Genomic DNA, 1,153,433 nt, shown 5'->3' with positions numbered 1-1,153,433 from the left:
GGTTCTTTTCACTTTTTGACTATTCTGAAGAATGCTGCTATGAACATTCACATTTCTCTTGGGTAGATGCCTGGGAATAGAATTCCTGTTTGACAAGTTTAATGTTAGCACTGTAGGGCAACACAATCCTTAATGGCCATTGGTAAGCTTCCCACCCTAGGAGACAAAGGCCAGGAAAAGCTTGCTGGACAGCAGGAATCAAACCACACAAGGAACGTAAATTGCCCTGAAGGCACCTGTCACACACCTGCGTTCCATCCACATTCCCAGCCCAGCTCAGCCCCACACCCACTGAGGACAGTTTCCCACCAGTGACTGCAGACAAGGGTGAAACTCCAGCTCCTGAGTCCTGCCATCTCAACCCACTGTCCCCTTGGCTCTGTGCTGTGCAGCCCTTCCATTAGAATATCCCATTCCCTACCCCCTTCCCTAATTAATTTAAATAAATATAATTTCAATTTAAATATATATTATTTCAGAGAGGAAGGGAGAGGGAGAGAGAGATAGAAACATCAATGATGAAAAAGAATCACTGATCAGCCGAAACTGGTTTGGCTCAGTGGTAGAGCGTCGGTCTGAAAGGTCCAGGGTTTGATTCTGGTCAGAGGCATGTACATTGGTTGTGGGCACATCCCCAGTAGGGGGTGTGCAAGAGGCAGCTGGTTGATGTTTCTCTCTCATTGACGTTTCTAGCTCTCTATCTCTCTCCCTTCCTCTCTGTAAAAAATCAATAAAATACATTTAAAAAAAAAAGAATCACTGATCAGCTGCCTCCCACATGCCCCACACTGAGGAAGGAGCCCGCAACCTGGGAATTGACCCATGACCTCCTGGTTCATAGGTCAATGCTCAACTACTGAGCCACACTGGCCAAGTTCTTCCTTGTCTCAGGTCCCTTGCTTTTTATTAACACAATTTGTCCTAAGGCAAGGTGGAGATAATACACTTCAAATGGTGGGGTACAGAAGCATTGTCAGATTGGGGAGTAGCCTACGGCTGTTCAGGTGTTTGGCCAGTAGGAGGCAATAACTTGTAGATTAAGATGCCCTGAACTGTCTGGCAGCAAACAATCATCCTATTCACGTTTGGGGAAATGCCTTTAGCCATTCCAACAGGTGATTACATATGTGACTCAGCTCTTGTTGAGTCTCCAAGTTCCATCAACCTTTTGATAAAACTCTTGCAATTATGACATGCTAGAATTGGCTTCTGGCAGATGTATACTTAACCACCAAGCCACACCAGCTGGGCCACATGTACTTTAAAAGGGTGCTTAGTATGAAAACTCTTAGAGAAGAAAAGTTGATTCTGACTGTGAAGTTCCCTATGAAATGTACTTGGAATCACTTCATGCCATCCTGTGTAAATGAAGCTCCTTCCTCTTCTCCTGGGGTAAATTTAACGAGAAGATGCATATTTATGATGCAAATTATGAAGAAAGCAAATACTCTACTTGCAGAAATCCTTGAAAATAGAGCTGTCAAAATAACTTATATTTTCCCATCCCTGGTTCTAATAAACAGTAGGAGTGAGAATATTATTTGTCTCCTCACCCTGTTTTTCAACATTTGTGCACATAATATAGGTTTATTAAGGCCATTCCTATTCTTGAACTGAACTATCTGACATTTATTTAATTAAAAAATTATTCATTTACTGCACTTGGGAAGAACTACACTTGTAGACAAGGCCAAATTGTCGGGGTGTCCCTTTTTATTCTCTGCAGCATGGAGTTGGTATGAGCTGGAGGCCAGAGGCGTGAAGCAGTGAGGCCATGTTTGGACGTTTGTCCTGCAATGTTAAAAAGGAAGCTCAGGCCCTAACCAGTTTGGCTCAGTTTACAGAGCGTCGGCCTGTGGACTGAAGGGTCCCAGGTTTGATTCTGGTCAAGGGCATGTAACTGGGTTGCGGGCACATCCCCAGTGGGGGTGTGTGCAGGATCGATGTTTCTCTCTCATCATCGATGTTTCTAACTATATCCCTCTCCCTTCCTCTCTGTAAAAAATCAAATATATATACTATTACACATACTATTAGCCCATTGCAGAAAGATTCCTGTGATAGGGCTTCCTGCTGTACTCTCCCCCACCCTGCCTGCTTCCCTTCCTTCTCCACTTGGCTTCTTTCTATGCTGTCTTGATATGCAAATTAACTGCCATCTTTGTTGGGTTAATTTGCATACTCGCCTTGATGGGCGTGGCTTGGGTGTAGCCAAGGTGCGGCAATTTGCATATTACTCTTTTATTAGGTAGGATATAGAAAGCTCAGTTTCTCACCTGAGAATATTTTGCAAAATATTTTTACTTCTCTTCTTTCAAACTTGGGATTCACCATTCTGACCATTTTCTCAGATAGTTTCTTACAAATTAAAACCCACGTTAGAACCATAGAACCCCTCTGTTCTGTGGAGGGGAAGGAGGGCTGCTTTCCCAGACATACGCTCCTGCCTCTTCAGAAGCCACATAGTTAAAATCGCTTTGTTATTCAGTTTCTCACTGTTTTTGGAATAGCAATGAGGTTCAAGGTCAGGGGGGAGTTACTGAAACCATTTTCTCCATGTATTTCAAGAGTGCTGCTTTTGGGGTTATCTTTTCTCCCCCTCTGCCTCTGTCCCTGCTCCATTAAATGGTTTCCCATAGACTAGACGAGCTGCTACCGTCATTTCAAATGAAATATTCACTTGTTTCCTGTTTTCACTCTGCCTGTGTCCTCCTTTTTATTGGATGTGCTTGTTCCGTTGTTTGTTTTTAATATATAATTTTAAAAAATGTTTTTATTGATTTGAGAGAGAAAGAGAGGAAGGGAGAGAGAAAGATCTATGAGAGCCTAGTTGGCAATCTATGAGCGATGATCTATGTCTCCATGGCCGGCACGCTGCGGCTCGCAAGCCACATGCAGCTCTTTGGCCCCTTGAGTGTGACTCTTCCACAAAATACTACGGCCTGGTTGAGTCTATTTTGAAGAAGTGGTGTTAGGAGAAGTTTAAGTTAAAAAAAATGTGGCTCTCAAAAGAAATTTCAATCGTTGTACTGTTGATATTTGACTCTGTTGACTAATGAGTTTGCCAACCACTGGACTAGGACATCACCATTCGATTCTTGGTCAGGACACAAGCATGGGTTGTGGGCTCGATCCCCAGTGTTTCTCAGGTTAATCACCTTTGGAAGTTGAGGTGTAAGGGTAAGAACTTCTTGGTTGGGGATTTCCGGTGGGGTTTGGGCCTGCAGACCAGCTTCTGCCAGGTATACCTGGGCTGTGTGGCTGAGGGGGCTCCATGACTCAGGTGGCATTTGCAATCCTGATTCATCCCTTGTCACTCAGCATGTTAACGCCAGAGAATGCCACCTGTTATCATCAGTTCCCTTGGCTTAGAGATGCCTGGTTTTTCCAGGAAAGGGAGTTGGAACATAGAGCCAGCTGGTACCTAACTAGCTATTAGTCACGTGTTCCTCTCCCTCTGGGGTGCCAGCGCTATCCCCCCCCCCCCCCAGGGCTCCGTGCCATTCACACTTTAGTGACATTTAAAAGAAAAGAATTGTCTTGGAGAAAATATTTCTGCCTTGGAAGCATCTTATGAGTTTCTTAAAACCTGATTATAAATGAACTCGTGGAAGAGATGAAAGTTTTATACGTCAGCTGATTTCTGCCAAGCCGTTAGGGATAGATGGTTCCTGCATTGCTGCACGTGAGGTGGGCTGCATTTCCAGGGCTTTCTGTAAAGCTCCAATTCCTGGTTACCCTTGGACAGTGGTCAGCAAGCTCATTATTAGTCAACAGCCAAATACCAACAGTACAAACGATTGAAATTTCTTTGGAGAGCCCAATTTTTTAAACTTAAACTTCTTCTAACTCCACTTCTTCAAAATAGACTCTCCCAGGCCATGGTATTCTGTGGAAGAGCCATACTCAAGGGGCCAAAGAGGCACATGTGGCTCGCGAACCACAGTTTGCCAACCACTGAGTTAGTCTACTTGTTCAACCTTAAAGCAAAATTGTATTCACCTGAGGCCTCATATGCCCCTGTTTCAGATTCCTTTTTTTTTTTTTTTTTTTTCAGAGAGGAAAGGATAGGGAGAAAGAGACAGAGAAACATCAATGATGAGAGGGAACCATTGATCAGTTGCCTCCTGCACACCCCACACTGGGGATCAAGCTTGCAATCTGGGCATGTGCCCTTACTGGGAACCCCGGGAATCAAATTATTGACCTCCTGGTTCATAGGTCAATGCTCAACCACTGAGCCACACTGGCTTGGCTGTTCCAGGTTCTAAGTGGGACCCAGTCTGTCCCTGGTCAGAACCAGTCAACTCCAGCAGTTTCCAGACTCAGTAGGAAAAAGAAATGCTCAAGCAAAGTCTGCAGACTTGTCATGCAAAAGCCGAGGAGTGAAGATCCGGCTCTAAGAGGGACTGGCCCCCATCTCCAGAGCCAAGGAGAAAGAAGGAGGTCAAGTGTCAACCCGGAAGTGGTTAGGAGCCTTCCACCGGAAGCTCAAGGAGAGATTTGATGGACCAAAGGCAGAAACAAAGTAAGAGGATAATTGATTGGCTTCAGCTTCAAGCCTGGTTCGCTGTTTGTGATTCGCTGTCCTTAGCTTTTGTAGTTTGTAACCTTGAGGCGTTTCCAGGCTTAGATTTCGCTTTGCTTACGCAGGCCTCCATGGCATTAGAGCCGCCTCAGCCTAATAGCCTCCTTGTTTAATTTAACAGGCTCTTACATTTAAATCTCTCACTCAACGCGCAGTTATTGGGTCAATTTCCTTCTCAGCTAATTATACCGTGAGAATTTTTCCATGACCGCAGCAGGGACACTGTCCTTCCCAAGGTCTGTTGCATTTTTTTGCCTCGAATGTTAGAACTGATATTAATTTGGGTTTGATTGTTTCTGTTTATCTTATGGCATTTTAAAAAATAGGACAATCAAGAAAAAAGAAGTAAAGAAATTCTTTTATTTTTAGTCCTGGGTTGAGAAACACGCCCCAGGTCAGAATTTGCTTTTCTTTAGTTCATTCACTTATTCACTTTACTGTCTACATATTACAGGGATAAAAACGTGAAATGTGTGCAATTCTTCGAGGGTTTGCTATGGAGATAAAACTTATAACATCTAAAGAAAGTAGAAAGTGCTTAAGCCCCAGCTGGTTTGGCTCAGTGGATAGAACATTGGCCAGTGGGGGGCGTGCAGGAGGCAGCCAATCGATGATTCTCACTCATCATTGATGTTTCTGTCTCTCTATCCCTTCCTCTCTGAAATCAATAAAAATTATATATATATTAGAGGCCCAGTGCACAAAATTCATGCACAGAGGGGACGGGGAGGGGAAAGGTGTCCCTCAGCCCGACTGGGTAGGGTCCCTGGACCTGGCTGGCAGTCAGGACCTATCGGGGCTTTCCTTCCTCCAGCTGCCAGGTAGCTGACACCACCCTCACCCCTGTCACTGCTTGCCATCTGTGCTGAGCTGCCGCCACCGGTTGCCACCCTCTGTGTGGGATGCGATTGCTTGGGCAGCCTGGGTTTCTCTCTGCGGGGTGATTGATTGCAGGGCCCCCAGATTGATCACCCCACAGAGGGAGGCCCCTGCCTACCCACCACAGCATCATTGGCTAGACAGCCTTGGCTTCCCAATTTGGGGTGATCGCGGAGCCCCCCACATTGATTTCCCCACCTGCCGGTGGCCTGGGCCCCCTATGCAGGGCAATCATGGGGTGATGGTGGGGGCTTCCCCCACCAACCAATCGTATTGCACCCGCCTTGGCTTGTCATAGTGTGGTTGTCCAGAAGGTCATTCTGCTGTTTGGTCAATTTGCATATTACATAAGCTTTTATTATTATAGATAAGAAAAGAAGTGACTAACATTAAAAAAGAAAAAAAGTGGTTACTATTCCCTGTGCTCATCTCGGGGTAGGTGAATTCCCAAGGAGTCTCAGAGGCAGGAGAGACTTTGTCCTGGGCGAGGGGTTGTGTGGAGGGGCTGGGGACAGGAGTTGTGAGGACAGTCCTAAGTGATGGATCAGCATTTCAGATGCACCTCACAGAGTAGGGAGGATCTTGAAAAGAGGCTTTGAGGTGGGAAAAGTATTAAAGCATTAGGGAAAGCATTTTGGTCACCTATAGGGCTCTGATGGGACCAAGAGGACACTTAAATAATATAAAGTTTTCAAAACAAGTAAGTGCTTGTGCAGGAGTCAACTAAGTGATGCGTTTGTCTCATATCAATGTTTCTCTCTGTTTTCCGCTCTCCCTAAAAATTAATGAAAAAATATCCTCAGGTGAGGATTAATCTCCCCACCCCACCCCAAAAAAGTACAAGGATTTTATCAGCAGAAATGCCCGCGCAAAGACAAATATGAAGGGAGGCAGGCAAGGTTGAGAGAGCTGACAGATCTACCTTCACTTGGGTGGAAGCATCCTAGACTGCCTTAATGTCTAAAGGGAGGCTGGTTCCTGAGTCAAGGTCAAACAACAAAGGAGTCTATATATCCTGGGACAGTGTGTCTTAGGGTTCCCATTCCGCTTAGTCATTGTTGGGGAGCAGTCCATAGGAGGCAAGATCCACATAGCTTCTAGAAGGCAGGAGCCCAGGACCTGGAACAATTGCTCTCCAGTATAGGAGGTCTGCAAAGTGCATTCCCAGAGCCGACACACCACACCCACAGGGAAGTTCAAGCACCTGTGCAATGAATCTCAAGCATGGCTTCCCGATTTTCCCTGATCTCCACCTAACCAATGCTTACATCTTAATTTCTAGCACTTTTTTTTTTTTTTTAAATCCTCACCTGAGGATATTTTTCCATTGACTTTTGGAAAAAGTGGAAGTGAGAGAGAAAAAAACAACAAAAAACAGAGAGAAACATAGATGTGAGAGACACACATCCATGGGTTGCCTCCTGCACAAGTCCTGATCAGGGCCCGGGCCAGGGAGGAGTCTGCAACCAATGTACATGAACTTGACTGGAATTGAACCTGTGACCCTTCGGTCCACAGGCTGACACTGTATCCACTGAGCCAAACAGGATAGGGCAAATCCTTGTACATTTAATCTTGCCTTGACTTCTGCTTTTTAGGGAAAGCACCAGGACTAACTCCATGTGTTTAAAAGTAGCAACATGTTTGAAGGTGTATTGGCAAGGAAATTGTCTTGAAGATGTGTTTCTGTGGCCAGCAGGAGGTTGTATGACTACTTCAGGAGACTAGTGGAACTGGTGGAGATTATGGAGATCTATAGCACCCCCTAGGCTACTGCGGGTGTTGGTAGTGGGGAGTCATTTAAAGTTGTTGATTTATTACAAGAATGATGACAGATTATTTCATAATTCAGCCATAGCTATTACTAAAGTCACATGTATGACTAAAGAAAATATGATTTCACCCTAGCTGGTTTTGCTAAGTTAATAAGAGTGTTGATCTGAGGACTGAAGGGTCCTGGGTTCGATTCCAGTCAAGGGCACATGCCCAAGTTGTAGGCTCAATCCCCAGTGTAGAGTGTGCAGGAGGCAGCCGATCAATGATTCTCTCTCATCATTGACGTTTCTATTTTCCCCTCTCCCTTCCTCTCTGAAATCAATAAAAATATGTTTAAAAAAGAAAAGAAAACATGATTTCAACTCTAGTTAATGAAAACTAAAACTATAATTTCTGCCTCCAGTTTAGTGCTTCTGACTTAGAAAGAACTAATGTCTTGAGTGCTTTACAAAAACAGCTTAGAAATTCATTTCTCCACTACCTTCTCCCCTCAGTATACAATTTCCTCCTTTAAAATGCTCCTCCTTTATATCATTGGGGAAAGACCTCTTACGACAGCAATACATTACTTTGGCTCACTTTAATATTAATAAAGACACGTTCAAGCATGTGGCTTGTTCACCCGCTTCTGAGCTTTGCGTTGCGCTTTGTCGCCTGGAAATAATTCTATGTTTAGGCCCTGGCTGCTGGTTGCCTTGGATATCATGGTTCTGTCACAACTTGAGGCTGTGACTTCGCCGCAGGTGCTAATAGGAGGAGACAGTAGGCTGCCAGGCAGAGGCAGAGAAAGGGAAAGCTGGCCTCCCACACACACTGTGGCCCGGGCAAGTCACCCACGTCGCATGGGCTTGTGAAAATAACTTCTCCTGGGAACACGTGTCATCAACAAACAGACTGCTCAGGAAGTTAACAAGAGCGAAGGGCTGAGGAGGAAGTGAGAGGAGCTAGAGTGGCATGGCATTGCATTGGCAGACCTGAGGCGCCAGGACAGAGGGGTCCCCCTCAGGGATCCTAGGGGCCAGGAGAGCAAGCCAGGACTTTGACCAGGGTGAGTAGAAGAGGAGGAGGAATGGCCAGTGGTTTGTATTAGCGTGCATATGTGGGTCCTAGGCACTCTGGGCATTCTCCAGGGAAGACAAATGCTTCCTCCTGAGTGATGGGGTTCCTTGGCAAAAGTAGCCCTGCCTCTTGTCTTGATGCAAAACTACCCTGCCATCCTGTTGCTCTGGGAATAATCCAGAAAGCTGATACCTCCTTTACCCAGGAAGACTTCCATTCATCCTCTTATCCCCTAAAAACAAAGATGCATTCCAAAATCGAAAGTTTAATGGACACTTGGCATTGACCTGATAGCCCTTTGAGTTTGTTGGTATTATTCTTTTTTAAAAATATATAGTTTTATTGGTTTCAGAGAGGAAGGGAGCGAGAGATAGAAACATCAATGATGAGGAAGAATCATGGATCCGATGCCTCCTGCACGCCCCACACTGGGGATGGAGCCCGCAACCCGGGCCTGTGCCCTGACCCAGAATTGAGCTGTGACCTCCTTGTTCATAGGTCAACGCTCAACCACTGAGCCACGCTGGCCAGGCTTGTTAGCATTCTCGACTCTTGGTTTTATGGTAGTAAAATGTGAGTGCTTTCTTCTATAGGAAAATGGGGTTTTCTCTAGTAAATGTTGGTCTTGTGCAGGAAAATGTGAAAGAAGTCTTGTAACTTACTGTTACCAGTTTCATAAAGCTGATCCTTATTTCAATTGTGGGTGACAGAGGAAGCAAAGTCAGAAGAACATCCATTTGTGACATTCCCGGGAGAAGAATTCTCGCACTGAGTAAAACCATTGCATTATACTGTTCTTGCAAAATTTAACACGTGTACAAAGAAGATCATCAAAACCAGACTTATTTATCTTACAGGTGGATGAAAAACAGACCAAGAGAAAAAAATAAGTGACTTAATGACCTAAGTCTCACAAGAGAGTGGAAAATAAAACACAGGATTCTAATCCTGCCCTCTGTTTCCTCTTCACCCTTCCAAAATACAGGTGAGCATTTATACTCATTTTTAAAAATATATTTTATTGATTTTTTTTAAATGAGTGAGAAGGCCAACGCTCTATCCACTGAACCAAACCAGCCGAGGGTTATGGTGTCTTATGTTCATCCTCACTTGCTTTGGGGAAAAGGACGTCACAGAGTGCGGACAGTTTCCAGGCTCCTAATTCAGGTCATAAAGGACTGTCAACACTGACTTTAGGCAAGAGCAACAGAAACGAGGTGAAAAGCACAGTGCTCAGTTCTAGGGTCCTGATGGCAACTGGAGGTCCAAGGTAGATAGATTCTGCTAGTGCAGTGGTAGTCTCCAGAGTGACTTGTTCACATATTATCTCCACAGAACAACAGTAAGACTACCCATATTTGCATGTGTCTGTGCATGTGTCTATGTTTGTAGATTATGTGGATTAATTATATAAATCATATTATATGAGTTAATATATTGAGCTCTTAAGAGAGATTTAAATGTGCATCAAGCTTGGTAAAATTTTGTGCAGTAACCGACTGAGTGTTGTGTCATGGTTTGCAATGCTACTGAGAGCCATCCTCGTGGTTTGTTTCCATGGTCTGGATTTTAGCTTTAAAACATTTTACAAGTTGTGATGACTTCATGCTACCATTAGCTAATTTCTAAGTGGGGAAATGCACTTTTGTGGTGAGACTGATGATTAACAGTAATGGATGTGAATCCATATTTAGACAGTCTTCTTAATTTCGATTTTATGGGGTTGATTTCTCTTCGGAACAGATTGTATCAGCATGTTTTAAACTGCATATCATAACCTGTTGGTGGATTATAATATTAATGATAAATAACATGACTTTTAAAAATATTTTTTTTTATTGATTTTAGAGAGGAAGGTAGAGGGGGAGAGAGATCAAACCATCAATGATGAGAGAGAGAACTATAGATCAAGTGCTTCTTGCATATCCCTATTGGGGATCAAGCTCAAAACATTCCTGCACTGGGGTGGGGGGTGTCCCTCCATCTAGCCTGAGCCCTCGGGGGATGTCCAAATGATGGCTTAGGCCCACTCCAAACCGGCAGTCAGACATCTTTAGCACTGCTACAGAAGTTAGAGAGGCTCCTGCCACCAAGGCTGTGCTCACCAGCCATCAGCCTGGCTTCTGGCTGAGTGGCACTCTCCCTGTGTGAGTGAACTGATCACCAGGGGATAGCTCCTGCATTGAGCATCTGCCCCCAGGTGGTCAGTGCACATCATAGTGACCAGTCATTCTGCAGTTCAGTCTATTTGCATATTAGCCTTTTATTATATAGGATTTTATCAAAACCACTGAGCTACACCAGCTGGGTCAGTGGCCTCTTAATAGGTATTAGTTAGGGCAGTGGTTGGCAAACTGCGGCTCGCGAGCCACATGCGGCTCTTTGGCCCCTTGAGTGTGGCTCTTCCACAAAATACCACGGCCTGGGCAAGTCTATTTGGAAGAAGTGGCGTTAGAAGAAGTTTAAGTTTAAAAAATGTGGCTCTGAAAAGAAATTTCAATTGTTGTATTGTTGATTTTGGCTCTGTTGACTAATGAGTTTGCCGACCACTGGGGAATAAATAAATGGAGCCAGTCAGGGAAACTGTGTCTGGCCTGTTATTCAGCTGCGCAGTCTACATCAAGATCTGGCAAACTATGGCCCATAGGCCAAGACCAAGCCATGGCCAGCATTTGCAAATAAAGTTTTATTGGAACACAGCCACACTCAGTAGCTGAAGTATTGCCTTTCACACGACAGTGGCAGAACTGAGGCGGTATCTATCTGGCCATTTATAGGAACAATTTGCTGACCCAGGGGCTGCAGAACATCCCTTCATGTCCCTGGACATTGACTTTGTTATTTGTAAAACGAGTTGAATGGACTCAGAGCTCACATCTGCCATCTCTGGAATGGATGACACTATTCCACAGAGACACTCAAAGTGATGCAGGCCTAAGGTTGCACTCATTGTCTTCTCAGAAACTGTATGATTTCGAGAAGTTGTTTTCCAAAATGGATGCAAAGGTCTCACCACATATATCTTGAAGACACACGGAGAATTCCAGGTTGAGTTCATTTCTGTGGTTTGGAGTTTAAGTGCTTGGAGCGGTAGACTCTTTGTGCTGTTTAGTAGTTTCCCGCTGCTTCCCCCAAGGGCTTTACTAAAATAAACCTAAAGAGCTTGCAAAGTAATTCTGATAAGTGGGTTCACTTAAAATCTCTAATGCTTTATGTGTGGGTCTGGTGTGTTGAGTTAAGAAGTGAAAAATAGTGTTAAATATAACATTAAAATCCCAGTTGAATTTCTTTGGCTTCCTGTGAATTCATTTATAGGCTAGATAAGAAAATTATTAGCTGCTACATTTTTGCAGGAGAAGAAGTTCTAGTTTGGGAAGAAAATTTTGTCTTTATTAAGTTAAAATCAATTCATTATCTTGATTGGTTTTCTTGTTTGGTTTTAAATTACCAATGCTTGAGTAAATAAAAGTCTCATGGTACCTTTTCTTTTTATTTACTTATTTTTGGGGTAATCTTCACCCAAGGATATTTGTCCATTGACTGTTTTCTAGAGAGTGAAAAGGAGGGGGAGAGACAAAGAGAAACATTGATTGGTTGCCTCCAGCATGCACCCAGACTGGGGCTGGGGATGGAGCCTGCAACCCAGGTTCCTGCCCTTGACTGGAATTGAACCCAGGACCCTTCAGTCCTTGGTCTGGCACTCTATCCACTGAGCCACACCAACTAGGGCTCAAGGATACCTTTGACAGATAATTAGATCTGTAAAAATTATGTTCAAGTCATAAAACTTGCATTGAGTGGTACTTCCCAGAGTTGCCCTCCTTTTCCATACTGTCGACTGCATCCTGTTTTGCAGATTACAGAACATGAACAGTACAATCCAATCCTGTAGGCAGGCGCTTCTAAGACACTGAGCAAAGAGAAGTAGAATACATTACAGTTTTCTGTCCAAATAAGCAATAAGTTGCAATTCAGGGACTCTGTCCGTCATTCATTAACCATTGATTGAACATCTACCAGGTGGTCATTTGTGCCAGGAGGTGAAATATCTCAGGTAATAGATTACAAATATGGAGACATTTAGAGATTTCACACCGTGATCCCATTTGATTTTCACCCCAGATCTGGAAGGGAATCAGAGCAAGCACTCTGTTCACCTCTAAGGTTTGTGTTGGATGCCTCTGGAGAAATCCTGGGGTGACAGAGTGGAGAGGGGAGCCCAGCCTGGCAAAGCTCTATCTCCCCCAGGGGTCTCTTCATGGGGAGCTCATTGTGGACTGGGGAAGGCCCCTTGTCGCCCTGAGGAGAGGGAGCAGGTGTAAGGTAGGGATATGGTGCTGGGACAGGGCAACCTCTCCATGCAAGAGGCCCAGTTGGTAATTCGCATCCTACTCTGCCTCCCAGACCCAAGCAGGAGGCTGGGTTTCCAGCTCCCGGGGAGAGGACCCCTTCTGAGTCTGTCTCATACCCAGCTAGCTGTGGTGTTTGCCCAGCACCCCACGGGAACCAAACTCAAATGCTGCTTCTCCCTTGGTGTGGGGTGGTAGGACTGGGGTCTATGGCATGTGATAATTCTTTTTTAAATTTTATTTTAGGAGCATCAATTTTATTTTATTTTCTAGGTAGATTTTTTAAAAATTTCTTTATTGATTAAGGTATCACATATTTGTCCTCTTCCCCCCATTCCCATCCCAAACCCCTCCCCATGCATGACCCCACTCTGCTGTCTGTGACCACTGATTAGGCTCATATGCATGCACACAAGTCCTTTTGTTGATCTCCCCCCCTTATACCCATCCTCCCCTACCTTCCCTCTGAAGTCTGACAGTCTGGCATGTGACAATTCTTTGCAGACCACCTCACACTGGTTTGATGGTGACCCAGTAATAACAGAAACAGCAGCTTGGACCTGCCAATAGGTAACTAACTCCTTGCCTTTGGCTAAGAAACTGAACCACCATGCCCTGATCTGTGAACTAAGGAGTTGGACTAGATTCTCTTTGAGGTCTTTGCCATGGCTTTTGGGTGCACATTGCACTCCCAGATGAAGTCGGTGTTGATCCGGGGCTCAGGATGCGGAGATAGCTCTGTGGCAGATGCCGCCCTGTGCTGCCTGCGCACAGCCCCTTGACTGGCAGGCCTATCTCTCGCTGCCAGAGGTCTTCCTCTTGCTGCCAAGATCCGCAGGGCCTCAGGATCCCAAGGAGCAGCAGCAACTGATGCCAAGTGTGAGCTGGAGAAACACAGGGCACACTGGGGAATGTATTTTATTTGCCCCGAGCAGGGTTACCAGATTTGGCAAATAAAGAGACAGGACTCCCAGGTATAGTTGCATTTCAGATCCCATCACAGAACTGTAGTGTGTAAGTATGTCCCACCCCAAATATTCTGTGCAATATACTTATGCTAAAAATGTCATTGTTTATTTGAAATCCAACTATTATGAGAGTCCTGTATTTTTAAAATCTTTTTTGAGAGGGAGGAAGGAAGAGGGATAGAAAGATAGAAACATTGATGAGAGAGAAACATCAGTGATGAGAGAGAATAATGAATCAGCTGCCTCCTGTACACCCTCTTCTGTGGATCGAGCCTGCAACCCGGGCAGGTGCCCTGACCGGGAATCGAATCCGTGGTCTCTTAGTTCCTGGGTTAACACTCAAACCACTCAGCCACGTCCGGCGGCGGGAGTCCTGCATTTTATCTGCTATTCCTAATCCCAGCACTCGTTGGGAGCACTGGGCATTGCAGCTAGACCAAGCTGAGGAAACGGGGGTGCTGGGGACGGGCTTAGAAGAGGCCGAGTGGGGAGGGAGTAAGGCAGACGTAAGTACCAACCCCTAGGGATAAAGGTGTGTTGAGAACAAATAGCAGGCGGGTAGGAGGTGGTGGGTAAAGAGCAATCAAGCCAAAGGGCTCAGACAAGGAGGCAAAATCCGGGTACAGCAAAAGTGCAACCAGCCCTCACCGGTGTGGCTCAGTGGATAGAGCATTGGCCTGTGGACTGAAGGGTCCAGGGTTGGATTCTGGTCAAGGGCACAATCCCCAGCTCTGGCTGGGGCATGTGCAGGAGACAAACAATTGATGTCTCTCTCTCTCACACCAATGTTTCTCTCTGTCTCTCCCTCTCCTTCTCACTCTCTCTACAAATCAATGGAAAATATTCTTAGGTGAGGATTAACAACAACAAACTGCCCCATTGTGGGGAGGGAGATGCTGAAGTCATTGAACTTGGCCAGAAACTATTCACTTCTCTAGCCCTGCTGCCCAGCACAGAGCCTGGTTCAGTCCTGGTGCTCAGCAAGCATTGAATGGCAGGGAAGGAAGATGGATGGAAACACCAAGTTCTGTGATTGTGTGTTTTATAGAAAATGGTGCCCACTGGAAAAAGCACAGGGCCCTTTAAGGGGTGAGCAATGACACGTCTGATTATAGATGCATGGAAAATGGGAATTGCTTTGTGAATTCCAACAATGAGCTTTTCTAATCCTTTCCTCATTTTTCATTGCAGGTACAATTCCACTTAAATCTTTCATGGCTAGACAGGTTTTTGAATGCCACTTGTATGTTCAAAGCTAATTTACCTAATAGCCAACTCATGTGAACCTTGAACAGAATTACTGGGGCATTTAGATTGAGCGAAAGGGCTTGGAGGGAACTTTCCCATTCAATTTCAAAAGTCTAATCAATTTATGTTTTCTATGACATTTCCCTTTCTTTCTGCAGGAAGGATAAAAGGAAAGATAAAAATCTCATGCTATGTTTATTATTTCTAACTCCAAGTTCAAATTTGAAAAAGCTGTTTGATCCTTAGCAAGCCATGGGATATTTCCTTTCTCATTTATAGAGAAATTAAAGGGAAATCGAAAAATAAACAAGAGCATGTAGATAACAGGAAAGCAGTGCCAACATTTCCCCAGTTTTCCTTGAAGTTAGCTTTAATTTGTACCAGAGAAAACCATTTTCACAGAACACTGAGCAGGCTGTTCTCCAAACTGGTTTCAACTTAAAATCATCGATTCTGTGAATGATGCATTTTTTTAGAGCTAATATGTTCATTCTATGTTAACAATGTGTCAGCCACAATAGAAGAGTGGAAAGCTAAATGTGGAGGAGTACTAAAAATGGACCTAGGAATTCAATTATATATACACTGAGTGGCCAGATGATGATGATCTCTGAACACATAATAATCTGGCCACTCTGTGTCTATCCTATATAATATGCAAATTGTCCCCTCGACCAGGAGTTCGACCAGCAGGCAGGTTGGCCACCCACCCATGTCCCCTCTCCCTGGCCAGGCTGACCAGACCCCACCCATGCACGAATTCATGCACCAGGCCTCTAATATATATATATATATATATATATTGAATGGCCACATTATTATGCATCCAGAGATCATCATAATCTGGCCACTCAGTGTATACTAGAGACCTGGTGCATGGGATCGTTTACTGGTGGGGGGTGTGGCCTGCAGGGAACAGCCTGCTGTAGGAGTGCCACTCAGTCAAGCAGCTGTGGACCCGTCCTTTGAGTTGCCGCTCACACTGCAGGAGTTGCCACTCATCCTGGTCAGCCGAGTGGTGCTCACACTATAGTAGCACACTGACCACCAAGAAGAAGCTCCTGCGTTGAGCATCTGCCCCCTGGTGGTCAGTGCATGTAATAGCAACTGGTTGACCGGTCATTCTGCCATTCAGTTGCTGTGCTTTTTATTAAATAGGATATATTTTTTAATTAAAAAAATTATTTCAGAGAGAAAGGGAGAGGGAAAGAGAGAGAGAAACATCAATGATGAGAGAGAACCATTGGTGGCTGCCTCCTGCATGCCCCACACTGGGGATTGAGCCTATAATCTGAGCATGTGACTTTGATGGGAATCAAACCCGGGACCCTTCAGTCTGTAGGCCAATGCTCTATCCACTGAGCAAAACCAGCTAGGGCCAATGATATGTATTTCAATATAAAATTAAAGTTGCTCTTGTTCTTAGCATCCTAGCAAAAGTAAAAGTTTCCCTTGATGTCATGGAGCCAATGGTGTTTCTTGGAGGCTCCTTGTACCAGCTGTTGTCATGGAAACTCGTAAGCAAAAGGAGTTTCTGAGAGAGGCAGGGTCGGACATTCAGACCAATTCTCTGGATAAAATATGTTTTAAAAGCTTCAAATTACTGAAGAGCTAACAAAAGTACAAACGTGAAGGAAAATGTAAACTAAGTATTGGCTAGGATGTGGTGAACTGGGCCCTGATGCATCAAATGGGGATGGAAAATGATGGTAGCATCTTGGAGAACAGTCTGGCAACTTCACAGGAAGTTAAACATGGAGTCACTATGTGACCCAGCAAGCCCACTCCTAGGTGTGTCCTCAGAAGAATTGGAAATGGGCCCAGCTGGCATGGCTCAGTGGTTGAGCATTGACCTATGAATCAGGAGGTCACTGTTCAAATCCCTGTCACCAGGGATCTGGAGAGTGAGCCCACAACCTGGGCATGTGCCCTGGCCAGGAATCAAACCAGTGACCTTTCAGTGCATGAGACAACACCCAACCATCTGAGTCACACCAGCCAGGGCAGACATGCCATTGTTAATGAGATGTCCACCATCACCTGTGGACTTGCCCAACTGCTAATGAATCCCTCTGCCTAATTCCTCGGTGTTGAATTTAAATAGATTGCCCTTATTGCCTTTAATTGAAAGACTTTTTCTTTTTTTGCAATAACTTAAGGCACATAAACATCCCATTATTTCTGCCTTGATTTGTTTTGCTGTCAAAGACCAGCTCTGGATAGTTTGCCAGAATGAGCCCTATTTGCAATGGGATGACAGAAAGCGAGGTAAAATAAAGAATATGTAACTAAGCAGAAATTAGCATATTCCAAACAGCAGGTTTTAGAGACTTGAAACCTATAGCAGTGCAGGAGTTAGGATTCTCCAGCAAAACAGAGCCAGCTGCCCTGACCAGTTTGGCTCAGTGGATAGTCAGCCTGCAGACTAAAGGGTCCCAGGTTCGATTCCAGCCAGTAGTACATGCTTAGGTTTCAGGCTTGACCCGCCCCAGTAGGGGGATATGCAGGAGGCAGGCAATCAATGATTCTCTCTTATCATTGATGTTTCTATTGCTCCATCTCCCTTCCTTTCTGAAATCAATAAAAACATATTAAAAAAAAAAACAGAGCCAACTGACTAGATGGATAGAGATTTAACGTAAGGAATTGGCTTTTAAAAAATATATATTTTTTATTGATTTCAAAGAGGAAGGGAGAGGGCGAGAGAGATAAAAACTTCTATGATGAGAGAGAATCATTGATCACTGCCTCCTGCATGCCCCCCACTGGGGATCGAGCCCACAACTGGGGCATGTGCCCTTGACCGGAATCAAACCCGGGACTCTTCAGACCACAGGCTGACACTATCCACTGAGTCAAACTGGTTAGGGCAGGAATTGGCTCCCCCCCGCCCCCCACATTTTTATTTATTCTTTTTAAAGAGTGGGGGGGAGGTGGGGAGAGAGAGAGAGAGAGAGAGAGAGAGAGAGAGAGAGAGAGAGAGAGAGAGAGTTGTTGTTCCACTTATTTATGAATTCATTGGTTGAGTCTTATATGTGTCCTGACCAGGGATGGAACCCACAACCTTGGCAAATCCAGCCAATACTCCATCCAACTGCGCTCGGGGCCAGGGCTCACATGGCTGTGGAGACCTGCCACCTGCAAGCTGGAGGCCCAGGAGAGCCCATGGTACAAGTTCAAGTCAGAGTGCAAGAGAAGACCCATATCCCAGCTCACAAACGGGCAGGCAGAGAGAGCAAGTCCTCCCTCCCTCCCGCTTTTGTCCTGTGCTGACCTCCCATGGACTGGATGAGGCCACACACACGGGGGTGTGCTCTGCCTTATTCAGCCCACTGATCCCAAAGTTAACCTCACCCAGGAGCGCCCCCCCAGAGACACCCTAAATAATGTTTAACCAAACATCTGGGCACCCTGTAGCCCAGGCAAGAGGACACAAAATCAACCATCACAGCTGGTGAGCAATTTGGTAAATGTCAATGAACAGCTGGTATTTCCCACTTGAAATGAGATTCCAGCCCTAGCCCATCTGGCTCAGTGGATAGAACGTCCCGGGTTCGGTTCCAGTCAAGAGCACGTACCTCGGTTGCAGGCTCCTCCTGGGCCCCGAGCCCTGGTCAGGGACGTGCAGGAGGCAACCAATCGATGTGTTTCTCTCACATCGATGTTTCTCTCTGTCTCTCCCTAAAAATCTATGGAAAACTAGCCTCAGGTGAGGATTAAAAAGAAAAAGGTGACTCCGTTTTGACAAGTGAAAATGACAACTCAAATGAATCCTCTGGGTCCCCCACAACCGGGGGCAGCAAACTGCGGCTCACGAGCCACATACGGCCCTTTGGCCCCTTGGGTGTGGCTCTTCCACAAAATACCATGGCCTGGACAAGTCTATTTTGAAGAAGTGGCATTAGAAGAAGTTTAAGTTTTAAAAATTTGGCTCTCCAAAGAAATTTCAATCGTTGTACTGTTGCTATTTGGCTCTGTTGACTAATGAGTTTGCCCACCACTGCCCCACAGCCTTCACTGTTTACCAACTATCTTTGGTATGATCCTCCCTCAAATGTAAACATCCCTTCCTCCTCTTTTGAAAAGTTTCAATAAATAAACAAGCCCAGAGCAGCGGTTTCAACCAGTAGGGATTCTGCCCGACCCCCTGGGGGGGGATATTTGGCAATGTCTTTTTAGGTGGATTTATACTTACATGGTACTTCACATGACCAATTTTAAGAAGCAAGCTGGTCCTGACCGGTTTGGCTCAGTGGGTAGAGCATTGGCCTGTGGACTCAAGGGTCCCAGGTTTGATTCTAGTCAAGGGCATGTACCTTGGTTGCGGGCACATCCCCAGTAGGGAGTGTGCAGGAGATAGCTGATGGATGTATCTCTCTCATCCATGTTTATGACTATCTCTCTCCCTATTTCTCTCCCTTCCTCTCTGTAAAAAATCAATAATATATATATATTTTTAAAACGAAGCAAACTGACCACCTGCTGACCCCAGGATGGGTAGCCCATAGCACCTGAAGGGGGTGTGCTTGCGTGGCTAACGGGCCCATTAAGCTGTTTGCTGCCTGGGATGCAGCTCTTAATAAGCACGAGCCCGGTGCTCTCAGCCACCTGTGTTAGCCCGGGCCACGTGGCTACCTGCACCCCAGGGCCTTGTGGGCTCTGCGGTCTGCAGTCTTGCAGCCCCCAGGACGCTTTGCTGTCTGTAAGTCCCCTTAGGAGCTCGTGGAACCGTAGAGTTGCCAGCCCTTCTGGTCTCTGGGCCCTAGGAAAGTCTGGGGAAAGTGCTAGGGAGGTGCTGCAGGTGGTCAGTGAGTAGAGGCCCGGGGTCACCCCCACACAGAGTGTCCAGCCGCCAATGCCCATGATGCCGAGGGTGAGGAGCCGCGACCCAGAGAAAAAGTCCCCGTCTGTACCACCCCACAAGGTGTCCGAGGTGCCCTGCCTGTGTCCTCGGACACCAGTGCTTTCTGGACCAGAGTTTCTGCCCAGAGTTGAAACTGCTGGGGACGCGGTAGCATTGAAGTTGGCAGCTTTCAAATGCAGTAGTTTTTTTATTTTTATTTTTGGGGTTATTTTTTTGGAGGTTGGGGCGGGGGAGGGGGCTGTAAGAGATCAAAGGAAGGACTTGTATGCATGCATATAAACATAACCAATGGATGCAAGACACGGGGGGCGGGGGGACAGGTGAGGGCATGTACTGGGGGGTGGGGTAGGGGAAAAAGAAGACATGTGTACAACTATTTGTAATGATTAAAACAATAAAAAAAAATCAAAGGCAGTAGTTTTAAGGTAGACACGTTAAGTTTCAAACCTGGAGGAAAGACAAGAAAGCAGGGCTGGGGGTTGGGGGAGGGAGTGGGGGAGAAGTTAAGCAGCACTGAAATCCAGGAGAGCTGCCACAGGTGGCTCCACTCCAGCCCAGGGGTCGGCAAACTCATCAGTCCACAGAGCCAATATCAACAGGACAATGATTGACATTTCTTTGGAGAGCCACATTTTTAAACTTAAACCTCTTCTAATGCCACTTCTTCAACATAGACTCGCCCAGGCAATGGTATTTTGTGGAAGAGCCACACGCAAGGGGCCAAAGAGCCACATGTGGCTCGCGAGCCGCAGTTTGCCGACCACAATAGAGCACAGTGAGTTTGTAGACGGGAAGGGGAGGAACCTCTTTTTCATCCGGGGAAGGTACCACTGGGCTCCCCCTGCACTGTCACCTCCATGCTAACTGCACGCGTGTCCTGACTTACGGGGGTCAGCGGCACACTGTCAGAAATCTTGTTTCTTGCCTCATCAATGTATGTGTTTCATGCCAAACCTGATTGCTTCTTTTTAAAATATATATATATTTTAGTTGAGTTTGCAGAGAGAAAGGGAGAGGAATAGAGAGGTAGAAACCTCAATGAGAGAGAAACATCCATCAGCTGCCTCCTACACGCCCCTCCCCACACCCCACCAAGGATGGAGCCCACACCCAAGGCACATGCCTTTAATGGGTATCAAACCCGGGACTCTTCAGTCTTCAGGCCGACACTCCATCCAATCCACTCAGCCAAATCCGTTAGGACCATGATTGCTCTTTTGCTTTTTTTTTTAAACGATTAATCTGCGCATCTTTGCTCACGGTCAGGAAAAAAGTCCCGTTAATAATTTACAAAAGACACAGCTACTCCTCTTTTGCATCTTCAAATCTCTCAAAGCACGTGACTGTCTAAGCGGATCTGGTTTCCGAGTGGCTGCGAGAGGAAATATAATTGGCCTCCCGGCTGGTTCCCCCTCTCCTCCCGCTCAGTCTGGTCCAGCAGGGATTTGTCAGGACGCGATCGTTCTCGTAGAAGAATAAAGAGATCGGCCCTTCTCTCCCTCCGCAGGCTGCTGGGCTCCCCACCATGGATGAGGATCCCGAAAGAGAAACTTGGCAGCCCTTCTCCACCCCCTGGGGCTTTGGCAAGGCGGCAGCAGAGGAAGGAGGACACGTGTGCCCGTGAGTAATAGTAATAGCGGTCAAGTTCACCTGGCGGGGGGCTCTGAGAGGAGCTCTTGTCTTGATGAATTTCTCTGGACCGGGGTGGAAAGCCATGTCTCTGAATTAAACCAGGATGATGGCTTTGGTAGAAAAGTGACAAGATCTGCTGAGGTTGGTTCAGGTGATTGGAATGTTGAGAAAGAATATCGAGGGGGAGGCAGGCATATCCTGGAAAGGAAAAGGACAGCATCCTATGCTGATCTGTCTGGTGGTTCATTCCCTCGAGACTCAATGTCCAGAAGCACTTTTGGGGAAAGAGAAACTGCTTTGAGCTGCTTGTCTGTATGTCAGGTGCTACAATGAGCTGTGATTCCCCGTAAACTTAGGGCTACACTTTTTGCAAGGGAAATTGATTTGTGCTGTGTTTCTTTTCTTTTTTTTTTTTTTTTTTTTTTTTTTAAATGGTACCCTCTCAGTGACCAATGGATGTGTAAGGATGAAAACTTTGGATTTCAAACAGAAAATGGGATGTTGGTTATGCAAATGGGGTTGCAGGATGTTTGATGGTCTTGATAAAGAAGTTTTTCTCCTTTGAGAAAAACCACGCTTGTATAGAAAACTCAGATCATTGCTGAGAGGCTTATGGTTTATATTGTATAAATATCGGATTTTTTTCCTCGGGGTTGTCTAGGTTTCATATGAGAACTTTGTCAGAAATGCGTATATTCGGGAAGGCTGATTGGAAAGGTTCCAGTCATTTGCTATTGAATGCTTTCTCATTAATCACTGACGCTGTGTATTATAAGCCGCCAAAGAATTCACGTAAATGCTGTTCTTGCAGTGGGTTCTACGGTTATTGAGTGTGTAAGCACTGAAATAAGAACACTATGGAGGCCCATGTATAACACAACTGCCACAAGTTACAGAAAGCTCTCCAGACAGATAAAATTCATGACCTTGACTTTTACTGCTTGGGACTTGGAGCCCCATATTTTGTAGAGTTGTCATAATTTTCCGCGACTGTAATCACTTGGTGGAACTGTTGGTTTTAAGACAGTTTTGAGAGTGGGTATGAGTACAGATCAACCTCTTTCTGTTCTGTAGTCCTGGTGAGGAAAATACAGCAATGGATGCCATCATTGTATGGCGCTGGAACACACAAAAGTCTGACATTGTGGAACTATGATCCCCCAAAATGGCTGCTTGGGACATAATTGTATTTATTTTGAGTGCACAGATTTCCCCCTGATTGCATGCTTGAAGGATGAAATGACTGTTTGGGCCAAGGGAAGTGATCATTAGAGACATAAGAGCCTGCGACTTGTGTGTCTTGCTCGCCTGGTCAATAATGTAAAAAGAAATTCAACTCCAGGGGCTTAGCAGAGAGTCGGTAACAGAAGAGATATGAAGTATTTTAGATCAAAATGCTAAAGGCAAACCACTGAATTTCAGTTTGATAGTCTCTTGGCCATGGTTTTAACTCCATGTATCCAGCGAAAAGTCCAGTGTGTCCGGTTTTATTAGAATTCGTGCCGCCCCCCCAAAAAAGAATGAGTGCCCCATATGCCTCTAAAGACTGCAGTTCTGTGTTATCCCTAGATATGAATAGTCAAGAGATAATTCAGGTAGCATATTATTAATCTTATTTTTTATCTCCAAAATACTGTTTTATTTTATGACTCAATATAAAAGGAGCCATTATTCCAACTTCAGCTTATATCTCCTGGAGGGAGCTCTCCAGTCTAGAACTGTGTAAACTTGCTTCCAGATTTCATGGATGGGGATCATTTTCCCAGTACAATTTGTTCCACTGAGTCCCACTTTTGCTGCTGGCTTCACAGGAGCAGCATCTCAAAATCCTTAGTCCAGCCCAGCCGGCGTGGCTCAGTGGATAGATCACTGGCCTGAGGACTGGAGGGTCCCAAGTTCAATTTCAGTCAAGGGCACATGCCCAGGTTGTAGGCTATCCCCAGTGTGGGGTGTGCAGGAGGCAGCCGACCAATGATTCTCTCTCATCATTGATGTTTCTATCCCCCTCTCCCTTCTCCTATGAAACCAATAAATAATATTTAACAAATAAAAATTAAATCTTTAGTCCTCCAATGAACAGTACAGGCTGCCTAGACTGGGGTCCCACACCACACCCCTCATTCACGTGCCTCATTGCTGACCTAAGGGGCTGTTAGTAGACTGATGTGAAGAGGAGAAGGATTCACTTTTCTGCCATTTTATATTTTTAACTCTAAAAATGAAAGTGACTTGAGATTGTTTATTCTGTTGATTAAAGAACAACTAAGTGTTTCCTTTGCTCCATAGAGCAGTCATGTGGATGATTAGGGCTATGGTTTCTGAACCAACCTGACCTGGGTGTGCGCCTTGGTGCCTTCCCCTATTGGCTGTGTGACTTTGGGCAAGTTTGTCAGCTTCATTAAACCTCAGTCCTCATGTCTGTAAAATGGGGATAATACCGACCTCTTGGGATTGGAGTGGTGAATTACTATAGGAGTATCTCCTAAAACAGTGCCTGGCTCATCTAATCAATTACTGATGGTGATTCTGTTAGTATTAGTAACAGTATTAATAGAGCCTTTCAAAAGCAATCTTGTTTGCTAGCCTTCAAGTTCACTTTAAGTTCAAGTGAAAATCATAGGTTATCAATCTAGTAGAAAGAGTGATTTGTTTAGAATTTGGGAGAAAAAGTGAGTACAGGAAGTTAGGAGGGAGGTTAATATGTGATTTCTTTGGTTTTAAACACAAAGCTTGGTAGAAAATATAATCAAAACATTGAGTTTTGCCTGGCCGGTGTGGCTCAGTAGTTGAGCATTAACCTATGAACCAGGAGGTCATGGTTCGATTCCTGGTCAGGTCATATGCCTGGATTGTGGGCTCGATCCCATGTGAGGCGTGTGGGAGGCAGCCATCCATGTTTCTCTCATCATTGATGTTTTTCTCTCTCATCATTGATGTTTCTCTCTCTCTCCCTCTCCCTTCCTCTCTGAAATCAATAAAAATTTATTAAGAAAACATTAGTGAGTTTTAAAACAGGAGTAAAAAATGGGGTGAGTTTGTTTCAGTTTCACAAATACTGAGAACCTACCAAGGTGCTAAGTGCTGGGGTGCAAAGATGAAAGTCAAGCTACAATGAGATACCACAAGGCACCTACTAGAAAGGCAAAAATGAGAAATGCTGGCAGCGCCAGTGCTGGCGATACCAAGTGCTAGTGAGGGTGTGGGGCCACTGGAGCCCCCATACATCGCCAGGGTAGTGAACCAGCAAAATGCTGTAGCCATTTGGACACCATTTAGTCATTTCCCATAAAACTGAATATATATTTGCTGTAAAACTCATATGATCCCACCTCTGGGTGCTTACCCCAGATAATGAAAACTCTGCCTTCAGAGGAAGATCTTTCACAAAGGTTTATGGCAACTGCATTCAAAATCACCCCAGACCGGAAACAGCCCAGATCATCCTTCCATAGATGAATGGAAAAACAGCATTAAACATTTACAATGAAATACTACTCGGCAATAACAAGGAACAAACTATCGATATACACAGCTCTCGGGATGAATGTCAAAGGCATTATGTTGAGTGAAAGAAGCATGTTTCAAAAGGTTACATAGTATATATTCCATGTTTATGACATTCTGAAAAAGACAAAATGTATATACTGACTGACAGATCAGTGGGTGCTAGGGGTTGGGGCGGGGTATGTCAGGGCCTCATGTAACCGAAGTATTGTGTGTCCTAATTTTGGTCATGGCTATAAAAATCTGTACATGTGATGACATTTATAAAACTGTATATCAAAAAGTCAATTTTAGCCCTGGCTGGTATGGCTCACTGGTTGAGTGTCGTCCTATGCACCAAGAGGGCGCCGGTTCAATTCCTGGTCAGGGCACATGCCTGGGTTGCCGGCTTGATCCCCAGTGTGGGGTGTGCAGGAGGCAGCCCATCAATGATTCTCTCTCATCATTGATGTTTCTCTCTCTCTAAAATTAATAAAAACATTCATTTTTAAAATGTTTAAAATAGGCCCTATCAACCTGGCCTGCTTGGGGGTACTGGTATACATCACCTATCCAATGAGGACCAGTGTCCTAAAGCCGTGGTCGGCAAACTGTACCTCGTGAGCCACATGCGGCTCTTTGGCCCTTGAGTGTGGCTCTTCCACAAAATACCACAGCCTGGGCAATTTTGAAGAAGTGGCGTTAGAAGAAGTTGAAGTTTAAAACATGTGGCTCTCCAAAGAAATGTCAATTGTTGTACTGTTGCTATTTGGCTCTGTTGACTAATGAGTTTGCCGATCACTGTCCTAGGGCCATACAGACTGAGGTGTCAGTGTTCCATTCTTTGTCTTCCAGCCTCTCTAAGGCAGGGGCCTCCAATAATAGATGAGGCGATCCATGAACTTGAACTACTCCATATGTAATGCAAATTCTTATCTGTTCAAGCATTTTTCTGGGCAAAAGGACCCATCACTTCTTTTTCAGCTTCTCAAAGAAGCGTGCTCTCCTCCCCCACTAAGGGGAGGGGAAGGGGGGAGAAAGGCTTAGAAGTGCTGTCCAATACATTGTCTCCGTTCAGTAGACTTTATTCAATTAACCGAGGGCAAAAGCTATTTTTCCAAAGCTTTGAATATACACTCAAATAAAGCAAAACCTTATTGAGGCTCCTCTATGCAATAGATTGTTCCTTCTGGAATTCCAGTAGCTGGGATGCATCTGTGGGCAAACACTTATAACAGCAAGGTGCCCTGGGAGCTGGCTGCCCAGAAAGCTCTGGACTCTGCAGGCATGTGCAAACCCTCCAGGAATCAGATCTATTAGTTTCTCTTTTCTTCCCAAAGAGATCAAGAAAGGTTTATCCAGCCCTAGCCGGTTTGGCTCAATGGATAGAGTGTCATCCTGCAGAATGAGAGGTCCTGGGTTCGATTCTGGTCAAGGGCACATGCCCAGGTTGCTGGCTTGATCCTGAGGTGGCAGGGGCATACAGGAGGCAGCCGATTAATGATTCTCTCTCATCATTGATGTTTCTCTCTCCCTCTCCCTTCCTCTCTGAAATCTCTCTCTCTCTCTCTCTCTCTCTCTCTCTCTCTATATATATATATATATATATATATATATATATATTACATATTTACATATTTATATAGTTATATATTTACATATTTACATATTTACAAATTTATTTATTTATTTATTTATTTATTTATTTATTTATTTTTTAAAGGATATCCAGTAGTAATCAATGCTTGAAACCCCACCCATTTGTGCTCCCTAGTCGGTTTTCCTCCACACGCACCCCTATTTTCTGAAGATTTTTTTTTAAAATGACAATTAGGGAGTCTACTACTGCCTCAATAAAGGAGACTTCTAGAAGGAAACAGATGAGAAACGCATTGGAACTTCAGAGAGGAGAACAGGTTAGTTCTGGTTACAAAGCACAGACGAACCCAGTGCTTTGGCATGCAAACAGATCTGCCAGGCCATTCAGCATGCACTTGAAGGACCCTTCTGGAACAAGGCTGTGCTCTGCCCTTTAACAGCTCGCTCTGCGGTGGAGATGGTTATCCTCATTGCAGATCCTCGCTGACAGGGTTGAACACAATCTCCCCATGGGACTGCAGCTAATGGCTTGGAAGTTGGCTGTCTTGAATATGTTTGCCCCGGGAATACCATCTCCCCTCCCCTACACAGAACTCCAACCCTCAAAGCGGGAATGCACACACAGCCAGCGCTTTTTCGTTGTTTAGTTTTTTTGCTTATCCTATTTTCAATATTTTTAAATATATTTTATTGATATTTTTACAGAGAGGAAGGGAGCAGGATAGAGAGTTAGAAACACCAATGAGAGAAGCACCCATCAGCTGCCTCCTGAAAGCCTCCTACTAGGGAGCAAAGTTCCTGAAGGTTCTTCCAGGTTTGTTTGTCTCCTGTATTCTTAAATAGCCCTGGTCACTTGAGAATAATTTCAGATTTCCAAAATGGTTGCAAAGGTAGCCCAGATAGCCCCCTCACAGCCCTCACCCACTTTCTCCCATTGTTAACATCTTACATTTTCTTGATATGTTGGTATGTTTCTGTGAATTCCACTCCAGACAGGATTTTGATTTTGCCAGGTTTTCTACTATTCACTTTTTGTTTGAGAATCTCATCCAAGGTACCACACTGGATTTCATTGTCTTGTCTCCCTAGACTATTCTGGGCTGTAACAGTTTCTCTGTCTTTCCTTGTTTTCTGTGACCTTGACAGTCGGGAGGAATCCTGGCCAGGAGTCTAGCCAAAGTTTCAAGTTGATTCTGATTCTGAAGGGCACCGCTGTTAGGAGCTCCTTCCTGTGTAGGTGCTTGAGCTTGCGCTTTGTTTTGTATACATTTTCCCTGAGTTCTTAAAGGTTTGATTAAGATTTCTTACTGCCTTTCAAGTTATCTGTGACATTTTTGTTGACAAATATCCTGTTTGGCCAGGGATGAAAATACGTTTTGGCTACAATATAAGCTAATGTAAAGTTGAAACTAAGACTTGACCAAGTAAAAATGCATTAGTATATGCACAAACACTTTTGTATGAAAAAATCTTTCTTTAAAATATATTTTGTTGATTTTTTTTACAGAGAGGAAGGGAGAGAGAGAGTTAGAAACATGGATGAGAGAGAAACATTGATCAGCTGCCTCCTGCACACCTCCTACTGGGGATGTGCCCGTAACCAAGGTACGTGCCCTTGATGGGAACCAAACCTGGGACCCTTGAGTCCACAGGCTGACTCTCTATCCACTAAGCCAAACCAGTTAGGGCTGTATGGAAATCTTTGACTAAATAAACTATTATGGCTTTGATAGGGACCATAATCACACTTATTGAGTGTTAAGTATGAGCAAGGTACTATCCTCAGTGAGCAAGGTATGGGAAGGCATTTAACCTCTGATGGCTTTCACTGTGTCAGCTTGTCTAGGCTCAACTACAGCCCAAGAAATAACTCAAAGGACCAGAGAGATTCCCAGATGGTTGTTTTAGGCATGATAATTCTTACTCCTGCTTGTACAAACAGATTCCAAAAATAGTTTCTTTTTTAAAAAAAATATTTTTATTGATTTCAGAGAGGAAGGGAGAGGAAGAGAGAGATAGAAACATCAATGATGAGAGAGAATCATGGATCAGCTGCCTCCTGTACACCCCACACTGGGGATGGAGCTCACAACCCAGGCATGTGCCCTGACGGGAAATTGAATAGTGACCTCCTGGTTCATAGGTCGACGCTCAGCCACTGAGCCAAACCAGCTAGGGCAAAAAGTCACTATTTATATTTGCACCTGAATGTCCTTCTCAGTGTTTTTTTATACCCTCTAATCCAGTGTTTTTCAACCTTTTTTGGGCAAAGGCACACTTGTTTCATGAAAAAAATCACGAGGCACACCACCATTAGAAAATGTTAAAAAATTTAACTCTGTGCCTATATTGACTATATATAAAGTAATTCTCTTGAATAGGAATCAAATAAACACAAAGAAAGTATTTTATAATTACTTTATTATGAAATATTAAGTAAACAAAATAGTGAAAAATTATAAAATTCTTGTCTTGTCTGCACCTACGGCACACCAGGCAACATCTCGCGGCACACTAGTGTGCTGCGGAACAGCGGTTGAAAAACGCTGCTCTAATCAAGCCACCCTTCCCCATTAGAGGACCTGTAAGAGCTCAAGGCTCCTTCCCTTGAAAGGGTCTGTCCCTTATTGATGTTCTTTGATGCGGTTTCTCAGTTGCAGGCTTCTGGCCATTGAGCTCCAAATGGCTTCCCCTGTGTAATTGCACAGACACCCTCCTGAGCTCTGTGGGCTAGCGTGGTCCCCGTGACCAACTTGGCTTTCCTGAATCTCGGAGGCATGTGGGTTTGTAAGAAGAGAATTCAAACTCCACTCTATTAGTTGCTTTCCCCTGCAGTGTTCCTTCCTTATCTCTCCACCACCTGGTGCCAGGCTGGTGCTTGTAAAGGGGCCAAGGTGAGCAAGTCCCTGCTTAGTTCATGTCACGTGGCCAGCAGGAGTGCAGTGTGCTGGGGCCGGGCCCTGACATAGCAGGGCTACTGAGCTGTCCCCTCCAGGGCATGTAAACAGGTGCTTCTTGAACAGGAAGGTGCCCCCCAGTGGCCTGGGCATCTTGTTAAAATGTAGATGCTGGCCCTGGCTGAGTAGCTCAGGTGGTTAGAGCACTGTCTTGATGCGTCAAGGTTGCTGGTTTGATCCCCATCAGGGCATGTACAAGAGTGAACCAGTGACCCCTAGCTGGTTGGGCTCAGTGGATAGACCGACACTCTGTCCACTGAGCCAGACCAGCGAGGCCACCTGTGAATTTTAGACAGAGAGTGGCATGAACTGACTGCTGTATTGAGAATAGGCTTTAATCAATGGACACAGACAACAGAGGGGTGGGGCATAAATAGGGGGTGGAAGGTAATGGAGGAATAAGGACAGATATGTAAAAAAATATCCTCTCTATTAAAAGAGAAACATGCAACTTGACCGTACCTCCACTACACCAACAAGCCATGCCTGTCAGCCAATCAGGAGTGAATATGCAAATTAACCCAACCAATATAGTTATTAATTTGCATATCCAGGCTCAGAGTGAAGACTGAAGACAGAGTAGAAGGAAACCGAGCACTGCAGAAGGGAGTGAAGATGCAGAGAAGCAAGCGGGTCAGCGGAGACTGGAGGGAAGCAGGTGGGGCTGTGGGGAAGGGAAGGGAAGAGGGTGGGGTGGCAAAGACCGTCTCAGGAAACCCTATTGCAGGAATCTTCCTGCAACGGGCCTCTAGTATATAAATAAAGAAAAGAAAGAACAAAAAGAATAGGCTTTAAGGGGCAAGGGCTGGCAAGCAGGTGACTGGTCTGTTCCAATGTCTTCTTGGATGTGTTGTGTATAGATGGCTCTATACCCTGTGCTTCACAGCCAAGGATACCCCCCTCTTTTTCCTTTTCTTCTCCTCTCGAGTATCCTTCCATCTGAAATACACTCCACAGCCTTGCTACCCAAGTGTGGTCCTTGGAGTAGTGCATCAGCCCCCCCTGGGAGGAGCTCAGACATGCCTGTCACCGATCCATGTGAGAGACTCTAGGAGTCAGAACGGAAGCTCCAGAGGTTGGAAGAAGAAACCATGTTCTGGAACTTATTTGAAAGTGGAGCCAACAGGATTTCCTGACCCATCGGATAGGATATAAATTCTGAGAACGTCAGTGAGTGAGTGAAGGATGTTTCCCAGGTTGGAGCCCAAATACATGGATAGATGGAGTTGCCTTGGAGATGGGAAACACTGCTCTGGGTGTCTGAGCAAGGGTTGAAAGGTTGTGCGACAACCCATCCACTCTGCAGTGAACGTGATACCTGACTTCTAACGGCAGACCTATTTTTGTGTAATAGCTTCATAAAAACTACAAAATGGCTTTCCCATCAAAGAAAATTTGAAGAGACATTGAGAATTGCGCGAAGTCTGAACTAGAAACTCATAGAGCATTTGGTGTGATGTTAGCAGCTAATGGCGGTAGGCTCTGCATTCCTCTCCGTGACACCCTGATTTCTCATGCCTAAAATGCATGTGCGTCATTGAGGATGTGTCTGCTTCCTTCCAGGATGTGGCTGGAGACTGTAACAAGAGGGATGTTGCAGAAAAATGTGTTAGTGCAGAAGAAAATGGCTTAAGGGTGTATTGTAGACTCAATCCTGGCATCAATGTTAATCTCATTTCCACTTGCTGTGACTCAGGGTGATGGTGACTCTTTATAGCTGACACTGGGCAGCCAACCTCCTCTTTTATGTATTTGTTTGTTTTTTTTTTAAGATATATTTTTATTGATTTCAGAGAGGAAGGGAGAGGGAGAGAGATAGAAACATCAATGATGAGATAGAATCATGGATCAGCTGCCTCCTGCACGCCCACACTGGGGATTGATCCTGCAACCCAGGCATGTGCCCTGACTAGGAATCAAACCATGGCATCCTGGTTCATAGGTTGATGCTCAACCACTGAGCCACGCCGGCCTGGCCTGTATTATTATTATTATTATTTTTATTGTTAGTCCATTGACATCCTCCTCTTCCTTCTCATGAGAGCTAAGGATTAAAATTAAAATGATAGATAGTAATGATTATTTAGCCATGGTCACTGAGGGACCCAATAATACTTTCGTTTTTATGAGGAGTTTTGAACATAAGTGCACATTCCACTTAAATCAGTAGTTCTCAACCTTTCTAATGCCGCTACCCTTTAATACAGTTCCTCATGTTGTGGTGACCCCAACCATAAAATTAATAATGTAAATATCTGTGTTTTCCGATGGTCTTATGCTCTACAGCAGTGGTTCTCAACCTGTGGGTTGCAACCCACAGGTTGAGAACTGCTAGCAGTTCGCCTAAGATCATCGGAAAATACAGATATTTACCTTACGATTCATTAACAGTAGCAAAATTACAGTTATGTAATTTTGTAAAAGTATTGGGTATTAAAAGATTATTCAAATGCCTGGTCTTTGGAAAAGTCTTCTCTTAGTGATTCAGGCGCCAAGTTTTGAGACAATTTTGGTTCAATCAGTTTTTTTTTCAGGTCTGTCAGGAGCCAAGTTCCTTGTTTCTCTTTTGCTTTTTCATTCGTGAGCAGTCCTATATGAAAGACATAATAATTTGACAGATTATTGAACTTCCTTTCAATGAGATTTGTTCTTTAACTCTCACCTCTGAGAAATGGAATTATTAGGAATCTGCTCTGTGGCTGTTCCACTTGGCATGGAAGCCATCTCTTAGAATCGAACCCGAATGGAAATGGTGGTGGCCTCTTCCCTGTTCCTCACACCCACTGTGAGGTAGGATTTCCAGAAGGAAAATGAATGACTGATCAAAGAGCATAAGTGCTGGCCAGGAGATGGGTGAGGAGGTTATTGCAGTGATCCAGGGGTGCAGGAGGCTGCTCCCCCTGGGCTGGCTGTGGAGCTTGGGGAAGATGGGCAGATTCTGGGTAAGTTTGAAATATAGGGCAAACAGGATTTGCTGATGGGATCCACACTTGGTGTGCTTTAAGGATAACGCCAAGGTTTTTGGCCCAAATAACTGGAAGAATGTAATTGCTAAGCAGGGTATTCTGAGAGGCCTACAGAAGAAACTGAGGAAGACACATTTTGGAATAACAAAGTAGCATTGATCAGGAGACAGCTGCCATTTTTCATTTTGTTTACAGTCTTGGAGTATGATTAAGAGTCTAATCTACCATTGGTCATTGTCCAAAGCTTTCTAGTAAATGAAAGATGCTGGGAAAGACCAGTGGTGTGTGTTTACATGTCAGTATTGGGCATAGACTTCAACTCCAAAATGGAATATAGTGCCCTCATATTCTAAACCATAATATTTTCAATTTTAATATTTATGCTAATATGACACTCTTATTGAAGAAAATGGAATCAAACTTTGGTTGAAGAGCAAATTAAAGCAAAACCCATCTATACTAATAATAGAGGAATATGCCAATTGTCCAGGATGCCATCACATAATAACCCTTCAGTAGGTTGCCACCCCTGCTCAGGCAGCTATGAGGCCCAGGGTAGGTAGGGTAGGATAGGATAGGAGGGGATAAAAAAAGGAGAGGGAAAGGAAGGCAGGCCTGCATACAGGCCGAGAAGAGAAACAGAAATACAGAATGGGAACAAGAAAAAGACGCAGGGATGGAAAAGGGAAGGAAATGCTGGGCTGCTCACGGGAGAAGGTGGCGACCACTGGTGGAGGAGCAGTTGTGCCCAGCAAGGAGCAGGGCACAGAGTGGGGAGCCCAGCCCAGATGTGGGAGGAGGGCAGAGGCCCCCAGCGCAGGCCATTGGGACAGAGGGGTGGACAGTCTAAGGCCTTCTGAGCGGAGGCACTCGTACTCCACAGAATGTGAGAGTGAGAAGAATTTAAAAGGAGGAATTAGTAAGAAAATTAAGTACAGGGTGATTTTTTAAAAATGTAGTCAGACATCCCCTGAGGGCTCCCAAACCATGAAAGGGTGCAGGCTTGGCTGAGGGTACCACCGCTCCCATGCATGAATTTCATGCACTGGGCCTCTAGTCCATATATAGTCTAAATTCCTTGACTCAGCACATCAAGATAGTGTATCTATCAAGTAATGAGGCTGATGAATAAACCCCGTGGAGACACATCCTTGGTTCTTTACAATCCTAATTTCTCTTCTCCAGCTTAAGCCCAAATCACAATTCCATTTTGTTCAAATTCCATCTTTTAAATCCCATGCTTTCGGGTTTGAAGTCAAGGCATTTTTAAATTACAAATTTAAAAGTCATTAAATTATATCAGAAACCCAATACTCAAACCATAGCTGCACATTTAGAGTCTATGTTTTCCAGCCAAAATGCTATAGAAATTTCTCTTTGTAGCTTTCCAGTTTGTCCTTTTTAAATTAATGTTATTTGAAATCCTATGCTATTTCAATTTTAACGTGCCCTGCTGTTTTGAGTCTAATTTTGAGAATATTAAGTGATACACCAGGGTTTTGTGGAAATACTCTTGCTTTTGAAATTGTCACACTTATCTTCTCTGTCTTTCTCTTGCAAGTGAGTGGGAACAAATAGTTAGCATTGGGTTTACATCAGCATCACTTTTATTTTTTATAGTGTCTGTTTCAAGAAAAACCAGGCAGCCGTAGTCAGCTTGGCTCAGTGGATAGAATATCAGCCTGTGGACTAAAGGGTCCCAGATTCAATTCCAGCCAAGGGCACATGCCTGGGTTTCGGGCTTGATCCCCAGTTGGGGGCGTGCAAGAGACAGCCAATTGATGATTCTCATCATTGATGTTTCTATCTCTCTCCTCCCTTCCTCTCTGAAATCAATAAAGAAATATATTTTTTAAAAAAAGAAAGAAAAAGAAAAACCAGGCAGAGCTCTTCATCATGAAAAGTAGACTTCATCAGGTGTTACCTTACTTACTCAAGTAATTAAGAAGAGACTTTACCACCAAACTCTAGGCTAAGGAGAGTGTACATTGTCTTTCATCAATTCCTGTTGATCCTTGACCTTTTTGGTTGAAGGGCAAAGAACACTTAAAACGTTGGCTTCAAGAAAAGCAAGAGCGTGATTCAGGTTTTAAATTCGACACTCCGTTTTGTCCTACCAACATTGAGTTGAGTGGTTTTTACACAATTAGCTGAAACCAATATCGAATTTCCTGTCTTGGTCCTCACTTTCACCTTTCTCAGGAAACAAGTCAGAATTGACTACATCAGCCTTAACCTCCAAGACCCTTGGGAGGTCAATACTCATCAGCCACCTTTTGGGAATGTCAACAGTGACCATATGAGGACTGAGTCATTGATCCTTTGATTGGTGTTCTCACGTTGATGTTTGGACTCTGAAGTCTTAACTTTGTCCCCATAGCTCTTGACCTTTTATGATGTTTATTTTTTAAAGATACAATGGAATTATTGACATGTAGAGGAAACAAATCTATTTTGGATGATAATGGAAGTAGCTCCTCAAATAGTGCTTTTTTTTTTTTTTTTTCCGGGATAGACAAAATTAGTTGTATCCATAATAACATTCCTCTTTTCCTCACCACCAGGAACACAGTTTTATTTTTTGGCAATATGCACAACCCTTGGGGATGAGTCTGAACTGGTGTTCTAAATAAGCATATGGTAATTCCATTTCCCTGGGACAAATACTCCTCTTGCAAATTAGGTGACTTTTGGCCAATGGCACATAGGGATAAGACTCCTGAGGGATGAGCAGGAGAGAGTTTACTGCCTGACAAAAGGGTCAGTTTGGAAGGGTACCTTCTCTGCGCTGCACTTTCTCCCTGCTTCCTGCCTTGAATGCGCTTATGCTAAGCTAAATAAGCCAGTCAGAGAATGACAAGTATCATGTGATCTCACTTATATGTGGAATCTAATAAAGAAAATAAACTGATGAACAGAATAACATATTGGGGTGGGAGGGGAAATGGGAAGAGATTAAACAAAACTTATATGCATACTAGAAGCCCGGTGCATGAAATTCGTGCACTCGGAGAGAGGATGGTCCCTCAGCCTGGCCAATGCCCTCTCACAGTCCAGGACCCCTCAGGGAGCAGGTCTAAGCCATCAGTGGGACATCCTTAGCACTGCCATGGAGAAGGGAGAGACTCCTCCCACTGCCGCTGCGCTCACCAGGCATGAGCCCGGTTTCTGGCTGAGCGGTTCTCCCCCTGTAGGAGCACATTGACCACCAGGGGTCAGCTCCTGCATTGAGCCTCTGCCCCCTGGTGATCAGTGCACGTCATAGCAACTGGTTGTTCCACCATTTGGTTGATTTGCATATTAGCTTTTTATTATATAGGATATGCAGTACCCGTGGACAAATAATAGTGCCTGGAAGGGTTGGGGAGGGGTCAGGAGACATTTTAATACTTTGAATAATAAAGTTTACAAAAGAAAAAAGATGTGATGCCTGGATTTGCAGCATCCATTTTGCAAGCATGAGGTTATGAACTAAGGTAAAATGCCGAGGATGGCAAAGCAGAAAGATAATGATCCTAACATTGGTGATTTTGTTGATCTAAGGCATCAGACCATGAACTCTTCCCTACCTGCTTTTATTTTGAGATAATAAAATGTTTTCAGTTTTTACATTTTTAATAATTCTGTTTGTCAGTAAGAAAAATTCCTATTGACTCAGCTTCTGTTGTGTTCTTGAGGCAAGTGATCCACATACCTCACTTTGAGAAGCAAGCTTTTCCTATTATAAAGAGCCTTGAATTAGCTCAGTCTTGGACTCTGGTTTTGGGACACGGATATTTGAAAGCCTACTTTTCATATTAGTAATATTATGGTTGAAAATACATGCTCTTAACACCAAAGGATTAGTATTAACTAATATTAGTTAACACCATAGAAACAAGTCGGAGAGATTTGCTTTAAGTAGATGATTCAGATACAATGAATCAAGTGTAACAACACAAATGTGAGCTAAAAGTTATTGGAGCAAAACCTGGGGTTTTGTGAAGCAGAGAAAGCCTCTGAAGAAAAGATAATATATATTTTCAAAAGTTTTATTGATATGTAATTTACAAACAATAAAATGCACCAATTTTATATGTAAATTTCATGTACAATTGTGTAGTGTTCACAAAAATAAAGATATAGAGTATTTATATCAGTCCAAAAAGTTCAGTGGCAGTTAATTCTCTCCCCAAATTTCCTGATCCTGGCAAACATTGGCTTTCATTCTGTTCCCATAGTCTTGCCTTTTCTAGAATGTGCAATCAGTGTTGAGTTCCCTCTCATTTCCAAGGTTAGTTTTGCTGGATTTCAATTCTTGGTTGACAGTTTCCTTTTTCTTTTGGTAGTTTAAATATATAATCTTACTGCCTTTTGGCCTTCAATATTTATGATAAGACAGCTTTTAAAATATTTTATACTATATATAAGTTGTCTTTCTCTTGCTGCTTTTAAGATTTTCCTCTTTCTATGGCTTTTAACAGTTTGACTATGGTGTGTCCAGGTACAGTTCTCTTTGTGATTTATTGTGCTTCTTGAGAATGTAGATTAATGTAAATTTGGGGAGGTTGTAACAATTACTTCAAATATTCTTTCTATTTATCTGTCCTCTCCTGACATTTCCATTACATGTAAGTTGGTACATAATATTATCCTATAAGTCTCTGAGTCTCTGCTAGCTTTTCTTTTATTTTTTCCTATTATTCAGACTATATAATTCAACTAATCTATTTTCAAATTTACTGATGCTTACTTCTGCTATCTTGAGTCTGTTGCTAAGCCCATCTAGTGAATTTATTATTTTAGTTATTGTAGTTTTCAACTCCAGAGTTTTCATTTGGTTATCTATAAGCAACCAAACGACGGAAAAACCAGTTGACCAGTTGCTATGATGCTCAACGCAGGAGCTACCCCATGGTGGTCAGTGTGCTTCCACAGCCAACCTCCTGTGACCTCCCCCCCACCCATGCCGCTAACTTCCTGCCACCCAGATCAGCCCTAATCACTTGCCAGGCCAAGGTATCCCACCAGTGCACAAATTCATGCACCGACCCTCTAGTGTTTAATATACTTTCAGTGGCTATATTGATATTTCCAATTTCTTTAAACAGTACCATTACATTTTTCTTTAATACTTAAATAAACATGCTTTCACTTAATTCATTGAACGTATTTATAACAACTGCTCTGCAGTCTTTTCTGCATACAGCATCTGGGCCCCTCAGAGTCTGTTTACTGTTTCCTTTCCTTTTCCTTGGTATGGGTGATACTTTCTTGTTTCTCTGCATGTCTTATTTTGTTGTTGTTGAAAACTGAATGGAAAGCTTGATGCTTTAGATAACATATTGTAGAAATTGTGGGCTCTGCATTTTTTCCTCTCAGGGTTGTTTTTGCTGATTTTTCTTTTTTGCTTTTATTTCGTTTAGTAACTTACTTTGCTTTTATCTGTGGAAACTTTCCCCCGCTCCCTCATTCCCCATGCTTGGGACTGTGACATCTCTGCTGTTCTGGTTTTTATCTTATTTCTATTTTTAACCTGGCTTCCTATGTATCACCCTTGTGTCTGTATAGCTTAGTTTTCAGTGATTAGATAGAAATTGTGCCAGAACAACTTATGTCAGGAAGGATTCTACTTTCTACTGATGGATCTGTGTGGGTGTGTAAGCACTTTCAAAGTTTAGGCAGATTTCAATCCTCTTGAATTCTTTGCACGGTCCTCTGGGACATTTCTTGCATGTGCAGGCAGCCGCCTGCCATCCAGAGATGTTTGAAGAGCTTGGGCCTGAGGACGAAAACAGGGCCACATGCTAACCTGACTAACTCTGGGAGGGCCTGTGTGGTGGCCTTGCAAGCTCAAGACACCCAAAGTAACCACACAGGATGGTCTGAAATGAAAAAGCTTTGATTAAAAAGCAGTGCATAGTGGGTAGTCATGTCCTAGGCCAGTCTCTTCCTTGACAAAGTTCAACTTTGATCTTGACTGAGCCTACTGTCTTTTTGCATCTAAGATAACACACCTGGGGAATGTCAGGGTAACTTGCAACTTCCCTTTTTCCGAACCCCTTAGTGCACAACCAAATGCGTCTTGGTGCCAGGACAGAGACCACAAACCCCTTCCTTGTTATTGCTATCATGTTCATTGCTGACTCTTAACTATCCTGCACCCACCTAAGTAAAAGAAGTATGTGTCCATCATTTTACTTTTTATCCAATCCCAGAGGTTCTCCCACACACACTTTGCTTTCTCCTGCCTCCCTGATCTACCACCAGTGGAGTTCAAGTGACCCACTTGTGTCCCCTCCTTTGACTGTCATGTACAAAACAGGGTGCAAAACCGCCTTTCTCCAGAGCACTACCCCAATCCCTTGAGATTCTGCTTCCCAGCGACTGTCGACATTTTGGCTCAGATAAACTCACAGAAATTCTTTACAGGTTGGAATGTTTTTTTTTGTGTGTGTTTTTTTTTACAATCACAGGCCCGTGCGGGTCCTCTCTATGCCACAACACAGCCTCCCAATTAGCCAAGACTGTGTGGCGGGGAATTAAATACACACACATGTAGCCCCTTCATGGGCTCTCATGTTCAATAGCTCCCTGTTGGATTGCTGGCTTTACAGCTGGTCTGCCACTCACTGCCAAGGGATTACAACCTCAGGCTGATGGAGAGATGGACTGTCCTATTTATTTATTTATTCATTCATTCATTCATTCGTTTGTTTGTTTTAATAAACCTTTATTGTTCATATTATTACAAAAGTTCCTCATTTTTCCCCCCTCCACCAGGTTCCTACCCCACCCTTTGCCCTTTCCCCACCCCCCATTGACCTCATCCATAGGTGCACAGTTTATGTTCAGTCTCTTCCCACACCCCCCACTCCTCTTTTCCCTGAGAATCATCAGTCCACTCCCCTTCCATACCTCTGATTCTATTATATTCAACAGTTAATATTGTTCATCAGGTTTTTTAATTCCCTTGGTTTTTAGATTCACTTGTTGATAGTTATGTATTTGTTGTTCATAATTTTTATCTTTATTTTCTTTCTCTTCCGAAAGAACCCCCTTCAGCAATTCATATAATTCTGGTTTGGCGGTGATGAACTCCTTTAGCTTTTTTTTTTTTTTTTTTTTTTTTATTAGTGAAGCTCTTTATCTGGTCTTCCATTCTGAGTGATAGCTTTGCTGGGTAGATTATTTTTGGCTGTAGGTTCTTGCTATTCATCACCTTGAATATTTCTTGCCATTCCCATCTGGCTTGCATGGTTTCTGTTGAGAAATCAGCTGACAATTGTATGGGTGCTTCTTAATAGGTAACTACATGTTTCTCTCTTGCTTTTAATATTCTCTCTTTGTCTTTTGCTCTTGGAATTTTAATTATGATGTGTCTTGGTGTGGTCCTCTTTGGATTCCTTTTGGTTGGGATTCTGTGTGCTTCCTGGACTTGTAGGTCTAATTCTTTCACCAGGTGGGGGAAGTTTTCTGTCACTATTTATTTCAGTATGTTTTCAGTATCTTGCTCTCTTTCTTCTTCTGGGACCCCCATAATTCTGATGTTGGTTCACTTGAAGATGTCCCAGAGGTTTCTTACATTATCTTCAACTTTCTGGATTCTCTTGTCTTCTTGATTCTGCAGAGGAGTATTTTCTGGCTCTTCATGTTCCAAATCTTTGACTTGATTCTTGCAGTCTTCCATTCTGTTTTTAGGACTCTGTATAATATTTTTGTGCTCACAGAGAGGACGGAGTCAGAGAGGAGGGGGAGGCTGAGTGCCTGACTGGCATTCCCTAGCAGGAAGGAGACAAAAGCTCTGGACTGTGCTGAGCCCCAGTTCCGACTGCTCTGAACCCCAGTTCTAGGCACGACCCCGGGGACCCAGGCTCATACAGAGGGAGCTGGGTTGTAAGGTGGAAACCCAGGGGAACTGTGAAAGGAAGTTCCGGAGGCATGCACATTGCGTGCAGAGAACAGGTGGTTGACTGTGCCGCTGGATTGCCCTAGCACAGGGGTCCTCAAACTTTTTAAAGTGGGGGCCAGATCACGGTCCCTCAGAGAGCTGGAGGGCCGGACTATATGAACTACTAATTCCTACTGTAACACCTTGGCTGCGCTCACTGCCCAAAAAACCTGGCGGGCAGGATCAGACTCCCCTGGGGGCTGCATGTGGCCTGCGGGCCGTAGTTTGAAGACCCCTGCAGGAAGGAGACAAAAGCTCCAGACTGCTCTGAACCCCACTTCCAACTGAACTGAACCCCAGTTCTGGACTCATTGGGGGAGAGCCTAGACTGTTTTGTAGCAGGTGAAACTCAAGGGCACCTTTCTCTCAGAGGTGCTTGTAAGGAGTACTGAAGGACCCTGAGGAATACTGAGACTCAGGAGCCTCATAGGGCGTGGCTGACGGAAGCCAAGGCTGTAGGCTCCACCCTGAAACTCTGCCCCATCCAAGCTGAACACAGAGACTTTTAAGGATACTAACTCAGGGAAGCTGCAAAAATGCCAAAACAAGGAAACAGATCACAAACAAAAGAAATGGAGGACAAAAAGTGACTAGATATAGAGTTCAAAACCATGCTTATAAGGTTTTTCAAGAATTTCCTAGAAAAGGTCAATAACACCTATAAGGATATGAAAGGGGATCAACTAGAAATAATAAGGGATCAACAAGAAATAAAGAATACATTGTCTGAAATAAAAAATATTACACAGAGTCCTAAAAACAGAATGGAAGATCACAAGAATCAAGTCAAAGATTTGGACTGTCCTCTTTTGTTTCCTATGCAATTGGTCATTTTTAATGACAATGCCACAGGTCACATGTGCAAATCAAGGCCCCTCCCTCTAGTGGCAAATGTTCTGGCTACTTCAGAAGCCATGCCTCACTCTACTGCAAAATCTCACTATTTGCTGACTAATCTGGGTGAGGGCCCTGCCCGAGTGATCAGTTCCAGGCAGGAATGCCACAGACTCGCTCTTTTACTCAACGTTCCCCAGTTTTTCATGAATAAATACATCTCAATTTGTTGTCTGCCTTTGCTTGATTCTGAGAGCCTTGAAATGGTTGTTCCTGGCGGTTGTCACATTTTGGAATTGGGCTTTGGAAAGAGATGTGCTGCTTTACTCTGCTGTCCCTGAAAATCTTAACTTTTACATTTATTCAGTTTTTCTATTTTTTGTTGTATTTATTAGTTTTTTAATGTTAAATCTTGCATTCCTAGAATAAATCCTACTTGGTTTGAACATATGTACTTTTTATATATTGCTATGCTTGACTTGCTAACACTTTATTTAAAATTTTACTATCTGGCCCAGCTGAGAAGTTGGGGGTGGAGAGGCATGGTTAGCAAGAGCAAGAAAACAGACCAGTGCTCAGCTGGTGTGGCTCAGTGGTTGAGCCTTGACCTATGAACTAGGAGATCACAGTTAGATTCCCGGTCAGGGCACATGCCCTGGGTTGCGTGTTTGAACCCCAGTATGGGGCTTGCAGGAGGCAGCCAATCAGTGATTCTCTCCCGTCATTGATGTTTCTGTCCCTCTCTCCTTCTCCCTTCCTCAGAGAAATCAATTAAATACACACACACACACATACACATAAAAGAGAAATATGCAAATTGACCGTGCCTCCACGATGCATTCCAGACAATCAGGAGTGAATATGCAAATTAACACAACAAAGATGGAGGGTTAATTTGCATACACAGGCACAGAGCTATGACTTAAGACAACTGAAGCCTGAAGCCTGAAGCCTGAAGCCTGAAGCCTGAAGAGGCTTGGCTTCTCCCCTGTGGCTGGAGTGAAGGCCTGGGTCCCAGGTGCCAGAGGAAAACCAGTGCCAGCAGCCAGGGGAAGGAAGACCTATTGCAGGAATCTTCATGCAACGAGCCTCTAATATATATATTTTAAAACTGACTGGAGTAGACATCTGGGATGGACTACTGCCAGTGGAAATTCCTATGGACACATCCTCTTAAGAACAGTTCCATTGCTTTACAGATGGAGTGCTGCTGAGCCAGGAAATAATTAAATAAGAGGAACTAGCTGAGATGAGTCAAAGTGGTGCCACAGCCAGATTTGTCCAGAGAATAGGTGAGCCCTAGCCAGTTTGGCTAGTGGGCTGAAGGGTTCCTATGAGTTCGATGCTAGTCAAGGGCACGTACCTCCATTGCAGGCTCCTCTCCGGCCCTGGTCAGGGCTTGTGTAGGAGGCAACCAATAGATGTGCTTCTCTCATGTCTATGTTTCTCTCTGTCTCTCCCTTGCTCTTCCACTCTCTCCAAAAATCAACGGAAAAATATCAGTGGGGCAGGCAAGACCCATGCACCTTCTCCCAGGGTGTGTGATGGTAGCAGGGAGGTTTACCCTGATTTAGTGGACTAGCTGATTCTGAGGAAGAGATCAGCAGTGCAGGGAGGAAGAGGCTCTCACAAGCTACTTCCACTGTAGAGGCTGCTCCTCCTACTCAGAAGCCCCCAAAGAAGAGGAAGAACATGCCCCTTGGTCCTCTCCATTGAAGCTGGCAGTTGGGGTGGGAGGTGAGTTTCTGGAAGGCACTTCCAGCCTCTCATTCTTTGCCTCTTAGGTGGGAAGTTTTAGGATAACCAGGTCAGCCTCACATTTTTATTTTTATTATTTTTTAAAATACGTTTTTATCAATTTCAGAGAGGAAGGGAGAGTGAGAGAGAGAAATATCAATGATGAGAGAGAATCGACTACTTTCTGCACACTCCCACTGGGGATTGAGCCTGAAACCTGGGCATGTGCCCTGACCGAGAATCAAACCATGACCTCCTGGTTCATAGGTAGATGCTCAACCATGCCAACTATGCTGGCCTCACATTTTTATATGTAGCTCAGCCTTAGAATGTTACCCTTGGCAATGGAAACTCAGGTTCAACATACACAAATTGTATTCTCCTCTTCTCAGAAACCTAAAATGAGATCATTTACCCTAGCCAGGAGAGAGATTCCCTTCCTGCCCTCCATCTAAATGACTGCCATGGTGAGCAGGCAGCTGTAGTTTACTACTGCTCATGTAGGTTAGAGAGCAAGTGGCTTGTTAAGAGAATAGCACATATAAGAAATATAAAAGCTCAGATTCCTCTGTGGACACACGAGCCACATGACAAATGAGTCCAGTGCTCTGACAAGCTAGTGAACTTATCTTGACCCACAGAAGAAAAGAACCCTATGTATACATAATGACAAAACAAGACATAGAACCGTGCCTGTGAATTTCCTGTGGTTAAACGGGCAACTGAACAATGCTCCATCCATTCTTGTCAATTTTTACTCTTGTCCAATGACAATTGTAGAATGTGACAGCAAATTGGTTATTTTCTGATATGTATAGCAAAATTAATAAGATTACACAAAAAAGGACTCTTCTTTTATATAATACAATAGGAAAATGGGGAGGGGAGTTTATGGATCACCAGCTGTGCCCCAGGCCTGGGACTGGGTGCAGTAGTTTATTACTTTTTATTTTTTCATTTAATTCTGAGCTCATTACAATTATCCCATTTTATTTTATTTATAATACATTTTTATTGATTTCAGAGAGGAAGGGAGAGAGATTGAAACATCAATGATTAGAGAGAATCATAGATCTTGCATGCCCCATACTAGGGATCAAGCCCACAACCCAGGCCTGTGCCCTTGATCGGAATCTATTCTAGGACCCTTCAGTTCACAGGTCTATGCTCTATCCACTGAGCCAAACTGGCTAGGGCCCATTATCTCATTTTAGAGATAAACTAATGCTAAAGGAGATTAAGAAAGTGACCCTTAAATGGAGCCCATAGCTTTTAAGAGGGGAAATTGAGATTAATATTCACATCTGCCTCCAAAGCTGATGGTCCTTGTATAGTTCTTTACTTTTGTCCAGCCGTGGTTTATTGAGCCTATAACTTCAGAGAGTGTTTGGAATACACTGATTCCTGTCCTCTGGCCCCAGAGTGTGAGTGTCCTGCATCCCAAGTGGTTCAGGGTTCACCTTCAGGGTTTGGGTTTGGGCTCTGGATGAGGTCATGCACAAATGAAAGAGACAAGACAAGACAAATAATAATTTGGGAATTAGGGGCCAGGCAGAAGCCCAAGGAAGGACTCCCCTTTGCTCTGGTCTTGCCATCCCTTTTATTCAGGTTTGGGTACACCCATAGCCCTTAGGCAGGCAATTCCAGTAATAACTCGATAGCCCATCACCAAGGATTTACATGAGACTAAAAGATGGAAGTGTCTTCAGCTCCCTTTGTTTCAACCAGACAGTGAGTGCTTGGCTCTGACCCTTGCCAGAGCCTCAAGGTTGATGAGCCTTCCAGACTCCTTGTCCAGCCCTTTCTGCTAGTGAAGGCAATGGGTGGCTTCCTGCACCAGAGATCTGAATTCTGTTACCTTTTGGGGGTGCAATGAGGAACTCCAATTTCCCCAGGCAGGGCTATGATTCTGCTGCTGACTGTCTGAAGACAATATTTGGAAGAGCTCTGGTCTGGACCTGAGTTCTCCATGCTGGCTGCACAGGAGGTTACAAAGTACCAATGCTTGGCGCCTCACCCCACATTCTCTGGAGGGGGCCCAGGAATCAGTATGTAAAAGTAAAGTCCTGACCCTTCTAGGCCACGGTCATTCTGATGGACAGTGAGGGCTGCGAGTGGCTGGGCTAGCTCTTTCTGGTCTCACTTTCATTATTGAGGAACTGCATGATCACGGACTGTCCTTGCTTTTCTATAAGGTATTGGAGTGTGATGGTTAATTTTATGTGTCAACTGGACTAGGCTATAGGGTGCCAAGATACCTGATAAAACCTTCTTTGGGCTGTCTGTGAGGGTGTTTCTGGAAGAGATTAGCATTTGAATCCATAGACCACATCAAGGAGATCAGCCTCATCAAGATGGGCAGGCATCATTCAAGCTATCAGGGCCACAATTAAACAAAAAAGCAGAAGAAGGAGGAATTTCCAGATTCCATCAGCACATGAGCTGATTCCTATAGTAAGTCTCCTCTTATGTGTATCTGCATATCTTACTGATTCTGTTTCTCTGGAGTGTGGATTCTACCTTTAAGATCTCTTCCAGTTATCCGGGTCTTAGAGGAAAACTAGTTGATATTAGATGATCCATCATTCATTGTTCAGTTAAAACTTGAAATATATATATGGTTGCTTTTGGAGTTAAAAAACGTACATGTCACTTCCCCTTTGGCAAATAAGTAAAAGCCACAATATTTGCAGGTAAAATCAGATTTTGTTCCAGCACTTCCTACAGAATGAACATTGAGAATTTCCCCAAAGCTGTAATATTGAATGGACAAAAAGGATGAAGGTTGAAGATGGTAGGTAGAGTGAGCAGAGGTGGGGTGTAACCCCAGGTTCGGTTTCCTTTTCAATGGGACCCCCTCAGCATGGTGAACTGATGGCTTGTCACATCTGAACAGCACATTGCACAGTGTCCTTCAATTCTGATATCATTTGAATAATAATTAGGTAAGAATATGACACATTTAGAAAGTCATATGAGTGCTCTTGTAACCAGACAACCAATGGGTCTGGGCTGCCTGTCATTACTTGAGCCAGTTAGCAGAGAGAGCATTGAGTCCTATATGAGCATTTATTCCAATCCTGCCGGCAAAATGGGGGAGCAGCAGGTCAGCCACAAAAATCTGCTCTGCCCCCCACCATAAGCCAGCTGCTTATATGGGGTAGAAGAACAAAGACTACATGGGGAAGTAGGCAAAAGGGGGAAAATGGGAAGTTTACAGATATGCAAGGGCTGGCATCTTCAAAGGGCTTAGTGATATACAAGGGCTGGGTCTTCAAAGGGCTGGCAATTCTGGTTTCTGCAACGAGGTGGTTAATCTTTCCATGGTAACAGGCAGCTCCAAATGAGAGGATGGGCCGAATTTCCAGGTGAGCTCCCAGGTCCTGTGTGCCACTCCCAGCCAGGTTAGAATGTGCCTTCGTCAATCAGAACAAAACAATCACGGGCAACAGAACATGACTGATATTTCTTACAGTTCTAGCTGGTTCCCAATAGTCTATTTCTGCCTCTATCACTCTGAGTTCCTGTAGCAGAATCCCGCCTAACCAGGCGCTGCAAAGTTAAATGCCTACAGGGGCGAGGCAGGTAAACTAGAAAGCAGTGCTGAGCAGATGGGAACAGGCAGGAGCCATGGAACTCTTGAGCGTGCAAGTCTACCTGAGAGCATTCAAATACACCTTTCTAAAAAAACACTGTGCTCTAGCCAGTTTGGCTCAGTGGATAGAGCATCGGCCTGCAAACTGAAGGGTCCCATGTTCGATTCCAGTCAAGGGCACATGCCTGGGTTGCAGGCTCGATCCCCAGTGGGGGGCGTGCAGGAGGCAGCCAATCAATGATTCTCTCTCACCATTGATGTTTCTATTTCTTTTTCCCTCTCCCTCCCTTGCTGAAATCAATAAAAATATATGTCTTTAAAAAAGTATTTCTTAATAAATAAATAAATAAATAAATAAATAATAAATACTGTGTCAGTGGAATCAAACTCACCCAAGGGGCATCACTTTGAAACTTCTGATCCAGACAAAACCAGTTAGTATCCTGTTGCAGTCTCATGCTGCATAGCTTTAAAGTCATAATCCCTCAAATTACTGGAATGTTCTTTACAACTTCTAACATGCCAAGCTCTCTTCTCTTTCTGAGAAAGAAAACAAAACTCAAAACACAAACAGCCCCACGTGCTCTTTAAGCCGTAGCAGCTGGTAGCAAAACATATGGGCAAATTATTTCTATGGTATTGTTATTCTCTGTACTGTGCTGAGGGGCTGGGGAACGGGAACTAAATGTTAAATAACATGGTATAGACAAAACATACTCTGCCTTTGTCACTTAGATATTTTCACACCAAGCGGTGAATAGTGTTCAGAAGTTTAAAATAGCCCAGCTGGCGTGGCTCAGTGGTTGAGCGTTGACCTCTGAACTAGGAGGTCATTGTTCAATTCCTGGTTAGGGCACATGCCCAGGTTGCAGTCTTGATCCCCAGTAGGGGACGTGCAGGAGTTAGCCGATAAATGATTCTTATCATTGGTGTTTCTCTCTCTCCCTTTCTCTTGATTTCACAGTAAAAATATGAAAAAATAAAAAGGAATTTAAAATAATGTAATTTCTTGATACAGATGCATGCCATATTTGCAAGCATGTATCTCCATAGGATATACACTGAGTGGCCAGATTATTATGCGTTCAGAGATCATAATAATCTGGCCACTCAGTGTATATATATATCACTGTGTGTGTGTGTGTGTGTGTGTGTGTGTGTGTGTGTGTATTTTAATGGCCCAGTGCATGAATTTGTGCATGTGTGGGGTCCGGCCAGCCTAGCCGGGGGGAGGGGACATGGGCGGTTGGCTGACCTCCCTGCTGGTCGAACTCCTGGTTGAGGGGACAATTTGCATATTAACCTATTATTATATAGGTTATACACTGAGTGGCCAGATTATTATGCGTTCAGAGATCATCATAATCTGGCCACCCAGTGTATATTTTTTTTAGAGTAAGAGAAAAAGAGCTTTCTAGCAACTGAAAACAATGAGCTCTCAGGATGTGCTTGCCTGGACTGTACTTGACTTTTATTTCCTGTTCTGAGGCACGATGTGCTGACCTTATAAATGTTTTTAGATGTTGACCTGTAAATATAAATAAGAATAATCAATAAGCAGAATTATATTTCTGAACACAAAGGTCAGCTTCTCCTCTGAGCTGTGTGAGGGTGCTGTGTGAGCTTGTGGCATAAAAATAATGAAACCATGTCTGAGCAGCATTTTCAATGAGATACAGAAGACGCCTGTGCAGCCCGGGCAGGCGAGGGGGTGCTCCACTGGGCAGCTCGGCTCTTGTAGTGGGGGTGGAAAAGCTGCCCTACATTTTATGGCAGAAAAGGAAACAGGCCTGACTCTTTCAACCTCACAAATATCGCTGCTGGGTCTTAGGATATCTGGTGAAGAGCAAGCCGTAGACCCTGCCCACAGATGGAGTATAATGTGGTGTTGTCCAATGTGGTCGCTGCTAGCCAGATGTGGTTGCTTACATTTAAATGAATTTAAATGAATCTTAACAATTTTAAATCTGTTTCCTTTTAAAAATTGGGAGGATTCTTGCCCTAGCTGGTTTGGCTCAGTGGATAGCGTGTCGGCCTGTGGGCTAAAAGGTCCCGGATTCGATTTCGGTCAAGAGCACATGCCCGTGTTGCAGCAGCCCATAATAATTCTCTCACCACTGATGCTTCTCTCCCTCTCTCCTTCTCCATTCTTCTCTGAAATCAATGAAAATATATATTATTTCTCACACACACACACACACACACACACACACACACACACACACACAGTCAGCAAGGGGTGCGGACAGGAGCATACCGGTACCTAGGCTTTGGGAAGACAACTATATGCTGATGTTGTAGGAGATGGGTTACAGTGGGGCCAGCATCAGGGAGGAAGAAGAGGAATGAGATAGATCTAAAGGAAGTGTGCGATCTTGAACTAAGGCTGAGAAAATGTGGGGCAGAGGAGAGGATTGCTAGATCTTGGGGTGCATTATACGTGGGGACATAGAAAAGGGGGATCTGAAGAAAAGTCCTTGGCCTTCGGACTTGGGTGGCGATCTCACATGAAAACTGGGATGGCCTTCCTTGACCTCTCCAGACAGTGCTGACAGCTCCTGCTCTGTGGCTTACATGGGAATTTTGGCTCTAGATGGCAGCAAGACACCAGCCGTCAGCACTGCCTCTGTTCTTGCTTCCCTTTAGCAGGCTGGTGCCTCCGCTGTCATGTGCCTCTTTGTGGAAATTTCCCTCCTCCTCCTCCTCCTCCTTTTCCTCTTCCTTCTTCTCCTCTTCATCCTCCTCTTCCATTTCCCCTCCTCCTCCTCCTCCTCCTCTTCCTCCTTCTCCTCACCAGCAGACCCTCCCTCTGCCAGCCCAGATACCTGCGTTCAGCCTCCCTTGCCACAAAGGCATGGGCAATGTGACAGTCCAGCCAGTGTGAACGCAGGAAATGTTGGCACTGAGCTGGGTAGAACTTGCTTCCTTGACAGAGGAGCAACTAGGAAGACCCCTCCCCTTCTGCCTGAAGACATATGTCTGTTTAAAATGGGGAGATTCAAATGCTTTTGCCCCAGGCTTGTGGGATTCTGGGTGGCTATTTAAGGGGGGATGTCCCACCAGGCTGGGGGCATCTGCCCTCACCCCAGGGACACCCCTTCCCTCTGGCTCCTTCCCCTTCTCTCTGAGGCATTAAGATGCTCTAACTTTTTGGAACCTCGGCTTTTTGGGTAGGTTTTGGGGTCTAGGCCCTTTTTATCCCCTTAAGGGAAAAGAAGATGAGGGAAAAAGGAAAGGGGGAAGCAAACTTTACTTCCTTCCTACCTTGACCATTAGCTTCGGAATAAATCTGCCAGTTTTTTTTTTTTTTTGTTTTGTTTTGTTTTTGACCCCCTCCCTCCTGCCAGTTTTTATTTTAAAGAAAAGAAGACATTGATCTGTGGAAATGTAACAATGAGAGCTATGGCTGCCATATTGTCACAATGAGGCAAATGTGAATAAATCATAGAAGATGATTCTGAATCTGATATCGTTGAGGCTCTGGGCCTCACATTTCTCTGGACTCTTTATTATCATTTTTTAAATTTATTTCAGAGAAAAGGGGAGAGGGAGAGAGAGAGAGACATTAATGAGAGAGAATCATGGATCAGATGCCTCTTGCATGCCCCCCACTGGGGATGGAGCTTACAACTCCAACATGTGCCCTTGACCTGAATCGAACCCGGGACCCTTCAGTTTGCAGGCTGAGGCTCTATCCACGAGCCACACCAGCCAGGCTCTACACCCCCTTTATTTTATTTTATTTTATTTTATTTTATTTTATTTTATTTATTTTTACAGCCCCTTTAAATAGGTGTTCTCTGACCCATGTCTCCTGGGAGGCAAATTCTTGCCCCTCCTGGTTGAGAACTATTATTCTAGGCAAATGCTTTGGTTATATGTCAAAGTCTAAAGAACAAATGCTAGAACTGTGCACATATTGGTTACGAATCACTGGTGAGTGCATTGGAAGCCACCCAACAGCCTAATGGATTGGATGGTGGGAGGACAGAGCCCATGGTGGGGGGGGGGGAGCTGTGCACAGCAGTTGGGGAGCCCAGTGAGCTCATGGGTGCTGCTGAGGGAGGACTGGCCTGGCTGGAAGGTTTCAGGGAACTCTCAGGGAGTCAGGGTCAAAGGCGGGCACAAAGGACTCCTGTTTGCCAGTCATCCTTGGAGGGGTCAATGACAGCTCCTGCCTGCTTCAAAAGTTGAACTTGGGGATGAGTGTTTGGGGGAAATGCTGCCCAACCCGGAGTTCCACCATGAAAACTTGTTTGTTTCCAATTCAAGGCTATTCATGCAAGCTGCCTCATTATATGCAATTCTCTAGGTTTTAAAGCTCAAACAGATATGAGCATCTTTTTATTTTTATTTTTTTCCAGAGAGGAAGGGAGAGGGAGAAAGATATAAGAGGGAAACATCCATAGGCCGCTCCCTGCACGCTCCCCACTGGGACTAAGCCTGCAGCACAGGCGTGTGGCCTGACCAGGAACCAAACTGTGACCTCCTGTTCCCAGGTCAGTGCTCAGCCCTGAGCTGCTGGGAAGAGGCCTGCTTCCTCCTCCAGCTCTGCAGAGACTGTCACTGCATCTGTGGTGCAGGCTCAGCATCTGTGACAGCACAGACGCTAGCTGCTGGGTAACTAGTCAACTCTTCTGGAACTGGGACTGATTCGCTGAAGGACAATATGGCAATGCAGAGGAAGGAAATGGATATTTATTAGTGAGTAAATCTCTTTTTAGCCCTCTAATGCCTGAATCCAAAACAACACAGCTGTCATTCTTTTATGAAACGCACCCAACTCTCTCTCTCCCATCCTCTAAACTCCTAATATGATTCCCGGAGCCCTTCCCCCCACTTGTGTTTCTCATCAAAAGAGAGAATTTTTCTTCTGGACCATTGAGACTATGCTTTGCGAAGACCAGGGGGAGATGAAGGGAGGGAACAAGAGCCAAGCATATTTTCAGCTTTTGCAGTAAGTGTGAGCTTTAATCACAACTGATGATTAATGCTAACATCTTCATTGAAATGCCAGCATGGTTATGACAAGTAAACCCCGGCCAGCTGCACAGTGGTCCCTTTAAATAAAGGCGCAGAACCTTTCTTCTTGCCTGTAGGTTGGCTCCAAGCGCCGCCATCCTTCCATCCCCATCTCCCCTCTCTCCTGTCCCCAAACAATCGCAGTGTCTTCTGGGTGGTGACTAGTCCTGGAAGATGAGCTCTGATTTCAAATAATGATTTATGGAACAAAAGAACATGTCCCCTTTGATAAAGATTGATACCTGCTTGGCTCTAAATTCCCCTCAAGGGTGAATTCCTTCCACTCCTACAAAGAAAATAGGCAGAGGGCAAAGTAAGAATGAATGAAAACCTACTGTGTGCCAGGATTGTCTCTCATCTACTTCTCACAGCAGCCCTGAGAAGCAGTTAGTATTTTTAGTTAACAAGTAAAGTAAAACTCAAAGAGCTCATGAAACTTGCCCGTGGCCACAGCACTGGTGAGGGTGAAATCAGGTTACAGGGACAAAATGGTGTAGCTATGACACCTGTCTCCTCCACGGGCCGACTGCTGCTCATTCTGTGAAGTCTAGGAATAGTCAGCCCGGGACGAAAGGCGAAGAGAAGGGTCTTCTCTTTGATGCCTGTGTCTAGCTGGAGCCTTCTGATGCAGCTGAAAAGTCAGGGTAGTGCTGACCGGCTGCTTTAACAAACATCCCCCAACGCCAGTGGCATAATGTGGCAGATGGCTTGATTGTCCCCAGTTGTTTAGTCTCCAACCATGTAAGGAGACTATCACCATCAGCTATTGCCATGTAACTTGCAGTGCCTCTTTGTGGGGAGAGGAGAGGTGTGTTAGTCTGCACGGGAGGCCACAGACTGGGTGAGGCTGGAAGTCCAAGATCAAGGTACTGACAGGTTTGGTTTCTCCCAAGGCCTCTCTCCTTGATGTTCAGATGGATGCCTTCTTGTTGTGTCCTCACATGGCCTATTCCTGGTCTTTTCTTATAAGGACACCAGTGTTAGTGGATTAGGATTCTACCCATATGACTTTATTTATCCTCAATTCCCTATCTCTAAATACAGTCACTTGGGTGGTTAGAGCTTAAACCTATGAATTGTCAGCGTGGGGGGTGAAGGGTGGGGATTAAGTCCATAACAGGAGGTAAGTAGAGTTTCCACCCTGCTGAGGCTTGACCATATGACAGGCTTTGGTCACTGGAATGTGAGCAAATGTGATGAATGCCACACCTGGGCAGAAGCTTTAAGAGTCTTGCATAGCCCGACTAGTGTGGCTCAGTGGTTGAAAATCAACTTGTGAACCAGGAGGTCACAGTTCGATTCTGGGTCAGGGCACATGCCCGGGTTGTGGGCTCCATCCCCAGTGTGGGGGATTCAGGACAATGATTCTCATTGATTCAATGATTCTCAGCCGATCAATGATTCTCTCTCATCATTGATGTTTCTGTCACTCTCTCCCTCTCCTTCCCTCTCTGAAATTAATAAAAAAAATATATACACTGAGTGGCCAGATTATTCTGATCTCTGAACGCATAATAATCTGGCCACTCAGTGTCTATCCTATATAATAAGAGGTTAATATGCAAATTGTCCCCTCGACCAGGAGTTCGACCAGCAGGCAGTCGGGCCAACCGCCCATGTCCCCTCCCCCTGGCCAGGCTGGCTGGACCCCACCCATGCACAAATTCATGCACCAGGCCTCTAATACACACACACACACACACACACACACACACACACACATACACACACATGAGTGGCCAGATTATGATGAGTTCAGATATCATAATAGTCTGGCCACTCAGTGTATATATTTTTTAAAAAGAACAAATACTAAAATATTTGCTAGTTCCAGATTGGCCTCATTATTCATAGCTCATACAAAGGAATTGCTTGTTCCTCTTAGAAGAGGGTTCATCATCAGTGTCCATCCCTGTGTACTAACCAGACCCTCACAGTGCTCTATGGAAACAGACTTCCTACCTCACATGCCAGGCCCCGCTCCTCCCCTGGCTTCCCTCCTTAGTTTTGTATTGAAGCTGTGAGCTACCTCAGCAGCCTCAAAAGATTGGCTGAAAATGTCTTTCATTTAGATCACCGCAAGTTTTCCAAAGCTTGGATTGCGGAATACCAGGGAATAGTAGAAAATCAAACCTTTTATTTTATTACTGCAAAATGACTTTCAATTCTTCCTACATGCAAATCAGTGCCCAGAAATTCCAGAGAATCCAAAACTTCATTGCTTCTCTGCGCCTCCGCCAGTCACTCTATTTCAGGAACCAATTGTGCCCACACGCTCTCAGCTGGGGAGAAGAATTGTATGCATTTGTAGGATTGAAACTGAGTTTCCAAAATATTTGGTGACGTTATTGAAGTTAGCTTTGTGTCTTTAGGGACGATCAATATCACGCCGGAATAAATGTAGCATCAAATTGCATTATTTCGGTGGCAGGCTTCTAATTATGATTCAGTTGATAAAGCTGGTGCTAAGCATGCAATAACCTTGCTTCTTCGTTTATGTTTGTCTCTGTGCTAATTTTCTTTTTAAATTAAACTCTTCAGGAGAGAGCTTAAAGTGTAGAATTTTTATTTCCGTTAAATACTCCGAGCTCACTCATGGCTATTCCCAGCTCTCTTGGCCCATTGCTAGTCATTCTTAAAGGGTGGATGAGCTTATCAAGATGGCAACTGGTCTATTACCTGATAATCCCAATTTTAAAGAATTTCAAGCAAAAAGTATTTTTTTAAGATTTTTAAAAATTGATTTCAGGGAGGAAGGGAGAGGGAGAGAGAGATAGAAACATCAATGATGAGAGAAAATCATGGATCAGCTGCCTCCTGTATGCCCCACACTAGGGATCAAGCCAGCAACCCGGGCATGTGCCCTGACCAGGGATGGAACTCTGACCTCATGGTTAATAGGTCAACACTCAACCACTGAGCCACGCCAGCTTCAGGGAAGAAGTATTGATTTAGCCTACTGTGCTGGGTAAATGGGGGGACTGCTGGGTGCTTACTGGGTCCCTGTATTGGATACTTATACTTGAAGTTGTTGGGATTTTGTCTATTTGCTTGCCTTACTTGGGTTTCCCTACATTTTTAAAAAACTATATTTTTATTGATTTCAGAGAGGAAGGGGGAGGAAAAGAGAGACAGAAACATCGATGATGAGAGAGAATAATTGATCAGATGCCTCTTGCACACCCCACACAGGGGATCGAGCCCACAACCTGCGCATGTGCCCTTGACTGGAATCGAACCCGCATTAAGAAGTATTGTATTCTTGACAAATACAATTGGGTAGTATTTGGTATTTTGAGAAAATGACTTGATGAAGGAAGTCTTTTTTAAAGTGATTACTTGTTTGCAATTACTTACACATATGTGTTCCTGTGTGATTATAAATTCTTTGAAGTCATAAGCAATGTCTGTCTCTCCCACTGATATATCCCCAACCTAGGACAGTGTCTGACACATGCCAGAATGTCAACAGATGCTTCTAGTTTGAATGATGAAGGAATATATGATATCCTTGAACTTAATAGCCAATTACTACCCAAGATTTTTGTTGTTGTTTAATTGGTTTGTAGGGGAAGAGGAACCCACACTATATTATGTGAGCAACAAAATGGGCAAGACAAATTACATGCAACTGGTCTTTCCTTGTAAATGTTGAAAGTCAGGTTCATTTGTATAATCCAGTTTGTCAATAAACTTTGGCATTTTGTGACACTGGATTTCTAGCAATTAAATAAACTATTGGTGAATTTTTTATAGCCCTTTCAATAGCTTTGAAGAGATGATGACTATGAGAAATGCTGTATGTTTACCTATAGGCCATTCTGGTGTTTGCTCGTTACTGCATTCCCCAGGTCCCCAGGTCTTAGTGAAATCTAGAAGCTTTTTGTCCTTCCTCCCCCACCGTTAGCCATATGCTACTTCATATCCAAGATGATTCTTACATATCACTCCCTCTTGGAAAGGAAAAATAGTTTCCATATACCAAGGCTCATTCCCAGATGAGAAACATAGACGGTGTTTAGTTTGTTTAAGAAATACTTCAGCCTCAACGATTTAAAAGCTTAAAGAGAGCAGTGCCTCTGTTGGCATAAATCCAGTGTTCAAAGTTTCAGGAAATCCATCAGCTTCAAGCAAGCGCCTAGATTTATCCCCCGGTTTAAAAGAGTTAGGCAAGGGAGACAGAAGGCATGGGAGTTCTTCTCAGGACTGCTGAGATTGTGTACAGACACCTTTATTGCTCTTCAAGTTGAGAAGTCTTTTATCATTATTACTAGAGGCCTGGTGCACGGTGTGTCCCTCAGCCCAGCCTGCAGCCTCTCCAATCTGGGACCCCTCAAGGACTGCTAGCTCCCAACTGTTTGCTTGCCTGCCAGCCTGATCACCCCCTAACCACTTCTGCCCGCCAGCCTGTTTGCTCCTAACTGCCCTCCCCTGCTGGCCATCTTGTGGTGACCATCTTGTGTCCACATGGGGGCAGCCATCTTTAACCACATGGGGGCAGCCATCTTGTATGTTGGAGTGCTGATCAATTTGCATATTACTCTTTTATTAGATAGAATGTTTTAATGATTTCAGAGAGAGACAGAAGCATCAATGATGAAAGAGAATCATTGATTGGCTGCCTCCTGCACACCCCACACTGGGGATCTATGCCTTGACCAGGAATCAAACCATGACCTCCTGGTTCATAGGTCAACACTCAACCACTGAGCCACGCTGGCCAGGTGAGAAGTCTTTTCTGCTGAGCTGCAGACATTGGGTCTTGGTCCTCCTTCCTTAGGGAATGCCTGTGAGGCTAATCAGGACCTATCATCAGTCCTCAGTCCTCAGTGTGACCATGGCTTCCATTAATGACCTGTGCAGTAGAGAAGTGAGGAGAGCACCTACTTGGATGCATATGAAAGCTAAAACTTTGAAGATGGACAACGGCTGACTGGTATTGCAAGATGGCTTCTGGTTCTTGCTATAAAAATAGTAAGGTGCCCTTGCTAGTGTGTTCAATGGTTAGAGCATTGACTTGTGCACCAGAAGGTAGTAGGTTTGATTTCTGGTTAAAGGCATGTATTTGGGTTGCAGGTCCTATACCTGTTCCCTGGTCAGGGTGCAAAGGGGAGGCAACCAATCGATGTGTCTCTGTCACATCAATGTTTCTCTCTTTTCTCTCTCCCTTCTCCCTCCTCCCCCCTCCCCCTGCCCCTTCCATTCGCTCTAGAATCAATGGAGTGAGGCGTAAAAAAAAAAAAAAAAAAAAAAAAAACAATGTAAAAGCATCTACTACTTACCCTGCCCAGTGTCATTGAAAGAGTTGTGTTGGAGTGGAAATGTATGCTAGATTTCACATTTTAATAGTAATTTTGCTTCAAACTCTTACCCTATGGAAATTCGTTGGGTGATTATGCTGATTATTATCCTAATTGCAAGATGCATTTAAAAAATTAATTATTACGTACATTAAAGTGTTTAATTTAAAATGTGTTAAATAAAAAGGCACGGAGGATGCACAGGTCAAAGTCTGGCTATCGTCTAATTAAGGGAGAAACAGCACCCTCCCACCTTGTGAACTCAACTGGAAATGAGAAAGTAGAAGGTATCCATTTAGGACTAGATTTTGTGTCTGGCAGGGTTAAAGATTAGCCTATCTTCCATAGTATTGCTGTCTTACTTTTAGACTAAGGAAAAGGAAGGCACATGGGATCAATTATTTCATTGTGGCAAAATACACATAAAAGTCACCATCTTAACCATTTTAAAATGTACAATTCAGGACCAGTTATCATGCTCACAGTGCTGTGCAGCCATCAGAGCTAACTTGTTCTGGGGCCTTCTCATCACCCCCAAAGAAACCCCATCCCCATTAAACTGCCACTTCCAAGGTCGTCCTCCTTCTAGCCAGCCTGGCTGCACTTCTTAATCCCTTCATCTTTTTTTCACCTAGTCCCCTAACCCCATCCCCTCTGGCAGCCATCAGTCTGTTCTCTGTGAGTCTGTTTTGTTCATTAATTTTGTTCTTTAGATTCCACATATCAGTGGAATCACATGGGATTTGTCTTTCTTTGACTTATTTCACTTAGCATAATACCCTCTAGGCCCATTCATACTGTTTGTCGTAAATGGCCATAGGCACTTGGGTTGCTTTCATAGCTTGGCTATTGTAAATAATAATAAAAGGGTAATATGCAAATTAGCCATCACTCCATCACAAAGGTGGCAGTGCCCATAGCCACAAGATGGTGGCACCCAGTCCTCTCAGCCCTGCTGGAGTCCCCCAGTCCCAGGAAGGGGGGTGGCCACTGAGAGCGGGCACCGTGAGCATTCTGCGCCCAGTCGCAGATGGGCCTCTGGGCCACAGAGAGCCTCTGGGCAGCAGGTGCAGAGCAGCCAGGCCCCAATGAGAGCTACTGGCACACGGATTCATGCACAGGGCTACTAGTTGTAAATAATACTGGAATGAACATATGGGTGCATATATTCTTTCCAATTAGTGTTTGGGGTATCTTTTTTTTTTTTTTTTTTTTTTTTTTTTTTTTAATATATTCTGAAGTGGAATGACTGAGTCATAAGATAGTTCCATTTTTTATTTTTTGAAGAACCCCTTACTGTTTTCCATAATGGCTGCCACAGTCTGCATTTCCACCAAGAGTGCACAAGGGTTCCCTTTTCTCCACATCCTTGCCAACACTTGTCATTTATTGGTTTATTGATGGTAGCCATTCTGACAGGTCTGAGGTGATACCTCATTGTGGTTTTAATTTGCATTTCTCTGATTATTAGTGCATAAGCATGTTTTCATATGTTTATTGGCAATCTGTATGTCCTCTTTGGAGAAGTGTCTATTGAGGTCCTCTGCCCATTTTTAAATTGGATTATTTGTTTTCTTGGTGTTGAGCTGTATGAGTTCTTTATAAATTTTGGATTTAACCCCTTATTGGATATATCATTAATTAATATGTTCTCCCATTCAGTAGGTTGTCTTTTCATTTTGTGGATGGTTCCCTTTCCTGTGCAAAAACTTTCTAGTTTGATATAATCTTGTTTATTTTTCTTTTGTTTCCCTTGAGCAAGAAGATATATTAGAAGAAAATATTACTAAGAGAAATGTCCAAGATTTTACTGTCTATATTTTCTTCTAAGAGTCCTATGACTTCATGTTTTGCATTTAATCTTTGATCCATTTTGAATTTATTTTTAAAAATATATTTTTTGTGCACATTCTGATTTTATTTTATTTTTTTAATATATTTTATTGATTTTTTTTGCCCCCTCCCTCCCATACATACTCTCCCCTCCCCAGAGTTTTATGTCCATTGGTTGTACTTATATGCATGTATACAAGTCCTTCAGTTGATCTATTATCTCCCCCAAATCTCCCTCCCCTCCCCGCTATAATTTGACAGTCTGCTTGTTGCTTTACTGTCTCTATATCTATCTTTTGGTTCATCAGTTTATAATGTTCTTTATTATCCATATATTTTTATTGATTTTAGAAAGGTAGAAAGAAATAGGAACATCAATGATGAGAATCGCTGATCAGCTGCCTCCTGCAGGCCCCCTACTGGGGCTCGAGCCCGCAATTTAGGCATATGCCCTTGGCCAGAATCAAACCTGGGACCCTTTAGTCTTCAGGGGGATGCTCTATCCACTGAGCCAAACCAGGTAGAGCTTGAGTCTATTCTTAAAAATATTTTTATTATGTTTTTACTGATTTCGGAGAGAAGAAAGGAGGGGGGACAGAAACAACAGCGATGAGAGAGAATCATTGATCGGCTGCCTCCTGCACGCCACTCTACTGGGGATCAAACTCGCAACCTGTGCATGTGCCCTGATGGGAATTGAACCATGGTCTTCTGGTTCATGGGTCAACACTCAACCACTGAGCAATACTGACCATGCTTGAGTTTATTCTTGCATATGGTGTAGGAAGGTGGTGTGGTTTCTTTTTTTGCATATATCTCTAATTTTCCCAGCACCATTTTTAAATTTGGGTCCTTTAATCTGTTCTCTTTTCCTGTAACACAAATTCTCGTTTCAGCCTTTATCTAGAAATCTATTTTCTGAAATTGGTAAGATCTTAACATTTGTAATTTCATGTAAAATTAATGGAACATAGATTTTCAGCAGTTCAGTCAATATTTGAAGCAACTTGCAAATGGCAGGTAAGAAAAACAGCTCTCCCAAGGAGATGACAGCACCAGTCTAACATGCTCAGATAATCTGGAGGCTGCTGGTCCCATGACCACCCACCAAAGGTAGAACGAAGACCACCAAGCCAGTTGCTAGTCCTTGTACCTTGAGCCTTGTGCCATGGTGGCAAATAGGACAGGAAGCTCCTCTCTGAGTCAACACTTCCCAATAAGCTGAGGGTAGCAGCACATATTTTTCTAAACCATGATTATGCTCTAAAATTCCCTAGCTTCCTCTTCTAAAGCAACACTAAAGTTTTCAGTGTGTTGCCCAGACATTGTGGCTCAGTTGTTGAGTGTTAACCAATGAGCCAGAAGGTCACAGTTTGATTCCTGGTCAAGGCATATGCCCTGATTGTGGGCTCGATCCCCAGTAGGGTGGCATGCAGGAGGCAACTGACCAACGAATCTCTCTCATCATTGATGTTAAGACCAGCAACACTTTTTTGATTTTGTTGTTAATCCTCACCTGAGGATATTTTTCCATTGATTTTTTTTTTTTTTTTGAGAGAGTGGAAGAGAGACAGAAACATCAATGTGAGAGAGATACATGGATTGGTTGTCTCCCCCACACACCCAAACTGGGGCTGGGGACCACAACTGAATTACATGGTCTTGATCAGAATCAAACCCACAACCCTTCAATCTGTAGGCCAATGATCTAACTCAGTGGTTGGCAAACTGTGACCACGTGCAACTCTTTCCCCCCTTGAGTGTGGCTCTTCCACAAAATACCACATGCAGGCAATTGTACAGTGCAATTGAAACTTCGTGGCACATGGGCAGAAGTCGGTTTTTGGCTCTCAAAAGAAATTTCAATCATTGTAATGCTGATATTTGGCTCTGTTGACTAATGAGTTTGCCCACCACTGCTCTAACCACTGAGATAACCAGCTAGGGCCCAGCAACACTCATGCCAGTGCTTGCTCTGCCAGCCCTGGGACCTGGAAGGGATGCAGAGCAGAGCTTCCACCAGCCTAGATTTTGGAGATATTTGTCATTGCACCATTACCTAGCCCGTCCTGATGGGTACAGTGGGACACCTTCTACCTTTCCTTTCTAAAACCGGAAAGATTCTGAATTCTGAAACAGACAGGCACCGAGAGCTTCAGGTAAGAGATTGTGGGATTTATCTCTGAAGATTTGTAATCAGGATTTTTTCCCCTTGGGGAAATCGGAACTCTGTCATTTCTTGGAGCACAGCCATTTCCTGAAACACGTCAACGAGCATCTGAGCAAGTCCTCTGGCCCAAGTTCTTGGAAGTCCGAAATTGTCTCATTTATCTTGGTGGCTTTAATGCCTGCTGTGGAGCAAATACTTGGAAAATAGGTGCTGAAGAGAATTGATGGCGCGGAGACAGTTTAATACCCGGAGCTTAAGCTCCAGGGGAAAGAGTAAAGGAAGAAATACAAGAGGTGAAGGCCAAAGTTATCTACTTCATCTAGCTCACAGTTCTGCCTTGTTCCAGTAATGAACTGGTGGCAGAGCAGATCCTGTGTGAACGGACAATATAATGGCCTTAGTAAGTGCCATCAGGATTAACTAAGGTCACTGGAACAAGTAAGGCTCTTAGCACAGAACTGGTTTATAGTTAACCTGTAGTAATTTTTTAAAACATATTTCTATTGATTTCAGAGAGGAAGGAAGAAGGAGACAGAAATGAGAGAGAATCACTGATCGGCTGCCTCCTGCATGACCACACTGTGGATCAAGCCTGCAATGGGAATTGAACCAGTGACTTCTTGGTTCCTGGGTCAAGGCTCAACCATGGAGCCACCCCAGCCAGGTTAACCTGTAGTGATTTTAAATTATTAATTTAAAAATAAGCAGCAATCCTCATGAAACCGTGTAAGAGGGGAACTTTGCTAACGCTGTGATTTCCAAACTGTGCTTGACTGTGCTCTATGGATTGTGGAGCGTCTGGGGCCTTGGGAAGGGTGAGGGTAAGGCCTAGCTTAGTGGTCGGCAAACTCATCAGTCAACAGAGCCAAATATCAACAGTACAATGATTGAAATTTCTTTGGAGAGCCACATTTTTTAAACTTAAACTTCTTCTAACACCACTTCTTCAACATAGACTCGCCCAGGCCATGGTATTTTGTGGAAGAGCCACACTCAAGGGGCCGAAGAGCCGCATGTGGCTTGTGAGCTGCAGTTTGCTTATCATGGGCCTGAACCATCAGTGCCTGCTCCAACCTCACAGCTCTGCTTTGCAGCCATCAGTATTAGCTTCCATATAGGATTCTGTGTGAAAAAAGGTTCTTGCTCAGCCGACGACGTGGCTCAGTTGTTGAGCATCGACCTATGAACCAGGAGGTCATGGTTTGATTTCTGGTCAGGGCACATGCCCGGGTTGTGGGCTCCATCACAGTGGGGGTGTGTGCAGGAGGCAGCCGATCAGTGATTTTTCTTGCATCATTGATGCTTCTATCTCTCTTTCCCTCTCCATTCCTCTCTGAAATCAATTAAAATATTTTTTTTTAAAGAAATGATCTTGTGCATGAAAACAACCTTCAAAGCCATTCAAATGATATATTTTAGAGAGACCTTTGGCAGCAAATATTGAAGACAAAGACTTTTTGATCAATTCCATTTTAAAATGAATGAATGAACGCAAGTTACTCATAGTGTCCTGGTATTCTGGCTAATTACAATTTTAATGTAGCATTTTTTCATAACATTTTAAGAAGTATTTAATGCTCCATAGCAGTCATGAAAATATGTGGATCCTTAAAACATTTTCCCTACCTCTTCAAAAACCAAATGATGGATTTGGAAATTTGTAGGTTAATCACATGAGATCTTTGCTAACCTTGAATTTAATGATATGTTACTTAAAGCACCTACAATTTCCTCCTGCCTCATGAATTAGTGGCTCTGAAGGGCACACTATTAGTGTTGTGATTTACTAAGGTAAAATTAGATACTTTGAGAAAAGGCTGTTGCATGGATTCCAGTTTTGAGGTCCCATTAATGTGATAAATGTAATGTCACCGAGTAACACCAGCTCAGTCTGGCTTTTGAATTGTGTGTGGGATATACCAGATGGCCATCCCCTCATGCAGTAACTGACCCATGAGCACTCACAAGAAGTTGTGTTTACTACTCACCCTCCTCCCTGTTGGTGCTTCAAGAATTCCTCTCCTAGGAGCCCTAGTGGGGAAACAAAAAAATGAAATGGGAGTCTTTCAGAGTATGCACTTGTCTGTTCAGAAGTGGACGAGGTTGGGGGACTGCTTAGAACACCTGGTCCAAGTTCTAGACTTTCAGGAGGTGGCAATTTTCCAAATACAAACCTGATTGTTTTGAAATCTTGTCTAGTGTGAACCCTAAAAAAGTGTGTATGGATGTTTTGGAGAGGGCCAGTGAGAGAAGGAATGGTCTTTTGCCCTCTTTGTCTTTTCTCCTCTCCCCAATGTCTCTGATTTCCAGGATTAACAAGTGAGACCAATATTATTAGAGGTTTATTTGAGCCCTGGCCAGTGTGGCTCATTTGGTTGGGCCTTGTCCTGTGCACCAAAGGGTTTGCTGGTTCAACTCCTGGTCAGGGCACATGCCTAGGTTTTGGGCTCAGTCCCTGGTAGGGGACATGCAAGAGGCAACTGATCAATGTTTTGCTCTCATGACAATTTTCTCTCTCTCTTTTTTCCTCTCCCTTCTCTTTCTAGAAAAATCAATTTAAAAAAATATTTTTTTAAAAAGGTGACTTGAGCCGAAACTGGTTTGGCTCAGTGGATAGTGTCTGTCTGTGGACTGAAGGGTCCCAGGTTGGATTCTGGTCAAGGGCATATGCATTGGTTGTGGGCATATCCCCAGTAGCTGGTGTGCAGGAGGCAAACTGGTCGATGTTTCTCTCTCATCGATGTTTCTAGCTCTCTATTCCTCTCTTTTCCTCTCTGTAAAAAATCAATAAAATATATTAAAAACAAACAAAAAAAAACCGGTGACTTGAGCAATATCAGTGTGGCTCAGTGGTTGAGCATTGACCTATGAACCAGGAGGTCATGGTTGAATTCCCAGTCAGGGCACCTGGTTGCAGGCTCCATTCCCAGTGTGGGTTGTGCAGGAGGCAGCTGATCAATGGTTGTCTCTCATCATTGATGTTTCTACCTTTCCTTCCCTCTCCCTTCTCTGAACTCAATAAAAATATATTTTAAAAATGTTTACTTGAGGCCAAGTAGGGCTGCACTTGGCCTAGGATCATGGTGGCCTGAGCACCTTACCACCAGGTGAGGAAAAGTGTAACCTGGGCCCAAACTGGTTTAAAATGGACTTTTGGAACAAGCACTCAGTTCCATGCAGAAAGGAATCCATGACAGGGCCAGAAGCCAATTCCAGCATGTCAGTAGGGCTGAATGTCTGGATATGGCTGAGGGCATTTCCCCAAACCTGAAAAGGATGCATTAAATGGTTGCTTGCTGCCAGACAGCTAAGGGCATCTTAATCTACATGTTATTGCCTTCTACTGGCCAAACACCTAAACAGCCAAAGGCAATTCCTCCAATCTGACAATGGACTCTGTATACCAAACCCTTGCCTATGATTGTATATCTACCTTGGCTTAGGACAATTTGTGTTAATAAAAAGCTAGGGATCCTGAGACAAGGGAGAACTTGGTTTCTTTAGCCAAGCTCCTCTGGCCCCCAAATGCCTTCCAAAATTATATTTTGTCTCTGGACTCTAATTTACATGCAATGCCTTCTCCAGATTCCTGAACCCTTCTAGATGCTGGGTTAAGACCACCAACATTAGATAGGGATTTTAAAAAAAATATATTTTATTGAATTTTTACAGAGAGGAAGGGAGAGAGATAGAGAGTTAGAAACATCGATGAGAGAGAAACATCGATCAGCTGCCTCTTGCACGCCCCCTACTGGAAATGTGCCCACAACCATGGTACATGCCCTTGACCGGAATCGAACCCGGAACCTTTCAGTCCACAGGCTGACGCTCTATCCACTGAGTCAAACAGGTTTTTGGTTAGATAGGGATTTTTACATCTCGTCTAATGTAAGTCTCTTTGATGGTAATCATTAGTATTGCCATTGAATAGTTGAAGGAAGTCTAAACGAAAAAAAAGTTTAAACTCAAAATGTCTGCTACCAACTTCTGCCATTTTTTCTTGTGCTCAGAGGCAGACCATCCCTATGTCTGGAGCACAGGTGAGAATCTTTCCTATGTAGTCACCTAAATTCTGTTGGTGATGCATATGCCAGTGCCCAAGAACCCTGAGATCCTGATGGCTCACAGTGTAGGCATAATACAACCAAGCAGGCTTTTCGCAAGCTGGGTGAATTTGGGTGCACCATTTTTAGCTATTGCTTCTAGTGTGCATTTTATTTATTAGTCCAACCTAGGATTTACTGCCCAGAGAAGTGGGTGTTTGGCTTGTTTTTGAAAAGTGGGTTAAGAGGCTTTTATCTGGCACTTACTGGAGAAGGACTCTAAAATAGCGTTGTAGACTTAGATATTGTTATCAGGCTGTTTCTAATGGCTGGAGACCAGTTGCTTAAAGGGAACATGTCACACTCAAACTGATCCCAAAGTCCAACAGAATAGGTGGGCTGTGGCTGGCTGGGCAGAATCTGGAGATTCTCTGTCCAGCTGGTGTTGCTCAGTGGTTGAGCATTGACCTATGAACCAGGAGATCACGGTTAGATTCCTGGTCAGCACATAGCTGGGTTGTGGGCTCAATCCCCAGTAGGGGGCATGCAGGAGGCAGCTGATCAATGATTCGCTCTCATAATGGATGTTTCTATCTCTCCCTCCCTCTCTCTTCTCTGAAATCAATTAAAATATATTTTAAAAATTTTTAATTAAAAATATAAAGAATCTGGGGATTCTCCTCTTGCCTATGTATTGCCTGATGGCTAAGAGGATGTCACACTCAACTTTTAGACTTCCAGAAGGTGCTCAATTCTTTTTTTTTTTTTTAATTTCTTTATTGATTAAGGTATTATGCTCCCTACCCACCCCCCTTCCCGCTCATGCCCTCACCTCCCTGGTGTCTGTGTACACTGGTTAGGCTTATATGCATGCACACAAGTCCTTTGGTTGATCTCTCCCTCTTACCCCTGCCCTCCCCTACCTTCCCTCTGAGGTTTGACAGTCTGATCGATGCTTCTCTGTCTTTGGATCTGTTTTTGTTCATCAGTTTATGTTGTTCATTATATTCCACAAATGAGTGAGATCATGTGATATTTATCTTTCTCTGACTAGCTTATTTCACTTAGCATAATGCTCTCCAGATTCATCCATAATGTTGCAAATGGTAAGAATTCCTTTTAGGTGTATAACTATTAGAAGACAATTGTATTTCTTTTTAAAGATTGAAATACAGTCCAGCCGGTGTGGCTCAGTGGTTGAGCATCGACCTATGAGCTAGGAGGTCATGGTTTGATTCTGTCTCAGGGAACATGCCTGGGTTACCATCTCAATCCTCAGTAGGGGGTGTGGAGGAGGCAGCCCATCAATGGTTCTCTCTCACAAATGTTTCTCTCTCTCAAATCAATGAAAACATATTTTTCAAAAATTGAGAAATAATTCACACACCATCAAATTCACCCTTTTAAAAAATATATATATTTTATTTTTTTTACAGAGAGGAAGGAAGAGGGAAAGAGTGTTAGAAACATCAATGAGAGAGAAACTTCGATCATCTGCCTCCTGCACACCCCCTACTGGGGATGTGCCCGCAGCCATGGTACATGCTCTTAACCGGAATCGAACCTGGGACCCTGGAGTTCACAGGCCGACACTCTATCCACTGAGCCAAACCAGTTAGGGCCAAATTCACCCTTTTAAAGTGTCCAAGTCAGTGGCGCTTTGGATGGTCACAGATTGGGCCTAGGCACTGAGCCCCTGTGCCCAGTGGGTGAGTCAGCCCTGCTTGCATGAACACTAGAGCCACTGGTCACCGATCCGGGGGACCTGGGCTCCAGGAGAGCCCTTTCCCCTCGGGGAGCTTTGAGGGAACGCAGGATGCACCTCCCTGCCCAGGCAGGCCAAGCTTACTGCTGCTATTTCCTGAAGCTGCAAAATCTACGCTTCTTGGGACATCGACATCGGAGCGTTAAATCACAGGCAGAGCTGAGCAGGGGAAGGTGTGTTTATCAGGGCAGCCTCCTCCCCGGGTTTATCTCCGATGCTGCAGTGCATCCCCGGGGACCAAAACCTAATCTGCCTTCCCCAGAGCCCAGTGGGAACCTCTGAAAGGCAGTGCAAGCTGGCAGCTGTCCAGCAAGCGCCTGCCTTCACCCATGCCACAAGGTGGATGCCTGCGATTGAAGCAGTCAGGTCCTCAAAGCTCAGAAGAGTGCATGTTAAGGGCCCTGGTTTTTTGTGTTTCCTCTAGTCCTAGAGGCTGGAGGAGGAGAAAAGCTAGCCCCAGGAACAGAATGCACTTATATATCTCCTGAGATGGATCCCCCCTCAGGGATGGCTGTGCTGGAGAGGGCTTGGCACTTCTTGGCGGAGGATGGAGGAATGCAAGCTAGGCCCGTGGTCGGCAAACTGCAGCTCGCCAGCCACACGCGGCTCTTTGGCCCCTTGAGTGTGGCTCTTCCACAAAATACCACAGCCTGGGCGAGTCTGTGTTGAAGAAGTGGCGTTGGAAGAAGTTTAAGTTTAAAAAATGTGGTTCTCCAAAGAAATTTCAATCATTGTACCGTTGATATTTGGCTCTGTTGACTGATGAGTTTGCTGACCACTGGGCTAGGCCGAAGCCCCTTGAGGTGGGGACTGTGGGCAGCATCAACATTGCCCTAAAGCTTGTTAGGAATGAAAGGTCCCAGGTTCGGTTCCGGTCAAAGGCACATACCTTGGTTGGGGGCACATCCCAGTGGGGGGTGTGCAGGAGGCGGCTGATCAATGTTTCTCTCTCATCAATGTTTCTATCTCTCTATCCCTCTCCCTTCCTCTCTGTAAAAAAATAAAATAAAATAAAATATATTAAAAAAAAAAAAAAAAGAAATGCACATTTTCAGGCTCCAGCAGAAGCGGAAGCCAAGGGGAATGGTCAGCAGCAGGCCTTACAAGCCCTCCAGGGCTGGCCTGCATGTGAAACTTTGGAATTACTGAGCAGATTCCTGATCGGGCAGGGCTTAGAGTGCTAGGCAGAGGAGATGGCCCTGCAGGCTAGGGCATAACCAGCGCCCCCAAAGCTGGTGACCAACCCCAAACCTCTGCAGCGTGAACAGGGCCATGGCGCCCACGTGCTGGACCGTTTTTATATCGGCTAAAAACGGACGGCTCCCGCCTGCCTGCATCTGGTGTGTTCTCATTTGGTCACGTCCTCCTTCTTCAAGACGCTCTTTATCAGTTAGTGCTGCAAAGAGATTCAGTTAAGAAAAAAAAAAAAATAGTGGAGAGGGTGTGAAAAGAAGGGAATCTTTAAAAAATATATTTTTATTGTCCTAGCCGTTTGGCTCAGTGGATAGAGCATCGGCCTATAAACTAAAGGGTCCCAGGTTGGATTCCGGTCAAGGGCATGTACCTTGGCTGCAGGGTCCTCCCCAGTCCAGGCCCTGGTCAGGGAGTGTGCAGAAACAATTGAAGTGTTTCTCTTACATTGATGTTTCTCTCTGTCTCTCCCTCTCCCTTCTACTCTCTCTAAAAATCAATGGAAAAATATCCTCAGGTGAGAATTAACAAACAAAAATGGTGGCATTATAATAAATTCAGTTAAAGATGCATGTGGGTTTGGAGAGACGAGGTCTGTTTTAGAGTGCCTTAGCTTCTCAAAGATACAGTGGTGTAAAACCACTCCATTAGAAGACGCTGAATATAGTAATAACAGGAGCTCACTTCATTATGAGTATGTAGTTAGATTAACCCTTAATGGGATTCATGGGTGCTGTGGTCCAAGGATAAATATATGCACTTTTATTTAAATATATTTTCACTGATATCAGAGAAGAAGGGAAAAAGAGAAAGAGAAAAACATCAATGATGAGAGAGAATCATTGATGGGCTGCCTCCTGCACACCCCACACTAGGGATGGAACCTGCAACCCAGGCACATGCCCTTGACTGGAATCAAACCAGGGATTCTTTAGTCTGCAGGCCGACGCTCTATCCACTGAGCCAAACCAGCTAGGGTGCTTAGTCCAAATTCTTATCCACTTGTGTACATCTTTTGACTGACACTCATTATTTTGAAGGTCATTTTAGGACTGATTTCTCCTGATCTGGAGACACCTTTTTCCCCTCCCTGCTTCCAAACCTGGTCGATCAGAATCATTAAGTTGGATTTTCAGAAATACAGGAACCCAGGTTTGGGAGGATTGGAGATTTGGGGCATATATGTCTTTAACAAAAAGTCTTCTTAGGAGTTAGACCAAGCCTTCCCCCCGCCCCCCCTCCCCCCAAAGGAGGAAATGTCAGCATTGATGAAGAGGGGGGTTGGACCAGAGGAATTTTGAGGTGAACCTGGCTGGTCCTAGTAACAAATTGAATATTGTAATGGCTGGTGGGGGAGGAGACTTCCGGTCATTAAGCAACCTGTAGGACAGTGATAAGGCCCATTAGCTTCTTTGCCATATTTAAATCATCAAAATACGTCACTATAGCCTTCCCTCCGCCACCAATCTGGAATGAATTCCAGCATTTACCATCACTTTACAAAGATGCGTTTTGTGATAGAACGCAATTTTCTGTATTGCCCATACAGTATTTTATACCAAAACCCAACATGCAAATAAAGGGTGTTTTAGTAGGTTTAGACTCCATTAAGTTTAATGAAATGGGAAGTAAAAAATCATAGCATACACATACAAAAAAATCAAAATGTAGTTTGTGTCCTGGGAATAAATCTTCAATGCCAAGCCCGTACTACTTATGCGGTGGGTTGTATTGGGGAAACGGCGATGTTGGGGAGGAGAGTTTTCTTCACCCTCCTGGGGTCCTGGGCTGGGTCTGGAAATCAAACTGACAGAGAGATTAGCAGGAGGAGAGCAGAACCGAGGTGATTTAATACAAGTTTATGGGATTGGGGAGCTCTCCTAAGGAAGTGAAGACCTGAAGGAACTGTCAGACCTGAGGACTGAACTTGGGGTTGGGGGCAGTGGCTTAGCAAGGTCGGCTAGCCTGCATTCTTCTCCCTTCGTCTTCAGATGGAAGGGTGCTTCTTTGCCCTGAATATGGGGGTCCCTCTCCTTTTAGGGTTGTAAGACCTAATTCAGGGGAGGGTTGGGGCTGGGGGTGGGAAGGCAACTTTCCTGTTGTTTTCTCAAACTCCCTCATATTCAATGCACCAAGATGCCAGGTTTTGGGGGAGCATGTCCTGATCCCCATCAGAGATTTATCATAAGAAATAGTATTTGGCAAAGAACTTGTATGCATCTATGCATAACCCATGGATGTAGAAAGTGTGGTGGTAAGGGCCTGAGGCTGGGCTGGAGGAGACTGGAGGGGGTTGATGAGGCGGGGTGGGTGGGAAGGACATGCAATGCTTTCAACAATAAAGATTTTTTAAACATCAAATATATATATTGGTCTCCATTCCTGTTCTGGGACTAGAGCTCCCACATTTTTGTAATTTCCAGAGAGCTATAAAGGGGTTTTTTCCAGCACCCCGGAGTTTATGTTAATGAGGTGACTTTTGGAAAACCCCAGGTAACCTGAGCAGGGGGTCGGTTGCCAGGGGAACCTATGCTGATGAGAAGGATGGCACTTCCAGCCCCACCTCCAGGCCTCCCTGAAGGGGATGAAGGGCTGGAGGCCAGGGACCTCGGCAGCCCAGCCTCTGTGCTGAAGCCTCCACACAAAGCCTGAGGCCTGTTTCACAGAGCTTCCAGGTTGGTGAGCAAGGAGTGTCCATGTGCCCGGAGTGATGCACCCCAAACTCCAGAGGGCAGAAGCTTCCGTGCCCAGGACCCTTCCTGATGTATGTACCCATTCATTTGGCTGTTGTTGGCATCCCCGACTGGCATTTGTAAGAAGCCAGGAAGCTAGTGAGACGGATTGCCTGTTCTGTGAGCTGCTCAAACCAATGAATGGACCCCAAGGAGGGAGCTTTGGAGCCCTGCGGCCAATCAGAAGCACCCGCAGATAGCAAGCTGGATTGCCATGGGGATCCCGAGTACAGGTGTGTTTTGTGGGGGCCAGTCTCGGGGGACTGAGGCCCATAACCTGTGGGTTCTGATGCTGCTGCCAGGTACATGGGGTTGTCATGAGTTAAAACTCGGGATACCTGGCTGGTGTCACAGAATCGCTGGATGTGGGGAAACACCATGCTTTTGGGGGGAGAAGGGAAGTGGCGGCAGGTAGAGCAGTGAATACAGGGGTGGGTAGAGCAGTGAATAGAGGGGTGTTAACATAAGAAACATTCCAACCTGGAAAGAGCTTTTGTGAGTTTATCTGAGCCAAACTGTCCACAATTGCCAGGAAGCAGAATCTCAATGTACAGGGATAGTGCTCCGGGGAATGGCGGGTTTGCACCTGGTTTTATACATGACAATCAAAGGGGGGGACTTGGTTACATGAACTCCATTGGTGGTAGATTAGGGAGGCGGGAGAAAGCAAAGTAGGGAAACCTCTGGGATTGGATAAAAAATAAAACAATAGAGAAATACTTTTTATTCTATTTTATTTATTTCAGAGAGGAAGAGAGAGAGAGAGAGAGAGAGAGAGAGAGAGAGAGAGAGATCAATGATAGATAATCATTAATCGGCTGCCTCCTGCACCCCATACTAACGATGGAGCCTGCCATTCCTTGACCAGAACCCGGGACCCTTTAATCCACTGGTGAGGGCCCTATCCACGGAGCCAAACCAGTTAGGCCAGTGGTCGGCAAACTGTGGCTTGCGGGTCACATGCGGCTCTTTGGCCCCTTGAGTGTGGCTCTTCCACAAAATACCACTGCCTGGGAGAGTCTATTTTGAAGAGTGACATTAGAAGAAGTTTAAGTTTAAAAAATTTGGCTCTCAAAAGAAATTGCAATCGTTGTCCTGTTGATATTTGGCTCTATTGACTAAGGAGTTTGCCTACCACAGAGTTAGGGCAACAAAATGCTTCTTTTACTAGTACTTAGCTGGGTGCAGGATTGTTCTCAGTCAACAATTAACATGCTAACAATAACAGTGAAGGAACTTGTGGTCTCCACCCTGGCTGTGCCCTGAGGGATCTGGGAAAAGGAAAGTTACAAGGAACCCAGCCATTTCACAGGGATGTTATCTTAGATGCAAAAGACAGTAAGCTTAGTTAAGACCAAACTTGAATTTTGTCAGGGAAGATACCAGCCTTGGATATGACTAACCACTACAAACTGCTTTTTAGTGAAAAGTTATTTATTTCAGTCCATCCTCTGTGGCTCCTGTAGGTCTCTGAGTTTGCAAGGCTGCCACACAGGCCTCCCCTGAGTTCGTCAGGTTAGCACGTGGCCCCTTTTTGTTCTCAGGTGTGAGAATAAAGAAGTCATCTTTTCTGTCAAAGAACAGTTTAGACAGCCGCCATGTTGGCCACATGGCTTGCAGCTCCCCGGGGGGCCGCCATCTTGAAACAGCAAAGACCAACCTCTCCCTTTGAATTAGCCAATCGCGAAAGACTGTGCTCCTGAGCTCCAATCAAGAGCAAAGGACAGGTCACGTGTGTAAGGGACTATAAATCCAAGCAGTCCACCTGCTTGGTGTACACATGCTTCCAGACCATGTGTGCGCACCCTTCTACGTAGATGTAAATATGTTTGCCTTACTGCCTGGCTCCTGAGTGTTTTGTATTCTACCAGAACCCCTGACTTGGGGGCTCACCTTATTTGTAACACAGGGGACACAGGCGTGTGTCTGTCTTTACAGTGTTCTTTAAAGAGTTTCCATAAGTGGAGTGGCATGTCTTGTTCACAGCACAACTACTTTCTAGAAAGGATGTAAAACCTTCATTGACAAACACTCTGTCCCCTAGGGAGGGGCGTCTCTTCAGCAAACAGAGACCAAGGATGCCAAAGAGAACTCTGTTGGAAGTTCAAGTGTCTCAAATGATGGGACGGCACTAGACAAATTCAAGAAACCCCAATCCATCCGAGTTGCAAAGGAACCTCATGCAAGGAACTAGCAGTGTTATAGCTTCTAGCAGATAGAGTGTGCATCCCAGAACCAGCCAGCACTGGCCATTGCAGGGCGGGGGGATGTGTCAGTGCCCAGCTGCTTCCTTAGGGAACCTTGAGGGCTTCCTGGATTTCCCCTCCACACCCTCCTGCAAGCTCCCCTGGACAACTCCTGTGGGTGTTAGCAGGGACTGTTGGGCAGACAAGTTTTTTCTCATCTGGGTTTCCCAGTTACCTCCACTTCCTTCTGGGTGCTGATGTATTTGGTCTTTAACTAGGAAGTCCCACATTCCTCTGAAAACTGTTTCTTTCCTGTTACTTGGTTCATACTCCTGAAATTAATATATATATATATATATATATATATATATATATATATATATATATATATATATATTTAAATATATTTTATTGATTTTTTACAGAGAGGCAGGGAGAGGGATAGAGAGTTAGAAACATTGATGAGCTGCCTCCTGCACACTCCTTACTGGGGATGTGCCCACAACCAAGGTACATGCCCTTGACCAGAATCGAACCCGGGACTCTTCAGTCCCCAGGCCAAAGCTCTATCCACTGAGCCAAACCGACTAGGGCATTAAATACATTTTTATTAGTCTCAGAGAGGAAGGGAGAGAGATAGAAACATCCATGAAGAGAGAGAATCATTAACTGGCTGCCTTCTGCATGCCCCAGCTTGCCCTTCATCAGAATCGAACCTGGAACCCTTTAGTCTGCAGGTCAACGCTCTGTCCACTGAGCCAAACTTGGTTGGGGCTCCAGAATAATTTGATTAAATACATTTTCGGAATAAAACTCTTATTTCTAATCAGGAATAAGACTCTTCATCATAACTCCTCTCTGTCCAAGAAGATATTATGTCTGCTTATTTGGAGCAATATGCATGCTCCCAGGTCTGTTGTCATTTCTCTGGAATCCTATTGCTCTCATTGTCCAATTTTGTTATGCTTCACTCCTTCCAGAGTCCCTAGATTGCAGGGCGAGTCTAGCAAACCATCTTCCTGTTTAATCGTTGTTGGAACTAAAAATCAGTCTTCTTTTGTCAGTAGTACATGGTTCCTGTATGTTGCCTCCCACTCTCTCAGCATCTTACATTAAAAAAAAAAAAAAAGCATGAATACAAAAGAAATGGTATTAGCAATTTTCACTCCAGTGTGAAGCTTGAATAGTGTCCTGATTTGATTGTTATTTAAAAGCAACCTCTTTATGTTCCATAGTATTGTCGGGCAAGAAGCTCTTTGCTCTTAGAAGGAGGAAATGATAGTTTTCTTATATCCTCACAACTGTCCCACTCTTTGAATTCTATATTTTCATATTTAGTAAATCAATTCAGGAGTATTTTCACATTTTTTAAACTGTGCTTGATAAAAGACATCCAAGACACCAACATTACCTCAAAGAGGCTTACAAATCTAGCGGAAATATATTGAGGGTGGGGTAAAAGTAGATTTACCATTGTGAGTACTGGGAATACAGTTTATTCTTGTATTATTTATTAATTATTAAATTAATTTCCATACTAACGAGCTGGTACACAAATTCATGCATGGGTAGGATTCCTCAGCCTGGCCAGCAATCGGGGCTAATTGGGGTGACCAGCTGGCCAGGGATGGGGACTGTGGGAGGTTGGCCAGCTGTGGGAAGTTGGCTGTCAGAGTGCACTGACCACCAAGGGGCAGCTCCTCTGTTGAGCATCTGTCCCCTGGTGGTCATTGCATATCATAGCAATCGGTCAACTGGTCATTCGGTCGTTTAGGCTTTTATATATAGAGATGAACAACAAAGAGTAGAATTAATTGAATCTTTTCTATGCCATAGAAATATTTGCATTTAATAATCATAATAATATTATTTCACGCTAATTTACCTCTATTTGCCTGACAGTGGGTTGAAAAGAGCATGGAGGTGTAAAAATCCTCTGTGATCTCAAAGCGTTTTAACTAACAATTAACTCACAAATCTAGGTGTTTTCTTTTCTCAATCAGTAAGTAAAAGCGAACGAAATTGAATTTCACTCTCTCCCATTTAACCTTTTCAGTAAAACTAAGTGACAATTCCTTTCATTCACAGACTCTTGCTTTGATCCCAAATCCTCTGGAATGTGTCATTCCTCAAACCTGATCTCATTTCTTTTTCAGAGACTAGCTCTATGAATGCGAGCTCTATGAATGTGGCTCATTTTTCTCAAGTGGGATGGATAAAACATTCTGGATGGTCAAACTTCCTGGATTACACTGGAAAATTCTCTTCTAATTATGTTCATTTCAGCCCCCACTTCCTCGGCCATAAGTAAGGGCTCGGGTGTGAGTTTTAATCACTTATCTGGGTTTCTTTCAAGGTTTTCAGGGCAAGACGTAACAGCAATTAAAAAAGAATGCTATTGCCATCCTGGAGTTTGAACTGTGCAGAGACCTTTTAAAAAATAGATTTGTATTGATTTCAGAGAGGAAGGGAGAGGGAGGGAGAGAGAAACATCAATGATGAGAGATTCATTGATTGGCTGCCTCCTACCCATACTGGGGATCGAGCTTACAACCCTGGGCATGTGTCCTGACCAGGAATAGAACCCAGGGACTCTTGGTCCATGGGATGATGCTCAGTCCACTGAGCCACCACAGAGATTTTAGATGTAGATATCTTCTCCATGTTGGGGTTTCTTCCCATTTCATTGTTTTCAGAAGTTAGAGACACTGCCCCCTGCTCCTCTTCCCCTCTCCCCACTATTAGAACCACACAAAGTAATGGAACTGGTTTTCATGGACAGTGCTGTTATATGATAATGTGTTATGAGACCATGGCACATGCATTATCTTTAGAGTCATGATTTGCTGCTTCAATTAGCACAACTGTGTCTCCAGAGTCCCTGAATGACTTGTCTGCATGATGCATGCGTAGCAATGAGCTTACCCATTTGTAGAATTTGTACGTTTCCAATGCCTGACCTCTGGCTGCCACCCGGATCATTTGCATATTTAATGGGAGCACCTGCTCTTACAGACTCAGGCATGGAAGGGCAGCCCGCCAGCTTCATCCAGCTTGGACCGGGACCTACAGGAGCCTGGGATATAATGGGTGGGGAGCAATCCCTTTAGCCTATTAAGCTGAGTACTTTGAGAGGTGAGGACTAAATTGGTGTTTGTTACATACCTTAAATCACAAAATATAATTATATTCCCTTAAATCATGTAGATTCCAAGCTTCCTGCATTTCCTTCATCCCAAACTTAGCCAGCCTTTCGCAAACCACAGCGTTTCACATGCAAATTCCTTGGTGGATCTCTATCAGGATAGCCATGGGCTTCTAACTGTTGACCCTGACAATATCCGCCATTTATTAAGGTGGCTTTAGGCTTGGACCCCAATTTTCAAGCCACAGGACAACTCCCTACAATTGCCTTTAGGCCATTTAGAATCTTAATACCCATGATTCCTTTTTTTTTTTTTTTTTTTTTTTTAAACACACTTTTATTGATTTCAGAGAGGAAGGAAGAGGGAGAAAGAGATAGAAACATCAATGATGAGAGAGAATCATTGATCGGCTGCCTCCTGCATGTCCCCTACTGGGGATCGAGCCCACAACCCAGGCATGTGCCCTTGGTCAGAATCAAACCCGGGACCTTTCAGTCCGCAGGCTGACACTCTATCCACTGAGCCAAACCAGCTAGGGCCTTGGAGGACTTTTCATTAGAATTCCAGAGGAGTCTTCCAGGGAACATTGATAGGAAAATAAATTGGAATTGTCCAGTTTGGAGAGAGAGAGAGAGAGAGAGAGAGAGAAAAGACCTATGTAGTAACAGAGAGGCAGGATAGTCTAGTGGTTGAAAGCTTAAGGCTCGAGTAGGATGCCTGAGTTCAAATCCTGCCCTATTGCTGCCTCCTGAGACCTCAGCCACATTGCTTGCTTCTCCTCTTTCCTCATCTGCAGCAGGGGTCTAATAGCATGCCTACCCTTGCATCCTTCAGAGAATTAGATGAGATTGATTCATGTCAAGCACATAACAAATGCCTTGCAAATGTTAGTCATTGATATTATAACCCTAGCTGGTGTGGCTCAATGGATAGAGCATCAGCCTGTGGGCTGAAGGGTCCCGGGTTCGATTCTGGTCAAAGGCACATGCCCGGGTTGTGGGTTTGATCCCCAGTAGGGGGCATGCAGGAGGCAGCCAATCAGTGATTCTGATTTTCATCATTGATGTTCCTATCTCTCCTCCCTTCCTCTCTGAAATCAATACAAATATATTAAAAAATCATGCAATGTTTAGAAATCATATGCTATATCCAGAAGAGAGAGTAACCAGGTAGGTAGCCTTAGCTTCATGAGGATGTAAGAATAAATTACATTAAAGCTCTAAGATTTAGGGTGATAAAAAAAAAAGTGAAAACTTCAGCCAGTAAAAGCTGCTTGACCTCAAGATAATAGACAAGTAAAGCTCTTATCTGTCTAGATTCAGTGAAGTCAATACTCTGAAATGGAAGGCTGGACTTGGCCTCCCTCTCCCCTGGGGTCCTGTTTTTGGGGTCTTTTATTCTTTCAGCCGCAGGATTCAGTGACTTTCATTTTGCCAGAATGCCCAGTCACCTCCCCTTCAATGCCTTTTGTAATTCACACCCTCTCTGATCCTTTCTCCTTTTGTTGAAAGAAACAACTGGCATCTATATTTCAGTCTCCCATCCATAGCTTTGAAGAAAGAAATCATTATGTTGGAAAACATGTGGTTTTGCTTAAATGCATTATAGAACGAGATATTTCAGGAAAAGAGCTTTGGATTGAATCAGAGCCCAGGGCTGTGTGAGTGTGCGTATACTGTTTAAGGAGGCCAGGTATAACTCCAGCTCCAGGAATGGGGAGAGGTAAGGCTTTGCTGCTCAAAGTGTGGGCTTTGATGCAGCCAGAGCATCACCAGGAAGCCCTTTTGACCACCCCCGCTACCCTCAATGAACCAGGATCTGCATTTAATAGGTACCTCAATGACTGTGAAAATTGGAGAAGCTCTGCTGCCCGGGTTCTTTTTCCCAGCCTTACAAAGGGTTCTGCATTCTTGAGAAAGGGGCTATGCATAGATGGTTTGGGAGTCTGTGGAGGAAAGATATTTTTGAAAGGCATTGGGGATCAGAGGAGCTTCCAGCTGAAGGAACTGGAAGGCTCTGACTTGACCAAGGACCCATGCTTTTATTAAACATAATTTGTCCCAAGGCAAGGTGGGAATATATACTTCAAAGGGTAAGGTATCAAAGGGTTTACAGAGATGGTCAGTTTCAGGAATAGCCTCCAGCTGTTCAGGTGTTTGGCCAACAGGAGGCAATAAAATGTACTGAGCTATCTGGCAGCTAACAATAATCCTATTCAGATTTGGGGGAAGTGCCATTTAGCCAGTTCCAATGGGTAAATTACATATGTATGGCTCACCCTTGTTGAGCTGTCCAAGTCCCATCAACCTTTTGGTAAAACTCTTGTAATTATTACATGATGGAATTGGCCGGCACTCTGCTATCTTATCTGGAGAAAGGGAAGAATTGGATTGGATTTCAAGTTCATCTTGTGATTGGAAGAGGGCCTTTGTGTGATTTGATGCTGATAAGTGTCCCTTCTTTGTTTTCTCTGCTAGCTAGCTATTAAGAAAGAAACTAGAATAATAGAGAGCTGCCTGTCCTAAGGGATGTTATGTAATGCCAGGGAATGCTTAGGAAAAAGTGTCTTAAGCCAAAGAGAGCTAATGGGCTGGGAGGATGGCACTTCCTGAATTCTCCTCAAGTCCTGAGGAGCATCTGGATTTGCTCTGGCCACAGAAGGGACTGGTAGCAGGGAGTTGGGCTGAACTAGAGGATCTATGAAGTGGAACTCTGGTCCGCGCAGAGTTGAAGAATTTGAGAGAGGAAAGGTCAAAGTCCAGAGACAGAGATATGCAAGTGGCATAGGAAAGAGCAAAGCAAAAGTTAAAAGCCCAAATCAACAGGCAGAGAACAGAAGGCCCGCAGAGTTGCAGAGGGAGAAAGAAAGGAAAGCACATGTAAGAACTTGTTTGCTAATGAGAACCCCTCAGCCAGCAAAGAGCTGTTGATAGCACAGACCATTGAGCCTTGCTTGCCAGGAATCAAAAGTTATTGTTATTGTTATTTAATTTTTAAAGGAAGTTTTTAAAATTGATTTCAGAGAGAAGGAGGGAAAGGAAGAGTGAGATAGAGACATCAATGATGAGAATCATTGATCAATTGCCTCCTGCATGCACCTCCCCTCCACCACCCTGGGGATTGAGCCTGTAACCCAGACATGTGCCCTGACTAGAAATGGAACCATGACTCTCAGTTCATGAATCAACCCTCCACCACTGAGCCACACCAGCCAGGCTTGAAGGTTATTATTAAGTGGGAGCTCTTGGCTGACATGAGGAGAGAGGGTGACAGAGAGGCTACTGCTGACCAGGAGCTGTTGACCCAGGCCAAGTTCTATGGTGTGGGTGGCAGTGGGGCAGGAAGTATGAGGTCCCCGGGGTCAGAGAGACCATTCACCTAACGCGAGATAGGTTACTGGTCTCCCCACTGTGCCTGGCCCAGGAACAGAGCAGCTGAAGGATTGCTGAGGGGCAGGCACACAGCAGGAGGAGGTCAGTTCCGACTGCAGAGGAGAGAGGAGGCAGCACACCAGGCTGTTGGCCTGGGATGCCCGTGTCTGCCTGTTGGATCGCTGGCCTCTCCCGGAGCCTGATGATGGACATGGCTGACTGGGAGCATAAATCCCATCTCAAAGGAGGCCCAGGCCAGAGGCATGCCGGGAACGAGAGCAAGCTGCCACAAAGCTGCATAGCCTGTACCTCAGTCTGGCCTTTTCGGTTTCAGTCTCAATCCAAAGCTGGTACCACTTTAAATCCAGGACAAAGCATGCCACCGAGTAGAGGCGCAGGCACTGCAGTGAGGCCCCCAGGGGCTTTGGGAAATGATCTCTGAGCTTTAGTTCTGTTTCCAAAAAGCGGAGAGGACGCTGTCTCTGCAGGGTCGTAGGAAAGATATAAAACATGGAGAGCATCTAGCTCCATGACTGACTCAGGAAAGCACTCCTGCCTGCTCCCCGTGCCTTCCACCTACCATGACTTCATTATGGGCATTTGATTGTTCTTTTTGCATTTGGTGGTACTCATTTTTATTTAGTTTTGGCATTTACTGCACGAAGACGGTGATAATTCTTCATTAAAAATATTAATTGACAAAAGGAAAGTGAACTTGACCTAGCAGCTGCCCACAGCACAGCCCTTGGAACAGCTCTATTTCTTTTTTTTAAAATATATATTTTATTAATTTTTTTTGCAGAGAGGAAGGTAGAGGGATAGAAAGAAACATCGATCAGCTGCCTCCTGCACACCCCCTACTGGGGATGTACCCGCAACCAAGGTACATGCCCTTGACTGGAATCAAACCTGGTACCTTACAGCCGCAGGCTGATGCTCTATCCACTGAGCCACACCGGTTTTGGCACAGAACAACTCTATTTCTGCCCACTTCCCTGCTGGTGGTCAGAGAGCCTTAAGAAAGAGAGCAGCTGCTTAAGTGCTGGATCTGGAAGTTCATGTCTGTAAAGTGAGGGTCAACATCTCCGATGAGCCCGACCGCTGATGCTCAGTGGTCTTGAACCAAGAGGCCGCAGGTAGGATTCCAGGTCAGGCACATGCCTGGGCTTCGGGCTCCATCCCCAGTAGGGGGCGTGCCGGAAGCAGCCTCTCCATGGGCCTTTCTCATCCATGTTTCTATTTCTGTCCTCTCCCTTCCTCTCTTGAATATAAATAAAAACATATTTTTAAAAAGTCAGCACAAGAGCTGCTCTTGACTTGGTGAATTCCTTGTAAGGCCAGCTGCTATTGGAGTTAGTGGGTGGGGAATACAGTAGTCCCCTCCCCTCTCCCAACAGTGGATTTGCATTTTTTTAAAGGGATATCCAGAGGGAAAATGACACCTTTCAAAACAGGGACTCTCACACGGGGTCTTTTGGAGGCTGTGGCAGATGCACCCCTGGGAAAGTTCCTGGGGACATGGAGGCCTTATGCCAGCCCTGTGGTGAGTGCTCCTGAGTGGTCCCTCTCCCATGAGTCTGCCAGGCAAATCCTCAACTTCCCTCCTGTCGGGGTGGGAAGTAAAATCTTCTTGAGCTGTTTTCTGGCCTGAGACTTCTCGCTTTTGCGTCAGAGGGATCTGAGTGACCTGTAGCTTCTCACACACACATTTTCTAGACAAATCCTCCATGAAAAAGGAAGGAGCCAAAAGAAAGGCCTATTGGCCTTTGATAGTGAACGCCATAGAAGATGAAAGGATTTCCTGTAGAAGTTATTTTTTTCCTTTAGAAAAGCATGTCGCTTTGATGTTCCGGTGCTGTCTTCCTTTTAAAACATCCTTGAAAACGTAACACTCCCGACGACACATTTACTTTCAGGGAAGCTGTGGCCTTGATCAATACACTGACTTTTATTTTAATGGGAATTAAATAAATTCTGGCCTGGGCATCAATCTGGTTGACCCTCTGAATGTGTTCATTACACTTGTCAAAGGAATTAGAAGGTACAGCTTTCACAGTGAGATCAGTAGATCAATTATAATGTGATTCCTCAAATCACACACTTGCGTTTTGTATCAAACAAGCCCGTCGCTATTTAAGTTGTTGCCTTCGGAGAATTCAGGCCAAACAAATTACCAACGACCAGCCAATTTCAGACATTACACTTGCTCGGAGAGAGCCTCCAAAGGGCTGTGACTCAGCGCTCTTCATTAGACCCGCTTTCTTTCCTCCTTATTTACTATGACTCATCAGCCTTGAACGGACAGATTCTGGGATCATTTTCACTTTATTTCACCCTTCTTTCAAATTGCACAGATTTTAAATTTCCATTGCACAGGATCAGAGTGATTGCAGAAGGGCTTAACCAAAAAAAGCTTTATTAAGGCATAACTGACAATAAAAATTGTATGTATTTAACATAGAAAACCTGATGTTTTGATATACGTATGCTTTGTAAAATTATGTCACAATCAAGCTATATTCATCACTCCACATAGTTACCATGTTGTGTGTGTGTGTGTAGAGAACACTTAAGATTTACTCTCTTAGCAAAGTTCAAGTATACACTATGGTATTGTGAACTATAGTTAGCATGCTATACATTTCGATCTCCAGAACTTATTCATCCTGGTAACTGAAACATTATAACCTTTGACCAAGATCTCTCCATTGGCATCAGCCCCACAGATAACTGCTGTTCTATTCTCAGCTTGAGTTTAACTTTTTAGATTCCACATATAAGTGAGATCATGCAGTATTTGTCTTTCTGCTTGGCTTATTTCACTTAGCATAATGTGTTTCAGATTTGTCTATGTTGTCAAAAATGGTAGGATTTCCTTTTATTTTAAAAATATCTTTATTGATTTTTTTTTTAAAGAGAAGCAGGGAGAGGGATATATATAGAGAGAAACATCGATGTGAGAGTGAAAACATCGGTGGGCCGCCTTCTGCATGCCCCACGTGGGATGGAGCCTGCAACACGGGCATGTGCCCTGACTGGGATTTGAACCGGCAACCCTTTGTTTGGTGCACTGGATGAAGCCAACCACAACTGAGTGACACTAGCAAGGGCTGGATTCCCTTCTTTCTTAAAGGCCAAATAATATTCCTGTGTGTGTCTCACATTTGCTTTATTCATCCATTTATGGACAAGCACATGTGTTGTTTTCATATCTTAGCATCTTGAAGACCTTAATTCACGTTGAGTCTGTACTTTTCTTGAAACTGGGCTGCTACATAGAACTGCATTGTTCCCTGTCTTCACCCCTCTCCATACCGCTGCCCCCCAACCCAGTAACATTCTTTTTTTAAAAAAAATATATTTTATTGATATTTTTTTTTACAGAGAGGAAGGGAGAGGGATAGAGAGCTAGAAACATCAATGAGAGAGAAACATCTATCAGCTGCCTCCTGCACACCGCCTACTGGGAATGTACCTGCAGCCAAGGTATATGCCCCCGACCGGAATCGAACCTGGGACCCTTGAGTCTGCAGGCTGACGCTCTATCCACTGAGACAAACTGGTTAGGGTCCAGTAACTTATTCTTATTCCCGTAGTACCTTATGCTTTGTAAGACTAAGCATTTTTGTAATTATTACTACCTTCAAAAATTATGATGAAATATGTCAACACCGCACAGTGGGACTCATTTGGGTCACCTTAGGGTCTGTCTACCACAGAGTCTAATCCTTAGGAGCATTTCACAATGAGGTGCAGTGTTTCAGGCATAAACATATCTAAGCTATGATTCCATACACAAATTATCATGTGAAACAAGGAGCCAGCCTTCTCTCTGGCCTAGGAAGACCCCGTGCCTTTGAATCTGTTTTAACCTGTTCTTGGAAATAAATAAAACGCCTCAATTAAAGACCACGTTGGTGCACACAGCAGCAGATTTCTAGCTTCGAATCCCTGTGCTAACCACAGACGGGATTTAAATTTAGACACTAATTGTAGTTGAATAGACTTTACAGTCTGCCTTAAGGAGACTGATAGCTTCTAAAGGCCCACACTTCTCACATCCTTTAGAATCCGCAATATTTCTCCTGTGCACTGAGCAATAGAACAACGGGTTTCCTTTATGTGTGTCCTTTGCCTTGCAGCCACTTGAACGCATTTAGAATTTTTTCCTCTAAATGTAAGAGGATGTCTTAACCGGTTTGGCTCAGTGGATAGAGCATCAGCCTGCGGACTGAAGGGTCCCAGGTTCGATTCTGGTCAAGGGCATGTACCTTGGCTGCGAGCACATCCCCAGTGGTGGTGTGTGTGTGTGTGTGTGTGTGTGTGTGTGTGTGTGTGCAGGAGGCAGCTGATGGATGTTTCTCTCTCATCGATGTTTCTAACTCTCTATCCCTCTTCCTTCCTCTCTGTAAAAAAACAATAAAATATATATATATTTTTTCAAGAGACAACACTACCTTTGAAACAGACACAGCATGCATTTCCATTGAGATCCATTACAAGAACTCAGAGAGAGGAGCTTAGTTGATTTTTGGTTTGCTCGCCCTAATTGCAAACAGTGGCCATTGGAATCGCATTGAGGTTTTATTGCAAGTGCATTTGCATTCAAGCTACGGGGAACCATTATATTTTATTTCTAGACTACTACCCAGTGATTTAAAAGATAGAAAAGCTCTACTTTTATTCATTGTGTTCTATCTCAGTGCTAGTACAGGCTTTTGTCTGCACGCTGGCACCTAATTAAGAGAGGGGTGGTGGTGGGGGGATCCCTTGTTGAAATGAGCTGGGAATAATCTGATTATTCCAGGGCTCATAAATATTACATGAGCAATATGAGTGCGTCAGTGATATTTACCTGTTTTCTAGTTTCACTTCAAACTTTGTCTTTTTTTATTAAAAAATATATTTTATTGATTTTTTACAGAGAGGAAGGGAAAGGGAGAGAGAGAGTTAGAAACATTGATGAGAGGGAAATATTGGTCAGCTGCTTCCTGCACACCTCCTACTGGGGATGTGCCTAGAACCAAGGTACATGCATTTGACCGGAATCAAACCCAGGACCTTTCAATCTGCAGGCCGATGCTCTATCCACTGAGCCACACCGGTTAGGGCAAAACTTTGTCTTCTGACATCTCCCAGCCCAGGAGAAGCTGGGTGGTTTAATTTCTTAGTCACAAGAAGAGCTCACAGGACATCTACCTGCAGCCATTTGGTTTACTTACATACTTGCAGGGATTAGGATACAAACCAACATGTGATGCTGTGGGCACTGTTTCTCTCCCAGGATAGGAATCCAGTGTGGCTTACCCAGAATCCCAAGGGTGAGATGCCTGCATTCTTGGGCTATTTCACCACCTTGAGTGACTTGGAGCAGTGGGATAGGATTATACAAGTCTTCAAAAAAATTCAAGTGAGATCAGGGGTCTTTCCCAAAAAATTTAGCTGGAATTTCAGAAGAGAGACACAAAGAAAAAATAAATAGATGGTGAGGAGATTTACCTCAAGGGGAGAGGAAGACCTGGTATGGCTCAGTGGCTAGAGCTTCAGCCCGAGGACTGAGGGATCCTGGGTCCTATTGCGGTCAAGGGCACGTACCTCAGTTGCAGTTCCTCCTGCCCTGGTTGGGATGCATGCAGGAGGCCATCAATCAATGTGTTTTCCTCTGCCTCTCCCTCCCACTCTCTCTAAAAATCATTGGGAAATAGCCTTGGGTGAGGATTAACCAAAATAATGAAGAGTAAAGGAGGAGGAAGACTAGATCCCCACCAGAGTTCTCTTCATTGGCCACCTTCTATTGGTGGAGGACAGGAAGGGGCAGAGGTAGCGGTTCTGGGTGAGGAAACTTCCAGCACAATAATGATGGATGACTTAGATGCCCCTGTTTTTTACAGATGTCACAATCCAGCCATTTAAAAATAGGCTCTTATTCCAACCATACTTGAACTTCTTGGTTTGCCAAGAATGTTTTCACGAAAATGAATAAAGTTTTTTCTTTGTCCTCTCCTTCCAAAAAAGTCAGAATGTTCCTGTAACAGTCACATGGGGTCCCTGCAGTAGATAGTTCTATACTAGCACCGTGGTCATTGGACAAACAGAGAAGACCGAGGTGCCATTTCTTCCCCATGAACCGGGCTGTGAGTGGGAGTCTTACCTATCCAGACCAGGATTTGTCTGTTATAAGGCGCCATGGACTTTGGGGGCCGGGTAATGTTTATGATGGGGCTGTCCAGTGCATTGTGGGAGGTTTAGCACCATCTCTAGTCTCTGCCCACTAGATGTCAGTCACATTTTCCCTCTTCCTCTGCCTCCTCAGCTGTGCAACCCAAAACATCTCAGAACACTGAAAAGTGCCCCCCCGGGAAACGCAAAAGTGTCCCCATTTGAGAACCATAGTTCTCAGGAAACTATAGAGAATGGAGGTAGTGGTGGTGGAGGGGGGGGAATAAGCAAAATTAAACATTCATTTTAAAATCGATGTTATAGCCCTAGCTGGTTTGGCTCAGTGGATAGAGTGTCGGCCTGAAGTCTGGAGGGTCCTGGGTTCGATTCTGGTCAAGGGCACATACCTGGGTTGCAGGCTTGATTCCCAGTAGGGAGCGTGCATGAGGCAGCCGATCAATGATTCTCTCTCATCATTGATGTTTCTCTCTCTCTCTCTCTCTCTCTCTCTCTCTCTCTCTCTCTCTCTCTCTCTCTCCCTCTCCCCCCCTTCCCTCCCTCCCTCCCTCCCTCCCTCCCTCCCTCTCTCCCTCTCCTTCCTCTCTGAAATCAGTAAAAATATATATATTTAAAAATCAATGTTACATATATATATATTCTATAGATAACTATGTCTAAATTGTGCTAGAGACATGTATTGTACAACGTTATTGTAAAAACTAGGCCATGCCTCTTCATATGTTTATACAAGTTCCTTTTCATTTCAATAGTTTTTGTGATGCAATAAATGCAAGGACTGCAGTGAGTCTAAAGGAATATAGTCCATTGTTTGCCCTTTAATACATTTTCAAGTAAGTTTTTATAATAAGTCTAAGGACAGAGAATGTTGCAATGTATTGAGTCCTCACTTGAGAATATTATTCATTTGTAAATTTTTGTTCAGTCCAAACCAAGAGCTTTTGACTGGCATCCAACCCCGTTAGTTATTTTTTGATGAACAGGTTTCCTATTTTGTTTCGTTCTTTGATTTCCGGAGTGATTTGCATACTACTAATAGCAATAATAACCAATAAATAAGAATAACCAATCAAATCAGAGGCAGTGAATCTAAGATTGCTGGAGTAAGTAAGACAGACCAGCAGTTTTCAACTGGGTGATCCACCATCCTCCCCTCCCCCCATTTGGCATTGTCTGGGGATTATTGATGTTCACCACTGAGTGAAGGATGCTACTGGCATCTGGTGGGTAAAGGCCACTAGATGCTGTTAAGCATCCTACAGGGCATAGGACAGTTACCCAGAACAAATAACTTTTCAGCTCCAAACTTCAATAATACCAAGTTTGAGAAACCCTGGTATAGATTTAAAGGGAAAGGAGGGCTTTATCATATTAATCTTGAGAGAGAGAGAGAGAGAAAGAGAGAGAGAGAGAGAGAGAGAGAGAGAGAGAGAGAGAGAGAGAGAGAGAGAGAGAGAAACATGGATGCGAGAATGAAACATACGTCAGCCACCTCCTGCACGTTCCTTACCAGGGATCGAGCCTGCAACCCAGGATGTATCCTGACTGGGAATCAAACTGGCAACCTTTTGGTGCATAGGACGATGTCCAACCAACTGAGCCACACTGGCCATGGCAGATGGGCTTTATCATATAAGGTGACCTGAGGGTCAGAGTTTTATTGGTGGAAGTTGGGTGTCCTCGTCCCCACTGTGTGCTTGTAATGGGGTTCTTCAGATATCTCGAGAAAAAGAATTTTCTGAGACTGGCAGGGGAGGACGAGTGCTTTTTATTTTTGTGGAATTACGTCTCTGAATTTCTCTCAACCCAGTCCTGGAAGAGAGGCAGCTGGGGATTGAGCAGAGCTAGAAGCAAAGCCAGTTTCCATGGTGGAGCCAGTGGTCTGCAAACTCATCAGTCAATAGAGCCAAATAACAACAGTACAACAATTGAAAGCCAAATTTTGAGAGCCAAATTTTTAACCTTAAACTATATAGGTAGGTACATTGTTATTAACTTAATTAGGGTACTCCTAAGCTGGCCTTTGCTAAAAACTCAAGGGGCCAAAGAGCCGCATCTAGCTCACGAGCCGTAGTTTGCCTACCACTGGTCTGGAAAAAGGAAAATGACTTTGACATTCCAGCAATATGTTATCGTAGATGCAAGAAGACAATAGACAGGATCAGTTAGGGTGGAGAGGGACCTCTATCAGGGAGGGTACCCATCTGGGACATTACTACCCCCTATAAACAGCTTTGTAATGACAATATTTTCATTTCAGCCCATCCTCTGTGGCTCCGGTGGGTCTCTGAGTTTGCAAGGCCGCCTCGCTGGCCTTCCCTGAGCTCCTTAGGTTAGCATGTGGCCCCTTTTAGTTCATGGCACCAAGAATGTCACACCTCAGTGTGATTCGATGAGGAACCCCTTCCTCTAAATATGGGTTTCCTGCCATCTGTTTCTTCACGGTGGCATACACTAGCTTTTTAATATCATTATTGTTATTATTTTTCATCACAGATCTGGGAAGTGGTCCCAGAGAAATGTAATTTTGTCATCTCAGTCTTTCCCACTCTTGCTTGGGTCCTGCTATCTTTAGTTTCTTAGATTCCCAATTTAGTCGCCAGCAGGTTGTAAATAGCACTAGTTCTTTAACGTTTCAGACTTCCCCCACCAACAGGCACCAGGGAAAACTCCACTTTCCTTGGAAAACACTCCTTAAAATGGAAAGACAGAGAATTGAAGATAAGTACTTTTTTTTTTGATATATTTTATTGATTTCAGAGACGAAAGGAGAGGGAGAGAGAGACAAACATCAATGATAAGAGAGAATCATGGATCAGCTGCCTCCTGCACGCCCCCTACTAGCCCACAACCAAAGTACATGCCCTTGACCAGAATTAAACCCAGGACCTTTCAGTCTGCAGGCCGATGCTCTATCCACTGAGCCAAACCAGTTAGGTCTGTCATAACTATTAATGTAGTCATCTTTTTTGGTTATTTACCAAGTAGGGTTATCAACTCTACTTGTCATTTGACATCTGTCATTCCTGGGGACCATTTGGACTTGAACGAGGAGTTGGGTAAATCATTAACCTACATGGTTAAACATCCACTCCCATACATAATTAGTGTCAAGTTGCATTCGAAGTAGCCAGTGTGCCAATTCGTATCTTCATTATGATGTGATTTGAAAGTAGTAGAGGCTGGAAGTGGTCTTCAATGAAGTTTAACTTAATATATATATATATATATATATATATATAACTGATTTTTTTTTACAGAGAGGAAGGGAGAGGTTAGAGAGAGCTAGAAACATCGATGAGAGAGAAACATCAACCAGCTGCCTCCTGCACACACACCCACACACACACACACCCCCACACCGCCCACTGGGGATGTGCCCGAAACCAAGGCATATGCCCTTGACCGAAATCGAACCTGGGACCCTTGAGTTCTCAGGCCAACACTCCATCCACTGAGCCAAACCTGTCAGGGCAATGAAGTTTAACTTTTATTAAATGCATCAGAGTTTTTGTTTTTGTTTTTGTTTTTTGTTTTTAGAATCGTTGGTAGTGTTACGTTAAAATTCTGTTACTGAGTTCTTTGTCATAACTACAGTCGGACTTTAAATTTTCCTGAAAATGTGCCAGATACAAATATTCTGTTATTTAGATAAGCTCTCCATTTAGAAGAAGAAGAAAAAACAGACAGTGTACCTAGAAAATGCAATTCCATTACTTAGCGCATTGATTTTGTAACATAATATGCTGCCTCTTTGATAGATTATGGAAGTTGCTACATTTTTGTCAGATGACAAGGGGAGAATTGAGCAAACATATTTAAATATTTGTTTCTGGGAAGCTGGGAAACTATAAATAGTGGGTTTTAGCAGAAGGTTCCCTCCCCAGATGCCCTCCGGCCTAACCCACAGCCTCTGCGAAGAAAATAAACAAGGACTGACTATCATGGGCTCAGAGTGGTGGCAATTAGGTTAGGAAAATTCTCTGGGTAGGACATGGCTGTGACTTCAGGAAATGCATCTGTCATGATCCTCTTCCATCTTTTTAGTCCAGAAAATAAATATAACATTTAAAACACATACAGCAGCCCTAACTGGTCTTGCTCAATGGATAGAGCTTCAGCCTGTGGACTGAAAGGATCCTGGGTTTGATTCCGGTCAAGGGCACATGCCCTGGTTGCAGGCTCAATTCCCCGAAGGGGGTGTGCAGGATGCAGCTGATGGATGATTCTCTCTTATCATTGATGAAAGTTTCTATCCCTTTGTCCTTCTCCCTTCCTCTCTGAAATCAATGAAAATACATTTAAACATTTTATTAAAAACACACAGAAAATCAAATAAAGAGAGCAATGCTTCCCTTTGTGTATTTATTTGTTGCTGCTGTAAATTGTAAAGCTCTTGAGGCCATAGGCAATGGTTTTGTCACCATTATATTGAACAATGGAAAGCCTATTTGAGGGTAGCAAATATTCATTGCCTATTGTGGTCAGCCATTCTGCACAGAACTTTGGGGGAAAGGGGCAAGAGAATAGAGTAAGATTTGGTAGAGTTCTGGCTTGCAAGAAGATTACAAGGTAGTTGAAAAGACTAGATAGACATACTGTATATGCTTTTACACCAAGTAAATGCTTAACTAGATGCTGAATAGACTAACAATGTCCTAGGAACACGCTCTGTCCTGCCGGCAGCTCTAGAAAGCATGGAGGGTGATCACTACAATAAAGGTGGCTGAAGATGGAGCTTTGTAGATGGGGCAGAAGAAGTGAATCTTCTCAATGCGGGGGGTGGGGGGGTGTTATTCTTCCTGAACAAAGCCATGGCATAAAGACTCAGCCTGGGGTGCATACAGGGAGGAGGTTAAACTATTTGGTGGGATTTGGAAACAAGGCAGAATTTGAATCTGAAATGCTGTGGAATGGGAACCCTTGTAGACCGTGAGATGAGATGACATGAAGGTAGTGTTTAAGAATAGTCTAGGCCCAGTCAGTATGATGGCTGAGGGGTTGAGTGTCGACCTATGAACCAGAAGGTCACGGGTCAATTTTTGGTCAGGGCACATGGCCGAGTTGCAGGCTCGATCCCCAGTGTGGGGTGTGTAGGAGGCAGCCAATCGATGATTCTCTCTCATCATTGATGTTTCTGTCTCTCCCTCTCCCTTCCTCTCTGAAATCAAAATATATATATATATTAGAGGCCCAGTGCATGAATTCATGCATGGGTGAGGTCTGGCCAGCCTGGCCAGGAGGAGGGGACCCAGATCTTCATTCCAGAGTCTGCTGTCTTTGTCTTCATTGCAGATTCTGGAGTCTACAGTCTTCATCTTTGCTGCGGCCGGAGTGCCATTCCTGTAGATCCCTTAGCCCCCACCCCCGACTCTCCCTCTCATAGCAGGTGTCCTGCCCTGCCCGGCCACTCCATGCCTGTTGCAGCTGGGTGACCCTCATCTTTGGCCTTCTAATTTGCATATCCCCTCCTGATTGGCTGGTAGATATAGCGGAGTGATGGTCAATTTGCAAGTTTCTCTTTTGTTAGTGTAGCTACTTTATGTATAACTCTGCCACAATTGGACATGTGGCTTGCTCATCTCTATGTCCCTTGCATGCTGACTGAAGAGGCTAGAATAGTGGTGATACCTTTGGAAGGAATTGGGAACTTGGGCAGCAGACCCAAGGTTTTCTTTGTTTTGTTTTTGTTGTCATTATTGTGTGGACAGATAAGCATCAGAACAAAAGTGTTTCCTTAGAGCCTTTTTAGATTTGAGGTGAGGACAGGGTCTTTAAGTGGCTCTCTGTGGCTGAAGGTCCTGGGACTTGAGCAAAGATGAGAGCTGTAGGATAGAAAATCCAGTTTTGTAACCACTGAGTTAAACTGGTACTGAAACAGACTATGGTGATACAGTCTCTTCTGCCTAATTGTCATCTAAAATCCTGCTTTTGAAAGTTTTTCCGGCCCGGCTGATATGACTCCATGGTTGAGCCATCAACCTATGAACCAGGAGATCACAGCTTGATTCCCAGTCAGGGCACATGGCCAGGTTGTGGGTTCAATTGCCAGTAGGGGGTGTGCAGGAGGCAGCCTATCAATGACTACCGTGTTTCCCCGAAAATAAGACATCCTCCGAAAATAAGACCTACTTACAGGTTTCCTTTTGAGTGAAATATAAGGCATCCCCCGAAAATAAGGTCCCCCCCCTAGGCTAAACATGAGAGATTTGGTCCACTGATTCTGAAAGAAATGGAGTCACAAGAAATTCACCAGGAAATTCAGGAATTGGATTATTATGATGATGTTCCAGAAGATGATGACATGATTGTCATTGAATAAATGAGTAAATTCTTGATACTGTAGGATTCACAGTTTGTCTGGTTTATGTTGACAACTACCGTACTACCGTACTGTATACAGTTAATAAATTTCCTTTATTTTCATTTAACAATAAATGTGTACCGTATTCTTCTTCATGGAAAAATAAGACATCCCCTGAAAATAAGACCTAGCGCATCTTTGGGAGCAAAAATTAATATAAGACACTGTCTTATTTTCGGGGAAACAGGGTATTATCACTGATGTTTCTCTCTCTTTCTCTCTCTCTCTCTCTCTCTCTCTCTCTCTCTCTCTCTCTCTTTCTATTAAAAGAAAGTTCTTACATAAAAGGGGATTTTTTTTAAGCCTTTTTGTACTCAATCCCTAAATCACATCTAGTCATAGAGAATGTGTGATTGTTCATACCCTGAGGAGAAGTAATTGTTTCATCAACTTGACATCTATCTCTGAAACTTTTATTTCTTGGTGTTGATGAGAAGTTATGCAAACCTGGTTTTTTTAGGAAAAAATCCTCTTCCCAGACAGCCTGCACCAGGAACAGCTGCAGTCAGTTGAAAGAACTAGTCCACTAAGAAGTGCTTTTCGGTTTGTGTGGGAAAATGTGTTTCTTTGCTTAATAAAGGGAAAGAAAACTGCTTTGATTTTTTTTTTTTTGATTTTTGAAGCTGAGATAGCTCAGGATCCCTGTGTAAATGGGCTTTCAGTCTTCGCATAATTTTGTGTCTGTGGGCCACGCAGTGAATAGCAGCTGATGATCACGCGTGGAACTGCCTCACTTAATGTGTCACAACATTCTGCCTCTCCCCACGTCCGCATGCTCCCTTACCTTTTTAAAAAAATATATTTTATTGATATTTTTACAGAGAGGAAGGGAGAGGGATAGAGAGTTAGAAACATCAATTAGAGAGAGTCATTGATCAGCTGCCTCTTGCAAGTCCCCTACTGGGGATGTGCCCACAACCAAGGTACATGCCTTTGACCGGAATCGAACCTGGGACCCTTCAGTCCGCAGGCTGATGCTCTATCCACTGAGCCAAACCGGTTTCGGCAGGCTTCCTTACCTTAACAGCTGCAATGTTTGTCTCTGAGCTGCCTCTAGTCCAAAAGCAACAGACACATTGGGAGATCTACCAGACCAACACTGAAGAGCTCAGCTTGCAACTTCTCTAAGTATTCTGAAGAAACTCAAGCCCTAGCCAGTCAGGGCACATGCCCGGGTTGCAGGCTCTATCTCCCATAGGGGGCATGGAGGAGGTAGCTGATTGATGTTTCTCTCTCATGATGGATGTTTCTAGCTCTCCCTCTATTCCTCTCTGAAATCAATAGAAATATATTTTTAAAAAGGATTGTATAGCCGAAACCGGTTTGGCTCAGTGGATAGAGCATCGGCCTGCAGACTGAAAGGTTCCAGGTTCGATTCAGGTCAAGGGCATGTACCTTGGTAGTGGGCACATCTCCAGTAGGGGGTGTGCAGAAGGCAGCTGATCAATGTCTCTCTCTCATTGATGTTTCTAACTCTCTATCCCTCTACATTCCTCTCTGTAAAAAATCAATAAAAGTATATTAAGGAAAAAAAAAAAAAAAGGATTGTCTAGCCCTAGCCAGTTTGCCTCAGTGTATATAGAGCATTGGCCTGCAGACTCAAGGGTCCTGGTATGATTCTGGTCAAGGACACATGCCCAGGTTGTGAGCTGGGTCCCTAGTAGGGAGCAGTTTAGAGGTTCTGGTTCTCACTGGTCCATATATACAGAAGTTTCTTTGATGAAACCAATTACAAAATTTTTAAAAAATTTCCTGTGACCTGCTCACTAGTTGAGTGTCTACCTATGAACCAGGAGGTCACGGTTTGATTCCTGGTCAGGTCATATGCCCAGGTTGTGAGCTTGACCCTCAGAGGGGGCATGCAGGAGGCTACCAATCAATGATTCCCTCTCATCATTGATGTTTCTCTCTCTCTTCCTCTTCCTTCATCTCTGAAATCAATAAAAATATATTTAAAAAAAATAAACAACAAGAAAGCCCACTGTATGGGAGAGCATATTTGCAAATGTTATCACTGATAAAGGTTTAATCTCCAACATCTATAGACAGCTTATACAACTAAATAAAAGGAAAATGAATGATCCAATTAAAAAAAGGGCAATGGACCTAAATAGAATATTTTCAAAAGAAGACAGAAAGAAGGCCAAGAGGCACATGAAAACATGCTCAAAGTCACTAATTATCCAAGAGATGCAAATCAAAACAACAATGCGGCACCATCTCACACCTGTCAGAATGGCCAACATCAACAAATCAACAAACGACAAGTGTTGGCGAGGTTCCGGAGAAAAAGGAACCCTCGTGCACTGCTGGTGGGAATGCAGACTGGTGCAACCACTGTGGAAAACAGTATGGAGTTTCCTCAAAAAACTGAAAATGGAACTCTCATTTGACCCAGTAATCCCACTCCTAGGAATATATCCCAAGAAACTAGAAACACCAATCAGAAAGGATATATGCCCCCTTATGTTCATAGCAGCACAATCTACAATAGCTAGAATTTGGAAACAGCCTAGGTGCCCGTCAGCAGATGATTGGATCAAAAAACCATGGTACATCTACACAATGGAATACTATGCTGCCATAAAAAAGAAGGAATTCTCATCATTTGCAGCAACCTGAATAGAATTGTAGAACATCATGCTGAGTAAAATAAGCCACTCAATGAAAGAGAAATACCACATGACCTCACTCATTTATGCATAATAAAGAACATTATAAACTGATGAACCAAAAGATAGATATAGAGACAGTAAAGCAACAAGCAGATGGTCAAATTACAGCAGGGAGGGTAGGGAGATCTGGGGTAGATAAGAGATCAACCAAAGGACTTGTATACATGTATTTAAGTACAACCAATGGACACAAAATTCTGGGGAGGGAGGGTATGTAGGGGGGGGGGCAATGTTAAAATATGTACACAGATAATATAATTAAAAAAAACTCTAAAAAAATAAAAATAAAAAGGATTAGCTAAAGAAATATTAAAAAATAAAAAGTTCCATGCTTGAGAAGTAAACTTGAACTGATAAAATGCTATGCCTTCTCAGATTTATTATTTTTTGTTACATCAATTTCCATATTGCAATGAGAGTTTTCAAAACTCATTTTACTGTATCTTACTGAAGAGGTTTTTTTCTTTTCGTTTGTTTTTACCATCTCTGCTCTGTGCCCCTGCCACATGAATTCTTTTCTGTGGGCTTTGATAGAAGTTTGGATTATTTCTCCCCATTTAATTTGATAAAGAGAACAGCTGCTAAAATACCTGTGAAGATTTGAGTTCTAGGAGGTAAGGTGGTCCATAAGCAAAAGAAGCATATTTAGATTTCAACTTTTATTTTAAAACTAGTGGCCTGGTGCATGGATATGTGCACGTTGAAAGGAAATTAATTAGAAGAAATATTTTAATATCACTATTTGCCCTTTCTCTATAATAGAAGTGTCAACCAAATTCACATTTGACAATGACAGATAAAAAACATGTGTGCAATTGGCGCCAGCCAGAGCTTTATATGTATCACGTATACTGGAGTCATTTATTTTTAAATTGCCAGTGCGTGTCATATGTACCGGACAGTTGGTTGGACAGTCAGACATACATACAGTTGGTCATTTAGCCTTTTATATATATAGATATCCGCAGATTATTGATTGGGTTTATGCAGGGGGAACAAAAATATGGTCCAGTAGGAGTCTAATAAAAGACAACTTAGATATAAATATGCAGTAGTGCTTAACAGGAGAGAAGAAGTTCAACATCATAATAGACCAAAAATAGATGCTTTGCCTGTAGAGAAACTGTCAAAGGTGCTGCCGAGTTCAGCTTGCTCTGCATCCTCTGCTCTCTCCTTTTGGTTGTGTCAGCTGCCTTGGAGTATATTTTCCTTGCTCAGAACATTCTGCCCTCTCTTCCCTTCTTCAGGTTCTGTTCACACTTTGCAAGAGTGAGCTCAGGTGTTGCTGTGCCCCGGACCGTCTTCCGAAACCTCCAGACTAGATTTGGTGTCTTCTCTCTCTCTGTGGCCTACTTTACGCATGTGTGAGCTCCTTCCCTGTAAACTGTGGCTTCTGTTTCCTGGACACCGAAATGCAATAGAAGTGTGTTGAATCAATGGTTTTATCTGTAAATCTTACTTTCCCACTTGATCGAATTTGTAACGTACTGAATGTATTTTAAAAACTGACATGGTCCTGTAGGCGTGGCTCAGTGGTTGAGTGTAGATCTATGAACCAGGAGGTCAGGGTTTGATTCCTGGTCAGGGCACATGCCCAGAATACAGACTTGATTCCCAGTGTGGGGTGTGCAGGAGGCAGCTGATCAATGATTCTCATCACTGATGTTTCTCTTTCTCTCACTCTCCCTTCATCTCTGAAACCAAGAAGAATATATTTAAAGGAATATAAAAACTGACATGAATCCACTTAATAGTCTTTATTTATCTTGCCCAGTGGAATAATCATACATTTAGCTGCAGAAATAGAAACACACTTGATAAGGAGGTGCTGTCCTGACTCTGCTCTTAGGCTTGCGATCAGTGGCACAGGCATGGCTCACCTTCTAAGATCAGAAGAGAAAGGGTGGCTTTGGGATGCATGCAACCTGAAGAGGTTCGATGGACACTGGTGGCACTGCCTACGTACTGCTCCCTGACCCAGGACCTGTGCCTGGTGAGCAGGCATTTGCATTATTATGGTTGGCTGTGCTGGCTGCTGTCATGAAGACTGAAAGACAGCAGCATCCATTATACACTGAGTGGCCAGGTGATAATGCTCTCTGAACGCATAATCTGGCCACTCCGTGTCTATCCTATATAATAAAAGGCTAATATGCAAATAGTCCCCTCGACCAGTTTGACCAGCAGGCAGGCCGGCCAACCGCCCATGTCCCCTCCCCATGGCCAGGCTGGCTGGACCATACCCATGCACGAATTTATGCATCGCGCCTCTAATTATATATATATATATATATATATATATATATATATATATATATATATATATATATATATGTATGTATGTATGTATGTATGTATGTATATATATATGTATGTATGTATGTATATATATAATTTATTAACCTGAGTGGCCAGGTTATTATGCTTTCAGAGATCATCATAATCTGGCCACTCAGTGTATGTTCCTGATAGTCCTTTAAGGTGGCCCACAGGAGCTTGTGCAGAGTGGAAGTGCAGTTTCCGTGAAGTTGCCTTTTCTGATGATTTACCTGACAATCGCCCAGCAGCATAATTGAAAATGTAGGAAGTTGGTAGGTGATAGATAGTTTACATTAAGAAAGAAGGCAATCTAGAGAAGGAAGAGGCTGCATAAGTGCCTGTCTGCTTCTCAGATATTTTATGAGTGTGGACAAATATTGATTTAGAGGAGTGACACCCTACCATGTCCTCCAGCCCAGAGTGACTGAAACACAAAGAAACCAGCATTGGTCAGTAAGAAACAATCAAGCTATTAAAAAGGAAGGGGATGCCCTAGCCCCATGGTCGGCAAACCCATTAGTCAACAGAGCGAAATATCAGCAGGTTCAACAATTGAAATTTCTTTTGAGAACCACATTTTTTTAAACTTAAACTTCTAACGCCACTTCTTTAAAATAGACTTGCCCAGGCCATGGTATTTTGTGGAAGAACCACGTTCAAGGGGCCAAAGAGCCACATATGGCTCTCAAGCTGCAGTTTGCTGACCACAGCCCTAGCCGGTTTGGCTCAGTGGATGGAGTGTCGACCTGCAGACTGAAGAGCCCAGGGTTCGATTTTGGTCAGGGGCACATGCCGGGGTTGTGGGCTTGATCCCCAGTGCAGGGCATGCAGGAGGCAGCCAGTCAATGATTCTCTGTCATCATTGATGTTTCTCTCTCTCTCCCTTCCATTCTAAAATCAATAAAATTATTATTTTTTTAAAGGAGGGGGAGCCTGTTTAGCATGGCTCAGTAGTTGAGGGTCCACCTATGAACCAGGAGGTCAGGGTTAAATTCCGGTCAGAATACATGCCTGTGTTGTGGATTCGATCCCCAGTAGGGGTCATGCAGAAGGCAGCCAATCAATGATTCTCTTTCATCATGGATGTGTCTATCTTTTCCTCCCTTTCCCTTCCTTTCTGAAGTCAATAAAAATGTACTTAAAAAAGAAAAATAGATGGGGAAAGTCATTCTTTCTGGTATATTCACAGCACTAATTTTTAATGTTTCTTCTGAGAGGTTAGCTGGAATGACTTAACCTGAAAAATAGATGTTTTCATCTTTGCAATTAAACAATGCTTTTAGAATTATTCTCTGTAAATGAATTCTTCAGAATGGCCATTGCATTAATCATCTCCCCATCTTTGCCCCAAGGGTATTGATTTTGAGTAAAGTTGGACTTGCCATCATTCATAGACTAGAACCAATGCCTGGGCTTTCAGAAAACACTATCTCAGAGTGGCCCCGAATGTGATGTCTGTGTGTAACCTGAATCTGGGATGTAAATCATCATCATGGCTCCCCCTCTTGTAGGGGCCGGTAGAGCATCCTTCAACATACAACGCTGTGCCTTAAACACAGGCTAGGCGGCTTCTCAGGGGCCCGTTCTCCTACCACCCAAAAGGAAGATGCAAAATGTGGCCACAGAGCGATGGCCCTCCTTGTCGTGCAATCCCTAGAGCCTTGGTCGGCAAACTGCGGCTCATGAGCCACATACGGCTCTTTGGCCCCTTGAGTGTGGCTCTTCCACAAAATACCTCGGCCTGGGCAAGTCTATTTTGAAGAAGTGGCATTAAAAGAAGTTTAAGGTTAAAAAATTTGGCTCTCCAAAGAAATTTCAATCATTGTGCTATTGATATTTGGCTCTGTTGACTAATGAGTTTGCCGACCACTGCCCTAGAGCATGCGTTACCCAAATCCTGGACGATGAAGGATGTGCTTTAATTAACTTCCTGTCTCTCTTATGAGTTCTTGGACCCTCGCTCCCTTCTCTGTGGCGGGAATGATATACAGGAGCAATAGCTGCCTGCTTCCGCTCAGGAGGGCAGGGGATCTTTCATTTTCTGAGCATGTTCACAGGCAGACAGCTTTGATTGTGTGTCAAGTCAGCAGTTCCATGAAACTCAATAGCATCACTCCTAGAGTTGTATTTCCACTCACAGGACAACGCCCTGGACAGATTTAAAGCAAGTGTGTAACAGAAAAGCCACGGGAAATGAAGTGATGCTAGAAGTCAAAAGCAGTCTATAGTGTGTTTGTGTTCCTCTTTCCCTGATGCCCAGTTTTTAAGCCCTTGATCTGAGTGCCTAGTGTTGACCACTGAGAGCCTTTGTGTTCATTGCTATATCCACATTTCCTAGAGTTGCGCATGGTACACAGTAGGCGCTCAATAAATGTTTGTTGGATGAATGAAAAGAATCACTTGAAAACTGGGGAAGAAATCCCCTGAGGAGTCAATTTGACATTCATTCGTTCATTCATTTATTCATTCAGAATGTATTATGTGCCCTAACTGGTTTGGCTCAGTGGATAGAGCGTTGGCCTGCAGACTGAAGAGTCTCAGGTTCAATTCCAGTCAAAGGCATGTACCTTGATGGTGGGCACATTCCCAGTGGGAGGTGTGCAGGAGGCAGCTGATCTCTCCTATCAATGTTTCTGACTCTCTATCCCTCTCCCTTCCTCTCTGTAAAAAAAATCAATACAATATAATTTTTTAAAAGTTACTATGGCCCTAACCGATTTGGCTCAGTGGATAGAGCATCAGCCTGTGGACTGAAGGGTCCCAGGTTTGATTCCGGTCAAGGGCATGTACCTTGGTTGTGGGCACATCCCCAGTGGGGGGTGTGCAGGAGGCAGCTGATTGATGTTTCTTTCTCATCGATGCTTCTAACTCTCTATCCCTCTCCCTTCCTCTCTGTAAAAAAATCAATACAATATAATTATTTAAAAGTTACTATATGTTTCAAAGGGGACACGAGCCTGAATGCTGTGTGATTGATTCCATCCAACTCGGAGAGGCAGGGTTTGCGACATGTGGACACGTTAATAGAACATGTTTTCTAAGGCTGCGGTGGCAGGCACACATTCCTGTAATCTCACTACCAGGAGGGGATGGGGGTTTCTTTCCCACATACCTGAGCCCTCAGACACAATTGGGTGGAGTTTTGGTAAAATAAGTATGAGTCCGCCGACCAGCCCTAGAAGCTGCTTTGGCCTGAAGTTCCTCTTATCAAGCCCCCACCCATCCCAGGAAATCAAACTCAAATGCACAAGCTGCAAAGACCCGGGAGAATGGCAGCATTGAGCGGGGTCAGCCTGGCATTGCTGCCACACACGATGGCAAAAGAGGGCAGAGGTCTGAGCGAATTAAACCTTGATTTCTCAGTCTGTAAAACATGTAATGGGATTGGCAGGGACAGTCACAGGGCTCAGGCAGGGAACTGTTCATTCCTCTCCCATTGGTCACCTGCTTTCTTTTTTAAAAAGTAGATTTTTATTTATTTCAGAGAGGAAGAGAGAGGGAGAGAGAGAGAAACATCAATGAGGAAAGAGAATTGTGGATAAGCTGCCTCCTGCATGCCCCACACTGGGGATCGAGCCCACAACCCGGGCACGTGTCCTTGACCAGGAATCAAACCGTGACCTCCTTGTTCATAGGTGGATACTCAACCCTTGAGCCATGCCGGCCAGGCCTAGACAATTTCTTAGAGATGTAAATGACACAAGCACAATGTCTCATTTTAATATGCATTCTGTAGAGTTAAGCCAGAATAAACCAAACGTTTGTTATTAATTTTCCTCTATCAACAGTTTGAGTGGGCTTCTCTCACTGTGGCATGGGTGGGAACCATGCGGCGGGCTGAGGGAACACAGGGAGCTGGGTCTACCCCTGGAGGCTGTGATTCAGGAGCTCTGGGATGGCACCCAAGAATTTGTGCTTCTGTCACGCCAGACGCACTGATGCCGCTGGTCTGTGGACCACACTTGGAGTAGCACTGGCTTAAAAGACAGATGTCCATCCTGGGTTGATGGCTTATATGTGAACTTCAGCCTGACCATTATTGAGCAAGCCCAGCATGAAGAACTTGTGACATGATCATCATTTGCTCAGTTCTCTTTATTTTACCACTAGAGGCCTGATGCACGAAATTCATGCACGAAGTGGGGGGTGGCCCTCAGCCCAGCCTGCACCCTTTCCAATTTGGGACCCCTCGAGGGATGTTAAACTGCCCATTTAGACCCGATCCCACCAGGCAGTTGGACATCCGTCTCACAATCCAGGACTGCTGGCTCCCAACTGCTCTCCTGCCTGCCTTCCTGATTGCCCCTAACTGCTTCTGCCTGCCAGTCTGATCACTCCCCTGCCAGCCTGTTTGCCCCCAACTTCCCTCCTCTGCCAGCCTGGTCACCCCTAATTGCCCTCCCCTTACAGGGTTGATCACCTCCAACTGCCCTCCCTTGCAGACCTGGTCCCTCTCAACTGCCCTCCCTAGCAGGCCTGATGCCTCCCAATTGCCCTCCCCTGCTGGCCATCTTGTGGTGGCCATCTTGTGTCCACATAGGGGTAAGATCTTTGACCACATGGGGGCAGCTATTGTGTGTTGGAGCGATGGTCAATCTGCATATTACTCTTTTATTAGATAGGATTGTAGATTGTCTCCAGTCTAGACAGAGTCCATTTCATGTCAAATGTTTTCTTTCTTTCTTTTCTTTTTTTTTTTTAAATATATATTTTTATTGACTTCAAAGAGGAAGGGAGAGAGAAACATCAGTGATGAGAATCATCAATCAGCTGCCTCCTGCACGCCCCCTACTGGGGAGAAGCCCGCAACCCAGGCATGTGCCCTTGCCTGGAATCAAACCTGGGACCCTCCGGTTTGTAGGCCAATGTTCTATCCATTGAGCTAAACCAGCAAGGGCCAGTATTTTCCTTAAGGCCTTAGTACCTGGAGATGCAAAACCATTGCATGGAATTTTATTGTCCTAGTTTTTGCCCCGATGAATCATCCTTTAACAGACATGTGAGCCTCCACCGAATGCATTATGTCACCCTCTGAGCTGTGCAGCAGGAAGAATTGATGTACCTTGGAGCCGATGGCTTCGGCATGCCCATCACACAGCGACTGCTCTGGAAGGCTTCCCAGAAGTGTGACAGCAAACCCTGTGCCCCGAGCTGAGTGGGCAGGGGTGGCCTGTGCGTTTCTTACTCAAGCCTCCTACCTCCGAGCCTGTGACTTCCAAAGTGGGTTTTATTTTTAGAGAAGAAATCATTAGTCATTAGACTTTCTCAGGCTTCTTTTTTTTCCCTTTGGGTAAATTTTAAGAACCTGATCTTTATAAGAAAATTTTTCTGGCTATTAAAAAAAAATGTAAAAAGCCTGGCTAGGGTTGCTCAGTGGTTGAGCGTCAACCTATGAACCAAGAGGTCATGGTTGGATTCTCTTCAAGGGCACATGCCCAGGTTGTGGGTTTGATCCCCAGTAGGGGGCATGCAGGAGGCAGCCAATCCATGATTCTCTCTCATCATTGATGTTTCTCTCTCTCTCTCCTCCCCTTCCTCTCTCAAACCAATAAAAATGTATTAAAAAGAAAAAAAGAAACGATCATAAAAAAATACTTAAAAAAATAAAGAGCCCTAACCAGTTTGGCTCAGTGGATGGAACATCAATCGGCCTGCAGACTGAAGGGTCGCAGGTTTGATTCTGGTCGGGGGCATGTACCTTGGTTGCGGGCACATCCCCAGTGGGAGGTGTGCAGGAAGCAGCTGATCGATGTTTCTCTCTCATTGATGTTTCCAACTCTATCTCTCTCCCTTCCTCTCTGTAAAAAAAACCATAAAATATATATTTAAAAAGAAGAAAGAAATGGGGAAATGATGATCGCCTTGGTGCAGTGAACCCATCTGTGTCTCTTCCAGGCAGAGGCAGACTGCCCGCAGGAGTGGCTGCTCTTGGTCCCTCCATCTCAATCAGCTTTTCCCTTCACATGGTACTAGAGGATACTCTGACTCTTGATTTCCTGGCCGTCTGGCATCAGAGTTCAAAAATGAATTCTATCATGCACTTGCTTTTTGAGCCTATTATAAATAAAATCTCATCACGGAAGTAGGTTCTTAGCAAAATAGCCCTCTGGCTTAGGTATGTACAGATGTACACTTAAGAACCGGAGGACTTAACAGATACCATCGATATTGGAGCAGAAAACAAGATTTCTGTGAGATCTTTAAATTCAGGGTTAGATGATAAGAACTTTTAACATGTTTCCACTGCCGTAGGCTAAACAAAATGAGATGGTGATGGTCTTACTACTGGAAAAGCCACCACAATAGCCAGTTTCTGTTTTGAGCTAAGCTGTGTCTGTAAATGTGTGGCTGGGAATGTCATCATTGTGAAGCAAATAAAAATGCCTAGCCCTAGCCGGTGTGGCTCAGTGGATAGAGTGTCAGCCTGCAGACTGAAGGGTCCCAGGTTCGATTCCGGTCAGGGCATGTACCTTGGTTGCAGGCACATCCCCAGTGGGGGGTGTGTAGGAGGCAGCTGATCGATGTTTCTAACTCTCTATCCCTCTTCCTTCCTCTCTGTAAAAAATAATTATATATATATTCATTATATATATATATTCATATATATATTCATTATATATATATATATATATATATATATATATATATATTCATTTTATTTTTTTTATTAAGGTATTACATGTGTCCTTATTCCCCCATTTTCCCCCAACCCCCTCATTCATGCCTTCACCCCCCTATTGTCTGTGTCCATTGGTTGTGCTTATATGCGTGCATACAAGTGCTTTGTTTGATCTCTTCCCACTACCCCCACCCTCCCCTATAATATATATATTTTAAAAAGCATCAGGCCTTTAAAATGCATAATCACCTGGAGGTTGGTAAGGCTCAGCCACCCCCTGGAGGGCCATGTCCTCGCACCCCTCCTTCCTCCCCCGGCCCAGCTGTAATGTTTTATTTTTACAATTTCATCTTTCTTGGTGAGAGCGACCATCACTTTTAGGAAAATAGGAGACAGATCTTGCAAAGGGGACACCAGAAACCAAAGTTGTGAAGGATTCAAAAATAGGACAACGTGCCCCAGCTGATTTGGCTGAGTGGCCAGAGGACTGAAGGGTCCTGGGTTCAATTCCAGTCATAAGGCACGTTTCTTGGATGCAGGTTCCCTGGCTTTGGTTGGGGTGCGTGCAGGAGGCAACCAATTGATGCATCTCTCACATTGATGCTTCTCCCTCTCCCTCTCCCTCTCCCTCTCCCTCTCCCTCTCCCTCCTATTCTCTCTAAAAATCAATGGAAAAATATCCCCAGGTGAGGATTAACAAAAAAATAAAATAATACAATAAAATAAATTAAAAGTTCTCTGTGAGGAAGCCCGAGTCCCTCTGGGGAAGGGGCCATCTGCGGAGACCCCGGGCTACCTTCTGCACACCCACTAGGCAGCCCTATGAGGAGGCCCGGTTGGAGCCGGATCCCACAGCTGCTGCCATGTGGGACAGAGACGAGCCTTCCTGCAACCCGCCCACCTCGCAGATTCAGGGGCAACATAAATGATAGTGGGTATTTTATTTTAATTCTTTTTAAACCATTTTTTTTATTGATTTTTTTAAAAGAGAGAGAGGAAGAGGGAGGCGGGGAGAGAGAGAGAAACATCAATTGGCTGCCTCCTGCACACCCCCTCCTGGGGATCAACCCTGCAACCTGGGCATGTGCCCTGACCCAGGAATCGAATTGGAGATCTCTTGGTGCCTGGGATGATGCTCAACCCACTGAGCCACACTGGCCAGGGCTGATGGTTGTTATTTTATTGTTATTTATTTTGTTAATCCGCACCAGAGGGTATTTTTCCATTGATTTTTTAAGAGAGAGAGCAGGAGGGAGAGGGTGAGACAGAGACAGAAACATCGATGTGTGAGAGAGAGATCGATTGGTTGTCTTCTGCATGCGCCCCAACAGGGCCAAGGATGGGGCCTGCATCCGGGGTGTGTGCCCTTCCCTGTGCTTGTCTGGGAAACGAGGTCACCTCTGCTTCAGGCACGTGCTCCTGCCTTTACAGGCATTCCATAAGCCTGCTACAAGTGGCTTTACAAAGACTAATTTTCGCCTTTACAAAAAGGATGTTTTTTAAGTCTCAGGCATTCATTGGATGCCCACAGAGCTGAACGTATACTTCATGGTGCGTTTTGCCAACAGGCTCGCCTCCAGCTCAGAAGGCCACCTGCTTGCTCGCACATTGAAACCTGCCGTTTGCATTAAGGTCATGCATAATTTAAAGGGACAGAGCACCTCAGCGGCTCAGCCAGCAAGCTGGTTCCCTCTCACTGGGCAGGAATTAATAGGTGCTCTGGAATTATATAGCCTGCGACCCATTTCAGAGAAAGGGCTATTTACAAAAACCCCATTTGCATATCTAAAACAATGCGGCTCTCCGATATAAATGCAAAGGCGTCACAGATATTGTTTAAAAATGCATGAGTCTGCCGTTTAATGTATGTAGAATAAGAGGAGGTTTTTACAGGAAGACATAAAACAAATGTCCTCTCTTCTGGCCTGGCTGCTTTTCCCCCCAGCGTTTCACATCAGCTGTGTAAACAGCACTGAGTGGTAAAGAGGTGACGCTGAGCAGATAATGGACTCGAATTAGATCAGCTCGGCCTGGGCAGACTGAACGTACCGTCGGGGCATATTATTCTTACTTATGGTTCAATCTGATCGCTGCTAACTTGAATCAATAGGTTTAAGGTGTCGAATGAAAAGGCGAGAGCAACTGTCTTTGCAAGAAGGACCGAGCTGGGAGTCAGTGGTGTAGCAGCGTGGGAAATGGACATTTTCTGTATTTTTAAAAATATATAGATATTTTAAATATATTTTTTACAAAGAGGAAGGGAGAGGGATAGATAGTTAGAAACATCCATCAGCTGCCTCCTGCACCCCCGCCCCCACTGGGGATGTGCCCACAACCAAGGTACATGCCCTTGATCAGAACAGAACCTGGGACCCTTGAGTCTGCAGGCCGATGTTCTATCCACTGAACCAAACCGGCTAGGGCTAAAATATATTTTTATCGTTGATGCTATTACAGATATCTCCCATTGTCCCCCTCCCCTGCCCTCCTCCTCCCAGCCTACATTTTCTGTCTGTTTTAAAGTTTTTTTTAAAAAAATCTCCTTCATTTTTAAAGGAGGATTATTTATTTTGCAAAGCTTTTTACTTCTTCAGTTTTTAAATTTAATATTGAAATTACTTTCTACATTTACATGTAGAACTGGAAATATGGTGAATGACTAGTTCCCATAAAATAGTTGCATTCCTATGAAAAATGAGCATGACATACTTGGGTCGTGGTTTCTCATTTCCTGACCAGATGTGGATATGTGTGCATCTGGGCTCTGTCAGCATCTTGGTCCAATCTAGGGAAAGCAGGTAACACAGAGAGGTATTTTGGAGCCAGAGAGCCAAAGGTCTGGGTTCACGACCTTTGTTATCCATAGGCAAGTCCGTGTCTCTGCCTAAATGTCTAACAGCAGATAATGAGACCTACTTTCTCTGTGTGGAGAAGTTCTGGTGACGAGTCAATGACAGATTGGGTGGGATAATGTTTGCAAATAGAAAACTGATATGCATAAGCAGGCACTATGAATTCCTTATAAGCCAAACATTTATTTAAAATATTTCTTAGGTTCCTGCTATATGCAGGGCAATATTCAGGTTTTGTAAAGATTTAAGAGAAAAATAAATTAGCCTGGTCGGTGTGGCTCAGTGTTGAGCATTGACCCATGAACCAGGAGGTCACAGTTCGATTCCCGGTCAGGACACATGCCCTGGGTTGTGTGGGGCATGCAGGAGGCAGCCGATTGATGATTCTCTCTTGACATTGATGTTTCTATCTCTCTCTCCCTCTCCCTTCCAGTCTTTGAAATCAATAAAAACATTTTAAAAAGAGAAAGAAATTAGATTGTCCCTATAGTCCATTCTGGAAGCTGAGAGGAATTCAGGATCAGCAAACGTACTGTGAAGAGTCAGCTAGGAAATGCACTAGGCCTTGCAGGCCAGGGAGTCGCTTGCAGCTGCTCAATTCTGCCATTGTATGCCAAAGGCAGCCACAGACAATGTGTAAAAAATGAGCATGGCTGTGTTCAAATAAAACTTTGTTTACAAAAACATTCAGTGGGCCACAGTTAGTCCATGTGCTATAGTTTGCTGATGTTGGGTCTGATCAGATAGCTGATAGGCACATACAACCATAATATGTGGTCAGAGCACCAAATGTTAATAATGAAATCGGTGAAGAATTCAGGACATCCTGCTGAGGCCAGAGAGCTTCCGGGGCATTTAGATTTGAGTGAGGCCTCGGATGATGTGGTCAGGTTTGGCTTTGTAGAGGTGAGGGGAGATGTTCCCAGCAGAAGAGACACTCCAAGCAAAGGCATAAAGGTGGAACTGTGAAGGAGGTATAGCAAAAAGAGCAAGCAATTGGGCAAATCTGGAGGGTAGCGTTACAGGAAATAACTCACTGGAGTGGGTGTAAGGGGGGGAACACACAGTCACTTGCCAGCAGACATAAGCTGCATTCTGTGGTACCTCACCCAGCCCCGTACTGAGGCCTGCATTGCGGTTGTTAGGGAAACATTGCTTATGCTAGGCCGAGTGGATGGCACCCCGCTTCGTAGTTCCACGTTACCTTTTGAGCGTTCTGTGAGTCTGGAAGCTCACTTCTGCAAACTTGCCTGTTGAATGAGGTCTGACTTATGTGCCAGGCAGCTCTGTCTGCCCAGGGTCTGTTTTGCAGAGAAGCGAGCCAGGTATTGTAGAAAGTAATAAAGAAAACAGAGTATTTTCCCATAAGAGTTTTCAGTGAGTGCTTTGAAGAGGGAAAAAAAAACAAGAAAAAAAAGTCTATGGCCCAGCCAGTGTGGCTCAATGGTTGGGCATCTACCTATGAACCCGGAGGTCACGGTTCTATTCAGGTCAGGGCCCATACCTGGGTTGTGGCTCAAGCCTTAGTAGGGGCGTGCCGGAGGCAGCCCATCCATGGTTCTCTCTCATCATTGATGTTTCTCTCTCTCCCTCTCCCTTCCTCTCTGAAATCAGTAAAAATAGAGTAAAGACGTTATGGTTACAAAAATGGAACTATATTCATACTTGGTCGTGTGTGTTTATGATTTAGGAATTCCAGAGAGAGCCGTGCCGTACAGAGCTGATGAAAAAACCCAGTGCCACGTGCTCTGTGGTTTTGAGTGGGAGCAATAACTCTAAGTCCCGGATGTTGACAGAGGGGTGGGTTAGACAGCGCTGAAGGTATAGCTGTGATGATGAAACTGCAAATCTCCCTCCGTCTCCCAGTTCAGAACTGTCTAAAGCAGCATTTTAGATGATAGAAGGATGAACCCATTCGCTCGATGAGGACTCCGTGGTTGGACTCAGAGATATATAAAGAGGAGCAAGAATGGTGATGTGTTTTTTGCTGCATTCCCATAACCGGCAGCACTATACTAGATCGTGTGTGTGTGTGTGTGTGTGTGTGTGTGTGTGTGTGTGTGTGTGGTGTGGGGCGGAATCTTGCCCTTTAAAAAAGAAAATAAATTCCAAGAGTGTGGCCAGATGGAGAGATTGATCTTCATGCAGACAGGCTTTGGAGAAATTGCGCCCCGCCCCCCAAGTTCAGGAATCTAAAAAATATGGCTCCCCCATGTTACAGTTAATGTCATAATACATTTTAGAAGCTTAAGTTTCCGGTTTGGGCCGGTTGGCCACCTCCCCCGTTTGAAGGCAGCAAGCAGAGAACACAGCACCCTCCGCACCCAGTTAATTCCTACTTATTCCTCAGGTTCCACTTGTCAGTAAGATTTGGGGGGTCATCTCACCTTCCCTGACTGGATCTCATTGCCTCCACAGATGCTCTCCTGCCAACCTATAGTTTTCATTTTACCGTTTTTCAACCTTATCATTATACATTGTTATAATTATTTGTTTTATGTCTATCGCCAAATGGCTAATATTTATTGCCCTCATTTTTGAGATATGACTGATGTATAACATTTTATAAGTTGGAGGTGTATAATGTGTTAATTTCATACTTTTATATATGGAATATGATTAGCACCACAATCTTAGCTAACACCTATGTCACGTGGCATAATTATTTCTTTTTATAAAACTATACACTGAGTGGCCAGATTATGGTGATCTCTGAGCGCATAATAATCTGGCCACTCAGTGTATATTTTTATTGATTTCAGAATGGAAGGGAGAGAGGGAGAGAGAAGCATGAGTGAGAGAGAATCATTGATCTGCTGCCTCCTGTAGCACTTTACATCTGCCTATTACACTTCCTCTCTTCCTGCTTAGGACAGTCACAATAGTGGCAGATTAGCAGCCATTTTGCAACTCTGAGGCAAGTAGCATTAGACGAAAGCTGAGGCTGATTAAAAAGATGGATGCAGCCCGACTGGCATGGCTCAGTGGTTGAGTGTTGACCTGTGATCCAAAGGATCACTGGTTCGATTCCCATTCAGGGCACATGCCCAGGTCGTGGGCTCATCCCCAGTGTGGAGCATGCAGGAGGCAGCCAACCAATGATTCTCTTTCATTGATGTTTCCCTCTCTCCCTTCCCCTCTGTCTGAAAATCAATAAAAACAAACCAGCAAAAAGATAGAGACAGAATGGATTCCCCAATGGCATCACAGAGCCACCATACCCATTGGGACTTGAACACAGCAAAAATAACTGCTTTGTTGATTTTCATTTCTTTTTTTCCCCCCTTCAGTTTCTCAGAGAATAAGCAGAGTAGGAATGATGTTGACTGTTTTACCTAGAGAACAGAACTGAGTTTCACTAGCCTGGGGAGTGACATGAGGGACCATTCCTGCCTCCCTAGAACTCACAACTGAAGGAGTTAGTATAAGAGAAGAAAATCCAGGGTGAGGACAAGACACCGCTAGGGAGACATGGGGAAAGTGCTCATTGTGAATGAGTTAAGTCAAAGGAAATGAAAGGAGGGGGTCTGTGGGCTAGCTAATGTTCCTGTTAAGGGCGGCGGGTTCAGAAGAGAGGCTCCGTGTTAACCACTCAGTGCATTAAGCGGATCAGAGTGCATTAAAGGTGGAATGAATTGATTTTACACAACCAGCCCCTGCCACCTTGTAAGAGAAGGAATGACTAATGCAGCCCTGTGGATGTGTTTCTCCACAAAAGCTTTCGGGGAAGGGTGTTTTTTTCCCCCTAGTCCCTTTCCTCTGTTATGTGTGCCTTCATTTGCTTATTTGACCTTGAGAGCTGGACTTCTGGCCACAAGGCCAAGGAAGGCTAACCTAAAACCAAAAGTCGCATTGAGCGCTATTCTTACAGAATCAGCTATTTTGGTCCCCACGATCCACACTCAATGCCCACGAAGCAGGCCACAGCCTCTCATTGGAGGTGAAGCTCTGATCTCCCTTCTCCAGAGCTTTCCTCCAACCTCCTGAGTTTGACACTGTTCCTCTCTTTTCCTCAGTCACCGGGGTGGCTGTTCACCCTAGAATAGCACTTGCCTGCTCCATATATCAGCACTATTTATAGCCTCCTGCTCCTTGCTGGTTGACCTAGCTCCGCAATCCTTCCTGGCTCTGATCTTGGAGAGCTGGCTACACTGCCTTCCAGGCCTGCCTCGTGCTTCTGACCCATTTCCCGCTCTGTTTTCTAGTATTTCCTCAGTCAGTAGCTCACATCCCGCCTCTGCTTCCTTGGGTCCTGGCTGGGGCCCTTGCAACTCCTTGAGTCTTAATCCAGGGCTAAATGCAGAAAAGCAGGAAGACGGACTGTTTGACAGGATTTTTTTTTTTTAAATTGGTTTCAGAGAGGAAAGGAGAAGGAGAGCGAGGGAGAAACATCAGTGATTAGAGAATCATGGACCAGCTGCCTCCTGCACGCCCCCCACTGGGGATGGAGCCCGCACCTCGGGCATGTGCCCTGACCGGGAATGGAACCATGACCTCCTGGTTCACGGGTCCATGCTCAACCACTGAGCCACTCAGGCTGGGCTGGCAGGTATTTTTATGAGCACATACCCTGCACACATCTCAGCCATGCAGTAGGAGTGCCAGAAGCCGGGCTTCCTGCTGGGGGCTGGGTTCATACCATCCCTTCTGTAGCCCATTAGAACAAGTCAGGCCCTGGAATCTGATTGGATAAGCAGCTTCATTTCACATGTCCACACTCAAGCCCTTGGCAATCAATTTCCTTTTCTTTCCTATACTTTTATCTCCAAGGAACATCAGACTCAGTCCCTCATTGGAGAGCTTATTCAGAAGAATTCAGTTGTCAATGAAGGGTCAAGGGTCTTTTGTCCCCAAATAAGGGAGAAGTTTGTGGGACAAAAGTATTGCTTTCTCTGATATGATTTTTAAAAATATGCACATTTATGAATATTTTAGAGCAATTTTAGGTTCACAGCGAATTGGAGGAGAAAGTACAGAGGTTTCCTATATACCCTGCCCCACATTCATGGCCTCCCCCTCACCAACGTCCTCCCAGCAGAGGGGTGCCTCTGTGCCACTGGATGAACCCACACTGGCACATCATGATCACTCACAGTCCAAGCTTACACTACAGTCCACTCTTGGTGCTCTGCATTCTATGGACTTGGGCAAGCATAAATGACATGTACCCACCATTATAGTATCATACAGAGTATTTCCATCACCCTAATAACTCTCTGATGCTCTGCTTAGTCATTCCTCCCCTTCTTACCCCTTGCAACCACTGATCATTTTTTAAAAATATGTTTTTATTGATTTTAAGAGAGAGGAAGGGAGAGGGATAGAGAGATAGAAACATCGACGAGAGAGAAACATCGTCAATCGACTGCTTCCTACACGCCCCACCCTGGGATCAAGCCCACCACCTGGGCATGTGCCCTGACTGGGAATCACACTTGTGACCTCTTGGTTCTTGGGTTGACATTCAACCATTGGGCAGCCACTGGTCTTTTTACTTTCTCCATAGTGTTACCTCTTCCATAATGTCATGTAGGTGGAATCAGCTGGTATGTAACTTTTCAGGTTGGTGTCTTTCAGTAATATGCATTCTAGGTATTCCCTGGGTTTTTATGGCTTGACTAGAGGCCCATTGTAGGAAGATTCCTGCAATAGGGATTCCTGCAGTGGTCTTCACTGCCCTGCCTGCTTCCCTCCTTTCTCCACAGCCCCATCTCCTTCCCTCCCTTCTTTTTGCCAGCTTCCCTCCCTTATCCGCCGCCCTGCTTGCTTGCTTCTCTGCAGCTTCGCTCCTTTCTGCAACACTTGGCTTCCTTCCATGCTGTCTTCAGCCCTCACTCTGTGCCTGGATATGCAAATTAACCACCATATTGGTTGTGTTAATTTGCATACTCGCCCCTGATTGGCCGGTGGGCATAGCAGAGGTAGGGTCAATTTGCATGTTTCTCTCTCCCTTTTTTTCTTTTCTTTTCTTTTTTTTTTTTTAAGATAGGATAGTTCATTCCTTTTTGGTGCTGTGTAATATTCCATTGTCTGGATGTCCCATTGTTTCCCCATTTACCTACCAAAGGACATCTTGGTGGACTCTCAAGTTTGGCAATTAGGAACAACGCTGTTAGAAACATCTGTGTACAATTTTTGTGTGGACATAAGTTTATAACTGCTTGGGGTAAATCCCAAGGAACATGATCACCGGATCACATAATAAAAGTATGTTTCATTTTATGAGAAATCACCAAATAGTGGCTCTACTGCTTTGCCTTCTCACCAACCACAAAAGAGCGTTAACGCTGCTTCCCACCTTCGCGAGGCTTTGGTATGGACACTGCTGGATTTGGCCATTCTAATGGGCATGTGGTGTCCTATTCCAGTGTTTTTGTTTTGTGATATTTTGCAATTTATTTCCTATTGGCAATGGTTTCATTGTTCCAGAGTCCTCTGCTGCTTGTTCAAATTCAAACCTGCAGGTGCTGATCCTCTCCTAGATGTTTAAATGGGGGGGGAATCAATGTATATAAAGCACTTTGGAAAGTATCTGGTGCCATAGAACCACCGCACAATTGTTTGCTGCTATTTTAACTAAAAGCTCATACAGATTCCTGAGAACAGCTGGCAGTGTGCACACCATGAGCCCTTTCAGTAGCTCGGGAGTGTTGCTGAGCTGAACCTCCTTGGTAGGTTGGCCCCCATTCCTTCCTTGATAAAAGACACATCAGAGGTTTTCAGCACAAACTTCTTTCAGAATTGGATCTGAAGATGAGACACTTTTGGATTCAGGCTGCGCCTTCCTTTCTTCTTCACCAGGGGCAGTTCACTCCTGGGTCATTCTCTGTTGTTACATCAGCATGGAGCTGTGCCGGGACATGACGCACAGGGTCTTCTGAGCCATGCCCCAAGCTGTATCGGCATCACTGTGTCTCAGCCCGGATCTATGTGTCTCCTTAGTCATCTCTTAGGACCAGGCTCTCTCCTGTGCTGATGACTTGAATCACAGCTTCCTGTATAGTTTCTTTCAACTCAATTAAGTGTCAGGCACCAACAGCGTATTTCTCTCCTATCAGTTCGGTCTTGGCTTTTAGAAAGCTATTCAGCTCAAACTTTAAAAAGCCCCATATTTTTATTGATTTCAGAAAGAAGAGAGAGAGAGAGAGAGAGAGAGAGAGAGAGAGAGAGAGAGAAGCATTGATTGGCCACGTTGTGCACGCCCCACACTGGGGATTGAACCCACAACTGGGCATGTGCCCTGATATCGGGAGTTGAACCATGACTTCCAGGTTCATAGGTCGATGCTCAACCACTGAGCCACCCGGCCTGGCCAGTCCTTGTTTTCAGCATCAATTTCCTTTAAATTCCTGCTGAGTATCTCTGAGCTGTGTGCCTTTCCCATCCTGGTCCTGAGTAAAGTGATCACCCCTTAGGCTGGGGCCTCTCCCTGTCTTCTCTCTGTTAAGCGGTTGCCTGCTCTCTTTCTTCCTTTAGACTCTTTGGGGAGGGAAGACAGCAGTGGACCAGGTTGGGCTGGAAGACCGCTCTTTTTGGAAAGTCACGTAACTACATTCAAGCCACCACATTGGGTTTGCTTCTGATCTTTTTTTCTTCTAATGCCTTTGTGATAACAGACAGATCTGAACCCCATTTGGCAGTATTCCCTGTCATTTTCTTTCCCTTTCCCTTTCCCTTCCTTTTATCTGTAATCTGCATTCTAGCTAAGCTCTAGAAGATTGTCTTCCTCAGCACTCGCTGTGAAGGTCAAGTTACAGCTCTCATTTGTTCATTGCCTGAACTACATTTACATATGTGTGCATTTATGTGTGTGTTTTCATCTATGAATGTGCATATATGCACACACATTCACACATGCATTGCATATGCTCTCATGCATGTGGAAGCACATGGACACACACACACATATACCATTTTACAGATAAGAAAAGTAAGCTTCAGAGAGAGAGAAGTTGTGGATAGATAACCTCTCTGAGATCATTCAGAGGGTGAAGTCAAACTTCCCAGAAGAGACGTTTACTTTTCCTCACCTCCTATTCTCTCTCTAGCCCAGTGGTCGGCAAACCATGGCTCCGTGAGCACATGCGGCTCTTTGACCCCTTGAGTGTGGCTCTTCTACAAAAATACCACAGCCTGGGTGAGTCTATGTTGAAGAAGTGGCGTTAGAAGAAGTCTAAGTTTAAAAAATTTGTCTCTCCAAAGAAATTTCAGTCGTTGTACTGTTGATATTTGGCTCTGTTGACTAATGAGTTTGCCGACCACTGCTTTAGGTCATTTAAACCAACCCCATTTAAAGCCATTCTTAAAAGGGTTGCCAGATCTGGTCAATCTTCATTCATTTAAAATGTCACTCTGGCTCCTAGGTATGTGCCCTTGACCAGAATCAAACCTGGTACCCCTCCATCTGCAGGCTGATGTTCTATCCACTGACCTAAAGCTTCAAGGGCTCACTATGAAATATTTGAAATATACAGACAAAAAGAAAATCATATCAGGATTCCTCATGTATTATTCTACTAGAAGCCTGATGCAGGAAGATTCATGCTAGAATGGGGTTTCCTTTCCCTGGCTGCCAGCACCACCTTTCCACTCAGGCCCAGCCCCTTTCCTCTCAGGCCCCGGAGACACCTCTTTCAGCTCTGGCCCCTCCTTCCCATGCTATCCAGAGGCCCTGAGAGACTGGGGGTGGGGCAGAATGCAAGCGTCCCACCCCCATCACTTGGGCCTGTGTATGCAAATTAACCTCCATCTTAGTTGGGTTAATTTGCATAACAGTCCTGATTGGCTGGTGGTGTAGAAGAGGTACGGTCAATTTACATGCTTGTCTATTATTAGTTAAGATATTTGCTTCAAACTTGTCAAATGCATAATACAGACAAGGTGATGTCTGCTGTATACTTTCCCTGATCATGTTGCTTCCTACTCCTTCCCTAGATGTAACTGCTTTCATGGATCTTTAAAAACAATTCCTACACTTACTTTTATATCATTCTGATTACAAATGGGCCCATAAAAATATATATTTGTTTTAGATATTTTTAAACTTTTACATAATGCCTGTCTTTGTAAGCATTGCTTTTGTTTAGCTCGGTAATAGGTTTTGGGGATTTTTTCCATGTTGATGGGCATGTCTGTTTTTGCATTTTCATTGTTCACAGTATTCCATTGCATGAATATACTACAATTTGCTTACCTGGTCTCCTGCTGGTATATAATTACAGTGCTTCCATATTTAGATTTAAAAAATAATAATGTTGCCCTTTCTGTGTGGTTCAGTGGTTGAGTGTCATCCTGTCCACCAAGATGTCACCTCCAACAATGCAAGGACCAGTTTCAGGGCCTGCTCCTTCTATCGGTGTTCTGCTTGAGGTTTGCACTGGCATCCAGATCTGAGACAGGAGGGATCATGTCTGCATTTTCAATGGTGAAGCTGCCAAAATTTGCCCAACTACCCAAGATAATTCTCAAGCAGAAACATTAGTTGAGAGGCACATCCTATGTGCTGCCAGACTTAAATGGAAAAATGCTTATTGGTTAATTGGCTCAATAATAAACATACCTTCTAGCAAATTAGTAGTACCTCTGAGAAAACAAAAGCAAAAGAGAAGGCTAGTGTTGTTCAGTGGTTGAGCATCGACTCTTGAACCAGGAGGTCAAGGTTCGATTCCCCATCAGGGCACATGCAGGGTTACTTGCTTAATCCCCAACAGCCAATCAATGATTCTCTCACATCATTGATGTTTTCTCGCTCTCTCTCCCTCTCCCTTCCTCTTTGAAATAAAAAATATTTTTTAAAGTTATGCATGTGTCATTATATTCCATTATCTGACTAGTTCTCTTTCTTTCTTTAATTACCATCCTGATATATGGAACTCTTGGGATTCTGCTGCACTCCTTTATATATATATATATATATATATATATATATATATATATATATATATATATATATATATATATATATATATATATATAATACTAGAAAGTGTGGCTGGTTTTCTCCCCTTCATCATCACAGAGTTTGGGCAAATTGTCAAGATTACATTATACCTAAGGAAAAGGGGCATAAATTTGTTCCTGTAATATATAATGAGTGATTAATGGTGTAGGATATCTCTTTATTATATCATTTTTTTTCTTTAGAATCATAAAACCCCTTAGATTAAAATGTAGACTCTGACTGGTCGTTGGGTTCACTCTCCCATGTAGTATAGGAATTTACCCTAAACCATCATAAACAGCGATCTTCCAACCTCTGAATCATTATTTCTAGTAATTGGCAACTCATTATCCTCTAAGGCAGCTCATTTCAATGTTACAAAGATGGTGTTGTTTATTACCTCTCATATGGATAATAATTCTACTTTTTTTCATTTATGTCAATTGGGCCTGTTTCCTTCTAGCAAAACTGAGTAATGATAACCCAGGGTCCAGTGCTACTCTGCAAATTCATATCAAACTCTGCAAATTCATATCAAAAGGCTTCAAGGCTGCACGAGCAAGGCTTTCTAGACGCCTTACTACTGTTGGGTCCCCAGAGTTAACTCAATTTGTTCTCACATCAGCCCAATGGATTCTTACAGCAAGAGCCAATCTTCAAATCTTGAATTGCGAGGAACTGTAATTTCCTCAATCACATAGGCATTTGATTCAATCATCTGATAGGAGCGAGCAGTGTGCGTGAGGAAAAGTAGAACCGGCCTGATGAAACAATTCCTTCCTGTTACATGGGGTGTGATGGAGTGACTGGCGAAAACTGTTCACAGAAGTCAACTCTTATTCCTCAGTGCGTGTGTTCTGAAAACAAATTTGCTGGGGTATAAATAAGTGGCAAAAAAAAAAAAAAAGAGAAAGATAGTCCCAATGCCCCCAAACATCTCATTCCTTGCTTCTTGTAAATTGGACTTTGTGATGCATTCATAGATACCTAATGCAGTATTTTGAATTAAGTTGTGCCTTTTTCTAGTAAAAAAAATATTAGTAAAGCTCATACCTGGGATATGTTACTTGTGCAGATAAAATTATTCCTGCTAAATGGTCAGTGTTGTTTTCAATGTATAGGAATCATTTGATTATAAAGTATTTTCTGTTGTTGGTGTTTAAATAATCACCCTTGTATTTGAGGTTCCTATATGGTAAGAAGAAGCAAGTTTATTAAGTAGGCCACTGGTGTCCTGTTATTAACCAGTGAATTTTGTATCTCAGCATTAAGGATGCATTACTTTTCCAATTTTATACAACCAATTGCCACAAACTTAGTGGCTTAAAAAACTTCCAGTTTCTGAGTCAGGAATCCATGCATGGCTTAGCTTTATTCTGTGCTCAGTGTCTTGGAGTTGAAAGCAATATGTTGACTGGGCTTCATTCCTTTCTGAAGCTCAGGGTCCTCTTCCAGGCTCATGTGGCGGTGGACAGAACTGAGTTCCTTGTGGTTGTATGACTGGTAATGCCACTTGCTTTTTGGCTGTCACTTAAGGGCTGGTCTCCTGGAGTTCCTTGCCACTTGACTTTCTTACAACATGTCAGTTTACTTCTTCAAAGCCAGAAGGAGGATCTCCCTGATCTCTGGACCCTCTTTAGGCTTTAGGTCAAGACCACCCAGGACAGTATCTCTTTTTTGATTAATTTTAGTGTCATCTAATTAGTGACTTTAGTTGCATTTGCAAATTCCCTTTATGCTTTAACATACAACATAAACTAATGATGGGAGTGACCCTCCCATCATATTCACAAGTCATGTCCACATCTAGGGCAGGCGATTACAAAGGGCATGTACACCCCAGGGCAGGGACAATCTGGGGGCCATCTTAGAATTTAGCCAACCGCATTCCATTTGTTCATTTCTGGTCCGAACATCTTTGAGCCTTACTTGTATCATCTGTCAAATGAGAATTGTATAGAACAAATAGAATTTTTATAGATACTAGGACTCTACTGGTAGCAACCCTGACTTTCTCTTTATGCTACTGTGGTAATGATAAACATCATTGTGGCAGCCCTGACTGGTTTGGCTCAGTGGATAGAGTGTCGGCCTGTGGACTGAAAGGTCCCAGGTTCCATTCTGGTCAAGAGCATGTACCTTGGTTGTGGCCACATCCCCAATAGGGGGTGTGCAGGAGGCAGCTGATTGATGTTTCTCTCTCATCAGTGGTTCTAGCTCTCTATCTATCTCCCTTCCTCTCTCCATAGAAATCAATAAAATATATTTTTTAAGTCATTGTGGCATATAGAATAATAAGAAAACTTCCAGACTTCTTGAGGCATCCTGGCATCATGGAAGAAAAACATTATGTTTTATAGATCATCTCAAAGAAATAGGCTTTCCAGAAAAGTTATTATCTATCTACATTGTAATAGCTTGCTTTCGTAGTCCACTTCCAGTTCACTGCCACTGCCATTAGCACAGTACCTCAAAGTAAGCACTAGTAGAAGAGAAATCCATAAATAGGATGCGGGAGTAAACCTCCAAATGAGAACTTCTCCCCCAGACAGGTATCTTGGCATTTGGATTTCTTTCTAATTTTTGGGGGGTCTCTTGTTTATGACCATCAGTGAGGCCTTATCTCTCGACAGATGAAATTTCTGCAAATCCAGTATTAATCAAGAAGACCAACAATGAAAACCGCATAGCTGGGAATAGTAAAGAAACCACAGGCATCTACCCATTCCTTAGGCACAAAAGGAATCTGGACCAGTCTAAGATAAATTGGCATGAAAGTGGTTAGAGAAGGCACTATCCATTAGCACTAGTAAGGAGAAAAAGAAAATGAAACCAAAATTCAACTCAGATAAGGAAAGGCAGAATGTTAGTGGAAACAAAGCAAAGGGTGAGGAATGAAGGCTATGCTTTGACAGTAGACATTTTCCTCCTAATCTGAGTGCCTGCTAGAACTAGTATCCAACTTAGCACCTCCTTTTCTAAGATACCCTCACAGCCCAGCTGTCATGGCTCAGTGGTTAAGCATTGACCTATGTATGAACCAGGAGGTCAGGGCACTTGTCGGGTTGTGGGCTCGATCCCCAGGGTGGGGCGTGCAGGAGGCAGCTGGTGGATGATTCTTTCTTATTGATCGCTTCCTCTATCCTCTTTGAAATCAATTTTAAAAATGTATTTTTTAAAAAAGATATTCTTAACAGATGCCAAGATCCCTAAATTTGGGTGAGGACCATCCATAATGTTGATAGATAACGAATGCCCATGACAGATGTCCATCTGGAATATTTGTAGGAAAAATTGTCTGAAGAGTCTACAGTGCAATCTCCCCAGGGGGAGAAGGCTGTACAGAAATGCCACCAGTGTTCACAGGAGTTGGCAGAAGGCTGGGTAGGGGAGGCGCAAACACAGACAAGCATGCTTTGACATGCTTGGGCAGTTCTCCGTCACAGGAGGGCTCATGTGATTCCCAGGAGGTCTGCCTTCTGGCGGAAACCACTGACTAGGAAAGCATGCATCATCTGGGCCCATGTGATGACTGTTACTCAGAGCAAATCATTATCTGCAAAAATCTTTTCAAATTAAATCTGCAAGGTATGTTGGGCAGATTAAGAAGAAATATGGTGGCATAGAGCAATATCAAGAACAAAAGCTCAAAATGTTGATGCAGACCAGTGGTCGGCAAACTCATTAGTCAACAGAGCCAAATATCAACAGTACAACGATTGAAATTTCTTTTGAGAGTCACATTTTTTTTCCATTTCTTTATTGATTAAGGCATCACATATTTGTCCTAATTGCCCCATTTCCATCCCAAACCCCTCCCCACGCATGTCCTCACCCCCCTGTTGTCCATGGCCACTGGTTAGGCTTATATGCATGCACACAAGTCCTTTGGTTGATCTCTCCCTTTTACCCCACCCTCCCCTACCTTCCCTCTGAGGTTTGACAATCTGATCGATGCTTCCTGTCTCCGGGTCTGTTTTTGTTCATCAGTTTAAGTTGTTCATCATTTCCCCTAGATGAGTAAGATCATGTGATACAAGAAACACACTTATAAGAACCAAAAATGAGACAAGCAATAGAGAGCCAAACTTTTTAAACTTCTTCTAATGCCACTTCTTCAAAATAGACTCGCCCAGGCTGTGGTATTTTGTGGAAGAGCCACACTCAAGGGGCTAAAGAGCCACAAGTGGCTCACGAGCTGCAGTTTGCAGACCACGGCTCTAGATCACAGTGTTGGCACGGCTTGCCAGGGTGTTCACACTCCTCTTGGCTTAGCCTTCATTCTGAGCTCCCAGCGGTGTAGAGCCCTTGTCTTCTGCTTCCTTCTGTTGGGAGTGGATTCAGCTAAAAGAATTTCCTTTCCTGTCTTGCTCTCTCTTATCAGTCCTCACCTGAGGACATCTTTCCATTGATTTTTAAAGAGTGTGGAATGGAAGGGGAGAGACAGAGAAACATCTGATATGAGAGAGCCACATTAGTTGGTTGCTTCCTGCACACAAAGGAGCCTGCAACCTGGGCATGTGCCCTTGATCGGGATCAAACCCGGGACCCTTCAGCCCGCAGCCTGATGCTCTAGCCACTGAGCAGTACCCGCCAGGGCCATTCTCCTCTCTGACCTGAAGCTTCAGGTGGAGTCACCAGCTTTCCCAGTGCCAGTTTCAGCGCCTGCACATAGAGCACCCATTACAGGGCAGCTGGCCAGGCGACTTGCCTCCAGACTTTCTGGGCCTTTCGCTGGGAAGGTCACTCAGGCACCATCCTGGTCGATTATTCCAGAATGAATTAGACAAACTCATTCAACAGCGCATAGGCCTTACTTGAAGGGAGGTCAGCTTTGTTGAACTGCTCTGTCTCTTTGTCACGAGCAATATGTGTATGTGTGTGCATGCATGTATGTACGCATGTGATTATTTGATACTGGTGTGTTTCCTGGAGCTGGTGCAGGCGGCCCTGGCTTTGCTGCCAAAGCTGTGCAGGGGGGTGGCAGCCTGCTGCTGTCCTCAACATCGCTCTGCCCCGTCACTCAGCATGGGGAGCAGTCTCCTGAGCAGTCCTGGCATCATTAACATGCAATTCTCTTCAGCGTGGCTTCATTTGTACAAGCAGGATGCTCCATGCTCGAAGTGCTAAAAATCCTTTAATAACTAGATTTTTATTTGGCATCAACTCCAAGGGAATGATTTTTGTTTGTGGGTAACAGCAATAGGATCATGGTTTAGAGGCCATTTCCCCTTTGCCTAACATTTGTAGCAGCTGTACAACTTCCTCAGCTCTTTAATGCACAACGTGTGTGACTGCTTATGCAATCTCCCAGGGTTGGTACTGTGACCCCAATTTCTTTTTCATTATTTTTAAAATCTATCTTTATTGATTTCAGAGAGGAAGGAGAGGGAGAGAGAGATTGAAACATCAGTGATGGGAGAAGCATGGATCGGCTGCCTCCTGCACGCCCCCCACTGGGGATCGAGCCCGCAACCCGAACACATGCCCTGACTGGAAATCGAATCATGCATGACCTCCTGGTTCATAGATCGATGCTCAACCACTGAGCCATGTTGGCCGGGCTGTGACCCCAATTGAAAGGGGAATAAATGAATGTTCAGAAAGGAAAAGTGGGTTCCCAAAGGCTGGGTTTCCATGATGGGGTTAAGATGAAAACTGGCTGTCTTCAACCTGGACACCCCTCTCTACGAACATGCTAGCTGAGAGCTCGTGGGGTTCCCAGGGTGTCACCGGCTTGCATTGTCACAGTGTTCGGCTTGAGCTCGCTGTGTCTCAAGGTTAACGGTTTCTAAATGGAGTGAAGTCACTGGCGCTTCGCCCAGGGGCTGGGAGTTTATTTATTGATCCAGGCGGGCCTCCTGGGTTTCTTGGTACTTGGTGAGATGGTGCACGTGTCAGGACATTGGAAAAGCATTTTGTTTCTGCCAGAATGACAAGTGCTGCTCTTGAATTTTAAGCAGAAGAAATGCCTGTCCAACAGGTCTTACGGGCACAAAGTAAAAACTTCAAGGCTCATGTTGGTACAGGAAGAAAGTAGGCAATTTCTGTAGGACCCATCTATCAACTTCTACTTAAATCTATGCCTTAAAAATAATCTCTATATATAAAAGCCTAAGTGACTGTCTAACCATCTGACCAGTAGCTATGATGCGCACTGACCACCAGGGGGAAGAGGCTCAGTACAGGAGCTGCTGAGCACAGCAACTACAGAGTGCCTTCTCGCACTTCAGGAACCCTTGAGGGATGTAAGACTGTCAGTTTTTGCCTAATTCCTGCAGGCCAGGCCACAGGACCCCACCAGCCAGAAGGACCCCGCTCACTCTGCAGACCCCCATCAAGCCCCGGTGCCACCCCAGGTGCAGCAGGCCAGGGAGGGACCTTGGGAGGTTGGCTCCAGGGCGTGTCCAGCCTGTCTTGCCTAGTCCCACCCCATTGGCCACTTTCTAATTAATTTCCATGTGCACGAATCCATGCAACGGGCCTCTAGTAGGAATATATGATAGTCTCTGAAAATCCACATCGTAAATATATCTTTCCATTCCAAAACTATATGTAATGAGATTATTAGTGGGTAAGTGTTTATTTTCATAGATATACTCTGCAGTGTCATAATATTTCATCTTAAAATGTGTGTACTAGAACTAAATTATGCACTATCAACTATTTCTTCATGGATTACTTATTGATTACAGAGGGTAAAGATCACTTTACCATAGAGAAATCTGATGAACAGATGATCCAAGATCATACCCACAATTCTAGGACAGATAAAGAAAACATGCTTCCTGACATGATGTAGCACAGAGGACACAGAACTGCTTTGGTGGACACCTGCCTAACATGCTTAACCACCACATGGTTATAAAAAAGACCAGACAGCCCTAGCCGGTTTGGCTCAGTGGATAGAGCGTCGGCCTGCAAACCAACGGGTCCCGGGTACAATTCAGGTCAAGGGCAGGTACCTTGGTTGCAGGCTCCTCCCAGGTCTGGGCCCTGGTCTGGGCAAGTGCAGGAGGCAAGAGAGGAAGAGAGGAAAGGAAAGGAAGGGAGGAAAGGAAAGGAAGAGAGGAAAGGAAAGGAAGAAAGAAAGGGAGGGAAGGAAGGAAGGCAGGAAGGAAGGGAGGGAGGGAGGGAGGGAGGGAGGGAGAGAGAGAGAGAGAGAGAGAGAGAGAGAGAGAGAGAGAGAGAGAGAGAGAGAGAGAGAGAGAGAGAGAGAGAGAGAGAGAAGAAAGAAAAGAAAAGAAAAGAAAGAAAGAAAAACAAAACAAAAAAACAGACAAACCCAGATTGAGAGGCATTTTACAGCAGAACTAGCCCATACTCTTCAAAATGGAAGTACCATGAGAGACAAAGTCAGGAACCATTCTGGACTGCAGGAGATGGAAGAGACCTGGCAAGCAGATGCAAAGAGTTCCATCTGGGCCAGAAGCACAGAGTGGCCATAAAGGATGCTATCAGGAGGATGTGCACCATGAAGAGCTGAGCAAGAAAAGCCAAGGGGAGCCTTACAAAGAACAGGGAACGCTGTGACAGTTCCTTAGAAATGAGATGAATTGATTTGAATGTTATTTTGAAAACAATCTAGAGCTAAGAAGTGAACAGCTTGTGGAGAAGCCGTTGCATTCGCTTTATCATTTCAGAATGCAAGAACAGTAAGAAACCCGCCTCCTTAAGTGAGACCAATTCATTACTGAACCTATTTCAGCACAGGCACTGTCTAACTTACACAGATTGGGCTTACTTGCATAGAATTTTAGGGTTTGGGTGGAGACTCTTTATTTTGATTTGTTTACCCGTTTCAGTGTTTGAGTCATTTGGAAAACACTTTGTTCTTTATGCATGATCCCTTTTTTGAAAAGTGTTCATCTGTTTACTGATTTGGCAGTACGGTGATGTATGAAGGCTCTAAAATGGCCACACAGGCACCACTGACACAGGAGTTGGGGAGACCGATTCATTTATAGCCTCCTCAGTTTTCATATTTTACCTTTGAACATTCCCCTCTACACCTGCCAGAGTAGCTGAGTTCGTCTGAATATCTTTGTTAGAAATCATTTCTCTGCCCATTTGTTATACAGATATTTATTAAGCAGCTATAGATATGGCCCTTTGCTGGGCACTGGGTCTATACCAGTGGTCGGCAAACTGTGGCTCTTTGGCCCCTTGAGTGTGGCTCTTCCACAAAATACCATGTATCCTAATTAAGTTAATAACAATGCACCTACCTATAGAGTTTAAGTTTAAAAAATGTGGCTCTTAAAAGAAATGTCAATCGTTGTACTGTTGATATTTGGCTCTGTTGATGAATGAGTTTGCCGACCACTGGTCTATCCAGATACGTGACACCATGTTTGTCTCCTCACACAGGCAAGGCATTAGCATGTGGAACTTCTAGGTGGTTCTCCAATGTTCTGAGCTGGATTAGAGGCAGATATTTAGAGTTCTCAGTGTGAGAAGACAAGGAAGCCTACTTCCAAACCTGTGTTTTCTCGTGAGGATTTTATTTGTCAATAATCTTGCCCCCCTTTTGTACTTATTTATTTATTGAAGAGGCATTTCAACAAATGGATATAGTCATGGAATCACCATCACAATCAAGATAGAAGGCCTGCCCTAGCCGGTGTGGCTCAGTGGATAGAGCATCAGCCTGCGAACTGAAGGGTCCCGGGTTTGATTCCGGTCAAAAGCATGTACCTTGGTTGCGGGCACATCCCCAGTAGGAGGTGTGCAGGAGGCAGCTGATCGATGCTTCTCTCTCATCTCATCGATGTTTCTAACTCTCTATTCGTCTCCCTTCCTCTCTGTAAAAATCAATAAAATATATATTTTTTAAAAAGATAGAAAGCTTGGGGTAGAGATGGGGCAGGAGCAGGGTGAAGGGATCAATGGGGGAGAAAGGGGGACCATCTATACTTTCAACAATGAAGACGGATATTTTTAAAAACGGATATTTTTAAAAACAGATATTTTAAAAACATTTCCATCTTTCCAGAAAGTTTCCTCATGCTTCCTTACACCTGTCTCCTCTCCCCTGACCCTGGCCCCTCATCTGATTTCTGTCCTTATTGCTTTGAAATTTTCAGTGCGTGATATAAATGGCACCCCGCAGTGTGTGACCTTTTGTGGCTGGTTTGTTTAACTTAGCAAAGGGCTTCTGAGATTCATCCATGTTTCTGTTTGTATCCATAGTTTGTTCCTTTTATTTTAGTTTCTCCTCGTGAGTTGGTTTTTATTGGGAGATAATGCATGAATAACTGGGTGGTGACATCCCACCAGGATACTATCCATTCTCATCTTCCTGGGATACGTTTTGGAGCATTTTTAAAAAATAGTATGTTTTTTCCTTGATTTCCTTGATTGCCTTGATTTCCTTGAGAGGAGATAGAAACATCAATGATGAGAGAGAATCATTGATAAGCTGCCTCCTGCGCACCCCCTACTGGGGATGTGCCTGCAACCGGGGCATGTGCCCTGGCTGGAATCAAACTCAGGACCCTTCAGTTCACAGGTTGATGCTCTCTGTGTTGAGTCAAATCAGCCAGGGTTGCTGCTGTTTTCTGAACATGCAAGGGCAGTAGCAACCAGCCGTTTCCTTCCCTTCTTCAAGCGTTTCTTCTCCTGTTTCTCCAGCTCCCTAGCAATCTCAGGAGCCAATTCCTCTCGTTTGTTCCTCTTTATTGCAGAATAATGTGTCATTGTATGGATATACACTGAGTGGCCAGATCATGATGATCTCTGAATGCACAGTAATCTGGCCACTCAGTGTCTATCCTATAGAATAAAAGGCTAATATGAAAATTGTCCCCTCGACTAGGAGTTTAACCAGCAGGCAGGCCATCCAACTGCCCATGTCCCCTGCCCCTGGCCTGGCTGGCCGGACCCCACCCATGCACAAATTCATGGAATTCATACACTGGGCCTCTAAAACACACACACACACACACACACACACACACACACACACACTCACTCACTCAGTGGCCAGATTATTATATGTTCAGAGATCATAATAATCTGGCCACTCAGTGTATTAAATTTGTTTATCCAGTCACCAGTGGATGGTATGCATGCGTTGGCACTTTTTGACTAATTATGAATAAATTTCTTATAAACAATCCACAAAATGAAGACAACCTACTAAATGGGAGAACATATTCATCAATGATACATTTAATAAGTGGTTAATATCCAAAATTTACAAAGACCTCATCGCATCGAACACCAAAAAAACAATCCAATTAAAAAGTGGGCAAAGGACCTGAACAGACACTTCTCCAAAGAGGACAGACAGATGGCCAAGAGACAAGAAAAGATGCTCAGTGTCCCGAGTCATCCATGAAATGCCACTTAAAAGCACAATGCAGTACCACCTCACACCTGTCAGAATGGCTGCCATCACTAAAGCAACAAATGCCAAGTGCTGGGGAGGATGCGGAGAAAAAGGAACCCTCCTGCACTGCTGGAGGGAATGCAGACTGGGGCAGCCACTGTGGAAGCAGAATGGAGTCACCTAAAAAAATAAATAAATAAAAAGCTGCCGTATGATCCAGCAAGTCCACTTCTGGGAATATATCCGAAGAAACCCGCAACACTAATTTGAATGAATATATACACCCCTGCGCTCTTTGCAACACTCTTTACAATAGACAAGGTTTGGAAGCAGCCCAAGTGCCCATCAGCAGATGAGTGGATATAAAGCTATGCTAGTCTTTTCTGACATGTAATTTTTCATCAGGGGTAATTATCTAGGGTGGGATTTCTGGGATATCTACTGAATGTAACCTCAAGTTTTTCATAAATGCTGAATACTGGTACTTACCCAAGGTGGCTGTACCACTCTGATTGCCAGTAACAGTGGATGAGGTTTCTAGTTAATCCACCTCCCACCCGGCACTTGATAATTTTCCGTCGTATTGGAGTCCTCCTAGGCCAATGGTCAGCAAACTCATTAGTCACCAGTGCCAAATACCAACAGTACAACGATTGAAATGTCTTTGGAGAGCCACATTTTTTAAACTTCTTCTAATGCCACTTCTTCAACATAGACTCGCCCAGGCCGTGGTATTTTCTGAAAGAACCACATGTGGCTCATGAGCCACAGTTTGCCGACCACAGCCCTAGGAACTGTACGACGGTATAGCATCATGATCTTGATTTTTCCTTCGCAATGGTGTTTTTTTGGCTCATTTATTTGGGTTGTCATGGTTCTAGGTGCAAACCCCTTAATAGATCTGTGCTTGGAAAATAGTTTCTCCCAGGTCTGCCGAGTGCTTGTTCATTTTCCTAACAGGATCTTTGTAGAGCAGATTTGATGAAGTCCAATTTATCCATTGTTGTTAGAGGTAGAGGGTGCGCTTTTCATGTCTCCTTCTAATCAATCATCACCTAACTTAGCTGCACAAGGGTATTCTCCTGTTTCCTGGAAGATTTCATTTCTGCGCTTACATTTAGGCCTATCATCGAAATGTGTTCTTGAAAATGTGTCCATTTCACCTAATTTGCATAGTGTGCTGGTATAAATGTGTGCATCATATTTTCTTATAATCCATTTAGCTTTCCTAGAGGTGTGGTGATGTGCAAGCTTTCATTTCTGATTGTGGCAATTGGTTTCTTCTTCTTTTGGCCAAGCTGAATAGAAGTTTACCAATTTTACTGATTGCTTTTCTTATTCTGTTTTCTGCTTGGATGATTTCCTGTATCATCTGTATGATTTCTTTTCCTGCTGGCTTTGGATGTAAATTCTTCTTTTTCTAATTTCTTAAGGTGGAGCAGATTATTGTCTTGAGATCCTTTTCTTCCTCTAGTACAGGTCTTTAGAGCCATAAATTATCCCTAAGTACTATGTAAAAATTTTAATATGTGACTTTGTCAGATTCCATTTCAAATACTTTCTAATTCTCTTTGTGGTTTCTTTTTTACCTACATAGTATTTATAAATTGTTTCATTTCCTAATATTTAGTGACTTCCTAAATGCTTTTTTGTTGTTTTCTAACAATTCTGCTGTAGTTGAAGAACATACTTTAAATTGTTCATTACTTTTTAAAATATATATTTTATTGTTTTTTTTACAAAGAGGAAGGAGAGGGATAGAGAGTTAGAAACATCAATGAAAGAGAAACATCAATCAGCTTCCTCCTGCACACCCCCCACTGGGGATGTGCCTGAAACCAAGGTGCATGCCCTTGACCGGAATTGAAGCTGGGACCTCTGAGTCCCCAGGCTGCTGCTCTATCCACTGAGCCAAACCAGTAAGGGCTCATTAATTTTTTTTAATGTTTTATTGATTTCAGAGAGGAAGGGAGAAGGAGAGAAACATCAATGATGAGAGAGAGTCATGGATCCGCTGCCTCTTGCACGCCCCCTACTGGGGGTCAAGCCCACAACCAGGGCAGGTGCCCTTGACCGGAAATCGAACCAGGACCTCCTGGTTCATAGGTTGACACTCAATCACTGAGCCACACTGGCTAAGCAAAATCATTCAGTACTTTTAAACTTTTGGGGACTTCTTTTGTGGCCTAGGACGTAGTCCGTTCTGCAGAGTGTGCCATGCACTCCTTTGAGTGGGGAGCTCTGTGAGTGTTCATTAGGTGTGTGGTTGCTGCTCTCTGTTTATTTGTGTTTCCTAACTTGGATTCTCCTCCCAGACATGTGGATGCCACTGCCCTGGCCACATAACTGGACGCTCAGGCACTGATTGGCAACAGTTGTGCTCACACACTTCAAGCTGTGCGGTGCCACACTGTGCCAATCAGTCTGTGTGAGGGCTGGCAGCACATCCAGAGTTCAGGCAGTTCTCAAGTCTGGCTCCATTTTTACTTTCCAGCTCTCTCTGCCCGCACATGTCATTTTCCCAGCCAGTCAGCGGCATGTGGAGAGCTGTCCTTCACTTGGAGGCTATTTCATTTCCAGGACCACCTCCTTGTGAAATCCTGCCTGGCCTCCCATTCGCCCTGCAGCCAAGGCCAGCAGGGCTGTGCCCTCCCCCCCACTCCTTTTTAAAAAAATATGTTTTTATTGATGTCAGAGAGGAAAGGAGGAGAGAGATAGGAGCATCAATGATGAGAATCATGGATCGGCTGCCTCCTGCACGCCCGCTACTGGGGATCAAGCCACAACCCAGGCATGTGCCCTGACCAGGAATCTAACCATAACCTCCTGGTTCCTAAGTTGATTCTCAACCACTGAGCCACACCGGCCGGGCTGTGGGTTTCCCCTTTTGCTTCCTATTGAATTGCTACTTTTTCTGACCTCACTGCTGGCGATGGGTTTCAGCCCTGCTCCAAGCCAAGTGAACGCTCTTCAGCAGTGAGGGTTCATATCTATACATGTACCATTCCTGCCTACCTACCCAGGCAGTGTGTAGGGCAGCAGCCCCCAAAGCTGGCCACAGACACCCCCTGAAGTTTGGGGAGCTTTACAGGAGTCAATGCTTCTCTGCTTGCTGTTGCCTTTGGCCAGCATTTGAGCTCTGAGAAGGTTGTTAGTGACCTCTCTGTCCAATTTCATAAATGTCTGTTTTATAAAAGCCAGACTCTTCTCTGTCATCAGTGAAGTTCTGTCAATTATACGGATTTGAAAAGGACTATGTGTGACTTTTTGAGTGGAGAAGGAAATGATATATGGCTAACTTAGTGAGCTGAAGATACAAGCCTGTAAAGCAAATAAGAAGATAATGGAGATTGATAAAGATGTAAATTAGAAAGTAAATTCAATATCAAGTTGAAGATAAAGAAAAGTTAAAAGTTTCTGAAAGAACTGTCTTGGGTGATCTGTTCTGAGTGTGTCTATAAAGGGGAGGCATTTAATATCCTATAACAATTCAGAAAAAGAACTTAATTGTGGCCTGGCTGGTGCAGCTCAGTGGTTGAGGATCAACTTATGAAGCAGGAGGTCACTATTCAATTCCAGTCAGGGCACATACCTGGGTTGTGGGCTCAGTACCCAGTGTGGGGCGTTCAGGAGGCAGCCGGTCAATGATTCTCTCTCATCATTGATGTTTCTATCTCTCTTTCTCTCTGAAATCAATAAAAATATATCTAAAAAAGAATTTAATTGTGTTAAAACATAAGAGTTAAATGAGACCTCAGATATTGTATAGTCCCATAGTCCCCAAACACTGGGCTATAGAGTATTAGGGCTTTGGGTCCTGTGAAAGTTTTCCTGCAATCTGTAGCACAGTTTAAAGAATATCAATAACTTAATGCCCAGCCAGTGTTGCTCAGTGGTTGAGCATCAACTATGAACCAGGAGATCAGGGTTTGATTCCAGGTCAAGGCATATGCCTGGGTTGCGGGCTCCATCCCCAGTGGGGGGTGGAGGGGTGCAAGAGGCAGCCAATCAATGTTTCTGTCTCTCCCCTTCTCCCTTTCTTTCTAAAGTCAATAAAATATATTTTACAAAATAGAGAGTTATAATTTAACAGGATTTTCATAAAGCTACATGTAATTAATGTACTACATTTTGACAATATAACATTGTTCCCCTACATTTTGGTATGTAGATTTTCTTTCTCTTTTATGAAGTGGTGGGAGGAGAGGAATATATAATATGTACCCAGTTCTTATTTAGCAGAATTAAAAATTTCCTGCTGCATGTTATTTTCTAGGAGAGAAAATTTACAGCAGGTCTGAGAAGTCAAATGGTTTTTTCAATTCCACTCAGTGAATTATTTTGTTTTTAAATATATTTTATTGATTTTTTTACAGAGAGATAGAGAGTTAGAAACATTAATGAGAGAGAAACATCGATCAGCTGCCTCCTGCACACCTCCTACTGGGGATGTGCCCGCAACCAAGGTACATGCCATTGACTGGAATCGAACCTGAGACCTTTCAGTCTGTAGGCCAATGCTCTATCCACTGAGCCAAACCAGTTTCGGCTCAGTGAATTCTTTTTAAGAGGAGAAAATATCATACTGTGATATGAGAATATAGTTTGTCTTCATAAGAAAGGCCTTTAAAATTTAACAGACAGAAAGAATGAATTACTATGTCACTTATCTGAGTTAATTTTTACCAATTTTCCTAATGATAGAAATCTTATTTGGGCTTGGAAAAATACTCACCCATAGTTTTTCGATCTTTCTTACTTAAAATCAACCTAGCAATGATTAGATGACTTTAGAATTGGCGGTCCTGAGTCATACTCATATAATTTTGTTTTGCTCATCATAACACTTGATTCTAAAGACCCTGAGCTGTGTGTAGCTTCACAGCCTTACATAGCATGTCCACATTGGGTGGTATGGTGAGCGAGCAGCTCATTCCTACCCTGTCGGTTGTCCCATTGCTGGAAAGATGTGAGTGTATTTCTGCGGAGACCACATTTGTTCACTTCATCATCCAGGCGTCAGCTTCATTGGTCTAGCTATGAGGGGGAAGGTGAATAAAGAAATGAGAATATCCTATATAATAAAAGGGTAATATGCAAATAGACCAAACGGCAGAACAACCAAACAACCAATCAAAGTATAATATTCTAATGATATGCTAAGGCTGCTCAACCACTCACTATGATGTGCACTGACCACCAAGGGGCAGACAGTCAACCAGTCGCTATGATGTGCACCAGGGGGCAGTTGCTCTGACCCGTAGGTTAGCTTGCTGCTGGGGCCGGGCCTATTGGGACTGAGCAAGATGGGCTTGATACACCCTGGAGCCCTCCCATAGTCCCTCTCCAGCCTGATCATGCACCGGTGGGGTCCTTCAGCCTGGCCTACACCCTCTGGCAATCCAGGACCCTATGGGGAAGGTTGGAGAGCTGGTTTCAGCCCAATCTTGCAGGCCACTCCCCTTGAGAGGGCGCCAGATGCAGGGCTCATGGCTGGTGAGCGCTGCTGTGGCGAGAGACTGCAGCAGGCACAGTAGGGCCAGGATGAGTGGTCATGGCAGATAGGAGCTGCAGGTGGCATTGGACTACAGGTTTTGGCCTGATACTTGCAGGCCACCCAGAGGGACCCCACCCATGCAGGAATTCATGCACCAGGCCTCTAGTTTATTGATATCTATGAATTATGCAAAATCCAGATTTCAGTGTCCATGATGCACTTTTACTGGAGCACAGCATACTCATTCATTCCTGAGGCTGAGCCCATGTTGCTGTCAGGCTGAACAGGAGAATTGGGGAGTTGCAATGGAGACCATATGGCTGGTAAAACCTAAATATTTAATTCCTGGTCCTTTGGAGAACCATCTTGCCAGTCTCTATTCTAAACACATAATAAGGAATGTGCTTGTGGCCCAGGTTGAAGATGGTTCTCTCCAACATGTTTTGTGTTTACTGCCAGGATCGCTACCATTGGAAATCAACTTTTTAAAAAATTCTCACCTGAGGACGTTTTTCCTTTAAAAATTTTTTTATTGATTTCTGAGAGGAAGGGAGAGGGAGAGATAGAAACATCAATAATGAGAATCACTGATTGGCTGCCTCCTACATGCCCTCTACGGGGGATTGAGCCTGTAACCTAGGCATGTGCCCTGACCGGGAATTGAACTGTGACCTCCTGGTTCATAGGTAGATGCTGTACTACTGAGCAACACTGGTTGGGGCCAAAGATATTTTTTCCATTGATTTACAAACAGAGTACATGGGAAGGAAGGGAGGGGGGCATGAAAAAGAAACATTGATGTGAAAGAGACACTTTAATTGGTTGCCCCCCTCACAAGCCTCAACTGAGACCCAGGATTGAACCTGAAATGGAGGCACGTGCCCTGGACCAGGAATCGAACCCAGTACCCTTCAATGCGAGGGTTGACACTCTAACCACTGAGACAAATCGGCCAGAACAGGAAAACAACTGTTATTATTTCCTTCTTGGGTTGTACTTTCCAAGAATGTTCTCTCTTGACCTCTGGGGACATGATAAACAGGGAACCATTTTAATTTATTCATTCTTTCCCTGGCTTGAGGAGTCCCAGATCACATCAACATTTAACATCTGAACCCCAAGCTCACATGAGGACTGGTTTGTAGTTTAAGACTCCTAAGGAAAAGTCCTGTCTTTCCTGGAGGGGCACGTTACCTGCTTCTCTTGGCCACTGTGGGGCGTTTCAGTATTCTATCCCTGTGCTCAGGTCTGTAGCCCTTCAAGGATCCTTGGCGAGTAGGAGATTAAACTCAGAATTGAGACTTCAGAAGGAAAAACGAGAGAATGCTAATGAAGGTGAATTTAAATATTACAGCTGTATGAGACAACAGTAATGTCCAAAGTTCAGGGGCCAAAGAGAAAGGCAAAAAATAGACTAACGGGGTACAGAGACACATGAAATGGATGCAGGGTATTTTCAGAGTTCAAATGCACTAAGGTTCTTATATTCTTAGGAAGAGATAGACAGATATGTTGATTGACTTATGAGAAAATATATTTTGAGTCAAAAATTGGTATTAGGAATAAAGACTGTTATACAAATGGGAAAAAAAGGTACATGTCAACCTGAAGATACACACATTCTAAACCGTTATGATAAAGTAAATATATATATATATATATATATATATATATATATATATATATATGGAATATCTACAGAATTACAAGGAGAAACCACAAACCCACAACAGCGGGAGGTTTTAATACACCATATATTTATAATAATTTATTCAGGTGGATGATGGGTACACAAGTATTTCTTGTAATAAATGTTGTACTTTTGTTGGTAGACTGGGTAACAAAGGAAACCTTACTACAGAGGTGTATGCTAATTTAGAAAGAAAACTGTACAAATCCTTATATGATGGTGATGGTGAAAAGTTACAGATATCACAAGTATACAACCAACCATTTATTCATCCATCCATCCATCCACCCGCCCATCCATCCATGAACTCAACAAATGCACAATATTATACCAATCACTGCAATTGTTAAAGTGAGGAAACAGAAATAAATCATGTTTCCTTTCCTCCAAGTCCTGTCGAAAGGAATATAGGAAAGTAAAACAGTTCTATCACTGTGTGAGTAGAGATATATCAATATTTCAAGTGTTTCAGAGCACAGAAAAAGGAAGTAAAATCTTGGTCAGTGGAGGCAATTTTCAGCTGTGTTGAATATAAAAAATATAAATCAAATTTTTTTTCATTAAATGGAACCAACAATTTTGTTCATTAATCATTTTATGGTGTAAAAAAACTTTTTTAATTTTTTGAATTGTATAAGATGGTGAATAAGCACAGCAGTCGGGTCCAATGGCTTCTGCCATTTGGTTGTCTTGTGCTAAATAAGGGTGCCAGCATTTTACCAGGCTGTCTGTTCTTGAGGTCATTTCTTGTACTCGGAGGTAGATTCAAATGAGTCCTTTGTAAATCACTCTGTCAGATTTATAGAGTAGGGAAGCTTGTAAAAGTATTTCTTGTGGTCATTAAAAGCTCTTTGTCTTTTGCGTAGAGCTTGCAGTATTGATGGTCTGACTCTAACCAACACATCAAAAAAATTTATAGGGTTATAGCTTTGATCTCATCCAGAGAAAGAATCAGAAGGGGGTGGGGAGGTGAGGGCATCTGAGGAAAATAAAGTCTTCTTTACGGTATTTCCACAAATACATTGCTTGGTGACTTCTTGGGTGGGTACAGGAATATATACTTTGACTCCCATAGTAGCACAGGGGTAGCAGAAAAGCCCCGAATTGAAAACCAAGGAGCATGAAATCTGTTGCCTTGTTCTGTCACTCTGAGACACTGGCGAGTCAACCAGCCATTCCTACGCAGTCACTGAGTCTCCAGGTGTCTTCATCCCACAGCCATTCAGTTATCATGGAGGCAGGCTCCCTCCCAATTGCTTGATTCCTTTTCAAGTTTCTCACTTAGAGGTGTTCTCTCAACTGTTTCACTTTATCACCAACAAAATGGTACCTTCAATAAATTAACAAGAATTCTTTAATGGTAATAAATCTTGAATATGGCAGTATTTAGGGCCAAGAACTAAGGTATTAAGGATGGTAGAGAAGTTTCAAGGGAAATGACAAGGTTAATTTAAAAAGTCAACATAGCCCTGGTTGGTTTGGCTCAGTGGATAGAGCAGCGGCCTGCAGACTGAGGGGTCCCGGGTTTGATTCCGGTCAAGGGCATGTACCTTGGTTGTGGGCACATCTCCAGTAGGGGTTGTGTAGGAGGCAGCTGACTGATGTTTCTCTCTCATCAATGTTTCTAACTCTTTATCCCTCTCTCTTCCTCTCTGTAAAAAATCAATAAAATACATATATTTTAAAAAGTCAAAGTAAAGGTATTTTAAACTTGGATCACATTTTCTCTGTGTAAATCTATGACATATGGCAAGATTCAGGATTCTTCTAAAACACCCAAGAATTAAACTTAAGCTGGGCCAGTGTGGCTCAGTAGTTGAGCATCAGCCCAGGTTGCGGGCTTGATCCCCAGTAAGGGGCGTACGGGAGGCAGCTGATCATTGATGTTCCTCTCATTGATATTTCTATCTCTCTAGGCCTCTCCCTATTAAACATATTAAACATTGCTCAAACTTAAGCTACATTTTTCAGGTGGGAAACAATTGCATGGAGGAGCAAGTTCAATCAAGGTTTAAGTATCATGAATGAAAACAATGCAAGAAGAAAACCTTCAGGTGAAACCGACCTGTGGCCAGTTCTTCATGGGAAGCCTCTTTAAAGTCCTGATGATGCCATTTTGGAAACAGATGCGTTGTCACTCAGTTCCAATTATGGCTCCAGTGTGCAGGCTTCCCGCAGTGCAGAGCCGTAGACAGCGGTTTAAAGGACAAGCTGGCGGGAAGGTGACAGACTGAGATCTCCCACAGCCAGAGCTGTCCCTCTGCTTCCCGCACCTATCCTCGGTGTTATAGCTGATTTGTGTTGTTTCCTTACAATGTTGAATAGTTTCTTAAAATTCTAATTGACACGTGCACTCCCCATCCATTCTCATTGCCCTGGTCTCCTCCTCCTGTTCCCGCTCCATTTGATTCACTGCTTTATTGTGTGTGTTGTTGAAGCGTTTGCCCATTCTCTCTGGAAGGTCATCGCCATGAGAGTGTCTATTTTCATCTGGACACCATCTTCATTTTGGTCACCATCTGGTCAGGAAATATTTGTTGAATTGAACTTAATGAACTCTGATCTGATGAAAATGGAGAGGTTCCAACTGGAACAAATCTTCCAAAAAACAAATTGGGGGGTGGGGGGGAAGGAAGCATGTATCAGAAAAAGTTAACCTAATGAAACAGGTTTGATAAGAAAAAGTATAAAGGTGCAATGTGACAACTCATAATTTATTCATCAGGATGTATAGATGTTTCCAGTGTTTGCATCAGTTCATTCGAAGAAGGGAGCCCCAGCTGGTGTCTCTCAGTGGGTGAGTGTCAACCTATGAACCAGGAGGTCACGGTTCGATTCCCAGTCAGGACAATGCCCCGGTTGTGGGTTTGATCCCCAGTGTGGGGTGTGAAGAAGGCAGCCAATCAGTGATTCTCTCTCCTTATGAATGTTTCTATCTCTCTTTCCCTCTCCCTTCTTCTCTGAAATTAATAACACTTTTTTTTTTTTTTAAGAAAAAGGGAGTTTGCCTCCCTTTCAAAGTTTCTTATGGATTTTTAGATGGAAGCAAAAAATAGGTAGAGGAAGATGAGGCCTAATGGCTTGAGGCAGGAGGCAGGGAGAGACGTGGTAAATAAGCTACATCAGTCTGGTTGCCTTCCATTCATAAAAGGCCACAGTTTTTCTGTGCCTCGCTGCGCATGGCTGTCTTTGCTGGTGCTGTCCACAGCATCGAGGGTGCTGAAAGGAGAGGCAAACACCCGGTTCTCATGAAACTGTGCTCTGAAGCCATCATCTGGTTCCTAACTGTGATGATGATGCCTGGTCACACTGGTGTTTGAAATCACTTGTTGTGAGCCTCCTGGAGCAGGGAAACAATTGTGCAGCGATGACCCTAGGCTTTGATGTGGGACTCAATGATAGACAAAGGCCAGGCTATCCTGCTTCTTTCCCTTTCGTTTGCTTTCACTGTACTGACGACCCCAGTGGCCACAATGGACCGAGATGGAAACCTCAGGAGGGAAAAGCCTGGCTTAGTTTTCCTAGGAATGCAAGAATGTAATGTAATGCAAAAAAAAAGTGTCTCAAATGGACCAAAAACAAAATTTTTAAAGGCCATAGAGCAGGAAGGAGAGTAGCGGACAAGGAGAGGATGGGAGGGGAACATTCACGTTTTTGGGGGGTTAGGACTTGAATCTGATTTGATGTTTGTAGGATGTGTAAATATACATTTTAGAAATTAGGTTAGAAATGAAACATTTTAAGTAATAATTATTTTATTTGGACTGTGTGGATTCAGGATTCATAGGGATTATAGTGAATAAAAGAAAAGAGAGGGAGTAGGGGAGGCTGGGGGAAGGTCAATGGGGAAAAAACGAGATATATGTACTAATCTATGTAATACTTTAAACAATAAGAAATATTTTTTAAGAAGAAAAGAGAAATTTTCCAATTTTTTTCCATAACATTCCCTGGTAGGAATATACCAGAATTTATTTAGCAACCCCCATATTGATGAACTTGTGGGGTATGTCTAGTTTTATTATAACAAACAATATTGCAATGATCATCATTATATATTTTAGCAGTTATATAATTATGTCTATTCAAATGACTCCTACAAATTATGGTTTAAAATAGTAAAAAATGTATTTGCAAGTAAATTGGTTGTGGGTTGTTGTGGTTTGTTTTGTTTTGCCACTGTGTAAGTTTAATTTCTAGTACTTATTTTTAGAAAAAAAATATTTTGATGCTATAAAATTATTTGAAGCAAAGAATACAAACACTATACAGTAAATTGTATGGTAAATTTAATGTGTACATAATGAAGACAGGCATTTATTTTAATTACCCCCAATTTGGCAGCTGTCCTTTCTGCTTTCGTTTGTCAATTCATTACGTTACTGATGATGGTGTTTCTGAACAGAGCATAATTTAGTCTCATCAGCTTCACTGAAAAGAATCAAAATTGGAATTACTATTTTTAGTTGCTCTTGTGTCATTTTTTATGTGTCATAAATAGAATGTATTTAAATATTTAGATCATGGATTTTGATTTGGGTATACTATCCCTATGTCATGTATAAATATATATATAATATATAAAATATATTTTATTGATTTTTTTTTTACAGAGAGGAAGGGAGAGGGATAGAGAGTTAGAAACATCGATAAGAGAGAAACATCGGTCAGCTGCCTCCTGCACACCTCCTACTGGGGATGTGCCTGCAACCAAGGTACGTGCCCCCAACCAGAATAGAACCTGGGACCCTTCAGCTCACAGGCCAATGCTCTATCCCCTGAGCCTAACCGGTTAGGGCAATTATATATTTTAAGAAATACAGAAAACTGCCCCTTTCTCACCAAGCCTTGCTAGCACCTGAAATATTAAAGAATGAAATCACAGCTATAATCATTGAAATTTACTTTTTCCAAAGCTCAAGTAGATTAACCACTTTAATGACATCATCCTGAATCAGTGTTAGCCACCTCTTGCAATATTAGCTACCTATTCTGAGTTCATCAACAATCGCTTAAAACATCAGTTTTTGCCCTGGCTGGTTGATCAATGGTTAGAGCATTTCCCCTTGGATTGAAGGGTCACAGGTTCCATTCCCAGTCAAGGGCATGCACCTCGGTTGCAGATTCAACCCCCAGCCCACGTTGAGGCATCTGCGGGAGGCAATCAATTGATGTGTGTGTGTCATGTGGATAGCTTTATTTCTTTATTTCTCTCCCCCCCCTCCTCCTATCTGCCACCCACTCACTCTCTAAAGAACAATGAAAAAAAAATATCCTCACTCCTCAGGTGAGGATTTGAGGATTAAAACAAACAAAAAACAACAACAACAACAAAAAAAAACAATACAAAACCCACATATCAGCTTTTGAGTTATGGTGACAATGGATTCTCCTGCCTCTATCTTTTTATCTTTGCTTTAGGATTGCTTTCCTAAGGCCTGTGTTTACTGGATGGTCTATAAGTAAGAAATTCTTGTGCTTGGCCTGGAAGGAAGGGATTTTCAAAACTTGGGGTGCCTTCTTCCTCTTAGGATATTTCCATAACCCCCTTCGGTTGTTTTCTTCATGCCACTTCAGATCTTGCCCAGCACTGGGTTCAGTGAAATGAAGTTACACAGGGAACACAGAGGGTATCACCTGTCATTCACAAGCAGAAACAGCCCTAGCCAGTTTGGCTCAGTGGATAGAGCATTGGCCTGCAGACCAAAGTGTCTCAGATTTGATTCCAGGCAAGGGAATGTACTGTCTCTCTCTCACATCAATGTTTCTCTGTATCTCCCTGTCTCTTCCACTCTCCCTAAAAATTAATGAAAAAATATCCTCAGGTGAGGATTAACAAAAACAAATAAACAATAAACACAAGCAGAAATTACTTCAAGAAGTATTGACCTAAAACAAGCATTGTATTTCATGTAGGACTCAATCATCAAATAAAATTACTTGTAAGCTCATTGAAGAGTAAGTAGAAAAATAAATGCTAACAAATAAAAATGGTATGCCATGATGCGGTACACCGTTTCTCATGCTCTGCCTTCATAACTAATTTTTATAAAGTTTAATACACTTAGTGATGTAAAGGATGGTCTGAAATTAAAACTTTTTAAAATTAAAAGCAGTTTAGTCATGTCCTACACTAGAATCTTCCCTGACAAAGGCCAGTCTTTGCTTTAACTGAGCCTGTCTATTGTCTTTTGCATCTAGGGTAACATTTCTTTGGAATGTCAAGATAACTCCCCTTTTTCTGGACCCTTAGGGTGCAACCATGGGCCAGAGCAGTGATTACCAATCTTCTCATTATTTGTATCCTGTTAATTTTGACATTTGACTATCCTGTCCCCACCTATGTAAAAGATGTATCATTTTACTTTTTTAAAATATATATTTTTATTTATTTCAGAGAGGAAGGGAGAGGGAGAGGGAGAGAGAGATAGGAATATCAGTGATGAGAGATAATCATTGATCTGCTATCTCCTGCCTGCCCCCCACTGGGGATCAGGCCCTCAACCCAGGTATGTGCCCTTGAATGGAATTGAACCAGAAACCCTTCAGTCTGTAGGCTGATTGATATTCTATCCACTGAGCCAGACCAGCTAGGGCTCATTTTACTTTTTATCCAATCCCAGAGGTGTTCTCCACTCTTTGCTCACTCCCACCTCCCACCTGCCTCTTCTCTCTTGATTGCAATATATAAAATAAGGTGCAAAACTGGCATTCTCTGGAGCATTATCTTAATGCACTGAGATTTTGGTTCCCTGACAGGTTGGCTCAGATAAACTCACAAAAATTTTTTACATAGACACACATATACCATTTCCCTCTTTTTTTTTTTTTTTTTTTTTTTTTTTTTTTTTTTTTTTTTTAGTATTAATGGAATTGTTCTGGAAAATTCATGTTATTTCACTTGACAATGTATTATGATTATTTGTCCTTGTCAGTACATATACATGTAATTGATTTTTGCAGCTTCATGCTATTCTAAAATATGTATGTAACAAATTTATCCATTAACATAGATTATTTTGCTGTTAATTAGTTGAGAAGAGACTATTGCTTTATTCGTGGTTTTATAGGAATGCATCTAATATTTTATCACTGAGAATGAAGTTTACTGCAGCTCACCAGGAAACATATTTATTTAAGCCAGAGTCTTCTCCCTCCTTAGTTGTTAAGGGTCTTCCTCTTCCTGGTTAAGAAGTGGGATACAACTCTAGAATGTAAATGTCCTTTACAAAAGGACAACGTGTGCCCTGTTTTTAGAGCTCTGGCTGGTACTCAATGGCTCTTATCTCAAAAGCATTCACATGTCAAAGCAGCATTTTTTTGAAGTGGTCACATCTGGAACCCCTCAGGACTGTGTCCCTGGCACAGACTTGAATTTGATGGGACCTTTCAGGGATCTGGATAAATTAATATATTTCCAGAATATGCTTCTGGGACCTATTTGAATGCAGAAAAAGACACCTGACCAAGAAGTGTGTCTGCTGTGTGAATTACTGGTCAGATGTCTTTTTCTGGAGTTGAATCAGAGGATATTTTAAGTCTATCACTGAAAACATTCCAGTGTGGCTGCTTGGAGGTGTTGATGACCAAAGTGAGGTGCAGAAGTGAGGAGCACTGAGGTTAATCTACACAGGCATCAGAAATCCATCGTGTACTTAATTAGGTGGTTTCTCCAGTGCTTAAGAATGGGAATAGATAACATTAATCCCCTACAGTATATACTGGGAGGAAATGTATTCAAGGGCTTGATATAGTAATTAGTTGAACCCTGTAAAAATGGGAGGAAATGTTCCTTTCAGTGGATTAATGTAACTATTTTTAAAAGATTATAAATTTTTTTCTGTCTGGTTCAACAAAAATGAGCTAATCTGTGGAGGAATTGAGTGATTTGAACCCCTCAGGTTAGTAATAACTAAACAGAATACATGTGGTTTTTAAACGTCAATGTGCATAATTAATATTCTCTAGTTACTAAGTGAGGAGGAGGCTGTTATCATGAAAATAGAGTTCTGTAGTGTGCAAAAGACATAAAGATTCCTATTTACAAATACTATTGAATTTTCCATCATTCTCAGTTGGGAAATTGAGTGGGCGGTAAAGAAGCTAGAGAATAGTGAAAGGAAATAAATCATTAAACCTTTAAACAGCTTTCTGTATGAGCTTCAGGTATTCTGATTCACCTCCTTCAGACCGACTTGTCCCAGGCCAGGAACAGGTACAGAGGCATACAGTAGAAGGCAAGCAAAGGAATGTGTCTTGAGCCAATGCCAATGACTAGTGAAAATGTATTGTCATCAGAGGAATCAAGGCTAACGCTGATGCCTATTTCAGGACCTAGGACAGTTCCTCTCAAAGGGGGCAGGCAGGCTGGCTGCTTAGATGAATCAGGCCCGGTTTCCTGATGTGTATGTTTCTCCTTTCTCCCTTTCTGCTTCCATACCAACCCTTGAGCCTGCATACTGATTGAACCTATCTTTTCTTGCTTTGTATGCCTGTTGCTGCAGCAGTCTACCTACTGTGGCTGCTCTCATTTCTGCTTTTGGCTTTGTGGTTCAAGGCTACATTTGATGATTATTTAAAACACAATATTCTCGAAATACAGGGAATAAAGCAGAGAATGAGGATATAGGCACAACTTATAATTTAACCTTGAATATGGATACATTGAGGGATGGCTGTCTTTGTATCAAAGTAATTTTAATATTTCGCAACCTAAATTTGCACCTAAGGACGAGATTATTCGTTTTTTTAATCTATAGAAACCTCATTTATGCTGTATTTCTAGTCTTACCCATTGTTAAATTTCATAAATCATCCACAGTTGTTTAAACATGTAAATCTGGGAGCTATATGATGTCATAGTCTTTGGGTTAAACTATTTTTGAGATATTTCAGAAACTTAAATCATTTGGTAGAGGCCCAAGATAAACTTGCTAGACTACATTATGTTTCAGTGAATTAAGTTTCGGTGCGTTTTCCATTTTGTTTCCTCCTTCCTGCTATTTTTATTAACTCAAATTAAATTTCCTTCCAGGGAAAAGCATCCAACATAGATTCTTCTTTTGGATGTCTGCTCAAGTCATGCCCCATCCCTGCAATGGACACTAGTTTCAGCATCTTCTTCCATGTGTAGGAGCAAAATGATGAGGCATGGGTACCAGATTGGAAGGGGTGTTACCCAGGTAACAAATCAAATGCTAAGACTGTGTTTTCTGAAATCATTCATGATTGGAAACAAACCCTTGAAATTCAACTTCCCAGGAATGTGTCTTTTTGTGAGCCTGTGAAAAGGATCAATTAAGCAAATATATTTGATGAAATATTCAGCATTTCTAGTCTGTTTTTTGCTCTTTAAGCAACTTGAGTTCTGTTTGACCTTTAATGAATAGAACTACTCTGGACTTAATGCATGAGGAGAGAAAAATTTAATTACGGAAGCTTTTTATTTTTGCATATTTGGAATGCTTAAAGAGCAGTAACAGCTATGGAAATCCTATATTAGAAACTACCTGCCCTAGCTGCTTTGGATTAGTGGATAGAGTGTCAGCCTGTGGACTGATGGGTCCCGGGTTTGGTTCCTGTCAAGGGCACATGCGCAGGTTGTGGGCTCGATCTCCACTGTGGAGCATGCAGGAGGCAGTGAAATACTGTTTTATTATAATTTAAAAAATTTAATCCTAGATTTCCCCCCCCCCCATAGAAACAGTATAAAGTAAACATTATTCTTTGAGTCAGGGCGGGGGAGGGAGGGAAGAACAGTTGTAAAACTCAAATTGCAGTTTCTAACCCCAGATACCTTAAGAAAACAGAGCAAAGCAAAACATAGCAAACATAACAGAAGCCCCAAGATTCTAGGGTCACACTGAGCCCATGACAAGCTTCCTGTGCAGGGAACTTCTTCCCCATGAGAAGATGGCCCCACACCATGAATGTCCCTTTCTCCTCCAGCATGCAGACAGCATCCAGCTCCCACAAAGGCCCATGCCAGTCAGGCTGTCAGTGTCACCCCTTCTCGTCTTGGCCACAAAGCCAAGCGCCAAGTGCCGAATTATTTCTGTAAACAATGTGCATATTCTTCAGCTCAGTTTTGGCAAGCCCAGGTGACTGAGCTGGTGACTTAAAATAGTGCATCTTTCCCCCTCATTCTCATAGTGAAGGCCTATTGTAGGCAGTACAATGCCCTCCCTCCATAGATGTCCATGCCCTGCTTCTTTTTTTCCTTTCTAAAAATCTTTATTGTTGGAAGTATTACATATGTCCCTCTTTTTCCCCCATCAGTCCCCTCCAGCCATCCCCACCCCTCACCCCAGGCCCTCACTATCCCATTGTCAGCGTCCATGGGTTATGCATATATGCATATAAGGTCTTTGGTTGAGTACCTCCCACCCACTCACCCTCCCCTGCCTTTCCCCCAAGATTCCCTGCTCTGTTCCATGCGTCCAAGTCTCTGGATCCACTCTGTTCAGCAGTTTATTTTGTTCATTAGATTTCACATATAAGTGAGGTCGTGTCTTTCTCTGACTGACTTATTTCACTTAGCATGATACTCTCTAGATCCCTCCATGCTGTCACAAGGGCAAGAGATTCTTTGTTTTTACTGCTGCATTCTATTCCATGGTATATTATGCAGTACATGCCCAGGCTCGATCCCCAGTAGGGGGCATACAGAAGGCAGCCAATCAATGATTCTCTCTCATCAATGTTTCTCTCGTTCCCCCTCTCCCTTCCTCTCTGAAATTAATAAAAATATTTTAAAAAATAATGTGGTGAGTGATTAGGTCACGTACTTTCTGAACAATTGATGGGGACCTATCTTAAGTAGCATAAAGGATTTTGATGCTACCTGTTAGTGTTCTGGGTACTTCAAAATATGTGCTTTTGATGCATAGAAAAGAGAAAAAGAAACCTCTGGAAATTTTCACAGTTTAGAGGGGACAACAGGACAGAACATTAAAAAAAACAAACAAACCTGAGCTTTCACCAACAACCCATGTATGCTGACAATTGCCTAAGTTTTAGTTACTATTATCTGGCTTGCCTAAGTCGTCTTGTTAGAATGTTAAGCCGAGGCCATGGCTCATGGTTTGAAGCATAGAGGACTTTCTGCAGCTGTGTGCTTACCGCTGAGGCGAGCATCTCAGCAAAGGCCAGAGGCCCGAGTGCAGGGGGAGTCTCTGCAGGAGCCTCTGACTGCCCAGCGCCCGCTCCCGGCCCTGTCAGCATCCTCTCATGTAGACAGTAGCTCCTCCGGCCAAGAAACACGCAGGGACATGTTGTGGAGCCAGTAATTGTCTTCCCAAAGAGGAGATGCAGTGCGGCTGAAGCATGGGAAGTGCAGGCCTCCCAGCTCCCTGGACACGCGCACCGCAAACCACTCCATTCCCTCCCGCTGCTCCGGGCTGTGCTGGCCATTAGGGCCTTTTGGGGAGAGAGCACACTGGGTTTATTTTGGAGAGTCCTTTTGTGTGTGTGTGTGTGTGTCTTAGAAAATGACTCTGCAGTATTTTGAGAGGCTGGTTAAATGATCTCCACATTGCCAGTGACAATATTAAGATGGCTGAGCTACTGCCCAGAGCCATAAACAGTGCTGACAGACCGGGTCTCTGAATGATGGGGAGACAAGCCTCACTTGTCCCTTCTCTCTCTCTCCATCCCTCAGGCTCCTTCTTCCTCCTCACTTTTCACTTTCCTTTGATGGTGTAGCCTAGCTGGTGTGACTCTTAAAAAAAAAATGCAATCCTGGCCTGTGCCCTGACTAGGAATCAAACCGTGACCTCCTGGTTCCTAGGTCGACACTCAACCACTGAGCCACGCCAGCTGGGCTCTTGCCTCTCTCTTTACCTCCCTCCTTCTTTGCCACCCTGCCCCGATTCTCTGCCTTCTTTCTCCATCATCTCTCCTTCTCCTTCCTGCCTCACTCTCCCTCACCCCTTCCCTTTATAAGCCCCCTGAGCCATGGCACATGCCACACAGATCAGGGGGAATGGCCTCACCAAGTCGCATATTACACAAATCACAGCATGTGCTAGGACAGCTAATATCCTGACAGGCTTAACCCTTTCTAAAGCATTTTTGTGGGAATTTTTCTTCCAAATGGTCCACAGTCGTGGGAGCCAGATCTTCAACCTCATTAGCATATAGTTTCATTTATTCGGCCTTGGCGAGGGGGAGGCACTCACCCAGGGTTGCACAGACAACGAGTGGCAATGCTGATAAGGACATCGGGTGCGCAGCGCCCAGACTCCTGCCCTAATGCTGCATAATCTCACTCGCCCTCACCTCCTGCCAGTGAAGACAAACAGGCTGCCTTCCCTTCCTCTGTACAGTTCTCCTCCTGGGGCAGTGCTCCACCCTTGACCTTACCAGCAGGAGGAAGGACCCAGCAGGCAGGCCACAGAGCCAGCAGTGATTATACAAGAACGTGAGTTGCACCCGGCCAGTGTTGCTCAGTGGTTGAGCATTGACCTATTGACCAAGAGGTCACTGGTTTGATTCCTGGTCCAGGCACAAGCCCAGGTTGTGGGCTTGATCCCCAGTGGGGGGCGTACAGTAGGTAGCCAATCAATGATATTCATCATTGATGTTTCTATCTCCCTCCCCCTTCCTCTTTCTCTAAAGATCAATAAAAACATTAAAAAAAAAAAAAAAAAAAAAAAAGAAGAAGTACATGAATTTCCATGGCACTCCCTGGCCTCAGCAAACCTCAAACTCCCCATCAGTAAGATCGATGGTGTAGCCTAGCTGGTGTGACTCAATGGTTGAGCATTAACTTATGAACTAGGAGGACATGGTTTGATTCCTGGGCAGGGCACCTGCCCAGTTTTCGGGCTTCATCCCCGGTGGGGGGCATGCAGGAGGCAACTGATAAACAATTTTCTCTCATCATTGATGCTTCTATCTCCCTCTCCCTTCCTCCCTGAAATCTATTTAAAAAAGAAAAGATTGATGGTGTTAAGTTTCCCACAATAGCTCCCATTCTCACTAGTGTTTAATTGTTATCTTAGCAATTTAACCCTCGACTTATAGGTGGGACAGTGCCTTTCTACTTGTTTTCCTGAAACTGCGGTTGGAAACAAAGCTGTGTATTCATCCATTATGCCTGGGAAATTTGCACCAGTTATTAACAGGGGAGCGGTTGGGAGGTGGCTCGCTCGTGCAATAGATTGCTACAGAATCCCTTTCCATTTCTCTCTCTCCCCCAATATCTATAAAGCATTTGTCGGGTGGTAGGGCAATTATTTCATCACCCAGATCCCATGGTGTCATGGTCATTGGGTGTGGAGTCAAAGATTACAGCTTTATGGACTATGCAATCCATCACACACACGGGTATGTGTTTCCCAGCATCCAATGGTGCAGGATGACGCCCAACAAGCCCTCTGTCTGACTCCTGCCCCAAGGGTCTCATTCATAGGGCACTTGCAGAGAAGCCCGTGGCCAGCTGAGAATGGGGACAGTAGGAGTGATAGCTATTGGAGCAGGTTTGTCTTTCTGACAAAGTTATGAAAATGTCTCATGCATTTCAAAGCTAGAGCACATGCGGTGAACACATTTTCATCATAAACACATTGTTTTTATTTGCTACTTCTATTTCTTCTTAAAGTAACAGGCTATTATAGATGCAGATGAAGGTCTCCATACCATTCTCTGCTTCTCTGCAGAAATGATTGGCATCCTGAGAGCATGTGTTTTTCTCTCCATATGTTTGTGCTTTTATTCTCAACTAGAGGCCTGATGCATGAAAATTCATGCACTGGAGGGGGGGGGGGTGTCCCTCAGCCAGGCCTGTCCCCTCTCACAGGCTGGGAGCCCTCAGGGGCCGGAGGTGACCTGGCGATCAGGAGGAGGCAATACCCCATTCACTCCTCTGCTGCTGCTGCCACTGCTGGCAGCACAAGCCTCAGCCAGCCCTGGTTACTTGAGCCTTGGGCGGCCCTGGGTGGCTGGGCAGCTGCCATCCGAGGCTTGCCTGCACCTCTGGCTGGCCCTGGGCAGCTGGGGGGATGAGGGGATTGGGCGCTGCCATCTTGTGGCTATGGGTACCGCCATCTTTGAGGGTGTGACAGTCAATTAGCATATTTGCTCCTTATTGGTTGTGGTGCTGTCATCTTTGCAATGATGTGAGGGTCAATTAGCATATTCCCTCTTTATTAGATAGGATGTATCTGTATATATCCATATATTGTACTGTTTAGGGGTATTTTTCAGAGTGTATATAAGTGGTTTTATACTGTATCTTTTTGCATCATATTTTTTAAAATATATTTTTTATTAATTTCAGAGAAGAAGGGAGAGGGAGAGAGAAAAACATCAATGATAAGAGAGAATCATTGACCAGCCTCCTCCTAAACGCCCCCCACTGGGGACCAAGCCCACATCCTGGGCATGTGCCCTTGACCTGAATCAAATCCAGGACTCTTCAGTCCTCAGGTCAATGCTCTATCCACTGAGCCAAACCAGCCAGAGGTCTTTGTATTTTTTTTTTTTTTATCATTCAGCATTTAAGATTTATCTAAGTTGATGCATATAGGTCTATTTTTTAAAATACATGTTTTTTTATTGATTTCAGAAAGGAAGGGAGAGACAGACAGAAACTTCAATGATGAGAGAGAATCAGGGATCGGCTGCCTCCTGCACAGCCTACACTGGGGATTGATCTCACAACCTGGGCATGTGCCCTCACCAGAATCGAGCCCTGGACCCTTCGGTCTGCAGTCTGATACTCTTTCTACTGATCCAAACTGGCTAGGGCTGCACATAAGTCTATTTAAAAAAAAAAAAAAAACTATGGAGTTGATTGCATAACCATGTGAAGATGTATTTATGCAGCCACTTCATGGAGGTGCATGCAGCTGCCCGTTCCCAGCACACGCCACGCTCCAGTGCACGCTCTTGCAAGCCCTTTGTGCACACGCGTGCAGGGTGCTTCTAGGGCCAGAGTCTGCAGAGTTTTGCTCTAGAGGACCAGGTAGTAAATATTCCTGCTTTGCAGCCAGATGGCCTCTGTCACACTGCTGAACTCTGCAGGGTGGCTGGAGCAGCCGCAGACAGTACGTAACCGCGCAGGCATGGGCTGTGCCGGCGGAGCTGTGGTTATGGACGCTGCTGTGCATTTCCCAGCACGGTCACATGGCATTAGCATTCCTTTGATGGTTTCCCCCTCGGCCATTTATACATCTTAAGAACTATTTCCAACTCACGGGTCATACAAAAACAGGCATTGGGGCCCTCGCCAGTTTGGCTCAGTGAATAGAGCGGCGACCTGAGGACTGAAGGGTCCCAGGTTTGGTTCCGGTCAAAGGCACATGCCTGGGTTGTGGACTTGATCCCCAGGAGGGGGCGTGCAGGAGGCAGCTGATTCATGCTTCTCTCTCACTATGATGTTTCTATCACTTTCTCCCTCTCCCTTCTCTGAAATAAATAAAAATATATTTAAAAGCAAATAACAACAAAAGCACTGGGCCTGGTTTGGCCCAAATTATGATATGCTGACCCTTCCTCTTGGGTAGTGGTCAGCAGACTCATTAGTCAACAGAGCCAAATATCAACAGTACAACGATTAAAATTTCTTTGGAGAGCCAAATTCTTTAAACTTAAACTATATAGGTAGGTACATTGTTATTAACTTAATTAGGGTATTCCTAAGCTGGCCTTTGCTAATACTCAAGGGGCCAAAGAGCCGCATGTGGCTCTCGAGCCACAGTTTGCTGACCACTGCTCTAGAGGATACACCTAGAAGAGGCATTACTAAGCCAAATGATATGTGCAGCTTCGTCCATACCAGATAGGGCCAGATTCTCCTCCCCAATGCGTATATTAATTCGTCTTCATCTCCCTACCCACGTTTCCCAATAGCCTCAGTGACACTGGATTTATCAGACTTTCTGTGTATGGCCAATCTAATGTGTATGAAATGGTCTCTCTCTCTCTCTCTCTCTCTCTCTCTCTCTCTCTCTCTCTTTCAATTTCTCACTTTTGCTTTTAAAATTTTTTAAAAGTACAGTTTACATGTTTCCATTCGATGTTGTGTTGTACTAGTTTGGGGTGTACAGCATAGTGGCTAGACAATCATATACTTTGCAAAGTGTTTCCCATGTTGTCTCATGTTTGTTTTAATAGGCATTTTCCACGAACTGGCATTTTCATCTTTACATTTATTCTGGTTGGTAGATCATATTTTATATGTTCATTAGCTGCTTGGTTTCCCTTTCCTTTTTAAGTTTCTTATCTGATTGTTTGCCTTTTTTCTTACTAATGTGTGAGATTATGTATTATGTATACTAATCTTTTAAAAAAATGTATTTTATTGATTTCAGGAAGGAAGGAAGAGGGAGAGAGAGATAGAAACACCAATGATAGAGAGAATCATTAATTGGCTGCCTGTTGCATGCCTCCCACTGGGGATTGAGCCCACAATCTAAGCATGTGCCCTGACTGGGAATCGAACCATGGCCTGCTGGTTTATAGGTTGACACTCAACCACTGAGCTATACCAGCCAGGCTGGATACTAATATTTTGACAGACATAGCATTACATTGCGTGTGCCATGCCATAGTTATACCAGAAGAGTTCATGTGAAAGTCATCCATATTTTATTGCTGTGCTTTTTTGTCTGTAAGTGAAATTTCTAGATTAATTTGCTTGCTCTAAGATCATTGACATTTGTGTAAAGAATGCCACCCCGACGCAACCCCAACCCTTCTATTGAGAAAGAGCTAACATTCATCCTCCTGACTTTCATCCATGTCTTCCCTGTAGCCCCCTCTCAATGAACTGCCTCTTCCTCTCATATTGTGTGTCCCTCTTAAATCCTGCTCCAACTAAGATACAAATCCTCTGGAGCTGCTTTGAGATGTTTCCAGATAAAGCGATCAGTGTCTTAATCTAAAAGGATAATTGACTGATGTAAAATTTCAAGCATCAGTCAGTTAAAAAAAAAAAAAAAAAAAAAGGATTTTTCTTGACTCCCTGAAATCAAGCCAGTTAGATGGCAGTAGGTCTGCCTTTCTATTGCAAGATAAATGAAACTATTCCTCCAACACAGCATATTATTGATCCCACATATGATTCTTACATTCTATTAATGAAATTGGAAGCAATAAGAATGTGTAAGTGTTGCAAAAATGCATTGCATGTTTTGCTAGCTTTTCTCCAATGACAAGAGATGGAAACTCTATGTTCTCTTCACGGGGCTTGCATCATGTCGAGTGACATAATTAAGATAATGGTTTTTATCTGATAATGCTTATAGCAGGGTTCAGAGACATTCTAACCCAAATGTTTTAAATGATGGTCTTCCGGCTTTATAAAGCCCAGTCTTTATAAAGGGAAGAAGGAACTTGGGGCCTGTGTCGGGAGTGGGGTGTAACCAGTGATAAAAAAGCTGCAGAGTAATGAGCTTGCAGCAGCAGAAGGCCGTTATATTGGCCAGGTCCTATCAGAATCCAGGGTCTGAGTGGATCTGTTGCCTCCCCAGGTCATGATTCAAGTCTACTGTCAAGGCCAGTGACTGAGAATGGCTACAACCTAGAGGCTGTCCATGGCTTTGCCTGGGCATGGAATGGACCACCCGATGCCTCACTTTGTCTTTCATCCTTTAGGCCATAGATTGTTATTTTTACACATTGAGCAGGTGAGAGGTAGCCAGATATCAAATCTAGGGAATTCTGGAGAGGAGGAGCATTGGGCCAACTACCGTCAATGCTGTTCACATGAAAGCATGGGCTGCGTGGGACGACCCAGAGGCTGATGTCTGGAGGTTTCTAAAAAGAGAACAGGCTGAAACCAGTTTGGCTCAGTGTATAGAGCATCAGCTTGTGGACTCAAAGGTCCCAGGTTCGATTCTGGTCAAGGGCATGTACTTTGATTGTGGGCACATCCCCATTGGGGGTTGTGCAGGAGGTGGCTGGTCGATGTTTTTTTTCTCATCGATGTTTCTAACTCTATCTCTCTCCCTTCCTCCCTGTAAAAAAATCAATAAAATATATTTTAAGAGAGAGAGGGGGGGCGGGGGGAGACCAGGAATTGTGATGGTCAACCACAGGACGGAACCAGAGGCACTTTTCAGAGAACTGGGGAAGTAATTTCTTCCTGCCTAGAAGGAAGGAACCATGACACAATTCAGGACCACATAGGGGAAAGAAGAAAAGGTCTGAACACACACACACACACACACACACACACACACACACACACACTAAATAAAATAAAATAAAATAAAACAGATCTAAACAGATTCTCCCCTTCCTTTGGGTTAAGGATATGGTTGACATTCTGGATGCAACTAGGGAACCTCAGGGAATGAACACGCCAAGACTCTTCAGCCTGAGTCCCAGATGAAAGGAGAGCAGCAGTCAGGCCAGCAGCGGGGCTCCAGGATTTGCATGAGATATAATATCTATATGTAGTGCCCTTTCAGCCATTGCTGTGAGGGCTTCCATGTGCCATTTTGTACTGATCTAACCCCTAACATCACCCCCCAGGCCTTCTCTCTCTCCATTAGGAAGTCAGACCAATAAAGAAGCATGGCACATGACTCCACACATTTTCTTTAGCTCCACTGACACTACTCTTTCATGGTCAGTTCATCCCCTTGCTGCACAACAAATGATCGCAATTTTAGCAGCTTAACAAGGCACTCATGATTTCACAGTTTCTGTGGGTCATGTTCAAGTACAGCCTCACTAGGGCCTCTGCTCAGGGCTTCACAAGCCTGCAGTTCTGGAGTCAACCAAGGCCGCAGTGTCATCAGAAGCTCAACTGGGGAAAGATGCTTTCCAAGCTCCTGCAATTTGTTGGCAGGTCATCTCCTTGAGGTAGAAGGACTGAGGCCCCTGACTTCTCACTGGCTGATAGCTGGAGGCTACTCTCAGGTCCTGGAAGCCTCTCACACTTCCTAGGTTTGTGACCCACTTCATAGGCTGTTTATATCAAGGCAGGTTGTGTCCTCAAGGTCAGCAGAATTTCTCACTCAGTCTCTTAAGGCAAAATTTTGTATAATCTAGTATTTTCATGAGCATAACAGCCCATCAGCTTTTCCATATTCTAACAATTAGAAGCACGTCAAGGTCCAGCTACTCAAGTGGATGGGATTCTACAAGGGTGTGACTTGAGGCCACCTTAGTGGATGAAGGATGAGAAGCTGACCATTTCTTCTTGACAGGGCCCCTCAATTTTCTCAGTCCATTCCTGCCTTGAAAAACTGTTCTAAAGATCTTGCATCTCTTTGACACGTGAACGTCAAGTTCCAGATACAGTGGAGTCCCACAATCATGACACTGACAGTAAAGGTACACTGTATCTGATTTTACAGCCCACAGGCATCCACCTTAAATTGGGTTGCAAGAGTTATTAAATGGTGGATTCTATTGTAAGAATTCACTCAGAAACACAGTGCTAATGTCTTGGACAGCATTTCTCAATGCAGCACTACTGGCATTTGAGGCTGGATAATTCTTCATTGTTGGAAATTGATCTGTGCCTGTAGGACGTTTGTCAGCATCTTTGGCTTCTCCTCAATAGATGCCAGTAGAGCAGCTTTCCCTTCCCCCTGGGTCATATCAACTATGGTCTGCAGGCATCACCATGTCCCTCTTTGGGTGGGGGTAGGGTGGGATTATAATCAACTGTGGTTGAGATCCACGAAGCTAGGGTCTTTCCCCAGGTTTCCATTAAGGAGACTGTGGGAGTCTCCTGATTGCAATAAAACCCATGCAGTGTAATTTCATGACAACATAATTAGGTTGAAATTGGTACGGATATAGCTGTGAGCCTATCCAATTGCATGACAACCGATGATAAGGCTATGGGACATGTAAAGCCTTCAGTCAGGAGGCCTAGTGGCTTCTAAAGGGTTCCCCTCCTGGTTTGAATTATACTTTGTCTCTGCCCACATCACATCATCTAGAAAAGAAGGGCATTGTGTTCACAGAAAAATGGTACTTGGCTTTGAAAAGGGCTGCTGCATTTGTTGACATCCCCCCACCCCCACCAATGTGCCCGGAGGTTAAAATGTATGTATTTACCGTTGACAGTCTCAGGTCATTTCTTTTAACCAAATAAAGAATGAAATTTCCCAACGTACATAATTAAATCATACAAACTCTTTTGAAAGAGAGTTTGCTCTTTGAATCTCTATAATATGATTCGTTTTCCAAATGCTTGTTTATGTCCCCATTTTTGCACTGTAATTTAAGACTGCAATTTTGTAGCCCTTCAAATGATGATAAGATGTACAGAGCTGGAAATGAAAGTTCTCAGATAAATGCTTCGCAATCCATTAGAAATTGCAATTTGTATAGATGACCCCATAAATCCAACATATTGGCACTCATGAAAGATTATTTCCATTTATTTTGCTTTTTGAGTGTAATATTTTTCATTCAGGCTGAGGTAGTAATAAGTCCTACTGTCATAGTGTGATGATTCCATTTATTTTGTAAATATCTGCAGTCTTGGACCCACCCTTTCATATCATCCTGCTATTGGCAGTGTGAATCGAAACAGATCCTGCAACCGAGACCTTAAAATAGAGGCCTGCTAATAATCTATTGCTGCAATATAAGTTGGCTGGAAATGAGTATCTCTTTATATTCCAGAGTTGAAATGCAAAGTGAAATCAAAGATATACCTTAATGTGCCATTTGGATCATTAACACATTTGTGTAGAAATGGAGTTCTCACATCTTGAAAATTGTCGCTGAAGCAATTATTTTTGGAACGTCTTGGAGACCAGACACCACATCCTTTCAATGGAAAGTGTTCTTTCTTCCCTAAATGCGGGTAGAATGAGGATAACCTCACCAGTAAGGACAGGGTGATGATATTAGGTACCAACTCTATGACTGTGTCTCTGCTCTCGCTTCCACAAGTTAGCAAATGCTGTTCCTTGCTTCCTTTCAATGACCCAGGAACAAATTCACGATTTCTAACTTTATTGCTGGAATGGCCATGTGCCCCTATTTGCTTGGAACACACCTGATTCACACCTGTTTTCTGGGTGTTATTATTTTCAAAACTTCCCCTTACTCTCAAAAGCATTCTGGATTGGAAGATCACATATGGTCCTTCTCCCTTAGGCGGTATTGCCCTGGATATCCACCAGGGAGTGCTCTTGTCTCTGGCGTACATCTCCTAGCTGGAAAAGGTTTTTTCTCCTGGCAGATTTTTTTTTTTTTAATGTATCTTTATTGTTGAAAGTATTACAGGTGTCTTCCCCACCCCCTTACCCCCCACCATTGATCCTCTCCACTCCACAACTGCCCCCCCCCCACACTATTGTAGGTGTCAATGGGCTATGCATATATGCATATAAATTCTTTGGTTAATCTCTCCCCACCCACCCACCTCCTGCTGCCTGTCCTTTGAGGTTCCTCTCCTGGCCGGTTGTTAAGGTAAAGAGAAGGAAGAGAGCTGCCCCTGGAGACCTGTGAGAAGACTTGTGTTGGGCACAAAGCTCTCAGTAGAACTTCTAAAACCCAGAAGCCAAAAAATAAATAAAAGCACAGCCTCCACTCAAAATGCCAGAAAATAGCAGAGCCTGAAGACAGAGAGAAGAGCTGTTGCTCAGAGAAACAATAAAATAAGAGGAAGCATGTAGAATTCTAGAAATTATTGATGTCATGATTGTTTGGAGATGATCATTCAAAGAGAATGTATCGTGATGATGGCTCCTTCTCTAGGTAACTGGAAGGTCAGTGCAGAGGCCTCGTAGATTTACTGAGCAGCCCACTAACCAGCCCAGGACAGAATTATTTCCTCATAAAGGCATCCAGATTACATTTTATTGCCTCCCGAAAATGGGTCAAACTCAACTCCTGTGAATTATTTATCTATTTGCTCGCCTTTCCTCCCACTTAAATGGTTGTTTATCTGAAGCTACCCACAGGAAACTGCATCGCGGAAAATCCTCCCTGGCTTCTCACGTTGGTTCTTTTCATGAGCTAAGTCACCTTATACAGAGTGGACGCGCGTACAACCAAAGGCTTAGGTTGTTCTGGTCTACCGCAGCCGCTGCCCAGTGCCCAAGCCTGCACCCCTCACACACTAGGAACTCAGAGAAGGAGAAGGCCCTCTCCTTGGCTGAATTTATTTTTATCTTGTAGCTACAACCTGTGTGTTGTAATTCAGTTGAGGTTAATGCTGACATTTGCTTCCCCTCTAAGATAATGGTATTTTTTTTTTTCTTTTCCAACTAAAATTTTCCCAGAAGCTATCCTGTAGGAGGGTGGCAAATACATTTACTTAAAATGTTTTAAAAATATTTTTTTTATTGATTTTACAGGCAGGAAGGAAGAGGGATAGTGAGTTAGAAATATCGATGAGAGAGAAACAATGACCAGCTGCATCCTGCACACCCCCTACTGGGGATGGAGCCTTCAAGCGGGCATATGCCCTGACCAGGAATCAAACTCAGGACCCTTCAGTCTATAGGCCGATGCTCTATCCACTGAGCTAAATTAGTAAGGGCTGCATTGTTCCTTTTAGAATGCCACTTCTGCTATTGAATTCTTTTATTATATGTTTAGATTCTAATGGGGAGGGAGAATTATATGACTATGGCCTCTTCTACCATAAGAGCTGTGCTTTTCATTTTTTAAATTACATTTGAAATCCCTCAGTGTCAACAGAATTGACAGTTCCTACCTTTGAAAATGTCCTCAGTATTCTCTGCTGTGGGATGAAACCAACTTCCTTGCACCTAGGAAATGGATGGCTTTAGGAAGGAGCCACCATACAGGCCCTTCTCTCTTGCCGTGACATATTCAGACTTTGGTGAGTCACACTCTTGAAATGGCCTGATGTAGCCAGACCCACAATACTTGTTTCTACCAGGAATTGAAGTCATTTCCCACAGGGGACTAATCTTCACTAATAAAAGAGAAAGATGAAAATTGACCATATCTTCACGATACCACCAGCCAATCAGGAGTGAGTATGCAAATTAACCCAACAAAGCTGGTGAGTTAATTTGCACATGCAGGCACTGAGCAGCCAGGGGCAGGGGCAGTGCAGGCAATGACAGCATGAGATGCAGTGAACTCTTTATCTGTTGTTCCTTTCAGAACATCTGTTTGCCTTTATATGTGGTTGTTTTGTGTAATGTGTGTACACTCCAGAGCTCCCTTTCTATTGGCAAAAGGCATATATTTCTCAGTGAATAAATATATGTCATCTTACCCAATAATAGAAAAAAACATGTAAATTGACTGTATATCCACTACACCACCAGCCAATTAGGAGTGATATGCAAATTAACTAAACAAAGATATCGGTTAATTTGCATACACCGGTGCCCAGTGATGATGCAGGCGTTCTACTCTACCCCAGTCCTCTCAGGGCCTTCGTGCAGCATGGGAAGGCTGGGCTGGAATGGGAAGAGGAGGCTCCTGGAGTAGAAAGAGGTGGCTCTGGGGCCTGAGAGAAAAGGGGCTGGGTTATAGTGGAAAGTCGGTGCCGGCAGCCAGGGAAAAGAAAGCCCATTTGAGCACAATGTCAGTTTCTAAAGGAATGATGGGGGATTTCTGATGTTAATATTGAATTGGATGTTAATCATTGAAAGAGTTAAACATATGGGTGGTTCATCATGAACAATTTTCAATATATTAGAAAAACAAATAAGTAATGGATTTTCAAATGTCTTGCCTTTCTACTGTGAATGAAAGCAAAGTGATAGAATAAGTTCTTAAAAAGTCCTTCTTCTGGCCCAGCTGGTGTGGTTCAGCAGTTGAGCATTCACCTATCAACCAGGAGCTTTGGTTCCTGGTCAGGCACATGCCTGGGTTGCAGGCTTGATCCCCAGTAGTGGGTGTGTGGGAGGCAGCTGATCCATGATTCTCATCATTGATGTTTCTCTCTCTCCCTCTCCCTTTCTCTCTGAAATTAATAAAAATGTGTGTGTGTGTGTTTAAAGAAAAAAACCTTTTTCTGGTTTAGGAATTATACAAGAGAGTATTGTTAGCCATACTCGCTTCGCTGTATGTTAGATCCCAGAGCTTGTTAATTTATAACTGGAATTTGTAGCCCTTGACTAATGTCTTCCCCTGTTTTGCAACCCCAGCCCCTGGCAGGGTTTCTTTTGGTGGAGTCTTTAGGTATTTCTGTATAAGAGATCTTATCTTCTACAAACATAGTTGGGTTGTTTTTTCCCCCCCTTCATTTCCTATTCAGATGTCTTATTTCTTTTTCTTGCCTGATTGCTCTGACTAGGACTTTCAGTACTGTGTTGATCTTAGAAGGACAGGTTTCAATATTTTACCATTGAATAGGATGTTAGCTATAGCTTGTCATAAATGGCGTTAATTATGATGGGTTATGTGCCTTCCATGCCAAATTTGTTGAGAGTTTTTATCATCAAAGATGTTTAATTTTATCAAGTTCTTTTCCTGCCTCTATTAAGATAAACCTATGACTTGTATCTTCCATTCTATTAATGTGGTGTAGCACATTTATTGATTCGCATGTGTTGACCCACCCTTGCACCCCGGGGATAAATCCCACTTCATCACAGTGTGTGATCTTTTTGAGGTGCTGTTGAATTCTGTTTGCTAATATTTTGTTGAGAATTTCATCACCTATAGTCATCAGAATTATTGGTCTGTAATTTTCTTTTCTTGTAATGTCTCTATTGGGCTTTGTGATCAGGGTAAATGCTGGCCCCATAAAATGAATTTGGGAGTGTTCCCTCTCCTTCAGTTTTTTGGAAGAGTTTGGGAAGAATTGGCCTTAATTCTTTCAATGTTGGATAGAATTTACCAGTGAAACCATCTGGTTCTGGGCTTTTCTGTGTTGGGAGGTTTTTGGTTACTGATTTAATTTCCTTACTACATGCTGGTCTGTTCAGATTTGTTTATTTCTTCAAGTTTCAGTCTTGGTAATTTGTATATTTGTAGGCATTTCTCCATTTCCTTGTTATCCAGTTTGTTGGTGTATAATTAGTCATAGTAGCCTCTCGTGATTCTTTGTATTTCTATGATATTAGTTGTGATGTTGCCTTTTTCATTTTTTATTTTTTTTATTTGGGTCCTCTCTCTGTTTTTTCTTCCTGAGTTAATCTGGCTAAAGTTTGGTCAATTTTGTTTATCTTTATTTTTTTAAGAGCTCTTAAGTTTTATTTATGTCCTTTTTCTTTTCAATCAGAGTTTACATCAATATTATAATGTATTCGTTTCAAACGTATAGCATAGTGGTTACAAAATCATGTACTTGACCAAGAGGTCCCCTGCTATTTCAAGTCTTAGTTTTATTGATGTTTTCTATTGTTTTTCTGGTCTCTGTTTCATTTCTTTCTGCTCTGATCTTTATTTTCTTCTGCTACCGCTGGGTTTAGTTTGTTCTTCTTTTTCTAGTTCCCTGATGTTACATTTAGGTTGTTTATTTGAGATATTTTTTCCTAATGCAGGCATTTGCCACTATAAACTTCCCTCTGCCAACCACTTTTGCAGCCTCCCATAGGTTTTTATTAATTTGTACTCCCATCTTCATTTGTTTCCAGATATTTCTTTATTTCCCTTTTGATTTCTCCTTTTACCCAGTTGTTCAAGTACACGCAGTTTAATTTCTCAGATTTGTGAGTCTTCCACTCTTCTTCGTTTTATTGTCTAGTTGCTTTCTGTGGCTGTGTAGCTAATATTTGCCGCAGACCCACTGCCTTAAACAACATGCACTTATTACCCTCCAGTTGCTGGGGGCAGGAGGACAGGCACGGCTGAGCTGGCGTCATCTCACAAGGCTGAGCGCAAGTGTCAGCTGGGCTGCTGACTTCTCTCTGATCCTTTCCAAACTCGCCTGACTATTGGCAGAACTGTGTCTTGGCGCTGTTGTGCTGAGGTCCAACAATGTGCTGCTGGCCGTCAACTGGGGCCACTCTTTCCCCCAGGGGCACCTGCATGTCTTGCTCAAGGCTCTTGTAAGGCAGCTTGCTCTCTCAAGGCCAGCAAGGCAGAATCTCTCACTCAAGCCACTGAGCTGGAGCCTTCCCTCCCAGCCCAGCTCCTTTGCCTCATAGCACCACGTCACCAAGGGAGTGCCCTCCCAAAACCTTTGCCATATTCTCTTCGCCAGAAGCAAGTCTTAAGTCCTAGTTGTATTCAAGAGGATGGGGTTATGATCCTCATCCCAGCGTATGCTTTTACTAATTTTAGAGAGATATGAAGACATCCATGGAAGACATCCATGTGAAAGAGAAATATTGGTTGGTTGCCACTTGCACGCACCTGATTGGGGACCAAACCCGCAACCTAGGCATGCGCCCTGACTCTGGATTGAACCTGTGACCTTTTGGTTTACAGGACAACACTCGTACTAATTGGGCTACACCTGTCAGGGCCATACTAGTGGTTTTAAATTGAGAAGTCTGTACATCTGGTGGTCATTGTACTGCAGCTTAGATGAGGAATAAAACAGACATAAAATATCACCAACCTAACAAAGAAAAGCATATAAGATGGCAAAAGGGACAGGAGTAATAATAAATTTTTTTTTAATTTTACTTTTCAATTACAATTAACATTCAATAGGATTCTGTGTTAGTTTCAAATGTACAGAATAGTAATTAGAAAATCATGTACTATATAGACTGGTGTCCTCATTGTATCAAGTATCCACCTGACCTATATATAGTTATTATGATACTCAAGTCCCAATGCACGAATTTGTGCACGGGTGGGGTCCCTCTGAGTGGCCTGCAGGGGTCAGGCTGAAACCCGTAGTCCAATACCACCTGCAGCTCCTATCTGCCACTCCCACTTATCCAGGCCCCACCGCGCCTGCCACGGGCTCACACCCAATCAGTCCAATCAATTGGGAGAGACTTGCGCTGCTGCCGCCACTGCTGCCACAGCAGCAGCACTTGCCAGCCCTGAGTCTGGCACCCTCCCAAGGGGAGTGGCCTGTGGGATCAGGCTGAAACTGGCTCTGTGACATCCCATGAGAGATCCTGGATTGTGAGAGGGGGCAGGCCAGGCTGAGGGACCCCACCAGTGCACTATTGGGCAGGGAAGGGCCCACAGGAGGGCTCCAGGGTGGGTATGGCCCATCTCGTTCAGTCCCGATTGGCCAGATCCCAGCAGCAAGCTAACCTACAGGTCAGAGATCTGCCCCCTGTTGATCAGTGCACATCATAGCGAGCGATTGAGCAGCCTTAGCATATCATTAGCACATTACGCTTTGATTGGTTGTTCAGTTCTACCATTCAGTCTATTTGCATATTACCCTTTTATTATATAGTATTATTGACTATATTCTCAGTGATGCAATCTACATCTTTATAACTATTCTACAAGTACCAATTAGTACCTCTTAATCCCTTCATCTTTCTCACCAGTCATCTAAAACCCCTCCTCCTTGCAACAGTCTAAAAAAAAAAAAAATGGAGGGGATTACCCGAGGTTGTGACTCTTTGGAGGTAATGTTAGGCTGTGTCCACCAAGAACATCTCGGCTCTAAGCATGGGCATGGAGGCTGCGGGGATATCAGCGGAGAAGGGAGCTAAGAGGCTAGCAGAAGATGAGAGGGTGAGACATTCAGATTGTGGCAGCAAGAGGCTTGCAAGGCATCATCCCCTATTTCATCATTGGGCTCAGTTCCATCCTCCCCTCCAGCCTCTATTTGATCAAGTTTCCCCACTCCATGCTTTCCTAGGGTCCCCGTGGAGATGAGGAAGCCGCCCCGGTGGCTGGCTTTGTGTACCCAGGCTGGGTTATGTAACACCCTGGCCTCTTTTGCAGCTTCACCTCTTTCTGGCATCAGTATGTACTGAGCAGAAAAGAGATACAAAAGCCTTGTTGAAGGAGAAACAAAAGATATGCACATCATTAATTTAAATGTATTTTCCTTGAATGCAAAATATAGTTTTTTGTAACCTTCAAAATGACAAGTCAAAGAATTGTAAGATTTTTCTCTTCTCCCCATAGCATGTAACAACCCTACAACACAATGTACCATATAATTAACCAAGTACAAGGTTTTGATTTTGCTCTTCAGCTACAGAAATTAGCTCATACATGTAGACTAAAGGAAACAATTGGCCCCAAAGAAAATTAATAAATGTGTCCTCTCTAATTAGAATCCTGTCAAGTTTTCATTGAAAAGTGTGGAGGTAGAACCCTAACCTGTTTGGCTAGGGGATAGAGTGTAGACCTGTAGACTGAAGGGTCCCAGGTTCAATTCCGGTCAAGGGTACATGCCCGGGTTGCTAGCTGGATTCGCAGTAGGGGGTGCACAAGAGGCAGCCAATCAATGATTCTCCATCATCATTGATGTTTCTATCTCTTTCCCTCTCCCTTCCTCTCTGAACTCAATAAAAATATATTTTTTAAAAAAGGTAAGCTCACCATGTTTTGTTTTCCTTTGAAGGGTATTATAATGGCAAACACACAGTGAGTGCCTGCCATATTTCCAGGACTGTTCTGAGCACATCATGTATCTTTATTCATTGAATCCTTCCAACAACCCCAGGAGTCTGGCACCATGATCATCAATCCCATTGACAGATTAGGAAGCTGAAACAGCAGGAGGTACAAGGGCCTTGCTCCCAAATGTACTGGTGTAATCAGCTAAACTAGCATGTCAAAGCAAGCAGCCGCCTTCCTATTCTATCTACATATCTGCAATAGGAACCAAGGATGGACAGCTTTGTCTGCAGAGGGCCATATCATAAATGGTTTAGGCTTGGGGGACCTCACTCACCTGTCACAACTACTCAACTCTGTCTTCCTTGTGTGAAAGTAGCCATAGACAATATGTAAATGATAAGCATGTCTATGTTTCAATAACATTTTGTTCACAAAAACAGGTGATGGGCCCGGCAGGCATGGCTCAGTGGTTGAGCATAGACCTATGAACTAGGAGGTCACAGTTTGATTCTCAGTCATAACACATGCCTGGGGTTTGCAGGTTCAATCCCCAGTGTGGGGCGTGTAGAAGGCAACCAATCAATAATTCTTATCATTGATATTTCTCTTTCTCCCCCTCTCCCTTCCTCTTTGAAATTAATAAAAAGTAGGTGATAGAATACATTTGAATTGTGGACTATGGTTTTCCAACCTCTGCTGTAAACCACAAAGATATAAGTTTTAAGTCACATCTGTTTTTTACTGTGTTTTATTTCCCGTTTTCGGGTCAGACTTCAGTGGTTCTCAACCTGGGGTGTTTGTACCTCTCCGGGGACACTTCACATTGTGTAGACAGTTTTATTGATCACATCATGTGTGTTGCTACTGCATCTAGTGTGTATAATCCATGGATAACATTTAACATCCCACAATGTACAAGTTATTCCCCCACAGCAAAGACTAATATGGCGACAAATGTCAACCGTGCTGAGTTTGAGGAACCCTCAACTAGTTGAATCAGGTTCATCTTTCAGCCAATAGAATGTCCCCTGTTCTCTATTTCTCTTAGCATCATGGTGATCTTCTCTCTTTCTGCCTCTTAAGTAGATCAACCTTTCTTTTCTTAAAAATATTTTTATTGCTTTTGAGAGAGAGAGAGAGAGAGAGAGAGAGAGAGAGGAACATCTATGTAAGATGTAAGAGCAAAACATTAATCTGCTCCCTCCTGCACACCCCGTACTGGGGAACGAGCCCACAACCCAGGCATATGTCCTGACCGGGAATTGAACCCTGACCTCCTGTTTCATAGGTCGCCCAACCTTTCTAAATGACAATGGTGATGATGAGGATGGTGGGTACCCATTATGGATTGGAAAATTGTACCTCCACTATCCCACTCTTAAAATATCCCATGTCAGTCTAAAGTAAATTTGAGTAGGAATTATGATTTTATTTCTTTGTGAAGAAATACAAGTGTCTATATCCAAAACCAGGATCTTTCCTTTTGAATGCATTACCTTTTTCTTCTCATAATGATTTATATCACTGGACATAAGGACTTCCGGATTTGGACAGCCTCTGTGAACACCAGCTCTGCCTAGGTCTGTGTATTCAAGTTTTATTTGGAAAGTTGCTTTCTAACCATCTTTAGCTCAAAAATAGCTTTTGTGAAAGGCTGGGATTGAAAAATTGATGTTTGCCTCCTTTTTCCACATCAGGAAATAAGGTCGGTGGTCAGCACCATGCCTTCCCTGCTGATAATAGCTCCTGCTTTCCATTAGTGCAAGGGATTTTCCCTTTCTGACCCTTTACCTTCTGCTTAATTTGCCTTGGGATGGAGCTCCCACTGTCCTGAAAGGGAGTAGCCCATGGACAGACGTTGCAAAGGGAAAGAGAGGTGCAAGAGCAGAGCCAATGTGGGCCCTGCGGGAGGCCATGAACTCGACATTAGAGCAACAGTCCAAAGGCCAATAGGAGAAGTGTGGGGCTTGATGCTCCTGGGGGGGAACCTCACCCCCATCTCATTGTGCTGCCTTAATTGTGTTTATTCATCCAACAAACACTCACTGAGCCCCATGCAGCGTGCCTGGCGATAGGATACAGAAGTGGACAAGACAGACAAAAGCTCCAACTCAAAGAATCAATAAAATAAAAGTGCTTTTGCAGTATAATGAAAGGTAACAAGCACTGTGGAGAAAAGTAGACCTGAAGAGGATGGGGAGCGCTGGAAGGAAGATTGCAGATTGTTAATGAGGTGGTCGGTCAGACTAGATAGACCTGTGTGGGTGGACTGGGTGAGCTAGGGGTAGGGGTGAGAAAGGCGAGTGGGGAAAAGGCCAGCTAGTGCAGTGTCTGTAGGTCATGGAGAGGATTGGGGCTTTCACTGGGGCAGGATGAGGAGCCACTTGGAGGGTTCCGAACTGGGGAGTGACAGGGGCTGCGTGATTTGAAAATGGATCCCTCTTGACGGTGAGTTGAGAAGAGAAGGATCTAGTCAAATACAGTTATTTCTCCTTTGAGATTTTCTCCTCCTTCCCCCTCTTTCTCCTGAGCCAAAGAATAAAAGCCTGTATGAGAGTCTGTTTGGGAGATGGAAGAGTGGTCTTTATCCAAATCTTAAGACCACAAGAGACATTAATGATTATCTGATCCTGTTCTCTCATTTTCCTAATGAGCCAACCAAAGGCTCGATCCCCAGTAGGGGGCGTGCAGGAGGCATCTGATCAATTATTCTCATCATTGATGTTTCTATCCTTCTCTCCCTCTCCCTTCCTCTCTGAAATCCATAAAAATATATTTTTCTAAAAATATTTAAAAAATAAATCTATCACCCTGGCCAGTGTTGCTCAGCGGTTGAGCATTGGCCCTTGAACCAGTCTTTGTGTGAACATTAGTCTTGGGCAAACACCTAAGAGAATTTCTGGGTTTTATAATAAATTATGTTTAATTTTTGAAGAAACTGTCAACCTGCTTTCCGAAGTACCTTCACCATTTTACCATCCCACTAGCAAAGTATGACAGTTACAAGTTCTCTACATCCTGGGTAATGCCGGTACTGGCTAGATCCAGGTGATATCTTAATTGACACTAGAATAACATTTATTTGACTGGTTACTTTTTATTACGTATTTCAGGTAGTTGAATTTTAGTTAGGGAAGATTGGAGGTGACATTTCTGTAAGTTTTGAGATTGTTATTGCAAATTCCAAGATCACTTAAAATGTGTAAAAAAAGAATGAGGCCCAAGTCGGTGTGGCTCAGTGGTTGAGCACTGACCCATGAACCTGGAGGTCATAGTTCGATTCCCCATTAGAACCCATGCCCGGGCTATGGGCTCGATCCCCAGTGTGGGGCATGCAGGAGGCAGCTGATGGATGATTCTCCGAAATCAATGAAAACATTTTTTGAAAAAGAAAAAAATCAGGGTTAAATGTTGATGCCTAGAGCATTAATAGTAACTTAAAACCTATTACAGTGAGTGACACACGATGTCTGGTAGTATTAGGAAAAGATGTTAGCAGTGCATCCTTAAGATTTGCAGTGAGTTTAAAGCTACAAAATAATGGCTACACTTCAACAAATAGTTGGGGCCATGAGTTTAAATAAAACATAAGAAAAGCGCTCTGATTACATCTCCCGGGGACTTATCTTCTCCATTTTCTTTGGGCTGAATGTTAAGATAAAGCTGGTATCTGATGGTCTGTCCTAACCCAGTGTTTTCCGAGGCTGAGTCTGCCCCCAAGGGAACAGCTGGCAATGTCTGGAGACGTTGTTTTGTTGTTGTTGTTAATCCTCACCAGAGGATATTTTTCTATTGACTTTTAGAGAGAATGGAAGGAAAGGGGGGGGGGGGAGAGAAAGAGACACAGAGAGAGAGAGAGACATATGGATGTGAGAGAGACGCAACAATTGGGTGCCTCCCACATGTGCTCCAACCAGGGCCAGGGATAGAGCCTGCAACTAAGGTACATGCCCTTGGCCGGAATCGAACCTGGGCCGACAGTCTGTTCATTGAGACAAACTGGCCGGGGCTGGAGACAATTTTTCATTTTCACAATTAGGCATGAAATGCTAGTGACATCCTGTGGGTTGAGGTCCTACAATGCACAGGGCCGCTCCCCTCAGCAAAGAGTTACCTTGTCACTGATGCTGAAGCAGACCGTCCTCCCTACAGCTGATGCTTCTAAAGGTGGAATAATAAAAATCCCTTCAAGTGTGTATTTGCCATCATTTGCTCTCTTAGTGTACACTCTGAGCCCTTCCCTGATCCCACTCGGATGCTCTTGAACCTTGGAGTGGTGGAGGTGAACACTGGGCTGTATATTCCTGATAAAGACCTAGTTTCTCTTTCTAGCCAGTGTTGCTCAGTGGATAGAGTGTCAGCCTGCGGACCAACAGGTCCTGGGTTCAATTCCAGTCAAGAGCATGTACCTGGGTTGCAGGCTCCTTCCAGGCCTGGGCCCTCCTTGTGGCTTGTGCAGGAGGCAACCAATCCATGCCTCTCTCACATCAATATTTCTCTCTGTCTCTCCCTCTCCCTTCCACTCTCTCTAATCAATGGAAAAATATCCTCGGGTGAGGAGTAACAACATAAAAATAAAATAAAAAAGACTTAGTTTCTCCATTCCTTCTCTTTGCAACCAAAGGAAAACTATAAATGCCTGTGGCCCATCTTCACAGAAGATTAATGTTTAGCATAAACAACTAAAAGAGTGGATATTTTGCCTACCTGTATGGCTCAGTGGATAGAGCATCATCCTGCAGACTGAAAGGTCCCAGGTTCGATTCTGGTCAAGGGCATGTGCCTTGGTTGTGGGCATTTCCCCAATAGGAGGTGGGCAGGAGGCAGCTGATCGATGTTTCTCTCTCATCGATGCTTCTAACTCTCTATCCCTCTCCCTTCCTCTGTAAAAATCAATAAAACCTAGTGTTTTTTTTAAAATAAAAGAGTGGATATTTTTGTATTCCCATTTCTTGTCCTATAAAGACCAGTTCCTTTCTTTGTGCCAATGTGTAAATGTTCCAGCAAGCCCGGGCCCCGAAAGTTTGACACGTCCTGTGTGAGTTATGTGTTATGTTGAGCAACATTTCTCCTCTGGACCCTAAACCCTGATTCTCAGTGATTGTGAAAGACACAGTGCCAATGAACGCAACTACGGTTGGACGGGCCTGGGTTCAAATCCTGGGCCTGCCACATGGCAGCTGAGCAAGCCGGGCCAGTTGCTTGAGCACGTAGATCAGTACTTCATAGCCTGTAATTCAGGAATGCTGTCGAGCTCCTGCTGCCCACCAGGAAAATCGGCTGGCTTTTGTAAGCAGTGTTATTGGGTCACAGCCGTGACCTTCATTTGCATATTGTGTCCCATTGTTTGTCAATAATGAGGTGTGGTGAGTTGTGTATCTGCAAAGCCATAAATGTTTGCTCTTCAGTCCTTTACAGCAAAAGCTTGTCGATGGCAACACTACCATGTAGGTCTGATGTCTCAAATCAAGTTGGTGTATGTTAATCTCATGAGAGATGAGATCTTGGGACAAATTAGTACCGATTCCTTTCTAGACCCAATCGGTTGTTTTTCACAACAACAGGAATATTGTTAAAGCTCAGACTCATGGAGCATCTAGTGACTGCGCACGTCTAGGAGAGAAGATAATTTGGTTCTTACAGAGCCCAGGCAGGTAGACTTCTCATTTTGTGTAAGAAACGAGTTTCAGAGATGAAGTACCTTCCTCCAGGTCATGCAGCTAATTAGGAGGCGAGGTGATGAAAATGTAAATGTCACCGCTGTTTCCGTCCTCTCCCTCCTGTTGAAATAGCCCTTTTATACCTGGGAAGAGGTTCTGCAGGACAGTTTCTGAAGTATCTAAAAAAAGGTAGCTGTGTCCTGGCTGGTGTGACTCAGTGGTTAGTGTCAGTTCGGACACCAAAGAATTACAGGTTTGCTCCCCGGCCCCCATCGGGGTACGTGTGGAAGGCAACCAGTCTCCCCCCTCCACCCTTCTCCCTTCCTCTCTCTGAAAATCATGGAAAAATATATCCTCGAGTGAGGATTGGCCTAAAGAAAGAAATAAAATTAGCCGAGTGTTTAGCAGGTGAATAAATCTCCAAGACCAGAATGTAAACTTATTTTGAATGTTGGCTATCAGTTGTTTCCTAAAAGCTTTTCTGTTTGTGTTAATCTCTTGCTGTCTTCCTTGTTTTCCATTCTTTTTAAAAAAAAAATTATATATATATATATATATATATATATATATATATATATATATATATATATATATTATTGATTTTTACAGAGAGGAAGGGAGAAGGATAGAGAGTTAGAAACATCAATGAGAGAGAATCATTGATCAGCTGCCTCCTGCACACCCCAACTGGGGATGTGTCCGCAACCAAGGTACATACCCTTGACGGGAATCGAACCTGGGACCCTTGAGTCCATGGTGCAGTGTTCTATCCACTGAGCCACACCAGTGGCCAGGGTGATGGTTAAGTTTTTAGGATAGGTAATGGGCAGGAGGGACATTCAGCATCGGGGTTGTATGTTTGCACCTGGATGTATGTTTCCATGTAGTCACCCATTGTCTGGGTGTTTCTATGGCTGGTCATCAGGCATCGGGAAGGGGGGGATGTTTGTACATACAGATGGTCACGTGGGGTGTGCCTCTGCAGAGAGGGAGTCCTGTCCAGCTCTGGCAAACTTTCATGGTGGGGAAGTATGTGCACCTCCTTTGAAGCTCAGAGAGCCTCCCTTTATCTTCGTCTCTGTTGGTCCTGGTCCGTTCTCTGCAGCTGCCAGGGACAGAGTCTCTTCCTGGTCGGCATGGCTGCTCCTGGAGGATTTGATGGGTCTTATTTCACCCTTCAAAGCCTTCGCTTTTTCCCGGGATAGAGATTGCAGTCCTTCAACTGTTTCTCAGAAGACAAGATCCTGACCCTTTATTATCCGGTGGTTGCTTGTATTGATCTTTTCTAGTACATCAATGCTTTTCTTTCCCGAGTGTCATTTTTCTGATTTCAAAGGTAATGAATATTCCTGATATAGAAAAAAATTGAAACAACTTGCCCCAGCCAGTGTCACACAGTGGTTAGCTCATCAGCCTGCACACTATAGGGCTGAGGGTTCGATCCTTGGTCAAGGGCATGTACCTGGGTTGCAGGTTCGATCCCTGGCCCTGGCTTGATATATGTGGAGGCAACCAATCATTGTGTCTTTCTCACATCCATGTTTCTCTCTCTCCCACTCCCTCCCTCCCTTCCACTCTCTCTTTAAAAAATCAGTGGGAAAAATATCTTTGGGTGAGGATTAACAAAAAAGAAGAAAACCTGGACAATATATAACTCCAAAGGAAAATAAAGGAAAGGAAGAAAAGAAAGAAGGAAAGGAGAAAGGAGGAAAAAAAATCACCCATTATCCAACTACCCAGATGAACACTTTCAAAGTTGTAAAACTTTATTTCATCCTTGTGGGTGGGTGAGGGAGCTGTGTATGTTTACCATGGCTTTCCGGAACATGGTTCTTCATGATCTGTGCTGAGTAGTATCCCAGTGTGTAGATGTCCTGCAGCATTCTTATCCACTCACCTACTGATGGAAAATTGTGCTGCTTCCAGATCTTGGGTATTGTAAATAACGCTGCAATGAATGTAGGGGTGCATACGCTGAGTGGCCAGATTATGATGATCTCTGAACGCATAATAATCTGGCCACTCTGTGTGTGTGTGTGTGTATGTGTGTGTATATATATAAGACCTGGTGCATAAATTCGTGCATAGGTGCGATCCTGCCACAGGGGACATGGGCGGTTGGCCGGCCTGCCTGCTGGTCAAACTGGTCAAAGGGACAATTTGAATATTAGCCATTTATTCTATAGGATAGACACTGAGTGGCCAGATTATTATGAGTTCAGAGATCATCATCATCTGGCCACTTAGTGTATATTCCTTCAGGTTTCTTCAGATCTATACCCAGAAGTGTAATCTCTGTGTCTTAAGACAGTTTCATTTTTATTTTTTTGAGTTAGATCCATATTGCTTTCCACAGTGACTGCCTGGTAGATGGTAAACACTCAAGAAAGGTTAATGTTTGTGGCCCTAGGCGGTTTGGCTCAATGAATAGAGCATTGCCCTGTGGACTGAGGGGTCCCAGGTTCGATTCTGGTCAAGAGCACATGCCCGGGTTGTGGGCTCAATCCCCAGTGAGGAGTGTTCAGGAGGCAGCCAATCAATGATTCCTTCTCATCATTGATGTTTCTATCTCTCTCTCTCTTCCTCTCTGAAATTAATAAAAATAGATATGTTTTTAAAAGGTTAATAGTTATTTATTTATACAAATGAGGCAGCATGGGAGTTAAATGAATGGCCCAAGCAATTACACGTAGAGAGGGGCCCACTTCTAATGCAGATTTCCTGATGGGCAGTGCGTGCTTCAGACAAAAGCAGGATCCACTTATTTGCTAAAACCTTTCATCTGTAATTCATTAGTTTTATATATGCATACATAATTGCATTTCTTATTCTTCTTTAATCCTCGCCCAAATATATTTTTTCATAACTTTTTAGGGAGAGTGGAAGAGAGAGGGAAAAACAGAGAGAAACATCCCTGTGAGAGAAACACATCGATGGGTTGCCTCCTGCATGAGTCCTGACCAGGACCCTGGGCCCGGAAGGAACCTGCAACCAACGTACAAGCCCTTGACTTTGGTCGATAGGCTGACGCCCTATCCACTGAGCCAAACCAGCTAGGACTAAATAGTTACATTTCTCAATTATTTTAAAGGTGGAGTCAAACACACATACACACACACACACACACACACACACACACACACACACACACACTCATACACTCATACACGGTTCTCTTTTTGTCATACTTAATCTCTGAAAATCATCAACTGTTTATTGATCACCTGCTATATGCTAGACACCATGCAAAATACATACTGTACTCATTCCCAGACAAATAAACAAAGGCTTCTAGAGGTTGAGTTAGTGTCCAAGACAGCACAGGGAGTAAGTGGCCGCCCTGGGATTTGAACTCTAGCCTGCAGACTTCCTGTAGCTTGATCCGGAGTTAATGATGCCCCTTCTTTTTGTTTCAAATGGTGTTCTTGTTTAGTATAGAAGTTCCAATCCCAGCACAGATTACCTTGTTCCATGACTAGCAGACTGCTCTTTCCTTTTTAAAATATTGTTATTGGTTTCAGAGAGGAAGGGAGAGGGAAAGAGAGATAGAAACATCCATGATGAGAGAGAATCATATCGGTTGCCTCCAGCATGCCCCTTACTGGGGATGGAGCCCACAACCTGAGCTTCTGCCCTGACCAGGAATCAAACCATGACCTCCTGGTTCATAGGTTGATGCTCAACCACTGAGCGACATCGGCCGGGCTAAAGCTGTTCTTAAGACAGAGTTGGGTGCTGTGCATAGTTGTCATTGTTCTGGCAAAGCCCACTCGGGTTCCGTCACGTGTGCTTTTCGATTCTGTATGTGATCAAAGCTTGCTCTCTGTTCTGAAGAAGGCTGAGCTGTCTCTGCTTAGTTGGTCAAGACACCTCGGCCCTGATTTTCTTGGGACTTGCTCCTCCACTTAGGGCGCTGGCACAAGCCTCACCTGCAGCGTCATGTTACCCTCTGGTGCTAAAAATAACCCCGATCCTGGGCGAGACTTCATTTATAATTCATGGTTTTGATTTATTAATCTCTCCATTAAGCCAGAAAATGACATTTTTGCTGGCTGCGTCGCAACCTACATTACCTTAGACATTTAGAAGTCACATTAACTTGAGTCCCTTGTGGGAGTCTGTATGCGTGTTTATTTGTGGTCTCAGCACCGTCAAAATCACTGCTGCGTACAACTCCTTTAATCTTCCACTTAACCCCTGACTGCAGGCTCGAAGCAGGAATAAAATACGTGAGAGAAGCAACATAAATGCATGCTGATGATAATAGAAATACAGAATCAGGATGAAAAGGGCTCGTTTTTCCTTTTTGTATAGCTTTCGAATTAAATTCCTATTCAGTGAGGGAGGGAGGGTGCACTTAGAGCGAGTTCATTCATTCGGTATATGTGTGGCGAGCTCCTCCGCAGAGCTGGGATCTGTGGTAGGATGATCACCAGGGTGCTATAGATAAGGAGTTCAACTTCCCTGCTGTCTCCTAAGGCTGTGAAGTGCATTAACATCTCTCTGACTCATTTGCATCAGAGTCGGTTTCATTCTCCTAAGATTTAAAAGTACACCTTGAAAAGAGTGCCCACATTTAAAAACATATATATATTTTTTTAATTGATTTCAGAGAGGAAGGGAGAGGGAGAGAAACATGAATGAGAGAGAAACATCCCTTGGCTGCCTCCTGCACGCCCCCTGCTGAGAATTGAACTCTGACCTCCTGGTTCATAGGTGGACGCTCAACCACAGCACCACACAAGCCAGGCAAGTGTGCACACATTTTAATTATTTCATAAGACACTTCTCTGAGAGCTATGCCTTGAGGGCCATGCCAACTTCTGGGGCTGCACTACCTTCTGTAAAGCCTTCCCCCGCCCCACTGGGGCCCCCACTTTTCCTTGTTTGTGACCCGGCTCTTTCACTGGCCAACCACTCTTCATTTATCCCAATCAGCAGCCATTTTCTACCTCTTCAATTGCCTGTGGTTGTTTTGTGAGCATGTTCACACCTTTACCATCATCGGTTCTCTTGATGGCCTCTTTATGTTGTAAAATTGTGCTATTCAGATTTGACCACCAACAAGAACATTCTCTCCTTTGTTTGTGGCATGAGAGATGCTTTGTGTCAGGGAGAGGTATCAGCATGAAAGGGTTGTCAGGTCAAGAACTGGAGTTTTATTCCACAACCGATATAGTTTTTCCTTGAACAGCTTGGTCTAGAACCAAATTGTTTGATATTGAGATATTAGAAAACTGAGGTTTGACTGTCACTATTTCACTGATGGTTCACTACATGTTACAGTTGCACCATAGCAATGTAAGTATTAGTAATAAGGGAAATTGGGTATTATCTTCACAATTTTTCTGTAAATATTAAACTATTCTAAAACCAATGAAAACAACACAAAATACTAAGTAATGGTGCTATTTGGGAGATAGTGGAATGGATCACTGAATGATGGGGGTGTATGGGAAATGGCTTAGAGGAAACACCACCTCCCTGCCATATGCTGGACAATAACTGAACCAGAGGAAATGAGGGAGAGAGAGGTCAGTTGGAGAAAAACTTTAGGCGGTATTGAGGAAGCTCCCCTTCCTCTAACCAGAGCATCTGAGTCCTCTGCATCCTCTCCCACCTCCCCCTCCTGGATGGTCAAGCTGAGGCTTTGTGATGTCAAGCCATACCATGGCAACCACTGACTGTTGGCCAATCAGAGCTGAAGGGTGTGGCTCCTCATTGTCCTAGAGAGTATATATAGAGGCCAGGAGCCTTGGAGTAGGGTCTGTTGCTACAACAAAACCAAGGTTACTAGGAAAATACTATAGACTATTTAAATATCGAATCAGATTCCTTCCACAAGGATGGACAAAGATACTTCAAGAACTAAAGTGAATTGGAAGTCTGTTTCCCAACTCAACGACGAAGAGAAAGAGAAGGTCAGTCTACCCTCCTCATATGCTCCCTCTTCCCCAATAATTCCTCACCCAAGATTCTGGCCTTGTGCTTTTTTGGCACAGACACTTCCTCATTCAATCCCTTGTCATTCTATTATAAACCCTTTTCCCACCCATTTCCCAATTTCTCCCCCCAACCCAATGTCTTTCTCTGTTTAACCTGTTTCCCAATTAGATAACGAAGATAATGGCAGTGGTAAATTCTGTCTTTATGCCAAGTGTGGACAAGAAGGAGAAAGATAGAAAAAATAAGATGATGGCATTTTACTACCGGAAGGGTAGAAAACCTCCAGTAAACCACCCAACAAACGAACAAGAAGTTCCTGAATCTTCTACCACAGACGATGCCCAGGTCCTACCAGAAGAAGATGCTTAAGTATGTGTGGGCTCTCTACACACACATAAAACAATGCTTAAGAAATGGGCATTATGACATCAAAACCTAAATGGTCTCCTTGAATAAATACTGGTGTGTGTATAAAGCAAATGTGTTTGTATCTCTGTTCTCTGATGATGGGGAGGGAGAGCCAACGAGGGGGCAGGTATGTGAGAAGGGAGGGATGTAGAATTCTATACAAGTTTGGGCACCAGACCAGCCATCCCATAGTTAGCCAGACACTGAGATTAAGGACAAGATGAAGACTGAAGATGAATTTTACTTTAACACTTCATCATACTGGCAAGAAGAAAAGAAGTTGTTTCTGCTTGTGTTTGGCATTGGGGGTGGGGTGGCGATGGTAGGGCTGATGGGGAACAGGGTGTTGTGTGAGGGTTGGCAGTGTGTAATAATGAATCTGATTTCCAGTTTAGATGATAAGACTATGGACAGCTTTAAGCCTCATTCATTTCTCTTCCCTATCAAGCCAACATTTGGAGAAGGTGATAAAAAAGGGGTTTCTGATAACAAATTAGATACAAATATGTCTGGACTTAAACATTAGAACTACTGTATTGCCTCAATTTCCCATAGTCAAATTTCCTATTGTCCTAAAGTATTTTCTAGTGCATAATGGCAATCTGAACTAATGAATAGCAAAATAAATTTTTTGCCCTTATAATCAGCTTGAAAAAATGTTATCCTGTGGACCTTCCTCTCTACTGATCAAATAACACCTTTCACCCTTGTTGAAAAAGGACCCAATGTAAATGGACACAGGACCTTCACAGATAGACACCAATTATAGAAGACCTAGTTAGAGAAGGTATAATTGTTTCTCCTGCTTCTGAATTTAACAGCCAGATTTGACTTGCTCTTAAACTTGATAAGTATGATTGGTGCCTCGGTGTGAATTTTAAGGCCATTCATGTCATGGTCACACCCAATCGGGATCCATATCTAATATTAAAATTACCACTTCTACACAAAGAAACTGGTAAATAATGAACAGTCATAGCAAAGCATTTAACTGACATGTTCTACTCAGTACCTATTTCAACAGACTGCAGCTACAGGTAACCTTCACCTTTAGAGATATAATATACTTTTACCTGGGTACTCACTAGGGTACCTCTCCATTCCTGTTATCTTTCACTGTCTTTGTAGACAATATCTCCACCACATCTAGCTTCGCAAATTAGTTATCAAATTAGCATAGAGTGTCAGGAGGCCTCCTTAAAGTGGTCCTCATTCATATTTCTCACCCTGAACCTAAATGTGAGTCTCAGATTGAATCTTATGTCTCAGTTCCAAAATAAGATGTGACTGACAGTGTTTACCTTGTGAACATTCATTGTGTCTTCAGCAGTTGATCCCCTTTCTATAAAGAGCTTGGTTGGATAGCCTGTTCAATACAAGTCCATGGGGTAGTCCCTCATGGAGGAAGAGTAGTTACTATGAGGGGTGCTGATGTCACACACCTGAAAGCAGAAGATTCACTGGGAACTTGCGAAATGCTTCTGCTGTTACTGCTCATGTCTCTTTCTCTCTCTCTCTCTCTCTCTCTCTCTCTCTCTCTCTCTCTCTCTCTCTCTCATATACACCACACACACACACACACACACACACACACACACACACACACACAATCCTGATCCTCAGGGTTCTAGAGAGAAACATTCCTGTCACCCCTGTGTCAGATCAAGCGATTAATTCTGTCACTGCCAGGGAGCATTCAATAACCATGAAGGTACTGACTAGGTCTGAGGTTCTCCGGAAGAAAAAGAAATAAATATGAGAAGTGTGGGAGAAAATCAGTGAAGCATATCCAGGAAACATACACATACACACCCCACATGCAACCTGGGAAGAGTCAACTGTTGGAATGAAGTATGATCATTTATGTATTTATTGAAATTTAAATATGGGTATTTAGTTCTTTGGAATTTTCGTTAATACATCCAAAATACTAAGTAATGTGCTGCATTAGTCACAATAGCCAAGTTAATGTAAGGATCCATCAATAGATGAATGGATAAAGAAGATGTTCTACACACACAGAAACACAAGCCCCAACATCACTTATATGTGGAATATGAAAAATAGAAACAAACTCATTGAAACACAGAGTGGAAAAGTGTTTGCCAGGGGCTGAGGGGATGAGGAAGTAGGAAGAATTTGAAAAAAGGGTACCAACTTTCAACTATAACATCAGAAGTCAGACTGCAGGACTGACTTCCGGTGTTCGGTTGAGCCTTTGGTCATTACGGACCTTGGGTTTTTATATATTAGGATAGCTTTTAAAAAGATCGTGTGCTTCTGCTGTTAGAGAATAAGCATGTCAAACTTGCCGTGAGTTTGCATGCATGTTAGAGAACGTTTTGTGAAAATTCTGGTATCAAATATATATATATTTCCCCTTGACAATAAATGAATAAGTATATCTATTTCTGCCAGAGTTATTATTCTTTGTTGTTCTATGTAAATGACACGCCTCTGCCTTACTTTCGTGAAAAGCTTATACAATCCTATTTGTATACTGTAAGTACTCACTTATATTTAAATCTCATCACTTTTTAATTGGGATATGATTTTTCCAGGCCAGTTAGACTTTTTGCTCATAAGAATATACAGGGGAGCCCTAACCGGTGAGGCTCAGTGGATGGAGTGTTGGTCTGCAGACTCAAGAGTCCCAGGTTCAATTCAGGTCAAAGGCATGGACCTTGGTTGTGGGCACATCCCCGGTAGGGAGTGTGCAGGAGGCAACTGATCGATGTATCTCTCTCATTGATGTTTCTAACTCTCTATCCCTCTCCCTTCATCTCTGTAAAAAAATCAATAAAATATATTTAAAAGAATATATAGGAGAGGAAAAAGTTTTCCCGGACCCTCTTAATATCCTTGGCTGGGTCTGAAAAGTAAACTGACAGGGTGGGTTAACAGGAGAAAAGCATCCAAATTTATTTAATCTAAGTTTTACATGTGATAGGAGCTCTCATATGAAATCAAGACCCCCTGCCCCAAATACTGTTTTGTTTTGTTTTTATTGATTTCAGAGAGGAAGGGAGGGGGAGAAAGAGATAGAAATATCAATGATGAGATAGAATCATGGATCAGCTGCCTCCTGCACACCCACACTGGGGATCGAGCCCACAACCCAGGCATGTGCCTTGACCAGGAATCAAACTGTGACCTCCTGGTTCATAGGTCGACAGTCAACCACTGAGCTTTGCTGGATGAGTGCAAGTAGTGTTTTATGCTAGGTTTGCTGAAAACTGGGCCGCCATCGGGGAATATGATAGGTTAAGAATACCTAAAATATTAAAATGTCATCTCATTTATCTGAAAGATTCTATGACCCCTTTCCAGTTCTTGTTCTGGTACATTCGGGGTTTATTTTTTCATTTTGCTGAATTTATGTAAAAGGTCCTGCCTGTCTCCTGGATCCATAATGCAGTGTAACATTATAGTGAAGGACTTGTAACCATATCCGGGCTTTGTTCACTTGTCAGGGATCTTTGCTGGCTTTTTTCGCCTTTATTCCTTTATCCCATGAGCACTACAGTTAAAACCAGTCTTGAATACATTTTGAAGTAATTCCTTCGGTATATTTCTGAAGACAGTAGACCAGGCCAAGCAATATGGCTATAGCTAATGAGCTCTAGCATAGTTTTAGTGCTGTCGGAGTAGATGCTCTAGAGAGCAAAAAAGATTTTGATGGGCCCTGCCAGCGTGGCTCAGTGGTTGAGCGTGGACCTATGAACCAGGAGGTCTGAGTTAGATTCCCGGTCAGGGCACGTGCCTGGGTTGCAGACTCGATCCCCAGTGTGGGGTGTGCAGGAGGCAGCCTGTCAATGATTCTCATCATGGATGTTTCTATCTCTCTCTCCCTCTCCATTCCTCTCTAAAATCAGTAAAAATATATTTAAAAAAAATATTTTGATGGATGAAAGCTACCAGGGAAAAGCAAGGAGATGAGGTTATTCTGTATCATCTGAACAGGGTTAGACTTGTTTGTTCTCTTTTGTAATGAGACTAGGACTGGAAGGATTGGGGGGAAGGAAATGAGATGTACCACCTGATGATAGATCTGCTCTCTGCTATTATTTTCTCTTTCTCAGCATCCCCATCCACCAGCATTTCACACCACCCCCAGAGTGTTGTGCCCGAGAAGACATTGTCTTCTTGCTCCTCTGCCCCCTTCGGTGGCTCCTGCTGTCAGTTCAGTCCTGATTCTGAGCGTTCCCCAATGCTGGCCTCTTCATTCTCTTCCTTGCCTACTTCAGACTCCCTGTTAAGTCACACACAGTGCCCTAATTCTGTAGAGCAGAGATGAACTCATGAGCCTTCCCTTTGCCTTGGCATCTTCTCCCCAATGGCATTGCCACTCCCTTTTGGCCAAACATTACCCTTCATCACCTGCATGATTTCAATTCATATCTCAGTGGTCTCCTTGCTTCCTGGTGGTTTCAATGTTCACTCTGCCCTTGCAAGTTGAGCCTGTCTTCACTAATCTCTTAAATATTTTTGCATCTTGTCTACATATATAAATCATGGATAAGTGGCCCATTGCCCCTGACAAGTCATATATATATATCAATAGTAGCTTCTTACTTTTCTAGTCTTTACTTATTTTGTCTTAAACTAGCCTTGTAGTTTTTAAAAATTAATTTGAGAGAAGGAGAGAGTGAGAAACACACATCTATCAGTTGCATGGGGATTGAACCCACAACCTGGGCACATGCCCTGACTTGGAATTGAACCTGCCACCTGTTGTTACATGGGATGACATACCAACCACCTGAACCACACCAGCCAGGCTAGTCTTTTCTTCTTATAGCTGATTCCCTGTCAGTATTCCTACTGGGACAGACCAATCTGATCATGTCACCCTCTAGCTTGATTAACTCAATGACTTTCCCCGGCCCAGAGGGTAAAGTTGAAATTCTTAGAACATGTCAGTCCCAACATGGCCTGCTTACATGTTCCACCTCATCTTCTGCCCTCAACCTCTAGTCTCACCATCTCAAGCTCCATTACCCACTCACCAGTTGCCCAAATCCTAAGCCCTTCCAAGCTTGTCTTTGCATTAGATGATCTTTTTTGAGCCAGACTTGGAAAAATTGTGATTATTTTTCAAGATCTATTTTAAATCATCTCTTCTTAAAGTCTTCCCAGATGCATAATTTACCCCAAGCTCCTGGGACTTTACATTTTGAGCGAGTGAAGCAATAATTTGGGATCAAAGGCAGCGAGTAGTGCGTGGCACAGACCATCTTATTGCAGTGCCTTCTGCTCAACCCCCAGGCAACCTTTCTTAATTGGGGTACCTCATTGGAACAGGAGATACCAAAAATGATTTGAGTGACAATTTTCTCAATTCTGCCAAAGATTGAGCATAACTAATACCATTTTAGATACAGAGGAGAGGAGTTCAGTCTTTATATGTTATGCATGTTATAGGGTGGTGGAGCTTCATTTTCTCACAGAACTTAGGTTAGGAAGTCTGCTACAGGCTATTTCTGGATCTGCCATCTTTCTAAGTCTGACCTTCCAAGCTCTCACTGATGCCGTGTGCATCTGTTATTACGATAAACTAGAGGCCTGTGCACGAATTCATGCGTGGGTGCGGTCCAGCCTGTTGGCCTCTGGGTGGTAGGGGCCAATTAGGGGTGGGGCCAGCTGGGAGGAGGGGCCTCCTGTGGTTGGCTGGCCAGCCCCACCTGCTGGTCGAACTCCTGGTCGAACTGGTCAAGAGGACAATTTGTATATTAGCATTTTATTATATAGGATTCCCTTTGTGCCTAAGATAACTAGAATCAGACTGAATTCCTACAAATAACACTGTTCTCTGATATAACAACATCAGAGAATATATACTTGTTGCTATCTATATTTGTTGAATAGCTGATTGGTTGAATAACCTTTAAAATTCCTCCATTTTCTTTTTTCCTCATACCAAATCAGTCCCCACACACATTAATCTTTATTTACAGTGTTGTCAGAGTCTATACTTTTCTTTTAAAAATATATATTTTTTATTGATTTCAGAGAAGAAGGGAGAGGGAGAGAGAGAGAAACATCAATGATGTAAGAGAATCATTGATGGGCTGTCTCCTGCACGCCCCCTACTGGAGATTTAACCCACATCCTGGGCATGTGCCCTGACCAGTAATCAAACCACGACCTCCTGGTTCACAGGTCAACACTCAACCACTGAGCCACACCAGCTGGGCCAGTCTGTTATTTTCTTAAATTGCTCCTACCACCATCCTTGTCTAGATTTTTATCATCAGCCTCTGTTTCTGTAGTCCTCTCCAAATCTTGCCATTTTCCTCTTTCACTGTCTCCCTTTCAAAGATACTGAACCTAGATCAATCCCCCCCTCATCACCCCCTCCCCTTCCAGGTAAAAGGACTTGTTATCATTTCACTTCCAACTTTCTGATTAGGTTGAAACTTTTCAACCTCGCACTCCAGATCTCCCAAGCTTTGACCCCAGTTTTCAGCCCAGTCTTGCTTCTTCACACCACCCTGACAGAGAACTTACTTTCCTTTCAATGCTGTTGCTCAGGCTGTGCATACCAACCCTTCCTCCCCTGCAATCGAAGCTATGGGCTTAAAAAAATTTCTCTAACAGGTTTTACCAAATGCTCTTCCCCGTGTCTATATTCCAACCATTGAGCTTCCTGAACTTGGGAAGCTGTATCCATCAGGCATTTTCCCTATTCCCCACACTTCATTGCATCCCTGCAATTCTTTCTTTTTTAATGTTTAAATACTTTTAATAAAACATATAATGGTTAGAAAAAAATAAAGGGAAAATTACAGTGTGCGCATGATTACTGTCGTCTAAATCCCCTTAGTAACACATGGAAATCTGTCTCCTGAAAGCCTACTTGACTCACTTTGACCTGAACACTTACTTCTTTCTGTTTTTGCTCTCACACTCCATTATTGCCCTGTCTGCATACTGGTAAGTGGAATTATCCGCTGGAATTCTCTTCATCAAGAACCATTAATTAACCTGTTAAGTATGCACTAAGTGACCAGCAAAGTAGACAGACTTTTAGAAAAGTGTTTAGAAGTATCCTTAGCCCAGTTACTTTTTTTTTGTACAAAATTGCCGAATACTTTTTTCTAAAACAAAAAATAATAAATTTGAAAGTTCATAGCAAATTGCTGCTGGCTATTAACAACCTAGTAATGAGCAACAGCATTTCCAAGTCACCACTGGGTGCTGGCACTGTCAGGGGCAGCAGAAAGGCCTCCTGGGGGGTCTAGGGGGTCTGGGGGCTCAGTGAGAGCTTCTCCATGAGGAGGGGATGTGGGGCAGGCTCATCTCAGAGGCCCAGGGCTGTGTTGGATTGGGAGCACATGCTGTCCCAAACCCTAAGTCAGTGGTCGGCAAACTGCGGCTCACAGGCCACATGCGGCTCTTTGGCTCCTTGAATTTTTGGCAAAGGCCAGCTTAGGAGTACCCTAATTAAGTTAATAACAATGTACCTATCTATGTAGTTTAAGTTTTAAAAATTTGGCTCAAAAGATATTTCAATTGTTGTCCTGTTGATATTTGGATCTGCTGAGTTTGCCGACCACTGGCCTAAGCCATCCCGTGGTAAAGATGGGCAGGGCTGGTCATTTTGTTGCAAGTGTTACAGTCTGCTCCAGCGAGTCATGGGACAAGGGGAGTTGTGGTACATTAACACCATGTAACCGCTATGACACAGGGGAAAAAAAGTGGCCAAGGCCCTGGCTGGTTTTGCTCAGTGGATAGAGAATTGTCCTGCAGACTGAAGGGTCCTGGGTTCGATTCTGATCAAGGGCACATGCCTGGGTTGTGGGCTTGATTCCCAGTTGGGGGCATGTAGGAGGCAGCCAATCAATTATTCTCGTCATTGATGTTTCTCCCTCCCTCTCCCTTTCTCTCTGAAATTAAAAAATGTGACGAAGCTTCCTAAGGATGGGAAAAGGAGACTCTGAGGCTGAAAAGCTCCCTCTGTGTTCCTCTTCAACTCTGATAGCAACTCCAGGACCAATCCAGTTTCTGCTTCCAACAATGTTGACCACTTCAAGCATTTAATAGGGCCAGGCCCAGCTCAGCCTGCGTAGCTCAGTGATTGAGTGTTGACCTATAAACCAAAAGGTCATGATTCCATTTTCACTCAGGAGGGCATGCAAGAGGCACCTGATCAATGATTCTCTCTCTCCATTGATGTTTCTGTCTTCTTTCTCACTCTCTGAAATCAATAAAAATATATTTTTAAAAATTTAAAGGGCCAGACCAAGATATATGCCCTTAGAGCTTCATCACCCACTGCTGACTGACCTCATTACCTGTGACTCTGGGTTCAAATTCTCAAGTGAAAGGATTTGGGTAATCTTTGGTTTGACAATAGTGGTTGACCTTAGACCAAGTCATCCTCCTTGGTCCATAGACAGCACTGTGTCTGGATTGGGGCCACATGTTATGAAAATAAGCATTTGCCATATACTTTCAAAGGGGGCTTTAGTGATGTTACATATAGGCCCCAATCTGTATGCATAACTTTCTCTGTAAAAAGTTCAGTCAGATATCCTAGTATGTATTTCAGATCATCACTGAGTAATAGACGAGAAGATTTTGTTTAATAGCCTATGGCTGTTTCTCTGTCTTGTTCCAATGTTAGTAGCTAGTTCCCCATGATATAGTATAAGAGGAATTTTCAGTTTAATCTTAAAATTAACATGTTACCAATGAATGATATCACCCATATGGAATGAGGAAAATTGATGTTACGTGGTTAAACATCAGCTTTATTAGAGTCTGGGTGCGATTTGCACCTGCAGATTTAAAAGAGCATATGGAAGAATTGGAGGAGGTCGATGAAAAGCTAGGGAAATGACAAAAGACCAAGAAAAGAAAATGTGAGTTTCAAATTAAGGCTGATGATGGCTTCTTTAGCCTGAAGAGGAGAAGATAGCCTAATGATGTGAAAACATCCCCAAACATGTGAAGTTGAAACAGGAATATATTGAGTTCATCTCTGTGGCCTTGATATCCTAGCAATATGCAGCAGAAGACAGATTTTAATGACAGCATAGAGTCAGCCTGTCAGGCTTCACTGCTGTGTGTTGAGAAATGCATGGGCTCTTTATGTATGTGATGTATAAAAGCGTCCATAGGAGCAGAGGTGGTATCGTAGTCACAGGAGTATAAATTAGAGGACATGCTTGAGCTCGCCTCAAGCTCTGTGAAGCTGAGGTCAGCTCTATGATATTTGGTAGAAATAACAGAGAGAAGTCAAGACATTTTCTGATTATGTTTGCCTTATTGAGTTATTTGAGGTGTGATCAAATGAACTGTGCTCTCTAAGGGGAATTCCAAGGAGCAGCAATGGTCACCAACCTTTGAATTTTCTTTGGCATAGGCCCAATGGTCAGCAAACTGCAGTTCACAAGCCCATGCGGCTCTTTGGCCCCTTGAGTGTGGCTCTTCCACAAAATACCATGGCCTGGGTGAGTCTATGTTGAAGAAGTGGCATTAGAAGAAGTTTAAGTTTAAAAAATGTGGCTCTTGCCAAAGCCGGTTTGGCTCAGTGGTAGAGCATCGGTCTGCTGACTGAAAGGTCTCAGGTTCGATTCTGGTCAAGGGCATGTACATTGGTTGCAGGCACATCCCTGGTAGGGGGTGTGCAAGAGGCAGCTGGTCGATGTTTCTCTCTCATTGACGTTTCTAGCTCTCTATCCCTCTCTTCTCCTCTCTGTGAAAAATCAATAATATATATATATATATATATATATATATATTTTAAATGTGGCTCTCAAAAGAAATTTCAGTCCTTGAACTGTTGATATTTGGCTCTGTTGACTAATGAGTTTGCCGACCACTGTCCCAGAGCTAATTAGAAGGTGGCCAGTGGGGTGGGACTGGGAGAGATGGGCTGGACATGCCTGGAGCCAACCTCCTGCAGCCCCTTCCCTGCGTCTGCAGATGAGGAGGGGTCCCTCTGGCAGGTGGGGTCCCTCGACCTGGCCTGTGGGGATCGGGCTGTAACTGGCTCTCTGACAATCCCCCAAGGGGTCTGGTATTGTGAGAGGACACTCTGCAAAGTTGCTGTTGTACAGGGTGTGGAATGCAAATGCAAGTGTGCAGTAAACCAGATTCGGGGCCAACAATGCCCCAGCAACAACATAACCCACAGCCGAAGGTGGAATGGCGCAGCCCCGTGAGGAATCAGGCTCCCTCTTCTCTGGTTTCAGGGTGTGTCACTCAAGAACCACTGCTGCCAAGTCACTGCAGCTTGGCAGCTCCTGCATTGAGCATCTGTCCCCTGGTGGCCAGTGTGCGTCATAGCGACCAGTCAGATGGTCAGACACTTAGCACATTAGCCTTTTATATAGAGGGATGCTCAGAGCATATCACTTCAGGAAGTTATCCTAACATTCTCCTCCTCCCATGACAAGGTTAGATCCTGAGTTCAATGCTAATAAACCATTCTATACACTCCTGTCTTAGCTCTTGTCATAATTGGAAGTGTATGCACTATTGGATAATGAAGTAATTATTTTCACACACTAGAAGGTAAGTTCCACAATAGGAAGGCCCATTAGGGTTGTCAGATATCTTACATTTGACAGACCAAATACCAAGTGCCTTTGACATTTCCAAGGGTCTAGTTCATAACTTGAACCTCAGGATGTGTAGAAAGATATTGGCCTCCAATGTATGAAAATCAGTTGTGACAGGAAAAGTAATAAATGTGTCACTGAATGTCTACACAAATGAATGGGATTATGATATAGCAACCGGCTAACTGAAACGCATTTCACAACTGTAATCCTACTTTTGCCCCAGCCTGTATGAGAATGTAAATCAATAATAATGTGAAATTTTAATTCTGAACAAAATTCAGAATTATAAATACTTGGAAAATCCTTTTAAAAATTGTATAGCGAAGTCTATTTTATGCATGACATGTGTGCATTTTAATATGCTTGACAGAATGTGGGTGGTGGGGGTGATGGAACTCCAGAGCAGGTGCTCCCTGGGGTATGAAATTGCTGGGCCTGCCCAGCCAGTGTGGCTCAGTGGTTGAGTGTCAACCTGTGAACCATGAGGTCATGGTTCGATTCCCGGTCATGGCACATGCCTAGATTGTAGGCTTGATCCTCAGTAGGGGGTATGCAGGGGGCAACTAATCAGTGATTCTCATCATTGATGTTTCTCTCTCTCCCTCTCCCTTCCTCTCAGAAATCAATAACAATATGTTTGTTTGTTTTTTATAAAGTGCTAGGCTCTGCATTTGTTTGGTCCACAGTTAGAGCCACAGTATCTTACAAAATGCCTTCCATGCAGTAAATTCTCAATTAATGTTTACTGAATGAAAGAATGAGTGAGTCCTAATCGGTTTGGCTCAGTGGATGGAGCATTGGCCTGCAGACTGAAGGGTTCTGGGTTCGATTGCAGTCAAGGGCATGTACCTTGGTTGTGGGCACATCCCCAGTAGGGAGTGTGCAGGAGGCAGCTGATCAGTGATTCTCTCTCATCGATGTTACTAACTCTCTATCTCTCTCGCTCTCTATTCCTCTCTGTAAAAAATCAATTAAAAATTAAATTTAAAAAAAAGAATCAGTGAATCAGTGAGCGTTCTCTACTACCAAGGCTTACTGGTCAATGAATTTCTGCTTTGCATAATGCTTTTCCCAGCTTGCAAATCAGCCAGAATCTTTTCACCCCCATTTCACTGGAGAGAGAGTGCCCTGCAGGAGTAGTGCCAAATCATAAGTCAAACCCTTGCACTTTTTAGCAGAGACAGCCCCTTCTAACCAGAGATCTTAAATCATTATGCAAAGGATTTGTCCGTGATCTTGACTGCATTCTTGGGGCTCCAGACTAAACCAGGTAAAAACGCTATGTGTGAGGTTTCAGCTCAGCTGGTTTTCCCAGTGGTTGAGTGTCGACCTATGAGCCAGGAGGTCATGGCTCCATTCCCGGTCAGGGCACATGCCTGGTTTTGGTCTTAATCCTCAGTGTGGAGCATGCAAGAGACCACCAATCAATGGTTCTCTCTCCTCTCTCTCTCTCTCTCTCTCTCTCTCTCTCTCTCTCTCTCTCTCTCTCTCTCTCTCTCTCTCTCTCTCTCCCTTCCTCTCTGAAATCAATAAACTATATATATATTTTTAAAACTTCTATACTGAGGTTCCAAAGCTCTCCTCCACTGTGTTAAAACCCTCTGATCTGGCCATAGGTTTTGCTTGCGAGCCCTAGTAGGTTGTGTTAACTTTCTGGACGATTCTCTTGGAGCCTGGCAATCCCGAGCTACCAGGCATCTGGAGTGAGTAGAATAAACCCTTGGGTTTCACAGCACCGGAAGGGAACCATATGGGGAAGCGCTCTCTTGTTGGCTAATCTGAAATCCACAGGAACCCAGGGGCCAGCTTCCAGCAGGACTTTTCTGAGTGAGTCATCTTCCCATCTTGACAGTCAGCTTTGATGGGCACTGGGGAGGAGGGGGACAGAAAGCGGGGCAGGGGGGGTGGGGAAGTTCCTGTCCTGGCTTCCCTTTCCTCTCTCTCTACCTGTGGTGTTTTTTGTCACCTTCCTTCCGGACAAACACATGCTCTGTTCTGGGAGGGATGGGTGCCTTCCTCCAGAAGGGGAGGCCCTCCGCAGGGATAGATTGACATCTCTCAGCCTCTTCAGAGTGGAACTTTATGAGACAAGCTCTTCCCTGGCTAATGCTGACAGCCCTTCACGACAGGAGTTCTCATATTGCTAAGCTTCAGCAAGCAAACCGCAAGTCTTCTCAGGGTGACAAGAGCAAGGATCCAGTAGGGTGAGGAGTAGAGAAATCTTAGCCCCACCATACACTGAATGGCCTTGAAGAATCCAGAGTGCTTCCTTCCTTCCTTCCTTCCTTCCTTCCTTCCTTCCTTCCTTCCTTCCTTCCTTCCTTCCTTCCTTCCTTCCTCCCTTCCTCCCTTCCTCCCTTCCTCCCTTCCTCCCTTCCTCCCTTCCTCCCTTCCCCCCCCCCTCTCTCTCTCTCTCTCTCTCTCTCTCTCTCTCTCTCTCTCTCTTTCTTTCTTTCTTTCTTTCTTCAGTCTAATTTTAATTGGCATTTCTTTTTTTCTTTTTTCCTTTTTTCCCCCCTTTTTTTTCTTCCTTGATGTCTGTAGCCAAATTTATCCCTGAGGCCCAGGAGAGGGGATCAGGGCCCATGAGCCACAGTATTTCTGTGGCAGCCTTCTGGGCCAGTGCTTGTCATGGGTGAGGCAGACACCGATCTTTTTTTTCTTTTTTTTAATTTTTATTGATTTGAGCCTGCAACCCAGCCATGTGCCCTTGACCGGAATTGAACCCGAGACCCTTCAGTTTGCAGGCTGACGCTCTATCCACTGAGCCATACCAGTTAGGACCATAGTACCGTAGTCTCTTTCCATTCCCAGTGATCCTGTCCCCTCAGCTCTCCCTTCCGGCCTAGTGTTTTGTTTGTTTGTTTGTTTGTTTATTTATTATTATATTTTTATTGATTTCAGAGAGGAAGAAAGAGGCAGGGAGAGAGAGAGAATCATCAATGATGAGAGAGAATCATTGATTGGCTGCCTCCTGTATGCTTCCCACTGGGGATCCAGTCAGCAACCCGGGCACTGATTGGGAATTGAACCTTGACCTCCTGGTTCATAGGTCAATGCTCAACCACTGAGCCACACTGGCCAGGCTCATCTGTTCTCTCTCTCTCTCTCTCTCTCTCTCTCTCTCTCTCTCTCTCTCTCTTTTTCAGGCTCACCTGTTCTCTAAGGCCTCCTTTTGTTTCCCCACCCGAGATGTTCTCCCTCTGAGCATTGCTCACTCCTCCTGACTCTTCAACACCCTCCCTGCAGGGCTTCCTCAGGCCAATGGCCTTTGTGCTGATGGAGGTAGCTCTGGGTAGCAGTGGTCGGCAAACTCATTAGTCAACAGAGCCAAATATCCACAGTACAAGGATTGAAATTTCTTTGGAGAGCCACATTTTTTAAACTTAAACTTCTAACGCCACTTCTTCAAAATAGACTCGCCCAGGCCGTGGTATTTTGTGGAAGAGCCACACTCAAGGGGCCAAAGAGCCGCATGTGGCTCGCGAGCCGCAGTTTGCTGAACATAGCCCTGGTGTATAGAAAGCTCAGTGCCCTGGAAATGGAATGTATTTGTTTGAGGGCTGCTGCTTCCAGTTCGCTTGCTTGTGATCTCTGACAAACCACTTAACCTCCTGGAGCCTCACGCATTATTTACAAAAGGGAGGCAATCTTCCCTACCTCAAAGGAGCGCTGGGAGCTGGGGTGGTGTGTGCAGACACCTCTCCTAAACTGGAAGGCATTATACTCACGTGGGCTGTGGTAATGATCATCCATCTCACACTCCAGTTATTTACATAGTTGCCTTATTATAGTTTTCACACTGTGGTTATTTAAGAAATTCTTTTACCCGGCCCTCCTTTAGCCAGTGTTACCCCTTGTATTAACTAGGCCTGCATTCAGTTGCAAATACCAGGATACTCCTTAATCACAAGCTTCAGCAAAAACGGAAGAGATTTGCCCTATCCGGTTTGGCTCAGTGGACTGAGGGTTCCCAGGTTTGATTCCCTTCAAGGGCATGTACCTTGGTTGCAGGCACAATCCCCAGTGGGAAGTGTTCAGGAGGCAGCTGATGGATGTTTCTCTCTCATCGATGTTTCTAACTCTCTTTCCCTCTTCCTTCCTCTCTGTAAAGAAATCAATAAAATATATATTAAAAAAAACACAGAAGAGATTTGATCAGCTCATGAAATGGGAGATTTGAAGGTCAGCAGTTGAGGCTGGTTTTACAACTCAACAAGATCCTCCTGAGCCAAGCTTCTTCTGTCAGCGTCCCCCCACTATCTCCAATATCTTTATTTTCTTTATCTTTATTGTTGAAAGGCTTACAGCTGTCCCCTTCACCCCATTGACTCCCTCCATCCCACTCTCGCCCCCTCCTCAGGCTTGCCTCTTCCATCCTATTGTCTGTAGATGGGTTATGAATATCATATACGGACAGTCTTGGGTTACCTCCCATTTGACGTATGTTGTTTCGTTGCCATCTCCCATTTATTTATTTATTTTTTTAAAAAGTTCCATCATTTTGGCATATGTACATAAGTGCTTTGTGTTTTTTATTATTTATTTAGCACAAGTAAAGGTCAGGAATTGTAATCTTTCTTTTAAAATGGTTTTACTGTGTCACTTCATCACTGCTGTGTCATCCTTGAAAGAGAGCAAATGCACATTAAACCAGTCTTTGAAACCTCTATTATTCACTGCAAAGTAGCATTAAACTGTAGAACATAGTTGGGAGACAGTGTATATAGCCTCTCAAGTTCAGAGGAGAGTGTAGAAAGGTCCAATGTGGGGAAGTCCCATGAGTAGAGCAGAAGGCCAATGATAGGACACTGTGAGGGACGTAGGTGCTTATATAGGTGGGTTCTGACTTGAAAACGTCACACTGTGGGAACTGATCTCCCACGTAACCAGAGGACCTACTGTAAATCATCTGGTTAATCTCTTCCTGCCCCGCCCCTTCCCTCTGAAATAAGCCAGTCTGTTGCATGCTTCAGTGTGTCTTCCATAGCTGGACTTTCTGTCTGTGCTTGTTGTCTCATCATAGTAAGATGATAGCCACAGTTCAAGTTCAATGAACTCATTTGGAAACAGAAAGCAGACAGAGGGGGGAAATGGATTGGAGGTGGGCCCCCGGGTGATCTTGGAAAGATAGCTCAGTTGGTAGAGCATCGAACCCAAGGTTGTGAGTTCCATCCCCAGTCAGGGCACCTACGAGAATCAACTAATGAATGCATAAATAAGTGGAACAACAAATCCATGATCCTCCTTTCCTCTCTCTCTAAAAATTAACAGATACAGATTTTTTTAAAAAGGGACTCATTTCCACATGGAAGGAGAGAGCTGCCTGTTGAGCAGGGGGAAATATCTGCAGCTGTCCTTGATGACAGGAATCAAGGGTTATTCATCTCGATTTCCTCTCTCCAGGGCCTCGGATATAGTAAATGGTATGTGGTTGATGCTCACTAAATACTAACTGAATAAATGAGCAAATAATCAATTAATACATGAATGAGAGTTCAAAAGCCTGAAATAATCAGTCTGAACGCAGCTGGTTTTGTACATACATCTTCTGTCAAGTTCACTCTCATTATACCGTTCAGGACTAAAGCACTTTATCCATCAAGCGGAAGAGCTGTTATTCAAAGCTTTTTCATTCATTTTTGTCTCATCAGGGGCTCAGATGCAGGAATATCATGTTAGACAGCATAAGAGTGAGTCCAGGTCTGAGAGGTTTAAAATGAGTCTCAAATATTTAAATATGTCTCGGACAAATAGCCATTATGATTTTCTTTTTACACAGCGCTGCACAGGAATTCAAAATATTGTTACAGAGTATGTCAGAGGAAGAATTCATATTCTGGAAATTATACACCAGCAGAATCTTTGAAATGACCTCTTCCCCTTTTCTTCTTTACTTCATCAGACGAGAGGAAATGCAGTGGGAAAGCAGTAATTATAATCCTTCTTACACTGAGAGGCTTTTGGATGAGAAAGAAGAGGAATAAAGATAACAAAGGAAATAGATGACTCAGTATAGCCTAGTAGAAAGTACATATAGCGAGTGTGGTTCTTAACCTTGACTACAGTTAAGCTTATAGGAGCATGAGCTAACACTTTCTATTTTATAGATACACAATTGATTGGTAAAAGTATCTGACCTCGAATCTGTTCCCATAGAACCTAACCTTCTTTAATTTTTTTTTAAATTAAGATATAATTGACATAACATTGTATTAGTTTTAGGTATAGAACATCATGATTTGTTATATGTATATTTTGTGAAATGATTAGGTAAATAGGGTCTCAAAATATTACACCTTTAGGAAGATTCACCTGCATTGCATGAGAAGGGGGAGGGCATGGGAACCCTGAAATGCATTGGTACCCAGAAAGTTCACAAATGCGGAAGTCAACACGAAGAAAAGTTAAGTGGCTCTGGCCAGTTTGGCTCAGTGGATAGAGCGTGAGCCTGTGGACTGAGGGGTCCCGGGTTCGATTCCAGCCAACGGCACATGCCTGGGTTGCAGGCTCAGTCACCAGTGGGGGGTATGCAGGAGGCAGCTGGTCAATAATTCTCTCTCATCATTGATATTTCTATCTCTCCTTCTCCCTTCCCCTCTGAAATAAATAAATACATTAAAAAAAAAAAAGAAAAGTTAAGTGATAGCTCAAGGGCTACTTCTGCTTACAGACTTGGCAATGGAAGAGAGAAATCCTAGTTGTTGTTTTCTAATGCCCCTAATTTCTAATAGCATCTTTAATTTTTGAGTCTCCTTTAAGAAAATCAAATATTGATATGACAGAGAGAAAAATTGAGTTATATTGATAGAACTTGAGAGATGTTTGTTTTTTAAAAATATATATTTTATTGATTTTGGAGAGGAAGGGAGAGAGAGAGAGAGAGAGAGAGAGAGAGAGAGAGAGAGAGAGAGAGAAACATCAATAATGAGAGAGAATCATTGATTGGCTGCCTCCTGCATGCCCCCTACCAGGTAGGGATAGAACCCACAACCCAGGCATGTGCCCTTGACCAGAATCAAACCTGGGACCCTTTAGTCTACAGGCCAACACTCTATCCGCTGAGCCAAACCAGCTAGAGCGAACTTGAGAGGTTTTTATTCCACAAATCTTTTTTTCAAAATTTCCCTTCTGCTGCTAGACATATCTCCAGAAATCAATGCTTCCCATGATCTAATAATCCTCATTCTCTGGAAAATTATTGCCATCACTTGGCGCATTTCTGGTTTCACCTTTTGTCATAGCTAAAATGGAATAATAATAACGTTCTTGTCTAATTCACAGGGCTATTTCAAGGACTAATGGAATAAAAGCCTTTAGAAAAGTGAAAACTTACAAATGTATAGCATGATTCAGCTCCTTCTGTAATACTAATGGTATCTTTAAAACCAGCTTGTCTTGACTTTGCCTTCTAACCTCTAGTCCCACCCCCACCCAGATAAAATACTATGATGTGCATAGAAGGGAAAAAGTAAAAAAAGAAAGGAAGAAAAGAGAAGGAAGAAAGGAAATAGAAACAATTATTTCTTTATTACTTTTATTAGTAGTTTTCTGTTGTTTTAACCTCATTTCTCAAAAATCCCAGCGCCTCCCCCTGGCCAGCGTGGCTCACTTGTTTGGAGCATTGTCCCTTATACCAAAAGGAGATCAGAGGTTGATTCCCAATCAAGGCACATGCCCTGGTTGCGGGTTCGATATTTACTCAGTGTGCATGCGGGGAGGCAACAGGCTGATGTTTCTCTCTCACATCAATGCCTCTCTCTCCCTCCTCCCGCCTTCTTTCTCTCTCTCTCAAATCAATAAAAACATATTCTTGGGTGAGGATTTAAAAATAAAGAGAAATCATGCCTGGCCAGCATGCTCAGTGGTTGCACATTGACTTGTGAACCAGGGGGTCACGGTTTGATTCCCGTTGGGGCACATGCCTAGGTTGCGGGCTCCATCCTCAGTGGGGGGTGTGCAGGAGGCAGCTGATCCATGGTTTTCTCTCGTCATTGATGTTTCTCTCTCTCTCCCCCTGTCTGCCTGTCTGAAATCAATGAAAGTATATTTTAAAAAGAGAGTAAATGTTCTCAGCTTCAAAGTAGTGATCTTGGAGGCTGCAACTTTTCCTAATAGCGCTGCCAAGAATTAAGATAGATGTGGACACCTTTCTGGTGTTATATCCACGTGCCTCAATTTCCACGCACCAGGGCTTATTCTGGTTTAGCTACAGGTGTTATCATTTCCATGTTATAGGTGGGGAAACTGAGTCTCATAAGGGAAATGACTTGCCTGAAACTGATGCCTTTGAGTCTCTCTCTTTTTTAAAAAATATATATATATATTTCATTGATTTGATTTTTTAAAGAGAGGAAAGGAGAGGGACAGAGAGTTAGAAACATCGAAGAGAGAGAAACACAGATCAGCTGCCTCCTGCACACCTCCTACAGGTGATGTGCCTGCAACAAAGGTATGTGCCCTTGACCGGAATCGAACCTGGGGCTTTTGAGTCTGCAGGCTGACGCTCTATCCACTGAGCCATCCAGCCAGGACCCTTTGAGTCTCTTATGCATGAATATATTCAACAGTGTTTGAAAGTGTGTTTGGCTTTTAGAAATGACCAAATGTCACTTGGATTCATGTTAAGCTCATTAAACAGCCTTTTAAGACAGAGTAATCCAGTTTCCAATGAATAAATCTCTACGAGGGGCCTTAGGAAGGATCCAGGCTGAAGATGAAACCTGAGAAAATCATGGATGTGCTCCAGTGCCTCTCATTGGTGTTTGTTTTTTTTAGGCAGATCTGTTTCATGCTGGACAAAGAACCTCTCCCAACCTCTGCTGCACACACCTGGCTGGGAGAGGGGCAGAGCTGAGAAACCAGCTCTCACATCCTTGCCTGTCTGCCAAGGGGCCCGAAGATGTAAACTGAATGTGTGAGCATGTTTCAGGGGAACACATTCTTTCATTCTTTTTAAAAAAAATAAAGGAGGGCGAGAATCTCTTTGCTTTAGTGTTTGTGTCCCTCGTTAGGGCGTCATAATGCCAGAGTTCTTTTCCCAGCCTTACAAAGGGTTCAGCATTCTGGAAAAAGGGCTGCGTGTAGATGATTAAGAAGGAGTCCGTGGACGAAGGGTAGTTTTGAAAGGCAATAACGGTCAGAGGAGCTTCTAGCTGAAGGAGCTAGAATACTCTCCTCCTTGATCAAGGACCCATGCTTTTATTAAACACAATATGTCCCAAGGCAAGGTGGAGACATACACTTCAAAGGGTAAGGTATCAAAGGGTTTACAGAGATTGTCAGTTTGGGGAATAGCATACAGCTGTTCAGGTGTTTGGCCAACAGGAGGCAATAAAATGCACTGAGCTATCTGGCAGCTAACAATAATCCTATTCAGATTTGGGGGAAGTGCCGTTTAGCCAGTTCCAATGGGTAAATTACGTATGTGTGGCTCACCCTTGTTGAGCTGCCCAAGTCCCATCAAGTTTTTGACTGAATTCTTGTAATTATTACATGCTGGAATTTGTTCCTGGCACTTTAGAAAAACATACCAACCAATTAGAAAACATACTCGATAACCAATATATCACAGGAGTATGAAGAAGATCTGGAGAAGCGAGTTGTTTGCCCGGTTGGCTCTTAGGCTGTAGAGAGTGAGCCTCTGTACCATGCATAACTGTAGCCCACAAATGGGCACCCATTGAATCCCAGCAGCAAACTGTTCCAGGTAGACCAGATGTCTTAAAGGGAGACTCCTTTCTCTACAAGCAAATGTTATGTCTATTTCCTGTCACTTTCACTGTTGAATAACTACTTAGCATCTAGGATAATTCTTCCTAATAGGCTTATCTTTTTAAAAAGGGCATCCCAACTGTTCGAAGGAAGCACTCTTTTCAAATACTTTCTTCAAAGGCATTGCTTTCACCCTTTTCCTGCTCAGGAGCTGGACTTGTGCTGCCTGATGCTGACTAAGAAGTGAAGGAATGTGTTAGTGGCTCCTTTCGGGTAAGGAAGAAAGGTCAAAGGGGAATAATGTAGACTGTGAGAGCACTTTTATTGCCATCAGTAGCAAGCCAAAGGAGGATGCAGCATGCTGTGATGGATGGAGGAGTGAGTGGTGGGAAGATGGACAAACATCAGCAATGAAGTCAGAGAGGGAACAGTACCCACTGGGGATGCTTGGCCTGCATTGGTTTGGCTGTGAATCTAATGAGCATAGCATTCAGTCATTCAACAAATGTTTATTAGTTACTTCTCCATCTACGGAACTGTTCTAGAGAGTTGGGATCCACCAGTAAAAAAACAAAAACAAAAGAAAGCCAAAAACCTCCCTGCTCTTGTGGCCCTTTTATCCCAGCAGAAGGATCAGATAAGAAACAGTAGACATGAAAAAAAAATTATGTAGCATTAGCTGGTTTGGCTTAGTGGATAGAGTGTCTGCCTGCGGACTGAAAGGTCCCAGGTTCGATTCCAGTCAAGCACACATGCCCACATGCCTGGGTTGTGGGCTCGATCCCCAGTGTGGGACATGCAGGAGGCAGCCGGTCAATGATTCTCTCTCATCATTGGTATTTCTCTCTCTCTCCCTTACTCTCTGAAATCAATAAAAATATATTTTTTAAAAATGATGTAATGCACTCTTGGCTGATAAGCGCTATGAAGGCAGGGGAAAAACAAAATAAAACAAAACAGGGCTTGGAAGTCCAGAGTGTGAGGGCCCTGCAACTTTAACTGGGCCTTTCAGAGATGGCTTTGTGTAAGTGACATTTTCACAGAAACTTGGTGAAGGAGCTTGCCATGCAAATATGTGAGGGAAGGGCATTCCGGGATGAGGGAACAACCCTTGCGAAGAGTCAGAGCTGAGGTGGGAGGATAGCTGTAGAGTTGGAAGAATAGCAAGGAGTCGGGTGTTGCTGGGGCTGTGGGGGTGGCGAGGAGATGGGGAGCAACAGATGATGGCGGGGAGATCAAGGGCCAGACATCCAGGGCCTTGCTGGCCATTGGAGGAGGAGGTCAGGTTCAGCTTCAGAGAAAATGGAGAACTTGTGCAGAGAGAGTTTCCCCAAACTGACCCACGTTTAAAATGCATTTCTTTATCTAGGCCAGTGGTCGGCAAACTCATTAGTCAATAGAGCCAAATAGCAACATTATGACCATTGAAATTTCTTCGGAGAGCCACATTTTTTAAACTTAAACTTCTTCTAAAGCCACTTCTAAATAGACTCGCCCAGGCTGTGGTATTTTGTGGAAGAGCCACATTCAAGGGGCCAAAGAGCCACATGTGGCTCACAAGCTGCAGTTTGCCGACCACTGATCTAGAACATCGAGAATAGACTGTGGCATAAAAAGAAAAGAATGTTCGTTTTTAGCCATGCTGCCTTACTTTACATGACAGGGTTGCTATGAAACTCACATGCAAAGCGCTTAAAAACGAAAGGCAGCGCAGACCCAAACTATAATTATTCCCACAAACGTCAGGGGGTTCAAAGCCAAGGCCCCTCTCGCCTCGTGGAATCCTGTGTAGTAACCTCGTCCGTGCCATTGAACTCGTCTGCCTTTAAGAAGCTAAAGGAAAATGGATTCTGTTTCTTTTGAAAACAATGCGATCTCAATGCCCGAGTTTCCAATCATTTCAATTTTTCGGATGGCCACCGGTTTTTCTTTTTAATCGCTGAAAGCGATGCCTTTCGGAAAACAAAGTGGCAGTGGTGGGCCGGAATCCTGAAGCCTGGAGATGCAGGGACAGATGAGGACTCGGAGAACTTTAAGCCCATTTCCTCTTCCCTCAGTCCTCTGACAGCCAGCAGCCACTGGCCAGCTCCTCCAACATTTGGGGGCGGGATCCCCACGGGGCCTGCCATCAGGTGAGGGCTGCTGGGGGGGCTGGGGGAGAGAGGGGAGAGCACACACTTTGTGCGGCCATCTGACCTTCAGGGAGTCTGGGGAGAGGTTGGAAAGGATTTTGGCCAAGAGGCCTGGAGACTCCGACAGCAAGAACAGGAAAGGGGGGCCGGAGAAGCCTGCGCCCCGAGACAGACGGAGTTCCTGAAGAGGGGCAAGCCTCGGAGCCAATTATGTAAAAGCCCAGCCAGCTCCCCATGGCTGCAACTTGGAGTTTACTCTGCCTGAGGTGAGCATCACTGGTTGGGTTTGTTTTTCTGAGCAGGGTTTTGTTTTTCCTTCTCCCTTCCCCGCTGATGGCTCTGAGAGAGCCGCTGGCGTTGCCTGCCAGATCCCCATCTCCTCCCTTCTCCTCCCCGCGGCGGAGCCCCTGCCCATCCGCCGCCTTGCCAATGGCGCCCAGGACCCCCAGCTCCGCGCCCCTCTGAGCGGCAGCTGTGTGCCGCCGCCCCCAGATGCCTCCCCATCTTCTGCTCTCATTTCTCCGACGCTTCCCCACCGCTGCGGTCCAGACACACGTCCCCAGGCTGCCCAGCTGGCACGTCTCGCTCCGGCGGGTCCGGGGGGACCGGTGGGAACTCTGCGCTCCCCGCTGGAGCCCACTGCACTGGGCAGCTCCCACCACGGCCCCCCAACCGGCCGCCCGGCGCGGCCAGGCCCCCCCCCCCCCCATTCCCATCGCTAGTTCTGTTTGGGAAGCGAGCGGAGGCTCGGGCAACCTGCGGTCCTTGGCTCTCCTTTGCTTTGGGAAGGGGGGAGGGGGGCTTCGCCGTCCGGGTGGGGTGCCTGAGACCGTGCAATCTGACCTCCGATCTGGAGGCACACAACCCCTCCGCCCCCTCCGCGGCCGGGGTTGGGGGTGGAGCGGGCGGCAGCTGCAGTGCCGGGAGGGGTGCCTGTGTGCCAGGCTGGGCGCCGGCTCGGGCTGCGCTCCTTGGCTCCTTGGTGCACGGGGCAGCAGGGCCGGGCTGGGAGCAGTCACAGTGCCCCTCTCCCCCCCTCTCCCGGGCCTGGCTAGACGTGGAGCTGTCCTCTCCCCGCTCAATTCCCCCACCGCCGGGCTGGGGCGCTGGGGGCGCACGCAGGACCCGGCCGCTCTCCCCGCCCCTCGCCGCCTGCCGCCCACTCTCCAGTGAGTTTCCCCGCGGCGGGCGCCCACCGGTCCCGCCCGGGATGCACACGCAGCCCGCGGCCGGAGGGGGGTAGCAGCCACCGCCTCCCGGGCCCCCGGGCCTCCGCTGCCGCCAACGCCACTCCGGCCCGGGCGCCAAGGTCCCGCCGGCCATGGGGTTGCGGAGGCTGCCGGCCTGAGACGGGGCGTCGGAGCCGCGGCGCTCGGGGTTCCCGGCCGCCTGCATGGATGTCTTCAGCTTCGTGAAGATCGCCAAGCTCTCCAGGTAGGCGCCACGCCGGCTCCTCTGCGCCCGGGGCCGCAGGGGCGGGCAACTTGGGGCTCCTTGTGCCGATGTGGGGAGAAGCAAACACCGGGAGAGCAGTGGGGCTGGAGATCGGACCCAAACCGGCGGCCTGGGAGGGGGTGGGGAGGTGGAGGGGTGCTGCGTGCAACTTCTTGCTTGCTGGCTGTTGGGCTTGTGGCTCCGCGGGTGGGGAACACACGGGAACACGCGCCCCAGCACACCCCGGGGTTCGCGGCAGCCCGCTTTCCCACGGGAGACCCGCTGGCTCAGAGAAGATGCGTGTCCCAGCTCCTGCCAGGCAAAGCCCGGAGTCCTGAGGGCTTGGGGTCCCTGCGAGCCGATGGGACCACAAGTGGCCCTTTTCCCCAGTGCGGGATCAGACCCCGCACCCGGAAAACTCAGCGTGTGGGCTGCCCCGCTGTGCCCAGCAGTGACCTACATGCCGCATTCAAGGAGACGGAGACAAAGACCTTTGGCCTTTCTGTGGGCACCGGGCGTCCGAAGCCTTAACCGGTGGCAAAATGTGCTCGCATGTTGTTGGGGGGAAAGAAAAGTCGCACTCCAGGCAGAGGTCTCTGTAGGGAGAGGAACCAGCGATGGGTCCACATGTCGCCACCTCGTGTGCCGTGGGCAGAGCTGCCCCCTGAGCTTCCCCAGTCTTCCTGGAAGCCCAGGAGCTGGGTCTGGGCTCGGGCGGTGGGAACCGGGCCTGACCTGGGCGGGAAGTCTTAGAAGACCCTGCCCACCCTCTGTGCCTAGGTGCCCCAAAGGCTGGCCTGCGCCCCTGGCACTGCCACAGCCTCGGGGGCTAGGCAGCGGGGGGTTTTCCAGGGCCGGCTGAGCCTTGCTTGCAGGCTGGGGAGAATTATGTGAGGGTTCTCAGTGGCCATGGCATCAGGTGAGAATGAGAGCCTCAGCCAGCCAAGTGAGAAATGCGTGTTCACTTCGCTTAGCTAAGGACCCTTGGGCCGTGGGGCTAACATTCCGCCCCGGGGCTGCCTCTCACGGGTCTGGCCCCCCGGCTACAGGTCTTCATTTATTCTCGCCTGTCTCCACCTCCCTGTCTGCTCACACAGGTCAGACAGTCCTCATGCCACAGGCAGCCTTCCCGGGGAGTCAGCCGGGAGGGATGCGAGGTATACAGTGGGTGTGTAAACAGTGGGTGTGTAAACAGTGGGTGTGTAAACAGCCTGCCCTGGAGCAGCCCATCCAGAGTTGTTGCCTAGCAGATCAGACCACACGTGTGTCCAGGCGAGGGTGACTGGAGCAGGCAGACTGGTTTCGGGCCACTGTCCCCGAGGGACGTGGCTTCACACCTCCGTGGACTCTGTGCATGCTGCTGCCCATTGCTCACTGCTGCACAGCCGTCAGATCTCGGGCCGGGGGTGGGAAACGGCTGTGAGCAACAGTGTAGCGGTGGCCCGGTGCCATCTAGAGAAGTTCAACCAATAGTATGTTTTAAAGTGATCAAGTTCGATTTCCGTGGCCTCCACTGATAAACATGCTAAGATGAACAAACCATCGGGAGCCTGGATGTAGTCCTTAAACTCTGGAGCCTGGGAGGGAGCTGCTGGGTGTCAGCGGAAAACTCGTTTGACTGACTGAATTTTTGCAAAACCCCAGCCAGGCTGTATGTTGCTTTAAAGAGAGGCTGGGGTTTAGTAAATGGGTGTGAATGTCACTTTCTGTCCTTACGGGGTTGTGGACGGGGTGTTTATTTTACTCTAAAGTGAGACGCTGCTCATGCCCACTCCTGTGCCCATGAAGGACCCTTCCCGCCATAAGCATGTTCCTTTTGTTGCTCCAAGATCAGCTAGAGGGCCATCAGCATGCAGACTGGCATGTTCGCAGCTCCAGCCTTGATGGAATAGCCTCCTGTGTGAGATTTAGACACTGCAACAGAAATGAAGTTCTTTACTCAAAGGTGAAGTCGAAAAGTGCTTATGTGGCCGGATTTTGCAGATTTCCGAATGGATAATCTTCCTAAAGGATTTAGCTCTGATCCACGTAGCTACTTGAGTGCTTAAAATTCTCGGGGCTCAGAGATGAACAAACACAGCTCTCCCAGGCCTTCACCTTGAGTTTCTAAATGTTCATTCGGACAGCATTCGCTGCAGAAAGCGTGCCTGGTATTTGCTAAATGCCTGTCTGTGAGGAAACAGGGTGGCAATGACAAGAATTTCAAGGAAATATCAATCCACGCTGGCATTAATAATAAGCCGTTATAGTTTAACTTTTAAAAGGTTCTGCATTTGACCACACATGCCCAGAATCTGTGCCCTTTTACTCATGGGAAAATTTGGAGTTCAGATTGGACCCAGTCCCGTCTGATGATCCTCGTTTGAAAAAACGCTGCCAAGCACTGGCCCGGTTGGCAAGTTGCGACCCTTTACGGCATCTCTTTGAGCGGTGCCCCTTGAGTGCATGCATCCTGGGTGGCGCCGTGTGACAGGAATCTACCGAGAGATGTTTATTTCTTGTTCTTTTAATTTCCCTATTCAACCGCTGGATAGTTTACATGTCGTCTTACTGCGTGGTTTCCTTGGTAACAGTTATATATCACTTGCCATCCCTGTAGATGAGAGCATCACAGATGATTGGCTCATCGGCCCCTGATAGTATTCAGATAGGCAGCTGTTTGGATGGGTGCTGTTCTCTGTGTGGGCTATTTGGTTTGTAAAGCAGACGCAGACTCTGAAGTGTTTACAGAAGTCTCCGGCTTGGGAGAATGGCATAGGTTGATGCCCCTTCACCGAGGGGAAGGGATGAGAACCCCAGAACTCCCGGGGTGTTATTAAACTTAGCAGTGTGCTTGGGGAGCCGATAGCACGATTTCCTTTCTCTTCCTGAAGCACAAAGCTGAGAGCTTTGAGATGATTGGGTCTATTATTAATAGGAAGATCCCTTCTTGTAGTTATAAGTGGATTTGGGAGCTGCTTTACTAGTTGGAGTTTTATGGAGTATTCTGTGGCATATAGCAGTCACTAGCATTCGTAATGATAAAGTGCCAATTTAGTTACAGGCATCATGCATTGGAGGAGGAATAAGATTATATATGCATTTATAGTTTCCTCAGATGTTAGTGTGTATAAGATCTATTCAGAGGTCACAAAGCTATTTTTTACCTCGACCCTGTTCAGAATTTCCTATTTCCCAGGCAAAGGGGAAGTTGAAGAAGCAACATGCAAGGTCAGACTTTCCCCATCTCCCTTCTTACCCAAGTAATTGCCTTCACCTGGCTGATAACGGGCATTCTGGAGGCGGGCGGAGAAAAACTCGCCAAGACTCTGCATTTGAACTTGATGAACAATGCTGCTTGCTCCCTGTCGGAGCCCTTTCTGAGTTCTGCTGATTTTCCTGACTGTCAGGAGGTGAAGTGATGAACAGTTTCATAACAGGACTAGATTTCTGTTTTAGGAATATTTAACTCTACTTGCCCAGGACTTGCTAGTTTGCAGCTGTGAGAGTCTAGTCGCTAGCAGTTTCAGGGGAGAGATTGCTAGCACAGGCTGTGTACCCTTTCAAGTACCTCTCTTTCTCTTTCTCTGTGTGTCTCTCTCTCTGTCTCTCTCAAGTGAATTTCGACTTCTTGCTCTCAGAATTGATATAGATTTCAGCTGCAGTGAAACTTACTTATACTTTAAAAGCATAACCTGGAAATTCTAACTTTCTATTTATGGATCTTCCAACTATTCATATTCTCTCTCTCTCTCTCCCTCCCTCCCTCCCTCCCTCCCTCCCTCCCTCCCTCTCAACTTGATTACTATTTCATTTGGAGTTTGCCATGGAAGTTTAGCTGTGAGGGAATATACATTACTGGTGAAATAGAAAAGTATCTTTAAGGAATAGACTTAAAAATCATTGATTTTGCCCTAGCTAGTTTGGCTTAATGGATATAGCATCAGTCTGTGGATCAAAGGGTCCCAGGTTCAATTCCAGTCAAGGGCCCCCTACTGGGGATCAAGCTGAATCAAACCATGACCTGCTGGTTCATGGGTTGATGCTCAACCATAGAGCCACACTGGCCAGGCAATTAAAAAATATGTTTGTTTGTGTTTTTTTTTGTGTTTTTTTTTTTTTTGTTTTTTTTTTTTTAAAGAAACTAGGTGTTTGATTGGGTCTTTCTAGGCCAAGGTTGAAGCCTGTAAGGTTGATACAAGAAAGGGCTCAGAGGAGCTTAGCTAGAGTGTGGTTATGGAGAGAAACCTTTTCAACATATGTCACACTTAGCATTTAAAGAATATATATATTTTTATTGATTTCAGAGAGGAAGAGAGAGGAAGAGAGGAATAGAAACATTAATGATGAGGGAGAATCGTTGATCAACTGCCTCCTGCACGCCGAGCCCGAAGTCCTGACTGGGAATGGAACCGTGACCTCCTGGTTCATAGGTTGACGCTCAGCCACTGAGCCATGACGGCTAGGCAAATTTAGCATATTAAGTACATGAATTCATCAGTGTACATTCACAATTCACATAGACCTTAATTTACTTCAACCTCTGACCTCACATCCTTTAGTGAACTTTGGGACACTGGCAACTGGGAGTGAATATATCGTCCTGCTGTATTTGTTGCGCTGGGGACAATTTTGCATGCTGGTTTTTTGGTCACTAAAGCAGGGTGCTTTCTTTCGGCTAGAGAGTGACCTGCAGAGTGATACTTTCCTTCCGTAGGCCTTTAGCCTGCCAGTTGCCATCACGGATGGAAAAAGAATCAGCCACAGCGCTTGCACAGCCTCAACCGACGTGTGCCGGGGAGCTGATCAGCCCACGGGAGATCGCTGGCTATTTCCTTACAGTACACTTGAGCCTTCTGGTCCTCGTGGCTGATGACCTTCATTCATCTTTTTCCCAATGGAAAGAAAACCAGCTAAGTGCGTCTGGTTGTAGGCACAGGGCTTTAGGTGGGCTGCATCCATCTGGCGTTGAGTTGAACCCAACTTTTGCATGGTATGAGATCCATGCCAGGGAAAACTATCCACTCTCTTTGGTTGCTCCAGCGAAAACACAGGGCAGGAATGCCGCCTCCCTTCTGAGCCATTTAGGTCATTCTGTACTTCAGCTGTGAAAATTATCTCAAAGAAATCTAAGCCTTCGTTTTAGATAACAAAGTTAGCATGCCCATTTTTTTCCTGGCAACGAGATGAGAAGGGTTTTCTGCCTCCCCTCTCAGAGAAATATATTTTCAAGAATGGTTTGCAGCGCTTGGAACACGACAGATACTCTGTACTAGATAGAGGGCCGAGCCATAAACAAGCCATTCCGATTCTTCTTGTGGATAAATGGTCATTATTTGTTTCGCTGAACAATGACCATGATCCGTAACTCAGGAATGGAAAGGGCTATGCCAGTTCAAAGTCAATGGCCTGCTTTTGGACTGGGTCTCAGATAATAGATTTTTATTCTGTTTAGACATTCGAAGCATGACTTTTTTCCCCCTACAATGGTTGGTTAAAAGTAATCAACTTGGACTTCTAAGAAATCTGTGTTTTACTACTATTAGCTCAAGCAAAATTATGATTACGCTCTAATGGGTTTTTTAAATGTCAGCAAGCTTCCATTTGAGGAAGTCCTTTATGAATGATAGGAAAAGACTATCATTTTTCTGAAAGAAATGTTTCTCGAGTCTGAAAAGAAAAAGCAATTGCCCTGCAATTATAATTTACTATTGGGCTTTCATGTTCATCTGGGTTGTTTTTCAGATATCTCATAAATTCTGTGAAATTTGCTTAATTTGAGAATCAGCACATGGTAATTAACTGGCAGAGATGAGCTTTAAAGCAAACAGGAGGCCAGTGTGCTTAAAATCTATGTGAACTTCGCCCAGTTAATGTAGGCAAGAGTGTATTTATATACAGAATTTTTAAAATATATTTTATTAAATTTTTATAGGGAGGAAGGGAGAGGGATAGAGAGTTAGAAACATGGATGAGAGAGAAACATCTATCAGCTGCCTCCTGCACACCTCCTACTGGGGATGTGCCCGCAACCAAGGTACATGCCCTTGACAGGAATCGAACTTGGGAACCTTGAGTCTGCAAGCCGACACTCTATTCACTGAGCCAAACCAGCTAGGGCTATATACAGTATTTAAGAGGTAAGAGTGTTTAACTGGTTGAAGATGAGAGCCTGAAACCACCTGGCTTATTTGAGACTGTTCTTTATGGGGGTCAGTCATCCCACCATTGCAGTTGTTTGTTTGTTTTTTAAATATATTTTTATTGATTTCAGAGAGGAAGGGAGAGGGAGAGGGAGAGATAGAAACATCAATGATGAGAGAGGATTATTGATTGGCTGCCTCCTGCATGCCCCCTACTGGGGATGAAGCCTGCAACCCACACATGTGCCCTGACTGGGAATTGAACCTTGACCTCCTGCCTGGTTCATGGGAGGATGCTCAACCACTGAGCCACACCGGGCAGGCTCTACTACTGGTATTTTAAATAAAGTTTTATCAAAACACAGCCATGCTTATTTGTTTACATATTGTCTGGCTGCTTTCGCAGAGTTCAATACTGTAGTAGTGTCACAACCTCTGAGCCTTTTACGCATACCCTTCATTTTGTCTAGAACAATCTTTATCTTGACCCCCTTTTATCTGGGAAAATCCTGTTTGTCTTTCGTGTCTCAAAAGGTAAACTAAGCTTGGTCCATGGAGCCTTCTCTAACTCCCTAATCCTGGCTTAAGTGGCTCAACTAATAGCTCCTGTTAGTTAAGCTTTAGTACATTATCCCCTAGATTCCTGGTGGCTTATTTCCTTTTTTTAAAATTTATTTATATATATATATTTTATTGAATTTTTACAAAGAGGAAGAAAAAGGGATAGAGAGCCAGAAACATTGATGAGAGAGAAACATCAACCAGCTGCCTCCTGCACACTCCCTACTAGGGATGTGCCTGCAACCAAGGTACATGCCCTTGACCAGAATTGAACCTGGAACCCTTCAGTCCACAGGCCAATGCTCTATCCACTGAGCCAAACTGGTTAGGGCTGGTGGCTTATTTCTTGCTCTCTTGGAGCCCCACCCAGGGAGGGAGGGAGCTTTGTTGTGAACCTGGAAGATGAGGGCACTCGTTCCTTCACTGTGAGATTCAGCTGACAGATGAGGGCAAAGGAATGGGGGTGATAGGGTGGAGGCTCAGAAGGCCCATCACTGGAACCGAAGTGCATCTTTCTACCCATGCCCCATTAACCAGCACCGGGGCCGCAACTAGCTGCAAAGGAGGCTGGGAAATTCAGTCCAGCTGTGTACCCAGTCTGCTGGGTGGCGCGTGCCCTACATTTGTCATCATATTTATTCACCATGTGGTAGAGGGTGTTTTTTCCCCAATTCATAAACCTTCCCTGTATCGATACCTTTTCAGTGTGACATTACAGTTCCTCCTGCTTTGGCCAACAGAATGTGGCTATGAGTCAGAGAGTTCAGAATGTGGGTATGAGCCAGGTGGTGTGCATTTTTTGTTTATTTCTAACATTGTTACATATGAAGAGTTGCCTGTGTTAGCCTGCTGGTACCAAAGCTGGATTCACACAGCACAGCATCAACCTGTGAACCTGCAGCATGCAAACACATGCTTGTTGTTGAACGTCGCTGAGCTGGGGGGCTGTTTGTTACTCAGCATTATTAGGGCCATTGTGGACTGCTACATGTTGCATTAAGGTTGAGTCCAGTTTGGGACTGTGTCTCATTTATGAGCTCTCTGAGGGCAACCTCCTTGTTTCAGAGTAGATGTTGAATATTGATGAATTGTGAATGAATTGGAGTGACACCACACAGCAATGCACGTGGCAGATATTGATAATCGCAATCAGCTTGCTTCCGTACTCCATTGAACAGCTTGAACTGCTCCTGAGCTAGAGGATCTCTGGCCAGTGCTTGTTCGTTGTGCCCACTGGACACTGGAAGCAAAGGACTGCCTACCCCTGGTGCCTAGGACCCAGCACTGCATCAGCCCAGATCCTCCCAGACTCACATTTTTTTCCTTTCCTGTCCTTCTAGTCCTGAAAATCCCAGTTCGCTCCGATTATGCACATTGTTTGCTACTGCCAGGAGAGGATTACAGATAATCTTTCTAACATACTTAACTATGTGTGTACTTCAATGTGTTATTAAAGAACCCATGGTTAGGGTACCGCACATGCAGTATACTGGGCAAAGGAAATGAAGAACTAAAGGGCAAGCACCAAGGTTGCAGGTTCGATCCCTGGCCCTGGTTGGGGCATGCTCAGGAGGCAACTAATTGATGCGTCTCTCTCACATCAATGTTTCTCTGTCTCTCCCCTTCCCTTCCACTTTATGTAAAAATCAATGGGAAAATGTCCTCAGATGAGGATTAACAAAAACAAAACACCCTAGAAAGTAGAAAACTCACTATACTAAATGAAAGATATTGTCTTGCTAACGTGCACATACTTGCCCTAGAGTTTGTTTTTATATTGCTCTTTTAAAATAGCACACTAGATGAGCAAATTCTAAGAAATTGGTCCATGAAAATTTTGCTTTAAAAATGAATGTGAAATACAGTAACACTGTGGGGGGAAAGAAGAAGGAAATGCTCTGAGATGATGTAGAATATATTTTTAAAGTGAAATAGCAAGAGACAAAACTGTGTAAAAAGAAAAGAAGGTTATATATATAGTCTTGTGTTTACACGACGATGACTGGAAGGCTCACGAATCAAGCAGCAGTGTTTAAGGCTATACAGTGGGAGTACAAGTGGTTATGTGTTGAGAGGAACCGGGTAGATAGAGCGTATGGATGGGCCCCCATCCTCACTTTATGTTTTATTTTATTTTGATTTTTGAAGCCTAGGAATATGTATTAATAAATAGATTTGAATTTCAGAAGAGTGATGGGATACCCACATTAATTCAGGGTCCAAATAACAATAGCAACTGGTTATTAACATGTTTGTTCTGACTATAAAAGTAAGATAAATTTATTGCACTGTTTTGAGAATATACAATGTATGAAGAATATAGAAACTAGAAGCCCAGTGCATAAATTCGTGCACAGGTGGGGTCCCTAGGCCTGGCCAGCCATCAGGGCAGATTGAGGCTGGGCTGATCGGGGCCAGGCTGATGAGAGCCTACCGGCTGGGTGGAGGAACCAGAGAAGGTTGGCCGGTCACAGGAGTTTGGCTGTGGGAGCACACTGACCACCAGGAGGAAGCTCCTGCATTGAGCGTCTGCCCCTTGGTGGTCAGTGCACGTCATAGCAACTGGTCGACCAGTTGTTCTGGTCGTTCCGTCGTAAAGTTCGCTTAGGCTTTTACACATATAGATTTTAGAAATTCTACCAGCCAGATATAATCTCTGCTATCTCTCCATTTTCTGTAATCTTTCTGTTTTGCATATCATAGACACATAATTGTATGCTTAAATTTTTACAAACCACTATATTCCTGTACCATTAAAAATTCTTTATACATATAAAATAAACAGCTGCATTTAACACAGTTTTCTGAATGACTTCCTATGCAATTAACATTTAGGTCATTTCCATTGTTTTGCATTGAATGATAATGTGATGACTATATTTACAAGGAAGTCTTTCGGTTTCATGGGCATATTTTTTAATGACAATAATAGCATACTGAATATTTCAAAACTCATTACTCAGAAGGTGGTTTGAGATGCCATGAAAATGATATTCAAATTTTATGCTAAAACTGGGCATTCTAGTTCCTCAAAGGCATTGAAGTTGACAAGCAGCATTTGTCATGGAAGTCAATCACAGGGCCAGACTCCAAGCAGCTGGTGATGGCAAATCTTGAGGGGTGGCATGGGAACATCAGGTGGATTTTTAGCACCTCAAACCATGGTGATCTATGTCCCTGTAATGGGAAAATTATGTGATATTCCTGCTAAATTGAATTATATTTCTAAACTTTCATCATTTTTGCATAGTATTAGTAAATTTTAAGGAGCACTTCAATGTGAAACGAGATAAAAATAACATGAAACACTACACAGCTGTAAAAAATAAAGAACAAAGGCTCACTCCTTGCCATGATATAGAACAGTGGTCGGCAAACTCATTAGTCAACAGAGCCAAATATCAACAGTACAGTGATTGAAATTTCCTTTGAGAGCCACATTGTTTTAAACTTAAACTTCTTCTAACGCCACTTCTTCAAAATACTCACCCAGGACACGGTATTTTGTCCAAGAGCCACACTCAAGGGGCCAAAGAGCCGCATGTGGCTTGCGAGCCACAATTTGCTGACCACTGATATAGAAGCATGGAACCGTGACCTCCTGGTTCATTAGTCGACGCTCAACCACTGAGCCACTGCGGCCAGACACCCCTAAGTTTTTCTATCTGAATCAGGCTTTCTCTAATAGGAATATAAACAGAGAAATATAGTTTTCTTTTGTTCCCCACCCCTACTGCCAAACAAATGCATAGAAGTTTTTTAAGCTTGCATTTTATTCATTTTTGGTAGCAACCCTAAAAGTCTTATCCTCTGAGAAGTTTCCATTCATTAAAGGGAGCAACTTGGTTTTCTTTTGAGAACCACATGCTGGAGATACACTGATGGATGCTTCCTTGGACTGGAATTGGATTCTGATGCCAGCAGTCCATAATTTGGCCTTCCGGTTGAGCTCACGTTGACAGGCTGAAGAATAGAGTGCTACTTAACTAAGTTGCTGAAACGTGTGCAGGAGGTTAAAATGTGCCTAATTCTTCCCCACTTGTTGGTTAATCCTTTTTTTTGTCTCACACCAGTGCTGATGTGGTCCTGTGTGACTCCACAGACTTCCATTTATCCAGACTACAGTGATGTGGTTAATCATGTAGTCTAGCTCTTATAGGAATATGTTAACATGCTTAAATGCAGTTTTTATTGATTTCAGGGAGGAAGGGAGAGGGACAGAGAGATAGAAACATCAATGATGAGAAAGAATCATCTATTAGCTGCCCCCCCCTCCATGTACCTCACACTGGGGATCGAGCCCCCAACCTGGGCATATACCCCAACCGGGAATCATACCTCGACTTCCTGGTTCATAGGTCAGTGCTCAACCACTGAACTACTCCAGCTGTACTATATGTTAATATCTTTTAAAATATATATTTTTGTTGATTTCTAAGAGGAAGGGAGAGGGGGAGAGAGAGAGATCCATCAATGATATGAAACATTAATCTGCTGCCTCCGGCATGCCCCCTATAGGAGATTGAGCCTGAAACCTGGGCATGTGCCCTTGACAGGAATCAAACCTGGGAACCTTTAGTCAGCAGGCCAACGCTCTATCAACTGAGTCAAACCAATTAGGGCTATGTTAATATTTTTTAAAACATCTGAGCACAAGAAGATACATGCATCAAACAATACAGGGCATAATTCAGAGTTTCACTGCTGACCTTGAAGTCATATGAAAGTTTTCCCTGTGTCATAGGTCGGGGTCAGGAGTAGGCACACTGTGGCCTGTGGGCCAATATCAGCCTGTTGGCTATGTTTCTAGAAAGCTAAGAGTGATCTTTCCATTTGTATATCAGTCCCCCAAATCAAAAGAATAATATTTCATGACACATGAAAGTAATAGGAAATTCAAAAATAAGTTTATACAGATAAAGTTTTATTGGCAAAGCCCACCCATTATGCATTGTTTGTGACTCCTTTCTCTGTACAAATGGGAGACCAGGTAGCCCACAAAGGTAAAATATCTGCCCCCCCCCAGGTGGTTTGATAACCCCAGTCCAATGTCACCAAATATCATCCAGTGATCCTTGATGGAAAGAGATTACAAATGAGTCTGTGGATTCAGATTTAAATATATAAATATGTTTATGTTTTTGGATTTCCAAAATTGTGCATAAATGGACATTTCGTACTTAGCAAGGATTCTCTTTCCTCTAAATGTACCCACTGTGAACCATTGTTGCTCTTCGCAAATAGATTTTAAACAACTTGACTAGGAATTATGTTGTAAATGTTTATATTCTTCTGTGCTCGCTGTCTTCGCCATAAAGATGTAATAACGCGCACTCGCTGTGCAGTAACAGGTTCACAGCAAAAGGCTGATGCACTGCCTCACCTCTGTAACTTGTTGCTCTGCTTGAGTGGGGTGCTTGGATGGAAGCATGGGAACCACACTGGGAATGCTGGATTCAGATGATAGAAGAGATGGAACAGGAGGTGGTCCCTGGGCCAGGTACAAGGGTATGTCTCAGTCCTGGGGAGAGGACGGCAAAACGCCACTCCATCCCTAAGTGGCTCAATGGATAGAGCGTCGGCCTGACGACTGAAGAGTCCCAGGTTCGATTCCAGTCAAAGGTACATTCCTGGGTTGAGGGCTCAATCCACAGTAAGGGGTGTGAGGAGGCAGCTGATCCATGATTCTCCCTCATCACTGATGTTTCTCTCTCTGTCTCCCCCTCTCCCTTCCTCTCTGAAATCAATAAAAATAATATATTTTTAAAAAGTAACATATATAGTCCGGCTGGAGTAGCTCAGTGGTTGAGTGTTGACCTATGAACCAGGAGGTTATGGTTCAATTCCCAGTCAGGGCACATGCCTGGGTTGTGGGCTCAATCCTCAGTAGGTAGCATGCAGGAGGCAGCTGATCCATGATTCTCACTCTTCACTGATATTTCTCTCTCTCTCTCTCTGAAATCAATAAAAACATATTTTAAAAAAGAAAAAAGTGGTATCTAGTTAAATGTTGTTAAGCATTATTATCTGACTATATGGTTGTATTAAATTTTGTTGACCCACTCCCCCCCCCACCCCCCACCCCCCCCCAGCCAAAAGAGCCTGCTCTGTAGAGCAGAGATTTGCTCATTGGCTCTCCAGAAAGGGAAGGGTACATGGACTCATTTACCAGCTGAAGGTAGGGGGTGCCCTGTTGGGTAACAGCTCACAGCGGGGAATTTCCACGCATGAGCAGTGTGCTCTCCGTGCTCCGTAGGCTGCAGGCCTGCAGTTCACGAGCCCTGATAGGGTCTCTTCCTTCCATGCTGCTCTGGAATGAGCAAATGATTTCTAACAAAAGTGTATTAATCATGTGAGTGAAAGTGAGTTTCAAAAGATGATTATAAACAATTAAGTAACTTGAAATTAATTTTCTTGGTGCTTATAAGTCCAATGAGTTTATTAGCAACCTTTGTTTGGCTGTCATTGACAAGGAATGTACAATTGTGCGTTTCTTATTTCTAACCATTTTCTCATTGGTTGAGTATGGTGTAATATTCATAATGAAAATGACTGCTATGCTTTTTTTGTATACCTATAGCCATAATCGCATTAAATGAAGACTGGAGAATCCATATGAAATAATACTAAGTATCCCCATGAATGGGCAGGCGGAGATTCTTACATGTTAAACCTGATGTTTGATGCTTGTCTGGAGTATTTTAGCATTCTGATGTTTTTAAAACCAAAACCCTCAGGAAGAAATGTATTTACCCTGTACACACATACACCACACACACACACACACACACACACACACACACACACACACACACACGGAACCAAAGCAGAAGTTGCACAGAATAAGATTGAGTTGGATACAGTTGGCTTCTGTTCTGCTTTCTCGTTTTTTCATTCTGCATTCCCGCTGCCTGGGTCCTGGCTGCGCTGTGCTGAAGTAGTTCCTGCTCCCTCCCGCCGCCGCCAAATAGATTGCAGTCTGAAAAACACCAGGGTTGTGAATGTGTGATTTCTCCCCTCTCCTGGGACCCTTTCCTCTTCTTGGTACATTAGTTCTCTTCCTCTGGGCACTTGTCCTTCCCCACGCTGCCCATCATACACCTGAGTGGCTGCTGATCACTGGCCCTCTGAGCCAGGCTGAGCCAATAAGAGCTTTGCCCAGAGATTTTCTTGTTTTTAACTTGAGTCTGCAAAGAGGGGCTTTGTTCCTCTATGGTAACAGCCTTTAAGAATGCAAGCCCAGCACTAGCCTGTTTGGCTCAGTAGATAGAGCATCAGTCTGTGCACTGAAAGGTTCCGGGTTCAATTCCGGTCAATGGCAGGTACCTCAGTTGCAGGCTCCTATCCGGCCTGGGTCCTGGTCCGGGCTCATGCAGGAGGCAACCAGTCAATGTGTTTCTCTCACATCGGTGTTTCTCTCTGTCTTTCCTTCTCTCTTTCGCTCTATCCAAAAATTAATGGAAAAATATCTTCAGGTCATGATTATAAAAAACAAAGAACATTGTAAGAATCTAATAAAAATGTTAGCACAATTTTTACAAGTTGAGTGGTTAACAAGTATGTAAAATACACACGTCACTTTGCCTTGGTAAACCTGAAGTTGGCTTGCGGAGGGGGCATTGGCAGGGTTGTAGCTTGCTTGTTCCTGCAGAGGGAGGAGGGTGATGTGCAGTCCGAGGGGTGTGTGTACAGCAGGTGTGGATGGCTGTGACTGAACACATGCTGTAAACGGGGGACCTTGCTCTAGCCGCCAAAGACTCCCGGGTCCTTATCAGGGCACATGCCTGGGTTGCAGGCTTGATCACCGCAGTAGGGTCGTGCAGGAGGCAACCAATCAGTTAAGGGCACGTACCTGGGTTGCAGGCTCCTCCCTGGCTTGGGCCCTGGCCAGGAGGCAGGCAGTTGATGTGTTTCTCTCACATCGATTTCTCTCTCAGTCTCTTCCTCTCTCTCCCAAGCTCCCTAAAAATCAATGGGAAAATATTCTCAGGGAAGGATTACCACCAACAAACGAACAAACAAAACTGCAGGACCTGTAGCCTGTAGATAAGGAGATTGTGTGTGTGTTTGTGTGTGTGTGTGTGTGTGTGTGTGTGTGTGTGTGTATACATACATATTCTGTGTATTCCTGAGCAAAGTTTTCAGTTGGATGCAGTTTTCTGAGTTCATAGTGCTTCTCCTGGACAGAATTTGCATCAGCTAACAATAAATGTGCATTGTACACAAATCGTTCCCTGATGAACCCATCACATGGACATGCACATTGGCAAAACCAGTGCCACAGCCACTGACCATAGCAGCATGGCACAGGCAGACACTAAGTGGGTGCCAGTCATTGCAGTCAGGTTCCAATGACCAGATGTCCTCTCATACATGGAGATTTCTGCAGAATGATATGCCCACCAGCATTCTCCAACCACGTAGCTTGCTTCTCGGTCCTCATAAGCCCACTCCAATGTGGAGCCCATCGCTGCTGGAGGAACATGCTCATTTCTTCCACTGTTCTGTGTGGTCCTCGCCATTCTCTTTAGAGCACATGTGTCAAACACAAGGCCCGCGGGCCAAATCCAGCCCGCCAGGCCTTGCAATGTGGCCCGCACCGCGCTGTCATCACTGCACTCCGCTGTCAGTTTATGACATTGTCAGTTTATGACTGTTCAGTAAACCATTCGGCCCGTGATTTAGGCTGGATTTTAGATTTTGGCCCCTTCTCTGATTGAGTTCGACACCCCTACTTTAGAGGAACAATTTCTCCGCATTGAATTGGCACGACTTCCAGAAGCCTAACTCTTAACGGGTTCTCTGCAGCTCTGGTTCTCTTCCATCTGCATCAGTGGTTCTTCTTCTGGCCATGCCTCCCATCAGCATCTCTAAAATCCTGGTGCCACCCCCCTCCGTGACACAGAATTCTTATTCTTCACAAAGGGACCCCCAGTCACGTGGAGGATCCTAAAAGGCTGTTCACCTGGTCTACACACGCTTCCAGAGAACACGGCATCCATGAGAGAGAAAAATCAAAGGACGGAAGGACAGTGGAAGTCCTGAGGAAGAAATCACTAAGACATGGTTAAAAAAAAAAAATAATAATAATAATATGAAGTGATATGAAAAAATAGTGAATAAAGTTCCAAAACATATCATAGAGAACTGAAATGCATAAATATGTCACAATATATGTGTATGTACTGTACATGAGGCCCCTAGGACCATAAGAAATGCACAGAATTCACTGTGAATACCTCATTCTCGAATTGCCCCCCTTAAACATCAAACTGCCCCCCTGTGGAATGTGCCCACGCTGGGAACCACTGCTCTACATGAAGGCTGTTCTCTTTTTTACTGATACCGCTTTAAGACACAATTATCTTTGAAAGGAAGGCAGGAGGGAATCACACTCTTTAGAACACCCCCGTGTCTACAATAAACGACCATTTCTAGCACAAAATAGGTCACTTTCCATGGCATTCTTTGTATTCACCGCACAGTGATTTTCATGGTCTATGGTCCAATAAAGAGGACTGGTAACAGCAGGTGCTTTGGTATTGCTAATCGCCAGTGATGTCATTAGAAATGCTGATGTTCGTTTTAATAGAAGCATTGCTAATATTCTCAGTGTAATATTGTTACTTAGTTCTGCAGTTTTAAAATCAAGAAGCTACTTTTTGTTATTTATATTAGTAATTATTTTGCTACTTCCCAAGCCTAATGGTTGAAATACTCCCAACTGCTACCCCTTCCTCCTGCCCCTTCACCTCCTCCTGCCACTGCTGCTGCTATTATCCAGGTGGGATTGTTGTGTCCCGGGCACTTCGATGACAAACAGCAGCTTCACAACCAGGTGGATAGGTTCTGTGATTCCCATTTTGCTGAGGAGGACACTGAGGGTCAGAGAGGATGAGTAACTAACTTGCCCAAGGAACAAGCCCTACGTAACCACTATGTATTCTGCAGAAACCAATGCCACTGGCTGTGCTGTCATCACTGCTTTCCTATGACCACATGGTGCTGCCTTTGTTTTTTTAAAATATGTTTTTATTGATTTCAGAGAGGGAGAGAGAGAGAGAGAAACATCGATGATGAGAGAAAATCACTGATTGGCTGCCTCCTGCATGCCCCTGACTGCGATCAAGCCCGCAACCCAGGCATTTGCCCTGATCAGGACTCGAACTGTCAACCACTGAGCCATGCCCGCCAGGCTGGAGCTGCCTTTTCAAACAATAATATTATCTCTGAATAGAGAACACACACTGAGTGGCCAGATTATTATGATCTCTGAACGCATAATCATCTGGCCACTCAGTATGTATGTGTGTGTATATATATATATATATATATATATATATATATATATATATATATATATATATATATTAGAGGCCCAGTGCATGAGTGGGGTCCGGCCAGCCTGGCCAGGGGGAGGGGACATAGGCAGTTGGCCCACCTGCCTGCTGGTTGAACTCCTGGTCAAGGAGATAGTTTGCATATTAGCCTTTTATTATATAGGATAGACACTGAGTGGCCAGATTATTATGCGTTCAGAGATCATCATCATCTGGCCACTCAGTATATTCCTTGTTGTGTTTTCTATATTTCCAGAAGTATAGAACCAAACACTAATGATTTCCTTTCCAACAGTATTTGTAGTAATGACAGTGGATTTTTCCCTCTCTCTGAGAGAAGAGTGATTTTTATGATCTCTCCTGAAGGAAGGAGAGCATTCAGGCATTCCAAAAATTCCCAGGAACCTTCCCTCCGGATAACCATCCCATTAGCTACCCCCATCCTTCTGTTAAGCCTACTCTAGCTCCCTTTGCGCATTTTGTTTCTGGATTAAATGCATGCAGTCTACTCAAAAGTGCAATAGCTGTCACGCGGCGGCAGAGAATATAAAGAAGGCTGCCTTGTGGAAATTGCCGGTGAAACTGATGATTTTCTTCCAGAAAGAATGGTTGCAGCACCTGATTATGAATTCTCAGTGGCACGTCTCATTAACTCTAAGGTGGGGACAGGTTTCTCAGACTGAGCACTGTTTATCCTGGTGGGGACAGTGTGGAACTCAGAATGAATTTGGTGGCGTTGTGTGGTCCATGTTGGGCACGACCATATCAAGCCCAGGAAAGCTGCTGGTGGTTTCTTAGAAGAAGACAAAGAACCTCCTGGGGATGGAGGCCTTGGAATGACTGCAATGCCTTCTCCTTGGAGCTGATGTGGTTTTGTGAGGCATGGTGGTTGGTAGACCAGATTCTTCACTCAGATTGCGATAGTGAATTGAATCTAGACCAGTGGTTCTCAACCTTCCTAATGCTGTGGCCCTTTAACTACAGTTCCTCATGTGGTGGTGACCCCCAACCATAACATTATTTTCGTTGTTACTTCATAACTGTCATTTTGCTACTGTTATGAATTGTGATGTAAATATCTGTTTTTCAATCGTCTTAGGTGATCCCTGTGAAAGGGTCATTTGACTCCCAAAGGGGTTGTGACCCATAGGTTGAGAACCGCTGCTGTAGAGCCTAAGACCATTGGAAAACACAGATATTTACATTACGATTCATTAACAGTAGCAAAATGACAGTTATGAAGTAACACCAAAGATAATGTTATGGTTGGGGGATCACCACAACACGAGGAACTGTATTAAAGGGTCACAGCTTTAGGAAGATTGAGAACCACTGATCTAGACCATACCATAAGCAGATGCTTTTTTTTTTTTTTGATGAGTTGCTTCCTGTTTATCATTTTCTTTACTTTTCTAATATATTTTTATTGATTTCAAAGAGGAATGGAGATGGGGAGAGAGATAGAATCATCAATGATGAGAGAGAATCATGGATTGGCTGCCTCCTGCACACCTCCTAAGGATGGAGCCCACAATCTGGGCATGTGCCCTGACTGGGAATTGAACTATGACCTCCTGGTTCATAGGTCAATGCTCAACCACTGAGCTACGCCGGCCAGGCACTAGTCACATCTTTGGATGGCTCCTCCATAGGTCACTTCATGAAAGGTGGCAGGAGGGAAGAGAGGCCACATATTTCGTGCACAGGTGAAAATGAAATAGATGTTGTGAGAAGATGGGTTTGAAGTGATAAATGGAGTCATTAGGTTCCAATTAGGGAGTCTAATCTCCCAAGTGCGTGGGTGGCCTGCAACAGAGATATCCTCCATCTAATGGTATTTGTGGGCAAGATTCCCCCAGGACTTTGAGCAAGATAAACTATCCCAATTATTCCTTCCCCTTCTCTTAAGTCCGCCTTCGCTCCATGTTTTCCACACTTTGGGCCTAACGTTATTACTATTAATATCTTTGCTTAGATGCTCAGTATTATTTGATCACTCTCTGATGTTGTAAATGTTCACAATTGGATTTATTGTTTCCAGTGGCATTTTTGGGGAGGAAATTTGATGCTTGACACCTTGTGGTTTCAAGGGTTGGTTTTGATAGCCCTAGCCGGTTTGGTTCAGTGGATAGAGCATCAGCCTGTGGACTGAAAGGTCCCAGGTTCTATTCCAGTCAAGGGCACATGTCTGGCTTGTGGGCTTGATCCCCAGTGTGTGTGTGTGTGGGGGGGGGGGGTGCAGCAGGCAGCCTGTCAATGATTCTCTCTCATCATTGATGTTTCTCTCTCTCTCCCCCTCTCTCTGCCTCTCTGAAATCAATAAAAATATATTTAAATGCACACATACCTCACTCGCCCCTTTATAATTTCACTGAACTGGGTCAATGAATCCTACTTCCACTGAGTTAAAGCACCGCTACTTGGGGGTTGTTTTGTTATGGCAAAGAGCCTCTCCTGCTAATAGAGATTTAACACTAGATTGAAAAAAATACTCTGAACGGCAGTGTGATCGGAATGCCAGATGCTCACAACTGAAATGAATGATACACAGCCTTGTTGCGATGCCAGTAAAGCCAAACAGGAAGAGAATTCAATTTGGAAAGCTTTTTAAATACTCACGTTGACCAGTGGAAATCGATTTGATTAGACACTAGGACATGTAGATTTCTGGACATTATTTTGCCCCCTTTGGACAAGTTTAGGAGGTAGAGACATTGATTCTTTATTACTTCACTTGACTTCAAAGCGTTTCTTTCATCTTCTTTGACAAAACACGCCCCTAATACAACTATTAGACTTATTATTCAGGCTGAGACCTGCATTTTGACTTTTATGGAGATAGCTTTCCAAGGCCACTAGACTGGAATGTAAGCAGAGAGAGTAATAAAGAGGCTAAGAGTGGAGGTATTCGAGAAGACTGCTTAATTAGTAGTGATTAGTGGAATCTGCAAGGAACGGAAAACATTTTTTTAAATATATTTTTTATTGATCTCAGAGAGGAAGGGAGAGGGAAAGAGAGATGGAAACATCAATGATGAGAGAGAATCACTGATAGGCTGCCTTCTGCATGAGGCATGTGTCCTTGACTGGAATCAAACCCAGGACCCTTCAGTCCACAGGCTGACACTCTACCCGGTAAGCCAAACCAGCTAGGGCAAGGAGAAACATTTTATGACCCCTCTAAATAGGAAGGAAAGGGTGGTGTCAAACAGGATGCTGGGATTTTCCTCCTCAAGTGGGCAACAATTGGTGTCATTGGATAGAGTCATCAATTGCTAGACATCTTTTTGTGTGTACCACTAGGAAGAGAAGACAGTATTTTAGCCTGGCAGGCATGGCTCGGTGGTTAAGCATAGACCTATGAGCCAGAAGGTCACGGTTCTATTCCTGGTTGGGACACATGCCCAGGTTGTGGGCTCAGTCCCCAGTGTGGGGCGTGCAAGAAGCAGCCGATCCATGATTCTCTCTCATCATTGATGTTTCTCTCTCTCTCCCTCTCCCTTCTCCTCTGAAATCAATAAAAATCTATAGCTTTTAAAAAGACAATGCTTTAGAGAACTACAATGGTGGTGGAGTAGTTGGAAGTACTCATTTTCTCCCAACTAAAGTATAGAACAATTAACCTGAATGCCCACTGAAAACTAGCTGGACAGAAGTCTCATAAGCAAGGATTTACGAAGAGTCCACATTGAGATGAGCACAATGGGCGGAGACTTGGGAAGGGTTGGCCCCGCCTCTGTGCTCCCTGGCTGAGTTTCTGGAGGGGCATCTCAACCCCATGGCAGGCTCCCCAGTCCGGAGCCCTGGAGCTTGGGATAAGGACGCACATCCCATCTGGCTGTGGAAATCAGCAGGAATCTTGTCCACCAGGGAGACACGACAGGTAGAAATCCAAGCACCTCCTTAAAGGGCCAGTGAAGGAAATCTCATTAGCATCTTGTGCTTACCCATTGCACACATACATGGGCACACACAGGCACACACATTCCACACGTCTCTACATTTAAACGTTTGGTGTTTGAAACTGTTATCTTTCCTTAAAAAGAAAGAAATGACATATAAACTGTTGAAATACTAGTATAAAAGCAGATTATGACATGGGTATAAAGAAAGGTATTTTAAGGTGTTTAAGGTCTAATCTACAGAGCTCAGATCTTAGATAAATTTGAGGGAGGGGGCTAAACTTACTGCAAGATTAGAAATCGAAGATTACTTTGTAATTTCAGAGCAATTAATCTGTAGCTCAGCAGCTGAAAATAAAAGCTGGGAAAGTATTCCTAATGTAGGAGAAGGAATGAAATTTAGACTTGACAAACATAAAGTGCTTTATGCAGAGACTTTACAGGGCAAAATCTGAGTTAATATTTGTCAATTTTGATACCTGTTTTGCCTCTTTATTCTATCCTTCCACTTACAGAGAAGTTTCTAGAGCTCTATTACAGGATATACATATATATATATATATATATATATATATATATATATATATATATATATATCTCCATATATATATATATATCCATATATATATATATATCCTTTATATTTATATAAATAGCCTCCTGTATATTTGTATATGTATAAATAATACACACTTAGCTGATAAGCTAGAAGGTATGATGAAGGAAAGAATTACAAATTGAGGGGCTAAAAAATAAAAGCCAATATGATTGCTAATGGATCTTTTAAAAAATATATATTTTTATTGATTTCAGAGAGGAACAGAGAGAGAGAGGAACATTAATGATGTGAGAGAATCATTGATCGGCTGCCTCCTGCACGCCCCCTACTGGGGATGGAGCCCGCCATCCTGGGCATGTGCCCTTGGCCATAATCGAACCTGGGACCCTCTGGTCCACAGGCTGACACTCTGGCCAAACTGGTTAGGGCATTAAGTGGATATTTATAGTGCTATTTTGTTTCATCTTTACGAGAGATTCAGATTAAAAAGCAGATTAAGCCCCCAAGTCTCCATTGCCCACCAAGGTAATTAGGTGCATTCTCCAAACTAGAAGTTCCAGTGACATTAGTCATGGAATGCTACTCAGTATTTGCATTTCCAAGTTTCAGGTAGAGACTTCACAACTACCTTTCCTCTCTGAGACTTCAGAAATCAGGCCCTAACACAGGCCCATGCCTTTATGCTTCTTCTAACATCTTGAAAGGATTTGTCTTTCCAACTGGCCTGCGCCCGGGCTAATGGACTGAATCTCTCCACCATCCATCTGCTCCCGTGCAAAGAGAAATCCTACATTTAGCTTCAGAGGAGCGCCACGGATTTATCCCCGGTTGTTGTCTTACTGCGTCTCCTAGCAACCGCTCACCCCAGCAAGAGAACTCCAAATCTAGAACGAAGCAGTTGGTCCCTGGCTTCATTCAGGCGCCAAGCTGCCAGAGGCAGCAGCTCCCGTTTGCAGCCTGGGTTGGCGCGGGCGGGCGATCAGTAGGTTTCTCCGGGATCACAGGCGGCCTTCCCGATCTGCTTTCTCCGGGGCTGACACTGACCATGGCCTTGAAGGCCATGGCCCTTCACCTCCAGCTGTGGTTGCCCAGGAAATCGGGAACTGGCAGCCACACCGAGTGCCCTCTGTCCTCCCTGCTGGAGGATGCCGTGAGGGCCTGGGGCCAACTCCAGCTGTAGACCATCCGCCGTCCCCCTCCAGGGAACACCCCACGTGGCCATGGACAGTTGGATGGATCCCCTTTGAGCTAGTACATGCTGTTGTAAGAGCCCTTAGCCAAAGCAGAGGTGAATAGCCCTCTGGGCTGGCAGGCTGTGGGCAGATGGGACACTTCTGTGCATGCCCCAAGAATTGTATGTCCCTCCCTCCCTGATGGCACGGGGGGAGGGGAAGGGCAAGGTTCAGTGATGGCCATGCCAAGAGTGGCTCAGTCATGCAGGTTCTATGTGCCTTTGCCACAAGGTCAAGGTTTCTTTGTACCTAGAGCACCACAAGTCAGAGGTCCCCCTTGTAGCCCCACCATTGGATTGGGGAGAAGGACAGAGCAGCCTCCTGACATTTGGAGAATGGCCCCGGGGAAGGGTGGGCTCCCATTCCTTCCCCACTGGGAGGCCCACGCCTCCTGAAGAATTGGCCAAGGCCTGTGACCTTTCCTCCTGATTTCCTCCCAGGGTTTCCCTCACCATGGCTGTGCCTCCTGGCTGCTCCGGCCTCTGCCGCCTTCCCATGTTGCCAGCTTCCCTTTCCCCAGGAATACCACCTCCAGAATCCCCCAAAAGAACGACTGATTAAAAAGATAAAAAGGATGGGGAAATAAAGTGAAGCAGAAGGAAGTGAGTTATTCATTTATGCTTTTACTAGAGGCCCCATGCACAAAGATTCATGCAACAATGGGCCTTCCTTCCCCTGGCTGCCGGAACCACCTTCGCTCTGGCCAGAGCCATCTTTACACCTTCCCATGCTGCCCAGTGGTCTGGAACAGCTGGGCCCTGAAACTTGGAAATGCAAATATTGTCACCATGGCGACAACACAAGTGACCTACCCTGCCCCAGGCGGCTGGCTGCCTGCATATGCAAATTAATTCACCATCTTTGTTGGGTCAATTTGCATACCCACTACTGATTGGCTGGTGGGAGGCACAAATGTATGGTCAATTATTCTTTTATTAGGTAGGATACTTGAAACCCCCTACCCTCTTACACTCTGTTCACCACTAACTTGCCTTAGAAACTGAAGCATTGCCTGGCCAGCATGGCTCAGTGCTTGAGCAGCAACCTATGTACCAGGAGGTCCCGGGTTCGATTCCCAGTCAGGGCACATGCCACACAACCATGGGAAGCATGGGCAATGCCACTTTTCTGGAATGAGAACTCCACTCATGCTTCTAGAGTTTTCTGCCAAGCGGCTTCAGTTCGTTCTGCATGCTTTCCTGCCCATACTTTCTTGATCCTCCAAAATATTTTCAACAGGATACTGTTTTTCAGTGACACCCGATCTCCTGTTCCTGCCTCAAATGGTCTTGAATTTGCTGCCTGAAACTGGGCCTCAAAATGAGAGGGATTCAAAATGCCATTCACTCTTAGGTACACCTGGAGAGTTTAAAATGTGAAAGACAGCCCTAGCTGGTTTGGCTCACTTCATAGAGCACTGGCCTGTGAACTGAAGGGTCCTGGGTTTGATTTTGGCCAAGGGCACATGCCTGGGTTGCAGGCTGGATCCCCAGTGGGGGGCATGCAGGAAGCAGCCAATCAATGATTCTCTCTCATCATTGATGTTTCTATCTCCCTCTCCCTTCCTCTCTAAAATCAATAAAATATATGTAAATAAAATGTGAAAGACACTTTTAAAATATATATTTTGTTTTTGATTTTTAGAGAGAGAGGAAGGGAGAGGGAGAGAGAGAGAAAGATCGATGAGGAGAGAGAATCATTGATCGGCTGCCTCCTGCACGCCCCCTACTTGAGGATGGAGCCCACAACCTGTGCATGTGCCCTGACTGGGAATTGAACCCTGACCTCCTGGTTCACAGGTCGATGCTCGACCACTGAGCCACTGAGGCCGGGCTTTCCATTCAGTGGGGGTTCCAAAGAGCTGTGCCCTGGAGCAGCTGTTGCCCCTCACTCTCATTTCTAACTGCTCGTCTACACTGCAGACAAGGCTCCCACTGAGAATGGTTGATCAAAAGCGTCTGAGGGTCAGGGCACCCCAACCCTTGGGGTCTAGAAACCCCTTTTTTATTTCCTTGGCAGTTAGGGTTAGAACACTATGCAATCGCAAGTCCAGGGGAGGGAGGGCTTCTGATTTCCAGAACTCTCCCTATGATGAGACCCTGCACACTGAAAAGCCTACTGAATCATGCCAGGAGGGGCCTAAAAGAGCGGCCAGCGCTTTTGTCATTTGTCAGGGAAGGCTGAGGCCCAGGCCCCTCTACTGAGTGTCCATCACTTTGGGCTGCATGTCCCATTTCTTCCCTGTTCCCCACGTGTGGTTATATAAGCCGCATTCCAAACGATGAATAGAGCTTTTGATTTCCCAATACTTTGTTTCCGTGGGCTTCTGGCAGCCTTTGAAAGAGCCGAGACGTTCGCCACCACAAAAACACAACAGGGAAACCTTTTGTGAAAAAGTATATCTATTTTTTATTCATTTCAGAGAGGGAGAGAGAGAAATATCCATGATGAGAGAGAATCATCGATCGGCTGCCTCCTGCACACCCCCCACTGGGGATCAAGCGAGTACCCTAGCCGAAACCTGTTTGGCCCAGTGGATAGAGCGTCAGCCTCCGGACTGAAAGGTCCCAGATTCGATTCCAGTCAAAGGCATGTCCCTTGGTTGCAGGCACATCCCCAGTAGGGGATGTGCAAGAGACAGCTGATCAATGTTTCTCTCTCATGGATGTTTTTAACTCTCTATCTCTCTCCCTTCCTCTCTGTAAAAAATCAATAAAATATATTAAAAAAAGGGGGGGGGGGCAACCCAAGCATGTGACTTTGACCAGAATCGAACCTGGGGCCCTTCACTTTGCAGGCCAGCGTCCTATCCAGAGCCACACCGGCCAGGGCACAGCAGGGAAACCTTCTGCACTTTGGAGTAGAGCTTGCGTGTGTGCCCCTGACTGGCTGCAGTAGACCCCCAAGCTGAAACCTAGTGGAGCCCTTGTCCAAGCCACTGAGCATGGGTGCGTGGCCTGATGCTACCAGTCCCTTCGGCCTCAGGAGAACCTAGAGCTGTGGTTGGCAAACTGCAGCTCGAGAGCCACACGGCGCTCTTTGGCCCCTTGAGTGTGGCTCTTCCACAAAATACCTCCACCTGGGCCAGTCCATTTTAATGAAATGGCATTAGAAGAAGTTTAAGTTTAAAAAATGTGGCTCTCCAAAGAAATTTCAATTGTTGTCCTGTTCATATTTGGCTCTGTGGACTAATGAGTTTGCCCACCATTGCTCTAGGGTAAGGCAACGTGCAGGCCTCAAAGTCCTTTCCAAAATATCTGCACTGCTACTCTGTCCTTGAAAACTATTTGGTTGTCTGTTTTTTATTGATTTGGGAGAGGGAGGGAGAGCGAGAGAGAAACATCAATGACCAGAGACAATCATGGACTGGCTGCCTCCTGCACACCCCACTCTGGGGATCAAGCCTGCAACCCGGGCATGTGATCCTCTGGTTCATAGGTCAAGGCTCAATCACTGAGCCCCACTGGCTGGGCCTTGGCACCTATTTTAACAAGATCTCCTGTATATCCATCAAAGTCCTCTTGGAAGGCTGGTTAAGATGCAGAGCGCCGTACCCACCCAGGGTCTCTGAGTCAGTAGGTCTGTCGTGGGGCCGGGAATTGGTCCTATCACACAAGTTTCAGGAAGTGCATATGCTGCTGTTCTGAGGACCACGCTTTGAGAACCAAGAACTGGGCAGTCAGAGACTTGGAGGGGAGAAAGACAGACCACCCTGAGCGAGGAACACAGATGGGCCTGGGTGTAGAAGCTAGAAGCTGTGGACAGAGGGCAGCCGAGCCATCACAGTCAAAACCTTTAAGGCAAACAGCATCCGCAAGAGCGTGCCTCTGCCTCCAGCCTCCTTCAGCTGCCACTACTGTAGCTTTAACATTTCCAACCTCCTTTCCTAATTATAGCCTCTGCTCCACATTTGCATAACTAAATGATCCGTTTAAGCGGCTTTTGCCCAAGAAGCTAATCCCATGTCCAGAGCGCATGTTTGCCTTCCACCCAGGACCCCAAAGCGCCACGGCTCTTGCTTCCAAAGCTGCTAAGACTCAAGCTCTGGGCTGAGCCCAAGCTCAAGGTCTCTCTGACTTTTGCTTGGACCAGAAGTTTCTGGAAACAGCAGGGTTTTCTATGAGGAAGAAGGAATCCTTAAGTGACTCCTGCTTAAAATAGCTGCGGTTGTGTGAGGCAGGTAATTGGAAGATGCGAAGAGATCCCGCACCCGGAGTGGAGTGGAGCAGGGCATTCAATCCGGGCTGTTCTCCAGCAGATATATTTGGAGGAGGCATCGCCCCGGCGCCGCCAGCCACAGCGGGTGGGGTGCTGAGCGGGCGGCCACAGGTGTGCCTTCCCATCTTGCTCCAGGGATCTCCAGCTTCTTCCCCCCCCCCCCCCCCCCCGCGCTGTGAGTCACCGTGCCCAAAAAGAAAAATGACTTGAACGTTCACAGTCAAGGAGAGCCAGTGGTTGCCAAGGGCATCTGGAGTGCGAGCAGAGGGCTCCGAACCTGCTGTGGCCGCTTCCTGCCTCCCGGGCAGAGGATGTGTGGAGAAAGGCCTTGCTCTTACTTTTCGGTTCATTTAGGGATTAAGCTGGACAGGACCATTAAGGGGGCTGCGATGCTTGGAGCCCAAGAGGGCATTTGAAGGTACTTTCGCTGATGGCCTGTGTTCCCTCTGCACACACCCCTCCCCCCACTAAGCTAGGCTTCTGCACCTTCTCTACAGCACACGAGGCCACAGATGTTCATGACCATTTTATTGATTTTATTTTTTTGCATATGCTGGAATGCATTTCTTGCAGCATTATTGATAACTTACATTTGTTAGAAAGTAATTATGATGGATTAATCTTGGTACTGCCACATACTGAAATATTACCTCAGGTTCTTAGTAATCCTATATAATAAAAGGCTAATATGCAAATGGTTGTCACGCCATCGTACTGTAATGGCTCAAACACTCAACACTAGAAAGAGAGGAATGGGACCAGCCAAGCACAAATGTGCTCCTGAGAGAGGAATCAGTGTCAGCCAGGCTGCGGCCCAGGAGAGGGACAAGCCTCTTGCCCTGTGGTCCCAGGTGCCAGCAGCCACACCTGCACCCTGGGAGAGGGACAAGCTGCCCGTCCTGTGGTCCTGGGCACCAGTGGCTGGGGCTGTGGCCCGGGAAAGGGACAAGCCACTCACCCCGAGGTCCCAGGCACCAGCAGCTAGGGCTGCGGCCCGGGTCCTGGGTGCCTGTGGCCAGCCAGAGAGAGTGAAGTTTGGGTCCAGGTGCCTGTGACCAGCCAGAGGAGTGAATCCTGGGTCCTGGGTGCAGGGTGATGCAGAAACCATTAGGGGCGATCAGGCCAGCAGGAGAGCAGTTAGGGGCGATCAGGCTAGTAGGAGAGCAGTTAGGGGCAAACAGGCAGGCAGGCAGGTGAGTGGTTATGGCCAGCAGTCTCGGATTGTGAGAGGCAGTTGGACATTCCCTGAGGGCTCCCAGATTAGAGAGGGTGCAGGCCAGACTGAAGGACCCCTAACCCCTGTGCATAAATGTTGTGCACTGGGCTTCTACTCTATATATATAAAAGCTAAGCAACCATCCAATTATTCAACCGTTCGCATGGTAGCTCTGATGCACAATGACCACCATGGGGCAGATGTTCTGACTAGGAGAGGAGGCGGTCTGAATCCACCATGGGTTAGGTTGCTGCTGGGGCACTGTCAGCCCCAAATCTGCTTCACCCGCACCCCAGACCCAGATCAGTTTTGGCCTGATCCCCACAGGCCAGGCCAAGGGACCCCCCCCCCCTGCTCCCCACCAGTGCACAAATCTGTGCAGCGGGCTTCTAATTATGACTTAAGAAAAGTGAAAACATCAGAACACAACAAAGTTTGCACTATATGACCCTAACTTTATAAAAGAAAAATATTGGTGTAGTTATTAGGGAAAAACACTAAAATGGTTTTTTATTTTTATTATTATTTTTTAAAATCTTTGTTGTTGAAAGTATTACATAGGTCTTCCTTTTTCCCCCATTGACCTCTTCCAGCCCACTCCCATTGCCCCCCCCCCCCCCAGGCGCTCATCACCTCATCACCTCGTTGTCTGTGTCCATGGGCGATGCATATTTACATTCAAGTTCATTGGTTGATCTCTTCCCACCTACCCTCTCCTGCCTTTCCTCTGAGGTTCCTTCTATGTCACAGGGTCTATTTATGATCACCGGTTTATTTGGTTCATTAAATTCCACATTTGAGTGTGATCCTGTGATACTTATCTTTCTCTGACTGGCTCATTATTACCTTTTTATTGATTACAGGGAAGAAGGGTGAGAGAAAGAGAGATAGAAACATCAATGATGAGAGGGAATCATTGATTGACTGCCTCCTGCACACCTCCCCCCCCCCCCCCCGGGGGATCACACCCGCAACCTGGGTATGTGCCTTTTACCGGAATCAAATCCAGTACCCTTCAGTCCACAGACTGATGCTCTATCCACTGAACCAAACAGGCTAGGGCATCCCTCACCCTTCAGAGTCTTCTCCAGAATGGGCTTCAGCAAACCTTTCTGTAAAGGGTCAGCTTTGCTGGCCATATATTCTGTGCTGCATCTACTCGTATCCGCCATTGCCATGTGAAAGTAGCCACAGACAATTTGTAAATGAATGAGTTCGGCTGTGTTCCAATAAAACTTTTTTATGGACACTAACATTTGAATTTCATATAAGTTTCATCTGTCAAAAATACAACTCTTGTACTTTTTGCAACCACTTAAAAGTGTAAAAATCATTCTTGTGCACGGTACCAAAGTGGGTGAGGGGCCAGATTGGCTAGCAGATGGCAGTTTTCGGACCCCTGCTTCAGAAAACCCAAATTTTTTGGTTCTCCCAGGGGACAGGGCACGCCCAGATGGCCAGGAAAAGATGCAAAATTTCTGTAACTACAAGACTAAATGTAATGTTAAAAATCTGTACACTTCTCTCCCCTTATCCGTGGTTTCAATTTTCATAATGTAAGTTAACCATGGCTTCAGTTACCCATGGTCAGCCATGATCAGCAAAAATTACATAAAAAATCCCAGAAACAAACAATTCATATGTTTTCTCTTCCCCGCCATTCTGAGCAGTCTGATGAAATCTTGCTCCCAGGATGTGAATCATCACTTTGTTTATAAAATCAGAGGTAGAGGGGAAGAAAGAGGAGAAGGGGGGGGGGGCGCTAGGGAAAGAAAAAAGGGGAGAGAGGGAGGAGAGAAGGTGGGATTGGGGGAGAGGAGAAGAGGAAGGGATCACATTCTCATAACTATTATTATAGTATATTTTTCTAATTGTTCTATTAGTTGTTTGTTACTCTCTTGCTGTGGCTCATTTACAAATCCAGCTTATTCATAGGAATGCGTCTATAGGAAAAACCATAGTATACATAGGGTTCTATGTATACTATCCATTGGCAAAGTTGGAATGTATTCCCCTCTGATAAGAGGGACTACTGTATAATTAAAATCAAATTTAGTTTACATTGAATAATTTATATCAAATTTTTAGATCATAAAATATATTTGAGACAAGATATAATTTTTCCTCACTACACAAGTGTATTTTAAGACAATGATTGATGGCATATCTGTTTGAAAATTGATTTTAAGTATTCTTAACATTTAACTAATATAATATCTAAACTTAAGCAATTCAGCAATATTTCATATTCTGAAAATTAGAATCAACTACAACGTGGGATAAAGTTTGACTAAAAGTCACAGAAAATAAAAAGACACGGTATGTTGAAAAATCTGCTACTAGTGAGAAAGGTAAACCATAGGTGATTTTATTTTTCTGTGACTCACCACAGTCCTGTTGGAAAATGTATTTTCTTAGACCCTCAGGAAGAAAAATGGCTTAATAAGAGCAACAAATATAAAATTGATTTCACAAAATGAATCATTTATCCGAGTGTGACATTTGGTCTTCTGTAGATGAATAAGAATAAGAAGGCATTATGAGTATATACTTAGATAAGATCATCAGTAATGAAAAGGTGCCATTACTACTGTCCCTTAAATGCAAATAAATCTGGAAACTTCACGTACTGGTTTATAGGTGATAAAATGAACTGAGTCTTAAACTAGTTCTTCATTCCAAAGAATTCCTGTGGAATGAGGGGAGGGAAAGTAGATGTGGTTTTCATGAAACACAGTTGACCAAGAGTTGATGATCATTGAAGTGGAGAGATTTCACATGGAGATTCATTAAATTATTGTAGACTTTAAGGAATGTTTGCAATTTTCCATAACAAAGGTTTAAACTATTCATTACAGTTTCATTGTTTCTACCTGGTGTGCTAGGCAGAGGGGAAAATAGAGAAAAATGCAAGAGATATTTCTAGGTCTCAAGATGCAAGGGAAAATAAAGACATTTTCAAGTTTGCCTATCTGGCTGTCTATATTCATCTATTTCTCACATGAGTGAAGTCTACCCCTATGTATCCAAACTTTGTAAAGCAATTTTTAGTGGGATTTTCTCCAAAAGGTTACCTCCTACCTGTGTTTCTAAACATGGTCCAGTGATGTGTACTTGGTAGGATGTAAGTACGATCTTTTCACTGTTGAGATGTTTAGCATGATGTAGGTGAGGACTTTGAGAAGAGACACCAAATAGCATCAAGTCCTATACTTGTCCTGGTCCTCCTGTCTGTTCTCTGTATTTAATTCCATTCATCTCCATTCTCTGGGTTGTCAATTTTGTTTCCTTTCAGTTTGCCTACCTTAAGTCATTACAAAAGAATGAATTGGCCCTAACTGGCTTGGCTCAGTGGATAGAGCGTCGGCCTTGGGACTGAAGGGTCCCAGGTTCGATTCCGGTCAGGGGCATGTACCTTGGTTTCGAGCACATCCCCAGTAGGGGCGTGCAAGATGCAGCTGATTGATGTTTCTCTTCCATCAATGTTTCTCTCTATCCCTCTCCCTTCCTTTCTGAAAAAAAATCAATAAAAGTATATTTTTTTAAAAAGAAAAGAAAGAAAAAAAGAAAGAAAGAAAGAAAGAAAGAAAAGAAAGAAAGAAAGAAAGAAAGAAAGAAAGAAAGAAAGAAAGAGAAAGAAAGAATTGATGTAGGTTTTCTTGTCCAGCGTTCAGGTCATTACTACTGTAATTTGCATAACATGACCGCTAGATGTGTTATAAATGTGTATTAAATGAGTATATTCCTGAGTTGTGGTTGGGTACCTCTTGCCTTGCTGTCTCCATCCCCACCCCCCCCCAACCCCAATTATTTTTGTGTTTCTGTGTTACTAGATAGCTGAGATCTCTAGATGTGTGATTCATTCCTTTGGCATTTAACAAATAGTTATTACTGTGTAGCAATGAATAGTCTAGGAGCCGAGGTGCGTGGTAGGAAACACAAATGAGTGCATGTCCTGAGAGCTGGGACCAGGGATTTCATCATTCTCTGTGTGAGAGGAGAAGTCTTTGCAAGGCCACCTCACCAGGCTGGGTGTGGGGAATCGAGGAAGAGTATGGGATCTGGAAGGGGATGGAGGCGCATATGATTGAGGACTTATAGGGTTTGACGTGACTCTGAGATGTCCAAATAGAGGCATCCTGGAGACAGCTGGACCTTGTGTTATCTATGGTTGCATGACAAACCACCCTGAAACTTAATGGCTTAAAATCATAGCAGTATATTTCTCATTGGCTTTTCTGGAGAGTTCTACTGCTGGTTTTGCTTGAGTTCACTCATTCATCCAGGTTGGCATTTCCAAGAGAGCCTCACGCTCTTGTTTGGCAGTGACTGTTGGCTATGGCTGGGGGCACCTCAGCTCTTTTCCCTGGGTCACTGAGCCTGCAGGCCACTGTCCTGGTTGGCTTCCCTCCTTCCCTGGTCTCTGGGCGGCGTCCAAGTCTGTAGAAGCAGAAGCAGCAAGCACTCTGTAGGCGCGGCTTTGGAGAACACATCCTGTCACTTCAGCTAAGTCCTCTGACCAAGCAGGCCTGCCAGGGCCTAGGGGCTGGGAAACAGACACCTTTTCCAAAAGGGAGGAGCAATAAAGGCACCTTGCACCCTAACCAGTTTGGCTCAGTGGATAGAGCACATGTGTCAAACACAAGGCCCGCGGGCCAAATCCGGCCGGCCAGGCCTTGCAATGTGGCCCGCACCGCGCTGTCATCACTGCACTCCGCTGTCAGTTTATGACATTGTCAGTTTATGACTGTTCAGTAAACCAATTGGCCCGCGATTTAGGCTGGATTTTAGATTTTGGCCCCTTCTCTGATTGAGTTCGACACCCCTAGGATAGAGCATTGGCCTGCAGAATGAAGGGTCCCAGGTTCCATTCTAGTCAAGGGCACGTACCTTGGTTGTGGGCACATCCCTACTGTGTTTCCCGGAAAATAAGACATCCTTTGAAAATAAGACCTAGCGCATGGAAAGATAAGACATCCCTTGAAAATAAGACCTAGCGCAACTTTGGGAGAAAAAAATTAATATAAGACACTGTCTTATTTTCGGGGAAACAGGGTAGTAGGAGGTGTGCAGGAGGCAGCCAATTTATGTTTCTCACTTCTTGTTTTTCTTTCTCTCTTCCTCTCATATCTTCTCTCTCTAAAATCAATAAAAAGCATATTAAAAAATAAAAAAGCAACAACGTTGTGTAATACAACTCAGGGCTTCATTAAGAAATGAGAGTACATGGGCACCAAGAAGTGAAGACCCCCAAGTCACTTCCTGCGATGATTTCATGGAAACTAGGTCAACAGATTGACTTTTATCCTCGTTCTAACCACCAAGTTCAGTTCCCACACCAGATTTATTGTGCTCCATAATTAATTGGTAATACAATGAAAACTTAATGAATTCCCAAATAGCTTCTGTTGTGTACTAGTTTGCATGTTATCTTGCTAACCTAGCCTTTTTGGTTAATTGTCTATTGGTTTCTTTCCCAGAGTTCTTTTACACATGAGCTGGGTTCAAAGCCCTCATTTGTCATGGGGTCTAGTGGAAAACAAAAATTCAGGGTTCCTTGGCCAAAAATTGTTAAGAATTTCACCATGGTGGTAGCATAGACTTAAAGTGAGGTTGAGACTTTTCCAAGTACAGGGACCAATGAAACCCCAGCTTGCATGACTGTCTTCGAGTTCTTGTCTAGCTCTGCCTCTCAGCTCTCTTTTTCTCTAGGGTAGTTAAATTTTGAGAGAGCATTTTTTTTCCCTTGGCAGCTCAAGGCTTGAATTTTTATAGCTGCCAAAGAGCATGCCTGTCCCCTGTTGACACCAGCAAATCATGCCAGGTAATTTTTAATAAGCTTTTCTCATCTGAATCAAAATACATGGGGGCGCTCCCTTTGGCCAGGCCTGGGTGACAGGACTGCATCAGGGGCTATGGGTCAACTCTACTCAAACCATAAGACCAAGAGAGAAAGGGATAGTGCCAAAATGCAAAACAGGGTGGAGCCAAGACTGGTTTGGCTGAGTGGATAGAGCATCGGCCTGCAGACGGAAGGGTCCTGGGTTTGATTCCTGCCAAGGGCATGTACCTTGGTTGCGGGCACATTCCCAGTAGGAGGTGTGCAGGAGGCAGCTGATCGGTGTTTTTAACTCTCTCTCCCTCTCCCTTCCTCTCTGTAAAAAATCAATAAAATATATATATTTTTAAAAACAGGGTGGAGTTACCCACAGAAGGGGGGCCTGCATGAAGGTTGGGCTGATAATAAATGTCTACTCTTTTTAGCAAACAATTCTGAAAGATAATGAAAAAGTGACTCAAAGACAAAACAAGTCTTAATCCAGAGATCTTGGCAGGAAGTAGACAGATTCCTTTCACTCGAAAGAATTTGTTCAACATTTAAATTCTGTTTTCTCAGGTGTGCAAGTAAGATTTTTTCTGTCTTGTGTATATTTACTGTAATATTTGTATTCTCACCCTGACCTGTTTGGCTCAGTGGATAGAGTATCGGCCTGAGGAGTGAAAGGTCCCAGGTTCGATTCCGGTCAAGGGCAGGGACCTTGGTTGTGGGCACATCCCCAGTGGGAGGTGTGCAGGAGGCAGCTGATTGATGTGTCTCTCATCGATGTTTCTAGCTCTCTATCCCTCTCCCTTCCTCTCTGTAAAAAATTGATAAAATATATTTTAAAATATTTGTATTCTTACCATGAGCTACTTAAAAATGGTTAAGATTCTGAGATCCTACACTTACTGTCCTGCCTCGATTATTTTAATGCAATGGCAATTGTTCTCTGGAACCTAATTATGTTTCCCAGGCACCACTGCTCATTTGTTCCGTGTCTTAGGAGGGGAAATATGTGTAAGAATGTAAGTGATCATTTTCTTTCTCAGTCACTTCTGCATTGAGGCCGAAGTTAAATGCAAGATCCCTGGAGCGAGACTTCTGGCTTTCAATGCCTGTTCCTGCCACTCCTGAGCTGTGTTTCCTTGGACCAACGTGTCTCTGAACGTCTCCTCAGAGAGGTGTCATTGTTGCCATCTCTGTGAGCATGTGAACAATGAGAGCGAAGGTAACAGGAGGGGACCCCACTCCCGCTGACATTCACGGGGCACTGTTTTCTGGGTCATTCAACTTGGGCACTAGAAGAGAAAATGAGATGGCAACACCTTGACTTCCTCTTCATATAAGCAAGGCCTCCATTAGTGACATGCTTGCCTAAGCATGGACTGGAACACGTTGCCATTGGTGGACTCCCATCCAACACCAGTCCTTCACTAGCATGACTCATCTTGCGCATATCTATGAGGCATAAATTTACATTAATTGGAAGTCCAAGATGATAGTCTTTTTGCCTCTTTTTAATTTTTTTTAGACACTCGGCTCTTGTGAGCTAAGAGCTGGCTGCAGCTCCTGGCTGCTCCTGGCCACCCTCTAGCTGCATTGCCTGACTCCATTTGCCTGCCAGGTCATACCCTCTCTTGCCTCCCACCCACCCACATGGCCCATCTGGCCAGGCCCAAACCCAAAGAGAGCAGGCAGCATGGGCTGCTGACCACAGGAGGACTTAGCATTCAGTGAGGATATGTGAGAGGAACCCACCTTTACTGTGGGAGGGGAAGCTCCAATTTGGGGGCCTCAGTTGATGGAATGGTGGAAGCAGTGGTATGCTGATTAAAAGCACAGGTCTGGGGCCTGGCCTTCTTGGTCCAGTGGTTGATCATTGACCTACGAACCAGGAAGTCCAGGTTTATTTTATTTATTTATTTTTTAAACAAAGCCATTTCTTTCTTTCTTTCTTTTTTTAATATATTTTATTGATTTTTCACAGAGAGAAAGGGAGAGAGATAGAGAGCTTGAAACGTTGATGAGAGAGAAACATCGACCGGCTGTCTCTTGCACACCCCCTACCGGGGATGTGCCCACAACCAAGGTACATGCCCTTGACCGGAATCGAACCCGGGACCTTTCAGTCCGCAGACCGACGCTCTACCACTGAACCAAACCGGTTTCGGCGGAAGTCCGGGTTTGATTCCCAGTCAGGGCATATGCCTGGGTTGTGGGCTTGAACCCCAGTGTAGGGTGTGCAGGAGGTGGCCAGTGATTCTTTCCCATCATTGATGCTTCTCCCTTCCTCTCTGAAATCAATCAATAAATATATATTTTAAAATCAGCACAGCTCTGGGGCCTGCTGCTGTGACTGAGTACCAGCTCTGCCGCCCCCCCGCCCCATTGCCCCCTTTGTTTTTTGTCTCAAACACAGATCCTTACTAGAATGGAAAAGTCCTAAAGCTTCTGGAAAAAGAAAACCTATTTCAAGGAAGACTTAAGTTTTTGACCTTTCACTTAAAGATTGAAATCTGGTCAAATAATTACATCAAATAACTTCCCCCCAAACATCTGGATGTTTCCAGTTTACAGGTGTGTGTTGGCTGTGATTGTCTCGAACACTTTTAACTATTTTATTTCTTTTTTTTTTTCAAATCAAATGTATGTGTTTTCCTTATCCTTAAAAAAAGTCTACATTCTATAGTTCAACCACAGTCTTTACTAGTATTTCTGGGTGACTTCTTCATTGAATCTCAACTACCTTTAAAATATATATATAATTATTATTAATTTTATAGAGGAAGAGAGGAGAGAGAGAGAGAGAAAGATAGGAACATCAATGATGGGATAGAATCGTTGACTGGCTGCCTCCTGCACGCCCCCTACTGGGGATCAAGCTAGCAATGCAGGCATGTGCCCAGACCAGGAATCTAACCTTGACCCCTGGTCAATGCTCAACCACTGAGCCAGGCTGGCTGGCTTCAAGTACCTTTTAAATAAGCTCTTGTTCCTGAAGGCAGTTAGCTTTTCATCATTCTTTCTGTCTAGATAACATCCATCCACCAGTAAATCCCACAGGGACAAGTGTGGGCACTCTGTGGTCATGCACGATCGGAATGAAATTGACACTGAAAGCACAGGTAGGGTGTGAGGGCTTGATCCTCTCCTGCTGTCTTTGCTGGAAGTGACCAGAACACATCTTCCCACTGATGGGCTCAGAGTCTAAGGCTCCTTAAGGCAGCCTGGTGCTTCCCGCATACAAATAGAAGCAGTGGAAGTCCTCTCAGAGCTGTGTAAATTGACTTCCCTGAGCTAAGTTGGAAATTAAAGTTGGGCCAAGGTGCCTGTCTTTGGCTCATTAAGTCTTGCAGCATTTTCTCTGAAATGGCAGGTCTTCCGGGACAAGTCAAGAAAATATCCTCTTGAAATTCCCTGAAAGTCAGAGGGACCACGTTTTCCAATAGTTTAAAGTTAGTTGTTACTAGGCCTGCATGTTGCAAATGGAGCCTGTCACTGGGGTAGATAAGGGAAATAGCTGAAAGGAAATAAAAAGAAAGAATATATTTATGTTTGTATTCACGACCAAAGGAGTCAGCAGCATCGCTGAATTATTCAAGCTTCCCAAGCTGCTTTCCCATCTCAACTAAGAGATGGGAAATCAGCAATGCCCTGATTTAAAACCCACCACCACTTTAGGGAACAGGAACCTTCTAGTAAATCCTCAACACCAAAGAAAGGCATATTGGGAGGGAGCTCTTTGAGAAATATTTGCCTTCCTTGACATCCAGAGAGGCACGGGGTTTCCTGCCCATTCCTGGAATGGCTGCATTGCCTGGTAGACAACCACAGATCGCCATTTAAAAATTCATGTTATTGTCACCATCGCCTCCCACAGACCGGAAGGGACAACCACTCCCACTCAATCTGACACATATTTCCATAAAAGCGACCACCCATAGCTGAAACACAATATAATAAGTGTGTGCCAATGCCTTTTCCTCCGTGAGCTGGACCATGGGGCCACATTGCACATGTACCCCAGTAAGTGTTCACAGCAAAAATAAGGTCCACTTGGTTTTATACAATACTGGAGGTCCGTTGCACAAAGATTTGTACTAGAATAGGCCTTTCTTCCCCTAGCTTCGCTCCCGGCTACCTGGGAGCCTGCAAGTCCTCGCTCCCAGCCGAAGCACCGCTCCTGTAGCTCCCTCTGCCCCCTGCCCTCCCCCTCATAACAGGTATCCTTCCACTCCGTGCCTGCATATGCAAATTAACCTGGCAATTTTGGGTTAATTTGCATACTCAGTCCTGATTGGCTGATGGGCACCATGGAGGTACAGTCAACTTGCATATTTCTCTTTTATTAGTATAGATTCTTATATAAGAATATTGCCCTAGCCAGTTAGGCTCAGTGGATAGAGCATTGGTCTACAGACTAAAGGGCACATGCCCGGGTTGCATGCTCAATCCCCAATAGGGGGAGTACAGGAGGCAGCCAATCCATGATTCCCTCTCATCATTGATATTTCTATCTCTCTCTGTCCCTTCCTCTTTGAAATCAATAAAAATATATGCATATTTTAAAAAGATGTCATTGCAAATGCAAGCAGTTCTGGCTTGCCATGAGTAACAAAGGAAAGAAATGGAGTACTAATGATGAGAGTTTCAGTAACTCAGTTTATTCCAAGGGCTTCATTCATCAGCTATTACTACAATGTGATTGCATATTCAGCAGAAATTGTCACACGTGGTGGTGTTGGGATGTCATTACTCAGGGACATAAATATCCCTCTAATGAGGAATCATGGCTGTCAAGTGCAGCCTGATGGAAGGTAGTGACAGATCGTCTCAGCCTTGGACATGATGTTTGGGGCCGCCCATTACTTCACACGTGGAATATGATTAAATGGTTATTGAAGGAAATCCATAGGTGTAGTTACAGGCTCCCGCATCATAAATAATGTTAAGGTGCCTAACCTGAGCTTTTCATGTCTTTTATTGTTTGCACACAGTTCATTGATTTGCCTCAACCCCAAGACATTTCAACTCCCTATTTCATGTAAAAGACCTTTTTATTTTATTGTTTTTATTTATTTATTTATTTCAGAGAGGAAGAGAGAGAGAGAGATAGAAACATCAATGATGAGAGAGAATCATTGATTGGCTTCCTCCTTCATGCCCCGTACTGGGATGGAGTCTGCAACCCTGGCATGTGCCCTTGACTGGAATCAAACCTGGGACTCTTCAGTTAGCAGTCAGACATCCCCCAAGGGGTCCCAGATTGCAAGATGGTACAGTCCGGGCTGAAGGACAACCCCCTCACATACCACCATCCTGTACAAATGTCATGCACTGGGCCTCTAATTTTTAAATAATTCTTTATTGTTGAAAGTATTACAGATGTCCTCTTTTCTTCCCCTATTGACCCCCTCCAGCTCATCCCTACCCCGCCCCAGGCCCTCACTGCCCCATTGTCTGTGTCCATGGGTTATGCATATATGCATACAAGGTCTTTGGTTGATTACCTCCCACCCACCCACCCTCTCCCGCCTTCATGTTTTATCTCTGATTTTTCTCAAAACAGTCTTTGGTAATCCTATATAATAAAAGGCTAATATGAAAAACTTCCCCTTGACCAGAACTTCAACTGGGAGTTTGACCAGGGGGCAGTTAGGGCTGGCCAACAGCCTGTGGTCCCTCCCCCCAGGCAATCGGGCAGGCCAGCCAGGCCCCACCTGTGCATGAATTCATGCACCGGGCCCCTAGTGTTAACATAAACATTCAAAGCTCACTAGAGAGCTTTCTCCTCAAGGTGTTAGGAGTTTGGTTGGCATGAGCTGTCTCTCCTCTTCTGGTTGAATCAACTTCATCACATTGGAAAACAACCAAACATTCCGGGCACAGTCCTCACTCTGGGGCTCAGAGCCTTGGAGGTTCACTGCTGGGGTGGGCCTCCATGCCATGGCATGCCATGTGCCACGAACAGCCGTGATAATGATACCAACCTGCCTTTCTCGTTTCTACAGTAGCACAGATGGGAGGCAGGAGCCTTTAGTCACCAACAGGTGTTTTGAAACTTTGCCCACAGAAAGCAGTAGAAGGTAGCTAATAACCGGTAAGCGTGTGCAAAGGTGGCAGCCGCACTGAACCAAAGAGGGAGGTGTGATGCCTCGTAGGGTTGATGCTGTGAGTTTTCCACCAGCACTTCTCCTTCACCTTGCCAGTCAAGCAGAAGGATGAGCCTCCCTGCCATCTGTTTCCTCTAAAGATGACAGCTTGGGCGCTCTCCAGTCCGCGCTTCCAAGTTTAGCTAGGTAGGTGCCAAGCATTGAACAGTGATTCCCAAATGTTAGCGGCCATCAGAACCCCCTGGAGGGCTTGCTGGAATCAGATTGCTGGGCCTTAACTTCAGTGCCTCGGACTCAGCAGGTCTGTGGTTGGGTGTGAGAATTTTCATTTTTATGTGTGTGCTATTTTTGTTGTTGTTTTGTCAATACTTACCCAAGGATATATTTTTTAAATATATATATTTTTTTAATTTTTAGAGAGAGTGGAAGGGAGAGAGAGAGAGAGAGAGAGAGAGAGAGAGAGAGAGAGTGATGTGAGAGAGACACATGGATTGGTTGCCTCCCACACGCCCCTGACCAGGTCTGGGGATGGAACCTACAACCAAGGAGCATGCCCATGATCAGAATCAAACCCACAACTCTGCGCTCCTTGGGCCAATACTCTAACCACTGAGCCAAATAAGCCAGGACCAATTGTGTTTTAATATATGTTCATTATAGGCTGAGAATTTGCGTTGTTAACACAGTTGCACATGATGTTGATTCTGTAGGTCTGGGGCTACACTGTAAGAACCTCTGCTCTAAAAGGGGTCCACCTGGACAGCAGGAAGAATGGACTGGACAAGGTTAAGGCTGCAGAGGGTGCACATCTGTTTACCTAATTTTTTATATTTTTTTTATTGGTTTCAGAGAGCAAGGGAGAGGGAGAGAGAGAGAAACATCAATGGTGAGAGAGGATCATAGACAGGCTGCCTCCTACACACCCCCTACTTGAGATCAAGCCTGCAACCCAGGCATGTGCCCTTGACCGGAATTGAACCCTGGACTCTTTAGTTTGCAGGCTGATTCTCTATCCACTGAGCCAAAACAGCTAGGGCCCTACTTTTTTTAATGGTTGTATAGCTTAGAACATTTTCTCATGAAAGGAAATATAATGTGTTCCAGATGAAAAATATAGCTTGTGCCACTTCCTTTGAAGGCACTGGCCAGTATGGTGTGAAATGAGAACAAAGAGCTGGTAGGAGGTGGAGAGCAATGTCAGCTATGAAAAATGGGAATATTTCTGCCTGCTTCCAAGTCAGTTCTTATGTTTTCATACCTGTTTGTCCATCTCTAGGCTGCTGCATGGCTTTCTCAGCGGTGCTAACTGCCTGGCTTATACACAGCATATGATTAGCTCCTAAAATAAATCTATTAACTTCCAAAGCTTTTCATTTTTTGAATATTGCCTGAGGACTTTCTTTATATCTATAATAATAAGAGTATAATATACTAATTAGACCAGACATCCTTCCAGACGTCCTTCCTTTCAGACAAAGCCACAGCGGGTGGGGGCTGAGGCAGAGGCAGCAGAGGCCCCAGCTGCTGCGGTGGCGGGAAGGAACCACGGCAGAGGCAGCAGCAAAGGAAGGTGGCAGCAGAGGCCCTGGGCCATGGTGGCAGCAGGCAGGGGCTGCAACAGAGGCGGCTGCTACAGCAGCAGTGACCAAGGGGGTCCCTAGGCCTGGCCAGTGATGATTAGGGCCAATCTGTGGGGCGACTGGCAGGGCAATTGGGGACCTCCCCTCCTCCTGTGACACCCGTCTTGGCTGGCCTAGGGCTTGTGGATTGGTGGCAGCTCCTACATTGAGTGTCTGCCCCCTGGTGGTCAGTGCACATCTTAGTGACCAGTCATTCCACTGTTCAGTCAATTTGCATATTAGGCTTTTATTTTATATATATCTTTTTATTTCAGAGAAAGGGAGAGAGAGAAAATCATTGATTGGCTGACTCCTGAACGTCCCCTACTGGGCATCAAGCCCCCAATCTGGGCATGTTCCCTGACTAGGAATCAAAGCAAACCATGACCTCCTGGTTCTTAGGTTGATGGTCAACCACTGAGCCATGCCAGTCGGTCTTGAGGACCTTCTTGAATTGTTGGTAAGTAACTCATATTTTTCCTCCAATGTATCATAAAACATTCCTTTAATATCAGAACAATCCAGGTGCCGCACATTTGGTTATTGAAACAGAAATACATGCCTTTTGGAGAAAACAGGGCTCGGGTCAGTGTGAAATAACAGGTGAGAGTCCTGGCACAGGGATTTATGCTAATTGGATCACTTAAAAGTTGTTTCTTGCCCTAACTGGTTTGGCTCAGTGGATAGAGTGTTGGCCTGCAGACTGAAGGGTCCCAGGTTCGATTCTGGTCAAGGGCATGTACCTTGGTTGCGGGCACATCCTCAGTGGGGGACGTGCAAGAGGCAGCTGATCGATGTTTCTCTCTCATCAATCAAAGGAAGTCTCAGACCAGCATTTGTTTCTATATGAATTAGTGATCTGGCAAAGAGAAAGAATGGAAATGGGAACAGGAGAACATACCCACTGTTCCTTCCTCTAACATTGGGGAGGCCCCTTGGCAGAACCTGAAGAGCCAGTTCTCTTGGAAATAGACATGGTGTCAGGTGTCTGCCTGGACCAGACACAGAGAGCACAAGCCCAGATGGTATGGCAGGATTCACAGTGTGACTCCTGGTGGCCCTGGCCGGGCGTTCATTTGGTTAGAATGTCATCCTGCCCTGGCTGGTTTGGCTCAATGTATAGAGCATCGGCCTGGGGACTGAAGGATCCCAGGTTTGATTCCTGGTTAAGGGCACAGGCCTGTGTTGCGGGCTCAAACCCCAGTTGGGGGGCATATAGGAGTAGCCAATCCATGATTCTCTCTCATCATTGATGATTCATTCTCTCTCTCTCTCTCTCTCTCTCTCTCTCTCTCTCTCTCTCTCTCTCTCTCTCTCTCTCTCTTCCTTCCTGTCTGAAATCAGTCTACACTAATAAAAGAGTAAGATGGAAATTGACCATATCTTTGCTACACCCACCAGCCAATAAGGAGTGAGTATGCAAATTAACCCAACAAAGATGTAGGGTTAATTTGCTTATGCAGGTGCTGAGCATCTAGGGTGGGGTGATGATGCAGGCATTCCACCCTGCCTTAGCTGCTCCAGGCCTCTGGGCAGTGTGGGAAGGTGGAAAGGCAGCGGCTCTGGGGCCAGAGCCAAAAGGCGGCTCTAGCCAGAGCGAAGGTAGTGCCAGCAGCCAGAGGAAGGAAGGCTGTTCTTTCACAAATCTTTGTGCATCAGGCCTCTAATAAATATATATTTTAAAAAAATAGAATGTTGTCCTGATATTCCGGGTTATGGATTTGATTCCTGGTCTGGCACATAGAAGAATCAACCAATGAATGTATAAATAAGTGGAACAACAAATCGTCATTTTTCTTTCTCTCTCTCCCTCAAAACCATAATTAAAAATTAAAAGCATATCACTCTTGGGTATACAGCTGATGGTTTCGCCCAGTTCTATTTTCTCCTGCAGTCGGACCTGTGTAGTCTTCCTAGCTCACAGTGCTGTGGCACCACCATTTCGTCAGTGAAAAATGATTGCTGACAGCCCTTATGCAAATGAGCACCCCCTTTCCGCATATCTAGATGCCACATTTGAAGTGCTTGCCTGGGCTGCCGAGGAGCTGTGGATTCCTGATTAGGCACCTTTAAATATGACCTAATTGTCTTTAGGATGTGGGTTAAAATTAACTTATATAATCCCATACATATCACTGTTTTGTTCCAGTTTTACAAAGAAGCTAGCAGAGCCCTGGCTGATGGCTTGGTTGGTTCCTAGAGCATCATCCCTTAGACCAAAAGTTGCTGGTTCGATATTAGGTCTGGGCTCTTACCAGAGGCAACTCATTTCTCTCTCTCTCTCTCTCTCTCTCTCTCTCTCTCTCTCTCTCTCTCTCTCTCTCTCTCCCTCCCTCCCTCCCTCCCTCCCTCCCTCCCTCTCAATAAAAAGAAGTTAGAGGTGAGAGGTTTAAAGTTCTACAGGTTAATCACAGGGGCACTTAAAAACTTGGGGATAGCTGCCCATTTTCCAGTGGTTCACACATTGGGGGTAAAGAAAGAAGTTTGGGAACAGTGAGTGTTGACTGCAGCACCGTGATATAAAGCGGGCAGTTCTGGGCACCATTTAGGTTAGCATGTAAGAGAGTGTTATAAAAGTAGTCATAGCAGTTTTGAATTCCATCTTGATGTCCCAGGATTTTCAGTTCTCTAAGGCAGTGGTCAGCAAACTGCAGCTCATGAGCCACATGCGGCTCTTTGGCCCCTTGAGTGTGGCTCTTCCACAAAATACCATGGCCTGGGCAAGTCTACTTTGAAGAAGTGGTGTTAGAAGAAGTTTAAGTTTAAAAAATTTGGCTCTCATGTGCCCTTGACTGGGAGTGGACCTGTGACCTCCTGGTACATAGGTAGATGCTCAACCACTGAGCCACGCCAGCTGGGCAAGTCACAGGTTTTAATTCAGCCAGGGCCGCACAGCACTGGTTTTTATTTATACTCGTGGAACTGATGTGATACCCCAAGCTCTGTTAATGTCCCTATTTCTTGGCCAGCGGTTCTCAATCTTTAATGTGCAAGAATTTCTTGGGCCCTAATCGGTTTGGCTCAGTGGATAGAGCGTCAGCCTGTGGACTGAAGGGTCCTGGGTTCGATTCTGGTCAAGGGCATGTATCTTGTTTGGGGGTTCATCCCCAGTGGGGGTGTGCAGGAGGCAGCTGATCAATGTTTCTCTCTCATCAATGTTTCTAACTCTCTATCCCTCTCCCTTCCTCTCTGTAAAAAAATCAATAAAATATATTAAAATAATAATAATAAAAAGAATGGCTTGGGCTCCCTTGAAATGAAGGTTTGGGTTCCAGCAGTCTTGGTTGCTCACAAGCTTGCAGGTGCACACACAGCTGAGTAGTGAGCTCCTGCGCTCGGTGGCATTTTGCATACTTCCCCCTCTCCTCCGCTGGCTTCCTCCCCCAAGGAGCTGTCTCCCCTCTGTCACAGTTTGATTGGTTTTGCATTTCTTTGACTCTCTGGTGAGATTCAAATGTCATCTCCATTAGACTCTCCAAGCTTCCTGTCTCTGTGGCCATAAAGCTTCCAGAAGCTTAAAGTGACTCTGACTCACTTGAAGGTAACAAAGTGATTATTTGGAAATCAATACATAGACGTAGTCCACCCCCCACCAGGAAGAAACGAGAAGGGACAGGATAAACTTGCCAGATGGATAAAGGGAACTCTCTTGAGTTTTATATATTTTAAAAAGTTGGTTCCCGTATCTTAATGACTTGTAGATGTTTCTAGATACTTGTGTTGATTAAAGATATGAATACCGATGTAGGTTTGTTGGGTTTTGTTGTTTCTTCTTCTCCTCCTCCTCCTCCTCCTCCTCCTCCTCCTCCTCCTCCTCCTCCTTCTTCTTCTTCTTCTTCTTCTTCTTCTTCTGTCTTTTTTTATTGATTTCAGAGAAGAAAGAAGGATAGAGATAGAAACATCAGTGATGAGAATCATCGATTGCCTGCCTCCTGCATGCCCTCTTTTGGGGTTGAGCCTGGGAATTGAACTGGGAATTGAACCATGACCTCCTGGTTCATGGGCCGACCATTGAACCTCACTGGCCGACCATTTTTCTTTTTTAATATTCTTTGGAAGCAGACAGTGAGCAAGGAGCACTCTTCAGTTCCACCATATCTCTGCTCCCCGGCTTGACTCCCAGGGAGTCAAGTTCACTACCCTACCGAAAATGCGTCTTCTCAGCCAGTATTCACAGGATATGCTTGTATACAGCCTGCCAGCAACAGTGTTCTGTATTCCATTTTCAGCTATTTTGACCCATCAAAACTGCACATAGAATTGGAATGGTGTGCAGTTTTGTTCACTGATATTCATTGTAGTATTGTTCACCAGAGCAAAATATCAGAAACCACCTAAATATCCATTGGTATGGACCAATAATATTTTTTGTATAATATGTATTCCTTACAAATCTATATTAATCATCATGGAAAGGAGCTATTATGTAATGGTAAAAGAATAAAGCAGGCTTTGATGAAGTAGTGATTGCAAAAAACAAACAGACCAGAGTCCAGTTTACTCATGAACTCAAGAGGTCATGGTTCAATTCCCAGTCAAGGTACATGCCCAGGTTGTGGATTCCATCTCCAGTAGGTGGTGTGCTGGAGGCAGCCAGTCAGTGATTCTCTCTCAGCTTTGATGTTTCTCTCTCTCTCTTTCCCTCTCCCTTCCTCTCTGAAATCAATAAAAATAAATTAAAAAAACAAACCTACTTGTATATTGAAAAACAATTCCAAATCCTTCTCTCATGTTTTTAGTAAACACTTTAACAACAACAAAAATAGTGACCATGCTACTTACCCTGTGCCAGTAGGATACTGTCATTAATATAATAGGAAAGGGGGAGAGGGGAGAGAGAGATTAGCCAAAGAACTTCTATGCAAACCCCTTGGAGGTCTAAATAGTGAGAGGAAGGCCTGGGGAGGGAGAGGGAATGGAGAGGAGGAGTGCATGGGGAAGAGGGTATCAATCAGGGAGGAAAGAGGGACATCTGTAATACTTTCAACAATAAAGATAAATTAAAAGAAGCAGAAGCAGAAGCAGAAGCAGAAGCAGAAGCAGAAGCAGAAGCAGAAGCAGAAGCAGAAGCAGAAGAAGAAGAAGAAGAAGAAGAAGAAGAAGAAGAAGAAGAAGAAGAAGAAACAGAGCTGAGCCTTGCCTGGTGTGGCTCAGTTGGGCGTAGTCCTGTGCACTGAAAGGTCACTGGTTGGATTCAGGTTAGGACACCTGTCCTGGCTGCAGGCTCCATCCCCAGTAGGGGGCTTGCAGGAGGCCGCAAACAATGGTTCTCTCTCATTGTTCTCTCTCAAACAAAGCATCTCACACTGATGCTTCTCTCTCTCTCCTTCTTTCATCTCTCACTCAAAATCAATGAAAACATCTTTGAAAAAAGATAACATCCCTAACCAGTGTGGCTCAGTGGATAGAGCATCGGCCTGCAGACTGACAAGTCCCATTCGATTCCGGTCGAGGGCATGTACCTTGGTTGTGGGCACATCCCCCGTGGAGGGTATGCAGGAGGCAGTTGATTGATGTTTCTCTCTCATCGATGTTTCTGAGTTTCTATCCCTCCCCCATCTCTCTGTAAAAAAAATCAATAAAATATGTTTTTTTAAAAAAAGAAAAAAGATAATAGAGTGGGGTCCCAAGGTTATGGAGAGTCGACAGTGCCCTTGCAACCTGTGGCTTCTGGTTGGTCTTTCTTTTGACTGCTGGCACGCGGTGCCAAGAAATTGGTCATCTTTTCTGGGCCTTTGGAAGTGGAGTCAGGACCAGTGGGTGGGGTGGGAGGACAGCTCATCCGCAAGGTGTGTCGGAGAGAGGACACCCCCATGGCTGGGTGTGGTGACCGTTATTAATGAAGGGGCATTTCCAAGTTCAGTGACACCCCTGGGGTTAACATGCTTATTTATAGAATTTACCTGACAATGAGGCAGAGCTGTTACGTTCCTCAGTTTTCCCATTGTAAAGCCACGATGGACATGCCTGTGATCCCATTTTTCCATCCGCATTTGATAGGTATTGATTATTGCCCAGAGTTTGGTTGTCTTGCTCTGCTTGGGGTGCTTTTTCCTCCTCTCCCCTGCCTCTCCTGACATGGGGATTCTGGCTTTAATCCTCTCTTCCTGACAGCTTGCCAAACTGCAGCTCCTTCGGGTGCCAGGCTTTGTGTCTAATCCTCTTCCTGATGAGAGATTTGCAGAGAAGTTGGCCCACACATACACAGAGTATGGATCTTATTGACAGCGAGCGTGTAACATTTTTAATAACTTGAGACCCTTACATCCATCCCCCCTTGTATGAAAGGGATTAAGATCGCATCCTAATTAGACAACACACTCTCGTTCTTCTTTTGTTCGGCTCCGAGCTCCATGCATTTTGGTGCCAAAATGTTTTTTTGAATGCGTGAGTGGAACAATGGTTGTTTACATCCACCGATGCTTCACCTTTCTAGAGCAGAGCTGTGTGGCTATGGATTATGCTGCCACCAGAAGGAACAACTTCACCTGTAAGAAACTTGGCAGGTGCCCTGACCCCATGGTTGGCAAACTGTGGCTCACGAGCCACATGTGGGCTCTTTGGCCCCTTGAGTGTGGCTCTTCCACAAAATACCAAGGCCTGGGCGAGTCATGTTGAAGCAGTGGTGTTAGAAGTTTACCGTATTTTCCGGCGTATAAGATGACCCCCTAATTTTACAGTTAAAACATAGGTTTAGGCCTATATTCGCTGTATAAGACTACCCCCCACTTCCGAGGCAACACCAGTTCTTTTTTTAATTAAATTTTTAATGAATGACATTTTTCGAACATACCGTAATATACCGTACATTGATACAATAAATGGAAGGTCTCTTCACAAATGGCAATGCCATGAACTTGACCGAGAAACAAGAAATCCAAAAGAGAACATTAACAATGATGGCATCATCTGGAAAGAAAATTACATGAAGAACTTGCAGAAAACGCTTGTTTGTGACTGGGATGATAAGAGGTTTTTCTAGGCAGAGGAGCATTGTGAGCTTAAAATCCTTCAAAATCCTCATCATGTTCTTCTTCTGACATCATAAGTTATCACTGACCTCTTGTGGTACATTTGTAAGACAGTCATCATATGGATCAAATTCCGCATCAGATGGTGTGGCTTCAGCTTTGGCTTCTCCTTCATCTTGCCACAAGAAGTCATCCTCCATACCGTCCAAAGAATTTGATATGCCACACTTCTTGAAAGACCTGATTACTGTTTCTCCAGTAATATCATTCCAGGCTTTTATGACAAAGTTACACAAAACATCCAATTGTGGCGCACGCATGTTTCCTCCTTTTGTGAATAACTTTTCGCCGCTAACCATCCACTCATTTCACTGTTCTCTAATGCGATCTTTAAATGGCTTTTTTAGGCACACATCCAGTGGCTGTACCAATGATGTCAATCCTCCAGGAATAACTGCCGCATCTGTGTTTATTCTTGCCAGCCTGTTCTTTGTGCTGGTAGTTAAATGAGCCCTGAACATATCCCACACCAGTAGGCTATGTTCTTGACGAAGTCCACCTGGTCGCCTACTCCATACATTATCAAACCATAGCTTTACCCCTTCTTCATCCATCCATCCTTTTTCATTTACATGTACAAAAACTCCAACAGGGAACTTGATTTTTGGCATTGTTTTTCTTTTAAAAAATAATCATTGGTCTTAGTTTGGCACCATCAGATGTACATGCTAGTACCACTGTAAAACTGGACTTCTCATGTCCTGTTGTTTTAATTAACACTGTTTTTGCACCTTTTGGATTAACAGTTTTATTTCCAACCATATTGAAATTCATAGGAGTTTCATCCATATTTCCGATCTGACTTAATGCATAGCCATGTTTCTTGCACTGTTGTATTACATATTGATGGAAAAGACTTACTTTGCCGTCAAGATCTGCAGGTAAATTTTGTGCAATTTTGGTCTTTTGCCTCAGTACCAGATTGTGCCTTTCCAAGAACCTAGTACTCCAGGATACAGTGGCCTTAAATCCTTTGCTGTTATCTGGGTTAGATTTGGCCCACTGAAGTGCAAACATACGTATTTTTTTTCGTGTCACTACATAACCATTTTGACGATGCTCAAGAACCATGTCTGCTACATGCTTTTCGAGTTCTGGCCAATAAGGGGTGCCTCTTCTTAATGCACACTTACTCCTTGGCATACTCTTTAATGCATCTTCATTTGCTTTCCAGTCTCGGACCATCTTTTCTGTTACTCCATATTGTCTTGCCGCAGCACAGTTATTGTGTTCCTTGGCAAAGTTTACAACTTTCAGTTTGAAACTGGTTTCAAATTTCCTTCTTCTTGCTAGAGCCATAATGGGTTCTTTTCTACTAGCCATTTGTTGTACACTCACTAATCTTTTAGGCCGAGGTTATACAGTACTGTAGCTTCAGCTACACACAGAATGTTCTATTATGGTACCTTTTAACTCACTGTATGTGTCCTGATACAGCAGCTTTGGCTACACAGAACGTTCCTGTGCTGCAACTGTATGTACCACGGTGAGCCAATCACAACAAGCAAAGGTTCAAAGGTTATAATAGACCGCCTCTCTGACTCTGGCCAATCTGAGCAGGCTTTTTACTAGAACACAGTGTAGCTTCGGGTACAGAACATGTATAATTTGCATGCATAAAAAGCCTGCTTGGATTGGCTGAGTTAGAGAGGCGGTCCGAGCAGCCTTGCAGTGATTGGTGCGGGATCGAGTTGGAAAATTTGTTTAGCGGCATATCCAGATGATTTTCGGATCGAGTTGGAAAATTCGGTTAGCAGCATATTGAGACATTTTTCAGGATATACTCGGCAATAAGACGACCCCCGATTTTCGGTTGACTTTTTTTTCGTTTCAAAAGTCGTCTTATACGCCGGAAAATACAGTAAGTTTAAAAATGTGGCTCTCCAGCCGAAACTGGTTTGGCTCAGTGGATAGAGCGTCCGTCTTCGGACTGAAAGGTTCCAGGTTCGATTCCAGTCAAGGGCATGTACCATGGTTGCGGGCACATCCCCAGTAGGGGGTGTGCTGGAGGCAGGTGGTCGATGTTTCTCTCTCATCGATGTTTCTAGGTCTCTATCCCTCTTTCTTCCTCTCTGTAAAAAAAAAAAAAAAAAAAAAAAAAAAAAAAAAAAAATCAATAAAATATATTTTTTAAAAAATGTGGCTCTCCAAAGAAATTTCAATTGTTGTACTGTTGATATTTGGCTCTGTTGACGAATGGGTTTGCCGACCACTGCCATAGCCCGTTTGGCTCAGTGAATAGAGCATCAGCCTGCAGTCTGAAGGGTTCCAGGTTTGATTCTGGTCAAGGGCACACACCTGGGTTGTGGGCTCGATCCCAAGTAGGGGGCATGCAGGAGGCAGCCAACCAATGATTCTCTCTCATCATTGATGTTTTTCTCTCTCCCTCTCCTTTCCTCTCTGAAATCAATACAAATATATTTCTAAAAAAGAAAAGAAACATCCAGAGTCCTGGCTGGGGTGCCTCAGTTGGTTGGGCATTGTCCAGTGCACCAAAAAGGTTGATGGTTCAGTACTTGGTCAGGCGCATGCCCAGGTTGTGGGTTCGATTCCAGGAAGAAACATGGGGGCACCAGTGTTCACTTTTGATTTGGAGATTTCATTCTAAGAACACTATCTCCCACAGTGCTGGGCACGCTTCCCATGATGCTCAGCGCAGCAGCCCTTAGGAAGGACCACCCTTGGGAGAGAGGAAAAGAGGCAAGTTTGGTCTTTGGTGTCTGCCCTGGGTGGAATAGTGACCCCTGAGTTTCATCTTCTGGTGCCTGTGAATGTGACCTTATTTGGAAATAGGGTCTTTGCAGAGGAAGTCATGCTGGAGTAGCATGGGCTTTGGTGCAATCAGAAGGACGTGTGAAGACATAGACACAGAGGGAAGAGTGTCATGGAACAGTGGAGATGGAGACTGAGTAATACCACAACAAGCCAAGGAGTGCCCGCTGCCACCGAGGACTAGTCATCTAGAACCCTTCCTTAGAGACCTCAGAGGAAGCAGGCCCTCCCGACACCTTGACTTCAGACTTGCAGCTTCCAGACTCTGAGAGAACCAAGTTCTGTGGTTCGAAGCCACCCAAGGTCTGGTTCATGGATAGGGCAGCCCTAGGAAAGTAACACAAAGCCCCCTACTCCATAATGATGAGGTTGTTTCATGTCTTGTTTGAGGTTTCTCACTCCCCTGGTGTCCCATGCCCTTATCCTAAGTCAGTGGTCAACAAACTGTGGCTCGTGAGCCACATGGGGCTCTTTGGCCCCTTGAGTTTTTAGCAAAGGCCAGCTTAGGAGTACCCTAATTAAGTTAATTACAATGTACCTATCTATAGAGCCTAAGTTTAAAAAATTGGGCTCTCAAAAGAAATTTCAATCATTGTACTGTTGATATTTGGCTCTGTGAACTAATGAGTTTGCTGACCACTGCCCTAAGGCTTTATCCATGTATTGGTCAAGGTTGAGTAAAGGAAGCAGAAACCAGTGTATGATTATAAGCAGGAGGTGACTGAATATAGAGAATTATCTGCTCTCACACTGTTGGAGAAATTAGGCAGTCAAGATCATGGAACCTTGCTGGTATCAAGAGCTCTGGAAGTGCAAAGTAAGAATCCTCTACTGGAATCTGAGCAGCCTTCAACACTTCCAGCGTAATTCTCTGGAAGCTGCTTGGAAGATCCCAACCAAATTCCTCATATCCTCTGTTCATGGCTACACCTCTGACTGCTGCTGCTGCCAGTGAATCCTGTCTTTTCCCTCTTCCCCTAGCAGGTCTCTGTGAATGACTTGCATTGGCAGAATGAAAATTGAGCCTTGCTGCTAAAGGATTCTGGGACATGTAGTTTCTAGGCTTTCAGCCCCAGGGACAATGGAGAGAGTGATGAAGGGCAAAGCAAAGGAGATGACATCAGGCTTATTCATCTTAATTCCTTTCCCTCAAAAACAAGAAGAAAAGTACTTGCTTCCCCGAAAGACTCTGATGAGCTCTTCATTGACACCAGGGTACGGAGGACCAATGCCTTCAAATGTGTTTCCCTTAGTGCTGTTTGCCCTTGCACAGATGTGGAGGTTTCTTTCAAAGTAGTCAGTCCAGCTCTGGCCGGTTTGGTCCAGGAGAAAGAGCATCAGCCTGTGGACTGAAGGATCCCAGGTTCGATTCCAGTCAAGGGCACTGCCTGGGTTGCAGGCTCAGTCCCCAGTGTGGGGCATGCAAAGGCAGCCAATCAATGATACTCTCTCATCATTGATGTTTCTATCTCTTTCTTCTTCTCTCTTTCTCTCTGAAATTAATGAAAATATATTAAAAACAAAACAAAACAACAACAACAAAAATCAAAATTGTCAGTCCAGCCCTAACTGGTTTGGCTCAGTGGATAAAGCGTCGGCCTGTGGACTGAAAGGTCCCAGGTTCGATTCCAGTCAGGGATGATGTTTCTGACTCTCTATCCCTCTCCCTTCCTCTCTGTAAAAAAATCAATAAAATATATTTTAAAAGACGACGACAAAGAAGTCGTTCCATTTATTTGACACTTAGTAGAAACAGGGACTCACTTCCAACAGTGCTTCTGATGAGTCCTCAGAAATACAAAGATACTTTGAGTGTAAATCTTTGAACTTGAGGACTTTAATCTAGTTTGGCTTTCTCTTGGTGCATGCAATCATATTTTGTTTTGTTCATCTTCTTTTGTTTATCTACCAATACATAAATGAGACATTCATTCTGATTAAATTACTTTCAATTGTTACTAATGGTTTTTATTTGTTTGCTTATTTTTTAAATTGCTTTCAAAAGGGAAGGTAGAGAAAGAGAGAGAGAGACAGAGAGAGAGAGAGAGAGAGAGAGAGAGAGAGAGAGAGAGAGAGAGAGAGAGAGAGAGAAACATCAATGATAACAGAGAATCATTGATTGGCTGCCTCCTGCTGAAGTTCAAACTCCTAACCCCAGCTTGTGCACTAACCAGAAATTGAACCATGATCTTCCGGTTCATTTGTGGTTGGAGGAAAAGGTGAAGTATATCTTTATCATTTTGACCCTTTTCTAACCTCAGGTAATCTTGAACTCTGCTGTAAACTGTATTGTCAGATTGTCCACTGCCTTCAGCCCTTCGCTGTCCTCTGAAATACTCTCTTCCTCCCCACCCAATTCAGAACCACGGTGATGGCAGTGGGCCTATTCCCTCGCAACCACTCCTCACTTTTTAAAAAAAATATATTTTACTGACTTTTTATAAGAGGAAGGGAGAGGGATAAAGATTTAGAAACATCGATGAGAGAGAAACATCGATCAGCTGCCTCCTGCACACCTCCCATTGGGGATGTGTCCACAACCAAGGTACATGCCCTTGACCAGACTCGAACCTGGGACCCTTCAGTCCGCCGGTTGACGCTCTATCCACTGAGCAATACCGGCTAGGGCCACTCTTCACTTTTGTTCTATCCTGAGATTTCCTCTCTTTCACAGCCTTCTCTCTCTCCCAGTCTGGACACAGCGCTTCCGTCAGTGTGCCCTCTGAAGGGTCTCAGCGTATGTCTAGAAGGCCTGTTCTCTCCCCTTTATTCCCCTGCCCTTGGCCTTTCAATGCTCTTTGCTCTACATCTGCTGGAGCAAACATGATGGCCTGAGAATCTGCTTTTCTCCCCAAACCCCACCCCGCCCATTGCCACCCACCACCCGGCTCCAGGTGCCCAGGGCACTGGGCCTGTATCTGCACTGCTTGTTGGTTCCCCATTTGTGAGTGCAGTGGTGGTACCTCTTTGCCCACTTGCTTGGTGCTGGAGTCCCTTCTCCAGCCGGTTGGAGCCTGTGAATTCTTCCAGGGCAAAGCAAGTACCCTGTCCTGCTTGTGCTTCGGTCAACTTGGACACAAAATGAGAGCTAATTAAATGCGGAAGAGAAGGTGATGGTAACCCAGGATGGAAGGGACTTGGGAAATCTACACAGCCTGTTCCCAGAGCACCTGGGGGAGAGGGTGGTTTGAAATCATCAAAGAGAAACGAAGTGCTATCCAATTTTCCAAGATTGCCAGACAGGAGCATTTGTAGACCTGTTCCAGCTCTTAACTACCCAGTTAGGAAATGCTTTCTTTGCTAACCTAAATCTCCTTCCTCCTGTGTATGTAAAAATACACAGTCATAAATTTGGTAATATGATTTCAGATTTTTTTTCCACATAAGAAATTTAGATACTATAATACCCCTTCAAGTTAAGAAGATTTTTATTTTGATCTGAAAAAAATTGCTAAGCTAGGGCATTCAGCAAGGGGCTTGGGATTCAGCATCAATGAGTAGCTTGAAAAGACGGTAGCATGCATGAGGTAAGAAAAATAGATGAATTCTGTCTGTATATTCGCAGGGTTTTACCACACAGCTGACTTCAGATGCCCAGAGCTCTTTCCGGATGACTCAGATTGGGGTGGTTTATTTCTTTAAAGGAAATCATCTCTCCTCCTGTATTAAAATGGTGCCTGGTATTGTTTCCTTCCGAACTTCCTACAGGGCAGCTGTTAAATTATGCCACCTCACGGGGCCATTCCGTCCGCCTCAGCATTACCCCTTTCATCGCAGAAATGAATTTGCAGGATTTGTGCAATCTACTGAGCAAACGAGGATGGAGCTTCTCTTGTATGCTCACACACCACGTGGGTAATTACAGATTCAGGGAAGAAGACTATGATTTGACCTGCCTGGGTTTTGAATTTATACATGTAAATGAGGCCATTCAGGAGAGGCCTGTGGCCTTCACTAATGCACAATGTGTAAGATACGATGGGGAACTTCTGGTGGATACTTTCTCATCAGCATGCTTTTCTGCATTCTTTTATACAATATATATACTAGGGGCCCAGTGCACAAATTTGTGCACCTTGAAGGGAACTGTGGGCCAAGAGACTAGGGTAAGCACAGGGTTGGGTCTTGTCCCATCCTCCGTGCCCCTGCCCATCCCTCCTGCTGTGGCCCTGCTTCCCTGTCTGCCGGCAGCCCCGCTCCTGCCACCACTGCTCCCACATGCTGATGGCGCCAGCCCTGCTCGCACCCACTGAAGGCATGGAGCAATTGGGGCTGGCACCAGGAGTGGGTGCGAGCAGCAGCTGCTGCCCCGATCACCCCTCAGGAGCAGGGGGAGGTGGAGAAGCTCTCAGAGACCATCAGGACTGGCAGCCACCACTCACACCCACTGATGGCACCGAGCAATCCAGATTGGTGCCGGGCACTGGCAGCATGTGCAAGCAGTGGCTCTGGTGCCAGCTGTGGGTGTGAGCGGGGCTGATGCTGACAGTGGGTTCAAGAGGTGGTTGTCGGTCACAATCTCCCCTCAGGGCTTCTCTATCTCCCCATGCTCCTGAGGGGAAATCAGGGCTGGCAGCCACCGCTTGCACCTGCTTATGGTGCCAAGTAATCGGGGCTGGTGCCGGGCACGGACAGTGCGTGTAAGTGGTGGCTCCAGTGCCAGCAAGAGGTGCAAGTGGGGCCGGTGCTGGCAGCGGATGCAAGTGCCAGACGGGACTGTGGTGGGCAGGAGTAAAGAATTTTCAGTAACCACCAGAGGCTCACCCCAATAACAGCAACCAGCACCCTGCCTTGGTCTGGCACCCAGACTCACCTGCTCCACCATTCCGCTGCAGCCAATGCTCATCATGTTCTGCACATGCCCCCCTCGTGGTCAACACACATCATAGCAAAGCGACCGGTTGTTTGGTTATTCATCTGTTCAGTCTATTTGCATATTAGCCCTTTATTATATAGGATATATATATATATATATATATATATATATATATATATATATACACACACACACATATATATTTATTTATTTATGTTATTGATTTTCAAGAAGAAGGGAGAAGGAGAGAGAAACATCAATGATGAAAAAGAATCATGGATCAGCTGCTTCCTGCACAGCCCCTACTGGGAATCAAGCTCACAAATGAGGCATGTGCCCTTGACCAGAATCAAATCTGGGACCCTTCAGTCCACAGGCCGATGCTCTAGCCACTGAGCCAAACAAGCTAGGGCAGTTCCTATTCTTTTGATACCAAATCTACATATACTTTGTAGAAATGCCAAAATTTATAATGCCATATGCAATGAGAATCAATTCTGACTTTATGGTTTTTGGCATAAAAAATGCCTCACTATTCTTCACTAATATTCTGTTATAAAACCTGACTACTAAGCCACGTGGCTCTTTGCCATTGATAGAGATTTACCAATATTTTATCCAAGGCTATGAAATAGAAAAGGGTAGTACCTCTTTAATGAAAAAAAAATTAACAACAATCGATGAATCAATCAAAAACAAATCTCCCAGGATCTTGTTATAGCATTGCCAATGTAGCATGTATTGTACTAATCATTACTGGCGTAAACCATCTTGCTTATAACAGTTATAAATTTAAAATCATTAGCTGTTGAAACAATTGTTTGAAAGCTGTTTGGAGAGCAACAAAAGCAAGCATAAACCACAATATTTATTGAGAAAAAAAAAGGAATTTTAGGTGAGATCCACATTTACTTGGCTTTTCCACTGAGGGTGCTTCCCAGGTCACAGGTCACATAGGGTTAGAGCTTCCCAGGTCACAGGTCACATAGGGTTAAAGCTTCCTAGGTCATAGGTCACATAGGATTAGAGCTCAAGCAGTGAGTGGCATTCTAACTACATGGGGAGCTGAGCGGCAGAGGTCTAGGCTGCTCTAACACCTGGATGTTGAGAGGGGGAATTCTGGTAGTGGGGAACTCCAAAATCTACACACAAATCTATGGCTAATTCCTAAGCTGCACAAGCAAGTTAGAAAGCAGTAGTTGGAAAGTGAAAGACTTGAGAGATTTTGCCAATGCCCTGGTGCTGGATAAACAGATGAGAGTGTTAATCCTGCCAAGTACCAGGAATTTGGTAAATTCTTCAAGGTTTTCATTGGGGCCCATTGTAGTTGTGCTTGAGGAGAGGAGATAGTGCCCTGGGAATGAGAACGGTGCCCTAGAAATAAGGACAAAATGGAAACAGACCCAATCTAAGAGGATCTAAAAACCCAGCCTCCACAGAATTAAGGTAGTCCTCTAGTAATATAATTGCTTATGCCCTGGCCGGCTTGGCTGGGTGGCAGGAGCGTTGGCCTGCAGACTGAGGGGTCCTGGGTTCAGTTCTGGCCCGGTGCATGAATTAGTGCATGGGTAGGGTCCAGCCAGCCTGGCCAGGGGGAGGGAACATGGGCAGTTGGCCAGCCAGCCTACTGGTCGAACTCCTGGTCAAGGGAACAATTTGCATATTAGCCTTTTATTATCTATATATATAAAAGCCCAGCCACCAGAACAGCAGAACTACCAGAATGACTGGTGGCTATGACACACACTACAGCAGCCAACCAGCCTGATCTGGGCCCAATCGGCCCACCCCCCAGAACACCAGGACCCTGAATGGCCCCCAACACCTTGATCAGGGGCGGGACTGGTTGGCCAACCACCTGTGGCTCCTCCCCCCACAGGCCCAGCCCAATGGGCCCCCCTCATGCACGAATTTGTGCACCAGGCCTCTAGTATAGTATACACACTGAGTGGCCAGATTAGTATGCGTTCAGAGATCATCATAATCTGGCCACTCAGTGAATAGTGAACTTGGCAGTGCTCTGAGTGACTACAGTCTGAAGTTCTGGACACTGTAGGCTATCTTCGTGTGTTACTGTTGAAACTCTCTCCTCTCACTCATATACCAACATACATGATCCAGCACACACACACACCCATGCTCAAAAAAGGGAACAATATAACTGACAACCCGCAGCTGAATTGAGATGTATGAGAGACAGTGACAGCCTCAACATTCCCCAAATTTAAAGAGACAACATTCAATGGTACGTTGTATTTTAAAATATCAAACACTGCAATTTTAGACGTGCAGAAATATGAAGGTTTTCAAATGTCAAAACTAGGCATTTAAAGAAATTCCACAGATATGATTTCAAAGTGACAAAATGAAATAGAATATCTCTCTGAAAGGTACTTTTGTTCAAATACAAGTGTTTGATTTCAGTGGGTGATTTGCTCCTGGCTCTGGCATTTATTTTACATTCTCAGCAAGGACCTAGGAGAACAGTGCCAAGGAGTGAGACAGAGTTGAGGGGACTGGCGTTTTTGTAGTTCACATAACAGTATGGAACTCACTAAGACAATAGTGCCTGTTGATTGACCCTCTGGCTGCAACTATATATTTTCTTCCATAAGCAACTCTATGGGGAGCTCTGGCAAGGAAGAGTGGAATGAGCCCAGCAAGTGTGGCTCAGTGGTTGAGCATCAACCTATGAACCAGAAGGTCACAGGTTCGATTCCTGTCATGGCACTTGCCTGGGTTTTATGCTTGATCCCTAGTAGAGGGCATGCAGGAGGCAGCCAATCAATGATGCTCTCTCATCATTGATGTTTCTCTCTCTCCCTCTCTGAAATCAATAAAAATATATATTTAAACAAGGAAAAGAAACGGTGAAATACAAGCTTGGGCAATGCAAGGGTATCTTCTTTAGACTTGGGGGTGTTGCCTGCATTTCTTGCTCTAGTTCCCAGTCCTCCCTCCCTTGTGCTCCACTTGGCTTGTAGATCTGTCTACCAGCCCATGAGCTCCTTGGTGTCAGAGGGCATCCGCTGCTCTTCAAAAGGAGCAATGGCAGTAACTTTGCTTTTAACTTCATATTTCATTTATTAAAGCTACAATGGCAACAATCCTAGTTTTGTGTGTGTGTTTTAAAGTTCAGTGATTATATCTTATTATTCTGTTTTTAAGTCTAGTAGAATAAGGAAAATCACCTTCACATTTCCTTTGCCTAATATTTAATTAATTCATCTTAAACAAATGGTATTTATTTAAATAATCAGACCCATTTCAACAGTGGTTAATTAAATTCTCTTAAATAGTTTACCCTTTAATTATGCATATCATTTGAAGTGTTTCTGGTGACTGATAGGACAACTTAATGTAGAAATAATCAGAAACTTTCCACACATTCAAAAGGAAATATATATATATAAAACCATTACTACCGGACCATTACAACCTAAGTTACCATTACGACCTGAACGATTAGTCGACCAGTTGCTGTGACATACACTGACCACCGGGGGGAGGGGGGACGTGCAGGGGGGCGGGAGATGGCAGAGGCTCAATGCTGCCAGTTTAGGCCCAATCTCCAGGCTTGCAGGGATCAGGCCTAAACTGGCAGTCGAACATCCTTCAAGGGATCCTGGATTTGGGTAGAATGCAGGCGAGGCTGAGGGACACGCCTGGCCCGTTCCCCCTGTCCCATGCACAAATCTGTGCACTGGGCCTCTGGTAACAAAATAACCAAACAAAATTGAAACAGACTCATAGACACAGAGCATGGACGGATAGTTACCAGCCGGAGGAGGTTTGGTTGTCTGAGTTAAAAAAGATGAAGTGATTGAGAAGTACAAATTGGTAGTTACAAAATAGTCACGGGGATATAAAGTACAGCAGAGGGAATATAGTTAATAATTTTGTAATAACAACATATGATGCCAGATGGGCGCTGGAAATATCAGGGGAACACTTTGTAAAGCATATGATTGTCTAACCACTATGCTGTACACCTGAAACTAATACAAAATCATATTGAATGCCAACTGTAATTGAGACATACAAATTGAAAAATAAAAGTACTTTTGAAAAAATATGTTTTAATTGACTTTTAGAGAGAGAGGAAGGGAGAGGAATTGAGATAGACACATTGATGAGAGAGAAACATGATCAGCTGCCTCCTGCATTCCTCAGGGTGGGAATATAGCCTGCAACTCAGGCATGTGCCCTGAGAATCAAACTGATGACCTCTTGGTTTTTGGATTGATGTTCAACTACTGAGCCGCACTGACCAGGCAAAATAAAAGTACTTTTAAAAATATGATAAATTCAACTTACAAAGCAAAAAAGCTGTGTGAGATGTTCTAATTTGGTTTAAAAATATGATCAATTTTTTTATTTCTTTCAGCTTAAAATATCAAGATTATCCCTGACCAGTTTGGCTCAGTGGATAGAGGATTGGCCCTTGGACTAAATGGTCCAGGTTCAATTCCAGTCAAGGACATGTACCTTAGTTGCAGGCTCGATCCTCATTGGGGGGCGTGCAGGAGGCAGCTGATCAATGGTTCTCATCATTGATGTTTTTCTCTCTCTCTTCTTCTCTGTAAAAAGTCAAAAATATCTTTAAAAGTATCAAGACTAATATGTTACAATTTCTTAAATCCCTTAAATAGCAGACACAGATTGTTCACAAAATTTACCAAAAAATATGAATTCTATTTGCTTGTGTGATTTCAATTGTGTATGTTATTCTAATATCTTTCTAATGTTGAAAAGACAGTGACAGAAACTTTCAGTTACAACCCTATTCCATTCTTCTCCTTCTCTGAACAGGCTTTGTCAACTTTTCTTTTTAGTCTCTGGGGACTGCATGTGGTCTGTCACATATTTGTCCTTTGTTTTTTTTTATTTAAAAAGTTATTAATTTATTAATATATTTTTATTGGTTTAGAGAGAAAGGGAGGGAGAGATAGAAACATCAATGGTGAAAGAGAATCATTGATGGGCTGCCTCCTGCAAGCCCCACACTGGGGATGGAACTCACAACCCGGGCATGTGCTCTGACCAGGAATCAAACCGTGACCTCCTGGTTCATAGGTTGATGCTCAACCACTGAGCCAAACTGGCTGGGCTGTTATTTATGTTATGTCATTTTATTTTAAAAAATATATCTTCATTGATTTCAGAGAGGAAGGGAAAGGGAAAGAGAGATAGAAACATCAATGATGAGAGTGAATCACTGATTGACTGCCTCCTGCACACCCCCTACTGGGGATCAAGCCCGCAACCCAGGTGTGAGTGCCCCCCCCCCCCACGTCCTGTGTGGTTCAGGGTTCAGGTTCAGGGTTCGGGCTCTGGAGGAGGCCCCCCGCAAATGAAAGGGACTAGAAAAATATTAATTTGGAAATATTGGGGGCCAGGCGGGAGCCCAGCTCAAGAGCAAGGACTCTGCTTTCCTCTGGCCTAGCAATCGCTTTTATTCAGGTTTTGGGATCCACCCATAGCCCTTAGGCAGGCAATTCCAATGACAGCCCATCTGTAAGGATTTACAGAAGACTAAAAGGTGGAAGTTGCTTCAGCTCCCTTTGTCTCAACTAGACAGTGGGTGCTTGGCTCTGACCCTTGCCAGAGCCGCAAGGTTGACCAGCCTTCAATTCCTTGTCCACACCTCTCTGCTAGTGAAGGCAATGCATGGCTTCCAACACCCAGGCATGTGCCCTTGACTGGATTCAAACCTGGGACTCCTCAGTCTGCAGGCTGATGCTCTATCCACTGTGCCAAACCAGCTAGGGCTGTTTTTATGTTCTTTTAAACAACCACGTAAAAATGTGACAACCAGCCCACCTGATGTTGTCAGTGGTTGAGCATGGATCCATGAACCAGGAAGTCATGGGTTCAATTGTCCTGATTCAACTGCAGTAAGAGGCAGCCTATCTGTATGTCTCTCATGTATGTTTCTATCCCCCTCTCCTTCCTCTTTCTCTAAAGATCAATCAAAACATTAAAAAAAAAAAAAAAGTAAATTCCATTCTTAACACTCTCACTGGCCTGAACTTGGTCTGTGTGTCATAATTTGTTGACTTGTGTTATATAATTTAAGAAATCCCATTTAATTTTATTTATTGACTTCTTAGCAGGGAGCCAGAGGTCTCATAGCTAGGCAGCCATAAGACTAATTCCTGTCTGCTTTCCCTCAGAATGGAGCGTAGGCCTAGTCTTGACTCTGTGGTCAAGGACAGCACTGGAGGTGGCAGAGTATCTAGTCAGAAGGCTGCTGAACTCCAAGGCTCTGCGGGTCCCCATGGCCCTCAGTGAACTAGAGGGAGCTGTGATGACACATCGGCCTGGACTCTTATGTGAGAGAATAGTCTTGATTAAGCCACTGGAACCTGAAGGCAAATCTATTTCTTAACTAATCCACTTTCTAAGGGGAATGATTTCATAACTCAGGGGATCTTGGGCTAGTGAGTAAAAAATTCATAACTACATTATAGTCATTAGAATGAACTAAGTCTTTAGTAATTGCTAATTGCTTTCAACTTCCCCTCATTGTCTTGATCAATTCCTGCACCCAGGCCTACAGAGAACCTGATGCCATTCCCTGGGAGTTTTAAATTCCCTTCTTAGTTTGTTAGACATCCCAGCAATGTTGCTTTGGTGCCTGGTTTTGTGTGTGTGTTTGGCTGGTGTTTCCTAAGGAGGTAGGTATGTCTGAGTGTGGGGACAAAGGACCCTTGACCCCTATTGTTTGAAGGGCAGGAAAACTCTACTCCTAAGGCTCTGGATCAGGTCTCACTCGCTACCCACTTCCTGAGACCCAGGGTCTGATGGATACCGCCATAGGGAGGGCTGCATTCTTCCTGGTTCCTGGTTTCTGAGCCTCAGTTTGGACAACTTGCTCTGGATACTCACGTGTTAGTTAGATCACAGGCCAGTCTTCTTCTGATTCTGGGATAAGATCCCCTTTAGGATGAAGTACCTGGCATATCGGGAGACAAGAAAACTATAGCCCTGGCTGATGTGGATCAGTGGTTAGAGTGTCAGCCCGCACATCTAAGTGTCTCAGGTTCAATTTGCAGTCCAGTGCATCTACCTGGGTTTTAGCCTCAATCTCTTATCCCTGGCAACCAATGGGTACGTCTCTCTCACATCCATGTTTCTCTCTCTTTCTCCCTTTTTCACACTCCCTCTCCCACAAATCCCTTCCTTTCTCTCTAAAAAGCAATGGGAAAAAATGGGTGAGGATTACAAAAACTTACAAAATAAATAAACTATACAATATGAATGCATTCTGCCTGAATTAATCACTCTCTTAACATTTGCTGGATGGGTGGAGAGCATCTAGAACTTATGGAAAATAATTGTGTCATGAAGAAGGTGGGGCATATTTTCCTCAAAAGAGGGATTGCCCTGAGAGTTTTTCCCTTGAGGGGCTCAACTTTTGCTAAAAGTGCTCAGTGGAGGATGGGAATTTAATGATTTTTGTCTGATAGATGTTTTTTAGTTGAGCTTCTCGTTGGATGAGTATTGACCTACCGAATACCTTGAGAAATGGTTTGCATCTCAATTTGCAGAGTGTGGACTTTACATATTAGGAAAGCTTTCATGTATTGCTTTTTATCTGCGATTTTTAGGATGCTTTATTTTCTCTGTGTAAAGTGAGATAGTGTAAAAATGTATGGCTTAGCCAAATTCAGCTAAGATGACTTCGTGTATTATTTATGAAACTGGAAATGGCCTAGTCCTCCGTTACTTGTTTCATCTATTATCCTTAAAACCTCCGTCTTGCTCAGGTATCTATTGAAGAGTGCATTTCTTTTGGTACATTTATTTGACTTATCTTTGGGTTGCATCTTTTTTTTTTTAATATATTTTATTGATTTTTTTTTTTTGCCCCCCGCCCTCCCTCCCACACAACCCCTCCCTCCCCCGAGTTTTGTGTCCATTGGTTGTACTTATATGCATGTAAAGAAGTCCTTCGGTTTATCTGCATCTTTTTTAAATGTAGGCAAAAGTGGGATCATAAATATTCATTGAGAATCTGTAGCTATTTTGTTTGGGAATATTGAAATTTAAGGGAATATTATAACACTAGAGGCATGGTGCACAAAATTCATGCACAGGACGGTACCAAGGCCTGGCCTGCAATTGGGGCCATCTCCCCAGCTGCCCACAGCTGACCCTGCCCCCCACTCCCTGTTCTCCATCACCATCGGGCAATGGGAGCCTGCTAGGCAGGGAAAAGACCGGAGAGGTGGTCAGTGCACTTCATAGTGACTAGTCGAGTGGTTGTTCTGGTTGTTCTGCTATAAGGGTCAATTTGCATATTACCCTTTTATTATATAGGATACTAGAGGCCCAGTGCACAATATTTGTGCACGGGTAGGGTTCCTAGGCCTGGCTGCAATCAGGACCCATTGGGGCCTTCCAGCTGCCAGCTGGGGCCTTCCTTCATTCTGCGCAGCTCCCTGGTGGTCAGAGCACGTCATAGCAAGCGATTGATCTCCTGGTCTCCCAGTTGAACTCCTGAAGGGACACTTTGCATATTAGCCTTTTATATATATATAGATTTATATGTTCCTATGTTGACATGTTATATTAACTAAATAATGATTGAGTTCTTTATGATCAAGTTAGAAGTTAATTACAAATATGAATGCTTGAAGTTTTTCTCTGTGTATATATTTTCTTGGCAATTGGCATTTTTGAGGTAGCTCACTCCTGATTATTGGCCTTTAGAAATACCAAATAGACTTGCCTAAGGAGTGTAAGCTTAATGCAGTAAGATATTCTTTTGCCACTGAGTAAGAGCAATATTTGATTTATTTATTTATTATTTTAAAAACTGTATTTTTATTGATTTCAGAGAGGAAGAGAAAGGGAGAGAGAGAGAGATACATCAATGATGAAAGAGGGCCGAAACCGGTTTGGCTCAGTGGATAGAGCGTCAGCCTGCGGACTGAAGGGTCCCAGGTTCGATTCCGGTCAAGGGCATGTACCTTGGTTGCTGGCACATCCCCAGTGGGGGGTGTGCAGGAGGCAGCTCATTGATGTTTCTCTCTCATCGATGTTTTCTGGCTTTCTATCCCTCTCCCTTCCTCTCTGTAAAAAATCAATAAAATATATATTTTTTAAAAATGATGAAAGAGGATCACCGATTGGCTGCTTCCTGCTTGCCCCACACTGGATAGGGATCAAGCCCACAACCTGAGCATGTGCCCTTGACTGGAATCAAACCTGGGACCCTTGAGTCCCCAGGCTGACGCTCTATCCACTGAGCCAAACCAGCCAGGGCAATATTTTCCTTTTTAAAATAATTTATTGATTTAGCTTTGAGAGAGAGGAAGGGGCGGGTGGGGGGAGGGGAGAGAGGGAGATATTGAGATTGGTTCTTGCATGTACCCTAACTGGGGATTGAATCTGAAAACTTGGTATATCAGGATGACACTACAACCAGTTGAGATACTCTGCCAGGGCTGCATATTTTCCTTTGAAAATCTGATGTCACTTAGCTTTACAAGATATTGAGTTCCATACTAGGGAAAATTCAGAACTTAGTAATAGAGCTTGATTTATGCACAGTTATTTACCTGTTTTTATTTATCCCCTGTTGCAGATCAATTTTCTATTGACCAATGCATCATGGTTAAAGACAGAATATAAAATTTATTGCTTGTTTGCAAGAAATCCAAGTTTCCCTCTTGATATACATATGTGTGTTTATGTGTATACATTTCTCTGTGCATGTGTGTATATTCGTGTATATATTTACATGTGTGTGAAAAATTCAAGTCGGTGGTGTGCGGGCAGGCTAAATAGCAATAACAGAAGGTGAATAAAGAAAACTTGAATTTATTTAAAGAAACAGGGGTGGGGAGAAGGGCTACACAGCAGTGAGCCATAGTATGGGGTCCATGATGGCACTATTGGTGGGAAGCCTTGGTCCTCGGTGGGTTTGGGGGCTTGGTTGGTGGGCTTGGGCTTGGGCTGCATCTTTTTTAAATGTTGGGTCAACAGGAATGAAGTCAAATGACAGACACACTTCTTAGGTGGGTGCAGGATTGTTAACACTCAACAATGAACTCAATAACAGTGAGGATTGGTGGTCTCCACACTGGCATTGTCTGCACTTTGAGGGTCCAGAAAAAGGAAAATGATGTTGACATGTTATATTGGAAATCAGGAGACGCCTTAATCAATAAGCCAAATTTATTTGGAGTCCTGTTCGCTAGTGCTACAGGCCGTGAGGGAAGTCCTGCTTCTCAAATTCTGGGGCTCACTGTGGTGGAAGTCTTTGTTTTTCAGCTCTTTGTTTCTACATTTGGAATGACACTTCCAAACCCTCTGAGAAAAAGTCCTGAGTGCTGGGACTGGGCTTTGAGACTGTATCTGAAGGCCTGGCCTGGCGCCAGCACTGACAACTCTGTCTGGGGCATAGTTTATGGCCTCTCTGGAATGGGGAATAGTCTTATTTTTCCCTATTATTTAAGCAAGCAAATGTGTACAGAAGCCAGAATAGCAGGGTTACATTTTAAACAGCAGTTTTTACCCAGTGTGCTAGTTTTCTAGGGATTTCTAGCAATTCACAAAATTTCCTCTTACATAGAAACATGACAAGTCTCAGTTCAGGTAAAGACTGACCAAGTCAGGGAAGATACCGGCCTAGGACGTGACTACCAAGCATAAGCTGCTTTGTAGCTAAAAACGTTTTTAATTGCTGCCCATCCTTTGTGGTTCTGTAGGTCTCTGAGCTTGCAAGGCCCCCAGGCCGGCCTTCCCTGAGCTTGTCAGGTCAGCACGTGGCCCCTTTTCGTCCATAACGCTAAAGTGGAACGGAGGCTCCCTGGCTAAGATTCTCCCGCATCTCTGGCATCTTCGCTCCTTTTTGTATCTGGAGGTCACATTCATGTCACTGTTTCCCCATCCTCTGTTAGTAGAAAACATTGCTAAATTGTAATGGATGAGAAAGACATAGTTGGCCATTCAGATGAGCAAAATAACCTTTTTCTCTCTGTCCTGGGCTCCTGGGTCACAGCTCCCCAAAGCCCTGGAAATGGCTGAGTTATGAGAGCATTGGGCGCCCCCTTTGTTCTAATATTGACTCCTTTGTCCCCAGCCATTGAGATTCCCCAGGAGCCATCAACGGGAAATGGACTTTTGCTATTCACCTTTCCACCCCTGCTGGGTTTATGCTAATGAGCTGGGTTTATGTTAATGAGCAGATGTGGAAAGCACCAAGGAATGGGGGCTGGTGCCCAAGGGAACCCACCTGGACTGGAGATTTAGAACTTCCTGTCCCACCCTCTGATTTCCTGGGCGGGGAGAGGGTACTGGAAGGTGGATCAATCACCAATGGCTAAGGAGTCAATCAATTATGCCTATGTAATGAAGACTCCATAAAAACCCAAGAGGAGGGGTTTGGGGAACTTCCTGTTGGTGAGCCTGTCGAGTCCCTGGGACTTGGGCCTCTCTGCAGCAGGCATGGATGTCCTGTGCCCCATCCCACATCCCCTGCCCTCTGCATGCCTCCTGATTGGCTGTTACAGAGTTACATCTTTGTCAGTGAAGTGCAGCTCCTAGTTCTGGGAGCACCTCTGGCCAGGGAAACGCGAGGAGGGTGTGTGGCCTCTGAGTCCACGCGGTGGTTTGGAGCCCAGGGGAGCACGCGGACTTGCCTGTGGAGTTGGTGCAGGTTAGTGTACTGGCACAGACCTCACTCCGTGGGGGCTGCTGCTCTCCAGGTTGAAGGTGGCAGCATGGAGTTGACTCTGAGGACACCCAGCTCCTGCGTAGAAGTGCCTGTGTGTGTGGGGAAGCTCCCTCTCCCCGCACTTAGAAACTGGGTCCCATCTCCGAATGACATCAGGTTCCTTTTAAAAATATATGTATTTTTTAATGATTTTTTTTACAGAGAGAAAGGGAGAAGGATTGAGAGCTAGAAACAATGATGAGAGAGAAACATCGACCATCTGCCTCCTGCACACCTCCTACAGAGGATGTGCCCGCAACCAAGGTACATGCCCTTGATTGGAATCGAACCTGGGACCCTTCATTCTGCAGGCAGATGCTCTATCCACTGAGCCACACCGGTTAGAGATAAGCTTGATGTTCTTAATTAGCAAACTGGATAGTCCTTATAGTTTATTTCTCGGGAAATCATATTTTAGTTATGTCTTTTTTTTTCATGCCTTTAAAAGTTTTTAACCTTAGTCAGTGGTTAGCAAACTGTGGCCTACAGGCCACACCCAGCCTGCTTTGTGAATGAAGTTTTATTGGAATTCATGATCCTCGTTCATTTGCATGTTTTGTGCGGCTGTTTGCGCACTCAGGGACAGGATTGAAGGAGATCATATGTTCTGCAAAGTGAGATATTTACTCAGGACTTTTACCAACAAACTTTGCCACCAGAGCATATGTTTCCATTCAAACTAATTTTTCCTCTCCCTCCCCCCTCCACCCCATTTAGATGTTCATGGCCAATGTCAGTAGGGAAATGCTTAACTTTTCATGGAATAATGTATTCATCAATATCAAGATTTCAGGAAAAACCAAGATACCTCTTCATTTTGATACTTTTTTTTATTGAACCTGAGCAATAAACGCATTCAATGCATTTTAATTATAGGTATGCATTAACCCTTTTAATTGAATTAATGAGAACAAAAGTCAAGAACTTAGGAATTTATGAGATGAACTCTTTAGGAAAAGCAATTAATCTTAGTAACATCCTATTAATGTGCAATAATATTTGTTTAAAATAAGTTGTTGTAAAGATTTGCAATGACTTCGTGAACTGTGCCAAATTGGGGTGAACCAGAATGAAAGAAACACAAATCTGTCTTGTCGGAGGTTCTAGCTGGGGTCGTTTGCAGAATCCATCATCAAGGTCGTTTCTACTTCTAGCATAGCCCACCCTCATCCCTAATTGAGAAAAGGAAATAGGCAGCTCCAAAATAACAGAAGGCTGGAGGTGACTTTAATGAAAGCTGCTGAGGACGGTAGTCCTGACTATCAAAACTGCATGACTTATAAGGACCCAGTGAGTGCAGTGTGCCTGCTCAGAGATTGCTTTGTATTTTTTATTTTTATTTTACTGATTTTTTCCAGAGAGGATGGAAGAGGGATAGAGAGTCAGAAACATCAATGAGTGAGAAACATCCATCAACTGCCTCCTGCACGCCTCCTACTGGGGATGTGTCCACAAGCAAGGTACATGCCCTTGACCAGAATGGAACCAGGGATCCTTCAGTCCTCAGGCTGATGCTCCATCCACTGAGCCAAACAGGGCAATTGTTTTGTTTTAGTAAATATGTTTATTGATTTCAGAGAGGAAGAGAGAGGAAGATAGAGAAACATCCATGAGAATCATTGATTGGCTGCCTCCTGCTATGCCCCTTACTAGGGATGGAGCCTGCAGCCCAGGCATGCTAGCACTTTATCCACTGAGCCAACCCGCCTAGGGCTAGACATAGCACTTTTATATCCCTTGGGTAAATCATTAGAAGAGGAATTGCTAGGTTAGGTAGGAATTGCATGTTGAAGAAGCTGACACTTTGGCATAGTGACCGTTATTTGGCATTTCTGCCACTTGGGTATGAATGCCGCTGGTTCATAGGTGCCCTTGAGGACAGATGGCATACTCTGCCTTTGATTGTAGCCATTGTGGTGAAAGTGCATTTTCCTGATGAGTCAGGATGCTGAGCGTCTTTCATATGCTTATTTGCCACTTCCTTATCTTCTCAGGTGAAGTGTCTTCAAATTCAATTATCTACTTTGCAAAAAATTTGTTTTTAGAGTTCTCATAATTGTATGCCTTCCTGCAAGGTTTATCTGCCTTGGCATATTTGCCATTTTGGATCTTTCTAGACTGCGGCTTCCCTGTGTATTGTAGGGTGTTCAGCACCATCCCTCGCTTCTACCTAGTACCCTGGTTGGCAAACTGCTGCTCTATGGCTCCTTGAGTGTGGCTCTTCCACAAAATACCACGGCCTTGGGGATTCTATGCTGAACAAGTGGCATTAGAAGAAGTTTAAATTTAAAAATGTGGCTCTCAAAAGAAATTTCAATAGTTGTACTGTTGATGTTTGGCTCTGGTGACTAATGAGTTTGCTGACCACTGACCTGGTAGATACCACTGGCCTACCACGCATGCCTCCAGATATCACCAGGTGTTACTTGGGGGACAAAATTGACCCTAGATGAGAACTGCTGGTTAGGAAGTTGATATGGAGTGAAAGCTCACAGTTATTTGTTAAATGTGGACCTTAACTTAGGTATTATAGTTTATTTAAAATTTTTAAAAATATATATTTTATTGATTTCAGAGAGGAAAGGAGAGGGAGAGAGAGAGAGAAACATCAGTGATGAGAGAGTTATGGATCAGCTGCCTCCTGCACACCACATCCTGGGGATCAAGCCTGAAATTGGGGCACGTGCCCTCACTTGGAATTGAATGGTGACTTCCTGGTTCATGGGTCAATACTCAACCACTGAGCCACGCCTTGTGGGCTAATGGGTATTTTATTTTTTTAAATATATTTTATTGATTTTTTACAGAGAGGAAGGGAGAGGGACAGAGAGCCAGAAACATCAATGAGAGAGAACACATTGGTCAGCTGCCTCCTGCACGCCCCTTACTGGGGACGTGCCCACAACCAAGGTACATGCCCTTGACCAGGATCGAACCTGGGACCCCTCAGTCCGCAGACTGATGCTCTATCCACTGAGCAACACCGGCTTTGGCCAAAGATCGCCTTTGCATAAAGCTCCTTCCTCTGTATCTTGAGTAACAGCCTCGAACAGTAACAGTCTAACACTTCTCCTTCCTTAAAACGCTGTCCAGGAGACAAGCAATGTGCCGAGTCAGAATTTGTGCGCTCTATCAAATCCTTGCACAGACTGAGTTTTGAAGTATGGAAAGATAGGAAGTGAGTTTAAAAAGATAAATCTGCTTATGCACCGAGTCAGGATAGTACTTTAGGTAATAAAACCTCCTTAAGTAAACATTTGATGGAAGGAATAAAATCTTCCTGGCACATAAATCTCTTTTATTAGCAGCACAGTCATGTGTGTAAGTCGGCGCTAATGTACCCAAGGGAAGAGGAAATAGAAGGAGCGATTATGGCAAATCAGATGAGGGCAGGGCTGTTTCCCCATTCATCATAAATGGGTCCAGAGTTGTTTAACCAAAGCTCAGGCAAGATGGATAGCCAGCCCCATGGCACTTTCCAGAAAGGAGCGATGCTAATATGTAATCAATAGCAACATTCTCTAGGGCTCTGGGTGCGCCCCAAACCTAGTGTGAGCTGTGCAGAGATCAAGGTCCTGTGGCCCTTCTGTCCTTTGGGAATTCTATAGCTTAAGTGGAGATCGAACAACAGTATTGCACCCCTCAGGTGCAGCTTCAAAAAAAATTAAAATATATATATATGCATATACATATACACATATTTCTTTATTTTTAAAAATTTTAATTGATTTTTTTACAGAGAGGAAGGGAGAGGGTTAGAGGGTTAGAAACATCCATCAGCTGCCTCCTGCACACCCCCTACTGGGGATGTGCCCGCAACCAAAGTACATGCCCTTGACCAGAATCGAACATGGGACCTTTCATTCCGCAGGCTGATGCTCTATCCACTGAGCCAAACCGGTTAGGGCTATATTTATTGATTGATTTCAGAGGAGAAGGGAGAGAAACATCCATGATGAGAGAGAGCCATTGATTGATTGCTCCTGCACGCTCCCTACCTGGGATGGAGCCCCCAACCCGGGCCTGTGCCCTGACTGGGAGTCGCACCATGACCTCCTGGTTCGTGGGCTCACACTCAACCACTGGGCCATACCGGCTGGACATGCGCTGATTCTTTTATGCAGATCTAGGGACATTTCATTGGGTGGACTTCTCTGCTGTGATCGGACCTATAGGCTTTTGGACAAGGAACAACCTGCTTTCTCCTGGAAGGAGTTTTCTGGGAATTCCTAGCATTTCACAAAGTTTCCTCTTCCAGGGGATGGACTGTGCACTATAGTGAAGTTAAGTAAGTGAGGAATCGCAGTGAAGATTAAAATTAAACCTGGGCCTAATCGAGGTACAATCCATTTCCTAATTTTCTGTTTCTATCTAGATTTTCAGATTTTCTCAGTGATTTGTAACGATCAGTTGTCTGTTGCAGTGCTCCTAATGTATGTTTTGGGGAGCCCCTGGGTGTCCCTTCAGAGACCCTACGAAAGAGAAACCTTTGGCCAAGCCCAGTTTGAAAATGCTATCATACCAGCCCTTTGGGGACTGTACTTCACAATAACATTAAAGACTCAGTTGTCCACTCTAACCGGTTTGGCTCAGTGGGTAGAGCGTTCACCTATGGACTAAAAGGGTCCTGGGTTCAATTCAAGTCAAGGGCACATGCCCAGGTTGCCGGCTCAATCCCTAGTAAGGGGCTGCAGAAGGCAGCCAATCAATGATTCTCTCTCATTATTGGTGTTTCTATTTTTCTCTCCCTCTTCCTTCCTCTCTCAAATCAATTAAAATATAATATATATATATATATATATATATATATATATATATATATATATATATATATATATATATATAAAAGACTCACTTGTCCTACTCTTTAGGAGCTCTCCCGTGACGCCATTGTGTCACCTGTCGCCTGTGTTTAAAGGTCAGTTACAAACTCGGAGTCTTTCGGTCATGCTGCTTCTGCATTGCCTACAGGATCTGTGAGAAGGTCTCTTGCACCAGACATGATCTAGAACTTCTGATATTGACATTAGGAGCTTAAGCTTTTAATATGTCCACGCTCCCACAGAGTTCATATGATGCTTGAGAAAGGCAAACGTACTTGGCATTTCAGAGAGCTTGTCCGCCTTTCTTGATGGTTGATTTCCAATGCCCAGTGGATTGCTGGGATATTGCTACTTGCTTGCACACGCAGATGGCTGAATGCCCGATATTAGAGGATACAGAGACGGCCACCATCGGATTAGAATGTTTTCTTCTCCGGCCCAGGTGGGGATTTTATTGCTTTGCCTTTGTTGCCTTGGCTTTTATCTTTAGAAGACTGAATCAATTGAAGGTTATATGGGTGGTTTTCATGATGTTAAGTGAAGCATACTAGTAAATTAGTTTTTTATCTCTTGTTTGCATGAAACTTATCAAATTTTCTATATGGCAGGTGCTCCTTTTGTAATTTTGTCTTACAAAACAAGTAGATAAGGCGAAGTTGGTGGCATCAGTAGGAGGTATTCAGGCAGGAAATGATCAGATAATCATATTGCGTATTGGGATAACATCTCATTCTTTTTTCTGTCTCATCACACATTCTAGTCAGGGGTATCAGTGAGGTCTGTTCAGCCCGGCCTGTGTTGCTCAGTGGTTGACCTCCTCGTTCATAGTCAATGCTCAACCACAGAGCTACATGGGCCGGGCAGTGGTACCAGCCCTCGCCAGAAGTCCTTGTGCAGTTCCTCACTGCATGGCATTCTCAGTAGAAAAACAACAAAAACGAAGCAAAATAGCACAAGGCCTGTTTCATGTAAAATGGCATCCATGAATCAGTGAAGATTGCAAATTGTATTAAATCTCAATTCATGAGGACATGTTGTTTAGGATGGAGTATGATGACATAAGTAGCCACGAAACACTTCTGCCTTCTGAAGCACTGGAGTTGGCGCCGGAAAACCTACTTTGCAAGCGTGTTCCTACCTGACATGGAAGAACACAGTAGAAATAAGCACTCCTTGAGTATTTGGAAGAGGCATTTTATTGAAACTGAACAAAGAGAGCCTGCCACTTTAAGAAAACCAACTGACAGTGATAAAGTAGGAGTTTTCTTTTTAAAAATAGATTTTCATTGATTTCAGAGAGAAAGGGAGAGGGTGAGAGAGATAGAAACATCCATGATGAGAGAGAATGTTGATGGGCTGCCTCCTGCATGCCCCACGCTGAGGTTCAAGCCCACAACCTGGGCATGTGCCCTGACCGGGAATCAAACCGTGACCTCCTGGTTCATAGGTTAATGCTGAAACACTGAGCAGGCAAAATAAAAGTTCTCTAATGAAAATTCAAATTTTGAAATAATTTGAGTCTGCCACCATGAGCTGTACAGTATCCCAATATTTAAAGACTTTTCTGATGAGATGGGTGGTATAAAAATGAATGTGATTATTTGCTATTTTATCAATAAAATGTTTCAATATTTTGAAGATCTCAAAAACTTAACCAATATTTTCCTGATGACCAATGTATGATATTACAAAATTGTGCAGAGTACAGGTCCATTCAAGTGCAAGATTGACTGATGGATTTTAATGTAAAAGGATATGAAAAGTTTATTGATACGATTTTAGATTTGATATTGCAGCTAACTTTTAAGATACTCTTAATTCTAAGTTTTATTATAGTACCAAAAAGGAATACACAGAGTTATCTAAAAGATTATTAAAAGACTTTTCCCTTTTCCAATCACAAAAGAATATTTCCAAGTCAAATTTATAGTTTGGCCGAAACCAGTTTGGCTTAGAGGATAGAGCGTCGGCCTGCGGACTGAAAGGTCCCAGGTTCGATTCTGGTCAAGGTGTGCAAGAGGCAGCTAATTGATATTTCTCTCTCATCCCTCTCCCTTCCTCTCTGTAAAAAATCAATAAAATATATTTTAAAAAAATTATAGTTTGTATAGAGAGAAGATAGCGGATATGTTCAGGCTCTGAAGTCGGTTGGATCTGGTTTGCGGCCCTCCACGGGAGGCAGCGGTGGCCGGATTGGGATGGGGAGGCATGGAATAGCGGCAGACCACTGCGGGACCCACAAGCCAGGCAGCCACACGCCCTGGGGCCGCCCCCTGCTTCATTCAGTTTGTCTTGTCACATGTTGTATTGTCACGCGGGCTGAAAGATCTCTGACCACGGCCATGTTCAAAGCCTGGGTGAATCCAGTCGCCTCAGGGAGATCACTTCTGCCCTTTCTCTGCATGATCCACCGTGAAATGAAATCCCTGGCTAACGTGTTTCTTAGCTGGCCTACCCATGATGCACTTAAATGCTTGAAGTTTGTACATGGGCCCCGTGGGGTTCAGCAAAAGCATCAGCATGAGCAAGAATGAACGGACTGGTAGGCTGTGTGGCTGGCCAAGGTGGGCGGAACATGTCCTTTTAACATTGAATGTGAGTGTTTGTGTGTGTGTGTGTGTGTGTGTGTGTGTGTGTGTGAGAGAGAGAGAGAGAGAGAGAGAGAGAGAGAGAGAGAGAGAGAGAAAGAGAGAGAGAGAGAGTTTGTTGAGAGTGATAATATGTGAGCACTAAGGGAAATATAGATTGTTGTGTTTGCACTTTACAATATAAAACTTGCATTAGAACCCGCAAAGCACAGATTAATTACAAAGTGACAGAGTCGATCCTGGAGGCAAGAAATGACCTAGCATCAAAGTCAAGGTCATTGAGCTTTGGCTTTGGCTTGAGCTCAGGGGTGTGTAAAGACCCCTGTGAGGTCATTACCATGAGCAGCACTCTTGCTTTTATGCTAAGGAACTTTCTGGCAACTGATTTGCAGCCTCCTGCAAAGTTGCCAGCCAACTTCAGGGGCGGTTAGAAATATCTAAAACTAAGTTAAAATCAATTCACTTTCCTTGAAAAGGCAGGTATGTATCTATTTGCATAATTTAGGAGCAGGGGGGGGGTTGGTTGTTCGAAAACCAAGCAATAGGGTTAGCAGTGCTTCTAATGGCAAAGGTGAATAAAAAGAAAACCTGCCAGTTAAGGCAGTGGTCGGCAAACTGCAGCTCGCGAGCCACATGCGACTCTTTGGCCCATTGAGTGTGGCTCTTCCACACAATACCACGGCCTGGGTGAGTCTATTTTGAAGAAGTTTAAGTTTAAAAAATTTGGCTCTCCAGAGAAATTTCAATCGTTGTACTGTTGCTATTTATCTCTGTTGACTAATGAATTTGCTGACCACTGTGTTAAGGGAACGAACACTCATGGGGAAGAGATAGAAACCAGAGTAAAAATAGTCTTTCAATTTAGTTTTAACCAAACTCCTAGGAATTAATCTTTTTAAATTTATTTTTTATTTATTTTTAAATCCTTACCCAATGAAATTTTTTTCCATTGATTTTTAGGGAGAGTGGAAGGGAGAGGGAGAGACAGAGAAACACCAATGTGAGAGAGACACATTGGTTGCTTGCCTCCTGACCAGGGCCCTGGCCAGGTAGGGGTCTGCAAGGAATCGAACCCTGGGACCCTTTAGTCCAGAAGCCGCCACTCTGTCCACTGAACCAAACTGGCTAGGCTCATCTCTCTCTCTCTCTTTTTTTTTTTTTTTTTAACTGTCATCAGTAGAATGACCTGCCCTGGTGGTATCTAATTTGTCTTTACATGCAAGAAATATATTTTTGCAACTTTTTTCCCAATGTAGCTATCTAAGTTTTGGAGCAATACTTTTTTTTTTTTTTGTAATTTGTTTCACAGCTGTATCAGAAATAGATGATTTAGCATGTTCAGACATGCTCAGTTTATCCTGATGAAGAATGAAATGTCTGCGAGTAAAGGATCATTTCATACCCAGATTTCCTGTTGGCAGTTCGCACTGGCGTGTTTTATTAGTGCTCTCAGCATTGGAACAAATATCTTCTATGTTCATGGGGAGGAAGGTTTTTTTTGCCAATTAAATTCTTTTTCCTTGTTAGTATCAACATATTTAATTTTATTACATGACTTTCTTGACCACAGATTTAGAAAGAAGCCCTATATTTAGACATTAACTATGAGGGTTTCTGGAAAATTCTTCATTAAAATATTTTCTACTATCACTTTTTCTCCTTCTTCTTCCTCCTTCTTCATATATATATATATATATATATATATATATATATATATATATATATATATATAATTGATTTCAGAGAGGAAGGGAGAGGGAGGGAGAAAGAGAAACATCAATGATAGAGAATCATTGATGGGTTGCCTCCTGCACACCCCCCACTGGGGATGCGCCCGCAACCAAGGTACATGGCTTTGACTGGAATTGAACCTGGGACCCCTCAGTCTGCAGGACGATGCTCTATCCACTGAGCCACACCGGACAGGGGTGTCTTTTGGTCTTAAGCTGGATCAGGCCTGACTCAGACCTTGTCCAAGTGGGTCACTTTTTTGCATTCGTAAGAATTCTTGGAGGGCCCTGGAATAGTTCCAACAGCCAACACAACAATAGCTCTCCGGTGTGCGTGCATCAGAATTATACCTAATTTTTGGTCAGATCAGCCCAAGTTCTATTTGTTGGTGTGCCGCAGAAGGTTAGTAATTGGTCACGTGTGCATGACCAGAAAAGTTAGAAAATCGCTGCTCTCTTTTAGGGGGCACTCTATCCACTCGATGGTTGTCACCTGCCTCTGGATTGTGATGAGCTCAGTGTGAACGCACAGGATCTGCATTTTAAGGAATGAATCGTTTTTCAGCTTGTAATTAAAAAGATGAACTAGACTGGCCCTTGTAGAAAACCCACTATTCTTTACATAACTGTACATTTGAAATAAAATAAATGATCAGCTGACATCTGATGAGATGACTGGCTATTATCTCTGTTCACCAGACCTGTCCTCGCATTCATTGTCTGCTTTCCGAACCGGCTTGTTCCAAATAGCACGTCGTATGGTGAGTTTAGCCACAAGCAGACTATTATTTCTTATTTCAAAAAGAAACCAAAAAGTACATCCCCAGCTCATCCAAAAACTTCAAACAATTTCCTGGAGATATTACTAAAATAGTTTGTAATAGTCCGAGCTGGTTTGGCTCTATGGTTAGAGCATTGTCCTATGGACTGAAGGGTTTGATTTCGGTCAAGGGCAGGTGCTTAGGTTGCAGGCTCATCCCCAGCTCAGGGCTGGTACAGGAAGTAACCAGTCCATGTGTGTCTCTTAAATTGAGGTTTCTCTCTCTGTCTCTTCCCCCTCCCTCTCACTCCCTTCCATTCTCAATGGGCGAATATCCTTGGGTGAGGATTAACAAAACGAACAACAACCAATAGACACAATCCACAGTGGATTTCTGTGTAACATGGAGCACATACAATAGAAATGACTCAAGTGTTGACTGTCAGATGTGTGCAAACTAATTGTGGCCGGTTTTCAGTTTGGTTAGCAGATTCACAGTACAAACTTAGAATATTTAGAAGGCAGGATCAGGGAAACTTCTCTAAGGATGGTTGTATTCGCAAAGGGGGAGAGTTCCTTTTTGCTCTGTGGCTGCCTAAAGGTTCTTACTTTACATCCGGGTTCTGTGAGCAGGGGGAGAGGGTTGCCTGGTTGAACCACATTCCTTCCTCACAAAAAACTGTGGTGGCCTTTCCTGAGGGTAATCCATCCCATAAACTTCCCAGAGGAGATCCTAGGGGATGGGTGACACCCCCCCCTCCCCGCTCGGGGATCAAGCTTGATACCTATGTGCCCTGACCTGGAATCAAACCCTCATCTCCTGGCTCATGGATAGACACTCAACCACTGAGCCACATTGGTTGGGCTACAAATCATCACTCTTTTAAATATATATATATATATATATATATATATATATATATATATATATATATATATATATATAATTGATTTTTTTTTTTTTACAGAGAGAAAGGGAGAGGGATAGAGAGTTAGAAACATCAATGAGAGAGAAACATCAATTAGCTGCCTCCTGCACACTCTTTACTGGAGATGTGCCCACAACTGAGGCACATACATGCCCTTGACCGGAATCGAACCTGGGACCTTTTAGTCCGCAGGCCAACGCTCTGTCCACTGAACCACACCGGCCAGGCTGAGGCCCAGTCTTGTGCCCCTGAGCCCGCCAGCCAGCTGAGCCTTCGAGTTCTTTCCTCCTTGGGCTTTGCAAACAGATGCTTTGACAGCTCACCACTGCTCCCTGTGATTCATTTCCTGGCAATTACTGAACCATGGGCCCCGTGGGGGTCGGGCAAGGAGGGCTCCCGGTCTGATTGCTGCTCTGTTGCAATGGAAGTCATGGTTCTCATCCCAAGGCATTCGCTCTGACTCAGCCTGCACTCGGCTGAGATAAAGACCATTCGCCACCATTCTCTGAGATGCCAAGTTGCATTTCTGTGCTCTTAGCGGACAAAGAGCTCAGAGGGCAGAAAGCCGCCTACAGGGCGGTCCAGCCCTCAGCATCCTCTCCTCCTCGGTGGTCCAGGCCGCTGTGAACTGCTGTGCAGCTGCTGTGCGTTCCAGGACAAGCCAGGTAATATTCCCGGGCTTTCTTTGAAAGTTCACTCTTTGCAAATGCAGTCAGTGTGAGGTTATTTTTCCAGAATCGATTCTACGCGATCTCTGAGAATGCTGTTGAGTGACTCAGTCCTAGGAAAAAATGCCATCTCTTTCCTTGGCATAATTCTCCCAGTAATTTCTGTTCCTTTCTTTTCTGCTGATGGGAAGAAGAGCAGACAAGGAGGTGCGTACTGCATGAGATTTCGGAACCGGTTTAGCACACTGTGGTCTAATCTTCCTTGGACACCTTAAAGCGAAGGCCTCACTTCTCATTAACGGGATGGCCTCAGAGCATCATTGCACCTGCCAAACAGATGGGTTCTTTTAATTTAAAGAGAAGGGGAAACATTCAGAAAGCAGATTTCTATCAACCCAAATCTATGCTTTCAAACCAGAAGAGCTGGCAACTACTAAGTCCGGGAGAAGATCTTTTGGTCTAATGGACCGGCAGTGGGAGCCAGCCAGAACCCTCGGAGGATCAGAAAAGGTGAAGTTTGTCTTACATTTTCTTCGTGTTTTGCATAGAAGAGGAGAACACTTTTTAAATACATACATACATATATATATATATATATATATATATATATATATATATATATATATATATATATATATTATTGCTTTCAGACAGTGGAAGAGAGAGGAAGATAGACTGAGAAACATCCATGATGAGCTGTGGCTGGTTTGGCCCAGTGGATGGAGTGTCGGCCTGAGGACTTAAGGGTCCCAGGTTTGATTCCGGTCAAGGGCATATGCCTTGGTTTCGGGCACATCCACAATAGGGGCTGTGCAGGAGGCAGCTGGATGATGTTTCTCTCTCCACGAGCCATGCCAGCTAGGCCAGGTATGAAATATTTCAAGATGAGAAATAGTCTCTTCTTTAGGAATGTGCTATAGGATAGAGAAAGAAGGAAGAGCCCAGTAAGAGACGCTCTCTCGCCATTCTTTGAGTGCCTCAAACAATAATCATGTTTCATTAAATGAGATTCTTTCTTCATTTCAAGTGATTCCAATCTCTGGAATTGATTCTTCCACCTTAACTGGAGGAAATGAAAAAGGTTTTAGATGATGGCGTTCTCAGAAGCTCCAGAGTCTGTGAATTTGAAAATGTCATATGAAAAATGTGAAGGTCATGTGCATAAATCTACATGATTACACTCACGTATGTGTTAATTACTTCTAGAAAAATTAAGTTCAGACATATGGGAAACCATATGTACTGAGAGGGAACAAACTCAGGTGTGTTGATTATATCAAAGCACAAGAATCTCACCTGGTCTGACTCCTGCTAGAGACCATGTGTCTATGAGGTCTTTAATAGATGACAGTGAACGTGACCATATTTCACTACGTTAGGTGGGGAGGTCAAGTGTAGAGACTCTATTTAGATGAAGAACTGAATAATAAATAAACAATTTTAAATTATATTTGAGTTTCCTGGAAGGTGTGGGGCAGCCAGGTAAGAAAGACTTGACTACTTTCAGTGTTTTCGAAAGTGTGGTACCCGTACGAAGAGTTTGGTGGGGGTACTCATTGCACCAGAGTTTGGTAGGGATATGCACTGCACCGTGCTTAGCTGCACCTAATTCTATCTCATGAGTATGAGGGGTACTCAGCGTTATGAAAATTATAGAAGGGGTACACATATGTCAAAAGTTTGGGAAACACTGATTTATGAGAACATCCAGAGGATAGAGCAGCTGTTATGGAAAAGACACAGAATTATGCCATCTAGCCCTAGCCTGTTTGGCTCAGTGGATAGTGCATCAGCCTGCAGACTGAAGAGTTCCAGGTTCGATTCCGGTCAAGGACACCTGTCAGGGTTGCAGGTTGGATCCTCGGCATGGGGCATACAAAGAAAGGAGGCAGCTGATTAATGATATTCTCTCTCTCTCTCTCTCTCTCTCTCTCTCTCTCTCTCTCTCTCTCTCTCTTCCTCTCTCTCTCCCTTCTTCCCTCCCTTTCTCCCTCCCTCTTCTTCCTCTCTGAAATCAATAAAAATATATTTATAAAAATTGCCATATAAATAAGGTGGCTCTATTTTTTGTTTGAGGTTTCAAATTCGAGCAGGACATTATCTTTGCATGCTGGGAGTGTTGTGATCTGGATATACATGTAGGCTTCTTGCTGGGACTTCATTAAGGTAGGACAAAACTCGAGTTTCCGTCAGTGAGTTAGCCAGAGGACGTACTTCCTTAGTGGTCTGCTGTAAGCAGAGGGCCGTGACCATCACTGGAAGTGTTTTTCACTTACACAAGGTGTTCCCACCTGCTTTGGCTAGCATCTGACCCTCCCTGGCTCCTATGAATATTCATTTTAATTTTCATAATCATTTGCGGTCAGGGTAATTGAAACATAATCAATGTTCTTAATGAGATAGTTTTTAAAGTGTCATGAGTTCCATACCCTTGCAATTTCTGTGAATCTAGTTAAGAAGCTGTCTGTGTCTTAAAGTCTGACATACCACACGTAATGCCATTACTCTCAACTCCAAGTAATGCGTGTTGATTATTTATGCCATTCCTCATATAAAATGAAGGTTGTATTTTTTCAAATGGACAGAATTATTCCAAGCATATTTTTAGTTAAAGTAATTGGAAAATGTGTGTATAGCTTAATAATATCTTCACCCAGCCAGTGTAGCTCAGTGGTTGGGCATTGACCTATGAACCAGGAGATCATGGTTTGATTCCTGAGGGCACATGTCCAGGTTGCAGGCCTGATCCCCAGTATGTAGGCGTGTTGGAGGCAGCAGCAGATCGATGATTTTCTCTCATCATTGACATTTCTCTCTCCTTTCCCTTTCTCTTGGAAATCAATAAAAAATATTAAAAACATGGAAAAATATCTTCAAAGTGCTGGGGGGGGGGGTGCAGAGGGAGAGAGGTACTGATGGAGGGGGAGAGTCAATGACGGAGGGACTCCACACCAATATTATATAACCAGAAAAACTCTTTCTTAAATACCATGTGGAATAAAAGATCTTTTCCAGTAAAAGAAACACAAAGAGATTTTCTACTTAGAGATGACAACTATAGAGAGTGTTCCAGGAATACGGGAGATTATCAGGAGAGCATGTGAAAAAAATAACTTTCCTTTCTTCCTTTCTCCTGAAAGGGAAGGTCAGCATGAAGGAATAAGTCCCAGGGTCCCATGAGTTCAGTGGGATAGAGCCCATTGCCAGAATACATTTTTAAAAATAGGAAATACTGCAACATTTCTTGGGGGTAGGGGTGGGGGATTCTAGATTTGGTAGAGGCAAGAGTGGCTGTAGAAAACCAATGATAAGCTACTACAGAGATTTGGACATTGGAGGAAGAAGAAGAGGGAAAGTAGAGAAACAAAGTATTAGAATCTATAGAACTTGATGACTAACAAGAGGTGGAGATAGAGGCTAGGCAGGAGCCAGATGTTGGTGCCTTCTAGTAAGATAGGAAATAGGCTTGGGAACAAGAACAGTAGTTTAGTTCTCAGAGTGAGGCATCAGGGGAAGACACTTAGTGAGCAGTTGACTATCTCTCTCTATATATAAAAGCCTAAGTGACCATCGCAACCGAACAGATAACTGAACAGGCTGCGTGGGGTGACCAGGCCAGAGTGGGGGTTAGTGAGGGGCAACCAATCAACTGAGCAGCAGACTGCATGGGGCAATTAGGCCCACAGGAGGGGCAGTTGGGGGTGACCAGGCTAGCAGAGGGGGCAGTTAGGGGTGATCAGGCAGGCAGGCAGGTGAGCAGTTAGGAGCTAGTGGTCCTGGATTGTGAGAGGGATGTCCGACTGCCAATTTAGGCCCAATCCCCAAGATCAGACCTAAACCAGTAGTTGGACATCTCCTGAAGGGACCTCAATTGGAGAGGGTGCAGGCTGGGCTGAGGGGGACTCCCCCTCCCCCCTTTCTGTGCACAAATTTCATGCACTGGGCCTCTAGTATTGGTATAACCTAGAAGGCACCTGACTGCATTTGTCTGGAGGTTCAAATGAAAATGTGGAACTTTGCCAAAACTGGTTTGGCTCAATGGATAGAGCATCGACTTGGGGACTGAAAGGTCCCGGGTTCGATTCCGATCAAGGGCATGTACCTTGGTTGCGGGCATATCCCCAGTAGGGGGTGTGCAAGAGGCAGCTGATCGATGACTCTCTCTCTCATCGATGTTTCTAACTTTCTATCTCTCTCCCTTCCTCTCTGTACAAAATCAATAAAATATATTCAAAAAAGAAAAAAAAAGAAAATGAGGAACTTTAATCGACTCATAATACGTGACACACTGCTTTTCCTGTCCTTTGGATCGTTTTTCTTTTGTTTTTAAAATATTTTTATTGATTTCAGGGAGGAAGGTAGAGTGTGAGAGAGATAGAAACATCAGTGACAAGAGAGAATAATTGATCGGCCGCCTCCTGCACACCACTCACTGGAGATTGCCCACAACCCGAGCATGTGTCCTTAAGCTGGATCAAACCTGGGACTCTTCAGTCCTCAGGCCAACACTCTATCCACTGAGCCAAGCCATCTAAGGCCATGGTCAGGATCTTGAAGATGAAACATTATCAAAATGCCATCGGGTTTCTCATTTAAATATTAATGATTGTACTAGTTGAATTGACACCTCCAAGTCATTTCTTTCTTTTAAAAAAAATAAAATAAATTTTATTGATTTTTTTTTACAGAGAGGAAGGGAGAGAGAGAGAGTTAGAAACATCGATGAGAAATAAACATTAATCAGCTGCCTCCTGCACACCCCCTACTAGGGATGTGCCCGCAACCAAGGTTCATGCCCTTGACTGGAATTGAACCGGGGACCCCTGAGTCCACAGGCTGATGCTCAAGTCATTTCATACTTGGTTTTGCTGGTGCAGTGTCTCTTGCCATGTTCTTTATGCTCTAATTGTTTGGTGTTTACCTGTCCCACCGTTTCAGCAATATTTGGCTTTATGACCTCCTGGCTATCCGGGCCCACATGCCTAGATAGGGGTCATTCTCTGGATTGAAAATATTATAATTTTATTATACTTACAATGATTCCTGGCTTTTCCCCCCCTCTTCCACCACTTTACAAAGTCCAGGAATGTGACTTACTTGTTCCTTTGACTACTAACACCAGAATGAACATGGATAAAAATGGTCATACTTTGATTCCTTGCTCTTTTTACATTTTGGTGCCTGGGGCCATGGACTTCTTGTTGTGTTATTATCTTGCCATTTCCAGATTTATGGAAGCTGGAATAAATCTCCTCTTTGTTTTGATGTTTTCACCTTTTCTGGTTTTGCCCAATGAACCATGGGAAGTGTGGTAGCGAGATTAGACGAGAGGCCGCCCTAATCCGCCAGGTGTATTAGAAAGAACAGGAGATACAGTCATGTATTTTTTTGGTTAAATAAACCTGGATTCTGGTCTTGACTCATCTCTTTGGAAAAGAACTTGAGCTATGAGTCATTTATTCATCTTAAGAAAGAAAGAAAGAAAGAAAGAAAGAAAGAAAGAAAGAAAGAAAGAAAGAAAGAAAATCCTAATGCTTGCTTTATGCACCTTGAAGAACTATTTTTAAGGAGCACACATTAAAATATATATAATTGTCCTAGCTGGTTTGGCTCAGTGGATAGAGCAACGGCCTGCAGACTGAAGGGTACTGGGTTCGATTCTGGCCAAGGGCACATGGCCGGCTTGTAGGCTCAGTCCCCAGTAGGATGTGCAGGAGGCAGCCAGTCAATGAGTCTCTCTCATCATTGATGCTTCTCTTCTCTCCCAATCCCTTCCTCTCTAAAATCAATAAAAATATATTTAAAAATAAACAATAACACATTTCTGCCGAAAACAGTTTGTCTCAGTGGATAGAGTGTCGGCCTGCAGACTGAAAGGTCCCGGGTTCGATTCTGGTCAAGGGCATGTACCTTGGTTGAGGGCACATCCCCAGTGGGGGGTGTGGAAGAGGCAGCTGATCGATGTTTCTAGCTTTCTGTCCCTCTCTCTTCCTCCCTGTAAAAACTCAATAAAATATATTAAAAAATAAAATAAAACATTTCTAATTATCTTACATTGTGCCAGAGACTTAGTAGAAATCAATTTTAGTTGCTTATGTTCTGATGTTTTCTACTTAGAAAAACCTCCATCCATGCTTCACCCAGTTTCTGAGGATAAGCTGCCCCTTCTGTTTCTGAAGTTACCCCTCCATCTTTCTGCAGGGTCATGATGATTAGGAAGTGTGTGTGTGTGTGAGGGGGGAGGGGGAGGGGTGGATTGTCCAGGTATTGGTTATCTGCTACATGTCAGGCACCAGGCAGGGTAATTTTTGGTTTGTTTGTTTTTTAATCCTCACCCAAGGCTATTTTTCCATTGATTTTTAGAGAGAGTGGAAGAGAGAGAGAGCCAGAGAGAAACATTGATGTGAGAGAAACACATCAATTGGTAACTTCCTGCATGAGGCCCGACCAGGGCCTGGACCAGTGGGGAGCATGCTACCGAGGCATGTGCCCTTTACAGGAATCAAACCCAAGACCCTTCAGTCCACAGGTCAACACTCTTTCCACTGAGCCACACCGGCCGGGGACAGACAATGTGTTTTGATGGCTATTATCTTCAACTCTCACAACAACCCTGTAATGCTCTACCACTGAGCCATGCTGTCTGGGTGGTGTCTCTAGGTTGGTGTCTGCGCACACCCTGTGCTTCTCCCCCCGGCCCCCCATCTTTGCACTTATAACACACATCAGCCCCTGTTTATGTGTTCCCTCCCCAGAGCAGGTTTGCTGAGGGCTGGGAAGCGTGGCCCAGTAGCCTACATAGTATAATAGTTTCTGGAGCAGAGCAGACTCTGCACCAGCACTTCCTGACAGGGCTCCGCCTGCCGCGGGTGGCACAGTTACTGGGACCGGGCTTTGCAGCCTGGACATGGCCTCAGCTGAGCGCTCATCACCCCCACACACCCCAGAGGAGAAGGAAGATGCTTTGGTAAAAACTCCCTGTACATAGCATTTATGAATCATGACATCTGGCATGAATACAATGAAAAACATACAAAGCTCTGAATTCTGTCCTATTCCTCGGGTTTACTCAGTTAATGGGGGGAGGGAAGCAACAATATTTTGATGTTTTTTAGAACCTCTCTTCAAAAGCTGGTGATTTGTATCTATTCTTTTAAAATACCGGCAGGCAATTTCCTGTCCAAGTGCCTACCACGAGGACTTGACATTTAGGTAAGAGGCTATTGAAAGCTAAAGGCCTGGCAGAAATTATTTTATTGATGAAAAAAAACATCTAAAAGCTTAGCTTAGTAAGAGGTGGAGAGAAAAACAGAGATAGACCTTCCCCCTTTCTCTCCACACCAATCACATTCTATTCAGCAGTAAGTAAGGCTTTCATGGTTTTAATTCTTTGTCATGGAAATTTTGAAAATACATAAAAGGAATAGCCAAACAACATCACCCTCTCAATGCCCAGCTTTAATAATTTTACCATTTCTGAATCAGGAATATATGTACTCCCAGACTCTCCATTCCTAGCAATTTTTTCTTTTGAGGTAGACTGTAGCCTTTCATTTTATGTATTGAAAAGCACAGGGCCAATATGCCTATGTTAAAAACATTTTCTTCATGAAGTTAATGTAATAAATAAAAAATATTCCATTGTTGCTTTTTAAATATATATATATAGATTGCTTTCAGAGAAGAAGGGAGAGAGAGAGATAGGATCATCAATGATGAGAGAGAATCATCGATCATCTGCTTCCTGCATGTCCCCCATTGGGGACCAAGCCCACAACCTGGGCATGTGCCCTTGTGGAATCAAACCCGGGACCCTTCAGACCACAGGCCAATGCTCTATCCACTTAGCCAAACCGGCCAGGGCTGTTGCATAAGTTGAGACAAGAATAACATTTTTTTCCTTTAGTTTACTTAATAAAACATGGTAAAATAAAACCTCATATAATCCATCACTGCTTATATGACTGACATTATTTCTGCTTCTAAATTGTTTCTGGAAACACTTGAGCATAGTGGTTGAGGGTAGGAGCTGATACAGTCCAACCCACAAGCCAAATTCGATTTCCTGCCTGTTTTTGGAAATAAAGTTTTATTGGGACACTGCCATGCCACTCATTTATGTCTGCTTTTGGGCTAAAATGACAGAGTTGAGTGGCTGCATGGACTGTGACCCACCAGGCCTAAAACACTTTGTATCTGGTTCTTTACAGACACAGGTTACCCATCTGCTGGTTAAGGTAGGAGCTCTGTCCTTTCTGTGTGGCTTTGTCCCCAGGAAGAGGGGTTCTTTGGCGTTGTCCAGAGAAAAGAACTGCAGGGGGTACACGCATGCTCAGAGAGGTGATGGCGGGCTGTTATTGGGGTTAAGGGCGCCAACGTGTAGAGGACTGGCAGCTCTGGCAGCAGCAGTCTTGAGGCTCCTGTTCTCCATCCGGTTTCTAGCTTCTCAGTAAAGAGCAAAAGGTCCCCTTCAAACCATCCAACCTGAGCCCTCCCAGCCAATCCTTTTGCTAGACCTTCTGGGTTGCCACGCCCTCTATCCAATCAGATTACACTTCTAGTTTTTCCCAGGCTCGGCTCCGCCCCTTTATGGCGGCACCCTGCCTTTCACAGCGCATGCGCAAAAGGACAAACACCTCCCCCTCCGCCATCTTGACTTCTATTCCTGTACAAAGCTGCTAGTTCTTCTGGTTTCTACTGAGCCTAACAGAGGGATTCCCCCTCCTCCCTCTGGGGTCCTGTGCTGGGCCAGCAGCGCCCCTGGGGAGGCTGTCCCCCCTGCTGCTAGGATTAAGCCTCCTTGGAGGCTGTTCCCTGGAGAGTGTGAATGAGTCTGTGGGGAATGCTGTCCTAATATCTGCTATTGCTCTCCAGTTTATTAAGGTTAATATTTGATTCTGCTCCCTAGTTTATTAGACTTCATATTTAATTTCCTTCACTTCCTTCCTTCTGTTAATAATTAGCTAACTATGCTAAGGACCTCAAATGAGTCACTTCATCTCTTTGAGTTTGTTTAATTGTCTGTAAGACAAGGTCAAGTCCAGCTCAGTTGTTTAAAGCATCAGAAGTGTAAATCCCTGAGACCCCCAGGCAGGGTGTTGGCCATGTCATGAGCACCACTGTTAGTTTTGTCACCATTGTTCTCTCTGGCAGTTTTATTGGTGATGGTAGAGGTAGTATTGGCGTCAGAGAAATCCATGAGCTTCAAACTGCAGCTCTGCCTCTTAGTGGGAAGAATGTTTTCCTGGCTGAGCCTGTTACAGTGGCTGTGAAAGGGACATTGCAGTCCCTTCCTTGTGAGACATGACAGTCCCTTCCTTGTGAGGCTGTTGTAAGGAATGAAGATGACCAAGCCGTGGGACATGGCTAAGGCTCATGAAATGGGGCTGCTGCTGTTTGTACAGCTCTTCCACTCTAGGCGCGTGGGCCCTTGTAGCGATCTAGCTGGGGGTACTTGGGAGACCGCAGGGGATAATCCTGTACATCCTGGTTAAGTCTGCTGTCCGGAGGCTAAGCCTCAGCTTTGAAGGTCTAGAAGCCTTGTTTTGTTACTGCTGCAGGAGTAAGCTTGTCTCTCTGGAACAGGCTGGAGGTCACCCGGCGGATGTAGGAACCTTTGAAGTCAATGTGTTCATTTACTTTTAAAACTAGAACTATGAAGAGGCCAACATTTTGCCGCCCCCCGGGCTGCCTTTTTGGGATATTGATTTTAAGCTGTTTATTAAGAAACAAAAGACTCAGAAGGAGCCATTCCCCTCCCACCCTCACCCTCCACTTCCTGCCCGAGAGATTCAGACCAAGAAATGTGCTATTTGCTTCAGGAAAGAGATCTGAGGTGATGGAGCCTCATTTGAATGAAGCTTGCTAAACAAGAGAGCTGGCTTCAGCCAGGGGCCTGTTGGCTGATGCCTGCTGTGCCCATGGTTTCTGAGCCAGCCAGCAAGCATGTTCTTACCCCGTGTTCCCCTTTTCCTCAGCGCCCTGTGAACCGCCCATTCTCACTTCAGAAATCCAAGACCCCATTTTCTACTTGATCCAAAAAGGTCTCACATACCCAGTGCTGCCTCACTGTTTGGGGGCATTTTCATGGATTTGTCACATCTGTGAGTTCGCCTTGTGCATGCCTTAAACTCTGATTTTCTCCCGTTAATCTGTGGCTGTTAAACCGCCTATTAGCTCAGCCAGAAGGACTTAGACGGTGGGAGGACAAGTACTAATATTGCTTGGCGCCTGTGATTTAAGGGCATAGGGACTTGAGTCCCTGGACTGCACAGCCCGCTGATAACCCTCCATGGAAGGTGTGGGGTGGATTCACAACGAGGGCCATCTCTTAGATCACTTGCATGTTTCATGGCGGGGGGGGGGGGGCGGCTGACACCTGTCCAGCCCCACTCTCCCCCCCAGCCCCCGGGCTGTGCCTTTGGATGGACTAAGTGTTAATGTAAAAACCATAGAAACCTGTGAATAATTTTGGGGAGTTTATTTGAGCCATACTGTTGACATAGGCCTGAAAGCAGAACCATAAGGAACTGAGATAATGCTCCAGAGAATGGCAGGTTACATCTGTATTTATACCTTGCAATCAAAGGAGAGGGATGTAGATGGGTTACATGAAATCCATCAGAGAGGTGGGAGAAAGCAAAGCCGGGAAATCTCTGGATTGGATAAAAAGTAAAATGATGGACACATACTTAGGTGGGTGCAGGGACAATGAACATGACAATGAAGGAATTTGTGGTCTCTGTCCCAGCACTCACCACATTTGGCACCCAGGGGCTCCAGAAAAAGGGAAGTTACAAGTTACCCAGACATTTCAGGGGTATGTGATCCTAGATGCAAAAAGACAGATGACTCAGTTAAGGGAAAGGTTGACCTTGTCAGGGAAGATACAGGCCTAGGAGGTAACTACCCACGATAAACTACTTTTCCTTCAGGTTTGATTTCAGACCATCCTTTGTGGCTTTAGGTCTCTGAGTTTGCAAGCCCGCCAAGCAGGCCTCCCCTGAGCTGGTCAGGTCAGCATGCGGCCCTGTTTGTCCTCATAAGACTGAGCTAGGGTGCAAAGTGCCAGCCTTTGATTGCTTGTGTCTACTTCCAGTAGAGTAGGCCAGTGGTCAGCAAACTCATTAGTCAACAGAGCGACAAACCGAGGCTCTCGAGCTGCAATTTGCCGACCACTGGAGTAGGCGGTGTAGTGGCATTCTTCCTTTCTCGGTGTAGAGGTAGGCGATCTGGTGATGGCCGCTCTGCAGACCAGGGAAAGGGGAGCAGTGACGCATGCACTGGTGTGGAAGGCGTCTGATACCTGACACTGGCCTTGGGTTTGCTGGTTGACAAGCAGCATGGGTCCTGCATTTAATGAGCTTTCAAACTCTGAAAGGTGAGATTAATCCATCCAGAAAGTGAATTCAAAGCCAATCTTCATCTGAGGGGGAATAAACAAAACCATTAGGAATCTTACTATTCATCTTCACCAAGTCAGTGTTTCCTTCCTAAAATGAGCTATTTGTTTGTGAGGAAAAGAGAGACTTGCCCAGCGGATTCTAGCAACCACGGCAGCTTGTTTATGAAAGCGGTTGGGGGTGAATTGAGGTGATCATAGGTTCTGATGAGCATTGCACCTGATATCCTGTCACTCCTTAATGACAGCCAAGCCTATTAGCCATCTTTCCCCGCTCGGAGCAGTTGTCTGTGTCATTAGGAGGTTGGTGGCTGCATTGTCATAATTAATATATATTATCCTTCACGAAAATTATCAATGTGCTCCTCTCCTCAGAATGCTAAATGGATTTGAACGCATATGATTACAAGAACAAATAGCAAACTTCATCTAATGGCACACTAACTGCCCATTTTCTTTTTTAAAAAAATATATTTTACTGACTTTTTATAGAGAGGAAGGGAGAAGGATAGAGAGTTAGAAACATCGATGAGAGAGACACCAATTCAGCTGCCTCCTGCACGCCCCCTACTAGGAATTGAGCCCGCAACCCGAGCCTGTGCCCTTGACCAGAATCAACCTGAGACATTCTAGTCCGCAGGCCAACACTCTATCCACTGGGCCACACCAGCCAGGCTAGATGGACAGGTTTTTAAAGGGGAAGATTAGGAGTTAAGTTTGAGATACCTGTTAGCTAGGCACTTATTTAAAAGTCTGAGGTTCTTGGGAAGGGCGAGGTATTGGGTGTTATCTTTGGGGTTCAAGAACACCTCCGCATCCGCTGTGCATGACGGGGGCCAGTATTTCACACCACCCTGCTCTGCAGACATTCGATGACAGGCTTGCCCTGTACTACGCCTCACAATACAGGGTGACGACAGATTCGTCTCTGGAACAGGTGTTGAATGGAATTACTCGAGATGGAAGTGTGGGGTCCCTTCTGTTTGTTTTCCCACAAGACTGTAATGAGATTGTCTGTTAGTTTAATGCAACCAATTTGGAATCCCAGGAGACACTTGGTTGTGTCATAGTATCTTCTTAAAAATGCCAAAATCGACTGCGTGCTTGATTTGAATGCACTCTAATATTTTTCCGGGAGACACAATTCTTTGGAAAATTCCCATGGGAAGACGGTGCTGGCTTGCACTTGGCCTAGGGTCCACCAGTGAAATGAGCTGCTCTCCTTCCTCCTTCTTCTAAATGGGCTCAGCCTGCAGTGCTCCACTGCAAAGTAGCCACAGCCTTAGGGTAGTCTGGGGGGAGTGGGTCTTTCAACCTTTGCAGTATGGTAGGCATGGTCCAGACACATTTGCACGCTTTTGTTTTTATTTTAAATATACTTTTTTATTGATTTCGGAGAAGAAGGGAGAGGGAGAGAGAGAAACATCAATGATGAGAATCATTGATCGGCTGCCTCCTACACGCCCTGACCGGGAATCGAACCGTGATATCCTGGTTCCTAGGTCAACGCTCAATCATTGAACCAGGCTGGCCGGGCTGTTTTCACATTTGTAGCCTTTCTTTAGGAAATAATGTAGGACCGTGGTCGGCAAACTGGGGCTCGAGAGCCATATGTGGCTCTTTGGCCCCTTGAATGTGGCTCTTCCACAGAATACCATGGCCTGAGCGAGTCTATTTTGAAGAATTGACGTTAGAAGAAGTTGAAGTTTAAAAAATGTGGCTCTCCAGAGAAATGTCAATTGTTGTACTGTTGCTATTTGGCTCTGGTGACTAATGAGTTTGCCGACCTCTGGTGTAGGAGCTGTGTCTCCTATGACTGTGTCCGGAGTGGCCTGGGCAGGTTTGGGAGGCTGAATTAGGTGTCTGTGTAAATAAACTGCTTGCTCTTTCTGCACCCAGTAGGTCTATCCTTGTCCTCAAAGAATAACATGTTTTAAGTGTGACTTTAAAAGCGCCCTGTCATTTCCCCGAGTGTCTATAAGAGTAATCCATCCTGGCAATTTACTGCGCTCACTTACTATGCCAGCTTGTTGTCACCTTTGGTAATATTAACAATTTGTGGCGTGCTCCAAATAGCGCCTTCCATTTTTCTCAGACAGACAGATGGGATGCTTGGAAGTGAAACCTTGAAGCATGCTTATTGTAAGTCTTGATAATTGCAGTAACATTCTTTTTTTAAAAAAATGTATTTTATTGATTTTTTTTTTTTACAGAGAGGAAGGGAGAGGGAGAGATAGAAACATCAATGAGAGAAACCTCGATCAGCTGCCTCCTGCCACCCTATACTGGGGATGTGTCTGCAACCAAGGTACATGCCCTTGACCAGAATTGAACCCGGGACCTTTCAGTCTCCAGGCTGATGCTCTGTCCACTGAGCCACACTGGCCAGGTGCAGTAACACACTCTTGCTTCGCTTTTGGGGTCCTGGCTGTTGGTGGAGTGATGAGAAGATGTTATTGGTCTTATTGGTTTGCATGCGTTCTGGATGGAAGATGTTTTGGAGCGTGGATGTTCCGGGGTTCCCGTAGTTCAGTCAGAAGAAGGTAGGGTCCCCCCCTCAATACCACTGCTCACTAGGAGTCTCCTCCCAATGGAGGTTAGGAGCAAAGTCCTTGGGAAGTGAATGCTTGAGCAGAGGTGGCAAGGGTTTCATGATGATGCTTAACCACTGAGCTACACCGCCTGGGCTCTATAGTTCTTGCAAACCTTCTGGCTGTAGGCTTGAGCCTAAATATCAATTGGCTGGCAGGGTCGGGACACGTTTCTTAAAGCTGGAGGGGAACACTTCTGCCATACTTGGGTTCTACTCACATCATGGATAGATACTATTTCTAGTCACTTCCCCCTGTTTCTAGTTTGTGAACAGGACTGAGTCTTTGCTGGAAAGTACATCTAAGTAATCCCTTCCCGACTCTGGCCATTCAGCCCCCTCCCCTACAGCAGGCAGTTGCAATGACTGGGGACATGTTGGGGTCACAGTTGGGGGAGGGGTATGCTGCTGGCCTCTGGTGGTGGGGGTCAGGGACGCTGCCCATCACCCTACACTGGGCAGCACAGTCCCACCCCCACCTTCAGCCATTCAGGTGGCCCTGAAATCCGTGTACCATTTGGAGCCATTTAATTCCCCAAGTTCTAATGAAATTACTGATTCCTGGCCCAGAAAAGTCTTCCAGATGCAAACATAGCCATGTGATCATTATACCTAATAGGATGTGCTGGCTGTAGTCCGATGTGGCATTTCTTGCTTCAGTTTTATCAGTAGAGGTGTTTTTCCCCCCGAGCCATTCTTTATAATGTCATTCTGATGAGGAATATCAGCAAGCATGCCAAAAGCCATTGCCTTTTCCAAAAACTGCTTTTAAAAAACACCTTCTTTGGTATGTCTTGGATGAACTGCCTAAATGAGCCATGTGTCATATAATTTTCCAGTCTCTTCACACTCTGACCATCTGCTTGATTGATAAGTCCTGGAACTGAAATTCATTTAATTTCTCTTAGGCAGTGGCAAGAGGGGAGAAGGGACAGGGTGGCCCTGATACTGCAGTGAGGTGACCAGTCAGAATAGTGATTGTGATCAAGTTACGTGACAGTGTCCTGAATAGAAAAAAGATAATTTGTAAATTCGCCTAATGGTTGTTTTAATGTTCAATTTCAGTTATGCACATAGAAATCTATGTGTGTGTATCTATGTGTAGATTTACATGCATATGTCTATATAGCCACATATCCTGTATATAACAGAGCAGTGGTTGGCAAACTCATTAGCCAACAGAGCCAAATATCAACAGTACAACGATTGAAATTTCTTTTGAGAGCCAAATTTTTTAAACTTAAACTTCTTCTAAGACCACTTCTTCTAAATAGACTGGCCCAGGCCGTGGTATTTTGTGGAAGAGCCACACTCACGGGGCCAAAGAGCCACATGTGGCTTGTGAGCCCCAGTTTGCCGACCACTGACATGGAGAGAAAGAATAATGTGTAACAGTCAAATACTAAGTAACACATTTCTATGTATTTACATATGTATGATTGTTTCTTTTTGAAGTCTATGAAGAGGACCACAGGGTATGGTTTTTGGTAGCTAAAACAATATTTTTATGCATTTATGTATTTATTTATACTTTTTATTTCAGAAAGGAAGGAGAGGAAGAGAGAGATAGAAACATCCACAATGAGAGAGAATCATGGATCGGCTGCCTCCTGCACACCCCTTACTGGGGATGGAACCCACAACCTGGGGATGGAACCCACAACCTGGACACGTGCCCCAATCGGGAATCGAACTGTTACCTCTTGGTTCATAGGTCAGTGCTCAAACACTGAGCCACTTCTATTGGGCACAAACAGAATATTCTTACTGTTGAAATCTCAGTAGAGATTATAGTTGAGTTAACAGTATTAAGTCAATGGCAGCTTCCTGATCTGACAAAATAGTATGGCTCCGGAAAATTGCATTTGCATTCAGAAAAGGTGGGTGGAGGGTACACGGGAACTCTATTGTTTTTGCAATTTCTTATGAGTCCAAAATAAAATGTTTAAACATGAAAAACAATTAGGATGGTCTTCCTGCTTCCAATAGCCAATTACTTTAGATTCCTTAAAAAGCAAGCACACCCTGCCTTTTTGGTGGACAATGTAATAATACTCCCATATATACTATTCTATTCCCACCACACAGTTATAAAAACTATTATGTCACATATCTGTTCACAAGACTATTTTATAGAAATAGTGATTTCCTTTATCAGCCCTGCATGCAAAAACCTCCAGTCTGCAGCTGTTGGTGTTTCACGAATGGAATGCTCTCATGTGACCGGTCCCAGTCAGGCACTAAATGAAATATGCCCACATACACCCGGACCTGTCACCATAATCGCCACTCGCTGGTGATCCCTCCCTGCGCCCATCACTGCCCCTGGTAACAAAATCTTGGCTTGTGTGCCATAGATTGGCTTTGGTCTGGCGAAGTGTCCAGTGGGCCATGTTTCCTGCTAGGAGAAAGGCGTGGTCCCACATGGGCCATTGAGCAGGTTGTGTGCTGCCCCAGTTGAATTTCCCATTCCCACTTCCTATGCAAAGAATTGCCATTGAGCTCTTCCCTTTGCTGCTCACCAAAGCAGGTCTGGGCACCCTAGATTTTTAAAAAATATCTATCTTAAATGTGTGGCTTTCACTTGTCATTTCAAGAGTTTTTAAAAACATACTAGAGGCCCAGTGCACAAAATTCATGCACTTGCGGGGGCATTTCTCAGCCAGGCCTGCGCCCTCTTGCAGTCTGGGAGCCCTTGGGGGATGGCTGTCAGTCATACATTCTGCCACCACCACTGTGCTCCCAGCTATGAGCCCAGCTTCTGGCTGAGTAGCACTCCCCCTGTGGGAGCGCACTGACCACCATGGGGACAGTTCCTGCATTGAGCATCTGCTTCCTGGTAGTCAGTGCATGTCATAGTGACTGATTGTTTTGCCATTTGGTTAATTTGCCATTTTGTTGAAGAGCTTTTAATCACAGGACAGTGAGAGCTACTGCATGATGATCAAAAAGTGAGTGCTGAATCTTTCGTCATTAATAAGTTACCTAGGCAACTGCATGTCAGAGTTTGTGAGCCTCAGACTCCCCTGGGGATTTTTTCAAGTGCTGTTTTCCGTGCAGTAGGTCTGTGGTTGAGTCAAAGCTTCTGCATTTCCACAATGGGTGTGTGGCGCTTACTACAGCGACTCTGGGGCCAGATTGCACAGATTCAAATCCTTGTTCTACCCTAACCTGTGACCTCAAATAAGTTTCCTAATCCGTCTCTGCCTCAGTTTATACAATTATCAAGTGGGGAAAATAATAATAGGGTTTTATGAGGATTAAAGGAAATTTTATATGTAAAGTGCTTGGAGCCGTGTCTGGTATACAGTAAGCACTTAATAAATATCATCATCATTATTCAGTGATTGTGCATTTGTCAGTCACTGATATTGAACTTGTGGCCACTTTGCCTTCCAGCGAGGTATATATTTGTTTCCAGGAGAGATACTGAGGATAGAGTTTAGATTTAGCCTTTGGATTTGGTTGAGCACCATGAAGACATTGATTGTGTTGCAAAACCTGAAATCCATGGGGTGACTGGAATCACAGTGACAAAGGTACAGGCTCTTCATACCTGAGAATCAGATGATGAAATAATGCATCATGGTGGCTGGCCTACGATTACCTTCGAACAAGCAGTTTCTAGGATTTAAAAAAATTCATCATCTCTTTTAGATCATGTGATCTCAGACTTCCAAAGGGTGAATGTTGACTGTTTGAAATCTGTAACAGTTGTTGGCTAGTGATGAGCTTGCTGGGAAATCAGTAGCTGGGGGAAAATATCACACCCAAGACATAATAAAAGAAAAGAAAATTTTGTATGAAACCAAGGCTCAACAAAAAATGATTGTCATGCTAGTTGCCAGGGCTACTGACATACCCACTTACTATTTAAAAAAATATTTATTTATTTATTTATTTATTTATTTATTTATTTATTTCAGAGAGGAAGGGACAGGGAGAGAGAGAGAAACATCAATGATGAGAGAGAATCATGGATTGGCTGCCTCCTGCATGCCCCCTCCTAGAGATCAAGCTGACAACCTGGGCATGCGCCCTGCGCCCAAATGGAACCTGGGACCCTTCAGTCCACAGGCCAACACTATCCACTGAGCCAAACTGGCTAGGGCCCCACTTACTCATTTAAGCATCTGTGCTGCCCTGAGAGTCTGTCTGTGGTTGTTTTAAAACAATATATATTTTTATTGATTTCAGAGAGGAAGGGACAGGGAGAGAGAGATAGAAACATCAGTGATGTGAGAGATTCATTGATCGGCTGCCCCCCTATCAATTATGGTCTTTATTTATTTGTTTTTTACATGAAGATGACTTTATGAAATGGTAGATATTTTGTTTTCCAAAATGAGCTTTGTTAAAATGCATTCGGATAGTGTCAAGGAGTGTGAAATTTTGAAAGTATTAACAAAGAAGTGTCTAACATCGTAAGAATTAGGTTGCTGTCCATTTTACTAAATTTGCTTATATTTTACATTTCCGGCCAAAGAGTAGTGCGGCTTTTTCTTAGCACTTCTCATAATTTGGCTTTCACATCTGATACATTTGGAGACACTAGATGTTTTGCAAGCATGAAAATTGACTCGGATTTATTTTCCAAATACAGATTGTTTCATGAATAGAAAATGGAAAATGACAAATAATATTTTATGTAAATGCAGTGTTTAATTCATCTGATATGCTAAAATGATAGCGCTCTCTGAGTTTATGGAAGCTTCTGGTTCCTTGACATGCCAGCCTGGTTAGTGGGGGTGGTATTGCCCTACAGGTACTCCAGAGGAAATAGTTCCATTTATTAGGAGGACTTCTGTTTTTCTTTTAAGCATCTGTGCTGCCCTGAGAGCATGAAAGTCTGTCTGTGGTTGTTTTAAAACAATATATATTTTTATTGATTTCAGAGAGGAAGGGACAGGGAGAGAGAGATAGAAACATCAGTGATGTGAGAGATTCATTGATCGGCTGCCTCCTACACACTCCAGACTGGGGATCGAGCAGGCAGCCCGGGCATGTGCCCTTGACTGAAATCGAACCTGAAACCCTTCAGTCCATGGGCTGATGCTCTATCCACTAAGCCAAATCGGCTAGGGCCAGACTTTCCTCTTTGTATTTCATTTGCATTTCTGCTTCCTTGACTGAAACGGTTCTTTACTTAGTTGTCATTATCGCCTTGTTTTCCACCATAGATGTGACAGTATTTCCATGCTGCTTTGCCATTTTTGAAAGTGTGCCTGTTTCTTCCTTATACAATCAAATGCAACTTCATTCATATAGCCACTTAATCAGTGACTGACGCATTCATTTATATTAGTGCTGTAGGCCTTTGCTGTGTAGAAGAGAGACGTACTAAGAGTAGAGAATGTTCAGGCAACACGTTCTCAAGGGCATAGGGGCCTTGCCAAATGGCCTCTAGAATGCATTTTTTGAAACTTAATAAAATAAGCTCAGGCCCTAGCTGGTTTGGCTCAGTGGATAGAGCATTAGCCTGCGGCCTGAAGCGTCCCAAGTTCGATTCTAGTCAAGAGCACATGCCCAGGTTGCCGGCTCAATCCCCAGTAAGGGATGTACAGGAGGTAGCCAATCAATGATTCTGTCTCTCCCTCTTCCTTCCTCTGAAAGCAATATATATACTGAGTGGCCAGAGTATTATGACCACCCCATCCGCACTTCCTGGGGCCATCTTTTGCCTTCAATACTGGGGCGATTCTTCTCGGCATGGACTCCACGAGTTGCTGAAAGGTGATGGGAGGAATCTGACCCCATGCCCGATGACTAGCACTGTCCGGTCTGTGAGATTGGATGGTTGTGGAACCAGCTGCCTGATGGCTTTTAACTTCTTCACACAAATGCTCAATCAGATTGAGATCTGGATTGTGGGGGTCATCTAAGCAAGGTAAAGTCTCCCTCATGTCTTGAAGCCACTCCTGAGCACCGTGGCATGGCACATTGTCTTGTTGGAAGAAGCCATCTCCATTGGGATCCGCCATTGACATGATAGGATGAACTTGATCAGCAACCATACTTAGGTATGTTGTGCTATTCAGACTGTGAGTGTGAGACAGCCAATTGATGCTTCTTTCTCCCATTGATATTTCTCTCTATCTCCTTTCCTCTCCAAAATCAGCAACAACATATATTTTCTAAAAAGTCATGCTACTTTTCTTTTTTAAACTAACTCTTTGCAGTTTTACAATCAAGGCGTATCTCTCTCCAGACACCACATCATGTTAGCTCCGTGGCCATCCGGGACTGGTGCTGCCTTATTGAACAATAGAGTGTAAAAGAGGGCAATTCTGAATTTCTAGGAAGGCATTTCATGTTCTGATGGGTCTCCTGTCTGAAACAGCTTGCACGAATTGCAAGAAATAACCAAATCAATGTCCCCTAAGTCAGCTGTTGGTGTGAAACCTGGAATCTCACTTTTTCTTCTCTGGGGAAATCTGCGTGCGGGCTCCACGTGGATGAAAAGTTCATGACCAGTCTTTGCCTTGGCTCCTGGTCTCAAAAGGGTTCGTTCCTTCAAGACAGTGCTGAGCATCTTTTCTTAATAAGTGTCTTTTTCTGATGTCAAGTTCAAGGTTCCGTAGGACCCAAAAGTACAAGAAGGGAGGGAGCCTTCTTTTTTACAGGAAGCACAGGGCATGAGTTTTCCCCCAGCTCCCGTTTCATTTCCACCCATTTTAGCTGCTGCTTCTGTTCACAGATCCTCCCAGCCACCTGTTCGTTGAATATATTCTTCTCCCAACTGGCCTCCCCATTTGTTCTGCTATTGGACAGAGTCACTTCCAGCCGTCACTCATTTATTAAGCCCATTCAATCTGGAAAGCTCTGTCCCCACGCAGGCAGGAAGACAAGGTCACCGGCATCCTTGGCAAATCTGTGTCTGCAAGCTCCCCAGTGTGGCTAGCCAGCAGCTGAAGGCCTGAAGGGAAAACAACGAGGAAGGAAAAATACTCATCTCTTTTTTTCAAAAACATATTTTGAAGAGAGAGAGAAACATCAGAGATGAGAGAGAATCATGGATCCGCTGCCTCCTGCACATCTCCCCACTAGGAATCGAACCTGCAACCCAGGCACGTGCCCTTGACTGGAGTCAAACCTGGGACCCTTCAGTCCACAGGCCGATGCTTTATCCACTGAGCTAACCCAGCTAGTGCTGGTCTCTGTTTCTTTCTTTTTTTTTAATTACAAAATATTTTTATTGATTTCAGAGAAGAAAGAGGGAGAGAGATGGAAACATCCATGATGAGAGAGAATCATGGATTGGCTACCTCCTGCACACCCCCACTGAGGATCGAGCCCACACACTAGAGATGTGTCCTGACCAGAATTGAACCTGGGACCTTTCAATCTGCAGGCCGGTGCTCTATCCACTGAGCCAAACCAGCTAGTGCTGGTCTCTGTTTCTTAAAGACCACCTTATATTAGACTCATATCAGCCATTCTTAGCAGGTTCCCTTCATATCATTTGAGGTCTTGGCCTGTGCTTGCTTTTGCTTCTCTTCTGACAAACGTGTTCCACATCTCAAACCCCCTTTTGTTCTACGTGAGGTCCAGCCTACCCCTGGCCTGGTCCAACACACTGGGGATTTCACCATTCCACGTGCTGTTACCCAAGGAGTCAGCCATTATTCTTCTTTCCTCCTGGGGTGCCCATGTGCCAAGGTGCAGGCTTCTGTGAGTAGACTGGCAGGGTCTGACCAGCACCCTGCTGCCTGGTGGCCATTCCCGACCACTCGCTTGCCAGTAGGTGACCCGGGACCTTTCTGGGCCTCGGTCCCCATAATTGTGAAATGGGGATAATAACATGGTTTGGGGAACATTACATGAGTTTATAGGTGTGATATATACACAGTTGGCTCAGTATTTATTACGCATGTGCACACATACATCTTCCCCCCATCCTCAGACAAACCAGGGCAGAACCTTGCAGTAAATGGTGCCTTCATTGGGCTGCTTTCTAAGGTAAGCTTTTGCTCCCAGTGCTTCCTATTTAGTAAAGTTGCTTTAAAAGTAGATAATCAGCACGACTGGTGTGGCTCAGTGGTTGAGCATTGACCTATGAACCAGGAGGTCACTATTTGATTCATGGTCAGGGCCCTCGCTTGGGTTGGGGGCTCAATCCCCAGTGCGGGGTATGCAGGAGGCAGCCAATCAATGATTCTCATCATTGATGCTTCTAGCTCACTTGTTCTCCCTTCCTCTCTGAACTCAGGAAAACATTTTTAAAAACACCCAACAGTAACAACAAATCTCCTCAGTTCCTCAACTGCACATGTGGCCAACACCCCTCTGAAGAAGAGAGAGATACGGGAACTTTCCATGACTGCAGAAAGCGTGTTGGACAGCTCCATCTATGCTGCATTAAAAGTTGGTTTAGGGCCCTAACCGGTGTTGCTCAGTGGATAGAGTGTCAGCCTGCTGACTGAGAAGTCCCAGGCTTAATTCCAGTCATTAGCGTGTACCTTGGTTGCAGGCACATCACTGGTGGTAGGTATGCAGGAGGCAGCCGATCGATGTTTCTCTCTCATTGATGTTTCTAACTCTCTATCTCTTTCCCTTCCTCTCTGTAAAAAAAATCAATAAAATATATATATTTTTAAAGTTGGTTTAGGGCAGTGGTCGGCAAACTCATGAGTCAATAGAGCCAAATATCAACAGTACAACGATTGAAATTTCTTTTGAGAGCCAAAAACTGACTTCTGCTCATGGGTCACGAAGTTTCAATCACACTGTACGTGAGCTCCCACACATGGTATTTTGTGGAAGAGTTACACTCCAGGGGCCAAAGAGCCGCATGTGGCTTGCGAGCCTCAGTTTGCCGACCACTGGTTTAGAGTGATTAGCGTGGTGGTTTCCTGGTGGCAAATTAGCGTGGTGGTTTCCTGGTGGCAAAATCTGAAGTGACAGAGCTGGTGGAGATGCCTGAGCAGAGTCCCAGCGTTTAGGGAGAAGGCCAAGTGGAGACCCTTCGTCAGCGGAAAGCAGGAATGATGTACCATCACGTGGTTCCTCATTTCTGACCTTCAAGGGCTTTAGATGAGTTTGTTCTGGGAGAATTCAGCGTGTATTCAGCAATCTTGTTCGTGGCATGGAAGTGATGAGCTCAGCCTTCCCAGAGAGGAGATAAATCTAAGCTTGGACAGGGTCCGCTGATGACACCTGCTAAATGGGTCGCTCTTCATTAATGAGGCTTTCGTAGGTCTAGTAAACATTTCAGTTCCGTTGTTTGCAGGGGCCGAGTTGCCTAAGTAAGTAGGGCAAATGAAATTCCTCTTCAGCTACTAACACAATTTCTTTATTCCCTTTGCTGTTATTAATTGTCCCATTCATTTACCAGCCTGGCACAAAGACATGATGCATAGCACGCTAGGTAGTTCCATATGTGCACATAAAATATTTGTTCCTTTGGGATTCTTGTTACTTCCTTAACATGGATATGAGTAATTCTGAAACGTCTCTGTTTGAATGGAAACAAAATATTAATACCCTTTATCCTATAGATGCCTCAGTAACTGTTGCTTGTAGTTCGTTATATCATCAGAGATTTCCCCAAACCATTTTTGGAGCTACCCAGCTGTTCCATGAGCTATAATAAGACAGTTTCAGAAATATAAAAAAATAAAAAATAAAAAAACACAAAACACCCATAGAAAGGGAGTGTTGGAAACACTGCATGCAAATTCAGTAATGAATATTTCAGTTAATAAATCTATTGAAGATGTTCTCACCATTCATCTCATGGATGTGGTTACAGAACACCCTATTTTACTCATTGAGCATCATGTTAATATTACTTCATGAAACCCTTATAAGTATATTATGGGCCTCAATATGAACTAATGCACCCTCCTCCTATTCCCATTTGAGAATCTTTGCTTCATATAATTCATTCTTCCTGCTCCTCTCCCCTCTCCTCTGTCCATGGAACTTCCCCATGGTTCCTGGGCAGTGACTGGTTCCATTGCCCCTTGTACCAGGATGAATGAGTTCCTGTTATAACTTGACCGGAAGAGGGGAAATGTCTTTGTAGCAGTTAGGAGCTGGAGTGCAGACAAGAATGTGTTTTTCCCAAAGTGTAACCAGGGTTAGGAAAGCTGAAATAGCCACATGCTATTATTGGAACCTCTGGGGTGGACCCTATACCTAAAGCTGACCCTGTCAATTCATGTTCAACTTCAAGTGCACCTATGTCCTTAAATATTTTCCACAGGCATGGTGGACCAAACACATCCCATCTCCCCCAGCCCTCTCCCATGCATTTAAAGTCACATTCCTGCACGAACGCACAGGACGGTGTGTCTGTCAGTGCTATGTTTCAACTTGATGCTTTGGCATATCCTTTCCAGCTGTCAAAATCTTTAAAGGAAGCTTATGGAAGAGATGGGAAACATAGACCTCTTTTTTCTAATTCTGCCTCTGCATCTCTGGACCTGCATGAATTAGGCAAATGTTCGAATTTCTGGATTGTTTTTTGTTTGTTTTTAAATACGTTTTTATGGATTTCAGAGAGGAAGGGAGAATGAGAGATAGAAGCATTGGCTACCTCCTGCAAAATCCATTTTATCTTACCTAATAATAGAAAAACATGTAAATTGACCGTACCTCCGCTATGCCCACAGCCTATCAGTGAGTATGCAAATTAACTCAACAAAGATGGCAGTTTAATTTGCATATGCAGGCTCAGAGAGTCAGGGAGGGGCAGGACGCCTGCTATGAGGGGGAGGGGTGCGGCGGAGAGAGCTACAGGAACAGTGCTCTGGACTGGAGTGGGGATTTGCTGGCTCCCAGGCTGCTAGGAGTGAAGCCTGGGGAAGAAAGGCCTATTCTTGCATGAATATCTTGCAAAGGGCCTCTAGTATACATATGAGTGCCATTTTAGAAAAACAAAAAGAACTAAAGGTAAAACTTAACTGTATCACAGAGGGCACTGCACACGCACAAAACCACCTATACTCAGACATCTAACTGTACTTGACAGCTTAATTTCGTGGTGATTATTTGCATTCGAGTTGATTTTTGGTTTCTTTGAAAAAAATCTTGCCATCATGTTCCTCTAAACCCTGTGTCCTCCTAGTGTATATATAAATACACCTTGTATGTGCAGCCCACGCTTCCCACCTATAATCTGAGCAGGACACCCGCTGTGATGAGAATATTGTGGGACAATGAAAAGGAGGCACTGAATTAGACTCAGCTGGCTTTGAACTCTGATTGCTATGCCTCTTTAATGACTTTTTGAAACACACACGTCTTTGAGTAAGGCTCACCTATTATATTGAAATTTTGCGATTGGCAGCATGTTGCAGGATGCACCAGGACCTCTCTGCCTTTTCTGTAACTTATGAGGGTTTCCTATGGTTATAGCTTTGATTAAATTGATCATAGACGGAGTGAAGAATTGTATGTTATGGTAGATTTCCCAGCCTCCCTTGTCACTTTGTAGACAATAGTGAGTTAATTAGAAAGCTAGAGTGTGGGGATTAAGGAAGTCTACTGCATGATATTTTGAGGTCCTCTAAAGAATGGGGGGGAAAATCCTCCATTGATTCTTTTCTTTTTCATCATAACAAATGCAGAAATGAATCTCCCAGCTGCAGGATAACTGGCTCTCAGGAGCGTTGAGCCTGCATGGCAGGATACCCGTTCCGGAGGAGTCAGTTTTTACATGGTGTACATCAAGAACACCGGGGACAATGGGTCAGTCCATATGGCTTCTAGCATGGTTCAGTTCCCCCTTGAGTGATATAAATATAAATGCCTTTCTATTCCCCTATTTCCCTTCCTACCTCTGTCATTTAATGGTCCCCTAGGAGGCTTCATTGTCAAGCCCCAAGGCCAGCTTTTTATTTTTCTTGATCCACTTAGCACCATTTGTCAATACCATTTCTTGAACTTTTGTCTTTGGTTTCTAGATTTTTGCATCATTATAATGTTCCAAATAGTTCTTTGCCTCCTATCATTCTTTGCTGACTGTTGCATGTCCATCAAATGTTATCATTCCACAAGAATTGTTCTTGGCTCCCTTTAGGGCCTTATAGTACACCCCCCCCCCCCCCCATAATGAACTTATCCATCCTCAAGGCTTCAAATGTCATTTATTTGCTAACTAGAAGCCCAGTGCACAAAATTTGTGCACTTGCGGGGGGGCAGTCCCCTCAGCCTGGTCTGCACCCTCTCGCACTCTGAGAACCCTCAGGGATGTCTGACTGATGGCTTGGGTCCACTCCCCATAGCAGTTGGACATCCTTAGTGCTGCTGCAGAGGCAGGAGAGGCTCCTGCCACCACCACTGCACTTGCCAGCTGTGAGCCTAGCTTCTGGTTGAGTGTCACTCTCCCTGTGGAAGAGCACTGACCACCAGGGGACAGATCCTACATTGAGTGTCTAACCCCCTGGTGGTCAGTGCGCATCATAGCGACTGGTCTTCCACTGTTCGGTTGATTTGCATATTAGCTTATTATATGCTAATTACTCTCAAACCTTTGGTACTGGATTCTCTCCCAGTCTCCAGTTCCATACTACCAGATACAGGACACTTTCTGCATAGCTCTTTTATGGCAATATCAACTTTATAATTGCAAGATTTTGTCACTGATCCTTTTTCTTAACCACTTCTGCCTCTTGTCTTCCTGAAGTTGGTTGGTGGTAGCAGTGTTCACTGTTTCCTCATTATATATCATAGTCATTCTCATTGCCAAATAACTTCCTCCTCCCTCAATCTGTAGTCACATGTGTCTCACGTCAAATCTCCTTCCCCGGTAATGCACTCATTGCCTTAGTCTTATCCTCTTTCTCTCCATGAGGGATTATTGTTTCTTACTCAATCTCAATACTACCAGCGTCTTCCCAAAGAGTTCATTGCCACATTTCAGTAAGGATTACTTTCCAAACAACATTGGTTATTTTACTTCTGCCTGAAAATCTCTTTTTACTCTCTGTTGCCTAGGGAATAGAAAGTCATAGGTCTGCGCAGGGCAAACATGCTCTCTGGGCAACTGGGAACAGACCTGGGTTGAACAAGTTGGATTTATTGCACATTTCAACGGGAGAGAACATACTCCATGAGGAACCATGGGATGTATCAGTAAAAGACTACACTGAAGGCCAGATTATGATTATCTCTGAATGCATAATAACCTGGCTATTCAATGTATAGCCTATATAATAAAAGGCTAATATGCAAATTGTGCCCTCAACCAGGAGCTCGACCAGCAGGCAGGCTGGCCAACCGCCCATGTCCCCTCCCCTTGGCCAGGCTGGCTAGACCCCACCCATACACGAATTCATGCACCGGGCCTCATACTCTCTCTCTCTCTCTCTCTCTTCATCTCTCTCTCTCTCTCTCTCTCTCTCTCTCTCTCTCTCTCTCTCACACACACACACACACACACACACACACACACACTGAGTGACCAGATTATTATGTGTTCAGAGATCATAATAATCTGGCCACTCAGGGTATTAGAAAGGACTTATTCTAGGAGTTGAGCTGTGTTTGGTGATTTGGAGGAAAGTTCCAGAAAGACAGACTTTTGCCTTAGCCATTTTGGCTCAGTGGATCGAGCATCAGAATTTGGGACATGGGTACATATAAACCAGCACTTGTATACATCCTAATATAATATTTATGGACTATAGAATAGAGATTTTTAAATCTGAAGTTTGATAGTAACTATGACTGCATTCTTGATCTATTTATCACTACAAGATTATTTATGCTTACTAACTGTGCTCTGTCGTTATGAAAATTTCAACTATATTTTTCCTGATTCAAATATGTGCTTCCAGAACTTGGCTCCTAGTGGGCTGATCTGGCATCTTATAATATGAATATGGGCATATGGAAAGAAGAGTTGGGTGACAGTATCCTCAGACCTGTGGAGGCGAAATAGATTAGATCTGGTAAATAGCTTGACTTCAGCAGAGCTCATTTGCAGTGTGGCGTGTGGGAACAGAAATCACTGCCTGGAAATGGGGAACAATAAGAAATCCTACAACAGAGAATAAATATGCAAATTGTTTCATTCTTTGAAATAGCAAGAAAAAATTACACCTTAATTCATTTGTGGTGTCACAGTCCATTTTAATAACCACAGAAACACTGCGTTGTTTCTACATTTAACTTGCGTGTTGCCTTCCCTTAAATTATTCTTGTGGTGGGTGGTCACTGTTGAACAACAAGAAAGACTAGGCTAATCAATTCAGACGGACAGTCTTATATGCATTAGTCAATGCCAGTGACTTAGGGATTAACATTAGATCATTTTGTTTGAATTTAGTATATGTCAACTAATGTGATTTGTAAATATTTTTAGTCTTAGAATTTGTATGGCAATGTTTTAAAATTTTTATATGATATTTAGCATTAATTATGCTGTGAATTACATATTTTTACTTTTATTTTTCTGCTGCATGTTATTATCCTATATAATAAAAGCCTAATATCCTAAGTGTCCAACTGTTCAGCCTGTCGATATGATGCACACTGACCACCAGGGGGCAGACACTTCTATCAGTAGGTTAGCTTGCTGTTGGGGTCTGGCCAATGGGGACTGGGCAAGACAGGCCGGACATGCCCTGGAGCCCTTCCATGGTCCCTCCCCGGCCCCGATTGTTTACCAGTGACATCCCTCAACCTGGCATGCACCCTTTCACAATCCTGGACCTCTCGGGAGATGTCAGAGATCTGGTATTGGCATGATCCTCACAGGCTAGGCCAAGGGACCCCACCAGTGCACAAATCTAATATTATATATTACTAATAAACACAGGATTGTTTTTTAAGTCTATTTATTCCAGATTTGATGAAATATTTTATATATTTGTCAATAAATTTAATTTTCATTAAAGTTTTCTTTGATTATGAATAGTACAGAAGCCCTTATAACAATCCTATATAACCAAAGCATAGTATGCAAATTGTCCCCTTGACTGGGCATTCTTCCAGGAATTTGACCTGGGGGGGCGGGCCACTGGGGGAAGGGAGAGAGGCCCTGGCTGGCAGCTGGCAGCCACTAGGGACCCTACCAGTGCACAAATTTAGTGCACCGGGCATCTAGTGTACCATATTTTCCGGCGTATAAGACGACCCACTAATTTTACAGTTAAAACATAGGTTTAGGCCTATATTCGCTGTATAAGACTACCCCCCACTTCCGAGGCAACACCAGTTCTTTTTTTAATAGACTTTTTACTAGAACACAGTATACATGTTCTGTACCTGAAGCTACACTGTGTTCTAGTAAAAAGCCTGCTCAGATTGGCCAGAGTCAGAGAGGCGGTCTATTAAAAAAAGAACTGGTGTTGCCTCGGAAGTGGGAGGTAGTCTTATACAGCGAATATAGGCCTAAACCTATGTTTTAACTGTAAAATTAGGGGGTCGTCTTATATGCTGGAAAATACGGTATTATATAGAGAGAAAGAATAGATGAATTGGTCATGAAAATATTTATTGGGTCCTCACTGGTTCAGGTGGTGATTACATACTGAAACATGGCAGAACACATAGTGCTTTCAGCTGGATAGAGTTTACCCTTTCATCAGAGTTTTGCAATCCCTTTTCTTTCTCTCTTCTTTCCTTTAGGCCCCAGAACCTTTTGAAAAAGAATGACAGTTATTGGCATGTACCTCAAATAGGGACATAGATATGAAAATCAAAAGGGGCTTGTAATGAAGTATGATATCTAAGTAATTAAATCTCTTAACCAAAGGAAGCATTTGAGACATGATAGGAATATTAAACACTTTAGAAATACATGGTCATAAACCCATAGCTGTAAACACCCTCCCCCCCCCACCACACACACACAAAGTTTTGTAACAGGTTCTTTTTATTTATTATTATTATTTATTATTATTTTTTATTAAATTATTATCTGTGTACATATTTTAACATTGCTCCCCTCCCTCCCTTTCTATTTATTATTTTTTAACATATTTTTATTGACTTCAGAGCAAAAGGGAGAGGGAGATAGAAACATCAATGATGACAAAGAATCACCGATCTGCTGCCTCCTGCACCCCCATTGGGAATTGAGACCACAACCCAGTTATGTGCCCTTGACTGGAATCGAACCTGGGACCCTTTAGTCCCTAGGTGACGCTCTATCCACTGAGCCAAACCAGCCAGGGCAATAGGTTCTTTTAAAATTGTTGTTATGTAGCAGTTAAATAAAATCTAGTTGACAAAGATGCCCCCTAGATGCTATCTGATGATCTACCCCAGAGCAGGAGCCAAGTCATCCCAGTTACCCTTGTATCTTCACTCCCAGTGCAGACCCTGGCAAAGGCCTGTGCAGTGAAGAAGCAAATGCACATGGCCCGGTGATTGCATGATCAAGGAAATGGTCTCCAAATGAATAATTTTGGAATCAGATTTTGTTTTTCATCCTGAGCAGAAATTGACCCCTCAAGAATGGAATCCTATTCATCAAGTTTATAGAATTGAAGTACACATTTACATATTTCATTTATTCATGTAAAGATACGAAGGTGTGTTCATGAATTTTAAGGAAATGTTAATGTATGAATCTACTGTTAGAAACAAATACAGTTCTCAAGCAGACCAGAATATTCACTGTCTCTTATCAGTAAGTCCCTTCCCTGAAGGTGAGCTTCAGGATAAGTTAATTTACAATCAGATTTTGAGTTGATAAAACTTAATAAAAACTCAAATCTTCCACAAGTTCGTGGCACCATGATGTGCTCAGTTTTTTCTTGCAGAGAACCTACAGGAAGAAACCAAATCATCAAAGACTGATGTTGGAGTGTCTGGAATTAGAACGGGCGTTGTGAATGATAGCAGTTGATTATGTAATTGCATCAGTTTTTTATAAAAATATATTTTTATTAATTTCAGAGAGAAAGGGAGAGAGAGAAACAATGATGAGAGAGAATGGAGAATTATCGGAAGGAACAAAGACTTCTGGGACAGTACAGAAAATTGAGGTAGATCATAGGATTGTGAGAAATAATGGAGAATTGTGGTCAGAATTAGGAGAAATTATGGCAAAAATCTTTCAAGTTTAAGAAAATTAAATCATTTGTTTTTCACTGTAAGACTGACATCAGTTTGAGACGTCTGTAAGGTAGATTGTGCCCTCCTAAGCAAAAGTTCCTATGCAGCAAGTAAAGACTGAAGCTAACATGTTTCCCCAAAAATAAGACATCCTCCAAAAATAAGACCTAGCGCATGGAAAGATAAGACATCCCCTGAAAATAAGACCTAGTACAACTTTGGGAGAAAAAATTAATATAAGACACTGTCTTATTTTCGGGGAAACAAGGTAATAGCAGGCACCGAGTCTGGTGATTGTATAACTCCCTGCACCTACAGCCAATAGGTTTTACTCAGAATGTGGCTTATGACTTATTTATTTACTAGAGGACTGGTGCATGAAATTGTTGCTCAGATAGGGTCTCTAGGCCTGGCCAGCAATCAGGGCCTGTCAGGTTCCCCGCCTCCTTCTCTCACTCCCTCAGTGCCCCACTGTTGCTGGTGGTCAACACATGTCATAGCAAGCGATTGAACTCCAAGTTTCTCAGTCAAACTCCCAAGGGGACACTTTGCATATATATATATATAATTTAACCTTTATCCCATTGTTTCTTAAATCACAAGTTTTAGAGAAATTAAATTTGTTTCGGCCTTTAACTGGTACTTTCTCCCTTTTTATTAGTTGTATTAATGAAAATGACCCATATATATGTACTTAAAAGGCTATTATGCAATATATATATATATCAATAATGAAAGTGATGATGCCAATTTACCAAGATGTCCTCTCTGATCACTAATTCTAGTAATGCAAAACTTACAATGAATTTGGATAGTATGTTGTGCAAAAGCCTTGCACCATTAAAATGGCAACCACAGGTTAAAGTAGATCATCTTGTCCTTTGTGGCACTGGCGTGTGAGACCGGGGAGCTCTGTGTGTGGGTGTTGTATGTCCTGTGCACTGTAGCATGTCTGCAGCATCTTTCCCCTCCACCCACACAATGACAACAGCAGCTACCCTAGCTGTGGCAACCAGCAGTGTCCAGATATGGCCTTCAGCAGCAAACCATCCTTGCTTGAGAACTCCTGCTTTGTAGTAAGCCTGTCTTCATACAACCCAAACCTTCCGTGTGCCCTGATGTTTAAGGAAACAGGTGGTGCTGGATTCAGGGGGGTGGGTCTTTGCGGTCACTGTTCATTATCAATAGAGACCGGGCTGTGCCAGTGCCTGCACCTGCCCAGGGGGACTGTTGACAGGCGGCCTCTCCCATCACTCACGCATTCACTCATTTGAGGCCCGAGGCACCCTGGGGAATTTTTGTTTTCCAGTCACAGAGAAAATAGAGAAGTCTGGTGCCTGGTTTGAATTTTGACTTGCTGCATGTCATATGCAATGAATTCTTCACGATGGAGACATGATTCAATCTATTGGAGAACAAATTGCACAGAGACCCTTATTAATTGGGTGACTGTTGATAATAGGAACTCACAGGTCAGGTCCTGCTCGGCTACTTTACCAGTTTGTGACAGCCCACCACAAAAGTATGGGTAGAGATGATTAAGAGCTAGAAACGGGGAAGCATGATTGATGGGAAAGCTTCTTTGCACACCTAGACTGAAATAGAACTCCTCAGTACGAACGCAGCTTCTATAAGGCTCTTTCCTGGACTTTCTGCACCGAAGTATCATTGACATATTTAACTCACTGGGATCCAGCTCTGTCAGTGAGGGGCTGGTGAGGTAAAGCAGGTAGAGAGAGATGAGAATTTACATAGTCTCGCATCCCGCCTCACCATTAGCCTGTGCCCACAGGCAGGGAGGGAGGCCAACATGACTGCAAGCCTGCAAAGCTCTTAATAGATATTTAAATGACATTCAAGGATTCCCCGCCATTGACAGAGGAGCATAGCACATTCTCAGGGGACAGTGGTGCTGACAGCCCCAAATCCCATGTGGGGTTCTTCCTAAATGGGTTGAGGTGAGCTAAACACCAAATATTGAAGTGACTTAATGATTGAAATCTCTCCATAGTTCTTTTTAGGTGAATGTGTGCCACCTCCTGCATACGATTACTGTGCAGAGTGTTGATGACTACATCTTAGTGGGAACCGAGATCTTCCAAGGGTGACTAGGCACAAATTTAAGACCATCTCTGCTTTTTCATTTTACAGGACATTTTGGTCACGAACTTTACAAACTTAGACTCTGTGCTTTAGAAAATTCTGCCAAAGCTTGACCCAACAGAAGTTAGCTGATAATGGGTTCAAAGTTGTATTTTCTAAAGTGACATTTAAAAAATATACATATTTTTATTAATTTCTGAAAGGAAGGGAGACAGAGAGATAGAAACATCAAAGAGAATCATTGACGGCTGCCTCCTGCACACCTCACACTACGGATTGAGCCCGCAACCTGGGCATGTACCCTGACTGAGAATCCAACCATGACCCCCTGGTTCATAGGTCAGTGCTCAACCATGCCAAACAGGCAACATTTTATTATTATTTTATTTTATAGTTTCTTTTCATGATCAGAAATAACTGATAGCATTTCTTGTTTGTCCCGAAAGATTTCTTATAGTATCTTTTTTGTCCAAGAGTTTATCAAAGCAACATTTCCACTCATAAGTCCATCTTATTTTTCTTCTTTTCTCAGTTGACTGAGTTCCTTGAGGGCAAGGTTTACAGTTTTTCGTTCCTACACCCACTCCCTACCCAACTCTCAACACCCAGCCTTCCAGTAGCTAGTATGTAGAAGAGCAAGGAATGAATATTGATTATGACAACACAGGCTAACTGTAACCAGTGACTCTAACTGCTTATTACTTTCTTTTATTGAGTCCCCCCAAATCAAAATGCCTTTTAAATTAAAAGAAAATATTTTAGCCTGACCAGCGTGGCTCAGTGGTTGCATGCAGACCTATGATCCAGGAGATCATGGTTCACTTCCCGGTCAGGGCACATGCCTGGGTTCCAGGCCGGATCCCCAGTGAGAGGCCTGCGGCCGGCAGCCAGTCAATGAATAGCTTAGAGAGGGCTCTGAAGACTTCACGTGCAGCTAAGTGTGTGGCTCTGTGTGCGCGCACACGTGTGTGTGCTATTATGGTTGTTAAGGTGGATGGCGATCACCACGTGCTGGGGACCACAGTTCAGTGACCATTTGATTTTCAGCGACATCACAAGCCTTGGCAGAATTCACTTGGGCCCGGAGGTCCTGTCAGTTGCTGGCATGCCTCAGCTGCCTTTGTTCACACCCATGACATACAAGCACTCGCATGGTTCTTCACATTCCCAGATCATCCGCATCTCATTAGTATCCACCTTGTATTCTGCACAGATCACTCCTTACTCTGAGAAAGTGAAGTCAGATCAGTCTCACCAAGGTCATTGCTGAGCTGGCGCACAGACATTCTGTATCCTGAAGACTGTGCAGCCTGCAGTTATGGGCGGCGCTGTCTTTTCAGGGTCATTGTGACTGCACATTTGGATGCCTGCTAGCGAACTTTCAAAGGCTCCTGGCATTCTGTCCCTGATCACACACAGAGGTATTGAATGCCTTTCATTTCTCCTTGTACCACGGGGGCCTGGAGGCTGGGTTTGGGCTTCACAGGAGACCTATTTGCTATTTTGGGGCTTGGCCTTGGAATTAGACAGTTCATTCCTGCAGGAGCGACCCCCCTGGACCACCAGTGAGTGCCCTGACCGACGCTATAGGGGATAGAGACAAGGAGGCCAAGCTTGCTCCAGAAGGCAGTCTGGTTCAGGAAACAATGGTGTTAACGCAAAACACATTCCAACCTGGAAAGAGCTTTTTTGAGTTGATTTGAGCCAAACTGTCCACAATTGCCAGGAAGCAGAATCTCAACCCACTGGGATAATCCTCTGGAGAATGGCAGGTTTGCACCTTGTTTTATACATGACAATCAAAGGAGGGGATATAGGTGGTTACATGAACTCCATTGGTGGTAGATTAGGGAGGCGGGAGAATGCAAAGCGGGGAAACCTTTGGGATTGGATAAAAAGTAAAATGAAAGACACGTACTTCTTTTACTTAGGTGGGTACAGGATAATAGTTAACAGTCAACAATTAACTCAGTAACAATGAGGGGAATTGTGGTCAGGGCACATGCCTGGGTTATGGGCTCGATCCCCAGTGTGGGTCATGCAGGAGGCAGCCGATCATTGCTTCTCTCTCATCTTTGATGTTTCTCTCTTTCCCTCTTCCTTCCTCTCTGAAATCAATAAAAATATATTTTTAAAAAAGACAGTATATGGAGGAATGTTTAGCACTCTCTTAAAGTCGTTTAGAGTGAGCAAGGTGTGAAGAACCGAATGAATTCCACTGCAGATAATAAGGCCAGTGATATAAGAAAACTCAGGGTCCCTTGGAAATACAAAAGTTTGGCACATCAGCCAACTTTGTGTTATTAAGCAGGCTTCCTGGAGAAGGTGGGCCTAAATTGTCCTAAAGCAATGGGTTGTAAAGTTTAGGGCACCTATGTATATTACCTGGACATCTTGTCAAAAATATGCATTCTCAGACTGGCTGGCTTGGCTCAGTGGTTGAGCATCAACCTATAAACCAGGAGATTATGATTGGATTCCAGGTCACAAACCCGGGTTGCAGTCTCAATCCCCAATGTAGGGTGTTCAGGAGGCAGCCAATCAATAGTTCTCTCTCATCACTGATGTTTTCTCTCTCTCACCCCCACCCTCTCTGAAATCAAGAAAAATATATTTAAAATTATCTCTCTATATAAAAGGCTAAGTGACCTTTATGACTCGATAACCTGCCAGTAGCTATGACGTGCACTGACTACCAGGGGGCAGACACTCCATGTAGGAGCTACTCTCTGGTGGTCAGTGAGCTCCCAAAGCCAACTTCCCACGGCTGGCCAACCTCCTGTGGTCCCTCACCCCAGCTAACTGCCTCTGATTGGTCTGATCAGGACTGGGCGAGACTGGTCCTGATTGGCCTGATCACCAACTAGGCTGAGGGACCCCACCTGTGCATGAATTCATGCACTGGGCCTCTAGTATATATGCCTTTCCAGACTCCTCCTCCCAGAGCTCCCCTGTAGCTGAGGATGCTGTGCTGTGGCCTGGTGGTCTGCAGAACAACGCTGAGCAACTGGCTGTACAGGATGCATAGAAATGATCCAGAGGTATTAATGATCGAATCCCATTGAGATGCTCAGAGCAGAAAAATCTCAATTTCAAATGAGCCCATAGTTGCTTTGGGCAAAGCTGAGGTTATGAACATTGAGTGCTTATGGTTTATGGCTTTTTAAAAAATTTGGTAATAGACTTGTTAGACCTGTGTTTTTCTCTCTCTCCCCAAGTTAGTGGTAGTCCACTTAAGAGACAAGCGACTGGGGACAGCATGATTACAGAGGGACTCTAATTAGTGACACAACGAACACTGCAAAAGCAGAGGCATCTGCTGCAGTTGCTAAATATAATTGCTGGAAAAAAGTTGATAAATATTCATTTAAATGGATTTCTCAAAGCCTCGTGTTTTGGATCACAGCTGCTGGCTTGCCTAAAGAACACACGTGTACCACAATTAGTGCATTCTTAAAGGAAGCAAAAAGCCTTTATCTTTAACGTCCAGGCATTCCAGTAAACACCATGGGTCAGCAATTTCTGTAGCTGGCATTTCACATGTCCTGTTTATTAGACGGTGCTGCTTATTTTTTAGGTGTTCCGTAGTTTCTCTGATTATGGCTTTCTCAGTTTAACAGTTATTATATTTTTTACTTGTGCTGAGTGACTAACATACTCTTTAATTCCTGGTGTGATGAAGTGTTGAGTTTGCTTGCCAAAAGAGTCAGCTAAAGACTATTAAAATGGATTTCATTTTCTTGTCAAACAAATCTGGAAACCCCATTCATTGTAATCTTGAAAACAAAGGCATTTGGGAAGGCGGGGAAGGTTTGTGGTGTTAATCTTCCATTTTGTTGTTTCAAGATGTGCACAGTAATAATTATTCATTGACTACTTGTGCCAGTGTTTCTCCAAATAGGAACAAAATGACAGCATTCCTGTGACATATTGTAGAAAATTTCTTTTCCTCTCACTGTGGGAATGGGATTGACAAAAGCCATATTAACAAGGGAAGAGCATACACATTTATATACACTGAGTGGCCAGATTATTATGATCTCTGAACTCATAATCATCTGGCCACACAGTGTATATCCTATAGAATAAAAGGCTAACATGCAAATTGTCCTCTCAACCAGGAATTTGACCAGCAGGCAGGCCGGCCAACTGCCCATGTCCTCTCCCCCTGGCCAGGCTGGGCAGACAACCCATGTACAAATTCATGCACCGGGCCACACACACACACACACACACACACACACACACACGCACACGCACGCACATGCACATACTGAGTGGCCAGATTATTATGCGTTCAGAGATCATAATAATCTGGCCACTCATTTCAAGTTTTATGTGATTTCAGAGCCTTCATAAGGAAGTGAAGACCCACAGAGAGATTTAAAGACAAATAGCAAAGACGAGGGGTAGGGACCAGCCTGTGAAAATGAGCTGGGGACCTTTTCAGGATATCTAGTTACTGGACAATAAGATTGACAAGGCATGGATGAAAAATACACAGATTCTCAAGGCTAATAAGTAGGCAAGACCCATCCGTGGCATCCTTACCAGAGGCCAGAGCAAGGCAAAAGGCAGAATTCATGATGGACTGTTTAGAACGAGAACTAAGCACCAAAAACCTAAATCTGTTTGATACTGAGTCTAGATTTGACCAAAGATTTGTGCTTGTTGATGAGTTCTCCACCAGGGGTCTTTTATCCCTCAGGGAAAATTTCACAATGTCTGGGAACATTTTTGGTTGTCAACAAAACTGGAGGAGGGGAAGATGCAACTGGGTGGAGCCCAGTGATGCAGCTAAACATCCTGTCATGCACAGGACACCCCCGCCACCAAGCATGAGCTCACCTAAAATATCAACTGTTGACTTGTTAGGTTTTGTAGACTGGGTGAATTGTCACAGTTGGTGTATATTTTCAGATTTCTCCATTGGTAATTTCATGGCCTCAATTCTGGAGAGAAAGATAAAAGTAAAAATATTATCAAGTGTTGTGTATTTGAAGATGATATGGCTGTCACAGCTTTATTAAACTCAACTGAAAACTTGATTGTATTCTTTTTAAAATCAAACAGAAGGAGTTTTGGTGATGCTTTTCCCATTTCCCTTTTCTTTTCATTAATTTATTTTACTTTTTAAAAATATATTTTTGTTGACTTCAGAGAGGAAGGGAGAGGGAGAGTTAGAAACATCAATGATGAGAATCATTGATTGGCTGCCTCTTGTATGGCCCCTACTGGGAATCCAGCCCAAAATCCTGGCATGTGACCCAACCTGGAATTGAACCTTGGCCTTTTGGTTCATAGGTTGACCGTCAAGTACTGAACCACCTCGGCTGGGTTCTTTTCATTATTTTAGATCCACTTCTGAAATGTGTTCCTTCACAAGGGAATCCAGGTGAACCCTCTGTGTTATGTGCTTGCTTTCAGCATTATGAAGGGTCCCCTAACAATCTCCTGGGGCCTCTGGCATTCTCTGCTACCTTACAGCATTTGGTTGAAAGCCAGGCCTCTAATTGCTCGAATGCACTGCTCACACCATCTGGTTTTGAAGCAGAAATCTTTTATAGTTATGGGGATCATCATCGAAAATGGCATGCACAGTTTAGCATGTTTTAATGTTACCCAAATCATTAAAATTTATATGTCCTGAAGAATGTTTAGTTCTGCTATAATGAACTTCCTATTGCCATTTTAAGATCTGATTATAGAAGCCATTTAGTTGTAAGGTCTGTGATGACTGCATTAATTGGATTTCAAGTAAATGTTGTGGGGGTGGGGCAACTGCCTTCTGCCCTCCTTCGGCTCTTTTGAATGCTCGATTAATTAAATCCACAGAAGACGGATTAACAGAAGATAATAATGCCTACTTCTAAGGAATGCAAAAGACAGGCAAAATGAGGTATAGGTGTCACTCCAGCTGAGGGAGAAGGAGGAGTAGAGCTCTGGATCTTCAAGGAGAAGCAAGTCCATTCGCAAGGAATGAAAAGAGTGAATGGGAAGCACATGTTTATTGGGCCATTCCCAATGGAGAGGCCACACAGAGTTGTCAAAGGCATTTCTAAGTTCTTCCCTGTCTGTCATACCTAGTTCATCTTTAAAGAAATAAAGTAAAATAAAACAATACACATATTTTTATTGGTATCAGAGAGGGAGAGAGAGAGAGAGACATCAATGATAAGAGAGAATCATTGCTTGGCTACCTCCTGCACACTTGACACTGGGGATCAACCCTGTAACCCAGGCATGTGCCCTGACTGGGAATCGAATCCATGACCCCTAGGGAGTAGTCGGCAAACTCATTAGTCAACAGAGCCAAATATCAGCAGTACAATAATTGAAATTTCTTTAGAGAGCCAATTTTTGAAAACTTAAACTTCTTTTTAAAAATATATTTTTATTGATTTTTTTTTTTATGGAGAAGAAGAGAGAGGGATAGAGAGTTAGAAACATTGATGAGAGAGAATCATAGATCAGCTGCCCCTCCCCCTACTGGGAATGTGCCTGCAACCAAGGTATATGCCCTTGACTGGAATCAAACCTGGGACCTTTCAGTCCGCAGGCTGATGCTCTATCCACTGAGCCAAGCTGGTTTTGGCCTTAAACTTCTTCTAATGCCACTTCTTCAAAATAGACTTGCCCAGGCTGTGGTATTTTTTAGAAGAGCCACACTCAAGGGGCCAAAGAGCTGCATGTGGCTCATGATCCCCAGTTTGCTGACCATGGCCCTAATTCATAGGGCCATGCTCAACCACTGAGCCTCACTGGCCAGGCCCTAGTTCGTCTTACCCCATAGTTACCTATGTTGGTGGCATGTCACTTACTGGACAAGGCCCACTATCTAAATTCTTTTATGCAATTAGGGAGAATGTCAGAGATCCTACTTGAATCTTTGGATTACTGAAATGAATCGACCTATGGTAATCATTATGCCAAAGAGACATATCTTGGGATGGTAAATTTATGCCACAATACCAAAGACTTACGTTTTATCTTGTCATTAATAAGAAACATTGCCTTTATGCTGTTTGTTTTAGTAAGATCATAGGGGGAAGCGTCAAGAATGTTTGGGTGAAATGACAAAGTTGAAATTTTGGGGGTCAGTTGACTATCTTTTCTTGAAAAGTCTGAGTTGTTTGGGATGAGAATGCCATGGTTCTCTTGGTTCATTTTGCTTATGAAATATAGACTTAAGTTCCCCCTAAGTATAAACTGTGCCTTGTTAGAGCAGAAGCAAAGTGAGAAATGGATTTCATGTTGCCTTGCTAGACTCGATGGCAGTGGATGCATAGGGTCCTAGAGGCTTTGAGGCATTCTGCTTGGTTTGTAATGCCTACCCCTGGCATGCCAATGTGCGTGTGGACTGAACATGCTTACTAGGCCCCTAACTTTGCCTTCTAGAGCCTGAGCACCAGAGCTGCGGGGATGGCACGCTGATCCAGTGTGGGGCTTAATATTTGCTTTTTATTTTTGAAAAACAAAAATAAAAGAGAAACTTTTATAGCATGACATATGGATCGATGTTGAATGCTCATTTTGGTCTATTTCATGGGTTTTTGGTCCATGTTTGGTCATGTATTCAGAGGGCAATGTAGAATGTTGTGTGACATGGGTGACTGTCAACTGTAATCTCACTACCCTTTTTCCTGGCTCTCAGAACTTTGCAACGTGTTGACATTGACATCCTGTGCCTTGTGTAATAAAAATGCACGGTTAAATAGTAGACTCTTTGCTGTGCTTTGTAATGAGATGGGTCATGGTCATGAAAATCTTTTCAGTTATTCAAAGGCTTGCTTCTTACCTCATGCAATGTACTCCCATATGTGTAGTCAAAATTAACCATTTCTTTTTTATTTGATAAAAATTCTTCTCAGATATGATGAGGGTACTAATAGTATACGATCTAGAACATCTATATATATATATATATATATATATATATATATATATATATATATATATATATATAAATGATTTCAGAGAGAAAGGTAGAGGTTGGAGAAACATCAATGATGAGAGACAATCATGGATTGCCTGCCTCCTGCACGCCCCCTACTGGATATTGAGCCCGCAACCTTGTCATGTGCCCTTGACTAGAATCAAACCTGGGATCCTTCAGTCTGCAGACCAATGTTCTGTCCATTGCACCAAACCAGCTAGGGTGTTAACATCTTTTTGAGACATAAACATGTTTTGTCTGTTATCCTATATAATAAAGAGGTAATATGCAAATTGACCATCACTCCAACACACAAAATGGCCCACCCATGTGGACACAAGATGGCTGGCCAGGGAGGGCAGTTGTGGGCGATCAGGCCAGCAGGGGAGGGCAGCTGGGAGTGACCAGGCCTGAAAGGGAGGGCAGTTGGGGGTGATCAGGCCTGCAGGGGAGGGCAGTTGGGGGTATCAGGGCTGCATGCTTAAATCCTGGAGAGCGAATTTTCGAGTGTGTGTGTCACACTTCCCGATTTAAGGTGCCAGTGGTTCCTGCTCAGGTTTTTAGAACTTTGGTTAGTTTCCAGGGCAACTGGTTACTGCCAGTGAAAGTTGACACTTATTGTCAGAAGCTCCACAAAAATGACTGCCTGGCTGGTGGTGTGTGGGTTTAAAATGACATTCAGGAGCTGAAAAACTCAGCCAGTCAACATGTGGGTCAAAGTCTCTGTTAAAATTTTCCTTCTGTTCTAGAGCCACTGATTCAAGGTTTGCAAACAGCTTCATGCCAGACCTTTAGAATGCTGTAGCCTAGAGTGTAAGACCAAGATTTTTTAAACAAATTAAGCAGATTAAAACCAAGTGCTCTTCACAAAGAACATTAAAAGGACTGTTTCTACGGGAGCACATTCTGTGCTATTAATAATGGAACACACTCTTAAAGATACATTTATTTTATCAGCTTAAATTTTTCATTTGTGTGTGTGAGCCAGGTACGGCATTTAGAATAATCTAGCTCAGGGGTCAGCTAAGCGGGGCTCCAAGGCCAAGTGTGGCTATGCCCTCTCATTTACATGTTAGCTTAGGCTGCTTTGTGTTGCTAAGCCAGTCTTTTAAGAAATTTTTAAAAATAAATCGTTATTGTTGAAAATATTACATATTTCCCCCCTTTTTCCCCAGTGCCCCCCTCCAACCCATCCCCACCTCACCCAGGCCTTCAGCACCCTATTGTCTGTGTCCAGGGTCATGCATATATGCAAACAAGGCCTTTGGTTGATTACCTCTCCCCGCCCCCAACACACCTTCCCCCAACTTCCCCCTGAAATTCTATACTCTGCCCCATGCTTCCAGGTCTCTGGCTCCACTTTGTTCATCAGTTTATTTTGTTCCTTAGATTCCACATATGAGTGAAGTCATGTGATACTTATCTTTCTCTGACTGACTTATTTCACTTAGCATGATACTTTCCAGGTCTGTCTTTGCTGTCTCAAAGGGTAAGATATCTTTTTCACTGTTGCATAGTATTCCATGGTGTAAATGTACCACAGCTTTTTTATCCACTCATCTGATGGGCACTTGGACTGTTTCCAGATGTTAGCTATGGTGAATTATGCTGCTATGAACATAGGGGTGCATATATTCTTTCTGATTGGTGTTTCAGGTTTCTTAGGATATATTCCTAGAAGTGGGGTTACTGGGTCAAATGGCAGTTTTATATTTAATTGTTTGATAAATCTCCACACTGTTTTCCATAATGGGTGCAGCAGCCTGCATTTTCACCAGCAGTGTGCTAGGGTTCCCTTTTCTCCACATCCTCGCCAGCACTTGTCATTTGTTGATTTCTTGATGGTAGCCATTCTGACAGGTGTGAGATGGCACCTCATTGTCGTTTTAATTTGCATCTCTCTGATGACCAGTGACTTGGAGCATGTTTTCATATGTCTCTTGGCCTTCTGTATGTCTCTTTGGAGAAGTCTCTATTTGGGGCCCGAATGCGGTTTTGAGCAGCTACATCAGACACTGGCCAGCAAAACCAAAAGTACTTCCAATGTGGCCTTGACCCTTGTTCTAGATTAATAAGTGAGCAATGGAAAAACATAAGGGAATGTTTTTTAGAATGACTCAGAGTCCTGCTTCTCATATGCGGCCGCGCATTGCCATAGTCTTGAACCTGGAAAAATACAGATGCGCGGACCTAGCCCGAGATGTTCTGAGGGAATTGGGAAGGGGTGGGCCCAGACTAGAACATTTCCAAGCTCGCCAGGGTGAGCTCATGGGCAGCTAGCTTGCAGAAGCACTGCCTTCCGGTCATTCCTGATGGGATCTAAATTTCCCTTCAAGCTGAAGCCGCCCCCAAGTCCAAGGGCACGATCTGTTCTTGCCTACGTGTTCTGGCCAACTCATGCTTGAGGGAGCCATCTCCACAGTGAGGGAAAGGAGGACAGGCTTTGGAATAGCAGTCCTTGGGCAAACCTTCAAAATCCCGAGATTTCTCTGGGGCAGTAGATGCAGGATCTGAGCTGTGAGAAATTCTTCAATGCTCTAGATTTGGGCGGAATGAGAAACCCAGGGGCTTCTATTGTCCCAGTGTTCAATGCTGTTCTGGCTCTCAGGGCCCTTTTTTTTACAGAGAGGAAGGGAGAGGGAGAGAGAGTCAGAAATATCAACGAGAGAGAAACATCCATCAGCTGCCTCCTGCACACCCCCTACTGGGGATGTGCCTGCAACCAAGGTACATGCCCCTTGACCGAAATCAAACCCGGGACCCTTAGGTCTGTAAGCCGAAGCTCCATCCATTGAGCCACACCGGCAAGGGCTCGGGGCCTGTTTTACCACTGAACAGAGAGGACGGATTGGCAGCGCTCCTGCTGCTGGTCTCCCCTTCACATGTCCGTGATGTTGACATGAATTTGGCCTTGGGACATTTCCTTTCCTGTGTGCATTATTTGCTAATAATCCTATTTCCGAATGCTCGCCACATGATGTTCTCTTGCAGCTCGGTGCATGGCTGTCTCAGTAAACACCGTTTCCAGAACCATTATCAGCCTTTGCCTGTGGGATTGAGAGAGCACTTAGTATCATTTGTGGGAAACCTCTGGCATGTTTTTTGTTTGGTTGTTTGTTTGTTTCTTAGCTAAATCAAGTGGCATATATGGAGTATTCTGAAGGTGGCAGTTTACAGTCTGTAACATGGCCTGCCTGTCTAAAGCATGTCTGTCAGAGCCATTTCAAATGATTGATTCACTAATTTGCACAGCCAGGGACTGCTTTCATTTTACAAATGAAGGAAGTTAGGTACAAGGAGGACAGGGCACAGTTTAAAATATATATATTTTATTGATTTTTTACAGAGAGGGAGAGGGAGAGTTAGAAACATTGATGAGAGAGAAACAGTGATCAGCTGCCTCCTGCACACCTCCTATTGGGGATGTGCCTGCAACCAAGGTGCATGCCCTTGAGCGGAATCAATCCCGGGACCTTTCAGTCTGTAGGCTGATGCTCTATCCAGTGAGTCAAGCCAGTTAGGGCCTGACAAAGACTTTTAGAAGAGATGTTGGGTAACCAGCCTGAATAACAGCCAAAAAGAAAGCTACCCAGCTAAATGCCACCTGGAAAGCGGAAACATTTAAAAAATCCTCAGTAGAAGTTCATTACGAGTGTTTATTTTTAAATTTTATTGTAGGTTAACTCTTATTTCTTATTCACTTTTATTTATTTATTTAATTTTTTTAAATTGATTTCAGAGAAAAAGAGAGTGGGGGAGAGAGAGAGAGAAATACCAATGATGAGAGGGGATCATGGCTGGGCTGCCTCCTGCATGCCCTCCACTGGGGATCCAGCCCACAACCCGGGCATGTGCCCTGACCAGAATCAAACCGGGGACCCTTCAGTACGCAGGTGGATGCTCTATTCACTGAGCCAAACTGCTTAGGACGTTCATTACCAATGGTAATTTCTGGACTATGCCCCAGTAGGGAGCCTCTCTCTGTACAGGGGATTGGTGCTAGTATTCATGGCAGTGTCCCCGTGGGGAAGCAAGACACTCAGTTATCCCCCAAAACCCAGTTCTCTGTTTACTTGCTAAGGCGGCAGAAACTCTTCTGTCACCATGGCCACGCCATACTCATTCGCCAAGAACTCCTAATCATTGAGTTGGTTCTCTCAATGCCTTCATTGTACTGCGACTGTGTTTGTGCTAATAATTTGAGCTGATACATGTGTTCAGCGACATCTGTCCAGGAGGGCACAACTTTGCCAAATGAGACCCTTATGCCCACTTACACTGAGGGGCCAGATGATGATGATGATCTCTGAATGCATAATAACCTGGACATTCAGTGTATATCCTATATAATAAAAGGCTAACCTGCAAATTGTCCCCTCGACCAGGAGTTCAACCAGCAGGCAGGCCAGCCAACCGTCCATGTCCCCTCCCCCTGGCAAGGGTGGCTGGATCCCACCCATGCATGAATTCATGCACCGGGATATATATATATATATATATATATATATATATATATATATATATATATATATATATATATACACACACACACACACACACACACACACCCTGTTTCCCCGAAAATAAGACAGTATCTTATATTAATTTTTTCTCCCAAAGTTGCGCTAGGTCTTATTTCCAGGAGATATCTTATCTTTCCATGTGCTAGGTCTTATTTTTGGGGAAACACAGTGTGTATATATATACATACATACACACACACACATACATACACACATACACTGAGTGGCTAGATTATTATGATCTCTGAACATATACTAATCTAGCCACTCAGTATACACACACACACACACACACACACACACACACACACATATTAGAGGCCCGGTGCATGAATTTGTGCATGGGTGGGGTCGGGCCAACCTAGCCAGGGGGAGGGGACATGGGCGGTTGGCCAGACTGCCTGCTGTTCGAACCCCTGGTCGACAGGGACAATTTGCATATTAGTCTTTTATTATATAGGATGGACACTGAGTGGCCAGATTATTATGCGTTCAGCGATCATCATAATCTGGCCACTCAGTGTATAAAACGGTTAAGGGGCAGATGTGCCAAAAGAAGGCAATCGCACAATTTGGTAATTTAAAACTGAGGGCCTGGAACACCTCATGCATATTCATGAGGATTTTATTAGCATTTGATCTCTGTTCTTGCCATGGACGTAGGGAAGCCAGCGAGCTGCAAAGAGTCACGTGCCACACAGGTGCCTGCAAGGGCCCCTCGCAGCCTGGGAACTCGACTCCGTTTGTAAGGAGAAAGTGAGCCGCAGTGGAATGAGCTGGATATTACTTCTGCTGGGGCCTGCGTGTGTTGGTTCCCTTAACCCAGTGGTCGGCAAACTGTGACTTTTTGGCCCCTTGAGTGTGGCTCTTCCACAAAATACCACGTGTGGCCGCACACCTAGAGTGCAATTGAAACTTCGTGGCCCGTGCGCAGAAGTCAGTTTTCGGCTCTCAAAAGAAACTTCTATTGTTGTACTGTTGATATTTGGCTCTGTTGACTCATGAGTTTGCCGACCATTGCCTTAACCCCCCTGATCACCCGGGATAATGCGCAGGTAGCCTGTGTAGATACTGGACACATAGGTTTGTGTCTCAAGTGGGAAATGTGGAACCTAGGGAATCCCCAATGTTATAAGGAAACACCTAGCTTATCTGCCCATCCTCCCCTTCAGTGCGGCTCTGAGCCTGGAGTAAGTGTCAGCGGGTGTCTGTGGAGGGGGACAGTCCCCCACACTTGAATTAGTCCCCCAGTGCAGGGGACAGCTCTGGCGCTCCTGGCCAGGGAGGAACTCTGTGACCCGGGGCTACACTATTTCCTACCTAAACATCCTTGCACAAAGCTCTCAGCGCCCTTGACTCCATTAAAACCATCGCCCAATTGAGGTGATTGTGTATTGTGATCAAAAGGGGGTAGAGGAACGGGAGCAGACATCAGAGGTGACACATGTAGACAGAAAAATTTATAGGCTTAACTCAGGGAGGTTTAAGAGGGAACACCATAAGGTATGCGGTGTGCTTGGTGTCTTGAAATTCAAGGGACTTCAAGAAGAGGATCCCTCCCGGCCGGCGTGGCTCAGGACTTGAGTGTCAACGTATGAACCAGGGTCACGGTTCAATTCCTGGTCAGGGCACATGCCCGGGTTGCAAGCTAGATCCCCAGTAAGGGGCGTGCAGGGGGCAGCTCATCAGTCATTCTCTCTCATCATAGATGTTTCTATCTATCCCTCTCTCTTCCACTTTTAAAACAATAAAAATATATTTTTTAAAACGCAACCTGGCAGGAGCATCAGAGGTGAGCGGGAGGGGGCACGCTGGGGCAAGGCAGGATTTGGGCGATTCAGGCCTGTGGGCTGTGGTTGAAGCTGAGTCCATCAGAAGTATTAATGGGCCTTCGCCTGCCTGTGAGGGACCTTCTGTATTTTCAAATTATAGCTCCTAACCAGGCAGCAGGTAAATAAATCAACTCAGGTGGCGACAAGCAGAATTTTAAAAGAATGAAATAGCACAGGACAGAAAATACCAGAGTGGCTCATGTAGTGGGTATTGTTTTAGGAAACTTTTGTTTGTTTTTATATTTCGAGGAAGTAGAACATTTCTCCTATGTTGACATCTCTTGGAAAATCAAAGTGGGACTCATAAGCAATGGCAGCTGAGATTTGATGAGATACGGCCTGTGTTTTCCACAGAAGCATGTGTGAGTGGGTTTCCATGCCTGTGGGTCTCAGTCAGCATTTCAGCTCTAGAACCCTAGCTTCTGGTGGCATGTTTGGGGCAGACTCGGAGAATAGTGTAGCAAGTATGTCCCCATTCTGAGTGGGGCATTCAGAGGAGAGACAAGTAAATTTGGGCCTGGCCGGGTTGAGGGTTCAATCCCCAGGATGGCTCAAGCTGGTGTCACTCAGTGGGTAGAGCGTTGGCCTGTGGACTGAAGAGTCCTGGGTTTGATTTCGGTTAAGAGCACATGCCCGGGTTGCGGGCTCTATCCCCAGCAGGGGGCATTCAGGAGGCAGCTGATCTATAATTCTCTCTCACCATTGATGTTTCTATCTCTCTCTCCTCACTTCCTCTGTGAAATCAAAAAACCATTTAAAACATAATAAAATATAACTTTAAAAATAAAGAAGTGGCTTCAGGCTCTCAAAGCAAATAGAGTTATGACTTGGGCCAAGTCTATCAGCCAAGTATGATCAAGCCAACAGTCAGGGCCTGACAATTGAATGTAACAGGATGGGGAGCATGCCCAGTGCATAAAGGAAGCCGGTGAGCTGACCAGGCTTCGGGCTGTCAGTAGCTCTGTGCCCTGGGTTGGAAACCAGCAGCAGTAAAGAAAGCCTTGAGCAGCCCATGGGGACTAGGATGTTACCAAGGGTATTGAGAGCTGCTTGGTACATGGAACTAGACCTGAGCCCCAGTACAATGGAGAGGGGGGCAGGCAGTGACACCAGGGAGCCAGCCTTGGGAAGAGGAGGCTGCTGTGTTCTGGGTTCACCTCTTTGACCACTTCTTAACCAGACCAATGTGCGGCTCACTCTCCCTTTACATGTCTCTTACTGGTCACCATAGAGCGGTCACTTATGGAAATGTGCTCAGTGCGAGCTACCACCCGACTCTGCTTTGCTATTCCAAGGTTTGGGGTCTCCAGAACTCAATAGAAGCTAGGCCAAAGCCCTTCTAGCCCCAAGGTCAACTGGATTCAACAGTGTGGGGTTGGGCTTTAAGTCAATCCCATCTGCATACACTTGAGTTCAATAATTTTTTAGAATATTGTTGAGGCTCTAGAGGAGATCTGTTGCTTTAAGGACCAGGAGGGATCCTGTGTAGCTTCCATGTTCTCATGTCTTAAGAGGATGGAAATAGGTGATAGGTTCAAAAATGATCACAGCTGGTTGAGCCAACAAATAGAAGACATGAATCTCCTTGTCACCCGGCTAGCATGGCTCAGTGGTTGAGCATTGACCTATGAGCTAGGACAGTGGTCGGCAAACCCATTAGTCAACAGAGCTAAATATCAACAGTACAACGATTGACATTTCTTTTGAGAGCCAAGTTTTTTCAACTTAAACTTCTTCCAATGCCACTTCTTCAAAATCGACTTGCCCAGGCCGTGGTATTTTGTGGAAGAGCCACACTCAAGGGGCCAAAGAGCCGCATGTGGTTCGTGAGCCACAGTTTGCCAACCACAGAGCTAGAAGATCATGGTTCAATCCCCAGTCAGGGCACATGCCCAGGTTGCAGGCTCTATTCCCACTAGGGGGATGTGCAGGAGGCAGGTTATCCATGATTCTCATCATCGTTTCTCTCTCCCTCTCTCTTCCTCTCTGAAATAAATAAAAATAAGTATTTTTTTAAAAAAAGAATCAGCTTGTCATGCCTTATAAGTAAATCCCTGTACTCCTGCCCTTCTCAGAGTTCTCTGATGAAACCCCATCTTCCTTTCTGAAGCGTGGGACACCAAGTGAGAACTTGACTTTGTGTCTGAGGCAGGGCCGGAGCTCATTTTTTCCAATGAAGTGAATGTAGTTATAACACATGGCCAGCAAGTACTCCTAAATACATCCTTTACTGATCGTCAGATTAAGGCTGAAATTAGTCAAATCACGGAAGGATGCTCAGGGCCAGCTAATGAGCATGTGCCAGCTTTTCCTCACCTAGCTCTTTGTTTAAACCGTAACTTCTCGCTTATATTCAAAGGCATTTCTTGAGCTTGACAAAGGAATACATTTTCGTATGTTTGTTAATTGTTCTCAAGTATAACATTTGGGATTTTTTAACATATATTTAATGCATTGTGAAGAGAAACAGCCATTTTAATGAGTTATCAAATAAACACTGCCAGTTAACCGAACAGTGATTTGAAATTTTCCTCATTATCTTGTTATTTTGGCTTATTTCTAACAAGTTATTTTCTATTCTCAAACATGATGTCCCCAGTTTATTTTACTTCTCTTTTTACAGACATGAGACTATATTCGTAAATGGAGTTCTTGATGTGTACAAATTAATTATCTTCTCCTTAGTCAATATATTTGTCAATATATTCTTGTCGCTAACAGGTTTTCTAATTAAGATAATGGGTGTGGGGTTTTGCTGTTGTTTACAATAGACTTTTACCAAGCACAAGCTGCAGTTTGATAGTCTTTTCATATTTGAAGACAAGAAACTTCTCCACATTCAAAAAAATTCACTGAGTACAGAAAAACACTTTCCTTTGATGCTTTGTCAAAGCTGTAAGCTCTTTAATGTAATCTCCACTGGGCTGGCTTTTATTTCTACGATGCAACTGCTATCTTTGCCCAAAACATAAATCAAAATATTCCAGAAGAGGAAAGTAATTTATTTAAATTATATATATATATATATATATATATATATATATATATATATATATATATATATATATATATAATGATTTCAGAGAGGCAGGGAGAGGGAGAGAGAGAAATATCAATGATGAGGGAGAATCACAGATGTGCTGCTTCCTGCATGCCCCCTACTGGGGATAGAGCCCATGTGCACTGATCTGGAATTAAACCTTGACCTCCTGGTTCATAGGTCGATACTCAACCACTGAACCACACAGGCCGAGAAAGGAAAGTATTTTAAATGAATCCAATCTGTTTTCCTTTTTATATTCCCCAAAAGTATTATTCGTTTTAAAATATTATCTGTTTCATATAGTATTGTGTGGTTTGTTTGTCACTATCCATGTAAGTCATGCAGTGGGGAGTTGGAGAAGCAGGAAAGCACTGGCACTCCGGCCGTGGGCTCCGGTCCTCCATCAGCTCTTCATCCTCCCAACACTGTTTACCCATCAGCAGCAAATCCGCCCTCTTCCTTGTTTGGCATCACTTCGGAGTCCTCTTCCTTCTTTAAATCCACTTGAGACCATCTCCAGTGGGACAAAAGGTACATGTGTAGTGTGTCTTGTATTTTAAACTGAAATCTCTATCATAATGTCCTCAGAAGTAATATATTGGGGCCTGGGGAACAAATTGACTTTTATGGTTGAGAAGTCTTCTATCCAATTAGAATTTGCGATTGCTTAGTTTTCATTATGTGGTCCACACTTACACACTGAGTGGCCAGATTATGATGATCTCTGAATGCATAATAATCTGGCCACTCAGTGTATGTCCTATAGAATAAAAGGCTAACATGCAAATTGTCCCCTCAACCAGGAGTTCAACCAGCAGGCAGGCCGGCCAACTGCCCATGTCCCCTCCCCCTGGTTAGGCTGGCTGGACTCCACCCATGTATGAATCTATCCATATATTAAAATATCCATTTTACCCTAGCCCATGTGGCTCATCTACTGGGGATTGAGCCCACAACCCTGGTATGTGTCCTGACCGGAAATTAACCTTGATCTCCTGTTTCATAGGTTGACGCTCAACCACTGAGCCATACTAATTGTGCACCCCCCATGGCATTTTTTGAAACTTGATTTTTAAAGTTTCTTACTAACATAATTTAATGTTTATAACGTAGACATGCAATTCACTAATAAGCCCACTATGTTGTTTATTCTATCTTCCTGAAAAAAATCGCCCTTAAAGTCCTGCCTCAGTAGCAAGGCGCCCATGCAGTGTGAAGGCACCATATGGACCAAGTAAATACTACCGCGATTCATCTCCCCACTTTCTAAGAAATGGAAATGTCGCCAGACAATTTAAATACCTGCACCACGTCTACCCCTCATTCGTGGTTTCCCACAGGACCAAGGCAGCATAGTGTATTTTTCTAACTGCAGATGCTTGCCATTTTTAACCATCATAAATGTCCCCAAAGTTTTAAAAGCATTATTTTAAAATACCCCCTTTCAAGATAAACATCTGTTTGATTGAAACTGGAAGAAAGTCTATGAATCATAGAGAAAGTGACACATTTTAAGAGCCATATGCACAAACTCGAGAAATGGGCTAATTTTCAACAATGGTTACGGATAGGCAATGATCAGCTTGAAATCGCACCATGCGGGACTCACTGCCTAAGGCGCAGAGTGTTTTGTGCATTGCGAAGGTTTCTTCTAAGAAGGCAACCCTTGGCACACATTTCTTTTTTGGACTCATAGTTATAGAGGCTGGCCACGATAACACAACTGCAACAGCTGATGTTTAGGAAAAAGGGAAGGTGGCTTGATATGTAACAGTGCCAACCAATTGACACAGGAAAAGCGCCTGAGGACACTGTACCCCTGGGTTGTATTTTCACCTGTGAAAACGGAAGTCTAGGTTACACAAGGGCTCAGCTATGCTTTATAATTTCTGAAAAATTCTGCTTTACTTTCATGACCTTGTTGGGTCTATGATGTCGAGCAGAGTAAACTTGTAATCATAACTTTTGCAACAAAAGATTAGAATCCTGAGTCTGCCTTTCTATGCTTGAACAAGCCAACCAACCAAAGTTTGTTCGGGTTCAGACTGAATTAAAATGGAAGCGTCTCTCGGATGTCCCACATCTATCTATCTATCTATCTATCTATCTATCTATCTATCTATCTATCTATATATATATATATATATATATATAAAACCCTAATATGCAAATAGACCCAACAACCAGTTATTGTGATCTGCACTAACCACCAGGGGGCATACGGGGAACATGGCAAGTGACAGCTGCAGGCGGCAGAGTGAAAACATGGTGGGCATCGGCTGTGGTGGGATGGTGGAGCAGATGAGGGGGTGCCAGACCAAGGCGGCCCATGGTCGCTGTCCTCAGGTCGATGGCAGTTACTGAAAATTCTTTGCTCCTGCCCACTGTGGTCCTGCCTGGTGCTCCCACCTGTGGCCCCCATCTTTCAGTGCAGTCAGTGGGTGCAAGCTTTAGGTGCTGGCAGCTCAATTGCTGCCCCAATCACCTCCCTCTGCTCCTGAGGGGTGATTGGGGCAGCAATTGCTGCCTGCACCCACTGATGGTGCTGGCCCTGCTTGTACCTTCTTTCCTTCCTTCATTTCTTTCTTTTCCTTCCTTCCTTCCTTCCTTCCTTCCTTCCTTCCTTCCTTCCTTCCTTCCTTCCTTCCTTTCTTCCTTCCCACCTGCTCTCATTCCTTCCTTCCTTCTCTCCTTTCCTTCCTACCTTCTTCATTCCTTTCTAACTTCTTCCCTTCCTTCCTTCCTTCCTTCCTTCCTTCCTTCCTTCCTTCCTTCCTTCCTTTCTTCCTTCCCACCTGCTCTCATTCCTTCCTTCCTTCTCTCCTTTCCTTCCTACCTTCTTCATTCCTTTCTAACTTCTTCCCTTCCTTCCTTCCTTTCTTCCTTCCTTCCTTCCTTCCTTCCTTCCTTCCTTCCTTCCTTCCTTCCTTCCTCCCTTTCTCCCTTCCTCCCTTCCTCCTTTCCTTCCATCTTTCTTTTCTTCTTTTCTTCCTTCCTAAATTCCTTCCTGCCATTTATCTATCCATTCTTCTATCCTTCCTTTCATACTTCCTGCCTGCCTTTCTTCCTTCTTCCATTCTTCCTTCTTGCCATCTTTCTAACCTTCCTTTCATCCTTCCATCTTTCCCTCCCTCCATCCTTCCTTTACTCCCTTACCTTCTTTCTTCCCTTTCCTCCTTCCCTCCCTCCCTCCCCTCCCTTCTCTCCTTCCCTCCCTCCCTCCCCTCCCTTCCCTCCTTCCCTCCCTCCCTCCCCTTTCCCTCCTTCCCTCCCTCCCTCCCTCCCTCCTTCTTTCCTTCCTTCCTTCCTTCCTTCCTTCCTTCCTTCCTTCCTTCCTTCTTTCCTTCCTTCCTTCCTTCAAGGGAACAATTATTGCAGTTCAAACATAACACAACATTATTACTGAATCCACGTAGTATACATTGCTTGGAGTTTGATTAACACTAAAATTAAGGATGATCTTTCTGAAGGCATGTATTCATTAAGGTACTTTTCTGTTATGTTTGTTTATTACTCACTAGCATTTTAATTGCAAAAGTGAGATAAAAATGATCATTACTGCCAATGTTCAAGGAGGCAGGACTATTTAGAATTGTTCATTGAGGGGCAGAGAAAAACTGTGCATCCCTGAGTGGGATGATTACAGTTAGGATTTAGAAGGCATGCGCACAAATTCTAGCAGTATGTTGTGTGATATTTGGAAGTGTCGAGTTTATGGTGTTTGCTTGGGATGTGGCGTTGAGGATTATGGAAAGAAAGAACCTGTCCTGGGAAGTTGTTTTCCTCATGAGGTGTTCTGAGAGTTCAGGTCCCCTCTGACCCCCATGGTCGCACAGTTTCTTTGAAGCAGTCATTCATCCTGTCCAGTGCCAATGGTTGTGAGGTCAGCTGCGGCTTTTCAGAATGAACCTTGAGGAGGATTAACCATTAGATAAAAGGTAATTGGGGGAAATAGTCCTTTCTATGGTTTTCTTGCTTTGCTTTTCACTTATGATATCAGGTCTTCATGATTAAAAAAAAAATTATTTATAAGGAATGATATTTTCTACCCTGCCAAAGTGGCTCAGAGGTTGGGTGGTAGGAAAGGTAGGTGTCCAGCAGTTAGCATGTAGAGGAAAGGGTATTTTGACCTGGCCAGGTCATTCTTGTTCAGTGGTTGAGCATCTACCCATGAACCAGGATGCCATTGTTCTATTCCATGTCAGGGCACATGCCCAGGTTGTGGGATCAATCCCCAAAGGGGGCTTGCAGGAGTCAGCTGATCCATGATTCATCCTTGATGTTTCTGTCACTCTCTCCCTCTCCCTTCCTCTCTGAAATTAAAATATATATATATTTAAAACAAAAGAAATTTTCACCTGGAAAAAAAAAAAACAACACATGCAAAAAGGCCTTTTAATGTAAAATGCTGTTCAGTTGGGGTAAAAACATTTTGGGAGGGTGTTTTGGCAGCAGAAAGGTAGGCACCTGGGTGGAGTGGGGAAGTGGTTACCAGATTCTCAGCTTTAAGCGTTATCATCCAGGGGAGAAGCAAGAGTGTGGTCCAGAGAAGGCAGAACACCCTATGTCACCAAAGAATTGCTAATGAATGTAGGTAGGCTCTGCAATTCTTGGGGGGAAAAAAGCATCATGATTGCAAACTTCAATGAAAGATTATTTTTTGATCCCTAAATGTTTTTTGTTTTTTTTTGAAAGTTTCAATCACTTTTCTAATATTTGGACAGAATGCATGTGGTTATTTGTGGCCGCTGGACTTCTATGAATGACCCGTAGCTTATATTACATTTGTTTTTCTTCCTATTTTCCCACTTTCATCCCACTGATGACGTTCTCACTGGGCCTGCGAAACTATGAAACCTGTGTGCGCATGTCCACAGTTTGCCCACTCATTTCTGGCGTATTTCACTCCCTAAACATTCCTGGGAGCATAGGAAGTAAAGATGCGAGATGGGCCAATCCATTTCTTGCGGCCAAACCAGTCTTATGGGAAACTGGGTAGTGAAATGACCTGAGGGACGCATTTGGGTCGCACACCAGTCATTCGATGGCAAGTGGGATCTCGCGGCACTGTTCAGATGACTGAGTTCCACTTTCCCTGAGAGCCGTTCTTCCCTGTACACTCCACAGTGTCACATGAGGAACTGCATTAAAGGGTTGTGACATTAGGAAGGTTGAGAACCACTGGTCTAGAGCATGTTGCTCATAACTAAGGATGCATGCAAATACTGCAATGCATTTGAAAAGTGTTCGTTATTCAATTGTCGTATTTGCTTGGACTGGAGACATATACATGATGGTTAACAACATCTAGGAGGCCAAAGCAATGTGACAACGGAACATGGACCCAATCGTACTCGGTGACCTGAGAACCGGGTCCCTGAGCATCACTATCGGCACAGGACCTGCCGTGACACTGTGGAGTGTACAGCAGTTCTCAACCTGTGGGTTGCAAGGAAATGTCCTTTTTTTTAGAGAATAATTTTGAAGTGCAAATGGATGAAGGAACGTGATGTCTGAGGTTTGCATTAAAGTTCTCCGGAGAAAGAAAACTAGAGGAAAAAAGGGAAGGAAGGAGAGAGAAAGCAAATGTGGCAAAAGCGCGGTCACTGTTGAGTGTGGTCATGGAAGGGGGATTCCTCCCGCTCTGCTGCTTTGGCACATTTGGGGAAGTGCATGTGGTGGAGAGGGGTTAGGGCCATTCCCTGGAAGCTCAGGCCAGTTGTTTTTAGTGGGAGTTTGAGAGGGAGCTGTGAGAATCCCAGCAACTCTCATTTCCTCACAGTGGGTGTATAGCATTGATTATCCTATACAATAAAAAGGGAATATGCAAATTGACCATAACTCCACCACAAAGACGGTGGCGCCCACAGTGGAGGCAGGGTTTCGGTACACAAGATGGCTGCACCCACAGCATAGGCCGAGTTCCCGTAAAGAGCCTTAATGAGCAATCAGCAAGACCTGAGGCTGCGCCTCCATGGGGCTGGATGGGGGCCTCAGGCCGTGCCCCCACCTGGCAGAGCTTGACAGGGGACTTCAGGCCACTACCCTCACCCCGCCCCACACTTAGCAGGGCTTCAAGGGGGACCTCAGGCCACACCCCGACCCTGAAAAGGTTGAAGGGGGACCTCAGGCCACATGACCAACTGGTGGAGCTTGACAGGGGACCTCAGGTCATGCCCCCCACCTGGCCCAGGCTGGGAGACCTCAGGCCACACATCCCATTCCCAGACAGGGCTGGGAGACCTCAGGCCATGTCCTGACCCCGACGCTGAACCAGGAGGCCTGATGCTGTGTCTCCCACCCCCCCCCCTCCCCAATCTGGCAGGGCTTGACAAAAGTGGGACCAGCCGGGTTTGGATCTAGCCCAAATGGGGGTAAGGCCGGCTGGTACTGGGTCTCACACAATTTTGAAGCTCACAGGGGTGGCAGGGACTTGACTCTGAGTCCCGTGGTGTGCCCCAGACTCTCATAGGAGGAATATTTCCATATACATTTTACTAATTTTCATTCACCTCTGATACTTATCTATTATAGAGAAAGGGCAAATAGCAATAGTAAAATATTTCCTCTAATTAATCCCTTTAATGTAAGGTGACCAGATGTCCCGCTTTAGGCAGTACAGTCCCGAATTTTAACAATTTGTCCCGCGTGTATTGGCCTTTTAAAAAAGTCCCGATTTTTTGAAAGAATCTTTTAAATCTTTTGGACGTTTTTAAAACGCCTCGGGATGCCTGACAAATTGTTATAAATCGAGACTGTCCCACCAAAAGCGGGACGTCTGGTCACCTTACTTTAATGGGCACAAATTTCGTGCACCAGGACATGAGTTTACCCAATAATAATTAAAAACCAGATTCAGTAAGACAGGTGGAAAGTGGTTTCTTTGGAATTTTTTTAATGAAAGTTCCTTAACCAATCGATGAGCCCAATTTGTACATAGCAGAATATGACCACTTGCTGCTAAATATGACCTTCGTCATGGTCATGAGTCCTTGAATCTATTTCATGGTTACTTCACCCCCATAAACTGCTCATCATGGATTTGCAAAGCTATGCAACTGAAAATTTCACATGTGGGAGACTTGGGGGTACATGGGGCTGCTGGAAAGAGATGGTAAACCGCCCACTCAACAGCATAAGCAATGCAGCCAGAATCGCCAGATACACGGTGCTGCCCATCTCCTGCCGGTCCGGCCTGTAGGGGATGTGGAAGGAGGGCGGGAAGTGTATGGCCTTTTCAGTTATCACGGCATAGTAGTTACAGATCACGGCGATAGAGATAAATGCACCAGCTGTGATGCTCAGCATTCTGGAAGTGAAGAACAGGTCGCAGGTGGTGTCCTTCTGAAGCTGCGTAGTGTACCCTCTCCGCAGGCCCATGACCATGAGCCCTTTCCCCAGGAAAGCAAGGAGGCTGGCGGCCAGCAGCAGGTGCTGAGCGAGGAGGATATCCAATGGCAGGTAGGTGTCACTGTAGGTGTAGTGGTGACATGCTATGGGTGTTCTCTGAAGGCCACTGGGCTGGTAAGTGTAGACCTTCCACATCCCTACACTGGCCAGCTCCCTGGGGCTGCTCTCTATGTACCATATACGCCAATTAGGCAGGCCAATGGAAACCATGGTAAAGATCCATCCCATGATGTTGAGGGCTAAAGTCATTGCCCGGCAATTGGCCTTGTTGAACAAGGCCATGGCTAGTTATCCAGGGGATCTGCAAACCAAGAGAGGACATCATGAGGGGGGGACCCAAGACCTGGACGTGCCCCCCTGGGGGTGAGTGGTGCCATATTGGAGAGGGAAATGCAATATTCTAGAATGGAGACACTTGAACCCCATGCTCTGATGGCAAATGGTCCTTGGACAAGATTTACTGAAAGCCTTAAAGTATACAGACTTTCACCCTGCAGGACAGTTAAGTGGTTAGAGAGTCTTCCCAATAGGCCCAGGTTGCAGAGCTCAATCCCTGGTCAGGGCACATACAAGAATCAACCAATGAATGCATCAGTCAGTGGAACTTCAAATCGATGTTTCTCTCTCTCTGTCTCTAAAGTCAATCAAAATATGTACAATCTTTAAACAGACAGTTCTACTTCTGGACCTTTGTTGAAAGACACAAATAAGATTGGCTACAGCCCAGCAGGCATGGTTGAGTGTCGACCTAAGAACCAGGAGGTAGGGGTTCAATTCCTGATCAGGGCACATGCCCCCAATGTACACTCGATCCCCAGTGTGGGGCATGCAGGAGGCAGCCAATCCATGATTATCTCTCATCACTGATGTTTCTCTCTTCTTCTCACTCTAAAATCAAGAAAAACATATCTTTTACAAGACAAATCTTATATGAAAGGAAGGGAGGGAGGGAGGGAGGTAAGAAGGGAGGAAGGAAGGAAAGAAGGAAGAAAAAAAAAGGAGGGAAGGAAGGACAGAGTGATGTATGGGAGGAAGTAAGGAAGGAATAAAGGAAGGAAGAATGGATGAAAAAAAGAAAGGAATGATGGGCGGAAGGAAGGAAGGAAGGCTGAAAGGAAAGAAGAGAGTGAAGAAGTTAGAAAAGAATGAAGGAGAGAAGGAAGGAAGGAAGGAAGGAAGGAAGGAAGGAAGGAAGGAAGGAAGGAAGGAAGGAAGGAGAGGGATGGAGGGAGGGAGGGAGGGATGGATGGAAGGAGGAAGGGAGGGAGGAAGGAAGAAAAAGAAGGAAGGGAGGCAGGAAGGTGGCTAGGGTTCATCTCTCCTGTAAGACCACTGATGGCAGTTAACCTGTTCACAGAGCAAATAAAAGGATTAAATAAAGTGATGCCTCTACCCCCCCCCCCAAAGAAATCTCGGGGCTTTCTTAACCAGGGGGGAAATAAAGCACAATCGTTACCCAAGGAATACAAAAAGGCAGGAGGAGGATGTCTCAGAGGTACAAATGGTAGCCACTGCCAAGCAGTAACAGAGATAATGAAACCAAACATTCTCATGTTTCCATGGCAGCCAGGGCTGGTCTGCAGGCCTGTGACAATAGTCTCCTTAAAGGGCAAGAGTCATGGAGCAGGTCTTCAAGAGCTGAAGTATTGCCCTGGCTGGTTTGCTCAGTGGATAGAGTGTTGGCCTGGGGACTGAAGGTCCTGGTTTCTATTCTGGTCACAAGTCTGGGTTGTCAGTTGGATCCCCAGTGTGGGGCATGCAGGAGGCAACCAATCCATGGTTCTTTGTCATCATTGATCTTTCTCTCTCTTCCTTTATCTCTGAAATCAAGAAAAAGATATTTTTTTCAAAGAAAAATCTTATATAAAAGAAATGAAGGAAGGATGGATGAAAGGCAGGAAGGAAGGAAAAAAGAGAGCAAGCAGTGATGGATGGGAGGAAGGAAGTAACAAAGGAAGATAAGAAGGAAGAATGGATAGTTGGCAGAAAGGAAGGAAGGAAGGAAGGAAGGAAGGAAGGAAGGAAGGAAGGAAGGAAGGAAGGAAGGAAGGAAGGAAGGAAGGAAAGAAGGAAGGAAAGAAGGATGTGCAGGAGGCAGGTTGATTCACAGGTTGAGAACCGCTAGCAGGGTCCCCCAAGACCATTGGAAAACACAGATATTTAAGATATTTACATTACGATTCATTAACAGTAGCAACATTACAGTTATGAAGTAGCAACAAAAATAATGTTATGGTTTGGGGTCACCACCACATGAGGAACTGTAGTAAAGGGTCGCAGCATTAGGAAGGTGGAGAACCACTGCTCTAGACCGTTGACAGAGAACAGAGAAGGCAAAGACTGGATCTCAATGAGTTGAGAGGAGGGCATCTCTAATACTTTCAATAAGAAAGATAAAATGAAAGAAAATACAATGGCTAGGAAGGTGTTAATCTGGCTTCAAGGAGTAGAAAGTGGGCAATTCGTTCCTTAATCAGCCAGCTAGGTTAGCAAACAAAGCCTTGTCGGTTCTTATAGATTTTCTGGAAAATCTGAGACTTGAGCTGAGAAGCCCACATGTCTGGTGTCGCTGTGTGAAGCTCTTTATGGATTGTGGGCCTTGATTTTTGCCTATTTTATGCACTTAAGGGTTTCGATTTTGACATTCAATTTCCGTGAGCTCCAAGCCTTCCCAGCTCTACATTTGAAAGATGTTCCTAAATGACTTGTTCCCATGAACCCCTGTGTTCGCTCCTCCACTGTACCATTGCTGCTTCCAGAGGGAAATGACCTTCAGGTCACCTTGGGGGGTTGACCAGCAGCTCTCTGCTGGTGGCATGCTGGCTGGAGGATCAGGATTTCAACCTCAGCAAATCCGCCAACTTCACTTTCCTTATAAACCTCACCTTCCAGTGCTCAGCTTCAGTTAATTTCCAAGGGGCTTTCGTTTGGATGGTTTGTTTTTGCTTATTTGTTTGTTTTCTTTAAATATTAGATTTTTTCAAAATGTATTTCTATTGATTTCCAAGAGGAAGGGAGAGGGAGAGAAAGAGAAACATCAATGATGAGAGGAAATCATGGATCGGCTGCCTCTCCCACACCCCACACTGGGGATCCAGCCTGCTACCCCAGGCAAGGGCCCTGACCAGGAATTGAACCCTGACCTCCTGGTCAATAGGTCAACTACTGATTTGTTTTTAAGTCAGTGTCTTTATTTGTAAAATGGCTACACTGAAGGTCATATTTCAAGTCCTTTCAGCCTTAAATTCTGTGGCTAGCACTTTGCTTTAAGACTTGCCTCCCAGCCCTGACTGGTTTGGCTCATGGATAGAGCATCTGCCTGCGGACTCAAGGGTCCCAGGTTTGATTCTGGTCAAGGGCATGTACCTTGGTTGCAAGCACATCCCCAGTAGGGGGTGTGCAGGAGGCAGCGGATCAATGTTTCTCTCTCATCGATGTTTCTAACTCTATCCCTCTCCCTTCCTCTCTGTAAAAATCAATAATATATATTGATTGAAATGAAATCTAAAAATCAGAAAGGAGTGGTGTGTACGTGTACTGCAGTATCTCCCTATTTTGAATTGTTTTTTCTTTGCATCTAAGTTATTGATTTTACTAGAATGCAAATTGAATGCAAATTCATGGGGACTATGGTATCTCTAATCCTGACTCCAAAGGAAAGGTTCAGTTTGTTTCCCCAAATTATGATGATTGTGTTGTAGTTTCTGTTATTGTCTATTTTTATTTTATTTATTTATTATTATTATTATTATTTTTAATCCATTGATTTGTAGAGAGAGTGGAAGAGAGAGGGAAAGACAGAGAGAATCATCGATATGAGAGAAACACATCTACTGGTTGCCTCCTGTTTGAGCCCTGACCAGGGCCTGGGCCAGGAAGTAGCCTGCAACTAAGGTGCGTTCCCTTGACCTGAATGAAAGCCAGGACCCTTTTCGAACCAGCACTCTATCCACTGAGCGAGCCTCAGTTTGCCAACCACTGTTCTACCCTGTTTGATTCTTGCTGCTTGACTATTATTATGCCTCTTCCCCACAGTCCTGTATTATTTCATATCAACTAACAGAGGGGACATTCCTTTTCATATATTTTAATATCTCTTAGAATGAAAATTCAAAAAGTCCAGCAGTCCCAAATTAATCAGAACTGGAATCACATGGATAACTGCTTCATGACCTAGGCCTATAGGGAACATTTAAAAAGCTGATTGGAAAGAAGTCAATTCATTAACAAAGTCCTAATGATGATGATTGCGTCTCATTTTGCCAAGTGCGCTTTAGCTTTTACAATTGATAGTCAATAGAATCGATTGGGATTCTGTGGGTGATCCTGAGCCACACGTGTGCTGTGTTCCAGCTGAGCCTGGCAACCATTCTTTCCTTACACACTTGGGTTTGGTGCCTACTTGGAGGTACAATGCAAGCACTGCTAAGGGGACACAATAGCATTTGTCCCCCCATTCTGCAGTCTGTACATACTCTGTCTCGTTTCATGGTCTAGCGCCTATAAAAAGGCGTGGTTTTAATGGACAGTTTGTATTTTAAGACGAAATGGAGGCGTGGGTAGGTAAAATGACATGATCACTGTGTGTGTGTGTGTGTGTGTGTGTGTGTGTGTATGAGAGAGAGAGATTAAGAGAGACAGAGAGAGAGAGAGCGCTGAGGTTGCTGTCACATTGTACATTCAATATACTCAGCATCTGGCGAAATGGTAGCTGTGGAAAGGACTGTGCAAAGGACTGTGCAGTGAGGGATGGATGGAATAGGCTTGAGGTGTGCAAGTAGGAGTGCTGAGTTCGAATTCCGACCCCGGCCCTCACCGCTTGCTGCCTGACCTTGTGCTGGTGACTGAACCCCTGAGCTGTGCTTGCTTGGTTCTGAAAGAGGGACAGGCCTGCGGAGCCTGGGAAATGAGTTCTATTTTGGCCCTGCTGATTTCCAGGGACGGCGGGCCTTCCATCTGGCCGGGCCCAGCAGGCCAGGTGGGAATCTGGGTCTGGAGCTCTCGAAAGAGGTTAGGGCTATATAAATGGACTTAGGGGTCACCTCCAGGGGTGGGTGAGGGAGAGGCCAGGAGGGAGGGGGGCTGATGGACACAGGCCTGCTACTACCGTGAAGCGGCCAGGAAGCCCATGTGAGAGGCCGAAGAGCAAATTACACTTTGTTGATCTGCTCAAACACAGCTAATATCCTTGGTAGTATGTGAAGCTGCTGCTTGCCTCTTCCCTCACCTGGGCAATTAAAAACCATTTTACAGACTTTTAGAGAGAGGAAGAGAGAGGGAATAGAAGGAAACATCAATGATGAGAGAAACTTCCATCCGCTGCCTACTGGGGATCGACCCTGCAATCCAGGCATGTGCCCTTGACCTGGCATTGAGCCCTGACCTCCTGGTTCATGGGCATAGCTGAGTCGGGCTCACCACAGCAGTTTTTATCTGTGCATCATGAGCATGAGCTTGAGTGCTAATGATACTTTGTGTGTGTGTGGTCTCCAAGTTTGCTATTGTTTTGAATGCTATCGCTTCAGCACGATGGCCTCAATGTAGCCTCCTCGTCACGAAATCCACGCACCAAAAGAAACCCAGGTTTCCCTTTCCTCTGGCTGTCTCCTGGCTATTGTCTATGCTGTGGGCTCTGTAGCTTGCCAGTGACACGGTAATCATGCCATGGGGTGTCTTCCTGGTGCGTTCATTCATACGTCGAAAGTGTTTATTGGCAAGATAAGTTTTGAATGGAAAAATAATTGGCTGGACTTCGATTATGTCGATGAAAACTAGGAAGGCATCATCCAGTCTGAAATTGTCACATTTGGGGGTGGGTGGCCAACATGAGCTTGATGGGCTTAAAGAACCAATTCTGGGTCTGATGCCATCTCCCACTCATTCGTGCTGAAACCTCGGCGCATTTATGCGATTTCTTTGCTTAGATTGTCATATTTGTAAAACGGGCAAAGAGTAGCTCATGCAGAGAATTGCTTTGTATATTATCAATTCTATGGCAATGCTTTTCAGTTTACTTCTTGCCCCTACTCAGCTGCTTCGGTGCCCCTCTTAGAAATATTCGGGAGTCTGCTTCCCAGCTTTGACCAAAATGGAATATTTTTAAAATATGTTTTTATTGATTTTAGGGAAACAGGAAAGGAGGGAGAGATAGAAACACCAAAGAAAGAGAAATATTGATCAGCTGCCTCCTGCACGCCCCCTATTGGGGATCTAGCCCTGATCAGGCAAGTGCCCTGATCAGAAATCAAACCTCTAACCTTTTGGTTCATGGATCGATGAAGCCAAACCATTGAGCAACACCATCTGTGCAGAATATTCACTTTTATTCTTCATTGCCTTATTGTTTTGCCCCCTTCCTTGTTGAGTGCAGGATATTGATTTCTGAATTTTTGTCTGTCTTTTGTTTAGAGATGTTTAAAATAATTCCTAGTGATTCAGATGGGTGCTTTTATTATTTTCTGAATACTATAATAATGATATCCTCTTCCCTTGTAAAAAGGTTTGGCTTAAATTTTAGAAGACTTTTCATTAATTCATACTAGTAGAATGGGCATTACAAATAAGATGTGAGATTATGTGGGACCTATTATCCACAATTCTGAGATAAGTAGGTAACATTTTTCTCTGCCAAAAGTGATTGTATAATTTTCTTTTCATGGAATTAAATGGGGGTAGTTGCGATAATATGATGATTCAGCCTATTTGAGAATATTCTGTTTAATCATCTAATCTGATTGAGGAAAAGCTGCTTTCTCTGGATTTGGGCACAGGAATGCAGGCTGGGTAAATTTGATATTCCCTCTCCTTAAATATGTATTTACTATATTGTATATGGACTCTTTTACATGGCCTTCTGTTATAAGAATGATGGCCTTATTTATCAACTTTTAAAAAAATATATTTTATTGATTTTTTACAGAGAGGAAGGGAGAGAGATAGTTAGAAATATCGATGAGAGAGAAACATCGACCAGCTGCCTCCTGCACACCTCCAACTGGAGTGTGCCCTTGACTGGAATCGAACCTGTGACCCTTTAGTCTGCAGGCCAATGCTCTATCCACTGAGCCAAACCGGTTTTGGCTAATTATCAACTTTTAAAATCTAGAATTTTAAAAGAATCTTCATAGATTTACACACAATTTTATCTCTGGGTTAGTAGAATTAATGAAAAGAATAAACATTTTTAATATTTTACTTTGTCATCATGTGGTATCACTTTATAGAAATCATTTAATTTGTTCATGAAGTAGAAATAGTTATTTTTAAATATTGTATTTTAATGAACCGTGACTGTTATTATTTTGCATCTCCTATTTAGTTAAATGCTATGTTGTAGTCTGTGTACAAATACAGGTATATATCAGTTATTCCAGTTATTTTCAAGTATGATTATGTTATTTAAACGAAGACCGGTGATTTTCATTAGAAGCAGCATTTCACAAGCATATGCACAGTTGATTATTTTGCCTCCTGCTGTGGTAATCTATTTTATGAGCAGTCGTTTCGAGGGAGCACTCTTAGAGTGTTAAGGATCGGTTTCAGTAGATTAAATCTAAGAATACTGGTAACGTGTTATTCCTTTATAGTCGCTTAGAAATGTGTACAACCCCTTCCGCTGCGTGGGCAGCAGCTTCTTTTAAAAATGAGTCAAGGTTGCCGATGAAATGGTTGAAGTGTTCCTTTCACTGAGCTGCTGATTTAGATGGTCAGGACCCTCCATCCATTCCCAGTGACCTCTGAGATGTTGCAGGCTGTCAATCAGGGCAAACCTCCATGCCCAGAAGGGAAGCAGGGGACCAGAACACATGGTGATGCTAGAGTGCGAGGGAGCAGACATGGAGCTCCCCAGGAAACACGTGTGCTCAACCACATGTGAGAATGGGAGACACTTTCCCAGGGTCAACTCTTTCCAAAAAGCAGATGCTGGAGCAAGCTCTTCCGGAAAAGCCGTGGACCTTGAATGAGTGTTTGCGGTCCAGAGGACACCCTCCACCACACACACAAAGCATCAAATGAACAGCTTTGATCTGAAACTGAAGTAATAGTCGGTAGCCCTGCCCGGCCGGTGTGGCTCAGTGGCTGAGCATTGACCTATGAACCAGGAGGTTACAGTTGGATTCCTGATCAGAGCACTTGCCATGGTTGTGGGCTCAATCCCCAGTAGGGGGCATGCAGGAGGTAGCCGATCAATGATTCTCTTGCATCATTGAAGTTTCTTTCTTTCTCTCTCTCTCTCTTTCTCTCTCTCTCTCTCTCTCTCTCTCTCTCTCTCTCTCTCTCTCGCTTTCTAGCTCTCTCGCTCTCTCGCTCTCTCCTTCTCTTTCCCCCTCTGAAATCAATAAAAAAAATGTTTTTAAAAAAAATAAGGAGTCAGTAGTCCCTAGGTTAAGGTGAGTCCTACTTGAGTGAGTTCAATACTTTCCTAAATGAAATAATGGGGAAATGTAATGAAAGATGTTAGAGGTAGAGAGTTTTTTTAAAAAATATATTGTATTGATTTTTTACAGAAAGGAAGGGAGAGGGATAGAAAGTCAGAAACATCGATGAGAGAGAACATCGATCAGCTGCCTCCTGTACACACCCTACTGGGGATGTGCCTGCAACCAAGGTATATGCCCTTGACCGGAATTGAACCTGGGACCCTTGAGCTCGCAGGCCGACAGTCTATCCACTGAGCCAAACCAGTCAGGGCCAGAGGTAGAGAATTTTGATTCCTTTCTCCTCTCTCCAACTAAAGGGAAAAACCACAAGAAGGATTCAAACTAAGAATTAAACATCTTTGCAACCAAAGTAGCAAACTATGAAAATTTACCAAGCAAGCCAACCCTAGACTACCAAACACCAAGGGAATTGCCCCTATCGGTGCCATGTGGCCTAAACAGAGCCTTTGGAGAGACAAGAAACGTCCCCAGGAAGCTTGCTCTCTCCATAAAGGGGCTTCAGTGTGAACAGGCCAGTGCAAGTCCCCAAATGGCAGGACCCAGGCATGGTGTCTCCTGTCCCTAGCAAGCAGCAGAGGTGGCTGTCGCTTGAAGGACAACCACTCAGGCATAGCATGTTTGACGAAGGGCAGGCCACTTGCAGAGTGCCCAGTGTGTGGCAGTGAGCAATGCAGCAGCTAATCTCAGCCAAAGATAAAGAAGTAATATTAGCCCTGACCAGTTTGGCTCAGTGGATAGAGTGTCGGCCTGTGGACTGAAGGTTCCCAGGTTCAATTCCGGTCAAGGGCATGTACCTGGGTTGCGGGCACATCCCCAGTAGGAGGTGTGCAGGAGGCAGCTGATGGATGTTTCTCTCTCATCGATGTTTCTAACTATCCCTCTTCTTTCCTCTCTGTATAAAATCAATAAAATATATTTAAAAAAGAAGAAGTAATGTTAAGTTGAAATTTCCACAACCTTGCAAACCTTGTGACTTCAAGGCTTCCCCGCAAGCCATATGCAGACCTTCTGTTTGCACCAAGAACGGCAAGAATCCTGTAAGCACTCCAGCACTCAAAAGAAGTTCACCTGCGGAGTGGTCAGGTCAGGGTCACAGTCAGGGTCAGGCCAGAAAGCTGCCTCCAGAATTCTGCATGGCTGAGCTCAGTCCTGAGGTAGCCATGGAAAGATGTCAGCGAAAGCCAAGATGAACCCCGGCCCAGTTGTCATTCAGGTATAAAGACAGAAGAGAGACAGTTTGGAACATTCAGGTGAGTTTGACATCTGTGAGCAATAAAAGCCTTCATTTTGAGATTTCTTTGACCAGCAAATAATGGAGAACCTGAAATGTGTATTATGTCCATTTCATTATAAAAGCCTAAACATTTGTGGGGATTCGAGTTACAGAAGGGAGTGCAAACATTTTATGTCTTCCTTCTGAATCGTTACTAATATAATTTATTTAACAGAATTAACTAACATTCATGGCCGGAAAGGATTCGGGAGAAGGTGGAGGATATGGATTTCCTCATGTTTCATAGCCACGAATAAAAATATACTGCCTGAAATAAGTAGATTAAGCCAGTGGTCGGCAAACTTCGGCTTGCAAGCCACATTTGGCTCTTTGGCTCCTTGAGTGTAACTCTTCCACAAAACACCACGTGCGGGTGTTCAGGTACAGTGCGGTTGAAACTTCATGGCCCATACTCAGAAGTCAGTTTTCAGCTCTCAGAAGAAATTTCAATCGTTGTACTGTTGATATTTGGCTCTGTTGACTAGTTTGCAGACCACTGGGTTAAGCAATAGAGACATTAAAAATTGTATTATAGCCAAAACCGGTTCGCTCAATGGATAGAGCGTCAGCTTGGGGACTGAAGAGTCCCGGGTTTGATTCCGATCAAGGGCATGTACCTTGGTTGCGGGCATATCCCCAGTAGGGGGTGTGCAAGAGGCAGCTGATCGATGACTCTCTCTCATCGATGTTTCTAACTCTCTCTCTCCCTTCCTCTCTGTAAAAAATCAATAAAATATATATTTTTAAAAATTGTATTATAGCCCTGGCCAGTTTGGCTCAGTGGATGAAGCATAGGCCTGCAGACTGAAGGGCGTCCTAGGTTCAATTCCAGCCAAGGGCACATGCCCGGGTTGTGGGCTTGATCCCCAATAGGGGCCATGCAAGAGGCAGCCAGTCCCTGATTCTCTCTCCCTTCCTCTCTGTCCCTTCCTCTCTGAAATCAATAAAGAAATATATTTTTAAAATAAAAATTGTATTATAAATGTTTTTTACCTTTTTTTTTTTTTTTTTTTTTTTTTTACTGATTTTAGAGAGGAAGCGAGAGCGAAAGAGACAGAAATGTCAATGATGAGAGATAATCATTGATTGGCTGCTTCCTGCACGCCCTCCACGGGGGTTCGAGCCCACAACACTGGCAGCACCCGTGACCTCCTGGTTCATAGGATGTTCAATCACTGAGCCACACTGGCCATGCTATAAATGTGGTTTTCAAAGTAAGAAGTAATTAGTATGGGAATCTAAAGCAATATAACACATTCACATTTTTTAAGGGGAGCAAGGCAAGGAGGGAGGTCAGGTGGAATCATACTGGACCCTCTGTAAATCAGTACATGAACCCCTACTGGATCCGTTTCCCTTTCTGCGGTTTCAATTACCCATGGTCAACTGTGGTCTGAAAAAAATTAAGGGAATATCCCCAAAGGAACAAACAATTCATAACTTTTGTATCATTGCTGTTCAGAGTAGCACAATGACATTTCACACCATCGTGCTCCAGCCGACATAGCACACGAATCTGGGCTTTTTCCACATTTTATCTGCTCCCTGCCCATCAGTGACGTTGTCTTTGTTTTCAGATCCACTGTTTCACCTTTGCAGTGCTTGTGTTCAAGTCATGCCTCCTATTTTATTATTGATTAGTAGCCCTGCTCACGAATTCGTGTGCCAATAGCCTGCTGCCACCCTCCAGTAGCTCTCCGCCCACTGCCCTGCCCTTCTGTAGCTCTCTCCATCCTCCTGACCCCCCAATAGGTAGTTGCCTTGCCCCCTCCTATAGCTCTCCACCACCTGCTTGTAGCTCTCTGCTCCACCCTCCTGCTGATCCTTGATATGGTTGTTACGCAGTCGGTCATTATGCTTTTGCATATTGCATCTTTATTATATACGATCACTGTTATTCATCTCTAACTGTGCCTAATTTATGAATTAAGCTTTATCACAGGTATGCACGGGTAGGAAAAAGCATTGTCAATATAGGGTTCAGTAGTACCTGAAACTTCAGTCATCCACTGGGATCTTGAACTGTATCCCAATTGATAAAAGGGGCAGAGACTACTGTATTCCAGTCTCTGTCCATGGATCAGTGGTTGAATCTTGACCTAGGAATCAGAAGGTCACACTCCCCAGGCCGGGCCCATGCCTGGGTTGCAGGCTCTACCCACAGTGTGGGGGGTGCAGGAGGCAGCTAGCCCATGATTCTCTCTCATTAATGTTTCTATCTCTCGCTCCTCTTCCTTACTCTCTGAAATCCATAAAAAAATACCTTTAAGAAATATAGGGGGCCGCTACTCCAATGCATGAAACAGGTGTTTGAATATTCAATACACTGGGACATCTCAAAAATTATACATGCTATGTCCAAATTGTCAATAGCAAAACACTAAGGAAAACAGACCATGTAACAAGATATGGTTGATGAGGTCCGAGTGAAGTATGGAGCACTTTTCCTTTTGTTACTTTTCGCCTTTGTTTTGTAGAATTTAATTTTTCACTCTGTTCATTCCTATCTTGGACCTGTTTCATTTTCATCATTATAAAAATGAGTAGAGACCATTCTTTTCAATCCTCAGAGTCCAGATTCACTTTAGTGGCTGTCTGCAGCCAGTGCGACTCTTCTGCCTCCTCCTTCTGCCGGATTTCAGAAGATGAACCAACAGATTCATTTGTCCGAATTGTGTCTAGGACCCACCATCTGCCTCAGTCTCTGTGACCTCGTCTTTATTGAAAAGCAAAGTTGTTTGGGAGCTACAATAGCAGGCGAAGATGAACTGTCTCATATTTAATTAAATTTTCAAACTGCTTTTGATTAAAAATACCGTGATAAGAACTCTGTCTTGAAACCCGTTAGACACTGCAGATCACCTCTGTAATAAGTTAAAAAGAGGTCAAGAGACAGGAAATGAAAATGGAGGTGAGCAAGCAGCATCTCCGAGTGAGTGAATAAATCTCATGGCAAGTTCTTCTCCAGAGAGAGTGCTTAAAGCTCTTGAGCAAACTTTTGAAAGGGAGTACATCGTGACAGCGCAAGATGTGCCCAAATTAGGAAATGGTAGGGAATGAGAAAGAACATTGGGGAAAATCGTAGTTGCCTGGAATGTGTGGTTGTTGGAGAGTTTTTTGCAGAGACCACTGTGTATGGAGAGTCCTCAGAAATGTGTAGATATCACTGCTAAATCGCCTTCTGATGCCCTCCTTCATGACTGATGTCATTGATCCATTGGCATGGGTTCCTCCCAGCCCACAGTACCCTCTCCCTGGCATCAAACAGCACACATTAATGTTGCCTGTTTTTAAATTTTAAGTTAATTTGATCATATAGGTTCTCCTTTTTTATTATTGACTAGAGGCCTGGTGCACAAAATTTGTGTGCAGGGGTGGAGGAGGGGGGGTGTCCCTCAGCCCAGCCTGCACCCTCTCCAATCTGGGACCCCTTGAGGGATGTCCAAATGCCCGTTAAGACATCTTGAAAATATGAATGCTAGAAATTTAGAACATAACATTATTCTTTAGCCATCTGACATAGATCTTATGTTTCTTGACATACCCGTGTTAGACTGGAGATTTTTATTCTCTAGTTCTGCATAAACCCAGGTAGTGCAGCCTGAATGTTCAATTTGATCTGCTGTTTCCATGTTTATAACACTCCTAATTGAAAATGAGGTGAATATCATTATGTTTGTTCTCTAAATCTAGAACATTCTAGGCAGACTGAGAGAAAGTAGGGAATCATAGGCCTTATGGGTGAGGCTCGCTGCTGGGCCAGGAAGAGAGGAGGTTGGCCCTGGCCAGTTTGGCTCCCTGGATAGAGCATTGGTATGCTAACAGAAGGGTCCTGGATCTGATTCTGTTCAAGGCCATGTACCTTGGTTGCAAGCTCAATCCCTGGCCGGGTTGGGTCATATGCAGGAGACAGTCAATTGATATCTCTCTCTCATCATTGATGTTTCTATCTCTCTCTTACTCTCCCTTCTCTCTGAAATATATATATATACTGAGTGGCCAGATTATTATGTGAGGCGAACATGATAACCACTACACTACGGAAACCGCTGCAAGATTATTATGATCTCTGAATGCATAATAGTCTGGCCACTCAGAGTGTGTGTGTGTGTGGGGGGGGGGTGTGAAAGAGAGAGGGGGGGCAGTGCATGAATTCGTGCATGGGTGGGGTCTAGCCAGGGGGAGGGAACATGGGCAGTTGGCCAGCCTGCCTGCTGGTCAAACTCCTGGTTGAGGGGACAATTTGCATATTAGCCTTTCATTATATAGGATATATACTGAGTGGCCAGATTATTATGCCTTCAGAGATCATCATAATCTGGCCACTCAGTGTGTGTGTGTGTGTGTGTGTGTGTGTGTGTGTGTGTGTGTGTGTTGGCAGGTTAGTCAGGACCAGAGAAAGGGACCCTCACTGTCAGCTGCCTCTCTGTGTAGCCTCAAAGGAATGTGCTTCCTCACCCAGCTCAGGCACAAATGGTTCCCAAATGGATTTTGCTCTAGTCACGTACCTCTTGTTGATTGGCACGGCTCTGCAGATTGGGGTTTAGAAACAAGGGATCAAACTGATTCTAGTGGCTGCTTTTCATCACCAGGCACCTTGCTCTCCACATGGGGCTGCTCCATTCTAGCTCATCACTTCACAAGTGCTTTGGTGGCCATTTTCCTCTATCCACATGCTTCCCAGTGGAGTGCCTTGTGCTGTGTGGAGGGCTGCAAACCAATCATTCCAGTCACAATCAAAAGGTGTGTAGAGACAAATTGTCCATGAAGTTCATAACCTTCAACTTGAGAGCTTTTCACGTGCATAGGACCCTGATCTAACACTAGATCTCATTTCATATTTGTCATTTGGTATTATCGGTCTTACATCCCAACACACCTTTATTAACCCCATTTTCCACAGCAGGGAGCCAAAGCCCAAAGGGGCTAAAATCACTTGCCTGGGTCATGCTTCTAGAACATGGTATTGCCAGGCGATTTCTCTTTCTCTAATTCTTAATTACCAAAATATTTCGTGTCACAGTATTATTCACTCACTCGGAGATTTCGTGTCTTAATAACTAAAAGTATTTCGTGTCTCAAGTTCACTGAAAACATAACTTAGCACAAATTTACCACCATCCCCCATTTTCTTGTTTTAAAAATATTTTTATTGATTTGAGAGAGAGAGAGAGAGAGAGAGAGAGAGAGAGAGAGAGAGATCAATGATTAATTAGAGACAGTCATCGATTGACTTCCTTCTATACACCCCATCCTACACTGGGGATTGGGCCCACATCACAGGCATATGCCCTGATTTGGAATTGAACCATGATCTCCTGGTTAAAGGTCAATACTCAACCCAGAGCCACACCAGCCAGGCCCCAATATTCTTTCCACTTGCCTTAACATGGGTGTTCTCTGTTGCAAAACCACATGTCTAACCGCACTTTCCCTCAGACAGGCTATGTTCTCTGACAGGTTCTCCAATAATGACAGCATGTACCCATGTGGGCATCAGCCATTTCCATGGGGAGGACAGAACTTTAAATCATGCCCTGGTTTCTGGGGTGACAGACATGCTTCTCCCTCTGTTGTGGGAGCTTGGCTTCCATGCTCTGCCTCCAACTCAGCTGTCCTCAGTGGCAACCTCCACATCTGGACATGTGTGGAGAAAATGTCTAGGAAACCTCAGCCAAGCTGAATCATTTCTTTTTTAAAATGTGTTTTTTACTAGAGGCCCATTGCACGATATTCATGCAAGAATAGGCCTTCCTTCCCCTGGCTTCACTTCGAGCTACCCAGGAGGTGGCAAGTTCACCCTCCCTGGCAATTGGGAGTGGGCAAGTCCTCACTTTTGTTTGGAGCACCACTCCAGTAGCTCCCTCCAACCGCCCCCTTTCCCTCATAGCAGGCTTCACACTGCTCCATGCCTGCATATGCAAATTAACATCCATCTTTGATTGGTTAATTTGCATACTCACTCTGATTGGTTGTAGGCATAGCGGAATGATGGTTAATTTGAATGTTACTCTTTCATTAGGTAAGATTGGTTACATAGAGAAGGGAGAGGCAGAGAGCAATAGAAACATCAACGATGAGAGAATCATTCATCAGCTGCCTCCTGCACGTCCCCTGTTGGGGATCCAGCTCACAACCTGGGCATGTTCCCTGACCAGAAATGGAACCATGATCTCCAGGTTCATAGATCACCTGCTGAGCCATGCCAGCCTGGCTGAAGTAATTTCTATGGTTTCCATATTCTTTCCTATTTCAATCTGTACTATAGAATTAATCTTAATCCTTAGGTTTGGGCCAAGATTTCATTTTGTTGCTACTTAATGAAAAATTTCCCTGGCTTTTTGGACTTAAATCAAAAACTGCTCCTGATAGAATAGGCCTTTATAAAATTTAGGGCACTGTCATTTTTTTGTCAGGTAGCTGTATGATCACTAATATAAATCTTTGTGCCAAAGATCACATTTTGATGAAAAAAAATTTCGACATGAATTTTAAAAATAATCACTCTTATCAAATCACGGAGTCAGATGCCATTGCATTTTCATCTCCCTACTGAGGGACAGGGACAGGGACGGGGATTAAAATGCCCTGAGATTAAGGATGGTGTTGCCCAATCTCACTTTAGTGTGGACAGTTTCTATATGTGATGGGATTTGAAGTTTGGCTCTTCTTGATGTAAGACACCTGCTTGGATGTACATGAACAAAAGCTATTTGTTAAATTTATAGTATGCATGGTATGGTATTTTTTTTTCTAAAGGAAAGGTAATGGCATTGTTTTTCCTTCCTGAGAATTCAGTATGGACTTCACACATCATGGATACGTTTTTGTGCACTGAGATTTGTATCTGTCATTTGTAATACTAGTAAGATGCTATTGTATTTTATTTTTTAAAATATATTTTTATTGATTTCAGAGAGGTAGGGGGGAGAGGGGGGGGAGGGAGGGAGAGAGAGAGAGACACACACAAACATCAATAATAAGAGAATATTATCAATCCGCTACCTCCTGCACACCCCTACCAGGGATCGAGCCTGCAACCTGGGCATGTGCTCTGACCGGGAATTCAACTATGACTCTTAGTCCATAGGTTGTTGCTCAACCACTGAGCCTTGCTAGCTGGGTGCAACACTATTTTAAATATACCTGCAAAACATACACTCCTCTATATGTTTAAAGCATATGTTACAGCTCTCAGAGTGGCTGCAAAGTTTCAATAAATTATGAAGAATTGCCTACTTTATTATATTAGAAACCTTGGTAAGATGGGGGAAACCAGAGTGCATTTTCTTCCTCCAGAATGAGACCCGTTTTTAGGATGAATATGGTAGGTGAACTCTGACTCTTCCTCTGTAGTTTTCCTTTGAAATTGGACTGCAGTTTCCCTCTAATAGGGAGGAATTTGTGACCTCTACATTAGTGTCTGTGTTTGGTATGTTAGGTGGTCGAATCCAAGCCATGATTTTTAAGCAGTGGCTCACTGGAAAAATCTAGAGACTCATGGCATTTGAGTAGGAGCTGCCTCTGTGCTGAGCCAATCACTCGTTCCTTTTGCACTTGCTTGAACAACATGAAGCTCAAAATATCTGCCTGCTGTGAAGGCTGGGAGGCCTTGATACACTCTTGATTGCTGAAAAAGACGTTGACCAGCAACAAAAGGAAGAAAAAAGATACCTTGGACTTCCATCAAAATGAGCCAGTCAGAGAAAGACAGGTGTCACATGATCTCACTCATGTGTGGAATCTAGTGAACAGCATACACTGATGAGCACAATAGGTCCAGAGACACAGAAGCATGGAACAGACTGATGAATTTCAGAGGGCAGGCAGGGTAGGGAGTGATCTACCAGGGAACTTATATTCAGAGTAGAGGCCCAGTGCACAAAATTCGTGCAAGGGGCTCGGCCCTCACAGCCCTGGCTTCATCCAGAAGGTCATCTGGAGGTCATTTGGCTGTCCTAATTAGCATATTATACTTTTATTATAGATAGATGATAGGAATAACCCATGGACCCCAAGAATAGTGTGGTTAAGGTCTTTGAGGTGTGGTTGCTAGGTGGAGGGGTCAATAGAATAAATATCAAAGGGGACATCTGTAATACTTTCAACAATAAAAATAAATTACAAAAAAATTACTTTTGCAACAAAAGGCACTATGAACTGAGAGAAAATAATCTCATATCATATATATGACGAGAGATAGAATCCCAGAATATATAAAGAATTCCTTTAAATCAACAATAAAACTCAAGCCCTATAAGATAGGAGCCAAGGATTGGAGTAGGTGTTTCCCCAAAGAAGTTATAGAAGTGGCCAGTGAGCATATTAAAAGATGTTAAACAGCAGGCACATTAGAGAAATGCAAGTCATAACCACAGTGAGAGAATCACTCTACCCACTGGGATAGCAGTTATAAACACACAGAAACTCAGAAAATAATAACCAGGTGAACATGTGGAGAAATTGAACCCTGTGCATTGCTGGTGGAATAGAAAGTGATGCATCTACTGTCTAAAATGGCATGCCAATTCCTAGAAAAAGTAAACAGAATTACCATGCGACCCAACAATCTCACTTCTGCTTTATACCCACCAGGAATGAGAGCGGGGACTTGCACAGATATTGGTACATCTATGTTTAGAGTAGCGTTAGTTAGACTATCCAAAAGGTGGAAACTCCCCAAGAGTTTCCATGCAATGGGAGTGGGCCTCTGTGCACCAGTGACTTGGAAGGTACATTTCTTTAACAAAATGTTTTAGAGACAAACATCAAAAGGATATGGGTTTTTGCACTTGCTGGTTTGGCTCAGTGGACAGAGCTTTTGCCTATGTTCTGAAGGGTCCCAGGTTCAATTCCGGTCAAGGGCACATACCCAGGTTTTGCGCTCCATCCTTAGTAGGTGGCATGCAGGGGGCATCCAATCAAAGATTCTCTCTCATCATTGATGTTTCCATCTATCTGCCTCTCCCTTTGTCTCTGAAATCAATAAAAATATGTTTATCATAAAATAAAGGGATAGTGTATTTAAAAGAGATATGGGATTATTTTTGGGGTTGAAAGTGCTGGAATTGCAATGGAATTGTTTCACCATCTTATATAACAAATATTGCTGCATTGCCCACTTCAAGCAAGTGGAGTTTAAGGTACGTGAATTCTATTGAATTCATTGCAAATAGACATGTAATTTTGTGAAACATCACTTTGTGTTCAAACATCTTTTTAACGTACTTAACTGCCATTGTGCTCTTTATTTGATTTCCCTTCATTTTTAGGGATTGATTTTGAGAGAGATATCAATTTGTTTGCCATTTATTTATGCATTTACTAGAGGCCTATGGCATGAAGAGATTCATGCAATAGACCTTCCTTCCCCTGGCTTCCAGCACCCGTTTTCCTCCAGCACCCGGGACCGTGGCCTTCGCTCTGGCCAGAGTCTGCCTTCTTTTCTTTGCAGTGGCCAGAATGCCACTCCTGTAGATCCCTTCACCTACCTGCCCTCCCTCTCATAGCAGGCATCCTGCCCCACCCGGCCACTCAGTTGAGTGGCCACCATTTTTTGTCCTTCTAATTTGAATAATCTCTCCTGATTGGCTGGTGGGTGTATCAGAGTGATGGTTAATTTGCATGTTTCTCTTTTGTTAGTGTATATTGCTTGATTCCTGTATGTGCTCTTTTGGGATTGAACCTGTAACTTTAGCATATTTACTGACACTCTTACCAACTAAGCTCCCAGCCAGGTCCTCGTGCTATTCACTTTAGAAGTTCATAGCCATGGGCAGCTGGTGGCTATCGTAATGGGCAGCATAGATAAAGGACGTTTCCATCACCTCGGTAACTTCCATAGGCAGCACTCAAAGGAGAAAATGCTGCTTTTCAATTTGTAGGTTCTCAAGGATATCATCCTCCTCATCTCTCCACAGTTTGGTTCCTTTTTAAACATTTTTAAAAAATTGATTTCAGCCCAAACTGGTTTGGCTCAATGGATAGAGTGTCAGCCTGTGAACTGAAGGGTCCTAGGTTTGATTTCAGTCAAGGGCATGTACCTTGGTTGCGGGCACATCCCCAGTACGGGGTGTGCAAGAGGCAGCTGATCAATGTTTTTCTATCATCGATGTTTTAACTATCCCTCTCTCTTCCTCTCTGTAAAAAATCAATAAAATATATATATTTTAAAAATTGATTTCAGAGAGGAAGGGAGGGAGAGAGATAGAAAGATCAATGTTGAGAGAGAATCATTGATTGGCTGCCTCCTGCTCTCGCCCTACCGAGGATCGAGCCTGCATTCTGGGCAGGTCCCCTGACCTGGCATCGAATCAGGACTTCCTGGTTCCTAGGTCGGTGCTCAATCCCTGAGCCATGCTGTCCGGGCCACAGTTCCATTCTTGACCTTACTGCCTAGCATACATATTTGTTGAAATGGCTGTTTTGAAATTGTCCATAAGGTTTATTTCGGCTCTAATATAATTCTTGCAGAAGTCTCTGGGGGAAAGATATTTGACACATGAGGTATTGATTTTGGAAGCAACTAATTTTATCCCATAAATGATACATGCATCAATCTGACAAATGGCCATTCTAATGATTTGAATGTGTGCTGCCTTTTGTTCGGAGGCAGTTGCGTGAGAATTACGTCTGATTCTTTCCCACCCAGGCCCAGAAGCAGCCACTTGTGTTAAAGTGAACCCCTCCTGGTGTGGTAAGGACCAAGCAAACACCAAATCCCTGTCTGTGCCCTGGCAATGCTTCCTTTTATAGGAATATCTCTTGGCTTACGTTGACTTCTTCAGTGTGATGTATTAATCCTACAAAAATCTTTCTTATTGAAAGTATCACAGATGTCTCCTTTCCCCTTCCAGTGACCCCTTAGCGCCCACCCCATCCCCACCCCATTGTCTGTAAGCGTGGGTGTCTCGTACCTGGATACAAGTTCTTTGGTTGGTCCTTTCCCACCCACTCATCTACCCATCCCTGCCTTCCCTCTTTCAAACTTTTAAAAACATATTTTTTGTTTTTGTTTTTGTTTTTTGTTTTGCTGAAACTGGTTTGGCTCAGTGGATAGAGCGTCGGTCTGCGGACTGAAAGGTCCCAGGTTCGATTCCGGTCAGGGGCATGTACATTGGTTGCGGGCACATCCCCAGTAGGGGGTGTGCAGGAGGCGGCTGATCGGTGTTTCTCTCTCATTGACGTTTCTAGCTCTCTATCCCTCTTCCTTCTTCTCTGTGGAAAATCAATAAAATATAATTTTTTAAAAAAACATGTTTTTAAAAATATGCTTTATTGATTTTTTTACAGAGAGGAAGGGAGAGGGAAAGAGAGTTTGAAACATCAGTAGGAGAGAAACTTCAATCAGCTGCCTCCTGCACACCTCCCACTGGGGATGTGCCCACAACCCAGGTACATGCCCTTGACCTAAATTGAACATAGGACCCTTCAGTCCGAAGGCCGATGCTCTATCCACTGAGCAAAACCGGTCAGGGCTGTTCTTATTGATTTTAAAGAGAGAGGGAGGGAAAGGAATAGAAAGATAGAGACATCAATAATGAGAGAATTATATATAGATGAACTGCCTCCTGTACACCACCTATTGGGGATCAGTCCCTCAACCTGAATGTGTGCCCTAATATAGGCCTTTTGGTTCATGGGTCAGCTCTAAAACACTGCGCCACACTGGCCAGGTGGGATTTATTAATTTTTTAGACAAAATTTGAATATCATTAAGTACTAGTTTTATAAATAACTCCATTACCAGAAATATTGTTAAAATACTTTTCAAAACTCACTCCTAGCCCCAGGAAGACTTGGAGTAACCTTAAATGCGTATGGCTGAGTGAGAGAGACACCCTGTGAAAGCTGCCTCCTATAGGACCCCAGCTATATTGCACTGCCAGTGTGGGGAGAATAGAAGGTCAGAGGTCTCCAGTGAAGCTGGGGGAGGAGTGAGGAACAGTTGGAAGACAGGGGAGTTTAGGCCAGGAAACCGTTCTATAAGATCCGATAATGGAGGACATATGCCAATAGCCATTTGTGAAATTCCACCAAATGTTCAATGCAAAGAGCAAAAGCAGAAAAACTCAAAAAGGTCAGTGTTGAGTGGCAACATCGGGGGATGGGGAGGGGGGCGTGGGGGGGGGGGGGCTATCTCCTAACCATGTACACGTGTCCTTGTCTTGCTCTGGTCTTAGAATTGGAGTTGTGCCTCCCGTAACGTGTCACTCCTCATGCCTGTTAACTGGATTTCCAGATCCATGTTGCTTTTCCAATCTCACCAGTGTGGGAAAATACGCTGCAAAGCTTGCCCCGAAGGGAACTGTTGCCTTTAAAGAAAAACCACACACACAGAACCAAGGGTACAGAGTTCTGGGAGCTATTATCAATGCTCAATGGGGAGAACACAATGTCTGTTTCCATGATGCTACAAATGTGTCTGCTGCTACATCTATTAATAGCACACAGTTGATTTTTGACCTTGGATTTGTTAAATGAAAGAAGCTATAAAAATAGATGAATACAATGAACTCAAGGAAATCCAGGGCATAGACCCCACTCCATTTTTTAATGAGTATTTAGTGTATTGTGTGTGAAGCATGATAGAAGCATAGACTTATAATTAGTGTTTTCTGTGTAAACCATTTGAGAATGGAAAGACTACTTTCAGTGTAATCTGATTGGAAATAAGAGTTCCTGTAGAGCTCATTTCACTCATATTTCCACCAGTTTGTTTATTTGCTTACAAACGAACACTTGTGTTCTCAACAAATGGCCGCCACACTGTTGGGGGGCCTGGTGTGGAGGGGGTTTGATCTTTTCCTTCTATTGCTGATGGGCTGGTTACAGTCCATCTGTTGGGGGCCAAGGCTGGAGACTCAAATTTCTTACCTGACATTGAAGTCTCCCCTTCATGAAGACCACAGTAGACATTCCGGGCCCCGTCTTGATCTAGCTTGATACTATTTCCTCTTCTGAGATTTAAGTTTACACTCAACACTACCTCTCTTTATTTCAGTAATGTAGTTAGAATCGTTGAGGTTTGCACAAATATTATATAAATAGCCATCTAAGTCAATGTCATCCCACTAGTTCTTGATCTTTAAAGGAAATGGACATTTTCAATATTTACCAAATTGGATTCTATCAGTCACTCGTGTCTCAAGTGTAAATTCAAGTGATCCGATTCTGATTCTGATTGGGATTGAGTGGCATTGAGATCAAATTCCAACAACTGCAAAATTTTGCAAAAGGTTAACCTACATACCCTGTTTTCCTGAAAATAAGACAGTGTCTTATATTAATTTTTTTCCCCAAAGTTGAGCTAGGTCTTATTTTCAGGGGATGTCTTATCTTTCCATGTGCTAGGTCTTATTTTCGGAGGATGTCTTATTTTCAGGGAAACATGGTAGTTAGTTAAGCTGGAAAAGATATATAGTTCAGTGGGACATACAGTGATGGTTTAATGTAGGGTAATTGTCCATGTGTATATATTGGCATGCCTAATATTTTCAGCTTTATTTTGTACATCAAAGGTAATCGTGTAGAAATAAAATGAAGGCAAATAAGATTTCCTGTGTCATCTCCCATTGATATCCATTTCAACTCTAAGCATGACTGTCACTATTGGCCACTGCTTTCTGAGTTGTTGGGAACAGTCACATTTGCAGATGGCAGATTGATCAGTTGGTTGGAGCACCATCCAGATATGTCAAGGTTGCAGGTTTGATCCCCTGTTATGGCACATATGAGAATCAACCAGTAAATGCACCAATGGGTTGGAAACAATTGGGTCCGCTCTCAATCTCAAATCAACAAATATCACATGATCGTACTTATATGTGTAATCTCATGAACAAAATTAACTGATGAATAAGATAGATTAGAGGCATGGAAATATGGGAGAGCCTGAGAATCTCAGAGGGGAAGGGGGTAGGTGGAGGAACAAAGTAACCAAAGAACTTAAATGCATACTAGAGGTCCGGTGCACAAAATTCGTGCACTTTGGGAAAGGGGTGTCCCTCAGCCTGGCTTGCACCTTCTCATACTCTGGGAGCCCAGCCATCGATCACCCCAAAGAAGTAGGCCCTGCCCACCCAGCCAGGGCTCTGTGATGGATCTCCCCACAGAGAGAGTCCCCGTCTACCTGCTGCAACCCATCTGTTGGTGGTCAGGGCCTCCTGCTTTGGAGCAATTGTAGAGCCTCCCTCCCCACCGTGATTGATCGCCCCACTGACCGATGGCCTGGACCTCCCTCTGTAGGGTGATCATGAGGCAATAGCTGGGCCCCTGACCAATCGCATCACACTGGCCTTGGCTGGCCTGGAGCCAGTGGGTGTCTTAGTGTGGGCCTGACGGTCATTTCGCTGTTTGGCCATCTGGTCACTTTGCATATTATGCTTTTATTACTATAGATATGCATAACCCGTGGACACAGATAATAGTGTGGGGAAGGACTGGGTCTGGGTGCAAAATGGGTGGAAGGGCGTAATTGGTAAAAATGGGGGGAATAAAGATTTACAGAATTAAAAATAGAATAGTCACATTTGCCAATTATATCTCAATAAATTTGGGGGGATGAAGTATAGCCATACAGTCTTAAATGAAAATCCCTTTCCATCTTCCTATAAACTAAACATGTACCATGTTCTCATCATGGTCTGCTTAACATGTCGCTTTTCTTTGCTAGTTAAAAACTGTTTGGGGCTCAACAAGCCTGGCTCAGTGAGCATTGACCTATGAATCAAGGTCAGGGTTCAATTCTAGGTCAGGGCACATGCCCGTGTTATGGGCTCAGCCAATCAATGATTCTCATCATTGATGGTTTTGTCTTTTCTATCCCTCTCTCCTCTGAATCAATACAAAATTATTTTTAAAACATTAAACATATAAAAACCTGGTCTGTTGCTAAATGCTGAGTTCATGCTCCATGTTTGTCCATGGATAGATAGCTTGACCACATTTTTGGAATCATTTTTAAGAAATGAGTGTAGGTAAGCATTAGATTGTACAAAGGCAATTTCGTTGTTTTTCTCCTGACTTTATATGTTCATTTGTTTGCTAACATTATGGACAGACAGAGATATGTGTGGCTTCTTGTGTCCTGTGGCTCCTTTCTGATCATCCTAAGAATGTAATGAAGCCCTAACCAGTTTAGCTCAGTGGATAGAGCGTGGGCCTGCGGACTGAAAGGTCCCAGGTTCGATTCAGGTCAAGGGCATGTATCTTGTTGCAGGCACATCCCAGTGGGAGGTGCGCAGGAGGCAGCTGATCGATGTTTCTGACTCTCTATCCCTCTCCCTTACGCTCTATAAAAAATCAATAAAATATATTTAAAAAATAAAATGTAATGAAGATGCCACCAAGTGTTCTGAGTTCTGCAGGCCTGTGGACAGAGCCTTTGGAGGGTGATCACCTGAGTTGCTCGCAGTTCCTCTTGTGTCAGCCCCAGGTAGTTAGAGGAAGATGGAGTTTCTCTAGAAAAAAAAATGAGTCAAAGTAACGTTAACAGTTGGATTTAATGGCCTTGTCTTATAGAACAATGCAAACCAGCTCTTTCCGGAGCTCTGTCAGACGGCACCATCTTGACCACGCATTTTCCTGAATCTAACTGGAAGGTGCAATTAGAAGAATATTTATGTATGGATTGAGAGATGACTTTTGCAGGGAGCTGGAGCAGTGGGAGTTCAGCGCGGGCACGCAGGAAATCATCTCTGTAGAATGCATAGACAATGAAACCCAATTGTCAGGGGGAAGAATGGCTTTGCGAGCTCTGGAAGGAAGCCAGGCGCACCTTGCCTTCGTCTCTCAGTGATAATTTGGAAATGGCGGGAGCAGCCTTGGTTAAGGCACGAGAGCAGGCACAGCATCTTTGCTGGCAGAACACATCTTGTCTTTCTCTTTGGATCATCCATCTTTCTCTGCTTGCAGGGCCAAGAGCTGGATGCTGCAGATTGATATAGTGATGGAGACATACTCTGAGAAGAGAGCACATTTGTTGCGTTATTGTTTGGGCCTTTTTGGCTGGGGATGTGCATAGGATGGGATGCGAGTTTCCTATGGCTGCTATAGCAAAAGGATGTCTTAAAACCATTGGAGAATCTGGCCTGTTTGTCTCAGTGGTTAGAGCTTCAGCCAGGGAATCCAAGGGTTGCAGGTTCGTTTTCTGCTCAAAGGCATGTACCTCTTCCCTTGAAGGGCTGATCAATGGAAGTGTTTCTCACCTCGAAGTTTCTCTCTCTCTCTCTCTCTCTCTCTCTCTCTCTCTCTCTCTCTCTCTCTCTCTCTCTTTCTTTCTCTCCTACCCCTTCCCTCTCTCCCTCTGTCCCTCTGTTCCTCTCCCTCTCCTCCCTCCCTTCCACTCTCTCTAAAGATCAATAGAATATATGTTCTCAGGGGATGATTCCAAACAAACAAACAACAGAAGGGTGTTCTCTCAGCATTCTGGAGGTCAGGGTCCAAAATAAAGGAGTTGGCAGGACCACACCCCCTGTGAAGGCTCTAGGCCAGTAGTCGGCAAACTGTGGCTCAGTAGCCACATGGGGCTCTTTTGCCCCTTGAGTGTTGCTCTTCCACAAAATACCATGGCCTGGGCGAGTCTATTTGGAAGAAGTGGCCCCACACCCTCCAGCCTGGTCCCCAGGAAATTAGGAGGGTCAGGCCCAATCCCGGCCTCCTGGAGCCGTGATTAGCACAGGTCCCCCCTGCTGCCTCCCTTGGAGTTCTACAGTCCCAGCACCTCTGCCATGTGTGCTGGCCTTCCTCAGGTATGAAGTGTAACAACTTAGCCCGGATCGGTAAGGTCAAGTGCACAATCGCAATAGGCACCACTGGGTTCTTTTCCCAGGGCAGGTGAGTTGCCCACTTCGCTCCCCATACCCCAGGGGTCCTCAAACTTTTTAAAGTGGGGGCCAGATCACGGTCCCTCAGAGAGCTGGAGGGCCGGACTATATGAACTACTAATTCCTACTGTAACACCTCGGCTGCGCTCACTGCCCAAAAAACCTGGCGGGCCGGATCAGACTCCTCTGCGGGCCGCATGTGGCCCGCGGGCAGTAGTTTGAAGACCCCTGCTACCCTGTAGAATGATCGGAGTTCTGAGTGATTGCATAGTGGAATGGAAATAATTAATTTTGCAGAGAGAATATGACATTTCCCAGGCTTGAACCTGGGGGTTGAGAATTTTCAAAGTTCACATTTTCCTATGTCATCCTGTTGCCTCTTTTGTATGTTAATTATTAAGGCACCTTAAAGAGGGTTCAGTCATTCAGTAATAAGGTGCTGATTGATTACATGCTACAAAGTGTTTGCTTTTCAAAACTCAGCCTCACATAATAAGCGGTGGGAGTTTATGAAAGCAAGTGGCATATAGGTTTCCTTTCTACTTTCATTCAGATGTGCAACAATTTCTACCTGCTGGTTCCAATTGGCACGAGAACACCTTTTGTGCCAAGCCCGCTCACAGCTAGGAGGAGCCAGCATCCCCCTGAATAAGGAATAATGTCATTGCCCCGCTAAACAAAGCCTGTCACCCCAAAGCGAGCCTGGCTGGTGTCCTGCTGTTACCAGCATTTGAGGGGTCTGAATCCTGTTTATTGGAAAAACTGATCTGATTAAACACAAAGTTGGCCACTGGGAAACTCGGAGTTGGCTTTGAGCGCCATTTTGGAGGCCCATATTCCTTTTATTAGAGCCCGAAGCATTGGCCACAAAGGTGGTCTTCAAAGGAGAGGGTTCTGTATGGGTGGGGTTAAGGGTGCCTCCCAGGCCTGGGGCAGGAGGAGAAGCTGCAGAAGTCCTCTGACCTTCTTCTAACAAGAATGCAGAAGCTCTAATTCTGACATAGCTCTCACCACCGCCTTCACTTTGGCCAGCCTTTCTTTGTACACATGATTGATGGCCAGAATGGGAGCTCTGTGTAGATTTTCTGGAGGGGAATTCTAATGTAACAGTAAAGCATGTTAATAACTTTGAACAGACTTAAATAAAAGTGAGTGTATATAAATCTTTGTGTATCTGTAGCCCTAGCCCTAACCCTTACCTTGATAGAGTGAGGCTGTCTTTTCATAAAGATGCAACATTCGCCTGGCCGGCATAGCTTAGTGGACGAGTATCAATCCATGAACTAGGAGGTTATGGGTTGATTTTCCATCAGCGCACATGCCCGGGTTTAGGGCTCGATTCCCCAGTGAGGCAGCTGACCAATGATTCTCTTTCATCACTGATGTTTCTCTCTCTCCCTCTCCCTTCCTCTCTGAAATTAATGAAAATACACACACACACACACACACACACACACACAGATAGATATAGATAGATAGATAGATAGATAGATAGATAGATAAATAGATAGATAGATAGAAAATTGGTAGATATTCTGAGTTACCAGATTATGATGATCTCTGAACTCATAATAATCTGGCCACTCAGTGTATATCCTATATTAAAAAAATGCTAATATGCAAATTGTCCCCTCGACTAGGAGTTCGACCAGCAGGCAGGCCAGCCAACATCCCATGACCCTTCCCCTGGCCAGGCTGGGTGGACCCCAACCCTGCATGAATTCATGCACTAGGCCTCTAATATACATATATGTATATATATACTGAGTGGCAAGATTATGCGTTAAGAGATCATAATAATCTGGCCACTCAGTGTGTATACACACAAACACACACACACACACACAACACTATCTGTATAGAATCTTAGACTCTGAACTTCTGGATTAGAAAGAAGTGAGAGAGAGACTTTCATCTGGTCCCCAAGTTAGGAAGCTTACATTAAAATAGCAAACGATTGTACTGATGACCCAGGCCAGAATGGTCCTTATTGAACTTGGTCTATGTCTGCTTGGCCTGGCAGCTCTGTGTGGTCCTCTCTGCTGCTGCTTCTATAGGGGGAGGCAGTGAGCACTCGCCTGGGGAGCAAAACTTAAAGGGGTGCCCCATAATGCTGCAATCAAGGTAAATATCTGGGATAATCTTCCCTTTAAAAAATGTTTATTGAATTTAGAGAGGAAGGGAGAGGGAGAGAGAGAGACATCAATGATGAGGGAGAATCATTGATCAGCTGCCTCATACATGCATCCTACTGGGAATTGAGCCCCCAACCCAGGCATGTGCCCTGACCTGGAATCAAACTGTGACCTCCTGATTCATAGATCACCACTCAACCACTGAGCCACACCAGCTGGGCTCAAGTTTCCTTGGTAAGGTCAGTTGATTAGGAACCTTGGTTATTTGCAGTCTCTTTTGCCACCTAACAGAGCCATCGCCTGTCACCAGAAGGTGAAGGTCATGGGAAACATCTGACCATTTGCTGTTGCTGCTGCTGCTTCAGGAATTCCCGTCCTTACTGTCTTCTCAGCTTTGTTCTCCAAGGTGTCTGGGGAGATGGGGTCGTTGGCTTAGACACGCAGGGCTGTTCTGACAGGCGTGAAGTCCCTCCTGTGCCATCTTGCATTGTCTTTTCTGGGACTTTGGCAGGAGCCTTTCTGTGGGAAGTGAGTGAGGGCATCCTGACCCCTAAGGCTATGCACCCCACCCCCTCTGGCAGCTGGCATTCATGCCTCTGTCCCCATGGGGCTGCACCGAGTATGGGGGAAGGCCAGAATTGCTTATTTCCATAAAGGAATTGATTCAACCTGCACATCTATCTTCTGGAAGGAATTTTGGAACTGATATTTCTAATCCCCATTGTCTATCCGTTGTTTTCCCATTCCCCCAAATGCCTCAAGGCATCATCCGATTGTCCAGGCTGTATCTTTGAGCAATCTTGATGATCAATAGCTCCTGAGAGGGCTGAGTGAATTGTTAGCCTAAAACATTCCTTTCCTCTTTATCAATGCCAACATATGCATCAGTTCTCCTTTCATCACCACTCCGCTTCCCAGCCTTACACCAATGGCTTCCAATGTCTGGGCTAGGACTTGAAATTGAATCTGTGTGCGGAGGTCTGTTGTTGAATCTAGAATCTTCTCTATTTTATTTTAACTTATTGATTTATCAACTACTTATCCCTTAACTATACTGTAAAGTTCCCATTGACTTCTAGGATAAGATTTACATAACCTAATATTTATCCACATACTATCCATTCTCTCTCTCTCTCTCTCTCTCTCTCTCTCTCTCTCACACACACACACACACACACACACACACACACACACACACACTCAGTGTCCATGGAGGGCAAATTTGCTGCACTTTTCAAAGAGGAACTTGTAGAAGGTAATGCTGGCCCGCATTGTTATACTTGAATTTCACAAAATTTTTTTCTTTTTCATTTATTTTACAAAACAGCCATTACAACAACTATGTATGCCAGGCAGTGAGGGCAAGAATGGAACTGTGGCCAAAACTGGTGTGGTTCAGTGGATAGAGCGTCTACCTGAGGACTCAAGGGTCAATTCTGGTCAAGGGCATGTACCTTGGTTGCGGGCACATCACTGGTAGGGGGTGAGCAGGAGGCAGCTGATGGGTGCTTCCTTCTCATTGATGTTTCTAACTCTCTCTCCCTCTCCCTTCCACTCTATAAAAAAATCAATAAAATATATCTTAAAAAAAAAAAAAAGAATAGAACTGTGGCCCAGATAGAGTGGCTCAGTGGTTGAGCGCTGACATAGGAACATCAGATGGTCATGGTTCAATTCCAGGTCAGGGTACCCACTGGGTTTCTGGACTGATCCCCATTGTGGGATGTACAGAAGGCTGCCAATCAATAATTCTCTCTCATCATTGATGTTTCTACCTCTCCCTCCCTTTCCCTTCCTCTCTGAAATCAATAAAATATATATATTTTAAAAATTGTAGTGAGTTGCGTCAAACTTGGTTTTTAGATGTGAGGTTTCCGGTTGTTGGAAACATACCCCTTATCATTTCTTTGCATCTTGGGAGAACAAAACCTGATGAAGGAAATGTGGGTTATTCATCATTAGCTTGTGAGTGTAGTTAGCGTGACTTCCAGGGACCACATAAGCCCTGGACAGTGACCAAAGTCCCTGCCAGGTCCCACCTAGTTTATGTCCCATCACCTAAATCAGTGGTCGGCAAACTGCAGCTCATGAGCCACATGCAGCTCTTTGGCCCCTTGAGTTTTTAGCAAAGGCCAGCTTAGGAGTACCCTAATTAAGTTAATAACAATGTACCTACCTATATAGTTTAAGGTTAAAAAATTTGACCCTCAAAAGAAATGTCAATCATTGTACTGTTGATATTTGGCTCTGTTGACTAATGAGTTTGCCGACCACTGCCTAAAGGAAGTCACATAGCAGTGGTTAACCTTGCAAAATAATCCCCAAATCTGGGTGGCAGCCGGGCAAATAGAAGGAAGAAAAAGCAGCTATTTGTCTGTAAAAGCAGTATTGTCTTCGCAAGTCAATCAACTGTGAGGCACCTGTGAGGGAAAATGTGAAATGAATTGTGCAAGAGGCCTGCCTTCCCTCACTACTGGGCTCAGGTCATTGCAATGAGATGGCATGTGCTGTCGAATCCAGTTTGGCTCAGTGGATAGAGCGCTGACCTGCAGACTGAAGGGTCCCAGGTTCGATTCTGGTCAAGGGCATGTACCTTGATTGTGGGCACATCCCCAGTAGGGGGTGTGCAGGAGGCAGCTGATCGATGTCTCTCTCTCATCATTGATGCTTCTAACTCTCTATCCCTCTCCCTCTCTGTAAAAAATCAATAATATATATATATATATATATATATATATATATATATATATATATATATATATATAAAGAGAGAGAGAGATGGCGTGTGGCCTGGTGGCCACTTAGGATGTGGTATAACGTCGCACAGATTTTGGTCAGTGGCTTTGGGTTCAGCTTGGACTGCATGTTATACCCACGATGCTGCCCCATTCAGGAACCCATTGCTAACAAAGTCCCAGGAGCAGTCACTTCCCTGTGTGAAGCTCACGCACCGAGCTGCAGCTGGCCATCCTGTCTGCAGCCTCTGGAGTTGCTGATTGAGAGAGCAAAGAAAGGGGTGGCCGAGTCAGCTCCCTGCAGGGCTCCGGCCCCTGGCATATCCTGGCAGCAGATGCCAAAAATGTGCTGCTCCCAGCGCCAGGCATGGCCCTGCCTCCTGCGCGTGCCAGTGTCTGGCCAGGAGCTTGGCAGGCTGCTGGCAGGGATGCAGGGGCGCTGGCTGCGCTCCAGGCGCTGAAATGCAAGCTCTCCCTGTAATGGAAGCTCTGGGAATGCAGAGGGTGCCTCCCCATTAGGCATTCTCCTCGTGTTTCACATAAATGCATCCTGTTCCCGGGCGGGCGGCGAGCGGTTTGCACCGGCTCATTCAAATTGAATGCTGGTAAACGGAGGCCGGCCTGCAAGGAGCAGCCTGGCACCTCGGGAGACAGGAGCAGGGCAGAGCTGCCACCCGGGTCCTCTCTTGGTGATTGGATGCTTCTCGGCCGACCTCATGCTCACCCTCACTTTGCAGAGAGACTTGAGCTCTGCCTGGGGTTTGCTGGGCGGTAAAGTTCAAGGTTTCCTCAGGGGCTGCTTCACCTGTTGTCCCCAAGCGCAGAGTGGCTATTGTCTCCCCGGCCAAGCAAGCCACTCCGGAGAGACAGTTCGCGGTGTGTCTTTCTTTTGTTCTTCTCGATCAGCGCTGCGGCTTTAACTTTGTCACAGCGAGAGGGAGGCGAGTGAGCCTGCAGAGGGCTCCGTGCAGAATGCCTTTCCCATTAGTTTTCAGCCGGAGCTGGATCCCCAGCAGCACGGCTTGCTTGCTCTCTAGTCATTCGCTCTGAGGCACAAAGACGCTGTGGGGCAGTGAACCTGAACTTGGCCCGTTCATCCATACTGCATTGAGTGATTGCATGGAGCGGAGTCAGATGCCACTGGGGGGTGAGGAGCGCGCATCGGCTGGCATTCCTGTGGGATGTAGTAGGAAGGACCCTTGACAGAATCCAGTAATTAACAGGTAAGCTGTGCAGTGCGTGCTGGGCGTGGGAACGTGTGGGCTGAGGGGCGATCTCGTGGGGAAGAGGGGCGCAGGCTGCTAGGCTTTCTGGACCAATGGATCAGGACCAGATGGGGAGAGGGTATTCTTTGTTTGTTTGTTTGTTTGTTTGTTTTTTCTTGCTGCAGACATCCAGTAGATTCCTGAAGTGACTTTTATATACGAGGTGGCTCTTCCTGTCCCCAGTGCTCAGACTTGTATTGGGCTTCTGTCCCCGAGGCAGGAGCGTGCTCAGCTGGGATTCTGGGGAGCAGAAAAGTTGGAGCTCAGAAATGAATGAGTACACTCTCCTCTGCCCTCTGGGTTGCACCCTCATCTTGAAAATGCATTTGGCGTTTGCCATAGTGGTTCTGTTTTGTTGTTTTGTTTTTCCAAAATCTACTAAGAAATGGCTGTCGGAGACTCAGCAAGCCTGGGGAATGGGGTATTTGTCTCAGGTCCCTTTCTAAAGGCGTAGGTGGTTTCCGGGTCCTTTTGGGAGTGTTGCTGAGAAGGTGAAGTTCTAAGTTAAAACACGTCATCTGCCAAATGAACTTGAGTCCTGTCTTTGGGAAATCATCGCTCCCTGTGTTGGTTTTACATTAAGACTCTCTCAGAGTCTGCAGCGTCTCCTGGCTGGATTCTGTGCAAGTTATAGCTGGGTTTTGCCACCGTAGCCCATGTCCAGTCAATCTCCTGGCCCGCTCCACGAGCGCTCTGACAAGCGGCATTAAAAATAGGATAGGTTTTTAATTAAGTTGAGTATTGCATTTGCCCTGGGAGCCGAAAGCCAGGTCCGTGGCCATGTGGACAATGTGAGTCTGTTGCCTTTAACGGGCTCTTCATAGAAGTTGAAGTTTAAAAATAATCCTGCCCTTGAGGTCTTTAAGGTGTTTTCTCTGCTCACCCCACACCATGCAAACCATTGCACATCTGTGTCATGTAACACTCGGCTTGAATGAACATAGAATGATCATTTGTGATCCTTTATATGTATACTCATTTCACACATATCCTCATAATTTATCAGTTCTCACCCACGTGTAGATACATATCTTCCTGAAGGTTTTGTTCCATGCTCTTAGCCAGCGGCAGAGTTAAGGAGACATAGAATAGAGTAAAGCGTTCTTGGCATCTAATACAGTTCTGGAAATGGAGAGAAATACTCCAGGATGCATCACCCAGAGGGACTGCACTTGAGAAACAGTGCCGGTGATTACCCGGGGGTGCAGCATCGCAGGACACGCTGAGCGTTATTTCTCTCCCAGAGACTGCATCCGATCTGAGGATGACAGATGCGAACAGAGCCCACGATTTAAGGGAGGAAATGTGAAGTCTTCGGGGAAAATTGATATCGGAAGTAGAGCGTCTAATGGAGTCCCTGCTGGCACACGGAGCAGCTCCGTGGTAACTTGATCGAAAAAACAAGTTTGATTGAGTGATGGCCGGTGTTACATCATTTTGAGCCTACAAAAGTGTGCTTACCCATCTCTTTGGTTTAGTTATTTCATTTCTTTTTTAAAAATGTATGTTTTATTGATTTTTTTACAGAGAGGAAGAGAGAGGGATAGAGAGTTAGAAACATTGATCAGCTGCCTCCTGCATACTCCCCACTGGGTATGGGCAACCAAGGTACATGCCCTTGACTGGAATCAAGCCTGCGACCCTTGAGTCTGCAGGCTGACACTCTATCCACTGAGCCAAAACAGTTAGGGCAGTTATTTCATTTCTTATTCAAGGTACCAGTTAGGTTTTTCCAAGGAATGCTTTTCTCACAAGGTTTTAAATGTATGAACATATGGTTTCATTGAATACTTTATAGTAAAATGTCAAAGAAAATAGTGGATATGTTATAAAAGAGAACTCAATTTTTAGGAATACAGGAATGAGGAGTGAGCTTATAAAAGAGCAAACTGTAAGGGTTTGATGTAGGAAGATTCGAACTACTTTCCCCTCATTTTCATTGAAATGGAAGCATTGTTATCTAAATACCTTTCATTACAGTATGCATAGCCATGGAGCAGTTGAAAGCAGGTTGAGTAAGCTGGCCTCTATTCCTGAATGTTCCAGCTGATTTGGATGAGCCATTGCCTTTGTGCTCTGTGAACTCTTTTGCTCAAACTACAATGTGTCTGGTCCATGGAAGAGAGGTGTCCACAGTCCAGTGGCCCTGAACTTGCTCCAGGAATCATTTCTTGGAGGGTGCAGCCTGGCCTGCCTTGCTGAACCAGACAGGAAACATTTTGTGACGCCTGACGTCACGGATGTCTGTGCCGGAATTATTTCCTAGACTGAGTCACCAAGACCATTGTGCTGTCTGTACGGAGCCCTGAGTGTGCTCAGTCCTTATCTAATTATCAGAAGGCCCCAGGGAGATAGAGAGCGCACACTGTCTCCGCTCTGCAGTTGGGATGACAGAGGCACCAGAGGGAAAGCATTGTCCCAAGATGGTCCCCAAAGCCACGACACGGAGCTAGGGAATGGGCCAGGGTGAGCTCGGTCAGTGGGCCTGAGCTTTTCTTTTTTCCATTTTCATTTTTTTTATTAAGGTATTACATATGTACATATCTTCCCATTGCCCCCTCCCCCAATTCCCATACATGCCCTCACCCCCCAGTATTTTGCATCCATTGGTTATGCTTATATGCATGCACACAAGTCCTTAAGTTGATCTATCCCCCTTACCCCCACCTTTCCCTAACCTTCCCACTGTAATTTCTAGTCTGTTTGATGCTTTACTGCCTCTGTATCTATCTTTTTGTTCATCAATTTAGAATGTTCTTTATTATCCACAAATGAGTAAGATCATGTGGTATTTTTATTTCATTGACTGGCTTATTTCACTTAGCATAATGCTTTCCAGTTCCATCCAGGTTGCTGCAAATGGTAAGAATTCCTTCTTTTTTATGGCAGCATAGTATTCCATTGTGTAGATGTACCATAGTTTTCTGATCCAGTCATCTGCTGAAGGGCACCTAGGCTGTTTCCAAATCTTAGCTATGGTAAATTGTGCTGCTATGAACATAGGGGTACATATATCCTTTCTTATTCGTGTTTTCAGTTTCTTAGGATCTATTCCTAGAAGTGGGATTACTGGGTCAAATGGGAGTTCCATTTTCAGTTTTTTGAGGAAACTCCATACTGTTCTCCACAGTGGTTGCACCAGTCTGCATTCCCACCAGCAGTGCACAAGGGTTCCTTTTTCTCCGCATCCTCGCCAACACTTGTTGTTTGTTGATTTGTAGATGATAGCCATTCTGACAGGTGTGATATGGTATCTCATTGTTGTTTTGATTTGCATCTCTCGGATGATCTGTGAATTTGAGCATGTTTTCATGTGTCTCTCTGCCTGAGCTTTTGACTTAAGACCAAGTTACCTTGCCTGCTGGCTCTGTGTTTGCCTGGGTTCCGCTGCCCAAAGGGAACGTGTTCTAATTGAACTTCACCTACCCCATCCTAACATGTTATGGCTGGAGTATTCCAGAGATCAAGCAGAGTGACAGGAAGGAGGAACTTGACTGTTGGTGGAACACCTGGGGTTGCAGAGTTAGCCAGGATCAGCAGGGTCTTACAACCGACATGGCAGGGATAGGCCCATGAAAGCCAGGTGTTTAAACTTTAAAAGTCATTTGCCCCCTCTCCAAAAGCCCATTGACTGGCAAGGAGGGAGCTGAGATGGGTTCTACCCTTGGATAATGTGCTTCCTTTAGTATATGTTACCTTTTAGGAAGCAGCTTATTCCAAGTTGAATTAAAGTTATTGAGGATTTGAACAAAGCATTCTCATACACTCATGAGGACCTATTCTCTTTATCAAGTGCTTATTTGGGAAGACATTGTATCCCGGTTACAGGGTGAAACAATGATTTCACATGCATGGAAGTGAATGGATGTCCTATATGTTTAGGTATGATTTCAGTTATGAAATAGTCAACAAAGCATTTGTAATTTAGCATATGATTTAGATTCAAAGGTAGTTGGCTGCAAGTGCCTGCAACCAAGGTACATGCCCTTGACCAGAATCGAACCTGGGCAGTCCGCAAGCCAACGCTCTATCCACTGAGCCAAACCAGTTAGGGCTGTCTTGCTTGCTCTTAACCAGAAGCCTGCCCCCAGTCTGACCAGAGGCTGTTTCCTCTATTTGTCCGATGCCTGGATGGAGGCCGTGTCCTGGGCGTAGTGATCTGTCCTTTCACTACCTTCTCCCAGAGCCCCAGCACTGCTTTCGCTGAATGAATGGCTGGCTGCTTCGTCCTTTGGAGACCCTTCGGGAAGTTTCCGGCGGACCGTGTTGCTTTCATTCTGTGTTCCAGCTTTCCCCCGTGCAAGATTTTTCAAATTTTCATTGAGTAGGCCAGCGCCTGAAACTTCTGGAGGTACTTAATAAATATTTATAAAATTTTATTTATGTCTCCAAAATAAGGTGGAATTGCTACTGTTAAAATTTTATAGTCATAGTAGCTCACAGATAGAAAAATCTCTAGCAATGAAACAATATATTTAAAGCAGTGCTTCTCACACAAGGGTCATTTGCCACTCCCTCCACGTGGGACACTTGGAAATATATGAAGACATTAAAAAAAAAAAAAAAAAAAAAAATATATATATATATATATATATATATATATATATATATATATATATATATATATTATTGCCGAAACCGGTTTGGCTCAGTGGATAGAGTGTTGGCCTGTGGACTGAAAGGTCCCAGGTTTGATTCTGGTCAAAGGCATGTACCTTGGTTGCAGGCACATCCCCAGTAGGGGGTGTGCAAGAGGCAGCTGATTGATGATTCTCTCTCATCAATGTATCTAACTCTCTATGCCTCTCTCTTCCTCTTTGTTAAAAAAATAAATAAAATATATTTAAAAAAATAAAAATATTAAATATATATATATTTTTTATTGATTTCAGAAAGGAAGGGATAGGGAGAGAGAGAAACATCAATGATGAGAATAATAAATCAGCTGCCTCCTGCACGCTCCCTACTGGGGATCAAGCCCACAACCCAGGCATGTGCCCTTAGCAGGAATAGAACCATGACCTCCTGGTTCATAGTTCGATGCTCAACCACTGAGCCATACTGGCCATGCTGAAGGTATTTTTGTGGTAACATCCGGTGTGTGGGATGCTGCTGGCACCTATTGAATAAAAGCCAGGGCTCTATTGAGCACCCTACAGTGCCCAAGGCAGCCCCGAATACACTCTCATCTGGCCCCAATGTCAGTAGTGCTGACTTTGAGAAACCTGATATATGATACAAATCTGATCACACCATTTTAAAAGAATTCTTAGTATTTGTCTGTGTTTTCCGTTAAACTCTGTGTTTCTGGGGGGCAGTGGTTTGTCTTACATTTGCATCCCCCAGGTTTACCATAACATCTACATATATTAGCCTTTTCATAAGTGACGGCTGAATTGATGAATGAACGAATGAATGAATACTAATGATGCCCCAAAAGGAGCTCTAGTATCTTCTTTGAAACAACATTGTCATTAGAAATTGCATTTCGAATCAAGGCCTCCACATGAGGTACTCAACAAGGTCAATGTCGGGTTGTAAGCGCAGAGACAGAGCAGCCACACTTTTCATCTGTATTTAACTAGTCCGCTGGAGCACGGCTCGCGTGGCTCAGTGGTTGAGCATCAACCTATGAACCAGGAGGTCGCAGTTTGAGTCTTGGTCAGGACACAGGCCAGGGTTGTGGGCTGGATCCCCGGTGTGGGGCATGCAGGAGGCAGCTGATCCATGATTCTCTCTCTTCACGGATGTTTCTATTTCTCTCTCTCTCTCAAAAACATATTTAAAAAAAATAAGAAAATAAAGACACGAAGCGGGGTGGGGGTGAGGGTTGGCTTGGGCAATCCTAAAGTCTCCATCAAAAGTTCCTCTGGAACCTAAGTTGTGGGATCCTTTCTGTCCATTGAGTGACAAGAAGAGGTAGTGCATCTTCATTCCCTGGGCACAGCAATGTCCTGCTGAAGAGGTTCTGCGGGACCCATGTCCTTCCTCCTTCCTGAGCAGGAGGGCCACAGATGACAAACTCTGAATGTCCTTTGGCACGCACACCAGCTGTGTTTTGTTTACCTTGCATTTCCTAAATTTATCTGACCGCCTAACTCTGCTTTCCTGTAATACCCTTTGCAACTAAGATTCCATTTTAGGAAACACTCCTATGGCGAAGAATAGCATCGCCTGCCCGGCTGGCATGGCCGAGTGGTTGAGTGTAAACCTGTGAACAAGGAGATCATGGTTCAATTTCCAGTCAGGGCACATGCCCGGGTTGTGGGCTTGATCCCCAGTAGGGTGTTTGCAGGAGGCAGCCGATCCATGATTCTCTCTCATCATTGATGTTTCTATATCTTTCTCTCTCTCCCTCTCCCTTCCTCTCTCAAATCAGTAAAAAAAAAAAAAAAAATATATATATATATATATATATATATATATATATATATATATATATATATAGAAGAGCATAGCATGGAAAGTTCTAGCACCGTGTCTATGACTCTAGATTCAGCTCCTGATGTCCATGCCCCTCACTTCAATAGGAATCCGGGGGATGAGCAGATGGCTATGAAGATTTCTTCCCACCCTCTACTTTAATGATAGCAATGCCTAGCGTATGCGTTCAAGGTCAATCTCTACAATACTGCAAAGGATTGTTTTTATGTGTTACATTCAATACTACATTGAGGTGAGGCCTCACATAGTCATCATGAGCAATCAGTGGGCCAGTGCTGTCCAGCAGATATGATGGAGACAGCTAAAATTAAGGAGAACATCCCAGGACCGAGCTAGAATCAAGTGTACTCCCGTTCTGCCATTGAGCTGTGAGGTCTTAGGTGAGTCACTTAACTGCCCTGAGTTTCTACTGCTTCACCTGGAATTGAAGAGGGCCGGGCCAATGGCTTCTGGGCCCCCCAGTACTAACATTCCACTACGTGAGATCAAGCAAGCTTTCTGTTTAGTTCTTACCATTTCCTATCTCCTGGAAGGGCCCCATGTTGCTGACATTTCCACCCAACAAAATAAATCTCTCAAATGTGAAGTCCAAGCAACAACCCACTTTTGTTGAACATGATGTGCAGGAGGAAAGCTGGGGGGGAGCTGGCCCCCATGTATAGACCACAGGGTTTATGCCATGAGCCATGGAGGGAAATTTCTGAGCAGCTAAGATGGAAAATTGGTGGATGGATTGATCGGAGGGGACTTCTCCTTCTCATGGCTCAGCCTGGAGTTTGATAAAGGAGCTCCTCAAAGCATTCTGGGGTCTACCAGCCTCTGGGGCGCCTTTGCCGATTGCTTGCTCAGTAGGTGTACCCTTCCCATATTCAGTTTGCTTCTTGGAAACAAAAACAACCTGAGTGAAGTATGTGCTTCTCGGCTCCTTTGACTGTAACCAACTTATGATCACTGCGTGAAAATGCCTCAACCGTTCTTCATTTTTACCTAACATATCTCATGCTACAAAGGGGCCAGGAATTGGGAATAGAAGAGATTCGGCTCAAAGGACAGATGCTCTTCATGAAGAGTTGGAAATGGAGCCCTAGCTGGTCTGGCTTAGTAGATAGAGTGTTGGACTGTAGACCCAAGGGTCTAGGGTTCATTTCCGGTCAGGGCCTTGTAACTTGGTTGCAGGCTCCTCTCTGACCCGGGCCCTGGTCAGGGATTGGGGCTTATGCGGGCGGCAACCAATTCATGTGTTTCTCTCACATCAATGTTTCTCTCTGTCTCTCTTTCTCTCTTCCACTCTCCGTAAAAATCAGTGGGAAAATATCTTTGGGTGAGGATTAACAATAACAAACATCAACAACAAAAAAGAGTAGGAAATGGAGATGGTGGTTAAATAAAGAAAAGGAAGGAGAGGAAATTTATTATACAAAAGGAAGTTGTGATAAAGAGCTCTTAGCAGGGAGTGAGGCTCACCCTAAAGAATCACTCTGGACCCTTGTTTTTTGTTCTAATTTTCCATCTCAGGAGAAGAACATTGGGTGAACATTTAGCAGTTATACTAGAATGGAACCAAAACATGCAATTATTGGTAAACAAGACATAAGGGAAACTGTGCTTAGGGTATTGAAGGCTAGTTTTCGGCACTGTGTTTAGTGTTAGCTGTGCTAATGGGGTTCGCTCTTCTTTTAAGTACCAGGTTAAGAGCATCATAAAACAATAGGGAAGCCAGAGCTGCTTTGTCTCCATCTGAGATGAATGTCTGATGATATCAGCAAGCATTTCAGGGACAAAACTTGCAAATGCCGCATCTATAAACGTTTTCTCAGGGTTTCAGGTCCCACAAACATCCCCGAGGCTCGGGGACATTGAACTTGGGTTAACACCATTTCAGGCAAACCTGGTGATTAAAGGCTCTTCAGTTCTATTTGACGCCATTAAATCGAAGCCTCCAGGAAATTCTAAGACAAATGAAATACGCTGAGAGCAGCCAGCTGGAAGATCCACCAAGGAGAGGCTTACTGATTACAAAGTGAAATGAGTCTCACTTAGAGGCAGGAAGAGTGTGAAAGGAAACTCATATCTAAGAAGAAAGCTTTTGAATAAGGTGTCCCAATTGAAGAAAGTAGATCAAGTAAGTAAGAAAAATATAATGAAAGCGAATTAGTCATACATCAACATCTTGCTGGAATTCCCTTTTGTTCAGGAGATTTAATAAAAATTATATTAATAATGTTACTCTTCCTAATTTGATGTATTTGTATCATTTCAGGAACTTCTGTTTTTTTCTTGTAATACAACTATCTGAAAGCTCTGGGGCAATATGATAGGATATAAAACAAATTCTGAGCGCATCAATGATTGTCCTTCCCCTCTCTACTCTTCTCCCCCAAGCATAGAATAGACTAGCCTTGGGTGTGGCCTGTGTCCATGGGTGGTATCACATCTCTTGACACTTCAGTTGCCGTTGTGACAATTCTTTCGCTAGGTTTACATCACATCTGGAGTGTAAAAGGCTGTTCAGTCATACAGGGAAGTATTATATAGCAATGCAAAGAATGAAGTACTGTTAATACAAACATAATGTTTGAGTGAAAGAAGCCTGATAACATTACGTATACTGCATGATTTCATTTATATGAAGAATAAAAACAGGCAGTACTAATCTAGGGAGTGGAAGTCCTAAAAATGGTTACTTGTGGGGGCCACTTGGATATTGACTGAGAAGGCTCAGGAATGAACATTCTAGATGCTAGATATGGTCCAAAGCTTGGCATGACTGGCTGTGGGTTGTATGGGTGTATAAAAATGTGAAAATTCACTGATCTATACACTTAAGATTTATGTATTTTAATGTATATGTTAGACCTCAGTAAGAACATGTTAAAAGCTATTCACATTTGGACATGCAAGATACATTCTAGTCAATGTGTAGAAGACCACTTTTTATTTATTTTTAAATATATTTTATTGCTTTTTTACAGAGATGAAGGGAGGATAGAGAGTTAGGAACATCGATGAGAGAGGAACATCAATCAGCTGCCTCCTGCACACCTCTTACTGGGGATGTGCCCGCAAACAAGGTGCATGCCCTTGACCGGAATCGAGCCTGGGACCTTTCAGTCCCTAGGCTGATGCCCTATCCACTGAACCAAACTGGTTAGGGCAAGACTTCACTTTTGAAGAAGAAAAGATTTCTGAATTGCGAATATTAGAATATGTTATTTAATCGATAATGGTACCAGAGACCCTTGCTAAATACTTAGTATATGTTTCCTCATTTCTCAGGAAGCCTTGCAGGGTAAGCAGTCTCATTTCCATTTTCTGATTTGCCACCAAGAACAGTTCATCATTTGCTATCCTGTAGCTACTAAGCATGACTATGCTGAGATCTAACCTCAGATTTTCACTGGAGAAATTAATGAAATTGTGGCTGCAGTAGAAGTCAAATTGAAGGTGGAGTCTGACAAATTACTAGCTTTGATTGTTATAGTTTCTAGTTTTTCTACAGTTTTTCTTCTGCAGTCAACATCAGTACCAGGCTATCATAGTAAACTTGAGCTTTGTGATTCAGATTAAAGTGCAGAGAATCAAAGGTAGGTCACCAAACCTCAGAGCTATAGCAGTTCTTTTTTGTCCTGTCTGAAGACAGAATCTGGCAGTAGCAAGAAAAAGGTAGTATTAATTGTAAAAAAAAAAAAAAAAAAAAAAAAAAGAGGAGAGAGAGAGAGAGAGAGAGAGAGAGAGAGAGAGAGAGAGAGAGAGAGAGAGAGAGAGAGAGAGAGGAAGAAAGAAAGAAAGAAAGAAAGAAAGAAAGAAAGAAAGAAAGAAAGAAAGAAAGAAAGAAAGAAAGAAAGAAGAAAGAAAGAAATATAGCTTGGCCAGCATGGCTCAGTGGTTGAGTGTCCACCTATGAACCAGGAGGTCACAGTTCAATTTTCGGTCAGGACACATGCCCAGGTTGTGGGCTCACTCTTTAGTGTGGGGTGTGCAGGAGGCAGCTGATCCATGATTCCCTCTCATCATTGATGTTTCTCTCTCTCTCCCTCTCCCTTCCTCCCTGAAATCAATTAAAAAAAATATTTAAAATATTTGCAATAATTCAAGAGAACTGTTTCTCTTTATTTGATTATGACCCTGCTTGACCTCTGTGTGAGTTTCTCAAAACTCCAGTTTATATAACATCTTTGTGAGATGATCACTTACTCTGAACTCTTCAACCATTAACACAAAATGTGTTTTGCTTGGTACTTTATCCACATGACCTCTGTACTCTAGAATGTTTTATATACATAGACTAGGGACCCAGTGCATGAATTCATGTACATTGAAAGGAACTGTGGGCTGCAAGGCTGCGGTGGGCACAGGGGCGTGTCTCAGCCTATCCTTCAAACCCGCTCCTGGCCCCTCCTGCTGTGGCACCTGATCCCTGTCTTCTGCCAGCCCCACTCCTGCCCCCTCTGCTTCCAGGCACTGACAGTGCCCGCCCTGCTCATACCCACTGAAGGCAAGGAGCAATTGGGGCCGAAGTCAGCAGTGGGTGCGAGCTGGTGGCTGCTACCTCAATAGCCCTTCAGGAGCATGGGGAGTTGGAGAAGCCCTCAGGGGCCATCAGGCCTGGCACGAGGCACTGCCAGTGGTTGCAGGCAGTGACTTTGGTGCTGGCTACAGGTGCAAGCGGTGCCAGTGCTGGCAGTGGATGTAATTGCCAGGCAGCACCGTGGTGCATGGGAGCAAAGAATTTTTAGTAACCACCAGAGGCTTGCCCTGATGACAGTAACTGGTGCCCTGCCTTGGTCTGGTACCCAGCTCACCTGCTCCACCCTCCCACCACGGCCAATGCCCACCATGTTTCACACTCTGCTGCCTGCTGCCAATGCCCACCATGTTCCACACATGCTCCCTAGTGGTCAGTGCATGTCATAGTGACTGGTTGTTCGGTTGTTCAGTTGTTCTGCCATTCGGTCTATTTGCATATTAGGATTTTATATATATATAGATACTAGCAATGCAACAAAATGTGTCAACCTCATTTCAAGAGTCATTTTGTCCATCAGTGGAGAATGGGATTGTGCCTTAGTGATCACATTTGGGACCTCCGGATTTCAGAAAAGACTGGAAATTGGTGCCCCGAAGGTGCAGTACTTTCTTCACAGCTATATTGCTCAGCAGTGAGGAAGCCAAGTCTGAAATGAATTACCTTTTGATGTTCCTGCATCTGCGATGAATCACTGTACTTCCGGTGAACTTCTAGAGGCTAATAGCTAAATGTTGCATATTGTTCAGAAATCCTCTCCTATTTGCTTTCTTCTCACACATTTCAGATTTTAATGTAATGGCTCAAGAGGTACTTTAAAATGTAATCGAAAGCGTGTTGATGGAACGCATCTATTACATTCATTCCCCCTTATGTCTTAAAGACTTCCCAATGGATCAGTAATCGCTGAGGTTTCCATATTAGTGTGGGAAGAAATAGGGGTGCCTCATTGAGTCTATCTTTTGGAACAGGAAGGACTATGAGAGATGCTCTGTCCCAACCACTTATCTGAGAGTGAGACCCGTAGGAAGTTAGAATCAGAAACTTCTCATAGATTACTTCTTAAAAGCTTGAATTCCTTTAATACAGAAAACTTTTGAATGAAAATTATATCCTGGCTTGGCCTGTACTGCTCAGTGGTTGAGTGTTAACCTATGAACCAAGAGGTCAGTGGTTCGATCCCTGGTCAGGGCACATGCCTTTGTTGTGGGCTTGATCCCCAGTAGGGGCTGTGTAGGGGGCAGCTGATCTATATTTCTCTCATTGATGTTTCTCTCTATTCCTCTGCCTTTGCCTCTCTCTAAAATCAACAAACACACACACACTCACACACACACACACACACACACACACACACACACACAAAAACAATATTTATTTTTTACAAAAGAAGAACGTGCTGTCCTTACTGCCATTGCTCTCTATCATTGCTTCCCACCTTACCCCACTTCCTTATTCACATGATTGAAATGGGGTAGTGAGGAGAAAAACACAAATCAGACTCCTAACCTTTAAGGTCTTTTGTTGACAAGAAAGAATAATATCTCCAGAGGTGATGTCCAGGACAGAAGTTATTGCTTCTGGGAATATGAGCCCACAGCGGGCTCTGTGATGCCTGGAAGCCTTCTAGGATGGGAGGATTTCTGCTCAAGTACATATGGTATGATCTTGCTCCCTGGAACTCCAGTTTCTCAATGCTGCTCATGCATGAATCCAAGTATTTGGGAGCTAGAGGGGCCTTTATTTAGAAGTGAGGAAACTGAGGTATAAAGAGGTGCACCAATTTGCTAGCTGGTTGCGAGCTTAGGAGGCACCAGCTTCTCTGATTTCTCACCAAGGCTCCTGTCCTCCCTGCCATCACCTGGCCATAGGTGAGCTCCTCTGGGACAGAGAACATCCGGATAGAGTTGATGCACAGAGGCGCCACCTACTGGCTAAGGGGAGCACTATCTTCAGGCCTAGCAATTTCTGAACACTGCTTCTTGCCTCAGGGCAAGGATTTGGAAGCACCTAGGCCAGTGGTCCGAATAATCATTAGTCCACAGAGCCAAATATCAACAGTACAATGATTGACATTTCTTTTGAGAGTCAAATATTTTAAACTTAAACTTCTTCTAATGCCACTTCTTCAAAATAGACTCGCCCAGGCTGTGGCGTTTTGTGGAAGAGCCACACTCAAGGGGCCAAAGAGCCGCATGTGGCTCGCAAGCTGCAGCTTGCCGACCACGGATAGGCCAACCTTGTCCTAGGCCAATTTTCTGCAGTGGTGACAGTCTGTGCTGACTGCCACGTGTGGCCACTGAGTACTTGAGGTCAATAGAGCTGTGCAGCTGAGGAACTAAATGATAAAATCTAATGAGTTTACAAATAAGCTATCATATCTATTACCATTATATTAGGATATATTACCTATTGATATTATATTAAGATATAGCTTATAACATTAAAATAAGATATACATTATACTATGTCAAGATTTTAAATTAGTTTCGGTTTCATCTATACATTTACTTCATTAAAAAAAATAGATTTTTATTGATTTTGGAAGAAGAAAGAGGGAGAGAGAAACATTAATGATGAGACAGAATCATGGATACGCTGCCTCCTGCATGCCCCCTACTGGGGATCAAGCCCGAGACCCAGGAACATGCCCTTGACCGGAATCGAATCCCTTCAGTCTGCATGCTGGCACTATCCATTGAGCCATTTACCAACTAGGGCCATTTACATATATATATATATATATATATATATATATATATATATATATATATATGATTTTTTTACAGAGAGAAGGGAGAAGGATAGAGAGTTAGAAACATCAATGAGAGAGAATCATCGATCAGCTGCCTCCTATACACCTCCCAGTGGGGATGTGCCTGCAACCAAGGTACATGCCCTTGACCGGAATTGAACCTGGGACCCTTCAGTCCACAGGCTGACACTCTATCCACTGAGCCAAATGATTAGGGACATTTGCTTCCTTTTTTAAGGTAACAAATGCACATCCATGGTCTGCAAGGCAGAGCATGCAAATGGAACTGGGAAGTTTGGAATTATCTTTTCTATGTCTTCCTTGCCTTTCGCTCTGTGCCCTGATTTCTCTCGTTCTAAAGGAGAAGCAGGGTTCCTAGGAGAGCGGCCAGATGTAGTAAAATACAATGAAGGGTGGCTTGCACGTTGATCTGAAATGCAAATGCATTGAGGCTCTTACCTGGCAAACCTTTTAATCTGTGTTTTTAAACATAACGTTTTTATTTCTTTCTGTGGCTTTAAGGAGAAAGTGGAAAAAACCTTAGACAAATGTTCATCATCTCTTTTTTTCATTCATATTTACCTAATAGGATTTTCTTGACTATAGCGGGGGGTTTTTGCCACGTGATTTATCTAAATTAAGATAGGTTCAGCCTATCTTGCCCACCAGGCTGGAAAACAATTAAGTAGGTATTGAACTAAAGGGTAGCGAACTGTCAATTTCTAGAGAGTCATTATATTCCATTAATGGCCATCCTCAACGGGTCCTGTGTACAGATGCCCTACTTTTAAATAACCGAATCGTTGATCTCCTTTTCTTTTGCAAGCAAGAACATTTTTTGGCTTTGATTTTTCTCTAAGTGCGAATACACCTAGCTTTTCAGGAAAATGATACAATATGGCAGTTCCTTTTGACTAATGTCTGTCTCCAAGAAGATTGGGAATTTGCACATTTTTTTCCTCAGGTTACCATTTGTCAAGACAGTATTTTCACCTCGCAGGAGCACAAGAAAATCAAATATTTTCCTATAGCTCGACCAGATGCATTTTTAAAACTCAGAAATCTAGGAGGAACTGCTGTATGCCAGGCTTGCTACTCATTTAGTTTTTCCCCCTCAATGTACTTATTCCCTATTTAAGGTTTTATATATGCACGTGTGTGATTACTTAATTGGAGATTAAATATTTACTGATTTTAAAAAAAAGAATTGTAAATTAAGTCTTTGCTCTAGCCTGTTTGAATATAGCATCAGCCTGGGGACTGTAGGGTCCCAGGTTCAATTCCAGTTAAGGGCATGTACCCCGGTTGTGTACTTGATCCCCGGTGTAGATCGTGCATGAGGCAGCTGATCAATGATCTCTCTCATCATTGATGTTTCTCTCTCTCCCTCTCCCTTCCTCTCTGAAACCTATAAAAATATATTTGAGCAAATAAAGTATTAGACACTACCTATGAAACATAGGCACTTGTAGCCGTTCTGTAAGAGTTTAATTGAAATTGCTCTACATGCAAAATGATAAGACTAAGCAGTAGGGTTGACATCAATATGGGAATGTCATGACTTACTGTTTTGCCATCACTGAGTGACAGTATCACAAGTAAAAGCAGCCACCATTGCAAGAGGACAGAGTCACAATGACATCCCAGCATTTCAGGGTGACAAAGTGCTATATACCTCTGCTGAAGCAGGACTGTGAAACGAGGGAATTTAAAACAAGTATTTATGCCCAGCCATCATCACTTAGTGGTAGAGCATTGACCTATTAACCTGGTGGTCAAGGTTCCATTCCCAGATGGGGCACTTGCCCGGGTTGTGGGCTCCATCCCCAGTGTGGGGTGTGCAGGAGGCAGCCCATCAATGATTCTCTCATCATTGATGTTTCTCTCTCTCTCCCTCCCCCTTCCTCTCTGAGATCAATTAACAAATATAAAATAAGTATTTAGCATGATGCAACGCAACAGTGGCTCCTTTTCAAGGCCAAATGACAAATGAAAGTTGTTTGGGCCTCACCCATATGAGCCTTTGAACGTATTATGAATGTCTCCCTTCTCATTTAGGTATTCTTCTGGTTGCATTTTAAAACAAAATTAAATGCGTGGCTCTGAATTAGGTTTGTAAAAGGTGTTCCGTGGCCTTTTTGAGGGGGTGGTTTTGCTTTTTGTTGTCCAACTCAAAACAAGTTGTACTGTAGCAACTGCCCCCCCCCATTCCCACCCCAGCCCGGGTATCAGCAGCAATCTTCCCTCTCCCTCTCCCTGCCCATCCTCCTCCCCTGGCATGACAGTCCCCAAGTCCTTTGTATTATGGGTCCTGTCTAACATGGAACAGCTGGAAGAGTCACAGCGCTTCTGTGGTGTTCATGCCCATGTTTGGAGTTCTTTGTGTCCTGATTCAAACAGCTGACAGGCAGCGCATAAGGCCACCAGGGAGGTTTGGGGGCAGCCATGTGGTGCACAGGGCCTGCCTCTGTTCTCCAAGCCCCGAGGTGGGGATGCCCGGGCATGGGGGCAGACCACATGCTCCCAGCATGTTGTAGGCTGGCATTCCGGTCTGCAGAGGAGCCTGGCTCCAGCTGGCCACATGTGAAGCATGAAATCCCCTGCTTCTCTGGCTCAGCTGACGACTTAACAGACATCTGTTGGTGTAGGTGCTGGGCGCTGACCATTATCAATTATAGCTCCAAGTGCCAGTGCGAGGCCAAGTGTAGAATTAGTTAAGCTCTGTCTACAAGCATACCAGCAGGTTAACCAGGCCCATGAGGCTTTTCTGTGGAGCCAGAGGTGCGGACTGTAAGGCAGGCTGGCTTCCCACCAACCCTTGCCTTGGGGCCGGCATGGCATGGACAGTGAACAGAGATACCTCTGTGGATATGAATTCCTTCCTTGGATCTTCTATGCTTCGGTTTATTTTCTACAGTGATGATGAAATGAGCTACATTGAATTAGTAACTAGCAAAGTGTTCAAAAAAGTAGTTGACAAAGTTGTTTCTAGTTATTTATTTAATACAGCATGAATATGGTGATTTTTCAAAAAATATATTTTTATTGATTTCAGAGAGGAAGGGAGAGGGAGAGAGAGATAGAAACATCCACGATGAGAGAGAATCATGGATCAGCTGCCTCCTGCATGCCCTCTACTGGGGATCAAGCCCACAATCTGACTGGGAATCAAACCCAGGACCTTTCATTCTGCAGGCCCATACTCTATCCACTGAGTCAAACCAGCTAGGCTACTATTGTATTTTTAATTGCCAAGTGGGTTCAATTTGGTACATCAGTTTTCCTAACTGAACTTTGTTCCCTGTATGTTTATTACTTCAGATAGCTCCCAGCACTTGGTATGTTCTGTATTGGTGTAGGTATATATGCAAATTTAGGTGTGCATGTGGGTGCAAAGGATAGAGAGGTAGATAAAGTGGTAGGTAATCATTGCACAGATTTAAAAAATAAATAAATACATAAGGTCGCCAAAACCGTTTTGGCTCAATGGATAGAGCGTCGGCCTGCAGACTCAAGGGTCACGGGTTTGATTCCAGTCAAGGGCATGTACCCGTGTTGCGGGCACATCCCCAGTAGGGGATGTGCAGGAGGCAGCTGGTCGATGTTTCTCTCTCATCGAAGTTTCTAACTTTCTATCCCTCTCCCTTCCTCTCTGTAAAAAATTAATAAAATATATTTAAAAACATAAGGTCGTCAAGTCCCCAAAGTGTGAAAATAGAATGTTCCCTGCAACTTTATCCCAAATATCAATGGTCAGCCTTCTACATGGGCTGCACTTGCACTTGACCTCACACTCTCCTGGGCGTTCCTTAGGTATGATAAAGCCCCACACCCATTTCTCAGGTGCTCCTCTGCAAGGTGTTCTTGGCAAAATAGCCTTGGAAGGAACTCAATGCGAATATATACACTTGATTCGGGTTCTCAGACCAGGAACACCACAAGGGCACACTCCCCTGACTGCATTGCTAACAGACCCATGTCTTCAGAGGCCTCGTGAGCAGCGCCTGCCTGCATAATTGAGGTGAAATGGAGTTCACGCACCATAATTAGGAACATTAATATTCGATGATATTTTTAGGAAGGAAGTTGAACATCTGCTTCTTCATATTGGTCATATTGAGTTTACCAGGATGGCTTCTTGTCTCTCACATGGACAGCCGCTCTATCGTTTTGGGAAATCTGCCTGAAGCAGAGAGAAAACACCAACTGGTAGAGACCAGAGCCTGAAATTACTGGAGGGACATTCATCCCAATGGGTCTCCCCTTGGAAGTCACATGGCACGTGGCTCACGTGCATTTGGCTTATGTGGGCACATGATATGAACAACTGTCATTTCCCAACCAAAAGCACATGGTCCTGAGAGCATTGCTTTCCTGCAATTTCCGTCCCTACTCTTGACATTATCAGTATCCTTTCAACCCAGGATGGATGCCAGAGTGCCACTTGGATTTATGTGGCTTCGATGCCCTTTCAATTAGATGGCCATTTGGCTTTCACTGGAATGCCATCTTGTTGAATTGGAATTTGTTCTAGAACTGTTTCTGTTTCGATAGTTTCTGGTCATGGAAGATTCTGTGATGACACTCCTCTGAAGAGAGCACTTGGTACTAATGTTATGACCAACCATTTAAACACTCTCATAGCTATAAAGCTCAAGGCTCATCATTCCAGTTTTAGCAAGCCGCAGAGAAAGGGCAAATTCTTCGATTTGGTTAGAAGTATAGAAGAATATGATTGAATTGCATGTCCCTTAGCTTAAGCCATTTTTTTAAAAAAATTTTTTAAAAATTTTTATTTCAGAGAGAAAGGGAGAGGGAGAGGGAGAGATAGAAACATCAGTGATGAGAGAGGATCATGGATCGGCTGCCTTCTGTATACCCCCTTGAAATGTAAACCACCTTGAGCAAAAATTGCTCAGCATGTATTAGGAAAGGCAACTTTTTACTTGAGGGGGGCGTGAGATGGAATGGGCTCTATTTTTCCGTTTCTAGGACATCCTCATCACCGAGAATCAGACTTCTTGTACCTGCCTGAATAACTCACTCATTGCCTTTTGTTCCCATTTGTTTTCACAAATGAGTGTTACTGTTGTACAGGCTGTTCCTCGCCATTTGCATAGCTTTTGTGGAGTGATGGGTATGGCTGTGCTCTTTCTCAGCCCTGAGATTTGACCATCCATCCATGTGGCTCTGTTTCCTTCTGTTCCATTTTGTCTACCTGCTCCTTGGTGAGCAGGAAACGTGGCTTTTGAGATCCAACTACTTTACACCAGTAACCGGAAGTTCTGCCTGTCATTAGATGTAAGGAAAGAAAAAGCTACCAGCTGTTAACGTAAACAAACCATGGAAACCTGTAAAGGATTTTTGTGAGTTTATTTGAGCCAAACTGTAGACATATGCCAGGAAGCAGAACCTCAATGGATTGAGATAATGCTCTGAAGAATGACGGGTTACATTTCTATTTATACCTTGCAATCAAAGGAAAGGGACATAGGTGGGTTACATGAAATTCATTGGTGATAGATTAAGAAGGTGGGATAAAGCAAAGGGGTGGGGAACCCCTGGGATTGGATAAAAGGTAAAATGATGGACATGTACTTAGGTGGGAGCAGGAACAATTAACATGATAATAGATTTGTGGTCTCTGTCCTGGTGCCCACCACATCTGGTTGTGCCCCAGGGGCTCCAGAAAAAAAGGAAGTCACGAGTTACCCAGACATTTCAAAGGATATGTTATTCTAGATGCAAAAAGACAGACAGGCTCAGTTCAGGTAAAGGTTGATCTTGTCAGTGAAGATACAGGCCTAGGACGTAACTGCCCGCCATCACTGCCTTTAGTTAAAGTGTCATTTCGGACCATCCTTTGTGGTGACTTTAGGTCTGAGTCTGCAAGACCACCATGCAGGCCTGTTCTGAGCCTGTCATGTCAGCCTGTGTCCTCTTCTGACCACACAGCTATGACTGCCAGCTAACTGTCCACCTCACGTCCCTCTAACTGATCTTTCCCCCAGTCCTCTAACCAGCTCTTCTTTCTAATCCTAGTGACAGAAAAATCGATTTTCTTAAGGCTCAAGTCTTTCTCCTTTATTGAATGTGCCATTGGTTAATAAAATTATGCAGATTTCAGGGGTACACTTCTATAATCCACCATATGTATGTTGTACTGTGTGCTCACCACCCTAAGTCAAGTCCCCATCCATCACCATTTATCCCCCTTTACCCTCTTCTACCTCCCACCCCCTCTCCCTCTGGGCATCACCATGCTGTTGTCTGTGTCTGTGAGGTGCTTTGTTTTGCCTTCACCTTTTTCAGCCAGTCCCAAACCTGCCTCCCCTCTGACCACTGTCAGTCTGTTCTCTACCCATGAGTCTGTGGGGCATATATTCCCAGACTCCCAGTGGATTATAGATTCACTGGTGGAAATGAGGGGCATTTGAATGTGTCCATTTACTGAGCACAACAGAGCCCTGAAGGGATTCTCAAGTTCAAATGAGAACAGTGTGATATGAGGAAACGAATTGTAACATGGCTGCCTGAAACCAGGAGTGGTCCTGAACCCTACACAGCTTATGTCCACTCCTGTATGTTCATGCATATATTCACACTACACACCTTTTCACTTGAATCACGTTCTGGCTTTTCTTTGCATATCTGAGTGGCCAGCATCACTATTCTTGTACTCTGGGGTCCTGATGAAGTAAAATAAGGGCCCAGATAGTTGAATGCTGACACAGCTATACCCAGATAGTTTGATCAGATCTCCCAGGTGGCCACTATGAGTAATGGGCAGGCAGCCTCTGGCATGGAAATGCTGGACAAAGGGCTGAGGCTCATCCCGGGCAGCATCTCACAGAAGGGGGATCATGCAGCTGAGGACAGTGGCACATGATTTAATACTTGTGCGTCTGATATTTTTGGAGTGTGCTTGACCACAGATGAACCTGCGGATAAGGGGAGATCGCTATATGAAATTTTAAGCAGTTGTCTTTCCTGCCTTATAACCTTTATCAAGTCCTTTGATAGTATTACTGAATGGTCCGCTTTGTCTCTTGTCTCTCTTAGACTCGGAGTTCTGTTAGACTTAGAGGTTTCATCATGCATCCCTCTTGCATATGTGCAAAATACATTAATTCAGCATCACTCTGGCCCATGCTTGTTCAGACAGCTTTGTTCTTGTGCCGTCAGTAGTGCTGGTCATAGCGTCTTTCTTTGGAGACTCCGCCATTATCTCTGAAACTGTTTTCCAAACTCCTGAAATCCACTCTGCACATTTTCATGCTTGGGCTTTTCTTACTTGGCCTGGGATGGCCATTACTTTTTTATTTTTTAACTAGAGGCCCGGTGCATGAATTCATGCATGGGTGGGGTCCCTCAGCCTGGCTGGCGATGGGGGCCTATCAGGGCCATCTCAACCAGTCCTGACTAGGGCGGGTGGTGGCCAGGAAGGGACCTTGGGAGAACCTCGAGACAGCTCCAGGGTATGCCTGGCCCCTTCTCACCCTGTCTTGATTGGCTGGACCCCAGCAGCAAGCTCAGTGGGACATTTCGCATATTAGGCTTTTATATAGAGAGATATTTATTTATTTATTAAAAATATTTTTTATTGACTTTAAGGAGAAGGGAGAGGGAGAGAGAACCATTAGTGATAACAGAGAATCATTGATCAGCTGCCTCCTGCACGCCCCACGGTAAGGATTGAGACCACAACCTGAGCATGTGCCCTGACTGGGAATCCAATCATGACCTCCTGGTTCGTAGGTTGATGTTCAAACACAGAGCTACGCCAGCCAGGCATGGGCCGTGCTTTTATATCTATGTTAGCAGCACAGTGTAATACAGCTTCATCTGTGTATGTGGATACTGTCCAGTCTTGTGTCCTGAAAGCATTTGTCCCTTTGTTGAATATGTGCTCACTGTTTCCTAGCTGAATATTTGCTTTCCTAATACCAAATTCATGGCCCGCTGCTCTGATTCCATGCTTTACTATGTACCAGTAGCTTTCATTTCAATATCGAGTCATAATGTAATCTTCTGGAAGACTTTTGAAATGGAATTGAAACTTACCATGCGTGATATCAATACTAGAGATAATTCGATTGAGGAGAAGGCCTTATCAATAGCTATGAGTACATTGTTCCCATATGTGCAGTGCAAACGCCTATTGCTTGGAGTTGAATAGTTTAATAATCCATCAATTTTAAGACTTACTATTTCAATTTTAAAAGTTTAAAATAATATATATATATTTTTTTATTGATTTTAGAGAGAAAGGGAGAGGGACAAGAGATGAGAGAGAACCATTGATTGGCTGCCTCCTGCATGCCCCCTACTGGATATTGAGCCAGCAAACCCAAGCATGTGCTCTGACTGGGAATCAAACTGTGACCTCCTGGTTCATAGGTTGATGCTCAACCACTGAGCCATGCTGTCTGACCATCATTTTAAAGGTTTTAAAGTGTGAAAAATGTGCATCTTGTGTAAGATCAGTTAAGAATAGCTCCTCAGATTTAATATGGTGGCTTCATAATCCACTAGGTTCCTTTGTTCTTCGTCTTTGCTGTTACATCCTGTTAAAGTCACTGCAGTTTCTGAGATGACCTAGGAAGCTCAAGACATCACATCCAGCCAGAAAAGGAGAAAGTCAAAAAGGACTAAGAGTCCGGCTGGTGTGGCTCTGTAGTTAAACGTCAACCTATGAACCAGGAGGGTGCTGGTTCTTTTCCCAGTCAAGCGCACATGCTGGGGTGGTGGGCTCAATCCTCAGTAGGGGGCGTTCATGAAGCAGCTGATCAATGATTGTCTTTCTTCATTGATGTTTCTGTCTTTCTCCCTCTCCCTTCCTCTCTGAAATCAAAAAATCTATATTCTTTTTAAAAATAAAAAAGCTATAAAATATAAAGAAGGACAAAAATGTGAAGCAGCTGCTACTCATTGGACACTCCTAATCTGACGGCAGGGTGCCTGGGACTACAGTCTTCTACTCTTTCAAGGGGGTATCTCTGTCTCCTGGACAGAAATCTGGGCGTTTTTCAGGGAAGCAGACAATGGATGCTGAGTAATCGGTGTGGGGTCTCCTTACCACGTGCTTTTGAAAGGCTCAGTTCTACAGTATCCTGGTTCTCTTTCCAGTCATGTGACGACGGGATGTGTAATGGTTTGTGACAAATCTGAACATTTTGTTCACATCATTTATATGTGAGTCAAAAGTAATCACTGGTATTTAAAGTAATAACTGATGCTTAATGTGGCCAAGCCACTTCTCCGTAATGAGCCTGCAGATGCCTGAGGCATATCTGTGTCTTTTACATCTTAGTCACGTCTCTGCCCACCCACCCACCCTGCTGCCCACTGCGTGCGCTTCACAGAGTCCACACTCCACACAGTCCACAGTCCACACTCCACACACCCAGGTGATGTCCTCTGCTTCCCGTGGCCTCTGCAAGTTGCTGCTGCTTCCAGCTGGTTTGGTTTCTGAGGTTCTCTCTTTGGTGCCAGGAGGCATTTTACAGATGGAGCAGCTTTGGAACAAAAAAGGTTTCGTTTGCTAATCTCCATTGGGAATCTTAATCCAGGCTCTGCTGGGCATCAGTTCTGGGCCAGGCATTTCTTTCTTTTTTTTTTTCTTTATATATATATTTTATTGATTTTTTTACAGAGAGGAAGGGAGAGAGATAGAGAGTTAGAAACATCAATGAGAGAGAGTCATCGATCAGCTGCCTTTTGCACACCCCCTACTGGGGATATGCCCACAACCAAGGTACATGCCCTTGACCGGAATCGAACACGGGACCCTTCAGTCCACAGACCGACGCTCTATCCATTGAGCCAAACCGGTTTTGGCTGGGCCAGGCATTTCTAAGGTGTGCCGATGAACCAACTCAGCCGCGACCTGTTGTCATGCCTAGGAATGGCAGCAAAGGCAGAGACAGTGGCTTTTAAGAGAGTAAAGACCCAGTGGTTCCTGGCCTTGGTGGTGGTTGTCCTTCATCTACTAGCCATATAGTGTACAAAGGCAAATTATCCCCAGTTTTTCAGGTGGTGCCTTTCTGGTTGAGTCTGAATCATAGTGAAGACTAGAGGCCCAGTGCACGAATTTGTGCACCAGTGGGGTCCTCAGCCTGGCCTGCAGGATCGGGCCAAAATGGCTCTCCAACATCCCCCAAGGGGTCCTGCATTGGGAAAGGGCTCAGGCTGGGCTGAGAGACCTCACGAGTGCACAACTGGGTCCGGGGAGCAATGCGGGAGGTTGGCCAGCCAGGGAAGGATCGAGAGAGGGCTCCAAGGCATGTGTTTTGCTCAGTTCTGTTTGGCCTGACCCTGCAGCAAGCTAATGTTCTGATTGGAATGTCTGTCCTCAGGTGGATATAGTGAGTGGTTGAGTAGCCTTAGCATATCATTAACATATTATGCTTTTATTGGTAGAATGGCTGACTGGTTGAACGGACACTTAGCATTTTAGACTTTTATTATACAGGATGAGCCTTGAATGTGATGTAATTGCTACTCTTTGCAGCATCAACAAGGGTCCTGGTAGCAAGACTTAGACATAAATACCAGGTAGCAGTGGCTGATGCCTCAATGGTTAGTAATAGTAATAATACTGACAGTCATAGTAAATAACATTTGTGAAACTCATTCCTCCTTCCGCACACTACTCTGCCCACTGTATGTACTTTAATTAGTTCAGCGCCCCTGTCCCCCATGCACTTTGGACTCGACCACATCACTATGAACTTGAAGGCTCCCCCAGCCAGTATCTGTTTCTTGTGGCTGATATATTTTTCTGGAGCTGTTGATGCTGCTATACTTTTCTCTGGAAGCACTTTAATGGATAAACCCAGCCGTGGTTGCTCAGTGGATGAGCATCACCCTAAGAACCAGGAGGTCATGGTTCAATTCCCAGTCAAGACACCTGCCTAGGTTGTGGTCTCAATCCCCAGGGGGGTGTGCAGGAGGCAGCCAATCAATGATTCTCTCTCATCATTTATGTTTCTATCTCTCTCCCCCTGAAATCAGTAAACATATATTTTAAAAATAAAAATAACTGATAAGAGTTGGTGTATAAATACTGCTGAGCTGCCCTTTGCTGAGATGGGCTCATTCAGAGATGAGTTCTATACCAGTCCCAAAGTTGCCCGATAGGATTAAGCTCCACTCAGCCACAGTGGTAGGGGCTGGATACTACATTCTTTATTGACTGCTTTCTCTTTCCAGTATAGTGTCCCCATTGGCACACTTGCGGTTTGCTTCTGGGGAAACCCAAACTCAAATGAATCCTAATGCCAATGCTTTGACTTATGTACTATTATTATATTTATTTTCTAGACTATAAAATTGAAACAAAGAATGAAAGGATCCTAATAGAGGTGGGTTCAGACCCAAATTGTGAGCCTTGGTTCAGATGCCACACTTTGTCTACACTTCCTAGATGCTACAGGAGCTAATTAAGGAATGTAGAGAAAGACAAGTTTTCCGACTGGTCTGTAGATTCTACTGCCTTCCCAGAACAAAAATGTGCTGTCCAATGCGGAAAGTCCGAAGTCTACAGGCCAGTGCACTTCTGGAACATTGTACAGCATCCGTTAAATGTGCAAACTCTTATATTTGAGGTCCTTGTGTGTGATCCAATTAAAGCTTTTGGGTTGTTTTTACGCCTGGCATTATTTTGAGGATTTCAGCTCTTCCAGTCACCGACCCTCCAGTGTCATCACCAATCTAAAAGGTGATATTTTTCTCTTCTGTTTTCTTCAAATTCATTTCATATCTATAGGGCTCTGGAGTTACTGTTTGTGAATGGTGGCTTTCCCTATCAAACCAACATTGGTCTGTGTGATTGGTTTTAAGTCACAGTTTGAATAGTTTTACATATCTTGGCTAAGGGAAAAGCAATCAAAAAGTTATTGCTCCCAAGTCAGCGTGACTCAGTGGTTGAGCATTGACCTATGAACCACGAGGTCACAGTTCAATTACAGGTTAGGACACAAACCTGGGCTGTGGGCTCAATCCCCAGTAGGGGGTGTACAGGAGGCAGCAGATCAATGATTCTCTCTCATCATTGATGTTTCTCTCCCTCTCCCTTCCTCTCTGAAATCAATACAAATAGGCATATATTTTTAGAAAGTCATGGTACAGATTTCTTTCAAAAACACTTAGTAATAATTTAATTGCTTTTACCTTCCACCTTAATATCCCCATGCGGCAAATCAGATAGTTCCTCACTAATTCTACCTGCACAACACACCATAATTAACAGATGCCTACTGAGGTAACTTTTATCTGCCTGTTTTCAATTTTGGGGTTGTCAGATTTCTGACAGACTACAGTTCAAAAGGTCTCTAATTGATTCAGCATGAAATTTGATTATATTTGAGACAAAGACTTATTTGAATTCTTTTAAAAGCCTTTTATGATGTGAAAAAGTTGTTACTGAGCCTTAATTGGTTTATTCTGCTATGTTATTTGAGCCATCTCACTTTACTAATATCCTTCTGTCAGCATAGAGTGGTACATATTTGTATTTTTCTCCCCCATTGAAAATGCTCCTTAATTTTCCTTCTTAGTGTGAACAAACAATCTCATTAAATTAATGTTTTTTGGGGAAATCTGATTAAAAGTTTTGTGCCAGAATTGCTCTCCTAAAATCCCCTCTGACCCTTATCAGGTCACTTTTCTATTTGACCTGAATGATATTTTGATATTTTCAGGTGAGAGGATTTTGCTCTTAATCTTCCACACTCGTTTACACCGTGAAAGCTGGCAGTTCAACACAAAGGGGATTATGAACGGTGCCCTCAGAGGAAGTAATCGCCTAGCAGGCAGGAGGAGCTATACATTTTCCCCATGAGAATTGGAAGGAACTCACACTAGCTGGGCTGTTCCAGAGCAGAGTTGGGAAGTAGATGAAATGTGACTGTAGCCTTTCCTTTTCCTGATTTTAGTTTTGACTATAATTATAATGGAATACAGTTGAGTAAGGCTCCTATCATTAATAAAACTTTGTAAGGGGCAACCAATTGCTATTTAAATATTAGGATTATTATTAAATATTTTAGACTCAATCGTTTCTACATTGTGTTTGATTTTAATACCTAGTGTTTTGCCCTAGCCGGTTTAGCTCAGTGAATAGAGCATCGGTCTGCGTACTGAAGGCCCCAGGTTCAAATTCAGTCAAGGGCATATAGCTTGTTTGCAGGATCTTCTTCCCCCCCACCCCCGGCCCCAACCCTCCATAGACCCTTGGTCAGGGTGCCTGCAGGTGGAAATCAATGTGTCTCTCGCACATCAACGTTTCTCTCTGTCTTTCCCCCTCCCACTGTCTTAAAATCAATGGAGGAATATCCTTGGGTGAGGATTAAAAAAAAAAAAAAAAGTAAACAAAATAACATCTAGTGTTCTTTGTGGATCTATCCAGCATTTTTCTGCTTTGTTGCTTACTTAGCAAAACCTGATGTTTACAACAGCCGGGATTTAGAGGAATGTTGGTCATTACCTCCTGAAAATATTTTGGTCTTTCACTCTGAATTGTGTTTTGTGACACCTTGAACCCAATCATATCAACGTCGTTGTACATTGGCTTTACTTACAATTATCCATAGAAGTTGAGTTTTCAGGAAATTTGCTAATTACCTAGAATTCTTTCTAAAAAATAAGGGAAAACTTTTAAACCTTTTGGCAGCATATTTTGGCCACACTGTTGTCTGTGTCCATGGGTTATGCATATCCTATATAATAAAAGGCTAATATGCAAATTGACCGAATGGCGGAATGACCAGTCGCTATGACATGCACTGACCACTTGGGGGCAGATGCTCAATGCAGAAGCTACCCCCTGGTGGTCAGTGCTCTCCCACAAGAGGAGTGCTGCTCATTCAGAAGCCTGGCTCAATGCTGGCGAGCGCAGCAGCCATAGCAGGAGCCTGTCCGGAGTTCTCAGCAGCGCCAAGTGTGTTCGACTGCTGGCTTAAGCCCACTCCCCTAAACATGAATTTCGTGCACTTGGCCTCTAGTATGCATATACTAGTAAGTTCTTTGTTTAATCTCCCCCCCCCACCCTGAAATTCTTGTGTGTGTAATGCTTCAGTGTTTCTGAATCTAATTAGTTCATCAGTTTATTTTGTTCATTAGATTCCACATATGAGGGAGATCATGTGATACTTGTCTCTCCCTGAATGGCTTATTTGGCTTAGCATGATACTCTCCAGGTTCCTCCATGCTGCTCAAAGGGTAACAGATCCTTCTTTTTTACTGATGCATAGTATTCCATTGTGGTAGATGTACAACAGCTTTTTAAAAATATATATATTTTATTGATTTCAAAGAGGAAGGGAGAGAGATAGAAACATCAATGATTAGAGAATCATTGATTGGCTGCCTCCTGCATGCCTCCTACTGGGGATTTAGCTGGCAAGCAACCCAGGCATGTGCCCTTCACCAGAATTGAACATGAGACCCTTCAGTCCACAGGCCAACGCTTTATCAATTGAGCCAAACCAGCATGGGCTATAACAGCTTTTTAATCCATTCATCTCCTGTTGGGCATTTGGGCTGTTTCCAGATCTTAGCTATTATAAATAACACTGCTGTGAACATAGGGGTCTATATATTCTTTCTGATTGGTGTTTCATGCTTCTTAGGATATATTCCCAGAAGTGGGATCACTGGGTCAGATGGCAGTCCCGTGGAACTCTCTCTTCTTTGAACTCCTGGGGGAAAGTTTTTTCTTGGAAGAGGATATGGTACACATCTTGGCCTGGTCCCTTCCAGGTCATCAGTTACCACTTCGAGTCCAGTTGTCACTGACATGAGCATGGAAAGCTTGTATGATACCGTGTCTGAATGCAGGGAGCTACGTGTTAAACTCATCCCTGTGATTGTCTCATTTGTGGTATTGATAATCAGTACCTTTTACATGTATTTAAGATCTTTTCACCTAATGGTCTTGGGATTCTTCCAAGATAAATATTCATGGGACTCAATTCGAAGTCCCGATTTTCAAATAAAATATTCATGTGGTTGGAGATTATTTTAATTGGTGTCTTATAACTCTCCTTTTTACCTCTTTGGAGATGAGACAAATGAAAAAGCTGGCTTGTCTGCCTTGTGAGCAAAGAAAAATTTATCTGACTTGTGAAAAATGAAAGATATTTGCTCTATGTTCTTCTTTTTTAAAAATATATTTTTATGGCTTTTAGAGAGAGAGGAAGAGAAATTGATAGAGAGAAATGTTGACGACAGGAAAACATCGATTGGCTGCCTCCTCCACACACCTATGCACAGGCCAACACTCTATCAACTGAGCCCTACCAGGCAGGGCATACACTAAAGGGTTTTTAAAGAAAGAAAGGTAGATAAAACATCTGGTGTTAGTGATTATTTTGTAAAGTGGCTAATGGAAAAGTCCAACATCGGAAGAACATAGAGCCTAACCCATGTTGCTCAGCCCTTGAGCATTCAATCCATGAACCAAGAGGTCACTGATTTGATTCCCAGTGAGGGCTTATACCTGGTTTGCAGGTTTGATCCTCAGGCCTGGTCAGTGCTTGTGCTGGAGGCAACCAATTGTATCTCTCTTATCAATGTTTTTTTTTGTTTTGTTTTGTTTTTTATCTCTTTTCTCTTTTTTCTGCCTCTGCTCTCTACTCTCTATGCTCTCTCCCTCCTTCCCTTTCTTCTGCTCTCTTGAAAAAGCAATGGGAAAGATATCTTCCAGGGAGGATTAAAAAACCAAAATCCTTCCGTTTAAGAATGTTGGAACATTTTCCATTATTTTTGCATAATCTCATTCCTTAGTCATCCAGAGACTATTTGTAATTAATTGTAAAATTTTGGCTTAATTAATAGGTATGATTACATCTTCACAAATTATGGCCTCCCCTCCAGAAAGTTGTTTCCATGCTGGGAGACCCTCCGCTGTATCTTGGAGCATGTGTGCATTTTCTACTTTAATATTTCAGTTCATTCCATTTATTTTCTTGCTAGAAGCCCAGTACACAAAATTCATGCATGAGGGGGTGGAGGATTTCCTCAACCCAGCCTGCACCCTCTCCAATCCAGAACCCCTCAGGGGATGTCTAACTGCCAGTTTAGGCCCATTCCCCAGGATTGGCCCTAAACTGGAAGTCAGACAGCCCCCTCACAATCCTGGACCACTGGCTTCTAATCATTCACCTGGCTGTCTGCCTGGTTACCCCTAATTTCCCCTCCTGCCAGCCTAGTCATTCCAACTGTTCCCCCTGCTGGTCTAGTTGCCCCCAACTGCCCTCCCTCCCCCCCCAGACCTGGTCATCCCTCACTAACACCACCGCCCCCCCCCCAACTCCACTGGCCTGGTCACCTCACGCAGACCTGCTTGTTCAATCATTTGGTAGTCCCTCACTAAATCCCCTCCCTACCTGTTCATAGGCAGCCATCTTGTGAGGACATGATGGTCAATTTTCATATTATCTCTTTATTATATAGGATTATATAGGATTGGTCTGCTTTTTATTCATCTATAAACTATTTTGTATATTGACAGCATCCAACACCACACTGGACATATGTAACCATAGTAAGACTTCAAAATAGTGCTAGATCTTTCTCTTTAGTGTATTAACCAAGAAGTTCCTATATTTCTTTATTATACATTTTAAAATGTGTCCATACCTATTAATATACCTATTAATATATTTCAGTATCATTGGTTTTCTTTGTATTTCTGTGCATTTTGTTTGATGCTTTTAAATTCAATGTTTGGCGATGGAGACCATAAACTTCACCAGGCTGTGGGAGGGGCTCTCAGGGCATGGGAGAGGTTAAGAGTCTCTGCTGGCTGATGTTGCTCAGTGGTTGAGTATCGACACATGAATCAAGAGGTCACTGGTTTGATTCCCAGTCAAGGGCACATGGCTGGGTTCCAGTCTATATTACCAGAAGGGGGCTAGCAGGAAGCAGGTAATTGATGTCTCTCTGTCATCAATATTACTGTCTCTCATTTCCTCTTTCTTCTTCTCTCTCTAAAATTAATAAAAATATATCCTATACAGTAAAAGCCTAATATGGTTGGCTGGTCGGCCGTTCAACCAATCAAAGGGTAACATGCTAATGATATGCTAAGCTCGTTCAACTGCTTGCTATGACATGCACTGACCAGCAGGAGGCAGACACACTGATCAGTAAGTGAGCTTGATGCTGGGGTCTGGCTGATCAGAACTGAGCAAGACAGGTCAGACAAGCCCCAGAGCCTTCTCCTGGTCCTTGCCTGGCTGACCAACCTCCTGTGTTCCTCCCCAGCCCTGGCCCTGATAATACATCGGTGGGGTCCCTCAGCCTGGCCTGCACCCTCTTGCAATCTGGGACCCCTCCAATCTGGGGATGTTGGAGAGCTGGTTTCAGCCCCATCCCACAGGCCAGGCCAAGGGACCCCACTGGTGTACAAATTTGTGCACCGTGCCTCTAAGATATTTATTTATTTATTTATTTTAAGACCTTCAGGCCTTATTTGCCTTGGCTGGTGGTATTCGGATGGTATGGAGGATAATCCTCCAGCACACTGGTGTACAAATTTGTGCACCGTGCCTTTAAGATATTTATTTGTTTGTTTGTTTGTTTGTTTGTTTGTTTTAAAAGAGACTGCTGGAATAATGTGGCCATGGTTCAGAGACACGTGGAAGTGGCTGGAGAGGTTGGATTCTCCCCCATGCCACAGTAGCCCTCAGTGACCGACTCTTCTGTTGGCAGCATGGAGGCCACTCATGCACTTCTGGCTGGTGCAGGAAAGAGCAGAGCCTGGGTGACTGTGGGCTATTCTAGGTCCTGCTAACCACTCATGGCTTTGAGCATCCATCAGTGTTTCTATTTGTAAATCATATTTGTTTCCATGTGCCACGGTGGAGACATGCAGGGAACACTGCAGCTGCATCAGATATAATCACATTACTCTCCTGCTGCATCCTGTGATAATGCCATTACTGCTAGTTTTCATTGGGCTTGAAATGGCCACCCCTCCTTGGACTTTTCTCTAGAAAGACCAATATTATTACATTTCTTTTGTTGTTTTCTCTAGAACTTTTTGCAGGGAATTTTACTTTCCCAAAAGGCTTTGAAATTTCTCTAACACCACAATACCTTTCTTTTAAAAATATATCTTGTCATTAGTTTTAGAGAGGAAGGGAGAAGAGAGATAGAAGCATCAATAATGAGAGAGAATCATGGACCGGCTGCCTCCTGCAGGCCCCACACTGGGGATCAAGCCCACAACCTGGGCATGTGCTTTGACTGGGAATCGAACCGTGACCTTCTGGTTCACAGGTCGACGCTCAACCACTGAGCCATGCCGGCTGGCCAGTTGCCCCCTTTCTTTAGATTTCATGTATATTTTTCAGAGGTGACTTCATTTCTTGGTTTTTTTAATAGAAAGAATGATGATTATTTCTGCTCAAAGCTTCTTTATGCTTTTTAAATGTTATCCCTCCCTCCTTCTGCATGATGATCCTATTTTGCAGGAAAAGTAAACCTTCTGGATGAAAAGTCCCTCAACCTCCTGCCCCCAAATGTACTCATTCATTTCCATCACACCCCGCAAGGCTTCCTTCCCTTGGTTATTTTCCTGTAACAGAAAAAGGCAAACTACCTGTATTCTTCCAGAGTCCTTTAATATTGTAACTGATTTCACCCTGGCAGAGATAGGAGAGCCTAATTGTCATCCATTAAGCTGAATATGGAAGAAATCTATCTGCAGATGTGGGAAAAGACTCTTCTCAGATTCTTTTGTTTTACGAAATTTTGTTTTGTTTTAAAAAATATATTACTTACATAATGGAGTTATTGTCTTAAAGGGAATTAGTAACTATGGTTACTACCTCATTTTTACTTTTTGCACACTGAATAGCAATAGATATAACCCACATAAATGAAGTTTTTGGGGTGTCCTCGGTAATGTTTGAGAGTGTAACGGTGTTCTTAGGCCCAAATATTTGAGAAGCATCCGTCTATACTCGATGTATCCATTCACATCCCTTGCACTGCTTTATGCACTCAATACACTGAGCCTGATTGTTCCCAAGCTAACATACTCAATGGACCAGTCTTGCCTTGACCTCTGGCACTCATTGCACACTGCTCTTGACTATCCTTAGGGAGAAGCTTCTCCCTTGACTTCAGGAGGATGAGAGAGGAATTCCATGCACATCCGGTCCTCTTCCTCCTTCATGGGCCTTTCTTCCTCTGTCCACCCTTGAAGGGAGGAACCTGGGGACTGTCCTTCCCAGGTGACCAAGCTGCTTCCTTGCTTACAGTAGGTGGATGACAGCTCTGTCCTCAGCCTCAATCTTCACCACAAGCTCTGGACCACAGTATTGAAGAACTTGCCGAGGCACCTCTGAGTGGCTGTTCTACCTGCACCTACAAGTTCAGGCATCCTGACCGGAACTGATCATGTCACCGCCCCATCTGCTCCTTCTGTGCTCTCTTGGCCCATCGCCTAACTAATTTTCAAGCCAGAAGTTTGAAAACCATTCTTGTTCTCTACTTTTTTTCTTTTTATGCTTTTTATTGATTTGAGAGAGAGAGAGGATTGGAGAGAGAGAGATAGAAACATCGATGAAAGAGACATTGATCAGCTGCCTTCTAAACGCCCCCTATTAGGGATTGAGCCTGCAACCCAGGCATGTGCCCTGACCTGGAATCGTACCTGAGACCACATGGTTCATGGGTCAGTGCTCAACCACTTGCACACCTCCTATTGGGGATGTGCCCACAACCAAGGTGCATGCCCTTGACCAGAATCGAACCTGGGGCCTTTCAATCCATAGGCCAATGCTCTATCCACTGAACCAAACCGGTTAGGGCTGGACTCTCCTTTTTTCTAAGCCTTCACCATCCCTCACAATAGCCAAACAATCTTTAAGCCCTGTCGCTCATCTCCTAAATCCTCAAAATAATCCTCTCTTCTCTACCTTCTAACAAGGCCCCGCCCAAGCCCCCGTCATCTCTTCTCTGAGTAACTGCCCCAGTCCTCTCACTGACTTTTTCAGAACTATCCTTCACGATGCCACCAGAGTCACTCACCCAAGGTACAAATGTCATCATTTCATTATTTCCCCAAGGCCCTCAGTCACCTGGCCCCCACGCCCTCACCTGCTGCGTTTCTCTCATCGCTTGCTGTCAGTCAATGTTCCAGTCATCATTCCTGCCCATCGCATTTACAAACACACTAGGTGTCTCCATTGAAGATTATCCTTTTCCCCAGTGATGCCTTCCCTATGCACCTGCTCCCACCTCGCACAGCTTGGGCCCCCCTTCTGAGCTTCTGTAGCGCCCCATGTGTGCGCTATTATGACATTCACCAATGCACACATGTAGCTGCCTGTTTGGCGTGGCCTTCAAAGAGCGCCTGGACTCCTGTTGGCTCTGCCCCTCACCAGAATCTCTCAGTAGCCTTTTGTTGAATGAGGAAGGCCATCTTTTTAAATGTGTCTGCTCCTTTAAAGGTTAGCAGGTCTCTCTGACTATGTGTTGTCACACAAGGAGAGTGGCTTGAGCTCAGAAAAGCAGTAATTTCATTATTTACAAAATGTAGCCTTTACAGTTGCCCTAAGACTTGGATAAAGTCATACCTACTACCTGAAAGAAAGAGCTAAATGTAAGAAGGGAGGGGTGTGGGGAATGGAGAGCTAATAAATAACAATGTGAGCATTTCACAAAAAAAGGATTCCACTGTTTTTTGGGTTTTTTTTCTTTTCAAAGTTGCCCTTCAATTATAAAAATGAGCTGTGGGCTCGATTCCCAGTAGGCAGAGTGCAGGAGGCAGCAGATGGATAATTCTCTCTCATCGATGTTTCTCTCTCTCCCTCTCCCTTCCTCTCTCTGAAATCAATTATAAAAGAAAAATTGTAAAAAAGTGGGACAAAGAGCCTCTTTTTGGGAGCTTTTTTAGAAGTAGATGAGCTAATGGAACTGAGTACGGGCTCGGGGCCTGGCGCCCAGGAGAACCTGAGAAAGTCATGGCTGTGAGGAGTTTATGGGCAACGTTACAGGAGGGGAGAGGTCCCAGGACCCCCGCATGAGCTAGCAAGAGGAAGTGCATTTTTAAAAATATATTTTTAATTGAATTTTTACAGAGAGAAAAGGAAAAGAATAGAGAGTTAGAAACATCAGTGTGAGAGAGAGACACCGATCAGCTACCTCCTGCACACTCCCCACTGGGGATGTGCCCACAACCAAGGTACGTACTCTTGACCGGAATCGAACCTGAGACCCTTCAGTCCACAGGTTGACGCTCTGTCCACTGAGCCAAACTGGTTTTGGCAGGACGTGCATTTTTGTAAGAAGTGAAATGCCCACATACTAAGAAACCAGGGGGGAAATACATGTTCATAAACATGGGAAGTCGCTACTCCAATTTCCATCTAAAAGCAGCTCTTGCTTTAATTTATTATTGATGAGGGTGACGAGCTACCTGGGGCTGAGCATCAGCTTTGATAGGCTTTTTCCTTTCTTTCTTTCTTTCTTTCTTTCTTTCTTTCTTTCTTTCTTTCTTTCTTTCTTTTCTTTTTTGACGGGGGTGGTTCTGAATGTTTGCACTTTAATTTTTGATTATTTTTTATTTTATTTTTTTAAAATATATTTTTATTGACTTCAGAGAGGAAGGGAGAGGGAGAGAGAAATAGAAACATCAATAATGAGAGAGAATCCTGGATTGGCTGCCTCCTGCATGCCCCACACGGGGGATCGAGCCCATAACCCGGGCATGTGCCCTTGACTGGAATCAAACCCGGACCTTACAGTTTGCAGGCCTATGATCTATCCACTGACCCACCCATCTAGGTCTTGATTATTTTTTAAAATATTGTTGGAAGTATTACATACTGGTATGTCTACTTATCCTCCTGTTAACCCCCACTAGCTTGCTTCTTTCAACCCCATCCCCCCTCCCTCCCCTCACCACCCTATTGTCTGTGTCCATGGGTGGTGAATATATACATACAAGTTCTTTGGTTGATCACTTCCCACCTGAGACAGAATCACCATAGCTGGTTTGGCATAATGGTTGGCATGTTTCCCCTGGGACTGAAGGTATTGGGCTTCATTCCCATTAAAGGCAGGTACCTTAGTTGCAGGATCGATCCAGGGCCCAGGTCAGAGCACATGTGGGAGACAACCAATTGATGAGTCTCTCTCTGATCAGTGTTTCTCTCTGACCCTCTCCCTTTCACTCTCTCTAAAAATTGATGGGAAGCCGAAACCAGTTTAGCTCAGTGGATAGAGTGTCAGCCTGTTGACTGACGGGTCCCGGGTTCGATTCTGGTCAAGGGCATGTACCCAATGGGGGGTGTGCAGAAGGCAGCTGATCAATGTTTCTCTCTCATCGATGTTTCTAACTCTCTATCCCTCTCTCTTCTTCTCTATAAAAAATCAATAAAATATATTCAAAAAAACAAAAACAGAAATGATGGGAAAAATATCCTCGGGTGAGGAGGATAAAACACGCGTGCCCGCGCGCGCGCGCACACACACACACACACACACACACACACACACACACAGGCAGCAGGGATCCAGAAGTGGGAAAATAGTCTTGTTTATGAGAACTGATGTTGACTGGCGGGGTGGTGGGGCAGTAGACCTTGGTATATGGTGTTTGTTCAAAGCACGTTGACCCTCTGAGGTAGCAGTGTCTGTCTTGACAGCTGGGTATGTCATGTCCTGCCGTGGGAACTCAGTGGGTTTCCACCAGCAAACCCAGGGGCTGTGCCCTCAGGTTCCTGACCTTTGAGTGTGAAAGGATTATTTCTGGCTTGGGGAGAGCACACCACCTTTTTAAAAATCCCTCCTGTTGCTCCATGATTTCATCGGGAATAAGTTCCTGGGGTTCAGCTTGACTCAATGGAACATTTTTCCGAAGTGGACCCCAAGTGGTTATTCCTCCCAAGGTCTTGGGGGAAAAAATGAAATTAGATTCGAAAAGAACGGAAACTTAAATGAGTGTTTTTCCTTAATTATGTTTTTACCTGCAACCATGGGGATTATGGGCTCTAAGCTTCTAATCTTCCACCTTTTTGATATTTTTCCTGTTACTGTATTATTATTGCCTGATTTTTTTTGGGGGGGGGGGGCAGAGGAGGGGGAGAGCTTGCAGACACAGAATAACTCCTTGAATGGAACGGAAATGTCTTTCTCTGCGATTTAGCGCCTGGCTTCCCATGACATGCTTTCTCATTTATTTATAGATCTAATTGCCCACTAATTATTGATGCTCTTTAACCTATGCCTAGAACTTTAACTCATTGTTTTCAAACAAGAGAAATCTCAACCAATGAGATTGGTGCCCAGTCTACAAGGCTTCATGTCCCTGTAATCTCACGTGACAACGCCCCAGACCCCATGGGCTTGTCTGGACATGCTAACAAATTCCAGCCTCTGTAACTGTTTTTGAAATTATTATTTTAGTATTTTTAATATCTTTATTGTTGAAAGTATTACATATGCGCCCCCCCCAATCCCCCCATTGAACCAATCTAGCCTGTCCATCGCCCCCTCAGGCCTTCCCCACACTATTGTTTGTGTCCATGGGCCATGCATATATGCACACAATCTCCTTGATCACTTCCTACCCATCTACCCTCCCCCACCTTCCCTCTGAGATTCCACAGTCTTTCCTGTGCTTCTGAGTCTCTGGATCCATTTTGTTCATTAGATTCCACATATGAGTGAGATCATGTGACTCTTAAGCAAAGAAGAAACAGAAGGAAAGAATGCCAAGGAAAAGAAATAGAAAAGGAGAGGAGGGAGGAAAACAGGAAGGAGAGAGAAGCTTTCAGAATCAAATGTATCCTGCCCCTTTGGTTGAAGTAACCATCTTTGGGTTTTGATTACTTGTTGCTTACGGTACTTATGACTTCCTTGTTCATGCAAACATAGCATTGTGTACATGTGTGTGACAGAACTGAAGCATAGCATCATGAAGGAAGGGCAGGCAGGTGTTCACCTTGGCGACAGTGCTGGTCCCGGAGGGTGTTGCCTTGAGCCTGCAGTGTGACCATGTCATTTCTTCTCATGAAGACCTGTCTGCCTCCATGTTAAGTCTCCAGCCGGAAACACCCACCTTTGGATAACATGGACAACAAAGGCTTAGCTTAGTGATTGTTAAACTCCTTCTATTGGTTTCATTTTCTGTTGTCACTTGTTGTGTTGCTATTCTAGGAATATTGAAAGTTTGTTTTTAAAGATGTTTCTATATTTTCCAAGAAGTTCTGAAGAGTATTTTCAAAAAAGATTGCACTTGTGTTAGCACCAAAAATTCTATACAATATACACTGAGTGGTCAGATTATGATTATCTCTGAACACATAATAATCTGGCCACTCAGTGTATATTCTATAGAATAAAAGGCTAATATGCAAATTGTCCCCTCGACCAGGAGTTCAACCAGCAGAAAGACAGGCCAACTGCCCATGTCTCCTCCCCCTGGCCAGGCTGGCCAGACCCCACCTATGCACGAATTCATGCACTAGGCCTCTAATATATACACTGAGTGGCCAGATATTTGATCTCTGAACACATAATAATCTGGCCAGTCACTGTATTCTTCATGATCACAGTGGACTCTCCAGAGTAGCTTCTCAAACTTCTTTAAGTGTAATGATCACCTGGGGAGCTTGCTAAGATGCAGATTGTTGCCAGCCAGTGTGGTTCAGTGGTTGAATGGTAACCTAGGAACCAGGATGTCATGGTTCAATTCCTGGTCAGGGCACATGCCAGGGTTGCAGGCTCGATCCACAGTGTGGGGCATGCAGGAGGCAGCTGATCCATGATTCTCTCTCATCATTGATGTTTCTCTCTCTCTCTTTCTCCATTCCTCTTTGAGATCAACAAAAATATATATTTTTTAAAGATGCAGATTGGCATTGGGTAGGTCTGGGCGGGGCATGGGCTTCTTCCTTTTTCACAATCACTGCTGATGCTCAGCTCCTGTCCACAGACCACGGTCTGAGTCAGAAGGTTCAAGGGTTGTTCTGAAGTTCAGACTCGCAGCCAAGCTTACAGACACAGGACCCCAGTACCTCCCACGAGTCCCCAGCCCCTCCACCTCGGACACAGCCCCGTGATTTGTCACATCACGATCACGTATGAAAGTTCCAGCAGCTTTTTCATTCCCTGAGAGTTGTCTGAGCATCTCTGATTACAAGTGCCACTTGATTGCAAATGAAGATTATAATTGAAGATTCCTTTTACTAGAAGGGTGTTGCTGTCTTAAAGGCAAGCCTTTCTCCAAAACAAATTCCTCATTAAGTCCTTCCCGCCCACCACGTGTTTTGGACTGAATGTGTCATGCCAGCATTCATGCTTGAAACCCGCAGCCCCCAGCGTGACGGTGCGGGGTGTGGAGTCGTTGGGAGCCAAGTGGCTTTGGATGAGGTCATGAGAGTTCAGGCCTCGTGATGGGATTAGTTTCTTTATAAGAAGAGTTACAGAGAGGCCAGAGTGCTGGTTTCTCTCTCTCTCTCTCTCTCTCTCTCTCTCTCTCTCTCTCTCTCTCTCTCTCTCTCTCTCCCCCAACCCTCTCCACTGCCATGTGAGGCCACAATGAGAGGCTGGCCCTCTGGCAGCCAGGAAGAGGTGCCGCACCAGGAAACAAACCTGCTGACACCTTGCTCTTGGACTTCCTAACTGCATCAACTGGGAGAAATGAGCGTTCGCTGTTTAAGGTACCCAGTGTTTTCTTACACAGCCGGTGCCGGGACAGCAGAGATGCTTTTGGGTTTTTTTTGTTGTTGTTATTGTTGTTTGTTTGTTTTTATATTTTATTGATTTTTTACAGGGAGGAAGGGAGAGGGATAGAGAGTTGAAACATCAATGAGAGAGAAACATCGATCAGCTGCCTCCCACGTACCCACTACTGGGGATGTGCCTGCAACCAAGGTACATGCACTTGACCGGAATTGAACATAGGATGCTTTAGTCCACAGGCCGACACTCTCCACTGAGCCAAACCGGTCAGGGCAGAGGGTGTTTTTTTAACGTGGAATGTGTGAAGTCCCTCTTTTTAACCAAGTGACTACACAGTGCCAGTGGGGTCCTCCTGTGTAGCTAACTAGTCACTTGCTATGCTGTGACTCTGGAAGGGAAAAGAAAGAAAAATTAACGAGAGCCTTATCTTATTGGCAAGTCACACCTATCTACCAAGCCGGCATTCTTGCTTAGTTGGTTCTATGGCTTTCTTTGGCTAACCAGACCGCACACTTCAGAGAAATGCCACCCTGCTTCTGTGGGCCTTTTTTATTTTTTTATTTTATTGATTTCAGAGAGGGAGGTAGAGGAGAGAGAGAGATAGAAACATTACTGATAAAATAGAATCATTGACTGGCTGCCTCCTGCATGCCCCACACTGGGGATTGAGCCCACAACCTGGGCATGTGCCCTTGACTGGAATAGAACCTGCGACCCTTCAGTCTGTAGGCCGACGATTTATCCACTGAGCCAAACCAGCTAGGGCCGTGGTCGGCAAACTGTGGCTCACAAGCCATGTGTGGCTCTTTGGCCCATTGCGTGTGGCTCTTCCACAAAATACCACGGCCTGGACAAGTCTATTTTGAAGAAGTAGCATTAGAAGAAGTTTAAGTTTTAAAAATTTGGCTCTCAAAAGAAATTTTAATCGTTGTACTGTTGAAATTTGGCTCTGTTGGTTAATGAGTTTGCCGACCACTAAGCTAGGGCCTTCTGTGGGCCTTTTGATTTGTATGCTGTTGCATTCTTCTATCTGTCTGCCAGAGCACTTTTCAAAGTTATAAGAACTTGCCAGTCAATCAGAGTTGTATTTCCTTTTCCTTTTCTTCATCACCAGTGAAAACAAAACTAATGAAAATTACATGTAAACGGCCCTCTTTCTTAGGTTTTCTTACAACTCTGGGCCTGCTAAACCCTCGTTTCCTATTGAATGAATATGTAATCAGATTAGAAATACAAAGTAAATTTCTTCTATAAAAATTTAAAGTGTGCGCTAACCGGTTTGGCTCAGTGGATAGAGCTTCGACCTGTGGACTGAGGGGTCCCGGGTTCGACTCCGGTCAAGGGCATGTGGGCGGTGTGCAGGAGGCAGTTGATTGATATTTCTTTCTCATTGATGTTTCTAACTCTCTATCCCTCTCCCTTCCTCTCTGTAAAAAATCAATAAAATATATATATTTTTTAGATAGAATGACAGTGAATAATATGTAACATACCAGTGGTTCAGTGGGACATTCTGGTTGTCATGACTGGGAATGTTGGAACTGCTGGCTCACTAGGGGTCAAGGTCAGGGATGTGCAACTGTAACGCACATAGCACAGTTGCTCACAACCAAAATTACCTACTTGCAATTCAATGTCAAGGGTGAGAGACCCAGGTCTACTCTTCCTGAATAGTCTTGCCCACTTAATGTGTTTGTTTTCCTCGCTCCTTAACATTAACTTTCACTGGACCGGGTACTGTTTTTGCTATGTAAGCGTGTTAGCCCTGGAATTCCCCATACTGTCAGAAAAATTGTGTGTATTCTCTTTGGCAATAAAATTGGATTCTTTTTGAGGATTTGATATTTTTTATGATGAGTGATTTTTATGTCCTAAACAGCAGGTGATTTTGTATAACTACTAGGCAATACACATTTTAGCGAGTTATTTTTCAAATTATGAATGCCTTATGACTTTCTTATGGCAGCACTTTTATTTAAAAACACACTTTGGCACTAAGCATCCTATGAAAAAGACGGATCCCCATTTCTGGAAGGAATAGGTATGGAGTTCAGTTTTCTGTCAAGTATTCTAACATGGCTTGGGAGGGACACATTACAGAAGCAAGGTAACTGGTTTTCGTGATTTTTAAAAAAAAAAATATTTGTATTGATTTCTGACAGGAAGGGAGAGGGAGAGAGAGAAACATCAGTGAAGAGATAGAATCATGGATTGGCTGCCTCCTGCATGCCGCCTATTGGGGATGAAGCCCACACCTCAGGCGTGTGCCCTGGCTGGGATTCGCACCATGATCTGCTGGTTCATAGACTGACACCCAACCACTGAGCCAATCAGGCAGGGCCCAAGGTAACTGCTTTTGAACCACATTGACACTCAGTGCCCCTAGATAAGATGCCCCCTCACCAGTCCAGTGGTCCCTGAATCTCAGATCGCCCTAGGAGGGGGTTGCAACCAGCGCACACACTTTTGAGGCTGGTACTGGCAGTTAGCCATGGCTTACCCATGGCAACAGAAAGAGATTTTCCATGGAGAAGGCCGAGCCCTGAAACTTGTGCCATGATCTGAGCCAATGTGGACAGCCTGGTGTCGCGAATGGCCTTTTTATTCTTTGTCACCTCCTTTCTCTGCCTTTCCTAACCCGAGTAGAAAGCACCATAGCAAGTCACTAATGACCCCATTGTACCCCAAACAAAATGCAAAAGAGCAAAAGAATACCAGGAAGCAAGGAATTCAGGGAGTGATGACATAGTCCGCAGCGCCCCCCCCCCAAGCCCCCCCATGAACCCAGATGGATGCTTGCTTGTGGGAACACTCCTTCAGTCTCCCTTGCCCTGGGCTTCCGCTCCTCTAGCCAACATTTGAATACTGACTCGGAAGTAAAGTGCCCTCAATCCCATCTCTGTTCGTTGGGGTTCTTAGTTATTGAGTTCAGTGATTTTTAATGGGTTAAAACCATGGATGTCGATAGCTGTGTGACCTCAGGCCAGTTACATAACTGCTCTGTGTCTAATCTCTCTGAAAATGAGGATGAGAACAGTCCTTCCATTGTAGATGGGATGGTGAGAATTAGCTAACTTAATATATATGAAGGGTTTAAGACAATGTCTGGCACATTATTGGCCTAATATAAATATCAGCTACCATTATGTGTATACATATACACTCACTTATATTTAATCACTTTAGGCATTAATTTTTGTGATGTAAAGGATAATTAATTGGCTGCTGAAAGCCCCTTCCAGTACTTTGTCATTATACATATAAGGCCTAGTGCATAAATTCGTGCATGGTGGGGTACAGCCAGCCTGGCCAGGGGGAGGGGACATTGGTGATTGGCTGCCCTGCCTGCTGGTTGAACTTCTGGTCGAGGGGACAATTTGCATATTAGCCTTTTATTCTGTAGAATATACACTGAGTGGCCAGATTATTATGGATTCAGAGATCATCATAATCTGGTCACTCCGTGTGTATTTAAGCCTGTTCTTATCTCCTTAATACAAAATTTCATATTCACAATGAGCCATTTTAGCTCCCAGAATTCTGCTGGCTGGAGTCAATGCTCAGGCAGTACATATGTGTGTCTTTTGGGGTAGACGAGTCCTGTGCAGTCACCTCAAGCTAACGCTGCAAGGTGCGCAGGTAGATGAGCAATGATGACCATGTGAGGGTGGGGGGAAGCTGGGAGTGTTGGAACAGTACTTGAATGAACAGAATCACAATGTGGGTTGGGCTCTGTGGGACTCCGAGGGGGAAGATCAAGGAACTTGCCAACCTCAGATGGGGCAGCCACCTTATATCCTGTCTCTAACCACCAATGGAGACTCCTCATGCCAAAGGACTGGTTGATGCGAGTCTCTGTCTAAAAATAAAATAAGATGCTATTTTATTTTTAACCAAAATTTTACTTACAAATAATTTTCAAAGTCTCCTTGCACTAAAGGACTAGCAATATAAAATCAGCATTGCTACCTCTTTTTCTGTACCTCACAGGGCAAATACATTGAGCTCTGCCTATTTCTTGTTATTTATTTATTTTTAAAATATTTTTTTATTGATTTCAGAGAGGGAGGGAGGGAGGGAGGGAGGGAGGGAGGGTGGGAGGGAGGGAGGGAGAGGGAGAGAGAGAGGGAGAGAGAGAGAGAGAGAGAGAGAGAGAGAGAGAGAGAGAGAGAGAGAGAGAGAGAGAGAGAAATATCAATGATGAGATAGAAACATTGTTTGGCTGCCCCCTGCACGCCCCCTACTGGGGATCAAGCTGGCAACCCTGACATGTGTCCTGACCAGGAATCAACTGTGACCTCCTGGTTCATAGGTCTGTGCTCAACCACTGAACCACGCTGGGCAGGCTGACATGCGCTTTCACTGTTCAGCAAAAGCCATGCTAAATGTGACTTCAAGGAAAAGATAGACATCTTTCAAATTCCATGTCTTGAGTGGCATTAATTCTTGGTAGTTAGCCCCTTCTCCTCTTTAATACCATGGATTATTTCTTTCCACATCAGTTTCCCAAATCAGATCAGAAAGCTTTGAGAGAAAGGCATGATCATATAGCGATGACTCCTCAAAAATAGCAGAATCCCTTCCCTATTGTAAGGGCTCCGTAAGTACACGTTCAATGCATGGGTGAAGACTGTTTCCTTTGAGGATAGCCCTCTAAACCAGCAATAGCCAACCTTTCGAACCTCATGGACCACCAGTTGTCCACAGACCACCAGTTGGCGACCACTGCTCTAGACTAGAAAGACAATCCTTATCCAATGCCTAGTTTTGCCTCTATTTCTGGTCCAAGGCCAGCTTCACCTGCAGCTGAAAATTCATATTCCAGGTGACAAGGTGGAGATTAAGTTGTTGCTGAGCCATCTTTCTGAATGTAACTTACGCTTTCAAGTTTTACATCTTTCTTATATGACCAGTCCTTTACACTCATTTTTTTTTTCATCTTTAAGTTCGTCAAGCATTATTTTCTACCATCTCTCAGACATCTCTAACTTTGCCGTTGGGAAATAAATGACATTACTGAAGTCTTTTTTTAGATGAAAAACATTCTCTGAAGCTTTTGACTATAGCTATTAGTTTTTCTGAAATATATTTTCATAACACTCAGTGTTCAAGTAGCATTTATATTCAAGTTGCATAAAGAAATTCAGTCTTATCCTTGAGTTACAAATCAAAATTGTATCTTAAACATTATATTTAAAGACAGAGCTTTCAATTTTGGGTTTTATTATTATTTTTAAATAATTCTTTATTGTTACATAGGTCCCCCATTCCGCCCCTCCCATTGGCCCCCTCCACCTCCCCCTCCCCATCCTCCCTTCCCCCGGCCTTCACCAACCTATTGTCTGTGTCCATGGGTTATGTATATATACATACAAGGTCTTTGGTTGATTACCTCCCACATACCCACCCACACTCCCCAGCATTCCCTCTGAGATTCTGCACTCTGGTCCATGCTTTCATGTCTCTGCATCCACTCCGTTAATCAGTTTATTTTGTTAGTTAGATCCACATATGAGTGTGATCATGTGATACTTGTCTTTCTCAATTTTGGCTTTTAGAAACACACCTTGAATCCATTTATTCATTCATTTATGCAAATATTTATTGAAAACCTACTATGTGCCGAGCACTTTTGGGAGCCTTAGTAATAAAAGCCTAAGGGACTGTTACAATTGGATGGCTGGATGACCAGCCGTTAGCTATGTGCGTACTGACCAACAAGGGGCAGAGGCTCAACTCAGGAGCTTTCCCCTGGTCGTCAGTATGCTCCCACAGCCAACCTCATTCAGTCCCTCCCCCACAGCTGGCCCCAATCACTGACCAGGCCAAGGGACCTCGCCCATGCACGAATTCCTGCATCGGGCCTCTAGTTAGTATATAAAAACATTCTCTGCTTCAAGGAATCTAGGAGGAAAAAATCATGGATTATAAGCAAAATAATATGCATCTTATATGAACATGCCATGGTTCATGAGACCAGTGTGAAAGGACATGAGCATAAAATTGGATTGCATGAGAGCAGAGAGGGTGTCTACTTCTTCTCAACACCATTTATGTTTTTATGTGTGTTTTTGTTTGTGTTTTTGTTGTTAATCTTCACCCAGGGATATTTTCTATTGATTTTTAGAGAGAGTGGAAGAGAGGGGAAAAGACAGACAAAAATATCGATGTGAGAGAAAACACATCGATTGGCTGACCCAGGGCGAGTGATCGAGCCTGCAAACTAGGTACATGCCCTTGATCAGATTCGAACCTGGGACCCTTCAGTCCACAGGCCAACACACTATCCACTGAGCCAAACTGTATGGATTTGTGTCAGTTTAAGCTTTTGCTTCAAATCCATCAAGCATTTATCACCCACCTACTATATTCTAGGTGCCCAGTTTGTAATATATATCTCATAAAATTTAGTAACATGCATTAAGGTTGCATGGACATTTACCTAAATCAGAACAGAGGAAATTGATTGATTAATAACAACAGCTGAGAATTTTCCATCCACTTCCATTCTCCACAAGATTTGGTGGTTACCTCAAAAGCCATCTCAGACATTGGAGTGTAGCCCCATTTTTCTCCCTCTTCAGTGGTTCTTAAGTTTTAACAAAACTAAGAATTACTATATACTGTTGTTATATTCCAAACCATCTGTAATCGGCATGGTTGATAGTTTTGAGTATATACTAATTTTCTCTTATATGCGAAATTTGTTTTATTGGTAAGAAATTTTTCTTGCTCTTGTTTTGATCAGATCATTTTTTCATCAGGTCATTTATAATAGAAAGAAAAGCAATACCTTTAAAATTGTGTCATTTGTGCCTCATTTGGTCTGACACTTTTTGTTTCTTGAGCATTTTGATTCTCCTAGGGAGAGACTGTTTATATCATACTAACTAAGAGAAAACAGGCCCACGGTCCACTTTGGAGAGAACTCCACTTACAGAGAGAACCAGGCTGTGTCGAGTTGGGCTCCTTCCTGCCCTCCCTCACTGAGGTTCTAAATTTTAGGCTAATCAAGTCCATGTCTAGTGCAGGCTTTCATACTTGTTCTCTCTTCTGGGAAGGCACTTCCTCCAGATACTAGCCTGGCTTATACCCATGCTCTCTTCAGCTCCATCCTCAAGTGTCCTTCACAGAGGGGCCTTCACTAACCACTCTTTATCAAACACAAACCACGCTTCCATTCCTACACCTGCTAAACTCTATCCTCATCCATAGCACTTATCCAAAACATCATGTCTTAGTTATCCATTGTTGTGTAACAAATTACCCTACAATTAGTAGCTTTAAACAACAAACATTAATAATCACATGATTTCTATAGGTCAGCAATCTGGCCACAACTTAGCTTGGCCCTTAGGCTCATGTTCTCTCCACAAATCTGCAATCAATATGTGAACCAGGACCACGGACTCCACAATGTTAAATTTGAGCAAGTTAAGTTCTGCTTCCAAGATCATTCACCTGACTGTTGGCAGGATTCAATTGCTCAAGGGTTGCTGGGCTGATGGTCCCAGGTTCTCTCTGGCAGTGAGTTAGAGGCCACCTTCAGTTCCTTGCTACATTTGTCTCTTTGTAACACAGCTTAAAACATGGCAGCCGTTTCAAGCAAGACAATGCCAGCAAGATGGAAGCCACTGTCATTTAAAAGCTAATCTCAGAAATGCAATCCCATCATTTTTGTGGAATTCTACCACTAGAAGTAAGTCCCAGGCCTGTCCATACTCAGGGATCGTGGATTTCACAATGACATGCATCTAGTTTATTTTCCATCTCCTCCATATATTGAAATGTGAAATCAAGGAAAGCTGGCATTTTGCCTTTTTGTTTCCTGCTCAATCTCCAAGGTGTTTAATCCAACAAATATGTGTTGAATGTTTTCTTTTCATAAAACAAAGGAGCTTATGAAATAAACGTTCATATAATTTCCTTGATGCCCACACTAGAAAATTACAACCCTCTCTCTTAACAAATGGATGCTCTTTAGTAACCTCTTTGACCTCATTTTTTCTCTCTCATAATAACCCCTTTTGCGTTTTAAACTTTGGTCCTTTGGAACTTTATTCATTTCTCCACCATGCCCTATTTCATGTCTCAGACTTCACACATGTAGGTCCTTTGAGAAGTCTCTTCACAATATAGAGGCCTTCTTGATTGTTTATTAAGTATCTTTGAACTTTAAATATTATCCTTCCCTTTTTGTTTCACAAATGGATTGTTTTACAAACTGTTGCCTTTCCTCTCTGGGGAAAAAAGAAAAGAAAAAAAGGTTACCAAAGACCATAAAGGTAGGTTTGCTTGATAGTCTATTTAGAAAGAAGACACAAAGTTATGCAGCAGTAAAAGGGCTCAGCAACAGTAGAAGGGACCACCTGACAATCCACCTTCTGTTGCCGCCTTACTGAGGTGGCCCTGAAAAGGAGATCAGAGAGAAGGATTGAGGGCCTTCCCAGTCAGGACAATAGTATAAATTTATTGAGGTTGGAAGTGCCCTGGCTGGTACTGCTCAATGGTTAGAGCATCTGCCTGAGCACTGTGTGTTGGATTCCTAGTCAAGGGCACATTACCTGGGTTGTACGCTTGATCCCCAGCCCCGGTCTATCCTTAGCAAACTCTTACTCTCCAATGGTCGTTTTGGATTCCAAAGTTTTCTCCCCCTCAGAACATCCTCAGTGTTACCCCTTCAAAAATATGACTCTATTGCTTCTGGAATTTTCTGCTGTGAGAAATTGATCTCAGTCTCTCTGTCTGCTCTCTTAGAAAATTTGCCTTTGCCTCTCTTCCTTTGGTGATGCTCACATTTCACTTGGTTCTCAGGAGTTTTCTTAGGAAGATTCTGAGACTCACGTTTAAAAACTTGAGTTTTTTCCAGGGTTCTCAGAGAAACTAGTCATATTATGCATCCAGAGTCCCTTAGTTACTTATAATTTCAAAATAGAATAAAATGTCGTTTTGTGAGTTCTGTTCAGGATCAAGGATCAAAATTTCCTCGTGAAGTCGAAACCAGTTTGCCTCAGTGGATAGAGTGTTGGCCTGTGGACTGAAGGGTTCGTGGTTCGATTCCGGTCAAGGGCATATACCTTGGTTGTGGGCACATCCCCAGTGCGGGGTGTGTGGGAGGCAGCTGATGGGTGTTTCTCTCTCATCGATATTTCCAACTTTCTATCCCTCTGCCATCCTCTCTGTAAAGAATCAATAAAATATATTTTTTTAAATTTCCTGGTGAAAAACAATGTGTGGATACTTCTATCTGTCTTTTATTTTAACCTAGAAAAGGAGGGAGTGAAATAGATTAACCAGTGCTGCCTCTGGCCTTTAGAGATTTGTTACTTTGTGATTTGCCATTCCTAAAGAGAATTAAAAGCTTTTTGGATTATATCCAACTCTATTATTTAACAACTGAGTATATCAGCAAACTAATCTGCTGAAGATTTTCTGATGACCTTGGGAGGGAAACATTCCTCCTTGTTTTGGGAAAGTTATAAAAAGCAGTTCAAGCAGACGCAGCACACAAAGGGCTTGTGAAATTAGAAATCCAAGCGCGGAATATCAATGAAGTGACCTTACTTCATCTGCCATCCTTAATGCACTTCGACTTGGACAGAGAATGATTCTGTCTCCTTGGTCATTAACATATGCTAGTCCATTAATACAATTTGAGTAATACTGAGTCATAGGGTTACACGCTTAGCTTTCCTCATAATAGTAGGCAGAACATGGCGCTTTTCTTATTTAAGGGATGGGAAGCCTCTGAGATTCGGGATGTGTCTCAAGTAAGAGGAGTTCGATGAAGCCAGACAGTTTGGGCTTCATCCAGCACATCACATGGACCTTTGTGGGTGGAAGGAGCTCAGTACATATTTGCTTAATGAGTGGATGTCAAAACTGAGGATTCTGATGCCTCACTTAAGCCACTTTCTTCTATTGCTTTTAGTCAGGTGGAATGATGCTTCCAGTGCAGAGGAGGGAAGAAACAGACCTAGTTGGAATGCACAGTTTTCCTAATCAGAAGGTGAAGAGAAACTTTGAGAGTTAAAAACTATTTTTTCCATTTTATTTTATTGTTTTAAAAAAAATATTTGTACTAGAGTCCCGGTGCCCGAAATTCGTGCACGTGTAGGGTCCCTAGGCCTGGCCAGTGATCAGGGCCAATCAGGGCTTTCCCTACCCCGGCTGTCAGCTGCCAGCCAGACCCTTCCTTCATGCCGCACATGCCCCTGGTGGTCAGCACACATCATAGCAAGCGGTTGAATTCTCGATCAGTTGAACTCCCGAGGGGACAATTTACATATTAGCCTTTTATTACATAGGATTAATCTTAGTGAGGAAGGGAGGGAGATAGAAACATCAATGATGAGAGAGGATCACTGATCAGCCGCCTCCTACACGCCCCCCACCCGAGATTGAGCCCATAACTCCGGGCATGTGCCCTGACCTGGAATCAAATCATGACCTCCTGGTTCTTAAGTTGATGCTAAATCACTGAGCCACCGCAGGCCAGGATATTTTTTTCCATTTTATAGATGAGAAAACCAAGGTGTTGGGAGACAATTCTCCGTGGGCCTCTCACATGTCTACCTCTTTTCTGATCAGAGACACTGATTGTCTCTTAAAGGATGGTTGTATAGTGAGCAGATTTGGCTGGCAGTTAAAGCGACACCCGCCAGAGCAAAGGCGGGTTTGTATATTGTCCAGTATAATAAAGATAAGTTCTCCGTCCAAGAACAAGGTCATCCAGGCTTTGCTGTCCATTCTAAAACATATAGGTTCCCTTTGTTTGGTGTCCCTGTTCAGTTACCGAGCATAGACACCACCTGCCCTGCTTTGAGCTCACCATTCCTTCTCTGTGAACTTCACCTTTGGGACTGGCAGCAGAGCTGATACTCTGACTATTGTTATTGCTGCAAATAATAAATTCCTTTCTCCTCTGACCCAGGAGTCTTGTGTCTTCCACAAGCAAATCCACTTGGTAGCTTGCTAGTAGAGTAATATCTGAGGTCCTTAGCAGTTGTTGAAATACCATCTAGTCAGGAAGTAGTGGCATCTCATCCCATGTGTGATCATCCCACTGCCACTCTGTTCTGTTTGCCAAGAAAACAGGCGTAAATAACCACAGCAGGAGCCCATGGTGGAACTAGGACTGTTTTATTACATTCGGAACTCATGAGGTCCAGAGCTCATTTCATTTTCTTCTCTATTATAACCCTCGAAATTATATCCAGCCTTACTCGCCGGCAAAGGAAATGGGTCACCTATACTAAAGGAGGGTCGTCGGAAGGTCAGCTGTCAGCAGATGAGATATTTCCACTGGGAGCAATTCACATTTTCCCATGAAGGCATGCTTGTTAAAACGCCACATTCAGAATGGTTCAACACACCAAATGGCTATTGCCTGTTGGAACCTTAGTTTCAATTAGCTTGGCAACTTTTCTTTTCCAACACAGAGGTTGGGAAGTACAGAGTCCCAAGAAAATGAGACACAACAAAACAAAACAAAATTAAAACAGCATCAGTCAGAAAAATGCCAACTCCTATATGGCCTGGGAAAAGTCATCAGACTTCTTCAAACTTGAGTGTTTTCATCTGTAAAATGGAAATAATGTTCTCTGTGGTTTGCGGTGAGCATGTGACATTCTGATAGTGAAACCTCTGATGTGTGTCTGAAATTCCATATGGAACGTGAGAAACACCACAGATGTGTCTCCACAAGTGGTGGGGAAGCTAGGCTTAGCTATCCCCTCTACCTCTGTGATTGCTTAAGGGGTACTTACTGCTCTCCACAGTAATAGGTAAGGAAGGTCCAGGGCCCTGGTAGGGCCTGGGAGGAGGGGAGTCAACAGAATCCATAAGGATTGATCTTCGGTAGCCTGGGAAGAGTGCCAACACTGTGGAATACTATGAGTGATTGATTGATGGAGGAGCGATGGGAGACAGGATTCCCAGAAGCTGTCTTAGTCATTTGGTCTGTTGAAAAGAATGCCACCAAGTAGGTGGTTTATAAACAATCAAAATTAATTGCCTATAGTTCAGAAGGATGGAAGTCCAAGATCAAGGCACCAGCAGATAGGGTGTCTGGGAAAGGACAGCTGTGTTCTCCTTCTGTCTTCACATAGTAGAAGCAAGGTCTCTGGGGTTTCTCTCCATCTCTCTCTCTCTCTCGCTCTCTCTTGCTGTCTCTCTCTCAGATTTTTAAAATTGGTTTTTAGAGAGAGAACAGGGAGAGGGAGATAGGAAAGAGAAATGTCAATGTGAGAGCAAAACATCGATTAGCTGCCTCCTACATGCTGCTGACCACCAGGCATTGAGCCCAGAACCCAGGCATGTGCCCTGACAGGAACTGAACTGGCAGCCTTTCAGTGCAACTGACTGAGCAACAACAGCCAGTGCTGGAGTCTTTATAACAGCACTAATCCCATTCTAGAGGGGTTCGCCTCCCCAATACCCCACCTTCTAATACCACCACTTTAGGGGTTAGGAAGTCAACATGAATTTTGGGGGGTTGGCACAGACATTCAGTTCATAATAGCAACCACAGAGATAGAAACCCCGATACCCCAAAAGATAAATGCCAGTTCTTACAGCCCTTTTCTAGACCCTGCCCTTGGTTTAGAACACTGGATAGGATTGCCTCTCTATTTCCGTTGCGTGGATCTGTGGACAATGAAATCCAGAAAAATGAGCTTTCCTTGACTCCAGAGGGAAAGCTACAGGAGTAATTGGAAGTCCACAAAATGTTACATGGCTTTGTCTGGGCAATCTTAGTGATACATTGAATCGTCTTAAACTAATGCCCAAATTGCACATTAAAAACCCCGTGTTGTAGAGGAACGCTCCCCACGAGTCTATGCTATGCTTGGCGTATAAACTCTAAATATTAAAAAAAAAAAAAATACATAACTGGAAAGGAACTATTGAAATCATCATTTATTTATTTTTCTGTTTGCTTTCTGCCCTTCTCTCTCCTTCAAGTAACAACTCCACGATACAAGGATCCTTGAGTATCACACTCACTCCCGCTCACTCAAGCATGACACTCGCAGGATGCACAGGGATAGGCTGGCGGGGCAGGGCATTCTGCCACTGCCTGGTGCATTATTTAGAGGCGAAAAGGAGCAAACTGAGAAGCTAGGGAAAGAGTCTTTGGCAGGATGCATAGAAGATTTGTTTTTGAGAGCTGAGCGTTTGGGAAAATGATGAACGGTGTAGGAATAAACTATTAAACAAGGTCTTTTGATTCCATGGAGACCTAGTCTGTCTGCTACCAAGTACAGAGGGTGTCACTGTGATCTGGGCGTGCTTTTCATTGATGAGACCCCCACCTTCAAAAAGTTTCATCTGAGAAAAATGATTATTTTAATGGAACCACCAAGAGGTGGCAATGCACGGGAAATAGATAGATTTAGTAACTTTGGCCACAAGAATTTGGATGGGTGAGCTATTAGAGTGCACATAGCATTACCTTCTTCCAAAGAGGCACTGCTTCTAAAGCAAGCTTCACACCCAGGGTGCCACAAGTGGCATGCAGGCTGGTGACCAGAAGTCAGAATCTGCTGGGAGATAGTCACTATTATTTCTTCATATTGTCACCGGACCTCTGAACACTGTTGTGCAGGCAAGTGGGTCTTTCTTGTTGTTGTTAATTCTCACCCGAGGATATTTTTTTGTGATTTTTAGAGAGAGTGAAAGGAAGGGGAGAGACAGAGAGAAACATTGATATGAGGGAGACACATCGATTGGTTGCCTCCTGCATGTGCCTGAACCAGGGTCGGATATGGAGGTTGAGACTGAGGTACATGCCCTGCGTGACTCAAGGCTCTACCATGACAAGGTCCAAACTGTGCAAACCTTTTCCCCTTTCCCCTAGAATCAATTTTCTACACCTTCTGTGGGGAATTGCTCTTTTCAACAAAATTTAAAATCCTATATAATAAGAGAGGAATATGCATAACAACCAAATCATGGATCTGTAGGAATGTGGGGCAGTGAACTACAAGTGTAGAGGTACAGGAGGGGGCAGGGCAGCAAGCTATGAGGGTGGAGAAGTGGGAGGGAGGAGCTACAAGAGGGCAGAGCAGTGGGCAGAGACCTACAGGAGGGCTGCAGAGAGCTACTGGCACATGGATTCGTGCATAGGGCTACTAGTTATGTATAAAAGGGAATGAAAGTCAAATCCATGTCTGCAATAACAGGGAATCAAGTTCAGTGGGCAATGATGCATCCGTGTTTCCAGGCCTTTATAGTGAGGTGGGGTGATGCTTCTTAGACTTCCCATGCTTCTCTGGGCCTTGAGTGGTTAGCTCCTCTTACACAGCCGGCCTCCATCATGGTTCCATGGCCCTGTAGGGTTTACTTCCCTGTGGAATGAATATGTAAATTGCAGTCAATTCATGATATGTTGGGCCTTTGGATATATGCAATTATTATCAAAACAACACATAAAAATAAGCATTCTCTGTCTTCTAAATAGCCTTCATTTTCACTGTTTCCTTTTATTTCATAAGACTAAATGGAATATTGCCTTCAAATGTCTGCTTTCACAATATAGAGCTGTCCTCTCTCACTTTCAACTTTTCTGGAAACAGAGTTTGAATTTCGGGTCATGGGGGTTAACTGTCCTTGTTTAACCAAGGTGCTATTTATAGAATGGTAATTAATGGCATGGAGCAACTATTGCTAAAATCTTTTTGAATTCCGTTGACTGAGTACATGTAGGAAATGATGAAGCGTTTGTTTACTCGGTTAATCAAAGTGGCAGTGTCTTGTTATGTCCAAATAAAATGAGCTTCTCTTAACATTTATTAATTGCGAGTTCCTGCTCCTGATAAATGAACTGATCTATGCATTTGATCTATCCTTTGTCCTCTCTTTCAAGGATAACAGCTTTTAGAGCTGGGAAGAATAGAAATTTATTCTTGAGAATTCATGTTATTGGCCATTAAGAAGATAACAGGATTTGAACAAATACAAGTAGAAACTACATAACTCTTGCTCCAGAAAGACTTCAATAAATAAAATGGGCTCCTTTTCTTTAAGTAAACATTACTAAAATGTGCAATGTGGACTAGGCAAATTCAACCGATAAGTACAATTTTAGTCCTGGCGTATTTTATTATTTCTGTCATTGATTGAGTTAAGAATTCTTCGGCTGGAGCAAAAGTAATATTCATAGCATATGTCTAAGAAATATTAAGTTATGCAGGCAAATGGCTTTGTTTGTTTCTCATGTGAGAAAGATTAATAGGAATCGTTGCCGTCTTCATAGAAAGATAAGGATCATAGGTCGCATGTATTGAAATAAAAGAACTTCTATTTTGTGCACTCAAATGTTTATGTTTCATTTCAAGTGAAGTGCTGTGTTGAAGATTAAACATCGGATAAAATGAGTAGGTGAAGGCAGGTCTGATGTCACGCCGATCTTTTCCAATTGCGTAGTGCCAATGCCCCAATATACACTGGCGCTGTCTCTGGCTGTTGAGCAGGTTTACTAGAGTTCGTGTCTCCTCCTATTGGGTTCTAAGTCCTAAGGCCTTGCTGGAGTATTCTACCCCTGCTTAGAAAGCTGCCTCTCTGTTGGTTGGGCTCCTTCACTGAAGACTTAAAGGAACTAGTGCTCTATTTTACACCTAAATGATCTCTTCATATAATTGAATAGAACTCATAATCAGAATGTGATAGTCAAATGGCATTAGATATACACTGAGTGGCCAGATTATGATGATATCTGAACACATAATAATCTGGCCACTCAGTATATATATATATATATTAGAGGCCCGGTGCATGAATTCGTGCATGGGTGGGGTCCGGCCAGCCTGGCCAGGGGGAGGGGACATGGGAGGTTTGCCAACCTGCCTGCTGGTTGAACACCTGGTCAAGGGGACAATTTGCATATTAGCCTTTTATTATATAGGAGGTGGCCAGATTATTATGCATTCAGAGATTATAATAAGCTCCCCACTCATTGTATATCTACTTTTTTCACAGATTGCATTATAAATTATAACTTTTGTTCAATGCCTGCAACATATTCATGGCCATAAGTACTATCTTGATATTTTCGAAACAACTAGATGAAGAGAACAAGGACAAATGATTCAGAAACGTTGCCATAATCAGCCATAAACAGCTGTTTTAACCAGAAAATTCCAATTTCTCAACCTAGCAGTGGTCTTCATGGTCAGTACTCTGAGCAGTACCTCCCTCTATTCTGTGAGCCATTCTTAACTCTCTTTCAGGGCCTGTGTTTTAAGGAAGTATACTCCCCTCGCATTCATCTTCATGGCTCCCCCTTAAAGCGACCATCCCAGTTATGGCATTTCAGTCCTATTCCAAGCCTATTTTTATATCAGTATTCACTTTTTGTGTGAAATTGTCATAACTTTTTACGTCTGCTCATAAATGTTGAAGCAGGCCCATTATTCAGCACCATTAAATCACTTGTGAATTACCACTGATGGGGCTAACCTTGCTAGTTCTAAAAGCACTCAACTGTGAGGGCTTCCTGTAGTTCCGTGAATTACCACCTCGAAACTGTCTCACAAGTTGCCCAGTCTGTGTGGTCAGACTTGACAAGTGCTTGTTGGCTGCTGTCCTGGCACTCCGAATGGCAAGGCCCGGCTTCCAGCCAGCGTGGAGGGACTTATTCTGGCTTTGATTTTGACTGCAGAAGGTAGCATAGAAGGTTGCATGTAGTTGTATAATGTGACTCATTACTGAAAAAATAAAAAGAAGTGCATATTTGTCACCATTGCTTAGAGTACAGTAGCGTGGAAACAAGGCAATGGCTGTTGAGTTGTGTTGCCCATTGTAAGATCTTGTGTCTATTGACTGTGTCTTTTCAAAAATCCCTGCCTTGGGTAGTACAAATGAAGAAAATCCTATATAATAAAAGGGTAATATGCAAATTGACTCTAACAGCAGAATGACCAGAACAACTGCTCGACCAGTCACTATGAGGCACTCAGTCCCTTTCCCTGGCCAGCAGACTCCGATTGCCTGATGGCAAACGGGAAACTGGGGGTGAGTAGCAGTGGGCAGCGGGGCTAGCTGCAGGCAGAAGGGGAGGATGTTCCCGATCACAGGCCAGGCCTAGGACTGTTTCCGTGCATGTACTTCATGCACTGGGCCTCTAGTAAAGGACACAATTCTGCCTTGGCAACTGCGTGAACAGTAAGGTGTTCTACCTACTTTTGAAAAGTAGTTATACTTGTAAAACAAAGTAGTTTCAAGATGTGTGTGTTCATAATAGAATGACAAGGTTGCTCTTTGTTTTCATTTAATTTGGTTTGGTTTTAGATTTTTTTGTTGCTTTTATTTACTTTTTAAAAAATATATACACTGTGTGGCCAGATTATTATGATCTCTGAACGCATAATAATCTGTCTAGATCTCTGAATGCATAATAATCTGTCCACTCAGTATATATATATATATATATATATATTAGAGACCCCAGTGCATGAATTTGTGCATGGGTGGGGTCCAGCCTGGCCGGGGGAGGGGACATGGGCAGTTGGACAGCTTGCCTGCTGGTTGAATTCCTGGTCGAGGGGAAAATTTGCATATTAGCCTTTTATTATATAGGATATACACTGAGTGGTCAGATTATTATGCGTTCAGAGATCATAATAATCTTGCCACTCAGTATATTTTTGTTGTTGTTGTTGATTTTAGAGGGGAAGGGAGAGGGAAAGAGAGAAACATCAATGGTGAGAGAGAATCATGCATCAGCTGCCTCCTGCTGATCCACACTGGGGATCAAGCCCACAACCCAGGCATATGCCCTGACTGGAAACTTAACCATGACCTCCTGGTTCCTAGCTCAGCCATGCAGATTGGGCTTATTTTTATTTTTATTTTTGAAGTTAATAGTTTATATAAGGCATTTCATGAATAAAATTGCCCTTGTTGATGTCTTCTTAAAATCACCATCATTTTACCTAGTCATTCTGAAGAAATATTTTTTAATTTTGTTGGTAAAAGCATAAAATGTGACTTTTGTTAGAGTGTCATCCCTCAAAGTCAGTTGTCTTGGCCAACTTGAATGGCACAACCTCTGGGGCAGGTTACGGAAGTTTGAATTTCCCACATGATAAAGTTCAGTACCTTAACCTATCACTCATTTATTCACTCGTGCATTCATTCATTCATTTGAACATTACTTTTGAGCTAGGGATAACAGCATATGAAAATTAAGCAGAATTATATTTCATGATACAGAATGAACAGTAAAAATCCATGCCTAAGAGAGAATGGGTAGGAATAAACCACAGAGCACTCTCTATACATGAAGAACTGGCAAAAAAATAGAATTGTCTCTTTAGATTCTGATGAATGGAGAAGTTTGGAGAAGGCATTAAGAAGCTTCCTCTAAGGTCGCCTTGTCATAGTTCCCTTGTTTTGAGCAATCACACCTCTTGTCACTGATGACTAAATCCTGAGAGAGTGTGCAGACCAGCTCTTAGCAGAACATTCTAGAAGGATTGCTTGAAAAACATGGCTTACAATCAGCCCAAGGACCATTTCACCAATGCTGATATACCCGCCAGCGCTCTGCTTCCTAGTTTGTAGCCCTGCATGAGCCAAATAATGTTCCTTTGCAATCCTTGTTTTTCTTAAATAAAGGATGCTTATGAGACACAGAATAGAATGGTGATGCAATTTATTCTAACTCTAGAATAAACTCAGGTCCTGAAGTTGCTGGTTTATTTTTATCATCATCTTCTATTAAGCATCCATTTGTACCAGCGCTGTGAAGCCACTGTACACCAATCACGTTTTATCATGCGTGTTTCCTTCGCTATTTCTGTCAACAGATAGTGAGTGGGTGCCCGTGCCTGCTGCATGAGATAAGGATGGGAGGGCAGGCGCTTAATTTGGGAGGTGATGCTGGGAAGCAGCACTGAGGAAGTAGGAAAACTGAGCGAAGGAAGGAAGAATAGCAGAACAAAGCAAAGAATTGTATATGTTAGCAGTGTGGGCATAGGGAGCTCAAACCCACTGGGAATTTCTACGAAATGATGTGTAACAGAGGCCAGCATGCAGTACCCTGCAAGCCAAACCCTGCCTGTTTTTTGTAGAATTTTAATGACACAGAGCCTACTTGTTTGCATATTGATTATGGCTCCTTTTTGCTAAAGTGGCACAGTGGTCCTGGCTGGTGTGCTTAGTGGCTAGAGCGTCGGCCTGTAGACTGAAGAGTCCCAGGTTTGATTTCCATAATGGGCATGTGTCTGGGTTGCAGGCTCAATCCCCCAGTAGGAGGCGTGCAGGAGGCAGCTGATCAATGATTCTCTCTCATCACTGATGTTTCTCTCTCTCTCTCCCTCTCCCTACCTCTCTGAAATCAATAAACATACATTTAAAAAAGAAATAAATAAAATGAAATGGCATAATGGTGTAAATGTGGCAGACACTGTATGGTCTCAAATATTTAAAAGTACTTAAACCTATCTGGCTCGTTTTGAGAAAGTTTTTTGAGCTCTGGTATAGCACTTCCCTCAGACTCATCCTTCTGAAGGGTGAAAGCTGATGTACTATTTCCTGGCCCTCTCCCAGAGGCCCAGCTGCCTCCTGCACACAGGGAAAGTGCCCAAAACCAAGGTACATGCTCTTGACTGGAATTGAACCTGGGACCCTTCAGTCCACAGGCCGATGCTCTATCCACTGAGCCACATAGGCCAGGGCTCTAAGCATCTTCAGAGAAAGCTAAGACAGCCCGGGCAGCGTGCCACCTATGAACCAGGAGGTCACAATTGGATTCCTGATCAGGGCACATGCCCAGGTTGCGGGCTCAATCCTCTGTGTGGGGCATACAGGAGGCAGCCAATCAATGATTCTCTCTCATCATCAGTGTTTCTCTCTCTGCTTCCTTCTCCCTCCCTCCCTGAAATCAATAAAAATATATTAAAATAAAATAAAAATACTGAGACAGAAAAGTGGGGAAACCACTCAACTGGGCCTCTTGACATAGTATTTGGTGTGCCCACTGTAGCTACACAAGCACATGCCAGCCAACAAGGAGACATTGAAACAGCTTCTGGAGTGCCTTTATCCTGTGAGGAACTGCTATTTGTTTTGCTTTGATCAACAAGAAAGCTTTGCTGTTGTAGGAAAACATAATTTCAAAAGTTCTGTTTATTTCAGATATCCCAGTTTTGAAAGTTTTAAAAGGGTGCACACGTGTCTCTATGTGTGCCCCGGGAGGTTTTCTTTAAAGTTACTTTTGCAGCCCTAACTGGTTTGGCTCAGTGGATAAAGCATTGGCCTGAGGACTCAAGGGTCCCAGGTTTGATTCTAGTCAAGGGCATGTACCTTGGCTGTGGTGTGTGAAGGAGGCAGCTGATTGATGCTTCTCTCTCACTGATGTTTCTAATTCTCTATCCTTTTCCCTTTCTCTCTGTAAAAAATCAATAAAATATATTTTAAAAAATAAATAAATAAGGTTACTTTTGCAGAACGAGGTAGACAGACTATTTCACCAAATAGGAACCACTATTCACAGACACAGACCGCGGGACGGAGCTGATGGGGTCCCACCCCAACCAATGTCTTCTGGATCGTGTGTGTACTTGGCAGCGAGGGTCACCTCCATGAAGCTCAATGTCATGGAAGCAAACTTGCCTTTGGCTCAGAATGTTCCTTTTCAGCCATTTATGGGCACCATTGCCACCATTTCCATCATCTAATTAAGAGATAATTTGTTGCCCTGACCGGTTTGGCTCAGTAGATAGAGTGTTGGCCTGTGGAATCAAGGGTCCCGGGTTCGATTCCACTGAAGGGCATGTACCTTGGTTGGGGACACATCCCCAGCAGGGGGTGTGCAGGAGGCAGCTGATGGATGTTTTTCTCTCATCAATGTTTCTATCCCTCTCCCTTCCTCTCTGTAAAAAATCAATAAAATACATATATTTTTAAAAAGAATAACTTCAGACAGTAAGATCATTTTTGCTACACGTACTGGTAGTTGGAAATCCAGAAACGGTACAAAGCATGGGTATCTCTTGCTGTTAGTTGGGCAGCCAGGGTTTCATGCCTGGGTTAGCCATCATCTTCCCTGCCCCCTGCCCTCCACCATGCTCTGGACAAAGACCACCGTACAGTTGTGTCTTTTCTCCTAAATGCATGTAGGCATCCAGAAATTGGCTTCTGCCTCGCACCTGTTGCCTTTTCATTTCCGGAGAGACACGGAGGCCCAGCTGGGAGAGGTGGGAAGGAAGAAGAGCGAAAGCATCTTTCCAGTCTCAGTATTTCTGTCTTTCTCCATCTAAACCTCATTAATACCATGGGAGCATTCCATGAGGAAATCAAACCCTTTTTCTGAGAATAAGCCTTTTGGGTTGGCCTTCTCAGAAATGCCCGAGAGATTAAACAGGCAAACAAAACGTTATGCCAGGATAAAAAAGCAGCTGATCTCGTTCTCAGCGCTGTTTTGTTTCCCTTAGAAGTGCCCACAGTGAGAAACAAAAGTGGTGAGCATCCTCTTTCTATACCGTGTGATGAGGGGGCTGTTCTGTTTGCCCCCATGCAGCTGCGGTCTTTCTGCGCAGGCCACACTGGGCTCTGCCTCTTTTCCTTTCTGATTCCCATCTCTCCCCAGAGTTTTTTTTTCCGTCCTTATGATCTGTTGTTACTCCTCTCTTCTGTGATCTCTGCAAACACGTCGGTTCCTTTAGAACTTCCCGAGGAAGAGAACTCCCGTTTGGGAGTGTCTGCCGTCTGCAGAGCTCACAGGATTCAAACCAGAAAAGACAGCGCTCCCCAAAACAGCTTCTGTGACCACCTAAACCCCGGGCTTAAGGGACTATAGGATGAGCTCCAAGTCAATTTGCTCAGCTGTTTGCTTCTTGGTAAAGAAATAGCCTGGAAAGCCGTGGCTGGAGTTGAACAAAGCAGTAACTTGGCGTGCAAGGTAAGGGCCACTTATGGAGCATCGACGTGTGTGTGTGTGTGTGTGTGTGTGTGTGTGTGTGTGTGTGTGTGTGTGTTTGATATGCTGATATATCTGGACCATCTCTCTCTGCTCCTGCACTTACGATTGTGTTTGTCTCCAAAAATGGGGAGAATTATGCACTTGCATATGTGTGTGTGTGTGTGTGTGTGCGTATGTTGCTATAGAAACTTAGGGGTGCCTGCTGCACGAGTGCATGCTTGATTGCTTGCTCAGAAAAACTAATTTATGTAGCCAGCCCTAAGGCGTGGCAAATATCAAGGCCAGCCTCCCGGGCTTCTCATTGGAATGTTCTGTAAAAAAATAACTAAAGGGGTTTGCCTGCCCACACCTTGGCCACATCAAGTTACTACAAGACAGTTTTGCCTCCAACGTACGCCCCATTGTCCCAGGCCAATGTGCACCGGGCAATCTGGCTTGTGAATCACTTTCCAACATGGTTTCTCTTAGAGCTGCAGGCTGCCTTTTTCCTCTGGCTAGCAGGCTCAAAGAATGAAAGTCATGCTTCGGAAAAAGTAGAGTCATTTAAGGTGTCTGCGAAGTGTTCGTGTCCTGACAATCAGCGCTTCGCAGTTTAGTAGCACCAGGCCACGCTGATGGACATTTTAATGGCCTGTCCCTGTTGGACAAGCCTCCCTGATGGGAAATAGTCAAAATGTTAGGACTTCATTGTCACGTGGCATAGCGGATCCACAGCGCAGCCCTGCCCGTTCTGACATACCAAAAGGGATTAAGGTAGAATTCTAGTTCATGAGCCATCAGGACAAATGATCTGTGTTACTTTGAAGAAATGGAAAGTACTTGTTGAGATTCAGCCAAAAGATAGAATACTACTATCTTTTAATTAAGATGACACCTCACTTATTTTCATGCAACATTAAGTTAGGCTGTTCCAATTTGATGCAAGCACGGGGAAGGAAGCCAGGCCTGTCCCTCCACCAGAGATCCTTCCCGTGGGTAATGTCTCACAGAGGCTTTAAATGGGCCCTAAATCAGAACTCCCATCAAAACAAGATCAAAAGTAGGACGGAGGGTCCCTTGTTTTCATCACAGTCACATGATATCAATTTCTAATTGTCTTGTGTACTAAAGCACTAAAAAGTACTAATGTCCTTTCCCCATTTCCCCTTGAAAAGGCCCATGTTTTTGCACATCATAGAGTGACAGATGACAATCTGCTCATTGAAAGGTGCAAAAAACGAGTGGAGATATGAATAACTTTGGGTGAATCAGTCAAAAACTGCATTTGCTAGTTATCCCCACACATTGCATTTGCCTTTGGGAACGTGTGTGAATTTCATCTCTGTCTATTGAGTGAATTGAAGGAGCATTTGCCTCGCTTTGCTTTCTTCAAACACGTGCAAGTGTTTCTCGGGAATTAATACAGGCTTTCAAAGGGCCAGAACCAATTATGCTTTTAAACAGGAAGTGTTTTGGCCCAGGTGGCATGGCACAGTGGTTGAGCCTGGACCTATGAACCAGGAGGTCACGGTTCAATTCCTGGTCAGAGCACATGCCGGGATTGCAGGCTTGATCCCCAGTGTGGGCTGTGTAGGAGGCAGCCCATCAATGGTTCTCTCTCATCATTGATGTTTCTCTCCCTCTCTCTTCCTCTCTGAATTCAATGAAATATGTTTTAAAAGTAAAAATAGTGTTTTCCAGAGAAAGACAGTGAAGACTAGCAGGGAGATTGCATGAATGGAGATTTAGCAAAGGAAACTGGCAGGGGGGTTGAGGGGTGTGTGTGTGTGTGTGCGCAGATGATCACTATGTCTGCCCTGGAGGGAGAGTTGAATCTCCTGAGGCCCAAAGCCTCTGGTGTCTGCATTTAGGCCCCGCCTCCAATCAGGTTGCTGGGCGTTCATGCCAGAAGGAACCTGTTCATTTGGGTGAAGTCGCTTCACTTTCAGAAATACCTCCTCCTGGGGCTACCTGCCTGGAGATCTACAAGTGACAGACAAGCCCCTAGTGAAGAGAGTATTCTATACCCCTCATCACCCTCGTACTGTGGGATCCAAGCCCAATCACCTTGACACCCCAGACCAGGCAGATTCTGCTTTTTTATCCCGCTGACAGCCTTGCAGAATTTTCTAGAGGGTTGTGTATAGAGCCGGAAATGTCCAAAGAGCCCTCCTTGCTCTTACAAGGAAAGTGGGACAGTAAATATGTGTATTCCTTTGCTGATTTCGTGCTGCCTGGCTAGCACACATGGACCTGAGCGTGAGCGAGTCTGAGTCCTTTGCTTGGTGCCTCCTGATGGAAGACTGCAGCCAAGAGCAGGGGGCAGTGTGCCTGGATTCCTTAAGACAATGGCCATGTTCAAAGTGACTTGTTAAAAACAGGGTTCTTTTCCAGGTTAAAACTAAATTGAGTAACTGAACTGCCGTGGTTCAGTGGTTGAGCGTTGACCTATGAACCAGGAGGTAGCGGCTCGATTCCTGTCAGGGCACAGGCATGGTTTGCAGTCTTGATCCCCAGTTGGGGACGGGCAGGAGGCAGCCAATCCATGATTCTCTCTCATCGTTGATGTTTTTATTTCTCTCTCCCTCCCTTCCTCTCTGAAATTAATATAGATATCGATATCGATATAGGTATAGGTATAAATTGAGGCATGTGTTTAGCTTAGAATGACCTGGACATTGAGTACCGTGTCCTAAAAAATGGAGCTTAATCATTTCCATATTGGGAACTGGAATAGATATATTTTCCACCCTTCCCTTTTTTTTCTCTCTTGCTTTTTAAAAATTATTTTGCAAAGTATCTCTCCAGGGAAAAAAAAAATCTATTCCCTAAGGCCTTGGTTTTCCAGGGCGAGGCAGACTGGCTTTTGTAATTACCTTCTGGAAGCTAAGCAGTGGCAAAAACTCAAGGTGTTGAGCATTTCAAAGGCAACCTTAAAATAAGGCTAATGAGGAGAAGTAGGAAATCTTTGAAGTTATTTCAAGTAAATTATCCACAGTTGTCTTATTATTGACTACGCCTTGAAGAGAAATATTAAGTAAAATACCCCCAAATGTCTCACCAATTATTGGGAGTCTATTCTCTGAGACAGTTAATCCGGAATAATGAGAACACTGCTGGACATGCAAAGACCATCAGCCATTTAACCTGGGACCAGCTTGCTTACCATCTCACCAATGGAAATGCTAGTAATTTCCCCTCTTTGTTCTGATGGCGAGGACCAGGTAAAATGGCAGGTGTAAAACACTTTTGAAACGAAATGCTGTGGCCCTAACTGGTTTGGCTCAGTGGATAGAACACCAGCCTGCGGACTGAAGGGTCCCGGGTTCGATTCCGGTAAAGGGTACATGGACAGGTTGCCGGTTTGATCCCTAGTAGGGGACCTGCAGGAGGCAGCTGATCAATCATTCTCTCTCACATTGATGTTTCTATCTCTCTCCTCACCTCTTCTCTGAAATAAATAAAATAACATTTAAAAGTTTTTAAAGGAAACACTATGATCCTAGATACCAGTATTGTAAGTACCAATGTTATACTTGAACTATGTACAAAGATAATATTGGAGCCACAATTAACCAGTGCATCTGGCCCTAACCGGTTTGGTTCAATGGATGGAGTGTCGGCCTGCAGACTGAAGAGTCTCAGGTTTGATTCCGATCCAGGGCATGTATCTTGGTTGCACGCACATCCCCTGTAGGGGGTGTGCAGGAGGCAGCTGATCCATGTTTCTCTCTCATTGATGTTTTTAACTCTATCCTCCCTTCCTCTCTGTAAAAAAAGCAATTAAAAAACATTGGAAAATAAATGAAAAAATAAATAAATAAAACCAGTGCATCTGTTAGAAAAAAAGCCTTCCCTTCATAGTTATTTAGGGACTAGTAAAATTTATTATCTCTGAGCTGGTAGGATTCTTTGGCTGTCTTCCTATTGAAACACAATGTGAAATTGTGATAACGTGTCTATATTCTTTATTTGTTCCCCCTGCCATGTAATAGCCATCTAACTGATGATCAATATGTCTTTTTTTTCATCATAAATAGATGAATTTATGATGAACACACATTCAGGAGTACTTAACATTCAATCCTTACCTCTGTGTTACCCCATCCATTAAATTGCACTGGCTTAGGGAACCATGAATTATTCATTAACATTGGTGATTGCCTATAATAGCAATGTTGTTTTTCTTTCAGCAAAAGAGAGAGAGAGAGAGAGAGAGAGAGAGAGAGCAAGAGCGAGAAAGAAAATATAGTGGCCCTAAGTCTTTTCAACAAGGAGCAAACACATTAAACATGAATTAATTATATTTATCAATGTTCATAAATATGTCATCTTAATTCTGGTGTTGTTATAATAATTTATGTTTATTTCAAATATCATGAAAACCAGTGGATAGAAAACTGTCTCATATTCCTCTGAGTCCAGGTATGAGAATATCAAGATGTGTGAATAGGGTCTCCCTTTCAGATTTGCTAACATGAAGCCTTTATTTATTTACTAGAGGCCCGGTGCACAAAATTTGTGCACAGGTGTGGTCCCTAGGCCTGGCCTGCAATCATGGCCATCGTCCCTGGCTGCCAGCAGCTGGCCCTGCCCCCACCCCCACCACCACTCTCCCCCAGTTCCCTGTTCATCATGGGGTGATCGGAGCCTGTTGGCTGGGGTGAGGGACTGGAAGGTTGGCCGTTCCCAGCCCCCCACTGCTGGTTGCCCTCTGTGTATGGTGTGACCAGGGGGGCAGGAGCCTTGGACTCGTGCCTTGTATGTCTGCCACCACCTACTCTGGTTTCCATTCCACATTCGCCATTGAGCGATTGGTGGCCAGGGGAGGGACCAAGAGGTTGGCTGTTCCTGCCCACTCACTGGCCCTGCCACCCACCCCCCATTGCGATTCCCCATTTGCCATCAGGCAATCAGAGCCTGCCTGCCAGGGGGAGGGACCGAGATTTGGCCAGCAGCCCCTGATTGGACAATGAGGCCTGCGGTCTGGGGGCAGCTCCTGCGTTGTCTGTCCCCTGGTGGTCATTGTGTGTTATAGCTACTGGTCATTATGCCATTTGGTTGATTTGCATATTAGCTTTTTATTATATAGGATTTATATATTTATTTATTTATTTATTTATTGGTATACTTTAATTGATTTTAGATAGGAAGGGAGAGAAAGAGAAACATCAATGATGACAGAGAATCATTGATTAGGTGATTCCTGTACATCCCCTACTGGGGATTGAGCCCACAGCCCTGGCTTGTACCCTGAATGGGAATTGAACAGTGACCTCTTGGTTCATAGTCAATGCTCAACCACTGAGCCACACTGGGTCAGCCTCCAAGAAACCTTTAAATGTCTCCTTTATATCTGATACATTAAATAGGTCCTTTTCCTCATTGAAACCTTTCAGTATTTCCATGTTGTTATTGTAAACAAATTCAGAAAGTTCATTTTAGGCCTTTAAGCCCTTCATTGGTTGTATGTGTGTTCATCCATACACCCACCCATCCATCCTTCTGGCTATGAGAGCAGGAGCTTGGCAGAGATGGCCTTGTCGGTGCCTAAGTATTAGCCACTTTCTGTAACAAAGCACATTCCACCTTAAGGGAAGATGCTCAGGAATCAAGGAACACAGAGCCCGTGTTTAAGGAGCTTACAGAGAACAGAGCCAGGGCAAACACAAAGAGAAACACAAAGAGTACACCCACAGAAGACATCAGGAGTGACACTCAGACAGCTTGAAAGAACTTGAGTAAAACGCACGGGGTGGGTTCCATCATGGAATATGCCGGATCTCTTTTTCCCCAGCCTTACAAAGGGTTCAGCATTCTGGAGAAAGGACTGCACGTAGATGATTAGGAAGGAGTCTGTGGACGAAAGATATTTTTGATAGGCATTGAGGATCAGAGGACCTTCCAACTGAAGGAGCTAGAAGACTCTCCTCCTTGACCAAGGACCTGTGATTTTATTCAAACAACCTGTCCTAAGGCAAGGTGGAAATATACACTTCAAAGGGTAAGGAATCAAAGAGTAAAAGAAAACATTATCAATTTGGGGAATAGCCTACAGCTGTTCAGGTGTTTGGCCAACAGGAGGCAATAAAATGCCCTGAGCTGTCTGGCAGCAGACAATCCTATTCAGGTTTGTGGGAAGTGCAGTTTCCAACAGGTAAACTACCTGTGACTCAACCCTGTTGAGCTCCCCAAGCTTCACCAACCTTTTGGCAAAACTCTTGTAATTATTACATGCTGGAATTGGTTCTTGGCAGAATTAGGTGACTGGATATTGGGACTACTAATCAGAAAACGTTATGGAGGAGGGTTATGCTAGTGGAGTTTGCAATGGTCAGGGAGAGGGCAGATTTGATGGGGCAGTTTCTGAATCCCGGATGAAAATTTCTGCCAAGTGAGTAGCCCAAATGAGAAATAGTTTTGATAAGCAAGGACTTGGGCCAGGAAACAAGGAGGCTGAGTTTGTGGTGCTGGCTGTTGGACGCTCTGAGGAGGAATGTGCTTGCTAGAACTTCAGGAGGTTGTTGATGGTGATGTCCATAGTTGACTCTGCTGTGACTCCCAAATTGGTTCGCTCCATAGGTGAGGGGAAGGACACTGATCTCTGAACTTGGCGTTGGTGATAACACTGAATTCACCCACAACCAAAGGATAAGGTATTTTTCATTTTGAGGAAGGAAACTGAAACTTAATTACATGTCAAAGGCAGAGCCCAGACTCCACCTCATTTCTTCCTGATTCCCAAATCTCCTCCCAGTGGGCACCTTTTCTCAATCCTGGCACTTTTGGCACCAGTGGCTAGATCTTTATAGGGGGGCCTATCCTGTGCACTGTGGGAGGTTTAGCAGTGTCCCTGGCCTCTACCCACTAGATGCCATCAGCAGACTCTCTACCCCATCCCCCAACCCCGACTTGTGATAACCAAGAATGTCTCAGAATTTTCCAAATGCCTTCCTGGGTGGGAATGAGAGAAGGAACCAGCGAAACCATTCCTTCTTGAGTGCTACCGGTGTAGAGTATTATACTATTAAGAGTTTTGGCCCTAGATGTCTTTGGCTCAGTGGATACAACCCATGGACTCAAGGGTCCTGGGTTCCATTCTGGTCAAGGGCACATGCCTGGGTTGTGGGCTCGATCCCCAGTAGGGACTGTACACTAGGCAGCCTATCTATGATTTTCTCTCATCATTGTTGTTTTTTCCTCTCTCACTCCCTCTCCCTTCCTCTCTGAAATCAATAAAAGATACATATTTTTTAAAAAGAATTTTGAAGATTGTTATGTAAACTCTAATTCTCATCTAGCTTTGCCACACTCCAAAGTTCAAAAGAGAATCCAGCAAATAGTTTCAATGAAAGTTCAAGCTAAATTTGTACGATTCAACATTCATAGGATAATCACCTAGTTTTTGCCTGAACTGAACGATTTCCACTGGGAAGACTTGTGGCATGTTGCCTGGTCAGTATGGAGTCCGAGACCTCTAGTCCTGGAACAGGGCATGCACAGGCTTCTCCTGGATCCGCCTTCATTGAATTCAGGAAGCTGCAGCTTTAGCCATCAATTCTGTGACAGCCTCTTCATGCTGGGTGGAGGGGAAGAACTGCTGGGCAGACATCAGTCTTTCCAGCTGAGTTGTTTCCAGCTGCCTCATTGAATACAGAGACCAAGTATGAATATTGAAAGCTCCTTGAGAATAGGGACCATGTGTTGGACACAGTGGGGCTATTAAGAGGCATCAATCATAATTAGCAATAAATGAGTTGGTGCTGTCATCATTTGTTGACAAACATCCAGGGCTTGATACATTCAAGTCTAGTATCACAATGGATATATACACCTATTCAGCATAATTATTTGTTTAACTAGAGGCCTGGTGCACAGATTTGTGCACTGGCAGCGGGGGGAGGGAGGTCCCTCAGCCCAGCCTGTACCCTCTCACAGTCCAGTCCAGGTCTCTTCAGAGGATGCCCACATGCTGCCAGTCAGACATTCTCTCACAGTATAGGACCTCTTGCTCCTTACTGCCCGTCTGCAGTAGTGCTCACCAGCCATGAGCCCAGCTTCTGGCTGAGCAGCGCTCCCCCTGTGGGAGTGCACTGAACACAAGGGAGCAGCTTCTGCATTGAATGTCTGCCCCCTAGTGGTCAGTGTGTGTCATAGCAACTGGTTGTTCTATCATTCAGTCGATTTGCATTTTAGGTTTTATTATATAAGATTTTTCTGATATTTTAAAAATATATTTATATTGATTTCAGATAGGAAAGGAGATGGAGGGAGAGAGAGAAACATCAACGATGAGAGAGAATCATTGATCAGCTGCCTCCTACATGCCCCCCCACTGGGGATGGAGCCTGCAACTGAGGTATGTGCCCTGACCAGGAATCGAACCATGACATCCTGGTTTATAGGTCCATGCTCAACCACTGTGCCACACCGGGTTTGATATTGTTTCTATGGTAATAGAAAAGACATGTGATGAAATATTTTAAGTTGAAAACAACATAACTAGGACAGGAGTTGCCCCAACTCTAGAATGTTGCAGCAATAGAATCGGACCCAGCTCCTGCAACATAGAATTTGCTACTATGATAACCAAAGTGGGATGAAATAAAAAATTCTGGCACAGTCATCTGAGCACACCCTAAGCATGCGCACCAGTCATGTTTTTCAACACCTGGTCCTGTGTACAATATTTAACTTGAACCATAAATTGGACATGCCACTAGATGCCAAAGTTCAAGATGAAAATACCTCATTCAAGTTGGCACTGAAATGTGTTTCCTGATATTCTCCAGTGGTATTTAGCACATGATGGCTGTGCGGCTCCAGAACATAGACCTTGGAAATGAGAATTATTTGAGTCTGCTTTGGGTAGCCTCCCACAGCACCCACTTGCAAAATAGAAAATAATACTATTTGGAGTATAACCCTCCCTGTGTTAGGGTTCATTTCATCTCCATGGTTACAATGTCCACGGAAGGTGGGGGCATGGGTTCCCTTAGCAATATCGTTAACACACAGCTGGAACATGTGGTTTCTGTGTTTGTTTTTAAATATGTTTTTGTTGACCTTAGAAAGAAAGGGAGAAGGAGAGAGAAAGGTAGAAACATAGCTTAGAGAGAAACATCAATTGGCTGCCTCCTGCATGCCTCCTATTGGGGACTGAGCCTGCGACGTGGGCATGTGTCCTGACTGGGAATCGAACCTTGACCTCCTGGTGCAGGGGACGAAGTTCAAGCACTGAGCCACACTGGCGGGTAGAACATGTGTTTTTATTTATTTATCTATCATTTATCTATCAATTTATTTATGGATTTATTATTTTTAAAATATATTTTTTATTCATTTTTTAAAGATAGGAAGGGTTATGGATAGAGAGTCAAAAACTTCGATGAGAGAGAAACATTGATCAGCTGCCTCCTGCACACCCCCTACTGGGGATGTGCCCACAACCAAGGTACATGCCCTTGATCAGAATCAAACCTGGGACCCTTCAGTCTGCAGGTCAACGCTCTTATCCACTGAGCCACACCATTAGGGCAGAACATGCATTTTTAAAGGACTTCCTTTCCTCTAGTTCTTCTCCCAAGTAAGCTGCCCATGTGTAATTATGAAGCTATCGCATCTCTCATGGTCTGGAGGCCTTGCAGGTGACTCCGGGGAGTCTGGATGAGCAGATAACTACCATGTTTCCCCGAAAATAAGACAGTGTCTTATATTAATTTTTGCTCCCAAAGATGCGCTAGGTCTTTTTTCAGGGGATGTCTTATTTTTCCATGAAGAAGAATACGGTACACATTTGTTGTTAAATGAAAATAAAGGAAATTTATTACCTCTATACGGTACGGTAGTATGGTAGTTGTCAACACAAACCAGACAAACTGTGAATCCTACAGTATCAAGAATATACTCATTTATTCAATGACAATCATGTCATCATCTTCTGGAACATCATCATAACAATCCAATTCCTGAATTTCCTGGTGAATTTCTTGTAACTCCATTTCTTTCAGAATCAGTGGACCAAATCTCTCATGTTTAGCCTAGGGGGGCCTTATTTTCAGGGGGTGCCTTATATTTCACTCAAAAGGAAACCTGTAAGTAGGTCTTATTTTTGGAGGATGTCTTATTTTTGGGGAAACACAGTAGATCAGCGTGGAAGCAGGGTTTCATCTTTCTCATTCTCTCTTAAAAATTATATGAAAACTTCCCCTCTTTACCCAGTTCCCTGTTTGCAGTATGGGTAATAATCATCGCCCATCTATTATTTATAGCTGCGCCAGGAGTCATCCTGATAGGAATTAATGTGTGTGCATAAGGGGGCATTTGTTTATAGATGGAAAGTCCCAGAAAGTGATCCAGAGGGACTTGGAGTATTTGCTTTGATTTTCCTGTCTCCGAGCAGAAATGGAGAGGGTGACACATGGGCATTCCCAGCAGCTTAGCCATGTGGGGATGGGTTCCCTGGCACATTGTCCCGGGGGTCTCGGCCTCCTGGTGCCCTTGGCAGCACTTGGCCTCCAGAGAACATGCTAGCAGCACTGCCATGCCCACTGTGGACATGTATGTAAAGTTTAAAGCCAGGTGATGTGCATGGATGTCCTGTGGCTGACATTTCCCACTCATAGGGAGGAGGAGGTCTCCATAGGCCATGATATTTCCCCACAGAGGGAGCAGGCCAAGGTCAGGTGCATGTAGGGCACCACAGGCCCTAAGGACCATGGGGGAGGAGGTGTGAAGGAGGGGTAGGGAGAGTTCTGTTCTTTAGTGTGTCTAGAAAGAAGCGGTTAAAAAGTGGTGGAGCCCTAACTGGTTTGGCTCAGTTGATGGAGCGTCAGCCTGGGGAGTCAAGGGTCCCAGGTTCGATTCTGGTCAAGGGCATGTACCTTGGTTGTGGGTGTATCCCTAGTGGTGAGTGTGCAGGAGGCAGCTGATGGATGTTTCTCATCGATGTTTCTGACTCTCCCTTCCTCTCTGTAGAAAAATCTATAATATATATATATATATATATATATATATATATATATATATATATATATTTAAAAAAAAAACTGGTGGAGCATCGACCTATGAACCAGAAGGTCAGGGTACGATTCCTGGTCAAGGGCACATGCCTGAGTTGTGGCCTCCATCCCAGTGCTGGATGTTCAGGAGGCATCTGATTGATGATTCTCTCTCATCATTGATGTTTCTATTTCTCTCTCCCTCTCCCTTCCTCTTGGAAACCAATAAATATACATTTAAAAAGAAAAAAAGATGTATAGTGTCAGGATTTGGATTTGACATCCTGGAAATGAAATGCTGGCTCCATACACTCAGCAGCTAGATAACTTTGGTCAGGTGAGCTAGCCATTTTCTCCTCTGAAATAGGCAGACTAATGATATCCTTATAGGGTTGTGTAGATCATTGAAAGCAAACAGTGCTATCAGTGCTTTAAGAAACAACAAAAATTGCCCTGACTGGTTTGGCTCAGTGGATAGAGCGTCAGCCTGGGGACTGAAGGGTCCCAGGTTCAAATGCGATCAAGGGCATGTACCTTGGTTGCAGGCACATCCCCAGTAGGGGGGTGTGCAGGAAGCAGCTGATCGATGTTTCTAACTATCTTTCTCCCTTCCTCTCTGTAAAAAAATCAATAAAATATATTTTTTTTTAAAGAAGAAGAAACAACAATAACTGTAGACCTAGAGGCCTGAAGACCTAAATCTCTTTTGGCCCCTCAACTGGCTTGGTCAAGGTTTTAAATCTTCCAATAGCATTTGCCCCCTCTCACACTGATTCGGGGGAGAGAGCTGTGGCTGGCAGCTCTTTCTGTTAACAAGTTCCCAAGATCCATAGAAGAAATCGAAGTAAAATTATTAATGATATAGGAGCAGGGAAAGTTAAACAGTGGGGGAGCTCTCCAAGGAACCCAAGATGGTATATGAGACCAAGGGTAAAATAGAAAATAAAGATAAACTGAATTTGCTTCTTCCTTCCGGGCCTATGCAACAGAAGACAGACATTAGTCCTGAGGAGTAACCCCGTTGTATTGGGTCAGAATTAAGAAGTAGGCTCCAACCCTAACTGGTTTGGCTAGAGCAGTGGTTGGCAAACTGCGGCTCGCAAGCCACATGCCGCTCTTTGGCCCCTTGAGTGTGGCTCTTCCACAAAATACCAAGGCCTGGGTCAATCTGTTTTGAAGAAGTGGTGTTAGAAGGATAAGTTAAAAAATTTGGCTCTTAAAAGAAATTTCAATTGTTGTCCTGTTGATATTTGGCTCTGTTGACTAATGAGTTTGCCAACCACTGTGCTAGAGCATTAGCCTGTGGACTGAAGGGTCCCAGGTTCTATTCCAGTCAAGGGCATGTACCTTGGTTGCAGGCACATCCCCTGTAGGGGATGTGCAGGAGACAGATGGTCGATGTTTCTCTCCTATCGATGTTTCTATCTCTCTATCCTTCTCCCTTCCTCTCTCTAAAAAATCAATAAAATATATTTTTTTAAAAAGACGAAGAAGAACTAGGCTCCAATGGAAAGAATGGAGAAGTGAGAGTGTGGCCATTTGGGATGTAAATGAGCGACCTTCTGCTCCTGGTTCTTTAAGACTCAGAATGCAGCTCCCTTCGTCTGGCCCCCCCTGGGCAATGGGCTGGCCATCCTGTCCCCAGTTCAGGGAAATGGATGCTCAGTGGCCTCTCCTCAGCGCGCGCTTCTGCCCCATGCCTGTTGGCGCCTCTGACACACTGCCAAAGCCAGCAAGGGCTCCTGCCAGCACAGACACATCCCAGGGCCAGAGATGAAGAAGAAATGGAACGAAGTTTGACATTAAAAAAAAAATAGTAAAGAAAAAAAGTAATTGCCATAAAGAAATGAGAACAATTATATAAACAGAGATTGGCTTCAAGGACACATGGCCCACATCCCAGAATCAGTGGGGAAGAAGAAAAGCACAAGGCAGACCTTTGAGAGGGAGAATGTCAGCTTCTCCAGGGGTGATCAGAGGGTTCCAGAATAGGAGCTCCAGATAGGCCCTGTTTCCAAGAGGAGGAGGGAAGGAAAAGGCAGAATCCGCATTTCCAATGGGACTGGCCCTTTTGATTTCTGCCTTTCCTAGCGGATATTTTTCAGGCGGGAGATACTGGCTGTCCCAGGGGGAAACGCACATGGAATATAAGGGACTGTCAGGCATGGTCATGGGTTTGCAATACAGTGAAGAAGTGCATTATGGGTTCTGTGCCTGCAGTGCCCCTTCCTCTCTGTGCCTCTCACCTGCGCTCCAGACAAAGCTTGGTTCGCCTGGCTTCTTCTCTGCCTGGGGAGATGGGTCTGTGTCAGGGTGTCTTGTGCATCGTGATGGATGGCTGGCTTTCTTGCCGGGAATAAAGCAAATGATCTTAATGACTCCAGGAGAAGGCGGCGGGAGCATTTAGCACAGCGGTGGAGCGAACAGGCTGAGCCTGCGAATGATGACGAATTGGACAACTGGGTTTCCAGTTAAATTAAAAAAAAAAAAAAAAAAAAGGCCTAGGAACAAACCTATGTTATGGAGTGGATGTTTTTGTTCAAGAAACTTAGCAGTTGGTTATATGTGCACTTGCATGTTGCAGGAATAAATGAAGATTGTTTTTCCCTTTTTTCTTTTAGAATTTTTTTAAATTGATTTCAGAGAGAGAAAGGGAGGGAGATATAGAACATCCATGATGAGAGAGAATCATTGATCGGCTGCCTCCTGCACACCCCTGAAGGGAGGATGCAGCCTGCCATCCAGGCATGTGCCCTGACCTGGAATTGAACCGTCACCTCTTGGTTCCTAGGTGGACATGCAACCTTGAGCCATGCCTACCAGCCAGAGGTCCATCTTTTGACAGTGTCCTCAAAAATGGATGAACATAAAAGAGGAGATAATAAAAGAAAGGACAGCCTGGCTGGAGTGGCTCAGTGGTTGAGCATCGACCAGTGAACCAGGATGTCACATTTCAGTTCCCTGTCAGGCCACATGACTGGGTTGTGGGCTCGGTCCCCAGTGGGGGGGCGTGCGGGAGGCAGCTAGTCATGATTCTCTCCCATCATTGATGTTCCTCTCTCTCTCTCTCTCTCTCTCTCTCTCTCTCTCTCTCTCTCTCTCTCTCTCTCCCTTCCTCTCTGAAATCAATACAAATATATATATTTAAAAAAGGGGGGGGAGGGCAAAGTTAATTGTTTACAAAATGTACTTACTCCCTCATAGTCCTGCTGGGTTCTTGGAGCCCAGAGAACAGTGCCAAGACCGGATACGAAGAAATAATGCACAGCCATGAGCCAGCAAGGCCATATCTGCGCCGCCCCCCCATCCCCTTACCCTCTCCCCCCACACCCCCCACCCCCGTTAAAGGCGCGGCCACCTGCTCTTTATCCCTGCTGGGCTTGCAAGGAGAGACACTCAGGCTCGCCTGTGCTCACAGCACCGGTTCTAGGCTTCCATGCATGAGAGCGCCTCCTGCAAACCCCTGTCAAGCACAAGGGCTGTGAACCCGCTTCTGTCTCGCTGCCAGAAGGACCATTTGGTCTCTGCGAAGTCAGTGACAGGTGTCATCAGAGGCTTGCTTATTGCTCTTGGTCATTTTGGTGACCTGAATAGCGTCGCTTCAGTTGTGCCCCAAAAAATCCAGAGTTCAGTTTCATTCAATGCTGTTCCTTAAGCCCCAACTTCAGGCAGTTCCCGGGCTGGTGGTATACAGCCTACACGGATAGCAGGATGCTCGGACCTGTTTGAGAACAAGCAGACAGGGTCCCTATGAACTGCACCTGCCGGAGTTCTCTCTTTCTCTCTCTCTCTCTCTCTCTCTCTCTCTCTCTCTCTCTCTCTCTCTCTCTCTCTCTCTCTCTCTCTCATTTTCTCCCCCCACCTGGCCTCCGCTGCCTCTCTCCCTATTTAGAGGTGACTGGGATACAAAATGCAATGGAAGTAATACCAGGAAGATACAACTTCGCAGACCATATGGTCTCTGTGACGTTATTCATCTCTGCCATTTCACAAACAAAACTCAATCATAAACTATACTTAAATCAGTGGGCATGGCATTTTATTTACAAAAGCAGGTGGTGGCACAGCCTATGTGGCTCAGTGGTTGAGCATCAACCTGTGAACCAAGAGGTCACGGTTCAATTCCCTGTCTAGGTTGTGGGCTCCATCCTCAGTGTGGGGCTTGCAGGAGGCAGCCGATCCATGATTCTCTCTCATCATTGATGTTTCTCTCTTCCTCTCCCTCTCCCTTCCGCCCTGAAATCAATAAAAATATATTTTTAAAATAACAAACCAAAAAAAGCAGGTTGCGGGTCAGGCCCATGAGCTGTAGTTTGCTGACCGCTGAGAATGGAAGGAGGAGACACCATTGTTGGATGTGAGAGCCATACCCCTGTGAAGAAGGTAGTGCACGCGATGGTTGTAAGAGGACATGTCATTCTTCTGGACAGATGCCTGTCTTCAGTCTGGTTTATTCTCCATTGTCCTGGGATAGTTTAATCTTTGCTAGTTTCCTGTCATCACCTTTGTACCTGTTCCTTGAGATCCAGGGCCAGCTGGTCAGTTTGTGTTCTTACAGAGTTTAGACAAGTTCTAAGATACTGTTTGTGCCCAGCTAATCCTTTTGGAAAGGAGCAGGGGATGGGCTTTGAGGATACTTTCCCAATGTCTTGAATCTCTGACTCTGCTAAAAAAAAAAAATCAAAACCGCATGGCCGGTGTGGTCCAGTGGTTTAGCATCGACCTATGAACCTGGAGGTCATGGTTCGATTCCAGGTTGGGGCGCATGCCCACTTGCAGGCTCGATCCCCTATGGGGGACATGCAGGGGGTAGCAGATCGATAAGTCTCACATCATTGAGGTTTCTATTTCTCCCTTCCTTTCTGAAAATCAATAAAAAATATATTTAAATAATTTAAAAAAAAAAAAGCCGAGCCTCAGGCAAAGATTAGGGTCAGCCATGTCCTGTGAACCTTGTCTGCATCTGTGGATGCCATAGGGCAGTGGTTGGCAAACTCATTAGTCAACAGAGCCAAATATCAACAGTCCAATAATTGACATTTCTTTGGAGAGCCACCTTTTTTACACTGAAACTATATAGGTAGGTGCATTGTTATTAACTTAATTAGGGTCCTCCTAAGCTGGCCTTTGCTAAAAACTCAAGGGACCAAAGAGCCATATGTGGTTCACAAGCCGCAATTTGCTGACCACTGCCAAAGGGCTTCTAAGCTAGGCCCTGACCCCTGAATCCAGCCCTGAGAATTGAGCCCAAAGGGGGCCGACCATAAGGGAGATCATTGGCTGATGTTGGAGGGAAGTGAGTTAGAGGTGTATTTAATGGACCTCTGCTCATATGGTAGAAATCTGACATGACCATGAATGGGAAGGGCCGCTATTGTTCAGGAGCCATACTTTTGTTTTGTTTTCTTTGGACTCTCACATTGACCCCTGTCTCTCAAGGTCAGTGTCACGGAAGGAATGGGTGCTGACTTTCTTCTTGGCCAATCTTGCCAGGCCCATCTCCCTGGTCTCACACACACCTGTCTGGTACCCCAAGTGGGAACCTCCAGCAGCAATAGTTGATTTCATGTTTCAGAAACTTCTTAAAGCTTCTTCCCCCAAGTGTGCTCCTGGGACCAGCAGCCTCAACACCACAGGGGAGTCCATTAGCCACAGAGCCCCACCCTCACTGGACCCTAATTGTAACTAGATGCTCAGCTAATGGGGTATGGACATTGAAGAAACCTCGATGGAAGGGGCAAGCTTCCTTTTGAAGGGCACTTTCTAATAAATGTACCACCTTGTTGATAAAATCTCTCTCCTGGAAATATTCACGCTGTAGTATAAATTATTATTGTCAGTTAGAGGGGCAGATTTTTCCAACTTGTCTAATAAAAAATGTAGCTTGTCATACACGGTTACAATGAAGCTCTTTCCCACAATTTGTAAGTCTGCACACTTGGTAAATCATTGTCTTCTTTGCTGTGGAAATAATTACTCCCGAATGGGGAAATATTGAAAGCTTATTTTCTTCCTAGGGTTTGGAGCTCATTTCTTCACCCTGACATACCTCCTTGGGGAAATGCATGATGGGTTTTGTCCCTGTTTGGAAAACAATCACGTTTGGACATACAAAAAAAAAAAAAAAAAGTAGCAGACCTTCCTTGTGGCCATTGCTGGAGCTAGGACAAGGCAATTCTAGATCTTTTCTCTGTGTTTGGTGATAACATGCTTATGTTGGGAGCAGACGGAATGAAAAATGGGAATGAACTCTGAATGGAAGCTGGGAGGATGGAGAAAAACCAAATGACCCTGATATTGGTGCTAATGGCCCTGTTTTTTTGACTATATTTCTTACGCTTTTCACAATAAATGGAATTGTTCTCCAAATCGTTATGGAAATGTGAGGGCAGAATGGGAAGCTATGAAAATAATGAAGGAGGGTAGGCTTTCTCTCCCACCTGCAGAATTTTAGGAGGGCTCCAGCTCTTTACCTGGCAAAATTAATGCCCTTTGACAGCTCAAACAATGGAAATGAGGCCAGGATAATGGTGGCTCCTAATAAGCATCATCTTTCTTGATATTAAAATAGTCTTGGAACATCACATTCTGTCTCGACAAGCTAAAAGAATTTTTATTGAAATTTTGGAAAGCAGCCACAAGAGGTTTTCCATTTTGGTTTGAGATGGCTTTAAAACACCATTCATCCAGACAGTGGCCCTATGTACAAGACAAGATCAATATTTCATAGATTTACAACTTCCCATAAATATTCAACAATGTGATGGACTGAACTATCATGTTCCGTCTTTGAGTCAGATTCCTTGGAAAATGGGAATCTTGTTTGCTATTTTTGAGTGGTGAACTTTTCTCGGTGAAAGTTTTTGTGGATTTTTTTTTCCAAATATTTTATTGATTTTTTTACAGAGAGGAAAGGAGAGGGATAGAGAGCTAGATACGTCGATGATGGACCAGCTGCCTCCTGCACATCCCCCACCAGGGATGTGCCTGCAACGAAGGTACATGCCCTTGACCGGAATCAAACCCGGGACCTTTCAGTCCGCAGACTGAAGCTCTACCACTGAGCCAAACCGGTTTTGGCAAAATTTTTGTGGATTTTATGTACCCGGCTTTTTCCCAATCCTGTTCAAAATGCTGGCCTTTGAGCAAGAGTTTTGTTTAGTTGATGAAGGTGACATTTTGGACCTCAGTTATCACGTAGTCCAGCATCTTTATTCTATGTGTAAGAAAATTAAGGGCACAAATAAAAATAACTGAATCAAGGTGCCACTACATATCTGGGGTCAGAAAACTATAGCCACATGACCAAATACAGATTTTTTTTTTAAATACAGCCAGACCCTTCAGTTTACATATGATCTGTGGCTACTTGAAATATAACTGTGGAGTTGAGGGGATGCAATAGAGACTCCATGACCCTCAAAGCTGAAAATATTATCTGGCTCTTTATAAAACATGTTTGCTGACCCCTGTTATAAATGGCACACTTAGAACAAATTCTTCTGCCTTTCAGGCCAGTGTGCTTCCCTCTATATGTTTTTTTTTCTTCCCACTTTTAGTTCATAACAGGTGCATACATAGTCATATTGGCTCCTTTCTGCTCTCTCCCCTTTCTTCCTTTTAATAATCTCTTCCATTTACTCCTGCTGGTATCTAATTGAGGATAAATTTAAAGTAATATTTGATTATCTTAATCAGAAATTAAAAAAAAAACTTAAGGGATGAGAGATCGCTATTACATATACTTGTTAAACATAGGATCCTAAAATTCATTAAGCAAGGCTGAGAAGATTAAGAAAACTACAGTCCACTCAAGCAAATACTTTATAGGTAACCCATAAAAATCCAGAAGTGATGAAAATATATGTGCTCATCCTCAACAAACCATGAAAATAATAATTTTCACAATAGCTAGCTAGCTCAGAATATGTTTGATTTTTTTATATGTAGTTCATGAGGATGTTCGAAGCCAATTTGATTCAGCTAAGCTTGTTGAGTAGCAATATTATGTTATGAGTCATCTAAAAATAAGGCAAGTGTGAACTTGAATGCTGCCTCTCAAAATAATGAGTGTTTGCAAAAGTGTTTTAACAATGTACTCGAAAATTAGATTAGGCCATTTGGCAGATTCAGCCAATTCTGGGTTTCATTAATCCTATAATCGCTGTCAAGTTCAATGACAGGATACATTTGGTGGGTCCTCAGAGTATATTTAAGTTCTATATTATAGCTAAGAGCAAAGGCTGGGCCCTACATCAAGTGGGAAAAAGCACTTAATGGTCACTACGGGTGGAATTGTCTTCTGTGCGGGATAATCGGAGAGGAGCAGGGAAGATTTCCTATCTGCCCTTTGCCAGGTCTCCCAGCATGCACTCCCACCCGAGGAGTTTCAATGAGAGTTCAAGGTTCTGGGAACCACCAGAGCCAGGACAGTGTTTCCAGTAGGGTGAGCAAGGATGCTTGCTTTCCTCAACAAGACCTTCAATTCCATGAGGGCAAGTGCCCATTTGCTTGTTTCTAATTCTCTATCCCTCTCCCTTCCTCTCTATAAAAAAATAAAAAAATAAAAAAATAAATCTGTTTTTTATTTATTTTTTTTAATGTGGCACAGGCGGGATTTAATAGTGCAGGGCACAGGCTCATTGGCCATGGGTGACTCAAAGGAGTGCCATGAGGGCCACGCTATCCATTCCCATCGTGTGAAGACAGATCCTCCAGCCAGCCAACAGCAGGAGGGAACCGGAAGCATTATGTGATGGCTTCCATGTATTCAGGTCTCCCGCCCAAAGATTGGGTTATGTTCCTATTTCTGGACAGCTTTGTGTATTTAGCAAAGCAAGTGCAACCAGAACACTTATATGTCTGCTCAGTCCACAAATAGTACATATTGCACACCTACCAATTCCACGTACTGTGGACTACGGGGATGTGCAGGTAAAGGAGAGTGCCCCTGCCCTGGGGAAAGGCGCATTTGGCTAAGACAGTGGTCGGCAAACTCATTAGTCACCAGAGCCAAATATCAACAGTACAACGATTGACATTTCTTTGGAGAGCCACATTTTTTAAACTTAAACTTCTTCTAATGCCACTTCTTCAACATAGACTTGCCCAGGCAGTGGTATTTTGTGGAAGAGCCACACTCAAGGGGCCAAAGAGCTGCATGTGGCTCGCGAGCCGTGCTTTGCCGACCATGGAGGACATGTGTGCTCAGGGAAAGACAAGAGCGTTGGTTTCAAAACCACAGAATATCCTTCTACAAAATGAGTGTGATGCCAGGCTAGAAGAGATCTGGCCCATGTGACGGGGGTGCTATTTCTGGGTTGATGCTTCTGGTTTTTATTTTGTTCACAGTCATATGTCAAGCACCTGGAGCAGCTATGTGGGACATCCTGGGTACTTACTATTCACTGTATTTGCAAGTATGTGCAAGGAATTCCAACGGCAGTTATTTGGGGACACTTAATTCATGTAGTTCTTAGCACAGTCCCCAAGGGGCTTAGTGTGACCCTAAGTTTCCAGAGGATAAAGCTGCTGCGTTGGTGAGGGTAAGGATGGTAAGAGACAGAGCCAAGTTTCAAGGCCGCTCTGTCTGAAACTAGATTCCATGGTTTGGCCTTATGCATTCTTTCTTCCTCTTCTGATTTCACACCCATGGTAGCAGGCTGTACATCTCTCCTGATCTTGCCTCTTTTCTTTTTTAAAAAATAGATTTTTATTGATTTCAGAGAGGAAGGGAGAGGGAGAGAGAGAGAGAGAAACATCAATGATGAGAGATAACCATGGATTGGCTGCTTCTTGCATGCCCCTACACTGGGGATGGAGCCCACCACCCAGGCATGTGCCCTGACCGGGAATCCAACCTCAAACTTCTGGTTCAAAGGTCGATGCTCAACTACTGAGCCACACTAGCTGAGCCTTGCCTCATTTCTTTTTCATTTTTTAATTTACTTTAAGATCTTTCCAAATCTCTATACAAAGAAATTACTTTTTACAGGGGCATAGTATTCCACTGCATGTTCATGCCATAGTTTGATTAATTTCTTTTGACTAAAATAAAACTTGAACTACAAAAATAACACAGATAAGACATAGAGACAAAAGCAGATGAAAACCCACCTCGGTCTCCCAGCTCAGAGACAGCCACTGGGAATCCATCCTTCCGGATGGTTCTCTTAGGCCTGAGGCCACAGATACTCTTATTGGTACCTCCTATTGTGCACACTCTCTGTAGCCAGTTCTGTCTGTCAGTCTGATGGCTGAATGGGAGCCATTGTCTGAGCCTCCTGGCGGCCACCAGCCCCTCTTGTTAAGCTGTTGTGAGATGTAAAATGGACCAGCCTGTGAAAATACCCAGAACAGTGGCTGCCTAATAGCAGTCATTAAACTCCTATTACCGCCTCCCCCCCAACACACACGCTTACCTGCTTGCAGGCAGGGTGCTACCACTTCAATGCCTGAGATGCTGAGCCAGTACCAGCATGTGGCTCAGACCCCTGTGCTAACTCCGCTCACACTGAGCTTCTGTTATGTCCTGGATGCTGGTCTGCGTAAGAGACGGAGAAGGATGTAGAAGGCCTGGTCCTTGCATGTCCATTGGCCCCGCGTGCACGGACAACAGCATTCTAGTAAAAGGGTCTCGATTGTTGGGAGGCTAACTGTCCCCGCATTTCACTCTGGAGTGCCTCTCTGAGCATCCTTGGCCATCCTGGCCAGTCTGCATCTGTTTCCTGCGGTACATTGCGGGGCTAATTCTGATCGGCCTCCCGGATCCACAGAGCTAGAGAATTCAGCGTGCTAACGGGTGCAAATGCGCTTTGCAAAGCTCCCATGTCTCATTCAAGGCAGAGCTGCATCTGACTTTGAGGGCCACGCCTGCGTGCAGTATTTGGGGATTCCACATATATGTCCTCAGATGCCCAGGATGTCTTGAGCATGTCACAGCATTTCATACAGAGTGAGGCTGCAGTTCGTAGGTCCAAATTTTTGGGAAGGGAACCTGTTGGCCTGGATTTGAGTCTCCTGGTAGTTCGCCCAGACGCCCAGTTAGGAAGTGTAACTCAGTCCGCTGGTGAGAGGTTTGAATGGAAACTCACACAACAGAATCACACCATCGGTTGTATTGTGTGGCATGCGGAACCATGCAATAAAGCAGATGAAGATCATTAGGAAAAGGTTCAAATTTGGTTATGAGAATAGACATCCCAATGTCTTTTATAAGAGGTAAACTCGCTTTAAAAATATAAATATATTTATTGATTTCAGAGAGGAAGAGAGAGGGAGAGAGATAGAAACATCAATGATAAGAAGGAATCATGGATTGCTGCCTCATGCATGCCCCACACTGGGATTGAGCCTGCAACCTGGGCCTGTTTCCTTGATCAGAATCGAACCCAGGACCCTTCTGCAGGCGGATGCTCTATCCACTGAGCCAAACTGGCTAGGGCTACCATAGGTAAACAAACTCTTGATTAATACTGCATTGGAGCTTGAGTGAAATGGTTTGGTGATGAACATATTTCTGAGTTTCTGCTTTATAGAGGCTTAGCATGAATTTTTAAAGTAGTTTTCGACTTTCCCTTTGCTGTATTTTCCTGTCCTCCTTGTCATAACAGAAGTGAAATCTTAAAAATAGTTGGTAGGCTGATTCTTACTCCTGTCTGCGTGGCCTTGATGGTATTTTCACCCCGTCAGTGTCGCTTTCTTCTCAGGCGCCGGCCCTGGCAGCTGCTAATGAGGGCGCGTAGGAGGGAAGCCTTCCCTCTTACCAGAGACTGCAATGCTGTGGCTACTGGTTGAATGAAGAGAGTTATGTTTTTCTAAAAGACAAATACATTTTTTTTGCCCTAGCCAGTGTGGCTCAGTGGATAGAGTGTCAGCTTGTGGACTGAAGGGTCCCAGGTTCGATTCAGGCCAAGGGCATATGCCTGGGTAGTGGGCTCGATCCCCAGTGGGGGGTTTGCAGCAGGTAGCCGATCAATAATTCTCTCTCATCATTGATGTTTCAATCTCTCTATCTCTCTCCCTTCTCTGAAATCAATAAAATATTTTTTAATTAAAAATAAAATAAAAAGCAAATATATTTTTATTGATTTCAGAGAGGAGAAGGAAGAGGGGGAGAGAGAGAAAGACCAGTGATGGGAGAGAATCATGGATCGGCTGCTTCCTGCACACCCTCTACTGGGATGGAGGCCAAAACCCAGGCCTGTGCCCCAACTGGGAATCCTGGTTCATAGGTCAATGCTTAACCATTGAGCCACATGGTCGGGCCGAGAAAGTTATGTTCTGAGAGAGAAGAGAAGGCAGCCTCATTCAGAACAGGCCTGAGCATCAACAGCATCATTAGCTGCAACCAAAACACTGGGTTGGTTAGTCAGTTACTCATGGGAACACGGAACCTTGAAGGACAGGATCCTCTCACCGCAGCAAGAGACCCGGGCCCTCTCACCCATGGTCCCAACACTCACAGCTCTGCAGCTTTGCCTGTCCCCTCCACAGCTGCCTCTCTTCATGCCTCAAGACCTGTTTTGTCAGGCCACTTTCCATCTGTTGCTGAGAATAGATGGGTGAAGCACAAAGTTGCCAACCAGTTCAGTGCATCCTGGGGAGTTTCTGGAGGGCCGGAAATAGCCCCGCCGATGTAGGTCGCTATTTTTAAGGCTGAGCGAAGTGTTTGAAAGTGGCTCACACAGCCATGGGCCCGAGTGGAAGTCACAGAACGTTGGACTTGCAAGGAATCTCGAGGACGGGCCAAGCCCAGTGGAAAGTGACCCTCTGCACACCCAGCTGGGATTCCCAGCTCCTGGGGAAAATGTCTAATATTTTCTCCTTTGAGAGCAACTTGACCTTACAGAGGTGTTACTGGGCTAGTCTTAACCCATTCTTGCCAGTATAGGGGGGGGAAAATAGATGATGATACTTTTTCTATTTTGAGAATGGATAAAACCATCGTGCGGGCATCGCTCCCCTGAGGCCTATATCTCTCCAGGGTTACAGAGAGCTTTTATTTGGCAGTGTCTTTTTAACACTTAGGATATTGTGAGCCAGACAACATAGAATCCTTAGCACAGAGATTGGCATAGAATAATCCCTTAATAAATGTCAGGAGTTGTTAACAATTTGCCTCTCTTCAAAATAGAGCCGATTCTTTTCACTATTATTTTTTAAAAATATTTTTATTGATTTCAGAGAGGGAAACATCAATGATGAGAAAGAAGCATGGATCGGCCACCTCCTGCACTCCCCCTAGTGGGGATCGAACCCACAACCTGGGCATGTGCCCTGACCGAAGATCGAACTGTAACCTCCTGGTTCATAGGTGGATGCTCTACCACCTAGCTACACTGGCCAGGCCATACTAAGCACTTTTGAAAGCCCATTTAGTATTCTCCCAAAGACGAGGTCCCATTATAGCCATGTTAGAGATGAGTGGCTGGGATTCGGGGTTAGAGAGGCTGTTTTACTTGCTCAATTTTATGTAAAGTAAATGGCAGAGCCGGGTTCCAGGAAGAGTCTGGTTTCCACACAGAGGCTCTCAGACTTGAGTGGGCCCCGCCTGGCCCGCAGGTTTGGTGACCGTGGGATAAGTAGGTCTTGTTTGGGATAAGTACGTCTTGGGTGGTTGCCAAGAATTTGCATTTCCACCAAGCTCCTAGGTGCTGCTGCTGCTGCTGGTCCTGAGACCACCCTTGCTGCTCTAAGGGCCATGCCCTTGACCAGCACACCCTGCTACTCCTATTTAATAAGTCCTCGAGCGGCTTTAAAACCAAACAGCCAGGACCTCTGCTTTTCTCTTCTTTATAAATATAATTTTTATTGATTTCAGAGAGGAAGGGAGAGGGAGGGAGAGAGAGAAAGAGAAACATCCATGATGAGAGAATCATTGATAGGCTGCTTCCTGTACACCCTCTACTGGGGATCAAGCCCACAACCCAGGCAAGTACCCTTGACCAGAATAGAACCCGGGACCCTTAAGTCAGCAGGCCGATGCTCTATCCACTGAGCCAAATCAGCTAGGGCAGGATATATATCTATATCATCTATATCTATATCTATATCTATATCTATATCTATGTCTATGTCTATATATCTATATCTATGTATATGTTTATATATCTATATCTATGTCTATGTCTATGTCTATGTCTATATATCTATATCTATATGTTTATATATCTATATCTATATCTGTGTCTATATATCTAAATCTAAATCTAAATCTATATCTATATCTATATCTATATCTATATCTATATCTATATCTATATCTATATCTATATCTATATCTATAATATGCACTGGCCCTGCTGCTGCTCTACAAGGGGCCACCTCTTTGCCTCTGGGTAGAAAGAACTATGTCTTCAACAGTGATTGGATGGGCGTCATTGGGGAATGGTGGGCAGTTTGGTACAGCCATAGAGATGGGATTCGGAAAAGGTTGCTGGAGTATCTTCCCAGCAGAGAGTAAACTGTCAGCTTCAAGGATGGATATTGTTGTTGGGGTGACCTTCCAGTAAGCACACTGCATAGAGCAGCAGCCAAGTCCCCCCAGTTATGACCTGCACCCTTGTTTTTCCTCCAGACTCTTATTGTTACATATATACAAACACTGTTACCTTTGTTCTACTCTCATTTTAATTTTTTGAGTCCTACTCATGCCTTTCTGACCCATGTATTTTTTTTAAAAAATATGTTTTATTGATTTTGGAGAGAGAGGAAGGGAGAGGGAGAGATATCTAAAGAATCTTCAATGAGAGAGAAACATCCATTGGCTGCCTCCTGCATGCCACCTACTGGGCATCGAATCCATAACCAGGGCATGTGCCCTGATCTGGAATCCAACCAGAGACCTCCTGGTGGATGAGATGATGCTAAATCATGTGACCCACACTGGCCAGGGCCATGCCCCATGTAGTTAGTATTAGCAAACAGTTATATAGTCATGTCTGAGTTTAATTATTCAACTCTTTGTTTTGTAACAACTGCTGTCCCTTGAGCTGAATTCACTCAATTAGAGTTTGTGGATTTTTCCAGTAGCTTCACTTGGTGTTCCATGACCAAAGGATTTATGGGTAAACAATGTTGTGGACTGTTGCTTACAACTTCCTGGACATTCTGGACAGGACATGATGTAGCTCATAATAAAATGCAGGCTTCCTCCAGCTCCTATTACAGTTCTTTCATTTACATGACAATTCTATTAGGAAGGCTGTGTCTTTCTGTTAGTGATTTAGCTTCTGGAGTGGAGGGTTGGGAGAAGGGAAGAAAGGAAAAGAGAAGAGAAAACACAGAGCTGTGTCGGTCTTCAATAAGTTAGCTGAGCCTGAGCTGGGTTGGCTCAGTAGATGGAGCGCTGGTCTGCGGACTGAAGAATCCCAGGTTTGTTTAGTTGTTTTTAAATATATATATCTTTATTGATTTTTAGGGAGTAAGGGAGAGGGAAAAAGTGATAGAAACATCAATGATGAGAGAACCATTGACTTGCCGCCTCTTGCATGTCCCCTACTGGGGATCAAGCCCACAACCCAGGCATGTGCCCCTGACTAGAATAAAACCAGTGACCCTTCAGTCCGAGAGCTGATGCTCTATCCACTGAGCCAAACCAGCTAGGGCAGGATCCCTGATTTGATTCTGGTCAAGGGCACTTGCCAGGGTTTTGGGGTCAATCTCCAGTAGGGGGTGTGCAGGAGGCAGCCACTTCCCCTGGCTGCCTGCACCAACTTCGCTCTGGGTGGAGCAGCCTTTTCCCTCTGGCCCAGAGCTGCCTTCCAATGCTGCCCAGAGGCCCAGAGTGGCTGCGGTGGTGCAGAATGCAAGAGTCCCACTCTGCCCCCTGCCCCTCAATGCCTGCATATACAAATTAATCTGCTAGCTTTTTGGGGTTAATTTGCATACTCACTCCTGATTGGCTGGTGGGCAGTGCGAAGATACTGTCAATTAGCATTTTGCTCTTTTTTTATTAGCGTAAATATATATATATATATATATATATATATATATATATATATATATATATATATATATATATATATATGGAAGGTGAACATTCGGATACAGTACATAAATGAATAATCCAGAATAAATTGTTGTGCTCTCTGCATAAGCCTCTTTTCACTTTTAAGAATATTCTTTGTGGCACCTCACGATGTACAAATCCTTGTCAAGCCTTTGTAATAGAGGACATACTGTGTTCATACCCCTCCGGGCTGGTTCTTTTTGGGGGAGGGGAGCATGCTGGTGCAGAGAAATTGGCTGTTTCGGGGGTCCCTCGGGGTGGAAATTCATGTGTTTTCTTGCTGCAGGGAAACAGCCCCTTTTGTAAAACACAGCCTGGGGAAACGGCTGCTGCTGGCTTTTGCATGAAGAAGAGGAACAAACACTCTTTCTGCGTCTTTATTTTTTAATAGTCATCGGGTCAGAAATCACCCTGCCGTGCATTCTAAATTTGCCAGACCCCTGTTCAATGTGTGAGCTCTCGCTCCCCACACTTCATGAAGGAAGTGGGAAAACTGACAGGAAGTTCAAAATCGAGGGAAGCGGTTAGAATGATGCAAAAGAGTCCCTTTGCAGAGTGCTGACAGGAAATGGGCTTGTTTCTCCAGACAATAGTGCTGGGTCATGGTCAGGTGCATGAGGTGTGTGTGTGAAGGGGGTGGGGGGGGGGTTGTGGTGCTTTGTCCTGAGGCCTGGGAAATGAAGTCTCTCCTCATTACAGAAAGGTTGACACCCCACCCCTGCCTGACCAGTGTGGCTCAATGGTTGGGCGTGGACCTAGGAACCAGGAGGTTATGGTTCGGTTCCCGGTGAGGGCACAGGCCTGGGTTGTGGACTTGATCCCCAGTGGGGGGCGTGCAGGAGGCAGCAGATCCTTGATTCTCTCTCATCATTGATGTTTCTCTCTCCCTCTCCCTTCTTCTCTGAAATCAGTAAAGAAAGATTAAAAAAAAAAAAAAGAATAAGCAAGATTCTATATAGAACAGTACCTGGCACAAAATATTCACATAGTCAGCTGAAACTGGATTGAGAGTCTGCCTGCGGAGTGAAGGGTCCCGGGTTCGATTCTGGTCAAGGGTATGTACCTTGGTTGCGGGCACATCCCCAGTAGGGGCTGTGCAAGAGGCAGCTGATCAATGCTTCTCTCTCATCAATGTTTCTAACTCTCTATCCCTCTCTCTTCCTCTCTATAAAAAATCAATAAAATATATTTTTTTAAAAATTCACACAGTCAGCGGGGATACAGCCCATTGTGAGGAGCGGATGCTAACAGCCTCCCAGAGTGGCTCAGAAGGAATGTGCAGGGACCATTGCAATGATGCTTTCTTCCTTTGGTTCTTCTTTTGCAGCCACAGGGCGAAGTCTTCAGGCTGGCCACCTCCCTCGGGGACCTGGGGCTTGAACCAGGTTCCGCCCTATGGATGGGAGATGACGGCGAACCGGGATGGCCGGGACTGCTTCATCAGGTAGGCGGCATAGATGACATAAGAACAAGGTCTCTGGCTCTTGGACGTCTCTGTCTGACCCTCAGGAGAATTATCAGACTCCAGTTAGGGACTCATAGGCATTGGCAGGCCATGGCACACACAGCTGGATGTCCTGTGTTCTCTGTCTTGTGACATGGCTTTGTTTTGTTCTTGGACAAGCACCATCTTAAAGGGACAGTGCCCTATAGGCCAGTGGTCGGCAAACTCATCAGTCAACAGAGCCCAAAATCAACAGTACAATGATTGAAATTTCTTTTGAGAGCCAAATTTTTTAAACTTAAACTTCTTCTAACACTACTTCTTTAAAATACTCACCCAGGCCATGGCATTTTGTGGAAGAGCCACACTCAAGGGTCCAAAGAGCCACATGTGGCTCTCAAGCCAGTTTGCTGACCACGGCTAGGGCATGGTAACCATGGGCCAGAACCGAAGTTTTCCTTCCTAAATCCAAGGCCAGCTGGACTCATTGGGTGAGGTGGACACACAGGTTTGCCGTGAGGACTATCATTGAGAATGCTTTCTAGAAATAGAACGGAAATGGACCTACCTCACTTATTGCTAGAAAAGTCTGCTCAAAGGATTGTGCCCATAACGGATCAGGTCATACATTTCTCACGGTGATATTGTTACCAGGAAACCCCCGGTTGGGCTGGGGCTGCCTGTCGCTGTGTCCAATCATGAGGGCAGGGTGAATCATATAAGGCGATTATTGAGAAGGCCAGCCCACCAAGAAGACGGGGTGTCTCACAGTAAGGTGCTGGGGACAGGATGATAAATGGGAGTGGGCTGGGGTGCTACGTGCAGGCTGGGGGTCTGCAGACATCAGCTATTGTCCTTAGTCATCAGGCGATGAGATGATGTGGACGAGATGATGTTTTGGCTGCTGGTGGGTCGGCCTGACCGTGCTTATTGGTTCTGCTTGCTGGATTCACAGCTGAGTCACTTCCCCAGTCACTTCGCACCGGCCTTGAAAAGGAAATTTATGAAAAACTTAACCCCCTATTCACTTATCAGAAACGTAACCCTCTATTCACATAAACCTATGTGTTCTCAGATTTAAACTAAGATGATTACTTTTCAGATTAATTCAGGTGGTCTATCTATCAGATTATAAGTCCCCCCTATCAATATTGGGTTAGATTTTGGATTGTTGTGGGAGCTATAACATTAAATTAGCTATTTTTAGTTGTACCAATTAGTGCCATGAAGTATGTTCACAATGTTGTGCAACCATCAGCAGTATCCATTTGTAGAACTTTCTCTTATCATCCCCAACAGAAACTCTGTACCCATTAAACCAGCGGTTGCCAGCCTTTCGGACCTCATGGACCACCAGTAGTCCACGCACCACTGGTTGGCGACCACTGCATTAAACAATAACTTCCTATTCCCTCTCTGTTACCCTGGTAAACTCTATTTTATTTTCTGTCTCTATGAATCTGTGTATTCTACAATAAGTACTCACCTAAGTGAAATCATATAGCGTTTGTCCTTTTGTGTCTGGCTTATTCCACTCAGCATAATGTCCTCAAGGTTCATCCAGCTGTAGCACATATCAGAATTTCATTTCTTTTTAAAACTTAATAATTCCCCTTGTATGGGTATATATCGCATTTGTTAACCCATTCATCTGCCAATGGGTCATTGGGGCTCTTGTGAACAGTGTTTCTATAGACGCCGATGTACAAGTTTCTGTTTGTGTCCCTGTTTTCCACTGTCTTGGGGCTCTAGTTGGGAGCGGAATTGCTGTATCACATGGCAATTCAGCAATTCCGCTTTCTGAGGACCCACTACACATTTCCACGGTGCTCTGATGATTTGCAGTTGGATGAGAATACTTACATAACACTTCTCAATACAGCAAGGGTCTACCCTGCTTTCTTCTCCAACCTAAGTGAAATTCTTAATTATGAGAAATTAGTGACATAGATTTGCAATCCGGAAGCACAGTTTGCCCTAGTTTAATACAATTGAGCAGAGATTCGTGGCCAAGGGAACACATCTTTCACATCACAGGATGCATTGTTTTATGGAGTGACCAGTGAACACATGCTCATCAGGAGAGGTGGGCAATCATTTTTATAAGAATTAAAATACCTGCCAAGACTTGGATTAGATCTCTTGGGCATCCCGCACCTTCATGTTTGGATTGTTGGAACATAGCTAGGAAAACAATCACCTGTTTCCCAGTCTCTGCAGCTCAAATCTCTCCCCTTCCTAGAATTGTTGTGGCGGGGAGAGAATGCCCCTCTTCAAAGTACAGTTGGGGGCTGAAGGGCTTGCCTCCTACGTCCCTCCTGGGAAATTCAGGTTGCCCTTGAGCATGACCCACTGCAGGAAGCCCTCATGTTGCTAGAAAGATATTTTTATACTGCATTGTGCCATCTATTTTGTGAAATGGTTATGGGTTTATATAAGACTCAGTTGTGATGGCCTAGATACTTTGATTCGAAACAGTAAAAATTTCTGGCAAAAAAATAAAATTTTCAAAAAACGTGGATCATGAATTTATGAAGGTGTAGCTCAGACTTCTCCACTTACAGTGGGTTTTTCTTTTTCTTGGGTAGAGTTGGGTTCTAGGCTATTTGATCAATAGATTAAAACCAAAACTAGCTGTGGTGTCATTTTAACATGTACAGTGGCCTAATGCCAGCTGTTGCATGTGTAAGAGCCAATCATTAAACGGTAAGTTTTAGAGCCAGATTACCAATGACACTTTTCCAAATCTGTGGGTTTTTCTGTTTTTGTTTTTTACTTGAAAAGTAAATTTTCACAATCCTCAGAGTCACTGTTTTAAGATGTCATGAACAGCAGTACTTTGGCCTGGCTCTTGTTGCTCAGTGGGGATCGTCAACCTATGAACCAGGAAGGAAGTCAAAGTCTGATTCCAGTTCAGGGCACATGCCCAGGTTGCAGGCTCCATCCCCAATAGAGGACGAGCAGGAGGCAGCCGATCCATGATTCTCTCTCATCATTGATGTTTCTATCCCTCTTTATCTCCCTTCCTCTCTGTGAAGTCAATAAAAACATTATATATATATATATAAATGTGGTTACTAGTGTATTTAAAATCACCTGTTTGCCTTGCATTATTAAACACACACACACACACACACACACACACACACACACCACAGTAGTACTTTGGAAATTATTTGTACTTTCCTCATCACTAATGAGTTTTACAAATAATGAGAATTATTCTGATGTGCTTTTTCTTACCTGCTGAGTAATGTCCATTATAAAGAGATACTCTAATTACCTGATTTCTGGAAAGCCCCAGTTTGCAGTGTGAGTCTGTCTCTACTCATTAGTTGTAGAAGTTAAATGAACAACTTGAAAGTGAATCCATGCCTAGTAATTAGCACCTTTGCATTTAATTTTTCACTCTTTCACAATGTCTCTTTGAAAGCTATTAGATGTCTTCTTTTTTTTCTTCTTCTTTCTTTTCTTAAATATATTTTTCTCTTTCCTCTCTCTAAAATCAATTTATAAAAACAACATCCTCTGGTGAGGATTTAAAAAAGTCAAGAAGTCATGCAACTCAAAATATTTACTGACTCTTACTTTTAAAACAGGTCAGTACTAAATAAATGAATATTAATAAGTTCCTAAGATAAAATAATTTTATTGATTAACAGTAGAACTTTCCCAGCTCAATAAAACCTACACAGTTTGTGTGAATTCCTGATATGATGAAAATCCCAAAGTTAATAGATGATCAGTCCTCTTTTTATCATTATTGACTTTAGAGAGAGAAAGGAAGGGGGGGGAAATTTGTTGTTCCACTTTTTGATGCATCCATTGGTTGATTATTATACGTGCCCTGACCAGGGATTGAACCTGCAACCTTGGAATATCAGGACGATGCTCTAACTACTGAGCTGACCTGCCAGGGCGGAGATGATTGATCATAATCCAGAAGTAGCTCTCTATTCTTTGTATGTAAATACCACCCAACAAAACCAAGCTTGTTTGGAGAGATGAAAAACCAGTGATGCCAAAATGACTGTTAGTCGTTCTTGCATTCAAGGAGGGCGGTGGTTACTATACAAATATTTCTGCTGAGCAGGGCTGCAAATACGTATAATAATTATAGAATAGAGAGCATCCTGTGTTACTTATTTTCCATTCTTTGGTGAAATGGTATGACAACATGTTTGTACGTGGGGGTGGAAAGAGTTAATACAAAAATAATATGCTTCCTAAGTTTGGGGTTTGATGTTTGTAGGTAGAGGCAAATGTTAAAACAAGGAAAATAGTAAAACTCTGGCTGGCAAGATTGATTAGGAGGAGGGGAGTTGGAGTCTGGATAGGCATAGCGTGGGGGAGATTTCCATTCTAAGTTCTCAAGGTTTCTGTTTTCCTTTTGTATTCCGCTGGTTTTCTGCCCCCCTTTACCCTGTGAGCCTATCAACGTAGCCCTGCGTGCGTATTGGACAAGACACACTGTTCTCTTCTTTTGCCCGCAATTCCCATGGTGGGCAATTAAACAGGGTTGGCATGCATCTTCTTAATGCGGAACTCACTTCTGAAACCTGAATAGTGGAGATTAGTAATGAGCCGTGGAAACTTTCACTTGATCCTTCACTATCGACTCAGCCCAGCTGGGGAGGAGGCTAGCCCTTCTGGTCCGCCAGGCAGTTCTCTGGTCAATGTGCAGTGTATTTGGGCCCGTCCATCTCCGGGAAGGTCTAACCCGAAAGAGGCAAGCCCCCTTTTGTGTGAATCACAGCAGAAGACAGTCCAGTCAGGGTGGCAGGATTCTGTCATCATGGAAATGAGAAATGGTGCCCGGCCAGTGTTGTTCAGTGGTAGAGCATGGAACTATGAACCAGGAGGTCACTGTTTGATTCCAGGTCAGGGCACATGCCCAGGTGGCAGGCTTGATCCCCAGTAGGGGGCATGCAGGAGGCAGCTGAACCATGATTCTCTCATCATTGATGTATCTATCCCTTCCTCTCTGAAATGAATAAAAAACTTTAATAATAAAAGTGCAATATGCTAATTAGACCAGACAGCTGAACAACCTTCCAGGTGACCTTCTGGACGAAGCCAGGGTTGGGAGTACCACGCCCCTTCCACAAATTTTGTTCATCAGGCTTCTAGTATATATACACTGAGTGGCCAGATATTATCTCTGAAGGCATAATACTCTGGCCACTTAGTGTATATCCTGTATAATAAAAGGCTAATATGCAAATTGTCCCCTCAACCAGGAGTTTGACCAGCAGGCAGGCCAGCCAACCACCTTTGTCCCTTCCCCCTGGCCAGGCTGGTTGGACCGCACCCATGCATGAATTCATCCATCAGGCCTCTAATATGTATATACACTGAGTGGCCAGATTATTATGCATTCAGAGCTCACAATAATCTGGCCACTCAGTGTATATTTTAAAAGAAAAGCCAAAACCTTACCTCGTCGGTATGTGTGATTCTCAAAGTACTCCCTCTAGGCTCTGCCTGGTGTAATTCAAGTGTCCCAAAGAGGGAAGAAGCAATTGATTATCTTCAAACATTGTTTCGTAATTCTAGGGCTGTTCTTCTGTATTTTTTCTCCATCTTTACCCCAAGATTTCATAAGAAGTCTCACTGTAATCTGCGGATGAGACCCTCAATCTCTTACTCTGTGGTATTTCTTCTTGATTTTTCCCTTCTCTATATGTTTTGTAAAGAGTCAAGAAGGGTTCCATTATAAAGATGGATGTGGTATCTTGGTTGCGTCCACTACCTTGTAACGGTCTCCTTATTTGAAGCAGATGTCAATTTCCTACTTTGTCACGCCTCCATTTTTAATGCACATTCGACAAAAGGCAAATGAATCTGAGAGATTACACAAGTTGTTACCCTTTGTTTGTGGTAATAAAATGCAGATCTTTCTGGAAATTAACTGTTCTGCCAATAAAAGAAATGAGAGAGATCTAATTGAGGTAGATAGTTCTATTATTGTGTTAGGTTTTAAATATCCAGAGTTAAAAGCTGGCTCATTTATTTACAGACAGATAGACAGATAGAAAGAATTGGCATTTTATTAAAGAAGAGGCCCTTTGCCTCACTTTTGTGGTTTGGGGGAGAATCCTTAAATAAAATATATCGCTTGCAGTGCACACAATGAATTCTGCATAAAGTGCAGATAATTGTCTAATGGCTAGAGCAAATGCCATTTAGTTAAATGAATTCCTCAGGATGCAAGCATCCCGTCAAGAGGAGGAAGGGAGATTGTCATTTTGGAAATGCAGAAACAAAGTAAGCGCATAGTGTCACTTAAAATGAGAGGTAATCACGTCATGTCCACGTGAACGCAGAGCATTGGGGGCTGTTTCTCCCCTTTCTTGGAGCAGATTTGTTTTCTTGTGCATCTGACAAAGCTCCTAGCCACTGAGTCCATCAGTTCTGTTCCTAGTGGGAAGGAAGGTGTGCAGAGCTGATGGGAAGGCTGTGAAAGGCAGGCTGTGAAATGACTGTCATTCCAGCTCTCCCTGGGCACGTGACATAGAGCTGTGTGCTGAGCAGACTTGTCCCTTATCAGAGCCTCTTGCCTTGTCCTGTGCATTTGTTCTGGAAACTTCGCTGTTTGCCTGGCTGGCATGGCTCAGTGCTTGAGCGTTCACCTGTGAACCAGAAGGTCATGATTCTATTCGGGTCAAGGGCACATGCCCTGGTTCCAGACTAGATCCCCAAGTGTGGGGTGTGCAAGAGGCAGCCCATCATGATTCTCTCTCCTCATTGATGTTTCTCTCTCTCTCCCTCTTCCTTCCTCTTTAAAAGCAATAAAAGATTTAAAAAAAAAAAAAAAAAAAAGAAGAAGAAGAACTTTGTTGGTTTTTTTAACTTGGCCATTAGAGAAGCTCCTCAAACTCTTGGCTTGCTGGTCCACAAGCCCAGGTCTCTGAAGGGACTGTCATTCCTGCAGTAATGACTACACTTTTTAAAAAAGTATATTTTATTGTGTTTTTTGTTTGTTTGTTTGTTTGTTTTTTACAGAGAGGAAGGGAAAGGGATAGAGAGTTAGAAACATCAATGAGAGAGAAACATCGACCAGCTGCCTCCTGCACACTCCCTACTGGGGATGTGCCTGCAACCAAGGTACATGCCCTTGACCGGAATTGAACCTGGGACCTTCAGTCTGCAGGCCGATGCTCCATCCACTGAACCACACCATTTAGGGCTGACAATACTTTTGGGTGGAGCTAAGTGTTCTTTCTTCTCCTGACCTCTCCGTGGCCCCGAGGGATGTGAAGTGGGTCACAGAGTCCTCTGGGGGTCACACGGAGGTCCTGCCCGTGAGGAAGAGCGGCACCTGGGGGAGCAGGTTGCCATCACAGCCTGTGCTGGAAAGACTGGCTCGGGGCAGCCTGCCACCCTCTGTTCCTCTGCGTGGCCTCTGGATCGCCTCCTCCCGGCCTGAGCCAACCCTTGCAGAGAGCAATTTTGATGTCATCGCCCGAAGCTGGGGCACAGGCGGGACACTGTGTCCTGTGCCAAGTGCCAAGTGGGGGCGAGGGGGCTGCTGCCAAGTGAATTGGCTGAACTTGAGGACATGGGATCACCCCTGTGGCAGGTGTCTGTTCATTGTTGTCTGTGCTCCTATGTAGCAGGAGAGGAGGGCTGGAGACAGGGGGCTTTGCCGTGGCCCACCAGGGGGGGTGGGCTAGAGGAGTTCCGGCAAGGGCTGCCATTACTTTCCTTTTTTAAAAATATATTTTATTGATTTTTTTTTATAGAGAAGAAGGGAGAGAGATAGAGAGTAAGAAACATTGATGAGAGAGAAACATTGCACACTCCCTACTGGGGATGTGCCCGCAACCAAGGTACGTGCCCTTGACCGGAATCAAACCTGGGACCCTTCAGTCCCCAGGCCGATGCTCTAGCCACTGAGCCACACCGGCCGGGGCCCCAGTTCATTGTTGGTGATATACTGCTCCAGGTTATTGCCTTAGCTTGCATGACAACAGCCCCTTCGCTGGAGGTTGCTTGTCTTGTCCCCTCAGCTGGTTGTTCTTTTGAGTTCAACATTTATACTTCAGTCTCCCCCATTGTCAAGCATACATTTCTACTTAGAATCCTCAGCAAAGACACAGGGTCAGCCTATCCGCAGTGGCTCAGTGGTTGAGTGTGGATCTATGAACCAGGTAGTCATGGTTCAATTCCTGGTCAGGGCACATGCCCAGGTTGCAGGCTCTATCCCTAGGGTGGGGCATGCAGGAGGCAGCCGATTCATGATTCTCTCTCGTCATTGATATTTCTCTATCTCTCTCTCCCTCTCCCTTCCTCTACGCAATCAACAAAAATATATTTTAACAAAAGAAACAAGGTTCATGAGTTTCAGTATGCTGATAGCATTTGGTTTATGACCAAATATTGCTGGCAACTCATGAGTGTTCTAATAGATGAGATAAAGGAGATCGTCAGGGATTGGTTTGAATTGCACAGAGTATTGTCTGGCCAGTAACAGGTGATTAATAAATATTTGCTGAGTAAATATTTAGATATATTTATGCTGGAGTAGATGGATGGATAGATTAATGGATGAAGAATAGACATTTTTCTGAATCATTTTATTCAGTAATTTGTTGCTACAGATGCTGATACACAAGTCATTGAGTGGAAATTACCTCTCGTTAACTTGCAGATGAAAAATTTCACTGCAAAATGCATACTGTAATGAAGCTATCTTTGCAATAATGTGATTGCAGTGTATCCCAGCAGTATGTGTCATAGAGTCAGAAGGCATAGAAATTCCATGTAAGAACACTTTAGCTCTTGTCCATACAAAGAGGGTAATGGTGGGCAATCATTTGGATACCAGGGGCCTCACTTTTCTCATTATAAAATAACTAGTAGCCCTGCACATGAATCCATGCACCAGTAGGTTGCTGCCACCCTCCTGTAGCTCTCTGCCTGCCGCCCTCCCCCTAGTAGCTCTCCCTCCCCTCCCCCCCTTATAGCTTGCTGCCCTGCTTTCTCCTGTAGCTCTCCACTGCCTGCTTGTAGTTTGCTGCCCCACTCTCCTGCAGATCTGTGATCTGGTCGTTATGGGGTCAGTGGTTAAGCCTCAGGACCTAAGGGATAATTAGCATATTTCTCTCTTGTTATATAGGATGTGTTTAGACTTGAAAACTCTATCAGTTGGCTATTTTGTGAGTTACAAGCAATGGAAAATTCTTAACCAGTTTAATTAAATCATAAAAAGAATTTCTTGCCTTTTGTATCTCAAAAGTAAGTGCTACAACTGTTATAGCCTTGAGGAGCCTAAGGGCACATGACAACTAAACATGATATGACATCCTAGGAGACATCCTGGAACAGATAAAGGACACTAGGTAACGTCTAAGGATATTTGAATAAACTGTGAACTTTAGTTACTAATCATGTAGCCATACTGGTTCATTAATTATGACAAATAGTAACTGATGCTGATGTGCAATGTTAACAACAGGGGATAGTGGCTGACAGGTACACAGGAACTCTGCATAGTGTTTAGAATTTGTTTCGTAATTCTACAATACATTTACATATAAAAAAGGCAAAAAGGAAGCTTTAAACCCTTACTCCCCCACAGAGAAACTGAGTCAATACATGGATCAATGTGCTTTTGTGAAAACTTTAGAGACCAATTGAGAAATGACAGCACCCAGACCAATGCAAAAGGAAGAAGGAATTCCAGCAAAGGGGTAGGGGCATCTATTCTTGCTCCTCCCCCTGGTCTGACCCAGAATGTTGCAACCAGGAGGAAACCTCCCACCCTGAGGATTTTTCTTCAGATCAGAAACAAAGCGTGGATCATGCATCCCAAGTTCTGGCTTATCTGAAGAACCCGTGTCTGTCTCCTCTGTCTTGGAATGCTGATGGAGCTGTTGACCTCATGTAGAAGCTGCTGGAAGCAGCTCCGATCACCATGGCATGTTAGAGCTGTGGTTCCTTGGTCACATTCCAGGGTGGACAAGAGATTATGGGCTTCTGAAGAGTAGGAACAAGCTACTTAATGAATTGAAAATGACTAAAGCCACACAAACAAGCCCAAAAAACACACATCCTCAGCAAAGGTTTGAGAAGTTCTAGACTTTCAAGATGGGCTGGGCAGTAAAGGATTTTCCTGAACAAAACCGGTCTATAAAAACTAGAAGAACCCAGCTGGAGTGTCTCAGTGGTTGAGCATTGACCCATGAACTAGGTAGTCACAGTTCAATTCCTGATCAGGGCATATGTCTGGGTTGCAGGCTTGATCCCCAATAAGGGGCATGCAAGAGGGAGCCAATCAGTGATCTTCTCTCACCACTGATGTTTCCATCTCTCTCCCCTTATCCCTTCTTCTCTGAAATCAATAAAAACATATTTTTTGAAAGATTGGAAGGTATTTTTTAAAGTAATATACATAATAATTCAAGTAGTTCTAATAACTGCAACCAAGATATATCCCAAAAGACCCACACTGAGACACATTATAATCATACTGTCAAAAGTCAAAGGCAAAGAGAAAATCTTAGAAGCAGCCAGAGGAAACACTCACCACAAAAAAGGGCGCTTTCATCAGATTCAGCACACTTCTCAGCAGAAGCATTGTATGCTAGCAGGAGTGGGCTGATAAAGTCAAAACGCTAAAAAGAAGTCGTAACCAAGAATACTGTTTCCAGAAAAACTGTACTTCAAAATCCAAGGAGCAATTTAGACTTTCTAAGATAAACCAAAGTTGAGGGCTTCATTATTGGTAGACTTTCTCTGCAAGAAATTCTAAGAGGAGTTCTTCAAGGTGAAAGCAATAGATGCCAGATTAACACAAAGCCAAATGAATTATACAGTTCTCCAATGGAGATGAATACGTGGGCAAATATAGAAACCTGTATTCATAGTAATATTGGTGCCTAAATTCCTTTCAATTCCTACAGGCCGTGCTATTGCAATGATTTTCACTTTCTCTCAAAACTGTTTTCTTTTTTCTCTTCTTCCAGAGACCCAGCCAAAGCCTCTTCTTGCAGGAACTTAAGTTTCCTTGACTTGTTCCTTCCTCTGCTCCTTATTATTCCGCTCTCCTCCCACCCCGCTCTTGCCAGGATCACCCTCTGAGCCTGAAGATCTTTAAACCCACATTTTGAATAATGACTCCAATTGTTTGCATAATGGAACTCTGACCAATGGCTGGAAAATAAAGCCTTTATGAAATACATCATTCTGCCCTAGCCAGTTGGCTCGGTGGATAGAGCATTGGCCCTTGGACTGAAGGGCCCTGGGTTGAATTCCGGTCAAGGGCATGTACTTAGATTGCAGCTCAATCCCAGGCCCTGGCTGGGGCTAATGGATGTCTCTCTCTCACATCAATGTTTCTCTCTTTCTGTCTCTCCCCTTTCCTTCCATTCTCTTTAAAGATCAATGGGAAAATATCCTCTTGTGAGGATTAACACTCTTTTAGTTTAGATTACCCATGTTCTTTCCCACACTTGCTGTATCCCATATGGTTGCATTTGTAAGAAAATGACCTCCAAATTATGTTATGTAACAGTTTATTCCTGTGGAATAAAAGCTAAGGTGCAGGCAAGTCTGGTGTTTGAGTGTCAGCTCTGGATCTAGGCTGCCTGGAATTGAATCTTTTGTATCTCTTCCCAGTTACATGATGGTGTGCAAGATGCTTACTCTTTGGGTAGCTTCCCCCCCCCCCCCATTTATAAAATGGGCAGAATGGTAGCACCTACTCCGTTGAATTGTAGGAGCGTGAAATGACTTGGTCACGTGAATTGCTAAGAACAGAAAGTTTCATTCGCATTATAGTGTGTAACAGTACTTCATTCCTTTTCATGACTTAATACCTCTAAATTGCATGCATATATGACATTTCATGTATCTGTTCATCAGAGGATGGGCGTTTGTTTCCACTGCTTGAACTTTTATGCAAAAATCTTTGCCTGTGAGCATATGATTATATTCCTCTTGGGTAGACACTTAGGGGAGGAATTGTTGAATCATATTGTTTCACTCTTAAAGAAACTGACAACTGTTTCCCGTTTTGCATTCCCGCCAGCAACATGTGAATGTGCCAATTTCTCCACATTGTCACCAACACTTGTGATTACGTGTCTTTTGATTCGAGCCATCCTTGTGGGTCTGAAGTGCTATCTCACTGTGCTTTCCCTCTGAATTTCCCTGATGGCAAATGATGTTGGCATTCGTTCCTTGTGCTTCTTGACCATCTGCCTGTCTTCTCTGGATAAATAGCTATTCAAATGCTTTGCCCATTTTCAAATGAGGTCATTTATCTTTTTATTCATAAGTGGGAAGAGTCCTTTTTATATTCTGGATGAAACAGCTCCTTCGATTTCCTGAAATATGCAGTGGTGCATTTTGTCTCCAGCCTGAGAGTCCTCAGGGGGGCGTTTACAGCTGGCAGCCCTAAAGTGCCTCCTCACAGAAGCAGCATGATGAGCCATTCCCAGGGGCACGTGGCCCTCTATGGGCCCCCCTGTGTGACACCCCCCCCCCCGCTGGGGTGCCTTCCTGGGTATGAGGATTCATCTAAGTGCACTTTCTCAGTCTCCAAACAGCCAAAGCTGGGTGCGCAGCAAGGCCTGGGTCTGACCACCGTCAACTGACCTGAATTTTCATTTCAAGTTCCTTCCGTCCTCACGTTTGCTCCTGGAATCCAGAGCAGCCAGAACCTATAATGAGATCCTTCTTTGCTGTAGTCTTCTTTTTTTCCTTTTTTTAAAATATATTTTTATTGATCTCAGAGAGGAAGGGAGAGGGAGAGAGAGAAACATCAATGATGAGAGAGAATCATAGATCAGCTGCCTCCCGCATGCCCCCACTGGGGATCTAGCCTGCAACCTGGGCATATGCCCTTGATTGAAATTGAACCCAGGACCCTTCAGTCCGTAGATGCTCTATCCACTGAGCCAGCTAGATTTTTAAGAGAATTAATTAATGGTTACAACAGGAAGGTTTTACATTTCTAGAAGGAAGTAGTCATGGGAGAAAACAGTCTGATTTTCCCCTAAGCCAAAAAGATTTCTTCTGCTTTAAGAAATGATGTTGTCACCGAAACCGGTTTGGCTCAGTGGTAGAGCATTGGTCTGCAGACTGAGAGGTCCCAGGTTCGATTCCGGTCAAGGGCATGTACATTGGTTGTGGGCACATCGCCAGTGGGGGGTGTGCAGGAGGCAGCTGGTCAATGTTTCTCTCTCTCATCGACGTTTCTGGCTCTCTGTCCCTCTCTCCTCCTCTCTGTAAAAAAAATCAATAAAATATATTTAAAAAAAAAAAAAAAAGAAGAAGAAGAAAGAAGAAATGATGCTGTCACCCGACGGTGTTCTCAGTGGTTGAGCATTGACCTATGAAGCAGGAGGTCCTGGTCTGATTTCTGGTTGGGGCACACCCTTTTGCAGGCTCAATTCCCAGTAGGAGTTAGCTTATCCATGATTCTCTCTCATCACTGATGTTTCCCTCTCTCCCCCTCTTCCTTCCTCTCTGAAATCAATAAAAATGCATTTTAACAAATGTTGTTGTCTTGTTCATCAGCCTGCCGATCACTGAGGAATCACGCGCAGATGGCACTTCGTAAATTGTGCGTCTTGCACAGCACGCTTGACTGTAACTCCTGCCTCTGAGCGTCCTCGGGGTGTCAATCCTAGAGTTCAAATGCACAAAGTAAGGAAGGAAATGTTTTATTCTTATCTACAGTCTGCCTCCATCTGCAACACCCCGTCCACATCAGGGGTTGTGGTGTATCCAAGATCACATTTCAGAAAGCTGGGGGGAAATAGCCCCGCTGTCCCTGAAAATATTGGTCTTAGCTCCTCCTTTTCTCTCTTCAATTGGAAATGCATAATCGGTCTATCTCTTGAGGGATAAATACTGGTTGAGTAACTCCGAAGGTCCCGTGTACCTCATGGTGCTTAATTAAAGCTGCTCCCGACTCTTCCCTTGCTGGAGAATGGCATGCTGGAGGCATCTTTCTGGCTAAATCTGCCCCTGGGGAACTCAGGAAGGTGGCCCCACTTATGTTGCCTGGTATTTAGCCTCGTTTCTTCCTTCGTTAATTTGCATTTCTGTTTATTTGATCGGCCCTGCTTCTGTTGCTGTAAATGATCCTTGCTAATCCTTCGGGCTTCGGGCTGGCAATATTAATTGGCCCTCACCCAACATCAGAGATCCGAGGGAAAGGGGATTTGTTAGTGTGTTTCTTTGTTTTTGCTTCTGATCTTCCTTCTTCATGAAGCACAGGAAAATCACCTTGGCCTTGGACTCTGGTTGGTTTTTTTCCTACTGTTGGTCAGCTGGTTGATTTTGCTTTGCATTTCTGAGACCTCCTCCACTCCAGAGAAAACTCCTTCTCCCATTTTAACCACCCCCTTGATGGCAATCAGATGTAGACAAGAGACTAATTTGAGTCGAGTCAATGTACTTGAAATACCCATGCAAAGGTTAGTCTCTCACTCCCTGGGATTCACCCACGAGGAGGCATGTGATATATTAATTTATTCTGCCATGATTGGGATTTTCCCTAAGGTATTAGATGACCCTTCTTGAATTTTCGTTCAGGTGGTATTTTAACAAAATAAGAAATCTCTTTAGCTTAGTGGGGAAATTGAGTGTTTTCTTATGTTATCATTTCTGGTGTTTTAAAACCTTTATGGTGTTACCCATCAGCCTTTCAGGCAATGGGGATTTATTGGGAAATTGCCATATGCCAAATGGTGTGTTACGTGCCTTGAGAAATCGATAAAACTGCAAAATGCGAATGTTATTTCAAGAAACTTTTTTTTTTTAATTTAGTGGATGACATTGGTTAACATGATCATGAAGTCAAATCTTCTCCTGCATTCAAGGAGCTTCATTTCATTCATCTTTTCATTTATTTCATCATTCAACTAATGCTTACTGAATACCCAGTGTGCCAGACACAAAAACTAGTTGAGGCAAAATAAACAGGACAAATATACCTCAGGGCAGTCCAGTTGGAGATCAGAGACAGGACAAAACCTCTCAGAGGTAGGAGCTGGCACAGCCAGATTCCTGTCTCCCTCACAGGAGTCAGTCTTCTGGAGGCTTCTTTCACCTCTAATGTAATGGCAAAGCCTCCCTGACCTGACCCAGACAGCACTGGGCTCCTCGCACTAGAAGCACTTGTCAGAGTGAGAAGAAAGATGGCCGCATTGCTAAATGGAAGACTCCTCTTTGAACATCTTAACCTTTGTGGCAAGGGAGCATCCTTGACAGCATAGCTGTGCTGTGTATAAAAATCTAGCACCAGAAGTCCTGAAATAAGTCTTGCTTTCCAAAGACTTTTTCACATTGAACCCAGCATCTGAGATCATACAGAATGATTCCTTAGTCATTTTTATCTATTAGCCCCCCAGATGGGTTCTCTCATTATATTCCTCATCTACTGCTGGAATGGCAAACTACCCCACAACTTCGTGGCTTAAAAAGCACATAGATGTTATGTCACAGTTTCTATGGCTCAGCCACTGGGGCAGGAGTAAGGTGGGTCCCCTGCCGCAGTGTCTCTCACAAGGTTACAATGAAATGGTTGGCAGGGGTCGGAGCCTCATTGGGAAGTTAGACTGGGGAAGGATTCCTGCCCCCCACATTTGAGGGACTGAGAGTCTCCGTGTTGGTCTGAGGCTACTTTTATTTAGTTCCTTGCCATGAAGGCCTCCCTGAAGTGAGCAGAGCTGCTCACGTCATCAAAACATACAATCCAAGCCTTGCTGGCCTGGCTCAGTGCTTGAGCTTTGACCTATGAACCAAGAGGTCATGATTCTATTCCCTGTCAGGGCACATGCCTGCGTTGTGGGCTGGATCCCTATGGTGGGCTGTGCAGGAAGCAGCCGATCCATGATTCTTTCTCATCATTGATGTTTCTCTCTCTCTCTCCCTCTCTCTCTCTCTCTCTCACTCCCTCCTTCCACTCCCTTCCTCTCTGAAATCAATACAAATGTATTTTAAAAACATAAAAACATGCAACCCATGAAGGCCATAGAGACAATCTGCTAGAAAGATGGGAAGCTTAATGTTACAGCCTAACAGAAAAGCAGTATCTTCTCACCGTTAACATGGTTAATTAGGGAGCAGCAGGTTGCTCAAAGGGAGGATATTGCTCAAGGCAATGAAATACAAGGAGGCGGGGATCATTGGGGGCCATCTTAGAAGCTGGATGGATAAATACATTGTTCAGCAAACATGTATCAACCATCCAGCAGGTTTTCACTAGGGTGCAACTGTGATAATAAGTGTCCCTTGTCCTCAAGGTTCTCACAGTCAGCTTGGGGTTACGAGCACATCAACCTCAAACTGGATTTTTTAAAAATATATTTGTATTGATTTCAGAGAGGGAGAGGGAGAAAGAACATCAATGATGATAGAGAATCATTGATCGGCTGCCTCCTGCATGTCCCCTACTAGGGAACGAGCCCACAATCCAGACATGTGCCCTTGACCAGAATTGAACCCGGATCCTTCAGTCCATAGGCTGATGCTCTAGCCACTGAGCAAAACTGACTAGGGCTAGAACTCGCATTAAAATGGCAAGTCTTATATTAGAGTCAGATTCAAAATCCAGTGAGAATATGGAAAAGAGGGATGTCTTTGTTCATGGTGGAACACTCAATGAAAATGTCATTTGGTCTCACAGTTGAAAATGAATATAATGTCACTTCTACTGTGGAACTTTCTCTGATGCTCCTGTTTCTCCCCAATGAGATTCCCAGAAGAGGTGACATTTGAGATGGCTCTTAACAAACGAAGTGAGTAGGAATGGCTTTGGAAGTATAAAACATAGCATAATGAAAGGGACAGAGACATGGCACAGTGTGACACACTCCAGGAACGATAGAACTACAATATAGCTAGAATGTTGGGGCTGTCATCAGGGATGGAGAATTGTTACAGCAAGAGATGAGTCTAGAAAGGTAAATGGGAGTCATATTAGGAAAAGAAGCTTGACTATTATACTATGGAGCTCAGGCTTGACTATACACTGAGTGGCCAGGTTATTTTGATCTCTGAACGCATAATAATCTGGCCACTCAGTGTATATCCTATAGAATAAAAGGCTAATATGCAAATTGGACCCTCAACCAGGAGTTTGACCAGTAGGCAGATCAGCCAATCACCCATGTCCCCTTCCCCTGGCCAGGCTGGCTGGACCCCACCCATGCACGAATTCATGCACCGGGCCTATATATCTATATCTATATCTATATCTATATCTATATCTATATCTATATCTATCTATCTATCTATATATATATATATATATTGAGTGGCCAGATTATTATGCGTTCAGAGATCATAATAATCTGGCCACTCAGTATATAGGACACAGAGGGCCCTGCAAGGTTTCTAATTAATAGAATAATGTAGTGAAAGGAACTGTCAAAGCAGGATAGAGCATTTGCTGGAGATACCTGATAGGAGGTAGAGATAATGTTGCAGGGAGTGCTGATAATGACATAAAATAAGCTATAGGACCAAGAAGGCCATGGAGATGGAATGTCCAACTCAGCAGATGTTTTAGGACTAGAATTGACAGAATTATCAGATTCATGCATGGATTTAGAGTCTATTGTGCTGATTGAATGGCAGACAGAGAAAGACAATGCCATGTAATTTCACTTATACATGGAATCTAAACAAGATGAACAAACAAAACAGAAACAAACCCATAGATATAGAGTACAAACTGATGGTTGGCAGATGGGTGGGGACTGGGTGAAAAAGATAAAGGGCTTAAGAAGTACAAATGGGAAGTTACAAAATAGTCATGGGTATGTAAGGTGCAGCACAGGGATAGAGTCAATAATCCTATATAATAAAACCCTGAATGACAGAACGACCAGTTGCTATGAAGTGCACCTACCACCAGGAGGGCAGACACTCAACTAAGGAGCTTCCCCCTGGTGGTTATGGCGCTCCCACAGGGGGAGCGCTGCTCAGCCAGAAGCTGGGCCCATGGCTGGTGAGCACAGGGATGGTGGGAAGAGCCTCTCTTGACTCCATTGCAGATGGGCGGTAAGGAGGGAGGCATCCCGGACTTCGAGAGGAATGTCTGACTGCCAATTTAGGCCTGACCAGGCAGACATCACCTGAGGGGTCCCAGACTGTCAGAAGGTGCAGGCCAGGCTGAGGGACCCTACCCCCCCAAGTGCACCAATTTCTTGCACCATGCCTCTAGTATTAAAATAATTATGTATAGGGCCAGGTTGGTACTAGACTTATCAAGATGATCACTTTGTAAATTGTGTGCCTAACCATTATTCTGTACACCTAAAACTAATATAATATTGAATGTCAACTGTAATTGAAAAATAAAAAATTTAAAGAATAAAAAAAAAGAGTTATGTGAAATGAAGGCAGCATATGGAAGAGCCAAGGATTTCTCTGGAAATTTTATACCAAAACAATAATAGCTTCTCAAAAGAGGGAGCATATCTTATTTGACTTACAGATAGCATGGAGTAACCTCAATATTTTAATGATGCCTGGTACTTGCTGGTTGGTACTCAATGGCTAGACAGGTGAGTGGAAAGATGATGGATGATGGATGGGTACATGGGTGGATGACTGTATGGATAGTGATGTTAAACTTTCAAGGAAGTACAGGAGAGAAATCAATGTTGGGGATGGAGAGAATGGGTAAGAGGAGGCAACAGGACCCTAGAAATTATTAAAAGAGCAAGTAGAAAATTAACCCAGGTTTAGTTTGGGTAATACGTGGCCTTGATAGTTTTCATCAGCAATGTATTATTCCTTTTGCTTTAGCACGTTTTAAGAAAGAGTAGCTTCTTTAGAGAAGAGAACTCTCTGCAAATCATATCAACATGTCACAAACCTATCGCTTTTCTGAGCACTTTATAATAAAACAACATGCAAAGCACTACTGGACTGGCCAGTGCCACTGTTTAGCTTCCTTTCAATTTCAGTAAGGGACATGGGGATACTGAAAATCTTTTCCAAAAACTCACTGAAAAGTTCCTTCCTTCCATACCCTACCCCAAGCTCGCCTTTAACTTCCTGTCAATAGTATGATCGTGCCTCTCAGCAATTCTCACGTGTCTTGGTCGGCAGATTTCTCGAATCAGTGCTTCTCCAGCTTGAAAGTGTACCACCCATAAATCCAGTGAAAGTGCGGGTTCTGCTTTTGAAGTTCAGGGTGGGGCCCAAGAGTTTCTCTTTCTAACAAGCTTCCAGGCAGTTCTGCTGCTGCTGCTGCTGCTGCTGCTCCAGGGCCAGCACTGTGAATGGCAAGGCCGTGAAAGTATTCAATGTCAGTGAGTTGGCTGACATCACTATTGTTGTTGACACAGTTAGGTTGTCAGCTGCCTGTCAATCCAACATTGCATTTACCTTCTGTTCTTGTGCACAACTTTCCTGGGTGATTTTTTTTTTAGTGTATTTTATTGATTTTTTTTTTTTTTTAACAGAGAGGAAGGGAGAGGGATAGAGAGTTAGAAACATTGATGAGAGAGAAACATTCTGTTCTGATCAGCTGCCTCCTGCACACCCCCTGTTGGGGATGTGCCCGCAACCGAGGTACATGACCTTGACTGGAATCGAACCTGGGACCCTTCAGTTCACAGGCCGATGCTCTATCCACTGAGCCACACCAGTCAAAGCAGGGTGATTCTTTATGATCGCTCTCTTCCCTGCTGCTTCCAGCTCCTCTGACTTCATAATAATCTTGAGAAGAGCCCCAGTGTGCTATCTTCGTCTTCCTGCCGATCTCTAATGAAGCTATCAACGCTAGCTCATCACTCCCCCTGCCTTCTCCCACCATCTCGTAGCTTAATGTTTTGTGTACAGACCTTAGATGTAGTCATTAGTCTCCCGTTCCTTGAAGTCTTTGAGCATCCACAAACAATCAAGGTTCAGTGGTCAGCCATGAAGTCCAGTTTTGGAATATGAATTTGGAGTCCGATCATTTTTGCAGTGTGGGGAAGGTCAGCATTGTGTGCAAACAAACAAATGAGGAAAGCAGCCCGCCTGGGTCACGGAGGAGTGTTGGCTTAGCTTGAAACAAGGTGGCTGGAGTCAGAACCCTCCTACTAAATAATTGCATGACCTTGAGGAAAGCGCTTAGCCTACCTGAGCCAGTGTTCTGTCAGCTATAAAATAGTACATTGCATTTAAATGATCGCTATGGTCTATTAAAATTAATTATGCAGAGGCCAGTCTAGCCTTTTGTCTTCATTATGTGTCTGAACCAGAAAAGAGGTTCCTAACCCGAGGCTCATGGATCTCCAAGAACTCTGGCTAGAATTCAGAGTTTGTGAACCTTCATTGGATAGGTGGTGTGGCATTCCTTTCTGCTTTCACTCATTTCTTACTGGCGGTGCACATTGTCTTCAATCAGGAATATAAACAGCGGACTGGCATAGTACAATATTTGCAGTGCCTGGTCACTAATAGAAACCACAATATAGTTTGTCACATTATTATTGTCACATTGATATGTCACATTATTATTTTTGTACATATCATTTCTTTTTTTAAAAAATATATTTTATTGATTTTTTTTTTCTTTTTACAGAGAAGAAGGGAGAGGGATAGAGAGTTAGAAACATCGATAAGAGAGAAGCATTGATCAGCTGCCTCCTGCACATCCCCAACTGGGGATGTGCCTGCAACCAAGGTACATGCCCTTGACTGGAATAGAACCTGGGACCTTTCAGTCCACAGGCCGACGCTCTATCCACTGAGCCAAACCAGTTAGGGCCATATTATTAAAAAAAAAAATATATATATATATATATATATATATATATATATATATATATATTAAAAAATATATATATTATTGGTTTCAGAGAGAAAGGGAGAGGGGGAGAGATAGAAACATCAATGATGAGAGAGAATCATGGATCAGCTATTTCCTGCATGCCCCACACTGGGGATCGAACCCGCAACCTAGGCATCTGCCCTGACAGGAAATCAAACTGTGACCTCCTGGTTCATAGGTCAACACTCAACCACTGAGCCATGCTGCTCAGGCCATATCAAAATATCCTGATGCTCACCACTAGTGCAAAGTGTTGGTGCTTCTTAGACCCTCCACTGCATTTTCTCATTGCACATGCAGTGAAGAAGCACATCTGTTACTGTAGGCCTGTGCTTGTCAGCAGGGAAAGATTTCACCCCAGGGACCATTTAACAGGGTATTTTAAAAAAATTTAAATTCCTAATATGCACATAAATTTATTTAGATTTCAAGTAAAAATGAAAAGACTAAACCAGTCACTGCATGATATATCATACTTTATCTGAGAGTTACAATTATCATCTTAATGGGTCACATTCTCTCCGCTCTTCTCAGCCATACAATAGCAAATCACCGATGCCTTAACCAAGAGATAGTCATTTGGTGGTTTTGAGTCTCGTTTATTTCTGTTCTCAATTCTTGAGCTTTGTAAGCTTGAGAGAAGCCCGGGCCCTGTCAGGAAGGCAAGTGCAGTGTCAGGTACTCAGATGCCTTTTGAGCAATGGTCACAGCTGGGTGTTGAAACTAGCATAGACACACAACTGGTTGTTCTCATCCCAGCTGCCATTTCATCGGATGACATCTGGATGTTGCCATGCCATCATGTGGGAGATTTTGTATAACCAGGAATTGCAGCCAGGGACTCAGCAGATTCTTTTCAGGAACCTTCTAATGGGGTGTCCTAACCCTGTACGCCCAGCTGCTGTTGGTGAGCCTACAGCTTTATAGGAGTGTGAGTGTGTACCCCAGCTTCCCGGAGCTGAAATACATATACATTGAGTGGCCAGATGATGATGATCTCTGAACGCATATAATCTGGCCACTCTGTGCTATCCTATATAATAAAAGGCTAATATGCAAAGTGTGCCCTCGATCAGGAGTTTGACCAGCAGGCAGGCCGGCCAACTGCCCATGTCCCCTCCACCTGGCCAGGCTGGCCGGACCCCACCCATGCATGAATTCATGCACCAGGCCACTAATATATATATAGTGGCCAGATTATTATGCATTCAGAGATCATTATAATCTAATCACTCAGTGATTAGATTATAATGATCTCTGTGCAAGGAGGTTACTCTATGCCATATATGTGTGTGTGTGTGTGTGTGTGTGTGTATGTATGTATAAACATATATATCAAAACTAATTTTTCTTTGCCTTCGAAAACACTGCAAATTGCACCCTTATTAATCACGGGATTGGATTTTGCAGTTTTGCTTCTATATTAATATAAATGTCCTTTCTGTGTAAATTTAAGATTCTCAAACTTGGCAAAAATATTGCCTCTTTTATATTCTCAGGACCTATGTCCTTGGATAGTTCAATCTGATGCAGGTTCTTTAGCTGAGTCTAGCCTGTCCCCACAACTTGTAAGGCTCCTTCATAGCACCCTGAATCACAGAATTTCATTGATTCTAGATATGTCCTCCATGGCTCCTCCAAACTCAGCCCTTCCCCCTGGATCAGCTACAGAGTTAGCGCTCTTCTCCCTCAGGTCTTCTGTCATCAGGACCAAAGTGTCAGGGGCATCTGAAGTCTCTTCCGATGATGTGTGCCCTAGGGCAGTCTCAGTGAACAATATACACCAAAGGGTAACCCACAGGATTTCCAAAATTCACTCAATGGGCATATCTCCCTCGGAAACTGTGTGGCACGGCTTGCCAGATGGGGAGATGGGCTCTGTGTGCTACTTTCAGGAGCCCCCCACAATGCGGACTTGTTTGGGAAGAGCAATGCTATGGGGTTTAATGGTGAACTACAAGGTGATGGGCAGGGAGGAGGGGACGATGGCATAGAGTAACCCTCCTTGCACTTCAGCCCATGCGGCAGCCCTCCCTCCATCAAAGCATGCCTTCCACTTGAGGGCTCCATGGCTTAAGGGAGATTTGGAAAACAAGCACATCTTGAAAGCAGGAATGAAAAGTCCTTACTTATCAGTTAGCTGCATGACTTAATTGTGCAACAGTTAGGTGTTCTGTTTGAAATCACTCCAAGTAACAGCTGGAGGGTGGGGGTGAGAAAGGTAACTAGAGAAAGGCACCATTTAAAAAATTATAAATAAAATGTATTGCTTTCAGAGAGGGAGGAAGCAGGAGAGAGACAGAAACATTAGAGATGAGAGCATCATTGATCGGCTGCCTCTTGCATGCCCCACACTGGGGATTGAGCCCACAATGCGGGCATGTACCCTGATCAGGAATCAAACTGTGACCTCCCAGTTCATAGGTCCATGCTCAACCATGAGCCACACTGGCCAGGCGAGAAAGGTGCCATTTAAAACCATCACTTTGAGCTGCAGATTTAGTTTGTCCATGAGAGAGGTGTCCAAATTGTGTAATATCGTTGTCTAATGAATTTTAGTTGTATGGAAGCCATCACTTGGTGCGCTATATTGTATTCTAAATTGTGAGAGTTTTATTTCTTGCCAACAGCCTTTATTCCTGTTCTCTTTCTAGGCCACAGGCAGTTCTATTGCTGTCTGTGCTCATGACCAGAATGTTTTCCAATTACTAATTTGTGAGCCAGAAATTGGCACGCGGAATGTACTTTTCCCATAGATACCATGTTAAAAATGGCAGCAAAATTCCAGGCTAGCCCACAAAAGATGCTTTGTTAACGTATAATTTAGCGATAGCTAGGAATACGGAGAGGTTTTTCCATATATTTCCCATGTGGCAATCAATTATAATTCATTCATTTCAATTCTGTTGTGCCAGAGGCACACATGGCAGATGGGCCCACCCAGCAGACACTGTGGAACCAGATCCAACTGAGCCCTTGCCCACACTGCCACCACCCCTGACTCACGTGATCGTGGTGGGTGTAATGCACATATGACAACAAGAGCAGTAATAGCCCAGCCAACGTGGCTCAGTGGTTGAGAATCAACCTGTGAATCAGGAATTCACGGTTTGATTCCCAGTCAAGGCACATGCCTGGGTTTCATACTCCATGCCCACTAGGGGGTGTGCAAGAGGCAGCCAAGCAATGATTCATCACTGATGTTTCTCTCTTTCTCTCTCTCTCTCTTTCTCTCTCTCTCTCTCTCTCTCTCTCTCTCTCTCTCCTTCTCTCCTCTCTCTCTCACTCCCCTCACCCCTTTCCTTTCTGAAATCAACAAAAAATATATCTATTTTAAAAAGAGGAATCATAGCCCTGACCGGTTTTGCTCAGTGGATAGAGCGTCAGCCTGCGGACTCAAGTGTCCCAGGTTCAATTCCCGTCAAGGGCAAGTACTTGGTTGTGGGCACATTCCCAGTAGGGGGTGTGCAAGAGGCAGCTGATCGATGTTTTTCTCTCATTGATATTTCTCAGAGAAGGAAGGGAAGCAGGTGGGGCAGGGGAGAAGGGAGACTGCTTCAGGAAGCCCTATTGCAGGGATCTTCCTGCAAGCGGCCTCTAGTACATATAAAAGGCTAATATATAAAGTGTCCCCTTGGGAGTTCAACTGGGAGACCAGAGGTTCTACTGCTTGCTATGACATGCACTGACCACCAAGGGGTGGAGTGTAATGAAGTAAGGCCCTGGCTGGCAGCTGGCAGCTGGGGAAGGAAGGCCCAGGTCAGCAACCAGAAGGCCCTGGTCAGCCTTGTTCCCCAGCCTGGCCTAGGGACCTACCTGTTCATGAATTTTGTGCACTGGGTCTCTAGTCAACAACAGAGATAAGTTTTAAACATATTCTTATTGAAAAACAGCCTCACCTATTCCTGTACATATTTTCTATAGCTGCTTTTGGGTTGAAATGGCAGAGTAGATTTGACCCTGTGGTTTCCAAAGCTTAAACCACTATCTTGCCCTTTCCGGAAATATGCCAATATCTGCTCTAGTGCATGAAAAGCTGTCAGGCCCAATGTCCATCTTTCTGTAAATCCTCAATAAATGTTGGCATTTGGAAAAACAAATTTGTCTCTCTCTCGGTCCTGGAGCTGATGCTGTAAATCCAGGGTTTCCGCTGCAAAGTCAAGGTTCTTGCATTCAGAAGATCCCCCCCAGAGAGCCCAGTCCCCAGTTTCAGGACCCCTGTGACATCCCCTGTTTCCAAGACCCCCACCCCCACTGCCTCAAGATAAGGGTTTGATGAAAGATTTTGTACTGGAGGTTTTGCTTGTATATGTGGAAGCCAGAGTGACAGCAGTTCCCATGGCATTGACTAGTGAGGCCCCCAGGTAGACCAGCAGCATCTTCTGGAGGGTTATGAGGTAGGAAGAGTGGAATGAGTGAATCCAGCTGCTTTGAATGAGCTGAAGGTATCAACAGCAAGGGATACTTGAGAACCTTAACATGGTTTTATTTATTGATTTTTTTACAGAGAGGAAGGGCGAGGGATAGAAAGTTAGAAACATCGATGAGAGAGAAACATTGATCAGCTGCCTCCTGCACACCCCTTACCGGGGATGTGCCCGCAACCAAGGTACATACCCTTGACCAGAATCAAACCCGGGACCTTTCAGTCCACAGGCCGACGCTCTATCCACTGAGCCACACCAGTTTTGGCTTGAACCTTAGCGTTCTTAACCAGTGTCCTCCCAGCCTTTAGGACTGGATCTCTAGAATTGAGGATCTTAACCTCTAGCAGAAGTGGTATGAGCATGTGTACTTGGAGATTATACAAAGATACGCAGAGGAGCATTTCCATAGCAAAAACCTGATCACAATCTAAGATAGGCAGCAGAATAAATAAATGTTGCTTATTCCATTGTCTTCTTCAAATCTTTACTCAACTGATACATTATCAAAGAGCCCTACCCTGTCACACACATACACATACATACACATACGCACACACACGGAAGGGTTCCAGCTGAAGGTGAAATACATGGCTCCTGAGGCCAGTGTAGAACAAGGCTCACAGTTGTCCCAACTGAGGGGCAGGTGTCCAGTGCAGGGTTTTCTTACCAATGGAAGGAAGAGTCCTAGGAAGCACTGACACTTTGGCACCTCTTTGTGCTGCTGTCAAGCTGAGGTGCCCCTGTTGCCAGAATAAACACCCTCAGGCAGAAAACCCTAGGCTTGTAGAGTGAAGGTCAGAGACCTGGAGTGGATTGTCAGCTGCTATTGCTACCTCCTGGCTGGAGGTGATGGTGACATCACCCTTGACCTCTGCTCTTCTGAGATGGAGAACTTGCCCAAGTCTCCTAAGACGCTGCTGTAGACAGAGAAGAATAGATTCCCTAAGCCCCAAACCTGTACACTCAGGCACGTTCACTGAAATTCAGTGAAAATAGCCCTGGCCAGTGTTATTCAATTGGTTGGGCGTCGTCCCATGTAACAAAGGGTTGCAGGTTCGATTCGGGGTCTTGTCAATGCCTGGGTTGCATGATCCCCAGTAGGATCATGCAAGAGGGAGCTGATCAATGTTTTACTGTCACATCTCTCCTTCTTCCTTCCTCTCTCTCTCTAAAAATCAATAAAAATATTTTGTAAAAATAAGCGTGGCTCAGTACTTGAGCATCGACCTATGAACCAGGAGGTCATGGACACATGCTCAGATTTCAGGCTCAATCCAAGTGTGGTGTGCAGGAGGCAGCCAATCAATGAATCTCTCTCATCATAGATATTTCTATCTCTATCTTCCTCTCCCTCTATGAAATCAATAAAAAAATATTTTTTAAATTAGCATAATGATATTTCATGTCAGATGTTATTGACCCCTGTCTCAACCAAATGTGTCACAATGGAATAACACTTACTGCCTTGAGCTCTATACATTGCCACTCTTTAGCATTCCCCCAAGATAAACTTTTAAAAAAATCATATCAAAGTAAATGGATGAAAGAACTTACATAGAGTTATTATTTAAAAGCCAATTATCAATAGTTCTGAAAACTTCATGGCCAAAATTTACTGTTTAAATATGATATTAATAAAATATATAAAATACTTCAACTAAAAGAAAAATAATTCATTCCCGTTGCCCCAGTGGTAGTACATCAAAGAATATATCCTTTGAATAGAATCATGAATGTAAAATGATTTATGTATAAAAATAATTATTTGGATATTTTTAACAATAGAGAAAATTGAAAGCACTTAATTCCCAACCTTGCCATAAACATTAAATATATTGTATTATAGACATATTACTGCTGTTTTCTACCAATGAAATTCTTTTTGTAAAGAATGCTAAATATTTGGCAATGTTTATGACAAAAGGGTAAGGGATAAAGAAAATATATAGAAAGTATGATTCCATTAATTTATACAAAATGTTTCAACAGAGAAAATAATGGAAAATAATGAAAAAAATAACAGTGGGCTGTAGGGAAATGGGTGATTTTTTTTAAATTATTATTTTTCTGCAATGATCAGGAATCAAATTTGCAAGAACAAAGTCTACTTGAAACATTAAGTTGGCAGAGGACAGGTTAATTTGTCAAAAAACAGAGGGGATTCTAAATGACAGGAATAAATAGACTTTTAATGAAAGACTCTGGGATCAGAGGTTCTAACTGCACTGTGTTTATTGTAATGACCTGGATATAAATCACTGTTGGGTGATTAAAAAATTGTCAAAGGTAGATTACAGGAATTTTAAGTCACTCTCATAATTATGATCTTTATTTACCGTATATGTCCTTATTAATTCTAAAATAAGGGAATTGCGGGCCTTAAGATTCTGTTTGTCACATCATTATTTAGTTTCTTTTTTCAATTTTTATTTATTGATTTTAGAGAGAGAGAGGAATGCGGGGAGGGGGGGACAGATAGAGAGAAATATCAATGTGTTGTTCTACTTATTTATGCATTCATTGGTTGACTCTTGTATGTGTACCAACCTGGAATTGAACTCATTATCTTGGCATATGGGGTGACACTCCAACCAACTGAGCCATCCAGCCAGGAACATTCATTAGTTTCTTAGTGTTGATACCCTGAAATGAAATTTTGCCCTGTGGTTTTATTGCCCTTCTGTGTTGTTATTATTGAAATGTAAGATGTCTGAAAGGTATTGCTTTACTAAAGTGTAACTAATGAAGAAATCTTATTCATAAGCTGGGCATTTTAGGATGGGGTGGGGGGGGATAGTTTAAACGGAAAGGATTTTATTAGGGATACTAGAGGTCCAGTGCATGAAAGTTTGTGCACTCGGCAGGAAGGGGGGTCCCTCAGCCCAACCTGCACCCTCTCGCAGTCTGAGACCCCTCGGGGGATGTCCACCTGCTGGCTTAGGCCTGTTGCCCGGGGGATCAGGCCTAAGCTGGCACTCAGACATCCCTATGGCAGCCCGGGAGCCCTCGAGGGGATGTCCCACTGCAGCTTAGGCTGCAGAGGAGGCGGGAGAGGCTCCTGCCACTGCCACTGTGCTCCTAGCCATCAGCCCGGCTTGTGGCTGAGTGGCGCTTCCCTGTGGGAGTGCACTGACCAGCAGGGAACAGCTCCTGTATTGAGAGTCTGCCCCCTTGTTGTCAGTGCATGTCATAGCAACAGGTCATTCCCAGTCATTCTGCCATTAGGGTCACTTTGCATATTACCCTTTTATTATATAGGATTATACCCTTATGAGGTTTTTAAAGAGGGCCTTCTTTGACTAGTTCACACATGCAGCTGTTCACATTATGCTATCATACCTTATGCCATTCAATTATTGCAACATGGTGGTTTGATCCTTTCTGAAATCTATGACTCATGTTTACTTTCCCAAACTCCTGTAGCTGTTAATGCTACTCTTGCATCGTATCTAGTTCTATAAAATTGTGCTTCTCAACTGTTTGCCAACATTTCAACATGATTCCAGTATCATTCCAATAGGCCTAACAGAATTCTACGTTCTATTGTCCCTTGGTTCTCATAAAAGAATGCCAGTCAATCATAGCATCCCTTTTCTCCCCCTCTCTGTGGACTACTGGAATGAGAAGTAATTTCCTAGGAATTAATAGGCAACTGGCCACTTAGTCTAGAGCAGCGGTCATCAACTGGTGGTCTGCAGGCCACTGGCGGTCCATGAGGTCTAAAAGGTTGGCGACCGCTAGTCTAGAGCATGGCAGATGCTCAACACTCGAAAGGTATTGATAAGCTCAGGTCTTCTCTGGTTGGACAGGCAGAAGGTGTTGGTTTACAGCTTGGAATGTGTCTGTTACACAATCATGTCAGGCCATACATAGGTTGGCAAAGTGGCTGGCTCTTGCTAAGCCTGTAATGGGAGGTCAGCATTAAGTTGGTGAAAAAAGCAAGTAAGGCCCAGACAGGAAGGTGCTTGAGCCTTCATTCTAAGCTTCTCAAGGAGGCTGCTCAGCACCATGGACAGTTCCCAGGAGAGACAATGTTTCTGAAGGAGACTGGTTTCCTTTGTGCTCTCCCAGGTCATCTTTTTTTTTTTTATTATTGTTGAAAGTGTTACAGATGCCTCCTTTCCCCCTCCTCTCTCTTCCTGCCCCCTCCCCAGGCCTTCACTGCACTACTGTCTGTGTTCATGGGTTTCCATATAAGTTCTTTGGTGGTGGTGGTTGTTGTTGTTTATAGACTTCTATTTTAAAAAACATCTAGTTCTCTCCTATTCCTTCAAGGATCTCAGATGCAGCTTTGGGAGAATGGAGGTAACAACTTACAAAATAAGCTTTCTTCTGAAGAGTCCGCATACATGAGTTCCCAGGTTAGTAGATAGATTAATAGATAGAAAATATGTGCTTTATCAGGATAAAGAAGGATTCCATGAGTTTGGGTGCAGTGTTGACATATGTCCTTATGGTCCCCCTACAGCAGTGGTTGGCAAACTCATTAGTCAACAGAGCTGCAAACCTCAGCTCGTGAGCCGCAGTTTGCCAACCACTGCCCTACAGCTTCTCTCTCCTGGGTCAGCACTAACAATCCTCCCTCTTTTTAAATTTTTGAGAGGAAAGAAATGTCATTTATTTCACAAATCTGATTCCTTCAATGTGCCTATTTAAAAACTCTATTGTATCAGTATTAATTGTTCTTAATTTCCAATAAAATAAGATTAGTCAAATTGTAGATCCCTTTCATTTATATTCTACAATTGTAATTAATGTACTCTTCCTCATTTAATTCTCAAAATGAGTTTCTATTTTGTATCAGGTCTCTGTAACACAAAAGCCGACTATGTATCCACATAGTTGGGCTGGTTTATTCTGTATCTGGGTGAGAAAATAGAGGTTCTGAATGGGAACTACAGAAACATTGAATGTGCTGCACACTGCCTGTCTAATAACCATTGTTGGCAGTATCCGGGTGCCAATAGGCCATTTCCCAAAGTGTGTTCTACTGAACACTGTCCAGCCAAAAGCTCTGGGAAAGCAAATGGGTCCAAGAAAGAGAAGTTTGGAAAAGTTTCCCCTACCTGCTACTTTTTTTGGCGAATCACAATGCTCATCAGCATCTTATGTTCCGAGGAAAGAAAGCAAGTGCATGCTGTTCAGCCCAGCATTGTCCACAACCTAGAACCACAGAACCCTTTTGTTGTTGTTGAATTAGGGGTAACCATTAGCATCTCCTTGATCTACTATTTACCACAAAATGCTCAGATACCATTGAGGGGACTAATGCATAGAATACATTAAGTTAGTGAGATTTAGCCTGAGAATCTACGAGTTTTATTACCCTAGCTTAAGTATTTACATTTGTGACAGGGCAAGTTTTAGTTAGGAATAAGCAAAGTCCATACCGATGCATTTCTGAAATAGAGCACTGTGGTACTTCAGGAGATATTTTTCAAGCAGAGAAGTAGTTGAAAGTAGCAGGTATAGCTTGGCCAGTGTGGTTCAGTGGTTGAACTATCACATGTGTCAAACACAAGGCCCGCGGGCCAAATCCAGCCCGCCAGGCCTTGCAATGTGGCCCGCACCGCGCTGTCATCACTGCACTCCGCTGTCAGTTTATGACATTGTCAGTTTATGACTGTTCAGTAAACCATTCGGCCCGCGATTTAGGCTGGATTTTAGATTTTGGCCCCTTCTCTGATTGAGTTCGACACCCCTAAACTAGATGTTGGATTCTGGGTCAGGGTGCATGCCTGGGTTGTGCGCTCGATCCCCAGTAGGGGGCGTGCATGAGGCAACTGATCAATGATTCTTTCTCATCATTGATGTTTCCATCTCTCCCTTCCTCTCTAAATCAAAAATCTTTTTACGAACCTAGAAAATTTATAGACAGTGCATTCTATTAATATTCTAGAGTAGAGTTCTATATTCAGTATAGAAAATAATCATGCTGAAGTGTTAAAAATGTCTCGGACTAAACTGATTCATAATGACCTTAAAAATGTAAGCATCTCCTGTGAAGAAGAAAACTTCTGAATATTTAAAAACAACAACTACAACAAGAGCATTCTATCTGATATTTTCCACCGGAGGAGTGGAGTGATTTATTTTGGGTTCACCGAGGTGCACTGTGGGATATTGCAGAGCAGCGTGCCAAGAGCAGGAACTGGAGTACTGTGCTTGCAGCTTCTACTTTGAAAGCACTTTTCCAACTCATTTGTTTAAAGGTATTCATTTTCTGAGCCAAATGATGTAGCAAAAAAAAAATTGTTCACTATATACACAGCACTTTTTTCCCCTTTGGGCCTAGGATGCAGAAGATTGATTTCATAAAATGTGCTCCTCAATTCATACACATATATACACCTGTGTATGTGTATGTGTGCTCTCTCTGTTCCAGTTTATGTAAGTATATGTGGATAGTGTATAGATTCTAATCTTATCACATATTAATACCCTTTTATATAATAAAAAGGATAAATATATATGAATGTGTATAATATGCATATAGTATATCAGATACACATGTGCTTAGGTGAATATATGTATATATATTTCATTTCACTCTCACCCAGGGAGACACTAGAGCTACTGAGTCAATTTCTCTTTTTTAAACTTACTTGAAATGTTTTTTTTTTTCTCTTTACACTTATGTCACCAACTTAATTCACACCCAGGTTCCTTTCTTTCCTTTTGCTTTGATTTGTTGAAAAAATCCTTTTAAAATTCAATCTTGTTCTGTAACTACTTTACATTTTTACCTGGTCTCAAAGGGAAATCTACAAAGTAGGATGTGTTCAGAGAAGGCAAAACTTTACCCTGTCCTCTCCACCTTGTTCAGTCTCTGCCTCAGAGGTAGTAAAGTTTTGCTTCATTTGTTTCTGTTTTTATTCTATCCTCCCCTTGTTTTTTGGACATGAGCATATATATGTATATGTCTGTGTGTCTGTCCCGTTTTGATGATAAAGGGTAGCCTACAAAATATGCTTTATTCCACCGTGTTTTTTTTTCTTTTTTTAATTTTTAATGTTTTTAATCTATCTTATTGATTTTTTTCTTTACAGAGAGAAAGGGAGAGGGATAGAAAGAAACATCGATGAGAGAGAAACATCAATCAGCTGCTTCCTGCACACCTCCTACTGGGGATGTGCCCACAACAAAGACACATGCCCTTGACTGGAATCGAACCTGGGACCTTTCTCTCTGCAGGCTAATACTCTATCCACTGAGCCAAACCGGTCAGGGCTCCACTGTGTTTTTCGATTCGAAGCTATATAATAGCAAGGCTCACTCTATGCGCCAGCTGCAGAGTCTCTGATGGGCATCTGCATGGTTCCAGGGCCACTCCACACAGTACCGTCCAGCACTGCCATCATGAGGTCATCCATATTCTCCCATGTACATTGGTCCTCTGCTTTTAGCGGCAGCAACATCCTCATGTAGTGTACTACCACACTTGCATTTCTGCTAGTCCTGTCTTCACTATGGCCTTCAACCACTTCCCTTCCCCCAGGTTCCCAGGTCCTTCCCTCACCCCGCCTCCGCCCCGCCCAAAGATGCAGAGGGCACTGTCCTTACATCGCGTGTCTTAGTTGTGCCCAGCTTCTTCTTGAAGGGAGCATTTTAGAGCAGCTTCTGTGTATTATAATTTAAGTATTAAAAACAGCTGTCCTTTTATTAAAATATATATATAATTTATTTCTGAGAGGAAGGGTGAGAATCATTCATGGATCAGCTACCTCCTGCATGCCCCACATTTGTGCCCTGACTGAGAATCAAACCTGGAACCGTGAACTCCTGGTTCAGAGGTCAACACTCAACCACTGAGCCACACTGAGCAGGCAAAACAGCTGTGCTTCTTACCAGTGACTGGAGTTTGTCTGGTAGACAGCATGAGTTCTGTACATGCTAGCTTTCCCTGGATGTTTGCTTCCAGAAAGTATAGTCCCAAATTCGTGACCCACTCATAGCAAGTACATCAACAACATGGTTGTATTTTTTTCTTGTTTTTCAAAACTCATTTTTTAAAATCACCATTATTGTGGACATAATTTTTTAAGAGATCAGCTCTTTCTAGTTCTGCAAAGCTCAGTCTTGCAGCAACATGGCTAGTTTGTATGCAGCCCATGTCAGCATCTTAGAAGGACATAGCAAATATATCACGCTATTCCATTTAAGAGGATGTTTATAAACGTCAGTGCCCTTGAAAAATGATTCTCACTGCAGCTTTCCAAAAAGCCTGTGAAGCTCATCCCCCCACAGCCATCACATTTTGAGGGGCTTCTTTGAATGAAATAGTCACCTGATTCAAGAAGCAGGGAGTTGCCCAGCCGATGTTGCTCAGTAGTTAGGTATCGACCCAGGAACTAAGAAGTTGCAGGTCAGGACACATGCCCAGGCTGAGGGCTTGATCCCCAGGAGGGGGTATGTGGGAGGTGGTCAATCAATGATTCTGTCATCACTGATGTTTCTGTCTCTCTCTCCCTCTCCCTCTCTCTCTAAAAACCAATGAAAACATTTTTAAAGGAGAAGCAGTGGGTTCAGGGGGTTTATACAGGAAATTATAAAGCCTAAAAGGCAGAGCCCTGCTTCACCATTTTCTATCTTAGGGGGCAAAACAGAAGTTATCTTTGTGTTTTATCTTTAGTGTTGTGCTTGTATTTATTGATTTTTTAATTGATTTTTAACAATTAAAATATATTTTATTGTTTTTTTCAGAGAGGAAGGGAGAGAGATAGAGAGTTAGAAACATAAATGAGAGATAAATATCAATCAGTTGCCTCCTGCACACTCCCCACTGGGGATGTGCCCACAACCAAGATATATGCCCTTCACCGGAATCGAACCCAGAACCCTTCAGTCCCCAGGTTGACACTCTGTCCACCAGACCAGTTAGGGCTTGCATCTGTATATTTGTAAATCAAAAGACATATTAAGCTACATATAAGCAGATTTCAGAACTTGCCAAGTAGTCGACTCTGCTTTTTTTAGAAAAAAATTTATGTTTCAATTACAGTTGACATTCAATATTATTTGGTATTAGTTTCAGGTGTACAGCTTAGTTAGACAATCATATACTTTACACAGTACTCCCCCGGATATTTCCAGAACCCACCTGGCACCATACGTGGTTATTACAGTATTATTGACTGTATTTCCTGTGCTGTACTCTACATCCCCGAGACTATTCCAAGTGCCAATTTGTACTTCTTAATCCCTTCACTTTCCCACCCAGCCCTCCCCTCTGGCAACCATTAGTCTGTTCTCTGTGTCTGAGTCGGTTTCAATTTTGCTCATCTGTCGATTTTGTTCTTTAGATTCCACATAGGAGTGTAATCATGGGATTAGTCTTCCTCTGCATTAAAGAATGTATTGCCTGTAAGAGAGAAACATTATTCATATGCACATGTATGTACATTTCCCCTTAATAGTGTGCTAACCCCGCCAAAAAGCTAGTCTAGGAGAATGTGTCTGTGTAATGCAGTGTTTTATACAATCTTTCATCAGATGCAAACATAGTTTCATTATCTGGCAGCATTGCCAAACTAGGTGTGCTATAGCAGAGAGTGTGTCGGGGTACCTGGAGGAGCTGATCCCCAAAGCTGGGCCCCCCTAGACATTGGGGGGCTGGTGATATGCAGCGGATGGTGGTTCTTAGGCAAAAGAAGATTCCCAAAGGTTCTCGGGGTCACTGATTTTCAAATGATAGCCAATGCACTACTCACATTTTATTTTTTTAATATATTTTCATTGATTTCAGAGAGGAAGAGAAAGGGAGAAGCATCAATGATACCTGGTAATCATTGATTGGTTGCCTCCTGCACATCCTCAACTGGGAATTGAGCCCGCAACCTGGGCATGTGCCCTTGGCCGGAATCAAACCTAGGAGTCTTCAGTCCTCAAGCCAATGCTCTATCACTGAGCCAATCCAGCAAGGGCAGTACCTGCTTTTTAAAATACGACCTAGATTAATGTAGAAAGCAGAGCGCATTGTGCATATATAAATATTACTTGAGCAACCTTTTGTTTCGTTATAAATAAACATGTGTATTTGCAAACTAGGTCAGAAAAGGCAATTTATTTCTTCTCGTGGGGGTTTGGAGGCGGCAATGAAGAGAGGAGGAAAGACCCTGCTCTGGGTGGCTGTGGGCCTCCAGCACACTATTCCCTGACAGGGGTGCTCTGTTCTTCTCCCCAGGCCATTTCCTCTTCTCTCAGCGACAAGATACATCCAATATAGCCACCATCCACTTCCCATCTTCTCTTTCCTTGGAAACTTGTATCTCATGAGTCAATTTTTTTTTAATTTTTTAAAAATATTTTTATTTACTTCAGAGAGGAAGGAAGAGGGAGAGAGAGATAGAAACATCCATGATGGCCGAAGCCGGTTTGGCTCAATGGATAGAGCGTCGGCTTGGGGACTGAAGGGACCCGGGTTCAATTCCGGTCAAGGGCATGTACCTTGGTTGCGGGCATATCCCCAGTGGGGGGTGTGCAAGTGGCAGCTGATCGATGACTCTCTCTCATCGATGTTTCTAACTCTCTATCTCTCTCCCTTCCTCTCTGTACAAAATCAATAAAATATATTTTTAAAAAAATAAAAGAAAAAAAGAAACATCCATGATGAGAGAGAATCATGAAGCAGCTGCCTCCTGCAAGTCCCATACTGGAGATCAAGCCCACAACCCAGGCATGTGCCCTTAATCGGAATCGAACCTGGGACCTTTGGGTTCAAAGGCTGATGCTCTATTCACTGAGCCAAACCAGCTAGGGCTCATGAGTCTTGATTTGTTCCACAAAAGACTAGAAATCTCTCATATTCTCATCCTTTCAATGGGCATACCCCCCCGCCCCCCGCATTCCCATTCCTCTTCCCCTCCGCCTCCTCATGCCTATTCCCCTCTCCCTGCCTATTCCCCTCCCCCTCTGGTGAATCCTGGAGTATCAGGGTGGACTTCAGGCCCTTTGCGTCCTTCCTGCTATGTTTGTCAGTCCACACAACTTCAAAGCTCTTTTTACCCCCTGCTTTTTTTTTTAATTGGCTCTTACAGTTTTATGGGTGTCGGGAGACTTCATTCCTTTTACTGATCTTAAAAATCAAATTGGGAAAAGATTGTAGGTTGGCTTAATATAAACTGATGGATTCAGAAGCATTCTCCCAGTAGGGGGAGGAAAATTATTTTCTCTCTACCCTTCTAAGTTCTTGGCTGAGACCCTCCTATACTAAAAGACAGATTAGCAGGAGCAAAACAAGCAGAAGTTGAATATTTCATATGTATATCCACCTCTTCTATACAAGGGAGAAACCCAGGAAGACTGAAGAACTCCCGGAAATGGCCCAAGCCAGCATCTTAATGCCATCTCTAGCTAAAGGCCAAGGAGGGTGAGGGACTGGGATCCAGTTATGGGAGGTGATGAGGGAAAGCACACTAAATGAGGGTGATGTTTGTTATGCACATTTAAGCCTTGTTCATTGACTAGCGTTTCTGGAGATTTAGTCACTTATTCCTTTCCTAGTAGAGAGGAAGACACCATAAATGGGATGTCCCTTAGAAATGTAACTCTCTCACAAAAGGATAACTTCTGCTCTGTTTTTGGAGATTCTCCAGGGTCTGCTTTTTCTGGCCTGTGTTGCTGTTGATTATCCAGATTGCTAATTTGGTTCCCTGTCAGGGCACAGGCCCGGATAGCCAATCGATGTTCCACTCTCGCCTCGATGTCTTTTTCTTTCTCCTCTTCCCGCCCCTTTCTCTAAAAGTCAATAAAAATATTTTTAAAATTTAAATAAAATTTAAAAATGAAATGCAAAAAAAAGATAAGCACCTCAAAATCATCCTTATCCCAAAGAGGCATATTTTAAGGTAGCATATTCTGCTCCCCTCTGTTAAAAAATTAACTGAGGCATATGAAAAAATTTAACAGTTTATTTGAGCAAAAATAGATTCAAATCAGACAGTGCCAAACCGGAAGTAGTCAGGAGTGCTGTGCTGACAGTAGCCAGAGGATTCCAAAAAGCCAGTCCATTGCCTCCACATCCATGTGCAATTAGAGATGAAGAGCGTTTCAGACTTTCCCATACTTTTCCACGGTCACCAACTAAGCAGTGGTCGGCAAACTCATCAGTCAACAGAGCCAAATATCAACAGTACAACCATTGAAATTGCTTTTGAGAGCCACATTTTCCTCAAATAAACATTTAGTTGCAGAAACATATGTAGTGTGGGGGACTTGTGACTTGCTCAGTTGAACAATTATTTTAAACTAGAGGCCCAGTGCACAAAATTCGTGCAAGAGTAGGCCTTTCTTCCCCTGGCTGCTGTCACCAACTTACCTCTGGCACCCGGGACCTGGGCTTTCTTCGCAGCCCCGGCTTCATCCAGAAGGATGTCCAGTCTAATTAGCATATTAGGCTTTTATTTTTATAGGTAGTAAATTTAGGGGAAGGAAAAACAATGTATTCAAATTAGATTTTGTTGTCTGAAGAATAAAATTGTCTCTTATAGTTTCAATATGCCCTTCCTGTTTTCAGCTCAATAAACTTAAGATTTAGTTTGGAGAGAAAATTAGAGCTTTTATAAGTACCTTACAATTACAGAGCTGACAGAATTTATGTAGTTATTCATGATATGTTCTTCAAAATCTACTGAAGACTATACTAAGTTAACTCTCAGTAAAATATTAGGCAGTATACATAGATTTAGGATTCTTTCCCTTTAAGTATAATGGTCTAAAATTTCATAATCAATATTTTTCCCTTGTCAAACCTGTATTGAGATATAACTTTTTTTCTTTTTTCTTTAATGTATTTTTATTGATTTCATAGAGTAAGAGAGAGATAGAAACATCAATGATGACAGAGAATCATGGATTGGCTGCCTCCTGCACATCCCCTATGGAGAATCAAGCCCGCAACCTGGGCCTGTGCCCTTGATCGAAATTGAACCCTGGACCTTCAGTCCGCGGACCAACACTCTCTCCACTGTGCCAAATCAACTAGGGCTAGACTTGTTTTCTTACCTAAAGTTCATTTATCTTCAAGTTGTGAAAACTACACACAATAGTTTGAGAACACTGGGACATGCAAAAATGGTCAAGCCAGATTGATGGAGAAAAAAGGGAGTGGGCAAGACAGAATGTTTAGGAACCCCCAAATCCAGAATCACCTGAGGAGCCTCAAAGGAGGCCTCCTGAGTAGACTTGATAGTAATTTTGGTTTGTAATAATGACTCATTTAAGAAAAAAATCTAAATAAGGCATGCTTTCTTTACAAATGAAAAAAAAAAAGCAGTTGTGGATTGGAAAAAAATACTAGCAAAACAGAAAAATAAGATAAACATTTGGAGCTAAAAACATTTAGTTTCATTAGCTGCATCTTTTTATCATGTCCAATAATTCTGAGTAAGTTCTTGCTGCATCTTTGTAAGTCTGGTCTGACATGTGTCTGGACAATAATAGGTGTGTAGCCCTAGCTGGTTTGGCTCAGTGGATAGAGCATCATCCTGTGAACTGAAAGTTCCGGGGTTTGATTTGGTCAAGGACACAGGCCCGGGTTGCATGCTCTGATCCCCAGTAGGGGGTATGCTGGAGGCAGCCGATCAATGATTCTCTCTCATCATTGATATTTCTATCTCTCTCTCCCTCTCCCTTCCTCTCTGTAATCAATAAAAATATACTAGTATGGAGAGGTGGGGGAGATAAGAAATCAACCGAAGGACTTGTATGCATGCATATAAACATAACCAATGGATGCAAAACACTGGGGGTGGGGGGGTGTTGAGGGCATGTATGGGAGTGGGTTGGAGGGGAGAAATGGTAATATATGTACACATATAATACCTTAATTAAAAAATGGAGGGAAAAATAATAGGTGTGGGTATATTTTTGAGACTTTACAGCATCTGAGAATAGGAGTTCTCCCTAGTGTTTGCATCTTACCTTGTCTTGTTTGGGGGCTTTAACACTAATTCTCAGTCAAATGAAAATTGTGTATGTAATTTACATAGTGTTACTTTTCATGGGCCTTGAGAAAATCGGTAATGCCAAGTCTAAAAATATGCAGATATTTCCACTTTCTCAATCAATCCCCCTATTAATCCTCTCCACCTTACCAACTCCTTCCCCCCAGGCCTTTACCACACTATTGCCTGTGTTCATGGGTTATGCATATATGCATAGAAATTCCCTGGTTAATCCCTCCCAACTACCCCTACCTTCCCTCTTAGATTCATTTTTAATAAACACATAGTTTAAAAATATTTTCTCACTGAATTTGTGTTCCCTAGAGAATTTTCTGCCTCCATGAAGTGATATTATATACTGTAAACGTACTTATCTGTATTACATTTTCCTGCAGGCTGCTAAATAAGCAATCAAATCCCATTATCTTTTTAACACAATCATATTGGCATTTATGAATATACCTAGCCTATGCAAGGCACTATTTTAGGTCCTATAAAATATTTAAAAATAGACTTTGTTCTCAAAATGCTTAAAATCTTGTTATCATAAACATAAACTAATCATATAAAGTAGAGTGTGATGCATGCCAAGTACAGCAGATTGGCAAAGTATAGGAGTTTGAAGAAAGGATTATTATCATTATAATAATTAACAAGTATCTGTTCCAGGCATCATGTTAGTTCCTTCTCCCCAGCAATCCGGAAACACTTGTTAATCCAAACCCTTCTGGTTGCAAGTGACTCAAACTGTAACTCAAGCTGGTTTGAGAGCAAATAAGGCTTTGTTGGCTCATATCCAGAGGTAGGGCTGGATCCAGGGGTTCCAACAATGTTCTCGGGACTCGACCAATTCTGTTCCCCTCTGGGCTCCTTCATTTCTAGGCAGGTTCTCTTGGCCACCAGCAGTCTTAGGCTTTTGTCTTATAAGCTTTGGGACCAACAGAAAGAGGACCTCTCTTTCTAAGCAGTCCGTTGCACACAAAATATAGGTCTAACAATCATCTCTTTAAGTCCATCCATTAGTTTCATATCCATTCATTTCATATCCAGGATTTAGGCTTAAAAAACTGCCTTAGGTAGGGGGTTCGGGTGGTGGTTATTTCCCAAAGACTTTTGAAAATGAATTATTCTGCCCAGCCGGGTGTGGCTCAGTGCTTGAGCATTGACCCAGAACCAAAAGTTCAAGAGGATTCCCTGTCAGGGCACATGCCCAATCGGGGGTGAGAGGAGTCAGCAGATAGATGATTCTCATCATTGATGCTTCTGTCTCTCTTCCTCTTTGAAATCCTTTTTTTTTAAAAAAAAAAAAAAGAAGAGAAATTATCCTTCCTATACTTGAAAATATTTGTTTTTTAAGGTTCTGTCCTGCCAGGACTGACCAGCAGACCCTGAGCGATGGATGAATGGAAAGAGAGGGCTAAGGGGCTGCTTGGCTATAGGAACCAAACAGCCCTGTTCACCAGCCTCCTTTGGCTTTTATTGTCACAATAGCTTGGACTAAAATTAACTATTCAATACTATCAGCAGGGTAAGCATCCTTGAGAAGACACATGCACCTGTCTTGTCCTTTACGCAAGTCTTGAAGTCTAAACATAAAGATTCCAGAAAAACACCTGGGGGCTCAGACTTGTTTGGAAAACTCAAGGCAGGGCTGCCACCTTTAGCAAGGTTCCTGCCCAGGCCCCTGAGCTTTCGGAGATTCCTCCTTACAGACTTTCAACCACATCCCTGTGTCACACCAGCATAGCCAAGGGTTCGGAGAGCCTTAGGGAGGGCCGGTGAAGGATGAAGAAAAGACAGACAAAGAGAATAAGCTGGGTCTAAGTGGATCTTCTGTGCCTGGCTGAGGCCACAGAACAGATCCAGAATGCAAGCTGATGCTTTATTTTATAGCCAGAGGTAAACAAAGTAATTTACAATGTTCTTATAAGTTTCACTTGTTTTGGCAGCACTTGCTGCACCTCCCACAACCCACTAGCTTCCCAGGAAAGATCTAGGGAGCATCACAAGATGAAGCTTAATTATGCTAAGAGGGCTGTGCTCTCCAAGCTGGGACTTATTTGCGACTTTGCCTACAATCCCGTGCTTCCCCACATTGTCCTCTTATGGGGATTTCCTCTTACTTTTGAGCAAAGAAAGCCATGCCTACCTGAAATGATACAGCCAACCCTTTTGAATATTCTCTGCCGTGCTCTCCAGGAAGTTGACCCATTTTGCTGCTTCCTGGTACTGGCCATAGGCAGACACAGTTTTGCCCCATTTTCCTCATTTGGACAATTATGAAAATCCTTGCAACCTGCCTGCCTAGACACTTCTTTCTGCATCTTTCAGGAGCTCGGTGGGATAGCATCCTAGCTCCTTGGAAGGACAACATGCATAACAAGTGTGATGTGTTTGATGAATCCCTGCATTCTTTTCAGATGATGTTAGTTGCAAACGGAAACTAAAGAAAAGATAGGAGATGGAATTGAAAATTCACATAAATGCACGCTCTGTGAGCTGCCTCGCATGCAGAGAGCCAGGGTGAAAGCCACTGGAAGAACAGATTGGGCTAAAATCTGCTGAGAGGCTGGCCTGGGCAGAAGTAATCGTGGTCTATTTTCTAGTGGCAGGTGAAGCAGTACAGACATTTTTCCCAAGTGAAACTGTGGAACTTATGTATGGTGTGTATGGTAATTCTCACTTGGGGCGACAATTAGAGTATTTTAGCAATGTTTACAGTCTGGGCACAGCCAAAGCAGGGGGAAACCTGCCCCACACCACTGGTATAACCAAACTGGTGGGGTGGGGGGGTGGCGCCTGCAGAAACACATCCCTGGCTTCCTTGGGTGATTGAGTCTCAGTGTTGAGTCTGAAAGTATAATCGATCTAAAATGGTACTTTCGCCCTAGCCGGTTTGGCTCAGTGGATAGAGCATCCACTTGTGGACTCAAGGATCCCAGGTTCAATTCCAGTCAAGGGCATATACCTTGGTTGCCAGTGAGGGGTGTTCAGGAGGAGGCAACTGATCGATGTTTCTCTCTCATCTCATCGATGTTTTTAACTCTCTGTCCCTCTCCCTTCCTCTGTAAAAATCAATAAAATATTAACAAAAATAAAAAAAATAAAATTGCACTCTCAGGCTCACAAAGCAGCCTGTCATGTATTTAAGTGTCTCTCTCTCACACATACACACACACACACACACACACACACACACACCACACACACACACACACACACACACACACACACACACACCTCTGGATCAAACCCCAATTCCTTCCAGGGCGATTCAGCAAAAGCCAGACATGCCTACCTATGTGTACAGGTTGTGCACCACAAACAAGACACTCCAGAATGCTGAGACTCAGAGCTTGCATAGGATGTGCTGGCCCTTTTATCAATCCTCCCCTCTGATGAGAGACAGACAGTAACATGGGTCTGAAAGGAAAACAAATCTCCTTGGGGAGAGGACGGCCACATTTGTACCTCACCTCCCTGATTGTGAGCTCAAGGCTCCAGGGAGACATCAGGCTTTATGTCACTACCAAGGGCTCAGTCTTTTTTGGTTTAATATTTTTATTGATTTCAGAGAGGAAGGGAGAAGGATAAAGAGAAACAATGATGAGAGAGAATCATTCATCAGCTGCCTCCTGCATGTCCCCTACTCGGGATCCAGCCCACAACCCGGTCATGTGCCCTGACCAGAACTGAACCCGTGTCCCTTCAATCCGCAGGCCAACACTTTATCCACTGCTAGGGCCAAGGGCTCCATCTTCATGGCTGCTATTACCCAGTCAACCTTTAACCCAGGCATCATGCTGTGTCCTTAGGTAGCCTTGAGCATGCAGAGACATGAACATGTTCATGGAGCATGCTTTCTTGACCCACAATTTTCAATGCCCGATAAAAATCCTGGGAGCTTAGCTTTCCCCTTAATGACAATTGATCTGGAATGTTTCCAAATGAATTTTGACCCCATCGTGTCCTGACAATTGGGTTGAGAGCCCCCGCTTTGCGCTACATTTGAATGAAACATTAGGAATTGACTTACACTAAGAGCAAGTATTCAAGACGATTGTTGGACATTACTGTGTGGCTTGAGCATCTCACTTGCTTACATGGAATTGACCTTGCCTATAGGAATAGGCATACTGCTTGAAATGTTGCCGTAACTGGAAATTAATTGCATGATAGTATTTTGAAATCTAAATGACTCAGATTGCTATTTGATGGTAAAATAATGACAAATTATTTCATATGAGCTGATATAATTTATTCTATTTGGCAAAAAGGAATACTTCAGCTGTGTGTTGTGTAAAAGACACTATTTAATCCTAAAGCAATACCGAGTCAATGCTATGTAAGTGTAACATTTTCCCCCAAGAGATAACTCTTAGCTCAGAAACTTAGTTTCATAAATTTAAAGTCTAATTTTATTCCTGGCCACTGTAGCTCATTTGGTTAGGCACCATCCCCTGTACCAAAAAGTTATGCACTGAAAGGTTTCTGGTTCATTCCTGGTCAGGGCACATGCCTGGTTTGCAGGCTCGAGCCCCAGTGTGGGGCGTGCAGGAGGCAGCTAATAGACGATTCTCTCTCATTATTGATGCTTCTCTCTCCCTTTCCCCTCCTCTCTGCAATCAAAAACATTTTTTAAATGAATAACCTGATGTCCCCTACACTGAAGAGGTTACTACATCCAAGAGGGAACTGATATGTGGAATATAAACATAACACATGTGGCCACGGCTGCCCTAGAGAGCAGAGCAGGGAGGCAGAAGGATGGGTACATGGGTGATGCCCGCATTGACCAGGAGTGTACTCTCTATGGATAAGCAAAGATTTGGGGGAAAGAGGGAACAGCAGGAATGGTCAGGCGCTAGACAGACCTGTGCTAGGATCGGTGCCCTGGGATTGTAGTGAGGGGCGGCATAGGATGACCTTGGAGAGGACTGTTCTGGCAGGTTCTGAAGAGCCTACTTTGCTGCACAGAAGATGCTGGACTTTTTGGTCTAGGTCTTGGGTACCAACAGGTTTGTAACCAGTCATGTCTCCGTTTAGAATAATGTCTGAGCACACTTGGCTATTTAGAGAATGACCCAGTTTGGGGGATGTGAAGAGTTAGAAGCACTTCTGGAAAGGCTGTCTGCAAAAGAAGGCCAATGACAGTCACGCCATGGAGCGGCCTCTCTGCTGCCCCCCAGAGGCCGCCGGGACTCAGTGCTTTTGAAACTATAGCCCTGAACATGCATGCTACACGCTTCATTTTGTTTGCTGAGAAAATATTAGCGGTAGGAAAAGTGTAAGCTAACCACAGCACTAGCAGCTAGAGTGACAAATTGGTACAGAAATGTGCTCTGTGGCATTAGTCATTCCTTGCATTTCGAGTCTTTTCGCTTCCAGTTCTGCAATTCAAATAGTTTTCGGCGTGCTTTATTTATCGAAGAGACTTGCCATGCATTCTAAACCCTAAGCTGGCAATAAGGAAGGCAATTAGCAATAATTGTTTCAACATTTAAATAGATTAAGGCTTAAATACCAAAACGAATTTAAAAGGCCAACTGGGAAAATATTTGCAATGCATATGATTAATAAAAAGGAGTTACTAATGTCTCCCTTTATTCAATTAATACATCTTGACATTTTCCATATCTCTCTCTCGTTCTTTTCAAATGCTATATAGAATTCAATGCTATGTGATTTTTTTCAATGATTTTTATTCTTTTAATTTAATAAATCTTTATTGTTCAGATTATTACAGTTGTTCCTCTTTTTACCTCCCATAGATCCCCTCCACCCAGTTCCCATCCCACCCTTACCCCCCCTCAAATGTGCTCATCCATAGGTGTATGATTTTTGTCCAGTCTCTTCCCACACCTCCCACACCCCTTTCCCTGATTCTATTATATTCACCAGTTTTTTCTGTACATCAGAATTTTTTTATTCACTTAATTTTTTAGATTCACTTGTTGATAGATATGTATTTGTTGTTCATAGTTTTTATCTTTATCTTTTTCTTCATCTTTCTCTTCTTAAAGAATACCTTTCAGCATTTCATAATACTGGTTTGGTGGTGATGAACTCCTTTAGCTTTTTCTTATCTGTGAAGCTCTTTATCTGACCTTCAATTCTGAATGATAGCTCTGCTGGGTAGAGTAATCTTGGTTGTAGGTTCATGCTATTCATCACTTTGAATATTTCTTGCCAGACAGTCCAGTTTCTCCCCGAATGGGTCTGGGCCCCAGAGTATCGCCCGGAACTGGAGTTCAGTGCAGTCAGAAGCTTTTGTCTCCCTCCCAGTTGAGAAAGCCAGCTGTGCACTTAGTTGCCAGTCCTCTCCGCACACGCCTATCAGTACCTCTGCCTCCACAGCTCCTCTGAGTCTCAGTGTGCTTTTCTCTTTCCTTCTAGTAGAATTTCCACTCAGCCAGCCTTCCTGTGGTTCTGGATGATGTCCGTTTTGTCTTTTAGGTGTAGTTTTGAAATTGTTGTGTGAGGCAGTGGTTTAGGTGTTTACCTATGCCGCCATCTTGGTTTCTCCTTTTTTCATTGATTTTTAAATCCTAGATGTTGTATGTCATTAAAATATTTCTTTAAGGATACACTAGAAATGTTTTACTATAATACTGGGCAATGGGCTAAAGACTTTGAGAACTTGGGCAAGGTCCATACTTTCCATTTAATAGTTCAGTGTTTCCCTGAAAATAAGACATCCTCTGAAAATAAGACCTACTTACAGGTTTCCTTCTGAGTGAAATATAAGGCATCCCCCGAAAATAAGCCCCCCCCCCAGGCTAAACATGAGAGATTTGGTCCATTGATTCTGAAAGAAATGGAGTCACAAGAAATTCACCAGGAAATTCAGGAATTGGATTGTTATGATGCTGTTCCAGAAGATGATGACATGATTGTCGTTGAATAATTGAGTAAATTGTTGATACTGTAGGATTCACAGTTTGTCTGGTTTGTGTTGACAACTATCGTACTATCATACCATATACAGGTAATAAATTTCCTTTATTTTCATTTAACAACAAATGTGTACCGTATTCTTCTTCATAGAAAAATAAGACATCCCCTGAAAATAAGACCTAGCGCATCTTTGGGAGCAAAAATTAATATAAGACACTGTCTTATTTTGGGGGAAACAGGGTATTTGAAATTTTCTCTTAAAACATGTTTTACTTCCATCAGTTTAGAAAGCTGGTCTAGGATAAGAAATTAGCAGTAAAAAGTATGGACTCACTTAACCTAGTCTGTGACTCAGAAAGTTCAAGGGTTCGGCTGTAAGGATGATGGACATTTCAGACTTCCATGGCCCACAAAAGCACGCCTACATTTCAAATACTGAAGATGTCACTCAAGACTAAAATTTCAGAATATTTCAAGGGAAATTTTTGGTAAATTGCACTAAAGAGAGCTAGTTATGCTAATGCACCTTGTATTAAAATGCTTTTAGGCCAAGGTCAGGAGCTTGTTATGTGAAAACAAACCTATAAGTGAAGTCCAGTAACTGTACAAGTCCATGATACAAATAATGGAAAATGCAGAGGGAATCTGGCAGCCAGATCTTTGCTCTTTCACCTTATAACATAACTAGAGGCCTGATGCATGAAATTTGTGCACTTGGGGAGGTCCCTCAGCCTCGCCTGCACCCTCTTGCAGTCCAGGACCCTTTGGGGGATGTCCAACTGATGGCAGTCCGAATCTGGCAGTCAGACATCCTTAGCACTGCCACAGTGGTGGGAGAGGTTCCCTCCACCACCATCCCTGTGCTTGCCAGCCATGAGCCCGGCTTCTGGCTGAACAGCGCTTCCCCTGTGGAAGCACACTGACCACCAGGGGGCAGCTCCTGCATTGAGCATGTCTGCCCTCTGGTGGTCAGTGCATGCCATAGTGACCAGTTGTTCTGCCACTAGGTCAATTTGCATATTAGCCTTTTATTATATAGGATGCTCCAGGCCCTGGCTGGGTAGCTCAGTTGCTTAAAGCATTATCCTGATATGCCAAGGTTGCGGGTTCAATTACTGGTCAGGGCACATACAAGAACCAACCAATGAATGAATGAACATGGAACAACAAATGGACGCCTCTTTCTACCCCAACCCTGCCCTGACGAGGGCTCCATTGAATGTTAGAGAGAGTAGAAGGGAGGGGGAGAGAAAGAGAGAGAGAGAAACTCGGGGGATCAAGCCTGCCAGTGAGGTATGTGACTAGGAATTGAACCTGTGACCCTTCAGTCTGCAGACCAATAATCTATCCACTGAGCAAAACTGGCTAGTGCACATTATACTCTTAATTAGTACTCATCTGCAGTGTAACTTTTAAAAATCAAATAACATTTGCAGTTGGCCAAGGACTTTTGCACTTTATCTCATTTGAGTACATGTAAATTTCCCAACAATTGTCAGGAGGGGAATCCTTAGGTCAGATTGTGGCCCCACACACCCACTACCCTTTGCACCAGGGACTGAGGGCACCTCCATCTGTCATCACCTTGAAAAGTCACCAGTTCACACCCCCTGAGCTTTCCTCATCATACAGGTATCTGCCTTCAGCTTTTCCCCAGAATCACTGTAACAAAGCAGAAAATACTGTGATTGTGGTAAATAAAAATAAACACCATTTTTGTTTGTTTTAAATGTCTCTAAGTAATCTCACCCAAACCTCAACTTTGACATGAAGATTCTCTCCCCAAGCCGTAGCTGATTGAGGACTCAGTCCCCACTAGGGGTGTGCAAGAGGCAGCTGGGGATCAAGCCCTCGACCTGGGCATGTGCCCTTGACCAGAATTGAACCTTCAGCTGCAGACCAACGCTCTATCCACTGATCCAGACCAGCGAGGGGCTGACCTTAATTTATTGAACTACTAAAGACCCAGAGCACGGATATGCTCCATGTTTCCATGCCTGAGTGTTGAATGTCTTCCCCCTGGTGTTCAGTTTGCATCATACATACCTGTTGAACAGTCGAATGGTTACTTAGGCTTTTATATATATAGACTAGAGGCCCAGTGCATGAAATTTGTGCAAGGGGCTTGGCCTCCACTACCGCAGTGGCTGCCTCAGCTGCTGCAGCTTCATCTGGAAGGTCATCCGGGAGGGTGTCTAGAAGGATGTCCAGTCTAATTAACATATTACGCTTTTACTATTATAGATTGAGCCCTCTTCTCCCACAGAGGATAATTGACTCTTAATCCAGGCCTGCCTGTGAAATAATTAAATGAAAACCACACAAATGATCACAAGAAAACCCTTATTAACTTGCATATAAAACATTTATGCTATTCACTGATAGGTGTTGCTATGGCAGCAGTTTAAATTTTTAAAAAATATTTGGCACACTAAAGGAGGTCTGGGCTGTGTGTAAATTTTAAAAATATTTTTTAAATATATTTTTATTGGCTTCAGAGAGAGGAAGGGAGAGGGAGGGAGAGACAAAAACATCAATGATGAGAGAGAATCATTGATCGGCTGCATCCTGCACGTCCCCCAATAGGGATCGAGCTTGCAACCCAGGCATGTGCCCTGACCAGGAATTGAACTGTGACCTCCTGGTTCATGGATCGGTGCTCAACTACTGAGCCACTCCGGCTGGGCTGTGGGTAACTTTTTAAAATATTTTTATTGATATTTTACAGAGAGGAAGGGAGAGAGAGAGCTAGAAACGTTGATGAAAGAGAAACATCGACCAGCTTCCTCCTGCACATCCCCTACCGGGGATGTGCCCGCAACCAACGTACATGCCCCTGACCGGAATCGAACCTGGGACCTTTCATTCCGCAGACCGACGCTCTACCACTGAGCCAAACCAGTTTTGGCTGTGGGTAACTTTTTTAAAGTGTGTATTTGCATGACATTGAACGTGACAGTGGCTTCATGGGAACTAATCAAGGCTTGACTGCCCCCTCCCCTCTGCTGCCTGGTTCTCCTTCCTCTTAGAAGCCGTTTCAGGCTTTGGATCTTGATGAACTGTGTCTCGGCATTGGAGAGAACAGTTCCGAAGAGTCATTGCGTCCCATAATTGCAGATGATAAATTTGAATTCCACTCTGTCATTGCCAATAATCAGGCCATATTCCGGCTTTTCTGAAGTGCTCAATTAGAGGCTTGCAGCCCTTGCTTCCCGCTTGGCTTCTGATCCCAACTCGTCACCATCAGAATGGCCGTGTCTGTAGTTACATGATGTGACACACTCTCAGATTGGCAGGGCTCCGAAAGGGAGCTGCCTAATTACTGCCGTTCTCTTGATTGCAAATTCCACAGCTCTGAAGCTGTGGTCTGCCAATCATGAGGTCACCGAAGCGCTCCTTGGCATTAGAATGGTTGTGTGTTCTCAGGAGTGAACACTGGTATAAAGTAAGTGACTTACTTTCTTTCTTTTCTTTTTTTTAAACAAAGGGAGTCTTTCGTGCTGAAACCGGTTTAGCTCAGTGGATAGAGCATTGGCCTGCGGACTGAAGGGTCCCAGGTTTGATTCCGGTCAAGGGCATGTACCTTGGTTGTGGGCACATCCCCAATAGGAGGTGTGCAGGAGGCAGCTGATGGATGTTTCTCTCTCCTCGATGTTTCTAACTCTCCCTCCCTTTTCCTTCCACTCTGTAAAAAATCAATAAAATATATATTTTTTTAAATTTTATAAAAAAGAGTCTTTCCTAAATGGAAGATAGGACTTGCCTGTGAGAAATGCTCACCTGTCCAAAGTCAAATCATGGACTTGGAAACAGAGGTATGGTGAAAATGAGACATTTAATGCATCCTTGCAAGACAGAATGTCTGGTTGTACAGACACAGGGAGCAGAGATCACACGCTATTTATCCCTAGGGTGTGAGTCCCACCTCCAGCTCCTCATTGGCTGAGTACTATGGGGTTAACAGTTTCCTCATATGGTGCCTAGTCTCATTGTCTCCTATTGGGCCATTAAAAAAAGTGGGCAGAGGCCTTTTCTAGTTGCCTCCCCCTCCCCTTGTCTAGCTAAGGTGGGCACCCGTGAGGGCTTCCACCATGATGCTGGCTCAGGCACACAGTTCTTTGTTCTTGTACCCTTCCCCCTCCTCCCTACATCCTGCTTGCCCTGGAGCCATTCTGTAATGTCTTAAAAAGAGATTCTCCAACCTCATTCCTCAGGTACTCCTGCCAAAGGGCTCCCTACAAAAGGAGTCCCTGTCCTCGAATGCCATGCATTATGCCCCCCTTGAGGAGGTTTGCAATGTGTTCTAGGCTTTTAAAACCTCTAGAGAGCCCTGGATGGTTATTCAGTGGTTAGAGCATTGACCCGAAGACCAAAGGGTCAAGGGCTCGATTGCAGGTCAATGGCATGTACCTTGGTTTCAGGTTCGATCCCTGAGCCCAGTCAGGGCACATTCAGGAGGCAACTAATCAATGTTTCTCTCTCTCTCTTTCTCTCCCTCTCTCTTTTTTCTTCCCTCGCCCTCCCTCCCTCCCTTCCATTCTCTCTAAAAATCAATGGGGGATAAAGATCCAAGGGTGAGGATTAACAACAACATAAACTTCTGGAGATTCTTGCAACAACAGCAAAAGTCCTGCTTGGTTTACTTTTCCTTTCTCAGTCTTAGATTAACCCGTTTTCAAATGCCACATGTTAACCTGAGCTTATATGGCATTCAACCATTTTCAAAATCTGATGATAAATATATTAATGTTATTGCATTAGGATTCTAAAAACTCCTCTAAAAATATGAAGAAGAGCTTAAGGTCCCACTTTAAAAAGCAGAATAAGTGTTGCCTCTGGAAAAAGACATGCCCACGCTGTCAGCTGAAAAGGAGAATAAAGCCATTTTTTCTAGCAGGGCTTCTAACTGGCATGGCTGGTATTTGCGGCCAGATGCTTCCTTTGCCATGGGGTCACTGCTCTGTGCGCTGCGGGATGCTGGGCACAGGGCAACATCTGGTCTCTGCCCACAGATGCCAGTAACAGCACTCATCCCCAGGTGTGATGACCAGAAATGTTTCCAGATGTTGCCAAATGTACCCAGGGTGGAAAATCACCCCCTTTGAGAACTGGTAAACAGTGAGCAGCTGACAGTTCATTTTCTACATGAAATATTAAAAGTTCTTCAAGATTTCGCTCACCCCATCAGCATCCAGTGCTAAAGCGAGTAACAAATGGAACGATTGAACTTAGTTGTTCAATGTAATTGAGAGGCAATGCTCAAAGGGAGTCCTGAGCGATGTTTTGGCTATTAGGTGAGTGCAGAGTAGGGCTCTGCTTCTTTGGCTTTTAAAATATATATATGGTTTTATTGGTTTTTAGAGAGAGGAGAAGAGAGAGAGGGAGAGAGAGAGGAGAAATATAGATGATGAGAGAGACACAGCATCTATCAACTGCCTCCTGCACGCCCCCTACTGGGGATCAAGCCCACAACCAATGACCTCTTGGTTCCTGGGTTGACACTCAACTGCTGAGCCACACCAGGCCAGGCCTGTTTGATGTTTTAAGTGGGGCTTAAAGGGAAATCTGCTTTTATTCCCAGCTACCTAGTTAATCACTGCTGACAAACTCTGCTGATATGAAAAGTCTCAGGAGAAACTAGGGCATCTAGAGGGAACCCAGCCTATGACAAAGGCATCTTAGGGAAATGGGAGAACCACCCACCAGAGGCTCACCACGATACCAAGGCCTCCTGCTCCTTATAGTTCTAAACACTAAACTCACTTATAGTCAGAAGATGGGCTCATAGAACAAAAGTTCACCTTTTAAGATGTTGTTTCTCTGACTTCAGCTCCAGGTCATGTTCTGTGCAGCCCATCCATCTATTTGTCATTTATCAGGGACCTGGAGGGTACTCACTCAGTGGTGGAAAAATAGAGTAGTGATTCTCAAACTGTGATGGAGGGACTCACCACAGGGTCACGAGGTTAAAAACTGCTTGCAGCCTGGCCGCTGTGGCTCAGAGGTTGAGTGTCAACCTATGAACCAGGAGGTCAGGGTTCAATTCCCAGTCAGAGCACATGCCCAGGTTATGGGCTCCATTCTCAGTGGGGGGCATGCAGGAGGCAGCCAGTCCATGATTCTCATCATTGATGTTTCTCTATTTCTCTTCCTCTCCCTTCCTCTCTGAAATCAATCTATATATACAGGCAGTCCTCAGGTTACTTCCGACCCAACATACATCATTTTGTGGTTATGTCACCATGTCCCATTTATTCATTAAAAAAAAGTTCCGTCATTTCAACATATGTACATATGTGGTTTTTTTATTATTTATTTACCACAAGTAAAGGTCAGGAATTGTTATCTTTCTTTTAATTTTTTTCTACTGTTTCACTTCATTACTGCTGTGTGTGTGCTCCATGTAAGTGACGTAGGTGCTTATGTAGGTGGGTTCCAACTTATGGCATTACGCCGAGCCGTAGGAACGGGTCTCTGACATAACCCAAGGACCTACTATATAAAAGGCTAACATGCAAAGTGTCTCCTCAGGAGTTCAACAGGGAGACCAGGAGTTCGATCGCTCGTTATGATGTACGCTGACCACCAGGGGGCGGCGTGGAACAAAAGAAGGCCCCAGCTGGCAGCCAGAAGGCCCCAATGGGCCCTGATCGCTGGCCAGGCGTAGGGATCCTACCCATGCATTAATTATGTGCACCGGGCCTCTAGTAAATATATATATTAAAAATAACTGTTTACAGAATGATACTGAGTTGTTAGTTGTCCTTTTCTCTCTCATCCTGTCACAGTGCACAGTGGCATTTTCTTTCTTTCTTCTTTCTTTCTTTCTTTCTTTCTTTCTTTCTTTCTTCCTTTCTTTCTTCTTTCTTTCTTCCTTTCTGTCTTTTATTTCTTTTTTTTCCCCCCCACAGTGGGCCCAGATTGGAGAGGGTGCAAGCTGCACTGAGGGACACCCTCCCCTGCCCCCGTGCATAAATTTCATGCACCAGGCCTCTAGTATTTTATAAATGTTGCTTATGTTACAATATGAAGGGTTTATTTTTGTTTTAATGAATTAATACATATTTTTTTAATGTCTCAGTTTTTTTATTTTATTTCCAACATGGTAAATATGATCCATGGAACCAAAAGTCCTTTGAGGCCCCCGGCAGTTCTTAAGCAGGTAAAGGGGTTCTGAGAGCAAGAGTCTCAGAAGCACCTCGCTAAAGAATGAGCAGATTCTGTTAGGTGTGTGTGGGCTGATAAAGATCAGACCAAACTCCAGGCGTCCCTAAGCCTGGAGGAGCCTTTTAAATACACATTGAAAGGGAGAGAGAAGGCTCAGGGCTGGGATTCATTACCATCTTCAACCCCATAAATGCCACCGAGAAAAGAGGCTGCTCTCTGACATTCTCCTCTCTCCTGAGGGGTCTCATTAAACAAGAAATCTGTGAAGACTCTCTCTTCCTGACAGCTTTTGTGTCTTCACCTTCTGCCAACTCATCCGGAACAGCTCTGATTTCGGGAGAGGGACTGCACATCCCTTGGATGTCTGCCTGTCCTCCCCCCCAGACCATTGTTCCCTGCTGAGAATGACAGATCAAGGAGGTCCCTTCCATGACCCTGTTAGTAGAGAATTCTGAGCATTTGAATGCCAGAAGACATGGAAAATGTTCTTGGAGCCCAGGTCATTAGAATTTACCTTACCATCAGCCTCTTCGTGAACCTGGCAGCTCCACTATCCTTTCATTTTCCTCATTTGTTGAATAGGCTATTAAAACTGCCAAAGAAACTAAGATCATTTCATTGGAAGAAATCACCACTTTTTAGTCCCTTTCTGTCTGGAGGAAGGAAAGGTGTGAGAGGGCAGTCACTCAGACCAGTTTAATGAACCATGTCTGTCACCCAGGCTGGCCACAGGTCTCTGAGAGACCAGGGATGTCTGAATTCCATGACCCCTGTCACTTTAAGCCTCTGCTTCCTGTTACAGAGTAACTCCATGGACCTGTCTTAACGTATCTGCTGAATTCTAAGCCCCTTGAGGAAAAGAATCATGGTCATTAATCATCCTTCTATTTCAGAATTTTTAAAATTGATTTCAGGGAGGAAGAGAGAGGGAGAGAGAGAGAAACATCAATGATGAGAGAGAGTCATTGATCGGTCGCCTCCTGCATGCCACACACTGGGGATGAAGCCTACAACCCGGGCATGTTCTCTTGACCAGAATCGAACCCAGGACCCTTCAGTCTGCAGGCTGATGCTCTGACCACTCAGCCAAACCAGCTAGGGCTAGACATTTTTTTAAATTGCCTCTTCATGAAATTTCAATACTACAGATATTACATCTAAGTTTATGTACTGTATGTATATCTGTGCTTTATGTATATGAAGAGTACGATTTTGTGCAGACATCCCCCCCCCCTATCTCTCAAGAACCAACTTTTACCTCTTGGAAGTGATATCACTTCCATTTAGAATACATCGTCTATATCTATATGTGTGTATGGGCATGTGGGTGTCACCTACTGCAAGGAAGAGTTAGGATCCCAAATCAGATGCTATTTATTCACTCACAGTGGGAAGTGTAACTTTCCAAAGGAATGAATATTCCCATCTTTCATCCAACTACCAGGAAAATTGAAGTAGTAAATTGGAAGGGGGAAAAACTGCTTCGAGAGCATTGAGTCAAAAGAAAATAAATTGGATAGTCATGGAAATATTTCATCCAAAGTATAGAAATGCCTGATGAACTATTCCTCACTCTAATACATAAAACCTTACTTTAGTGAAGAATTATATCCAACTCTATAATAGATGAAATATTTCTCTTTGATAATGCTGACTGAAGTCTCAAAAATATGATTTTTTTCATCATTTTTTTTTGTATACCCTTCAGATCACTCTTCCAATTTCCTGATAATACAGTGATTGTCTCATACTTGCTACAAGGAGTAGTTGATGGCCCTTGAAAACCATCTTAGTTTCTTAATTGGATTAGACTGTACACTCTAGTCTCATCAGGGACATATTTCAAAACCATTTAGTAAAGAGAGTTACTTCAGCAGATCCATTATGTGCTGTTTTGAGTAGTTTCTGCTTTAGAACAACCTCTTCCTAACCTGTGGCCAAATCTTTGTGTCCCCAGTGGAACACACGTGCAGTGATCATGAGTCAGGAACTGGACTACGCTTGCTCTGTTCAATCTAGCAGCTGATGGTTAGCTCTACAACTTCAACATATATATATAATATATATAATATTGTCCCCTTGGGAATTCAACCAGGAGACCAGGAGTTCGATTGCTCACTATGATGTGCACTGACCACCAGGGGGCAGTGCAGAATGGAGGGAGGCCCTGGACAGAAGCCAGAAGGCCCCAGATTGGCCCTGATCACTGGCCAGGCCTACAGACCCTACCTATGCACAAATTTTATGCACTGGACCTCTAGTTATATAATAATGCTTTTGAGAGAGAGAGAGATCCCTGGATTTTTGTAGACACAAATCAGTTTTGCATCTATCAAGAGCTGAATAATGGGTTAGTGCCTTCTTTAAAAATTTTATTGGACAGACAAGTTGAAGCCAGGTTCCTTCGAGAATGCTTCATTAGAGTTCCAAAATATCCCCAATAAACAAAAGAAAACTCAAAATGCTTTCTTATTATAAGCTTCCGAAATAGATGATGATGAAAAGAGAGAAGATGTTGAAACTTAGAAACTAAGAAACCAAATGCCTCTGGGACAGTAAAATAAAACTTCATTTCATTAGAATGATAGCTGTTTGAACTATAAAATATTCAAATTGTAGATTAGTTTAAAAATAAAAACGGGTTTCCATTTCCAGTATGGCCAAAGAAATTCCCACCAGATTGCCTCTCTTCAATATAATGACTAAACTCTGGACAAAATTTTAAAAATTTTAAACACCTGTCACAAGACATTGGAAAATGAATAATGGTGGGCAGATTCTCTAGGGGATTTGATACTTAGAATGGCAAGAGATAAGTTTGTCAGTTTTTATGGCTTTTAATGTCACAGTTAGAACCATGTCGTAGCTAAAATTTCAATAGAAAACTTATAGTCTTTCTGGCCTAAATATAAGAGGGCAGAATTTGGGACAACCAGTACTGATAGAAAGGAGGGAATCTCATAAAGGAAAAAGCCAAAGAAGGTGTACCTTTTATTTGTTGCATAAACTCTGCCCAAAATCTCTGGCTGACTGTGGAACTATCTATGTGGGGTGCCTGGTACATAGGAGACTCTCAAAGTAGATGATCAATTATTGGCATATGTTTGTACATCAGGAAGAGCCTATTATGGTGTGTGGTGCAGTAGAAGCATTCAGGCAATAGTTGCTGCATTATGGAAAGAGAAACCAAAGGCCAGATGCTAGTTAGTGACAAAGCCAAGATCCCTCACACTGCATGCTGTGACCTCCCTGTCTTCCATGTTGCCAGAGCCAACATTTGATTAAACACTGGAGAACATCCTTTGGCCAGATGTTCAAACAGCTAAAAACCCACCTGAAGGCTATGCCCAATCACTTAGAACCTCCACCAGCTGGTTCCAAGATGGCCACCTTTCAATCTCAACCACTCTTTAAAAAAAAAAAAAAAAAAAAAAAAAAAAAAAAAAAGTATATTTTTATTGATTTCAGAGTGACAAGAAGAGGGAGAGAGAGAAAGAACATCAAAGATGAGAGAAAATCATTGATAGGCTGCCTCCTGCACACCTCCTACTGGGGATGGAGCCCGTAACCTGGGCTTGTGCCCTGACCGGCAATGGTACCATGACCTTCTGGTTCATAGGTCGACACTCAACAACACTGACTGGGTCAAACACTTTGAGGCTTGTGTTTTGCTATCATTGAATATGGGAAGTATGGATACAATGCCAAGGTCTTATGCTTTGGTTCTTCAAAGTAAGTGATATATTGCTCTAGCTGGTTTGGCTCAGTGGATAGAGCATCAGCTGTGGTCTGAAGGGTCCCAGGTTCCATTCCAGTCAAGGGCATGTACCTTTGTTGTGGGCACATCTCTAAGAGGGGGTGTGCAGGAGTCAGCTGATCAATGTTTCTCATCGATGTTTCAAACTCTCTATCCCTCTCCCTTCCTCTCTGTAAAAAAATCAATTATATATATATATATTTATAGTGACATCTTTAGTATCTGATGCTTGCATCTTGGGGGCACCGCCATTTTTACTGCCATTTTAATCTGTGCACCGGGGCTCTAGTGTCCATATAAAATCTTTGGTTAATCTCTCCGCCCTCCCCCTTTTCTCTGAGATTCATCCGTCTGTTCCATGTTTCCATGCCTATGCAGTGAGCATCTGCCCCCTGGTGGTCAGTGCATGTAATAGCTACTGGTCAAACGGTCAAATGGTGGAAAGATTACTTACGTATTTTCCGGTGTATAAGAAGACCCTCCTAATTTTACAGTTGCCTTCCGAGGCAACACCAGTTCTTTTTTTAATAGACTGCCTCTCTGACTTTGGCCAATCTGAGCAGTCTTTTTTTTTGTTTGTTTCAAAAGTCGTCTGATACGCCGGAAAATACAGTAGGCTTTTATATATATATTGTAGATTACAGAGTTAAACATTCATCAGCGTTGGTTGCTGACTGCACAGTTTTATCTGGTCTACCTTTTTAATTTACCTACTGAAGTTATCAGCCAGGGCATGCAGACATAAACTTTAGCTGTCACTTGTTCACTCACTGATACCCAGAAGTCTGAGGACCAGAGCTAATTGTGCAGCAATGATTCTCCTGTCCAGAATCATAAACACTATTTATCAGACCAAGAACATTCCGAGATATTTCCAAACCTTCTCCTAGCAGGTGGGATTCATGTTCTCTTCCTTGTCTTAGATTCTTCCCCTCTCCCCCTTCTTCTCCCTACTCCCTTCCTTGAAAAAGATCCTATGAATAATGGTTAGGGAAATGTAACACTTATACTCTGTAAGGGAGCTCCCATTTCTTTTTAATATTATCCTTACTCCCAGGCAATGCCCCATAGGGGCCTCGAAGGGAATGAGGGATTTTCTGGGAGAGAATTAGCCCCTCAAAAGAAAATATTTTAATGCATTTTGTTATTGTGCTAAAGTATACATAATCGAAAATAGACCACTAGTGACATTTAGTGCATTCATCATGTTACAGCTAGGACTCTGTGCCCAGTTCCATTGTGTGGCCGTGTTCCCCTCCACCACAAAGCAGTTATTCCACACCATCTGGGTGAACTACAATTCAACTCAGATCTTTTGTTTTGTTGTTATTGTTGTTCATTATCACCTGAGGATATTTTCCCATTGATTTTTAGGACGAGTGGAAGATCCAGGGGGAGGGGCTGCAGGTGGTTGGCTGGCTGGCCCCGCCCCCTGGCCGAACTCAGGTCAAACTCTGGGTCAAGGGGACAATTTGAATATTAGCCTGTTATTATATAGGATATAACTCAGGAACATCCATGACTGAAGAGAGGCACAGAAGAGGGTATGAAGAAAGCACTCAGAGCTCTCAAGATCTCTAAGCAAGCCACTCCCAAATCTCCACGTGTTCACTACCCTGCATGCTCTCAGAGACTGTCCTTTGGGTTTCATGGAGGCTGTTACATAGGCATGATTGATTCAGTCACTGGATATTGGTGGTTGATTCAACCTCCAGCCCCTCTCCTGTCCCCAGAGGTCAGGGACTGAGACTTAAAGTTCCAACTCTCTAATCACATGGCTATTCTCCTTTTAATGCGGTAGCTTTCAAAAAAAACTAAAAATAGGGGGCTGGCTGCCAAGGAACCACCCCCTGCCCCTAGCAGTCCCAAATCTACTTTCTGTGTCTATGGGTTTGCCTATTCTGGATGTTTCATACAAATGGCGTTGTACAATATGTTGCCTTTTGTATTTGACTTCTTTTCTTTAGCATAATGTTTTTGAGGTTCATCTATATTGTCTCATTCATTTTTATGGCTGAGTAATATTCCATCATATGTGTATGTGGATATGTATGTATATGTGTATGTATTGGGAAATCATTTATCTTTAGTTTTTCTAGCATAAAGGCTTTTCCCAAGTCAATATTATCCAAATATTTGGTTGAAGATACATTGGAGTACTTTAGACTATTTTCTACATGTAGTCAGATTATGCTCATAATGCACACAGGCATTTTAGGCTCACTAATATTTGATAGGTTGGGATGTTAGAAGCTTTTGCAAAAGTGTCATCCACTTTGTTTTCAATTAAGCTAATGCCTAATTTGATTTTCCCCCTTTAGGCCAAAACCAGGTGTTTTCATGGCAACTTCCATTGCCTAATGATAATATTTAGGAAAACAGCCATGCAATTATCTTTCCAGAGGATCAAACCGCTGTTCACTCCGCTGCCCCATCACAGATTCTCAGGACTCAGGGAAAGCACTGCGGGGAGAAACCCAGGCTGGCAGGTGTGAGAAATCTCACATCTCCACAGATCTGAAATGGAACCAGTGTTACATTCTGTTTGCAATAACAGTCACACACAGAAAATGTTTATCTTTTCATGTAGTATAAGCTAGGTAAGAAGGCTTAGCAATTATGCTTTTATCTAACTCCCTAATTTGATACCAGAGGAGACGTGTTTAAGCTCTTTGTTTATCCAAACTCCAGTTTTTTACGCTTTCAACGTATTAAACGCTCCTGAGACCTGCCTAGGAAAAGTGAATTCTGGCCGCTCCAGGCTTCATTTGCTTCATAATCGTGCCTGATTTTATCATGCCGATAAAATAACCCTTAGAGCATCACATTTCAAAGGCAGTGCTTTTCTGAAAAGGAGCATTAGATTTCTTTCCAGATGTTTCTACCGAGCGTGCTTTCCCTCGCCTTACACCCCGATTTCACGGTTGAACAGTGCGAAGCTCCAGAGCAAAAATGCACCCGCTGATTCCCACCTTCCGTGTTCAGGGTTCCACTTGAGACATCATGCCAGCCTCCTTTGCACAGATCCCAGGAGATTGTCAGTAATTGAATGATGATGTGCGGTTGACCAGTAGGCCCAGCGGGTACACTAGGCTTTCTGTGGACTGAAGCCACAGTGATTGCTTTGCTTTACCCTACATCCTGTGTTTGTGCGGGATACAAGCAAGCAATTCATTTGCAACAAAGGTTAGGTCCCTGGGGGAATCTGTTTTTGTTTCTTTAATTTCAGGAGAGAAGAAGACCATTTCTTAAATTGAAGAATGCTGGAGCACTTTCATGTGACTGCCTCTTTGATGAGGGATTAATAGATATGCTCACAAACTTTAATAAGTGATAATTATCCACTTTGCGTTTCGAGTTTTGCCCTTAAAATATTTCTAGAAGCTTTTATGCTAGCTTTTCAACTACCTGTATAAAAGATGTTATTCATTACGTCTTTCTAAAGCCTGAAATGAGCCTTACAAAAGTGTGTAATCTTGGTTTATAATCTTCATTATCGTCTTTCTATTCCAATTAGATGCAGCGAAGTTGTCTATACCAAGTTTAAAACGGAAACAATGGTTCTACAATTTCAAGTGGAGAATAGCATTTCTGGAGTTTTTGTGAAACTCCCTAGACTACTATTAAATTAAACTTGAAAAACTGAGTAGAGCCTGGGCAGTGTGACTCAGTGCTTGAGTATCGAACTATGAACCAGGTTCAATTCCTGGTCAGGGCATATGGCCAGGTTATGGGCTGGATCCCCAGTAGGGGGCATGCAAGAACAGCCATTCCATGATTCTCTCTCATCCTTGATGTTTCTACCTATTTCTCCCTCTCCCTTCCTCTCTGAAATCAATAAAAATATATTTATTATTAATAGATAAGTTTGGCTAAGTTATATCTATGTATATTTTCCAAGCATTCTTTACATACAACTCTATACCACACAACGCGGAAGAGGGTGAAAATAGAGATACTCAATCTTCAAGTACCTCTGAATCTAGTAGAACTCATTTATAAAACTGCCAAGGGGATGCATTGAATAGTGATTTACCTGGACAAATACTTGAGCACACTTTCAATTCAAGTATATTCTACCCATTGGCCTTTTCTATCCTAAATATTGGGAAAGGGCTACCATTTCTTCATCAGAGTGGGGCAAGCATTTGTGTTCTGGACATGACTTTGAAAATCAAGAGAGAGCATTCCTCCGAGGAGCTAAATGAAGACAGAATTTTAAGTGTTCATCTTTAATAGTCTCCCTAGTGATATTTTGGACAATTGTGCTCTGTGGTTTTTGGAAATGTGGTAATTTCCCACGTACATCTAAATCTGAGGTCAGCAAACAATGGCCCACAGGCCAGATCTGCCCCTCTGCCTGTTTATAAAGTTGGGTTGGAATAGTCCTCATACTGTACATTTGTCTGTGCTACATATGAGCTACAGCGGCAGAGTTGAGTAGCTGTGGTGGAGACCAGATGACCTGTGAGAGGAAGCAGAGTTTGCCACACCAAAACAACACATTTTGAAATATTGATATTTTAAGCTTTTTTTTTTTTTTTTTTAAGAAAGGATCAAGAAACACCTTGATCTTCCCCAATTGCCTAAAAGAATTTAGAGGACTTGTTTTAGAAAGGGAGATGGTATCATAGCTTGATGTGAAGTAGGTGCTATAGATAGGGAGGAACCTAGCAAGATCCATTAGTTCAAACCTCTCTGTGTCCCATGGTTAACTAAGGGCCAGCAAGTACTTATTTACCAAAGATTCTCTTTCCCATCTCCATGGGAATTGCCTTCCTGCCCTTTGAGGACCCAAACCACAAATCGCTTTTCTCCTTAGCTCAAGATGCCACTTGAGCCTTAACTGCCAGATCCATCCTGAGGGCTCATGTTCTTATGGAACACTCTTATGAACACATGTAATAATGTTGGTCATTTTCTCTTGTTCATCCAACTCATGTTAACATGATTATTAGTCCAGCCTGAAGAATTTAGAAAGGTGGAGGAAAAATGATTTTTTATACCACACACCTACAAAATCTAAAGTATTTGCTATCTGACCCTTTACACCCCCCCCCCCCCCAAATCTGCCAACTTCTGGTCCAAGTAATATAGTTCAACTGGTGTTTCTGGTATGAGCAATTTTGGACTTCTCTCTACTGGTTGCTCACTCTTTCAGATAAGGCCTACCTTTCCCCACCTCCTTCTCAGGCTCCTACCTAACCAGTGTAGTTCTCTAACTATTGAGCTATAAAATAACTTTGTGATTTTGATAGCACACCTGAGTTAATCTGAACAGTAATCACATTATTTTAAATCTTAAAACACATAGATTTATGTGAATAGAGAGTTAAGTTTCTTATATATGAACTAGAGGCCCAGTACATGAAATTCATGCACTCGGGTATGGGGGGGAGTCCCCCTCAGCTCAGCCTGCACCCTCTTGCAGTCTGGGAGCCCTCAGGGAATGTCCGACTGCCTGCTTATGCCTGCTCCCCCACTAAGCTGTCAGTCTGACATCCTTAGCGTTGCCACACAGGAGGGAGAGGCTCCTGCCACCACCACTTTGCTCGCAGCCATGAGCCCGGCTTCTGGCTGAGTGGTGCTCCCCCTGTGGGAGCACATTGACCACCAGGGAGCAGCTCCTGGGTTGAGCGTCTTTCCCTTGGTAGTCAGTGCATGTCATAGCGACTGATCTTTCTGCTGTTCAGTAGATGTGCGTATTACCCTTTTATTGTATAGGATAGGGCAGTGGTTGGCAAACTCATTAGTCAACAGAGCCAAATATAAACAGTACAATGATTGAAATTTCTTTTGAGAGCCAAACTTTTTAAACTTAAACTTCTTCTAACGCCACTTCTTCAACATAGACTCACCCAGGTCGTGGTATTTTGTGGAAGAGCCATACTCAAAGGGCCAAAGAGCCGCATGTGGCTCAAGAGCCTCGGTTTGCGGAACATAGGGATAAGGGTATGTTTTTCTTAAGTTTCCTTTTCAAGGCCTGTGTGAAGCGATTAAGGAGGTGACTCAGCTGTGAATCCAGCAAGCAGAACCAATAAGCATGGTCAGACTGACCCACCAAGAGTCAAAACATCATCTCATCAACATCATCGCATCACCTGATGACTAAGGACAATAGCTAACATCCGTTCCCAGCCTCACCCTAGCTCCTTCCCCTTTATAATCCTGTCCCCTGCTCCTGCTGGAAGACAAGATTTGATGCTGTCTTCTTGGCCTTCTCAAATCGCCTTATATGATTCAACCTGCCTTCGTGATTGGACACAGCGACAGGCAGCCTGAGCCCAACCGGGGGTTTCCTGGTAACATATTTTGGAGACTGATGGGTCACCCTCCTCCGAGCCCTAAGGTAAGAGCCTTCGGGGAGGGCCAAAGGACTCGGGGCGGGTGCCTGGACTGGGAAACGTCTTGCTGGCACCTGTGGCAACTCCTAGCAGCTGCAGTTGTTTAACTGGAGGATTTGCCTTAAGTGCTTACAGACTTTCCCAGGCTCCTTTGCGATTGGTTGAGTTGAGCTGGCATTCTGTTTGCTCGCTGCTCTCTGTAGGTCACGAGCACTGGAAGCCAGGAGGCATATTTCAGGTACCTCCTATTTCTGTTTCTGCTCCGTTTTTGTTTCTGTTTGTGGGTGCTTAAAAACTCCAAAAGCATGGGCAACGCGCTGGCAACCCCATCTGGCAGCCCCAGCCCAACTGGGGTTTTCCTGGGAACAATTTTAAATAATAGTCCTACTTTTATTTCTTTTTTCTTCTACTGTCAACAGAATGTCCTGATTCTAGTAATTTCCACGGAGTAAGAGGAAAATGTAGTGCACGAGCCCTTCTTGATTACTTTTCCTTATCCTTCCGTTTCCCAACGTGCATCTTCCATATTTGCCTTTAATATTACAATAGTTGAAATCATTTACAATTGCTCTTTCCATTTCTGAGTCTATGGTGCCTCGGCTCCAGGCTGATTCTAGAGTTTAAAACTCACTAAAGAGTTTTTATTTTTATGACTAATAAGATATTAGTCATAGTATAACCAGTGATTGCTGGTTAGAATGCCACTCTTTTAAACCTTTCTGTTTTTCTAGTAGTCCTTATTGTTACTTATTTTTCCCTTGGCAAATCCTGTCTCAAATGCTTTGCTCTTCTCAAGAGTAGTGTCCAATTCTGGAACCACCTTCTTTCCCAGGCACCTCCCCTTTCATTTCCTTCTGTTCTAATCTGGATGGATGACCAACAATAAAACTGTTATCCTGTGACTTTGCTTCTCTCTTCTTCTATGTTGAATCCACTTTTCCTTGATCTCCTGCCTTTCTCTTGATTTTGTTGGAGCACATCCTCAGAGAACTTTCTTAGAAAAGATGTGTGGGAAGTAGACTTTCTAAATGTTTGCATGTCTGGACATGTCATTATTTTACCCTGTCACTTGGCAATGAAACCTAGCTTGAAAATTATTTCCTGCAGGAGGTTTAAGTCAGTTCACACAGCCTTCAGGCCCCCACTCCTGCAGTCAGTCAGATAATGACCTCATTCTCTGTCCTTTATTTCCCATGTATCTTTTCTCTGTGTAGCTTTAAAGATCATTTCTGTGTCCTTAGTGTATTCGGATCACCCTGTGATGCCTCTGGTGTGAGCTGCTTTTCCTGTCAGGCTAAGGGTCTCAGGCTGAATCCTCAGACCATTCAGCTCAGGAACTATTCAGATTTGTTTATTTGATAATTCCTTTCTCCCTCTCTTTCCTGTTTTAGAATTTCTTTATCAACTGTATGTTGGATCTTCTGAATGGACCATCTGCACTTTTTTTAATTTTCTCATATTTTTAAACATGTGTTTTTTCAACTTTCTGTAAGATTTTAAAAATGTTATCCCTCAAACTTTCTATTGAATTTGTATGCCATTATATATTTAATTTCTTTCCTCCCCCCTTCCCCCCAATAAAGGACTGTAATGCTCTTTCTTGGGCATATAGCTATACCAATTTATCTTACAGGACACAGGTCTAGAAACAAAACTACTGAGACACATAACATATTCATTTAAATTCTGAGAGCTTATGATGGCCCTTCAGAAGCAGGTTGCACCTCTTTGCACTTTCATTTCGAGGGAAAAAAGCAGCAAGTCAGTGTTTTCCTTCTTCATTTATGAATGAGAATGAGTGTCATAAAACTTTATTGGCCATTTATATTATTTTCATGTATGTGCCTGATCACATACTTTATCATTATAAAATTAGGTTATCTTTCTTTTTTGAGTTGTACGAGCTCTTTATTTTATATGTTATGTATTTGTCAGCTTTATGTTGAAAATTTTTTCTTCTAGTGTGTTGTCTTATAACTTTGCTTATGCTTTTGCCCTTTAAATTACTATGTAGTTGAACCTGTTTGTCTTTTCCTTTGTAGCTGTTGGATTTCATGTTATACTTAGAAATGCCCTTCCAACCCAAGACTATAAATGTACGCTTTAGTATTTTCTTCTAGTACTTTCATTGCTTAAATACCTTACATCTAATACTTACAGGAAACTTTGTATATGACATGTTTGAGGTCTTGCTCATTTACTTTCAAAACAGATATTCTGTTAAGTCCATTTAAAACAATAGGTTATTCTTGCCCTGGGGTTTGTATTGCCCTCATGTTACCAGCATTGGGGTTCTTCGGTTCCCCAAGATAGAAATCGAGAGGAAACCCCAGAGAAATTCCCAGACAGATCTTATTAAGTTAATGCTGGTGTACAAGGGAGGCAGCACAGGAGAAAGGGCTGGTCTGCTTGGCTGCTTTATAAGTTGGGGACAAAGTAAGCTTTTGAGAAAAGGTGGGCTTTTTGTTTGTTTGTTTGTTTGTTTTCCATTGTCTGTGGCCAGGGGCCATGCATATGCATGCAAGGTTCTTGGTTGATAACTTCCCACCCACCCTCCCCTGCCTTCCCTCCAAGATTCCACACTTTGTTCCATGCTTTCATGTTTCTGGATCCACTCTGTTCATCAGTTTACTTTGATATTTAGAACTCACATATGAGGGAGATCATGTGATACTTGTCTTTCTCTGACTGACTTATCTCAATCAGCATGATACTCTCCAGGTCTGTCTCTGCTGTCTCAAAGGATAAAAAGATCCATTTTACAGTTGCATAGTATTCCATTGTGTAAACGTATAACAGCCTTTTTACTCACTCATCTGCTGATGGGCACTTGGGCTGTTTCCAGATCTTAACTATTGTACATTGTGCTGCTGCGGACATAGGGGCGCATACCTTCTTTCTGATTGGTGTTTCAGTTTTCTTAGGATATATTCCCAGAAGTGGGATCATGGGGTCAAATGGCAGTTCCATATTTAATAGTTTTTTGGGAAAACTCCATATTGTTTTCCAAAGTGGCTGCATCAGTCTGCATTCTAGATGGGCTTTTTGAAAAAGACAGCCTTAAGGAATTCACCATTTCAAGATCCCGTAGCTTCCTTCTCCTGCTGCATTTCCTGTGGCTGTTCATGCTGGTGGGGTGTGCATTGCCACCACCCTAGGAAGGTTGTGCAGAGTCAAATGTAGATCAACTGCATATGCAGGTCAGTGCGTTAAGCGGGCAGTTAGAAGGGAGGAAAAACCAGCTACTTCTGTGTTTCTTAGCAGAGAGTTGAGGGGTGATGACATTTTTACATTTAGCTTATGCCACGTTCATTCTGACCACCTGGTCTGAACGTGGCTGCCAACCCACCTGGGATTTTTCATTTCTGGGCCCAAGTCCCTGAGCTGTCTCATTAATGTATTATTTCTGGATCATTTCTTCTCTACTGGACTGTGTATGTTTCTTTTAGAGAATATTCTGTTTCATAATGTCATGGTTCAGTAGGAGCCTACTTCAGCTGCCACCTACTAACTTCCCAAAGTCCAATTACCTTACTGCTCCAGCGACTCAGCGCCCTCAACTGGAAATGATGATAAAAATATTGCCACCGCCCTAACCGGTGTGGCTCAGTGGATAGGGGGTCGTCCTGCAGACTCAAGGGTCCCAGGTTCGATTCCGGTCAAGGGCATGTACCTTGGTTGCGGGCACATCACTGGTGGGGAGTGTGCAGGAGGCAGCTGGTTGATGTTTCTCTCTTATCAATATTTCTAACTCTCTCTCCCTCTCCCTTCCTCTCTGTAAAACATCAATAAAATATATTTTAAAAAAGAAAGAAGAGTACCACCAAGTAGGTTTGTTGTGAAAAGTACTGCGATAAGGAATGCATGTGATCAAGACCAGTGCTTGGCACGTTTAGTGAACATCAGCCGCTCCTGTTGCTGCTATGGTAATGTTCTTTTCTTCAGGGGCTCCCGTAGAGCCTGATTTTAAAAATAGCCCTAGCCGGTGTGGTTCAGTGGATAGAGCATTGGCCTGCGGACTGAAAGGTCCCAGGTTCGATTCCGGTCAAGGGCACAAGCCTGGGTTTCAGGCTTGATCTCCAGTGAAGGACATACAGGAAGCAGCTGATCAATGATTCTCATCATTGATGTTTCTATCCCTCTCTCCCTTTCCCTTCTTCTCTGAAATTATTAAAAATATATTTTAAAATATATATGACTTAAACTTTAGATACATGACTTTAAAGCATGTGGATACATGACTCATTAATCCACAGAGCCAACTATCAACAGTACAATTGAAATTTCTTTTGAGAGCCAAATTTTTTAAACGTAAACTTCTTCTAACACCACTTCTTCAAAATAGACTCACCCAGGCCATGGTATTTTGTGGAAGAGTCACACTCAAGGGGCCAAAGAGCCGCATGTGACTCGCGAGCCACAGTTTGCCAACCCCTGCTCTAAAATATTGAAGAGAATGCAAACCAATTGTAAGGAAGAAAGAAGGGCATGAAGTTTTAATACTCTTTTTTTCCTCCCAAATATGTTTATTGATTTTTTTAGAAAGAGGAAGAGAGAGGGATAGAGAAATAGAAACATTGATGAGAGAGAAACTTCATTGATCAGCTGCTTCCAACATGCTCCCTACTGGGGATTGAGCTGGCAACCTGGGCATGTGTCCTGACCAGGAATTGGACCAGTGACCTCTTGGTTTCTGGGTCAACACTCAACCACTGAGCCACACCAGCCAAGCTTAGTGCTATTTTTAAAAACAAAAGAGATATAGGAGCAAACTCTCTCAGTGTTTTATCAGAGATTTCTAATTGTCCCCCCTCCCCCCGCCCCCACCTCCGATTTGTGTGGCCCAGAAAATGTTTCACATTAATAAAGGTTGAAAATAATTCTCAGCCCTTAAGTTGAATTAAATGAATACTGTTATGACAAGTTAATTAGACATCCATAAAATTGCTAAATATATGTCATTGAAAATACCTCTGTTCCATTATTTTGTTAAACATCCATTATGATCATAAGAAATCTGCATCTAGTCAAATTAATACTGCTGACACACGTTAATTATTCCAGCATACAATTGGCTTGGACTTTAGATGTCAAGTAGGAATGTTCTCGAATGTCAGCAGCTCCGGGGTGTGTTTGAGAAGCCACGGGAAAATAATCCATGCCTCTATTATACATGCTTTCCCACCACCGACTGTGGTCTAAGTTCATGCTAATGTAATGGCAAATGTCAGGTCAAGTCATCCAATTGTTTATCATTAAGATTTGCTGCCCTAACTGGTTTGGCTCAGTGGATAGAGCACTGGCCTGTGGACTCAAGGGTCCCTGGTTCGATTCTGGTCAAGGGCATGTACCTTGGTTGTGGGCACATCCCCAGGAGGGGGTGTGCAGGAGGCAGCTGATGGATGTTTCTCTCTCATCGATGTTTTAACTCTCTATCCCTCTCCTTTCCTTGCTAAAAAATCAATGAAATATATTTAAAATAAATATTAAAAAAAAAAAGAATTGATGTTGTCTCCCATACATGCTTCTCCATCCAGGAACTCAGATTCTCTAGAAAGTCCCAGGGAATTCAGAAGATATAGCAGAGGCCAGCACGCAGCCAGCTGTGTAGTGAGGGTGGCTGAAGCACAAGGTACATGGAGGTTGGCTGTCTGTGTTAGCTTTAAGCTCTCTCCCAGGGTGTCTGCCATTCCACAGGTGCTGTTTCAAGCATGGTCCTGAGCCCTGCACCGGAATCACCTGGCATGCCTTTCTCTGGTAGGACTCACAAGCAGGGATCTTCAGTTCTTAAATAATGAGAGAAGAATTGATCAGTTGTTTCCCCCTTTCTCCGCCCCCCCTACCTATGCACCCTAATCAGGGACTAAACCTGCCACCTGGGCATGTGCCTTGACCTGAAGTTGAACCGGCCACCTTTCTGTGCGTGGCATGATTCTCATCCCACTGAGCAACACCGGCCAGAGCTGGAAAGCCTTTTAAACACAGATCCCTGGGTAATGCTGACTTAATTAATGGGGAGAATTGAAGTATGATTCAGATTGTCAGCTCAGTTGGGTCTGAAAAATGAACCATTTTTAAGGAAATAGCTCGAAGTAGAAATCATGACAAATATCAGAACATTGTGGCACTTTGTTCAATTTTTGACGTTTAATATTTTTATTTTGAAATGGAGATGGGTGACAGGAAATTGATCATCTTGCAAGATCCTCACTGTTCTCCTTTCAATGATTCTTCTCGTCTGCCTACTGAACTAGAAGGCTTCCCTGCTTCCATGGTGTAGGGGCTTCTGCTGTCCTCCAGCCCACTTTTAAAAATATGTATTTTTTTTATTGATTCCAGAGAGGAAGAGAGAGAGAGAAACATCATTGATGGGAGGAGAGACTCATGGGTCAGCTGCCTCCTGCACGCCCCACACTGAGGATCGAGCCCACAACCCGGGCATGTGCCCTGACCAGGAATCGTGACCTCCTGGTTCATAGGTTGATACTTAACCCCTGAGCCACGCCAGCCGGGCTCCGCCAGCCCCCTTTCCTGAGGTTGCCCTTGCTTCTGGCAGAGTGCATGCTGGAATCCACAGGACTGCCACCATGTGTCACAGAATGACAACAACATGACCTGAAGATCCCTGTTTCTGGCCCTCCCCGATAGCTTAGAAGTCAAGGTTGCGAAAGCAAGTTCATGCTGACTGTGAAATTGTTTCCTTATGTGCCTGTCCCAATGTGTTCTCCAGGAGTAGGTTTTTGTTGTTGTTGTTGTTGTTGTTGTTTTTTAAATATATTTTATTGATATTTTACAGAGAGGAGGAAGGGAGAGAGAGAGCTAGAAATGTCGATGAGAGAGAAACATCGACCAGCTGCCTCTTGCACACCCCCTACCAGGGATGTGCCCACAACCAATGTACATGCCCTCGACCGGAATCGAACCTGGGACCTTTCAGTCCACAGAACGACGCTCTACCACTGAGCCAAACTGGTTTTGGCAGGAGTAGGTTTTTGTAGTGGTATTTGAAGTGTTCTATAGCCTCCTCCAGCTCAATTCACATTAACTTCCACTTACCCAGATATCACACTGTTTAGACTGGTTATTGCAGATAGAGCATGTGATTCTGAGCATTTATTGTGTGGCTACCTGCCTACATTACCTGTCTTTTAAAAAAATAATATATATACACATACATATATGTTTTTATTTTATTTAATATATATATGTTATTGAACTCAGAAGGGGAGGGAGAGGGAGAGAGAGATAGAAACATGAATGATGAGCCCTAGCTGGTTTGGCTCCATGGATAGAGTGTCGGCTGTGGACTTAAAGATCCCAGGTTCAATTCTGGTCAAGGGCACATGCCTGGGTTGTGGGCTTGGTCCACAGTAGGGGGCATGCAAGAGCCAGCCGATCAAATTCACTCTTATCATTGATGTTTCTCTTAAAAATATATATTTTTTATTAATTTCAGAGAGGAAACGAGAGGGAGAGAGAGTGAGAATCATCTGATCAGTAATCGAACGGTGACCTTTTGGTTCATAGGTGGACACCCAAGCACTGAGCCACACCAGCCAGGCTGTCTTTTACATTTTGAATCCCCATAAATCTTAATGGAAGACAGTGCTCCTTGGAAGCAGTGCATGCCTGGCATTCATGGTGTGAGGTGAGACTGAGAGTAACCAGCTCTGCCCAGCAGCTCAATCAACCTGAGAATGTGACTTGATCATTATTGCTTCTGACACATTAGTGTGTCATTAGCAGAAAAGCCATCTATTGCACACATTGAACAAACCCAATTATTATGATTGATTACAGCCTAGCTGGAGGGGTTTTGCAGCTTTAGGGAAACTGACAAACATTTTGCCCTTTTAGATCCTACAATTAGATTCACAAGGCACAGTCAATAAGCATTTGGTAGGCGCGAAAGTCTTCGTCTTCAATGATGACAGAAACCTCCGAGTAGATGAACTTGCCGTTGATCATTGGCTAATTGTTCAAATGGTTTTCAGGAGTGTTATTGACAAATCGAGCCAAGTCCTTGAGGGAGAAATTTGATCATGAATTAATGGAACCTATTTTGGACGTTAATTTATACAAGTCCTTATAGATCCTTGATTTATTGCATCTCATTTGCAAAAGCTGAAAGCGTGACTGGAAAAATGTGTCAGTCTGGGTTCCGTTTCAACTCTGTTCCTTTTCACTGTAATCCTCAAAATGAATACTATTCTAATTCCAAGAGGAATTTAATAATACGTGCATTCAAGCCAAAATTTAAGAACCATGTTAACCTTATTTTCTGAGATAGTGTACTTTAGTCTCCCAGAATGTGGAGAGAATTTCAGGATTTTTATTTCCTCACTCGACCTATTCCATACCAGAACCTAATTCTTAGAGCCTCTGACTTCTCCAGGGAGGATGCGCTCTTGCTTACATAAAGGATGTATGGCTGACATTGCACAGAATTCTCACATGGCTTGTGGTTCTTCTCTCTCACCTCATTTCTCCTTCATACTCACTCTCTCCTCACACTCTCCCCCATTACCCATGGTTCCATTTCCTGGTTAGGACACATGCCTGGGTAGTAGGCTCGATCCTCAGTAGAGATCGTGCAAGAGGCAGCCGATCCATGATTCTCTCTCATCGATGTTTCTCTCCCTCTTCTTCTCCCTCTCCCTTCTCTGAAATCATTAAAAATATAGCTAAAAATAAATGAGAAAAAAAAAAACAAAGAAAAAAAAACACTACTGGACTGTTAGCCCACACCTTTGATTCTGTGAGTTTCTTACCAGCTTCTTTTAACTTCTCTCAGAAGGCATCAAAGTGAGCCCTTCCCATTGTCAGGGGAGGGGGAAGTGCCCCCTCTTTATTCTCACAGCCGCACTATTAATGAAATCACACAATTGACACAAGACTGGATTCACAGAAAGAAACCATTGAATACGTTCCTATGAGATAAGCATAATATGATGCTCAGATCAAAAAATGAGGCTCAAAGAAATGATTGAGCCAGGAACCTTTATATTTTTTAGACAAACGATAAATTGGCTGAAGACATTGACAGGACAAAGAATTCATGCCCACTACAAAGAGATCTGAGCAAGATCGGGGTGTTTGCTGGTGAGGAATCTGAGCACGTTTTGGACTGGGGTTGTAAATTAGTCACGCCTTGCATGGTGTGTTTATATAAGCTTTTCATGTTGGATTCTTTGAGCTCTTTTTTAATTTTTAAAAAAAGATTTTTATTGATTTCAGAGAGGAAGGGAGAGGGAGAGAGAGAAACATCAGTGATGAAAGAGAATCATGGGTCTGCTGCCTCCTACATGCCCCCTACTGGGGATCGAGCCCACAACCCGGGCATGTACCCTTGACCGGAATCAAACCTGGGACCCTTCGTTCCACAGGCCGACACTCTATCCACTGACCACACCAGCTAGAGCTTGTGCCAAGGTTATCTCTCAGCCCTCGGGCACAGGGAGGGCACCCATCACGTGGGAGACGTATCCATGCTTTTAGGGGTCAGAGCAGTCAGCATTTTCTTCTTGCAAAGGCAATTTCTTAGTCACTTTCTCTCAAAACAACCCATGTGCCGCTGGGGCCATCTTGGGCAGCCTGGCCTGGGCCCCGCCACTAGCTTCATATCTGGCTTCTAAAAATGCCCCTGGAGATTTAGGAACAAGAGTTGGGCTTTTCAGGAGCTACATGGACCTTTGTAACATCAAGGATTCTGTCCTTCAGATTTGAGTACAGAATTCCCCCTCTGGGCTCACATCCTAAGTCAGGGATCCCCGGATCATACAGAACAGAAATCTCTACCTTTAAAAACTATATATGTTTACTGATTTCAGAGAGGAAAGGAGATAGATAGAAACATCAGTGGTGACAGAGAATCATTGATCGGCTGTCCCCTGCACAAGAGTATGTGCCCTGACCATGACCTTCCTGGTTCATAGGTTGATGCTCAGCCACTGAGCCACGCCGGCCCTGCAACCTCTATATTTTTTATTTTGTATTCCTATTAGTAAAAACATTTAGAACACCCTCCCCTGATATACATTAATTTATTCATCATTTATGTATATATGTACTAAAAATTATTATGGAGAGTATAGGGCATGTGTAAGCACGATGTTATAATGAGATGTTAGAATAAGATGGGATGGAGATGAAATATACATTTTAATCACTTGCAAACATTTTGCTGTCACTGCTGCATTAAAAATTATTAAGTATCTTAAATGACAGCGAAGTGATGGAGGGCGCCTACTTATTTTCAAGCGTCTTGGGTCTCTACTTTAATGAATAAAAACATGCAACTTCAGCGTGTTTCTCTCCTTGGTTTTAATCACTGTCACGGGAGGGAAAGATAAAGCAGAGAATCAGGAAGAAGTAAATGCATGAAGTGGTTTGCCAGCCTGTGCACCAGCTCATGACAGCCTGCTTCAGTCCCACTTACGCAAGGTGTTTGGTTGAAATTCAGCTCAGAGTTTCCGTATTCCTCGATGTCCCTCCACTGTTCTTGCCAACCAAATGGAAGATGTTGCATTTATTATATGGAACAAATGAGTCCACAATCAGCTAAAATGCTTTACTCGGGAGATTAGGAAATAGGTTATAAAAAGTTGTTCCCAAGTTTTCAAAGGCTGCTGTTTTCATAGATACCTATTTGATTACATACCTATATCTTTTTATATATATATCTTATTGATTTTGTACAGAGAGGAAGGGAAAGGGAGAGTTAGAAACATTGATCAGCTGCCTCCTGCATGCCTCCTACTGGTGATGTGCCTAAAACCAAGGTACATGCCTTTGACTGGAATCGAACCTGGGACCCTTCAGTCTGCAGGCCAACGCTCTATCCACTGAGCCAAACCAGTCAGGGCTGCATAAGTTTCAATAAAACAAACACATAGTGTTAGCATCCTTTCCAAACGTCTGTCTCCCTGTGTACTTGCCACCACCCAAGTTTCCTTTTAAAACACGGGCCTTTCCCGTTTATTATTATAATATCCTCTGTAGTCTGAAGAGACAACTCTTTTATTTCATTGTCCCCAGGTAGCCAGCAACCCCCGTGAAGGACAAAGCACTGTCATAGCCACTCTGCTCTAAAGTAATGGTTTTCTTTGCAAAGGCAAGCCTATGGTTGACATGCTAAATAAAGCACTTTCGTTCCTGTGGTGCCATAGTGTGCATTGAATTCTTGGGCAGGCATCTCTAAACCCTTGTTTTGTTCCAGTCCAAGTTGCTGTACCATCATTTTATACTTTCCTATAGCTGCGCCATTGTCACAGTACCCTACGAATTGTTGTTTTAATTGTCCCCCAAAATATATTTTTATTGATCTTAGAGAGGAAGGGAAAGGGAGAGAGAGATAGAAACATCAATGATGAAAGAGAACCATCTGGGGATTGAGCCTGCAACCCAAGTACATGCCTCTGACCGGAATCGAACCTGGGACCCTTCAGTCCCCAGGCTGATGCTCTATCCACTGAGCCAAACCAGCTAGGGCCAGGGAATTTTTTTTTTTAAACTTAAATTCTCTATTGTTGAAAGTATTACATAGATCTCCTTTTCCTCCATTGACCTCTCCCTGGCACATGCCCTCACCCACTACTGTCTGTGTCCATTGGTTATGCTCATATGCATGCAAACAAGTCCTTTGGTTGATCTCTTACCCCTTCCCCTCCCCTGCCTTCCTCTGAGGTTTGACGGTCTGTTCAATGCTTCTCAGTCTTTGGATCTGTTTTGGTTATTCGATTTATGTTGTTCATTAGATTCCACCAATGATCATGTGATATTTATCTTTCTCTGACTGGCTTATTGCCCCATGACCTGGGCTCACTCCCCAGCCCTGGACTCAGCCATCACAGAAGCGATCCAGAGGCATGGCTGAGGAAAACCTACTAACAGCGATTCCGTCTCCAGGGAGTGGATTTTATTCTGCTTCCTTTCTTCTGTAATCGGGGACATATTGCTTCACGGATATCAACTCCAATGTGTCTTTAATGTGTCATCGCACTCGATCTGATTTTTCAAATTGAAGGCCTCAGAGCTTACCCAGCGTTTGAGGCATTTTCCTGAGAATTGAGCTTAGGTTTTTGAAACGTTATTGAGTTTGTTTTCATATTTTAACAAGATTGAATGAGGGGGTGGTGTCTGAAACCTATTCCTTTTTATTCATGGACCGCCAGAGATGAAAAGAACAGCTAGTGCTTTTCGCTTACGGTGAGCAAGACATTTTCCTAAGTGCTTGGCATTTAGTCATTCATCTCATTTCACGACCTTCTTATGTGATTGTTACTATTGCTGTCACCGTTTTCTAGACGGGGAAACTGAGGCCCGGAGTGATGCAGTACTTTGTACAGGTCAGGTGCTAGGAGGTGGTGGGGCCCAGCTTCAAATCCAGGGAGCCTGGCTCCCCAAACGCCCTGTGTGTGCGCTGGAAGAAGGTTCCAGAGTAGAAATCCCCCCTTTGCTCTGTCTCGTGGCCTCTACATGGGAAAAACACAAGGACTCCTTGCCATCTCTGCCACCCGCGCCCTGGTCCAAGCCAGCCAGATATTCCCTTAGGACTGATGCAGTGGGGCCCACAGTGCTCTCTCTGCTCCCGCCAGCGCCCCCTCCTGTCTGTTCTCAGTACAGCAGCTATCGCATTCACACAGAACCTTCCAATGGATTCTATTTCACTCCCAACACACTGAGTCCTTCCAAGAGCTTGTGTGATCTTTGATCTCTCCTCAGCACTTCTTTTTATTTTATTTTATGGATTTCAGAGAGGAAGGGAGAGGGAGAGAGATAGAAACATCAATAATGAGAGAGAATCATTGACTGGCTGCCTCCTGTATGCCCCCTACTAAGGGTCGATCTAGCAATTCGGGCATGTGCCCTGACCAGGAATTGAACTGTGACCTCCTGGTTCATAGGTCGATGCTCAATAACTGAGCCACACTGGCCAGGCTCCCCCCAACACTTCTTTCCCCATCCCCCACTCACTGCCTCTAGCCTCCCCTGTCACTGGCCTCTGGGCTGTCCCCTACGCATGCTCTCTCCAGGCCTGCGGCCCCTCAGGGCCTGTGCACTTGGGGGTCCCACTGCCAGAAAGGCTCCTCCTTAGGCATTCCCCTGACCTCCCATATCACATTGGGGCACCCTCACCTTCACCCTGCAGCTCTCCATCCTTCCTCCCCATTATTTCTCTCCTGTGTGCTTACAATGGCCTGATAGGCCAGAAATCCTCCTCCTTTATTAGTTTAGTCTCTGCCTCTGAACACTGGCGTGAACAAATTATTTTCTGATTCTGTTTGCATTCCTACTGTATCCCCCGAACTGAGAATCCAGTGGGCGTGCAATAAATAGGTGTTAATTAAATGAGTGCATTATGAAGTTGTTTTGGAGAATTAAGTTGAACTAACATATGGAAAGCATTTTGTAAAATGCATAGCATGAAATTGGTATTTAATAAATGTCAGGTATTAATAAAATAATGATATAATAGAGATTTTATGAATGAGGAATTAAAAACTGCAGACTAGCATGTAGTGGCAAGAGGATAATGAAGCTATAGATGCTTCCAATATTTTCACTGACATCCCCGACAGGTGCTAGAGGAGCCCATCAGATGTCACCTGTGTCCTCTGAAAATCTAGAAGGGGTGCTGGACCCCAGCCTTCCCTGGGCAGGTGAATGGTCCCCACACCTTGCTTCACTTCTCCACTTCGGGATCACCTGGAGAATCTTCTTAAATATTGACCCTGCCCGGCCAGAATGGCTCAGTGGTTGAGCATTGACGTATGAACCAGGAAGTCATGGTTCAGTTCCCAGTCAGGGCACATGCTTGGGTTGTGGGCTTCATCCCTAACAGGGGGAGTGCAGAAGGCAGCGGATCAATGAGTCTCTCTCACCATTGATGCTTCTATCTCTCTCTTCCTCTCTGAAGTCAATAAAAATATATTTTTAAAAATAACAATAGCCCTGACTGGTTTGGCTCAGTAGATAGAGCATCGGTCTGAGGACTGAAAGATCTCAGGTTCGATTCTGTTCAAGGGCATATACCTTGTTTGAGGGCACATCCCCAGTAGGGAATGTGCAGGAGGCAGCTGATAGATGTTTCTCTCTCATCGATGTGTCTAACTCTCTATCCCTCTCCCTTTCTCTCTATAAAAAATAAATAAAATGTTTTAAAAATACCAATAAAAATTTAAAAATATGTAAATGGATCCTGGCTTCCCCCCTCAGCTATTCTGATGTGATTGGTCTATGGTGAAACCTGAGCATTAGGGTGTGTAATGCTTCCTGGGTGATTGGAATGTACAGCAAAGCCCGGCATCTTTGGAAAAGCTTGGAAGCTTTCCACAGAACTGGCTGGAGCCTCGGACCAGTCCTGGGTGGCTGGGGTCTGAGGGGACTGGGTGCCACCATCTTGAAGCTGTGGGTGCAGTCATCTTTGAGGGCATGGCAGTCAATTAGCATATTCCCTCCTTGTTGGCTGTGGGTACCTCTATCTTTGAGGGCGGGACAGTCAATTAGCATATTCCCTCCTTATTGGCCGTGGGTGCTGCCATCTTTGTGATGGCATGAGGGTCAATTAGCATATTCCCCCTTTATTAGATAGGATAATTATTATTTATTCAGAGAGGAAGGGAGAGAGAGAGAGAGAGAGAGAGAGAGAGAGAGAGAGAGAGAGAGAGAGAGAAACATCAATGATGAGAGAGAATCATTGACTGGATACCTCTTGCATGCCCCACACTGGGGATTGAGCCTGACTGGGAATTAAACCATGACCTCCTGGTTCATAGGTCCACACTCAACCACCAAGCCACGCCGGCCGGGCTGAAGTACCATGCTTCTCCACATGACCTGCCCACCTGAGGTCTGCCCATGTCCTTTGCTGCTAAGCACGTGCCACCATGATAGACATGTCTCATCTGTGAGCCCAGACCAACACCTGCAGTGTCACATAAGACAGCCCCTCCCCTGTGAGCCTGGCTGTTTCTAGAATGGTTGGGGTAGCACACCCCCAGGGCTAGCTCCATCGGCATGTGACCCATGCACTGACCCAAGGCCACATTCAGCTCTCTGGGAGCTCCTATCTGTGTGTTCGCCAGGAGCCCCATGGTTTCATTTTGCAAATTACATAGCTGGTCTAGCACTTAGCGCTTCTAATCAGAAGATGTGGTGGGAATTGCACCTGGCTCACTCACCTGAGCAGAGTGAACTTGGCCCAGTTATTCTTCCTCTTGTCATTGCAGACAGGAGGTGGGTGGGTCAATGGGCTCCATCGAAGGGGATTTTCTGAAAATGAAATAGGATAGCAGATGAGTGTCTGTACGCGGCCCTCGGGTTAGATCTCGGCAAAGGCTCTCTTTCCCCAGCGGTCCAGATCAAAGCTGCTAAGTGGAAAAGACATTTCCGTTTCGAAGGGATTTTAAACTTGATTGCCCTAGACAGAGAGATGTGCCTAAAGGCAGACCCTGGAGGGTTTCCATTGATTTTCCTTAACTCTTATTAATTACACACGAGGACAGCAGGAATCCTCCTTCGACTTTCTTCATTGCATCTGAACAATATGTTGTCTAGATGGCAGATAGAGTAGCATCTTTCAAGGTATTTCTTTCAAAATGATCTGCTTTTACTTAACTGAAGATTAGAGAGAGGAAATATTGAGTTAAGTGTGTGTCACTGAAATAATAAAAGTAATCTTGGCCCTAACTGGTTTGGCTCAATGGGTAGAGCACCTGCCTGCGGACTAAGGGGTCCCAGGTTCGATTCTGGTCAAGGGCATGTACCTTGGTTGCAGGCACATTCCCAGTAGGGAATATGCAGGAGGCAGCTGAATCAATGTTTCTTTCTCATCGATGTTTCTAACTCTCTATCCTTCTCCTTTCTGCTCTATAAAAAAAAAAAAAAAATCAATAAAATATATTAAAAAATAAAAGTAATCTTGGCTTACATTGCTTTAAGGAGAGTTCTAGAATTCGAACTAAGAACTCTACCCTCAAAAGAAGGTTGCCTTGGATAATGTGCATGCATGAACACTTCCTTAAGAGCCAGAGAAACACCAAAAGGTTGCAGGTTCGATTCCTGGCCAGGGTCGAATGGAAGACAGCAGATCACTGTTTTCCTCTCACATCAGTGTTTTTCTCTCACACTATTCTAGTAAGCAGAATAGGTTTTAGACCAGCAGAGAATGAAATCACCGGGCCATGGCCAGCAGACACTGACGTCTTGCTTCTCTTGTGTGTGTTTTTCCCACAGTCACATGACACAGGCACTCCCATTTGATGATCCCCGGTTGGACAGCTGCCAAATCATCCCCCCAGCCCCGCGGAAGGTGGAGATGCGGAGGGACCCTGTCCTGGGCTTCGGTTTCGTGGCGGGGAGTGAGAAGCCGGTGGTGGTTCGCTCAGTGACACCAGGTAAGCGGCCCAGCCCAGCCCTTGGCTTCCTGGGACTGCCCACCGTGCCCCTGCAGAGATGCCTACTGTTCATTTCTGCGAGTCTCATGCCAGGCTGGGAAAGCTGGTTTAATTTCCATTGCAGGCTGGGAGGGCTGGTGAATTTTCCCAGCATGTGGCTAGGGTCAGACCACCAGAGGGACAGAAATGGCGATGGCAACAAGGTTTAGACTGCTAAACCCATTAGAAGGCTCCCTTTAGGCAAACACTGCTCCATCATTGGTGCCATGAAAATGACCCGCTCCTTAATGAGTGCATAAGAGTAACCAAAGGCAGGCACTGACTGCATTTCTGTCAGCTCATGACCAACTCCTCAGTGAGAAAAGCAGGAAGTGGTGTTTAAGTTACTGTAGGACTTAGTCATGGATGTTGTTGGATTCTTTCACACAGATGCACTCCCCTCCCTTCCCACTAGGGGCAGAAGAGAGTTCCTTACACCATTGCTGTTGAGCAAGACCAAGTGACTGCCTTGGGTCCATGGCATATTAGCAAGGATGACATAAGCCAAGGTTTGAAAGATGCTTGAGCTTGTTTCTGTGGTCCCTGCGAGGCCATAGGCATGTCCCTCAAGGGGCTGCTACCCTTACAGCCTAAGCCCCAGAATGAACTCGGGGCAGCCAGCCTCCATCCTAGAGCTAAGTACCCCCTGGTCTTCAGTGGGACACAGAACTGCCCCCTGCGGCTGGCCTGGAGAAGCCCCTCTGTGGTCACCCCAAAGACCCATAACTAATTGAATATTGGACACCCTACTGAGATTGGGGGACAGGGAGGGATGTCATACAGTGAACACTGGCCCTTACAGCGTGTGGCAAATCTCTTAAATCCTACAATATGTTCGGATCACTTGTATCCTCCAACGAGAACTTGGCTCAGACATTCTCATTGGAGTATATGGATGTTTCACTATCAACACAGTTGAATATAAAGATGCAGTGGGCCGTCTTTTCTCTTTTAGAAACAATGCTCTTTTAGTAATGATTTATTATACACATTTATGTACTTATTTCAACGGACTCCTATGGACTTATCTTCAGACCAGAGCAAGCTTCTATGCTGCTTCTGGGATTTTGCAACTAAGTCACAGGATTGTTCAGAAGTGAAGAGCACAGGCTGTGGCATCAGACTGCCGGGGCCTGATGGCTTTGAACCCTGCCCCTGCCCCCTTCTTATGATAGATATTTTCGCTTCTATGTGAACTCCTCTGCCTTTCAGTTGAACGTAACTATTTTACATCATCTGGATAATGAGAATCATAATAGTATCTACCTTACAGGAACAGGGAGAAAAAGAAATGCATTAGAAGAGGGCCAGGTATATACACTGAGTGGCCAGATTATATGATCTCTGAATGCATAATAATTTGGCCACTCAGTACGTATATATTAGAGGCCCGGTGCATGAATTCATGCATGGGTGGGGTCTGGCTAGCCTGGCCAGGGGGAGGGGATATGGGTGGTTGGCTGGCCTGCCTGCTGACCTGCCTGCCTGGTCAAGGGGACAATTTGCATATTAGCCTTTTATTATATAGGATATACATTGAGTGGCCAGATTATTATGAGTTCAGAGATCATAATAATCTGACTACTCAGTGTATTTATTCCATAATGATATTATTATTTTAAACTCTAAAATGTTTGATCAGCTGAGCCTGTCAGTTCTGGAAAATGTAAGCAACTAGTGAGCTAATATAAGTATTTTTAGGTTGACTTAAATTTTTATATTTTATTATCCTATATAATAAAACGCTAATATGCAAATCAACTGAACAGCGGAATGGCGGAATGACAGGTCACTATGATGTGCACTGACCACCACCAGGGGTCAGACACTCAGCGCAGGAGCTGACACCAGCCTGGTGGCAGTGGCAGGGGGCGGGACTGGCAAGCAGGCAGTGCCAGGCTAGCCAAGGCAGGAGCCAGTGAGGGGCCCCTGATCGCCTGGCAGGTCACCCTGCAGATAAGCCCTGATTGACGGCCAGGCCTAGGGACCCTACCCATGCACGATTTCATGCACTGGGGCTCTAATTGGACATAATATGCCCCAGGACAAACACCAAAAAAAGGTCGACCACTTTCAACTCCCTCACAGGAGAATAAGTTTCCTTTTCACTCCTACCACTGCCTCGCCACTTCAGACTCCGTCTGCCCAGCTTCTAATTTCATTAGCTATGGCTTGCACTTTAGTTCTCTGTGTGATGTTACAGAGCTGGACACAGCTGAGAATATTATCCTCAAAATAAAAAAGATCTGTTGCTTTTTATAATAAAATAACACACATGGTTTATAAAAATACAATGTAGTCGATAGTATAGAAGAAAACATGTAAAAAACAAATCATCTGAGCGCTTCCTACTGAGGGTTGAGCATTATTCATGTACACAGAGAGCATGAGTATGGTAGACAGTTGTGTGCATATACACATATACTAGTACATGTACATATGTTTAGTATTATATGTGTGTATATACCCATTTTTTCTCCTAAGTGCGAGCACATTGATAGTCTGTTTTGGAATAGTAGGCTATTTTAACATATCTGGTTGTCAGATTCTCCTGGGAGCTGCCTTAAGATTTTCAATTTCTTGCATTACCTCACTGTTCCTTCTACCCCTCCTTGCCCCGGCTCTCTTTAGCTGCAGACACTAATACCTTCAGCTAGACAATTTTGAGAAGAGTAGAACAAAGTGAAAACGGGTCAAAGAGTACTGTCTCCAGTCATTTTTATGAGTGAAAATGCTGGTCAAATCAACTGTGTCTCTCATAAAACTGACTCTGCTGAGGTCCCTGGTGATTTCAGTGGCGTGACCAGATTTTCTATGCCAGGCAGCCCGGCCTTCAGACTAGCGGGCCGGTGACAATTCTTTGGTGTATGCCACTACTTAATATCTTGGAAGGAACTGTATGTTGCTTCCTCCAGAATTTTTGATTCAAGTCACTTGATTAAACAATAATATTTCCATTTGATTAAAAAGCATAGGTCAAATATAAGAGCATGTGGTATTAACCTGCAAGTGCTTTCCACATCAGAGTAGTTAACACCTATGATTCAAACAATTATCCTGAAAATGTTTCTGTGTTTGACCAGCATTTTGAATGTTAACCATTCATTTGACTAAATTGGAGTGATTGCCTGCATATTATCCAGCAGCCAAAAAGCGTCTCTCGTGTGATTTTCAGAATTCCATGTGTGAACACTGACTGTCCCCTCCACAGCTTGAAAGGAATATTGTCCCTCACGATAAGGGGACATGTTCTGGTTGTTCCCTCTCTTTTATGTCCCAGAAAGGAGAGAGTTTATGCTCCCACTTGAGCACCATATTTTCTGGCGTATAAGACGACTTTTGAAACGAAAAAAAGCCTGCTCAGATTGGCCAGAGTCAGAGAGGCGGTCTATTAAAAAAAGAACTGGTGTTGCCTCGGAAGTGGGGGGTAGTCTTATACAGTGAATATAGGCCTAACCCTATGTTTTAACTGTAAAATTCGGGGGGGGGGGGATCATCTTATATGCTGGAAAATACGGTAACACCATGCCAAGTGTCTGAATGGGTGGACAACTGAATTGCTTTGAGTTCCATGTTCTGGGTGTCTCACATGTTTAATTATTCAGTAAAGTACAATAACATCATTTGTGTTTGTTTTTAATGAATTTGATGATGGTTTTTAAAAATACACTAGAGGCCTGGTGCACGAAATTCATGCATGGGGGGTGTCCCTCAGCCCAGCCTACACCCTCTCAAATCCGGGACCCCTTGAGGGATGTTCGACTGCCCGATTAGGCCAGATGCTGGTAGGATCGGGCCTAAACAGGCAGTCAGACATCCCTCTCACAATCCAGGACTGCTGGCTCCCAACTGCTCACCTGCCTTCCTGATTGTCCCTAACTATTTCTGCCTGTCAGCCTGATCACCCCCTAACCACTCCCCTGCCAGCCTGATTGATGCCTAACTGCTTCCCTGCCAGTCTGTCTAACCCTAATTGTGCTCCCCTGTAGGCCTGGTCACCCCTAACTGCCCTCCCCTGAAGGCCTGATCACCCTGACTGCTCTCCCCTGCAGGCCGGGTTCCCCCTTCCCCAACTGCCCTTCCATTCAGGCCCAGTTGCCCTCAACTTCCCTCCTCTGCTGGCCTGATCACCCCTAACTGCCCTCCCCTAAAGGCTTGATCACCCCCAACTGCCCTTCCTTACAGGGCTGATCCCTCCCAACTGCCCTCCCATGCTGGCCATCTTGAGGTGGCTATCTTGTGTCCACATGGGGCATCCATCTTTGACCACATGGGGGCAGCCATCTTGTGTGTTGGAGTGATGGTCAATTTGCATATTACTTTTATTATGTAGGACTGTTTATTGACTTGAGAGAGAGAGAGAGAGAGAGAGAGGGAGAGAGGGAGAGAGGGAGAGAGGGAGGGAGGAACATCAATGATGAGAGAGAACCATTGATCGGCTGCCTCCTGCATGCCCCCTAGTGGGGATGGAGCCTATAACCCAGGCATGTGCCCTGACCAGGAATTGAGCCACTGGCCTCCTGGTTCATGGGTCAATGCTCAATCCCTGAACCATGCCAGCAGGGCCTCGGGCTGGTCCAGAGAGCCTGATTCCTTCTAATGTGCAACCAGGGTTGAAGACAGAGCTAGAATCCCAGATAGGGTGGGCTTCCATTTTGCTTATCACATCCTTTGCTCATCATGAACCACGATCAGAAGAGGAGGCTATGCTGGGTCGATCAGCCACTGTCTTCTCACCCACACTTCACTCTCATTTGTCTCCAGGTGGCCCCTCGGAAGGCAAGCTGATCCCGGGAGATCAGATCGTAATGATTAACGATGAGTCAGTCAGCGCTGCACCGAGGGAGCGGGTCATCGACCTGGTCAGGTGGGTGACAGGCTCCTGTGTGGGGCCCCACTGAGAAGGTGGCTGCATAGCTGAGGCCTCACTGGACAGAGGATGGGCTGTCCTGAGTCCATTAGGGCGGAAACACCCCCCTACACACACATTCCCCTGGAGAATGCCCGTGACACTGAACTCTTAACATGAAAAGCCACGTGTTCCGTAAAAACAACACCCCATTGTTCACCCGGTGTGGTGTTAACATTCAGAGTGCATGCACTTCAGCTCTAAGTGGTTTTGAGTCCTAGCTCTCTCTAGTCAATTATTTCTCCTTCCAAAATTGCTCACACAAATCCAGGAGCTCAAAATGCCATGCCTGATTCAGTGTAAGTGATGAGTAATTTCACATACGGAATCCCACAGAAACAAAACCATATAGTTCACTGATGTTTCAAATGTGACTAATTCATTATTGAACTTTAAAGTCACCAGCCAAAGGCAAAGGGATAATCGGGCCAAAGCTAGGACAGTTGAAAATGTGCTTGATTGATGGGTTTCATTGGATCGTCGGTGTAAATAACTTGTTACATGATATTCTTGATGGATACCAGGTCATATATTGTGTGTGATGTTTACATGTTCGCCAAGCATCTCCTTGGGAACCAACTGGAGTTGCTGTTCAGTGCATTTAGGGCAAAAGGGTTTTGACTTTTTGCAAATGGAGCTGTGCCTAGCCAATGGTCAACAAACTCATTAGTCAACAGAGCCAAATATCAACAGGACAACGATTGAAATTTCTTTTGAGATCCACATTTTTTAAACTTAAACTTCTTCTAACGCTAATTCTTCAAAATAGACTCGTCCAGGCCATGGTATTTTGTGGAAGAGCCACACCCAAAGGGCCAAAGGGCCGCATGTGGCTCTAAAACCATGGTTTGCCAACCACTGGCCTAGCCTGTTAAGGGGTGCAATCATCAGAACCCTTTAACCGGAGAAGGGCCTCTCCTACCATTTCTGCATTCTTATCACCAAAAGTCGACCTGTGCTTGGGGCCTGGCATTAAGTGGAGCATCCGGGGTTTTGCGGAGGTGGTCCCTCTCCCCAGCCTATTTGGCCTCAGCTTCACAGAGCAGCGCTGGCTGGTCCCGCATCCTTGAAAGAAGTGGGGGGAAGGGGAAGGAGATAGAGAAATAGACAAAGAGGAAGCTGACTTGTAGGATGACCAGCCATCTGGGTTTCAGCATAGAGAGGCCTGCATTTGGGGAAACCCTCAGTCCCAAGCCACTGACTCGCCCTACGTGAGTCCTGGCGTAACAATGGAGCCTGCGTGGCTGGCTGCAAAGTCATGCCTGTCCTCCCCGGACATCCTGATCTCCAAGGTTGTTAGTATTGGGGGAGAGGGGAGATGGGGAACCTCAGGGTGCACCTACTTTGGGAGCAAAGTCTAGCTCCAACTTCCCTGCGGCCCAGGAATACGGGAAGCGGGAGTGGCTTTGTCTTCTCCTGCCTGGGCAGGAACCTCACTGTTTGTATTTGGAATTACTTCCGTCCTGTGATGCAGGAGGCTGTGAGCAAGGACATACCCGATCCAGGCCAGGGGGCTGGCTGGCATCCTGCAGTGCCATGTCTGGGCCTGATGCAGGTCACACAGTCATTGCGTTCCCTCTGGGCACCCGCCTCTGTGATCAGTCCTCTTGATTCCTGTGCCTCGGGGACGAGAGAAGAAATGAAATATCTGTGTTTGTGTCTGCTGTGACTGCGTCGCCTGCTGCAGGACAGAGACAGAGCAAAAGCTATCTCAAATGTCATCACTTCCCAGCGAGCCTTCCAGGGCCTGGAGAAAGATTTTTTTAAATAAAAATTATGTTGTTGTTTTTTTATTATAGAGGAAGGGAGAGGGATAGAGAGAGAGAAACATCAGTGATGAGAGGGAATCATAGATCAGCTGCCTCCTGCACACCCTCTACTGGGGATGGAGCCTGCACCCAGGCATGTGCCCTGACCTGGAATTGAACCGTGACCTTCTGGTTCATGGGTTGATGCTCAACCACTGAGTCACAAAGGCTGGAAAGAAAGATTATTTTGCTTCTGGTTTGCTGCATTATAAAAGAAAATGGCATCTCTGTAAACAGAAGTCTTCATAGGACTTTACAGTATATGTAATGGAGCTCAATGAATATTTGTTCAAATAAATGAACCACTTAAAAGTGGGGCAGTGAATGAGAACTTGCAGTCCATCTAGCCTGCCACCTGGTTTTCACAGCCCATGAGCTCAGAATGCTTCTTGCCATTTTGAAGGGCTGGAAAAAATAAAAAGACTATTTTGTGACACATGAAAATCCTATGAGTCAAGGGCATATACCTAGGTTGCAAGCTCCATCCCCAGTCAGGTTGGGGTGCATACAGGACACAACCAATGGATGTGTCTCTCCCACACACATGTTTCTCTCTCTCGGTCTCTGCCTCTCCATTCCACTTTTTCTTAAAAAAACAAAACAAAACACAAAACAATAAATTAATGGAAAAATATCCTTGGGTAAGCATTAACACACACACACAGAGAGAGAGAGAGAGAGAGAGAGAGAGAGAGAGAGAGAGAGAGAGAGAGAGAGAGTCCTATGAAATTCATATTCACTGTCCATAGAGTTTGATTAGATGCTTTCTCTACCATATCAGAGTTGAGTACTAGTGACAGACTATGGCACGAAGACTGAAATAGTTACTATCTGGTCCTTTAGAGAAAAAGTTGGCCAAGCTCTGCTTTAGGAGATATTAAGGTAACTGATTGCATATTTTTTTTAGAAATATATTTTTATTGATTTCAGTGAGGAAGAGAGAGGGAGGGAAATTAAAACATCAGTGATGAGAGAGAATCATTGATCTGCTGCCCCTTCCCCCCACCCCCCCATCACCCTACTGGGGATCAAGCCCACAACCCGGGCATGTGCCCTGACTGGAAATGGAGCCATGACCTCCCGGTTCATAGGTCGACGCTCAGCCACTGAGCCACACAGGCTGATCTGATTGCATTTTCTTTGATTAAGCTAAATTTGGACTAAAACCCCAAGTAATAGGCCCAGTTGACTTCTCTCAAAATGGGGCTGTGACTAGGGCAAGATTCCCACACACTTGATAAAGAGACTGTGTATTTTAAAATGGACTGAAAGGGAAACAGGATGCTTTTGAAACATCGAGAAATACTTCAGGTACATAAAACTCTCTATGCTTTCTCAAGGCCATATATGTGCTAACCTAGGAATTTTGCTCTTATAAAATAATGTCTTTTAACGGGCTCCTCAGCCAATATGTGTTTTAATGTCTACATCTTACACAAGATAAATATCCCATTTTCTTAGCCACTAAGGAATTTCAGAAAAAAATACTCATCATTTGAATAACACTGCAAAGTTCTCTCTTTAAAAACGAGCATATACAGCCCTATCTGGTTTTGCTCAGTGGGTAGAGGATTGGCCTGCAGACTGAAGGGTTCCAGGTTTGATTCCGGTCAGGGGCATATGTCTGGGTTGCAGGCTTGATCCCCAGTAGGAGGTATGCAAGAGGCAGCTGATCCATGATTCTTTCTCATCATTGATGTTTTGTTTTGTTTTTTCTCTCTCTCTCTTCCTCTCTGAAATCAATAAAAATACATCTTTAAAAAAATGGAATTATGGGGTGTGGGCACTAAAGTTTAAGACTACCTTTGTGTGGCAATCAGGGGCAGATTGGTAAGTTCAATAATTGCAAAATAAACCATGTAGAAGGGCCCCGTTTAAAAATGAGGTCTGGCATGTATGTCTCTTTACCGGTCGCTCCTCATCAGAATTATAATGGAAAGTTAAGTCAGATCATGTTCCAGAGCTATTGTGTCTGCAAAAGAGTCCATTAGGAAGGTCACCTTTCTGTCTAATTTCAGCCACGCTTAGATGCATGCCGGTGCTGCTTAGTATAATAACAAAGAGCATCTGAGCATCCACCACATGAAATATGCATGATGATGTATGATATACTAGTGATAAGGCCTTCTTATGGGAAGACGGGCAAGCAATTGGAGTGAAAACACAAAAGCACAGCCCCTTGCTATGATGACAGAGCACTCTTGTCTCACCAAATACACACTTGTCGTGTACACGCTTTCTGACAATTGCAAATTAAAGAGCCTAGTAAGGAAAAGGCGATGATTCTGGAAAATGGAATGTGTTGGAAACCATTCTAATGAGAAGGGTGTTTGATCCGTTGTTCAGAAAGGTTATAGTCTTATAGAGCAATGAACACGAATAAGAAAAATGGCTTGACTCAGACTATTTGAGTGTCCCCTGGATTTTGTTAATGGCCATCGCTCACTCTCTCCTTCCATCTCTCCATTCTGTCGACGATTGAAGAACCAGAAGAAGTTTGAAACTAGGGCAAGTTCTCAATGATCTCATATGGCTGACATTACTGAATGTCTTAACATCTTGTATGAAGAAGGAAATTGGGCCCTGGCCAGATAGCTCAATTGGTTAGAGCATCGTCCCAATATATCTGGGTTGCAGGTTTCATCCCAGGTCAGGGTACATACAAGAATCAACAAATGAATACATAAACAAGTAGAATAACAAATTGATCTCTCTCTCTCTCTCTTTCTCTTTCTCTCTTTCTCTCTCTCTCTCTCTCTCTCTCTCTCTCTCTCTCTCTCTCTCTCACTATATATATATATATATATATATATATATATATATATATGCACATATACACTTGTGACAAAGAAATTCACACATAATAACAGGGAGCGGTACAAATTATGTTGAAGATGAATATGCATTTCAGAGGGTCAAGATATGGGAGTTACTACCTTCAGGGGTCAATAAGGAGGGTCAGGGACACCACAGGATTAGACAAATGCAAGGTTCTATACTAAACTAGTGAGTTCCATCAGTGGAACAATCCTTGATGAAGCCAGGAGGTCAACCCATTCTCCTACGCCATCTGCCACTTGGTGGCTAAGAGACCCTTAGACACTGAGCGGGACAGTCTACTGACCACCTCGGGCCTTTCCGGACTGGTGAGAGCTGTGTGGTCTCCCCCAGACCCTGGCATGACCGAGGCAAGAGGGAAACCTCTTAAGACCCAGCTGAGAATGTGTTTCCCACCAGCCAACAGGCCAAGAGTTCCGAGCTGAGATACATTTAGAGATACAAAGAAATGGTTTCTTTCGTACAACTAGTATCATAGAGGAAGAATGCCAGACACATGAATTAGTCTTATGCTTTTTGTTGTTTTTTGAATATATTTTATTGATATTTTTATAGAGAGGGATAGAGAGTTAGAAACATCGATGAGAGAGAAACATCCATCCGCTGCCTCCTGCACACCCCCTACTAGGGATGTGCCCGCAACCCAGGTACATGCCCTTGACCAGAATCGAACCTGGGACCTTCCAGTCCGCAGGCCGACGCTCTATCCACTGAGCCAAACCAGTTAGGGCAGTCTTATGTTTTAATGTTCACAAAATGCAGAAGGAAGGACAGCAGGCACTTTCTTTAATGACATTTCTCCACTCCCAGATGCTTTTTGATTCCACATACACTCGTGAGCTCATGCCTATCAGATTGGTCTTGGTCTAAATAAGATTATACTGTTTTGTTTTGTTTTGTTTTGTTTTGTGAATCCTCACCTGACAACATTTTTTCCATTGGTTTTTAGAGAGAGTGGAAGGGAGGGGAGAGACAGAGAAACATCGATGTGGGAGAGACACATCCATTGGTTGCCTCCCGCATGGGCCCTGACCAGGGCCAGGGATCCAGCCTGCAACCGAGGCATGTGCCCTTGACCGGAATCAAACCCGTGACCCTTCAGTGGGCAGACCGATGTTCTAGCCACTGAGCAAACCAGCTAGGGCAAGATTACACTTATACCTCAACATCTCTGCTTATTAGTATTCAGCTCATTTTAAGTCAGTGTTTATTAAGTGTGCCAAGTTATATAGCACCACGAGGTAAACATTAAAAATCAGTTAATAAGCCATTTGATAACCACTTAAAAGATTAAATATAGATTCATTTCCTCCATGCAGTGCATATGTTTAGACAGAAAAGTACAAAAGAAATTATAGCTCTTGTCACTCAAACAGAAGCAATTGTAACATATTATTATTCCAAATAAGATTTCACTTTTATTCTAACATCTTTGCCTTTTTGTGTTCGGAATATTTCCAGCTTCAACAACTGAGGCAAACTTCATTACCGCTTCTAGGTCAAATAAGAAAGGACCCAGAAGACAAAAGAATCGTTATTTTTCCCCTAAGTGAGAACTTATCACGGTTAAACATCCTTCCTTCCCTTTTAGCTCCTTGCTGCTGTTCCATCTATATTTTTATGCACAAAACAGTCTAAGCTCTGTATCTAATAAATGAGCTTGCTCTGTGGGTTGAGCTTTCTTGAATTCTTACAAGAAGCTTTCAGAGCCGAAACCGGTGTGTGCTCGAGGCATCTGGTCAATGTGTCTCTCTCACATCGATGTTTCTCTCTCATTCCCCCTCCTCACTCCCTTCAACTCTCTCTCGAAAGATCAATGGAAAAAATATCCTTGGGTGAGGATTTAAAAAGAAAAGCACCTTTCTCAGTCTCTCATTTCCTGCATATAATATGTTTCTTGAGCACAGCATGTGAAAGGCCCTTAAAATTAACCTTCCACTGCCGCTTGTTTTTTTCCTCCATAAAGCAAGTCCCTCCCCTGGGCCCTTAAATATACAGTATGTCTTAAAAGTAGCAGAGCTGTGATTACTAAGAGCCTTTCAGGCAGAAGTGACATGGAATTCAAATGCTCGCAAGCAAACAGTGAGTGTGCTGGCTGGTGGGACTGCCAAGGAGGTGGGTGGGGCTTGTCAGGCCTAAGGGGTGTTGGAAATAATTTTATTTTATTTTATTTATTTTTTTATTGATTTTTTACAGAGAGGAGCAGAGAAGGATAGAGAGCTAGAAATGTCGATGAGAGAGAAACATCAACCAGCTGCCTCCCGCACACCCCCTACCGGGGATGTGCCCGCAACCCATGTACATGCCCTTGACCGGAATCGAACCCGGGACCCTCCAGTCCGCAGACCGACGCTCTACCACTGAGCCAAACCGGTTTCGGCATATTTTAAAAAATATATTTTTATTGATTTCAGAGAGGAAGGGAGAGGGAGAGAGACATCAATAATGAGAAAGAATGATGGATTGGCTGACTCCTGCATGGCCCCTACTGGGGATCAGACATGTTCCCAGACTGGGAATGGAACCATGACTTCCTGGTTCATATAGGTCAACACTCAGCCACTGAGCCACTCTGGCTGGGTGGGTGTTATTGTTTTTTTTTTAAGTATTGTTTTTTATGCGCTCATGGATTTAGGTATATTTGGTTCTGTAAATCCATTGATATTATTATTGTTGTTGAAACTCAATTTGCTGAGTCTTTGGTAAGTGGGAGCCCATTCCAGAGGGCTGTTGAGTCCTCTGGAATTGCCCACAGCGCCACACAAGAAGTGGGGGAGTCCCATCCAGGCAGAGCAGGCCACAGGTAGCCATCAGAAGCAAAATGCTTGGCCCAGCTGGTGTGGCTCAGTGGTTGAGCATCGAATCTCTAATAATAATAATCCTGTTCGTGTCCTGCTAAGCTACTCAAGGTTTGGCTTGTGTATTTGTTGTTCCATGTCTGGAACCAGTCATTTCTCCACGGAGCCATAACTCCTTCTCGTGGGAAATGGTAGTTATTAATCTGAATGCCAGTGTGCTCGTCGATAAGGACACTAAGGCATTCACATGCATTTTTTTTAAAGTATATTTTATTGATTTTTTTACAGAGAGAAAGAGAGAGGGAAAGAGAGTTAGACACATCGATGAGAAACAAACATCGATCAGCTGCCTCCTGCATGCCCCCTACCGGGGATGTGCCTGCAACCAAGGTACATGCCCTTGACTGGAATCGAACCTGGGACCCATCAGTCCACAGGCCGATGCTCTATCCACTGAGCCAAACCAGCCAGGGCTCACACGTATATTTTAAACATAAAATCCATCATGAGTTCATACCAGTATGTCTGATTCAAATTCAGGACAGAAAGATTTTATGTAACCTGATCTATCTTACATTTTTATTTCCTCTTACTCAAACTATCTATCCCAAATCTCAGTGGCCCATCATAATTTCTCAGCTTTATCCCACACAACACACACTAGCCTCAGCATGACAGCGCTGTCACAAATAACCCGATGACAGAACATGTCTTAAAGCCTTTTTATTGCAGTTCTATCTGTCTTTATGGCGTATATTACAAAGATGTTCAAAATGCTGTTTTAAAATCATTTGGGATCGTTCCTGTTTGTGTCCTTCGGCCTCTAACTGGATTCAGGAGGGCAATAAATGTATTTTACTTACAATTGTTAAAGATAGCACTTTTGTTTATGTGTAAAAAATATAATGTATTGATTTCAGAGAGGACAGGGAGAGAGATAGAAACATCAATGATGAGAGTCATCTATCCACTGCCTCCTACACACCCCACACTGGGGATCGAGCCCACAACCTGGGCATGTGCCCTGACTGGGAATCAAACTGTGACCTTCTGACTCACAGGCTGATGCTCAACCACTGGGCCACACCAGCTGGGCCGAGCATTCTGCTTCTGATGGCTGCCTGTGGCCTGCACTACCTGGATGGGACTCCCCCACTTCTTGTGTGGCGCTGTGGGCAATTCCAGGGTCTTTCTGGTCTCTGAGCCATCACACCCCCTCCCTCCTGCCCCTCGGTTTCCTCCCACACGGATGCTGTTGGTGCGTTGTCTCCACCAGCTCCCATTTGCATGTTTATGGGGCTTTGCTACCACCTCGCTCGGTTGGGGATGTTGTCCGTGGATTTCTGGCTTTGCTGTGCTGGTTGCTTTCTCTCTTGTGGGAGAACTCAAGGATATTCTAAAACGATTTCACCTGATGCACATGGAGTTTGGTAGCTACAGATTTCATCCAAGTGTTATATTCTGAAGAACTGTTTACTAATATAAATATTCAGTATCTCTTCTGGTCCTGCAGCACTGCCATTTGAGTACTTCTCACGCATTCCCAGCAGACAAATATAGACACACTAGTAGCCCTGCACGAATCCGTGCACCAGTAGCTCACCAGTAGCTCTCTGCCCGCTGCCCCGCCATCCTGTCGCTCCTCCCCTTCCCCACTGATCTGTATTCAGTTGTTACGTGGTCTTTACAGCATAACAACCATTTGCATATTACATCTTTATTATATAGGATGGTAATTCTCACATGCTCAGGTGAAATCCTGCTTTCTTTCTTTCTCTCTCTCTCTCTCTTTTTTTTTTTTTTTTTTATAAAAAAGAAATAGTCACCTAGCATGAAAAAATAAAGCCTAGCCATTCTATTCCAAACAAAGTAGCCCGTTTCTCTGTGGATGTGAACAGTGACCTTTCTAGGGTACATGTGTAATTTGCTGCGTGATGTTTAAATGTTGAGAATTTGACATTTGTGGACATCAAACAAAGCCTAGTTTTTAAGAATGGATTCCCTGCAAAGCATCCATTCATAAGGGGTGGGGGGGGAGCATTCCATCCACCAAAGGCATTACCTCTGCCACTGTTGTGTTCATGCTGCGTGTCCTCCATGATCAATACATACAAGGAAAGCGTGCCTTTCACCTTTACTAGTAGATGATCGCCAAAGTTTTTTAAAAATATATTTTTATTGATTTTAGAGAGGAAGGGAGGAGAGAGAGAAACATCAATGATGAGAGAGAATCATGGGTTGGCTGCCTCGTGCATGACCCGCACTGGGGATTGAGCCTACAACCTGGGCCTGTACCCTGACCAGGAATCGAACCGGTGACCTCTTGGTTCCTGGGTTGACGTTCAACCACTGAGCCACACCAGCTGGGCCAGAAAAGTTTCTCTGTACCCTATGAATGAGGCTATGGAGGCTCAATGCAGTGTAGCATTTTCCCAGAGAAGCACAGAGCCCAGCATCAGGCCTGGATGGCAAGTGACACAGCATCTGAGAACCATTGTCGAGGGCCACGCAGGAGCCAGGCAGTACCACTGTTGACACAAGAAGGGGCTCAGGCCATGGCCATTGAAGAAGTGAATTTGGCCTTTTCCTTTGCCTAAGGGACAGTGAAGAGAGGAGGGGGGAGAGGAAGGTAGTCACCAGGCTTGTATCATCTAAACACAATGGTTCGATAGATCTTTTTCTTTCTTCCAAGTTTCATAAGCTGTAATTCAGAGGCACCATGGTGGTATCTGCCCACCTCTGGATCGAAAAAGCAACAGAATCAAGGCTATTTTAGGCATCTGTCAGGCTGTAATTGCCTCTTTGCTGGGCGAAATCTTTATGTAAGACTAATGCAGATTGGCATTTATTCCTTTGAAAAGAACATTTCAAGTCATCCTTTTCAAAGAATGAGTCTTATAAATGATCGTTATTTCAATATGTCTTGTTAAAGAAAAAGTGTTCCCAGTATGGCCTTCACATAGGTTTGCCTTTTAACCTGGTCTGTTTCTTATTTATTTGCAAGTTCCAAGAACTTGGAGTTTCTCTTCCTACTCTTGCGAGCTCAGAAATTATTGAATGGCATTGACTTAAACTTGTCCAGTAAGCTGGACTTGCCTATCCATACCTTCCACAAAAGTTTACCCAGCCCGGCCAGCATGGCTCAGTGATTGAACATCGACCTATGAACCAGGAGGTCGTGGTTCCATTCCCGGTTAGGTTACATGCCTGGGTTGTGGGCTCAATCCTAGTGTGGGGCGTACAGGAGGTAGCCGCTCCATGATTCTCTCTCATCATTGATGTTTCTCTCTCTCTCCTTCTCCTTTCTCCCTGAAATCAATAAAAACATATTTTTTAAAGAAAGTTTACCCAGATCATGCCCATTGAGAATGAGACTGAAGTGATGTTTTATGGAGAGAATACCAGTTGTCCTCCTTAAGCACTGACTCACTATCTTAGCTTTCTCTCCAAGAACCTGGCCCTGAGATGAGGATCCATTGCAAGTGGCTTCACACAGTGGCCATGCGAGGCAAGTGCCATGTGGGTAACTTAGGTGCAACCCACAGAGGGGTTCAATAGCTTCTAGGTGTCACCTGATGGTGGTCCCATCAGAGGCAGGGAGATGGAGCGTTTGCACTCCTCCCCCACCACATGACAGTCACTGGTGAGGGACTGCCCCTGTGGGATGTCACTTCCCAGGGGCTTTATGTCTCATTGCCCCCTCCATGCTTTCAGGCAATGACAGACGCAGTAGCCTGAGGGTTTTTTGCCACATCTCAGCTGCCAAGGACATTTTAGGGAGACGAAGGTGCATAAGCAGTTAAGTTCTGTTGTGTGTTCTAGAAACACATCAACTCAAATATCAGAGACCACTTGTCCTTAACCCAGCCTTTGTTTCTAGCCCAGCATTCCACATTCACTGACATTATCTCTAAAGAAGGACTTGAGAATAAATTGATTGAGCTGGAAAAAAAGCATCTGCTTTTAAGAGAAAACCATGCTTTTCTCGTCTTTAACTTGGATTAGAAATATGCAGCTAAAGTAGTCTGCATGTTTTGACTGGGGCTATAGATCCCCCACCGCTTGAATGACATTCGAAAGAGTGGAGAGTGTTCTAAAGAAATGATCCTATCCATTAGGACTGTATCTGTGCAGATGAGAGCCAAATGCACGAGATAAGCCTGAGTTCAGCCACTTCCCTGGGTGCCTGACATATGTAACTAGCACAAAAGTCCCCTACAGGGGTGGGGAACGTCTGACCCGTGGGCTGAATAAGGCCTGGAAAACCATTTGGTCTGGCCCTGCCAAGGCAGTAGGGTTGAGTTCATTTAATATTTGACCAAATGTATCAGGCTAATCTTTTTTTGAATATTTATCATTGAAAGTATTACATATGTCCCCTTTCTTTCTCTATTGACCCCTTTCCACCCTATTGTCTATGTCCATGGGTCATGCATATATGCATACAAGATCTTTGGTTGATTACCTCCCACCCACCCACCCACCCTGCCTGCCTTCCCTCTGAGATTTGATAGTCTGTTCCATGTAGCCACTGAGCCACGCCAGCCGAGTGTCAGTGGCTACTTTGGTGCTACAACTACAGAGTTTGAATAGTAGCAAGAGACTGTCTGGCTCACAAAGCCTGAAATATTTTCTATCTGGCCCTTAACAGAATAAAGAATATGCTGACCCCCAGGCTAAGCCACATAGGAAGTCTGGATGTTATTCTAGGAAAGAGAGGGAACCATTGGCGGGGTTGAAGCAATGCAGTAAAATAACTCAACTCGCATGTTCAAATACACCACGTCCGCCGTGTGGAGAAGGAAACCTGGAGGCAAGTATGGAAACAGAGAAGCCATTAGAAGTTCTTTAACGAATCCAGGTGAGAAGTAACAGCTAGGAGACTGGACCCGAGGAGTCCTGGGACAGAGCAAAGTGTCAGAGAGGGTGAGTCGGCAAAACTTGGCGGTGTATTTGATGCAGAGTTGAAGAGACTCCGTCAGATTTCTAGCTGGAGCACTGGGTGGGAGGTGGTGTCGATGACATGAGCCAACAGTAGTTGGCAGAAATAACTGAGTTGAGTAATAAGGTTAGGTTGCTCAGCATTCTCTGTTATTGAGTCATAGAGTCTGCATTGGAAACCAAATCATCACAATTTTTTGATAAACTATGTGGCCTGCCATAGGAATCATCACATGGGTTTAACTCAATTGAACTATTGCCTGTGACACAAAACCAGCAACAGGGAATCTTTTCACTGCCATTGTTTGGAGCAGTTGTGTCATTGGTCCACAAAACAATGGTCAGAGCAGCCCTAGCTGGTGTGGCTCAGTGAGTAGAGGGTTGGCCTGCAGACCAAAGAGTCCCGGGTTCAGTCCTGGTCAAGGGCACGTACCTTGGTTGTTGGCTCTTCCCCACCCCAGGTCCTGGTCAGAGCTCATGCAGGAAGCAGCCAATCAATGTGTTTCTCTCACATCGATGTTCCTCTCTGTCTTTCCCACTCTCTTTCACTCTCTCTACAAGTCAACAGGAAAACATCCTCGGGTGAGGATTAACAACAACAAATAAACAAAAAAGAAATGGTCAGAGTGATCGCTTTTTGGCAAATATGCATGTGGTGTGTAGCCTTGTTTTTATGTTTGACGAGTTTACATATAATCTATTTATCTATCTAAAAGCCAAGTGACTGGAACAACGGAACGACCAGAATGACCAGCCGGTATAAAGTGCACTGCAGCAGCCAACTGCCCTGATTGGGGCCCCAATTGTCCCCTGCCCCCACTGCCCATGGTTCCTCCCCCTGGATGGGCTGGGCCCCCCATCCCAATCAGCGGTGAGGCCAATTGGCCAACCTTCTGCATCCCCTCCCTACCCCACCACTAGGGCAGGCCAGCCGGATCCCACCTGTGCACGAATTTGTGCACCAGGCCTTTAATATTATATATAAGCATGAGCTCATCTCAAGCTTCATCATTAAAATAAAATCAGACCATTGACTAAAATGTCTCAGATGTGAATTAAATCTGTAGCCATATACACTATGCAGAGATCATCTTTGAGGACATACAATATAGGGCAGTGGTCGGCAAACTGCAGCTCTTTGGCCCCTTGAATGTGGCTCTTCCACAAAATACCACGGCCTGGGCAAGTCTATTTTGAAGAAGTGTTGTTAGAAGAAGTTTAAGAATAAAAAATTTGACTCTCAAAAGAAATTTCAATCGTACTGTTGCTACTTGGCTCTGTTGACTAATGAGTTTGTCGACCACTGATATAGGGTTCAAAATAGTTGTGGGGCTTTTGTGGTCACCGTAATATTTATTTTCCCTTGGCAGCTGCAAGAGACTCACCCACCAGCATTTCTTAGGTCCTTATTGGAAAGCAGGGGATTCTGCCCTGGCCGGTTTGGCTCAGTGGACAGAAAGCATTGTCCTGTGGACTGATGGGTTCCAGGTTCGATTCCAGTCAAGTACACATGCCTGGGTTGCAGGCTTGTTCCCCAGTAGGGGGTATGCAGGAGGCAGCCGATCAATGATTCTCATCATTGATGTTTCTTTCTCTCTCTCTCCCCCTCCCTCTCTGAAATCAATAAGAATATATGTGTGTTTTATTTTGTTTCTTAAAAAACACCCTACTGCAAAGTAGCCTTCTGATTAAAAAATAAAACCAAAAAACATATGCCCCAGGTAGTCAAGCATCTGTTTCTCACTTTGTCACCACTTGTCCCCTCTTTTCTCTGAGAGGAAGAGTCCCCCACCTGCCCCTGCAGAGCTGTCCCTGCATGGGAAAGGTTGCCATGGACACCATAGGTCTAGAGGCAGATGGTTTGATGTGGGAAGACTTCAAAGGAGTGACTCCTGGAGAGGACTGTGAGGAGAGAGGGTTGTTAGAGAAAAGGGCACAGGAAGCTTTAGGGACAGGACACTTTTGATGTGGGCAGAGCAGCTTGATTAACGCAAGGGGACTCGTCAGCTGAAAGGGTAACGGCTTTGGGTGTCTGGGAGGAAGCATCTAATGGGAGGTCTGGTCCCGCTTCTGCAGCTCCGGATGAGAACATAGCCGGCTGGAGGGTGGGAAGGGCTGCCCAGGCCCACACCCAGCCAGCCAGGGCATCCTCTGCTCAAATGCCCAGGTGACTGCACAGAGTGGCCGCCCAAAAGGACAGGGCTTCCTTTCTGTTTTGTTCACTGGTGCATCCTCATAGCCTAGAACCGTCTTTGACACACCGTAGGGGCTTGTCGCACATTTGTGGAATGAATCTCAGTGGTCTTTCCAGTTGAGATGTAAGTGGAGATCAGTGGAAAGCTACTGGGAGTGTCCCCGGTTGGGAGAAAAAGATGAGGAAGTTTCCTGGAATGTGAGATACGTGGGAAATCATAGTGTTTTGAGAATGGAAGCAGCTTTATCAACAGAATACCTACCGTGTTTCCCCGAAAATAAGACCTGGTGCAACTTTCGGAGAAAAAATTAATATAAGACACTGTCTTATTTTCAGGGAAACAGGGTAGTAAGATGGTTCAGATTGCTTCCAAACAGAACAGAGAGAAAGGAGATGGGAGGCGAGGGGAGAAGGAGTGGGGGGGAAAGAGGAGGAGGAGAAAAACAAAACTATTTTCCCCAAATCTGGCTAGTGAATGAATTAATTTGAAAAACAGTTTGAGTAATGGCTGTCATGAACGCCATAAGCCTCGCAGTGTCATCTCACCTGACAAAGTCAGACATATCCATGGAGTCCAAGATGAGAATTTTTAAAAAATATATTTTATTGATTTTTTTACAGAGAGGAAGAGAGAGGGATAGAGAGTTAGAAACATCGATGAGAGAGAATCATCTATCAGCTGCCTTTTGCACACCCCCTACTGGGGATGTGCCCGCAACCAAGGTACATGCCCTTGACCGGAATCAAACATGGGACCTTTCAGTCCGCAGGCCACTACTCTATCCACTGAGCTAAACAGGTTTCAGCCAAGATGGGAATTTAACTTTTTTTTTTTTTTTTCAAAAACTTATCAGCCTTGTCTTCTGAAATGTTCACTTTAAAGTAGGGGTGTCGAACTCAATCAGAGAAGGAGCCAAAATCTAAAATCCAGCCTAAATCGCGGGCCGAATGGTTTACTGAACAGTCATAAACTGACAATGTCATAAACTGACAGCGGAGTGCAGTGATGACAGCGCGGTGCGGGCCACATTGCAAGGCCTGGCGGGCTGGATTTGGCCCGCGGGCCTTGTGTTTGACACATGTGCTTTAAAGGAACAGGTGCAGTATGGTGATTACCAGAGGGCCAGAACAAGAGTGAGAGGGTGGGGAGGTTCACATGTTCACCCCACCTCTTATATAGCTGTGTGGCTAGGTAGGTGATGGTTATCAAGCAAATGCAATGGTCAGGAAGTCAGTCAGCTCGCGCTCGCGCTCGCGCTCTCTCTCTCTCTCTCTCTCTCTCTCTCTCTCTCTCTCTCTCTCTCTCTTTCTCTCTCTCTCTCCCCCTCCCTCCCTCCCTCTCCCTCTCCCTCTCCCTCCCTCCCTCCCTCTTCTTTGAATGCTTTTCTCTCCCTTTCTCCTCCCTCAGTCCCTGTTCTCAGCCACCCACTACTATTTTTTTTTTTTTTTGCAGTCTTCAAGGGAAAATAATGAAAAGCGAAAGAACTTGAATTTACATAATACCTCTCTCCCGAGGCACTAAAAGCAGTTCACCCATCTATAATTTGTTCTCACAACAGTGCTCCAAAGAGGACTGTTATTATTTTCATTATTGTCATTTTCATTTTGCAGTAACATCGCTTACTGCTGAGACCTTTAGCTAACATCTCATTTCACTTTTTCTCCCTTTGGCATCTAAAGAAGCTTTATTCGTTTCTGTTAATATTGTTATTATTAACGCCAACACATTCATCCGTTGATTAGTAACATAGATTAGGCACTTGTTATAGCTTAGGAATCCTACGAAGCATTTTACAAGCATTATGACACTTAATAGAATAACCCAGTAAGATAAGTGCTGTTATTTTCCTTTTACAAATAAAGAACCTGGAACTTAGAAAGACTGAGTATCTTGTCCTCAAGGCCAAGGCCAGTGAGTGGAGAGCAGGAATTGGAAACCAGATTGCTGGGCTCCAAAGGCCCATGCAATAATATAGAACACTAGAGACTGGTGCACAAATTTGTGCATTGTGGGGTCCCTCAGCATGGCCTGTGGGGATTTGGCCGAAACTGGCAGTGCAACACCACCTGCTGCTCTTGCTCATCCCGGCCCCACTGTGCCTGCCAGGGCTCATGCCCAGTCAGTCCCCAGCAGTGCTTACCAACCATGAGCCCTGCATCTGGTGCCGGTCAGTCAGCTGAGCAGCGCTCCCACTGTGGGAGTGCACTGATGACCAAGGGACAGCTCCTGCATTGAGTATCTGCCCCCTGGTGGTCAGTGCACACATAGCAAACGGTCATTTGATTGCTTGGTCATTTAGGCTTTTATATATAGAAATTATATCGCTCCCCAAATATCAATGGCCACCATTATTTGTTGAATTATTGCTAAATGAGAATGGTTGAATAACTGACTTGATATCATAGAGAGAAGTAGAAACAGAATTCAGTATCTCTTTGTCTCCAAAGGTTAAGATCTTTCTACCACAGTCGTACTCTGAAAGCAAAGTCATTTCAAAGGTTTCTCTGTGGCTAAGGGATTTGGAACCAATTAAAATTATGGTGCTAGTCCTAGCTGGTTTAGCTCAGTGGAGAGAGCGTCAGCCAATGGACCAAAAGGTCCCAGGTTCGATTCCACTCAAGGGCATGTACCTCGATTGCATCTCAATCCCCGGCCCTGGTCCGAGTGCGTGCAGGAGGCAACCAATCAATGTGTCTCTCTCACATCAATGTTTTTCTCTGTGTGTTTCTCCCCCTCCCTTCCACTCTCTAAACTTCAGTGGAAAAATACCCTTGGGTGAGGATGAATAACAACAACAAAAGGCTTCAACTGATACCCCCCATTTGTGGTCTGGCCACACATTCCACTACAGTCTCTGGACCTCTGTTCAGTGTTTTCATTTAAAACCACATTGAATCCCTGTATTGTGAGAGCATGCAGGACTGAGGAACAGAGGTGAAGGAAGAGCTAAGAGAAAGCCCATCCATCATAAATATCTTTTGAACTAAGAGTGGAAAGGCAAGCACCTGTCAAGGCAAATCGATTTGTATTGCATAAGAATGTGATTTTTTTTTTTTTTAAAAGAATCAACTCGGGATGTGAACTCTTCTTTCTAACAGCTTCAGCTTGGCAGATGACACTACCTGTCTCTTTCTAATCTCTTTCAGTCTTTCAGTCTCTAAATCTGTGGTTGGCTTCAAGTTTTTGTGAATGTTTGAAAGCTGTTCCCAGCTCACTGAGTTCCTCCTGTCATCACACATGCCCCTGACAGCAGTGCCGCCATGGAAATGACCCAGGAATGGTACCAGCCACTTGGCAAAGGGTCTCTTTTCATGGCTGCCACCATCCCATTTTTCTGTGGCCCATGACCTGATTTATTTTTAACATGGAGAGATTTCATTTGGCATGTGTTGAATCTGACATTTCCCCCTCATCCTTCTTCTTCTACTCATAGTTGATGTTAAACCAAATTCTCATTCTTCTCTCTCTCGAATGCCTGGCCTTCATTTAGACAGAAGCTGTATCAGTCAGCTGTTGCTTCGTAACAAATAACCCTAAGATCTCAGTGGCTACTAACAACAAGCATTTCTTTTTTTATTATTGTGGTAAAATATATATATAACATGAAACTTGCCACTTGGAAGTGTATGATTCAGAGGCATTCATTTCCCTAATCCAGTGGTCAGCAAACTGCAGCTTGCGAGCCACATGCAGCTCTTTGGCCCCTTGAGTGTGGCTCTTCTACAAAATACCACAGCCTGGGCAAGTCTATTTTGAAGAAGTAGCGTTAGAAGAAGTTTAAGTTTAAAAAATATGGCTCTCAAAAGAAATTTCAATCATTGTACTGTTGATATTTGGCTCTGTTGACTGAGTTTGCCGACCACTGCCCTAACCATTACCACTACCTGTTTCCAACACTTTCTCATTGTCCAAAACTGAAACTCTGTACCCATTAAGAGAAAATTCTGATCCTTCCTCCACCCCTTCTCTGGTTACCACTAATCTACTTTCTCTGTCTATGAACCAGCCTATTCCAGCTATTTCATATAAGTGGAATCATATAATATTTGTCTTTTTTATATATTTTTATAGAGAGGAAGGGCTAGAGAAATATTAATGATGAGAGAGAACCATGGACTGGCTGCATCCTGCACGCCCCACACTGTGGATGGAGCCTGCCACCCAGGAATTGGAAATTGAACAGTGACCTCCAGGTTCATAGGTCGACGCTCAACCACTGGACCACACCAACCAGGCCAATATTTGTCTTTTTCTGTCTGGAAATAAGCATTTCTTTCTCATGCGTCTAAAAACTGGTTGGGATGACTCTGCTTATCAAATTGGGATTTGCCTAAAAGCTGAAGATCAGGCTCAGGTTCACTCCACAGGTCTGTCATCCTCTTGGGGCCAGGGTGCCAGCCAGGGTGTGTTGACATGGTAACACAGCAGGATGGGCAAGCAGGAACACGCAAGGCTACTCACACAGTCAGATCTCCTCTGTGCTTCTTCCACAAGCCATTCATTGTCCGAGTCCAAAGGCTAGGGTCAGGCAAGTAGCAGCCTATACTTTCTGGCCATGTGACTTTTGGCAAGTGTTGTAGCCTATCTGATCCTCATTTCCTCATCAATAAAAGTGGGATAACAGTACTGCCTATCTCTAGGGTGTTGTGATTATTACTGAAATGTTCTACCTTTGCAATATAAAATAGAGGTGATATTATTATCATTCTTAAAATATAAAAAATAAAAAAGCACCCTACCTGGTTTGGCTCAGTGGATTGAGCGTTGGCCTTTGGACTGAAGGGTCCCAGGTTTAATTCCGGTCAAGGGCACATGCCTAGGTTGAGGGGTTGATCCACAGTATAGGGGGCATGCAGAAGGCAGCCAATCAATGATTCTCTCTCATTGTTGATGTTTAAATCTCTCTCTTCTCTCTCTCTCTCTCTCTCTCTCTCTCTCTCTCTCTCTCTCTCTCTCTCTCTCCCCCCCCCTCTCCTCTCCTCTCCTCTCCTCTCCTCTCCTCTCCTCTCCTCTTCTTTCCCTTCTCTGAAATAAAGAAAAATATATATTTTTTAAAAATATATATAAAAATAACCAACTCCAATAAAACTTTTAGTTTTGCTTTTCATTGAGGAAAGTAGGTTCAAGTTGGAAGAGAATGCTGGACGCCTTTATGGAAATTCAGAATGTGCTTTAGAATTGCAGACAGAGGCCAGTTGCAATTGGATAAACCAGTAGCAAGCATCCTGACCATGGGTTTTCCTACCTGCTTCTTGCAGTGGATCTCTTTCTTCCACAGAGCCCTAACCCCAGTCCCAGTGCACAGGCAGTGGGGGTCCTGGTTGAAAGGACACAGGGGTGTCCAGGGTCTCCCCCTCTCAGAAGAGGTGAGAAGCATTCCGTGGAACACAATGTGACAACCGCTAATTTAGTACAAGTGCCTTCCTCTTCTAGATGAAGAAGATGAAGCCCAATGGGGCGGTGTGGTTTTCCCAAAACTGTACGACAAACAGAAGCTCCTTTAAGAACCAATGATGTGCCCTACACTAGGAGGTGTTACCAGGGCTGCCCCAGTGCCACTCTGGTGTCTTCTACACGGAGTGGCCAGAATATGATAATCTCTGAACACATAATAATCTGGCCTCTCAGTGTATATATATATTAAAGGCCCAGTGCATGAATTCGTGCATGGGTGGGGTCTGTCCAGCCTGGCCAGGGGGAGGGGACATGGGTGGTTGGCCAGTCTGCCTGCTGGTCAAACTTCTAGTGGAGGGGACAATTTGCATATTCTATAGGATAGACACGGAGTGGCCAGATTATTATGCATTCAGAGATCATCATCATCTGGCCACTCAGTGTATATTGATCATTTGTTCAGCATGATACCTTTTAGTCATAAGAGCACTTGTCTTCACATGCACTTGAGAATGTGTGTGCAGATTGGCCAACATGTAGGGATGGACTGCAACCTGTTCCCTTAGCCAGCAGGACAGAAGCAGCTCAGTGGGACACTAAGAAGAGTTAAAGGATAAGGTAAAGAAGGCTATTGGAGTTCATTGAATTAAAGAGATACACACGTCACAAGATCAGGAGGGAATGATACAGCTTGAACGTGTTGACCATGTTTGAATGTTTGGCCATTTGCTAGCTGTTCCCATTCTCTCCAGCTAATGAGTTCAGTATCTGTTGGGAGTTGGTCCAGTGGATAATGACGAGCTGTTCAGAGTGTTGGGAAGGTCAACAAGACGAAGCATTAAACCTCCATTCCCAGCAGTCCTGTGGCAGCGTCTCTACAAATGAAGGGCTTTGCCGGCATTGAGTAGGCTGGCTCCGTGCCGCAGCCGGTTATCAGTCACAAGAAGTTTTGTGCACTTTTCACACCTCCAGTTTCAGATGGGAAAATCGAAGGCATCCTTCCCTGGTGGCTTCGAGATCCCCCAGGAATGCCGCAAAGCATCATTGGAGAAATGCTGTTAACGGGTCCTTTTTCCATCACCGGTGGCTGTCCACCTCAGAGAGCTGAGGCCTGAGAGGCACTAGCTTGCAAAAAAAGGAGCAATCCTGATCTCTCTGGAGAACTCTGAAGTGCAAGCAGAAGGAATCTTATGTTTGTGTGAATTTACCTTACAAGTAACGGTACATTTCCTGGACCCGATCACCTGTCATTCCAAATGAAAATTCTGCACATCAAGCTTTGGAATTACATAGAATGTCATTTCACAGCTTACAAAGTTCTTTCAGAGATAGCCCTGAATTACATCTAGATTTTGTCTTTGGTTAAAAAAAAAAAAAAAATGTTTTAGCCCTGGCCTGTTTGGCTCAGTGGATAGAGCGTTAGCCTGCAGACTTAAAAGGTCCCGGATTCGATTCCAGTCAAGGGCATGTGCCTTGGTTCCGGGTACATCCTCAGTAGGAGGTGTGCAGGAGGCAGCTGATCAATGTTTCTCTCTCATGGATGTTTCTAACTCTTTATCCTTCTTCCTCCTCTCTGTAAAAAAATCAATAAAATATATTTTTAAAAATTGTTTTATATTGACTTGAGGATGAGAGAGAGAGAGAGAGAGAGAGAGAGAGAGAGAGAGAGACATCAATTTTTTTTTTCATTTATTTCTGCACTCATTGGTTGCTTCTTGTATGTGCCCTGACTGGGGATCGAACCTGCAACCTTGGAGTGTCAGAATGATGCTCTAACCAACTGACCTACCCACCCAGGCTACATGTGGCCTTTTTATAAAGTATAACCCTTAAGCCTTCATAGGTTGATTCCTTCCACTTTTGCAGTTTAAAATCTTACAGTTCACTTATTTGGATTTTTTAGTTAAAGAAAATCTCTTGAATTTTGACACAAAGTATTTCCTATATATTTTAATTATTTTGTTTTTGCTTTGTCTTCTCAATCTCTGAAGCAATCTCCATGCTCTTCACAACTCCGTTAACTTCCAATCAGTCTCTGAGTTGATCAAGGGATCCAGTTGGGCTAGAAGGGAAATCTACACTAGCACAGGCCAATGTGATTATATTGCAATATTAAAATCATGTAAATACAGAGTAGGAAGTCGGTTAAAGAAAAGTGCCAAGCTATGCTGCTCTAAAAAAAAGGAATTTGTTAATTAAAAGTAGTTTGTTAATACTAGAGGCCTGGTGCATGATATTTGTACACTGGGGGGGAGGAGGGGGGTCCTTCAGTCTGGCCTGCACCTTCTCGCAGTCCGGGAGCCCTCAGGGGATGTCAGACTGACATCCTTAGTGCTGCCATGGAGACAGGAGACAGGAGAGGCTCCTGCCACTGTTGCTGGGCTCACCAGCCCTGAGCCCAGCTTCTGGCTGAGCAGCGCTCACCCTGTGGAAGTTCACTGACCACCACCAGGGGACAGCTCCTGCATTGAGCATCTGCCCCCTGGTGGTCAGTGCATGTTATAGCAACTGGTCTTTCTGCCGTTTGGTCAATTTTTATATTAGCTTTTTATTATATAGGATTTTTTTTTAAGTATCATTGATTTTTTACAGAGAGGCAGAGAGAGAGATAGAGAATTAGAAATATTAATGAGAGAGAAACATCGATTAACTGCCTGCTGCACACCTGCTACTGGGGATGTGCCTGCAACCAAGGCACATGCCCTTGACTGGAATAGAACCCGGGACCCTTCAATCCGCAGGCTGATGCTCTATCCACTAAGTCAAACAGGTCAGGGATATAGGATATTTTTATTGATTTCAGAGAAGAAGGGAGAGGGAGAGATAGAAACATCAATGATGAGAAAGAATCATTAAGCAGCTGCCTCCTGCACGCCCCCCATTGGGGACAGAGCCCTCAACCCGCATGTGCCCTTTACTTGAATCGAACCCTGGACCCTTCAGTCCCCAGGCTGATACTCTACCCACTGAGCCACATCACCCAGGGCTGGCTGAAAGGGATTGTAATTCCAAAAACCTCATTAGAATCTGAGCTGCTTCCTCGCATCACTTTGCTTGTTGTAACAGAATCACATCCAATGGAATTTAAAAATGGGACACAAACCATGACCTGCAGCCACTGATGCTGGTGTTCCAAAATGTGTCAAAGGACTCCACCACAAAACGATAAGAAAGGATTTTTGTTAGAGGCATGAAGAGAAAGGAATTTCAGGCTAATTTGATAGGAACCGCTTAGGGTATCTTAGACTATATTTTCCCCTGCAGGTCAGCATGTGACTTGGGGATTAAAACGTTGCATGTAACAAACTCAACCATTTAAAAATATTGGCACTGCAATTTGAAAGTATTCTCAAAAGTGGAAAATCCACTCGGAATTTTTGATGAAATAATACTTCTCTAAATGTGCTTCTAACTGGATTTTTTAAGTCTCTAGCTGTTTGAGGCCTTCATAAAAGGAAGTTATCTGATTACTTGACTGTGGCATCATCCATTATCGATTCTAATTTTTCTGGTGAAGCTATTTTAAAATGGTTTAGATCTTATTTTCCTCCTAGGATCTTAGGGCTCTGGGTTCTAAGGGATACGAAACATTATGAAGTTAATTTTTCTTGTCTGGCAGCTTATAATCAAATAATTATAGATGAGAGAAAATAGAAAAAAGGCGTGTTCTCAGTCTACATGATAAATAGCATTAAAATATTTTATATCAATTTAAATAACTTCATTTATTCATTAAATGGTAACATTCAAAATCAGTCTAGTTTATGTTTCAGGCAATTTGCCGAGAATGACTGTAGACACAAAGACTGTTAATGCCATAAATATAATAGACATTTTGAAAAATGCTTTCAAATTAATAAGGTATGCTGAGCAATGCTTCGTTCTGAGGTTCTTGGCAAAAGAAATCTGTGTGGTGAATTCATGGTTGGATACTACTCCCGAGATATATTTTAATTGGTTATGAATCTCTGTGTTAGTCTGGCAGACAGGATTTGAGATGGTCCCCAATGATCCTTGCCTCCTGATGGCCATGGCTTCATATATTCTCCTCTGTATAGGTGGAACCTATGATTTGCTTATAACCAACAGAACACAGCAAAGGTGATGGGGTGTCACTTCCATGATTATGTTACATAGATTGTAACCTACATCTTGTCAAAGGACTCTCTCTTTTGCTGGTTTTATAAAAAAAAAAATACATTTTACTGGATTTCAGAGATAAGAAGGGAGAGGGAGGGAAACATCAATGATGAGAGCGAATCATGGATCCGCTGCCTCCTACACTCCCCCTATTGGGAATCGAGCCTGCAATCCGGGCATGTGCCCTGACAATGAATCAAACTGTGACGACCTGGTTCATAGGTCTACGCTCACTGAGAAACACTGGCTGGGACCAAACTCTGGGTTTTAAGGCCTCCTTTGAAAGTCCTATAGCACCTGGCTTTGGCATGTAGGTGTGATTGGCATGTATTGGCATGAGGCTTCAGCTGAATCTGCCTGCACCATGTTAGCATCCTGGAACATGTGAATACATATGGCTTCAATCTTTGTTCCCCCTAGAATTGGGGTAGGCTTCCTAAGGACTCAAAGGGATGTGGAGTATATTCTTCTTATCTGGCAGGTAATAATTAGCTACTTAGATATGAAAGAAAACAAATAAAAGCCCATTCCCAAAACTGCAGACAGATATCATACTGCGATGTTTGACATCTATTATTCTATTTCTAACAGAATGGTGAGCAAGTGGCCCTCAGTAATGGTGGGAACCAGGACTACTCAGGGGACCACCAGCATCTGTACCCTATCCTCTTACTCAGCCAGGAATAGGACTCTTTGGCTGTGTTGCATAACCCACACATATATTAGAGGTCTGGTGCATGAATTTGTGCATGGGTGGGGTCCGGCCAGCCTGGCCAGGGGGAGGGAACATGGATGGTTGGCCAGCCTGCCTGCTGGTCAAACTCCTGGTCAAGGGGACAATTTGCACATTAGTCTTTTATTCTATAGGATATACACTGAGTGGCCAGATTATTATGCATTCAGAGATCATCATAATCTGGCCACTCATTGTATGTTTTTATTGACTTTTAGAGAGGAAGAGAGAAGGATAGATAGAAACATTGAGGAGAGAGAGAAACATCATCCATTGACTGCTTCCTGCATGCCCCCTACTGGGGGTTGGGCCCACATCCGGGACATGTGCCCTGACCCAGAATTGAATCTGAGACCTCTTGGTTCCTGGATCAGTGCTCAACCACTGAGCCACACTGCATACTTCTGGGAGAAATATTCATTTCTCTCTTGGAGAGAGCTGCATGGGCTGTGTGAAATCGAGCAAAGCAGAGGTAGTTCAGTGCAGTGCACTAGGCCCAAAGAGTTGGTTCTCCATTATCTTGGTAAGTAAATTAGGGGTTATTTTAGAGCTCTCCAAGGGCCGCTTCCCATTAAACAGCTTAGAAGTTTGCTGACATGACCCCCCCTCCCGCCCCCAATTTCATCTTCCTTCAAATTCTGATTTTTTAAAATCACAGCTACAGAGAGTTGAATTCATCAAAGTCATAAATTCACGGCATAAATGATTATCATCATAGACCGTGCAAGGCCCGTCTCTGTTTTTTTTTTATTTATGCTCACACCCACTCCTATCTCCCCCAAGAGAAAACATTCTAATATGTTTAGTGTGCATCCTGTCATTTTTTATTGGGTTATTACAAATATATTGATGCTGTTTCGTGGGGGTATTTTGAGCCTGTGTAAATGGTATTATATTTCATACTGTCTCATGCCAATGCTCGTGCTGACATCTTACCAATAATGCATGATCGTGCATCTTACCCACTGGATTCTCCTCAGAGGACACTGTGGCCCTGGTACCCCATTGAGTGGGGATTCTGGCTGTCTGCTCCTTTTGCTAGGGTTCACGGCCAGTGCTTGGCAGCTGGGAACTCATGGGAGCAGATGGGCCACTCAACAGCCTCCCTGCAATCATCCCAAGTGTGCTCGCTGTTTCTCAAGTTCTTTGAGGTTTTTTAAAAATATATCATTGAGCCCTAACCAGTTTGGCTCGGTGGATAGAGCATCAGCCTGTAGATTGAAGGGTCCCATCCCGGGTTCAATTCCGGTCAAGGGCATGTACCTGGGTTGCAGGCACATTCCCAATAGGGGGTGTGCAGGAGGCAGCTGATAGATGTTTCTCTCTCATCAATGTTTCTAACTCTCTATTCCTCTCCCTTCCTCTTTGTAAAAAAATCAATTATATATATATATATATATATATATATATATATATATATATATATATATATACATACACACACACACACAAACACCAATAATGATGAGAGAAAAATCACTGATCAGCTGCCTCCTGCCCCCCCCCACCCCCGCCCCGCTGGGGATTGATCCCGCAACCCCAGCATGTGCCCTTGACCAGAATCTAACCTTTGACCATTCAGTCCGCAGGCAGAGGCAACCCATTGAGCCAAAGCAGCTAGGGCGGATTCTTTGAGTTTCAGCCCTGCTCTTTCAGGTCTGCTGATTTCTCCCCCTCCCTGCTCCCCAGTTCCTCCCTCAGGGCCCACCCCACCGCTGCTGGCTGTCGGAGTCAGTAGAACATTCTCCCTCCCAGCCAGCCATGAGCAGGTCAAACCACAGGGCGGCTCGTGCAGGAGATGCGATTTGCAGCGGCCTCTCCAAGGGAACAGGCTGCAGCAGACGCCCTCCGCTTGATCTGCTTGGGAAATAAATCACCACGCAGGGAATTAATTACCGCCCAGAGCAGGAAAAGGCGGCTCTTCCTCAGCAAAGTGGCAACTGACCTGCCTCCCCCTCATGCTAAAGAAGGATCAGAGGGAGGAGGAAAGAAAAATGATTCTAGCCCATAGTGTGATTCCCCCTCCCTCCCCGCACCCAAGGGTTGGAGTTCTTTGAAAGGTTTGGGTTACTTGGGGGAAATTAAGTAAACCATTATATTACACAGATCTGCCTTTAGCTCCAAAGCGTTCCCTATTGTGAAAATACTTCCCCATGAGGGCCTGTCTGAAATATTTTTCTCCCAAGTTTTCAGGGTCCTTACTGTGGACCGAGTAAGTACAGTATGGGAAGTCATATTTCCTGAGATAGTGCTTTTATTTTATTTTTCTTCTAGAGGCCCGGTGCATGAATTCATACATGGGTGAGATCCCTCTGCCTGGCCCGTGATTGGGACTGATTGGGGCAGATCGGCCAGGGGGAGGGACGGTGGGAGGTTGGCCGGCCAGGGGAGGTTGGCTGAGGGAGCGCACTGACCACCGAGGCAGCTCCTGTGTTGAGTGTCTGCCCTCTGATGGTCAGTGCATATCATAGCTACTGGCTGGTAGTCCAGTCATCTGGTTGTAATGGTCACTTAGGCTTTTATAGATAGATAGATAGATAGATAGATAGATAGATAGATAGATAGATAGATTTTTATTTTATTTTATTCATTTATTTTTTGTGAATCCTCATCTGAGGATATTTTTCCATTGATTTTTAGAGAGAATGGAATGGAGAGGGAGAGACAGAGAGAAACATCGATGTGAGAGAAACACATCAATTGGTTGCTTCCTGCATGAGCCCTGACCAGGGCCCCAGCCGGGGATGTGCCTGAAACCAAGGTATATGCCCTTGACCGGAATCAAACCCCAGACTCTTTAGTCCTCAGGCTGACGCTCTATCCACTGAGCCAACCAGCTAGGGCTGGGATACTGCTTTTACATAAAAACCTACAGTGCCATTTTTTTTTCATGATGCTGATCCTGAGAAAATAACGGTGTTCAATGAATGGACAGAAATTTTTAAAAATATATTTTTATTGATTTCATAGAGGAAGGGAGAGGGAAAGAGAAATTGAAATATCAACAATGAGAGAGAAACATTGATTGGTTGCCTCCTGCACACCCCCTACCGGGGATCAAGTTGGCAACCAAGGTACATGCCCTTGACTGAAATAGAACCCAGAACCCTTAAGTCCGAAGTCCAATGCTCTACCCACTGAGCCAAACCAACTAGGGCAGTAGTTGGCAAACTTATCAGTCAACAGAGCCAAATATCAACAGGACAACGATTGCAATTTCTTTTGAGAGCCACATATTTTAAACTTAAACTTCTTCTAATGCCACTTCTTCAAAATAGACTCGCCCAGGCCTTGGCATTTTGTGGAAGAGCCACTCTCAAGGGGCCATAGAGCCTCGTGTGGCTCTCGAGCTGCAGTTTGCTGACCACAGAACTAGAGCAATGGATAGAATTTTAAAAATCTATCATCCCCCTCACAGAAAATTTCACAGAAATTTTTAAGCAGCAGAGGAAAATCTGGAGGGGAAAATCAATTTTGAGAGCAGAGAAAAGTATAAAAAGACTGAATTGAAGCTTCTAAAACCAATCTGCCCTCCACGGATTTTATTTTAAGACCGGGCTGTTCGGCGTCACAGATTGTATCGCCCAACGTGAACCGAGTGGGAAGCTGGCAGTCAGTCAGGCCGGGCCGCTGGTGTCCCTGGGTGGACACTTGATTGCAGATTTCTCTCTGGTCTGCAGGTCTGCTTCTAAACTGCTGGATGCTTTGCCCTTTGAGTCAAGTGACATTCGCCAACAAATCCCACAATTCGTTCCCAAAGAACGCTGTCCCTGTGCCTTTCATAAATGTGTTTGTGTTTTTCTCTTTTACAGAAGCTGCAAAGAATCGATCCTGCTGACTGTCATCCAGCCTTACCCTGTAAGTGTCCTGCGAGGAAAAGTCCCCTCAGGCTCCTGTGTGCCCTTCCGTCCAGTAAAACCACGATGAGTAATGACAGCAGAGCAAAAGTAGTGTGCCTCCGCAGCACCAATCATGAGTCAGGAGTCTTTCTATGTTGTTCTTCACGATAGCAACCCCAGTCGTTGGAGAGAAGAGAAAGTAGCGCGTTTTCTAAGTATCCTCCAAGTTGGCTGTTCAGTCCTATGTGACACTCAGATCTGCAGATGGCACAAAACTCAAGACTTTCTTGAAGTTTCCAGCTTAAGAATCACAAGTCTAATGGGAATGATAGGGGATTGAAGCATGATTGTTTTTCTGTTCTTCTTTTTTTTTTTTTAACTACATATACTGGAGTGGCCAGATTATGATGATCTCTGAACGCATAATAACCTGGCCACTCAGTGTATATATACAGTGTATATATTAGAGGCCCAGTGCATGAATTTGTGGATGGGTGGGGTCCGGCCAGCCTGGCCAGGGGGAGAGGACAATGGCGGTTGACCGGCTTGCCTGCTGGTCGAACTCCTGGTCGAGGGGACAATTTGCATATTAGCCTTTTATTCTATAGGTTATACACTGAGTGGCCAGAATATTATGCATTCAGAGATCATCATAATCTGGCCACTCAATGTATTTTTGTTGATTTCAGAGAGGGAGAGAGAGAGACATCAATGAAAAGAGAGAATTATTTATCGGCTGCTTCCTGCATGCCCCCTACTGGGAACTGAGCCCATAACCTAGGCATGTGCCCTTGACAGGAATCGAACCTGAGATCCTTCAGTCCATAGGCTGATGCTCTATCCACTGAGCCAAACCGGTTAGGGCTGATACATGTTCTTACAGCCAACATCTCTGCCTCTGCTTCTCAGAGTCGCTCTTCCCCTCCCAGCTATTGTAGAAGAATTCTCATCTTTGATTTCCTTTGACCAATCCCCCTTCCTGAAGTGCCCACAACATACTCCACCCCACCACTCCTTCTCCCCCTTCAACTCTCAGCACACATTGGCACTGTGGCCATTTGGGCTGGCGGATTCTCTGTGGAAGGGGGCTGCTTTGGGCATTGTAGGATATTGACCAGCAACCCTGGCCTCTACCCACTAGGTGGCAGTAGTAGGACCTCCTCCCCTAGTTGTGAGGACCAAAAATGATTCTAGACCACATGTGTCAAACACAAGGCCCAGGGGCCAAATCCAGTCTGCCAGGCCTTGCAATGTGGCCCGCACCACGCTGTCATCACTGCACTCCGCTGTCAGTTTATGACATTGTCAGTTTATGACTGTTCAGTAAACCATTCGGCCCGCAATTTAGGCTGGATTTTAGATTTTGGCCCCTTCTCTGATTGAGTTCGACACCCCTATTCTAGACACTGCCAGATATTCCCTGGGGAGCAAAATCTCCCTCACTGGGGACCACTGGCCCGCCTACAGTTTGCCCTTATTGGTCCAGTCCAAAGTGGCTCTTTCCTCTTTTGAATTGTAGGAGTTGAAATAATGTAGTTAACCCTCCCCCCCCCCCCAAGTTACTTAAATAGATACATTATATGTAGAGAGGAGAGCAGATGAGAGAAGAGGACATTGCAAAATTTTACAGTTTTGTGTTCAGATTTTTCTATAAGCAAATTGGTGTGTCTTTTTTATTTTAATTGAGTTTTATGTCTTCCCAAACATTCTCTTGGCATTCAGGGTTGACATACAGAAACATATGACCCAGCAGACCAAAAGAATACCCGTAAATGTGATTTTATTACAGACAATAAAAATTAGCATTTTTATGTCCTTATAATTTTCTGGCCAGCATTTTTAATGTTGTGTTTCCTCTGCCTAATGAGGTCCAGTCTAGACAGAGCCGATGTTCACACCTTCTTGCCATACTCCGTCTGAGCTCAGGGCACCCCAACGTGACCCAATCACAAAAATCAGTCTCCAGGGGGGCCTAGAAGATCTTATGAACCCCACAATTCCTTGAGCAGAAATAATTCTTAACAGGTTGCTGCCTTATATTTTATTTTATTTTTAAAAATATATTTTATTGAGTTTTTACAGAGAGGAAGGGAGAGGGATAGAGAGTCAGAAACATCGATGAGAGAGAAACATTGATCAGCCACCTTCTACAACCCCCCCATCCCCCACTGGGGATGTGCCTGCAACCAAGGTACATGCCCTTGACCGGAATTGAACCTTCAGTCTGCAGGCCAATGCTCTATCCACTGAGCCAAACCTGTCAGCACACTGTCTTATATTTTAAATAATATGGAGGGCTCTCTGCCCACCATTTTTACTTTATTTCTTAGGAAAAAATTGTGTTAGTGCAGAAGGAAACACAGAAGTAGACTTTTTCCCTAGCGACAACCAGTAGGAACATTTTGGCCTTTTCCCTTCCAATCTTTTTGTGCTGGGCCTTGTCAACAATTGAGATCATATTGTATGTACAATTTTTTCTCCTTTCACTTCCTATATCAAGCTTTTTCCCATGTCATCAAGAATTCTGCATAAGTGTCATATACATGGCTATAAAACATATGTTGATTCACTTAACCAACTCAGTATCATAGAACCCTTTATAATGCCTTTAATGTTTTGCTATTATAAATAACTAGAGGCCCGGTGCATAAAATTTGTGCACTTGGCCGGGGGGCGGGGGTGGTGTCCCTCAGCCTGGCCTGTGCCCTCTCACAGTCTGGGAGCCCTTGGAAGCAGGCCTAAGCTGGCAGTTGGACATCCTTAGCCCATGAGCCTGGCTTCTGGCTAAGAGGCATTCCCCTTGTGGGAGTGCAGTGACCACCAGGGGGCAGCTCCTGCATTGAGTGTCTGCTCCCTGGTGGTCAGTGCACGTCATAGCGACCGGTCATTTACATATTAGCTCTTTATTATATAGGATTCCGCAAAGAACATCTTTGTGTATAAATCCTATTTATTGGTATTTAGTAGTATCTATGTACTTAGTATTATTATTATTAGCTGTATCTAATAGTATTTCCTCAGTATGGAATATTAGAAGGAGAATCTCTGTGTTACTGGTAAATTTTATTTGTTTGGTTCTGATGTGCTGTCTTCTTTCCTTTTACTGAGACTATTTTTTATTACAGATCTTTTTTGGCCAGCTTCTTTCTTCTTTCCTTTCCCCAGTTCCCAAGTCTTAAACTTCCCATTTCAGCCCTAGCTGGTTTGGCTCAGTGGATAGAGTGTCGGCCTGCGGACTGAAGAGTCCTGGGTTCTATTCTGGTCAAGGGCACATGCCCAGGTTTTAGGCTCAATCCCCAGTATGTGGCATGCAGGAGGCAGCCACTCAATGATTCACTCTCATCATTGATATTTCTCTCTCTCTCCCTCTCCCTTCCTCTCTGACAGCAATAAAAATATATTTAAAACAAAACAAAACATGTATAACTTCCCAGTTCAACCTTACCTGAAACAAGGAGTATTCAAAGAGTCTCACCCTAACCAGTTTTCTCAATGGTTAAAGCACTGGCCTGTGGACCAAAGGGTCATGGATTTGATTCCCTGGTCAAGGGCACATGTGGGAAGCGACCAATTGATGTGACTCACATCAATGTTTCTCTCTCTCTCTCTCTCTCTCTCTCTCTCTCTCTCTCTCTCTCTCTCTCTCTCTCTCTCTCTCTCTCTCTCTCTCTTTATTTCTCCCCTCCCCCTCTCTCCTCTCTCTAAAAAAAAATCAATTAGGTTTCTTTGAGGGCCCCACTTGCTTGCCTCTCATTTCCTGCCTACCTTCCAGCATGTTCCACACACCCGAGGGAGGCCACAGACCTCATAGAAGCCCCAGTGTAGCAGACGCTATTAGAGCTGGAACCATGTTCACTTAGCATGTGTCATGTCAAGCATGTCAACCCAATTTCCAGCTGAGACAACCGGCGATTCTTTGCCTGTGGGCTTCTGGCCACGGGAGCAAGCTCATGGAGCACACCGGAAGTGCCGAGGAGTTACTACTCCCAGAGGAGCAGCCGTTCCACCAGGAGCAGCTGGTGGATCAATACCCCAGCTTGCCCTCTTCCTCAGTCAGTATACCTCTCAGGCCATGGTCTGCCTTGGTTCCCACAGTGGTCCAGTTGCTTCCAGTGGTGCCTACCTTAACAGTGAATGTTTTATTGGGTTACCCCCTTCCCTGTCTCCCTGCCCCCCACTTTCCTACCTGCCGCCCCCCACCTCCCAAATCAGCTACCTGCCTGTGAATCCTGTCTTAGGGTCTGCTTTAGGGGATAACTCCAAACTAAGTTATCCAGGGGTGACTATGAGCTAGTAAGTCATCAGCAGGCATTTCCCCAGTACTATATGAGCAGTACTGTGAAGCTACGGGGACTGCAAGTTCAAGGCCTTACACTTCCATTTCAGGAATTAATCTCATTTATGTCATTTTTTCCCAGCTCTGTTCTAGCGACTTCTAAGAGCATCTAAAAGCATCAGGAGCATACCACACACTTATCATGGCCACCTTAGCAATAGCAGATTTGGAGAGGGGTGAAGGGTTAATGAGAGGCCTTCTCATCTTAAAATTAATTAACAGCAGGAGAACCTGATTATTCTAAATGGTAATTACTTATCCTTTCCACCACAGGCTATGGAGTGCTTCTGATCAGGTCTGCAGGTTGCTAAGAATTAATTCCCCAGGTTTTTGAGTGGTGCACATTGTATATTTTTTCAGCGGCAAAGAGAGTTCTGAGTTAAAACTGCAGTTTCACCCTAACCCCATGGTCAGCAAACTGTGGCTCATGAGCCACATGCGGCTCTTTGGCCCCTTGAGTGTGGCTCTTCCACAAAATACCATGGCCTGGGCAAGTCTATTTTGAAGAAATGGTGTTAGAAGTTTAAGTTTAAAAAATTTGACTCTCCAAAGAAATTTCAATCGTTGTACTGTTGATATTTGGCTCTGTGGACTAATGAGTTTGCCGACCACTGCCCCTACTTGGTCTGGCTCAGTGGATAAAGCATCAGCCCTCAAACTGAAGAGTCCCAGGTTTGATTCTGGTCAAGGTACATACCTCGGTTGCAGGCTCAATCCCAGCTCTAGTCAGGGCACATGTGGGAGGCAACCAATTGATGTCTCTCTCATATCGATGTTTCTCTCACTCTGTCTCTCCCTGTCTCTCCCACTCTCTCTAAAATTCAATGGAAAAATATACTCAGCTGAGGATTAGAATAAAACAATAAAAAACTACAGATGTGACTGATTTACATTTCCCATGAACCACAAGTAACTCCAGCCACTGGAATAAGACCATACTTGGTTGCTTCTAATTCAGTAATCTTCAAATTGAAGAGCTTATGGTTTTATGATCTGAATGTAATTTTTAAAATGTATGTTGATTATATGAAATAGTCACGAATCCAGGATCAGAAAAAAGCACTACTATGGGTTCTTAGTTAGACTTAATACATATAAAATGGTATTTGCTTAACTACCGTGGCTCTCTCGTGTGCTTTCTGCTTTTTCTAGATTACCAGGTTTGTCATTTGTGCCTGCTAAACAGGTATGGGAATGAGGCTCCAAGCAGTGGGCATGCTTTAGCTACAGGGAGAAGAGAGTAGCCACCCATTTTTCTTTCTTTCTTTTTTTTTTTTAATCTATTTTTATTGATTTCAGAGAGGAGGGGAGAGGGAGAGAGAGAGATAGAAACATCAGTGATGAGAGAGAATCATGGATCGGCTGCCTCCTACACACCCCCTTCTGGGGATCGAGCCCACAAGCTGGGCATGTGCCCTGACCAGTAATAGAACTGTGACCTCCTGGTTCATAGGTCGACGTTCAACCACTGAGCCACACCGGCCGGGCGAAGCGTCCCATCTTGACAAGTTCTGCTAAATGGGGCCGCTTACCTTAGGGGCAAATAACCCTCTATAGTCCCATGGGGACATCACTGCATTCCAAGATTACCCAGCAAATGATATGCATAAGAAACGAAGTTCTGTTAAATATGCCTTTTTATCGAGGCAAGGAATTATGTAGAACATTTGAGAAAAATATGGTAAAATATTACATTTAAAAATGCAGATGCATAGAAGACTAAATCTAATGCGTGTGAAACCCCTCCTTCACGAATAATGCCAGGGAAGGGAGCATGGCCGCCTCTGATATCTCGTCTAATTAGACAGGTTTGCGCAGGGTGGCTCTATCCGCACCGCCTCACTGGTGCTCACCTCATTGTGCCGATGTAAATATCGCCCGCTTCACATCACCACGGCAGAATCATGTTTTCCCTTCAGCTAAAAAATTGCACATCAAAAGCAAATGAACTCGCTGCTGTCTGATTTGTTCGTTAATCATCACTGAACTTGGCCTCTAATTACCAAGATACCGATGAGAGCACCACTGTCATTGCTCCAGCTCTGCAGGAGGACTTGCCAAGTCCCGTTGCGCGTGTTCAAAGCGGTTGTTTTTGAACAGCAGCCATTTGGAGTTGTTTTGTTGTGTGTGTGTGTGTGTGTGTGTGTGTGTGTGTGTGTGTGTTTTAAGGGCAGCCATTCTCTTAAAATATAGCGCTTAGGAGGTGGAATTAAAGCTCTGGGGGTCAAACCATCCATCCATGCAGTGCTCTGACATTTCTTAGAGCAAAAGATTGGATAGGTGTGGGGGGGAACTTTCAGAATAACAGGTTTTCCCCAGTATTAAAGCAGAACTCCACCCAGGAGTATGCGCACACATGTTTTGTTTGTTTTTCTTTTTAATTATTATTTTTAAAAATAATTCTTTATTGTTGAAAGTATTGCATATGTCCCCTTCCCCCCCCCCATTAACTCCTTCCAGCACACCTCCGCCCCCTGCTCCAGGCCCTCACCACCCTATTGTCTGTGTCCATGGGCTATACTTATATGCATACAAGGTCTTTGGTAGATTACCTGCCACCCACCCTCCCCCGCCTTCCCTGTGAGATTCCACACTCTGTCCATGCTTCCATGTCTCTGGATCCACTCCATTCATCACTTTATTTTGTTCATTAGATTCCACATATGAGTGAGATCATGTGATACCTGTCTTTCTCTGACTGACTTCTTTCACTTAGCATACCCACGCATGTTTTATTTTGTGTTTTTAACAGAGGTTTTGTTTTATTGTAGTGTTTTGTATTTGATTATTATATATACACTAGAGGCCCAGTGCACAAAATTCGTGCATGGGTAGGGTCCTAGGCTCAACTAGCAATCGGGGCCGATTGGGGCCTTCCAGCTGCCTGCTGGGGCCTCCCTTCATTCTGCTCCACCCCCTGGTGGTCAGCACATGTCATAGTGAGCAATGGAACTTCCCGTCAAACTCCTGTGGGGACACTTTTCATATTAGCCTTTTATATATATATAGATAATGTAAATCTACCATTTTAAGCTTTCATTTTATTTTATTTTATTTTATTTTATTTTATTTTATTTTATTTTCCACCAGGAGTGTAGAAACTTCCAATTCACTTTGAGGGGCACAGTCATAGCCCCCAAAGGCATCAGGATCCACTCGCTGTTAGCACCTGTTTCAACTGTTGCTACAAAAAATAGCAGTTCTTGGGTTTAGGTGCTTGCATTTTAAGCATTTTAAAGGATACAATTTTGTGGGATTAAATACATTCAAAACCTTGTGCACCCATTGCCACTATCCAGCTCCAGAACATCACCTTGCACGCATTGAGCAGTCACTGCCATTCTCCAGGGTGGGATGTGGGAGGCAGCCGATCCATGATTCTCTCTCATCATTGATATTTCTATCTCTTCTCCTTCTTTCTTCCTCTCTGAAATTTATATATATGCTAGAGGTCCAATGCAGAAAATTCATGCAAGGGGCTTTGCCTTTGCAATCATGGCCGCTTGCCTTGGCCCTTGCAACCACGGCTTTATCCAGAAGGTCATCCAGAAGGATGTCTGGAAAGATGTCCGGTCTAATTAGCCTGTTACACTTTATTGTTATGGATATGTATGTATACACTGAGTGACCAGACTATTATGATCTCTGAGCACATAATGACCTGGCCACTCATTGCATGTCCTATATAATAAAAGGCTAATATGCTAATTGCCCCCTCGAGCAGGAGTTCAACCAACAGACAGGCCGGCCAACCACCCATGTCCCCTCTCTCTGGCCAGGCTGGCCGGACCCCACCCATGCACGAATTCATGTACTGGGCCTCTAATATATACATACACTGAGTGGCCAGATTATTATGTGTTCAGAGATCATCATAATCTGGCCACTCTGTGTGTGTGTATGTGTGTGTGTGTGTGTGTGTGTATGTATTTTTTTTTTTAAGTTCTCATCCACCTACTGGATGTGAATTTCCTTCCCCTCGGGCTTTATTAAAATTAGGCAACAGGGATGATTCTCAGGTGAAAGATATTTACCAAGATCAGGCAGCAAGGAGTCCCCTGGGTCACAGGCCCATCTAAGTGAGATTTCCCGCTGCACTTTTCGATTTCTGAGGAAGAACTGCGTCTTAGCCCTCCTTCCAATAAAAGGTAGTACAAGGAACCTGTAAGGAAAGGCAGAATATGAGGTTACCTTTCAGTTCTAAGTCAAGGGCTCCTTTCTACCCCGCCCAGTAAAACCACAGGATCCCAGGTTACCAACAAGAGGCTGAAACTCACGTGTGTGTGTGTGTGTGTGTGTGTGTGTGTGTGTACCTGCCTGCTCACATGCCCATATGCCCTTAATGTGAATAACAATGATATTACTGCCCTGATTGGTTTGGCTTAGTAGATAGAGCATTGGCCTGGGTACTGAAGAGTCCTGGGTTCGATTCTGGTCAAGGGCACATGTTCAGGTTGCGGGCCCCATCCCCAGTGGAGGGCGTGCAGGAGGCAGCCAATCCATGATTCTCTCTCATCATTGATCTCTCTCTCTCTCTCTTTCTCTCTCTCTCTCTCTCTCTCTCTCTCTCTCTCTCTCTCTCTCTCTCTCTCTCTCTTTCCGTCTCTGTCTCTGAAATCAATCTTAAAAAAAATACATTTTAAAGTAAGATAGAAGACAACTGTTTTGTATTGTTATCAGTAATCCAATAAAATATTTTCTTTTTTCCAGTCTCCCAAATCAGCATTTATCAGTGCTGCCAAGAAGGCCAGGTTAAAGTCCAACCCCGTGAAAGTGCGCTTCTCTGAGGAGGTCATCATCAATGGGCAGGTGTCGGTGAGTGGACAGTCACCTGCTGGTGACCCAGAGCAGGTCACTGAGGCACCGAGCAAGGCCAGCACCTTACTGGGAAGATGGATCTGGCACTGCTTACTGGGTTTCACAGGGGTGTCAAATCTCAGGGTCACCCGGCTGTATCTGATAGATCCCCCCTAACATTCCCAGGAGCCGGAAGAATACGCTATTTCCTTGAGTGCTTTCAGGATTAGAGACCTCACTTCTTTGCAAAGAAGGTCATTTGATCAGATGTCACTGGCATTGTGTCTTTTTGAGTAAAATGTGCCCCTTTGAAATAACACTTCTTTCTTCCTGTTCAGCCAACTAAGCATTCTTCCATGAGAGCCCCTGGTGTGTCTTGAAAAAAATATTGCTATCTGCTAATTTTTCTCCCTTCTCCAAAATAAAACGTCTTTATCGTTTCAACTAAGCAAAATGGAAAACAGTTAAAATGATGGAAAACTTTCATATATGCAACCGGGATTTTCATTAATAGCTCTTGATAGAAATCATGATTGCTCAGGCACATCATTGATCTTCTAAATGAATAATGCAAACATTGATAGAATGCTTTATTTTCAATTTTCTCAACAACAACAAAAAAACACCAACAAAACAGCATTGTGTTTTTTGTTTTGAGAAAGCTGTCATCTAGGGTACTCATTTCTTAGAACTTTAAAATGCCAGCTTCTTTTGCGGAGGTTTGTTGCTCCTGCTATTGTTAATCAGGGGTGGGGAACGTCTGGCCCGCGGGCCATACAAGGCCCTGGATATCATTTGGCCTGGCCCTGCCAAGGCATTACAGGTGAGTTCATTAAATGTTTGAGCAAACAGAGCGAGCTCATTTTCCAGCTGATCATTTTGTAGGACCTGCTATAAGTATCCCGATGGGTCTGGGCAAAAAAATCATTCCCCAACCCTGGCAAATGGACAACGGTACAATCTCCTCCATGTCATCCTTGTTGTGGGTCAAAATGCTCCCCTGAGCGTGGTCCTGGATCTGACTTTGAAGATGTAGCCTGCACTTCCTGAGCCAGGCACGCGTGGACCAAGCATCTCCCAGCGCCAGCCTGCTGACCTCTGTCTGTCCCAGCTGGGCGCCAGGGCCTCAGCTCACCCCTCTGGCATACTATTGTGATACTTGTGGGCGGGTCATCAGGCTCCCACGGTACTGCCCTGTGAGCATTTGCCTGTGACCTTGGCCTCCGATCGCCCATCTATCATCTCATCTCCTCTACCTGCTTCCCTCTGTGGCTTGTGCTGCGCGGATCAGTGGATTCCTGTCCCTCTGGGTGCAGAGTTGGCATACATCACCATCTCAGCAAGACCGGCCCAGCTCAAAGCTGGAAGGTTCTAGTAACACAGGAATCACTGTGTCATCAGAAGTCATGTGACATCCCCTCATCTTTTCTCAAGTTTCTGAGTGGGAGATGGGCCATGCGTTTATGCATCTTTTTAAATAAATATTTTTATTGATTTCAGAGAAGAAGGGAGAGAGGGAGATAGAAACATCAATGATGAGAGAGGATCATTGATTGGGTACCTCCTGCATACCCCACACTGGGGATCAAGCCTGCAACCTGGGCATGTGCCCTGACCGGAATCAAACCCGTGACCTCTTGGTTCCTGGGTCGATGCTCAACCGCTGAGCCACACCAGCTGGGCTGTTTATGCATCTTTAGGGAGACTCAGACTTGAGGCAGTGTCTGAGGCAGTGTCCCTGGGCGTGCAGGAGGCAACTGATCCAAGATTCTCTCTCATTGATATTTCTCTCTTTCTCCCTCTCCCTTCCTCTCTGAAATCAATAAAAATATATTTTTTAAAAACTCCTCTGATTGATCTGATGGAAAAATTCTTTTCTTTGAATCAATTGATGTATTTGTAGCTGGAAAAGAATTTTTCTATGACACCTGCACCTGGATATCACCAAAGAGACACCTTGGTTGGCTGCAGAGACTTGAATTGTTTTTGGTTGTTATTTATGTTGTGTTGGGATACATTGTAGATACGCGTGGCTACTGCTAAGAGCAGAATTATTATCCAACTGCCTTTAACCCCTCCCTCTTTTCTATTGCCGTCCAACAGGAAACTGTGAAGGATAATTCGCTTCTTTTTATGCCAAACGTGCTGAAAGTCTATCTGGAAAATGGGCAGACCAAGTCCTTCCGCTTTGACTCAAGCACCTCCATTAAGGTAAGGGGACCCCCTCGGGCAGCAAGCGGAAGCTGCACGGGCGTCTCGGGTGGCAGCCCTTCTTGGACAACTGCTTGTCTATTGCTGAGAAGTGTTTTGTTGTTTCCAAATAAGGGAGTGTGTGAGTTCTGGCCATTGTGTCTCAGTGGATAGAGCACCGGCCTGCAGACCGAAGGGTTCCAGGTTCAATTCCGGTCAAGGGCACTTACTTATAATACCTTGGTTGCAGGCTCCTCCCCAGCCTGGGCCCTGGTTAGGGCTCATGCAGGAAGCAATCAATCGATGCGTTTCTCTCGCACCGATGTTTCTCTCTGTCTCTCCCCCTTCCTTCCACTCTCTCTAAGAATCAATGGAAAAATATCCTCAGGGGAGGATTCCAAACATAGAAAACAAATCAGGCAGTGTGTGAATACCTAAAAACAAACCAAGATGAAAGTCCTGCCCAAAGCAAGCATGGTCTCAGCAATGTGAGCCCAAGAAGGATGAAGCTGTTAGCGGTTAATTGAGTATCTGCTACTTTGGTGACCAGTGAGAACAAGGGTAGAGTAATACAAAGATAGCACTTACTTGGCATTACCAGAGCTGCTTTCATGGCAATGATGCATGAAGGGCAGGAATGAGGCGAGCGTCTTAGCAGAGGTGAAGAGGAAGAGCCACAAAGCAATTCAGTGTCGGGAGTTCCCCCCACCCCCATCCGTGGGAAATGCCTTCAGAGACCCCCAGTGGATGCCCAAAACTGTGGATGGTAATGATCTCTCTATACACAATGATTTTTCCGACACATGCTCACCTCCACTGAAAGGAAGCGCTTTATGGCTTCTCTGTGACTTGTCCTAGTGGTCGGCAAACTCATTAGTCACCAGAGCCAAATATCAACAGGACAACGATTGACATTTCTTTGGAGAGCCACATTTTTTAATCTTAAACTATATAGGTAGGTACATTGTTATTCATCTAATTAGGGTACCCCTAAGCTGGCCTTTGCTAAAAACTCAAGGGGCCAAAGAGCCGCATGTGGCTCGCAAGCCGTAGTTTGCCGACCGCTGGCTTGTCCAAATGGCTGGCACCAGTGCTCTGGGCTTGGGGCCATCAGTAAGAAAAACAGAGGTGACTTGAATGCCAGGCCTGGGGTACCACAGCTGCCGATCTGATCACCAAGGTGGCTGCTGGTGACTGACAGGTGGGGAGTGGACAGCACGTGGAGTCGCTGGCCAAAGGGAGGAGTCCCTTCCCAGGCAGAATGGACAACTTATGAATTGTTTATTTCTGGAATTTTCCATTCAGTATTTTTGGGCTGCAGTTGACCTCGGATAACTGAAACCACGGAAAGTGAAACTGCAGATGCGGGGGGGGGGGGGGGGGGGGGGGTCTGTATTTCAGAGCCACAGGTGGGTTTGCATAATGGGTATTATTATAAAGCATATGGGTTCAATACATATTCTCTTTTTTATTGGATAAAAGTCTGTTCAGAGATTGATTGCTCCCTTCTGGTCCATCAGCCTAAAACAGGCTTTCTTCAGATGCACAGTCAAAAAGATTTGATTGAGGTAAAAACAAGTACCTAGTGATGACCTTGTGTAATAGTGTATCAAGAGACTATCAGCTGTGGGTTTAAAATGTCTATTAATAGTCAACCCCCAAGTCTCGGTTTTTCAAAGGAATCAGCACAGACCTTCTGAGGGCCCCCTCACCGTGCCTTCTTCTTACCAGGGTTCTGGCAAGCAGCTTGTTTGGAATTGCTTTAAATAGGCAGCGACTGAGCAGGTTAGAGAGCAGACAGTGAGAGTAGATTGATGATAAAGCATCTAAATCAGCCTGCAATCACTCTGGGTGAAATATGAACTGCCTTCATACCAGACTGCGAAATTTAAATGCCGGTGACTAAAGAAGTCTTTTTTTATTTTTTTTATTATTCCTACTCCAAATCAGTTGACAGTGAGATGTTACTCTAAATATTAGTTAACTCAATCTCGCCCGGCTAGCTCAGTCGGTAGAGCATGAGACTCTTAAATATTAGTTAACTCAGCTAGGAGTTGGCAAGCTTTCTCTGGGAAGGCCTGGAGAGTAAATATTTGGGGCTTGGTGGGACATTTGACCTGTGTTGCAACTACCCAGCTCTGCTATCTGTACTAATAAAAGCCTAGGAGGCCCTCGTGCCCTCACACCCTTATGTCATCACAGGATGGCCACCCCCGCATAGTCACAAAGTGGCCACCACAAGATGGCCAGTGAGGGGGGGCAGTTGTGGATGATCAGTCTGGGCAGGGGAGGTCAGTTAGGGTGACTGGGCCAGCAGGAGAGGGCAGTTTGGGGCAACTAGGCTGGCAGAAAAGGGCAGTTGGGGCGATCAGACAGGCAGGCAGGCAAGTAAATGGTTAGGAGCCAGCAGTCCCAGATTGTGAGAGGGGTCCCAGATTGGAGAGTGTGCAGGCTGGGGCTGAGGGACACCCCCAGCCCCCAGAGCATGAATTTCATGCACTGGGCCTCTAGTCGCATCATGAAAATAGTCATGGAACCTGCTCCCAGGTTCAATAATCCACTCGAAGGACTCACACGACTCAGCAAATTGTCACACTCCAGTTCCCCTTTCTTGCCGCCAAAGGATACGAAGTGAAATCAGCAATCGCAGAGCGTGCCCAGGGCACAGGGCTTGGCCAAGGACATTGGAGCCGTGCGACGGCCTTTTCTCCAGCAGTCACGTGACAGTGTGCACTGTGCCACCAGCCGGGAAGCTCACCCTGGCCTTGCTGTCCGGTTTTTACTGGCGGCCGGCTGCACAGACAGGCTGACCACCTCTGTGGCCGACCTTAGTAGCTGGCCCTGTAGGAGGTCAAGCTGATAGCACATGACCCCAGATCCCCACCGTAATCGCATGGTTGGCACGCACTATCTGATGTGGCCCAGGTCCCCGGGAAACAAAGCTCCTCCTATCAGGCACTGCGCTCCAAGGTGATAGCAGTTCCCTCCCAAGAGCCAGGCTGAAAAGTACTTGTATCAATTTCAGTGAAGAAGTGAGAGGGAGAGAGAAACATCAATGAGGAGAGAGAATCATGCATCAGCTGCCTCCTGCACGCCCCCCACTGGGGATCGAGCCCAAAACCTGGGACGTGTCCTAACTGGGAATCAAACTGTGACCTCCTGGTTCATAGGTTGGGCTCAACCACTGAGCCACATCGGCCGGGCAGGCAAACCTTTGTTTGGGCAAGAAGAATGTTTTTATCACACAGACACTATATGAATGAAGGGGCATGGCCATAGTTTGCAGACCCCTGGTCTAAGCCACAGAGCTCTGTCATTCCAGATCCCTCAGACACAACGGTCTTACTCTGTGACACCGATTGGTCAGAACAGCTGCCTGCCATTGTACCCTCCTGCATCCGAAGATCTTCGAAAGCATTTTTAAAATATATTTTTATTGATTTTGCCCTAACCAGTTTGGCTCAGTGGAAAGAGCGTCGGCCTGCAGGCTGAAGAGTCCCAGGTTCTATTCCAGTCAAGGGCATGTACCTTGGTTGCAGGCACATCCCCAATGGAGGGCGTGCAGGAGGCAGCTGATCGATGTTTCTCTCTTATTGATGTTTCTAACTCTCTATTCCTCTCCTTTCCTCTCTGTAAACAAAATTTAAAAAATTAAAAATTAAAAAAATTAAAAAAAATTTTAAAAATCAATAAAATATATTAAAAAAAATAAAATAAAATATATTTGTATTGATTTCAGAGAGGAAAGGGGAGAGAGACAGAGAGAAACATCTATGATGAGAGAGAATCATGGATCAGCTGCCTCCTACATGCCCCACGCTGGGGATCCAGCCCACAACCCAGGCATGTGTCCTTGACCAGAATCGAACCTGGAACCCTTCAGTCTGCAGGCCGATGCTCTATCCACTGGGCCACACCGGCTAGGGTGTGAATGCATTTTGTACCAGAAAGAAATGGGAATTTGGAAGAGACTTCTCTCCGGCCTCTGTGTTAGCGGGGCCCATGCTAGACTAAGTTTGATTTCCTTGAGGATGGCAATGACAATGAGACGGGAAGCAATGCAAAAAGTTCACATGAAATTGTAGTTATCTTATCTGGTACTGAACAGCCTTATTATCACAATAGACACGGGCTGGTGGGCATCCACTGGAAATAGTCTCGCTCGGAAAGGATATGACAGTGTTTAATAAAAATTGCCAGAATTCCCGCTACAGAGGCGCAATAGGAACAATGTATTGCTATTGATTTCCCGGCGTCCTCCCTGGCAGTTCGGGAGCTTTTAGACAGTGTGAGCCGCTACACAAAGGCTCGTGTTGTCTTCTCTCCTCGGAGCCGTGAGCAAGAAACTATGACAGAGAAAATCTTTTCATAGAATTCAATACAGTCCAGGTAGTTCCGTGGAATGATGACTTTTGGGTGGTGGGTGGGTGTGGGGATCTTTGTTTCCCAGGGGCCTGAAGACATTTTAAAAGTATACAGAGAAGCCCTAACTGGTGTGGCTCAGTGAATACAGCGTCGGCCTGCAGAATGAAGGGTCCCAGGTTCGATACCGGTCAAGGGCATGTACCTTGGTTGCAGGCACATCCCCAGTAGGGGGTGTGCAGGAGGCAGCTGATCGATGATTCTCTCTCATCGATGTTTCTAACTCTCTATCCCTCTCTCTTCCTCTCTGTAAAAAATGAATAAAATATATTTTAAAATTATAAAAATAAAAATAAGTCTACAGAGAAGAATCAAAACCTTGCTGTGTCTTCATGAGTTGATACTTTGGACCAGAAATGAGTAATTCTTGGTTGTGAGTGTGGCTTGTACATTACAAGCCACTTAGGGGCCGCCCTCCATGCCTAGCACCCCAATCCCATTGTGACAGCAAAAATGTCTCCAGAAGTTGCCGCCGTTGAATACAACCCCTCTTTGGGATTTAAAAAATGTTTATTAATTTCAGGGAGAAAGGGAGAGGGAGAGAGAAGCATCAATGAGGAGAGTCATTGATGGGCTGCCTCCTGCACACCCCCTACTGGGGATAGAGCCCACACCCAGGCCAGTGCCCTTGCCCAGAAATTGAACCATGACCTCCTGGTTCCTAGGTTGACACTCAATCACTGAGACAGGCTGGCCGGCGCTGCCTGGGTTTTGATCGCATCTTGTGACCGTTTCCTCTGGCAGGATGTCATCATGACCCTCCAAGAGAAGCTGTCCATCAAAGGCATCGAGCACTTCTCCCTCATGCTGGAGCAGAGGACCGAGGGCGCCGGCAGCAAGCTGCTGCTGCTGCACGAGCAGGAGACCCTCACCCAGGTGCGTGAGCTGCCCCTGAGGGCGCTGCTGCCACCCAGCCACCTGCCCCGGCATCTCCCCCTCCCCTGAGGGTACTGACGCCACCCAGCTGCCCGCCCAGCATCCCTCCTCCCCAGTACCACCGCCCCCCGCCCCAGCATCCCCATCTGCCCTAGCATCCCTCCCACCCCAGTATCCCTCCTGCCCCAGACATCTCTCCTATCCCAGCATCCCACCCACCCTATTCTCCTTCCCTCCTCAGAATCCCTCCCACCCCAGTATCCCTCCTATCCTACTCTTCCCTCCCCAGGCATCCCTCCCCCCAACATCTCTGCCATCCCAGTACCCCTCCCATCCTACTCTCACTCCCTCCCCAGCACCCCTGCCATCCTACTATCTCTCCCATCCTACTATCCCTCCCGCCCCAGCATCCCTCCCACCGCAGATGCTCTCATCGTGCTCCCTGCATCGCTGGGCAGCACACTGAGGGAGCAGGCGTTAGAAAATGGGCTCTCTGCCTCCAGGTGATGTCTCCCTTTCTGTCAGTGTCCACACTGTCAGGTCACCTGTGGAACAGATGTGTCACTCAGCCTGGGCGGCACGCTGAGGAGGTGGCTCTGTCCCATTCCCCTCTCTGTCATTAAACCACTCAGCCGCCTGCTCTCACCGTGGGCCTCCTGGAGCTACTTGGTTGCCATGAGGCCCTTTAAGTCAAGGCCAGGCCGTGTGCGTGGCTCTAGGCTCCGGGTGTCCACCTCAGGCTATTTCCGGAAGCCTCCAGGCCCTGCCCCGGCCTGCCCACTGTAAATATGTGATGCGGCCACGCACCCCAGTTCTGGGGGCAGGACGCCACCCCCTCTGTTCTCTGGGGAGCGTCAGGCTGCCGCTGCTGCTCTGTGATGCCACTCAGCGGCCCTGTGGGGGGGTGAGGGGTTTCATCAATGCTCCGTGGCGGAGGGTTCCTAGAGGAGGGAGCCTGGGGCTCTTGGGTCCCCTCTGTCCTTTCTGCTTTCCTTTCCTGCCGGGCGGGGATGACGGCCCATGGCCCTTGGACCCAGGGCCACGCCGCTTTCCCTCCTGCCCGCAGCCTGGGAGCTGAGTCCCTGTCACCACCTGCCACGTGCCCAGTCTCCTTTCAAAGGAGGGTGTGTCTTTCCGTTAAGATTCTACTCCACATGTGAACGGTATACACCTGAACACACACACACACACACACACACACACACACACACACACACACACGTGCCCTAAGGCTCGAGAAAGCTGCTGCTGCATTTCTTCTGAATTTCTACATGGCAGTTCACGAACATTTTTGCTCCTCCAGCTTTGTCCCCTGCATGACAGTTGTCACATGTCCATGGAACTGCGTGCCCGTGCATGGGAAGGACATACAAGAGCATAAAACCACAGGCAGCCGAAACTGGTTTGGCTCAGTGGATAGAGCATAGGCCTGCGGACTGAAAGATCCTCGGTTTGATTCTGGTCAAGGGCATGTACCTTGGTTGCCGGCACATCTCCAGTGGAGGGTGTGCAAGAGGCAGTTGGTAGATGTTTCTCTCTCATCGACGTTTCTAACTCTCTATCCCTCTCAATTTCTCTCTGTGTAAAATCAATAAAATATATTTAAAAAAAAAAAAAAACACAGGCAGAGCAGCTGTGCCGGTGGAGCTGCGGCCTTAGGTTCGCTGTGCTGGCCTCTTGTGGGGAAACTGAGGGGCTATTCGCCTCTTTCTTGGAGTCCAGTGTCTTTTCTTTCTTTTCTTTTTTTTTTTTTTAAATCAATCTTTATTGTTCATATTATTACAAAGGTTCCTCATTTTCTTTTCTTTCTTTTTTAAAATATATTTTATTGATTTTTCACAGAGAGGAAGAGAGAGGGATAGAGAGCTAGAAACATCAATGAGAGAGAAACATCCATCAGCTGCCTCCTGCTTACCCCCTACTGGGGATGTGCCTGCGACCAATGTACATGCCCTTGACCAGAATCGAATCTGGGACCCTTCAGTCCACAGGCCGATGCTCTACCCACTGAGCCACACCGGTCAGGGCCAGTGTCTTTTCATTCACTTGCCTGTGTGCTAAGCACCTGTTACTCCCCCACCGATGCCCGCTGTGAGCAGAGGGGCCAGGAACAGCAGTGACAGCGGCACAGCCCGAGCTGGCAGAGAAGGACAGCACATCCCCATGAGCCGTGTCCATGACCCTGCGGGCCCGTGCTGTGTTCCAGCCCCGGGCCACCATCTGAGTGAGGTCACGGCACCAGAAGTGGCCAGGAGTTTGGAAACTGGACTCCAGTTCAGTGCAGTGGCCCAAACTCTGTCTTCCTGCCCCTCCCTGGCTTTGGCTGCCATGACAACACTGAGCATCTTACCTTGAGGGGAGAGGCTGAGCTCACAGACTCCAGGCGCACATTCTGTCCACACGCCCCGGGGACAGCCCCAAGCCAGGGACCAGTCTGTGCTGCTTTGGCTCAGGTGCCAGGTCCCCTGCTGGCAGCTACTCTCCAGAGGCCCCCAAGGACCAGACTGTGGCTGAGCACCCCTGGGGACCATGGGCTGACTGCCCATCCTCTCTGCCTGCCCGGCCTCCCTGCCTCCTTGCTGGCCACTCCTAGGGACAGTTCCTTAGCAAGTCCCTCCTCTCAGGGTCTCTTGGGGGGCACCAGACCTATGTCCCAGGCTCTGTACATTTCCGGGAAGTGAGGACCTGTGAGACCTCTCAAAGGACTTAGCCGCCCCTTCCCTCAAAGTCCAAAGAAAGTTGCCTCTGCTTCAGGGCCCCTCAGCCGTTTCGCACTCCCCACTGAGCCCCCCTGCGGTGGGTCTGCCCTTCCAGGTGACACAGCGGCCCAGCTCCCACAAGATGAGGTGTCTTTTCCGGATCAGCTTCGTGCCGAAGGACCCCATTGACCTGTTACGGAGAGACCCGGTTGCTTTTGAATATCTCTACGTTCAGGTATGTAGGCACGATTGGCGTGTTGCATGTGAATGTTGTGGATAAAGGAACTGGTTCAACACCTCCCCCCCACTTCAGTGGTCTTTGCCCCCCACTTCAGTGGTCTTTGGAAGAAAGTGTGCTCCTCACAGCTCAGCAGGAGGACTGATGCTCAGAGAGACACCCTGAGTCCCCAGGATAAGGGTCAGTAAGCCCTGTTTATCAAGTAAAGAAACGTGAGTGGACGTTACATTGGTTGTGACCCAGAACAGTGAAACTGTCATGACTTGGGTTGCTGTCATTTTTTAATTTTTTAAAAATATATTTGTATTGATTTCAGAGAGGGAGAGAGAGAAACATCATTGAGAAGAGAGAATCATGGATCAGCTGCCTCCTGCACACCCCACATTGGGGATGAAGCCTGCAACCTGGGCATGTGCCCTGACTGGTAATCGAACCATGACCTCCTGGTTCGTAGGTTGATGCTCAATCACTGAGCCCCACTGGCACGGCGAGACTTGGGTCTTTTAAATATTGGACTTTAGTCACCTGGACCTGTCAACAATGGCCCTTGTTCCCCAACAGGCCAGGGAACCCACATGTAACCACATGAAACAGCCTGATTGACAGCTGGTCTGTTACTGGGTCTTCCCCACATTCCTGCTGAGAACCAGTCAGCGCTTTGCTCGGCAGCCCAGACCTAGAGCTGTGTTTTTTAGCGTATTAGTTGCATATACACTGAGTGGCCAGACTATGATGATCTCTGAACGCATAATAATCTGGCCACTCAGTGTCTATCCTATAGAATAAAAGGCTAATATGCAAATTGTCCCCTTGACCAGGAGTTTGACCAGTAGGCAGGCCGGCCCACTGCCCATGTCCCCTTGCCCTGGCCAGGCTGGCCGGACCCCACCCATGCACGAATTTGTGCTCTGGACCTCTAATATATATATTGAGTGGCCAGATTATGATGCGTTCAGTGTAGATTGTTACGGGTGCTGATCAGTACCTGGCCAGGCATTGTGATCTAGTGCTGCAGTCGCCAACCTTTCTGACCTCATGGACCACCAGTGATCCGCTGACCACCAGGCAGTGACTGCTGACCCATTGGGTTGCCATTCTCTCCAATTCTGTACCCATCCTGTTAACACAATAATGCTTTCAAGCCATTTTGCTCTGCTTTCGTTTTAAACATCGAAATCCCAGTGAGTGTGTACAACGTGTTTGCAGTTGTCTTGGGGACGGGAGACTACCTGAGTAGGCCAGGAGCACTGCTAGGCATGGCTCTGTAGAAGATGTGTTTGCCCAAATGGAATGCAGACTAAAGGGTCCCAGGTTCGATTCCGGTCAAGGGCACATATCTTGGTTGCAGGCTCGATCCCTGGCCCCGGTCAGCGCATGTGTGGGAAGCAACCAATCGATGCGTCTCTCTCACATCGATGTTCCTCTCTCTGTCTCTCCCCCAACCTTCCACTCTCCCTAAAATTCAGTGATTAAAAAAATATCCTCAGGTGAGGATGAACAGAAGACCCATCTTTTTTAGCCTGGGATTGTCCTGACAACAGGAAACCTGTCCAGGGTCTTGTCCCCAGAATAGACCTTCCCCACTTGGGTGTGGCATGGGTGGTGGATTAGCAACCCCTTCAACAGGCAGCCCATGAGGGAGGTGGGCAGCCGTGTGCGGCAGGTGATAGACTGAAACGAAGCTGCCATCTCCCCCTTTTCTCTCTTCCACTGAGAACAGGAAATGAGAATTTCTTGGACTCAGACCCTCTGCTTCCAAATGCCTTGCACCGCACCATGTGCAGTGTATCTAAAATAGCTCCCGCCTCACAGCAGCCAGTGGCTCTGCAGATGGTGCTGTGGGCCTATGTTGATTTGAAGGTGCTGAAAAGATGCAGTAAAATTAGTCTAGAAAACAAGAGTAAGCAGAAGCAATATCCACTGAGTGGCCAGATGATGATGATCTCTGAATGCATAATAATCTGGCCACTCAGTGTCTATCCTATAGAATAAAAGGCTAATATGCAAATTGTCCCCTTGACCAGGAGTTCGACAAGCAGGCAGGCCGGCCAACCGCCCATGTCCCCTCCCCCTGGCCAGACTGGCCAGACCCCACCAATGCACGAATTCATGCACCGGGCCTCTAATACACACACACACACACACACACACTGAGTGGCCAGCTTATTATGCATTCAGAGATCATCATCATCTGGACAGTCAGTGTATAATGTAATTAAGTGGCTAATCACCTGGATAAGAAATTCACCTAGAATTCCCTTTCAAATACAGGAGATACACATAGTGTAACAGGGATGGGAAACACAGTTCCAATCAAAACTCTTAGAAGCAAGAGTGATGGCTCACTTTATAAAGCACGTGACATTTCTGAAACATCCTTACCAGTATAGCAGCAAATGGGCTTGACTTGGCTATTTTAGCCCATTTTTCATATAAGAAAACTGTGACTTAAGAGCGAGGAAATGTCCTGCCCAAGGTCATTAGATGAATAATTGAGAGCCTAGGCTCAAACCTAGAGCTCTTGTCTCTAAACCCGATGCTGAAATCCTGTTTCCAACCCATTAAGCCCATAGTCAGCAAACTACAGCTCGAGAGCCACATGCGGCTCTTTGGCCCCTTGAGTGTGGCTCTTCCACAGAATACCACGGCCTGAGCGAGTCTATTCTGAAGAAGTGGCATTAGAAGAAGTTTAAAAAATGTGGCTCTCCAAAGAAATGTTAATCGTTGTCCTGTTGGTATTGGGCTCTGTGGACTCATGAGTTTGCCGACCACTGGGTTAGTGTAAACACCCCTGGCTCATATGAGCACACTGAGACTGCAGAAGAAAGCAAACGGGTCCAAGTGACACTCACAGGTGGGCCTGGACCAAGCAGGGACTCTGCCCCTCATCACCTGGCTCATGCCTTCTCCCGGAAGCTGCTCTAAATGATGACGAAGAGGAGGGTAATGGTGACAGCTGTTAGCACGTGTCAGCTCTTTCACCTGAGCAGGGAGAGGTGCCAGGGCTTTCCATGCTGACTAATGTCACCCTCAACAACCCTGTAAATAGGGAGCAGGGTCCATCCCAGTTTACAAAAGGGGAAACTGAGGCACAGAACCAGGCCCTTTCCCAGTGCCATGCCCTGGTGAGGTGGAGGGACGGGATTGGAAGCCTGGATCCCAAGCCCAGCAGCCTAACTCCAGACACCACTGTGCCGGCGGGGCTCGCGTGTTCAATTACAGCACCTGTGTTTGGAAATTCCATACCTTAATCCCTAATTCTTCTTACAAAAAGCTAAATATTGAAATAGCAGCTCGCTCGTCGATGGCTGGTAAATATTTTGCGTGGTCTGTCTGTTTGGGAGCGTGATTCAATATTGACTCGTTGCAAGCAGCGCGGGGCGGGGGTGGGGGGGAGATGTTTCCACATTTAGCCTCCTTGCCTGTGCAGTGAGGGGGGATGTGGTCACCTGCTCCAACCAGGCAGTGCCTGAGCCCATTCTTTGACGAGCTGCGCCCCCTGCTGGTCTCTCCGCAGAGCTGTAACGATGTGGTACAAGAGCGATTTGGGCCGGAGCTGAAATACGACATTGCCCTGCGACTGGCCGCCTTGCAAATGTACATCGCGACCGTGACCACCAAGCAAACGCAGAAAATCTCTCTCAAATACATCGAGTAAGTGTTTCCTGGGGGTCATTCCGGACACGAAGTCGCTGCCCCCCTTAACGGCCAAGTGCATTGTTGATCTATGTCTACTTCCATAACTGATCTTGGTGTGGCAGACCATTGGTTAAACATTGGGGAAAAACATACGACTGGCATGTTCATTTTGGGCGGAAGGGATCCGTTTCTTACATAACCCACATTTGGACAGTTGTGGCTAAAATGAGGGTCATATTGGAAATGAAACATTTTTAAACTCCTACATGGACTTGGTTCCAAGGCAAGCTTTGGTCTCATCGCTTTTCAGGCGCTAAGCTGCTTCCTTCTCACAACATCGCTGTGAGATAAAAAGGGTTTTCCCTCCATTTTATTTATTTTTATTTTTTAATATATTTTATTATTTTTTCACAGAGAAGAAGGGAGAGAGAGTTAAAAACATTGATGAGAGAGAAACATCCATCAGCTGCCTCCCACACACCCCCTACTGGGGATGTGCCTGCAAGGTACATGTCCTTGACTGGAATCAAACCTGGGACCCTTGAGTCTGCAGGCCAACGCTCTATCCACTCAGCCAAACATGTCAGGGCTTCACTCCATTTTATAGAGGAGCAAACCAAGGCACAAAATAGTGAAATAAATTTGCCCCAGTCACACATGCTAGAGAGGGTGGGATTTGAACCCAGGCAGTAAGAGTCCACATTGCACTATAGTTTGTGTGACCATTCGAAGCACCTGTGTTTAGAGAGCGCACTGCATAACCTGGGGTTATTTTATATGGTCAGCATGCAGCACAAAGAGCAATGTTCTGAGTCTCAGCCTGGAAGAGTGGTGTTTGCAGTAAAGGACAGTGACCCAGCGGGGAGGATGCCACAGGACCACACTTCGCTTCATGAATCCATCTTTGGGAGACGTGCATGCCTGTCTTGCTTGGTACCCACTTAGAGCACCAGTGTGCTTGGACCAGAGAGAAAGCCCCTCTCCTTAGAAAAGGTAGTTTGTGTCGCCTTCCATTGATGAGTCTGTTTAAGGGTTGCTCTTGAAAAGGGAACCTTCCGTCACCCCGTCTGTGCAGTCTAAGCATGTCAAACTCATGGCTGGCGGGCCGTATGTTTGATGTGCTAATAAACAAGGCATGCGGCCCACTGACCGGGAGTTTGACATGTTTGCACACTCCCCATTGGCGAGTGATTCATACCCTAAAGCAGCCAGACCTTCTTAATCCTGGCAGCTCTGGTGCTAAGACAAAGGAACACATATATTTCAAAGTTCATGGCGGGGCTGAAGCTACATCTCCATCTGACACAAAAAGCCTTACTACCCAGGCCCCCAGGGTGACCTCAAGGGGCGCTGTGGCTTCTTCTCCACAGGCCTCAGAGCTTGTGTTGCATTTTAGGGACTCTGTCCTGGCTGATCATGTGCCCAACCAGTGTCTTCTAAATTAGGGGAGGAACTTGAGAAGGTGCTGGCTATTTCTCCTGCTCGGGATCCTCTAAAGAAGTGTAGGAAGACAGCCAGCCGTGTGGCCCGGTGGTTGTGTGTTAGCCTATGAACCAGGAGGTCACGGGTTGATTCCCGGTCAGGGCACATGCCCAGGTTGCGGGCTCCATCCCCAGTGTGGGGCGTGCAGGAGGCAGCTGATCATGATTCTCTCTCATCATTGATGTTTCTCTCTCTCCCTACCGAGAAATCGTTGCTTGTAGTGTGAGAACCTCAGATCTTTCAGTCCCAGCCACTCCTTTTCACAGATGCGCTCTCTCCTTCTCTCTTACCAAATGTGCTATAACTGTAGCCTGAGAGTTGCTCCAAAAGGGGTCTCACATTCAGATGGACACATTCAGACCCTCACCCACTCCCCATTCTGAAGTTGTTGGATGTGGATGAAAATGGCTCCCCATTGGAAAAGGGGCTGCACCAGTTGAGATAAGTTTCAGACAGCCCAAATGTATCTCTGTTCATACTCTGCACCCACATTTCCCCAGGTTGAACGTGGTCGTCAAAAATTTCCCGAAATAACTAACTTGACTAAGAATCTTGTAGCATCTACTAGATAATGTCCTCATTATTCATACACCCGGCAAATGTTCAGTGAGCATTTTACATGGTATTCACACTGGAACCGTAGAAGGTATAAATTTTAATCTTAGTCATCCATCAACCTGTGATCTGATCGTAAGGACAAGACATAAAGATATGAAAAGTAATGACTTAAAATAATAATACAAGTGCCGAAGCTGGTTTGGCTCAGTGGTAGAGTGTCGGTCTGCGGACTGAAAGGTCCCAGGTTCAATTCTGGTCAAGGACATGTACATTGGCTGCGGGCACATCCCCGGTGTGGGGTGTGCAAGAGGCGGCTGGTTGATGTTTCTCTCTCATCGATGTCTCTAACTCTCTCTCCCTCTCCCTTCCTCTCTGTAAAAAATCAATAAAATATATTTTTTAAAAATAATAATATTAATACAAGTAGAATTATAAGGTAGCCCCTAAGGACTGCCAAATGATGGCTACAGATAAGAAGTACAGCCCAGCTGGCGTGGCTCAGTGGTTGGGTGTCAACCTATGAACTAGGACAGTGGTCGGCAAACTCATTAATCAACAGAGACAAATATCAACAGTACAACCATTGAAATTTCTTTTGAGAGCCACATTTTTTAAATTTAAACTTCTTCTCATGCCACTTCTTCAACATAGACTTGCCCAGCTGTAGTATTTTGTGGAAGAGCCACATTCAAGGAGCCAAAGAGCTGCATGTGACTTGAGAGCTGCAGTTTGCCGACCACTGAACTAGGAGGTCAGGGTTCAATTCCCAGTCAGGCCAAATACCCAGGTTATGGGCTCAATCCCCAGTGTGGAGTCTGCAGAAGGCAGCTGATCAATGACTCTCTATCATTAATGTTTCTATCTTTCCGTTCCTCTCTGGAACACACACACACACACACACACACACACACACACACACACACACACTAGAGGCCCGATGCACAAAATCCATGCAAGAGTAGGCCTTCCTTCCCCCAGCTGCTGGCACTGACTTCCCTCTGGCACCCAAGACCTGGGCTTCCCTCGCAGCCCCAGCTTCGTCCCGAAGATCATCCAGTCTAATTAGCATATTACTTTTATTATTATAGATATTTTAAAAATATAATAAGTACAAGCTCAGGAGGAGAAGGAAAGAAATGGTGATTATGAAAAACACCATCTGAGCAGGTGAAGGTGAACAGAGCAGGAGAAATAGCCAGCACCTTCTCAGGTTGTTCGCATCATTTAGAAGACACTGGTTGGGCACATGATCAACCGGGACAGAGTCCCTAAAATTCAAAATATGGAACCTTAGAATAGGATTGTAGTCATAGGGAAATGGCTTCTAGGAAAAAAAAAAACAAAAAACTATTCACCCAGTCCAGTTTGTCTGTCTGTTTTCTAATCTATCCATGCCTATGAGATGTATGTACTTTCCCATCATACCAGACAAACTTAAGGGTCATGAACCCCGCCCTGACTCCACACCAATGTCATTCCTCTTCTCCTCCGCCCCAAGCCAGAGACACTGATGGAAGGAGTTTGGTAGACATGAACTGCCTGTGTCTCACAGCCATGGACAGGGAGATGGGGAGGGAGGAATGGTTAGGGCATGATGAAGAAATTGTGTCTATCCTTTTTGGAGAAGAGAGACAGAGTGTGGGCAGACAGGGAGAGGTGAGAACCAGAATAAACAAAGGGATGGGGAGAAATGGGTCTGGGAAATACAAGCTCAGATATGTGTGAACTCTGAGAGCCTTGCGGGGAGGATGGGTGTTTGGATGAAGACTCTGCAGTGTCCATTGATCCCAAATGCCTCTTAGCTCTCTGTCTGGGGAGTGAATGATGTGTTTCTTTGAAAATGCAAACATGTGTATTAAAGATCAGATAGTGTCTCCTGAGTGTAAATTAAAAGCTGCTTCTCGAACTGGGGATTTGTCTCCTTTCCCTGCCTTGCTAAGACTTCGCTGGTTCCAACAAACATCAGAGTGCCATTTTGTCTTCACTCACTCCTCATCAGAAGAATGTGAAATTAAAGCTGTGTTCTTTATTGCAGAAAAGAATGGGGATTAGAGACGTTCCTTCCCTCCGCTGTGCTGCAGAGCATGAAAGAGAAGAACATAAAGAAGGCCCTTTCCCACCTTGTCAAAGCAAATCAGAACTTGGTACCACCCGGTAAAAAGGTATCACATTTGCATCTTAATGGAAAATGGATTTTAAAGAGGGAGGCTTGCATGCTTTTTTTTTTAAATGTTTAAAATTAGCCCAGGGATAAAAGACTTAGCATCATATTTTCAGAAGCAGAAACATTCTAACCTTTTTAGTTTTCACCATCAACATGTTTCGAAGACTAATGAAAAAGAAGCATTCTTATGGAAACCTATTTCTTTCTTCCAAGCTATAGGCTTGTATTGTATTGAGGGAAGGGAGGGCTGTTCACATGGGCCCGAAGGAGCACCTGGCATAACCTCTGGTTAGAGCCTAGGTCAGCAAACTGTGGCTCTAGAGCCACATGTGGCTCTTTGGCCCCTTGCGTGTGGCTCTTCCACAAAATACCACGGCCTGGGTGAGTCTATGTTGAAGAAGTGGCGTTAGAAGAAGTTTAAGTTTTAAAAATGTGGCTCTCCAAAGAAATTTCAATCGTTGTACTGTTGATAGTTGGCTCTGTTAACTGATGAGTTTGCCGACCAATGGGATAGAGGCTAGACTTGCAAGAAAATTGTACATTTCCATCATACTCTTGCTTTCCACTCAGACCAGCTCAGGCCCCTGCGGGATGCCACATTGACTAAACCAGGGTTCTCTCCATCAGTACCACTGGCCTTGGGGACCAGATTATTCTTTGTTGAGGGATGGGGCTGTCCTGCGCCCTGTGGGATGTTTAGCAGCATCCCTGGCCTCTACCCGCGAGAGGCCAGGAGCACCCAACCCCTCAATTGTGACAAAGATGCCTCCAGACATGTGTCCTGGGGAACAGAATCACCCCAGGTTGACAAGCATGAGTGGGACCTTACTTTTGGAAGGACGATGAACTTATTGCTGTGCTCACCATCATTCGTGTTACAATCTTCCGTGTTATCGAGTAGGAGAAACATGAAGGATCTTTTAAAATATACTATTGGTCAGGATAAAGAGCTGTGCTTATAGGTAATACAAAGCACAGGGTTTCAGGGACCAGGGAGAGAAAGACCTTGAAAATACTGGCCCTGTGAAACTGGAAGACGTCTGACAACACAAGGGCACTTTCCAATTGATGTTGGCCATAGAAACTTGGGAGACGCCAATACAAATCACGGCTTATATGGGCAATTCTTCGGTCTTAGGATCTGATCTTAAGTCATTTTTACTTGCTTATTTCTATTCTCTCTTCACCCTGTGGCTTTTTTATTTCAATTTTTTATAATTGTTCTATTTTGTCATTAGTTGTTGTTAATCTCTTAGTGTGCCTACTTTATAAATTATTCTTCATCATAGATATGTATGTATAGGCAAGAACATAATATAGATAGTTCGGTACTGTCTATGGTTTTGGACATCCACTGGGGGCTTTGAAATATACTAGTATATCCCACAGATAAGGGGGGCCATTGTACTCATTTTCTTTATACCACATTGCCACTTTTTAAAATTAAATTACTAGAAGCCTGATGCACGAAGATTCATGCTAGAATGGGCCTTTCTTTCCCTGGCTGCCAGCACCGCCTTTCCACCCCAGCCCAACAGCCCCAGAGCTGCCTCTTTCTGCTCTGGCCCCTCCTTCCCATGCTGCCCAGAGGCCAGATGTGGGGCGGAATGCCATGGCAACGATGCAAGTGTCCTGCCTGCTCCTAGTCACTGGGGAGCCTGTGTATGCAAATTAACCACCATATTTGTTGGGTTCATTTGCATACTCACTCTGATTGGCTGTGGGCATAGTGGAGGTACGGTCAGTTTACATGTTTGTCTATTATTAGGTAAGATATTGGAGTGACGTTAGTCAACATGCACATACAGGTTTCATGTGTGGATTACTAAATTATAAAATCTGTATATAGGACCATGTGCCCACCATCCAAAGTCAAATCTTCTCCTGTCACTTCATATGAGGACTCCTTTCTCCCCCACCCCATGGTTTTTTTTAAACAAATAATCTGATTCAACATACTATCAGCATCTTCAGCTTACTTCCAGTTCCTAGAACCATTCAGCTCATAGGAATGCAGCAGGACATCACAGATCAAGATTTTTTAAACTTTACATCTGATTTTCCCAAAGCTAATTTCTCTTGACTAACTTGATAGGTTTTTTTTTTTCAAGCCTGGCCCACTGGCTTTCTAATTTGGATGCCTGCTCTAAGATCAATTGATCTACCTGTCCATAAAGGTCATTCCTTCTAGCCAAGGGTGAGTGGTTTGCTTTCAAATCGATTTGCAAATTGCTTTGGGATTTTAGAAGAAATAGGATGGATGAACAGTCCTGAATACCAGTTACATAAAGGGTGGCACACTTAGGTGAGTTAACCATGAGTTGGCAAGTCACCTGTGATTGAAAACAGTCACCTCTATGGAGGGTCTATGCTTGTTGGGAAATCTTGTTCCCAACCAACATTCCTGGCACACGCAGTATGAACCATGGACTTTTTTTTTTTAATCAAGTACTTTTTTTTTATTACATGGGAATCTACATATTTAAGTCTTTCTGAAGATAGATCTTATCTGGATAAAATTTCACTTGTGAATCATTCATAAACCTCAATAGATTCCTGGAGTCGAATGAATGAAACAGAGACTTAGAGAGCAAGTTCCAACATTTCCACAATGCTTGGAGCTCAGGAAGTTTATTTTCCCCTAAACATTTGCATAGACTGTGAGAAACTTGAGATGGGCATGTAGAGCCTGTGTAAAGGCTTTATATAAATGGCAGGTGTGTATTCAAAACTACATACAGGTAGATCTCGTGTGTGGTGGGAGAATGTGCAATAACCTTTGTCCCTGATTGCAATTGGAGACATCACTTACCTTTTGAAACCTCCTTATGAGTAGATGTTTCAATGGAAAATTTTATCTTGTTCTCACTTTTAAATATATATACGGTATATGTGGGGTTGTTTGTTTTTTTTGTTGTTTTTTTTTTTAATTTCAGACAGGAAGGAAGAGGGAGAGAGAGAGAAAGAAACATCAATGATGAGAGAGAATCATTGATTGGCTGCCTCCTGCGCGTTCCCCACTGGGGATTGAATCCGCAACCTGGGCATGTGCCCTTGACCAGAATCGAACCTGGGATCCTTTCGTCCACAGGTCGACACTATCCACTGAGCAATACCGGCTAGGGCTTGTTCTCACTTTGTTGACTGACCTGGCCCACTGCATCTGTACTTATGAGTCCCCCATACATTTCCCCAAAGTAAAACAAATTTAATTTAAATGTCCTGTCACCATCCTTCATCAGGAAGGCAAATACAGAGCAATTTTTAAAAACATATTTTATTGATTTTTTAGAGAGGAAGGGAGAGAGATAGTTAGAAACATCAATGAGAGAGAAACATCGATCAGCTGCCTCCTGCACACCCCCTCCTGGGGATGTGCCCGCAACCAAGGTACATGCCCTTGACAGGAATCGAACCTGGGACCCTTCAGTCCGCAAGCCGACGCTCTATCCACTGAGCCAAACCAGGCAGGGCAAAATACAAAGAAATTTTATTTTGTTTTTCATCGCGAGTTCTTGTCACACACACCTGTTGGCAGTCGTCATCTCATTTGCCCTTGTTTTCAGCTGGTCTCCGGCAGAACAGAGTCACACCAATGGAGTTAACACCTGATGTTTCTTCTCTCCCCACAGCTCTCTGCCCTGCAAGCCAAGGTCCATTATCTCAAGTTCCTCAGTGACCTTCGTCTGTATGGGGGCCGTGTGTTCAAGGCAACGCTAGTGGTAATTTCTTTTTCTTTTTGTGTTTTTTCTGGAAAGTCATGGAGGCCTGGAAATGTCACTGCATGGGCTGTCTTATATGAGCTGTTCTTGATGACAGAAGCAAATCAGCTGTGAATACTTTCCAGCCTTTGTTTCTAACTCACTGCACCCCAGTCTGAACTGGGGAAAGAAATGTGAAACTAGACAGCAGCAGCACAGCGTGTCCTGGAAAAAGAGTTATACCCAGAAGTGCTGTACTCTGACCATGGCCCTCCTTTCAGTCGTTGGGCCAAAAGTTGCTCTCCCATAAAAAAATATTTTTTTCATTTCTAAAAACCTCTCATGATTATGAATGTACATGCTGTGGTAACATTTACTCTCCATGTTCTTAATTTATCAGAGCCTCAATGCAGTCATAGATCTGATTCTAATTGGGTGACTTAGTACAATAAAACCTAGAAATACTTTCTAAAGAAAATGTTGTTTTGCCCAGCTGGCATGGCTCAGGGGTTGAGCATCAACCTATGAACCAGGAGATCAGGGTTTGATTCCCAGGCAGGGCAAGTGCTGGGTTGCGGGCTCCATCTCCAGTGGGGGATGTGTAGGAGGCAGCCGATCAATGATTCAATGATTCTTTCTCATCATTGACGTTTCTTTCTCTCTCTGTCCTCTCTTTCTCTCTCTCTCTCTCTCTCTCTCTCTCTCTCTCTCTCTCTCTCTCTCTCTCTCTCTCTCTCTCTCTCCCCCCTCTCCTTTCCTCTCTAAAATCAGTAAAAATCTGTTAAAAAAAAAAAAAAAAGAAGCAATTTTATAAAAACATTCTCTGGGGTCTTAAGAGTCTAGTATTTTTATATTTTGTCAACGTCCCTTTCTCAGCAGGCAGAAAAGCGCTCGGAAGTGACTCTCCTGGTGGGGCCCCGATATGGCATAAGCCACGTCATAAACACCAAAACCAACCTGGTGGCTCTCTTAGCTGACTTCAGTCATGTGAACAGGATCGAGATGTTTACTGAAGAGGAGAACTTGGTGAGGGTGGAGCTCCATGTCCTGGACGTGAAGGTAAGTCAGCCGGATGTTGGCGCATGGCCTGGATTTAAGCAGCTCATTTGTGCTACACCCATGGTTGGCAAACTACGGCTCGCAAGACACAGGCGGCTCTTTGGCCCCTTGAGTGTGACTCTTCCACAAAATACCACGGCCTGGGCGAGTCTATTTTGAAGAAGTGGCGTTAGAAGAAGTTTAAGTTTTAAAAATGTGGCTCACCAAAGAAATTTCAATCGTTGTACTGTTGATATTTGGCTCTGTTGATTAATGAGTTTGCTGACCACTGTGCTACACTGCTGCTACTTACAAAGCAGGTAGAATTGCACTGTGTCCAGAGCATCCAAGATGCAATATGGTACAGAAAGCAAATCCACCCACCTCACAGGGACAAGTTGCTCTTCTCCTCTGAGCTCAGTTTCTTCTTGTCTACTTAAGAGAGCAAGCAAGTTCATGTCTGAGGTCCTTTCAGCTCCAGAACACATGAGTCATAGAGAGTGGGAGAGACTGTTTGCTTCTAACTTTTTAGAATATATGAGTTGTATAGACAGGGAAATTTTCCCCAACTCTGATTAGAACTCCCACTCCCTTGCGTTAGATTGGGTCCCCTGTGTTTGTTTGTTTGTTTGTTTATTTATTTATTTATTTATTTATTTTAGAAAAGCTGAGCATGTTAGTCAGTCTGTCTTTTCATACTAAAGCAACTGGTCCTGATTCCTATGAATGTCATGGCCATTCCATTTAAAACAACAATCTGAGATCCTCCTTAAGGGGTAAAGCTTTACTCCCCAAAATAGACGTTGTTAGGAAGTGATAAAGGCCCCTTGACCCCCACCTTCTTGTCCCAGTAAGAGGTGAGTTGTTGGATTGGGGCATTGTTGATGCATCCAGTGTTTTTGTGGAGAAGAAGCACTGACCGGAAGAGAGGCAGTGACTCCACAAAGCAAACACTGTCAACCGGAAGTGCTCTGAGAACAGGCAGGGGCGACCCACTCCCACCACGGTGGCATGGGCAGAGCAGATTAAGAGGAACTGAGAATATGGGAAAGGGTTTCTACACAGCAGATTGGACAGCATCAGTGCTCTGCAGCAGGAAGAGATGACCTTGAGAAGGTGGAGCTCCGCCGTGTTGGCCATGGCCCATGGGATTTCATGGGCTAGACCCAGGGTCTCTCTTTGACTTCAATGTGTAAGAATAGACTTGGCATGCCTGCCCTCGTCTATGATCAAAGATGCTGAAAACAATAACCCATCATGACAAAGGATGAATTGGATGCATTCATCACAGGCCTGCTAACTAGGTATAATCTCTCCTAAACAGAAGTGGGTGGCAAGACTCTATTCATGGCTTCCTGCCTGTGTAAATAATTGTGGGGTGGCTTGAGGGGGGACCTCAATTGAAATGGGAGGAAAAGGCAGTTCAGTAAGTAGTAGAGCAGCTTTGGGTGGGAAGTTAGATTCTACCAGTGGGGTCATCAAACCTGGCCAGTGTCCTACAGCGGAGAATAAAAGCAAAAGGCCTATCATCTCACTATTTCTGTGTCTCCCTGGGTGTCTGCTTTTTTGTTGTTCCCTTCTTTCCCTCTTGCTTTGTCTGTCAACAAGAGCACACCAGCCCCTCTAGTCTACCTAACTCAATGAGAATAATTGCTTAAATGGAATACTTCCTTCCCTATAGTTTCAAGATCTGTGTACCAGGAAATAATAACCTCATTGGTTCCTGAAAGTTTTATTTTTTAGCAAGGCCTTTTCTCAATTCTCATCTCTCCTTTGACTTCCTATTAAGTGACAGTTTCTTTTAGAAGCAGCCTTTTTCTGGATCTCTTTGACACTTTTTGTTCAGTCTTAGCAGTAATTTCCACTTCATGTTTACTTCTCTTCAACACTAATTTTCATCATGAACCCAAACTTAACTTCCTATAATTTTTTCAGATTGTGAGTTCAGATCTGCTAACAAATTCTTTAACTATCACTTTTTTAAAAATGTTGACTGTTTGGGAACAAAACCAATGTTATTTTCTTTTTGGACTTGGAAAAGGTTCAAAATGTCTAGGTTTCAAAATGATGCCACCTACATGTTTCTGAGTAAGGCTCTCTGTGTTACGCCTGACCTTTTCCCCACATTTCTGTTTCTCCGATGAAATGGTTGCTCAATAACTTTTATTGTTTACATTTCCTATGCACAAATGCTGTCATTGTCACTTGAGGGTAGATAGCCAGGAGAGATGGCTTTAACCAAGTCGTTCTCTTTTGTGTAGCCAATCACGCTGCTAATGGAGTCATCAGACGCCATGAACTTGGCCTGTTTAACAGCTGGTTACTACCGACTACTTGTGGATTCCAGGAGGTCCATCTTTAACATGGCCAACAAGAAAAATGCCGGGAGCCAGGATACAGGTATTCTCTCCCATCCACTTGACCAAAACAATAAGTATCTTTCTTTTATATATATACATATACTAGAGGCTCAGTGCACAACATTCGTGCACTGGGGGAAGGGGGCTGTCCCTCAGCCCCGCCTGTGCCCATTTACAGTCCGAGAATTCTTGGGGGATGTCACTGGGCTCACCAGCCATCAGCCAGCCTTCTGGCTGAGTGGTGCTCCCGCTGTGGGAACACACTGACCACCAGGGGGCAGCTCCTGTGTTGAGCATCTGCCCCCTGGTGGTTAGTGACCGGTCATTCCGCCATTCGGTCGATTTGCACATTACCCTTTTATTAGATAGTATATATGTTTGTATTGATTTGTATAGAGAGGAAGGGAGAAGGATAGAGAGATAGAAATATCAATGAGAGAAGAACATCATCAGGTGCCTCCTGCACACATCCCCAATGGGGATCAAGCCCGCAACCCAGGCATGTGCCTTGACCGGGAATTGAACTAGTAACCTCTTGGTTCCTGGGTCGACACTCAACCACTGAGCCACAGTGGCTGGGCAGGATTTTTCTGGAAAAGTTAAAATCATATGCATAAAAATCTAATGTCCAAATTTAGCACAAGAGCCTTCAAGTCTATCTATATGGCCTAGTTATTTTCTCTGACAATGTTGATTTCAGCATCAAATTTTACGTGTCACTCAGAAATGCAGGGGCATATGCTATAAAAGCAGGGATTTGGTGACTGTGATGGGAGTGAGCCTCAGTCTGTATGGCTGGGCTTTCATGCCTCTCTCTCCTAGGAGTCAACATGCAGAGAACTGACAATAGAGTGCCCCATTGGAAGGGGGAGCCCCTCAAGGTGCTCTAGGCGCAGACGCCTGGGCCCCTCCTCAGGCATCCAATTTACCTCCAGGATCTAGGAACTCTTCCAACAGGATGACTTGGGTATCGCCCAGGACTTGGATTTGGGGCTTTAGCTCTGTATTGGGGGCTTGGAGATCACACACATATCACATACTTCAATCCTGCCCCTGGACAGGGCGAAAGAAACCCGAAGTGAGGACTAGGAGGGCTGCAAACATGACACTGGCAAGTTCTCCGAGGGTGGGTGGTTTTCATTTGCTTTGCAACTGTTTGCTTTAGTGTTTGACCTTTCCTCCGTCTCCAAGGGACGCTCAGGAAATGTGGCTGATAGACAGACACCAACTATTCAAGCCAAATCTCCTGACCCGTGAACAATGGCTAATTGCATTTCGTAATAGTCTGATTGGGTTCCGTAATAGGGCTTCTGTGGAAGAGAGGGACATTTCTTAAGAACAAATTCCGTCTTCAGTGTGTCTGAGGGCAAAGAGGAAGAAGAGGGGGGAGATTCTCTTGCTTTTACACAGCAGGAACCATTAATGCTTACTCCAGAATGCATTGTGATGTGGAAGCACACACAGAGACAGACGCGCAGGCAGTAGATGATGATGGCCGGTTAGATGGCAGCAATGCCAGTCACAGGATAAAGGGGAACCAGAGGGAAAGAAAGAGATGGACAAGGCATGCCCAAAGTAACTTGGACTTGAGACTAGATTTAATCCAGCCCCACCTTGAAATGCCTGTGTGTGTGTTTTAACTTTTATTTATTTATTTATTTATTTATTTATTTATTTTTAATCTTTATTGTTGAAAGTATTACATCTGTCCCTTTCTCCCTACTAACCCCTTATAGCCCTCCCACCCCCACCTCAGGCCTTCACCATTCTATCGACTGTGTCCATGGGCCATGCATATATGCATACAAGGTCTTTGGTTGATCTCTTACCACCCACCCTCCCTCCCCCACCTTCCCTCTGAGATCCTACAGCCTGGTCCACGCTTCCATGTCTCTGGATCTATTTTGTTGATCAGTTTACTTTGTTCATTGGATTCCACGTGAGTGAGATCATGTGATAATTTGGGGTTTTTTCATTTGTACAGTTGGGATTTAAAACCTAGCTTTTAAGGTAAGAACTAGAAAAAAGAAATCTTAAGTACCATCCTTAAAACGATGCTCGGTGCCTCTACTAATAATTGGCAGTGGGGGAAAAAAGCAGAAATGGAAAAAATTCAGAATGAAAGTGACAGAACACAGAAAGGAATGGAAGACAGACATAAGACAAGGAAAAACCCTGAGAGACACAAATTATTAGAAATAAATACAGAGCCGAAGCCGGTTTGGCTCAGTGGTAGAGCGTCAGTCTGCGGACTGTAGGGTCCCAGGTTCGATTCTGGTCAAGGGCATGTACATTGGTTGCGGGCACATCCTCGGTGAGGGGTGTGCAGGAGGCAGCTGGTCGATGTTTCTCTCTCATCGACGTTTCTAGCTCTCTATCTCTCTCCCTTCCTCTCTGTAAAAAATCAATAAAATATATTTTATAAAAAAAAAAAGAAGAAGAAGAAAAGAAATAAATACGGAGCCCTAACCGGTTTGGCTCAGTGGATAGAGCATTGGCCTACAGGCTGAAAGGTTTGATTCCGGTCAAGGGCATGTACCCTGGTTGCGGGCACATCCTCAGTAGGGGGTATGCAGGAGGCAGCTGATCGATCTTTCTCTCTTATCCATGTTTCTGGCTTTCTATCCCTTTCCCTTTCTCTCTGTAAAAAAAATCAATAAAAAAAATTTTTTTAAAGAAATAAATAGGGAGGGAACGAAACGGAGGTGGTGAATATTGTTGGGTTTGATGGGGAACATTTTTATGACCACGTGTTTTCACTGACTAGAAGGTTTAGAGCAATTTAACGCCGACCTTAGAAATTCTGAAGAGCAGTTCAGCAATTTAACATGGTCCTTTAACATTTGAAAACCAGTTTTTAGCTTTGTATTTTCAAATCTTAAAAGTTTATCTTGAAAATACAACCTTTTGCAGGTGCACAAAGAAGAGCAGCCAGACCACTCTAAGGCTGGTTATAGTAGGAAGGGCCTGGCTTCTGCCCACTTTCTAGTGACTCACAATATAATGTTGAATGAAATTTCAAGAGGCAAAAACTTAGTTCCAGAAAGTATTATCACCATGGGGGAAGAGTGGAATTTCAACCTTTCCGTAATTTCCCCCAGTTCTATAGTGAGAATGAGGGTGAGGGAACATGTTGAAAGTATCTCTCTCTACTCTCAGAGAGAGAGAGAAATTAAGAGGCAGAGAGCATGCGCACGAGTGAGTGTGTGTGTATGTGTGTGTGTGTGTGTGTGTGTAAGAAGGAAGGACAAGGAAGAGAAGATGGCATACTCCAATTGCCTTGCTTTTAGCCTGCTGACCTATTCAGTTTTGTTGTTGGTTTAATCCAGGAGTTGGCAAACTATGGCCCCTGTGCCAAATCTTGTTCTTATAAATAAAGTTTTATTGGCATTCAGCCATGCACATTGTATTAGTCTCTCAGGGCTCTGTAACAAAGTACGTCAAACTTGCAGGTGTAACATCAGAGAAACTTATTCTCTCACCGTTTTGGCAGCTAGAGGTTCAAAATCCAGCTGTTGGTGGGGTTACGCTCCCTCCAAAGGCTCTAGGGGAGAAACTTTTCTCTCCTCTTCCCACTTCTCATGGGAGTCGGCATTCCTTGTGGCTGTGTAACTCCGGTATCTGCCTTTGTCTTCACATGGCCCTCCCCTCATCTGTATGTGGTCCAAACCTCCCTCTACTTTTCTTCTATGAGAAAATAATAATCCAGTTGCCATTGGATTTAGTGCCCTTACAATAGTTGAGGATGATCTCATCTCTTGATCCTTAATTTAATTACATCTACAAAGACTCTTTTCCAAGTAAGGTCACGTTCACAGAATGGACATACCTTTTGGGGCCACCATTTAGCCACTACATCCATTTGTTTATGAATGATCCTTGGCTGCTTTCATGTTACAACAGGGTTGAGAAGTTGTTCAGCTGAGCAGTTGGCCCGCAAAACCTCAAGTATTTACGATCTGGCCCTCCCCTTACAGAAAAAGTATGCTGGACTCACAACTTTGCTGAACCACTTTAGCGCTGCCTGATAAGCCATACCCTGACACACATGTGCATGTGTGTGTGTGCGCACATACATACACACACACACACACACAGCCAGTCATAATGTAGGTTGTCATTCATAAAACAATGCTAAACCGCCACAGGTATACTTACTATAAAACATGCAAATATGGCTGGTGTGTAACTCAGTGTCTTCAAAGTGATATGTTTTGCTTGCTATTCATAAAAAAGAATATATACTTAGTAAAATTACTTGAAACATTGTTCAGCATTGAGTCCATTGTATAGTTTTGGGGAAGCAAACCCTCTTCAGTAAAAGTGATTTCTCCCCAGGTCTTGTATATCTGATGTCAGTATGACCCAAACTTGGGCAAGGGGGCAATTTGAGGGAACAGATGGGAAAATAGGTGGCCCAAACACTTCCTCAAAATGTTACCTCTAGAATCCACAAAGCCGTATTGATAGTGACACACTGGCCCATCTTGTTAAATATCAGGAACAAAATCTCCACCACAAAATCCCTATAGAAAGACCCTTAAATCCCAGCTGGTGTGGCTCAGTGGTTAAGTGTCAATCTATGAACCAGGAGGTCACAGTTCGATTCCCGGTCAGGGCACATGCCTGGGTTGTGGACTTGATCCCCAGTGTGGGGTGTGCAGGAGGCAGCCGATCAACAATTCTTTCTCATCCTTGATGTGTTTGTTTTTTTTTCCCCTCTCTCTTTCCCTTTCCCTTCCTCTCTGGAATCAATAAAAACATTTAAATAAAAAAATAAATAAAAAAGACCCTTAAAGGGCAAACAAAACAATAATTTTTAAATTAGGATTTTGCTGTTTTAATTCAAGCAGGCCATAAAACAAGCCTTCAGAAAGTTCTCATGGCACAAATAAAAATTAAAATTAGTCCAAGTGTTAACTATGCTTGGAAATAGCAGAGAGAAAAGTACATTAGCTCTGCGTGCTTCACCTTCTGCACCATATGCGCATGTGCGTACAGGATGGGTACTAACATTCATGTGGATATATAAACATCCACTAGGATATAAAAGAGCTGAAGAGAGAGGTTTTTGTGTTATCATTCCAATATTTATTACATTACATTTTATTGATATATTTTATTATTGCATGATCATTACAATATCTTCTAAGATACATGGCAGAAGTATGGGAATCCTTAATTTTCTCTTAAAGAGGAAAAAGGCCCACATCTTCCTCTACAAAGTGGCTAATGTTTGATCTCACTTGACAAAGTAAAGGGCAAATCATTTTTTGCAATAACAGCTATTGGACTGCCACCTTTAAGGATTTGAAAAGGCATGTTTTATACTCACCTTCACAGATAGACGTGAGGTCTTTTAATAATAGAACTAAGAGTCAGATGGAATTAAGCTATAGTTCCCTATTCTCAGATGGTATTATATGTTATCAAATAGCAATGATAATTCATGCAATACCTATTCTGTTATGGTCAATTCTCCTAATCAAGAAACCATTACATCATCCGAGGCCTAAATCGACCACTGCCATATTTGGAAAGCTCAGTAACCCTGTTTTTATAAAAGTGATGTTACAAGCCATTAAATTAAGAAGCAGCCCAGCCAGCATGGCTCAATGGTTGAGCATCGACATATGAACCAGGAGGTTCGATTCCCGATCAGGGCACATGCCGGGGTTGCAGACTTGACCCCCAGTTGGGAATGTACAGGAGACAGCCTGATTCTCTCCCATTATTGATGATGTTTATACCTCTCTCTCCCTCTCCCTTTCTTGCTAAAATCAATAAAAATAGATTTTGAGAGAGAAAGAGAAAGAGAGAGAGAGAGACAGACAAGGCCCCCGGAAACCAGACAGCACTGTAATGTGTCTTTGCATGATTCTTTCTCCTTAGGGACTGAAAACAAAGGAAAGCTTAACATCCTTGGCCCTGATTGGAACTGTGTACCCCAAATGACCACCTTTATTGGCGAAGGGGAGCAAGAGGCCCAGATCACATATGTAGATTCCAAACAGAAGACGGTGGAGATCACGGATGGCACCTCGTGTCCGAAAGACCACCGGCACGTCTACTTGGCCACCACCTACAACCCCGATGAGCTCAACCCGCAGCTGGCACCGCCGGGAGATGCTCCGTGCGAGGCCGACTACAGAGGTCTTGCTCCGCGGTCCCTGTTGACCTTCTCGGGACCAGACACCCTGAAGAAGGCACAGGACTCTCCGCGGGGTGCCAAAGTGTCCTTCATCTTTGGAGACCTCGCCATGGACGACGGCATCAGCCCCCCAGCTCTCAGCTACGACAGACTCTTGGAGGAGAGCCCGGAGCTGCTGGAGAAGCAGACGAGCCTCTACATGAGAAGTGCCAACGACGTGAAGGCCCTGGACCTGAGCCCCGACGCGGACAACATGCAGTTCATGGAAAACTCCGTGTACGCCAACATAGGTGATGTGAAGAGCTTCCAGGCCAGCCCAGGCATCGAGGAGCCCCTGCTCCATGACATCTGCTACGCAGAGAACACCGACGACGCAGAGGACGAGGACGAGGTGAGCTGCGAGGAGGACCTCATGGTGGGAGAGATGAACCAGCCGGCCATCCTCAACCTGTCAGGCTCCAGCGACGACATCATCGACCTCACGTCCCTGCCGCCCCCAGAAGGGGATGACAACGAGGACGACTTCCTGCTGCGGTCCTTGAACATGGCCATCGCCGCCCCCCCTCCCGGCTTTCGAGACAGCTCCGACGAGGAGGACTCTCAGAGCCAGGCAGCCGCCTTCCTCGACGACAAGGGGCCCGGCGGCGGCCTGCAGAACGACGAGATCCCCGTGTCCCTCATCGACGCGGTGCCCACCAGCACCGAGGGGACGTGCGACAAGGGACTGGACAAGCCGGCCGTCCCCGCGCCGGGAGCTCTGGCCGTGTCGGAAGAGCAGCAGACCAGTAACAATTCAGGTTCTTTCACGATCGTTACATTCATTCACTGATAAGCACCTCATCACGCATCCCATCGAGCCATTTGCCCTCGGAGCCCCGTGCGCGCTGCTCTCCATCTCACGCATGTCCCATTTCATACATGTGCGGGCACTCCCATCGTGGCTTTTGTTGGTGTATGTGGTTTCTTTTGTTCCTTTTTAAAAAAATAAATAAATACATGTGGCACGCTTCGCCCCCTTCCCCATTTCTGGAACATCCGGGCAATAAACTCAGTCCTCCCCGATAAGGGACACGCTGGTTCGGTTAGGTTCTGTTCTGTTCTGGTCACTATGCTCACATTCCCGCACGCGGCTCCCGGGGCCTCTCCGCACCCATTAACCGCCTCTTGTTTCTCACGGCATGCAGGTGTAGCCATCTTGAGGGCTTATAGCCCCGAGTCTTCCTCAGACTCGGGCAATGAGACTAACTCCTCCGAAATGACGGAGAGCTCGGAGCTGGCCACGGCGCAGAAGCAGTCCGAGACGCTCTCCCGCATGTTCCTGGCCACGTCCGAAGGCTACCACGCCCTCGCCGAGGAGCAGACAGAGTTCTCCACCTCAGCTTCCACCTCCACCTCCACTCCCACCTCCAAGGCCCCTGCTGGGGGCGCCCTACCCCCCAAGGCCCCCCACTCCCTGGCCCCCCGGCCCGGGGTGGACGTGTCGTCCAAAGTCGTGCCTTCCAAGCAGATCCTGCACTCGGGCCACATGGAGATGGAGCCCGAGACCATGGAGACCAAGTCGGTGACGGACTATTTCAGCAAACTGCGCCTGGGCTCCGTGGCCTACTCCTGCACCAGCAAGAGGAAAAGCAAGGTGCCCGACGGGGAGGCCAAAGCCCCCACCAGTGGAGCGAACGGGACAGCGCCATCAGGGAAGAAGCAGCAGGGGGCCAAGGCCGCCGAGGCCGAGGAGGACGCCAAAGGTAAATTCGGTACCATGTCCACCAGGGACGGTCAGCGCCTGGGCCCTTTTAACCTGGAGAGAACTGCCTTCCGCAAGGACAGCCAGCGATGGTACGTGGCCGCGGAGGGTGGGCCGGCTGACAAAGGCGCCCTGGAAGCGGCCACAGGGATGTTCCCGAGAGCCCCTGGCCTGGGAATAAGGGAGGCCGAAGGGAAGGATGAAGGGGCCCCCCTCGGGGACACCGCTGAGGTTTCGGGCCTCGGCCAGCGAGACCACTTCTTAACAGACGTGACCTGTGTCTCTTCAGCCAAAGACTTAGACAACCCCGAGGGTGCCGCCCCGCCTGCCTGTGACCGCCCTGCCCAGCTGGCCGGCGCAGAAGACAGCGTGGCCCACCTCTGTGACTACCACTTGGCCAAGCGGATGTCATCGCTGCAAAGCGAGGGCCATTTCTCCCTCCAGAGCTCGCAGGGCTCCTCGGTGGACGCGGGCTGCGGCACGGGCAGCAGCGGCAGCGCCTGCGCTACGCCCGTGGAGTCCCCACTCTGCGCCCCCGTGGGGAAGCACCTGCTTCCGGAGGCCGCGGGCAAAGGCGGGCCTTACGTTCCTTCCTCCGAGGAGAGAGCCACGGGGCTTCCCGGCCACGGAGCCCCCTTTAAGGAATCACACCCCCAGGCAGAAGGGGTGTGTCCCCGGATGACAGTGCCTGCCCTGCACACAGCCATTAATGCTGAACCCCTGTTTGGGACTTTGAGAGATGGATGTCACCGACTCCCCAAGATTAAGGAAACTACAGGTACAGAAATGAGGGATTTAGGGCTTTGCCTGATCCACCAGGAGCCTGTAAACCTAACTCACAACAAACCTAGAAACATGAAATCTGGCCCTAGCTGGTGTGGCTCAGTGGATAGAACATCAGCCTGCAGACCAAAGGGTCCAGGGTTTGATTCTGGTCGAGGGCAGTTACCTTGGTTGCAAGCTCCTCCCCGGCCCGGGCCCTGGTCGGGGCTCATGCAGGAGGCAACCAATCGATGTGTTTCTCTCACATCGATGTTTCTCTCTGTCTTTCCCTCTCTCTTCCACTCTCCCTGAGAATGAATGGTGGAGATAGCACTGCTCTTTAGAATCTTAATCTGTTCTTGCTTTTAGAGTCGGAGGGAGCAGTATTTGTTCCTAAATTATAAATGTAGCATTCCGGCAGTGCCCAGGGTGACTTTTGATTACAAGACGATATAGCTTAGAGTCACAGAACGGTTTGATTTCCTTTGTAAGATGTTGGATTTCTGATTTTGCCATTGCATTTTTGAGGCAAGGAAGGATCATAGAGCAGGGGGTCAGAGAGATCGCAGGGTCTAGGGGAGACCGTTCACCTTTCAGCAATAGTTACAGAGTCCTCTTGACTCTGTAAGTTCCCTAGAGGGATATTCTGACGTGTTAATGAGATCTTACATTGGTTAATGTCTATTCCTGCCTTTTTAAGATTATCTACTTTCTCAAAACCCACTACTCAATTAAAAAAAATAAATAAAAAAGGCCCTAGCCTGCTGGCTCAGTTGGTTAGAGCACCGTCCCCATACACCAAGGTCGCGGGTTCAATCCTCAGGGCACATACAAGAATCAACCAATGAATGCATAAATAAGTGGGACAGCAAATTGATCTCTCTCTCTCTCGCTCTCGCTCTCTCTGTCTCTTTAAAAATCAGTTTTTAAAAATATATTGTTATTGATTTCAGAGAGGAAGGGAGAGGGAGAGAGAGAGAGAGAAACATCAGTGATGAAAGAGAATCATGGATTGGCTGCCTCCTGCACACCCCCTACTGGGGATTGAGCCCACAACCTGGGCATGTGCCCTTGACTGTACTTGAACCCAGGACCCTTCAGTCCGCAGGCCAATGCTGTATCCACTGAGCCAAACCAGCTAGGGCTAAAATCAATTTTTTTAAAACCCACCATTGGCTTCACCTGCCATGGGAAATCCGCCTATGAATTTACATAACTCATCACCAAACTGTTATCTTTATCTCTAAACTAATTAGAGCGTGCTTTTACCAACTTACCTCTTCTCACAAAAATTCTGTGAAATGGAGATTTTCTTCACATAATTTGTGTCTCCATGTCAAAACCTGTACCAGGAGAATTTCATGGGATCCTCTTTCAAAGGCGAGCTGATATAATTTGCATTCAGTAAATTAGGCCACTTCATTATAAAAAATTAACAGATGCCAGGATTACCTTAATTCCCTTGAAATGAAACGTCAGTGTCATAAACATGTTTGAATAGTTTATATCTAGAATGTGTGTTTTCTAATTACGTGTTTAAACTTTGACAGGTAAATGGGAGCAAAACAATTAATATAATCCCATTGTCTCCCTGGAAACACTAGGGATTTCTAGACAATTCCAAATGAGTCGGTAGTCTAAGAAATAACAGTCTACAGTATTTTTTTAATGTGATCTCAGAAGGCAGTCTTTGGAAAGCAGGGGGACCCTGACAAATGGCAGCCCTTCTAGAATGCATCCTTGGGAAATAGCAATAATCGCCAAGAGACGTAGTGAATTGACCACCATATGATGTTTAATGATTCTGTCTGTTTTTTTCTACTCCCCCTAGTGTAGCTTTGACAGAGTCTGGGAAGGAGAGACGAGGAGGCATGCCTTCAGTGTGGTCTCAGTATCCGGAAGCTGATCCCATCCTGCTACCATCAAACATTCACTCGGAATCAAAGGTGCCAATTCCAAATCAAGACCCCATTGATTTCTCCCAAGCATACCGGCCCTACGGAGGGGCTGTGAGCTGGCAGCCACTGGATGTGAGAGGGGAGAGCCGTGGGACACCCCCCAGCCAGAGGGCTCTGAGACGGAGCAGCAGTATCCTCTCAGGATGTATAGGATTGGAGACCTTCCGAGAGAGAACCAAGGGTGCAGTCAGCGAAAAGTATCCAGGTGTCACAGAAGCACAGGAGGCCACTTCAGAAAGGCGAGCAGAACTCCCACTGGGAAAGAAGCTCACCAAAAGTTTTTCCCAAAGCTCGATGCACTTTAGCTCTGATGGGAAGACTCCCAAGGGGTCCCCGGTGGCTCACAAAGACTCAAAGCTCTATAAGACATTGCCTTTGAGGAAGCTGGAGGGCAGCAATTGGAGATGCCGGGGACCTTTCAGCTACTGCTTTCTGAACCGAGGGCAGGAGGAAGATGAGGATGAGGATGAAGAGGAGGGAGAACCCACCCACCGGGTCTCTTGCCTCTTTCCACTACGGATGACTAAAGCCATGCCAGACCCAAGCAGCCCACCCCTGGCTGTTGGGATTCAAAAGCAAGAAGGGGAGCTGTCCAGGTGTCCAGTGCTGAAGGGTTGGGCCGTAGACCCGAGTGGCCCGGATGACATGGACTTTAGCAACCTGGCTTTCGATGCCCGGATTGCAAGAATAAGTGCCCTAAAGCAGAGCACATATGCAATGCCTGATGGGTTCCTCGCAGCCCAAAATGATGCCAATGAGCTGCTCTGCCTTGTCAGGGCAACCAAGGGGAAGAAAGAGGAGTCGCGCCCTGAAGCATATGACCTTACACTTTCTCAGTACAAGCAACTGTTGTCCATTGAGTCCAGACAGTTAGGAAGTGCCTGTAGGAAGATGGCGATGGCCGAGAAAAGCCCAGAAGAGATGCTCCTAGCGATGACTTCCAGCTTTCAAGTGCTCTGTTGCCTAACAGAAGCTTGCATGCGATTGGTGAAAGTCGTGAGCTCCGAAACACAGCGGCTGGAAATTGTGGTGAAGATCGACGAAGTGGTCATCAACTATATCTGCCTCCTGAAAGCTGCCGAGGCAGCCACAGGAAAGACCACTGGGGACCCCAGTGTCGGGCTGTCAACGCGACATTCAACCACCATGGCCGCCCTCGTAAGCACACTAACACGTTCTCTCAAGATGCTTTTAAATAAATAAAGTGTGAAAGTCACATCATACTCTACCTTTGCAAAGCCATACATGAACTTTTATTTACTTTCTTTCTTGTACGATGAACAGATGTCTCCTTTCTTCTCTCTGTATATTTTGTTCTTTTGTATAAAAAGGAGATAAAAGGTCACATTGGTGAAACGTTGAAATGTACTAATCAGATGTATTCTGTTCATATTATACATACATATGTGTAAAAGAACTATACAAGGCAGTGATGACATTTGGCTATTTTTCATATAGTCAAAACTCGGGGGATATGAAGTGAAATTTTAAATTCTACCATGTTAGAGCAAAACAGTAAATCCCATCTCCTTTCCTTCCAAGTGGATACTTGGAGACCATGTCGTTCATATTTAGAAGTAAAAAAAAAAAAAAAGAAAAGCAAGAAATCACAATGTATATTAAACAGTACTTATGTTTTAAAATTATGATTTTAAAGTATTGGAAATAGCAAAAAGACATTTAAAATTCAAGAAGCTATTATGAGTTATTAGAGAAGATATATAATAAATTAATTTTTTTGCTCATAGCGTTTGGTTATCTGATGCTTTCTTCCAAGAATCCTACATTTTTCATTTTGGCTTCTTCCATTTGGGTTCCAAAAGGGTGGAGGTGGATTCTATTGTGTCAACACAAATGCTCTGCCTGATGTTCCTAGAATTCAAATATTTCCCAATAGAAGAACAGAGAGAATGATGGGCAGGTTCCTGGGTAATACCTAGTTATTTTAGTATTAGTAATTATCTAATTACATAAAATGAAAGAATAATACTAAAATTAATTTGTTGATGAAAAGAAGGATCTGCTTTGACTAAATGTCAAAATATGTAAACCAAAGACATCATCCACCTCCCTGACTCAACCATGAAATTCAGCATTCCCTTAAGAGTGACAGAACATTTAGTAAAGTATTTGCAAAATTACAAAAAGAAAAGGAACATTTGATGATTATTTAAAGCAAGTGCAGATCCAATTGTGTAAAGCAGACTGCACCAGCCCTAGTCCCATCGCAGATCAAAGCTCTTAGCATCACAGAGCTCCATGCCACACCTCTACCGGGGCCGATACTTCCACCCCAACTTGGAATTGCAGCCTAGCGCTGGGACAAAATTTCAAATCTGGAATGTTCAGAAAATCAGAGAGAGATGGCTACTCTAATATAGAAGCCATGATGAAACAAATAAGTATTTATTAAATGATCTAATCTGGATTGGCTTATAGATACATGAAAGCTGAAAAACAAAATAACAAGTGGTCCATTTGACCACTCTTGGTAAAACTGATAGAATGCAAAGAAGTTTTCAGAACTGTCGTCTCTCTCAAAATGTATCTTTGGGTCAAAGCAAAAGAATGCAAACTCTGCAATTGTAAAATAAAATTGACATGTACATATATAGTTCATGGATCATTTAGTGCTCAAGCTACACACACTCCTATTTATGTACGTGGCTCCTTAAAATATGACAGGAATATATGCCAAGTACAGATATTTCCATTTTTGTCGCCTACTGGACAGGAGGCATAACACAGTCTACAGTCACTGTCTCATCAGTCGTTCTATAGAGACTCAATAACAAAAGTCACACATAGTTGTAGATGGTAGCATACAAAAGGAGTTTAGACGTGTTATTAAAAATAATGTTTAAATAAAACATTATTTTATTACAATTCTAAATATTGATGTTTGATATTGAGAAATATTAATGGTGTTTACTGTGGAAATTTTTGGTAAATATTCTGTGTACTAAAATACTAACATTAATAGGATGTGTGTTCGATGTCAGACAATGTGCTAAACATATCACATATGTTATCTCATTTAATCATCACAGCAATCTTATGGTTTGGACACTGCCATTAATTCCCTATGGAGGCAGTATTGTTCCGTAGTTAAGGACGTAGGGTTTGAGGTGAGAAACTTGATTTAAGTTTAAACTCTGCCATTTTCTAGCCCTCTTATCTTGGGAAAGCCAATCAGTTTTTCTCTGTGTCTCATAGGGTTGTCATGAGTTTTCAGTAAAATTATGTATGTAAAGTTCTTACCACAACACCTGACAGATTAAATAATTAATGTTAGATTTTATTATCATCATCATGATTGTATTAAATACAGTGCCCAAGAGAATATGTGGGGATATTTGCTTTATATGCATATCGTATCCTGACTCCACGTGTGAAATACATTATGTGTATTGCATATGTATAAATGAAATGCCCAAGGAAGGAATGCTCTTTGTTCAAATCACATATTCAGTTGGAACAACTTCTTTGTTCATTTCAGTTCTTGGAGAGGCCTAGCGAATTATCTCTGGGTCTTTCTACCCCATTTTCCGTTATCTGTGGGTGCTCCAATAACTTTCTGTTTCTTATAAACCAACTCTTTACTACTTAGAAAACCTTAAGGGGCCCCCCACTCACCATCCATGGGATCCTAAGTGGGGTACATGTCCAGTAGAGTATAGGAAGAATGATTTTGTTGATTTTTCTCTAGCCTTTTTTTATGTTTGCATATATTTTATAATGGCATAATAGTACAGTGGTATATGTACATCATTTTAAATAAATAAATGAATTAACAAGCATATGCCTGGTGAATGTATGCAAAAAGAGTGTCGCAGGTAGGGTTGCATTTATTCAAGTTTGGAGACCGCTGGAGTAGATAATAGAAATTCCTTGTACTGGAGGTTCTTTACATTTATTCCCCAGCCTCATTTTTCAACTGTATCACCTCTCATTTTCATTAATTTTTTATCATAAAATGTTCAAACATACACAAAAGTAGGCACAATGATACAATGAACCAATGTGTACTCATCATGTACCAATTCATGTCTAATTTATTTTAGCTATCTCTACACATGTCCTTCCACACTGTATATATTAGCAAACCTCTGACATTATAGCATTTAATCCATGAATATTTCAGTGAGAACTTTCTATAGGTAAGAACTTTTCAACTTAATCACAATGCCATTTTCACACTTTTAAGAATTATTAAATGTTACAAAAATAAATGATAAAGTGAAAATCCCTATAAACCCAACCCCAAAGAGTCATTGTCAACAATTCAATTTTAGGGTATCTCTTTTCAATGTTTTTCTGTATATATACTCACGTTATTATTATTGTATGTGTTTATGGACTTAACAAGGTGTTCTGACCACATTTGCCCTTCTGTTTGAGTCTCAGATGCACCATGTTTTCTGTAGGTGGATTGGCCAGAATAGATACGATTGACACGCACAAAAATACTGTATAACACTCAGATGAACAAGCACCATAGCATCAGGCTTATAGTAAATCCACAACTCATACCATTGCCTCAGACATTAACGTTAACACAGACTCACTCCTAGGCCCAACCAGAATTAGTCTAATCACAAAATAAATTATTTTTCCAGAAAAGAAAGATAATCTTGAAATGAGCAGCTACAGCAGCACTGCAATGGGTTGATTCCTTTTGCTATGAATTTCATCTTTCATTAGGACTCGTCTTAGGAACAATAATCTTCACTTATGTTCCTGTTACATACATTTCTGAATGCCAGCTATTGTTTTGGTGTTACTTCTGAGCTACTAGATGGCCCTAATTTATTCCTCCTGGGTTACTCTTGATTTGGCAATGGGAGAAGTTTGTTCTGTGACCCACTTTCGCCATTCATAATTATGTTAACGGTTTTTTAAATCAGAGAAAAAGCAAAATTAGCTATGATTAGATGATTGCTATCGCTTCCAGACGTTTAGAAATCTTCACAGGGCTAAAAATACATGGATATCACATTGTTTCTCTCTAACCTGATTTTGTCTCTGCTTGGAAAGCGATCAGTTTTTGGGGGGTGTATTTGGGTGTATAGAGATTGAGGGGAGGTATTTGAGTAGATAGTTGTGCGTGTTTGGATGAATAGTGGTATAGGTATAGGGGAGGTGTTTGAGTAGTGTGTGTGTGTGTGTATGACTAGTTTTTTATCTGGCTTCATGTATTTCAGAGTTAGTTTGCCCTCTGGCAGTCCCAAGATGATGATAAAACTTTCTCTTTATAGCATCCCAAATCTCTAAAGTCAAATTGCAGAAATCGCTTCTCAGCTTTGAAAGATCAAAGAGTCAGAACTTTACCTTTTTAACGACATTTTCATTCATAACAACCTGACCCAGAAAACTTGGATACTCTTTAGTTATGTCACCTAGTCCCTGGCCGGCCCTCTCACTTTTTAATTTCAAAGTCTATATATAGGAAACCTACGGAAGAACAATTTGTGTCTTTATCAAATATTTCTGCTGCACAGAATAATGGAACGAATTAAATCCTGCACCGCTGAAAGAAGTAGATAACCCAGTAGCTTCTCCCAAGTAGCTTATTTCACCATTCATCCTGAAATCAACCTGCTGCCTTCAGCTCAGCGACTCTAATCTTTCCTCCACATTTTTAATTGCATCTCAATTTTCTGTTGCACATTAATTCTAAAGCGCTGAGGTGTGGTGTGTGCATTTTCATTGTACCTGTTAATTCACATTTTCCACTTCACACTTTGGACTAAAATTCTATGCCATTTGCAGCAGTAGCATCCACAACTTTAGGCAGAATTAGCTTTGGGATTCAGGAAGCTAAGCCTTCTGGGTAACCACCAACCAAGTAACGTTTCTCCTGTTTCCATTTTGATTAGTATTCCTTGCACATCTTATCCTTTCGCTAAATGATCCATGACTCCTGTCACCCACTTAGAAGCTGGGTATGTCCATTCATTCAAATAGCTATTAACAACTTCCTAATCTGGGCAGAGGTTGTGTTAGGTGCTGAGGGTGGGGTGAAATGGAGAACAAATTGACATGGTCCTTGCCGAAAATTCTAGAATGGGCAATCCCTTGTCATGTGTGAAGAAAGGAAGGGATTCAGAGTGAGTCAGCACACAGGCAATGTTTACTGTGCATGTGCAAGACTAAAGATGACCATGGCAGTCCAATCTGTGCAAAGTGATCTTAATAAGCAGTGAACACAAACTACAATTGTGCCGTGACCTACACTGATTTTTTCAAAATATTACTCTCTTGCTGCCAGTTATAAATGTTAGGGATGTGGGAAAATACAGTACAACATTTCTTTAGTATACAGTAATTTAAACATTAGAAACTTTGAGAATTAAAGTGGTTCTTTGTAAAGCCTTAAAAAGAGTCATTTGAACAGCGCTTGCCTTCTCTGAGTCATCACATAATTTATAATATGGAGTGAGCATCTTTTCTGTATTTTGGCAAATCCTCTAAATTTGGATCAGCTTCTAACATTTTATTGGTACTTTCAATGTTGGGAAATATCTCCAGGAGTTCCTCTCATGTGAGCGTCTTTTTTCCAGGGGGACTTCCTCTGGGACAGCTTCATCCTTTTCATCACAGCCACCTTGGTGATTTCTGTCAGTAACCGCCCCTTCTCTGCCCTCCTCTGGCCTGCATGGCTCCAATCTCCAATCAGGGCCATGTCAGCAGTCCCACAGTCAGAGGTCTTACTCCACTGACATTTGCTATTCATTGCGCTTCCCGTATTATCGCTTTCTGTTTCTTTGCTGCACTTTCGTCTGTGTTGGCCAGTTCCCTCTTTCAATCTTCCATTTTTAGGAAATGTCACATGGCTGCCCTGAGGTCTTAAAGGTTGCAAAGTGATCCTTGCATGGGGCTATCTCTAACGTGGCTGCTCATTTGATCAAGCCTGCTAGGAGAATCTCTGGCCTCGTGGAGGGCCTAGTCCCTCCCACTTTTGTGGGTTTTCATCTGATCAAGCCAGGCACACCCAGGATAATTGTGCTTTTGGTATACTCAAAACTAACAGATTCGGGACCTAAAGTCCATCTTCCTTCCCAGTTGCCATATCCCATTGTTTAGGAGATTGTCACAGGTCCTGTCCACACTCAAGGGCAGGACATGACCAGCAGGGGCAGGAACCGTGGGGACCACCCAACGGTCTGTCTGCCATGTCCTCTAAGGCTCAAGCCAGTTGAAATACAGACTTGAAAGGCATTCATGACCCAAGCCCTGACGTAAGTCATCAAACTCCACGTGGACAGCCCCCAGCGTTCTCTGCCCTGGCCCATCTATAGATGGAGCTTTGTGTTCATATGCCAAATTGCTCTGGGCTGGACACTCCAGTACTTGTGATGTACTGACTGCCTGTAAAGGTGGGGATTTTCCTAGCGTGAGGTCCATAGAAAAGTGTTCTGTGGCAATATGACTTTATGCCCTGTGTTCATTCCAGAGCCCAGTTATGACTTTGAGATCAGGTTAGACGGAATAATTCAACTGGCAGATGAATCACTGAAGATGCTGGACTTTTTGCACTCAGCAATGGCAGTTTCGTTGATCAGTTTTTGGCCAAGTAAATAGTGTCATTGTTTTTAATCTAACAAATACCAGCATGTGTTTGTTTGTTTTTTTAAGTTCCACCGAAGTACTTAGAACAAAAGACAACCATCTCCTGTCCTGTAACTCTCTACCCTCCTTGCTTGTTCAAAGACACAGCCGATTTCATCAGTTTCTGCCTCTAGTTTTTCTCATGGTTTTCTCCTTAATTCTAACTAAGCTTTTGACTTACCAACTTTGGATGATTCTAACAACTACCTTTTGAAAAATAAGGAATTAACTTGCTTCTGTTACCCCTCGCCTTCTATTCTCCTTTCCTAACCAATGTTTGACAGATAGGGAGATTATTATTATGTTCTATTCTTGGTTACCTATTGAACTTTAAAAATTATAATTGCAACTCTGCTTCTTGTTCAGCCATCTTTAGACGGTCTCTCTGGACTCCTCATCTATGTGGAATAAATGAATCTGTATGTTCCCTAGCTCGTCTTCCCTCTTCTCCCCACTTCTTCACTTCCTCCCCTACCTTAGGCCACCAGTACCTTCGCATTGACATTTTTATGAAAAGCAGTGCTTCCCACAGTGTTTAAGGCTCAACATTTTGTAACTGCTGCAGCCTGGGAAAACAGTGTAGTCAACTGCTTAAGAAACTAAGTCATTCAACGGCCGGAACAACGAGCCCTACACGTGGAAGGAAAGAGGAAAGAGAGGGTTTTCTGTGACATGGTATCCTAAGCTGGGAGTTCTCAAAGGGTGGTCCCCAAACCAGCAGCAGCAGCATCACCTGGGAACTAGGACACAGACTCCTAGGCTCGCTCCCAGACCAGCTCAGACACTGAGGGTGGAGCCCAGTGAACTGGCATCTCACATGCCTTCCAGGCCATTGGAATGCATGCCCAAGTTTCAGGATCACTGTGTTACATGATGAACAAGATTTCTCAAAATTATGTCCCGTTTAGACCCCTTTGTATTTACTTTTGAGGCTTAAATTTTCCCCTCTGCAGTTTCTATTGCTGCATTAAAAAGCACCCCAAAATACACAAGCATAAAGAACCATTTATTATTGTCTCTCCTGGTCCCAGGAATGGGCTCAGCCGGGCAGTTGCCATGCAGTCTCTCCTGCAGGTACAGACAGGGGGTGATGAGGCCAGAGAAGTCTTGACGGGGCTCAGGGGTGGCTCCTCATATGACCAGCAAAGGGCTGGAAGCTTATCTGAGCGGTCATACCTGTGACCTGTCCATGAGGCTTCTCATACATGATGTTCTCAGGACAGCAGCTCCATTGCAGAGGGGCTGGCCTCCAAAACGGAGCATCTCAAGTGTCGCCAGAGAAGCAGGCAGAAGCTGCCATTCCTGTGCCCTAAGGGCCTTTTGACTTCCTTTTCTAGTATCAACCTGTTTTTATCTTAATAAACACCATCCGGGGAATTCCCTTCCCAGCATCCTTAGAATGGCCCTCACAGTCTCCTGTACCTTATATCGCCTGGAGAAGTGTTCCCCATAAAGATGTCGTGGAAAGTAACCCTTTTGAATCAGCTTCTCAGAAAACACCTTCACTCTGTCCTTCTGCTTCGCCCATCATTTCGCTGCCTGTGGGATTCAGGTTCAAGGTCACATTCCTTGAGAACCCGGATGTCATCGACTATCATCTCTTTGCATCATTTTGATACATGTTATTCTTATTCCTGTAAAGATCCTCCCCCCACTTCACCTAAAATATCTGTTGCTTCCGTTCCCTCCAAGTGTGAATTTCACGAGGGTGCGTGTAGTTCTGGAATGTTCTTTCATTCATTCTGCCTGGAGTTTAGTGCATCTTCTGGGAGCTCATGCCTTTCAATTCTAGATTGTTTTCCTAGCTTGATGGGCGTGGCTCAGTGGTTGAGTGTCTACCTATGAACCAGGAGGTCCCAGGTTCAATTCTGGGTCAGGGTACATGCCTGGGTTGCAGGCTCAATCCCCAGTGTGGGGTGTGCAGGAGGCAGCCGATCCATGATTCTCTCTCATCTTTGATGTTTCTCTCTCTCCCTCTCCCTTCCTCCCCGAAATCAATAATACAAAATATATTTAGATTGTTTTCCTACTGTTTATTCCCCCCCTCCCTGAAGTTTTATCTGTGGCCATTATCTTGTGTTCAGTGAAGACACAGACCAGTGCCAGAGGTGTCAGCTCGGTTGTTGTCGTGAAAATTCTGTGTCATGCACGACAGAGCCCTAGCTTGGCATTTTATGATTTTAGTTACAACGTGGACAAATGGGATGTGTGGATGTCATGGAGGCTAGTCCTGCCCTGGTCGATGGATGTGTGGGTAACTAGGTGTGCAGGTCAACTTGCTTATAGCTCTACTTCAGCACAGTTGACTTAGATTTGATTTTTGTATACTTGAAGCATACGCTACTCTCTATAATTTTATGGAGTCAATTCCTGTGTACCTCCCACCTAGATTTGTCAGATCTGAGCAACTTCCCTTATTGTTTTGGCTATTTGTTTTAAAGAAAAAAATAGAGAGCCCTGACTGGTTTGGCTCAGTGGATAGAGCGTCACCCTGTGGACTGAAGTGTCCCAGGTTCGATTCCGGTCAAGGGCATGTACCTTGGTTGCAGGCACATCCTCAGTAGGTGGTATGCAGGAGGCAGCTGATCGATGTTTCTCTCTCTTCGATGTTTCTAATTCTCTATTCCTCTCCCTTCCTCTCAGTAAAAAAATATATCAATAAAATATATTTTAAAAAAAGAAATAAACAGAGAGAGTTGCAATGCTCTGAGTAACCTGCCCCAGTCCCGTGTTCCTCTCATCCTCCTCAGATATCAAGCCCGACGTTGCTTTTGTATCTTCCCCATGCAGTTCTTCATATAATGACCACATAATTCGATGTCCTTAACGATGTGTGATATTGTTTGGCATGTTTTTAAACTTGATGTAAATGGTATCATACTGTACATATCCTTCCGCACTTTGATTTTGTTATTTAACATTCGTTTTATAAGAACTAGACCTTTTCATAGATAGCGTTTTCATTCATTTCTCCTTATTGCTTCACAGTAGTCTATTGCATATTAGAATTGAGATTCTGCTGTTAATGGACTTTTAGATTGTTTACAATTTTTTGCTATTAAAAACACTGCTGCAATGAACATTCTTGTATCTGTCTCTTTGTGCATATCTGTTGTGATTTTTCTCCAGGATGTCTCCCTGAGTGTGGGATTTAAGAAATAGAAGGATATTATTCAACATTTCTAGGTGGCTTCCCCTCCACTAGGCAGCCCAACCATCCATGATAATGGCAAGAGCAAGGGACGCCATCCAAGCTAAGTTGGTCTGAATATTCTTTCTCCAGCGACAGTTCCTGAGTAGCTGAGGTTTCCTTCCAGTCTGTGAAAACAAGAAGAGAGACAGAGCCCTATCTGGTTTGGCTCAGTAGATAGAGCATCTGCCTGAGGACTGAAGGGTCCCAGGTTCAATTCCGGTCAAGGGCATATGCTTGGGTTGTGGGCTCCATCCCCAGTGGGGGGCATGCAAGAGGCAGCTGATCAATGATTCTCTCATCATTGATGTTTCTCTCTTCCTTCCTCTCTGAAATCAATAAAAATATATTTTTAAAAAAGAAGAGAGAGAAACAGCTATACAGAGACAGACATAGGTATATGCTGATTGCTCTCTCTGCAATTAATCATGTACTAATATTTCCTAACACCCACCGTAACCAAAAGACCTAGAAGTACCCTTGAGGACCTGGGCTCATTTCAGCCCCTTGTATGAGTTGTTACATTCCTCTTCATGACAGCATGATGTTGGTAGTGAGTTTGTACTGACACTCAAAGGCACACCCTGGATAAATCAGGTGAAGACGAGAGAAGGATGGGGGGAGAAGTGGAGGGAAAGGCAAGGGAACAAAGGAAATTAAATGATCAGTTCAGGAGACCCATCATCTGAATAGCATGTCTTCTGGAGAATTCAAAGGAAAACCTAGTGTTGTTTTGTTTGCAAGTATCATGATGATATAAACGGCACAGTACTGTAGATCTCATTCCCTAGTAGGGGGCGTGCAGGAGGCAGCTGATTGATGTTTCTATCTTTCTCCCTCTCCTTTCTTCTCTCTGAAATCTCCCTGCTTTGGGGAAGATAGGATTTACAGATGGCTGCAAAGTGCTGTTTATCTGTCTCAGTTTCTCTATTGGGCTTGTCCTGCTTAGTAGCCTGTCTCAATGAGACGCCAAGCTCCTTGAAGACAAACATGAGTTTTGCTTAGCCCTAGCCCGTTTTGCTCAGTGGATAGAGCATTGACCTGCAGACTGAAGGAGCTCGAGTTCGATTCCAGTCAAAGGCACGTACCCTAGTTGTGGGCTTGAGCCCTGGCCCCAGGGTTGGAGCACATGCAACCAATCGATGTGTCCCTCTCACATGGATGTTTCTGTCTCTCCCTCTCTCTTCCACTCTCTCTAAAAATCAATGGAGAAATATCCTCAAGTGAGGATTAACACCCCAAAAAAGATGAATTTTATTTACTGGTATATTTATTCTCAAGCAACTAGAGGTACCCCTGGCAAAGAGAAGGTACTCACTAAATGTTTATTATTGGATGAATAAAAATAATAAACCTTGGATTCCAAATAGTCCTTTAGGACCGAGCTTTATGCTAATTTCCTAACTTCAGCTGCTTGAAGTATTAGAAAAGAACCAAGTAGTGCTTGGATAAGAGAGACATGTTATTGCTTAATACAATTCTCCAGGGACGGAGCCACGGGTAGGCTGCTGAGCTATAAATGTGGGTTTTTTAAATTTTCAGATTTAATGATACATAGAATTCTTTTTGGGGGAAGTATTTTCACTGCTGCTCTTTAGCACAGCTGTATACAGGCTGTATGTTTTCCTATAGGGCCTTGCTTTTATACATAAACTGGGTCTTTTTAAAAATATATATATTTTATTGATTTTTTCAGAGAGGAGGAGAGAGGGATAGAGAGCTAGAAACGTCGATGAGAGAGAAACATCGACCAGCTGCCTCTTGCACACCCCCTACTGGGGATGTACCCGTAACCAATGTACATGCCCTTGACTGGAATCGAACCTGGGACCTTTCAGTCAGCAGACCGACGCTCTACCACTGAGCCAAACCGGTTTCAGCTAAACTGGGTCTTTTATTACCGTAAAAGTTTTCATTGATAAAAGAAATCTTGCCTGGCCAGTTTAGCTCAGTGGTTGAGCATTGACTTATGAACCAAGCGGTTTCATGGTTTGATTCCCGGTCAGGGCACATGCCTGGGTTGCAGGCTTGATCCCCAGTAGGGGGCATGCTAGAGGCAGCCGATCAATGATTCTCTCATCATGGATGTTTCTCTCTCCCTCTCCCTTCCTCTCTGAAATCAATACAAATATGTTTTTTTAATAAAGAAAAGAAACTTTTTCATGCTGAGGTGTTTGCTTTTCAGATTTTAGAAGTTGCATTGTAGCTAGAAACACTTTTTTGGTTATGAGAATAAGAAGTCCATCTTCCTCCTTTTTTCAGCCTTAAACATTCTCACAGCTGAAAGCTTTTCTAAAACAACGTTGATTGAGCCACGGGAGCCAAAGGAGGCCAGGTGCTGGGCATTGGGCACCGCCTCGGGGTTGGGAAAAGGCCGCCTGGCTGCCATCCTGGGCACAGTTTGGGGAAGAAAGATGTAAGGCTTTTGTTTTGTTTTGTTTTGTGTTTATAACTTGCACTAGTTTGTTTTTCTTTTTCTTTCTTTATTATTTATCGTTGTAAGTATTACATATGTCTCCTTCCCCCCCCCTCCCCATTGACCTCTCCCCGCCCCTCCCACTCCCAGCACATGCCCTCACCCCCTGGTATCTGTGCCCATGGTTATGCTCATGTGCATGCATACAAATCCTGTGGTTGATCTCTTATCCCCTCCTCACCCTCGCCCCTCCCCCCCCCCCACCTGCCCTCTGAGGTTTGGAGGTCTGTTCATGCTTCTCTGTCTCTGAATCTATTTTTGTTCATCAGTCTATGTCCCTGGTCGGCAAACTGCGGCTCTCAAGCCACATGCGGCTCTTTGGCCCCTTGAGTGTGGCTCTTCCACAAAATACCACGACCTGGGTGAGTCTATTTTGAAGAAGTGGCGTTAGAAGTTGAAGTTTAAAAAATGTGGCTCTCAAAAGAAATTTCAATTGTTGTCCTGTTGATATTTGGCTCTGCTGACTAATGAGTTTGCCGACCACCGGTCTATGTTGATCATTACCCCCTTTAAGGGTTTTGTGGGTTTTTTTAGAAGAATGGACATTGGCTGCAGATAAAGGGGAGGGAGGAGGGGAAGCGGGGCTGGTTCTGGGATAGGTGCTGAGTCCGTAAGGAACAGGTGTTTGTTCTTTGGGATTAATTAGCCTGGACAACAGGCCCAAAAGCTCATGGGTGAGCAAGACGCAGTGGCTGCTGGGGGTTGGCCACTCACCTATCCTCTTTAGTTATTTATCTGGTCAATCCTCACCCAAGGATATTTTTCCATTGATTTTTTAAGGAGAGTAGAAGAGAGAGGGAAAGACAGAGAAAATCATTCCTGTGTGAGCCCCGACCAGGGCCCGGGCCGGGGAGGAGGCTGCAACTGAGGTATCTGCCCTTGACCGGGATCGAACCGGGACCTTTTCATCTACAGGCTGACGCTCTATCCTCTGAGCCAAACTAGCTAGGGCTTACCTATTCTCTTTAGATAGTTGTGGAAATAGCTGCCTGGAAGTTAATTCACAGTTTTAACAGACCTTCAGAAGCATAAGTGGCCTTTTGTTGGTTTGCCCAAAGCTGTGTCCTCCTCCCGCCCTCCCCCCTGGTGGAGTTAGGAGACTGCAGGATTCGCTCCTGTCAAGCTCCGCCACATTCCTGCTGTGACTTTGGTGAGTGACTTTGGGTGAGGTGTCTAATCTTTACCTCAAGGTTCTTATCTGTGAGCAAGAGAGGGAGAGAACAGTTTGCATAAGAAATGCATGAGTGACCAGTGTTGCTCAATGGTTGGGCACCCACCTATGAACCAGGAGGTTGCATTTCTGGCTAGGTCACATGCCTGGGTTTTGGGCTTGATTCCCAGTGTGTGTGGGGCGTGCAGGAGGCAGCTGATCCATGATTCTCTCTCAACAATGTTCCTCTCTCTCCCTCTCCCTTGCACTTTGAAATCAATAAAAATAAAGAAAAACAGAGCCCTAGCTAGTTTGACTCAGTGGATTGTGTGTTGGCCTATGGACTGAAGGGTCCTGGATTCAATTCCAGTCAAGGGCATGTACCTTGGTTGCAAGCTCAATCCCCAGCCCTATTTGGGATGTGTGCAAGAGGGAGCCAATTAATGTGTCTCTCTCACTTTGATGTTTCTCTCTGTTTCTCCCCCTCCCTTCAACTCTCTAAAAATCAGGTGAGGATTAATAACAACAACAAAAAAACAGAAATACATGAGTGAATAGATGTCTTTAGAAGAGTGGCTAACATATAATAAGCGCTAATAAATGTGACCAAATATTATTTAAGACGAGGCCTGGTGCACAGGTGGGGTCTGGCCAGCCTGCCCTGATGGGGGCCAATTGGGGCCGGGCTGGTTGAGAGGAGGGGATGTAGGAAGTTGATGGGGGCCCCATCGGGGCCCTGATTGGACCAGTTGGTCACTGTAGTGCCTGTCATAGCCACAGGTCATTCTAGTCGCTTGGCTTTTATACATATACTAGAGGCCCATTTCAGGAAGATTCCTGCAAAATAGGGCTTCCTGCAGCCAGAGTCTCTGCTGCCCTGCTTGTTTCTCTGCAGCTTCACTCCCCTCTGCAGTGCTTGGCTTCCTTCTACGCTGTCTTCAGTCTTCACTCTGTGCTTGCATATGCAAATTAACCTCCATCTTTGTTGAGTCAATTTGCATACTTGCTCTGATTGGCTGGTGGGTGTAGTGGAGGGACGGTCAATTTTCATGTTTCTCTTTTATTAGTGTAGAATGATATTGAGTAAATGAACACATTTGCAGAAAACTGCAGGATCTCTAACCATAGTCAGAGGTGATGTTTGCCTCACCCAGATCATGGGGGCAGGAAAAGGTCTGCTTTGGGTAGTTCCCATGAGCACATACGAAGATGGGCTCCACGTGGAAGCCTTAGGTCACTGTTACTGTGCCTGGTGGATTTATTCCCCTGAAATCAAATGACTGCAGAGAAGGAAGGTATGGGGTGGGGTTTCCGGCTCGGCCCGACACGGGTGTCTGTGGTCTCACTGCAGAGCTGGCAGGTGATATGCGGCTTCTAGGTCACCGCACATCCAACCCAGAACAGTGGCCGGCTCTTTGGGAGACCCTCAATAAATGGTTGTCAAATAAATGAATGGGACTCATCACCACACTCTGCATTTCTTCTAGGGAGTGTTGGATTGTGGTGATGAGCTAGGAAGTTGATAGCAGAAGTAGGGAGAGCACCACCACTTAATTAACCCAGTCACCACGGAGGTTGCCATGAGTCCGTTTGACATCTTGGTGCAAATTAGGAAAAGGCATCGAGATACCTTATGTGTTGAACATTTGCTGACATACACTGGATGTTTTAGGCCAAGGCAATTTATTATGGTCAGCTAGGAAATTGTCCCAATAAATACACCTGCTGGCTCTATCTGCCTTGTGAATTATACATAGAAACAGCACTTAGTGTTTTGTGGCAGTGACTAGATATTCAAAGTGGAACACACACACACACACACACACACACACACATCTGCAGTGCTCAAAAGTGAAAGTGAAATTTAATTCATGGCCAGCTCTCCCCTGAGTATTAGAAGCTCAATCTCAGGAAAAGAGATTTTTGGTACTAAATCCAGAATAAAGAAAAAGAAAAAAAGAAAAAAAAAAAAAACTCAATGAAAACAACAACAGTGACAATAACACAATCTGTGTTTGTTATGGAATTATTTTTTCTTGAACCTTTTTAGGCACAGACCAGCATTTGTTTCTGGTTTTATTATTTATTTATTATTTATTTATTTTTTATTTTTTTATTTTTAATCCTCATCCGAAGATATTTTTTCATTGACTTTTAGAGCAGAAGGGGGCGGGGGGGGGGGAGAGAAAGAGATAAACATCAATTGGTTGCCTCCCACATGCAACCAAACAAGGCCAGGAATGGAACCTGCAACTGAGGTATATTGACCAGAAGCGAACTTGGGGCCCTTCAGTCCACAGGCCAACACTCTATCCACTGAGCCAAACCAGCTAGGGCTCCTGGTTTTATTTTTATTTTTATTTTATTTTTTCAACTAGTTTTTATTGGCTTTCTTTTGTGTGTGTGTGTATGTGTAAACATATTTTCTTATTGGTTTCAGAGAGGAAGGAAGATGGAAAGAGAGAGAGAAGCATTAATGATGAGAGGGAATAATTAATCAGCTGCCTCTTACATACTCTCTACTGGGGATCAAGCCCACAACCCAGGCATGTGCCCTGACCAGGAATCGACCATGACCTCCTGGTTCATAGGTCCACATTCAACCATGAGCCACACTGGCTGGGCTGTGACTGCCATTTTTAATTGTTCTGCCATTGTTAGTCCTACTCTTTCTCCACCCCAGGAGTGGCCAGAGTTCAAGTGCTGCTGCCTCTCACGGAAAAGTGAGATTAAAGAGAATTTACCATAAACAATGGATTACATTTTTTAATCAAAGGTTGTGGCTCATTTTAGAGAAGCTTTTGCTACATTCCACACAATTTTGCTTGACCAGGAACAGAATGCACCCAATATGTTCCAACAGAGAATGCAGAGGAACTAAATGTAACTCATTCCTCTGAAGTTGCTGGTGCATGGATACCACCAGTAAGTGTGTTATCTGCTGTGGATCAGCCTGGTGGGCGGGGCCTCTAGCTCTTCTCTTAAAGGCACACAGGGCTATCTGAGGTTGAGCCTGTGTATTCCTATGCCTGAGATGAGAACCATGAAACAATAGGCACAATACTAGCAGTCAGCAGCTGTGTGTCGCTGCCAGTTGCCCAGGACTACGCCAGAGACGGTCGGACCTGCATCACCACCATTTGTCCACCATCCACATCTGAAATATCATGGCTGACACACACACATAAGGAACCATTTGACATTGAAATTGGGACTCAAAAGAACTGTTGGCCCAGAAAGAAGCTCACTACAGACTGATTCATTTGCCTCAGCATAACCAATATTGCTTGTCTCATTTTCAGTTCTTATAAGTGTATTTCTAGTATCACATGATCTCACTCATCTAGGGGAAATAATTAACATAAACTGATGAACAAAAACAGACCCAGAGACAGGGAAGCAGCGATCCGACTGTCAGACCTCAGAGGGAAGGTAGGGAAGGGTGGGGAAAAGGGGGAGAGATCAACCAAAGGACTTGTGTGCATGCCTATGGGCCTAGCCAGTGGCCATGGACAACAGGGGGGTGGGGGCATAGGTGGGGAGGGGTTAGGGATGGGAATGGGGGGATGAGGACAAATATGTGATACCTTAATCAATAAAAAATTTAAAAAAGAAACAATAGGCACAGAGACTAGAAAGAGCAGAGAGCTTTCTCCCCCAATAGCTCACCCGAGGGGTAACGTTAGCCCACAGGAGTGGAGACCTGGCTGCCTACGGTGACCTCGGCAAACGCAGCCCAGTAGCCAGGGAGCAGGAAAGCAAAGCCAAGCCCTGTCACAGGAGCTGTGGTGAACAGTAATGGGTGGAAGGCACAGACCACCTCTTACCAAAAAGAAAATTAAAGAGAAGACCTAGGGGGATTCAAGCTCAGCATTACACAAAGACTTTCTGGAGCTAAAATCCAGCGAAACCAATGATTTCCAGGTTTTAAAAGAGAAGGCGTAGGCTTTGTTCACTGCTCTTCTTCCCTATCCATTACACATGTGCACAGATGTTCCATGAAGAGGTAACATTCAATGGATAAAAGAGGAGAGGCGATGGGAATGGATAGCAACAGAACGGGTGGCCTCAAAGAGGACTAAAGGTATAAAACAGTGAAGGAAGCACAAACCAAACCCCAGGGAGATATTCACACCATTAGGATGATGGTTCTTATAAAAAAAAATAATAATAATAACATAGCCGAAACCGGTTTGGTTCAGTGGATAGAGCGTCAGTCTGCGGACTGAAAGGTTCCAGGTTCAATGACAGTCAAGGGCATGTACCTTGGTTGCGGGCACATCCCCAGTGTGGGGTGTGCAGGAGGCAGCTGATCGATGTTTCTCTCTCATCAATGTTTCTCTCTCATCGATGTTTCTAACCATCTCTCTCCCTTCCTCTCTATAAAAAAATCAATTATATATATATATATATATATATATATATATATATATATATATATGTCTTTTTAAAAATAATAAATAAATAACATAAAACAAAACAGAAGACACCAGTGTTGCGAGGATGGAGAGAGATTGGAATCATTCCCCACTGATGGTGGGGACATAAACTGGTCCAGCTACTGTGGGAAACAGTAGGGGGCATCCTTAAAGAATCGAACATAGAACTTCCATACCATCAAGCAATTCCACTTCTGGGTATGGAACCTAAATGAATGAAGGAGACTGGCTGGCGTGGCTCAGTGGTTGAGCATTGACCTATGAACCAGGAGGTCATGGTTCCAGTCTGGGTCAGGGTATGAGCTTGGGTTGTGGACTCCATCCCCTGTAGGAAGTGTACAAGCTTAGCGTGTTGGCTTTTTGCTTTAGGGCTTGAGATGCTGCTCACCCTCCAAACACAATGGACGTATTTCAAGCAGGAAGAAGTGGGAAAGGGTGACAGTCTTTTATTTTTTAAAAGATATTTTATTGATTTTTTACAGAGAGGAAGAGAGAGAGATAGTCAGAAACATCAATGAGAGAGAAACATTGATCAGCTGCCTCCTGCACACCCCCCACCTGGAATGTGCCTGCAACCAAGGTACATGCCCTTGACTGGACTCGAACCTGGGACCTTTCAGTCTGCAGGCCAACACTCTATCCACTGAGCCAAACTGGTTTTGGCTTGGGTGACAATCTTTTTAAAGGTCTTCCCTCCTAAGGCTTTTGCATTGTTTTCTAATTGTTTTGTTTTTAATAAAATTTTTATTGATTTCAGAGAGGAAGAGAGAGAGAAGCATCATGAGAGAGAATCATTGGTTGGCTTCCTCCTGCACGCTTGGGCTCAAACCTGCAACCCAGGCATGTGCCCTAACTGGGAATCGAACTGTGACCTTCTGATTCATAGGTCGACGCTCAACCACTGAGCCACCCCGGCTGGATCCAGGAATGTTTTAAACCCACATCTCAGTCATTTTGTTTTGAACTACTGCTTGTTTGTCACAACAGGACAAGAATGGAATTGCTGGAGTGATCCCAGGCCAGGGAGACAAGTTTCTTCAATGTAACAGCAGGACAGAGACAATCCTGGAGGAAGTGCCCACAGAATTCCAGGCGCCCCTACCAGGGCACACTACCAGCTTCCCTAGGCTTTAGGCCCCCAGCTGCCCAGCTGATCGTGTGGTCCAGAAGTTTGGGCTTGCCTTGCCCTCGAGGGGTTTCATCCTCTCTAGCTTGTTCCCTTATCTCACCAGACGTTCCCGGAGGCTTAGCCACACTGCCCAGCTCTCGGGTGCAAGCCACTGAGAACAAGCTGCATTGTGTGTTCCTCTGTGTTTACAGCGAGCCTGCGGGGTCAAAGGTCACATCCCCAGCCCAGCCTCTGCTTTCCAGCGCCTTCCCAGCACCTTATCTACAGTCTCTCCCCTGCCCCATTCCAAAGGTTCGAGGCTACTCCCCTGAGCAGGTCAAGGGCACAGGGGGTCATCAGAGAACAGAGTCCCCCATGTGAAGAGGACAAAGGGAGCCGAGAATCACCCCACAGCTCCTCGCTCCCTGGTGGTGAACCCCCAAAGGCGAGTCTTGGCGTCTGTGTTGTTTTCATTCCTCCTCAGAGACCAGCTTTTTCCTAAAGGAAGCTCCTGTGTCCCAACGGGGTAAGGAGGAGCGGACATGGTTCAAAGTTCAGGTCACACCTGTAACTACAGTTATGTAATAGCCCACGGCTGTATGAATGGTGGGCCCTCCCATTGATCCTTGTGTTAACGCAAAAGAAAAAAAAAAAAAAAACATTGAAACCTGTAAAGGGTTTTTGTGAGTTTATTTGAGCCAAACTGTCGACATATGACTGGAAGCAGAACCTCAACGGATTGAGATAATGCTCAGGAGAATGGTGGCGGGTTACATCTGTATTTATACACTGCAATCAAAGGAAAGGGATGTAGAGGGGTTACATGAAATCCATTGGAGATAGATTAGGGAGGTGGGACAGAGCAAAGCGGGGAAACCTTTGGGATAGGGTAAAAAGTGAAATGATGTACATGTGCTTTTACAGAGATGGATACAGGAGAGTTTAACATAATTAACAGTTGACAATTAACTTGATAACTAACAATGAGGGAGTGTCCTGTTCCATTTGTTGTGCCCTGAGGGGTCCGGGGTAAAAAGGAAGTTACAAGTTACCCAGACATCTCACAGATATGTTATCTTAGAGGCAAAAAGACAATGGGCTCAGTAAAGAAGATCTAAGTTGATCTTTGTCAGAAAAAATATCGGCCTAGGACATGACTGCCCACTATAACCTGTTTGTAGTTAAATATTTAATTTTCAGACCATCCTTTGTGGTGACTTTAGGTCTCTGAGTTTGCAAGACTGCCACACAGGCCTCCCCTGAGCTACCAGGTTAGCATGCGGCTCCTTTCGTCCACACTTGGTAAAGATGAAAGATACACCATGCCCTGGAGGCTGTCTCTTCACTCTGATGGGTTTTAAACGAGTCTTGTTCGGTTCCTTCTCTGAAAAGTCGACTGAGTGGCTTTAATATGTCAGACACAGGACCAGGTGCTGAGACAGCGGGCAGTCTATCCTGCAGCCCCTCCTCCGAGACAGTGCTTCTCCAGGGAGCCAGCAACCCTCTCCTGGGAGTTTGCTACAGCCCTGGCCCCGCCCCCAGGGGTTCTGATTCCCCAGGTCTGGACGGGCCCAGGAATCTGCATTTCTAACAGGTTCCCAGATGAAGCATTGCTCTAAGAGCCAACTGTGCACACAGGGATTCTATACTGGTTTTAAGGCGCAACCCATCGGTGCGTCTCAGTGGCTGAGCGTTGGCCTATGAACCAGAAGGTCACGATTGGATTCCCGGTCAGGGTACATGCACAGTAGGGGGTGTGCAGGAGGCAGCAGATCCATGATTCTCTTATTGATGTTTCTCTCTCTCTCCCTCTCCCTTCCTCTCTGAAATCAATAAAAAATTTAAAAAATTAAAAAAAAGACCCCAGCCGAAACAGGTTTGGCTCAGGGTATAGCAGGGGTCTTCAAACTACGGCCCGCGGGCCACATGCGGCCTGCAGAGGAGTCTGATCCGGCCCGCCAGGTTTTTTGGGCAGTGAGCGCAGCCGAGGTGTTACAGTAGGAATTAGTAGTTCATATAGTCCGGCCCTCCAGCTCTCTGAGGGACCGTGATCTGGCCCCCACTTTAAAAAGTTTGAGGACCCCTGGTATAGATAGAGCATCAGCCTGCAGACTGGTGGGGGGGGGGAGGGCAGGGGGGGCGGTCCCAGGTTCGATTCCGGTCAAGGGCATGTACGTTGGTTGCGGGCACATCCCCAGTAGGGAGTGTGCAGGAGGCAGCTGATCGATGCTTTTCTCTCATCAATGTTTCTAACTCTCTATCCCTCCCCCTTCCTGTTTGGAAAAAAAAATCAAAAAAATATATATTTTTAAAAAGAATACTTTGATTTAGTATGAACGTTGGCTTTCTGTTCATTTTGATTTACAAATTCCTGCCATCTAGTGGCAAAATTAATAACGCATCTTCTCTTTCAAATATGCCCATATTTGCCCAAGACTCAATCACCGGAGCCTTAAAATGGGAGGTGTTTTTCATTTAATGCCTTACGCAGAGCGCATGTTTGAAAATATTTGATGCAAACTTAAATGTAGTTCAACCCAAAGCTTCCAGACCTGGTCCATGACACATAAGGAAGTGAAAGAAAACAGACAGACTGAGGGCTGAGCTCCATTGCCAGCAGGTGTCATCCACTCAGGCTCTCCCCTAGGGGAGGAGGGCAGGTATCATGAATTATCTATGCGCGTCATCATGGCAACCATCATCTATGTACAATGGACCAAGGACACATTGGGCAAACTGCAGCTTGGGAGCCACATGCGGCTCTTTGGCCCCTTGAGTGTGGCTCTTCCACAAAATACCACGGCCTGGGCGAGTCTATTTTGAAGAAGTGGCGTTAGAAGAAGTTTAAGTTTAAAAATGTGGCTCTCAAAAGAAATGTCAATCGTTGTCCTGTTGATATTGGCTCTGTGGACTAATGAGTTTGCCGACCACGGGCCTAGAGCAAGGGGCGGGATGGGCTACCGGAGTGGTTTGGACATTCATCTGCACGCTAGCATCACCTGGGGAGCTTTTAGGAAATGCCCAAGCCCAGCTGGCAGCTCGGACCCATGACCTGTTGACCCCGTTGGAATGTTGGAATCTGCCCCAGGTTCTGCTGTGCAGGCGCCAGGGGGAATTCAAGGCTGACTCCCTGGTGACTTGCGCAAGGCGCCTGCCGGTTTACCAGGCCACTTTAGCACGGGTTCTCTCTCCTAACCCACGTGCGAGCAGCACAACCATCTCTTAGGCCCATGGTGGGCAAACTGCGGCTTGTGAGCCACAGGCTGCTCTTTGGCCCCTTGAGTGTGGCTCTTCCACAGAATACCACAGCCTGGGCAAGTCTATTTTGAAGAAGTGGCGTTAGAAGAAATTTAAGGTTAAAAAATGTGGCTCTACAAAGAAATGTCAATCTCAAACATCAGTTTATTTAGACAGTTAAAGGTTTGATTGCACAGTTATCTTTAATTCAAGACAACAAAATGTTATTCCTTCAGAGTTTCCCCCCAAATTTAAAAATTAACAATATAGCCCGGCTGGTGTGGCTCAGTGGTTGATCATTGCACTATAAACCAGGAGGTCACAGTTGGATTCTGGGTAAGGGCCCATACCCGGGTTGTGGGCTCAATCCCCATTGTGAGGTGTGCAGGAAGCAGCCGATCAATGATTCTCTCTCATCATTGGTATTTCTACCTCTCTCACCCTCTCCCCTCCTCTCTGAAATGAATTTTAAAAAAGTATCAGTTACTATTATTCAGGCCATGTCTGAATATTATTATTTTTAAATATATTTTAATTGATTTCAGAGAGGAAGGAAGAAGGAGAGGGATAAAAACATCAATGATGAGAGATAATTATAAATTGGCTGCCTCCTGCACGCCCCCTACTGGGGATTGAGCCTGCAACTTGGGCACGTGCTTGTGCTGTGCCAGCATAGCCAAGGGTTCAGTGAGCCTGAGGGAGGGTGGAAAAGGATGTAGAAAAGACAAACAAAGAGAATAAGCTGGGTCTAGGTGGATCTCCTGTGCTTGGCTGAGGCCACAGAACAGATCCAGATGGTAAGCTGAACCTTTATTTTATAGCCAGAGGTAAACAAGGTAGTGGTCACCATAGTTACAATGTTCTTGTGAGTTTCACTTGTTTTAGCAGCACTTGCTGCACCTCCCGCAGCCCATTAGCTACCCAGGAGGGATCTAGGGAGATCATAAGGTCAAGCTTAATTATGCTAAGAGGGCTGTGCCCTTCAAGCTGGGACTTGTTTGTGGCTTTGCCAGCAGGTCAGTCTGAGACTTAGCCCTATAGGCACTCCCTACACATGCCCTGATTAGGAATTGAACCCAGGACCCTTCAGTCTGCAGGCCGACTCTCTCTCCACTGAGCCAAAACAGCTAGGGCTGAAAATTATTCTCATCATCTTCCTGTTGGCCTCCCTTCCGCCAAATCACGAGATGCAAATCCGATCATGTTTTCTAAGATGCAAATCCAGCCATGTCCCTTCATGCTCTGTATCCAAACCAAACAGCCCTGTGTGAGCCTTTGCATGGACGTCAGTGAGACAGCCTTCAATGTCCTCCAATGTTAGCAAAACAAGTTCGCCCGAAGTGGCTCTATTTCAGAAATGAAAATAGTTCCTTCCTTCCTACCTAGATAATTGACATATTTTAATTTTTTCAAATTGTATATAAAATGCACAATAACACTGAGAATACTTCCAAAAACAATGATGATACAATAAAAGCCTTTCTCCAGAAGAAAATTAAAGCAGACACGTTACTAAATTAAGTACTAAGGGGGAAATCAAGCTAAACTTGCAAATCTCATGCTACATATGCATATAATTCAAATGAAAAGGAAAATTGCCCAGCAATAGTTTCTGAAACAAAAATCTACATTGAAATCTAGCCCTAGCCTGTGTGGCTCAGTGGATAGAGCGCCAGCCTGAGGACTGAAGGGTATGGGTTTGATTCTGGTCCGGGACACAACCCCGGTTGCAGGCTCCTCCCTGGTCCTGGCCATGGTCAGGCACATGCAGGAGGCAACCAATTCATGTGTTTCTTTCACATCGATGTTTCTGTCTGTCTGTCCCTCTCTCTTCCACTCTCCCTAAATAAAATATCAATGGAAAAATATCCTTGGGTGCCCTAACCGGTTTGGCTCAGTGGATAGAGCATCGGCCTGCAGACTAAAGGGTCCCAGGTTCGATTCCGATCAAGGGCATGTATCTTGGTTGCGGGCACATCCCCAGTAGCGGGTATACAGGAGGCAGCTGATCGATGTTTCTCTCTCATCCATGTTTCTAACTCTATCCCTCTCACTTCCTGTCTGTGAAAAAAATCAATAAAAAATATTTAAAAATATATTCTTGGGTGAGGATTAACAAAAAAAACTATAAATAAAAACAATAAAAATTAAAGTCCACTGTACCTGGTGTCTTAGGAATTGGTCATTGTAAAACGGGCTCTTTATATCTCTATAAGTACAAGACAGGATGCAGATCCTTTGCCAGAGAAGCACGTGACCTCTGAGCCTTGGGGCCCCAATCCCTCCATTTCACCCCTGGACTGTAAGGCTTGGGAGGTGAGTGCAGACTCACCAGCTTCAGGACAGACTCCAGCTAAGGCAGCGTTTACCCACCTATTCAGCAGGCTCTTTGCTGTGGTTTTTTCTTCAACAGTCAAACCCACTTCCTCCCCGGGAGGTGATTGCATGTCTCTGGGCGCACACTGTCCTGAGAAGCAGACCCTTTGTGACGGGAGCCGGGCAGCTAGTTGCCCGCTGATTCTAAGGGGTGCAAAGGCCTAGAGGCCAAGCAAGGGCCAGGGCAGCAGTGGGGGCGGGGGGCGGTGAGTGGGGCCTGGTGTGAGGACAATCAGAAGCAGTCGCGATGAGAAAGGACAGTTGACATTTGGCCTCCCTGGGACTAAAATTGAGACTGCTGGGGCCCATGGCAGAGAGGAGGTCCTTGCCCCCCAAAAGGGGACACCTCGACTGAGGGACAAACAATTGTGTCTCAATGCAGAAGCAGGACCAGTGCTACTAGATCTTCTTTATCATCTATCTATCTATATCTATCTATCATCTATATCTGTATCTATCTACCTCTATCTATCTATCTACATCTATCTACCTCTATCTATCTATATCTACCTATCTATCTATCATCTACCTATCTACATCTATCTATCTACCTCTATCTATCTATCATCTATCTACATCTATCTATCATCTATATCTACCACTATCATCTATCTCTATCTATCTATCTATCTATCATCTATCTATCATTGATCTATCATCTATCTATCTATATCTATCTATCATCTATATCTATATCTATATCTATCTACCTCTATCTATCATCTATCTATCTACATCTATCTACCTCTATCTATCTATATCTGCCTATCTATCATCTACCTATCTACATCTATCTACCTCTATCTATCATCTATCTACATCTATCATCTATATCTACCACTATCATCTATCTATATCTATCTGTCTATCTATCTATCTATCTATCATCTATCTATCATTGATCTATTTCTGTTGTGGAACCAAGGGGTTCTTAGCACTGCCATGGAAGCAAGAGAGGCTCCCACCACTGCTGCTGTGCCCGCCAGCTGTGAGCCCAGCTTCTGGCTGAGCAGCGCTCCCCCTGTGGGAGCACACTGACCACCAGGGGGAAGCTCCTGTGTTGAGCACATGCCCCTTGTAGGTCAGTGTGCATCATGGCGACCAGTCATTCCGCCGTTCAGTTGATTTGCATGTTAGCCTTTTGTTATATAGGATGTTTGTATGTTCTCATTGCAGTTGTAAGTATACTCGTTTCGCTGGTGGTCTATCATCAGATGTCTAGAATCCTCCTGGTCCCCAAAGGACAGCTCACCCTGTCCAGCATTGAAGCGTGAGCAATTTTCTTCTGTGTTTCAACATAAAAAAATATAAAAGGCCCTAACCGGTTTGGCTCAGTGGATAGAGTGTCGGCCTGCGGACTGAAAGGTCCCAGGTTCAATTCCGGTCAAGGGCATGTATCTTGGTTGCGGGCACATCCCCAGTAGCGGGTGTACAGGAGGCAGCTGATCCATGTTTCTCTCTCATCGATATTTCTAGCTCTCTATCCCTCTCCCTTCCTCTCTGTAAAAATTAATGAAATATATTTTAAAAATATGAAAGGTATAAACAGAAGAGAGAAGAGAATTTAAATCCTTGCCTTTCACTAACCTGAATGCCTGACGAACTCTCTCTGAGCCTCAGTGATCTCATCTGTGCTATGGGACCAGGGCCACCACTGTGGCTTTGAAAACTACATGTGATTCATGAGACAGATTGTGGCTCAGAGAAGGGGTTCAATTCCCTTCCGCACTTCCCACTAACGGATGAATTGATGAGCAACCTTTTTCTATGTGAAATTGACAAGTTTAATGCTGTGTATTTTGCATAATGCGGATGTTTATCAAACGTAGCTTGTTGACTTGATTTAAAGTACCGGGAGTAGAAGGGTCTAATACTCCAGAGGTCCGTGTTTGAGCTAAAATCCCTGTGTGTGGCTTGTTACCGCTCCTCCGTTACGTGTGATAGTATAACCTTGAATGAGTGCCAGCGGGGTTAATCATTTATAAAGTGCGGCTCCCCCCCTCCCCAAAGACTTGAGCGAGGCTTTCTCAAGTCTGAATAAGGTCACACTCTTATTGTAACCATCAAGAAAATCACAGCATGCTTTGCGAACTGATATGTACACAATTATCATAAGTTGGCCTTCGAGTAAAGAACATATTTTGGATAAAAAGTTGCATTGAAGATTGAAGTCTTATACACAATAACCCTTCTGAAGGCACATGCTGGATTCTTTTTACCGCCTTTATGGGAGAACAAGTTTTCAAAAGATTCATTTTCTCCTTTCAAAAAGTTTTGTTTTTTTTTAAAAAAATAAAGTTTTTACAAAATTACTCAGAAAACCTCCATATCATAATTTCCCACTACCTTTGCTAATTAGTCAGGCGGCATAAACAGTTTGCATCTTTTTTTAAAAAATATTTTTTTACTGATTTTTTACAGAGAGGAAGGGAGAGGGACAGTTAGAAACATCGATAAGAGAGAAACATCTATCAGCTGCCTCCTGCACACCTCCTACTGAGAATGTGCCTGCAACCAAGGCACATGCCCTTGACAGGAATCAAACTGGGATCTTTCAGTCCACAGGCTGACGCTCTATCCACTGAGCCAAACCAGTCAGGGCCAGTTTGCATCTTTTTAACTGACACCTCTGAGCCTGAGGACCTAAAGGTATTTAACACGGGGGAATAAATAAAAATGATGTTACCATCCCAGCCGTAATGACTCAGATAGCGTGGGAAAAGAGAGCCGTGGCCTAAGGAACAGAGTCAAGAATAAAATGACAACTACCAGCATAGGCTCTGCTGTGCTCGGTACTATTCTCAAAGTCATTACCAGTTCCTCCAAGGAAAAGTGTCTCAATATTCTGGGGAAAGAGAAGGAAAGGATGGTACAATTCAGAATCCAGAGGGACAAAAAGCCAATGGGAGAACTGGAAGGATTGGGGGGCGTGAGTGCATGCGTGTGTGTGTGTGTGTGTGTGTGTGTGTGTCCCTTATAATACAATGATTAGAAAGAGGGGCTTTATTAGTTATTCCTCCTGGCTCTAGGAAGTTTCTAGGGATCACGTGATACTGATTCTGGGTTTGGCACGGGAGTGTTTATCAGAGCCGCTGCGCAGCATCAAGAGAAGTGGCTCTTTAGAAAGATGAAGGTGCTTCGGGCTGCTGTCTGCCTTGATCATGTCAATTGCAAAATAATGGTGTTTTCATTGAACCATGAGCTACGCCCTCTCTGAATGAAATTTCAAGAGTACTGGTTACAGAACATTTCTTGTTTTTAAGCTCTTCCCGGTGTGTCTTCTTTTTTCTTCCTTCTTTTAAAAGGCCAGGAGGAAAGAAAACGTTGTGGGAATGTGTCAGGCAATGTGCCAGATGAGGGATTGGCAAGCTATTGATGGCCTACAGGCCAAATCTCACCTGCCTCCCTGTTTCTGGGAAAAGAATACACATACACACACACACACACACACACACACACACACACACACACACACATTATCCAGCGTAAGAAAGAAAGCAATCCTGCTGTTTGCAACAACTTGAATGCACTTTGGGGACATTACACTGAGTGAAAGAAGTCAGACAGAGAGACACGTATGGAACCTAAAGAAGCTGAACTCCTTCAAACAGAGGCAAACTGGTGGTTGCTAGGGGTGCGGGTGGGGAGTGGTGAATGGCGAGATATTGGTCAAAGGGTACAAAGTCCCAGTTATAAGATTACCAAGCTTGGGATCTATCATACAGCATGGCGAGTATGGCTAACAACACGCTTTTGTATACTTGCCAGTTGCTAAGAGAGGCGATCTGAACTGCTCTCACGGCAGAAAAGACATGGCATTATGTGAAGTGATGGAGCGGTAGCTAACCCTGGCGGTAATCATTTTGTGATATGTGTGTATCAGCTCAGCACTTTGTCCACCTTAAGCTTCCGCATTTTATGTCAGTTATCCTATCTAATAAAAGAATAATGTGCAGATTGACCATCACTCCAACACACAAGATGGCTGCCCCCAGGTGGTCAAAGATCCTGCTCCCATGTGGACACAAGATGGCCACCATAAGATGGCCAGCAGGAGAAGGCAGTTGGGAGGGACCAGGCCTGCAGGGGAGGGCAGTTGGGAGGGACCAGGCCTGCAGGGGAGGGCAGTTGGGAGCAAACAGGCTAGCAGGGGAGCAGTTAAACATCAGTCAGGCTGGCAGGGGAGTGGTTAGGGGATGATCAGGCTGGCAGGCAGAAGCAGTTAGAGGCAATCAGGAAGGCAGGCAGGTGAGTAGTTGGGAGCCAGCAGTCCTGGATTGTGAGAGGGATGTCCGACTGCCCACTGGGATCAGGCCGAAATGGGCAGTCAGACATCCCTCGAGGGATCCCAAATTGGAGAGGGTACATGAATTGCGTGCACTGGGCCTCTGGTATCTCAATAAAAGGGGAGAAAGCAAGACTTCCTAGCGGAGAAGCCCACTTTTTCTGGAAAGGGCCAAATAGTAAATATTTAGGCTTCCAAGCCACATGCTCTCTGCCATAACTTCTCCACTCTGACACAGCAGCCTCAGCCAGTGTGTAAATAATGGGTGTGTGAGTGTGTAAAACTTTATGTACAGCCCTAGCCAGTTTGGCTCAGTGGATAGAGCATCGCTCGGCCTGCAGACTGAAGGGTCCCAGGTTCGATCCCAGTCAAGGAAACGCACCTCAGTTGCAGGCTTGATCCTCAGACCTGGTCGGGGCGTGGGTAGGAGGCAACCCATTGATGCGTCTATCTCACATTAATGTTTCTCTCTCTGTGTCTCTCCTCCCTCCCTTCCACTCTCTCTAAAAATCAATGGAAAAATATCCTCAGGTGAGGATTAACAACAAAAAGAAAAAACTTTATTTATAAAGCAGGCTGTGAACAGAAGTTGGCCTTTGTTTAGTTGGCCAGCCCCTGCTGTGGAGTTGATGTTCACACCTCGCCCTCAGCAGAGAGGACTGAGCTGGAGATATAAACATGGAAACCATCAGGATTGGGTCTGGAGCCTGGCTGACAGCAGGGAGAGCTTCTAAAAACAACAAAGGAATTAGGAAAGCTAAATTCTGCCTGGTTCCACCATTCAGCTGTGTGACCTTGGGAAAGCCGCTGGCCCTCTCTGATCTTCAGTTTCTCTGCCTGGGAAATGGGAGTGGGAGCCATCAGACTGACCTCATAGCATTGTTGTGAAGGTCTGCCATGTAGTAAGAGCTATATGCAGGCACAAGGCGATTGCTTCTTCTCCCCATTGCTGCCTCATTCTAGAAGGTTCCCTTACCAAACTTGGCTCACCCTAGAATGAAACTTCCTTCGACTTAACGGACTCCTCTCATCTGAACATCGCCGCTCCTCCTCCTAACCATGCAGCTCCTCTGTCCCTTTAAGAACTGTCTAGGTTCAGCATTCTAGAATGTCCTCAGGCTCCCCCTATACCATGGCTAGGAATTCCTGGGATACTTATCTCCCTGTGAATTATGCATGCCCTATCAGTCTCTCCTAAGCTCCCTGAGAGCTCAGAGACTACCTTTGATCTAATTTCCAGAACTCTCTAATGTGGCGGGTGTAAAAGGGACGTTTCCCTGGGAAGTATCAGATTAGATGGACTTGCCCAAGAAATGGGTTCATTCTGCCTTCCCCTCGCCTCTCAAGCAAATGTATGCTTTTTAAAAAATATATATTTTATTGATTTATTACAGAGAGGAAGGGAGAGGGATAGAGAGGCAGAAACATGGATGAGAGAGAAACATCGATCAGCTGCCTCCTGCACACCTTCCACGGGGGATGTGCCCGCAGCCAAGGTACATGCCCTTGACTGGAATCGAACCTGGGACCTTTCAGTCCGCAGGCCGACGCTCTATCCACTGAGCCACACCGGTTAGGACCAAATGTACCTTTAAATGACCGAGTTTCACGGAAAGGCGTTCCTTTCCTGTCCATCTTCACTGGAGGCACGTGAAGCTGGCTTTGCTCCTGGTTTGTCCCGGCTTCCATCTTAGCATCGCTACGGACTCACTTCCCTGTCACGCAACTGTAACTCCATGAGCTTTTCATGTTCACACTCTCCTATGTTTCATAAATAGTGGCCGCTGGGAGCTGCCTGCTTTATCCTCCAGACATCTTCCTCCTCCCCTTTTGAAAAAAAAAAAACTTTTTTTAATTGATTTCAGAGAGAAGGGAGAGGGAGAGAGAGAGAAACACCAATGATGAGAAGCAATCATGCATCGGCTGCCTTCTGCACACCCCACACTGGGGATCTAGCCAGCAACCTGGGCATGTGCCCTGACCGGGAATCCAACCGTGATCTCCTGGTTCCTAGGTCGACCCTAACCACTGAGCAACACAAGCCAGGCTCCTTCTTCCCTTTGATACACCAGGCAAATGAATGAATGAATGAATGAATGAATGATGTTCTGGTCCAGGTCATCACTCCTGCTCCAGACCTCGAATCTGCCCCGTCTCCTAGGCGCCCTGGGTTCCTGGTGCAGGAGGCAGCATGCACACAGCAGACTCCTTGCTCTGCAGACCATGAGAAAAAGAAAGAAAAGGAAACATTTGTCCTGATTCTCAGCCCAGACTGGGTCACCAAGTAGTTCCAGGAGATAAAGGTCTCTTCTTCACCGGACAGCCCAGCTCACGTTTTCAGAGAGGACCGGAGCTGGGACTGGAACGTGAGCATGTGCCAGGGTAGGAAATGTCTCATAATGAAGGACTCAGACCATGGCCGCCTTAAGCCAATGATTGAGCTCTACATCCCTAACAGCAGGAGGCCCGGGCATGTTAACACCTTAGACGTGGTCACAGTATTGGATTCATAAAGGAAAGGGTCTTTATCTTTTGTTAAAATAGCTCCTGCTGAGAGAGAATTCACACACCACTCGGTCCACCCATGTAAGTGTCAATTCAATGGCTTTTAGTATATTCAGTTATGCCTTTGCCTCCACAATCAATTTGAGGACAATTTCATTACATCGCCCCCAAGAAATCCCTTAGCCGTCACACTCTAGTATCTCCATCCACACATGCCACTCCCTACCCCACCCCAGGCAACCCCTAATTTACTTTGTCTCTGGAGCTGCCTATTCTGAACATGGAGTCATGCTATATGTGGTCTTTCGTGACTGGCTTCTTTCTTTTAAAAATATATATATATTTTAGCCCTAACTGGTTTGGCTCAGTGGATAGAGCGTCGGCCTTCGGACTGAGGGGTCCCAGGTTCGATTCCGGTTAAGGGCATGTACCTTGGTTGTGGGCACATCCCCAGCGGGGGACTTGCTGGTTGATGTTTCTCTCATTGATGTTTCTAACTCTCTATCCCTCTCCCTTCCTCTCTGTAAAAAATCAATAAAATATATATTCAAATATAGATATATATTATTGATTTCAGAGAGAAAGGGGTGAGAGGAAGATCAAAACATCAATGATGAGAGAGAACCATGGATCGGCTGCCTCCTGCACACCCCCCACTGGGGATCAAGCCTGCAACCTGGGCATGTGCCCTTGACCAGAATCAAACCCAGAACCCTTTACTCCGCATGGCCGATGCTCTGTCCACTGAGCCAAACTGGCTAGTGCTCATTATGCCTTTTGAACGATAACCATCCAGTGGGTGTGAAGTGGAATCTCACTATGGTTTTCATTGCCTTCCCATCGCTAATGATACTGGTCATCTCTCCATGTGTTTATTAGTCATTTGTGTATCTTCTTTGGAGAAATCGTTTGCCTACTTTCTTCTTATTTTAAATGGATTTTATTTTATTTCTTAAAGTTGTCTTGGGTTTTCAGCAAAATGGAGTGGAACAAATAGAGCGTTCTCACTCCCCTCCCCCTTCACACACACACACACACACACACACACACACACACACACACAGCCTCCCCCACTACCAGCATCCCTGACCAGACTGCTACATTTCTTACTATTGAACCAAGATCCGCACATCACATTGACCGAAGTTCCCAGCTTCCATTGGGGCTCCCTCTTGGTGTTGTATATTCTCTGGGTTTGGACAAATGTGTAATGACACGAGCCACCATTATAGAATCACACAGGATAGCTTTATTGCCCTAAAAATCCTCTGCGCTCCCCTATTCCTCTCTCCCTCCCCCACAGCGCCGGCAGCCATTCATTTTGTAACAATCTCCGTAGTTCTGCCTTTTCTGGAATGGAATGTCCTGGAGTTGCAATCATGCTATGTAGCCTTTTCTGATGGCTTCCTTCACTTGAGAAGATGCATTGAAGGTTGCTGTATATGTTGTCACGACTCCATAGCTCATTTCTTTTCAGCTCTGCGAAACATTCCATTGCCCGGACGGGCCACGTTTATTTATCCACTCATCTATTGAAAGGCATCTTGGTTATTTCCAAAATTCGACATTTCTGAAAAAAACTCTCTAAACACCCATGTGCGGCTTCCTTTGCCCATTTTAAAATTGCCTTATTTATTTTTTTTTTTAAAGTTGTGGTTGCTTTGATACATTTGAAATACCAATCCCTCATCAGCATGTGAATTGCAAACATTAGCTCCCATGCTTTGCGTTGTCTTTCTGCTTTCTCGTTGGCAGCTTTGGAAACAGCCAGTTTTTCATTTGGAAGTCCAGTTCATCTATTTTTGTTGTTGTTTATGCCTTTGGTGTCACAGTAGAGAAACCATTGTCTAATCCAAGGTCAGGACGGTTTATAGTGTGTTTTCTTTTGAGAATTTTAGCTCTTACGTGAAGGTCTTTTATCCACTTCGAATTGTGCATATGATGTGTCATCCTTATCTTTTCATAGATATAGACTAAAGAATGTAGGTGCAAATATCTGTTGACTGTAATAAAACTACTTTAGAAAAATAGATGAAGCAAATATGGTAAAATTCTGAAAGATGCTATGTTTAAGGTGATGGATTTATGGGTGCCCATTATACTCTCTCTCTTTTTTTAATATTTTATTGATTTTTTACAGAGAGGAAGGGAGAGGGATAGAGAGTTAGAAACATCGATGAGAGAGAAACATCGATCAAGCTGCCTCCTGCACACTCCCTACTGGGGATGTGCCTGAAACCAATGCACATGCTCTTGACAGGAATCAAATCTGGGACCCCTCAGTCCGCAGGCCGATGCTCTATCCACTGAGCCAAACCTGTTAGGGCTAATTTTTTTAAATCCTCACCTGTGAACATGTTTCTCATTGATTTCAGAGAGGAAGGGATGGCAGGGGGAGGGAGAAACATCGATGTGAGAGAGAAACATTGATGTGGTTGCTTCCTATACACAATCTGACTGCGCCTGAACGGGGATTGAACCCGCAACCTTTTAGTGCACTGGATGATGTTCCAACCCGTTGAGCTACACTGGCCATGGCTCTGTATTTTTTTTTTTTTTCATTCTTTAAATAGAAAGTAAATGGAAAAGATGTAGAAATAAAAATCAGAAAAACTACTTGTTCTGTCAGTGAAAATATAACTAATAGGAGAGTTAACTTGCATTTATTTTAACTTGTTTTCAAAGTAAATTATTTGTAATCTAGCATTTTATAATTAGTTGTCAGTTATTTGTCACGCTGCTAATAAAAACACACAATAGAATGGATGGATCAGGGTGTCTTGGCACTGCTCTTAGAGCTTCTCACTCCAATGTGGCAGCTTCTAGCCACATGTGGCTGTTGAGCTCTTGAAAGAGTCCACCCCGAGATGGGCTGCAGGTATAAGGCCCAGCCCGGCAGATTTGAATGGGCACAAATGCCCCAGATAGTAACCACTGAGGACATTTTTTGCAATACACGCCCGTGAGAGGAAAGGAGTTCTCTCTTGAGGGGGCATTTCTCTCCAGGGGAGTTCACAGGTAGGGTGCTGTTATCACATGGGCTGCCAATGTTCCCATGTGCAAAGCATGCAGGGCCCTCAGGGTCACAGGCGGCGCCGTGGGGCTGGCCCTGGCCCACAGTTTGCAGACCTCTGTAGCTGCACCCCGTGGTAGGCAGTGAGTTTGGGGGAATTCCACTCCTGGTTGCGAGGCAGTCCATCACCTCTTCCAGCACCTTCCTCAATGCCCAGTTAATCTGGTTCATTTCCTTTTCCCCAGGAGGCAGGACCCAGCAGTCAAGGCTTGTGGTCTGCTCCCTGATTGGTGTGGCTCAGTGGATAGAGCGTTGGCCTGCAGACTAATAGGCAGCAGATCCATGATTCTCTCTCATCACTGATGTTTCTCTCTTTCCCTCTCCCTTCCTCTCTGAAATCATTAAAAATATGTTTTTAAAAAATATTTGTGCTCGGGAGCGCTCCTCAATGCTTCAGGACCAGCCAGAGCTCCGAAGCTGACGCCCTAGGCCTGGGGTCAGCCCCTGCCTCCCAGCACCCTCCTGCTTCCCCTCCTCCCTCACCCCACCCTCCACCCTCTCCAACTCCCTGGCTCCGCCCCCTCCCCCGTTGCTCCGCCCCTTCACCCCCGCTGCACCAACCGGGTCCAGCCACTGAGCTGTCCCCGCCCACTACGCCCCGCCCCTCCAGCTCCGCCTCCCGTAGCTCCGCCCCCCGCAGCTACCCGGCCGGTTCGTCCTCGCTGCTGCGCGCTTTCCCGCTCCGCTGCCGGCTCCGCTGCCACCGCCGCTCCGTCCCCGCCGCGCACCCGTCGAACGCCAGGATGACCAACATCGTGCTGTTCAGCGGCAGCTCGCACCAGGACCTGTCCCAGCGGGTGGCCGACCGGCTGGGCCTGGAGCTGGGCAAGGTGGTCACCAAGAAGTTCAGCAACCAGGAGACCAGGTGGGGCGCGTGGGGCCCGGAGGGCGCCGGGTGCGGGGCCGGGCCGGGCGCTCCCCCTTCCGGGGCGGGCCGGTCACGACGCGGCCTCCGCGCCACCGCCGCGGCGCCCCGGAAAGCCGAGGGCGGCCCCAGCCCGGAAGGGCGGCGTGGGGGGCGGTCACAGCGTCTCGGGGCGCGGGGGGCACCGCCGGCGGTAACGGCCCAGGTGCGGGCACGCGGGGAGGGCCGCCCCGGCCGCGATCGCCGGGGCTGCGGGTCCCCGCCGGGCTGATCCCGAACCCCGCGTGCTCGGGGAGGGTCCGCCCACGCCCCCGCCCCTCCCCGCCGGATTCACCTGCGGCGATTTCCAGCGCCACTTCCCCGCCGGGCCCGGAAGGTCGGAGCCCATGGCCGGGAGCGGCGTGGTGGAAGCTGCCAGATGCCTGTGCGGAGCAGCCCAGCCGGGCGCAAACCTTTAGGCTCACCGGCAGGTGTGGTGGCGCAGAGGTTTTAAAAAGCGTGGGAACGCGGAGGGCGCACGTGCTGGGCTGCCCGGCGCTCCCTCTCGTTTTCCTGCCTCCGAGATGGTGGGCTTCCCGCTCCTTCGCGGGCCTGAGACCCCGCTGTGCCCGGCAGCAGGGCTGCGGCGGGAGTGCAAGCGCCAGCCACGTCTGGGGTCCCCGAAGCGCTCGCCTCTGCGCCGCGCCGGCCAGAGGGAGCCCCTCCCTCAGGGCGGCCAGGGGCTCCTTTTCCCACCGGCCTGAGTCCTCAAAAATCTCCGATCAAGTTCAAGTTGGTCTCCTTTCCCCGGCTCTCCTTTTAAATGTCTACCGCTGCACACGGTTGCTGATCATTTCTTATCTTTGGCCAAAAAACACTTAAATATTTTCAACAAGCGCTGGAACAGTTGGTGCCAGCTACAAACAAAACAAAACAAAACAAAACAAAACAACCTCTATCCCTACTAACCCGCTGTTTCAAAAATTAACTTGAAATAGATCATAGACCTCAATGTAAAACCTAGAACTAGTCATTTCCAGATGAGAACATGGGGGGCGATCTTGATGATCTTGGCTAGGCAAAACATTTCTTTTTTTTCTTTTAAAATGTATTTTATTGATTTTTTTTTTTTTACAGAGAGGGATAGAGAGGAACATCGATGAGAGAGAAACAGCAAACTGCACAGTCCCCAGTGGGGATGTGCCCACAACCAAGGTACATCCCCTTGACCAGAATTGAACCTGGGACCCTTCAGTCCACAGGCCAATACTCTAGCCACTGAGCCAAACCGGTTTCGGCTAGGCAAAACATGTCTCAGATACTGAGGTGCGGAGTGAATGCAATGGGGAAGGTGGTGGCAGCTTTTTAGGAGGTGAGCCTTCTTCTTCGTGGGCATTGTAACCACACAGCCCGGTGATAAGCGAAGAAACATTTGTGACCGGGGAGCAGGTGGTATTAATGCTGGGAGTCCTTTGGCTAAAGAATTTGTCTTTGCAGATTAAAAAAAATATATATTTTTTATGGATTTCAGAGAGAGAGAGAGAGAGAGAGAGAGACATCAACGATGAGAGAATCATTTCATTGATCAGCTGCCTCCTGCACCCCCCCCCAACCACTGGGGATCGGGGGGGGGGGGGGGGAGAGAGAGAGAGAGAGAGAGAGAGAGAGAGAAAGAGAAAAACATCAACGATGAGAGAATCATTGATCAGCTGCCTCCTGCACACCCCCCACTGGGGATCGGAGAGAGAGAGAGAGAGACATCAACGATGAGAGAATCATTGATCAGCTGCCTCCTGCACACCCCCCCACTGGGGATCGGGCAACCTGGGTATGTGCCCTGATGTGGAATTGAACTCACAACCACTGAGCCACACTGGCTGGGCGTGTCTTTGCAGATATAATAAAGAAGGCCAGGAGGATGCCGGGAACTCGGGGAAAGATAGCAAAGCTGGGTTTGAATGGTGCAATGCTTTGCCAGTCCTGTTTAAGCCTCAGTAGCCTTAGAGCAGGAGAAGAAGGGGATAATGGTTTTGTTCAGGAGGTGATGTCACATAAGTAAAGGAGAAATTTCTGGGTGAGGTGCACTTTGAAACACCAGGCTAGGCTGCTGTAAAAAACAAAACAAAAAAAAAACTCTTATCATTCGCAACAGCATGGAGGGACCTGGAGAGCATTATGCTGAGCGAAATAAGCCAGCCGGAGAAAGACAAATATCACATGATCGCACTCATTTGTGGAATATAATGAAGGACATAAACTGATGAACAGAAATAGAGCAGAGCTAGAGAAGCATGGAACAGACCATCAGACCTCAGAGAGAAGGCAGGGGCAGGGCGGGGAAGGGTAAGAGATCAACCAAAGGGAATGCGTCGTTCTTGCGTGTCCCTCAGTGCAGCTGACTCCTTTGCTGCTAAAGAGGGTGGTTAATCTGCATCTGAAGTCCCTGGTGAAGTCAGGGTTGGATTTCTGCTGTGGAACTTCCTCAGACTTCGGTGTATTCAAGCGGACTCGATGCCATTTGCTTTTGAGCAGGGGTCTTCAAACTACGGCCCGCGGGCCACATGCGGCCCGCAGAGGAGTCTGATCCGGCCCGCCAGGTTTTTTGGGCAGTGAGCGCAGCCGAGGTGTTACAGTAGGAATTAGTAGTTCATATAGTCCGGCCCTCCAGCTCTCTGAGGGACCGTGATCTGGCCCCCACTTTAAAAAGTTTGAGGACCCCTGCTTTTGAGTATTTTATAGCTACCCCTTGATTGTTAGAAGTCACGAGGTCTCAAAAACCACTCCACACGAAATCTTGGAATTGCTTATATAATTACATTTTGTTTTTAATATCAGGTTAACTTCTTGACTTTTCTCTCCATGAACTGGAGCTCCTCTCCTCCCAGGCGCTGAGCTAGTGATCCAGTTTTCACCGTGGGCCCCTAAGACCAGATGCAAGGGCGACAGGAAGAGAGAACTGATTCATTTCCTCTGAGGGGCCCCTTCCTCAATCTCTTCTGAGCCCGGACCAGAAGCCTGCTCGCTGTCTCTTGGCCATCGCTGTTCCCATCCCCCATTTTTCTCTTCTTATATTTTTATGTTTCAGAGAGGAAGGGAGAGGGAGGGAGAGAGAAACATCAATGACGAGAGAGAATCATGGATTGGCTGCCTCCTGCACACTCCCCACTGGGCATCGAGCCTGCAACCCAGGCCTGTGCCCTTGACCGGAATCGAACCCAGGACCCTTCAGTCCGATGGCTGAGGCTCTATCCACTGAGCAAACCGGCTAGGGCCCATTCCCCATTTTTCAAACACCACCGAATCGGACACAGAGCCTCCTGATTTTACTTAGTCATCTAAGTCACTCACACAGAGGGAGATTGTGTTCTAGCTGTACCATAGAGCTTGAGATGCCATGATGATGTCCTAGGACAGCACTGATGATGTGTCTGAACGGCAGTTGTAGCATCTTCTCCCGGAAGTTCACCTGCCCACAGAGGCCTTAGCTGGGTTGTATGACCCAAAGTTCTGGCTGTCTCTTGTGGAACAAATCACCCCTGGACTTCGTGGCTTAAAACAATAATTATCTTCTTGCCTCTCACATCTGCAGTTTGGGCAGGGGCAGCAAGGAAGGCTTGCTTCTGCCCCAGGTGGTGGGATCAGGACAGTCACGGGGGGCTGGAGATCCCCCCGCTAAGGTGAGTTAGCACTGGCTTCTGCCAGCGAGCTGGTTGGGAAGCTCAGTACCTCTCCACGGCGCTGCCTGAGCTTCCTCCTCCGGGCAGGGAAGCTGGTGCCCAGTGTGAGTATTCCAGGGTACGGGAGCTGCCAGCCGCTTAAGGCCTGGGCATCATCACTTCCGTCACATTCTCTTCTCAAACAGTCCTCCCACATCCAAGGGGAGTCCTCTTCTCTTTTTTTTTTTTTAAAAAAAATATGTTTTACTGATTTTTATAGAGAGGAAGGGAGAGGGATAGAGAGTTAGAAACATGGATGAGAGAGAAACATTGATCAGCTGCCTCCTGTACACCTCCTACTGGGGATGTGCCTATAACCAAGGTACATGCCCTTGACAGGAATCGAACTTGGGACCCTTCAGTCCGCAGGCTGACGCTCTATCCACTGAGCTAAACCGGCTAGGACAAGGGGAGTCTTCTTGATGGGAAAGTGTTAAAGGGTCTGAGGCCATCTGGTAACTTCCACATCCATTCTTGTTGACTCAGATAAACGCCCAGCCTTCTTATTCCAAGGTCAGTAAAGATCCTTTACCTGAAGAGAAAATGGATGCTGCCTTCTGCCCACAGTTCTTAAAAGTCCTAGAATAGCCCTGGCCAGTGTGGCTCAATTGGTTGGGCATCATCCCTGCACTGAAAGGTTGCGGGTTCGATTCCCAGTCAGGTCCCATGCCCGGGTGCAGGAGGCAGCCCATAGATACTTTGCTCTCACAACGATGTTTCTCTTTCTCTCCCTTCCTCTCTCTAAATAAATCAATAAAAAATCTTTTTAAAGAAGTCCTAGAATAAAGATCAGTCGTAATCATCTTTACGAGTAGAAGCAGCAGGAATAGCTTGGGGGAAAAGTTGCCATGGCAATAGTATTTTCTGTCCTCCCCTGAACTAGTCATATGGGGATTGGAGCTCCTGAGGAGAAATAGGCCAAAGAGGTGGGAATGGGGGGATAGACGGTGTCACACCAGGGGTTGGCCAACTGCCAGGGCCCAGATAGTGACTGTTTTGGGCATCGCAGGCCCCCGTCGTCTCTGTAGTGTCTGACGGTTCTGTGAGCTAGGAGTCCAGATCACTTCATTCCTCTGGGGGGCAGGGGAAGGTAAAGGGGAGAACCCAGCTTTTTTTTTTTTATTGTTTTTAAATTAAATATATATATATATATATATATATATATATATATATATATATATATATATATATGTATATATATATTATTGACTTTATACAGAGAGGAAGAGAGAGAGATAGAGAGTTAGAAACATCGATGAGAGAGAATCATCGATCAGCTGCCTCTTGCACACCCCTTACTAGGTATGTGCCCGCAACCAAGGTACATGCCCTTGACTGGAATTGAACCGGGATCTTTCAGTCCCCAAGCAGACGCTCTATTCTAGGGGTGTCGAACTCAATCAGAGAAGGGGCCAAAATCTAAAATCCAGCCTAAATCGCGGGCCAAATGGTTTACTGAACAGTCATAAACTGACAATGTCATAAACTGACAGCGGAGTGCAGTGATGACAGCGCGGTGCAGGCCACATTGCAAGGCCTGGCGGGCTGGATTTGGCCCGCGGGCCTTGTGTTTGACACATGTGCTCTATTCTATCCACTGAGCCAAACAGGTTTCGGCGAGAACCCAGCTTTTGGGGGCTATCCAAGTTCTTTCCTCTCTGCTGGCTGCTGCTTCCATCTTCAAAGGCAGCAAAAAAGTATCTTTCTTTAAAAAAAAAAAATTATTATATATATATATATATATATATATATATATATATATATATATATATATTTTACAGAGAGGAAGGGAGAGGGATAGAGAGCTAGAAACATCAATGAGAGAGAAATATCCATCAGCTGCCTCCTGCATACCCCCCACTGGCGATGTGCCCACAACCAAGGCACATGCCCTTGACCAGAATCGAACCTGGGACCCTCCAGTCAGCAGGCTTACGCTCTATCCACTGAGCCAAACCGGCCAGGGCAAAAAAGTATCTTTCTGACCCCACTTCAGCCTTGACATGGTTCTTTGATATTAGCCCCTCGCCTGATGTCTCATGGCGAAACATGCTCTCCCGTACAGTGGACTCCCTTTTCGTTCTGTTAGTGGTCTCTTTTGCTGGACAGAGCTTTTTATTTTGTCCCATTTGCTCCTTTTCTCCTTCGTTTCCTCGGCCCTGGGAGATGTGTCTGTAAACAAGTTGCTACGAGAGATGTCTGAGATTTTGCTACCTCTGGTTTCTTCCAGGATGTTTATGTTTCCCAACTTGCATGAGCCCTTGTGATTATGTCCATCAACTAGAACAATCCAGAACAGGCTCCCTGGTTGAGGTCAGCTGATGAGTACCTTAATTCCATCTGCCACCTGGTTTCCCCGTTGCCTGGTAAACTGAGGGGTACACAGGTCCAGGGTATTAGGAGTAAGATGTCTTCAGGGGGTCATAGCCCTGCCTACCTCATCATTCTCGGTCCCTGGGCTAGATCGCCGGCCCGTGAGCTATGTAGTAATGAGACTTCCAAGTTGACTTCGTCCCATAGTTGATGTGAGGCCCACGGGAGTTCCATTGCGTTCCTTTGTACCCGAGGTGGGAGGGAGCGCATGGAATTCCGCGTCCCTCTCATCCATAGCTGAGCACACCCGAGACTATGACCCACTGGTTCCAAAACTCATCTGCAGATCTTGTCAACTCGGAAAACTTCATGTTTTGTCTTCTGATCTACTTGACCTTGGGTATCATAGAAGCTTCTGTTGATTCAGGTAGTCTTAACTAGATAGTTTCCCCAAAATCGTTTGTTTAAAAAAAAGCATAAAGCTGAAACCGGTTTGGCTCAGTGGATAGAGCGTCGGCCTGCGGACTGTAAGGTCCCAGGTTCAATTCCGGTCAAGGGCATGTACCTGGGTTGCGGGCACACCCCCAGTAAGGGGGTGTGCAGGAGGCGGCTGATGGATGATTCTCTCTCATCACTGATGTTTCTCTCCCTTCCTCTCTGAAATCAATTAAAACATATATATTTTTTAAAAGCATAAATACTACAGTAAATATGACACTTTCTGTTGAAGAGCTGCAGCCTGCTTGACGAAGTGGGTCTCATGAGGAGCTGGAAGGAGAGTGATCTGAGTTGGGGGGGGGGGGGTTGCCACAGCAGGTGTGGGTGCAGGTGGCTGCCGTTGCGAGGGGGTGTGCCGGGAGCATGTCTCAGTGTGTCTTCCGCTGTCTGCTCAGAATGAGAGGAGGTGGGAAAGCAAACGTACCATTCACGTTCCGCTCCAGTTGTTTCCGATACATCAGCCACCGGAAGAGATTTGCCTTTGGAAAGCCAACATTGTAGCAGCGCTGATAGGCCCCGGCTCTCTCCTGAGCACACGGCCCAGTTTGCTTTCTTTTCCCTGGAAGGCACGTGCCAGCGACGGGCAGGCCGCCTCTCCGGTTGATCACTCAGAATTCTGTAGCCAACACACAGGCATTTTCCAACATGCAATTCTTAGGGACTTGCAAAGCTTCTGTTGACTCAAGAAGCTTCTGGAGGAGTTCAGCTGGTGTGGCTCAGTGGTTGAGTGTCAAGCTATGAACCAGGAGGTCACAGTTCGATTGCCAGTCAGGGCACATGCCTGGGTTGCGGCTGCAGGCTCCATCCCCTGTGGGGTGTGCAAGCTGATCAGTGATTCTCACCATTGATGATTCTCTCTTTCCCTCTCCCTTCATCTCTGAAGTCAGTAAAATACATATATTTTTAAAAAGCTGCTGGAGGGTGCCTGTCAGCAAAACAAGGAAGTCCACCCAGAAAGAGGACAAAAAGTGGGAAACGGGGCGGCGGGAACCCCCTGGGTGCAGCTGGGCTTCACTGGAAGGGCCCTGGGGCAGACAGCCTGGGCGAGGCAAGCAGGAATTTGTAGTGAGTGCTTAGGACACTTAGCAGGTGGGAAGATAGGGTCATTTCCTCCAGGGCAAACACACCCTCAAAATGCTGCCTAAAAGGGAAATGCTAAACACTTGGCTTTAGTTAACTGGACCTCAGCTCTGAGCAGTATTGACACGGCTGCAGGGAGCACTCCTGTTTGGTTAGACAGGGGTCTTCAAACTACGGAGTCTGATCTGGCCCGCCAGGTTTTTTGGGCAGTGAGCGCAGCTGAGGTGTTACAGTAGGAATTAGTAGTTCATATAGTCCGGCCCTCCAGCTCTCTGAGGGACCGTGATCTGGCCCCCACTTTAAAAAGTTTGAGGACCCCTGGGTTAGAATGTTGACCTATATTGGGATGAAGGCCAGAGGGGGTCGGCAGGTTGCATAGGAAGCAGCGGGTGATGGGACAGGAAGGAAAGAGTTAAATCCTCATCTTCACAGCAAAGAGTCAACACAAAGAGTCAACACGTGATGCCTAGATAAGAAGCCATACAAACAATTGCTAGAGGCTTGCTAAGAGTTGAAATTGGCCCTAGCCGGTTTGGTTCAGTGGATAGAGCATAGGCCTGCAGACTGGAATGTCTCAGGTTCGATTCCGGCCAAGGGCACATGCCTGGGTTGTGGGCTCGATCCCAAATGGGGGGGCATGTAGGAGGCAGCCGATCAATGATTCTCATCATTGATGTTTCTCTCTACCTTTCTCCCTTCCTCTCTGAAATCAATAAAGAAATATATATATATATATATATATATATATATATATATATGTGTGTGTGTGTGTGTGTGTGTGTGTGTGTGTGTGTGTGTTTTAAAGAGTTGAAATTGGCCCTAGCTGGTTTGGCTCAGTGGATAGAGTGTCAGCCTGCAGACTGAAGGGTCCTGGGTTCAATTCCGGTCAGTGCACATGCTCAGGTTGCAGGCTCAATCCCCAGTAGGGGGCAGGGAGGAGGCAGCAATCCGTGATTCTTTCTCATTATTGATGTTTCTTTCTCCCTTCCTCTCTGAAATCAATAAAAATGTATTTTAAAAAAATAATTGAAATTGGTTGCCTCTGGGCTGTTTGTTATAAGGCTTACAGAGTGATCTGAATTTTTAAAGCAACGCGCACATGTAATTTTAATAAATGTATATAAATAATTAAATACAACATTTAGCAGAAAAGAGTTAACATAGTAAGACTGAGACCAATTGCTAAGGAGCATGTAAGATTCCGCTTAGATAGGAAACGGCCTGCTTGTGAGTGCCTAGGCCGGCCGCTGGGTACTTGGCTTCAGCCAGGGCTCCCTCCTCTTCCTGTGGGAGGGGCTCCCTGTGCGAACAGCATGCTGGATGCTGGTGCCCGCAAGTCTGGTAGGTGCCAGGCAGAAGGTAATGACGTCACCAGCCCCCCCATGAACCCCCAGGCACTGGGTCTAATGAGCTTCCTTGGCAGACAGCCAGCCCCGCACACGCCTTGTCCCAGCTCATTGCTGAGCGCGACCTGGGTGATCCCCCGGGAACAGCTCTTGGAAGCTCGCGCCTGGATCCGCCCGGGCCCCCTCCCCTTAGCTCACTGTGCTCTGTGCCCTCTGCTGTGATACATCTTAGCCCTGAGAACAGCTGTCCTGGCCAGTCATCAAATATGCTTTAGAATTTACATATATACACTGAGTGGCCAGAGGATGATGATCTCTGAACACATAATAATCTGGCCACTCAGTGTACTATAGAATAAAAGGCTCATATGCAAATTGTCCCCTCGACCAGCAGGCAGGCCTGCCAACTGCCCATGTCCCCTCCCCCTGGCCAGGCTGGCCAGACCACACCCATACACGAATTCATGCCCGGGCCTCCAATACACACACACACACTGAGTAGCCAGATTATTATGCTTTCAGAGATTATAATAATCTAGCAACTCAGTGTATATTTCTATTGATTTGAGAGGAAGAGAGAGGGAGAAAGAGATAGAAACATCAATGATGAGAATCACTGATCGGCTGCCTTCTGCATGCCCCCTGCTGGGCATGGAGCCAGCAACCCAGGCATGTGCCCTGGACTGGAATCGAACCTGGGACCCTTCTGTCTGCATTCTGACGCTCTATCCACTGAGCCACACTGGCCAGGGTGCGCTTGAGTACTAACAGTGTTTTTCTCCTAGTGTGGAGATCGGCGAGAGCGTGAGAGGGGAGGATGTGTACATCATCCAGAGCGGCTGCGGGGAGATCAACGACAATCTGATGGAGCTCCTCATCATGATCAACGCCTGCAAGATTGCCTCCTCCTCCCGGGTGACCGCCGTGATCCCCTGCTTCCCCTACGCCCGCCAGGACAAGAAGGACCGGGTACGAGGGCGGTGCCCACTCTGGGTTAACGCTGACATTTTCTTTTTCCTCATGTTGCCTTAGAACAGGGGTCGGCAAACTCATTAGTCACCAGAGCCAAATCTCAACAGCACAACAATTTAAATTTCTTTGGAGAGCCAAATTTTTTAAACTTAAACTTCTAACGCCACTTCTTCCAAATAGACTCTCCCAGGCCGTGGTATTCTGTGCAAGAGCCACACTCGAGGGGCCCAAGAGCTGCGTGTGGCTCACGAACCACAGTTTGCCGACCACTGGGTTAGAATATCTAGACAATGTTTGCCTTCTATTTTCCTGATCGAGTACACATGCTTTTTCACCTTGGCTTTGGCACAGTCTGTCTTTGTTACTGGTTAGAGGGAGGGAAAGAGATAAGGCATATTTTTGCCGGTATTAAGATACCATGCCAGGCTGATAGCAGTGATTTTCAACCTTTTTCGTCCCACGGCATACATAAACTAACTACTAAAATGCAGCGCCACCCCAAAAAACCTATATTTTGCTCATCTGACGAAAAATAGGCATGCTTTTGATTCATTTCCACGCACACTGTTGCTGTGAAGGCGCCCGGCTCTGTCGTAACTACTTCCTCTGGTGGCTTCTCAGCCAGAGACAGACGATGAGAAATGACTGGTGTGGCTGCATTCCAATGAAACGAGATTATGGGCACTGAGGTGTGAATTTCATGTAACTGTCACATGCCATGAAATGTTCTTCTGATCTTTTCTCCAGCTATTTAGTCATGTAAAAACCATGATTACTAGTAGCTCACAAGCAATACCAAAACAAGTCGCTGGCCAGATGTGGCCCCCCGGATTAGAGCGTCCAGGGGTTGTGTGTGTGCCTGTCACATCATGAGTTAGCTTTAGCTCAGGGCAACCGGAAGCTTAGGTCTCGTATGCTGCTGTGAAGCATATGACCTTCCACTTATTATTTATGGAGCTTCTTTTAAAAAACAAAAAAAAAACAAAACTTTTACTGATTTCAAAGAGGAAGGGAGAGGGAGAGAGAGAGAAACATCGATGAAAGAGAAACATCAACATTGATAGACTGCCTCCTGCACGCCACACACTGGGGATTGAGCCTGAATCCTGGGCATGTACCCTGACTGGGAATCGAACCGTGACCTTCTGGGTCTTAGGTTGATGCTCAATCACGGAGCCACGTGGGCTGGGCTATGGAGCTTCTTTTATTCTAGACTTTTTAAAAAGTACATTTTTATTGATTTCAGAGATGAAGGGAGGAGAGAGAGATAGAAACATCAGTGATGGCCCTAGTGGTTTGGCTCAGTGGGTAGAGCATCAGCCTGTGGACTGAAGGGTCCCAGGTTCAATTCTGATCAAGGGCACATACCTAGGTTGTGAGCTTGATCCCCAGTGGGGTCATGCAGGAGGCAGCGAATCAATGATTCTCTCTCATCATTGATGTTTCTACCTCTCTCTCCCTCTCCCTTCCTCTCTGAAATCAATAAAGATACATTAAAAAAAAAAAAGAAACATCAATGATTGGTTGCCTCCTGCATGCCCCCTACTGGGGATAGAGCCTGCAACCCGGGCATGTGCCCTGACAGGGAATTGAACCCTGGACCCTTTAGTGCGCAGGCCGATGCTCTATCCACTGAACCAAACCTGCTAGGGGTATTGTAGACTTGATTTGCAAGCTTTATGTGCATTTTTAGTTGCTAAATTTCAGTATATTAATTCTGTCCCATCAGTGTAGTCCATTGTTTTAGCTCCTCCTCCCATCTGTGCTTCCACGGGATGGTTTAGCCCAGTGGTTGGCAAACTCATTAGTCCGCAGAGCCAAATATCAACAGGACAACGATTGAAATTTCTTTTGAGAGCCACATTTTTTAAACTTAAACTTCTTCTAACGCCACTTCTTCAACATAGACTCGCCCAAGTCGTGGTATTTTGTGGAAGAGCCACACTCAAGGGGCCAAAGAGCCGCATGTGGCTCGCGAGCTGCAGTTTGCCGACCACTGGTTTAGCACCACCTCCTTGCCCGTGCCATAACGGAACTAATATTCCACTCCTGGTCTCTTCCATGAGGCAGGAGCGTTAGTGAACTTACCCTATAATGAGTGATCTGGTCCCCCTTTCCCTTCTAGTGGCTTTTGGATTCAGGGCAGAAATATTTGGAAATTGTATCTTCTTCAGTGATTCCTCTTATCATGGCAAGGCCCCTTCCCACTGATTGGTAGCTGCACAAACGTCTTCTTTCACTGATCCAAACATCCTTGGAGACTCCCACATCCTTTGTTCATCCTTTGTTCGCAAGTATCCAGTTTGCCACTGTTCCAAGGTCGCATATCAAGCCTGGTTTCTTATGTGCATTCATAATGCGGTCTTTGTTGCACAGAGAAGCGGCCTCGCCTGCCCTCCCGCCTCCGGGGCGGGGATGCGCCCCTGGCCTCGGGCTTGTCATGGCCAGCAGCGGCCCATGCACTTTGCTGACAAAAGGAGCCCCACAGCCCGGTCAGCATGGCTCAGGGGTGGAGCCTCGACCTATGAACCAAGAGATTGCCAGTTCGATTCCTGGTCAGGGCACATGCACGGGTTGCAGGCTCAATCCCCAGTAGGGGGCATGCAGGAGGCAGCCGATCCGATTCTCTCTCATCATTGATGTTTCCATCTCTCTCCCTCTCCCTTCCTCTCTGGAATCAATACAAATATACACTGAGTGGCCAGTTTATTATCATCTCTGAACGCATAATAATCTGGCCACTCAGTGTGTGTGTGTGTGTGTGTGTGTGTGTGTGTGTGTGTGTTAGAGGCCCGGTGCATGAATTCGTGCATGGGTGTGGTCTGGCCAGCCCGGCCAGGGGGAGGGGACATGGGTGGTTGGCCAGCCTGCCTGCTGGTCAAACTCCTGGTTGAGGGGACAATTTGCATATTAGCCTTTTATTATATAGGACATACACTGAGTGGTCGGATTATTATGCATTCAGAGATCATTATAATCTGGCCACTCAGTGTATTTTTAAAAGGAAAGAGAAAGGAGTCCCACAGAACCCTGCAGACCCTGGGCGTTGGTTCTGTGGGACTGCGTCTGACTGGCACTTTATCCTTTCCCCCCATTGTGGGGCATATACAGGGGTTTGATGTTTGGAGCCATTTTACCCATTTTCTTCCCCTCCCCTTCACCCTTTCTTCATCGCCATGCTGTACTTGTGTTTGCTGTTAGAGAAACTGGTAGAGAAGAAGGCATCACGGAGGGCTGTACGAATTGCCTGTTGCTGTCATTATAAATTGCCCCAAACTGGGTGGACTGAAACAACAAGTATAGCCCGGCTGGTGTGGCTCAGTGGTTGAGTGTCGACTTATGAGCCAGGAGGTTAAGGTTTGATCCCCAGTCAGCGTACATGCCCAGTTTGTGGGCTCGATCTGCAATAGGGGTGTGCAGCAGGGCAGCTGATCAATGATTCTCAACATTAATGTTTCTCTCCTTCTTCCTCTCACTTCCTCTCTGATATCAATAAAAATATATTAAACACACACACACACACAAAACAAACAAAAACCCCAGAAGTATGTTCTCTCCCACTCCTGAGGGCAGAAATAAAAAATTAAGGTGGGGTAGCACTCCAACCAGCCTCTTTAAGGGCCCATGTAACAGCATCCCCACCCTGCAGGGTAACTGCCCTGTCTCACAACCCTTCATACATCTCATCTGCAAAGACCCTCTTTCCAAATAAGATGGTGTCATTATTATACCATTTATCATCGTAGCCAGGACACTTGAGAGCTTGGAGAGAGCTCTAGAAATAATTGTACCACCATCCACCCTGCCCGTCCTGGGGGATTCTGACACATGCCACCCTTCTGTGGGTCTCTGGCTCTGGGACTGACCTTGGAGCTGGCCAAGACGTACAGATCGTTCTGGCACCGTTACTGTCATGTCTGTGTGGTCAGTGTGACTCATCCTATATAATAAAGAGCTAATATGCTAATTAGACCAGATGGCGGACCAACCAGTGGGTGGGGGGCGGGGCCAGGAGGCAGCTGGGGCTGCTGCCCTCTGCGGCAAGATTGATTAGGGCGGGGGGGTGGGGGGGGGGGAACGACACACTCCAGGATCAATCACCCTGCAGAGGGTGGCGACAGCCAGGGATTTATTTATTTTAATAAATTTTTATTGATTTCAGAGAGGAAGGGAGGGGGAGAGAAACATCAGTGATGAGAGAAAATCATGGATCAGCTGCCTCCTGCACGCCCCACACTGGGGATGGGGCCCTGACCAGGAATCGAACTCTGACCTCCTGGCTCATAGATCGATGCTCAACCACTGAGCCACACCAGCCAGGATCTTTTTATTGATTAACTGAAAGAATCGAGGACTATTGTCCTGACACGAGTTTCTGCAATCTTGTCTATTTTTCAGGGATGTCAAATTTACACTTTTAGCAGGTTGGCATCTGCTACATTGAGAAAGATCTGAATAGCCGGAGAGTCTTCTCTCGTGGTTGGGCTGGCCCACAAAACATTTGGCCTTGATCCATTTTCCATAGGGCAGGCGAGTGCTTTCTTTTTGATGACTGTACTTGGATTCTGCTTCTGTAGAAATGTCAGAGGCATTTTTCTTTTTATTGGCTGGAAAGTCAGTTGATGTGTAAGTCCTTTTTCCTGCGAGATCCAGTTGGGTATTAGGCCAAGTTATGAAAAGCAGTGCAAAAGCCAAATCCGGCAGCGAGGTCACGTGGGTGGAGTGGATCTCGGAAGTAACAAGTGTGCGATGCCACTGAGCGAGATGAACAGAGGAGTCCTCTTGCCGCTTACAAATGACAGGCAGCCCCCAAATGGACTAGTGTTGGGGTCAGATCCTATTATAATGAAGTCCTGGTGATCAGTTGACCCTCTTAAATATGCCAAGATTTTGTTAAACAATTTTCCATGAAAGCGTGGTGTTATAGAGCTTCTACTAAGAAGTATTTATCAAAGGTACACATTGTGTGCGAGGTATGTGCTGTAGGTGATGAGAAAATCTCCAAAACCGATTCTTTGCCCTTGGGGACCGCATAGACAGAACCCTGACATCCATTTACATAACATCTTCTCATGTCAGTCTTTCGGCAGGCGGTCCTAAATGCTGGGGACCAGCTGAGGAGCTAGTGCCCTGTCCCTTTATTTGTTTATCTTTTAGAAAGGATGTATTGATTAAATTTTATTTTTTGATTTTGTGTGTGTGTGTGTGTGTGTGTGTGTGTGTGTGTTATTCCTCACCTGAGTATATTTTTCCATTGATTTTTTTTTTTTTTTTTTTTTTTTTAGAGTGAGTGAAAGGGCAGGGGAGAGACAGAGAGAGAGAGAAACATCAATGTGAGAGACACATGGATTGGTTGCCTCCCATACTGGCCCTAACTAGGGCTAGAGATTGAGCCTACAATCAAGGTACATGCCCTTGACTGGAGCTCTATCCACTGAGCCATACCAGCCAGGGCTGCCCTGTCCCTTTAGAAGGAACAGATCATTTCTTTCCGGCGTCCTCAGTGCCTTATAGGAGATCTGAACCAGTTCTGGAGATCAAACACATTGGCTCAGCAGAGACGGGGTGTAGGGAGGGTGGCAGGTGTGTGGGTGTAGATAGCACTGAATGGCCTCCAGAGAGGGAGAGCAGGCCGCGGGCACAGGCAGGGGCACCCACGTGGCAGAGGCACGTCTGGGGAGGACCAGCTCTCAGTAGCCAGAGCCAGGCTGACTGTGGAACAGAACAGGGGAGTGAACAGTGAGACTTGAATGATAATATGTAGTTAGTTGAAAATGTTGAAAATTTTTTTAAAAAATGACTATTTTCCCATAATCTCACTATCTAGAACACATGTGTCAAACACAAGGCCCGCGGGCCAAATCCAGCCCGCCAGGCCTTGCAATGTGGCCCGCACTGCACTCCGCTGTCAGTTTATGACACTGTCAGTTTATGACTGTTCAGTAAACCATTCGGCCCGCGATTTAGGCTGGATTTTAGATTTTGGCCCCTTCTCTGATTGAGTTCGACACCCCTAATCTAGAAGCATCTCCTATTAATATTTTGGCATATATTCTCCAATTTGTGTGTAAAAAGAATTGTGTGTGTATATATATTTATATTACTTTAAAGTAATGTTTCTTTTTCTAAAAAAAGAATGGTGTATTAGAGAAAAGACAAATTATCAGTTAACATTGTGATGTAATTCCTGTCTGTTTTTGCATGAACATACTGTGTGTGTGTGTGTGTGTGTGTGTGTGTGTGTGTATTTAACAGGGATCATTGATTTTTTTTTTTTACTCTTGTGAATGAAGTCTTTTTCAGCTTTATTGAAATAAAAATGCCATATAACTGTCAGTTTGAATGAAATCTTTTAAGCTTACGTTTTTTTCTTTGTGACTGGTAATAGGAATACTGTTGTTTACAGCAAAATGCTGTACTTTTTTTTCTAGGTCTAATCACGTCTGTTTAGTCTCTTAGATTTTTTTTTTTAATGTGGACAGAGTGTCCACAGGTTATGACATGGCCACTGAAGCTCTGGAGAAGTCAGGTCATTTTAAGAAGGAGATGCAGTCCGTGAGCCACAATGCTCTGCTTTTCTAAATGTTACATGATTAATCACCTTGAGGGGTTCTGCCTTCTGCCTGTTTCTTGTTTCTTTTGTGACATTACATGTGAGCTCCCAGCTGCGGGACATAAATTCTTCGTTAGGAGCTGGCTTTGGCCTTCAGGGCTGTGCAGGGCAGAGCCCCGCCTCCCCCGCCAGCCCACATTGGCTCTGTCCCTGGGGCCACTGCCTGTGACCACATTGGACTTCGTTCAGTTCCTGGATGTGATCTGTGAGCCTGGGTGATATCACACAGGCTGCTCTTCCTGGAACACTGGTCTGTCTGCCTCTGCCAGCTTTCAGAGCGGCTTCCTCCGAGGGCCTCTGACAGCCAGTCTCCTTAAACTTGATGTCCTTCATGCGGGTGTCTCTCTGAGTTCCTATTGTACATGCTTGTCACGATTTGAATTATTCAATTTATGCTATCGCGCTGAACAGTTTAATCATTGGCTTCTTTGACATTTAAAAATATTTTTATTGATTTCAGAGAGGAAGGGAGAGGGGGAGAGAGAGAGAGAGAGAGAGAGAGGAACATCAATGATGAGAATCATTGATCTGTTGCCTCCTGCATATCCCACCTAGGGATCGAGCCAACAGCCCAGGCATGTGCCCTTGAACAGGAATTGAACCATGGCCTTCCCGTTCACAGGTCCTTTCAATCACTGAGCCAGGCCGGCTGGGTGACATTTGTTTCCTATACCCAGTGTCAAGCACATCGTTTCTCAACAGCACATGTAAATAGTAAATATTTGGTGAACTGAATGGGGTGAATGTTTTTGTTGTTATAACATGTAGTTTTCTTTATTCTTATTAATGAAATAATTTAAGAGTTGAAATGGTTAATTTTCTTTATTACTATGTTATAAATGAGCTGGCTGTTAGCTTCCTCATGTAAGTCCTGTGGGAGGAATCTTCTCCTGTTCTAACGTCCATGTCTTTATGTTTTAGAGTCGTGCTCCGATTTCTGCGAAACTTGTGGCCAACATGCTCTCGGTGGCTGGCGCAGACCACATCATCACCATGGACCTGCATGCGTCTCAGATCCAGGTTCTGGCATTTTCTTTCTTGCCCTTGGCCATGATGGGGGGCTTAATGCAAGTGCTTACATCCTAGCTGTTAAGGTCACTGACTTCTGAAGGAGGTAACGTGACTCGTGTTTGAGTTTGTGAAGACTCTCTGGCTTTTCATCTTTCCTGAACTGGAAATAGAATTTTGTGCTGATATGCTGTCTCCAGCATCCCTGTGTCTCCAGTCTGTTCTGGAGGAGTGGGGATGCCTTCCTGGTGTAGCAGATGCTCTAATTCCATCTCAAGTTTGGGAACATCATTAGAGTGGCAGAGTGGTAACGTGTGTCTGTGAACCTCTTCCTAACGTAGTGCCTTCAGCTAGCAAAGCGGCCACTTGTCCTGTGCCTGCTCTGCGATCGAATGAGCGTGCAGTGTGTTTAGCTTATCAGAAGCGACTTACGAAGCCACAAACCTCCCCTGCTGCTCTGCACCTGTTCTGTATCCCTGAGAATATAGGCGCTCAGAAGGTGCTAGAAGTGTCCCCACAGAAAACAGATGGGACTGAAATATGCTCCTGGAACATAAGTGTCTTTTGATTTAATTCTGTTAAAATGAAGAAAGGGGAGTCTGTTGAGAAGGCTTTCTTTGGATACAAAATTTTAAGTTTTAACCCTAGCCAGTGTGGCTCAGTGGATAGAGCATCGGCCTGAGGACTGAAGGGTCCCAGGGTCAATTCCAGTCAAGGGCACATGCCCCGGTTGCTGGCTCCATCCCCAGTGGGGGGCGTGCAGGAGGCAGCCGATCCGTGATTCTCTCTCATCATTGATGTTTCCCTCTCTCTCTCTCTCTCTCTCTCTCTCTCTCTCTCTCCCCCCTTCCTCTCTGAAATCAATAATAAATATATCTTTAAAAATTCAAGTTCTATTTAAGGAAGATCATCTTTTCAAAAGGCACGCCCTGACACCCCCTTCTCCTCAGGGCTTCTTTGACATCCCCGTGGATAACCTGTACGCGGAGCCTGCGGTGCTGCAGTGGATTCGGGAGAACATCGCGGACTGGAGGAACTGTATCATCGTGTCCCCGGATGCGGGCGGCGCCAAAAGGTAGGCGTGGCCCCAGCAGGCAGGTGTCTGCATTAGCTGGCGGCTTCTCCCCTTTCCTGTGCCTCAGAGGAGGAAGCATATGCAAAATGATTTAATACTTTATTTTGCAAATGAGGGAGTATGGAGCAGCCCGCTTAGCCTCCGGAGCAGAGCGTTGTCCTCTTTGTCAACATTTCATCACTCCTGGGAGAAAAGTTCATACACTTGTATTTGTTTTCAGCAAAGAGTATGTCTTGAGTTTTTTTTTTTTTTTTTTTTTTTAATATATTTTATTGATTTTTGTACAGAGAGGAAGGGAGAGAGATAGAGAGTTAGAAACATCAATGAGAGAGAGTCATCGATCAGCTGCCTCTTGCACACCCCCTACTGGGGATATGCCCGCAACCAAGGTACATGCCCTTGACCGGAATCGAACCCGGGGCCCTTCAGTCCCCAAGCTGACGCTCTATCCATTGAGCCAAACCGGTCCCGGCTGTCTTGAGTTTTTAATAAGGTGTGTTTTTTTTTTATTATTATTATTATAAAAGCAATAGCCTAGCCCAGTGGTCGGCAAACTCATTAGTCAACAGAGCCAAATATCAACAGGACAACGATTGACATTTCTTTGGAGAGCCACATTTTTTAAACTTCAACTTCTTCTATGCCACTTCTTCAACACAGACTCGCCCAGGCCGTGGTATTTTGTGGACGAGCCACACTCAAAGGGCCAAAGAGCCACATGTGGCTCATGAGCTGCAGTTTGCCGACCATAGGCCTAGCCCTAGCTGGTTTGGCTCAGTGGATAGAGCGTTGGCCTGTGGACAGAAAGGTCCCCAGTTCAGTTCCGGTCAAAGGCACGTGCCTGGGTTGCAGGCTTGATCCCCAGTGTGTGGAGTGCAGGAGGCAGCCAGTGATTCTCTGTCATCATGGATGTTTCTGTCTTTCACTCTCCCTCTCCCTTCCTCTCTGAAATCAATAAAAATCTCTCTATATAAAAACCTAAGCGACAGCCAACTGGCTGAACGGCCGGTAGCTATGATGTGCACTGACCACCAGGGGCAGACGCTCAACGTGGGAGCGGAAACCACTGGCATGGAAACATGGAACAGAGTGATGAATCTCAGAGGGTAGGGGAGGGTGGGGAGAGAGTAACCAAAGATCTTATATGCACAGGTTTTTATATATAGAGATTAGGTTTTTATATAGAGAGATTTTTATTGATTTCTTATCTGCACACTAGAGGCCCCGTGCATCCATGCCCCCGTGGGGTCCCTCAGTCTGGCCTGCATCCTCTAGCAATCCAGGACCCCTCGGGGGATGTTGGAGAGCCAGTTTTGGCCCAGTCCCTGCAGGCCAGGCTGAGGGACCCCACCAGTGCACAAATCTGTGCGCCAGGCTTCTAGTATATTAATAAAAGCAATAGCCTAATTGGAAAATAAGACTTTTAATTAACAACACGATTGACTAAGATGACCCTTCCTACTACAAACACTTGGAAATGGTAGCCAAAATAGAACAAAACCTTAAAGAAGCAATAGGTGACAAAACCAGTTTGGCTCAGTGGATAGAGCATCAGCCTGTGGACTGAAAGGTCCTGGGTTTGATTCCGGTCAAGGGCATGGACCTTGGTTACGGGCACATCCCCAGTTAGATGTTTCTAACTCTCTATCCCTCTCTCTTCCTCTCTGTAAAAAATCAATAAAATATATAGTTTTAAAAGTATTTTAAAAAAAGAAGCAATAGGTGTTCATGGAACACCAAGAAAGAAAGGGATGCCCTGGCCAGTGTTGTTCAGTGGTTGAGCATTTTCCCATACTTCAAGAGGTTGCGGGTTCAATTCCCCATCAGGGCACATGCTAGGCTGCAGGCTCAGTCCCCAGTAGGGGGCGTGTAGGAGGCAGCCGATCAATGATCCCCTGTCATGCATGTTTCTCCCTCTCCCTCTCCCTTCCCCTCTCTTTAAAATCAATAAAAACATTTTTATTTATTTATTTTTTAAAAAATATATATATTTCACCGACCTTTTACACAGAGGAAGGGAGAGGGATAGAGAGTTAAAAACATCGATGAGAGAGAAACTGCCTCCTGCACACCTCCCACTGGGGATGTGCCTGCAACCAAGGCACATGCCCTTGACCAGAGTCGAACCTGGGACCCTTCAGTCTGTAGGCCGACGCTCTATCTGCTGAGCCAAACTGGCCAGGGCAATAAAAACATATTTTTTTAAAAAAAGAAAGAATGGGGGCTATATGAGGCCAAGAAAGAAAGGCTGAAAGCTGTGCTCTGGTGGCATGGGGGTCACGTGTCAGATCCAGGAAGAAGGTGGCGGCTCGGGTGTTGGCACACACATGGAAGCTTCCAGAGAGAGGGAGGCAGAAAGGGTGACCTCTCCCCTGCAGCCCGGAGGAAGGCCAGGCTGAATGTACCTGGGCCTTTGAATGGGGGGAGGCATCAAACCGGAGGCCTGGGCAGCAGGGTGCAGGCACTGAGTGACATCAGTGGATGGCGCGGAAAGATCTGGAAGGCCTTGCAGACTCCGGGACTAAAGGGGCAGCAGGTCCAGGCAGTGCTCCTGCCTGCCAGGGCCTGCAGCTCAAGGTGACCTTGCAGGACTGCCGCTGCTTCCCGGGAAGGGAGAAAAGGTGGAGTGGAGTTTTACCGCCCAGTCAGGTGCCTCCATCAGGAAGGGAGAGGTAAGAGAGACCTCCAGCCCTAGCTGGTGTGGCTCAATGGATAGAGCGCAGCCCTCGGACTGAAGGTTCCCAGGTTCGATTCCGATCAAGGGCATGCACGTGGGTTGCAGGCTCAATCTCAGGTCTGGGTCGGGGCACATGCAAGAGGCAACCAATCGACATGTCTCTCTCACATCCATGTTTCTCTCCCTCTCACTCCCCTCCCATGCTCCACTCTCTAAAAATCAATGGGAAAATATCCTCGGGTGAAGAGTAACTAGAAGAGGCCACTGTCCAGGCCGGTGAGAAAGCAGGGGAGCTAAATGTGCTGGGGGAGACTGTGACCACCAAGCTTTAGGGCATGTTTATTTATTTTTATTTTTTTATTGTTTTATTTTACAGAGAGGAAGGGAGAGGGATAGAGTTAGAAACATCGATGAGAGAGAAACATCGATCACCTGCCTCCTGCATACCCCCTACTGGGGATGTGCCGGCAACCCAGGTACATGCCCTTGACCGGAATCGAACCTGGGACCCTTCAGTCTGCAGGCCAATGCTCTAGCCACTGAGCAACACTGGCCAGGTCGTTGCATATTTAAAATGCAAATGCCTGCCCTTCATTTGCCTCTTGTCCACCTGCCGGCCAACTGGGCCCCTCGGAGTGAAGCTCCGAGCTTCCGAGGAGCCCAGGCAGTGCAGGCCCTGACCCTGGGAGAGCCCCTTTGTGCCCTGGTGTCACTGCTGCTCAGATTCCCGGCACTGACGGGGCTCAGGCAGCAGCAGGAAGTGGCCCTGGGAGGAGATCACACATGTGTAAGAGGCAGAAGCAGAGGTCAGCTTTCAGAGACCCCAGCCGGGCAGCGACGGGGCAGGAGCAGCACCAGGTCAGCCCAGCCAGGCCCCCAGGTGCAGACACGGTGTGCTGTGTGGCTGAGAAGACGGGACTGTGAGCACATGGGGAGTGGTTTCCAGTGGCATGTTTGCGGTGTACTTGGCACTGACTTAAGGCCCACAGCGCAGTCTGTGTTCAATATGGCAAGTCCACTGGCTGATGGAAGGTTAGAGGGGAATAAGTGGGCCAAGGGGCACATGAGCATGAGATGGAACTGTTATTAATAACACCTTTCTTGCCACTGAGCTGCTTTGGCTCAGTGGATAGAGGGTCGGCCTGTGGACTGAAGGGTCCCGGGTTCGAGTCCATTCAAGGGCACATGCCAAGGTTGCCGGCTCGATCCCCAGTAGGGGGTGTGCAGGAGGCAGCGATCAATGATTCTCTCTCATCATTGATATTCTATCTCTCTCCATCTCCCTTCCTCTCTGAAATCAATAAAAATATATTTAAAAAAATAATAACACCTGTCTTGAGAAATAATTCCCATACCTACAGTTTGCCCATTTAAAGTTCACAGTTTAGCTCAATCTGTGTGGCTCAGCGGTTGAGCGTCTACACAGGAACCAAGAGATCACTGGTTCGATTCCCAGTCAGGGCGCGTGCCCGTGTTGCAGGCTCAATCCCTAGTGGGGGCCATGCAATAGGCAGCCTATCAGTGATGTTCTCTCTCATTGATGTTTCTCTCTCTCTCTCTCTCTCTCTCTCTCCCCCTCTTCCTTCTCTAAAAATTAAAAATAAAGTGCACAGTTTAGTGGTTTTCAGCATATTCACAGATTTGTGCATCAGTCACTACTATCTACTTCAGAACATTTCCATCACCCCCAAAGGAAACGCCATGCCCATTAGCAGTCACTCCCCGTTCCCTTTCGCTCCAGCCTGGCAACCACCCATCTCCTTCCTGTCCATGGAATGGGCTCTCTGGCAGGCAGGCAGGTGAGCGGTTAGGAACCAGCAGTGCTGGATTGCGAGAGGGATGTCCAACTGCCGGGTTAAGCCTGATCCCTGGAAACCGATAGTAGAACATCCTTCGAGGGGTCCCAGATTGGAGAGGGTACAGGCTGAGCTGAGGAACATCCCCTCCCCCCCCCCCGCCCCCGTGCATGAATTTTGTGCACCAGGCCACCCGTTTCATATAAATGGGATCATACAATATGTGGCTTTTGTGTCTCATATTTCTTTTTTTAAAAAACAAAAAAAGTTACATTGGCAGCTAATAAGCCAAAAGAATAATCGATTCCAGAAACCTTTGTGCCTTTCCCTATCCCAGCCCTAGTTTTCAATATATAGTCTAAAAATATAATGGTCTTCGCAATCATTCAAACAGAGTAGCATTTCCTGTTCCTTTCTTTAGACCTGAATTCTTTCCCATGTCAGAATGACATTCTTCTCCCTTTTTATTTCACAAATGGTAACGTGCTGTACATACTCCTTCACTGTGCTTTTGTTAAGACTTCATTTGCTCCGTTGTTTTTTTGCCGCTGGGTAATACCCCATTGTGTGTGTATGTTATGATTCCTTCAACCAGTTTCTGTTCTTCACTCTTAGGTACTGTTTGTACTGTCACGTGTCGCTTAACGACAGGAATATGTTCTGAGAAATGCATCATTAGGCGAGCCCATTGTTGTGTGAACTTCACAGAGTGTACTTGTACAAACTGAGATGGTATAGATTGCTACACAACTAGACTGCATGGTGTAACCTGTTGCTCCTAGGCTTGTCAATATACCTGGATGTTGTAGGCAGTTGTAACATAATGGTAAGAAGAGGCACAGTAGAAATACAGCATGAAAGATACAAATGGTGCACCTGTATGGGGCACTTACCGTGATGCAGCTTGTAGGACCGAAGCTGCTCTGGGTGACTCAGTGAGTGAGGGTTAGTGCATGAGAAGGCTTGGACCCTGGTTGGCTAAATGTGGCTCTTTGGCCCCCTGAGTGTGGCTCTTCCACAGAATACCACGGCCTGGGCGAGTCTATGTTGAAGAAGTGGCATTAGAAGAAGTTTAAAATACTTGACTCTCCAAAGAAATTTCAATCGTTGTACTGTTGATATTTGGCTCTGGTAACTAGTGAGTTTGCCGACCACTGGCCTAGGACAACACTGTACACTGCTGTAGTCCACTGTACATTTTAAATGTCTTCCATCATAAATTAATCTTAGCTTACTGTAGTTTTTTATAAACTTTAAAGTTCTGTTTAACTTCTTGACTCCTTTGTAGTAACACTTAGCTTGAAACAAACACATTGTACAAAAATATCCCAAAGAATGTACACACACACTTTGAATAATTATAAAGGCAGTGTTTATTAAAAATACATTTCATTGTCACAATGGAGCTAGTCACTGTGAAAGTTTGTATTTTGGGGGGACACCCTGTATTTTTTTACATTCTTATTCTATAAGGCTTTTATTATTTAAAAAAATTTTTTTTTACTAAACTTTCTTTTTTTTTTATTAAATATATTTTATTGATTTTTTACAGAGCAGAAGGGAGAGAGATAGAGAGCTAGAAACATCGATGAGAGAGAAACATCGACCAGCTGCCTCCTGCACCCCCCCACCGGGGATGTGCCCGCAACCAATGTACATGCCCTTGACCGGAATCGAACCCGGGACCCTTCAGTCCACAGACCGACGCTCTACCACTGAGCCAAACCGGCTTCGGCCTAAACTTTCTTGTTAGAAATTAAGACACACCCACATTATTAGCCTAGGCCTACACAGGGTCTGGATCATCAATATCACTGTCTTCCACTCAACATCATATATATGTTTTTTTTTTATTGATTTCAGAGAGGAAGGGAGAGGGAGAGACCGAAACATCCATGATGTGAGAGAATCATGGATTCTCCTCCTGCATGCCCCACCCTGGGGATAGAGCCCGCAACCTGGGCATGTGCCCTGACCAGAATCGAACCTGGGACTCCTCAGTCCATAGGCCAATGCTCTATCCATTGAGCCACACCGGCCAGGGCAACCACCTCCACATCTTGTCCCCCTGGAAGAGCTTCATCTCCTGTGACAACAGTGCCTTCTGGAACCTGCCTGAGGCGCAGTGTGTGCGTGATCCTTCCTCTCTGTCAGTGCAAACCTTTGCCTGGGCTGCTGTGGATAAGGTCAGGCGCCCTTTCCAGCGTGTTTATTTTCCACGAAGGTCTGCTCCTGTCTGTTACTTATTGTTCTCTTGGCTGGAGGCCTTTAGTTTGCATTGTAAGGAGTGCGGCCCAGGGAGCGGTCACGCCTTTGTTCCTTGTGTGCTTGGTTGTGGGGGAGGGGGGAAAAGGGGGGCTGATATTTCCCCAAGTTTTTCATTTCTCCCCTTTGTGCATTTTTATTCTCTGCAGGACTTTTAAAACATTTTTTAAAATATATTTTATTGATTTCTTACAGAGAGGAAGGGAGAGGGATAGAAAGTTAGAAACGTCGATGAGAGAAACATACATCAGCTGCCTCTTGCACACCTCCCACTGGTAATGTGCCTACAACCAAGGTACATGCCCTTGACCAGAATCGAATCTGAGACCCTTGAGTCTGCAGGCTGACGCTCTATCCACTGAGCCAAATCGGTTCCAGCTTTTAAAACATTCTTATGTAGTCCTATCTACCCTGTTTCCCCGAAAATAAGACAGTGTCTTACATTAATTTTTTCTCCCAAAGTTGCGCTAGGTCTTATTTTCAGGGGATGTCTTATCTTTCCATGCGCTAGGTCTTATTTTCGGAGGATGTCTTATTTTTGGGGAAACACGGTATCTCTTCTTCAATTATGGCTCCTGGGTTTCTGAAGGATTCGCCCTCTAACAACATTTTTCTTCTCCCATGATTTTGTTTACTTTAAGGTCTTTATTTTATTTTTATTTTTTATTGAATGTATTGGGGTGACATTGGTTAATAAAATTATCTAGGTTTCAGTTGTACACTTCTATAATCCATCATCTGTATATTGTATTGTGTGTTCACCAGCCCAAGTCATTCTTATCTTTTTTATTTTTTATTTTTTATTATTTATTTATTTATTTTTAAAAAATACTTTATTGATTTTTTACAGAGAGGAAGGGAGAGAGATAGAGAGCCAGAAATGTCGATGAGAGAGAAACATCGACCAGCCACCTCTTGCACATCCCCCACCGGGGATGTGCCCGCAGCCAACGTACATGCCCTTGACCGGAATCGAACCTAGGACCTTTCAGTCCGCAGACTCACTCTCTACCACTGAGCCAAACCGGTTTCGGCATTCTTATCTTTTTTAATGATCCAATTTTCTTTGACCTGAAAACTGTTTTTGGCATTTTTAAAAAATATATATATTTTATTGATTTTTCACAGAGAGGAAGAGAGAGTTAGAAACATCAATGAGAGAGAATCATTGATCAGCTGCCTCCTGCACACCCCCTACTGGGGATGTGCCCGCAACCAAGGTACGTGCCCTTGACCAGAATCGAACCTGGGACCTTTCAGTCCGCAGGCTGACGCTCTATCCACTGAGCCAAACCGGTTTCGGCTGAAAACTGTTTTTGGAATAGAGAGTGAAATAAGAATCCAACTCTGTTTTCCCCTCAGCCATCTAATTGTTCTAAAACTACTGAATAAATAACAGCTTCCCCTTACTGACATAAAACACCGTCTTTTATGGAAAGTCCCCCTGTCAACTCCTGCTTTAAGAAGGGCAGAATCAGTCCTAGCCAGTTTGGCTCAGTGGGTAGAGCATTGGCCTGTTGACTGAAGGGTCCCAGGTTCGATTCTGGTCAAGGACAATCCCTGGCCCTAGTTGGGGCGCATGCAAGAGGCAACCAATAAATGCATCTCTCTCACATTGATATTTGTCTGTCTCTACCTCTCCCTTTCACACTCACTGTCTGGCAAAAAAAGAATAATAATGAAAAGGGCAGAATGAGCTAGCACAGTGGTCGGCAAACTCATTAGTCAACAGAGCCAAATATCAACAATACAATGCTTGAAATTTCTTTTGAGCCAACTTTTCAAAACTTAAACTATATAGGTAGGTATATTGTTATTAACTTAATTAGGGTTCTCCTAAGCTGGCCTTTGCTAAAAACTCAAGGGGCCAAAGAGCTGCCTGTGACTCGCAAGCTGCTGTTTGTTGACCACCGAGCTAGCAGAGTAAGGGGCCGGCCGGCATTGAAAGGCTGTTTGCTCACAGCCCCTGCAGCCCCACCCCTGCCCCCTCTGCCAGGAGAGTTGGGGGTTTGCAGGTCTGTTCCTCTGGAAGTGTTTGCCTCTCCCTTCCCCCCTTTCCCCAGTTGCTGCTACACCTTGTCATCCTCAGGCTGGACTGGGCTCTTCCCAGCTGACAGAACAGCCTCTCAGGTAACATGTGATCTGTGCAGCTGACATTACCTGTGGCTTCTGTACTTGATGCAAAAAGTTGTATTTTACCAAGGAACATACACACTGAGTGGCCGGATTACTATGGTCTCTGAATGCATCATAATCTGGCCTCTCAGTGTATATATATATTTGAGGCCAGGTGCATGATTTCGTACATGGGTGGGTTCCGGCCAGCCTGGCCAGGGGAGGGGACATGGGTGGTTGGCCGGCCTGCCTGCTGGTCGAACTCCTGGTCAAGGGGCCAATTTACATATTATCCTTTTATTCTATGGGACAGACACTAAGTGGCTAGATTATTATGCGTTCAGAGATCATCATCATCTGGCCACTCGGTGTATATCTATCCCACAAATGAGAACTTGCTGCCTTAGAAAAAGCTTTGAGGCTTAACTGGTTCCCAGTCAAAAAGTACTTAATGTCGCCACAAGAGGGCGCTCTTGGGTAGTTTGCGAAGCGTGATTGGGTTGACAGCTAAGAACAAATAAACCTTAGAAGGAAACACATCTGCCACTGTTGAGATAGTCATTATTAACCAAAACTGGTACACGGAGATTGTGAAACAGAGTAGTTCAGGTTTAATTAAAGAGATATTTTATTGACTTCAGAGAAGAGGCGAGTAAAGGTAAACCTGCTGTGACCTACTCTGAAGAGCTAACTTCCATCATCCTGGGGTTATACAGAGTCTCCCATTACACTATGGTCTCAGCTGAGCTGGAGGCTTTCTTTCAACACCCCCCTTACCTCCTCTCACCCCCCCCCCTTACCTCCTCTCACCCCCCTTACTTCCCCTCACCCCTCCCCCCCCCCTTATCTCCGCCATCGAAAGCAAACAAAATGATTTAAGGTCTGCAGAATAAGACCTTAGCTGCATTCCAGCTTCTCAGGATCACCTGCTTTTCCAGGCTCTGTTTCTGCGTTTGCCCCCTGCTCTCCCAGCTCCATGATGCATTTACAAAGCCAGTGGTCTGCAAACTGTGGCTCGTGAGCCACATGCAGCTCTTTGGCCCCTTGAGTGTGGCTCTTTCACAAAATACCATGGCCTGGGCGAGTCTATTTTGTAGAAGTAGCGTTAGAAGAAGTTTAAGGTTAAAAAATGTGGCTCTCAGAAGAAATTGCAATCGTTGTCCTGTTGATATTTGGCTCTGTGGACTAATGAGTTTGCTGACCACTGGGCTAGGACATTGCTAACATTCAGCTGGAAAGAACGAGATGCTCTGATGGGCCGGAGTTAACCAGTCCTTTTGTGTCTGCGCAGGGTCACATCCATAGCGGACAGGCTGAACGTGGAGTTTGCTTTGATCCACAAGGAGAGGAAGAAGGCGAACGAAGTGGACCGGATGGTGCTGGTGGGCGACGTGAAGAACCGCGTGGCCATCCTCGTGGATGACATGGCCGACACGTGTGGCACTATCTGCCACGCTGCTGACAAGTATGAGGGGCGGTTTGGGGAAGTGTTAGGCTATCTCATTAAGAAGGGGGAATTCCAGCTTTAAAAAATCAGCCCTGTTTTTCTTTTTTAAATACATTTTTATTGATTTCAGAGAGGAAAGGGGAGAGAGAGAGAGAGAAAGAGAGAAAGAAAGAGAGAGAAACATCACTGATGAGAATCATGGATCGGCTGCCTCCTGCACTCCCCACACTGGGGATTGAGTCTACAACCCAGGATATGTCCTGACCGGGAATCGAACCCTGACCTCCTGGTTCATAGGTAGATGCTCAACCATTGAGCCATGCCAGCTGGGCACTATTTTTCTTAATTATTTCTGTTTGCTTAGCTGTGGCGTTTCAGACCAAAGAAGATTGTAGGCCCTTTTATTTTTCCTTGGTAGGAAGAAGACCTTGGTCCTCTATGGCCTGATTTCCATGTTCAAGGTTGAGCTGTCAGCAGATTTTATAAAGGGTCCCTAGAAACAGCACAGAAGGAAAGAGACCATCTTTCGGGCTTTCTTGGGCCCACTTCTTCTGTTCAGCCTTCACTGCAGCCTTCAAAGGCAGTACAAAACGAAGAACATACAGTCTCTCAGTGGTCCTGGCTGGTGTGGCCCAGTAGATAGAGTGTCGGCCTGAGGATTGAAGGATCCAGGTTTGATTCCAGTTGGGGGCACATACTTTGGTTTGCAGGCTTGATTGCAGGCTTGATAACAAAGCAAAAGCAATGATTTTTTTATGTTCATATGCCAACATAATGGTATTCTGGCTGTTGGGGTTTAAACCAGCGGCTCTCAGCCAAGGGTAGTCTTGCTCCCTAAGAGATATGTTGGGTTGTCCCAGCAGAGGGGAGAGAGCAATCGCCACAGGGCAATCCAGGGGTGCAACGCAACAGAGAATTCCCAGGCCCAAGGCCAAGGTTAGTAGTCCTGGGTTCAAGGCAGACCAAGTACATTGCCAGCACATACCTTAAAGATCGTTTTTGGCTAATACATGGGAATGAAATTGGTTTCATGCTTTCCTTTATGGAACACACTTTCTCCTTTTAAATTTACACTAAGAAGGGACTGTTTGTTTGGCGGTTGTTTTTTTGTTTGTTGTTTTCTTGTCTTCCGTTTTATAGGCTGATCTCGGCGGGAGCCACCAAAGTGTACGCCATCCTTACCCACGGGATCTTCTCCGGGCCGGCTATCTCCAGAATAAACAGTGCCGCCTTCGAGGCCGTGGTGGTCACAAACACAATCCCTCAAGAGGACAAGATGACCCACTGCTCCAAGATCCAGGTACTGTCTACACTGCCGGCGGAGCCAGGCCGCCAGGCCTACCTTAGATCCCGAAAACCGCCATCGCGCCTTCTGGGTGGGACTGAGGCCACTCTCAGCAGAGACCGCGGCTTCTCCCGTGGGAGGGCCTAATGCATGTCAGGTCTCTGAGAAAGGCGGGGGCTGGCAGAGGTCAAAGTCGGAAATAGTAAGTGAATAAAACCACAATAATAAAACATAGGGCCCAGCCGGTGTGGCTCAGTGGTTGAGTGTAGACCTATGAACCAGGAGGTCACAGTTTGATTCCTGATCAGGGCACATGCCCAGGTTGCAGGCTCCATCCCCAGTGTGGGGTGTGCAGGAGGCAGCCGATCATGATTCTCTCTCATCATTGATGTTTCTCTCTCCCTCCTTGAAATCAGTAAAAACATATTTAAAGAAAAAAGAACAACAGTAGGAAACGGGCTGTGCTGAAACTAAGCAGAATTAACATATGGCCAATAAGTCCATCTGATTAGCCACAGTTGAGAGTCTGCAAGCAATGGCCCCCGGGCCCAATCCGGCCCACCATCTGCTTCTGTAATTAAAGTTTTATTGGAACACAGCCACACCCGTTCATTTATATATTGTCTGGCTGTTCTCACAACAAAGTAGAAAATACTTACTACTGAGCCCTTTGCAGAAAAAGCAGTTTGTCGACTGGTCCTTGAGTTAGAATCATGATTGCTGTGCTCATAACGTTATACAGTCACTGCATTTTCTGAAACCAAGAGAGAAACCTTCCATATAACTGAATAAAATCAATTATATTTAAAAACAACAAACGGTCCCCGCCGGTGTTGCTCAGTGGCTAGAGCATCGGCCTGCGGACTGAAGGGTCCCGAGTTTGATTTCTGTCAAGGGCACTTGCCTGAGTTGCAGGCTCCATCCCCAGTGGGGGGCGTGCAGGAGGCAGCCGATCCATGATTCCCTCTCATCAGTGATGTTTCTATCTCTCTCTCCCGCTCCCTTCCTCTCTGACATCAATAAAAATATATAAATCAACAACCCCCTGAGAAAAGGGTGTTTCTGGGTAGCCATGGGCCTGCAAAGCTATTGGGTATCTGCCCTGAAAGTCCCACTCCCAGGATCCCATAGGGTTTGGTGTAAGAGGCTGCACATTTGGAGACTGTGAAATAGTGCCGATTTGGGGGCTTTTGTGTGTTTAACAAAATCTGATGCCTCCCTTTCCCGGCCTTCTCTGTGTCTGGCGCTCAGGTTATTGACATCTCCATGATCCTGGCCGAGGCCATCCGCAGGACCCACAACGGGGAGTCCGTGTCCTACCTGTTCAGCCACGTGCCGCTGTGAACCTGGACGGGAGCACGGAGCCAGCCTGCCGGCTTCTGAGAGTGTGTTTGTACTTGATTCTTAGCTTTAGGGCTCAGCAGTTAGAACGCAAGACATCAGATCTCTGTCCCCCCACCAAGACCCACTGCTTCCCCCTCTGTACCTCGAGACCGTCTCTTTCCAGTGTGGGGTGAGGGCGGGCGTGATTGATCTGTGCACTGTCATCGACCAGAAATATTCCTGTCATCTTGACTTGTTTTCACAGGTGACATTTTCCTTTGTCCTCTCCAGATTTTGAGGCCACAGCTTTCAAGTGTGTCATTCCAATGCGTGGCAGTTCATAATTTATATAGTTCAGGGTTTCCCAGCGGTGACATTAGGATAAAGACTTCCATGCAGGCATACAGGGATAATGCTACTTAGGGCCATTCGGGTATAGAATGAGCCCTTTTAACAATACTTTAGAAAATGTCTAATACCGTGATTTTTGTGTGTGTTATTGTGCTTAATTGGGACCAAATTTTATGTCGTTTAAGACGGCCAGTCACTGTTACCATTACATGACATTTCTAACATGTGACCATTATGTCGTTTAAGACGGCCAGTCACTGTTAAACATGTAATGGTCACATGTTAGAAATGTCATGTTCTCAAATTCCAAAAGGATGTTGAGTGGTCCGCCGGATTTAGATCCCATTGCTGAGAGAGTGTCTGTGCTCACGGTCACAGCCATGCTGGCCTCTGTCCATCCCAGACTCACAGTTCTTTGGGCATCTCTTGTCCTGTCGTCGTCTTGTCTTAGGTGACATTTTTAGCTCTAGCTTTTACTTGGCCTTTTCCCCAATCATTTCCCCAAAACAAAAATGTTTAAAGCCCCCTCACATGGACTAATCAGATCATCATTTTGCATTTGACCTAAATAAAAAGGTGGATTTGGGCGAGTTACACTAAATGCCTATTTCCACGTCATTCGTTTTGGTTTGGAATGTTCTTTTGTTGTTCCTAGTCAGTTGCAGCAAGTTTAGGCAACTGATTATTTGCAGGGGTCTTCAAACTACGGCCCGCGGGCCACATGCGGCCCGCAGAGGAGTCTGATCCGGCCCGCCAGGTTTTTTGGGCAGTGAGCGCAGCCGAGGTGTTACAGTAGGAATTAGTAGTTCATATAGTCCGGCCCTCCAGCTCTCTGAGGGACCGTGATCTGGCCCCCACTTTAAAAAGTTTGAGGACCCCTGCGCTAAAGCCTGAATTAATTCAGCAACTGATTATTTCAGCTACATGAAAAATGGGGGCAAGAAAGACCCCCGCAAAAGTTACCAATAAGTAAGCTTTAGTTCCTGCATTGAAATGATATTCAAATGGGGGCCCAGGAGTGGTGGTGGAGGGAAGATTGCTTGCTCCCCAAGATGACCCTTCATGCCATCCTCCTACGTGAGGCGCCTCCCCGACTCTGCAGAAGGCATGCTTGCCTCTTTGTGAATTTCATCGCGTGCCCATTGTTGTGCGATCATCTGAATTCTCCAGCCCCAGAAGAGGAGAATTTGCCCGCATAGAATAATAAGCAGCCATCTCCCCCTTCCTCTGCTGAATTTTAAAACTGGGAAATTGGAACCAATTCTTTAAATTCTGCGGGTGCAGACGTGAAATCTATTGAAGCCATTAGCCAGTAGAGTAGTCTTGAAGGTCTTGAGCTTCATTGCAGCAGAGGAGGGATGGAGGTGAAAGAGTGTCATTGTGGTCATTGCAGAAACTATCATTTCTTTGCCCCTTTAAATGGTTTGGGAGAGGCAGTGACATAGCTTGGGAAAGCCAGCTATGCGCTACAGATGACTGTATTTAAAAAGAGTCGACTTGAGAGAGGTAAAAAGTTTAAGTAGATGCTATGTAGTTTTAATTTTTGATAAATGAGTGATACCTACCTGCATTTCTTGGAATCTCTACGCCTAGAGAAGTGAAAATGTAGTTACGAACACGCATACGTAGACAGTGTGGCCTACAAGTGTGGACATGTTGACGTGGCTAACACCAGTTGATTTGAAGGTAATCATTTTATCTAACATGGATAGTTACATAGAGTTAATTTTCAAATAGTGATCTGAAGATTCAAACATGATAGAAAATCTCTTGTCATTCTCTGACTTAGGAACTGATTGTTACATTCTTTAGCACCACGTGTGTGTGTGTGGAAGTGCTTCTAATACACTGATTAGCTCCTTAGACTAGACTAGGCTACATGCAGTGGCGGTGTTGACATGAGCTGTTTGGGTTCAGTTCACCCCAGCATTCGCTTCTGTTGCTGCTGATGCGAAAGCATTGAAGTGAAAACACTGGGGAGGTGGAGCCTGCCCAGCCCTGCAAAAGTGGAGGCCACCTCGGTGTACAGCCAGCCAAAAAGGGGGGCAGAGAAATGGGAACATACAGAACCGCTCCGCCTCCAACTTCATCTCCATTCATACGCTAACTCATAGCTGTCCTTCGATAGGGGACATGCCAGCTAGATGGGGCACATAGCACTTGCAGTGTTTGTCTTGCCTTAGAACATGCGATCTGAAGATCTTCCAATGCTGTACTGGAACATTTCAATAAAGTTATACTACTCCTTTCCTTCGTGGTGTGTATCCTCATTGTGGAGTGATGTGTTTGGATGGAGTAATGCGTTTTCTGCAAATGTGTGTGCTACTGTCGCCCGCCACAGAAAAGGACAGAAAAGCCAGAAGTTAGATCTTTTCCAATTGGAAGGTATCTCTGAAGGATGGGTTAGCAGTCTCCTTGCCCTTAAGCATACAGCTGTGTAGCAGAAGGCATCCAAATCCAAGTTGGTCATTCTAGACGTTTCCTATAAAATTGGAGATCATGCCTTGGCTGGTTTGGCTCAATGGATAGAGTGTCTGCCTGCGGACTGAAGGGTCCCAGGTTTGATTCCTGTCAGGGTACCTGCCTGGGTTGCATGCTTGATCCCCAGTAGGGGGCGTGCAGGAGGCAGCTAATCAATGGTTCTCTCTCATCAATGATGTTTCTCTCACCCTTCCTCTCTGAAATCAACAAAATATATAGAGATATTTAAAAAAATTAAATTGTAGATCACACAAGTGTGTGTACATAGCAAAGGAGTAATACTCAGGATCCATAGGCAGAGCAGACCAGACTGAAGTGCAGGCCCCTAGAGGTTTTGCACATGCTTTGATTTCAGAGGTGCCCAGCAGTGTCCTGCTCCCTGCAAACAGCTGTTCACTGATGCTTTATGTTACTCTTGTGGGGACAAAGTAGATTTATAATTATGTTTGCCCAGTAACGCTCAGCTTTAAAGTGTGGACAATGGAGCAGGGTATCCTTTTGTCTTAAAGTCCCAGTGAAATAGAAAGAATTAAAACCAGGTCAATCGGGGCAGATCTATTTAAGAGAATGGGATAGGATGTACTAAAAGGGAGAGAGACATAGAGTGCTGTAAACACCAAAAGCACTTCACTTCCACCTAGCAGTGCTGTCACACCTCTAGGAGTGTTTCATTGCTTGTGATAGGTCTCACCAAATCTGATTGTGCTACAGGATGGACAGGCCAAGTGACAGGGAAAGATGACATAGAGGTTCAGAGGGCCAGTCAGCTGAGGGTGATCAGAAAGGGCACATACCTTGGTCACAGGCTCCTCCCTGGCTCGGGCCCTGGCCAGAGCATGTGCAGGAGGCAACTAATCGATGTGTTTCTCTCACATCAATATTTCTCTGTCCCTCTCTCTGCCACTCTCTACAAGTCAATGGAAAAATATCCTCGGGTGAGGATTGATAAAGAAAAAGGTTATAGGCTCCCAACCTTTCCCACTGGGACACCAGACATGTGAACAAAGCCATCTGACTTCAACCTCATGAGACGCCCCAAACAGATTAACAGAAGAACAGCCCAGCAGAGCCCCAACTCAGAACGATGAACACACAAAATGGCAGCTGTTTAAACCGATAAGTTTCACAGTGGTTTGTTAGCCATAGGTCATTGAAACATGACAGCATCTAATCCGAATAGTGCATCAAATATGGAAAATACATCTTTAGAATCCCAAACTCAAAGAAGACTTATTTTCTAGTTCAGTGGCCGAGGACCTGGCACATTAGATGACTTGCAGAAAGAACATGGGCAGTGGAGTCAGAAAAACATGAACTGGAACCAGTTTTGCATATTACTAGATCTATGACTTCTTAGAATATCAGCTTCCTTGTGGGCCAATCTGGTTTGCTCACCAGCTCCCTCGCAGGTGTTTGATTCTTCAGCTTTGTGACTGATGGTGCTTCGAATGCAATGGAATTGTGAATTGCATGAAGGAATGGACAGGTGTGAGTTAACATTTTGACTAGGAAGTCCCGTCCCTCAAACACAGAGGCTGTTCTTTCCACTCTACCTGACGCCTGATGAATTTACTTCCCGGGTCTACGCAGGCCAGATGGCCAGACAGACTCTCTGTAATGCCCACCTGGCTGAACTGCTTCGGATTTTCCAAGGCAGAGGACAGCCTGTTGGGGCCCATTGCATCCACAAATAGCCTCTTCTCTTTTGAAGCAAGTCAGCTCCTCCGTTATTTGCATCGGGGGCTTTTTTCCAAAGCACCTGACCCTCAGGTCTCTTCTGGCGAACCTGATACTCACGTGGAACCATCCTCCACAGGAAAGGAGGTTTTGTCACATGACTTTGCATATCCTGTCAAGGACACCTTCAGCACACTTTCGTTTCAAGGTGAAATGAAACTTACAGCTCTGAGCAGAGAGGTGCTCCCCAATTCACTGTAACAGGGGGGATGAGAAACAAAAGGCAAGGTTAGCCCTGGCCGGTTGGCTCAGTGGTTAGGAGTGTTGGCCTACGGAGTGAAGGTTCCCAGGTTCAATTCCAGTCAAGGGCACATGCCTGGGTTGCGGGTTCCATCCCTGGCCCGGGTTTAGGGGGCATGCAGGAGGCAACCAATCGATGTATCTGTCTCACATGGATATTTCTCTGTCTCGTTTCCCCTCCCTCTGCTCTCTCTAAAAATCAATGGGAAAGAAATATCCTTGAATGAGGTTTAACAACAGTTCTCAAAAGACAAGGTAAATTGTGGCAGGGGGCTTTGCACTGCTAAGAACATACTCCATACCAAGGAACTGTGTGGCCAGTGTTCTGTGTCCACGTGGCGTTGACAAAGAGCAGACTCATGGTCCTTGCACATTTCTAACAAAGAAGATGATTGGTTCCAGCTAAAAGGGTTCACATTGCGGTCTGGTTATAAAATGCCATTCAAGTCCTCCCTCCTTTTCACCAAGCAGGCTCTGACTGTCAGGGTCTAAGAGGGGAAACAGGCAGCAGGAATTGAGGAACCGGTGGGGTTCATACCTACTTCTCAGGCTCACCCCAATCAAGCAACGTGCATAGAGAAACAATAAGGCGAATTCTTCTTCCCCAAGCCAGAAGTGTGGCATTGGGGGGCCAGCGCAGTTTGCTTAAGGGGCTTGTTTAGGTTGCTGTCAGCTGCAGGAGAGTATGTCCCAGTAAGTGGCTCTATGGACCACTTTGCTGTCTCTGCTGGAATCAAATAGCAGAGATGGGACTCACACTTGGGTTTCTGTCCCCAGCTGTAGACTTGTTCAACCACCACTGTGGATGCTGGCTGATGCTTCTTTTTTAAAAATATATATATATTTCTTCATTGATTTCAGAGAGGAAGGGAAAAGGAGAGAGAGAAACATCAATGATGAGAGAGAATCATTGACCAGCTGCCTCCTGCACACCCTCCACTGGGGATGGAGCCCGCAACCCAGGCATGTGCCCTTGGCCGGAATCGAACCTGGGACCCCTCAGTCTGCAGGCTGACGCTCTACCCACTGAGCCAAGCCGGCCAGGGCTTCTTTTTAATTTCAGAGACTTGATCCCAAGACTTTTTCAATGTTTAAATCTCTAGATTAGGGGTGTCGAACTCAATCAGAGAAGGGGCCAAAATCTAAAATCCAGCCTAAATCGTGGGCCGAATGGTTTACTGAACAGTCATAAACTGACAATGTCATAAACTGACAGCGGAGTGCAGTGATGACAGCGCGGTGCGGGCCACATTGCAAGGCCTGGTGGGCTGGATTTGGCCCGCGGGCCTTGTGTTTGACACATGTGCTCTAGATTAACATGACACTAAACTAGGGCTGCCAGATTAAATACAGGAGACCCAATTAAATTTGAATTTTTGTTGTTGTTAATCCTCACCCGAGGATATTTTTCCATTGATTCTCAGGAAGAGTGGAAGAAAGAGGGAAAGACAGAAACATCGATGTGAGAAACACATCGATTGGTTGCCTCCTGCATGAGCCCCAACCAGGGCCCGGGCTGGGGAGGAGCCTGCAACCAAGGAACGTGTTCTTGATCTGAATCAAACCCTGGACGCTTTGGTCCACAAGCCGACGCTCTATCCACTGAGCCACACCAGCTAGGGCTAAATTTGGATTTGTGATAAACAGCCAACTCGTTAGTATAAGCATGTCCCAATTTGTCAAATCTAGCAACCCTACACTAAACCTTAACTACCGACCTAGGCGGTTCCTGACCACCAAAAAGAAAAAGGGTAATGCAGTGAGACTCAGAAAACCAAGCACGAGGGAGCCCAGCCAATGAGAGGCCCATTTTCATACGGCTCGGCTCTGCCTCCAGTGTTGGCTCTTAAGCTGCCTGACCTGCAGGCGACTGGGCCCAGGCTGTGGCCATCTTCTGGGCCATCAACTAACTCTTAGCAGAAGGTCTCCACAGGTTCAAGGTTAGTCACTGCAGTGCTGCTGGTGATACCAGAGATAGAAATAACCCGGCTGTCCAGCAACAGAGGGATGCATCCGTAAAGCGTGGATTAGCCAGACAGCGAAGGCGTTCTGGCTGGGAGGAAGAGAGACTGCCCCTATAGGAGGATAGAAGGAACTCCACAAGAGGAGACAAGCAAGGAACAAAGTGGGGGAGGAGGGAGAGGAAGAGAGGGGAAGGATTAAAAAACCCTGGAAAGACAAGGAACTGATAATAATGGTTGTTCCTCGTGGGCATGGGGCAGGGGTGGAATTGGAAAAATGGCTCGTGACGAGATGAAGATGGGTTCATCTGTGTCCATCTGCGCATGTGTGTGTGTCTATATCTGAGCAGACAAGAGCACACAGCAGGCCTGAGGGCTGGGTCCAAGGCTGGCCTTTGACCGGCTGCTGGGAACTTGCATTTCTAGTGGGTCCCCCTGTTCCCAGAGCTGGGAAGAGGGGGCTCGCTGTGGCTAACCATAGGGGTGTTTGCAAACGGTGTGACTTACACCGAACACCTGCTTTCCTCCGGGGAGTCTGGAGTCTGGGTGCGAGTCAGGCAGAGGGTGCCTACGTGACCGGCCCCACTAAAAACCCCGGGCGCCGAGTCTCTAATGAGCTGCCCGGAAGGCAGTGTTTCCTGTGTGCTTTCCCTGGCGCTGGGGCTGAGTGCGCCCCGAGCTGGTGCCTGGCTCCCTCCATCACTGCTCCACGGACCTCTCCCGGCTGCTCATTTTGGTTTGTCTCTTTTCACTGGGATGAGTCACAGCTGGGAGTCTCCCTAGTGAAATCACTAAACGAGGGATGCTTCCGGGCATCAACTATTAGCTATCTCTATCTCTGTCTATCTCTCTATCTATAATCTATCTATCTATCTATCTATCTATCTATATCTATATCTATATCTATCTATCTATCTATCTATCTATCTATCTATCTATCTATATCATCTATCTATCTATCACCTATCTATATCATCTATCTATCTATATCATCTATCATCTATCTATATCTATCATCTATCTATCTAATCTACTATTATCTATCCCTATCTATCACCTATCATCTATCTATCATCTATCTATGTCTATCATCTATCATCTATCTATCATCTAATCTATTGTCTATCTATCATCTATTATTATCTGTATCTATCTACACCACATTATTATCTATGAAAAGAAAAGAAAAATGAAAGTCCTTCACTCGTTATTTTCCATACTAAAAGGCCCATTCGAAATGCTTTCAGAGAGAGAAATAGAAACAGAGAGTGAGACAGAGAGAGAAATGAAAGGAGCAAAGAATGTAACACATTTCACTGCCTTAAACTATAAGGAGACCAAATTCTTGTAGCTTTTAAATAGCAGCGTTAGACACACCCCCCCCCCCAAAAAAAAATCAAAAACCCTTTTTCAGCTTTTACACAGTAATGTTTCAAAATCTTAGGGTTTTGTCCTAGAAGAATGTGTCCCTCTTTGTCCATATAGAACAATCCAGCACATACCTGGACATATACGCCTGCCATTTAGAACATTTTCACCACAGCACTTAAAGTCACCTTTGGGGGCGGGGGGAGATCACACATTTAAAAAGTTTTTATATAAAGAGAGGTTTCTTCTAGTACTTTTAATGTTGAATGTCTGCATTTAGATTTTTTAAGTGTATTTTTATTGATTTCAGAGAGGGAAAGGGAGAGATAGAAACATCAATGATGACAGAGAATCATAGATTGGCTGCCTCCTGCAAGCCCCACACTGGAGATGGAACCCACAACTCGGGCATGTGCCCTGTTTGGGAATCAAACCGTGACTTCCTGTTTCATAGATCAATGCTCAACCACTGAGCCATGCCGACCTGGCTAAAATTTTCATTTTTTACAGTGTTGTGCCCTTCAGCCCTGATAACGATATACACTAAGTGGCCAGATTATTATGATCTCTGAATAGAGGCCTGGTGCATGAATTCGTCCATGGGTGAGGTCCTGCCAGCCTGGCCAGAGGGAGGGGACATGGGCGGTTGGCTGGCCTGCCTGCTGGTCGAACTACTGGTCAAGGGGACCGTTTGCATATTAGCCTTTTATTCTATATACACTGAATGGCCGGATATGTGTTCAGAGATCATCATCATCTGGCCCCTGAGTGTATTTCCCTTCATTTATTTACATCTTTATTGCATCCTCCAGGGTCCTGGCAGGAAACAGGCAGCACAATCAAGTAAGAAATTGACAAGTTTAGCAAAGTGACTGTTAGTGACAGTGGACAGGATTTAGGGAAATCAGAAAGGATGCTACAGCAGTTCGAGGGGGGAGTGGGGGTGGGGGTCCTTACAACACCAGAGCTCAAATGGCAGAGGGAAGGGGTAATTAGTGGAATTTGGGAAGAGTAGCCATTGGGAGGGCATCAGCTGAAAAGAGTTTCATTAGTGGGTCGCAGCCAACCCACAGCTAGCACGGGGGCATGGGGTGTGGGGGCGGGAGCCAAGGAGTTACATACTCGGACCCAACAGGAAGCTGTTGATGAAGTTCTTACAGCTCAGCCTCCAGGGTCACAGAGCAGGGCAGAAAGGCCTGCAGAGTGGATCTGGAGGGGAAATGGCCGGCACACAGCCTCTAGGTGAAGTATCAGCCCTCTCCCCTCCCCCCACGCCCTTCCTTCCCACCATGTCATGTCAGTTTTCTTCCCAAGTATTTCAGAGCTTTGTTACTGCTTGGAATGGGACCCGTCCCACGACCAATATGGATCAATGACTGTTTATATGTAAGAAGACTGCTGATTTTGACAAATGGTTTGCGTAGCCAAGTGCTTTGCTAAGAAGGCATTTGATTTTTACTGTCTGTGTGAATGTCATATGGGGCCTGGGGAATGTCCATTATCTTTCCTGCATTCATTCCATCATTTTGGTAAAAAAAAAAAAAAAAAAAAAAAAAAAAAAAAAGTGGTGGTGGTGGGGGATAATACATTATAGATTTTTAGTATTTAAGGAGATAATACATATGAAGCAGTTAAAACAGTGTCTGCCTCATAACAAATCCTCGGGAAAGATCACACATTATTATTATTATTATTATTATTATTATTATACCTAATACTTTCAGCTGATTTGGGGCTTTTCCATTCAGCATATTAACCCTGATCATTATCAGCTGATTTCCCAAGCCAGACTGTGTTTTTCAAATTCTCCCCAGAGAGACTGAGCCAGTGGTCGGCAAACTCATTAGTCAACAGAGCCAAATAGCAACTGTACAACGATTGAAATTTCTTTGGAGAGTCACATTTTTTAAACTTCTTCTAACACCACTTCTTCCAAATAGACTTGCCCAGGCCATGGTATTTTGTGGAAGAGCCACACTCAAGGGGCCAAAGAGCCGCATGTGGCTTGTGAGCTGCAGTTTGCCGACCACGGGACTGGGTGAAGGATTTCAAACAGAACTGGGTCTTTTTTTTAAATACATTTTTATTAATTTCAGAGAGGAAGGGAGAGGGAGAGAGAAACAGAAACATCAATGATGAGAGAGCATCATTGATGGCTGCCTTCTGCACGCCCCACACTAGGGATCGAGCCTGCAACCTGGGCATGTGTCCTTGACCAGAATCAAACCTGGGACCATTCAGTCAGCAGGCCGATGCTCTATCCACTGAGCCAAGCTGACCAGGACTAGTACTGGGTATTTTGACTCTACCTACAAAAGGCCCAGTAAGCAGTGAGGAAGGGAACAATCCCTTGGGGACCCCACTTTGAGAAGCAAGGCTTTCGGTGACAGTGGACTGCAAGCAAAGCTGGCCATCTCTAACTGGCGATGGAACCCACTGGAAGCTTTGCACCTGCTTAGAACCCAAAGTTCCTTTCGGGTGGGTGTGCGACGCCACCAGGTCAATTGGAACATCTCTGAGGTAGCTACGGAACAGTGGTTTTCAATGTGGGCGCTTTTGCTCCCCCTCCCCCGGGCTGTTGTGCAATGTCTGGAGACATCTGTGGTTATTACAGCTGAAGGGGTCATGCTACTGCATCTACTGCAGTGGCTCTCACCCTTCCTAATGCCGCGGCCCTTTAATACAGCTCCTCATGTGGTGGTGACCCCCAATCATAACATTATTTTCCTTGCTACTTCATAACTGTGATTTTGCTACTGTTATGAATCATGGTGTAGATATCTGTGTTTTCCGAAGGTCTTAGGCTCAACAGCAGACAGGTTGACCCACAGGTTGAGAACCACTAGCAGGGTAGCCTAAGACCATCGGAAAACACAGATATTTACATTACCATTCATAACAGTAGCACAATTACAGTTATGAAGTAGCAACGAAGATAATGTTATGGTTGGGGGTCACCACAACACGAGGAACTGGATTAAAGGGTTGCGGCATTAGAAGGTTGAGAACCACTGATTTAATGGGACTAGTTAGAGATGCCGCTAAGCATCTTACAATACCACAGAGAGTCTCTCAGAAAATGCCAGTAGCGCCAAAACCAGTTTGGCTCAGTGATAGAGTGTCGGTCTGCGGACTGAAAGGCCCCGGGTTCGATTCTGGTCAAGGGCATGTACGTTGGCTGTGGGCACATCCCCGGTAGGGGTTGTGCAGGAGGCGGCTGGTCGATGTTTCTCTCTCATCGACGTTTCTGGCTCTCTATCTGTCTCCCTTCCTCTCTGTAAAAAATCAATAAAATATATTTTAAAAAATGCCAGTAGCACTGAGGGTGAGAAACTACTGTATAAAAGAATGATCAGCCCTGGCCGGTTTGGCTCAGTGGATTGAACGTTGGCCTGCTGACTGAAGGGTCCCGGGTTCAATTCCGGTCAAGGGCACATGCCTGGGTTTCTGGCTCAATCCCTGGTATGGGACATGCAGGAGGCAGCCGGTCAGTGATTCTCTCTCATCATTGCTGTTTCTATCTCTCCCTTGCCCCTCCTCTCTGAAATAATAAACATGTATTTTAAAAAAGAAGCAGCAGGAAGGATTTAAACATAAATTATTTTTAAAAAGAAGAAGAATGATCAGTCCCCCAGGATGTGCAGATTTAGAGACAACCTCACCCCAGTTATGGAGGTGGAAATAAGAGGAACCTGGTATTTCTGCAAATCTCATGTCTGGGGTGGCTCGAATAGTCATGCTCCTCCCCCTCCCCACCAACCTTGTCTTTGTACTTGGAAAGTCCAGGTCTGTGACTTTCCACCTTCTGTTCCTCTTCAGCTCAGAAGGCTCCAGACGGGGACCTGCTCCATGCAACCAAGAAAGGTATGGGAAACTTGGGGATCCTTTAAGTAACTGGATAGAGGAGCCATTCATTCTCGGGGAGCGGGGAGGACTGTGAACCCCAGTCCTAGGCCAGACCATTTGTTGTAGAACTGAAAGAGCAATCTCAGTTCTTCAGACTGATCTCAAAAAGATCAGTTCTTCAGAGAGAAATCAGACTTCTCATAATGTCAAACATGGGGGGGGGGGGTGTCTCTGGAGTTTGTCTGACTGGCATTTTCAGGGCATGGTGTGGTGTTTTCTCTTTCTTGTAGTTGATGCTATGCGGCGCATCTCAGGCTGATCTGGACACCTCTCGTGGCCTGCTCTCTTCAACCAGATGTCTGTTCTTCCTCTGGAAGAAGACTAAACATGGTAAGCAGAACTTAGAGATCCCTAAAAAGTGTTACCTTCCATCTCTGTGGGAAGAGCTGAAATCGGCTGGCAAGAGCCACAGGGGGGAATCTTCACTTTGGCTATTTGCTGGGAGAAAGTTCTCAGTGATATTTCATTATCAATAAGAAGCATGTCGTAATTTCAGATTAATCAACACTTGCTCTGTCCAAGGAGAGGCAGACGTTTGCGTTGGGAAAACAGCTTCTCTGGGTTCAATTTTTTTTCATCATCTGTGTAGATTGTTATGGATTTCAGAGAAGAAGGGAGAGGGAGAGAAGTATTGATCAGCCACCTGCAATCCTGGCATGAGCCATGACCGGGAATTGAATCGTGACCTCCTGGTTCATAGGTCGAGGCTCAACCACTGAGCCACGCCGGCCAGGCCCTAGGGTTTGGCTTTAAAGCCACACAGATGGCTGAGGTTACTGTGTGTTGTCCCGGCCTCTGGTGTCCCCGGAGCGAGCACATTATCGGGGCTCACATGGGACCAGGCTGGAGAGCAAGCGTGCTGACTAGGGAAAGCAGGGTGGCAGCTGGGCCGCATCCCTGAAGAAGGAACAGTCCCATGTGAGATTGCTGGGTCACCCAGCCTGAGAAATCATGCCGGTCATGGCTTTTAGGAGGAGTTATGTTTGAAATCACAGTGCATGCGTGGTAGGGGGTCAACTCTCTCCCCAGGATACAGGCTTCATTCTGTATTTATATATTTTTTATTGATTTCAGAGAGGAAGGGAAAGGAAGACAGAGAGAAACATCAATGATGAGAGAGAACCATGGATTGGCTGCCTCCTGCATGCCCCCTACCAGGGATCGAGCCTGCAACCCGGGCCTATGCCCTTGACTGTAATGGAACCTGGGACCCTTCAGTCTGCAAGCCGACGCTCTATCCTCTGAGCCAAACCGGCTAAGGCTTGTGCAATCATTTTGTATCAGCTGGACCTGACTTTCTAGAATGATGAGCGCATCTGAGAGAGAGGTGTGTGTGGGGTGGGGGAGGGTACATGACACTGGGGTCCCATCAGAGCAGGCTCCCTGATCACAGCGTTCACTGTGGTCTGAGGTAACTGCCTTCCATATAGTCACCAGGCAGGTCTGGGAGCACCTGCCTCTGAGCACGGAGAAGGGGGGTCTTGTTCCCTTTGAGCCGTTTCAGTGCCACGCTGTAAAGCTGCGTGTACTGCACTGTGTGAGCATGTTCTAGGTGTCACAGGGGTTAGCTGTCATATTTTGATGCCAGCAACGCCTTAGGGATACAATGATGCCTGGTCAATATGAAGTGGGTTGGTAGCTGCAAAAAAAGGGTGTGTGGAGAAGTTCTATGGGTGAAGAGTAAGGAAGAAAACCAAAGTGGATTTGAGCCCTGGCCAGGGTTGCTCAGTGGTTAGAGCGTTGGCCTGCTCACTGAGGGGTTGCAGGTTCATTTCTCAGTCAAGGGTCAAGGGCACGTGCCTGGGTTGCAGGTTCAATCCCACCCCAGTTTGGGGTGAGTACAGAAGGCAGCCAATTGATGTGTCTCTCTCATATCAATGTCTCTCTCTCTCTCTCTCTCTCTCTCTCTCTCTCTCTCTCTCTCTCTCTCTCTCTTTCTCTTTCTCTTTCCTTCTCTCCCTCTCTCCCTCCCTTCTGTTCTCTCTGAAAAGCAACAACAACAAAAATATCCTCAGGTGAGGATTTAAAAAAATGGGCTGAAAAATAAGAAAAGAAAACCAGAGCTGGCCAGTAGTTAAAGCTTTGAACACAGACTTTGTCCAGGGACTGTGGCGAGAGGGGAACCGAGAACTTGGCATAGAATTGGGCTCCCTTCCAAAGCCAGCATGTGAGGGGTGTTTACAGGCAAGGAGCAGAGTGAGGCTCGCTGGATGGAAAAGTACTAGGAGGAAGCATCAGGGTTTGGGACACGTGGGATAAACTTCGTGGCCAGGGTCCTTGCTGAGGGCAGGCCAGGGACCAGTTATCACCCAGGAGGGGGCAGGGAAGCGGTGGGATCAGACAGCAAGGTTGACCAGATGTCAGGGTGAGGAGTTCTCACTAAGCTGGTTTAGCAGGAATCTCGTGAAAACTGGGCGGATGGACTCAGATGCCCCAAAGTCAAGGTCTGGTGGCTCAGAGGAGCCTGACACAAGTTTGCCCAGTGAGCCTCTCTCAGTGCCGACTGACTCAGTTGCCAGCTGGGGGACCTGTCCCCCCCTCCTGCCCTGAGCCCTCTGAAACTGTTTCTCTGCTTATCAAATGAGCAATATAATGCCTTTCCAGTTGCCATTTAGGGCCAGTGTGCGGCTCAAATAACAGTGTACACTGAGGCCTGATTATTATGATCTCTGAACACATCATAATCTGGCCACTCAGTGTATGTATGTATGTATATATATATATTGGAGGCCCAGTGCATGAATTCGTGCATGGGTGGGGTCCAGCCAGCCTGGCCAGGGGGAGGGGACATGGGCGGTTCACCGGCTTGCCCGCTGGTTGAACTCCTACTCAAGGGGGCAATTTGCATATTAACCTTTTATTCTATAAGATATACACTGAATGGCCAGATGATTATGTGTTCAGAGATCATCATAATCTGGCTACTCAGTGTATAGGCTCAAGTCTTTTGCAAGCAGTGTGAGTCATTAGGTCTGAGTATTATCAGAAAAACGCCTCAGTGGCCTTTTTCTGAAGTGATTCTGTCACCCGAGTTAGATGTGATAGAATACACTCACCAGGAGCCCTCTCCGACCTGGAGCTCTGAATGTGGGCGCCAGGGCTCACTGAGGTCTGAGGTCTAATGAAGAGTTAACCCGGGTTTATTATGTTACAGAGGAGACAACTGCTTATAGTTTCGTTTCCTAGAAGCTTAGGTGGCTATTTTTATGCACACCCATGCCCACATCAGCCCTTGCCCCTCGAGGGATGGAGGATTGATAGACAGCTCATGTTTGGTCTAGCCAGCATGGCTCAGTGGTTGAACATTGACCTATGAACCAGGAGGTCACAGTTTGATTCCAGATCCGGGCACATGCCCGAGTTGTGGGCTCAATCCTGTCACGCAGGAGGCAGGTGATCCAGGATTCTCTCTCATCATTGATGTTTCTCTCTCCCTCTCCCTTCCTCTCTGAAATCAATAAAAATATATATTTAAAAAGGCAGCTCATATTTGTTGACCACTTACTACAGTGGTCGGCAAACTCATTAGTCACCAGAGCCTATTATCAACAGCACAACGATTGAAATTTCTTTGGAGAGCCAAATTTTTTAAATTTAAACTTCTTCTAAGGCCACTTCTTCTAAATAGACTCGCCCAGGCCGTGGTATTTTGTGGAAGAGCCACACTCAAGGGGCCAAAGAGCCGCATGTGGCTCATGAGCCGCAGTTTGCCGACCACTGACTTAACTACAGGTCAAGCATCATGCTGAGGCTTCAGGTTGAGGAAGCAGCTTTGAGGCACTGATGGAGAGCTCCAAGCCCTGGTGGAGCTTGACTGGTCTTGACTGGGCACCTGACTCTGGAAGCCATGCCGGGACCAAGCCTAGCAGTTACCCAGCCAACACTCAGTGAACTCATTGAATATCCATTATGATATCTTACTACTTACAAAAAAAGGAGAAGTTGGTATGTCTCTTTAAAGAAGAGATGTGGACAAGTTTTTCAAGAGATGCAATACAAAAGGCCAGAAAGCACAGGAAAATTATGGCACCTTATTAATAATAGTTAAAGGTCTGATCTTTTGATATGGAAATTCCACTTATAAAATCTCTTGTTAAAGAAATGATCAGTGATGTGGCAAACTCTTTACAAAGATAGTCTACGGTCCTAACCGGTTTGGCTCAGTGGATAGAGTGACAGCCTGTGGACAGAGGGGTCCAGAGTTCAATTCCTGTCAAGGGCATGTACCTTGGTTGCAGGCTTCTCCCTGGCCTGGGCCCTGGTCAGGGCTTGTGCAGGAGGCAACCGATTGATGTGTTTCTCTCACATCAATGTTTCTCCCTGTCTCTTCCTCTCTCTTCCACACTCCCTAAAAATCAATGGACAAATATCCTCGATTTTGCGGATAAACAACAAAACAATAATAAAAAGATAGTCTGTGCAGCATGGCAAAGGGAATCTCTCATGTCCAATGTTGGGGAGGGGTTCATTCATTGAACTTCACCGTTGAGTGTAATATTATGTAGCCATCAAATCATTTTTAACAGTAATATTGAAAGACATAAGCACATATGCATGATATAAAGGTAAATGAAAAAAAGCAAGCTAGAGATGGGGAACTAGCATATATTCCTGATGTTTTTCATACACAGGCTAGATGCTTACTAAATGTCAGTCTGTGATGATGGTTTACATGAATAAATGTGTTACCTGATTTAAAAAAATCAACTGAGTAAATGTAAAGATCTAATTGGCTTTATTAAGCAATTCATGAATCCTCAGCATCCCATCTAACCAGTAGAAGGGTGCTCCAAGGAGTTGTACAAAATGGGAAGTTTTGCCTGGCTGGTGTGGCTCAGTGGTTGAGTGTCGACCTATGAACCAAGAGGTCATGGTTGGAATTCTGGTCAGGGCATATGCCCGGGTTGCGGGCTCCATCTTCAGTAGGAGGCATGTAGGATGAAACTAATCAATGATTCTTTCTCATCGTCCGTGTTTCTATCTTTCTCTCCCTCTCCCTTCCTCTCTGAAATAAAAAAATATATATATGTGTGTGTGTGTGTGTGTATGTATATATATATATATATATATATATATATATATATATATATATGGAAAGTTTTATAGGAAGAAGGGTGGGGCAAGGGGGCTATTAACAAAAGAAAGGATTGTTCTATTTTATTGACTTTTGAGAGAGAGGCAGACAGACAGAGAGAGAGAGATAGAAAGATTTGATGTCCCATTTATTTATGCATTCATTCATTGGCTGCTTCTTGTATGTACTCTGGCTGGGGACTGAACCCACAACCTTGGCATATTGGGAAATACTCCAACCCAAGGATCGGCAAACTCATTAGTCAACAGAGCCAAATATCAACAGGACAATTGAAATTTCTTTGGAGAGCCAGATTTTCCAAACTTAAACTTCTTCTAATACCACTTCTTCAAAATAGACTCGCCCAGGCCATGGTATTTTTTGGAAGAGCCACACTCAAGGGGCCAAAGAGCCGCATGTGGCTCGCAATCCATGGTTTGCTGACCACTGCTCCAACCAACTAAACTACCCAGCCAGGGTGAAAGGACTGTTCCTGTGCCAAGGCATCCTTTCTCAGGGGAGGAGAATAGGAGGGTTTGCCATGCAGTCGCCTCTCCTTCCTGTGGTGGATGGAGAGCGCCCACCAGCTCAGATTACTTCCCTGGTGCTTGACCGCTAATTCAGGACTGGGTGACTAGGGTGATGTTTGTGGGAGAGGCTGAAATGCAATCAGATCAGGAATTAAATCTAGCTTCCCTAGCATGGGCTTTTAGCACGAGTGATGCCATTTTGGACCTGTGGATTTGTGTCTTTAGCAGTGAGAACCCCACGAATAGATCGTTTATGTCTTAGAAGCCCCTCCCTCCCAAAGTTAAGGGGCTGGGCTTGGCACGTTATGAATATGGGCCATACCCAGCCTGCCCCCAGTCCTTGTCTAGCCCACAAGGTCAGAATGTTTATGTTTTAAGTGACTGGAAAAGCTAAAGGAAGCCGAAACCGGTGTGGCTCAGTGGATAGAGCATCGGCCTTCAGACTGAAAGGTCCCAGGTTCGATTCTGGTCAAGGGCATGTACTTTCGTTGCGGGCACATCCCCAGTGTGGGGGGGGGCGGTACAGGAGGCAGCTGCTCAATGTTTCTCTCTCATCGATGTTTCTAACTCTCTATTTCCCTCTCCCTTCCTCTCTGAAAAAAAAAATCAATAAAATATATTTAAAAAAATGAAAGAAAAAGCTAAAGACTATTCCTTCTCGTGTGTAAAAGTTGGATTAAACTCAAATTTCAGTGTCCACCAATAGTTGTATTTTGTCTGTAACTGCGTGTGCACTGCAATGCAGACGTCTGGGAGGGGGGAGTGGTGGTGACAGAGGACAGTTGCTGTAAAATGTAAGCTGTTTGCCGATGGGGCTTACGGGAAGAAGTGTGCTACTCATGGTTTATGGAAAGCAAGTGGATAAGGTGTAAGGCCAAAGAAGTTTTGAAATTTTTTGTGATGCATGACAGCTGTTGAGTTCTTCGCTTATGTAAGCCTGCTTTATGCCATTTTATTCTTTTCTTTTGAAAGCCAAGTTTGTTGGGCTCAAATGGTGGGAAATAAATAACAAAAAATCTCTTTTTTTCCGAAGTAAGTGGGTAATCTTCTTGTACTTTATTCTGTGTTCTATAATGAGACTTTGACATTTATGGTAAGTGCACTTTGCAGAGATTAGCCTACGATTAGAAATATGTTGAAGTGCAAGAAGAGGATATTTGGTCATAAATCTATTAGGGAAGTTTCCAGTGGAGGTTTGGTCTAGAAAACAAATAGTGTAGAAGTAACTTCCCTAATTCAAGGTGCTCAGTTAGCCCTGAATGGGTGTATGCCACACACGTCTAGTTCTCAGGCAGCCCAGTGCTAGATTGATATGGTGGATTCAAATGGAAGGCTTTCCAACAATGGGTCCACTCCTCCTCTCTTCCCTGTCCCTTTCTCCTTACTCTCCTGCCAGCCATCACCTCTAGGTCAGCCCAGTCCCATGGTCGGCAAACTGCAGCTCATGAGCCACATGTGGCTCTTGGCCCCTTGAGTGTGGCTCTTCCACAAAATACCCCGGTCTGGGCGAGTCTATTTTGAAGAAGTGGCATTAGAAGAAATTGAAGTTTAAAAACTGTGGCTCTCCAAAGAAATTTCAATCAGTGTATTGTTGATATTTGGCTCTGCTAACTCATGAGTTTGCCGACCACTGGCCCAGCACATCTGAATGCAGGCTCTGGCCATGACAGAGTCCCTTGCTTCCACAATTTGTCTCAAGTGACTTCCTCCACCGAACATGCATCTCCCAACACTTCCTTTTCAACTCGGGCAACTTGGCTTTTTAAAACATAAACTTTAATTGATTTTGAGAGAGAGAGAGGAAGAAGGAGAGAGAAACATTGATGAGAGAGAAATGTCACGAATCGGCTCCCTCCTGCACTCCCGCTACTGGGGATCGAGCTCACAACCCGGGTATGTGCCCTCACCTGGAATCAAACCATGGCCTCCAGGTTCATAGGCCGAGGCCCCACCACTGAGCCACACTGGCTGGGCTGGACTCTTAAACTGAGGATGACATTTCTATGCTCCCAGCTAAGGTCTCCTTCCTGCTCGCCTATACAGGGTCAGCACCTCAGCCTCCTTCCCTTTCTCTCTTACCGCATCCTCCTCTTTATTATGAGTTTGTTATTATTATTTGCTCTCATTACCTGAAGGGTGTCGTTTGCACCCGCATTACAACATGCTCTTATTTCTCCCATCTTAAAGTAAGCTCACTTGACCCTACTGGCCCTGGGAAGGCTGCCAGCGTCTTTGCTCCCCCTTGCAAGAAACTTCCCAGAAAGGTCCACTCTCTCTAACCCTCTCCTCACATTCTTCCAAGAACTTTGAAGCCATATTTATTTTGGCTTCACATTGAAACACATCCAGGACCTGGCAAGTTCTCCACCTCCACCCGTGCCAGCTGGGTCTTTTGCTTGACTTACTATAATAGCCTCTTAAAATATATATATTATTGATTTCAGAGAGGAAGGGAGAGGAAGATAGAAATATCAATAATGAGAATCATTGATTGGCTGCCTCCTGCACGCCCCCTACTGGGGATTGAGCCTGCAACCTGGGCATGTCCCTTGACTGGAATCAAACCTGGGACCCTTTAATCCCCAGGCCGATGTTCTAGCCACTGAGCAACACCAACTAGGGCTGTAATAGCCTCTTGACTGGTCTCCGGGCTTCCACCTCTGCCCCTCATTGTTTCTTCTCAACACAGCACCCAGCATATCCTTCTAAAATCTAAGTCAAACCACGTCACTCTTCAGCTCAAAACCTGAGTGGATCCTCATGCCCCTCGGAGTAAAAGCCACCATCCTTGGAATGGCTGAGAAGGCCCTACATTCTCAATGATGGTGCTGCTCCCCTCCCCCCTCTTCAACTTCATCTCCTATTGTTCTCCTCCCCTTGCACCAGGCCGGCCAGTCTTGTTGCCATGTTCATGAATGTTCCGGCATGTTTCTACCTTAGGGCCTTTGCATAAGTCTCTTCCCTCTGCTTGAAATGCTTCCTCGCTGAATAGCTCTGCATGGCCAGCTTCCTCCTCGCCTTGAGACCTTGGCTCAGATGTCAACTTCTCAACAATGCCCATCCAACCCACCCTATTGATAGTCTCAACCCCATCTCACATTCCTGATCCCTCACACACTGCCATAAGTTTTCTCTCCCCATTACATGTATCATCTAACAGCCCACATCATTTATTAGTTACTAGAGGCCTGTTGCACTAAGATTTGTGCAATAGGCCTTCCTTCCCCTGGCTGCCAGCACTGGTTTTCCTCCGGCCACAGCGGAGAAGCCAAGTCTCTTCAGTCTTCAGTCTTCTCTCAATGCCTGCATATGCAAATTAACCCATCATCCTTGTTGTTTAATTTGCCTACTCACTCCTGATTGGATGGTGGGCATCATGGGTGTATTGGGCAATTTGCATATTTCTCTTTTATTAGTGTAGATAGCATTTTGAGTTTAGTATTTGGAGACCATAAGCTCCAGAAGAGCAGGGATCTTGTCTGTTTGTTCCAGGGATGTGACTCAACACGTAAAATCAGGTACCTGGCCCTAGACGGTTTGGCTCATTGGTTAGTGTTAGCCCTCAGACTGAAGGGTCATGGGGTTGATTTGCTGTCAAAGGCATGTACCTTGGTTGTAGGCTCCATTGCCGGCCCTGGCCGCTGTGCATATGGTAGGCAACCAATGAATATGTTTCTCTCACATCAATGTTTCTCTCTGTCTCTCCCTCTCCCTTCCACTCTATCTAGAAATCAATGGGAAAAATATCCTCGAATGAGGATTAACAACAACAACAAAAACAGAAGCAGGTACCTGGCACATAGCAAGTATTACTAAATACCTGTTGAGTTTTTCTTTTTTCAGAATTTCCTCCCACATTATTATGATGAGGTGAGGTTTTAGTACATCCTCTGTAAATTTTAGAATGTTTTTAAAAACCATACATATTCCTTATAAAAAACAAAAACAAAAAACAAACCAAACCTTAGAGAAGGATATAGAAATCACTGTTAAAGTTTCTTATGTGTTCTCCCATACTTTTCACTGCCAACACAAAGCAAGTGTGTGTGTGTGTGTGTGTGTGTGTGTGATCACAAAGGGATCATACATTATATGTTATTGTGATTCTCCTTTAAAAATTGATTTAAAAGTTTTACAACTTCCTAGTATATCTTGCATGGCTTTTCATTTCAATACCTAGAGCTCTACCAGCCTTCTAAAGGTATATCCCACTATCGGTGGTTTCCCACTTTCAACCATTTCCCCAAATTGAGGGACCACCATGCAGTTCTCACTGTGTTTCCCCTTTCTGTGAGATCCTTTGAAGGTTCATGGTGATTGGAGACTTTGCTTAGCATTGGCAGCTGGACCTTGGCAGGCTGAGACTCTTTCTGGGTGGCTCGGAAAGCACCCAGCTGAGGCCACATCCTGGCAGAGAAATTTCAGGGGGAGCCAGGGCCAGGCCTCAGCATTATAGAATAACCACAATAGAAAAGTCGCACTGCCCTAGCCAGTGTGGCTTATTGGATAAAACATCAGCCTGTGGACTGAATAGTTCCGGGTTCGATTCTGGTCAAGGGCACATGCCCAGGTTGGGGGCTTGATCCCTGATATGGGGGCGTACAGGAAGCAGCCAATCCATGATTCTCTCTCATCATTGATCTCTCTCTCTCTCTCTCTCTCTCTCTCTCTCTCTCTCTCTCTTTCTCTCCCTTCTTCTCTGAGATCAGTAAAAATATATTTTTAAAAAGAAAGGAAAAGGGGCAGTGAGGTAAGTTAGTTCAACCTCCACCGTTTAGGAGGCTCTAGTCTGTAGCACTGCCTCAGAGTGGCTGACTCCGGATCTGACTTTCCGTTCAGAGGGTGCTAACCCCCAGAAAAAATAAACATGAGAAGTCAGACTAATCCTGGGCTTCCTCTAACTCGTTGTGAGAAGCAAACCACTGAAGTTCACTTCCTCACTCTTGCCATCTGTCCTTCTGAGCCCTCACATTGCATCTGTGCATCTGCGGTGAGCTTGCCAAGTCTTGAAGATAAAAATACTATCTGCAAAGCTAGAGACATCCTGGTGGATGTATCTTGCTATCAGTCTCACAGCTCTATGGCCTCAGGCATTCTGGTGGAAATCTAACATGGGTGTAAAATCGGGAGGAATCGCCCCTAACCTGTTTGGCTCAGTGGATAGAGCATCGTCCTGTGGACTGAAAGGTCCCAGGTTTGATTCCGGTCAAGGGCATGTACCTTGGTTGTGGGTACGTCCTCGATAGGAGGTGTGCAAGAGGCAGCTGATGGATGTTTCTCTCTCATCAATGTTTCTAACTCTCTATCCCTTTCTCTTCCTCTCTGTAAAAATCAATAAAATATATTTAAAAAAATAAATTCTTCTCAGGTTTAAAAAAAAAAAATCAGGAGAAATCAGTTCGGAATACTGGTCTTGTCCTCCAACTTCTTGTTCTCACTGTGGATCGCCTGGTGGCAGAGCCCTGTGCCTTGGAGACAGGCATGACTCCTGAGATATGGCAGCAGGGCTTTTGGTCCCTGACTGCTCAGGGACAGTGTCTGACTCATCACGGTTCCCTGCTTTGCCTAGCACAGTGCCATGCTTACAGTACATTCCCAGTGATGTTTGTTGAGTGACTACACGAGAATGGAATTTTTTATTACGAAGGTAGAGCTCAGCATGCCTTCATTTAAAAAAAATATATTTTATTGTTTTTTTGTTTGTTTGTTTGTTTGTTTTTACAGAGAGGAAGGGAGAGGATAGAGAGTTAGAAACATTGACGGGAGAGAAACATCCATCAGCTGCCTCCTGCATACCTCCTACTGGGAATGTGCCCGCAACCAAGGTACATGCCCTTGACCGGAATCGAACCTCGGACCTTTCAGTCCTCAGGCCAATGCTCTATCCACGGAGCCAAACTGGTTAGGGCTCAGCATGCATTTAAATATGCAACTTCATAAACTAACCTGACATAGCATTTACTGGGCATCAGATGCAATTCATAAGAAATATATCTCACTCATCTAGGGGAAATAATGAACAACATAAACCAATGAACAAAAACAGGCCCAGAGACAGGGAAGCATTTATCAGACTGTCAAACCTCAGAGGGAAGGTAGGGGAGGGTGGGGGTAAGGGGAGGAGATCAACCAAAGGACTTGTGTGCATGCATATGGGCCTAGCCAGTGGTCATGGACAACAGGGGGGTGCATGCGTGGGGAGGGGTTTGAGATGGGACTGGGGGGATGAGGACTAGTATGTAGTACCTTAATCAATAAAGAAATTTTAAAAATAAAAAACAAACAAAAGAAATATATCATCCATTTTGTGATAGCTCAAGCAGCTTAGTAAAGGCATAGAGTAGGGGTGTCGAACTCAATCAGAGAAGGGGCCAAAATCTAAAATCCAGCCTAAATCGCGGGCCGAATGGTTTACTGAACAGTCATAAACTGACAATGTCATAAACTGACAGCGGAGTGCAGTGATGACAGCGCGGTGCGGGCCACATTGCAAGGCCTGGCAGGCTGGATTTGGCCCGCGGGCCTTGTGTTTGACACATGTGTCATAGAGGGAGAGAACTGTCTTCACAAAAAGTGAGTGAAAACAGATTAATTTGTAAAAAGTAAAGTGGGAATCCTCTCCATGTTATAAGCTTGGAGAGTATGGAAGCATGAGGAAGGAAACTGGTAGGGAATCTTGAATATTAGCTTCTATGGTATTTTAGAATGACATATGGGGAACTCCTAGAAAAAAATATCATTCAAAGAGTCTCTCTTTTTCTCACTCAAATCATGCCAGGGCAGACCAGCAGCCCCTGTGCAATGGATGAGTGATTACTCTGACACAATGTTTGCTGTGAAAGAGAGGCTAAGGGACTGCCTGGCTGAAGGAACCAGACAGCCTAGATTGCCTGCCTCCTTAGGCTTTTATTGTAACAGTTTGAGATAAAGTTTATCTTTTAGATACAATCAGTAGGGTAAGCAATCTTGGAAGGACACATGTGTTTGCAGTGTCCTTTAAGCAAGAACACATAAATATTAAGCATAAAAATTTCAGTAAACACATGAGGGTCCACATATACACAGACTTGCTTGGAAAGATCAAGGAATAATTAGGAGTGGCCACCTTCAGCCAAACTCCCCTAAGTCGGAATTCTAATAAAGGGGGCAGGCCACCTTCAGTCCACTTCTTTTTTGGAATTTCCTCCTTACTGACTTTCCAACCAAGTGTCCCATGCTTCTCTACAAAATCATCAATACCTTTTTTAGTATTTGGAAAGTTTTCTTATAAAAACTCTAATATAACATCAAAACATTGCATTACCAAGAACCATTTCACTGCAAAGGAAATGAACCAAGAGGCAGACTCACATTATCTCAAGTGCATTGGCTATCACTATAGCAGACAATTTGAAGGGGATTGGTCAAAAAGGAGCTCAAATCTTGGTTGGAAATTGTCCCTCCAGTCTCTGCTTCCTCATCAACCAAATGGAAATATTTATATGTTCTTAGATTTCATTGTCAGGGCTCCGTGCTGTAATATAAACAGTGTGTCATACCTGGCTGGTGTGGCTCGGTGGTTGAGCGTCAACCAATGAACCAGGAGGTCACCGTTCAATTCCGGTAGGGCACATGCCCAGGTTGTGGGCTCGATCCCCAGTGTGGGGATTGCAGGAGGCAGCAGATCAATGATTCTGTCTCATCATTGATGTTTCTCTCTCTCTCTCTCTCTCTCTCTCTCTCTCTCTCTCTCTCCCTCCCTCCCGCTCTGAAATCAATAAAATATATTTTTTAATATTTTAAGTATATTTTTATATTTTATATTTTTTAAAAAAGCTGTGTGTCTACCTCAGCACCTATCACATAGTAAGTACATGATAAAGGCAGCTCCTATTGAAAAAAAAACAGCAACAACCAAAAACATGACTGATTGAAGACTGTTCAATGTGGATTCTACATTTTCCATTTTGCAAAAACAGATGATTTACTGAAAGAATAGAGCACCTGTGCATACAAAATCAAACATCCTCGTTTTTACCATAATTAGCTTGCTAATTGGGCATCCAAATTTATCCAGTGTGTTTGCATGTGTAATTAGCTATGATTCATTACCAAAGCTGGGCCTGTGTCATGGTGTATTATGCTAGTTTACATATCTCATTCTTGAAAGACTCATGTCTTTAGGCAACCGTGGCCCCAAACAGCAGGCAAAACCAAAACCATGTGGATTATTTGTATCACATGACAAAAGAGATGTGGCTCAATGATGAATGAATTCTTACATTTAAAAATAATGCTGGTTGAAGCTAAGGCCCCAGCTTCAGTCTGAAGCACACAGTTCCCAATGGTTTAAAAGGGGAAATTTCCACACTTAAGGACATTTCCATTGGAATCAAATATTTACCAATTTTCCATCTTCTTCTCAAGACTATCTTTTTTTTTTTTATTGACTTGAGAGAGAGAGGGAAAGAGAGATAGAAACATTGATGAGAGAGAGAGAGATAAATCGGCTGCCTCCTGCATGCTCCCTACTGGGGCTCCAGCCCCAAACCCAGGCATGTGCCCTGACTGGGAATGGAACTAGTGACCTCTTGGTTCATGGGTCAATGCTTAAGCACTGAGCCACACCGGCCTGGTGAAATTATCTTTTAAGTTAGGGAGCCTCAAAGGTATTATTTCTCTTTGAATAACACATTTAGAAAGGATCCATTCATTGAATCACCCCCCCCCCCAACCTGCTTAATCAGAACCCAGCCATCTCGTTGTAGTTAATGCTCTTTTCTCTGCCGAGAGACGTCTGGTCTGACATATAGCTTCTCAATAGCCAATGGGGCTGGGCCTCAACTATTGAGCACAGGACAGAGGCAGTCCCATTCTTGCTGTGTCTGTTCCCAGGAGAGACTAATGAGCACATGCTCAGCATTCTCGCTGGGGTTTCAGGTCCAAGGGAACAGTATTTCTGAGAAAGCGAATCTATAGGTGCCTTCCTGCAGCTCCAGTCCCATGGCCTTCCTCTGACACACCCCTTCCTTCTGTGGCACTTTCCCCACATCAACCCCTCTTCTTTAAAAAAAAAAAAAAGTTTTTATTGGTTTTTAGAGAAAGGGTGAAGGTGAGGGGGAGAGAGAGAGAGAGAGAGAGAGAGAGAGAGAGAGAGAGAGAGAGAGAAACATTGATGAGAGAACAACATTGATCAGCTGCCTCGTGCACACCCCAACTAGGAATGGAACCCGTGACCTCTTGGTGCATAGGATGATGCTCAGCCGAGTCACACTAACCAGGCTCAACCCTTTTTTTAAAAAAATTATTTTTATTTATTCATTTTTTTTTTGTTGTTTTGTTAATCCTTACCTGAGGATAGTTTCCCCTTGATTTGTAAAATGAGTGGAAGAGACAGGGAAAGACAGAGAGAAACATCCATGTGAGGGAGACTCATGGATTGGTTGACTCCTCCACATGGCTCGTCCAGGGCCCGGGCTGGGGAGGAGCCTGCAGCCAAGGTACACGTCCTTGACTGGAATTGAACCTGGGATCCTTTGGTCCACAGGCCAATACTCTATCCACTGAGCCAACCAGGCCAGGGATCAACCCTTCTTTTTAGAGGCTCCACGACCTCCTGGTTTCTCCTTGTGCCCTTGTCAAGCAGCTGATCTTTGGGAAAAGTTTACTCTTTGTGATCATTCAATGTGACTCTTCCATGGGACTTGAAGGAAGTTCAAAGCCTTGGTTTATGCAGCAAATATGTGCCGTGCGTTCCCCATGTGGCAGGCAGCATGCCGATAGGGCACATGGAGTGGGGGGGCTGACATGGAGACTTCTGGAAAGGGGGTGTAGGGGAGCTTCCGAGAGCACAGTTCTACTTGAATCACCAGGTCTCCTGTGCAGCCAGTTCCATAGCCTCTGTGTCAGCTTCTTCGCTGCAAATCTCTTAGAACTGGGATGAGGATGAAATGCTGGGCTAAAGGCTGTTGGTTGAAGTTAGCGGAATGTGAACCAACTTACAGGCTTTGCAGGGAATAGAATTTCTTCTGAGATTCGGCAGTCTCGGACAGACTCTGCTTTGACTTCATTCCATGGATAAGTTGACTGCAGCCTGAGATTTTTGTCGGCACACTGCAGCCCGTGGGCCAAATCTGTCCCGCCACCTGCTTATGTAGGGCTTGTGAGCTAAGAGTGGTTTTTGTGACTTTAATTAGTTACATTCTAAAAGTTATTTAAGTGCCCACAGAATGTTGCCTAAGTTGGTTACTGTACAGTCCTTTACAGAAAAAGTTTGCCAACCCCGGTCCATGCCAATGTTCTCTAATAGAACTTTCTGGAATGAAAAAAAGTCCCTTATCTGCACGCTTGGACTTCAGTCTCCTGCAGCTTTTGAGCATTTGAAATAGAGTTAGTGTTGCCTGGCCAGTGTGGTGCAATGGTAGAGTATCAACCTATGAACCAGGAGGTCTTGGTTTAATTCGCGGCCAAGGCATGTGCCTGGGTTGTGGGTTTGATCCCCAATGTGGGGCATGCAGAGGGCCACTGATCAATGATTCAATGATTCTCTCTCATCACTGATGTTTCTATCTCTCTCTCCTTCTCCCTTCCTTTCTGAAATATATATATATTAAAGTTCTCATCACCAGAAAAAAATTATAACTACTTGAGGTGATAGATGTTAAATATACTTACTGTGGTAATCATTTCACAACATACACACACACACACACACACACACACACACACAAAACACACACACTCATTATGTTGTCCACCTTAAACTAATACAATGTTACTTATGTCAATTATCTATATATATAAAAGGATAATATGGTAACTGTCCAACTGTCCAACTGGTCACTATGATGTGCACTGACCACTAGGGGGCAGATGCTTGACGCAGGAGCAGCCATGACAAACACTGGCTATTATTAGAGAAACAGCACTGTGGACCTGGTGCCCACAAAGCAACACTTGACTTCACCCAAGTGGGACACAGGCCCCACCACCACTCTGGAGCAACAGCCCACCAAATCGCAGCCAATGCTGCCAAGACTCCATGGCACAAAATGTAGCCCCCATCCCAGCCCAGCCCAGAAACGGTGCTGTGTGTGCCAGGTAATGATGTCACGTAGGCTTCCTCTCCCTAGTGACTATCCTCCTTGGAGTGTCTTCAGCCCAGGAACATGACTTGCTTTATAACCAGGTGGAAACATTTCAGCCCAGGAACATGACTTGCTTTATAACCAGGTGGAAACAAACTTTAATCAAATGTCTTTGAAGCATTTTCCCGTGCCTCATCTCATTTGATCCTCACAGAAGTCCTGGATAAGTAGACAGGAGACTCAGTGAAATCCTGTTTTCATTAGCTGGAAAATGAAGAGTTAAAAAGCTTAGAAACTTGACCCAACTGAAAAGAAGTAAGAAATGGTAACCTGAAAATTACTTCAGGTTTTCGCACTGCACAGAATATAGTCAAACACTGCTGCAGTTAAATATTTTACCCTTTGTTCTCCCTAGATGATCTACAATAATAATCTGCTTCATGTTGATATTTACGGCTGTGTTGCTCACAATTACCCGAAAGACAAGTTGGGGTGCTTCACTGGGCTGGAGAAAGTTTAGCTAAATCAGAAAGCAGGTCTAATTAAGCAAGTGTGTTTTATATATAAAAGGCTAAATTGGCTTGTGCATGCATGATACATATAAAGCTCTTGCTGGTGCCAATTACATGCATGTATTTTGATCTATCATTGTTGATCATGAATTTGGTTGATACTTCTATTATATAGAAAGGGTGAATAGCATTATTAAAATATTTCTTCTAATTAATTTCCTTTCAATGTGCATGAATGCATGCACCGGGCCTCTAGTATCTAAATAAATTGGAAAAACAACAGTCCCAATTGGAATGTTCTGCCTTCCAAGACAACATGGTTGGTTGTGTCAAGTGTATTGTGATGGCATCACTGGGGTCCAGCTTTCCAGCCTCCGATATTCGGGTCTTTCTTGCTCATAGACTGACGACATCCATATCACATATTTTAGATTCTCTCATGGCAGCAATTTATTTTCCAGTTCCAAATTCTATACTGTCTAAAACTAGGTTTGCATTTATATCCAATAGAAATAGAATTTCCATTTAAAAATAGAGACAGAAAAAGAAAATGCTATAGAAAATCCAATTAACACTGAATTAGTATACAATTTTATGATTTCTTATAAACTGGAAGTTGGCAGTTCAGAGCCATTATTGAGCATCAACCTATGAACCAGAAAGTCATGATTCAACTCCTGGTCAGAGCACATGCCTGGGTTGCAGGCTCAATCCCAATGTGGGGTGTGCAGGAGGAAGCTGATCAATGATTCTCTCTCATTATTGATGTTTCTATCTTTCTTTCCTTCTCCCTTCCTCTCTGAAATAAATAAAAATATATTTTTAAAAGAGAAATATACAGGAGGAAAGAGACCAGACCTACTGGTAAAGGACATGTTCCAGAAATTGCACATTTCACTTCCTTTCATTTCACATTGGCTGTAACTTAGTCTCTTGGTCTTCCTTAGCTGCAAAGGAGTCTGGAAAATATAATCTTTTTTTTTTTTTTCAGAGTGGCATGTGCCCAGTTACAAATGGAGACTCTATCTCTAAGAGATGAGAGGAAGGCGGGGAAGATATTAGGAGATATATAACAATCTCTGCACTCTATGAGAATAATAAAAAGAATTAATTGGAAGTATCAGAAAATATAACATGGAATTAAAACAACATATAATTAAGCTACATGCATATAAGTGTTGGCATCTTATCTGGAAAGAACTAATGGTCTTTCCACACTGTATTTTTTAAATTTATCTTTATTATTGAAAGTATTACAGATGTCCATTTTCACCCCATTGGTCCCTTCCTCCTACTGTCCCTTCTCCACACCTTCTCCCCACTGTTGTCTGTGTCCATGGGTTATGCATATATGCATACAGGTTCTTTAGTTGATCAACAGGGTAATTTCTGATCATGCTAAGGGCTTTGAAGGCAATCAAGCAGGGCCATCAAGTACAGAGTACACATACCTCTCTGCCTCAGTTGACTCATCTGTGAAATAGAGATAACGATAGAGGTCTGTGACTCCCAAATCCTCAAGCTGAAAGCTGTGTTCTAACTCCATGGATGGCAAACTCATCATGATCTGAACTCATATGAGGGTGAATCTTGACCGGAACTGAATGAGCTAGTTCTTCCTTTTCTTTTCTTCTTTTTTTAATCCCACTTAAAGTGGCAGTGTTGGGCTTCACTGAACAAATGATTGTGTTTGATTAGGGAATGCTGCCCCAGACCACGTTAGTAGTATTGCATCCTATGGGGTACATGCATCATATGATCTTCTAAAATCTGAAAAAGTCTGAGTTGCAAAAAACATTGAGCCCCAAAGTTTTGGGGTAAGGATTGAGGACCTTTAGTAGCACCTCATGTGATGATAATGATGGTTAAATGAGTTAACGCATGTAAAGCACTGAAAATGATGCCCAGCATACGGTAGGTGCTACGTAAGTTCACAAATGTCATGTCATTGTTATTATCACTATTATTACATGGGTGTATGTGTGTGATTATTTGGCCAAAAAGAGCCTCTTTGAGAATGTGTCAGTGAAGCAGACTCTTCGAAGATGGCAATGACTTGGCTTGGTGAGAAGAGGAAGAAAATGATCATTTCAGGAAGAGGGAACAGCAAGTGTCACAACTGGCTTAAATGCAGAACAGAAAGCAGGCCAGATGTCTGGTGTGTGGTCAAAGAAGGGGAGATATGGTTTCAAGGTCAGAGAGATAGGCTGGAGTCAGGATATTCATGATATAAGCCAAGGTAAAGACTTTGATTTTCATTCAACGTGTAGTAGGAAGTCATTGTACTTGATCTGATTCATGTTTACAAAATAATGCTCTGATGTCATTTGATGAGTGGATTGTAGAGGAGAAGGGGAATCAGAGGCAGGCCCATCTGGAATCTGGTTGTCTGGAGTGAAGTATTGATAGAAATGATAGAACTTGAGAGCAAGTCCTAGGTTCAACCATCCTCAAAGGCAGGGCAGCTTCAAGGTGATAGGGTGATTAGTAAAGTTCTTCAGTGCTTCCATAGTCCCATTTAAGGTCTTTCTCCCCAGGGTCCAAGTGTCTCTTGTGTTAAACTCGAATGCCCAAGAAACATCATTAAGGGTAGGTCCCCAGATATCCCAATTTTCCTGCCTTCACTTGCCTCAGTATCCATCCTGTTCCATCAGCTAGGGGTCACCTAGGCAATGACTGACTCTACTCCTTTCCAAATTTATGTAAACTCACTGTGAAAATGTTCATCCTAGAATCACCTTGGAGATAATTTGCAAAAATAATCCAAGAGGAGCCCTGGCCAGGCGACTCAGTTGGTTGGAGTGTCATCCCATCCACCAAAGGATTGTGGGTTTGATTTCCAGTCAGGGCACATACCTAGGTTGTGTGTTGGATCCCAGTTGGGGTGTGTATGGGAAGCAACCAATCGATGTTTCTCTCTCTCCCCTTCCTCTCTCTATATCTCTACCTCTACCTCTAAAAATCAATAAAAACATACCCTTAGGTGAGGATTTAAAAATTGTTTTTAATACAAAAAGAAAGCCAGTGTATAGAATGGCAGTGCCAAAATAGCAGGAGTTGGGTGACCTTGGAAAATCAGCTAATGTGGCTGAACTGTCTTAATCTATAAACTGTTTCCCTACTTAAAATATTAAGTGGTTCAAATATTGCAAAAGATTCTTGTAATGTGTACCAGAGCAAACTTAGCAAGCAAGCATTAATTGTACTAAATTCTTTTTAAAGATTTTATTGATTTTAGAGACAGAGGAAGGAAAGGAAAGGAGAGAGAGAGAGAGAGAGAGAGAGAGAGAGAGAGAGAGAGAGAGAGAGAGAGAGAGAGAGAGAGAGAGATTTGTTGTTCCACTTATTCTGTTCCACGTATCATTCATTGGTTGATTCTTGTTTGTGTCCTGATCTGGGATTGAACCCACAAACTTGGTGTATTGGGATGATGCTCTAACCAGCTGAGCTACTTAGCCAGGGCCACATTAAAGTCTTAATATGTTTTCTTCCCAGAAATATTTGCATATTAACATTCCTTCACCCCCAAATTTCACACCTTGGCAGCTAATTGACTTATCTTCCATGGTAGCACTTAGATAACGGTAAACAGGAGAATGCTGCTTCTAGCACTTTCAAAGCTAGGTAACTGAAAAACTAAGATGTTAAAACCTAAATATGTAAGAAGTATTATGAACCTTAGTGACTGACAAATACAGTCATGGGCAGGGGTGCTGTTTAGGCAGTTGGGAAAATACCTGAGTTGCTTATTTTATTATTTTTTGAAAGAATAGTTTATTGATTTTCAGAGAAAGAGGAAGGGAGGGAGAGGCACATTGATTGGTTGCCTCCATCACACCCCCCGGCTGGAGATGGAACCTGCAACCCAGGCATGTGCCCTGACTGGGAATTGAACCTGTAACCCTTTGGTGTATGGGGCGATGCCCAACCCATTGAGCGACACTGGCCAGGACTGAGTTGTTTATTTTAAAAAGAGTGGCAGCAAAGGGGAATTTTCAGTTCTGATTCTTGTTCTGTTTTAGAATGGTGATTTGTGCTTTCTTCAACTTACAGGTGTTTCTAATGTGGACTTGGAAGAGACAATTTCTTATCCTTTTGCACATGATCCTCATTTCCAAACTCGGGGCCAGGTGGTTTCCTAAAACTCTGCCCTGCGACGTCAGTGTGGATAACCCAAACGCCCAGGTAATTGTGGACTGCACGGACAAGCATTTGACAGGGATTCCTGAAGGCATTCCCGCCAACACCACCAACCTCACCCTCACCATCAACCACATCCCAGACATCTCCCCCGCCTCCTTCCAACGGCTGGACCAGCTGATAGAGATTGATTTCCGATGCAACTGTGTACCTATTCGACTGGGGCCAAAAGACAACGTCTGTACCAGGAAACTGCAGGTTAAACCCGGAAGCTTTAGCGGACTCGCTCATCTAAGATCCCTCTACCTGGATGGAAACCAGCTGCTAGAAATACCGCTGGGTCTTCCCTCTAGCTTACAGCTACTGAGCCTGGAAGCCAACAACATCTTTTCCATCAGCAAGAGTAACCTAACGGAGCTGGCCAACCTAGAGGAGCTCTACCTGGGCCAAAACTGTTACTATCGCAATCCTTGTAATGTTTCCTTTTTCATCGAAAGAGATGCTTTCCGAAAACTGCTCAATTTAAAACTGCTCTCCCTAAAAGATAACAATGTCACAGCCGTGCCCGCTGTGTTGCCATCTTCTTTAACAAAACTCTATCTTCACAACAACCTTATTACGCACATCCAAGAAGATGATTTGAAGGACCTCAATCAACTGCAACTTCTTGACCTAAGCGGAAACTGCCCTCGCTGTTACAATGTCCCGTTTCCTTGTACACCCTGTGCAGATAATTCTCCCCTCCACATCCATCCAAATGCTTTTGATGCATTGACAGAATTACAAGTTTTGCGTCTACACAGTAACTCTCTTTGGAGTGTGCCCCAAAGATGGTTTAAAAACCTTAACAAACTGAAGGAACTAGATCTTTCCCAAAACTTCTTGGCCAAAGAAATCGGGCAAGCTGAATTTTTGCATTTTCTTCCCAACCTTGTCCAGTTGGATCTGTCTTTCAATTATGAGCTGCAGGTCTACCATGAGTATATGAAACTGTCAGGTGCCTTTTCTTCCCTGAAAAACCTGAAAGTTTTACGCATCAGGGGCTACGTCTTTAAGGAGCTGAAATTGGTTGACCTCTCCCCATTACATAAGCTTACCAAGCTTGAAGTTCTTGATCTGGGCACCAATTTTATCAAAATTGCTAACCTCAGCATATTTGAACAATTTCAAACACTGAAAAGGTTAGACCTTTCGGTGAATAAAATATCACCGTCAGGAGATACAAGTGAAGTTGGCTTCTGCTCGAACACCAGAACTTCTGTAGGACCTCATGGGTCCCGGTTCTTTGAAGAATTACATTATTTCAAATATGATGAAGAGGCGAGGAGTTGCAGATACAAAAACAAAGAACCCCCTTTCTTGAGTTTTAATGAAGAGTGTTACAAGTATGGGCAGGCCTTGGACCTAAGTAAAAATAGCATCTTTTTCATCAGGTCCTCTGACTTTCAGCATCTTTCTTTCCTCAGATGCCTAAACTTGTCAGGAAATAGCATCAGCCAAAGTCTTAATGGGAGTGAGTTTCAGCCTTTAGTGCAGTTGCAATATTTGGACTTCTCTAACAACCGGCTTGACTTACTCTACTCAACAGCATTTGATGGGCTACACAACCTGGAAGTTCTAGATATAAGTAGTAATAGCCATTATTTTCAATCAGAAGGAATTACTCACATGCTAAACTTCACCAAGAACCTCAAGTTTCTCAAGAAACTGATGATGAATGACAATGACATCTCTACCTCCACCAGCAGGACCATGGAGAGCGAATCTCTGAGAACGCTGGAATTCAGAGGAAATCATTTGGATATTTTATGGAGAGATGGTGATGACAGATACCTAGGTTTCTTCAAGAATCTGGTAAATTTGGAGGAATTGGATATCTCTGACAATTCCCTGAGTTTCTTGCCTCCTGAAGTTTTTGAAAGTATGCCTCCACAGCTAAAGACTCTCATTTTGGTAAAAAATGGGCTCAAGTCTTTCAACTGGGGGAAACTCCAGTATCTGAAGAATCTAGAAACTTTGGACCTCAGCTACAACCTGTTGAAGACTGTCCCTCGGAAATTATCCAACTGTTCCAGCAGCATCCAGAAACTAATTCTTCACAATAATCTAATCAGGTATCTGACAAAGTCTTTTCTCCAAGGTGCTTTCCAGTTGCGGTATCTGGACCTCAGCTCCAATAAAATACAGATTATCCAAAAGACCAGCTTTCCGGAAAACGTCCTCAATAAACTGGATATGTTGCTTTTGCATCATAATCGGTTCTTGTGCACCTGTGATGCGGTGTGGTTTGTCTGGTGGGTTAACCATACGGAGGTGACTATTCCTCACCTGGCCACGGATGTGACTTGTGTGGGGCCAGGAACACACAAGGGCCAAAGTGTAGTCTCTCTGGATCTGTATACCTGTGAGTTAGATCTGACCAACCTGATTCTGTTCTCGCTCTCCATCTCGGCCGCTCTCTTTCTCATGGTGGTTATGACAGCGAGCCACCTCTATTTCTGGGATGTGTGGTATAGTTACCATTTCTGCAAGGCCAAAATAAAGGGGTATCAGCGTCTGATATCTCCAGACTCTTGCTATGATGCTTTCATTGTATATGACACTAAAGACCCAGCAGTGACAGAGTGGGTTTTGGAAGAGCTGGTAGCTAAATTGGAAGACCCGAGAGAGAAACATTTTAATTTATGTCTCGAGGAAAGGGACTGGTTACCAGGGCAGCCGGTTCTGGAAAACCTGTCCCAGAGCATACAGCTTAGCAAAAAGACAGTGTTCGTGATGACAGACAAGTATGCGAAGACAGAGAATTTTAAGATAGCATTCTACTTGTCCCATCAGAGGCTCATAGATGAAAAAGTGGATGTGATTATCTTGATATTTCTTGAGAAGCCCCTGCAGAAGTCCAAGTTCCTCCAACTCCGGAAGAGGCTCTGTGGGAGCTCTGTCCTTGAGTGGCCAACAAACCCGCAGGCTCACCCATACTTCTGGCAGTGTCTGAAGAATGCCCTGGCCACAGACAATCACGTGACCTATAGCCGGGTGTTCAAGGAGACAGTCTAGCTCTTCTCTGCAAAACTGTGACTGCCTACCTTAGGAAGGAGAAGCTTGGCTGCCCAGACTGTCTCAAAGATGTCTCACCAAGAGTGGCTTTAAATTCTCCAACACTTGGGATTGCCAGCATCCGAAAGGCGCCACCAATATATGACAACGGAATTGGAAAATGGGATTTATGTAGTTCATTGAGTCGTCTTTCTCATCTCTCTGTGCTTTAGCTGCCATTTGATTCTCTCCTTTCTGCTCCTGGATGAAATCCTAATGGGAGAAGGGTGGCAAGCAGAGGAGATGGGGCTTTCATTCTCCTGTAATTGTGGTTATTAAGTACACACGCAATCATGAGATTAAGAATACACTTTCCCCCGTAGGAAGTACTGGCATGTATATAAATAGGGTAAAAAACCAAAAACACAAAAAACCGGCATCTATCTACATGACATCAGAATGTACCAGAGTTAAATAGTGAAGTAAAAACCCTAACGCATCAACTAATTACTTCAGTGTCATCTAGCGCCCCCTTCTGTGCAGACGGAGTATTGGCTGCCTGTCAAAATATCACCAGCTCTTTTCCCTGAAGTTCCATGAGAGAGTGGTGAGAAACAGCTTTCCCATTGATGGGCACGTCTGTTTACACATGGAAGCAAAGTGATCTATTTTCATACCGGTGATGCTCTTTACCTTTGATAATCATTTATCTGCTTAGATATTGTATGTATTGTATAGACTCTTTGCTCCCCGCACTCCCCTCCCCCCCATTCATTGCAATCCTAACCCTCAATGGGATGGTGTTAGAAGGGTGGCCTTTAGGAGGTGATAAGGCCTTGAAAGTGGAGTCTTCGTGATCTGATTAGTACCTTGATAAGAAGAAGCCAGAGAACTAGCATTCTGCCTTTCCACTATGTGTGGATGCAAAGACAAGTCAACAGCCTGCACCCAGAGGAGGGTCCTCCTGAAACCAGAGCATCCTGGCACTCTGACCTTGGACTTCCACCCTCCAGAACTGTGAGAAATAAATGTTTGTTGTTTAAGCCACCCACCCAGTTTACGGTACTTTATTATAGGAGCCAGAGCTGCCATAGACAAATAGTTTTTAAAATATAAATAGTTTTTAAAATATATTTGCATTGATTTCCTAGAGAGGAAGGGGGAGGGAGAAAAATTACAATGCTGAGAGAGAATCATGGATCAGCTGCCTCCTGCACGGCCCCTACTGAGGATCGAGCCTGCAACCCAGGCACGTGTCCTGACCAGGAATCGAACCCTGACCTCCTGGTTCATGGGTTGACATTCAACCACTGAGCCACACCGACCCAGCCATAGATAAATATTTTTATCTGAATTGCTAAGTATTGTGTCTAAAATCTCCCCATCCAAATGATCTTTCAAACTGCTTTGTTAACTACTGTGGTATATTTATAAGTATCTGCAACCTTGATCTGACAACATTTGATGACTTTGATGGTGAACTCTAAAAGAGGAGCCAAGAGCATGTATTTATTTGTAGTTATTAGGCAGGGTGACAATGGTATGGCTTCTTTTAAATTAAGGAGGAAGGGGGGGGGGGACCGAGGTTTAAAGACCTTATCACTAAGAGAGCTTCAATCTTGAACTTCAGCTTTACAGCTCAAATATAACAGAAAGGACCAAAACATTCTGAAAACACACATAGTTTCAACTGGGTTGAAATTCACCTGAGTTATTTAGTTTTATATTTTGTCATAGACGGAAATGCTAAAAGTTTTAAGTATGGTTATAAATACATAATATATGGATTATTCCCAATGGACATGCAATCAATTACTAAGGCTCACAAATTCGCAAATTAATCTTTAGAATGGAGGGATGGTTACATTGCCAGGGTTGGCTGTACTTATAAATGCCTTCCCTCTGCATTGAAAACAAAGAGTAACACAGAACATCGGCTTTTGGCCATCCTAAATTTTCTTCCTTTCAAATACATAAAGTTGAAGCTATTTTGCCAATTTATAAACCATAAAGCACTTGAAGGCAACTCAGACATCTTCTGTAAGGCATCAAGAGGAGGGGAAACAACCCTAGCTGGTTTGGTTCAGTGGCTAGAGCATTGACCTGTGGACTCAACGGTCCCAGGTTTGATTCCGGTCAAGGGCACATGCCCAGGTTGCGGGCTCGATCCCCAGTGTGGAATGAGCAGGAGGCAGGCAACCCATTATTCTCTCTCATCATTGATGTTTCTCTCTCTCTCTCCCGCTCCATTCCTCCCTGAAATTAATAAAAATATATTTTAAAAAAAAAGAGGAAGGGAAACAGAAAATAATGCAACTTAGAAACCACAGCGCATTTTGGCACCGGCTTCAAGTACAGGGGTTTGTTGTAGGAAACAACCCAAAGTGCGTGAACAGATGATTTTAGTTTTAATTCCTTTGTGATCTTTTTTTTTTAAAAAAAAAAACAATAAATCTTTTTTAAAATGTATTTTTATTTTTATTTCAGAGAGGGAGGGAGAGGTAGAGAGAGATAGAAACACCAATGATGAGAGAGAATCATGGATCAGCTGCCTCCTGCACCCTCCCCCACCTTACTGGGGATCAAGCCCACAACCCAGGCATGTGACCTTGACAGGAATCAAACCTGGGACTCTTCAGCCTACAGGCCCATGTTCTATCCATTGAGAAACACTGCCTAGGACCCTTGGTAATCTTGACAAGTCACTCGTTGAACCTTCTGAGGGCCCCCTGTGGAGTTCTGAACAACTGGAGCCGTTCATAGATGGTTCCAATCCAAAGCCACCAAGTCAGGCGACAGGACAGAGTGACTGCCTAGTCACCTGCCAAGCTTGGAATGTCCTGCTCGTCCTCTGACTCGCTTCTGGTTGGCTCTGCTCTGGAATGGACTTCCAATTCTCCGTAAATCCCACTCCACCATCCAGGCTGGGTTGGGGTAGGGGGAGTCTCATGGAAGAGAAAGTTGTGGTTGCGGGTGTTGGAAGCAGTGGTTTTGCATGCGCTTTGGTTGAGCACTGATCTCTTTCCCACACACAGTAAAGTTCCAGCTGCTTCAGTGAGCACTGCCTTCTACATGCGGCTCCCTGCAACCTTCCCCCCGGGGGCCTCTGGCCTGACTCTCCACACATTCACATGCATAATCTCTCTTATCTCAACTTTCATGCATGTGAGTTAAGGCCTGCTGCACTGCCTTGAATATTACCCTAATTTTCCTGACCAGCCTGGCTCAGTGGCTGAATGTTGACCTATGAACCAGGAGATAATGGTTCAATTCCCAGTCAGGACACATGCCTGGGTTGTGGGCTTGATCCCCAGTCTGAGACATGCAGGAGGCAGCTGACCCATAGTTCTCTCTCATCATTGATGTTTCTATCTCTCTCCCCATCTCCCTTCCTCTCTGAAATCAATAAAAAAATATTTTTATTGTAAAAAACTTAAAAGATTACCCTAATTTCATGTTGTACTTAATTTCTTTTTAAAAATATTTATTGACTTTTTAAAGAGAGAAAGGGAGAGAGAGAGAAACATCAATGAGAGAGAAACATTATTCAGCTGCCTCCTGCACCTCTCTACTGGGGATCAAGCCCGAAACCAAGGTGCATGCCCTTGACCGGAATCAGACCCAAGACCCTTCAGTCTGAGGGCAAATGTTCTATCCACTGAGCCAAACCACTTAGGGTGTAATTCATTTCTAACATGTTTGTCATGACATTTCAGTGGTGGTATTTCTTTATATATATATATATGCCCCTTCTCCCTCTTGGTGCTTTATATTATTGTTTGGAAGAGCCCAGTCTTAAACTGACTGAGAGAGTTTGTCACGGTGTCTCAAGGAGCACCCTTCAGAAATGGCTGGAAAGACCCAGAGGGGAAACAGAAGTCCTGGTGGCCTTGTGGTAGTTTTCAGACATCCCTAGAACCTGCCAGTGGACAAGGTGAGGTGGGCAGTTGCTTCCATATACAGAAAGTGGTTCTCAATGTTACTGTGGCCCATGGCAACCCCTGAGCCTAAGGCCAGACAGCCAATTAGGACACCACACTTGTATGATACACGTGTCTGCCTCACTCAAGGGCCGAGGAGATGCAGTGGCTCATGGAGTCCACAGGCTTCCCAAATAGTGAATTGCGTGAGTTGATATCATGAGCAATGGAAGTTTATAGTAACACTAGAGGCCTGGTGCATGAAAATTCATGCACTGGAGGGGGGAGGGTCCCTCAGCCTGGCCTGCCCCTTCTCACAGTCTGGGAGCCCTCAGGGGCAGGAGGCTAGGTCCCCATCACACCTCTGCTACTGCCACTGCCAGCAGTGCAAGCCTTGGCCAGCCCTGGTTACCTGTACTTCAGGCCAGCCCTGGGTGGCTGGGGGGCTGAGGGGACTGGGGCACTCTGGAGGCAGGTGCATGGAGCAGCCAGACTCACCTGGGGGCAGGCCCAGTTGTGCCATGCACCTGCTGCTCTAGTGGGGCTGAGGGGACTAGGTGCAGCCATCTTGTGGCTGTGGGCACCACCATCTTTGAGGCCATGGCAGTCAATTAACATGTTCCCTCCTTATTGGCTATGGGCACTGCCATCTTTGTGAGGGTGTGACAGTCAATTAGCATATTCCATCTTTATTACATAGGATCTCTATGAATTCATATCTGAGGCCAATTGTCCAGGGGCACCACCCTGGTGAGAAGAGTGCATGGGCTCTTCTGGAAGTGAGAACTCATCTGCTGTTCTGTAGTTACCCCTGGAACAGTGTGTAACACTCCTGGGCCAGGTCCACATAGAGGCCCACCACACAGAGCCTTGTGACCAGGTGACGGCCCTTAAATAATGGTTCACAGTGCCCACCTCTCTCTCCCAGGTCTGCATTTCCCATGATTTTTTGCCTTTTGATTGAAGCATCCTGTTAGAAATAGCCAGATCATTTATAACCTGCCAGGGAGTGAACGCATTACTCTTGTCCATTAATGCATCATGATGGGTCAATCTGTGAGAAGATCACCTCTCCAGAACAGGCCACCTAAGTGGACAGAACACAGGCATCGTGTTCTGGTACCTGGACAATGTTATTGGGCAGGGCGTTGTAAGAAAGGAGAGGAAAGGAAGTCATGTTTATTAAGCAGCAAATGCAAATTAAATGATTCATTTATTCCATTAAATCTTCATATCGCCTCTAGGAGGCTGGTATTAGAAGCTCCATCTCAAAGATGATGGGTCAACTCAAAGTTGAAGGTGGGATCAGAGGGGTTAAGGCAAATGCTCAAGGTCACGGAGGGACTGAATGGCCCTACCCAAGATGACACTGTTCTGTCCAACCAATCCAATTACTTTTCCAGTTTTCCTGGGGACCGGAATAACCTAGGGAGCTTTGAAACCATGTATATTCCAGGTCCACACCCCAGAGATGCTGGTCTCTGGGGCCCAGGGATCTGCATTCCTGGAAACAGCCCAAGTGCTTTTGCAGCAGATGGTCTGCGGACCCCATTGGGAAACACCACGTCATCCTTTGGGGTACCAGGGACTGTTATACAGGGGTCACCAGCAAGGAAAGCCTGCCCCCTTTCCCACAGTGGCAATCCATTTCTTTCTCCTCCTGTGTGTAACCATAGGTGCCCTTAGCCCCATACTAGGGAGTGGAGCTGCACTTCAACTCAAATTGCTTTCCACTTGGCACTTGCTTTGGAGGGATCTAATGAACTCTATAGAATTGGCAGTTCTGTTCAGGACTGCAATGTGAAGATAGCTTGGGCACGTACCCTGGGCAGATTTAGGTAGAGATTTAGGGGCACATGGCCAACTGATTCACAGTCCCATAGGTCCTGCTTACAGTTATGATTTAAGGGATGTCTTTAATGTAATCTTCCTAGTGTCTGAATTAGATGCTGACTGTTGTTCTGTGTATGTGGTGGATAGTGTCACCTAGTGGAGCCTTATGAGTATTGATGTTCAGCTACCTTGGCTGGGTCTCCAAAGAGGGGTGTGGGAAGAAAATATGATAGACTAGAGACCTGGTGCATGAATTCATGTACCAGTGTGGTCTCTTGGCTTGGCCTGTGCCTCTCGCAATCTGGGACCCTTCGGGTGATGTCAGACTGCCAGTTTTGGCCCAATCCCCACAGGGCCAGGCTGAGTATGCATAGATCTTTAGTTAATCTCTTCCCACACTCCCACCTCTCTTTCCCTCTGAGATTCATCAGTCTGTTTCATGTTTCCATGTCTGTGCATTGAGCATCTGCCCCCTTGTGGTCATTGCACATTATAACTACCTGCCAGTTGGCTGGTCGCTTAGGCTTTTATATATATATTCATCTTTTAAAAGGTGTGTTCGTGGCTATTTTACCATAAGCCCAGTGTGTTAATACAGATATGTGTCAAATGTCGTTTGTTGATGAGAGGGCAATATAAAAAAGGTCGAAGACCATACACTATAACATCTTTGGACTGTTTATTTATTTTTTTATTTTTTTTAAAATAAATTTTTATTGTTCATATTATTACAAATGTTCCTTTCCCCCCCCCCCTCACCATTGCTCTCCTCCACCAGGTTTCCACCCCACCCTCTGCCCTTTCCCCACTCCCCATTGTCCTCATCCATAGGTGCACAGTTTATGTTCAGTCTCTTCCCACGCCCCCCTCTCCCCTTTTCCCCAAGAATCATCAGTTCACTCCCCTTCCATACCTCTGATTCTATTATATTCAACAGTTACTATTGTTCATCAGATTTTTTTTTTTTTAATTTCCTTGGTTTTTAGATTCACTTGTTGATAGTTACGTATTTGTTGTTCATAATTTTTATCTTTGTTTACTTTCTCTTCTGAAAGAACCCCCTTCAGCAATTCATATAATTCTGGTTTGGTGGTGATGAACTCCTTTAGCTTTTTTTTATTAGTGAAGCTCTTTATCTGACCTTCGATTCTGAGTGATAGCTTTGCTGGATAGATTATCTTTGGCTGTAGGTTCTTACTATTCATCACCTTGAATATTTCTTGCCATTCCCTTCTGGCCTGCATGGTTTCTGTTGAGAAGTCAGCTGACAATCGTATAGGTGCTCCTTTATATGTAACTACCTTCTTTGCTCTTGCTTCTTTTAATATTCTCTCTTTGTCTTTTGCTCTTGGAATTTTAATTATGAGGTGTCTTGGTGTGTTCCTCTTTGGATTCCTTTTGTTTGGAGTTCTGTGCGCTTCCTGGACTTGTAAGTCTAATTCTTTCACCAGGTGGGGGAAGTTTTCTGTCACTATTTCTTTCAGTATGTTTTCGATATCTTGCTCTCTCTCATCTTCTGGGACCCCCATAATTCTGATGGACTGTTTATTTCCATTGCTTTTGCTTCATATTTCAAGAGGAACTAGTTGTGTATTGCCCTTTGCACATGCGGGTGCAAATGAAAAACCCAAGTTAACTGAGTGAGCAGCCCTTCCCCCATGACATAATGACACATTTCCTTTTCCATAGAACATGGCCCCCAATGTTAAACTGTGGTTTAAGTAGCAATGGACTCTCTCTTAGTCTTTTTCTGTGTGTGTGTGTGTGTGTGTGTGTGTGTGTGTGTGTGCTCTCTCTCTCTCTCTCCTCTTCTCTTTATCTCTATCATCTCTGTCTCTGTCATATTTCTCAGTAATCTAACCACTAACTATTCTCTCAGCCACCCCCTCCCACTCCAGCCCACAAATGGTATCTTTAAAGCCCACTATAACTTGGTAGCTTGAGGGTTAGCAGTCCTTTTATTTTTTGTTAATCCTCACCCAAGGATATTTTTCCATTGATTTTTAGAGGGAAAGACAGAGAGAAACATCGATGTGAGAGAAACACATCGATTGGTTGCCTCTTGAATGAGCCCTGACCAGGGCCTGGGCCAGGGAGGAGCCTGCAACCAAGGTACATGCCCTTGACCTGAATCGAACCTGGGACTCTTTGGTCTGCAGGCCGACACTCTACCCACTGAGCAAAACCAGCCAGGGCTTAATCCTATTTAACTGAGTCCATGAAAACTGTTGTTGAGTGGGCATGATTCTTGCCCGCTTCCCACAGACAAAGTTAAGCAGGTCTAAGATGATGCATGCTCACTTGCTGTTTTGAATATGTAAATATATATAACATTCCACATACGGCAAATATTTTTACTCTTTTTCTTTTAGCATACAGTATCTGGGAATTTTCTTCTCCTAACCAATCTGCTTTGTATAAAGTTTTGGCTCAACATTTCATGTGCTATATTTACATATTATATTTAAAATATTTTATTTAAAAGGTGACAATGTGTTAGCTCGTCCATTCATTACATAGTCTGTCTCAATCACTGCTTGGCCTACTTTTGATTTATTTGGACTTAAGCCCATCATACTTTCCAGAAATGCCTCAAATATCCAGAGCTCATGTCTGAAGGCTTTTAAAAATATATAATCTTTTATTTTCCACAACCTTCTTGCTTTCATGAGAACGCTGACCACTTCCTGCTTAAAATTTGCGAGGGAAGTCCCTTTTTGCTGATCCAAGTTCCCATACATCCCCAGTTCTGCTTTTTCCTATGATCCTGCAAGAAGCAGCAAATCCAGAAGTATGAAGTCTTGCCAAATGCTGGTTCGCATGAGACCAGGGGATGGTTCTGAATCTGGAAGAATCGGGATGGCATTCTTCCCGCCATCCTGATTCTTCCTGCGTTTACCTCCTCCTCATCTCCCTGCTCTGGCTATCATTGATCTCCATGTCACACTAGAGTTTCTATTTTCCCAATATGGCTTGTTGTCATAAAACTTCATTTACAAAGCTCTGTTTGGACAGACCGTGTCAATGTTTATATACAAAAATGTGAAGAGCTTTCTTCTGAGAACGTTCTGGGCATGGTTTTTCCTCCCTAAGAAAAGGACAAGTTCCCATTCTGCCCCATTTCAGGAGTTGATGTCAAAAGGTAAGGAGACGATGCTGGGACTGTGTGGCTCAGTGGATGAGCATTAACTATGAGTGAGGAGGTCACAGTTCGATTCCCCATCAAGATACATACCCAAGATTTTGGACTCAATCCCCAGTAGGGGGTGTGCAGGAGGCAGCCGATGGATGTTTCTCTCTCATTGCTGTTTCTCTCTTTCCCTCTCCCTTTCTGAAATCAATCCAGATTAAAAAAAAAAAAAAAAGTTAAGACGAAGAGAAAACTCCCTCTAAACTGCCATTCAAAATCAATAAGAAATAAATACAATGTCAGTGAAATGGTCTATACTAATAAACTAGTCTGCAAAGCATCATGCCATGCTTGGATTCTGGAAATGAGAAGACTCTTCTTTTTGGAGCCTAAGAAGCAAAATGTACAGATCCCCACCCTCGTGTGGGCTGTACCTTACTGATCTCCACCCTCGTGTGGGATCTACAGAAGATAGAGTCCTTACTGTTAGGAGCACTAAAGCTATCATTTCTAAGACTCATCATTATTGATTGATTTCCATTTCCATAATTTAATCTGTAAGATAGTGATGAATGTCATATGAAGTGTGTCTTCTGCATTATGTAGATGTGGTACTGAGAAGCTGTCAATTGCATTCATTCATTCATTTTGTTCAGTCAGTCAATGAACAGTTATTGATTGCCCACCATGGCCAGGTGTGGTATTGGGGGCTGGGGAGACACTGGTGAGCAGAAATGGAAATGCTCCCTTTCTCCCAGAGCTTATGCAGAAACCCGTTAAGTAGGTAACCACGCTGAGGGAGCTTCAAGATCTTTGAAGGAAAGGAAGAGGGTCCTGTGAGACTATATCACTCTCATTACAACTCAGGGAGCTGAGTCAGATTGAGGAGGGGTGGGGGAAGGCTGCCTAAGGAAGGCGCTGGAGCTGAGATGTGAAAAAAGAGTTAACTGAACAAGACAGCTCATGCTTGTGGGTGAGAGATCATTGGCAGGTTTCCAATACCCAGCCTGGAGATGCTGAGCCAGTAGTTGGCCATAGTCTATGGAGCTCAAGGACAAGAGCTAAGCTAGAGATGTGTAGAGTCTCCCGTGGCAATGACAATAATGGGCACCTCGGGCAGAGATGATGTAGTCTAGGGCCGTGGTCAGCAAACCTCGGCTCTCGAGCCACAATTGGCTCTTTGGCCCCTTGAGTGTGGCTCTTTCACAAAATACCACGGCCTGGGCGAGTCTATTTTGAAGAAGTGGCGTGAGAAGAAGTTGAAGTTTAAAAAATGTGGCTCTCAAAAGAAATGTCAATCGTTGTACTGTTGATATTTGGCTCTGTTGACTAATGAGTTTGCCGACCACTGGTCTGGGGTATACTAGTCAGTAGCCTGGCCTTCGGGATTTTATAGCTCATAGAAACTGCCAATATGCTGGCCATTTGAGAGCTTGAGCTTTGCCGTGTGGCTCTCAAACTCCATCGGTTTCCCTGGCCCTGCCCCGAGCGCCTGGGTTTCTCTGTTTGAGTCCTGACAGCTGCCTGTTAAATGAGAACCAACTGATCCCCGCGCAAACGAGGCAAAGACAAACCTTTGGTATTTATGAGTTACCCTGGGAGGCAGAGCAATCTGCGAGAAGGTAACCTCCCTCTCCCCCTGCCTTTGCTCCTGGCAAACTGACCTCAAGCTCTGCGCATGCAGCCTGGGGACAGGTGCGGGGCAAGTTCCTTGGGGTTTGTCTTCTAAAGGCCTAGCCCAGTGGTCGGCAAACTCATTAGTCCGCAGAGCCAAATATCAACAGGACAACGATTGACATTTCTTTTGAGAGCCAAATTTTTTAAACTTCAACTTCTTCTCACGCCACTTCTTCAAAATAGACTTGCCCAGGGCGTGGTATTTTGTGGAAGAGCCACACTCAAGGGGCCAAAGAGCCGCATGTGGCTTGCTAGCCGCGGTTTACTGACCACGGGCCTAAAGGGATCATGGGAGACAGGGTGTGGAGGAAAGCTACTCAGGGACACCTGGGCCTCCAGGAAGGGCAAAGGGAGAAGGCTGCTCTCCGCACCCCTGGTGGAGAGAGAAGAGACGAGGGCTGCGCGGTCTCTTGGTTCTGAGCAAAGAGGGAACCTGCCAAGTTTGTGTGGGAAAAGGTTAAGAAATGGATTATGCATGCATGCCGCCCAGGGGTGTCACCACATCAAACCCAGCATCTGTGCACCAGCCCTGGGAGGCCAGGGTCCCATTCCCCTGGAGGTCTGAGTGCAGCTCCCGGAGAACCAGGTAAGAGGGAAGCTCAAAGCCGGAAGGGAAACTGAGGCACACAAAGTAAGGCCGTCTTGTTGCACATTGCAGCTGATAGGCTGAGTCTCACACGGACATGCGTACAGGCACTGCTATTTGAGCATTTCCCAGCTGGTTTGGTTCGGTTTGGTTTGGTTTGGTTTGGTTTGGTTTGGCTTGGCTTGGTTTGGTTTGGTTTGGTTTTCTCACAATGCAACTCGGTAAGCAGATATAGAATCTGCGCGGGGGAGCCTGAGCTTCACTCAGATCATCTGTAGTTTTGTGAGATTGACCCTTCTTTAGCTCATTTCTCAGTTAAAGCGACCTGTTCCCAGATGGGGAGCAAAGGCTTGTTTCACGGTGTTTGCTTTTCTTAAACGTTTCAACTCTTTAAGACCCATGGGGCAAATTATGATTAAAATGGCTTTTATTTGGAAACTTGGGTTACCTGAAATGAAGCTGCCCCCAAGCCAGGAATAGAGCTTTTATGCCTGTGTGGATTTTATGAACTTTTACAGCAAATTAAAGTTTTGTGCTCATTTAATCCTGTACATTATCGCACAATGATCCGGCTGCCTATTCAGAAAGTCCGAACTACAGGGCGGGAGCGCCACCTGCTGGCAGGATGGTTACTGACGCCTTTGCCCTTGACTGGATCTTCCAGAAGTAATTTATGACCCTGAAGGCGGTTCTGAAGTTCCTTGAGGTGCGGGTGCAGAAAGGAAGAAACAAACATGGTTTTCTCCAATTCTAAAAGCACCATTTTGGCCTTAGCTCAGCCACTGAGCCACACTGCCTGGGCAAGGGCCTTGGGAGTTTTGAGTACTACTCCATTTGGGTTTTTCTGATGCTTTTCTTATGATGAGACTTGGGTTATAGGTTTTGATGCCCCTTCTCCTGACATCATATCAGAGGTGCCTGTTATCAGCAAAACTGTCTTTATATTCATCCATCAGTACCTATATTAAGGTAAATATGGCTTTTTGCTGATATTTCCAGCTCCAGCCCAGAACCACGTGGTTTATTCTAGCCTTCCCCTTTTGTCTAAGCTCTATTTTTGACCAAGCCCTGTTGTAGCTTTAAAAATATTTTCTCTCCCCCTCCCCATGGTCTACACCCACTGACAAGGATGGCTAACACTCAGAGCTTTACAAGCTATAAAAACATTTCCATCTGACTGTGGGCGCAATGGAATAGTCACACAGGATGGTCTCGCTTTATCAACCAGCTCATTCAACTGTGGCTGTCAGTTCACGCTGCCATCCGCTGTCCCCTCAATCTGACCTTGAAATCCTCCCCATCTCCCAGCCAATGTTCACTCTCTCCTCTGTAGCGTGTCCCTCCATTATAGTCAGGGGCTCAGAGGAAGCCCTGACTTGAGCCCGCTTTGCCAGTGTTGTCATAGAGGAGAGGAGAGTGGGAACTAGATAAATTATGGTCCAACCAAGTTAAGTCAGGGGCCTTCTCATTACCCATACCATAAAGGGAAGACAGACCACAGAATATACCCTGTAAAGGTTAAAGTTAATCCCAACATTTTTTTTACTCTCTGTTTTCCCATACCAGTCATTTTCCACAGACACGACAAATATATAAGTTCCTGGTATGACTCAGTGGTTGAGCATCGACCTATGAACCAGGGGGTCATGGTTCAATCTCAGTCAGGGCACATGCCCAGGTTTCAGGCTCCATCCCCAGTGGGGGGCATGCAGGAGAAAGCCGATCCATGATACTCTCTCATCATATATGTTTCTTTCTCTCTCCCCCTCTCCTTTCCTCTCTGAAATTAATAAAATACAATAAAAAAGAGGTGGGGGTGGGGAGGTAAGAACAAAGGGTTGATGGGAGCCAGAAAGCCCACCCTCATCCTCTTCTCAGAATGCTGACTAAATGCTCCGCTGCTGGCTCTTCCCTTGGGGCAGTTGTGAAGGGAGAAGTTGAGAGAACACAAGAGCGGAAGCGCAGCAGTGAGAGTTCCAGTACTTCTTTCTCCCTCTCTCACCCCCTTGACCCTTGGCTTCAGTTCCCGCATGCAGGAAATAAGGGCTACTTCCAGCTCTAAGTTCTGTGGGTTTTTTTGGGGGAAGGGTGTTGTATCTTGGCCAATTATTTGGGGACGCTGACTTCAGGAAACACAGGAATGGGTTGAAAGTGATGGACAGACCCTGATAACTGCTCTGCAATCTGGAACGGACCCAGAAAGGGAAATGGCAGGGGATGGAAAGGACCCTGCCTTGTCCCTGCGTCTGTGCACGCAGACAGGCCGTTGGGAGGCAATGGTCCCATTCCTCATGGTGAAATGAGCTTCTGGGAGCACCCATACGATTGTCAGTTGATTTCTCAACAGAAACTATGCAGGCCAGATGGGAGTGGCAAGACATATTCAAAGTGATGAATAACAAGAACCTACAACCAAGCTTACTCTACCCAGCAAAGCTATCATTCAGAATTGAAGGTCAGATAAAAAGCTTCACAGATAAGAAAAAGCTAAAGGAGTTCATCACCACCAAACCAGTATTATATAAAATGCTGAAAGGTATTTTTTTAAGTATATTTTTATTGATTTCAGAGAGGAATGGATGGAGAAAGAGATAGAAACATAAATGATGAGAGAGAACATAGATCAGCTGCCTCCTGCATGCCCCACACTGGGGATCGAGCCCACAACCCGGTTATGCACCCTGACTGGGACTCGAACTGTGACCTCCTGGTTCATAGGTTGATGCTCAACCACTGAACCATGCTGGCCAGGCTCTGTCTTGTTCTTAATCTTAAGGTAAAAACTTTTAGATTTTGCTCATTCAGTATGTTAGCAGTGAGTGTTATATATGGCCTTTATTTTTATTTATTTTAATTATTTCTATTTTTATTTTGTTTTGCCAGTCTTTTTTCATTTTCAGGTGTTTTTTTTTTATTGATTATGGTATCACATAATTGTCCTCATCCCCCCATTCTCATCCCAAACCCCTCCCTACAGATGCCCCCACCTCCCCGTTGTCCATGGCCACTGACCAGGCCCATATGCTTGCACACAAGTCCTTTGGTTGATCTCTTCCCCTTACCCCCACCCTCCCCTACTTTCACTCTGAGGTTTGAAAGTCTGTTCACTGCTTCTCTTTCTCTGGGTCTGTTTTTGTTCATTAGTCTATGCTGTTCATCATTTCCTCTAGATGTGTGAGATCATGTGATCTAAGAAATACCCTTGTAAGAACCTAAACTGAGACAACCCATAATGGTTATGCTGAGAGGCAAATGAATCAGTCTGTAGTGAGTTCCTTTCTGGGCCAACAGTTCTTTTGAGTCCCCATTTCAATGTCAAACAGTTATGTGTGCATGTCAGCCATGCTATTTCAGATCTTTAAGAAGAGGAAGAAGAAAAAGATAAAGATAAAAATCATGAACAACAAATATGTATCTATCAACAAGTGAATCTAAAAACCAGGGGAATAAAAAATCTGATGAACAGAATAATCTGGTGAATATAATAGAATCATTATTATATTATAATTAAATCATTAATCAGAAAGGGAGTAAACTAACAATTCTCAGGGGAAAAGGTGAGTGGGTAGGTGCAGGAAGAGACTGAACAAAAAGCATACACCTATGGATGAGGACAGTGTGGGGCGGAGGGTGGGATAAGGGCAGAGGGTAGGGTAGGAACCTGGTGGAGGGGAGCTATGAGGGAAAAAAGAGGAACAATTGTAGTAATCTGAACAATAATGATTTATTAAATAAAAAATAAATAAATGAGCTTTTGTTTGGTTAGCTGGGCCACTGTGGACAGTTGCACAGGTTGGCCACAGCTGAAGGTCAGCTGGCCACATGGCCAAGTGAGGCTGCAATCCCTCCCTCCCTCCTCTTCCCTATCTCTGCGCTCTGATTTGGGGCTACTTAGCCCCCTAAGAGGAGCGCATTTGGCTTAATTGTTCACCCAGAGAGCCACCATTTCTCAATGAGCACTGAGGCGTTGTGTAGACAAGCACTTTAAGCTTTGGTTTGAAATAAGAAATAATAGTACAGATGCAGAAGAACTGGCTGGTGTTGGGAATGAGCATAACGGGGTAGTTGGGAGGTAGGGTGAGTGCTGAGACAGAGAGGGTTCAGAAGACTGGGTTACAGCATCCAGGAGGGAGGGAGGAAGAGAACGGGGGAAGGAGGACCATGAGATCTACAATGCCTTTTACTGCGGCTGAGTCCCACAGCCCATCTCACCCGGGTCTGTGCTGACCAGGCAAGGGCAGCTTGCTGTCCCCTAAAGACCTCTGTGCCTCAATTTAAGACCAAGATGCTCATATCAGTTCTGCCTTGTGTAAAGGATCCTCTTGCGTATCTCTTCACCCGATCTCCATAGAAATCCTTTGCTTAAAAAATGTTTCTTTTACATGACTCTTTCCACTTGAGCCATTTCTCTCTCTCTCTCTCTCTCTCTCTCTCTCTCTCTCTCTCTCTCTCTCTCTCTCTCTCTCTCTCTCTCTCTCTCTTTCAGGTTAACCCTCACCTGAGGCTATTTTTCCATTGATTTTCAGAGAGAGTGGAAGGGAGGGGGAGACACACAGAGAGAGAAACATCAATGTAAGAGAGACACATCAATTGGTTGCCTCCTGCATGTTCCCCAACCAGGATTGGGGATCAAGTCTGCAACTGAGGTATGTGCCCTTGGCTGGAGTCGAACCAGGAGCCTTCAGTCTGTGGGCTGAGGCTCTGTCTACTGAGCCATACCAGCTAAGCGAGCCTTTTCTTATTTGATGTTGTTGTTGTTTTTTTTCATTAACCTATTCCCAGAACCTTGTACTGTCCTAGGTCTTGCGGCAGCTCCGGGGCTCCATGGTATATTTCCATCTGAGGACTTTGCTGCAGCCTGGATGTGAAGAATCCATCTGCTGCTCTATGAGTGCTCTGAAGCTCAGCAACACCACAAGAGAGGGTGTGGCCGAAACCGGTTTGGCTTAATGAATAGAGCATTGGCCTGCAGACTGAAGGGTCCTGGGTTTGATTCCGGTCAAGGGCATGTACCTTGGTTGCAGGCACATCCCCAGTGGGGGGTGTGCAAGAGGCAGCTGATCGATGATTCTCTCTCATCGATGTTTCTAACTCTCTATCCCTCTCTCTTCCTCTCTGTAAAAAATCAATAAAATATATATTTTTTTAAAGAGAGGGTGTGGCCAGCGCCCTGAGAATGGTTCTCTTGGCCTTCTGTGGGCAGCAGCCAGTAGATGAATGGATCCCACAACAGAAGTAACAGTAGCACTAGCTCTACTTGTTGACCAGCCAGTAGAAAACCTAGGAAGGCTCATTAGGCTTAACTCAGTAGCTCATCAGGCGCTAGACTGTTTCTAAGTATACCCCTAGTGTGTGCCATGCTTTATGAGATCCTAATTAACTGGTCTATAATTGGATGACACATTGTATCCAAGAAGCCAGAGCATGTGCATTTGACTTTTCTAGAAAGGTAGACAAATGCTATAGCCTTAAAGGGTCTTCCTCAGTACAGATGGCAGCCATTTTTAAAAATATGTTTTTATTGGTTTCAGAAAGGAAGGGAGAGGGAGAGAGAGAGAGAGGAACATCAATGGTGAGAGAGAATCATTGATCAGCTGCCTCTTGAACACCCTACAGCAGGGATTGAGCCTGCAATTTGGGCATGTGCCCTGACCAGGAATCGAACTGTGACCTCCTGGTTCATGGGTCAATTCTCAACCACTGAGCCACGCAAACCGGGCCAGACTGGCAGTCATTTTGACTTTCCTTATTAACCTTATTTCTGAGCAAAGGTTTCAAGGGAAACCAAGGGACTGGGTGGCAGCCAGATGAGGTCTTTGATCTCACAGTCACCAAGGGTATTGGTGAGCATGAAGCCACGAGCTGTGCTTCCTGATGTCATGGTAACCCCTTCCCAAACTATGCACCAGGCCCTGAATTGCCTGAGGGACCAGTCATTGCGGGTCAGTTTAGGAATGGCCACCCAAGCTATTGCTGACATTTTGTTGCTATTAATCCTCACCCAAAGATATTTTCTCATGGATTTTTAGGGAGAGTGGACGAGAGAGGGAAAGACAGAGAGAAACATCAATGTGAGAGAGACACATCGGTTGGTTGCCTCCTGCGTGAGCCCTGATCAGGACCTAGGCCGGGGAGGAGCCTGCAATCAAGGTACATGCCCTTGACTGGAATAGGACCTAGGAAACTTTGGTCCACAGACCGACACTCTATCCACTGAGCCAATTTCCATGGCATTGATGACTCCTGAAAGGCATGCCTTCATAGCAACGATTTCCAAATCTGTGTGTTGTCACAGAGAGAGGTTATGCCAGGGAGGGGAACCAAAGGCCTGGGGGAAAGTAATGATAGCAGTGTGTGTGTGTGTGTGTGTGTGTGTGTGAATGTCAACCCTACCCACATTGTCCCCAATGTATGTGGTTTCCTCCAAATGAAGGCATGTGAGGCAAGATGAAGCACATTCTGTTCCATTCTAACAACTCTTTTGGCCAGGGGTCAGCAAATGTTTTCTGTAAGGGAAGTAGTTTAAGCTTTGCAGGTCAAAAGGTGAATTGAAATTGCACAATTACCTAATGATAAAATTCAAAATACAATAATCAAGTGCAGCTTTGGTTAATATAGGCCTTATAAGGAGAAGAATGGAATTCTTTTTGTTGTTGTTACTCCTCACCTGAGGATATTTTTCCATTGATTTCTAGAGAGAGTGGAAGGGAAAGGGAGAGACACACAGAGAGAAACATTTATGTGAGAGAGACACATCAATTGGTTGCCTCCTGCACGTGCACTCACCTCAGAGCTGGGGATCAAGACTGCAACCTAGATACATGCCCATGACAGAATCAAACCCAGGACCCTCTATCCACTGAGCCGAACCAGCTAGGGCAAAAATGGAATTCTTTGATAATAGTTTGACTAGCTGGAGTTTAAAGTTAGTATTTTCCATCATCACATGAGTAGGAAAAGTTTGCTGGCCCTCTCCCTGAGAGCTTATAATCCAATTCACGTATCAGGCCAAATCCAGAAACTACATCTTCTTGCCTCATGAATGAATGTTCACGCCCATCCATTCACTCCCTCCCTCACTCATTCTGTGCACTGTTTTGGAGCTTATAATATGTGTCAGGTACCTGGTGGAGGGTCCACACCTACCTTGGAAATGTGCTATCTTGGAAATGTGTGGAATAGCCCAGCCGGTGTGGCTCAGTGGTTGATCATCTACCTAAGAACCAGGAGGTCAGGATTTGATTCCTAGTTAGAGCACATGTCCCGGTTCTGGGCTCGATCCCCAATAGGGGTCGTGCAGGAGGCAGATGATCCATGATTCTTTCTCATCATTGATGTTTCTATCTCTCCCTCTCCCTTCCTCTCTGAAATCAATACAAATATATTTAATAAAAAAGAGAAATGTGTGGAACAAATGAAGCAATACAAATATTATTTATTTACGTCTAAAAATTATGTAACAAAAGATGAATTGGGGTAATCTTAAATTGTATACAAATTTATCGCAAACTTAAAAACAAACAAACAAACAAACAAACAAAAAAACCCACACCCTAGCCCTGGCCAGTTTGGTTAAATGATTGGAGCATTGGCCTCTGGACTGAAGGGTCTCGAGTTTGATTCCCTATCAAGAACACGTACCTCATTTGCAGGCTCGATCCCCTGCCCTAGTCAGGGCGAATGCAGGAGGCAACTAATCAACGTGCCTCTCTCACATCGATGTTTCTCTCTCTCCCCCCTCTCCCTTTCTTCTCCTCCAGTCTCTCTTAAAAAAAATCAGTGGAAAAAACGAACTTGGGTGAGGATTAAAAACAAACAAACTAAAAACACCCTAGAGTTTTCTTAGTAAAAGGATAAATTTCCCCATTTCTGTCCCTCACTTTCCCTTAATTCTGCTCTCCAGAGCTAAATGCTGCTAACATTTTGGTGAGAATCCTTGCAGCCTCCCTGCCCCCACTTACCCTCATACATATACTCACAAAAATACACTGTCTGTGTCTGGCTTGGGGAATATTTAGATCATTTTATAAATAACTTGCCTCCACCCAGCTCAGTTTTGAAATTGTAAAGCAGTGTCCATAAATGATTTGGCAATAGTTAAGAAATCACAAGTTCCCCTCTTTTCAGATAAACTTCTGCAAACCGCATGCTCCGTACCACTGGTAGCAACACAGCCACTTTCAGGAAGCGCATCAGTTTCTCTTCTTCACGCACATGCTGCCAGCGGGTACCCCTGCGGCGCTTAGTGCGGGCCATGCCATGAGAGACTAGGAGGGTCGGCAGCAGAAAAGCGGTAAGCTGTTTCTATTCCTTTCACCAAGCTTTCCAACAAAATAGGTGATTACCCCCCCCCCCCGAATATGGTTTGGTGGCCACTGGTGTGACAGGGACAGCGGTGAATGGCAAACAAGAGTGGCAAGGTTTGGTGTTGAAACAGCTGGAAAAGTAGGCACAGTGGCCTGGGATGCAGGTTTGAAAAAGCGGGTGCATTGTTGTTGACAGGGGATGAAGCAAATACCAACTTAGGAAGGTCATGGGAACATTCCTTCCGGTCCTGCCAGAAGCAGAATTCTCTTTTAGGACCAAAGAGGCGGGAGTGAAGCAGGTAGGACGTATCTCTCCTGTTGCTTCTGCAGAAAGGCCCACTGTCCCCTCACAGGCCCAGCCGGAAGTCAGGACAGTAAGAGGGGCTTAATCTTTAATATGACTTGCTACTGTCATCATTCGGATGGTTTAAGGGACGTGTTACTAGTTCTAGAACCATATTCTCTAGTGTTTAGGCATAGCAGGTGATCTGTTTTGTTATTGTCAAGAACTGCCAGATTGAAAATTAAACTTTATAAATTTTTTTGGTTAATCCTCACAACAGGATATTTTTCCATTGAGTTTTAGGGATAGGGAGAGAGGGAGAAAGAGTGAGAGGGAGGGAGGAGGGAAGGAGGGAGGGAGGAGGGAGGGAGGGAGGGAGGGAGGGAGAGAGAGAGAGAGAGAGAGAGAGAGAGAGAGAGAGAGAAACATCTATATGAGGACACACATCCATTAGTTGCCTGCTGCAAGCACCTTGACCAAGCCCGTGGATCAAGCCTGCAACCCAGGTACATGCCCTTGACCAGGAAGCCAATCCCCAACCCTTTGGTGTGCCCGCCAACATTCTAATCACTGAGCATACTGGCCAAGGCTAAACTCTATAATTTTTAAGAATATGTTTTCTAGAAAATTCAATAAGACCTAAGAACAATGGAAGAATTCTCATTTCAAGGGAAGCTCTTCTGAAACTTACCCTATTTCCCCCACACCTATTTAGTGCTTAAGAAAGGACTTGGAGTCATTTCGTCAACATTTAATGGATACTCAAGTTTAAGTTCATTTGTGCATCCGTTTGGTGCCATTATAGAGCTTGAATGTAAATTAATCCTGCACTAAAATGTTGTAATGCTTTACAGAATGGCCTGGGCCTGTGGTGGGCAAACCGCGAGCCACGAGCCACATACGGCTTTTTGGCCCCTTGAGTGTGGCTCTTCCACAAAATACCATGGCCTGGGAGAGTCTATGTTGAAGAAGTGGTGTTAGAATAAGTTTAAGTTTAAAAAATGTGGCTCTCAAAAGAAATGTCAATTGTTGTACTGTTGATATTTGGCTCTGTTGACTAATGAGTTTGCAGACCACTGGCCTGGGCCATTGTGGCGATGACGTGTATGGAATGGCAAATGAAGTCAATGTCAACTTGATATTTGTCAAGTGCCTTGACTGTGTGTCCGAATGGCAGAGAAGCTTTTAGGAAGTTGGGCTCCCAGGCTGAGCCCCAGCCTAATGAGGTCAGAATCTTGGGGTGGGGTGGGGGTGGGGGCTGGGCTTTGTAGCTTCCTGGCTTCGCAGGGATGTAGAGCGCAGCCCCACTGAGAAGCGCTGTGGTCCTTGCACGAAAGAACACAGTGTTTTTTAGGGGTGACGAGGCAGCAGAAAGACTGGAAGCTTCTTCGTTAGCCCCTTGGGCTTGATTTCAGGAAGCAAAGGAGAAGTGCAGGAGCCCTGGCCGGGTAGCTCAGTTGGTTAGAGCAGCATCCCCATATGCAAGGTTTCGAGTTTGATCCCCAGGCAGGGCACGTACCAAAATTAACCAATGAATGCATAAATAAGTAGAACAACAAATCTCTCTCTCTCTCTCTCTCTCTCTCTCTCTCTCTCTCTCTCTCTCTCTCTCTCTCTGAAATAAGTAAGTAAATAAATAAATAAAAACATTTAAAAAGCCCACCTGGTGTGGCTCAGTGGTTGAGTGTCTATCTATGTATCAGGAAGTCAGGGTTTGATTCCCTGTCAGGGCACATGCCCGAGTTATGGCTCCATCCCCAGTATGGGGTATGCAAGAGGCAGCCGATCAGTGATCCTCTCTCATCATTGATGTTTCTATCTCTCTCTCCCTTCTCCCTTCCTCTCTGAAATCAATGAAAATATATATTTTTGAAATAATAGTAAATAGCCCTGACTGGCTTGGCTCAGTGGATAGAGCGTCAGCCTGTGGACTGAAGGGTCCCAGGTTTGATTCTAGTCACGGGCATGTACCTTGGTGGCGGGCACATCCCCAGTAGGGGGTGTGCAGGAGGCAGCTGATGGATATTTCTCTCATCAGTGTTTCTGACTATCCCTCTCCTTTCCTCTCTGTAAAAAAATCAATAAAAATATTTTAAAAAATAGTAAATAAATGGAGATGCTGAATTTGTTATTGTTGAACTATGACCCCCAGTATGACTATTCCGGGCTCTAAGGACACAGTAAGTGTAGATGCACAACCACGGTTCTGGGTCCGTGTTAGCAAGCACAGGCTGTGTGGACTTTGGCTGAAATCAGTGCATTTCCAGTTGTTCTGAAGGAGAACAGAGTGCTCCCCGACAGACTGAGGGGTGCAGAAAGGCATTGTGGGTAGTCCGCCGGCACTTGAATCCTAAAGGTTCCAGGTATCGCTATGAGGACTTTGCTGATGATAGAAACCAGATCATTGATAACTGGCCTCTTGGCTGCAGCCCTGCCAATTCGTTCATCACATGTGAGCTCGATCCCAGCTCTGCCACCTACGTCCAAGTGGCGGTGGGCAAAGTAGAATCTCTGAGCCTCATGTTTCAAGGCTGGGAAATGGGGGCCTCTGAGAGCACCACCCCTCTGGTTTGTAGGAGAATTAAACAAGAAAATGCATGACGCTCACTCAACCCACTGTTTGCCTCGTGCTAAAACACTCACCAAGTGTTCCCTGCCATATTTCCCAGATTTCGAATAGCGTAATTTTTCATATTTTTAAAGAGAGAATCCTTTCTTAAAATATGTATATTTTCATTGATTTCAGAGAGGAAGGGAGAGAGGGAGAGAGAGAGAAACATTAATGATGAGAGAGTCACTGATCGGCTGCCTCCTGCATGCCCCACACTGGGGATCAAATCTGAAACCCGGGCATGTGCCCTGGCTGAGAATTGAACCCTGATCTCCTGGTTCATAGGTCGACGCTCAACCACTGAGCTATGCTGGCTTGGCTTTCATATTTTTTATTAATGTAAAATCAGGATCCATCTGTTCATTGATGTGTCCATTTTAATGCGATAGAGGTTTTTTTCATCTTCCAAAACTGTTCATGAGTCTATCAAATTTGGACAAAATATGGTATTTTGGGATAAAAGAAAGTATCTATTATTAATTTTACATTTCAGATGAGGTGACAAATCCTATCTGCACAACCATTACTTTATTAATTCACTTTCACAATATATCATCAGTGGTCACCATAGGCAACTACAAATTAATCAGCACCCATTAAAAATTAGAAATAGCCCTGGGTTGTGTGGCCCAGTGGTAGAGCATCAGCCTGCACACCAAAGGTTTGATGCCCAGTCAAGGGCACATACCTGGGTTGCATGTTCCATCCCTGCCCAGGTTGGGACATGTGTGGGAGGCAGCCAATCAAGGTATCTTTCTTACATCTCTCTCTCTCTCTCTCTCTCTCTCTCTCTCTCTCACACACACACACACACACACACACACACACACACACGTCAATTTTTAAAAAAATTCTTGGGTAAGGATTTAAAAAAAAGAGAAATATTTCTTGCTTGGAGAAACTTCTGTTCTGGTTGAATCCCACATCGTGCCCAAGCAGCTAAGTGATCCAGTTGGAGCATTAATCACATCTTATAATCAATAGATCCTCTTGATGCTACAGTGTTAGGGGGCATCAGCAGGACTCGTGCTGAGAAAGGGGTGCAGCTGGGGAGGAGGGCAAATCACATCTTGGTAAATGAAGCCTTTCAAAGAGAGAAGGAAGGACACCTTGTTGCGACATCTCTGCTTGCAACCTAGGACATGGTGTGAAAGGATAAAAGCGTTTTAGCCAGAAAGGCAGCCTTAGCCATCTGGTAGACCCCTTCACCCTAGATTGCATGGGGAAACCTACGGGATTTATTTTGGCATCGCCCGGTGGGTCAGTCTTTTTGAACCCAGTCTCTGCCCTGCCTTCAGCTCTCACCCCCCTCCTAGGCTGGGTCCTGGGGGTGGTCCCTGGCTCCCTCTGAGTCCCAGAGTTCCTCAGCTAAGGCAGACTTTTCTGAGCTGTTTTTCCACCTGTGCTGATCTTTTAAAATTGTGTTTTTGGGCTCCAAGTTGAGAAGGAAGATTTAGACAAGGACTGAGACAGGTTGTTTTTTGTTTTGGAAAAATATATATCTTTGTTAATTTTAGGGAGGAAGGGGGAGGGAGAGAAGGAGGGAGAGAGGAAGGAAGGGAGGGAGGGAAGGAGAAAGAGAGAAAGAGAGAAACATCAATGATGAGAGAGAATCATTGATCAGCTGCCTCCTGCATGCCTCCTACTGGGGATCGAGCCCACAACTTTGGCATGTGTCCTGACCTAGAATTGAACCTCTACCTCCTGGTTCATAGGTCGGCGCTCAACCACTGAGCCCCACTGGCCGAGTGAGACAGGTCCTTTTTATCATACTATTTGGCTCCTTCTGAACCCGAGGAGTTTTGGCTTTTCATGTGCCATGGACCCAACTGGAGACCTGACTCTGCTCGGAACATAGGAAAGCAGTTGTGAAATCGCTTCCTCTGTAGCTAGCAACAGCTGGCTTAGGCAGGGAGGGAAGTTAGGCAGATTTCTTGGTGTGTGTGATTCACCAGCTTTGTCTAAAGAAGCGAGTCTGGGTTTCTGTGGGCATTTCAAGGCCACACCCGGTGAAAGGTCCAGACCACGCAGACTTGGTCAACCTCAGGGTGTTCTGTGCAATGAGCTCACCAAGGCCATGTCCAGCCCAAGGGCCTTGTTTCGGCAGCTTGAACTTCTCTTGACAGTGGGTTCCATTGCACACTCATTCACCTGCTGTCTGCTCTCACTCTCCATCCCAAGGCTGCCACAATAGAGTCACCCAAATTTCGTGGCTGGAGACAATAGACATGTCTCCTCTCCCGATTTCGGGGGCCAGAAGCCCACCATCTAGATGTCCAAGGGTCGGCTCCTTCTTGTGGGCTCAGAGGGAACTGTCCCGTGCCTTTCTCCTGGCTCCCCGGGGAGTAGGGCAGCCTCGGTGTTCTTGGCTTGTAGCCACCTCACTCTGATCTCTGAGTCCTTCTTTTCTGTGTTTGCCTGTGTCCAATGTCCCTCTTCTTCTTCTAATAGATTTGTGTTGATTTCAGAGAAGAAGGGAGAGGGAGAGAGAGAAACATCAATGATTGACAGAGAATCATGAATCAGCTGCCTCCTGCACGCCCCCTACTTGGGAGGGAACTTGCAGCCAGGCATGTGCCCTTGACCAGAATCGAACCCAGGACCATTCAGTCCAAAGGCTGACTATCCACTGAGTCAAATTGGATAGGACCAAATATCCATTTCTTAGAAGGATATCAGTCATTGGATTGGGGTGCACACTAACCCAGTGTGACCTTGATTCCATTTGTAAAGACCCTACTTCCACATAAGGTCACATTCACATGCCCTAAGGTTCAGAGTACTTCAACATGCCTTTTTAGGGGGACACAGTTCAACCTGCTACACTTCCCTGTTCTGACCCACTTCCCCACAATGCTGGTCCTTTACGTCACCAGCTCCCAGTCTAACATTGAATCTACTTTCCAGAAAGTATTATACCTCCTGCTTATCTGGGGGCCTGATCTGAGCCCGTTAGGCTGTCATTGACAACCAGGGCCAACTTCTCCTTAGGCACCGGAGGCACCTGGCCTGCGGCTCATGACACGTTTTTACTGTTTTTAATCCTCATCTGAGGATATTTTTTCCCATTGATTTATAGAGAGAGTGGAAGGGAGAGAGGGGGGAGAGAGAAAGCACACACATTGATGTGATAGAGACACATCGATTGATTGCTTGCCTCCCGCATGCACCCCGACCGGGGCCAGGATCAAACCTGCAATCTAGGTACGTGCCCTGGACCAGGAATTGAACCAGAGATTCTTCAGTGAGCAAACTGATGCTCTAGCCACTGACCACACCGGCCAGGGCAGGTTCATGGTAATTTAAGAAAAGATTATAATTGCTTTAGAAATCAGCAAAATAATGAATATAAGGTACCCTGAATTATATTCATTTTTATTATCCTCTCCAGAGGATATTTTTCCATTAATTTTTAGGGAGAGTGAGAGACAGAGAGAAACATGGATATGAAAGAAACACATCGATTGGCTGCCTCCTACATGAGCCCTGACCAGGGCATAGGCCGAGGAGGAGCCTGCAACCTAGGTGTGTGCCCTTTAGTTCGCAGGCTGATGTTCTATCAACTGGGCCAAACCAGCTAGGGCTATATATATATATATATATATATATATATATATATATATATATATATTTTTACCAAAGGGATCATAAAATATAATAGGTACCATTATTTTTTTTTAATGGAAGAAGGGGGCCATGGAGGCCAGAGTGCCTCAGGGCCATGAGCTCCATAGCTTGGCCCTGCCGACAGCCACATTCTATTTCCTGATTTAACATGTGCCAAGGAGAATTCAGGACTTGCTGTGTGTCTGCAACAGAGGAGATTTAAGTATTGACCCACAATTTCTTATAAAAAACCTGTGGGCCAGAGTGGTGTGAACGTTGAGAATTCTTGTTTTAGCAAGATACCACGTGCCTGCATGCTACATGACAGATCACCCCCAGCAGCTCTGGGCCTCGCCACAGCTGTTTCTGCTGCGAGACCAGATGCTCACTCTAAGTGGCTAAATCAAGATGACCGTGGCCTTGAGTCCGTCCAGATCAGGGTTTGCTGCCAAATCCATTTACAAAATCTTCTGGTGCTCAGACCTTTGGGAATTTCAGAATGAAAAGGGGATTGAGGAGCTGTGCCCACAGGACCTGGGTGAATGAAAGAAGCCACACACCAGCCCTGAGCAGTGGTGAGAGCACTGGCCACTGTGCCCAAGGGTTTGCAAGTTCAATTCCTGCTCAAAAGCATGTACCTCGGTTGCAGGCTTGATCACTGGCCCTGGTTGGGGCACGTGCAGGAGGCAACCAATTGACGAGTTCCTCTCACATCGATGTTTCTCTCTGTCTTTCCCTCTCTCTTCCACTTTCCAGAACATCAAACCTCAGGGAAGGCAGGGGAGGGTGTAGGTAAGGGGGAGAGATCAACCAAAGGACTAATATGCATGCATATAAGCCTAACCAATGGACACAGACAACATGGGGGTGGGGGCATGAATGGAGGGTGAGAAGAATGGAGGAATAAGGACACATATGTAATAGCTTAATCAATAAGAAATTAAAAAAAAGAATCAATGGAAAAATTGCCTCAGATGAGGATTAACAATCAATAAATTAAATTAAATTAAATTAAATTAAATTAAATTAAATGTTGCTATCTTGTCCATCAACGGTTTTAATTTTTTTAAATAGTGTTCATCCCAATGACTAAGTTTTTGGGTATCCCTTAATTTTTAAAATATATTTTATTGATTTTTTACAGAGAGGAAGGGAGAGGGACAGAGAGCTAGAAACCTCAATGAGAGAGAAACATCTATCAGTTGCCTCCTGCACATTTCCTACTGGGGATGTGGCCGCAACCAAGGTACATGCCCTTGACCAGAATCGAACCTGGGACCTTTCAGTCCACAGGCCAATGCTCTATTTACACCAGCTAGGGCTTGGGTGTCCCTTTAAATTGTGGACTTGAGACCCCGCTATTTACTGTGCCTGTCTGTCTTCCAAGCGAGGTCCTCCAGTCTGCTGCCTGGGTGCTGGCGTGGGATGCTCAGAAGCCCGTGGCTGCCTGAGTTCTCAGAACCTGGGGACTGAAGAGGTCAGGGTTCCACACTCCAGACACTGACTGTTCTTTCACCTCGTGTTTTCTCCTTGGCAGTTGTCTGGGCCTTCCATCTTGCCTGGAGGCCTGAACCCACGGCTCTGGATTCGACCTTTCAAGATAGTAAGTCTCAGGGAGGGGCCCGGGAGGGGTCTAACTCTCAATGAAGACAACTAGCCATTCCCGTGCCCTGGCTGCTGCCCTCTTCCAGAGCCTTCCAGAGTCAGGCCTCCGTGATGTGAGTGGGCTTCGCTCTGGCTGACCTTGAGGCTCTCTGCTCCGTCACCTAGGCCCAACCACCTGCGCCAGCATCTTCCTCACCTTCCTACGCATCCCTTGTCTACTGTGGTCCCTCCTGTGCCTTCTCTGATCTTGGAGGGTCCTAGCCCTTACTCCCTTACTGTCACTTTAATGGGAACCTTCAGCTGTCAGGCTCAAACAGTCTCTCTCCTCTCTCTCTCTCTCTCTCTCTCTCTCTCTCTCTCTCTCTCTCTCCTCTTTTTATCTCTCCCTCTTTCCCCCACCCCTCTCCCCCTCTCCATCTCTCTCTATCGCTCCCGTTCCCCCTCTTTCTTTCCCCTTCCCTTCCTCCCTTCTTTTCTCCCTCCCTTCCTCTCTCCCTTTCAGCTTCTGTTTTATTTGCATAGTTCCACTTTCCATCTTATTTGCATAATTGCCCTTTCCCCTCTATTTTATTTATAGAGTTGCTAGTTCTTTCTCTCTTTTCTTTCTCTCTTTTCTTTCTTTCTTTCTCTCTTTTCTTTCTTTCTTTCTTTCTTTCTTTCTTTCTTTCTTTCTTTCTTTCTTTCTTTCTTTCTTTCTTTCTTTCTTTCTTTCTTTCTGCATTGTTGTTATTTCTCTCATTTATTTGCAGACTTGCCATTTGTCTCCTGCCAGGCTGGATGGGCCCCTCTTAATGAGAGCAAATTCTCCCTGGGTTCCTTCTCACTCTGTCTGGGACCTGCTTTCCTCTGAAGTCTTTTTGGAGCCACAACACCTGGTAGCCAGGGGCCTGGGTGTGGCCAGAAGGGAGAGAGAGAGAGAGAGAGAGCGAGAGAGAGAGAGAGAGAGAGAGAGAGAGAGAGAGAGAGAGAGAAACATCAATGATGAGAATCATTGATTGGCTGCCTCCTACACGCCCCCCACTGGGGATGTGCCCTGACCAGGAATGGAACCTGGTTAATGGCAACCTCCAGGTTCATAGTGTGATGCTCAAGCACTGAGCCACACTATGGGGCCTCAACATCTACTAATTTCAAATGCAACTGTCTCTCATTCAGCGCTGAGCAATTGAGAATAGCCGCTAGGGGCGCTGGAGATCAGAGGGGTGCCTTTAGAAATTGGCTGTTCATTGATTGGCTGCCTCCTGCACGCCCCCCCCCCCCCAACCCACCCCCACTCCGGGTCTGCGGCAATTTAAAGTAAATGGTGACCCATGGGAATGATCACAACATTCCGGAGGGGACTTGGGGGAGAGGAGCTTGAGGTCCCTAACTCTAGCCTCTGGAAAGAGTTCTGAGGTAAGAACTTGAGTTAACAAGTGCATGGGCCGAGGAATAGGCAGCTATGGGAGAAGCTGAGGAGCTAACCCTGACTGTACAAGCTTCTCTATCCATGTCAGGGCCTCGCAAAGAAGCAATGGACCGCAAAGGCTTCTCATGCGCAGGGTGAACCTACCTCACCCCACCCAGCCACAGCTGAGGAGAGAGAGCACAGAGTCCGGGGCCCGGCAAGAACTGCGCCTCCCGCCAAGTTCTTCCTCTGGGGCGCACACTGCCCTGGATGATCTCATTCAGCCCAAGGCTGTAATTGCCCTGGCTCCCAAGTTCATCCCTTTATCAGAACTCTCCTCTGAGTCTACCACACACATAGGCAAGTGCTTCCTGGCCATCTCCACAGGAAGAGCACAAACTCAACATGTCAAATTTAATGAATAACATCCACTCCCCCCGCCCCTGCCCCAAGCTAGCTTCTGTCTCAGTGAATGACACTCATCATCCAGTTGCACAGACCAGGGACCTGGAAGTCACCTGGAATTCTTCAGTCTCCCTCTCGATCCCGCCATTATACATCTGTTGCCATGGCCCTCAGTTTTACCTTCTAAGCATCTCCTGAATCCACTTCTCTCTCTCTCTCTATTGCCACCAGCTTAGTTCAAGCTGTCATCACCTTGCTCCCAAAGTTCTGTGCCCTTTGCCAGGGACCTCTGTAGGATCAATGGGCATGGTATCGTCCTGCTTAAACTCTTCAAAGGCTTGTATGGCTCTTCAGATAAATATCAAAATCTACTCTCATCTTTAAAATATACATATATATATATATATATTGATTTCAGAGAGGGAGAGAAAGAAACATCAATGATCAGAGAGAATCATTGATCGGCTGCCTCCTGCATGCCCTCTACTGGGGATGGAACCCACAACCCAGGCATGTGCCCTTGACCGGGTCCACACCATGGCACTCTTTTCAAGCCCACATGAGCCCCTGACTGGAATGGAACCAGGAACCCTTCAGTCTGCGGGCCGATGCTCTATCCACTGAGCCAAACCAGCTAGGGCCACACCCTGGCACTCTTGGTTCCTGTCCACGACTCCTCTGAAGGCACAGCATGGGGAACTTGGAGTAATACTCTCAGGGCCTTTGCATATGCTGGAACAGTCTTCGGACTTCTTTCTGCCTTATACATGCCAATCGCAGCTCAAGTTTCACTTCATCAGGGAGATCTTTCCCAGCCTCCCTGAGCAGGTCAGAGCCTCTTGTTTGGGCTCTTATGGTACCACATGCTTTTTTGTGTCACAGTTGAAATCTTGTAATGTTGAGTTTAACTCATGTCCAACTCCCTAGACCCGTGGTCAGCAAACTGTGGCTTGAGAGTTTACAAAATACCACAGCCTGGGCGAGTCTATTTTGAAGAAGTGGCATTAGAAGAAGTTGAAGTTTAAAAAAGTTGGCTCTCAAAAGAAATTTCAATCGTTGTCCTGTTGATATTTGGCTCTGTTGACTAATGAGTTTGCCGACCACTGGGCTAGACGGTGGGCTAATGACTAAGCTATATGTGGTATGAAATAGACTCTCCAGGCCACCTCCTAGCTAGGAAAGGACAGGGAAGAATCAGGAAGAGACTTATGAATCTACGTAGCTATGTTCACACTTGGAAATCACACAGGCTTATATGTGTTTAGAGGCCAAGTAAATCTTACCTAATAGACAAACATGTAAGTTGACCATACCTCTGCCACACCCACAGCCAATCAGAGTGAGTATGCAAATTAGAAGGCCAAAGATGGCGGCTGCCCCGCTGCTCCAGGCACAGAGTGGCCAAGTGGGGCAGGTCGCCTGCTATGAGAGGGAGGGCAGGGGGCGAAGGGATCTGCAGGAGCGGAGTGCGGCAGCCAAGAAACATTACAGACTCCGGAGTCTGCAGCCAAGACAAAGAAGGCAGACTCCGGCCAGAGTGAAGGTCTGGGTACCGGGTGCTGGAGGAAAACCAGTGCTGGGAGCCAAGGGAAGGAAGGCCTATTGCACGAATCTCTTCGTGCAACGGGCCTCTAGTATAACATAACCTGGGTCACCTCCCAAAGTTGCTCACATCCCCAAGCTTCATGGCCCCTGGACACACCTGTGTCTCCCAGGGGAGATGCTGAGCCTGCAGACCTATGGTGGCCTCTACAAGTTTTCAAGCCAGGAAACCTCTTTTCACACATATTATCCAGACATGTTTTTTTCTATTTCCACATAACAAATAACCCCCACATTTAGAGGTTTCAAATACTACCACTTATCAGCTGCATTTCTTGTAGGTCAGAGGCTGGGTAGGAGTACCTGGCTTCTCTGCTCTAGGTCTCATAAGTCAATGTGTTGGCCAAGCTAGACTTTTAGCTAGGGGCTCTGGATAAGGATCCATCTCCAAGTTTATTCAGGTTGTCAGTCAGCTTTAGTTCTTTTCTTTAAAAAAAAAAAAAATATATATATATATATATATATATATATATATATATATATATATATTCATTTCAGGGAGGAAGGGAGAGATAGAAACATCAATGATGAGAAAGAATCATTGATTAGCTGCCTCCTGCACACCCCACACTGGGATCAAGTTCGCAGCATGGGCATGTGCCCTTAACCAGAATTGAACCCGTGACTCTTCAGTCTGCAGGCCGATGCTCTGTCTATTGAGCCAAACCAGCTAGGGCAGTTTTAATTCTTTGTGGTTATAAAATGGGGTGGGCTGGGAGGGCATTTTCTGTTGGCTGTCAGCAGGGAGCCACTCACAACTGCCTTTATTTCTTGTCAATGGCTCTGTCCATCTTCAAGTCAGCAAGAGTGCATCCATTTTTCTCCTGCTTCCAATCTGTCTGACTCTCCCTTCTGCTTGCTACTAGCCAGAGAAAACTCTGCTTTTAATGGTGCATATGATTAGATTACTAGTAAGTCCAACTCGATCTTCTCCATTTTGCCACACAATGTAACATAATTACAAGAGAAACATCAGAGGACAAAGTCATAGGGGCCATCTTAAAATGCTGCTCTACCACACCAGCTGAAGCAGGGATTTCTTTTAGTAAAAGTTAAGCTTATAAGCGTTAAGAGGACTTTGAGAAACCAGTGTGAATGCCCTGTCTTGAACCATAAATACGCTGGTCATATAATAAAGTTGCATCTTCTTGGTCAGGTCACCTAAAAGGTTGTGTCTGATTGGCAAATTCTTGGTACCAGTCCTTATATACAGTATAGGCACCTGATTTTTTTAAAAGTCACACAGGCTGGTGTGGCTCAGTGGTTGAGTGCCAAACTAGGAACCAAGAGGTCACTGGTTCCATTCCCAGTCAGGGCACATGCCCAGGTTTTGAGCTCCATCCCCATTGTGTGTGGGGGAGGGGGGGAGGAAGGGGTGTGTGTGTGTATGCAGGAAGCAGCTGATTGATGATGTTTCTCATCAATCTTTGTATATCTCCTCTCCCTTCCTCTCTATCTAAAAATTAATTTTAAAAAACCATTTTAAAAAAAGTCACTTTGGAACAAAAAGGATGGGTAACTACTATTATTTATTTTTTATGTAACTCAATGAAAGTTATACCTACCCTGTTTCCCCGAAAATAAGACAGTGTCTTATATTAATTTTTTCTCCCAAAGTTGCGCTAGGTCTTATTTTTAGGGGATGTCTTATCTTTCATGCGCTAGGTCTTATTTTCGGAGGATGTCTTATTTTCGGGGAAACACGGTATTTTTTTGTCAGATCCAAAAAAACAAAACAAAAACCATGATGTAATTTTGGGTGTACCACAGAACTCTAGTAGCTAGCTTCTGTGGGCCATGAGATGCAAACGGTTGAAAATGGCTGGTCTGTGCTTGAGGCATTGCTATGGCAGGAAGATTTTAAAATGAGCTTGTGTCACGTGACGGCTCATTTTGAAATCTTCCTGACCCAAGAGTCCCAGCTCTGCAATCTATCCCCCTTCTAAGAGTTGCTTAAGCCTTGGACTTGGTTCCTTCCCTTACAAAATATGGACGGTAATAGAGCCTACCTCGCCGTGTTGCTGCGAGCATGGATACAGGTGAGAACATGTTTGTTCTGAACCTAATTTAATGCAATTTCTTTTGTGGTTCAGAGAACTCCCACTTCAAAAGCCATACAAAGTTTGGTGATCCCCGGTTGATTTCCTCAGAAGACCCCCAGCAGCTATGACTGCTCTAATACTGTGCCTCAACATTTGATTTTCCTTAGGAAAATATGACCCTTCCGTCTTTGCTTCTGACCTGCCTTGTCCTGCTAATCTCGGCTTCCTGTGGGTTCCCCACAGAAACCAGTTATTTGAGAAGAAGCTTTCCTTGCGATGAGAAAATACAAAACGAAACTGTTGTTGCAGACTGCAACAACCGTCGGCTGCAAGAAGTCCCCCAAACCGTGGGCCCAGGTGTCATGGTGCTCGACCTGTCTGACAACGTAATCACACAAATCAGAAACGGATCTTTTGAAAGCCTGCACAATCTCACCTCGATCAACCTGAACCGCAACGCCATGCTGCCGCCCTACTGTGAGAATTATCGCAGAACTAAGAAAGGCATGAACATCACAGATGGGGCATTCCTCAACTTGCAAAAGCTAACAGAGTTACTACTTGAGAACAACCAACTAGACAAAATACCCTCTGACTTGCCGGGGTCTTTGAGGGTCCTTAGTCTAATTCAAAACAACATCATTTCTGTAAGTAAAAACAACACTTCTGCACTGAAGAACTTGGAAAGTCTCAATCTGGGCTGGAACTGCTATTTTGGTAATGTTTGTAATAAAACTTTTATCGATGACGGGGCCTTCGAAGAGATGACAAATTTGAAGGTGCTCACGCTGTCCTTTAATAACCTTTCCAGGGTACCCCTCAACCTGCCAAGATCCTTAAGGAAACTGTTTCTTAGCAATACCAACATCCACACCATCCATAAAGCAGACTTCGAGGGCCTGGGAAATTTAACAGTCCTCGATTTGAGCGGGAACTGTCCAAGGTGCTTCAACGCCCCGTTCCCCTGTACACCTTGCCCAGGAGACGCTTCGATTTCCATACATGGTAGTGCTTTCGAGAGCTTGACCAATCTTAAATATCTCAACCTCTCTAGCACTTCCCTCCGGAAGGTGAATTCAAGCTGGTTTGACAAGATGCCTCATCTAAAGGAGCTGCATCTTGAATTCAACTACTTAGTGCACGAAATCGCCTCTGGGGAATTTTTAACAAAACTGCCCAGCTTAGAAATACTTGACTTGTCTTATAACTATAGAAAGACACAATATGTAGATTATATTATTCTTTCCCCAAACTTCTCTAAGCTTACCCTTCTCCGGTCTTTGCATTTAAGAGGTTATGTGTTCCAGAACCTTCGCTCTGAAGATTTCCAACCCCTGATGAACCTCTCGAACTTAATGACTATCAACTTGGGCGTTAACTTTATTAATAAAATTGATTTTGGCATTTTCAAGAACTTCCCCAAGCTGAAAGTCATCTACCTGTCAGTAAACAGAATATCGCCCTTGGTCAGTGGTACCCGGCAAAGTCTCTCCACTCTCCACAGTCATGTCCTCAAACCACGCTCAGCCGATAGTGAGTTTGACCCTCATTCGAATTTTTATCACAGTACCAAACCTTTAATAAAGCCAGAATGTGTCAAGTATGGCAAAGCCATAGATTTAAGCCGAAACAATATTTTCTTCATTGGGCAAAAGCAATTTGAAGCTTTCCCTAACATCTCTTGCTTAAATCTGTCTTCCAATGGCAATGGGCAAGCATTAAATGGGAGCGAGTTTTCAGCTCTGACCCAGCTCAAATATTTGGATTTTACCCACAATAAACTGGACTTTGATGCTAATAGTGCTTTCAATGAGTTGCCTGAGTTAGAAGTTCTAGATCTCAGCGACAATGCACACTATTTCCAAATAGCAGGGGTCACACACCGGCTAGGCTTTATTAAAAATTTGACAAAGCTGCAAGTTTTAAATGTGAGTCGCAACAACATTTTTACCCTAACAGAGTACAACCTGAGCAGCGGGTCCCTGAAAGAATTAGTTTTCAGTGGGAACCGCCTGGACATTTTGTGGAAGGCTGCAGACAAGAGGTACATGTGCATTTTCAGGAATCTCGTGGCACTGGAACAGCTTGATATATCCTTTAATAATCTTGAGCGTATCCCTCAACAAGCCTTTGTTAACCTGCCCAGGAATCTCACCAGGCTATATCTAAATGACAATAGGTTAAAATTTTTTAACTGGACATTACTCCAGTACTTTCCTCGTCTCCAGTTGCTTGACTTAAGTAGAAACCATCTGTATTATTTAACATATGGCCTATCTAAAATCACACACTCTCTTCAGACGCTGCTCCTGAGTGAAAACAAGATTGTCCAGCTGCCACCTGGCTTAGTTTCACAAAACAGCAGTCTGGTAACCCTCGATCTAAGTGCCAACCAGCTAAAGATGATCAACAGATCTACATTTCAGACGAACGAGAACAGCAAGTTGGCCCTTTTGCGACTAGACGGAAACCCCTTTGATTGCACCTGTGACATGGGAGATTTTCTAAGATGGATGGATGAAAACCCGAATGTCACAATTCCTAGGCTGACATATGTCATGTGTGGCAGTCCTGGGGATCAAATAGGGAAGAGTATTGTGACTCTAGAGCTAACCACATGTGTTTCAGACACCATTGCAGCCATACTATGTTTCTTCACATCCTTCATCACGCTCACGGTGATGTTGGCTGCTCTGGCTCACCACTGGTTTTACTGGGATGTTTGGTTTATGTACCATGTGTGTCTAGCAAAGGTCAAAGGCTACAGGTCTCTTTCCACATCCCAAACTTTCTATGATGCGTATGTTTCTTATGACACCAAAGATGCCTCTGTTACGGACTGGGTGATCAATGAGCTGCGCTTCCACTTGGAAGAGAGTGAAGAAAAAAATGTGCTGCTGTGTTTGGAGGAAAGGGATTGGGACCCGGGATTGGCCATTATTGATAACCTCATGCAGAGCATCAAACAAAGCAAGAAAACAATATTTGTTTTAACCAAAAAGTATGCCAGAAGCTGGAGCTTTAAAACGGCATTCTACTTGGCCTTGCAGAGGCTGATGGATGAAAATATGGATGTGATTGTATTTATTCTGCTGGAGCCAGTGTTGCAGCACTCTCAGTATCTGAGGCTGCGGCAGAGGATCTGCAAGAGTTCCATCCTCCAGTGGCCTGACAACCCCAAGGCGGAAGTCTTGTTCTGGCAAAATCTGAAAAATGTGGTCTTAACGGCAAACGATTCGCGGTATAACAATTTGTATGTGGATTCCATTAAGCAATACTAACTGATGTTAAATCCTGGTTTATCACATAAGACAAAGGCACAGCAATGACCCTTCTGCCTTGGTCAGCTATTGCTGTGTAACAAATTACCCCAAAACATACTGGCTTAGAATGACAGAATTTGTTACCATGTAGTCTCTGTGGGTCAGGAGTCCAGTATGACTTAGCCACGTCCTCTGCTTGGGGTGTCTCAAAGGCTGCAATCTAAGTGTTACCAGGGCCACACGCATCTCCTGGGGTTAAGACTGCAGTCTTTGAGAGACCCAAAGCTCACACTCATGTGTCTGCTTTCAGGATTCGCTTCCTTCTGGGCTGTTGGCCAAAGGCTGCTCTCAGTTATCAGTCAAATGGACCTCTCTTACATGGTAGGTTGCTTCATCAAAGCCAGCAAGAGAAAGAGATTTTTCTGTTTTTCTATTTTTTATTTTTTATTTTTATTGATTTCAGAGAGGAAGGGAGAGGAAAAGAGAGAGAGAAACATCAATGATGAGAGAGAATCATTGGTCGGCTGCCTCCTGCACGCTCCACACAGGGGATCAAGCCCATAACTCGGGCATATGCCCTGATTGGGAATCGAACTGTGACCTCCTGGCTCATAGGTTGACACTCAGCCACTTAGCCACACTGGCCAGGCCAAGAGAGAGAGCTTGTTGGCAAGACAGAAGTTACCATTTCTTATAATCGAATCAGGGAGGTGATATCCATTTCTTTGGCCATATTCCATTTGTTAGAAGGAAATCACAGTCCCCACCAGCTCAGTGGGAATGGTCCTTTCAGTCCGGGGAAACTAGTCTATGATGAAGATGGGTGATTGTAATGGCCCCCATCAGAGACCGAATATCAGGAGGTGGGGGATCATTGTGAGCCAGCTGGGCAGTGGCCTACTCCATCTTCTTTTCAATATTTAAGAACTTTGGGAACCATAACTAATAGTTCTGATGGTAAGTGGCTTAGATTTATCATACATTCATGGCTGTACGATTATATTATACTATGTTTGCACTAGTCTTTCTCTTAGAATTACTCCTATAACTCTTATAAAATATTTGCCTTCTAAGGTGTAGATGCCATTTAAAGGTTCATGTAGTTTTTAAATGGTTTACTTTTCTACTTCTTTTTTTTTAAATATATTTTATTGATTTTTCACAGAGAGGAAGAGAGAGGGATAGAGAGTTAGAGACATCGATGAGAGAGAATCATCGATCAGCTGCCTCTTGCACACCCCCTACTGGGGATGTGCCCGCAACCAAGGTACATGCCCTTGACCGGAATCGAACCCGGGACCTTTCAATCCGCAGGCCGACGCTCTATCCATTGAGCCAAACCGGTCCCGGCTACTTTTCTACTTCTTAACCATATTTTAGAGTATTCAGCTAAATTAGAAGCATCTGGAGTACCTGTCAATTGTCATTGCTGAAAATATTGAATAATTAAAAATGCTTCATTTCACATAATGAGCATATGATAAATATACAATAGGAAAAATTGATCTATAATATCAAAGCGATTGGCATCTACACTGGGTTTTTTGAGAATACTTTTTAAAAATGGTTGGTAGAGCCCTAACCGATTTGGTGCAGTAGACAGAGCATTGGCCCGCAGACCAAAGGCTCCCAGGTTCAATTCTGGTCAAGGGCATGTACCTTGGTTGCAGGCTCCTCCCCGGTTCAGGCCCTGGTCGGGGTGTGGGCAGGAAACAACCAATCAATGTATTCCTCTCACATCGATGTTTATATCTTTCTCTCTCTCTTCCACTCTCCCTTAAAATCAATGGGAAAATATTCTTGGGTGAAGATTAATGAGAGAGAGAGAGAGAGAGAGAGAGAGAGAGAGAGAGAGAGAGGAAGAAAAGTCTCTTCAGAATTAAAACAAGAAAAATCTCTAATGCACCATCCTTAAGTACATGCAGGATGAGTTCTCTCTAAATCTGTGTTTCCAAGGAAATGTAGGAAGATATTTTGCTGGTGTTTGTTGAGGCATGGGAACAAATATCTGAAAGCAGGGTCACTCCAGGAAGGGAAACCCCAAAAAGGAATGGTCAGGGCAGTTACAGCTCATCTCTGTTAATGCCACAGTTGTTTGTGGTCTGGTAGAAGCTCATGGCTGTGTTGCCTGATTGTTTTGGTTAAATAGAAATGTAGATTTTTTTAGCAGTATTAGTAATGACGGAAGTATGTGAAGCTCACACACTCTGGTAGTGTTCTGTTGACAGAATCAAAGTGAATAAAAATCACAGACAGTTTTGCCTTTCTTGCAAATATCTTCGTAAAGTGAAGGTTGTGAAATCAGTGGTTAATAACAACATTTATTTCTGAAACTCACTTATTCCTCATTTAAGGTTCTCATATGGGAAAATCAGACCTATAATTTGTTAAAGAGAAAATCAGCATTGTTCTGTTTTTGTTATTTTGAAATGTATATATGCTAATACCTGCGGTTAAGTCTTTAAAGTTCCAATTTTACAAAGATGTACAGTGAAATTTCATCTCCCTCTCAATACAAGTTCACTTCATAAAGACAACCACTAGTAAAAATTCTTATGTGTTCTTTTGTATGATAGTATAAGACTCAGTTGCCTTAACAAAGTGACCCAACAACACAGAAGTTTATTTCTCTACCTAATGCTGTGGCCTGAGTGTTTGTGTCCTCCCCAAGTTCACAGATTGAACCCTGAAAGTGGTGGTGTTAGATGTGGAAAGTTATGAAATTGACCCAAGAACTTTCCCTTGCTCTTCTGCCTTGTGGCGGTATAGAATGTGGGCTATCACCAAACACCCATCTGCCAGCACCATCATCTTGGACTTCCAACCTCCAGAACTGTGAGAGGAGTGTTCGTTGTTTATAAGCCACCCAGTATCTGGTATTTTGTGTGTTTTTAAAAATATATTTTTTTTATTGATTTCAGAGAAGAAAGGAGAAGAAGGGAGAGAGAAACATCAATGATGAGAATCATTAATCAGCTGCCTCCTACACACCCCACACTGGGGACTGTGCCTACAACTCGGGCGTGTGTCCTGACCGGAAATCAACCCGTGACTTCCTGGTTCATAGGTCAAAGCTCAATCACTGAGCCACACTGGCTGAGCAGTCTCTGGTATTTGTGAAAGCAGCCTGAAAGGACTAAAACACCTTGAACATTTCAAAGAGAATCGTTTAGGTTGGCAGGGAAGCTCTGCTCTCCATAGCCATTCAAGATCCCTTGTTCTTTTCTCTTATTCCTCTGCTGTCCTCTGGGGAATTAGCATCACCTACATGGTCCAGGTTGAGTCATCTCTACGGCTGGGGAAAAAGGAGGAATAGTACTCAGACAAGTGTCTTAAGGTGTAAACTCAATAGTGGCACACATCTACTCACTTTCTATTAGTGAAGACCTATTTGACCTCACAAAACTGCAAGGTATGATGCCCAGTGAGAAGTCTGTAACTGTGGAAGAAAGGGAGAGGAGATTTGGTAGACAGCTAGAAGTCTCTGGTACAACTTCTAGAAGTGTTCAGTTTGCACATCTGAGCCTTCCATTGCTCATCTATAATAATAAAAGGGTAATATGCTAATTAGACCAGACGACCTTCCTGATGAAGCCAGGGCTGTGAGGAAAGCCCGAGTCCAGGTGGCTGCCAGCAGTTGGAGGGAAACCTGGGTCTTGGTGCCAGAGGGAAACCAGTGCTGGCAGCCAAGGGAAGGAAAGCCTACTCTTGCCTGAATTTTGTGCACCAGGCCTCTAGTTTACTATAAAGGAGCAGACTTTATACTAGTGTTCTACATTGGGGCTTTTTTCACTTAATTTTTTTTAATGACTGCATAGAACTGCCTTATATGAATGAACCATAGGTATTTTCCCAGTCCTTCATTGGTCAACATTTTTATTGCTTCTAATCTTTTGGTATTACATCTAATTCTATAATACTCTGTCTTCATGTTCACCTATGCATATGTCTAGAGAATAAAAGAAGTTTGGCACAGCAATACTGAAAGTGTTCTGCAGACTGATGTTGATCTGCAACTGGATGTTACTGGTCTGTGATGAGATAAATACAAATCTGATCTTTTGCCCCAGGTGGCTTGAGAAGTACAGGTCTAGAAGTGGAATTATGGGGTCAAGGGGCTTATGAAGTTTAAAGGTTTATAGACACTACCCAATTTGTCCTGCAGAGTGGTTCTCAAATGTGCACTTCCACCAAGAGTCTTGGCAGAAAGATATAAAAAATTAGAGTCAAAAAAGAATTGATGGTGCCCTAGCCAGTTTGTCTCAGTGGATAGTGTGTTGGCCTGTGGACCAAAGGATCCTGGGTTCCATTCTGGTCAAGGGCTTGTAACTTGGTTGCAGGCCCCTCCTCAGCCCAGGCCATGGTCAGGGATAGTGCAGGAGGCAACCAATTGATGTGTTTCTCTCATATCAATGCTTCTCTCTCTTTCCCCTCCCTCTTCCACTCTCCCTAAAAATCAATGAAAAATTATCCTTGGATGAGGATTAACAAAACAATAAGAATTGATGGTTGTCATCTCCAAAAATAAGACAGAATGTACTCAGCGTTCATCTTGGCATTCCTTGTTGAAGAACCAGTAGAAGTAATCAATTTGGTATGGATTTGGGCAGCCAATCAAAACACACTATTAGCACAGGTGTGATGTAAAAGTCTAGAACACTCCTGGCAGTGTGGGGTCTGTTGGGAAGGGAGTTAGAAACGCATATTTAGCATATGTATTGCTTTAGCTCATTTGGTTGGAGTGTGTCCATACGTCGAGGTTGTGGGTTCTATTCCCAGTCAGGGCACAAGCAAAAAATAACTAACGAATGCATAAAGAAGTGGAACAAGAAATTGATGTTTTTGTCTATCTGTTTCTCCCCTTCCCCTCCTCTCTCAAATTAATTTAAAAAATTTAAAAACTACACAATGCAAATTTCCATACAATGTTATTGACTGATGTTGATCATGGGAAGAGGGAGAAGCCCTGTGGAAGGATGGGTTGAGGATCACTGAGATAAGTGTTACTGAGCTTGACGTGATTACGTAGCTGAGTGATGATAAAAACAGGTATGGCTCCATGGAGGCAGGAGGAGAGAAGCCTGAGACTTCAGCCAAGAGCTGGTTCGTGGTCTTGACTGATATTCACGTCACAGCTTCTTTGTGCATTCACTTTTTACCTTCTGACCTCTGGCCCTGGCAAACGATAGGTTCAGGTTTATATGGGTTGAGAAACAGGCCTCTCTCACGTGGTTAGGAATCTATCTAACATCTTTTTGGGGTAATGCTAGGTTTTCTTTGCCTTGAAATCAACCTTGATATTGGAACAACCAGCTGAACCAAGCGCTTCCCACTGTCCTCAGCAAAGGACATAGACGTTAGGAGAAAAGTCACGTCTTTTCAGGGGAGAAGACTCTGCCAGGATGGGGTTTTTCCAGCGATCTGGGGAGTCGGACCCAGCAGATCCTTCTCCACACTCTCAGAACCTTTTGCTGCCAAGTGGAGACTCTCTCAGGGGAATTCTCCACTGTTTGGATAGAGCTTGCTCCTGCACATAGTCTTCACTGTTCATGCAATAGAAACGAAGTGAGCACCTACTATGTACACTAGTTGTCACTGTGTCAAAGCGCATGTGTGGGGTGTCTTTGGACCAATGATGTCCAATCTTTCCTTCCCTCTCCAAGACCAGGCCTTGAGGAGGGGGCAGGTGAGCATGTTTCCTTGGGGTGAAAGGGAGGAAGGAAGAGAGGGCTGTGGGAGAGGGGGTCTGTGTTACAGCAGTCAGCATCTGTGTGTGAAGGACTCTCTGGAAGGTCTCCCAGGCCTCAGCTCCAGCTGGTCCTGCCACAGTACTAGGAACCATCCGCATCATTCATTGCCATATGCTGCAGGAGTGGAGAGTTAAGTCATGAACACTTACTATAATCAGATGCTCAGACACCGTCTATTGAGAAAGAATAGGTCTCACACATTCCAAACTTTTTATTTATTTTTTTCAAGGTTCCATTCTCCCCTATTACCAGCTTTGGTGAGGCTATAAAACGATTAGGCTTGGGATATTTTACCTATCATCTCATCCATCTTCCACTTTAATTCAAAATTTATACTTAGTAGATAAATGCTTGTTGCACAACTAATATGTCTGAGTCCTAAGGTGCGTTCAAAAATGGCCAAAATCCATCAACTAATCAAAAGGTAAATAAAGCGTGGTCTATTCATACAATGCAACATTACTCAGCATAAAAACAAATCAAGCACTAACACATGCTACAACATGATGAACCTTGAAAATATGATGAGTGAAAGAAGCCAGACACCAGCACCACATGTGGTCTGATTCCATTTATGTGAAATGTCCAGAATAGGCCATTCCATAGAGACAGTGGATGATTGGTTGCCCTGGGGCCGGGGGTTGGAAGAAGATGGGAAGTGACTGTTACTGGGCATAAGATTTATTACTGGAATGCTGCAAATGTTCTGAGATTGATTGTTGGGACGGTCACACAACTCTGAACCTACTGACTGCCTTATTTCTCTTTGTTGCCCCTCTTGTTGGTGGCTTTCCTAGCTGGGCCCCCTCCATGTGTGAAGCTCCTGGCATTTCCACCCTACACTTTGTTGTTGTTGTTGTTAATACTCACCTGAGCATATTTTTTACATTGACTTTTAGAGAGAGTGGAAGAGAAAGGGAGAGACAGAAACATCAATGTGAGAGAGACACATCAATGGGTTGCCTCCTGCATGTGCCCTGACCAGGACCCAGGCCAGGGAAGAGCCTGCAACCAAGTCACGTGTCCTTGACTGGAATCAACCCTGGGACATCTTTGGTCTGCAGGATGATGCTCTATCCACTGAGCCAAACAGGTTAGGGCTCCACCCTACACTCTTGAAGTCCTCTCTATCAGCTCACTCTGGTCCTCTGCTTTCTTTTTGGATCTGCTCAAGATTTGCCAAATCCCTGTTTGGCACTGATCTCTGTCTGTTTGCCTCTGTAAAAACAAGTATAAAAACAACCAAACAACAGAAACATTCTGAACTACAGGTATTAGAATGTCCAGTTCTGATCATGGCAAGGGAACTGAGTGGCTCTGGGCCAATCACTCCACCTTTCTGAGCAGAATTCCTTCTTGTAAAATGGACTACATGATCTCCAAGGTACTTTCAATATTGCAACTGTATGAGCTTCCTCGGGTTGCCATAACACAGTGCCACAACCTGGTGGCTTAAAACAGCAGTTCATTGTCTCAGTTCTGGAGACGGGAAGTCTGGAATAACTGTCTGCATGGCTACGAGCCCTCTGAAACCTGCTCTTCTAGCTCCCGGTGGCTGCTGGAAACCCTTGGTGCCATGCCAATCTATGCCTCCATTGCCACCTGGTTATCTTCCTTCTACTTTTTGAAAGTATTTTTATTGATTTTTTTTAGAGAGAGGAAGGGAGAGGGATAGAGAGTTAGAAACATCTATGAGAGAGAATCATCAATCAGCTGCCTCCTGCATGCCTCCTACTGGGGATCTAGCCCACAACCATGGTACATGCCCTTGACCGGAATCAAACCTGGGACCCTTCAGTCTGCAGGCTGATACTCTATCCATTGAGCCAAACCAGTTAAAGGCTCTCTCCTATTACAGTATGACTTCCTATTGACTAACTAGAGGCCCAGTGCACAAATTCGTGCACAGGTAGGGTGGCTGTTGGCTGCTGGCAACAGCTGGCCCTGCCCCCTGGTCCAACTCCCAGAGTTCTCCCTGTTGAGGGGACAACTTGCATAATACGCTTTTATTATATAGGATTACATCTGCAACAGCTCTATTTCCAAATGAAATCGCATTCTAAGGTACTGGGGGTAAGAACTTCCACATAAAATTTGGGGAGCTGGCATGCAGTTCAACCCATAACATCAACCATAGCTTTTCTTTGTTAGAAATTACTCAGAATCCTATGAAAGTTGAAAATGCCCTTGTGAATGGGAAAGTCATTTATGATTGTTGTACAAATAAAGGCCGTTTCCCTCTCAGCTATTAATAAAGCTGTTATGGTGATACGGCCAAGGTTCCACTGTCATTATCATTGAGCTGAAAGCCATAACAGTGCCCATTCTTTCCAGTGGGCACAAAAGGTCACACAGTTGTGTTCTCTTCCTTTCTGCCCTTGAGCGTTTCCAGGGGATGGGACATTGGCAAAGCCCCGTGTCTTCATCAGCAATCACATTGTCGTCTTGGAGGAACAAGGCGGGGGATAGCTGTGCCAATGACCAAGCATGGATAATGATCTTCATAAATGTGCCTCCAGTGTGCAAAGAGAGGGCACTAGATTTCAAGTTCATAAGACATCACCCTAGCGCAGTGGTCAGCAAACTGCGGCTCGCGAGCCACATGCAGCTCTTTGGCCCCTTGAGTGTGGCTCTTCCACAAAATACCATGACCTAGGGAATCTATTTTGAAGAAGTGGCGTTAGAAGAAGTTTAAGTTTAAAAAATGTGGCTCTCAAAAGAAATGTCAGGTCCCATCTGTAACTGCGAAATGCGACAACAAAATAGATCACAAACGAAAGAAATGGAGGACAAAAAGCGCCTGGATATAGAGTTCAAATCTACGCTTATAAGGTTTTTCAAGAATTTCCTAGAAAAGATGGATAAGGCCTATGAGGATATGAAAAGAGATCAACTAGAATTAATAAGGAGTCAACAAGAAATGATAAGGGATCAACAAGAAATAAAGAATACATTGTCTGAAATAAAAAATATTCTACAGAGTCCTAAAAACAGAAGGGAAGATCGCAAGAATCAAGTCAAAGACTTGGAACATAAAGAGCCAGAAGACACTCCTCCACAGAAGCTAGAAGGCAAGAGAATCCAGAAAATTGAAGATAATGTAAGAAACCTCTGGGACAACTTCAAGCGAACCAACATCAGAATTATGGGGGTTCCAGAAGATGAGAGAGAGCAAGATATCGAAAACATACTGAAAGAAATAGTGACAGAAAACTTCCCCCACCTGGTGAAAGAATTAGACTTACAAGTCCAGGAAGCACACAGAACTCCAAACAAAAGGAATCCAAAGAGGACCACACCGAGACACATCATTATTAAAATTCCAAGAGCAAAAGATAAAGAGAGAATATTAAAAGAAGCAAGAGCAAAGAAGGTAGTAACTTATAAAGGAGCACCTATACGATTGTCAGCTGACTTCTCAACAGAAACCATGCAGGCCAGAAGGGAATGGCAAGAAATATTCAAGGTGATGAATAGCAAGAACCTACAGCCAAAAATAAGCTACCCAGCAAAGCTATCATTCAGAATCGAAGGCCAGATAAAGAGCTTCACTAATAAAAAAAAGCTAAAGGAGTTCATCACCACCAAACCAGAATTATATGAATTGCTGAAGGGGGTTCTTTCAGAAGAGAAAGTAAACAAAGATAAAAATTATGAACAACAAATACGTAATTATCAACAAGTGAATCTAAAAACCAAGGAAATTAAAAAAAATCTGATGAACAATATTAACTGTTGAATATAATAGAATCAGAGGTATAGAAGGGGAGTGAACTGACGATTCTTGGGGAAAAGGGGAGAGGGGGGCGTGGGAAGAGACTGAACATAAACTGTGCACCTATGGATGAGGACAATGGGGAGAGGGGAAAGGGCAGAGGGTGGGGTGGGAACCTGGTGGAGGAGAGCAATGGTGGGGGGGGGGGGGAAAGGAACATTTGTAATAATATGAAAAATAAAAACTTTAAAAAAAAAAAAAAAGAAATGTCAATCGTTGTACTATTGATATTTAGCTCTGTTGACTAATGAGTTTGCCTATCACTGCCTTAGCTGGTTTGACTCAGTGGATAGAGCATTGGCCTGTGGACCAAAGGGTCCTGGGTTCACTTCCTTTCAAGGGCACATACCTTAGTTGCAGGCTCCTCCCTGGCCTGGGCCCTGGTCAGGGTGCGTGCAGGAGGCAACCAATTGATGTGTTTCTCTCATATCAATGTTTCTGTCTTTCCCTCTCTCTTCCACCCTCTCTAAAAATCAACGGAAAAGTATCCTTGGGTGGGGATTTAAAAAAAATAAAGTTCACAAGATATCAACAAAAACAAACAGAGAGCAGAATGCTGGTGTTGGGAAGCTGTTTATTATCAGAGCCTGATGCATTTCTAATGGTGAGGAGAAAAGAGCCCTGTGTCTTACCTTCCCAGTCTTGCTCCCATCTGACATTACACCCCGACTATTTTAGGGATAACACCACAGTTATCTCAGCAATGATGGCACCAAGAGCTCAGAGATAGCAGAAAGGAAGAGAACACTCCACTTAGCTAATTCCTGTCCATGCTATGGGGAGAGGTTAAATGTCACTTGAAGAGGCTTTCACCCTGACTGGTTTGGCTCAGCGGATTGAGCGTCAGCCTGCCAACCCAAGGGTTCTGAGTTTGATTCCAGTCAAGGGCACATATCCGAGTTGCGGGCTCCATTCCCAGTGTGGAGTGTGCAGGAGGCAACCGATCAATGATTGTCTCTCATCATTGATGTTTCGATGTTTCCATTTTCCTCTCTGAAATTAATTAACAAAAATTTTTTAAAGAAAAAAAGTGACGAAAATACAGACCAATAGCATGAGATGGGGGCAGGTGCGGTTTACTACCACCAGGGGGCGCGCAGCTTTCTATCGCGTCAGTACCAACTATTGCCGGCAGGTGGCAGCAACAGTCTATCTAAAAGCGTCGGTTTTAGCTTCACCGGGAAGGCGGAGGGGTGGGGGAGGAGGGCATTCTCTTTGTTTGCTCTGAAACCTGGCTTCTCACCTGCCTGTGGACTCTAGTCCCACAGCAAGCTGGAGCAAGCGTGTTGAAACTCCGAGAGCTGATGAAAAGCTGGAGCCCATGCTAATCAGGCAGTGGGCTCAGAAAAGCAACAGTTTGGGGCGGGGAACCGCACCCAGCTAGGCTGTTGGTCCCGCAGTTTCTGGATTTAATCAATTTAGATAGGAACCCATAAACTCACGTAGAGGTTTTCTATTGGCTCCTGGTGATGTCACACGAGGCTGGGAGAACTGGTTTTCTAGGTGTGGGGTTTCTTTATTCCCTGATACAACTTAAAAAAAAAAAAAAAAAGAAAGAAAGAAAAGAAAAGAAAAGAAAAGAAAAGAAAAGAAAAGAAAAGAAAAGAAAAGAAAAGAAAAAAAGGAGCGGGGCCTCCAGTTGTAACTGAATATTAAGCCTTTTCCAAACAAACTATTTATAAACAAGTACCCCCACCCCGCCCCCGGCCGTCCTCAGGAAATAGAAGTGTAAAGTGGGCGGAGGCGGTTCTCACCAAGGAAATCACCTGGGAGTTTCAAAGTGCACCTGCAGGCACCAGGCCCCACCCCAGGGATTCTGCCTCAATGGTGGGGTGCGCCTGGGCAGCTGGAGATTCTGAAAGATGCCCAGGTGAGTCCATGGGGCAGCCAAGACCAGGAAGCGTGAGAGGAGCAGCCTTTGGTCCTGTGTTAACTAATCCCCGTGCCCGCTAACTACAGACGCACCTCGTTTTAGTGTACTTCCCTTTGTTGCGTTTCACAGGTATTGCGGGTTTTCCCTGCAAAACGGAAGGCACCACCCTCCCCACCAGCAAAAAGATTAGACTTGCTTTATTGCGATCCTTGATCTATTACCGTGAACCCAAACCCAAAACACCCTGCATGTATGCCTGTAGTTTCGTTTCCTTGCCGTGAGCAAATCTATATATGTAAAAGGCTAAGTGACTAGCTGGCAGCTATGATGTGCATTGACCACCAGGGGGCAGGCGCTCAATGCAGGAGCTGCTGAGCAACAGCAACTTTGCAGAGTGCCCTCTCACACTCTGGGATACAATTTCTGAGGGACCCCACCTGCTGGAGGGACCCTGCTCACTCCACAGATGCCCTTGGAGCCCCAGTGCTGTCCCAGGTGAGGCCGGCTTGGAAGAGACTGTGGGAGGTTGTCTCCAGGGCATGTCTGGCCTGTCTCACCCAGTCCCGCCCCACTGGCCACCTTCTAATGAATTTCCTTTCAATGTGCATGAATGCATGCACCAGGCCTGTAGTTTAACATAAAACCCAAACTTAGTAAGAAAAAGCTAGCACAGGGTCAGAGGATTAGGAATCCGATTAAAATCGAACATAAAGCAAAGTCAGGTGTTTTTTGTTTGTTTGTTTGTTTGTTTTGTTTTTACATGTATTTTATTGATCTTTTACAGAGAAGAAGGAAGAGAGATAGAGAGCTAGAAACATCGATGAGAGAGAGTCATTGATCAGCTGCCTCTTGCACACCCCCTACTGGGGATATGCCTGCAACCAAGGTAGATGCCCTTGACCAGAATCGAACCCGGGACCCTACAGTTCCCAAACCGACGCTCTATCCATTGAGCCAAACTGGTCTCGGCAAAGTCAGGTTTTTTTTCTCTCTCTTTTGAATTGCCCCCATTCCCGGCTCCCAAAGCATACCAGCCTGCCATGTAGCCATTTCTGGACGAAGCCTGGGATTTGCTGACCTTCAAGTACTTCCAGGTTGTCTAAAAGGAAGCTGATGGGACTTTTACTTTGGGTGACCTGGCAATTTGTTGGCCTCAAATCCCTTTCAAACCTCTGCAGTTGACAGTGGAGAACTGAGTGTTTCCGTATGCAGCCCCCCTCTGCTCTGGGAGGCTGCCAACGCAATTTAGGTCAAAGCAATTACACCAGAACCGCTGATGTCAGCAGTGATTCCGGGGAGCTCCATGCTGCCTCATTTCCACAGCCACATGCCCCCCCCCCCCCCCCCCACACACACACCTTAGCTCCTGGTTACATCTGTGAACATGCTGCAGGTCCCACAGTTTGCATGGGCAGCAGGTTAGACTAAGCAGCTCTCGGGGTAGACAGAGTTGGCGGTGCAGCATGGTTGTGAAGGTGTGAAGGAAGGACCAAGACCTTGGACTATGCGACAAGCTGGGCTCACCACTCTCTCACAGCTGTGTGATGTAAGCAGGTTTTCACTGTCTCTGAGCTCAGTTTGTTCATCTCTACTATAAGGGAATAATAACTATTTTGGGTGCTTTTTCTTTCTCTGTTTTTTTTTTTTAATATATACTTTTATTGATTTCAGAAAGGAAGGGAGATGGAGAGAGAGAGAAACATCAATGATGAGAATCACTGATCAACTGCCCCCTGTACCCCCCACACTGGGGATCGAGCCACCAACCCTGGCATGTTTCCTCCTGGCTCATAGGTCAACACTCAACCACTGAGCCATGCTGGCCAGGCAGCAAGTTGGGTGTTTTTTCTTAAATAATTAGGATAAAATTGAGATGTGCTGATAAACGTTTAACAACTGTGTGTTGTTGTGTTTTGTGGTTTTTTTGTTTTGTTTTGTTTTGTTTTGTTTTGTTTTGGGGGGGGCACTGATTAGTGTTTTCCAATTTCCATGATGTAAATACTCCCACTGTGGCTGATTTCAAGATACCAAGGTGGCGTTGGGAAGAGACTTCGCCATCTGGGATACAACTTCCTATAGCCCCTCCCTACAATGTAGCTGATTCTCACAAAAAAATTACACTCCCCTTCACCCGAGAGGGACATTTATGCTGACAGAGGGCTTTGCCATGTTGAAAACGTTTTATTTTTTATTTTTTTAAAATATATTTTATTGATTTTTTACAGAGAGAAAGGGAGAGGGATAGAGAGTTAGAAACATCGATGAGAGAGAAACATCAACCAGCTGCCTTTTGCACACCTACTGGGGATGTGCCTGCAACCAAGGTTATGCCCTTGACCGGAATCGAACCTGGGATCTTTCGGTCTGCAGGCCGACGCTCCATCCACTGAGCCAAACCGGTTAGGGCTTGAAAACGTTTTACATACACCATCTCAGTCCAGTTCCAGGGCAACATTGTGAGATGGCAGGGTGAGCATTGGTTCTGTTTTAGAAATGTGACGCCTTGGGCTCAGAGACAAACAAATTACTCAAGGGCATGCAGTGAGCAATCTATAAAATGGGTTAGTCAGCAGACTAATGGCCCCCAAGGATGTCCACACCCTCACCCCTGAAACCTGTGAAGGTGTAGCTTTCCCAGCAAAAGGTTTGTAATTAAGGTTGCTAATCAGCTGTCCTTAAGATACCAAGTCCCAATCCCCCAGGTGGGGCCAATGTAATCACCAAGATCCTTACACGTGGAAGAGGGAGGCGGAAGAGGAGAACCAGAGGGAAATGTAACCATGGGGAAGGGTCGAAGTTATGCAGTGCTGCTGGCTTTCAAGATAGAGTCACAAGCCCTAGCCGGTTTTGCTCAGTGGATAGAGCCTTGGCCTGTGGAGCGAAGGGTCCCAGGTTCAATTTAAGTCAAGGAGCACGTACCTTGGTTGCAGGCTCCTCCCAGGCCTGGGCCCTGGTCAGGACTCAAACAGGAGGCAACCAATCCATGTGTTTCTCTCACATGGATATTTCTCTGTCTTTCCTTCCCTCTTTCATTCTCTCTAAACATCAATGGAAAAATACCCTCATGTGAGGATTAATGACAACAACAACAAAAATAATGCAGCCACAAGCCAAGGAATGCGGGCAGCGTCTCAGAGTGGCAAAAGGTAGGAGCCTCCCCTAGAGCCTCCCTCCAGTACCTGGATTTGGGCCCCATGAGACCTCTGTATGGGACTTCCGGCCTCCAGAGCTGTAAGAAAATACGCGAATGTCACTTAAGCTGTGATATTTGTGGTCATTGTCATGGCAGGAATAGGCAACTGTGCAATAGAATTGGCCATTAGGTCTCCTCATTCCTCACGTCTCGGCTCACACCCCACCTTCTGAGGGAACCTTTTTTTCTTGCCCTTTTTAGGCCTTTGCTTTCTCCCCCATCAAGCCTGGCTTTTACAATAGCATTGTCCATCTGTGGTTGCAGTTCTTGCCATTCCTGTCCGCTGCCTTCCTAACTCCCAAGGGGCAGGTAGTACTCTGTCACTTCCTGCCAGCATGGTTCCACTAGAGCCATGGTTGGCAAACTGCGGCTTGCGAGCCACATGCGGCTCTTTGGCCCCTTGCGTGTGGCTCTTCCACAAAATACCATGGCGTGGCCGAATCTAGTTGAAGAAGTGGCGTTAGAAGTTTAAGTTTAAAAATGTGGCTCTCAAAAGAAATTTAAATCGTTGTGCTGTTGATATTTGGCTCTGTTGGCTATTGAGTTTGCTGACCCCTAGAGCAGAACCACTAGACTGAGAATGTGTGGCTAAACCAACCAGTGAGTGCTGGGCTCTGGCCTTAGCAATGGCCCTGTACCCCGTCACTGCCTGGCATCACAGGCTGAGCTATCAGTGCTGCAGGACAAGTAAAAGCATGGCATGGGTCCAGCCAGCATGGCTCGGTGGTTGAGTGTCGACCTATGAACCAGGAGGTCACAGTTCGATTCCCAGTCAGGGCACATGCGCAGGTTGTGGGCTCGATCCCCAGTGTGGGGTGTATAGGAGGCAGCCAATCCATGGTTCCCTCTCATCATTGCTGTTTCTCTCCTTCTCCTTCCTCTCTGAAATCGATAATATATTTTTTAAAAGCTTGTCTTGGTAGGCTGGAGCCCCCCACTCCCTCCCTACAGTGCCATCTGTCTTTCAGGCCACTGGCCCAGAAGTAGCCTTCCCCGGGCCAGCATGCATCTGCTAACCCCTTCTGCAGGGGAAGGAGGGTTCTGGCTGGACCCTGGGGAGAAGCAGGCATGATGAGTGGGTTCCAGGAGCCCCAGGCTCCACGGCTGCCATCTTTGTCTCAGCAAAGCTCATAGTTGGATTGGGCCTTTAGGCCACTCACTTACTCCGCCTCGTTTATCAAATGGGCAGGATAACAGCTCTGGGCTCTGCTTGTTTTCACGGCTTCTGAAAGAGAAATAAAAGACATGTGGCCGGCCTAGCTGGTGTTGCTCAGTGGTTGAGTATTGGCCTAAGGTCAAGGTTCGATTCCTGGTCAGGGCACATGCCCAGGTTGTGGGCTCAATCCCCAATGTGGGGCGTGCAGGAGGCAGGCGACCAATGATTCTTTCTCATCATTGATGTTTCTGTCTTTCCTTCTCTCTTTGAAATCAATATAAATATACTATATATATATATTTTTTAAAAAAATATATTTTATTGATTTTTTACAGAGAGGAAGGGAGAGAGCTAGAGAGCTAGAAACGTCGATGAGAGAGAAACATCGACCAGCTGCCTCTTGCACACCCCCTACCGGGGATGCGCCCGCAACCAATGCACATGCCCTTGACCGGAACCGAACCTGGGACCCTTCAGTCCGCAGACCGACGCTCTACCACTGAGCCAAACCGACTTTGGCGCTATATATATTTTTAAAAGATGTATGGCCAGGCCTTGACTGCTGTCACACAGCTAACACCCTGAGAGCAGCTGTGACCACGTGATAAGAAGGGCCAGGGCTGCTAGGAAAGTTCCCATTCACACAGGAGGGAAGTGAAAGTGAATCGTGTCACTTTCTGTCACGTGACAGCTGTGGGAGGCTGATCAAATTACTGAGCCTCCGCTTCCTGTGTGAACTGGGGGCAATATCTTCCCACTGGCTGCTGGCTTCCAACACGCCCACCCACTCCAAGCCCTACACCGGTGGTTCCCAGCGTGGGCACACCCCACAGGGGGGCAGTTTGATGTTTAAGGGGGGCAATTCGAGAATGAGGTATTCACAGTGAATTCTGTGCATTTCTTATGGTCCTAGGGGCCTCGTGTACAGTACATACACATACATTGTGACATATTTGTGCATTTCAGTTCTCTATGATATGTTTTGGGACTTCGTTTGCAATTTTTTCATATCACTTCATATTATTATTATTATTTTTTAACCATGTCTTAGTGATTTCTTCCTCAGGATTTCCACTGTCCCTCCGTCCTTTGATTTTTCTCGCTCACGGATGCCGTGTTCTCTGGAAGCGTGTGTAGACCAGATGAATAGCCTTTTAGGCTCCTCCACGTGACTGGGATGACCTTTGTGAAGAAGAATTCTAGGTCACGGGGTGGGGGCACCAGGATTTTAGAGGTGCTGGGGGGGGGGGGGGGCATGGGCAGAAGAAGGTTGCGAACCACTGCCTACACCAATGGTCGGCAAACTGCAGCTTGCGAGCCATGGTTTGCCGCTCTGTTGACTAATGAGTTTGCTGACCACTGACCTAGACTCTCAATTCCAATAATTACAGGCTGTTGTTCCTTGTGATTAAGCCCCTATCCCATGCAGCTCTTTGGCCCCCTGAGTGTGGCTTTTCCACAAAATACCACGGCCTGGGTGGGTCTATGTTGAAGTAGTGCTGTTATAAGAAGTTTAAGTTTAAAAAATGTGGCTCTCCAAAGAAATGTCAATCATTGTACTGTTGATATTTGGCTCTGGTGACTAATGAGTTTGCCCACCACTGGCCTACACCATCATCCTTATTTCACAGGGACACAGCTGTCAGGGCCAGCATGGGGGCTGGCTACAGAATGTGCAAGCCCAGTGCTGCCCTCCAAAAGTGACTAGAATGAAGCAAGCTCAGGGCTCTCCCGAGGGAGTGGGCAAGGGCGGCCCCATGTGACCACACAGGTCGTGGGGCCGTGGGCAGTGGGACTCCAGCCTCCTTCGAGGAGGGAGCAGCTTGCAGGCTCTGGAGGTTGCATGGGGAGGGACATGCCATAAGGAATGAATGATAGACCCTCCGGCCACAGCCCTGGTTACTTGGAGGAAGCAGATGCGTGCTGGTAGATAGCACCGGTTTCCAACTGAACTGTGGGCCCCGAAGGCCAAGGAGAGGCCCTTGCCCTTTCTGGGGCCGTGGTGGGGAGAGCGGGAAGGTTTAGGAGCAGCAGGGAGCACACAGGGCAGGAGCTGACACCAGGGGACAGTGTGGAGCAGGCTGAGTAGTGCAAGCATGCTTCCTGGAGGAGTTCTTACTGGGACCGTGCAGGGCGTAGTGATGAGGGGCTGGGGGAAGGGGAGAGTGGAGAAGGAGTGGACAACTTTGATAGATCCAGATTGCAGTCTGATACAGGGGATGCCGAACAGCTTCTGAGGCCTCATGGCTTGGCCTTTTTAAAAAATATATATATTTTTATCAATTTCAGAGAGGAAGGGAGAGGGAGAGAGAGAGAGATAGAAACATCAATGATGAGAGAGAATCGTAGATCGGCTGCCTCCTGCACACCCCCTACTGGGGATCAGGCCTGCAACCTGGGCATGTGCCCTCGACCGGAATAGAACCCAGGATCCTTCAGGCTGATGCTCTATCCACTGAGCAACACCAGCCAGGGCTGGAAATATTCTTTATGTCAATGGGGGTGGGGGGTCAACCCTCTTGGACTGTAATGAAAATGAATACATTTCTTTCTGCACGTGAACTTCCTGCACACCGGCGCTCAGAGGACTCAGGCATTCTCTGCTCCATGAAGCCATGTGCAGAGAGGACATGCTGCAGCTTGTCGGGTCCCCAGGAGCCTCACTGCTCCGGTTCTGACCTGCCTTCAGGGGCCACCCGGTGGGCTGCAGCAGCCTCTGCCAGGGAGGAGCCTGTGCTCAGGCCCGTCAGGGTCAGGCCCGGCCAGGCCTTAGGGACTGTGAGGAGCTCAGGGGAGCTCTTTGGCTCACTTGTCTAGCCCCTGGCTCTCCTGGTCTGACCCAGGCTTGACTGGCCTCGAGGGCCTGCTTTGCCTGTCTGTGGCTCCATCAGCTCTTGGGGTTCTCCTCCAGTCGCCACTGGGTTGCGCTCTCGGCCACCTCCCCACACAGCTGCCTTCTGCCCTCTTCCCCCTGCTTCCTTTCCTCCTCCTCCTCCCCCTTCTCTTCCCCTTTCCCCTCCCTCTGTCCCCTGTGCCTGAGGACCAGCTGGGGCTGAGCTGGCTGGAGCCCCTAGGGAGAGAAATGAGAGTGAGGGACCTGAGACTTACTAAGCCCTCTGCGTGTGCATGTGTGTGTGTGCATGTGTGCCTGTGTGTGTTTGTGTGTATGCCTGCCAATGTGTGCGTGTGTTGCCTGTGTGTGTGCCTGCCAATGTGTGAGTGTGTACGTGTGTGTGTGTGTGTGTGTGTGTGTGTGTGTGTGTTTGGGTGGACCTGGATGGACAGACGGCCAAAGTAGAGAGCAGTCTGTGAAACAGAAGCATGTCTCATATGTGACCTGGGATCACTTACACTGGTGAGCTGTTGGTCCTTTATCTGAAATTCCAATTTCATGCATTTTGACGGATGGGGAATGCCAGGGCAGGGAGGGAAGACAGTGTTCCTTTAAGCTGGCACACGGCACCGGCAGGGAAACAACCATGGCCACACCTACACAGCTCATCACCGGGACACCAGGTCGATGCCAACCAATAATGGCAGAAGCGATGGTGATTGTAGGGCAGTTGTGTGAGGCTGCTTTGCTCTGCGTCCATGGAGGTGATCAGCCGACATGTGCAGGGGTGGGGAACGTCTGGCCCACGGGCTGTATAAGGCCCGAGAAATCACTTGGTCTGGCCCTGCCAAGGCGTTGGTAGTGAATTAATTGAATGTCTGACCCAACAGAGCAGGCTCATGTTTGAGTGGATGATTGTGCATGGGCTGCCAATGATGTTATAAATATCCAATGGCCCTTGGCAGAGAAAAGGGTCCACGTCCCTGCTGTGAAGGAGACTGGTGGGCACCAACCAGAAGGAGTGAGGGCTATGAATACACTCCAGGCCCTTCCCACCCCACCTGCTCTGGGCGACCCCTTCCTGTCCCCCCGCACTGTGAGGTCCCATAAGGCGAGAGTAACCAGGGACCATGGGCTTGGATGAGAGGCTGAGAGGGAAGGCCAGAGGCCACTCCTGCCCTGCGTCCAGCCTCACCTGTACTTCCAGGCTTTCCCACCCGTTACCCAGGTGAGCCCCTCCCTTGTCACACCCCCTCCCCCCTTTCCGGCAGAGCTCTGCTGGCCCTGAACTCTCAAAGTGGACAGAGGAGAAATAGGTGGAAAGTTACTTTCAAATAAACAGAGGGAGGTCTGATGAAAGCCCAGGAAACCACAGCTCTTCCCCTGCTGGGGCCCAGGCCAGGAGCCAGCCGGAGACCAGGGCAGGTTGCTTGCCATGCGCCTGTCCCATCTCTTCACTTGCTGATGGGTGCCAGCTACCCCATCACCCCCTCCTGGGCTGTGTGGAGGCATGAAGGAGCCAGCAGGTGCAAAATAAGGGCAATGCTTTCAAAGACAGCTTCTGTACAAAGGAGCACTTTTATGGCCATTCAACATGACTCCAGGTGCTTTCGCTTAAAGAAATCCAAGGCCTGAACGTTCAGACCCACACACACGTCATTAGGCGGTTCCAAGAGCGGTTGCCCTCCATCACTGAAAAGAGGACTCAGTTTACCAACATGTCAGGAGCTCCCATTTCTCAGGAAAACCTCCAAGGGGCACTGCTCTGATTCAGGATGGCTCTCCTGGGCCTGTGGTGTGCCTCAGTTGCATTCTAGAAAGGAGGTCTGCTCTGGCCCTGACTCCAGTCAGTTGGATTTAGAATTCTAAGAGCCATAGCCTGGACAATAACTGTCCGTTGTCCCTTTAAGAACACAAGTTCCTTCTATTGCAGGAAGCAGGAAGTGCCACCACTCAGTCTTGGCTGTGTGTTTCACTTCCTTTCAAAGGTGTTTTCTTACTAAAGAATCCCCAAGTCCTATTTCTCTTTCTTCCAGAGGTACATTCAGCTACATTTGTGTTGGTTTTGTGAAATGTCTTGAGCAGACAAATATACAAATAACATATATATATATATATATATATATATATATATATATATAAAATATATTTTATTGATTTTTTACAGAGAGAAAGGGAGAGGGATAGAAAGCTAGAAACATCGATGAGAGAGAAACATCGACCAGCTGCCTCCTGCATACCCCCCACTGGGGATGTGCCCGCAACCAATGTACATGCCCTTGACCGGAATTGAACCTGTGACCTTTAAGTCTGCAGGCTGACGCTCTATCCACTGAGCCAAACCGGTTTCGGCATAATTTTTATTTTTTAATAGACTTTTTCAGAGCAGCTTGAAGCTTACAGCTAAATTGAGTGGAAGGTAGAGATCTCTCATACACCCCCTTCACTTGCACATGCACAGTCTCCCCCATCATCAACACAAATAACGTTTGTTAAATATATAAGAGATGAGCCCTGGCCAGGTAGCTCAGTTGGTTGAAGCATCATGCTGATGAGCCAGGGCTGTGGGTTCGATCCCTGGTTGGGGCTCATACAGGAGTCAGCCAATGAGTGCCTGGATAAGTAGAGCAACAGATCAATGTTTCTCTCTCTCAATCTCTCTCTCTCTCTCTCTCTCTCTCTCTCTCTCTCTCTCTCTCTCTCAAATCAATTTAAAAAAATAAAAGAAGTTAGTTAAATATATAAAAGATGAAAGTAAAGCAAAATGATATTTAAAACTAGAAAAGTAATACCTGCTTCTGGTAAAATGTAAATAGTGGAAGATTCTCCATCCTTTTACCCAGAGGTACCCTCTGTAGTTCTGAAAATTCCTTTCTGGAAATTCCCTCTGCACACCTCGCTTGTTTATCGCACAGAGGGTGTCGCACACTATGTATGAGGTTCTCTTTCTCTGCTGAAGGTATGCTTTGGACATCCTTTCAGGGCATCATGGGTAAATCTGCCTTGATCTTTTCCTAGTGACTGTGTGATTTCCCATCGTTTGTAATTCTTCTGCTAATGACTCTACAGTTAGGTTGACTCTAACCTTTCCTCTTACCTCCGATGCTCTGGGGCAGTGATTGGCAAACTGCGGCTCGCGAGCCACATGTGGCTCTTTGGCCCCTTGAGTGTGGCTCTTCCACAAAATACCACGGCCTGGGCCAGTCTATGTTGAAGAAGTGGCGTTAGAAGAAGTTTAAGTTTAAAAAAGTTGGCTCTCCAAAGAAATTTCAATCGTTGTACTGTTGATATTTGGCTCTGTTGACTAATGAGTTTGACCACTGGCCTGGGAAGAAAGCTATGCATGTGCGTGCAGATGTAGACATAGATGCATATCATTGGGTGAGTGTTGAAGGGGTTCAGAACAGGCCTCCCCAGGATCTGCCACTTGAGCATGAGACTTATTTTGAGTTGAAGGCGAGAGATCCCTTGGGGGGTCATGAGAAACTTTGATCTCTCCCTTAAAGAATTTGAATTAAGGGCCTTGCCCGTAATAAGAGTTATCACTGAAAATAACTTTTTATGGCCAATCTACAGGGCAGGACAAACTAGTAAGCACTAAACATCTGTTCTTTTTTTTTTCTTTTCTTTTTTTTTTTTAACATGTTATTGATCTTTAGATTGCAAAGAAAGGAGAGGGAAAGATAGAAACATCAAACATTAATCAGCTGCCTTCTACTGAGGATAGTGCCCGCAACCCAGGCATGTGTTCTGACCGGGAATGGAACTGGCCACCTCAGCCGGGCCATCTGTTCTTCCTGTCATCCTGCAATGCCCTTCTTCCCCGGTGCCCTTCCTGAGGGCGACTTATCTACCTGATGATCCCTTTCTGTCCCTGAGCCTCTCAGGTGTGGGGTCTCAGACTCTCCCATGTATGCAGGGCTCCCACATGTATGTGTAATTGCATTGGATGATTAGTTAGTCTGTTTCATGTGGACTTCATGATCAGACCCACTGAAGGAACCTAGGAGGGTCCAGGAGAGTGCTTTCTTCCCCCACAACGTCCAGTGTGGCCTTAGAGAACAATCCTAGCAGTGGAACCACTGGACCGAACTGGAACTGCTGTTTTAACTGTGGGAGCCACTGGTACCTCTGAAAAGTTGATACAAATTTATACTTCCCATGGGGGCTCTGAGAATGGCTTTCAACTTGACTGCTTTCGTTTTCTTTCCCTGCCGCCTGGCCAATCTCAGATGTTACTCAACCTCCTGGTTTCTGTGGGGCTGAAAGGGGCAGAGAGGGCCTCCTTGTGTGATTCACACATGAAAGCCTGCCATGCAGGGACCTCTTCCCGCGTGAATCCTGGATGGTGATGAGGGACTGACAGGCCATACTTCAGAACCAGTTGGAGCTGGGTGCAGTCCCAGCTCAGCCCCTTGCCAGCCTCAGTTTTTCCATCTGTAAAATGGGCATCCTCAGACAGAGTGCATGGGGTCATTGAGAAGACCTAACAAAGCAATACGAAGTGGCCAGCACTTCCTGAGGTTAGTCTGTTTCCCAACCAAGGAAATAGCTGTGAGTTCACCATTCCCTTGCTTGCTGCCCCTGCTTGAGAAAAGAAGATGCAAATGAAATGGTGGAAAGGAAAACTTCAACTGTTGCCCTGGCCAGTTTGGCTCAGTGGATAGAGCGTCCGCCTGTGGACTGAAGGGCCCCGGGTTTGATTCCAGTCAAGGGCACAGGTACCAGTTGCAGGCTCCCGGCCCTGGTCAGGGCATGCAGGAGGCAACCAGTCCATGTCTCTCTCACATCAAAATAAGCCTACGTTTTTATGAAAATGGAAACTTTTGTGTGTGTGTTTTTGTGGCCCACAACCACTGAGCCACACAGCCAGGCAAAGGTTTATCATTTTTAACACAGAAGGCTATTGGGAGTTTGTCCTACCTCTCCTTTCAATATGTTTGTGACCTACTAATTTTTTTTTAAACCATTGTAATATGAATGACCGCGGGAGAAAAGATTAAAGATTTAAAAAATTCCCTGTACTGAGCGCATCAGGCTATGTAGGAGGAGGCAAAAGAGCAGAATGAATTCCTGTAATGACATAATTTGAAAATTGGAGCAGGCAGATTTTTAATTTATGTGATCTCTGACTACAACAGCGATGTTTGAAGGTTTTAATGATGGAAAAGTTGGGTGATTTATAGGACGAAATCTAAAGGCCTTAGCCTAGGATTCCAGAAAATATCTAAACGAGGCAGCTTCTGAGCCAGCCAGTCTGAGTTCAGCCCCTGCCTCTGGCTTTCACTATGTGGTTTTGGCTAAATTACCCCAAGGCTCCAGATTCCCACATCTGCCATGGCGGGAAGTCACAGGGCCTCTCTCAGGACTATGTCAGGGTTTAGGGAAGCTTCTAGGCACATAGAAATGTTTACTACCATCGCCCTAGCCCAGTGGTCAGCAAACTGCAGCTCGAGAGCCACATGCGGCTCTTTGGCCCCTTGAGTGTGGCTCTTCCACAAAATACCACGGCCTGGGCGAGTCTATGTTGAAGAAGTGGTGTTAGAAGAAGTTTAAGTTTAAAAAATGTGGCTCTCCAAAGAAATTTTAATCGTTGTACTGTAGATATTTGACTCTGTTAACTAATGAGTTTGCTGACCACTGCCCTAGCCAGTTTGGATCTGGATAGAGTGTCAGCCTGCTAACTGAAGGGTCCTGGATTTGATTCCCGCTCAGGGCACATGCCCGGGTCGCAGGCTTGGTCCCCAGTAGGGGGCGTGCAGGAGGCAGCGGATCAATGATTCTCTCTCATCATTGATATTTCTATCTCTCTCCTCTTCCTCTCTGAGGTCAATAAAAATATATATATTTAAAAATATTTACTACTATGAATGCCAGTATTAAAGTCATGATCCGTGTTGTTGTTAGAATTATTCTACAACCTGGCCTCTCAGCGTTACTTCCTGTTCTGTGCAAGCCCCAGGCAAACTAAGCTACTCACCACCCCTGCACACACTGCAAGGCTCTCTGCCTTCCTCTTGCCGCCTGGCTGTGCAGAGGCTGAGCAGCCACTTGGAGGGGATGTTGGAAAGGCAAAGGCAATCCCCAGAAAGGAACTGAGTCGAATGCAAGTTCCTTTCACTTTGAGATTCCATCAGATCAACAAAGCGGACAGGAAACTTAGCAGCTCAACATTCAATATTCTCCGGAGTGATCTCTGACTCCTCTCCTGTTCATCCTCCACTCATTTTTTAATTTTCTTTTTAAAATATATTTTTATTGATTTCAGAGAGGAAGAGAGAGGAGAGAAAGAAACATCAATGATGAGAGAGAATCATGGATTGGCTGCCTCCTGAATGCCTCCTACTAGGGATCAGTCCTGCAACCCAGGCCTGTGCCCTTGACCAGAATTGAACCTGGGACCCTTCAGTCCTCAGGCCGACGCTCTATCCACTGAGCAACACCGGCTAGAGCCATCCTCCACTCCTTTTTAGCCCACTCGCTGAGGGGGCCTTACTTTCCAGCGCTCTGAGCCCCCGTGGGATCCTGGGCAAGAAGTTTCAGCTGACTGTGAGGCAGGGATGGGCTGTGATGGAAGGACACACGCCCGCTTAGCAGGCAGACCTGGGGCTTGATCTCCAGCAAGCGGCTTACATTCTCCCAGCAGTTTCTCCGCCAGTAGAATGGGGACTCGGTTCCCACTCCCAAGGCTGAGAATTGAATTAGCTGTCGTGTACAGAGCAGCCCGGAAGAGCCTTTCCCTCCCTGGCCTTCCCCTCCCCGTTGTTAGGGGGGCATGCAGGTCATGTCTTTACTGGGATTTAGATGGACACATGGGAATTGTGGGGCCACGGGGGAGGGTGGGCTGCTGCAGGAAGGTTGGGGCAGATGGTGGGAGGCCTTGAAATGCAAACCAAGGGCCCTAGCCAGTTTGGCTCAGTGGCCAGAGTGTCAGCCTGCAGACTGAAGGGTCCCGAGTTTGATTCAGGTCAAGGGCACATGCCCACATTGCTGGATGGATCTCCAGTAGGGGTCATGCAGGAGGCAGCCGATCCATGATTCTCTCTCATCACTGATGTCTCTCTCCCTCCCCCTTCCTCTCTGAAATCAATACAAATATATATATTTTAAGAAAAGGGACCTGGGCTTGAGAAAGCAGAGTTAGGGGCCTGGCTGTTGTCACCCCTCCTCTGTGCCTCCTCCTCTTCCTTCTCTCCACTGGCCAGCGCTCTGCGCAGCAAGCAACAGGGTAAAAATAACAGGACGGATCTTCACGCACACAGACTCGGGGGATTGTTTCCCAGCACTGGAAATGGCTACAGAGTGGTCCCAGGCCCACCCTGGAAAGAAAATAAAATAAAACACAGTGTGCCCTCAGCCGCTTCCTACTTCCAGCGGGCACAGGCATAAGGGGACACCCTCCCATGCCGGCCCCCCAGATGAGGAAGGCAGGCCAGGTACAGGTCCTTTCCATTGGGATCGAAGGCTGGCACCTCCACCCTGGTTGTGCCCAGCATGAGTCACCACTTAGAAATGGAAGCTTCTGGAAGCAGGACTTGTCCCTGCTGACACATCAGTACTGAAAGGATCATGATCTGGACAGGAAAGCACGGTGGCTGGGGTCACAGGGTCAGATCTGGGGGAACTAAGTACAAGGACCTTTCTCACTTAGGCAAGCCGGTTCGGTATAATTCATCACTGTTCACGGAGCAACTTCTGTTTGTGGGCACAGCCGCCTCAGGGCGCGGGGTGAAGGCCTGTGTGTGCTCTCAGCATGAGTAAGGAGGATAGCAACCCACCAAGTTAGCAGACAATGGCCCTCTAAGCCTCAGTTTCCCCGTCTGCTGGAGAGGCTCGGGCCCAAACTAATGCAAAGAGCCTCCTCTAGTGTCTGCCCTTAAAGCAATGGGAGCTGCTTTTTATTTGCAGAAGGACTAGTGTAAGATCTGTGTGACTAGTACTTGGCTAGAAATAGCCAACCTGAAAACATCTTTTTAAAAAGAAAAGCATCTTACATGCTTACTTAATGCCCAACGCAAGCATCTTTTTCTGTCCTTTTTCCAACCTTTGATTGAAGAAGAAGAAGAAGAAGAAGAAGAAGAAGAAGAAGAAGAAGAAAAGAAGAGGAAGGAGAAGAAGAAGAAGGAGAGGAGAGGAGGAGGGGGGGGGGTCGACAGCGTGTGGACTGCCAGGCCCAGTCCTAAGCATTTAGGCCTCCAAACAACCCAGTGACATGAGCCCCCTTTACAAACAGGACACAGCAGGCCCAGAAAAGGTCATGGACATGGCCAGGGTCACGCACGGCTTCAGAATGGTCCTTGAGCTTGTACTCCTTGCAGCTGCCGCCCGGCTCCTTACCATTGTCTCTGGCTGACAAGTTGGTGAGACACAACCCTCCCTCCCTGGCGCTTCCTCTGTCCCCGCTACCCTCTTCCTCTCTGTACCCCAGCACCGTGATCTGCTGCTGCCCCCAAACTAGGGAAGCCCCCAGCCTTTACAAGGACTGCTCCTCGTCTCCCTTAGAGGCAGCTCTGGGGGCAAGGCCTGGAGGAGCAGCTGGTGGGGGATGGTTGTTATGGGCGAGCTGGGGAGGAAAGAAGTGACTCTTGAGGGCCGTGGCGGGGGAGGGGGGAGTGAGGAGGACGAGTCCCAGAACCCACAGAAGTGGTGTGGCAACTGCCGGTGGAACTGGCCAGAAAGACACCCTGCGTGACCTTGACTGAGCTTTCACAGCGAGGTGGCCGGCAGCAGGGAGACTCGGGGGTCCTGTAACCAGAGACATGACATCCTGTGTCTGCACCAGAGGGCTCGGCGCCCCCAGTCGGAGAGCAGCCACCCACCAGAGCGTGAACTGGGGGAGCCAGACAGCTAGTCTGCCCCTCCCATGTCCCCCCAGAAGAAGGAAGTGCAGGGGACGAAGAAATGGGGAAGTCCCAGCAGCCCTGACCAGTCCATACCACAGCGGACCCCTGTCCCCTTGCAGACCAAGCCTCGGCCATAAACATGATGAGCATGGATTTGGGGGTGTCGGGGCGGAGAAAAGTGTCCCAGGCCCTCTTCTGCATCTAAGACAGCCCTAGGAGGCCATTTCAAGCCCCAGGCCTTGCCTCTGGCCCGGCTCTCTGCAAGCGCAGGGCGTGGTCCCTGTCACTGTCTGAGCAGCCAGGGGTCAGTGGTGCAGAAGCAGGTGCCATTTTGAAAACTGCTCCTGGCTGCCTACATTTCCGGGTGGAACGCACCTCAAAAATGCCTTGTGCTGGAAAAGCCTCCCTTCAAAACCCAGAGTTCCATTTCTCAGGCTTCAGAAAGAAAGGCGATTGCTTGTGTTTGGCATCTGCCGAGGGCCTCCAGAGATCACTTGTATAATTTAGGAAACGAGGGGGAGGAAAGCAAAAGACCCTCCTCCCTGTCAAGCAGCAAGCCCATAGCACAGCTTGAACTTGACTTCTGTTTCTCAGGGAGGGGCGGGCAACTCTATACATGGACCTCACAGCAGCAAATATTGCGGTTCTTTGGTTTGGATGCGCACAAAAATGACAGCGCCGAAAGCAACACGCATGTCACAGCGGAGAAATGTTTAAAATTCACTTTGTGGTGTTTTACCTCCCACCCCAGTCGCGGAGACCGACGTCGACGAGACAAAGAGGGCCGGGTGGGGCCCCTCCGCTGGCCTGAGAGCTGAGTCACACGAATCGCGCCCGCAGTGGGCGAGGCCCCCCTGCGAGGCCACATCGCACCCTGGCTCGGCGATGGCTCCACCAGACAAAGCCAGGCTGGCACGAAAGGAATGCCTGTCCCCCTCGGTACCCCTCGGGCTCTTAGGGATCCTGCCCGGGTCCCCAAGAGCAGGGTGCGGGCTGTTGCAAAAATCCATGATGGCAAAGCGGACCTAAAGGGGGAAAATGCATCAGGAAGGGCGTGTTGGGAGCTGGGGGGGTTGCTCGTCTTATTTTTCCGCACTCACTGCGGTTAGGGGGCATCGGTGGGCGCGGGCGGGGGGCTCCCCAGGCGCCACGTAGGGCCCCGGGACGCCGACCCAGACCCCGGGCGCGAAGGAGTTAAGGCGGAGCGCGGTGATGTCACCTCATTTGCATAGCGGCGCGCATATAGGGCCGCCCGCCGCCCCGCCCGGCACTCGGCGGCTGTCCCGGAGCAGATCGACTTCTCTCGCTCGCGCACCTCGCTCGGGTGAGCCCGGGGCCCCTGCTCCCGCGCCTGGGTGGATCCCCTTCCTTCCCTGCACCCTGCTGCGGCACCTCCAAAGGCGATCCCCGGAAAGGGCTGCCTAGGGGAGGCTGGGGAGTGTCAAAGCTTTCCAGATTCCGGGTAACGGGGCGATTTTTTTCCTTTTTAAGCATCCACCTGGCGTCTTGGTACGCGGCTCCCAGGGAGCAGGTTTCCCCTTCTTTCTCCCCGGGAAGCACCCTCCGTAGCCCCCGAGGCAGCGCTCCATCGGGAACAGAAAGCGCCTTTGTTCCAACGCGCACCCACCAGCCCGGGCTGCAGCCACTGCGCTCCCCGCCCGCCTCGGCGGCCCCGTGGGCTGCCTCCGCCCAGGTTCGGGGCGTCTGGGCAGCCTCGGAAGCCCTCCTTGCAGGGGGCATGCGTGCCAAGGCTGCCGAGGCGCCCCGGGTGGCAGAGGGGGCCGGTTTGGGGGCGCGGGCAGCTCTGTGCGGCGTCCGCATTGTTGCGCGCCGGCGGGGAGGCTGGCAGGGCGGTGGTCACCGCCTTAGAGACAAAAGGAAGTAGCGCCTTTGCAGGGGAGAAAGCACCTGGAGGAAATGGGTTGGCGAGTGCAGCCCTGGCTCCACCTGAAGGCTGTTCCCTCGCTTTTTTCTCCCCCGGAAACGCGCCCCGAGCCCGATTTTGAGGTTGCAACGCCGCAGTGAAGCCCGCAGCGCCCCGTCGGCCTCCCGATGCGGGAGCGGTCCTCCCTGCGCGGCGCCTCGCCTTCGGGGAGATTGAAACGGGGCGGGGGGTGGAGGGGCTCCTTTTGCAGAGAGAGAGGTCTCTGGCTGCGAGGGGGCGCGGGAGGAGGCGGAGGTGGGGGTTCAGGCGTGAGATTCGAGGCCCGAAGCGCGCTTCTGCGCTCACCCTCCTCCCTCCCGCTCTGTGCCCGCAGCTTCCTCTGCAACCATGTCTGACAAACCCGATATGGCTGAGATTGAGAAATTCGATAAGTCGAAATTGAAGAAGACAGAAACGCAAGAGAAAAACCCACTGCCTTCAAAAGAAAGTAAGCTCCCCCCCTCCCTTCCATCCTCCCCCCCCCCCTTGAGAAAGGGCTGAGCGGGAGCGGCGGTAGGGAAGATGGGAGGGGCGGGGCAGGGGGGGAATGGGGGGGAGGGAGGGTGGGGCCAGAGCCGACAGTTGATGAATGTGGCTTGGAAAGGTTAATTAAAAATGAGTCTGCAGCCAACAAACGGGGCTTGAGTAACCCAACGCAGGAATGTTTAATATGTCCTAGGCGTAGGCTTTATCTGTCTGATGCTCCCAGTTCATAAAAAGCCTTCGTGATGAGATGCCTATGGGTACTTGCAGGGTTTTGCTCCTTCGGAGGAAGGATCCTTTACACGAAAGCACTGTGGTCTTCCCCTAGGCTGCAGCGAATCCGCATAACTGACGGCCTCCGCCTTTTTCTCTCTCTCTTTTTTTCTTTCCCATCCACAGCAATTGAACAGGAGAAGCAAGCAGGCGAATCGTAATGAGGCACGCGCCGCCAATATGCACTGTACATTCCACAAGCATTGCCTTCTTATTTTACTTCTTTTAGCTGTTTAACTCTGTAAGATGCAAAGAGGTTGGATCGGTTTAAGTGACTGTGCTGCCCCTTTTCACATCAGAACTACTGACAACGAAGGCCGCACCTGCCGCCCCCATCTGCCCAGCCGGCTGGCAGGGAAGGGGGGGACTACCATGCATGTGGGTGAAGGAATGGGCTGGGGGGGGGGGGTCGCGGGTGAGATCTAAAGGAAACACCAAGTTGGCCAAGGGGTCCTGCAGGCTGTAAAATGCAGTTTAATCAGAGTGCCATTTTTTTTTTGTTCAAATGATTTTAATTATTGGAATGCACAATTTTTTTAATATGCAAATAAAAAGTTTTAAAACCTGGCTGGCGTGACTTGTTTGGTGTCTGGGAGGAGCGCCTTATTCGCGGAGGGAAAGGGTCTCCCCGTGGAGGGGTCAAGGGGAAACATCTGGTAAAATGGGTGTCACCCGGGCGCGGGCAATACCTCAGCTGCCGGAGGTAACTGGGAGGGCATTTACTCATGGCTGAGTTCTCAGCATGAATTGTATAAAAACGGATCGAGATGTGCAGTTCTTTATATAGAGAGTGCCAAGCCAAAGCTGCATTTTGTACCTGATTAAAAAAAAAAAGATATAGTTCCCAGCACAATGTCTTGGGTGTCAAATTGAACTTGGCTGGCCAGCTAATGATCCACACGGACAACAGGACTGAAGCATTCCTGTCGGAGGGGGAAAATGAGGGGAAATGCGTTTTAACAGCTGTTTCATCGAGGAAGCCCACACGTTTTCCCTCACCTAACTGGGTTCTAATTAGAGTTCAGTATTGGAAATGGCTTTTAGAGAAGCGCACTTACAATGGACAGGATTTTAAAATTCGCACTTGAATAACAAAGCAGTCGGATGAAGGCGGGATGGAAATGGTGCCACGTTGAAGTGCAGGGACTGAACTGGCCCGTCCCCAGGGCTGGTCTTGGAGTCCAGAACCTCTCAGTCCCTTGGACGTGCCTATTCTACCTGGTGGCTTTGGGGAAAGCCAAGCCCTGCATGTGGGCATTTAGGGTACAGAAAGGGAACCGGGGATCAGCATGAAGTGGGGACATTTAAGGGGGGGTCGTTTCAAAGCTAAGGTTCGCAGTGCAAGCGCCCAAGAAGTTCAACTCCCTTCCCCCTCTCACCCCCCAAAAGAAACTCATGAAACCCTCCTTATGAAGGAGGGGTGGGGGCCAATTGCTGATCATTATTAAACAGGTCCATTTCCTTTCCTTTGCTCAACACTTATTTTGAGAAACGCACAGGAAGCCATCTACCTGTGGTTAGCAGCCGCAGCAGCAGCTAGAAGCCTTTATCTGCATTGGGGGGGGGGGGGGGGGTTTGTCCCAGCTGCGTGCCGTGAGCACAAAGGTCTGAACCGGCCCGGCGCCCCGCATTTTTTCCTGCTGCGAGGTAGGGCGTGGGCAGATGGGCGTGCCCGGGGCACAAAGGCCCGCGGCGGCCCGTGCCGTGTGCACTTTTCAAACAATGCAGACGTGAAGGAGGATTGGAGGGGGACCCAGCCCCGGGGCTCCCCGTTTCACACGGAAAAGGAGCATTCAGGGGACGGGGTGGTCCTTGAAGTTCAGGGATGGAAGAGGGGTCCTTTCTCTTCTGGGAGGTTCAAGCTAAAATGTAGGGAGAAAAAGAAAAAGGGGGGGGGGAGTGAAATGAACAATCTGGCAATGATTGCCTTGGGCTGCTCGGCTCGCGTGGGCTGGGCCAATTCAGAAGCTCCTGCACACACAGCACTGAGCTGCGGGTGAGAGTGGGGGTGGGGGTGAGAGAGCGAGAGCTTTTTTTTTTTTTTTTTTTTTTTTTTCATTTGAAGGGGGAAGTGAATTCTTTTCTCTTCCCAGGAGAGAATCCTCCCAGAGGCCCGGGTATGTCTGAGCGTCTGAGCCAGCTGGGCTTTTACACCGATTGAGGAGATAGTGTTGGAAAAGAATGTTTTTCTCACCGACACCACGGGACCTGAGGTTCACCATTCAAATAGGGGATCATCTCAAACGAAGGAACCCCTGTACCCCCACATCTTTGACTCCCTCCGCACCCCCAGGAGGAAACGGGCTGAGGGAGGTGAGAGCCGAAGGCCCCAGGGTCTTGTCTGGGACTTCTGCAAATTTTGCACCGACAGACCTAATAAAGCAAAATAGGGGAAGCAAGAGACCCAGCAAAGGCTCTGAGGCTGGCTCACTCTTTCCTAAATCCCAGATTCCTCAGCATCGCAGCCACGTTTGCAGCCTCCGGAGGAGGGAATTTTAGAGCTGCACGATTCTTCCAGAACAACACAGTTCTTGGGCTGTGTGTGCAAGGATGGGGTGGATGCAGTGGGAGTTGCGTGTGTAGGGGAGAGGGGGAATGCAAAGTCTTAATGAACTCTGAGCCTCTCCCCGTGTGCAGGGCCTCCTCTTCCGTAGCTGGCCTCCTCCGGCACGCTGGGGTTTAGATACTGTCTCCTTTAAATGCACCGGGGAGATCTGCAGATTTCCCGAGAGAAGCATCTCACCCCCCCAAGACACAAAAAAGAACCTTCGACTCTTTCTCAATACACGGGACCCATTTTCTGCTGACCAGAAAGACAGCGAGTTTTGAAACCAACATCATGGTCCCCCAAATAAAGAACCCTTCCGCCTTTCTCAGCTCAAGAATGTGAATTGAAAACATGCCGTTTCATACCGTTGAAAGCACTTAGAGCTTGATCTGCCCCAATAACACTTTGGCGGGTCTGGCAAGAGAGGAAGAAAAATATCCTCCCCCCCCCCCAATTTCTCACTTGTAAGAGAGACTGACACTGCAATCTAGGAGAAGTAAACACATCAAGTTGAAGTTCAACGGTATTTTATTTGCATGTAACGAGAAGAGGTTGCATTACAAATTTAAGACACAGGTGTGCAGTGAAGTAAACGGAGGAGAAAATACATTTTGGAGACCTGCAGTTACCTGGCTGATTTTTAACTCTCATCTCTCTAGTCACATTGCTAGTGCCATCCCAATTCTGAGAATTGTGGGCAGGGGACGCACACTCTACGTTCATCCTATCTAATAAAGATAGAATATGTAAATTGACCGTAACTCCACAAAAAGATGGCGGCACCCACAGCCAATAAGGAGGGAATATGCAAATTGATGGGACAAGGTGAGAAAAGCACTTCCGGCTGGAGCAAAGGTGGTGCCAGCAGCCAGGGGAAGGAAGGCCTATTCTTACATGAATCTTTGTGCATTGGGCCTCTAGTGTTCGTATATTCTCTCGAGTCCAGTAGCATCTCACCTAGAAATGAAAGCATATTAGAGCTTCAACATGCACTTTCCCCCTTCATTGTTGGAGATGTTACTTAACATGGTGTTTTGGGGCACAATGGAATACATGAGTATTGTGTGAGATAGCACAATTTTAAATATATTTTTACAAACATGTAAAGAACTTTGAATGCTAATTTGCCACTGTCCCCGGTCGTGCTGATTTTGAGTCAATGCTTATATTATTGAACTTGCATACTAGGTCATTAGGTTACCCCACCAATATGTATTAACTGTGCAATGCCTGTATTTTATGTGCTGCAGAGATACAGTCATAAGTAAGAAAACATAGCCCCAGCCCCCACGTGTCTCTCTTGGTTTAAAGTTGCCTTTTTCATATGAATCTGAGTGGAAAATGCTAAGATGCTATTGTTTTCCAGTTTGGGGGTGAATCCTGCACCTAAGGGCTGTGGACTTCCCCCAAAACGTATCTATAATGATCACATTTCAATTCCTTGCAAAGGTCACTGGAAAGTGAAATGTGATGGAAACCAACTGACTCTTTGCACCACAATCCAATATTTGATCACCATGGGGAGGTCGGGAGGAATAGCTCTTGCCTGCTATCTTTTGATGACCCTCTCGGAGGCATGCCCAAGATTTAGGACATGATTTTAAAATGGACGTTCTTCTAGGATTTGACAAGGTAGATGCTGGGTCTCCAGAGAAACGCTTCATATTGCTAAATCCGTCCCCTCCCTCTGTCAGCCTTCTTTGTTCTATTTGACTTTTGAAATCCCTCTGGGGACGAAGCAAAATAAAGGATGGCCACATGAGGATATCCGGAAGCGTAGCACCTCGGTGGCTGGCAGCTGGGTCACATCTGTGTAGCGGGAGCTTGCACGGGGAGGGACGGGTCCTGCTGGAGATCTATTCAGAGCGGGTGCAGCTATTCCTGTGTCATTCTTGTCAAACCACGGGAAATGAGGCCTTTCCTCATCGCCACACTGGGCTCTGCCTCTGGCCGATAACTGTTGCCTAAGACGAAATATATAGACAGCACAGCCCCCTATCTGCATATCGAGGGCCATCCAGTCAGCTCAGCCTGGATAATGGCTTGCATGAAGGGAGCAAAGACTCGTTTTTTTTTTTATTGACTCAACAAACTATTGCGCACCTCCTGTGCGCCCAGCTCTTTCCTGGTTGCTGGGAAGAGGGCTGTGAGTCAGCCTGGGGCCCCTGGACCGCATGAGCCAATGAGCCGGCTCATCCATGGTGGGGGCAGAGAGCTGGAAGCAGATGTGAGGGCCCCTCTGCCTGACTCAGGGGTTTGCAATTTCAGTTTCCTTCCGGCACCCAGGAGCTATCTGAAGCTCCATCGCTTAGCCCACAGGACACAGCCTGCGGACTTCCTGCTCAGAGTGCAGCTGCATGGGGCGAAGGGCGAAGAAGAAGCTGTCCATACTTGTCATGGAGACGGTGATGAGCAGGGCTACGTGCACTCAAGTACGAGATGGTGATAAGTCATGCGTTCATTGGAGCTGCCTAGGCTGTGTCTCAGTGAGACAGGCTGGGACACCTCCATATTGTCAACACGTGGCATGCTCATTTGCTACCAGTTAATGGTGTGGACAGAGAGTTGGCATTTGAAACGCTTAAAATGGTCATTCTGGTGGGATCTCTGAGGTTCACACATGAGAAGCTGGTTGTCTATCCTGTATAGTTCCCTGAGGCTGCTGTAACCGATCAACTCTGTGTCTTAAAACAACAGAATTGCCCTAACTGGTTTGGCCCCGTGGATAGAGTGTCAGCCTGCAGATTGAAGGGTTCCAGGTTCGATTCCAGTCAAGGGCACATGCCCGGGTTGCGGGCTTGATCCCCTGTAGGGGGCCTGCAGGAGGCAGCCAATCAATGATTCTCTCTCATCATTAATGTTTCTATCTTTCTCTCTTCCTCTCTGAAATAAATATTCAAAAAAAACACACAGAATTCATTCTCTTATATTTCCAGAGGCCAGACAGAAGTCCAGCATCAAGGCTGGTGATGCCCAGAGGGAAAGGGGGTGGGGAGGTAGAAGAGGGTAAGGGGGGATAAATAGTGATGGAAGAAGACTTGACTTTGGGTGGTGAACACACAATACAATATACAGATGATGTGTTATAGAACTGTACCCCTGAAACCTATATCATTTTATTAACCAATGTCACCCAAATAAATTCAATGATTTTTAAAAAATTAAATACAAATAAAAAGTCACCCCCCACCCTCATGATCTGTAACTACATTTGCAGAAACTCCTTTTCCAAATAAGTGAACATTCCCAGTTATTTCCAAATAAGTGAACATTCTCAGGGACTGGACATGGACTGAGCTTTCTCGGGCCACCATTCAACCTACTAGGAAGGGTGCCTAGTAGGCCTTCAGGTGGAGGGATTGCACCCTGAAGCGGAGGTGGGGAGCTGGGCAGCTGTAGGCCAGCAGGGAACCCTTACCGAATGCTTGGGTTTGTGGAGGAGAGAGGGTGATTGCAGTTTTACGCTCTTTCTACTAATCAGAAAGTTACTCCGATATAAGATTCATAGGGGACCGTGAGTGAGCAGAGACACAGAAAGGGCTATGGAATGAAGGAAAGCAAAGGTTTGGGATCGGTTCTGTTTACTGCGATTACAGAGCTGAGTAAGTAGCAGGGCGAGACAATTGCGCTGGGACAGTCATTTGAAAGGCCCTCAAGGCAAATGAAAAATACCGTCTGGGGATAAGTATATGTACTCTTATAAGTAGTTGGAGAGGCCTGTCCTGAAAATTAAAAAGTAAAAAAAAAAAAAAAAAAGAATATAAACCGGATTATTTGAAGAAAGGATTTTAATATACAACCTTGAACTTGGCATTTTAAAAATTATTGTTAACTTGAGCTAGGAAGTGAGAGCACCACGAGTTCATACAGCACAATGTCAATCCTCAAAGCCACACACCCATGCCTAAGGCGTTGCCCTGAGATTCCAGGCATTTCTTTGTAAAAGCCCTGTGTCCTAACAGAGATGCATGAACACACATATGCACCAAGAACAAACACAGTGGCAACTAATGGCTTTTTGTTGGGCTGTTTGTTAACCCTCACTTGAGGGTATTTTGCCATTGATGTTTTAGGGAGAGTGGAAGGAGGGGGAGAGACAGAGAGGGAAACACTGATGTGAGAGAGGCACATAGATTGGTTGCCTCCTCTTCGTGCCCCAACTGAGGCTGGGGATTGAGCCTGCAACCGAGGTCCATGCCCTGAACCGGAATCGAACCTGAAACCTTTCAGTCTTCAGGCTGAGGCTCTATCCACTGAGCCAAACCAGCTAGGGCGTGGCAACAAATGCTTTTAAAAAAATTTCTTTATTGATTAAGGTATTGCATATGTGTCCTTATTCCTCCTGTAACTCCTACCTCCCAGTCATGCCCCCACCCCCCTGATGTCTGTGTCTGTTGATTAGGCTTATATGCATGCATATAAGTCCTTTGGTTGATCTCTCTCCCTTACCCCCACCTTCCCCTATCTTCTCTGAAGTTTGACATTCTGAGTGATGTTTCTCTGTCTCTGGATCTATTTTTGTTTATCAATTTATGTTCATTATATTCCACAAATGAGTGAGATCATGTGATGTTTATCTTTCTCTGCCTGGCTTATTTCGCTTAGCATCATGCTCTCCAGCTCCATCCATGTTGGGCAACGGATGTTTTGAACTTTCATCCAATCAGGGCTGCTTTTCAGAACCGTGCCAGAAAAGAGAGGAACCCAGCAGGAGAGATGAACCGAAAAAGACAGCTAGTTAGGTGTTCCCAGGTGAGGTCAATTGAATCTAATTTAGGATCGAGAACCGCCTGCCCAAGCAAGGCCGCTTCTGACCAGATTCCTTTGAGCAGCTAGAACTGATCTCCCTCTCCCCCTCTCCCCGGAGCTGACACCTCTGATGGTGGTGTCTGTGTGCTCAGGATTTCTTAGGCATTTGGCTTGACAGAGGTCAGGCGTGATGGGCTGCTCTGTGGACCACAGGGGATGCTGATGAGGACCTTGTTAGGGTGTGAGGGCATGTAGGGACCAGGTGAATGAACTCGAGGGGCGTCGGATCGGGGAAGGAAAGCAGGCGGAGGGAGGAGGCGGAAGGCCGGCCCGCTGGCTGCTGTTCTAGTCTTGGCTCCTCGAGCCCAGGGCCATGTCGGGAGGGGGGGGGGGGGCCACACCCTGGAGCGTGGTTTTCAAACCACGGGCGTGGCCCCTTACCGGTTCAGGAAATCAATGTGGTGGCTTCTTGCCAGAACGAAAAACCAAAATGGAACAGAAAAGCCAACAGGCCAAGACAAATCCCTAAAGCGAACCGGAAGGGGAGTGAGCAGACTCACCTGCCCGGCAAGGGTAAGGGTTGTTTCATCAGAGGGTTCTGGTTATTTATGGCTGTGTGTGTGTGTGTGTGTGTGTGTGTGTGTGTGTGTGTACTGACTGGCCTGTGGTGTAAACTGTTTTTCTCAGGGTGAGTCACAGTTACATTTATCAAGACACCCACCTCCACTTGCCTCCTTGTGAGCTCATTTCCTTTCTTTTCTTGGTCTGGTTTCCCCTCCTGACCAACCCCTGCACCTTGGCCCTAACCCTCCTCCCCTCACCCCTGCTAAGCCATCCTGCACACCCCAGGCCTGAGTCCACTCCGAGCCCGCCTCCCCATTTCTTCCCCCAGGCTCCCCAGTGCCAGCAGCCGGAATGGCACATTGCCAGGCTGTCAGCATTGAACTTGGCTCCTGTTCCTGGTCAGCTCCCAGGAACTTCTCTGTGCTGGGCGTTTCTCATCTGAAAACTGGGGGGTAGGGAGGAGGAGAGACACACATGTGGTCTTGTTGTGAAGGTTGAAGGGGCCTGTGCACCTGGAACATTTTAAGTGCCTGATCGATGGTCGCTTTTATAAGAAGGACATTTTCTTACAGAAGCCCAGTACAAGTTCGAATTCAGGAAATTTAACATGGACATAACGGTACCGTTTCTCTAATATAATGTCCATTTTTAAATTTTGCCAGTTCCATTAATGGAATCCACTCCAGGGTCACACATTGCAGTTAGTTGTCCTGTCTTTTTTTTTGTTTTGTTTTGTTGGTTAATCCCCACCCGAGGATATTTTTCCATTGATTTTTAGAGAGAGTGCAAGAGAGGGGGAGAGACAGAGAGGAACATTGATGTGAGAGAGACGTATCAACTGGTTGCTTCCTGCATACACCCTGGTCAGGGCCAGGGAACCTGCAACCAAGGTACGTGCCCTTGACTAGAATTGAACCCGGGATCCTTCGGTCTGCTGTGGGCCAACACTATGACCACTGAGCAACCGTCTGGGGCTTGTCCTGTCTGTTTAATCGGAAGCAGTTCCCGCTGTTCTTTGACTTTCAAGACGTTCACATTTCTGAATAGGACAGACCAGCTGCTTCGCAGAATTCCTCTCAATTTGCGTTTGCCTGATGGCTTTTCATGAGTAGAATCAGCTCATTTCTGGTAGGAATACCCTGCAGGTGTGCTCTGTCCTTCTCTGGGGCCTCACTCGGGAGTGGACCATCCAGTCAGTTGTCCCCTTCATAGATGATGACTTTGATCTCTTCGGTCCATGGCTGCCCAGGTGTGCCTCTATGAAACCATAGCTCCTCTGTGCAATGGGTAAGGGATCTGTGCGGAGATAGTTGGAAATTCAAATCACCTGTTCCTCATCAAACTTGCACCAAGTACTTTTGGCATCTACCGATGATTCTTACCCGAATCTGTTACTTCTCTGATGTCAGCAACAAAGTGCATTTCTAACTCTATGATTTCTTCCATTAAAGAGTCTGTCTTGACTCCATTGTATGCTCTTGCCTCCTTTGTCAAATATGGAGCATAATGGCTTGGCTCGATTTCTGGGTTCTCCGTTCTGTTCCATTGCTCTGTGTGGCTGTTCTTGTGCCAGTACCGGGCAGTTTTGAGAACCGTGGCTTTATAATATAGCTTGATATCTGGTATTGTGATCCCTCCAACTTTGTTCTTCTTTCTCAGGGTTGCTGTAGCTATTCAGGGTCTTTTTTTATTCCACATGAATTTTTGGAGAGTTTGTTCTAGATCTTTGAAATATGCCATTGGTATTTTAATGGGGATTGCATTGTTATTCCTTCTAATGTAATGTATTTTTGTGTGTTCCTCCTTGTATGCATAAGCCAATTAATGCAATTTCAGAATCTATATGCTCACAGAACTAAAGGTGAAAGCGTCTTGCCCTAGCCAGTTTGATTCAGGGGATAGAGCATCGGCCTGCAGACTGAAGGGTCCCAGGTTCAATTCTGATCAAGGGCACATGCTTGGGTTGCAGGCTCGATCCCCAGTAGAAGGCGTACAGGAGGCTGCAGATCCATGATTCTCTCTCATCGTTGATGTTTCTCTCTCTCTCTCTCCCTCTTCCTGCCTCTCAGAGGTCAATAAAGAAATATATATATTTTGAATGTGGCTAACAGAGGCCTGTGCTGTCATTTCCTCAAGAGTCAGCCCAGGGCTGTTTGCAGCAACCACCATTGTCACATGTTATGACTGTGATTTTCAAGCAGAATCCTGATGCATGCGTGTGAATCCCAGCCACATTCATTGCAGGCTAGACTTGAACATCCATTCTGACCAACTGCAGATTTTACCACCTGGCAGAGAAACCGCGTGGTAAATTGCTGCGTGGCCACCACAGAGACTTGAAGTGTTTGGGGATGGCGGAAGCGGAGTTTTCCCAGCACCTGCAGGACAAAGGGTGTTTGCATTGCACAGGGCACCTGGCCAGACCTGGGCTCGCAGGCCAGGCCTTGAGCACCTGCTTCTGTAACTAAGCTGGGAAGAGCCAAGATGTGGTTTGGGGCCCTGGCTGGTTTGGCTCAGCGGATAGAGCGTCGACCTGCGGACTGAAAGGTCCCGGGTTCGATTCCGGCCAAGGGCATGTACCTTGGTTGCGGGCACATCCCCAGTGGGGGGTGTGCAGGAGGCAGCTGGTCGATGTTCCTCTCTCATCGCTGTTTCTAACTCTCCCTCTCCCTCTCTGTAAAAATCAATAAAATATATATTTTTAAAAAAGAGGTGGCTTTGGAGCTGGCACTTTGCCTTGAGTCAGGTGCCTGCACATCAGCGACTTGAGCAAACATCACCTACTCTACTGGTCAAACACACCTCCCCGGCTGGCCGAGAGGAACAGAAGGGAGAGCGCCAGGGTGGCTGGCCCGCGTCCACCGTCTACGTGGAAGAAGTGTGTGCAGCCAAACGCTGCTGTTTGCTGATAGCCACGGCGCCCTTAGGGTGGGAGGCCCGGGCCAGTGCTAACACAGCTGCCTCCCTACGCACTGACTCACCGGCCCTTTGAAACACACCCGGTGGGGTGGAAGCCGGGAGAAAGGCTGATGTTAATGGGGTCTGGCCTCAGAGGAGGCAGGCTCCGGTGTATCATCACAGCATATACACATTGGCTCCTGTTTGGTTTTTCAGGGGAGGTAGCAGTTGACCTATTTTGTGGTGTGGTGGTGAATCCTCACCCAAGGATATTTTTCCCATTGATTTTTATTTTTTATTTTACCTTTCTTCTTTTGTTGAAAAATGCTTTTATTATTGAGAGTATTACAGCTATCTCCCATTTCCCCCCCTTGGCCCCCTCCACGCCTCTCCCAACCCATTCCAGGCCTTCACCCATTGTCTGTGTCCATGGGCTAGGACTAATCTGGACTTTAAATCCCTTCTCCTTTCTCACCCATCCCCCAACCCTTAAAGAGAGGAAAAGAGAGAGAGAGAGAGAGAGAGAGAGAGAGAGAGAGAGAGAGAGAGAGAGAGAGAGAGATTGATTGGTATATCCTGCATATGCCTGACTGGAGCCTGGGATGGATCCTACAACCCAGGTGCATGCCCTTGACTGGGAATTAAACCTGTGATTCTTCAGTGGGTGGGACAGCACTCTAACCACTGAGCAACTTAGTTAATTTTGTTCATTAGATTCACATATAAGTGAAATCATATGGCATTTGTCTTTCTCTGGCTGGCTTATTCCACTTTGCGTCATACTCTCTAGGATTTTCCATGCTGTAGCCAAAGGTAACGTTTTCTTCTTTTTCAGAGCCCAATAATATTCCAGTGGGTAAAGGTACACAGCTTTCTTTGTCCACTCATCTACCGATGGGCTCTCGGGCTGTTTCCAAATCTTGGCTGTTGTAAATAACACTGAAATGAGTATAGGGTGATTATATTCTTTTGAATTAGTGTTTTGGGTTCCTTCAGATATGTTCCCGGAAGTGGATTCACTGGGTCATAAGGCAGTCGTTCTATTCTTAATTTTTGAGGAAGCTCCATACTGCTTTCCACAGCGGCTACACCAGTCTGCATTCCCACCAGCAGCGCACACTAGCATGGTGTTTGAAACCACTTGGATTTCACTGAGAAACAGCAGTAAACTGCATAACATTCCCTTTTCTCCACATCCTGGCCAGCACTTACTCTTTGTTGATGGTAGCCATTCTGATAGGTGTGAGGTGACACCTCATTGTAGTTTTAATTTGTTTTTCTCTGATGATTAGTGACCTTGAGCGTCTTTACATATGTCTCTGGCCTTCTGCATGTCCTCTTGGAGAAGTGTCTGCTCAGGTCATTTACCTCTTTCTTCTTTTCTTCTTTCTTTCTTTCTTTCTTTCTTTCTTTCTTTCTTTCTTTCTTTCTTTCTTTCTTTCTTTCCTCCTTCCTTCCTTCCTTCCTTCCTTCCTTCCTTCCTTCCTTCCTTCCTTCCTTCCTTCCTTCCTTCCTTCCTTCCTTCCTTCCTCACCAAAGGATATATTCCCATTGATTTTAGGGAGAGTGGAAGGGAGGGGTAGAGACAGAGAGAGAAAAACATTGATGTGAGAGAGACACATCAATTGTCTGCCTCCCACACACACCCCTGACCAGGGCCGGGGGTCGAGTCTGCAACTGAGATGCATGCCCTTGACCAGAATCGAACCTGGAACCCTTCAGTCTGAGGGCTGATGGCTCTGTCCACTGAGTGAAACCAGCCAAGGAACTTCACCTATTAATTGAATTGTTTGTTTTCTTGGTGTTGAGTTGTATAAATTCTTCATATATTTTGGAGATTAACCCCTTATCAGATGCATCATTGGTGAACATGTTCTACACAGTGGGTTGTCCTCATTTCATTGGTGGTTTCCTTCTCTGTGCAGAAGCTTTTTAGTTGATGTAGTGCCATTTGTTTATTTTTACTTTTGTTTTTCTAGCCGAGGAAACATAACAGAAAAAAATACCACTACCAGAGACTTCCGAGATTTTACTGCCTATGTTTTCTTCTAAGAGTTCTATGGTTAAACGACTTATTAGTACATTTAACTCTTATCTATGCTGAGTTTGTTCTCCTGTTTGGTGTAAGGAGGTGGTCTAGCTTCATTATTTTTTGCACGTATCTGTCCAATTTTCCCAACACCATTATTCCTAAACTTGAAAAATAACAGTAGTAATCATGTACATGTTTCTTTAAAACCAATCAATCAAACAATATGGAATAGACTGAATGAAGAAGGGGAAGCTCCCCTAACCTCCACCTCATATGCCAGAGGTAGCTACTGTTAACACTTTTATGTGAGCCATTCCAGATGTTTCCTAGCCGTGGTATTAGTGGCATGAGCTGCTTGGGGAATTTTCCAGAAACGTGAGAGGTGGCTGTTAAACGCAGGCACTATTAAAAATGAAATTATATGAGTTTATAATGAAATAAATCACTTTAAAAGTAAAGGTGATGGATACTCATAACTCATCAGGGTCTGATTATTTTGCTCTTGGGGTTCATCGCATCGGTTGTGTTTGGGAGAAATACTACCAAATGGTGCCGATTGGCAATGTCAACTCCTCTTGAGGACTTGACACCTCTATTGGCAGAGAATGTGAAAGATAACCCATGAAAACGAATCAAAGCATAATGTAAAGATGCAACTAACATGCTAATGCAATTATGTTAACATTGAAAGAAAAACAGCATTACAATAAATGGTATTGCTCAGTGAAGGAAAAAGATAACTGACTCTCTGCCGAAACCGGTTTGGCTCAGCAGACTGAAAGATCCCAGGTTCGATTCCGGTCAAGGGCATGTACATTGGTTGTGGGCACATCCCCAAGTAGGGGGTGTGCAAGAGGCAGCTGGTCGATGTCTCTCTCTCATCGACGTTTCTAGCTCTCTATCCCTCTCTCCTCCTCTCTGTAAAAAATCAATAAAAAATATATTTAAAAAAAGATAACTGACTCTCATAGATGTACAAACATCCTTTCCTTTTTTAAAAAAATTTGGATGCCCAAATAGACAAGATCTGTCCTCTAAACTCATTTAGTCTTTCTTTAAAAATGTATCTGTTGTTTAAAGTATTACAGATGTCCTCCCCCCATTTATCCCCTCCACCGAAGTCCCACCCCCGACCCCCAGGCCTTCACCGCCTTCCTCTTCCTTCAGATTTGTCTGTTGAAGGATAGGGGGTGTTGACTTGTAACATTTCCCATAGTGGGAATGTTGCTGATGTTTATGGAATGGTGTTGCTCAGTGGTCTGCAGTTTCTACATTGTAGACCCCCAACTCACTTTCCTCATCGGAATCACTGAGTTGTTTTAAGCTGTCAGTATTATTGCTTGGGCAGCTCATCTCTACACCCCCACCTCGCTCTGTCCGCTTACTTTGTTTCTCTATTCACTCACTTGACCCTTACTCTAATCAGTGGTTCCCAGCTGGGGCACAGGCCTCACAGGGGGGCAGTTTGGTTGTTAATGGGTGCAATTTGAAAATGAGTATAACTGAATTTTTTGCATTCCTTATGGTTCTAGGGGCCTCATAGTGTATAAAATATATATTGTGACATGTTTATGATTTCAGTTCTCTCTGATATGTTTTGGAACTTTATTTGCTATTTTTCATATCACTTCGTATTATTATTTTTTAACCATATCTTAGTGATTTCTTCCTCAGGACTTCCACTGTCCCTCCGTCCTTTGATTTTTCTCTTTCACGGACACCGTGTTCTCTGGAAGCGTGTGTAGACCAGGTGACTGGCCTTTTAGGCTCCTCCACATGACTGGGGGTTCCCTTTGTGAAGAACAACAATTCTATGTCACCGGGGGGAGGGGAAGGGGCATCGGGATTTTAGAGGTGCTGAGGGGGTTATGGCCAGAAGAAGGTTGCAAACCACTGCTCTAAATGGTCAATCAACATCTTAGGCACTTTCCATGTTGGAAGGGTGAAGATGTCTTCTGATCTAACAGAACCAAAGGAATGATCACACTGCTGGCCATAAGGGTTAAGTGTCGTGGCTCCTTCGACCCTGAAGCACGTACCATGTAGGGATGCTCCCACGGGAGAAAACTGGCTTCTCCCCAGAGGCTGATTTTGTGTTCTTTTCAGCCAGGTGGTTCTCCAGGTGGAATTGAGCCAAGATCCTAGTCTTTCCCTCACCAGATGACAGGGTTTCCTCCAATCATGGCACGTGTTGCCTTAAAAGAGAACTCTAAAACCGCTTCCGTGTGGTCTGGCCAGTGTGACTCAGTGATTGAGCTCCAACAAGGAGGTCACGGTTTGATTCCCGGTCAGGGCACATGCTCAGGTTGTGGGCTCGATCCCCAGTGTGGGGCATGCAGGAGGCAGCCAGTCAATAATTCTCTCTCGTCATTGATATTTCTCTCTCTCTCTCTCTCCTTCTCCCTGCAATCAATAAAAAGAACAAATTTTAAAAATAAATGAAACCACATCCATGTGTGAGGTAACTCTTACTGTAAGTGCCCCCAATCAGAAGGTTGTAAAGGCAAGGGTTGGAGGATTGGACGTGTGGTGTGAATACAGGCTGAGGGAAGCGAGATTGTTGAGTAGATGTAGTTGAGTAGGTAGGGAGTGAGGTCTTCCACGGTTGCACATGTGTCAAACACAAGGCCCGCGGGCCAAATCCAGCCCGCCAGGCCTTGCAATGTGGCCCGCACCGCGCTGTCATCACTGCACTCCGCTGTCAGTTTATGACATTGTCAGTTTATGACTGTTCAGTAAACCATTCGGCCCGCGATTTAGGCTGGATTTTAGATTTTGGCCCCTTCTCTGATTGAGTTCGACACCCCTAGGGGGAAACAGGATTTGCAGAGACCCTCAGGGTAGCAAAGCTCTGGTGGGGAAAAAAAACAACTCTATAAAAATCTGTAAAGTCCCTCATAAGAACACATTAATAAAAAATAGAACAATGACAACAAAATAAGAAAAAAGGAACCTAGACATAGAGCCAACTGTTGTAGATCAGAAATCATTTTCCCAGTCAATGAAAGGACCAGCAGGTGTGGTTGGAGCGTCGGCCAATGAACCTAAGTTCTCAGGTTTGATTCCCTGTCAAGGACATGTAGCTGGGTGCCCGCTCCATCCCCAGTTCTGGTCCAGGTGAGTATGGGAGGCAACCGATCAATGTGTCTCTCTCACATCAATGCTCCTCTCTCCCTCTCTTTCTCCCCTCCTTTCCACTCTCTCTGAAAGCCACTGGGGAAAATATCCTCAGGTGAGGACTAACAACAAAAAAGACTGTACACTTGACTTGGGTTTGTTAGTTCTGTTGATTCCCTAGCTTTAGTCTCAGTCCCAGTGTGCCTAGACCAGTGGTTCTCAACCTTTCTAATGCCGCAACCCTCTAATACAGCTCCTTATGTGGTGGTGACCCCCAACCATGAAATTATTTTCATTGCTACTTCATAACTGTCATTTTACTACTGTTAATAAATCATAGTGTAAATATCTGTGTTTTCCAATGGTCTTAGGCGACCCTGCTAGCAGTTCTCAACCTGTAGAACCTAAGACCATTGGAAAACACAGATATTTATATTATGATTGGTTGCCTCCCGCATGAACCCCTACCAGGGCCCCGGGCTGAGGAGGAGCCTGCAGCCAAGGTACATGCCCTTGACTAGAATCGAACCCGGCACCCTTCTGTCTGCCGACTGGTGCTCTACCCACTGAGCAACACCGGCCAGGGCACATATACGCTGTTGGAATCAGGGAGGGTCAATACTCACTGTGGTTCCCCCTGCCCCCGAGAACATAACTAGAAGCTCCCCTCCTCAATGGTGAGCCGGCAGCACTACCTTTCCATATGAAGACCTGCTGGATCATAATTAAAACTTTCATTTGACTATTAAAATTAAAGAAGAGCTATAAATTAAGGTAACCCTACTCAAACCTCTGGGGGCAAGTCTAAAGATCCTGTCTGTAATTAGAGAGCTACAAACCTTAAGGAACATGGATTCTTCTCGGCGTCGAGGTCTCATTTTGCGCCGAAGCCGGTATTTTGTAAATCACAGCTCTTCCAGGCTGAGGACACATTTTGGTTCTTGCTTAGCATGATCGCCTGAAGCGCGTGGCCCTTGGGGAACTCAAGTCCCAGCTAGAAGACTGACTTCGTATCTGGATTGGACATGCGCGAATCTGGGTGGTCTGGGTCATGACTTCTCTAGATTAGAGTTGCTATAGCTATACAGTGAACATGTTGGGTTCCTAACCTTACTTGACTGTCTTAGTTTGAAAAGCTTGAGGCTTTATTGTAATAATGACAAGAAGCCCTTAATGCAAGCTCTCCCGGAAAGCGGAAGGCATTGTCCTGGCTGGTGTAGCTCAGTTGGTAGACATGTCATCCTGTACACCTGAGAGTCCTGGGTTTGATTCCTGGTCAGAACACATGCTAGGTTGCAGGTTCGATCCCTGCTCCCAGTTCGGGTGTGCATGGGAGGCAAGTGATTGATGTTTCCCACAGTGATGTTTCTCTCTGTGTGTGTGTCTTTCTCTCTTCCCTCCCCTCTCTCTAAAAATAAATGAAAATCTCCTTGGGTGAGGATTAGAAAAAAAATCAACCTACAACTGAAGGCATTAGTTGAATAGGTGGTGGGTTTGGTTATTAATTGTTTGGATAGTCTTCTTTGCACTTGTCTATATTTTCCGTGTGTGTGTGTGTGTGTGTGTGTGTGTGTGGTCATCTATAATAATAAAAGTGTAATGTGCTAATTATACCAGACATACTTCTGGACAAAGCCGGGCTGCAAGGGAAGCCTGGGTCCTGGGTGCCAGAGGGAAGCTGGTGTCGGCAACCAGGGGAAGGAAGACCTACTCTTGCATGAATTTTGTGCATCGGGCCTCTAGAATAAAGAGAAAAGCTGTATTTGAAAACACAGTAAAGACGACATACACATATAGGTTTTTTCATTAAAACTTATTGAATTAAACTAAGGTATTGTGCTCAGGTAGGCAGGCCTTAACTCTTCAGTCCATTCCCTGACTGTCATTTTCCCACTCGCCAGTCTTAATATTTGTCCTTTCTCTTTATAGATCTTACTCCTCAGTTTTTATCTCTTTTTTTTCCATTGGATTAAAACAAACAATGAGCTTTAAAAAGAACATTCTCATGGTAGATATCTCCAGAGAGCTTATATTTACTTTAAGCTGAATTCTTGCCAGACCGCCCAGTGGATATTACTAATTTTTCTTCATCAACATGTTACATTGTAATGGATACAATGCCCTAGAAATGGGATAGCCAAGCAAATCTCCCACAGCCCAACTGGGCAATACAAAACCATAACCACTTTCTATCTAGTTGTAGAAAATAAACATTTAAAAAGTTTTATTTAATACTAGTGACCTGGTGCATGAAATCTGTGCACATTAAAAGGGGATTAATTAGAAGAAATATTTTAATTTTGTTATATGCCCTTTCTCTATGGTAGAAGTGTCAGTGATGAAAGAAAATTGATAAAATGTATATGAAAATTTTACTCCTGTCAGAGTCTGGGGTGCACCACAGGACCCAGAGTCAGGTCCCTGCACACCCACGTGCACCTTGAAATCAATGCAAGACCCAGACCCAGCCGGCCCCACCCCCATCAAGCCCCACTGGGCGGGGGGAAGAGGGTGGAACCTCAGGTCCCCGTCAAGCCCCGCCAGGTGAGGGGTGCAGCCTCAGGTCCCATGGTGCATGCCAGGTGGGGGGCACAGCCTCAGGTTCCCCGGCACACCCTCAGGCCCCCCAGGCTGGCACTGGGGCAGGGGCTATGACCTGAGGTCTCCTGTCAAGCCCCACTGGGTGGGGGGGCTCAGCCTCAGGTCCCCTGCTGATGGCTCGTTATGGCTCATTATGGGAACCCTGCCTCCAATGTGGGCGCAGCCATCTTGTGACAGCTCTATGGTATAAGGGTCAATTTGCATATTACCTCTTTATTATATAGGATATTTTTATTGATTTTGAGAGAGAGAGGAAGGGAGAGAGAAGCATCATCGATTGGCTGCCTCCTGCATGGCCCCCACTGGGGATCAAGCCCGCAACCCGGTCATGTGCCCTGCCTGGGAATCGAACCTCGACCTCTTGGTTTCTATGTTGATGCTCAACCATTGAACCACACTGGCCAGGCTAGAAAAATAATTTGTATTTTTCTCCCTCCCTCCCGCCCACCCTCCTTTTTTCCCTCCCTTACTTTTATTTTCCTTTTGAGGTTGGTAAAAGGCAAAATTATAGGTATAGTAATTTGGGCCCTAAGAATTTGGGAAATGGAACTGCCACTTGCCATGTTTCCCATTGGCAAAAGAGATGCCTTTTGCTAAGAATTTGAAAACATTATAATCCAGTATCTATGGTCGTTGAAAATTTTGTTTGCTTTATAACATGATGCCAGCATGACGCTGTAGTCAGCGGTGCCTGAATCTAACATGACATAGTTTGTGTTCAAAGTGTTGAATGAGGACAAGGAAAAGCTGGACATGGGGGCTTACCCATGGTTCTCTTCAGTGGACAGGGATCTTTAGATGCGAGCCCACTTCTGGTTTGATTATTTTGGCTGGTTGCCAGCAATCACATCCATGGATCTGCCATTTCTTGGCCCATTTGTCACACATACTGATGTGTGTGTGTCAAATAGTGTGAAGGATTCTGTGGTAATATTAACATATGGTTGGGGTCTCCCGCTGTGAAAACCAGGAGGTACATCCCAGTTCTCTGAGTCAATTGAGCAGGATGAAATGCACATACAGGACCAGTTCCTTTAGCGAAAGAAAGATCGGCCCCCTCTTTGGAGATCTGGCCTGATTTGTTAACCTGACCACTATAAAGACATCTTTGCTCATTTAGTTCATGTCCGTATACTTATGACTTTTTTCATCCATAAGATTTTCATTTCAAAAGGGAACAATTGCCCTAGCCAGTTTGGCTCAGGGTAGAGTGTCGGCCTGTGGACTGAAGGGTTGTGGATTTGATTCCGCTCAGTGTCACATACCTTGGTTGCAGACTCAGTTTGGGGCACATCCAGGAGGCAACCAATCGAATGTGTCTCTCCCACATCAATGTTTCTCTCTCTCTCTCCCCCTCCTTTCCACTATCTCAAAAGAAATCAATGGAAAAAATATCCCCGGGTGATGATTAACAAAAGAGAGAGAGAGAGAGAGAGAGAGAGAGAGAGAGAGAGAGAGAGAGAGAGAGAGAGAAAGAGAGAGAGAGAGAGAGATATTTTTTATAATGATTAACTCTGATAATATCTCTCTACACATGAGAGTTAGCAAATATAACCAGCTACCTGTTCTTCTAAGCTTGAGAGCTAAGAATGGTATTTATATTTGTAAACAAAAAACCAATCATACTGTTTCTTGGCATGTAAAAATGATATGAGATCAAATATCAGGATTCAAACATAAAGCTTGGCACACTAGTTCCCTGGGGCTTGTTGGTGGCTCCTTTCATGTTCAATGCCAGGGCTGTGGAGCTGTGACAGAGGCCATATGGCCTGCGAAAGAGAAAATATTTACTAAGTGACCCATTTCAGGAAAAGTTTGCTGCCTCCAATACAGACAAAGCTATTTGCAAAAGAAGAAGTGAGGTGCAGCGTGAAATGTATAGACAGACACATAAAAATGATCACAGGAAACTGGCATGGGTTAGAAAGCAAACTTCCCGTGCGATATCATTTCTAGTGAAGCATCTGGCATAAGCAGGGAAAATAAACATCTGCAGATTCAAGGACAAAAGAAAAATCCAAACCCTGAACTATGCGTAGTGGGAAAGTTTGAAGAACAGAGCATAAAGATGGAAGGCATTTTTAATTTTTAATTTTTTTTTATTGATTTCAGAGAGGAAGGGAGAGGGAGAGAGAGATAGAAACATCAATGATGAGAGGGAATTATTGATTGGCTGCCTCCTGCATGCCATGCTCCCTACTGGGGATTGACCCCATAATATGGGCATGCGCCCTGACCAGGAATAGAGTCGTGACCTCCTGTTCATGGGTCAGTGCTCAACCACTGAGTCACATCTGTTGGGCATAATACATTTTATACATTTGTGTGCTCATTTCATTGATAGTTTTATTTGTGTTATCAAACAGTGCACATTGTTTGGCTTAATGTTCTATGGAAGCGTAACAAATTATTACAAATTTAGTGGCTTAGGCAACACATTTGTCTCTTACAGTTTTCATCTGTTAGGAGTCGGGATGGTATAGCTAGATACTTGCCTCAAGGTCTCCCCAGGCTGCAATCAAGGTGTTCAGGGCTGGGACTGTGTCCTCATCTGAAAGCTCAGTACCCTTCCAAGCTCAAGTGCTCACTGGCACAATTCTTTTCCTTGAAGTTGTGTAATACATGGTGACTTGGAGCAGGCCTAGGCCTTCTTTTAAAGGATGCCAACTGATTAAGTCAGGCCCATCAAGAAAAACCACCCTGTGATTACTGAAAGTCACAGGGATTTGGGATCTTAATTACTTTTGCAAAATCCCTCCTCCCTTGCCATATGATGTAACATAATCAAGGGAGTGACATCATCACCTTTGGCACATAATATAACCTAATCACAGATCATACAAGGGGCTGAGATCATAGGTGCCATCTTAGCTTTTTTTTTAATTTTAATTTTTTGGGGTTAATCTTCACCCGAGGATATTTTTCCATTAATTTTTAAAGAGAGTCGAGAGAGGGGTAGAGACATAAAGATAAGCATTGATGTAAGAGAGACATATCAATAGATTGTCTTCCATATGCACCCCAAACAGGCCCTCGATTGAGTGAATCGACCCCTGGACCTTCCAGTCTGCAAGCCAATGCTCTGTCCACTGAGCCAAACCATCTAGGGCCCATCATGGAATTTTGATATCATGCTGTGGGTAAGAAAAGCAGGATTCTTAAGAGTTGGAGGGAGCCAACTGAGAATCATAGTTTTCCCACCTCCCAGTTGTGTGACTGCACATTCCCAGACCCGAGTACCTTTGGCTGTAAACTAGAGATCCTTCTAGCATTCTAGCACTTACTACTTTGGGTGGTGCCGGAATTAGATAAGATTAGATTTCTAGCCCTGGCCATTTTGGCTCAGTGGATAGAGCGAGCGTCAGACTGCAGACCAGAAGGTCTCAGGTTGGATTCTGAGTGGGGGCATGTGTCTTGGTTGTAGGCTCCTCCCTGACCCAGTCCCTGGTCGGGGCACATGCAGAAGGCAGCCAATTGATGTGTTTCTCTCCCATCGATATTTCTCTCTGTTTTCCCCTCTCTCTTCCACTCTCTCTAAAAATCAATGGGAAAATATCCCTGGGGAAGGATTTAAAAAAATAAATAAATAAATTGTGCTTCTGTATACTAGCAACCAGCAATTAGAAATTAAATATTTAAAAATATTAAAAAAAAAAAAAGATACAGAGGGTCTAGCAGAGTGACGCAAACAGGGACTGGGTATTAGCTTCATTGGGTATTCAATAGCTTCAGTAGCTATTGCTATTCATCCATTCAGACATTGTATTTGTGCAATAAGAAAATAATACTGACCATCCCCAGAAAGTGCCTCATTGGATCGCCAAGAAAGCAAGGCGAGAGGAGGGACATGACGGATGCAAATGACTCCTGGTTTATCATAGAAAGGGCTCGGTGTGGTGGTGATTGAGAGCAAGCTAGTTCAGTTAATGGTGCTTTCACACAAAGCAGATACTGTGTGGGAAAGCACCTACGCCTAATAAATATTGAAGTCAAATCTGGGCAGAAGTACATGCTTAATAACTGTTAGTGGATTAATAGGCGTGGTTATCTGCTTCTGCAAGTCAGATTACTTGCTAACCAAATGGTTTCTTTCCCTCCCCTGTTACCCACAGAAATATTTGAACATGACAAACATTTGATTTGCCAGATGGCTCCTCCTCCTTCCCAGATCTAAGGTAAGGCCTGTTAATATGAAACGGATAGAGAACGTTCAAATATAAGAACCTTTGTCAAAGGTCTTGATAATGCGTAGAAATTAAGAAATAGCAATACAAGCCCGGGACCTCTAGTTTTGGTGCTGGAAAAATGTGCTTATCTACTTCCTCTTCTCAAGTTCAAAGCTGCCGTGAAGGGGAGAAGAAAAAAAACAAAAACACTCCCCCTCCAAACAAGAAAGCTCCCCCAAACATACCACTCTAAATCTGCTCCTGTCCTTGGAAAGAAAAAGAAACAGTTCCCCTGGGAGCAACTTCCTAGTCCCAGTGCATGCATACCCCCGCGCCCCCCCCCCCCTCCCCCCGTGACCTTGAGCTCACAACAATGGGCGGACAGAAATGCACACAGTGCAGGCTTTGTCTTCTGATATTGTCATCTTGCTCCGCAGGAGGGCCTCGGGCCTGGTGACAGGGTGACAGCCCTCTCCAGCGTGACTGGTGTGGCTGTGGGTGGGCCTGGGAGCAGGGGCTGGAGCTGGGGTGACTTGGCCACCCTGGAATTCCTGATGAGGCTGGGCTTTGGGCTCCCTGTGTCCCTATCTGAGTGAACCTGAGAACTAACGGTTCTAAAGTTTTATGGAGAAGGAGAGAGAGAATGAATATATGTGAGAGGGGCCCTAACTGGTTTGGGTCAGTGGATAGAGCATCAGCTCATGGACTGAAGGGTCTCGGGTTTGATTGGGGGCTCCATTCCCAGTGGGTATAGTGGGTACATGGGGTGTGCAGGAGGCAGTTGGTTGATGTTTCTCTCTCATCGATGTTTCTAGCTCTTTATTCTCCTTTCCTCTCTGTAAAATCAATTAAAATATATTACACACACACACACACACACACACACACTCACTGAGTGGCCAAATTATGATGATCTCTGAACACATAGTAATCTGGCCACTCAGTATATATCCTATATAATAAAAGGCTAATATGCAAATTGTCCCCTCGACCAGGAGTTCGACCAGCAGGAAGGCCGGCCAACTGTCCATGTCCCTGCCCCTTGGCCAGGCTGGCTGGACCCCACCCATGCACGAATTCATGCACCAGGCCTCTAATATATATATATATTGAGTGGCTAGATTATTATGCATTCAGAGATCATCATAATATGGCCACTCAGTGTATGTGTATGTGTATATATATAAGATTCAGATTTTGCTAAATGGCTCATAAAACAGCACTTTTATTTAGAGGGCAGGAGGAACAAAGGGACTATAGCATTGGTAAGTCATTTTGTGCTTTACTTCAAGAACTTCTGTATATGATCTTTCTATTTTTTTTTATCATTAAATAATTGGAGAAAAATAGAGTAGTGGAGACAACTGTCCAGAAGTTTCCAGACATTGGGTGCTTGACATAGTGGAAATATATAGACACAGATTGTCTAGTCTTTATGTGGACTCATTATCTATCACTTTTATTCATTTCTTTATTTCTATATATTTATTTAGAGGAGGTGGGATGTGGGAAGGGCCATAGACAGACTTTATTCATTCAGCACACACTCCCAAAGCAGCTCTTTTGGGTATAAGATACTGTGAAAGACACACAAGTAAATTCTAAACAGAGAGAGAGAATGAATATGTATGAGAGAGCTGTGCTGCACTCATTTACCTCACTCATCTTCCAGAAAAGTTGGTCAAAAGCATTCAATGGGCATGGCTCAGTGGTTTAGAGTTGACCTATGAACCAGGAGGTCATGGTTCAATTCCCTGTCAGGGTACATGCCTGGGTTATGGGCTCGATCCCCAGTGTGGGGCATACAGGAGGCAGCCGATCCATGATTCTCTTTCATCATTAAAGTTTATCTCTCTCTCTCCCTCTCCCTTCCTATCTGAAATCAATAAAAAAAAATTTTTTTAAAGCATTTAATGGGTTGTCTAATTCTAAATAAGAATAAGAGTTGCATTGAATAGACCTCAGCAAATGTGAACTTGAGTGCCTTTTATTTTCCTTCTAAACATTTGTGGTGTTTTTCTTTTTATGAAACCTCACTCAAGGATATTTTCCCCATTAATCTTCAGAGAGAGTAGAGGGAGGCAGGGAGGGAAGAGAAGGAGGGAGAGGAAGGAGAGGAAGGAGGGGGAGAGAGAAACATCAATGTGAGAATGCATGGGCCAACGCTCTAACCACTGAGCACACTGGCCAGAGCTTGTGGTGTTTTTCTTGAAATAACAACCAACCTAATATATACATTATTTGTCCCACCAGCAGCATGATTGCCAAGAAGAATAATCCACATGGGTGCTGAGGCAGTTAGCCTTTGATTTCTGAGCTGTTGGAGCTCTCTAGGCAGCTGGCCCCAGAGGGAGGGGGGTGGGGGGGATGTCCTTAGAGCACCTCTGAACACCTTACAGAGAGGCACTCCTTAGCCAGGGCCACCCCAGCTTTTGGCTATGAGAGCGCCTCCGATGATGAATCAAAACCCCACATTAGCCAGGCCAGCATGGCTCAGCAGTTGAGCATTGACCTTGAACCAGGAGGTCACGGTTTGATTCCCTGTCAGGGCACAGGCCCAGGTTGCAGGCTCCATCCCCACTGGGGAGCATGAAGGAGGCAGCCAGTCAATGATTCTCTCTCATCATGGATGTTTCTCTCTCTCTCTCCCTCTCCCTCTCTAAAATCAATACAAATACATTTTAGGAAAAAAACACCCACATGAATGAAATGTGTGCTTCCGTGCATGGTATAAGGAACTCTTCTTTAGACTGGCGAAGTGGCATGTACAGGGTCTCTCCTGACAAAGGCAGCCAGGAAGGGACTCTCTGCTCCCCAATTGCTCTCTCCTGCTCAATCAGGTTAGAAAGGAGGGGAGCTCCTTTGTACCCTTCTGCGCTGCTTCTCCAGCCAGAGCTCAGACGCCTGCCACGCATTCTTCTAAGGGCTGCTAAGGAAGGGTTGTAGCAAGCAAGTGCTTCTGTTTTGCTGCCTGTCCTCTGGCGAGGAAATGAAAACAAAGGGATGACATTGAACTTGGCGCTTGAAACTGCAGCACTGTTGTTTCTGTGCTGACTAGCTGGACAAGCTCACAATATTCTGGGAGCGGGAGCCAGTGCCCTGAGCCAACTCAGCCATTTCTTCAGAATGAAAGCACAGGGGCGGGCAGTAGGGTTTCCTCTTTCCGACCTGCCCAGCAGCAGGCTGGGCCAAAACGCATGCAAATAAAAATCAAGAAGCCCAGATAGCAACCAAATCATTTCCAGACAATTCGAAAATGAACTTCAAGTCTTCAGCTCAAATATCACCTACTTAAACACATCTGTTCTAGCTCTTTATAGACTATGAGGTTAAATACATAAACTTACAGTATTAGAATTCTCTCTGTACTGATACTGGCATGTGACTTAAAAAAATTAACATTATTAAAAATTGATTTCAGAGAGGGAAAGAGAGAGAGAAACATCAGTGATGAGAATCATTGACCGACTGCCTCCTGTACACTCCCCACTGGGGATGGAGCCCACAACCCGGGCATGTGCCCTCACCAGAAATTGAATCATGATCTCCTGGTTCATAGGTCAGTGCCCAACAACTGATTTTTTAAAAAGACAACATACAGTGATTTTTAAGAGCCTAGCATTTATATCTCAAGAAAGCTGGGGTGGGGAGGTGTCTAGCATTGAATGAAAAGACTTAAATGCTTTTGGATTTCCTTTTTCTGATTTTGAAGGTGTTTTCCCCCCTTTCCTTTATTAAGCTACCTTAAAGATTTTAAAATTGAAGCCAGGTACAAGGAAGCTGCAGAGGAGCAGAAATGGTAGCGTCAGCCTGAGTTCAACGCGAGAATCCCAGGCCTTCTGATCCTTTTCTCATTCTTTTTTTTCTTTCATTTTTTTTATTAAGGTATTATATGTGAACATATCTTACCATTGCGCCCACCCCCCACTCCCATACATGCCCTCCCTCCCCAGAGTTTTGCGTCCATTGGTTATGCTTATATGCATGCATACAAGTCCTTCGGTTGATCTCATTCTTTAGGGTCACAGATCTGAATGCCAAGTCCCGGGTCAGTGGGTCTACTGGTACCAGGGATCCATGAAGGCGAGGCTTAGTCCACAGACCTGTAAAGACTTCCTTTCTCCCTGAGGCGGGAGATTTATTGAGAAAATCCGCCTGCAGCTATTGTGGCTGCTTGGCAGCCTTGCTGCTCTGGTACTTCCTGTTAATCATTTGCATTTCTATGGCCCATTATAGCTAAACGTTTGAAAGAACGGAGGATGGGAGGATTAATTTAATTAAACTGTACCTCTCTGGCTGGGGGATGGCTAGGACAATATTTTGTTCATTTCAGACCTGGGAGATGAAGGCTCAAAGTTGCAAAGATATTTCTCTTTCCGAATGCCGCATATGGATGTGGAATGTGAATAAATCTTGCAGTACAGTAAAAAAAAAAAAAAAAAAAAAAAAAAAAAAAAAAAAAAGAAGAGAAATCCAGATTTTTTTCCTTTGGGTTGGAAACAGAAACCCTTTTCAGAGATTTTTGAGGTGTTCCCCCCCCACCCCCCCTTAGCATTATTCACAAGTCAGCTAACTAAACCGCCATTACAAAACCAACAGCAGCATCTAATACCTCTGTGATTGGGGAGGCCATAAAGAAATTAGCTACGGAATGCAAAGCCTCCGTTTCCAGGACTTTCAAGATCTTGCTCCTCTATGAAAACCCATTGATCGCTCCTTGTCAGAATTTTCCATGTATATTGCTGTGTCCATGATTCTGAACTTTTCATTATTTTTTAGAATTTTGAAATCGATTAGAAAGAGAAGAATCTTCCAGCTAAGGAAATGGCACTCAATTGTTTGGGTGAATACATGTTTGATATGGAATCTGTCGTCCCTGTTAAAACTCTCTGAGCTAGTTACTGAGCTAAAGAGGTCCATTGGCCCGAGCACATCAGAGCCCAAAAAGACACGAACAGGAGCTTGTGGCAAAGAAAGTAAGGGTTGCCAGCCGGTGTGGCTCAGTGGTTGAGTGTGGACCTATGAACCAGGGGGTCACGCTTCGATTCCAGCTCAGGGAATATGCCCTGGTGATTCCAGTGTAGGGTGTGCAGGAGGCAGCCAATCAATGATTCTCTCTCATCATTGGTGTTTCTGTCTCTCCCTCTCTCTTCCCCTCTGAAATCAATAAAAATATATTTAAAAAAAAATAAAGTACGGGTTTATGGTAAGGAAGTGACCACGCCCAGAGTCAGAGGTAGCTAATGGTCCAAGACCTGGCTGCCTGATGGGCTATATAGGAGAAATATCCTTAATCATGGTGACTGGTCGACGCTGGGGTAGGGAGGGATTAGCTGACCTGTGTATCTGGTCCTGAGGTCAGCCACCAAAGTTGCTTCTTCTGGTTTTGCTGCTTTTCTGGGCCTGGAGCTGAAACACAACTGAGTTATCTTAAACATAACTGGATGTTATCTCTAGTTTGACCGAAACCCTGTTTCTGGGTACAAAGGACCTGAGGCTTGGCTCCTAAGATGATTTGATGCAGACCAGAACCTCATTGTCTTGAGGGCTCAATGATTAAGACATGCAAGGGAGGAGGAGGCAAGTGAGCCGGGATGAGACCAGTGTGAATGAGAAAGGAAAGAAAAGAGAAAAGGTCATACTGAAGAAATGAAGTCTCTATGCGGTTACAGGAGTCTGGGACCCAGAGCGAAGAGTCTGGTTATTTTCACACAGCCATTCGGGTGCTCCCTCACCTTGTCTTCTAGTTGTTTCTTAGCATTTAATTTTCAAGGGTGAGAGTTAGGCACATTTTTCTCTCTCACGGGCTGGCCACAGGGGACTGCCTCAGAGACCAGCTGTCATTGCCTTGCCTGGTCATTCTCTCCATTCTCCTTCTGCATGGGAAGAGGCCCGGCCCCGACTTTCCCAGCAGAGCTTTGGTCGCTGCAACTCACTTTCGAGTTTATTTGACTATAAAGTGAAGGGTCTCTGGCTTCCATCTCGTGAAAATCAGACCAAGTATCTATGGATTAACAGTTCCCATCGTTGCAGACTTTGTCCTTTGAAGCTCGTTTGCTTTCTTCTCTTTTAATTTTCTGATGAGAATGAAGAGCCCAAAGACCTAGTCTCTCCAGAAGGACAGTCAGGGCCACGTGGCTGGATGGATAAAGCGTCCAGGCCTGATCCGTTGGCTGCTGGAATAGTCAAGTGGGAGAAAAAATAATGGCCCCGTTAACCACCTTTTCTACCCGAATTTGAGTCTTGGTTGCAAATTGTTTCTAATATCTTTTCAGCAGAGTCTTTATAATATTCTTGTCAATAACTTATCCTAAAAATCATTGAGAAGGTTTCATTAATGCTTAGCGCAGATGTAACCTTTGGATTCCTTTGTGACTATTGCTTTGCTCTTAACATGTGGCTGGTATGAACTTGTTTTGAAAGTCCTGACCTGACAACACATCTCCACCCAGCAAAGTCACCGACACCTTCCTTATGGGCTGGTTTTAAAGGGCCTCTTCATCTCACTGGCGATGACCTTGGAACCTTACGTCCACCATGAACATTTCCAGCGTGCACACTCCCACACCTCATTGCTTCTTTCATTCTCCAGGTTGCTGGATATTGAACATATATCACCTCAACTGTGGCTGCTTAGAATTTGGTTTGGAATCCCAGGAGTCTCTCTGTGTAAGAACGATGGACTCATCATTGGGTTTAGAAACTGGCTTATGTTGCTTTCTCCAAAGATAAGTGGGATGCTTTTTCATTTTAAATAACATGTAGTGACTTGCCATGGGTTCTGGATTTTTTTTTTTAATTGCATGGTTCTCTGATGTTGCTGGGGATTCAAGTTCAGGCATACAATGTAACTGCAGCCACGAAGGATGGGTCTGCTCTTGGCTTCTAATTGGCCACGTGACTCTGGGCAGGTCACTCTCTGTGGCTTTGATTTTCATTGGTGAAATGATGTAATACGATCAGGTGCTTTGCAGGCCTTGTCCTGGTCCTTTATTTGTAAAGGTCTCTGATGACAGGTGAGCCATGTCCTCACGGGTCCCAGCGCAGTGCCTAAGGCCTTGTGCTTTCCTGGAACACTCATCTCCTTTTGGGTCCCAGGCTTCTAAAGAAGGGCGGGTGGAAAAGGAGACCCGAAACCCAAGTTGTTTCAGTTCTGACTTGGTGAGTTTTGAATTTAAATGAGTTTGCATATGAAGCAGTGAGTAGGCAGGAGAATCTTACAAAAAGAGAGTCCTGAAGTTGGATGAGCAATGCACAACCCCTTTCTATGGATAATTTGCTTTGGGAGCAAAACACATCACCGCTCAAAGCCAACAAAGGGAAAAATAAGAATAAGGGGAAGAAAAAAGAGAACCCATCACACCACGTGAGAGGCATTTATTAAGCAAAGAGAACATGCAGCATGTGTGTCCATGTATGGTTTCTGGGATGGAGGTTCTTCAGGCAGAGGACTTTGCTCCCAGTCTCAAGACTTCTTATTTAAAAAAAATGGGGCGGGGGGGCACCTGGCCAGTATGGCTCAGTGGTTGAGTGCCGACCTATGAACCAAGAGGTCACTGTTCAATTCTTGGTGAGGGTACATGCCCTGCTTGTGGGCTCAATCCTCAGTGGAGGCGTGAGGGGGGCATGCAGGAGGCAGCCGATGAATGATTCTCTCTCATAATTGATGTTTCTATCTCTCCCTTCCTCTCTAAAGCCAATAAAAATAAAAATAAAAAGGGGGAGGGGCAATGCTAGGAATGAACCCTGTTCAGACCTATGCTACATGCTGTAGCATCTTCCAAGTAGCTCTATGGGATGAGTAGCACTTGAGTTGTGACATGTGATAATGCTGCGACTAAGAATGGTGGACTATGGTGCATCGCCATTGCTTCCTGTTACGCCCAGACTTCGTGATACCCAAGGACCACCAGGGAGCCGAGTACGATGCAATAAACAAAAGAGCCTCTTCCATGCTAGCATGGGCTCTGTCCCACTCACGCCGGCAGCATGGCGGAAGAGAGAGTGAATTTTGCCAAGGCCCGGGGGTTTTACTCCGGTGGTGATGTCACTGCTTTGGCTGTCCCTGATTGGTTGGGTGAGGGCTAGGGTCCAGTTACACAAAAGGGAGGATAACTCCGCCCTGCCCCACAGTGGAGTCAGGGTTCTCAGGAGTTCGCCTCTCTCTGCCCTGCTCTCTCACTTCCTACTACTTCCCACCAAGGCAGAGATCCCTGTTGTGTAAGGGATCCGAGCACACTACCTGCACATACTATGTTTACTCCTTTTACATTCATTTGAGTCCTGACTGACAAATGAGTTCCAGGCAAATGGTTATCTGCATGATTTTTCATAGAATTTTGTTATATCAGCCCTCACGTGAAATAAAAAAACCAATCGGAGGGAGGAGGTCTGAAATGTTGCTTGGGAGTGTCAAGAGGAGAGGGAGAGAGATGCTAAGGATTGAAGTAGAAAGAACTAGCAAGGAAAAACATATGACATTATTACACTGGAATTTTTCCTTTTTTGGCCATCCCCGAATTTCCATAACTATAACCATTCATCTCAAGCTATTCCTCTGATATTTGTGCATCTTATAAAAATGAAGAGTTTATAAAAGGCAACATCTTGAAGACCTAAAGAATCTGTAACTGGCTTTTTTTTCTTTTTTTTTTTTCTGTCGAACGTTGTTACTTATCTGCCCATGAGTGCCTTTCTAAGCTTTACTTGGATTTATTTTTTTTGGAGAGGGAAAGTTTGAGGGAAAATTAGTTTTTCTGTTTAAATACTGGACCTCCCATCCGAAACCGGTTTGGCTCAGCGGTAGAGCGTTGGTCTGTGGACTGAAAGGTCCGGGTTTCAATTCCGGTCAAGGGCATGTACGTTGGTTGCGGGCACATCCCCAGTAGGGGATGTGCAAAAGGCAGCTGGTTGATGTTTCTCATTGACATTTCTAGCTCTCTATCTCTCTCCCTTTCTCTCTGTAAAAAATCAATAAAATATATTTAAAAAAAAAAAAAAAAAAAGACCTCCTGGAGAACATCTGCTTTTCAGAGAGTGATAAATAAGGAAAGGAGATACGCATACAACACATTTTTAAAAATATCAGTTCCGCGAAAGAAAACATGACATGAGATTTGTGGGGAAGGGTTCAAGGGAAGTCAGACCTCATGCAGAAAACAGCATAATGTGGCCCTGAGTGCAGATAAATGAAGACATGCTTCTAGAGAATCAAAAAAGAACTAATAATTGCAAGTAATGTTGATTTTTCTCTTGGGCTTAGAAACTTTGGGGAACCATTTAAAAATAAATACTCCACAGTTCTCCCAAGAAGAGTCGGAGAGGAGAGAGATTCCTACTGGACAGCCCTCTGTGTGCCTTAGGCTGTTCCAAGTCTTGGAAATACCCAGTCTAAAACACACTCAGTTCCTGCCCCCAGGGAGCTTGCCTTCTAGTGAAGGGTCACTGACAAACTCAGAGATATCTATTAGGCAAGATGTATTGGTAAACACTTTGGACAGAAGTAAAATAGGCTAGCCCTAGCCGGTCTGGCTCCGTGGATACACCGCTGAACTGCAGACAGAAGGTTCGATTCCGGTCAAGGGCATGTGCCTCAGTTGCAGGCTCAATCCTTGGCCCTGGTTGGAGCCCATGTAGGAGGCAATTAATCATTGTGTCTCTCTCACATGGATGTTTCTCTCTGTCTCTCCCCCTCCCTTCTACTCTCTGTAAACATCAGTGGAAAAATATCCTCAGGTGAGGATTCACAAAAACAAAAAGTAACAGAGATGATGGGAAGGTAGGGATCCGGGCTGTTTCCCATAGATTATGATCATAGAGGTCATTAAGTCTAGTTGAAGGGACCGAGGTTAGATGAATCGTTCAACACCATGCCCATTCCAACTTATGCCAGCGGTAGCGGTACCTGAGAAAGAATGGTCCGATGTGCTGGTGGTGATTAGGGCATTGCATAGAGTTGACCTGATCAACTGTGTGGTCAGTAAGCACCATGACACATTGAGGAGGAGAGCACTGTTAACTCCAACTTTTAACAAAATACACATTTTTATTGATTTCAGAGAGTAAGGGAGAGGGGGAGAGATTGATCGGCTGCCTCTTGCACAGCCCATACTGGGTACTGAGCCCACAACCCGGGCATGTGCCCTGACCAGGAATTGAACCTTGACCTCCTCGTTCATAGTTCCACGTTCAACCACTGAGCCACACAGCCCGGGCTGTCTCTCCGACTTTAATGTTCACAGGAGTCTCTGGGAAGTGGGTGAACATGCAGATTCTGGTGCAGTAGAGCCACGGCAAGGCCTGGGACTCTGCATTTGCAGACAGCGCCCAGGGGATGCTGATGCCACTGGTCCACAGACCACATGCCGAGGGGCCAGGTCTGGTGTGCAGAGCACTCTGAGAAGGAAACCTCAGAGTTCCAGCTTGGATTTTTCGCTCAGCATTTTCCTCATCGCCCCACTCCCCACCTTTGGAAGAATCCAGCCTATAAAAAGCAGACATTACGAAATGCCAGTGCCAAGCCCGAATTACCATGTCAGGCACATAATTATGTGCGCCAGAAACAGATGTCTCTGGCTGAGGCTCAGCTCGGCCTGTCGCCGGTGCCACGTGATGAAGTGGCTGGCGGAGGCCACCCAGCAGATGCGTGAGGAAAAGGGGGTCCAGGTGCCTGCGCCTCGGGGATGAGAGATGTGAGCAAGGGTCACCGTTGCATAACGAACGCTGGCCGCTTCCCTTCCCTAGCAGATTGCACGCTGAGCCTCCTGCGCGGCATCTTGGCTGTGAGGCTGACTCAGTCTGTGTCTGTCCTGGCAAGCGTTTCTCCTGGCTGGGGAATAAAAATAGCACAGCGCGTGTGCCACGAGGGGGCTTGGCCTCCACACCGGGCCTTCGTCCCAGCCGCCCTGAAGGAAGAGGCCTGAGCGAGGCCCTAGTGGGGCAGCCTGCAGAACCAGCTGTGGAGGCAGGCTTCACATATGACCTGCCTGTCGTTGCTATTTATTTTTTTACTAGAGGTCTGGTGCACGAATTCGTGCAAGGATGGGGTGGCCTGCAGGGATTGGGCCGAAACCGCCGTCCAACACCTCCTGCAGCTCCTACCTGATGCTCCCACTCATCCTGGCCCCGCTGTGCCTGCCTCAGGCTCGCACCCAATCGGTCCCATCTGGGAGAGGCTCACACTGCCCCAGCAGTGTTCACTAGCCATTGGCCCTGCGTCTGGTGTCCTCCCAAGGGGAGGGGCCTGTGGGATTGGGCTGAAACCAGCTCTCTGATATATGTCATAGGGAGTGGTTGAGCAGTCTTAGCATATCATTAGCATGTTACGCTTTGATTGGTTGTTCTGCTGTTTTTGCCATTCAGTCTATTTGCATATTACCCTTTTATTATATAGGATTTTTGTTAATCCGCACCCACGTGTACTTTTTCCATTGATTTTTAGAGCGAGTGGAAGGGAGGGAGGGTGGGGGAAAGAGAGGAAGAGAGAAACATTGATGTGAATGAGACACATAGATTGGGGGGGCGGGCAGGCTCAGGGATTGAACCTGAATGCCCTTGACTGGGAATCGAACCCTGGACCCTTTGGTGTGTGGGTCAGTGCTCTAACCACTGAGCAGCACTGGCCATGACTCATTGCTCTTGACATTTGAGCCTATTTGCTGGCTTGCTGCACTGTCTCACTGTCAACAGCTATGTCTGACCCTGCTTATGTAAATACACGTCCTTGGGACTCAGCCACCAGCTCAGGAGGGAAATTCCAGCCCCTCTTCGTTGTGATCTGGCTGAGTTTGGGAGAACTGAGTTTCTTTTTTTTAAACAGATATTTTAGAGAGAGAGAGAGAAACATTGATGTGAGAGTGAACATCAATCAGCTGCCTCCAGCCTGCAACCTGGGCATGTGCCCTGATCGTGAATCAAACTGGCAACCTTTTGGTGCATGGGATGACGCCCAACCCAGTGAGCCACACCAGCCAGGGCTGAGCTTAAGACTTTTTGCAAGCTCAGTTCCTTCTCGGAGGAAAATGGGGACAGTGACGATGAGAAAAAATTAAATTGACATCTCTAAGTGGACAGTTCCCGTGATTCTCATGGAGGCAAGACTAGTTCTGGTGGGTCTGTCACAGCTACAGGGAGGGCTTTGTTTCATTTTGAGACTTCGGACCATTGGGTCTATAAGACCCGTTGGGGGATGTGAAGATGAGGAGGCCAGTCGGTGGTAGATATCTGACTTTGAATATCTAGGCATGTGCCCAGATCTTTTAGACTAACTTACTCCTTCTGTAATTAAGACTGTCACCAGCAGGGATATGACCATTTGCCTTGGAGCATATGAATCTCAGCGAGACAAACAGAACTCTCTGGACCCCCAACCAATGGCCTAGGAAGTTGAACTTCACTGTGGGAATTTCTGCTCATCTCTGTTCAAAGTTGAACTAGAGAGGTGGCAAGGAGAGGTGGACCCCTCTTATCAGTGACTGGAATGCTTTTCCATGACCCAGAGAACCCGTCAGGGAAACAAAGACTAGTTCCCTGGCCAATAGCAGCCTCCCAGCCTTGGGGAAGGGAGCAGGTAAGGCAAACCCCTCCCCCTTCACCAGATCTCAGTCCATCTCAGTATCTCAAGGATGCAGCCCTGGGGCGGCCCAGCTGTGGCAGGCCAGGGGCTGACTGGAAGCCAGGGTGACTTCAATAGCTGGAGGGACATTCATCTTTCTGAGCATCAGATTTTTGTCATCATCCACCATGTTTTGCACGGCTCTAGGAAGAATTTGAAAACAGATGAACGTAGAATGCATTGCCTGGTGTAACAGGACTCAAAAAAAGGCGATTGTCTATATTCCTTTATGTATCATCAAAGAGCTCTTTCCTGCCTGTGAATTCCTAGTAAACATGAGGGACTCTTTGCAGTAAAAAGAGAACACACTTTATATTACTAAGAAGAAAAATAGGTGCTGTGCACATGTTTTGTTACAAGGCAAAGGGGAATTGGGGTTGCAGGTGGAATTAAGGTTGCTAAGCAGATGACCTTAAGGTAGGGAGACTCTCCTGGAGTATTTGGTGGGACCTAGTGTTCCCAAAGGGTCTTAAAAGGGAAAAGGGAAGAGGTAACCATAGAAGATAAAACCAGAGAGATGGCTGTGTGAGAAGGACTTTGCCTGGCATTGTCAGCTTTGAAGATGGAGGAAGGGCCACGAGCCAAGGAATGTGGGCAACCTCTAGAAGCTGGAAGAGTTCAGGAAGCGGCCTCTCCCCAAGAGCTGCCAGAAAGGATGCAGCCTTGCCAACACCTTGAACTTAGCCCTGTGAGACCCACGCCAGACTTCTGAGCTACAGACCTACAAGCTTGAAAAATCATGTTGTTTGAAGCCACTGAGTTTATGGTCCTTTGTTACCGTGGCGATAGAAAGCGGGTGCACCTGTCAGTAGACACCCTGGAGCAATGCACATTCTTGGCTGTAGGAATGAGATGCTTATAGTTACACAGGTTTTTGGGGACCTCTCATTCTTCTGCCCATGCATAATTACAGGTGAATTAGTATCCCCCCTCCCTCAGCCACTATTTGTTTGGAATGAATCGCAACTGTTGAACTCAGAGCAGCTATCCACAGCTCTTTTTACACGTTCTATGATGTTTGCAAACGTGTACGTACAAAACAGTTGTGCCTGATGTGGGCTCCCTGATGTGACTTTGGACAGGGTGTGTCCGGGCTGAATTAAAAGGGAAATTCCCACTCCAGGGCAAAGTGACATTGCTAAATTCCAACTGAAAATATTTACAGATCTCAAGGATTCCCTGGGAACCGTGCAGATGGCCTCGTTAACTTTTGCATATAAAAGCAGAAACGACAGAAACCCGGTTTGCACTGTTCCGCCCCCTCGGCCTCGCTCAGAGCCGGAGAGGCACGTCCGAACTCTGAAGTAAACATCTGTAAAGGGATTTGGGCCCCTGGAGAAGGAAGTAGGGAGGCCGGCCGAAAGGGAAGGAAGGCCTATATTTACTGGCCACGGATTGTACTTCCTGTTGTGAAACTGACTCAAGGCTGTTTCATAATAGCGGGGGGCCGTGGGCTGGGGTGCGATGAGGAAGCAGCTCCTGGTTCCTCCATGTCACACAAGTGCAAGGCCTCCTCTGCCCGCAGCGATCCAGGGAGGAAGGAGGAAGCACGGGCTCTTGCAGACATAAGACCACTTGGTTTCTAATCGCAGAGATAGGTTTTCGAATGGAATATTCGAGAATACGCAGCATGTCATGTCCTCTGTTCTTGTGTGTGCTCTTAGCTTGTCTGGAGATTCAAATAGCTGAAAGCAGCAAGCACACTCTCATCCCCTTCCCCGCCCATGGCATGGAGCAGTTGTCATTGCACAGTCAGGGGTTGCAAAAGCCAGCAGGGCTCCTTCAGAAAAGAATTCCATGCAGGTCCTTCTTCTCATCTACCTTTGCCACAAATGCCAGAAAAACCGTGTGGCAGCAGATCTGCCTGGAAGTTCAGCAGATGAGTTGGGCAGTGGGAATTGCAGCTGATAAATGAAAATGGAACCTGCCCTTGTCCCTTTGAGGATGAATCCTAGAGGGGCTAACACACAGGGAAGGACTGCAGACACTGTGCGGAGCTCTCACTGGGAAAACACTCGAGTCTAGACCCGTGGTCGGCAAACTGCTGCTTGAGAGCCACATGTGGCTCTTTGGCCCCTTGAGTGTGGCTCTTCCACAAAATACCATGGCCTGGGCGAGTAAATTTTGAAGAAGTGGCATTAGAAGAAGTTTAAGTTTTAAAAATGTGGCTCTCCAAAAAAAGGTCAATTGTACTGTTGATATTTGGCTCTGTTGACTAATGCGTTTGCCGATCACTGCTCTGGCCATTGAGCCAAACTGGCTAGGGCCATTGGTTGCTTCTTGCATGTGCCCTGACGGGGGATCAAACCTGCAAGGAAACTGTAGCCAACTGAGCCGCCAGGCCAGGCCAGGGCTTGGTTTCCTAATTCCTCACTAGAAGCCCAGTGCACAAATTCATGCATGGGTGGAGTCTCTTGGCCTGGCCAGTAATCCAGCCCATTGGAGTTTGCTGGCCAGGGGGAGAGACCGCAGAAGGTTGGCTGACCAAGAGTGGTTGGCTGTGGAAGCATCTGCCCCCTGGTGATCAATGTGTAGTCATAGCAACTGGCTGACTGGTCATCTGTGTTAGGCTTTTATATATATAGATTAGATTCTAGGTGCTCCAAGGCTGGGAGCTGAGGTGAGCTTTGCATTCCCAAGGATCTCTCTCCAATCCCAACCTCAGGCCATTGACACTTGGCATCTTTGCTGGGAGTATTTACTGACATTTGCACTGATTCCTGCATTGGTGGCTTTCCCCTTCCAATGCAAGCTTCTAGAAAAGCAAGGCAGGCTGCTTTCCCCATGGCAGGCTCGGAGGGGGGTGTGTGTGTGAGGTGCACCCACCACTGCAAGAGTGGCCCCTGACTGGCCTGCATTCTGACTCTTTCCCCCCCAGCAGGTGACATTCTGGACTCTTACCCCAGACACTGGCTCCATCGCAAAGGCCTGTCCTTAGCATTTTGTCACTGACCACACTGGAAGTGAAACCCTTGGCTGGCTTTCACGCGGGGACACAGTGTATAAGGAAGTAAAAAGGCAAAAAGAGAACAGACCTGCCTTGTTCCCTTTCGGCGCAGGTTGGGTAGGTTGCAGCGTGGAGAGCTGCATTGGAGGCCAGCGAATGACACCACACCGCCACCTCTGCAGTCTCCAGGGAGCCTGGCAACCAAGTTCCTCTGCGGGAAGTTGGGGGGTGCCTTGCCTGGGACATGGAAGGAACTCGGGAGACTCGCCCATTATGATGGGGCAGGGCCCTGGCAGGAGCACTGCAGGACTTGCGCTGGCAGCCGGCGTGGCATCTTGCGTCTTCCTTTCTTCTGGACCAAGTTCTTGCTGGGACTTAGGGGATCCATTTGTTGAAGGTCCCACTGTTGCATCTGATTCCGGCCTTTCCCAGCTTGAAGTTCAAACCCATGGGGTCTTCTCTCTAACCCACCTCAGAGTCAGATCACTCTCCATGGGTGGTCTTCAGAGTGGCCCCAATGCCTCGGAACTAGCGCTCTCAGGTCTCGGCATCTCCAAAAGGCAAGGCGAGGGCTGGCCTTCTTGGGATGCCTCTCCCTCACCGTTCAGATCCTTGCACCCACTTTTCTGTCTCAGCCCGCAATTATTATTTCCTCTCCTAACCTTACAGATCGAGAAGGTCGGGCCAGAGGGCAAGCCCAACAGGCTCAGCAGCGCCTTGCTCTTGGTGTGGTGTGAGATGGAGAAAAGAAGGTGGGATTGGTGTCAGATTTGGGTCCCAACGGCAGCAATCCTGCTCCCTGGCTGTGCGGTTGAGTCCCTTCTCCTGGTCTCAGTTTCCTCATCTCTGAAATGGAACGATAATGCCAGTCTCAGGGTCGTTGAAAGAGCATGGATGGAAGAGGTCTTGCATATGAAAGAGGCGAAGCATCTGGCATAGACAGTACTACATGAACTTAGCTGTTATCATTAGTGTGTTATTATTACCATTAACATCTTTCATAGGATTAAGAAGTAATAAGAACTTGTCGGGCCCGGCCGGCATGGCTCAGTGCTTGAATGTTGACCTATGAACCTGAAGTCATGGTTCTGTGCTCGGGTTGTGGGCTTGATCCCTAGTAGGGGGTGTACAGGAGGCAATAGATCAATGATTCTCTCTCATCATTGATGTTTCTGTCTCTCTCTCCCTCTCCCTTCCTCTCTGAAATCAATAAAATATACACATTCTTTAAAAAGAACTTCCTAGGCAAGACCTTACAATGATATGTTAAGACCCTAGGCCAATGATCAGCAAACTCATTAGTCAACAGAGCCAAATATCAACAGTACAACGATTGAAATTTCTTTTGAGAGCTGGAAACCGACTTCTGGGCATGGGCCACAAAGTTTCAATTGCACTGTATGTGTGTGCCCACATGTGGTATTTTGTGGAAGAGCCACACTCAAGGGGCCAAACAGCTACATGTGGCTCGCGAGCCGAAATTTGCCGACCAGTGCCCTAGGAAATAGTAAATTCCATTCTCTGCCAACAATCCCCTCGTGTTTCTCCTTCCATTTTGGGACCCAAGTCATATCTTATTGTATAATTATTATTTCTGCTGTGATTTCTACTATGTTTTCCTTTGTCATATTCCACAGAACCTGACAAAGTGCTGTATGCATGGGAGTGCATTCTAAAACAGAACAGATTGAATGGATTGTTTTCCACCTAACCAACCAGCCTCTTATGCCAAATGATCAGGGTGACAATTCCCACCATCCCGAGCAATGATCAGAGTAATGCAGCGAAGCAGCGATGGCCTGGGATGGTCATGGCCACATGCTGAGCAGCACCCTCAAGTTCTCATGGCCAATGCCAAGGACACCACTTGGTTCTCCACACGCAGAAGCCAAGCCATTCAGGGCTGCTGGGAGTGGGGCCTGGAAGAGGCACAGAGGTTGAGTAGAAGTGAGAAGGTCCTTCTAACTGAGCGGCCACACGGAACTGACACTGGGCACCCGCTATTTCTCATAAGCCTCCCAGCCACCCTCAAGGCAGAGATTTTGTCTCGCATTGTGATGAGGACACCGAGATCCAGAAGGATTAAGTAACTTTCTCAGCGGCCAGCCAGACTGTGGACTTGACAGCCTTTGCCTTCCTGCCCTACTATCTGGACTGCTCAGCACTGCCAAAGGCATCGCTTATCTCACACAGGCTCAGACAACATGCTTCTGTATCACTCAGTTCTCTCCGAGGTGCCTCGGGCCTTCAATGACATCTTTCCCCCATTTTCACCTCCCTCTGCCTCCCTGGGGTCATCAGGAAGTCATTCATTGCCTACGGTCTGAACGAGGGGCCCCGAGTTAGACTTTCCAATAGTAGGCTCTCTGGGAGAGGATTAAGCTATCCCACGTGGCACCCTTGCCTCCATCTCCAATAAATATCTTCCCGATGGAAGAACGTGTCCAATAAGCCCACCCCCTCCCACGTACTACTTAGATCAATGCACTTGGAAGGACATCGATCTAAGACATCAGCGACAGCTCCTGCTAGCAAAAGCCCTCGGAATTCCCCCGCAAACACAGACTCCATGGCAACCAAACAAAAAGAGGAAAGAAAGGAGAAACTCCCTCTCCAGCCACCAGCTGTCATTCCTTTCTGCTCAAAACTGCAGGGCAATGCAGATGTTATGGAAAATGTCGTTGTTTTTATGCCTGGCACACAGCATGACCCTGGTCTGTTGCTCTAGTTGACCTCTAAGTGGCACGGAGATTTGGGGGTAAGATATTTTTCTGAGGGATGAGTCCATAAATTGACTGGAGCAATTTGACTTCACTGGTCTATACTGGCAGCAGTCATTTCGACTTTTTCCCAGACACTCTGGTCTCCTGACAATCTTCATCCTTTCCCCCAGTGAGACTCTAGCCCAGTGGTCGGCAAACTCATTAGTCAACAGAGCCAAATATCAACAGTACAACGATTGACATTTCTCGGTGCTTTGGCATTGGATGGAGAAGGGGTAATCTCAGCCTAGAGCAGCGGTAGGCAAACTCAGTCACCAGAGCCAAATAACAACAGCACAATGATTGAAATGTCTTTTGAGGGCCACATTTTTTAAACTTAAACTTCTTCTAATGCCACTTCTTCAAAATAGACTCATCCAGGCCGTGGTATTTTGTGGAAGAGCCCCACTCAACGGGCCAAAGAGCTGCATGGTTTGCCGACCATGGCCCTAGACTGGCGTGTCTCTCTCTGCACAGTGAGGAGCCGTTGGTATGTATAGGCCAAAATAATCGATCTATTCCTAGTTTCTCCCCTGAAAACAACTCACAATTAATATCCCTGATTATGACCGACGGTTGTGTCCTAAAAGGAGTTTTGCATTTATTTTGCTACACGTGGCTCTGTGCCCAGAAGCGCCATTACGAAGGTCTACGTACGGATTCAATTCCGAGGCCCATGACAAATGTTCAGAACTCGGTGGTGAAAAGAGAGGTTTCCTTCTGTCGCCCTCCCTGCCATTTATCTTGTGCGACAAACGCCTTCCCCATGACAGTTTTTCCCCCCTGGACAAAGAACTTACGAGGTCTCCTGCTCAGTACATTCTCCATATGCTCTTCTCCCTGGAGTGGTTTAAAAATCAGAGCTAGGGGGCTCGTTTCTCTCTCCATAAATCACCCCAGAATGAGCCTCTGACAGATCAGCAGTTGGAAGGACTCCCAGCCAATCCTGGGCTGATTCCTTTCTTCCCAAGGAGTGGGGTCCAGGGCCCCAGGCTCCCCTCCCTTATGGCAGCCGCAGCCCACACCACTCAGTGTGTGGTGGGTTTAAGGAACTCCATCTCCCTTCCTCTCTGTGATGATGTGTGTTCTCTTATGAGGTATAGAATCCCTCGCTAGTTTTCTCTCAGAAGAGCAGAGGCTTATCTGCACGAAGATTCCCCACCAGGACTGTCAGAGCGTCCAGCCGTCGAAAGAGAAAGTTGGAAAGAACCCGAATACCCAACGAACGACACTGGGCAGATAAGTTGCCGTAGAACAAAGTGGGATATGAAGAGTCCATTTTAAATGAGGTGTCTGAGGGCATTTTCATGTGGTGGAAAGTTTTTGATCTCTGTACCGGACCCTGTGTGCTCATGGGAGAAAGTCTGTAGGTTCCATTTCCGGGAGGAGAGTTGCTGGTGGGGATGTGGAATCCTGTGCAAAGGCCCTGGGCAGGGGAGGAGCGGGAGGGGAGGAGGGACTGCGCGCTGGCTTGGGGGAAGGAGAGGAGATCTGTGTTGAGTCCTGGGTGGTCCCGGAGTGTGATGGATGGGGAAGAAGCCCGCAGGCCTTACTGGTCATGATCCGATTCTTCTGCAATGGACAGAGGGTGAAGGTTTGAAACAGGAAAGTGCGGTGATCTGAACATTTGTAATAATAGTGTTCTAAAATAGTAACAGTGTAGAACAGTATAGTGCACCTATTATGATTTTTTTTTAATCCATTTCAGAGAGGAAGGGAGAGGGAGAGAGTGAAACGGAAATATCAGTGATGAGACAGAATCATTGATCGGCTGCCTCCTGCACACCCCACACTGGGGATGGAGCCTGAAAACCGGGAATGTGCCCTGATCGAGAATGAAACCATGACCTCCTGGTTCCTAGGTCGACGTTGAACCACTGAGCCACGCCAGCTCTAAGAGCTCATCTTTCTAATGCATTTAGGAAAGAAACCTTGGGCTGCAGGTATAGATGGCAAGACCCAACCCAGGGACAGGCGGGTGAGGGCTTAGAAGGGAGGCAGGAGTTGAGCAGGAGATGCAGAGCGCAGGCCCGGGCTGCAGGGTGGGAACATTCTGACTTCAGCTCTGGTGTTTGCTTTGCTGTGGGGTCACCACTGCTCTGCCCTTTGGCTACAATAAAACAAGAGCAACTTGAGAGGAAGCACTCCCCCCCCCCCCCCCCCCCCCCCGGGAAACAACAGCTTGTTTACCTGAAATGGAAAATTCCTTGAAGCAGATTTGCCAGCTCCCAAGGATTGCGATGCTGTGAGGTCAATCCATGTTCTGACTTGGATAAGGCCCGCACGGGCTAAGCGGAAACTCACAGCAGCCTGGAGGAAGGCTTCTGTTTTCCAAGTCCATTCTCTCCAGGTTTGCTTTAGAGCAGTGGTTTCCAGCGAGGGCACACCCCACAGGGGCGCAATATGATTGTTAAGGGGGGCAATTCAAAAATGAGTATTGACAGTGATTTCTGTGCATTTCTTATGGTTCTAGGGGCCTCATATACAGTACACACACGTATATTGTGACATATTTATGCATTTTGGTTCTCTATGATATGTTTTGTAACTTTATTCACTATTTTTTCATATCACTTCATATTATTAATATTATTATTATTATTTTAACCATGTCTTAGTGATTTCTTCCTCAGGACTTCCACTGTCCTTCCGTTCTTTGATTTTTCTCTCTCACAAATGCCGTGTTCTCTGGAAGCGTGTGTAGACCAAGTGAATGGCCTTTTAGTCTTCCTCCACGTGAATGGGGGTTCCCTTTATGAAGAATAAGAATTCTGCGTCACAGGGGTCACCAGGATTTTAGAGATGCTTAGGTGGGCATGGCCAAAGGAAGGTTGTTAACCACTGCTCTATTCCTTCTACACTGAGTGGCCATATTTGGCCACTCAGTATGTGTGTGTGTGTGTGTGTGTAGAGACCTGGTGCATGAATTTGTGCATGGGTGGGGTCCAGCCATCCTGGCCAGGGGGAGGGGACATGGGTGGGTTCCAGCCATCCTGGTGGAGGGGACAATTTGCATATTAGCCTTTTATTCTATAGGATATACACTGAATGGCCAGGTTATTATGCGTTCAGAGATCATCATAATATGGCCACTCAGTGCATAACTGCTAGGAGCTCTCCTCTCACAATTCCATAATAGTTTGCGCATCAAATTTCCATGACTTGCCTCCCTGCACACATCCCGCCCTGAAGCTGTTTCCACAACAAACCCACAATGGCTGCATCCCGCCCAATGATTGCTCACTAGAAGGCCGGGAAGCCAGGCAGGGCAGGGAGCTGGTGTCAAGCAAACACAGCAACACGTGTTGAATGGAAATGGGCTGTTTCTCTTTCTGGCCAGTTGTTTTGTTATGTAGACAGAGTCAAGCCCTAGCTGGTTTGGCTCAGTGGATACAGCATCAGCCTGTGGACTGAAGGGTCCCAGGTTCAATTCCCAGTCAGGGCATATGCCTGGGTTTTGGGCTCAATGCCCAGCGTGTATGTGTGTGTGTGTATGTGTGTGTGTGTGTGTGTGTGTGCGTGTGTGTGTGTATAGGAAGCAGCCAATCAATGATTCTCATCACTGATATTTTTATCTCTCCCTTCCTCTCTGAAATCAATTATATATATGTATGTATATATATATATATATATATATATATATATATATATTTATTATTTTTAAACATTTTATTATTTTTTTCAGAGAGGAAGGGAGAGGGATAGAGAGTTAGAAACATTGATGAGAGAGAAATATCAATCAGCTGCCTCCTGCACACCCCTCACTGGGTATATGCCTGCAACCAAGGTACATGACCTTGACCAGAATCGAACCTGGGACCCTTCATTCCACAGGCTGATGTTCTATCAACTGAGCCAAACTGGTTAGGACTAAAATATATATATATATATATATATATTTAAAAAGCAAATGTCAAATCTACCCAATTCAGGGCCCTTGGCCAGCTGTTTACCCAGCCAGCGGTTTCCCTGCTTCCCATGGGCATCCTCAGAGTGGGACATGTCTTCAAGGGATGCATCGGGCCCCTTCTAGTGCTGTGTAAGGGTCCTTCCTTTCACTCTTTCACAGTCATCCCAATTGTCCTCCCCCCCCTCCCAGCCACTCCTTGGGAGACAAGGAGGATGTCCCTGCCTGTTTGCAGTCTTAAACTGAGCGTGGCCATTTGGTACTGACACGTGTCAGAGAAAGCCAGCTGCACATCTGGGGGAAATGGCGGTTTTCCTCTGAATTCAATGGGCAGAGAATGAGTTTTCCAGCCCCTCAGCTCCGGGAGCTGCTGTTGTGTCTGCTGGTGGGTGTTTGCAAATATAAAGTGCTCAGTACACTTCCTTTCACTGGGAAACGAGGCTTTTTGAACTCACAAGTGGATAACATTTATGAAGGTTTGATTAGATTTTGAAAATAATTTAGGTGTGTGTGTGTGTGTATGTGTGTATAAGTGTAAAAAGAAAACTTTGTCCCTCTGTCATGGCTCAGTGCTTGAGTGTCAATCCATGAACCAGGAGGTCACAATTTGATTCCCAGTCAGGTTACATGCCTGGGTTGAGGGCTTGATCCACAGTGTGGGGCGTGCAGGAGACAGCCAATTCATGATTCTCTCTCATCATTGATGTTTCTTTCTCCCTCTCCCTTTCCCTTCCTTTCTGAAATCAATAAAGATATATTAAAAAAGAAAGAAAGAAAGAAACTTATTGACATGAAACCATGGTGCTGGTAGAGGGTCTAGTAACCAGAACAAAGGGTGGTCTCTTCTGTCCCTTGAGCGGGCCACATTTAGGAGAGAGCTTGGATTGGCAGGAGAGGAAGCTGGTTACACCTTCCCACTTTGGCCTCTACAAAAATCTTTTTCTAACAATAAAAAGATGCATAGATCATAATACAGCAGGTCAGAAAAGTCACCCTTGCCATGTTCCAATGTAGGCCACTTTATAAAAATGAGGAGAGAGAGAGATACTCTGATGTGAGAATAAATATGGAAAACCATCTTATCCACAAAGCAATTCAATGAGAATCACAGCTAGAAAGTACTCGTTAGGCTACTAGTAAGTGATTAGAGAGAGGCAAAGGCTGACTGGCATGCAAGAACTTCACTTGGACACATGTTTGATTCCCTGTAAGGAAGGTGCAGAATATCTGTGACCTAAATATCTGAACTTGGGTATTTCCAAGGAAACCACCCAACTTTCCCATTGTCTTAGATTTAACACAATTAATGAAATACCCAACAGGCCCCAGAGGTCATTTGTGTAGTTAGATCAGCGGCAGTACCAGCAGCTGAGATTTAGATTTCTCTTCAACCAAGACCCCTTAGACTTAGTAGCATTTCCAAGTGCAAAGAAGTGGGGGAGGGAACCCCAGAAAAAAAACAAAAACAAATTAACCTGCTGATGCAATTAAGGCTCTGGCTTTTCCCCGAGGATGAACAGCTGAACTCACGTTACCAGTGAGACAAAAGGAATGCATGCATCAGAGTTTACTCAGTGTTAGGCACAATGCATTGTTGCTGCTTTAATAAAACATGGGTTGGTAGCAATAGAATCCTTGTGTTTTAATAAAATTCAGGTTAGTGCCCTAGCAGGTTTAGCTCAGTGGATAGAACATAGGCCTGTGGACTGAAGGCTCTCAGGTTCAATTCCAGTCAAGGCATGTACTTCCATAGCAGGCTCAATCCCCGGCCCTGGTCTGGGTGCATGGGGGAGGCACCCAATTGATGTGTCTCTCTCAATCAATGTTTCTCTCTCTCTCTGTTTCTCCCTTTCTCTTCCACTCTGTCTAAAAACCAATGGAAAAATATCCTCGGGTAAGGATTAGCAACAATAACAAAAAATTCAGGTTAGTATTATCAGCCCCATTTTACAGATAAATAAACTGAGGCTCTGAAAGTCACCAGCAGTCCCAAAGTCTAAGAGATTGCAAGGCCAAGTCTCACCCAGGACCTTGAGCCTAGAGCTGAGAGTATGTGTTATCTTCCTACCAGTCATAGCTTACCTAGCCTCACTGGAAAAGGGTGATTTCACATGCCATTTATTTAAAGTGAGGATGGGGTGGAAAATAAAAATGTGTCCCAAGCCCTAGCCGGTTTGGCTCAGTGGATAGAATGTTGACCTGAAGACTAAAGGTTCTTGGTTTGATTCCAGTCAAGGGCACACACCTCGATTGCAGGCTCAATCCCCGGCCCTCCTTGGGATGCATACAGGAGGACCAATTGATGTGTCTCTCTCACATATATGTTTCTCTCTGTCCCTCTCCAAGTGTCTCTTAAAAAATCAATGGAAAAATCCTCAGGTGAGGATTAATAACAAGAACAATAAAAAAATGTGGCCCAAGAGTATCTCAAAAGGAAGACAGCTCATTGGCACGCCACATCATGAAATGAGACCAGGATGTGAACATGAACAGATCACAATGCACGTGGGAATGGCCCAGACACAATTGATTGCACCATCTGGAAAAACGGTGAAGCCTCCCACGATGGAACGCCGAGCAGAACAGTGATGTGGGTTCATGTCCAGCAAAGATCAACATCTCGTTTCTTTTCACTTTAAGTAGTTTTCCTACTTATGTCATATCCCTTGGCCTCGACTGACATGAGTTTATTGGTTGAGTGCAAAGCAGGAGGAAAGCCAGTTGGGAACTGATATTCTATTTAGATTGAGCCTCTACCCATGAGACCCTCAACTTGGGGCCAACCTTCAGGAGTTCCATGACAGATTAGTTTCTGAGTAGACTTTCAAAATTCTTCCTCATCTTGTACTTGAAGGATTTGCATGAAGGATTTGTAGGTTGGAAGAGAAAACCCTGCTCTGTAGATTTTAAGATAAGGTTATGGAGAGTAGGATGGGAAGAGGAAGGTAAGTAAGTACCTGCAGCTTGGAAGAAAGGATCAGAATTCAGAAGAGACCCTGGCTGGTTTGGCTCAGTGGATAGAGCGTGGGACTGCATACTGAAGGGCATGCCCAGGTTGCGGGCTCGATCCCCAGTAGGGGGTGTGGAGGAGGCAGCAAATCCATGATTCTTTCTCATCATTGATTTCTCTCTCCATCTTCCTTGCTCTGTGAAATCAGTAAAGATATATTTTAAAAACACACACACACACACACACACACACCAAAGAATTCAGAAGAAATTAAAAAAGGTTTCATAAACAGCACAGTCCAGCAAAGGCTTGTTGAGTGATAAAGATGGAAGGCAGCTCTTCTGAGGGAGATGGAGATGGAGAAGCAGCTTATAAAGCAAAAGGTCTATGATCATAACTAGTCTGCCTTTGCTTCTGAAATAGAAACCCAAGATATGTCACGACAAGCAGAAGTGTACACATACCGGCGCCTATTTGACTCATTTTATTGAGATGCTGAGGAGGCAGAGAAAAAGGAAAACAAAAATCAAAATGATCAGGTCAGCGGCCTTGTGGGCACTTGGAGGCTAGTTCCTGATTGGTGCATTAAAATGCTCTCGGCTAGCATTTTGCAGCTATGGGGACAGTCATTGACATTCAGTAAATCGCATGTGTTTAAAATGCGCAATACAATGAGTTCTGATTTACACACACCTGTGAAACCGTGGCCACAATCAAGCTAATGAATTTACCGATCATCCCTGCAAATTTCCTCCTGCCCCTTGGTGAGCCCCACCCCTCCAACCTCGGTACCCAGGCAACCACTGACCTGTTTTCTGTTACTATCAATCATACTCTATGGGCTGATTTTATATACATGAAATCAGGCACTCAGCACTCTTTTTCAGGCCAACCCCTTTCATTACACATATAATTCATGTTTCAAGTGTCAATATTTCATCATTTTTTATTCCTAAGTAGTTCCATATAGTTTTTTTTTTTAAACTTAGTTATTACTTTCCTGGTGGGAGGCGTGTAGGAGGCAGCCAATCAATGATTCCCTCCCTCTTCCTCACTCTCTGAAATCAATACAAAGATATTAAACAACAACAACAACAACAAAAACACACATGAATCCCCGCTCTCATGTCCTTAACCTTCTAATGAGAGGAGCTGGGCAAGAACTACAGCCAAACAAAACTCTTACAGATGTGAGAAGCACACCTGCGCCATTTGGAAATGACAGAACCAGAGAAGGTCATTAGATGCCATCCTAGCGATGCAGCCTACACTCGGATAAGCGCCCACCCATTAGACTGAATGGACACTTCGATGTCTTCTGGGTCAAACACACAATTCCATTGAAGTCGATGTGGAACAGGATTAAAAGAAGACCAGGCCCCCATGAACAGCAGGAGTTAGAGAATGAGGGGCTCTTGCCGTTGGCTCTGCCCCCAGATATGAAGCTTTGGTGTTCACCATAGTTCCTTCCCCCAAGGTTGGGCATCAAGTTAGAGACTTAAATTGGGAGAACAGCCTAGCTGGTGTGGCTCAGTGGATAGAGTGTTGGCCTGCGGACTGAAAGGTCCCAGGTTTGATTCCTGTCAAGGGCATGTATCTTGGTTGCAGGCACATCCCCAGGAGGGCGTGTGTAGGAGGCAGCTGATCCATGTTTATCTCTCATTGATGTTTCTAACTCTCTATCCCTCTTCCTTCCCCTCTGTAAAAAATCAAATATATATATATATATATATATATATATATATATATATATATATTTAAAAATAAAAAAAATAAACTCGGGCAGGCTTGGAGAGGAGGTTGGGTGAGTTGCTGTAAGGAGGAGGGGGACCCTCTCGGCCTGCCTTCAACGCTTTGACCCCCCGCCACCTGGCCCCGGGCCAAGGCAGGCTGAACTTCTGAGGAACTTGACTTCCTGTTCCCACCGCCTGCGCTGGCTGAGGACGGGGCAAACTTCACCCGGGAGATTCTTAAAAATCTTATGGGAAGACAGTGTTTTGTTTTGCATCAGAGTCACTGAAATCATCAAACCGTGGACTTCTTAGAACCCAGAGGGGCCCTTCCTATGACCTTAACTCTTATATTTGACAGAAGAGGTGAGGCCAAGTTCAGGGCTATTAAGTGACAGGGAAAGGAGGCGGGATGGGAACAGGATCTAGTTTTCCTGACTCTAAACATGCTGTCATTTCCTCCACAGATTATAGAACATAAAAAAAATATTGATTTTTTACAGAGAGGAAGGGAGAGAGATAGTCAGAAACATCGATGAGAGAGAAACATCCATCAGCTGCCTCCTACACACCTCCCACTGAGGATGGGCCTGCAACCAAGGTACATGGCCTTGATCGGAATCGAACCTGGGACCCCCCAGTCCGCAGGCCGATGCCCTGTCCACTGAGCCAAACCAGCCAGGGCAGATTATAGAACATTTTAATTCCAAATACTAGGCCTTGGTGAGTTTTACTACATGTAAGTTGTGTGTCACAACCTAATTAAAAGAACACACCACAGGGTCTGTTACCCAAGTCTCCCCTTGAATTTGACTCCAGAGCCTTGGGCATTCCTGCCCTTTGACCCCCAGTAGCATTGTCACTCCTGTGAATAGGTCGCCCTGTGGTGCCTTGTGTTTGAGGAGGAAGCTGAGGACTGAGGAGGCTGTGCAGGAAGAACTCACTGACTGTGGCCATGGTGGGGGGGAGGAGGGGGGGAGGGGAGGCTTGCTGAGTCCTGAGCCCCAGGGGGTCAAGGGCTTCTGATAGCACCATGTCAATTTCACTTCCCAGTGAAATGAATCACTCTTCACACAGAGGGGCCTTTATGTGGACACCAGTTCCTGCATGGGGTTCAGGGTCAAAAACAAAACAGGGCTGGTCAGCTTTTGGGAAAGGGACATTTGCTCTTCTCCTGGCTTCCTGGCTAATTACAAAGTGTTAATGACCTTCACAGGAAACTGGCCTCCCTCAGTGGTGCACAAATAAGGAAGGGCAAGGGAAGGCGAGCCAAAGGGGAGACGGGGTCCTCCAGGGAAGTGCAAAGCACACCAGCCCCAATAATTTACAAAGAACCGGACACCCCAGTAACGCGGAGAATCAGCCCAGGCCCAAATGAGGCAGGACCAACAGCTCCTAAACTAGGCGAAGTTGGGTTTCCAAGCCCAAGGATTGGTTATTACAAACCATTTCTTCAACAATAGCTGATAGAACAACTGGCGGGGTCTTTCTTAAAATCCATAGGAAACATATAAACATGAAACATAAATAATGTGCGGAAGAGGAATTGGGAAGCAGGCAGAGAACAGATACAGTACAGCTGTTTAACTTTGATGGTGACAGAAAAGGTTCTCTGATAGTATTCCTTGAGAAAATCAACACAGCCTGGCCAGTTGAGCATCAGCCCATGAACCAGGAGGTCACCAGTTCCATTCCCGGTCAGGGCACACGCCCAGGTGGCAGGCTCAATCCTCAGTGTGGGGTGTGTAGGAGGCAGCCACTCAATGATTCTCTCTCATCATTGATATTTCTCTCCCTCTCCCTTCCTCTTTGAAATCAATAAAAATATATTTTTAAAAAGAGATCAACATAATATTTTGTTCCTTATGAACATTCTTGATGCATTTTGATCTTGTGGTTAAAAAACTATATTGAAGTAAGATTTCAAAATTTTCCTTGGTAGGCATACCCTTGCCAGATGGGACCAATTAATTTTGATCCTTCCTACAGTTTTGGTTTACATCAAATAGGACTCTAGGCATTCTGGGGACTGAAGTTTTCTAACTGCCAGTACTTGGTACTGCGCTCCACGCTCAGCCTGCAGTGAGATTGCCGAATGAATGGATTCAGCAGCTTCTGAATTCCCCTTTTGCCATGACTGTGTATTTTATTGTGCTCATTCAGTAGTGCTCTGGCCTCTCAAGCCTTGTTCATCAGTGTTCTCCCTGTTCTGCTGCTTCACCCTTCTCATCTCCAGCTCGCTCTAGGGCTGTGGTCGGCAAATTACGGCTCGAGAGCCACATGCGGCTCTTTGGCCCCTTGAGTGTGGCTCTTCCACAAAATACCACAGCCTGGGCAAGTCTGTGTTGAAGAAGTGGCGTTAGAAGAAGTTTCAGTTTAAAAAATGTGGCTCTCCAAAGAAATTTCAATCGTACTGTTGGTATTTGGTTCTGTGGACTCATGAGTTTGCTGACCACTGCTAGGATGTTTCTATATGTTACATGGCTTTCTTTACCCAGGATTAAAACATGCCATAGGCAACAATTTCTAGATGTTCAAGTTCATCAAAATAGGGATCAAAATGTTATGAAGACCACTCAGCCAGTGTTGCTCAGTGGTTGAGCGTCAACCTAGGAACCAGGAGGTCAGGGTTTGACTCCCGGTCAGGGCATATGCCAGGGTTGCAGGCTCGACCCCACAGTGTGAGGTGTGCAGGAGGCAGCCGATCCATGGTTTTCCCTGATCATTGATGTTTCTCTCTCTCTCTCTCTCCCTCTCTCTCTCTCTCTCTCTCTCTCTCTCTCTCTCTCTCTCTCTCTCTCTCTCTCTCTCTCTTTCTCTTTCTCTCTTTCTCCCTCCCTCCCTTCCTCTCTGAAATCAATAAAAAGATATATTTAAAAAATGTCATAAAGACCAAGTTTGTTCACAGTGATAATAGGATGAGCGAAAATAATCACCTGGTCCAGGGACTGGTGTGGTGAGCTGGCACAGCCATGGCATCCTCAGCCCCAGGTGCCTTTATGTGAGGAGCCAGCTCAGCCAGATTCAGTGCCCCTGAGAGGGTCGGTGAAGGATTGAGAAAAGACAGACAAGAAAATGAAAGCTGGGTCTCGGTGGGACGCTGCTTCCCTGATGGAGAGACAGCGCCATGAACTACAAGCCGTGACTTTATTTTATAGCCAGATGCCAAGAGGCAAAGTAAGGGTGTGGCCAGATGTTTACAACCTCGTGGGTTTCAATCCTACATGCACCTGAACTCTAACAAGCCCACATCACTCAGGCACGTGATGCCAGTGTTCGGACCACAGGTTCAAGCTCATAACCGCAGCTGTTGGCTATCATGGTGCTGGGAGGGCTCTGCCCTCTAGGCTGGGACTTGCACGTGGCCATGAGGACTATGCCCTCTCGTCAGTCCAAGCCTTGAACCTGTCCAAACGCTGTCGTCGCCCTCCACAGGCTGGGTGCCTTAAGAAGACAGTGCTTCTCCATGTCAGAAACACTCTGCTTTCAGAAATGATCCACACATTTTGGTTGGGCTTGAGTCCCGGGGAGGAAGCTCCAGTGAAGCCACAGAGGACCTGCAGGTTCTCAGGGCAGGTAGAATGTTCTGGAAGGCCTGCCCTCCATCTTTCTGCACCTGGGGCTTGCTTCACACCGGCGCTGAGTTCACCATCATGTGAACTATGTTGTTTCCGGAAGAAACAAAGAGCAGGAAACCATGATGAATGGGGGGCAGCCAGAGCACACCCTCTCTGTGGCCTGCCTCCTGCAGGGCTGTGTGTGTGTGTGTGTGTGTGGGGGGGGAGCACAGCCCAGAGGCTGTGCGGGAAGAACAAGCAACCTGAGGTCCCCAAGGTCTAGCCACAGGCCTTCCCGCTGTTAGGAAACTCCCAAAGGCCTTTCCCACCTTCTAGATCCATGGTCCGCAAACTGCGGCTCGCCAGTCACATGCAGCTCTTTGGCCCCTTGAGTGTGGTTCTTCCACAGAATACCACGGCCTGGGCAAGTCTATGTTGAAGAAGTGGCATTAGAAGAAGTTTAAGTTTAAAAAATGTGGCTCTCCAAAGAAATGTCTGGCTGTCCTATTGATATTTGGCTCTGTTGACTAATGAGTTTGCCGACCACTGGCTTAGACCAGTAGCACTAAGGGGGGATTTGAGTCATCCAGGTCTTCCACTGGGCAAAGCGTCCGTTCTGCCCCAACAGTGGGCAGCGATCCCTCAGAAACCAGAAGGGGCCACGTGGCCGCCCTTTCTGCATCTCCTGGGGTCCCCAAGATTGCCCCTGCGCCTGCTGCGTCATTGTCCCCTCTGGGTGCCTACCGCTCTGAGTCCCTGGCTCCTCTTGGACACCCCCCCTATGGGCTCCTGCCGGGGGTGCAGGCACAGGCGCCCTCCCTCCCCCCTAGGACGCACTGCTCCACCTGCAGCTCCATCATCACCCCTTTAGGTCGAGATCTGCACTCATGGGACCCCCTCTTTCCTTTCCTGGTTGGGAGCCATGTGCCCAAACAGGGCAGCCCACCTTTCTATTCGGAGTTCTCTGGGACCCGAAGGGAACCCCAGATTCCTGCTGCTACACACCACCGAGGGTCCCTGTTTCCCCATCATCCACCTGGTGCCTGGATTAGCCAAGGAGCCACCTTGGGCAATTCTCAGCCCCAGTTGCCCCAGGCTTCCCTCTGTTTCGCACTGAAGCTGTGTAACAGTTAGGAAAGAAGGCCCATGTTGCTGGGTGCTTTGTGCAACGTCTCACCACTCAGCACTCACATCCCATCTGGATAAATGCAATTTACAGATGCGCCTGCCCCGCCCACTGGCCCAGGCCCGCTCTGCAGTCGGAAAGCACATTCGCCTGGCAGCATTCAGCTCAGACCCAGTGCAGTCTCATTTCTCTTTAAGAGAATGACAATCGGGAGACAGTTTTCTGCCACCAAGCAGGGCGAGGTGTCAGGCGGAAACGGATGAGAATCACGGAACTGCTTATTCGCCACAGCGCCCAGAAACAAACCGAAAAGGCCTGTGCCGCGGTCCACAGGCACAAGGCATTCTTTTAGGAACAGCAAGTGTCCAAGTGACAAAACCCCAAGAAACGCTGCCTCTGAAGTCCCCGATGGGGCAATTTATCTCTCTCCCCAGCTGGAGCGTTGGTGAGAGAGAAAGGCGCATCTCGGTATGCAAATCTCTCCGCCTTTGTCAGGGCAGGAAGTCTATGTGGCAGGAGGAAGCAGAGGGACTTGAAAATGCATTTGTCACATCGGGTTTTGTGAACTAGCCCAAGCCTTCAGGGGAGGCAGGGTCCTTTCAATGCCCCGCCCCGCCCCCCACTAGATGTTATCTTCAAAGTCCACAGGAAATGTTTATGCAAATCCGAAGGCTATTTCTCCAGAGTTAATAGGGTTGACACAAAAATGTAGGGATGTGGTTTCTAATGACTTAAAGCCTGACCCTGCCTGTCCTCACTCAGTACTCCACCCCAGTTATGGGAATTGGCTAACAAGTAATAATGCTTATTAACACACGTGGCTTTTAAAAAATATATATATTTTATTGATTTTTTTTTACAGAGAGGAAAGGAGAAGGAGAAAGTTAGAAACATCGATGAGAAAGAAACATGGATCAGCTGCCTCCTGCACACCTCCTACTGGGGATGTGTCCACAACCAAGGTACATGTCCTTGACCAGAATAGAACCTGGGACCCATGAGTCCAAAGGCCGATGCTCTATTCACTGAACTAAACCGATTAGTTCCACATGTGGCTTTTTAAATGTTCGCTCTTATATTGCTCTCATTGAGAACTGACACCAAGAAACGGACCATGTGGTTCAGTAGACAGACAGAGGGACAGATGGATGGATGGATAAGCAAGTACAGTAAAATGCCAATGATGAAATCTGAGTGGTGGGAACATGAGCGGTGCCTATAAAATTCTTCCCACTTTGCATTATGTTTGAAATGTTTAATAATAAAATACTAGAGCCCTAGCTGGTTTGGCTCAGTAGATAGAGTGTCAGCCTGTGGACTGAAAGGTCCCAGGTTCGATTCCACTCAAGGGCCTATCCCGGGTTGCAGGCTGGATCCCCAGTGTGGAGCATGCAGGAGGCAGCTGACCCATGATTCTTTCTCATTATTGGTGTTTCTATCTTTCTCCCTTTCCCTTCCTCTCTGAAATCAGTAAAAATATATTTTAAAAATAACAAAATGTTAGGAAAAAATCTACCACTCACTTTGAAAATGTCTAGAACACTAAGGTATGACTCAGGCCGAGGACTGGGAACGCCCATACACTGTCACCTGAGTTTGTGATTTCAGCTCCGATGGCCAATCAAACCTTGCCAATTTAGCAAAGGAGGCTGGCGCCGCAGGAACTGGAGGGTTCCCTCCCAGTAAGCCTCCTGAGGCTGAGTGTGCTTCAAGTTCACGGACATTTCAGCATTTTCTCCAATCCCCAGACTCTTGGCAAAAGTTTTCCTCTGAAGGCAGTTGTTCAGTTAGGCGCTGGCTCTTTAAGAACAAATGCAAACATTCATCTCGTTCCCACAGCCCTTCTCCCCACCCTCCGGCCCCCTCCACCTGTGACTGCCCCTCTCCTGTGCTCTCCTCTGTGCGAACTCCACCAGGGCCTCTCAGTGGGGTTTTTAGGAGTCTCTCCAGCTGGATCCTGATAGCCCTGAGGGCAAGAACAGAGTCTCCACCCAGCACCCCCTGCTTCCTGTGTCTGCACGTGGGTGAGCACCCTGCATATGTTGTAGTGTACCCCATCTTACAAAGGACTCCTTTAGAAGTCGAGTTATGGAGTCATTTATTAAAAGCTGGCAGCATACAGGAGCTAAAGCTCCAAAACTCGCAGCCCCGGACAGCTCGCCACATCTGGCTTATACTGGCAGAATATCACAAAGGTATCTATTGCATCTTTAGGTCTGGAATGAGGAACCTGTTTGCAAAGCTTTTACAGAAGTGAAATTGAGCAAATTAGTTATTTAAAGTATCTACGAATCACTGAATCAATAGAACCACATTATCTGGGACCACCTGGGCAATTCAGAATAATTGTGCTGTCTGGATTCCAGGACCACTGAGTCAACAGGAATGCACTATCTGTAGCTGCTGATTTAGGATCATTTGTGCTCTTCTGATTCCAGGACCACTGAGTCAACCAAAACTTGTTATCTGTAGCTACTGAGACAATTTAGGATAATTGATCTGTCGTGGGTCCCAGAAGAATGTGCTTCGATGACCAGTGAGATCACAATCAATGGGACATTCAAACCACCATCCATGGAGTATTGGGACAGCATACATAAGTCCAGAATATAAAAATAACTTTCTATTGTTTTAGCAAACAAGTACAGAAGCCAAACAGCAGTTTCTACCTGAGGTGATTGCTACCATGCTTCACATACATGCAGAAACGTAGGCCCAGGCCTTCCCACCACATGGCAAAGCCAACCTGCCTGGGTCTGGGGCCTGAGAATTGGGATTCTTAAGAGCAGGATCCCTGGTGGATCCCCTGGAATCACTTGGGACTCACCAAGCACTCTGCTGCCTGCGTCCCACCCTCCCGGCTTCTGATGAGCTGGCCGGATGTGCGTGGCCTGGGGCCCGGGGACACTGAAATCTCCCAGTGATGCCAGTATGCAGGTGGCACTGAGAACCCCTGGGCTGGGGCGGCAGCGGTGACCGGAAGTCGCACTCACACTGGCTTTCATTTGGTTCTCAGGTCAACGTGGCAGGTCTCCAGGGCAGTCGCTGTCATCTTGAGCCAGTGGCTCTCAACTGGGGCCCACTTGGCTCTCCAGGGGACAGATGGCAGTGTGGGAGCAGTGGTTCCCAGTGTAGGGCACACGCCCCATGGGGTATTTAACTCTTAATGAGGCAATTCGAGAATGAGTTATTCACAGTGAATTCTGTGCATTTTTTATGATTCTAGGGGCCTCATGTACAGTATACACATATACTGTGACATGTTTATGATTTCAGTTCTCTATGATATGTTTTGGAACTTTATTTGCTATTTTTCATATCACTTTGTATTATTATTTTTAAACCATGTCTTAGTGATTTCTTCCTCAGGACTTCCACTGTCCTTCGTCCTTTGATTTTTCTCTCTCACGGATGCTGTGTTCTCTTGAAGCGTGTGTAGACCAGGTGACTGGCCTTTTAGGCTCCTCCACGTGACTGGGGATTCCCTTTGTGAAGAAGAAGAATTCTATGTCCCGGGGAGGGGGGCATCAGGATTTTAGAGGTGCTGAGGGGGGGCATGGCCAGAAGAAGGTTGGGAACCACTGGTCTAGAGACTGGCATGGCTGTCACATCTGGGGGTAGGGGCATCTAGCGGGTAGAGGCCAGGGATGTGGTTAATCATTCTATGGTGCACAGGATGCTCCCACCCCAAAGACTTCTCTGGCCCCAGTGTCAGTAGTGCTGAGACAGACACCCTGGTCTATGGTAACTGTCCGATTCACCCCCGGGACTGACTAACGGTCCAGGAGAGCCCTCCTCACTCATGGAATTTCTGCTCTGGCCAAGGGGACTTCCCCTTCCCCTGCTACAAACCCAGACCAGAGCTGCCCGCCCCTCCGCCCGCTGCCCAGCCTGGTTTCAGGAAGGTTCGTCGGGCACATCAATGAGCCGAAGTGACAGCTTCATGGCCTTTGCTGAGAACGTGGAGCTTTCAGTGAGAAGGAAATCTTTCTCTGTCTGCCTCCATCCTTTGCCAGGCATCCAAGCGAATGGCCTCTGGTCAGGGTAACAGTTCACAAGAGAGGGGGCGGTTGCCAGAAAATCCAAATCACACAGCTTCCTGTTTTTGAAGATGTACTTGAACGTCATGGAGAGCTTGAAGGACAGACATGGCTGCTTGCCAGAGCCACTCCGCGCCTTTGTGCGCTGGATTGTTTGATGCCCAGGGTCAGAGCATCCTCTCCATTGTGTCCCCACCCCCTTCTTGTTGTGCTGCCACGATTCCTGCTGCCAATTAAATCAGACTCCCCAATTTCCTCTTTGTCCATCAAAGCAGCTCATTAGAGAGAAATTAGAAGTGATTTGCAATACCAAGGGATTTTTTTGAGTTTGCAATGGGCCACAAAAATGGTGGCATAATCATTTAGAAAAGGGAAAAATATTTATACTGATTTTTTCCATCAGTATTTAGTAGTATATATCTTTTTAAAAAAATTATTTTTCACAGAGAGGAAGGGAGAGAGAGAGAGAGTTAGAAATATCAATGAGAGAGAAACATCAATCAGCTGCCTCCTGCACCCCTCCCCCCACTGGGTATATGCCCACAACCAAGGTACGTGCCCTTGACCGGAATCGAACCTGGGACCCTTGAGTCTGCAGGCTGACGGTCTATCCACTGAGCCAAACTGGTGAAGGCTGCTGTCCTCTTTATGATTTCAAATAACTGATTGCTAGTCATGTAGACTTAATCAGTGTTTCATATGGAACCATCCCTGAATCACCAGTTTATTCTCTTATGATTCAGATGGATCAGGATTCATGAGCACACTTGAACTTTGAACCCACGTTAGCTCATCAACACAAAGGAACTGAGACACAGAGATGATCTTTGGCTCTTGGTATTCATCACAGCAGTTCCTGAGGTACTCTTGAAGCATCACAACAACCGAGAGGTTATGGCTTAGTCCTATAAAATCACCATTGTAAGGCACTTCAAGTCAGTATTGCTGTATATTAGCATAATCCACTCATCACACCAGTTAGAAGTAGTGATTACTGATTTGGAAGGGTCTGAATAACCCACAGACTCAAATCCGTGTTTTCTATTGAATACAATCACAGCAGTTTTAACCATTTCTTTTTATAATTCTAAAAATAATATGGACTCAGGACAAAGACACCAAAGTTTGCCCTTCCTTAGTCCCATTCCTCAGAGGGATTAACACTGCCTTATATAAGCTTTCAGGATCTTTTTTAACTCCACTTGTAGATGTGAAATTGACATCAGTTGATTTCCTTCTCAGTGGCCTTGTGAGTGGAAGTATACCAACGGATATTTCCTTGTTTTCAAATACATAGGATCACACCTCACATCTGGAATTGCCTTTTATTTAACCTAGCGATGACCTTTTAGCGTCCTTGTGGGTTATTGCATTGCATTTGCCTTATTGCATGGTCGCACCGTAGTCCATTGTATGAGGTAGCACATTTTATTTTATTTTTTAAAATATATTTTTATTGATTTCAGAGAGGAAGGGAGAGAGAAAGAGAAACATCAATGATGAGAGAGAATCATTGATCGGCTGCCTCCTGCACGCCCCCAACTGGGGAGCAAGCCTGCAACCTGGGCATGTGCCTTTGACCTGAATGGAACCCGGGGCTCTTCAATCCACAGGCCGATGCTCTATCCACTGAGCTAAACTGGCGAGGGCTGGAGGTAGCATATTTTAGCCGGTTCCCTCCTGATGGATATTCATGTTGATTCTAGCTTTTTTTCATCTGATGATGTATACATGATATTTTTATATTCTTGTTCAGTTGTGCAAATTCCTAGGAGAAAATCCTGGGTCAATTAGAGTGTATTTTAAAATCTTGAGATCTGTCCCATATTTCATGTTGGTGTGAAAGCCAATCCTAATATTTAGGAAGGTCAGGCCCCTGTGTTAGCAGAGGTATTGCTGAAGAGTTTAGAATAGAGCATCTTCTCTCTCTCTCTCTGTCTCTCTGTCTCTCTCTCTCTCTCTCTCTCTCTCTCTCTCTCTCGATGTGTGTGAGTGAGCTGATTTAGCAGACATTTAGTATTTATAGCGCTTTCAAACAGCATGCTATGATTATACTGGATTTTACCCTCATTCTTGATTATAGGACGATCTTCATATACATACTGAACTTTGATTGATGATTCAGGGAACATAGAAAACACAAGATAAATACTTAAGATTGTAATTTAGAAAACTGTGCATTTGCTTATTTGGCGTGTAGACCTAGGATCATGAGCCTTGACACTAGTACTACAAATACTCATACAAGCCTTTCGCCTAAATTTTTTATTATTCCTCAGAACTCAAGCCATTTCAAGTGTCCATTGAATGGTCTTTCTATAATGACAGAGGCCATCAGGATTGTTTATAAAATATAGAATCCAACTTTGGGTAACTCAAGCAAAAAAGGAATTAATCAGAAGGATAGGCTCATTCATATAATCATCAGAAAAGTATGAGGTCAGGCTCAGAACATAAACAAGAACCAACAGTGGGTCTGTTGGGCAAGGCCAAGGCCAAGATCATGCTGTGCTCTGCTTAGGGCCCCCCTGCTGGCACCACTATTCCTGACCTCCCCAAAGCTTTAGGCTCCTGAGCCCACCAGTACCACCAAGATTACCTCCTGCTCACCTCGCTCAAGATTCTAAATCCAGGAGTGACTTTCCAATTGGCTGAGCCTAGATCATGTGCTCAAGTCCCAGTCCCAGAGAACTCTGGGCAAGGGAATTACCCGATACCCTTTGGCTTTCCCCTTGGAAAGTCTTCTACCAAGGCCCATACAATGAGGAATTGTTTCTAAACAGAGAACTCAGTGCTTCATAACAGGGGAGAGAAATGAGAACTGATCACCACTGTGAGGTCTTCACTTCTGTTTCTGGAATGACATTATAATTTCTTTATGATTGTCTTTACCGTACCTCCTTAAAAGCTCCCTGTAACCTCATCTATCCCCCTGTACTAATATGTTGTTCCTGTTTTTGATGATTCTCAGCAATCGCAATAATGCTTCCTGGTCACCTAGTGCTAGTGGCTGGATGCTTTTCCATACAGGCCAGCATTTACTGAAAGAGCCTCTATGTAGTAGGAATAGTTCCTCCCACCATGTTTGCTTTTTTTTACATATCTTTTTTCTTAATCTTCTCCCAGTCCAAGCACTGAACTCAACATTCCCACTTGCTTCCTCAGCAACATTCAAGAGTTCCATAGGAATCCCTGGAACGAAGACTTAGCTTTTCTCCCCTTGATTTTAGGCACCTCTTAGATCCCACCTTTTCCTGATCATCAAACCACAACTCACCACCACAGGTCATTCCTCCAGCCAGCGGGGTCCCTCCTGCTCCATCCTGGGTCTTTATACATATCATACTCATTGTCCTAAATGAAAATAAGACCCTGGATTTTGAATGAAAATTCTCTCTCTCTCTCTCTCTCTCTCTCTCTCTCTCTCTCTCTCTCTCTCTCTCTCTCTCTCTCTCTCTCTCCCTCTCTCCCTCCCTCCTATATTTGTATTATTTTTTCTTAATATTCCAGAAAGATGCAAGTAGCAATTTATCTTTTATAGTTTTATATTTCGCACACCTCTTTTGTGGGGGGAAAAAAAGAGCTGACATGGACTACTTTAGTGAATTCTGTAAAAACCTGCATTAATCCAGCTCTGTTTTTTGGAAAAGTAGAGCGGCTCTCTGGGCCTAATCTGAAAAGCTAAATGTTGGGCCAGATGATCCCTGATTCCTCCTTCAACTGTCATCTTCTGTGTCTTTAAAAAATTCCATGAACAGAAGTGGGGACTGACAGAGAAGGTCCCTCAAGGCAACATGTGGTGGAACTCCCTCCTTTGCTGGCTTTATCGGAAAATGAGAATCTTGGAGTAGCTTGAGGGTAGATGAATCAACTGACACCTAGTGAGCTAATCGTTGTAAGCTACTTGAAGAACCTTTGTACACACGTCCTGGAAAGCTTTCTACAATAAAAACCCTAGCCCAGTCGGCATGGCTCAGTGTTTGAGCATAGACCTATGAACCAGGAGATCACTGTTCGATTCCTGGTCAGGGCACATGCCCAGGTTGCAGGATCAACCCCCATTGTGAGGTGTGCAGAAGGCAGCCAATCAATGATTCTCTCTCCTCATTGATGTTTCTCTCTCTCTGCCTCTTTCACATCAATGAAAATATATTAAAAACAAAGAAACCCTCAAACCAAAAAACCCTAAACATGAAAGGCCCTAGTTTTGTTCTGGGCATCTCATGCTTTATTAAAATATAATAGTAATTATTGTTTTTAGGTATGATAATGGCATTTTGGTTATGTTTTTAAAATGTCTTTATCTTTTAAAACAGGATTTCTTTCTCTCAGCACTTAGGGATTATTTTTTGTTGGGATTGGGCGTACGATCCTTTCATTGTAGGAGGTTTAGCAGGTCTCTTCCTACTAGATGCCAATAGTACCCCTTTCCCAGTTGTGACAACCAGACAGGTCCCCAGACATTGCCAGATGACCCCGGGACAGGAGTGGGGGGCAACTTAACCGCCCCCCCACCCCCTGCATTGAGAACCACTGGTTAAAGATATACACTGAAATGTTTTTGGGATGAACTAATATGACTCTGGTAGGGGTGGTGGAGGAGGTAGGTGAAGATTGGCTTATGGTTGTTGGGGCTGAGTGATGGGTCCTGGGGCTTCCTTGCGGCATTCTATTCTTTATATGTTAAAACTTCTCTAAAATCAACACACGAAAAAGCCACTGTGCATCAGTGGCATCGATTTAAACTCCATTCCCAACCTTGAACCTGCAGAGTGTCTTGCTTTGGAGAGAACATAAAGAGCTGAGGAGAGAGCCCTGGCTGGTTTGGCTCAGTGGATAAGGTATCAGCCTACGAACTGAAGGGTCCCGGGTTCCATTCTGGTTAAGGGTACATGTCCGGGTTGTGAGCTCAATCCCCAGTAGGCAAAAGGTAGCCAGTCAATGATTCTCTCTCATCATCAATGTTTCTATCTCTCTCCCTCTCACTTCCTCTCTGAAGTCAATAAAAATGTATTAAAAAAAAAAAAAGAGCTGAGGATAGAGGACGTGGGATATTATTCATGCTCTGAACTAGGTGACGTTGGCCATTTTGGAGACATGCCAAGTTCTGAATGGTTAAACTCAGCTCCTAAAGCCACTTACTAGTACAGGGCCACGGTGATCGTCTGTTCCTGGCCATCTGGACCAGCTCTAGTCAAACTGAAGTCTAGGACTCTGTGTCTTGGGAAGCTTTCCATCTGTCTGGCTGGTGGTCAGCATGTATTCAGGCCAGCTGCATCCATGCAGCTCCAGCTCCATCACAGCGGCATGTCCCTTATTAAAGGCTCATGGGCATGGACATGCCCAGTGAGAAGGAGCGGGGCTGAGTGGGAGAGGGAAGTTGAGCCTGGCTAGAAATAGAGGAGCAGCAGCAGGAATCCAGTTAATAATGCATAATTACCTGTCAGCCTGAGCTTTCTGTAGCTTGGGAAACATAACCGGAACTTAGCCTGAGGCTAAGCAGAGTAACTCAGAATATTTATTTTTTAAAAATATATTTTATTGATTTTTTACAGAGAGGAAGGGAGAGAGATAGAGAGTTAGAAACATCGATGAGAGAGAAACATGGATCAGCTGCCTCCTGCACACTCCTCACTGGGGATGTGCCCGCAACCAAGGTACATGCCCTTGACCGGAATCGAACCCGGGACCCTTCAGTCCGCAGGCCAATGCTCTATCCACTGAGCCAAACCAGTCAGGGCCAGAATCTTTATTTTGAGGCTTAGATCTGGGGTCACCCAGAGCAAGTCAAGGATTGCTTTGGGGATGATGATGATGGATGCAGGGTAGAGATGAGCTTGGGCAGATTGGCAGTAGAACATCAAAGTGATTCTCTTTTGCCCTAGCCCAGTGGTGGGCAAACTGCGGCTCTCGAGCTGCAGTTTGCCGCTCTGTTGACTAATGAGTTTGCAGACCACTGGGATAGGGGCTTAATCACAAGGAACAACAATAGCTTGTAATTATTGGAATCAAGAGAACCAGTTTGGCTCACTGCATAGAGCGTTGGCCTGCCAACCAGAGGGTCCCAGTTTGATTCCATTCAAGTGCACATGGATCAGCTACCTCCTATAAACCTCACACTGGGATCAAGCCCACAACCCAGGCATGTGCCCTAACGGGAACCAAACCACAACTTCCTGGTTCATAGGTCAGTGCTCAACCCCTGAGCCATCATGCCCTGGCAGAAAATACTCTTGATATGACCTATGTGCGAAGTTGAGAGGCTGTATCTTGAGCCTCAGACAGATGGGGTGAGTCATCCAAGGAAAAGGTGAAAAGTCTGAGAGCCTGAACTTCTGGAAGCAACCTTGTGAGCCTGTCTATGTGGATTCATGCTCATGGTTTAATAAATATTTGCAGAACGAAACAGATGATTTTCTGATATGGACATGGCGAGACTGGTCACTTCAATTATCTACCTGTGTACAGTGACTAACCCTGAGATTTCACTCATTAAAATAGCTTGTGTGTCTTCCACGCTGACTACAGCTCAGCCCTGACTCAGCCTCGATTGCTTTTGTTTCATGCATAATTCCAAGAAGATAGATTATCTGATTGCTCAGGCCACTAAAATGAGAAGCAGCTGATTAGAAGTAGTTTGTAAGAACTTTGAGACAAAAATGAAGAACATTATAACCTGATGAACAAAAAAGATAAACACAGAGGCAATAAAGCACCAAACATATTGTGAAATTATAGAGGGAAGGCTGGGTAGTGTTGGGGAGGGAGGAGAGATCAACCAAAGGACTTGTATGCATGCATATAAGCACGCCAATGGACACAAGACACTGGAGGGGTGGGATAAGGGCATGTGACAGGGGGTAGGGGAAGCTGAGGAAGGCCTATGGGGAAAAAAGAGATATATGTACTACTATATGTAATACTTTAAACAATAAATAAAAATTTAAAAAAAGAACTTTGAGATAGCATGGAGGGACCTGGAGAGTATTACGCTAAGTGAAATAATCCAGTAAGAGAAAGACAAGTATCTCATCTCACTCATATGTGGAATATAATGAACAAAATAAACTGATGAACAAAATAGATCCAGAGACATAGAAGCATGGAGCAGACAGATGAATCTCAGAGGGAAGGTGGAGAGGAGGTGTGGGAAGAGATTTACCAAAGAACTTGTATGCATATATGCATAGCCCCTGGACACAGACAATAGTGTGGTGAAGGCCTGGGGTGAGGATGGGGTCAATGTGGCGGGGGGGGGGGGGGGGGGGGGAGAAGGAAGAACATCTGTAATATTTTCAATAACAGATAAATTTTTTAAAAAGTACAAGGGGAGTATGCAGATACCTTGACAAAGGCAAAACCACAACAGAACTTAAGAGTCCTGGAAAATTTGGTTGCATAGAACCCATCATTTCAGGATTATGATATATGATTTAGGTAGGAACGTAATGACACCTGTAAAAATCAAGTACTCCCAACTTAAAGACTTTAAGAATCTTCTAGCTCTTAAAAAAAAAAAAAAGAAAAAAAAAAGCAGGCCATTGGTGACCAAGTATAACACAGACTACTTAGGGATGGAGACGTAGTAGGGGTAATGAAGGGTTAATGTCCTTACACAGGCCACGGAGTACCAGAGTCAGCAATGACCCAGGCAGGCTGGGCCTAGATCCCAAACGGGCCTCCCTGAGGTTATCGATTTTATTTCACAAAAGGAAAATGACAGCTTCACAGCCTACGCTGAGCCTCTCTTTCGTTTGATTGACCTAAATTTCTCTTCGCTTTGGCTGATTACCAGAGCATTACATTAGCAACGTGCTTCCTGCCAGCGGGCGGACGTTGAAACCAGAAAGACGATACTCAAGTAATTAGAATCAATGCTCTCTACACAAGTAGAGGTGATAGGTAAGGCGCTTCTCTGCTTGTGGGGAAAAAAAAGAAAACCCCGTTCTGGTGTGGTTCTGTAAATATTAGCTGATTTTGGACGATTCCAACCCTACCATCCCAAGACACATGATGGGAAAGTCCAGATTCTCAAATGAAGTTGCATACTGTTGTAGTTAATTGTGTAAACCTTCTATTTGAGCTCATGCGCAGAGAATAAGCTGAGTGTTTGTGGTTCTCTGAAGAAATTACCTAAATGATTCAGGCAACACCGCTGTGATAGACAGTGTGGTGCTTGGATGCGATTTTTGTCTCCAGAGGGTAAATATCCAAAGAGAAAATCTGGCGTAAGGGCTGGGGAAATGGTTAGTAGTCACCAGCCAGGTGAGTTTACATCTGAAATCCCAAATAGGAAATGGCAGAGTTCACCTCCTGCTGAGAAAACATCTGTCCCGAGAACTCCAAAGAGGCCTGAGACCCTCTCTACCTTGGAGCTTGTCTACTTCTCTTTTTAAAAATTAATTAATTTTCTGTTAATCCTCACCCGAGGGTATTTTTTTCATTGCTTTTAGAGAGAGAGGAAGGGAGAGGGAGAGACAGACAGAGAGAAACATCGATGTGAGACACATCAATTGGTTGCCTCCCACATGCATCCTAACTGGGGCCGGGAATCGAGCTTGTAACCGAGGTACTTGTCCTTGTGACCACAATTGAACCCGGGACCCTTCAGTCCATGGGCCGACGCTCTATCCACTAGCCAAACTGGCTAGGGTAGAATTTGTCTATTTCTTGAGCCAGGACTCCCCATGGGCAAGACTCCAACTTTCCTGAGGTTTCAGCTCCTCCATTTTATAAACTGGGACTATCACTGCTCCCCGTAGTACAGCATCTCCCCCCAAGTTAATGATGAGGACACTTGACCCTAAGCCCAAACACAGTTTTTGAGAGGTTGGACAACATTTGATTAGAGCAGTGATCAGCAAACTCATTAGTCACCAGAGCCAAATATCAACAGGACAATGATTGAAATATTGAAATTTCTTTTGAGAGCCAAATATTTTAAACGTCTTCTAACGTCACTTCTTTAAAATAGACTTGCCCAGGCCGTGGTATTTTGTGGAAGAGCCATACTCAAGGGGCCAAAGAGCCTCATGTGGCTCATGAACTGCAGTTTGCCGACCACTGGGATAGAGTATTAGGGTCTTAGATCAGGAAAAAACTTCTTGGGTTACATGGTGCTATGCGTGTTAGGTAGGTGAGGGATGGGGCGGAGAGGTGAGGTGGTGTCTCTTGTCTTTTCCAGTATTTTCCATGGTGCATAGAGATGTTTCTCTCACTTCTGGGACTTCCTTCACGGCAGGGGTGTATCTTGATCATCGCAATGAACACTGTCCTAGCCCAGTGCCGGGAACACAGCAGATGTTTGCTGTTTATCAGACAAGTTGCTAAAGCAAAGTTACAATGCAGAAGGGGGTGACCCTGGTAACCGGACTCCCAGCTGGTCTCGTTCCATTCAGTCTCAGCTCTTTAAACATTCTTCCCAAGTATGTCGGTTCAGAACATTCTGGATTCACAGAGGGGCTTGTCTCAGCTGAGTCTCACTGGATCGAGATGTTTAAATTCCTTTCGGGAAGGTCTTGACCCAATAGTCCCACAGGCCTTGGCCAAGTCCGCCAACAAATGATTTGTCTCACTGGAGCTCTTTCTCCCAGCTGTGGGTCCCTTGAGGACCGTGACCTTGAACTGGTCATCTCTGTGTCCCTGGAGGCTAGCACAGTGCCTGGTGCTCACTAGTGCTTCTGCGAATGTTAGTGTCATCTGACCTTGACCACTAACCACGCATCGGGCACCTTTCCCAAGTGCTTCTCCGATGAAGCCCATTCATCCCTACAGCAGCGCTAGTGCTGTTTGCCAGTGTTGCAGCTGGAGGAGCAGGCGCAGCGGAGTTCAGAACCTCAGCCAAGGTCACGCAGCTAGTCATTCTAGGGCCAGATGGGAACTAGGGAAACTGGCTCCAGGGCCCACCATGGCAGCAGTTCCCAATGTTTTGGTCTCAGACCCCCTTTGCACTCTTGGAATTGATTGAGGACCTCAGAGAGTTTTTAGTTATGTGGGCCGAGTCTCTCACAATGTACGGTAGTAGCAATTAAACCTGAGAAACTTTAAAACATGTACTCATTCATTTAAATATCACAATAACATGATAGATATCAAGGCAAGCATCTTACAAGATCAAATTAAATTTGGCATCATCTATGTACCCAGTCAGGGCATATGCCCAAATTGTGGGCTTCATCCTGGTGTGGGGTGTGCAGGAGGCAGCTGATCCATGATTCTCTCTCATCATTGGTTTCTATCTCTCCCTCTTCCTTCCTCTCTGAAACCAATACAAATATTAAAAAAAGAATTATGTTTTATGATACTGAATTTTGCCAAGTTCATTGTTAGGCAGCAAGCAATAACTAAAGCACACCATTGCATTTAAGAATATTTTCTGAGCATTTATTTCAAAGCATTTTCAGTAGAGTCATGCCCAAACAATAAATGCAATCTTTTTAAAGCACTTTTCACTTCCCATTGTTAGGATGTGAATTTTCTCCTTGTTTCAAAATTCCTATGAATATGTTTAATCACTACACACTATTCAGTTGGAGGAAGGTATTATCATCTGGGCCAATCACATTCCCCCCTCCCAGGAAGGTAGATTTGAGACAGAGTGATCTGCTCAGCCGTGGTGACGGGGGTGGCCACATTTGTAGACTGCTCTAAGAGGAAGAGAAAACCAGTTGTGGAGAGAAAGGAGAAGGAAGCAGGCTCAGAGAGGGGAGAAAATGGAGACACTGCAGCCCCCAGGGAGTCTCCCAAGAGTCTGTTGGGATTTTAGTTCTAGTCTTTGTGTGCAACCTACTGTAGTCCATGAAATACTTGAACTTTTGCTTCCAATTACTTTTTTATTTACTCTTTTAATATATATATATATATATATATATATATATATATATATATATATATATTTCAGAGAGGAAGGGAGAGGGAAAGAGAGATAGAAACATCAATGATGAGAGAGAATCATTGATTGGCTGCCTCCTGCATGCTCCCTACTGGGGATTGAGCCAGCAACCTGGGCCGGATTCAAACCCAGGACCATTCAATCCACAGGCCAATGTTCTATCCACTGAGCCAAACTGGCCAGGGCTCTTCATATACTCTTAAGCTATTTTGAGTGACTTTGGTTCCCTACCACCAATGACTCTTAAATAAGGCCAATGGTTGTATTTTTTTTTTATTTTTAAATATATTTTATTGATTTTTTACAGAGAGGAAGGGAGAGGGATAGAGAGTTAGAAACATCAATGAGAGAGAAACATCCATCAGTTGCCTCCTGCACACCCCCTACTGGGGATGTGCCCACAACCATGCCCCTGACCGGAATCAAACCTGGGACCCTTGAGACTGCAGGCCGACGCTTTATCCACTGAGCCAAACCGGTCAGGGCAAGGCCAATGGTTTTAAAAGAAGAGCAAGAAGGAATAGCACCTCCCAGGCAGGGAGACTGTCTTTTTCTGGAGAGTGAAGTTGCCTTTGCAAACTTCAGTTTCCTGGTAATGAATCAGCTCTGTAACCTGGAATTGAGCAATTACCAGTTTGTACAGAGTAATTCTAGAGATGGATGTTCCGTTTAGCTATAGATAGCCACCATTAAAGCCCACTTCTGATGATGAATTCTGATTCCAAAAAGAATAGAGGCTGTATTAGTCTGTTTGGGCTGCCACAACAAATCCCGCAGACCGAGTGGCTTAAACAAAAGAAATTTATTTTCTCCAAGTACTGGAGGCTGGAAATCCAAGACCGAGAGGCCAGTTGATTTGATTCCTGGGCAGAGCTCTCTTCTTGGCTTGCAGAAGGCCACCTTCTTTCTTTGTCCTCACGGGGGTGGGGTGGGAGGAAGGGATTGAGAGATCTCTTCCTCTCCCAATAAGGCCACCAATACTATCAGATGAGGGCCCCACCCTTATGTCCTTATTTAAAGTTAATTTCCTCCTAAAGGCCTTACTTATCTTCAAATACAGTCTCATTGGGTATTAGGGCTTCCACATACAAATATTGGAGGGACAGAATCCAGTCCGTTGCAGAAGCCAAAAACCATATGTGCCTCTGAGAAAACCGTGCCAAATTCTCCACTTATAAAGTGGGGACATTAATAATTGTCACCTTCCTACATGGGGGCTATGATGAAGAATATTGCTTCAGTTTTCCAAAGTCAATTATTGCTTGTGAAATGAAGAACAGCTGAATGCTGTATGTGTGTACATATACATATCTATAATGAATGCAGTATTTCTAGGCTGGGAGCCCAGGAACGATTTTATGTAGGCATGCGCAAATGCACCTTTATATTTTGATGATATTTAATTTCCTTTTACGCAATTTTATTCTTGAATACATTACTTAATGACTGTGTTTTTCCATGAAAGATGATGAGGAATGTTCCAGATTTACTCTCCAGTGTTTTAGAGGCGCAGCAGTCTTGCCAACACATGGTCTTAAATGTTCCACATCTAGCTGGGGATCTGGTCGAGGGGACAATTTGCATATTAGTCTTTTATTATATAGGATATACACTGAGTGTCCAGATTATCATGCATTCAGAGATTATAACAATCTGGCCACTCAGTGTATATTTGTATTGATTTAAGAAAGGATGGGAGAGGGAGAGAGACAGAGAAACATCAATGATGAGAGAGAATCATGGATCAGCTGCCTCCTGCCCACCCCACACTGGGGATCAAGCCCACAACCCAAGCATGTGCCCTGACCAGGAATTGGACTGGGACCTCCTGGTTCATAGGTTAACAACACTCAACCATTGAGCCACGCTGGCCAGGCTCTTTTTCTTTTTCCTCTCCCCCAAATTAACAGCCCTTCAGCCTAGGGATCTCACATAGTTGTTATACGAAACGTGAGATTTAAAAATGTTCCCACAGGAGTGTCAAAGGCAGGCTCTCTCTGAGCCTGTTAGAGGTGAGATGGTAAGGCTCTCCAATGGGGTCACTTCTAGCAAAGTGTCCCAATAAAAGGATGCATTTCCAACAGTTGGGAGGGAGGTGTTTGGGGGGTCATATATGTAAATAAAGCATGATCAGTGCACAGCTATTCTGTAAATATTTCAACCTTCTCTCTGCTGAAGGCATGATTAGCAGTTCTAGAATCAAGTAATGTGGTCTCACCCGGATTTCCCCTAAAATAATCTCTGTGTGGCCCTAACTGGTTTGACCAGTGGATAGAGCGTCTGCCTGCGGACTGCAAGATTCCGGGTTTGATTCCTGCCAAGGACACATGCCCGGGTTGTGGGCTCAGTCCCCTGGGTGGGGCATGCAGGAGGCAGCCGATTGATGATTCTCACTCATAATATTTCTATTTCTCTCTCCCTCTCCCTTACTCTCTAAAATTGATAAAGATATATTTTAAAATAATAATAATAATCTCTGCAGGTTTCTATATATGCCCCTGTTCTCCTATTCTCTTCCGCCTTTAAAAATCTTTTAATTTAAATTTTTTTATTCATTGAATTTATTGGGGCGACATTGGTTAATAAAATTATATAGGTTTCAGGTGTGCAATTCTGTATATGACATATCCTCTGTATATTGTATTGTGTGTTCAAGTCTCCTTCCATCACTATCCCCCCTTTAACCTCTTCTACCTCCCCCCAAAATCTTTAAAAATCAGAAGATGCCATTATTGACCAAAGCGCTTCTGTTGCAAAACTGTCTATCAGATGTTTGTAGCTGTGCTTCTTTACTGATGACCTGCTCTCCTTTGGAGTGACATTGTGCTCATTCATTGCTTCATCCATTCAGTATTTATAGAGCAGGCGCATTCCCAAAGCTCCTGAAGCTGTTGGGTACCTTTCATGTGCATGCAGACATGTCATACATGTCATCCCCCTCATGTTCTGTCAAACCAGGGCTTCTTCTCAAGCAAAGCAATTCCATGGGCTCACCAATCCTGCTGCCAACAGGCCAGGGCCTTGGGGAATTTTTCGAGTAGACTCAGGTCGAGAGCTGGGCTTTTCAAAGTCCCTAGAAATGAACCCATAATCTATAAAAATTAGCCCAGACTAAAAGAGGTTTATTAAGCCATTTCCACAGCTACCACATTATATTTCAGGGAGTTTATGGCGGTAAGTAGGTCTTTATTGGGAATCGCCATTACATGGTCATTAGCTTTCACACCGTTAAATATCTCATTTCAAGGGCAATTATGTCGAACTCTATATTCATCAAGGAAATAATTGCAGAAAACTGTGCCATCCACACCAATTTTTCAGAGGCATCAGCAGCACAAAAGGTGGACATTAAGGTGTATTATTTGAAAATTGTGCTGTGGCAGTTTGGCAGGACTAATTCATAGATTGGCTTCTTTATGCCTGATGTTATATGAGCATCAAATTATCCAACTTCTCTATGGTTCTATTTTTTTAGTTTTTATTTTTTGCAGCTAGGACAAATATATTGTACAGAACACTTAGGACCAAGACTCAGATCTTAATGGAACTTTAAAAAAAAAAGTTATCTGCCCCAGTTTGGCTGGTGTGGCTCAGTGGTTGAGCATCCACCTATGAACTAGGCAGTCACGGTTCGATTTCCAGTCAGAGCACATGCCTAGGCAGCTGATCAATGATTCTCTCTCATCATTGATGTTTCTCCCTCTCCCTGCCTATCTGAAATCAATAACAAAATGTCTTTTGTAAAAGTTCTCTGCCCCATAATGAGATATTCCCTTAAGAAACAGTCTGAATTGAGCCATAAAAGTGTTACATTTACACTGCAATGGTAGAATGCATATATATATATATATAGTTATTCATAAAGAAACAATTATTTTAAAAACGTACAGAGAAATAATCAGACTAACACCTTTACACATTCCCAATGTCTATGACTCTTTTAATCTGTTCTTCATAACTGGATGCACACTTCTTGCTGCCAAGTTTAGTTTATATGGTGATTGGTGGCTTACTCTGTATTGGAAGACTCAACCCATTAAAGTAGGATTAGCTGTTGATGGGTGTGGCGGATACACCCTAAGATGACCCCCAATGAGTCACATCCTTATATAATCCTCTTCCCTCGAGTGCCAGGCAACCGGTGACCTGATTCCAGCCAAGAGAATATGGCAAAGGCGATGGATGTCACTCCCTTGATTATGTTATGTAGGGCTTTTTCTTAGGGGCCCCAAGTAAGAGACTCTCCCTGGCTAGTTTAAATAAGTGTGGGGAGAGGTCTGGGAGAGGGTCATGTAGTAAGGAACTGTGGGCAGCCTCTAGGAGTTGAACATGACCTCTGCCTGATGGCTAGTATGGAAGCAGGGACCCCAGTCAGAGTTTCAAGGACAAGGTCTTTGAGCTCTAGACCCAAGCCCAGCTGACACCCTTCGAAAAATATATACATATTTTTATTGATTTCAGAGAGGAAGAGAGAGGGCGAGAGAGATAGAAACATCAATGAGAGAGAATTGTTGATCAGCTGTCTCCTGCACACCCGCAACCCAGGCATGTACCCTTGACCAGAATTGAACCCAGGACTCTTCAGTCCGCAGGCCAATGCTCTATCCACTGAGCCAAACTGGCTAGGGCCCTCGCTGACACCTTCTACAGCCTTGTGAGATGTTGGCAGAGAACCCAGCCATGCTGTGCCCAGACTCCTGACCATGGAAACTGAAAAAAAAAATTAATAGGTGTTATTTTGAGACATTTAATTTAGGGTAGTTTGTTATATAGTATAGAAAAAAAAATACAATAGATTTCCCATTACTTTTTATGACACAGTATTCATAAATTTATCTTTAACCTCAAACTCTATCTGTGGAGAACCATTGATGTACTCTCCAATTTATCATAGAAAAATACTTTCATAAAATAAAAAAATGAATTAGAGAAATTAAATCAAGACACAAGACACAAGCCCATAGATCAATACTTTTATAAAGTGAAATAAAAAATGAGCTAGAAAAATTAAATAAAAAGATATACAAAATGCAAGACCAAGAGGTTTATTATTAGATTTGATAAACATGTAATTTCTCTGTCAAAGTATATAAAAGTTTCTAAACATTTACTCCCAATTTTGATATCTCATTTGAGATGGGTAATACATAGTTTTATAACCAACTGATACAAATAGCTGGACATTGTGTACGGTCCTTTTCATGAATGTCCTCCTATTTATGTTCCTCACAACTCTAAGAGCTTTACAAATCCCCCCATTTTGTGTGTGAACACACCAGGATTAGTGGAGTGAAGTAACTTGCCCAACTTGGTCACACAGCTAGTGAGTACAGAAAGCTGTGACCCAAATCCAGAAATCCCAACTGAACAGTATAATACTGCAGAATTCCGTTATCACTCACAATCATTGAGAACATATACACTGAGGCCAGAATATGATGATCTCTGAATGCATAATAATCTGGCTATTCAGTGTATATCATATAGAATAAAAGGCCAATATGCAAATTGTTCCCTCAACCAGGAGTTCCACCAACAGGCATGCTGGCCAACTGCCCATGTGCCCTCTCCCTGGCCAGGCTGGCCAAATCCCCACCCATGCACGAATTCATGCACTGGGCCTCTGATATATATACTGAGTGGTCAGATTATTATGTGTTCAGAGATCATAATAATCTGGCCACTCATGTAATACTCAAGTATCATGAATATGAGCTCTAATTAATCCCCCCCTACAAAGTCCTACTTAGGGAGTTTTCTGTACTCATGGTCCCTAAAAAATGAGACCAATAATTTGTGCCAGACTTGAGCTATAGAACGATGAGACCCATGGTAAGTTCTAGAAGGAAATGAACCGTGTTCTTGTTGATCTCTCTTCTCAAAATGCGGTGGTTTTTAGTAGCAGAATCAGAGATGCGGAAGAGACAAGCAGGTGTACTGGGTGATTTGTGCTCTGCTTTCACTTCCTTCACAGAAGTTTGTCAGACACTTAAGGGTCACAGTTCCCATCAGAATCTCAGGGGGAATTTTCACAGCTCCCAATGCCTGGCTCTGTCCTGGGGTTTCTGGGCTCTTGCAGGTCTACTGATCTGCAAGAGCCCAGAATCAGTAGCATTTCCAGAGCTCCTGTGATGATCCTGCTGTGTAGCCAGGGTTGAGGATGGTTTTGAAGGAAGATGAGCATGACACCAGCTGCAGCTGAGCCATTTCTGCTTCCCGCTGATGCCCTGTTGCCCAGGGCGGTGTGTAAGCCACACGGGAACAGCTCTCTGTCTATGGCACTCATCTATGGGAATACCCAGTTAGGACTGGGGCGGCTCACAGACCCATTTTATTTGAAGCTCAGGGACACCTTCACCAGCAACTGCAAGGGTATCCAGCCCCTGTCAGTGCGGGCCTTGTTTAGTTTAGGTCTCACCTGTTGTGCAAAATCACATTCAATTGATTATAGTATTGGAGGTTATCATTTATGGCAAAATTAGTCTTTTTTTAAAGTTTTGCTTTTCAATGAAAGTTTATATACATCCTCATTCGTGGCTTTTATCCACACTGTGGGGAATGCTTCTGTCATTCTAGAACTTGACTAACTCTTTTCGTATTTTGGCATTTTGCTTTCATCCATCTTTGAGTGAGTGACTACAATTACAAATCATTTTGATTTTGCTTTTAAGAATTTTATGTTGTTTTTCCCCATATTAGGTTGGACACAATAGCAGAGCTGGGATTGAGATCCCACTCTCTTTTGCACTCTCTCTAAAAAAAACAATGGAAAAATATCCTCGGATGAGGATTAAAAAAAAAAATTTATTCTGAGGACAATCCTGAACCCTAATCAGATGTCAATCATCTATCTTCTCTGTTTTGTCAGGGGCTATGTATTTTATACACTGATAAGATATTGGTTGTTTACAAATTAATTAATTCATCCATTCATCCCTTCCTACATTCATTCAAAAACACACTTACTGAAGACCTGCCCTTTTCTCACCAGGGAATATGTTAATGTCGGAAGTAGAATATTATTATTATTATTTTTAAATATGTATTTTATTGACTTTTTTTACAGAGAGGAAGGGAGAGGGAGAGAGTTAGAAACATTGATGAGAGGGAAACATCGATCAGCTGCCTCCTGCACACCCCCTACTGGGGATATGCCCTCAACCAAGGTACAAGCCTTTGACCTGAATCAAAACTGGGACCCTTGAGTCCGCAGGATGATGGTCTATCCAGTGAGCCAAACCGGTTAGGGCAGAGGAGATAGAATATTAGAACCCAGGATGAGGAAGTTTCTGAGAAAGGCAGGTCCAGGGGCTCACAATGGTAGACCCCAATGCCCTGAACTCCACCTTGGCTGCTGGTCTCAGTCTTCCCTCCTCTCCTCCTCCTCCAGCCACCCAAGAGAATGCAGGGGCTGGCATCTGTTCAAGGGTGTGCTTTCCTCTGGGGCCTGGGGAAAGATGCTGGGGGCTCTCTCCCGCCTCCACTCCCCCTCCCACCCTGGTACAGCCTGTCCCCAGGAATCTCACTGCTTCTCTGGCTGATGGAGAGGGGAGATAGTAGACTCCTCGCTCCTTGCAGCGCTCCGTGGGGAGGAAGTCTGAGGGAGGCTCCCCGAGAAAGGCAAGTGCTTCCAGCTGGGGCTCTTACTCAGCACTCAGCAGGGCCTTGCCTCTCCATCCAGCCCAGGGGTCACGCAGTGGGGGCGCACACACAGTGGGGGCTGTGTGTTGCCGGAACACCTGTCATTGTCCTCAGCAGAATGATTTCTGTGACTCACTACAGGTGGGCGGAGGGAGAGCCGGGAAGCAGGAAGCTCCTTTCAAACCTGGGAAATCATGTTGGCTTCAAAATAAAGACAGATTCATGCGGGTGGCCTGGACTGGAGAGTGATGCTGGCAAAGGACAGCGTCCATGTCCCTGAGCTTCTGAGGGCAGGCGGCATCACTCAGGCTCATCCCCCCCCCCCCCCCCCCCCGGAACCATCCAGGTGCCCAGGGCCTACCAGGCATTGCTAGGTGGAGAGCAAACAAGGACATCCTGCCCTTGGGCACAGAGCAGCTATGAAAACCAAATGGGCCCAGAGGCCAGCACTTTGTGCCCAGAGAAGCCAAACCCTTACTGTGGCCAGCCACGCCCTGCAGGATCTGGCCCTGTCCCCTTGTGGTCTTGTCCCCTCTGACCCTCCATGCTGCCTGACTGGCCTTCATGCAGGCCGTGTCTCCCACATGCCAGCCAAGCCTCCGCGCCCACTCCACTTTGCACTGCTGTCCCCTCTGCCAGAAGATACCTGTCCCCGTGCCCACGTGGCCCCCTCCCTAACCTCCTTCATGTCTCTGCTCTGAGGTCACCTCTCAAGGAGCCTGTCTGACCACCCTGTTCCCGCCACACCAGCCCCAGGTGTCAGGCCATCTCTCTGCTGCCCTTACTTCTCACAGAGTGCGGGCCTTTGCTGACTTACTCTGTGTGTCACCTGTTCTCTTCCTCCCCGCCAGTGCATCTCAGCAAGCTGGGCTCCATTTGCATGATTTGTAAAACGTAGCCACAGAATCAGATAATAAGGAATTACACATCTCAGTAGATCAAATGGATTCTGAAGGAAATGTCCCCAGAGCCCAGCTGGCAGGCTCAGTGGTTGAGCGTTGACCTATGAACCAGGAGGTCACGGTTTGATTCCTGGTCAGGGCATGTGACCAGGTTGTGGGCTCGATCCCCAATATGGGGTGTGCAGGAGGCAGCCAATCCATGATTCTCTCTCATTGATGTTTCTCTCTCTCCCTCTCCCTTCCTCTCTGAGATCAATATCCTATATAATATAGAGCTAATATGCTAATTAGACTCTATGGTGGAATGACCTTCCAGAATGACCAATGGGTGGGGGGTGGGGCTGTGAGGGCTGAGGCAGCCAGAGCCACAAGGGTCTACTCTCGCATGATTTTCGTGCATTGGGCCTCTAGTATTTTTTTTTTTAAATGTCCACAGAAAATGAAGTATGAAATCGAACAGTAAAGCCATTGCAGCATTGAGTCTCTGCCAGGTTCTCTACTTCCAGAAGGCGTACAAGCATTCAGGGTGAAGTTCAAGTTTTCCGTTCAGAAACTCCTCTCTTCCTCTAGTATCCTCTCTCCTTTTTCACAAGTCACTTGAGTTTTGAACTTGAAGGCGGCACTTTGGGTGGAAAGTGATGGATTATGGAAGGTGCTGGAACTATAAAACATATTCTACTGGGTGAAGGTGACTTGTTTTTTAACAAATAGTTTTATCCCCTTGCCAGGATTGATTTGAGCTGTGACAGCTTTTATGGGGGGCGCAGAGGGGAATATAAAAACCCGTCTGCAATTGCCATGATTAATCATCTCGGTGCTTGAGGGTGGTTGTGGGGGGTGGGGGCTAGGAACCCGGGTTTCGGTATTTAAAGTTAGACAGCTGGATTGAATCACAAGGGGAGTGAAAGTTTGAGAAAGAAAGAGGGAAAAAGCGGAACAGAGGCAAAAGAAAGGACGAGAATGTAGAAATAGAGCACAGGCTGAAATATTTTTGTACATGGCAGGAAGTTGCTCTCGCCGCAGACTCTTGCACACAGACCTTGCACAAGGAGATCTATGATTAGCAAACAGCATGGTGAGCCTGGCGAGGTGGCCTTTTCCAGATGGGCGTCTGTGAGTGTGGATCTAATTGTGGCCGAGATCCTCCGACCTGATGCGAAAGCAAATGAGGAATGCTACCCCCCTCCCTCAGACTTGGCATTACAGCTCATGCGCGTCCATTCATTTCAGTGTAAGGAAATTGAGTCTCGGAAGTTGGCAGGAATCTAAGACCGAGTACAGAATTCTGCTGGGAGAGCCTTCAGCACAGTTTCCAACCCTGGACGGTGGGATTTCTGTGCATCAGTTACATTCTCTCCTGACTGGGGGGATGCTGCTAGAGCCTACATTCCGTTGTCCTGGCATCCACGTGTGCACCCCACTCTGTGGATTCCTTTGGCTCAGGAAGCAGAGGGTTAGCTGGTTTGGCTCAGTGGGTAGAGCATCAGCCTGTGGACTGAAGGGTCCCAGGTTTGATTCCCTGTTAGGGCAATTGCCTGGGTTGTGGGCGTGCAGGAGGCAGCTGATCAATGGTTTTCTCTCCCCCTCTTCCTTCCTCTCTAAAATCAATAAAAATAAAAAAGCAGAGGGAAGCTGGGATTTTCTGAGTGTCGTAATCGACATGACCCAATATTGTCAGTCCTCCTGCTGCAGCTGTGCTCATGTTGCTGCATAGGAAGTGCTGCATGTCTGAGGCCCAACTGCCAGTTCAGTGACCAGCAGAGTTGGGAGTTCAAAACCACATCTTGTAGCAAAGAGCAGAATTTGGTCTGCTGTTGAAACATTACTTTTCTTCATTTCATATAATGCAAGGCGATATGAATGCTTTCCTTCCTTGATGAGCTGAAGTCTCCTCAAATATAGGGTGTCCCCCCAAAATGTATATACACACTTTGAATAATTATAAAGGCAGTGTTGTTGTTTTTTTTTTTTTTTTTTAAATATATATATTTGTATTGATTTCAGAGAGGAAGGGAGAGGGAGAGAGAGAGAAACATCAATGATGAGAGAGAATCATGGATCAGCTGCCTCCTGTATGCCCCCTACTGGAGATCAAGCCCACAACCCAGGCATGTGCCTTGACCAGAATCAAACCCAGGACCCTTCAGTCCACAGACTGATGTTCTATCTACTGAGCTAAATCAGATAGGGCTAAAGGCAGTGTTTATTAAAATGCATTTCCACAATTGAGCTATCAGCTGTGAAAGTATGCATACATTTTTTTGGGCCATGCTGTAGTAGCCTGCATTAGTAGTTGGATGGAAGATTAGTCATGCGTGAGGCAGGAGTCATCATTTAGCAGTTTTCACATGTCCTTGGAGCATAAAGCAAGCAAAAATATCCTGAGAAGTCAATTCCTCTTAAAGCTCTTATAACGGAGAGTGAAACCTGCCTAGCAGACTCCAAAGATTGTCCAACCCAGGGTTCTCAACCAGGGGCAATTGGTGGGGCATATTTGGCAACATCTGGAAACATTTTTGGTTTTCACGATTCAGGGGAGTAGTTAATGCTACTGTGATAGAATCAACAGAGCAGTGTTTTTCAACCTTTTTTGGGCAAAGGCACACTTGTTTCATGAAAAAAATCACGAGGCACACCACCATTAGAAAATGTTAAAAAATTTAACTCTGTGCCTATATTGACTATATATAAAGTAATTCTCTTGAATAGGAATCAAATAAACACAAAGAAAGTATTTTCTAATTACTTTATTATGAAATATTAAGTAAACAAAATAGTGAAAAATTATAAAGTTCTTGTCTTGTCTGCACCTACGGCACACCAGGCAACATGTGCCGCGGAACAGCAGTTGAAAAAAGCTGCAATAGAGGATAGGGCTGCTGCTAAATACCCTACCAAGCATAGGGAAGCCCCCACAACAGAGAATTATAGGACCCCAAATGTCACCAGTGCCGAGATTAAGAAATCCTCATCCTGCCCTAGCTGGTGTAACTCAGTGCATAGAGTGTCACCCTGCAGACTGAAGGGCCCAGGTTCGATTCCAGTCAAGGGAACATGCCCAGTGTTGTGGGCTCAATCCCCATTAGGGGGCTCGCAGGAGGTAGCCAATCAATAAAAATATTAAAAAAAAGAAAGAAAGAAAGAAAGAAAGAAAGAAAGAAAGAAAGAAAGAAAGAAAGAAAGAAAAGAAATCCTCATTCGAACACATATTCTAAATGTAAACCCATTTGAAATATCCCTTGGTTGGTGGAATTAACCAAAGCAACATTCTGATAAACAAAAACCAAGCAAAAACTTTGCTAGTAGCATTTTCTCCTTTCTCTTACACACCCTGCAGAAAGTGTGTAAGTGTGTCCTTTAAAAAAACACACCTCTGTAAGTAATCTTCTTAAGTAAGTTTCCCTGAACTTTCTGCCGTTCTCCAGAGGCTATTATATTCCCAACTAGAGGCCCAATGCATGAAATTTGAGCAAGGGGAGGGTCCTAGGCCTGGGCAGCAATCAGGGCTGATTTGTGGAGTGACTGGTGATGGGGGTGGTGCTCATTGGCACCTGTGTTGGCTGGTCTGGAGCCTGTGGCCCGGAGGCAGCTCCTGCATTGAGTGTCTTCTCCCTGATGGTCAGTGTGCATCATAGTGACCGGTCGTTCTGCTATTTGGTTGATTTGCATATTAGGCTTTTATTATATGGATAACATTATTGAAACCACTATGGTAATAAAAATTCATAACTGCATTAGCATCTCCTGACTAAATTCATTGAACTGATAGGTGAGGGGGAATCATAAAAGACCTATTAAGAATTCTAGCTTGTTTGATTGTTGCTTCCATGTTCTAAAACAAAGACTGGATGTTCAAACTGCCTTGCAATGCAGGACGATCTGTGACATATAGAAAGATTCAAGCCTGAGAAAGCAGCACCTGCTTCAGTAGGCCTGTTCTCAAATCTGCTGGCCAGAGGAGCAAACTGAGCTTCCTGTGTGATTCCCACCCAGGAAAGCTGGTGATTGTTCTTGAAACATGAAGCCCCAAATCCTTTGAGAATGTTCATACAGAAAGTCCTGCCATGGCTTAGAGTTTTATGCCAAGAGTATTAATGGGGTAATTGGGAAGTTGGGGCTTTTAAGACAACTGGCAATACCACTTACCTGTGTGACCTTGGTCTTCAGATTTCTCATCTGTAAAACAAGATGGCCTCCAAGGTCATTTTCAACTAAAAAAGCACAGAAATAGTACAGGCTGACCTTGAGATTTCCAGGATATCAACAAATGCCTCCCTTTTGTCATTTTTACCAATTTGGAAGTGGTTCAGTGATAGCTCATAGAGCTGTGGATTTGTGCTTTCAGACAACAGAGAAAAGAATAGCCCAACTGACATGGCTGAGTGGTTGAGCATCAACCTATGGACCAGGAGGTCACAGTTCGATTCCCGGTCAGGGTACATGCCTGGGTTGTGGGCTCAATCCCAAGGCGAGGGCGTGGAGGAGGCAACCAATCAATGATTCTCTCTCATCAAAGTTTCTATTTCTCTCTCCCTTTCCCTTTTTCTCTGAAATCAACATAAATATATATATTTTTAAAAAGAATAACTATCTGCTGTGGAAGGATTGTAAATAATTAAGACCTTCTTTCCTTCATCAGATAAATGAAACCAGGAAACCTGTGATGGAGAATAGACTATTTCTCCAGCATCCAAATGTATTTGTTACTCTGCAGTGATTGGGATCTGGCATTTATGTAACTGTAGGCTACTTCTGGGTCGAATCTGCCTTGCCGACCCCCCTCAGACAATAGCACCTCTATTTTACTATCAGCCCGAACGGTAATGTTGATTAACTTATAATTTTCCAAGCAGATCTGTATGTAGAATAGATGGTCGGACAGCGTGGTGTTTTAGTGTCTTAGAGAAGAATGACAGGACCTTAAATGCCAAAAACAGGAGACCACACAGGGCTGGAGTGCAGAAATCACTCTGTGTTGTTTGTTCCACAGGATGTCTGCTGCCGGAAGCAGGGCCATGGGGCAGGGCGCAGCTTGCAGAGAAGGCTGCACCCCCACGGGCCCCAGAGGACCCCAGGGAGGCAAGGCTTGCTTATTTCTCAGCCAGGTTTATTCCCCTGCCCACGCCCTGCCACTGAGAGCTCAGGCTGGCTGGGTTGCTCCTTCTGCAGCTCTTTACCCGGTTTCACAGTCTCTGCTTCACCCACGACCTTGTCTTGCCTTTTGTGCTCTTCTTGGGCTTGAATTTAGATGAGACGGAAGAGCAAAGGGCATTGAATCCCAAACCCATTTGTTGTTGTTATCAATCCTCATCTATGGATATTTTCCTATTGACTTTTAGAGAGAGTGGAAAGGAGGGGAAGAGAGAGAGAAACAGTACTGTGTGAGAAACTCATCAATTGGTTGCCTCCCTCACACACCCTGTCTGGGTCCAGGAATCAAACCTGCAACCCAGGTATGTGCCCTTGACCTGGAATCGAACCCGCTAGTCACCCTTCCATCCTTGGGCTGATGCACTAACCACTAAGCAAAACCAGCCATGGCCCAAACCCATTTAAAAATATATATATTTTTATTGATTTCAGAGATGAAGTGAGAGGGAGAAAGAGAAATAGAAACATCAATGATGAGAGAGAATCATTGATTGGCCGCCTCCTGCATGCCCCCTACTGGGGATGGAGCCTGCAACCAAGGCATATACCCTTGACTGAATTGAACTCAGGACCCTTCAGTCCACAGGCTTTATCCATTGAACCAAACCAGCTAGGACACATTTTTTTTTTTATTTATTCATTTATTCATTTTCATCTCAGCAACAGCTTAGCGAGAAAGAGGGTTAATAGGAGGGCAGAAAGGTGGGTTAGGAAACCATGAGTTTTAAAAAGGCAGGCCACCATGGCGGCTGTAGGTAGACAATGGCTGCAGAGGGCAATGTTAAAAAATTGAGTGTTGCCCTGACTGATTTGGCTCAGTGGATAGAGCATTGGCCTGTGGTTTCAAGGGTCCCAGGTTTGATTCCAGTCAAGGGCATGTATCTTGGTTGTGGGCAAATCCCCAGTGGGGAGTGTGCAGGAGGCAGCTGGTCGATGTTTCTCTCTCATGGATGTTTCTGACTCTCTAGCCTAGGGGTGTCGAACTCAATCAGAGAAGGGGCCAAAATCTAAAATCCAGCCTAAATCGCGGGCCAAATGGTTTACTGAACAGTCATAAACTGACAATGTCATAAACTGACAGCGGAGTGCAGTGATGACAGCGCGGTGCGGGCCACATTGCAAGGCCTGGCGGGCTGGATTTGGCCCGCGGGCCTTGTGTTTGACATATGTGCTCTAGCCCTCTCCCATCCTTTCTGTAAAAAATCAATAAAATATATTTTTTAAAAAATTAAAAAATTGAGTATTGTCTAAAGGTCTCTTGGTTGTTTATCAAGGCGTGTGACTCTGAGAGTGAGGAATGGGAGAAAATGGAAGGAAAGGAAGAGAAACCATCTTGTATTTGAGATCTTGTTAACACAGCTCCCCTTTGCTAACTCTTTCTACATTTAAAAGAAAAACCTCAAGGGGAAATATACAAATCTTTACAAAGGCTTCCCCTCTATCTACAGCGCCCTTGTGCAAGATAGAGCATCTTGCAGCCTGCCGTGCACTCATATTTGAAATAAATGGGGCAAGAGGTGATCTTCCTTCCTTCCTTTCTCTCTCTACCTTTCTCTCTTTTTCTCTCTTTTCTCTTTCTCTCTCTCTCATTCTTTCTTTCTTTCTCTCTCTCTTTCTTTCTTTCTTTCTTTCTTTCTTTCTTTCTTCCTTTCTTTCTTTCCTTCCTTCTTTCTTTCTTTCTTTCTTTCTTTCTTTCTTTCTTTCTTTCTTTCTTTCTTTCTTTCTTTCTTTTTCTTCTCTACCTCTCTCCCTTTCTCCCTCTCTCTCTCCCTCTCTCTTCCTCCCTCTTCCTTTCTCTCTCTCTCTCTCTCTCTCTCTCTCTCTCTCTCTCTCTCTCTCTCTCTCTCTCTCTCTCTCTCTCTCTCTCTCTCCTTAATGGACATGCAACCTGCTTGCAAAGCCTGGAAGCATGCATCCCAAACAAGAGACTTCCTCTGCCTGGAAGGGGCAAACTTGACCGGTGCCTGGCGCTGGGAGCTGAAAGCAGGCTGCTGGCAGTGTGAGCACTTAGAGGTGACTTGGGGGCTCTCCCCTCAGGGCCTGTCCTGCAGTGATAAGTAACTTCGATTGGCATGGAGACCAGAGTAAGAGCAGAAGGCAGACAGAAGATGTTTTCTTTTAGCCTCTGCACCCTAAAGGGCGCGCTCAGAGAGCCTCCTTTTCTGAGCTGCCTCTTTCCAAGTTGGAGGGGTGGCTGCTCAAGGGCAAATGGCTCCATCCAGGTCCTTATTTCAGAGCAGCTGAGAAAAGCCCTTCTGGATCCTTCAGACGTCGCGATGAGGGCAACGAATGCAGCGGGAGCATCACATGGCTTCTGTCCAAGTGTGGCTGGCCTTGCCCAGGACTAGCTCCAGGGTTGGACGGCAGCCATGAAGGGTGTCTGTCTGTGCGGAGGTTTGCGCCTGCACAACCCACCTGACTGTTGCCCCGAGACCGCAGCGATCCAGCACACGCCGGCAGGAAACCCAGAGCTTCCTGTTCACGGGGGCCGTGAGAAGCATTGCTCAACTCTGGGCAGCTCTCCCCGGGGCGGGGGGGCATGCTCCATGCTGGGGAGGCAGGGCTCCACTCTGCCTTTTAAGATGTCTATGAACACTCTCATCTATGAACCTGTCTTGGGGATGCCGATCCTGCCAGACAATAGAGAGGTGGCTGTGTGGATCTGGGTTGGCCACTCCATCTGGAACTGGGGGGCGGGGGTGGGGATGCTAGGGCTGACAGCAGTATGGCTGGCAGGGAGTCTGCCAAGAGTCCCCAAGGGCAGGGTGGTTCTGGGAGAGGCAGCAGGTGACGGGCATGGGCAGGTTGGTTTGTGAGGTGAGAAGGCTTGCAGCCTCCCCTACTGAGTCCAGTGGACCCCCGCCCCCGCCCAAACGAATGAGGAGGTGTGGAGGAGGACGTGGTCTCGGGTGGGGTTCCATCAGACCTCAAGAGTTAGCTCAGTGCATCCCCGAAGGCAGTGGTTCTCAACCTTCCCAATGCCGCGGCCCTTTACTACAGTTCCTCATGTTGTGGTGACCCCCAATCATGAAATTATTTTCATTGCTACTTTATAACTGTAATTTTGCTACTGTTAATGAATTGTAATGTAAAAATCTGTGTTTTCTGGTGGTCTTAGGCGACCCTGCTAGCGGTTCTCAACCTGTGGGTCTTGACCCACAGGTTGAGAGCCACTGCTGTAGAGTAGTAAACATTCCAAGGTCAAAAGGTCTAAATCCCTTCAATGCACATTGTCAGTCTGCCCTCCAGAATGGCTATCCCAGTTTACAGTCATTTAAAGTTCTCTTTATCCATATTGTCAGAGGGTCCCTGGTACCGAGGATTGGCGATGGCCATTCACTGTCTTAAATGAGAGTGAAAAGCCCAGCCCAGCTCTAGCTAGTGTCACTCTAGCTGAAGTACTGAAGGGTCCTGGGTTCAATTCTGGCCAAGGGCACATGCCTGGGTTATGAGCTCGATCCTCTGTGTGGGGCGTGCAGGAGGCAGCCGATCAATGATTCTCTCTCATCACTGATGTTTCTATCCATCTCTCCCTCTCTCTTTCTCTCTGAAATCAATTTTATATATATATATATATATATATATATATATATATATATATATATATGCCCAGACCTGCTCTGTAGCTGGGAATGAATGATCCCAGAAGACAACTGATCAGATGTGGAGCTGAGGGTGCTTCCCACAGCCATTCTTGAAGGAAACGATCCCTCGAGGACCCTTTTGGCAGAGATGGTGATCTTTACGAAACAGACCAGCCCAAGCTGCCCTGACCAAGCATGAAAAAGACACATAGTTCACCCCAAATTCCCCACCCCTCACTTCTCTATTCAAGTCAGGGATGTCACAGGTAGCCAGTTAGGGCTTGCAGTTTCAGTGAGGCAGAGTGCGTGCGGAGGTGAGCAGGTCTTGCAAGAAGGAAAGCGGATGTACACGTTAACCTTTGAGGTTGCTTGCTGCTCACGGAGCAGTGGGCAACTCAGGGTGAACCACTTCTGGCCCCCTTCTGCTTCTGGCCAGAGCTGATTGCCTCACTGTTCGCTTTCTTGCTGGCGTACTAATATCCATTTAATTGATTTCAGAGAAGAAGGGAGAGGGGGAGAGAAACATCCATGATGAGAGAGAATCATGGATCGGCTGCCTCCTGCACGCGCCACACTGGAGATCAAGCCCCCAACTGGGGCATGGGCCCTGACCAGGAATCAAACTGTGATCTCCTGGTTCATAGGTCGACGCTCAACCACTGAACAACACCAGTCGGGCTGGGGTGGAATTGTTTATCAAAGGTTTGTAGCACAGAACCTCACAGCCTGAGTCAATGGCAGAGAGGGTCAGTGACGGCCTGGACTCCTGGCTGTAGCTACAGAGACCTCAGGTTGCTCACAGAACGAGGCTGGGTCAGTAGTCCTCACCCTGACAAACTTCCTGGGTGGTTGTGCAAGACATTCATGGTCTGATCGCAAGAGCAAAAGACCCGTGTTGCCGCTAACTCTGAATTACACAAAGCCTGGAAGGAACGACCGTGTTTGAAAACACTGGGTGGGAATTGAAGCTTCAAAGCATTTTATCATCTAGGCCAGTGGTCAGCAAACTCATTCGTCCACAGAGACAAATAGCAACAGGACAACGATTGAAATTTCTTTGGAGAGCCAACTTTTTTAAACTTAAACTTCTTCTAATGCCACTTCTTCAAAATAGACTCGCCCAGGCCGTGGTATTTTGTGGAAGAGCCACACTCAAGGGGCCAAAGAGCCGCATGTGGCTCGAGAGCCACAGTTTGCCAACCACGGATCTAGGCCATTGCTGAAGCTACCCGTGAATATTCTTTTACAGGTACCGGGCTTTCTCTCTTTCTTTCTTTCTTTCTTTCTTTCTTTCTTTCTTTCTTTCTTTCTTTCTTTCTTTCTTTTTCTTTTTTAAAATGTATTTTTATTGATTTCAGAGAGGAAGGTAGAGGGAGAGAGAGAGAAACATCAACAATAGAGAATCATTGATTAGCTGCCCCCTACTAGGGATCCACCCTGCAACCCGGGCATGTGTCCTTGACTGGAATCGAACCCAGGACCCTTCAGTCCACAGGCCGACGCTCTATCGATTGAGCCACACCAGCCAGGGCCAGCTGGGGTTTCAATGGGGCCTTGAGAACCCGCTGAACTGGAGCTGGCTGTCAGCTGGCAGCCTCACACAGGCCCACATTGGCAGCGTGGCGGGAAAGAAGGCTGAAACTCGACGATGGATGGAACACTCTTGAGGCTCAGATGTCACCGCCACTGGGGTGCGGTCTCGCCACTAATTATGTTCTGTCAAACAAGGGCTGCAAATGTCAGCCCGCCTGGAGGCGGGGCTCCGCCTGCAGCCAATAGCCGTGGGCCTGCGCTGGGTTTCAAGGATGAAGAAGGAGTTTGAAAAAACCACTTGGTTGATTTCGAGACTTCCTGGGGGCGACATGCAAACCACAATGTTCTCTCTTGGGGCAGGGCCAATCACAAGTGAGGTTTCTTAGCAGGTTCTGCCCATATTTGGCTGTTCTCTGGCTTCATTCAACTAACTTGGTAATATATGCATTTTGAGAAGTGTCCCTCTCTCCCTGTTATTAAAGAAGTCTTACCTTCATGCACTAGGGCCTGTCCCTGACCTTCTGTAATAGCTCCACAGCAAAGAAAGGATAGAAAATTGATTTTCTGCTTTTATTTTTTTTTTTAAATAAACTTAAGCTGTAGCTTCTGGCTTTAAACTGTTTACCTGAAAACACACAGCAAACAAACGAGTTTTGTCCTGTGCCAAAACACCCAGAAGTGGCTCATAAGATTCTGGGGTATTGAAGACAGAAAGCCATGTGCCTTATTGCATTGTGCTTTCTGCGTGCTTTGTAGGAGATCCGATTCGCAGAGATTCCAGGAAATAACTTCACCCCTTAAAGGTTCTTAATTAAGGGTTGCTTGGAAAGCATGATCAGGTCTTGTGGAAACATGAGACACAAATATGATAAACCTCATTCTTCCATTTTCTTTTATTTTTTAAAAATTGATTTCATAGAGGAAGGGAGAGAGATGTATCAATGATTAGAGAGACTCATTTATCAGCTGCCTCCTGCATGCCCTACACTGGGGATCAAGCCCAAATCCTGGGCATGTGCCCTTGACTGCAATCCAACCTGAGACCCTTCCGTCCGCAGGTGGATGCTCTATCTGCTGAGCCAGACCAGCTAGGGCTCATTCTTCCTTTTTTGAGGGAATGTTTATCGACCACTTTCTTTGTACCATCCATTTTATTCTCACCATGACCCCTCAAAAAATGACCCTCATTTTGCAGATAGGGAAACTGAGGCAGGGAGGTTACGTAACTTGCCCAAGTTGCCTGACCTTATAAGCAGTGGAGCTGGGAAATCACCCCAGAGAGAGGCCTCTAGCCCACACGGGTGTTTTCACATGTTCTCAGGCCAGGCCAGAGCCTTAAGAAGTGCAGAGAGACCCGGGGATTCCAGCTGGTCCCAGGCCTGAGGTTGGGCAAGTTCCCAGTGACCCCCTAGGCCGGTGGTCGGCAAACTCATTAGTCCACAGAGCCAAATATCAACAGTACAACGATTGAAATTTCTTTTGAGAGCCAAATTTTTTTAAACTTAAACTTCTTCTAACACCACTTCTTCAAAATAGACTTGCCCAGGCCGTGGTATTTGTGGAAGAGCCACACTCAAAGGGCCAAAGAGCCACATGTGGTTCAAGAGCCGTGGTTTGCCGACCACGGCCCTAAGATGTCACGTCTAGAGCTGACTGATCAGAGAGGAGCCCACACCCCCCAGCGGAGCCCTTCATTCAGGCCTCAGCTATCTCATCTCAGGAAAAGGAGCTCGAGAAGGTTCTCCTCAATGGGACCCAGGATTCACGGGCCTCTGTGCTCTCAAAACCAGGGAGGCCTGCCCTAGCTGGTTTGGCTCAGTGGATGGAGCATCGGCCTATGGACTGAAGATTCCCAGGTTTGATTCCGGTCAAGGGCACATGTCCAGGTTGTGGGCTCCATCCCCAGTGTGGGGTGTGCAGGAGGCAGCTGATCACTGATTGTCTCTCATTTTGATGTTTCTCTCTCTCCCACCCTCTCCCTTCCTCTCAGAAATCAATAAAAATATATTTAAAGACACACACACACACACACACACACACACACACACACACTAACCTGGGTGGGGGCTAGAGGAAGAGGAGGGAGCTGGCAAGGCAGCCTCGCCTCCCCTGGGACTGCAGAGAGTCCCCCCTCCTCCCTCAGTTGGTGGGGGGGGGCAACTCACCCCGACAGGGGATGTGGCAATGTTCAGAGACAGTTCTGGCTGTCACAGCTGGGGGAGGCCCTGCTGGCACCTGGTGGGCAGAGGCCAGGGATGCTCTCAACACCCCACAGTGCCCAGGACGGCCCCCCTACAAAGAGGAAGGTGGCCTCAGATGCCACTAGTTCGGAGGGGAGGAACCCTGCCCTTGGGCTTCTTCACAGTCATTCTGCAACCAGGAAGCCGGCAGCCGGGCCATGAGGCGGAAGCAGGGGACAGGAGGCGGGACCATGCGCCAGGGTTCAGTTCTGCATCTCTCTTCCTGACAGAGAGGGGTCAGTGTTGGCCGCTGGTTACAGGCATCAGGGCCACCCCGATGCAATGCACTGTGTAATGACCCCCAAAGAGCTTGGGTGGTTTCCCTGTGCCACTACTCCTGGGCCAGTGAATGTTACCTTCCATGAAAAACAACTGGACCCTGGCTGGTGTTGCTCAGTGGGTAGAGCATCGGCCTGTGGACTGAAGTGTCCTGGGTTTGATTCCGGTCAAGGGCATCTGCCCGGGTTACGGGCTCCATCCCCAGTAGGGGGCGTGCAGGAGGCAGCCGGTCAATGATTCTCTCTCATCCATGATTCTCTATCTCTCTGTCCCTCTCCCTTCCTCTCTGAAATCAATAAAAATATATTTAAAAGAAAAAAAGATGGTCTTTGCAGGTGTGGTTGACTGGAGGATTTGGAGATGGGGAGATTATCTTGTCACATCTGGGTAGACCCTAAATGCAATTGCAAGCATCATTCTAAGAAGGAGGCAGAGGAGATATGACACATACGTCATGAGAAGGTGGTGAGATGAAGGAGGCAGACACGGGAGCATTGAGGTCACAAGCCAAGGCATGCGGGCGGTCGCCAGTAGCTGGAAAAGGCGAGGAACAGATTCACCGCTGGGGCCTCTGACGGGAGCGTGGCCCTGCCAGTACCTTGATTTGGGCCCAATCCCACTGATTCCAAACTGCTGGCCTCCACAGCTACAGGAATACATGTCTGTTGTCTTAAGCCACCAAATGTGTGGTCATTTGTGACAGCAGCCCCAGGAAATGGAAATACCCCTGCCCCTACAGTGATTTGTTGAGACAGAGGGGCAGACCCGCCTGGCACAGACAAAACCAGAGCCCTTCTGGCAGGATCTGAAGGGAGAACGGAAGTTGCCTTTGTTTCTTCTATACACTTCCCTTCCTGCCTTCCCCTGGAAGCGCTCCCCCTATGGAAACATGGTGCCTGCCTTCCCTCCGCTTCTCTCTCAGCAAACACTGTCCAGTGGATCATCTGCAGATCATCTGACCATCTCCTGGCTGGCTTTCAACCTGCCTGGGCCGCCTGTCTCTACCTTGACTTCTTGTCTGTGTCAATGCGGTGTTTCCAGTGCTAGACTGGGAGCCCCTGGGCAGGAAGCCTGTTGGATTATTGTTAAGCATCCCGACACCCACAGGCGTTCAGTCAGCGGTGAGGGTGTGCCTCCTCACCCCACTATGAGGAATGCTATTGAGTTCTCATCGTCTCTCGGTCAAGGAGCTCAAAGTCAAGGCCAATGCATAGAAGCAGAATCCCCATGCGTTCTGTCCAGCTTGCAACACCTGGACCTGGGCACCATCATTGTTCTTGGTTTTTCATCAGAGTGTTTTACATACAGCAACATGCACATACATAGGAGTACAGCTTGATGGATTTGTACCTATACATACATCTTTTGTTGTTGTTGACTGTAAACCTATATGCACATCTTTTTAAAAAATGTTTTTATTGATTTCAGAGAGAGAGAGAGAGAGAGAGAGAGAGAGAAACATCAATGATGAGAGAGAATCATGGACCGGCTGCCTCCTGCATGCTCCACACTGGGGATCGAGCTTGCAACCCGGGCCTGTGCCCTGACGGGGAGTCAAACCCTGACCTCCTGGTTCATAGGTCAACGCTCAACCACTGAGCCACGCCAGCGGGCTGAAAGAAAGTATTTTAAGAGGAAAACGTGCTCTGTTCTGAGGCCCTGATTGAAATGACAGCTGCAGGCAGCGAGAAGTATGTGGAGTATGCAGGACGGGGCAATCGGATCCTTCTGTGGTGCGTGCGCTGAGTGTTTGAGTCTCCTGCCAAGTCCAGGGGCCTCCCCAGCCCAGGCCAAGGCGCCCCGCCTGCCCTCCGGGCTGCCAGCTCTCTCCCAAGTGAATTCCTGAGGACAGCTGCTCCCCACTGGAGTGCCACTGAATCTAGAGAGCCTCAACAGCTCTGCAGGAGTGACTAGGCCCGGGAGACTATTTTAAGACCCTGTGGTGCTGTCATGACACTTCAGAATGGATACTCAGATGCCCTAGGAAAGAACAGAGGCGTCGGGGCTTGTCCTCCCAGGTGGTGAAATTGACAAGAGCCATCACTCATTACAAGTTAGAGTCCTCCCACCGCCATAGGTGTTCCAGAGGAGCTTTCCAATGGTGCGTGGGGTTTCTTTTCAGATTAACTAACTTCCCGCCCCTTTTGCTATTTTAAACTTTGGTCTTGCCTGGCTGGCGTGACTCAGTGGTTGAGTGTCCACATGGGAACCAGGAGATCACAGTTCAATTCCCGGTCAGCCATCCCCCAGGGTGGGGGGGGGGGGAGAGGGAGGGGAGACGAGGAGGCAGCTGATCCATGATTCTCATCATTGATGTTTCTCTCCCTCTCCCCTCCTCTCTGAAATCAATAAATAGATATTTTTAAAAAAGAAAGAAAAAACTTTGCTCTTTCCCCATGAGGTGCTCTTATGGTTCACGGAATGGCAGCTTAGTGGGATTGTCCTTTCCTTGGTTCTTTCTTAAGAAATCTGAGCTGCCGCTACTGGCACCAATCAATTGTCTCATCGTTCACGTGGTTTCCCTGAAATCCTCATCCGGTCCTTTGTCCCTTTCTCTCATCCGTGGGAAAAATTGGAATGTATGCATAGCACCAAACAGGCAGACTAAGTCAGCAAATAAGAAATGTCAATCACAACCCCTTGGCAATGGGCAGGGAAACACCTGATTGGTCTAATATCAGTCAGCGTAAAGCAGATTTCCTGTCCTTAGTACATCCTAGCTTAATGCCTGTGCTGGTTTGGCTCAGTGGATAGAGCATCGGCCTGCAGACTGAAGGGCCCCAGGTTCGATCCCAGTCAAGGGCAAGTATCTTGGTTGGGGGCATATCCCCAGTGGGAGGTGTACAGGAGGCAGCTGATCAATGTTTCTCTCGCATCAGTGTTTCTAACTTTCTATCCCTCTCCCTTCCACTCTGTAAAATAAATAAATAAATAAATAAATAAATAAATAAATAAATAAATAACTTAATTAATTTAAAAAAGAAAGAAAGAAATGTCTGTCACCAGGATGTGCATTTGACACCAGGAAATTAAAACAACTGGGTGATCTTTCCCCCCCTCTTTTCATATTTTTCTTCTTTTTTAAAGAACATTTATTTCTCCTGCTGTGTACATAGTCATTTTCTGCACAAAAAGAAATCACCTGCTACTTGATCTTCTTTGCCATTGTTTTTAGTTTTCAAATATTCAAATATTCATTTTACAATTTTCAACATAATTTTTCTTTGTTAGTCTTGATATTTTATTTCATTTACCTGACTTCTGGCCACCCTACCTCATAGTTAATGGATATTTATTTTTTAAAATATAGTTTTATTGATTTCAGAGAGAAAGGGAGAGGGGGAAAGAGAGATTGAAACATCAATGATGAGAGAGAATCATTGAACAGCTGCCTCCTGCACACCCCACCCTGGGGATCAAGCCCGTAACCCATGACCTCCTGGTTCATAGGTCAACGCTCAACCACGGACCCACACTGGCCGGGCAATGTACATGACTTTCAATTGCTTTGCATCCTTGGCAGTATTGTCAGTTAAAACAACAACAACTGTAGACATTCTTATGTGTTTGTAGTGGCATCTCATTGTGCATTTAGTTCATATTTCCCCAATGACTAATGAAGTTGGACATCTATTCTTGCACTTATTTGCCATCAACATCTCTTCTTGAGTGAAGTGTATGATCAGATCTTTTGGTCACTATTCAAATGAGTTGTTTGGTTTTCACTGGAATGTGAAAATTCTTTAGATGCTTCTGGATATGAGTTCTTTATCAGATATATGACTTGTAAATATTTTCTGCCAGCCTTGTCTTGCCTTTTCATTTCTGGTGTCCAATTACACACTCTTATTTTCTGAGACTTGGCCTGGTTTCATCCCACCCTCCTGACACCCCCCTCTCCCCCACCATCTTGGACAGCAGAATAAGGAGCAAGTAAGGGGCTTGGCCCTCGCTGCCCCAGCTTTGTCCGGAAGGTCGTTTGGCTATTCGGTCTAATTAACATGTTACACTTTTATTACAAGGTCCTTGGTTGATTACCTCCCATCCCCCCACTAACCCCCACCTTTTTTCTAAAATTCCATAATCTGTTCCATGCTTCCATGTCTCTGGATCCACTCCATTCATCAGTTTATTTTGTTACTTAGATTCCACATAGGAGTGAGATCTTGCGATACTTGTCTTTCTCTGACTGACTTATTCCACTAAGCGTAATACTCCGGGTCCATCCATTCTGTCTCAAAGGATAAGAGACATTTACCACTTTCTTTATCAGCCACCTTTCCCCTCCAATATCTACTCAAATAAGCATCCTACTTGAAAGTAGGGTCAATGGGCAAGGAAACACCTGGTTGATGTTTGGGCCAATCAGAAGACTGTGGCCATATGTTCAGGTCAGTCTTCTGAAAGAACATTGGCCTAATGTGCATAGTGTGCATAGAAGAATCTGGAAAGTTTGGTAGCCAGGAAAATGTCCAGGCTCCATTGTATTCAGCAGGTGTGAGGTGAGATGCAGGTGGTTTCAATATTCAGCAGGCACCCAGATTATCCTGACACAGGTGGCTTTGGGAGGACATTTTGAGCAACCTTCAAACTCTAACCACTGATACTGTGGGCAGGATGTGAAGTCTAAGGTCTAGGTCCTAGCCTAAATGAAATGCTTTGGGATAAGTCAGAGGATGGAGGTGTTACCACACACCTGGAAGAAACACCAAGGATGCAGGGATTTTATTTTTATTGTTTATTTATTTATTTATTTTTAAAATATATTTTATTGATTTCTCACAGAGAGGAAGAGAGAGTTAGAACATCGATGAGAGAGAAACATCTATCAGCTGCCTCCTACACACCTCCTATTGGGGATGTGTCAGCAACTAAGGTACATGCCCTTGACCCTTGAACCTATAGTCTGCAGGTCAAGGCAATGCAGGGATTTTAGAACAGTTTTACCAAACATTCGCCCATTCCTTCTTCCCACCCCTCCCTGCTATGAAGGCATGTCTTAATTTGAGCAGATATCTTTTAAAAGTGCCTTTCAAGTAGGATGCTTTATTTGAGTAGATACTGGAGGGGAAAGATGGCTGATAAAGAAATTAGTAAATGTCTCTTACCCTTTGAGACAGCATGGATGGACCCAGAGAATATGCTAAGTGAAAGAAATCAGTCAGAGAAAGACAAGTATCACATGATCTCACTCATATATGGAATCTAAGTAACAAAATAAAGTGATGAACAGAGTGGATCCAGAGACATGGAAGCATGGGACAGAGTGTGGACTCTCAGAGGGTGGGGGGATGGGAGGTAATCAACCAAGGACCTTGTATGCACCTATAGTAATAAAAGTGTAATATGTTAATTAGACCAGACAGCCAAATGACCTTCCTGACGAAGCTGGGGCTGTGAGGGCCAAGCCCCTTGCATGAATTTCGTGCACTGGGCCTCTAGTAAATGTATAACCCATGGACGCAGATAGTGGGCTGATGAAGACCTGGATCGGGGGGGCTGGGGTGTAGACTGAAGGGGGACAATGGTGGAAAAAGGGGACATATGTAATACTTTCCACAATAAAGATTTTTTTTTTTAATTGGTAAATGTCAATACATTCTTAACTTCGGTCCTGAAGAATCACTTTGCTCCTATGTCAAGCACTAGGCTGCCCGCGGTGGGCTGTGCTAGGTTCCGGCCCATTCTTTTTCAGATCCACTCTACTTACAAGTCTTGTTGCACTTTGTCACCAGGGGTGTGTGGAAGGTCTTTGGTATTACAATAATTTTTTTGGGGGGTGGGGGGTAGACAAAGGCAGATCTTATCCTGCATACTTTCAAACAAATGCCTGAAAGATGTTGGAGTATAGATCATCCCCCGCCCCCCCCTTTTTTTTTTTGCAGGAAAGGAAACAGACAGTAGCAACCAGACACCCAACTCCATAAGAAGCAGGCATCCAGATGTTTATGTAATACCAACCAGTGGGTCTGAGGTTTCTCCCGAATGCGACCAACTATCCCGATGTAGAATTACAAGCAGTTGTGATGTCAGTTGTATCTGCAGACAGAAACCAATGGGGACCCACCTGAGTTGGCGTTAATGAATCAGGGGTTATTGTTCAAACTTGTTGCTGCCTCTCAGCTGAAATAATTGAAAAGGCCTCTTGTTTTCTTTCCATGGGGGACTGTTCCTTTAAATCACAACTAGTTAATACATTTGCTAGCCAACCAGGGCGCCTCAGGCTCTAGCAAATGTAAGTGATCAATTATTGTTAATGGAAGGGGGTGGAGTAGGAAGAAACCAGGAAGTGGGGGGGGGGGCGGAGGAGGGGAAGGAGAGATGGGAACCCTAGTGCTTGCTTGAGCTGGACTGTGTCTCCTTAAGCTTCTATGAGAATAGATACTTAAGGAAACATATGTTTGTAAAAAGGCTAAAACATAAGGGGTAACGGCTCTCTCTAAATATAATCCAACTCAGCAAAGCAATCCTAACAATACGTTTATGTGCCTCCTATACAGAGGGGACCTGAATCCAGAAGGTCACAGGATTCTGTGAAGTAAGCAGCGATTTCTTTTCTTTATTCTAAAACATTATTCCAGTCATGTATAATTTATGTGGAAAATTGATACATAAAATCAATGAAAATCCTATTACTCAGGAAGCACTACTGTTAGCCTAGCAGTGTGTATTCACTCATGGATCTAGACATGTTCATGATCTATGTATATTTCCAATGGCTGCTCTCCTGTCGCCTGCTTCTTTGGCTTAGTGCTGTGTTGTGAGGATCTTAGCTGGCTTGGCTCCGTGGAGAGAGCATCGGCCTACGGACCAAAGGGTCCTGGGTTCGATTCTGCTCAAGGACAGGTAACTCGGTTGCAGGTTCCTCCCCGGCCCAGGCCCTGGTCAGGGTGCGTGCAGGAGGCAACCAGTTGGTGTGTTTCTCTCACGTCAGTGTTTCTGTCTTTCCCTCTCTCTTCCATTCTCTAAAAATCAATGAAAAAAATATGTTGGGGTGAGGGTTTAAAAAAAAAAAAAAAGAAAAGAAATATACAGCTTCATCACCCATCTCAGTGGCAATAGTATACCTTACTCCACTCAGCTTGGAAATAGTAACCATTAGCGCACACACACAGTTCGTGCTGCGTGCCTCGCCCTGTTCTAAACACTCTGACACCATCCCTGTGGGTAGGTAGCAGATTCCTGTTTTACAGTCTGGGGCCAAGATAAAGAGAGGTTCATTAACTTGCTGCCTGAGATTTGACTCCAGGTGGTCTGGCTTCCAAGTCCAAGTTCCTAACACCTGGCCATATTGCTTGTCACCTCACCCCTTTGGTTAGTTACAATAGTTCATGCTTGCCCTAGCTGATGTGGCTCAGTGGATAGAGTGCCGGCATGGACCAAAGGGTCCTGGCTTCCATTCTGGTCAAGCGCACATACCTCGGTTGCAGACTCTTCCCCCGCCCGGGCCCTGGTCAGGGTGCATGCAGGAGGCAACCCATGGGTGTATTTCTTTCACATCGACGTCTCTCCTCTCTCCTCTCTCCTCTCTCCTCTCTCCTCTCACCTCTCTCCTCTCTCCTCTCTCCTCTCTCCTCTCTCCTCTCTCCTCTCCTCCTCTCCTCCTCCCGTCCTCCCCTCCTCTCCTCCTCCCCTCCTCCCCTCTCCTCCTCTCCTCCTCTCCTCCTCTCCTCCTCTCCCCCTCTCCCCCCCCCCCTCTCTCTCTCTCCCAATCTCTAAAAATCAATGGAAAAATACCCTCTGGTGAGGATTAACAAAATAAATAAACATAAGCCTTCACTCTCTTGCACAGTGAGGATCCTGTGGAGGGTGGAGGGTGGAGGCGGAAGGTGGGGCACTGGGTGAATTCTCGATAAGAATGTCCTAGGGGGATATTTTATTGGGGAAAACCAGATTACAAGGTGTTTACTCCCACGGTAACCGCCAGGGAAGTCTATAAAGTCAGTGCAGTTCTGTGTGTGTGTGTGTGTGTGTGTGTGTGTGTGTGTGTATGTGTGTATGTGTGTGTATATATGTGAGTGTGTGTGTATGTGTATGTGAGTGTGTGTGTGTGAGTGTGTGTGTGTGTGAGTGTGTGTGTGTGTATGTGAGTGTGTGTGTGTGTGTGTGTGTATGTGAGTGTGTGTGTGTGTGTGTGTGTGTGTGCAGGCACATGCAGAGGGCTTATTTGCAGGCCTGCAGGAGAGGGACCCCACCCACTGCCTGACCCACTGCATACACTAGAAGCAAGAGTAGCCCTGCTGGTCCAAAGCACAGCTCATCTTCTGCAGGCTGAACTTTGACCTATTGCAGAGAGAGAGTTCTTAGGAATAAGAGTATGAGCTTGAAGACAAGGAAGTGAGCGTGCATTTGGGACTGGGTGTGGTGGGAAGCAGAGCAAAGGATTACTCACCAGCAATCAGCAGACAAGGCGGGCGGGCAGGGAGGAGGGAAGACCTGAGTCCAGCCAGGCGGGCCCCTCTGCTAGGCTCACCCTGGACACCAGGTTTTCTTTTTCTTTTTTAAAAAATATGTTTTTATTGATTTCAGAGAGGAAAAGGAGGGGGGAGGGGCGGAGAGAAACATCCATGATGAGAGAGAATCAGGGATCAGCTGCCTCCAGCAGGCCCCACACTGGGGATTGAGCCCACAACCCAGGCATGTGCCCTGACCTGGAATCGGACTGGTATCTCCTGGTTCATAGGTCAGTGCTCAAGCATGGAAGCCACACCAGCCAGGTGTCACCGGGTTTTCTTGTGTGTGCATGTTAAATTACACAACTGACATGGGGGTGGTGAAGGGGAGGAGGGCTACTGAACGAGTAAATATGCAGATAATAAATACATTATGAAGAGTGATGAGAATCTGCCTAGACCTGTCTCCAAAGAGCGCCCCCCTCATAGCTTGCTGTCCTGTCCCCTCCTGTAGCTCTCCACCACCTGCTTGTAGCTCGCTGCCCCACCCTCCTGCTGATGTGTGATCCCTCTGTTCGTTCGTTTGTTCGTTCGTTATAAGGTTGGTCATTACGCTTAACGGTGTGATGACCATTTGCATATTACATCTCCATTATATAGGATTGTGAACCTAGTTAACTTCATGAGTCCTTCCTTTCTACCCACATTTTTTCCTTCTTTCTTCTCATTGTCTCTTGTTCTCTTTCTCTTTCTCTTCTTTCTTCATTGCTTAGTTTATTTGCTTATAATCCATCTCCTATATATCACAGAGTTGGAAGCTGATTTTTTAGATTGAATCTGAGAGGTGTTCTAAAAAAATAAAATTATATTTATTTCACTTACTTCTATTGTTATACACTTACCTATGTCTGGTCTTCATTCTGTAATTCTATTTTAAAGTATCTTCTCTGATTTTTAAGTATATGAACATGTGTTTCCCACCTGATGATTTTGAAAATTTACATTCAAATTTTAGTACCTCAAAGAGTCACCTCGCAAATTGAAAGTAATTTACTTACTAAATATTTAAAAATTTATTTATTCTTAAAAATATATTTGATTAATTTTTTACAGAGAGGAAGAGAGAGGAATAGAAAGCTAGAAACATTGATGAGAGAGAACCATCGATCAGCTGCCTCTTATACACTCCCTACTGGGGATGTGCCCGCAACCAAGGTACATGCCCTTGACCAGAATCGAACCTGGGACCTTTCAGTCCGCAGGCTGACACTCTATCCACTGAGCCAAACCAGTTTTGGCTAAAATTTTTATTTTTATTATTATTTTTAAATGCTTTCAAGAGAGGGAGAGATAGAAACATCAATGATGAGAGAATCATCGATAGGCTGCCTACTGCCTGCCCCTCTCTGGGGATCGAGCCTGAAACCCAGGCCCGTGCCCTGACTGGGAATGGAACCCTGACCTGGTTCATAGGTCAGTTCTCAACCACTGAGCCACACCGGCCAGACTACTTACTAAGTATTTTAATGACTATATAATAATCTCTCCTATATAATATTCTCATTTACTTCAATCTTTTCTTTTGTTCTAAATTTAGATTGCTTCCAGTGTTTTGCTAATATGGGCTATTAAAGAATTGGAATGTTTTAAACTCCTGATCTCTACTGTAAAATTACTTTCCACACATTCTGTGACAACTTGTACTTTAAGCATTCACATCATTGGGAGGGAAGAAAGTCTTAGTTGATATAAGAAAGTTGCCCAAATCTTAATTAGCCTTGAGGCTATGTGTGTAGCCCGGAGATAAAAGCATCCCCTAAGATTTGCCTTTGGAAACAAGCTCTCTGAGGAAGTCCCATAGCCCGGTAAGCAAAGCCAATGACTTTGCTTCCATCACATTTTGGACTCCTTTTCTGTTTCTTTTTTTAAAGTTGATTTCAGAATGAGAGAGAGAGAGAGAGAGAGAGAGAGAGAGAGAGAGAGAGAGAGAGAGAGAGAGAGAAGAGAAACATCAATGATATTAATGATCAAAGGGAATCATTGATTGGCTCCCTACTATACACCCCACACTGGGGATTGAGCCCACAACCTGGGCATGTGCCCTGACCAGGAATCGAATCAAGACCTCCTGGTTCATGGGTTGAAGCTCAACCACTGAGCCAAGCTGGCTGGGCTAGATGCTTTTTTTTTTTTAATGGAGAATTTCAGAGATGGTATCTCTTCACATTTCTGTGGATTTCCTATACCACAAATAGCCCTAATCACAAGCTACCTTAATAACTTTTTAATTGCAGTGGAAAATGAAGAGTGTTCTGAAGATCTTTTACACAAACACAAAGAGATTAAGTTTATGGAAACATTTATAAGCTCATGGCATCATCACCAGGTTGTAATGAGGTGCGAAGAAAATAATTGAAGAAAAATAGCTTCACAGGGCTTCTAGTTTATGCCAGCAGGACTTAGTTCTTCCATTGGGAGTGGGGGTGGGGGGAGCAGTGAGAGTATCATTGAGTGCCTTGTGGTCAGGCTCCTTCTGCACATCATTTTAATAGATGATGAAATACCAAGCCTCATTCAGATTGGTTCAAGTGATATGGTATCTTCAAGAGAAGAAGAATTTGGGGTATTTATGCTCTTGCTCACTTCTGTAATCTTGCTTGTTTACACAAACTCTCCAGAGTCTCCGTGTGAACCTCCCAAAGCATTCCTCAGTGCTGCTGGCGATAAGGTCTCCTTGGCTGTATCAGTAATCAGAGCCCACATGAAAGGGGGCCCACAGTGTGCCCCAGCAAAGTCCAGAACCCAAAAGAGTAGCTTCATCTAACTTTCCCTGCTTCTCTCCCCCTCACCTTCCACTCCAAATCTGAGCAGGAAATATGCTGTGCTGCTTCCCCCTGTCCTTTCTCCCCAGGCTGACTGCCTTCTTGTAGAACAGGGGTCAGCAAAGTCCCACCCCAGGCCCAACACCAGCCCGCTGCCATGATTTCTGGCCTGTGAGCTGAGAATGTTTTTTTTTGTTTGTTTTTTGTTTTTGTTTTTGTTTTTGTTTTTGTTTTAAGCTGAGAATGGTGTTTACATTATATATATTTGATTTTTTTACAGAGAGGAAGAGAGAGGGATAGAGAGCTAGAAACATCGATGAGAGAGAAACATCAACCAGCTACCTCCTGCACACCCCCTACTGGGGATGTGCCGGCAACCAAGGTATATGCCCTTGACGGGAATCTAATCCGGGACCCTTCAGTCTGCTGGCCGATGCTCTATCCACTGAGCCAAACCGGTTTCAGCTACATTTAAAAAAATATATTTTATTGATTTCAGAGAGGAAGGGAAAGAGAGAGAGAGAGAGAGAGAGAGAGAGAGAGAGAGAGAGAGAGAGAGATATCAATGATGAGAGAGAGTTGTTTATCAGTTGGTTCCTGCACGCCCCCCACTGGGGATTGAGCCTACAACCTGGGCATATGCCCTGACCAGGAATCAAACCTGGGACCCTTCAGCCCATAGGCCGATGGTCAATCCACGGCACCAAACCAGCTAGGGCTGCATAAGCCTCTTAAGTCTGCCTGCTCTCTTCTTACTCCTGGATCAGTCCTCCCTCCTGGTTCCTTCCCAACCCTTGGGCCTTCACAAGCCCTTCTGCACCCCAATCTGATGAGCACAGTCAGGAGTCTTAACCCTAGGGGACATCCACTCCAGCGCCCTCGTTTTGCAGGTGAGTGTAGCGGGACCTGGAGCTTGGAGGTGATACCCCTAAGGTAACCCAACAGAGACCAGGGAGCCAAGGCCCCCCACTTCCAACCCTTAGACTTCGTTTCCCCCACCCTCTTCTTCTGTCCCAGAAGAGCCCTGCTAGGTGGCCTAACCAGGCATCAACAATGAAGTGTTCCATGGGCACCAGGGTACAGATGTGTCAGACTTCCCTGGTCACATATTCCCAGCGAGGCAGGATTTTTCTGGTGTGATTCTAATGACGGCCATGGTTTCAGATGCCATGATGGGGCAGCTGGGACAACAGCTTTAAAGCTCTGGGCCTTTTGCTCTTCAAATCTCCACTGAGCAGGATCACTTCCTTGGCTTACTGTGTCAGAATGACATCTTGAGGTCAAGTTCACATAACATAACATTTTTAAATGGACAATTCAGTGGCATTGAGTGCCTTCACAGGGTTGTGCAAACATCACGGTGACCTAGTTCCAAAACTTTTTATCACACCAAAGGAAAACTCTGTACTCATTAGCATTTATTCCCCATTTCCTCGTACTCCCAGATGCTGGCAACCACCTATCTGCTTTTTGTCTCTCTGGATTTTTCTATTCTTGAAAGTTCATAGAAATAGAATCATACAGTTTGTGACCTTTTAGCTTGGCTTCTTTCGCTTAGCGTAATGGTTTTGAGGTTCATCTGTGTGGTACTCTATATAAGTGCTTCTTTCCTTCTGGCTGAATAATATTCCATTGTATGCATGTGCCATAATTAGTTTATTCATCCATCCACTGATGGACACTTGGGGTGTTTTTACCCTTTGGCTATTGTGAATAGTGCTGCCAATAACATTGCGATATATCTGTTTGACCCCATTTTCAAATCTTCTGGGTATATATCTGGGTGTGGAATTGCTGAGTCATGTGGTAATTCTATTCTTAACTTTTTGAGGATCTGAACTTCATTTTAGTGGTTTTATTGTTCTCCTATTCTATCACACTATTTCACCATAAGGACAAATGAAATAATCAGGCAACGGACAAGAGTCTCACTATTTATTTATTTTTAAAATTCTCACTTGAAGATATTTTCCCACTGATTTTTAGAGAGAGTGGAAGGGAAAGGAGGGACAGAGAAAGAAAAAAAAAATCAGTGTGAGAGAGACACATCGATTGGTCGCCTCCCGCATGCTCCCCGACTAGTGCTAGGGATCGAGTCTGCAACCCAGGTACATGCCCTTGACTAGGAATCAAACCTGAACCATTCAGTCCCAGGGATGGTGCTCTAACCACTGAGAAAATCATCCAGGACTCCCATATGTAGTTTAATGCTCTTCTGTCTTTGTCTTAAAAACCTTAATAATGTTTGAAGAAGTGGCCCCACATTTTTGTTTTGCACTGGGCCCCATTCATTATGTTGATGACCTATCAAGAATTGATAGTTTCTATCTTCTACCCATCCTGCACCCTAAGCATCCAATTCTAAAATGAGAATAAAAAAAGATAATGTCTGTCACCCAAGGTGGAAGGATTCCAAACGTGGGTGGCTACTAAATAGGATGGTAATGGAATAACCCAACTGTCTTTAAAAACACAGACTATAGGCTAAAGCCAGACAGGGTTTCCACAAATAAATTTGCTGTGCCTACTATTGTTCGCCTGAGAAATGAACTTAAAAAAAAAAAAGCCATTTCAGGAAACAAAGCCCAAATAATGAAAAACAGCCAGCACATTGTGTTAGTGCAAGTGGAGTTCTAGGGGTGCCTGGAGGAGAAGAATTTCCTGAGGCCCCCTGGGAGGATGGGGATTCATGGAAAGCTTTATTGATGATGTAGAATTAAGAGGGATCCCCTCCAAGGGCCCATGTCTGCCCGTCTCGCCCTGGAAGAAGTCCAGCCTCGTCTTCAGCAGGTCCAGAATGAAGGCCACTGCTCAGAATCTCTGTTTCATATTCAAATCCAGTCCAGTCTTGCATCTGGCTAGCTTAGCTGTGTTCCCGGCTGCAGTCCATTGTGTGGGGGTCCACATGGCCACAGGACATGCATCTGCTTAAGGTCACAAGGCTGTGGAGACAGAACAGAGGGGCGCCTGGGCTAGTGCAGGTTACGGAGCACAAAAGAGCCAGAGAAGAACTAGGTAGACAAGAGGACAGAAGAAGGAGCTCTGGAGATTTTAACCTTCCAAAATTTCACAGGCTTCTGATGGCATCCACAGCCTAACTAATCCATTGCTCCCCAGGCTAGACTGACAGTCAGGCACCTCCCCTGCGCCACCCTGACTTCTACTGCGCATGTGCCTATCTCTTCCTTCTCTCCCCAACCATCTGGGGGAAAGGAGGGTGTTAATGCCTAGGAGGAGCAATGCTACGTGAAGCTGTGGTTTATCCATTTGCTTTCTTTCCTTCACTAACATGAGTAACTAATTAGTAAGTAATATTAATAACTAGCGAATTACAGCGATAACAGCTCCTTGTGTTAGTCAAGAAAAAGTGGGCCCTAGCCAGTTTTGCTCAGTGGATAGAGCATCGGCCTGGGAACTGAAGGGTCCCGGGTTCGATTCTGGTCAAGGGCATTTACCTTGGTTGCTGGCACATCCCCAGTGGGGAGTGTGCAGGAGGCAGCTGATCGATGCTTCTCTCATCATTGATGTTTCCATCTCTATCCCTCTCCATTCCTCTCTGTAAAAAATCAATAACATATATATATTTTTTAAAAAAAAGAAAGAAAGAAAAAATGGCTCAGGGTGGGAGGGTTCAGCTCCTAGGGATTTGAGTAGATCCGAGCAATGAATGCTCCCTGTGCTTGGAAGGGCCTGGTAAAATCCAGAGCAGACGTAGTCTCTAGCGATGAACTTGAAAGAACTTGGAATACTTGTGCAATCGGCTGCTAAGCCTTTTCATCATGTTTTGGTTACCATCGAGAGCAGGCTTCATGGGTTCAAGGAAAAAGAAATGCGTTCCCACAAATCTCAGCCTTGCCCTGCCCTTTCCAGTCTAAGCAGCGAGAGGAGGGTCTGGATTTTGTCCTCAGATAAGAGTAAACAGGTTTGCAGTTCAGGATGGAATCAACTGGCCAGAAGGCTGATGGGGCTTCCTTATCTGCTCCATCTGCTGGCTCTGGACCACTTTGGGCAATGGCTCCTTTGTGATGTCTTCAAGGAAATTGGGCCAATCACATCCTTTCCCCAAATTTGCCTTAGTTAAAACAATCTATGGGAGGGCAGAGGAGCTGGCCGCCGCTGTATTTACTACACGTGGGAGTGAGTAGTATCCTAGGAGACGGGCCCTCCAGGACAGCGATCAGCCAAACATTCCCTGTGATGATTTTATGTAATTAATTACATGGCGTGTTGCAAGGAGACATCATAAATGGCAATTGACAATTTGGCATCAGGCAGCAAGTTGGGGTGTAACCTACATCAGGAGGAGCCAAGTTGGATGCTGAAAGCAGAAGCACCCACTTCTGTAGGGAAAGAAGAGTGGAGGGAGGCATTTGGTGATGGCGAGAAATAGAACGTATTTGTATTCTTTTTAAAAATATATTTTTATTGGTTTCAGAGAGGAAGGGAAAGGGAGAGAGAGAGAGAAACATCAATAATGAGAGAGAATCATGGATCAGCTGCCTCCTGCACGCCCCACAATGGGGATTGAGCCCACAACCCAGGCATGTGCCCTGATCGGGAATCGAACCATGACCTCTTGGTTCATAGGCCAACGCTCAACCTCTGAGCCATGCCAGCGGGAGTTATAATTGCTTTTTAAAAACACTTGTCTGTCTCCCCCACTGGAATGTACTGCTTGAGGGCAGGTATCTCATTATACTGACCATTGTGCCCCCAGAGTCCAAGTACAATGCTTGGCACACATTAAATGCTCAATAAACATTTCCTGAGTATTTGCTGGTGGAACAGGGCAAACAGAGACTCTTGTAAGAGCTTTTATAGCCCAGCAAGTATAGCATCAGGTTAGGCATAGAACTGGAATACTTGGTCTTGGCGCCAGCTCTGTCTCTGTCTCTTTCTACTTGTGAATGTGCCTAAGTTACTTAATTTTTCTGTGCCTCATTTTTACAGTCTTTAAATTGGGTATATTCATGAGATCTATCCTAAAACACTGTAGAGTTTAAATGGGTTAAATCTTAGAACATTGCCTGGAAAATGGTAAGCATTCAACTGTGCTGACTCACTTCATTATTTAGAAAAATGTATGAATGACCCATTTCCATGTTCTTGCATCTCTGTTCCATCCCCACTACTTCCCAACAAAGTCATCCTTCGATAAAATATTTTCTCATAATTATTATACAGGGGCGGACAAAAGTAGGTGAAATTACCAGCCATCATCACCTAAAAGATAAGTTATAAGTAAGGATACAAAATAATAACAATAATAATAATACAAATAATGCAAATAAACAATACAATAATTAATAAATAAATAACAGTACAAGAATAAACTGTTTTGTGTACCTCACAATTGTAGACCTACTTTTTCCCACTCCTGTATATTCCATTTTCTCCCTTGCAATTGCTACATTTTATAGGGGGGGGGGGGTGGAGAGAAACCCTTACAGGAAAAATGTCTCCAAATCCACACTCAATGAGGCAACGCTTAATAAATAACCAACTGGCAAAAAAGAGGGGGGTGGAGGGGAGGTGGACGTTGGAGCCCTTTGAAGCTCTTAGTGACCCAAGCTTCTGTCACATTTCATACACTTTGATGAATCATATTCTGGTATTAAATAGAAAAAGGATTTGCTTATGCATGGCTGTGTTTGAGTAGATTTGGTGGACACCCCATATTTTCCATTAATTCTAAATGGTAAGATGGGAAACCAAGTCAGAATTACGAGTTATGGCTCTTTAAAAATATACTTCCTGACATCTTCACACTGGAAAATGTCTGCACACGACCTTGTGGGAAATCTGGAAGCTTATTAATATGTCAAGTGTGTCTTGGTGCATTCTTCCGAGCACGCCTCTTGTGATATGGGAAGGTCTAACTGTCAATTATACTTGACTTCCAGGAGAGACGGGCCCCACAGTGATTTGACCTCGACCCAAGCAGCCCAGATCAGGAGGCCAGTGGAGGAGAGTCTGGGTGTAATAGGTGAGTGTTTGTGGATGAAACTTCTCTGGTACAAATTCATTCATTGGTTGGGCTCTCTCGGGAGACTCTGAGATACCAGAAAATGGTCACCCCTGAATTCCATTTACCAACATCTGCTTGTCTCCCTGGTAAGCCATCTCCTCCCTTTCTTCACGTGTTATCAGACTCCTCCAACAGCACACTGACTGAGGAAAGAAAAGGATAAGAAGCAGTGCATACAGAATGGGCTGAATTGTGTAAAAAGAAAAAAAGCATTCCAGCCAACGTGACTCAGTGGTTGAGCGTTGATCTAGGAACCAGGAGGTCATGGTTGGATTTCCAGTCGGGGCACATGCCTGGGTTGCGGGCTCATCCCCAGTGTGGGGTGTGCAGGAGGCAGCCGATCAACGATTCTTTTATTGTTAACGTTTCTCTCTCTCTCTCCCTCTCCCTTTCTCTCTGAAATCAATAAAAATATATTTTAGGAAAAAAATTATTGGATGAGAATTTAAAAAAATAATAATAAAGTTAGCTCAGTCAGTCACTAAGGGGGAATATCCACTTTCTCACCAGATGAACCAGAGCAATTTCCTCTCTCCAAGAAAAGGGAGAAGGTTATGATTTCTTAGAAGCTACTACTCCCTGGGTAGAAGATTCCTCTTGGTAAAGACGTTTCCACTTTCTCATGAGCTTGTCTGTTGGCCTTTTGCTTTGGGGAAAGGTGTTTGGTGGACTAAAGTACCACTTATTTTTGAAGCTTTCATGTGGGAAGTAATAGTTAAAATACTGAAAGCCATTGGATATCCATTGAACCTTTCTTTCGAAGGCTATATATATCATTTGTATGAACTCAAACTAAGAAGACATGGCTTTCCAGGGATGGTTAGTGCTTTTACAGCCTGAATAACATCTCTGTGTGGAAAGAGGGGTTCCACTGGCTCCATGGATTTCTGATCTGACCTAAGAGTCTCTTTCCCCAGTGGATCTACCCAATTTGCCAGCGTTTGTCCAGTTCCTGTTGTGCCATATCCACAGCCTCTCATTGGCTGAAGCAGTGTGTGTGTGTGTGTGTGTGTGTGTGTGTGTGTGTGTGTGTCTTCCCTAGTCAACTAGAGCCCCGGGGGGCCAGGGTCAGGTCTGTCTCATTTCTGTGAAGTCCACATGTCAGTTCCTGGCCCAGACCAGTAGCTCTGTTATTTATAAATGAATTATAAATCTACTCTCCAGCCATTTATTCTTTCAGTCAGTTACTCAACATGTTTTTTAGCGCAGCTATATGCCAGTCATGCTTTAAGGTGCTAGGGACACAAACTTAAACAGATCAGCCCTGGCCGGGTAGCTCAGTTGGTTGGAGTGTCATCTTGATGTGCCAAGGTTGCAGGTTTGATCCCCAGTCAGGGCACATGTAAGAATCAACCAATGAATGCCTAAAGAAGTGGAACAACAAATCGGTGTTTCTCCCCCCGCCCCCCCCCCCCCCCCCGCCCCACCTTCTCTTCTCTCTCTCTCTCTCAAATCAATAAACAAAAATTAAAAATAAAGCAAAACACAAAAAACTTGCCCTAGCCGGTTTGGTTCAGTGGATAGAGCGTCAGCCTACGGATTGAAGGGTTCCAGGTTCAATTCCAGTCAAGGACACGTACCTCAGTTGCAGGCTCCTCAGCAGCCCTGGGCCCTGGTCAGGGCACATGCAGGAGGCAACCAATTGAGGTATCTCTCTCACATCGATGTTTCTCTCTCTGTGTCTCTCTCCCTCCCACTCTCTCTAAAAATCAGTTGAAAAATATCCTCCAATGAAGATGAAAAAACAAAACAAAACAGAAAACTTAGACAGACTGAAATCCCCATCCTTTGGAAACTTACATTCTATTGGGTTTGATGGAATACTAAGAAAACCTTAGATTTCTTTGTTTAAGTGTCTAATTGCTGATCCCTGGGGGTTCATGCCCAAAGAGGTAGAAGGGTTTTTTTTTTTGTGGTCTTTCCTCTAAGGATGGGTCAGGACCAGGCAACAAGAAAAGCCCTCCCAGAGAACCTGGTGTTTCAGAATTTTGGTGCAGGCTTCACGTGGCTGGAGGTGCAGTGCCAGATAGAGGACATGGTGCGCTGTGCGTGGTGTGAAGTGGAGGGGGTGAGACAAAGAAGCAGCTGGCCTGGGTGATGCGGCTTTGCATTATCCCTCTCTTTTCCCTCATGGTTCCAAACTCAAGCATTTGGGAAGCCTGGGACTCGGAGGAGGTGAGGAGCTAGTATGATGATGTTGTGAGAAGGAAAGGGTGGCTGGCCATGTCAAAGGTTTCAAGGAGCCTAGAAATGACCCCAAATGAGGAAGACCCCTGGGGCCTGAGCCTGGGGCTGCAGTGAGGCGCCAGGAGAGGAGACAGCCCCCAGGAGAAGAGAGGTCACCCACTGGGAGTTCTCAGAACTTTTGGGATGGGTGCGAGCCTTCCTATAGGGTGTGTGGTTGACCCTGAGCAATTTAATTAATTTTCTTAATATACACTGAGTGGCCAGATTATTCTGATCTCTGAAAGCATAATATGGCCACTCAGTGTGTATCCTATATAATAAAAGGCTAATATGCAAATTGTCCATTTGACCAGCAGGCAGGCTGGCTGGCCAACTGCCCATGTCCCTTTCCCCTTGCCAGGCTGCCTGGACCCCACCCATGCACAAATTCATGCACTGGGCCTCTAATATATCTATATCATCTATATCTATATCTATATCTATATCTATATCTATATCTATATCTATATCTATATATCTATATCTATATCTATATCTATATCTATATCTATATCTATATCTATATCTATCTATCTATATCTATATCTATATCTATATCTATATCTATATCTATATCTATACACACACACACACACACACACACTGAGTGGCCAGATTATTATTCATTCAGAGATCATAATAATCTGGCCATTCAGTGTATATTGTATTCATTTTAGAGAGGAAGGGAGAGAGAGAGAGAGAGTGAGAAACATCAGTGATGAGAGAGAATCATTGATTGGCTGCCTCCTGCACAACCCCTACTGGGGATCGAGCCCACAACCCGGGCACGCGCCCTTGGCTGGAATCGAACCCGGGTTCCTTCAGTCCACAGGCCGATGCTCTATCCACTGAGCCAAAGCAGCTCGGGCTGAGCTACCACTCTCTCTTTTAGACATGAAAGGAGGCCTGTGTCGGGGGGCTGGGTGCTGGGGGAGCCAGGTCACCCTGTGGGCATGGCTGTCTTCCCCCGCCCGGGAGAGCGGCTCACTGGCAGCACTTGAGAGGACTCCCGGCGTGTTTACTCGGTTGGCCTTCTCGTTGCCTCACTTCCAGCAAATCCTGGGGCTTGCAAAGATCTCTGGGAGGAAAAGGGTCTCATTTCAAAGCCTTTCCCTCATACTTGGAACCAGTTCTGCCTAGATTAAAAGTAGACAGGCCGTAAATCTGAGTTTACATAATGTCCTGGCCCAGTTCCCGTTGTCTTTGCGACACTGTTTGCAGGATGCTACCGTCGTGTTTTCTCTGAGATGCAGACCTGATCCCAGGAGAAGGCAGAAGGGCTTTCCAGCACATGGTTTTTGTTGTTGTTGTTTTCTTTTTTAATGTCTTTTTTTTAAAGTATTTTTATTTATTTCAGAGAGGGAAAGAGAGATAGAAACATCAGAATCATGATCGGCTGCCTCCTGCACACCCCCTCCTGGGGATCGAGCTGCAACCTAGGCATGTGTCCTTGATAGGAATCGAACCCGGGTTCCTTCAGTCCACAGGCCAATACTCTATCCACTGAGCCAAAGCAGCTAGGGCTCAAGTACATGGTTTTGCTGCATTCCTTGCTCACAAGAAGGAACTGTTTTCCATGCAGAAATGCTGCCTAGGTATGAAACCAGTTCATCAGCAGCCTACCTGCCCAAGCCATTGGGTCTGTGCAAACTGGAAATAAATGACAATGACCCAAGTTCCCAGCAGTGGGGGCAATGTGGGATGAGGGGGGGTGATGCCTTCCCTCTCCCAGCCTCTTCACCAAGCCCCTACATCCCAGGCCTCAAAAACACACTAAGCCCGGCTGGCGTGGCTCAGTGGTTGAGTGTTGACCCATGAACTGAACAGGAGGTCACCAGTTCAATTCCCAGTCAGGGCACATGCCCGGGTTGCGGGCTTGATCCCCAGGGTGGGGCATGCAGGAGGCAACCAATCAATATTTCTCTCTCATCATTGATGTTTCTCTCTCTCTCTCTCTCTCTCTCTCTCTCTCTCTCTCTCTCTCTCTCTCCCTCTCCCCCTCTCTCTCTCTTCCTCTCTTCCTCTCTCTCTCTCTCCCTTCCTTTCTGAAAGCAATACATATATATGGTACACACTCCTGCACTGTCCCAGCTTGGAAATTAAACTTTGGGAAGGAAGGTTCCAGGGAGCACCTTGGTTTGAGGGATACCCAAGTGCCAATGACCTCTCCTCTGTTTTTGCAAAAAGTGAGGCTCCAGAGAAAACCTGGACCCCAAGACTCCTGCCTGAAGATGTACACTTTTGCTGAAGAGACTGCTGTCCTTGAATGACAGCATTAGCAGGCCATCCCGGTGACCCCCATGTGGGCCAGCCATGTGCCTGCCCATGTTCCATTTGCTGCTGAGCTCAAATCTCGTGGGCTTAACTCTTCCCTTTGGAGGGTGAAAAGCAAATGGAAGAATGGCAAAGGGTTAGCATCAGAGGGTCTAATGACCTTTTCATCCATGTGTGCTCAGAGCTGACGGGAGGATGGTGATGCTTCTCCCGTTATTTCCATTTAGCTCCGTACTTCGATGCTCGCTTAAAGCTTTTAATGGTCCCAGATAAATCAGAGCTTTGACACCACCTGCCACTTTATGCAATGAGAATACTCCATCCTCATCTAGCATCGGGCATGTCTAACGGTTCACTTATTTTTGTTGTTGTTAATCCTTACCCGAGGATATTTTTTCCATTGATTTTTTTTCTTTTAGAGAGAATAGAAGGGAGGGCTAAAGACAGAGAGAGAAACATGGATGCGAAAGAGAGATACCCACTGGTGGTCTCCGATCCTGCCTGGGATCAGAGCCTGCAACTGAGATATGTGCCCTTGGCCAGAATTGAACCTCTGACCCTCAGTCCACAGGCAGACACTCTAACCACTGAGCAAAACCAGCTAGGGCAGTTCACTTATTTTATTTTATTTTATTTTATTTTATTTTATTTTATTTTATTTTATTTTATTTTATCACATTCTGTTGTGTCTTTCTAACCTGCATAGAGCTTTCCTGCAACGGACAAGTTCACAGTTTCAGTTCAGCTTGCAATTGGGCTTTCCAGAAGTTTCCATGGGTCCGCTTAAGGGTGAGAAGGGGAATGCCTTAGGGCTTGAGACAGAAAGCAGGTCACGAGGCATGCCGGAGCTCAAATAAAACAAAACCCAAGCCCCTCGCTGCTCTTCTCTGTCTCCCAGATCTTATCTGCCAGGGAACTTGCCAGTCTCTGAGTCAGCCTGGTGTCTCTGTGAAGGCTGCTGGCGCGTGCCCCTCCCATGTACCTTTAAGGGCCCTGTACAATTTCCAATCCAGCATGTTCCTCAGGGGGTTGTAACTATTTGGCCACTGGCTGTCATAGCTAACATCTCGCACCCTCCCCCGTACTCTGCGATCCTTGTGTGTATTCTCAGCTAGTCCTCAGCAGATGCTGTGACCTCTCGTTCCCAGGGGACAGGGCTTCCAGATGATTCTGTGGAGGGCTGCCCTGCGCACTGGATGTTCAGCTGCAGCCTTGGCCTCTTCCCAGTGCATGCTGGTAGGAGCCGCCCCCAAATTGTCTCCAGACATTTTGTCTGCCCAACATCCCCCCGGGAACAAATCTCCCCCCCACACACACATACACACTGCTGTAGAATAAGACTAAGATGTGGGTGCAATGATTTAGTTCACATGCTGTTTAATGAGTTGGATTCCCTGAAGCTATAAAAATGCCTTTTAGAAAGAAAGAAATGAGAAAGAAAGAAGAAAAAGAAAGAAAGACCAGCATTTTACCAATGCAGCCTCTGGATTCTACTTTAAATATATATTTTTAGCCCGGCCGGCGAGGCTCAGTGGTTGAGCATCGACCTAAGAACCAGGAGGTCAGGGTTCGATTCCTGGTCAGGGCATGAGCCCACATTCCATTGTCCTGGCATCCACATGCGCACTCCACTCTGATAATTCCATTGGCTCAAGAAGCAGAGGATTAGCTGGTTTTGCTCAGTGGGTAGAACATCAGCCTATGGACTGAAGGGTCCCAGGTTCAATTCCCAGTTAGGGCACATGCCCGGGTTGTGGGCTCCATGCCCAGTAGGAGGCATGCAGGAGGCAGACGATCTATGATTCTCTCTCATTGATGTTTCTAGCTCTCCCTTCCTTTCTGAAATCAACCAAAAATATAAAATATCTCTATCATCTATCTATCTATCTATCTATCTATCTATCTGTGTTTTTTTGTTTGTTTGTTTTTGTTTTTTGTTTTGTTTTTTAAGGAAAGGAGATCCCTGAGAGGTAGTTTCCTTGCAGGCTGCCCGGGTCGTGGTTAAAGCACAGTGCGTGGGACTCACTGCTTCAGTGTGAACTCCAGTTCTACCCAAAGCTGTCTGGGTGGTCGTAGGAGAGCCAGCCTGTCTGTGCCTCCTCAGCGAAATAAAAATCCAGTTCCTCTAAATCGTCATCTAGAATCACCCTACCCCCTGACAAGACGGGTTATGGACAGGGTTAACGTTTGAGTTCATATTTGAAAAGCTCTTAGGACATTTTCCCACACAAAGTAAACATTAGCTCAAAGCCAAGAAGACGGGGGGGGGGTGGGGTTCAAGAGGTCTCCGAGTTAGAGCACATGGGTTTCGGGCTATTTGGAAGCTTTACATTTCTGCTGACAAAGCGATCAGAATGTACAAACCCTCTTTATGCCTCCAACATTTTAGCAAGAAATTGTGAAATTAGGGTCAGCTCTGTAAGCATCCACTCTTCCAACTTGACTTTCCTTGTGACTCTCCTACTGATTTTAGAAAGAAAGAGATACAGCCTTAACAGGTTTGGCTCAGTGGATAGAGCATCGGCCTGAAGACTGAAAGGTCTCAGATTCGATTCCAGTCAAGGGCATGTACCTTGGTTGTGGGCACATCCACAGTAGATGGTGTGCACGAGGCAGCTGGTCGATGTTTCTCTCTCATCGATGTTTCTAACTCTCTATCCCTCTCTCTTCCTCTCTGTAAAAAAAAAAAAAAAAAAAAAAATCAATGAAATATATATATATATTTAAAAAAGAAAAAGATACAGTGAGTCTCCATAGAAAAGAACCTGGCAAATCCCAGGGCAGTCTTGTGGGCACCAGCCCTTGGGTTCACATTCACCTCCTAAAAGCCAATCACGGGGGAAACTGTTGACCCATTTCTGATCACACCTTTAGGTTGGCTTTTGCTTGTGTGCTCTGGGACATCAAGCCATTAATTTCCAGGGAACTTCCCTTTTTTAGTGGTTCTTCCCTTTTTTGCATGTTAAAAAAAAAAAGAGTTTAAAATATGTCATGCTTTGGTTCTCACGGTGCTCAGTGGTTCAGACTATCATGTGATTATCATTTCCTCCAGGCCCACTTTCACTATTGTATTGTAGAGGCAGCTTGGCGCAGGGCTACGAGCATAGCTTTGGGGCTCCAGTTCCACTTCCGGGACGAACCGGATGTGTCTCTCTGGGGGAGGCTCTCATCTCTGTGGCTCAGTTTCTGCATGGATGAGGGCAGCCTGATATCACTGTTCTCTCAGTGATGGGGACTGGCATGCATGCCCCAGAAGTTGGCACAGAGCAGGTGCACGGGTAAGGCTCAATAGCCGTCAGCCATTCCCATTACCAGGTCTCAGAGCCTCGGATCAGCTTAATACTCTTTTGAGCAGGTTCACATTCATTATCTCCTGTGACGTGAGAATTTTGTTCAGAAAGTGTGTGTGTGTGTGGGGGGGATTTTAACCCCACTTTATTTTTTTAAATATGTTGTTATTGATTTCAGAGAGGGAGGGAAAGGGAGAGAGAAAAACATCAATGATGAGAGAGAATCATGGATTGGTTGCCTCCTGCACGTTCCCTACTGGGGATCGAGCCTACAACCTGGGCATGTGCTCTTGACTGGAATTGAACCCGGGACCCTTCAGTCCACAGGCTGATGTTCTATCCACTGAGCCAAACTGATTAGGGCTTAACCCCACTTTAGAGAGAAGGTAACTAAAGATGGTGAGGAGCCCTAGCTGGTTGACGGTTTGATTCCAGTCAAGGATACTACTTGGGTGGCAGGCTTGATCCCTGGCCCTAGTTGGGTGCATACAGGAGGCAACCAATACAAGTGTCTCTCTCATATAGATGTTTCTCTCTGTGTGTGTGTCTCTCCTCCTCCCTTCTACGCTCTCTCTAAAAATCAGTGGGAAAATATCCTCCGGTGGGGATTAACAACAAAAAAAGCAAAAGATGGGGAGGAATTTGCCCAAGGTTACCAGTGAATTAGCACCAGTTGAACCTGACACTGGATTTCCAAGACCCTCAGTCTGTGCCATACCTGTGGTTAGTGCCTCTGGACAGGTGGTTAGTGCCTCTGGACAATGGAAGTCCGTCCCTGTGATCTGGGAATCCTGCTCCAATGCAGGCTCTGACTCAGCAGGCCTGGGAGGGGCAGGCTGAGTGTCTGGTGTCTCATCAGCTCCCAGAAGTGCCTGATGGTATTGGCTCCGGGGCCCTGCCTTGGAACAGAGAAGTTCAATAGCTGATGGATCAACTCCTGGCATTTATGATGCCTTGGCGCTCATTTTCATCAGAATTTGAGAGTGTGTGTGTGTGTGTGGGAAGCATGCAGAAGAATCACAGAACATATCCTGGGGATAACCCTGAGGGTTGTTCTCTCACAACTGCGCAGTTACAAGGCAGTTAATTACCAAAATACCCGTCCACCTGCACAATACCAGTACAAAAGGGGAACCCGAAATGCTGCCAAAGCCCACAATCAATCCGAGTTCCTGCTCTGGTGGCTGATGGGAGGCCCCACTGGGACCCACAGAAGTCCCTCCATTTCCTTCCCTCCACTTCGCACCAGGGAGCTCGTTCCCAAAGGGGGCCCATCGGAAAGAACATTCCTCCCCCTCCTGAGAACGGATCGCTCCCGCTCTGTGTACATTTGTTTTTCATTTCCACAGATATTTCAGCAATGTATGCCTTGCGTAACCTAGGAAACCTGAACCGGCTACAAGAAGCACCCCTGCCAACTTTCGCATTGAATTTCAAACCACACCTGAGCTTTCCACGTGGCAGAAAGAATGTCAAGGTTTGGGGGGAGGGGAGGCCTCGCTAATCTGAGCTGGCCGGGGTGTCATAAAAGTGGGTTCAAGTGCAGCTTAGGAAAATCAGCTCATGAAAGGGCATTTCTCTCTCTTTTGTTCTCCGTAGTGATTTTTGTGTGCTTTACTCTCAGAGGAAGCTGCTGTTTGCATAGTGGGCAGTCGGCAAACGTTTCCTGTTAATCGGCTAGATCATAAACATTTTGGACTTTGTGGGCTGTAATGTGGGTCTCTATGGACAGGACTCAGCTCTGCCCTTGCAGCTCAAAAGCAGCCACAGCCGAGCCAGCATGGCTCAGTGATTGAGTGTCGATCTATGAACCAGGAGGTCAGGGTTCCATTCCAGGTCAGGGCACAGGCCCGAGTTGCAGGCTCCATCCCCAGTGGGGGGTGTGCAGGAGGCAGCCAATCCCTGATTCTCTCTCATCATTGATGTTTCTATATATCTCTCTCTCCCTTCCTTTCTGAAATCTATGAAAATATATTTTTAAAAAAAGAAAGAAAAAAGGCCAAAATCAGTTTGGCTGAGTGGATAGAGCTGAGTGGATAGAGCGTCGGCCTGTGGACTGAAAGGCCCCAGGTTCGATTCCAGTCAAGGGCATGTACCTTGGTTGTGGGCACATCCACAGTAGATGGTGTGCAGGAGGCAGCTGGTCGATGTTTCTCTCTCATCGATGTTTCTAGCTCTCTATCCCTCTCCCTTCCTCTCTGTAAAAAATCAATAAAATATCTTTAAAAAAGAAAAAGAAAGAAAAACAAAAGGCAGCCACAGACAAAATGTAAAATTGGGTGTGACCATGTTCCAACTAGGAACACGCAGCATTTTGGTTCATTTTCACGGGTCACAAACTATTTCCCTTTTCCTTTTTCTTTTCACCTTGCAATGTGTGACTCTCAGACCTCAGGCTGTGGAAAAGCAGGCGGCAGGCAGGATCCGGGTCCCGGGCCCTGGTGAGTGACCTCTGTCCTAATGGCAGGGCCCAGCCAAAGGCAACATTCTCCTATATTGTCCTGGTAAAAATTAGATGCAGAATACAGTTCCAGATTTCCTGCGTTTCTAATGGCAGCCCCACAGGAAACCGAGCTGCCTGCTGGGAACCGTCCGGGCACTCTGAGATGTTTTTCGTGCTGGCTTGGGGCTCTCCGACATTCTCATTTCCTACGGCTGTTTAGTTTGTGAATGTGAAACCGTGGGCTTCCTGTGTCCATGTCAAGTAGCTAAGTTTCCTATTTGTTTGAATTCCTTTAGTGGACCCTCATCTTGCATTTATTTATTTTGGCTCCAAAGCCTGACCGTACTCATAGCAAGAGTTTGGAAACATAAGTAGTTATTCTCTCAGAGGAATAGGTTCTGACCAGCTCATTCCACTGCAGCCTCCTCAGCTATGAGCTTTGATGCTGGTACTAATAATGGTAATAAGGGCTTATGTGAGGTGCTTTAGCCCTTTGGTTTGTACACTGAGTGGCCAGATTATGATAATGTCTGAATCCATAATAATCTGGCCACTCAGTGTATATCCTATATAATAAAAGGCTAATATGCAAATTGTCCCCTCCACCAGGAGTTTGACCAGCAGGCAGGCCGGCCAACCACCCATGTCCTCTCTCCCTGGCCAGGCTGGCCGGACCCCACCCATGCACGAATTCATGCACCGGGCCTCTATATATATATATATATATATATATATATATATATATATATATATATATATATATATATACTGAGTGGCCAGATTATTATGTGTTCAGAGATCATAATCATCTGGCCTCTCAGTGTATGTTATAGCTACAGTTAGACTTTTTTTTTCATGGAGGAATTCCATGCATAGCCCAGAAATTGTTTTAGATGCAGACTGTATCTTTGTAACGTGAAATGCACAGCCCGGCCAGTGTGGCTCAGTGGTTGAGTATTGATCTATGAAACGGGAGGTCATGGTTCAATTCCTGGTCAGGGCATATGCCCCGTTTGTGGACTTGATCCCCAGTGTGGGGCGTGCAGGATGTTTCTAGGTCTCTCTCCCTCTCCCTTCCTCTCTGAAATCTATAAAAATCTATTTTAAAAAAAAATAAATAAAATGCTGCCGAAACCGGTTTGGCTCAGTGGTAGAGCGTCGGTCTGCGGACTGAAAGGTCCCAGGTTCGATTCCAGTCAGGGGCATGTACGTTGGTTGTGGGCACATCCCTGGTAGGGGGTGTGCAAGAGGCAGCTGGTCTATGTTTCTCTCTCATCAACGTTTCTAGCTCTCTATCTCTCTCCCTTCCTCTCTGTAAAAAATCAATAAAATATATTTTTAAAAAATAAATAAAATGCACGCATGCTTTCTGGGTATGCATGGTTCTTCTTTTCTGTCAGATATTCTAAGCTCACTTTTCTTTGGAATGTTCCTTTTTCTATAAACCACCATTGCCATCGGTTTCCTGGCACTATCATCATACACATACCTGCCCGTTAACCTCCACTGCCTTAGCTAGGGGAATTTCTCTGAAGTTACAAAGTGAACTTTCTCCAAAAGCCTGTTTGGTTTACTCTCCCCATTCGTAGCACTAGCTAAAAGCAAGATGCACAGGGTTCTAGCTTTGGCTCCTTCCTTTGCAGCTTCTGTAAACCATCACCAACTGTTCATCCGACAGATTGGCGCAGAGTAAGTTTATTAACCAGAATATCTTGTGACCCCATAAAACTGATTTATTGCGACCCAAAAATTTGATCCGGGGAGCGGGTCGGTAAGAAGCAGCTGAATCATAATTTCTCTTGGAACAGTCCTTGAACTCCATAAAAGCAACGTGAACTCAGAACCATCCCCAGTGCCGGTCCGAGTGGGTGAATGGGCCGGGTGGTGCTGGCTGCAGAATTCAGAAGGGTGCCCACAACGTGGCAGGCGGTGTGGCCGGCTGTGCCCGCGCCCCGGATGGAAGAAGGGAGTGTGGCTAGCTCCCCGTCCATCATGGCTTGTGTTCTGTGGCGCCTTTGAAAGAGGCATTGGGACACAAAGGCTTGGTCAGAAGAGGAGGGGAGTGGGGAGGCGGAGGCGGCAGCTGTGGGCCAGCTGATGAGCTCTGACAGCGTTCAGATCCCTGCCATCTGCGCTTCCTCAGCCCTGACCTCCCCCACTCCCCCGCCCTTCTCTGACGGGGTAGCGCCCCCAAGAATTCAAACTCATGTCACAGCACCCTGCACGATCAAGGCTGTCCCCGGGTGGCCTAGCCATAAAAGCACAGTGTCCTGGAGGAAAGAGGAAAAAGAAAAAGGGCAGGGAGAGCTGTAAGTGAGCACTGCGGTGTCACAGGGGAGTTCTCCAGTGTCTGTGAAGTCACCAGTGCGTGAACCGGAAAGGAAGCCGAGGAGGTACATGCAGGCTACACTTTTTCCCTTGTCTAAGGCTTTGGAGGAAGCTGACTGAGGGAAACAGCAGGTTTTGTCTGTAGCATCTGCAGTTCAGAACTCCCGGCTCCTCAATTTGCCTGTGCCTCCCCAGGCAGAGTGACACAGAGGTCACATGGAGAGCCCCCCCCTTTGCCCCATGAGCTGCACTGCTGGGGACGCAGGGACCCGCGATGGGAAAGCCACTGCTGTTCAGCTCAGAGGGGTCCCGTGATGTCTGCGGCACCAGCACCCCACTGACCCTTCGGAGCCTCTGATCCTGTTGGTTGGAGCCGGTGGTTTGCAAACTAATTAGTCAACAGAGCCCAATAGCAACAGTACAAGGATTGACATTTCTTTTGAGAGGCAAAATTTTTAAATGTAAACTTCTTCTAATGCCACTTCTTCATCATGGACTCGCCCAGGCCATGGTCTTTTGTGGAAGAGCCACACTAAGGGGCCATAGAGCCGCATGTGGCTCGCTAGCTGCAGTTTGCCGACGACCACAGGTTGGAGTCCATTGGAAATGTGCTGGGATTGCATGAGCCCACCTGCTGCCGAAACTCACAAACACAAGCTCCCAGGGCTGCTTCATGGCATCCCGGGTTCACTTCCGGGGCCGGGCCAGGGGAGCCCTGGGGATTTCTCCTCTGAAGTCGGGGCTCTTGGAATCGGCATCTTTGCTTCCCAATTTGCTTTGCTTGGGGACTGACCCTCATTCCCATAATGCGTCAAGAGAAACAGGCGGCCGTGCACAAGGCCCGTCAGCTGTTGAGGTGCACAAGCCCTTCACTCGGAGCAGACTTCAGCCTCGGCACTACTGACATCTTCGCTGCATCATTCTTTTTTTTAAAAATTATTGTTTGTTAATCCTCACCCAAGGATATTTTTATTTTTTAAAATACATTTTATTGATTTTTTACAGAGAGTTAGAAACATCAATGAGAGAGATACATTGGTCAGCTGCCTCCTGCACATCCCCCACTGGGGATGTGCCAGCAACCAAGGTACATGCCCTTGACCGGAATCGAACCTGGAACCATTGAGTCTGCAGGCTGACATTCTATCCACTGAACCAAACTGGTTAGGGCCCAAGGATATTTTTAGGGAAAGTGGGAGGAAGAGAGAGAGAAACATCTATGTGGGAGAGACACAACAACTGGTTGCCTCCCTTGTGAGCCCCAGGGGCATGGGGATCAATCCTGCAACCAAAGTACGTCCCCCTGACTGGAATCAAACCTAGGACCCTTCAGTCTGAGGGCTGACGCTCCAACCACTGAGCTAAACCGGCCAGGGCTTCGCTGCCTCATTCTTTGTTGTGAGGTGCTGTCCTGGGCAATGCAGGATGCTCAGCAGTGTCCCTGGTCTCTGCCCACTAGACACGAGGAGGACCCCCCCCCCAATTACAGTAGCCACAGCTGTCATCAGACATGGCCAATGTCCACAGTGCTCCCGATTGGGCACCTGTGCTCGTGCATGAGGGGATTATGGGAGCACAGGACAGCTAATGCGATGCCTTTTAGCTTGGCTCCGTGGGGAGCACTGTCATTGTTTTCCAGATTTGGAAGGTCAGGACAAGCTCCATGATGAAAAGTGCTGCGGCTTTATTCCTAGCTCCTAGCCTGGGCAACACACAGTAGGTGTTCAATAGAAGTGTGCTGAGTGACACTAGACTTTCTTTTTTCTTCTTGACTCTGTCCTTTCTACTCTGCCCTTAAAGTCTAGCGCTGTGGACTTGCTTTTCTTGGTCACTGAAAGAGAGACACTTTAGTTTGGACCCCGAGCCTCAGATCTCTTTTTTCTATTTTTAAAAAATATATATTTTTTTGTTAATTTCAGAAAGGAAGGGAGAGGGAGAGAGAGAGAAAAAAAAAAAGATAGAAACATTGATGATGAGAAAGAATCACTGATCAGCTGCCTCCTATACACCCTCCCACTGGGGATTGAGCCCTCAACCAAAGGTTTGGCCTGTTGCCAGCACTAATAACCTTGTCTGGGGAAGGTGTAATGGCCTCTCTGAAGTGGGAGTAGTCTCATTTTCCTTATTATTTAAGCAAGCGAGCATTTACAGAAGCCAGATAGCAGGGTTAAAATTTCACACAGCAGTTTTTATAGAAATGGAGGCTTCAGTTGTAGGAGAAAAGGCTGCTGGGAGATTTTTGGTGAGTGGGAGGGTCTCTGAACAACCTGCTTCCTGGCTCCTTTTGATCTAAAAGCGCCCAGTGACTTTATTCTGATTGGAGGTGGCGTAGCAAAGGGATGCAGACCGTTAAAAATATTATTTTTTAGCACCAATGACAAAAATATCTTGTATTTATGTCTATAGTTCATAGTGTTTTTCCATTGAGTGAAAGCTGAGTTGTTTGAGGACTGAGAATGTGACAAAGACAGTAAATGGATTGTAGGCCTCAGTGACAATATTGCCATGTGGAGTTATTACTTTTTCTTTCTTTTTTAATTAAAGTATTATATGTGTATCTACCTTACCAATGCCCCCCCTCTCCATTACATGCCATCACCCCCCAGTGTCTTGCGTCCATTGGTTATGCTTATATTCATGCATACAAGTCCTTCGGTTGATCTCTTATTTCCCGTACTACTCCCTAACCTTCCTGCTGTAATTTGACAATCTGTTTGATGCTTTACTGACTCTGTATCTATCTTTTTGTTCATCAGTTTATAATGCTCTTTATTATCCATAAATGAGTGAGATCATGTGGTATTTTTCTTTCACTGACTGCCTTATTTACTTAGCATAATGCTCTCCAGTTCCATCCAGGTTGCTGCAAATGGTAAGAATTCCTTCTTTTTTATGGCAGAGTAGTATTCCATTGTGTAGATGTACCATAGTTTTCTGATCCAGTCATCTGCTGACGGGCACTTAGGCTGTTTCCAAATCTTAGCTATTGTCATGCGGTGTTACTACTGATAGGCATTTATCAGTTGCATATCCCACACATCCCCAAACTCTGCCCCAGATTCTCCTCGTGCTCTTTCCTGTGGTCCATTTGGTGGCAACCACCCTGGACTTCTCAGGGGCTAAGTGTTTTCCTGGGATATCACTCCTGGAGTCCATCCAACTGTCCTGACACTCTGGCCTCCCCACATGCAGCTGTCTTACATGGAAACATGCGGTCGGGGACTGCAGGAACTCATGTGATGATGTGGTTTGGACGATGACTGTTTTTATAGAGTGAATTTACCAACAAAGCACATGGGATCTTCACTGACCTCTGTTTAGACGGTTTTAGGAGAAGCGCCCCGACAGGAACCCTCTCTCAGACACACATGCGTGATAATTAGCAGGACATCATTTGTCTGTTTCTCAAATACTCTACTCTCTCCCCAGACTCTGTCAGCTCCACTGCCAAGATGGTTCAAATAAATAAATACAGTTGTAATCCTTTGTCATTAGGTCCCACGCAATTGTTTCTAGAACCCAGAACTCAGTTCCTGTTAGTGGACTGGAGGCATCAAATGGGACAAGTGAAGATTGTTTGAGGTACAGGTATCTGCTCGAGGAGACACTGGCTTCCGTATCTTTTTTTTATTTTTAAGTTTTTATTGAATTTTAGACAGAGGAAGGGAGAGGGGGAGAGAAATAGAAACATCAGTGATGAGAGAGAATCATAGATTGGCTGCCTCCTGCACAGCCCCACACTGAGGGGTCGAGCCTGCAACCCAGGCATGTGCCTTGACCGAGAATTGAACTGTGACCTCCTGATTCATAGGTTGATGCTCAACCACTGACTACAACGGCCAGGCTGGGTCTTTATAATGTGCGTCCTCTCCCAGGTGGGAGGAAGAGATTGCTGTGGAGATTAGGGTAAAATATGCTTGATGCAGCTTGTTTTTCCTTTGCATGAGAAATTCCATGCAATGCACATGACCTTGAAAATAGGCTCTGGGCTTGGAAAGCAAGCAAGTACCTGCAGAGTCAGAATTTAGAAGCAAGAAGGATGCTCCCTGGGAGGCCAACACCATGAAGTTCCATTTCATTTCTCAAACTGTCATTGCTGCGTTCATGCCTTTGTTTGCACAAGGCTTTCTCATTTTGCATTGTTTTGTTTATTTGGATTTTGTTCTGGAATCCAATATCAACACACTGTGAGGAGTAGCTCCTAGACAGTGTTTATGAACAGCTGAAGGCAAGGATCAAGTTAAACGGCACATATACTCCCAGTGGGGTTTTCCTCTCTGCACTTTCCAATCTTCGCATTGCTACCAAGGCACTGCCAAGGCAAACTCCAAAAAGCTGGGAATGCAGCCTCCATACAAATATATGGTGAGCATGTACCAAAGGCACTTCATTCCCTAATGAAGAAACAAGCATATAGGAATGACCAGATTATTATGATCTCTGAACACATAACAATCTGGCTACCCAATGTGTGTGTGTGTGTGTGTGTGTGTGTGTGTGTGTGTGTGTGTGTGTGTTTATTAGAGGCTTGGTGCATGAATTCGTGCATGGGTGGGGTCCAGCCAGCCTGGCCAGGGGGAGGGCGGTTGGCTGGACTGCCTGCTGGTTGAACTCCTGGTGGAGGGGACAGTTTGCATATTAGTCTTTTATTATATAGGATATACACTGAGTGACCAGGTTATTATCTGTTCAGAGATGATAATAATCTGGCCACTCAGTGTATAGTTTAAAAGAATGCGAAATAAGTTAAAGAATGTTCAAGTATGATTGCAAAGATTGATACGAAAGTGTTTATTGTCCCACAAGGCAATAAAACTGGAACTTTTGAGGTTATCTTTCTTCTTCCCTTCTTTCTTTCTTTTTTATAATTATATTTTTTATTGATTTCAGAGTGGAAGGGAGAGAGAGAGAGACAGAAACATCAATGATGAAAGAGAATCATTGATGGGCTGCCTCTTGCACAACCCACACTGGGGATCGAGCCCGCAACCTGGGCATGTGTCTTGACTGGGAATCAAATCATAACTTCCTGGTTCATAGGTTGACACTCAACCACTGAGCCACACCAGCCGGGCCTTCCTTTCTTTTTCACCAAAAAAAACCCAAAACCATTTGTAACTCCACTGGACACAAATCCTTGGTAAATATTAGGCTTTGTATGAACATCTAACTTGGTAGAGTCTGGGCCCTAATCTGTGGTAAATAGGAAGTCAAATGAAGATGCACTTACATTGAGAATGAAAAGCCCTTAACTCAGTGGACAGTGCTCAGTATGACTTTGAAAGGATATGCAATGATCACCTTTTTTTAATGTCCAAGCATTTTATAGCTTTCCTCACAGGGCCACACACAAGGCATTCTGTCTAACGTACAGCGAAGAACAGAGTTTATGGATGTTGCTCTCTACAATTCCCTTAAAACTCCCCCAAGGCTCTGTCCTGAAAAGCATCAGCAAACAAAGGAAAACCCCAATGTTTCACAAAAGAGATCTTGGGGGTTTGTCCTTCTAAAAGCAATCCTTTGCCGTGCACCTAGGGCAGAGGGGCCGCCCCCTTAGCAGCTCCTATTGGAGGCCAGCAATCTGCAGTGACCAGTTGCCAATGTTCCATCATCCTCGGAGGATTTGAGGGGCATGACTTCCCACAGATGACCACAGCTCCTTCGCCTACAGTTTGCTAACTTGAGCTTGTGGCCAGAAAGTCCTTTAGAAAGTTAAAGTGAAGAGAACCTGAGTGGGCCCTGCCAGGTAGCTTAGCTGCTTAGAGCATTGCCCCATGTGTCAAGGTTGTGGGTTCCATCCCTGGTCAGGGCTCATACAAGAGACAACCAATGAATAAATAAGTGGAACAAATCAATGCTTCTTTCTCTCTCTCATTCTCTCTCATTCTCTCTCTTCTCCCCCTTTTCTCCCTTCCTCCCCCCCCCCTCTCCCTCCCTCTCCTATACTAATCTATACTAATAAAAGGTTAATATGCTAATTAGACCAGATAGACCAGATGTCTTCTGAGGTTATTTTGGACGTCCTTCCTGACAAAGCCAGGGCCTAGGCGGAAATCCCCAGATGGGTCCCGGATTGCGAGAAGATGCAGGCAGGACTGAGGACCACTCCCATATATGAATTTTGTGCACTGGGCCTCTAGTCAATAAATAAAAATAAAAAAAGAAAAGAAAATCAGAAGCCCACAGGCCTCAGGCAGAGGAAACCACCAAAAGATTTGCTGTCTTCCACAGACTCTCAGCTTGAGTTGACCCAGTTCGTTTCTCAGTATTGTAAGTCCTGTGACCTCAGCCGAGGTGCAACATGCAGTATCTCCGAGCAGCAGAAGCAAATTACACTCCTTGCCACAGGCATAAACATGAGATTCAAATGGTGTCTACCATGTCCTGGTCACTGCACCTGCTCTTCTGAGTCTAGGTTTTCTCACCTGTACAGTGAGACTGAGCAGACTTGCATAGCAAGATCCACACACCCCTTTGTCATGCTAGCATAACCTCCATGCTGTTTGTGATAGCTCTGTTCTCCAGACCCTCCTGTAGCTATGAATAACCATTCGACCTGATTCTAGGCTGTGAGACCTAAGCAAAGTCTGAGATGAACTTGGGAACGTTTTGTGCCCTATAAATATTTCTCTCTTTTCCACATCCAGCGCAGCTAGAGAGCGGTCCAGTTCCTGAGTAGGGGTGGCTGGGTATTGAGAAAATGAAAGAAAGAGACAGACACAGAAATAGAAGGAAAAAGCTGGGGCCGGGTAGGACAGCTATCTTCTGATGGAGAGATAATGACCCAGAGCCAATACAGCACATTTATTTTATACAGCAAAATACCAGGAAGTTTTACTAAAGCCCAAGATAAAGGAGATTATGTGCATTCTTGTGGCTTCTTTGTAACTGTGACTTCTGTGTGGGCCTGAATAATTGTGTTTGTTCCTGGTGCTTGGCAGGATAGATAATGAAACTCACCACCCCCTGGCACCTGAGCTGAAGGTCAGGCTGACAACACACCTGCCTCTGGCAAGGTATGTTTCCAGGGCATGGCTCTGCCAGGTGCTGCTGGATTCAGATGATAATCAGTTCAGGGGCCTTTCCCAGGCAATCTCTACAGTGTCCATGATAGAAGGAGACTGGCTGGCTGGTTAGGCCTTTTCCTTTTCAACCTTTTCCTCCTGCCTTAAATGCAGAAGTGATGCTGGGGACCTGGAAAGTGAGGGAAAGACCCAAGAACCGCAGCACCATGGGCACATCCTTAAAAAAGTAGAGCTCTTTGATCTGAACTTTGAAAATGCCTAGCTCCAAACTGCCTATTCAGTGAGAAAATGAACTAGTAAGACACTCAGCGAGTTTCCATTACTTGCAGCTGAATGCAGCACTCAGCAATGCAATGTACACGAAATGATACAGGAGCTGTCTCCTAGGTAAATTCTGGACTTTGGTGATAATAACGTGTCAGTGTAGGCTCATGCTTGGTAACAGTGTGCCCCCCTGGCAAGTGATATTGTTGATGGAGGCTAAGCTTGTGTGGAGGCAGGAGTAAGTGGGAAATCTCTGTACTTTCCTCTCAGTTTTTTTCTGGATCCTAAAACTGCTTTAAAACGTTAAAGTTGTCAAAAAGAAGGGGCAGCGGGGGGGGGGGGGGGGCTGTGTTTGTAGGAGTTTTAAAGTCTGATTACTCAATTACTTCTCTGTAGTAAAAGCCCAGAGGCTGTGAATTCTGGGGCCTGGCTTCCCTTATGGAACTACAATGGCCTCTGTGTCCCCAAAATATTTAAAAATTATCTTCAATAGACAACTCTTCAAAATTAAGCATGTAATTTGTGCTCCAAACTAAGGTTGATTCTTGACATGGCGTAACTGTTTTTATTTTTATTTTTGGTTCATCCTCATCCGAGGATATTTTTTTCCATTGGGTTTTAGAGAGTGAGGGGGGGAGAAACATTGATGTGAGAGAGATATATCAAAGCATGCCAATCTTGAGGGGAGAGGGGAGTTGAAAGGTTACACTTTGCGGCCTTTTCAGAATAGTTTATTTCACTTAGTAATAGACATTTAATGTTCCTCCATGTATTCATGATGTGATAATTTGTTTCTTTTTAGCATTGAATCATATTCCATTGTTTGGCTATATCACAATTTATCCACTCATCTGTTGAAAGATTCTGGTTGCTTCTAAGTTCAGGGAAATTATGAACAAAGCTGCTATAAACATCCATGTGCAGGTACAGGGTTTTTGTACATAAGTTGGTTGGCCATAAGTTTCAACATTTCAGGTAATAACATGGAGCACAAATTGCTAGAATATAAGGTAAAAATTATGTTTAGCTTTCAATGAAAATGCTAGACTGTCTTCCAAACTGGCTGTACTGTTTTGCATCCCCACCAGCAATGAATGAGTTTCTGTTGCTCCACATCCTTGCCAACATTTGGTGTTGTCAGTGCTCCAGATTTTGGCCATTCTAATGGGTGTGCAGTGGTATCTAATTATTATTTTAATTTGTGTTTCCTAATGACATATGACGTGGAGCATCTTTTCAGGTGCTCATTTGCCACTTGGATATCTTCTTTGGTTCTATTAGAACAGTGGACGGCAAACTCATTAGTCACCAGAGCCAAATATCAACAGTACAACGATTGACATTTCTTTTGAGAGCCACATTTTTTAAACTTAAACTTCTTCTAATGCCATTTCTTCAACATAGACTCGCCCAGGCCGTGGAATTTTGTGGAAGAGCCACACTCAAGGGGCCAAAGAGCTGCATGTGGCTCACGAGCTGCAGTTTGCCGACCATGGGACTAGAATATTTAACATTCGATTCCCTGATAATCTCAATATCTGAATATACTTGAGTGACATTTTACATTTCAAAATTGGCTGTGTTGACCTCACAGCTTAGCAATTCGCTTAATTTGGAAACAAAGAACTTCATAAATAGTGTGCGCATCACACACTTTCCCACCTTGCAGCTGAGATGACTAAGTGGGCCCATACTAGGTGACTGGGGGGAAGGGAGGAGGTGTTGCCTGGAGATCTGGCTCAAAGCAGGCTGTACTGTCTAAATATAGCTTTTTAAAATAATATTTTTACACTAAATTGTCCACAACCAGCAGATGAATCATGAACCACCACTGGCTTATCTCATCCTGGATAAAGAACATGGGGTATGTCCCCATCACGGAATATTATCCCCGTCAAGAGGAATGAAGTACTGTACGTGTTACAGTGTGGGTGAACTTAGAAGACACTATGCTCAGTGAAAGAAGCCAGACACAAAAGACTGCATGTCGAAGGAGGGGACTTATAGGAAATGTCCAGAACGGGTAAATCCATGGAGACAGAAAGCAGATTAGTGGTTGCTAGGGGCTCGGGGGAGGGTTATGGGAAGCGAATGCTAATGGATTCAGGGTTTCTTTGGGGGTTGATGAAAAGGCTCTGGAATTAGGAAGTGGTGATAGTTGCCCAACTTTGTAAACATCCTAAAAACCACTGAATGGTGCACTTTGAAAGAGCAATTTTGTGGCATGTGAATTGTATCACTTTTTTTTTTTTTTTAAGAAAGGAATCTTGGGATAGTTATCTTTTAAATGATCTACCAGAGGTCCTATAAAGTTAAGTCTGTCTTTTAGGAAATTGCATGGTGTGGGTTCCTTTCCCACCATAGTTTTCATAGTCCCTTAAATGGCAGTGACTTAGGATTTATATCCACCCTGTCTTTTATTCACCGCGGGCTCCTGAGACTTGTTTCCTTCCTTTCATGATGATACTGGGTGAGCATTTTTACAGCCTTCTTCTGGAAGTTCAAGAAACACCAGGACGCCTGGCCGGTGTGGCTCAGTTGGTTGGGGACAGTACACTGACCGGTGGGGCGGGATCAATTCCCGGTCACGGCGCATGCCCAGGTTACGAGTTTGATCCCTGGTCGAGGCTCTTGCAGGAGGCAACCAATCAGTGTTTCTCTCTCCCTCTCCCTCTCCCTCTCCCTCTCCCTCTCCCTCTCCCTCTCCCTCTCCCTCTCCCTCTCCCTTTCCCTCTCCCTCTCCATCTCCCTCTCCCTCTCCCTCTCCCTCTCCATCTCCCTCTCCCTCTCTTCCTTTCTTCTCTCTAAAAATCAATAAACATGTCCTGGGGAGAGGTTAAAAAGAAATGCCAGGAAACATAAAGCCTATGATACTTAGAGAAAATGGTCTCTTAAAATATAGTAATTATTTGTTTTCTTTGCTCTAGGAGTTGTATGGGGTTTGTTCTTTGAGAGGTTGACCCAGCTACCTCCCCGTCCTCCTCCTCTCTTTCTTTTATGGTTAGAGGCCAGAGATGAAATTCAGGGCGGTAAGACCCACCTCGCCCAGGTACTCGGCAGGGCAGATTGAGTGAACAAGCTGCATTATCCAGAGATAAAGCCAGAGTTTGGCAGAGAGGGAGGCCGAGCAGGCAGCGCCCAGGAAGGCCAGGCTCTGCCCACCATAAACCATATCCTGGGGCCTCTCCCCTGTCCACTGGGTGGGGCAGTTTCTTCCCACCCACGGCTCCAATGACTCCATCAGCAGAGTCTGTAGGATGAACCCTGGTGCGGGAGGTCTGCGCACCTCTGTGCCATGCAGGTTTCAGACAACCCTCCAGGATCTCAAAGGGCCTTTTCATTGGATCATAGCAAGGTGCCTTCCTCACGTGACTTGGATGCTGGAAAGAGGAGCCTTTATTTCCGGTCCTGGGGGTGGGGGGTGGGGAGGGCACTTCTTTGTCTTTTGGGGCTATGCATGGCGAGTTGGATAGGATCCAGACTCACTTTGGAGGAGGGGGTGGGTGACTTGCTGTCAGGACCTGCTCATTCCCCAGCCCCCTGTAAAGCAGGGAGAGCTCTCGGCCCAGGCTGACAGGGCTGCACCCAGCAGGCCCAGGCCCGGCCACACGGTGGGACAGTGTTCCTGTGGCAGGCTCCATCCTGAAAAGATCTGTTTCAATCAAACTACATTTCCAAACTACATTGAGTGTTGACCTATGAACCAGGTGGTCACGGTTCGATGCCCGGCCAGGGCACATGCCCAGGTTGAAGGGTTGATCCCCAGTGTGGGGTGTGCAGGAGGCAGCCCATCAATGATTCCCTCTCATCATTGATGTTCCTCTCTCACTCTCTCTCTCTCCCTCAGTCCCTCCCTCCCTCTCTCCTCTCTGAAATCAACAAAAAATATTTTTAAAAAATGAGGAGTGGGGGCAAGTTAACTCCAAGTTAACCACCATTCAGTTTTTAAAATATTGGCATTGATTTACAGAAATAAGGTTAAAGTACTTTTTATCACTGCCTTTTCAGGTTAATATGTCACTACATATTCCTGTATAACAATGGCTCCCAAAGTGTGGTCTGTGGACCAGCGGCATCAACTTGGGACCTGGTAGAATGAGAGTCCCCAGCCCCCATCCTGGATTTTTTTAATCAGAAACTCTGAGCGCAATTTGTGTTTTCTTTAACAAGCCCTCTGGGGAGTCTGATATGCACTCAAGTGTGAGATGTGTTTTGTTTTATCACATGGATATGTTTTATATTACCATTCCTCTTCTATTGGAGGCCAAGGAGTCCCTGAGCTATTTTTTAAAAATATCTATTTTTATTGATTTCATAGAGTCATGGAGAGAGAGAGGGAGAGAGAGAAACATCACTGACAAGAGAGAATCATGGATCAGCTGCCTCCTGCATGCCTCCCATTGGGGATCCAGCCCGCAACCCCGGCACGTGCCCTTGACCGGAATCAAACCCGGTACCCTTCAGTCAGCAGGTTGACGCTCTCTCCACTGAGCCAAACCGGTTAGGGCCTGAGCAACATTTTTTTTCTTGGGAAAATTGCAGTCATAAACATCCTTCGGATCAAACCTTTGGGCATATCTATAATGATTTCTCCAGAACAGATATAAGAAGTGCAATTTCTAGGGCAAAGGCATTGCACAGGTGCAGTATGCATGCTTTCTTCCTGCTGCAAGATCACGAGGTCAGCGCGAGGCGGACTGGGGTCGGGAACAGATGCCTGCGCAGGTGACTTCATCCCAGATAGGAACATTCCCCGGCGGGGCCTGGAGCAGGCTCTGGGTGTCCAGGCGCCAGGGCAGGAAACCATGAGATCATGAAAAGCGTTCCAGGGCTTAAGGAAGCGGAGGAGGAAGGTAAGATGAAATGCAGGGAGAGCTCCCCACGACGAGGCAGGTGGGAGAGGAAGCTACCCCACATCCCACTCACTTGGGGAGGGACTGTGGTGACCTTCAAATGCGAGGCAGGTCCAAAGCAAGATGTACATTCGCCAGCGGAGAAGAATTTCATCTTGCGATTGCATTAAAATGCCTTCCTGCGTACAGATCAGGAAATTATTAAAACAAAACATTCCAAGCATTGTCAATGTTTCCAGAGACATCTGAGTCATTTTGTAAAAATAGGCTCTTTCTCTCTTATTACTGAGAGTTGGTATCAAAAGTTAGAAATAGAGCCCTGGCCGACGATGCTTGCTCAGTGGTTAGAGCACCGGCCTGCACACCGAAGGGTCGCGGGTTCGATTCCTCATCAAGGGCATGGGCCACGGCATTAGGCTCAGGGTGAAAACACTCATTTTTATACAAATGTTGCTCTTTACCATGACCTTGATACTTCTTGTGTTAACCGCACCCTGATTACACTCTACCTTTTCATGCCAAGTGGCGTCCAAAAAAGGACTTGAAAATGAACTCTGTCTCTGTAGATGAGACACCATTATTCCCCAGCAAATTGGAGCTTAAAAGTTGATCTGTTTTGCTGATCCAATTAAGTCGTGGCCTTGGTTCTCTTTCCAGCAGTATCAATCAACAAATTCCCTGTTCTTTTGGGTTTTGTTTATAAAATGCTCTTTCCCCCCTACCGGGCTGTCCTTCTCCAGCTTGGATGCAATCCCAGAGGGCCTTGCCCCTGAGCATAAGAGCGTTGCACTGGAACCTCCTGGCTACAAACATGGCTGCTTTCTCAGGGGGGAGCGTTTCCCATAGTAACCCTCGCATGGGACCTATTGACAGGGGAAGGCGGGAACATGATCCAGCCTGGCGTTTAATAGAAATCTTCCCATGATCCCCTTCCGGGGGCCTACAATCAGCAAGATGAAACGTGGGGTTCAGGGCGCAGACTTTTCTTCCCATGGGTTCTAGTCCGACGAAGTTGAAGAATAAATTTGTGGACTAACAGATTTCTTTGGTAAAAAGTGTGGACTTTTATTTTTGGAGATTTATCCATGTCATAACATGAATGGGCACTGCATTGCTTTTTATGACTGAATAGTATGGATAGGCCACATTTGGTTTAGCCTTTCCTTTGTTGATGGACATTTGGATTCTTCCATCTTTGAGCAATTGTGAATATTACTATAGGGCTCAGCTGGTGTTGCTCAGTGGTTAAGCACCAACCCACCAACCAGGAAGTCATGGCTCGATTCTCAGGAGGGCACATGCCTGGGTTATGAGCTCAATCCCTGGGTGCAGGAGAGTGGAGGGGAGGCTTGCAGGAGGCAGCCTATCGATGTTGATGTTTCTCTCTCATCAATGTTTCTCTCTCTCTCCCTCTCCCTTCCTCTGAAATCAGTAATAATAAAAAAATAGTGCTGTGTGAGCATTCATGGCCAAGTATTTGAGTATCTATTTTCAGTCCTCTTGGTAACCTGTTCATGTTTAAACTGTGGAGCAGGTAGGTCTTTGTTGCATGATCAGGGACCATAGGCTCCTATCTCACCAGTGGGGTGAGCCCCACGCAGGCCCCTCAGAACCCTGCTCCCTGCACAGGCATAGTCACGGTTCTGAGACTCCTGGGTCTCACGTCATCCCTCTTTCGTAAAAGCTCAAATGGCTACAACGAAGAAGGTGCATGACCCAATTCATCTGTAACGGAGATGGGAGCCCTGGCCACTTGCAACTTCCACGAGACGCTCAGCCTTGGCGAAGGCCTTTGAGTTAGCGAGCTTGGTGTGTGTGTGTGTGTGTGTGGGGGGGGGGTGGTTTGGTTTCTCTACTTAATCACAACTTCCTGTTTTCTGGGGGGAAAAACAAAAAGATTAGTTAGTATAAGAAGGCACCAGACATTAGACAGCAGCTAAGGAAACAAGTTCTGAGGCTGAGATTTTTAATGACCGAGAAAAACATTTCCAACTGAACATTTCTGCTAACAAAGACTTGCAGCCTCGGGCCCACGCGCCCAGCTGTGCTAAATCACAATTTCCCTCATTTGATGGTTTGTAAAGAAATCACAGGGCATCTCCGGTAGCTACGGACAGGGAGCAAACACAACAAGAAGTGGAAGCCGCGAGATGCTAATATCTCTTGGGAGACTCGGAGCCCTGAGCAGGAGCTCCTCTCTCTGCAGTCTGGTTGCTGTGGCTCTGCCTCCCGTCTTGCAAAATATTGCCTGATGGACTCGGGGGAGCCGCTCAATGAACAATAACCCAGCGGAGCTTGCCGATTCCTGTCTTTCAGGTTCCCCTCCCGGCCTCACGCTTTCTGACTCAGCCTCCCCTCCCACCTCCTGAGGCTTCTGTCCTGGCGGGGATGAAAGGGGCCCGGGAAGGAATCAGAGAAGATGCCACTGGGAACACAGCTGGGTTGGGGCGGGTTGAAGGTGGTCTGGTTTAGGGGCGCTAGGAGGTTAGACTTTGCAAATATTTGACCTGGATAGCACACGTTGTAGGTTAAGATGTGACAGCAGCCCAGCCGGTGTGTCTCAGTGGTTGAGTATCAATCTATGAACCAGGAGGTCACGGTTCGATTCCCAGTCAGGGTATATGTCTGGGTTGGGGGCTAGATCCCCAGTGCGGGTTGTGCAGGAGGCAGCCAGTCAATGATTCTCTTTCATCATTGATGTTTCTATATTCGCTCCCTCTCCCTTCCTCTCTGAAATCAATAAAAATATATTAAAAACAAAAACCAAAAACATATTTTAAAAAAATTAAAAGGCCCTCGCCTGTTTGGCTCAGTGGACAGAGCATTGGCCTGTGGATCAAAGGGTCCCGGGTTCGATTCCGGGCAAGGGCAAGTACCTTGTTTGCAGGCTCCTCCCCAGCTGGGACCCTGGTCAGGTGGTGTGCAGGAGGCAGCCAATGGATGTATCTCTCTCACATCGATGTTTCTCTCTGTCTTTCCCTCTCCCGCCCTCTCTAAAAGATCAATGGAAAAATATCCTCGGGTGAAGATTAACAACAAAATAATGAAATTTAAAAAAGGATATGACAGTGGGAGTACGCAGTCTGCAGACATGACTTGACCCCATGGTGACCTGCATGACTGGATATCCAAAGGAGACCACTGGGGGCGGTAATGCAGGGAGCTTTTGGGAAGCATTCATACAAATGGTGGCCAGCCTCCCTCTTGTCTGCCCTTCCCTCCTCTGTGAATGGCCCCCAAAGCACCTCTGCCTTGGCCTCCTCTCCTTCCTTCTCAGCGGAAGAGGCCCCCTCTTCTACCCCAAGGTACCCCATTGGTCCTCCCTGTATGTTTCTTTATAAATCAGCTTTATTCAAGTTTAATTTCTGTACAATACATTGACAGCTATTTAACATGTACAGTTTGTTGAGTTCTGACACCATGAAACCATTGCTAAAGTCAACATACAGATTATCTGCATCATCTCCTAAACTTTCCTTGGGCCTGGCTGGTGTTGCGCAGTGGTTGAGCTTTGACCCATGAACCAGGAGGTCACAGTTCGATTCCCAGTCAGGGCACATGCCCAGTGTGGGGTGTACAGGAGGCAGCTGATTAATGATTCTCTCTCATCATTGATGTTTCTCTCTCCCTCTCCCTTTCCCAATCCTACTCCCTCTCCCTTCCTCTCTCTGAAATCAATAAAAACATATATATTTTTTTTAAAGTTTCCTTGTACCTGTGGTGTTCCTCCCTTTCTCTCTGCTTCTAACCTTAGACAGCCACTGATCTCCTTTCTGTCATAGATAGTGGACCTCTTTTTTCCAGTATTTCATGTACATGGAGTCATGTAGTATGGACTCTTTATTGTCTGGCATTTTTCACTTGGCATTATGATTTTAAAAATATTTTTTATTGATTTTAGAGAGTAAGGGGGAGAGAGAGAGAGAGAGAGAAAGAGAGAGAGAGAGAGAGAGAGAGAGAGAGAGAGAGAGAGAGAGAGAGATAATAGGAGAGAATCATCGATCAGCTGCCTCCTGCATGCCTCCTACTGGGGATGGATTTTGCAACTTGGGCATGTGCCCTGACCAGGAATCGAACTCTGACTTTCTGGTTCATAGGTCAATGCTTAACCACTGAGCCACACCGGCCAGGCCCAAATATAAACTTTTAGGAAAAAAAAAACCACGGAATTGTTAGCAAATGGAATTTAGGGTGCCACATGCTTAGTATGTAGAAAGCCAACAGCTACACCAGCATGGTCATTTATTACTTACTGAATTTGCTTAAGTAGTCTTTGGGTCCAACAGTATGCACATAATAGGCTCATAGTAGTCATGAATTAATAAATTAGAGAGAATATACTTTGGCTTTATGAATGGGGAAAGTGGATGGTAAACATAACAAAATATTCTCACTTCCATACACTCTGCCGGTCAGGGAGACAGCCCCAGCCCAGCTTGCCAATGGCCCAGGGGCGCACAATACTAAAATCAAGACGTGTCAACTTGCAAATGGAACCAATGATGGGTGTGATTTTTCCCACCTCATCATTTTACAGCAATAATGGTAGCTTGTGAGTTGCATCTGACACACCCACACTGTATAACCCATTATCTCCAGCTCTGGCTTGATTTAAATTATTTTGACTGCACAGAATCATCTTCTGAATTAAATCAACAAACACAGGCATCTACATGTGAAAGTGTGAGAGTTTAAAATGTAGTTGGGAAATTAAAATATAGGCAGAAAAAATTATAAGGTAGTATATAGTGTCAATTGCATGGAACAGATAGCATAGTTACAAAGTAATCTCTTTTTAAAAAATATTTTTTTATTGATTTCAGAGAGGAAAGGAGAGAGATAGAAATGTCAATGATGAGACAGAATCATTGATTGGCTGCCTCTTGCAAGCCCCCCCACTGGGGATTGAGCCTGCAACCCAGGCATGTGTCCTTACCAGGAATTGAACTGTGACCCCCTGGTTCATAGGTAGACACTCAACCACTGAGCCTTGTTGGCTGAGCAATAATGTTTTCTTTAACAATCAAATTGTAACTATTTGATTTGGGGAGAGCCTTTCTTAAAAAACAACAAGACAAAAAACAAACAAACAAACAAAAAAACAGTTCTACTGAGATATAATCCAATTTACCCATTGAAAAGATTCATTCAGCTCAGTGGTTTGTAGTGTGTTCACAGGGTTGTGCGACAGTCATCACAATCAATTTTGGAACGGTTTCATCATCCTGACAGAAGCTTTGCCACCATGAGTAGCCACCGCCCATTTCCTCCCCTTTCCTTCAATTCCACCCTAGCCCTAGGCAGCCACTCACTTACCGTGTTTCCCCGAAAATAAAACATCCTCCGAAAATAAGACCTACTTACAGGTTTCCTTCTAAGTGAAATATAAGGCATCCCCCGAAAATAAGGCCCCCCCAGGCTCTGTCTCAGAATGAAAATTAATTTACTGTAAACTGGTCACTAGGGCCGCCCCGACTGGCGTCTAGCAACCAGTGACATTACTTGGAGTCCTGATGTCACTGCTGTGTGGAGGCGGAGCTGAGGTCAGAGGTCAGAGTGAGCGGTGAGCGCTGGGCTGGAGAGAGGAGGAGACTTTCGCAGATGCATGTAGAAGAACAGGAGGATTAGAGCAGACAGGATGTGGAGAAGGTGGTGAGTGCTACCTGATGACACTACTTGATGCTCGTGGCCGCCCTCATGATGACTTGAAGGTTCTCAGTCAGTGGCAGACCCTGCTCCAGCCCAGATCCAGGCCCCAGCAAGCCCAGTGACAGTCCCCAGGCAGGCCCCAGGGGGTAAATGTCTGATAAAGGGGTAGGGGGGATATCTGGTGAAGATGTTCAGTGGCACAGGGGTGGGGGGAGGGGGATCACTTAAAATGACACAGGAGGATCAGAGGGGGCAATCAAAATGACACAGGAGGATCAAAAGGGGTTACTAAAATGGTAATCCCCCCTCTGATTCTCCTGTGCCATTTTGATTTCCCCCTCTGATCCCCCCGTGTCATTTTAAGTGATCCCCCTCCCCTCACCTTGATACCCCAATTCCTATTTTTTTACCCCTAGAAATGAGCACTAAAAGAAAAAGTTACTCCGTGGAGTACAAGAAAGGAATCGTGGAAGACTCTTGGGGCCAAAATCTTACTGCTTTCTGCAAAGAGAAGATGTTGAGTATCCGATTGGTCCGAAAATGGCGAGCAGAGTATGGTAACCTCATTGAACAAGTGGACAAGGGAAATGCTAAAAAGCACAGGTGTGGATCAGGTCGGCAACCATTATTTTCCGAGCTGGAAGACCTGATCTGTGAATGGGTTGTTGACAGGAGAGCAGAGGCTTTGGTTGTGAATAGGGCTCAGATTCAAGAATTTGCCCTTGCAATGGCACCACAGTTTGACATAGCCCCCGGAAACTTCAAAGCATCACAACACTGGCTGGATAATTTCCTTCAGTGAAGTGAACTGTCTTTAAGAAGATCTACAACATTGTTTAGGTTGGAAGATACTCAAGTTATTAAGCGAGCACTTGCATTCAAGTCCTTTATTGATGATGCTGACTTCTCTAAATACAATCTTTCCAAGATGATTGCTATGGATGAAACTGCAGTGTTTATGGGCCAATCATCTCAAACAACAATTGAACAGCGGGATGCCTCCTTAGTGTACATTCCCTCCACTGCTTACGAAAGTGCACATGTTTCCTGTATTTTGGCAATTCGTCTGGATGGCACTAAAATCCCACCTTTAATCATTTCTAAGGGCAAGAAGGAAAAGATTGAACATGTTTTGGGTATTTTTATTCTTGAAATTGAAAAAGCCTGGGCCACACAAGCAGTTATAAGGAAGTGGGCCGATTTAATGCTGCCTCTTGCTATGCGAGGGAGCCAAAGAGGTCTGCTAGTCTGGGATGCAGCCAGCACTCACCACACTAAATACATGAAGACATTTCTTCACAAAAGAAAAATAGATCAGATAATGATTCCTACAGGAATGACGGCCTATCTCCAGACTCTTGATATTGCAATAAACAAGCTATTCAAAGACAATTTGCGCATAGAAATTAATGACTGCATTGAAAATAGAATGGAGAGAAATCAGCGTGGAAACTTTGTGAAACCTAAACTGCAAGAAGTTGTGACTTGGGTGAAGAATTCATGGGAGAAAATCACTGACAGTTGCATTGCAAATGCACTGCAAGCAGGCTACCTTGACAAGAAGTACTCATTTAAAGACAGTGCTATTGCTAAACATGAGATATTTGGTCCACTGATTCTGAAAGAAATGGAGTCACAAGAAATTCACCAGGAAATTTAGGAATTGGATTGTTATGATGATGTTCCAGAAGATGATGACATGATTGTCATTGAATAAATAAGTAAATTCTTGATACTGTAGGATTCAGTTTGTCTGGTTTGTGTTGACAACTACCGTACTACCGTACTGTATACAGGTAATAAATTTCCTTTATTTCCATTTAACAATAAATGTGTACCGTATTCTTCTTCATGGAAAAATAAGACATTCCCTAAAAATAAGACCTAGTGCACCTTTGGGAGCAAAAATTAATATAAGACACTGTGTTATTTTTGGGGAAACAGGGTACTATCTAGCTCTATAAGTCTGCCTATCCCGAACATTTCATAGAAATGGAATCGTACAGTATGTGACCTTTCGCACGGCCAGCAAGGCTCAGTGGCTGAGTGTTGGTCTATGAACCAGGAGGTCATGATTTGATTCCGAGTCAAGGAACATGCCTGAGTTGCAGGCTTAATTCCAGTGTGGTGCATGTAGGAGGCAGCTGATCCATGATTCTCTCTCAGCATTATTGCTTCTATCTCTCTCTCTCTCCCTTCCTCTCCAAAATCCATAAAAATATATTTTAAAAAATATATGACCTTTTGTATTTATCCATTCATGGGTTGATGACCATCTGGGTTGTTTCCACTTTGGCACTATTATGAGTAACGCTGCTATGAACATTCGAGTACAGGATTTTGTGCAGACATATGTTTTCATTTGTCTTGGGTGTACACCTAGGAGCGGAATTGCTTGGGCATGTGGGATTTTGATGTTTAACCTTCGCGGAACTGTCGGACTGCTCTCCAAGTCAGCTGCACCATTTGACATTCCCACTAGCACCCCGAAGGTTCCAATTTCTCCACATTCTCACCAATGCTAGTTATTGTCAGTCTTCCTATGATAACCACCCTAGTGTGTGTGAAGTGGTATCTTTTCTTTCTATATTTTTTTTATCCTCTCCTGAGAGACATTTTTTTTTAATTGATTTGAGGGAGAGAGAAACATGGATGTGAGAAAGAAACATTGATTAGTTGTATCCTGTGACATGCCCAACTGGGGATCAAACCCACAACCTAGGTATGTACCCTGACTGGGAATCGAACCCGCAGTTTTTTTAGGGTACAGGACAATGCTTCAACCAGCTGAGCTACCCGGCTCGGGCAGGAGTGGTTGGCCATGAGCCTTTTGATAGGTCCATGGATTTAAGGAAAGGAGTCCAGGGATTGGAAAGCAGGGGGAGCAGGAAGGAGGAGATCGGGAACAAAGGAATAGATCTCCTCCCCCGGCATATGTCCTTATTCCCCCATTACCCCCCACATCCCATTCATGCCCCCACCCCTCTGTTTTCTGTGTCCATTGATTAGGCTTTTATGCATGTATATTAGTCCTTTGGTCTATCTCTCCCTCTTACCCCCACCCTCCCCTACCTTCCCTTGAGGTTGGACGTTTTGATTGATGTTTCTCTGTCTCTGGATCTGTTTTTGTTCATCAATTTATGTTGTTAATTAGATTCCACAAATGAGTGTGATCATGTGATATTTATCTTCCTCTGCCTGGCTTATTTCACTTAGCATAATGCTCTCCATCTCTATCCATGTTGTTGCAAATAGTAGGAATCCCTTGTTTTTAATTGCAGCGTAGTATTCCATTGTGTAGATGTACCTCAGTTTTGTTTTGTTTTTTAAATCCACTCATCTGCTGATGGGCACTTAGTATGTCCCACAAGACCTAAAATATTTACTCTCTGGCCCTTTGCAGAAAAAGATGGTTAGACATTTGGGAGGTGCGGCTTCCTAGTTGTGATACCTAAAACTGAAATAGTGCCAGTGAGCCGAACAGAGAGTGGAGAGGAAGAAAAGCGAGTTGGAGGCTAGTCCTTGGGCAGTTCGGTTAGGCTACAGGAGGAGGTGGAAGAATCGGTGAAGACAGTAGGTAAATAAGTTTATGTAAACCTCAACTTAATTAAACAGGCCAGCTCCCAGCCCATTTTATTGCTTGGTATTTTAAACACACTCCCAAGAGGAATTAATAAAGTGGCCAGCTGTGGTAGCAAGCGGGACCAACCCGTTACTAGAAGTTTGCCTTTGACAAATCCCCACTGCCAGTCTTTGCCTTCCATCTTCCAAACACGGTCAGGTGTCTCCTTCCTGCTTTATTCCAGGAAGGCCTGGCTTCCAGATAACTATCGGAAAGGGGTAGGAGGAAGACTACTCCACCAGGGTAAATGTTTGTTAGAAGTTCAAGTGTTCTCTCTGCCCTAAGATTTGGATCTTAATAGGGGAACTGTTAAAACACTCTAAGAGAAATGACTCTCAACTCTGCAAATGGCAAACACTTGCAAAGGGCAGACAGGGAGTTGCATAAAAATAGGGGAAAGGGACCCGGCCGGTGTGGCTCAGTGGTTGAGCATCGACCTAGGAACCAGGAGGTCACAGTTCAGTTCCCAGTCAGGGCGCATGCCCTGATTGCAGGCTCGGTCCCCAGGGTAGGGTGTGCAGGAGGCAGCCGATCAATGATTCTCTCTCATCATTGATATTTTGTTCTTTCTCTCCCTCTTCCTTCCTCTCTGAAATCAATTAAAAAATATTATTTTTTTTAAAAAAGAATAGGAGGCAGGGGGTCTCTCCATTGTCCCTCCAACCAATTTCAATTGTTGTGCTGTTGCTATTTGGCTCTGTCGACTAATGAGTTTGCCGACCACTGACTTAGACTCTTCCTTATTCCTCAGCCTCACAGAGGTTTCAAGAAGCCCAACTCCATTGCAGTCCAGACCACATCTAAGAATCAACAGTCTAGACTTCAGCCTCTCTCTCTGCTTTTCATCCACTTGGGCTCATTGGAGATCAAGTGACGACTGGCTCACAGTGTCATTTGCCTTCTGGTTCAGCCCCAGCAAGCCAAGGCCTGGCTCTGTCCTTTGGATTTCCTCAACCCCGGCTCAGTTCACCCCTTTGGAATGACCACTTTCACCCAGTGCCTCCAGGTGAACTTCAGGGCCCTGCCTGAACACTGACACCACTTGAGAAACCTCATTTGAATAGCAGAGCTGCTGGCCCAAACCCAAACCTTATCTCTTACTCCTGAGAAAGCAGCTGTGCCAACATGCTAATCGCGAGATCTCTCCCTTGGCTGTTTTATCTCTCATCTACAACCCTTAACAAAATTCCTCTGCAGTACTTTATTATTTGTAACTCCACAGTACCTTTAAGGCTAAAATATATGCTATGTATCCAGCTGCTAAAAACTTTGAGGAAATCCTGAGCTTTGCCTCTAAAGTATGGGAAAATAGGAAAGGTGGTAGTGACATTTGGATTTAGTTCCTTTTTAAAGACAGCTACTACTCCCAGAAAAATGTTAGCCAGCATGTTCTAGAAAATTCATTTTAGGGCTTTGGAAACATTCAGGGGGGGATTGTGGGAATCTCTGAGAAGCATGTACTATAACTTAACTTTTTTAACTTTTGCAAATTTTGTGACACTGTGTTTAATTTTGTTTGTTTCCGAGACTGCAACAATAGATATTTGAAATGTTAAATATGTCTTCATCTCTAATATATGCTAGGAACTTTGTTATTATAAGGGAGTTAAAGTTGAATAAGACTTGGCGCAGTACCTGGCAAATTATAGAGAGACAATCAATAATTGTTCAGTGAGTGAATGACTGATACCTGTGCTTATTCACGTAAGATCATGTGGACCAATAAAAGGGGTTCTTCAAAAAGGACCCTCACAGGTGATCTGATCATAAGTTCCTAACAGCAGGTCATGGTGGTTAATCACGCCCAGGCCTATATAACTTGTTTAGTGAAAGATTTTAAACCAGCCTGTCCATTGTTCTTTGCATCTAGTTTAAGCCACCTTTGAAATGGCAGAGATAATACCTTGCAAAGAGGATGCTAACCCTCCAGAGACCACATAATCTTATTGACTAGCCTCTAATCCAATCCCAACCTTGCTTTCTCCAACCTTCTTACTTTCCCTCCTAATTTCAAATGCATAAAAGAAGCTGCAAAACTGTTATTGTCTGGAGCAGTGGTCTGCAAATTCATTAGTCAACAGAGCCAAATATCAACAGCACAATGATTGAAACTTCTTGTGAGAGCCAAATTTTTTAAACTTAAACTTCTTCTAACACCACTTCTTGAACATAGACTCGTCCAGGTCGTGGTATTTTGTGGAAGAGCCACATTCAAGGTGCCAAAGAGCTGCATGTGGCTCTCGAGCCACAGTTTGCTAACCACGGGTCTTGAGCATTTGCGATCTTGCTCCCTGGCTCAAATAATCCCATTACAATTCTCTACAGATTTGGATGTTTCTTACTCGGTAATTGAAAGTGTTAGCCAACCCTATTAGTAATAGAGTTCCAATATTTATACAGCAGGTTCCTGGAAATCACACAAGCCACATAATTCCTTGTAGAAGATATTTTAACTATAGATTTTGGTCAACTAAGGCTTAATGAATATGAATGTCTGTGATAAGATATCTTAATATACTAACTAGAGGTCCGATGCATGAAATTCATGCAAGGGGCTCAGCCCTCACAGGGCTTTGTCTGGAAGGTCTTCCGGATGGTCATTCTGCTGTTCGGACTAATTAGCATATTATCTCTTTATTATATAGAATGTAACAGGACAATCAGTAGATCAGTGATGTCTGTCATTACTTGAGCCAATTAAGCAGAGACAGGGTTGAATCATATACTGGTATGAGCATTTATTCCAATAATGCCAACAGCATGGGAGAGCAGCAGGTCATCCACAAAAATCTGCTCTTCTTCCCTCTCCCCCCATAAGCCGGCTGCTTATATTGCGTAGAAGGACAAAGGTTGCATGGGGAAATAGGCAAAGGGTATGCCAAATGGGCAGTTTACAGGGTTGGAGTTTTGCAATGGCATGCGGGCTTGCAAAGGCTGGGGGTCTTCAAAGGGCTGGAGGCTCTGGTTTCTGCAACAAGGCTGTTCATCTTTCTGTGCTAATAGGCAGCTCTGATGGGGAGGGTGGGCTGCATTTCCAGGTGAGCTCCCAGCCAGGTTAACATGTGTCTTCTTTAATCAGCTTACAATTATAGTTGGTCCCCAACATTCTATTTCTGCCCCTATCACTAATAATAGTAATAATAGCTAGCATTTATCAAATGCTGACTTCTTGGAAAGTCTAGTTCTGGATGTTTTCCTATATATCTCATTGAGTCCTCACAGTCCATATTGTTGTTGTTATTGTGGTTACAGAGGAGGAGATGACAGCACAGATGGGGTAAGTATGTTCCCAGCCCCCAGAGCTAGGAAGTGTTGAAAGCAGGAACCAAATCAGGATTCAGATTTTAGACTTCTAAGCTGATTTGCCTGTGTTGTGCTATTTGTAAAAATGTGAGGCCCTATCCGGTTTGGCTCAATGTCTAGAGCGTTGGCCGGTGGACTGAAGGGTCTTGGGTTTGATTCTGGTCCAGGGCACATGCCCAGGTTGGGGGCTCGATCCCCTGTGTGGGTCGTGCAGGAGGCAGCTGATCCACAAATTTCTCTCGTCATTGATGTTGGTATCTCTTTCCCTCTCTCTTCCTCTGTGAAAGCAATAAAAATATATTTTTAAAAAGTAGAAGGTTATGTCTTTGGAATCTTAGGGTCATTTTTAACTTTGAACTTTCAATGACTCTAGGTAGGAAACCAAACGAAATGCTAGAATTCAGCGCACTCCTAATTTTTATTCAGAAACAATGGAAGGCTCTCCATCAGCTCATGGAATAGCACAAAAGCCTTTCCTGGTTTTGCCTGGATCATTTGTGCGACTCGTTTCCAGAGACACCCACTCTCCCAGGCTGAAAGAACATTTCTCTCTTGCAGGAAGGTAGAGTTTTAACATCCCGGCGTTTGCCTGCTGGCTACTCTGCTGCTGTATTACGGTATCGTGTAATTTGGACTTCAATTTAAAATTACAGTGTAGGTTGCAGCTGCAGCCTGGGGCTTGGCACAAAGCCTGCCGCCCAGGCCCTTTTCTGCATGATAGCATCGCCTTTGTAATTGCAGACAGCTTCACTCTTACTTGACACAGGTGACAGAATAGCAAAACGGAACAATGGGCGCTGGCAACAGTGAGGTCTTGGTGTGGAGAAATCAACAACCAGCCTCAGGCGGGCAGATGTCCTTGTGCATCAGGAACAGAAACATCCCTGGGCCCCTGCAAGGGCAGATGTTGCTCTTTAATAAGAGTCCAGCCTGGCCAGCATGGCTCAGTGGTTGAGCATGGACCTATGAACCAGGAGGTCATGGTTTAATTCCCAGTCAGGGCACATCCAGGGTTGTGGGCTCAATCCCCAGTAGGGGGTGTGCAGGAGGCAGCTGGTCCATGATTCTATCTCATCACTTTTGTTTCTCTCTTTCCCTCTCCCTTCCTCTCTGAAATCAATAAAATATATTAGAAGAAGAAGAGGAGGAGGAGAAGGAGGAGGAGGAGGAGGAGGAGGAGGAGGAGGAGGAGGAGGAGAAGAAGAAGAAGAAGAAGAAGAAGAAGAAGAAGAAGAAGAAGAACAACAACAACAACAACAACAACAACAACAACTTGTGAACCTTGAACAACAACTTGTGAACCTTGAACTTCCTGCTTGGAGAGGAAGTCTGCCTCTCATTCTCTGATGACTCTCCCCTTTTTACCCACCTTTCAGCGGACTGTGGAGACTTTCCAGATCTTTCTTTCTCTCTACACCTATCCTGCTTTCTTAACAGCCTAGCAAGAGACATGGAAACCCACTAGTGTTTTTACAATCCATTGAAGGTATATCAAGCCAGACATTCACAGCTGAATTTCCACACAACTCCAGGGTTTGGGGGAAGAAAAAATGTCAGATTTTTGGCAAATCTTTTTGGTTTAGTTCCCAAATAGCAAGGCCATTAAAAAGTTGAAATATGTTCTTTTGTGTCTCGGGCGGGTATAAGGAATCTTTAGTCTCTAAAATTCCTTACTGTGCAGCTCGCGGTTTACTGCCCTCGGCGGCTCCTCCCACTGTGTCTCCACAGGGATCTGAGCAGTGACCTGTGGATGAGGCCACAGAAATCCAGCTACACTTGGTTTTCCCTGGATCAGGAAATGAGGCCCTAGTCTAACAAAGAAGAGATGACTCAAATGGGGAGGTGGCAGCAAATTGAGAGAAACGAAGGAGCTTTCTATTGACAGACACAAGATTTATCAATGTAAGGGCTAGTTATCCTTTTAACCCCATGTAGATTCCTATCTGGTTGGGTTGACATGGACTTTTTTTGATGCAAAATAATATAAATAGGATTGAGTTTTGTTTTGTTTTTATAAATCTCCTGAGGATATTTTTTCCATTGCTTTTCAGAGAGAGTAGAAGGGAGAAAGGGAGGAGGAGGAGAAGAAAGAGAGAAAACACTGATGTGAGAGAGATACATGGACTGGTTACCTCTCACAGGTTGTCCCCGGTGGGGTGGAGAGTGAACCCGCAAGTATGTGCCCTTGACCTGGAATCGAAATCGAGACTCTTCGGTCCATGGCTCAGTGGTTGAGCCTCGATCTGTGAACTAGGAGGTGGCAGTTTGATTCCTGGTCAGGGTGGGGCATGCAGGAGGCAGCTATTCAATTACTCTTTCTCATCATTGATGTTTCTATCTCTCTCCAACAAACTATACACTCTTGAGTTTTGTAGCAGGCAAATGTATTTCCTCCACAGAAAGTTAAATTTACCAGTAAATCCTAACAATGCTAAACCTTGGAAGAATGAAAATACTTGGCAGTATCCTTATGGCTAAACTAGCAAATCAAGTTGGTGCTCTTGCCCAAAGCTATAAAAAATGTAATATCTTTCCTTCTTTTCCCCAAGTCCACTTGTCTCATATGTAAAATGAAAGTGTTTCATTTAATGTCGAAAGTCTCTCCTCTTTCCTATTGATGTAACTTGAATTCCTTGTGGGTGAATAACAGATTTTCAAGTCCGAGTGGAGAAATAAATATCTCCTTAAACTCTCGTTACTCTGTCTGGAAAGATGCTTTACAAATGCACATATTTCCAGCGTTTCTAAATGAAAAAATGTAAGAGATAAAGAAACCTAGGAAGAAGGGAAACAAATCCATTGCATTGTTTCTAGTGCATTAGCACAGAGCACTAGAAGGCAAGGGATCTTGATAAAAAGATTCCCTTCAAATGTCATTTTCTGACGACTTTCTTGACGCATCCTCCACTCACTCCTGCTCCAGAAGAATGAACGAATAGTTTGTGTGTCGGTGTCAGCAAGCTTTGTCCGTGTCTGCCCGATGGCACTCATGCATCTTTAATGTAATCATTGATCTCTACATCTCTCTCTGTGGGCCTGTGTTTCCATGGTGTTGCAACACTAGGCCCTGGATTGTGCTTGACATTTCATCAAATGTCAAAGAATCGCTAATGAATTGATCTACAGTGTATTTTTTTCAGAATCTGGCTTAATAAGGTGAATAAAACACTAGCAAAGGAAACTCTTTTGTTTCATGACACTCTAAATTTCAATGCTGACATTTACAAAAATTCAATTTCATTGTTCTATCCATATCCTCCTTCCTTCCTTCCTTCCTTCCTTCCTTCCTTCCTTCCTTCCTTCCTTCCTTCCTTCCTCTCTCTCTCTCTCTCTCTCTCTCTCTCTCTCTCTCTCTCTCTCTCTCTCCCTCTCTCTCCCTCTCTCTCCCTCTCCCTCTCCCTCTTTCTCTAATAATAGTTTATTGATTTTTAAAAAGAGAGAGAAGAGAGAAAATCCCACACTCCCACCACTGGGGACCCAGCCCATAACCCAGGCATGTGCCCTGACCAGGAATTGAACCAGCAACCTTTTGGTGCATGGGACGACACACAAACAACTGAGCCATACCAGCCAGGGCCCTGTATTCTTTTCTTTTCTTTTCTGTTTTTGTTTTTGCTGAATAACCATGGGGAATAAATGTCTCTGATGTATTATTAATTTTTTTCAAAATAAAAAATTAATATTTTACTTTTTGGTTTTATCTAAGTTACATACACACAGAGCTACTCTTTAATAGTGAATGAAAAGCATCGCTCCTCTGTCCTCACTCATCCTGCATAGTCTGTCTTCTCAGAGGGGCTGTTTTCACATCTTTCAGCTGTTTCTTCTGGTCTGTCATTTCCACATTGCACACAAAACAAGAAAAACAAAGCAGAGGCAAAACCCTGATCGTTTTGCTATTTCCTAATTATTCAGTTTTAGGTACTAGTTGTTCATTTCTTTTTTAATTTTATTTTTCACTTGTATTTTATGGTTGACATTCAATATTATTTTATATTAGTTTCAGGTGTACAGCGTAGTAGCTGAACCAGTGTTTGGCAAACCTCGGCTCAAAAACCATATGCAGCTCTTTGGCCCCTTGAGTGTGGCTCTTGAACAAAATACCATGGCCTGGGCGAGTCTATTTTGAAGAAGGGGTGTTAGAAGAAGTTTATGTTTAAAAAAATGTGGCTCTCAAAAGAAATTTCAATTGTTATGCTATTGATATTTGGCTCTGTGGATTAGTGAGTTTGCCTACCACTAACCTATGCTGTACTTTACATCCCCAGGACTATTCTGTAATTGCCAATCTGTACTTCTTACTGTATTTTCCGGTGTATAAGACGACCCCCTAATTTTACAGGTAAAACATAGTTTTAGGCCTATATTCGTTATATAAGACTACCCCCCACTTCCGAGGCAACACCAGTTCTTTTTTAAATTAAATTTTTAATGAATGACATTTTTCAAACATACCGTAATATACCGTACATTGATACAATAAATGGAAGGTCTCTTCACAAATGGCAATGCCATGAACTTGACCGAGACGTTTTGCTGGATATACTCGGCGTATAAGATGACCCCCGATTTTTGGTTGACTTTTTTCATTTCAAAAGTCGTCTTATACGCCAGAAAATACGGTAATCTCTTTACCTTTTCACTCAGCCCCCCAGCCCCCCTCCCCTTTGTCAGTCATCAGTCTGTTCTCTGTATCTGAGTCTATAAATTTTGTCCCTTTATTTTATTCTTTAGATTCCACATATAAGTAAAATCATATATCTATTCATTTCTTTCCCCCCTTTTAAATATATAGTCTAAAGTTTTACATATGTCTCCTTTTTCCCCACTTGCCCTCCCCCCACCCAGCCATTCCCACCCCAGACAAGCTTCCACCATCCTAGTGTCTGTATCTGTTGGTTATGCTAATATGTGTACATAAAAGTCCTTTGGTTGCTCTCTAACTGCCCCCCCTTCCATTTGTCTCTGGATCTATTTTTGTTCATCACATTATGTTGATCATTATATCCAACATATGAGTGAGATCATGTGATATTTATCTTTCTCCCACTGGCTTATTTCACTTAGCATAATGCTCTCCAGTTCCATCCATGCTGTTGCAAATGGTAAAAGTTCCTTATTTTTTATAGCAGCATAGTATTCCATTGTGTAGATGTACCACAGTTTTTTAATTCACTCATCTGCTGATGGTCACTTAAGCTATTTCCAAATCTTAGCTATGGTTAATTGTTCTACTATGAACATAGGGGTGCATATGTCCTTTCTGATTGGTGTTTCTGTTTTCTTGGGATATAGTCCTAGAAGTGGGATCACTGGATCAAATGGGAGTTCCGCTTTTAACTTTTTAAGGAAACTCCATACTGTTCTCCACAGTGGCTGCCCCAGTCTGCATTCCCACCAGTAGTGCATGAGGGTTCCTTTTTCTCCGCATCCTCCCCAGCACTTATTTGTTGATTTGTTGATGATAGCCATTCTGACAGGTATGAGATGGTACCTCATTGTTGTTTTGATTTGCATCTTTCAAATGATTAGTGACTTTGAGCATGTTTTCATACGTCTTTTGGCTTTCTGTGTGTCCTCTTTTAAAAAGCGTCTAGGTCCTTTGCCTATTTTTTTTTTTATTAGATCGTTTATCTTCCTTTTGTTAAGTTGTATGAGTTCCCTGTAAATGTTGGAGATTAAACCCTTAACTGAAATATCATTGGCAAATATGTTCTCCCATGCAGTGGGCTTTCTTGTTTTGTTGATGGTTTCTTTTGCTGTGCAGAAGCTTTTCATTTTTGATGTAGTCCCACTTGTTTATTTTCTCCTTAGTTTCCATTGCCCTAGGAGCCGTGTTGGTAAAGACATTGCTACAACATATGTCTGCTATTTTGCTGCCTATGCAATTTTGTAAGATTTTTATGGTTTCCCGTCTTACATTTAAGTTCTTTAGCCATTTTGAGTTTGGTTTTGAGTATGGTGTAAGTTGGTGGTCTAGTTTCACTTTTTCGTATGTATCTGACCAAATTTCCCAGTACCATTTACTGAAGAGACTGTCTTGACTCCGTTTTATGCTCTTGCCTCCTTTGTTCGTTTCTTAATAAGGAAATCCTCTACTCCTCCTCCATCCTCCTACTATAATTACATGAAAATTTTTTATCCATCAGTATTCAGGGTTTATATTTTTATGACTATGTAAACAGTATTCATGGATATAATTGCATCTCCTTTCTATAATGGTTATTTCCAGAGTTAATAATTATCTTCTTTTACTTGTTTGGTTTTTATTTTGGGGAGAGAGAGAGAGAGAAAGAAAGAGAGAGAGAGAGATATTGTGAAGCCAACTGGGGAAAATTTTATTGTAGACTAGGTATATATTGGGTATTAATTTTCTTCAACATGAATGACACTTGGTTGTATATAAGAAAATGTATATATTTTATAGAGATGCATATGGAAATATTTAGAAGTAATATAATATTTGCGATTTGTTTCAAATACTTTAGCAAAGAGAAAAAAGGATATATAAATCAAGTGTGGCAAAATTTGATAACTATTGAATCCGGGTCAAGAGTACAGTTCGCTCTACTTTGCATATCTTTGAAATGTTTCCTATTTAAAGTTGTGTCTCTTGCTGGGGTTTCAATAGAACCACATTTAACCAAACCTCACCAGGAAAGTTTAGACTTGCAAGGAGTGACTATGATGGGGAAAATATAATGTTAATTAGAAATGTTTATTGCCGAATAACCACACAGACATATGGACTAGAAATACAGAAATGTAAGCTTTTATAAATATATATATTTTTATTGATTTGAGAGAGAGAGAGAGAGAGAGAGAGAGAGAGAGAGAGAGAGAGAGAGAGAAAATTTTCAATGATGAAAGAGAATCGTTGATAAGCTGCCTCCTGCACGCCCCACATTGGGGATTGAGCTTGCAACCCAGGCATGTGCCCTGATCGGGAACCTAACCCTGACCTCCTGGTTCATAGGTTGGGCTCGACCACTGAGACACTCCAGCTGGGCCAGAAATGTAAGCTCTTCATCTCAGTTTTGCCGCCACTACAATATATCCGGGGCATCATGGATAAAACAGGACCTGGTATCCTCAGCAAAATGATCTTTGGGGCCTTTTCTGCTCAAAGCTTCTTAACTCTGGAGAATTCCATCTACTATATTCGCCTCAGTTTAAAAAATTTTCCTCTGGGCATAGAAACAGATGCCAAATGGCAGAAAGAGGATGTCAGAGAATTGCAGACACTTAGACGCCAACGGTACCTTGCAAGTCGTGTCGCTCATATTCCTCCCCAGCGCAGGAGCCTTCCCTGCAGCAGATGGCCATCCAGACTTGAATTCTTCCAGCAACGATTACCTCACTCTTTGGTGAAGCTGCCCATTCCTTTAGCGGACACTTTGATCCTTAGATTAAACTCATAAATTATATTTCCCTTTAATTGCCTAGACATGGGCACTTTCTCATTTTGGATAATGAACACCACATTTTAATATGCTAAAGAATTTTCAAAGCGTTGACTTTAAAGTAATGACAGAGAAAAATTCTTTTCAATGCTAAGACATGAATTCTATCTGTACAAAGTTGGTCAAGGTCTGCTTCCTTCTGATGGCTCCTCTCTCTTCTACCATTTTCTTTACCCCTCACTCTCCTATCCTTGTCAGTTTCTGAAATATCTATAAGCAAGGTGTGATTTAAAATCACATTCACACAAATTCCATTGAGAGTGCTATATCCAGTCTATGTTCTTGGTATATTGCCATCTGCTTGGGCCAAGACTATAGTCCATTCAGTATGTTTTTATTTTTATTTTTTAAACAAGTTTTTATTGATTTCAGAGATGAAGAGAGAAGGAGAGAGAGAGACAGAAACATCAATGATGAGAGAGAATTATGGATCTGCTGCCTCCTACATGCCCTCACACTGGTATGAAGCCCACAATCCAGGCAGGTGCCCCAATCGTGAATTGAACAGGGGACCCCTGGGTCCATGGGACGGCATTCAATCCACTGAGCCAGGCATCTATTCTGTTTTTAGAAAGTGAAATTCTCTTTTCTCTCCAAATTTTGGATGCCCCCTCATTCATTGGATAACCTTTTTCATTCTTTGCCTGCTTCTCCTTTGGATTGGAACCCTGGGTTTCTCAGTTCAGTATTTTCCATGAGGATCAAGCAGGCATTAGAAATTTCTGTCTATAATTGATAGTTGTTATAAACTTAACAGTTTTAGAGAAATGTGTGAAGCAAACCATTGGGTCATTTGTAGCTTCTTTTGGTCATTTCTCAGCCTTTGCCCCTATGAATGAAAGAGATTAAGGACTAGGTTATACTGACTACTCATGCAAAACCTATATACATATATATTTTAAAAAAAAAATTAGAGGCTTTAAAATGTTTTTATTGATGAGAGAGAGAGAAAGAGAGAGAGAGAGAGAGAGAGAGAGAGAGAGAGAGAGAGAGAGAGAGAAACATCATTGATGAGAGAGAATCATGGATCAGCTGCCTCCTGCACACCCCCTCCTGGGGGTTGAGCCCACAACTAGAGCATGTGCCCTGACCAGGAATTGAACCGGGCACCTCTTGGTTCATGGGTGAATGCTCAACCACTGAGCCATACCAGCTGGACAAAACTTACATATTTGTTTAACATTGAAGGTCAAGCTGAGTATGAAATGTCCATGAACAAAGCAGATAACACTGATTTCATGGGTTCCTCTGAGTGCTAAGTGATCCATAGTTGAGGGTTCGGCCATTCATTGATTTGTAGGTTAGAATAGTCCAGAACCATTTGCTGAGGGAGATAGTGATCTATTCCACAGGCATGCTCTTCATTTGTCTTCTCAATGTGATGGCTATGTGGCCATTCATCCAAACATCTGTCTTGAGTTGGCATTTTAAATGTCCTAAAATGACCTAAACTCTGTCCTCTCTTGTATGGTTGAGGCATATAGATGATCCCCTAATTAGCATCAGAAGATGCCTGGCACTGCATTCCCATCAGGGACATTAACCTTGAACAATGTGCTCTGCAAACCTTATCAAAAGCACATTGACATAAAATAGTATTATTGGAGGATTGCTTAGAGGAAATGAAGTATGTCCTCAGGTATTCGAAAATGTCCCTTAGCCCAAGCCAATCTGTTAGCAAGCTTTGTACCTGACCTTTATTGCTTGGACCCTTCATAGATTACTTGGTGAATTTCCTCCTATCTTATGTATTTACTAGAGGCCCGGTGAATGAATTCATGTACAGATGGGGTTCGGCCAGCCCCCCACCCCCAATTGGGGGCTGAATGGGCCGGGGCCAAGGGGGTTGAAGGGATGAGGAAGGATGGCTGGCCGGCCCAACTGATCAGGGGTGGGGCCTGCCAGGGGAGGGAACACCCCCTGATTGGGCAGGTTGGCCAGCTGCAGTGCGTGTCATAGCGACCAGTTGTTTTGGTTGTTCTGGTGTTCTGGTCACTTGGCTTTTATATATATAGATTCTATAATGAATTTCTATTATGAAATTCATTTAAAAATATGATTATTGATTTTTAGAGAGATAGGAGAGAGAGAGAGAGAGAGAGAGAGAGAGAGAGAGAGAGAGAGAGAGAGAGAGAGATTGATGAGAGAGAAACATGGATAGGCTGCCTCCTGCAGAGTCCTCACTGGAGTCTGGCCATGTGTCCTGACCTCTCGAGGAATGGATTGATGCTCAACCACTGAGCCACACCAGCTGGTATGAAATTCATGTTTATATGCTGCACAAAATTGTCAAAGATGCTTTAGATACTTTTCAAAGTGTGGTCCTACAAACAAAAGTGTTTTGAAAAAAATATTTTTATTTATTTCCGAGAGAGGGAGAGAAACATCAATGATGAAAGAGAATCATTGATTGGCTGCCTCCTGCACGCCCTCCATTGGGAATCAAACCCACAACCCGGGCATGTGCCCTGACTGGGAACCAAACCATGACCTCCTGGTTCATGGGTCAACACTCAATCACTGAGCCACATGGGCCAGGCAAGCAGTTTTGACCTCACCTGGGAGTTTGATAGAAGCAGAGAATCTTGGACTGTACCCCAGAAGTGTCCGATCCCAATCTGCCTTTTAACAAGACTCCCGGGTGACTTGAAAGTTTGAGACGCGCTGCCTTAAACTACATTCCTTTTGGCCAGAAGCTCAAGGAAAAACAATAACGAAACTCATATTTCAAAATCTAATAAAGCTTGGTTCCCTCCAAACTCTTCTTACTCTTCAGCTTATTGTTTTTCTAATCTTGTTTTCCTTTCACCCAATTATTTCAACTGTGGTATGAGTTTATAGTGGTGATTCAATTACCTGGGGCCGTGTATCAAACCAGCCCCGGACTTAGTGGCTGAAAACCACAGCCACGTTGATTTCGTGCTGCACAGTCCTGGATGTGAGGGCTTGGCAGGCCAGCTGGTCTCCGCGCCACTTGGCAGCAGCTGGGCCTTCACCAAGGCTGGCGGCTGGGGACATCTGAAGATTTGCTCACTCATTTGTGTGCAATTTAATGTGGCTGGTAGATGGGCAGACAAAAGCAGCTGGGACTGTGGCCAGAACACCTCCGTGTCGCCTCTCCATCTGGCCAACATGGTGGCTGGGTACCACGGGTGCATATCCCAAGAAAAGGATTCATCTTTTTTTTTATTTTTTAATATATCTTTATTGATTTCAGAGAAGAAGGTAGAGGGAGGGAGAGATAGAAATATCAGTGATGAGAGAGAATCATTGATCGCTGCCTCCTGCACGCCCCTGATTGGGGATTGAGTCTGCAACTCAGGCATGTGCCCTGACCGGGAATCGAACCCTGACCTCCTGCTTCATAGGTTGATGCTTAACCACTGAGCTACATAGACTGGGCCCATGATATTTTTTTAGCATCCCCTCCAAATGTTTACAGATGGTGATGCTCCAGCAGCAAGTTCTATTTTTGCAAGACCAAGTTGAAGCGTGGAGCTTATGTGACCGGATGGCTCTTCTGTCTATTGATTTGGAGTGAAAACAGCTGGCCCCTTAAGATGTCTAGCCACAGCCAAAGAAGTTCTGCACCATCTAGGGTGTTTTTCTTTTTTGTCATCCTCATTATAGCATTAAAATAATTGTAAAACAAAACAAAACAAAACCGAAGCAGGGAGCAACAAGGAAACCACAAAACAGAATATTCAAAATAGTAAAGAGCAAAGAAAGATACTAAATTACCCTTGAATCCTGCCTCTCAGCAGGGGTTGGCAAACGATGGCCTGCATGCGAAATCCAGCCCGCCATCCATTATTACAAATAAAGTTTTATTAGAACACAGCTGCATCCATTCATATACATACTTTCTGTGGCTGTTTTCATGTTACAATGGCAGTGTTGAGTAGTGGGGTTGGCAAAGTCTAAAATGTTTACTATCCAGCCCTTTAAAGGATAAGTTTGCCTAACCTGATCTTAATTAGGTATTAGGTTGTACCATATGAAATTGCCAACATTGGGCAGTTTTTTTTTGTTGTTTGTTTTGTCAATCCTCATCTGATTATATTTTTCCTAATGATTTTTAGAGAGAGTGGAAGGAAGGAGAGAGAGAGAGAGAGAGAGAGAGAGAGAGAGAGAGAGAGAGACGTCGATGTAGGAGACACATGGATTGGTTGCCTCCTGAATGCACCCTGACTGAGCAGGAGATTGAACCTGTAACCCAGGTACATGCCCCTGACCTAAAATCAAACCTGAGACCCTTCAGTTTGATGGCCGATGCTCTATCCACTGAACCACACTGGCCAGGGCACATTAGGCAGTTTTGACCTACAAATTCATATGGTTCATTCTAAAAAGCAAGCTCTACTGATTCCCCTGAAAATGGCATTTCTTTATTTTCTTATAAGCTAACACGTGTAGTGACTTGCAGGGCTCAAACAATTTCACAATGGCTATGTTTATCAATAAAATCACTTTTTTACCTACAAAAAAAAAAAAATGAAATAACAATCATCCTGCTTTTTCCCAGAAAATGGACAAAGATTAGACTGCCTCACTGGCCTGCAGCAGAAATTTCTAGTGAAAGATTTTACGGCTCTCTAGCCATAGGTCCACCCTGCCCCACCTAGAAGGTCTCTCTCAGCTGCAGCCAGTCATTTGGGAGATGTTGGATTAGCTCCCTCTTCCAAGCCACCTTCTGCAAACACTTAACTGCCCATGCTTCACTTATAAGATGGCACTAACAGGTTTGCATAATGCGGGTCATTACAGGTCATTGCTGATATAAAGGAGCGAACCTCTGCCCAGATGGGGTCAAGTTACGCCACGTCCATAGCTGTTCATTTCTGGCTTCCTATAGAAATAGCCAGCATCCCGAGAGGAGAAGAGCTGAGGTGTGTGCCTTGGGCCCAGCTACTTTGGAATTCTGCCACTGCCTCTTAGTTTTATGAAGTTGGGCGAGTTTTGTAGCTTTGATAAGCCTCAGGTTCCTTAGCTAAAGAATGGGGACGATGCCTATTTTGCAGGGGTGGTTATAAGATATACTAGAGACCTGGTGCACGAAATTTGTGCATGGGTAGGGTCCCTAGGCTTGGCTGACAATCAGGACCAATCTGTGGGGTGACCAGCGGGCCAATCAGGGGCCCCCACTGGCACCTGCCTTGGCATCCTGGGGCCTGTGGGCTGGGAGCAGCTCCTGCATTGAGCATCTGCCCCCTGGTGGTCAGTGCATGTCATAGTGACCAGTTGTTCTACTGTTTGATCTATTTGCCTATTAGACTTTTATTATATAGGATGAGCAAAATGCCTGACGGTTAGCAGCCATGTAATTGATACTAAGTGGAACCACATGGAATTGCTGGGGAAAATGGCAGTGGCATGACATTTAACCTAAAGCTGTTATTGTTGGAATCGTTGGCATTATTGTGTGTACATGGACCAGGCACTGTGTGCCACTTGCAGCTTCCAGCCAGGGGTGGGGCTGTGATAAAGCAAATAAGGTGCTATTTAAGGAGGCACTGACTCTCGGGTGCAGACCCTGTACTAGCATGACTCTGAGAGTGAGTGCTTCCTTAAGTTTTCCATCTGCAGCACATCTCTGGACTTTCCCTGCTCTGTTGTTGGGTTCCCTTATCTAGTAGAGAAATTCCTCACCACCTTATCAGCACAGGTGCCTGGTGCCTCTTGCTAAACTGAAAACTACCCCATGGATGACCCTTTAATAACTTTAGTAACGAAGGGGTTGATGACTCATGGCAAATCATAACAGTACACCCTCCCAACGATGCTTACTTCAAGAGAGAATGAAAACCTTAATCCAAAAAGGCGGGTTTTGAGGCATGACTTAGTCAGCTGGCAGGCAGCCTCTCAGCTCTCCCTGCAGGTCCAAGCACATACTCATGGAGCCAGAGAGAGGCTGATGCACTGGGGACTTCCATTGAGTCTTTTTAAAAAAATAAATCTTTATTATTCAGATTATTACAGGTGTTCCTCCCCCCCCCCCCCCGCCATAGCTCCCCTCCACATGATTTCCCACCCCACTCCATGCTCTTACCCCCCACCACTGTCTTCATCCATAGGTATAAGATTTTTGTCCAATCTCTTCCCGCACCCCTCAAACCCCCTTCCCCCTGAGAATTGTCAGTCCACTCCCTTTCTATGTCCCTGATTCTATTATATTCACCAGTCCTTTCTGTTCTTCAGATTATTTATTCACTTGATTTTTAGATTCACTTGTTGGTAGATATATATTTCTTGTCATTTTGTTATTCATAATTTTTATCTTTACCTTTTTCTTCTTCCTCTTCTTAAAGATTGAGTCTTGAAGAATGGCTAAGTAGTCAGATGAGAAGGGAAGGCATGTGAGTATGATCAAAGACACATCCCACAGGATCTTTCCCCTCTTTCCTTTTTGTAAAAAATATATTTTTATTGATTTCAGAGAGGAAGGGAGAGGGAGAGAGATAAAAAACAAATCATTGATGAGAGAATCATCGATCAGCTGCCTCCTGCACTTTCCCCATTGGGGATCGAGCCTACACCTCAGGCATGTGCCCTTGATCAGAATGAAACCTGGGACCCTGCATTCATCAGGCTGACACTCTACCCACTGAGCCAAACCAGCTAGGGCCTCCATTGCTATTTTAGAGAGAGTGGAAGAAAGAGAGAGAGACAGAAAGAGAGAGCGAGAAACATTGATGTGAGAGAGACACATTGATTGGTTGCCTCCCACATGGCCCTGACCAGGGCTGGCGATCGAGCCTTCAACTGAGGTATGAACCCCTGACCAGAATCTAACTCAGGACCCTTCAGTCCATGGTGGGATGCTCTATCCACTGAGCCACACTGGCTAAGGCTCATTTGCTTCTATATTATCTGTGGCTGCTGTGGCAGGCCTCCCATAGTCCACAAAGCCATGTGCTCTGACCCATTGAGAAGCTTCTGGTATTGCTGCATTCCCGCCTCTTTGTCCTCTTCGTCCTCTTCATGCTGTGTTCTCCCTCATTCTTGCTCATGCTTATGCAGCAGGGCTTTTTCCAAATGCAGACAAGCCCTGTGAGTCTCCGGATACAGGACAAGGGGCCAAACCCCGGGCTCACCATTGCCCTGCCTCTGTCATAAATCCAAGCTGTCTGTTGGGACAGGTGTTCATGTGAGTCAGGACATCCAGACTGCCCCCCTGGCTCATTACTGCAGTGCTCCCCAAGATAAGATTAAATTTGACAATGGTAGTTGGGGTCACAGAGAGCACCTGCACACACTCAAGTTATTTAAGCAGAAAGAGACCTCTAAGTGACTAGTGTTAGGGAAAGGACATCATGTGTGTTTTTTAGTTGTGTTTTTATTATTATTATTATTATTATTATTATTATTATTATTATTATTATTTATTATTATTGACTTCAGAGAGGAAGGGAGAAGGAGAGGGAGAGAGAGATAGAAACATCAATGATGAGAGAGAATCATGGATCGGCTGCCTCCTAAACTCCCTTCACTGGGGATCAAGCCCAAAACCGGGCATGTGCCCTGACTGGGAATTGAACCCCAACCTCATGGTTCATAGGTTGGCGCTCAACCACTGAGCAACACCGGCCGGGTTAGACAGAATCGTTTTGATTACTAACTACCACTCTCCTCTGGACGTAGATGGGCTCTGGATTCCCACGGTCTCATTGTTAGCTAAGAGACAGGTGTTTGGCAATGATGTCTTGCTGAATGCAGCCCCTCACTTAGAAATACAAAAATCATTGGCGTTTAAATCAAGAAAATTGTCGCTACCAGACAGGCTCTCTCCTGAAGTATTTGCTCTCCCCCATTTAAAATCAGCTGCAGTTTTGACATCATTTTTTCCTTAAGAAAGGAGACACCTAAATGGAAGAAAACAACTTTGGGAGAGATTATCTGATAGTGAGAACTGTAAGTTTCAAGAGAAACTCAGTTCCTGCATTCCTCTAAGGATTTGCTCTGTGACCTTGGGTTTGCTTATCTTATCTGGTCTTCCATCTGGAAAAACTCCCAGAATATTGAAGTTCATGCTCACTCAACTACCTCAATGGATCTAGAGAGTTACAGCTGTCCATGCAGTTCTTTTAGAGGAAGTAGAAGATGGAATTTTAAAATTAATCTCTGTGACAAGAGTCAGTATGTTTCCACTGCCAGTACCTTGTGATAAAAAAGAGTGATGTCCTGACTGGTTTGGCTCAGTGGACAGAGTGTTGGCCTGCAGACTGAAGGGTCCCAGGTTCAATTCCAGTCAAGGGCATGTACCTTGGCTGCGGGCACATCCCCAGTGGGGGGTGTGCAGGAGGCAGCTGGTGGATGTTTCTCTCTTATCGATGTTTCTAACTCTTTCTCCCTCTCCCTTCCTCTCTTTTATATATATTTAAAGAGTGATGATTTGTAGCCCAACCAATGTGCCTCAGTGATTGAGCATTGATTCAAGAGCCAGGATGTCAGGGTTTGATTCCCTGTCAGGGCACATACCCAGGTTTCAGGCTTGATCGGGGGGTGGGGGTGGGGGGGAGAGTGCAAGAGGCATGATTTTTTCCCAGCATTGATGTTTGTCCCTTCCTCTCTCTGAAATCCATGAAAAATATATTTTTAAAAAAGTGACGATTTAGGCCCCTATTGCTCCTAATTTGCACAGTATCATGGTGTGATGCAATCATTGTGTGACTTCATGCACCTTCACCTAAGGGAGAAGAGTCTGGGTAAAGAGAAGAAATTGTACAGAAGCACAAAAGGAAAAACCTTCCAAAATTGGTTGATTTTTTAAATTAATTCACCAGAAACATATTGAACACATGTAGTAGTATTCAAGGTCCTATTGTGGGTACAAACACATTTTATATATATATATATACATACATATATATGTATATATATATACATACACACACATATATATGTATGCATATATTATATATATACATACATATATATATGTATATATATATGTGTATATATATATATGTATATATATTATTTCAGAGAGGAAAGGAGTGAGAGAGAGAGAGATAGAAACATCAGTGATAAGAAAGAATCGTTGATTGGCTGCCTTCTGCAAACCCCCCTATTGAGGACTGTGCTCTGGCCGGGAATGAAACCATGACCACCTGGTTCATAGGTCGATGCTCAACCACTGAGCCACACTGGCTGGGCAAGTACAAAGACATTTGAGAAACCTTCTGGGAGATACAAAGGCTTTCCGAGTGAGAAACCACAAGTTCAAATCCTGCCCACACTTTTTACAGGGTACGTCACCTTGGGAATCTACTAATTCTATCTGAGCCTTAATTTCCTCCCAAAGTGGAGAGCATCATTACACAGACATCCCTTAGCATTGGAGGGAGGGGGAGGGAGTAAAGGATCCCAAGTACTCGGTTCAGCGTCCAGAAAGGAGCCCGCAGCCAGCATGAGCCATCTGATTGTTGTTATTTAAAGAAGTATTTCACAATTGAATCTACTCTGGTTAAGGGGCCATTTCCAAAAGACTACAGTGGGACGCAGCAAGACTACAGTGTGCTTTTTCAGCGCTGTGCTAGTACATTCTCCACAGGCCCACCTAAAGGCCTGAGGCTGAATAAAGAGCCTCTGTCTTTCCCTCCGGGTGGCCTGCATTTATTTCCACGCAATAATGAGACTGCGTTAGCCTGCTTATTATTATCACCACACACCGGCAATTCTAAATAATTTCAGCGATTGAATGCTCTTCCGGGGTGGACTCCTCCCATCACCCTGCCCCCCTCGGGCTGTGGAAAGGTACCTATGTTTGACTTGCTATTTGCTCTCTATAAATAAGATTCCAGGCTCCGGGTATTGTCTGGTGGAGATGCAAATCACTTCTGACAGGTGGAAAGGGTACCCCAGGGGTGACAGTTTGATTGCTCTGTAGGACATCACCAGCTTCTTGTCTAACCTAGCAATCTCATTCAAGCATGCTTCTCCTGTTGCTGTTGTTTTTTGTTTAATAGGTTCTTATTGACTTAGAAAGGGAGAGGGAGAGAGAGAGAAACATTACTGATGAGAGAGAATCATTGATTGGCTGCCTCCTGCGCACGCCCTCCCCCCCCTCCCCACTGGGGATCCAACCTGCAACCCAGACATGGGCTCTGACCGGAAATCAAACTGTGACCTCCTGGTTCATACATCGACACTCAACTGCTGAGCCATGCTGGTCAGACAAGCATGCTTCTTTAATGCCTGTGGATATGTGTTCCTCCAAGGCTGTTTGAAATACCTTTATGGTATCCTTGATGCCATCATTAATGAATCGGGTAAAAACTTTTTCAAAAATATATATTTTTATTGATTTCAGAGAGGAAGGGAGAGGGAGAGACAGAAACATCAATGAAGAGAGAATCATTGATTTGCTGCCTCCTGCACGCCCCCTAGGGGGAATGAGCCTGCAACCCGGGCATGTGCTCTGAACGGGAATCAAACCGTGACCTTCTGGTTCATAGGTTGACGCTCAACCACTGAGCCCCACTGGCTGGGCCAGGATTGGATAAAACCTCTGACAAAAGCCATGTTTTGAACTTTTTGGGAACTGTACTTTGAAAAGAGTCAGGAAAGCCAACATCAGGCCCCATCCCAGCAGATGCGTGAGTAAAGGGCTTCGGGTCTCTCAGTGCAGCCAGGAGTCTGTCCTTTCTAGATCCCCCTCCCCCCCCCCCCCACACACACACACACCTGGCAGTTCCTTGTCTTTTGCCTATATTATTAACTTCCCTTCAGGATCCGTGGCCCCGGAAAAGCTTTCCACAGCACTAATTAAAAGCAGAATCTGCAGGTGTAAATAACACTTGTGGCCTCATAGCCGCCCGGCCTGCAGAAGGACTGAGTACTTGAGTACTGGTCGGAGGCCGTGGGGATCAGGTCGGTAAGTGGCACCCGGGGAACTGAGCCCTGGAACTCAGGGGGTGTCCAGGGGACGGACAAGGCCCCCAGAATGCAAAGGAGGAAGGATAACCTGCTTGTCCAGAATGCTAAGGCGGCAGGTCAGCAAGGGGAGAGCCGTCCGCATGCCCAGACACGAAGCGGTTCTATAACTGCAAACCCAGAGAAACCTTCCCTGGTGGAGGGGAGCGCTCACTCTGAAACCTGTTGGCAATGAACTCTCTGAGCCGCTGGGGCCCTCCTGTATGCTGACGCGGGCTATTTCCCACAAAGCGTGCTGTTCTTCCCCAACTCCAAAAAGGCGAAGATCTTCTCGTTTTCATTTCAAAAGTCGTCCTTAGCCCTCCCAGGGCAGCCGGTCTGCTTGTTTTCTGGCTCCGCAATGAACAAAACGCCTTGTCATTCACTGGGTGCTGTCCATCAGCCCTGCGTCCAAGCGGCCTTTGCTCATGTCAAAGGCAGTTCATGCTTTGAAGGCATTAGAAGGCATGCTTGTCTCTTCATGGCGGTGCTGGCCTTGGGGCTGCTGTGTGTACCCCGGGCGGCTATTTGACGCGCTGTTGTCTATTCATCTGGCTCAGAAGTGTGATCTACCAAGAAGATGGCTGCTGACTGAGAAAATGGGTTCAAATCATGCAGACCTCAAACTTCATGGAGGTCTTCATTTTGTTTTGGTTTCAAATATTAAGATGACCGAGTGACAACATGAATTAAATGGAAATCTTATTTATTTATTTATTTAATTTTAATCCTCACCCAAGGATGTTTTTCCATTGACTTTAGAGAGAGTGGAAGAGAGAGGGAAAGACAGAGAGAAACATCGATGTGAGAGAAACGCATCGATGGGTGGCTTCCTGCATACGCCCTGACCGGGGCCAGGCTGGGGAGGAGCCTGCAACCAAGGTATATGCCCTTGATCAGAATCAAAGCCAGGACCCTTTGGTCCGCAGGCAGATGCTCTATCCGCTGAACAAAACTGGCTAGGGCTAAAATATTATTTTTTTTTTTAAAAGTCTCCTTTGCTAAAAATACCCCAAATTATTGCATATTTTGGTAACTCTTTCACAAAGCTGTTTTGCTGTTATTAGCAGAATTACCAAAAGATTATCCAGGGCCTAGAGCAGTGTCCTTGTAATTGGTGGATGAATTTTCTTAAATAATCAAAACCACCTAAGTGGTCAATTTGCATATGTAGTTGGTTTTGCCTTAGTCTAAGCATTGCTCTAACCCAAAATAAATCTAGAGAGCAGAGCTGAGGAATCAGACAGGTCAAGGGTTTCATTCTCCCAGTTCTGGGGCCAAACCAGGCCCCCCTCCACCCTTTCACCTGCAGAAGGTTTCCTGATCAGCCCGGCCAGTATGGCTCAGTGGTTGAGCATTGGCCAATGAACCAGGAGATCATGGTTCAATTCCCAGTCTGGGCGCATGCCTGGGTTGCAGGCTCGATCCCCTGAGGGGGGTGTCCGGAGGCAGCTGATCACTGATTCTTTCAACTTTGATGTTTCTCTCTCTCCCTTCCTCTCTTCTCCCTTCCTCTCTGAAATCAATAATAATAATAATAATAATAATAATAATAATAATAATAATTATATATATATATATATATATATATATATATATATATATATATTAAAAAAGGTTTCCTAATCAGGGCTCCCCTATGCCAAGGTCAGCGCCCAAATCAGAGATGTGTCCCCAAACTCTCAGTGCTTTCTGAACCAGTGGCAGCCTAAACAGTCTGCCTTCCCCGGCCTCTCTGCCTTCCCCTCCTCCCACAGAGCATGCTCTTTGTCAGGAAAGAAACAAAGAGACATAAAGAACCCAAATGTACAGCGGTTTCCTTAAATGCCTTAACGCTGGCTGTTCTGCTATGGATTGTTGGAGAAAATCTCCCTGAAAAATTGCTGCTTTCTTTCTCGAGGTATTAGTTCCGGCTTTTCTCTTGCATTTTCCAGAAAATTCCATCTTCAAAGAGCTGAAAGTTCCGCTCTACATAAAAGCTTCAGGGCCTGCCTCTCCTCCTCTGGCTTTCCAGCTGCTTCTGACACTCCGGTTCCTTGTGCCACCCGAGACCTTGACTTATGGCTTCTAATTGGATTTGTAAAGGGGTGCTTACTGAAGGGGAGGACTCGTCTGCTCCCCATTCAGCCCTGCCACGAGCTAAGATGAATGGCCCCTCATAAATTGCTGGTCTGTTCATTTCTCTGCAAACCCGCGCGTTCTGACCCCAGAGCACAGGTAAGGAGAGGGAGTGCTATGAAATAGCATCTGATTACATTAGAACAGCTCTCTGGTTGCGTCTGTCTTAAAATTGTGGGATTGCTGAGGCATCCCTGCCCTGGTCCGCCCCTCCTCCCACCCCAAGTTCCCTATGAGGGACAGGCTCCACCCTTCCAGCATATGCACGTTCTCATAAGCCTGAGGCCCCTCAGGGGAGCCCTGGCTCCCTCTCACCCTCCCCGGAGGCCTGGAAGAAGGGGTGAGCGTCTCCCTCCATTGCATTATTTCAGCTTCTACACTGTGCGTCCTGAGCCACATTGAGGTTGTTGAGCATTTAGAGATCAAGGATGATAGGGAATCAATGATTGGCTGCCTCCTACATGCTCCCCCACTGGGGATCAAGCCCACAACCTGGGCATGTTCCCTGACCAGGAATTGAATTGTGACCTCCTGGTTCATAGGTCGACGCTCAACCACTGAGCTATGCCAGTAGGGCAACTTCATAGCGAATATGAGAGACTTTATACAAAAGAAATAAGTAAAAGAATACCAAATACCTCGATACTCTAATATTTATTATATGTTGGATTGACAATATTTTACATATATTGAATTTAAAAATGTCTTACTGAAATTAACCTCACTGGTTTCTTTTGCCTTTTTTTCTCTTTTTTTTAATGTGGTCACTAAACATTCAAAACTGCGTTTGTGGCTCACTATTCCCATTGGGGAGTGTCTGCCACTTCATTCAGCGTCTATCTGCCTCAGCAGGCCACACCATTTGGTGTGCTGGCCTCTTTCCACCTGCCATAGCTCCCAGGCACGCCTCAGTCATCCTCTAGGCCACTGGTCAGCAAACTGCTGCTCACGAGCCACATGCAGCTCTTTGGCCCCTTGAGTGTGGCTCTTCCACAAAATACCACGGCCTGGGCGAGTCTATTTTGAAGGAGTGGCATTAGAAGAAGTTTAAGTTTAAAAAATGTGTTCCTCAAAAGACATTTCAATCGTTGTGCTGTTGTTATTTGGCTCTGGTGACTGAGTTTGCCTACCGCTGCTCTAGGCTGAGATTACCCCTTCTCCATCCAATGCCAAAGCACCGAGCAAGGCAAATTTAACATGTATCTAAGTGAAGCCAATAAATATTAATTAGGCATTTAGTATTGTCAGGTACTTTGAGGCGCTGGATCTATATAAATATATTTTTTAAATATATTTTTTATTGATTTCAGAGAGGAAGAGAGAGAGAGAGAGAATCATTAATGATGAGAGAGAATCATTGATTGGCTATCTCCTACCCACCCTCTACTAGGGATTGAGCCCACAACCCCTGCAGTTGGGTTATGGGTTCGATTCCGGTCAAGGGCACATGCCAAGATTGTGGGCTTGATCCCCAGTATGGGATGTGCAAGAGGCAGCCAATCAATGATTCTCTCTCATCATTCATGTATCTCTATTTCTCTCTCTCCCTTCTTCTCTGAAATCAATAAAAATCTACACTGAGTGGCCAGATTATTATAATCTCTGAACACATAATAATCTGGCCATTCAGTGTATAGCCTATATAATAAAAGGCTAATATGCAAATTGTCCCCTCAACTAGGAGTTCAACCAGCAGGCAGGCCGGCCAACCACCTATGTCTCCTCCCCCTGGCCAGGCTCGCCCATGCACAAATTCATGCACAGGGCCTCTAATTTTATATATATATATATATATATATATATATATATATATATATAATTTCTCTCTCTCTCTCTCTCTCTCTCTCTCTCTCTCTCTCTCTCTCTCTCTCTCACACACACACACACACACACACAGTGGCCAGATTATTATGTGTTCAGAGATTATAATAATTTGGACACTCAGTGTATTTAAAACAAACAAAAACCTCCTTGTGGTTAAGTTTATTTCACAAGGAAACTTAGGGCCAAGTCTCTTCACTAAGCCAAGACCAGGTGTGGGTTCTCTGCTAGCTTTTCGGCTCCTGGGATTACATGGAAAATTTTAAAAAACAGAAACAAAAACACAACAAAGAGCCACGCCCCCGGAGATTCTGATTTAATTGGTCTGAATTCCTCTGCTGTTTTTTAAGAGCTCCCCAATGATTCCAGTCTGTAGCCAAGGTTGGAAACCACTGGGCTAGATTTTTAACATCCATCCATTTTTATTTTTTATTTTTGCAGTGCACTTGGCACTGATTGTGTGCTTCAAGTGAAAGGCGGGAGGTGTCAGCTGTCACCCCCTCCATGAATGAAGAGGTCAGGTCACTGGTTCGATTCCTGGTCAGGGCACATGCCTGCGTTTTGGCTTGATCCCCAGAAGGAGGCAGCCAATCAATGATGTTTCTCTTTCATCGATGTTTCTATCTTTTTATTCCTCTCTCTCTAAAAACCAATAAGAACATATTTAAAATATTTTTATTGATTTCAGAGAAGAAGGGAGGAGGAAAGAGAGATAGAAACATCAATGATGAGAGAGAATCATAGATCTGCTACCTCCTACACACCCCACATTGGTGATCGAGCCCGAAACCCGGGCATTGGGAATTGATCCGTGACCTCCTGAGTCATAGATCGACGCTCAACCACTGAGCCACACCCACTGGGCTAAAAACATATTTTTTTAAAAAGAAGAAGAAAATGCAGCAGAAGTAGCAAGCATTTTCCTGAGCGTCTACTATGTGCCTGGCACCGTGCCAGCCCAGGGGAGCTAGGGGAAGAGCCACAGCCCTGGGCCTCCATTACTCAGCAGCCTAGAGAAAGAGCCCCACAGACAAAGCATCCTGTTTGGGGAGGCTCTATGGATGCACCAGTCTTTCAGGAGATATACAAGGCTAGAAGGTGTTGCTCCCATCCTGACGATATCACAAAACCACACCACAAATTCCAACTTGCCTTGACTTCACTAGACAGCTGAGGTCACCGGGCGAGCAACTAACCTCAGATGGAAGGACAGACAGACATCCTGCAGGAAAGGCTGGGACATAACCCCTGGCTTACCTGGGGCAGATGCAGCAGGATGTGAGTAAGAGATTGTTTAAGGTTTTGTTGTTTTTCATTCTCACCCAAGGATATTTTCCCATTGATTTTTAGGGAGAGTAGAAGAGAGAGGGAAAGACAGAGAGAAACACTGATGTGAGAAAAGCACATTGATTGGTTGCCTCCTGCTTGTGCCCTGACCAGGGTGCTGGCCAGGGATGTGCCAGCAACCAAGGTACACGCCCTTGACCGGAATCGAATCTGGGACCCGTCAGTCTGCAGGCTGATGCTCTATCCATTGAGCCAAACTGGCTAGGCCTTCTAGTGTGTTTTAATAATTCTTTTTCTTAAGGTCTTATGTCAAGCCATAAGGTAGGAGCAAGTGGAGAATCTGCAGAGAACCTGACCCTTCCTTTGCATCAGCTCCTTCCAGCCAGGAACGAGACTGGATGAGTTGGAACCCTTGGAGGCAGCCCTCAGCTTGGGTGCCAAAGAGCCAGCTGGAAGAAACCCAGTGCCAGCTCCCTTGTTAATTGTTGCAAGTGGCATTTGTGCCAACAAGATGTCTGAAGCCCTAGGGCCGGGCCAACCATCTGGATCAGCGAGGATTCTTTTTGCTAGCAATTTCCACCGTGGATGGGCTTGTCCCTGCGCAGGTCTGGGCCCATCCTTAGCTCTCTTCTCTCCTGACAGCATTTCTGTTCTGGCACCATCCTAGGCACAGCCTCATGGTAAGCCCAGCCCAGGTGTTCTTAGAGGAATGGAAGCCAGGTGAATGCAGTATCTTCAGAGCTCCAATGGGACAGCTCTTGTAATGTTTTCTATCCATAAAAGCTAGAGCCCTGTAGGTCTGAGCTAAAACTGGTTTACAGTAGCTTGAGATCTGGGAATATTTTTACTGGACTTTCTGAAATCTTTAGTATAAAGTCCCTCAGTGTACATCGTCGTTCTTTCCTAGAACAGTTTTTAGGTCAGAGATACTTTAAAATTCTTTTTTTTTTTTTAAGAATCAGGTTTTTAATACACAGATAACTAGAAAACAATAAGATGTTTATAAAATTAGAATTCCTTTCTTTTCATAGAAGACTCAAAAATACTTGCAAAGCCCTGATGGGTTTGGCTCAGTGGAAAGAGCGTCGGCCTGCAGACTGAAGGGTCCTGGGTTCGATTCGAGTCAAAGGCATGCACCTTGGTTGCGGGAACATCCCCAGTGGGGGGTGTGCAGGAGGCACCCGATTGACACTTCTCTCTCATTGATGCTTCTAGCTTTCTATCCCTCTCCCTTCCTTTCTGTAAAAAAAATCAACAAAATATATTTTTAAAAATATTTGCAAAATAAGTTTTATATCTGTGTAATTTGGTTTAGGAGATGTGTCAAGTAGTCCTAAGGACTTTTGGCTAACAAAATAATTTAATGAAAAAATGTTTGTTCATCTTCCAGTAAATGCTACTAATTGAGATTTGCTGCTTCTTAATGAGAGGCCAACAGGAGTCAGGCTAACTTGAAAGAAGAGTCATCCTTCATCTACTTTATGTTCCTTATTCATTATATCTTATTCTTTTTAATTTTTTAATCCTCGCCCGAAGGTATTTTTCCATTGGTATTTAGAGAGAGTGAAAGAGAGAGAAAGAGACTGAGAAATATCGATGTGAGAGGAACACATTGATTGGTTGCCTCCTGCACGTGCCTTGACTAGGGCCTGGGTCACAGAGGAGCCTACAACTGTGCCCTTGCCTGGAATCACACCTGGGACTCTGCAGTCTGTAGGCTGATGCTTTATCCACTGAACCAAACTGGCCAGGGCTATTATAGTATGTTCTTCAGAGCTTTCAGGATTCCTGGGTGTCTCTGTGGCCCATACTGATTGGAAAGATTCCCAGCTCAGTTCTTCCTCAGAATTTGTGGGGACGATTTTTACCTCCTATGAGTCCTTGACTGCCCAAACCAACCAGTTCCCACCATGTGGCTTTGCCCACATCCGGGGACCCAGGGAGAGATGGAGGCCCTGAATGAAGAAATGCTCTTTAGTTGTCAACATAAACTTTCCAGTATTTCCTATAATTCATCAGTAACTCATGGCTCTCATTTCCCAGAGTCCCTCTTGCTGGTGAATTCTTGGTATTTCTTGGAATGGTTCCCTTTCTCTCATCCTCCCTTTCAGCTAACTTTACCCTCCAGAGAGGAATCAAACCTTCCAAATATCTGGAGTTGGGAGTCTTTTGAAGTCTGTCCTCACACTGAACTATTAGCTAACTGTCCCATGGATTGTTCCCGGTCCCACCAGCCTTGGATTGGACCTGCGGGAGTCTCACATGGAGGACCTTTAGATAGGACAACCATGACCTGATTCCAGGTTTCATGTTCTGGCCTACACATAGATCCACATTGATCCTGACACATAGATCCACGTTGAATTCCAGAATTCTCTTGGAATGGCCAACTTCTCCTCACCAGTCATGAACCCAGGTGCAAACTGGATGTCTTGAGCTGGCATTGAACTTCAGTTGACTTTTTTGCATCTACTGTTATCTTCACTCCAGGACTGAGGCTTGGCCATCACTGAGCTGGTGCCCCAGATCGGAGTGTGGGGAAACTGGTCTGGGTGGAAAGTGTTTGGAAAAAATTCTTCCCACATTTTCCTGGCAGTTGTCTCACAGGTTTGGTTGGAGGAGATGATCTTTGTGAGTGGGAGTCATCCAGCACACATGTGCTTTTACCAGGGATGAGCATGACATACGATTTCTTTCACTTGAACATGCACCTGGATTTTCTTAGAGTTCTTAGACATCACCAGATCTAAAAGCCATGTGTCTTAGGAAAATACATACATCTATACACACACACACACACACACACACACACACACACACACACACTCACACACTCACACACACTCACACACTCACAGAATAAATCACAGAAGAATATCACTGCATGGGAAAGGGATGACGTTGGGGAAATATGAAACCAAGTATCAGGGTCCATTTGCTCATTCTTGTTCAGATTAAACCAAAAGCTGTTGGTCTGCTCCAAATCGCACAGGGACATATCTTGGCTCTACTTTCGAAATAAATTCTTGGCAGAGTTTCATTGTTAGGGATACAGGATCCAAGACCCAAAAAATGTGTCCTTGAGGAGCGTGCAAGAGTTATGTTCCTCAGATCGCTATCTATCTTGATGTTTTGAAAACGTGCTCTAGGAGAAATAACATTGGCCTGGAGTAGACAGACAGGAAGGAAGGGGGAGCTGAGGGAAGAGCCAGGAAGCTGGGACTGGAAGTTGTTTTATTTTTCTGAGCAGGGGGAATAAAATTAGACAAGTGACAAATGCAGGAGGTACAATAACAGCAGATCTGAGAGGGAGGGGCGGTGGGGAGTCCATGGTGCTGTGTATAAAGCATAATTAAAATTAGTTCATGAAAAGTTCATAAAGATAATAAAGTTAATGTACTGCTCATGGCTTTGATCTCTCACACAGGTTTTTCCTGCTACAATGTGTGAAGAGCATGCTGAGTTTAAATATATTTTTATGGATTTCAGAGAGGAAGGGAGTGGGAGAGAGAGATAGAAACATTAGTGATGAGAGAAACATTGACCAGCTGCCTCCTGCACACCTCACACTGGGCATTGAGCCTGCAACCCAGCCATGTGCCCTGACCAGGAATTGAACCATGACTTCCTGGTTCATAGATCAATGCTCAACCACTGAGCCACGCTGGCCAGGTGAGCATGCCGAGTTTCTACCAGTTCTCATACCGTCTCCACTGACTTCCAGTAAACTGACAGACCAGATACCAATTTCTTTTTATGTCTGTTTTCCAACACTGAACCAAGGCATGCTTAATGATGACAACAGCTCTGAATCGAGGGCTATAGGCCTGCTGATGCACCCACCTGGATTCATCCTATGCAGAAGTCTTCATCTTGCCTTGTTTCTTGGCTGTATCCAGACCCAATCAATGTGAACTAACTACACAACATTGCTCTTTGTTTGTACATCCAATTTTTCAACCCAACTAGAGTGAACAGTCCTCTTAGGCATTTGTTTTTTTCAATATAGACTTCATAAATGGGTAGAAAGCATGTCTAAAAAGAGTCTTTGGTCATTTCTTTTTCGTGCCTCAGTGGATAAAATGCTCAGACTGTATTGAACAAAATTACTGAATCCATCCTGTATCCTAACCACCATTTCAGGCACCAGGCACAATGCAGCAAATAGACAAAAACTCCTGGCCTCATGAAACAGACACCTGCTGACAGGGAAAAAATGAAAGGAAGACAGGTAGGGAATGCCAGGGCATGGTGGCGGTGCGAATTTATTGAGGTGGGTCCATGGAGGTTGTGTTTGAAGAGATAGTTTGAGCAAAGAATGGAAGGAGAAGAAGGGAGCCAAGTGGATGTTGGGGGAAGTGCATTCCTGGAAGATGACTGGAAGCCTGCATGGTGTAATGGCAGAGCTTCAGGAGGGTGTGGCTGCAGAGAGTGAGGGAGGAGAGGAAGCATAGTTTGAAATAATAACTTAAATGTCAAAAAAACAGCGTTCTTGCCCAGCTGGCGTAGCTCAGTGGTTGAACGTCAAACTATGAATCAGAAGGTCACTGGTTTGATTCTGGTCAGGGCACATGCCAGGGTTGTGGGCTCTATCCCCTGTGGGGTGTGCAGGAAGCAGCCAGTCAGTGATTCTCTCTCATCATTGATGTTTCTATCTCTCACTCCCTTTCCCTTCCTGAAATCAATAATATATATATATATATATATATATATATATATATATATATATATATATATATATATACCAGAGATGTCTTCATCCGAATTCCAGGAACCTGTGAATATGGCACCTGACATAGCAAAGGGAGGGATTGAGGATGCGGAGAGAATTAAGGCTGCTAATCGGCAGGTTACTGAATGGACCTGCTGTAATCACGGGGCCCTTTATAGTAGAAGAGGCAGGCACAGAGAGAGGCAATGCTGCTGACTGGGAAGAGGGAGGAAGAGGCCACAAGCAAAGGAATGCTGGTGGCTTCCAGGAGCTGCAGAGGGCGAGGAAACAGGCTCCCTTAGAGCCTCCAGAAGGCATGCAGGCCTGCCCACCCCTGGGTTTCAGCCCAGCGAGACCCCTGTTGGACTTCAGACCTGCAGAATTGGCAGATAAGCCAGTGTTGGTTTAAGCTTCTAAGTTGGTAGTCACTTGTGCCAGCAGCAAAAGGAGACTAACATAAGTCAGTATGGACTGGGTACCTGAGGATCCGTCATGCAAACATTTACGTGATATGTGTGAGGTCTGTCTGTGTGGTAACTTGGAAAGTTCTTAGGATCTACATTTTATTTTTATTTATTTATTTAATTAAAAATTGATTTCAGAGAGGAAGGGAGAGGGAGAGATAGAAACATCAATGATGAGCGAGACTCGTTGATTGGCTGCCTCCTGCATGCCACACATGGGATCGAGCCCACACCCTAGGCATGTGCCCCTGACTAGGAATCAAACCACTGAGCAACACTGGCCAGGCTTTAGGATCTACAGTTTAGAAGCAGTATACAAACATGTATGTACAGGGTGGTTAATACTATGTTTGAAAAACAAAGAAACAAACACCTTAGTTCAATGGATATAAAACCTGGGAGAAATTTCACAGGAAAGTGAATGATGAGTGGTGTGAGAGGCAGAGAGATCATGATTCATTTTCCTTTTCTCTACATCGTGATGACTTTTCCAAATTTTCTTAAATGGGACCAGTGTGGAGAAAACACTAAAATTATGTTTTAAGTGGATTTATAAAAATAAGAGTCCCGTTCAGAGAGTTGGAAGGATATATGTTGCCCAGGCAGGGTGCCATCAATCATTACATCCGGGGTAAAATAGCAGCATTCTTCCCTATTTTATCTAGGTAGCCATGTGGAGAAGCAGTTACTGTCTTAGCAGCTGCACCAGAATTCCCATGTAGGGACAGGCCAGCCCTAATTCTTTGAGAAGCTGAAAAGAATCTTTGTCAGGCTCACTGGACAGGCAGAAGGCCTTAGGCCTGCGGGTTGAGCTGATGCTCAGATTTCCTATGAGAGACCAAGAGGGAGGAGCAAGGAGCCCGAGGCTGCTTGGGGCTGGGGCTGGAAGATGACATTCGAAGGGAAATACGCACCTATAGCATGTTTTCCAAGGAAGTCGGTGTGTAGTAGATTGCATGGCTCCTTATTACCCCAATCATCAGCTAAACTGTATCTTATCCACATTTTTGTAAACATATTTTATTGAGTTTTTACAGAGAGAAAGAGAGAGGGATAGATAGAAACATCGATGAGAGACAGACATCGATCAGCTGCCTCTTGCACACCCCCTACTGGGGATGTGCCCGCAACAAAGGTACCTGCCCTTGACCGGAATTGAACCCGGGACCTTTCAGTCCGCAGGCAGACGCTCTATCCACTGAGCCAAACCGGTTTCGGCTCTTATCCACATTTGATTGGATTCCATGGGGAACGAATAGAGGGAGCAAGATCTGTGTCAAGGTTGACTTGGAGTTGAAGCTGAGCTGGCCTGTGCAGATGCGAGGAGAGAACCGAGATCTCAGTCAAGTGCCCCTTCAAAATAAGGTCAGCATGCATGGGTGGCGTGCCTTCAACTCTGCTCGGCCACCACCAGCATTTACACCCTTCCCAGGGTACCTCTGGCCTTCATGCAGGTTCCGCATGGAGCGTTGCCAAGTCGCAACTGTTTACAGCGCTGTTTCAATACGCTAGTTGCATGTCATGTTCAAGAGGACCTTAGAAGCCAGCCCTGGGGTTACCTGGGCTTTGTGCCAGCTTGTTGCTAGGCAACCACTCCACTGATCCCCTGAGAACCTGGGGAAGGCTCCTCCCCACTGATGTTCCTCAGGGACTGGGCAGCTACTCATTCTCCAGCTGAGGTGGTTTCTGAGCCAGGGGCCTGCAGTGATTCCAAGGAAGCATGGCCCTGGAGCTGCCCCCAGAAGCCCAGAGGATGCTGAGAGGGGAGGTTTGTTAGCGGGCCCCGGGGGGATTCTGTATCCTCCAGGTGCCCGTTAGAGCTGCACAAACGTAACCCCCCAGACACTGCAGAAACAGCTCAGAGCTTCGGAAGTGCCCGTGATTGAAGACAAGTAGTCTTCCCTGGAGACCCTTTGGGCCAAATCCACCTTTGCTCACGGTGGCCCCTCCTGGCTGGCAATGGCTTCTTATGTTTTCTCCAGTCCTAGTTAGAGGGCTAGAACTCGCTTGGGGTCAGGTGACATTCCACAGGCATACTGTCTGCAGTGGGTGGCAAAACTTGTCACCACAAAATGTGGGGGAGTAGCCATGGTGATGTCCGTGTGTATGTCTTCATGTGGACATACATGTGTACACTTGTGCCTACTTAGTATGCCTAGTGGGCAGGCAGGAGTGCAGATTTTGTGAGCCTGAGATTTATATAATTTTGAGGGCCATTTAAAAGAAAAAGGACACTATTTTACAAATTCAAAATTAGGTACAAAACTGGAAATATGTATTTAGAATGAGAAAGAAAGGTTACAATGAGTTACAAATATATATATTAAAAAAAAAAAAAAAAAACTAGTAGCCCAGCCCTGGCCAGTGTGGCTCAATTGGTTGAGCATTGTCCTGTGCACCAAAAGATTGCTGGTTCAATTCTTGGTCAGGCCACATGTCTGAGTTGTGGCTCCATCCCAGTTCTGGTGTGTGCGGGAGAGGCAGCCGATTGATCAATGTTTCTCTCTCACATCACCATTTCTCTCTCTCTTTCCTTTCTCTCTAAAATCAATAATTTTTTTTTAAAAAGCTAACAAATAGCTAAGGCATCACCAAATCAAAAATAACATATCTTAATTATTAACTCCTTGATAAACCTCAATAATATTTTCCCTACACTTTTTTTGGCTACATTTTCTCTGATTTGCTCTTCAAATGATAATGATATTGTAATATTTGTTGTACCAGAAATTGAAAGTCTTCCTTCTATCTAGTGTGATTGGTTAAATTTTAAAAATTGACGAATTAGAAAGTAATGTTTAGCTTCCCAATTCACTTTTAAATTGAAATGGCATCCATTGCCAACAATGTCGTGTACATTTTTAGAAGCAAGTTTGGAAAACCTATCAAATGTCTTTCATATATGAGCTCTCAGATTTCAGGGGATTTCAAATTCCCTTAAACACTCTTTAAACTGATGACACTCATTAAACAATTTGTCATTGATATCCTGGTTTCATGGTATATTATGATTTTTGTGTCACTAATTGTTAATTTTAGTATTTCTTGTCAAATTGGCAAGACATTTAATTTTCTTCAAATGTGTTTTATATGATATACTTCTTTTCATTAACTGAACTAGCAGACAACACAAGAGTCAATTCATTATTTCTATTCTAAATTTATTTCTTCCTCTTCATGTATTATTGATTTGTTATGATCTAAGAGAATCTTTCCATTATAATTCATTTCTCCATATCATATAATTTCTATTGCTTTTAAATATATACCATAAGTATGATACATATTTTTATTGATTATATATATCACATACATTACATGTATATGTTTCACTCATTGTACAATAAAATGATATATATGTAAGATATATATAGTGAAATACATGTCATATGAAAATATATTTCATACATTAGAAAATATATGAAATATATTTCACATATATCATTTTGCTGCATAATGGGTTTATAATTGTATTTACTGATATACTATTCCTGATTAAAGAGGATTTCTGCCCTAACCGGTTTGGCTCAGTGGGTAGAGCATTGGTCTGTGGACTGAAGGGTCCCAGGTTCAATTCTGGTCAAGGGCATGTAACTTGGTTGTACGCACATCCGCAGTAGGGAGTGTGCAAGAGGCAGCTGATCAATATTCTCTCTCATTGATGTTTGTAACTCTCTATCCCTCTCCTTTCCTCTCTGTAAAAAAAAAAAAAATCAATATAATATGTTTTTAAAAAAATGCAGTACCTGATTATTTAGTAAGGGGCATGGACCTCTTAAAAAAGAGAGAGAGAGAGAGAGAGAGAGAGAGAGAGAGAGAGAGAGAGAGAGAGAGCGCGCGGGAGGAGAGAGGGAGAGAATTGCCATTTTGACTTGGGATTATTGAAAAGAAAATCCTCTACTTATGACTCTACTCACCTCTTGATTTGGAGGTTTTCCGCAGATAAGTTTCTGGCTTTTTGTATTTCAAACCTTCTTTCTCCTCCACACCCTCATGTGAGAGCTGTGATAGCCATGTGTCCTACATGGGTTGGGTTCAGAACCTGGAGAAGGGCTGCGTGCAAATGATGAGACTAGACAAGAAATATGAATTTGGAAACAGGGGGCCAGGTGGAGAGTCCAACTCTAGTGGGAAGGCTTCACTGGTTCCCAGGCCCTGCCAACCTTTTATTCAATTTTAGATACACATATTGCCTTTAGTCAGGCAGGCAATTCCAGTAGCAGAGAGACTATCTTAAAGTTCAGTAAATATTAGTAAAGATCTACTTTGAGACTATTATGTCAGGAAATTGCTTGAGCCACCATTGTCACTAGACAATCGGTGCATAGCTTCGGCCCTTGCCAGAGCTCAAGGTCCATCAGCCTCTGGGTTCCTTGTTTTCACTTTCCTGATAGTGATAGTCTCTAGCACTCTCATACTTCTGGTGTTTGTAGGCATGACAGCACAGATTCATATTTTCATCTCTGGCCCTAAACATCATGATTCCAGGTGAACCATCCCAGGAGATGGTACAAGTATTCCTGAAGGCCATTTCTACATCAGGATGTCTAGTAATAACTTAAATATAAAGTATAAATATATCCCACTAAGCCCAAATTCTCCCTAATCAACTTCACTTTAGTCAGATTTTTAAAAATGCCATGGCTATCTCCAGTGCCACCCAATACAAGGAAGGGAAGTCATAGTGGGAATAGATAGTAGTTTTTTCTTTTCTTTTCTTTTCTTTTTTTAATATTGATTTCAGAGAAAAGGGAGAGGGAGGGAGATATAGAAATATCAATGATGAGAGAGAATCATTGATTAGCTTCCTTCTGTATGCCCACATTGGGGATCAATCCCACAACCCAGGCATGTGCCCTGACTGGGAATCAAACCGTGACCTCCTGGTTCATAGTTCTATGCTCAACTACTGAGCCACACTGGCCAGACATATGTAGGCATATTTTTAAATACACACTTGTACATGCCATGTCTCTTTCATTGCTGCACCATTCCTAATTGAAACAGCTGTGCTAGAGCCATAGTTTCAAGCTATTTATTAGACACAGAATCAACTTTTAAGCAGTTATTTTTCCCAAATGAAGCAAGAATTTTACTTTTCAAGTTGACAAAGAAATTTTTATTTGATGATTTCAATAAAACCAATACTTAGCCAGGAATATAGGAGACTTTACAGGAAATAAACTTAGTTTTATACTACCACAATGTTATAAATTTCCACTTATTATGAAAACAAGAGTTCGAATAAGGTGTAAAAAAAGCCACCAGAAAGTTGTCTAAAAGGCTTTATTCTTTTGAATAACAATGCTTGTAAGTGTGAATAGATTAGCTTTTTCTTTTTAAATATCATCTAAAAAGCTTCATAAAATGAATCTAGGTTTATTAATTATTTCTGTACCTTTCATCAGTGGCCCAAGAAATCTTAATAAAGACTCTACTGATATTAGTAGATCCATGGCAAGAATAAAGACTCTCTGTGTGGATTCGTAATGGAGAGAAATGAACCTGTGTCCTGGTTCCTAATGAATTCTTTCTGGTGTGTGTGTGTGTGTGTGTGTGTGTGTGTGTGTGTGTGTGTGTTATCCCATGACCCAAACAAGCACTCCCTTTTCAAAAAATATTGTGGTCATCTGTATCTCTGTTGCACCAGGGGATTTTTCACCGTTCTAAAAATAATTTCAATTCGATGGAGTCAGTGCTTTTAGTTACTGCTACACAAACAGTGGGGTTTCACCTCACATCCATTTTGAAATGTTAAAGGACCCAGAAAGGATGGAGACAAGAAAAATGATTTGGAAATTAGTCTTATAAATAGCCATACCTCCAATCATTATATAGCCATCAAAATCAGCTATGAAGGACTGAAATAATTTGGGGAAGTGTTTCTGCTTTAATAGTAAGTGAAAAGAGCAGAATATATAAATATTCTGATTAAAATAGACTTCTCTGATAACCAAAGGATGAAATCCTGGTGTTAATGGTTGATCTTAGAGGCTTGGTGGAAACCTGTTTTCTTCTTCTCTTCCTTATGTTCTATTTGCCTTGTTTCTTTAAAAAAAATTTTTTTAATTGATTTCAGAGAGGAAGGGAGAGGGAGAGAAACATAAAAACACCAATGATGAGAGAGAATAATTGACAGGCTGCCTCCTGCACACCTGCCACCGGGAATCGAGTCTGCAAGCCTGGCATGTGCCAGGAATCAAACCATGACCTCATGGTTCATAGGTCAACACTTAACCATTGAGCCATGCTGGGCTGCCTTGTTTCTTGCTGTCCTTTTTTTTTTTTTTTTTTTTTTTTTTTTGTACTATTTTCACATCAGCCAGGACTGGTTTAAACTCAATGCTTAACCCCTTCTCTACCAGCCTTCATCAAAAATCCTAAACCTAGGAATAAGAAGCTAGGTAGGGCTCTAAGCAAAAGATATGCCTCAGTCCCTTTTCTCTCATATCTGGTTGTGAATTATTAGAAGTTATTTCTGTTTTGTTTTCTTCCCCAGTTACCTGCTTTTGATTTAAAATTTTTATATAACTTGATTAAAATCACCTCTCTTACTTGTACATATATTGTGATAGCTATAAGCAATTTGTTTTAGTAATGCCTTCAACCATGCAAAATTAACTTTTCAATTTGATTCATGTTGCTTATAAATACCACACTGAAGACTACTGAGTTCTAACAATTGCACAATTCTTATAAAAACATGAGGATAAAAATTAAAATCATGGAGACTGCCTATGGAAAGTAAGCTAGCTGTATTGCTTACTACAGATATTCATGGACTCCGGGTTAAGGATCTGTGTTGTAACTGACAGTGTTAATTATATATTGCTGCATAACAAATAGCCCTCCAATTCCCAGGAGGTCCAGCAATAAACATCTTTTTTTTTTTTTCTTGCACAAGTCAGCTATAGCTTGGTTGGATTCATCTGGGCTTCCGATGTCTTGGAGGCAGGTTTCAGGTGAGTTTCCTCATTCTCCTTGGACCAGCAGCTACTCAAGGCATGCTTTTCTCATGGTGAGTCACAGGAGCCTAAGAGGTCAAGCTCAACCACACATGTGCCCTTGAAGCTTTAAAGTTCTGGGTAAGTTTGCAAGCTTTCCATTGGCTGAGCCCAAAGTCAAGTGGCAGAGATGCAGACTGTGCCTCCACTTTGGCAATGCTAGGTCACATGGCAGAGGGAGCAAGGGAAGCATTAAAGGCGATAACCCAGTCTTCCACACTGACCACTGTTAATCTGTGACTTCATTTCCCCATTTGTAAAATGAAAACACACACACAGCAAATACAAGAAACCCCAACTCTACCCCTTAGAGTTGTGAGGATTAAAGCACTTAGAACAGTGCCTGGCACACAATAAAAAATAAATAAATAAATGTAGCTATTATTATTGTTGTTGTCATGCCCCAATTATCTAATAAGGGGGAGAAATTAAGTCTTATAAATAGCCATACCTCCAATCATTATATAGCCATCAAAATCAGCTATGAAGGACTGAAATAATTTGGGGAAGTGTTTCTGCTTTAATAGTAAGTGAAAAGAGCAGAATATATTTTAAAAAATGTAGATAATGTGATACCAACAATGTAAAAAAATCTATGTGCATCATAGATATAAAATCATTAAAGTGGCTCTTTCTGGGTGGTGGTTGTTTTCTTTCTAGTTTTCTATACATATTTCCCAGTTTTCTATAATAACATATCTAGTAATAGTAAGTTTAAAAAACATGGTTCAAAACGAAAAGAGATTTAGGGTTTGAGCTCAGATCATGAGCATCTGATCCCAGCTATTTATTCTTTGTTTTGTGGTTTTGGGTACTTTTTAACCTCTATGCGTGTTTTCTCAACTTCTTCTTAGGGAACAATTCTATTAGCTTGACTGTACCCTTTTTCAAATACCCAGTCCCCTTTCTCTCATATCTGCCTGTGGATTATTAGAAAGATTAAATTAGCTGTTTTCCAGGGTTGGAAAAATGCACAGCAGGATCTTGAGGAGCTGTAAGCTTAAGAATTCAAGGAGAAGACACTTTAGGTAATAACACAACTCATCCAAAGACCTGGTAAGTACAAGGGAGGTATCTATAGATATTAATAGATTATCTTTACATTATTTTTTCTGTTTTAGGTATTTATCGTTTTCTTGAGTCCCTATGACCTTTTCAGGAAAATGCTACACTATTATAATTATATTTGAGAAATGAAAAATTGTTTGAACAGGCATCTCAATGTTATTCAGACGTATTGTGATATTCCCAGGACTCAAAGCCTTTAAATGATGCAAACTTTTCTAACATTACTCATCACATTTAGTGTAGGCGGGTTGATTGTGGGCATGTTTTGAGCTCTTTTCGGTAAATTAAATTGGATTGTGTTTTTCTGTGTTCTTAGATTCTCAGAACTTCTGATTCCCAGTATTTTCTGAAATCCAAAGTCTGTTTATGTGGTAGCTTGAAAATGAGTCCACAGATTCTTCGGTGTTGCTTCCTTTAAAAGGTGAAGTCTAGCCGAAACCGGTTTGGCTCAGTGGATAGAGCACATGTGTCAAACACAAGGCCCGCGGGCCAAATCCAGCCCGCCAGGCCTTGCAATGTGGCCCGCACTGCGCTGTCATCACTGCACTCCCCTGTCAGTTTATGACATTGTCAGTTTATGACTGTTCAGTAAACCATTCGGCCCGCGATTTAGGCTGGATTTTAGATTTTGGCCCCTTCTCTGATTGAGTTCGACACCCCTAGGATAGAGCATTGGCCTGCGGACTGAAGGGTCCCAGGTTCGATTCCAGTCAAGGGCATGTACCTTGGTTGCGAGCATATTCCCAGTAGGGGGTGTGCAAGAGGCAGCTGATCGATGTTTCTCTCTCATCGATGTTTCTTTCTATCCCTCTTCCTCTCTGTGAAAAATCAATAAAATATATTTAAAAAAAATAAAATAAAAGGTGAAGTCTAATTCCTCTCTCCTCAAGTGTGGACTTCTAACAACTAAATGCCATTAAAGTGATGGTGTGTGACTTCCAAGACTAGGTCATTAAAACGCATTGTGGCCCCTCTTTGCTCTCTTTCTTTGGTCACTCATTCTTGGAAAGGCAGCTGCTGTGAGGACATTTAAGCAGCCCTATGGAGAGGCCACTGCGGCAAGGCAGAGAGAAGCCTCCTGCCCACAGCCATGTGAACGTGCCATATTGGAAAGCACTCCTCCAGCCCCAGTCAAGCCTTCAGATGACTGCAGCCCTGCTGATGTCCTAACTACAACCTCACAAGAGACTCTGAAGCAGAATCACCCAGCTGAGTTGCTGCCAAATTCCTAACCTACAGAAACTGTGAGATGATAAATGCTCATTGTTTTGAGCCACCAAGTGGAGGGGTAATTTGTTAGGCAGCAATAGGTAAGTCATAAGTCACAACACTTGTCACAGAACTTTATTGCTGGAAAACTATCTCGAAAGGTTTCATATCCTGACTATGTAGTACCCACCATGAGCAGGGTCTGAACTACATGGCAAGTATATAAGGGTAAGGAAAATGAACCCAGAATCTGCCACCAGGAAGCTTACAATCACACTCCACAAACATATAATGGGAGAAAAGGAGACAAACATTTTTTACGTTGAGAAAGTTACTTAATATCATGTATCCTCAATTTATGAACTGGAGAATAATATCTACTTTAAGAATTATTGTGCAGCTGAGAAATAATATTAAATAAAGTACCTGGCATGCCTGGATGGTGTGGCTCAGTGGTTGAGCATTAACTTATGAACCAGGAGGTCACTGTTCAATTCCCTGTCAGGGCATATACCCGGGTTTCAGGCTCGATCCCCAGTAGGAGGCGTGCAAGAGGCATCTGATCAATGATTTTCTCCCATCATTGATGTTTCTATCCCTCTCCCTTCCTCTCTGAAATCAATATATATATATTTTAAAAAAGCACTTAACTTGGAGTTGACTCTCATGAATGCTTGCTGTTATTGTCCTAGAGGTGGGTTTCTCCCACCAGCTTTATTTCTCCAACTTTAAGGTAGAGTCCCTGGATAATACCAAAAAGGTCATTGCATGTGTGTGTGCAAGTCAGCATTGTCACTCATAGTTTTGAGAAGTTAGAGACTTTACCAGAAAAAGCTCTCCACTGTCTTTCTCAAAACCCAGGGCTTGAACATCTTGTAGGGAAATGCTGGAGCCCTGGTTTCGATCTGACTCGGGGCCTATTCTAGGCTGCTTGGGAATGGTATATTTTCCTGACTAATCGTTTAGAATAATAAAGAAGCTAAGTTCCCACCCGGATGTGCCAACACACTGTGTCATCAGCCATTTTGTTGAAAGACTAGTATTTATTATGCTGGACCACGTGTGTGATATTTTATGCCAAAGCAATCAAGTCTCGCCTCACTTAGATAAATAATTATCCCTCATCACGTTGTGTCATTTAAATTACACGGGTTTCCCTTCCCCTAATTATATACAGTAGCTTGCTTCATCTGCATCTCATCAATTATGCTGATTTCTTAAACCACCGAGATCAGGGATACCTGACAGATATGCTCCGTGGTTATCTTCTACTTGAATATTCTGCGACTTCTCTAGAGAAATGGCTCAGCATCCAAAGTTTAGATAGCTGGTCAGCAATCTTAAGAGCCCAGACATAGATCATAGATGTACCAGGTGAAAGAACGAGGTGGGGACGAACGGGAGTTTTTTCTGACCAGAGCAGCTTTCTCTTGCTGCCAGTCTCCTGACAGGCACCGTCACAGCCCCTGGGTTGCCCCGTTGCTATGGCAACCAACACCGTATATCACACTCGAATCTGGTATTGAAATATTACCAGAAGCACAAAGCATACATTTTTCATATGTTTTTCCAAGTTCATTTTCCTCATGGCTTCATGCAGCGATTCAACATGAAACATTTCTTTGAGCTTACAAAAAATAAAACCCCGTAAACACGTATTCTCCTTCTTTGAGATTCCGAACTAGCTTCTGGGACTGCAATGGGCATTGGCCATCAAACGGATTTCATGCATTTCAAACAATTAGACTTTTTTTTTTTCAGAGAAAGCAGCGGGAGGGCACTGCCCTCAGAGGTCTTCTGTGGAGCTAATCTATACGCTATAAGCAGCCTTAGCCTTTGGGTGCCAAACTGTGGGGAGACCAGGTGGGGAGATTTCAAACGAGGGGGGACATTTTGCTTCTATTCCACAAGGAACAGAGAACTGTTGAAAGGCACGCGCTGCTCTGTTTAATTCATACTGTGAAACGGGGGCGGGCGGGGGGTTGATTCTTGACTTGAAGACTGGATCCTACAGCAGCTACTAGGGCTCTGCACTTGGATGAGACACACTGTTCTCATTATCAGAAACGCTGGCAGTCAGATAACGGGGATACGGCTGAGGTTAGTTAAATTCAGAGCGCTGAAGCCAATTAAAAAAGAAACTGTCAATAACCTGATCCTGGAACTAGCAAGGCTGCCTCCTGAGGAGGAAAAAAAATCTTGTATGAAGTGTTCACATCAAGAGAAAGACCCACATCCATTTCTTTATCTGACATCGAACTCACAACGTTATTCCTTTCCTCTCGGGAAAGGTTATGTAACTGGAAATATCACCGATGGAAGCAGAGCGCAGGCAAAGCCTGCTGTGGAGTCAGTTGCTGACCTGGTGTGAATTTCTGCAAACGAGTCTTACGTACAAACTTCACAGGTTCTGTCAATATTAACATTATTACAGTCCTCGCTGTCAAGACAAGGTTATACAGTATTATTAATTATTTGTAAAGAATTCAAAGATTCGGAGTTTTAAACCCGCCTCTATAATGCTGGTCTTTCCATTCCAATCAACTCGACAATCTTATTAGAGGACGGCTCCAGAGGAAGGAAAGATTTTCTTTCAATAGCTCAACACCTCGAGGATCAAATGTATGAACTTTTGAAATGGAAATTTTAAAAAAGATTAAAGGAGCCCTAGCTGGTGTGGCTCAGTGGATAGAGCACTGGCCTGCAGACTGAAGGGTCCTGTGTTCGATTCCTGTCAAGGGTACATGCCTGGGCTGCAGGCTAGATCCCCAGTGGGGGACATGCAGGAGGCAGCAGATCAATGATTCTCTCTCATCATTGATATTTCTCTCTCTCCCTCCCTCTCCCTTCCTCTCTGAAATCAATACAAATATATTAAAATTTTATAATTTATGCTGTAATTTGGACATGTATAATCAGAATCTGCATTTTTAACAGGATCCGCAGGAAATTTGAATGCAAAGTGAAGTCTGTGAAGCAATGATCTCATTCGGTGGCTCTCAACATTGAAGCTGCACCCACGGGGCTGGCCTCTTAGGCTACATTGCAGGGAGGAGGTCTGAGATGGGGCCCAAGCATATGCATTTCTCTTTTATCACATATCTTTAATATATACATATAGATAGGTTGATTGATTTCTGAGAGAAAAGGAGAGAGAGAAACACCCATGATCAGAGAGAATCATGGATCCGCTGCCTCCGGCACGCTCCGGCTGGGGATGGAGCCTGCAACCCGGGCATGTGCCCTTGACTGGAATCAAACTGTGACCTCCTGGTTCATAAGCCTATGCTCAACCACTGAGCCACACCGGCCGGGCTATGAATTTCCAACACTTTCCCAGGTGCTGCCGGTGCTGCTAGTCTGGCCACCCTGAGAGGCACAGTTTTCACTCGTCCTCACGCCCCAGGTGCCCCCAGTTCCCTTCCCAGCACTGGCCTTGCTCTCGGTGTGATCTCGCGGAGCCTGGGTCCTTTCCGCAGCGCGGAGTGATCCCAGCTTCCTGGGACCTGTAAAGGGGCCTTTAAGAGACAACCGACCCGCAGGCCGGCAGCACCGGGAGCTCCGGGAGCTCTGGGAAGTGCGGTCTCCGGCCCCCATCTCAGACCCGTGGGATCAGAACCTGCATCCTCACAAGACCCTCAGGTAGGATGGATGCGCGTTAAGGACTCAGAGCAGTTCTCCAAGTTCACGGCCCCCCAGGGTTTGGCGGCTCGGGGCCCGCTTGGGGCCCGCTCGGGGAACGGGGGTTTGTAGCCTCCGAGCGGGCCTTGGGAACGGGAAGTCCTAACTCTCTCATCAGGGTCCCCCTCTCAAATCCCAGCCACGCGGGGTGGGTGTGATTCCTCATCTCAGGCCCAGCCTCGCACCCCCAGGGCCCTCTGGTTTGCAGACCCCGGGCGGGGGGCACCACACGCAGAAAATCTGCCTTCACTTGCCTCCTGCCCCAGAGTTCACCTAGACACAGATGCAGCCCCAGCCGGTTTGGATCAGTGGATAGAGCATCAGCCTGCAGACTGAAGGGTCGCGGGTTCCATTGCAGTCGAGGGCATGTGCCTCGGTCGCAGGCTCGACCCTTGGCCCTGGTTGGGGACTTGCAGGAGGCAACCAATGGATGTGTCCCTCTCTCATATGGATGTTTCTCTCTGTGTGTCTCTCTGCCCCCCTCCCACTCTCTCTAAAAATCAATGGTTTGGCTCAGTGGATAGAACATTGGCCTGTGGACTGAAGGGTTCCAGGTTGGATTCCGACCAAGGGCACATGCCTGGGTCGCGGGCTTGATCCCTAGTAAGAGGCTTGCAGGAGGCAGCCGATCCATGATTCTCTCTCATCATCATGGATGTTTCTATCTCTCTCTTCCCTCTCCCTTCTTCTCTGAAATCAATAAAAATATGTTAAAAATAAAAGTCAATGGAAAAATATCCTCTGGTGAGGATTTTAAAAAAGGGGGAAGAAAGGAAAGAAACAGATAGAGCCCACGAGGAGAGAAAGGTTTCTAAACCTTAGCATTTGCTTCTTTGGCGCTCTGATTGCTTGTTTTGGATAGTCACATGGAGGTCCTACTTGAATCCCCCGAGCAGGAGAGGGCCAGGGAGGAGGAGGGGAGGGAGAGAGCCCGAAGGGGTTGGCGGTTCCCCCAGGGAAAGAAAGGGGCCTTGGGGCCGCCCAGTTGGACTTGCTCCCCGGAAACTGGTTTCTGTTGGAACAGAAGGCACAGCTGAGTTCCCACCGCGGGAGGCAGCCCCCTCAATGTTCTGGTGTGTGATTCTTTGGGAACAAAGTACTGTTGGGGAGTCGTTACCATTCGTAGCTATTTTATTGTACGAATCGCATGAAAACGAATGCTTCCTGAACATTCTAAGGAACAAAACAACACAGGAGTGACTTCAGCGGAGTTGGGAAGGCTGCATTGCTTTTTGGCATACTTATGGATAACAAACGGCATCTGAAACATAATCTAATAGGAACGATAAAGTAACCAGATACTGATTACTTTGTCTGATAATGAACGGAATTCTGGAAACTCGGGCATCTCTCATGACATGGCCCATAAGTTTAAGGCTAATTGTGTCTTTGAACTTGTCCTTTGAAGCCTCTTACACGGTGATTGAAGGAGTTTGTTTGTTTGTTTTTTTCCCACACCTGAGGATATTTGTCCATTGGTTTTTAGAGAGAGAGGGAGAGAGAGAGAGAAACATCGATGTGAGAGAAACACATCGATTGGTTGCCTCCTGCACGCGCCCTGACCAGAGCCCAGGCCGGGGAGGAGCCTGCAACTGAGGCACGTCTACAGCCTTTGGATAGAAAACATAGACATAAGCATAAGTTCCAACTAGATTTTAAACTTTCAGTCTCAATTTCCATACTGAGCTATATTTTTTCCTCCCTGGCCCTTAAGCACTGACACCTCCTGGACATAGCGCTAAGGTTCTGTCCATGAAAACAGGCAACTTGGGGGGAGATGGATTTCAGTTAGGCCTCAACCATAAGCCCACTTGTGAGATTTGGGCTTCCAGTTCAAGATTGGACAAAGCCCCTTTGGATAAATCCACAACTCAAATCATTTGAAGAATAAGGACTCTCACCTGGCCAGCGTGGCTCAGTGGTTGCATGTCGACCTATGAGCCAGGAGGTCACGGTTTGATTCCTGGTCAGGGCACATGCCTGGGTTGTGGGGTTCCATCCCCAGTGTGGGGCATAGAGGAGGCAGCTGATCCATGATTCTCTCTCATCATTGAAGTTTCTATTCTCTCTCTCCCTCTTCCTTCCTCCCTGAAATCAATATATATCAATAAAGAATAAGGACTCTCAGAAATTTGCTTCTTCTCTCCCCAATTCCCAGATACTCTTCAAAATTAACAAGATGGGAAAATCAATTAGTGATTACCTCTGAGGAGGAGAAGGTATTTTTGGCAGGAAGGAAGGGGCGAGGGGGAACTTTCTGGAGTGAAAGTAATAGTCCATTTTTATAGGGATTTTGGGTAGGTGGTGTGGTAAGCATTTGTCAAAATTTATGGAGAGGTACATTGAAATTTGTGTGTTTCTTTATATGTTAATCTTCCTGAAAAGAAAACCCTATATAATAAAAGAAGGTCCCTATAAAAAGATTTGGATTACGGGCTAAAAGTATTTAAGTTGCATTTTTATCAGCTCTGTCAGCATCTCCAACCAACCACAAAACACAAACACTTTTGACCACTTCTGTAGAAGGAAGCGGGTGGAAGTTCTCTGAAACCAAAATATGTATCTGAAATAGAGGGATATGTGTTCTGGGCTAATTGTGTTTCTGCCAGGGAAGCAGATCTTTGCCCCTGACCCGAGCAGACTTCCTTTAGCAGCCAGTCCTTATGTAAAAATAGTTGTGTGTGTGTGTGGGGGGGGGGGGTGGTAGCTGAAGACTTGCAAGAATTCTGTCCGGCCCTAACTGGTTTGGCTCAGTGGATAGAGCATCGGCCTACGGACTGAAGGGTCCCAGGTTCAATTCCAGTCAAGGGCATGTACCTTGGTTTTGGGCACATCCTCAGTAGGGGGTGTGCAGGAGGCAGCTGATCAATGTTTCTCTCTCATTGATGTTTCTAACTCTCTAGCCCTCTCTCTTCCTCCTGTAAAAAAATCAATAAGATATATTTTTTTAAAAAAGAATTTTTTCAGAAATTCCCTGGAAACCCCAGGCAAGGAGGTGGGAATTGGGCATCCAGTTTCTCTGATGTCTTTCCCCAAGTAAGTGTAGAAATGGGTCCAAAATCACCAGGGAAAGGTCCTGGTTCAACCTAAAATCCATTACATGATGGGTTTGGCTGGGGAACATGATAAAAACATGTGGATCAAGACTAAATTCTATTCAACTTGTATTGTTTGGGAGTCTTTACCCTTTTCCCCCCCTGCTTTGAATATCACTCTAGTTCCCCAATTTACCAACACGGGTTTGCGCGTTTCATTTTATTATGAAATATTTCAAGCACAGGAAATATAGAGAATCCTATAACAAAGAGCAGTGTATTCATGACCCCATCTTGTCAGATTACCTTCTTCAAGATTGAAAACGTGTTTTCATTTGTGGTTAGTAGTTAAATTATTGGTACTAAAGAGTTCAAATGAATCAGTTGTCCTTCTATTAGCATTTAACTGTTTGACTTTTTTCCTCACCTTTATGTTATACAAATTTGGAAATAGGTATTTGGACATGAAATTGGTGATTGTATTTTACTCCTGTTTTCCTAAACAGGTGCATATATCCATATGAGTGACTGCTCTCAGTTTTTGTGATTTACAATTTATATAGTCAGGTTTTTTTTTGTTTTTTTTTGTTTTTTTTTGTTTTTTTTTTTTACTTTATAGCATTATTGTTAAGATAATTCAAGTACATCTGCTTTCCCCATCCCTACAGAATCTAGTCTGGCTTCTTTTAAAAACAACAACAACAACAACAACATATTTTTGTCAATTTCAGAGAGGAAAGGAGAGGGAAAGAGATAGAAACATCAATGATGAGAGAGAATCATTAACAGGCTGCCTCCTGCACACTGCACATTGGGGATTGAGCCCACAACCTAGCATGTGCCCTTACTAAGAATCTAACTGTGACCTCCTGGTTCATAGGTTGACATTCAACCACTGAGCCACACCGGTTGGGCTGGATTTATAATTGTATTTTTCAGCTTTATTGAGATGTACCGTATTTTTCAGACCATAAGACGCACTTTTTCCCCCCCAGAAGTGGGGGGGGGAAAGTTCCTGCGTCTTATGGTCCAAATATAGCCTACACGTATACTTTAAAAAAAAAGTTTTTTTACTTGCCCGGCTCTGTGTGCTTGCTGCAGCCACTGTCCAGTCCTCCGTGCCCAGAGTGTCTGCCCCGCTCTCTAAACCCGGAGTGGTAGAGGAGTTCCCATGTATGGTAGTCAGCCTCCATGCCCTCGCTGCAGCCATATCTCCATGTCAGCCCAGGTGCGGTGTACGGTAACTGCGTAATCCAAACCGTAATCATCGCCTGTACCCCTTGCTGGCCCGTACTCCGTGCCCGGAAGAATGCCGCGTCTGTTCCCCCAATCATTCCTCTCCGCCCTCTGTTGCCGTGCTCGACTACTGGGTAGGCGTACTGTAGATCTCAGCAGAACCTTTACCATAAATCTTCAACTTTATTCTAATTTATTACTGAAGTCTCTCATTATTGTGTTTTACAGTACATTTTGTCTTTTGCTGACTGTATTTGTTAATAATGGTTCTAAATGGTTCTAAATGCTGCTGTTTACTTTACAGGGTTGATTACATGTGTTTATGACTGTGATGTTGGGTTTTAATGCACATAAAATATTTTAGGACACTATTTGTTTCAGAATCTTTTTTTCTTCATTTCCCTTCTCTAAAAACTGGTGCGTCTTATGGTCCTGTGCGTCTTATGGTCCAAAAAATACGGTAATTGACATGAAACATTGCATAAGTTTAAGGTATACAACATCAAGGTTTGATACATGAATATCTTGCAAAATGATTACCACAAGAAGGTTAGTTAACGCCTTCATCACCTTGCATAATTACCTTTTTGTTGTTGTGATGAACATTTAAGATCTCTCTCAATATATAATTCAGTATTGTTATCTGTAGTCACCAGGCTATACATTACATCCCCAGAACTTACTCAATTTATAACTGGAAATTTGTACCCTTCAACCAACAACTCCCCATTTCCTCTGTCCCTCAGCCCATGGCTACCACTAATCTACTCTCTGTTTCTGATTTTGGCTTTTTTAGAGTCCACATCCAAATGACATCATACAGTATTTGTTTTTCTCTCTCTGACTTATCTCAGTTAGCATAATACCCTCAAGGTCCATCCATGTTGTTGCAAGTGGCAGGATTTCCTTCTTTCTCGTGGCTGCATATTCTATTGTGTGTCTGTATCTTGTTTATTTATTCATACATCCAGGGGCACAGGTTGTTTCTGTGTCTGGACTATTGTGAAAAACCTTGCATTGAACGTGGGCGTGCAGACATTGCTTTGAGGTCCTGCTTTCATTTCCTTTGGATACACACCCAAAAGTGGGATTGCTGGTCCTAGGGTAGATCAGTTTTTAATCAGTGAAGGAACCACCATCCTGTTTGCCACGGGGGCTGCCCGAGGTTTCCTTCTCTCCACATCCTCTCCAATGTTGGTTATGTCTTGCCTTTTTTATGATAGCTATTTTAACTGGTGTGAGGTGATACCTCAATGTGGTTTTGATTTGCATTTTCCTGGTGATTAGTGATGGTGAGCACCTTTTCATGTACCTGTTGGTCATTTGTATGTCTTATTCAGAAAAATGTGTATTCAGGTCCTCTGTCCATTTTAGAACCTGATTGCTTTTTGCTCTTGAGTCATATGTATTATGTATTTTGGATCTTAACCCCACATTCTTTCTTTTTTAAATTATTTTGTTTTCCATCATCATTAATCTCCTCTATGCCCTTTTCTACTTCCACCTCCCAATCGCTATACTGTTGTCCCCATATTCTTTATAACACTATCAGCAATTTCAAGTTTGAAAACAGAAATCGTTGTTTACAATGCAAGCAAGTGGTTCCTAAACATTTTGGTCTTGGGAGACACTTAGAGGCTTATGCATCAGTGAAGGCTTCAAATAACTTGTGTTTACATGGATTTTATCAATCCATATTTACTGTATTAGAAATAAAAACTGAGAAAAACTTAAATACTTATTTATTAATTCATTAAAAATAACAATAAACATTGTATGTGTTAACATGATGCATTGTTATGAAAATAATTGTTTTCAAAAATGAAAAATATATTTATTGAGAAGAACAGTGTAGGCATATATTTTACAATCCCTAATGTCTGCCTTAATAGAAACATCTGGGTTTTCATATTTGTTTCTGTATTCAATATATTGTGAAACACTGTTTTGGTTGAAAACTATTAAGAAAACCCAGCTTTGCATAGATATGTAATTGAAATGGAAAGAGCCATTATTAAATTTTTCAGATAGTTGTGGATATTCTTGTTTGGTACTATGCCAAATTGAGACAAGTTTCTTTTTTTAAATATATTTCGATTGATTTCAGAGAGGAAGAAGGGGGAGAGAGAGTTAGAAACATCAGTGATGACAGAGAATTATCAATCGGCCACCTCCTGCATGCCCCCCACTGGGGATTGAGCCTGCAACCCAGACATGTGCCCCTGATGGGTATCGAACCCAGGACCCTTCAGTCCGCTGACACTCTATTCACTGAGCCAAACTAGCTAGGGCAAGACAAGCTTTTTAAAAGATGCATTATGAGATTTTAAACTGTAATAATGAACTTTTCATACTCTCTTAAATTAAAATTTATAGATTTACTTTACATTTGGAATGAGTACTTTACCCATGCATGATTTTGTAGCATCATGTGTTTTGGTCATTTGGGAAACATGTGTTCATTGAGATATGCAGATCTTTCTTTTACAATATTTTAAAACCCACACTCATTAATAATACCACTGATCTCATCAGAGATGTCATTTTTTTTTTTTTACTTTACCTCTCCCCTTATTTATTTACTAGAGATGTCTTTTGGAAATAACACCATCACAAAAAATTAACATAGACTGGCCCTATTTATTTATGAGATTTCTGTTTGGAAAAAGTTAATGTAAGAGAGAATTGATCACGTGACCCTTGGAGTAAAAGTAGGTGTGTCAACAAAAGACCCACAGATACTTGATACTTAGACCCATTGAGGAGGAAAAGGAAAAGAATTAAAATTAACATTTTTTAAAAATCCTCACCCAAGAATATGTCATCAGAGATGTCTTTAAGTGTGGTGAAGCTGTCAAGCCCATGGGGCAGATCCAAGTTTTCTAAAATTGTAATTGCCCCTTCAGAATTCAAATTTTATTATTGGCAGCAAATACTGCCAATTGTTTTCCTTAAAGTGACAGGCTCATTTTGTTCATTGTTGAGAAAATGTCTGCCTAACCCCAAGTCTGAAAAAAAAATCAGTGGTTGGCAGTTTCCCTTTCAAGTTAAGATGGTATCACATGAAAATAGCAGCCAGTTTAGCTGGCAACTCAAATATTAGTACCTCAACAGTCACCCCGTGCTTTCCCGTGAGACACTATACGAACACTGGTGGGCAGCAGAAATGACTTAGGCTTACTTCTCATTTTATCACACAGAATTTAAGAAGATGTGTGCTCAAGGGGTGAAATGTACTAAAAGCAATACTTTTTTCTGGCATTTGGTTTTCCTTCAGGTGTGTAGTGGTGAAGCACACAATCACCACTAGTTCACTTTGGTGCCACTGCCCTGATTCATGCTTAGCACGTGGTCATCTCCATGCAGAGATGCCAGGGCTTGCCCTTCTGCCTGTGTTTGCAGCATCTTGTTTGTATTAAAAAGACAGTAACATGTGGGCTTTATAAAGCCTTTAAACCTGAAGCACTGTTCCTTTATCTTGTAAGCCTCTTCCCTGACTGCTCTGGGGCAACTCTTTCTGCCTTGTTGACTGCAGCAGTGGTTCCCAAAGGTGGGGTAGGAGAAGGGAGGGATGTTGTGGCGACTCCCAGAGGACATTTGGTAGTATCTGGAGACAGTCTGGTTGTCATAACTTGTGTGTGTGTGTGTGTGGGGGGGAGTGAAGGGATGTTAATGGCATCTAGCAGTAGAAGGCAGGGAAGCTGTTAAAAGTCCTACAATGCAGAGACCACTCCTAAAACAAAGACTTATCTGGCCCCAAATGTCAATAGTGCTAAGGTTGAGACACCCAGGATTGCACAGTATCATTGATATCGTATAATTGAAAATGTCAGTAACTACTTCTGGTGGGCATTCTCAGGGAGATAGTTCCCACTCTCTTGATTTCTATGTCTTGTGAGGCCAAATGCTGCAATGGCCCCAAGGAAAGCGTTCTCGAACTCTCTAGGGAAATCAAGGACCTCAGCCTTGAAACTTACTGATCCCACAAAGGCAGTATTCCCTAAGGCTCTGGGGCATGCGCACATCAGGGAGTAATAACATGGAAATTAACCCTCCCATGCCCGGCATTGTGGCACAGGCAGGCTGTTCCACCTGGCACAGACAAGCAGGTAAAGCATTACAATGCTACTCACAACATCAAAACAAACAGATCTCTAGAGGAATGGCATAAGTACCTTATTCTGATCTTTTTTTTCTTCATCACGTCAAATTATTCTAATAATTGTATCATCCATGACTTCCTTCTGAACCCAGGCTTACTTACTGATTTTTATTGACCTGTTTGTAGAAGATTGGTCCTTTTATCTTACAAGGGAGACACTGGCTGGATGGATCGGTTTTGTTTTCTTAAGTCATATTTTAATACGGGTCAAACAAATGCTTTGAAAACAGGCATGCTGTCGAATGAAAAGCAGCTCTTCCATTTTAAAAACTTGTCACGGTCTTTGTTGAAGAGAGCGTGAGCACGTTGCACAGAACAGCAGCCGGTTCTTACATATTCTGCTCATTATCCTGCGGAGAGACAGCGTATTCAAAACACCCTGCACTGTGCATACGCAGTTACCGTAGGAAACACCTCAGGGAAAGCCTTAGTGATTACTTAGGGGCTGGAAGATTTACTCCCTGAAAAATTATGCTTGGCCTGTCCCAGCCAAAATGACCCGGAAGTGAAATTCACAAACCCTTTGACTAAGTGCTGAGGCCCTGGAGGCTTGGACTTCCTATGTTTGTGATTGCAAGACTATTGTGGCATTAGAAAGTGATACATACATTTGGAAGAAATTAAGGAATGCACAGGAGGATGGGTGTGAGTTTCTCAGCATGGAAACATCTGTTTGAACCCCTTCTGAGCGAGGAAGAATGTGGGGCCAGCCATATATTTCTGGAAAATGCTTGCCTCACAGTCTTGACCTAAGAGATGGCATCTGGACAGGGGAGGAAACAGAAGTGGTCTTGCAGTCACATCCTCTGAACATCAGAACAAAACAAAAACCGTGTCTTTATCATTTTTAAAGGGTTTCTTCACAGCATAAAAAGTCCCCCAACTTCCCCTCTCTGTTTATTTTTTAACCCCTCACACAGTTTCTGCATGGTTCACAAATTTCGTCACTGCAGCATATTTGTCAAAACGAAGAAACTGGCATCGATGCATTATGATGAACCAAACCCCAGGCTTTATTTGGATTTCACTAGTTTTTTTTTTTTTTTTTAATTGACTGGCTCTGACTTTATTTTAATATACTTTTGTTAATTTCGGAGAGGAAGGAAGGGGGGGGTGGAGAGAGAGAGAAAAACATCATGCCGAAACTAGTGTGGCTCAGTGGATAGAGTGTCAGCCTGCAGACTGAAAGGTCCCAGGTTCAATTCCTGTCAAGGGCATGCACCTTGGTTGCAGGCACATCCCCAGTTGGGGGTGTGCAGGAGGTAGCTGATCGATGTTTCTCTCTCATTGATGTTTCTAACTCTTTCTCCCTTCCTCTCTGTGAAAAATCAATAAAATGGTTTTTTGTTTTTATTTTAAAAGAAAAACATCAATGATGAGAGAGAATCATTAATCGGCTGCCTCCTGCACACCCCACATTGGGGATCGAGCCTGAAACCTGGGCATGTGGCCTTGACAGGAATTGAACCTGGGACCCTTCAGTCTGCAGGCTGATGCTCTATCCACTGAACCAAACTGGCTAGGGCGGGATTTCACTAGTTGTGCCACTATGTCCTTTTTCTGTTTGAGGATCCCACCAAGAACACCACATTGTATCTAGTAACCATTTCTCTTCATCTTCCTTCTTGACTTTGAGCCTCCTCCATTGTTTGTCCCTCAGACAGTAAGCTTCACAATGGGAACTTAGGAAGCCTTCCTAAACATAAGAGAAATAACTTTTCAATAGTGTCTGTTGTAGGGGAGGGGAAAAACAACTGCTCCTTTTCCTCTGCCCTCCTAGGTTTTACAGTCGGGGTCCTGGAAATGTAACAGACACAATTCAGACCAACATGAGAGAAACAGCGTATGAACAAAGCAGAGCACATGTGTGATGCAGGAGAAGCTCAGTGATGAGTAACGCAAAGGGGTAGTTAGAATTTGGGGCTTAAAGAGAATCTTCACAAAGAACGATAAAATCTGGAGTGAAGTAACAAGACCCATGGAAAGGGATTAAGGCTTTCAGCAGTGGCAAACTGGGGGAAAATAACTATACGGGAGGCAACAAATGGAAGATGGTTATTTAGAAGTTTGTTATCTGGATTCCATTGAGAAGAGTCTCAACTTGTCCCCAGTGTTAAGAGTTTAAGAATTACCCTCCTCTTGCTGGCATGAGAGAGGAAGACACTTTTCAAAGGAAATGCTATGTTCTGCTGTTAGGAAAATCGGTGGGGGGAGAGTAGAAAGTTGGTTTTAGCATCTGCTGTTTCTTGAGTTTTCTTCAGCTCAAAATCATCCATATGCCAGTGGCATATTTGGAGATGGCATGTTCTGTTCCCCGACATTATAGCTTAAAAAAAACAAATAAACAAAAAAAGGAAAACAAAAACCTAGTCAGCCCAGCTGGCGTGGCTCAGTGGTGGAGCGTTGGCCTATAAACCAAGAGGTCACAGTTCGATTCCCAGTCAGGGCACATGCACGGGTTGCGGAATCAATCCCCAGAGGGGTTGGGGGGAAGGCATGCAGGAGGCAGCCTATCCATGATTCTCTCTCATCATTGATGTTTTAATCTCTCCCTTCCTCTCTGAAATCAATAAAAATAAAAATGAATAGCCTAATGAAAAAAAATCTTTGGAAAATGGAAAAGTTCAGCCAAAAGGCTCTACTGATTGCCATTTTTACCTACATAAAACCAGGCATCATCCTTTTCATGTATTTATTTTCTACAATTTTATTAAAGGCTACTCCGGTATAATTTAGTATATAGCTGGATCGATCTCATGGGTCAGAACAGGAGGTCATCGGGCAATAGGAATGACCAGACTAGGAGAAGCAAGGTTTGGGAAATTAGACTTCTAGACTGGGAAAGAACAGAAGTTTGGATCAGACCGTGTTGAACTCTGTGAGGAGAAGTTCAGAGAGCTGGGCCATGTGCAGAGCTAGGGCCCCAGACGTGTAGAATCAGAAAGTGGAGCAAATAGCATGGGGGTGGTTGGGAATGGTGGACTGGCAGGCAGATGGACTGGCAGTGAGTGCCAGAGAGGGTTGGGTGCTATGCAGGGGCCAGGCAGGGAACGAGGAAGAGGTTTTCTAGAAAAAGCAGGTAGGACATCAGCTTGGGCTCACACTGCTTGTGAATCAGAGGTAGGATCCTGGTCGCAGCTCTCAGAACCTGGGTTCCGAGTTGGTACCTCTGGCAGGGTTTGGGCAAGCAAGAACTACCTGGGAGCGAGATACCTGGGACCCAAGTGTGAGACACCTAGGCTACCAAGGTAGAGACTCAAGTACAGGAACTCTAGCCATTACAATCGGGGTGGAGTAATGTCAGAACCCATACTCATTTGAGGTTGAATTAACTTCCCTGCTGAACAAAAGATGCTAAATTGCCCCTGGGTAGGAGAAGAAGTAATCATGACCCTAACTCAGAGATCCTGAACCTTGGCACCAATGAGATTTGGGATTGAATTGCTCTTTTGTGTGTGTGTGTGTGTGTGTGTGTGTGTGTGTGTGTGTGTGTAAGGCGGGGAGGGGGGGGACTGGCTGTCTTATGACACTGTGGACTGTTGAACAGCATCTCTAGCCTTGGCCTACTAGATACCAATAACATCTTCCACCTCACCTTCTGCCAAGTTGTGACAATCAAATATGTGTCCAAATATGGACAAACATCCCTTGGGACAAGATCACCCCCATTGGGAATCACTGCTCTAAAATGAGACAGACCCCATAGAAGACATTAAGTGGCTTCAGTTTAAGTAGGAAAAATGTCTGGGGGAAGGAAACCAAGCCAGTTATTCTATCCCACAAAGGAAATCAAGGGAAGTGATATGCCTAGGAAGGCAACATGGACTCGGTACTTCCTTTGCAAAGAGCCGCTGAATAAGCAGGTGTGAGAATATTTTGGTCTTCAATGGAGGAAGTCTGGGACCATAAGTTGCCTTGCTCCATGTAAGCAACATGTATGGCAGAAGTGGGTGTGTATTCACTGATTTACTAGGTCAAATGAAATTGAGTTATGCTTATAACAATGTTTGGTGCATAAAGCCAAAAGAAATGAAAATTTTCCTTGTGTTCTCATACCATGAAAGTCTTCCTAGCCTTAACATGCCTTTGTCCAATGTAGGGCATGGTGCTACTTTATTGAATAATGCCCTTTTCACTTTTTTTTTTCAGTAGAGCCTTATAAGGGAATTGTGTAAAGCTTTTTTAAAATCTTTTTTAAAAATTGATTTCAGAGAGATTAGGAGAGGGAGAGAGATAAAAACATAAATGTTGAGAGAGAATCACTTATTGGTCGCCTCCAGCACACGCTATGCTAGGGATCAAGCCCAGAAGCCGGGCATGTCCCCAGACCAGGAATCGAACCATGACCTCTTGGTTCATAGGTCAACACTTGACCACTGAGCCATGCCAGCTGGACTAAAGCTTTTTTTTTCTATTTTTTTTATTAAATTATTATCTGTGTACATATTTTAACATTGCCCCCCCTCCCATACATACCCTCCCTCCCCAGAGTTTTGTGTCCATTAGTTGTACTTATATGCATGTATACAAGTCCTTCGGTTGATCTCTTATCTCCCCCAGATCTCCCTACTCTCCCCGCTGTAATTTGGACTAAAGCTTTTTTATTCCAGAGAATAGTGGTCATTTTAAGCATCTTGGTGCACTTGTTACCTCTTACCGATGGCTCTGTCCTAGATTTGTTGGATTTTCTGTGTGCTGTTGATATTTGGGATAATCTGGCAGAGAATAGTAATCTCCAAACACTTTGCTGCTTAAATCCACGAGACTTAAAATTTCATGCCATGTTGCACCATCATACTGTGGTTGGCAGCTTCCAAAATGGCCTCCATGATCCCTGCCTCCTGGTGGTCACATCCTGTACAGTCCCTGCCCCTTGAGTGACTTGCTGTTGGCACACAGAACATAGTGGAAGTGATGGGATACCATTGTACAATTAGATCAGTGGCATAATATTGTCATCAAATGTGGCAACACACAGCTGTGAAGACTAAACAGTTAAATTGGAACTCCAGCTCCTGATGGATAGAGAGGGGCCCCGAGGTAGGGAGACAGCAAGTGACCATGACACACAGAATTGAAGTCTGTGGAGAAATGAAAGAGAATCTACTTCTTACATGGACCCAGGAAGTTCATCATTTCTGACCACAAAACAAAAAGTCCCCAACTATTTATAATCTGCTCACAGGGGTAGGCAGAAGCAAGCAGGAAGCCAGAGTGGCTATGAGCATTAGGTGCTGTCTCCATTGCACAGTGTGGGAGGGGCACAGGGAAGAAAAAGCCTCAGGTTCAAGGAGCCCCAAAGATTCATGGAGCGCAATAGTGATTGTGGTTTCAGGGGGGATGCGAAGCATGTTAAAAATTGTATTTCCCAAATGTGATGTGTGATAAGAACTTGAACATCCCTGCCCAGCGGTGTAGCTCAGTGGTTGAGTGTTGACCTATGAACCAGGTTGAGTGTTAACTGTTTAGTCTTCACAGCTGTGAGGTCACAGTTTGATTCCTGGTCAGGGGCACATGCCCAGGTTATGGATTTGATCCCCAGTGGGAGGTGGGTGTGAAGGAGGCAGCAGATCAATGATTCTCTCTCATCATTGATGTTTCTCTCTTTCTCTCTCCTGCTCCCTTACTCTCTGAAGTGAAAATATACACTGAGTGGCCAGATTATTATGATATTTGAACACATAATAATCTGGTCTCTCTCTCTCTCTCTCTCTCTCTCTCTCTCTCTCTCTCTCTCTCTCTCTCTCTCTGTCTATCTATCTATCTATCTATCTATCTATCTATCTATCTATCTATCTAGGCCCAGTGCATGAATTCATGCATGGGTGGGATCCAGCTAGCCTGGCCAGGGGGAGGAGACATGGGTGATTGGCTGGCCTGTCTGCTGGTCAAACTCCTGGTCTAGGGTACAATTTGCATATTAGCCTTCTATTATATAGGATATACACCGAGTGGCAAGATTATATATATTTTGAACATCCGTAAAAGCAACCACGATCACAACATACCCAAAAGAGGACTCTTCGCCTTCCAGCCCTCTAGGTGACTAAACTATCTATCGCTGGGTTTTCTGAGCAATGTCATAGGCCTGTCTGGCAATAAGGATCCTTAGCTGATGGAAGGAGAGAGTCAGGGATATGAGTCTGTTCTGCATAACTGCGCAAAAACCTTCAAAGCAGGAGTCCCATTTATGGGTTGTGCTGCAAAACACTCTACAATTTCAAGTTCATGTTTTGCAGGTGAGGAAACTAAGACTCATGGCGAGGTGTATAAATGGTCGAGGATAAAACCCAGGTCATTTGACTCCTGAGCTTCAAGTTTCCCAGGGATGACAGTCAGGAGCTGGAGCAACCTGCTGTGTGAGGTGGGAACACTCAGAACATGATGGCCCTTGAGCTGAGCCATCCTGCAGAGCCTGCTGGGCCATGCCAGCTGGGTCATGGGAGGCTGGCACAGTGGCCCAGGGAAGGAGGGACACTGGGGTTGAACAGGTCAGTGTTTATGTCCTAACTGGTACTGGAGTTCTGTACCTTGATATATATATATATATATATATATATATATATATATATATATATATATATATATATATATATTGATTTCAGAGAGAAAGAAGGAGAGAGAGGAGAATCATGGATCAGCTGCTTCCTGCAAGCCCCTACTGGGGATCCAGCCCACACCCCAGGCATGTGCCCTGCCTAGGAATCAAACCATGACCTCCTGGTTTATAGGGTGATGCTCAACCACTGAGCAACACCAACCCGGCAGCACCTCAGTCTTTAACCATCCAGTCAGATGTCCTTGTGCATGCGGGCTGGGTATCAACTTTGTTCCCAACCGCCTTCTCCCAGGCTTCCTTTCTGTGGGGTCCTGTCTCCTCTTGTCGGATAAAACATGGAAATTTATTTCTAGCACAAACAAACTCAAAGTGAAGGGGAAACCAGATTGTCTGCTGCCTTGAGCACTTGTAGATAGACAACTTTTAAATAGAAGTTCACACATGGGATTCCGACAGCTGCTCGGGCACAGTGAATTCTGGTCAGAGAACCTTCTAGAAAGAGACATTGACGCTCCTGTCTTGTCTCTTAAAAAGAGGGTGTTAGATGGGGGTGGGATTCAGCTGTTCAGGCAAAAGCTGATTTCTTTTTTCTTTTGATCCTCACCTGAGGATATTTTTCCATTGATTTTTTTTTTTTTTTAGAGAGACAGGGAGAAACATCTATGTGAGAGAGACACGTCAATTGGTTGCCTCCTACACGCACCCCAACCAGGGCTGGGGAACCTGCAACCAAGGTACATACCCTTGACTAGAATCGAACCAGGGACTTTTTAGACTTAGGGCCAACGCTCTATCCACTGAGCCAAGCTGGCTAGTGCAGAAAAGATAAACATAAACTTAAAAGAGTTGTAGATTGCCCTCCTCCAGCCCAGCTGGTTCACTGATGGCCAGTGCAGATCTATGGCTTTAGATCAGGGGACCAGACTGGAGTAGAATAGAAAGCAGCGCTTCTCAACTCTATAGTCACCCTCAGGAGATGCTGGGTGGGCTGGGGGTGGCCCGGTGATGGGTTAAAAGCTCCTCCATGATGCATTGCGGCCCAGGTGGGCATCACTGATCTAGGGAGATGTCAGCACCTTTGCAGGGACTACAGCTAGGGTGGGCTTCAGTGTTGCCACTTAGTTGCATTGAGAAAATGACCAGATTGAAACCCAGTTCATTTTCCCCAGTCAGCCGCCCCAGGATTGGCCCAACCTTCCCTGTGGGATATAGGGAGTGAATTGCAGTGTTTTCTTTGTGACTGGCCTCTCTGTCACTTCCTGTTTACCTCTCCAGGGAGAAGGAATGATTAAGCCTCCCTGAGCTCTAGTGTTCTCATCCAAAAGGAGACCATCTGTTGGACGTGGTGGACACGCCGTGGTCAGTAGCTACTATTTTGGTTGTGGCCCCACAGGTACATTGGTTAGCTAATGAACACACAGGGGCTGCTGGAGAAGTGGCCAACGGAGAAAGCGTGCAGGAACCACGGAGTAGCAAGGGTGCGAGCCTTTGTCGCCTGTCACATGGCTGGGTCACACCCTTGGGCTATGCAGCAGGGTCAGGGAAGCCCGGGCCCTTCCTTGTATGGAGGGTTCCAAGGTAACTGTGATATGACGGAGTAGAACCTTCCTGGTTACAATAGAGCTGGCATATGTGAAAACGCTTCCTCTACAAAGGCAGAGGGATTACTGTGATAGTCTCTGCGTTGTCATGCCTACCGTATTCCTATCCATCTTTTTAAAAAATATATATTTTATTGATTTTTCACAGAGAGGAAGGGAGAGGGATAGAGAGTCAGAAACATTGATGAGAGAAAGAAACATCGATCAGCTGCCTCCTGCACACCGCCCACTGGGGATGTGCCCGCAACCAAGGTACATGCCCTTGACCAGAATCGAACCTGGGACCCTTCAGTCCTCAGGCCGATGCTGTATCCACTGAGCCAAACTGGTTTCAGCATTCCTACCCATCTTTGACATCTCTGGGGCCATTCTCTGGTAGTATAGCCTGGCATGGCTTCTCAGACTTTGGTACGCATGCTCATCACTGCGGGTTCATATTAGGATGCAGATTCTGACCCAGTAGCTCTGGTGGGGCCTGAGACTGTGTTTCTGTGTTTGGGGGATCCCAATGATTCTGAAGCTTCTTCTCTACAGTAGGTCAAGCATTGTTCCATGTACTTTGTCTCAAGGCACACGTCATGGCCATTAAACATTGCCATCTTTCTTTTTCTTATTTTTAAAAATATATTTTTTTATTGGTTTCACAGAGGAAGGGAGGAAAAGAGAGAGATGGAAACATCAATGATAAGAGAGATTCATCGATCGGTGGCTGCCTCCTGCACACCCCACACTGGGGACCAAGCCCACAAACCAGGCATGTGCCCTGAACGGGAATTGACCTGTGACCTCCTGGTTCACAGGTCAATGCTCAACCACTGAGCAACACCAGCCGGAACTTAATTTTTTTTTTTTTTAATAAAACATCTCCATTTTTCTCTGGAGTGTTGGCCTCTATTTAGGGTTGCCAGATGAAATATGTAGGTGCCAAACATACTTAGGTAAAAATTATTCCCTGTTTACCTGAACCTCAAATATCACTGAGCTTCTGATTGAATCTGGCCACTCTAAGGCCCCATGAGCCTCTTCCCACTTATAGTTTGCTGCCTCTAATGTGCTGGGGGAGAGGGCATTGAAAACAGAGCTTGAGGTTACTGAGCTGCCACGGGTAAGAAGTCCTCAGTTCTCTTCCATGTACGCCTGCTTCCCCAGAGCTTTAAATACTATCTCTGTCCTCACCAAGTCTATTTCCCCAGCTCCTCTCTACTGGACCTCAAACCTAATCTGCTCCAAGCAGGTCTCTTGACCTTCCCTCCATTCCACCAGTTTTCCTCTCATATCCTACACCCCAGCACTTGGCACTGTGGGCCTAAAACCTAAGAGGCATTTGGGGTACTGATTTTTTCCATACACCCCCTTTCCAATCCTGGTGGCTCTGTGTCTGTAAACATTTCTCCAATCCATCCTTCCCTCTTCCTCCCAACTGCTAAAATCCTTGTCTAGGCCATCATCCCATCTCGCCTGGACCAGTGCGGTGGGCTTCGCTGGCCTTGAATCTCTTCTTGTCTCTCTCCCCGCTCACCACACAGCATTGGTTCACATACTCAGAGCCCTCCAGCAGTTCTCGTGGAAACTGTTGGCTGGCAGCTGGTAAGCCTGCCACAAAGCTTCTGAATTGGTGGAGATTTGGCAATGTTTGGAGAATTTTGGGTTCTTACCACTAGGGGGACATCTTGTGGGTGGAGACCAGGGAGACTGCTAGGCATCTTACAGTGCACATAACAGCCCACCAGAGCGTGTGCACTAAAAACCCAGCCACCAATGTGCATAGGCTGAGAGACCTTGGGCTAAAGTAAGCCCTAGTAGGGTCCTAGCTGGTTTAGCTCAGTGGTTAGAGCGTCAGCCTGCAGACTGAAGCGTCCTGGGTTTGATTCAGTCAAGGGCACATGCCTGGATTGTGAGCTCAATCCCCAGTTGGGTCCATGCAGGAGGCAGCCGATCCATGATTATCTCTCATCTTTGATGTTCCTATCTCTCTTCTCTCTTCCTCTCTGAAATCAATAAAAATATATATTTTTAAAAATAGCCCTAGCTGGTTTGGCTCAATGGATAGAGCATTGGCCTGTGGACCAAGGGTTTCTGGGTTCAATTCCTGTCAAGGGCACATACCACGGTTGCAGGCTCCTCCCTGGCCCAGGCCTGGTCAGGGCTTGTGCAGGGCTTGTGCAGGAGGCAACCAATCGATGCATTTTTCTCACATCATATTTCTCTCTGTCTTTCCTTCTATTCCACTCTACCTAAAAATCAATGGAAAATATCCTTGGGTGAGGATTAACAATAAAAATATAAGGAAAGAAAGAGGAATGAAGGAGAGGAGAGAAGAGAAAAAAGAAAAGAGAAAAGAAAGCAGTAGGGTAGTGTTGAAGATGAGTTAGGGACAGGGCCGGTTCCTGTGCTGCAGGCTGCCCCCTCACACTAATGAGTACCCCCATCCACTTGCCAGAGGGGGGCCAGCTGCTGCCTTGCACAGCCAGATGCAGCCAAGAGAGCTGTGCTGGGGCCCTGCGTGCTGCTACCAAGCAAGCAAGCATGACCAGGGTGCTTCTAGTTGACATAACCTCACGCCGGCCTCACCCCTAGCAAAGCAGAAGGAAACTAAACCAAAGCTGCGTGTGGTGCAGGCTCGTCTTTCCAGAGGCCCCAGGGGACCCCGATGAAAGCTTTGGCCCACAGGACTGTCCGGCTGCCCAGACAGTTTGCAGAGAACAAAGCCTCTGCTGCCTCCCCCACGCTGTTTAGGAAGTTCCCTCGCTGTCTCCTGACAATGAACGGAGAACGCGGGCAATGTGTTTTGATCTTTGACAGAAACTAGGAAACTTTTTTCTCCTTCTGTTGAAACATCTCTTCCAGGGACATTTCAACAAATTAACGAGGGCAACTTCAGAATATGCTTTTTTTTTTTACACATTTAAAAAAAAAAATGCAGCCAAAACCGGTTTGGCTCAGTGGATAGAGCGTCGGTCTGTGGACTGAAAGGTCCCAGGTTCAATTCCGGTCAAGGGCATGCACCTTGGTTGTGGGCACATCCCCAGGAGGGAGTGTGCAAGAGGCAGCTGATCGATGATCCTCTCTCTTCCTCTCTGTAAAAAAAAAAAATCAATAATTTTTTGCAAAAACAACTGTTGCTCTTCCCCGCATCATGGAACTAAAGACTTGCTATAAGACTGGCCTTTCTGGCCACTGAGTCATGTCGCAGGAATACAGCTGCAGAAGAACTACTAGTTGCTAATTATCTCCCTCAGCTAGCTTTCCTGTTCACCATATTTAACTCGGGTTTTCCCGATGGTAGGAATTGCTGAAGGGTGGTTCACCAGAGAACCCTCGGCAGAGCCTGGTGATGGGCAAAGCCCAAACCTATCTTTGGTTTCCAGGTTTCAGGGCCCCCCACCACCCCATTCCGCAGTGGGAAATCAGCTAAATAGAAAGGCGGGGTGCAGGGAGAAGAAGGGTGCTAGTGGTGGTGGAAGATTTCATGAGAGATACCAAATGCATGCTTACAGGGTCACATATTTGCAGGGTGTGGGATGTTGAAGATAGCATCCTTTTAAAAAATGGTTAATATATGTTTACTGATTTCAGAGAGGAAGGAAGAGGGAGGGAGGGAGGGAGGGAGGGAGGGAGGGAGGGAGGGAGGGAGGGAGGGAGGAGAGAGAGAGAGAGAGAGAGAGAGAGAGAGAGAGAGAGAGAGAGAGAGAGGTATCAATGATGAGAGAGACTCATGGATCGGATGCCTCCTGCACACCTTACACTGGGGATCAAGCCTGCAGCAACCCAGGCAGGTGCCCTGATGGGGAATTGAACTGAGACCTCCTGGCTCATAGGTCGATGCTCATCCACTGAGCCACACTGGCCAGGCAGCATCCTCTCCTTATGCTGGTAGTTACTTCTCAACTCTGACTGCATATTCAAGTCACTTGAGTGCTTTCAAAAAGCACAGATGCCTTAGCCTCAGAGTTTCTCATTTAGTTGATTAGGGGAAGACCCAGCGCGGTGAGACGTTTTCCAAGTCTGTGGCTCAGTCATCCCCTGTGGCTGATGGCTACAGGATTTTAATGCAGAGATAGAAACATTTGATTGTAGCTGAAACCAGTGGATAGAGCGTCTGTCTGCGGACTGAGGGGTCCCAAGTTGATTCCAGTCAATGGCATGTACATTGGTTGCAGGCACATCCCCGGTAGGGGGTGTGCAGGAGGCAGCTGGTCGATGTTTCTCTCTCAACGATGTTTCTAGCTCTCTATCCCTCTCCCTTCCTCTCTGTAAAAAAATCAATAAAATATATTTTTAAAAAAAGAAAGAAAGAAACATTTGATTGTAGAAGAACGTTCTGTTGGCCCTGGCCAGTTTGTCTCAGTGGATAGAGCATTAGCCCACAACTGAAGGGTCTTGGGTTCTATCCCCATCGAGGGCGCGTACCTGGGTTGCAGGCTCGATCTCTGGCCCTGGTCAGGGAATGTGTGTGTGTGTGTTGGGGGGGGAGGACGGGGGGTGGCAACCAACCGATCTGTCTCTCACATTGGTGTTTCTCTCTCTCTCTGTCTCTCCCCCTCCCACTCTCTCTAAATGTCAAAGGAAAAATATCGTCCAGTGAGAGTTAACAACAACATTTTTTTAAAAAGTGAAAGTTCTGTTGGACAGATATGTTTAACCAGAGAATTTACAGTAATATTATTATGCTTAAAAATCTCCATTAGCCTCCTGCTGCCTCTAGGATCCATTTCAACCACTTTCCTTTCGCATGTAAGATATTTCATTAGCTGACCCCAGCTGTCTCTTCCTACCCCTCTGTTCCCTGGTCTCCTTATCATATCACTTTATGAGAGGCCAATGCACATCTCAACTTCTAAACCTTTGCCCGCGTTGCTTTCTTTCCCCTTTCTCGAACTTCACTTTGAAAACTCATACTTGATCTTCGCGTTCAAATATTTCTCCAACCCCCGCTTCCCACTCCCACCCTCTGGGTCCCGAACAATTGCTCCATTCACTGTTACCCCACAGGGCTTGAATACCTGCCCGTCACACACTTGTCACCTCTTATCATAAATAGTTGTTCCCTTCTGTGTCTCCTCTACCCAACTCAAGAGCTCTTCCAGGTCAAGGAGAGGCTTTATTCCTCTAAACATCACCGAAGCCTAGCACAATATAGGCACTCACGTTTCAAGTGAAGGAATTAATCAAGCAGCTAATGAATGAAACGGCATGATTAGACACATTTAACACCACAGAATTCCAACAACCCACACCTCCGTGAAATTGACAGCTTCTCTTCGGGGTAAGAAAATCTGCCTTTTCTTTTCTGAGCAGCGTGAGTATATCTGGTGACTAGAGGACGCTTTCCTGGGACAGAAGAGAATTTCATATAAAGGTCGTATCTGATGCATTCACAATCACAAAGAGTAAGAAAGAAAACAAAGAGAACAGTTATTTTTCTCTTACGTGGATTTCATCTCATATCAGTTCAGCAGAAATACCTCAAGAGAAAGAATTTAAATGGAGGGGAAAAAACAGCTACACAATGTCTCTTCTCTAGTATGTCCTTGACTCTCTCTAAAGGGTAGTTTGTCTGCAATACCAAACCCAGAATTGTATCTTACACTTCCTTTCTCTTTCCTTAGGCACCTAACATAGTGTCTAGTGTACAGCTAATGCTCAGCTTACTCACCTCCTCACCTCCTCCAAGAAGTCTTCCTTGCTTTCCCCCAGCTGGTTTTTAGCTTTCTTTTGTGATCCTATAATACCATGTGCACTTATCACATTGTATTATATACTATCTCCTCAATGTGACTAGGTTTTTCCCAAGGTTAGAGACTATCTCATATTCTTTGTCTTTCGTGGCCTGTTACAGTGCCTGGCACTATAATAAATCATGGGCAGCAGGCAGTCCAAGATTTAATGGAGAACACCAGTATTTCTTTGCAATGGTTAACAGTATTAGTAGAAACTTCTCAAATTTGGAATAAAAAGTGGGGAAAAGGCCCTGACCGGTTTGGCTCAGTGGATAAAGTGTCAGCCTGCAGACTGAAGGGTCCCGGGTTCAATTCCAGTCAAGGGCATGTACCTTGGTTATGGGCACATCCCCAGTGCGGAGTGTGCAAGAGGCAGCTGATCAATGTTTCTCTCTCGTCGATGTTTCTGGCACTATATCCCTCTCCCTTCCTCTCTGTAAAGAATCAATGAAAATATATTTTTTAAAAAGTGAGGAAAAGCTTATGTGTATGAATTTATTTCGATAAAAAAGGCACTATTGTTGTTCTTGGCCTGAATAAAGATCCAATAGCTAAGTCTGGAAAGTAGAGACAACTCTAGAAAAGGGATCCTTGCGAGATTCCTTCTTAGCCTATTGATTTAAATCCCATGAGTAAATACTAAAGACTTAATATAAGCAAATAGCTGTGCCAACAGAGAACAACAAAAGGAATCCTGCCCGTTAACATGTCACAGTTCTATGCCTTTATGATTCTGGACACCTGTATGGGGCATTTTTATTTTTATTTATTTTTATTTTTTTAAATTTTAAAAAAATATATTTTATTGATTTTTTTACAGAGGAGGAGAGAGGGATAGAGAGCTAGAAACATCGATGAGAGAGAAACATCAGGCCAGCTGCCTCCTGCACGCCCCCCTACCGGGGATGTGCCTGCAACCAATGTACATGCCCTTGACCGGAATTGAACCTGGGACCTTTCAATCCGCAGACTGACGCTCTGCCACTGAGCCAAACCGGTTTCGGCTGTATGGGGCATTTTTAAACCTTGGCGGTCATGCTGGGTAGATTTAAAAGAAGCAGGCAGTATGGCATCAGCACTGGCATGGATGCCCTCCATCAAAGCTTCCCTCCAAGCCAGTGCCATTGGGTCATTTTCCGATTCAGGCCATGGGGTCATGGCTTCTTCCCAGAGGGTACTGGGCAATCATGTGCCACTTGGCAGTTGTCAAGGTGCAGGTTCATTCTGTATTATGCTCAGCCCATTTGCCTAGCAACCCGAGGGTTCATTGCCCTTTCTTAAGTGCACAGGCACTCTCCAGTAAGAGGCGCTAGGAAGGCCCTGGAAAGAGGAGCAGCTCCCAGCGGGCTGAGTGGCTGTACAGAAGTTGGGATTGTTGAAAGCCTTTTCAGCCGCACAAAACCCTGGGGCTCCTCATTAGCATATCAGAGGTGGTGCAGTGTGGGAAATGCTGCAGCAACAAAGGACCCAGCTCAGTGCTTTGTCTCACTGGTGCTTATAGAAGCAGGAAAAATGATTGTCTGGCCAGGGCTGCAGTGATGGACAGATGTAGACATTCTCTTGCGTGACCAATGTCTTCCTCCCACCCCCACCACTTGGTCTGTACTCAGGACTCCCCCCCCAACCCCCACCCCAAAGGCACAGTTCCTAGAAAAGCCATGATCCATTTGAAAAGATCTCTCCAGCTGTGGGTGATTCTGCCCCCAGTGGACAATGGAAACATCTGGAGACATTTTTGGTTGTCACAACTGGGTGTGTGTGTGTGTGTGTGTGTGTGTGTGTGCTACTGGCATCTAGTGGGTGGAGGCCAGGGAGCATGCTCAGCACCCTACAATGCACATGACTGCACCCACAGCAAAGACGTCAGTAGCTCCAAGGGGGAGCAATGCTGCCCTGTAGCCTTCCTTGTGATTGCAATGTCCAAGTTCTCATCAAGACAAGTTGCTCTTGATAAATGGGCGCCGTGAGGGACTTCTGTCCCCGTGCTTGCTCTGCTGAGAGGACTGAACAGGCCTTGACAAAGAAACAGGACCTAAATGATTTCTCTGCTTTGGCGGCATCACGGAAAGATGTGATTGAAGTGGCGGGTGTGCTATTTTGGAAAACTTAATCCTGAGCACAGAGTGCTGAACACTTTCTTACATGCAGAGATTTCACTGTCCTGTGGCCAACAACATGTCTTTTCCTTCACGCTCAGCTGAGGCTTCCATGTTCTCCAAGTGGCATAACATTTGATTGAAGAATTCTTCCTCCTTGCTTAGAAATATTTATAACCTCTTCAAAAATGACGCATCATTGGGGTACAACATACATCATTCAAATATGTGTGTGTGTGTGTGTGTGTGTGTGTGTATTCAAATTTACATTTAAAATTATATGTTATAGCCGAAACTGGTTGGCTCAATGGATAGAGCGCTGGCTTGGGGACTGAAGGGTCCAGGGTTCAATTCCGGTCAAGGGCATAACCTTGGTTGCGGGAACATCCCCAGAAGGGGGTGTGCAAGAGGCAGCTGATTGATGACTCTCTCTCATCGATGTTTCTAACTCTCTATCTCTCTCCCTTCCTCTCTGTACAAAATCAATAAAATATATTTAAAAAATAAATAAATAAAATTACATGTTATAGTAGGCTTGTGTTCTTTAATATGTTTTGCTGGATCAGAATTTTTTCAATTTAATATCTACAAGTCAGAATATTTATCATCCTAAAAATACACATACATGTGCCTATATAAATAGATATAGCTGTATAGAAACACATATATTGGTTTCCTTAGATGCTAGTTCTGTCCCAGTACCTACATGTTGACTTAAGCACTCCAGATTCAAACACTAAAGACTGGTCATCACTGGTTATTATACCCATTGGTATATATAGATACCTGCTTTTATCACAGGTAAAAGTAGATTTTAGAAGCCAGGAGAAAAACATCACAGATGAGTATGATCATCTTAATAAAGAGGACCATAAAATGGACACCGAATCAAATTGCCTTAATCCATCTTTAATTATCTTATATAAAGTCTGTATAATATGCAGGGTTTTTTTTCCTTAGAAGTCCCTAATTAAAATTACTCTATTGTTTAGGAATCAATCAGGCCCCAGGCACTTCCAATGTTTTCTGGTGAAGATATTTCACCACTTGTAAAAAGTTTTACTTTGTGTAAAACAGTGTCATGTATTCTAACACAGCGGTTCATATTACAATCAGTGTAGCCTTAAAGGCATACTCATTTCTTAGGCTCCAGTCAGTCTGGTTGAATCAGAATATCTGACGATGGTATTAAAACAAAACAAAACACACATCACACACACACACACACACACACACACACACACACACACACACCAGGATTCTAACGTGCCTCTGTGGTAGGAAGGCTGGCCGATGTGGGGTTAAAAAAATACTTAGAAAAGAATGCTCCTACCTTCTAAGTTCTTCTAGCTGGGTTAATCAGATTAACAGAGACAGTGTAACAGGAAAAAATATACACACTGAGTGGCCAGATGATGATGATCTCTGAACGCATAATAACCAGGCCACTCAGTGTCTATCCTATAGAATAAAAGGCTAATATGCAAGTTTCCTGGACCAGGAGTTCAACCAGCAGGCAGGCTGGCCACCACCCATGTCCACCCCACTGACCAGGCTGGCTAGACTCCACCACCCATATAGGAATTCATGCATTGGGTCTCTAATACACACACACACACACACACACACACACACACACACACAGAGAGAGAGAGAATGGCCAGATTATTATGATCTAATCTGGCCATTCAGTGTGTGTGTGTGTGTGTGTGTGTGTGTGTGTCTGTGTGTGTGTGTTTCTCACCTGAGGATTTAATTGATTTTAGAGGGAGAAAAGAGAGAGACATCCATGTGAGAAACACCAATCGGTTGCTTCCCACACGAGCCCTGACTAAGATCAAACCTGCAGTCTAGGTATATGCCCTGACTGGGAATAGAACCTGTAACCTCTTTTGGTGTGCAGGACAATGCTCCAGCCAGCTGTGCCACCGGCCAGGGCGAAAATCAAATTTGTAATGCATGAGCATGGGGAATTCACATAAGCATGAACGTTTCAAGGACAGTGAGGCAACCATGGGTATAGATGACATTTGGGACAAAGAAGAGCAGCGGGTCTTAGATTTTGGAAGTGAGAATGGGCGACTTATAGGGAGTTGGGGAGTTGAGGAAGAGGGGAACATGGGGCAGGAAGATCCTTGCTAGGCAACCCAGGAACCGTGGGGCACAGCAGGTCCCTAGGTAACAGTCCCCTGCCTGTAGCCCTCTTGTTTACATACTTAATTCAAAAGGCTAAAGCCACTTCCTCAGACCTCCTTCCTGAAGCAGGTTTCTGTCTGAATCTGTTGGACAGGAAAGGGGAGGGGATGGAGGTGGGGGGTGACGGTGGTGGGGGTGGAGGGTGGGTCAAAGATACTTTCTGAGTCTTGTTTCTTAGTAATCAGCTAATAAATCCCTGCATGGCGAAATAACATATTGATAGAATGTACCAAGGATTTGGGGGCAGTTTGTAATTAAGATATCCATTTCACCATATCAGAAAGATAGGCCTAGTACTGTGGTTGGCAAATTGCGGCTCTCCAGCCACATGCGGCTCTTTGGCCCCTTGAGTGTGGCTCTTCCACAAAATACCACTGCCCGGGCGAGTCTATTTTGATGATGTTGCGTTAAAATAAGTTTAAGGTTAAAAAATGGGCTTTCAAAAGAAATTTCAATTGTCCTATTGATATTTGGCTCTGTTGACTAATGAGTTTTCCAACCACTGGCCTAGTGCTTTGGCTGTAAGATATTTCTATGACTTAATATACATTAGCCTGGAGATCAGCAGATTTCTCTGTAAAGGATCATTTAATAAACAGATCAGGTTTTTGGGGATTGGCTACAAAAAAATTGCAGAATCTTTTTTTTTTAATCATTTTAAAATGTGAAAAGTTGGTGATGGTCAGGCTTTGTTGGTCCCTGTCTTAAACAATGAAAATGTGGCTTTGCATCAAAATAAAATTGCTTGCTTTGACATAACAACGAAGAACCTGCCAGAAGCTGCTGACACCTGGGAAGACTGGGTCAGGGCCACAGAGAAGCCTGCCGAAGAATTTTTCTCTCTAGGCCCATAGGGCAGGGTCAGCAACTCCTCCGGGTGTGCCTGGAACTTGCTGGGTTTTAGACCTGAAGTTTTTTTTTTGTTTGTTTTTTTTAAAATATATTTTATTGATTTTGTACAGAGAGGAAGGGAGAGAGATAGAGAGTTAGAAACATCGATGAGAGAGAGTCATCGATCAGCTGCCTCTTGCACACCCCCTACTGGGGATATGCCCGCAACCAAGGTACATGCCCTTGACCGGAATCGAACCCGGGACCCTTCCGTCCCCAAGCCGACGCTCTATCCATTGAGCCAAACCGGTCTCGGCTAGACCTGAAGTTTTGGGTCCCAGGAACCTGGGGTGGGAAGTCACCATCCCTCTCAGACACCTGGATAGTTTTTTTTAAATTTTCTTTATTGATTATGGTATCACATAATTGTCCTCATCCCCCCATTCCCACCCCAAACCTCTCCCTATGTATTCCGGGACATCTCGGACCAAATCGCAAGCTTGCAATGGAAATGCTTTCAGGAACTTGAACATATAAACACTGGGCCGGGCCGCAGCTGGAAAACGTGTAAAAGAGTCTTTGTCGTCCTGTTTTGGATGAAGCTCGAATGAGCCTCATTCTGCCTTCCCTCAACAGCCACAATGCAACCCACCGGCTGCGGAGGAAATGGCTTGCTCGCAGGTGCTCCGGTTGTTTGGTCGCGCCGGTTTATACATCCTCAGGAGGTGATCCGTGCTGCCGGCATGGGGAGACGGAGCCCAGCCTGATGACTCAGGAGTGACAGCCTTTGTGATTGTTTCCTGGGTTTGTCTGAAGAGGACACGTGGCCTGAAATGAGCTGGGAAGCCTCACTTGGAATCAAAAGCTTAGTGGCAGGGTTTGCTTTGGAGACAGCCAGGATAAAAGAGGGAGCAGTGTTCTCTAAGTAACGCTTTTATTACGTGCATTACTTAGCATTCATTTGGAGCTTTCCGACGGCAAGCACAAAGCTCAGAGGCTCTTTTCTCTTAGGAGCTTGCCTTGAGATTAGGTACTCCTGCGCCAGGAGCCAGGGGAGTTTCATGACCACGTGGTTTGCCATTTATAAAAAACTAGCACTGGGAGAGGGGGGGTGGTTCCCTTAACCCAGCCTGCTCCCTCTCACAGTCTGCGAGCCCTCAGGGGCTGTCCTATTGAGGGCTTAGGCCCACTCCCCAGAAGGCAACCAGGAGGATCAGGGGAAGGTACTGCCCCACCACCCCACTGCTGCTGCCAAAGCCAGCTGCTACAAGGTCTGCTGACCTTTGGCCCTTGCTTCTTAGCACTGGCCCTGCTCCCCACCCACTTGTGTGTGGGGGGCAATCTGGGGCCTGGCAGGCTGGGGGAGAGGCTGTGGGAGGTTGAGGCACCTAAATCACACCCTGTCCAGCCTCTGTGGAGGCTCCAGAGCTGTGGGACACCCCCGCCTCTCCCAGCACTCGCCTCTGAGAACTGAGGGGCCACACAGCATGCATGGGACTGGCCCTGGCCCTGGCCCTTCTCACCGCTGCCTCTCCTGCGCCACCAGCCCTTGGCCTTTGCAGCTGCTGCGGCTTTGTCCAGAAGGACTTCCGGAAAACATCCAGTCTAATTAGCATATTATCCTTCTAGTAGTATAGATGGGAATGCTTGTTAAAACATAAATATTAACAAAAACATAAACCCCACATAAATAGAGAGCTTGAAAAAGGACAGCAATTGAGTAAAACAAAACCAAGGATCTGAGAGCCTTTTGTCATGTGGTGTCATTGCTGTCCATTGAGTCCAGTTGTGACCTCACCTTTGGGACTGTTGCCTGTGTCTCTGTGACTCAGCTGGTGGGCATCATCACAGTATCTCCTTCTCTGAGCCCCAGTCAGCTTGGCCTCAGAAGCTCCTGCTCCCTCTGAGGCTGTGGCTCTGGGCAGTTCTCCTTCGAATCCATGGGACTGAAAATGCTCAGCCATTTCTCAGAATGAATCTGCCTTCCCTTTCCATCGTATAAAATCAGGGGGGAGGGAGGCGAAGGCCCCTTTAGGTAGTGGCTTGATGTCTTGGTTCTACTCGAAACCCAGCAATGAATGTCTTCCCTGAGTGGAAGCAAGCTTTCCTTTTCTGCAAGGGGCAGAGGATGCGGCATTAGGACCTCATAGAGGGAAAGTTCAGCATGGTTCAAGTGCTCATAGAGAAGGAGAGCAGGACCAGGAGACGCTTGGGTGTACCGGGTATGGCCTTGGAGGGCCAAGCAGTGGGATTTGAAGGGAGTATTAAAGTACTGCTTCACCAACTCTCTTCCAGTGTATGCGAATGTATGTTACAATACAAATGCAAGTGTGATATTTGTGCCAAAGGTTCTCTTAGTTCCTACTTGCCCATACCAATTGCTCAAACTCAGAAGTCAAGTAGCCACCAACTTCCTGTTTCACCTAGTGACACATCATGAAAGCCTTAATCATTTTCAATTGCATTTTATTACCTACATTCCAGCGCCATTGGATGCTTGCAAGTTACATTTTTCTTTTCTTTTTTTTTGGTTAATACTCACCCAAGGATATTTTTCCATTGATTTATTTTTTATTTTTTATTTTATTTTATTTTATTTTTTTTTTTAGAGAGGAGAAAGAGGGAGAGGGGGAAGGGGAGGAGAAAGGATGGGAGAGGGGGAGAGGGAGAGAAACATCTATGTGAGAGAGACACATTGATTGGTTGCCTCCCCACAAGCGCCTGGACCAGGGCCAGGGATTGAGCCTGCAACCTAGGCACATGCCCTGAAATGTAATCGAACCCAGGACCCTTCTGCCCCAGACCGACACTCTATCTACTGAGCCAAACCGGCTAGGGTACATTTTTCTAAATTATTTTCTGAGCTAAACTTAACTGCAGGAACCGGCATATATATAAATACATGAGACTATATTGCTCCGTGACAGAATTTGCCACTGAGCAATGGCTAAAACGGAGCTCCATTCAAACCCAGCCTGGAGGCCTCGGCCAAAGTACCCTCTGGTCCCTGGCACGGTGTGCTTTGTGCTGACCCCATGGGGCCGATTCTGGCTTCAATATTTTTCACAAGAGGGTCTAGTCCAGGGGTCCTCAAACTTTTTAAAGTGGGGGCCAGATCACGATCCCTCAGAGAGCTGGAGGGCCGGACTATATGAACTACTAATTCCTACTGTAACACCTTGGCTGCGCTCACTGCCCAAAAAACCTGGCAGGCAGCATCAGACTCCCCTGGGGGCTGCATGTGGCCCGTGGGCCGTAGTTTGAAGACCCCTGGCTAGTCTGTGGTTTGCTGCTGCCCTTTGCTCCTAGGCTCACTCAGGCCCACTCCTTTTCTTTTTGTCTCCTGAGACTCGTTGTTAAACCCCAGCCTCTCTGCATGAGCCCTGCTTTCTGCACTCTGCCCCCTGATGCTGGGCTAAAAGGCTGCAGACCTCATTGGTCCTTTGCCATCTGCTTCCTTGTTTGGCTGTGCCAGTGAGATGTACTAGGATGGTGGTCGACAAACCCATGAGTCAACAGAGTCAAATGTCAACAGCACAACGATTGAAATTTCTTTTGAGAGCCGAAAACTGACTTCTGTGCATGGGCCACGAAGTTTTAATCTCACTGTATGTGCACGCCCGCACGTGGTATTTTGTGGAAGAGCCACACTCAAGGGGCCAAAGAGCCGCTTGTGGCTTGTGAGCAGCTGTTTGCCGACCATGGGCCTGGCCAGGAACCAAGCGTTCTGCCCAACATTCCCATTGATCTCTGCTCAGAAAAATACAAGCCTGTCTGACTCCATCCTGGCAGGATGACCTATATCTTAATCAGGGGCAGTCTGCATTCCATTCCAACTATTTAGGAGTGAGCTGGCCCCTCCCCAGAGAGCCATGTATTAGCTGATCAGAGGGTTTCTAGACAAACTCGAAGGTTTTCCCCATTTTAGCCCCATGAGTCACTTCTCAGATACACATACACCCTTAAAGATAAAACGGACTTTAAAATGTTTCTATCATCTATTCCACTCTTTCATTTTAGGGAGGATCTATACATTCTTTCTATATTTCTTAATGACAATTAGGGGCAAATAAAACAAAACATTGGAACAAAGAATTCACAGAATACTGGTATTCAAAGCAAATCCTAGAAAGTATGTGTAGATTTTATTTTGATCTTTAACATGGGCCTACACATCTTTAAGCCACGGGTTTACAACAAATGCCAGCTTGAGGACATGTGAATTGTATGGAAGAGCACTAAAGCTATTGCCTATAATTACCCAGTAGCTGTCATTCCTGAGGTACATGCCCAGGTTGCAGGCTCAATCCCCAGTAGGGGGGTGGGGACTGGAGGGTGCAGGAGGCAGTCGATCAATGACTCTTTCTCATTGATGTTTCGTTATTTATTTATTTACTTTAAATATATTTTTTATTGATTTCAGAGAAGGAAAAGAGAAAAAAAATTTATTTAATCTTACTGATTTGAGAGAGAAAGAAAGGGAGAGGGAGAGAGAGAGAAACATCAATGAAAGAGAGTCATTGATAGGCTGCCTCCTGCACTCCCCCTCTCCCCCCACTGGAGATCGAATCTGCAACCCGTGCATATGCCCTTGACTGGAATTAAACCTGGGACCTTTCAGCATATGCCCTTGACTGGAATTAAACCTGGGACCTTTCAGCATATGCCCTTGACTGGAATTAAACCTGGGACCTTTCAGTCCGCAGGCTGACTCTCTATCCGTTGGCCTTATCGGCTGGGGCTAAACTTTTAAAAATAAAATAAAATATTTCTAGGGTATGTGAGACCAGCCTTTTGAATGATTTATAACAGCTTACAATATTTTGGTCCCTCAGGTATCAGTGGTCCCATTCTGATGTGGGTCCCATCTAATTCTCTGTGTATTCTACTTTGGATATTTGATTATTGATATTTGATTATTTATGGTGGTGACATTCCCACCACTATAAAACAGTTATGCTTATATACATTGTAAAAGCACTTTCAACAATAAACTCTTTCTTCTCCCATAAATGTAAAACAGCAGCCAGAGCTGAAAAACGGGAATGGTTCTCTGTAGTTGTGTTTAAGTGTTCTCATTCCATTCAGTATTAGTGCTATGGTTATCTGTTAGTTGTTGTTGTTTTTTAATCTTTATTGTTGAAAGTATTACATATGTCCTTTTTTTCTTCCCATTGATCCCTATAGCCTGCTCTCTTCCCCCTTACCACCCCCCCAGGTCTCCACCCCCCTACTGTCTGAGTCCATGGGTTATGCATGTATACACACAAGTTCGTTGGTTGATCTCTTCCCACCCAACCATCCACCCTCGCCTCCCCTCTGATTTGCTAGTTTTCTATTGCTATAGAGCAAACTACTCCAAATCTTAGTAGTTTAAACCGGCAAATATTTAGTATCTCACCATTCCTGTGGATCAGAATTGAAAGAGCACCTTAGCCGGATGGTGGCTCATGGACTCATGAGGTTGCAATGAAGCTGTGCACCAAGGCTGTAGTCACTTGAAGAGTTGAGGTTCAGTCTGCAGGCTCACCTACATGGTTACTGACATGTCTCACTTTCTAGTGGGCCGTTGGCCAGAGGCTTGAGGTTCTCTGGGGCCTACTCAAGTCATGTCACTTTGCTTCCCTTTGAACCAGCAATCTTTGAGACACCACTTTCCATTTCCTGACATGGGATTACTGGAGCATATGGTAATTCTATATTTAATTTTTTGAGAAACTGTCACACTATTGTCCATAGGGCTTACACCATTTTACATTCCCATCACCGGTGCTCAAGGGTTACGATGACTCCGTATCCTCACCAATACTTCCTGTTTTCATTTTTGCTTTTATGTTAGCCATCATGATGAGTATTGGGTGGCATCTCACTGTAGTTTTGCATTGCCCTAATGATTAGTGATGCTGAGCATCTTTTCAGTTGCTTATTGACCACTTGTATGTCTCTTTGGAGGAGTGTCTGTTCAAGTCCTTTGGCCATTTTCAAGTCATGTCATTTGTTTTTGTCCTTGCTGAGTTGTAGATGTTCTTTAAATATTCTAATTATTAACCCGTTAACAGATATGTGATTTTTAAAATATTTCTTCCATTTCATAGGTTACCTTTCTACTCTGTGGATTGTGTCTTCCAATGCACAGATGTTTTAAAGTTGTATGCAGTTCCATTTCTTAATTATTGCTTTTGTTTCCTGTACTTTTGGTATCGTGTCCAAGAAATCCAAAGTCATAAAGCTCTTCCCTTATGTGTTCTTCTGGGAGTTTTATAGTTTTGGATCTGAAGTTTAGGTCTTTAACCTATTTTCAGTTAATTTGTGTATATGAGACAAGATAATGGTTCCACTTCATTCTTTTGCATGTGACAATACAATTTTCTCAACACCATTTGTTGAAAAGACTGCCTTTTGCCCATCATTTGTAAATGGTATATTTTTCCTTAATATCCTTTTCAGGTTGTTCATGGTCAGTGTGTAGAAACACAATTGATTTTAGTGTGTTGATTGTGTATCCTGGAACTTTGCTGGATCATTTAAATCTACATTTTTGTGTGGGGAATCTTTACAGTTGTTTTTGTTTTGTTTTTTCATATAAGATCATGTCATCTTCAGAATTAATTTTACTTATTCTATTACAATTTGTATGCCTTTACTTCTTTTTCTACCTAATTGCTCTGGCTAGGACTTCTAATTCTATCCTATATAATAAAAGGCTAATATGTAAATTGTCTTCTTGGGAGTTTGACCGCTCGCTATGACATGCGCTGACCACAAGGGGGCAGCACAGAATGAAGGAAGGCCCCTGGCCGGCAGCTGGGGAAGGGAGGCCTTGATTGGCCCTGATTGCTGGCCAAGCCTAGGAATCCTACCCATGCACTAATTTCATTCACTGGGCCTCTAGTGTTTAATAAAAGTAAGAGCAGGTAAACTTTTCTTGTTCATGATCTTAGAGAAAAACCTTTAAGTCTTTCACTATTGAATATGATGTTATCTGTGGGTTGTTGTTTTTTTAATATGGCCTTTGTTACGTGGAAATAGTTTCCTTCTATTTCTAGTGTGTTGACTGTTTTTATCATAAAAGGGTGTTGAATCTTGTCAAATGCTTTTCTGAATCAATTGAGATGATCATGTGGTTTTTGTCCTTCATTCTGTTATTGTGTTATATATGAAGTTTAATGTTAACCACTCTCACATTCCAGAAATAAATCCCTCTTAGTCATGGTATGTAATCCTTTTAATGTGCTGTTGAATTAAGTTTGCTAGTTGTTGAAGATTTTTGAGAATGACCTCATTTTAAACTAATTACTAGTACATTTGCAATGACCTTATTTCTAAATAAGGTCACATTCTGCAGTACTGTTAGGACTTCAACCTCTCAAACTGCTGTAATTTCCACCAAAAATGCCCACATACTTATTTATTTTGTGTTCTGCAGTTCCCGAGAATTGCTTTTCATTGTTGATAGAGGTCCTTTGAATGCAAACCACTTGTCTCATTCCCTCGAGCCTCACTTTTATAGAGTGAGTTCATTTTTAATTCAAGAAAATAAATGACTGGTATGTAGGTCAGTTCCTAGTCGTGCCTTGATTAGAAAACAAAGGATCAGGGCCCAGCTAGAACCTGCATAGTTCAATTACCTTTAATGTGATCTGCATACAGATGCTCATTTGCATTTCACCTCACTCTTTTCTTGTGACCTAGAGATAATAAGCCTCCAAAGATCTGGTATGAGGGTTGGTAAAAAGTTCAAATTGATCACAGTTTGGTTAACACTTATTTGAGGCTTTTGAGAATCTTCTTGTGACCTCACTAAACCTGCCTGCTTCCTCTACTCACACATGGATTGTTTAAAAATGAGCTTCATATGTTATTTAAAAGAATGTATTTTTCTGCCAGCCAGATGATTACTATAAGATTTTAAACATAGTTTTGAGACTTTAGTAGATAATCTCAAAACATTCAAGGAATATATAGGGTCTTTTGTTGCTTTGTGGTACCCTTCTCTTTAAAAAAAAAATATATAAATATATAAATATATAAATATATAAATATATAAATATATATATAGATTTCAGAGAAGAAGGGAGAGAGAGATCCAAACACCAAATGATGAGAGAGAATCATTGATTGGCTGCGTCCTGCATGCACCCCCCTCCCCTCTACTGGGGATTGATCCTGCAATCTGGGCATGTGCCCTTGACCGGAATTGAACCCTTCAGTCCAAAGGCCGACGCTCTAGCCACGGAGTCAAATTGGCTGGGGCTGTGGTACCTTTCTCTTTAGCAAGTCTCTCATTCATGACACCCTAGAGCTCTGAGGAGAAGCTACAGCTTCTAGACTATTCTCATGCACCTCACCGATTGAGAGCCTTCTACTCAAAGCTTCAACTGGTTGGGAATATATTTTCCACTGTGGGGACATTTTCATTTTTAAAATTAAAATTGTAGCACAGCTCTGTAGTTGGAAAAGTAACATTTTTAACTACAGTGACACCAAGTCACACACGATACAGATGAATCACTTTGTGGTGTTGGCTATACTTGACAGACAGAGCAAAATGCTTCTGGAAAATTAGGCACTGGCTTCTCCCACTTGTCCATACAAATCTGTTTCTTGAAAAATGTTCATATCCGACCTTCTTTGAGGAGATTAGGAAGTAACAGGATGACTTTTAGCCAATCACATATCAGATTTTCTTACGACACAGGAAGAAGGTTATAACATTCATTTAAAATGGAGTTCTTATTGATAGCATTTTGTCCAGAGGAATACTGGAGCCTATTCATCCTAGCTCATAAGAGATGATGGTTAAAAACTCAGGAATTTTTCTGCCCGGCCAGTGTGGCTCAGTGGTTGAGTGTTGACCTATGAACCAGGAAGTCACGGTTTGATTCCCTGTCAGAGCATATGCCCGGGTTGCAGGTTCCATCCCCAGTGGGGGTCGTGCAGGAGGCATCCAATCAATGATTCACTCTCATTGTTAATGTTTCTCTCTCTCTCTTCCTCTCCCCTCCTCTCTGAAATCAATACAAATCTATTTGAAAAGAAATTCAGGAACTTTGTGAGCGGACTGACATCATGTTGGTAACTTGAAATTGGCCATGGTAGAAGTATTCACAGCATAGGAAACAGCAAATGCTACACAATCAGGGCTTTTGCAAGCACACCGTTGTTTTTGCCCCTGCTTTAAAAAAAAAAAAAAAACCTCACAAGCAATCAACTTTATTCCTGAAATGCCCTTTGTAAGATGGTACACCCCACCCCCTCAAAAAGAAAGCCATTTTCCCCCATGGAATTTATAAGCTATTTGAGGAACAGAAACAAATGATACATCAAACAAAGGAGTGTCACATTAACCATGAAGACAGTAGGAGGCCAAAGAAGGGAGAGAAAGGAGTGGACACACCTATGACAGAGACTTCATGAAAATGCTGGGCTTTGGGCTAGGCCTTGAAGGACGGGTCGGAAAGTCCAATGAGCATCCTGGAAGTCACAGAAAAGAAGTAGTCAGAGGACTAAAATCTGGATGAGAGAGAAGCAAGTGTGGAGTGAGAGAGCAGTGAGGAGGGGATAGCTGGCAATTGGCTGACACTCTCTCACACAGTATCTCCCTCTCATCTTCAAGCCTGGCCTGAGAGATGATGGCGACTAGGGTTCAGAGAATTTGTACACCGCAGCGGTATGAGCCTGTGTTTGGGACCAAAAACAACGGCCTTTTATTTCTTGTTCAGCCTTCTTCCCACTGTACCATGTTGACTCTGCTCAGCTGCATTTTAAAGCATGTAACAAAAAAGCAGCAACAGAAAACACTGTAAACAAGTAATATACTTAACACCCTGTGGTTTACTTTAAATGTGCAGCTATTATGTTCTGGGCGCCTTTAAATCACAGTGGAGTTGAACTTCTAAGCATAATTGCTTTCCAGAGCTCACATACAATTTCTCTGCAAGGCATCCGGCAGGCTTACCCAAGCCCACAGCTTTATTGAATTCAACCCTCACTCTTGACAGGAAACAGATTTATAACCAGAGCAGGAGTTTTAAGAAAAAGAAAAACACAGAACAAGTAAAAAAAAAAAAATAGTGCTATCTAAACGATGAGGGCTGCATTCTGAGGGCCCCATGGGAGTTAGCCCTTCTAAAAGAAATATTTTTGTTTTCTCTATTCCATACACCTACTCTCCAAAGGAATAAACAAGAATTGAACTTGGAGTTTCAAAGTTTCCAGGAACCCAAATTTCCCAAACATGGTGTTGAGTGAAAGAAGCCAGGCACAAATGCAACACTTGAGGATTGCATCTGGATAAAGTGTGAAAAGCCAGGCAGAGCGAATCTGTGCTATTAGGAGTCGGCCTCATGACTGCCCTTGGTGGTGCAGGGGCACAGTGACAGGAAGGGATCCCCATAGGGTAGGTGGCTTCGGAGGAGTAGGTCATGTCCACTTTCTCCATCCAGGTGCTGTCTGCACAGGTATGTTCACTTTGTAAAAATTCATTGAGCTTGCACATATCACTTGTGCATTTTTCTTTGTCTCTGTTATATGTTGTACTGTAATAAAAAGGTACTTAAATATTTCCTGCATCCTTAAACAGGATAGAGCCCCAATTATAATACTTTTAAGAGACAAAGAATGTTTGACGCTGGAAAAAATGCTCAATGATAAGAGAGTTGAGTATTGGAAGTCTGGCTCCAGCAGATGCGGGGCCAGGGCAACCTTGGGCGGGTCCATGGAAGAGGGCCATGTAAACAGAAGCTCTGGAACATTCCAGCCTTCTGATTGGGGGCCAGAAAGCAGCTGGAGAACGCTCGAGAGGATTATAGAGACATGAGGAGGCCCAAGATGGCATATAATATGTAATATCCTAACGCATAGCATTAGGATGTGGCCCATTTGGGGGCCATTTTCTCATCATTACCCAAGCATCAAATGAACATGTGGTTGTGGGAAAAGCTGTAACATTTGACTCCTCTGCATTACTCTGGCTGTGAGCTCCAGGAAAGCCTGAGGAAGCTTACTGAAGAAAAATCATGTGACTGTCACATGCTTAAAGTTTATAGTGCATGCCTGCCTTGTGAGGAAAAGAAAGTGATGCATTTTGAAAATGAAAAAAAGAAAAGAAAGGAAATTAGCAAGTGAATGCCTTTTATAGACAATCTTCTGCACTGGGGGTAACGTGTCAGTGGCTAGTAGAGGACCTGGTCCATGCTATAGGCTCGGTTGTGGTGGCTCTTATTGTGTGCTTCCTCCTTCAGGAAAAACTGCCTCCTCCACTCACCGCACAGCAAGGCATTGGGAGATGACAGTACCAGAGAAGTAAGACGACTTTTCCAAGTGCTTCCTTTCATTTACATGCAGCCCATGAGATTTCCTGAGCTCATTCAACATGAACAACGAGGTATTTGCAGCCTGACAAATTCAATCGATATGCTACCCATGACAGACAGAAAAGACAGCTCTGGCCCACCCTTCTCACACCATTTGGCTACAGCTATATAAAGCCTGCTGTTCTAAACCCTTCTTTTTTTTCCCCCACAAAAGTCTGGCTCTACATACATTTACCCTAAAAGCTTTCAGATTGACTGTTCTGGGCCTAGCCAGCTACTTCTTAAGTTTACTCCCACGACTCCACTCCTTCCTACACAGTTCCTGTCTCCTCAGTCTTGTGATTCCTCAACCCCTGAGTCACTCAATCACAGTTACTTTTCATTGCCTCCACCTAAGCAGCAACATTTCTTCATACCATATCGTTTCTTAGTATCTGTCATTCACATCAACCCCTCTGATTTTTCAGGCATGAATTAAATTGACAGCTCTCTGTGTTGTAGTGACAGTCAAATTTGAATTAGCTACAAGCATCGATAAGCAAGTATATTTTAATTTTTATCCAACTCAGTATGAACTTAAAAACCATCCTGTTTTCAACTCTTCCTTTCATGCATTAGTTCAATACGTTTTTTGTTTTGACATTTAAGTCTTTTGAAGTGTGGGCTTGTGGTTATTAGCATAACTTTTCACTTATGAGGCCTGCAGGGATTCATAAAGGAAACACAGAAAATCAAATCTTGGCATAAGCTGGCGAGGTGTTATCAAACTCCTCTTCCTTTTGGGCACCCACATTTTTTCCAGCTGCCCTTGCAGTTAGATGCGGAGAGACCCAAAGTACTTCTAATATGAAACACTGAAATAAATGTGAGCTATAAATACCTTTTAGAAAGATGAATAAGCCAGGCTAGCATGGCTCAGTGGTTGAGTGTTGACCTATGAACCAGGAGATCAGGGTTCGATTCCCGGTCAGGGCACATGCCTGAGTTGTGGGCTCCATCCCCAGTGTGGGGCGTGCAGGATACAGCCGGTCAATGATTCTCTCTCATCATGGATACTTCTCTCTTTCCCTCTCCCTGAAATCAATAAAAATACATTTTTAAAAAAGACAAATAAAAACAAGTATGAAGTGATTTTCCAACTCGCATATTCCACTTCCGGGTCCAGTTGGCTGCATGTCTCCTGGCAGCTCAGGGTACAAGGTGGGATCCACACTGGAAAGGATGTCGTTCCATGGTAAGGCATCCTCATGCCCACACCCACCTCTCAGACAGACACACCAGTTCATCGCGGGGGCACATTTGGGATGTGGGAGGAAACCGGACTCCCAGGAGCAAACCCATACAGACATGGGAGAGCTGCAAATTGCCCACAGACAGCTGTCCCAGCCCGGGAATTTTTCCTCATCAAGTTAAAAGGAAACAGCACTGAACAAAACAACAGTATTTGAGGACTTTTAAAACGAAGCAGTCATTTCCTCCTGTAATAACAGTATAAGTTTTCATTGTTTACTACGTGGCAAATACGCCATGCTGGCATGGTAATGTCATCTGAAAAAACGCTTTCGAAAGAAACCTCTGATAAGAAGTTGGTTCGTCATAACATCCTTTCTTTTTCCTGAACATGGAAGGTTAAAAAAAAGACCCCCTCAATTGAAATGCATGATTCTAATTAATGTCTTAACAATGGCACGGGTTATTCTAATAATTAAAATAATAACTCAACAGAAGAATTAATCCATTTCGGTGCAAGGTGCAGCTGCCTTGGCTGGGGAACACCCCACGGGCTCCAGAAACTGTGGCCTAAGAGCCTGTGGCCTTCCTGCGCCTGCGCGAACTTTGACTACTCACGCAAGACATCCGGGTACACACTAACATCCGGGCCCCCAGCAACATCCGGGCGCCCAAGGCCTGTTAGTGCCTTCTTCCTGTGCGCATGCGCAGACCCTCCCGCCTGTACTGCGAGGTGGACTCGGCATCCATTTTGGATCCGCCATTATGACGGAGCGGGCGACAGCCGCAGCCGCAGAGCTCGTGTAACCGCTGCCGCTGCGCCAGCTTTTTCCTCACGATGAACTGTGCTTGAAAGATTTAAAGTCCAAGTACATTTCTCCTAAGAGCTGTGGTAAATAGTCTAGGAAAAGCGGAGACTAGAGGGAGCATTCCAGAACAAGCTTAAGAGACGCCATAGTTGGCGAAGCGAAGACCGCTTTCTTGGGTCGGAGAAAAACGCCTCTTCTTCAGGTTAGAAGACCCCACCCTAGTCAATTAACTTAGAAAATAAGCTGGATAATCGTGTAAATATGGTTTTAAAGCGCTGACAATGGTTTTTAAATTCAAATTTTAACGCTTTTTTTCTTTAAAAGCTTTTGATAAGAGTAATTTGGTTCAGTTAAAAGTACTTGGGAAACTTTGAGTTAGAACTGCGTACTAGATAATAGTGCTATATGTGGCTATTAAGTTTTCTAAGTTTGATGACTGCACCGTGATTACATTAGAGAACAGCACTGGTCTTAGAAAATAAAAGTGTCACGGGGTTAAACATCATTAACCAGCGAGGCTGGGTTAAAGGTAAATGGAGTCCTTTGTGTTAATCGCGCATCTTTTTTTCCATTTTTAAAATTAAAGTATTACATATGTACATATCTTCCCATTGCCCCCACCCCCCACCCCACTCCCATACATGCCCTCACCCCCCAGTGTCATGGCGTCCATTGGTTGTGCTTATATGCATGCACACGAGTCCTTCGGTTGATCTCTCCCCCTTCCCCCCCACCTCTTCCTGATCTTCCCGCTGTAATGTGACAGTCTGTTTGATGCTTTACTGACTCTGTATAATTGCACATCTTCTATGCGTTTGAAATTATTTCAAATGAAAGCATTTAAAATAAGTTTTTTTTAAAAAAAATGTTGGATTGGGATGTCATTCATATTCTGGTGAGAGCCATTTCCATCTGTGGTTGGGGTACAAAGCAAGTCTGAGTGGGTTTATGGAACAAAAGATGAAAAAGTGGAGAAACGGGTCCGGGGGGGCGGGGGGGGGGCGGGGTGACTCTTGGCCCCAAAGTACATGTTTTACCTGCTGGGGTATTGTGCTTTCGTGGTTGGAGTTTTCATAGATCACACATGTGAACTCAGTGATTAATGTGCCCATATATATTTATTCCTTGCTATCATATATAAATTCTTCAGGGCTGCCCCTGTTTCAAACAGGACATTCCAATTAATTTCTAGACTGACATTAGAATTCTGGCAGAGCTGTAGAGAAAGGCCAGCATCTCAAGGATGCTGAGGTTTTAGTGACCATGGTGCTGCCTTCTCACCCTTCTCTCCCCTCCCTGGAAAGCAGGTAGTTTCTTCAAGTCAGAGAAGGATTCTTAGGTGCAGATGAGATGCTTGTTTTCTTGGATTTAGCCCTCAATGGTTACATAAGTACTTTTTACTCATGAAACAGAATGGGAGTGATTGTGTAAACACGTGACATGCCATTACCAAAAATCAACACGGCTTAATCCTGATGCCTAGCTAAATGTCTTAATTATCCACTTTGCTATGGAGGGGAGAAAACTGGACCCAAAAGGGAACAGGGAAAAGATTAGCTATCAAGATAAGAATGTTTATGGAAACTTCTATTTGTGATTCAAGTGCTTTTAAAATATGTGAGGGATATTTAAAATGCATACATAATTCTAGTATCTCAACAACATAATGAGAAAAGTTTGAAAGAACTCGGAGTTCTTTCTAACTTTTCTCCATATGAACACATTGTTTTGAAGTACATCAAACTATATATTCTACATTTTTATCAAAAAAACTTTAAAAAGTTTATTTGGCTCTGGCTGGAAGCTCAGTGGTTAGAGCAGCAATCTGCAGCTCAAAGAGTCGAGGCCTCGGTTGTGACTTCACACTCCACCCCTGGTCTTGGTGCATGTGTGTGGGAGGCAGTCTGGTCCATGTGTCTCACATTGATGTTTCACTCCCATGCTCCTCCCTCCCTTTCACTCTCTCTAAAAATCAATGGAAAAAAATATTCTTGGGTGAGGATTAAAAATTTTTTAAAAAAGTTTTATTAGGATACAACCACACTTAAATGTTAGTCTTAAAAAAAAAGTTTTAGAGAGAGTGGAAGGGAAAAGGGAAAGGTGGGGGGAAGGGAGGGAGAGAGGGAGGGGAAGAGAGAGACATCAATGCTAGAGAGAAACATTGATTGGCTGCCTCCTGCACATCCTCTACTGGGAATAGAGCCCACAACCCGGGCATGCACCCTGACCAGAACCAAATCAAAGGCCTTTCAGAGCATGAGATGTATCATACATTTTTAATAACAGTTGCATCTCATTGTATTTATACATTACATATTTACTTAATAATTTCCTTATTATTGGATGCAAATGCTGGTATTTTAAAGTTATGAGTAACTGCTATAAATGTCTCATTTGTATGGATTTTTCTCCTTTTGAATTTTTGTATTGCCTCAATTCCAAGATACAGATTTTTCTTCTTTTAATATGATCAAATGAATTCAACACGAGTCTAGAGGCTTTGCTAAGAATAAACGATAGAGATTTATTCAAGGGTCTTACAGTTTGCAAATAGGAAAGAAACACAGCCAGGAGAAAAACCAAAAGTGCTCCAAAGAAGAAAGTTAAGAGTTCTCTCAGGAAAAAGCACATTTTTTAGAATTATCAGCCCTGCATTCTTAGCCCCTGGATGGTTATCAGTTACATGTCAGGCAGTCAGGGAGATGGATGCCAGGTGGTCCAGAAGATGAGCGCCGAGAGGTCGGGTCAGGTCTGGGCTGAGTGTGAATGAGTCTGAGTGGGGGTTCCAGGTGGCCTGGACACCAGAGTCCTTCAGTGGGAATCAGAGGGCGACCCGGAGGTCCAGATCCATGTCCAGGCCTTGACGCGGGACCAGAAACTTCAAAGCTTAAGTCCCCAGGCCAGTTAGAACAAGAATGCAGACTTTCCTCCTGCCTCAACCCTCATAATGTCAGTAATTCTAGCAGCTTGTTTAGAAGTGACGCCATTGTGTGTATGCCCTATCTTCACTGCTTTCTCTCAGGTTTAGAGCAGCACTGATGTTTTCTAGCAGCCTGACTTACTAAGTCATTTGACTTCCCTGAGGCTTCATTCCTTTATCTCTACAACCTGGTTGTCAGACACAGCTTAGAAGGCCGCTGAGGAGGAAATGAGTAAAATGAGGAGAGGTTCTGTGTATGCTACCTTCAGTCTTTCCTCAGTATATACCAGGCTACGTTTTAGTATCAGAGGGAGGACAGTATTTGTTTTTTCCCTTTAAAAAGTTATTAAACCGATGTTGTAGCTTAAAATTCAGACTGTATTAGAATTAGAGAAATATAATAATTCTATAACATAAGTTCAGAATAGGGGCTTACTGAGTCAAAGCAGGTTTATGATATTTAATACATGTATCAAAATGTCTTCTAAAAATATTTTGCCAGTAGCATCTAGAATATGCGGGTGTTACTATTTTCCTACAATTTTGCCAGCATATGAAATTTGACTTTTCTCTTGATTTTAAATAGTCTTAATAGGTTCAGATTGTTTCTTCATTATTATTTTAATTTTAATATATTTAGCTATCCTATATAATAAAGAGGGAATATGCAAATTGACCATTATTCTGCCACAAAGATGGATGCATCCACAGTGGAGGCCGAGTTCCAGTAACGAGCCTTAACAAGTAATCAGCAGGGACCTGAGGCTGCACCCCCCTGTAGGGCTTGACAGGGGACCTCAGGTCACGCCTCCTGCCCCCAGTGCCAGGCTGGGGGACCTCAAGCCACGCCTGAAGCCTCGCACCAGGCTGGGGGATCTCAAGCAGTGCTGCCCACAGAGCGGGGCTTGAGTGGGGACCTCAGGCTGCACCCCCTACCCGGGTGGGGAACTCAGGCTGGGCCAGTGGACTGAGGCTGCACCCTCCTCCCAAGGTGGCTTGACAGGGGATCTCAGGCCATATCTCCCACCTTGCAGGGCTTGACTGGGGACCTCAGGCCATGTGCCTCACCCTGACACCAGGCGGGGGCACCTCAAGTTGTGCCCACTGCCTTGGTGCCAGGCTGGGGGACCTCAAGCTGTGCCCCTCACCGGGTGGGGCTTGACAGGGGTCCTCAGGTGGCGCCGCCCACCCAGTGAGGTTTGATAGGGGACCTCAGGCTGGGCCCCCTGGCTCTGGGCCAGGGGCCATGAGGCCGCACCCCATACCTGGTGGGGCTTGACAAGAGAACTCAGGCCGTGTCCCCCGATCCCAGTGCTGGGCCAGGGACCCTCAGGCTGTTCCCCTCGCCCCAGGCCAGGGGACCTTAGGCTGCACCCCCTTCCCAGCAGTGCTTGACAGGGGACCTGAGGCTGTGGCCCCCTCCCGATGTGGCTTGACAGGGGACCTCAGGCCACAACCCCTGCCCAGTGGTGCTTGACAGAGGATATCAGGCTGCATCCCCCATCCGGCAGGGCTTGACTGGAGACCTACAGCCATGCCCCCCACCCTGGCACCAAGCAGGGGGACCTCAAGCCGTGCCCCCAACTGGGCAGAGCTTGACAGGGGACCTGAGACTTTGTCTCCCCTCCCAATATGGCTTGACAGGGGCCCTCAGGCCAAAACCCCTGCCCAGCCAGGCTTGATAGGGGATCTCAGACCGCATCCTCCATCTGGCAGGGCTTGAATGGGGACCTCAGGCCATGCACCCCACCCTGGCACTAGGCCAGGGGATCTCAGGCCATGCCCCCTGCCTTGGTGCGAGGCCGGGAGACCTCAGGCTGTGCCCCCAGCCCCGGCACCACCAGGCTGGGGGACCTTAGGCTGTGTCCCTCTGGCACTGGGCCAGGGGACATGAGACCACACCCCATCCTGATGGGGCTTGACAGGGGATCTCAGGCCACATTCCCAACATGACAGGGCTTGACAGGGACCTCAAGGCGTGCCCCCCCCCCCAGCCTTGGCTGGGCCACCTCAGGCCACGCCTCCCACCCCCATGCCAGGCCAGGGGATCTGAGGCTGTGCCACCCCCACCACCACCAGGTGAGGCTTGGCAAGGGTGGGACTGGCTTGGTCTAGATCCAATGTGGAGGGTAGGGCTGGCTGGGTATGGGTCTCTTGCAATTTTGAGGCTCATGTGGGTGGTGAGGACTTGACTCTGGATCCCATGTTGTGCCCCAGACTCTGACAGGAGGAAGATTTTCATATATATTTTACTAATTTTCTTTCATTGCTGACACTTCTATTATAGAGAAAGGGCAAATAACAATATTAAAATATTTTTTTCTAATTCCCTTTTAATATGCATGAGTTTTGTGCACGGGACCACTAATATATATATATATATATATATATATATATATATATATATATATATATATATATATATATATATATTTCTAATATGCTATGTGTCCTTCCCTTTGTCCAGGTAATGATGTCATGTAGCAATGTCTGACTTGCTCTCCCTAGTGACAACTAGTCTCCTTGCAGTTTCTTCAGCCCAGGAACACTTTAGCCAGATGGAAATACTTCACAGTTTAACCAAATGTCTGTGAAATGTTTTCCTGTGCCTCATCTTATTTGATCCTCACAGAAGTCCTGGAATAGGTAGATAGGAGACTTGATGGTATCCTTTTGTCTTTTCATTAGCTGGAAAATGGAGATTTAGAAAGCTTAGAAACTTGACCCGACTGAAAAGAAGTAAGAAATGGTGGACTTTGAAAATTACTTCAGGTTTTCTCACTGTGCAGAATATAGTCAAACACTGCTGCAGTTAAATATTTTACCCTTTGTTCTCCCTGCGTGATCTACAGTAATAACCTGCTTCATGTTGATATTTACTGCTGTGTTGCTGACAATGACCTGAAAGAGAAGTTGGGATGCTTCACTGGGTTGGAAAAAGTTTAGCTAAATCAGAAAGCAGGTCTAATTAAGCAAGTTTGTTCTATATCTATAAAAAGCTAAGTTGACTTGCGAATGCACGATTCATATAAAGCTCTTGCTGGTGCCAATGCATGCCTGTGTTTCCATCTGTCGTCAATCGTGAATTTGGTTGATACTTCTATAACAGAGAAAGGGTGAATAGTGATATTGAAATATTTCTTCTAATTAATTTCCTTTCAATGTGCACAAATTCGTATACCAGACACTAGTTTACATATAAAGGAGATATGGGTATAAAGAGAACAAAAGGCAAAATTTGAAGATATTTCGGAAACCATTCAAAAGAAAAGGAATTGCTGTTTAGTCAGTAATTTAGAAAGGAACAAGTAAGAGGCACAAGCCTGCTTCTTGGCTCTTTCTCAGTGTTGTTGCCTCTGTTCTGCTGCCATATGCAAACCTGGAAGAAGGCAGCGATTTCTTTGCAGAATCCCAGAATTTTTTAACTAGACTAACCCTTAGGGATCATCTGATCAGACCCTTCATTTACATACGATTAAGAAAAAAAAAAACAGTGAGATTCAAATTATTCAAAATTTTGCTGCTAGGAAGTGGCAGGGCTGAAACTAGAGACCAAGATTCTAGAGTTTTCCACCAGGTACCCCCTCTCTGGAACAAACTACATTGGAAAGTTAATGGCACAAGTACTAGTACTTGACATTAAGCTGGGCAGTATAAAATTTAGGCTTATGATATTTCTAAATCTTATTAAATAAGTCAAGTGAATTCATATGATCTTATTTTAAAAGTATAAAACCAGCCCTAGCAGTTTAGCTCAGTGGATAGAGCATCAGCCTGCAGACTGCTGAAGGGTCCCAGATTCAATTCCAGTTAAGGGCACATGCCTGGATTGTGCGCTCAATCCCAGTGTGGGGCATGCAGGAGGCAGTTGATCAATGATTCTCTCTCATCATTAATGTTTCTGTCTCTCCCTCTCCCTTCCTCTCTGAAATAAGTAAAAATATATTAAAATAAATAAAAGTATAGAACCAAACATGAAAAAAAGATTGCCTGTAAGTGAATATGTGGCACAAAACTAAAAGCACATGTCATGTGCTCCCCGCAATTGACTTATGTAATAATGAATTTCAAGTAGGATGTCTCAGGTCTAGTCATTCAGATTTGTAGGCAATTAAGCCTTCCAGAGAACTGAATCATCTTGCTTTTGAATTTTTCTCACTGTAGATTCAGTCTCATTGCTATTAAATATTGATGCTGTGCTTACTTCTTCTAAATCAGATTAGCACTCAAATTTTATATCTAAAGAATGGCAATTTTATCCCATTATCTTTATCATTGTTATTTCCAACCTTTCATGATTTTATAAAACGTTCCAACAACTATTAACCCAAGTCTCAAGCTTTATGAGGCTGTGACAACAAGACTGAGTCACACTTCTGTCTCAAACCCAGACTGCTGTCAGGAGCTCAAATCAGCAAAACTACTAGAAATGGACCCTCCTCAATTTGTTTCCCAACTGTTTCTGAGGTCCCTTGGGTAATCACTCATAAATACCCAGGATTTGTCACCATCTTCTGTCCCTGCCTCTATTTTTCTTCTTGACAGTAATGCTGCTGGCAACCTCTGGTGACCACTATTGACCCATCCCAACTCTAGTCTCAAAGTAAGGCTAGTCGCTCTTCAAATCCCCTCTATCTAAAACTGTGATAGAACCATCCCTTTAGAAAACCATGTCTTGAAGGCTCTGGGAAAAGGAAACTGAAAACAGAGAATAACTTGCAACATCCAGGAACAGTAGACATCCTTAGAGATGACAGCTCCAAACCCCAACCCCGAAACCCTGCCTAATTCTCAGCAGTCCCTCACATGATGGGCAAGTGGGTCAAAAGGAAACAGGTAACTCCAGGTATCACCCTACCTTGGAGTTTGGGTCCCATAACCCCCAACTTAGAGAAAGGAGAAATCTGGACTCTGTGAAGCTCGAGCATGGCTTTCTTTTCCTGCCTCTGACTTCTCAGAATGAGAGACAAGGGAGTACCCATTTCTTGGGGACTGGGGGAAGGAGGTGGTAAAAACCTTATATCCACTCTAGGCTTGACCTAGGCTTCATCTATATAATCTATATAATAAAAGCATAAGTGACCATTACGGCAGAAAGACCAGAACAACCAGTTGCTATGATGCACACTGACCATGAGGGGGCAGACACTCAACTCAGGAGCTGCTCCTTGGTAGTCAGTGTGCTTCCACAGGGGGAACCCCACTCAGCCAGAAACCGGGCTCATGGCTGGCAAGCACAGCAGTGGTGGCAGGAGCCTCTTCTGCCTCCGCAGCAGCGTTAAGGAGCAGTGAGCAGGTAGGCGGTAAGGAGTGAGGGGTCCAGGACTGTGAGAGGGATGTCCACCTGCCAGTTTAGGGCACCTGGACTGTAAGAAGGCACAGGCTGGGCTGAGGGGACCCCCCACTCCCTCAGTGCACGAATTTTATGCACTGGGCCTCTAGTAGTTTAAATAAGATCATTATAATAGTAGGCAGTCTAGTTTCCAAAACCTGGCTTAAACAGTCTTAAAATCACCACATTGTGGGGAAAATTTGAGCTGCAGTGGGAAACTGGACTTTCTAGAGTATAGGGCAGCTCTGTGGATTATCCAATTCTATGGGAGCTATTTTACAACTTTGTAAATTATTAATAACTGAAAGCAATGTAAAATAGTTGTTTATAGACATCAAATTATGGCCTATCTGCTGGAGGCATAGTGGTTTAATTGACTTCTCTCCCCTACTGCATTAGAAGCCAGTTTTGTCTCAATTTGCACATTCATTTTGTTACTGGAGAATCAGATTTCTCCTTTGCTAGTGGGAGTGTAAGTGGCTCGTGGGGTACTACTGAAATAAGAATTTTCAGAAGCCGCCACAGGAGAATGAGATGTGGTAAATGAATGTGTAGATTACATTCCTCGGGCTGCAAAGTCCCATGCCCTTTAAACCAGTCCTAAAAGAGGTACATCTGGGGTTCCAATAGAGCCCAAAGGAAGGCCAGTGTCCAGACCTTCAATTCCATGTTGGAGCTGGATCTAGTTCAGCATTTGAGCTAATTAAAGTCCATTGGTCCATTGTCTGGAGTCTCACATGGCCATGAGCCACATGGGCGCAGGGGAGTGCACCCTGTGCAATGGGAGTCATGGAAGTGCAGGGAAGCAGGGAAGAGAAGAGAGCATGCTCTTTTGTCTAGACCCGTGTCGGCAAACTGCGGCTCACAGAGTCACATGCTGCTCTTTGGCCCCTTGAGTGTGGCTCTTTCACAAAATACCACGGCTTGGGCGAGTCTATGTTGAAGAAGTGGTGTTAGAAAAAGTTTAAGTTTAAAAAATTTGGCTCTCAAAAGAAATTTCAATCGTGGTACTGTTGAAATTTGGCCCTGTTGACTGATGTTTGCCGACCACTGATCTAGAAGTTTAAATATTCAAGTTTCTTGCCTTTGCAGTGGCCATGCCCATTCTGCCCACTGACTAACTCCCAGGTGTGATTGACAGACAAGTACCTTCCCATGTCACACAGACTTTACTGGGCATGTGTCCAAACTGCCCTTGTCCAGTTCCTTCCCCCATCGATCAGTGGGAACAGACTTGAAGAGTGTTAAATTAGCAAAGCTGTATAAATGGTATGCCTCTATTATCTATTGTATTATACTAGTCTTTCCCTTTCCTCCTTTCCTGTGAAATAATAACCAGGTTATCGCAACAGCATCAATTTCACTATTCCTCATCTGTAACTAATAAATCTACCCTGATTCTACTTCTGGATGCACACTAACAATTCTGATTCCAACTCGGATGTGTGTATGTGGAAGTGTCCCCACACCACCAAGCTATTCTCCAACACTGGGTGTCCTACAGTTCAACTCCATTCTGACACCACCTACCCTGACACAGCATCAGATCCCACAGGTTAAAGGCTCAGTTCTACAAGACTGCCCCGCCCCCCCTCTTCAGATGCCAGTCACAAGTTCAGGTTGCCACCTAGGCTTCAGACCAACCAGCTATATAGAGCAGAGGTTCCAAAGCCACCCCCCACCTTGGGTTGAATTTATTTGCCAGAGGAGCTCAGAGAAACATTTTACTTACTAGATCACTGGTTTATAGAGAAAGGATATAACTCAGGAACTGTTAGATGGAAGAGGTGCAGAGGGCAAGCTATGAGGAATGGGCATTGGGGAGCTTCCATGCCCTCTTCTGGCACACCACTCTCCCCAAATCTCCATGTGTTCACCAACCTGGAAGCTCTCTGAACCCTGTCCTTTCATGCTTTTGTGGGGGCTTCGTTACTTAGCTGTGATTAATTAAATCATTGGCCATTGGCTACTGATTCAACCTCCAGTCTCTCCCCCATTCCTGGAGGTCAAGGGGTGGGACTGAAGGTTCCAACCCTCCAATCTCTTGGTTGGTTCCCCTGGCAACCAGCCCCTTTCCAAAGGTGCTTTTTAAGGGTCACTCCATTAACATAAACTTAGTTGTGTTTGAAAGGGGTTTGTTGTGGATATCAAGACACCTTTATAACTTTTATGACAGGAAATTCCAAGGGTTTTTCCAGAGCTCTGTTCCAGAAAAGAACAAAGACCAAATCTATTTTTCTTATCACAACTATCACAATAACTGTGTCTATTCTTTGGTTTTTCCTTTGAACCTTAACATTTTCCTCATTAATGAATTGAGTGAGATTTTTAACACATGTTCATTTTTACATCTGTGTGAGTCATAATTTTATCATTAAAAATATTATCTTTTAACATCATCCATGGGACCTTAAAGCATAGTTCATTTTAGCTAAAGCAAATGTAGTTTAGTTTCTTGCTGTATTTTTCCATCAGCCTGAGGAATAGAGATCAAGTTTGTGGGTCCCTTCCCCAAACCTCTGCATAATATTCTCTCTCACATACACAATACGCATGCACATTCACACAACTCTCAAAATTAAGCAACAGATTTTTAGCCATACAACAGTAAAAAAAAAAAATCCACATTTAAGAAGAAAATACCTTCTAATGCAATAAAGGAACAGTTGTGGTAATCCACCAAGCAGAGCATGTGCTGTCTCAGTGAGAAGGGAATGTATTTGGGTTATTTCTTCATATCCAGAAAGTTCTTCAAGAATGTAGAGTACTTGGCTTTCATCTGTATCAGGGTTTGTCAGTCTCAGCACTGTTGACACTTTGGACCAGATCATTCTTTGTGGGGCCTTTCCTATGCATTGTAGGATATTTAGAAGCATCCTAGGCCTCTACCGACTAGATGCCAGTAGCACCTCACCTCCAGTTATGGCAATCCAAAATATCTTCAGATGTTGCCAAATTTCACTGAGGGAAGCAAAATCACCCCCAGTTGAGAATCACTGGTCTGTCTTATTAAAAGTTTTCAAAATGGTTCCTTTTACAGTGAAGAATCTCCCCAAAGATAAATGAATGAGCCCAACTAACATGTCTCAACATGGATGGGTTTCAATCATAGTGTTGTGGGAACACAGAAAGTTGCAGAATGCTTTGCACAGAGGGATACTATTTATGTAAATCTCAAAATCACAAAATCTTATAATGTGTGTTGCTTCTAGATATATGCATTTGGAATAAAAGTATAAGGTCAAGAAGAATATGAAGACTACACACCAAATTAATGAGAATAATTGCCCCTAGGAAAAGAGAGAATTCGGACAGGCTAAAATTACAAAAGAAAACTCAGTTGTATATGTAATATTTTTACTTTAAAAAAAAAGAGATCTAAAGCAAGTTCTGCTAGTGCATATACTGTATGCATATACTGTATGCATACTGTTACTCTACAGACTTGACAGTATTTTTGAGAAAATTTTGTAGTAAAATATGAAAAATACAGCTTAAATTTCATGTAATGTTCTTTGAAGCATGTGACATTAATTTTTCAATTATCTACTGCTTAAGTTTTTTGTACTGCTACTTGCCTCCACCATTATAGGTAGCTGTGAGCTGGCAACGTTTTATAGAGCGATTTCCTGGCTCAACCTACTGACAACCATAATATTAATGCTCACCTTATATTTGTAGGGTGCTTTCTTTTTTTCCAGGACTCTTACATCTGTCTTCTTATTTTATATTCACAACTTTTATCACCACCAATCTTAGTCTTAATTATATACACCATGAAAGGATCGATTTGCCTGCACGTATTAGAGCTCAACACGAATCTTGTACCAAGAAAGTAAGGGCATGAATGGGTGAGGGGATAAAGGGGGAATAAGGGCACATATGTAATACCTTAATCAATAAAGAAATTAAAAAAGAAAGTAAGGGTTTATTTTTAGAAAGTGACAAGACAAGTTAGCTAATGCTCAAAGACCTGGCTCCCCGATGGTTTCAAGGGGATGCTTCTACACAGTTATACTTGCCTCAGCCCTCGCCGCCCCGGCTTCGTCCAGAAGGATGTCCCAAAGGTCTTTCGGCTGTCTAGTCTAATGAGCTTATTACGCTTTTATTATAGATAGATGGTTCCTTCCTTCCCCACCCTCCCATCCCTCACCATAGCAGAAGAGGTTGTTCTCCCATATTATATTCATTCTTGGAGATAAAACCCACAAATCTGTGGGAGGCCCCCTAAAACTGGGCTATCAGGATTTTTAACTCTCAAGTTATTTGACACTCAGCCTTCAGCAATTCAACAATTACTATTTATTTTTAATATATTGATTTTTTTACAGAGAGGAAGGAAGAGGGATAGAGAGTTAGAAACATCAATGAGAGAGAAACATCGATCAGCTGCCTCCTGCACACCCCCTACTGGGGATGTGCCCGCAACCAAGGTACATGCCCTTGATCAGAATTGAACCTGGGACCTTTCAGTCTGCAGGCCGACTGAGCCTATCCACTGAGCAAAACTGATTAGGGCTCATCAGTTACTATTTAATTGTTCCAACCAGTCTGGCAACAGAGTTCTCTGTTCTCAGTAAGCTTTGCTTCTCTGTATTTACATCTCTCTCCAAGTTTCAGGGTAGCAGTTTTCCCTGTGACCTCAGTTCTCTAGAGATCCAAGAAAAGATGTTGATTTTCAGTTTGTTCAGCTATTTTCTTGTTGTGAGGACAGAATTGATGGCTTCTAAGCTTTGTACATGTCAGAGCTAGTCAGGAGGCATGATCAGGATACAACTAGAGCCAGGCATACTGACATTCAGACATAATGAGCCTATGGCTCATGGGGATCACACATATTGATTACTGTGAGCAGCCACTGACCCTTACACAAAGCCAGCTTGTCAGCTACACTCTACAAACACAGTATTTTGCTTAGTAAATTAAATGCAATTTCAAAATAGAGATCTTTTAGCTTTATTTTGGTTTCATGGTTTGACCAGATTTCATTTCCACTGTATCAAATCCCAATGGCCTTTTCAGTGACAGAATAGGTTTCTTGCAAAATCTGTGGATTTTAGTTGTTAATTCGTAAGTAAAGTTTCTCTGGAATATGCTTTTTCTGGCTCATAAGCAAATCTCTACTTTACTGTATGGCTTTCCAGATATGTTCCCTTGAATCTGAAACACATTGGTAAGTTCCAGCCCATGAGACCTACAGCTTGTGTTACCGGACTAAAGGGACCCATTTCTCTGTGCCCAGAGTCACAGGTGAGCTAATGTTCAGAGACCTGGTTCCCAATGGCTTTTAGGGATGGGTTCTATAAGGGAAAATCATCGTGATCAAGGTTGTGATCTTTACTGACTGGCTGCTCCGTGGCATCGCTTTTTCTGGTTCCCCCACTTTTCTGGGCCTGAAGCTGAAACACACTGAGGCCTAGATGTTGTTATTTCTAGTTTAACTGAAACTGTCTCTAGGCTCAACATGGCACAGGCCAATAAACCTGTGGTGGGAGTGGTAGGGGTAGGGGTGGGGGTGGGGGTATGAGACAGGCCAGTAAGCCAGGACAAGTGGAACAAGAAACTGAGACAGAGATGAAAAAACTAACAGAGCACTTTATAGCAGCCACAGAAGGTCTCCTCCCTATAAATAACATCTAGACCTCAGTTGTATTATATTTCGGCTCCAGACTCAGAAAAGCAGCAAAACCAGGGGGACTGCACCAGGACCAGCTGCAATGACTAATGACCCCTTCCTCTAACACTGACCAATCAGTGGAGACCATGGCCCTGAAGGAGCATACCTACTGATGAATACTCTATTGAAGCCCACCCCTAAGATTCCCACCTGCAAGAAAGAGATAAAGCCTCATGACAAAGGACCCATTGTGCTCTTTCTCTGGGGTGTAGTCCCCATCATTCCTTTCCCCACTTCTTTCCCCACAGTCAAGCATCCTCTAAACTCTAAGGGACCCCACAACACTTGCAGTCTGGGGAGCAATGGGCAGCAGCAGCTCAGCCTGATTGCTTCTTCTATACCAGTGGTCTGCAAACTCATTAGTCAACAGAGCCAAATATCAACAGTACAACGATTGAAATTTCTTTTGAGAGCCAAATTTTTTAAACTTAAACTTCTTCTAATGCCACTTCTTTAAAATAGACTTACCCAGGCCGTGGTATTTTGTGGAAGAGCCACACTCTAGGAGCCAAAGAGCCGCATGTGGCTCGTGAGCCTCCGTTTGCCAACCACGGTTCTATACTAAGCCCTTTCTCGTTTTAGTATGCCCACCTTTAATAAATGTTCCCTCATAGTCACCTAGACTCTTGTAATATTTTTCCTGCAAGAAGTCAAGAACCCATACCCCACAGGCAGACCCACTCAGGGCCAGGTCCCCTTTCTGGTAACAAACAGACCTGATGCTTGGTTCCTGAGATCATTGATGCTGACCAGAACCTCATTGTCCTGAGGGTTTAATAATTAAGGAAGTGGAGGTGCAAGGGGGAAGGAGGCAGGTTAGTCAGCTGCTGGATGAGGCCCATTTGTATCAGAAAGAAGGTAGATTTTCTGTTAGTCATGTTGAAAAAAATGAAGTTTCTATGCATTTACACTTGATGACACTCTTCTTAGGGTGACTAGTCAGTGGACTAAAGTCAAGAATTATAGTTTTTACCTGGTCAGTGAGGCTCAGTGGTTGAGTGTTGACCTGTGAACCAGGAGGTCATGGTTTGATTCCTGGTCAGAGCACATGCCTGGGTTGTGGGCTCAATCCCCAGTGTGGAGTGTACATGAGATAACTGATCAATGATCCTTTCTCATCATTGATGTTTCTATCTCTCCCTCTCCCTTCCTCTCTGAAATCAATAAAAAATACATTAAAAAATAATTAGTTTTTTTTTCAAGTGGCTAAATCCATAACTGTATCTTTCTAAATTGAGTCTGTTTTGCTATGACCTGTCTTTAGATTTCCATGATCAGTCTTATTAGTTAGATGATATAAAGAAAATATAAGAACATCATGCTTTTAATTTTTCTTCTTTCTATAAGCCAGTGGTTCTCAACTGACGTCAACTTCATCCCCAAAGGGGCATTGGGCAATGACTGGAGACATTTCTAGTTGGCACAGCTGGGGAAGTGGGTGCTACTGTTGTCATATGGGTAGAGGCCAAGGATACTGCAAACATCTTACAATGCACAGAAACATTCCCCACAACAAAGAACGATCTGCAAAAATTATCTGTGCCAAATTATTAATAGTGCTGAGGTAGAGAACTACCATAATCTGAATAATTAGTTACCACCGACTATCTCCTCAGCTCTGCTAGAATCCTAATGATCTCACTGTCCTTATCTCTTTATCTATTTTTATATTTAAGGAAACATTAAAAGATAATGTTTCTCTGTGGGCTATATTTTGTTAAGGCTCAGGAAGTTTGTCTTGAAATCCTGCCCTACAAAGCCTACAGATCAATGATTTACAGTATCATCTACTTATTGGAGGCCTCCAGGGTTCCAGGGTCCTAAGAGTTAAAACACTTTTGCCAAATTAGTCTATTTAGCATACAGGTTATACAAGTAAAAATTAGTAATAACACAAGGTAACTTCACATTGTTTCACTCTTAGAGATAACTATTTAGTATATTACTTTGCAGCTTATATTTTGCATGAAAATGCATTTTAAATATATTTGAGTTTATAATGTATGTATCACATATATTTTCTTCTCCTTACCATATTATTACATGGGCATTTTTTAGGTCAGCTGATATTTTCTAAAGTACATTTTAATGGTTATATAATACTTCATATATCTACTACAAAACCAGACAAGTGTCCTTATTCCCCCATTACCCCCACCCTACCCCAATGCATACCCTTCTCCCCTGTTGTCTGTGTCCATTGATTAGGTTTATATACATGCATACAAGTCCTTTGGTTATATCTCTCCCTTACTCCCACTGTCCCCTACCCTCTCTGAGGTTTGATGTTCTGATCGATGTTTCTCTGTCTCTGGATCTGTTTTTGTTCATCAGTTTGTGTTGTTCATTGTATTCCACAAATGAGTGTGATCATGTGGTGTTTATCTTTTTCTGACCGGCTTATTTCGCTTAGCATAATGCTCTCCAGTTCCATCCATGCTGTTGCAAATGGTAAGAACTTTTTTTTTTTTTTTTTTTTTTACTGTAGCATAGGATTCCATTGTGCAGATGTACCACAGTTTTATTATCCACTCATCTGCTGATGGGCACTTAGGCTATTTCCAAATCTTAGCTATGGTGAATTGTACTGCTATGAGCATAGGGGTGCATATATCCTTTCTGATTGATGTTTCTAGGGGTTCACTTCCTATACTTCTGTGACTTTCTAAATAAATTTTTGCTTGTATTTGAGTCTTGGCTCTGAATTCTTTCTTAGCCAACCTCAAGTACTGAGGTTGCTGAACCGAAGGTCCAATCACTGCTAACATTGTAGTGTTGTATTTTGCCACCAACAGAAATACTTGTTAAATAAACCTAACATGCACCAATTACAATTGTCCAAGTCAGCTTAGCTGGCTTACTTTACCCAGAAAATAGGAGCTGCTATAAGGAAATCCCTGACCTTCTAGCCCAGTGGTCGGCAAACTGAGGCTCTTGAGCCACATGTGCTCGCAAGCCGTGTTTTGCTGCTCTGTTGACTAATGGGTTTGCTGACCATAATCCTAGCCCATCCTGCCCTGTTTCCATGCTGCCTCTTCTAACATTCTGGAAAACTCGCTCTTGCCCAAAATTCCTCAGGAAGAGTACTCCTGCTTCTGAGGAGCTGCACTCCTCCAACCTAAGGACTATAGTCCCTTGAATAAAAGACACAAAACTTGTTACTAAATTGCTTTAATCCTGTCATTTGACATCAACAATTCTGGATTTTATGAATATATGTTAAATTATATACAAATCCCTGTACACTGATGTTGACATTTTTCACTGTGTCCAGAAAATCTGATGGTTTAGTGTCTGCTTATAAAAAGGGGAGAAGATAAGTAATCAAAATTCATAAATAGGGTTTCATTTTTGAGATAAATAGTATGATGAGACATGGCAGCATGTTTTGTGTTTGTGTATTTTTAAAAAGTACCGTAATATTGTGATTTATAAGAAATTTACATATTTGATCTTCATCTATAGTTCTTGGATCACAGCTCCAAAATCCCCCCAGAATTTCCAGGGTGATAAGAGCAGTGGGAGAATCTTTTGTTGTAATATTTGCTCTCCTGTCCTCAGTTCCTGAAATTCTTTCAAAGCCATAAAGATGTAGTGGATGTCCTATTATTCACAAGCCTTTTTCATCACACCTGGGTTTATGTTAATGAGGTGACATTTGGAAAGCATCTAAAAAGAGGGGCTGGTTGCCAGGGGAACCAATCTCTATTAGAGGGCTGGATCTTGTAGTCTTACCCACTCCCTGATTTTCAGGGATGGGAGAGGGGCTAGAGGTTGAACCAATCATTAATGGCCAGTGATTTAATCAACCATGCCTATGTAGGGAAGCTTCCATAAAAACTCAAAAGGATGGGGTTTGGAGAGCTTCCAGTATTGGTGAAGAGGTGGAGGTTTGGGGAAAGTGTCATACCTGGAGAGGACATGGAAGCCCCACATTCTTTCCCCTACCTTTCCTTCTCCTCCATTTGGCTGTTAAATCCTTTCATAATAAACCAGGGACCTAGTAAGTAAAAGGTTTCTCTGAGTTATATGAGCCGCTCTAGCAAATTAATTGAACCCAAGGAAGAGGTTGTGGAAACCTTTGATTTAGAACCAATTGGTCAGAAGGTGACAAAAGAGATCGCTGGTTCACTCTCACAGAAAGGAAAAGAAAAGATTTGCTCTTATGAGTGAGGTGTGTGTGTGTTCATCCCCCCCCCCCAAAAAAAAAGTGTATATACACTTTAACAGCAGATAATTCACTTAATTGCACTTATTTTCAGGTTTCACTGATCTGAAATAAGGGGTGAAGCCAGACTAAGCTTTGAACAACAACAACAAAAATATCCTAAAGTGCCATTAGACCTTTTTTATGGGGATACATAAAAGAGAAAGTTTACAGTACAAAACCTGCCAATAGTCAAGGAATTGGGGGACACAAATACTGAATGAAATGATCCTTGATGTTTGCAATTTCATTGCTTCACTTTATCAGCAGTGCCTGGACCAGAATGGTCATCATTTTGAAAACAGACATTGACAACAAAAAAATATTTATTCCTGTAGATTCTTTTACATTTTGGAAATGAACCGTGTTAATAAACACTGACTTTATAATCATTCAAAGTGTGTATACATTTTTTGGGACACCGTGTATGGGTGTGTATGTATGTATGTATATGTATATATATTTATTTTTTCTAGGTATAGTAATATTTAATTATTGGGATTTTTAAAAAGCAAATTCATAAACTTTGTACACATTGAAATTATGTAAATGCCCGGTCAGCATTTGTATTATATTAAGTAATTTGTAATAAGACTGTTTATGTTTTATTAAGTATAAAATTTTGAAAAAAACACACCATATTTTAAGGCATATATAGAACAAACTGACACATCCCTTCATCCACAAAAGTCACATTAAATTCATGAAAAGGCCATATTCAGTTGTCATTATTTAGTAGTGCCTCTCCCTGTTCATTTATTTTACTCATCAGCACATTCTAGTAAATGCCTAAAAGAAAAGCACTGATATCTAGTATTTGCCAATTTCTTTAGTGTAAATACTCCACTATAGTCAATTTTAAGGTCGTTGAACATTGAATTTCAAAAAGATGCCAATGATCAGCTATCATTAGTTAGGCTGATTTGAGCATTCTAAAGCATCCTGTTGCCAAGGTAACTTAATATTCAGTTAAGTTCAACTGCTTAGAATGTTCACATTATAAAGGTTGAGTGGGCCTTTAGGGATTGAAGCTTTTGAGAAAGGCAGAAGCCAGAGCAGGAAGAGCTTTGAATGTCTACTCAAGAGAATAGTAACCATAGATTTTGACAGATATGCAGGTAAGAGATGAGAGTGGCTCTGACCATTGAAGTATCCATAGTAATTTGAAGGAATCCAGAGAAGAGATGATGGTGTCCCTAACCATGCTAGTGCCCAATGGCATTTTATAGATGTAGAGTGAATAAATGACAGAGACCTTAATCATGATAATGTCCATGGGATTTTATAAATATCCATGTAAAGAAATGAGACTGTTTATACTTAGATAGGAAACATAGAATATTGAAATTATATAGGTAGGAAATGATGATCAATCTAATCATAGATTGACCATGGTATTTTGTAGATATCTATATTTTAGGGGAGCATATTCTGCTACCCTTTAGTATCCATTAAGTAATAATAATGACTTAAACCATGGTAATGACTATGAGCTTTTCATGTGTTCCCGTAGCAGATGATGTGTCTTTAATTGTGATTGTCACCATGTATTTTGTGGTTCCAGTGAAGATAAAATTAACCATGGTAGTAACATGGGACGTGATAGGTAACAAGGAAAGAAATAATGTGGGCTTTAACCAGTGGACATCATGGTATTTCAGAATTGGACATCATGGTGTCACCACAATACAGACCATGGGATTTGGCAAGTTCCAGTGAAGAGATGATGATGAACTGAATAAAGGAAGTAAACGTGGTGAGACTTTGCTGAAATACAGGTAAGAGATTATATGGGCCTTTAATATATTAGAAAGGATTTGATTTTCAAATATCTAGGAAAGTGATTATGCTTGTTGTCCTAAAATATTATCATAACCATGGGTTTTTACATGTATTCAGGTAAGAAATAAATGTCCATAACAAAGGTAGTAACCATCAGATTTTACAGTTTTCTAGTTCAGAAATTACTAATCTTAAATCTTAATAACAAAGATGGTTGCAGGTATTCAGATAATACATCATAAAATTCTCACTACAGTAGTGATCATGGGATTTTTTTTGGATGTTTCCAGTGAATAGAGGATGGTGTCTGAAACTACAGTTTTGATTTTAGAGTTCTCCAAGTATCCAGGTAGAGTTAGTGGTTGCCCAAGTGGAATGGACAGACTTAATTAGCAGAGATCCAGATGGAAGAACATCTATTCTTGTGATCAGCGATCTTTTCTGTCAAAGAAAGAAGCTCGGTGCCATCTTAAGTTCTGCCATTTTGGTATGACTTTCAGATTTTCAAAGGACTGCCATCTTGTGCTCTGCCTCACCACTCCCCTACCTCTGAATTAGCCAATTGTGCAATAATTTGAATATGATCTCTGAGCCATTACCAATCAAATCAGAGTCAGAGTGAGGGGCAGGACAAATCCCATCATGAAACAAAAGCCAAACAAACTTGCTATGTTTTGCCCATGATATTCGGCTGGCAGGTACCTGTATGCAGAAGTAAATTTGCCTTGCCAATCCACTTTCGCGTGTTTGTCTAATTCCTGAAAAGAATTATTGTCAGGTGTGGTCATAAAAACAGTTGTGATCCTAAAAACTTTTGTCAAATGTCTTTCTTCAGATTCTTGTGAGGAGAACTCGGTGAACTAACTATGGTCCTTATGGGAACCTGCCTGTATATGGGGAAGGTGGCCAAGTGGGTCCTACAGTTGTGCACATCATCTGGTACTCAAGGTGAGGTTAAGTGAAGAGGATTCTACCAACACCTGTGTTAATTACCTTGTTTGTAGAGAGAGGTTGCCTGTATCACTGGTACTGAGGTAATGGCTGCCCCCAGTACCAGACATGCCGCCTCCCTCCCCCTACAAAAACCCAGCACAGACCACGTGATGCTCACATGTCTAGGTAGTGAAGCCATGTGCTAACACTCACTGTGGCCATGATTCCCTTTCAGGGATTCAGGTAAGAAATGATGGATTCCATGCCAATCTTCCTAAGTAGGAGTTTACAATTTTCTGTTTTAGAGAAGGTTTATCTTTGCTATTGTGCCCGTTCCAGGATTGCAGGCACACTGGATCTTATCCTGATTGCCAAACCGGAATACTGATCATAGGCTTTTCATAGGTTGCCAATCGTGGAGTACGAGTTTGTGATTGTGGAGTTGTCTATGGATGACAGCAGGTATCCAGGTAGAGTTGATGTGTCTCATAGTGGACCAGGTTGCTTACAGGTGTCCTGCTGGGAAAAGGTTTGTCATTTATAGACATTTGATGAGTTTCAGGTCCCTATAAGGAAATCACAATGACTGTAATGTTGCCCAGGAACCAAGGACATGGCTATTTGGCAGGTAAGTGGTGATATGGGCTTCAACCATACCATGAGCCATCTGATCTGCAGATCACTAGGTGAACGCTGATGTTTTTCCCAACAAAGTCAAGGTGACCATCTCTTCATTGCAGGTATTCAGGTAGGAAATGAGAGTCCTTTCCAATCTAGCGACCTCCAGGTTGTTCATGTGCTATTTTAGAGGACATCAGTCTTTAACCATGTGAGGAATGAGGTGTTGCTGTATGCAGGTCCTTATCCTAGTATGAAGAACCCCAGCACTGAACTTGGAAATGTCACAGGTGTCACAGGGGAAATGTCCTATCTGACCATGTTTCAGATGGAGTTCTGCACAGTATTGAGGCAGAGTTGAAGGTGTCTCTCAGAAGGAAGCTTGGCAGCTAATCTTGGGTGTCCTGCTACACAAGTTCTGTGTTTTCAGATCTATCTACGGTGCAGTTAATGGGGACCATTTCTCTTATACGAATTAATGGTGATGTGTCCTCAAACACATTGTTACCATGACTTGTGTACAGGGAGTCAGGTAAGAATGGGGATCAGGGAGCATACACGTACTTGCAAGCACATTGAATCTCCAGTTTCGTGTGTTAGACAAAATTTAAGTTGAACTACCGGTTTGCTGAGCGATTGGAAGATAATCTGGGTAACTACTTCGGATCTCCCCAATCACATTAATCACTAGTTTTTACTTTCTCTGAGGGGACCAGCCAGCAGATGAAAGTATCTCCAGCAATGGCATAGAGCAGAGAGGACTGGAGATGCCACATAGAGTTGGGGTGTGCATAGGTGGGCCACAACAAGGCCATTTGCATTTTCATTTCTAGAAGGCTTGGCATTGGACATGTATGGCATCCTCTGTCTTCCAGGTTGCAGTCTAAATGCCATGGTGAACTTCATCATGATCATTGCCTGGACAGTGCATGAACCCAGTAAGTGATGACCTGTGCCTTAGGCATCTGACAGACCCTCTGACCTTCAGATGTCTTGGTATGGGTTTATGGTTTCCCTGAGACCTTGTTATTGTTTTGAAGCTGACCCGTGACTTCTTTTTAGTACCAAGGTATGAAATTCTTTGACATACACTGATGAGAGAATGATGGATGTGAATAATGATGTTTTTTAGCCTCGATGTTGAGTGTGTTCTGTGCCTATAGGGCAGTTCCAAATCCAGTTGACACAAGAAATCCTATTGAGCATGGGGCTGTTGCCCTCTCCCTCCTCAGACATTACCTTTTATGATGCCATGGTGATGGATTGATAGGCAGCCTTCCGGGTAATTTCTTCCATGATCCGTCTCCACATTAATGACTGTGGAATGTTTGCAGGTGTCTCTTCATGAGAACAAGGTGTCGTTGACATCTACAAGTGTCCAGGGAATGGTCTTGAGTGTCCAACCAAAGCCGTTGATCATTGCAATGTGCAGTTGTCTCTGTAGCCTAAGATGTGTGTTGCACCTATTCTCCACAGTGTGTCTCTCAGGTAACTGTGAGCCCATCGCTGGGAAGCCTGTCCACGGTAGAAATGCAGGCATCCAATAGGTATGGGGGTCAGGGAATAAGTAGCGTAAAGCACAGCTCAGACCAGCAGATTTTCATGTTCCTAAGGCAGCAATGACTGTGTACATAAAACTTCCTGGTTCAATCACTTAGTTGCAGGTGGTCAGGTAATTACCTTGCGTTTTTACCATTTCTCTTTCAGACATAAGTCATGTGTAATGCTGAGTGTCCTGGGGGATGATATCCAGTGAGTGCCATGGCATTCTCAAACTAGTTATTAACCAAACCCTATTTTGATGGATAACGTTGAGAGATGATGCTGTCTGCTGAGGAAGATTTTGACGGGATTTAAAGGAGTTACCAATGTAGAATTGTGTGTTTCATCCTATTGGAGGTGAAAAGCATTGTTGGCAGGTGTGTTGGTAAAACAAGTTGTGATCCTAACCAATTTTGTCACATGTGATTCTTCAGATTCTTGTGAGGAGAACTTGGAGAGCTATCTAGGGTCTTTTTGGGAACCTGCCTGTAAACGGGGTAGGTGGCCAGGTGGGTCCTAAGGCTGTGCACAACACCTGATACTCAAGGTGCGGTTAAGTGAAGAGGATGCTCTTAACACCTGTGTTAATTGCCTTGCTTGTAAGGGGAGGTTGGCGACATCACTGCTACTGTGATGATACATGCCCACAGTACCAGACATGCCGCCTTTCTCCCCCTACAAAAGCCCAGCACAGACCACGTGGTGCTCACATGTCTAGGTAAGTGATGCCGTGTGTTAACACTTGTTGTGGCCGTGATTCTTCTGCAGGGACTTAGATAAGAAATGATGGATTCCTTGCCAATGTTCTTAAATAGGTATTTACAATTTTCTATTTTAGAGAAGCTTAATGTTTGCTACTGTGCTTGTTATAGGATTGCAGGTGCACTGGATGTTATCCTGGCTTGCCAACCCACAGTACTGATCATAGGCTTTTCACAGGTAGCTGATCCCGGAGTACCTGTTTGTGACTGTGGTATCGTCTATGGATGACAGGAGGTATCCAGGTAGAGTTGATGTGTCTCATAGTGGACAAGGTTGTTTACAGGGGTCATGCTGGGGAAAAGTTTATCATTTATAGACATTTCATGACTTTTAGGTCCCTGTGCGGAAATCACAATGACTGTAATGTTGCCCAGGAACCAAGGACGTGGCTGTTAGGCAGGTAAGTGGTGATGTGGGCTTCTACCACACAGTGAGCCATCTGATCTAGAAATCATTATGTGAGTGCTGATGTTTCCTCCAACAAAATCAAGGTGACCATATCTTATTTACAAGTATTCAGGTAGGACATGAAAGTCCTTGCCAATCTTGTGACCTCCAGGTTGTTCATGATATTTTAGAGGACATCATTGTTTAACCCTGTGAGGAATGAGGTGTTGCTGTATGCATGCAGGCCCTTACCATAGTATGACAAACCTCAGCACTGACCATGGAAATGTTGCAGGTGTCACGGGGTGAAATGTTGTCCTATCTGACCATGTTTCGGACCATGGAGTTCTGCACAGTATTGAGGCAGAGTTGAAAATGTTTCAGAAGGAAGCGTCACAGGTAATCTTGAGTGTGCCGCTACATAGAGTTCTGTGTTTTCACACGTGTTAACACATGTATAGGATAACACATGTATCTTCTGTGTTTTCTTCAGGTTCTTGTGAAGAAGATATGATGATGAACTAGGTGGTGGTTAATGTGGAACATTTCTCTTATGTGAATCAATGGTGATGTGTCCTCAAACTCATTGTTATCATGACTTGTTTACCAGAAGTCGGGTAAGAAATTTTAGGGACCATACAATTACTAGCAAGCACATTGAATCTCGTTTAGTGTGTTAGACAAAATTTAAGTTGAACTACCAGATTGCTGAGTGATTAGAAGACATCAAGGTAACTGCCACGGATCTCCCCAATCACATTAATCACTAGATTTTTCTTTCTCTGAGGGGACCAGCCAGCAGGTGAAGGTGTGTCCTGCAATGGCATAGATCTGACAGGACTGCAATATGTGAGGTAGAGTTGGGGTGTGCCTAGGTGGGCCACAACAAGGCCATTTGTATTTTCATTTCTAGAAGGTTTGACAGTTGACACGTATAGCATCCTGTGTTTTCCAGGTTGCAGTCTAAATACCATGGTGAACTTCATCATGATCATTGCCTGGACAGTGTATGAACCCGGTAAGTGAAGACCATATCCTTTGGCATCCTACAGACCTTTTGATCCTTTAGATATCTAGGTGAGTGTGTATGGCATCCCTAACACCTTGTTATTGTTTTGAAGCTGACCCATGAAATCCTTCTTAGTACTCATGTAGGAGAATCTGTGACTTTCAATCATGAGAGATCGATGGTTGTGAATAATGATATATTTTGGAATCCATATTGAGTGTGTTCTCAGCCTTTTGACAGTTCAGAATCCCTTTGACCCAAGGGATCATAACGAGCTTGGGCTTTTGCCTTCTCCCTTCCCAGAGATTGTCTTTTATGACCCCATCCTGAGAGCTGGATAGGGACACTTCCAGGTAATTTCTCCCACGCTCTGTCTCCACTTTAATGAATGTGGAATGTTTGTAAGCTTGTCATCATGAGAAGGTGTCATCAACATCTACATTTATTGAGGTAATGGTCATGAGTCTCCTACCTAAGCCATTGATCAAGGCAATTTGCAGTTCTCTCGGTAGACTAAGAGGAGGATGCCATTTTCCACAGTGTCTCTTTCAGGTCATGGTGAGCCCATCCCCGGGAAGCCTATCCACGGTTGTTATGCAGGCCTCCAGTAGGTATGAGGGACAGGGATGAAGTGGGCCTAACCACAGCACAGACCAGCCAGTCTTCATGTTCCTAAGGCAGCAATGACTGTGTTCCTAACACTTTCTGGTTCCATTGCTCTGGTGCAGGTGGTCAGGTAATAACCTTCCATTTTTACCTTTTCTCTTTCAGACATAAGTTATGTGTAATGCTGCGTATCTTGGGAGGGTGATATCTGGTATGTTCCCTGGCATTATCCAACTAGTTAGTAACCATAGGATTTTTTGAGGGATACCCTTGAGAGATGATAGTGTCTACTGAGGAAGTATTTCACCGGATTTAATAGAGTTATGAAGGTTGAGTTGGCGAGTTTCATGCTAATGGACGTGAAAAGCATTGTTGGCAAGTGTGGGTGTAAAACAAGTTGTTAACTTAAACACCTTTGTCTCATGTGTTTCTTAAAATTTCTGTGAGGAGAACTAGGTGAGCTAACTATGGTCGTTATGGGAATCTTCCTCTAAAGCTGGTAGGTCATCAAGTGAACATCATTTGATACTCACTGTTTTTCATTAAAGAGGATGCTCTTAACACTTGTGTTAATTACCTTGTTTGTAGCGGGAGGTTGGTGGCATCACTGATACTGAGGTAATGGCTGTCCACAGTACCAGTCATGCTGCCTCACTCCCTATACAAAAGCCCATCACAGACCCCGTGATGCTCACATGTCTAGGTAAGTGATGCTGAATGCTAATGCTCATGGTCGCAATGATTCCCTTTCAGAGATTCTGGTAAGAAATGATGGATTTCTTGCCAAACATTTTAAGTTGGAGTTTACAATGTTCAATTTTAGAAAAAGTTCATGTTTCCTACTTTGCCTGTTCTAGGATTATAGGGACAATGGTATTGACCTGGCTGCCACCCGCAGTACTGATCTTAGGCTTTTTATAAGTGTCCAATCCTGAGTGACATGTTTGTAACAGTGGTGTCCACTCTGGGTGGCTGCAGGTATCCAAGTATAGTTGATGCATGTCATAGTGGATGGGGTTTGGTTACTGGTGTCCTGGTTGGTAAAGCATTGTCATTTACAAACATTCATGACTTTCAGATTTCTGTGTGGAAATCAGGATGTCTGTAACATTGCCCAGAAATGTAGGATGTTGCTGTCATTCAGATAAGTGGTGATGTGGGCTTCAACCACATCATGAGCCATCTGATCTGTAGATCACTATGTGATCGCTGTTTTTCCAAACAAAATTGAGGTGATACTTTTATTTATTTATTTATTTATTTATTTTTTAGGTATTCAGGTAGGAGATGATAGTCCTCAGCAAATGAGGCAGCTTCAGGTTGTTCATGTCATATTTTAGAGTCTATTTTTCATTAAGCCTGAGAGGGATAAGGAATTGCTGTATGCAAGTTCTTTTCATAATAGGCCGAAACACAGCACCAACCATAGATGTGTTGTAGGTATCTCATGGAGAAATGTTGTCATATCCAAGCTGGTCTGGACCTTGGAGTTCTGCAGAGTATTCTGGCAGAGTTGATGGTGTCTTACAGAAGGAAATGTCCCAGATAATCTTGGGTGTCCCGCTACACAGTTCTGTGCTTTCACAATCGTTACTATGAGTTGTTTACCGGGAGTCAGGTATGAAATTCTAGGGACAATACAGGTACTAGCAAGCACATTGAATTGTTAGTTTGGTATGTTGTAGAACACTTAGTTTTGAACTACATGATTGGTGAGCAATTGGAAGATATCAGTGTAACTACAATGGGTGTCCTACATGACATTAATCACTGGATTTTTCATTCTGAGGGGCCAGTCATTATATGAAGGTGTCTCTCACAATGGCATACACCCGAGAACACTGGAAGATGGTAGGTATATTTGGGGTATACAGTGGTGGCCCACAACAAGGCTATTTGCATTTTTATTTCTAGTAGTTTTGACAGTGGACATGTATGGCATCCTGTGTTTTCCTGGTTGCAGTCTAGATACAATCGTGAACTTCATCATGATTATTGCCTAAACCCGGATAGTGCATGAACCTGGTAAGTGATGGTCTGTGTCTTAGGCATCCGAAAAACCCTCTGACATTCAGATATCTTAAGTGAATGTTTATGGTATCCCTAACACCATGTTACTGTTTTACAGCTGACCAGTGAAGTCCTTCACAGTACTTAGCTATGAGATTCTGTGACATACACACACGTTAGAATGGTGGATGTGAATAACAATGTTTTTTAGAATTTATATTAAGTGTCTTCTTAGCCTTTAGGCAGTTCAGAATACATTTGACCCAAGACACACTAGTGAGCATGCCCTGAGATTGCTTTTTATGCCCCCATAATCATAGATTGATAGGTAGACTTCCAGGTAATTTCTCCCACAGTTTGTCTCCACATTAATTACCGTGGAATGTTTCCAGGTGTCTCTTCATGAGAATAAGGTGTCATCGACCTCGTCAAGTGTTCAGGTAATGGTCATGAGTCTCCAACCAAAGCCGTTGATCAAGGCAATGCACAGTTCTCTTAGTAGACTAAGGTTTGTATGCCACCCATTTTCCATAGTGTGTCTTTAAGGTCACAGTAAGCCCATCCCCAGGAAGCCTATCCAAGGTAGATGTGCAGACATCCAGTAGGTATGAGGGTCAGGGATGAAGTGGGCCTAAACCACAGCACAGACCAACCGATCTTCATGTTCCTGAGGCAGTGATGACTGTTTCTAACACTTCCTGGTTCCATCCCTTTGGGGCAGGTGGTCAGGTAATAACCTTCCATTTTTACCTTTTCTCTTTCAGACATGTCATTGCTGAGTGTTTTGGGAGGGTGATATCTGGTGAATTCTCTGGCATTCCCAAACTAGTTGGTAACCACAGGATTTTTAGAGAGATAGCCTTGAGAGATGATATGTGTCTGCTGTGGTAGCTTTTTTTTTTTTTTTTACCTGATTTAATGGAGTTATCAAGTGTGAGGTGGTGTGTTTCATCCTAATGGACTTAAAAAGCATTGTTGGAAAATGTGGTGGTAAAAAAAGTTTTATCATAAACACTTTTGTCACATGTGTTTCTTTAGATTGTTGTGAGGAGAACTCTGTGAATTAACTATGGTCGTTATGGGAACCTGCCTCTAAACCTCATAGTTTGTTAAGGGTACATCATCTGATAATCAAGGTGAGTTTAAATGAAGAGCATCCTCTTAACACTTGTATCGATTACCTTGTTTGTAGGCGGAGGTTGGCTGAATCACTGCTAATGAGGAGAAGGCTGCCCACAGTACCAGACATACTGCCCCCCTCCTGGTACTAAAGCCAATCACAGTCCATGCAATGCTCACATGTCTACATAAATGATGCCGTGTGCTAACACAAGGGGGGGGGGGTGTTTCTAGGCTTTCTAGACCTTCCAGACCAGCGGGGAGAGCACTTTGTGCTGCATATGGCACATGTGGAGGTGGTAAAACTGGCAGGACTTCCTGAGGGGATCCTGGCAGAACAGGGATTTGGGTTTTGTTCTGGGGGACCTGTTTCTTTTCTCCTGCCTGCTTCTCTTCTGCTTTATCCTCTTCTGCTTTCTCCTCTCCTGCCTGCCTCTCCTTAGCCTGCACCTGCCCTGCCTGCCTCTCCTTAGCCTGCACCTGCCCTGCCTGCCTCTCCTTAGCCTCCATCTGCCCTGCCCGTCACTCCTGCTATTAAAACTTTACTCTGTCCCTTGTTACATATGCAGAACCAGAAGCAAGTTGGCAACGTTTGAGCAATTTCTAACCAGCTGTCTATGTAGGGAAACTGATCTGAGTGTCAAGGATCTTTTCTGACTACATTCCAGACCGTTCTGACCAGTCTCTTATCTAAGGAGTCTTCCGAGGGCCAGGCGACCCCTTACTGCAAGACATGCCAGCTTGCACACCCTACAAAAGCCCAGCACAGACCATGTGATGCTCACATGTCTAGGTAAGTGATACCATGTGCTAATACTCATTGTTGCCATGATTCCCCTGCAAGGATTCTGGTAAGAAATGATGGATTCCTTGCCAATCGTTTTAAGTACCAGTTTACAATTTTTTACTTTAGAGAAGGTTTACGTTTCCTACTGTGCCTGTTCCAGGATTGCAGGCACACTGGATCTTATCCTGGCTGCCAATCCACTGAACTGATCAGATGCTTTTCAAAGGTGGCCAATCCCAAGTGCCATGTTGGTTACAATGGTGTCCAATCTGGATGAGTACATGTATCCAAGGAAGACTTGGTGTGTCTCTCAGTGTACGAGGTTGATTACCTGTGTCCTGTTGGGGAAAGGTTTGTCATTGACAATCATTTCATGACTTTCAGGTTCCTGTGCAGAAATCACAGTGATTGTAATATTATCCAGAATCAAGGACGTGGCTGTTATACAGGTAAGTGGTGATGTGGGCTTTAACCACAGCGTGAGCCATCTGGTATGCATGGACACTAATTTTTATTAGAACTGAATCCAGGTGACCATCTCTTCTTTTGAGGTATTCCTGTAGAAAATGAATGTCCTTACCAGCTGTCTTGCTAATCAAAATTCTGAGTACTCAAATGTGCCTGGTGTGTTTTTCAGGGTCCTGAGAAGAAGACATGTTAAAGTTCATGGCTGTTAAAGGGGGGCATTTCTCATATGTGAGTAAGTGGTGATGTGTCCTCCACTCATTTTAACCATGACTTATTTACTGGGTGTCAGGTAAGAAATTCTATGGCACTTACTGTACTAGCAAGCATATCCATCTCCATTTTTGTATGTTAGATAAAGCTTAGTTTTGAACTACAGGATTGCTGAACGATTTGAAGATATCTGTGTAACTACCATGGATCTCACAAGTCACATTAATCACTTCATTTTTCTTTCTCTAAGAGGACCAGCTATCAGAAAAGGGTGTCTCAACAATTGTATAGATCTGAGAGGACTGGGAGATGCCAGGAAGAGTTGGGGTGTGCAGTTCTGACCCACAATAAGGCTCTTTGCATTTTCCATTTCTAGAAGTTCTGACAGGGATACATATGGCATTCTGTATTTTCCAGGTTGAAATCTAGATACCATGGTAAACTTCATGATGATGATTGCCTACAGAATGCATGAATCCAATCAGTGATGACCCTTCCCTTAGGCATCCCATAGACCTTCTGACATTCAGATATCTAGGTGAGTGTGTTTGGTATTTCTAACACAGTGTTATTGTTCTGCATCTAACCTTGAAATCATTCTAAGTACTCAGGTATGAGATTCTGTGACATACACTCATGAAAGAATAATGGATGTGAATAATTATGTTTTTAGACTCCATATTGAGTGTGTCCTTGCCTTTAGGCTGTACAGAATCCATTTGATCCAGGAACCTTAGTGAGCATGCCCAGAGATTGCCTTTTAGCCCCCCATACTGATAGATTGATAGGTAGACTTCCAGGTAATTTCTCCCACAGTCTGTCTCCACATTAATGACTGTGGAACGTTTGCAAGTGTCTCTTCATGAGAAGAAGTTGTCATCAACCTCTTCAAGTGTTCAGGTACGGTCATGAGTCTCCAAAAAAAGCCATTCATTAGCTCTAACCAGTTTGGCTCATAGAGCATTGGCCTGTAGACTGAAAAGTCCCAAGTTTGATTTTTGTCAAGGGCTTTTACCTGAATTGCGGGCACATCCCCAGTTGGAGGTGTGCAGAAGGCAACTGACCAATGTTTCTCTGTAATCGATGTTTCCAATTCTCTATCCTTCTCACTTCCTCTCTGTAAAAAGTCAGATATATATATATATATATATATATATATATATATACACACACACACACACACACACACACACACACACACACACACACACATGTTTTAAAGCCATTGATCAAGTCAAGTGCAGTACTCTTAGTAGACTAAGACTTGTAAGCCACACATTTTCCAAAATGTCTCTTTCAGGTCACAGTTATCCCTTCTCCGGGAAGCCTATCCACAGTAGGAATGCAGGCATCCAGTAGGAATGGGGGTCAGAGATGAAGTGGGCATAAACCACAACACAGAACAGCCTATATTCACATTCCTGAGGCAGCAATGACTGTGTTCCTAACACTCCCTGGTTCCATCCCTTTGGGGCAGCTATTCAGGTAATAACCTTTTGCTTTTACCTTTTCTATTTCAGACATAAGTGTAATGGTGAGTGTCTTGGGAGGGTGATATCTGGTGTGTTCCCTGGCATTCCCCAACTAGTTAGTAACTGTAGGATTTTTTTGAGGGATACCTGTGGTAGATTATAGTGTCTGCTGAGTATGACCTGATTTAATAGTTATCAAGGTTGAGTTGGTGTGTTCATCGAAATGGAAGTGAAAAGTATTGTTGAGAGTTGTGGTCTTAAAATAAGTTGTGATCCTAACCAATTATGTTACATGTGTTTCTTTGGATTCTTGTGAGGAGAATTCGATGATGTAACTATGGTCGTTATGGGAACCTGCCTCTAAAGCTGGTAGGTGGCCGGGTGGTTCCTACTGCTGTGCCGATCATCTGATACTCAAGATGAGTTTAAGTGAAGAGGATGCTCTTAACCCTGGTGTTAATTACCATGTTTGTAGGGGGAGGGAGGTGGCATGGCTGGTAGTATGGTAATGGATGCCCATAATGCCAGACATGCCACTTTCCTCACCCTACAAAAGGCCTGCATAGACCACATGATGCTCACATGTGTAGGTAAGTGATGCTGTGTGCTAAAGCACATTTTAGCCATGATTCCCTTTCAGGAATTCAGGAAGAAATGATGGAATCCTTGTCCATCATTCTTAGTAGGAGTTTACAATTTTCTATTTTATAGAAGCTTTACGTTTCCTACTTTGCCATTTCCAGGATTATAAGCACACTGGTACTTATCCTGTATAGCTAACCGGCAGAACTGATCATAGGCTTTTAATAGGTGTCCAATCCTGGGTACATGTTTGTGACAGTGATGTCCGCTCTGGATGACTACATGCATACAGGTAGAGATAATGTGGCTCACTGTAGATGTGGTTGCTTACAGGTGTCCTTGTGGGGAAAGGCTTGTCGTTTACAATCATTTAATAACTTTGGGGTTTTGTGCTGTAATCACAATTAATATAATATTGTCCGTAACCCGATAAATGAAGACTTTTGACTTAAGCATCCGACAGACGTTTTGACCTCAGATATGATATCTAGGTGAGTGTGTATGGTATTCCTAACACCATTTTATTGTTTTGCAGCTGACCCATAAAGGCCTTCTTAGTACTCAGGTATTAATTTCTGTGACATTCACTCATGAGAGGATGATGGTTGTGAATAATTATGTTATTTGGACTCCATATTGAGTGTCTTCATGGCCTTTAAACAGTCAGAATCCATTTGACCCAAAAAAAGCCTGGTGAGCATGGGTTCTTTTTACATTTCTTTATTAAATTATTATCTGTGAGCATGGGTTATTTCTGTCTCCTGCCCAGATATTGCCTTTTATGATCCCATACTGATAGATTGATAGGTAGACTTATAGGTAATTCCTTGCACGATCTGTGTTAACATTAATGACCGTAGAATGTTTGCAGGTATCTCTTCATGAGAAGAATGTGTCATGGACAAAAATAAGTGTTCAGGTAATGGTCATGAGTCTCCAACCAAAGCCATTGATCAAGGCAATGTGCAGTTGACTCGGAAGACTAAGACATGTATGCCACCCATTATCCATAGTGTCTTTATGAAGTCACAGTGAGCCCATCCCCTGGAAGACAATGCACTGTAGTTATGCAGGCATCCAGTAGGTATGAGGGACAGGGATGAACTGTGCCTAAACCACAGCACAGACCAGCCTATCTTCATGTTCCTAAGGCAGCAATGACTGTGTACCTAACACTTCCTGGTCCTATCTCTTAGTTTTATGTGGTCAGGTAAGAACCATGCATTTTTCAGTTTCTCTTTCAGACATAAGATATTTGTAATGATTGTCTTGGGAATGTGATATCTGATATGTACCCTGGGTTCCCATAGTAGTTAGTAACGATATGATTTTTGTGGATACCCTTGAGAGATGATAGTGTCAGCCAAGGAAAATTTTGACCTGATTTAATAGAGTTATCAAGGTTGAGTTGGTGTGTTTCATTGTAATGGACATGAAAATCATTGTTGGCAGGTGTGGTCTTTAAACCAGTTGTTATCCTGAACACTGTTGTCACATGTGTTTCTTCAGATTTGAGCTAACTAGGGTCTTAATGGGAACCTGCCTGTAAATGGGGTAGGTGGCCAGGTGGGTCCTAAGACTGTGCACAACACCTGATACTCAAGGTGCGGTTAAGTGAAGAGGATGCTCTTAACACCTGTGTTAATTGCCTTGTTTGTAGGGGGAGGTTCTGACATCACAGGTACTGATGTAATCAATGCCCACAGTACCGGAGATGTCAGCTTCCTCCCCCTACGAAAGCCCAGCACAGACCACGTGATGCTCACATGTCTAGGTAAGTGAAACCATGTGCTAACACTCGTTGTGACCATGATTCTCTTACAGGGATTCAGGTAAGAAATGATGGATTCCTTGCCAATCCTTTTAAGTAGGAGTTTACAATTTTCTATTTTAGAGAAGCTTTAACTTTGCTACTGTGCCTGTTCTAGGAGTGCAGGCACACTGAATCTTATCCTGGGTGCCAAACTGTTGTACTGATCATAGGCTTTTCACAGGTCGCCAGTCCTGAGTGACGTGTTTGTGACTGTTGTGTCTATGAATGCTGGAGGTATCCAGGTGAGTTGATGTGTCTCATAGTGGACCACGTTGCTTCTGGGTGTCCTGCTGGGCAAAGATTGGTCATTTATAGATATTTCATGACTTTTAGTTCCCTGTGTGAAATAGTAATGACTGTAATGTTGCCCAGGAAGCAATGGCATGGCTCTTATGCAGGTAAGTGGTAATGTGGGCTTCAAACACACCATGAGCCATCTGATCTGCAGATCGCTAGGTGAGCTCTGATGTTTTTCCCAAACAAATTGTGGTGACCATCTCTTCTTTGCACGTTATCAGGTAAGAAAGGAGAGTCCTTGCCAATCTAGCGACCTTCAGGTTGTTCATGTGCTATTTTAGAAAACATTAGTCTTTAACCCTGTGAGGAATGAGGTGTTGCTGTATGCAGATCCTTATCATAGTATGAAGAACCCCAGCTCTGAACATGGAAATGTCGCAGGTGTCACGGGGAGAAATGTCCTATCTGACCATGTTTAAGACCTTGGAGTTCTGCACAGTATTGAGGCAGAGTTGAAGGTGTCTCTCAGAAGGAAACTTGGCAGCTAATATTTGGTGTCCCGCTACATAGAGTTCTGTGTTTTCACATGTATCTTCTGTGTTTGCAGAGTCTTGTGAAGAAGACACGATGATAAACTACTTGATGGATAATGGGGAACCTTTCTCTTATATATGAATCAATGGTGATGTGTCCTCAAACTCATTGTTACCATGACTTGTTTACCAGGTAAGAATTTCTAGGGAGCGTACACACACTAGCAAGCACATGGAATCTCCAGTTTAGTGTGTGAGACAAAATTTAAGTTGAACTAACGGATTGCTGAGCGATTAGAAGATATCAGTGTAACTACCACAGAACTCCCCAATCACATTAATCACCAGTTTTTTCTTTCACTGAGGGGACCAGCCAGTAGATGAAGGTGTCTCCAGCAATGGCATAGAGCAGAGAGGACTGCGAGATGCCTGGTAGAGTTGGGGTGTGCATAGGTGGGCCGCAACAAGGCCATTTGCATTTTCATTTCTAGAATGTTAGACAGTGGACAAATATGGCATCCTGTGTTTTCAAGGTTGCAGTCTAGATACCATGGTGAACTTTATCATGATCATTGTCTGGACAGTGCATGAACCCGGAAAGTGATAACCTGTGTCTTATGCATCCAATAGACACTCTGACCTTCATATGTCTAGGTATGGGTTTATGGTTTCCCTAAGACCATGTTATTCCTTTGCAGCTGACCCGTGAAGTTCTCCTTAGTACTCAGGCATGATATTTTATGACATACACTCATGAGAAAATGATGGATGTGAATAATGATGTTTTTTAGACTGCATATTGAGTGTGTTCTCGGCCCATGGGCAGTTCAGAATCCATTTGACCCAAACATTGCTAGTGAGCATGGGCTGTTGCCGTCCCTGCTCAGACATTGCCTGTTTTGCTGCCATGGTGATAGATTAATAGGCAGCCTTCCAGGTAATTTATTCCATACTCCGTCTCCACATTAATGACTATGGAATGTCTGCAGGTGTCTCTTCATGAGAAGAAGGTGTCATCGACATCTACAAGTGTCCAGGGAATGGCCTTGAGTTTCCAACCAAAGCTGTTGACCAAGGCAATGTGCAGCTGTCTCTGTAGCCTAAGATGTGTGTTGCACCTATTCTCCACGGTTTGTCTTTCAGGTCACAGTGAGCACATCCTGGGAAGCCTATCCTCAGTAGGTGTGAAGACCTCCAGTAGGTATGGGGTCAGGGATGAAGTGGGCCAGCCCATCTTCATGTTCCTAATGCAGTGACGGCTGTGTAAATAAAACTTCCTGGGTCCGTCACTTCGTTGCAGGTGGTCAGGTATAATAATAACCTTGGGTTTTTACCGTTTCTCTTTCACACATAAATCATGTGTAATGCTGAGTGTCCTGGGGGATGATATCCAGTGAGTGCCATGGCATTCTCAAACTAGTTATTAACCAAACCCTATTTTGATGGATAACGTTGAGAGATGATGCTGTCTGCTGAGGAATATTTTGACCGGATTTAAAAGAGTTACCAATGTAGAATTGTGTGTTTCATCCTATTGGAGGTGAAAAGCATTGTTGGCAGGTGTGTTGGTAAAACAAGTTGTGATCCTAACCAATTTTGTCACATGTGATTCTTCAGATTCTTGTGAGGAGAACTTGGAGAGCTATCTAGGGTCTTTTTGGGAACCTGCCTGTAAACGGGGTAGGTGGCCAGGTGGGTCCTAAGGCTGTGCACAACACCTGATACTCAAGGTGCGGTTAAGTGAAGAGGATGCTCTTAACACCTGTGTTAATTGCCTTGCTTGTAAGGGGAGGTTGGCGACATCACTGCTACTGTGATGACACATGCCCACAGTACCAGACATGCCGCCTTTCTCCCCCTACAAAAGCCCAGCACAGACCACGTGGTGCTCACATGTCTAGGTAAGTGAAGCCATGTGCTAACACTCGTTGTGACCATGATTCTCTTACAGGGATTCAGGTAAGAAATGATGGATTCCTTGCCAATGATTTTGAGTAGGAGCTTAAAATTTTCTATTTTAGAGAAGCTTTAACTTTGCTACTAGGCCTGTTCCAGGATTGCAGGTGCACTGGATCTTATCCTGGCTGCCAAACTGTTGTACTGATCATAGGCTTTTCACAGGTGGCCAAACCCAGAGTTAGTGTTTCTGACTGTGGTGTCTTTTTGGATAACAAGAGGTATCCAGGTAGAGTTGATGTGTCTCATAATGGACCAGGTTGCTTCCGGGTGTTTTGCTGGGAAAGGTTTCTCATTTACAGATATTTCATGACTTTTAGGTTCCTGTGAGGAAATCACAATGACTGTAAAGTTGCTCAGGAACCAAGGATGTGGCTGTTATGCAGTTCAGTGTGATATGACCTTCATCCACACCATCAGCCATCTGATCTGCAGATCGCCAGGCGTGCAATGATGCTTTTCCAACAAAATTGAGGTGACCAATCTCTTTTTTGCAGGTATTCAGGTAGGAAATGAGAGTCCTTGCCAATCTAGCCACCTCCAGGATGTTCATGTGATGTTTTAGAGACCATCATTCTTTAACCCTGTGAGGAATGAAGTATTGCTATATGCAGGTCCTTATCATAGTATGATGAACCTCAGCACTGGCCACGGAAATGTCGCAGGTGTCATGGGGTGAAATGTTGTCATATCTGACCATGTTCCAAACCTTGGAATTCTGCACAGTATTGAGGCAGAGTTGAAGGTGTTTTACAAAAGGAAATGTCACAGCTAATTTGGGTTGTCCCACTAGTCAAAATTCTGTTTTTTCACATGTATTATTTGTGTTTTCAGGGTCTATGAAGAAGACATGAGATAAAGTTCATGGTGATAAACAGGATATTTTTCATACACAAATAATTGGTGATGTGTCCTCACACTCATTATTACCATGATTTGTTTACTGAGAGTCACATAAGAAATTCTAGGGCCAGTAAATGGACTAGCAAGCACATTCACATCCATTTTGGTAAGTTAGAGAAAACTTAGTTTTGAACTACAAGATTGCTGAGCAATTTGAAGTCATCTGTGTAACTACCACAGATCTCCCAGATCACATTAATCAGTGGATTTTTCTTTCTCTGAGGGGACCAACCCGCAGATGAAGGTGTCTCCAGTAATGGCATAGATCTGAGTGGACTGTGAGATTCCAGGTAGCGTTGGGGTGTGCAATGGTGGCCCACAACAAGGCTATTTGCATTTTCCATTTCTAGTAGTTTTGACAGTGGACACATATGGCATCCTGTGTTTTCCAGGTTGCAGTTTAGATACCATGGTGAACTTCTTCATGATCTTTGCCCAGACAGTGCATCAACCTGGTAAGTGAAGACCTTATTCTTTAGCATCCTACAGACCTTTGAAAGTTCAGATATCTAGGTGAGTGTGTATGGCATCCCTAACACCTTGTTATTGTTTGGCAGCTGACATGTGAAATCTTTCTTAGTACTCATGTAGGAGAATCTGTGACTTTCAATCATGAGAGAACAATGGTGTGAATAATGATGTATTTTGGAATCCACATTGAGTGTGTTCTCGGCCTGTTGACAGTTCAGAATCCCTTTGACCCAAGGGATCATAACGAGCTTGGGCTTTTGCCTTCTCCCTTCCCAGAGATTGTCTTTTATGACCCCATCCTGAGAGCTGGATAGGGACACTTCCAGGTAATTTCTCCCACACTGTCTCCACTTTAGTGAATGTGGAATGTTTGTAAGTTTGTTATCATGAGAAGGAGGTGTCATCAACATGTACATGTGTTCAGGTAATGGTCACGAGCCTCCTACCTAAGCCATTGATCAAGGCAATTTGCAGTTCTCTCGGTAGACTAAGAGGAGTATGCCACCCATTTTCCACAGTGTCTCTTTCAGGTCATGGTGAGCCCAGCCCAGGGAAGGACATCCACTGTACTTATAAAGGCATCCAGGGGGTCCGAGGGACAGGGATGAAGTGGGCCTAAACCACAGCGAAGTTGAACTGATCTTCATGTTCCTAAGGCAGCTATAATTGTGTACCTAACACTTACATGTGTAATGCTGAGTGTCTTGAGAGGATGATATCTGGTGAGTTCCCTGGTTTTCCCAAACTAGATTGTAACCTTAGGATTTTTTGAAAGATAACCTTATGAGATGATAGTGTCTGCTGAGAAAGAGTATGACCTGATTTAATAGAGTTATCAAGTGTGAGTTGGTGTGTTTCATAGTAATAGACATGAAAAGCATTGTTGGCAGGTGTCATCCTAACACAAATTGGTATGCTAAACACTTTCGTCATATATGATTCTTCAGATTCTTATGAGGAGAACTCGGTGAGCTCACTTTGGTTCTTATGGGAATCTGCCTGTAAACAGGGTAGGTGGCCAAGTGGGTCTCCCAGTTGTTCACAACATCTGATACTCAAGATGAGTGTAAGTGAAGAGGATGGTCTTAACTCTTGTGTTAACTACCATGTTTGTAGGGGGAGGGAGGCGGCTGGTCCTATGGTAATGGCTGATCATACTTCCAGTCATGCCACTTTCCTCACCTTACAAAATTCCATCACAGACCACCTGATTCTCACATGTCTAGGTAAGTGATGCTGTGTGCTACCACTTGTCGCCATGATTCACTTGTGGGGATTCACATAACAAATGTTGGATTCCTTGCCAATCATCTTAAGAAGGAGTTTACAGTTTTCTCTTTCAGAGAAGGTTTATGTTTCCTACAGTGCCTGTTCAAGGATTATAGGCACACTGGATCTTATCCTGGCTGCCACTCACAGTACTAATTATAGGCTTTTCACAGGTTTCCAATTCCAAGTGACATGTTTGTAACCTTGATGTCCACTCTGAATGGCTACACGTATCCAGCTAGAGTTGATGTGTCTCTTAGTAGATGGGTTTGCTTACAGGTTTCCTGGTGGGGAGAACGTTGTCCTTTACAAACATTCATGACTTTCAGGTTCCTGTGCGGAAATCAGAATGACTGCAGTAACCTTTCCCGGAAACATAGAACATGCCTGTTAGGCAGATAAATGTTCATGTGGCTTTCAATCACAGCACGAGCCATCTGATCTGCAGATCACTAGGTGAGCGTTGATGGGTTTCCCAACAAAATTGAGGTGATACCCTTTTTTTTAGGTATTCAGGTAGGAGATGTAAGTCCTCATCAAATGAGGCAGCTTCTGGTTTTTCATGTCATCTTTCATAGAATATTTTTCTTTAACCCTGAGAGGGATGAGGTATTGCTATATCCAAGTCCTTTTATAGCAGTCAGAACCACAGCACTAACCATGGAATGGTTGAGAGAATGAGAGAATGACGGATGTGAACAATGATGATTTCTGGACTCCATATTGAGTGTCTTCCTGGCCTTTTGGTCCTTCTGAATTGAATTGACCCTAGAATCCCTAGTGAGCATGCCCCCATACTGATAGATTGATAGATAGACTTTTAGGTAATTTCTCCTACAGTCTGTCTCCACATTAATTACCGTGGAATGTTTCCAGGTGTCTCTTCATGAGAATAAGGTGTCATCGACCTCGTCAAGTGTTCAGGTGATTGTCATGAGTCTCCAAACAAAGCCATTGATCAAGGCAATGTGCAGCTCTCTTAGTAGACTAAGGTTTGTATGCCACCCATTTTCCATAGAGTCTCTTTTAGGTCACAGTGAGCCCATCCCCAGGAAGCCTATCCACAGTACGTATGCAGTCATCCAGTAGGTATGGGAGTCAGGGATGAAGTGGGACTAACCACAGCACGGACCAGCCAATCTTCATGTTCGTGAGGCAGCAATGACTGTCTACCTAACACTTCCTGGTTCCATCGCTTGGGTGCAGGTGGTCAGGTATTAACCTTCTGTCTTTCAGAGTGTCTTGGGAGGGTGATATTTGGTGAGTTCCCTGGCATTCCCAAACTACTTGGTAACCATTGGATTTTTTTATGGGATACCTTGAGAGATGATAGTGTCTCTTGAGGTAGTCTTTTTTGTTTTGTTTTGTTTTGTTTTTACCTGATTTAATGCAATTATCAAGTGTGAGTTGATGTGTTTCATGGTAATAGACCTTGAAAGCATTTTTGGCAGGTGTCGTTGTAACACAAGTTGGTATACTAAAAACTTTTGCCACATGTGTTTCTTCAGATTCTCGTGAGAACTCAATGAGCTCACTATAGTCTTACTGGAAACCTGCGTGTAAATAGGGTAGGTGGTCAAGTGGGTCCCCTGGTTGTTCACAACATCTGATACTCAAGGTGAGGTGAAGTGAAGAGGATGATCTTAACTCTGTGTTAATTACCTTGTTTGTAGGGGGAGGGAGGTGGCATGGCTGGTTCTATGGTAATTGCTGCTCATACTTCCAGTCATGCTACCCTCCTCACCTTACAAAATCCCAGCACAGACCACGTGATGCTCACATGTCTAGGTAAGTGATGGTGTGTGCTACCAGTTGTTGTCGCCATGATTCACTTGCAGGGATTCAGGTAAAAAAATGATGGATTCCTTGCCAATTGTCTTAAGAAGGAGTTTACAATTTTCTATTTTAGAGAAGGTTTACATTTCCTACAATACCTGTTCAAGGAGTATAGGCACACTGGATCTTATCCAGGCTGCCACCCACAGTACTGATCTTGGATTTTTCGCAGGTGTCCAATTCCAAGTGTCGTGTTTGTAACCTTGATGTCCACTCTGGATGCTGTAGGTATCCAGCTAGAGTTGTGTCTCTTAGTAGATGGGATTGCTTACAGGTGTCCTGGTGGGGTGAGCATTGCCCTTTACAAACATTTCATGACTTTCAGGTGCCTGTGCGGAAATCAGGATGACTGTAACCTTGCCCCGAAATGTAGGACATGGCTGTTAAGCAGGTAAGTGGTGATGTGGGCTTCAACCACAGCACAAGCCATCTTATCTGCAGATTGCTAGGTGAGTGCTGATGTTTACCCAAACAAAATTGAGGTGGCACTCTTTTTTGGAGGTATTCAGGTAGGAGATGTTAGTCCTCAGCAATCGAGGCAGCTTCAGGTTGTTCATGTCGTATTTGAGAGTCTATTTTTCTTTAACCCTGAGAGGGATGAGGTATTGCTTTATCCAAGTCCTTTTCACAGTAGGTGGAAACACAGCACCAGCCATGGAAGTGTTGTAGGTGTCCCGGGGAGAAATATTTTTATATCTGACTTGAACCAGACCTTGGAGTTCTGCAAAGTATTCTGGCAGAGTCGATGCTGTCTTACAGAAGGAAATATCATAGTTAATCTTGGGTGTTCCACTACACAGTTCTGTGCTTTCACAATCATTATTACCATGAGCTATTTACTGGCAGTCACATAAGAAATTCTAGGGACCATACAGGTACTAGCAAGCACATTAAATTGTTTTGTATGTTGTAGAACACTTAGTTTTGAACTATATGATTGGTGAGCGATTGAAAGATATCAGTGTAACTACCAGGGGTGTCGCAAGTGACATTAATCACTGGATTTTTCATTTTCTGAGGAGCCAGTCATCATACAAAGTTCTCTCTGGAAATGGCTTAGATTTGAGAGCACTGAAAGATGCTAGGTATAGTTGGGGTGTACAGTGGTGGCCCACAACAAGGCTATTTGCATTTTCATTTCTAGAAGGTTTGACAGTGGACACATATGGCATCCTTTGTTTTCCTGGTTACAGTCTAGATACTATGGTGAACTTCATCATTATCATTGCCTGGATAGTGCATGAACCCAGTAAGTGATGGTCTCTGCCTTAGGAATCCAACAGACTCTCTGACATTCATTTTTCTAGGTGAGTGTGTATGGTATCTGTAATACCATATTGTTTTGTAGTTGACCTGAGAAGTCTTTCTCAGTACTCTGCCATGAGATTCTGTGACATACACTCATAATAAAATGGTGGATGTGAATAAGGATGTTTTTTAGACTCCATATTGAGTGTCTTCTTGGCCTTTCGGCAGCTCCTAATCCATTCAACCCAGGAAACCCTAGTTAGCATGCCTGAATATTGCTTTTTATGCCCCCATACTGATAGATTGATAGGTAGACTTCCAGGTAATTTCTCCCACAGTTTGTCTCCACATTAATTACCGTGGAATGTTTCCAGGTGTCTCTTCATGAGAAGAAGGTGTCATCGACCAACTCAAGTGTTCAGGTAATTGTCATGAGTCTCCAACCAAAGCCATTGGTCAAGGCAATGTGCAGTTCTCTTAGTAGACTAAGGTTTGTATGCCACCCATTTTCCATTGCATCTCTTTAAGGTCACAAGATGCCCATCCCCAGGAAGCCTATCCAAGGTAGGTGTGCAGGCATCCAGTAGGAATGGGGGTCAGGGATGAAGTGGGCCTAAACCACAGCACAGACCAGCCTACATTCACATTCCTGAGGCAGCGATGACTGTTCCTAACACTCCCTGGTTTCATCCCTTTGGGGCAGGTGGTCAGGTAATAACCTTCCATTTTTACCTTTTCTCTTTCAGACTTAAGTCATGTGTAATGCTGAATGTCTTGGGAGTGTGATATCTGCTGAGTTCCCTGGTGTTCCCAAACTAGTTGGTAACCACAGGATTTTTAGAGAGATGATATGTGTCTTGAGAGATGATATGTGTCTGCTGTGGTAGTTTTTTTTTTTTTTTTTACCTGATTTAATGGAGTTATCAAGTGTGAGGTGGTGTGTTTTATCCTAATGGACTTAAAAAGCATTGTTGGCAAGTGTGGTGGTAAAAAAAAGTTTTATCATAAACACTTTTGTCACATGTGTTTCTTTAGATTGTTGTGAGGAGAACTCTGTGAATAAACTATGGTCGTTATGGGAACCTGCCTCTAAACCTCGTAGTTTGTTAAGGGCACATCATCTGATAATCAAGGTGAGTTTAAATGAAGAGCATCCTCTTAACACTTGTATCGATTACCTTGTTTGTAGGCTGAGGTTGGCTGAATCACTGCTAATGAGGAGAAGGCTGCCCACAGTACCAGACATACTGCCCCCCTCCCCGTACTAAAGCCAATCACAGTCCATGCAATGCTCACATGTCTACATAAATGATGCCGTGTGCTAACACAAGGGGGGGGGGGTGTTTCTAGGCTTTCTAGGCCTTCCAGACCAGCGGGGAGAGCACTTTGTGCTGCATATGGCACATGTGGAGGTGGTAAAACTGGCAGGACTTCCTGAGGGGGTCCTGGCAGAACAGGGATTTGGGTTTTGTTCCAAGGGACCTGTTTCTTTTCTCCTGCCTGCTTCTCTTCTGCTTTATCCTCTCCTGACTGCCTCTCCTTAGCCTGCACCTGCCTAGCCTGCACCCGCCCTGCCTGCCTCTCCTTAACCTCCATCTGCCCTGCCCATCACTCCTGCTATTAAAACTTTACTCTGTCCCTTGTTACACACGCAGAACCAGAACCAAGTTGGCAATGTTTGAGCAATTTCTAACCAGCTGTCTATGTAGGGAAACTGATCCGAGTGTCCAGGATCTTTCCTCACTACATTCCAGACCATCCTGACCAGTCTCTTATCTAAGGAGTCTTCCGAGGGCCAGGTGATCCCTTACTGCAAGACATACCAGCTTGCTCACCCTACAAAAGCCCAGCACAGACCATGTGATGCTCACATGTCTAGGTAAGTGATACCATGTGCTAACACTCATGGCGGTCATAATTCCCCTGCAGGGATTCAGGTAAGAAATGATGGATTCCTTGCCAATCGTTTTAAGTATCAGTTTACAATTTTCTATTGTAGAGAAGGTTTATGTTTTCTACTGTGCCTGTTCCAGGATTGCAGGCACACTGGATCTTATTCTGGCTGCCAATCCACTGAACGGATAATAGGCTTTTCACAGGTGGCCAATCCCGAGCGACTTGTTGGTGACAGTGCTGTCAACTCTGGAAGAGTACAGGTATCTAGGTAGACTTGATGTGTCTCTCAGTGTACGAGGTTGATTACCTGTGTCCTGTTGGGGAAAGGCTTGTCATTGACAGTCATACAATCACAATGATTGTAATATTATCCTGAACGAAAGATGTGGCTGTTATACAGGAAAGTGGTGATGTGGGCTTCAACCAAAGCATGAGCCATCTGGTATGCATGGACGCTAATTTTTATTGCAAATGAATTGAGGTGACCATCTCGTCTTTCTAGGTACTCCTGTAGGAAAAGAATGTCCTTACCAGCTATCCCGCTAATCAAAATTTTGTGTTTTCATATATACCTGGTGTGTTTTCAGGGTCATAAGAAAATGAAATGATAAAGTTCATGGCTATTAAAGGGGAACATTTCTCATATGCAAATAAGGGGTGATGTGTCCTCCACTCATTGTAACCATGACTTACTTACTGGGAGTCAGGTAAAATATCTAGGGCCCATACTTGTACTAGCAAGCACATTCATCTCCATTTTGGCATGTTAGACAAAACTTAGTTTTTAACTTCAGGATTGCTGAGTGATTTGAAGTCATCTGTCTACCTATCACGGATCTCCCACGTCACATTAATCACAGGATTTTTCTTTCTCTGAGAGGACCAGCCAGCAGAGGAAGGTGTATCAACAATTGTATAGATCTGAGAGGACTGGGAGATGCCATTAAGATTTGGGGTGTGCAGTTCTGATCCACAACAAGGCTCTTTGCATTTTCCATTTCTAAAAGTTCTGACAGGGACATGTCTGGCCTCCTATATTTTCTAGGTTTCAGTCTAGATACTATGGTAAACTTCATGATGAACATTGCCTTCAGAATGCATGAACCCAATCAGTGATGATCTTTACCTTAGGCATCCGACAGATCTTACATTCAGATATCTAGGTGAGTGTGTTTGGTATCCCCAACACTGTGTTATTGTTCTGCAGCTTACCTGTGAAGTCATTCTTAGTAATCAGGTATGAGATTCTGTGACATACACTCATGAGAGAAAGATGGATGTGAATAATTTTTTTTTTACTCCATATTGAGTGTGTTCATGCATGTAGGCAGTTTAGAATCCATTTGACCCAGTAAACCTTAGTGAGCATGCCCAGAGATTGCCTTTTAGCCCCCCATACTGATAGATTGGTAGGTAGACTTCCAGGTAATTTCTCCCACAGTCTTTATATTAATGACCATGGAATGTTTGCAGGTGGCTCTTCATGAGAAAAAGATGTCATCGACCTTTTCAAGTGTTCAGGTATGGTCATGAGTCTCCAACAAAAGCCACTGATCAGCCCTAACCAGTTTGGCTCAGTGGATAGAGCGTTGGCCTGCAGACTGAAAGGCCCTAAGTTTCATTCCTGTCAAGGGCATTTTCCTGGGTTGCGGGCACATCCCCAGTTGGAGGTGTGCGGAGGCAGTTGATCGATGTTTCTCTCTAATTGATGTTTCCAATTCTCTATCGCTCTCCCTTCCTCTCTGTAAAAAATCAAATACATATATAATATATGTGTGTGTGTGTGTGTGTGTATTTATGTGTGTGTGTGTGTGTGTGTGTGTGTGTGTGTGTGTGTATATATATATATATATATATATATATATATATATATATATATATATATATTAACCTATTGGTCAAGTGCAGTACTCTTAGTAGACTAAGACTTGTACGCCACACATTTTCCAAAGTGTCTCTTTCAGGTCACAGTTATCCCTTCCTCGGGAAGACTATCCACAGTAAGAATGCAGGCATGCAGTAGGTATGGGGGTCAGGGAAGAAGTGCCCTAAACCACAGCACAGACCAGCCGATCTTCATATTCCTCAGGCAGCGATGACTGTGTTCCTAACACTCCCTGGTTCCATCTTTTTGGGGCAGCTATTCAGGTAATAACCTTTTGCTATTACCTTTTCTCTTTCAGACTTAAGTCAAGTGTAATGGAGAGTGTCTTGGGAGGGTGATATCTGGTGTGTGCCCTTGGGTTCCCCAACTAGTTAGTAACTGTAGGATTTTTTGAGGGATACCTGTGGTAGATTATACTGTCTGCTGAGGAAGAGTTTGACCTGATTTAATAGAGTTATCGAGGTTGAGTTGGTGTGTTTCATCGAAATGGAAGTGAAAAGTATTATTGAGAGTTGTGGTCTTAAAATAAGTTGTGATCCTAACCAATTTTGTTACATGTGTTTCTTTGGATTCTTTTGAGGAGAATTCGGTGATGTAACTATGGTCGTTATGGGAACCTGCCTCTAAAGCTGGTAGGTGGCCGGGTGGTTCCTACTGCTGTGCCGATCATCTGATACTCAAGATGAGTTTAAGTGAAGAGGATGCTCTTAACCCTGGTGTTAATTACCATGTTTGTAGGGGGATGGAGGTGGCATGGCTGGTAGTATGGTAATGGATGCCCATAATGCCAGACACGCCACTTTCCTCACCCTACAAAAGGCCAGCACAGACCATGTGATGCGCTCATGTCTAGGTAAGTGATGCTTTGTGCTAACGCTCATTTTTGCCATGATTCCCTTTCAGGGATTCAGGAAGAAATGATGGATTCCTTGCCAATCATTTTAAGTGCCAGTTTACAATTTTCTATTTTAAAGACAGTTTTTATTTCCTACTCTGCCTATTCCAGGATTATAGGCACACTGGTACTTATCCTGGACAGCTAATGGGCAGTAGTGATCATAGGCTTTTCACAGGTGTCCAATCTCTGGTAACATGTTTGTGCCAGTGGTGTCCACTCTGTATGACTACATGTATACAGGTAGAGATTATGTGTTTTACTGTGGATGAGGTTGCTTAAGAGTATCCTGTTGGAAAAGGTTTGTCGTTTACAATCATTTCAGGACTTTCGGGTTATGTGCTTTAATCACAATTACTGTAATATTGTCCGGATCCCAGTAAATGATGACTTTTGCCTTAGGCATCCGACAGACCTTCTGACCTCAGATATCTAGGTGAGTGTGGATGGTATTCCTAACACCGTTTTATTGTTTTGCAGCTGACCCATGAAGGCCTTATTAGTTCTCAGGTATAAGTTTCTTTGACATTCACTCATGAGAGAATGATGGTTGTGAATAATGATGTTATTTGGCCTACATATTGAGTGTCTTCATGGCCTTTAAACAGTCAGAATCCATTTGTCCCAAGAAAGCCTGGTGAGCATGCGTTATTTCCATCTCCTGCCCAGAGATTGCCTTTTATGCCACCATACTGATAGATCGATAGGAAGACTTGCAGGTAATTTTTTCCATGGTCTGTGTCAACATTAATGACCTTGGAATATTTAAAGGTAGCTCTTCATGATAAGAATGTGTCATGGACAAAAATAAGTGTTCAGGTAATAGTCATGAGTCTCCAACCAAATCCATTGATCAAGGCAATGTGCAGTTGTCTCACCACCCATTATTCATAGTGTCTTTATGAAGTCTCAGTGAGCCCATCCCCGGGAAGACGATACACTGTAGTTATGCAGGCATCCAGCAGGTATGAGGGACAGGGATGAAGTGGGCCTAAACACAGCACAGACCAGCTGATCTTCATGTTCCTAAGGCAGTGATGACTTTGTACCTAACACTTCCTGGTCCCATCTCTTTGTTTTATGTGGTCAGGTAAGAACCATGCGTTTTTCAGTTTCTCTTTCAGACATAAGATATTTGTAATGATTGTCTTGGGAAGGTGATATCTGATATGTACCCTGGGTTCCCAAAGTAGTTAGTAACCATAGGATTTTTGAGGAATACCCTTGAGAGATGATAGTGTCAGCTAAGGAAAAATTTGACCTGATTTAATAGAGTTATCAAGGTTGAGTTGATGTGTTTCATGGTGATGGATGTGAAAAGCATAGTTGGCTGTGTGCTCTTAAAACCAGTTTGTTTGTTTTTTTTGTGTTGTTCTTATATGTTTTTTTTTCTGGTCTGCAGATGCAAGATTTTTTAGAAGTAAGAAATGGGGGAGATGCAAGAAACCAATCATTGTCTCACTAATAGAAAGAGGCTGGTCAACCTTGAAGCTATGAAAAGTCAGAGCCTACCACTCCCTATCTAATTGAGACAATGGTAACTGAGGCAACTTCCCCATCTTGTAATCATGTAAATCCTTACTGATATGATAATATGCTTATTTCCTGTCTAAGGGCTATGGGTTTTTCCCAAAGCTGCTTAAAGGTAATGGGTGTATCCCATAGCCTCAATAAAAGGGATAGCAAGGCCAGAGTCTAATGGTAGTCTTCCCACTAGAGGTTGACTCCCACCTGGCCACCCCCATTTGTCCCAAATTAACTCTTTTCTTTTCTCTCTCTTCATTTTAGTGTGCGGCCTCTTCCAGAAACCGGACCCTGAGTGGGCGCTGAACCACTCGGGTCGTGTTAAGGGTTCCCACAGGCTATGGGTTTTTCATATATGGATTTTATTATATTGAGGTATGATCCCACTATTCTCACCTTGCTGAGAGTTTTGATCATGAAAGTGTGTTGGATTTTGTCAAATGATTTTTCTGTGTCAATTGATATGACTATGTGATTTTTGTCTCTCAATGTTTATGTGATGTATCACGTTTGTTGATTTGTAGATATTGTAACATCCTTGCATCCCTGGAATAAATCCTACTTGGTCCTGGTGGAAAACAAAACAAAACAAAACAAAAAACCCAGTTGTTATCCTAAACACTGTTGTCACATGTGTTTCTTCAGATTCTTGTGAGGAGAACTCAGTGAACTAACTATGGTTGTTATGGGAATCTGATTCTAAAGCTGGTAGGTGATTAAGTGGGTCCTTCCACTGTGCACATCATCTGATATTTAATGTGAGTTTAAATTATGGGGATGCTCTTAACACTTGTATTAATTACCTTGTTTGTAGGAGGAGGTTGGCAACATCACTGCTACTGTTGTAATGGCCTCCCACAGTTCCAGACATGTCGCCCCCCTCCCCCTACAAAAGCCCAGCACAGACCACGTGATGCTCACATGTCTAGGTAAGTGAATCCATGTACTAACACTTGTTGTGTCCATGATTCTCTTGCAGGGATTCAGGTAAGAAATGGTGGAATCCTTCCCAATCATTTTAAGTAGGAGTTTACAATTTTCTATTTTAGAGAAGCTTACCTTTGCTACTTTGCCTGTTCCAGGAGTGCAGGCACACTGGATCTTATCCTGAGTGACATGTTTGTGACTGTGGTGTCATCTATGGATGCTGAAAGTGTCCAGGTGAGTTGATGTGTCTCATAGTGGACCACATTGCTTCTGGGTGTCCTACTTGGTAAATATATGTCATTTATAGATATTTCATGACTTTTAGTTCCCTGTGTGAAATAGCAATGACTGTAATGTTTCCCAGGAACCAAGAATGTGACTCTTATGCAGGTAAGTGATGATGTGGGCTTCAACCACACCATGAGCCATCTGATCTGCAGATTGCTAGGTGAGCACTGATGTTTTTCCCAAACAAATTGAGGTGACCATCTCTTCTTTGCAGGTTATCAGGTAAGAAAGGAGAGTCCTTGCCAATCTAGTGATCTCCATGTTGTTCATGTGCTATTTTAGAAAACATCAGTCTTTAACCCTATGAGGAATGAGGTGTTGCTGTATGCAGGTCCTTATCATAGTATGAAGAACCCCCCACTGAACTTGGAAATGTAGCAGGTGTCACAGTGTGAAATGTTGTCCTATCTGACCATGTTTCGGACCTTGAAGTTCTGCACAATACTGAGGCAGAGTTGAAGGTGTCTCTCAGAAGGAAGCTTGGCAGCTAATCTTGGGTGTCCTGCTACATAGAGTTCACTGTTTTCTTCAGGGTCTTTTGAAGAAGGTATGATGATGAACTAGATCACATGTGTCAAACACATGGCCCGCGGGCCAAATCCAGCCCGCCAGGCTTTGCAATGTGGCCCGCACCGCGCTGTCATCACTGCACTCCGCTGTCAGTTTATGACATTGTCAGTTTATGACTGTTCAGTAAACCATTCGGCCCGTGATTTAGGCTGGATTTTAGATTTTGACCCCTTCTCTGATTGAGTTCGACACCCCTAAACTAGATAGTAGTTAATCGGGAACATTTCTCTTATATGAATCAATGGTGATGTGTCCTCAAACTCATTGTTACCATGACTTGTGTACCGGGAGTCAGGTAATAAATTCTAGGGAACGTACACCTACTAGCAAGCACATTGAATCTCCAGTTAGTGTATTAAACATCATTTAAGTTGAACTACCAGATTGCTGAGTGATTAGAAGATATCAGGGTAACTATTGTGGATCTCCCCAGTCAAAATAATCACTGGATTTTTCTTTCTCTGAGGGGACCAGCCAGCAGATGAAGATGTCTCCAGCAATGGCATAGAGCAGAGAGGACTGTGAGATGCCATGTAGAGTTGGGGTGTGCCTCAGTGGGTCACAACAAGGCCATTTGCATTTTCATTTCAAGAAGGTTTGACAGTGGACAGGTACGGCATCCTCTGTCTTCCAGGTTGCAGGCGAGATACCATGGTGAACTTCATCACGATCATTGCCTGGACAGTGCATGAACCCTGTAAGTGATGACCTTTGTATTAGGCATACAACAGACCCTCTGATTTTCATATGTCTAAGTATGGGTTTATGGTTTCCCTGAGACCATGTTAATCTTTTGCAGCTGACCCATGAAGTCCTTTTTTGGTACTCAGGCATAATATTCTATGACATACACTCATGAGAAAATGATGGATGTGAATAATGATGTTCTTTAGACTCCATACTGAGTGTGTTCTGGGCCTATGGGAAGTTCAGAATCCAATAAACTCAAACATTGCTCGTGATCATGGGCTGTTACACTCTCCCTGCTCAGACATTGCCTGTTTTGCTGCCATGGTGATAGTTTAATAGGCAGCCTTCCAGATAATTTATTCCATGCTCCATCTCCACATTAATGACTGTGGAATGTCTGCAGGGGTCTCTTCATGAGAAGAAGGTGTCATCGACATCTACAAGTGTCCAGGGAATGGTCTTGAGTCTCCAACAAAAGCCGTTGACCCAGGCAATGCGCAGCTGTCTCTGTAGCCTAAGATGTGTGTTCTCCACAGTGTGTCTTTCAGGTCACAGTGAGCACATCCCTGGGAAGCCTATCCATGGTAGGTGTGAAGGCCTCCAGTAGGTATGGGGGTCGGGGATGAAGTGGGCCAGCCCATCTTCATGTTCCTAATGCAATGATGACTGTGTACATAAAACTTCATTGCAGGTGGTCAGGTAATAACCTTGGCAACGTTTGAGCAATTTCTAACCAGCTGTCTATGTAGGGAAACTGATCTGAGTGTCCAGGATCTTTCCTGACTACATTCCAGACCCCTCCTGACCAGTTCCTTGAAAGGAGCCTTCTGAGGGCCAAGTGACCCTTTACTGCAAGACATGCCAGCTTGCTCACCATACAAAAGCCCAGCACAGACCATGTGATGCTCACATGTCCAGGTAAGTGATACCATGTACTAATACTCACTGTCACCATGATTCCCCTGCAGGGATTCAGGTAAGAAATGATGGGTTCCTTGCCAATCGTTTTAAGTACCAGTTTACAATTTTCTATTTTAGAGAAGGTTTATGTTTTCTACTGTGCCTGTTCCAGGATTGCAGGCACACTGGATCTTATCCTGGTTGCCAATCCAATGAACTGATCATAGACTTTTCACAGGTGGCAAATCCTGAGCGACTTGTTGGTGACAATGCTGTCAACTCTGGAAGAGTACAGGTATCTAGGTAGACTTGATGTGTCTCTCAGTATACGAGATTGATTACCTGTGTCCTGTTGGGGAAAGGCTTGTCATTGACAATCATTTCATGACTTTCAGGTGCCTGTGCAGAAAACACAATGATTGTAATTTTATCCAGAACCAAGGACGAGGTTATATAGGTAAGTGGTGACATGGGATTCAACCACAGCATGAGACATCTGGTATGCGTGGACACTAAATTTTTATTGTAACTAAATTGAGGTGACCATCTCTTCTTTCGAGGTATTCCTGTAGGAAATGAAAGTCCTTACGAGCTATCCCGCTAATCAAAATTTTGTGTTTTAATATGTACCCGGTTTGTTTATCAGAGTAGTGAGAAGATGAAATAATGATAGAGTTCATGGCTGTTAAATGGGGACATTTCTTATATGCGAATAAGTGGTGATGTGTCCTCCACTCATCGTAACCATGACTTATTTACTGGGAGTCAGGTAAAAATTCTAGTTCCCTAACTTGTACTAGCAAGCACATTCATCTCCATTTTGGTATGTTAGACAAAACTTAGTTTTGAACTACAGGATTGCTGAGTGATTTGAAGTCATTGTGTACCTATCAAGAATCTCCCAAATCACATTAATCACAGGATTTTTCTTTCTCTGAGAGGACCAGACAGCAGATGAAGGTGTGTCAACAATTGAATAGATATGAGAGGACTGGGAGATGCCAGGAAGAGTTGGGGTGTGCAGTTCTGACCCACAACAAGGCTCTTTGCATTTTCCATTTATAGAAGTTCTGACAGGGACATGTCTGGCATTCTGTATTTTCCAGATTGCAATCTAGATAACATGGTATACTTCATCATGATAATTACCCAGAGAATGCATGAACCCAGTCAGTGATGACCTTTGTCTTATGCATCCGACAGAAATTCTGACATTCAGATATCTAGGTGAGTGTGTTTGGTATCCCTAACACCATGTAATTGTTCTGCAGCTGACCTTGAAGTCATTCTTAGTACTCAGGTATGAGATTATGTGACATACACTCAGGAGAGAATGATGGATGTGAATAACGACTTTTTTGGACTTCATATTGAGTGTGCTCTTGCCTTTAGGCAGTTCAGCATCCATTTGACCCAGAACCTTAGTGAGCATGCCCAGAGATTGCCTTTTAGCCCCCCCATACTGATAGATTGATAGGTAGACTTGCAGGTAATTTCTCCCACAGTCTGTCTCCACATTAATGAACATGGAATGTTTGCAGGTGTCTCTTCTTGAGAAGAAGTTGTCATCGACCTCCTCAAGAATTCAGGTATGGTCATGAGTCTCCAACAAAAGCCATTCATCAGCCCTAACCAGTTTCCTCTGCATACTGAAAAGCCCCAGGTTTGATTCTTATCAAGGGCATGTACCTGGGTTGTGGGCACATCCCAAGTTGGAGGTGTGCAGGAGGCAGCTGATCGATGTTTCTCTCTAATTGATCTTTCCAATTCTCTATCCCTCTCCCTTCCACTCTGTAAAAAATCATACACACACACACACACACACACACACACACACACACACACATTTTAAGAAGCCATTGAACAAGGCAAGGTCAGTACTCTTAGTAGACTAAGACTTGTACGCCACACATTTTCCAAAGTGTCTCTTTCAGATCACATTGATCCCTTCCCAGGGAAGGCGTCCACAGTAGGAATGCAGGCATCCGGTAGGTATGAGGGTCAGGGATGAAGTGTCCTAAACCACAGCACAGACCAGCCGAATCTTCATGTTCCTAAGGCAGCGATGACTGTTTCTAACACTTCCTGGTTCCAACTCTTAGGTGCAGGTGTTCAGGTAATAACCTTTTGCTTTTACCTTTTCCCTTTCAGACATAAGTGTAATGGTGAGTGTCTTGGGAGGGTGATATCTGGTGCGTTCCCTTGGGTTCCCCAACTAGTTAGTAACTGTAGGATTTTTTGAGAGATACCTGTGGTATCTTATAGTGTCTGCTGAGGAAGAGTTTGACTTGATTCAATAGAGTTATCAAGGTTGAGTTGGTGTGCTTCATCGAAATGGAAGTGAAAAGTATTGTTGGCAGTTGAGTTCTTAAAACAAGTTGTGATACTAACCAATTTTGTTATATGTGTTTCTTTGGATTCTTGTGAAAAGAATTCGGTGATGTAACTATGGTTGTTTTGGGAACCTGCCTCTAAAGCTGGTAGGTGGCCAAGTTGGTCCTACTGCTGTGCCGATCATCTGATACTCAAGATGAGGTTAAGTGAAGAGGATGCTCTTAACCCTGGTGTTAATTACCATGTTTGTAGGGGGAGGGAGGTGGCATGGCTGGTGGTATGGTAATGGATGCCCATAATGCCAGACATGCCAATTTCCTCACCCTACAATAGGCCAGCACAGTCCATGTGATGCTCTCATGTCTAGGTAAGTGATAATGTGTGCTAATGCTCATTTTAGCCATGATCCCCTTTTAGGGATTCAGGAAGAAATGATGGATTCCTTGCCAATCATTTTAAGTACCAATTTACAATTTTCTATTTTAGAGAAGGTTTACATTTCCTACTGTGCCTGTTTCAGGAATATAGGTACACTGGTACTTATCCTGTATAGGTAACCAACAGTATTGATCATAGGCTTTTCACAGGTGTCCAATCCCAGGTGACATGTTTGTGCCAGTGGTGTCCACTCTGTATGACTACATGTATACAGGTAGAGATGATGTATCTAACTGAGGATGAGGTTGCTTAAGAGTGTCCTGTTGGGGAAAGGTTTTTCGTTTACAATCATTTTAGGACTTCCGGGTTATGTGCTTTAATCACAATTAATGTAGTATTGTCCAGATCGCAGTAAATGATGACTTTTGCCTTAGGCACCCGACAGACCTTCTAACCTCAGATATCTAGGTGAGTGTGTATGGTATGCCTAACACTGTTTTATTGTTTTGCAGCTGACCTATTAGGCCTTATAGGTACTCAGGTATAAGTTTCTGTGACATTCACTCATGAGAGAATGATGGTTGTGAATAATGATGTTATTTGGCCTACATATTGAGTGTCTTTATGGCAGGGGTCTTCAAACTACGGCCCGCGGGCCACATGCGGCCCGCAGAGGAGTCTGATCCGGCCCGCCAGGTTTTTTGGGCAGTGAGCGCAGCCGAGGTGTTACAGTAGGAATTAGTAGTTCATATAGTCCGGCCCTCCAGCTCTCTGAGGGACCGTGATCTGGCCCCCACTTTAAAAAGTTTGAGGACCCCTGCTTTATGGCCTTTAAACAGAATCCATTTGACCCAAGAAAGCCTAGTGAGCATGGGTTATTTCCATCTCCTGCCCAGACATTGCCTTTTATGCCCCCATACTGATGGATTGATAGGTAGCCTTATAGGTAATTCCTTGCATGATCTGTGTTAACATTAATGACAGTAGAATGTTTGCAGGTATCTCTTCATGAGGAGAATGTGTCATGGACATCAATTAGTGTTCAGGTAATGGTGATGAGTCTCCAACCAAATCCATTGATCAAGGCAACGTGCAGTTGACTCGGAAGACTAAGACATGTATGCCACCCATTATCCATAGTAAGCCCATCCCCGGGAATACTATACACTAGGGGTGTCGAACTCAATCAGATAAGGGGCCAAAATCTAAAATCCAGCCTAAATCGCGGGCCGAATGGTTTACTGAACAGTCATAAACTGACAATGTCATAAACTGACAGCGGAGTACAGTGATGACAGCGCGGTGCGGGCCACATTGCAAGGCCTGGCGGGCTGGATTTGGCCTGCGGGCCTTGTGTTTGACACATGTGCTATACACTGTAGTTATGCAGGCATCCAGTAGGCTTGGGGGTCAGGGATTAAGTGTGCTTAAACCACAGCACAGACCAGTCGATCTTCATGTTCCTAAGGCAATGATGACTGTGTACCTAATATTTCCTTGTTCCATCTCTTTGTTTAATGTGGTCAGGTAATAACCATGCATTTTTCAGTTTCTCTTTTAGACATAAGTTATGTGTAATGATTGTCTTGGGAAGGTGATATCTGATGCGCACCCTGGGTTCCCAAAGTAAGTAAGGGATGCCATCTCTCAAGGGCATCCCTTTTTGAGGGATGCCCTTGAGAGATGATAGTGCCAGCTAAGGAAAATTTTGACCTGATTCAATAGAGTTATCAAGGTTGAGTTGGTGTGTTTCATCTTAATGGATGTGAAAAGCATAGTTGGCAGGTGTGGTCTTAAAACCAGTTGTTATCCTAAACACTGTTGTCACATGTGTTTCTTCAGATTTTTGTGAGGAGAACTCGGTGAGCTCACTATGGTTGTTATGGGAATCTGACTCTAAAGCTGGTAGGTGATCAAGTGGGTCCTACCGTTGTGCACATCATCTGATGTTCAACATGAGTTTAAATGAAGAGGATGCTCTTAACACTTGCATTAATTACCTTCTTTGTATGGGGAGGTTGGCGACATTACTGCTACTGAGGTAATGGCTTCCCACAGTTGCAGACATGTCGCCCCCTTTCCCCTACAAAAGCCCAGCACAGACCAAGTGATGGCACAGACCACGTGATGCTCTCATGTATAGGTAAGTGAAGCCATGTGCTAACACTCATAGTGGCCATGATTCTCTTGCAGGGATTCAGGTAAGAAATGATGAATTCCTTGTCAATATTATTAAGTAGGTGTTTACAGTTTACTGTTTTATAGAAGCTTTACCTTTGCTACTGTGCCTGTTCCAGAGATGCGGGCACACTGGATCTTATTTGGCTTGCCAAACCATAATACTGATCATAGGCTTTTCACAAGTGGCCAGTTCTGGAATCCGTGTTTGTGACTGTGGTGTCGTCTATGGATGACAGGAGGTATCCAGGTAGAGTTGATGTGTCTCATAGTGGACCAGGTTTACTTACAGGTGTCCTGCTGGGATAGGTTTGTCGTTTATAGACATTTCATGACTTTTAGGTTCCTGTGTGGAAATCACAATGACTGTAAAGTTGCCCAGGAACCAAGGTTGTGGCTGTTATGCATGTATGTGGTGATGTGGTCTTCAACCACACCTTAAGCCATTAATATGCAGATCGCTATGTGAACACTTTTGTTTTTTGCCCACTAAATCAAGGTGACCATCTCTTCTTTGCAGGTATTCAGGTAGGAAATGAGAGTCCTTGCCAATCTAGCGGCCTCCAGGTTGGTAATGTGCTATTTTAGAGGACATCATTGTTTAACCCTGTGAGGAATGAGGTGTTGCTGTATGCAGGTCCTTATAATAGTACTAGAGGCCCAGTGCAAGAGATTCGTGCACAGGGTGGAGGATGTCCCTCAGTCCAGCCTGCACCCTTTCCAATCTTGTACCCCTTGAGGGATGTTAAACTGCCCATTTAGACACCAATGGGATTGGGTCGTTATGGGAACCTGACTCTACAGCTGGTAGGTCGTCAAGTGCACATCATCTGATACTCAAGGTGAGTATATGACGAGGATGCTCTTAACACCTGTGTTAATTGCCTTGTTTGTAGAGGGAGGTTGCCGGTATCACTGGTACTGAGGTAATGGCTGCCCACAGTACCAGACATGCCGCCTCCCTCCCCCTACATAAGTGCAGCACATACCACGTGATGCTCACATTTCTAGGTAAGTGATGCTGTGTTCTAACTCTGGTGGTTGCAATGATTCCCTACCAGGGATTCAGTAAGAAATGATGGATTCCTTGCCAATCATTTTAAGTACCAGTTTACAATTTTCCATTTTATAGAAAGTTCATGGTTTCTACTGTGCCTATTTTAGGATTGTAGGTACACTGGATCTTATCCTGACGGCCCATCCATATTACAGATCATAGGCTTTTCATAGGTGGCCAATCCTGAGTGACGTGTTAATGACAGTGGTGTCAACTCTGGAAGAGTCACTTGTCCAGGTAGACTTGGTGTGTCTCTCAGTGTATGAGGTTGATTACCTGTGTCCTGTTGGGGAAAGGTTTGTCATTGACAATCATTTCATGACTTTCAGGTTCCTGTGCAGAAATCACAATAATTTTAATATTATCCAGAACCAAGGATGAGTCTGTTATATACAGGAAAGTGGTGACATGGGATTCAATCACAGCAAGAGCCATCTGGTATGCATGGATGCTAATTTTTATTGCAACTGAATTGAGGTGACCATATCTTCTTTCGAGGTATTCCTGTAGGAAATGAAAGTCCTTACCAGCTGCCTCGCTAATCAAAATTTTGTGTTTTCAAATGTACCTGGTGTATTTTTCAGGGTCCTTAGAAGACATGATGATAAAGTTCATGGCTGTTAAAGGGGGACATTTCTCATATGTGAATAAGTGGTGATGTGTCCTCCACTCATTGTAACCATGACTTATTTACTGGGAGACAGGTAAAAATTCTAGTTCCCTTACTTGTACTAGCAAGCACATTCATCTCCATTTTGGTATGTTAGACAAAACTTAGTTTTGAACTACAGGATTGCTGAGTGATTTGAAGTCATTGTGTACCTATCAAGGATCTCCCAAGTCACATTAATCACAGGATTTTTCTTTCTCTGAGAGGACCAGACAGCAGATGAAGGTATGTCAACAATTGAATAGATATGAGAGGACTGGGAGATGCCAGGAAGAGTTGGGGTGTGCAGTTCTGACCCACAACAAAGCTCTTTGCATTTTCCATTTATAGAAGTTCTGACAGGGACATGTCTGGCATTCTGTATTTTCCAGATTGCAATCTAGATACCATGGTATACTTCATCATGATAATTGCCCAGAGAATGCATGAACCCAGTCAGTGATGACCTTTGTCTTATGCATCCGACAGAAATTCTGACATTCAGATATCTAGGTGAGTGTGTTTGGTATCCCTAACACTATGTTATTTTTCTGCAGCTGACCTTGAAGTCATTCTTAGTTCTCAGTTATGAGATCCTGTGACATATACTCATGAGAAAATGATGGATGTGAATAATTGTGGTTTTTTTTTACTCCATATTGAGTGTCTTTTTGCCTTTAGGCAGTTCAGCATCCATTTGACCCAGGAGCCTTAGTGAGCATGCCCAGAGATTGCCTTTTAGCCCCCCATACTGATAGATTGATAGGTAGACTTCCAGGTAATTTCTCCCATAGTCTGTCTCCACAATAATGACTGTGGAATGTTTGCAGGTGGCTCTTCTTGAGAAGAAGGTGTCATCGACCTCTTCAAGAGTTCAGGTATGGTCATGAGTCTCCAACAAAAGCCATTCATCAGCCCTAACCAGTTTCCTCTGCAGACTGAAAGGCCCCAGGTTTGATTCTTATCAAGGGCATGTACCTGGGTTGTGGGCACATCCCAAGTTGGAGGTGTGCAGGAGGCAGCTGAAAGATGTTTCTCTCTAATTGATCTTTCCAATATTCTATTCCTCTCCCTTCCTCTCTGTAAAAAATCTCACACACACACACACACACACACACACACACACACACACACACATTTTAAGAAGCCATTGAGCAAGGCAAGGTCAGTACTCTTAGTAGACTAAGACTTGTACGCCACACATTTTCCAAAGTGTCTCTTTCAGGTCGCAGTTATCCCTTCCCAGGGAAGGCATCCACAGTAGGAATGCAGGCATCCGGTAGGTATGAGGGACAGGGATGAAGTGGCCTGAACCACAGCACAGACCAGCCGAATCTTCATGTTCCTAAGGCAGTGATGACTGTGTTCCTAACACTTCCTGGTTCTATGGCTTTGGGGCAGGTGGTTCTGTTTTTACCTTTTCTCTTTCAGACATAAGTGTAATGGTGAGTGTCTTGGGAGGGTGATATCTGGTGTGTTCCCTGGAGTTCCCCAACTAGTTAGTAAGTCTAGGATTTTTTGATAGATACCTGTGGTAGATTATAGTGTCTGCTGAGGAAGAGTTTGACATGATTTAATAGAGTAATCAAGGTTGAGTTGGTGTGTTTCATCGAAATGGAAGTGAAAAGTATTGTTGGCAGTTGTGTTCTTAAAACAAGTTGTGATCCTAACCAATTTTGTTACATGTGTTTCTTTGGATTCATCTGAGGAGAATTTGATGATGTAACTATGGTTGTTATGGGAACCTGCCTCTAAAGCTGGTAGGTGGGCCCTACCACTGTGCTGATCATCTAATACTCAAGATGAGTTTAAGTGAAGAGGATGCTGTTAACACTTGTGTTAATTACCATGTTTGTAGGGGGAGGTAGGTGGCATGGCTGGTAGTAATGGATGCCCATACTGCTAGACATGCCACTTTCCTCACCCTACAAAAGCCCAGCACAGACCATGTGATGCTCTCATGTCTAGGTAAGTGATGCTTTGTGCTAGCGCTCATTTTAGCCATGATTCTCTTTTAGGGATTCAGTAAGAAATGATGGATTCCTTGCCAATCATTTTAAGTACCAATTTATAATTTTCTATTTTAGAGAAGTTTTACATTTCCTACTGTGCCTGTTTCAGGATTATAGGCACACTGTATAGGTAACCGGCAGTATTGATCATACGCTTTTCATAGGTGGCCAATCCCAGGTGACATGTTTGTGCCAGTGGTGTCCACTCTGTATGACTACATGTATACAGGTAGAGATGATGTGGCTCACTGTGGATGAAGTTGCTTAAGAGTGTCCTGTTGTGGAAAGGTTTGTCGTTTACAATCATTTCATGACTTTGAGGTTATGTGCTTTAATCAAAATTACTATAATATTGTCCGGATCCCAGTAAATGATGACTTTTGCCTTAGGCATCCGACAGACCTTCTGACCACAGATATCTAGGTGAGTGTGGATCGTATTCCTAACACCATTTTATTGTTTTGCAGCTGACCCATAAAGGCCTTATTAGTACTCAGTTATAAGTTTCTGTGACATTCACTCATGAGAGAATGATGGTTGTGAATAATGATGTTATTTGGCCTACATATTGAGTGTCTTCATGGCCTTTAAACAGTCAGAATCCATTTGTCCCAAGAAAGCCTAGTGAGCATGGGTTATTTCCATCTCCTGCCCAGACATTGCCCTTTAAGCCCCCATACTGATAGATTGATAGGTAGACTTGCAGGTAATTCCTTGCATGATCTGTGTTAACATTAATGATGGAGAATGTTTGCAGATATCTCTTCATAAGAAGAATGTGTCATGGACATCCATAAGTGTTCAGGTAATGGTGATGAGTCTCCAACCAAAGCCATTCATCAAAGCAATGTGCAGTTGACTCGGAAGACTAAGACATGTATGCCACCTATTATCCATAGTGTGTCTATCAAGTCATAGTGAGCCCATCCCCAGGAAGACTATACACTGTAGTTATACAGGCATCCAGTAGGCATGGGTGTCAGGGATAAAGTGGGCCTAAACCACAGCACAGACCAGCCAATCTTCATGTTCCTAAGGCAGCAATGACTGAGTACCTAACATTTCCTTGTTCCATCTCTTTGTTTAATGTGGTCAGGTAATAACCATGCATTTTTCAGTTTCTCTTTCAGACATAAGATATTTGTAATGATTGTCTTGGGAAGGTGATAACTGATGCGTACCCTGGGTTCCCAAAGTAGTAACCATGGGATTTTTGATGAATACTCTTGAGAGATGATAGTGTCAGCTAAGGAAAATTTTGACCTGATTTAATAGAGTTATCAAGGTTTAGTTTCATCTTAATGGATGTGAAAAGCATAGTTGGCAGGTGTGGTCTTAAAACCAGTTGTTATCCTAAACACTGTTGTCACATGTGTTTCTTCAGATTTTTGTGAGGAGAACTCGGTGAGCTCACTATGGTTGTTATGGGAATCTGACTCTAAAGCTGGTAGGTGATCAAGTGGGTCCTACCGTTGTGCACATCATCTGATGTTCAACATGAGTTTAAATGAAGAGGATGCTCTTAACACTTGCATTAATTACCTTCTTTGTATGGGGAGGTTGGCGACATTACTGCTACTGAGGTAATTGCTTCCCACAGTTGCAGACATGTCGCCTCCTTCCCCCTACAAAAGCCCAGCATAGACCAAGTGATGGCACAGACCACGTGATGCTCTCATGTATAGGTAAGTGAAGCCATGTGCTAACACTCATAGTGACCATGATTCTCTTGCAGGGATTCAGGTAAGAAATGATGAATTTCTTGCCAATATTCTTAAGTAGGTGTTTACAGTTTACTGTTTTAGAGAAGCTTTAACTTTGCTACTGTGCCTGTTCCAGATTTGCAGGCAGACTCGATCTCATCCTGGGTTGTCAGTCCAGAATATTGATCATAGGCTTTTCACAGGTGGCCATTCCTTGAATCCGTGTTTGTCACTGTAGTGTCTTCTATGAATGATAGGAGGTACCCAGGTAGAGTTGATGTGTCTCATAGTGGACCAGGTTGCTTACAGGTGTCCTGCTGGGATAGTTTTGTTGTTTATAGACATTTTATGACTTTTAGGTTCCTATGCAGAAATCACAATGACTGTAAAGTTGCCCAGGAACCAAGGTCTTGGCTGTTATGCATGTATGTGCTGATGTGGGCTTCAACCACACCTTGAGCCATCTAATATGCAGATCGTTAGGTGAGCACTGTTGTTTTTGCCCACTAAATCGAGGTGACCATCTCTTCTTTGCAGGTATTCGGGTATGAAATGAGAGTCCTTGCCAATCTATTGACCTCCAGGTTGTTAATGTGATATTTTAGAGGACATCATTGTTTAACCGTGTGAAGAATGTGGTGTTGCTGTATAAAGGTCCTTATAATAGTACTAGAGGCCTGGGTGTGTGGAAAGCTTGGCTCCCTCTATTGTCCTGAAAACCCAAGCCTCTCAACTGTTCTCAGCTGCAGCCATCTTGATTTGGGTTAATTTTCATATTCACTCTGATTTTCTGGTGGGCGTGGATGGTGTGCATGGCTTGAATTTGATGACAAACCTCAGCACTGATCATGGAATTGTCACAGGTGTCAAGGGGAAAATGTTGTTTTATCTGACCATGTTTCGGACCTTGAAGTTGTGCACACTATTGAGGTATAATTAATGGTGTCTTACAGAAGGAAGCGTGGCAGGTAATCTTGAATGTCCCGCTACTTAAGAGTTCTGTGTTTTTACATATATGTTCTGTGTTTTCCTCAGGGTCTTTTGAAGAAGATATGATAATGAACTAGATGGTAGATAATGGGGAACATTTATTTTATATGAATCAATGGTGATGTGTCCTCAAACTCATTGTTACCATAACTTGTTTTTTGGGAGTCAGGTGAGAAATTCTAGGGAGAATAAACGTACTAGCAAGCACATTGAATCTCCAGTTTAGTGTGTGAGACAAAATTTAAGTTGAACTAACAGATAGCTGAGCTATTGGAAGATATCAGGTTAACTGCCACAGATCTCCCCAATCACATTAATCACTGGATTTTTCTTTCCTGAGGGTACCAGCCAGGAGATGAAGGTGTCTCTGGCAATGGCAATGAGCAGAGGGGACTGTGAGATGCCAGGTAGAGTTGGGGTGTGCCTAGGTGGGCCACAACAAGGCCATTTGCATTTTCATTTCTAGAAGATTTGACAGTGGACAGGTATGGCATCCTATGTTTTCCAGTTGGCAGTCTAGATACCATGGTGAACTTCATCATGATCATTGCTTAGACAGTAAATGAACCCGGTAAGTGATGACCTGTGTCTTAGGCATCCGACAGACTCTCTGATCTTCAGATGTCTAGGTATGGGTTTATGGTTTCCCTGAGACCGTGGTACTGTTTTGCAACTGACCCAGGAAGTCCTTCTAAGTAGTAAGGTATGAGAATTTTTGATATTCACTCATGAGAGAATGATGGATGTGAATAATGATGTTTTTTAGACTCCGTATTGAGTGTGTTCTGGGCCTATGGGCAGTTTAGAATCCATTTGACACAAACATTGCTAGTGAGCATGGGCTGTTACACTCTCCCTGCTCAGACATTGCCTGTTATGCTGCAATGGTGATAGATTAATAGGTAATTTACTCCATGCTCCATCTCCACATTAATGACTATGGAATGTTTCCAGGTTTCTCCTCATGAGAAGAAGGTGTCATCGACATCTACAAGTGTCCAGCGAATGGCCTTGAGTCTCCAACAAAAGCCGTTGACCCAGGCAATGCGCAGCTGTCTCTGTAGCCTAAGATGTTCTCCACAGTGTGTCTTTCAGGTCACAGTGAGCCCATCCCTGGGAAGCCTATCCACAGTAGGTGTGAAGGCCTCCAGTAGGTATGGGGGTCGGGGATGAAGTGGCCTAATCTGAGGCACAGACCAGCCCATCTTTATGTTCCTAAGGCAACGATGACTTTGTACATAAAACTTCCTGGTTCAATCACTTAGTTGCAGGTGGTCGGGTAATTACCTTGCATTTTTACCGTTTTTCGTTCAGACATAAGTCATGTGTAATGCTGAGTCTCCTGGGGGGATGATATCCAGTGAGTACTCTGGCATTGCAAAACTAGTTATTAACCAAATCCTAATTTGAGGGATACCCTTGAGAGATGATGGTGTCTGCTGAGGAAGATGTTGACTAGATTTAAAAGAGTTACCAACATTGAATTGTGTGTTTCATCCTATTGGAGGTGAAAAGCATTGTTGGCATGCATGTTGGTAAAACAAGTTGTGATCCTAACCAATTTTGTCACATGTGATTCTTCAGATTCTTGTGAGAACTGGGTGAGCTAACTAGGGTCTTAATGGAACCTGCCTGTAAATGGGTAGATGGCCAAGTGGATCCTATGGCTGTGCACAACATCTGATACTCAAGGTGAGGTTAAGTTAAAAGGATGATCTTTTACTTGAGTTAATTACCTTGTTTGCAGGGGGAGGTTGGTGATATCACTGGTACTGAGGTAGTGACTGCCCACAGTACCAGACATGCCGCCTCCCTCCCCCTACTAAAGCCCATCACAGACCAAGTGGTGCTCACATGTCTAGGTAAGTGATGGTGTGTGCCACCACTTGTCGCTGTGATTCACTTGTAGGGATTCAGGTAAGAAATGATTGATTCCTTGCCAATTGTCTTAAGAAGGAATTTATAATTTTCTATTTTAGAGAATGTTTATGTTTCCTACAGTGCCTGTTCAAGGAGTATAGGCACACTGGATCTAACCCAGATGCCACCCGCAGTACTGATCTTAGGCTTTTGACAGGTGTCCAATCCCAAGTGATGTGTTTGTAACCTTGATGTCCTCTCTGAATGGCTACATGTATCCAGGTAGAGTTGATGTGTCTCTTAGTAGATGGGTTTTGCTAATGGGTGTCTGGTGGTGAAAGTATTGTCCTTTATAAACATTCATGACTTGCAGGTTCCTGTGCGGAAATCAGAATGACTGCAGTAATCTTTCCCCGAAACTTAGGATGTGGCTGTTATGCAGGTAAGTGGTGATGTGGGTTTCAACGACAGTTCGAGCCATCTGATCTGCAGATCTCTAGGTGAGTGCTGATGTTTATACCAACAAAACTGAGGTGAAACTCTCTTTTTTGTAGGTATTCAGGTAGGAGATGTTAGCCCTCAGCAATCGAGGCAGCTTCTGGTTGTTCATGTCATCTTTTAAAGAATATTTTTCTTTAACTCTGAGAGGGATGAGGTATTGCTGTATCCAAGTCCTTTCCATAGTAGTCCTAACCACAGCACCAACTATGGATTGGTTGAGAGAATGAAAGAATGATGGATGTGAATAATGATGGTTTCTGGACTTTATATTTAGTATCTTCCTGGGCTTTCGGCAGTTCTGAATCCGTTTGACCCAGGAAACACTAGTGAACATGCTCAGAGATTGCTTTTTGTACCCCCATACTCATACATTGATAAGTAGACTTCCAGGTAATTTCTCCCACAGTCTATTTCCACATTAATGACCATGGAATGTTTGCAGGTGTCTCTTCATGAGAAGCAGGTGCCATCAACCTTTTTAAGTGTTCAGGTAATTGTCATGAGTCTCCAACCAAAGTCATTGACCAAGGCAATGTGTAGTTCTCTTAGTAGACTAAGGTTTGTATGCCACCCATTTTCCATAGAGTCTCTTTAAGGTCAAGGTGAACCCATCCCCGGGAAGCCTATCCACAGTATGTATGCAGGCATCCAGATAAGTATGAGGGTCAGGGATGAAGTGGGCCTGAACCACAGCACAGACCAGCCAATCTTCAAGTTCCTAAGGCAGCGATGACTGTGTTCCTACTCCAAGTTCCATCAATTTGATGCAGGTGGTCAGTTAATAAACTTATGTTTTTACCTTTTCTCTTTTCAACATAAGTCATGTGTAATGCTGAGTGGCTTGGGAGAGTGATACATGGTGAGTTCTGTGACATTCCCAAACTAGTTGGTAACCAAAGGATTTTTGAGAGATAGCCTTGAGAGATGATATGTGTCTGCTGTGGTAGTTTTTGACCTGATTTAATATAGTTAACAAGCGTGAGTTGGTTTGTTTCATCCTACTGGACTTGAAAAGCATTGTTGGCAAGTTTGGTGGTAAAACAAGTTTTTATGCTAAACACTTTTGTCACATGTGTTTCTTTAGATTGTTGTGAGGAGAACTCTGTGAGATAACTATGGTCGTTATGGCAACCGGGTTCTAAATCTGGTAGATCGTCATGTACACATCATCTCATACTCAAGGTGAGTTTAAATGAAGAGCATCCTCATAGCACTTGTATTAATTACCTTGTTTGTAGGGGGAGGTTGGCTGCATCCCTGGTACTGAGGTAATGGCTGCCCTCAGTACCAGACTTGCAGCCCCTCTCCCCCTACAAAAGCCCATCACAGATCACGTGATGCTCACGTGATTCTCACATGTCTAGGTAAGTGATGCCATGTGCTAACACAAACATGATGGGAGGGCGGTGTTTCTAGACTTTCTAGGCCTTCCAGACCAGCGGGGAGAGCACTTTGTGCTGCATATGGCACATGTGGAGGTGGTAAAACTGGCAGGACTTCCCGAGGGGGTCCTGGCAGAACAGGGATTTGGGCTTTGTTCTGAGGGACCTGTTTCTTTTCTCCTGCCTGCTTCTCTTCTGCTTTCTCCTCTCCGTTCTGAGGGACCTGTTTCTTTCTCCTGCCTGCTTCTCTTCTGCTTTCGCCTCTCCTGCCTGCCTGCCTCTCCTTAGCCTGCACCTGCCCTGCCTACCTCTCCTTAGCCTGCATCTGATTTGCCTGTCACTCTATTATAAAAGCTTTACTCTGTCCCTTGTTACACACGCAGAACTGGATCCAAGTTGGCAATGTTTGAGCAATTTCTAACCAGCTGTCTATGTAGGGAAACTGATCTGAGTGTCCAGGATCTTTCCTGACTACATTCCAGACCCTTCCTGACCAGTCCCTTATCTAAGGAGTCTTCCGAGGGCCAGGCGACCCCTTACTGCAAGACATGCCAGCTTGCTCACCATACAAAAGCCCAGCACAGACCATGTGATGCTCACATGTCTAGGTAAGTGATACCATGTGCTAAGACTCATTGTCGCCATGATTCCCATGCAGGGATTCAGGTAAGAAGTGATGGATTCCTTGCCAATCATTTTAAGTACCAGTTTACAATTTTCTATTTTAGAGAAGCTTTAACTATGATACTGTACCTTTTCCAGGATTGCAGGCACACTGGATCTTATCCTCGCTGCCAATCCACTGAACGGATCATAGGCTTTTCACAGGTGGCCAATCCTAGTGATGTGTTGGTGACAATGGTGTCAACTCTGGATGAGTGCACGTATCCAGGTAGAGTTGGTGTGTCTCTCAGTGTACGAGGTTGATTACCTGTGTCCTGTTGGGGAAAGGTTTGTCATTGGCAATCATTTCATGACTTTCAGGTTTCTGTGCAGAAATCACAGTGATTGTAATATTATTCAGAACCAAGGACAAGGCTGTTATACAGGTAAGTGGTGATGTGGGCTTCAACCACAGCATGAGTCATTTGGTATGCATGGACACTAACTTTTATTGGAACTGAATGGAGGTGACCATCTCTTTTTTCGAGGTAATCCTGTAGGAAATGAAAGAAATTACCAGCTGCCTCTCTAATCAAAATTCAGTGTTTTCAAATGTACCTGGTGTTTTTCAGGGTCCTGAGAAGAAGACATGATAATAAAGCTCATGGCTGTTAAAGGGGGGCATATCTCATATGTGAATAAGTGATGATGTGTCCTCCATTCCTTGTAGCCATGACTCATTTACTGGGAGTCAGGTAAGAAATTTTAGGGCCCTTACTTATACTACCAAGCACATTTATCTTCATTTTGGTGTGTTAGACAAACCTTAGTTTTGAACTACAGGATTGCTGAGTGATTTGAAATCATCTGTGTAACTACCATGGATCTCCCAAGTCACATTAATCACAAGATTTTTCTTTCTCTGAGAGGACCAGCCAGCAGATGAAGGTGTGCCAACAATTGCATAGATCTGAGGGGACTGGGAGATGCCAGGAAGAGTTGGGGTGTGCAGTTCTGATCCACAACAAGGCTCTTTGCATTTTCCATTTCTAAAAGTTCTGACAGGGACATGTCTGGTATTCTGTATTTTCCAGGTTGCAATCTACATACCATGGTAAACTTCATATGATCATTGCCCGCAGAATGCATGAACCCAATCAGTGATTATCTTCTGACATTTATATATCTAGGTGAGTGTGTATGGTATCCCTAATACCATGTTATTGTTCTGCAGCTGACCCGTGAAGTCCTCCTTAGTACTCAGGTATGAGATTCTGTGACCTACACTCATGAGAGAATGATGGATGTGAATAATGATTTTTTTGGACTCCATATTGAGTGTGTTCTTGGCCTTTATGCAGTTCAGAATCCATATGACCCAGGAAACCTTAGTGAGCATGCCCAGATATTGCCCTTTATGCCCCCATACTTATAGATTGATAGGTAGACTTCCAGGTAATTTCTCCCACAGTCTGTCTCCACATTAATTACCGTGGAATGTTTGCAGGTGTCTCTTCATGAGAAGAAACTGTCATTGACCTCTTCAAGTGTTCAAGTAATGGTCATGAGTCTCCAACAAAAGCCATTGATAAAGGCAAGTGCAGTACTCCTTGTAGACTAAGATTGTACGCCACACTTTTTCCAAAGTGTCTCTTTCAGGTCAAAGTGATCCCATTCCAGAAAGCCTATCCACAGTAGGAATGGAGGCATGCAGTAGGTATGGAGGTCAGGGATGAAGTGGGCCTACACCACAGCAGAGACCAGCCGAATCTTCATGTTCCTAAGACAGACATGACTGTGGTCTTAACACTTCCTGGCCCCAAATCGCTTTGGGGCCGGTGGTCAAGTAATAAACTTGTGTTTTTACCTTTTCTCTTTCAGATATAAGTCATGTGTAATGCTGAGTGTCCTGGGAGAGTGATACCTGGTGCGTTCCCTGGCATACCCAAACTAGTTAATAACCATAGGATTTTTTGAGGAATGCCCTTGAGAGATGATAGTGTCTACTGAGGAAGTATTTGCTCGGATTTAATAGAGTTTTCAAGGTGTGTTTCATCGTAATGGACTTGAAAAGCATTGTTGGCATGTATGGTCGTAAAACAAGTTAGGTTAAACACTGTTGTCACACGTGTTTCTTCAGATTCTTGTGAGGAGAACTCCGTGATGTAACTATGGTCATTATGGGAACCTGCCTCTAAAGCTGGTAGGTCATTAAGAGACCTGTGGTAGTTGTGGTAGTTTTAGACAAAACTAAGGTTTGTCTAAAACTAAGGTATGCATGGACACTAACTTTTATTGGAACTGAATGGAGGTGACCATCTCTTTTTTCGAGGTAATCCTGATACTCAAGGTGAGTTTAAATAAAGGGGATGCTCTTAACACTTGTGTTAATTAACTTGTTTGTAGGGTGAGGGTTGCAGTATGGATGGTACTGAGGTAATGGCTGCCCCCAGTATCAGACATGCTGCCTCCCTCCCCCTACAAAAGCCCATCAGAGACCACGTGATGTTCACATGTCTAGGTAAGTGATGCTTTGTGCTGACGCTTGTGGTCATCATGATTCCTTTTCAGGGATTTGGTAAGAAATGATGGATTCCTTGCCAATCATTTTAAGAAGGAGTTTACAATTTTCTACTTTAGAGAAGGTTTACATTTCCTACTGTGCATGTTCCAGGCACAATGGTTCTTATCCTGGCTGCTACCTGCAGTACTGATCTTAGGCTTTTCACAGGTGGCCAATCCCAAGTGACTTGTTTGTAAAGGTGATATCCACTCAGGTTGACTCCAGGTATCCAGGTAGAGTTGATGTGTGTCATAGTGGATGGGGTTTGCTTATGGGTGTCTTGGTGGGGAAAGTGTTATTGTTGACAAACATGACAGAAATCAGGATGACTGTAACTTTGCCCCAAAATGAAGGACGTGGCTGCTATGCAGATAAGCGGTAATGTGGGCTTCAGGAGCCATCTGATGTCCAGATTGCTGGGTGAGCACTGATGTTTTTCCCAACAAAATTGAGGTGACACTCTATTTTTTGCAGGTATTCAGGTAGGAGATGCTAGCCCTCAGCAATCGAGGCAGCTTCATGTTGTTCATGTCATCTTTTAGAGACTATTTTTCTTTAACCCCAAGAAGGATGAGGTACAGATCCCTTTCATAGTAGGCCAAACCATAGCACCAACCATGGAAGTGTTGTAGGTGTCCCGTGGTGAAATGTCATATTTAACCTGGTCCAGACCTTGGAGTTCTACAAAGTATTCTGACAGACTTGATGGTGTCTTACAGAAGGAAATATTGCAGCCAATCTTGGTTTTGAATGATATGATTGGTGAGTGATTGGAAGATATCAGTGCAACTACCACAGGTCTCCCAAGTGACATTCATCACTGGATTTTTCATTCTATGAAGGGCCAGTCATTATATGAAGGTGTCTCTCACAACGGCATAGATTTGAGAGCACTGCAAGATGCTAGGTAAAGTTGGGGTGTGCAGTGGTGGCCCACAACAAGGCTATTTGCATTTACACTTCTAGAAGGTTTTACAGTGGACACATATGGCATCCTGTGTTTTCCTGGTTGCAGTCTAGATACCATGGTGAACTTCAACATGATCATTGCCAGGACAGTGCATGAACACTATAAGCAATGACCTATTTCTTAAGTATTTAACAGTAGGAAATCTGATTTTCAGATGTCTAGAAAAATGTGTATGGTATTCCTAACACTGTGTTATTGTTTTGCAGCTGACCTGAGAAGTCCTTCTCCATACTCTTCTATGAGATTCTGTTACATACAATCATGAAAGAATAATGGATGTGAATAATGATGTTTTCTGAATTCCATATTGAGTGTCTTCTTGGCCTTGAGGCTGTTCAGAATCCATTTGACCCAAGAAACCCTAGTAAGCATGCCCAGAGATTGCCTTTTATGCCCCCATACTGATAATTTGATAGATAGACTTCCAGGTAATTTCTCACAAAGTCTGTCTTCACATTAATGACTGGAATGTTTGCAGAGACACTATGGAAAATGGATGTCATCGACCTCTTCAAGTGTTCAGGTATGGTCATGAGTCTACAACAAAAGCCATTGATCAAGGCAATGTGCAGTTCTCTTAGTAGACTAAGATTTGTATGTCACCCATTTTCCATAGTGTCTCTTTCAGGTCACAGTGAGCCTATCTCAGGGAAGGCCATACATGGTACATATGAAGGCATCCAGTAGCTATGAGGTTCAGGGGTGAAGTGGGCCTAACCACAGCACAGACCAGCCGATCTTCATGTTCCTAAGGCAGCGATGACTGTGTTCCTAACACTTCCTGGTTCCATCTCTTTCTTTTAGGTGGTCAGGTAATAACAATGCGTTTTTTTCTGTTTCTCTTTCAGACATAAGTCATGTATAATGCTGAGTTTCCTGGGTGGTGATATCTGGTGAGTACCCTGGTGTTCCCAAAGTCATTCCTAAGCATAGGATATTTTGAGTCCTACTCATGAGAGATGACAGTGTCTGCTGAGGAAGTTTTGGACCTGATTTAATAGAATTATCAAGATTTAATTCATGTTTTCATAATAATGGACATGAAAAGTATTGTTGCCAAGGGTGATCTTAAAATAAGTTGTCATCCTAAACATTGTTGTCACATGTGATTCTTCAAATTCTTGTGAGGACAACTCGGTGAGCTAACTAGGGTCTTAATGGGAACCTGCCTGTAAACGGGGTAGATGGCCAGGTGGGTCCTAAGACTGTGCACAACACCTGATACTCAAGGTGCGGTTAAGTGAAGAGGATGCTCTTAACACCTGTGTTAATTGCCTTGTTTGTAGGGGGAGGTTCTGACATCACAGGTACTGATGTAATCGATGCCCACAGTACCGGAGATGCCAGCTTCCTCCCCCTACGAAAGCCCAGCACAGACCACGTGATGCTCACATGTCTAGGTAAGTGAAGCCATGTGCTAACACTCATTGTGGCCATGATTCCGTTGCAGGGATTCAGGTAAGAAATGATAGATTCTTTGCCAATCGTTTTAAGTAAGAGTTTACAATTTTCTATCTTACAGAAGATTTACCTTTGCTTCTATGCCTGTTCTATATTTGTAGGCACACTGGTACTTATCCTGGCTGCCACCCACAGTACTGATCTTAGGCTTTTCCCAGGTGGCTAATCCCGGGTGACATCCTTGAGACAGTGGTGCCGCTCTGGATGACTGCAGGTATCCAGGTAGAGTTGATGTGTCTCACAATGGTCAAGGTTGCTTATGGGAGTCCTGTTGGGGAAAGATTTGCGTTTACAATAATTTCATGACTTTCAGGTTCCTGTGCAGTAATCAAAATTACTGTAACATTGTCCAGAACAAAGGACATGGCTATTTTGCAGGTAAGTGTTGATGTGGGCTTCAAGCACACCATGAGCCATCTGATATGCAGATCACTAAATGAACGCTAATTTTTTTGCGACTAAATTGAGGTGACCATCTCTTCTTTCCAGGTATTGAGGCAGGAAATGAGAGTCCTTGCCAATCTAGTGACCACCAGGGTGTTCATGTGATATTTTAGAGAACATCATTCTTGAACCCCATGAAGGATGAGGTGTTGTTGTATCCAAGTACTTATGCCAGAACCAACCACAGCATTCACCATGGAAATGTGTTTGCTGTTCATATTTCCAGACATACCACTCTCTTCCCCCTACAAAAGCCCAGCACTGACCTTATGATGCTCACATGTCTAGCTAAGTGATGCCATGTGCTCCCACTCGTTGTCACCATGATTCCCTTTCAGGGATTCAGGTAAGAAATGATGGATTTCTTGCCAATCATTTTAAATGGTTTACAATTTTCTATTTTAGAGAAGGTTTGTTTCCTACTGTGAAAATAGCCTTGTGGGCCACCACTGCACACACCAACTCTACCTGGCATCTCACCATCCTCTAAGATCTATGCAATTGTGGACACCCCTTCATCTGCTGGCCAGTCCCCTCAGAGAAAGAAAAACCCAGTGATTAGTGTGATGTGGGAGATTCGTGTTACACAGATAACTTCAAAATGCTCAGAAATCCCGTAGTTCATAACTAAATTTTGTCTAACATACCAAAATGGTGATGAATGTGCTTGCTAGTACATATACTGACCCTAGAATATCTTACCTGACTCCCAGTAAATAACTTATGGTTACAATAAAATTAGAAATGTCCCCCGTTAACTGCCATGAACTTTATCTTCATGTAATCTTCTCAGGACCCTGAAAAACTTACAAGCTACATGTGAAAACACAAAATTTTGAGTAGCGGGACAGGTGGTAAGGACTCTCATTTCCTACCTGAATACATGGAAAGAATAGATGGTCACATTGATTTAGCTGCAAGAAAAATTAGCATTCATCTAGTGATCTGCAGAGCAGAGTGGACACCACTGTAACCAACACTTTACTAGGGATTGGCCATCTGTGAAAAGCCTATGATCAGTATAGTGGTTTGGCAGCCAGAGTAAGATCCAGTATGCCCATAATCCTGGAACAGGCACAGTAGGAAATGTAAACCTTCTGAAAAATAGACAACTGTAAACTCCTTCTTAACACAGCTGGCAAGAATCCTTCATTTCTTAGCTGAATTCCTGTTATGGCACCATAGTGGCGAGTTTCAGCATACGGCATCACTTATCATAGCGGTGAGTTTCAGCATATGGCATCACTTACCTAGACATATGAGCATCATGGGGGGGGGGGGACTGCCAAATGCCAGGTAGAGTTTGGGTGTGCAATGGTGGCCCACAAGGCTATTTTCATTTTCCATTTCTAGAAGTTTTGACAGTGGACCCGTATGGCATCCTGTGTTTTCCAGGTTGCAGTCTAGATACCATGGTGAACTTCTTCATGATCATTGCTCAGACAGTGCATGAACCCGGTAAATGATGACCTGTGCCTTAGGCATCAGACAGACCCTCTCACCTTTAGATGTCTAGTTAATTGTGTATGGTATCCTTAACACCATGTTGTTTTGCAGCTGAACCATGAAGTCCATCTTAGTACTCAGGTATGAGATTTTGTGACTCACTCATGAGAGAATGATGGATATGAATAATGATGTTTTTTGGACTCCATATTGAGTGTTTTCTTGGCCTTTAGGCAGTTCAGAATCCATTTGACCCAGAAACTTTAGTGAGCATGCCCAGAGATTGCCTTTTATGCCCCCATACTGTTGGATTGATAGGTAGACTTGCAGGTAATTTCTCCCACAGTCTGTCTCCACATTAATGACCATGGAATGTTTGCAGGTGTCTCTACATGAGAAGAAGGTGTCATCGACCTCTTCAAGTGTTCAGGTAATGGTCATGAGTCTGTAACAAAAGCCAATGATCAGCCCTAACCAGTTTGGCTCAGTAGATAGAGCGTTGGACTGCAGACTGAAAGGCTCCAGGTTTGATTCCCATGTACGACATATACCTGGGTTGTGGACACATTCCTAGTGGGAACTGGGCAGGGGCAGCTGATCAATGTTTCTCTCTCATCAATGTTCCAACTCTATATCTTTCCCTTCCTCTCTATAAAAAGTCAATAAAATATATATTATTTACAAAAGCCGTTGACTAAGGCAATGTGCAGTTCTCTTAGTAGACTGAGACTTGTATGCAACCCATTTTCCACAGTGTCACTTTTGGGTCACAGTGAGCCCAACCCCAGAAAGCCTATCCACGGTAGGTATGAAGACATCCAGTAGGTATGGGGGTCAGGGATGAAATGGGCCTAACCACAGCATAGACCAGCCAATCTTCAGGTTCCTAAGGCAGCAATGACTGTGTTCCTAACACTTCCTGGTTCAAAGCTTTTGTGCAGGTGGTCACGTAATAACTTTTCGTTTTTACCTTTTCTCTTTCAGACATAAGTCATGTGTAATGTTTACTGTCTTGGGAGGGTGATAACTGGTGTGTTCCCTGGTGTTCCCCAACTAGTTTGTAACTGTAGGTTTTTTGAGGGATACCCTTAAGATATTATAGTGTCTGCTGAGGAAGATTTTGAACTGATTTAATAGAGTTATCAAGGTTGAGTTGGTGAGTTTCATCAGAACGAAGTGAAAAGCATTGTTGGCAGGTATAGTCGTAAAACAAGTTGTGTTCCTAAATACTGTTGTCACATGTGTTTCTTCAGATTCTTGTGAGAAGAATTCAGTGAGTTAACTATGGTCTTAATGGGAACCGGCCTGTAAATGGGATAGGTGGTCAAGTGGGTCCCCCGGTTGTTCACACCATCTGATACTCAAGGTGAGGTTAAGTGAAGAGGATACTCTTAACTCTTGTGATAATTACCATGTTTGTTGGGGGAGGCAGGTGGCATGGCTGCTCCTATGGTAATGGCTGCTAATATTTCCAGTCATGCTACCCTCCTCACCTTACAAAAGCCCAGCACAGACCATGCGATTCTCACATGTCTAGGTAAGTGATGGTGTGTGCTACCACTTGTTGTCGCCATGATGGATTCTTGCCATTCGTTTTAAGTAGGATTTTATAATTTTCTATTTTAGAGAAGGTTTATGTTTGCTACTGTGCTGTTCCAGGAGTGCAGGCACACTGGATCTTATCCTGGCTACCACCCACAGTACTCATCTTGGGCTTTTCACAGGTGTCCATTCCCATGTGACATGTTTGTGACAGTGGTGTCCACTCTGCATGACTGCAGGTACACAGATAGAGTTGATGTGTCTTATAATGGATGAGGTTTGTTTATGGGTGTCCTTCTGGGGAAAGGATTGTCCTTAACAGACATTTCTTGACTTTCAGGTTCCTATGCAGAAATCAGAATGATCGTACCCTGGCCCTGGAATGAAAGATGTGGCTGTTATGCAGGTAAGTGGTGATGTGGGCTTCACTATACTATGAGTCATTTGATCTGCAGATCGCTAGGTGAGAGCTGAAGTTTTTTCCCAACATAATTGAGGTGATACTCTCTTCTTTGCAGGTATTCAGGAAGGCAATGATAGTCCTCAGCAATCGAGGCAGCTCCAGGTTGTTCATGTCATATTTTAGAGAATATTTTTTTAACCCTGAGAGAGATCAGATATTGCTGTATCCAAGTCCTTTTCATCGTAGGCCAAACCACAGCACCAATCATGGGAGTGTTATAAGTGTCCCATGGTGAAATGTTGTCACATCTGACCTGGTTCGGACCTTGGAGTTCTGGAAAGTGTTTTGACAGAGTTGATGGTATCTTATAGAAGGAAATATCACAGCTAACCATGGCTGTCCTGCTGCACAATGTTCTGTGCTTTCACAATCATTATTACCATGACTTGTTTACTGGGAGTCAGGTAAGACATCCTAGGGATCGTACAGGTACTAGCAAGCACATTGAATCTTTAGTATGTAATAGAACACTTCATTTTGATGTGCAGTATTGTTGAGTGATTGGAAGATATCAGTGTAATTACCAAGGGTTTCCCAAGTGACATTAATCATTGGATTTTTCATTCTCTGAGGGGCAGTCATTATATGAAGGTGTATCTGGCAATGGCATAGATTGGAGAGCACTGTGAGGTGCCAGGTATATTTGGGGTGTGCAATGGTGATCCACAATCAGGCTATTTGCATTTTCATTGCTGGAAGGTTTGACAGTGGACAGGTATGGCATCCTGTGTTTTCCTGATTGCATGATTGCAATCTAGATACCATGGTGAACTTCCTAATGATCATTGCCTGGACAGTGCATGAACCCAGTAAGTGATGACCTTTGTCTTAGGCATCTGACAGACCTTCTGACCTTCAGATATCTAAGAGAGTGTGTATGGTATCCCTAACACCATGTCATTGTTTTGCATCTGACCTGTGAAATCTGTCTTAGTACTCATGTAAGAGACTCTGTGACATTCGCTCATGGTAGAATGATGGTGGGAATAATGATGTTTTTTGGACTCTATATTTTGTGTGTTTTTTGCCTATAAGTAGTTAGAATCCACTTGTTCGAAGAAAACCTACTGAGCATGGGCTATTGATATCTCCCTACTCAGAGAATGCCTTTTATGACCCCTGGATGATAGATTGATGGGTAAACCTCCAAGTACTTTCTCCCATGGAACATCTCCACATTAATGACCATGGAATGTTTGCAGATATCTCTTCTTGATAAGAAGGTGTCATCGACATCTACAAGTCCAGGTAATGGTCTTGAGTCTCAAACCAAAGCCATTAACCAAGGCAATGTGCAGTTGTCTCTGTAGCCTAAGATGTGTATTGCACCTATTCTCCACAGTGTGTCTTTCAGGTCACAGTGAGCCCATCCCTGGGAAGCCTATCCACAGTACGTATGCAGGCATCCAATAGGTATGGGGGTCAGGGATGAAGTGGGCCTAAACCACAGAACAGACTAGCCCATCTTCATATTCCTAAGGCAGCAATGACAGTGTACCTAACACTTTCAGGTTCCATCTCTTTGTTTTAAGTAGTCATGTAATAACCATGTGATTAGGACCTGATTTAATAGAGTTATCAAATAGAGTTGTGTTGGTGTTTTTCATCACAATGGAAGTGAAAAGCATTATTGACAGGTGTGGTAAAACCAGTTGTGATCTTAACTAATTTTGTCACATGTGATTCTTCAGATTCTTGTGAGGAGAACTCAGTGAGCTCACTATGGTTGTTATGGGAACCTGCCTCTAAACCTGGTATGTAGTCAAGTGGGTTCTACCACTGTGCACATCATCTGATACTCAATAGAAGTTTGAGTGAAGAGGATGCTCTTAACACTTGTGTTAATTACCATGTTTGTGGGGGAAGAAGGCAGCATGGCTGGTACTACAGTATTGGCTGCTCATACCAGACATGCTACTCTCCTCACCCTACAAGAGCCCAGCACAGACCATGTGGTGCTCACATGTCTAGGTAAGTGATGCCATGTGCTAACACTCATTGTCGCCATGATTCCCTTTCAAGGGATTCAGGTAAGAAATGATGGATTCCTTGCCAATCTTCTTAAGTAGGAGTTTAGTTTTCTATTTTAGAGCAGGTTTCTGTTTCCTACTGTGTCTGTTCCAGGATATAGGCACACTGGTACTTATCTTGCCTTGCCAACCCGCTGTACGGATCATAGGCTTTTCACAGGTGGTCAATCCTGAGAGATGTGTTTGTGACTGTGATGTCAACTCTGGATGACTACAATTACCCAAGTAGAGTCGATGTTTTTCACAGTAGACAAGGTTGTTTAAGGGTGTCCTGGTGGGGAAATGTTTGCCATTTATAGACATTTCTTGACTTGTAGGTTCCTGTGCGGAAATTACAATGACTATAATATTTTCTCAGGACCAAGGATGCAAGTAAGTAGTGATGTGGGCTTTAACCACAGCATGAGCCATCTGATCTGCAGATCACTACATGAAGAATGCTAATTTTCCCCCAACAAAATTGAGGTGATACTCTCTTCTTTGCAAGTAGCCAGGTAGGAAATGAGAGTCCTTACCTATCTAGTGACCACCACGTTGTTCATTTGATATTTTAGAGAGCATCATTGTTTAACCCTGCGAGGGATGAGGTGTTGCTTTATCTAAGTATGTATTATAACAGGACGAATGACAGAATTCACCATGGAAATGTTGCAGGTGTCACAGGGTGAAATGTCAGTTCTGAACATGGTCTGGACTTTGGAGTCCTGCGCAGTATTCAGGCAGGGTTAATGGTGTCTTACAGAAGGAAGTGCCATAGATAATCTGGACTGTTCCACTACTCAAAATTCTGTGTTTTCACATGTATCTTGTGTATTTTTCAGTGTCCTATGAAGGAGACTTGACAATAAAGTTCATGGCGGTTAATGGGATATTTTTCATATGCGAATAAGTGGTGATGTGTCCTCCATTCATTGTTACCATAACTTAATTACTGAAAGTCAGGTAAGGAATTTTAGGGCCAGTACATGTACTAGCAAGCACATTCATCTCCATTTTGGTATGTTAGACAAAATTTAGTTTTGATCTACAGGATTGCTGAGTGATTTGAAGAGATCTGTGTAGCTACTATGGATCTCCCACGTCACATTAATCACTGGATTTTTCTTTCTCTGAGGGGACCAACCAGCAGATGAAGGTGGAGATGAGGGTGTGCAGTGGTAACCTACAACAAGGCTATTTTCAGTTTACATTTCTAGAAGTTTTGACAGGGACATATCTGGAATCCTGTATTTTCCAGGTTGCAGTCTATATACCATGGTGAACTTCTTCATGATCATTGCTTGGACAGTGCATGAACCCGGTAACTGATGGCCTTTGCCTTAGGCATCTGACACAGCTTCTGACCTTCAGATGTCTAGGTGAGTGTGTATGGTATCCCTAACACCATGTTATTGTTTTTTAGCTCACCTGTGAAGTCTTTCTTAGTACTCAGGTATGACATTCTATGATATTTACTCATGAGTGCATGATGGATGTGAATAATAATGTTATCTGGAATCCATATTGAGTGTCTTTTTTACCTTTGGGCAGTTCAGAATCCATTTGACTCTAGCAATCATAGTGAGCATGGGCTCTTGCCATATCACTTCTCAGTGATTGCCTTTTATGCCCCCATACTGATAGATTTATAGGTAGACTTCCAGGTAATTTCTCCCACAGTCTGTCTCCACATTGACCATGGAATGTTTGCAGGCATCTCTTCATGAGAAGAAGGTGTCATCGCATCACCAACTGTCCAGGTAATGGTCCTGAGTCTCCCTGCAAAACTGTGGACCCAGATTATATGCAGTTCTCTCATTTAACCTAATATGTGTACGCCACCCATTTTCCATAGTGTGTCTTTCAGGTCATGGTGAGCCCATCCCCGGGAAGCCTATCCACAGTAGTTGCACAGGCATCCAGTAGGTATGGGGGTCAGGGATGATGTGGCCTAAATCACAGCACAGACCAACTGACCTTCATGTTCCAAAGACAGCAATGACTGTGTACTTAACACTTACTGGTTCCATCTCTTAGTTTTAGGTCGGTGATCAGTAAACTCATTATTCAACAGAGCGAAATATTAACAGTACAATGATTGAAATTTCTTTTGAGAGCCAAATTTTTAAAATTAAAATTCTTCTAACGCCACTTCTTCAAAAGTAGACTCACCCAGGCCGTGGTATTTTGTGGAAGAGCCACATTCAAGGCATCAAAGAACCTCATGTGGCTCGCAACCCGCAGTTTGCCTACCACAGGTTTAGGTGGTCAGGTAATAACCATGAGTTTTTTTCTGCTTCTCTTTCAGACATAAGTCTTGTGTAATGGTGAATGTCCTGGGCGGGTGACATATGGTGAGTACCCTGGCATTCCCAAAGTAGTAAGCATAGGATATTTTAAGGCATACTTATGAAAGATGATGTATGGTAAGGAAGATTTTCACCTGATTTAACAGAGTTAGCAAGGTTGTGTTGGTGTGTTTCATGGTAATGGAAGTGAAAAACATTATGTGGTCATAAAACAAATTGTTATCTTAAACGCTTTTGTCATGTGTTTCTTCAGATTCTTGTGAGGAGAACTCGGTGAGCTAATATGGTTGTTATGGGAACCTGCCTTTATACCTGGTAGGTGGTCAAGTGGGTTCTACCCTTTGCAGATCATCTGATACTCAAGATGAGTTAAAGTAAAGAGGATGCTCTTAACACTTGTGTTAATTACCATGTTTGTAGGGCCTGGGGGATGGGAAGGTGGCATGGCTGGTCCTATGGTAATTGCTGCTCATACTTCCAGTTTTGCCACCCACCTCACCTTAGAAAAGGCCAGCACAGACCACATGATGCTCCCATGTCTAGGTAAGTGATGCTGAGTGCTAACACTGGTTGTCGCCATGATTCCCTTTCACAGACTAAGACGTGTATGCCACCCTTTTCCACAGTGTCTCTTTCAGATCACAGTGAGCCTATCTCAGGGTAGGCCATACAGGTTACTTATGAAGGCATCCACTAGGTATGAGGGTCACAGATGAAGTGGGCCTAAACCACAGCACAGACTAGCCCATCTTCATGTTCCTAAGGCCGAGATTGATGTGTTCCTAACACTTCCTTGTTCCATCTCTTTGTTTTAGATGGTCAGGTAATAACCATGTGTTTTTTCTGTTTCTCTTTCAGACATTAGTCATGTGTAATGCTGAGTGTCCTGGTGTTGATATCCGGTGAGTACCCTGGTGTTCCCAAAGTCGTTCGTAAGCATAGGCTATTTTGAGGCATACTCATGAGAAATGATAGTGTCTGCTGAGGAAGAGTTTGACCTGATTTAATAGAGTTATCAAGGTTGCGTTGGTGTGTTTCATCGTAATGGAATTGAAAAGCATTGGTGGTAGGTGTGGTCATAAAACAAGTTGTGATCCTGAACACTGTTGTCACATGCATTTCCCCATATTCATATGAGGAGAATTCGATGAGCTAACTATGGTGGTTATTGGAGCCTGCATCTATATGTGGTAGGTGGTCAAGTGGTTCCTACCGCTGTGCATATCATCTGATATTCAAGATGAGTTTAAATGAAGAGGATGCTTTTATCTCTTGTTAATTACCATGTTTGTAGGGGGAGGGAGGCGGCATGGCTGGTAGTATGGTAATGGCTGCCCATACTGCTAGACATGCCACCTTCTTCACCCTTCAAAAGGCCAGCACAGACCACGTGATGCTCACATGTCTAGGTAAGTGATGCTGTGTGCTAAAACTTGTTGCCATGATTCCCTGTCAGGGATTCAGGTAAGAAATGATGGATTCCTTGCCAATCATTTTAAGTAGGAGTTTACAATTTTCTATTTTACAGAAGGTTTACATTTCCTACTGTGCCTGCTCCAGCATATAGGCACACTGGATCTTATTCTCGCTTCCAAACCGCTGTACTAATCATAGGCTTTTTACAGGTGACCCATCCCTAGTGAACTGTTGGTGACAGTGGTGTCCACTCTGGATGAGTACACGTATCCAGGTAGAGTTGATGTGTCTCACATAGGACGAGGTTGCTTATGGGAGTCCTTCTGGGGAAAGGTTTGTTGTTAACAATCATTTCATGACTTTCAGGTTCCTGTGCAGTAATCACAATGACTGTAATATTGTCCAGAACCAAGGACATGGCTGTTATGCAGGTAAGTGGTGATGTGGGTTTCAACCACAGCATGAGCCATCTAATCTGCAGATCACTAGATGAATGCCAATTATTTTTGCAATGAAATTGAGGTGACCATGTCATCTTTCTAGGTATTCAAGTTGGAAATGAGAGTTCTTACCAGCTGTCCCACTACTCAAATTTTTGTGTTTTCACATGTATCTTGTGTGTTTTTCAGGGTCCTGAGAAGATGACATGACCAGATAAAGTTCATGGCGGTTAAGGGGGACATTCCTCATATGTGAATAAGTGATGATATGTCTTCCACTCATTGTAACCATGACTTATTTACTGGGAGTCAGGTAAGAAATCTAGGTCCAGTATATGTACTAGCAAGCACATTTATCACCATTTTGGTATGTTAGACAAAACTTAGTTGTGAACTACAGGATGGCTGAGTGATTTGAAGATATCTGTGTAACTACTATAGATTTCCCAAGTCACATTAATCACTATATTTTTTTTCTCTGAGGGGACCAGCCAGCAGATGAAGGTGTCTCTGGCAATGATATAGATTTAAGAGGACTGAGAGATGCCAGGTAGACTAGGGGTGTGCAGTTCCAGCCTACAACAAGGCTACTTGAATTTTCCATTTCTAGAAGTTTTGATAGGGACATGTCTTGCATCCTATGTTTTCCAGTTTGCAATCTAGATGGGGAAAGGGTTGTCCTTTACAGACATTTTATGACTTTCAGGTTCCTGAATGGACATTATTATGACTATAACCTTGCCCTGGAACAAAGGATGTGGCCGCTATTCAGGTAAGTGGTGATGTGGGCTTCACCTCACCATGAGCCATCTGATCTGCAGATCCCTAGCTGAGCTCTGATGTTTTCCCCAACAAAATTGAGGTGACACTCTCTTCTTTGCAGGTATTCAGGAAGACAATGAGAGTCCTCAGCAATCGAGGCAGCTCCAGGTTGTTCATGTCATATTTTAGAGAATATTTTTAACCCCATATTGCTGTATCGAAGTTCTTTTCATCGTAGGCCAAACCACAGCACCAACCATGGAAGTGTTGTAGGTGTCCCATGGAGAAATGTTGTCACATCTGACCTGGTCCGGATCTTAGAGTTCTGAAAAACATTCTGGCAGAGTCGATGCTGTCTTATAGAAGGAAATGTCGCAGATAATCTTGGGTGTCCCACTACACAGTTCTGTGCTTTCACAGTCATTATTACCATGACTTGTTTACCGGGAGTCAGGTAAGACATCCTAGGGATTGTACAGGTACTAGCAAGCAAAATGAATTTTTAGTTTTGTATGTTATAGAACACTTTGTACAGTATTGTGGAGTGATTGGAAGATATCAGTGTAACTACCACGGGTATCCCAACTGACATTAATCACTGGATTTTTCATTCTTTTAGGGCCCAGTCATTATATGAAGGTGTCTCTGGCAATGGCTTAGATTGGAGAGGAGTGTGAGATGCCAGGTATAGTTGGGTTGTGCAGTGGTGGCCCACAAAAAGGCTACTATTTGCATTTTCTTTTCTAGAAGGTTTGATGTGGACATGTATAGCATCCTGTGTTTTCCAGGTTGCAGTCTAGATACCATGGTGAACTTCCTAATGATCATTGCCTGGACAGAGCATGTACTCAGTGGTTGCCTGTGGCTTAGGCATCTGATAGACCCTCTGACCTTCAGATGTCTAGGTACGTGCATATGGTTTCCCTGACACCATGTTGCTGTTTTTTCAGCTGACCTGTGAAGTCCTTCTTAGTACTCAGGTATGAGATTCTGTGACATTCACTCATGAGACAATGATGGGTGTGAATAATGATGTTTCTTAGACTTCATATTGAGTGTTTTCTCAGCCCATAAGCAGTTCAGAATCCAATTGACTCAAGAAACTCGTGTGAGCATGGGCTGTTACTATCTCCCTGCTCAGAGATTGCCTTTTATGATAGATTAATAGATAGTGATAGATTAATAGATAGACATCCAGGTAATTTCTCCCATGGTCCGTCTCCACATTAATGACTGTGGAATGTTTGCAGGTGTCTCTTCATGAGAACAAGAACAAGGTGTCATCGCATCAGCAAGTGTCCAGGTAATGGTCTTGAGTCTCCAACCAAAGGCATTAACTAAGGCACTGTGCAGTTGTCTCTGTAGCCTAAGCCATGTACGCCATGCGTTTTACACAGTGTGTCTTTCAGGTCATCACAGGGAAGTTTGTCCACAGTAGCTCTGCAGGCATCCAGGAGGTATGGGGTTTAGGCATGAAGTGGGCCTAAACCACAGCACAGATGGTGCTTTGTGTTCCTAAGGCAACAATGACTGTGTTCCTAACACTTCCTGGTTTCATCCCTTTGGGGCAGGTGGTCAAGTAATAACCTTCTATTTTTACCTTCTCTCCTTCAGACATAGGTCATGTGTAATGCTGAGTGTCTTGGGAGGGTGATTTCTGGTGAGTTCCTGGCATTCTTGCACTATTTAGTAACCCTTGGGAGATGATGGTGTCTGCTGAGGAAGATTTTGACCAGATTTAATAGAGTATTCAAGCATGAGTTGTGTGTTTCATCATAATGGAAGTGAAAAGAATTGTTGTCAGGTGTGGTCGTAAAACAGGTTGTTATCCTAAACACTATTGTTATATGTGTTTCTTCAGATTCTTGAGAGGAGATCTCGGTGAGCTAACAATGGTGGTTATGGGAACCTGCCTCTAAAGCATAGGTGATCAAGTGGGTCCTACTGCTGTGCTAGTCATCTGATACTCAAAGGGAGTTTAAGTGAGGAGGATCCTCTTAACACTTGTGTTAATTACCTTGTTTGTTGGGTGAGGGTTGCAGTATGGCTGGTACTGTGGTAATAGATGCCCCCAGTACCAGAAATAGAGCCCTCTTTCCCCTACAAAACCCTAACACAGACCACATGATGCTCACATGTCTAGGTAAGTGATGCCGTGTGCTAACTCTCATTGTCGCCATGATTCCCTATCAGGGATTCAGGTAAGAAATGATAGATTACTTGCAAATTGTTTTAAGTAGGAGTTTAAAGTTTTCCATTTTAGAGCAGGTTTACGTTTTCTACTGTGCCTGTTTCATGATTAAAGGCACAATGGTACTTATCCTTGCTGCTTCCTGCAATACTGATTTTAGACTTTTCACAGGTGCCCAATCCCAAGTGACTTGTTTATGACAGTGGTATTCACTCTGGATGACTGCAGATATCCAGGTAGAGTTGATGTGTCTCATAGTGGATGGGGTTTGCTTATGGGTGTCCTTGTGGGTAGAGGGTTGTCTTTATAGACATTTTATGACTTTCAGGTTCCTGTGCGGACATTATTATGACTATAACCTTGCCCTGGAACAAAGGACATGGCTGTTATGCAGGTAAGTGGTGATGTGGGCTTCATCAGACCATGAGCCATCTGATCTGCAGATGGCTAGATGAGCTCTGATGTTTTCCCCAACATAATTGAGATGACACACTCTTCTTTGCAGGTATTCAGGAAGGCAATGATAGTCCTCAGCAATCGAGGCAGCTCCAGGTTGTGCATGTCATATTTTAGAGAATATTTTTTTACCCTAATATGGATCAGATATTGCTGTATTCACGTCCTTTTCATCATAGGCCAAACCACAGCACCAACCATAGAAGTGTTGTAAGTGTCCCATAGTGAAATGTTGTCACATCTGTCCTAGTCCGGACCTTGGAGTTCTGCAAAGTATTCTGGCAGAGTTAATGGTGTCTTACAGAAGGAAATGTAATAGCTAAACTTGGGTGTCACACTACACAGTTCTGTGCTTTCACAATCATTATTACCATGACTTGTTTACCTGGAGTCAGGTAAGAAATTCTAGGGACCATACAGGTACTAGCAAGCACATTGAATCTTTAGTTTGGTATGTTATAGAACACTTCGTTTTGAAGCACAATATTGTTGAGTGATTGGACGGTATCAGTAACTACCAAGGGTTTCCAAAGTCACATTAATCACTGGATTTTTCTTTTTCTGAGGAGTCAGTTAGCCTATGAAGGTGTCTCTGGTAATGGCATAGATTTGATAGGACTGTGAGATGCCAGGTATAGTTGGGTTGTGCAGTGGTGGCCCACAACAAGGCTATTTGCATTTTCATTTCTAGAACATTTTACAGTGGACACGTATGACATCCTGTGTTTTCCTGGTTGTGGTCTACATACCATGGTGAACTTCCTCATATCATTGCCTGGACAATACATGAATCCCATAAGTAATAACCTGTGCCTTAGGCATCTGATAGATCCTCTGACCTTCAGATGTGTAAGTACGTTTGTATGTTTTCCCTGAAATCTTGTCATTGTTTTGCAGATGACCTGGAACGTTTTCTTAGTACTCAGGTATGAGATTTCTTGACATTCACTCATGGGAGAATGATGGATGTGAATAATGATGCTTTTTATACTCCATATTTTGTGTTTTTGGGGCCTATAAGCATTACAGAATGCATTTGTCCCAAGAAATCCTACTGAGCATGGGCTGTTGCTATTGCCTTTTATGCCCCCATGGTGACAGATTGATAGGTAAACCTCCAGGTACTTTCTCCCAAGGTCCATCTCCACATTAATGACTGTGGAATGTTTGCAGGTGTCTCTTCTTGAGAAGAAGGTGTCATTGACAGCTACAAGTGTCCAGGTAATGGTCTTCAGTCTCCAACCAGAGCCGTTAACCATGGCAGTGTGCAGTTGTCTCAGTAGCCTAAGATATGTACGCCACCCATTTTCAGCAGTGTGTCTTTCAGGTCACAGTGGGCCCATTCCCGGGAAGCCTATCCACGATAGGTGTGCAGGCATCCAGTAGAGATGGGGGTCAGGGATGAAGTGGGCCTAACCACATCACAGAACAGCCCATCTTCATGTTCCTAACGCATTGATGATGGTGTACTTAACACTTTTCGTGTTCCATCTCTATGTTTTATGTTGTCACCTAATAACCGTGGGTTTTTTTTTCTTTTCTACTTTAGACATAAGTCCTCAGTGTGTGATATATGCTGAGTACCCTGGATTTCCCAAAGTATTTACTAAACATAGGATATTTTGAGACATACTCGAGAGAGGATGGTGCCTGCTGAGGAAGATTTAGACCTGATTTAATAGAGTTATCAATGTTGTGTTTCATCACAATGGCAGTGAAAAAACATTAATGAAATGTGTGGTGGTAAAACCAGTTGTGATCCTAAACACTGTTGTCACATGTGTTTCTTCAGACTCTTGTGAAGAGAACTCGATGAGCTCACTATGGTTGTTATGGGAACCTGCCTCTAAACCTGGTATGTAGTCAAGTGGGTCCTACAACTGTGCACATCATCTGATATTCAATAGGAGTTTGAATGAAGAGGATGCTCTTAACACTTGTCTTAATTACCATGTTTGTAGGGTGAGGAAGGCAGCATGGCTGCTACTACGGTAATGGTTGCTCATACCAGACAAGCCACTCTCCTCACCCTACAAAAGCCCAGCACAGACCACGTGATGCTCACATGTTTAGGTAAGTGATACCATGTGCTAACACTCATTGTCACCATGATTCCCTTTTAGGGATTCAGGTAAGAAATGATGAATCCTTACCAATCATTTTAAGTAGGTATTTACAATTTTCTATTTTGGAGAAGGTTTACGTTTCCTACTGTGTCTGTTTCAGGAGTGTAGGCACACTGGTACTTATCCTGCCTTGCCAACCCGATGAACAAATCATAGGCTTTTCATAGGTGGCCTATCCTGAGTGATGTGTTTGTGACTGTGATGTCAACTCTGGATGACTACATGTATCCAGGTAGAGTTGATGTGTCTCACAGTAGACAAGGTTGCTTAAAGGTGTCCTGGTGGGGAAATGTTTGCCATTGATAGACATTTCTTGACTTGTAGGTTCCTGTGCGGAAATTATAATAACGGTAATATTTTCTCAGAACCAAGTATGAGGCTGTTATGCAGATAAGTGGTGATGTCGGCTTCAACCACAGTATGAGCCACCTGATGAAGAACGCTAATTTTTTTCCCAACAAAATCAAGTTGACCATATTTTTGCAAGTAATCAGGTAGGAAATGAGAGTCCTTTCCAATCTTGTGACCTCCAGGTTGTTCATGCACTATTTTAGAGAACATCATTCTTTAACCCTGTGAGAGATGAGGTGTTGCTTTATCTAAGTACTTATCATAACAAGACAAACCACAGCATTCACCATGGAAATGTTGCAGGTGTCACGGGGTGAAATGTTGTCTGTTCTGAACATGGTCTGGACTTTGGAGTCCTGCGCAGTATTCAGGCAGAGTTAATGGTGTCTTACAGAAGGAAGTGTTGTAGCTTATCTGGACTGTCCCGCTACTCAAAATTCTGTGTTTTCACATGTATCTTGTGTGTTTCCGAGGGTCCTATAAAGAAGACTTGACGATAAAGTTCATGGCTGTTAACGGGGGACATTTCTCATATGCGAATGAGTGGTGATGTGTCCTCACACCAATTGTTTCCATGACTTGTTTACTGGGAGTCAGGTAAGGAATTTTAGGGCCAGTACATGTACTAGGAAGCACATTCATCTCCATTTTGGTAAGTTAGACAAAACTAAGTTTTGAACTATAGGATGGCTGAGCGATTTGAAGATATGTGTAACTACCACGGATCTCCCAAGGCACATTAATCATTAGGTTTTCTTTTTCTGAGGGGAACAGCCAACTGATGAAAGTGTCTCTGGCAATGGCATACATCTGAGAGGACTGTGAGATACCAGGTAGACTTGGGGTATGCAGTGTTGGCCCACAACAAACCTATTTGCATTTGCATTTCTAGGAGGTTTCACAGTGGACAGGGATGGCATCCTGGTATTCTGTGTTTTCCAGATTGCAGTCTAGATACCATGGTGAACTTCATCATGATCAGTGCCCGGACATTATATTATATGAACCCTGAAAGTGATGACCTGTGCCTTAGGCATCTGCTAAGTGTCCTGGGTGGATGATACCGGTGAGTACCCTGGAGTTCCCAAAGTGGTTAGTAAGCATAGGATATTTTGAGTCATATTCATGAGAGATGAAGGTGTCTGCTGAGGATGATTTTGACCTGATTTAACAGAGTTATCAAGGTTGTGTTGGTGTGTTTCACGGTAATGGAATTGAAAAGCATTGTTGACAGGTGTGGTCATAAAACAAGTTGTCATCCTAAACACCATTGTTGCATGTGTTTCTTCACATTCTTTTGCGGAGAACTCAGAGAGCTAACTATGATTGTTATGGGAACTGCCTTTAAACCTGGTAGGTGGTCAAGTGGGTCCTACAGCTATGTAGATCATCTGATACTCAAGGTGAGTTGAAGTGAAGAGGATGCTCTTAACACTTAATTAGGGGGAGGGAGGTGGCATGGCTGGTAGTATGGTAATGCTGCTCATACTGCCTGCCCTGCCACTCTCCTCACTCTACAAAAGCGCAGCACAGACCACGTGGTGCTCACATGTCTAGGTAAGTGATGCCGTGTGCTAACACTCATTGTCACCATGATTCCCCGGCAGGGATTCGGGTAAGAAATGATGGATTCCTTGCCAAACCTTTTAAGTTTACAATTTTCTATTTTACAGAAGGTTTACGTTTCCTACTATGCCTGTTGCAAGAGGGCAGGCACAGTGGACTTTATCCTGGCTGCCAACCCGCTGTACTGATTGTAGGCTTTTCACAGGTGGCCAATTCCAAGTGACGTGTTGGTGACAGTGGTGTCCACTCTGGATGAGTATCCAGGTAGAGTTTATGTGTCTCACAGAGGACGATGTTGCTTATGATTGTCCTGGTGGGAAAAGGTTTGTCATTTACAATCATTTCATGACTTTCAGGATCCTGTGCAGTAATCACAATGACTGGAATATTGTCTAGAACCAAGGTCATGGCTGTTATGCAGGTAAGTGGTGATGTGGGTTTCAACCACAGCATGAGCCATCTTATCTGCAGATCAGTAGATGAACACTAATATTTTTTGCAACTAAATCGAGGTGACCATCTCTTCTTTCCAGGTATTCACATAGGAAATGAGAGTCCTTACCAGCTGTCCTGCTACTCACAATTCTGTGTTTTTACATGTACCTTATGTGTTTTTCAGGGTCGTGAGAAGATGACATGATGATAAATTTCATGGCGGTTAATGGGGGACACTTGTGATATGCGAATAAGTGGTGATGTGTCCTCCAGTCGTTGTAACCATGGGAAGTCAGGTTAGTAATTCTATGACCAGTATATGTACTAGCAAGCACATTCATCACCATTTTGGTATGTTAGACAAAACTTAATTGTGAACTACAAGATTGCTGAGCGATGTGAAGATATCTGTGTAACTACCACAGATCTCCCAAGTCACATTAATCACTAGATTTGTCTTTCTTTGAGGGGACCAACCCACAAATGAAGGTGTCTCCAGTAATGGCATGGATCTGAGAGGACTTTGAGATGCCAGGCAGATCACGAGGTTGGCGCTTATGTATTTCCCAACAAAATTGAAGTGACACTCTCTTCTTTGCAGGTATTCAGGTAGGAAATCATAGTCCTCAGCAATTGAGGCAGCTCCATACTATTCATGTGATATGTTAGAGACTATTTTTCTTTAACCCTGAGAGGGATGAGGTATTGGTATATCCAAGTTCTTTTCATAGTAGACTGAATCACAGCACCAACCATGGAAGTATTGTAGGTGTCCCGTGGTGAAATGTTGTCATATATGACCTGCTCTGGATCTTGGAGTTCTGCAAAGTATTCTGGCAGAGTTGATGGTGTCATATAGAAGGAAATGGCACAGCTAATCTTGGGTGTCCTGCTGTAGAAAGATCGGTGCTTTCACAATCATTATTATCATGAGTTGTTTGCAAGGACTCAGGTAAGAAATTCTAAGGATAATACAGGTACCAGCAAGCACACTGAATCTTGTTTGGTATGTTAGAGGAAATTTAGTTTTGAATTATGGTATTGTTGTGCTATTGGAAGATATTATTGTAACTACCATGGGTCTATAAAATCACATTCATCACTGGAATTTTCTTTCTCTAAGGGTTCAGTCATCATATGAAGGTGTCTCCAGCAATGGCATTGATTTGAGAGGACTGTGAGATGCTAGGTATAGTTGGGGTGTGCAGTGTTGGCCCGTAACCAGGCTATTTATATTTGCATTTCTGGAAGGTTTGACAGTGGATACGTATGGCATCCTGTGTTTTCTAGGTTGCAGTCCAGATACCATGAGGAACTTCTTCATGATCATTTGCTCCGACAGTGCATGAACCCAGTAAATGATGACCTGTGCCTTAGGCATCCGACAGATCCTCCGACCTTCAGATGTCTAGGTATGGGTTTATGGTTTCCCTGAGACCATGTTATTGTTTTGCAGCTGACCCGAGAAGTCCTTCTTAGTACTCAGGTATGAGATTCCGTGACATTCACTCATGGGAGAGTAATTGCTGTGAATAATGATGTTTTTTAGACTCCATATTTTGTGTGTTTTGGGCCTATAAGCAGTTCAGAATCCATTTGTCCCAAGAAATCCTAGTGAGAACGGGCTGTTGCTGTCTCCCTGCTCAGAGATTGCCTTTTATGCCCTTGTGGTGATAGATAGGGAAACTTCCAGGTACTTTCTCCCATGGCGAATCTCCACATTAATGACCATCAATGTTTGCAGATATCTCTTCTTGAGAAGAAGGTGTCATCGTCACCTACAAGTGTCCAGGTAATGGTCCTGAGTCTACAACCAAAGCCCTTGATCAAGGCAATGTGCAGCTGTCTCAGAAGTCTAAGACGTGTATGCCACACCCTTTCTGCAGTGTGTCTTTCAGGCCACAGTGAGTCTATCTCAGGGTAGGCCATACAGGTTACTTATGAGGGCATCCACTAGGTATGAGGTTCACAGATGTAGTAGGCCCAAACCACAGCACAGACCAGCCCATCTTCATGTTCCTAAAGCAGTGATGACTGTGTACCTAACACTTCCTGTTACCATCTCTTTGTTTTAGGTGGTCAGGTAATAACCATGTGTTTTTTCTGTTTCTATTTCAGACATAAGCCATGTGTAATGCTGAGTGTCCTGGTGGTGATATCCGTGAGTACCCTGGTGTTCCCAAAGTCGTTAGTAAGCATAGGCTATTTTGAGACATACTCATGAGAAATGATAGTGTCTGCTGAGGAAGAGTTTGACCTGATTTAATAGAGTTATCAAGGTTGTGTTGGTGTGTTTCATGGTAATGGAAGTGAAAAGCATTGTTGGCAGGTGAGGTCATAAAACAAGTTGTGATCCTAAACACTGTTGGCACATGTGTTTCTTCAGATTCTTGTGAGGAGAATTCGGTGAGCTAACTATGTTGGTTATTTGAACAGGCCTCTATATGTGGTAGGTGGTCAAGTGGGTTGTACCACTGTGCCCATTATCTGATACTCAAGAAGAGTTTAAGTGAAAATGATGCTCTTAACTCTTGTGTTATTTACAGTGTTTTTAGGGGGAGGGAGGCGGCATGCCTGGTAGTATGGTAATGGCTACCCTTACTGCCAGACATGCCCCTCTCCTCACCCTACAAAAAGCCAACATAGATTACGTGATGCCCACATATTTAGGTAAGTGATGTCATATGCTAACACTCGTTGTCGCCATGATTCAGGTAAGAAATGATGGATTCAGGTACTTTATTTTAAGTAAGAGTTTAAAATTTTCTATTTTAGAGAAGGTTACGTTTCCTACTGTGCATGTTCCAGGATTATAGGCACACTGGATCTTATCTTGGCTTGCCAAACCACTGTACTGATCATAGACTTTTCACAGGTGGCCAATCCCCTGTGACGTGTTGGTGACAATTGTGTCCACTCTGGATGACTACATGTATCCGAGGTTGTTTACTGGAGTCCTATTAGGGAAAATGTGGTCCTTTACAAACATTGATGACTTTCAATGTAAATAACATTGTAAATAACACAAGAGTTAAGAGAATCATTTTCACTTAAACTCTTCTTGAGTATCAGAGGCCTGTTCTTGTGCAGAAATGACAATGACTGTAATATTATCCGGAACCAAGGTCATGGCTGTTATGGGCACAGTGGTACAACCCACTTGACCACCTACCACATATAGAGGCCTGTTCCTGTGCAGAAATGACAATGACTGTAATATTATCCGGAACCAAGGTCATGGCTGTTATGCAGGTAAGTGGTGATGTGGGCTTCAACACAGCTTGAGCAATCTGCTCTATCACTATATGAACACTAGTCTTTTTCCCAACAAAGTCGAGGTGACACTCTTTTCTTTGCAAGTATTCAGGTAGGAAATGAGAGTTCTTACCAGTCTAACAACCTCCAGGTTGTTTATGTGATATTTTAGAGCAATGGTGGGCAATCTGTGGCTTAAAACCAGAGGCAGCTCTTTGGCCCCTGGAGTGTGGCTCTTCCACAAAATAACATATGCAGGCGCATACATATAGTGTGATTGAATCTTCGTGGCCCATGTGGAGAAGTCAGTTTTCAGCTCTCAAAAGAAATTTTAATCATTTTACTGTTGATATTTGGCTCTTTTGACTAATAACTTTGCCGATAACTGTTTTAGAGAGCATCGTTCTTTAATCCCACGAGGGATGAGGTGTTGCTGTATCCAAGTACTTATCATAACAGGACGAACCACAGCATTCGCCATGGAAATGTTTTAAGTGTCACCAGGTGAAATGTTGCCATTCTTGACCATGGTCAGGACCTTGGAGTTCTGCACAGTATTCAGGTAGAGTTGAAGGTGTCTTACAGAATGAAGTGTCACAGCTAATCTAGGCTGACCCGCTACTCACAATTTTGAGTTTTCACATGTATCTTGTGTGTGTTTCAGGGTCCTGAGAAGATGACATGAGGATAAAGTTCATGTTGGCTAATGGGGGACATTTCTCATATGCGAATAAGTGGTGATGTGTCCAGTATATGTACTAGCAAGCACATTCATCACCATTTTGGTAAGTTCAACAAAACTTAGTTGTGAACCATACGATTTCTGAGGGCTTTGAAGATATCTGTGCAACTACCACAAATCTTCAGATTCTTGTAAGGAGAACTCGGTAAACTAACTATGGTTGTTATGGGAACCTGCTTCTATATGTGGTTAGGTGGTCAAGTGTACCGATCATCTGATACTCAAGATTAGCTGAAGTGAAGAGGTTGTTCTTAACAGTTGTGTTAATTACCATGTTTGTAGGGGGAGGGATGTGGCATGACTGGTAGTATAGTAATGGATGTGACTTTCCTCACCCTACAGAAGGCCAGCACAGAACACGTGATGCTCACATGTCAAGGTGAGTGATGCCATGTGCTAACACTCATTGTCGCCATAATTCTCTATCAGAGATTAAGGTAAGAAATGATGGATTCTTTGCCAATCATTTTAAGTAGGAGTTTACAATTTTCTATTTTAGAGAAAGTTTACAGGCACACTTGATCTTCTGCTGTCTTGCCAACCTGCAGTACTGATCATAGGCTTTTCACAGGTGACCAATCCCGAATGACCTGTTGTTGACAGTGGTGTCAACTCTGGATGACTACAGGTATGCAGATAGAGTTGAGGTGTCTCCCAGTGGACAAGGTTGCTTACGGAATTCCTTTTGGGGAAAGGTTTGTCATTTACAATCATTTCATGGTTTTCAGGTTCCTGTGCAGAAATAACAATGACTGTAATGTTATCCGGAACCAAGGACATGGCTGTTATGCAGGTAATTGGTGATGTGGGCTTCAACTATCTGATCTGCAGATCAGTAGATGAACGCTAATATTTTTTGCAACTAAATCGAGGTGACCATCTCTTCCAGGTATTCAGGTAGGAAATGAGAGTCCTTACCAGCTGTCCCACTACTCAAAAGTCTGTGTTTACACATGTATCTTGTGTGTGTTTCAGGGTCCTATGAAGAAGACATGATGATAAAGTTCATGGTGGTTAACGGGGGACATTTCTCATATGCGAATAAGTGGTGATGAGTCCTCTACTAATGTAACCATGACTTATTTACTGGGAGTTAGGTAAGAAATTCTAGGGCCAATACATGTGCTAGCAAACACATTCATCACTATTTTGGTATGTTAGACAAAACTTAGTTGTGAGCCATAGGATTGCTGAGCGATTTGAAGATATCTGTGTAACTACCACGGATCATCCAAGTCACATTAATCACTGGATTTTTCTTTCTCTGAGGGAACCAGCCAGCAGATGAAAGTGTTTCCGGCAATGGCATGGATCTGAGAGGACAGCGAGATTCCAGGTAGACTTGAAGTGTGCAGTTCCGGCCTACAACAAAGCTATTTGCATTTTCCATTTCTAGTAGTTTTGACAGGGACATGTCTGACATCCTGTATTTTCCAGGTTGCAATCTAGATACCATGGGGAACATTGTCATGATCATTGCCTGGACAGTGCATGAACCCGGTAAGTAATGACCTGTGCCTTAGGCATCGAAAAACCTTCTGACTTTCAGAATCTGGTGAGTGTGTATCCCTTACACTGTGTTATTGTTTTTTAGCTCACCTGTGAAGTCTTTCTTAGTACTCAGGTATGACATTCTGTGACATTCACTCATGAGTGCATGATGGATGTGAATAATGATGTTATTTGGAATCCATATTGCGTGTTCTTGACCTTTGGGCAGTTCAGAATCCATTTGACCTAAGAAACCCTAGTGAGCATGGACTATTGCTGTCTCTCTGCTCAGAGATTGCCTTTTATGCCCCAATACTGATAGATTGATAGGTAGACTTCCAGGGAATTTTTCCCATGGTTTGTCTCCACATTAATGATCATGGAATGTTTGCAAGTGTCTCTTCATGAAAAGAAGGTGTCATCGACCTCTTCAAGTGTTCAGGTATGGTCATGAGTCTCCAACAAAAGCCATCGATCAGCCCTAACCAGTTTGGATCAGTAGATAGAGCGTTGGCCTGCAGACTAATAGACCCAGGTTTGATTCCCATCATGAGCATGTATTTGGGTTGGGAGCACATCCGCAGTGGGAGGTGTGCAAGAGGCAGCTGATCAATGTTTCTCTCACATCGATGTTTCCAACTCTCTATCCCTCTCCCTTCCTCTCTGTAAAAAAATCAATAAAATGTTTTTTAAAACCATTGATCAAGCCAATGTGCAGTTCTCTCGGTAGACTAAGAGGAGTAGGACACCCATTTTCCACAGCGTCTCTTTCAGGTCATGGTGAGCCCATCCAGGGAAGGACATCCACTGTACTTATAAAGGCATCCAGGAACTATGAGGGACAGGGATGAAGTGGGCCTAAACCACAGTACAGACCAGCCGATCTTCATGTTCCTGAGGCAGCGATGACTGTGTTCCTAAGACGTCCTCGTTCCATTACTTTGGGGCAGGTGGTCAGGTAATAACCTTCTGTTTTTACCTTTTCTCTTTCAGACATAGGTCATGTGTAATGCTGAGTGTCTTGGGAGGGTTATTTCTGGTGCATACCAGACATTCTCAAACTATTTAGTAACATGTAGGATTTTTTGAGGGATACCCTGGAGAGATGATAGTGTCTGCTGAGAACAATTTTGACTGGATTTAATACAGTTATCAAGGTTGAGTTGTTGTGTTTCATCATAATAGATGTGAAAAGTATTGTTGGCATGTTGGTCATAAAACAAATTGTTATAGTAAACACTGTTGTCCCATGTGTTTCTTCAGATTCTTATGAGGACAACTTGGTGAGCTAACTGTGGTCATTATGGGAACCTGCCTCTTATGCTGGGAGGTGACTGAGTGGGTCCTCTTGCTGTGCATATCATCTGATACAAAAGGTGAGTTTAAATGAAGAGGATGCTCTTTTTTTTTAAAATATATTTTATTGATTTTTTTACAGAGAGGAAGGGAGAGAGATAGAGAGCTAGAAACGTCGATGAGAGAGAAACATTGACCAGCTGCCTCTTGCACACCCCCTACTGGGGATGTGCCCGCAACCAACGTGCTACATGCCCCTGACCGGAATCGAACCTGGGACCTTTCAGTTCGCAGACCGACGCTCTACCACTGAGCCAAACCGGGTTCGGGGAAGAGGATGCTCTTAACATTTGTGTTAATTACCTTGTTTTTAGGATGAGGGTGCGGTATGCTGGTACTAGGTAATGGCTGCCTCCAGGATTATAGGCACACTGAATCTGATTCTTGTTACCACCAGAAGTACTGATCATAGGCTTTTAACAGGTGGCCAATCCCAAATGACATGTTTGTGACAGTGCTGTCCACTCTGGATGACTGCAGGTATCCAGGTAGAATTTAGGTGTGTCATAGTGGATGTGGTTTGCTTGTTGGTGTCCTGAGACAGGGGAAGGTTTGTTGTTTACAAACATTCATGACTTTCAGGTTCCTGTGCAGAAATCACAATGACTGTAACCTTGCTCTGAACCAAGGACGTGGCTGTTATGCAGGTAAGTGCTGATGTCGGCTTCAACCACAGCATGAGCCATCGGATCTGCAGATTGCTAGGTGAGCGCTTATCGTTTTCCAACATAATTGAGGCGACACTCTTCTTTTCAGGTATTCTGGTAGGAACTGATAGTCCTCAGCAATTGAGGCAGCTTCAGGTTGTCCATTAGATATTTTAGAGACTATTTTTCTTAAATCCTGAGAGGGATGAGGTATTGCTGTATCTAGATCCTTTTCATACTAGGCCAAACCGCAATACCCACCATCAAAATGTTGTAGGTGTCCTGTGGTGAAATGTTGTCATACCTGACCTGCTCCACACCTTGGAGTTCTGAAAAATATTCTGGCAGAGTTGATGGTGACTTAAAGAAGGAAATGTCGCAGCTAATCTTGGGTGTCCAGCTACACAATGTTCTGTGCTTTCACAATAATTATGACCATGACTTGTTTACTGGGAGTCAGGTAAGAAATTCTAGGGACCATACAGATACTAGCAAGCACATTGAATCTTTATTTGGTATGTTAGAGAACATGTCGTTTTGAAGTACAGTGTTGTTGAGCGATTGGAAGATATCAGTGTAACTACCAAGGGTTTCCAAAGTGACATTAGTCACTGGATTTTTCTTTCTCTGATGGGCAAGTCAGCCTATGAAGGTGACTACGATGATGGCATAGATCTGAGAAGACTGCGAGGTGGCAGGTAGAGTTGGGGTGTACAGTGGTGGCCCAAAATCAGGCTATTTGCATTTTCATTTCTGGAAGGTTTGACAGTGGACATGTATAGCATCCTATGTATTCCAGGTTGCAGTCTAGATACCATGGTGAACTTCATCATGATCATTGCCTGGACACTGCACGAACCTGGTAAGTGATGACCTATGCCTTAGGCATCTTATAGACCCACTGTCCTTCACATGTCTAGGTACATGTGTATGGTTCCTCTGAGACTGTGTTATTGTTTTTCTGCTGACCTGTGAAGTCCTTCTTAGTACTCAAATATGATATTCCATAACATTCACTCATGGGACAATAATGGGTGTGAAGGGTGTGAATATGATGTTTTTTAGACTCCATATTGTGTTTGTTTGGGGCCTATAAGGACTTCAGAATCCATTTGACCCAAGAAACCATAGTGAGCATGGGCTGTTGCTATCTCCCTGCTAGAGATAGCCTTTTATGCCCCCATAGTGAAAAATGATAGACCTTCAAGTACTTTCTCCCATAGTGAATCTCCACATTAATGGCCATGGAATGTTTTCAGATATCTCTTCTTGAAAAGGTTTCATCGACACCTACAAGTGTCCAGGTAATGGTCATGAGTCTCCAACCAAAGCCATTGACAAAGGCAATGTTCAGTTGTCTCAGTAGCCTAAGATGTATACGCCACCCATTTTCTGTAGTGTGTCTTTAAGGTCACAGTGATCCCATCCTTGGGAGGCCTATCCACGGTAGGTGTGCAGGCATCCAGTAGGGATGGCGGTCAGGGATGAAGTGGGCCTAAATCCCAGCACAGACCAGCCCATCTTCATGTTCCAAAGGCAGCGATGACTGTGTATCTAACACTTCCTGGTTCCATCACTTTAAGTAGTCACGTAATATCCATGTGATTTTTTCTTTTCTCCTTCAGACATTAGTCATGTGTAATGCTGAGTGTCCTGGATGGGTGATATCCAGTGAATACCCAGGCATTCACAAAGTAGTTAGTAAGCATAGGGTATTTTGAGGCATAATCATGAGAGATGGTGGAGTCTGCTGTGGAAAAGTTTGACCTGATTTAATAGTGTTATCAAGGTTGTATTGGTGTGTTTCATGATAATGGAAGTGAAAAGCATTGTTGGCAGGTGTGGTCGTAAAACAAGTTGTGATCCTAACTGCTGTTGTCACATGCGTTTCCCCATATTCATATGAGGAGAACTCGGTGAGCTAACTATGGTGGTTATTGGAGCCTGCATCTATATGTGGTAGGTGGTCAAGTGGTTCCTACCGCTGTGTGTGCATATCATCTGATATTCAAGATGAGTTTAAATAAAGAGGATGCTTTTATCCCTTGTTAATTACCATGTTTGTAGGGGGAGGGAGGCGGCATGGCTGGTAGTATGGTAATGGCTGCCCATAATGCTAGACATGCCACCTTCTTCACCCTTCAAAAGGCCAGCACAGACCACGTGATGCTCACATGTCTAGGTAAGTGATGCCGTGTGCTAAAACTCGTCGCCATGATTCCCTTACAGGGATTCAGGTAAGAAATGATGGATTCCTTGCCAATCATTTTAAGTAGGAGTTTACAATTTTCTATTTTACAAAAGGTTTACATTTCCTACTGTGCCTGTTCCAGGATTATAGGCACACTGGATCTTATTCTCACTTCCAAACCGCTATACTGATCATAGGCTTTTCACAGGTGACCCATCCTTAGTGAACTGTTGGTGACAGTGGTGTCCACTCTGGATGAGTACACGTATCCAGGTAGAGTTGATGTGTCTCACAGTGGACGAGGTTGCTTATAGGAGTACTGTTGGGGAAAGGTTTGTCGTTCACAATCATTTTATGACTTTCAGGATCCTGTGCAGAAATCACAATGACTGTAAATATTGTTCGGAACCAAGGACGTGGCTTTTATGCAGGTAAGTGGGGATGTGGGTCTCAACCACAGCATGAGCCATCTGATCTGCAGATCACTAGATGAATGCTAATTATTTTTGCAACTAAATTGGGTTTAGGTGGTCAGGTAAATAACCTTCTCTTTTTATTTTTCTCTTTCAGACATAAGTCATGTGTAATGCTGAGTATCTTGGGAGGGTGATATCAGGTGAGTTCCCTGGTTTTACCAAACTAGATTGTAACCTTAGAATTTTTTGAAGCATAACTTTATGAGATGATAGTGTCTGCTGAGAAAGAGTATGACCTGATTTAATAGAGTTATCAAGTGTGAGTTGGTGTGTTTCATTGTAATAGACATAAAAAGCATTGTTCGCAGATGTCCTAGTAACACAAGTTGTTATGCTAAACACTTTTGTCACATGTGATTTCTCAGATTCTTGTGAGGAAAATTCAGTGAGCTTACTATGGTCTTAATGGGAACCTGCCTGTAAACGGGGTAGGTGGCCAAGTGGGTCCTACGGCTGTGCACATCTGATACTCAAAGTGAGGCTCAGTGAAAAGGATGCTCTTATCACTTGTGCTAATCACCATGTTTGTAGGGGGAGGGAGGCGGCATGGCTGGTAGTATGGTAATGGCAGCTCATACTTCCAGTCATGTCTCTTTCTTCACCCTACAAAAGCCCAACATAGACCACGTGATGCTCATATGTGTAGGTAAGTGATGGTATGTGCTAACACTCGTCATCATGATTCCCTTTCAGAGATTCAGTAAGAAATGATGGATTCCTTGCCATTCTACTTAAGTAGGAGTTTATAATTTTCTATTTTATAGAAGGTTTAAGTTTCCTACTGTGCCTGTTCCAGAATATAGGCACACTGGTACTTATCCTGGCTGCCAACCCGCTGTACTGATCATAGGCTTTTCACAGGTGACCCATCCCTAGTGAAGTGTTGGGGACAGTGGTGTCCACTCTGGATGAGTACACGTATCCAGGTAGAGTTGATGTGTCTCACAGTGGACGAGGTTGCTTATAGGAGTACTGTTGGGGAAAGGTTTGTCGTTCACAATCATTTTATGACTTTCAGGATCCTGTGCAGAAATCACAATAACTGTAATATTGTTCAGAACCAAGGACGTGGCTTTTATGCAGGTAAGTGGGGATGTGGGTCTCAACCACAGCATGAGCCATCTGATCTGCAGATCACTATATGAATGCTAATTATTTTTGCAACTATTGTAAATTGGGTTTAGGTGGTCAGGTAATAACCTTCTCTTTTTACTTTTCTCTTTCAGACATAAGTCATGTGTAATGCTGAGTATCTTGGGAGGGTGATATCTGGTGAGTTCCCTGGTTTTCCCAAACTAGATTGTAACCTTAGGATTTTTTGAAGCATAACCTTATGAGATGATAGTGTCTACTGAGAAAGAGTATGACCTGATTTAATAGAGTTGTCAAGTGTGAGTTGGTGTGTTTCATTGTAATAGACATGAGAAGCATTGTTGGCAGGTGTCCTAGTAACACAACTTATTATGCTAAACACTTTTGTCACATGTGATTCCTCAGATTCCTATGAGGAGAATTCGGTGAGCTTATTATGGTCTTAATGGGAACCTGCCTGTAAACGGGGTAGGTGGCCAAGTGGGTCCTATGGCTGTGCACAACATCTGATACTCAAAGTGAGTCTCAGTGAAAAGGATGCTCTTATCACTTGTGCTAATCACCATGTCTGTAGGGGGAGGGAGGCGGCTTGGCTGGTAGTATGGTAATGGCAGCTCATACTTCCAGTCATGTCTCTTTCTTCACCCTACAAAAGCCCAGCATAGACCACATGATGCTCAAATGTGTAGGTAAGTGATGGTATGTGCTAACACTCGTTGTCGTCATGATTCCCTTTCAGGGATTCAGTAAGAAATGATGGATTCCTTGCCATTCTACTTAAGTAAGAGTTTATAATTTTCTATTTTATAGAAGGTTTAAGTTTCCTACTGTGCCTGTTCCAGATTATAGGCACACTGGTACTTATCCTGGCTGCCAACCCGCTCTATTGATCATAGACTTTTCAAAGGTGGCCAATACCTAGTGAAGTGTAGGAGACAGTGTTGTCCACACTGGATGACTACACTTACCCAAGTAGAGTTGATGTGTCTCACAGTGGACAAGGTTGCTTATGGGTGTTTGGATTGCTAAAGGTTTGTCATCTACAATCATTTCATGACTTTCAGGTTCCTGTGCAGAAATCACAATGACTGTAATATTGTCTGGAACCAAGGACATAGCTGTTTTGCAGGTAAGTGGTGATGTGGGCTTCAACCACAGCATGAGTCATCTAATCTGCAGATCACTAGATGAAAGCTAATTTTTTTGCAACTAAATCAAGGTGACCATCTCTTCTTTGCAGGTATTGAGGCACGAAATGAGAGTCCTTGCCAATCTAGTGACCACCAGGGTGTTCATGTGATATTTTAGAGAACATCATTCTTTAACCCCATGAGGGATGAGGTGTTGCTGTATCCAAGTACTTATCATACCAGAACCAACCACAGCATTCACCATGGAAATGTTGCAGGTGTCACAGGGTGAAATGTTGTCATTTCTGACCATGGTCCAGACCTTGGAGTTCTGCTCTGTATTCAGGCAGAGTTGAAGGTATTTTACAGAATAAAGTGTCACAGCTAATGTAGGTTATCACACTACTCACAATTCTGTTTTCACATATATCTTGTGTGTGTTTCAGGGTCCTGTGAAGTAGACATGACGATAAAGTTCATGGCAGTAAATGGGGGACATTTCTCATATGCAAATAAGTGGTGATATGTCCTCTACCCATTGTAACCATGACTTGTTTACTGGGAGACAGGTAAGAAATTCTAGGGCCAGTACATGTACTAGAAAGCACATTTATCTCCATTTTGGTAAGTTAAACAAAACTTAGTTTTGAACTACAGGGTTGCTGAGCGACGCAATTTATATGTGTAACTAGCACAGATCTCCCAAATCACATTAATCGCTGGGTTTTTCTTTCTCTGAAGGGACAGGCCAGCAGATGAAGGTGTGTCCACAATTGCATAGATCTGAGAGGACTGCCAAATGCCAGGTAGAGTTTTGGTGTGCAATGGTGGCCCACAATCAGGCCATTTGCATTTTCATTTCTAGAAGTTTTGACAGTGGACACGTATGGCATCCAGTGTTTTCCACGTTGCTGTCTAGATACCATGATGAACTTCTTCATGATCATTGCTCAGACAGTGCATGAACCTGGTAAATGATGACCTGTGCCTTACGCATTTGACAGACCTTCTGACCTTCAGAAATCAAGGTGAGGTTGTATGGCATCCTTCATATGGTGGTGTTTTTCAGCTGATGCATGAAGTTCTTCTGGGCACTCAGGGATGAGATTCTGTGATATACACTCATGAGAGAATGGTGGATGTGAATAATGATGTTTTTTGGACTCCATATTGAGTGTCTTCTTTGACTTTAGGCAATTTGGAATCCTATCACTCCATTTGTCCCAAGAAAAACTAGTGAGCATGGGCTGTTGTGGTCTCACTGCTCAGAGATTGCCTTTGATGCCCCCATACTGATAGATCGATAGGGAGACTTCAAAGTAATTTTTCCATAGTCTGTGTCCACATTAATGACCTTGGAATGTTTTCAGGTGTCTCTTGAGAAGAAGGTGCCATCAATACTTACAAGTGTCCAGGTAATGGTCATGAGTCTCCAACCAAAGCCCTTGATCAAGGCAATGTGCAGTTGTCTCGGAAGTCTAAGACATGTACTCCACCCATTTTCTATAGTGTGTCTTTCAGGTCACAGCCTATCCCATGGTAAGCCATATAAGGTACATATGAAGGCATCCAGTAGGTATGAGGGTCAGGCATGAAGTCAGCCTAAACCACAGCACAGACCAGCCAAATCTTCATGTTCCTAAAATAGCGATGAATGTGTACCTAACACTTCCTGGTTCCTTCTCTTTGTTTTAGGTGGTCAGGTAATAACCATATGGTTTTTTCTGTTTCTTTTTAGACATTAGTCATGTGTGGTGAGTGTCCTGGTGGTGATATCCGGTGAGTACCATGGTGTTCCCAAGTGGTTAGTAAGCATAGGCTATTTTGAGGCATACTCATGAGAGATGATGGTGTCTGCTGAGGAAGAGTTTGACGTGTTTACTAGAGTTATCCAGGTTGTGATGGTGTGGTTCATAATAATGGGCATGAAAACATTGTTGGCAGGTGTGGTCATAAAATAAGTTGTGATCCTAAACACTTTTGTCACATGTGTTTCTTCAGATTCCTGTGAGCTAACTATAGTCGTTATTGGAACCTGCCTCTAAAGCTGGTAGGTGGTCAAGTGGGTCCTACTGCTGTGCCAATCATCTGATACTCAAAGGGAGTTTAAGTGAAGAGGATGTTCTTAATAATTGTGTTAATTACCATGTTTGTTGGGTGAGGGAAGCGGCATGCCTGGTAGTATGGTAATGGCTACCCTTACTGCCAGACATGCCACTTTCCTCATCCTACAAAAGCGCAACATAGACTATGTGATGCTCACATGTCTAGATAAGTGATGCCGTGTGCTAACACTCGTTGCCATGATTCCCCTGCACATCATCTGATACTTAATGTGAGTTTAAGTGAAGAAGATGCTTTTAGCACTTGTATTAATTACCTTGTTTGTAGGGGGAGATTGGCTGCATCACTGGTACTGAGGTAATGGCTACCCATAGTACGAGACATGCCGCCCCCCTCCCCCTACAAAAACCTAGCACAGACCATGTTGTGCTCACACATCTAGGTAAGTATTGCCATGTATTAACACTTGTTGCCATGATTCCCCTGCAGGAATTCAGGTAAGAAATGATGGATTCCTTGCCAAACCTTTTAAGTAGGAGTTTATAATTTTCTATCGTAGAGAAGATTTACGTTTCCTACTGTGCATATTCCAGGATTGCAGGCACACTGGATCTTACCCTGGCTTTCCAACCCGTGGTACTGATCACAGGCTTTTCACAGGTGTCCAGTCCCAAAGTACGTGTTTGTGGCCGTGGTGTCCACTCTGGATGACTGCATGAATCCAGGTAGAGTTGATATGTCTCATAGTGGACGAGGTTGTTTATGGGTGTTGGGAAATGGTTTGTTGTTTACAATCATTTTATGACTTTCAGGTTCCTGAGCAGAAATCAGAATGACTGTAACTTTGCCCCGGAACCAAGGACGTGGCTGTTATGCAGGTAAGTGGTGATGTGGGCTTCAACCACAGCACGAGCCATCTGATCTGCAGATTGCTAGGTGAGCGCTGATGTTTTCCCAACAAAATTGAGGTGATCCTCTCCTTTTTGCAGTTTTTCAGTTAGAAATGATAGTCCTCAGCAATTGAGCAAGCTCCATGTCATATTTTATTTATTTATAAATAAATCTTTAATGTTCAGGTTATTACAGTTGTTCTTTTTCCCCCCATAACTCCCCTCCACCCATTTCCCATACCACCCTCTGCTTTTACCCTCCCAACTGTCCTCATCCATAGATGTATGATTTTTATCCAGTCTCTTCCCACATCCTCATATGCCCTTCCCTCCAATAATTGTCAGTCCTCTCTCCATCTACAAGTGTCCAGGTAATGGTAATGAGTCTCCAACCAAAGCTGTTGACCAAGGCAATGTCAGTTGTCTCCATAGCCGAAGATATGTATGCCACCCATTTTCCACAGTGCATTCTTCATTTCACAGTGAGAGCCCATCCCTGGGAAGGCTATACACTGAAGTTATGCAGGCATCCAGTAGGTATGGGGGTCAGGGATGAAGTGGGCCTAAACCACAGCACAGACCAGCCGAATCTTCATGTTCCTAAGGCAGTGATGACTGTGTACCTAACACTTCCTGGTTCCATGGCTTTGGTTCAGGTGGTCAGGTAATAACCTTTTTTTACCTTTTCTCTTTCAGACATAAGTCATGTGTAATGCTGAGTATCCTGGGTGGGTTATATCTGGTGAATACCCTGGCATTCCCAAACTAGTTAGTAACCACAGGATTTTTTTAGGGGTATCCATGAGAGATGATGGTGTCTGCTGAGGATGATTTTGACCTGATTTAATAGAGTTATCAAGGTTGTGTTTTGGGTTTCATCATAATGGACGTGAAAAACATTGTTGGCAGGTGTGGTCGTAAAACAAGTTGTGATCCTAAACACTGTTGTCATATGTGTTTCTTCAGATTCTTGTGAAGAGAACTGGCAAGCTAACTATGGTTGTTATGGGAACCTGCCTCTAAAGCTGGTAGGTGATCAAGTGGGTCCTACAGCTGTTCACATCATCTGATACTCAAGGTGAGGTTAAGTGAAGAGGATGCTCTTAACACTGCATCCTTACCTTGTTTGTAGGGAGAGGGAGGCGGAATGGCTGGTACTGAGATAAAGACTGCACACAGTATTAGACATGACACCCCCTTCCCTCTACAAAAACCCAGCACAGACCATGTGATGCTTACCTGTCACGGTAAGTGAAGCCACGTGCTAACACTCATTGTGGCCATGATTTCCTTGCAGGGATTCAGGTAAGAAATGATGGATTCCTTGCCAATCATTTTAAGAGTTTACAATTTTCTATTTTAGAGAAGGTTTACATTTGCTACTGTGCCTGTTCCAGGAGTGCAAGCACACTGGTACTTACCCTGGTTGCCAACCCACTGTATTGATCATAGGCTTTTCACAGGTGGCCAATCCCGGAGTTCATGTTTGTGACAGTGGTGTCCACTCTGGATGACTACATGTATCCAGGTAGAGTTGATGTGCCTCATGTGGATGAGGTTGCTTACAGGTGTCCTTATGGGGAAAGGTTTGTTGTTTACAGACATTTCATGACTTTCAGGTTCCTGTGCGGAAATCAGAATGACTGTAGAATTTAACTTTTAACTTTGATTTTTTTTTTATATTTTGCTTAACCTTTCCTTTTAACTTTGCCCTGGAACCAAGGGACTGGCTATTATGTAGGCAAGAGGTGATGTGGACTTCAACCACAGCATGAGCCAACTGATCTGCAGATCGCTATGTGAGCACTGATATTTTCCCCAGAAAATCGAGGTGACCATATCTTCTTTGCAGATTTTCAAGTAAGGAATGATAGTCTTTACCAATCTAATGACCTCCAGGTTGTTCATGTGATATTTTAGAGAACATCATTCTTTAACCCTGCAGGGATGAGGTATTGCTTTATACAGGTCCTTATCATAATATGATGAACCACAGCATTAACCATAGAAATGTTGCAGGTATCACTGGATGAAATTTTGCCATATCTGACCATGGTCCGGACCTTGGAGTTCCACACAGAATTCAGGCAGAGATGATAGTGTCTTACAGAAGGAGGTGTTGCAGCTAATCTGCGGTGTTCTGTTACACAAAGTACTGTGCTTTCACACGTATCATGTGTGTTTTTCAGGGTCTTGTGAAGAAGACATGACAATGAAGTTCATGTTGGTTAAAGGAGGACATTTCTCATATTCAAATAAGTGGTGATGTGTCCTTATACTCAATGTTACCATGACTTGTTTACCAAGAGTCAGGTAAGAAATTCTAGGGACTGTTCACGTATTAGCAACCATATTGAATGTCCACTTTGGTATGTTAAACAAAACTGAAGTTGAACTACCGGATTGCTGAGCGATTGAAAGATATCAGGGTAACTGCCACAGATTTCCCAAGTCACATTAATCACTGGATTTTTCTTTCTCTGAGGGGCCAGTCAGCAGATGAAGTTGTCTCTGGCCATGGCATAGATCTGAGAGGACTTCGAGATGCTAGGTAGAGTTGGGATGTGCAGTGGTGGCCCAAAAAAGGCTATTTTTTGTTTCTATTTTTATGAATGTGTGACAGTGGACACGTATGGCATCCTGTGTTTTTCAGGTTGCAGTCTAATTACCATGATGAACTTTATCTTGATCATTGGCATGACGGTGCTTGAATCCCGGTAAGTGATCACCTGTGCCTTATGCATCCTCTAGGCCATCTGACTTTCAGTTATCTAGGTGTGTGTGGTTTCCGTAATACCATTTTATTGTTTTGCAGCTGACCCATGGTTTCCTTCCCAGCATTGAGGTATGAGATTCTCTGACATTCACTCATGAGACTATGATGGGTGTGAATAATGTTGGGTTTTGGACTGCATATTAAGGATATTTTTGGCCTATAGAAAGTTCAGAATTTATTTGACCTAAACAATTCTTGTGAGCATGGGCTATTGCTGTCTCCCTGCTCAGAGATTCTGTTTTATGCCCCCATGGTGATAGATTGATAGGCAGATTTCCAGGTAATCTCTCCTATGATCCATGACCACTATACTGACTGTGGAATTTTTGCAGACATCTCTGAAAATAAGAGAGTGTCTCTCATTTCTTTGTAGTCACGGATGTCTTCAACTATCCGGTTAATGATGATCAGTGTTTAAACAATGCTGTTGACCCAGAGAATGTGCAGTTTCCAGGCAGTTTAAGACATTTATGGAATGCATTTTCCACAGTGTTTCCTTCATCTCATATGAGGACAATACTGGTAAGCCTATCGATGGTAGTTATAAAGGTATTCAGCAGGTATTGAGGTAATGTCTGCTGAGTGACTACGCATAGCACAAAACATCTGTTCATCACATATTTTTTTACGTAATGCTGTGTGCTAACCCTTCTCATTACCATGAATTTTTTTGTATGTATTCACATAAGAAATGATGGATTCCTCACCATTTCTGATAGCCATGTGTTTATACATATATATTAAGGAATTGGAAATAAACAAGTTTTTATAATGATAGTTCCCTACCAAAGTACTAATTATAGATTTTTTTCCTGGTGTACAGTACAGAAATGTTGATTTTCTGACTTTAGTGTAAACTTCGGATTTCTTCATGTATCCTGATAGATTTACTGTCTCATAATGTCAAAGTAAACAAGTTTATTTGCTGGTCTGGTGGTAGATAAAGTTTATTTCTTTTAATACAGATTTCACAATGTGTCTCCAGGTTCCTCTCATATAATCGCAGTTTACCTAACATTGTAATTAATGAGATATATGGCTTGTTTGCTGGTGAGGGATGATATGGGCTTAAACCACAGTACAGGGCATCTCATTCCCAGAATGCTAACGAATTTACCATTATTTCTTTGCAGATCCCTAACCAGTTCTAGAAGTTACTTTTGTTTTTTAATATTTGACTTAACATTTCTTTTTAACTACCGTATGCAAGTTTTTAGTCATTTCATACATCCACATAATTATGATATTTAAATCATTATGTAAATTTTCAGATGGTTTTACCTGGCCATGGTCCTGATGTGGTGCACTGCTAGTGCTCAGGTAGAGTTGATGTTCTCATAATGATGAAAGTAATGTTTGTGTGTGTGTGTGTGTGTGTGTGTGTGTGTGTGTGTTTTGGGGGGGTGTCTTGATAGAACAGGTTGTGTCCTTTTACACATATATCATGATGGGTTTTTCAGGTTCACGACAACAGATCATGGTGACCCTATCAAGGGCTGTTAATAGGGGACACTTCTAGAATCCAGGTTAATGATGATATGCATCATCACCATATCATAGGCAAGGCACTCTCTATATTTTTAGTAAGTGATGCTTGTCCTTGTTCTACCTGAGATTTTTTCTTTAGGTTTCAAGTAACAAATGATAGTGTTTTACCAGTTCTAAAAATCATGTTATCCTACTGGTTTATATATTGGAAAATATTTGTGTTTAACTATGTTGTTGTTGAATGGTTGTCAGATATCCATGTAATTACCATAGATCTGAGAGTCACAGTAGTAACCATCAGTTTTTTCCCAGGTTAGCTTTCAAGAGATAATGGTATCTCTAAGACTGGCATAGACCTTGGAGTGCTCCAAAATTCCAGGTATATTTTAAAAAATATATTTAATGATTTTTTTTTTTACAGAGAGGAAGGGAGAGTATAGAGAGTTAGAAGCATTGATGAGAGAGAAACATCTATCAGCTGCCTCTTGCTCTCCCCCTGCTGGATATGTGCCTGCAACCAAGGTACATGCCCTTGACTAGAATCAAACCTGGGACCCTTCCATCCATGGGCTGATGCTCTATCTACTAAGCCAAACCGGTTAGGGCTAGCTATATATTTTCTTAAAAGAATTTAATGACTACTCAATATTCACAATCACATTTTCTTATATCAATTTCTTGATTTCTTCAATTTATTTCTTAATGACATTGGTACCAGTAACCTTATGCCCACATTTATGAAATATTTTAATACCTTACACCAATATAGACATATTTCATGTAAAATGTTATTCCTAAGGAAAAGTGGGCTATAAATTCAATTCTTAGTTAACGGGTTAGGAAAAAACCAAGAAAGAGAAATATTCATGTGCATATTCTGGAGAAAAACCTTTGTACTCTCACCCTCTGGTATGAATAGGTATTACATGATATGTTAGAAAAAGATGTGAAATTATATAGATTAAGGGGGACTTGAATAGCTCTTATGCAGTTATTAATTCAGTTATTTACATTTTATTTAGATTATACCATTGAAACAGAAACTGAATAAGAACTTGGTGACCAACTACTTCACCACCATCATGAATGAGAAAGCCCTGAATGCAGAGAGGTCAATGTCACACTGTTTAGTTACCACCTGCTCTTTCAACTGTCCTGTTTTCTTTGTTTGAAAGACTAAGACAGATTAAAAATCAGTGAAGCAAATGGGCTATTGTTTGTTTGAATCAGTATATCTCAGGAAATGTCATTCCAATTGGCCAGACTCTCCATCATGCACTTTGGGTTTTTTGTTTGTTTGTTTGCTCAAATATTCCATGTAAAATTCTCCTTAAGAAAGCCCTCATTCTCAGTCCTAACCCTCCAGCTACCAATGTCTCCAATGAGGGAAACAACCTAGTCTGAATTTCAATTCAGCCAAGTAGGATCCCTGTGAACTTCTGTGTCCTTGGCCATGCCCAAGGTAGGCACTCACTAAGTGTTTATTGAAGTAAATGAGTGCTTCTTGATGGTTTAACTTACTGTGGTTTAACTCATTCAACCACAATTCTTTCTTCTAGTGTATAAAGGTAAGAGAGCTAAAAACTCCATTTTTCAGACTTCTTCTTACAACATGGGTATGAGTGCGATTTAGGTTCCACCATCAGATATAGCAGTACATAACTTTTATTGGAACTAAGACATGGGTAGAAAGTCAGGGAGTGGATGTACATTTCACTGGCATGGATAGTGGCAAGTGGGGGGGGTAATATTATAGTTCTGGGAAAATGTGTTTGAGGAGTTTGGAATTCATAAAATAGGCAAACCAAAGCTGGAGATATCGCTTGGGATCAAGTATACTATTTTTAAAAAAACACCCTTTCATTTTTTTCCATGTTTTCCTTTTAGTTTTTAAAAATTTAACATAATATTGTAACAAAGATAAGAGAAACAAAGAAAAAGCCAACTGTTATCCCAGTACTGAAGAACATGAACACGTTCTGTTTTTTCCTGTTTTTCATCAGTCATTATCCATATGAACACATATTAGATAGGCGCCATAACATTGATATACTTTCATATTCTGATTTCTTTCTCTGAACTTACATTGTAAATATATATTCACTTATTTTTAAATATATTTTATTGATTTTAATATATTGATTTCTGAGAGAGGAAGGGAGAGAAAGAGAGAGAGAGATACATCATTGATGAGAGAGAATCATCAAGTGGCTGCCTCCTGCATGCCTCCTATTGGAGATAGAGCCCACAATCCCAGCATGTGCCCTGACTGGGAATCAAACCATGACCTCCTGGTTCATGGGTTGATGCTCAACCGCTGAGCCACACCAGTCATGGCCATATTTTAATATTTACATGAAAAGCAAAAATTGCAAGGAAACATTAAACATGTAATTCTATGTATGTAGACATCCTTCATTCAACAATAAGTACCTATCAGTAATAGGTACAGTTCCATGCACTGGGCATCAATAGTGAAGAAGGTAGACAAAGTCCATGTTCAGAGGAAGATAACATTCTCTAGTGGGTTACAACTCCACTGATTCATACAGCCTAGTGTCCCTGTTATTTCATTATGTCATTGTCCTAACATAGTCATTAATAGTTCTCACTCTCAAATGTGTCTCAGTTTGGATGATACATTACGTGGTCACCCTGTATATAATAGGTAAAAGTGAAGATATACATTAATAGCAGAGTAACAAGTGCCATAGAAATTTCATAAGGTAAGGTGATGTAATTGGAGAAAGGGACTTCTTTAGTTGTAGTGGTCAGAAAGTCCTCTCTGAGGAAAGCTCAGACTGAATGACGAGGAGGAGCCAAGCAGATGAAGATGGAAAGCATAAGCATTCTAGGAACAGCATATGGAAAATGGATGTATCCAAGGACAGGAAGGCAGGGGAGACAGAGTGCAGTCTGTGAGGGCGAGAGCGGCCCAACAGTAGGCAAGGGCTACACTTTACAAGGCCTTGTATGTCCTGGGGAGGAGCTCGGCTTTCATTTGAAATGCAGTGGGCAGTCTTTGAAGGAGAGCAAAGTAACCTCATGTGTGAGTCTTTGGCCAATTTATTCAAATCCATAGGACAACAAATAAATACCCGTAAGGCATTCTCATACTTAAAAGTACAATGGCTCCTATAGCAAAGCCACAGATAACCGTGATTTATGGAAAAATCATATTCATTTATTACCAACACTAGGAGTGTAAATTGATATGACTTCAAATAACCCTAATCTTAACTTAAATTCCTGAGAAGCATATATACTTATAACTTCTCCCTCTAGCATATTAAAGAATAAAATAAGGTGTTCATTTTTAGAATGGACTTGCAAACAAATGCACATTTTTCCAAGATTAATCATGCTCCCCCCTCATCATCAATGCCGTTAGTTAAGGATTATACAATTGGAAGGTAGTGGGGACAGGTCTCTAGACACAAAGGAGTGGCCATTTGGGACAGAATTATTTAGGGAAGGAGGAGCAAGGTGCCAGAAGTCTGGCCTAGGCCCTTGGTAGTAGGTGTTCCAGCAGCTTTGAGGCTGCTTCTGGAGCATTTTAAGATGGCACAGCTCAGAGGCACACTCCGCTGCTGTGCTTGGTCTCCCAAGACCCAGCACTTGACCACATAGTTGTGTCCAACACAATGGTGCCAGGCTGCAGAGGTTGGAAGAGGGCCAAATTCTGGGTCACACACTGTTCACCAACCATGTCAACTTTGGTTTGTCTTTTGGTTTTACGAATTGCAAGCTCCTCAGATACATGGTGCCCTTGCCGGAGGCCATGTCCCTAAAATGGATGTCCACTCCCTGCCTTGTACAGCCAGGACTCCGGAAAGGGCCCTGCCCAGAGGAGATGTCACAAAGGCTTCACCTGTTCCTCGTAGCCCTATGTTTGGGGCATTCCTGTGGTTATGGCTTCTGACCAGTCAGTCCCCTTACTGTCTCACTCTCTTAGTAGATGTACCCTTCCCAGCTGGCTGATTCTCTCCCCTGGTTCTCACTGTGGATTTGAGACTGTTGATTTCTTGTTTCCGCAACATCTGGGGCATAAAACAAATAGAAGCATTTCCATTATTCGCCTGCAGAAATAATTAGTTGCTTGAGGCTGCTCTGGATAGCAGACTTATATACAGCATGCCAGCCACCTAATCTGTCATTATCTCAAGTGCTGCCTTCCCTGGCGCCAGCAATCCTGTTAGTACCTTTATCATCTCCTCTGTCACCCTTCGGTTCTTCCAGTCTTTTCTGTTTCCCTCAGGACTAGTTAAGACAGATGCTAATGTGTTGGTGAGGTTTGGAAAACAACACTTTTCATAGCAATGGTTTGAGCTAATGGTGTTGTTCATCTCAAAAATGTTTTACAAACATTAATTAAGCTGCTAACTCCCTGGTGGGCTTAGGCCAGGAGAACGATCAGTCACGGAGCAGGGTTTCTGTTTCTCCCTCAAGCCACAGAGAGTCAAGGAAAGAAGGCCTGGAACTCCCCTCCCCCCACCCAACAGCTCTTTTCTTGGAGGGTTTAACGTGCCTTTAGAAGGTTCCTGAAAATCAGAAAATGAAGGCTTTTGTGATGTTTCATAAAATGAAGCCCTTTGGAATGTTTATTAAGTGAAGTCTACCCAGGAAAAGCCACCTGTCAAAAAGCATCCTTTGTCCATTGTTATTGAAGAATATACATCCATTGAGTTCATGCAATAGGAAAACAGAATAAACTGAGTCTAAATTCAATAAGACAATACTTAGTTTTCAATAGGAAGAGGGAAAAAAACAGAAAACAAAACCCTAGCAGGTGTGAGTAGGAAGAAGGAAGGATATGAGAGAATAGAGGAGATCCCCAAAAGCAGTCTTGCCATTTCCTCATTCTGATGCAGAAATCCAAACAGAAAAGCTTTAGAAGAAACACCTGGAAAAACAGTATCTCCGCATTCAAAATGCAGAAAGGCAGGCTAAGGCTAATGGTAGTGACATTCATTCATGGCCATTTTCATGTAAATCAATGGTTCTCAATCAGGGGACATTTTGCCTCCCAGGGGACATTTGACAATATCTGGAAATGAGATATTTTGGGTTGTCACAACTGCAGGGAGGGCACAGGTGGAGTTATACTGGCATCTAGTTTGTGGAGGTCAGGGACGCTACCATACACACCCTACAATGACCCAGCCACAATATCCCTGGTGCCAAGGTGGAGGAACCCTGCTCTAAATCAGTACCTTGTCAGAGAGGTGTCTCCAAATCCAGGTGGAGTGAGTGACATAGTGAGATACCATCTATGAGGTTGACCCCAACCCCACACACCCCCAACTCCAAGCAGTCTCAGCATACTGGTATCTCCTTTGGCTTGCTCTGGGACACCTTCAGTAGGCCTGGGAACCCCGTCTGCGTGCACAGTCTAAACTCGAATGTGTTCCTAGCTGCTGCACTTGATTCTCTCAGAAGGTAATAGCCATACTTTTATTTTGGAATGACCCAGGCTCCTTTGAATTAGGAAGGCATGCACACTTCAACTCAAATAGATGGGCCAGTTCATTTCATTGGAGTACGAACAAAGTCAAGTGCCCGATCGAGGAAAGACCCCTCTGCTGAAACCTCTGCAGCACCTCAAGTTAACTGGTCCATGCTGAGAATGTTGAGAAGGGAGAGGCTCTGAATTCTTCTTCTCCCTTGTCACAGAATCATCCTTTGACTCACTTCTGGCATTCTGCCTAAACAGTCATGTGTTGAAGTCTAGAGACATTGCAGAAAAGGGGCACTTAGGGCAAAGAAAAAAGATATAACAATCTGCTTGAGCATGGAGCCTCTTTTTGTTGTTGTTAATTCTTACCCTAGGTTGTTTTTTCATTATTTTTAGCGAGGGGGAGAGACACAGACATGGATATGTGAGACACACACCAATTGGTTGCTTCCCGTACAGCCCTGCGACAAGCACTGGGGAGGAGCCTGCAACCAAGGTACAAGCCTTTGACTGGAATCGAATCCAAGACCCTTCAGTCCTCAGGCCGATGCTCTATCCACTGAGCCAAACCGGCTAGGGCAGAACCTCTCTTATCTACAAATGTTGCTATGCAGCAAAAATATTGAGACATGGTCATTTCAGCCAAAATTACATTCAAGTTAAAAAAGACCTGGTGCCGAAACCGGTTTGGCTCAGTGGTAGAGCGTCGGTCTGCGGACTGAAAGGTCTGATTCCGGTCAAGGGCATGTACTTTGGTTGCGGGCACATCCTCGGTGGGGGGTGTGCAGGAGGCGACTGGTCGATGTTTCTCTCTCATCGACGTTTCTGGCTCTCTATCTCTCTCCCTTCCTCTCTGTAAAAAATCAATAAAATATATTTTAAAAATAAAAATAAATAAATAAAAAAGACCTGGAAACCATCCCTGTTTATTTTCATTACAGTCAAAACTTGTATACTATCTAAAATACAAAGACTACTAGAACAGAATTCCAGTCTTTGAGTTCAGTTAAGAGGGAGATAGATAATACAGCTGTCTGACACAGAAAGTAGAAGAGAGGTCAGGGACTGGAGGGGGCGGGGGGAGATGGGAAGATACTGCTTCATGGTTACAGTCTCTCTGGGGGGATTAAAAAGTTTTGGAAACTACATAATGGCTCAGTATATATTCCTGATAACCTATAATTAAGTCACTAGTTCCTTCCCAGACACTGGTCTTGCAGAACCTGTTACTGTGAACAATGTACTGCCCAGAGGGAAGGTTATTAACGCTGGTGCCAGGCCAGACCATCAGATATGGCCTGGTGACCCCCAACACCTGGGGGCCTTCTTGCAAAACCTGCGAAAAGGACCAGAAGCATAATCCGTATTTGCGGGACAAAGACCACCGGGAGATATAAAGGCAGCCAATGCATGTCCCTTCGCTCAGATTTGGAAGGCTGTTCCCTGAGTCGGCCAGTGTATTAAACAGTGTTGCTTCTCTTCTTTGAAGCGCGGTTTTCTTTGGTCTTCTGCAACACCACAAGCATTGCAGATCCATTTACTAAGAACATGTGCCAGGAGCTTGCGGGAATAATGGTGAAGGAGTCAGCTCCGAGCTCAGGTGGGGATAGCAGAGCAAAATCAAGATTTGCTAGGAGGAAAGGAGAAACAGGAAACAGATACTTCGCAAGGCAGCACCTAATGCATTTCCCCAGATCTGTGAACTGTTTAATGTTCAGATTTGCAAACCTGATAATTGGGCACAAGTAAAATCTAACACTCAGCTCTACCATCTGTTGCTGACATAACAATTTTACATAATATGAAAATGCCAGATGGAAGCCACACATTAACTGTGTCCAAGATGTTTTATGCTCACAGCATGCACGGAATAAGAGAAATAGCTTTGTTCCATACACTGTTGCTCTCGTTCTTCTCCAGTTATGATTCTGGCCATTGCTGACGAAGGACAACCCCAGGGCTTCCTATCACTTTTGTTCCCTTGATGGTTGGAAAGCTACATGTCCTGGTGGTCCGGGAATCTCTATCCAGGACAGACTTAGAAGCTATAGTTTATTTAGAGCCCATAGGGGCTGCGAAGAGGAAGGCATACATATTGAAACTGTGTTTGCAAGGCCCATTCACACTTTTGAGCTTAGAATCCATATCATGGAAGATAAGAATAGTAAAGTTTTCCAAAGATGTTTTTATTTGTACTGCATGTAAGACTGAGAAAATATCAATTGCTCATATCATTGAACGGGAAGTAAACGAGTAGCTGTTGCTTTGAAGCAAAGGTCTTGGAAAATGTTCTATGGGGAATGTTTCTACCATAAACTTTTTACCAGCTGAAAGAACTTTATAAAGTACAGGCAACAATTTTTCCATTTTTATTATAAAAAGCTTCAAATATATATTAACAGAGAGAGCAATATAAGAGACACCTACATGCTCAAAACTTGGATATAAACATTTTGATGTTTTTCATCTTAAAAAAAAAAAAATATATATATATATATATATATATATATATATATATATATATATATATATATATATATATATATATATATTAGAGGGGAAGGGAGAGGAAGAGAGAGATAGAAACATCAATGATGAGAGAGAATCATTGATTGGCTGCCTTCTGCACACCCCCAACTGGGGACCCAGACTGCAACCCAGGCATGTGCCCTGACCAGGGAATCAAACTGTGACCTCCTGGTTCATAGGTCAATGCTCAACCACTGAGCCACCCTGGCTGGGCTCCATCTCCTCATGTATTCCTTTCATCTTTCTCTAGAGATCACCCTTATCTGGTGTCAGTCTTCTGCATATTTCATACTACCACCATATGTGCACGTGTCCATAATAAGACTTTGGTTTTGAAAATGGCATCATAGGAGGTGTCATTCAGCAGCTTACCTTTTTATTTTAATGAGTTTTTACCCTTGTTTGCTCTACTTCCCTCTTTTGAACTGCTCTATAATACCCCATTGCTGAATGTAGTACAATCTACTCACCTGCTCTTCTGCTGATGAACACTTATTTCCAATTTTCACCGTCACAGCAATGCTGCAGAGAACAATCTGGTGTTATTCTGTACGTGCGTGTCAGAGAACTCCTCTAGGTCACAGATCCACAAAGTAGAATGAGAAATTCCATTCCATCATGACTTACCAAGTAACATCTACAGCCGTAATGTACGCAAGTTCCTTTTTCTTCCTTTTGCTAATCTGTTAGCTGTGAGGTGGCATTTTCCTGATAGAGAAATTACAGCAACTTTCCATTTATTTGACATTCAGGCTTCCTCTTCTGTGAATTTGCTTCTTGGTATATTCTGCCCATTTGCGGGTATTTGTCATTTTCTTGCTGAACTGTGAAATTTTTACATATTTTAGATACTAACAGTTGAGTGTATGCATTGCAAATATCTTCTTCCTGTCTGAGACTTGTCTTTTAAATGTTGTTGATGGAGTTTTGTTGTTGCATTATAATTTCAGTGTGGCTGCATTTGTCTATCTTTTCCTTAGTGAAGAGGTGTGCTTTCTTGTGCTTGCCTATGGAATCCTCCAAAGATGAAATAGTATAAAGGATTTTCCTTTCTTTTCCTCCAGAAATAGCCGTGGTTTCTTTTGACACTGAGATATTTAGTCTTCTGGAATGTATTTTTGGGAGGTGTAAGATAGTGACTTCATTTTCTTTCTGGACAGATAACTGATTTTCCCAGACTCGTGCTTGCCTCGTTCAGACTTTCCGCACTGATCTGTAGGCGCTTCTCTTTCCCACATCTGATCTTGCCATATGCCTGTGTCTGCTTTGTCCAACTCCAATAGTGCGCTGTCCACATTCCTATATCTTTTGAACAAGCCCCGATATCTGGTAGAGCAAGCTCTCTGGCTGTGGCTTAGCTCTCATGATGGTTGATTTTATGAGTCATCTTGACTGGGCCATAGGGTGCCCAGATTAAACATTATTTCCTAGTGTGTCTGTGAGGGTGTTTCTGGATAAGATTAGCATTTGAATTGACAGATTTAGTACAATAAATTGCCCTCCCCATTGTGCTTGGGCATCACCTAATGCAATTGAGGGCCTAAATAGAACAAAAAACAGAAAGGGTTTGTTCTGCCCTGGGACTTGGGTTTCACCATCAGCTCCTCTGGTTCTGAGGACTGGAATCGCACCAATGGCATTCCTGAGTCTCCAGCTTGCAGGCAACAGATCATGGGACTCCTCAGCTTCCATATTCCTGTGAGCCAATTCCCAATTCCTCATAATAAATCATCTTTTGCATCCCACTGGTCCTGTTTCTCTGGAGAATCCTGACTATTGTAGTCTCCTTTCTGTCCTATGCAAATGTTGAAGTCAGCTTATCAAATTCCATTGAAAACCCTGTTGGAATTTTTATTTTAATTCCATTGCCATTTACGCATAATTTGGGGACAAGTGTCATCTTCCTGGTCTTGTTTTTCCTTCCATGAACCTGCTATGCCATTGCATATAATCCAATCGAGTTTTACATCCTTCTGTGCTATTTTGGAATTTTCTTCATGAAAGGTTTTGCTTTTCTTGTGTAAATTTATTCTTACATATTGTATAGTTTTTGTGGCTATGATAAATGAGAACTTTATTTGAGAACATTTTCTAATATTACACTCTGTGTAGGAATGCAAAACATGTGAGTGTGTTGATTTTGTACTCAGCACATTGCCAAGCTTTATCAGTCTAAAAGTTTGTTTTAAAGTCTCTTGAATTTTCTATGGAGACAATCATATTGTCCACAAATAAGGACTGTTTTATCTCCTTTTTAAAAATTCTTAGACCTCTTATTTCTTTGACTTATCTATACCCTCCCATACAAAATTGACTAATGAGTTTATTATTTCAATCCTAATGTTCCTTCCCATTTCTGTAGTTTTTAAAATGTATGTGTGTGTATATACACACACACACAAAAAATAGAACATTGAAGTAATACATCTCTTTCTAAGGGAAAATTTATGTTAAGATTGCCCAGCTGGTGTGGCTGAGTGGTTGCCTGTGGACCCAGGAACCAAGAGGCCACCAGTTCAATTCCCAGTCAGAGCACATGCCCAGGTTGCGGGGCTCAATCCCAGTAGGGGGTGTGCAGGAAGCAACCAATTGATGATGTTTCTCTCTCATGGATGCTTCTATCTCTCTATCTCTCTCCCTCCCTCTCTCTAAAAACCAATTTAAAAAAACATACTAAAATTTACATTATAATTTAAAACCTAGTGGAGCAGCTAATTAATTACTCTTGGAGTTGTAATCAATATGCTAATTTTGGGGGGGGGAACATAATTGTGCAATATTCAATCTTCTCATCCCATGGGCATTTACTTATTTATTTACTATATTTTCTTTGAACCCTTTCAGTAAATGTTATAACTTTCCTCACATAAAAGTTCTTTTTTTTTTTTTAATTAAGGTTATATCTGGATATATGGAGGTGGAGTGTTGTTTCCCCAACTCCTCATATATTTTTGGTTTGTTACTTTGGGGAGGTCAGGAAAGCAGGTTACTTTTTAAAAAGTATTTTGCTTATTGATGAGAGAGAGAGAAACATTGATTTGTTATTCCACTTATTTATGTATTTATATGCGCCCTGATTGGGAATCAAACCCACAACCTTAGCATATCAGGATGAAGCTCCAACCAAATGAGCTATCTGAAGAGCTGGCAGTTTACTTGTTGTTGTTGTTGTTAATCCTCACCCAGGATATTTTCCATTGGAGAGTTGGACAGAGAGACCAGCTAGAACCATCAGCTGACTTTTTTACATTGATCTTTAACCAGCCATTTTATTAAACTTCCATAAAGAGAACCACTTTTCAATTACCTTAGAGATTCTCCATTGGCAATTACACTGAGTGGCCAAATTATTATGATCTCTGAATGTATAAAAATCTGGCCACTCAGTGTATATCCTATATAATAATCTTATATAATAAAAGGCTGATATGGAAATTGTCCCCTCGACCAAGAGTTCCACCAGCAGGCAGGCTGGCCAGCCACCCATGTCCCTTCATCCTGCCAGGCTGGCTGGACCCCACCCATACAGGAATTCATGCACCAGGCCTCTAATACACACACACACACACACACACACACACACACACACACACACACACACACTTAGTGGCCAGATTATTATACATTCAGAGATTATCATAATCTGGCCACTCAGTATAGTTTCTTACTGGGCACTTCTAATTTAATGACTAGGTACAGATTTTTTTAAATATATATTTTTATTGATTTCAGAGAGAAAGGGAGAGAGATTGAAACATCAGTGATGAGAGAGAATCATTGATCAGCTGCCTCCTGCACGTCCCCTACTGGGGATCAAACCCACAACCTGGGCATGTACCCTTGACTGGAATCGAACCCGGGACCCTTCAGTCTGCAGGCCGATGCTCTAACCACCAAACCAAACCAGCCAGGGCCAGGTACAGATTTTTACATAGTTTCTTTTCTCTGGACTGTCCTATTGGTGACAACTGTGTGGGAAAAAGACACTTATCTTTCTCTTTCAAACGTTCATATTCTTTCCTCACAGCAGTACCGTATTGCTGGACATGACCCTGCAGACAAGGCTCCCCTGGGTCGCACACATCGTGATCTTTAGTCTGCCCATCAGTCCTCACAGTCTGTATGCTGGTCCCCCAAAATGGAAAATGGGAAATTTCTGTCCATTAAGTTGAGATCATTTGGAATGGAAATGTTTGGGATCCCGGTGGGGTCTGCCTCTGATGTCTGGCCTGTGGGTTTGCCTGGTTTTTATTCTCTGTTCAGGAGTTGTTTCCACTCACCACCTCACATCCTTTCCCTGACACGATGTAGCAGGTCAAGCAAAATCCTGCGATGGAGCCTCCTGGGGTGGGAGCCCGGCTGACTGCCAGCAACCCTGGGTGGCCGAGCATGTATGTCAGGGCAATGGTTGCTCACAGATTTGTCAACAACTGCTGGCTGGCGAGCTGCCAGAGGGCAAATGCACACACGAAAGCAAAGGAAGAGCTTCCAGTGATCAAATGTCAGTGCAGACAGCTGGGTGACAAGGCTGGCAGACACCACCTGCCAGAGCACAGCTGTCAGGAAGGGGGAGGGGGGGACAAGAGTCATGGCCACAGGCAGTGCCAGCCCACCAGGTGAAAGCCAGGGCAGAGGGGAGCCCAAAACTCTGACACACAGTTGGCTCGTGACCTTGAATATGCAATCATACCCCAGGCCCACAATGAAATGGCAGCAACTGTCCCTCTGTACTAAAGAAAAAGCTCTTGTCCATGTCTTAAGTAATTAAGATTTAGGATCCCGAGGCAGCCTCTTGAGCCACACCAGCCTGAGTTCAGGGATTACCAAGGATTGAAATGTCATGTCCTGTGTGTCTTTTTAAAAATATATATATGCTTTTATTGATTTCAGAGAGAAAGGGTGAGGGAGAGAGATAGAAACATCAGTGATGAGAGAGAATCATTGGTCAGCTGCCTCCTGCACACCCCACACTGGGGATCAAGCCTGCAACCTGGACATGTGCCCTGATCAGGAATCAAACAGTAACCTCCTGGTTCATGGGTCGAATTTCAATCTCTTTCATCGATTTTTCTAACTCTCTATCCCTCTCCCTTTCTCTCTGTAAAAATCAATAAAATATATTTTAAAAAATAAAGTTTTTAATTTCTCCATTTCCCATCTTCTCTAAAAAAATCAATAAAATATATATTTTTAAAAAGTCAATCTAAATATCGAAAATCTGGGTTAGATTAAGTGTATGCAGCCATTAAAAATTCCCTTGTATCCAAGGAGGAAGAAAGCATATGACCACACAAAGACTTGTTCATGAATGCTCATAGCAAATTTGTTAGGGTCTCAAACCAGAAACAATCCAAATGTCCATTAGCTTGTGAGGGGATAACAAATTGTTGTATATCTTTACAATGGAATACTTTTCAGCAGTATCAAGGATTGATACTATTGATCCACTCAACAACATGAAACTCAAAATAAGTATGGTGGATGAAAGAACCTAGACAAAAAGAGTACATAGTGTATGAGTTACTTCCAGAAAATTATAGAAAATGAAAACTAATTTATAGTGAAATAAAATAGACCAGTAATTGCCTCAGGGAAGGGGGAAGATACAGAAATGAATGGGGGAAATGGGATTACAAAGAGGCACAAAACTTTCTTAAACCTAACAATTTAGTATGAATAATTTTCATATCATTTTTATCCAAGATTATTTTTCATCTTTAACAGCTTTATGAAGTATAATTAATATACTAGTATAATAAAGCACACATATATAAAGGATCCATTCTGATAGGTTTTAACATATGTACATAGCCATAAAACCATTGCTGTAATCAAGGCAAAAGTTAGTAGGAAAGATGAGCCTTGACTAAGCAAAGACCAGCAGGTGGGTCTTCTAGAAAAGTCTGAGCAGTTACTAACAGAACCTGATACCCTCTGCAGCGTGCCTATTCCATTACTATTCAACTCTTCACTCAAGTCAGAGCTGACCTCTGCAAAGTGCCCAGCCCACTCTAGTGGTCGGCAAACTCATTAGCCAACAGAGCCAAATGTCAACAGTACAACGATTGACATTTCTTTTGAGAGCCAATTTTTTAAAACTTAGACTTCTTCTAATGCCACTTCTTCAAAATAGACTCGCTCAGGCCGTGGTATTTTGTGGAAGAGCCACACTCAAGGGGCCAAAGAGCTGCATGTGGTTATCGAGCTGCAGTTTGCTGACCACTGCTCTAGGCTGACACAAGATCACTCAGGCCGAAACAGGTTTGGCTCAGTGGATAGAGCGTTGGTCTGCAGACTGAAAGGTCTCAGGTTCGATTTCAGTCAGGGGCATGTACATTGGTTGCGGGCACATCCCCAGTGGGGAGTGTGCAGGAGGCAGCTGGTCGATGTTTCTCTCTCATCGATGTTTCTAGCTTTCTATTCCTCTCCTTCCCTCTCTGTGAAAAATCAATAAAATATATTTAAAAAAAATCACTCAGGCTGGGAATCCCAAGGACTCAATAGCAGTGCCGTGGGTTGGGGGGCGGAGGGGACACTAACAAGGAGAAGGACTTTATTCCCTCCCCAATTTCCACCAGATCACCTCACCCATGTTTTATGTGTATTAGTAATATTTTCTTAAGATAATATGAGTTTCTTTGCCAACATAGTTCTGAGGCCCTGCCAACCCTCCGAATGGGTCACTGTGACATTCCTTCTAGAGCTGCCACAGAGAGCTGGCATTTGGAGAGGGCCACCTTGAGTCATTGCCCTCATGAGGAATTCTCCAGAGAGCCTTTGGAGATGTCAAAAAAAATCCTACTTGCTCTCTTTTCTCCCAGATTCCTTAGCTTCCCTTGAACTTGCGTCAATAAACTCTTAGAACCATTTTGGAATCAACCCAGCAGGGCTCGGGAGGGTGGAGGACATGAGCCACTTCGGAGACTTGCATGAGGCAGTGAACGGGCTCTGCAGGGCCTCGGCCCCAAGCCCATGAGCCAGCACGTGCTCCACAGGCCAGCGCGCTCCAGGAGCCAAGAGGAAGGTGAAAGGGCCGCTCGGGTTGACTGTCTCCTGGATCCTCCTCATCTAAGCTCAACACCGCATGACGCGCTTTTGCAGCTCTGAAATCTGAGTGAAGTGCCTTCTTTTAGGTCGATGTAGCAAAGACACTGGAACCTCGCCAGGGTGGTTCAGTGGTTGCACATCGACCTATGAACCAAGGGATTCAGGTTTGATTCCCAGTCAGGGCACGTGCTCAGTTGCAGGCTTGATCCCCAGTGAGGGGCATACAGGAGGCAGCCGGACAATGATTCTTTCCCATCATTGATGTTCCTCTCCATCTCCCTTCCTCTCTGAAATCAATAAAAATATAGATTTTTTTTAAAAAAAGACATTTGTAAGTACACAATAGTCCAAGGCTTTCCAAGGCAGGAAAAGCAGCTGGTGTGTGTCCTGGCTGATGGCAGCTGCAAGGCTTTCTTCAGTGACAGTGAGGAAGCAGGAACCAGGTGCAGCGGGGCCCGTCCACGGAGCTTGTCTCTAGAACGCTTTCTTGGAGTGAAACGGTCATGGACAACTGGGCTTTAGAGGGACTCCAACAGCATTTTCATCCTCTTGAACCTGGGTTCTATTCAAATAGGGAAGTATTAGCCCAAGCCGGTTTGGCTCAGTGGATAGAGTGTCGGCCTGTGGACTGAAGGGCCCCAGGATCAGTTCCAATCAAGGGCACATGCCTGGGTTGCAGGCTCGATCCCCAGTGTGGGGCATGCAGGAGGCAGCCAATCATGATTCTCATCATTGATGTTTCAGTCTCTCCCTCTCCTTTCCTCTCTGAAATCAATAAAAATATATTTTAAAAAATAGAAAAATAAAATAGGGAAGTGTTAGTCTAAGCCAGGCCTTCTGCTGGCAAATTCAGATGTGCTCGGGAAGATTTGAAGAGGCACAGCCATGTCCTCAGGAATGAATTTTGGATTTACTTGCAGAAACACAAAGTTCCTTTTATTCTCACTAGCGAGACAATCCTATAAAGTCACAGTTTTAAATGCAGCATGGAGGACCAAGAAAAGGTGTCATTTGAATGCATTGATATTTCTCAGTTTAGAAGAGAATGAGTAGCTAAATGTAGCTTTATCAAGAAAAAAAAATGCTCCACTTTCCCTGTTCAAGGATTGCAGTAACTCCAACATAATGTTTGCATTATGGCTGCTTGTATCCCGAGTCATGGACTCCCAACCTTTCGTATCAAAGTCAAAAGGCGAAAAAGGGCTAATTCCAGTGTAACCCTGATATTTGGGGCTAGCGATCTGAATCCATGTCAGCAAGCTCAGTGTACATTCCTGATAACCTGTAGTGAAGTCACTAGCTCCTTCCAGATACTGGTCTTGCAGAACCTGTTACTGTGGACAGTGCACAGCCCGAGAGGGCAGGTTATTAAAGCTGGCATCAGGCCAGACCATCAGATATGGCCTGGAGACCCCCAACACCTGGGGCCTGCTTGCAAGGTCCACAGAAAGGACTGGAAGCATAATACATATTTGCGGGACAAAGACCACCGGGAGATATAAAGGAAAGCCCCATGCATGTTCCTTCACTCAGATTTGGAAGGCTGTTCCCTGAGTCCGCCGGCGTATTAAACAGTGTCCCTCCTTTTCTTTGAAGCATCCTTGGTTTTCTTTGGTCTTCTGCAACAAAAGCACACCTGGGAAATGACCACATTCATGCCCCGTGGGGTACTGTGGTGGGGCTGCCCACAGGGGCCACCCTGAGGTGTGTGGGGGAGGGGGATGTGTAGGCACACGTGCAACTCCTCAGGACCGAAAGAGGTGTGATGCTCCAGGTTGGGATGCAGGACTGATCAGGTACCAGCAGCTTGCTCCTGAGGGTTCAGAGCAGGTACATTCAATCTAGGCTGCACATTGGACTCACCTGGGGAATTTGAAAGCACCGGCTGAGAGGCCCATCAGAGATCCTGGTTGAATTGGTCTGGGGTGTGGCCTGGGCACCAGGAGTTTAAAAAGCTCCCAGGTGGTACGGATGCTGGGCCACGGTTGAGAAGTTGCTTTAGAGCAGGTCTCCCCGGCCTGTCTGCAAATAAAGTTTTCTTGTAAGGCAGCCACCCTACCTTCAGGTATTGTGCCCTTGGCTGCTTTCCTGCTCGGTGGTGAACCCAGCAGGCGCAACAGAGACCTTATAACCCGCAATGCCCCACATCCCAGATCAGATCTTCGCTAGAAAGTGCTCCCCCAGTCTGCTTCAGAGAGGAACGCCCGGAGGACTTTCAGTGTGAAAAACTGTTGGAGAAGGATTTTTGCTCAAGGTCAGGGCAGAATTCCCGTACGGGATTCTGACAGGGACAAAATATTCAGAGCAGGCCAACGTCAGCGTCCAGTGCAGTAACTGAGCCTTCCTCTCTGGCCCTGCTTTCCACCGCGGCTGCCCTGGGGTGAAGCAGGGAGCTCTTCAAAAGAAGCAATCCTGGAAGAAAAAGACGCTGCGAGAAGAGCCAGGGCGCTTCAGGTAAGTTGGCAGGTTTGGGGGGGAGGGAGGGAGGGACTCAGGTGCTGTCACCCTGTGACTACTGACACTGTAGAGGTGGATGGGTCTGATAATTTTTAGAAACTGGGCTGTGTGTTATGGGCTCTATTCCCCTTTGGCTAAGAGATCTGTCAAGTTCGCCCTAACTGGTTTGGCTCAGTGGATAGAGCATCGGCCTGCGGGCTGAAGGGTCCTGGGTTCGATTCCCGGTCAAGAGCATGGACCTGGGTTGTGGGCACATCCCCAGTGGGGGGTGTGCAGGAGGCAGCTGGTCGATGTTTCTCTCTCATTGATGTTTCTGACTCTCTATCCCTCTCCCTTCCTCTCTGTAAAAAAAAATCAATAAAATGTATTTTAAAAGAGAGAGAGAGATCTGTCAAGTTCTAGATGGGTTCCATATGTTGTAGACATTGGTTTATTTTTTATTTTTTTTGCAAGGTGACTCTGTACCGGGATTGGCCCCCGTGGCAACCGGAAGTATTGGGGCTACAGGATGAATGTGCCTTAAAGCCACCCATCTTCAGCAACAGCGTAGCGGTTGGAGCAGAGCCTCTACAGTTAGCAGCAGTGTCCTAGCTGGTGTGGCTCAGTGGATAGAGCATTGGCCTCGGGACTGAAGGGTCCAGGGTTTGATTCTGGTCAAGGGTTTATACCTGGTTTACAGGCTCTTCCTCGGCCCGGGCCCTGGTCAGGGCTTGTGCAGGAGGCAACCAATCGCAGTGTTTCTCACATCACGTTTCCCTTTTCTTTCCTTCTCTCTCCCACTCTCTCTGAAAAGCGATGGGAAAATATCCTCAGGTGAGGATGAACAAAATAAAGAAATACAAGCTCACAGAAGAGCAATGTGAGCTCCAAGTAGCTCCACCAGGGTGTGTGTGAGCGGCGCCTGCTCTGCTCCTGGTCACTGGAGTTCAAGTCCGCAGCATGCAGGCGTCTTGGTCGTGAGGGCCAGACTACCAGTTCGGCTGCCGGGCCAGCATTAGCGCAGGGCAACAGCTCGGACAATCCCCTCTCAGATGGCAGGTCTCCCCCACCCAGCACCAAGGCTTCCCCAGGGTGGAGGCTGCCACAGACATCTGCTCTCCCAGCTGCTTATATTGGGTAGACCCGTGGTCGGCAAACTGCAGCTCGCGAGCCACATGCTGCTCTTTGGCCCCTTGAGCATGGCTCTTCCACAAAATACCACGGCCTGGGCGAGTCTATTTTGAAGAAGTGGTGTTAGATGAAGTTTCAGTTTAAAAAATGTGGCTCTCTAAAGAAATTTCCATCATTGTACTCTTGGTATTTGGCTCTGTTGACTAATGAGTTTGCCGACCACTGGGCTAGGAGGTCAGGGATTTTCTTTATGAGGATAACAGCGCCCATTTTCTGGCATAAAGCAAGCCAGCTAAGCTGACATGGACAACTGTGATGATGTGTGTTGGGTTTCCTTGACAGGCGTGTCCAGGAAGTACAGGGTGACAGGTTTGGATCTGTGCCGTGGTCTGGGCCCTGGGGCAGGTCCCTGGAGGGTCCCAATATACAGATGAACTGGATCACGGGCCCTCCTTCCCTGCTTTATCAGTTCTCCCACCGAGAGAGGAGTGACTTAGGAGCCTGCATCCCTCCAGCCCTGAATGGCCTGGGGGACATGGAAGTGGCCAGGGATCAAATGACAGGTTGGAGGCCTGGAGCAGATCTGGGCTTCCAGCATCTTGGACTGCCACCAAGAGCTGGGCGCTCATGGCTTGTCCAGAAACCCGTCACCATTGTCATTGCAAACACCCAGTGTTCCTAGCGTCCATGCGAATTTTCTCTCCTCCCAATGTTAACTCAATTAGATCCTTAGTTTGGCTTTGCCGGTGGTTTGAGCCATTCTCCTGCTCATCAGCTTTGCACACTTCATATTGGCAAGCTTCTAATGGTTGCGGTTTAAAAACTAATTGCAGCCCTAACCGGTTTGGCTCAGTGGATAGAGCCTCGGTATGTGGACTGAAAGGTCCCGGGTTAGATACTGGTCAAAGACATGTACTTTGGTTGCAGGCACATCCCCAGTAGGAGGTGTGCAGGAGGCAGCTGATTGATGTTTCTAACTCTCTATCCCTCTCCCTTCCTTCTGTTAAAAATCAATAAAATATATATTTTTAAAAACAAAATACTAGTTGCATTGCATCATTAAATTTCACAACATCCACAGTTCGTGACACGGTTATCATGCTTCCTCCCTGCATTTAGAGCTCTTTGATGGAGAGGATGTGACATTATTTTCTACCGCCAATGACGGCCATAAAGTCATTAGCTAAATTTAATGGCTCTTAACATTAATTAACATTCACTAAATTGAATGGGTTTTCCTTTAAGATCTTCATCTTCAAATACTAGCTAGCAAAAACACTGACGCAATAGGCAGGGTCAGGCTTTAGTGTCCAATAAAGAGGGATGCTTAATGGGGGACAGACTTTATTAAGCAGGCAATTGCTTTTTTAATGTTATTTTGACCTTTGCTTGACTATCTGATCTGTGAGTATTTGGATAATAAATGTTTGGATCACAAGCACCGCTGAAATTGTTTGATTACCAGCTTCCTTAACAGAGGGGCTGTGACTTATTCACCTTCTGCCTTTTCACTTAATACCTTCATCTTCCAATATTTCCAGCCCATCCCGAAAAGACTCTATATTACCTACAACCTTGCATGCAAGCCTTTTTTTTTCCAAATCTTTATTGTTGAAGGTATGACTAGGTCCTCCTTTTCCCCACAATAACCTCTTCTAACCCGCTCATGCCCCCCCCCCAGGCCCTCACCACCCCATTGTCTGTGTGTGTCCACGGGTTATATATATATATATATATATATATATATATATATATATATATATACACACACACACACACAAGTACATGAAAGTCTTGAGTGATCAAAGTATTAATTCCTAATTCATTCATTCTCTCTCTTTCTCTCTCTCCTCATTAAAATGTGCCAGTGTTGCCCTAGCTCAGTGGTCAGCAAACTCATTAGTCAACAGAGCCAAATATCAACAGTACAGCGATTGTCATTTCTTTGGAGAGCCACATTTTTTAAATTTCAACTTCTTCTAACGCCACTTCTTCAACATAGACTCTCCCAGGCCATGGTATTTTGTGGAAGAGCCACACTCAAGGGGCCAAAGAGCCACATGTGGCCACGAGCCAAGGTTTGCTGACCACGGCCCTAGCTGGTTTGGCTCTGTGGCTAGAGCATCAGCCAGAGGACTGAAGGGTCCCAGATTCCAGTCCAGTCAAGGGCATGTACCTTGGTTGCAGGTTCCCCAGGCCTTAGTCAGGGCCCCTGCAGGAGGCAATCAATCCAGGTGTCTCTCTCACATAGATGTTTCTCTCTGTCTCTCTCTCCCTTCCACTCTCTCTAAAAATCAATGGAAAAATAGCCCTGGGTGAGGATTAACAAAGAAAATGTGTCAGTGTTGATGATAACAGATTCAAGGTGCCCCCAAAAGAGTATTTGCTCCTCTGGACCCTCTGTGTACTTGCTTTAGGGGGGGAAGTATTTGAATGTGCTGACTCATGGCTCCACATGATTCTCCTGGAGATTCTCGGCCATTGGCTTACTTGCCCATTCTTGCCTTCCACAAAGCAGCCATAATGTAAAGCTCTCAAACAGGAAAGTAGGTTGGTCTCAGGCCCCTTTACAGGTTAGGATGATGGGAGATGCTGACCCTCTCCCATCCCATTGAATTTAAATACACAAATTAAAAAGCACTTTCACTCTTTCTTTAAAAAGAAACCCAAAATGTCACAAAAGACAGGAATAATTCAAATACCCTTAGGCTAATGAGGGAACTGTATGCTTTCCCCGTTTTGTCCCGGGAGCTTTTCAGCCAGTTAGCATTGGCAAAGCTTCTAAGCAGCAATTACCAAATAAAAATGGCCTTGGGTGCTTTGTCAACTGTGTTCATGGCTTAGCATCAATGAGTTTCTGACCCTTGATTCGGACGGGAACTACCCGTCCTCCGTTCACTTCCAATAGCCTATTCATCCCAGCAGAAAGCCAGCTAAAACACAGGAGCAGGTCATGCTGCCTCTGCAGCCAGAGCCACACAGCAGGAGTTGGCCTCTTCGCAGGCACCAGCGTAGCAGGCTTTGAACAACAACAAAACACACTAAAAAGCTCTTGAGTCACTGTTTTAAAAACAGCAATTATTTGGTCCCAGTCCTTTTTAATGACTCTATCTTTTGTCCAAAATCAATTCCATTTTTTATTTTTTTATTTTTTATTTGTTTGAAGGATTACAAATAGTAGTACATATGTCTCCTTTCCCCCCCCCCCCGCCGCATATGCTTTCACCTCCTCCCCCTCCCCCCCAGTGTCTTGTATCCATTGGCTATGTTTATATGCATGCATACAAGTCCTTCGGTTGATCTCTTACAGCCCCCCCCCCAACCTCCCATGACTATAGTTTGACAGTCTGTTTAAAAATATATATATTTTTATTGATTTCAGGGAGAGGGATATATATATATATATATATATATATATATATATATATATATTCATATTTTTTTATTGTTCATATTATTACAAATGTTCCTTTTTTCCCCCCCACCATTGCTCTCCTCCACCAGGTTCCCGCCCCACCCTCTGCCCTTTCCCCACTCCCCATTGTCCCCATCCATAGGTGCACAGTTTATGTTCAGTCTCTTCCCACGCCCCCCTCTCCCCTTTTCCCCAAGAATCATCAGTTCACTCCCCTTCCATACCTCTGATTCTATTATATTCAACAGTTACTATTGTTCATCAGATTTTTTTTTTAATTTCCTTGGTTTTTAGATTCACTTGTTGATAGTTACGTATTTGTTGTTCATAATTTTTATCTTTGTTTACTTTCTCTTCTGAAAGAACCCCCTTCAGCAATTCATATAATTCTGATTTGGTGGTGATGAACTCCTTTAGCTTTTTTTTATTAGTGAAGCTCTTTATCTGACCTTCGATTCTGAGTGATAGCTTTGCTGGATAGATTTTCTTTGGCTGTAGGTTCTTACTATTCATTACCTTGAATATTTCTTGCCATTCCCTTCTGGCCTGCATGGTTTCTGTTGAGAAGTCAGCTGACAATCGTATAGGTGCTCCTTTATAGGTAACTACCTTCTTTGCTCTTGCTTCTTTTAATATTCTCTCTTTGTCTTTTGCTCTTGCAATTTTAATTATGAGGTGTCTTGGTGTGGTCCTCTTTGGATTCCTTTTGTTTGGAGTTCTGTGCGCTTCCTGGACTTGTAAGTCTAATTCTTTCACCAGGTGGGGGAAGTTTTCTGTCACTATTTCTTTCAGTATGTTTTCGATATCTTGCTCTCTCTCATCTTCTGGGACCCCCATAATTCTGATGTTGGTTCGCTTGAAGTTGTCCCAGAGGTTTCTTACATTATTTTCAATTTTCTGGATTCTCTTGCCTTCTAGCTTCTGTGGAGGAGTGTCTTCTGGCTCTTTATGTTCCAAATCTTTGACTTGATTCTTGCGATCTTCCCTTCTGTTTTTAGGACTCTGTAAAATATGTTTTATTTCAGACAATGTATTCTTGCGATCTTCCCTTCTGTTTTTAAGACTCTGTAAAATATGTTTTATTTCAGACAATGTATTCTTTATTTCTTGTTGACCCCTTATCGTTTCTTGTTGATCCTTTATCATTTCTTGTTGACTCCTTATTAATTCTAGTTGATCTCTTTTCATATCCTCATAGGTCTTATCCATCTTTTCTAGGAAATTCTTGAAAAACCTTATAAGCGTAGATTTGAACTCTATATCCAGACGCTTTTTGTCCTCCATTTCTTTTGTTTGTGATCTATTTTGTTGTCGCATTTCGCAGTTACAGATGGGACAAGGTTTCAGGGTGGAGCCTGCAGCTTTGGCTTCCGTCAGCCCCGCCCTATACGGGTCCTTCAGTGCTCACTGCCAGCGCCTCTGAGAGAAAGGTGCCCTTGATTTTCGCCTGCTGCCAAACAGTCTATGCTCTCCCCCAATGAGCCTGGTATTGGGGTTCAGTTCAGTTGGAAGTGGAGTTGGAGGTGGCGTTCAGAGCAGTCTGGAGCCCCAGTCTCCTTCCGGCCAGGGCAATCCCGCGGCACAGTCGACCATCCCTTCTCTGCGTGCAGTGTGCGTGCCTCCTGGACCTCCTTTCGCGGCTTACAGCCCGGCTCCCTATGGATGAGCCTGGGTCCCCGGGGTCTGGGCTAGAACTGGGGTTCAGAGCAGTCGGGGGCCCAGCACAGTCAGAGTTTTATCTCCTTTTCGCTGGGGAACGCCAGCTAGGCACTCCGCCTCCCCCTCCTCTCTGGCTCCGTCCTCTCCGCGCGCCGCGTCTCCGTACCTTGGGCTTTTCCAGCTCCTCCGAGCCTCCTTCTGGTTTTCTCCTTGCTTCTCGCTGTAGAATTTCCAGTCAGTCAACCTTCCTGTAGTTCTGGGCAATGTCCGTTGTATATTTTAGTTGTATTTTATTGAAATTGTTGTGTGTGGCTGCGGCTAGGTGTTCACCTGGGGGCAGCCATCTTGGATCAAATGAGAGATATATATTTTTATTGATTTCAGGGAGAGGGAGAGAGACAGAAACATCAATGATGAGAGAAACCCATGGATTGGCTACCTCCTGCATGCCCCCTACTGGAATCGAACCCAGGACCCTTCAACCCATAGGCTGATGCTCTATCTGCTGAGCCAAACCAGCTAGGGCAAGTCAATTCCATCTTGTATAAAATGGCAAAAAAAAAATGCAGATTATACAGGGAATTTATGCTAAAATAATGATCTATGGCTATTAGTCAGATATGTAGATTAATACTTTCTATTCCTTAGGGGTAAGTGTTTTATATATATATCATGAAGAATCATTTTATCAGAAACAACCTAATTGGTGGCATTGTCAAGCAATTTGCTTCACTCCCAATACTTACTTGTAATATGTTATCTTTTCTACCCTCTAGCCCATGCTTGAGGTGAATGTGTACCATATACATATAAACCACTTATTAGCATCCTAGAATAGCATGCATCAAGGAAGTCTCTACAGAATATTGAAACCTGCACACAGAACTTTTTGTTGTAACTAGCAGCCTGGTGCATGTATTTGTACAGGGTAGGATCCCTAGGCTTGGCCTCCCTGCCTCCTTGCCTCTTCCTTCCCTCCTTCAGCGCCCCGCCGCTGATCGCCTGCCATGCTTCACACCACCCTCTAGTGGTTAGCACATGTCATAGCAAGTAATCGAACTCTTGCTCTCCCAGTCGAACTCCCAAGTAGACAATTTGCATATTAGCCTTTTATATAGATAGATATAATATATAGATAGATATAATACGGGGTGTGTTAAAATGTTGGCCTGACCTCGGCGCTGGTTGGGGCTCATGCAAGAGGCAACCAATCTGTGTTTCTCTCACATCAATGTTTCTATCTTTCCCTCTCTCTTCTACTCTCTCTAAAGTCAATGGAAAAATATCATGGGGTGAGGATTAACATACATACATACATACAGAAATAACTGAATGGATGAATGAAGGAATGTTGACCTGAGACTGTCCACAGGTATAATAGTTACAAGATCATTTCCAGCCACAACTTTCTCATTGGTCAATATCACATCATATCCTCACAGCATGGGAGCTTAGCAATTAATCGCTTTGGCTTTGGTTATCAACACCGCTCCACCAGCTGTAAACCAACTGTACACATTGGTTTGTCCCAAACATACACTGGACATGGTAATGCTAACTATTCGGCTAACCTGGGTATATAGCTATAGCAGAATGGGGTCTTGAAAAGGGCACCCTCAAAAAAAGTCGGGAGACTTGTTTCTATGCCTCAAGCTGTTGTGCTGTCTATATGTGATATCAGGTAACTCTTTATCTCTCTGAACTTCACGATGCGATTGTGAAAAGATAGAGGAGAGTGTTGGTCCAGATCATTCTTTTTGTCTCAAAGTGTGTTTCATGGAGAAATGATCTGTTGAGATACATCCCTGATCTGCTTGTTTCTATGCCCTTCTAGAAGAATCAAGCATTTGGGAATCCCTGCAATAAATGAATCTGTTTACCTTTTTAAGACAGCATTATATAAACTTATATAACCACAGACCACAGAATTATTATTTTTTTTTTAGTGGTAGTTTCATAACATCCCCATTGTGACTGTTTCCCACACACACTTAGGGAACCACTAGTTAGTGCTAGATGGGTGTTGGGAGTGAAGCAAATTGCTTGATAATGCCACCTATTAGATTGTTTCTGATAAAGTGATTTTTTATGATATACATTTTATTATCTAATTCCAGGCTCAGTCTCCACTCTGTGGACCAACAACAAAGGACCTCCATCATGTCCAACTGCTAGAAAGTCTGAGAATGTTTCAAAACTCAATGCACTTTGTTCTGTCCTCCAACATTTATAGGGACAGAAAAGATCCTCCCTCGGTATTCTCCATCCTCCAAGCACATGCAAAGTTTCTACAATCACCAGGAATAGGGCCGCCTAGTCATGTGAATCTAACATTTGCAAATGCATCCTTGCTTGTGGTTCCTTGGTAGATGTAAAGGGTCAGCCCTGAGTAATTTGGATATCTATGAAGCACTATTTTGCCTTGTCTAGCCCCCATCTTTTAAAATCGGTGCAAACTATACCTTTAAAAAATTTACACAGATACCCTAATCTCCACTCTTCACTTCCCAGTCTCTCGCTGATCTTCCCAGGACTTTGCCTGAACATCTGTTTTAAATTCCAGTTGCCCATGTGTTTGCTCACTCCCACTTTTCTCATTTTGGATGCACCCAGAAAACAACTGTCAGCTACCACCCATGCAATAACGATTTCCATACTTAAAGTCCAAATTTTCCCTCAGTCTTCTTTCTTCATTTCATTGACCATTTTTTTTCTGGAATTCCACCATCCTGACTTTTAATGGCTTTGATTGCTTTGTCTGGACTCTCTCCAAGTTCTACATTTCCCCTTTGAACCAGAAGTTCCCAGTTTGAACACAGCGCTCCCATGGAGATATGACTAATAATGCATTAGCTCTAAAATCTGGCTGAACATAGAATTAATTTTTTTGAACTATGGATTACTGAGCTCCACATAGCCATGTATGGGAAACATTACTTTAATTATCACATTGGGTTCCATTGGAATGGCTTCCTTCTAAAAGCCCATCTCAATTGCTACCTCTTTGGATGGGCTTTCCTGACCAATGCAACTCAACTCCACCCACATCCCTCGTGGTTTATAGGTCCCCTTAGGGCTTGGACCATATTGCATTGCAGAGCTAGCCATATATACACCCTTCAGAAGCTTTTATATATTTTTATTGATTTCAGAGAGGAAGGGAGATGAAGAAAGAGATAGAAACATCAATGATGATCATCATTGATCGGCTGCCTCCTACATGCCCCCCATTAGGGATTGAGCCCACAACCTAGGCATGTGCCCTTGACCAGAATTAAACTCAGGACCCTTCAGTCCACAGGCTGATGCTCTATCCACTGAACCAAACTGGCGAGAGCCCTTCAGAAGCTTTTAGATTGTGAGGTCCTTTACTCTTGTGTTTTCTTCCAACCCCACATCTGGAAAGGAATCAGTTTCAGTTGGAATTAACACTTTGGACAAGCACTCACTATATTCCTCTGTATACATTGCCCACTGAATGACAGCCAAAATGGAGGCCCCTTCAATTTTGAGGATGGAACATTTGTCATCCTCCTCTCCCCACCACATGATGTGGCATATGATAGCTATTTATTTTTCATTTAAATATTTTTTTTCCATTGAGATTTGAATCATTCTGGAGGTGGATGTTATGTCTTAGAAGTTTTCTCATTGCCTATAGTGACTGCACCTAGAAAATCATCCTTGGTAAATATACCATCAGAATGCAAACACTCACCGTAACTTAAGAACTAGGCATTCTAAACCCTTATTGTACAGATGAGAAAACTGAGGCCCAGAGAAATGAAGTGATTTTCCCAAGTAAAAATAGGTCTAAAACTAGACCTCAGGCTACCCGATCCCCGGGGCTCTCTTTGCTTCCTCCGCATGTCCCCCGTTAATTGAGTGGGGTTGATCTGCCTCCTGGCTCCAGCTCCAGGAACTCCAAGGAAAACTCCATCACCGAACTCTTGAAAGGCATGTCTTCAGATGAGTGGACTTTCCCATCAAGAAATCAGGGAACTGCCCTTGGCAACAAACTGAAGACAAATTTCAATTTCTTCTACGAGGCATGGTTTTAATGACTAACCACTTGTACCCATATGCAGGCCACACCAACGTGTGATAGATTTGAATAAATTAGGTAAGCGAGTATGAAAATGTCCGCATGATATAACCATCATGTCTAGAATAAATAGTAGATAGACGATATCACTTCCATTGCATTCTGTTGGAAACATTCATTTCAGTTGAACAAGATTTCATCTGAAGGTTTCTTTTGCAAATTGAGTTCCATCTTGCTGCTATTATTTGGACCTTTGTGTGTATGTGTAGTTGGAGTATCTTAGTATTGTTGCTACCACTGCTGTATCTATTATTGTTGGATGCTGGCACTCGTTTCCAACCACTTTCACTCAGCTGGTGAGTCAGATCATCTAGATAAATTCTCCAAAAGAAACACCCAGTGAGGCCTAGCCAGTGTGCTCAGTGGTTAAGTGTCAACCCATGAACTAGAACACATATGTCAAACACAAGGCCCGCAGGCCAAATCCAGCCCGCCAGGCCTTGCAATGTGGCCCGCACCACGCTGTCATCACTGCACTCCGCTGTCAGTTTATGACATTGTCAGTTTATGACTGTTCAGTAAACCATTCGGCCCGCGATTTAGGCTGGATTTTAGATTTTGGCCCCTTCTCTGATTGAGTTCGACACCCCTAAACTAGAAGGTCACAGTTCAATTCTCGGTCAAGGCATATGCCGGATTTCAGGCTCCATCCCTAGTAGTGGGTGTGCAAGAGGCATGATTCATGATTCTCTCTCATCATTGATGTTTCTCTCTCTCCCACTCCCTTCCTCTCTGCAATCAATAAAAATATATTTAAAAAAGAAGAATAAGAATGAAACACCCAATAA

At 44.6% G+C, this 1,153,433-nt stretch overlaps 5 protein-coding genes and 1 long non-coding RNA gene across 12 annotated transcripts; 5 read left to right on the top strand and 1 right to left on the bottom strand.

Annotated features, from left to right (window-relative positions):
* Positions 1–197,405: 197,405 nt before the first annotated feature.
* Positions 197,406–617,846, top strand: FRMPD4 (FERM and PDZ domain containing 4). Of its 6 annotated transcripts, XM_084869815.1 has the most exons (18): positions 197,406–197,910; positions 457,662–457,778; positions 537,341–537,501; positions 542,305–542,407; positions 571,109–571,154; positions 580,182–580,286; positions 582,372–582,479; positions 587,625–587,756; positions 590,571–590,690; positions 594,211–594,347; positions 598,408–598,534; positions 602,169–602,258; positions 603,114–603,296; positions 605,537–605,675; positions 611,528–612,583; positions 612,971–613,528; positions 613,817–614,305; positions 616,126–617,846. In XM_084869815.1, exons 1-18 carry the CDS (start codon positions 197,870–197,872, stop codon positions 617,448–617,450), a joined length of 5,037 nt encoding a protein of 1,678 aa, XP_084725941.1. In that variant the 5' UTR covers positions 197,406–197,869; the 3' UTR covers positions 617,451–617,846. The 6 variants fall into 6 exon arrangements, with proteins under 6 accessions (XP_084725941.1, XP_084725937.1, XP_084725942.1 ...); XM_084869811.1 differs by having other exon boundaries at positions 612,971–614,305; XM_084869816.1 differs by having other exon boundaries at positions 612,971–614,305; positions 616,121–616,262.
* Positions 617,847–652,342: 34,496 nt separating this feature from the next.
* Positions 652,343–686,671, top strand: PRPS2 (phosphoribosyl pyrophosphate synthetase 2). Its single transcript, XM_084869906.1, has 7 exons — positions 652,343–652,562; positions 662,280–662,463; positions 670,001–670,099; positions 671,038–671,162; positions 681,307–681,480; positions 682,603–682,762; positions 683,999–686,671. Exons 1-7 carry the CDS (start codon positions 652,441–652,443, stop codon positions 684,089–684,091), a joined length of 957 nt encoding a protein of 318 aa, XP_084726032.1. The 5' UTR covers positions 652,343–652,440; the 3' UTR covers positions 684,092–686,671.
* A 9,312-nt stretch (positions 686,672–695,983) lies between these two features.
* TLR7 (toll like receptor 7) lies at positions 695,984–721,516 on the top strand. The gene is made up of 3 exons (XM_084869359.1): positions 695,984–696,072; positions 696,345–696,444; positions 717,350–721,516. The coding sequence occupies exons 2-3, from the start codon at positions 696,442–696,444 to the stop codon at positions 720,491–720,493; spliced, it is 3,147 nt and encodes a 1,048-aa protein (XP_084725485.1). The 5' UTR covers positions 695,984–696,072; positions 696,345–696,441; the 3' UTR covers positions 720,494–721,516.
* An 18,257-nt stretch (positions 721,517–739,773) lies between these two features.
* Positions 739,774–762,329, top strand: TLR8 (toll like receptor 8). 2 transcript variants are annotated; one of them, XM_084869817.1, is made up of 3 exons: positions 739,774–739,911; positions 747,962–748,027; positions 753,633–762,329. In XM_084869817.1, the coding sequence occupies exon 3, from the start codon at positions 753,639–753,641 to the stop codon at positions 756,744–756,746; it is 3,108 nt and encodes a 1,035-aa protein (XP_084725943.1). In that variant the 5' UTR covers positions 739,774–739,911; positions 747,962–748,027; positions 753,633–753,638; the 3' UTR covers positions 756,747–762,329. The 2 variants fall into 2 exon arrangements, with proteins under 2 accessions (XP_084725943.1, XP_084725944.1); XM_084869818.1 differs by lacking the exon at positions 747,962–748,027 and having other exon boundaries at positions 739,814–739,911.
* Positions 762,330–785,049: 22,720 nt separating this feature from the next.
* TMSB4X (thymosin beta 4 X-linked) lies at positions 785,050–787,398 on the top strand. The gene is made up of 3 exons (XM_084869924.1): positions 785,050–785,475; positions 786,410–786,523; positions 786,958–787,398. Exons 1-3 carry the CDS (start codon positions 785,364–785,366, stop codon positions 786,990–786,992), a joined length of 261 nt encoding a protein of 86 aa, XP_084726050.1. The 5' UTR covers positions 785,050–785,363; the 3' UTR covers positions 786,993–787,398.
* Positions 787,399–1,128,473: 341,075 nt separating this feature from the next.
* On the bottom strand, positions 1,128,474–1,134,114 carry LOC311614978. Its single transcript, XR_014793724.1, has 3 exons — positions 1,133,480–1,134,114; positions 1,133,323–1,133,374; positions 1,128,474–1,128,908 (listed from the first exon to the last, which is right to left on the bottom strand). It is a non-coding gene; the product is annotated as an uncharacterized lncRNA (long non-coding RNA).
* Between the last annotated feature and the right edge of the window lie 19,319 nt (positions 1,134,115–1,153,433).

This window comes from Pipistrellus hanaki (assembly GCF_964339955.1).
Source record: "Pipistrellus hanaki genome assembly, chromosome: X".
Classification (NCBI taxonomy): domain Eukaryota; kingdom Metazoa; phylum Chordata; class Mammalia; order Chiroptera; family Vespertilionidae; genus Pipistrellus; species Pipistrellus hanaki.
The sequence above is the reverse complement of the archived record's forward strand: the minus strand, read 5'-3'. Positions and strand labels throughout refer to the sequence as shown.

Excerpts from the sequence above, each read along its gene's own strand:
- FRMPD4 (XM_084869811.1), top strand. The coding sequence starts at position 197,870 with ATGGATGTCTTCAGCTTCGTGAAGATCGCCAAGCTCTCCAG. Across the intron at positions 542,408-571,108 it reads CGGGTCATCGACCTGGTCAG|AAGCTGCAAAGAATCGATCC; the intron begins GTGGGTGACAGG and ends TCTCTTTTACAG. Across the intron at positions 612,584-612,970 it reads GCAGACCAGTAACAATTCAG|GTGTAGCCATCTTGAGGGCT; the intron begins GTTCTTTCACGA and ends CACGGCATGCAG.
- TMSB4X (XM_084869924.1), top strand. The coding sequence starts at position 785,364 with ATGTCACCTCATTTGCATAGCGGCGCGCATATAGGGCCGCCCGCCGCC. Across the intron at positions 785,476-786,409 it reads CGCTCGCGCACCTCGCTCGG|CTTCCTCTGCAACCATGTCT; the intron begins GTGAGCCCGGGG and ends CTGTGCCCGCAG. Across the intron at positions 786,524-786,957 it reads CCCACTGCCTTCAAAAGAAA|CAATTGAACAGGAGAAGCAA; the intron begins GTAAGCTCCCCC and ends TCCCATCCACAG.
- TLR8 (XM_084869817.1), top strand. The coding sequence starts at position 753,639 with ATGACCCTTCCGTCTTTGCTTCTGACCTGCCTTGTCCTGCTAATCTCG.
- PRPS2 (XM_084869906.1), top strand. The coding sequence starts at position 652,441 with ATGACCAACATCGTGCTGTTCAGCGGCAGCTCGCACCAGGACCTGTCC. Across the intron at positions 652,563-662,279 it reads TTCAGCAACCAGGAGACCAG|TGTGGAGATCGGCGAGAGCG; the intron begins GTGGGGCGCGTG and ends TTTTTCTCCTAG. Across the intron at positions 670,100-671,037 it reads TGCATGCGTCTCAGATCCAG|GGCTTCTTTGACATCCCCGT; the intron begins GTTCTGGCATTT and ends CCTTCTCCTCAG.